Source organism: Caretta caretta, chromosome 11 (assembly GCF_965140235.1).
Source record: "Caretta caretta isolate rCarCar2 chromosome 11, rCarCar1.hap1, whole genome shotgun sequence".
Taxonomy (NCBI): domain Eukaryota; kingdom Metazoa; phylum Chordata; order Testudines; family Cheloniidae; genus Caretta; species Caretta caretta.
In genome coordinates this window covers 18,392,984-19,421,210 of record NC_134216.1, presented here as the reverse complement: position 1 = coordinate 19,421,210, position 1,028,227 = coordinate 18,392,984, and the positions used below count along the sequence as shown (strand labels likewise).

Below are 1,028,227 nucleotides of genomic sequence, written 5' to 3'. Positions count from 1 at the left end.
CACCCGCCCCTGAAGCACCCGGGTGCCCGGTGCAGGATGCACACAGGGGAAGAGCAAGTTGTACCTTTTATCTAGGGGCAGCAACACTTAAGAAAGAACTTTGAATTTAGAACAAGTAAAGGCTTCTCTTAGAAGTGGCATAAAAACCAAGGGAAAGGATCCCCACTACACTGCAAGTGGGACTAGCATTTAGAAAAGATTTTGGCCAAAGCCAGTCGTTTGCACCAAAGCACCGAAATGCTGTCAGTAATTTGTAACTAAAAATAAATAAATAAATAAATAAATAAAGAGGCTTTCCACACCCTTTGCAAAATAGCCATGATGGTAAAAGCAAGAGTGAATGATTGTCCCACAGACTATCTCATCCCACTGGGATGAGATGGAGATGCAGTAACACGCACCTTTTCCAGGTCTACCAGTACTTCCTTCACCTCAGGTAGCTAGGTGCTGCCCTGCATCTTCGCCGCCTGTGTTGGCTATGATTTCACGGTTCTTGTTGGACCTGTCCACCTCACATAATGCCCAAGGTGATATTTTGGACAAGCCTTCATTGCTGATGGCATAGCTCAAACAAGCAATCCTCTACTTCAGATGGTACAGCCCTCCACCACGATGAGGTACAGGTCTGTCTCAGGGAGGGGGGAGTCAGCATCATCTCAGCATAACAACCAAGTTCAGGATCTATTCAAGCTGTAACCTCTCCATACTGTTGTACACCTGTGAAACCTGGACACTATGCTGCTCAGACTGGGCAAAGCTGGAGCCTTTCCACACACAATGCCAACGTCATATATTGGGCATTAAGTGAAATGACTTCATTAGTAATGCAGATGTTTACGGTCACTCCGGTCTACAGGCTCCCAGGGCCGTTGTCCACAGATGGCATCTTACGCTTTTTGGACATGTGGCGTTCTTGTGACAAGACGTTCCAACGAACATTGAGGGGTGGAGGTGGCCCAGAGGCAGACCCCCTATTACATGGGTTCATCAAGTCTGTTCCAGTGTTGGACTCTCAGGCTGTCAAGCCCTTGCGGTCACACAGGAACAGACCAAATGGTGAATGATCACTACAGCCAACCATTTGGCTAAGCGTTGAAGAAGAAGAAGAAAATAGCCATCCCAGTGCTCATTAGTTTTAATTTTGAGATTAAACAAAGTGTGCAAGTCAGTTGTTAGGCAGGTGAGTAGGACTGAATTACAAAGGGCCAAGTGATCTGAAATGACATGGGATGTGGGAGCCTGCACTTCCAGTCACCATTTTAATTGTGGGGAGGCATAGACATCACAATGGCAGTTCTACCTAGCACGCAGGCACTGTTATTACCAGTGCTAGAGCAATGGTGAAAAAGTTAAGGAAAATGGCAGTGTACTCTGTCAGAACAGAATCTGGCCCATATTTAAGTAGATATTTTATATTGACGCTTGGGGGAGTGCGGGAACTGTTTTGATAGAGTGGGAAAGGGCTCAGTGGTAAATGACCTCCTTTTTACCCAAGGAATAGAGGCACTGTCTTTGCACCCCTTGGTATAGCTGAGGCAGTACCTTTGAAGAGGTCTGATTATATCTTCACTCCAACAGGGAGCAGCTTCTCTTGCACTCCCCATTAGGAGCAGCTGCACCAAGAGAAGAAACCTCCTAAGCCTCCTTCCTATGAGACATCTTCTCCTCAACTCACTTTATCTCTTCAGCAAGTACAAGAAGAGGAAGTAGATGATAATCCCTTTGGAACACAGCACTTAACACTTATCTGGTAGGTGATAAATGCTGCACTCTAAAGGGATTAGCATGGAAACTTCACTATAAACAGAGGAAAAATCCACTAAAATGCATTGAATCAACTGAGGACTTTTACTTCTCTATGGGCATGTCCATATTAGCTCTTTCTCTCTAAAAGTTTCCACTATTGCTACCGCAGTTTCATAGATTCATAGTTTTTTATAGCCAGAAGGGATGATTATGTTCATCTGGTCTGACCTTTGGCATAATACAGTCCATAGATCCACAGACAATTTCTGCATCAGGCCCATAACTTCTGATTGAACTACAGTGACCTGAAGAAGAGCTCTGTAAACTCAAAAGCTTGTCTCTCTCATCAATAGAAGTTAGTCAGATAAAACATATTACCTCACCCATCTTCTTTCTCTGAGCTACAACATATCTTTCAGACAGACACACAGTCTTGATCTGCAGATTTTGAATGACGGAGAATCCATCATACCAGTAGGTAATTTGTTGAAATGGTAATTATTCTCACTGTTAACAATTTGTGCCTTATTTCTAGTCTGAATTGTCTACCTTCAGCTGGATCCTGTTATGCCTTTTTCTGCTACACACAAGAAGAGGCATCTACTGTCAGAATCTCTTTCCTAGGTAGGTACTTGTAGACCATGATAAAGTAAACTCTTACCTTTTTTCTTAATGACAGGTTTCAGAGTAGCAGCCGTGTTAGTCTGTATTCACAAAAAGAAAAGAAGTACTTGTGGCACCTTAGAGACTAACAAATTTATTTGAGCATAAGCTTTCGTGAGCTACAGCATCTGATGCATCCGATGAAGTGGGCTGTAGCTCACAAAAGCTTATGCTCAAATAAATTTGTTAGGGTATGTCTACACTACAGAATAAGGTCGAATTTATAGAAGTCGGTTTTTTAGAAATCGGTTTTATAAATTCGAGTGTGTGTGTCCCCACAGTAAATGCTCTAAGTGCATTAAGTGCATTAACTCGGCGGAGCGCTTCCACAGTACCGAGGCAAGCGTCGACTTCCGGAGCGTTGCACTGTGGGTAGCTATCCCACAGTTCCCGCAGTCTCCGCTGCCCATTGGAATTCTGGGTTGAGATCCCAATGCCTGATGGGGCTAAAACATTGTCGCGGGTGGTTCTGGGTACATATCGTCAGCCTCCCGTTCCCTCCCTCCCCCCGTGAAAGCAAGGGCAGACAATCATTTCGCGCCTTTTTTCCTGAGTTACCTGTGCAGACGCCATACCATGGCAAGCATGGAGCCCGCTCAGGTAACCGTCACCCTATGTCTCCTGGGTGCTGGCAGACGCGGTACGGCATTGCTACACAGTAGCAGCAACCCCTTGCCTTGTGGCAGCAGACGGTACAGTACGACTGGTAGCCGTCATCGTCATGTCTGAGGTGCTCCTGGTCGCCTCTGTGAGGTCGATCAGGAGCGCCTGGGCAGACATGGGCACAGGGACTAAATTTGGAGTGACTTGACCAGGTCATTCTCTTTAGTCCTGCAGTCAGTCCTATTGAACCGTCTTATGGTGAGCGGGCAGGCGATACGGACTGCTAGCAGTCGTGCTGTACCATCTTCTGCCGAGCAGTCATGAGATGTGGATGGCATGCAGTCCGTCTGCTGCCAGCCAAAGATGTAAAAGATAGATGGAGTGGGTCAAAACAAGAAATAGACCAGATTTGTTTTGTACTCATTTGCCTCCTCCCCTGTCTAGGGGACTCATTCCTCTAGGTCACACTGCAGTCACTCACAGAGAAGGTGCAGCGAGGTAAATCTAGCCATGTATCAATCAGAGGCCAGGCTAACCTTCTTGCTCCAATAAGGACAATAACTTAGGTGCACCATTTCTTATTGGAACCCTCTGTGAAGTCCTGCCTGAAATACTCCTTGATGTAAAGCCACCCCCTTTGTTGATTTTAGCTCCCTGAAGCCAACCCTGTAAGCGCCCCTCCCAGCGTCAGAGCAATGGCAAACAATCGGGCATCTGAGAGTGCTGTCCAGAGCAGTCACAATGGAGCGCTCTGATGGGGCTAAAACATTGTCGCGGGTGGTTCTGGGTACGTGTCGTCAGGCCCCCGTTCCCTCCCTCCCTCCGTGAAAGCAAGGGCAGACAATCATTTCGCGCCTTTTTTCCTGAGTTACCTGTGCAGACGCCATACCACAGTAAGCATGGAGCCCGCTCAGGTAACCGTCACCCTATGTCTCCTGGGTGCTGGCAGACGCGGTACGGCTTTGCTGCACAGTAGCAGCAACCCCTTGCCTTCTGGCAGCAGACGGTGCAATACGACTGGTAGTCGTCCTCATCGTGTCCGAGGTGCTCCTGGCCGCGTCGGCTGGGAGCGCCTGGGCAGACATGGGCGCAGGGACTAAATTTGGAGTGACTTGACCAGGTCATTCTCTTTAGTCCTGCAGTCAGTCCTATTGAACCGTCTTATGGTGAGCAGGCAGGCGATACGGACTGCTAGCAGTCGTACTGTACCATCTTCTGCCAGGCAGGCAAGAGATGAGGATTGCTAGCAGTCGTATTGCACCATCTTCTGCCAGGCAGGCAAGAGATGGGGATGGCTAGCAGGCGTACTGTACCATCTTCTGCCAAGCAGCCATGAGATGTGGATGGCATGCAGTCCTTCTGCACCGTCTGCTGCCAGCCAAAGATGTAAAAGATAGATGGAGTGGGTCAAAACAAGAAATAGACCAGATTTGTTTTGTACTCATTTGCCTCCTCCCCTGTCTAGGGGACTCATTCCTCTAGGTCACACTGCAGTCACTCACAGAGAAGGTGCAGCGAGGTAAATCTAGCCATGTATCAATCAGAGGCCAGGCTAACCTCCTTGTTCCAATAACAACGATAACTTAGGTGCACCATTTCTTATTGGAACCCTCCGTGCAGTCCTGCCTGAAATACTCCTTGATGTACAGGCACCCCCTTTGTTGATTTTAGCTCCCTGAAGCCAACCCTGTAAGCCGTGTCGTCAGTCGCCCCTCCCTCCGTCAGAGCAACGGCAGACAATCGTTCCGCGCCTTTTTTCTGTGCGGACGCCATACCACGGCAAGCATGGAGCCCGCTCAGCTCACTTTGGCAATTAGGAGCACATTAACCACCACACGCATTATTCAGCAGTATATGCAGCACCAGAACATGGCAACGCGATACCGGGCGAGGAGGCGACGTCAGCGCGGTCCCGTGAGTGATCAGGACATGGACACAGATTTCTCTGAAAGCATGGGCCCTGACAATGCATGCATCATGGTGCTAATGGGGCAGGTTCATGCTGTGGAACGCCGATTCTGGGCTCGGGAAACAAGCACAGACTGGTGGGACCGCATAGTGTTGCAGGTCTGGGACGATTCCCAGTGGCTGCGAAACTTTCGCATGCGTAAGGGCACTTTCATGGAACTTTGTGACTTGCTTTCCCCTGTCCTGAAGCGCATGAATACCAAGATGAGAGCAGCCCTCACAGTTGAGAAGCGAGTGGCGATAGCCCTGTGGAAGCTTGCAACGCCAGACAGCTACCGGTCAGTTGGGAATCAATTTGGAGTGGGCAAATCTACTGTGGGGGCTGCTGTGATGCAAGTAGCCCACGCAATCAAAGATCTGCTGATATCAAGGGTAGTGACCCTGGGAAATGTGCAGGTCATAGTGGATGGCTTTGCTGCAATGGGATTCCCTAACTGTGGTGGGGCCATAGACGGAACCCATATCCCTATCTTGGCACCGGAGCACCAAGCCGCCGAGTACATAAACCGCAAGGGGTACTTTTCAATAGTGCTGCAAGCTCTGGTGGATCACAAGGGACGTTTCACCAACATCAACGTGGGATGGCCGGGAAAGGTGCATGATGCTCGCATCTTCAGGAACTCTGGTCTGTTTCAAAAGCTGCAGGAAGGGACTTTATTCCCAGACCAGAAAATAACTGTTGGGGATGTTGAAATGCCTATATGTATCCTTGGGGACCCAGCCTACCCCTTAATGCCATGGCTCATGAAGCCGTACACAGGCAGCCTGGACAGTGGTCAGGAGCTGTTCAACTACAGGCTGAGCAAGTGCAGAATGGTGGTAGAATGTGCATTTGGACGTTTAAAGGCGCGCTGGCGCAGTTTATTGACTCGCTTAGACCTCAGCGAAACCAATATTCCCACTGTTATTACTGCTTGCTGTGTGCTCCACAATATCTGTGAGAGTAAGGGGGAGACGTTTATGGCGGGGTGGGAGGTTGAGGCAAATCGCCTGGCTGCTGGTTACGCGCAGCCAGACACCAGGGCGGTTAGAAGAGCACAGGAGGGCGCGGTACGCATCAGAGAAGCTTTGAAAAACAGTTTCATGACTGGCCAGGCTACGGTGTAAAAGTTCTGTTTGTTTCTCCTTGATGAACCCCCCCGCCCCTTGGTTCACTCTACTTCCCTGTAAGCTAACCACCCTCCCCTCCTCCCTTTAATCATTGCTTGCAGAGCCAATAAAGTCATTGCTGCTTCACAGTCATGCATTCGTTATTCATTCATCACACAAATAGGGGGATGACTAGCAAGGTATCCCAGGAGGGGTGGTGGAGGAGGGAAGGAAAATGCCACACAGCACTTTAAGCACAGCACTTTAAAAGTTTACAACTTTAAAATTTATTGAATGACAGCCTTCTTTTTTTTGGGCAATCCTCTGTGGGGGAGTGGCTGGTTGGCCGGAGGCCTCCCCACCGTGTTCTTGGGCGTCTGGGTGAGGAGGCTATGGAACTTGGGGAGGAGGGCGGTTGGTTACAGAGGGGCTGCAGTGGCAGTCTGTGCTCCAGCTGCCTTTGCTGCAGCTCAACCATACACTGGAGCATACTGGTTTGGTCCTGCAGCAGCCTCAGCATTGAATCCTGCCTCCTCTCATCACGCTGCCGCCACCTTTGAGCTTCAGCCCTGTCTTCAGCCCTCCACTTACTCTCTTCAGCCCGCCACTTACTCTCTTCAGCCCTCCACCTCTCCTCCCGGTCATTTTGTGCTTTCCTGCACTCTGACATTATTTGCCTCCACGCATTCGTCTGTGCTCTGTCAGTGTGGGAGGACAGCATGAGCTCGGAGAACATTTCATCGCGAGTGCGTTTTTTTTTCTTTCTAAGCTTCACTAGCCTCTGGGAAGGAGAAGATCCTGTGATCATTGAAACACATGCAGCTGGTGGAGAAAAAAAAAGGGACAGCGGTATTTAAAAAGACACATTTTATAAAACAGTGGCTACACTCTTTCAGGGTAAACCTTGAAAGTTAACATTACATACATAGCACATGTGCTTTCGTTACAAGGTCGCATTTTGCCTCCTCCCACCGCGTGAACGGATTTTGGTTGAATGCCAGCAAACATACACTGCAATGCTTTGTTCTACAGTGATTCCCCAGTACGTGTTGCTGGCCTGGAGTGGTAAAGTGTCCTACCATGAAGGACGAAATAAGGCTGCCCTCCCCAGAAACCTTTTGCAAAGGCAGAACCGCAAATGCCAGGGCAAAGTAATCCTTTCACATGCTTGCTTTTAAACCATGTATAGCATTTTAAAAGGTACACTCACCAGAGGTCCCTTCTCCGCCTGCTGAGTCCAGGAGGCAGCCTTGGGTGGGTTCGGGGGGTACTGGCTCCAGGTCTAGGGTGAGAAACAGTTCCTGGCTGTCGGGAAAACCGGTTTCTCCGCTTGCTTGCTGTGAGCTATCTACAACCTCCTCCTCATCATCTTCTTCGTCCCCAAAACCTACTTCTGTATTGCCTCCATCTCCATTGAAGGAGTCAAACAACACGGCTGGGGTAGTGGTGGCTGAACCCCCTAAAATGGCATGCAGCTCATCATAGAAGCGGCATGTTTGGGGCTCTGACCCAGAGCGGCCGTTCGCCTCTCTGGTTTTCTGGTAGGCTTGCCTCAGCTCCTTCAGTTTCACGCGGCACTGCTTCGGGTCCCTGTTATGGCCTCTGTCCTTCATGCCCTGGGAGATTTTCAGAAAGGTTTTGGCATTTCGAAAACTGGAACGGAGTTCTGATAGCACGGATTCCTCTCCCCAAACAGCGATCAGATCCCGTACCTCCCGTTCAGTCCATGCTGGAGCTCTTTTGCGATTCTGGGACTCCATCATGGTCACCTCTGCTGATGAGCTCTGCATGGTCACCTGCAGCTTGCCACGCTGGCCAAACAGGAAATGAGATTCAAAAGTTCGCGGTTCTTTTCCTGTCTACCTGGCCAGTGCATCTGAGTTGAGAGCGCTGTCCAGAGCGGTCAGAATGGAGCACTCTGGGATAGCTCCCGGAGGCCAATACCATCGAATTGTGTCCACAGTACCCCAAATTCGAGCCGGCAACGTCGATTTAAGCGCTAATCCACTTGTCAGGGGTGGAGTAAGGAAATCGATTTTAAGAGCCCTTTAAGTCGAAATAAAGGGCTTCATTGTGTGGACGGGTGCAGGTTTAAATCGATTTAACGCTGCTAAATTCGATCTAAAGTCCTAGTGTAGACCAGGGCTTAGTCTCTAAGGTGCCACAAGTACTCCTTTTCTTTTTTCTTAAATAAATTAACTAGATTATTGAACTTTGTAAATTTCTTACTACATATTTAATAATAATCCCAAGAAATAACTCAATATTGAGTGAACTTTTTATATTTAGCACAATAAAATCACAATATTGTATTTTCTTCAACATTACAATTGTATTCACCATGAAATATTTAAGGCACTTCCATAATGACTCGTATGGGTGAGATTTTCAAAAGCACTGAAATGGCTCAAGAGCACAAATTATATTGACTTTCAAAGTCACTTAAATGCTTCTGAAAATCTTGTCCTGTATTTTCAAGAGTTGAATTATTAGTACAAGAGAACTCCAAACTGGTTGAAGTTCTCAAATAAAGGGGGAATATTGATTTTTTGAGCGAAGTCTGTCACTTTTTAAGAAAAGAAAAGAAATATTTCTTCTCATTCTTCACTGATACTTTTTGAAGGTTTCAAAAAAGCTATCTTCAGTGCAGTCAACCAATTTTTATACTTAATAACCCTTTTTCCTATATCAGGATATTTTAATGCTCACATCCAATTAACCAAGTACCAAATGACTGTATACATAATGAAATTATTCCAGCATGTATTCAGCTATTTCTCATGGCTTTTTTCTGCATTGTTGCTGATGGTTTATCCTTATACTCCATATACTGTGAACCTAATTATGAGCAGTGTGGATCAAGAAAAATTCCACTGACTTCGGTGGTATAAATCTGGCATTAATGAATGACAATCAGGCCCTTTACGTCTAATATATGACCTTTGTGATATGACTGTACACCAGGGACAACCTCTTTAGGCACCAAAAATTAGTTCACTAGACATGTTTCCCAATTTCCCATTCAGCAATCTACACCTAATAACAGAACGCCGCTAGCCATCACCTTCGGCCCCCAACTAAAACCTCTCCAACGCATCTCAAGGATCTACAACCTATCCTGAAGGACGACCCATCACTCTCACAGATCTTGGGAGACAGGCCAGTCCTTGCCTACAGACAGCCCCCCAACCTGAAGCAAATACTCACCAGCAACCACACACCTCACAACAGAACCACTAACCCAGGAACCTATCCTTGCAACAAAGCCCGTTGCCAACTGTGTCCACATATCTATTCAGGGGACACCGTCATAGGGCCTAATAACATCAGCCACACTATCAAAGGCTCGTTCATCTGCACATCTACCAATGTGATATATGCCATCATGTGCCAGCAATGCCCCTCTGCCATGTACATTGGTCAAACTGGACAGTCTCTACGTAAAAGAATAAATGGACACAAATCAGACGTCAAGAATTATAACATTCAAAAACCAGTCGGAGAACACTTCAGTCTCTTTGGTCACTTGATTACAGACCTGAAAGTGGCAATTCTTCAACAAAAAAACTTCAAAAACAGACTCCAGTGAGAGACTGCTGAATTGGAATTAATTTGCAAACTGGATACAATTAACTTAGGCTTGAATAGAGACTGGGAGTGGATGGGTCACTACACAAAGTAAAACTATTTCCACTTGTTTATTCCTCCCCCCTACATTGTTCCTCAAATGTTCTTGTCAACTCCTAGAAATGGCCCACCTTGGTTATCACTACAAAAGTTCCCCACTCCCCCCCGCTCTCCTGCTGGTGATAGCTCACCTTAAGTGATCACTCTTGTTACAATGTGTATGGTAACACCCATTGTTTCATGTTCTCTATGTATATAAATCTCCCCACTGTATTTTCCACTGAATGCATCCGATGAAGTAAGGTGTAGCTCACGAAAGCTTATGCTCAAATAAATTTGTTAGTCTCTAAGGTGCCACAAGTACTCTTTTTCTTTTTGCGAATACAGACTAACACGGCTGCTACTCTGAAACCTACTATTTAAACAGAGAAGACAGGCAAAGTGTAGGAGGGGAAATAGAGGCACAGCGAAGTGAAGTGATTTGCTGAAGACCGCCCCAATCAGTAGCAGAGCCAGGAATAGAACCCAGGCCTCCTGACTTCTAAGCATGTGTCCTATCCACTTGGGAACACATATTTCCTTCTGGTTTTCAGATATCTTCCTGAGAAGTTCCCTGGAAAGAAAAACCTACTAGAGTACATACGCAGTTAATTTCACCTAGTAGCAGTTCTGGAGATTTCCCAGTCCAGCTGCTAAGCTAGTTGCCAGTCCTCAGTGTAGCAGCACTGATACTGTGTATAGAGAGGCAAAGGTACAGTTTGCACTAGTGCAGTTTACCCTGAGTTGAAGCAGGGGGCTGTCTACGCTGGTGCAAGTTGCTGCTTGTATCAGCTTTGCCTACCTACATTAGGAGTTTGCACCAGAGCAGCTACGCTGGTGCTTGGCCACCGATGGCTGAAATCCGCAGAGGAGACAGGGCCTTAGGTGTAAAGCAAGCCCACCAAAGAGCAGTAATGCATGAAGAAGGATGGGAGATGGTCATTCCAAATGAGTGCCAATTCCTTCCCCAGCATATATTTTGGCTCAGCTCCTAATCCCTCAAGAGTTAAAATTTCCTCAAAGCCTTTTGGAAGAATAGATCTTCCAAAAGAAGTGCATGAAGTAAACAAGGAGGCATATCTGCACTGGTCAATTTGAATTGCAGAGCCTCAGTAGAGAGAGAGAGACAATGAGGAGATGATAAACAGACTGTACAGTGAGAGGATCTTAGAAATCTAATCAGTTTCCCACCTTTCAACCCAGTTCATTGTTTCCTCATCTAGGAATTGGATGATCTTCCTGTCATTCCTGCTCATCTTGTTGGATGGGTCCTGTAGATCTACTCGTCTCAAGTAAAGGAGAATGAAACCTGCAATAGAGTATTGGAAGTGCTAAAATAATTCTCTTTTATGGATTACTAGGTCAGATTAAAATGGGAATACCAAAGCCACTTGAATGACAGTTTGGATAAAGCTCATAATGATCTAGTTTGTGTAGGCCAGGTGTTATGTAGATTGCAGCTTGTTATTGTGCAAAATTTTGGCAACTCACACTTCAGCAGCCAGTTCCAAGGAAATTGGGCAGAAAGTCACTTACTACAGACAGATCTATTTTCAGCAAGATAGGCAGAGAAGCCTTCCTCTTCTGATGCCCTGTGCTTTGGGGGGTCTCAGCCAGCCTGCTATATCCTGGGCTGCTTTACAGGCTAATAAAAGGATGGGGTTTCAAGAAACATGAGAGAGAAAAACAGCTCAAATATAATACCTTGTATTTAAGAGTCACATCTCTAAGTATGCTTTTTCCTTTCCATAAGTAGTAAAAAATTAAGTGCAAAATTATCTAGGAAACAAAACCTTCAATTTTTTGTCTTAAAGATGGTCAAACTATTCATTACAAATTATATTAGTTACAAATTTAGTCTCTTTTCTGTTAGAAAATCTTTCACAAACTGATCCACCTATTCTCTGAATGTTTGCAAGTAATCACTGAATAGTTTGAACCAATAATTCTCAAGACTAGGGCTTGTGTACGACCTGTTTACCTCTGCTTTTTTTTGCTATTCTTTATTCATATTGCAGGACTGGTTATATAACCCATGGTACTTTTTCTGCTCCCTATATGGATAACTAAAACATTTTAATTACACATGGCAGAATTCAATTTTTTTTTATTTCAACAGATTATCAATGTTTATTTTAAGCATTTTTAAATCAATTTAAATTTTCACAACTGTGGGAAATATGGAGGGGGTCAAACAACGTTATTTAATGACAGTAGATGTCTGCACACTTAAAGCTTTATAACCATTAAAACACAAACTGTCAAAACTACATGTCAAAATATACAACGTAAATATCCTTAAACCAAACTCTAAGATGTTCTCAAGCAGCATTTTTCTTATTTTGCTTATCTTTAAATTTGGTCATCAGCAATAGAAATTTTTTTTCTGTTCCTGTGTGTACAACATGAAATCAACATTTACCAATATTGACCAATAAAAATCTAATCCTTACAAGCCTAATTTTAATACAAGGAAATAATGACATGCAAAATGTCAAAGTCAGATTCAGGACTCACATAATTTGTCAGACCACTCTGTTTATTAGCAAAGCGCTTTGCTAATGCACCCAGATGTGAGCCCCTCTCTGAGGCTCAAGATAACTTATTTATACAGCTAAGCCAAAGCCAGTTTAACATAAGAGACAAAAGAAAGCAGAAACTGACAAATATACATACATATCTTATTTGCATACTAACGTTTACCAATCTCCTAGCTCAGTAGGAGCTCTAAGTTAATTAGTTTGAGGACCCATTGTCTCACACTCCTTAATGTTTCTCTTCCTGACAACTATATTTCAACAAACCCTTCAAGTAGCATTTCTTTAATGAATTATAATTTCAATATAATTCATTCTACTTTCACAAAAACAAGAAATTAAGTATTTTTGGTACGGATTTTTGTAAGAATAATTATTTATTCTGAAGTCTGATGTACTTTCAGGATATGTGAACATTTTCACAAATACCCAGCATTTATTCATATATTCACAAATAAGTAAAGATGACTCCACAAATCAGAGCAAACCAAGTTAGTTATTGTTATTCATGAATCAGATTTATACTTCTTGTTAAGCGGTAGTGGATTTTTGTTGGTGATGGTGTTTTTACAGTATTCTACCAATGCTGGTCTTATTCCCATGCCTTTTTTTTTTAAAGGAAATTTATGGAAGAGAACAACTTTGGACCGTATGAATCCTACTAGTATACTGAAACTGCAAAACCATGGCGGATTTTTCAAGTACTAAATACCATACATTTTCTGTTGCAATAATAGTAAAGTAGTGAAGTCAACATACATGGCACTGTAAACTGTAAGAAAAAAAGCCAAACAGATAATGAATCCCAACCCCAAAGGTTTTACAGTCTAGAGGCACAGAAGGAGGCAAATCTTACAAACAAGACAAGCAGAGGGTAGCTGTAGTTATTGGGGATTTAATACTTCCCGGGAAAGTGGGTTCTGAAAACTGTCTTGAATCTGTTTGTTTCAGAGTTCTATCAATGGTCAGAAGCTATTTTTAATAGTCTCTTCTGTGCTTGGATTATGAGAATTTGAAAAAAAAAACCCAACTACCCAGTCACCCCTAGAGATGGCCCTTCAGAAATCAAAGCTAATGAACAAAGTGCAGCATTGGGAGCTTGCATCTCCTTTGCAGTATCAGTTTTGTGCATTCACAGGGGACTCTATTTATTTATAATTAGAGGGGGGATAGAAGAAAGAGATGAAGTCATTCGTTCATGCTTCACAAGGGGTCATATCTCCCTGGCAGATTTAACAGGGATTAACAAATATTCAATTTAATAATATTCCTATTTGGGGGGCAGAAATCAATTATCCTACATAATGGAGGGATTTATCAAGACACCAATCATAATTTGGTAGCAGTGCTGACTTCAACATACACTTGGGCAGTGAGCTCCTTAAGAGGTAGGAAAGAGACAGGATATGTAGCTAGAATATTAACAGTGGTTCTGGATCAGATAGTGGCGGCATGGTTACCCTGTAGAGAAGCAGCCTATTCCAACTGCTTCCCTCATTATCTGCACATACCACATTGGGTAACAATTGTTGTCCATTACATCTAGGGTATTGGAAAAACTAGATTAGTCAAAAGAGCCTTTTGGATAGCGGACATGTAAGTAAATAAACTGTTTACTCTGAAAGTTACTGATCTCAGCCAATTTCTCTTTTTGTGGGGGAGGTGCTAAGAACTAAAATGTTTGAGGCGGGGTGGGTCTGCTTTTTCTTCCGAATACGAAACTTGCAAAAAGGCAAAATCCAACAGCAGGAAGAGCCCCTTTTAGAACTTTATACATTATAAAGTTATCAAAGTGCAAATTAACTTTTACTCTGGGGGAAGAAAAAAAGTAAATCTTTTACATGCATAATTACCACTCTGGACATTGGATATAATCCAACACAGAGCTGGTTAATGTAGAGGATTATCTGCAGTCATAAAATATTTACATTTATGGGCCTGGTCCTGCATTCCTTTCATTAAGGACTGGTTCGTTTGTGCCAGACTGTACAAAGATGGCAAACTCTCACCTGGGGAAAAGCTCACAGCCCATGTTTTATGTATACTACAAAGGAGCTTCCCAATTTTTATTTTTGTACACAGTATTCTCAGCGATTCTGGAATTCATTTCCCACCCCTTTGATTGACAAACTTGGGTTCTGTTGACCTTCAAAGCAATGTTGCAAGACAAGTCTATTCTCACTTCAAACCGGGAGAAGCCTGAGTTGTGGAGAGTTCTAGGTTAGTTTTAGTTGACATTGGTTCATTAGGTAACATTGGCTCATTGATGAATTCATATTTTTCCTTTTAATTATTTTTTGAACACACATCTACAGGCTGCAATAAGTGTCTTCAAGAAATACAAAGCTAATAAATCAACAATTGGTATCCATAGGCTATTATACCTGGAATGCAAAAACTGAAGGGTTTGATAAGGACGCATTTATTTAATATTGAATTTTTGCCTTAGTCGTCTCACACACTATGCAACTTACTATTTTGCTATTATTTGAAATACTCTTGTTTATGTATGCGTACAGTGAACAAATGCATAGGGGACTGGGGGGAGAAAAGCTTGAAAGCTCTGTAAGTAGGAAACCAATACGAATATTTTAATCATACTTGCAGCGAGTCTTTTTTAAAACTGAGTGGCTGGGAGACAAAATGACACAATGACAGTTAATTATAACTGATCCTGCAACACTTCAACACAGACTAATAAGTTCAGAGAGCTCTGCCATCAGTTGGCTATCTCCTCAGGAAGCACTGAGCCTTTGCCTAAAATAGGTGCATTTGTTTCTTGGTGCAAAAACAAGTATAATGATTTGCTTTGTAAATACATCTTACAAGGTGCTGTAGAGTCTTTAGAAAAATGAAGACTGTAGTGAGAGGAACTATGTGCTCCAGCATATGTACGGTTTAGGATTACAAAGTCTCTTTTAAAAACAGATTTGACAATATGTACAGAAAGGCCATTAAGACATTAAATCTATGAATCAGCAAAACCGCTGTTTGTCTAAGTTGTTTGTCTTTATTGTGTGTGCATTCTGAGACTGAGCATAAATTACTGTGGAGCTGTAGGAAATAAGGTGGTGAGGATTATGGAACGACAAGTATGGTGTTAGTATGTGAACGACTGCCTTGATCACTTAGTAATAGTGATGCATGCTACCGCACAAGATGGCTATCTTTAGGAAAGGCTTTGGGTCTGTCACTACCCAGGCTGCTGATGCTCCTGCATGTCACGCTCGTGACAAGCTTGTGATCTAGGAAAGTGGGAGAGGGTGGCAGTTTGCTTCACAGGTACCATGTCTTATCTGATTCATGGAATGGCATTAATTGTGACCTCAGCAAAATGTTATAGGAAACAGAGAGGATGGACAAACTGACCTAATCTCTAAATTTTGTGAGGAGTCTGCCAGTTTTCTTCAAGTATTTGCAAGGAAGGAGTTTACAATTTAGATGTAAAACTGTGTATTATGTATTTATTAGGTTATATATGATACTTATACACAGACACACAAACTCTTATATTTGTGAGGACACTGGCAGATGTGTACAAAGCACCAGAAGTGGTATAATATTTAGATACCAACACAACAGGCACCTTTATAAAAATGATAGATAGCTGGGACAAAGACAAGGGTGCAAATTCTTCAGCAGCCTATATTCTGTGCAATGTCACAGGACTTCAGTGGGATTGCATGGGATGTAGTTCACGCCTGAGCAAAATTTAACATAAGGCTTTCCAGTCAGAAATGAGCAGTGCATCCAGTGATTAGACCTGGCTGATACAACTAGCCCAATCATCTCTATGAGCTTGGGTTCTTTGGGTGGAAACTGTTGCCTCGTTTCTGTGTCTAAATGGCATACACAACTGTGACAGTCTGTACCCTTATGTTCACCCTTTCACAAGACTATAATAAATTTGGTACAAAGAATGCCTTGTGAGGTATCATTTGAAAGCTCATAAGCCACTGAATATTACTGTCCTAGTAAAATATGAGTGGCAACAGTGTATGTAAAGTTATAAAATTCTTCTAAGACATGTTCCAAGTCCAGGGAACAGCTTCAAATCAGTTCCCCAGAGACAAAAGGCCAGCCAACACCTCAGGCAGGTGTCAGCATAATCAAATGGACCACCATCTGGTTAAGTGGCCATTCTTTGGCAGGAAAAAGGGTGAGAAATTTACATGTTGGCAAAGAAACAGCTGGAAGTTCCCATCCCACAGACTGCTATCACCTTAACCTCAGCTGTAAATGATTTTCAAAAGGGAAAATAACTATAAGTGAGGGCAGAGGACACAAATTATCTCTCCCTTCATCTCTACTCACGGCATCGACAACACTTGAAAAACAAAGGAAGCATCATTGAACTGGGAAGTGATCCTGGTGGAAGGATTCAGCCAGTAAGACTGCTAGAACATATAGTGAAAGAGATCCTTTGCTTTGAATTCACTTTAGTTTGTTAAGTTAGCTATTAGTTGCATTCTTGTAAAGAAATTCTGACTTTTATGCCTCACTTGTAATCACTTAAAATCTATCTTTCTATAGTTAACAAACTTGTTTTATCTAAGCCAGTGGGTTTGGATTGGCATGTTTGGGGAACTCCATTTGAGATAACAAGGTCTGTGCATATCATTTTCTATTAATGAAATGACAGAGTTTATATGAGCTTGTATTGTCTAGGAAGGTACTGGGCAGTTTGCCCAGATGCAAGTTTCTGGAGGAAAGTCTTGGACTGGGTATTTGCTAGTGTTGCTCTGCAGTATAATTCAAGGGTGGCAGGCTGTCTTGCTGAAGCACTCTTGCAGTATAGCTGGAGGTAAAGTACATGCTGAAGGCTGTGAGAGAGCAAGCCAGGAGTGGTTGCTCTCACAGCAAAGTAGTGTAGAAGGTATACCAGGTTGGAGAACTGAGAGGACACAGCTGTCCAACAGTCCAGATTGTACCCTGGGTAACATCACAACAACTTCTGGAAGATATGAAAGAATATTACGTTACTGATTGAATTCCCAATCACTCCACAACAGAAACCGAGTGGATGGAATCTGAAATCCTATTTGTTTTGTCTTTAAATTGCAGAGGCCAAGATATTGTCTGAGCACATCTTATATCAAATTGATGTGAAATTTAACAGGAATTAGCTATGGTAATAAGTTGTGCTGTGGTATCATTCCACAGTCTAGTGAGGAGACGAATCTCCTCAGATAAAATATTGTTAGAAATGTTTTTGTGTACAGAGAAACTGGCCATAGATTAAAGAGGCAGGCAAATCCAGCTCAGGCTGGCAGTGAGTGAAAGCTTTTTTAAAAGTCTGGTGGCTGAGTACGGGGCTCTGTAATAGGAGTTTGATCAAACTAGATTCCTGTGGGCACTTGTCTGCATCAAAAACTCATCAACATCCTCGTTGGGACCCTCACTGAAGTGACCAGGGGTTGAATGGACATGGATGGTGTCACACGGTCTAAAGTGAGTGGCAATCATGAATGCCACCTTCAGGGCAGACTGTCAAAAAGCAGGACAGACATCCCAAACTGGTGGTATGTCTATAATTAGATTTCACCAACCAAGTGACAAATGTGAACTCCTGGATCACGGTAACAATCTTACCATGCAGTCACAGACAATCTCTCGGGCACTCCAGTCTATCTTGCCGCGCAAGCAAGCTGGATGCTGGAATGCCCAGTCGAAAAGGGACCCTGGCGGCTGTGGTCATCCTGTTGGTGACGCAGCGTTGGCCCAGGACTAAGGCAGGCTCCCTGCCTGCCCTAGCCCCGCACAGCTCCCAGAAGCAGCCGCCAGGTCCCCGTAGCCCCTAGATGCATGGGCAGCCAGGAAGGCTCTGAGTGCTGTCCCTGTCCCGAGGGCACACAGAGCAGCACACAGAGTCTCCCTGGCTGCCCATGTGTCTAGGGGCTGCAGGGACCTGGCAGCCGCTTCCCGGGAACTGTGGTAAGCACTCACGGGATCCTGCACCCCAACCCCCTACCCCAGGCCAGAGTCTGCTCCCCCATCCCTGCCCCAGTCTGGTGAAAGTGAGTGAGGGTGGGGGAGAGTGAGCAACAGAGGGAGGGGGAATGGAGTGAGTGGGGGCAGGACCTTAGAGAAGGGGTGGGGCAGGGCAGGGCCTCGGGGCAGGGCAGCACGGAGCAGGTTTTGTGCAATTAGAAAGATATCAACCAACCCCAGGTCAATTTGTACCTTAGATCTCACATCAAAGACAACACAATACCCAATCCTATAGTCAACTAACTAAGGATTTATTTACTAGGAAAAATAAACGAGAGTTATTTACAGGTTAAAGCAGGTAACACATAAGCACAGATGAGTTATAGTCTATGGTTCTTCCTTTCTGTAGACCCACACTAGAGGGGGATGGGACACACTCTGTCAGTGGATTTCATAGTTATTTGGTGACAGCAGAGGAATGGTGAGACTCTGTAATCTTGGGTTCCATTCCAGGCTATGGAGGGCTGTGTGCTCTAGTGAACATAGACTCTTGCCCATTCTCAGAAACTTGACCCCTACCCCTACCCTTACCCCATCCCCTCCAGCCTCTCCCAGTCCCAGTCCTGTCTCCCTGGCATACTCACAGTTCCTTTTCCCAATTCCATTTTCTTTGCCTACCCAGTCGCAGTTTCCACTCCTCTAGCTTCTCATCCCCATCCCAATCTCCTTGCCCAGCCAATCCCAGTTCCCACTCTCCTACCTCAACTTCTTGTCTCCATCTCCTTGCTCAGACAATCTAACCCCCCCCCACTTCCTGGCTCCTCATCTGATTTTTCTTTCCCCTCTCTCTCTGTCTCACCACCACCACCACCCTGGCTTCCAGTCCTAGTCCCTCTCCCCAGGTTTCTCATCAAGTCTCAATTTTCTGCACTTGGCTCCTTGTCCTTACTTTCCAACACCCCACCCTCAGATTTCTAATCCAGTCCCTCCCCATCCATTCCCCCAATCCAGTTTTTTGGCCCCTCTGCATTTGAATTATACAGCTTCCTCCGTGCTGCCTGGGTGCCACAGGGAAGACACTGCCTGTCACTGAGAAGTCAGTGAGAAGTCACTGAGAGCACGGGAGAGTCAGGTCCACACTAAGAGCTGAGAGAGGTTCAAGCATGCTTAGTGAGTACTAAATCTAAGGAGATTTTAGCTGCTTAAATTAAAGTCTCTACTGAGCACGTGCAAACTGGGGCCGGGGGCGGGGGGGGGGGGGGGTTGGGGTATTCCTGAGGCTTGTAACTTGGCTAAATGTAGGTGGATTTTTCACTGGGATGGCAAAAGGCACATGCCTGACACCAAGGCTGCCTCTTGTCAAATTTCAAGTCCTCGCCCCAGAGTAATAGAGCTTTTCAAAGAAAAGGTCACCAAGAATTTTATAACATTAGCAAAACTACGTATTTTTTCCCTAGCCTTTGTCTCAGAAATGGCTAAACTGTTTTAGCTGAAACTTACCAAAAAAATTCAGCCTGAGGAAGATATGCAGCATGTAGAATTTAAGCCCACTCAGTTAAAGCACTATGGCAGTCAAAAAAAACCTAACAATGTTAGGAACCATTAGGAAAGGGATAGATAATAAGACAGAAAATATAATAATACCTCTATGTAAATCTATAGTATGCCACATGTTGAATACTGCATGCAGATCTGGTCGTCCCATTTCAAAAAAGATGTTTTTGAATTAGAAAAGGTACAGAGAAGGGCAACAAAAATTATTAGGGATATGAAGCAGCTTCCGTGTAAGGAGAGATTAAAAAGACTGGACTTTTCAGCTTGGAAAAGAGACAACTAAGGATGGATATGATAGAGGTCTATAAAATCTTGGCTGTTATGTAGAAAGTGATTAAGAAAATGTTATTTACTCCTTCACAGAACACAAGAATTAGAGGTCACCCTCTGAAATTAATAGGCAGCAGGTATAAAACAAAACAAAGGAAGTACTTCTTCATACAACACAGTCAACTGCGGAACTCTTTGCTAGGGGATGTTGTGAAGGCCAAAACTCTCACAGGGTTCAAAAAGGAACTAGATATATTCATGGAGGATAGCTCCATCAATGGCTATTAGCCCGGATGGTTAGGGATGCAACACCGTGAGAGTGTCCCTAACCTCTTTGTCAGAAGCTGGGAGTGAACGGCAGGATGGATCACTTGATGATTACCTGTTCTGTGCGTTCCCTCTGAAGCACATGTCACTGGCCACTGTCGGAAGAGAGGACACTGGGCTAGATGGACCATTGGTCTGACCCACTATGTCCATTCTTTTGTTCCAAAAGGTGAGAGAGATGTAATAATCTGTCCACTGAATGTCTTTTAGAACAGTTTTCAGAGTAGCAGCCATGCTAGTCTGTATCCGCAAAAAGAGCAGGAGTACTTGTGGCACCTTAGAGACTAACGAATTTATTAGAATGGAACATATAAGAAGATAGATATATACATACAGAGAAGGTGGAAGTTGCCATACAAACTGTAAGAGGCTAATTAATTAAGGTGAGCTATTATCAGCAGGAGAAAAAAAACTTTTGTAGTGATAATCAAGATGGCCCATCTAGACAGTTGACAAGAAGGTATGAGGATACTTAACTTAGGGAAATTGAATCCTCACACCTTCTTGTCAACTGTCTAAATGGACCATCTTGATTATAAGTGTTTTTAATTTATAACACCATTATAAATGCTGGAGGCAAAGCGGGGTTTGGGGTGGAGGCTGACTCCTGACCCCCAGTTTGAGAACCCCTATTTTAGAACTAATTCAGGTTGACCCTGGGGATCATTGTGATTGTTTCTTAGCTCCAGCTCTATAAGAGTTCAAACAGCAAAGAGATAAAGATGCTCACAAGAAGAAATGGTTATTGCCCTTCTCCCAGAGTTCAGACCCATGGGACAAAGGCTAGTAACTTCTTCATGGATGGATAGGGCAATCAAGAAAGTTTTTGTCCTACTGTCAAGGTTTTTGTCCTACTGTCAAGAACTCTAGGGTACAGATGTGGGGACCTGCATGAAAACCTCCTAAGCTTACTTTTACCAGCTTAGGTTAAAATTTCCCCAAGGTACAAACTATTTTACCTTTTGCCCGTGGACTTTCACTACCACCACCAAACGTCTAACTGGGTTTATTATTGGGAAAGAGTCATTTGGACATGTCTTTCCCCCCAAAATCCTCACCAAAACCTTGCACCCCCCTTCCTGGGGAAGATTTGATAAAAATCCTCACCAACTTGCATAGGTGACCACAGACCCAAACCCTTGGATCTTAAGAACAATGAAAAAAGCATTCAGTTTCTTACAAGAAGAATTTTAATAGAAGAAAAAGTAAAAAGAATCACCTCTGTAAAATCAGGATGGTAAATACCTTACAGGGTAATTAGATTCAAAACATAGAGAATCCCTCCAGGCAAAACCTTAAGTTACAAAAAGATGCAAAGACAGGAATATCCACTCCATTCAGCACAGCTTATTTTCTCAGCCATTTAAAGAAATCATAATCTAACGCATATCTAGCTAGATTACTTACTAAATTCTAAGACTCCATTCCTGTTCTGTCCCCAGCAAAAGCATCACACAGACAGACCCAGACCCTTTGTTTCTCCCCCCCTCCAGCTTTGAAAATATCTTGTCTCCTCATTGGTCATTTTGGTCAGGTGCCAGCGAGCTTATCCTAGTTTCTTAATCCTTTACAGGTGAAAGGTCTTTTCCTCTGGCCAGGAGGGATTTTAAAGGTGTTTACCCTTCCGTTTATATTTATGACACCTACAATGGCCCATTTAGTCTTGATTGTCCTTCTTGATGGGTGAGGGAACCACTCTTGCTGCCTAGGTTCACAAGTTCAGAGCAGGCCTTTTTTCAGTTATAAAGCAAAAAACTTACATATTACCTGATAGCATGGGAAACAGATGTTACAAGTAAGATTAATGCATGCAGAAACTTACAAGCATTTTATAGCGTCTAAACACATCTTTACAGGCCTAACACCTATCCTGAACAATACTAACATACAGGTGGGCTAGGCTGGTTTCCACTTATGAATTTGTCAGTGCTCAGCTGATGCCTACAGCCTTGGCAAGAGCTTGCACCTGGTTTTCCAGCACCACCACAGATGGTGACTGTCATTGTCTCTAAAGCTGGTTCCCTCCTCTTGCCCCCACATCAGGCTTGAAGCACATGAGTGAGGTAGTGCACCACTTCCTGTATTGTACCCATAACGTGGCCAGTCAGTAGACTTTGGTTTCCAGGAAAGTCCCCTCTGCACAGCCTGCAGGATGTGTTGGATAGCAACAGTGTTTACCATACCAAAAGATGATGCAGCTTGAGCATCCTCTTGAATACTGGGGAGTGTGGGGATGGTCGGGACCTCCTTGAGGCATAGTCTTTCACTAGACTTATGGGATCTTCCACTTTCCAGACAGTGTCAGATCCCATATCAAATAATTAGTCCACAGCCACTCCTGAGCCCTATTATCTCCTGTCATCACCTTCATAACAGAATACCTGAAGTAGTCCCAGAGAAGTCCCAGAGTAGTCCCACACAAAAATTTATCACTACAAGTAGCATACAGTTTCCCTGGTACTGAATCACATTCATGATATTCTTCTGCAGCAAAACCCAGCTTTACAACAGCATGCCTGCCTCTCTTTCTGCACAGCAAGACTCCAATCAGGAAAGGTTAATAGCTTGCGAAACACACCCATGATGCTCCTATTGTTTTACACAGCAGGTGGAATTCTTTCCCTGTCATGATTGTTGAACAGGTGGCAGATACATTACATTTTGCAGCACTTTACACATGTTTTCCTTTCACCAGCATCCTACAATACTTCCACGGCATGTAGGCCAAATTGTCTTCAGTACACTAATATCATTATCAAGTTATCCAGCCAGACCAACAAGACCATTGTGTTCTTAGTTCCCAGGGACCACAACTATGATAATAATAACTGGATGGTCTTTTCTTGAGATTTCTGTCCTATCATTTGTTGTAATAAAATGTTTCTTAAATATTTCTTCTTCATAGGAGCCATAAGGTCTGATTCTGCATTCGTTTCACACGCAAAACTACCTCTGAAGTCAATAATCTCAAACAAGTTTCAGAGTAACAGCCGTGTTAGTCTGTATTCGCAAAAAGAAAAGGAGGACTTGTGGCACCTTAGAGACTAACCAATTTATTTGAGCATAAGCTTTTGTGAGCTACAGCTGTAGCTCATGAAAGCTTAATCTCAAACAAGATACTGTCTGGGAAAATCTCCCACTGGCTTAGGTAGCTCCATTGGTGGTAGCAATGGAAGCAGTGCTCCTGTAGAAAGGGCTTAGGCATGACCCTATCATCTAGGTTTAGCAGATTTAGACAACAGCATAGGGAAACCATCATTTACCCTCAAACACTTTCTCAGCCATAGACAGTGATCTCTCACTATCAGGAGGCCTGAGCAGGGCAGCCAGTATGCCTGCTCAATTTCCAGAAAGGAATTCTGAACCAAGGACTAAGGAATTCATAGAATAGAGTTTGCAAAAAGAGTGTCATATGTTGAGCTTCATCCCACAGCACCCTGATGAACTGATAACCATACCTACGTGCCCTGTTCACCAAGTCATCGGGCACATCAAGGATACATGACTGTTTCTCCACTGGTTTCAGAGTAGCAGCCGTGTTAGTCTGTATCCGCAAAAAGAACAGGAATACTTGTGGTACCTTAGAGACTAACAAATTTGTTTGAGCATAAGCTTCGTGGGCTAAAACCCACTTCTCTAAGGTGCCACAAGTACTCCTGCTTCTCCACTGTTTGTCTGGTGGAACAGGCATCTATTCTTGCTATTGCCTCTGCAGTTATGCTCTATGAGCAGATTCAGAGGCATTCCCATGTTTCATCTGATCCCTATACAAACTTTAGCAGTAACTTCTACTACTTCTGCAATTCTACTTTGACCATCTTTGATGACCCTTAAGCAGATGTGCATTGCTGGTAGTCCATCCTGCTCCAACATGGCTAAGGGTAGGAGATCAGTAGCAAGAAATAGGTTATTCCATGCGTATCTAAAGACAGATGAGCAGCTGGAGCAGAAAAAAGTCACAAATATTTAGCTTGTTTATGCAATTCTTTCTAGGCATAATATAAAATAGCACCAAATAGTAGAAAAGTGTTTTTAAAGGTTTGGCAAATAGCTTTATATGGGGCTAAAGAGGGAATAAATAGAGATCTTCAAGGCCATGCTCACATGAAATCCAGTGCTAGCCTAACCCCTAAAATAAGTACAGTGGAGTCTTGAAGATTTCACAAAAAGAACAGGAGTACTTGTGGCAGATACAGACTTACATGGTTGCTACTCTGAAACCTGTCCTGATAGAATATTTCAGTTCTATTGTAAATCTTGGAGTGGTATATAGGCTTTGTTCTTTCAGTCAATCAGGAAAAAGTTCTGGGTTGGTGAGGAGAGGGAAGAGGAACTAATAAGTGGTTGAGTTCAACTTATTACTGAGAGTAGCTCCCTTTCATTGGTCCAGTACTAAAAAAAAATTTTTTTCTGGATCATTCCATGTTAATCTTAATTCAGGTTTCAGAGGAACAGCCGTGTTAGTCTGTATTCGCAAAAAGAAAAGGAGTACTTGTGGCACCTTAGAGACTAACCAATTTATTTGAGCATGAGCTTTCGTGAGCTACAGCTCACTTCATCAGATGTATATCACCATACATCTGATGAAGTGAGCTGTAGCTCACGAAAGCTCATGCTCAAATAAATTGGTTAGTCTCTAAGGTGCCACAAGTACTCCTAATCTTAATTCAAAGTCTGATTGGTGGTAAGCATCCATGATTTGATTGATGTTTTCCCATCCATCTAGAAATCTGAAAACAATCCTTGTAAATAATAAATATTGAATATCTAGCAACAAAAAGAATGGAAGAAATAAACATGGATGAAAATTGTAAATATATTGGGCTAGACCCATGCCAGAGTTCTTTTTTTCCCCACTAAGAAGAGAGCAAAGACAGCTCTATATCACCTTTGTGCTCCCACAATCCTTGGGGCAGTAAGGGCCATTTTTGACCCAAGCATAATTTAGAGTAGCTTCACAGCAGCTCTAAATTATTACCAGCTGCAACAGCCACTAAGGGCCATGAGATAGCCAGGATCAGCCAGGAACATGGCATGCTATAGCTACACTTCTTCTAGCTATGCTATTTCTACACAAACTAATGGCTTCCTTGTGCCAGGAGGTTCCTTACATGCCCGGAAAGGCACACAGGGTATGTCTTCATTGCAGCTGGGAGTGAGCCTCCCAGCCAGGGTAGATAGACTTGTGCTAGCAGGGCTCAAGCTAGCAAACTAAAAATAGCAAAGTTTACATTCCAGCTCCAGGTCTCAAGACCACTTGACCCCCTTGGCTTGAGAGCCTGAGACAGAATGTCCACATAGCTATTCTGAATATGGTTGCTCAAGCCCCGTGTTGCCTGATCTATGGATTAGATTATTGATTTAGAATCCCCAGTGAAAACTCTGAAATTTGGTAGCTTCAAATCAGGCCCAGTATTATCAGAATTACTGCTTTGGAAGTCCTGTGGGGCACACTCATGACAACAACCCTCACACTCAGGGAAGACCATCTGTCACTGTAAAATTTTTATTATTAAAATAATTAGTCCAATAAGTAAACCAATCCAGACAAGTAAAGCGAGGTACATGGGCGCCAGGTTTGTATAATTTTTGGTGTTGCCCAGAACAGGTCCAAGTCCCTCCCCACACATCTGCCGTGTAAGTGATATAATGGATTGGAAACAGTAAGTGTTTAACAGTTTCTCTGAATTGCACAATATCACTATTGTAAGAAAAATTTATTTAACTAAGAATATTAACTTTATTACTACTACTTATGTACGACATACTGTGTTTGAGTACATTCTTCCTGTCTATACATGATCATGACACAGCCCTTTTGAATATGGAAACAACCAAGCACTCTTGGATCAATAATCGTCAAAAGCAAATACTTTCTAAAATTAAAACAAAATGTAGCTCCTTCTTTTGTGCCACAAGATTACAAGGGCCATTTAAAAGGGGAGCGTCAGAATCAGCACTTGCCTGCTTCAATACATTATATTTTGTTGCACGCTTATACAACCAATTATATGCTTTACTTTAAAGAGTATAAAATAATCAAGTATTGTGCTAAACACGATCATACCCCAAACTGACCGCCGAATTTAAATTGCATATTTTTTCCCTCAGGCACTCAGACAATATACAGCACTGTTCCCTCTAATTTTTCCCACTCAAGTGCGGAATGAATTTTGTTATGTGCACCAATATGAAGGTGATGTGTGACAAACCACCTCAATATTCCTGCACATAACAAAATTAATGGGGTGGGGCTGAGGGGTTCAGAGTGTGGGAGGGGGCTCAGGATAGGGCAGAGAGTTGGGGTGTGGGGGAGATGAGGGCTCTGGGGTGGGGCTGGGGATGAGGGTTTGCAGTGAGGGAGGAGGCTCAGGGCTACAAAAGAGGGTTGAGGTGCGGAGGGGGGTGAGGGCTCTGGCTTGGGGTGAAGGCTCTGGGGTGTGGGAGGGGGCTCAGGGCTAGGGTAGAGGGTTGGGATGTGGGGATGAGGGCTGTGGGGTAGGGCCGAGGATGAGCTCAGGGTACAGGAGAGGGCTCAGGGCCGGAGCAGAGGGTTAGGGTGCGGGGGTTGAGGGCTCTGGCTGGGGGTGTGGGCTCTGGGTTGGGGCCAGGGATGAAGAGTTTGGGGTGCAGACTGCCCTGGGGTTGGGGCCAGAGGACTCCCCCCAGCCCTTTCCCCGCCAGCAGCAGCGAACTCCAGGGGAAGAGCCCCTTCCTCCCCACGGCAGCAGTGAGCTCCGGGGCTGGGGGAGAGGCCCACAGCAGCCCTACATTGGTGGATCTGGGCCCACGTTCTTGAGTATTGCTGGAGCACGGGCATCACAGGCCCATATAACTCACTGCCTATGGCGATGTAGTACAGCTCTAAGGATGGCCAGCACCAGAACAGGCCTATACTCACTCTATCCTTGGGGAGACCGCTAAAGGTTGAGACAGATCCTGGTCTGACTCTGGTATCCCAACGAAAAACTCCAATACCTGAGATCTGATGTTTTATAGACCTTGATAGTCCTCATGCATATGTATGTATAGCTTTTCTCTCCTTTACCATATCTTAACTTCCACACTCTCATAATTTTGGGATGCCTTTATTCTATAGGTTAGTAAATTAATTAAGCAAAGCTCATTAATGTATACAATACATCAATTGAATTACTATGATTACCTGTGGTTAAGTATCTGCTAATATTCCCTCCAAAACTACTCTAAAACTGGTACAAACTGCCTTCTTTCACCACTTGGTACTATTTTAAAACAATAAATAGAGTCTTTACCTGATCACTCTTGTTACAGTGTGTATGGTAACACCCATTGTTTCATGTTCTCTCTGTATATAAATCTCCCCACTGTATTTTCCACTGCATGCATCCGATGAAGTGAGCTGTAGCTCACAAAAGCTTATGCTCTTATAAATTTGTTAGTCTCTAAGGTGCCACAAGTACTCCTTTTCTTTGTTACTTAAGGCCATCTTGTTACTTAAGGTCACTGTTAATTTACTTACTTATGCTAACTTTTTGAGCAACTATTCCTAGACAGACTATAACGCGCTATACTTATGCACACTTTTGCTTAAGCTATTCTTATAGGTCAAAGGCTACAGGTCTCTTGCATTTCTACTACCAACTCCTTACCCTTTTTCTTAAGATTAATGTTATAGTTACTACATGGCTACGCCTGCTATTGTAAGTCTGTCTACCTGGGCTGGGAGATTCGCTCCCAGCTACAGTGTAGACATACCCAAAGGGCCTTAATGTGGGGCAGGAGCTGGCCTTTTTCAACATGGGTTATATGGCTCCATTTAATCAAAGCCTAACACTGAATAATAGAAATGGTCATATAGACTTTCTGAGGGGAAAGCTTTGCCTCTGAAATCTGACAAAGGTGAGAATAAGTAAAAACACTATTTAAAGCACTGTCTTTTTAACAAAAGAATACTGAGACATCTACAAAAGCCTACTTCCCTCCATCCAGTGATTAATTAGATATGAAATAACTGGGAAATCAGAATTCACAAAATCCCAGACAGTCTTCCATTTCATGTAAAGTTGCTGTCTTAACCTGCCAAAAGAAATCAAGTATAAAAATGTAATAAAAGGAATGGCACCTCCCCCTTGGACTTCAAGTTACTGTTTGACTTTAAAAATGTCCTTAAGAAATAAGTATGGTGGTTCATTAACCTTGTTGCATTTACATGCTTTTCAGAATGGCAAATATCCATTTAATAGATCTATTCCCTATTATCTATTTGACAGAGAATAAATCTATTATCCAGTATTATCCAGTGGAAAAAGAAATTTAAGATGAATCAGGTACTCCTTATAAACAGATGAAAATAAAAGACATCTGGGAGCTGAGTGACATGCTCGATCTGTATGCTGTTAAACTGAACCTTTACTTACAAATCCCCAAGACTGCACATGCCAAACAGCCTCAGGTTATTGAGGTACAACAATTCTTAACAGCAAACCAGGAAATAATGTAATACTCACAGGGAATGGGTGTTTCTAACTACTGTAGCACAAAGGTGTTGTCAAGGTTCCTCCCCCACTCTGAACTCTAGGGTACAGATGTGGGGACCTGCATGAAAAACCTCCTAAGCTTATCTTTACCAGCTTAGGTCAAAACTTCCCCAAGGTACAAAATATTCCACCCGTTGTCCTTGGACTGGCCGCTACCACCACCAAATTAATACTGGTTACTGGGGAAGAGCTGTTTGGACGCGACCTTCCCCCCAAAATACTTCCCAAAACCTTGCACCCCACTTCCTGGACAAGGCTTGGTAAAAAGCCTCACCTATTTGCCTAGGTGACTACAGACCCAGACCCTTGGATCTTAAGAACAATGAACAATCCTCCCAACACTTGCACCCCCCCTTTCCTGGGAAATGTTGGATAAAAAGCCTCACCAATTTGCATAGGTGACCACAGACCCAAACCCTTGGATCTGAGAACAATGAAAAATCATTCAGTTTCTTACAAGAAGACTTTTAATAAAAATAGAAGTAAATAGAAATAAAGAAATCCCCCCTGTAAAATCAGGATGGTAGATATCTTACAGGGTAATTAGATTCAAAAACATAGAGAACCCCTCTAGGCAAAACCTTAAGTTACAAAAAAGATGCACAGACAGAAATAGTTATTCTATTCAGCACAATTCTTTTCTCAGCCATTTAAAGAAATCATAATCTAACACATACCTAGCTAGATTACTTACTAAAAGTTCTAAGACTCCATTCCTGGTCTATCCCCGACAAAGAAGACTACCGACAGACACACAGACCCTTTGTTTCTCTCCCTCCTCCCAGCTTTTGAAAGTATCTTGTCTCCTCATTGGTCATTTTGGTCAGGTGCCAGCGAGGTTACCTTTAGCTTCTTAACCCTTTACAGGTGAGAGGAGCTTTCCCCTGGCCAGGAAGGATTTCAAAGGGGTTTACCCTTCCCTTTATATTTATGACAGGTGTGATGCAATAAGTGTTCTAATTACTTATGGCCAGATTGTGTAAGCCTTACAGTGAGTAGCACTTATTCACTAGAGTCACGCTGATCTCAGTGAGACAACTCACTGAAGAGCTACTCTGTGCATAAGGTTTGCACTACTGGGCTCTTTCTAACTGCAGTCTATCTGGAGGTAAAGAGCTTCCATCCACTCAAATGATAAATAGTAAACATTTATTGGCACCGACATAAATAATTCTGAAAATCCTCACTGGCTTGAATTGTATTCAACAGCATCTAGAGACTTCTCTGCAATGAATAATAGCAGCTACAAATTCAACACAGTCATCATATTCAGGAATCCACAAAAGGAAAAATGAAAGTGTTCACTGCACCTATTTCCTCCAGAGTTTTAAAGTAAGACTAATAAGCATTTATGGCAGATCATCAAAGGTTAAATCATCATTTTAACTCCCACTGAAATCAGTGTTGTTAAGAACCTAAATACTTTTGATGATCTGGGTCTTAGATACCCAATGCTGGAGAAGCTTGTGTAATACACTAGTTTAGTTATATACTTGCAAGATTTTTCAATCATAGGAAATCAGCATTTAATTTTTTTTATGTTTTATTAAAAACAAAACAAAAAATATTTTCAACATTTTGGGGTGGTAATACAGTTATTAATCAGGATATACCAGCCCAAACTTTTACACTCTGAAACTCAAAGGACTACACACACCGTTGGTACTCAACTAATAAAATAATAATGATGCACAAACACCACACCAGATCATGCACCATAGAACCAAAGGCAGTAGTGACTCTTCACACATAGAGCTGCCCACGCTGCAAGGAAAGGGGTGCATGAGCTGTCACTGTGGCAGTGTTTCTACCTACTCCAAATCTAGACACATTGCCTTTAGAGGAACCTCACAATGTTTCTCTCTCTTCCCCCAATGCAGATTTTTCCCCTACCGGGAAACATGATTTGGCCAGAGAAAATTCTTCCCACAGACGGTTGAATAATATGAACTAGCTATTTGGTGAAAAATTGGGTTTGGAACTTACATTTACCAAAAAATGTGCTATGAATTAAGCAAAAATGATCATCCTAGAAAATGACTTTTCACTCAATAAGTGGGTTAACCGGAAAACAGAAAGAACGCTCCTTCGTCCAGGAGTTCTTCTTTGTAATTGATCATATTGTTGCATTTCACAGACAGTACCATGACATTCCCCAAATCAAGCTAAGGCCAAAAAGACTGAAAATCATTCTAATCTAATTGCAGAGTTCATCAGTAGCAAGAATTCTGTAGTCATGTCCCAATAAAACAAAAGAGGCTTTTGCCAGAAATGTACCATCCCAGCTTGGAAACTGCCTTGATATCCTTCATGTGCAATCTCCAGAAGTACTCAAATTCCTAACAAAATATAATGTACCCAATAGGAAGGAATACTTATAAAGAGTTTTCGCTTCATCAGTTTACTTACATATAAAAACATTAGGGAGCAATAACTTTTTTCCACTAAAACTGAGCATGTGTCCAGTGTCTGTTTTCCTTCTAAGGGGAGATGCTACAGTAGGGTGATCAGATGTCCCAATTTTATAGGGACAGTCCCAATTTTGGGGTCTTTTTCTTATATAGGGTCCGATTACCCCCCATCCCCTGTCCTGATTTTTCATACTTGCTGTCTGGTCACCTCATGCTACAGTCTAGAGAATAAGAACTTGTCTACACTAAGGAAACTTGCAAAAATTTCCACAGCTAGTAACACCATTCAGCTCCACTAGTGGCAGCAATGATTAGAGCCCCGGGGTAGACCTGCCGCGGGAATTTTAAGCGCCATATCATCTACTCTGAGCAGTGTTAGATGACATGATGCTTACTATTCTGCAGCAACCAGTCACCTTGTCACAATTTCAGGGTAACTACTCCTATATTCCCCCTCCATGGTCCCTTGAGGTCACCCACTTAAAGGTTTCCAGCTCCCAGGTGTCACCTTTCCTGGGTGGAGACTCACGTCTCACGCCCTCCTGACCGGGGTTTTTAAGACTGCACAACTCCCTGTTCAATACATTGATAATCCCAGCAAGCCAGTCTGCCTAAAAGGCCAGCGCCCGTGCCGTACTTTCTCTCATAGGGCTCGGACCAGTGTATTGCCAGCAGCTACAAATGTACCACACAGCTCTTTCTAAGCAAGAACATTTTTTCTTCAGATGAAAGCATTGCAGAGCACATAATAAAAAAACCCCCAATAAACATTCCAATGTGCCTGCTAAAAGCTCACCACAAGTTACTCATCAGTCTTATGGGCCCCTAACAGGCTAAAGTCTTCCCAAACCTTCTGCAAGGGTGATAGAAAATAGAAATAGAAAATCCATCTGCTGGATCTGACGGAAGAGCCCTGAGTCAGTTTAATCTCAGGCTATTTATCTAAAAGTCCTTTCTTTAGCTCTTCGTCTCTGAGGAATCCAATCTGAACTAGTATATGCGAGCCTTCCCAGGAGGTAGTACCTCTCTAGGGTATTACAATCTGGGTGATTTGCCATAGTAACCTCCCACAATTTTAGGTTCCTGAAGGAACTGTGGCAGCCATAAAGCAGAAACCATTCATTTAATACAATGGACCCAAAAGATTAATAATTCAATAAGGTCTCCCAAGGATACGGCAGGAAGTTGCCCTCTCTGCCACAGACCATGCTACACTAGGGTTTCCAACATTGCTACCACAAGTGGCGCTAACTGGCATTAAACAATAGTGAGAAATTTCTGGAAAGACAAACAATATGCAAAGGGTTAATGTACAAACCTTTCAGCCCAAAGGCTGAGGGCAAATCCTGTTCAAATCATAAAGTGAAATGACTTGGTCTTCATCTAAGAGATTGATCCTGTGAATTGCTAAGTGCCCACAACTCCCACTGAATCCATTGGTACAACCATGGGGGTCGCCTGGGGGAAACCAAAGGAACAATATGGCCTTGGAACCAATCACATCACTAGTTTTACCCACACTGGTCACTCCCTCTCACAGTTATACATGTTAAAGAACTGATTTTGTCCAGCAATTTCCTCTTTAAGCTTCCCCTCTGGTGTTTATCCTATTTAGGAACACATTGCACATGTTTGTCTCTTATGAAGAGTTTCAAAGATTCCGTTTTTTAGAATATTATTATTATTTTATAATTGTGCAAACTTTGCACGTGCCCAGTGAATAAGGCTTGGCTAGGTAGTAATAAAAAAAGGAACCTTCAGATATTGGACAAATTCCTCATTATAGGCCATTATTATCATGTGTCACAGATCCTAGCAAGCTCCCCCTCCTGGCCACCCACTAGGACTACTGTGAGGGGAATCCAAGCCTCTGTGCTCTGGATCCCCTGTAGTGTTTCAAGCCTGAACAGAGTCCAGCCACTGCCCAATTCTTGAAGCCCTTAGGCATACTCTCCGGGTGCAGATCTTCTATCCATCCCCCCACACCCGAGTGTTGGAACACTCTATTCAGCCACCACGCATCACTGGGCGCAGTGATAACCCTTCAGCCTCCCCGGCAGATAAACACACTCTTTCCCAGGACTCCACCCACACAAGTTAACTTCTGGTTACATCCAGCACTTTGACATCACCTGAATTCTGAGAGATTCACTTTGCAGCCTAAACGTTCTTTTAACATTGTTTTCTGGGGTGGAATTTTATAATGATTACCAATTACTGTCTATGAAATATGAAACATTTGCACTACTGCTACATTTACAATTCAACCATAAAACAAACATTTAAATGTATTCTGCCAAGTGTCTGAACTCAAATACAGCAGTCAAAACAAAGGCAAAAGGTACAAATAAAGAGGTTACAATTAGTCAGATGAAATCAAAATTATCTTGCATTTTGTCACTTAAATGCTCATCTGCTTTGAACAATTTTACAATTTATGAATTTAAACACAGAATTTCTCCTTTTTTTCTACACAGTAATGAAGAGGTGTTATAGGATTTGTAACAAGTGAATGGCTTTCAGAAGTGGCACTTGCAAAAAACTGATGTTTATTTGCAGTTAGACAATTAAAAATGTTAGTTTCTCAATGGATCTGTTTACCCAAGCTATGCAATGTGTTATAATTATGATCACTCATCCAGAGAGCTGCTCAGCTAGCACAGCTAATAAAATCAATATGATCAAGAGGCACAAAAACACAGTAAAAAAGAAAAAAAAGTTGCAAGGAAAACTATTTAGAATGACACGCCTCTCCCCTCAACTTCCATACTCTGTTACTCACAATCTTTAGTGGACACTTGCTCATTATTTAGACAAGGCAAGACAAGAATGGCTATACTGGGTCACACCAATGGTGCATCTGGCTCAGTTTCCTGTCTTCCAAAAGTACCAAGGCTAGGTGCTTCAGAACAGAACAGGGCAATCATCGAGTTATCCATCCCATCGTCTACTTGCAGCAATCAGAGGTTTAGGGACACCAAGAGCATGGGGTTGTGTCCCTAATCATTTTGGTTCTAATAGCCATTGATGAACCTCCATGATCTTACATAATTCTTTTTTGAATCCAGTTATACTTTTGGCCTTCACAACATCCCCTGGCAATGAGTTCCACAGGTTGACTGCGCATTGTGAAGAAGTACGTCCTTTTGTTTGATTTAAACCTGCTGCCTATTAATTTAATTGGATGACCCCTAGTTCTTGTGTTATGTGAAGGAGTAAATAACACTTCCTTGTTCACTTTCTCCAAACTATTCATGATTTTATAAACCTCTACATAACCTCCCTTTAGTTATTTCTTTTCCAAGCTCCAAAGTCCTAGTCTTTTTAATTGTGCCTCACATGGAAGCTGTTCCATAACCTCCATCATTTTGGTTGCTCTTCTCTGTACCTTTTCCAATTCTAATATATCTATTTTTTGAGATGAAGTATTGAAGGTGCAAGTATACCATGGATTTATATAATGTCATAATAATATTTTCTGTCTTATTATCCCCTTTCTCATGGTTCCTAACATTCTGTTAGTTTTTTTAACTGCTTCTGCACATGGAGCGGATGTTTTCAGGGAACTATCTACAATGACTCCAAGATCTCTTTGTTGAGTGGTAATAACTAATTTAGATCCATCATTTTGTGTGGATAGTTGGAATTATGTTTTCCAATGTGCATTACTTTGCATTTATCAACATTTAATTTCATCTGCCTTTTTTTGTCAAGTCACACCATTTTATGAGATCCCTTTGTAACTCTTCTCAGTTGGATTTGGACTTAATTATCTTCAGTAATTTTGTATCATCTGCAAATTTTGCCACCTCACTGTTTATTTATGACAGATAAAGGAGATGACACTGAAGGCCCCAGGTCAGAGAAGATTTTTTATTTATACCTCTATTAAGATGTCTCTGCCTGTTGGGTTTCTACACTGGAAGTCAGTGTTTTAAATGTTCTGTTCCATGTCCGGGTGAAGGCAGCATTTGTCTAGTTTTCTGAGCAACTTGAGGGGAGGAGGGAGGGCAAGAATCAGAGTTTTAGAAACATAAGTGTCTCCCCAGTGCTGCTCACGTTTTGCTTTTAACTGAGCATCTTAAAAATTTCCTGGATTTGTGTATTTTGGTTCTAAGGTAGTTTTAATATTTTTTATTTCTAATTTAAACAAAAATAAACAAACAACTAAAAACAGCAGCAAACTGCCCTGTCCCTCCTAGACAAAAAGAATGTACAAATGGTGGCTTTTGTTTTTCCTTTCTATTGTTCTGGTGAATTTCCAATAGCAGCTACATAGCATTTGGGAGAAAGGATAATGTCTTTCTACAGAGAGGGGCACTTGGCTCTCACACCTTCAAACTACTTGCTAACTCTACTTTTCACCTCTCCAGGAAATACCATCCTAGGTTGCAGTTGAGGACTGTCTCTGTGAAAAAGTTAGTAAGCGATTTAATTTCAATGAAAATATTGTAACAAATCTATGGTCATCTATGATTCCATGATAGTCCCATTACTTTGCACACCATATCTGCTATAAAGTTCTGTGACAGCACAGATAAAATTCAGATGCTTTTTCTCCAACAGCACAAGCCTCTACAAATAGGAGAACCCCCCGGCTATTAGCAGTATTGGGATTGTGACACACAGCTGAGCTTTCATGACATTCCATATGGTAGAGATCGATGGCCCACAAACACCCTAATTCTTTACAGTTTCAAGTTACGCTTCTTGATGGTCCTTGCATTTTCATTTCATACTTGCTTAAAGAAAGTTAGCAAAACACTGGAACCTGAGAGAAAGGTTTGCTGCATAAACAAGGCCTAAATCAACTTGACATTTTTAAATACTGTTTAAGTAGAATTAGGTTAATTTCTCTATATTGAGATCCTTTGCAAACCAAGCACAGTTAACTATAGCGATAAGAGACAGCAAAGGTGGTATTTATTCAGGGCAAGAGGCCAATAAATAAGACATTCACAGCACTATACTAAAATTATAAGCAATATTTTTGTGACACTTTCCACCTTTGTCAGCAAGTGGTTGGAGAGCATTTGGTATCCATCTGATGATGCTGACTTTCACAGCTCAGTTGTGACTTGTGTGACTTGATTTATCTTGATTAGCATAATTATTTGCTAGACCCTTTTTTCAAAAAGAGCTAGTCAATTTTAGGTCAAAATAAAAGTGCCACACACTGCTTTGACCATTCAACAATGGTGACATCTGTCATCAGGAGTTATTATAACAGATAAGAAGCCCCAATTGCTAGTGCCGGGGGGTTCACTGGGGCAGCTTCTATAAGCCCCATCCATCAGCAGAGGATGGCTTCACGAGTCCTACTTAGTACCCAGTGGCAGCAACTGATTTATGACAGAAGGTTTCTCAGATTGTACCTAGTGGCAATCAAGTCTTCAAAGCCCAAAGAAACAAAAGAAAATCTCAGTTGAGTTAGGAACAAAGGTTTTAGACTCTGAGGACTGTTTATAGTATTAACTGTTTGTGATTCTGTGTTTGTCCACACCATTAGGACATCATCAAGTTACAAGGTGTAAAGCTCTAAGACTGTCATGACAGTAAGAATGATGTTACATGCATATAATCACTCTTGTCTCAAAGCACTTTACAAATTTAACAGCATAATATGCAAACTATGCACAGTGATTACTTAACCCACCATTGACATATAGACAGGTTTCAGACTAACAGCCGTGTTAGTCTGTATTCGCAAAAAGAAAAGGAGTACTTGTGGTACCTTAGAGACTAACCAATTTATTCGAGCATAAGCTTTCGTGAGCTACAGCTCACTTCATCAGATGCATCGGATGAAGTGAGCTGTAGCTCACGAAAGCTTATGCTCAAATAAATTGGTTAGTCTCTAAGGTGCCACAAGTACTCCTTTTCTCATTGACATATAGCTTCCTCTGCAGCTGAAATGCAGTAATACACAGAAACCCATATGCAGTTTAGGACAGGAAGTAAAGAATACGTTTTCCAGTTCAAAATGCAGGAGGACTTGAGGAAGGCAGAATGAAATTGTCCACATTTTGGATTGTTGTCAGGCCACAGAAATTAGCATCCTCATTCGTACAAATATGCCATAGGTCTTTAAAGAACGCAATTGGTCTCACATGAAAGGCAGCACTTTGAGCAACGGTTTGGCCCCTTGTATCCTGCTTGGATATAGTTTAAATGTTAACTCAGAAGAAAGAATCAAGAGTGCTACCCATACCCACAGGCGGTAGCTCCAGATACAAGAGTGAGAATCTCCCCACAGAGAGGTAAATCTTGCGAAGTGCGGAGCACTTTTTTCCAACTCCCACTGAGCTCAATGGCAATTGTGAGGTGCTGAGCACCTTACAGGACAGAGCCTATGCTGCATAGCACACAGTCAAGTAGAGAAGAACTAATCAGGCCAGCAGCAGGCAAATTTGAAAATTAAATCACCTCAGTATGCTCTGCTGAAGTTGCCTAAATTGGTTTTCTAACTGCAGGATAAGGAGTTGTATAAGACACCATTCTTACAGAATATGCCACGATGCTTTGGATCTTAGTTTTATCTTATCTGGCGAAGAACATGCTAATTGAAGGACCCTAGAACTGAAGCTTCTAGTTTAGAGCAAATCAGAATTTTGAGTGGCCAAACTTTCTCATTTGTTGGTCTCAACTTCTCAGCCAGTGCAGAGTAGCGAGAGGTTAAAGTCAACTGCAGATCTTCTAGGACTATTGTCTTCAGGATAACGCTTTTGGAAATGAGGTCTGGGTTCTGCCTCTCACTCCAACCTGCAAATAAAACTCAACATATTCTGTACATTTTTTCCCCTGAATATTGACACCCCTAGCAACATAAAACCTGGTGAGCAATGTGACAGCTGCCAAGGTCAATAAGAGTTATGGTGAACTGCTGAATAAGGGTTAGCTGCACAAATCAAAGCTGCATAAGGACAGCCTTAGTATACACAAATATGCAACTTATTCAGAGTGGTTTTTGAATTGAGAATGTGTGTGTGATTATTTATCCCTTCTTTAAAATGAGTTATATAATGAAGTGTGATTAAGTCAAAGGGTGATTACCAAACCCTAGGATCACATTTCATGTCAGTTTACTAGAGACAGTCTGTCTCTGTTGAAAATAAATTTTAAATGCTTTTTTTAAAAACACTCTCACCCCAAGAGTAGTTTTATGAGAGCAACAGTAATGAAGGAGAAGGTGGAAAGTTCCTAGCAGGAAATTTTAAAATCTAGACCCTTTACTTTGGCACAAACTCTGATTTGCACCTACATGAGCTATAGATACAGGGTTCTGGATTAAGAATAGATGGAAACATTTTTAGCCTCACTGTCTTTGCTGTATTAAAAAGTCTTCCTCCCCAAAAGCAGCTAGCTCATATTATTAATGAATTGCCTGCCAAATGTTAATTTTTAATGTATGACTTGGAAGAAAACATAAAGTCATCAAAGAGAAAGTTTACAGATGACCCAAAAATTGGGGGAGTGGTAAATAATGAAGAGGACAGGTCATTGATTCAGAACAATCTGGATTGCCTGATTAACTGGCACAAGCAAACAGTATGCATTTTAATATAGTTTAAATGTGAATGTACATGTCTGTGAACAAAGAAAGTAGGCCATACTTGCAGGATGGGGGACACAGTGGGAAACAGTGACTCTGAAAGATTTGGGATTGTAGTGGATAATCAGCTGAACATGAGTGTGCCAGTACTGGCCAAAAGAGCTAATGCGATCATGGGCTACATAAACATGAGAATCTTGAGTAGAAGTAGAGAGATTATTTTCCCCGTATATTTGGTTCTAGTGCAACCACTGCTGGAATACTGTGTCCACTTCTGGTGCCCACAATTCAAGAAGGATGTTGATAAACTGGAGAAGTTTCAGAGAAGAGCCAAGAGCCAATTAAAGGATTAGACAACCTGCCTGATAGTGATAGATTGAGCTCTTTGAGTCTATTTATCTTAAAGAAAAGTATAAGGGGAGGACTTGATTATAGTCTATAAGCATCCACATGGGGAATAAATATTTAATAATGGGCTCTTCAATCTAGCACAGAAAGGTATAACACAATCCAATGGCTGGAAGTTGAAACTAGACAAATTCAGACTGGAAATAAAATGTAAATTTTTGACAATGAGGGTAAGTAATCATTGGAACAACTTACCAATGGTCTCATGGTGGATTCTCCATCAGACAATTTTTAAATCAACATTGGATGTTTCTCCAAAAGATATTCTCTAGGAATTATTTTGGGGAAGTTCTATGGCCTGTGTTATACAGGAGGTCAGACTATACTACATGATCACAGTGGTCCCTTCTGGCCTTGGAACCTATGAATCTATGGACACTCAAAATGCTGGCATGTGTCAGGCTGCTAGCCATCTGATTGGTGAGGATGATAATTAAAATAATAGGAGCCACCAAAAGGTTAATATCTGGGTTTATAATTCTGTATTCCAGTTATAGGAATCAGTGTATTAAACTGGAAAAGTTGTCTTTTGTTATGCTTTCATGCAATTTAAAATGATTAAAATTGCTTTCATGCAATTTAAAATGATGAAAAAAAGTCCATTCAAAGGAGTTTGATTTCAGACACAGACCTTGGGTGCCAAATTTTATCTCTGAGCAAGAGTTTACAGCCAAGTTATAAAGCCTTGAAAACAGAAGCCCACAATAGAAGTGCTGACACAATCTTAAGTGGAGTACTGTGAAAAATAACACTTCAATAATTACAGTGAAATAAGTGTTAAAAACCTGTTAAAAAGAGGGATGAGTTCTCTGTCCTCCTTCAGATATTTGCTTGTTTTTGGATTTTGCTTTGAGCAGGAGAGCTACCAGCAGCAGTGCTGAAAGAGCTTCTGCCTTTCTTTTCTTCTATTTTAAGATTGCTTATTGACACTCTGAAAGGACTTAGCCTTTCCCGCAATGCAGAATCACCAATAATAAAATCTGAAGACACGTACCATTGGTTGAGGGTGAGTGGTTGTGGCAGTTATACAAGCTTTGATGCCAGCCTTGTCCATAATGACTCACAAGCCATGGAAGTTAGAGCATCTTTTTTCACACAATATGAAAAATTGTTCTTGCCTGCCTCCTAGTTGGCAGGCTCACAGGGCCATTTACACATTTCCAAGTGTGTTAATGAAATTCATTGATTGGCGTTCAGCTTGTTTTGCCTGAACTTAGCCAGGCTGAGCAGAGTTTCAACCACAGGTGGAGTTGTCTGGTCAAGCAAAGAGGGGAAATGCTAAGCAAAGGGGCCAGATTGTGTGGCACAGTCACCATTGGTTATGATAAAGAGAATATATTAATACATTTTGCAATCGTAGAGTTAGACACAGTAGTTGCTTTACACAGTGTTAGTGCATTTTGTTTGAAATAAGCAAGATAAACACTAAGGAAGCACTCACATTTATCAGAGGCCTTAGCTTTGTACCATTGCAAAATGGATTCATAATATCCAGCTTCCCTTTATCATACAAGATAGTGTCAAGGCAAAAAGCAGCAAAAAACCTAATACAGTTTACAGTTAATGCAAACCAGAAAATTACAAAGCGTGCTGGCAGCTTATTCCTCCCTGACTAATGTGTTAGTTTATTGAAGCACCACCATAACCAGGCAAATGATAATTGTAAAAAGGGCTTGCCATTTCAAAGCAAAGCAACTTGCCAAACAAAGAGGCACAGGATAAGAGACAAATGTTTCAATTTATTCCTTTCTGCAGCTGGGGATACTTTAAATTAGGTCTAAGACATTATCTCAGGTACGTTTGCACTGTTCTTAATAGAATATACAGTTAGTTGTATCGAGAAGCGCCACTCTCTAGTGAAATGGAAGGTATATTTCATAAACTATGCATATTTCCCCCATCCAGCCATGAGATCTTTGTTTTTCCATTTTCTTTAATACTATTCAAAAAGGGTCACACATAGCCATGCCCATCATGCCCTTGGGCATGATCCAGCTCTCACTGAAGTCAATGAGAAGACTCTCATTGACTTCAGATCAAGCACCAGGCTAGAAGTCCGTTGACTCCAATCAGAGTTGTATTGGGCCCTTGGTATGAATCTGCTCATGCTACTATCACACTATGTTCAATATCCGGGTTCCTAAGTGTGCACACAGTCTTCATTCTGCTAACCATTTTTTACTTCTATATAGGTGGTGACACTATGTTCATCACCATATCTGAACCTGCTGTGGAGCTCGATTCAAAGTGGATGGAAAGATTCTCATTGAACTCAGTGGGCTTTGAAACTGGGGTCTATAAAGCTCTAGCACTCCCTTTGAACACTTGAAGTAATTGGCGTTCAAGGATTATTTTAGGAGTATACTCTTTTGGAGATTTTAGTTTTGTTTGTTTTTCTTTTCTGATAAAAGAATTAATTTAAAAATGTCACTCTTTGAAGAAATTGGCCATTTTCCCAAGGCATTCTGTTGCTATTTCATATTTCCTTATATACATGTATCTCTTAGAATACAAAGTCTTAAATCAGTCAAGTGTTGGGTTAGATTTAGGAAAATCTGTTTTATTTCATGCGTATTTCAGTGTTAAACCTGGCAGTGTTTTAGTATAAGAGCATGCAAAATTGATGAAAAGTGCTCCACAGTTTTGTTGGAAAATTACACTTGTTTCATGCCCAACCTCTCAAATTTCACTTTACCACATGGGGAGAAAATGACAACATGACTATTTTCACATTAAGTACATGTAAAATGCTGATAACACAAACTGTGAAGCTACATTTCACTTCAAACGTGCTCAGCTTTCACTTAGAATAAGAGGCCCATTTTCAAGTGGAATTTTCAGGAAATTGTCTAAGAAATGCCAGAGTTGGAAATGAAATGTTGAAACATTCAGAGTTTGAGTTTCTTCATCCATTCATTTCAAATATTATATATAATCTAGTACTGATTTACTCACATTTCTGTACAAAAATACAAGGAACATGGGTCCCAAACACAATCTAAAATGGTTACGAAATGAAATTGCTTGTGATATAGGGCAGAGTCTTCAAAATATGCTCCACAGACAAGCAATAGCCAAAGGAAAAATTATGGCAAGTTAGATTGTGCCAGCTTTTCCTCCTCACTCTCTGTCACAAGGTGCTTTATAAGTCTCCAGTCCATGCTCTTCTTTAAAAAATGCTATTTCAACTAAGGGCCACTGCTACAAAAATGAACACTGGGAAATAGATACCATCTTTAGGCAATGGAGCAAGCAGTGGGACCAAATCATCACCAGTGAGAGAATTCTACTATTGAGGGGTCGTTTGGCTAGCAAAACAAAAAAGTGCACAGGAACGAATAGATAGAGGAGGGGATAATGTGAAGAGAAGGAATGATTTCCACTCACCCAAGAAACACAGACAACAAGTTTCAGAGTAGCAGCCGTGTTAGTCTGTAACCGTAAAAAGAAAAAGAGTACTTGTGGCACCTTAGAGACTAACAAATTTATTAGAGCATAAACTTTTGTGAGCTACAGCTCACTTGCGATGAAAGCTTATGCTCTAATAAATTTGTTAGTCTCTAAGGTGCCACAAGTACTCCTTTTCTTTTTCAGACAATAAGGACACTTTTCACATCAAGTGGTTAAATGGGAGTTTGAGCTCACCTGTACGCTGACATTTCAGGATCATTCCTGCCTTTCTCAGTTCCAATTTCCAGAAGTCTGAAGTAACTACAACTCACCATAGATATCCCTGGACTTTCTAAAAACAGCAGCTGTCCAGTTACTAATATGACTTTTACAGGGGTGAAACAATACTTTCCTAAACCTGTAACTGGCTCTGGACCAAATCCTTACCATATCTGTGTAAATTTATAAATATCACACCCATCACCATGGTATCGTAGCCTGTCCTGGGTGCAGCACCTGGACAGAGTTCTGGGGGCTCACTAGTCTCCATGCCTACAGAGAACTACGCAAGCCTTGAGAAGGGGAGGGCTAACAAAACAGTTGCCACAGAGCTGCTAACCAACCCCACAATATTCCCTGAAAGTAATATCAGTGATTGCCCAAACAATGATAATGGAGGCACAGGGAAGTGACTCTCCCAGGGTTTCTGGGTGGGGTGCAGGCATCTATCCAGTTCTGAGAGCGAGAGTCAAATGGCCTCAAAATCAGCTCTGAAGTGAGTTATCTGAGGATTTGTTCAAACACAGGGTTGCAAGTCAGAATCCTTGGGCCAGATCTTCAGCGGCTGTTGATTGGCTTGAGTCCACTAAAGTCAGTGGGGCTATGCTAATTTACACAAGCAGAGAACCTGAGCATTAGGAAGGTTACTGTTTTTCTAAGGATTCTTGTTAAGGGAACTTTCGGGTTTTTTTCCTCCCTAAACCAATTTCTCTTCATTTCCCCCTTGTTCTTTGGAACTGCTTTGTCTGAAATGAACTTTTCCTTTCTCTCACCTGGTTTTTCATTATTTGACTAACTTGAATGATTGAATGACAGCAACAGAAAGTCTAGTACTTTCCTTATACAGGAACAAATTATTTTAAAAAAAGAAAGAAACTTCTCACATGAAATATTAATCAAACTCTTGCAATTGGAACTTTTAAAGAAGATTCTTCTCCCTTTTTTAAAAATTATTTTAAATTTTTAATGAAAATTAATTTCAGCTTTTCCTTGGCTGAGTCTTTGATAAAGAGCAGATCAGAATCCTCTCCCTCCATTTTCCTGGAAGTTTACAGATGAATGTCTTTGCAGACAGAATACCTGCACACTTAAGGCATGTAATTTGACTCAGGAAAGAGTTATTGGCCAGGGGCTTGGGGGTTGCCTGAGGCCGCATGAACTTTGTTTTCAGGATTCAGCAGGTATATTCAGGAGCACATAGAAATATGGACATTTTTTATTTTAAAATCAATAAAATGAGCAATCTTATTAAGTTACAAAAGGGGTTTTGCTTTACCTTTACCAGTGTTTGTCCTTTATTGTGTCTCATATTTTGTTTTTCTAGTCTTTACTGTCAGACAATCAGTCTCAACCCCTACTGAATTTTAGCTTTCAACATCACTGTCTTGTCAGGCAATTTTTTAAATTTTTTTGTTAAGGTCAGTATATTGGTTCCCTTCATATTCTGGCTATTTCTTTGAAAGCCAATTAAAGTGAAATTTAAGTTAATAAATAATGTGAGATAAATACTCTACAAACAGCTTGCTCTTTTTCTGAATCAGTCAATAGGGAACCAGATGAGGAGTCTAGAAATGTTATTTCTAACCCTAGCTCTGCTACTCACCAACCCCATCAACTCTGTTTCATGATCTGTAAAATAGAGAAAAAAAATTGTAAAGTGCTTTGAAATCTATGGATGAAAAATATTTTTCCTTACCTACAGAATGGGTACAAACAGTGTAAGCTTCCCTGACACTTCCTCACCAGTGTCCTTCACCGCTGACCTTGTGAACTCTAAGAAGGAGACAGTAGTGAGCTCTAGGGAGGATAAAATAGTTCATGCAACTTAAATCCCTGATTTCTTCAAAATGGACTATAATTTCAAAAACATTTTAGCATGTTGTGTCACTACACTGGATTCTAACATCTTAGTATTTATATTAACAAGGTCACTTCTAGTACAATACGGTTATTCCAGGATAACAGACATGACGCAACCTCCACAAGAATGACATTCAGGCAGATAGACAGCTGTACATATCTTCACCCTTATTTCCTTATGTAAAGCTCCCAATAGAAACAATAAAGCAGGATATGGATATGGGACACTGCAGGATTGTAATTCTATAGCAAAAATTGCTTTGCATGGGATAGATGATTCTGCTATCTATTTTTAGGTGTTTTCTCATGTGTATCGCAGTAGTATTTAAGATGCTGTCATAAACGTTATGCTATTTAAAAAACAAAGTATATCCATTTTCTCAGAGGGGCACATTGAAATTCCTGCACATAAAAAAACCCCACATCTGTCCCAAGGGAATAAACACAGATGTATGGGGAAATTCAACTAGCATTACACACTGACATTTCAGATACGTGGTGAGTAAATAAGGCCTAATTCTTTTCTCTGTTACACTGATAGTAATCCAGAGTAATTCCACTAGTTTCAGTAGAATTACACCAGGTGTTCAGTGGTAAAACTGAGAACACCGTGTGGTCTGATATGAGAAATTTTCTTCCAAAAGCATTTGAAGACTATCTGTGTGAGAATACCCAGCAGAATCAACACTGGTTTCTCCTGGTACGAGAGAGTTATGTATCAATTAAGTGATTTATGTAACAACGAAGTGACAGACACATCATACTCTTACCATACATTGTGGCATACAACTCAAGTAAACCATAATGGCATAGCCCAGTGTAGTTGAAAGCAATTGTGGCATCCCTTTCACTCTAACATGCATACAACTAAATGTAAGCTGTTAATGTCCTTTGCAAGTGGCAGGTTTCAGAGTAACAGCCGTGTTAGTCTGTATTCGCAAAAAGAAAAGGAGTACTTGTGGCACCTTAGAGACTAACCAATTTATTTGAGCATAAGCTTCCGTGAGCTACACGGAAGCTTATGCTCAAATAAATTGGTTAGTCTCTAAAGTGCCACAAGTACTCCTTTTCTCTTTGCAAGTGGGTATTCTTCAAGCTCAACCTCATCCTAATGGCTTTATTGGACTTTATTGGCTTTATGATCCTTGCCTATTAGTTCATAAAACAGACTAGCAAAATTATGCTTACTTTATCACCCCCCAAAAATGCCCTGGTGTGTCTGCAGAACACTTACACATTTTCCTATAATCATGGTACTGGTAGGAGAATAGATTTTTGCAGGTAAGCTGGTAAATTTTCATGACAATTTCACAAGGCTGCCCTAATGTACAGCATAGATTTCCATCGGAATTCAAAGCCTATCCTAATCTCAATCTCAGCTACATGTTACCCATTAATATGGCTCTTCGGCCTCTCTTTTCTGGCTCCAGTGAGGATATTAATAGATTCCTCTGCTAATGCCTTCCACAGCAGTTTTTATAGAGCCTCCTGGCTTCACTCTTCACTCTGCCTGTATTCCTTTCCGGACCTTCTCCTTTTTGCAGCTGTCTTTGCATGCCACCCCTGACTGCACCCTGGACCAAATTCTGCCCAGTTATGTATAAGTAAATCCAGATTAGCCCCATGAATGGTTGGTCTGGATGTACACCTGTGTCTCTGAGAACAGAATTAGGCTATGTGTGGGTTAATGATGCACTCACTGCAGTACCACATAAAATGAGAGGCTGAGTCAGCCAGATTCACTGGAAATCAGCTAATCATTACTTTAGCATTTTGTTTTATTAATCTATATTTAATATTTTCAGCCAACAGAATTTCCGAGTTCACGATGAGAGTTTTATAATTAATGACGACTCCTCTGGTATATTTTTGTGGATCAATTAATGTCTAAAGGAGTTAAGGGCCCAAGGCAAGCTTGTCATTAAATGCTTAGTTTAAAATGCCAGAAGATTCATTATTGCTATTATAAATTATATTAGGAATGATATGGTGCTTTTTTCCTTGTTAGAAAATAAAAAGTTGATAAGTATATTATACATCTCTACATTCACTGTGAACATGAAGTGAGCTGCATGGTATGAAACATCAGTTACATTAAAATAAGAGAGCATGGGAAGAAAAAGAGTTTGGTGAACCAAAAAATAGATATAATTATTTGAACTGGTTTACAATTTAAAGTTCTGTTGCCTCTCTGTTTTTCACCTGCCAGATAAGACTCAGCTTTCCCATCTCCTTAATAAAAAATCCTAGCAGTAAATATTGATGGTAAACATACATTACAGATAAATAAAATAGAATGGTCACCTTATCTTAGTACACTCATGAACAGCGCATTCTTATTGTTAAGGGACATTGCCAAGTAGGTAAGGCCCCCAATTTTAAGTTTTGTTAAAATAAAACATGGAATAGTCAGTTGAGTTAAAGCCTTATGTACCAAATCCAGTGATTCTTAGTCCTTATTCATACAAGCTTTCATTGGCCTCAACAGAAACAGTAAGGGATAAGTATGGATTGACTACTACTACTCACATTAATCGAAAAGCCATCTTTTCTTGTTTGGGAATTCTGGAAGAAATCACCAACAATTAGAAACCCCTGAATTCTACATTTCTGGAAGCATTATCAATCCCAACCATTCAAAAAATCACAAGTCAGGCCAAAAAGAGTAATAAGAATTTTTTAAAGTGATAGAATTGAGTTAATTTTATTTATTTCTTTTTGAGGCTTTAGGGTTCACATTTTCAAACTTTCCTATGCAATGAAGAGGGCTAGAAACTTAAACAAAAATCAATGCCAGCATTCTTACTTAATCACAGGACTCCAGGAGCTGGAGTTGGGGGAAAAACAAACAAACACTGGATACCATCACACTTGAAAGAACTGGCAACACTATGTATCACATATTACTTCTAAAAACCACTTCTTTCCTCTCCAAACAACTAATTATTGTTACTCCTCCCCAAAATCTACTCTTCTACCATCAGCCAATTAACACTGCCCCCTCCTTGTTTGCAGGCCCTACTGCTGCTACCCCATCTCACCTTCTCCCTGGGCAGCAGCAGCAGACTCTGCTCCCCAGCTGCTCTTCCTCCTGCACCTGGGCCATTTATTTCCTTTTCTGTTGTGTGTGACTGGTGGGATGGAGGAAATGATGAGTTCCAATTAAACCAATATAAACGCCTGTTTCACTAGAACCAAGCAAGGTAGGCCTTCCAGATCCAAACAGGGACAATCCTGTTAAACCAGAATATCCAGCCATCCCAACTTTCATGCACAGTGCTGGAAAATGTGACTTCAATAGCATTATGCTAGCGCATGAGGGCTACAGCTGTGTAAACAATTTTTGATGTCAGAACAGGACTTCTGGCCTTGAAACTCAAAAAAAGGCTTTGGAGAACTCTATGAAAAGTAGCCACCACAATCAGTGAATAGTGTCCACTGCTGTGTGACTATAACCCTGATATATGCCGAATGTGTGCCTGAGTAAGGAATAGAAGCCTGTTTTCCTGTGGTTGAAAACCCTTATGAACCTATAAGTAAAGTTCAAGTCTGATGGTGTCATGCATGCAACTGCCAACTTGCTACAGATCAATCTAGACTGAGAGGCCATCTTGGAAAATTACCCTGACTCTTGTCCAAAGTGAATACTCTGAGTTCTACATTCACTACTTTTTAATCACAATTTTGGGAATAGTGTATTACAATTTTATATCCCACATAATCACATGTAAAAGCTTTTTTCACTTTTATTATATTTTAATGTTTAATTTTTTTCTTTGATGGACTGTATTACTAAATCTTATTTGTAGGATGAGATCTGGAGTGTTCTCAGCTCTCACTGAAGTCAGCAAGAAATTAGCACTAAGATTTTCACAGAACTAGCTTTTGAATTCATATATTCCTTTGCACTTGTGTGTGTCTCTTTTTGTATTGTAATTGGCAAGGTTTCACTCAAGAACAATTAATGAGGAAAGATATTTACCCTGTTTCCCCACACACGCATAGACATTTTTTTAAAAGGTCCATATTACTTGCTTTGAACTACAACCATATGATGCATTTTCTATTTGTATATTTGCATTCAGATTTGTGCCTATATCTTAATATGCTGATTTTAACCTACCAAAAGCTGTTTCTATATCAAAGACAGTAGCATCATATTTGAGTCACTTTTAAATGAGGCCAGAAATTAATCCAAATGACATTGCATATGCAGCAAAATATAGAGATTTAGGATAAAAGAAAAACAGATATATCAGTTTAGAAGAGAATATACACAATATGAGTATATGCTGGTGATCCATTGCTAGTACAGTAGTTAACATAGCCAAAGAAAACATTGAGTACTTAGTTTAAAAAATTAGTAGAACAGCTTGAAACATCTATGGATTCCAGTATAACTGATCAAAATATGAACTACTGCTATCCTCCAAGACATGGCTTTAGAACCTGTGAGCTACAAAGGGATGCATAACAACTGTGGCAAAAATCGACCAATTAAGACAAAAATCTGCCTATTTCCACAGAAGCGAAAGGACCCAGAGGGGAAGGAAGACAGTGATTTGAAAAGCAGATTCATGTCTAAAAATTACATAACAAAAAGAAATCCAGGTTGTACAGAATAAGCTTTCTATGAGTATATCCAGATAAGAAACATTATGCAGGAACTGCTCAAGCCTAAGGCACCCCACCCATTTAGGATAAAGATGGGAATTTACAACATTATTGAAAGCACATTGTTCCAAACCACACAGCATGTCTCCATTTTACAGGCCAAGTTTTCAAAATAGGCATCTCATAGGTGCACACCCATTTAATACTTATATTTACATTGTGGTAAATGACCAAGAGGCTCAAACAGGATCAGGTCTTCATTGTACTAGGTACTCTATAAACCCCCCCAGGGGGCCATTCACCCTATTCTGAAGACCCTACCATCTAATTTAAGATAGGATGCAACAATCAAGTGTGTTACAAACAATAGGAGGGAAAGAGGAAGGTGGATATGAGTGCTACAAAAGAAATATTCTGGTAGAAATGAGCTGCTGGTTGGTGATTTCTCAGATCTCTTTGTTGGTGAAGTCTTTCCAACCGATGCCCAGAATCTTTTGTAGGCACTTATTTTTTAAGGTGCTTCTTCTATCCTGTGTAGTATCACACTGCAAAAGGCTTTCCCTACAACTGAAAGTAATGCAAAACTATGCTCTGAAGTGTCCCTAGCCTCTGTTTGCCAGAAGCTGGGAATGGGCAACAAGGGATGGATCACTTGATGATTACCTGTTCTATTAATTCCCTCTGAAGCACATGGCATTGGCCACTGTCAGAAGACCGGATACTGGGCTAGATGGACCATTGGCCTGACACAGTATGGCTGTTCTTATGTTCTTAAAGTAGTGTAATTCCGCTCCAGTTGTTACAATCAGTAAGATCACCTCTTCTGGGTATTCTGACAATGATTCCCTTGTTCTACGGTCAGGAGGGATCTCTTTTCTCCAACTTAATTGAACGGCTCTGTCAATTTTGTTAGAATGGTTGTATCAAGTACTTTTAGCATTCTGCTGTATTTGGATCATCACCCACCGCTTCTTTATTTTTCGTTTTTTTTATTGCAGCCTGTACTTCTGATATCTTTATTTGACCAATGTTAATATCAAGTTGACCAGGATCACATGTTTTATCAAACTCTGATGCTGAGGTAGGATGGCTATATTGATGACAGAAATGTTCCACCCATCTTTTTTTTTTCTGTCCTACCTCAGCTGTAAATTGTAACGGCAAGTGAGCTGTAGCTCACGAAAGCTCATGCTCAAATAAATTGGTTAGTCTCTAAGGTGCCACAAGTACTCCTTTTCTTTTTGCAAAGACAGACTAATACGGCTGTTACTCTGAAATTACATGTCAGTAAGCCTAACCTCAGTACCAGGCAAATTGGTTAAAACTATAATTAAGAACAGAATTATTAGACACATAGATGAACACAATTTTGGGGGGAAGAGTCAACATGGTTTTTGTAAAGAGAAGTCATGCCTCACCAATCTATAAGAATTCTTTGAAGGGGCCAACAAACATGCGGTCAAACAAACGTGGACAAGGGTGATTCAGTGGATATAGTGCACTTTGACAAGGTCCCTCACTAATGGCTCTGAAGCAAAGCAAGCAGTCATAGGATAAGAGGGAAGGTTCTCTCATGGATCAGTAACTGGCTGAAAGATAGGAAACAAAGGGTAGGAATAAATCGTCAGTTTTCAGAATGAAGAGAGATAAATAGTGGTGTGCACCGGGGTCTGTACTGGGACCATTACTGTTCAACATATTCATAAATGATTTGGAAAAAAGGGTAAACAGTGAGGTGCAAAATTTGCAGATGATAAAACATTACTCAAGATAATTAAGTCTAAAGCAGACTGCAAAGAGTTACAAAGGGATCTCACAAAACTGGGTGACTGGGAAACAAATGGCAGATGAAATTCAATGTTGATAAATGCAAAGTAATGCACACTGGAAAACATAATCCCAATTATACATACAAAATGATGGGGTCTAAATTAGTTGTCACCACTCAATAAAGAGATCTTGGAGTCATTGTGAATAGTTCTCTGAAAATATCTGCTCAATATGCAGCAGAAAAAATATTTTTTTTTTAAAAAAAAGCTAACAATGTTAGGAACCATTAGGAAAGGGATAGATAATAAGACTGAAAATATCATATTGCCTCTCCATAAATCCATGATACACCTGTATCTCGAATATTGCATGCAGATCTGGTCACTGTGTTTCAAAAAAAGATTTATTGGAATTGGAAAATTACAGAAAAGGGCAACTAAAACAATTTGGGGTATGGAACAGCTTTCATATGAGGAAAGATTAAAAGACTGGGATTTATCAGCTTGGAAAAGAGACGACTAAGGGGGGATATGACAGTGGTCTATACAATCTTGACTAGTATGGAGGAAGTGAATAAGGAAATGTTATTTAATCCTTCACAACACAAGAACTAGGGGTCACCCAAAGAAATTAATAGGCAACAGGTTTAAAAACAAACAAAGGAAGTATTTCTTCACACAACAGATAGTCAACCTGTGGAACTCTTTGCCAAGGGATGTTGTGAAGGCCAAAACTGTAACAGAGTTTAAAAAAGAACTAGATAAGTTCATGGAGGATAGGTCCTTCAATGGCTATTAGCCAGGATGGACTGGATGGTGTCCCTAGCCTCTGTTTGCCAGAAGCTGGGAATGAGTGACAGTAAATGGATCACTTGATGTTTACCTGTTCTGATCATTCCCTGTGAAGCACCTGGCATTGGCCACTGTCAGAAGACAGGATGCTGGGCTAGATTGGTCTGACCCAGTATGACTGTTCTTATATTCTTATATAAGTATTTTTCAGTTTTTGCTTTTTATTGGCCCATGTCCTGCTTTGAAATCTCCACAGAGGGTTTTAATCATTTGATAAATGGCTCTGTGATTTCCTACCATAGCAGCAGTCTCAGTTTTAGCTGCTGGGCCTTCAACATTTCTTTAAAAAGAAAATGAGTACTTGTGGCACCTTAGAGACTAACCAATTTATTTGAGCATGAGCTTTCGTGAGCTACAGCTCACTTCATCAGATGTATACCGTGGAAACTGCAGCAGACTTTATATACACACAGAGAATATGAAACAATACCTCCTCCCACCCCACTGTCCTGCTGGTAATAGCTTATCTAAAGTGATCAACAGGTGGGCCATTTCCAGCACAAATCCAGGTTTTCTCACCCTCCACCCCCCCACACAAATTCACTCTCCTGCTGGTGATAGCCCATCCAAAGTGACAACTCTTTACATAATCAAGTCGGGCTACTTCCTGCATAGATCCAGGTTTTCTCACATCCCCCCCATACACACACAAACTCACTCTCCTGCTGGTGCTTCTCATGGCTTTTTCTGCTTTCGTGTACTCCTCTTTTGCTTTTTCTAATACTTTGTTGGTCTTAGCAGTCAGGATATTTCCTTTCAGTGCTTTTCTTTCTTTGATGAGACATCACATCTGTTGGCTTAACCAATTCTTGCTCTGTGTTGATATCTACCTGTGACAGCTGCAGCTTGAGTCACATTGTCGCTGAACACCGCCCATTCTTCTTCAGGGCCAGTCTGTCTCTCATCTTTCTATGTCTCTGGCAGTGCCTCAATCTATTCCTTAGTTCAGGTTGGAATTTCTCACAGTACTTTTTTGTTTTCAGTTTTGTACTGTTGATTTTCTTTACCATTTTGAAATTGATATTTCTCTATTTTAATTTCAGTTTAGCAATGAAACCAGCAACTGCAATCTTTACACCTGCTGCTCGATGTGCCGTTATGTCTTGGACGGATGATCTGAATCATGAGCTAATGCAGATGTGATCTGATTTTTCATATTGCCATCTGATGAATTCTATGTTTCTTTGTATATATCTTTGTGAGGAAACAGGGTACTACAAAGAACTAGGTTGGATACCAAGCATTCAGTGAGTCTCTCACCATTTTGGTTGATGGTTCACAATCCATGCTTCCCCATTGCTCTTTCCATTCTTTGGTTGTAACATCCTACTACTTTAGAATTAAAGTCTCCCATCACAAGGAATAAGTCATATTTTAGGTACTTTATCAATCACACTTTGGAGGCAATTGTAGAACTCATCTTTGTCAAAATGTCTGGAGTGGCTCAGGAACATGAGCACCAACCTTAGGCAGACAATTTAGCAGCCGGGCATAAACCCCAAACTGGCTGTAAGTTCTGTACTTAGATTTCACCAACCAATATCAAATGTAAACTCCTCATGAACTATAACAGCCTAACCATGGAGTCACAGACTGTCCCCTTGGGTACTCCAGTCTATTCTGTCACCTAGGCAAGCTTACCTTTGTGATAGATGGTCCCTTACACCAAAAATCACAACAATAGTCCAGTTACTCCTGATCCCAAAGAACCAGTCACTTACTCCAGGTCAACTGCACTCTAGATCTTACAAAGACAACAGTTGTAGCCAATCCTATACTAAGCTATCCAAAGATTTATTAACTAAGAAAAAGAAATAAGAGTTACTGACAAAGTTAAAGTAGGTAAACATACACACAAATGCAATGTTGCCGACTCTCATGATTTTGTCATGTGCCTCACGATAAGTATTGTTTTTCTTAAAGTCCAAGCTCCTGACGTCAAGTGGATATGTGATGATTTCAGCCTTCATTTTTAAAGAAAAAGTAATTTTCTAGCCCTTATGGCTGTGGAGAAAGCTTCAAAATGTGACCCTAGTACACTCTAAAGGCTCAAAAAGCAGAAGGCAAATAAAAAGAACTGCAGAGCTGATATTTGTACATAATCTCATTATTTTAAAAGTCAATCCCATGATTTTTGGTGAGCCTGACTCATGATTTTTGAACATTTGGGTTTGGCAATATTGAAAATTACTTAGTCTTAGGTTCCAAAAGCTAATAAATGCTGCTATGATATGCAAGCTCTATATGTCCTTTAGGGCTAATCCACACTAAGCAGCTGGGTATCGCTTGTTTATGCTTCAGCCTGGTCTACACTAGGAAAATAGGTGAGTATAACTATGTAACTATGAGGGTGTGAAAAATCCCTCCCCCGAATTATGCAGTTAAAGTGACCCAACCCGCAATGTAGACCACACTGTATTGAGGGGAGAATTCTCCAGCCAACCTGTGCACTACCCCTTGGAGAGGTGGATTATGTATGCTGATGGGAGAAGCCCTCCCATTGACATAGGTAGTGTCTGCACTGAGGCACTACAGGAGCGCAGCTGCAGTGTGTGGACAAGCCCTTAAAAAATCTTGCCCTTCCAAAGTCCAAGCAGCATAGAGATATAGATTCTCCTTGTCAGGGTTCTTTATTCCCTTCCCCACAAAGTTCAAGATGATGGGTGAGTTCACTTGCACTCTTGGGGGGTTGAGTGGTGAGGAATGCAATTAACAAAGTCTTTGTTCTTTGATGTTTCACCAATGCCTCATTTGGTTTCAATGGACCCTTTTGGTGAGCGGGACCTAATACCTTCTGTACGATGCCAGCTTTTTACATTCATTAATGTTTGTTTCCTGTTTGATGACTTACACAATTACAGAGGATCACAGTTCAAACACTTACAACACTTATAGGGTACAGATGTTATAAATGAGATTATGAAGTGCTTGTAGGAGGCTGCACATATTAAAGTCTAAACACATTCTTATAAACTTAACATCTATTTTAACAACAGTAACACCCAGGTGAGTCAGACTAATTCCAGCTATGTATTTGTCAGTGTTCAGTTGACACACAGGGACCTTGGCATGAGCTGGCACATGGTTTGCCAGCATCACAATCTTTATCCTCATCACAAAGTTTTTCTGTCAGACCATAGCACTGTATGATTGACATCTTTAGGAATCTGGTTTGGAATATGGAATATACGATGCATTGGTTAATAGGGTCACAGCTGATGAGTGATTCTTCCACAGAATCTGTCATAATGCATGGTACTCCTTCTGAGTGTTTTTTATCACTGCAACCTGAGTATCTTTCCCTTGCTTGAAGCATTTCCTAACAATACCTGATGTCTGCTCTTATTGATATCCAGGACCTCAAGTCTATAGCTGCCATCTCCCTGATGATCTGTGAGATCTTTGATGGCTGAAACATTGTTCTCATATTCCAGTAACTAACTCTGAAGTGTTTTCTTGCCACCAGAATCACAAACTTTTCAGAGTCCTAGTTTCCAGAAACTGACTTTCCCAAGGAGCCTTCATGCAGCATGAGGGATGGGCAGTGTTAATTTTTACTGGAATGGTAGATTGGTTCCATTCCGGTAACCACTGAGATGTTTTTATGAGGCTAGGTGGTTAGCCTTGCACTCAGCCACATCAAGGTGCTACAGGTAAGGGGTGATGGGGAGTGACAAGTGAATAAGTTAATAGGACATGGGATTAGGAAGAAGTAGACATGGTGGGAAGGGGAAAGGATGCAAAGAGATGCATGGAACAGAGGAATAATGAGGCCAGTGGTGGAGGGACAATGATGGAGAAGAGTGGGAGGAGCTTGGAACAACCAATCAATCTGCAGACAGACAAAAACGTCCACAGTTCAACATATAGAATGTAGTCTGCTGCCATCACTGGTGTCGCTGGGCTCTGAAGTTGCCTCTCCTCCCCTCCCCAGTTGCAGGGGAAGATTCTATTTTTGCAGGAATGGGTTCTACTCCAGAAAATCCTGCTCTGCTTCCCCTTTCCCACGTATTAGGGGCCCTGACATTCCTGGAGACGGAGGGTTACCCTCGGATGTGGTTCTCCTCACCCTCATGCTTCTACTTGCAAAATCAGGTAACTGTAGGCCCAGGGACCTGTTTGCATGAGCAGTCTCCCACTGTATGTGGAGGTTTCTCTTTAGCGCACTTGAGAAGTTAACTTTGTTTCCTCAGACACAATTTAAGAGTCAGCTCATGCTCAAATAAATTGGTTAGTCTCTAAGGTGCCACAAGTACTCCTTTTCTTTTTGCGAATACAGACTAACACGGCTGTTCCTCTGAAAGCTGGAAAAGGAGACTGAACAAGCATTTAAGTAGTCTGATCCATCAGCTCAACTAAAAACTTACTGGAAAACAAACAGTAGGGGTAAGGAAGACACCATCAATGTCACACACCAACACACACTAGGGAAGCAGGAATTCTGAGGTAAATGGTTCTAATTGCAGACTGCAACAAACTGGAAAGGATAGCACACATCCATATGGAATGTGGAGTATCTAGCTACTGAGAAAAGTTTATAAATGAGAGAAAAGTAATTTTAGACATGAGAATACAGCCCACCCAGGGGCATACTTAAGGACATTTTAGACCTGCAAGTTGCTGCACATATGAATACAATATTTAGTATGATACAGATATCAGAAACGAATAAAACTGGAACACTAAAAAAATTAAACATAGCCTCGTACAGCAATGCAAAGTAATATCAATATCTAATTCAGTAGCATACGAAAAATGATGTACAGACTACCAAAAAAATAGTTACTCTTTTGATGACACATGTAGGCCTTTATTATCTACACCAATAAATACTTTAATGATAGTAAGATTTGGGGAATAGAAATCAATTCAAAATATAAAACCTGGGAAACTTATAAAAAACAAAATCCTTAGCTATTGAATAAACAGAGTGAAAAAAAGAAAAAGATCATTTATATTCTTCATTGTTTTGTTAAAGAGACTGTACACTTACAGATATGTGTCAAAAATTCGGTTATCCCTTTCATGCTCCTCTTCACCATACTACTTCACTTGTCCCCTTAAGTCAATGGGAGTTTGGCCCTAGTAAGTACTGACTGTGGAATTTGGCCTTCAAAGTCTGTAAAGCACTTTGTGGTACTTGGATAATGATTAAATAAATCTGTAAGAAAAAAGTATTTATTTTTGAGCTTTTGAATTTGAAGTTATGGGGCGGGGGAGAGGCAGAAGGCACAAGTGGATGAGAAAATTCCCTTGTTTTCCGCCTAGAAAGCGCAGCTTAAATTTTCAAATGTGACTAGTGATATTTGATGTGCCCAATTTGAGATACCATAGAATGGCCCAACTTTCAGGAAGTGATGAGCACCCACTCTCTGAAAACAATCAGGCTCATTTACAAGTGTGTTCAGTTGAACACTCTGAAACTGGGGCACCCAGAAATCACTGGTCCCTTTTTAAAAATGTGAAAAAGTTATACATTCTCAAATTATAGGTCCATAAAATTGCAGCATTCAATTTAAATATACTGGATCAAAAAATCTCCCTTTGTTTATTTCTCTCTATGCTGCCTGTCAGCATTCAATTAAATAAACTGAGAAATATAAAGTATTTTCTTCTCACACTCTGTATTCTATACAGAAAAAGCTGTAGTAAGGACCAATTTCAATCAGATTTGAAGTGACCATTTTCAAGTATTCCAAAGTCTTAAAGCACAACTGTGTTTGAACGTTGAAGGTTGGGTACAACCCTTACCTACAGAATGAGGAATTTTTGGCTGATCACATGAGTGTTTGTTCTCTTACCTGTTTAATCAACTTAATAGTAGTCACCCATTCATGTCCTAAATATGCAATTACAATTACTTTAGCATTTCCTGTACTTAATATAAGGATAGCTTGAACTGTAAAAATATTCAGGTCACATTTATTTAGTTACCTCAGGAATTTGGCAAAAATTAACGATGGCCACTATATCAGTCACTGAAAATTAGAATTTATATATTCAATTATTATTCCCGTAATTTATAATGATAGACTTTACTACTTCAAGATGGAAGCTTTTCAAGGCAGACCTCTGAGCCTCGATATTCAAACAGCTCCTGATTTGCCAAAAGGCATACTCAGTAGAGCAGCAAATGAAACAAGTCTAGAATGTCTTTGGAGATTAGCCACGTCTTCACAAATGGCACCACTTGCAAAGACAGGCAAGTGAAGCATCACTAAACCAGTTAACACTGAAATCTTTATCTCAGCCGTATTCATTATATATTCACAGCTCTTTCTAAACTTACATCAAGAACCAATCATAATCCATTTGATACCCTGAATCTGAAGCCTGGCAATGGAAAAGAAAAATCATACAAGCAGAACTTTTCTTCCATTGTTGCATATATTTTTCCTTTAACATGATTTGCAGATTGCCTAATTTTAGCATTTTTGCATCTTTTTGAGTAGTTTGGCTTTTCCTAAGCTTAAACATTATGGCTCAAAGCCTTATCTTAGCCCCATACCTTCTACATATGTAAGGGTGAAATTCAACCCAACACAGAGAGTCTGCAATAGTTAAATCCTGTAGAAATACCCACTAAACAGAGCTTTGTACCAGCTCAGGAACAAGAAATGGGACTGAACCAAAACCCCATGTCTAAATGTCACAGGTGTAAAAGAGAGAGAGGGAGAGGGAGAGATCCGCCTAGTGGCTGACCACAGAAAATATAATGGCTTGCTACCTCAGAGTTACCCACTCTTGTGATTTTAATCACAAATCTTGTGATATTTTGTGTTTATATAAAGTCCTAGCTGCTGGAAACAAAAGATTTTATGAGCTTTTCTTTTTTTTAAAAGTAAGTTCCTAGCCCTCATGGTTTCACAAAAAAAAAAAAAAAAAAAAAAGCTTAAAAACATGACCAAAGTGCAACCTGAAGGCTCAGAAACCAGACAGGAAATTAAAATGTTGCTTCCTTTTATCTTTAAATCTCATTATTTTTAAGCCAATCTCATGATTGGGGGTGGGGGCTGTGTCATGATTTTTGAGTGCTTGGGGCTAGCAATTCTACTGTCTTATTCACAGCTAAGGGAGTTCTCCTTTAGCTCAGCCGATTGAAGCTTTTAGTTTAGTGCAGGTCTCTTGTTCAATACTACTAACCCCAGAATGCGAGATGCAAGTGAGAGCTGACTGAATGACTAAGCAGCCAGCCCAGATAACTCTGGGACTCACTCCTTGGACCACAGGAGGAGGCGGCCAGGTTTGGATTTGTCAGCTTCTGTACACAAAATATTTGTTACTGCCCTGTCTGGATGGGAGCAAAATATGTTGCTTAACTGTGTAAAGACCAGGGCTGTGGCACGATTTGGTACAAGCTGCACAGATGACACCAAGTGCACTATAATATGATCCCCGGCACAACAGAGTTGGAAGCATAGCTGGGTCTTTTTGTGTTCAACATCAGATTTTCAACTCAAACTTCTCAGGATTTCTCAAACTGAAAGACACACTGGTGTTTTAGATGAGAAATGTTTGATGTTATTTTAGCCTGGCATTTGTTTTCAGTCATATTTAAATATTTAAAAAGCATATATTGTAGGGCACCAAAAATAATGCTGGTTTGTTCCTTTTACTTCTTTATTTGGTTACATTTATATTTCACACACACACAGTGCCCATTCTAATCTGGGTACCCTCGATGCTCATTTTAAAAATATACAACATAACACTCTGCAATCAGATCCCCAATTATCCCAGCACAGCACTCATAATAAACTCTCAAGCCCTTCAACAACAAAAACCTAGCATTGCTCCCATTACACAGTTTCACAAATCTCCTTTTAATTCTAGCAGCATGAGAGAGATCACCTCAGAGCTGAAATTGACAATCAGTATTTCAATTAATAATAGCTATCAAAAGCCAGATATATTTCTGTTACAGAAAATGTTGCCAAGAACGATGCTTACGCACTTTATGTACACATTTACTACTGTTTTATCAGTTGAATGGGCTGTACAAATAATATGTCTAGATTGGGACTAGCTATGCCTACAAAATTCTCTCTAATAGGCCTAACTACTTTTTTTATTTAAGTTACCTCAAGGCTTTGTCTCACTACAAGCCTGATATTTCCATTTACTTCATGGTAATTGGACTGCATTCAATATGTTTGGAAAACAGCTGGTCCAAACTGCAGGCATTACTATAATTAATAATATTTTATTATTTATTTACTCTATTAGTCTTCACATTTTTGTTTACATTCTGATATTGTTTCACGTTTGACAGTGTCCAGAGATCTACATTGCTTAGATCCTAATCATATGGATATTTAAGTACCTGAGTAACTTTTTGTACATGAGTATGCCCACTAAGTTCAATGGAATTACACGTGTAAAGTTGCACATAGACATAAGTATTTGCAAGACAGGGAATTGAGTATAGCTAAGGAAAATGTTAAGCATATGTATGTGCACGGTATGTAAAATTATGCCCAAACCATCTAATTCAGCATTATACCTGAAGCATCTAAATCTGTTCTCCTGTGTGTTTTAAATTTTACTTCAGGTACTACAAAGAAATATCAAGTCCTCCATTATATTTCTCTATATTAATTATAAAAGATTAATTCTGTGTTATGCTCTGTATTAGAATTCTGTGAATGGTACTATGAATTAAAAAAATGTTATTCCAGTGCTCCTTGAAACATAGTGAAAAAAAAGTAGAAATTATTATTTTCCGTTGCTGAAGGGTTCTTTTTAAGCACACTAGAAAAATATATCTGTCTTAGACACTTAACACTGCTCCAGCAGCCTGGTAAGTCAGCCTGTAGCACTCAGCAATATAAAATCAACCATTCAGTTGTGCCACACTGCATACTCAAAAGAAAAATAACCAAAACAACATAATTATGTGACAAAGCAGACGGACAGGAAGATTTAGAAGTATTAGGTTTGTTTTGTTTTTTAATCCTTCCCATCACACTGTTCAATGTACTTTATAAAAGACGGAAGTGAGAAAACCCATCATGGATAAATTATAGAAATGAAGGAAAACAGACAGCTGTCTTAAGGTAACACTGTTCATTTCACAGTTTCTTAGCACAGTCTGGTTTTATATATACATACTATATATATTTCCCCCCACTTATTTTAATTAGTAGGACGGAACCATGATCAAGGCTCCATAGTTAAATTGTGATAACCTCTTTTTTCAGCGCCATATAATTTTTGGTTAGCAAAAATGGAACCTTGCCTGAAAATTGCCAGGTTTACTATGAAGACAAAAGAGTTTTGTCTAAAAAATCTGAAGAAACTTGGTCATGCTGTTTGAGTTATGAGGTCACTTAAATTACTATAACTTGAAACATTGGCCTTATAGCTTAAAATGTCCTCTGTCTGCACATTTGAGCATCCCATCTCCTTGCAAACTAGTATGAAAGAAGTATTTGAAGAAAAATAAGTTGCAATGAAATAAAGTTTAAATTGTTGCATCTAGTTCTCTAGTGAGTTTGCTGCCTATACATAAAGACATAGACAAGTTTTGCCCTGTAATGGCTGATTGCAAGTTAAGAAGAGAATCGGTCCTTACACTCTTCGCAGCTAACAAAGTGTCCCCTTTAGCTCAAGTGGCAGAAACCTGTGGTTTTGGTGCTGAAGCACCAAGGATCTTGTCCTAGCTTTGCAGGCACATATGATTTATCTAATAATGTGTGAGTTTATTTGCAGTAAGAGGTCACATCCTGCCCCAGTACCACACTGAACGGACACGAGTCTGTTGTGAGTGGCCCAAATCACTTGTTCCCACATGCTTCTAAACTCACTGGCTCTAGATAGACTCTAGTCACTATTTCTAGCTCTGGGTCCTTAGGGCACACACCCAAGCTCAGACCTTTTATCTGAGCTCTTCCTGGGGATGTAGGACTCCTCAGACCAGCTGCCCCAGACCCTGAAATCAGAGAATCAAACCTCCCAAATTCTCCCTTCCAGTCACTTGCACACACTCCCTCAGGGTTCCACCTGGCTGTGGGCACTCTGGGCTTCTAGTTTAACCCCTTCAGGCAAGGAAGCAAGGAGCACAGGCTTTAGCAAAGGAATTTCTTTGCCACAGTCACTTTACTGTTAAAAGAAAACTAGAGAGAGATACAGAACTTTGCAAAGCAACAGAAGTCCTGCAATGCCCCCTTTAGTCTGATCTCACCCCTTCTGCGGGTCCAAAGGTTTGTCAGTGTTTCAAGCTAAGCAGGTTTCAGAGGAACAGCCGTGTTAGTCTGTATTCGCAAAAAGAAAAGGAGTACTTGTGGCACCTTAGAGACTAACCAATTTATTTGAGCATGAGCTTTCGTGAGCCACAGCTCACTTCATCAGATGTGTACCGTGGAAACTGCAGCAGACTTTATATACACACAGAGAATATGAAACAATACCTCCTCCCACCCCACTGTCCTGCTGGTAATAGCTTATCTAAAGTGATCAACAGGTGGGCCATTTCCAGCACAAATCCAGGTTTTCTCACCCTCCACCCCCCCACACAAATTCACTCTCCTGCTGGTGCTAGCCCATCCAAAGTGACAACTCTTTACATAGTCAAGTCGGGCTATTTCCTGCATAGATCCAGTGTTTCTCAGTGTGGGGGGGTGGAGGGTGAGAAAACCTGGATTTGTGCTGGAAATGGCCCACCTGTTGATCACTTTAGATAAGCTATTACCAGCAGGACAGTGGGGTGGGAGGAGGTATTGTTTCATATTCTCTGTGTGTATATAAAGTCTGCTGCAGTTTCCACGGTACACATCTGATGAAGTGAGCTGTGGCTCACGAAAGCTCATGCTCAAATAAATTGGTTAGTCTCTAAGGTGCCACAAGTACTCCTTTTCTTCAAGCTAAGCAGAGTCCCTCCTGCCTTCAATCCCTCTCCAGCCAGACATCTTACATGTGCTGATGGCCTGCCTTAATGCTCAGAGAAGCACCCCTCCCCTTAATATAGTTTCTTTTGCCATGTGCCTATTCTGAGAAGCTGCAGATCCACCAGCCATACTGGTACCCCTGCGTAGAAAAAACATTGTTCCCTGGGGTTGGGCGAGCAGTTAAGAGACAATCAAAGTTGATGGCTCCAGATTGCTATGATGGCTTCTCAATTATGGTCTTTCAACCATGTGTTAAGCATCTTTCCTGGGCAAGTTGGCCATATGGAAAACCACTTAATAACTTTGTCCAAGGCAAGGTTAGACAGGTGTTCAGTACAGAATACAAAATGGAGGTCCTAATAGAAAATGCAGCTCACAGTCTGATACAGGTATACACGACTGTCACAGCAGACTCACACCCAAACATTTTTTCTGGCAAAGATTGGAGAGATATAGGTCAAGGTGTGTTAGATGCAATTAAAAAAAAATGCCAGTTTGAAATGTTTATTAGCACCTAATAAGCCAATAACAAATCAGAGACAGTTATTAACATTCCAAATGTTCCATAATATGGATTGGGTTGTTAACTGCCATACAGATTTATGAAACTGTTGCTGCAAGGTGCTGAGCACTTTCAAGAAAGGCAGTGTGCAATTAAAGTGCGTTGGGAGTTATGGACACTCTGCACCTCTCTAAAGTACATTGAAGGATTGGGCCCTAGAAACCTTGTTTTGTTTTTTGTTTTTGTTTTTTTACAGGAAAAGTAAAGTATTTATAATTGCATTCAGATTTTTCAAAATATTCTAACGTAAGTTTGAAGGGGATAAGATACTGTTGTTATTGGTGGCAAACTCCTGACAGATTCAAAGCAACTGCTCACATGTTGTATTGTTTGTAGATGCTTAAAAGTGTTAAGTGCAGTTGTTAGAGATCTTTCTAGCTAAAATTGGCTTGACAACATTTTAATCTTGACAACATTAATTGCTATTAAAGGCTATTGAAGGAAACATAAGGCCTGTGTAACAGGAATAAGACATTGTTTGGGAAAGCAAAACACACCTTTGCATGGGCCCGATGCTCACTTTTTATGAAGAGTCCATAGACTAAAGAGGCACACAGCATGGATTGGGTACAAGTGGATATATGCTCTGTATCTGGGAAATGGCTTGTATCAAGAGGATGAGTATGGAAGGTATGGCAGGATTTTTCAGTCTGTGTAGGAGAGTGAGTTACCGGTTAAGCAGATTGTTCTTGCCTCATCAAGGAATAAGTAGAAAAAGTTATATAGTTTCTGAATTGTAAATGGAGAAGATGAAATATGTTGCTCTTTTAACTATAGAGGGACACTGGGACAGTGTAAGGAGAAAGGTGGATCCTCAGGGATTCTCAAACTTTTTGTCACAATGACTCCATTTTAACGGATTATTTCCTTCTGGGACTCCAGACAGCATGGAGGACACCATTCTGAAGAGCAAAATGGTATCCTCTGCACACTGTGACCTTCTACATATGGTGTATGCGAGGCCACACTGGGCAGAGTAAAATGGTGTCCCTCCATGCATCATGAGCTTGCACACACTATAAATGTGAGGTCACACTCTGTGGAGCAACATGGCATCTGCACACTAGGAATCACCATGATCCCAATTGCTGATGGCATGAGCCCATGTGGGGTCTAAACCCAAACTGTGGGAACTGCTGCACTAGATGGTGGGAAGAAGGCGGCGAGCTGGTATCGCTAGCCCACAACATGTTCTAAATTGGATGGTAGTCTATGCACAGGTTTGTAGCCTATATCAGAAGCATACCTGATACCGATTGGGTTTAAGAGTGTTTCTGTTCCATTGGTTGAAGCTGGGCAAAACTCTGAATGACTTTAGTGGTACAGGATCAGGCTTTAAGTGCACAGGGTGATATTTTGCACTTATAATGTGATACTTGTGGCACTTTTAGTCTCTAAGGTGCCACAAGTACTCCTTTTCTTTTTGCGAATACAGTTAACACGGCTGTTACTCTGAAACCTGTTATAATGTGATGAATTTCGAATCTCTGAATATTTATCTTCCTTCCCTTAACTGTTCATTTCCATACATTCAAATGCTGAGGTTTCTTTTAATTGTAACATTCCTTGGTGTGTACACACGCAGAGAGAACTTATTTTAAAGTTAAAGCATTTAACATTAATGCTCAATTTTGGGGTCAGTTATAACAGAATGCATCTTTCCTATGATGCCAACACTTTCACATTCATATTATCATTTTGCAGAATCAGCTCCAATATCAAAGTTAATAGAATCTGACCTGGAAAAAAAATGGTGCTGGGAGTTGTTTCTGACATCAGTGATATCAGTGCTTGAAAAAAGCTGCACTGTAAGCATCTGGTGCAGCACTGTTGTGACAAAATCTGGAGCTCGCTTCCTCCAGTGCTACATTGTCACAAAGTGGTGTTTCTGTGTAATGTATAGGACACGGAGGGGCTGACAGTCAAACAAGGGAGTGCCAGTACAAATGGAAGCATTAATAAAACCCCCACTTGTTTGCGTTATGCTGTTTTAGGGGCAGACAGCAAGCCAATTTACCCCCAACAGCAGCCGGGGAATAGGCAGGAGAATAAAGTATTTGGTTTCCACAGAGTGAGAAAACTCAGCAGATGAGATACACACTGTAGTGGCTATATCATGCATCCCATTTCTTGTGAGTAATCCACTTGAGCATTACTCAGATGGACTGTGATCTCACCAAGACTCCTCAATAAAATTACAACTTGATAATGCACAATTGGACCTATATTATCCCACATATGCATATATAATGTATACATGTTTTAATATTGAAACAATGCTTTGACCGTTTAAAAATTAAACTATTACTATTTATCAGAACACAGCTCAGCATTTATTAACACCTTTAAAAACATTTTTTGAAGGTATTCAATGGTATTTTCAATTACCAGTCACCGATTTAAGAGCACTGTCCTTCAGAGAGAGTTTTACCTGTTTAAGGATTATACGAGTGGGCACTACATCAGTGGATGTACTTGATTTTTATGTAAATCTGGGAAAAGTGTGTGTGAATTAATTTTATAGGGATGGAAATTACTGACCAGTACCTGTATTCAGAGAGGCACTGATCTATTCGGGTGGTATTGGCAACAGGACAAGACAGATGATGCTCAATGCATTAGAGGAGCGAAAAGAGGCATACTTGCTCCTGATGCATAGCAAAGCCAAGTTACATTGTTAACCAGATTCTCCATCTTGAAAGAGGCTGTGGGCGACACAGCATTTTATTGTTTATATTTCTTAAGCAATGACTGGGTTCTTGGTGCTGTACAAGAGCGCGAAGTGCATTGAAGCACAGAAAAATGCAGACAGTGCTCTGAATTACAGTTTCCTCTGCTATAAAACAAAAAGAAAAGGAGTACTTGTGGCACCTTGGAGACTAACCAATTTATCTGAGCATGAGCTTTCGTGAGCTACACCTCACTTCATCAGATGCATACCGTGGAAACTGCAGAAGACATTATATACACAGAGACCATGAAACAATACCTCCTCCCAACCCACTCTCCTGCTGGTAATAGCTTATCTAAAGTGATCACTCTCCTTACAATGTGTATGATAATCAAGGTGGGCCATTTCCAGCACAAATCCAGGTTTTCTCACCCTCCGCCCCACCCCCACCCCCCACACACAAACTCACTCTCCTGCTGGTAATAGCCCATCCAAAGTGACCACTCTCCCTACAATGTGTATGATAATCAAGGTAGGCCATTTCCAGTACAAATCCAGGTTTTCTCACCCCCCACCTCCATACACACACACAAACTCACTCTCCTGCTGGTAATAGTTCATCCAAAGTGACCACTCTCCCTACAATGTGCATGATAATCAAGGTAGGCCATTTACAGCACAAATCCAGTTCCCCCACACACACACACACAAACTCACTAGCCGTGACATTATCGGGGATAGTGTTCTTGACGGCTTGTAGTCCATCTTTGTGTGGAATGTTGGTGTAGAGGGCTTCTACATCCATAGTGGCCAGGATGGTGTTATCAGGAAGATCACCGATGGATTGTAGTTTCCTCAGGAAGTCAGTGGTGTCTCGAAGGTAGCTGGGAGTGCTGGTAGCGTAGGGCCTGAGGAGGGAGTCTACATAGCCAGACAATCCTGCTGTCAGGGTGCCAATGCCTGAGATGATGGGGCGCCCAGGATTTCCAGGTTTATGGATCTTAGGTAGTAGATAGAATATCCCAGGTCGGGGTTCCAGGGGTGTGTCTGTGCGGATTTGATCTTGTGCTTTTTCAGGAAGTTTCTTGAGCAAATGCTGTAGTTGCTTTTGGTAACTCTCAGTGGGATCATAGGGTAATGGCTTGTAGAAAGTGGTGTTGGAGAGCTGCCGAGGAGCCTCTTGTTCATATTCCGACCTATCCATGATGACAACAGCACCTCCTTTGTCAGCCTTTCTGATTATGATGTCAGAGTTGTTTCTGAGGCTGTGGATGGCATTGTGTTCTGCACGGCTGAGGTTATGGGGCAAGTGATGCTGCTTTTCCACAATTTCAGCCCGTGCACGTCGGCGGAAGCATTCTGTGTAGAAGTCCAGTCTGCTGTTTCGACCTTCAGGAGGAGTCGGCTGAACTTGGTGACTTTGTCCTTACCCATAACTATTTTACATTTGGGGACAATGTATACCTTCAGATCAGCGGCACTGCTATGGGTACCCGCATGGCTCCACAGTATACCAACATTTTTATGGCTGATTTAGAACAACGCTTCCTCAGCTCTCATCCCCTAACACCCCTACTCTACTTGCGCTATACTGATGACATCTTCATCATTTGGACCCATGGAAAAGAAGCCCTTGAGGAATTCCACCATGATTTCAACAATTTCCATCCCACCATCAACCTCAGCCTGGTCCAGTCCACACAAGAGATCCACTTCCTGGACACTACAGTGCTAATAAACAATGGTCACATAAACACCATCCTATACTGGAAACCTACTGACCACTATTCCTACCTACATGCCTCCAGCTTTCACCCTGACCACACCACACGATCCATCATCTACAGCCAAGCTCTGTGATACAACCGCATTTGCTCCAACCCCTCAGACAGAGACAAACACCTACAAGATCTCTCTCAAGCATTCTTACAACTACAATACCCACCTGTGGAAGTGAAGAAACAGATTGATAGAGCCAGAAGAGTTCCCAGAAGTCACCTACTACAGGACAGGCCTAACAAAGAAAATAACAGAACGCCACTAGCCGTCACCTTCAGCCCCCAACTAAAACTCCTCCAACGCATTATTAAGGATCTACAACCTATCCTGAAGGATGACCCAACACTCTCACAAATCTTGGGAGACAGGCCAGTCCTTGCCTACAGACAGCCCCCCAACCTGAAGCAAATACTCACCAACAACCACATACTACACAACAGAACCACTAACCCAGGAACCTATCCTTGCAACAAAGCCCGTTGCCAACTGTGCCCACATATCTATTCAGGGGACACCATCACAGGGCCTAGTAACATTAGCCACACTATCAGAGGCTCGTTCACCTGCACATTCGCCAATGTGATATATGCCATCATGTGCCAGCAATGCCCCTCTGCCACGTACATTGGTCAAACTGGACAGTCTCTATGTAAAAGAATAAATGGACACAAATCAGATGTCAAGAATTATAACATTCATAAACCAGTCGGAGAACACTTCAATCTCTCTGGTCACGCAATTACAGACATGAAGGTCGCTATCTTACAACAAAAAAACTTCAAATCCAGACTCCAGCGAGAAACTGCTGAATTGGAATTCATTTGCAAATTGGATACTATTAATTTAGGCTTAAATAGAGACTGGGAGTGGCTAAGTCATTATGCAAGGTAGCCTATTTCCCCTTGTTTTTTCCTACCCCCCCCCAACGTTCTGGTTAAACTTGGATTTATGCTGGAAATGGCCCACCTTGATTATCATACACATTGTAGGGAGAGTGGTCAGTTTGGATGAACTATTACCAGCAGGAGAGTGAGTTTGTGTATATGGAGGTGGGGGGTGAGAAAACCTGGATTTGTGCTGGAAATGGCCCACCTTGATTATCATGCACATTGTAGGGAGAGTGGTCACTTTGGATGGGCTATTACCAGCAGGAGAGTGAGTTTGTGTGTGTGTGTGGGGGGGGGGGGGCGGAGGGTGAGTAAACCTGCATTTGTGCTGGAAATGGCCCAACTTGATTATCATACACATTGTAAGGAGAGTGATCACTTTAGATAAGCTATTACCAGCAGGAGAGTGGGTTGGGAGGAGGTATTGTTTCATGGTCTCTGTGTATATAATGTCTTCTGCAGTTTCCACAGTATGCATCCGATGAAGTGAGCTGTAGCTCATGAAAGCTTATGCTCATATAAATTGGTTAGTCTCTAAGGTGCCACAAGTACTCCTTTTCTTTTTGCGAATACAGACTAACACGGCTGTTACTCTGAAACCTGCTATAAAACAGTGCATTGTCATGACTTCAGAGGATAAATTTAGTGTTGGAGTAAAATATGGTGAGAGTTCTGCAAGACTGATTTGGGGCAAGATCCTGGTTTACATTGTTGCCTCCTAATCAACAATCATCTGACAACGTGGACATGTTCCTCTGTGGTAGAGCTTCTTCCCAGTTGCATAAGAAGAATTCTAGTGACACAAGCAGTTGACCTGCAAAGTGGGTTTGAGACACTGGAACAATAACCTGAAGAATAGGACTGCAAGAATAGCTCTATCAAAAATTACAGTCATGACCCCCAAGAAATACATTTTTATCACAGGCACGACGAGTGATTGGGATAATTACTTATGATTCTGGTGTATCTCCATTTTACTCAAATGGCAATTATAAAGTATTGAGAGTTCATGGCAAATCTCTAAATATTATTGCACAGTTACGGTGTAATTTCAGTCTGTGTTCTGTTGCAGTTACGTTATTACTAGTGCCACAATTGCAGTTTGGTAGAATTAGAAACAAAGGCATGGTTTGAAATTAGTGCAGATAAAGCACTTAAATCTGTGAGGTACATAGTGGTAGAAATATAGGATTTGCTAGACCTGATCATACCAATGAGCCATTAGGTCTGGTATCCTGCTGCTTGCATTTCAAAAAAAGGGAAAGCAACAAAAGCCACATTTAAAATCTACCCATTGTCCTGTGCTGTTCAGGGAGAAGTTTATTCCTTGCTGAATCTGCAGGTTTGCTAGGTCACATAGACACACATGCGTGTGTGTGTGTGTAATATAAAAGTCTTTCTTACGAAGCTGTGCATCACCCTTCTTCAAGCCACAAAAGAATCCAAGTACTGAGGATCTTCTATGCTCAGACCAAGAACATTTGTTAGGGAATTGTTCCAGTAGGTCTTATGCCAGCATGCCTCCGCTATTTCTACCTTGTATGTGTAGCCCAGCCAAATCCAACGCTGAACTTGTCTTACAGTGTCTGGTTACCTTGTCCCAACAAGTGCTTTAGTAGCCAAGGTAAAAGGAATTAGCTATTCTTTCCCAGTGAGGCACGAGAGGAGGAGCACTAGGGTACTTCCCACTGTGGTCTCACTATCAAGTGCAGAAAGGACTTCCTGTCCACCTTGAACCTGGGAACTCTTGTCTAGGGCACTGAGTGAGGCAGCACTTTGGACCAGCTTCCCAAAAAATGCTCCTGCTGTTTTCCCAAGACAGCTTCCCCTCCCTCAGTGCCAACTAAAATCAAGGCTGTAGCCAATCTAAAAACAGACAGCCTTTTGGATTCCTCCCCTCTTCAAAGAAGAGTACAGAACAGCCTCTAGCTAGACTGTCAACACGCTCACAAAGTTCCTTCATGCCTCCATGAAGCAAGACTTGTAAGCAGAGCACTAGTAAGTGTGTACGCAAGCTGCAGGGAAAAACAACCTGTTTGGAGTTCATCTCTAGATAAAAGCCTTTCTAGACAGATGTCATGGTTACTGGACAATCTGCAATTTAGGCCCCTTTTAGTCCATCTTGAGTGTACTCTTCAGGTGACAGACCTGGCTTCCTGCATCTCATTCTGTGAGAAATCATCTCACTCTGAGAAATCCAAGCTCTCTTAGCCCAGATCTCTGGGCTGCAGCTGCCCATTTCACAACTGTGTTAACCTGACAGGTCCAACTGAGTTTGGCATATGTAAGCTTTTCCTCTGGGTGCCTGTAATAGGGGCTGAATAGTGACTCCAAAACTACTTCTTCCAAACAAAGCATTATTGAGTCTTTCACCCACAGGTGTATAGAACAAAGCAAAGAGTTACAACAACAAAGTCATATATACATATTTCTTCTTACCTACACAATCTTTCCCAAGAACTATTTCTAAGCTCCCCTCCGGCCAGTTAACCCCATCTTTGGCCGGGAGAAGCTGACTGCCCTGCTTCAGCATGCTCTCATCTATATATCAGCCAGTCAGTCCAGCTGTCACACACACTGCTGACAACCCACTCCTCTGCTTCTTCCCTAGGATGACATCTTAAAGGTTTAGGATACCCTTTGATCTTAGGCTTTTTGGTCTGGGAAGAATACACCTCACCAGACTAGTTGGATCCAGGCAGGAGTATTCCTGTTATTAATTATTTTTCCATTGTTTCCTCAAGGACTCTAGGTACACCATATGATAGCACCTTATCTTTGCCATTGTTTTGTTTTCTGTTGGTTTGTCCCTTACGGTGTCCTTTGGTTTAACTCTATGTATTCAGTTAGGATAATATCACAGATAACTATCATATTTATAAGGGGCATATTATATATTACATATATATATAGTGACAAAGCTCTGACTTTGTCTCAGTGGGTCCCGCGCTTCCTGGCAGATTACGCTAGCCTCAGAGGCTCACTGTGACCCTCCATGTAGCCCTTCTCTCTCTAGAGGCAAGGGTCACAGCCTACTGAGCCATTTTCATCATAAGCCAGCAAGGGAGGTGAGAAGTTATCCTCCCTCGCACAGTCTCTGTTGTCTCCCAGTCTCAGTGATTAGTCAGGGAAGGGAGGGGGAGCCCCGGCCCACCCTCCACTCCGGGCTCCAGCCCAGGAACCCTAAAAGTAGCAGCTCTTGGTCGCTGACTTTTTGGAAACAGGATGAGTACGATTCCCTGGGCCACTTCCCCACAGCAGCCCCCACTTCCTCAATATCTACATCACTGTTAGCTCAGGGCCTCCTTGTTTGTGCCTGATAGGGTTTGTACTGCTCTGTTTGTGAGAGAGAGAGAGAGAGAGAGAGAGAGAGAGAGTGTGTGTGTGTGTGTGTGTGTGTGTGTGTGTGTGTGTGTGTGTGTGTGTGTGTTTTCCTCCTACAGCTCCCGACACATACGCCCCCACCTGACTAACTGGGAGGCTTTTAACTAGTTTCAGCCAGCCCTTGATTGGCTTCAGATGTTTCAATCAACCAAGCTGTCTTCCCTGGTTTCTGGAAGGATCTTAATTGGCCCCAGGTGTCTTCATTGACCTGGAGCAACTGCTGTTTGCTTACCCTGGTTACAAGGATTTGTTTAGCCTGGGGCTAATATATCTGTCTCCCACTACTTTCCTACAGCGATCTGGCCTTGACCCATCACTATATATAACACATTTGTATTCTCTCTCTCTCTCTCTCATTGTGTTTATATATATATATATATATATATATATATATATATATATATAAACACAACAATAATATAAAAAAAATTCAAGCAACTCCCTCATTCTCTACCCCAACTTATAATCAAATTAATGGAGAGAGAGCATGCCCAATCCCAACACATACTCAACAGTTGCTTAGCAGGGTTTGTGTCAATTAACCTGTCTCCCTAGTCTGAAGCGCTTACACTCTCATATCACTTGCATAAAGTCATGTAGGGTCTCAGAAGTGAATGTTAAACAGAGGCTTAGGTATCACCTGTCTACCAGTTAAACCTGGCTATAGTGAACCACAGAACCACAAAGATGCACTATGCAGCATAAAAATGGCTACTAACACCTCTCTGAAGAGCAACAGAAACTCTAAGCATTTTATGCCAAAATACATCATGCAGATTTCCTGTCCAGGTTACTTTTTTGGGCTTGTTTATCCTGCTAGTAGATACAGCACTACAGACTTCGCTCATGCTCAAATAAATTGGTTAGTCTCTAAGGTGCCACAAGTACTCCTTTTCTTCCCACAGTGACTGTGAGCCTCACACTTGAGCATGGATGACATCTATGATTAGGAAAATGATTTAGTTTCCTGTGCATTCAGTCTCTGACTTCTTTGCAGACTGGCAACAAAAATGCCAAATATGTTGGTTATTTTGGTGGATATTGTTCAGTAGAAACTCATTCAAAACACACAGAACAGTCTTCAGAAGGTAAGATTTTAATTACTATTGTCCTGGGTCATATTTGAACTAATGACCTGAAGGTGTCCTATATCTGGTTAGCATTACATGATATAGAACATGGAGATGCTAAGTGTTAATTTTCACGTGTGTGGTTATTTTGTCCAAGTTTTTATTTGTTGAGCTGGAAAAAAGAAGAAGGAATTCACATACACATTATCAGCAGTGTTAATAATTTTTCCCACTTTGGTCATTTTTCTGGGTTCTTTAGACTGGGGTTTTCAACTTCTCAAAAGAGTTTGTGCACTTCAATGCTTGAACTGTTCTTTGTAGTCTTGTAGAATAATGAGTGTCCTCCATTAAATATATTCCCGGAGCAGATGTAGTACTCTACTGTAAGTGGGTCCAGCTGCACACCAGAGAAGTGCCATTATTACAAACTACTATAACATAGATGCATGGTAAATTTAGATGCAGTATTTTTTATAGGGAACAAGTGATGCACTGAGATTTTCTTTTGATAAAAAAGTTATTGTCTTTTAGCACTCACTGTTCTATCACTGTAGAGTCACAGCTGGTCAATTTACTAGACTTCCTCAACACCGATAAAGTAAGCCATTACATAGTGGGTGTTTGTGACACTGTACCTCAAAGTAGCACCCTGGAACCCCCATATTGACCACTGTCATAGGATTAAGATATGCTTTGTAGAAAGTATGCCTTATGAGGTATCATTCAAAAAGTCTTGATCTATTGAATTTTAATATGCTGTTGGATTGTATGTGCTATCATTGTATGTGAAGTTACGAAGTATTGCTATACGTGCTACTGAAATATGTTGTGAGGTTGGGAAACACCCAGACCAGCCTTTCAGTTGCAACAAAGGAGGGCCAGACAGTGTTAATGGCCCATCAAGAAGAATCAACTATTCCAGAGACTTCTCAGGAAAGGCAGGTATGCAATGAGGACAGGCTAATCCACATCACAGCAAGGATCTTTCTAGCAGCTGGAAGACCATATAAAAGAGGGACATTGACATCATCACTTGGCCTCTCCCCTCCCCCCATCTCAACAAACACCTGGAAGATTGTCTGGAAGACAAAGACTTTGAACTAGGGAGATTGGTCCCAGGCTGGAAGGGGGTCCATCTGTGTATTGAGGAACCATAAGCTGTCTGTACCATCTGTTTGGGTGTGGGACTATTTGATTCAAATCTTACTTAGTCTGTTTAAGTTAGAATTTAGACGGCAAAATTATTTTTATTTCTTAGGTAACCAACTTTGATCTCTATGCCTACTACTTATAATCATTTTTTAAAAATATCTATCTTTCTGTAGTTAATAAATCTGTTTTATATTTTACCTGAAACAGTATGTTTTGGTTGAAGTGCTTGGAGAATCTCAGCTCAGATTACAAAGGCTGGGGCATGCCCACTTTCCCATGAAGAAGTGGCAAACTAATTAATGAGTTTGCACTATCTAAGGGAGTTCATGAGTGGCTGGGAGATCATTTATGTAACTCAGTTGGGTCTGTCCCTGCCTGTGAATGGCTAAGTGCAGTGCTGCTCAGAGGCTTGTAGCTTGATATTAGCATCACAGTGTGAGGGATGGCCCAGGCTGGTGAGTTTGGAGGGATCAGAGGTCCCACGGACCAGGCTGAACCCTGGGGACCCCATCGCAGTGTTGCACTGTTTCTTTAAACCATTTTCAAGGATGCAGATGAAGAGTTCTATTGATTTTAGATACTTTTCAGTATTAGGCCTGGGCTACACTGTGGGCAGGGGAGGGGTTCGAACTAAGATACGCAACTTCCGCTACGCTATTCGAGTAGCTGAAGTTGAAGTATCTTAGTTCGAGTTACCTGGCCATCCTCACGGCAGTGAGTCAACCGCGGTGGCTCCCCCGTCGACTCCACTTACTCCTCCTGCTGAGGTGGAGTACAGGCGTCGATTCGGGGATCGATTTATCACATCTAGACGTGACACAATAAATCGATCCTCGATAGATGGATAACTACCCCCCGAGCCAGTGGGTAGTGAAGATGTACCCTGAGGAAGAAATAGCCTGTAGTTAATTTAATTTTTTTTTAAGTAATAAAACTTGTTTTCTTACACCACTTAGATGCCTTTCTACAACTTATAACACAACTTTTCCTACTAAGGAAACAGTCTTGTGTTCAGAAGTTTTCAGATTGCAAAGCTGAGAAGACTTCCTTGCTTTGTATTCAACTGTGATCTCTGAAGGTGATTTACTCATATTAGAATTACAAGAAACTGTACCAAAAGAACAATTAAATCTACAAATTGTGCTGTGTAAAATATAGTAAACCCTGTGAATTCAGAATACCCATGAGTTTGAGAGAGATGTTCAGAGATTGCGCCAGCTTCATATCTTAAAATGGGTATTACTCAGCCACAAGAGTCCCCAGTTATGTTAGCGTGTCTTATACCTTAAGGAATCTTATTCCATTTTATATGTTTGGCTTATTCTGGTCACAGAAAATTCTTTTATTTATCTAGTGTCTAAATGTGCACTATGCACTTCAGAGCAAATAGACATAGTTCTTAACCCAAAGGGTTTGCAATCTCATTTAAAACAAGACATAGTCAGGCCCAAGGAAATAAGTGTTACAGTAAGAAGATACTGCAGTTACTTATGCTTCTTATGCATGGAACTGGATGACTACATTATTTTTAGAATTAAGGGGATAATTTGTTGCTGTCTTTTTTTTAAAAGCACGCTAATAAAAATGTTATCTTTTCTAAAAAAAGGTATCCATTTACTATAAAAAGTATATCCATATCAGTATCTTTCTATATACAGGTTCTATATATCCCAGCACAATTTCAAAAGTCTCCCAGAAGCACCTGCAAATATGCATGGACTTGCAATCCACTGAGATTTCTCTAGTCCTGAACAGGACACAAATAGTATGCCCAAAACACCTTGCTTGAAAGTCCTTTACTTGAGTCTTCTTCCTCGTTCTCTACACTTTTCTGTTTCACTGTTCACTTTGCCATTAGTTTTAGGATGCACTATTACCTCCATGTTCTTCTCCCAAACTAAGAAGATATGGTTTCATTTTAATGAATTATAACAGCCATGTATTTAATGCATTATTGCAACCTTTTCTACTCAGTATGCACTCCCCAAATCCTTAGTCTTTCTCTGCCTGCTTAATCTCTTACTGCTCTCCTAAGAATATTGTGCTTGCATTCCCCAATATTCCCTCTTGCCTCCTGCAACCAACAAGACAGAGAGCTGTTAAGACTACTCAGGCCATCCTTGTTTTAGTTCCTTATTTTGTTGAGTTTCTGTCTCTAAATTACACTTTAATTCCCTTATCTGCTCCTTCATTTAACTAGCTTGATTATTTAATGCTATGCATGTCTCATTAAGTCCTTGCATTGCATGCATTTCTGCTCCTTATCTCTCCCCTCTGTCTCCAATTCAAACAATTTCCAACAGTCATTTTTGTCAATTGTTCCCAGTGCAAATAAAGTGGTCCCCTGACCAACAACATACCTTATTAGAACATGGTCAAGCATTTTCTATTTGTTGGCTGACATTATTTCCTCTTCCTTATTTAACCTAGCACTTCTTACATTTATTGTATTTATTCTTACAATATTCAAGGCCTTTCTTTTTTGTCACCTATTTTCCCGTAAGGTAGCCAGCTGCAAATATGTCCGGATATGCTATGCACCCAGACTTTGTGACAGTCAAAGTCGAAAACCTCTATACTGTTTATACTGTAAGTGGATCATGAGTCTCATTATCCAAATGATTAGGGGCCCTCTGGTACAGAAGGTTCTGTCCATTTGCTGGATAAGAAAGAGGGCCCAAATCCTTCCTGGGAAGAGTTGGAAGGACTGACACCAGCCAGAGCCCAAGAGTGGAGTTGGGAGTGACTTCTGGTATGCTTTTTAGCATGCATGTATGTTCTTTTATTGTTTTAATATGTTTTCTCTGTAATGCTATCATCTTAAGAATAAATCTGCTTGCTTATAAAGTGCTGTGTGGTAATGTATAACTGGACATTTACCTGGTCATAACCTCTTAGGAGAAGCCAAAGCGCAGACGCTGGCTTGTCTAGGAAGTCCAGCTTGCAAGGAATAACACAGTGTAAACAGGGAACTATGCAGCCTGGAAAAACTCTGGTCAGCAGAGGAAGAGGGACTCGGGTCTCTGCCCAAGAAAGGTTACACATGAGGAGCTAGGAATCTAAAAATGGGTGCCCTTGCTGGACCACAAAGGGGAAAATACAGGTGCTGTTGCCCTGAACTATGACATCCAGTTTCTACAAAGACAGGAAACCATTCACTGGTTTTAGCTTCTTCGTCCTTTTTCCATCATACTCGCCCTTTTTTCTTGTAAGCCTCACTCAGCCCAGTACGCTGAACTCCCTGCTGTAGCATGCACGCTGGAACACTTCGTTACTTCTCATCTACAATTACTTTTTCTCTCTGAAGCTGTGTGGGCCTGCAGCGCTCTTACAGAATTCATTCCCTTCCGGCACTTTCACAACTTTGTATGCTCTGATGATCTTCCCTGGCTCATGCATCAATTCTTTCCTATATTGCTTCCCTTGCTTCTCCCCTCCCTTTGTTCTGAAGGTTAAACTCCATAGCAAAAACCAGTTCCATTTCATTTTGAAAATTCTGTTGCTGACTCTCTTGCACAACATGATGTTCAAAGGGGTTGAGAAGTGGATCTTGACACACAAAATTCTGCACGTCTCTGTTTCTGCAGTTAATACTACAGGAGCTGTACCTGTGTCAGCAGTCAGCATGATACAGACTGCAAGAATTACAGAAGCAGGATACAGTGTTATTAGAAGCAATTAAACAGGTGCAGGTGGGAAAAGAATTGTCAAAAGATTCTCCATAAAAACCTCATGAATTAAAATTGGCTTGAGCAACAGAGACCTGTTTGCTCATGTATAAAGGGTATGCGACACCAGCATGGATGATGCCAGAACAAATTAAGAAAGATTTGATTTACTCAGTCCATGGTATACTTTCATGAGGACATGAGGGTGTAGGAGTAGGATTTTATGTTTGTATTTTGTACAATTTAGAATGAAGGATAAAGAATAATAATGTAGCATGAATTAAATGTATTGGTGTAAGATTTGATCATATCCTGCCAGCCACCCTTTCTGAAAACGGAAAGGAATGACCTAATGGGCCATTAGTAATGATTCATCAGCCAGAATCTGTGTCTGGGCTGATTTCAAGGCAGTAATAGACCTTTTAGGGTCACCACTTTGTTGTAGGTTTAGCATTTTAAAATAAGTAAAAGAATGCAATGATTGTTTTCTCTTGCATTGCAATTTGATGTTCCTGTTGAAATGCTCTTTGTAAATCAATACTGTTGTGTGTGTGAATGAGGAATGTATGTATGTTAGACTATAAGTGTGAAGGCCATCACCAGACCAGATGTCTTAGGGAGGAACCAAGCACAGACGTAAGGGCGCCAGGAGATTGCAACACGCCCCTATTCAAATGTCAGAAGAGGGCAGATTGACAACTCTAAAGATGAGACAGGCATCTATCTATGGGGACAAGATAACTGTGATCAAAACCAGCATGGAGTAACTCCCTGAGAGATTTGATGAAAGATAAAGAATTAAAAGAACAATTTCAGAAAACAAGCAAGAGCAAGAGAAAACAATCATTGCATTCTTTTACTTATTTTAAAATGCTAAACCTACAACAAAGTGGTGACCCTAAAAGGTCTATTACTGCCTTGAAAACATCCCATGTGCTTCTTATAAGCTTAATAAGGGGACAGACAAACAAACAATGCAGAGATTGGAAAAGTTTCCATAGTTGGGACCCTCCTTCCAGATGATGTCATGGTATCCTCTTGCACTGTGGATACCTTTCTGGGGAAGGGGACCCCTGTTATTAGGAAGAGACAAGAAATAATAATGTGGGATTTGATTATTAGAAATACAGATAGCTGGGTTTGTAATGAGGAGAACCACATGGTGAATTGCCTGTTGGGTGTGAAGGTTGCAAACCTCTCAAGACATCTAGACAGGTGTATGTGCAGTGTTGGGGAGGAGCCAATGGTCATGGTACATGTATGTTCCAGTGACATATGGAAAGGTAAGAGAGAGGTCTTGGACACCAAATTTAGGTTGCTAGGTAAGAGATTAAAGTCCAGGACCCCCATGGTAGCATTCTATGAAATGTTTTTAGTTCTAAGCGCAGGGCCAGTTAGACAGACAGAACTGCAGGGCCTCAATGTGTGGATGAGGGACTTAGGTTTATTAGGAACTGGGGAACTTTTTAGGGAAGGAGGAGCCTATATAGGAAGAATGGGTTCCACCTAAACCAAAAATGGAATCAGATTGGTGGCACGTAAAATTAAAAAGGTCATAGCAGAGTTTTTAAACTAAGGGCTGAGAGAAAGTTGATAGGTGTAGAGGAGCACCATAGCTTGAGCATTCGGTTCAGACAGAGACTTCCCTCAGGGGAGGATTTATTAAATGGGATATGTTATATCCTAGTAAAGAGAAGAGATAGAAGTTGAAAAAGTACAGGTAGGAGCTGAAAAAAAACCACAGTCAAATGAAAAGAGTCCCATTTAATTACATCACATGAAGGCAGACAATTAAATATTGACAAATTGCTTCTATGCAAATTCAAGAGGTCTAAATACTAAGGTGTGTCAACTTGAGTGCCTGGTATTAAATTAGCATATTGACATAATAGGCATCACAGAAACTTTGTGGAATGATGGTAATCAATGGGACGCTGTTTACCAGGGAACAAAACATATAGGAATGACAGAGAAGGTTACACTGGTGGTGAAATGGCACTATATGTGAAAGAAAGCGTAGACTTAACTACAGTAAAAATCTCAAATGAATCAAACAGTATCATAGAATCTCTATGCATAGAAATTCTCTGCCTGAATAATAAAAGTATAGCAGTAGGAATACACTACCAACTACCTGATCAGCATCGTGAAATGCGCAGGAAGATTAGAGAGGCTACAAAAACAGAAAACACAATAATAATGAGGGATTTCAACTATCCCCATATTGACTGGGAACATGACAGCTCAGGATGGGATGCAGAGAAAAAAATTCTGGACACCATTAGTGATTACTTTGTGGAGTAGCTAGTCATTGAACCCCAAAAGAAGAGACAATTCTTGATTTAGTCCTAAGTGGCACACTGGATCTGGTTCAAGAGGTGACTGTAGCTGAACTGCTTGGTAATAGTGACCATACGGTCATTAAATTTAACATCGTTGTGGGGGGGGGGGGGAATACCAAAGAAACCTAACACCGTGGCATTTAACTTAAAAAAGGGGAGAAACACAAACATGAGGAGACCACTTAAACAGAAATTAAAAGTGAAATGCCTGAAAACTATTTTAAAACACCATAATAGAGGCTCAAACTAAATGTATATCCCAATAAAAAAAAATAGTACCGGGACCAAAAATGTCATGATTGCTAAACAGAGTGAAAGAGATATGTAGAGGCAGGAAGGCATCCTTTATAAATTGGAAGTCAAATCCTTCTGAGGAAAATAGAAAGGAACATAAACTCTGGCAAGTCAAGTGTAAAGTATAAAGGCAAACCAAAAAAGAATGTGAAGAGCAACTAACAAAAGACAAAAAAACTAACAGAATTTTTTTTAAGTACATCAGAAGCAGGAAGCTTGCCAAACAGCAGACAGCCCACTGGACAATCAAGCTGCTAAAGGAATCCTCAAGGAAAACCAGGCCATTGCAGAGAAGCTACATGAATTCTTCACATCATCTTCACTGTAGAGGATGTGAGGGAGAGTCCCACACCTGTGCCATTTTTTTAGGTGACATATTTGAGGAACTGCCCCAAATTGAGGTATCAGTAGAGGAGGTTTATTATTAAACAGTAATAAGTCACCAGGACCAGTCACTCAAGAATTCTGAAGGAACTCAAATATGAAATTGTAGAACTACTACTTCTGGTATGTAACCTGTCACTTAAATCAAACCTCTGTGCCAGATAACTCGTGTAATGCCAATTTTTTTAAAAAGGTTCCAGAAGCAATCCTGGCAATTACAGGCTAGTAAGCTTAACTTCAGTACAAGGCAAATTGGTTGACACTCTAGTAAAGAGCAAAATTATCAGACACGTAGGTGAATATGATTTATTGGGAAGTCAACATGACTTTTGTAAAGGGAAAGCATGCCTCATCACTCTATTAAAATTCTTTGAAGGGGTCAACAAACATGTAGAGAAAGGTGATCCAATGGATATAGTGTACTTGGACTTTCAGAAAGCCTTTGACAAGGTCCCTCACCAAAGGCTCTTAAGCAAAGTAGGTAATCATGGGATAAGAGGGAAGGTGCTCTTGTGGATCAGTAACTAGTTAAAAGATAGGAAATGAAAGGTAGGAATAAATGGTCAGTTTTCACAGTAGAATGAGGTAAATATTGGGGTCACCTGAGGATTTGTACTGGGACCTGTGCTATTCAACATATTCAAAGATGATCTGGAACATCTGGAAAGGGGGACAACAGTGAGATGGCAGAGTGTGTAGATGAAACAGAATTACAACAAAAATGATTAGGGGTGTGGAACAGCTTCCATATGAGGAGAGATTAAGAAAAGTGGGACTGTTTAGCTCGGAAAAGAAACAACCAAGGAAGGGATATAATAGAGGTCTATAAAATTGTGAATTATGAAAAGTCAACAAGGCAGTGTTATTTACTCCTTCACATAACACAAGAGCCAACAGTCACCCAATGAAATTTAATAAGCAGCAGGTTTAAAACCACACATAAGGAAGTACCTCTTCACACAATGCATAGTCAACCTGTGGAACTTGTTGCCAGGGGATGTTGTGAAGGACAAATGTATAACTGGGTTAAAAAAAAATTACATAAATCAAGATGGTCAGCCATAGATGACTTGTGCCTCCCCGTACTGGGGGTGGAGCACAATCTAAAGGGGAGTACACATGACCACCCCATGTGTCTCCTTTGCCCAGCAACCTCCTCTGCCCTGCGCCTAGTCCAGGGCTGCTGTGCTCCCCCTCACCCCATGTTACCTGAGTAGGTGGCTTTGTCCGTCTCCTGCTGCACCTTCCCCCGCCCCCCACCCCCACCCCAGCTGCTTCTCATGTAGCTGAAGATGGCCATTCCAGGTCGCTGCTTTGTGCGGCATAGCAGCTGCTGGAGAGACCCTGGCTCAGGAGGCAGCAGCAGGCCACCTGCCACCCAGAGCCGGCTGCTGGGGACAGGGGCCAAGCAAGCTGGAAATATGCCAGAAGGGAAAGGGGACTCTGGTTTGCTTGGCCCCTGTCCCCAGCAGCCGGGCCCAGGTGGGGAGCAGAGGGGACAGGGTGGGCGCCCGGCCACACAGAGCAGCGATCTGGCGCAGCTGACATGAGAAGTGGCAGGTCCCACCCCTTCTATCCCCAGCAGCTGGGCCTGGGGGCAGCCCACTGCTGCTGCAACCTCCCCAGCCGGGCTCTCTCTAAGGCAGTCGCCATGCTGCACAGAGCAGCGACCTTGAGCAGCTGGCGTGAGAAGTGGCTGGTCCTACCACTTCCACTCCCCACCTAGGTCCGGCTGCCAGAGACAGGGCCTGAGCGTGCCAAAGGTCAGGCATAGTGGGAGAAGGAGAGAGCCCCTCTCCCTTCCCCCCTGCCAGCAGGCCAAGCAGAAATCTGGGGGGTGTCACTTGATCTCGCATGCCCCCCAACCCATTGCTTAGGGACACAACCCCTTTCTTTAGGGGGTTCCCAAAATTCTGACTGCCAGAAGTTGGGACTGGATGACAGGGGATGGATAGCTTGATAAATTGCCCTGTTCTTCTCATTCCCTCTGAAGTGTCTGGCACTGGACACTGGCAGACACAGGATACTGGGCTAGATGGACCATCGGTCTGACCAAGTAAAGCCATTCTTACCAACTGAAAAAATAATATGAAGGAATACTGTGACAATTATTTATTATAAGAACAACTCTTAGACCACAGCGAAATTCAGGACCATGGTCTACTTTGCAGACTGACTTTGTAGGACTGTGACCTAAGACTAAAAAAAGGGAAACAAATATCTGTTGGTGGTAGTAAACCATGTTATTCTTCCAACAATAAAAGTAATGTGTAGCATCAATGGACAGTATTGTATGGTACCTAACCATAAGAACTTTCTGTATGGAAACTTCTCATGTAATGTCCCCTTTCCAAATTTCTGTTTTGTTCCTCAAGCACACAGTCTTATTGGCAAAATTATAATTAAGCTTGGCAGAATTTAATTATTTTTTATAATTGTGAAAGATAATATCAATATTTTTAAGCTTTTTTATTTTTATGAATTTACATTTTCACAGTTGCAGGAAATATGTGGGGTCAGACAATAATTATTTAATGACAGATATTGAGATTCATAAAGTTAAAGCTTTATATCTGCTCAAACACAAATTGTCAACATCACATGTCAAAATATACAAAGTAAATATCCTTAAACCAAACTCTAAGAAGTTATCAAGCAGCATTTTTCTTACTTTGCCTATCTGTAAATGTTGATCATCATCAATGGAAATATTTGTGGTATGTGTGTATATGGTGCAATCGACATTTACAAACATTTTCTAATACAAATCTAATTCTTCCAAGCCCAACTATAATTATGCCTGTCAGTCTTCCAAAATGAAACTATTATTCAGAGTGAACGTGACCACCTAAAAGATGTTGAGAATAATGCAACAGTCTTTATTGTAAAGATTTATCCATAATGATACATGTAAAACCATTGCTAGATTGAAAGGATGCCATATTGTTCAGATGAGCAATGATATGCATAAAAGAGAAGGGGCTCTAGAAGATTTAATATGAGATGGTGATTTGGACCTACTTATTTCCAACACATGCATTAAAGTTTCGTTTTAATTATTGTACAAATAGTGTTATGTTTAATTTAACAAAATACACAAATGGCAATACAAAAACAACAAATCTCATATAAACGAATTAACAATAACCTCATATAAACACCTTGCCAAGTAGTTTAGTGCTGCCATGACTGGAAATCTAGGCAGCAAATATCTATCTGTTAGTATTACTGATATTAAAACTCCTACAATTCTTTAAGGTCTAGTGTCTTGCTGCCTGGAGTGAGTCACATCTAAAAATGTCAACCTCAGGACAGATTGGAGTGTCTGCCCTGTTTTCTGACAAACAGGCAGTATATTCTATCATTAGATTTTACCAAGTAATAAAAATGTACTCCTGGATCACTACACTAGTTTTACCATAGAGCCACAGCCAATCCCGTTAGGCATTCCAGCTCCTTATTACCTCCCAGACAAACTGGAGTTCTGTGATGTTCATTATTATAACCAAAAAAACACCACACATTAGGTTCTTCCAGCCCCAGGAGGTCAGTCACTTACCCAGATCAATGGATACTTTAGATCACACACCAAAAACCATGCAGATAGCCAGTCCTTTAATAAAACTACAACTAAAGGTTTATTAACTAAGAAAAAGAAATGAGAATTATTAAATGGTTAAAGCAGATAAAATATACTACAGTTGGATCAAAGTATATCGTCCAAATTAAGAGCAGGGATGTTAATCTGCTAGTTTTCTATAAATCTCTCTGGGTTGCTCAAATACTTTTGGAGACCCCGGTCTTTTTGTTCAGAGTTTCCCTGGTTAGAATTCACCACTCCAGAGATGGGGTAGGAAAGAGGTGGCCAGGCATCTTTGTTCTCTCCTTTTATATCTTGACCCTTTTTGCTGGAAAAACTTAGGTTGATCAAATGAAGGAATGTGTATAATCAATAACAGAATAAGTATAATCTTTTACTCGGACTCCATTAAAGTGTGGAAAACTGTGTCCAGATGCCTAAAGATGGACCACTGGTAATTGACAAGAGATGTTTGTTTTCATACATGTTCTGTGATTGACGAGATCCTGGTGATTGACGAGGGTGGGTTGTTATCAGATGTGTTCTCTGATGAAATAATGAACTATTGATTAATGCTTAGGAATATAAGAACCACTTATTGTCACAAATGTTTTTGGGAATAATGAAATGGTCACAGATATCTTTAGTTTATTGAGTAGATAAATTGAGATATCTGGAATAGAACTCAGATCAATCATGAGAAAAGAATTTCTTCATTCTAAACAGAATATAAAGGGAAGAGTTCTGGGAGTAAGTCAGGAATGGATCAAGCTGCAAGGTCATTTCTCTAGTCTTGTATGTATAGCTTTTCTATATTATGGTTTATTAATCTCTGACTAATCGAGTTTGATTAAACTCTGCTTGAGCCTGTTACCTGACATCTTGTGTTGTTATTCTTAAATTCATACCACTCACCACCTCACATATGAAAAATCAGGCCCATTATTTGTATTCATAGATTCCTTATTCCATAAATACCTGGTTCCAAATGTCTGCTTTGTGCTGTCTCATGGAAATTGACTATAAATCTCTTCCAGAACAAAAACACAAGGACCATAGCTCAAGAAACCTTTATCTTTGTAAATATAACAGGTAAGGCTTTAGAGATGTGACGAGTACTCAGATATTTAAAATATCTGACAGACTGAAATACTGCTGTATTTCACCTTGATAATGGAGTTATGCTCAATTTGGCTTCAAATACTTAGGCAAAGTTCTTACTATTAGATAGCTGCTTTGCTTCTGGGTAATAGCGTAAGTGTTCCTGCTTGTTGCCTGCTCTAGGATTCTCTGTCATGGAAAAATAAAGAATTATAAAATTGACTTAAACAACATTTAATACATCACTATGGGTGTATGTCCAAAAGCCATTTTACAGTGTTACAATACAGGTAGGAGACAGCTGCAACTGCGAAGGTTAGGCATCTAACTGCCACTTGTGCCTTTGAAAATCTCCCCTGCCATTAATCAAATGAGTTAACATGAAAAGGAAGTTCACTTTTTTTTTTGTTTTTTGCAAAACTACAAAAAATAGTTTTTACTTCTGATTGTCATGCAGTTTACAGTTAAAGAACTGGTTAACCAGTTCAGCAATATTAGTAAGCAGCCTTCATAAGTCAAGAACCCTTTTATTGAAGAGTTGAAAAGCTTTCTCATATGCACAGTAAAAGAATATTAACTTCCTCCCTTCAAAATATACAAAATATATGTCCTCTGAGAAAGAGGAAGTTATCTAAGAACTAGAAAATTGCAACATCAAATCTATCTTATAAGTGAGATGATGTAGCAATGTGACAGATAAGTGCCAACAAAGCAATCAACAGAACAAAGTAATTTGCACAAACCGATCTCTCTGCCCACTAAAACAGGAGGAAGAAGTGTTGAAATGTAGGGTATAAATGCCTTTTTAATTGGAAAATAAAAATTCAAAGTACTTACACATTATATACTATTTCAGACAAAGTGGACACAAAATAGGAAGAAATTGCACTGTTTGAAAAATAAAGCGGAGCAAATCACAGATTACTCTTAGTCCATCACGCCTCACTCATACTGATTATTAAGTAAGACCGGTTAAGCCTCAATCTACACATCTGTATTTCAGATATATGTAAAAGACAGGAATCAGAAATTCACTTTAATGAGAACACTTTTAGTTACTTCCCTGGTACAGCAGTCTTCTACTCTCCAGACAGTTTCCTCAGTCACAATTACAATTTGCATTGCAGTAGTTGAGCTTTCAGTCAGGGTTCTGGGCCCCCTTGTTCTAAGTGCTATACAACCAGGCAACACTAAGAATATCCTTACTCCCAAAGAGCTTATAATCTAAGTTAACATGCTGTCTTTCCAAACTTTCATCCATGACTCCAGCTGGAAGAGAAGAAATCCTCATTTAACTTTAATTATTTGAATATCTTGATGGTTCCAGTACCCCCCTTAATTCCACCTGTAAGACAATCTAGAAGTACGTAGGGCCTGATTCAGTGGTGCTGAGCATCCCACTGCCTTCAGCTGGAATTGTGGGCGCTCAGCACTTCTGAAACTGTGCCCTTATGGAAGAAATAACTAAAAGTCACTTTCATTCCTTTTGAGGACGTTGCTTTTAGAGTGGAATGTGTCAGAACATAAATGTGTAAGGCCCAAAACAATGTGCAATATTTTTGCCTAATCTGTGTGTGCATTTAATGCAATTTGCGAGCTAATCTTCTTAGTTATGCACAACTAGATCCAGCCCCAGACACATAACATATTCAAAAATCAAAGTTGGGATTGTGATTGAAGGCCATTAATATTCATATCTAAACGTAATTGAATATTAAGTCATTTTAGGTACTCTTCTGGCAAGTTATTCCTTTTGGTTGAAATCCTGGCCCCACTGAAGCCAATGGGAGTTTTGCTATTGACTTCAATGGAGCCAAGATTTTACCCTCAGTACTATTGAACAGACCTACACGTTCTACAGTCTCACAAAAAGATGCTGTACAATATGGTACCAATAACAAGATATGTCTAAGCCACAAGAAAAAGTTTGTTCTTCAACATCATACTTTTCTTATGTTTTCATCCTACATTTCTTGGGTAAATGCTAACATCTTGATATGAACAAGGAAATATACACTATGAACTTCATTGCTCTTCTATTTGATTTCTACTGCATTCAGAGATTGGCAGAATTTGCTGGAAAATGAAGGTTCGGTTGACCCAAAACTATTTGTGAATTTGACACAAGATCACCAAATAGTTTCAGCCAGAAAAAAGTTTCAGATTAGATTCACAAAATGGCAGGGGGAGGTGGTGGTAGCGGTGCCCACCTTATAAATAGTATCACAGTGAGTAGGGCACTCACCTGGGATGTGAGACACTCAGATTTGAGTCCCCATTTTGGAACAGAATTTGAATCCAAGTTTCACCCTCCCCTCCAGCCATTTTGTGATGCTACCCTTTTAAAAATGCCTGGAAACAAAGTCTTTCAAGTGAAACAACATGTTCCATTTGACCTGAAAGGGCTTTCATCAGTGTGGTGAATTTTTTTTTGGAATTTCCTGATTCGGTTCTGCAAAATTGTGCAAAATGTTTCAGAACCAGCAACTAACAAAAAAAACCAAGTTATTTGCCCAGCTCTAATTGTAAAAATTGATGAAAAATATGGGAGCCCTGTCATGGCCAAAATACTTACAGTTCCAATGGGTGCTTACTGAAGACTCTAGCCTGTTAGATCATGCAGCTACTTCATATTTCAAAAGGTACTGTGTTCAGCTTAAATCCTTTTATTTAAGCTTCATACCTTTTACTCAGACTATAGAATGGACCACTTCAGTTACAACGCTGTTACATTTTCAATATAGAATCCTTGAGTGAGAAAATGTATTTCAGTAATCCGGGTCTGAGGGATCCAGGAACAGAGGCCAGATTCTCAGCCAGTGTAAATGAGCACAGCTCCACTGAATTCAAAGTTGCACCAGCTGAAGATCTGGCCATCCATCTTAAATTTTGGTTCTGTGAAACAGCAGCACGTTGTTCTGCTCACACTGCTAAATCAGCCAATAGGTTCACTATTTTCAGGGAGAATGGTAGTAGAAGGTAGATATGGACATCAGGAGATCCTGGTTCCAGTTCCCAACTGTAATTCTGGAGACTGTGGGCTGGGAACCAGGAGGGAGAGCCTTATTCAACATAAAAAAACAAAAATCAGGGGGGATATGGGTTAACCCCAGTGACACTTCACATCATCACTTTTCCTACATGTGGTTATTGTACAATTTTGCATCCACCCTTTTAACAAGTAAAAACCACTTGTAAATTTACTTTGACATTTTTGCATTTGTTCTTTTTCCTCTACTAGGCATCTTTTCCTCCGTCTGAGTGTATTTTCCCTTCATTCTCATGTTTCCATATTAGGCAATAACTGTTCCCTTCCCACTCTCCTTTCTCAGGTTGTGTCTGGGTCAACTTAACATTCTCACCCCTTTCCTCTCTTGTGGGCCCTGTCCCAAGCCTCTCTGGACTTTCCCAACCTTTCTGTCATAATTTAGTCTGAACAGAAGACAATGTGCAAAGCAGAAATTGCCATAATCACCATCACAAAATCAGTACTACATTGGCTAATTCACTAAATGTGTATTAAAAAGGCAGGAGAAAGGGATAATTGCCTGTTTGTTCATCTGCTTGTCAGCTGTGTTTTGTGCTATTTTTTTATTAAACCTCTTTTACAAAGGGCAGCCTGCATTAAAACAAAAGCTCCAATACGAACAGTGCTGACGGGATACTTCCCTCTCCCTCACCGACCTGCAAAGTGCTGCAACCTTACAACCTACAAGCTGCCCCAATTACCTACTGCTAAAGGAAGTTTCATGTAACTCATGTATTGATTAAAACATGAATTTAATAATGGCAGTTAAAACCTGGGACTGTGCAGTGGATTACATATAACCTGCAGAAATATGTTAAGAAATCATCCAAATAATTACACCCAAGCTGGCTAAAAGGTTTTCCAGCAAAATGAAATTGCTGCTTCAGTTTCATTTATTCTCAGTGAGAATCTTTTCCCATCATAATGGGAGATTTGGGGTAGGATGGGTGTTTAAACAACATTGTTAAAGCTGTACCCTCTTCTTCCTCTCGGTGGCTCATTGATGCCTATGGGGCAAGTGTCCCTGCTCAGAAATCAAGTTAGGAGGAGCAGTCCTTATTTCTGGGCAAATAATATAAAAATCATTTCTACACTGCTCTGATGCACTTTAAAGAGGTCCCCCTAAGTATCTGTGTTTATGGCACTTAAGTAATGGCAGGCATTCAGAGACAGAGATGCAAAAAAGTGGGTGGTTCTGAAAAGGAAGGGAATGGAAATTTACCTGAATAATTACCATAAATGTCATTAGGTTTTTTGTTTTGTTTTTTTTGGAGGGGGGGGAGGGAGTTAGGGTAATGCTTTTCAACCTTGGGTCCACAGACTATGTCTAAAGTGTCCGAGAAAGGTTGTCATTACCATAGAACAGTAGTTTTCAACCTGTAGTCCAGGGACCCCCTGGGCATCCACCAACTATGTGTAAGATTTCCAAAGTGGTCCGTACCTCCATTTGAAATTTGAAGGATCTGCAAATGAAAAAAAGGTTGAAAACCACTGTTTTAGGGCCTTAAAACTGATTTTTCTCCTCTTGTTTTAAAGGACTGAATTGCATGGCCACTAGAGTTATATGGGCCTACAGTCACAGCAGAAAAGAATCAGTCATTAAGCATATTCTATTACAGATTTATATCATTGAATTTATCATCATTATTGGGTCTAGTCCTAATACTCCCTTATTCAGACAGAAGTCCCATTCACATCAAGGATACATTCAGGATTTGGCTCTTGATTATTACAGGAATTTTTAAGGTGCCCAGTACAGTAGTAACTGAGTGCCCAGATTTCCTACAGACTACGTGTGAGTAACTGGTTCTCAAGTAACCTTGGAGAGGGGTTCTCAGTCTGGTCAGGGAGTGTCACAAACAGCAGTCAGAGATTCTGGTATGGAAGAGAATGAGAACCTTTGATTGAAGAAAAATATAAGAGTCCAAGAAACTAGACTCTAGGTGATGTGTGAGAATGACTGAATCTGCTTTCAGAACTCTAGTTATTGCTTTGTAATTTCCTCTCTCTCTCTCTGTCTCTCTCCCTCTCAAGGTAAACAATGCAATCTCTATAAATCAGCACCCTTTTGGACTTCAAAACCAGGAGGAATCTCTTTACTAATACAGCACTCAGATTAAATAAGTTTAAATACACTGTTGGACTAGTAAATCGTCAGTTAGCGTTAGGGGGAGGGAGAGGAAAGGAAAGGGCAACTGATAACTCTAATTGTTGTTGTTTTCCTGATAAATTAATAGTTCCAGGAAGTCTTATCTGTCTGAAGCTAGTTTCGACTTTAGGTTTTATTTAGAAACAATAATGTGTGGAGCTTTAAGCCATAAGCCTCAACTGCCACGTGTCTGTGGGATCTCTTCCCTCTGTGCATCAGAATGGTTGGCCCACTAGGGAAATCAGTCACCGAAAACTGCACAGCTGCCTAGAAACTGGAACTCCAATTTCAAGTTTCCCAAACTAAGAGCTGAATCTGTACAGTGTGACCACACTGAGAGGTGAATGCTTTGGGGCCGTTCATCCTCTGATGGGCTAAATGCACCTTGGAACCCTGGGGTGGGACTGGTGACCTGGAATGGCCCTGGCAGCAATTAAATACCCACAGTCATATCGCTTAGCCCTTATGTCCCTTTTCCTGTTCTTTACTGACTTCCTTGATTGTTCCCACTGTCAGCCAGATACAGCTGTTTAATACAGCCCTTTCTCAGTCCCTTTCGCGAAATGCCTGGAGCTCAGTAATACAATTGTCAGGGCCTGATAGGATAGAGCTCAAACTCTGGGCTATGGATAGGGCCCTACCAAATTCATGGCCAAGAAAAATGTGTCACAGACCATGAAATCTGCCCCCTCATCCCCCCAAGAAATCTGGTCTTCTGTGCTTTTACCCTATACCAATACAGATTTCACAGGGGAGACCAGCATTTCTCAAATTGGGGGTCCTGACCCAAAAGGGAGTTTCAGGGGGGGTTACAAGGTTATTGTAGGGGTGGGGAGGGTCACAGTATTGCCACCTTTACTTCTGCGCTGCCTTCAGAGCTGGGCAGCCAGAGAGTGGCGGCTGTTAGCCTGGCACCCAGCTCTGAAGGCACATCCCGCCAACAGCAGCACAGAAGGGTGGCAATGCCGTGCCAAGCCATCCTTACTTCTACGCGGCTGCTGGTGGTGGTGGCTCTGCCTTCAGAGCTGGGCTCCAGGCCACCAGCCACGGCTCTTCAGCTGCGCAGCTCTGAAGGCAACTGCACTGAATCAACTGCACTGAATAGCTGAAATCATGAAGTTTACAATTTTTAAAATCCTATGACCATGAAATTGACCAAAATGGACCATGAATTTGGTAGGGCCCTAGCTATGGAGCCTTTAAGGTCCTCCTCAACTGACTGAATTGTGTGAGCAGAGAAAGAGACTCTCTCTACAATAAAGAGAATTGGGAGTCTCCTCATATTCAACAGTCCCATACATCATTCTGATGAATCAATCAATCTAGCTAGGTAGATGTTTTCCCCTCAGAAAAAGAAAAGGTTGTGGCATTATTGAAATTGTCCCTCTGATCAGAAAAGGAACTTTTCCCCAAAGAACTGCACTTTGACTTGATGCTGAAGGGTACAGGAGTTTTAGTAGATTAATAGTCATCGACAAGCTTTTTATCTGCTGACTCAAACCCATTATTAGCTAGTGCTTTTCTCCTGACAGTCATTAGCAAATTGCAGACTTAACACAGTAGCCCTTTAAACCCCTGCCCCTAACATGGATTCTGTCAACAGCCTGCTATAAGGTGACATTATACTAATGCAACCCTTAAAGCCAAAGTCGTCCTTAGTCAGAAAAAACAAGTTCAGTGGCGTAAGCAATTTCATATTATTTGACAAAGGACAACTGTTTAGGGCTCAGCCCTGCATTCCTTGTATAACCCACATGCTTTATATTGCAGCAGTCTTTTTCCACTTTGTTTCTACAAAGGAGACATGGATCTTAGTTGAATGCTCCGTGTGCCACATGCAGCTAGAAAGACCCAGAAATGACCAGAACAGGGTGTGACAGTTACCTGCATGCTCAGTAGCTGTTCTGAAGCTGCATATGAATCTTTCATCCTGGGCCCACCTGGTAGGTAACACCTTAGCCAGTTTCTGAGAGCTGAGCCAGTCAGAGCACAACAGGGGAAGGTTATAAATACAGGAGTTAAAGACAGCCTAGTGGACTCAGTGGCTTACCAATGCAGGACCAAGAGATGTTCCTTATGGTGAGAGCTGGGTCCTACTTGCTCTATCACTTTGGATACAGGTCAGGGCCATTCTAGCATTATTTATTACTCTGAAACACTCTGTTGGGATAATGTTTGACCCACCCTGGTGTGGTTTATGGACCTGGAGATAGAGCTGGGGAGGCGGAGGGAGTGACTGTTATCCCCAGACACTACAGTATGGAACTTATATTGAGCTATCAACTCTAAACTGGGATTGTGTCTCAATTAAAGAGAATGGGGCAGCACTTAGTGTGCTGAGGTTTTGTGAATTCTTGCCTAACTTAGCTGGATTTACAGAGAGAAGATAGTATCCTATAAAGTGAAAGCCTTACAGAGATCCAGGAAATGGATTTTTATATGCTGACCCCAGTCCCTGAACCACTTTGGAGAGAGGCTACAGACTTCTGTTTCACCAGCAACTGAGAAGACGAATCCGCTATTAACACAAGGGCTGGAATGCTACTAGCTGTGGAGCAACCCAGACTGATTGCTAACAGGGTTCTGAAGTGTTTGAATGGACTGAGATGCTGCCATGTTTCAAGCTCTGAAGAGTCCAAGTGACACACCACACCACATACCAGGGTCATGCTACAAAGACTGAGAAATCATCTCAGAGAAAAGACCAGAGGGGGCTGTGCCAATGTGTGCTGAAGATGGAAGAAGCCATGATGAAAATTTGCACGTGTATGTTTGTAACAGACACAAGCAGGAAAGCTGACTAATAACTTTGTTTAAAAAGTTGTTCATAATATTCCAAATACTATTTACAATATTGTATACTACTTACAATGGGTTGGGTGTGCATTAAATCTTTTACTAACAAATTGTCTAGTACTCTCTCTCTCAGAAATTGACTGGGAATTAACATCCCTTTATCAGGGGTTTACATACAATAGACCAGAAGTTTAACTTTGTAATGCTCTATGAAGAGACAACTCCAGCCTGTGCTTCAGCAAAGAGTTACACTGACGTGCAGGAAGAAAGCGAGTGTACAATGATACAGAATATTGCCTGGAGGCTCCTCCCCCACCCCCGCGAGGTCCCATTACACTTACATACCCAAAACTCCAACTGAAGTGAAAAATAAAAAAATCATTGGTGTGCATAGTGTTGAGCCAGAGTGTCCTTTCAGTGGACGAGGCATGCAGAATAGGTCCTTAAATGCTAATAACTAAGTGCCAGATTGTGGCCAAGGCTACACAGCCATGTAGGAAATTTAAGAGAAAATAAGCACCTCCTCATGGTCTCTCCTGTATGGGCTTTGTAGGATAAAGAGGAAACTGCACAGCGGCTGCTGCTTCTCCCCTGGGCAGTTGGAGGCAGAGGTAGCTCCAACCCTTCCCTACCAATGCACCAGCCAGCACAGCTAAGCCAGCATGGAGGAGGTTAGTAATTTTCTACAGACTCTGGCCATGCCAGAGAAAGGAAGGCTTGGCAGGCTAACAAAGTCATGATCCCTTTCCTGGGTTGGTATAACAGCAGAACACCCTATACAAAGGGCAGCTGCACACAGCAATATATTAATGACTAACTAAACAATTGGAAGACTATTAAGGTTATTGGGCAAACTTGTGATCACATGGGCATCCATGGGTAAGAATTAGCTCTAAAGCCTATGGAGCACAGCAGGATAGTGATTTTGTCTATGCATTGGTTGTTTACTCCTTCACTGCAAACTGTCTTGACTAGGCTTGTGTTTTAATTTTAATGGTTTTTAGTGCTCCTTTAATTCTGTGAATTCTTTTACAAATGGTATTTGATTATCATGCTATGATGTAGTTACCACGATCAAATCAAACAATGAATTTGCTCTATTTAAAATAATCTATTTCACTATTTAAAGTGATCTATTCATGTAAATACATGTAGCAAAACTGCCGGAGTGTATAACGTTGCTATTTGATGCTATAATTGCATGTAATGACGCTGTAACAGTGCAAGGAGGTTATAATGCATCTTATTTAAAGTGGGCTTCTAATCTGAAAAATGACTCTGTAAATGTGCCATCTTGAGGTTGTTTACCGGGGCTCAGTGCCTTCCTGATTAATCTGCTCTCCTTCTTCCCACAAAAAAACCCCAGAGTCTATCCTGCAAAGTCAAATCAAAATAAAGGGGCAGAGTGTGTTGGCCTCCAGCCACCAGATGAACTGTTGCAGACTCCAGGGAAAAGTATCTTCTGTTTCAGAGTCTCTGCTTTCATTTTTAAAAAAGTCTCTAACCTTTATGATCGCAAAAATCCTTTTGAAATGAATTTAAACCAATCCATCTGCCGACACCTGAAATAATAGCCCAACAAATGTGATTTGCCCCATTCACTTCAGTGGAGCATGAACTCTAAAGCCAATAATGAGGAAGGACAGCCCACTAAATCAGTCACTGGCACTTGGGAGACCCAGGTTCAATTCTCTGCTCTGCCACAGACTTCCTCTATGATCTTGGACAAGTCACTTAGCAGGCAGTTTAAACTGTGGCTGTCTGCTGTTAGAGAGACAGATTCTGGGTTCTGCCAGCCTGGAGAAAACCTGAATTCTGCTCTTATTTACCCAGCGTACACAACGGCTCCTCATCTCCTACAGCAGACAGCCACAGTTTAAACTGCCTGTTATGCACACGCACCTGTGTTGATGGGATTGTAATGTGGAATTAAATGTATTGTAGTCAGAACAATAGCAGATATTAACCTCAAAGGGCTAGATTCTGCCCCTCCTCCCCAGCCCTATGTTGAGTAGTACTTTACACCATTGGTTTTAAAAGAGACTCTTGTGGTGTCAAGTACAAGTGAGCTTGAGGGTGGCAGAATCTGGTCCGAAGGGAGCAACTCTGTGAAAAAGGTGGTGACCTTTTATATGATGGCCTGGATTATGAACCCCTTGCTTACAATGGTGAGTAATTCTAGGCTCAAGCAAGGCTACGCAGGTGTGTAACAGCTAATTGCGAGTAAGGGGTTCACAGTCTAGCCAAAAGTCACTTTTCTGACTGTAAACTTTAAATGTAAGAGATATGCTGCCCAAAGTGAAGAGATATACAGCAAACACACAGTACTGCCACCTTGGAAGATGCAATATCTGAGTGATTCCTAAACATGTTTCTCTAAAAGCGCCTTAAGCAATAAGGTCACTTTAAAGAAAAGAATCGTGTGCAAAAAACAAATCTTTCATTCCATGTCTTTCATTCCATGTCTCAGCCCACTGAGGCAAACCCAGGGGAATTTATCCCTTCAAGCTGGCCTTTCATAGGCACCGAAGCCATCGTATTTCCTGCCAAGCTTCAGGTAGGTTACAAGGATAAGGTCATATCTTTTAAGATGTACCACTGGATTTCTCACTGCTAGAGAAAATTAAAAAGCAAAATTGCCTGTCACACCCAGAGAGCTAAGGTGATGAAGGCTGAAGTCTGCTCAGATTTTCATTCTTGGGCTCAGCCTTTAAGGTTGGTTTATTTATTTAATGCACCTTGTGTGCTGTTTAAAATACATAATATTGGTTTTCACAAAAGTGATAAATTGGGCTGGAGTTTCAATGTGCTGTACATATCCAATCCCTCTTTTTAGATAGTCTGGATGAGTCTTGGGGAATTTTATCACTTTGATAGCATGTAATCTTCAGTGTTAGAATGAGACATTTCCTTTCTGTTTTCATTCGCCATCTAGCTAGTGGCAGGACTGATGGTGCCAGGACTGACATGCCTAAGAAGTGCTATTTGCCATTTTACTAATGCTTACATGTTATCTTTCACTTCTACTATTAGTTTTCCATACATACTCTTTGGAGACCAGTAGACATATTACACTGCATCTCTTTGTCAGTGTCAGATTACCCAGACAGTGACCTTGCTGTACTTGGGCAATCTTAAATATGCATTTGTTAAAATAGGCAATGGGGACATGTTGAGATAGCTTGTTGAGCTTTGTTACATTGTTTGTATGAAAGATTCTATACAAGCTGATAATACATCCTTTTGCCTGGACATATTGCAGCTCAATCTTGCATTATAGATCATGTTTTAACAATATCTGCCAAAAGAAATTTGTAACAACTTCAGAATCTAAACAAGAGAAGACTACAGTAAAGTAACCATAAGGATCAAATTTAAACCAAGAGAAGCAAAGGAATTTAATGCTTAATATCCATCAGTAACACACCTGATAGTACCTAGCCATAGCAAAATTTGCAAGGGCAGTTCTGCCACTGGGGCACCTATCCATGGTCCTATTGAGAAAGAAACTGAGAATGTAAAATCAAAGCACAATAAGACTCATCTCCCATCTCAGTTCTGAGAGTCACATACAGTGGTTAATTTAACAGCGGAGTACTTCCCTCTTGCAGATGAAGGATTTATATGGGGGTAGCTATTTTGGTGCCACACACTGCAGTGCACATTCCAAAGCACATTGAGAAGTATGACCACCAGCGAGCCCCAGTCCTAGGCCTTATCTACACTACAGAGTTTTGTTGACAAAAGTGATGTGGCTTTAATTAAAGCACATTAATTAAACCACTGTTGCATGTCTACACTATGCTCATTGTGTCGGCAAAGCGCATCCACGCTAGCAGCTCTTGCATGGACACAGAACAGTGCACTGTGGGTAGCTATCCCACTGTGCAACAGGCCGCAGGGTGTTTTGGGAAGGATTTGCAATGCCTCATGGGGCAGGTACAGTGTCATACGATGCAGGTTTCTCAATCCCCTCATTCCATGGGTATCCTACTAGATTGCCAGCAGCTTTTCAACTGAAGTGGGGGGAGGGAAGAGTGTGTGATGGGGGTGAGGGGAAAGAGATAGAAACAGAGTGTGTGTTGGGGAAGTATGTGAGAGACTGTGGGTGGGGGGCGGGGAATGTATATGAGAGACAGACCATGTGTGTGCTGGGGAAGTGTGTGCACTGGGGGCGAGTGTATCAGCATGCTGTCTCGAAGTTCAGCCAGCCACCTAAGCAACCAATCCTGAGGCGGGGGAAGGAGATACCTCTACACACAATTGCCCCTGGCTCTGCACAGAAGTCTCTTCCTACCTCCCTCCTGCAGCAGCAGCAGCCCACTCTACCTGCCTGATGATTCCATATTTATGGTTCTGTGATTCCCTCTGAGTTCTCACAGACTCCTCAGCTATTAGGAGTGGCATCCTCAGCAGCTCTGCGAGCTCTCCAGGCTGAGGAATGTCAACTCTTCCCAGAACTTTGAAAGGGAAGGAGAGCATGCCTGCATACAGGCCCACTGACTGGGGGCGAGGGGGGGGGGAGGAAGAGGCAAAGGGGGCGATTGCCCAGGGACCCAGGCAATTTAAAAGGGCTCAACAGCCAGGAGCCCCAGGCCCTTTTAAATTGCCTACAGGCCAGCATGGGCAGTCCGGGAAGTGACAGATTCGTCACTTCCGCCCCTGGCCCTGGAGCCTGGAATTTTTGTCAACAGGCCTGCCTGCGTAGCTAGATGCAGGGCAGCCGAGTCCAAAACACTGCACAGAGCAGTCACGGTAGGCATTGTGGGATACTGGGAGAGGCCTGTTATGGCAACATAACAAACGGAAGTGTCTACACTGATGCTTTGTCACTTTAACTTTACCACTAGAAAGTCTATGTCTCTCGTCGAGGTGGTTTTATTGTGCTGGCAAAAACAGCAGAGTTTTGCTGCCAAAAATAGCTATGTAGTGTGCATACCTCCATTGTTTTGTCAGCAAAAGCTGCCTTTTGCCAACAAAACTGTGTAGTGTATACCAGGCCTTAGTGGAATGACAGCTCCTCTTAAGAGGAGGCCACTATCCTATCAGGTTATGCATGCCTAGAAGTCAAAATGCTGCAACCCACCAAGTCCTAGATGCAGGCTCATCCCTGGCTACGGGCTAGCTGCAAGCAGTGGGTATAAAGCTCAAACACCTCCCTTAGCAAGGTCCAGATATCTGGTTCCCCTCTCTCCCCCCCCATGATTGATGGCTTGCACAACATTCTTGGGGGTGTGGCAGGACTTTTCTCTCCCTTTCAGGAGCTTGTTAACAGTTTCTTCCATGTGTCACCAGGAAGCATAGGCGCCAACTTCTCCTGGTGCTGGTGGGTGCTTGACCCTCCCCCACCCCCTGCCCTGCCCCCATTCCAACCTCTTCCCCAAATCCCCATCCCGGCCCCGCCTCTTCCCCGCCTCCTCCCCTGACTGTGCCGTATTCCTGCTCCTCCCTCCTATAGCTTGTTATGCTGCAAAACAGCTGTTTTGTGGCAGCAAGCACTGGGAGGAGAAGCGGGGACGCAGCACGCTCAGGAGAGGAGGTGGAGGTGAGGTTAGCTGGGGTAGGGGGGAGCTTGGCTGCCGGTAGGTGCACTGCACCCACCAATTTTTCCCCCTGGGTGCTCCAGCCCCGCAGCACCCATGGAGTTGGCGCCTATGCCAGGGAGGACATTCACCCCATCACAGAGGCTTTTAAAAATGGTTACAATGCCTCAATCAATCATTTTGGCCTAGAGCCACTAGAGAACAGAAATCATCAAACACTGTGTGATGTAAAGAAGCTCATCTGCTACAAAAGAGATATCAAAGGAAGACAGGAGCAAGAAGAAATGCATAGCAGTCCCTTTAGAGAAGACAATTTTCCTCTATGAAATGGATTTCCCTCATTCCTTTTGCCATCTCCTTCAATTTCCAAGTTTTACCACTCAAATCCAGGTTCCCTGTGTGGAATCCCTCCCACTTGCAGCTGGGATTCTGATTAGCTTGGGAGTCTGTCTCTGCCAATCCTTAATGAGTGAGAGGGGTTGCTGTGGGACAAGACTGCCTCCACAACCCAAGAAGCAAGGGACTAGCATGACATTCAGAATCTAGCTCTGCCACATGCTAGCGATAGCCACCACCAGGCCAGCCTTCATTTTTGTATTTTAACAAGGCACAGCCTTCCACACTGGAGTGAGAGAGCGCAAGGACAGCACTGAGTGAGTGGGTGCTCATGAGTGATTGTCTTGTAGGATCAGGGCAGGAAGAAAATCAGGGAGACTGGTCCCTGTACTCACATAATGTTTTGATTAACTTATGCAGTCAGGGTAGCATTCTGATGCTTCTTGGGGCACCCAGGGATGAGAATCACCTCATCATCACCTGCCTCCAGCACAAGGGAGTCTTACTTGAATTAGTTGGGTGTTAGCTTCCTAACACAACCAGCCTGAGAGCCACACGAGCACTCTCCTCCAGGCTACCCCTTTGCCTTGCAGGCTGACATCTGATGTACCCCAGCCTCGAGTCCCTTCAAAGTGTACTCCTTTGATATCCAGCTCTGATTCCAAAGGAACAGCATGTCACAGTTTACCAGCTTTACCTTAGACCTCTGCCTCTGTATCACACACAGCACTTAAGTTCGATTATAAAATAAAAGGAGATTTATTTAAGAAAGAATAGAAATTCAAATTGAAACCTGTATGAGAGATAGAAACAAATGGTTACATAAGAAAAAAAGTCATATACACATTTTACAGGCTAAACTTAACTAACAAGTTATCCACCTCTCTAGAGAAGTCTCTCACACACCAAGTTCTCTCCAGCATTTTCAACCAAGCCTGGCTGAGATTCCCTTTTCATGAAGCAAACTTGTTGTCAGTTTACTTCCTAGGTGAAGGCTACAGCTTTAGTCTACCTACCTCTAGTTATAACCCAAAAGTTCATTGTTTTCGCTTGTAAATTGGGCTCCCCGCTGTTGGTTCACTTCTTCCTGTAAATTCCTCTCTTCAGAGATTTCACAATCCTTCATTAGCATTCGGCTCAGACTGCAAATGTTTGCCCATTGTGAACCAGACAATTATCTAGTTTACATGTAAACAGATGAATAAACATCTCTTGCCTCAAGAATACCTGCTTTTCACCTTTCTGGTGACTGACCCCCAAGCCCCATAACATAAGAACATAATTTTTAGTATATACCACAACTCCTTACATAATAATTATGATCTGTATGTACAGATACTATGATGACCGGTGTGACACAGGTTTTCAATACAGATCTTTCATATCACCCTTCGGTGAACTATTATGTATACCTCAGATGCAGGGCCTCCCTGTAACCCCTATTTACTCCTTCAATGCCCTTTGCCAGTTGGCATTAAGAGATTCCTCGGACATAGTGGCATAATGACACTTTAGCAGAGAGCAATAAGCTTTACCTTGAAGCTATTCTGCAATACATGGCTACATGCTGAATGATTTAATAAAGCAACTGGTGTATTCAAAACCACAAGTTTCAGAAGAATGTTAGCACTCTAAGGCCTGGTCTACACCTAAAACTTAGTTCAACCGAGCTACACACCTGAGAGACATAGTCAAGCCAACCTAAGCCTCAGTATAGACAACATTAGGTCACCAGAAGAATTCTTCCCTCAACCTAGTTAGCACCTCTCAAGGGAGTGGATTAACTACAGTGACAGAAATACCCCTTCTGTTACTGTAGCAAGTGTTTACATTACAGTGCCACTCTAGTGTAGACGTACCCTAAATTACCTTGGTAACCCTTTTAATATATGCAGCAGCATATACACTTGGAACCCAATGGACTGCAAGCCTCAAAATTTAATGGAGTTTACACCTTTTAACTAGCTCACCCCTTCCCCTTTGATAAGGTGTTCACTGCATTTCCCAACTTCTGCAGAAGACAAAGACGATATTTTTGGACACACACTTCTGTTTTCCTTTCTGTTAATGTTGAATTAACGGACCAAAACAACAGACAATATGACAAATGTATTTATCAACAAATTCAGATTTTATTTACAATGCTAACTAAAAATCCTTAAATGAATAAAACATGATGCAAAACATAACGGGGTGTATTTTTACGAGGCAAACTTAAACCTTGATTTATTTCCATTTCACTAAAACTTTATTGCTTCCTCGTCAGATAGAACACAGGCTCTTTTCTGTATCTCAGACAGTAAATATAGTTAATGTGCTGAGGCTGCAATGCATCATCAGTGAAGCTGTTTAATAGTGACATAAGTTATTTCAGTGACTTTTCCCACAAGTGAGAGATGAATCCATGTGCTATAAACTAATACCACAGGAATGATGCTATTTCATCCTAGCAAAGTGCCTGAACGATATTGTTTTTGTATCCTGGTGGGATGGTACAAATGTAGCATCTATTACAACTATATGCACTTAGGCCATTTTTCTTTGTTTTGGTTGTGTTTAATACTTTCCTACACTGAAAATTGAGTTTCAGTGTCTGAATGATGTCAAAGCCAATTATTTTCATTTGAACCTGGTAAAATCTGCAGACCCCAACAGAGGGGGAAAAAAAAAAAAAAGCTTACCATTTTACATTTTCTATAGATCTTAAAATAATTATACCTCCAGAAACTGAGCAAGGGACTGCCCCACTCCCATCACACACATACACCGCAAATGCTGCACAACAAGGGCCCCATCTCCATTAGGCCACCACTACCTCAAGAGATCATTTTAAAGTTTCCAGAACAATTCTGTTCAACCTGCCGTTGAAGTGCATTTTTGCTAGGTAACCAAATGTTGCTGGTCCCTTAAGTGGTCACTTATAAAAACAGGTTTCACTGTGTATTGTGATTCTTTAATAGAAATCTCACATGCAGGGAAACAGAGTGAACATTTTGTAATACGCTCACCAGAAATTACAGGAAACATCTTTTATTGACTGATGGTAAAGTTCAGTCAGCTAACAGTATTCATCTATTCAATATTAATACATTGCATATTCATGGCAGTCCTTAACCTCCAACCATGTACTCTTCTCCCTTGTCGTACAGGTTCTTGCTGATTTCTTCTAAGATTGACAAGCTGTACTATGATATCCCTGATGCTTGCTCCCCTCCCCTGAATAATTTTGCCATGACAAAAAAGTGTCTCCCATGCTGTCCACCTCAAATTAAGGGTGCCCGCAGACATTTTTCACATGGTATGCATAACTAAACATAGTGGAGAAGACACAGGGCCAAATTTCAGTGAATGCCATTGCGACCTGGTACATGGGGTCAAAATGCCACTTGGTTTGGGTCCCTCTCCAATGGGGCCACAGGGAAAACTGCCTCTTTTCTCCCCACTCAGGCAACATATCCCTGCCACCACCACCACCGGCACCCCAGCCAATGGTACACACTGTGTATAATGGGCATAGGGTTCCACTGCCTCCAATCCCTCCATCTGTGTCCGCAACCCCAGGCCCCCAGACGGTCTGACCTCCCTTGATGCAGTTCCTCCCCACTGTGTAGCTTTCCCCTCTAACTTCTCACTCCTTCCCCTCATCACACAAGCATTCTCTGGGCTCCTCCAGCCTCAGAGAGCCATCCCACCCCTCCACCTCTCTAACTACCAACCCATATCCTATCTCTTTCTTTTCTTCTCCTCAAATACAAGTGCATAGTCTGCAGTGTAACAATTATATTTTATTCCCCCCCGCCGCATACCTACAAATAGATAAGCACAAAAAGTTCAACATCACTATTATAATAACAACACTTCTGAATTCCACAATCTTTAATATAATTGCAAAGGAATCCTGTAAAAAATGTATATATAGTCTTATATTCATTGACACAGAATAGCTATCTCAAAAGGCAAGTCTATTGCATTTTGGACTATTTCTTCCCAGCATTCATTTGTCAAAAAAACTAACTGGATTGCAGAATCCAAACACTTCTGCACTAGAAATGTGTATAGTATACGGCCTCTGTGAAGTTTAAACTTGTTTTCTTTTAAGACTCTAAATTTCTATCCAGAGATAGGCTTACTACCAGCAGTTTTGCAAACAGTTCTTATTCTGAGATATCACCAGAACTTCCAAATCCATTTACCTTCTCTTAAACTGTGATAAAACTAATGTTATTTTCATGTAAATCTTCTATACTTTTAGGCCTGGTCTACACTTAAGAATTAGATCAATCTAGCTATGTTACTGAGGGCTGTGAAAAATTTCAGTGCCCTGAGCACGATAGTTAGGTTGATCCACTAACCTGCAATATAGACAGCACTAGGTCAATGGGAGAATTCTTCCATTGACCTAGCTATTGCCTCTCAGAAAGGTGGATTAACTACGTCAATGGAAAAATCCCCTCCATTGATGTAGGAAGCATTTACACTACAACACCACAGTGATACAGCAGCAGTGCTATACCTGTGCCACTACAGTGTAGACATGGCCTTAGTCCAACTCTACAAATGATCCTTGATGCAGCATATCTACTAAGGGGATGTTCTAAGTGTGCTGTAAGTTTTTCACAGGATCCCTGTCCTCTCCCTAGCTCTTACACAATTCATCCTCTAATTTTCAGAAATGTCTTAGTCCATTCCCTTTAGTAATACGAGCAAGGATGCTCCTTAATCATAGAATCATAGGGCTGGAATGGACCTCAATATGCTATCTAATCCAGTCCCCTGCACTCAAGGCAGGACTATGCAACAACTAGACCATTCCTGACAGGTGTTTGTCTAACCGGTTCTTAAAAACCTCCAATTATGGAGATTCCACAACCTCCCTAGGCAACTTGTTCCAGTGCTACCCGGATAGGAAGTTTTTTTCTAATGTCTAACCTAAGCTTCCTTTGCTGGAATTTAAGCCCATTGATTCTCGTCCTAGCCTGAGGGTTAATAAGAACAATTTTTCACCATCCTCCTTGTAACAACCTTTTAAGTCCTTGAAAACTGTTATGTTCCCCCTCAGTCTTCTCTTCTCCAGACTAAACAAACCCAATTTTTTCAATCTTTCCTCATGGGTCATGATTTCTAGACCTTTCATGATTTTTGTTGCTCTCCTCTGAACTTTTTTCCAATTTGTCCACATCTTTCCTGAAATATAGCACCCAGAACTGGACACAATACTCCAGCTGAGGCCTTCTCAGTGCAGAGCAGAGTAGAAGAATTGCTTCTCATGTCTTGCTTACATCATATGAATTAAGTTGCTTCTCAGATTTTGAGCCAGCTGCCAGAACATAGCATGGACTCTAGGAGTGAGAGCAGGATCTGCCTTCCCCTGCTGCCTCAGCCAACACTAGAAGATCACAAATCCCAGTAGCTTTGTGCAGGCCCCAGACTCCTAGGAAAGTCTGAAAACTTCTGCCAGTGCCTTTAGCACAGCAAGGACTGCAGGGCTATGCCTACAATTTCCAGACAACCCTCATCATTTGAATTAGTGCACCTTTGATCTCATACTACTCACCTCTTTCCACTTGGATGTATCCTTCTTCCTTAACTGCTCAGACTCTACCAGTGTTTGCCATCTTCCTCTCTCACTGCTGATTAACTGCCTATCATTCTCAGGGATCCGGGTATCCCAGGATTCCATAGCAATAGCATTTGCTGTAGAATCCACCTCTTGATGTAGAACTGTGCTTTCATTACACATAGATCTCCTGTGATTCCATTCTTACCTGTACGAGTGCAAGTCAGGGTAACTCCATTGAAGTCAATGAAATTACACTTGTTTAGAACTGGTATAGGAGGAAAATCACATCCTTTGTTTCTAGCCTTCATAGAAACATAACCTTGAAGGCCTAAACTATGTATAAACAGATGCAGGACTGTCTACCCGGCCTACAGCCAGCCAGAAATAGCTCAGAGAGCTTCCTGCTTCCAGATTGCCTCTAAACCCGCACCTTGATCCCCACACATTAAGCCCCTCTACACTTGGATCCTGCCTTGCTGAGCCTGCCTGCCCACACAAAGAGGGGCAAGGCCCTGGGGTGTTTCTGGGGCAGGCTGGGTCCTTGCACTGTGTCAGGGTTGGATGCAGCCTCACCGCTGAGTCCGAGTCCTGGGGTGGTGTGGGGGAGCTACACAGTGATCTCCCACCTCTGGGCAGCCAGTGGCTGTGCTCCCCACTGCCATGTTTGAGCCTCCACGTTTATTTGATAAATAAAATTTGCAGAATTTTAAGATATTGTGCCCAGAATTTTAATTTTTTTGGTGTAGAAGGTCCTGGGGAGTAACATATGTATATACCTGAGTCCCTGCTGGCCCCTGCAGTTGTCCATGATGCATGAAAAGCATCATGCTTCTTTCTACCTTTTTGTACATTAAGTGCATGGGCAAACATCTGCAGTTGATTGGTCTGTAAGACATCTCCCATTGTTCTCATTTTGCAGTTTGATCTATTTAGCAGATTACATTTTCAGTGGCGGTAGCCATCACACTAGTGATGTTCTAAACATAGTGGTTCTAAACATTCACAACTCATACCACATAATATTCCCATAAAAGTAGTATTAGAATATAACTAGACAGTCACACACCAGAGTGTGCTGCTATAGGCCGAGCACATTCCACACACCAGAGGCTCCTTGTATTCCTCCATTCCCTCTTGAGCTTTGTGTGCCACCCTCCCTGCAACACCTGCCAGGGGCTGTGCGCCTCCCTATTCACCCCCTCCCCATACCATGGATCCCCACTCCCACCCCATGCCCATTCCCCACTTTCTCCACCACAGAAGTGACTGTGCCCCCCAATGTCTGCGCCCTTGCCAATAAGGTTGCTCAGATGTAATGATAGGCAAAATTTGGCCCTTAGTGTACAGATTTACTCACTATACATACAGAACACTGGGCTACCGCTTCTGTTTCTGTATGTACAGTACATAACTAAACTCCCCCAGAAGTGGACCAATGGAGAATGAATTTGAATAAAGGTGTAAATTTCTCTGCAAGTCAATACACAATACATTTACATTAATTTTAAAGTCCAACTCACTACCTACAGTCTAGAAAATGTTGTAAGAGTTAAAAGGGGATAATGATGATGGGCAGGCTGCGAATGCCAGAGTAGTTGAATATCAGTTCCATTTTCAGTGCTTTCTGTGATGTCGTCTTGATATTTACATGCTGTTTACCATAACATGTCCTGACTATAAAACTATGATGTTTTAATGTCTGATTCCTGCCTGCGGTGGGAATTTTGGCATTGTTTTCAACAGGAGCCGGACAGGGCTCTCATTTTTAAGACAAGGCTTATTGGTAGTTTCTCTAGTAATTGCCATTTCACAAACTACTTTTCATTTATTATGGAACATCTTCTTAAAATGGTAAGAGAGCATATAATTGAACAGTTTCCAATGTCCCTCTCTTTCCGCCCAACCCCCCAACACAGAGTGCATTGTAGTAGAAAGATCTCATCATTAAGTGATTTATAAATTATGTTACATTATGTAGCCTTTATTATTTAATAAGAGTACCGAGAGAAAAAAAACATGGGTTGCAAGCAAGAAACGCAACTGTGTGAATGTTTGATCTCTCAGGTTTCTAAGTCCCACATTAATACTGTAACTCAGTACAGTGAAAGCAACATTCTAATTATTTATATAAGGGCCCTGTCTTGCTATCAGTGACTTCAATGACAGTGACTTCAATTAACTTTAATGGGAGTAGGATTGAACCCTCAATAACTCTCCAGCATGTGTGGGTCTCGGATCATGGGCAAAAGAGTTATCCTCATTTTGTTGTTATGTTCCCTAGATCCTGCATACATGAGTTAGATTTTCTTTATTACTTGTGTATAGGATCCTTGCTTTCAGGCACACATTAAGATCTAAAGACTATCTTTTGACCTCCTTCTTCATAACAAGGACCCATTTCTATTTAGGGTAGGTCACAACCTTTCCTCAGTAGAATTATATATTGTATTCCTCACTGAGGCAAAACTCAGGAGTACAGAGCACAATATATAACTCTAAACTATGGAAGGACTGTGACCGACCTAAATAAAAATGGGTTCTTTGTAGGTAATCGGGACACTATGGGTTGAATAGACCAGAACAAAAAATTGACAGCTTGTGTAAGAAGCTGTAATTATCTGTCAACTATCTCACAAAATAACCCACATTATAGGGGATAGATAACCTACATAGGGCTAATTATTTCAGCTTTGTAAATAAAATGGGAAAAATCACTTCTAATGGCAACTCCATTTATTTTCCAGCAACTATTCTTTCAATCCAATCATTCTACCTTTAATCCAGAGCTGTAGCACACTTTCAAGTAAAACACTTTGCGTACATCAAACTCTCAGTAATCTTATTTTTTTCCCCTATGTCATACATACATTCAATAGCTCTCTGCTCCCGCAATATGTTCAGCAATTCTCCTTTTTTAGGCTCGGCCTTTTCAACTCAAAATAATGTCACTGAAGGTTTTTCTTTGACAAGTTTTCAGAAATTTCTGCACCTCAACATTTGAATCGTGCACATTCTATAATGCCTATTATAAACAAACTAAGGTTGCATGTGTAAACTAGAAACAGGAAGTCTGATTCTCCTCTTACACTCTGTGTAGACATTTACACCAGTGCAAAATGGACAGGGAAACTGCCCAAGTTTTCATCTGGACACATTTACATCCTCTTTGCACACGTATAAATGTTTATACAAGGTGCAAGGCAATGGAGAACCAGCCACAAGAGTTATGTCATAGGATTTGAGGAGGTAGAGAAATATGGAAATTCTGGGTGCAAATAGCCATGTAAATAGGATGTGTTAGAAATACTAAACTGTACTTCATATATATGCACAATGTTGTCAGTATATACAGTCCCAAAGTTTCCTTGATATATGGTCTCTCTGAAACAGGACTTAATAAACAGCTGACTAAATTGATGGCTGTTGGACTATCAATCTCTAGAAGATGTGTAGGATTGCACTGGTCAAATAAATAAATTATATAAGGGGTAAAGACTGAAGAAAAGCACTGATGCCTGTATTCCAATGGAAAAATTGACTTCAAGCCAGAGGTAGACAAGAAATATTTTGAAAATACAAATTATGTACCAGGACTATTCCCCAATGGAGTGAATAAATGAACAGCACAGATGCATACTTTAGCATGGTCCCCACAATGTAAATGGCAACTACAACACACTTTGGATTTGAGCACACACCTTCTCCTGTTGTTCATGGACCTGAACTGTAATAGCACAAGTGATGCTTATTTTATTGGTCTTACTTCATTTTCCTCCTCAACTTCTGCAATAGAAAATACATTTCATAAGGGAAGCAGTATTGTTGAATAGGTAGGACACTAGAGCAGATCTGTGTTCTATTCCAAGCTATGCTAATTACTTGCTGTGCAACCTTGTCACTTAACCTCAGTGCATCAGTCTATGAAATGGGGGGAAGTAATGTTTGCTAACCTTGGTAAAGTGCATTGAGATCCGTGCATGAAGTGAGCTATATACATGCCAAATATTAAGATAAAACATTAGCTATATTTATATAAACATATGGACACTTGATGCAAGATTTTATTGAACATATTACCCAGTAGACAGAAGTCTACACAGCTTCAACTCCATGAAGGCCCCATAAGGTTCTGATTAAAAAGAATATAGACCTTCTTTGGGCACTAATTGTCGAAACTCATGTTCTGATTGGCCAAGTGGACATTTTTTGGTGATGACACAGCCCTGAACCAACTCCCAATGGCTAGAACTTCCTTTTTTAAAATAAAGCCCGTATGGCCCATTATATTGTATGGGAGTGTAGAAAAGATAACAAGGATACAGAGAGAAGAGAGGCAGCTTGTTGGTTAGGATGAAGAGAGGAGATGGAGAAGGAGAGACCATTTTAAACTGGCCCTTCCCTCCATAATGCCAAGTTGCACCATCAGCAGCATTCTGGGGATCTCAGGCACTTGGAAGTGTAAAAAGTGAAGTGAGAACTGTTGAAAAGTTCCTGTTTTAATTTTTAAAGTTAAAGGTAGTTAAGATTGAGTTCTGGTGTCACAAACTGCTGCTGAAATAGCAGCTGGGCTTCCAGGAGGGTGGAAGAGGTCCTTAGGCTTGTAAGCGTGAGTTACAGAATGGTATTCAACCAAGAGCCGAGCTGCACTATTGAAAGCTCTTTTACATTATTGGGGAATCTTAGCTTTTACTGCCTTGATGACTTGTAGAGTGGCACTAGCAGTTTCCTGCACTGAGGTAGTGCAAGTCTCAGCTCTGTTAGTGACCTCTCGATGAAATTTGTCTAGTTAAGAGAAGACCAGATATCAGATGAGTGATGTTTGTCCTCTTGTGTCCCAAGACCAGAAGTACCAGTTTACAATGTGAGCTGGGCATCGCACCTATTCACCAAGAAAGATGCTGCAATTAGAGGGGTAAGAGGGAACATTTCCCATCCAAATGAGACACACTCCAGCAAAGGGAACATAAAGCCTTCACAATACAGAATATTGGTAACTTTCCTTAGTCTGTAAAGACGAGAAGTTAATAATGCCAATAAACGTGATGAGTGAATGAGACTAGTGTCAGGTTCAGAGGGAAAAGTGTAGGTGATCATTTATCTATCTTAGGTAATCACTGTCATATCTAGACTCTGACCACAGTTTAAAAAACTGAAAACTTTTCAATAAGAGCCATTATGGTCTACACAATAAAGGAGAAATATCTTGCCAAGTTCACCCATGTTATTGATTTAGTCTGTTCTGAAACCAGCATATTAAATCCTTCTAGACTTGCTGTTTAATGGAGTTTACTGGGCAAATGCATATGCAAGAAGCTTCGATCCATCATCATTTTGATGCAAGTTACAGTCACTTTTAATCGCTACATAATACATGGGATTATGTATTCATTTAATATAATCTTGGCGCACCAGTCCACAACAGGAGACTAATATGCAAAACTCTCCTGAATAGCTATTTGCCCATTCTTCCAGCATGAGGTACTATATATGAATACATTATAGACCTGACTTATTCATTTGATGGACAGTCAACACCATGGAGTTTTTGTCAGACAAGGCTCACAGAATACCATTGCTGAGTGATCCTTCGGGCATTAGAAAACATAGGAAAGAGCAAAACAGCTGAAGTTATAGGGAGAAAAATTGAAGGAAACCTGAAAGATGCAATCCGAAGGCAATGTGAGAGCCAGGCAAAGGTGGGAATGTTAGTCTAGTGGGCAGGAGAAGATTCATGAGACCTAGGTTCAATTCCTGCTTCAACGGCAGACTCCCTGTGTCACCTTGGGCAAGCTACTCAATCTGCTTCATGCCTCAGCTCCTGGTCTATAAAATATGGCTAGTATTTCCTCTACTCAGTATAGTGTTGTGAGCATAAATTCTATTAATGATTGGTGGTGCTCTCATACTATGGTTCTGAAGGCCATATAAATATGCAGGCTAGGTCTATCTAGGTGCAAGTAGCAGAAGCAATAGGTGTCCAATCAATGGTCCCTTCTGACCTTAATATCTATGAATCTATGATTTAGCAGACATCCTAGTGGAGCAGTTGCTACAGGTGCTAAATGTATAATGGGTTACCACAGCAGATGCACATGGGAACTAAAGGAAGGGGGAGAGCACACACAGTCTAAGCCTTGGGAATATTTACTGGGTTGATCTGTCCTTGCATCTGGCCAATCCCTAAATACAGAGATGCTAGATCACTTTCCATAAGCCCACATCCAAGGCAGCATGCCTTCATTCCCCCAAACCCCACAGGGAGTCCCTAGGAAAGCCGTTAGAGCAGCAGGCTGTATTAATCTGTCACTCTTCCCTGCGGGCTGCATCTTTAAGTGTTCTGGCTGTCGGAGCCTTGGCAGCATAGCTGATACGTGATGCCCCTGGAGGGGATGACTCGGGGTGTAATATGTCAGTGTCCATGAGTGCATGTCCCCTGCCATCCAACAGGGGGCAGGTACACGTGGTGCATCCCAGCTTTTTCCCACAGCCACTAGTTAAAAACGAGGTAGATTAAGTTCAATCATCTTCCTTATTGAGATGTTTAGTTACCATATCTTTACAAAAAGAAAAGGAGTACTTGTGGCACCTTAGAGACTAACCAATTTATTTGAGCATAAGCTTTCGTGAGCTACAGCTCACTTCATCGGATGCATACTGTGGAAACTGCAGAAGACATTATATACACAGAGACCATGAAACAATACCTCCTCCCACCCCACTCTCCTGCTGGTAATAGCTTATCTAAAGTGATCACTCTCCTTACAATGTGCATGATAATCAAGGTGGGCCATTTCCAGCACAAATCCAGGTTTTTTCACACACCCCCCCAAAACACACACACACAAACTCACTCTCCTGCTGGTAATAACTCATCCAAACTGACCACTCTCCTTACAATGTGTATGATAATCAAGGTGGGCCATTTCCAGCATAAAACCAAGTTTAACCAGAACGTCTGGGGGGGGGGGTAGGAAAAAACAAGGGGAAATAGGCTACCTTGCATAATGACTTAGCCACTCCCAGCCTCTATTTAAGCCTAAATTAATAGTATCCAATTTGCAAATGAATTCCAATTCAGCAGTTTCTCACTGGAGTCTGGATTTGAAGTTTTTTTGTTGTAAGATAGCGACCTTCATGTCTGTAATTGCGTGACCAGAGAGATTGAAGTGTTCTCTGACTGGTTTATGAATGTTATAATTCTTGACATCTGATTTGTGTCCATTTATCACTTTAAATAAGCTATTACCAGCAGGAGAGTGGGGTGGGAGGAGGTATTGTTTCATGGTCTCTGTGTATATAATGTCTTCTGCAGTTTCCACAGTATGCATCCGATGAAGTGAGCTGTAGCTCACGAAAGCTTATGCTCAAATAAATCGGGTAGTCTCTAAGGTGCCACAAGTACTCCTTTTCTTTTTGCGAATACAGACTAACACGGCTGTTACTCTGAAACCTGTCATATCTTTACAGTTATTGTTACGGTTATTGTCACCATTGTAGTACAAGATAAAAGCTTCAGGTGGGTGGTGGGGAGAAGAGAAGGGGAGCCAAAGGCGAACATCATTGAAACAAACCTTATATATGGTCAAGTGTCAGGTCCCCCTGGAGGATTTCTTCCCAAATACCCAACTCCCCACAAAGGAACTCAAACTACACAAGAGTGAGAGCAGAAGTTATTTGGTTTAACACGAAGCAGAGGCATTGGGAAGAAAGGAAGCAGACAGTCTTGGAACTGATGCATTCTGACTAACTGTTAAAGCTTGTCATTAAACGCAGCACAAACGCCCAAGGGGACAGCAGCACAGGCTTCTGGGTCTCTAGCATTTTAAACTCCCAGCAGATCAGATTTGAGGCAGCTGGTGGACAAGGAGCTCTCCAGCCAGCCACAACAGTGCTTAAATTTCAGTTCTGGGAAGAGATAGCAAGGCAAGTCCTATTTCAGGGCTGAAAGAAGCCCAGAGGAAAGTTTCAAATGAGAGTCTTATTTGTATATGTGATCTAGATTATTTTCATGATCAGAAGGAAAAAAAGACAGCTAAAGATACATAGTCTGAACTATGGATCTGATCTTCAGGACTTCAGGGTGGAATTTTCAGAAGTGCCTAAGAGCGACCTGGAGAACAAACCCCATTGATTTTCAAGGGAACTTGTGCTCCGACGTTAGGTGCTTATGAAGACATTTAATTTCCAAGGTGCATCTCCCTAAGTAGTCAATCTATATTAAAATTTGATCTAAATTAAAAACATGCAGGCCATATGATTGATCATCACTATCAAAGTCTACTATGTCTTTCTTTCCCCACCCCCATGACAATGGTAATTTGTTTACCAGCTATTTATTATATATACACAGGACATCAAATTAAATATTGATTGATAAATAGCATTTAATTTTCATTGCAAAATTCAGAGTTAAACTTGTCTATTCAAATGAGATTAATCTTCATAGAAGCTGATCAAAATGGTATGCAAAAGAGAAAATGTTCAGTTTTCCCATTTTTGTCAAAAATTGACAATTAAAAGTTTCATTGACATTTCAAAATTTTAAAAATGTTGAGCAGTTCTAAAATTTACATTGTAATTGCTATATCAAACATCTTAACATCACAATTTATTCCATTAAGACCCCTCTCTGCTTCTTTATCTACAATGTATTGGTCCACTTCCCAATCAGTAACCTGAAAAAATGGGGGAGAGGACATATCCACAATGTTAAGTTCATGTGCACACTCTCACTTGATATGTCAAAGGTAGAACTAGAATTCAAAAATGATTAAAATATCATTGTAAATAGAGATGAGCCCCAAGTTCAGATCCTGAAAGTGATCCTGAAAGTGCCAGATATTCCATTTCTTACTCTATATTTCAGGATGAGGCCAAGGGACTGCCTTGGGATCACAATTAAACTTTTAAATACCAAGTCTACTACATAGTGGCATCAGTCATTCAAGACAGCTTAATATTTATTCAGTTCACTTCAACAGAGTTAATTATAAGATTACCTTGCTGTAATTTGTTTCAATATATGTTAGATATACATCATAAGTATAGTAAATCATCATGTTCCTCATTTAAAGGGTTTGAGGACCAAACAGTCTTTGTCAAGCTTCACTCCTGCAAAACACACATACACACACACACAGAGCAATATGGAGTATTCTATACAACTCCATGGGGATTTTAGGCCTGACAAAAATCAATAGTGAAGATGCCAGACTGAGTAGTGACCTATCTGTACAGCAGGAAGCATCTCGTACAAACTTTATGCAAAGTCCAGAATTAGGATTCCAAGAAAAGCAATGAAAACCATTTTAAAACCATTTGTTCAACCCTAGCTTTTGCTGGAAATTGATTTATAATTAAATATAAAACAAAATGAACATTCTAAGTAAAATGTCCCCACTTTCCTATCGTGCTTGCAATCAGATGAGGAAGTACAAAAGTGTACAGAATAGTTCATAAAGCTTTGTACAGTGGCACAGGTACTGCACATGCAGAAACAGTTTTTCCAAGCAAGAGTCACACAGTTAAAAGGCCACAAACTCCCTAAATCAGCCACAGATCAGAAGCTGAACGTAGCAGCTTTTTGCTGATCTAGGAAAGCCACAAAACCCAGCTGGACCAGCCACTCTCGATAAGGATAAGGAAAAGCCCTAGATTAACCCTGCTGGTGCAGCTGCAACAAAGAGAGCATTTACTTCTGGGCAGGGCATTTTGCATCATTACCCTCCCAAAGGGTTCTGCCAGGGGAGGGAAAGTAACTTTGGTTGAAGGTTCCATAGGAACCCTGCCAATGATAGACATGCTGAATCAGATCATCTCTTGTGCCCCTGTCACTAACCAACATGTGAGCAATCGTGCCTAGTGGTCAGAGCAGAGGCAGTCAGGCTAGGAAGAGCACAGAATCAGAGCCAAGGGATAGAACCAAGCAGGGCTGGAGCAGATGGGGTGGGACAGTAGCAGGGCTGGGAACAAAGGAGGAGCAGCGCTTAAGCAAAGCCATAGCTCACTTGTTGCTGTTGGGCTTAAGAGCAGGCTTGTTGACTTCCTCAGCCAATCAGGTTGCCTTACTATGTTCAACTATGCTCATAGGCTCAGCTATGCTCATAGGCTGCCTTGACACTGGGCAGTTGTGGCTGAAAATCCTCATTCCAGACAGCCTGAGCCATACCTCTCTTTAGCCACTGCTGTCCACTTTTTGGACAGCATTGGCCAGCTGAAGATCTCCCTAGAAGAAGCATTTGTAGGCTCCTTGTGCCACTATAACACCCCCTCCCCACACCCCAGGCCCCCAGTGTATTACTTTCTGTAGCCAGAGCCCAGTGTCTGGGTTACGCTGAGAGATACTGGAGCGTCCCAGAGCTGAACAAACCCGCAGTGTGTGTATTTCCTGTGTGGGAAGAAAGTGTGGTTTTAATAAGGAACAGGCTGACATGTTAAAAATGTGAGATTCCTTTTTAAATAAGAAAGAGGCATCTTGATATTTGAAGCCTCTGATCCCAAAGGACCTGAAATGTTGAAATAAAAAACTGATCAGATATGAGGAAAACTAATTGCCTGAAACAGCACAGGCCCTGTTCTGAATAGCCTTAAATGGCTAAAAAGGCTAGTGTTTATTTTGCCTGAAACCATGGTGAATATTCCCCTTTCTTTTGAGTGTCTGCTTTGCTGCAATTAAATCCTCCTATCCAGAAAAAACTCTTCCTTGTGAGATGTTTCCCAGGTAAAATCCACAGAATGATTTATTATAATAAAGGAGGACTTCACTGAATTCAGAGCAACTGTGCTTCAGACCAGGAACAGTAAAGGGCCTCTCACAAAGGCTTCCATAAACCTAAGTCATGCTTTGGCTCTGGGCAGGTGCATCTGCATGTGAATAATATTTCTCTCTCTACTACAAAAAATCAGCAGCAAGGATGCCTATTGAAGAACAGACAAAGACTGCCTGGCCTCTGAGCGATTTAGTAAAACACAACGGGGCTATAGAAGCTTTAATCTCCATACATTGTGGGTACCTGCAAGGGGCAGCTAAAAATGGAAGATTGGTATAACAGGGCCAAATTCTGATCTCACTGTAAAACTGGAGTCACTCTATTGATTTTTCAGTTCATAGCAAAATTTGGCCTTGAACTTTTACTCTAATGAGTTTCTCTCTTCTCCCGTTCACTACTCTTCTTTATTCAGTGTGGCTTGCTGCAGAACTATCAGAATTACAGGAAATAGAACTCCCTGAGGTTTCTCCAGGTCTCACTATATTCTCTGGTTTTCCTATACTCTAATCATACTGTAAAAGGCATGATGCTAGCTGGGAAGATGGCAAGTCTGCATAGAACATGAATGCAAGATTGTGACATTAGTTTGGTCTTTCCTTACTTAATAAATGACATAATCAGTTTACATATTTAAAGCACTGAATGGCGGGTTAAAATACATATCCCATTGATAATGGAGTCATATAGCTACAATCCTTTGTTCTGTGTTGAAGTAATGTCTCTCAGTGGGCTGTGATAGAGATAGAATGAACCTGAGCAACAGAGTAATAGAAGGCCTCTGTTAACTACCCTTTCCCAGCCCAATGACCACCTTTCAGCCTCTCAGATTAAAGGACTCAGCAGTGTTATGCACACTGCCAGGAATGAACACCTCTTATCTGCAAGGCTCACAAAGATGCTCTATAAATGAGAGATGCAATACCATTGTGAGGTATATTTAAGACATATTTTCCCTGTTCTGGCCTTAGTATAGGTAGAATTACAAAATCACTGAATTAGAGATACAAGGTGGGTGAGGTGGTTATCTTTCTAATATCCTGGGACTGACACAGCTAAAACTATACTGCTTACCAAAAAAAAAAAAATCACTGAATATGCATTTGTTCCAATTTCCTCTTTACAATCACATTTCCCTTTCCTGCATTGGCTTTGTAGACTTGAGTAATGGGGAGAAAACACAGATTGCACTAAGTACATCCTTGGTGTAACTTCGTTCTCTTTAATGGAGTTACACTGGGGTGAATTTGGCACAGTCTCTTTTCCATAGGCATGCAGTAAACACAAGTGCTAAGCCCTGATACTCTACATGTATTAAAACGTATTAGGCATAACTCCCCAGGGTGGTCCTTTACACCATTATGTAACACTGAGTGGAAATAATATAAAATGGGTAGATGCATAGGGGGAATAATACAATGCCACACCACTTTGGAAAAAGCATGATGTAATGGTGGGTGTGACTGTCATGGCTACTGAAATCTATTCTTCATTCTGCCACTAACTCTGACCTTGGGTAAATCCGTTAAACAAACAGAATCATTGTAACGTTGCGATAATTATTATATACTGTATCTTACAGGTGTATTGTGAGTCTTAGTGAAGTGCTATAAAATGCTTCAAGTCCCCCAGAGGAAAGTTGCTACAGAAATGCAAATTATTAAGCAGTGAAATTGTCCATGTAGACACAGTGTAAGATGCTATAAAAAATTCATTAGGACATAAGGATATGTGAATAATCATGTGGTGATTACAACAGGTGAATTGGAGGGTGTGATTGGAGCTTTATATTCAACTGTTTGTGTGAGCTCACCATTGATAGATCCAAGCTACTCCCAGCAACTTGACAATTTTCCTAAATTCCATTAGAGGAAAATGGTTGTGACTTGCTCATTTGAACAATCTCCCTCCCCTTTATTGCATGCCTATCTGTTCTGGCATCACTTGAAAGTGGACTGGGTTGTATTTAAATGCCTGGATACCCATTACATATCATGTAAATCCTATACATCTCATTTACATTCGATCAAAGCTAGAAGTGTGCAGGATGACACAAAGAAAGACAGACAGCTGGGCTCCTTGTTGTTTTTGTATTTCAGCTGAAAGGAAAGAGTCTCTTCAGACAGAGGCATCATTGAAAAAAATATAATTGCCGTGTGAGAAATTGCCATGTTTTTCAGTAATAATGGGCCAAGTTTGTCATTGTCGTAAGTTCGCTCACTTCAGTGGAGTTATCTCAAAAATTATTTTGGCTCACTGTGCTCAAGGGTTTATGTGCATGAAGTATGAGTCATCGGTTTGTACTTGGGTCTCGCACACCTGATAATACATTCAATTTAAATATTAAGTAAAAAAGAAATAAGAGGAAGAAGAGAATTTGGTAGCCAGTCATGAAAGACTGAATGGTAAGAAGAGGAGGGAAATGGTTGTGTGTTAATATTTTGGAAAATGCTGCAATGATTTACATCCTGTCCTGAAGGTTTCTTTGAAGTTTATATTGATCATCTTGAATTGCATCCGATGAAGTGAGGTGTAGCTCACGAAAGCTTATGCTCAAATAAATTGGTTAGTCTCTAAGGTGCCACAAGTACTCCTTTTCTTTTTGCGAATACAGACTAACACGGCTGTTACTCTGAAATCTGTCATCTTGAATTGTGTTTTCTTAGATTTACTAGAGAACATGAATATTGGTTGGGGAAAAGAAAGAATTTACACTTTTTCCAAAGTTTGGTAGGGAGGAGATTGACAAAGATATAAAAACAGCCACAAGGACCTACTCGTGCTTCCATAGGGCTTTTCATCCATTGATCTCAACATTAACTACACGGTGTAAGCATTACCCCAAATTTACAAATAGGGAAACTGAGGCACACACACAGCTGACACGACTGGTTCAAAGTTCTCACAACTAGACAGTGGTAGAGCTGGCAAGAGAACCCAGCTCTCCCAACTCTGCCTGGACCATGCTGACCAAATCTGAGATGTCAAATTGAGCTTGAGTCAGGAGTAATCTCATTTCAGAAACTTTCAAGCAATTTTGATGTATGTTATTTTAAATGTACTTGAAATAGAGAATGCAGAGAATGGTGACAAAGGAGGACCTGAAGCCAAGTAGGACTACACATGCAAATACCTCCTGAGCTGAAATATAAAGTTACTTCCCCCATAAAAAATGCTCTGAGGTCATGTCAAAGAGCTAAGTGTGGACAAAGCCACATCTCAGGTTTTATTTATTCAAAACCAAAACACAGGTAGCTAATCCCTTATTTTATTTGACTCCCAACACTGAGGGGACTTTAGATAAATGGTTTGGGCTTTTCCCCATCATTAAAAAGTCATAAGATAGGAAACAAATGTTAGAGAAAGTGTGATCTGATAGAAGAGCTAGGAATTCTGATCATGACAAATTTTTACTTTGAACTCAGCAGAGACGGGAGAAATTGAACAGACTCAAAGGGCTTGAACACCGGAGATTTTTAAGATCTCTGAGACTTAGCTGAAGCAAAACAAAAATGTTACATGACTGCAAGAAACCAAAGAACGGAAAGGAGGAGGATGTTGGTGAGTCAGGGAGTTACAGCACATTTATCATGAAGGCAAAACCCCTGGCTGGGAGTGTTTACTACCCATGACCCTCTGAATCCTTACTCACTCCAGATACTTAACGTTTTTTAAAGGTGTTTCACTTATTTTTAATGCTTTTATTTTTACTGTTCATCACTTTCTCCTAAACTTTCCCTTTTATTAAGTCAGTTCCTTTCTTTGCTCTGTGCTCTCCAGGAAAAGACACAAAGTTTGTAAAGGTGTCTATAGCTATTCTTTATATTGCAGTCACTTCCGCGTTATGCTAGGCACTTTCTAAACAGAGAAAGACACAGCCCTTCTATAGCAGAGGCCCCAGAGGGTCAGGGGGCCTAGTGGCTAGCACAGCCGGTTTCCCATGTACCACCCTAGATGCTGGGAGAGATGCCTGGCCCATACCCCTAAGCCGGAAGCATCACAGCCCTGATCCATGTTGAGCCCTTGCTCTTAATTGGGCAGGGTAGGGCCACATGGGCCCTCCAGCTCCACCAGGTCCTGGCCTCTTGGGGAGCAGCACCAGCAGAGTCCTCCACACAGTGGTTCCTAGTCTGCCATCCTGAGCCACTTCCTACTTATACTCTTCTTCAGTTGGTTTGGACAATAGGAGGCCATGCCCCAATCAAGACCTGGATGATCCCAGAATTCAATAACAGAGCTCAAAATGAAGAGAGTCCCCAAAAGCCTGTCAGTTCTCGAAAGGGGTTAGAGAAAGCACTCCCTGTAGTCCTGTCTCAGGTTCAACCTTCTGTCTGGCTTCCCCAGGAGATGGGGCTTGTTCTCCTTGAAGCTGCTTTGCTTTTTCACCTCAGTCTATGCTTCTGAGCGTTTTTTAAACCGCTCCTCCTGCTGGAGCATGCTTTGCAGGCCTGGAGGGGTGCGGCTACCTGGGCCTAGTATTGTCCTTCAACTCCTTTTGGCCTAGTGTGGGGTTTGTACACCCCATCACACCTTCATTTGTCTTTGCTGCTCTTCAAAGAAAGAGTAGAGAAAATAAAAAAACAGACATGCTAAGAGTTTGAGCATACGAAGTGCTGAGCATGCTGGCACTCCAGCAAAGCACTTAAGCCCAGGTTTAATTTTAAGCATGTGAGCAGTCTTGTTGGTTCCAGTGGAGCTACTCATGTGCATGAGTTAAGCACTTATATAAATGCTTTGCTGGATTAGGTCCACTGTGCTCAGAACCTTTCAGGACCAACCTCCAAGTGGCCAGGGCAATGCATGGTTTATTGGTTATGTATTATTGGTTACACTTCTGTTTAATATATTCTATTTCCCTCTTCCACCCTCCTTTTTTCAGCTACTTATCTTACTCCTAATACCAGTAGTTAAGCAGATTGAAATGTGGGGGAGCTCTCCTGGCCCCAGCCAAAGAAGAGAAAGGAAGTGTTGCTTACCCAAAGCAGGGAGGGAAAGCTTTTAACCCATGCCCAATATCAGTCAGTATCTACTTCACTCCCTGTGAATGGTCATCCCCCTCCATCCACACAAGTGAGCAGTTATCTCCAAGATAAATGAAATAGGTTGGCAGGCAACTTAGTCATCCAGCTTCTTGTAAGCTTTGCCAAGTGGGTCTTCAGTTGGGATCTACATCCCAGCCCCTCACCAAGACAGGACAAGGTGGTACATCGTGGGATACGTACTCCAGACAGAGAGCCCAGCCCAGCCCATAGAGAAGAATGAGCGTATAAAGTACCTGAAGGTTCCCTGGGGCACCAAAGCACCCATCTGAAGAAGAAAAATAGTTTGTGATTGAAATATTTTGTAGGAAAAACATTTTGTGACCAGTTCTAATGAGAAGTCCCATGTTGGTGTGCTTCCAATGGAGTGAAATAACATGGGCTGGAGAATCACAGCCTCAATCTTCGCTTGTATTTTGCCCTAAAGCACACCCATAGAGAGAATCTCTTACAATTCACTATTCCAAAACTGGAATTGTTTTAGGTAAGCTATTTGGACAGTGCTATAGGGTCAAACATACTCCAATGTCTTTGAACATGAATATTCTTTTTATTTCAGCAACATGCCAATAGTTCCACAGACCTACACTTTCCAAAGTTGCCAACAAAACATACAGCCCTGGAACAGACACACATTTCCTTGTCTTAACTATCTGCCTACCCCCTGGTTTATTATTTACACATAACATTTCCCCACTTTTAAAGTATTTAACTACACAACCACCACCACCAGTAATCCATTTCAAATTGAAAATAAGAAATAAATAGGCAGTCACTGTTACACTGTATAATCTTTTAAATAGATAGGTGGGCATTTCCCTGTCCCCCCGCCCCGGACACCTCAAGTTAATCTTTGCAAAAGGCAATTCTGCCATCAATGTTGTATTTTCAGGAAAAAATTTTGGTTCAAAACTGTCATTCTGCAGTGTAGGAACTGGAGCAGTCTGTCCATGAGATCTCTCTGTAACAGTTGATATTGTGTCCAGCAGCTGCTCCTCCAGAAACTGAGGTTGAATTTAACTGGGCATTTTCAGGTGACAGGTCCATTATTGCTGTACTAACATCTGCCGAGTTAACCACAATCCCTTTTTTGCAGCTGATTCACATGTAGGTGCATAACCCTGACGTCCCCCAGAATTACAGTGTACGAGACTGACCCTGTAATATCTTGAATGGTAGCTGGCATCCTGAAGTCTACAGCAGTAGTTTAGAATCCTGGAATATTTGTCCCTGAGTTGATTTCCAATACTATTTAATCCCCTTTTTCAGTAACATCTACATTTCAAGTGTTACTAAAGTTGGTAAAAATTTAGCATAGAATCATAGGGTTAGAAGAGACCACAAGGGTCATCTAGTCTAACCCCCTGCCAAGATGCAGGATTTGTTGTGTTTAAACCATCCAAGACAGATGGCTATCCAGTCTCTTCTTGAAAACCTCCAGTGAAGGAGCTTCCACAACTTTCCTAGGCAGTCAGTTCCATTGTCCTACTGTTCTTACATTTAGGAAGTTTTTCCTGAGATTTAGTGTAAAATCTCCTTTGCTGTAGTTTGAACCCATTGTCTCTTGTCCTGCCCTTTGTGGCAAGAGAGAACAATTTTTCCTCCTTCTTTTATGTAGCAGCCTTTCGAGTTTTTGAAGACGGCTAACCTGTGCCCCCTTAATCTCCTCTTTTCCAGACTAAACACACCCAGTTCCATCAGCCTTTGCTCATATGGCTTGCATTCTATCCCTTTGCTCATCTTTGTCACTTGCCTCTGTATCCTTCCTATACAGCAGTGACCAAAGTTGGACACACTACTCCAGCGGAGGCCTAACCAGCACCAAGTAGAGCACTTCCTGTGACTTGCATTTTATGCCTCTGTTAATGCAACCCAAAAATGCATTTTCTTGGTTTGCAACAACTCCACGTTGACTCATGTTGAAGTTGAAATCCACCACAACTCCCAGATCTCTCTCAGCAGTGCTGCTGCCAAGACAGTTATCCTCCATTCTGTATTTGTACATTTAGTTTTTATTCCCTAAATGTAGCACCTCACATTTGTTTTTGTTGAATTTTATTGTGTTGCCTATAGCTCAGTTCTCCAATTTAATCAAGATCCCTTTGACTTTTAGTTCTATCCTCCAAAGTGTTTGCAAACCCCCACCCCAATTTTGCATTATCTGCAATCTGATCAGTATGCTCTCTATTTCTACATCCAGGTCATTAATAAAGATGTTAAACAACACCAGACCCAGAACATATCCCTGTGGAACCCACCCCCTTGAGACCTTCTTTCAATCTGACATCATTCCATTAATAGCTACTCTTTGTTTGCGGTTGTTTAACTGATTATGTATCCACTTAATGTTAGTTCTACTGAGCCTGCATTTCTCCAGCTTACTTAGGAGAATGTCATGTGGGACTGTGTCAAAAGCCTTGCTAAAGTCCAGATATATTATGTCCACCTCATTCCCCCATCCACAAAACCAGTTACCTTGTCAAAGAAGGAAATCAAACTGGCTTGGCATTTCTTTTCAGTAAAGTTCTTAGGATTATTGTAGTAATTCTGCCAGCGTAAGCAGGCTTTCAGCTCTGAAATATTCCTAGATGTAGGTGCACCCCAAATTGCTTTCACTGAGCACAGTACCTGGGCCTCCACTTTATATCCCAAGTATATCACTTATGTATCAGGAAGAAACACTTATCCTTTTTTAGGTGCAGACCTGTTCCCTTTACCTTGTTGAGCACTTCTGCTAAATTTTGTAAATGTTCCGTTTCTGTGGTACCTGTCATTAGCATTTCATTCAGATATACTGCCCCATGTGGAACTCCCTGAATCAATCCCTCCATGGTTCTTTGGAAAATAGCCAGGGCTGAGGACATACCAAAAGGTAACTGATTATATTTAAGACAGTCCTTTGAGAGTATTTTGAGTGACTGCTTGTAATCTTCTTCCAGGACAAATCTGTTGTTAAGTATGGCTCATGTGTAACTTGGCGAACAATTATGCTCCTACTAAAACTGCAAACAGATCCTCAATTTTTGAAATTGGCTACTGTTCTAATTGTGAAACCCTGTTTATAGTCAACACATATGCATACGGAGCCATCCAGCTTCCACACTGGTACTACTGGTGCAGCCCATTCAGAAAAAACTTTACAGATTCAAGAGTACCAGTTGTGTGTAGTCTTTTTAACTCCATTTCAACTTTTTGTTTCACAGCAAAGGGTACAAATCTGGGTTTGAAACAACAAAGCACAACATTTGGATGTTTGTAGATTTTACCAATAGTGCCTTTTAAATTGCCAAGTTCATCTTTAAGTGCTTCCTTACATATATTTCACAGTTTCCAGAATTAGATCTTGTGGTTTCAAGTGATGCATTTTTCCTTTCCACTCCAGTGAAAAGACAGCCTACATTCTACTGGGCAAATTAGGGCTAGTACCAGTAACCACTAGCAACAATAAATGCCTTACTTGACTCTGATGGCAAACCTTCACATTAGTGGCTCCCACTATTTTTACCACTTCTCTAGTATATGTTTTTACTTTTATCCTACATTACTGCAATGGAGGTGGTTCACTACCTTTTCACAAGGTCTCATATACTTCTTGGTTCATAATAATCATACTTCCTCCCCCCCCATCTACAGTGAGTCCAATGTGACTGGGACCTACTTAAGGAATATTTGTTACCCATTTACTATAGATAGTATAAGCTACTTCCACTTTTTCCTTTTCACTGTTTTCCTCTTCCAGTACACAAAAGGTACCATAGCTATTAGATTTCTTTTTATCATGGTTTTGTATGTCTGTTTTCTTGGTTCTGTTTCAAGCTTCTTGAATGTGCCCAGTCAATCCACAAATGTGATTTTTAAATCAGCAGACCGTTGGTGCCTATTAACCATCTGTTTTAACTGCCCCCACAATAATACTCTCTGTTAGACAATTAGATCTGTTTCCAGGTTGCCTTGCAATTTTGTGCACAGTACCTTGTATTTCCTGCATGCTATTTCTATCTCCCCAGGCTTCTGTGACTTGTGTTTGTAAATCCTGTACATTTTTATTTCCAGATTCCATAGCCTGGACCAATTTCAGAGCTATTTCAAATGTTCACTGTGGTTCAGACAGTAATCCTCTTTGCATTTTGTCATCATTAATGCCACAGACTAATCTGTCTCTTAGCATTTGTGTCAGAGGCACACCATAATTACAATCTTGAGACAGCTTCCTCGGTTCTGCCACAAACTCTCCTCCTGTCATCCTGGATTTCCTTGACCCAGAGTTAAACTCAAATGATTCTGTGGGTTTTTTTTTTATTTTTAAAAGAACAGCTTTACTAAGCTCATCAAGAGATTTTATCTCTGAGCTTTTTCAGGGTTAGCAGGTTTCTCATTAAACAGCAAGTCTTGTTCCTTACAATGCCAAGTATGACAGTTTCTTCTTATCTTCACCTATAACATCATTAGCAGTGAACAAAATATATTTTTCAGGATTCTTCCCAAACTGAGTGTTGTGGATTAAATAGTGAAATGGTCCCATATGCTGCAGCCATTTCCTCTGTGTTTCTATGGGTGTGTAGACCTTACTTACAGATGTCTTCCCAGACCTATTTTTCTCTGTCTCTCTCTCTCTCTCTCTCTCTCTTTTTTCTTTCAGGTCCTCCTCATCGCCATATGTTGTAATATAAACGAGATATAATCCAACTTCAAGTATTAACAGTCTTTTTAGTTCAGACAACTTGCATATATCTTTGCAATAGCTCCATTGACCCACACTTTCCAAAGTTGACAATGCACAACAACCCTGGAACAGCCAAACATTTCCTTAACTATCTGCCTACTCCCCCTAATGGCAGGTTTATTATACACAGTATAACAGACAATGTCTCTCTTTAAATTATCTGGTCATTTTGTTTCCTAAAATTAACTGGGGATAGAGCAGGAGTAGGAAGAGGCATATGCACTTTGGTTACATATTTGACTTATGTGGAATAATTAACATGACATGATTAGCATCCCTTTTAGGGGTTTTAAAACATTTCAGACAGTGCAGGTATTGCATGGCAAGCAAATAGATCCCTATATAGCACCACTTCATAGGTGAAGAAGGGATCAGCTACTAATTATAACTTTGCATTGATTTTTGCTGACTAATATGAAGAAAAAGATTTTTGATTTCTCCTAGTGGTTCAAGGTTCTTTTATCCCTGCACTTTGAGTTGGGGGGGGGGGGGGGGGAAGAGGAGGAGGAAAGCTAGCCAGTGTATTTTATAAAATATTCTTGCCTGTAATCTTCGTGACATGTGGTCCATTATCTGTCATTGATATTTCATATCTGAGAAATGGCGTTTTCTTAAAAAAGACTGAAAGCAATGACACTCATTAGATTTGCTCTTCTGCTTTCCATGGCATAGCAGAGTAATTTTCCTCATACCTGCTCCTTTGTTTCCCCCTCCCCCCATTTCCTTCCCATTTGTCTTTATTCTCTTTTTACTTAAGAACTTGTTTAGTTGTCTCCTGAGTTAATTAATGTTCTCTGCTTGCAAAGGCCCTTTATAACATATTGGCACACATGTATTCCTCTTTATGTGAAATAATTTTGTTTAAACTCTGTCTCCCCATTTTCAAGTAGTCTCTAGTATGCACTCTCATATTACTAACCCTAGAAGAATAGTATATTTATAATACAAACTTGTTATAACTAGGGTAATTATAATGAGAATTCACAAAGTCCAAAAGTAAAGTACAATGATTTCACATCCCTGAGGGAACAGTTGTGCCAAAGAGTAATGTGAAGGTGATCTGTATTTATAAAACAATGTTCTTTCCCCCCCCCCCCCCCCCCATGTTCCTTGCCAATATAAAGTATTTGTTTAGACTACAGCTGGGCAAATAATGCACAGTAAATTCTTTATCTGGCTAACTTCACCTCTCTCTCTTTGAATTATTTTCAAGCAGCTTGCAGTTTTTTGTATAGTTCAATAATGATTTTAAATTTGGCAAATAACTCTTTTGGTCTGTAAAAGATCTGCAAAACAGTGTTCATGCACACTCAAAATTTTGATTGGACATGTGTCATTTAGAATTAGTTTTCTGGAGAGAATGCTTATGTCTAGGATTTGCTAGTTACATTTTTAATAAAAAAATACAGTCTTGCCCTTAGAAGTCTGATATATGTTACCCAATTCCCTTCTCTTTTACTAAAAGCCCAGTGTGGCATCAGTTTTTAAGTATAACTCCTCATGTTATACTTAAAAACAAATCGTGTCCCATTAAACAGACATAAGTGCAAGGATATTTTTATGATTTACCACACACAATGACCACTTAACATACAATAATTAAATCCAAATTACATCCCACGGAAACAATTCTGTTATTCCATTATCAGAGGGACTTCTCTAGAAGTGAAGTATCACGTGTGAGGTTTCAGGAATGCCTTTTGTGGTAACTAAGTTTTTGATTTACTACAGCCGCTACCTGCAGCAGCAATGTAATAAAAGCTTGGTCTGTTTTTCCATTCTAAACTCTGTTTTCAGGACTTTATATACAGTGGACATAAAGTGTACTCTGGGATGAAATGGAGCAGATAAAGTCTGACCCAAAGAGAAGTCAGTGTATTTAGACCCTAAAAGGTAGCGACTCTGAAAAAGCAATCAGTCAAAAACCCCAGTGTTGTCTCTAGTGTTTTACATATTCGTTTTCCTTTAAAGAAGGTACACCAGTTTCTTCATAAGGAATCAGTGTTTTAGCACAAGAGGTGAAATCCTGCCTCAGTTGAAGTCAATGGGAAAACCATTTACATCAATGAGGCCAGAATTTCATCCAAGATCTCCCGGTTGTGATGTGCCATGTGTGGCTGCTGCACATTTACTCCAGGGACAATTTGAGCAATGGTGTTTACAGGAAGAAACCATGGCCTTTGTTTTCTGGGTACTGTACCTTTAAATCTCTAGAAACAGGTATTTCTGCGAGGCAGCTTGGAACCACATACTGTGTTCTTTCCTCCGGCCTACTTTTGCTTTCCTTAATCAGACTGAGGGCATCCACTCGCCATCAGGTCCTTGCACCTGTCCACTTTCCCCACTGGAAGAGAGGTCCGGCCAACCCCAAATGTCCAAAGAAAATCATGACTCAGGCCCCAAAAATCATGAGATTTGCTTAAAAAGCATGGGGGAATCACAACGGTTGGGTTCCTTTTGTTTGCTCTCTGGTTTCTGAGCCTGTAGGGTGCACTCAGGTGACCTTGTCAAGCTTTTTTCTGCAACTATGAAAGCTAGAGGTTATTTTATTTTTGTTAACTAAAAGTTGAGATTCCCTTACAAATTTCTCAATTCTAGAAGCTGGTCATTTAAGAAAAATATCAAATATCACAAGAGTTGGCAACGCTGGAAGGGAGCGTTGCCAACTTGCTCCCTGAAGAGAGGCCCTGGTGACTAAGTGAGCCGATCATTCCCAGAAAAATACACAGGTAGCTCCAATGAGCCACAAGTAGAGGCAAGAAGTTCCATTGGAAAGAACTTAGTTGAAGTTTTCTAAGAGTTTTATTACAAAACTAAGCACGTTTTTTTGTAAAAATGGGCAGCACACATTTAATGAGAGCACTTAGCTAGTTTTCTATTTCAAGAGTGCAGTTTTAGAGATAAGCTGTTTGGTGCTCCCCTAACACAGAGGCTTATTTTTCATTTGCATAAAGGTTAGGCCATTGGTCCTCATACATAGACAATAAAGCCTTTGAGTACTTAGGATGGAGGGAATTAAGACCCGTTACTTCATAAGTGGCGACACCACACATTTAACTTTTGAACACTTTTTTTTTTTTAAATAATGCTTTGCATTTCTGTAGCACCTTGCAGCCAAGATGCTGAAGTATCTTTGCCAACTTCTACCTGAGCCTACAAATGCTTCTGTGAGAATTATAACTCTGAGGTGTTATATAGGTGGGTAAGCGGAGGCACAGAGCTGATAAATAAGGGAGTCAGAGAGAGCCCATGTGACCTCCTGTCTCCCAGTCTCCTGTTCCAGCCACTAGAATACATTTCCACACTTAAATCTTTGCATCTGCAATGATATAATGACGCTCTTGAATTTTCCTCGAGTTAATGTTATGTGTTGTAGACAGCCCCTGTAACTAAATTACCAACATCATCAAGTAACAGTCTATAGGCCCAACAATTCAGCAGCTTTGAAAGGTCCCTGAAGGAACATTTACACAATACACAGAGACTCCTCACACGCATAATGTGTTTACTGAGCAGCAAGCAGTATACCAGCGGTTCTCAACCAGGGGTCCATGGCCCATGGGGGGGCTGCGAGCAGGTTTCAAGGGGTCTGCCAAAATAAGCCAGAGAGCAAGGCCAGCATTAGACTCACTAGGACCCCGGGCTGAAGCCAAAGCCCGAGCCCCACCGCCTGGGGCTGAAGCTGAAGCCTGAGCAACTTAGCTTTGTGGAGCTCCCGCTTCCGTGGCATGGGGCCCCAGGCAATTGCCCTGCCTGCTACCTCGCAATGCTAGCCCTGGGTTTTAATCTACTGGAGAGGCAGAAAAAGTGGTGTTGTGGCAGAAGCTCGCCGTGAAGTTTTTAATAGCATGTTGGGGGTGGGGGCTCTCCAGAAAGGAAAAGGTCGAGAACCCCTGCACTATAGGGTCTGGCCATTCCTAAGGCGAAAGGCCACACTCTCAGCTGTGCCCAAATTAGCCCTTTGTGCACCTACTGTACCAATTTTGATGCTAGTTCTGTGCCAGCCCAGCCCCCAGTGTAGATTTAGAGCAGCCTCAGGTTGTTTAAAATAACCAGCTGCCAGCAGTTTCACATGGGTCATTTTGGCAGCCAGGAATTGCCAGGGTGTCGAGTGGGTAAAGCCAAACCCTCACTGTGCCAGGGCAAGAGAGGGGCAGTTGCACAGGAACTGCTACAGTGTTTGTGCCACCAGAGAATTCCCTTGTGCACGAGGAGCACTGCACCAGCCACCTATGCTGCCTCTATGGCAGTTTTGCACCAAGAGGCCTAAGAATTTCTCCATTGCCCCCCTCAGTCTAAAGGATAAATGGTAACAATATATGGACCAGATCTTTCATTCCTTGTGCCCCCAACGTTCCCATTAGCCCACACAGAAGTTCTATATGGACAACTGCTCTGATCTAGAGTCAGTTAAATCAATGGTAGTGTAGTTTTCTATTGACTTCAATGAGTTCCAGATCAACCCTTAAACTGACAGAGCTCTTCTACAGCACCAAGTCTCAGAGTATTACCACAGTTTTAAAAAATATTTGTTTAAAAAACAACACATACATACCTTGAATGCATAACTGAGTTTCCACTTTATCTTCTCTGTCTCCTTCCTTCCTTGCCTGATATAGGTTTGACCGCTATACACCCAGGGATAGGCCAAGCTCTGAGGATCTCACACAGCTCCCTTGGCTCCTCATGGGTTTGTTTTCTGTAGCACCTTCCATCTGAAAACAAAGTGCTTTCCATACAGTCATATAGCAGCACTACATCCCTAGTGGAAGAGAAGTATTTTCCACCAATGTAAAATAAGGTTCTGAAGCAGAGTGCACTTGCCCTAGGTTGCACAGGAAGCCTGTGTCAGAGTGAAGACTAGACTCGAGGTTTTCAGATACTCACTCCAGTGCTCTAACTGCAAGACATCCTTCCTCTCCAGTTCTATAGGGCCAAAAACTGGAATATATAGAACACAAAAAACTAAATAAAGTCTCTGCTTCAATATTGGCTTAAACATTTCCAAATATCAAGAAGAACAGCACCCATCAAAACACACAAAAGACCCACAGAGAAAAAGAGTGTGCAGGTATGTATAAGGACTCCTTATATTCTCTTTTAAATTATTGTGCCCAAATTAGTTTAAAAAAAAACAACCCACATACTTTATCTGATAGCTGCATGCAATATATATCTACAGATTTATTAGATTATTCCCTTTACGGACCTCTCACAGGGTCCACTCGCCACAAATAGCACCTCCTGCTGGTAGCTCGGGGGTTTAGCTCTTGCCAGGCACTGCCCTCCTCTGGCAGTGTCTCTGCCTGTCATCTCTTTCATCCTGTGGTGCTTCTCACTCCTGGAGCTACAGATTCCTGTTCCTGGCTTGGCCTTCCAGCCAGGTCACTAAGATCCTCCCCTTCCAGGAAAATCAAGGTCCTTCCAGACCAGTTGGCATCTTCAAGACCCTGCATCACTTCTCAGAGGCTGGTAGGGGAACCCAGGACTGCCCTCTACACTGGGTTCCAGTCCAGGGACCCTATAACAAGCAGCCAGGGTCTGTATAGTCCTGCCCCTTGCTGCTGTTTCCCTGGGCTTCTTCCTACTTACCTGCCTTTCAACACCCTCCTCCTAAAGAGTGGCCATGGACTACTTCCTTGCGGCCCCTGTTAGTACACATAGCTCCTGGGCATTTTACAGGCCCTGTTCCTGCCCAGCTGAGCCCATTTCCAATTAGTGGCTTGCTCCCTGTCTCCTTCCTCAGGTGCAGCCTGGGCAGTTAATTGGCCTACCTAGCCACTTTAACCCTAACAAGCCTTGTGTGGCGGTGGGTAGAGTGTCACAGGTGCATTTAATGCTGTAAGTATGAAACATATACAGTTATAATCCTCTCTGCTTAGACAGGGAAGAATAAACTGTTACCAGGATTAAAAATGGAAGGAAAAGAGAATGCCTCTTCCAAATTTAAAAAGAACAGGACTACTTGTGGCATCTTAGAGATTAACAAATTTATTAGAGCATAAGCTTTCGTGGGCTACAGCCCACTTCATCGGATGCATAGAATGAAACATACAGTAAGAAGATAGATAGATATAGATATATACACACACATACAGAGAAGGTTGAAGTTGCCATATAAACTGCAAGAGGCTAATTAATTAAGATGAGCTATTATCAGCAGGATAATAAAACTGTTCCAAATTTACTCCTGCTCATAAGCAACCGATTGGCAGGTCAGCGTAGGCTCAATCCTGCAAGGTGTTGAGCTCTCTGGCCCCCATCCAGCAAAACACTTAAAAACATTCTTACCTTTAATCATGTGAGTAGTCTTAATGATTTTAATACAACTATTCACATGCTTAAAGATAAGCATGTGCTCATTGCACTCTACATAATCTGCAACTAGCACAGCTTGAATGGTGGCCATTGTTACAAACGTGATAACTGCTTGTGTTCAGAGAAGAAATGAAAAGACACTAATTGAAGTACATATTTAAACGTCTCTCTTTCTGGTTTATTATTGACATAATTCCTTACCCCTTAGCTGGAGCAAGAGGGGGAAATGTGAAACTTTAAGCTGCCTCAAATAAACCTGTTGCTTTCTGTCATATCTAAATTTCATAAAAGCTACAGTTATGCAAATACAGAGTTACTCTAAAATATAAAAGACATCGGATCGTAGATATTTTAATCTCTTTTTTAACTAGATGATCAGTTTTAATTATACTTTATTATATGCATTTTGATATTTTCTTGTGATATCAACAATTTACTGTACTAAAGGGGATGTTTGGCACTCAAATGGTGGACACTGGCTCTGGGTCTATCATTTCTTCAGTGTTCATTTCATTTGTCCTCCATGTCCTTTTATGATTTACATTTCCTAGTCTTCTCATATCAGTCACTCTGGTTTTCCTCACCTCCTCATTACTAATTCATCCAGCTTTTGAATCAACATTCAGATCAGCAGATTGGCTCCTATGCCTACACCTACAATCAGCTCAACACCAAGACAACAGAGTGCGATCATCACCTTTAACTCCACATATTAGCGTAACTTAAGGAATTTTTAGAAGGTGACTTGGGTTTATTAGGAAGAATATTGCATTATGTTACAGTCTATGCTTCTGTCTGTATTTTAGCTGAACAGACACATACTTGTCTTATGAAGGGATTGGTTTTTAAGTGCCAAAAATAGATTTTTTTTAGTTTACAGGCTTTTTCCAACTCCATTATTCTCCCTGCCACACAAAATAAAGTTTTTCTATGTTTTTGTTGCTGTTATGGAGAAATGCATTTTCTTTCTTGCCTTAAAAAGAAAGATACAGAAAAGCACGTACAGCACAAGAAGCAATTTAAATCCGGTGATAGAAAATATAGCCCTTGCAGACAATGCACAGTAATAAGTAATAGTATAAGAACACTTTGACATTAGAAGAAAAGTGCCTAGTAAACCATTTTTAAACAAATAAATACGTTTTCTTTTGCCATTTTCTTTGGTAGCAAAGAAACAGGGGGAAGAAAGTAGAAAAACGTATGACTGCACATCACTCAATAGCTACAGAACTGTTTTAAATAATGTATGTTATTTCTGCTTTTGGACAGGCAACATACAGAGGTCAAGCACTATTACAAGTCACTTTACTCAAGGTACTTTTATGCACTCTACTGTTATTTTCACAGTCATTATCTGTGTCTGGAATAGCAAAGACAAGAGCATGTCATAGTACTGTGACTGTCTTGTTCTGTGTGTTTCGCTCTATGTAAGTTATATTTGCAACAATAGTTCACCAAGTATGTATCGACTAAAAAAAAGTGTAATATTGATGTCTAAGGCATGGGGTTCCAGCGTGACAAACCACACTTTAAAATGCCATCCAAAGGGATGCTCTGTATCTTATCTGAATACAGGAGCTTATCGACTAATTTACATAGCTTCTGAAGTAACGTGATGAATTTTGAACTTTAATAAATGCTAGTTTGTGACTTCATCTTAATGAGTCTCATTTTAAATGTTAAATGTCTCACGAACATTGGGAGTTCCCATTATTCAAGTTATTCAGTAACTTATGGGACGATAGTTATGGCCTCAGTCCAAACTATAGTAGACAGGCATCCATATCATCCAAATCACCAACTGATGCTTTCAGCAGTAGAATAGAATTCAAAAAGAACAATCTGAGGGTTTTTTGCTTGTGGAATGTCCACAATTGGATCCCAATGTTTAGAAATTCATGCATTATTCAAAATTCTGCTACATTTGGTTACTCTTTTGACACTCAAAATTTGAGCTGTGATGCTTCATGATCATTAGCTGCATAAATCATCTAGTATTTGTCAAGGTTCCTCCCCCACTCTGAACTCTAGGGTACAGATGTGGGGACCTGCATGAAAATCTCCTAAGCTTACTTTCACCAGCTTAGGTTAAAACTTCCCCAAGGTACAAATTAATTTTACCCTTTGCCCTTGGAATTTCCACTGCCACCACCAAACTTTAACTGGGTTTACTGGGAAACGTAGTTTGGACACGTCTTTCCCCCAAAAATCCTCCCAACCTTTGCACCCCACTTCCTGGGGAAGGTTTGGTAAAATCCTCACCAATTTGCATAGGTGACCACAGACCCAAACCCTTGGATCTTAGAACAATGAAAAAGCATTCAGTTTTCTTACAAGAAGACTTTTAAAAGAAGTAAAGGAATCACCTCTGTAAAAATCAGGATGGTAGATACCTTACAGGGTAATTAGATACAAAACATAGAGAATCCCTCTAGGCAAAACCTTAAGTTACAAAAAAGACACACAGGAATAGTCATTCTATTCAGCACAGTTCTTTTCTCAGCCATTTAAAGAAATCATAATCTAACACATAACTAGCTAGATTACTTACTAAAAGTTTAAACTCCATTCCTGTTCTGTCCCCGGCAAAAGCAGCATACAGACAGACACAGACCCTTTGTTTTTTCTCCCTCCTCCCAGCTTTTGAAAGTATCTTGTCTCCTTGTCGGTCATTTTGGTCAGGTGCCAGCGAGGTTACCTTTAGCTTCTTAACCCTTTACAGGTGAGAGGAGCTTTCCCCTGGCCAGGAGGGATTTCAAAGGGGTTTACCCTTCCCTTTATATTTATGACAGTATTCTTACTCTTCTCCACTGGTTTCTGGTGCAAATTATCATGGAAAAAGAACTTCAAAGATTGCTTTTCATCAATATTATTGCCAGGAAAACATCATTGCGTCAACATTCACAGGAAATGAACAGAGAAGGGGTGTGGTCAGAACTGAAATGAATTAATGGTTCAGTGCAGACAAGCATCCATAAAGGACTGCACTGTTGGAGTCAACGAGAGTTATTCCACTGAATTGAATGGCATCTGGATCAGGCCAAAAGTGTTTTCCACCAGTCACCCAAATCTACTCAACTGATGAGCTAATTCATTGTGATTGAAGATGTCTGAAGAGTTTACATTCGTGCTGCCAATGCTGTATCTATTCTCTGGCCAGCCTGGACAACGTTACATGCAAGTATGTCTGTGGACCAGCAAGCAGGATTCATATAGAGCCCTTGCAAATGTAAACTCTCAAACTATTTGATACTCCATATTTCCCACTGGACTATTACTAGTTTCATGATCTCCATGTCTCCAGTTAATGAATACATTAAATAATGACAAGTGATTCAACTTTGAAATATAATGTAAAATAATTATTATACTCTTTTGGGTGAAACCCTGAACAAAGTTTCTGTTTCTTTAAAATTCCCATGTCACTTCTCATAGAAAGTTTCCTCAGACTTGTCCAGTATAGAGTATGCTAGTTGTCTGCCACCCTATACACCACAGGGGATTACATTTCAATGGTGCTGAATGTATGGAGCTGCAAAGTAACCCAGGGTTCTAGATCAATGTAATCTATTATTTCCATTTCATTTTCCTTTGATCTATAGTTAACTTTAAAGTGCCACAATATGCCTGTAGCTCGTGTCTAATTACCCCAGTGTTGCAGCAAAAGATTACTCATGTTACAATCTGAATTCACACCAACTATTTTGTTAACCAATTATTCTCAATTATTTGCCACATCAGACATCAAGAATGAGGTATTTTAAAAGAATTAATTAAAATATAATTAACAGAAAGCAGCTCCGATACCACCACGTTTATTTCAGTGAGCAGGGTGCGAATAGCAGGGAACAAGTAACGACACAAGAGGAGAAGGAGAGTTTATATAATATGTTATTCAGAGACAAGAGCATCCAATATGTTTATAGATTGAAAAATTTGCAAAGAGGCACACTGGCAGAATTTGTTCTCAGTGATTCTGGTTAGAAATCATAGCCAACCAGTGACGAAATAAGTGAGGGAATGGCTTGGTTTAGAAATGCAGCCTAGTGACAGTCCATTTAATATCATGAGTACTATTGTCTTCTCAACAGTGAATCTAAATCTTTCATAGGAATTATGCCATGGCTGAGGTCCTGTATATGAAAATGGTCCAGAGCCTTATGAGGCTAAGGAACCGCTGCCCCTATCTTCCCCAGCTCTAGTCTCTAGTGCTAGAGACAGGGTTAAGGTTACAGTTGCACTTAGAAGCCCTGTTACTGCAGCCCCATGTGACACATACTGTACAAGCACATAACCAGATGCAAGACTCTAATATGGTAGGAGGGGAAACAGAGGCACCGAGAGGTGAAATGACTTGCTCAAGGTCACACAATCAATAGCGAAGCCCAAAATAGCCCCAAGGTCGCCTGAGTCCCAGTCTACTACCCACTCCATTACACCATTCTGTCTCTCTTAAGGTGTAAGGAAAATAACAATTATAGATCAGAATCAATGGCTTTACTGACCTAACAGTTAATTATTATTTTTTCAGAATTATTTTAGCAAACAATGTTTTCTAAAGTGGTTAGCAATTTGGGGTGCTCAGCTTGAGATTCCATGAAGAGTCCTGAACTTCAGAAAGTTCGGGGCACTTGCCCTTTTGAAAAAAACAAACTCACTCCAGATCCTTTTAAGGTACTGAGCACCCATGGGCGGCGGGTGAACGAGCCTTTGGGGGAGGCTAGCCCCCAGCCCCAACGTACCAGGTGGGCAGTGCAGCTGGAGTGCCCCCAACCCCAGCTCCAGAGTGCTGGTTGAGCAGCGCAACGAGGTCCCAGCCCCTGCACCCATAGCCCCGGGCCTTGCAAGCACCCATCTCAGCCTGCCTGCTCCAGCCTCTCAGCCACAGAACAGCGGGAAGGGAACTGGAAGAAGGCAGGAAGGGGTCTGGTAGTGGAGTGTGGGCAGGGCCACACAAGGCTGTTTGGGGAGGCACAGCCTCCCCTGGCCTATGATACCCACCGCCCATGTGGGCACCCAAAAATCACTAGTCACTTTTGAAAATCTTGCCCCAAATCTCTTTGTCTCAGTAAAAGGCTGAGCAGCAAATTCCATATATTAGTTCTACATGGTGTAAACAATATTTCATTTTATCAGTTTTAAGTATGCTGCCCTTTAATTTCATTTGAGTGTCCCTTGCTCCTCATATTGCAAGAGAGCAAACAGGAAGACTCACCTCTCTACCACTCATTTTTATACATGTTCTACCATGTCATGTTTTATTAGTCTCCTCTCCAACCTATATAATCCCAATTTCTCTTCATACTGAAATAGTTCCATGTTTCTAATCAGATTAGTTGCTCTCCATTGGACCTTTTCTATTTCTGCTTTATGCCTTTTGAGATGGAGGGGAGTTGAACACTGTAATGCAGGTGAGGGTGCAGCATCAGTTTCTATATTACAGATATTGTCTTAATACAGCACATTGATGTAACCAAGCATCTCAATTGCTTTTTGGACTGCTGGTGTGCATTGAGAAGTGGTTTTCACTGAGCTGTTCACAGTGATGACCATGTCTTTTCCCCAGAATTGTTACAGCTAATTTCAAGCCCATCAATAAGTATGATTAGTTCAAATTGTTCTTTCAGTGTGAATTACTTTCACTTGTCTACACTGGATTTAATCTGCCATTGTGTTACTAAATTGCCTAGTTTGGTTTGGCCTTTGAACATTCCACGCAGTCATCTCTTTATTAATCCACCCTAAGTAATTTTGCCTCACCTGCAAATTGCAGAACCTTGCTGTTGACATACTTTTCCAGATCATTAGCACAACTCGTAGTACAAATCTTTGGGGCACCCAGCTATTAATTTATTTCCTATGCTGATAATAGTCCATATTTATTTCTCTTAAACAGTTCCTAATCCATGCTGGAACTTTGTGACTATTTAGTTCTCAAGTGGCTTTGTCCAAATAAGCTATATCTGCTACTTCTTCATCACCCACTAGTTTCCTGGCTCCAAACAGTCAATTCTAAAGGCGTGAAAAGCATAATTTCCTTTTACAGAGGCTGTGGTGAGTATCAGGTTTATCTGGATGTTTCATAAAACGTATTTGAACAAATGTAGACGGTATTGTAGCAAAGCTCACTGGTCTGTAATGCCTAGGCGCACTCAAACTTGTTTATACTCTCCCCCTCCATCTGTTTACTAATCCCTCTACTGTCTATAGCCTTGCACTTAGATTGTAAATTCTTTGGGGGCAGGGACCATCTTTGTTATGTGGTTTCACGGTGCCTAGCACAATAGGGCTGGGGCCTATCGCAGTACAAAAACAAGCAACCAGTTTTTTAAAAGAGTAGTGGTGACTTTTCAGTATGGAAAATATTTCAGACATTTTAAAAAAAAGTATTACTTGCCAAGTGCAGATAGAAGTTTCTGCCTTCCAGTCTTCTGCTCAGACACATCTTCGCACACTCCCAATAGAAACCATTCTTCTTCTGTCCAATAACAAGTTTTCTCTCCCATGCTAACATTAGACTGATCCAAATAAATGTAACTCTCAGACAAGATGTACTGTCTATCTAAGAAATCATTCTGGAAGCATTTAGCTGGTGCAGTTAGTATCCTTATACTTAAGATGGTGCCAGTTTGCCCCTTCACCACCCCAAAGCAAGTTCTCTCCCTCTCCTAAAAGGTAGTGCACTCAAAAGTTAGATTTTCATTTTGCAGGAACATGCACCTTCAGTGGTTGACAAAGCAAGCTGTTCATCTGCTGAAGCTGAACTCCAGTACATGGTGCTTTCATAATGTTATAACATGGACAGTTATTTGCATTGGTTGTGCCTGCTACATTTTGTTATAGCTATTTGCTCAGAGAGAGCTACTTGGATGACTATTGATGGCTTTAATAGTATTAGGGTTTGCTTCTGGCCATGAAGTTAATCTTAAATTCACACAAGTGCAGTTACTCTGAAACCTGTCTTACTGCCTCTCTCAACAGAAGTTTTGTTCCGAGTGCTTCCTGTCAGAATCCTTCATGAGAAGGGTTTCTGGGTTTGTGGGGTAGTCTGCTACTATTTAGTCACAGGCAGACAGGGAAATAAGTTAAGCAGTGAGAGTTCTGAAATCTACTGTTCAATCTACACACTGGATCACGGTAAGACTGCTTCTTGTCTCTCCTAGTGCCTGCAGAGCTTTCAAGTTTTTATATATTGTGCCTTGGGCTATTGTGGAAAAAAAATACCATGCAAGTGGATATGAAATAAAGTCTAGTAAGGTTAGATAATCCTAGGATAGTGGGGAGTGGATGAGGGTCTAGTAAGTAGACTAGTTAGCATAACTTAGGGTTCTAGATGTTGTCCCTGCCTGGAGAGAAAATACACTTGTAATGCAGTGTGAGGTTTAATTTAAAAAGGGAGGCAATGGGGTTCTTGGGTAAACCAGTTGTTTCACTCAGAATCTCAATAGTTCTGACCAGAGGTTGCCTATTGAAAAGGAAATGATTCAGTCTTTTTATAAAATTAGAAAGCAAAAAAAATAGAACTAAGCTAAGGATTAATACAATTATCAAATTAATAAACCAATGAATTAACAGAGGTATTGGATTAATATCAAATCATCTGATTAGTGAAATCACTGAATGCAAGTAATGAATTCTTACAAATCCTAAACTGAAATCCAAGGAGGTTGCTGACTATTAGGTTATATCCCAACTAAAGATCTTTAACCCATGGTTACTTCATCAGCTAAACCTGATTATATAATGTAATGCTCAGACCAAATTATTGATTAGGTCTAATTTACAATCTCAGAGACAATCAAAGCCTCCCTCTTTGGTTTTATCTGTGAAATAGCATCTAGTATTGTTTTCCCCAACCCCAACAAAAGTCTCAATAAAGACTTTGGTAAAGCTAATAAGACAGGGTTTAACAGTATTGCTCAATAATTTGCCTATAAACAGTTTTACAAAGTCCAAGTATTCTAACGGAAAAACTCTTACAAATATCTTTGAAGAGATGACACTTAGGGTAAGTTAAACTTAGGAATTTCTGTCACTTTCCTTTGGAGTTTTACAGGTGCTCACACACTTTTGCATCCCCATATTTGAAAACAGTGAAAGTTGAAGACATCTCCCAGCTTCTTAAACAAAAGTATAGAAAAGTACAAAAAAATAAAAATTCAAACTCTTTAGCTCTTGTGGTCTTCAAACTCACAGACTCACCTTGTTGGAGCTTTAGCTGCTGTCAAAGACTCAGATGAGGTAGTAGCCAGTACAGAGCTTTTACACGTGTGGTCTTTCAGACGCTGAGACTGTAGAGGTAGTTGTCACCACCTCTCACCATAGGTGGCCAGCCTTGGAAAGCAGGAGGAGGCAACTTCAGATGTCATTGCTGGTCTGAAAAAATGTTAGGCCTTCTGTCTTGACCCTCATTCTTATAAGCATGGTTCTCCTATGCTCCACCTTACCCCACCTCCCTTTGATGTCTTGGAGTGAATCAGGTGCAAAGTAAGCCCAGAGCTCCAAGCATGTGATTTAATCAAATTGAAGTGATATAATCTTTAAATTAACAAGAATCTGGAAAATTTCACACAAAAAGTGGCATTTTCCTAAAGATATGAGTCAGTGCATCTCAGACGTTTTGCAGCACACCAAAAAGAATTAACCTGAGACCAGTTTTGAAGAAATTCCTCTACTCGCCCCTCTAGGTTAGACAACCACAGGACAATGTAGGATGTCAGCATCTAGCGGTAAACCTCAGCAAGTCCATAAAAATAAGTAATTGTCTTATAAACTTTCACTCAAACTTATCATGCATCCTTAAGTATTCTTAAAATAAATGTAAATATTTGTGAGAAACTACCACATCATTCTTCCATATTCAAAAGAATTAGGAAACTGGCAATTACAGGCTAACTAGGCAAGAGTTTGTGAAGCCTTCACTGCATAAAGTTCACAGCTTCTAACTCATCTAGGAGGAACAGCTGTTTAATATGACTTCAATAAAATTAAGGAAGATTTATACGAACTCTAAAGAAAGAAAAGGAGTACTTGTGGCACCTTAGAGACTAACAAATTAGTGCCACAAGTACTCCTTTTCTTTTTGCGAATACAGACTAACACGGCTGCTACTCTGAATCTTATACCAACTGTGTTTCTCATACACATTAATTCTCTCACAAAACAATATGTTAAAGCAGATTGTACATTTTTGATTTGATATTATGACTCACAGTTGACATGGCATTTTCATTCTCAGCCCCTATTTTCAGTTCTAGCAACTTCTAACTTTATCTTCTGGGCTGAAATTTCTCATGCTTGTTCTCAGCATAGAAATAAATGTTTCTTGAAGAAAAAAGTCTAAAGAAAATCCATTTTGAGTTACTCAAGGATAGAAGATCTTTCAGACATTAAAAGATTTATTTATTAATGGTCAAGTGCCAATAGTGGCTCAAAACCTGGGCTGCATTTGGGCAGTTTTGTTAGACAGAAAGACAGAAAGAAAGACTACTGCTGCTTTGTGTTAAAAGTTGCTGGGTTCTGGATAACATGATTATTTTCTTTTGACACAGTTTAAACACAGTTGATACTTTTTCTGCTAACAATCCACTGATGCTTTATAAGCTGAATTAATGATGCTATCCACTTTTAGGCCATGTCTACACTACACAGTTTTGCCAACATAAGGCAGCTAACTATGGAGGTGTACACATTGCAATGCTCCTCCCACTGCTTTAACTCACCTGCTACGCCAACATAATAAAGCCACCTCAACGAGAGGCATAGCGCTTAAGGCAACATAGTTAGAGCAATGCAGTGTCAGTGTAAACACTGCATTTCTTATCTCACCCTAAGTGGCCTCCAGGAGGTATCCCACAATGCCCACCAACTGTGACCACTCTGGTCACAGTTTTGAACTCCACTGCCCTGCAGCCAAGTACACAGGTACACGCCCCTCCTCTGTTAAAGCCCAGGGAAGTTTTGAAATTGCTCTTCCTATTTGCTTGGTGTGGAGAGCTCACATAGTTACTGCCCAGCTAAGCAGGTCGGCTCCACGCAGCAAACGCACTCCTGCCTGGAGTACATGGGAGGTGGTGATCTCCTGGTTCTGTGGGGAGAGGAGGCTGTGCAGTCACAGCTCTCCAGCTGCAGGAATGTACTCAGGGCATGGAGGAAGAAGGCTCCGACAGGGACACGCAGCAGTGCCATGAAAAAATCAAAATTGCTGCAGCAGGCAGCAGAAGGCAAGGGAGGCAAACAGTCACCTCTGGTGCAGAGCTGCAGACATGCCGCTTCTACAAGGAGGGGGCCGGAGTCAGGGGGGTGCTGGTGCATAGCCCCCTCATTGAGCTCCTCCTATAGCCTTGTGTTCATAATGCACAGAACAATAATGAAGAGCAGTGAAGGATCCGTGCTTTCTGGCACAGCTGGCTGGCTTGCAGGTTACCAGAGCAGTTGAAAAGCTGCTGGAAACCTCATAGGATGCCCATGGAATGATGGGATTGAGAAACCTGGATCATGTGACACTGAACCTGCCCCCATGAAGCATTTCAAACCCTTCACAAAACACCCTGCAGCCAGTTGCACAGCAGGATAACTACCCATGATGCACTACTCTCTGTGTCGATGCAAGAACTGCTACTGTGGATGCACTCTGCCAACACAAGGAGCATAGTATGGACATGTAACAGCAGCTTCATTACAGCAGTGGCTGTACATCAACATGACTTAAGTCGACTGAACTTTGTCGGGTAGACATAGCTTTAGACTGCATATATCCCTTCCTCATCTTGTATGTTTGTAAGCATCAAGACACCTGTTTGATGTCATAGATGATTATTTTTCTGTGTAGCCACGTGCACTTCAAAGCATTTATTAAAGCTATTGTAAATTGATCCAGAAAGAATTTGGCACTGCAATTTTAACCAGGAGCCTTTCTTCAGAAATATGCTATAAAGAAGAGTCTTTGTTTTAGACCATCCCCTGGCAGAGCTGCATAGATGAAAGTCACTGCCAACTTAAATATTTTTATCATCAGGTAAAGAGGTGGCTGAGGAGCATACAAAGTGCTAAGAGGCTTGTGCAGATTATTAAGTGCCAAAGCAAGGTTGCAATGTTTGATAAAGAGAAGCCATTCATCAAGGTCATACACCAAAAGGAATGAAGGGTGGGTATGACACTTCTTGGACTGTAAGTCACCTTGTTTCCACCTACCTCCAGAGTGAGGGAGTCTAGCTTGTAGTAGCTAAGTGTTAGCTTCCCAACACAACCAGCCTGTCAGCCACTCAAGCACTCTCCTCTGGATTACATCAGTCCTGTCTTTGCCTTGCAGGATGACGGCAGATGCACACACCCCCTCCTACAAGTCCTCTCAAAATATCCCCCTGTGGCATCCAGTCCCTGGTCACTGGATACCCACAGAAACCCCAGATCCTCTGTTCCCAAAGGAACAACATACACAGTTTACCAGTTTTACCTTAGATCACTGCTCCTGCATGCATCCGATGAAGTGAGCTGTAGCTCACGAAAGCCTATGCTCTAATAAATTTGTTAGTCTCCAAGGTGCCACAAGTCCTCCTTTTCTTTTTACGGATACAGACTAACATGGCTGCTACTCTGAAAAATGTATCACACAGAGCACTTGAGTTGAATTATAGAAGAAGCAGAATTTCTGAGAAAGAACAGAAACTCAAATAAAAACCAATGTTAGAAATGGAAACAAATGGTTGCATGTAAAACACGATCATATCACAGGAAAACCTCTCCCCAGTAGTGAGCAAAGGATTCACTCTGTAATGTTTGTGAAGCACAGCAGCCTTTGGATGGAAAGCACTAGAGAAATGGAAAATACTATTTCAATACCATGAGAGTCGTCATGTGACAATATGGGAAAAGTTTGAACAAAACCAAACAGCACAAAAACAGATGTTGATGAGATAATTCAGAGGCCAAATGAATACGGAGTCCCCATGAGGCCTGGATGTTTTGCTTTCACTGCAGCACGGTGGCTATTCTATTGATTGCCAGCAGTTTTCTTGTGGAAGCCTGGCTCTTGCTGGAGGACTAATCATCAGCAATACTCTTCTTTGTAGAGATTTGTTTTTCTCCTCTGCATTGAGACGATGGCAGATCTGTTGGAGTGTTCCTTAGTCTTGAATCGTGCTGGGTTTGATATCTTAGTAAAGATTTTAGCTGCTGGGGCTGAATACTGCTTTATAAACTATTATGGCTTCAGACTCTCCTGGAGCTCACTTGATTAAGCTGCAACAAGACAACAAACACTGGAAAAGAGCATTGAAATGACTGCAGCCAAACTGCAGGCCACTTTGGTACCCGATTGCTTACAGTTCGGAGCTCAAAGGGCTGCAGCCTGCTCACCATGCTGCAATCTTTTCTCTTCATAGAATCAGCTCTCCTTAGCCAACTCTTCTCCTCCAGCATGCCCCTCCCTGGCCTGCCTCTTGAGCTCCTGCCAAATCTCATCTGTGCACATCTGGCCAGGGCTGGGACTAATCATTCACACACAAACCAATGGAGTTCTGTAACCCAGCTCGGGCTGACTGCAATATTTAGCCTTGTCAGCTGACCCAGGCTCTTGAGACTCACTGCTGTGAGGATTTTCTTTGGGTTTTTCTGCAGCATAGATGTACCTACAAACACCAACTAGATACTGTCAGGAATACATTACAGGGTTCATATCACAGTAAGGTTATATTTGTATTTCTATTAACTTGTGTCCAGCACTGTGACTGGAGAGTCATGAGAAAACATGACCCAAAACATTGCAAATAAAGAAATCCAGGTCTGAAAACTAGTTCAGCCACAGGAAAAAAATGCAAGACCAAAACAACAGTCACATTAGAAAATGGTTAACCGGCTACAGGTTAAACAAGAATGAATGAGGATTTCATACACCCTCACACCGAAGCTCTGAATTGGGGATAAACAAGAGTCTAATCAGATCTTGTTTTATTTGACCATTAAAACGGCCAACTCTAGTCCATAGTTGTTTTTCTTAGAAGTCCTTTGGCTCTTTTTATTTTTAATGTGAAATGCTTTCAATCAAATTAATATATTAAAAGTTAGACAAATCTTTTCACAATGCCTGGATGGTCTGAGCTCACCAGGCACAAAAAAAGTGTAAAACAACAACAGCAGAATAATAAAATCAGTGACATGTGTAACACTGAGGAAAGGCAAATACTCTCAGCAAGCACATAAAACAAAGGTGAGACCATTTTCAAAATTATAGAGGGGAAATAATACCAAGGTGCTGTAAACGTAGTGTCACTTGCGATTTCTTAGGGTACGTCTACACTGCAATTAGACACCTACAGGTGGCCTGTGACAGCTGACTCAGGCTTGGGCTAAGGGGCTGTTTGACTGTGGCATAAACATTCAGGGGCTGCAGCTCGAGCTCTGGGACCCTCCCATCTCATGGGATCCTACAGTCTGGGCTCCAGCCTGAGCCCAAATGTCTACACCACAATTAAATAGCCCCTCAGCCTGAGCCCAAGCTCAAGTCAGCTGGCACAAGCCAGCTGCAGGTTTTTAATTGCAACCTGGACATACCCTCAGAGGTAAGTCAGAGGCATTGGGATTGGGTCACCTAAGTGATCTTACTCTTTTTACATTTATATATAATAGAATAATAATAATAAAGGTTTGGAAATATCAGTGCGCTTTTAGAACTGCTACCACAAACCTGAGCACATCTTTCTTTCCTACCCACCTCACTCACTTTTGATACTTGCAAGAACAAGTATTAAAAGATACAAATCTAATATACTGTGCCGCAAGGATTGTTTTCTTCAGGCACATTGCACCTGCAGCCTCTCCCAAGGGCAGATGAGAAAATAAGCTATAATTTTATACACTGAAATTATTTAAGAGCAAGTTATATAAGATTGCCATACTAAGTCAGTTCATTAACTAGCTGAAATGCCCTCTATGGGATGCCTTTTTCCCTTCTTTTAAGAAATCCCAGGAGTCAGTTCTTAGTGTGTTTGTTATTTTACTTCATTTCTAAGTCTCAGCCACACAAAAAGTATTGTTCACAAACCAAGGTGGATCTCAATATGTTTGCTCTAAATTATTACTAGATTGCCAACCCTGTTTTCAAAACCAGTGGCTTGCTAAAGTAATTAGCAAGCTTCAAAATGTAGTAAAGACTGCATCTATTCAACTGTATAGTTCTGCAACACCTAATTAGGAAGAGTTAGGCTGAATAAAATACCATTGTCAATGAAGGCTTATCCGCCTAGTTCTTTTTTAATGACTGTTAGTATCAAATTAATAACGAAAACTATACATTTAATGAAAGCCTTTAAATAAAGTGTACTAATGATAATAATCAATCACAATATACAGAAGACCGAGATGCTTCCAAATGAGTAACTGTCTATCTTTGAAGCACCCAGATGCAATTTCTCACTGAAATGTACAGCAAGACATAAGGAGAATGATGTGTATCATAATGATCTGTCACACCTAAGACACTCAAATGCAGGCCATTATTGGGTCAATTTAACTTCTTTGCATCGGTACTCAACTTTTTAAATTAAGGTTTTCCTTTTTCACTAATTTTACACTTAGGATCACTCTTTAGCTAAAAAATAGCAGTACTTGCTATATATTTGGCACACTGATATACAGAACCTCTGATAAGGGCTAGGTGGTGTACTTGGAATTATCTGTTCTTTCTTTGTAGGAAATCCCAGACACAAGCTGTCCTCAAAAGAGTGACTGAAAAGCCTTTTCTTTTACATTTAAGGAATAGTAGCAGAAGAAAAAGTAAGATGATCACCAGGAAAGGAGACTGATATAATTCAGTTCCCTAGAGAACAAGATAATAATCATTCTGCTTTATTAAATCCAATCCTAAAAGCACTCATATCAAACCTATCAGTACCCTAAAACATAACCAATCTTTCCCAGCTAAACTCACTGCAAACTGTTTAAATATGGCTATTAAAGAGAGGAGATTTCAGTTCACAACTCAGAACTCTATTGATGTCTGAGATATTTACATTTCCTCCAGCTATAGTACATAAAGGACTGGGGCACAGACACTTTGGCTTAGCAGTCACAGCTGAACTGTTGACATCACTGCAACTCCTGGTGTGACCTGGGCACTGCCCAGCCCAGATGGCCTCCACCTTCTGAGGGGGTCCATCTTAATGTCCTATGGAGAAAGGATATACCTCCAAAATTCTGTGGAGGATTGGTCACAGGTACATTTTTCCAGTTTCAGATAGAGGCCGTGATTCCACAGTCTTTCCAGGATGGAACAAACATGGTAAAAATGCCACTCCAGGTTCTCTGAATTTGGTGAAAATTCTGGCAGACTGTACATAATCTAGACACTCCAAAATGAGGGGCATGGCATAGCGGTTTCAGACCGTCAGCTGGTTTAAGGCCCAGGTAATCTATGCAGCGGTGTAGCGTCCCACGCTTCTTAAAAAAAGGACCAGAGTCCCTGATGGGGACATGGAGCACTGGATGAAGTGTTGGCCAGTTTTCCCTGGATGTACACACAAAGAGTTGCCATTTCTGGCTTGGACATTGTATAGATTTGTCCATAAGGCGCTTTCATCCTGGCTTTCAGGACTATGGGGCAGTCATAACCCCAGTGTGGAGGTAGAGTGTCCACATTTTTCTTTTAAAAAATGTCCACATAATCCTGATACTTATCAGGGAGATGGGGGCTCAGGCTGGGAGCAGTTCCTTCTGGCTAGCCACCATCATCGGGGGTTCCCCAACAGGGGCTGTCACCTCCAAATGGCTGCAGGGACAGGGCTGGCAGTATGCAGGGAGATCCTTTGGCAATGGTTAGCGTGGTAGCTGACTCTTTTCTCTCTCCGGGAGATGCAAGCCAGGTGCCTCTGAGAATCAGAGGAAGGATGGGGAATGAGTCATACTGAATTGAGGCACCTCCCAATGTCCCTGGATTACTGCCTCTAGGGGTACTGTTTCCTATGTCACTGGCCCTGAGGACAGGAGAGACCCTATCGGTCGTCTCCACAAGAATTGACAAACTTTAACCAGAAGGAGATTTGTAGGGTTTGGGCAGCTTCAGCATCTATGAAATGATCAGTAGCCCCAGAACTGATCAAGGTCCATGGCGTGGGGAATCAATCTGGCCTCATCTGCGGTATGTAACCCTATCTGTACTTGGAAATGTGGAGAGGACCCGCATGTCCCAGTTCAGGTTCCCCTTGAATTCTGAAGCATAGTCCCCTGGGATGCCCAGCCTGGGCCTTCATACAGCCTGGGCTTGCTTGTTTCCCAATTCCTCACTGGTGGCAGTCAGCTATGGTTACGAGGCAAGGGCATAGAATCATAGAATATCAGGGTAGGAAGGGACCTCAGGAGATCATCTAGTCCAACCCCCTGCTCAAAGCAGGACCAATCCCCAATATTTGCCCCAGATCCCTAAATGGCCCCCTCAAGGATTGAACTCACAACCCTGAGTTTAGCAGGCCAATGCTCAAACTACTGAGCTATCCCTCCCCCCTCACGGAGCTATCCCTCCCCGCTGTCCTGGTGCTCTGCAATAAAAGCATAAATTATTGCACAATCGCAATTTCTTCTCTTCCGGGGGGAAGCATCAGTGGCCCAGAAAAACCTGCACTGCTTTGTGGTTGGGCCCGGGGTTTCTGGCACTGCATGTGGATGAGGCAACAGCATGGTCCCCTGCTTCTCCTTTCACACAGCCAATTGTCAGTACGGGGGGAGGGAGGGAGGGAGAGAGAGAGAGAGAGAGAGAGAGAAAACACAAAAAAAGCATCCAAGCTGGTCATGGTCTCAGTGCAGGCTAGCTCACCCTTTATGTCCTCACTAAGTCCACATCAAAGCTGGCGCAGTTGAGCTGCTTCATTCCACTCAATGTCAACTGTGAGTCACCAGAACTGAGGAGCGCAGGAGGCAGCGGGCCCTCGCCCTTGCCGGAGCCATCACAGGGTAGCTTCCGCTGAGTGAGCATGAAGTGGCTCATCAGAAATAGTGGAAAACGCTTGCAGGAGGCGTTCTAGTCAGTTAACACAGAGCTGTCCTGCTCCAGTGTGGGGAGGCCTAATCCAGCACTTCTCCAGCTAACAAGTCCCACCCTGGCTTGGTCATAGGTTATATTCAAGGGCGGAAGAGGAAAAGGAGATGACACTGGTTCAGGAACCCCCTCAATATCTGGCAGTTCCCATCAGAAAGTTCAGGTGGCAGTATGCCGGGGTCCTCTTCAGAGGGCAGTGGCCCAGCCTAAGCCTGGAGCAGAGTCTTCTCTTTCTGGGACTGCATTAGCTACTCATGGAGTGTCTGATTTTCTGCTATGTGTTGCACCACTTGGGCCCATAGCACTTGGTTCTCGGTTTGGAGTTGAATGACTCATGCCTGCAGATCTGGTACCCCCGGCCCACTGTGTGGTGACAGACCCACCCCTTTCAGATGCCTGCTAAGAGGCTTCCGCTGACGGGGGGTCAAAAGGGTCAGAGCAAACAGGGTCCAGGGAGCAGGCAGTCTTGCCTGTTGGTCACATCTGGGTTGGCGTCACCAAGTCAAGGATGATCACAGGGTGGTAGTCAGCACACAGGGATCAGCACAATCACTAGAGCCAGGATCAATAGACAAGAGTCAGGGTCAGAGATCAGAGATTGTTACGAGGCTGGAAACAGAAGGCAAAAGTCAGGGTCAGAAACTGGAGATCAGCAAGCAAGGTGCAGTCTGGAGTCACTGCAGACCAGAAGTCTGTATGGTTGCCTAAACAGCTTCCTGGGCTACATTTCAGGGTTAAATAGAGAGCCTGGGTCAATCAGAAGGCCAGAGGGTGCTGTCTCTGAACACTCTGAGCAGTACGTCCTGTGGTGCCTAATCTCCATAGTGTTCTTTGGCCACAGCTTTTCATAACCTTCTAGTGGAGATGTGGGAACATCAGCTGTCCCAATGGCTGAAGACCCAGGTTTCAGTCCCAAGGATCCTTACAAGTCAGGCTCATCCCTACCTTTTACTACTCTCACTATTTCTGTTGTTGTGCCTCTGTGCTTTCGGCACACTCACCACTACTCCTGGAACACACAGTTCCAGCTCTACCCATTCCCAGGACTCAAACAGTTTATAGCTGCAGAAGGTATCCTTCAGACCTGCCTTTCCCATAGCATCTAATGAACCAGACAACCATTCCTCTGCTGAACCATCCCATGTCATCATCCACTTCACTCATCACAGTTCAAATTGGGAAGAACTACCCAGGAAAGCAGACTTTAAAAACACAGATTCCAGGCATCTAATAGCTATTGATTGCACAGGACCACTAACTAGGTATGGGGTGGATGCAGACAGCAAAAAGTGACATGAAGGAAAGTTAATGCTGATCAATGCAAAATCTGCCACTTACAAACAAACAGAACACAATCTCATCAGTGATGAGACACCCGATATAGGCTGCATCACTGAGACTTGGCTGTATGACACCACATGTTGTGCAATAGCTCACCTCATCACTCCGAAACAAACCTGCAGCCACACCAGGGCTGCTCGCTCAGCTACACTGACTCATCTCTCAAGCAGAGCCTGCAGTGACTCATCCCTCAGACATGCTGCAGAGGGCTATCCCTGGGCCGGGCTCAGATCAGATGGCCCCCAGGCACTGGTATTTTCACTCTTACCGCCAGAGCCACAAGTTAGTCTGTGGAACAGCACCACTCACCTAGCAACTCTCCTGCTGCCTTGCTGTGTTACAGACTCCCTAGGCTTCCAGCCTGCCCACGATCCTGCCCCTGTTCTCACCTGAGCCTTGTTCGAGCCTGCTTCAGCCTTGTCCATGCCTTATTCCAACCTTGCTCCAGACCTGCACCTGCCGCCTGACCCTGAGGCTCTTGGACTGACTCCAGCCCAGCTTCAACCTTTGCCCTGCTTCTGTACTGTGACTTCAGTCCTGATTTGGCTTGTCTACAGATTCTGACCTTAGTTCTGACCCATGGCCTGTCTTCAGACACCAGTTTCAGTGGTGCCCATGGCCCAGTCCTGACTCAATGTCTGGTTTCAACCCCTGTCATTGAATCATAGAATATCAGGGTTGAAAGGGACCTCAGAAGGTCATCTAGTCCAACCCCCTGCTCAGAGCAGAACCAATCCCCAATTTTTGCCCCAGATCCCTAAATGGCCCCCTCAAGGATTGAACTCACAAACCTGGGTTTAGCAGGCCAATGCTCAAACCACTGAGCTATTCCTCTCCCCACCCTGTCCTCAACCATTGCTCCAACCACCACCTAGAGCCCAGAGCCTGACAATCCCCTAGGATACGCAGCACATCACAGACCTAGACAAGACAAGAAGGCAGGCAGCTGTCTATTCATCTTCTCTGCAAACTTCAAATGTAAGAGAGGTGCCTCAGGTAAGACAACCTGATTTGAATTCACCCATCTGAAAGTAGAAACCAGAGCCAAAGCTAACAAGTTTTATACTCATTTACGGAGTGCCACAGACTACAGATTCATAGAGAAGCTCACTGGTACCGTATTGGTGATGGTGATAAATCTCCCAGGATGACAAGTCTGGGGTATTTCAAAATGCATACTAGCAACGCCATAGATACAAAAGTCCCAAAACTCATCTCCTCACTTGCCTCCCTAGGACTATCACCAGGTCATCTCTGGTCCAGTTCATGCAGCCAATCAGACCCTGGACCTGGTCTTCAGCCTAGATGTCAAGATTGAGGCCATCACAACCCAGGCACGGTCTTGGACAGATCATTTAAGGCAGTGATCCCAGCCCCTCCAGCCCCCAGGCAACAAGAAAGACCCATGACCCTAATTTGTTAGAGACCACAAACACTCATAGACTCCAACAAATTCCAAAGCCTGATAAAGGACAACAGCACTCCATCCATAGGATGCTCAAGCACGGGCTTGGAAACACTGATTTGGCAGGTGCAGGCTCCACCAGACCAGGTTTATTATGCAGTGTAGACATAGCCTCTGTTACATCTTCCCAGCCCATTCCAAGCATATTTTATTCAGGGAAAGTGTCTGTCTCATTCCTGGGACCAGACATGCTGAGGAGCCAGTAGCAGCAACACATTTAAAGAGAGATTTGCACCACTTCTCTTCTGCAGTTGGAAAACTGCACAGCCAAAGGGACATATCTGTACCTTCCTGCTAGTCTCTACCGACCTGATCAAAATGAGTCCTGGCTCCTTGCCAGGCCCTGGTCTGGCGCAATGTTGCTACATCAGCTGAGAACAAATAGGAACACAAACCTTATTATTGTAGAACTACTTCAAAGTGATCTTTAAAAACTCCTAAGAGCTAGTTAAAAATAATGCACATAGATGAGGCAGTGATGGCAGAGAGAAGATGGAGGAGAATCGGAGCAGAGGGCTGATTTTAAACCAGGAAACATGAGGCTACTTTTACATTTTGCCCCCAGCCCTGTGAATCCCAAGAGCAGGCCTGTAAAGCGATAAACTGGAAGCATGACTGAGCAGGGAGAAAGATACCCTCTCCCTTCATCCCAAGGTAGGGCTTTGAGTGCTACCTGATGTCAGCAGACAAGCTCGTTAGCAACAGACAGCCAGGCTGACAGACCTAAAGCCATCTGCCCCAGCTGTTTCCTGCTCTGCTGATGTTATCATGCAGGCTCATCTTGGTACATTTTGTTGTCATTTTTTAAATTCTGAATTAATTAATTCATATTTAAATATTCAGGTATGCTTTCTAAAGTGGGTGGGTGGGTGGAGACTGAGCATCTGGAGCTTATAAGGATGTCACAACCTGCACGTCACAGGAATGGAAAGTTTGGGGAGCTAGTGGGCAGCACAGCTAGAAAATGATCATTGGAAAAGCAAATTCCTTTTAACTACATACTCAAAAAAGTGTAATTATTTATTACTTAGCAACACCAGTGTAATTAATTTGCAGCACTTTAGCTACCCAATGCCTTGGTTGCTGTAACTGTAATTTAAATTTAATTGCAGCCTAATTTAATTTACAATAGGTGACCTACTTAGAGATTCTCTGAGACAGAGAAAGTGAGTATGTGCAGGTACAAAATTTACAATCCCTGAAGCAGAAAGATGGCTTTCTGGGCTCTCCTGACTCCACAGCCAAATGTATGCGAAAGTGAATGGACAGGAGACTGCACAGCTTAAGGCAGGGTTTGTAAGATGCACTTCAAGTCACTTTTCACCCTCTTACAAAAGACAGTTCTACCAAAACACCATGCAAACTATATCCCCATTTAAGCAGACCGATATGCAACAGAGACCACTAACATGTATAGCAGTCCCCCGTTTCGCAGCTTGAATATATGGAAACTCCCCATCCAGAATCGTGATGTGTTTCAGGGGCTTCTGTGTCACGGAAGAAGATTCCACCTCTCCCCAAGAAATATTTATCTTTCTTCAACTTATCCACCATTGCATCAACTAGTTGACAGCCTGGTAAATCCTGATCTGTCTGGAAAGAGTAAGATCCTTATGATAGTTGGAAAAATTCTTCACACGTAGCAGACAAGAACCAATCAGATCAGACAACACAGCAGGGACAGAGCCATGACTTAAGGACAAACAACTTCTCTGGAGTTATTTCAAACAAGTCCTAGAGGTGTTGCGGCAGCCTGCAAGTTAGACCCAGACCCTTTGCTGTCAAGGATACATTGATGGCAGAAATTGTTAATGCCTTCATAGAGGGAGGCTAATGTGCGAGCTTGAGGTGCTTACTCAAGATTATTATTAAATCATTTAACATCGATATTATAGTAACACCCAGAGTCCCCAACTGGAATCAAGATCCTTGTTGTGCTTGGCACTGAGATAGGCACCATAGTCAACATGTAGGGGGATCATGTGAGGTCAAGTGCCCCCCACCCCCAGATTTCTGCTTGGCCTGCCAGGGGTGAAGACAGAGAGAGGCTGTCGATCAATGACCATATCCTCCGTCCCAATGAAACACACCAAATTTCAAGGCAATCTGTTAACCATGCAGATTTTAGACCACTTAGAACACTCAACCTTTAAACAGAAAGCTGATCTTACCCTTAGCTATAGAAAAACTACCTGTCTTCTGCTATAATACTCCATAGTGTATATAGTTAGAGTTGCCAGATTTTTCTAAGTACATAATGCAAGAGGGCTTTGTAGAAACTAAATACTGGTACATGGAAAGACTCCTTTAGATCTTCTGAAAGAGAGGTCACAATAATTTCAGCTGCAATTACTAGAAAACCCTTTTAGTAAAATCTACTTAGACAATAGTACAATGTGCTACATTCTGTGTGCTGAATGCAGACATGAATTTGTGTTTGAGGTAGCTCCTTTTTGTGTGTGTGTGTGTGTGTGTGTTTGTTTCTTTTAGTTTTAATAGTGGTTTGATGGATCAACACTTTCATCCAAAATAGCTCCATCACGTATTATTATTACAAAGAATAAGAGACTGCTCCCCAATTGTATTCATTGGTGAGCCTAGACAAACTTTGTAAACTCTATTCATTATTTTAATTGAGAATTAAGCCTCTGACTCGTGTGTTATCTCAAATAGGGCTGGCCAACAAACAATTCCATCTTGTGAAATTTTTTGAGGTTTCACAATTTTTCTTTCCAATGCAGAATAAAAATGAGACCTTTAGAAGTATCATTAAAAAGCCCACCCACCCCAGAACAGCTAGGTAATTAGGATGCCCATCTTTGATGTGAGAGACCCAGGTTCAAGTCCATGTTCTCCCTGTTTGGAAGCAAGAACTTGAACCTGGGTTCCCCACACCCCAGCTGAGTGCCCTAACCACCAGGCTATTCTGGGGCATATGCTCAAATTTTCCAGCTGAAAATATATTACCATGAAACATTCTAGTTACAAAGAAAAAAGCTTCACTGAAAATTTTTCAACTAGCTCTAATTTCAAACTATTCTTTAAAAATGGGTTATCTGAGTGCTGAAAAGGCCTCAGTTTAGTAAAGTACTTCAGGACATGTTTAAAGTTAATGCTGTGCAGAAGCTAAAGTGCTTTGCTGAATTAGGAAGAATGGATTTCAAGAGTTCTGGAGTTCAATTCCCAGCTCTGCAACAGATTTCTTTAGTAAATTACTTATGACCAGCTTTTTAGAAGTGCTCAGTAGCCTGACACGCAATCATTCATAATAAGAGTAACTCATTTGATCACTTCTGAAAATCTGGTCACTTCGCTGAGCTCTCTAAACACAGCTGGGTTCTTTGGCAAACTTGCTCCCAGTTGCAGGCACTAAACTCTTTTGAAAATCTAGTTTATAATCTGACTGTGCCTCTGTTCTAAGTTTGTAAAATAGAGATTCTACTTCCTTTCTCCTACCCTTTGTCTATCTTCTCTATTAGATTGCAAGCTCTTCAGCACAATGCCATCTGACTATCTGTGTGTACCACACTTTGCACAAGGGGGACCTGATTTTGGTCAGCGCCTCTATGCAGTACTGAAATTCAAAACATTAATAAATAATACTTATATCTAAGAAAGATCCACACATTCCCAAATTTGAAGGGACTCTGGATCCAAATTCATTCCTATAGTTTTAGTTCTAGCTTGCATCCAAAACTGGAAAGGGTGTATTTTCTAGTTACAATTCAGATGTGGCCAGAAAGCTCACTGAATGATCACCCGCCGTAGCTCACGAAAGCTTATGCTCAAATAAATTTGTTAGTCTCTAAGGTGCCACAAGTACACCTTTTCTTTTTTCCAGAATTTACAGTATTTAGAGCCAAAATCTTGACGTAACACATCACCAGATTTTAACTCCATTAATCTTCATTCCAGACCCTACCCTGATTCAGTCTCAAATGTAAACTCCACACCCTGCCCCTAAACCTGATCTGGATCCTAATCTTCACACTAGCTGTTAAGGTGCATTGGCCTATCACTGCCCAATAAAGTATTGTTGCATATTGTATAGGATTTCCATTTTAATCTTCCCATTATAAAAGTCACCTGTGCACTCACAATAGCATGCAAGTGTGGTAACTACTTTTGAATGCTGTGTCCTCCATAAGGCATATTGTATACAGCAGAGATCAGAGAGAACACACATAAAACATATCACAGAGCTTTTGCATGAAAAGTTGGACTCCGGTACTTTCCTGGATTATAATGAAACCAACCGCTCTTTATCTGTTTCATTGATCCTGTCATAGGTTCAGATTTCTAAAGGCATTTGCAGGAGGATGATTTGAACAGTCAATATTTTTGGACATCAAAGAAAGATTTACCTGCTCTCCTTCTCCCTTTGCCCTATGTCACAGGGTGAGCTGGACCTGTAAGAGGGGTTCAGGTTCCATCTCTGACCTGTACCTGATTTCCCGCAGATCAAAGGAATTCTGGGACTTGTAGTGGCAGTGCAATTAGAATTGTAGGCTCAGAGCAAGGCTTGCTGGAAAGGAAGGAAGTGGAATAAAAACCAAGCTATTTTCTCACTTGAGAGTGACCTGATCAAAGCAGTGAGTTCATAAAGATACCAAAAACTAAATCAGAGCTATTCTTAGCCATAAATTGCCAAGCATTTTTTTCCTCTTAAAACAGATATTTCAATGCTCTTCTAAAAATACATTTTTGCTCATCTCCAGTTACTTTGTGATGTTTCCTCTTAGAACTAAAGAGGTAAATTAATCACCTGAATGTGGGGTAAGAGTGCAAAGAATCAAGAGTAGCACCACATAAATTGAAGCACTCTTAGAGCACTTCATGCTCTTTGCATGTATGTTTCCATGTAATCTGGTGGTATTATTCCATCAGGGAATGATGTCACACCCTAGGGAGTAGTCAGTCTTCCTTTTACTCGCTGTATTTCTTTTCTTTAAGAACACGCTTGTTTTCCACCTGTTTTTCAATGGCAAATTTAATCTCTTCAGCAGTGCGCACTGTAGGGAGGTTTGTTCAAAAGAGTGCTGCTATTACAGAATAGCAGGATAATAGAATCCCAGCCATAATTCTCTATTATTTGGAGTGAACTGATGATTTTAGAGATTTACATTTTGTTTCCTTAAGTGAGATCAGTGCTGCATAGAATCAGCCCACTGAAAATAAATGACATCTCTGTTTTTCACATCTCACTGTCAGCTGATTGAGAATTGACTACAATTTTGTTCTTACAGTACGTTACTCAGGCTTTAAAGAAGAAAAGAAACAAGTGGTCATTTTAATGGATGAAACACTGGCCTTTCGTCTGTGGGATAGCTGAAGATTAATCTGCCTTCCCAACTGAAAGGCTGTTTGGTGGTCTCAGATGCAGTGACTGATTTCTCTTACCTGTAGAATAAAATGGTCCCATCTAGTCCCTGCTGAGTTCAGGCAGGCCATGGTTTGCTTGTACATTTCATATAGGATACAGAGTTGGGATCCTGGCTTAGGATACAAGTGATAATGAATTTAGTGGTTTCCTTCTCTTCCATCCCAATTTGTGCACATCACAGAATCACTGTTACAAGTTGGCATGATTAACAATCTCTGCTCTCAAGGGCAGACCCATCCTGGAAGAGCAGGGATGTCACAGGTCAGAATGAAGTTAGAAATTAAAATTGCTTTAAAAAATCAATAGGGTGCTAAGACAAGTATATTGTTCCCAGCATAGCAATTCCAGAAAGCAATCATGTTGTGCACTGCTCCCAGTGAGGGTCTATTTTCCCCTTCCAAGAGAAAATACAAAACAAGCCAAAAAACAAAAGAACCAAAATAAAGCATATGTTTAGACTGGGCATTCATGCAATTTGTTTTGGTTTGGAATAGGAAAATTTAATCAGCAATTCTTTGGTGATCTCTTTTTGGTTTAATTATAGCCGGTGCACTAGGTACATCCCAGATGCGTAACCATGATTACACTCACATACCACTCAGAAGGTAAAAAGCAACTTCCACCTATCTTCAATACATTCATATTAGGCTACTTTACTGCACTAAATGTAAGTGCATAGTCTGCCACCTCGTGGACGCCATAAGCAAAACTCACCTTGATTAGCTAGACAGTATTTAAAGCTCAAGCTATTGTGTAATAGATTTCTTCGCCCTCACTAAAAAGGTGAATGGGGTAAAGAAGTAAAGTCAACTACATGAAAGCAAGTAGTTCACATGAGAATATAGTCTGCTCGCTTTCCCTCTCCAGTTCTAACAGTTTATAGAAGTTGGAGAGTTTGGGAAGCTTCCCTCATTAGTGAGCTTGCCCAAAATGCTAATGTTTTCCTGTTTCATTATGGCCAGAGTGAGCCCAGGCCTGGCAATAAAAGTCATTGGAGAGTACAAAAATCAAAATTACCTGATATTATATCTGTCTAATCAAGCCAGCAGATGCCTGAGCAGCCAGCCAGGAGTTGTGAGAAGAATGTGGCTGATGAGATGAGATAGAGAGGCATAGACATACCACATACAGTATGTCCCAGGGAGCCCCGTCCTTCATCCATTCGGCATATTTTATATTTACAGTGCAGTAGTGCCTAAAAGTCACACCATTTCAGCTCCTGTTTTCTAAGCCTAGGACAAACACATGCACTCCACTCACCACCTACATCAGAGCATGTTCTTCCTCATTCCTGATCAGCTACAATGCGTGCTGCTCCCACATAGCTGGAACAGTCTCTGCTGTCACAGCAGAAAGCAAAGCTGGTCCATGCCTTGATTCAGAGAAGCACTCCATTTGGTTCCAGGCTGAGAAGAGAACATTAGAGTCCTTGGCAGTTAGTATAAAAAAAGCTTGATGAGTTGCTGCTAGGGAACAGAAAGACAAATAACCAAATAAAAACAGACAAAACTCAAGGCCCTTACTCCAGCAGGGGAAAAATAACTTTTTATTTCCACAGCACTTGGACCCTTCCTCCACTGTAGGACCAATTAGGCTCCCTGCAGGACCAAGACACCAGGGTTTAGCAACCCAAGACTCCTAGTCTCATATAGCCTCTATTCCTCCACAACCTGGAAGAGCCCTTATAAACAGTTGCCTCCGCCTTTTAGGGAAGTTCTTAGCCACAACTGGAGGGCCTTCCCTTCAGAACTGGGAGGTAGGATGGTTTCTGCTGGGTAGGGCTGGTCCCAGTGTAATCTGCTTCCCCACATCTGGCCAGCGCAAGGAGAAATCACGTGCGGCTCCATCTCAATGGCCAGCACCGACCCACAGTGCATATTGAGACCAAGGTCCTGCTAACACATAATGTTTAGTTACATACAGAATCCCGTTATGGGAGAAAAGGAGCACAATAAGGGAGAACAGTGGGAAGAAGCCCTGAGGGGCCAAGTTGTTCCCTCCAGTGGAGATATCTGAAGAAGGGAGCTGAGGGGACAGAAAACTCCACTTGGTTCCCCTCACTGACTTTGAGAACTTGGACACTCTGCTCCAGCACAGGTGAATCTGGCCTTCAATCTCTTCCACCTTTCACTTATCCCCCAGGGAGGACGTTGTAGCAAAAGCAATGGCCCAGAATCAGCACCTGGGATTCCCCTGGGTTGTAGGGTAGGTAGCCTGAGGGGCATTTGCTGTTGCAGTTTACAGAAGTGGGTAGTTGGCTAGAGATTCAGCTGCCTCTTTTGTCTGGGTTCTTATAGGCCTCAGCCCTACAATGTGTTCTACATAGGCAGATCCCTGTACCCATATGAATCCCCACTGTAAAGATGTAGGGGTCCATCCACAGCACCGGGCTGCTTAATCATTGGCTTAATGGTTCCCCGTAGCAGGGGAACAGAAAAGTCTGAGAGCTAAAGAATTCAGGAAAACTGACTAAATACAAAGCAGACTCCTAAATCCTACATTCAGCTTTTGTAGCTCACTTGGCTATTCAGTGCTTAAATGCTCATCTAATGCTAATAAAAACAGAAACAAAACGATCTGAGAAGGTATAGTATATTATTTGTCATGTCCCATAATCAGTTGTCATCAGTTCTGAATGCAACTGAAATCAAAGACTAAACTCTAATAAGAGAGCCTGCAGCCCTATGTGTGTGTATCATTCATCTCTGGGAAGATTCTACAGGTTGTGCCAAGGTTCTAGCATTTGCAGCCCTCTTATCTTCATACTTTTGAATGTTTCCCAGGGGATCTTTTCTAAGTTGTATGGTCAGTTTTTGGAAGGAAGCGATAGTTGTGTTCAGCTTCCATGTATGGTGAAAAATTGCTTCCTTTAGTTATTGTGCCAAGATAGGCAGGAAAATACTTATGCTTGTCTTCCAAGGATATGATCATTATCCGCCTTGAGTAAAAGTGGCACAGAAAGTGCCCGAAATATTTTAAAGGGGAACCTTACATGTTGCCATCACATGCTATTGAAACAGTCTCATCTCTCCCTGTTTATTTTTGAATGTCCCTCCTGCAAATGCCAAAAAGAGTGCAGTGGATTGTTATTAATTTGCTACTCTACTCAGAGCACAGCCAAAAAAAAGGTAGCAGCTATCTGACCTTGGGGTGGGACTGGTGGGGTGGAATGACTGGCTTTGCCAGAATCCCTACAGAGGCTTTGGTAAAGTGCAGGCTGGAGAGCAATTTCTATGCCCTTTAGCAGGATACAGCATGCATCTTTCCCTTACATCCTCCAACTAACCCCTGCCGCCTGGGGTGGCAGAAGGCGGATCCATGGAAGTGCTGGACATGTATGGCACCTGTGTTCCCAAACCTGACTGTGGCTAGCCCCTGAGCTGAGATGCAAAGGGAGGGAGGAGGAACCTGGCACCCTTTCTGTCTTGTACATTCACACAGAGCCAACCACAGCCAGGCCCAGTGTGATTTACTGGAGAACCAGTTCAGACATATGCAGGTACAGTCAGATGTATAAAGCGCTTGCTAAATTCTAGATTTGGACGTAGAGACAGCTGGGAGCTTGGAAATGGCATAGGGAGATAATTGGTTTAAATCCATACCAAGGCGGTTGTGACTGAAAGTTATCCCTAGTTTGCCAGCAATACAAGGTGCATCCCAGAGCATCTCCTGAAAAGCCATTTCTACAACCACACCTACAAGAAATGAGCTAGCAATTATAGTTATTTCTACTGAGATATAGGACAACAAATTCTATATTTTGCCATGCTTCAGACTAGCCTTTGCAGAGTGTTTGTATCTTCTTATTGATGGTTCTCTTCTACTTCTTTCCCCTACACTTCCCTATTGTTCTATTACCTTGCCCCAGATCCCATTTTATTTTGTCATGTCTGAAATTACATTGTCAGCACTCTGAGGCAGAGACCAAATTTTCTTATCTGTATTGTGAAGTGGCTAGTGTATTTCCAGCATAAATAACAACAACGTAAAGAAGCCTGATTAATTCAGAGCACATTGTCGAATGTATAAAGGTTAGCAAGTATAATGCCTGAGTGCCCACATGTTCAAGGACAGTAACTTATGGCAAGGTTACTCGGGGACCTTTAAGGACCAAAAGATAAATGAGGTTGGAGTCCTGATCACCTAAGCAAATAGAATTTAGGCTCTAGCTGCCCATCAGTAGTAAATAAGTAGCTAAGTGAAAGTGACAGTTTGTCATGGAGTAAGTGGCCATTTTTCAAAGGCGTTTTACTGTTTGGCTTTCAAAGTCAGAAAAAAATAGTAAAGACATCAAATATGTAAACTATTATCCCTGAAGTGTCTTTGGATGGGATTTAATTTCTGCTAGATGAGGGGAGAACTGAGAGTCTTTCCCCTATTGGGGTGATAGGGTCTATCAGCTGTGAGACAGCTCTTCTGACCAGAAAAGTGACCAGCTCTAGGACTACTCCATCCTTGATTAGTCTCTATGAGACGGGAACTGGGTGGAGAAGCAAAAGATGCCAGAAGAGAAAGATGGGGTGGAATGTGTGGAAACTACATTATCATACCCCTGCTTCAGAAGCCTCCCTTACCACGGCCAGTTCTTTCTCTTTATACTCTTTTGAAACCATCAGACCAGATCCATCACAAGTAGATTCTGGACTTCCTCAGAGAGACAAAAGTACAATGCCAGCACCTTACCATCAGTATACTGCATTCAGAAGTTATAGACTGGACTCATAAAATAACCTAAAGAGACAAATCTGTACACAATTGCCAAGTACTTCCAGCTACAGACTAAGGCAACTAGTGTTCATGACAAGTCATGGTACAAACACCACCACAAAACTGTGCAAAGCTATAAACACTATTGTAAACAAACTCTACAAATTTTTATCATGACTCGTGAACATGTTTAACAATTAAATTATTGGATTAGACTCAGACTAACTGAATCTGGCTAAGGGTTTAGAATGGGGAGTTTAAAAAAAAACACACTTCTCTTATCAGAGCAAATCCTTTTTATAAAAGGGCTTGTGTCTGACTGACAAATGAGAATTAGACCTTTTAGAAGCTTAAATGTTCTATTCAGTTCTTAAGTCTTCTTCAGGTAACTAATAGCTCCCCAGACCTGGTGGTGTGAATTTTCCTACCACCCTTTCTTAATTACACATGCACTGACAGAAAGAGAACTGTGTGATTCCAGCCTCCAGATTACATTATCTGACAAACATGACAGAGAAGGCTCAATCTTCAAATCGAACAGTATCTGGTTAGACTAAATAGTAGTGGTACAAGGTTATGAGCCATAGAGTAGGAAAACTATTAATGGAGTGTTACTACAATCTGTTATGAGAACAATGCTTCATAAGTTGAAGCAGGTCAAAATTTTTGTTCAAAAGTGTTTTTCAGTGAAAAAATGGCTTTTTCTGAACAAAAATTTTCTGAGATTGTCAGTTTCATTGGAAATTTTCCATTTGTTTTTCAATGAGCAACTGAGAAACTGACAACTGATTTTTTTTGTTCAGTTTTCAGTTTTACATTTCATACAATCATAGAATATCAGGGTTGGAAGGGACCTCAGGAGGTCATCAAGTCCAACCCCCTGCTCAGAGCAGGCCCAATCCCCAATTTCCTCCCTTTTTCTATTTTGCCAATGAAGAAAGGAAAAAAGGGGGGAAATGTGGCAAAAATCTCAAAAATGATTTTTTGTTTGTTTTCAAAAGTCCAACATGCTTCACATTCTGGTTCTGGATTTTCATTAACATTTTCTGCAGAAGTGTTTTCCCAAAAAATTCAGAACACTTTTTAAAATTTTCCATGAAAAACTATTGTTATTTTTCAACCGGTTCTATTGTACATTAATGGCTTAGAGCAACGTTTCTCAAACGGAGGTCTGCGAGGGTACTCCGAGGGTAAATTACACAAGAAAATCGGTGCAGTATGGTGTCAGTTACACAAAAATGGAAGTATCAACACAGGTTTATTAACTTAGAATCATCCACAGACAATACCATGAGACCTCATTACTCCTCTGAATGTTCCAGAAGAGGGCTTAACATTTCAGGGCATATAGTTTTGCAGAAATTTGGGACTGTGGGGTCACTTGGCTTGTAGTAAGGAAGGATGGTAGAGACCAGAGTGTGGTTGTGTTGTAACGAGTGTTGTAACAAGTTGCTGGACCAGGGCTACTGAACACACAAACACTCCGTGCATGCTTGTGTGTTGGCTGGGAGCATCCAGACAACGAGCTAGAGCAACAGAGCTTTTTAAGGCACTCAGGGTTACAGGACAAGGGGAGACACAACCTTTCACTGGTCTAGGTTGAACGCCAAAACGTTACACCCACATCACTGTAGTATCTGAGTACTTCCCAAAATTAATTAAAAGAACTACATTCAACCAAGCACTCTCACTCTTCTCCACTTGCAGAAAGGCCATTGCATATCTTGAAAGATACCAGATTTTTTTTCTTCCTCACACCTTTCCTCTGTGGGCCCAATCCTAGAAGGTGCTGGCCCCAATCCAAAGGACATAAGTACATGCTTACCTTTAAACACATAAGTAGTCCCATTGAAATCAGTGCCACTATACACATCCTCGAGTGCTCTGTTGAATCAGCCCCCTCCAGGATTGAGCCCTAAGCATGGGTAAACTGTGAAAAGAATTATGGGTAAAGGCCATGTCATGTAAATGGTTCTGAATGACATGAACTCCATGCTCTCTCCTCTCCTTTATGGGACTTTCACAGGCTAGGTGTAGCTATGACAGTTCTGTCTCCTGCACCCATAGTCCTCCCCCTTGTTTTCATGTTTTCAGCGGCTGTAGTTGTCATGGGAGGTCATGGGTGCGAGTAACAGATGAACCTTTCAGGAAACCCATAGAGTGATATGAATATCAGGATGGAGACCTTGATCTTGATTATGTAGTTTGTGAGAGTGGAATACCAGTGTGATCTGGGTGTGGTGGCTTGTGATGCTGAGCCAGCCGGCTGCTGCGTCTTGTTTTCAGTCTTCCCGAATCAGGATTAAGATGACTACAGTACCATGCACTCAACTTCTATGGAGAATGTTAGGTCATGATGGTGGTAGCTTTTAAAGATTTTGACAACAGATAAAGTTGCTTCCCTGCTTATTATTTCTCATTTAATATCAGAATAGGGGGTATCAAATTTGGATCTGCTTTTTCAATGGTAGCAACTGATTGTTACCATTTGATGCCAAATAAATCGGAATATAAATTCTGCACAAATCAGGCTATTTCATCTTTGCTTATCTCTGGGCTCCACTGCACATTCATCGGTGTTGCCTCTTAAATATAGTTTCCCTTTTTATAAGTACTCTCCTCTCTCCCCTTCCCCCACCTCCCCTCTCTTGCTAAGTCCTGTTGCTTCCAGAATGTCAGCACAAAAAGGGAAAAAGAGGTCATCATCATCTTGACTTGTCATGTTGAATCCCTTCATTGGCTTCCTGCCTCTTACACCTCCCTTTCAAGCCTTGCATACATCCCTGCTTTCAGTTTTTCCTGCTCACCTATGGCTCCCCACACTTTTCCTAATCCTTTGGCCTTCTTGCTCCCAGGGCCATCTCTAGAGATTGTGGTGCCCTACACAGCCCCCTGAGGGGGAGCTGGCCCTGGGCCTCTGGGGGGGGGGGGCATCCCAAGCTGCTGCGGGGGGTTGCGCCCAAGGGCATTGGGAGGCAGGAGCAGCCAGTACAGGAAGGCAGCAGGGGTCAGCCCCGCCCCCCCACTCATGGGGCGGTGGGAAGTGGAATGACCCTTCCCCAGCTCCCAGGCTTGGAGGAAGGGGGGGAAACTGCCCCCCAGCACTCACCGGTAGCGCGGCTGGGAGCTGGTAGAGCAGGGCAGGCCCAACTCCAACCCCTGCTGCAGTTCCCCGGGATGCACAGCTCAGGGGAAGGGGCAGAGTGGGGGCGGGACTGGGGCAGAGCAGGGGCAGGAAGAGGTGGGCAGGGCAGAGCAGGGGGGGGCTGAGGGGAAGGAGTGAGGCAGGGACGGGGCAGAGGCTGCTTTCCTGGCCCTGCTGTGCACAGCCCACTAGGGGCCGGCTCAGCCAGCTGGGGGATTGGGCTGGCCGCTGGAGCTAGAGGCAGCATGCAGCTGCGTAGGGCACCAGGAAATTTGGGGCAATTTGGTGCCCCAAATTTCCTGATGCCCTATGCAGCTGCGTAGTTTCCGTATGGGTAGGGACAGCCCTGCCTGCTTCCTTCATTTTTCAATCCATTTCAGTTTCTCACCTTTAGCAGGGATTAAAGAGAGGAGGGCTGGGGGAACGCAGTTGTCCTTCTACTAAAAAGAGGGGGAGAGCTCTCACTCTTCTCCCTGGTTTGGGTAAGCGAAGCCACTGGCCATTTCTCCCACCCACCCCACTCCATTGGTTGGTGCAGTAAGAGCTCCCTGCTCCTGTTTCAATCTACTTTAACCACTGCTTTCTGCCATGCTGCCCCCATGGCTTGGACAGGCTCTTGTGTCTTGTCTGCCAAGCTCCGTCACCTTCAAAGCCTACTTCTAAAACCACTTCTTTCCAGGAATCCTTCTTAATTCCTCTTCACCACTTATTGTGCTCATCTTCCCTATTGGTAATTCCTGTTCCCAAGAGCTATCGTTCAATATCTTGTTTGTCTTAGGCCCTGACATTGCCAAAACTTACAACCAGGCAAAGAGTTATGCTAAGTGTAATAGTAACTGTTTGCAGGATCAGATCCTTAGACTGAGTAGGGAACATGTTTAATTATGTTTGAGAAGTGCACTGTAAATGTATAGTTCTAGATATATACTTATTAATATGTATATATTAATAATAAACCATAACCTGTGATTTACATGCAAAATTGGGAAATACCATATTGCCACTGGGTCAAATCTGAGGACTTTGCTTCAGCAAAATTTCTGTTGGCTGCACTGGCCATGTGCCTCAGGAAAATTGAAAAAAGGACCTCTGGATTGTCCCCTTATTATTAATGTTTTGGGGTTTATGTCACCCTAATAGTAGAGGGGAAAGAAGAAGCCTTTTCTCCCAAATACCTTGCAACAATGTTAAATCTCAACTACTAGAGTAGGTGATACCCTAATAATCAACCCAGGATGCCAAGTTTGAAGAGATCAGAAATGTACACTTGCATATGTGCACAAATGAATGGTCCTGTCATTCTTGCTACTGACTCCAGAATGAGACTGAAATTGGCAAGTATCCTTTCTCTCGCTGTTACATTCATGTTCAGTCTCCGTCTGACTCACAAGAACAAAGCTGGCAAGAAAGGACACAGAACAAAAAACTGGCTAACTGATAGGTCTCAAATGTAATTGTAAACGGGGAATCATCATTGAGCGGGTGTGTTTCCAGTGGGGGGTCCCACAGGGGTTGGTTCTTGGCCCTACACGGTTTAACATTTTTATCAATGACCAGAAGAAAACATATCATCTTCATTGATAAAGTTTACAGAGGATATAAAAACTGGGGGAGTGGTAAATAATGAAGAGAACAGGTCACTGATTCAGAGTGATCTGGATTGTTTGGTAAACTGGGTGCAAGCAAACTATGTGTTTTAATATGGCTTAATGTAAATATATATATGTAGGAACAACGAATTTAGGCCATACATACAGGATGAGGGACTCTATCCTAGGAAGCACTGACTCTGAAAAATATTTGGGGGTCGTGATAGATAATAAGCTGAACATGAGCTCCCAGTGTAATGCTGTGGCCAAAAGAACTAATGAGATCCTCTGATACATAAACAGGGGGATCTTAAGTAGGAGTAGAGAGGTTGTGTTACCTCTGCATTTGGGACTGGTGTGACTGCCACTGGAATACCATTTCCAGTTCTGGTGCCCACAATTCAAAAAAGGATATTGATAAATTGGAGAGGGTTCAGAGAAGAGCCACGAGAATGATTAAAGGATTAGAAAACAAGCTGTATAATGATAGACTCATAGAACTCAATCTAGTTATCTTAATAAAGAGCGGCTTAGTCTGTAAGTATCTACATGGGAAATAACTAATAATGGGGGAAAAGCATAACATGATCCAGCGGCTGGAATTTGAAGCAAGACAAATTCAGAGTGGAAATAAAGTATATATGTTTAATGGTGAGAGTAAGTAACTATTGGAACAATTTACCAAGGGTCATGACAGATTCTCCGTCACTGACAATTTTTAAATCAAGATTGAATATTTTTCTAAATGATATGAATTATTTTGGGGAAATTTTCTAAGACAGAAAAATCATACTTGTCTAGTACTGGAGTCTCTGTATTTACAAAATTTTTCTTAAAAGCCATATATACACTTATTTTCTTTTATTCAATAAATAAAAAATTCTGCTGTGTATGAATGTTTCAAATCAGTACTAAACTTTTTTTTAAAAGCCATGAGAAAATCTATTTCTCATTGGGAATTATTACCAAGCAAGTTGATACTCAGCTGGATACTGGTAAAGCTTTTCAATGCAATAAATAGTGCTGATATAATTTCACAGACATACAGATCAGAATAAAATAGCTAGTTCATAGCCCAGTTGCTTGAAATACATTCAAATATGAGCAGCTATGAGAAGTGGGAAATAAAACAAAAGCTTATAAAATTTCCTGGCAGTATACCTAGTTCAGTAAAAGAAGAGTTGATAGCAAACATACAATGAGGTTTTAGAGCAGAGGAAAGATTGTTATCTTACACGAAGTCCAACATGTAAAGGGAGAAAATAACCATTTTAATAAGGTAAAATTATTGATTAGACTCAATATAATAGCCTGGGGGGGGAATCATTTTCTAAAATTACAAGAATTTACTATTTATTAAACATGTCACCCAAATATCAAAATATTAAGGTAACTAATAAGAGACGGTCAAGTATATAAAATGGTACAAAAAGAGCATTGCAAGCAACCTCCTTGCAGTGTGATTCATCAAAGCTAATTGTACTTGAAGTCCTGTGCATGGATTGCCATTGTTGGTGTCCTCCTGCTCACACTCATTGCTAGCATACGTAAGAACTGAAGTTGCCATTTCCCCATAAGGTGTGAGGAAAGTGTCCATGAATGGTAATCCATGTCAGCTTCTAATGGCCACCTTTTTTGTAGGAGAACTCTCTCTCACTTTATAGTACCTCAAAGGTTTCCAAGACTGGAGATCTTAAAGCAGAAAGTGGATCCTTAGCCACTGAGAGGCCTCTGAATTTGTTTACAGTTGCTATCACATCCAACGTGAAATTATTCTTGCTACCTTCTCTCAGAACAATGCTAAGTGATGTGCTCCTTAAACACACTGGACTGACAAAGACTTTGGCAAAAAGAGAGAAGGATCAGATGTAACACCAACAAGACCCTGGTAATCGGTGGGCAGGATCGAACCTGGGGCCTCTGAAGCTTAGTGCATGAGCTTCTACTGCAGGAGTTTCAAACACCACAGAATTATTTCCTGCGGCCCGCCATAGGCACCGACTCCACCGGCAGCCAATCTCCCCCACACCCTGAGTGCACCACATCCCCACTCCTCCGCCTACCTCCCAACGCTTCCCGCCACCAAACAGCTGTTTGGCAGCACTTAGGACTTTCCAAGAGGGAGGGGGGAGGAGCAGGGACGTGGCCCTTTCAGGGGAGGAGGCAGAGAGGAGGCAGGGCCAGGGCGGGGATTTGGGGAAGGGGTTGGAATAGGGGCAGGGAGGGGGCGGAGTTGGGGTGGGACTTTGGGGAAGGGGTTGAAATGGGGGCTGGGAAGGGGTGGGGTGGGGGTGGGACCGGGGGCAGAGGAGGGGGACTTTAACCGAAGTAATTCTAAAAGTAAATGTGTGTTTTGTCATTTGAGTGAGGTGCATTACTAAGTGTTTATATTTTATTAAAACCCCTCTTTGCATTACAATTTTTAAAAAGTTAATACAGTGACTTTTAATAGCATACTATATTACTCTTCATTTTTTTCACTTTTGACTATACTTTTGTATCATTGTATGAAAAGGATTGAGTGATGCAGCTCTTGGGCCAATGTACTAGTCCTCATGTGGCCCTTGTGGTGATTTGAGTTTGAGATCCCTGCTCTACTGCATGAGCTAAAAGCCACATGGCTCTTAGCTAAGGCTGTAGCAGTCTCATTAATCTCTAAATCGTCTCAGTGCCACTAGAGGGGGACAGAGAACCACACCTAAGAGGTGTGTGAGTTACACAGGCACTAAGCATATAATATCAATGGAGACAAAAGCAAGCAGACGTTATTATTAGTACCAAACTTACTGGGAGGTGAATACTTACCCTAGGGGTCTTACACAATACGCCTAGAGATCAATGGAAACAAAAAGAAAAGGAGTACTTGTGGCACCTTAGAGACTAACAAATTTATTTGAGCATAAGCTTTCGTGAGCTGCAGCTCACTTCATCAGACGCATTCAGTGGAAAATACAATGGGGAGATTTATATACATAGAGAACATGAAACAATGGGTGTTACCTTACACACTGTAACCAGAATGATCACTTAAGGTGAGCTATCACCAGCCGGGGGGAGGGAAGGGGAAGGAACCTTTTGTATTGATAAAACTCCCCACTGTATTTTCCACTGCATGCATCCGATGAAGTGAGCTGTAGCTCATGAAAGCTTATGCTCAAATAAATTTGTTAGTCTCTAAGGTGCCACAAGTCCTCCTTTTCTTTTTGCGAAGACAGACTAACACGGCTGCTACTCTGAAACCTGGAAAGATTCTGACTTCAATGGGCACTGGATCAGGCCCTAAGTGAAGATGACGCTTTTTCTCCCTGACTCCCAACAACCCACCTCGCTCATCCTCAGCAACCTGCCTGGCCTCCCATCATTGTCAATTTTTTCCTTCCAAAAGGGGAATCTCGTTTTTGATCAATTTCCTGTAGCTGGCATCTTGAAATACTACCCATAACCCAGAGTCCTTTGCATTGAATACAAAGATGCTTCAAAGGAAACATCCATCACAGAAGATTTTGGAGTACATTTGAGACTGAAGTTGTTTGTAGCACATGGCAGAACAGAAACCAGGAGATGCGTTTTGGAGGGGAAACCCAGAATGAACGAACTCCACAACCCGACACCAGCTCAGGGATGCCCTGTTGGTGAGTGAGCATGATAAGACTTTTATTTTCCAGCAGTGTCCCCTTAAGTGTGATAGGTGACTGCCTACTCTGCTATGAAAGGCTTCCCCCTATGAAGATGGAGAAGCTGAATCCTTATATATCTGGCAGATCATTTCCATCCTTTCAGCTTCTTGGAGCTGCTGGAGCTTTGTTTTCACCAAGTGGAGTTGTTGGAAACAGATGGGGCAGGAACACTGAAAGGGAAGAGATAAGCAATTCTCTGTATTTCCCACTAGTTCAACTATACCCCCCAATCTGTGTGTTACAACTGTGATAAGAGGTGCCTACTTTCCCGGGGGTTTACAACATAAAACCTTGGGCAATAGGTTCAAAAGCACCTATGTCACTTAGGAGCACAAGTCCCATTGAAAACATTACCCTTCCTGTTTTAAATATAAATTTATAAACCCCTCAGTTAATATTCCCTTTTCCACAAACAAAACCATATAGTAGGAAGGAATTTGCATTCCCTAACTTCATGCTACCTGATTAACAGTGATATGCTCGGGTGTAGATCGGATTCAACAAGTTTGACCTAAGATAGCAGCAGAGGTTGTGCAGTTTTGTGCCAAGATCTGACGACACTAGATCAGGCTCCTTATCAAGCTCTTCTGAAGAAAGAATAAAAGGGGAGAGGTGGGAGAATTGGAAGGCAATAGCAGACTTCGCTAGCTATCAGAACTGTGTGTGGCTGGAATGCCTCCAACCTTCGAAGCTGAGGATTAGGATAAAAAAAAAATCAAATTGAATTGCTCTGCCTTTTGGCATCATTGCAACTTCTAGAAAAAACAAAACTAAACTAAGGCAAAAATAAGAGGCAAATCTTTGAGTAGGTCTAATGACAAGTCTAGTCTGCTTAGCAGCCATGCCACTCCCTTAGTTTGTTAATTAGAGACATCACATTCCCCGCACACTCCACAGCTGCACCTTCCAACAAACTGGCTGCTTTACACTGGTTCTGGTAACGGGATGCAGGTATCCTGTCTTACTCTTCTCCTTCATCTCCTGAGGAATTTAGTTTGGATCTTTGTTTCGTAAGCAGACATTGCCTTCTGGGGAACTGGCACCCCAGGGAACCATGAGGGTCCCCTTTTGGGTTCCCCTGGGTTATGCCACCCATCACGTTCATCTATGCAATTGTTCTGGAAGACCTCACCAGGTGGCTCTGTTGGACAGTCTTCTGAATTCTTTTTCTTAGTGTGCAAGCGAGTTCAAACTCTTGGGGAGATAAGCTATGTTGTTGTTTGTCTGAGGTTGTGCAACACTGTTTGTGGAGGCAGCTTCAAGAGAGACGGATCTGTATGAGCAGTAGAAAAATTTGCTGTATATTTGGGCTACGATGAGAGTCAATTCTTGGGGCAGAGTCATTGGGAACTGGGCACTGGTGTTGGGCTGAGATTTCCCTTTCACCTAGATAGATAGATACCTTAACATCCCAGGATAACATAGCTTCCACAAAAGTGTCCTTTCCAAGTACAACTGCTCCAACTGCCTTGTCACCTCTTCTTTGAGGGTTACTGAATATGCAGAGCATGAATTTGTATAAATTACTGCTTACAGTGTTAGGTTCATTTATTCTGGAAAACAGCCACATGATGCCATAGACTGAGTATATGGCTCCACCCTCTCCTTGCCCAGTCAAAACAAAAATGTGTGCATGTCTAAAGATGTAGAGTTCACACTGAGGTGCTACCTGGAGGAGGAGAGAATATGATGCCATATTGCCCACCCCCCATCTTTTCATCTCATCTATTTGAAAAAGTAGAGGGGATGTCAGGAATTAGTGGGGGAATTAAGACAGGGAAGAAAGGAAAAGCAAAATTTGTCAGATTTCTTCATCGTAACCTGGTTATGTATTGAGATGATTAAAAATAATTACCCACTTATACTTACTTCTCAGATCATGCCTGAAAACAGTTTAAAGCAGAGGTCTTCAATCTGTGGGGTGGGCCCCCATAGGGGAGTGCACAGTAACATGGGGGGACCTGGCTCCACAGGGGGCGGGGAGGGAGCACTGCCCAGTTCCACTCCTGGCCCCGGCCCTGGCTGCCAGCCCCACGCCCGGGGTCCCGGCTGCCGACCCCGTGCCTGGGGACCCACTCCAGCCCCCACCCCCAGCTGTGGCCCCAGCTTCGTGCCCCTTACCCCTGTTCGTGTTCCCCCAGCAGCATGCCCGCTCCCAGCACCATGGGGGGGAAGCAGACAGGGATAAGGGGAGCCATGACATAAAAAGTTTGGGGACCACTGTTTAAAGAGATAGAAGGTTATATTGACATGATGTTGACTAATTTAGTTTATTTTAATAATTAAAATATGAGATTAGGCTGGACCAGAACAAGTGAAAAAGAAATTAAAGCAGATGAACATCTGTCATAAATATAAAGGAAAGGGTTTAACACTGGCACTGCCTAACTGGTGGAGAAACCGGCCTCTTGCTCCCAATACGCTTTGTCCATCAATATCATTGTCATAAATATTAAGGGAAGGGTAAACCCCTTTGAAATCCCTCCTGGCCAGGGGAAAGCTCCTCTCACCTGTAAAGGGTTAAGAAGCTAAAGGTAACCTCGCTGGCACCTGACCAAAATGACCAATGAGGAGACAAGATACTTTCAAAAGCTGGGAGGAGGGAGAGAAACAAAGGGTCTGTGTCTGTCTGTATGCTGCTCTTGCCAGGGACAGAACAGGAATGGAGTCTTAGAACTTTTAGTAAGTAATCTAGCTAGGTATGTGTTAGATTATGATTTCTTTAAATGGCTGAGAAAAGAATTGTGCTGAATAGAATAACTATTTCTGTCTATGTATCTTTTTTGTAACTTAAGGTTTTGCCTAGAGGGGTTCTCTATGTTTTTGAATCTAATTACCCTGTAAGATATCTACCATCCTGATTTTACAGGGGGGATTTCTTTATTTCTATTTACTTCTATTTTTATTAAAAGTCTTCTTGTAAAAAACTGAATGCTTTTTCATTGTTCTCAGATCCAAGGGTTTGGGTCTGTGGTCATCTATGCAAATTGGTGAGGCTTTTTATCCAACATTTCCCAGGAAAGGGGGGGTGCAAGTGTTGGGAGGATTGTTCATTGTTCTTAAGATCCAAGGGTCTGGGTCTGTAGTCACCTAGGCAAATTGGTGAGGCTTTTTACCAAACCTTGTCCAGGAAGTGGGGTGCAAGGTTTTGGGAAGTATTTTGGGGGGAAGGACGCGTCCAACCAGCTCTTCCCCAGTAACCAGTATTAGTTTGGTGGTGGTAGCGGCCAGTCCAAGGATAACGGGTGTAATATTTTGTACCTTGGGGAAGTTTTGACCTAAGCTGGTAAAGATAAGCTTAGGAGGTTTTTCATGCCGGTCCCCACATCTGTACCCTAGAGTTCAGAGTGGGGGAGGAACCTTGACAACATCACTTACATATAATGAAAACATCTGAAATAATGTCAGACTGGGAAGCATTATTGAAATGCTCATCTCTGGAAATGAACATTCTAAGCCAAATTCATTCCTTCTCAGATGTAGACTGACAAGGAAACATGGCTTTTAGGGACGCTTTTTGCTTCTTTGGCTTTTTTACTCAGTGTAAAGGGGATAGAGTCCGGATCAGGATCTCATCCCTTGCTTCAAGAAAATGCTTGTGCTTACGTCCATCCCTATTCAGGAAAGCACTAAAGCACGTGTACGTGGTTAAGTGCCCTTCCTAAATATGGATAGTTGCTGAATTGGGGCCAAAGTCAATACATTGCTATTTGTAATCAAAAAGTATGAAGCCTGTGTTATGGCTGTACATGAAGTAAGCCACCCTCTCAAACATTAGAGGGTTTTCATGAAACAATTGCAGAGCCATTGCCTCCAAGAAGTCTGGCTTGACCTCCTACTGAGCAGATCAAACAGTTTTTTGATAAGCAGGGCCAAAATCCCAGGGACTGACATGTACAAATGAATTCTGGCTGGATAAAAAGGGGGTAGGCAGTTGTTGGGGAGCTGTTCAGGGAAACCAGATTGACACAGGCACCTGCTGGGGTGTCTGAAGGAGCTAAACCTGAGTAGGTCACAATCACAGGATGATGGGGCTTTAGGAAGGCATGCCTGTAGACTGTTGTCTTCAAGACTCTTTTTCTCTAAATGCTTGTTCCTGCTGGTAAAATTAGCAACACTTGGTTTTAAGAAGGCTGTCTGCTCAGATTCCCAAAGGGCAGAACTGCAGATGCCGAACTCGGTCAGATCTGCTAGGTAAGCACAGTCAATACAAAGGATACATAGCCTAGGACGTAGTCTAAAAGTGGGAGAATTTCAAAAATCCACACTGGGACAGGTTAAGGCATGATGCCAGATATCTGAGGGGTGCGCTCAGACAGACCAGACAGACGGAAGAGCTGCAGCTAGCCCAGTAATCATGACACCACGTCTGAATTTGTCCCTGTGCTACTTCATAAGCCTTCTATTTATTCGTTATGAACAAGTTTAGTAAGCACAACTGTTCAAAGAAAAAAAATGTTATAATGAGGCCAGATAAACAGAACAGCAAATCAAATTGGATTTGTCAGTACAATTACAAAACTGCATCTCAGTGCTTTGAGCTGAATCAATATTGCAGATTAGAATATTAATATTTGTTTATATGATGGCTTTACTGCAGAGAACACTGAATAGGAGTACTACAGGTGTTTACAGTCAGCAACTATGAGTATTGGGCTTGATTCTCTACTGCCTGGCTCCTTTTGCACTCATGTACAGAAGTGCCAGAATAGGGGGAGGCCAGGGAGCCATGGCCCTCCCACTTTTTACCAGCTGTAAGGGCGAGCGACATGGGGAGGGGGCAGAGAGGAGCTAGTGGGGGGCGGGCTTTTAGGGAGAAGAGGCGGCACGAGGGCAGGGGCTCAGGGGAAGGGGCAGTGTGAGGGCAGGGGAGAAGGGGCAGGGTGGGGGCAGGTCTCGGGGGTGGCATGGCACAGGGGTGGAGCCACAGTTCAGGTGTCTGTGGTCCCCCCCACACACTTTTAGGGTGCTTCGGCCACTTCTGGTCATGTACATCTGTGCAAAGTGAATGCAAAAGATGTGCTTCACTTCAGAAGTTATGAGCCTATTCCAGGAATCACTGGGTAAAATTCTATGGCCTGTGTTATGCAGGAGTCAGACTAGATGGTCATAAGCTAGCTTTAAAAATAATCTGTGAAAACCCTACCAAACAAGAATGGTAGCATTTTTACTTCAGCTGCTCATAGGGTAGATAGCAGTGGAGAATCTGGTATTTTGGTGGTTTGCTTTTTCTTGGCTGTTGTTCCTGTGTGTGGTGGGTTTTTTCCCCCTTTTCCCATTAAAGACCTGACTGGAGTGATTAGATTTACACTGGTGTCAGTGACAACAGAATTCAACCCAAAATAGCAATGTGTGGTTTAGAGAACCTAGTTCTATCAAAATTCAATTCCATTCTTTTAACTGTTGGGGTCAAATTTACTCTTGAATACTTGCACATTGACTTCAATGAGTGGCCTCTCCTCAACACTGCTGAGTGCAGAATTTGGCCCTTTGTGTTTAGATGTCCAAATTGAACTTTTAAAGCTTGAGCCGCTGCCAAGATTACAGTAGCAGCAATGCTTTCCCTCTTTAATAGAAAGTACAAAAGTCAAAGTATCTCAAATAAGCTTGTTCTGCACATTATATGGAAAGCGTTGAACATGGCAAACATGTTGAATATTAATGCTGAAAGTATTGGCCTGCACAAAACAAACAGAATTATGCTTTTTCAGGCTGGGTATTTCCAATTAAGAAAATTGCCCAATAACTCTTCTGCAACGTGTATAATTTGCATAACCAAGAGATGGCAGCACTCCATCAACCATTTACTCACTGCATTCATTTGAAATGTAATTATGTGCCTGTAGGCACTATACCTCAGGTATGAACAATACTATGAGGACTGAAAACAATGTATTAACATAACAAATGGAACTAGGCCAAACCTTTTAAAAGCATCTTTTTCCCCTACAAAGACCTGTGATGAAGAAATTCATTCACCAGCACATTAATTATTTATTATCTCTGCCTGCACTAAGAATAGCGTTATATGGGGAGGCCAAATAGCCTTCATGACACCAGAATATACGATATACATTTTCAGAACACATGTCCAAGATTAAATGTGATTTAACTCCACTTTCATAATGACATAATATTTACATATCAAATACTGTATTTGCATCCTGGTACTCAGAATGCTAGAGCAGACCACAGCTGTTTCACAGCAACAGGGGATTTTGGTCTCTGGAAATAATCTGGAAGATCTGGGCACGTTATTTAGGGCCTAATTCTGTAAGGTGCTGAGCACCTGTTGAGTGTCTTCCAACAGGCTGACTTTGAAAGGAGTTAAGAGTGCTCAGTTTCTTGAAGAGGCATTCAGCACCTCACAGGATGGGGCATCTACCAGGTGCCTTTGCTAACAATGATAGTGAAAAGATTTCCCCATTTTGGACCCCATTATCTTTCTATAAAAGTCTAGAGAATCTATAGAAAAGCCCATAAAATCCATTTAAAAGAGAAAGAGAACAGTACAGAATCATCTTCCCCAGTAGCATGGCAGGGATGTTAATTAAGAACAGAATATAATATGGCCAATAAAAGGAGAGAAAGTGAAAGTCAGACAGAAGTTGAGAGGGAGAGGAGTGTTTAGAGATAAAATGTTCTTTTTGTTGATTGATTGGTTTGTTACTACGCACTGTACGACACTAGTAAGAGAGAGCTGGAAACAAGAGCCTATGCAGAACATGAAACACAGTTAAAGTAACCATTTTCACCTATTTTTTCCTCTCCTTACAGATTTATTTTCTAGTTGGCAGCAGTCAGACAGATCATAAATTTGGTTTATAATCTAGAAGAAAGCTCAGAGAAGAAGGCACAAACACTGACCACATTTGCATGGTAAAACACAGTTACAGTCATCATTACTGTTGGTTGCATTATTTATTGTAAAGAAATTATCCAACCTGTTTAGCCCTTATTTCAGTTTGGGAATCTTTCTAACCTGATCCTGGTTCTGCCTGATTATTTGTCAGTAGTTGCAGAATAGTATATGCAAACAAATTTCAGCCTACAGGCAGTTCATGAACTCTTCAATTTAACCATTTGCCATTTGCTGAGAGAGAGAACGAGCATAAGCATGTGTGTGAGAGAGAGAGAAAGAGAGACTGGTCATCTAAATCACGTGGTATTGTTTCCATTTTCTAATTGAATGACTGAAAGTGGTTCAGCAGGAGAATAATAAATAAATAATCATGAGAATAGAATATAGCCAAGATCAAATACACTTATAGTCTGAATTCCTAAAATTAATGAAACTTTTGGGATTCACAAACATTTTCACAAATGACAGTCACCAGAATACTCATGAACAAAGAGTAATATGACCCTTTACAAGTTGCTGGAATGAACTCAACACACTCATTTATGAAAATATTTGCAACTCCCTTTCTGTATTATTCCACATACTCTTATCATGGTTGCTGCCATCAAGACCTGATTATCCTCTCAGCTGATATTGGGTATCAATGAAAGACTATTCAGCAAACAAGAGCAGTAGAGCATAAATGCCTCCTAATGATTATTTGCATCTGGCATGAAACCTGAAGAAGCCAATATCTACTGTGGAACTATTTGCTCTTAACAAGCTAGTTTTGCTTGAGTTACAACAAAAGTGTGCAGAGTCCTGTCTGAAACCCATGTTGCTATATTTATAGTCACAAGGAGCTGTTTATGTACCCTAAATATATTGGTGGTTGCCAACCTGAAAAAACATCAACAAGCCTATTATAACATGCCTGATACAAAGGGCCCACTTTCTCTTCATATTTACTCACTCTCCATGCTGTTAAGATACAGGGACAGAAATACACCAGGTTGCTGGTGAACAAGAGGTTAACTGCAGCTCAGCCACTCCCTTCCCATGCACAGATGCTCAAAGGAAAGGGTAGGAGAGTAGCTGTACAGAAGACACGGGGCAGAATCCTTTTGAGAAGGTTTAACTCCACAACAGTGGCTCATTAGGACTGGGTTGAATACTAAAATGAGGATTTTTTTCTGTTTACCTTTTGATTTTGTTAACTTATTTTACATCTCTTTTTCATAAACACAGACCCTTGAGGAAAAGCCTGTGTACAACTGGGGTTTTTATGCTCAGTCATTCCACTAGCTAAAGAAATGCAAGAGTTGCTGCACAGCCAGCAAGAATCAAACAATTTTCAGCAGAGTTACTATATTTCTGTCCATTTGACCCCTGTACAAATAATCTCTCCTCAGTTATGGTGAAGAGAAACTGTTAATGATTCAGGCTGGACTCTACAAGCACTCTGCAATGTGTCACTCCCAGTGCAGCCTGGAGCTGAAAAGGAGGCTTAGTAGACAAATTGGTTAGAAACCAAGAGGAGAATGCACTGGTCATGATATTCATCTCCCTTTCACCCCAATGCAATCCTGCTGATGTTTTGTCATTGAAATCAAGAGGTTGCACTAGCATAAGTGAGAGCTGATATGACCCATTTGCAAGGGGACTGTTGCCCCCTTACTAACATTCAGTGAGGGTGTTTTAGTTGCTAGCTCCCTGTACTAAAAGGGGGAAGGGTGGATGGGGAATCAGGACCCTGAGACTGACAGTCCCCAGGAACAATGGGGAGAGGCCAATGCTCCATAGAATCATCGAATATCAGGATTGGAAGGGACCTCAGGAGGTCATCTAGTCCAACCCCCTGCTCAAAGCAGGACCAATCCCCAATTAAATCATCCCAGCCAGGTCAGCCTGAATGAGAGGGCAGGCAGGCTAATCAGGGAGGTCCCGTTCTCTGTGTGGGCTGGAATTGCCTGGGTCAGACAGAGCGGGGCCGAGCTAAGGAGAAAGCAAGGGCTCAAACTGAGCTGGGGAGCAGAGCTGTGCCAGATCCAGAGGGATCAGACCCTGTCCTGGGAGCAGAGCTGCAGCCCCAAAGCCAGAGGCACAGCCCAGAGAGAGCAGACTTGCCCTGGGAGCAGAGCTGCAGCAGCCAGAGCCAGAGGGGCCAGAAAAGCAGCCCACGAAGCAGGTCAGTGCTGGGAGCAGAGCAGACCTGTCCTGGGAGGAGAGCTGTAGCAACCAGAGCCAGAGAAGCAGCCCAGGGAGCTGAAGGCAGAGCAGCAGCCATGCTGAGGCAGAGTGGAGCTGGAGCAATCCAGAGCCACGTGTTGTGAGCAGCTGCGGAGAGTGAGGGGGGACCCTGGGCAGCGGGCCCAGCACAGGGAGACGCCTTAGCCAGGAGGCTCTGCAGGCCAGACTTGAAGGGGTATTGGTAACCCCGACAGGGCGGGGGCAACACTGGGAAGAAGGGCCCTGCCACCTAGAGCCTGAGAGCGTGTGGCCACCACCAGAGCGAGTGTCCAACCCACAGCATCCCTGCAGCACAGCCAGGGCCTGAGAAAAAGGCCTGGGACTTACAAGGAACAGACTGTGAACTGCCCTGACATTCCAGAGACACTGTTTGTGATGTTCCCTGCCACAGAGCGGGGTGATGTGTTTCCTTTAACCTTTCCCATTTTTCCTTATTCTTTTTAAAATTAATTGTTGATTAAATAACTTGTATTTGCTTTAACTTGTATGTAGTGATCAGTGGGTCAGAGAAGTGCCCAGTGCAGAGAGAGTACCCCGAGTGGGGACACCCTAGCCCCTGTCCTCGGTGACCACAGCAAGGTTGGGGGTCGAGCCCCCCAGGAATCCTGGGCCCAGCCTTGTTGAGGTTACGAGGACTCTGCCAGACAGGAGAGTGGAAGGGCAGTCATCAAGGGCAGGGAGGCCTCTGGGTAAAGGAAGTGGGAGCGAGGACTCAGATCCTCTCACTAGCCCATTTCACCAGGGTAGTGCAGAAGCCAGGAAAGTTCCCCACAATAGTGGGACTATTCTCCCGCTTACACATTTTCTTTTGGGGTTTACAAATATTTTCAGATTCTGGAAGAAATAGAATGGGTCCTGTTCACTTCTCTGCATCGATGGCCCATGCATGGTACAGGTTCATGCTCTACTTCAGAATTCTACCCTGGAATGTCAATGTGCATTACTGCTGAGGTAAGCATGTGCCGTTTTCTGAACTCCATCACATAAAGGATTATGGGCCTTGAACTTTTCCCAGGTTCAACTCTGTGTGGTCTCCTCAAAACCTCTGTCAGGCTAGCAAGTCCAAAACCCGCAAAGCTATGTGTCAGATATACACAAATCTTTGTGCTGCTTGTAATCCCTCTACAAAATAACAGTTTATCATTTCTGTTCAAAGCACTTCACAAAAGGGAGTCAGAAGTGAGACTGGAACATAGGGCTTACTGATTCTGAGTCCTGTGTTTCACCACTAGAACACATTTTCATATGAGAAACATAACATGCCCCATACAACACATTACATTTCAGGAGGCTCTGTCAGAAAGAAAGTCTACATCTTATCTAAGAAATTCACTATTTCTTGCATCTTTACTTTATTCCCACTTTTAAAATAAACATCTGGCCTCAGTTCTCTTTTCGCTTGAAACAGTTTGACTCCAGCATAACTACTGACTTCACTGATGTTACTTCTGATTCACTGATTTACACCAGCCTGAAAGGAGAATCAGACCATCTGCTGACACATGTCTGGATTTAAATTTTATTTCTGAAAGTGTGACCTTGCTCCTCAAGCTATTTTTTAAAAAACTTTCCCAGAAATAATTGTTTTTCTGTTAAAGATGTATGTACACTAGCCACTTCCTCATTTATCCCTGATATTTTTAATTATGCCAAGGATGGGTTTCTTCAGGCAGTATTTTTGAGAACTTGCGCTAACAATTAACGCATTTAAAAAGCTTTATTTTGTTGCCATTCTCAATGAAACAAGCAACATTAGAAAGAAAAGTCATTACAAGCAGACAGTCTTTGATCCAGAAGACAAATATACAATGTTGTCATAGCTACTGGAATAATTAATCATTTTATACTACCTTGTAGTAGAAAAATTCATAAAAACATCCTGTATATATAAGAATAGTGACTATTAAATGTGTGGCTAATGCAAGTGAATCTCATTCTTTTTATAAGAAATAAATGATGGCAACACAGGTTTCAGCAGAAAGGATTTATGAATATGTAAGCATGCACTGCTGATCTGCATAAGCAACACATCAAACCATTCACAGTAAGAACAAGGGGGGTCAAAAAAGTTAGACATGCAATTGCTCATGCAAGGTATGCACTTAGTTGTGCACCTAATTTGCTCAGTCATTTTCTAAAGTTGGTGCAGGCAAAAAAGATAATTGTGCCCATACATGACTAGATAGGCACATTTGTATCTTCTGTGCTCAATTCCAGTAAGCATGCAAGTTAGGCATGTAATTACATACCCATGTTCATGTATTTATTTTTAAATTTTGTCCTAAATGTTCAGCATGGATTTCGAACAAGAAATGCCATTCATTATCTGTAGATTACCTTCCCAGGTAGTTTGAGTTCTCACCTGATCTCCTAAATTAAGTGGAATCAGGCCTGATCAATGAATAAGGAACCTCTAAGGAAAACCCAAGTGCTAGTGATTCAGTAGGTGTCACTTGATCTTTTGAGCCACAGAATAGACACAATCCAGTTTCAAGCTGAGAACAGTGTACTGGCATATGCAGCCTTTTGTTTACTGAATTATAAACAGTGTATTGCTGTTGCTCCCCATTTCTGCAGCAGGTGAGGAACGGTACTGAGATGATGTTTGTTCAAAAGAAAAAAAAAAGGTATTCAGTACAGAACATTTAAAAATGCAAGTGTATTCAGACCACAGTGATGACTGTTGTGTTCCATTATGTGCATGCTCCCATTTCAGCCAAGCGAACAATCCAATTAATCAAATCAATTAAAAAGAATTGTAGGTGACCCTTTCATAGCATCCAGTTTATCAAAAGAGAGAAATCATATCTAGTCAGATACCTCAAAGTCACTTAACATTCATGCCGGAAAGCATAGAGCTAATCTTACTAGAAATAAATGTTGGCCTGAACTCTACCTCATGTCTAAAATTACAGCAAGAAGGACTACTTGCAATAGTTAGTCACTCACTTCTTTTGCTTCTTCCTGAAGTGCAAGGCTCTAATGGCCTCTTTCTCCTCCTGGGTGCACAAATTAACTCTGCTGCATGTAATAAGCTCCAGTTTTACCGGATGGGATTCCGATGACATTGTATATATTTGCTAAGTTGAACTACTCCAAGCAACTGAACAATTTCTCCTACATGCAGCTTGCTAGGTATATTACTCTGAATCTAATTCTTTCCATCTACAGAATCAGAATCTCCATTTATTAGTTGTTCAATATCTTCAGTAGACTACAAATTAATTGGAACACTTGAGGGTGTGTATTACAAAGAACTGACAAAGGTATGCTTCTTTAGTTATGATGAATTGAACAGAAATGTTTTTAAAAAAAAAAAAAAAAAAAAAAAGCCCAATTGTGTTGCTCAAAGCCCAGACAAAATTAAAGAGTATTCCAGGGGCGGGGACGGTGCGCACACACAATCTTTTTATTTTCTAGATTAGTAATGCAATTCCTCCGCAGTTTTCCTCTGCTCAGCATGCACTGCATGAGTGATGTCAGCAGCCCCAGTGATCATGTAGCTGGTCCAGAGAATCTATTCATGAAGAAAAGCCAATTCTATTTTTATTCAACAGTCAGCAACATTCTGAAGTTTTCAGTATTCATATTTTATATTTTAGTCTTATTTTTTACCCTATAGAAGAATGTAGACAGCCACTAAATGATCAATGTAATACCCAAGCCAAGCTGAACGCCTGATGGGTAACTATAGGACAAAGCTTCTTCAATTCTACCTTGGAAAAGGCACACCAGACAACTCATTTCTTCCTCTCTCTGTCTAAGGTGACTGTTCTGAAACTATTTTAAAGCTATTCCTATTTCTAGCAAATTTTCTTCCTCAAATTCTTTAGTTTCCCCCTGCACTTCTGCTTTGGATTTCTTTCCCACCCCAACCCACAAGCAACCCTGCTACTCTGTTGATCATATGTTTACTGAGTTCAACCCTACCATGTCTGTGTTTGTAACATGCTCCTATGATGGGTACAAGGATGTTTTAAACATTTTGTCACACAAATTCCTTAGGGGTTGACTTCACTGATTATAACAAACACACATCAACTGGAAAACAAGTTGTTAGCGACTTTTCCCCCCCCTAACTAGATAGGTTACACTAGCTCTTTTATAAAGCATATAGATTGTACCATTTGGTCCTGGATCGGAGGAGGACTGTTTCACGGAAAGTGAAAGTGTTTTAGGATTAGGCAGTTTAATAATAGGCAAATCTCCCTTTCTAGGGTCTAAATGGTTGTGAAATTTAAAGGAGGGTTGAAGTTTCTAAAAAGAGTCCACTGTTTGGGACACTGATGTGTGTATATCATACATACAGTGCACTCCTGAGATGTGTGAAGCTGACCTCAGCCATCTTTTGTCAGCACAGATTAGAAGTCTCACAGTCTGTTCTCCCCAAATTTTGGTCCAAACACACAGAAATTGTGGGAGTTCAACTGAATTTTTCTTCTAGTCTTTATGAGATTTGCACCATCTAGGCTACACACAAATTAGTTCTGGAAAACAGGTCTCTTTAGGGCTGGATCCGAAGACCATAACAAAAACTGGAGGGACACGTTTGAAACTAGGAATTTGAAGTTGGCCCCTAAGATTCAAGGGAGGTTTGAGCCTATCTGAATCAGGGCCATCCTTACCCATACGCAAAGTATGGAGCTGTGTAGGGCACCAGGGAATGTGGGGCACCATGCTGCTCCTTCCCCATGGCCCCACCCCGCCCCTTCCTGCCCCACCCCTGTTCTGCCTCAGCCCCGCCCCGCCTCCCCTGAGGACTGAAGCAGGGCTGGGCCTGCACTCACTGTCGGCGGGAAGTGCAGCGACCTGGCCCCAGCCACGCCGCCGGTGAGTGCTGGGAGGTGGTTCCCTCCTGTCCCCCAAGCCTCTCACCCCACATGGAGGCCTGGGGCCAGCCCCACCCACCCCACAGAGGCCTGTCTCCCTTCTCCCCCACCCCACGACAGGGATGCATAGGGCCCCAGAATAGCTAGGAACAGCCCTGATCTGAATCCTATCAATGTACCTTTTAAAATACAGAGTTTGAGCAAATGTATACAATATAGACTTAATTTAAGAACAGAAATAGAATTTATTAAGATTTTGTTTAAGATTCACTAAAGAAAAAGACTTTTTTCTTAGGAAAATATTTAAAACGCCCACAGCAGAGAGGCAGGACCACATCAGAGGATTTGGATCCAAATTTTGGATTCCAAACCTACCCAGAATTCAGGGTGCTCAGATTTAAGTGTTGGTTTGAAACCACCTATGAATACAGAGCTGGATTCTCTTCTCGCTAATTCTTGTTTTACACCAGTGTAACACTATTTGGCTTTAATGGAGTTACTCCTGATTTACCCCAATTTAAGGGCATGACCTGGCAACACACTTAAGCAGTTTAAAGTCAATGGGACTATTCACATTCTTAAAGTTAAGCACATGTTTAAGTGCTTTACTAGATCAGGGCCTATGAGAGCAGAGAATCAGGCCTGATAGATCTAGTTTTGTATGAAGATGGGTTAGGTTTCTCAAATTTGAGCTGTGTGAATCCTTTTAATTGAAAACCATTTCAACACAAACTCACAAATTTGGGTTCACCAAAAAGTTCATCTGTGAGTCTGAGACAAGCTTTGAGTGAACCTGGGTCAAATTACAAGTGATTATCAGTGAATTTATGCTCCCACAGAGAAATCTTGTAAAACTCAATGGTTAGACCAGAAACCAAAGAAAACTTGACTATTGTGGGTGAATTCCACTTTAAGTTCTAAGGTTTGTTCCAGCCCAAAACTCAAAGTGAAACCCAAAAATGTGGAAACTTATATGAACCAAAACTAGATTTGTCCAAACCATCTGTGAACAGAAAACTTTACTCTCACACTGCTCTTTTTATAATTAGCACCCATAATGCTAATCTATAGCAGAAACGTATGGCTCATTGCGTTCCTAAACTGAGCCATTCCAAGATGAAGGAAATTTGGAAAGGGGACTGTGTAATGAGGAGCTGATGGCCTAACATCACTATTTCAGAAATTAAAAATATCCCCATGGTCACTTGCAGAATGAATTCACGAGTTCCTGGAAGATGCTCAGCTCCAGAATTACACTTTCAGATATTGATATCCCACTCCTCTCTCTTGGCTCTATATCTTGGTTATCTAGAAAATGTAAACCCATCTTTAAGTCTGGTGCAATTGGCGGTTACTTAAATGCTGCATTATGCTCATCAGTTATATGTCTTTGTGCCTCAACTTTCAAAGGTTACAGCATCCGTGTAGCCAATGCCATCTAAGATGAATATCTGTAATGGTCCTTTTTAAATGTCCCCCACACACACTTTCTTTCTCCCCTATGACAGGAGGTCCTTGAATGGTCCCTTGAAAGGTGTGTTAATACTTATACTAAACAATCAGTTCCATTTTGTATTTCATTGTGGCTCTGGGTACATTTCCCAAGGCCCGAAGAAGAGCTCTGTGTAAGCTGGAAATCTTGTCTCTCTCACCCACCGAAATTAGTCCAATAAAAGATGTTGCCTCATCCACCTTGTCTGTTAAAAAGAGAATATATTGCTGTCTCTTTTCAGTACTTCCATACAGGAAACCACTGCCCACAAGGACTTACAGTACGTGCCTGCATTTCGGTCTGGTACCAGAGTCAGTCCCACCACACTGAAACCTCTGCGCTGCTACTGAATGCTGAGAGAGAACACAGTGGGATGCGTCTCTGTGAAGAGGGTCACACATCAGTTACTGTTGATCATAATAAACACTTCTCTCCCTAGTTAACCAAACACACACAGAGCCATGTGGCTCACTTTCTGTGTCATTTAACACTTCACAGATAAACTAAACATCCTGCTCTACCCTGAGAGGTGACTCAGTTCTTCCTAAATACTTAGTTAAGTTTGTTTACGGCCGAGCACTGTGCTCCAAGGGGCAGGAAGAAAGGTCTGACTTTGTCTGCTCAAAAATCCCCAAACTTTGTCAACTCTTACTTACTGTTTTTTACTTATATAAACAAAATTAAGCTGTGGGGAGTCTATTAATAAAAGACCTACAAAGCACAACCCATGGCAATCCGCAAGGTATGACTTAATCTTCCAGGAAAATCAATTTTACTTAGAATAAACTAGCAAAGAATGGGGATTACTCAGGGGAATTAGTCTGTGAAGTATGATAGAAATATATAGATTTTTTTTCCACCACTGGAGTATGATGCTGTAGTGCATATTCAATGTGGTATAATTATACAGAGAGTTCTTAAAGCAATTCCAGGTTTGTTTTCCCAGAGGCTCTTTAGACGCAAGTATTTCTACTGAAGACAAGAAAACCAAAATGAGAGACAAACACCTGTTACATTAAAAAAGAAAAAGCAAACATCTTGAATAAGTGTCTGTGGTCTCAACGAGCCACCAAAACCCCACTTAGAAATCATAGAAATGTAGGACTAGATGGGACATTGATAGGTCATCTAGTCTAGTCCCTTTAAGTATTATAGGCCATCCCTGATAGGTATTTGTCTAACCTGTTCTTAAAAACATCCAATTACATAGATTCCAGAACCTCCCTAGGTAATTTGTTCCAGGTCTTTGTCAGAATACTTTGTGTGTCTTTCTTGTTTTGGTAAGGGAGAGTATGATCTTGTGCTCCTGTTTTCCATATCTGTGGCAGGTCCATTTGTGATCATTTGGAGGAGTGTAGAAGGGTAAAATTATGCTAATACAAGATGCCTTGAGTACAGCTGCAAGTAACTTTATTCACAGATGGTGGGGGTTTGTTTTGGAAAGTGAGCCATTGTAAAGAAACCAAAGAAAACAAATTCTGCTCTCAGTTTCATCTATGCAGTTTTGTTTTTTTAATTTGTAACTGACATTAGAATTTGAAGAGACAATGTGGACCAATCAAGATAGTACCTCACCTACCTTGTCTCTCTAATATCATGGGATCAACACAGCTACAACAACATTGCATATAGCAGAATTTGGTGCATTTTCCTTTTGGGAATTATATCAATATCCACCCCCAGAGTTTGGGGGAAGCAGAATGGCTCCACACCAACTGTTTGCACACCTGTCCCATCCAGCATACAGGATCAGGGATTCACTTTTTACCTCTGCATTATGTTTCTGTATACTTGATATTCAGATGGGAACTGAAATCTATGGGTTTTATCCCCAGTGTAAGCATATGGAGCTCTCTCTGCTCCATCACTGGTTGCCAGCAGCAGGACTGAAAATAGAACTGCACAAAGCTAGCAGTTTTTGGAATTCGCTTGCAATCCCACTTCTTAGCATTTATATGGAGCTTTTAATCCTCAAAGACCTTTACCAAAATTAACTAATTAACCCTCACAATAGTCCACTATTGAGGTAATTATTATCACTGTTCTACAGATGGTGAAATTAAGCCACAGAGAGGTTAAGTGACACACCAAGGAAGTGCAGAGGGAGTTAGTATCTCAGTAGGAACTGCTGTTCAGAGATTCTTGGTGCCAATTCCTACTCTCAGACCACACTTCTCTTGTGTTTTCTAGAGGTGGACCCAAACCAAAACCCCACATCTGAACACTTCCTTAAGTCTGGATCTGGCTCCAAACTCCTTGGCTGTCCCTCTGTAAAGGATGGAAGCAAAACTTCTTATGTTTTGGGGAATAATTTAGATTCACATCTGAGTTTTGCGACTCAACCCATCTCTAATATTTTCATAAGCGTTTGTGAATTTGATTGAGTGAAATGTTGTTCTTATTGGAGAGAACTCAGCTCTTCCTAGCTAACAACCCTTATATTCCCTATCTTTGCTAAAATATTGAGTTTGTAATTTTTCCCCAAGACAAACATTTTTTGCAGAGAACTTCACAATTTTCCAATAAAATGATACCGTTTTACTGTTTTAATCTATAGATAATACATTTTGGTCTTGTCTGTACAAGGGCTTTTTATACCTGTGTAGCTGCCTACACAAGTATAAGTGAACTGTGCTAGTGTAAAATAAGCTACAAAGATATGGCTTACCCTGCTCTGAAGCCCTCTTTATACTTGTGCACCATATCTACACTGGGGCTTTGCACTGGCTCAGCATCAGTGAAGTAGCTAAAGTAGAAAAAATACCCTGCAAGTTTTTATCAAAAGATATACTAAAACATTGAGATGAGACTACAAATCATTTCAAGTGATTGTATGTGGGGGCATGGAGGTGTAAGTATTCATTTGGCTGCCGATTAACATTTGTTCCATATACCTACAGCTAGGAGCAGAGTTGGCAGCTGTGTACAGCTGTGTACTCTCACTGAGTGTCAGACCCATGGCTCCCATTGTCCCAGTTCCATTTCAACACATTTCCCCTTTCCCCCCTTCAACCTCCATACCCCTATTCTTTGCTGTAGGAAATAACAACTCAGACAACAGCAACCTCTCTTTTCCTTATTGGTAAATACTCTAAGAACAGCTGCTGTGATGATGATGATGATGATAAGGCAGAGGTCTGTTCTCAAATGGAAAAAACAGAATGGCAGTTTACATACTGGCTAGAAAACAATCAAAAGACCCTGCAGCCTAGAGCAGCAATCCTGTTTCTATCTCACTTCATTGTCTTAATGGGATTCTTATTCTTATTCTATATTTAGAGACATGGGAAACTGTGCTAACCACACTACCCATTGTTTCTTAACCTCAAACAGCTTATATCAACTGCTGTCCTTTAAGGACACTGAATATATAGTCTAAGCAAGCTAGCTAAACAAGATTTTGGAAAATAAAAATTAATATTTTCTCCTTGATGGGCGCGGAGGGACGGGGGGATAGATGACTCCTCCTGCTCACCTCTCTCCAGAAAGGGGAGGGAAAGGATTGGATGAACTAATCTTTGCTAATTTTTTTTAATAATTTTTTTATCTTTTTTTAAAAACCCACAGTAGATTTTAACTCATTGCCGTGTATCGGGTAGCTTTTTCCATCATTCATGCTGATCAGCAAATGGATATAAAGATCTCAGCAATTCCCCTTCCCAATGGTTGGGAAGAAGTGAGGAGAGACCAGAGTGCCACACAATAAATAGCTGGGGATTTTCCTTTTGTTTACAACATTTATACTCTATCTAATTGGGCAGGCAATGATAAGGGAAAAACATGGCAAAGAAGGTTTATTCTGTTAGGGCTTGACTTTGCTAGAAAATGTTATTATGTTGAAGAACAATTGTGAAGAGTCAAGTTAGCTGAAGCAGTGTTGATAGTGAGTGATCATTGTGAGTGACGGGACATTGACAAGTTGTGTTCAGCATCGTCTCAGCTCATTGTGCTTTAACCTTAACTAGCCAACACAGTTGTGTTCAACATCATATCAGCTGACTCAACTGGGTAGAGGATACTTTTTTTTTTTTTCAGTGAAGACAAACCTTTTCAGTTGCATGAGTCACAGATATCAGTGCTCCTCGCTCCGAAAACCTATACTAGGCAACATTTCTCAACAGATGGAGGCTGAAGTTCTGCATGCAAAAATGAACTCACAATTATCACTAGGTAAAAAATTGGCCCATTTGTTTACATTGTACATTCTGAGATCATCTCTGTACCAAACTCCTGTCTTTTGCCTGCATTATAGTGGACTTTCAACATAGATGGGGCTCATAATTCTAAATTCTCTAAAATTTTAAACACACAATTTTCATAGACAGTATTTGCCTCTTTCCCTGGTAATTTATTCTTGAATCACATAATCCTGACAGTACAATTCCTCCAATAATTATCCACTTTCTCCCAGTGTTTGTAACCATTAAGATCTCTTGATATTTTGTCCTTGACAGCGTCATAGGGACCAAGTCTCCATCCCACCTGACCAGTGGAGAGGGGTTGCCGTCAGAGACCCAGTTTTGGCTTCCTGTTATTAAGCCACCTGGCCCTGGTGCCTAGTAAGAGCTGCAGAAACCACCTTGTGGCAACTTCTGCCACAGACAACAGATCTCTCAGGAGGCCCCTCTTCCAGTGGAGGATTTCTTTTATAGATGGAGACACTAAGACAAAGAGAAGTTGACCCAAGGTTGCTCAGTTCGCCAAAGACAGGGCTAGCCATAGACTCCAGGTCTTCCAATACCCTACCCTGTTATCTGATTGTTCTACACGTATTCATACTGAGCTGCGGAGGAAATAGTTTATCCACTATAGCACCCAGCAGGGCAAGTGGGAATTCGGAGGTAAAATTCTCTCTGAACTGTTGATGTGCAGGGCTTAAAGCGAGAGGGAGTGGAGAAGCACAGCTCCCCATCTGGTGCAGTGAGAGCCCGCCCCCGCTTCAATCTACTTTAACCATTGCTCAGGTCTCATATGCATCTCATGATTTACAAGTCCCAGTCTTAGTCAGTGGTAGAGATGAAAATAAACTGCTGTCTGGGAGAAACACCAGAGGCTGGCCTCCTTCCTCAACAGCTGCTGCATCTTGACAGAGCACTATGAGTTCAATCACCTTCAAAATCAGGACTCTAGTAGGATTTTTATACATTTGAATTATCCCCATTGCCGCCTCCTCCCCCTCTTCCTCTTCCTCTTCCCCACCCCTCTCCGAGTCTCTCTTTCTCTCAGGTGGTGGCAGTACAGCACCATTGTGGCCATCTATGAAGATCCCTTTGTCAGACTTCACAGTGTTTCTTAAATTATTAGAAGAATTTTCACCCCCTGCCTGTTCTTCCCCTCCTGACTGATTCAACTCGTTCTCAGGGGCTGCAGTATTGTGTTTGGTTTGTTATTGTTTGTTCCAGACAAAAGTATTTCCAAAGGGGAGGGAGGTATTAGTCATTTCTTAAATGTGACGTCTGTCTCTGATTTCCCTATTCTTATTCTCAGAATTTTTGTTTAGTCTTCATGTCTTCGAATCAGAAAAGCCAGAATGTGCTTTGAAAAATAATTTACCCCATTCAAACTTCATGAGAGGATAAAATATTTGCAGCTTCTTCATTAAAAAAAAAAAATAAAATCAAGAAATGAACATTGCAGTTTAGTGGCAACATCATTTAGTTAGGTGTGTGTGACAAAGTTCCTCCTCTACCTTGGTGAGTCTTGCACTCATTGGCAGATTTGCTCACCTCAGAGCTTCACGGCAGCCCTAAGTTTGGCCGTTTTCGTGAACCCACAGTCAAGGTCAACTTCTCCTGTGTCTGACGAGGAGTTGGGAGGTTTGGGGGGAACGCGGGCCCGCTCTCTATTCTGGGTTCCAGCCCAGGACCCTGTGGAATGCAGCTGTCTAGAGTGTCTCCTGGAACAGCTGCATGACAACTACAACTCCCTGGGCTACTTCCCCATGGCCTCCTCCCAACACTTCTTTATCCTCACCATAGGACCTTCCTCCTGGTGTCTGATAATGCTTGTACTCCTCAGTCCTCCAACAGTACGCGTTCTCACTCTCAGCTCCTCGTGCCTCTTGCTCCCAGCTCCTCACACGCACACCACAAACTGAAGTAAGCTCCTTTTTAAACCCAGGTGCCCTGATTAGCCTGCCTTCATTGATTTTCTAGCAGCTTCTTGATTGGCTGCAGGTGTTCTAATCAGCCTGTCTTAATTGTTTCCAGAAGGTTCCCGATTGTTCTGGAACCTTCCCTGTTACCTTACCCAGGGAAAAGGGACCTACTTAACCTGGGGCTAATACATATGCCTTCTATCACTCTCCTGTAGCCATCTGGCCCGACCCTGTCACAGTGTGATAGCTGGCTTAGCACCTCATGGACTCCTTACGTCAACAACATTCCCAGTAGGCCTTTAGGCATGTAAAGCCCCTAAATGCGACTAAAGCTTGAATGTTCCTGCAATATATGTATCCTGCACTTAGGACGGAAGAACCCAATGCACAGCTACAGACTAGGGACTGAATGGCTAGGCAGCAGTTCTGCTGGATATGAGTCAGCAGTGTGCCCTTGTTGCCAAGAAGGCCAATGACATAGCGAGCAGATCGAGGGACGTGATCGTCCCCCTCTATTCGACATTGGTGAGGCCTCATCTGGAGTACTGTGTCCAGTTTTGGGCCCCACACTTCAAGAAGGATGTGGATAAATTGGAAAGAGTCCAGCGAAGGGCAACAAAAATGATTAGGGGTCTGGAACACATGACTTATGAGGAGAGGCTGAGGGAACTGGGATTGTTTAGTCTGCGGAAGAGAAGAATGAGGGGGGATTTGATAGCTGCTTTCAACTACCTGAGAGGTGGTTCCAGAGAGGATGGTTCTAGACTATTCTCAGTGGTGGAAGAGGACAGGACAAGGAGTAATGGTCTCAAGTTGCAGTGGGGGAGGTTTAGGTTGGATATTAGGAAAAACTTTTTCACTAGGAGGGTGGTGAAACACTGGAATGCGTTACCTAGGGAGGTGGTAGAATCTCCTTCCTTAGAAGTTTTTAAGGTCAGGCTTGACAAAGCCCTGGCTGGGATGGTTTAATTGGGGATGGGTCCTGCTTTTGAGCAGGGGGTTGGACTAGATGACCTTCAGGGGTCCCTTCCAACCCTGATATTCTATGATTCTATTCTATGATTCTATATGCCCCCATGTAACATGAATGCAGACCACAACACTTCTTGCCCCCTTTGAACTTTGTCAATACAGTGTTAAACTAATTTAAAATTAATGTCAATCCAAATCCCTCACTTAAATCGTTTTTTAAAAACAGTTTTGAAAATCATTAGAATCCATCCCTTCCTATGTTAAGAGATAGAGATTCGGTGATATACTGGCAGCTAGGTACAGAGGATAAATATAATGCTGATTTGCTCCACTTGCAATCCCATTGATTTTAGTCAGGCCCACCATGTTTTTAAGACTGGTATGTGAAGAAGTAATTAAATAAAGTTATAGTTCTACCAAAAGATTATCTTTTCTTCCAGTTGTGCCTGTTAAAGCAGCATTCTTATTCAAAGCAAACAACAAAATACCAATGGGAAAAAGCAACTGAAAGTCTTCTTAAAAAAAAAACTCTTTGCCATGAAGGCTGAAAGCAGTCTGACACTGTTAAATATATTTTACAAATAGGGGTATGTGCCTGGTAGATTGACTATCCTAATAAAAATAAATAAATACTCTACATTTATATAGTGCTTTACATCTACAAAGTGCTATGCAAACTAACTAATTGATATATCCTGAAAAACAGTCCTGCCAGTCTAATATCGAGCATGCATTCACAGGATAACAAATTATTAACTAAAAGGAACAATTTCTTTGGGATACTATCATCATAAATTATACACTTTTTTAAAGATATTCTTTCACCCATCTGATTAATGATTGGATTGGAGCAGATTAATTTACTTATGGCTTGTGGAAACTTAATAGGTGGAAATTTAATAGAAGCCTGATAGAATTGTCAGAGGTAATTGATGCTTTAAAGGGCATGAAATCTGGAAAAGCACCCAGTCAGGGTAGATTCACAATGGCTTTTTTCAAAGCACAAAGGGATATAGGCTCTTTGTATTCTTTAGACAAGTTTAATGAATTGTATAACAGAGGAATACTCTCTGCTTCCTAAATCATGAGAGGCAAAAGTTGAGCTAATATAGCAAACCAATAAGGAAATTCTTCATTAACTTTAGATGTTATGTAAACAAGTTTCCCTTTTTCAAGTGGGTTTCTGGCGATTCTAAATCATTTTTTAAACATTGACTTTTTAATCGCAATTTTTGCATGGAACAGTAAAAAAATGTTAGGGAAAGAGAGATTTGACAGCTCTTAAGTCTCTTGTCACACCAATAAATAATTACATGGAACTTGGGGGTCATATTTCTATTTCAGTCCTTTTTCTCTGCTTAAACACTGAAATAATAAAAAAAAGTTTGCATTAAACAAAACAAAAAGAGACAAAAAACAGTGAAGTAATCTCAAACACTTTTAGTTTCACTGATGAATGCAGAGGGCACATTACAAAATCTTTACACAAGGAGCCAGTTCTGTTAGTTTAAGGTATGCACAGGAATTGGGCGTATATATTGAGGGAAAGAATTCAAGGTGGAGAGAATCAAGTCCCTCAGTTTACCACAACAGACTAACAGTTTTATGTGTAAAATGCCTGGCTAGATCTGTGAGAGAAAGAACATATTTTCTTTTAAAGTCAGCTTTTCTGCCCCTGATCCCCCTCTCTCTGTTACTTACTACCATGAAGTTCCGGCTGCTGCATTCACACTACCCATCTTCACATTAGTTCTTATACCAGCCAATAAGTAAAACTATTGTAGTGCTGTCTGGCTTGTAAATGAGAGGAACAATGGTAGAATGTCTGAGCCTGACAGCCAGCAATCCATGGTGATTACAGAGAAGAGGGGCTGGATTTTTTTTGCTGTGTTTTGTTATTGTTATTAAGGTCAATGTCATCCATCAGGACCTAGAGTTATTTCTGACACGGTTTCAAAGGTCAATTGGTCATGTGCAGTGACAATAGAAATCCATGGAAAAATGTACCCGAAATCTAGGGAATGCTCCTTTTCACTCACTATTGTCCTGACGTTACTCATATTTCAATGCCAGAAAACAACAAAGAGAGGCATTTTAAAATACTGATTAAATTAAAGTGAGCATCAAGAAGAAACTGCAAGCAGCTCATTTACTTATAGACTGGGAGCCAGAGAAATTCCCCTTCTAAATTGTCAGTTCCTTTATTCCAAATAGCCAGTTTTCAGCTAGCAAATATATTTCATCAGTCTCGGTGTTAATCAGTGGTAGTTTCAAAATATAGGCCTGATGCAGCCACAAATGAAGTTAATGACAAAACTCCCAATGAGTTCAACTGGAACAGGCCTTATACTATGACTCACTTGGCCTGTAGCTTCAGGGTTTTGTAAACCTTCTCCGACTCTGTATTTCACAAATAAAACAGTCCCAGTAAGCTGAAATCGTGGGGATTCATTATGTGTAATATTTCCAAGGGGTCCACTCCTCCTTTCGAAATTTTGTAGGGGTCCACAAATAAAAAAGGTTGAATACCACTGATTTAGAGTACAATGCTCAAGGACACAATATTGTTATATTATACACACACACACACACACAGCAAAAAAGCACTGAAATCCACAAAATATGAAGGGTCAGATGTTGAACCCAGCATCCAACTAGACACTGGGGAGATGCACAAGGGAAATGAAATTCCACCTACAACCCCTGCTGGGTAGTGGCTGCACAGACATGAGGCTGCTGTAGCCGCTCCAGCCTTAGTGCATGTCCTCCTCTGGAGCACAGGACAGTAATGTGAACTTTCTACAAAGTGCCCCCCAGACCTTTGCACACAAGGCCCATACTGGATGAGTTTGTTCCTAATACCTTGTGCTTTTAACAACAGAGCTGCTCTGGGAATGAGTTTTGTGGGTGTGTTTGTGGAGAACATAAACAAGGTAACATCTCAGATAGTTAAGAACTATATTTTGACCACATCTACTGAGTTGATGTAATGGGTGCCACATTCTAGGTGTTTCCAGGCATGGGGCCATGCAATATTTCTGATATATGAAATATTAGCAGGCACCTCATATCAATTTATGGCAGGAAATAAACGTCGAGTCTAGCTGTCCGGTGACTGTACTACCTGCCTGTTATTAACCATGTTGATCATGATAGCACGTAAAGGCCAGCCAAGAATGTCCTATGCCTAACACAATAGGCCCTAAGAGAGTAGGAGATGGCCCCTGCCCTGAAGAGCTGTGGGGAGGGACATAACACACAAACAGTGAACAGTGTGCTGGCAACAAACAGCATGTTAGTTCCATAAATATGTTTGATTGTGGGTTTTGCTTTGTTTTTGGGAGTGAGGGGGAGTTCAGAAGGGATAAATTAAAGGGAAAGAAAAGGGAAGGGCAAGAGGATACTGAAGGAAGGAGGCTCGGGTGACCGGACAGGGGAGACAAGGTAAGAAAGACAGATGCAGAGTGAAGCTGAAGTAAAGGGACAGAGAGGGAGAGGGTTGGAACAAACAAACAGCCAATCTGCACTGGGCAGAGAAAGCCCATTTCAAAGTAGAAAGTTTTCCCACATACCTAGAGACCTGAAGGTGAGGATTAGATAGCTTCAATCATTTCTAGTCAATTTAGCCCATCTAATTTGGTAATGGTTTATTTTACAGGCCACAAATTTCATGTGAGTGCTCCCTGCTTTCATGGTAACTGTTCCTCGTTTAATTGCAATGGCAGTACCAGAGAGTGCAATGGAAATTAGATGGTAAATAATTACAAAGTAAACAGTCACTTTTATCTTCTCTAATGATGTAACTTTATAATATTTGTCAAGTAAAACCCATTAGTTAGTTAGTTACTATGGCCCAAACAGATCCCATGAATGAAATCGCATATTTAATATTTGCCCAACAGTAAAATGCTACCTCTAATTTTTACTAATGTTGACCATGTAAAAAGAAAAAGCACATACTGAAACATGAATTCTGCTGATAAGTTTAGAGCAGTGGTTTTTAACCGGGGGTCCGCAGATTATGTGTAAGATTTCCAAGGGGTCCACTCCTTTTTTCGAAATTTTGTAGGGGTCCACAAATAAAAAAGGTTGAATACCACTGATTTAGAGTACAATGCTCAAGGACACAATATTGTTATATATACAGATTTACCCACTCAAGATGAATAGAACATGGATTTGTTCAACATGCAACAAGGAATGCACATTCAATTAAGCAAATGGAATAATGAGTGTTTTAACTTACACAGAGTCAGAGTTGAATCTATTGTCACAATTATCGTGCTAGCTGCACCTCTGATGCCTCTGTGGTCTCTGCGGGTATGTCTACACTGCAGTAAAACACCCTTGGTGGCCCATGTCAGCTGACTCGGTCTGCGGGGCTCTAAAATTGTCATGTAGATACTCGGACTGGAGCCCAAACATCTATACTGATATTTTATAGCCCCGCAGCCCGACCCAGCTGACATGGGCCAGCCAAGGGTGTTTTACTGCAGTGCAGACATATCCTGAGTGCACCCAGTCAGGTGTCGGGCCTCAAACCTTTATGGGGTAGAATTCCATAATTCTCCACCTCTTAAGGGAGCGTCTACACAAACATTTAGTTTGTGGCAAACCCACGAACCCCTTTGAGTTAACTCTGTTGATGGGAACAGATATGCATCTGTATAACTGAGGTCAGAATTGGACTAATATAGACAGAATCAGAGTTATTTTTGGTTGGTCTGCTTAATATATGAAAACCCTTACAACATGGTACAGTACATGGAAAATATATGCATTATCCCCAGATCTGCCATTTTTCAATGAAACTAGGTATTTATGCTGCACGCATCACCATTGTATCTGAGAATCTTCATTGCAACATGAGATCTGTGGGAATCATTCATTTGAATCTTGTCAAAATGTGACCGAAACATCACACAAGCTGTTGTTGAACCTATAGAACAGTCTTCTATGTTAGACTATTATAACAATTATTCATGGCCTTACCCCTCTGAATGTGCTGAGAAGGGTCCAACTTGAGGAAAAACACTGAAAACCTGAGAGCAGAATTTGGCTCTGTGTGACCTCAGCATGTTACTTCCATATTGAAAGAGCTACACTGATTGTCTGTCAACATCAAATTGATTTTAAAATTGCCTTAAAGAGTTAAGACAGTGCATACATTTGTGACTTGTTGATTAATCTGAGTTGCTGACTCTACCTGAGATCATCTGACTCTGATCTATTAGAGAGACATGGTGAATGATCTTTTATTGGCCTAACTTCTGTTGGTGGGAGAGGCAAGCATCTGGTCTATTGATCATTCAAAAAAATGTGGATTAATAGGTATGTGTCTGCAGACCCAAAGTAAACTACTGTCCAAGGTTACAAATGCTGAGTTAACAGACTCATTTCAATATCATGATCTATTATTCCACACAAACATATCCTCTCTGCCAAAGGGCTCATCTACAACACAGAAACACAGCTGTATTGTGTTTTACTGGAAAGCATCATGGAACGTATTTGAATAAATGAGCCTTTACACCCTATTAGGGTGAATTGCTTTGCATTGATGATCATATAAGCTGTATTAGCTCTGCTAAAACTTGCAAATGTATGACAGTTTGATACTAGTTTAATAGTAAAAACTATTCCACACCTATTCCATTCCAAAATAGAAAAATAGAGATTTTGAAATATAACCACATAGCATCTCTTACAGTATTCTGCCTGCATTAAGTTTATACAAATGGGAGATATAGTAAATTGGAAATAGTATTGACGCTTCACCAAGACAGCAGCAATTTTGATAATGGTTCAGTAAAAATCCAGAATTCCCAGGGGCTTAAATATTAGTAGTTTACAGCCATTATAAACTGTATCTTGACCTGAACACCATAATCCCACGGCATTTATTAACATTCTAGGCAAAAGGGTAATTTACAGAAAGTGGCAACAGGTATAATTAGAGACATGAACAGACTTCTGTATCAGAAAGACTGAAAAGGCTAGGACTGTTTCATTTAGAGAGGAGATGGGGACATTAAATAAAATGGAAAAAAGAAGGTAAATTCAGTGCTCCTATTTACCTTCTTTCATACTTCCAGAACAAGGGAACATTCAATGAAACTGAAATACATTTAAAACTGACAAAAAAAAAAAGTCCCCCACAATAAATAATTAAGCTTTGGAACTCATTACCACAGACTGTCTCTGAGTGCAAGAGCTTACCAGAATCCAGGAAAGGATTAGGCATTTATAGGATAATGAACATCCACAATTATATTAGATAGGATAAAAATGTCAGAGATATCGACCCTCGTATTTTGGGTCATCTGCCTCCTCCTAACTGCCAAAGGCTGGGAAGATGCTTCACCTATAGAAATGTCCCATACTGGAATTTCTTCACCTTCTGGTACCGATCCTTATCAGAGACAGGATAGTGACCTAGATGGATTGCTGGTCTGGTCTGACTTTTCTATGAACAGCCTTTTTTAAAAAAAACAGAACACACAAAAAAAAAACCCAGCCTAGATCATATGACAATGGCGAAAACACACCCTTAAAATTATGTTAAAATTATTTACAGTGAAATGTTATACCAAGGTGCTAAACCAACTGAGTTACTTTTCCACTTCCTTTGTCTTTTTACTTGTAAACAAGACCAACACTTTGACAGTAAGGACAGATGTAGACCTAGCTTGCAATTAAAAAAAGCTGTCAATAACACTCCACAACTGTTGCTTTTATTACCCAACTCCTCCCCGCAACCCAAAAAACCCACAATTTCATTTGTAGCCATGGTAAATCGCCAAATTGCTTTATTTCCCAAAGAGTACGGCTACATTTTAAAAAAGCCTGTGTGTGCAATATATTTCACAGTGCTTAGCCTCATTAGTTTGGCTCCAGCATGCATGTGTTCTTGACCAGCATCCTTATTTTGTACAGAGGTATCCCGTAAGGAAATTGAATGCTACAAGGTTTATATATCAATGTTATGAAGCTGTATTTTTCATGAAATCTATAAATAATGGTCAACATGATATGGATATTCCAGAAGACAAATCTCTTAATAGTTTTTGAGGAACAGGTTGTTTCCCTGTAAAAAGTCAATTTACTTTTCATAGAATATCAGGATTGGAAGGGACCTCAGGAGTTCATCTAATCCAACCCCCTGCTCAAAGCAGGACCATTCTCCAATTTTTGCCCCAAATCCCTAAATGGCCCCCTCAAGGATTGAGCTCACAACCCTGAGTTTAGCAGGCCAATGCTCAAACCACTGAGCTATCTCTCCCCTCATGCCTATTAAGCAGTGTACTTGGTATAAGTGGAAGCATAGTATAATTCCAGCACTTTTCATGGCTTTTGGTAAATATTGTTAGGCTGATGTATGTGAGTGTAGCCAGTGATGAGCTACCAAAATCTTGACAACGGGTTTCCTCCTAACCCCACGAGGGGGTCGTTGCTCACCCCCGCCCCCTGGGACTCCTGCCCCATCCAACCCCCCCACGTTCCTTGATGCCCCCTCCAGAACCCCTGCCCCATCCACCCCCTTCCCCTGACCACCCCCAGAACCAGGCAGGAGGGTCTCGTGGGCCACTGTAGTGGGTGCCCACCCCACCCCTAAGAGCCAGAGGCACCTGCCAGGGGGAGAGGTGGGGAGTCCTGGCGGTGCTTACCTGGGGCAGCTCCCAGGAAGCATCCGGCAGGTCTCTCTGGCTCCTAGGGGCAGGGGAGCATAGCTATGGGGGGAGCAGCCGCTCCCCCCACTGATCACATCAAAAGTGGTGCCTTAGTCGCTGACTCCCTGGGTGCTCCAGGGCCGGAGCACCCACGGGGAAAATTTGGTGGGTGCACAGCACCCACCGGCAGCTCCCCGCCCCGCACCCAGCCCCAGCTCACCTCCGCCTCCTCCCCTGAACCCACCCCCCCCGCCCTGCTTCCCGCGAATCAGCTGATTGGTGGGAAGCTGGGGAGGACTGAGAAGCAGGCGGCAGCTTCCCGCTCAGGCCGAGGGTGGCAGAGGTGAGCTGGGGAGGGGAGCGGTTCCTCTGCGTGCCCCCCCTCCCAAGTTACCTGCTGCGGCGCGGGCAGCCCTCCTCTCACCCCCCCGCCCCAGCTCGCCTCCACCTCCCTGGACCTGAGCAGGAAGCCACGGCCTGCTTCTCAGCCCGCCCTGGCTTCCCATGCGAACAGCTGATTCGCAGGAAGTCTGGGGTGGGGGGCGGAGAAGCAGAGCAGGGCGGCGCGTTCAGGGGAGGAGGTGGAGTGGAGCAGAGGTGAGCTGGGACTGGGGGTGGGACGGGGAGCTGCCTGTGGGTGCTCTGCACCCTCCAGATTTTCCCCTTGGGTGCTCCAGGGCTGGAGCACCAGTGGAGTCAGCGCCTAAGGCGCCACTTTTGCCTGGTTAAATTTAGAAGCCCTTTTAGAACCGGTTGTCCCTCGCAGAACAACCGGTTCTAAAAGGGCTTCTAAATTTAACAACCGGTTCTAGTGAACCGGTGCGAACCGGCTCCAGCTCACCACTGAGTGTAGCTACCCATAGCTAAAGTGGTAAGGTAATGAGGACTTCGGATGAAAACAAAAAGCAGCTCAGAACTTCTTTCAGGACTGTGGGCCCAAGCCTGCTCCCACTGGAATCACTAACTTCAAAGGGAGTAGGATTGGACTCTGTTTCACTGTTTCTTTTTCTGCCTGTCCCCCATCACCAGCTAATCACAGCCTATTGTTGCAAAAATTATTGAACTTAAGTTAAAAGGTCCAGATTCTCTCCAGATCAGTTGTGACTGAAAATCGTTATACCTTGATGACTGTTCAGTGGCTTGTGAGAAATAAGGAGTCCAGTTCCTGGTGAACAGCTGTCCACCATACAAAAATCACCACCATAATTGGCATGACAGGGAAGGAGAAAAGGTGAAAGAGAGGAGAGAGAAAAATGGAGTGAGGAGAAAAATACAAGGAACCAAGTGAACCAATCAAAAACCGTTAAAAAAAAAAAGAGAGAGAGAGAATGGATCATAATAGTTAACAATCTAATGTTTTTTTAAATCTCTAATCCCATCCTACTGCCAGGACAGGATATTATCCTCCAACAGAGAACAGATCAGATATTCAAACTGATATTATACTTGGTTTTAGCTAAAGAACAGAGAATGAAGAAAGAAAAAAAATGAACTCATATGCACAAAAGTGAGCAGAATTGAACAAAATGCCTGCAAGAAGACTGGAGAAAGGAGAACAGAAGCAAGAGATGGACAACAATAAGGACGCGATCCTGCAGTCCATCACACACACAAAAACTCCCATCCATCTCTGTGGGACTTATGTGCACATAATGGCTACACAGTCCAACTGGTGAGAGCCAGAAAGACAAGGTTGACAAAAAATAGATTAGCACTAATGAAAAGAAAGGGTTGTATTTCACTTATTGAATTGTCATGGTGCTGGGCAGTTAGTGCACAGCAACTTGAGAAGTTGGTTATTTCTTTTAAGAGAGAAATGAGTGGCCAGCAGACATTGGATCCATAAATTATTCTAATCCACTTTCATTTACAAGTGTGCAGTTTCTGAAGATAAGCTTTGAGCAGAGGTAGTTTTAGCAGTAAAAGCAGCACAGTTGTCACCAACTCCAGTTTGGTGACTCTCAGCTTTCCTTTCCACCAACACAGTCCAGAATCTTTATCCCTCTCTTCTTTAAAACTCCACAGATATTTCTTTCTTGCAAGGTTTTAATTCAGGACTCAGACTCTTTGTAACCCCAACTAAAAAACCATTCAATTCCTTTTGTTCTTATACTAAGCCACATGTTCTCAAGGATCATTCAGGTGGGGAACCCACCTGCTGGGTCTTGGAGCCAGCTTGACTAAGATTTCCTTACAACACCAAAGGAACCAAATAATCACTTTGTCACTTTGATAGCACCTATTTTACTGCAAAGGGACCCTCTTAGAGACAGCCCCTAACTGCTTAATTGCTGTCCAGCAAAGACCACTTGCTTTTCACTTCAGACTAGCTCTGCAATGGATACAACCCTGTTTGGGTAAGATCGGTATACGAGTTGGAGATAACTGGTTTTATAAAATGAATCTGACCCTTACCGCTTTAGCAACAATATTTTATATCTAGTTATACTGCTGGCTAGTTCTGTTCCATCAACACCAACCAGAACTAATCAGGACTGTAGCCTGGGCTCAATATCCAAATCCTTGTGTAGGAGGAAGCCAGAAGAAGAAAATTAACATTTCTGCTACCATAACCATTAGAACTCCAGAAGTAGGATCCCACACACTAAATGGTGGTGTGTGATACCATTTGTGCACTTCATAAGATCCAAACAGGATGCTCATTTAGAATTGTTCACCCATCTCTTGTCCCACACAATGATTCTCCACTGCTCAGCTTTTCATTCATATGTATCTATGCATCTCCCCTATCACACCCTTTTGTCCTCCATACTTGTCTAAGAGTCACTCACCTGCACAGTGCCTAGCAGAGAAGGACACGGATCTGGCGAGGGACTGAGGTTGCTGTCACTATATAAATTATACATAATAAGGGTCACTGATACTCCAAGCTGAAAACTCCACTAACACTTACGTTTTTGCTTTTCTCAGTTACTAAAGCCTCTTTCTTGACTGGAACAATGCAGCCATAATTTCTTGCTCCACAATCCAAGAAGGCCATAAAAGTGCCATTCCAAGTGCGACCCTTGAACTCACTCTCCTGGACACTTTCTGCTTTTTAGCATCCTTGCATATGTTCACACGCATTCTCGCTCATTAGGGGAATATTGAAATCTGCCTCTGTTCAGGACTCCTCTGTCTGGAAAATATCAACTGCAGTGTAAAGCCTTGAGTGGCAATGGCTGCTATCTGGCAGTATCTCTAGCTTCCATCAGAAGAGATCAGACACAGTATTATGACCATGATGAATAAGATTATGACATTTTACTAATATTATTCCTCCTCATTGATTGGCTATCAATATCAGTGGCATGTTAGCAAAACAAATGTATTCTTGCGTACAAGTAAACAGTATTCCCATGAAGTCCAGGTAACAATGGAGGCAGTATGTTCCATTGGATAGAATCAGAAATTGTTGGTATGATTCCCAGCTCTGCCATTGGTTCTCTGTGAGAATTTTGCCAAACTACTTAACTTGTGTCTCAGGTTTCCCCAGATGTAAAATTGGTATTAACCCTTTGTAAAGCACACAGAGAGCTGCCTGTGAGAATTGCTAAGTATTATTATTACAACAAGCGGTTTATCACAAACATGCCTTGTTATTTCAAGTGCCAAGCCCCTGAACTATATTGAAATGGTTTGACACGAATTTGTGATGGAGCAACAGAAGCCAAAAGGAAATCTCAAACAAAGCTGAATGTCTAATTGAGTTTAATGGCATTTTAGCATTTTATCTGTAATCCAACTTAGTAAAAAAAGTTTCTAAAATGTGCGCACATTTTTGCTTTCTAACAGAAAGTTTTACCCTGATGGTAGGGCAATCTTTGTTGGCAGCCTGCACTAAGCTTACTAATGTATCTATTGGAGTGGTTCCAGTTTAAGAAAAAAGAAAAAAAAAGAATTTGGTTTATATTACTTGTTTTGATCACTTCTCTCTAAAAATCACACACAATGAGCTAAATCAGTATCAGTGGTAAATGCTGAAATACTATAAGGAGTCCAAATGGCTGTGGATTCTTCCCATCTGTCATGGGCTGCAACTAGAATACTATACTAGCAAAGTGATATTACTTTCAAACTAAAAATAAATCATCAAGCCAAGTCTGTGTCTCTAATCCTGTGTGTGTTGTCCTACCAGTGACCTTTCCCTGGCCAGTACAAATTATACTCTTTAGGGAATTCATAGAAACTCATTCTTCTTGCTAGCTTATTTCTGTTCTGCTTGTGAACCAAGGCGGCCAGCTACATCATACTGAACCAACCATGTTAATGTACACAGCATTATGGGCTGTTGTGCTGCTCTCCATTATGGTATGGCCCAGCTACTGTTGTACTCATATCTCTGAACTTATTTACTAGTTATTTGTAAAGACTGAGACACTGGTTTGGTGTAGTGGTTAAAAAAAAAAAAGAAGTGGGTAAACTAACCTCAACTATACTCCATACTGCTGAAGTGGGTAAGTGCCATCTGTGTTTACTTCCCCAAACGCTGCTACTGGGGGCTCAAGACTCCCCTGTGCTCTGTGTGGTTGCAAAGCAGGAGTGGAGAGAGGGAAAGGTAGGGAGCCTCTTTCCAGACTTGCAAGTAGTAAGAAAAAGCACTTGTATGGGTCACAGACATGCACAAGGAAGATTTGAGCTGGACTAACATCTCACCTCTTGCATCATACTTCTAATAGGAATAGGGCTCATGTCAAGCTTCCTTGCTGGAATGTATGCGGCCTTTCAGCAGCAAGAACTAAATGGGTGTGCATATCCGATGCTCCATTTCAGAGGAGTGACAAAAAGTCCACTCCATGTCAGATTTCCTCACCCTCCAGTCCCATCAAATCCTGCCACGTACAGGGCAGGCAGGATCAGAGCTGCTTTTCTGTTCACCATCCTGTGCTAGGCAAAGCAAGATTTAGGCTAACCCATTATAAACATGATATACAATGGAGATGCTGGTACAGCCTTATTGACAGGAATGTTACGATTAGTATCAGATAATACAAATACCTATAATGGCTCATAAGTTGAAATGGTCTGTTTAGCACATAGAAAATACATTTGCAGAAGAATGCAATAAACAAACTCGTCAACCAGTAAGAGAAAACTGCTTCATTTGTATTTTAGAGAAATCTAATCAGTGATTCAGAATAGGAGAGTGAAACAAATATACTCAGTAGAGTGGGTTGTCACAGCAAAGAGTTATTCATGACCGACTGTTTCATATCACATTGCATTACAAAAATATGAATACGTTTTATTTTCTTATGGTCTGATCTTCAGAGACTGTAAACACCCATGATTCCCTATGGGCTTCAACTGGAGTCATCAGGTACAAAAGCACATCTGAAATATAACAAGGGTGCCCACATTGGAAGTACCCAAAATGACAGTCCTCTTTTAAAAAATTTAGCTTATATGACTGGCTCAAGGTTCCACAAGACATTTGTGGCAGAGTCTGGAAGACGACTTGGGTCTCCCAGTCCCATGCTTGAACCAAATATCTTATCTTTGTTTCCATGCTTCTTCTGAAAATGTCAATTTGCATGCACAAATCTGCAGCTTGCCTATAGAAACAGGTGCCCAGGGAGTTTTCTGAGTGAAAATTTAAGAAGTTGACAAAAAAAAATTCTCACTCTGTTCATATAATCTACGTTCTTCAAAACAAAGAACCATAACTTCTCATCAGTTTCATAGAAGTTTATAGTAACCAATAGGTGCACAAGTGAATAATGTTTTGTTTAATCCAAAAGTCATGAGAAAGAACTCTGATTAAATGTAATCAGATTGCATCGCTTAATTGTTCCCTTTACTATGTAATCAAAATAACTTCAGTATGGCTACACTAAACAGAGCTAGCTCCTAAAAATGGTACTGTTCAAATCAGGAAGATGGGAATCAATCAATCATTCAGAAATCAGATCCAGTTCCTATTTACAAACACCAAATTTCTGGGGTGAACAGATCATGGTTTTGGTTCAACCTCAAAGAGAGGGGCTATATGTAAAGGCTGGGTCTAGATGTGGGTTGAGATTTTAACTTCCCCAAATTTTAAGTGGCTGAGTTCAGACTCACATCTGTCAGAGACATTACAGATTTTCAGATACAGACAGTAAGCCTAGAGAAGGAACATTTGAAAATTGTTTGTTATAACTTCTAAACAAGGAAACATGTTTCTGTCTTAATAATAAATAAATAAATAATAATATACATTTACACCACAAAGTATTTTTTTAAATAAATGTCCACAGTTTGAAAGAAAAATAATCACACATTTTGAAACAGAAAAAAAATAAATCAGCTGAACTGTAAGCATTGAGAAAGATGAGAATTTTGACACAGGCACTCCTGGAAGTATAAGAATGGGATTCATGTGGCAGGCCCCAACCATTTGCAGACATGAAAAGGATTACCTTTGAAGTGTAAAGATCAAAAAACATTTTTTCGGGTAATAAGATCTCTCTCAGATGGATTTCAGTAATAGGAACTGGCTTCTCTACAGTGAAGTAATAAAAAAAAAGAGCAGAACACAAAACTACAACTAAGTTATTCACCCTTGGATACTCAGCATAAGGTCTCACAAAGTTATGAATGAAGTTTACAGTGGTTAATGTAGCATTTGCACATAATGGAGAAATGTGCAGGTGTCATTTTGATGAGGCTTGAAATAACTTGGGGATTGTGGTGACACCAAAACAAACCCCAAGAGCAAGACGCAAGCTGTCTGTGACGTCACAGAACTCAGAGATTCACTAACACTTATTTCCAGATTGTCTGTTTTTCAAGGAGTCTCAGGGGGCTGTGCGTGGAGGAGAAAAAGAGAAAATAAATTCTATCCCGCTTGTCTCTCTTTTCGCATACAAGGCCTACTGCTTTTCTCCCTTCACCTCTTCTTTTTAATGGCTCTCTAGCTTTCTTGAGCTCTTTACTCCTTCCAATGACATCAGTAAACCAAATATTAGCATAGCCTTTGTTTCCAGTACAGATTCACATTAGTCATTCCACTTTAACTTTTGTTTTTAATAGCGCCTTTGATCCCAGCATCTGAAAGCGCTTTACAACAAGGGAGCCTCACACCATGCCTGTCAGGTAGAGTAAGTATTCATATAAACACTTGATAGAAGCACAGAGGCAAGTTCACTAAGTGGCAAAACTGGGACTAGAAACTTTTGCTTCTGACAACCAGTCCCCTGCTCTAGCCATTGAACAACTTACTCTCCCATTGTTATTTCTAAGGCTCTCCAGCACTCCCAGTTTACACTTTTCATTGACAAGACTAAATTCAAAGTGGTACAGCACTGAGTGAAGCACTATTAAAAGTTGGAAGAATTGTAAGAATGTAGTGAAAATTTAACTGATTTATGTAATGTCATACCCGCAACCGACAAGCTTTCGGTGACCTCAACCCCTTGAATCATTTTTGTTTAACATATTAGCAATGGGCTGATTCCATTGAAATAAAACCACTCCTTACAGTGTCTATACACAGCCAGAAATATATTGGATGTTTCCTGCACTTCATTTAAGTCCCTGATTCTTCTCCCATTGAAGTCAGTGGTGTACGATCAGGCCCGACCCACAAATTTACCCAATTCAGCTGCAGTATCAAATTTCCGGTGAAGTTTTTGCTTTTTACCCACTTTTCCAGCTAAGCTGAGCTGACAAAAGCACCAAGACGTCAAGTGATTTACTCGGGGTCACACAATGAGTCAGTAGCACAAGACCAGATTAAAACCCAGGACGCTCCCTGGCTCCAACAGTTCTCTTCCCAGTAGTTCACACAAGCTCCAGCTGTTTGCCCTACTCACATGAACTGAATTTAGAGAAGTTTAAGGAGAATTTCATTTAAGTACAAATTCAGCTGGCAGCAGGCTTTCTGCTGTCAAACATTCAACTGGATTTTAAAGGACTTCACATCCATTTCCAGAATGGGGCTCGCTCGTGTTGCCCCTTTTAACCAACAGCTGTCTCTTTTAGTTATCTAAGAAGCAGAAAAGGTCTTTGGAATTTCTGATTTAACATGTGATCTATGAATGAAAGAGAGAAACAAGTTTAACTATAGAACATTTGCTCCCTTATTGATTGCAGCCCTGGGAGGCTGTGTTTGCAGCCATTCTGCATAGGAACCAGCTGAAGAATCAATCTCCCTCACTAAGGCGGCATGACACGGAGGAGACCTAATCAAGCCACGTTACAAGAGTTGGTATTTCAAATAAATGATCTCACATATAAACAGAACTTCACAAAGGAGCTGTAGAGCTTAAACAGACTCCTGAGGAATCCCCCAGCATGAGGGGAATCCCAGATGCCACAGGGCAAACATCCCCCTCCTAACGCAGAGGGCCTGAGAAGGAAAAAGAGGATGTGATCAGTTTGCCACTGCTCTAGGGAGATTTCAGCCGCTTGAACAGCTCTTTCAGGCCTTTGGCAGCTGGGCTCAATTTAATGCAGCTCTGAGGTCGCTCTAATTTGTACTGGGGACGACGTTGGTCTCAGGATAAAAAGAACACAAGGAAATGTAAATCCACCTTTGCCCCCCAATGAAAGTTTTGCACCCACCCTGGAAATGTAGGCCTATATTGTTCTCTACCTATATAAATTACAAGATTGCACAGTATGGAAATTAAGGGAAATTCCCAGGACTAAAGTTGTAAAGAATTTTAGCCAAAATATTGACTTCCTGTCTTCTTGGAGGATACATGTAAGAAAATTAAGCCTATTTTTAATAGCATAAGTCAACAAAATGATCCTGTTTTAGAAATAAGGCAATTTCGCAAGTATTTATATAATGCTGAATTCTATTCAGTGCTAATATTTTGGGACATCTGAATAATAAAAAGTGGCATTTAGTTGTAACAAACAAACAAAGACATGCCCACTCCTAGTATGAAAAGTGAATATAAGTGATGGAAATAACTAGTCATGTTTTGTTACATCACAGCAGTAATACATTTTTGCTAACACAACTCACCTGGATGCTGAAAGGAATGTTTTATTCACAGTTCTCAAACAGTTCAATTCTCAAACTATTTGTATAGCCTAAACTCAGCATTCCAAGCAGGGGAAAAAGTTCCCTCTTAAAGAATAGCAAATCAATGATGCAAATGAGTTTTCTGAGTAATGCCTACCACAAGATCTAACGGGATCTCAAACACCCCAAGTCTTAATCATATGCAACTTTCAGGCAAAATGGCTGTGGAAAAAAAATGATTATTTACTTGTTAACGGAATGAATCTGTTCTGAAGTCAATGATTTTACCTGCTGTGCATATATATATATATATATATAGCAACTTTCCCCCAAAGATAGCAAAGTAAAATAAATTATGCCTCACAACACCCTGTTAAACTAGGTAAGTATTATTATTCCCATTTTATACGTAGAGAAATCAAAGCACAGAGAGATTATGTTACTTGCCCAAGGTCACACAGGAAGACTGTGGCATGACCAGGAATGGAGTTAGTTTGGTGATGTCAAAGAGTTCTCACTTAAAGTTTACCTAGTGGCCTGGTCAGCCCTACAAACAATTCTTGGAGAAAACTGAAATTGAATCTTTAAAAAGTGAGGAAAACTGGGTAAAGAGATATTAAGCTAGAAAGAAGAGACAGGAAATTCACAATTAATTCTGACACTAGATAATCCTTAAATTTTCCTTAATATACTTAACTCAGAGCTTTGTGGAAAATAGCCATGCATTGAGGTTCCAGGGCAAGCTCCAGCTATGAATTTCTTGGCTTCTGTCCATGTGTATCACCATATCCTATATATTAATGTTGTTATATTTATTCCATTGTGGGAATGAAAGGATTTATTGACTCAAGGGACCAGAATATGTCCAAACCATCAGGAAGACATACTCTTCAGTAATTAGGCAATTTTCTTTGTAAGGGCTAGAATAGCACAGCTTCTTTCCTAAGCAGAGTCTGTTATGTAGAGAGGAGGTGGAACACACACAGACCCTGCAGTAAGAACATACAGCATAAGTGGAAGAATTCCGAATGAGGGGGAAAAAACACCTTTGTAGAAGTTAGAGTTTCCTCCAAATCCTGCCTGTCAGTTTGTTTGTTCTTTTTGTCATGTAGGCTGTATTGAAATTCTCTCCTCGCTTGCTTGTAACTGCCCTTTGCATTAACTAGGAGCCCAAATAATACAAGCTTACTAAGCATGTGTCACTGAGTGTAAGAAATCTTATACCTTTTATACTTTATTTAAAGTTTACACAGCTTGTTCCAAATTCTAGCTACCCAATGCACATAGTGACATGCCAAGAAAACTCACAGGTGTGAAGATGATGCCTCACACAGCCTCCAGGCCTGGAACTGTGCAGTGTAAGGATGCACATTAATGTGTGCACTTCACATCCTGACTCAGCAATGGGAAGTATGCAACCTCCATCCTTGCAGATTATTGATGCTGGAAGAGCGATGTTAGTCAGTCTGTCCCCCATAAAGTCTGGGTGTCTAGCAGTAAATTTTACAAATTATTTCCTCACCCCAACAAACGACTTTCTCCAAATGATTGGGAATTTTAAACAAACTACAACTTTTACAATTTTTTCTAATTGATGGTAAAAACACACTCCTCTGCTTCCTGTAGTTATGCTTCACATCCTCTGACTTCACACAGAAGGATCACAGAAGGGTCATGACCTGGAGGGGGTAGGATGCGTTCAAGAGGAGAGGCAGGGTTTGCCTAGGGAAGCTAGAGGGGTGGGGGAAGATAGTGCAGCCTGGGTTAGCAGGGCTTTCACCTCCCCAAGCTAATAGAACTTTCTGCTAGATTGTTCTTTCCTCTAAGTATCTCTTCCCCTCAAGAGTCCTTGTTCTCCAACTCCTGAGCTATGTTTACCCACCCATCCTACCAAGGCCTCATATCCCCCTGCAGGGCCCAGCTATAGGCAGAGGAGGGGTCCTTGAGATATTGAAGGAAGGAAAGCAGCCAGTCCTGTTCATTGGGCAAAGAAACTGACTGGTGTACATTCCTGCTGCTGTCCTTTGTGGATTCCCTTTTCTCCTATGGTCTCTGCTTCAACCCCAGCTCCCTGGCTGGATGCTGTATCTGCTGCTGCTGCAAAAGGCATGTATAACTGAGACCAGATCATTGTCCCTCAGGATGGGTCATTGTCCATCAGGATGGGATAGCCAATCAGATGTGGTAGAAAGTTATTGATGAAAACTGTTATGTGACAGTTCAGCACTAGTGAGGAATCCAGGAGCACTCCTAAATGACAGATTGAATCGACCAATTGTGGGTGTATACCTTTAAGTGAAAGAGAATTATGTGGGGTAAAGGATCAGTAGGTGAAGGTACAGTGGTGGGTGCGGGGGAGAACAGGAGGAGGAAGAGAACTTAGGGGAGGAGATGCAAGGACTCAGTCCTCCCCAGTGTGGGATCACTTCACAGAGTTTGTACAGACAAAAGCTCTGTCAGCTGCTACCACAGTGAAAGACAGCTAAGTGTAAATGGTCTTGATAACCTAGACCCCTGGTCACTGTGGGATCATCTGCAGGCCCACCATAAGATCCACCTCCAGGCTCTGACTGAGGAAACTGTTCTTGGTCACCTCCCAGCTGAACTACAGTATTGCATTATATGTCTGCGCATGAAGCCATCAACCCTTAGGAAACTCCAACTAATTCAGAATGCAGCATCATACCTCTTCTGAAACATAGACTACCACAAGTGCATCAAACCTGTCCTCCGTTCTGTACATGGTATTTCCATAGCCTATTCAGCCAAGTTCAAGGTGTTGGCACCCATAGCGCTCTACGGTCTGGGCCCAGGATATCTAAAAGATCATTGAAAGCTTCAGGATGAAGACTGTGGTTGACAACTCTGTCCCTCAGACACAATGGAACCTTCTACCATAAGGATGAAGTTTGTCTGTGCAGTAAAGAGAGCAGATCCGAAACTCTAGAACAAACTCCCATAGGAACTAAGAACTACAAACCTCACCTCCTTCCACTCCTACTGCAAGAGACACTTCTTCTACTTTGTCTTCTCTGACCTAAACCCATAGCAGAGTGTAGGTATTTATTTTAATAAAGCCTGCCAAAACATTACATTGCACCCACTATTTCCCCTCAGGGACAGGATGAGAGAGAAAATGAGCCACGCATGACAAACAGAGGCCACATGACTTAATGCACTACTGGAAGATGCTCAGATACTACAGCCATGAGGACAGCATGAAAACCCATACAGAATAGGATAGAAGCCGCCTCCTTCACTCACACAGAATTCTAAGACGACTGCTACCCTACATCTGCCTAAAATGAACTTTGTTTCACAAGTCACTAAATACACTTCGGCTACTGACCTAAAATTCGTTTTCCTCTAATGCTCATACAAATAAACCTTAATTCATGGGAACATTTGTTAAAAATAAAGGGGTTACAAATATGGAAGCAAGAAATTCAGCTTCCAATTCAATTAAAGGTCTGATAATAATTCCCTCTCCCCCAATACACCCACACACACACACCCCATTTGACCAGCTAGACACATTACAAATTCAAAAGTAAGTGAAATTTAAATGTTATTAATAAGAGCAAACATTGCTCTGTATAAACCTTAAAGGAAGCACACACTGTTTCAATAGCATTTCTTTGGAAGCCCCTGTTTTCGTCTTCCAGTGTAGGTTGATAAGCAATCTAGCTGGCACATTACTACATACAGGCTACTTTTTTGCTTGTTTCCCTTAGCTTGATAACTCCATTTTAAACTGAAGTCTCCTCAAGGTCATCTGTCGCCCAGTAATTTCCATTATCACTCAGACTCTGAGGACAACATTTTCTTTGACAACTTGAATTTGTCAAGATCTGCACTGAAACCTGACTTGTATTATTAAGTATCAGATAAAAGCATTTGTTTAAAAACCACACCAGTGGATAAGATCACTGATGTATGGGAGTCACTTAAGTATTCTTGCGGAATATTTGAAAAAAAATGTATATATGTATAAACACATATCCTTTATATAACTATAATAGTTGGATATTCACTGCTTGCCAGGTTCAGTCAGCTTCTCACTTGTGTTCAGAAAACCCAAATGGGCAGAAAACTCTACAGGCACTATTCTCATTCGCACCAAGGCTCCTTTATAGAGCCTTAGCTTAAATGTTGTGTGCGCCCACATTCAGCCTCCTTTACTAAAATAATACTCTAGGGTTCCAATTGATTTTTCTTTTTGAACTAGTAATTAATAAACTCTTCAGTGGGGATAATTAATCAAGCAACTTAAAGTAGAATAGTGGGGACTTTCTTCAGAGGCAGAATGAACAATGTCCAGTTATTAGTTGTTCAGGGTGCATCTCACTGAACTAGAATGAAGCAAAAAAATAAGAGCTGAGGTTTGATTTTTAGGCTCTGCTACAGTGTTGCCAATTCATATGTTTTTATTGCCCTATCTGGAGTTTTTCTTAAAGTCCAAGCTACTAGAATCAGGAAGTCATGTGAATGTTTGCTTTTATTTAAAAAAAAGAAAATCTAGCCCTCATTTTTTGGAGAAAAGCTTTCAAGTATGACTCAAGTGTATACAGAAGACTCAGAAACCAGAAGTAAAGAACTCCAAATGTATTATTATTATTTTAAATTTCCTGATTCTTTGGGGCCTGAGTCATGGTTTTTGAGCACTTGGGGTAGGCAATATTGCTGCTGTTTCATGTGAGAACAAGCAGAAATTCTTTTAAGAAATTCTAGTACTCACTACTCCTACCTACAGGAGCAAGAGCAGGATCATTCCTTCCCAAAAACCTGTGGAGTGGGTTAAAATGGCAGAAATCACCACAAAAGTTCCATTTATAGAGTTTCTTAGTCACTGTTCCATCAGGACTTGCAGCCCCACCCTATAAATAAATCCAGTGGTTCCCTAGCAATCTATGGATCTTGAGCAATCTGCTGGAGGTAAGAACTATCCATACAGAGGCCATGTGCCTCCATGCTAGCTCCATGTCCTGGCAACCCCCATTTCCTAGCAAAGATGTCTCTGTTTCCTAACAAGGACTCCCTCCCCACCACCACCACTTTTAAAGGTCCTAAGAAGTGTGTACTTTATGGAGGCAATTGCCCCTCCCCCCTTGCTCGCTGGAAAGATGATACATGTCCAGAGGTACCTCTTCAAGTGGTGATCATGAGAATACAATCATGCCTCAAATCATTCCATTTCTTGCTCTAGATTTCACTCAGACAACACCCGTTGCCTTCAATGGGAGTTTGGCTACAGTGAGGGCTTTTAGAATCTGGTCAATTGAGCTCAGTGGGAGTTTTGCCGGAGGAAGGGTTTCCATGATCTGTGCCACAGCAAATTAATCAGTAAGTATTTTTTCAAGCATCTGAGAAAGTTGCATATCAAGAAACAAGAACTGTAAATAGGGAAGTACTTGAAGAACTGGTGCATAAGACTGATACAACACCTGACTGCTTCCATTACGTAAATGTAATTTATTCAGACAAACAACTATGCATCACTTCTGTACAAGTTGCCCCTCAGGTTTATGCACTGGGCTGATATCTTGGGTTTGAAAACAGGAAGCTCCAGCTGTAACACCAAGTGACCCAGACAGTGAAAAGCTAGACAGTAAGCTAAATTGGAAGACAGGAAGTTAAAGTTCATACTCATACCACAAACAATAAAGTAATAAGCAGATTCATCTGATATATGTTTGGCAATATCACATGTCACTGTGAGTTATAAAATATAAGAGAAAACTGCTGATATAAATATTTATGGAAAGACAGACTGATGCTAAGAACCCTCTAGATCAGGGTGGGCAAACTACGGCCCAGGGGCCACATGTGGCCCGTCAGATGTTTTAATCTGCCCCTCAATCTCCTACCGGGGAGCGGGGGCTGGAGCTTGCCCGGCTCCATGCCACGGCTTCTAGAAGCAGCGGCATGTCCCCCCTACAGCTCTTACAGTAGGGGCAGCCAGGGGGCTCTGTATGCTGCTCCTGCCCCAAGCTCTGCCCCCTGCAGCTCCCATTGGCCAGGAACTGTGGTCAATGGGAGCTGCAGGGGCAGCACCTGTGGATGGGGCAGTGTGCGGAGCCCCCTGGCTGCCCCTACTGTTGGAGCTGTAGGGGGGACATGCCGCTGCTTCTGGGAGCTGCTTGAGATAAGCTGTGCCCCAGTCCCATGCCCTAGCCCTGATCCTCCTCCTGCCCTCTGAGCCCCTCGGTCCCAGCCCAGAGCACCCTCCTGCACCCCAAACCCCTCATCCTCAACCCCACCCCAGAGCCCACACCCTCAGATGGATCCCTGCCTCTCTTTCCTTCCCCCCCCCCCCCGCAGCCCAACCCCCTGCCCCAGTCTGGAGTCCCTTCCCACACCCTGAACTCCTAATTTCTGGCCCCACCCCAGAGCCCTCACCCCCTCCCACACCCCAACCCCGAATTTCATGAGCATTCATGGCCCGCCATACAATTTCCATACCCAGATGGGGTCCTTGGGCCAGAAAGTTTGCCTACCCCTGCACTAGATACATCATCCCAGTTTGACAGTGAACCATTGTTAACTACTCTGAGTATGGTCTTTCAACCAGTTGTGCACCCACCTTATAGTAATTTAATCTAGACCACATTTCCCTAGTTTGCTTATGAGAATGTCATGTGGGACTGTGTCAAAAGCCTTACTAAAAAGCAAGATATACCACATATACAGCTTCCCCCATCCGTTAGGCCAGTAACCTTGTCAAAGGAGGAAATTAGGCTGCTTCTGTGATTTCCTTTGTTTGACCACTTCAGACCTTGCTTATTGGATTTCACAGCTCCCTCTTTTCCTACGATCTCCTCCTGGCTGCTTCAGATCTCCACTCTGAATCAGCTGCTCTTGGTCTATTGCTACCATCATGTGAACAACCCTCTTCTACAAATAACAATTTATGGTGAGTATTTGCCTACATTACAATGAAGTATTCTTCATAAGGACACAGGCAGGAGAGAGAGGCCCAAACCAAAACTCCAGGTCCAGATCGGATTCTAAATCTGTTAATCAGGAGTAACCCCACTGAAGTCAATGGAGTCCTTCCAGATTTACAACTCACTGAGAGCAAAACATGTTCCTTTATAATAGACAGAACCAAGAGTCCTGATCCATACACTCTCAAACTCAAGCTTCTCCTAGCATAGGTGCCGACTTCCCCTCTTTCCCGTGGGTGCTTGACCACCCCTTGCCCCCGCCCCCACTCCACCCTTTCCATTTGGCCCACCCCTTCCCCACCCCCTTCTCCAAAGTCCCCACCCCAGCTCTGCCCCCTCCCTGCCAATATTCCAACTCCTTTCCCAAATCCCTGCCCTGGCCCTGCCTCTTCCCCACCTCCTACTCTGAGCACACCACATTCCCATTCCCATTGTGTGCTAATGCTGACAAACAGCTGTTTGGTGGCTGCTGGGCTGGAAGCGCTGGGAGGTAGGTGGAGGAGTGTGGATGCAGCATGCTCGGGGGGGAGGAGGAGATGGAGGGAGGGTGAGGAGAGCTTGGCTGCTAGTGGGTGCAGAGTACCCACTAATTTTTCCCCGTGAGTACTCCAGCCCTGGAGCACCCACGGAGTTGGCACCTATGTCTCCTAGTCCAGGATGTTCAAACTCAGTCCTTTATACGGACAGGTTTTAGCTGCAAACTCACCTCCAGATCCATGATTTCAGTCCCAGCTCACCCCTATACAGTAGGGGCCTGGGGCTCTGCGCTTCTGAAGGCAATGGGAGTTTTGCATTTGGCATCACTGAGAGCAAAATTGGACCCTATGTAAGCACCCTTTGCTAGAGGGGCCTCCGAACTTTATTGGGAGTGTTCCAGGGGGAAAAGGCTGTGTGCTGCAATCTAGCCTTAGAGACTACAACTCCCATGATGCCTTGGGGAAAGAGGGAGACTTCCTTGTGGTGGTGGACTCCATTTTGGGAAAGGGAGTGAGATTACTGCTGTGGAGCTCTGCCATACCAGGAGCTGCTGCTAGGACGCCAGAAGCTGCTGCTGGGAGCCTCCAGGAGCTTTGATCGAGCAGGGAGCCCCAGAGGCTGTTGGTGGTTTCCCTTGAGCCAGGGCAGAGACTGTTGCTGTGCCTGAAGCTGACTGAGGTGGGCCTGCAGTGAAGGACTGTGAATATCCCCCACTCTGGTTTGGGAAAGTACTTGCAAGGGAAGGGGCACCACAGAGAGACTGAGTCTGAGGAAAGGTAGAATGATCTTCCCACTGAACCAGGACCCAGAGCTGCCGACATTTGGTGAAGCCAGCTCCAATCGTCAGCGGCTTGTTGCCTTAGCTGGACTGATCCACAGAACGAACAGAACGCTGTCTCCAGCTGCAGATCTTCCAGCACCCACACAAGCAATTGCCTAGGACTCTGAAACCCAGAGGAGTGTACACAGCGGGGTCGGGTGAATGATGGCTGTGTAAATGCCAGTTAGATACGTTTCGTTTCATTTACTACTGTATACTAAATTTGTTAATTGATTTTATTCAACTGCCTCCTGTGGAATTAAATTAGTCGTGACATATAATCTTAGTCTGTTATACCCTGGGTTTTTTTTATAATTGATAAGTAAAGGTGTGTTAACTCTAATTGAAATATACTGGATGTTTATTATTTATAATGGGTATTTTTGAGTTACACCTATGCCACAGATTATATTATTAGAAGAATAGCTTTATTCTTGGAGATTCCCAAGGCATGCCATTGAGTGTGTACAGGGGCCAGCCAGGTGGAGGCACTGCCAATTTTAAATTCCTTTAGGAGTAAAGTGACTGCAGCAGAGGAATGAATAGAGGATTTCCACCTATCCAACAGGGATACTCAGGATCTTCAGATGCCCAGGCACACACGTGAGTGTTACCTGCTTCCAAGTAACCCAGGGAGGAAAGGGGGGTTACACCTAGATTCAAAGTAGTGCGACCACCAGTGCTAACTTTTCACCATCAAACCATGAAATGGGAATTTCAATCCTGAAAATTAAGTAGACTGATTGGCTTCACAAACACTTCACAAGCAACCTGGCCAACTGCAGAATATGTTGCAAGATCCACCTATTTGTCAAACCCGTCCATCATAAGAGAAGACCAGGGGCCTAATCCTCTACTGCCTTGTTCCTTGTGCAGTGATTTACAGTGCAAGGTGGGTATAAAACACTAGCAAATCAAAATAGCTGCAGGACTACCCAAAATGAAAGGTCCTGGCTGAACCAGGCCCAAGGAAGTACTAACATGGGGGGGAGGCAGGGCATTAGAAAAGCTCCTGGAACTTGTAATAAATTCTGCTCCTTATTTCTCCCAAGTTCACTATTGACATGTTCGGCCAATCCAAAATTACCTATTCCGCTCCTAAGTACTACAGGTATAAGTACTGTAGAATACCTTGCAAATCTTAGGTTGGAGAGATAGGTCATTTGAAACTCGACATTTTGATTGTATCATTAATTGGCTTATTTTCAAGGAAAAAAAACAACTGGATTCTCTTATGGTACTTTCATCCCAAACATTGCAGCATTGGACTAGTGCCAGAACCAGAAAGTGAATTGGACTAGAAAGAAAAGTGAAATTTATCAGTTTAGTTTTACTGTCTCAGTTGAATAAAGGGCAAAAAGTAAATAAAAAAAATCAGTGCTGAAGAATAAATGAGATTTTTCATGTTCTATCAAGTTTTATAATTTCAGTGTAATTTACTGATTTTTTAATCATAGTATATCCCTTTAGCCAACTAAGGGTCTCAATTCTATTTATTTTTTTTCCTCATGGAGAGCACTCCAGTATTTTGAACAAATGGAGAAAAAAAATACATAAAATTTTTTTTAAATGACTGGCATAACCACTACTCTTCCCTTCCAGCATGTGTTAAAGAACAATATCCCTGAGCTATTGCCTCACTGCTCCATGACACAGCATGCATTTAAAAATACATTATCTAAGTCACCAGGGCATTTTCTGGACTATGTATTAAAAACTTTGAGGACAACTATGCACATATAAACAGAGAAAAATTATAATTTTCCTGCAGACAATAAGAACATATCATGTCTGCTTAAAACTTCAGAAAAATACTAGAAAAAAAAATACAGATCACCAGATTCACTGGTACATTCTGGCTGCCTTGTATCACCAGAGCACCACATAGCAGCTGGAGTGTACTGGTGAATCTCACCATTAGTACTTTTCATTGGTACTCACCACATTTCACACTGAAGATACAGGGCCTGATGCTCCTTGTTACACAAGTATAAATCACCAATAAGTGGATTGAGATTTAACAGATCTAAACTGGTAATAAAAAGGAGAATTCTTGAAGATCCAACATTCATTATTCAGGAATATAGGGATATTAATAATGCTATTATTTTGCGCATAGGACTGTCAGTGTTTCATCATCAGTTGAGACTGAACCAATCACAACACGTCTTCCAATTTTTTCTTGCTCTGGCCATCCTTTGCCATGCTTGTCCATATCTCCTTGTTATGGAATCATCCCACCTCTTTGGAGGCCGACCACGTGGCCATTTCTGTTCTCACAGATACCACTCAGATATAGCTGTGGTCCATCTGTCATTGCTAGTCGGGCCACATGTCCTGCCCACTGCGTTTTGCTTGGCCTGCATTCAACAACATTTTGTACTTGAGACTGCTGCCTAATTATTTCATTGGGGATGTAATCGTGGAGCAAAATGACCAAAAATGTTCGTTCCATCGCCCTCTGTGTGACAGACAGTTGATGTTCTTCAAATCTTTACAGCGACCATGTTTCGCTGCCATAACACATCGCTGAAAGCACGGTCGAGTTAAAAAGATTCGCAAGAGCTGTTTTGCTGATCTTTCCTTGGAGGATGTCCTTGATGTCATCGAATGTACACCATCCAGCTTTTTCTGTGCGACAGTTTGCCTTTCTGATCGTGGTGCATGTTGACTTCCTGGCTCAAATAAACATATTTAGCAACCTCTTGGATCTGCTCTCCAAGAGTTATTTGGGTTCTTGGCAGAACATCTGATCTCATGTATTTCGTTTGACTGTTCATTTTTAATCCAACTTGACTACTTTTCATGTTCAGGTCTTTAAGCATTCTCTCAAGCTGGGCTGTATTTTCGGCTATCAGCACAATATCATCTGCGACCCTGAGATGGTTTAGCCGCTTGCCGTTGATATTAATCCCGCCTTTCAAGTCTGCTAGTTGAAAAACCAATTCAAAACAGGCTGTGAATAATTTTGGTGAAACTGTATCTCCTTGTTTCACACCTTTCTCAATGGGGATTTGGAGGGGAGTATCAAACAGCGATATGTCCGTGCTGCAGCCAGAGTTCGCTTCCTTTAGTAATGTGATATATTTCGCGCTGATGCCCTATTCTGAAAGAGCTTCAAGAACGGTGTCAGTCTTTATGCTGTCAAATGCCTTCTCGTAGTCCACGAAGGTAATGCACAAAGGGAACTTGTATTCCCTTGAATGCTCTAGTAGTTGGTTTAGAGTGAAGTTGTGGTCTATCATGCTGTAATTCCTTCGAAAGCTGGCCTGCTCTCTAGGTTGCTGTTCATCCAGGTTTCGCAACAGTAGATTTGTTATTATTTTAGTGAACAACTTATAGATATGCAAAAGCAGGCAGATCGGGCGATAGTTCTTTAGATTTTCTCAATTGCCTTTCTTATGCAGCAAGATGGTATTGGACTCTTTCCAACTGAACGGTATCTTCTGGAGTTCCAGGTAGTGGCTGAACCTTTGGGCGAGAGCTTTCCAAATTTCAGGACCTCCTGCCTTAAGTACTTCTGCTGTCAGACCGTCCTTGCCTGGAGCCTTCCCCTCTTTCATTTGATGGACTGTGTGACGGACTTCGCTGATGAGAACCGGGAGTGTGTGTGTTCATCTGTTTGTTGAAGTGATGGCATTAGGACATCTGTATGGGATGCAAACAGCTGTGTATAGAAATCCCTGCAGATTGCCTCCATCTCTGTTCAATCGGTTACTGATTCTCCATCCCTGTATATTCGAAGCCGATAATGACGACCTGTACAATGCCAGTTCCCGTTTGCATTTTTTTAAGACTTTTACGATCTTCAGCAGCCTTTAGGAGCTTTTTGGTTCGAAATTTCTCGAAGTCTTCCTTCAACTTCATTTGTTTGAGCTTGCAGAGAAGGGAGTACTCAAGCCTGGCACTGCCATTTCTCTTCATTTTCCTCCTCTTCTCCAATAAAAAGTCTTTGTATTCTCTGAAATTCTGCCGCTAGCTCTTCTTGGTCTTTCACGCTCAGCTGATTTCACAAGCCGTTTCAGTCTCTTACTGAAGTTCTCATAATAGTCATCCAGGAGGCTCCAATATTCCCTAGAAATGTTTTCCTTCAGGATTGCCTCGTTGAAAGCTACCGGTTGGTGCCTTCTGTTCGCCATACACAGCGTCTTTTAATCACCTTCACAGTGAGCATGAGTCTGGCTCTCAGTAGGCGATGATCGCTGCCGATATTGAATGATGGCACTACTGAAATATCCTGCACGATGCATCGTCTATCGATCAGAAAGTAATCGATTTCATTTTTTGTCTTCGCATTTGGTGCAATCCAGGTCCATCTTCTGTTGGCCTTCTTTCAGAACCAGGTGTTACCAATGAACATTCTTCTCGTCTCTTCCAATATAACTTGTTGTTCTCCGATACCATATACTTTCCTATGAACTTTTTGCCCTCTCTCCCTCTTCCAACCTTGGCGTTAAAATCTCGCATCACAATTGTATATGTGAAACTCTGAGTGAGGGTTTCCTCCAGTTCCTGATAGGATCCTTCCATATCATCATCATCTTCTAATGTAGTGCCAATCTTTAAAAAAGGGAAGAAGGAGGATCCTGGGAACTACAGGCCAGTCAGCCTCACTTCAGTCCCTGGAAAAATCATGGAGCAGGTCCTCAAAGAATCAATTCTGAAGCACTTGCATGAGAGGAAAGTGATCAGGAACAGCCAGCATGGATTCACCAAGGGAAGGTCATGCCTGACTAATCTAATCGCCTTTTATGATGAGATTACTGGTTCTGTGGATGAAGGGAAAGCAGTGGATGTATTGTTTCTTGACTTTAGCAAAGCTTTTGACACGGTCTCCCACAGTATTCTTGTCAGCAAGTTAAGGAAGTATGGGCTGGATGAATGCACTACAAGGTGGGTAGAAAGCTGGCTAGATTGTCGGGCTCAACGGGTAGTGATCAATGGCTCCATATCTAGTTGGCAGCCGGTATCAAGTGGAGTACCCCAAGGGTCGGTCCTGGGGCCGGTTTTGTTCAATATCTTCATAAATGATCTGGAGGATGGTGTGGATTGCACTCTCAGCAAATTTGCGGATGATACTAACCTGGGAGGAGTGGTAGATACGCTGGAGGGGAGGGATAGGATACAGAAAGACCTAGACAAATTGGAGGATTGGGCCAAAAGAAATCTGATGAGGTTCAATAAGGATAAGTGCAGGGTCCTGCACTTAGGACGGAAGAACCCAATGCACAGCTACAGACTAGGGACCGAATGGCTAGGCAGCAGTTCTGCGGAAAAGGACCTAGGGGTGACAGTGGACGAGAAGCTGGATATGAGTCAGCAGTGTGCCCTTGTTGCCAAGAAGGCCAATGGCATTTTGGGATGTATAAGTAGGGGCATAGCGAGCAGATCGAGGGACGTGATCGTTCCCCTCTATTCGACATTGGTGAGGCCTCATCTGGAGTACTGTGTCCAGTTTTGGGCCCCACACTTCAAGAAGGATGTGGATAAATTGGAGAGAGTCCAGTGAAGGGCAACAAAAATGATTAGGGGACTGGAACACATGAGTTATGAGGAGAGGCTGAGGGAGCTGGGATTGTTTAGCCTGCAGAAGAGAAGAATGAGGGGGGATTTGATAGCTGCTTTCAACTACCTGAAAGGGGGTTCCAAAGAGGATGGCTCTAGACTGTTCTCAATGGTAGCAGATGACAGAACGAGGAGTAATGGTCTCAAGTTGCAGTGGGGGAGGTTTAGATTGGATATTAGGAAAAAATTTTTCACTAAGAGGGTGGTGAAACACTGGAATGCGTTACCTAGGGAGGTGGTAGAATCTCCTTCCTTAAAGGTTTTTAAGGTCAGGCTTGACAAAGTCCTGGCTGGGATGATTTAACTGGGAATTGGTCCTGCTTTGAGCAGGGGGTTGGACTGGATGACCTTCTGGGGTCCCTTCCAACCCTGATATTCTATGATTCTATGATTCTATGATCTTCGCTTGCACTTGTGGGAGCATAGATCTGGAGGATTTTGAGGGTACTATTTTGGTTCAATTGGAGGTAAAGCACCCCAATACACGATGACTTCAAATGGCGTGAGACAATTTTCGAAGACCATTCCTTGTTTATGATGAATCTGACTCCTCCAACTGTCCTTGTGCCTTCTCCTTTTCCTAGAATGACCGTGCTTCCATCCCTCCAGCTGACCTCCATCTCCTTCTTTCATCGTGTTTCGCAAACGCCCAGCATATCGCAGGCTGTTTTTGCCTTTTCCTCCATTAGACGGTTTATCGATTCCTCCCTTGTCAGTGTTCTGCAGTTATAAGTACACACAGAGAGAGTTGTCTGGTTTCCTTTTGGCGACCTAGCACCCGAGATTCTTTGCAGCCTCTCATCGTTCGAATGCCTCACTGCCTCCGGAGTGGGGATCGAGGAACGTGCAGAGAACTGAGACTTGGTTTTCCATGTTGTTTTAGCCATCGTTTTCAGCCACCCGCTGGCTGGGCTGTCAGTGGTGCATTTACCTCCTCAATTTAGCTAGTTTTACAGCCTCAGAAAGAGGAATTATATGCCTCTCCACAGAGGAAGCAACCCCCTCTCTGGGCTGAGAGTCCAACACCTTGATAGCATGGTTAGACCTGCCAGAGAGTACACTCCACTATCATCGCTGTCAAACAGCCAGGGTCACCGCGGCACCACGTTGAGACATTGAGGTAGGATTTGCAGCAGTATTATTTTTAATTAACTAATATGAAGATCATTTGTTTACCTTTTCGCTAAACATTGGTATTGACTCTATTACACAGTACTGCAGTACAAACTTTATATGACAGGACTTCCCAGTGCACCTCAGAAAATCACTGAAGCACAGAACCAAAACTAGTGAGACATTTGGTATGTTTTCACAATCATATGCTGGCAGTATATTGCAGCTGATCTAATGCTTTACTTTATTGCAGATAATGCTGTTATTTTCCATAGTTTTGTCTGGCGGGTTCATAGACTATCAGGGTTGGAAGGGACCTCAGGAGGTCATCTAGTCCAACCCCCTGCTCAAAGCAGGACCGATCCCTGACTAAATCATCCCAGCCAGGGCTTTGTCAAGCCTGACCTTAAAAACTTCTAGGGAAGGAGATTCCACCACCTCCCTAGGCAATGCATTCCAGTGTTTCACCACCCTCATATTGAAAAAGTTTTTCCTAATATCCAACCTAAATCTCCCCCACTGCAACTTGAGCCCATTACTCCTTGTTCTGTCATCTGCTACCACTGAGAACAGTCTAGAGCCATCCTCTTTGGAACCCCCTTTCAGGTAGTTGAAAGCAGCTATCAAATCCCCGCTCATTCTTCTCTTCTGAAGACTAAAACATCCCCAGTTCCCTCAGCCTCTCCTCGTAAGTCATGTCTTCCAGTCCCCTAATCATTTTTATTGCCCTCTGCTGGACTCTTTCCAATTTTTCCACACCCTTCTTGTAGTGTGGGGCCCAAAACTGGACACAGTACTCCAGATGAGGCCTCACCAATGTCGAATAGAGGGGAACGATCATGTCCTTGATCTGCTGGCAATGCCCCTACTTATACATCCCAAAATGCCATTGGCCTTCTTGGCAACAAGGGCACACTGTTGACTCATATCCAACTTCTCGTCCACTGTAACCCGTAGGTCCTTTTCTGCAGAACTGCTGCCGAGCCATTCGGTCCCTAGTCTGTAGCGGTGCATTGGATTCTTCCGTCCTAAGTGCAGGACTCTGCACTTGGCCAAAAGAAATCTGATGAGGTTCAACAAGGACCAATCCTCCAATTTGTCTAGGTCCCTCTGCATCCTATCCCTACACTCCAGCGTATCTACCACTCCTCCCAGTTTAGTGTCATCTGCAAACTTGCTGAGGGTGCAATCCATACCATCCTCCAGATCATTTATGAAGATATTGAACAAAACCGGCCCCAGGACCGACCCCTGGGGCACTCCACTTGAAACCGGCTGCCAACTGGACATGAAGCCATTGATCACTACCCGTTGAGCCCGACAATCTAGCCAGCTTTCTATCCACCTTAGAGTCCATTCATCCAGCCCATACTTTGACTTGCTGGCAAGAATACTGTGGGAGACAGTGTCAAAAGCTTTGCTAAACTCAAGGAACACCACGTCCATTGCTTTCCCTTCATCCACAGAGCCAGTTATCTCATCATAGAAGGCAATTAGATTAGTCAGGCATGACTTGCCCTTGGTGAATCCATGCTGATTGATCCTGATCACTTTCCTCTAAGTGCTTCAGAATTGATTCCTTGAGGACCTGCTCCATGATTTTTCCAGGGACTGAGGTGAGGCCGACTGGCCTATAGTTCCTAGGATCCTCCTTCTTCCCTTTTTTAAAGATGGGCACTACATTAGCCTTTTTCCAGCCATCTGGGACCTCCCCCGATCGCCATGAGTTTTCAAAGATAATGGCCAATGGCTCTGCAATCACATCCACCAACTCCTTTAGCACTCTCGGATGCAACGCATCCAGCCCCATGGACTTGTGCTCATCCAGCTTTTCTAAATAGTCCCAAACCACTTCTTTCTCCACAGAGGGCTGGTCACCTCCTCCCCATGCTGTGCTGCCCAGTGCAGTAGTCTGGGAGCTGACCTTGTTCGTGAAGACAGAGGCAAAAAAAGCATTGAGTACATTAGCTTTTTCCACATCCTCCGTCACTAGGGTGCCTCCCTCATTCAGTAAGGGGCCCACACTTTCCTTGACTTTCTTCTTGTTGCTAACATACCTGAAGAAACCCTTCTTGTTACTCTTAACATCTCTTGCTAGCTGCACCTCCAGGAGTGATTTGGCCTTCCTGATTTCACTCCTGCAAGCCCGAGCAATATTTTTATACTCATCCCTGGTCATTTGTCCAATCTTCCACTTCTTGTAAGCTTCTTTTTTGTATTTAAGATCAGGAAGGATTTCACTGTTAAGCCAAGCTGGTCGCCTGCCATATTTACTATTCTTTCTACACATCGGGATGGTTTGTCCCTGTAACCTCAATAAGGATTCTTTAAAATACAGCCAGCTCTCCTGGACTCCTTTTCCCCTCATGTTATTCTCCCAGGGGATCTTGCCCATCAGTTCCCTGAGGGAGTCAAAGTCTGCTTTTCTGAAGTCCAGGGTCTGTATTCTGCTGCTCTCCTTTCTTCCTTGTGTGAGGATCCTGAACTTGACCATTTCATGGTCACTGCCTCCCAGGTTCCCATCCACTTTTGCTTCCCCTACTAATTCTTCCCGGTTTGTGAGCAGCAGGTCAAGAAGAGCTCTGCCCCTAGTTGGTTCCTCCAGCACTTGCACCAGGAAATTGTCCCCTACATTTTCCAAAAACTTCCTGGATTGCCTGTGCATCGCTGTATTGCTCTTCCAGCAGATATCAGAGTGATTGAAGTCTCCCATGAGAACCAGGGCCTGCAATCTAGTAACTTCTGCGAGTTGCCGGAAGAAAGCCTCGTCCACCTCATCCCCCTGGTCTGGTGGTCTATAGTAGACTCCCACCATGACATCACCCTTGTTGCTCACACTTCTAAACTTAATCCAGAGACTCTCAGGTTTTTCTGCAGTTTCATACTTGAGCTCTGAGCAGTCATACTGCTCCCTTACATACAGTGCAACTCCCCAACCTTTTCTGCCCTTCCTGAACAGCTTATATCCATCCATGATAGTACTCCAGTCATGTGAGTCATCCCACCAAGTCTCTATTATTCCAAATCACATCATAATTGCTTGACTGTGCCAGGACTTCCAGTTCTCCCTGCTTGTTTCCCAGGCTTCATGCATTTGTATATAGGCACTTGAGGTAACCTGCTGATCGCCCCTCTTTCGGGTTTCCTTACCGAAGCCTCCTTTTCATCTCATTCACCACCTCTGCTCGCCAACTTTTTAAATGTTCATGTTTACACTTGTCTTCTTTACTACATATGAATCCCATTGGGTAGTCCACCATCCCAGTTATGTGACTGTCCATTTTAAAAGTCTTGATTCAGTAAAGCACTTGAATACATGCTTAACTTTAAGCATATGCTTAGGCGCCATTGACTTCAAAGGGGCATAAGCACTGAATGAAGTGCTTCATTGAATAGTGATGCATTTAAGCAACTGTTTATGTTGTTTACTGAATCAGAGCCTAAGAGAAGAGACAAATTTAAACAAAGAGAGAAGGTGGGTGAGGCAGTATCTTTTATTGGACCAACTTCTGCTGGTGAAAAAGACAAGCTCTTGAGCTCCAGAGATCTCAGGAGTTCTCTTTCACCAAGTAGGGTGAGCAGATGTCCCAATTTTATAGGTATTTTTATATTCGGGGCTGTCGTCTTACATATGCTCCTATTGCCCCCTACCCTCATCCTGATTTTTTCATACCCTATTCATCGACAAAATTTGGTCCAATAAAAGATATTAATCCACCTTAAATAGTGTAAGAAGCTAGCAGATGGTGCATAAGTGCAAGACGACAAGTCCCGGAGGATCAACGACCCAGAGGAGCAAAAAGGCAGACAATTCCAGGACCATTGGGAGGAGCTGGAGGGCGGACATCATCTTGGCTGAGAGGAGCTGCTGTAGGAAGTAAGGAGGACTGTGTTGCCCTGGATGTGGCCACAGAGCCTGGGGAAAAGGACTTGTGAAGGACACTGCTAGACTGGGACGGGTGGTGAAGACTTTGGACTTAGACTAACATATATCCCGAGGGAAGGTGAAGGTTGAGTAGCCGAGCAGCAACATACCCTACCAGGCCAGAGGTTGAGACTGAGCAGCCACCAAGCAGCATATCTCAGCTTTAGGTGCACCACTGGTGGTATTAGAGGCATTAGGAAGGGAGGAGATTTTAGGCACCTCTGAATGTTGGGGGAAGGGACTGTGTTACTGTTTCACCCCTGTTGTTGAATTCACTTATATTTCCCACACCTGGTCTAGCCCATTGGTCTGTACCCATTCCCTTGCCTAATATTCTTTTATATATATGGTTACAAACCCCTCCTATGTGTATCATTTGGTTCTGCATCAGGAGTTTCCACACCCACATAAGCAAAGGGGAAAAATGCCCAACCCAGAGAGGAATAAGTGCAGGCCAGCACCTGTGGACAGTACTTGGGAGGAGAAGGGTAGTTGGCACACTACATCTAACTTTTATTCTGCTTTAGACTCATCCAGAGTATAATCTCCATTTTGATTACAGTAGTCTAGCAAACTGATATTAAGTATATTCAAAGCATCCAAAAAAAGGGGTTGTCTCCCTGTAAACAAGTTCACTCACCACTAGGTGCCCCCTTGGGGCCAGGCATAGCAGCTTTCTCACTTCTCTAGCAACCCATGTGGACAATCACTCCAACCTTCGGGTGTCTTCTCTTCCAGTGACAGGCCCCTCCAGCAGAATCAAGAACTTAAGTTCACCTCTTCCCGGGTCACAACTGTCCAAACTGACAGTCCCCAAAATGTCTAACACAAACAAATTCTTCTCTCTCTGGGGATCTTCCTCAGCCAGTCATCAGCTCAGCCTGTAGTCACCGTGCTGGGCTTGATAACCCTTCTGGTGAGCTTATATGTCCCCTTCCTTGGGGATGGTAGGGAAACTCGGTCCCCACTCTCTACTTTGGGTTCCAGCCCAGGGCCCTGTACTGAACAGCTCGGTCGCTGTTACAGTTTTCAAACAGGTCACTTCCTATCCAGCCCCTTAAGTTCTCCCCTGGGTGTGTCTACACTGCAACATAAGCCAGGGCTCAGACTCAGGCTTGAGTCCAACCCCTTTCCATCTACACACAAATCTCTCAGACTTGGGCTCAGACTTAGGGTGCTAGGACTCTGCAGGTGTGGAGGTTCAGGGCCCATGTCAAGCTGTGACCCAGGGTTTGAGTCCTATTGCTCTGCAGTGTAGACACAGCCTTGCTTGACTTCGGTCCTGGGAGTCCCCCGAAGTATCCCACAATCCCATGGGCCAACTTCCTTTGTCTTTTCTATCCCAAGAATCTCCAATCAACTCAAGTGAAAATGAAAGCCACCCCCTTTGATGTACAGCAGCAGCTCAGTGAGTCACCATTAACCCTTCACTTGTCTTCTGATCACTGAGCTGCAAACATACTACCAGAGAACCTTCCGTGTTTGAAATGGAGACTGAGCAGAGCAAGCCTTTTTCAAAGCGTACTGCTTCATGATCACGGGAGTGCAGCCAGATTTTGGTGAATCTCTGGTGCAAAGACAGCAAAACTGTGGCCTTTAGTAAAAGTACCAGGAATGACCATGCATACCAGCTGATCGCGAAGAAGCTGGGCAGCTTTGCAAATTTATCAGACTGGTGACCAGTGCAGGGAGTGGATTAAGCAACTCAAGACCAGGGACCAGAACTGCACCTTGGGCAACTTGCAGACATTGTGCCCATTTTATGGGTAGTTTGACTGGGTGCTGGGCACTGCACCCAGCATGGAGCCAACCATGGTGCATGATGATGTGATCAGCCGGGATGGCACCTTGCTGGCCCCAGAATCCAGCATGGGGACTGACAGGAGCCAGCAGTGGGCACTGAGTGAGGAGCATTGCGTCACCGTTGACAAAACTGGTCCCAGAGCAGGCTTTGGAACAGGATGAGCAGCAAATTCTGCATCCATACTTGAAGGAGCTGTTTGATTCCCTTCCCATCACCTGCCTGCGAGGAACATCCTGCTGCTGAACCTGTAGCAGTCACAGAAGGAACAGAAGCTGCCCCCCCGAGCCCAATAAGAATCAATGCAAAAGTTGTGAAAAGACCAAGCTAGCAGCATGGATCCGCTAATGGCAGACGATATCCCAATGCCTTGGCCTCCCACTCCCCTACCATGCAGAATGCAAAATGACAACCAGGAAATGCAAACAGTAAAGAACACCTTTAGAGAGTATTTTTACTGGAAAGGCACAGATTTTTGCTAGGGCCATTCCTGTTTCTTAAAAACAGCAACATTACATTTCCATGCCTTTGCATTTGCTGCTCTGTAATCACTTAACACTATGGAGCTGCCTAAAAACAGGGAACTGCTTGTGTGTATCTGAGAAATGTGATCCATTTTCAAAACTAGCCCATTTCAGTTAAAGGTAGTCTATGCAGTCCATAAGTGCCACAATCATCTGTTCCAAGTACGACTGGGGTTTGAATTTTTGTCCAAAATGTGCTGGGGTTGGAGAGAAAGGAGGCTATGGAGTACTACATATTTGCATGCAGCCAAAACAGACTAAGTCACGTGGAAGCTAAAGCAGTATCTTGTTGACTCCCTCATGAATTCTGACCCAGTCCCAGGTGCTGATAGCTGCAAACTTTTCCTGACGCAGCAACTCCAGATAGGTAGTCACATTTTGAGGAAGGGTGTATTTTCCAGGGCCACCTCAGTAGCTGATCAACCCACTCCACTCATACAGTGACTGAACATCAGATCTATGTTTGGCTGTACACTTCAGCTGCATACACTGCAGGTTTCCCACCAGTAGCTTGGAATAACATCTCCCGTTGCCAACAGGACACCACAAGAACCATTATGTCCTCCAAAATGTGAAACCCCAAAATGATGGATAAAATGTTTTGTAGCACGGCCACTAACCACCCCCAACCCAAGTAGTCATGCAATTTTTGTAAAACAAAAGCTACTTTAAATTTTTAACTTACCATTATCCCTATACTAATTTAACTATGATTAACCAGGCTGTGTCCAGGGAGATTCTGTGGACTGAAGCATCCCTTTCACAATGTATTGCAGTTCATTTTTGAAATGTAACATTTTTTGTCTTTGAAATTCCACAAGAATTAATTCTGTGCTCCTCCACTGAGCTAGCTGAGATCATAACTCTGTCTCTTGTGCTACTGCAGGCCCCTGGACCTCTACTGGCCACTATACCTCCACAGGTCGACCTCAGTACAGCACAAGTCTGACCAAGCATACCTTCACGGAGCCTTACAAGAGGATGCGTTTCCTTCATGAACTAATAGTTGAAGTTCTTGAGAAGGCCAACAAGCAGGTCTAGTACCAGAAACAGACAGACTTAAGACTGGAGAAAAGGCATGGCAAGAGTCAGGAGGACAGGCTCAGACTGGCCACACAGCCTGAAGACAGGATTTCAGCATGCGAGCAGAATTTTTCACTATGAGGGTGGTGAAACACTGGAATGCGTTACCTAGGGAGGTGGTGGAATCTCCTTCCCTAGAAGTTTTTAAAGTCAGGCTTGACAAAGCTCTGGCTGGGATGATTTAGTCAGGGATCGGTCCTGCTTTGAGCAGGGGGTTGGACTAGATGACCTCCTGAGGTCCCTTCCAACCCTGATATTCTAGGATTCTATAGAAACCTGCCTCTGGATCAGCAGTGGTGCCCTCGTCTGTGTCTTGCACTAGAGGGTTGGGGCCAGCTGCTCACAAAGCTCCAGAAATGTAGTTTTCTTTATGCTAGTATTCTGGACCCCTGCTCATCATCCCAGGTCTGCATGTCTATTTGATCCCACCATTCTGTGCTTGTGGATCTGTGCCAGAAGCACGGGTCTACATAGGGAGCATCAGTGGCTATACCGAGTGTCATGAACAGCGTCAGCCAGTTCGAGTCTGCTTTGTCTGGGTAACTCCTCATCCATGATAAATTCTGTTAGTCGGTCAGAAAACACCACCACCACGTCCACCAGTGCCTCATGGAAGTTCTGCCCATTTCCTGACTCAGGAGTGAAAGCACAAGCAAGAGAACTTAAGGAAAAGGGGTTTCCTTCATATTGCTCAGCAGGCTGTTCAAACTTCCCATAACATGCAGGACAGGCAGTAAAGTTTTCTTATAGTGCACCACAGTCAAAGGGGTAGAACCACATTTCAGGATTCCGGGATATGCTTAGTTTGACTTGGGTCTGCATCCTGCAGTATGGACACCAGAGCCCGAGGTTCGAGCCTGCATTAGAAATTCTTAACACAGAGTTAAGAATCAGTGCAGAACCCTCAAGCCCCAGGGTCTCTAACACTGGTCAGCTGACTAAAGTCCTGCTAACCCTGGGCTTACATTGCAGTTTGGTTTTCTGCAATAAGAAAGTTGGCAACCCTAATACCCTAGCCCCTCCCTCTGTGGCTTGCTCATTCACTCATTTTCACCGGGCTGGGGCAGAGGGGTGGAGTGTGGGAAAACCGGACACCTTGCAACCCTAATTGCAGTGTAGACACCCTCTCTCTCCCCCAGACCTCTCTGCCTGGAGAGCTTTCCTTACTCTCTAAGCTTTCTGCCTGGCTCTCTCCAGTCCTTTCCCTTATCACCACTTAGGTCTAGCTCTCATTCCCATAATTTCAGCCAACTTTTGCTCTTTATGGGGATGTGCCTGATGCCCCTCAGGTGGGGCTCATACTATAATCAGGTGGGCTAAGCCCCAGGCTCTCCAGCCCACAGCCAAACAAGCCTCCCTGTTGCACTTCTAAACAAACAGAATTACAAAGGTTCAGTCCCATACATTTCTGTATAAATTGCCTAGTCTAGTTTCCTGGCTTTAAGATTTGCTTTCATTCCATTTTACTAAAGCTAAAACCTAAAATTTAAACATAAATGAAAGGATTTTAAAAAGATCAGAGATGATTTATCCACTTTGTGAATTTATTTATTTCTGGGTTTACTTGTATTAACATGTATTATATCTTGTAGCCTGTATGGTGACAAGGCACCTACTTCTTTCCACACTCTGACATTTAAACTGCAATATGGTTTCCTGAAGTTGCAATTTCAATTTGCTCATTCTTCCCCCAACTCATCTTTCCTCTTTTTCATACAAAGATGCCATTATGAAATCCTTCAAATATGCTTTTAAAGTTATCAAGATTATATAAGTGACAACTGACACAGAGTGCTCTCTCCACCTGAAATGGCTTGGCAGGAATAGATTAGAAATATCTGGTAAAAGAATATAAGTTTGCAATGGTGTGGGGGACCCCACCCTCAGATAGGATTCTGTTCTGTAGCATCTTACATCAGATAAAACCTCTTCATTAGTTTTCTCCAAGTTGAGCGTGAGCTTTCTGTACTTCTCAGTATTTTCGTGACCATTCATTTGTATTTCTAATAGGTCAGCAAACAGGTAAGTGAACAGTACATAAAGTTCTACAGCTAAATGTTTCATAAACAGATCATTACAGAGATTTTTGGTGCACTATTGCTATTGTTTTGTACCCAGTTAGAAAGGAGAACACATTTATTTGGCACAAAATTGTTCTATGCAAGTATATATGCAGATATCTCGTAGCATTTGTCACAGAGACAACCAGGTACCCTGATTAGCGGCTAACCAGATTGCTTTGAAGAGTCCCAACCACTGGATCTCCAGGTGTTAAGCCCCAGATTCTGAACAAAGTCCAGTTACTTCCCTGTCTTAGGTTCCCCGGGCACACTGTCAGGGCACAGATCCTCCATCTAGCACCCCATCCTAAGAGCTACAAACACATGATCCCTCTCTGCACAGTCCCAGGGACCAGTGCTGACTCGACTCCACCCTTACTTAAATACACTCTTTCCCCAGAACTTCACCCAAAGGTGGGAGCCTTCTGGTTTCCCTTTTCAAGGCTCCACATGATAGGGGTATTATTTAACACGCAGATACTTTGCCCAGAAATCTAACACACTATTGCTCATTACCTAATCCCAGTTGAAATACACAGATTTATACAAAGATAATCAACTCTACACACATTTCCCTGCGTCAGTTTCCTCACCACTTGAGGGCATTCTTTGGGCTGGGGTCAGTGTCCTTTAGGTCCATCCACAGTCTTCTGCTCCAGTGCATGACTTGTTTTCTGAAAAAATGGAGCCTTCTCCCTATGCCAGCTTGCTTTCTCCAACCTTGACCAGTCTGTGCCCTTCTTTCCTCCTACCCAAACTTCCTGTATCTCTCCAATGAGTCCTTTTTAAAAATCCTGCTTGATCACCTTGCTCCTTCATCCTAGATCTGGGAATTTTCCACTCTTCTACTTGTCCTACCCTTCAAATAGGAAGAGGAAGTACCTTCTTCCACCCACAAACCTTTAGCATATCTATTGTCCAGTCAAAACCCTCAAAGTTAGGTACTCTTGATTGTTCACAGTGTTGCGTGCATCTGTGGTGGGGCATGGCAGCAACAGTGGATACTCATCAACTGAGGGTTTTCCATGATACAGCAATTTCATAACTTCATAATATCAGCTAGAATTCATAAGTTGCATGGACAAATTTCCAAAATCATCATGGCATTATATGTGGATGCATAAATAGATTTGTAGATGTTTCACGTGGCCTCATTATACACGCTGAAGAAAGACTGTATGAGGTCAGCATTATTATATACATAAGTATTTGGGTAGCACTGTTATACACTTGTGGTATTTCATGTGGTACCTATCCATGTGACTGTCCCTTGGTGGCGGTCACATTTTGTAGCATTTGAATTAGGCAGTATTTTCTTATTCTCAGTGGTCAGAATTGTTACACATGGGTCCCTGAGATTAAAGGTTTAATCCATATTCAGAAGTGCTGAGCACCCACAAATCTTACTGACCTCAGTGAAAACTGCAGGTACTTAGCAACTCTGTCAGACCACATGTACTTAGATACCTAAATATGTATTTAGGAGCCTAACTTTAAGCCTCCAGTCTCTCTGTGCAGCAGATTTGCTCTGCAATCATTACTCCAGTCTCAAGGCACAGGGGCTACCTCCTGCCTGCCCCCAAATTGAACCATAAAGGGAGGAGTCCCTTGCAAGCGGTGTTACACAGTATGCAGCTGTAACCATTGCTGCCACAGCAGCCAGCAACATTTTAGCCCAGGACCTTCAGCACAAACCTCTACTACCTAAGCTAAAGGAATAACTCCATTAGCTCAGAGCAGTAGTAGGCCATTATCCTTTGTAAATCAACCATCGGGTGTATGACACACACTAACATGCTACCCAATCACTCAAAATCCTCCCTCCCTCACATAATGGCACCATGACAGTTCCACTGCGCACAGGACTGAAAAATGGACAGGCTTTTTGATAAAGTGCAGATCTGTATATCTGAACAGTGACAGTATAGTGATCTGAAGAGGCAAATTAAATATCTGTCTAGTTAAAAGAACACGAATGGTTCCATTTCAGTGCAGTGTGCAATACTAAAAGAAGCTGTAGGCCTGTGTCTGTGCACACAGTGATGATAATAAAGTCTAGGGGCATTTTTTTTTGAATGAACTGTGTATAACCACTGTTCAGCCTTTTCCCCTACATGAAAGGAATGGGCATCAAAGTACATGTGCACTGAATTTAAATATCTTCAGTCTCAGATAGCATTCTATGTTTTATTTCTCTCTGTACCCTTACTGTTATGAAATACTATGTCCATTTACAGCCTGTCTGGTCCTCTTGTCAGTGAACAAAAACAGCAACTTTTTTGCTTCTGCTGCTATTTCAAACAAGGTGTAATGCAGAGAGTATAGTGTTCCTGGCCATATTTATGGCACAAAGCACACTTCACAGCTGGTTTCAAATGTCCATGTAAAACAACTGTGAAAGCAGACAAAATGAGCAGGAATGCAGGGGGCTAAGCATCTAAAGAACAAGAGAATTATGGGAGTATGCAAGCTTTAGAAAAGAGCTCTGTGTAAGATTGAAAACTTCTCTCTTTCACCAACATAAGTTGGTCCAATGGACAATATTACTTTACCCAACTTGTCTCTCTAATCAGTTTCTTTTGGAAGCTTTCATCCACGTTACTAAATCAGAATAAGCAAGTTCCTAAGAAGTGTAGGATGGGGTCAGGTTTGCCAGACAACTCCTCACATGTTGTATCCATCACAGGAAAAAGAAAAGGAGTACTTGTGGCACCTTAGAGACTAACCAATTTATCTGAGCATGAGCTTTCGTGAGCTACAGCTCACTTCATCGGATGCATACCGTAGAAACTGCAGCAGATATTATATACACACAGAGATCATGAAACAATATCTCCTCCCACCCCACTGTCCTGCTGGTAATAGCTTATCTAAAGTGATCATCAAGTTGGGCCATTTCCAGCACAAATCCAGGTTTTCTCACCCTCCACCCCCCTACACACAAACTCACTCTCCTGCTGGTAATAGCTCATCCAAAGTGACCACTCTCCCTACAATGTGCATGATAATCAAAGTAGGCCATTTCCAGCACAAATCCAGGTTCTCACCCCCCACCCCCATACACACACAAACTCACTCTCCTGCTGGTAATAGCTCATCCAAAATGACCACTCTCCCTACAATGTGCATGGTAATCAAGGTGGGCCATGTCCAGCACAAATCCAGGCTCTCTCACCCGCCCCCCCCCCCGGGACACACACACACACAAACTCACTCTCCTGCTGGTAATAGCTCATCCAAAGTGACCACTCTCCCTACAATGTGCATGGTAATCAAGGTGGGCCATGTCCAGCACAAATCCAGGCTCTCTCACCCGCCCCCCCCGGGACACACACACACACAAACTCACTCTCCTGCTGGTAATAGCTCATCCAAAGTGACCACTCTCCCTACAATGTGCATGGTAATCAAGGTGGGCCATGTCCAGCACAAATCCAGGCTCTCTCACCACCACCACCCCCCCCCGGGACACACACACACACACACGCGCTCTCAAAGAAACTGCGGAATCACCTGATCAACATCCTCTACAGCAAACAGGGAAAGATTAAGAATGAGCTCTCAAAAATGGATACTCTCATAAAAAACCAACCTTCCACACAAACTTCCTCGTGGCTGGATTTTACTTAAACTAGACAAGCCATTTACAACGCACACTTTGCTTCTCTACAAAAGAAAAAGGACACTAAACTTTCTAAACTACTACATGCTACAAGGGGCCACAGCAATGGTTCCCTCAACCCACCTAGCAATATTGTTAACCTATCCAACTATACTCTCAGCCCAGCAGAAGCAGCTGTCCTATCTCGGGGCCTCCCCTTCTGCCCCTCCACCCCCACAAACATGATACAGTTCTGTGGTGACCTAGAATCCTATTTTCGACGTCTCCGACTCAAGGAATATTTCCAAAATACCTCTGAACAACATACTAATCCACAGAGGCCTCCCTACCAATACTACAAAAAGAAGGATTCTAGGTGGACTCCTCCTGAAGGTCGAAACAGCAGACTGGACTTCTACATAGAGTGCTTCCGCCGACGTGCACGGGCTGAAATTGTGGAAAAGCAGCATCACTTGCCCCATAACCTCAGCCATGCGGAACGCAATGCCATCCACAGCCTCAGAAACAACTCTGACATCATAATCAAAAAGGCTGACAAAGGAGGTGCTGTTGTCATCATGAATAGGTCGTAATATGAACAAGAGGCTGCTCGGCAGCTCTCCAACACCACTTTCTACAAGCCATTACCCTCTGATCCCACTGAGAGTTACCAAAAGCAACTACAGCATTTGCTCAAGAAACTTCCTGAAAAAGCACAAGATCAAATCCGCACAGACACACCCCTGGAACCCCGACCTGGGATATTCTATCTATTACCCAAGATCCATAAACCTGGAAATCCTGGGCGCCCCATCATCTCAGGCATTGGCACCCTGACAGCAAGATTGTCTGGCTATGTAGACTCCCTCCTCAGGCCCTACGCTACCAGCACTCCCAGCTACCTTCGAGACACCACTGACTTCCTGAGGAAACTTCAATCCATCGGTGATCTTCCTGATAACACCATCCTGGCCACTATGGATGTAGAAGCCCTCTACACCAACATTCCACACAAAGATGGACTACAAGCCGTCAAGAACACTATCCCCGATAATGTCATGGCTAACCTGGTGGCTGAACTTTGTGACTTTGTCCTTACCCATAACTATTTTACATTTGGGGACAATGTATACCTTCAGATCAGCGGCACTGCTATGGGTACCCGCATGGCCCCACAGTATGCCAACATTTTTATGGCTGATTTAGAACAACGCTTCCTCAGCTCTCGTCCCCTAAAGCCCCTACTCTACTTGCGCTATATTGATGACATCTTCATCATCTGGACCCATGGAAAAGAAGCCCTTGAGGAATTCCACCAGGATTTCAACAACTTCCATCCCACCATCAACCTCAGCCTGGTCCAGTCCACACAAGAGATCCACTTTCTGGACACTACAGTGCTAATAAACAATGGTCACATAAACACCACCCTATACCGGAAACCTACTGACCGCTATTCCTACCTACATGCCTCCAGCTTTCACCCTGACCACACCACACAATCCATTGTCTACAGCCAAGCTCTGTGATACAACCGCATTTGCTCCAACCCCTCAGACAGAGACAAACACCTACAAGATCTCTGTCAAGCTTTCTTACAACTACAATACCCACCTGCAGAAGTGAAGAAACAGATTGATAGAGCCAGAAGAGTTCCCAGAAGTTACCTACTACAGGACAGACCTAACAAAGAAAATAACAGAACGCCACTAGCCGTCACCTTCAGCCCCCAACTAAAACCCCTCCAACGCATTATTAAGGATCTACAACCTATCCTGAAGGATGACCCAACACTCTCACAAATCTTGGGAGACAGGCCAGTCCTTGCCTACAGACAGCCCCCCAACCTGAAGCAAATACTCACCAACAACCACATACCACACAGCAGAACCACTAACCCAGGAACTTATCCTTGCAACAAAGCCCGTTGCCAACTGTGCCCACATATCTATTCAGGGGACACCATCACAGGGCCTAATAACATCAGCCACACTATCAGAGGCTCGTTCACCTGCACATCCAGTCATTATGCAAGGTAGCCTATTTCCCCTTGTTTTTCCTACCCCCCCCCCCCCAGACGTTCTGGTTAAACTTGGATTTAAACTTGGAGAGTGGTCAGTTTGGATGAGCTATTGCCAGCAAGAGAGTGAGTTTGTGTGTGTGTGTGTGTCCTGGGGGGGGGGGGGGGGAGGAGGGGTGAGAGAGCCTGGATTTGTGCTGGAAATGGCCCAACTTGATGATCACTTTAGATAAGCTATTACCAGCAGGACAGTGGGGTGGGAGGAGGTATTGTTTCATGATCTCTGTGTGTATATAATATCTGCTGCAGTTTCCACGGTATGCATCCGATGAAGTGAGCTGTAGCTCACGAAAGCTCATGCTCAAATAAATTGGTTAGTCTCTAAGGTGCCACAAGTACTCCTTTTCTTTTTGCGAATACAGACTAACACGGCTGTTACTCTGAAACCATCACAGGAAGAGGATGCCAAACAAATGTTTTCTGTTGAGCAGAAGGGTTCTAAACATCTCACAAAGGTGTCAGATAAACAAAAGGAGAAAGAGAAGGTGATGGCAAAACCCTCTATGAAGTGTTGTTGCTTCTGTGTGGAATCAAGAGAATTTCCCCCCATTTAACAAAATGAAACTGAAGAAATACTAAAACTAAATCTGGTTGTCTATGCAAAATACAAGTTTGTATGAAATTAGACCTCTAAGGTAGAGTAAAAGTCTAATTTTTAACATTAAAAACCCCCAATCAAAACAGCAGGTACCTTGCTTCAAACTGCAAAGTTTTAATATGAAAACCAATACTATAGCAACAAAATGTCAATAATTTGAATTAAATACACAACTTTACTGACCAACAGGATTATCCATATACCAATTAAATTTTTTCTCCCCAGAACTAGCTGTACTAGGAAGCTATTGATTATTCAAAAAGCAATCTCTGGGCATATTTTATTGAATAGAGTGGAATATGCATCTGATTTCAGGTGAAATTATGAAATCAGACAACCCCAACAGACGTGTGAGATGATAAAATCCAGAAACAAGGGATAGCTAGCAAAGTAATGCAATGACACTGTGATCCATATTGATTTGAAGAACATTTTGAATGAATGGAACCATAAGCTTCTATCTTTTGCAGCATTTTTAAGAAAAGCCTCAGGACAGATTAAAAATAGCAGGCTCATAACAGTCTGATTTGATTATTTAACAGAAATGGTTAAGGGAATGCAGAAGCAATTGCGTCCAATAAAAGTAAAGGGTGTCTACACTTAAAACACTGCAGTGGTGCACGTGCTGAGAACTGAGCCCAGAGACTGGGCTAAAGACATTAACAAGGGCACAGGCTCAGAGCCTGTTGGACTTTTTACCCCAGAAGGGGTTCATTCATCCATTTTAAACTGTGTGTGACTTAGCCGGAAGGCTGAGCCACTGAAGACCTGCTAGATGAGGGTAACAGCATATAGGTGGCGCTACAAGTAGAAAGTGCAGGTTCACTCCCAACCAACAGGAGGTGCTCACGAGAGGTGAGTGTGCCCCATCACAGGACCACAAAAGTGCTCAAATCAAAGGCATTCAGAGTGTTTTTTGTAGTGGTAACCTGGATTGAGGAGAAACACATGCTTCACTGTGGCTTTGAACTTGTATTACTACTCAAGATTGTAGGAAACTCCACAAAACCTAGCTTTGGCACCAAGAGGAGGAGTAGTTTTCCAAAGTAATACCATGCTTCTCTCTTCCACATTAGGGGAGTGTAGGTCCCCTTTGTGTACACAAGAGCAGCCAGCACAGGATGGATGAGTCGTCAATAATATTAATCTTTTCCCAGCAGACCTGTAGATTAGGGCGGAGGAAGATTTCGCACAGAATCTGACTGAAAAAAAAAAAAAAGCACAAGTGAATTAATACAGTGAGAAACCAGCTTGAGCCAAAGATGAGCAGAGGTGCTGGGCAACCTTCCGTGCATGTAACTATATCAATGTATTTCAGTGCTGACCAGCAGCTACCCTGAGTTCAAGCCGGAGCCCTCTCTTGTTGTTTTGTGGAATTAATGTACTCTCATTCCCATCCGAGGCCTTGACCAAGATTTGAAGCCATAGGTTCAGAGGTGAAAACTCATATCCTGACTCATTGCACCACTCCAATCTGACTCTCTGGCAAAGGCCCAGCTGACTGTAGAACCATATTACATGAGATTTCACAAACGAGACAAGGTGGAAAAACAGTTTGTCTAAAGAGAGGACCTTTAAAAAAAAAAAAAAAAGTTGGATTCTCAGTGCAGTAGAGAGGTGGGGGCTCACAGGGAGCCAGTCACCAGGCATGGCTTTAACTTACATGGCTGGCTGTGGTTCCACACCAGCAAAGAATTAGCCGTAGCAGAGCCTTACTTTCCCTCCCTTTCTTCCTCCCCTTGCACACTTCCTTTCTTCCTCTTACACTAAAAGTAGGGGTTGCAGTACAGGAGGTGGCAGAGTCTAGCAGCAGAGCTAACATAGGAATTCTCCAGTACAAGTCTCCAGCCACTCTAAATTGACTCAGAATGAACTTGGCAAACAGGAGAATCTAACCCATAGTGTCTGATTTTGTTTGTTTATTTTAGCTAAGTGAGAAATATCCATTTCCCAAAATAATGATGTGTTGGATTCTAATATTCTTAAGATGAGGCAGAAATGTGGTCTAAGGGACAGGACATTAGTGCTTCTAGACATGACTAACATAAAAACTAAGAAACAAGGTCCTTTTGAGCACCGGGACGTGGGTGAGCACTGTATGGGTGTTGTTCCCAGCTTCCTGTCCAGCTGGAAGAATCAACAGGAGCCTGGAGCAGAGCTATCTGCCCATTTAAGGGCTTGAGGAGTGAGCGAGCAGCAAGCCCTGGCCTAAAGAGAAGCCCACAGCAGGCAGGTGTTGGGAATCAGCTAATCCAGCTAAGCAGCAACAAATGACTGTCTCTGATTCACAGCTGGAAGATATAAGTATGACCCACCTGAGGCAAATGGGGAGGGGGTATGGGAGAGAAATACTTTCCTGAGTGACAGTAGAAGGCTGTAAGAGGGCAGGAAGGCCATATGGTCCCCCTGAGGCTAAGGGAGGGACCCTTAAGCTACTGGGAGGGTAGAGGATCCTACAGTACCAGTTCAGGTCAGGACTATCATTTTTCCACTGAATGCATCCGATGAAGAGAGCCGTAGCTCACGAAAGCTCATGCTCAAAAAAATGTGTTAGTCTCTAAGGTGCCATAAGTCCTCCTTTTATTTTTTACTTGATTTTTCTTGTGTGTGGGGCAGCGGGTGGCTGAGGGACTGGCTAGAACAACACAACTGATGTGTTGTGTGATCAGTGCTCTTTGTGAGGGCTGATGGACTGATAGATCAAGGTGAAGTTGTGGGGCAGAGGAATAGAAGAGCCTGCACTGAAGGCTGAAACAAACAGAGTTGGGGTGTCTGACTACTTTGTCCCCCAGCTGATGGACAGGCCCAACAGACTATAAAACTGCTGGTTTTATCTGAAAGAGGTGAAAAGGGAAAACTTAATGCAATTTTTGTCATGCCTGGCAATATTTTGGATTCTACCAAATATATATGTATCTTCTGAGCCTGTAGATAAGAGCTAATTCCCTACAAAACTTTCTTTTCCCCAGGCAAACTACCAACATACTTTGCAGTTACAAAAATGCCTAGAAACATAGAAGATCCTGGAGGCTCCATGGGAGGCCATGTCTTTACATCAGCTGAGGTCCCTGGCAGGACACTGTTACTCCCTGGCTGCCTGCCCTTGGCCATGGCAACCCCCAGGACTACTAAAGGCTGCAGATGGGTGGGTGCAAAAGATAATACAGCCTCAGATTGTGCTAATTTACAGTGATGGACTGGCCTGACACACAGCTGGCCTGGGACTGGTGGACTTACAGATGTCACTTTTGTAGCCCATCCTGCACTCTACCGTGTACTCCTCAGCTATAGGTGGGTATCTGGGTTTGTAATGAAGAGTCATAATGCAACAGCAAGTTCAGAGGATAAACAAATGACAGCCAGGGGAGCCGGGGCGTAATACCCACTAGAATGAAACACACAGTTCTTGTGGTCAAGGGTGTAGTCACTTAGACAAAACCATGTGAACCACAACATGGCAACATCAATAGGCTTGCTCAATCCTGTATCAAAGATCATTAGTGATAATTAGCTCCTAGGCAGCACTGTTCATCTTCAGAGTACTTTGCAAACATTCTCCAGCTGGGAATGCAGCCCAGAGTCAGACTAGTTCTGTTCAAGTCAATGGAGGAGCTATGCCGATTTATAGGCATTGAGGATCTGGCCCATTAACAGACACCTATGTGATGGAAGAAAGAAGGTTAAGCTTGGTCACAATGTTACAAATGAGGTCACTGAGGTAGAAAGGTTTTGTGGTTTTCCTAAAGCCACAAAGTCAATGTTACAGCCAGGATTAGAACTTGAATATTCCTGATGCTCAGATCAGGAATCTTTGTTCTGTACCTCATTACTCTAAGTAATGGCAAATATTACGAAGTGGGCCTGATCCTCTGAGGGGCTGAGAATCCTCAACCAAAGCAACTCATTTTGCTTATGTCCATGTTATTCTGTCAATTGACATCAGGGAGGGATGGAAATATCACAAGAAGGGATCGTTGGCCTGTCTACATTATGGTTTTAAAACCTGTTAGCTAAAATACATTAGGTAACTTTAAAAAAAAAAAAAAAAAGACCTTTTGTCCTAATCGAGACAAGGCTTTACTTAAACTTATAGGGCAAGAACTTTTAGACAGAGTTCCTGATCCCCCTCACAGTGGTATATATCTGGTGTTAACTCTACTAATGTCAATGGATTTATACCAGCATAAAAGAATCTGGTATAACTGAGATAAGCCAAACTGCCAAGGCACAGTCCTTGCTTTGTGCTCTACTGCAGCCTATGTTTGATTAGGTTGAGACTTTATGGGAAAAGTGACCATCTGTAAATAGTCTTCCACTTCCTTTCTTTTCCATCTGCACTAGGCTGTCTTCCTCCCTTCCCCCCACCCCCATTCCCACCCCGTTCTATGTTACTCCATACTTACCCATCTATGTCCAAACTTAAAACTGCATACCCATTCTAAACCCACACCACTAAAATGTTATATTAGAACATGTTAGCTGGAAGAAGCAGACGCTAAGGTTACTTTTACTGCATTTTAAAAGTCCACCTTTTATCCTAGTCTAGACTGACCCTAAAATAGGAGGAAATGAATTGTTAGATTAAAATGAAATCAAACTGCAGATAAATGATCATTTTTAAGAGACTGAAAAAGCCTCGTATTTAGAATCTAACAGTTATGTTAAACTGAGAAAACTAAGGAAAAAAGCAAATGCAACCTACCATCTGCTGCTCAAATACAATACCTAACTTATTTTATTATTTTTCACTTTTTAAATGCATATTAACTTTGAATTTAGGATTCTATATTTTTAAAACTTCCTTTATCAGATATTTTTGGTTGACTTAGAGCATAAGGAAAAGGAGGACTTGTGGCACCTTAGAGACTAACATGGCTCTGAAACCTGTCAGAGCATAAGCTAATTAGGAAAATCTTCTTTCCCCTTTTTCAGTCCTTGTGGTTTTTTGTTAGATTTAATCTACTCAGTATTGAAATACTGAGCATACTGTCCTATGTAATGTTTACACTTGAGATATTTGTTATCTATTCTGGCTTTGTCTCTTTAGTGGTGTTCGCAAAAAGAAAAGGAGTACTTGTGGCACCTTAGAGACTAAAGATGTTTTTAATGGCAGCTAAAGATACCACAGTGGAATAATACTGACAATGAGGTGATAATTGGAACCTGAATGATGAGGTACCTGAAAACAATAGTTCACTCTAATTAACTTTTACCATCATTAAGAGGGTTAATGAGTATATCAGTGACCTCCCAGGTAAATTGATTTGAAAAGACAATATTCAAAACTGTAAAATTGAAAAAAAAGAATGAGATAATAGGCCAAATTCTGTTCGTAGCTACATGGCTATCCCCCAAACTAACTCCATTAGCTTCAAGGAGAGCAGAGCTTGCCCAATGTGTAAATTTAACCTTCATACCTCACTGAAGTTGTTTCATGGAGCCTGCACTTTCTGAATAAGCAATATACATCAAAGGTATACCCCTTTCTGGTACCTATGACTATCCTCCTAACATGTGACCAACCTGAACTAGACAGAGGCAGGAAGACCTATTTCAACAGCTTTTCTGCAAACTGCCTCTGGAAAGCAGTAGGGAGGAAGTAACAGTACACAGTGCTATGTACAGTCAGAGCATCATTCCTAGAAGAACTCAGGACTATGTTATCATGCACTAAAAGTTCTGTGATTCGTATTAATATAGTCCCATTCCAAATAGTACTATGTTAACATGCGCTAAGGAATTTTAGCGCACACCAGCAGGGTCCACAGGCACCAACTTTTGTTGGCACTGGTGGGTGCTCATGCTCCCTGGCCCCTCCCCAACTCCACACCTCCTCCCTGACCCTATTGGACCCCTCCCCAAATCCACACCTCAGCCCCACCTTTTCCCACAGCGTTCGTCCTCCTCCCCCCTCCCTTCCAGCACTTGCACCGTGAAACAGCCGTTTCACGGTGCAAGCGCTGAGAGGGAGGGGGGAGAAGCAGGACGCAGCAGCACACTCAGGGGAGGAAGTGGAGGGGGCTCCAGCCCCAGAGCACCCACAGAGTCGGCGCCTATGGCCGCAACACACCGCATGTGAACTAATACACCATGCAGACAAGCTCTAATGTAATAATATCAAAATGTTATTGACCTTCAGGCTTCCAGACAGGTTCACGTTCTGAAGTACAGTAGTTGCATTTTGTCAGCCCAGGTGCTAGCCTATTGGATTCCTGCATTGGCAGGTGAAGCCTGCATTAAAAGGGCTCCATCTACGAAAACAGCAATGGCCCCTCTCAGATAAGGGGAGGGGACCACAAGGACACTGGAATCAACTGATTACAAGGGATTAAAAAAAAAATAATGAAAAAACAGAAATGGGAATGAAGAAAAACATACCCAGGTAAAGCTGTCCCCCAGAACAGCACTCACTTCTCCAATAAGTGAGCATTTCTAGCTTTTGGTAACGGGGAAAGTGGGCAGAACGCACCTAAACAACGCAGGGCCCCCTCTCTCAGTGAGGGAGGGGCAGCCACTGATCTCAGGAATCAACTGATTTCAGAGGACAAAGACTGAAAGAATTATAGGACTGGAAGGGACCTTGAGAGGCCATCTAGTCCAGTCCCCCACACTCATGGGAGGACTATTATCTAGACCACCCCTGACATTTGTTAGTCTAATCTGCTCTTAAAAATCTCCAATGACGAAGATTCCACAACCTCCCTAGGCAATTTATTCTAGTGCCTAACTACCCTGACAAGAAGTTTTTCCTGATGTCCAACCTAAACCTCCCTTGCTGTAATTTAAGCCCATTGCTTCTTGTCCTATTCTCAGAGGTTAAGAAGAATAATTTTTCTCCCTCCTCCTTGTAACAACCGTTTATGTACTTGAAAACTGCTATCATGTCCCCTCTGTCTTCTGCAGACTGAAAAAAATGGGTTTGTTTCATCTTCCCTGATAGGTCATATTTTCTAGACCTTTAATCATTTTTGTTGATCTTCTCTGGACTTTCTCCAATTTGGCTTCATCTTTCCTGAAATGTGGCACCCAGAACTGGACACAATATTCCAGTTGAGGCCTAATCAGTGTGGAGTAAAGCGGAATAATTACTTCTCATTTCTTGCTTACAACACTCCTGCTAATACATCCCAGAATAAGGTTTGCCTTTTTTTGGGGGGGGGGGGGGCAACAGTGTTACACTGGATCATAAGCTAAATGAGTGACAACTCTGACCCCCAGATCCCTTTCTGCAGTACTCCTTCCTAGGCAGTCATTTCTCATTTTGTATGTGTGCAACTGATTGTTCCTTCTTAAGTGGAGTGCTCTGCATTTGACCTTATTGAATTTCATCCTATTTACTTCAGACCATTTCTCCAGATCATTTTGAATTTTAATCCTATCCTCCAAAGCACTTGCAACCCCTCCCAGCTTGGTATCGTCGGCAAATTTTAAGTGTACGTGTAACACTGACAGACCCCAGTCATCACAGGGCGGGATCGAAGTGCATGAGCCTTCACCACATGAGCTAAACGCTAACTGGCTCTTAGCTAAGGCTGTAGAGCAGATCTCTCTCTCTCTTCCTCCCTCTCCCCCTCTCTTCGGTGCCACTAGATGGGACAGAACACCACACCCAGGTGGTGTGTGGGTTACACACTATGCCATTACCTCAACTGTGGTAATGGCATTTATGAGGTAGACATTAAGTGGATAAGACCAGCAAATTTATTTAATTTGGGGTTTGTGAAAAACCTTCAGATTATGACTTTTGGTCACTACTGACCTGGGCTGGATTTGAATTGATGACCTATCTAGATCCAAGGCCATCTGTTTCATTAACAAACACTACAACGTTTGTGGGTTTTGTTTTTTGTATTACTCACTTATAGCCTTATATGAATTAAATTATCATTGGAGCCTTAACCTGGCCTCCAGTTGTGCAGATGCAATTTTGCCTGTACACATAACCATGCAAGTACTTCTGTTGCATTAACATTTGCTCACCCATTTTAAAAATTTTCATCCTGTGTTTACAGGTAATCAAAGCTGTATGCCCAAACCCCATTCAGAGACATTGGCTTTGTATATCACTTGCACACACAAAGGACTAGTACAACAAGTGTCCATGCACAGATGTGTGTACCAAGTTGCCACAGACAAGTGGATAAAAAACTGTCCCTCTATCTTTTCTTTTCCTTGATCATCCACTAACTTCCTGTTGATTTAAGCATGATATTACCCTGGTGCTTTTTGTGGCACGTTTCTAATAAGGTAGTGCTTTATTATTGACCTGTTATTTGTAAACTGTATTTTTCTACCAATTAGGACAATCACTGTTAAAGTAACTCACCGGATGATTATAAATTAAATTATAGAAATGGCACAGATCATTCTTCATTCAATGGCCCACCTGTTGATCACTTTAGATAAGCTATTACCAGCAGGACAGTGGGGTGGGAGGAGGTATTGTTTCATATTCTCTGTGTATATATAAAGTCTGCTGCAGTTTCCATGGTATGCATCTGATGAAGTGAGCTGTAGCTCACGAAAGCTCATGCTCAAATAAATTGGTTAGTCTCTAAGGTGCCACAAGTACTCCTTTTCTTTTTGCGAATACAGACTAACACGGCTGTTCCTCTGAAACCTCTTCATTTAGACTAATTTTGGCTAAATTGTGGTTGTGGTATTTCTGTGTATCTTTAAAAATTGTGATATTAAAGCATTGCCAATTACTATCTTTTCCCCCTATCCTCTGTCTCTTGCCTGTTTTTTACCTCGTAAACTCTTAGGGAAGGCAACACGCCTTCTTTTATGTCTGGAAATTGCTTAGGACCTTGCAGGCACTACCCAAACAAAGAACAGTAATAATCATAGGAGTGTCTTGTTTGATTCAGTGCCAGAAGTCACTGAAAGAATCTTATTAAACCCTCAGTGGAGCAGCACACACAGATTTATTGTCTAGCTTATATTTTTCAGGATTAATGGTCCTAATGGAAATAAACTTTCACCTGAATTATTCAAGACCTACAATGGAAAAGGAAGACACATTGCAGTGAGAGAGAGAGATCATTTTGCCCATGATATTGTAACAAAACCGGAATGTGAATGTATAATTCAATTTTTGTTCTCTTACACTGGATGGAGAGTCAGGAGATCTAGGTTCTCTTCCAAGTTCAGTCACCTAGCTGCTGTGTAGGCATAGGTAAATCACTTCACCACTCTGTGCCTCAGCTTCTAAATCTGTAAAAGGGAGATGATGTCTCTTTTGCAAAGCATTTTCAAATCTACATATTAAAAGGCTTTGTAAGAGTTAACTACTGTTATTATAGTTTTCTCCACTGAAGTAAGGTCTCCAAGTCATGCCTTCCCCTTTAATCCTGTTGGCTACCTTCTACCAAAAAATTTAGCAACACATTTTAAGTGGCTTACAAATAAAAAGACAGTACATCAACTCTGCAAATTTTATTTGGCTAGATTTAATTATGATTAATCTTATTTATTTTGATAACATTTGCACCAGATTGTTGTAATCTCTCCTATTTCATGCCGTGTAGTTGCATTGTCTCCTGACCATATAACATACAGCCAATATGACACTTTAAATTCTAGGCACTTGCACCTTTACACTGAATACAGCCTGCCGATATCATAAATACCAGCATTAACATTCAGACCCATGTCTAAGTCATTCTGCTACGTCATTTTCTTGCTGTAACAAAGCAATTTTATTCCCTCCTTGCAATATTTTAAGTGACAGTGTTTTGTAAAGATTAGAATATATTTTCTGAAAAATGTTAGGACTTCAGTTGTCTTTAATACTCTTAATATTGCTGCAGTCTTATTTTGAAGCTTTTGCCATAAAACTGGGAAAATGTCAGTCCAATGACCAATGAAAATTATTTTGTGGATAAAGCAGCTATTCTCCTCCTAATATGTGCATAATCCTTACTGACCTTCCTGGGACTTCCATGCACATTGAGTGGTAAGGAAACATCTAGAAGACCATACAAAAGCCAGCCAGCCAGCCAATAGAGTTTGACTGTGACAATTGGGTCTTTATATATCTACGTAGAGAATAAACATTCAGCTATTATTGAATGCATTTGCATACACTTCATAATTAAACTTGTTTTTCATTTCCAAGAAAGCAGCAATAATACTTCCTATATGGCTCTTATTTTATTAGTGAATATCTACAGTGATATCCTTGGCCAAAGTTATTCCAGCTCAATTTTTCTAGTGGCCTGTGATCAGGGCTGGATTAATGCAGGGGCTTTAGGGGCTGCAGCCCAGGGCCTAGGGCTATGGGGGCCCCCGGTGCAACAGGGCTCAGGCAGGCTGCCTGCATGCCGTGGCCCCATGCTGCTCCCAGAAGCGGCTGGCTGCTGGTACGTGTCTGCGGCCCCTGGCGAGGAGGAAGGCGGTTCTGTGCACTGTCCCCACCCAGAGCACCATCTCCGCAGCTCCCATTGGCCAGAAACCAGCCAATGGGAGCTGAGGAGGAGGGACTCGTGGGTGCAGGCAGCGCACAGAGACATGCTATCCCCCTCCGCCAGGGGCAGCAGAGACATGCCAGTAGCCAGCTGCTTCTGGGAGTGTCGTGGAACTATGGCTGGCTGGCAGGCAGGCAGCCTGCCTGAGCCCTGCTGTGCCACCAGCCAGGAACCGCCTGTGGTAAGTACCTCCCAGCTGGAGCCTGCACCTTGCACCCCAACCCCCTGCCCCAGGTCAGAATCCCCTCCTGCACCCAAACTCCCTCCCAGAACGAAACTAATATAATAGCTGTTCTAAGGTAAGAAGTAGGCTATTTTGAACTAACTTAACTATATTCTACATGTTTTAAGACTGAAATGTAACCACAGAAGGGCTTTGTTAATTAAAAGGCAAGTTTAGTATAGCATTAATAGCCTCAATGCCATAATTGTGATAGTTTTAAATTAGGAAAAAGACTTGTATACAGGGATCCCACAAGAGAGTTGCAATCGACCTTAATTAATAATATTGTAGCAGGGTTGAATTATCTGCCTTCATATCTGCTCAATCTTAACACACTTGCTCTACTGCTGCAAATTTCAGGGTTTGTCTTTTTGTTAAGCAAGCACCAGACTCCAACCTACTCAATACATTTCTGCAGATTCTCCTTTGGACACACTCTTGCTCTTTATTGTATACTACAGACACTTACTTTGGTGCTGGGATAGTATATGGCTGCTAAAAATACCATTCCCTTCCCCAAATACCTGGCTTTACTCCATCACTGTGGTTATTATCTCTTTTGTTAAAACATATTTTGTTAAGATGTCTTGGTCTGCCTGAGCCATTGGATCAATTACTGTAATTGTTGCCTCTTGTGGGCCAACTCCTGTAACTCATACTCAAGGAAAACTCCTTCTACCAGCCTCTGGCCCAGAGGTGGACAAACTTCTTGGCCCGAGGGCCGCATGGGGTTTCTGAAATTGTATGGAGGGCCAGTTAGGGGAGGCTGTACCTCCCCACTCAGCCCCTGCCCATTATCTGACCCACCCTGCTTCTCACCCTCTGACAGCCCCCCCAGGACTCCTGCCCCATCCAACCCCCCCTGTTCCCTGACAGCCCCCGGGCACCTCTGCCCCATCCACCCCCCGTGCTCTCTGTCCCCTGACCGCCCCTGCCACCCCATCCAACCCCCCCACTCCTTCCTGACTGCCCACCTGGGACCCCTGCCCCATTCAACACCCCTGTTCCCCACCCTCTGACCGCCCCGACCCCTATCCACACCCCCAGCCCCTGACCACCCCCCCAAACTCCCTTGCCCTCTATCCAATGCCCCCGCTCCCTGCCCCCTTACCACGCTGCCTGGAGCACCGGTGGCTGGCGGTGCGGCTGCACTAGGACAGGCAGCTGCGCTGCACAGTACAGAGCACCGGGTCGGGCAGGGCTCTGCAGCTGCGCTGCCCCAGGAGCTCACAGCCCCGCCGCCCAGAGCATTGTGTCGGCGGCGCAGTGAGCTAAGCCTGGGGGCAGGGGGGTGAACAGCAGGGGAGGAGCCAGGGACAAGCCTCCCGGGCCAGCAGATCAGGGGCCGGGCAGGATGGTCCCGCAGGACGGATGTGGCCCGCGGGACGTAGTTTGCCCACCTCTGCTCTGGCCAGATCTTGCAGGCCTGGGGAGAATTGCCTGGATGGGGACTTTGTGAGGATTGCAGGATTTAGCCCATGAGAAACTTGAGTTAAAAAGAATTAGCTCAATGTCTCAGCAAGATTAAGGCATCTAGAAAAAAATCTAAAAGGAAAGTCTAGTGAAAAGGGGAAGCCAAATGATGAAAGGCTAGATGAAATCATTACAAAGACCTTGCACTGAGCGAAAGGCTATGATAGAGTGGCTCCAGAAGACATCCTCCAGGAGGGAGGTACCTAGACAGGGACTCTGAAACGGGAAGGCCCTGATTCAGCTGGAATTTCTGAAGGGAAGATAATGACAACGGGGCCAATTTCTATCACACTTTCTAGTGTGATAGAATGTGCCATCAACAAATCAGGATTATGACCAGTACATTAGCATTCCAATCTTTCTCTTTATAAGCATAGCTCAGCAGGAAAGCAACCAAGGGGCCTTTAAAGGCAAAAGCTTTGGTTGCTGGGTCCTAGAAAGCTGCTTGGAAAAAGGGCAGAAATAAGTATGGAATATGGTCTTGGGCAGCATTAGAGAGGGAGCTGTCCTTCTGCTAATTCAGAGGAGACACTGAACCTGATTATCTACCCACCCACATACACAAAGTTTTTCACCCATGTAACATATATGGAGAATGAGGCCCTCAGTGAGTAGAGGAAAAGGATTTCTTATATTCTGGTAGCCAGTCTCCATGCAAAGGCATGTAAATACTAACCTGGTGTAAATATTAACCAGAAAAATGGTCCAAGAGAAGCCTAGGGTAACACCTCTCATATGTTCAGGACATTAGTTGTTTTGTGAGTGTCTTGGTGTTCCAATAAACTATCTGGGCTCATGAACAAAACATCTCACATTACAGACTCATTTAAACCAGGATCCATGAGCCCATCACAGAAGGAGAGATATGACACCCAGCTCATGTGACACCCAGCTCATAGAAACATCGGGCTGGAAGGGACCTTGAGAAGTCATTGAGTTCATTCTGCTGTACTGAGGCAGGACCAAGTAAACATAGACCATCATGACAGGTGTTTGGCCAACCTGTTTTTAAAATGACAGGGATCCCACACCCTAGAGCCCAGGCTCTAGCCCCCTGCAGGTTATAGGGGCTAGGAGCCTGGGCTTCAGCGTGAGCACAAATGTCTACACAGCAATGAAACAACTTTTCCTTGAGACCCACAAGCCCAAGTTGGCTGGCATAGGCCAGCTGGCGGGGAGGGGGGGGGTCTGCTGTGTAGACATACCCTCTGAATATCTTTCTCAGATGTGAAGAAGATCTCTTTGTAGCTTGAAAGCTTGTCTCTCCCACCAACAGTCAGTCAGTCCAATAAAAGATGTAAAATTCCTCCAGGAATTAATATCTTATATCCTGGGACCAAGACAGCTACCACAACATAGCAAACAACGTGACTTGTAAAAGTCTTCCGCAATTCTCACATGATGTTTGGTGGCAATCAGACTTCCTCTCCACCACCCAAATTCTTGGTAAAATAGGATAGGGGAGGGAAAACCTTTGCCTCTTCAGACTCACAGGAATAAAGTTGTGTTGTTTTGTTCTTTTTACCACCTGAGAACTTCTGCTTTGTTGTGAAACTTCGTAATGCAACACAATGTTGAGATGATGGAATGTGCTTTTGTAATGAGTTATTCTTGTCTAACAAGATTCTGCACCATTTGCAAACAAATCACAAGGCTTCCTCCCTTTTCCTCCAGCTGTGTGAAAACCCGCAGTTCCCACTGAAGTTAAGCAGAAAGATACTCAGTACCTCTGAAAAAAATCAAGCTTCAGTGTTTAAACTAGGATGCATACCTGCTCTAGGTTATTTCACCATATCACTCTCATTGTGCACTAATTTCTGTGGTTTCCTGTTTAGTAATATTTTCAATATAGTTTCTTTCCTTCACTGATGGCCCAATCCCGCTAACCACTACTGAGCCAAATAGTCTTAATTCATGGGAATAGTCTCATTGCAGTCAGTGGGAATACTCAGAGGTAAGGTTACTTCTGTTAACAAAGATTTGCAGGATTGGACCCTTAACAGGCTAAATTCATTGCTGCTGTTCCTCCACTGAAGCCTATGGTTCCTCCAGGAATTAATCTGACCCATTATATTTAACTCATTGCACAACATTTTACTGTCTTAATCAATGGATTTACTGTCTCCGTACATTTCGGGTCTCTCTCAGAGCGGCCAATGATAGACTTCTTACCTTACTTAAGTATCACTTGGAGTCACTAGTTGCTTTGTTCCCAAAAACTGGAGTTGCCTGTCGCAGTCAGAGGCCCTGACACTCTTGGGACTCTTAAATCCAACTTTAAATGTTACTGCAGGATTCTGGATTTTTAAATGATTCAAGAAAGCATTTAAGTGACTTCATAATGATTTGTTTCCTTACCAGAGACATAATTTGCAAGAGTCCTAAGGTTCCCCCCCCCTGAAATGCTGCTTCTTGACTACCCTTCCTCCTGGCTGAGGAAGAGGAGTGGCATATTAGCTGCTTGCACAGCATTCCTAATCTCTGCTGCCTTGAGTAGCAAGAGATTGGTGACTGGGAATCAAACCCAGGACTCCCACAAGCTGTTCAATACTATTTTTAACCGACAAAGCTTATAAAGTGGCCAATAATACTCCAGCAATGGACACCAGTTATTTCAGTTGACTGTGGAATCATTCAGTTTAAATACCACAAATGCATGCATCTGGAGGCTCCCCTCATCAAATAGACACACCTGTCTTATTTGAACTGCAGTGTAGTTGTGTTGGTCCCAGGATATTAGAGAGACAAGATGGGTGAGGAAATATCTTTTATTGGACCAACTGCTGTTGGTGAGAGAGACCTGGGGAGCTGACCTGAAGAAGAGCTCTGTGTGGTTCCACAGCTTCTCTTCCTCACCAACTGAAGTTGGTCCAATAAAACCTCACCTGCCTTGTCTCTTTATTTGAGCAGAGTATTCACAGCAGCAGCCCTTTAGTCTGTTTGATTGTACTGTATTTCCACAGATTTAAAAGAACAAACATGGCATGGCTGTTGAAGCAGTACAGTATTTAGGAGAATCTTGAAAGGCTTTGCTTGACCCTAGAGGAGCAACACCTGGTCATGCATTTTTCTGTTTTCCGTTGTAAATTAGAGCAACATGAGTGGTGGAACCAGAAAATCCCCACTCTTCTCACACAGTGGGCTGATGTACAGTTTCTTTTTTTGGCTGTCAGAGTGAAGCTAACATCACAGTCTTTATCATGTCTGATGCTTGCTAGTCATGGGGGTCCTGATTCAGCAAGACATCCTTATTCAGGACAGCACTCAAACATATACTTTAAGCAGGTGTTTTAATGCCTTCCTGAAGTGGGGCAACATTTTCCCTCTGAAACTGGCTCCACACAACTCCTTACCCCATAAACCACCTTTCATTTCCCCACCTGTCTCCTGAAGGCAGCACAGGGTTTGGCCCATTACAGATAATTTTATTGAAATTTGAAAGTTCAGAGTGACAAGAGCAGAGGGACATTTTCATATTAACAGGTTTCTTTATAATAAATATTGAACAACTTTAGGAATTATTCTCAAAATAACGTACAGTAGAACCTCTGAGTTATGAACACCAGAGTTGTGAACTGACCAGTCAACCACATACCTCCTTTGGAACTGCAAGTATGCAATCAGGCAGCAGAGAGTCCCTCCCCACTCCAAAAGCAAATACAGTACAGTTCTGTGTTCAACATAAACTACTAAAAAAAAATAAGGAAAGATTTTTTAAAATTTGACAAGGTAAGGAAACTGTTTCTGTGCTTGTTTCATTTAAATTACAATGTTAAAAGCAGCATTTTTCTTCTGTATAGTAAAGTTTCAAAGCTGTTTTAAGTCAATGTTCAGTTGTAAACTTTTGAAAGAACAACCATAACATTTTGTTCAGAGTTGGAAACAACCTCCATTCCCAAGGTGTTCGTAACTCTGGGGTTCTACTGTATTGTAACAAATGTTAAAAATTCTCATAGAGCTACACACCTAGGACCTCACCCAAAGCTTTTTGAAATCAGCTGGAGTCTTTCCACTGACTTCAATGGGCTTTTGATCTGGCCCGTTACACACGTTCCAGCCTTTAACATCATCGTTTGCTAACTGTGTTTTGATAGAACCTGACTGTTAGTATTTAAAAGTCAATATACTTTCACTATGTGCAATCCTGTAGTCCTTACTCCTGTAAAACTGCCATTGGTCCTGACACTGTACTGAGAAGGTTCAGTGGGAGTTTTACTTGTGTACAGAGAGCAGAATAGGCTTGAAAAGCTGATGTTGTTTTTAAAAAATGCTATTGAAGAGGCCAGTAGAGTGCTTCCACCATCAACATTATTTAAACAAGGAGCCTGATTAAGTGAGAGCCAGCCAGAGAGATTGCAGAAAATATCTTTGAGGAAAATGCTGTGACCATAGTGAAAGAACCCGGCATGACCCTGGGAAAATTAACTTGTGGAAAGCTTTAAACAAAGAACTGTGGGCAGATCAAGACCCCTCAATCAGTCTAGCAACACAAAAACCAGAAGCTAAGCTGGTAGGGAAGGAAACATTTGATAGGCATTTAGGAGGGTTATGTTTATTCTTTTTCATTAAGCTAGAGGATTATTGTTTTGCCCGGGAAACATTTCAAAACATTTGTGTTTAATCCATCCATAAGTTGTCTTATATGAGTGTAAGAAATAAATGATCAGTTAGAAAGTCTTGAAACTTTATTTGATAGCCAATTTGATTCAAAAATATTTAATATATTGAAAAATTAAGGGCCATTTATCATTCTAGATCCATGGGTAGAACTCCTGTTGGGTCAGTGAGAATTGTGCCTACAAATGGACTGCAGGATGTAGCGTGGGGGTGGGCAAACTATGGCCTGCGGGCCGCATCTGGCCCGCAAGCTGTTTTAAGCCAGCCCCGCGAGCCGCACTACGTGTCTCAGCCCCGCTCCGGAACTCCGGCCAGGACGCTGGGTCGGGAGCTGCACCAGTGGCTCGGCCCCGCTCCGGCCGGGGCACTGGGTCAGAGCCACACCACGCCGCTCGGCCCTGCTCCAGCGCTCCGGCCAGGACACAGGGTCAGGGCCTCACCACATGGCTTCCGGAAGCCTCAGCATGGCCCCACTCCAGATCCTACACGCTCCAATGGGAACTGTAGGTGGGTGTCTGCAGATGGGGCCTAATGGGAGGGAGGCAGAGAAGGGACATGCCACTTCTTCCAGGATCCCCTTGAGGCTAGCGCCGTTCGGAGCCTGCACCCCCTGAGCCTCTCCCCATGCCCCAACCCCTTGCCCCAGCCCTGATCCCACTCCCACTCTCCAAACCCTTCGATCCCAGCCTGCAGCACCCTCCTGCACCCCAAACCTCCCAGCCCCACACCAGAGCCTGCACCCCCTCCTGCACCCCAACCCCAATTTTGTGACAATTCATGGCCCGCCATACAATTTCTATTCCACGATGTGGCCCTCAGGCCAAAAAGTTTGCCCACCCTGATGTAGCCCAAAAAGGGGATTTTTACATATAGACCGAGAGGAGTATATGGCTGGAAACATATGCCTCCAAGCTAAAATCCAAATTCTGCTATCCCAGTCACACCTCATCTCTCTTTTTAGCTGTAAATTTCTCTCTAGCACAAAAAAAAACTGTGTTAAAGGCCACATTTATTAAAAGGCCACCTGACCTCTGGGACCATCCCTAGATATCGCTAAATTAATGCGCCTATATTAAGCAAGAACCATACAAACCCACCGAGAAGAGGTCACAAATGCAAAAGCACTCTCTTCTAAGAAACCAGTGGAATACTTTGGCATTCAGCCCCCGGAAAGCATACTCTATATGAGCATAAAGTTTGTGCCTAAGAGAATGCACATTGCATGGTTCTTTGCAATGCTTTAAAATTTTAGGCTGATGCACCAGGCATCAATTAAGTATAATTAAATTAAAAAACTATGTTAAAATAACATTAAGATTGCAAAGTCAAGTTGTATGGATCCAAGGGTGTGGATCCTTGGGTCGCTGGGTCTAGAAAGCAGGGCCCTGGGCCTCTGACACTCCCTTTTCATGACCAGCGACCAAAGCAGCACCTCACCAACCCTGGGAGGTTGGGCTCCACAGAAAGACCTATCTGAATGCCAAATGTGTGCAGTTTCCTGATTGGCTCACACCCAGTGTGTAAGCCTGGAGTTAAGCCAGGGGGCTGTCCAAGCAATGGGGCATACTCTATGCTGCTGCTGCATAGGGCTCTTGCCTGACTCCTGCAATCTGCATCTAACACCTTTTGCTGGTTCCTGCTCTGCTCACATCCCACTGACATTCCTCCCTTGCTCCTGCTCCATGTGTGATCCTGGTCTCATTTCTGCCTTCTGCTCCCACACACCCCTCCTGACCAGTAGCTGCCAATCCCAGGTCATCTTCTGGCTACTGACCCCAACTTGACACCTGATTACTTTTCCTAGACCCTCCCATTAGGCCAGACTGCCCACTCCCCAATTCCTAACACAAGTACTCCCAAGTTAGGAAATGCCAGGATGAAGGTTGCCTGTGCAATCTTGATTCCTCCCTCTTGTGTATATGCATTATGCTACAGTCTTCAGTTACATGGTCACCTGCTACATTTTCCCCACAGGACCACTGCCTCCTTCAGTGGACATCATGAACAGTGTTCACTGAATGGATTGCTATTTAATAATGTGTATTTTTTCCTCATCATTCAGTGTGTAGCACCATGCATTATTGCCCACCATCCAAAATATTAATTTCTTTCTGGGCTTTACTATGGTGCCCTCATCCTTGTATCTTAGTGATTTATAAACATTTATGAACTTATCTTCAAAATACCCCTTTTAGGTGAGGTGGTATTATTATCCTTCTTTTACACGTGGGAAATAGACTCAAACTGAAGACAAAATTGTCAGAACTGTTCACTAATTTTAGGTACCATAACCCAATCTGAGAAGCCTAGGGCCTGGTTTTTCACAGTACTTGGCATTCTATAGCCCTTTTTAGGTTCAGAGTAGAGCTCCCATTGACTTGAGCTGCATGGACAAGTGCTCAGTACTTCTGCAAATCAGATCCCATCCCAGGCATCTAAATGTTGGGTACACAGAAAATGAGGAACACACAGTGTCCACCTGTGAAAATTTTGGTTTAAGTGACTTGCCCTGCATCACACAGGAACTCTGTGGAAGAGGCAGGTATTGAATCCAATTCTCCATGGTGCCATTCAACCACTTTAACAATGAGAGTATCCTTTCTCTTCCAGCAGTTCTCTGTCTCTGTGGCAGTCACCACACACCTTCCAACTTCTGGAACAAATATGGCAGAGATCCTATAGAAAACCGTGGCAGGAAGAATGAAGAAAAAATAGGGTAAAGGTCCTGTAGAAAAAATTTAATGTGATCCTGTAATTAAAGACACTATTATAATACATACACACAAGGGGGGAAAACTGAGGGTTGCCCAGGCAACCTTAATTATGCATTTCCTAACTTCTCAGTGTTGGACTTTGCAACCTTGGTGTTACATTAAAAACATTTTATGAAAGTAATTGCCTAAGTTTTTAAAAAACATAAAACATAAAACTTAACATGTCAGAAATTCCATCAAATGGAACCATACTGACCACATATGTATCATCAGCAAAACTGGAATCTTTAGAGCCACAGCACTATCCTCTACCACTTGAGCCAATGGTGTATCTATAGCAGTAGAGGGTGTTATCTTTAATATGGACCTGTCAATAGAAGGGATGGAGAGGATACACACTGCCAGTGGCTTTCACAGCTATTTGTTGACAGCAAAGGAGTGTTGAGAGTCTGAAATAATGGGTTTTATTCCAAACTCTGCAGGGAAGTGTGCTCTAGTGTGCTTACAGACCCTTCTGCTCCTGTCCCTTCCCAGCTGGCTCCTGTCCACTCTGTGGTATTGCGGATGATCTTCCCAAATAGAGTCTGGGGTGCTGTGAAGCTCATTATGCACAGCCCACTGGAACCAGATGCTGAACAAAGCAGATCTCTAGCCTTTAGTATTGAGTGATCACTGAACACCACACACTCTGCTCCTATCCTCCATTCCTCCACTGCTATCTCCCATGACTCCTACCCATCTCCACCCAATGCTTGCCCCTGCCCTCCCTGACTCCTGACCATGTTCCCCCACTCTGCTCCTATCCCCCCACCATGGCTCCTGCCCCTCCCCTTCCCCCTGCTCCACCCCTTGGTCCTATTCCATGCCATCTTCTATCCTCCCTGGCACTTGCCCCTCTCCCCTGCACCTGTTTCTAACCCCTGTCCCTCCCTAGGCTCCTATCCCCTCTCTGCCCTGCCCTGCCCTGCCCTACCTCCCTCCTGCACCCCTCTGCATTCAAATCAGGCTACTTCTTTCCTCCTCCTCCTCACAGCCTGGTACCAACAGTGGTGGCATGGAGAGCACAGCGGATACAATCTCCCTGCTCTCAATTCCCGTGTCCGGTGCCATAGTGGCCCTGGCCTGACAGGAGTAATCACAGGGCAGAAAGCCCTGCTCAGCCCCAGCATCTCTGGGATGGAGCATGAGCCGTCACTTTGTGGGGATGGGATGGCACTGGGACAGATGCAGTGGCGTCAGCAGTTAGGAGCAGTGAGAGGATGGAGCATGCTTAGTGCAGATAATCTTTAGAGAATTCAGCTGCCAAATCCTAACAAGTCTCTACTGCGCATGTGCAAACTGTGGTCAAACTTGGTCAAATTTTGGATGTCAAAAGACACATCCTAACACAAGAGTGCACCTCTGCCCAGAGAAATTTCAAGTCCCAGCCCGAAGGCAGTAGAGCTGCTCAACCGAGTGATTTTTTTTTTAAACAAGGGCAAAACAGTATTTTTCCCCAGTCTTGTTCTTGGACGTCGCTTTTTGTTGAAACTTTCCAAAACATGTCAACCAGCGGCAGACACCCAACATGGAAAATTTCAGCCCAAAGAGTTAAAAGCAACTGAAAACAGGGTTCTATAATTAAAAGAGTTGCAATTAAAATTGTGAGCCAGATCTCAGCTGGTGTAAACTAACATAATTCTAACTGCACAGCTGGGAAATTGGCCCTTTGTTATTATTTCAGCTATGTCTAGAGTAACTGGTATATGGAACAAATTTTGGCTACAAATGGCCTTATATACATTTAAATTCTGATTGTTTTTAAATAAGAGATTCAAAAATTTAATAAAAATAAAAATATTTATATTCAAGTGTAAACACAAGGAAATTATTTTTGTATCAAATTAAGATGATTTAAACTATATGGATTCCATTCATCTCTTTGAGTAAACGTATCAACCATGTTTATTGAAAGACCCACCTTCCTTAAGAAATCAATTTTTGTAGCTCCTTGGAGTGGCTACCTAACACAGATGTCTTTGGATTAGCCTGTGCAGTTTTGTAAATAAGGATTTGTATACAGAAATTAAATATTAGGTACAATGCAACCCACAAAATTTGTCTCCCAGAAGCTCAGTAAGATGTTTTAAGTGGCCCAGCATGTTGTTTCTCAGTTCTTACCCTGAATTAAGAATTTAGGTTGTATTACTCCTGTTTTCCAGTAGCTTTCAGTCAGGCAACATGTTGATTTTAAAGCTTAGTTAAACTGTTCCATGGTATTAACCTCAGTCTCAATTCTGATGTATTAATTCTTTCCAAACCTCAACATTATTTGCGTTCTTATAACAAAGGCTTGTTACTTTTCTCGTGTGTTAAGGTAAGTCCCCATGTAATATTGTTATCTCTGGGGTTTAAACTCCTCTGTGAAATTCATTGCCTTTGATAGTTATACTAGGAGGAGCTGGGAGCATAAGTCATTATAAAGTTGGTTTGAAAACATAAGCAAATGTCCTACAAAAATCTTCTCTGCATTCATGACCAGAAGGGATGAGAGTACCTTAAGAATCCATCTCACATTTTACTGAAGACCACGTACATGGTTGAACAGGAGAGCAGACCTCTTCTATGTAGACCACCAGCAAAGCTGGGTGTAGTCCTTGAAGCTGCTAGTTACTTAGCCTAAGAATAAGTTTTAGTCTATTAATGGGACACAACAAAATAGGTATTCACAAAAGTGAATAGGATTATGTAATGTCTTGTAGTTGCTAAGAAAAAATTTACATTTGTATTATTTCAAAAGAATTTCATCTCATGAATAGCTAAAATTTGCATAGACCCTATAGCCCGACAACTTTCCGCTTACTCATTTGCTGATCTGTCCAACCATCACTTCCCTTGCAGAATTGCCGTGCAACACTGAAAACACAAGTATCTCATACAGCCACAGGGAGAATCCATGGTTTCTGTGGCCTATTGGTCTGTTTTCAAAAGAACTCTCACTTCTCAGTTTCTCAGTTGCTGTGCCTCATTTACACGATGGTCCTTGTACGCCATTCTCACAGTGTAAGGAGGCTTGGGAGTGGGCATAATCATAATTTATGTCCATCTTAAGTCAGAGTGATGTAAAGAGGACTTAGTGTAAAGGAGAATCTGGTCGATGGCTTTTAAGATGTGATAATTAGTACATAGGGAACTGGACTGAAACCTGTCAACTTTTTGCACTAGGGCCATTTAGGACTTGCAGAGTAAAGCCCTGGCCTAATTGAAGTGGATGGGAGTTTTATCATTGATTTCAATGGAGCCAGATGTAGATGAAATCCTGCAGTGTCTATATGTACCTCTTCTAGCCTTAACTAGAGCTGCATGGTTGACCTAAAAGTCCAAAAGGATTCTCTTATCCCATCCCAATTTCCTGAGCCATCCAATCCCCCTATTTAGTAGTTTGGCAAAATAAAATAAAATAAAATAAAATTTAAATTTAAAATTAAAATTAAAATTAAAATACAAACATATTTTTACACTGCATGCTCCTTGGGTTAGTCTAAGGCAGAGCTTCAAGTTAAAATACTTTTTAAAAAAGAACTTCTTTCAGGGAGAGGAAAGAACTCTGCCTTCTGTTCTTTGCTGTCAAGGAGGCAAGCTGCTTTTTCATCCATCTCAAGAAGTTCACAATATGATTGGCAAAATATCAGGAATAATAGCATAAAATGGTGACGTAAATCCCAGAGGGAACAATGCAGCTTCTGTGCAGAACTCTCATCAGAAATCTTGGAAATCATGCAATGGGAAGGGATGCTTGAATTTGGGTTCTTACTCAGAGCTCTTACATGTTAAACATACACCATTTAATTTGTTAGTCTCTAAGGTGTCACAAGGACTCGTCGTTGTTTTTACAGCACTTGAAATGTCTGAATAGCTTGAAATGCAAATAAATCCATGATTTTAGTGTCTACAATCAACACCCCCCCACAACACGCCTTTCAAGATCCTTGGATCCTACACATGCCTATCACAACATGTGGTATACCTCATCCAGTGCATTAAATGCCCCAATAACAACTTTGTGGATGAAACTATACAATCACGTTGCTGTTGAATGAACTCTCACAGGAAAATGATAAAAGACAAATACCTATCACCTGTGACAGGTTTCAGAGGAACAGCTGTGTTAGTCTGTATTCACAAAAAGAAAAGGAGTACTTGTGGCACCTTAGAGACTAACCCATTTATTTGAGCATAAGCTTTCGTGAGCTACAGCTCACTTCATCGGATGCATACTGTGGAAACTGCAGAAGACATTATATACACAGAGAGACCATGAAACAATACCTCCTCCCATCCCACTCTCCTGCTGGTAATAGCTTATCTAAAGTGATCACTCTCCTTACAATAAGAAAAGGAGTACTTGTAGCACCTTAGAGACTAACCAATTTATTTGAGCATGAGCTTTCGTGAGCTACAGCTCACTTCATCAGATGTATACCGTGGAAACTGCAGCAGACTTTATATACACACAGAGAATATGAAACAATATCTTCTCCCACCCCACTGTCCTGCTGGTAATAGCTTATCTAAAGTGATCATCAGGTGGGCCATTTCCAGCACAAATCCAGGTTTTCTCACCCTCCACCCCCCCACACAAATTCACTCTCCAAAGTGACAACTCTTTACATAATCAAGTCGGGCTATTTCCTGCATAGAACCAGGTTTTCTCACATCCCCCCCACCCCCATACACACACAAACTCACTCTCCTGCTGGTAATAGCTCATCTAAACTGACCACTCTCCAAGTTTAAATCCAAGTTAAACCAGAACATCTGGGGGGGGGGGGTAGGAAAAAACAAGAGGAAACAGGCTACCTTGCATAATGACTTAGCCACTCCCAGTCTCTATTTAAGCCTAAATTAATAGTATCCAATTTGCAAATGAATGAATCACCTGTGAGTGAACACTTTTCACAAAGCAATTGCTCTATAGCTGACCTATCAGTCCTTATCCTCAAATGAAACCTGTACAACACTTTCAAAAGGTGAGTCTGGGAGCTTAAATTCATTAAGCTAGACACCAAAAACCGTGGACTAAACAGAGACACTGAATTTATGGTTTATTACAACAATCTGTAACTCACTAACCCCCTCTTTGTCCTATGACTGCAGAAGTGTTAACAGGCCACTCTACCTTGAATGCTCCCCTACAATACATGCTAACTGCTTATGCTAAACAATGTCTTCCAGCTTGTTTTTTGCGTGAGGCTGTGAGTTTCTTTTTGAGACTTCAAGAAGAGCTCTGTGTAAGCTTGAAAGCTTGTCTCTCTCACCAACAGAAGCTGGTCCAATAAAAGATATTACCTCAGCCACCTTGACTCTCTCATACCTTCTAATCGCATTTATGTTTAAGGGTATGTCTTCAGTGCAGAGTTAAGTCAAGTTTACTACACTCTCAAGGTAGCCTGGTTTGAGCGACAGCAGATGCACTGCAAAAAACCACTCGAGCTGCTGTGTCCTCACTTGTGTGTAGCACTAAGACTTCTGGGGGCATATCCTGTAGTAATTTGCACTTCAGTCAGCTGAGCCAATCTATTAATTCTTTCCCAGTGAATTGTGGGAAAACTTGCCAGTCCATTCTGGGCCTATGGGGGGAGTTGTGACAAGGCACTAGAAGGACTGGTGACACTTGAGGACAGCTAACCTGTGTCCACGCTACAGAATGGTTGCATTAGCACCAGACAAGGTGTACGAACTTGAGCTGAAGCCTATACCTCTTGACAGGACAGCCAATTCCAATTAAAAGCCCTACCACACTAAAGATAAGGGGTTTTGTGTGCAGACAGGACTCAAGTTGGGGCAACATTCTAGTTACAAATCAAGTTAACTTAGCAATGAAGGCCAGCTGGAAGTGTTCACACCTGCAGGTATGTTTGCCATGATTGCTCAGTTTGCAATATTTAAGTCATCATGCTAAACTTGAGTCCAACCCACACACATATTTTCAAATCAAGCCAAGGCACTAGTTCTCAAATGAGAAGTATAGCCCCTGTTAGAAGTCATTGATGCATGGTATTCAGGGCTTAAGTGAATGGGTGGATTAAATCACTTCCTTGAGGCTCCTTTGTAGTGAAGAAAATCTGAACACAAAAAAGGGTGCTAGTACCCACCAGCCATCTGACAAGCCTGTGCAGTCAGAGCGACAGGGTGGTGCTAATGGGGTTTCCTAGGTTTAAGACTCTTTGAAACTTTTGCTATTTTTGCTGAAGCCATGTTCAAACAAGTTTCATTCGAATGGTAAGTAGGAAGCATGGTCTAGTGGGCAGGGACCTGGCCTAGCCATAGAGACTTGGGTTCAATTTCTGAGTCATCCAAAAACTTTCTGTTTGATACAGAGCAACGAGGATGGGACCCAAACTAGGCAGATATTGTCTGGGAGCCACAGAATAGGCCCGTCAGGTCTATGGCATCATTTCCCCTCTCCCCCCCAGTACCATGTTGAAACCCCATAATTGGAGATGAGTGAGAGTAGGGCTCTGCCATGGTTGGGGATGGGGTGAGAGGAGAAGCTAGTTCTTGTGGCATTCTCCCTCCTACATAGCCCCATCCTCACAACAGAAGATATCTCAGTTTGTGGGATATTAGTTGCAAGCATTTAAAGAACTCAAAACTATGATCAGCTTGGGAGTGATCTGACAAACATAAATATCTGTTGCCCTTTTTTAAAAAAAAACACACTTTGTGTTCTCACAATTTATTACTTAACTAGCTCTCATATAATTGGGTTCCCCACTGCTCCCAGTCAGAAACATAACACTTGGTACATTGCTCCATTTTGAAACCTAGGGTTGGTCATTTTCTGTACTCAACTTACTAATAATAAAATAATAAATTTCCGCTCTAATATTCAGATTTCAATGTTTCAGCTTTACATATATATATATATATTCTAACAAGCTAATATGTAAATGTGGGTTTTTAAACAAAGCAGCTCCCTATCATTGAAAGATATTGATAACTTCCAAAGAGTCCAATGACTAGACTGGTTCACAAGGGGAAAGAGAGCTGGCTGCCTTGGAGGTACAATGAAAAACAATTGGCAATGGAATCAATTACAGCTGGAACATGGGAGCACCATGAACAAAAGAGTCCCTTTCTGGGACCTAACAGTTGTGTACTGCCTATCTCAACCACCTAGACATATTTCTCTAATTGCTGGAAGTTTAAAAATATGTCACTGTGACACACACACACACAAATTTACTCTGCTTTCAGAGTATTTTTTTTAAAACACATACTTTGGGCTGAGTTGATTGCAATGCATCCTATCAACTAGGTAGATATTGCTTTGCAGAGAGGTCATGAAATCCACAGCAACAGAAAAGCCAGTCAAAAGCCATTATTTCACTCTCTCATTTTCATTATAGTATAGTCATAGAGGGATCCAAGGCATTGACTGCAGCCTTTGAGATGTTTTAGAAATGTTATAATGATGCCAGCTGGTACAAAGAAAAAGTTTAGGCTAAAAGCACAGGTACAGTAACATTATATAAAAAATAGTCAGTTAAACAATTCCCCAAATTAACTGTTGCTTGTGTAACCTGCGGCTATAAAAAACTTGATTGGGCCAGCAAACTTTCAAAGCCTGCATCCTGTCTGTCTTCTTGCCTTAGGGAGCCTTTTGTATGAAACTCATTGTTAAACAAAGCAGCTACTCCAGCAAAGGAATCACTTTAGGAATTTAAGCCTCATGTGAAAGGATTATCAGAAGCCATTGTTTTGATGTTTCTTAATTTGCTGTGTTTAAGAGAGGAAATCTTAAACACATTTATAGTCTCAATTCATTAAAACCCCTTGGCTTGTTTCCATTGAAGTCAAGTTAATTTACCCTAAACTGTTCTAAAGTGTAGTTTTTGCAAAAAGTTTCTATTAATTCTAAGGATGCATCTGAAGTTCACTAAGCCATGCACCCCTGTGTGAAAGTGATCAGTTCTCTCTTGCATATATCACAGACAAGTGGCATATACAGAACTCTAAATAGGGCAACAGCAATATAAATGTCAACTGATCTGAATAATGTTCAATAAATAACATTTAGTAATTTGAAAAATGCCATTCACATATTTCTTGGGCCTACAGAAAGTAGTGTTTTTAATTTACTGCTTTAAACAAATTAATTAATTTTGTATCTTTGACTTTGCTTTTACCGAGCCATAATATTCCAGAAGAAAAGGAGGACTTGTGGCACCTTAGAGACTAACAATTTATTTGAGCATAAGCTTTCGTCCGATGAAGTGAGCTGTAGCTCACGAAAGCTTATGCTCAAATAAATTTTTTTGTCTCTAAGGTGCCACAAGTCCTCCTTTTCTTTTTGCGGATACAGACTAACATGGCTGCTACTCTGATTCCAGAAGTAGTTACCTTTATCACATAGGAATCAGGTGTAGATTCCTTACTGCCCATCCAGACTCCTACTGCTTCTGGAAATCTAAAGATATAGGGGGAAAGGACATTTTCCATCCTTGGTGGGCAAGAGCACTGGTCCCTTTCCCACTGGATTAGAATTTTATCACAGAAATTCATGTATTTGTGGCCTCCACACTTGATTATTGTAATTTTCTGTGCCTATATGCGTAACTGCTGAGCTTAACAAAAATAGCAATTGGTTCAGAACACATCACCACACCTGTACAGCAACACAAGCTACCAAGAAGAGCACATCACTCCCGGGCTCTGCTCTTTTCAATCCCTTCCTGCAGGTTACCAAGTCAAATTAAAGATTTTGCTCCTCATCTCCAAAGCTCTCTCAATTTAAATGAGGCACCGCTTCACCATGTGTGTTGATGACTTCCCTTGACAGCTCCATTCTGCTGCAGCTATGAAACTGTCAAATTCAAGAGCGAAACCTGCATGCACAGCAGATAATGCTTTCTCAGTAGCTTTCCCACAAATCTAGAATTGCCACAGAAGAGATCAAAATGACCAACCCCCTCAGGACATTCTCAGTAAAACACACAACGCACTCCTTCTGTAAGCCTGCCCACAATGACACCACCAAAAAAATCCCGGTTGGCTGGAGGGAAGAGAAAGAGAAAAACATCTGGTGTGTATACATCCCAGAGCGCTTTCCGTAACCCCGCTGCAAGGATGCCAGTGCGCTGCTGTAGCACTGCTGGTGCAGATGCTATATGTTGACGGGAGGGAGCTCTCCTGGCGACTTAATCAGGGCTTGTCTACACTACAAAGTTAAGTCAGCATAAGGCAGTTTACATCAGCCTAACTATGGAGGGGTACATACTGCCATGCTCCTCCCGCCGGCTTAACTCTCCTGCTATGCTGACATCAGAAAACCATCTCAACAAGAGGAGTAGCACTTAGGGCGACGTAGTTAGAGTGATGCAGTGTCAGTGTAGACACTGCGTTGCTTACGCCTCCCTAAGTGAGCACCAGGAGGCATCTCACAATGCCATAGATGACTGGTGTCTCCTGATACTGACGGGGAGGGGCAGAAGGTTAAAGGGTGGAAACATGACCCCCCCCCCCAAGGTCGCCTCTGGGAGGAACTTCCAATCCACCTCCCTAGGGTAATGCAGCCAATTCCCCCAGTTCCTGGGGGTTGGGGACACAGGAGCAGGGAGCATGTGCCTCTGGGCCCAGCTGGGGCCAGCCCTGGCCCAGGGAAACTCACAGCACCAGTATCTCCCCGGAACTCACGGATACCTCAGCTGGGGAGGCACAGGGGGCAGGCAATGCGCCGATCTCTGGCTGAGCAGAGGTGAGGGAACCTGCTCCCGGCATCTTCCCCAATCACCCCCATGCCTTGCACCTGCTCTTCCCGCCCCACCAGAGTTACTTGCGGGGGGCTCTGTCCTTCTCCCTCTGTGCCAACAAGTCTCCAAACTGCAGAACTGGAATTAATTTGTAAACTGGACACCATCAAATAAGGCCTAAATAAAGACTGGGAGTGGATGGGTCATTAAGAAAACTAATTTCCCCACACTAATTTCCCCCTACTGTTACTCACGCCTTCCTGTCAACTCTTTGAAATGGGCCACCCTCATTACCACTACAAAAGTGATTTTTCCTCCCTTGGTATTCTACTGTTAATTGAATTGTCTCATTAGCACTGACTCCCCACTTGGTAAGGCAACTCCCATCTTTTCATGTACTGTGTGTATATATTTATATATATATATACCTGCTACTGTATTTTCCACTCCATGCATCTGATGAAGTGGGTTCTAGTCAACGAAAAGCTTATGCCCAAATAAATTTGTTCGTCTCTAAGGTGCCACAAGGACTCCGCATTGTTTTTGCTGATACAGACTAACATGGCCACCACTCTGAAATCTATACCCTGGGTTGATAACCACTGATGTAAGTGTTGGTGTAGACAGCGCTATGTCAATGAGAGAGCTTCTCCTGCTGACAGCTACCGCCGCTCGTCGCAGCTAGAGTTACGCTATATGTACTATAAAGATAAGTCAATTTAAGTTAAGTCAATGTACAGCCACCTCTGTAATTTTGTTGCATGTCCACACTATGCTACTTGTATCGGCGGAGTGCATCCACAGTAGCAGCTCTTGCATCGACACAGAGAGCAGTGTACCGTGGGTAACTATCCCACTGTGCAACTGACTGCAGGGTGTTTTGGGAAGGGTTTGAAATGCCTCATGGGGACAAGTTCAGTGTCACATGATGTAGGTTTCTCAATCCCATCATTCCATAGGCATTCTGCTGGTTTCTGGCTGTTTTTCAACTGCTCTGGTAACCTGCAAGCCAGCCATCTCAGTCAGAAAGCATGGATCCTGCGCTGCTCTTCAGTATTGTGCTGTGCGTTATGAACACAAGGCTATAGCTCAGTGGGGTAGCTATTCAGCTGAGGGAGGCCTTGAAGGAGAATTTTAACTATGAGCCATAGTAATGTGTTGATGTAGTGTGCTGAGCCTGGCATTGTTAATTTAACCCTGCGCAGTTTACATCTATATGAAAAAGTCAGTGCCAGAAGTGTGTGTTTTTACTTGTCCAAGGAAAGTTTTAATTCTGTTTCTTTTCATTCTTCCTTAAAATCATGCTCTCTTTTCCCACAGCCTGAGGCTAAGCACCCTGACCCTCACCCTGACCCCAGCCTCCTCCTTGTAGAAGTAGTATGTCTGCAGCTCCGCACCAGAGTGACTATTTGCCTCCCATGCCTTCTGCTATGCATGCCGCAGCTCTTTAGTTTTTACACGGCACTGCTGCATGGCCCTATCACAGCCCTTCTCCTCCATGCCCTGAGCAAGTTCCTGAGGCTGGCGTGGAGCTGTGGCTGCACAGCCTCCTCTCCCCATAGACCTAGCAGTTCTACCACCTCCCATGTACTTTAGGCAGGAGCGTGTTTGCTGGGTGGAGTCGACCCGCTCAGCTGGCACTAGCTATATGAGCTCTCCACACAAGGCAAACAGGAAGAGCAATTTCAAATCTTCCTGGGGCTTTAAAAGGGGTGCATGTCTGCATACCGGGCCATAGGACAGTGGAGTTCGAAAGCGTGACCAGAGCGGTCAGGATGGGCATTGTGCATAGGCAATGTGTGGGGGGGGCATTCGGAGTCGAGTGCTCCCCAGATTTCTGCTCGGCCTGTGGGGGGAAGGGGAGGGAGAGCAGCTACGTCCTTCTCCCACCGTGTCGGTCCCCTGGCATGTTCGGCTCCTGTCCCCAGCTACTACTCATGTTAGCTAAGGGTGGCCGCTCCGGGTCCTAGCTCTATGCGGCGAAGTGTCTGCCTGTGAGAACCTGGCTGGGGAGGTGGTGACAACTTATTCCCTCCACTCCCTGATCAGGCCTGGCTACCAGGGACAGGGGATGAGCGAGCGGGAAATGTGCCAGGGGAGTAGGGTGACCAGATGTCAGGTTTTGACTGGAACACCCAGTCGAAAAGGGATCCTGGCGGCTCTGGTCAGTACTGCTGACTGGGCCGTTGACTGTCCAGTTCACAATGCTGCGCGACGAGCCTGGCAGGCTCCTTGCTAGCTGCTGTGCTGCACAGCTCCCGGGTTGGGAAGCAAGTGGCATGTCCGGCTCCTAGTCTTAGGGGCTGCCGCAGGGCGGGGTCCGTGTGCTGCCCTGGTCGCAAGGCGCACCTCCCGTTGGCTGGGTCAGGGTAGGGGAGGAACTAGCATGAAGGTGACTTGCGAGCGCTAAGCAGGTGGCTGTTGAGGGGTCACGTGACATGCACCTCTCCCTCTGCTGCCCAGCCCTCTTCTCCTCGCACTCCTCATGCGGCTGGGCTCGAGCTGCGGCATATGCCCTGCGGCGAACCACAGTCTCTGCCCCATCGCCAGCACCCAGGAGTTGGAGGTATGTATCCCTGTCTCTGAGTGCTGGGAATGAGGCTACACCCCCACCCCTCACTGCATCCTTCCCCGCCCCAACGCTCCCCATCCCTTCATCATTGCATCCCTCCCCGTCCCATCCCCCGTCCTCCATCCCTCTCCCGTCCCATCCCATCCTGCCCCCCCACACCTACCCACCCCAGCCCTGTACCCCTTACAGCGCTCTCCCACCCCTTCTCTCCACCTCCCAGAGCCGGCACCCCATTCACCTCCATACACTGCTGCACTCCTTATATCCCTATACACCCCTGTGCTCCCCACATCCTCATGCATCTGTAGCCTTCTGCTTCCCCCTGCATCCCCATCCACCCCACATACCCCTCACCCCTCCTCTCTCCTTCGTCACCCCCTTACCGTCACCCTGCTCTCATCCTTGGCCTCTTTCCCTCCCCATCCTCGCTCCTCCCACCCCCATCTTTTCCCCTCCAGCTCACCCTCCTCCCTTCCTGGCTGGGTGATTTAGGCAGTCCCTGGAAAAGTGTATGAAAAAGTGTCTCTGTGTAGGCAAATGTGTGCATGCACGCATTGTATGTGTGTAAGAGACTCTGTGTCTTTGTGTAGGGAGGTGTGTGTATTGCTGCATGTGTGTATACCTGTGTGAATAAAATTTGCAGCCTAACTCTGACTTTTATTATTTATTTTATTTGCTGGCTTGCACACAAAAAAATTGAGGACATAAAATGTGTGTATTCATTTCATAACAAGTTTTTAAAAGAGAAGGGAACTCTAAAAGAAATGTATTATTTCTTAAAAAGTGAACATTGTTGACTAGTAATTGCAGAAGAGCCAATGTACTATACATTTCTCCCCACCTTTGTCTAGCTACATTATAAACTCTTTGTTGCAGACTCTCTCTTTTTATGTGTCTGTCCAGCACCTACCAGCCTGGAGCCCTGATCTTAGTTGTGGTCTCTAGGCACTAAACAACAATTTTAATAGTAAATAATGTGGAAGTATATGTGTTGGTGCATGCTAGATGTGCACATACTCTCGCTGGAGTCTGGTTTTGAAGTTTTTCTGTTGTAATATCACATCTTTCATGTCTGTAATCGCGTGCCCAGAGAGATTGAAGTGTTCTCCGACTGGTTTATGAATGTTATAATTCTTGACATCTGATTTGTGTCCATTTATTCTTTTACGTAGAGACTGTCCAGTCTGACCAATGTACATGGCAGAGGGGCATTGCTGGCACATGATGGCATATATCACATTGGTGGATGTGCAGGTGAACGAGCCTCTGATAGTGTGGCTGATGTTATTAGGCCCTGTGATGGTGTCCCCTGAATAGATATGTGCCCACACCATCACAGGGCCTAATAACTTCAAAACCAGACTCCAGAGAGAGACTGCTGAACTGGAATTCACTTGCAAATTGGATACAATTAACTTAGGCTTGAATAGAGACTGGGAGTGGTTAAGTCATTATGCAAGGTAACCTATTTCCCCTTGTTCTTTCCTACCCCCCTCGCCCCCCCTCCCCCGTTCCTCAGACATTCTTGTTAAACCCTGGATTTATGCTGGAAATGGCCCACCTTGATTATCACACACATTGTAAGGAGATAGCTTTTAGATAAGCTATTACCAGCAGGAGAGTGGGGTGAGGGGAGAGAAAACCTTTTGTAGTGATAAACACCCATTTTTTCATGGTTTGTGTGTATAAAAACATCTTCTGTATTTTCCACAGTATGCATCCGATGAAGTGAGCTGTAGCTCACGAAAGCTTATGCTCAATTGGTTAGTCTCTAAGGTGCCACAAGCACTCCTTTTCTTTTTGCGAATACAGACTAACACGGCTGTTACTCTGAAACCTTTCCTTTTACAGGTTTTGAATGTTCCACCTTTTAATGTCAATCAACGTCCCCTTGTTCTTGTGTTATGAGACAGGGAGAACAGAAGTTCCTGATTTACCTTCTCTAAAACATTCATTAATTTATAGGCTTATCACATCTTCTCTTATTCATCTCCTTTCAAAGGTAAACCATCTTAGCCTTTTCAATCTCTCTTCCACACCCTTGATAATTTTCATCAGGCTTCTCTGAACCTCTTCTAGTTCTGCAATATCCTTTATGAGACATTGTAATAGGGAAGTACTTTCCTGATTTCCAAATGCACTCTGTCCACGAGCTTCACTCATTTTCATAGATACAGTGACATATTCAAAGGGCCAGATTCCCCATTGCTCTGTCTCTTGTAAATTCATTTGCACCAGTACAAAGCGTGTTCACCATTCTGATGAGAAACAGGAGTACTTGTGGCACCTTTGTTAGTCTCTAAGTACTCCTTTTTCTTTTTGCGAATACAGACGAACACGGCTGCTACTCTGAAACCTGTCATTCTGATGAGGTAACATTTCATACTCACTATTCACTGGTGTAAAGGATAACAAAGGGTGAGATCCTCAAAGCAATTTAGGCCTGGTCTACTCAACAGCTAGTTCAGCGTAAGGCAGCTTACGTTGACCTAACTCTATAAACATCGACACTGAAATGTAGCTCCCACCAATGTAAGTCACCCAATACACCCACTTCATAACTCCATCTCCACAAGAGGCGTAGCGCTTAAGTCAATGTAGTTAGGGTGAGGACACTGCATCACATACATTGCCTGTTCATTGACAGCCCCGCCCGCAGGACTCTCACCTGGAGATCCCCAGCCCCAAGGTTCACGGACCTGTCAATGCTCCATACAGTTAAATCAGTGGAAGCGCTCCTGGCAGAGACGACACATACTTGCCAATAGAGTGGGGGCAGAGTAAGGGCAGTGGCTGTAGTAGATGTTACTGAGCATGCTCAGTCTGTGTGAGCATGCTCAGTATAAGCCAAGCAGCAACTTGGGTGGGGGGGATGTAACCACCACCCCCAAGCGTTGCCTCTGGCTCCTGGTGAGGACGCACACTGCCAACAGATGGAGCATAGTGTGAATGTGAAACACCACTTTAATTACTGCAGTGGCTGTACACTGACTTAAGTCCACTTAATTTTGTAGTGTAGACATGCCCTTAGGTCTTGCAATATTGAGCATCATAAGCCTAACTCTGAGGAGCCTAGAAAATCACAGGAACAACACTGCTATCCACAAAGCCTGAGTTAGGTGCCCAGGTTCCCCCTACAATGAATGGGGAGAGATAGGTACCTCAGAATGCAATCCACAAAGCTAGCATACTAGGCAAGGAGCCACCTAAGCCAGCCAGTGGGAGATGCCAATGAGAGGAGAGTGTTCTAAGCCCCACCTCTCTCTCAAAGATAAGTGCCGAAATCCAGACTGCAGGGAGCCAATTTGCTCTGCTTGCAATTGATGAACGGGGGAAGATAGGCGTTAGGCCACCTAAGTTGAATGTGGGAGCCCAAAACAAAATGGCTGGCAGGGGGATGGAAGGTGGAGCACCTCCTTTATAACCTTTAGCCTAGTGGATAGGATATTCATTGAGGATATGGAAGACCCCTCATCCTCCTCATGAGGAGGAGAAAGGGATTTGAAAAGGGATCAGCCATTTCTCAGGTGAGTGCCCTAGCCACTAGGCTACACAGTTCATTGGCCCAGTTAATAATTATTCAGTTGTTTAATTAAAGTGGAACAACTTCAGTAGGAGAGATTGAGAGAGACCGCTATCAGAATATCTCATAGATTAGTGGTTAGCGTACTCACCTAAGAGGTGTCCGATCCCAGTTCAAATCCCTTCTTGCCTCGGGAGCGGTGGGGACTTAAACTGAGGAGTCTCCCACATCTTGGGTGAGTACCCTACCCAATAGGCGAAAGGTTCTAAGGGAAGTCCTCTCGCCACCCCCTGGCTATATAGTGTGAACTCCCCTGAGGGGCCCAATCCAGTAGGCATGCTCAGAGGGCACCTCCCAGATCAGGCCTCTACACATGTCTTAGGCAGCCAAATGCCTCTTTCCAAATGGTGACCCAGGCAAGGAGTGTCTTTGGTGCCCTCCCCACCATTTGTTAAAATTTTGCATACCTTATTTTTTTTGCATGTGTTAGCCCATTTCACTACTTTGAGGCATGATCTGCATGTATGTATATCCCTGTCATGTAAGACAATAAATTTGCACGCTAGAATCTGTAAATCTGTATTTATTCATGCCTATATAAGCAAACAAAAAAAATCCTCTAAGCTTACAGAAACTTTTTAATTTTAAGAATAACTGAAAATCAAGAAATTGAACTGTGCACCAGCATTGGGTGAACCAGTATTAAATAGTGTTACAGCAGGTGAAAGCCTTAGAATATTAAACCTAGTCCTTTTGTTCAAAAGGTTGTTTTTTCTTGCCTTTGCCTACACGAACTGAAGCACAGCATCAGAGAGATCCAAAGACTGGCCAATGGCCTTTTCAAGCGATAAAATAGCAAACCATGTCAGTCTCTTGTTGGCCATTGATGATCGAAGATATGTTTTAATGAGCCTGAGCTTCGAAAAGCTGAGGTCACCACTCACAACTGAGGCTGGCAGAGTGAGCAGAATCCTCAAAGCTATCCACACATTAGGAACAGTGTCCTTCAGCTCTACATCATGAATAAATTCGAGAACTTGGAGTGGAGAGTGCTTCCCATGTTGCAAAATGTGACAGATGTTGTCCAATTCAACATAGAGGTCTTTATCAACGACGTCCAAACATTCCCCATGTATCAACGTATCTACAGTTGTTTGCTGTTGACTCCAAATGTATCAAAATTGCTTGAGAAATCAGTTATATAATTAAAACAGAATGAAAAATTCCACATACAGAATACCTGAAACATGTTACTTCAAACAGTCTATTTTCCTGTTTGTCGCTAACAACAAAAACAGCACCCTGCAACCAGTGCCCCCAACACCCCAGGTGGTCACCTGGGTCGCCTGCCCCTAAATCTAGCCCCGCTTGGTGGCCATCACTGCAGAAAGGATGGAATGTGTATGGAGACTAAACTCCCTCTTGTACCCACAGGTAGTTTCTCAAGGTTAAGGATTGGAGAGACAGGTGGGGCAGTCAGGACTAGTTCCGACAATGCTGCCAAAACTAGAATGCCCTCGCCATGGAATTCCCACAGAACTGGGGCAGATTCAAATGCTAATGTGATGAGCTGTTCATGGTGATTACTTCAGCCCTCTATGGAATCAGGCTATCTACCACTTTATTGTGATCCTGGCAGGGGCATGCCACAAGCTCCCCCTTATTGATATGAAATCGCAAGCCTCCATCACCATTCCCCTAACTCAAAGTGCGCAGACCTGGTGTGTTAGGCTTAGAGGAATGGTGGAAGAAGGTTTCCTATTTAATGGTAGGAGAAGGGAACTTGTGATATGTCCCAGCTAACACCACAGTGATACCAGTGGGATGGATGAGTTTATAAAAAATATAAATAATTAGATTAGATTGGGAGATTAAGATTAACTAAGATTAGATAGAAATCAGATTGATAGGGTAGAGGATTCCTATTTAACAGCTGGGGGGACAGAAATCATGATGTGCCCCACCCAGGTCTTCTGCTCCCCATGCTATACCCTCTCTGGGAATAAGCTGAGGTTTTCTGTCTCCAGGGCTCATAATGTGTCTCACTCTCACAAGCATTAAATTATCTTATTTTTAGATGGAGAAAAACACCTATGCACAGGCAGAGATTTTTATTTTAGCTAATCTGTGTTTATCGATATTTTTAATACTTGCCCAGAACTGAAGGTTAGGGTTACAGGCCCATTATTTCCTCCATTCTCCCTGATTTCTGTTTATGGATGGGACATTAGCCCCTGGAATCCCTGTTCTTAGTGAGCTAGAACAAATTCCCCCAAAGGCTTCCCCCTGTTTCCCTCTGAATCCACATTTGTAATTCAACTCAGCTCATAACATTTCAAACAGGCCTGCTCTGTTACAGAGAGAATCCTTATTTCTCCCCATCCTGCCCAGAATGAGTTACTTTTTTATTGGTTGTGTAACTACTGAAATGGAGAATGACTATCAGGTTCATCTGTCGCTAACTTTTCACGCTCTTGCCCCTCAATGGCCCTACTGTCTCTCCTCCTATCTGATGGTTTGCTTCTTATGAACTTCTTATTGTTTGCCTTTCCTTCCCTGACTATTTTTTGTTCTCGTCACTGTTTAACCTTACTTATCCAATGCACTCCTCATTCCACACATACAAATTTTAAATTCAGAGGGAGCTCTGCAAGCAGAACAATGCCAGGATCCAGTCTTTGTTCATTTTTTACACTTCTTTCGTGTTTCTCTGTACAAATTTTCTGAAAAGCCAGGTGCACAAGTTAGACTGGCTCCTGGGGAGATCTTACTTAAGTTACTAGCACTTACAAGGAGTTAATTAAGCTGACACAGACCTTTCCTTTCAAGCATTGCAAGGGTGATATTTTCATGGGAACAAGCTGCTCTTGAACCACTGTGCATATAAATTTACTGCTGACTTGCATACACAACGGTTGTGTAGAGAATATTTTTAACATGCTCTGTTTCCTCTCCCTCTATCTTCCAGCCGGTGTCTGGTCCAGTTTAATTTTACTGCATGAACCCTCGCAAGTTAAGTAAAACAAGTTGCCCCTATGGGTTGCAGTTTATGTGTGGAAAGTGCATTCCACATAAAGGTATAGTCTACAGAGCATCAAATGTAAATCTATCTGATCCTTAGTGTTTTATTACTCAGCAATAAGTATTATTTCCACCAACTTTCACCCAGAGAATGGGCATGGGGCCAAAAAAGCACTCACTGCCATTCCTTGTCCATCTGTCCCTGTTTGGACCGTAAAATTGTACAGTTTTTGCATTGTTACGGATTATGTGCTATCCCATTCCTGACCTAGAAGTGGAGGCAATACTTTTATTTATTCACTCATTCCCATTCCACTATGTATGCCTGATTCATAATCACAGCCAAAATGTATCTTCTAATTCTCTTCAGCACATGCATATGATAATCTCCAAGCACAATTTTGTTAATTAATGTAGAAAAAAGGACTTCCCTCCATTTCAGAAAAATGGCACATTAAGACGGAAGGCTGAGATTGTCAAAGCTTCTTAGGACAATCAATTTGCATTAATTTTAAAGGGAACTAGGCATCCAAATCCCTAAAATTAACACCATGGAAATCCTGTCTTCCTAATGCATCAGGCACTGGTCTCCTGAGTAATGGGCTGTGGTCTGATTTGCCTTGGGTTTGCTTTGATTTACTTTATCTTGGTTTGCTGCTTGTCTTGCAGCACGCAGCCTTTGCACTGGCAAGAGTACAGACAGATGGCCAGAGAGGTTTTGTCTGTCTCTGTCATCTATGATTTCAACTGTTTGTTTTGGACAATCATTTGGAAGGCTAACATTTTGGTCACTATTGGCCTTTTCTCAAGGTTTCTTTACAACAGTGACACTTATGCACTGAATCAGTAAAGTAACAGATCAGTGCTTTTGATCCCTCTTGTGCTAGACAAACAATATAGAATAGAATTTACTTTTATATTGCACCTTTTGAACTCCAGATATTTTAAGGTGCAAATATTTAAGTTAGATACTAGTAGTGCAGTAGCTCCGTAGGTCAAAAGAGAGGCTGTGATATGCTCAGTAAGAGCTCACATGCAGATGCATGGCCTTGGACATTAGAATCCGTTTAATTTGAAGAAGGAATAGGAAAAAACTGTTGGTAATTACTACTGTTTTAGATATAAACCATAGGAATTTTAACTTCCAGTTTCATATATATTTTACAGCACAAAACATCCCTCTTATGACAGGGTGCTTTTAGCAGCCAAAAATAGAGCCTATTGGAAGCTAGCTCCCTGGTCATTTCAGGCACCCAGGCTACTGGGTGTGGTTAGAACAGGAGCAAGTTTGGAAGGCTAGAAGGGATCACTTGCCCCTGTACAGAACCTGATGAGCTAATGAGATAATTAGCTCTGCAGCTAGATAGCTGAGAGAAGAAGGCAAGCAAAATGAAAGGCAGAGCCAAGGAGCAAGGGGGTTTCTTCTAACTGCTGCTGTATTAGTGTTATACCTGGAGCACAAAGGAAAAAAGAATAATAAAGACACATGATGAAAGTACCCTGGTGAACTGTGTGCTCTGTTTAATTCACCCAGAGGTGTTACCAGCCAGCGTTTCCAGGAGCTGAAGGGAGAACTCATTCACAGGTGGGGGCTTGTCTGGGCTCCACCTGTCAGCCTGAGCCAGGAGGATTGGGAGGCTGCCTGTGTGAGGACAGGCTGAACTGGAGAAAAGATGGAAGAGCTGATATGATGGCTGGTAGAGCAACAAAAGGAGATGCAGAAGATCCTGCAGGCATTCCAGCAGACCAAGTGACAAGCTCTGCTGGGATGGCAGAAAGAGCAACAGCGAATGTTCCAGAAGTTCATGCAGGAACAGGCCCAGGTACTGCAGCAGTTAATGCAAAACATGACAAGTCCTGCTGCAGAGAACAGAAGTCAGGCAGAGGGGATGGGGTTGGGGCTGGGGCTGACATTCTGTAAAATGGGCCCTGGGAATGATTCTCATGCATTCTTACTGATTCCCAAAAGTGTTGCTGCTGGTACAGGCTGAGGTAAAGGATTATGGGCCTACAGTTAGCTTCTTATCTGACAGGAGAAGCCCAAACCACTTACATAGCATTGAGCAAGGAGCAGGACAAGAACTATGACATGTTAAAGGCTGCTATGTTGGACCGTGTACACCTTCAGCCAAACGATACCAACAGAAATTTAGGGTGGCCAGGTGCAGGCCCTCTCAGAGGTCCAGAGAGGCAGGGCGACTTCCAGCTTTTGAGACCCCCTAGCCGTAATAAAAATTAAAAATGACATATGAAAACAAAATAAGGCACTAAAAAAAGAGTGAGACATAATTTGAATATTTTTTTATTTAACAAATGCTTTTCTAGCCTTTTTCTGTGCAAATGCCACTAATTATTGAGGGGAAAAAATCTCACTTTTGTGCAATGTCACAGTTGATATTAAGCATGGAGAATCCATTCAAATGCTCTTGTCCCATAGTTGAAAGAGTGAGTCATATTTTGGTCTGATAGGAATGTGCATAAAAACAAGTTGCAAAACTTATCAAATGCCAAAAAATTAACAAGTGCCTAAATTTGAGGCCCCCTATGAGCTTGAGACCAAGGCCAAATGGCCCTCCTCGTTCCCCCTCTGATTGGCCCTGGCCAGGTGGACTTATGGGATAAGGCCCAGAGCATCTGCGCAGAAGTTGACAGATTAGGCCAACCAATGGCTGAGGCCAAGGGGGCAAGATGTGGAAGTGGTTATGGAACCCATGATATTAGGGCAATTTACACAGATCCTCCCAGATACCAAGATCTGGATGAGAAAACACCAACCAGAGATGGTGGAGGCAATAGTAAAATTGGCTGAGGCATGTGTTGAAGTGGATTTTCCAAGTAACTTGTCCAAAACAAGCAGGAGGGGGAGGCAAGCAATAAGCAGTAAGACCTGCAAGTGCAAAAGAGGAGGAAAGAATGGCCACTTCAGCCAGGATATAACCTGCTACCAGTGGGGGTGGAATGGGGAAGGCCACATTAAGTGGGACTGCCCATATATGGAATATGGACTGGGGGAAGATAGCAGCTGGACTGGGGTTACTGTGTATTGTTAGAGTAGGAGCAGGTTTGCAAGGTTAGACGGGATCACTTGCAACTGTAGTGAAGCTGATAAGATAATTCGCTCACCAGCTGGATGGCTGGGAGAAGGCAAGCAGAAAAAAGCCAGGGCACAAGAGTGGGGGACTCCAAACTTCTGCTATGTTTGTGTCATACCTGGTGCACAATGGAGAAAATAATAATATAGAGTACTTGATTAAGATACCTGGTGGACTGCATATGCTGTTTAATTCACCCAGAGGACTCACCAGCCAAGTTTCCAGGAGCTGAAGGGGGAACCCATTCACATCTCCCCAGAGCTTGAAGTCCTTACTCAGTCAAGACTTGCATTGAATTCAATGGGGGACTTGCCTTAGCAAAGACTGAGTATAGGCTTCAAGCTTCAGCTCACATTTTGTAGCTTAAAAACAAATTATTTTCTACAGGGCTCGATGACCTCTTGAGGTCCCTTCCAACTCTACAAGTCTTATTTAGTGAGCAGCCTGTGTGTTCATAGCACATTACAAAAGTAAAAAGAGACACGATTCCTGCCCCAAACAGTTTACAGTCTAACTCAGACACTACTTAAATACGAAAAGGATAGGTTCCATATAGAAAAAACATAGAAATACAGATAAGTTGAAACATGTTTGGTTCTGTTCAGTATCTTCATCAGTGATTTAGATAATGGCATAGAGAGTATATTTATAAAGTTTGCGGATGATACCAAGCTTGGAGGGGTTGAAACTGCTTTGAAGAAAAGAATTAAAATTCAAAATGATCTCGACAAACTGGAGAAATGGTTTGAAGTAAATAGGATGAAATTCAATGAGGACAAATGCAAAGTACTCCACTTAGGAAGGAACAATCAGTTGCACACATACAAAATGGGAAACGACTGCCCAGGAAGAAGTACTGCAGAATGGGATCTGGGGGTCAGAGTGGATCCATCACAAGCTAAATATGAGTCAAGAGTATAACACTGTTGCAAAAAAAGCAAACGTAATTCTAGGATATATTTGCAGGAGTGTTGTATGTAAGACCTGAAAAGTAATTCTTCTGCTCTTCTCCATGCTGATTAGGTCTCAACTGGAGTATTGTGTCCAGTTCTGGGTGCCACGTTTCAGGAAAGAGGTGGACAAATTGGAGAAAGTTCAGAGAAGAGCAACAAAAATTATTAAAGCTCTAGAAAACATGACATGAGGAAAGATTGAAAAAATTGGGTTTGTTTAGTCTGGAGAAGAGAGGACTGAGGGGAGACATGATACCAGTTTTCAAGTACATAAAAGATTGTTACAAGGAAGAGGGAGAAAAATTGTTCTCTTTAACCTCTGAGGATTGGACAAGAAGCAAGGGACTTAAATTGCAACAAGGCCAGTTTAGATTGGACAGTAGGAAAAATTTCCTAATGTCACAAGGTGGTTAAGCACTGGAATAAAGTGTCTAGGGAGGTTGTGAAATCCCCGAGCAGGTTAAACAGACACTGTCAGGGATGGTCTAAATAATAGTTTTTCCTGCTGTAAGTGCAGGGAACTGGACTAGATGATCTCTCCAGATTCCTTCCAGTCCCACAATTCTATGATTTTTTGTGAAGACTCGGGGGGAGTGGGGGGGGGGAAATCAGAACAGGAAGGTATAACAGTTCTGCAAATGGATTACAGTTCCCCCATCAGCCTACTACGTTACTCTAATTGTGTCTACATTGTCGCTCAGGTTTAGCGCTGAAAGTGGCAAAACTTTCAGCCCTGAAAAGCGCCCGTATAGACAGCGCTTTATCACCGGGAGCCGCACTCCCAGCAACAAAGCTACCACCCATCGTTCCGGGTGGGGGTTTTTTGGTTTTTTGTTTGTTGTTTTTTATCACCGGGAGAGCTCTCCCCCGGAGATAAAGTGTGACTACACTGCCCACGTCACAGCACAGCCGCGGCCGCTGTAACGTCCTAAAAGCATGCTGCTTCATACCCTAAAAGCATGAAGATCTTCCCCATTATTCCAACAATTTAACTGTCACTGCCTCCCTCAACTCCCATATCAGAGTTGCTAACCTTCTAGCTGTATAGGACTCCCATTGGAAATACCCAGTGCCCCTCCTTTAAGACTGCAGAAGTATAGCTTCTCTGAAATGTAAGGCATTTCACAGGAAATTGATCATGCTACACCTTCAGCACTTGATGATTTAAGGACCAGGAATCAAACTTCAACTGTTCTGAACACAGAAAAAACAGTTACTTACTTCTTGTAACTGTTGTTCTTGGAGATTTGTTGTTCACGTCCATTACAGTTAGGTGTGCAGGCATTGTGTGCCTGGATGTCGGAAACTTTTTCCCTTAGCAGCTCCCGTCGGGACGGCAGGGGAGCCCCCTAGAGTGGCGCTCTTCTAGCAGTGTATATAGTATCCTGCCGTCCCGACCCCCCTTCGGTTCCTTCTTGCCATAGACTCTGACAGAGGGGAAGGGGGGTGGCTATTGTAATGGACGTGAACACCACATCTCAAAGAACAACAGTTATGAGAGATAAGTAACTGTCTTTTCTTCTTTGAGTGATTGTTCACATCCATTCCAATTAGGTGACTTCCAAGCTTACCATTGGAGGAGGGTAGGAGTCATGGAACGATTGACTGAAGGACAGCTCTGCCAACCGACGCATCATCTCTGGCCTGTTGGTTGACAGCATAGTGGGCTGTAAATGTGTGTACTGAAGACCAGGTACATGCCTTGCAGAGCTGGATGGGGACCTGCGCCAGAAAGGCCATCGAAGACGCTTGCGCTCTGGTCTTGATCTTGTGCTCAGGGCCGTGATTGCTGGGGCTGGGAACTTGGCCAGCTCATAGCATGTGTGAATGCAGTTCATGATCCAGGACAATATGCGTTGTGCAGAAACTAGAAGGCCCTTCATTCTATCAGCTATGGCTACGAACAATTGGGTTGATTTATGGAAAAGTCTTGTGAGCTCTATATAGAATGCTAAGGCTCTCCAAACAGCCAGCGTATGTAGGCTGCGGTATCATGGGCTCATGTTGGGCTTTGGAAAGAACACAGGCAAGCAAATGTCCTGGCCCATGTGGAATTGGGAGACCACCTTGGGGAGGAATTTGGGGTGCAGACTAAGCTTATGAAACACCATGTAAGGGGGTTCAGAGGTGAGAGCTCTCAGTTCCGACACCCTCCTCGTCAATGTAATGGCCACCAGGAACACTGCCTTCCAAGAAAGGTAGAGGAGGGAACAAGTGACTAGGGGCTCAAATGGTGGGGTCACGAGTTTGGAGAGGACCAGGTTCAGGTTCCAGGTTGCGACTGGTGGATGAGAATATGGGAACACCCTCTCCAGCCCTTTAAGGAAGCGCCCCACCATGGGATTTGAGAACACCGAGCGCCCAGACTCCCCTGGATGGAAAGCTGAGATGGCCGCCAGGTGCACTGTGATGGATGAAAGAGACAGGTCCTGTTGCTTAAGGTGTAGGAGGTGGTCAAAAATAATCAGAATAGGAACCTGGAGTGGTTGAAGGTGCCTGAGTTCACACCAGCAGGAGAACCTTTTCCACTTTGCCTGGTGGGTTGCCCTGGTGGAAGGTTTCCTACTACCAAGGAGAATCTGTCTCACTGACTGAGAGCATGGGCTCTCCATGGGATTTAGCCATGGAGTTTCCAAGCCATGAGGTGTGGCAGCTGCAGGTTCGGATGGAAAAGGCGCCCGTGGTCCTGCGTGATCAGATCCAGGTAGAGGGGCAGGGCTATCGAGGCGTCTGCGGACAGCTCTAGGATAGTCGTGTACCAATGCTGCCATGGCCAGGATGGGGCAATTCTGATTACCATTGCCCTGTCCCTGCGAATTTTGAGAAGAACCCATGGACCAGCAGGACAGGAGGGAAGGCATGCTTCAGCCCTTAGGAACGCGTTGGCAATCTAACCCGGACTGTGGTTTTGGAATGAGCAGAACTGAGGACCGTGTGTGTTGCTCTTGGTGGTGAAGAGGTCTACTTGGGGAAAACCACACCTTTGGAAAACTGACTGTATGATGTCCGATCTGATCGACCACTCGTGAACGTGCTAGGACCTGCTGAGGTGATCTGCCAGTTTGTTCCGTACCCTGGGAAGGTAGGATGCTTCCAGCTGAATGAATCGGGCTATACAGAAGCCCCAGAGGAGAAGAACCTCGCGGCAGAGGGGTGAGGAGTGGGCTCTGCCCTGTTTGTTTATGTAGAACATGGCAGTGGTGTTGTCTGTCAGGACTGTCACGCTGTGACCTTGCAAAGTGGCATGAAAGGTTTGGCAGGCCAGACGAACCACCCTGAGCTCCTTCAGGTTGATATGGAGAGGTATCTTGTCCCTCGACCACAAGCCTTGTGTCCTCAGATCCCCTAACTGTGCGCTCCAGCCCAGATCTCATGTGTCTGTCACTAGCATCAGAGAAGGTTGGAGTTTGGCGAAGGGGACCCCTGCACAGATTACTGGTCGGTCCAGCCACCAACGCAGGGACTCTTGTATCTGCCCTGGAATCATTACCACAAGGTCCAGGGGGTCTTGGGACGGGCAGTAACACAGTGTGAGCCACACTTGTATGGGCCTGGGTCTCAGTTGGGCATGCTTGACGACATATGTGCATGCTGCCACATGTCCTTTTAGCTGCAGGCAACATTGGACTGTTGTGGTGGGGTATTGGAGCATTGGCCTGACAATTTATTCTATGGCTTGGAATCTGGGCTCCGGAAGGCTCGCTTTTGCCTGTACTGAGTCTAGGACCGCCCCTATGAACTCTATCCTTTGGATAGGTATGAGTGACGACTTGGGTATGTTGAGGAGGAGTCCCAGCCTGTGAAGAGTGTCCTTGACCATTGTCACTTGGGACTGGACCTCTTCCTTGGAACGACCTGTCAGAAGCTAGTCGTCAAGGTACGGATACACTCGAACTTGCCTTTTTCGCAGGAAGGCCGCTACCACCGCTATGCACTTCGTGGACATGCGGGGGGTTGTAGACAGGCTGAATGGGAGAACCATGAACGGGTTGTGTTGTTGGTTTATGACAAACCGTAGGAAGTGTTGGTGTTCTGGATAGATGGTGATGTGGAAATAGGCGTCCTTCATGTCGAGGGCAGCGTACCAATCTCCCAGATCCAGTGATAGGATTATAGTGCTCAGGGAGACCATGCGGAACCAGAGTTCGACCATAAATTTGTTGCATCCGCGAAGGTCTAGAATGGGCCAAAGACCCCCCCTTTGCCTTGGGGATTAGGAAGTAACAGGAATAAAACCCCTTTCCCCTTAGCTCCTGTGGAACCTCCTCCACCACCCCTATCTCAAGGAGCGAACGGACCTCCTGCATAAGGAGTTGATCGTGAGAGGGGTCTCTGAAGATGGACGGGGAAGGTGGGTGGGAGGGAGAGAACTGGAGAGAGTATCCCATCTGTACCGTGCGTAGGACCCAGCGGTCCAATGTTATATGAGACCATGCACGGTAGAAGTGGGATAGCCGGTTTAAAAACCGAGGAATGGATCCGTGTACTGAGTTGGTATGCTGTCCTTGAGCATGCCTTCAAAACACTTCCTTGTTTCCAAGCTGGGGTTTGTTCTGGCCTTGGTTAGATGTGTTATTTTGCAGTCTACGCCTGCTGTTTCTGCCCCGCCTGCGATACAGGTTGTGCCTGGGGTGGGGTTGATACTGCCTCTGCTGCAGAGGCTGGTGCCTGAAGGGCTTCCTCTGGGTTGCCGGTATATGCATCCCGAGTGACTTCAGGGTAGTCCTAGAGTTCTTAAGGCCATGCAGCCTGGTGTCAGTTTGCTCAGAGAAAAGGCCTGAACCCTCGAAGGGGAGGTTAGAGGGTGTTCTGGACCTCTAGAGGGAGGCCAGATACTGTAGCCACGCTGAGCATCACATGACTATCCCCTGAGGCAATGGTTCTGGCTGCAGAGTTGGCCAAATTGAGAGAGGCTTGGAGCAAGGTCTTGGCTACTGCCTTTCCTTCCTCAATTAACATGGCAAACTTGGAGTAAGTGTCCTGGGGCAGGCGATCCTTAAACTTTGACATGGCCATCCAAGAATTTAAGTTATGTCTATTAAGGATTGCCTGCTGGTTGGCTATACGTCGTTGGAGGCCCCCCGATGAGTAGACCTTTCTACCGAAGAGGTCCAGACGCTTGGTCTCCTTGGCCTTTGGAACTGAGGCTTGTTGGCCCTGGCGCTCCTTTTCGTTGACTGATGAGATGAACAGGGAGCAGGGAGTCGGATGGCAGAACAGGAATTCTTAGCCCTTGGATGGGGCAAAGTATTTCCTTTCTAAGTCTCTAAGGTGCCACAAGTACTCCTTTTCTTTTTGTGGATACAGACTAAGACAGCTGCTACTCTGAAAGGTGCTGGGGAGTAGCGGGATGCCGAGCTCGAACGGGAATGGTGCCGTGAGCAATGCCGGGGCGGTGACCTCGAGCAGCACACCATTGCCGGTTTCCCTTTGGATGGCACCCTCTTGGCAGTGCTAGAGGCTTCTCCCAGCACGGGAGGGGATTTGGCACCGACAGCTCAATGAGGTCTTTTGCTGCCTCAAAAGTGTCGGACTGCGGAGGGGGAGGGGGGAGAAGGAGGGGGGTTCCAGGACCTCCTCCAGACATTCATTGGCAGTGAACTCACTGGTCACCGGACTCAATGGGATCTATGGCACTAGAGTTGACGGTGCCAGTTCTTGGCTCGGGCCCGCAACCTGTCCTTGCGTGCCAGGAGCCTCTCTAAACGTCTTGGTAGCTCTTTGGGGAGAGTGTCCTCTTTCCCTTTTCTTGTGATGCTTAGTTGGTGCCGGAGAGGTTGATCAGTGCCAAGGTCGGTCATCACACTGATGCCAGGGCACTTCGCACCGAGGAAGCTAAACCCGGTGCCGGGTGGTCCAGGGTCGGTGGTTGTAGTGCGGCCTCCATGAGCAACTGCTTAAGGCGAAAGTCTCTTTCTTTCTTCGTGCACGGTTTGAAGGCCTTGCAGATTTTGCAGTGCTCTGCCTGATGAGCCTCTCCCGGACACCAGAGACAGGAGTCGTGGGGGATCGCTATTAGGCATAAACTTGCAGCACGTGATGCAAGCTTTGAAATCCTGGGCTTGCGGCATGCTCCGCAGCCCAAGGCTTGTGCTGGAACTAGCTTCCAGACTCCTGAATGCAATGGTATTTAATTATCTGATAACTATCTAAGAACAACTCTAACTAGAAGACAAAGGCTAAGGGATCACTCACCAGCGAGAGAAAACGTTCCAACACCGTCATGGATGGTAAGAAGGAATTGAAGCGGGGGTGGGGCCAGCAGGGCACTATATACACTGCCATAAGGGCCCACTCTAGGGGGCTCCCCTGCCGTCCCAATGGGAACTGCTAAGGGGAAAAGTTTCCAACGTCCGTGCATGCAATGCGCACATACCTAATTGGAATGGATGTGAACAATCACTCGAAGAAGAATAAATACTAAATTATTCTGGAACTAAATCGACCTCATGGTCATCAAATACAATATATACTGTAAGCCTCGTGGTCTTTGCAGCTGTTAGGGGAATAGAACCCAAGAATCAAGTCTTTGCTCCTTGACCTATAGGAGAATGTTCCCCAGCTGCACTGATATGAGGATTTAAACCAGGGGTGGGCAAACTTTTTGGCCTGAGGGCCACATCTGGGTATGAAAATTATATGGCGGGCCAACTCAAAAAATTTGGAGTTGGGATGTGGGAGGAAGTGAGGGCTCTGATTGGAGGCGCGGGCCAGAAAGGCGGAGTTCAGGGTGTGGGAAGGTGCTCCAGGCTCGGACTGAGGGATTCAGACAGCAGGAGGGGGACCAGGGGTGGGGCAGGGAGTTGGGGCGCGGGAGGAGGGCAGGGGGGCAGAGGTGCCGGTGCCAGGCAGTGCTTACTTCAAGCAGCTCCCAGAAGCAGTGGCATGTCTCCACTCCAGCTCCTACACGGAGGCGCTGCCCTGTCCGCAGGCGCCGCCCCTTCAGCTCCCATTGTTCACGGTTGCTGGCCAATGGGAGCTGCAGGGGTAGCACTTGGGTGGGGGCAGTGTGCAAAGCCCCCTGGCTGCCCCTACACGTAGAGCCAGAAAGGGGACATGCCGCTCCTTCCAGGAGCCGCACAGCATGGGGCAAGCCTCTGACCCCACTCCCTGACTGGAGTGCCGGAGCAGCAGAAGTCCCGGACCCCACTTCCCGGCAGGAGCTTGAGGGCTGGATTAAAATGTCTGGAGGGCCGGATGCAGCCCCCGGGCCGTAGTTTGCACACCCCTGATTTAAACCCTTTGTGGACCAGTTGCTAAAAAGTGATAGTCACAAATACTTTTGCAGGTTAGGCCCTGTATTGAATGGCAAGCAGTAGTACACACACAGGTTCATTAGCCAGTGTGTAGAATGCATTTCCAAGTCATTCTCCAAGGCTAGGCATAAATTGGAAGTCTTAAAAATGTATAAAGACATGGATTATGAATTTCCTAACTCCTTGATGCATCTAGACCATATCTCAGAGAAATTAAAAGTGCTTCTTCAAATTCAGTAAAATGCCATTACAATATATATTGCATGTACTTTATCTGCTAACACGTTAACACATTTATGCAGCAAAGTAATCTGAGGTGGCTACATAGTTTGGTTTCAGTTTTAAATCACACAACAGTCAATCTTTCCTTAAGGACTTATTTTTGGTGAAATAATTGTTATCCAAGCAGCTTTGCCTTCATCGGGGGGATGAGGGGATGTTTGTTTTTTTGTATTTTTGAAAGAAAATTGACAGTGCTCCACAAGCTTTCCAACCACAAAACAACCGTTACAAATTAAAACCACAGTGTGTGAAAGCAGACTGAGCATGTGATTACCTAAGACGTCAAACGAATGTGGTTTGAACCAGGCATTGTGCCAAGCTCTTTATACAGAAACCCTAAGGAAAAAGGAGTAAAAGTGTCCCTGTTTATGACAAACCCCTCTTAGCACGCAACGAGATCTTTCTAGAAGAAAAGAGACAGGTAGAAATGTGATCAGGGTCCCTGGTATATCAATGCTTCTTCCTGTTTTTATAACCTTTTCTTTAAGGGTGATAAAGCATCACTTAGCACACAGTGTCCTGAACACAGACTGTACCCTAGACATATTTTTAGAACAGCCACCCCTGTATGTTTTTCAAAACTTTCACTCAGAAGCGAACAAATAGTCTCAGTAACAGGTATGTTTAGACTACAGTTCCTAGAGAAATAGATGAAGATACAAAATGGCTGTTTCCAGTCCTGCAGCCCTTACTCATGTGATCTATCCCACTGACTCAAGTGGAAGATGAAGGATCAGGATACTAAGCTACCATCTGGATTTATGGGCAAATGTAATGAAGTGTATTACTCCAAGTAGGAACTATACATGATAAGTACCTACAACTTCACACTGCCCCTAATCATGTTCAACTTACATGTGGGCAAACAGTGAAATAATTTATTTGTGAACATGTTTGCTGAACTCAGCCCACCATTTGATTTAGTCACATTCATGCCCTCTTTTGTTCACTTTTCCAGGAAAACTCATGCAGCCATTTTATGGCCACATTAATGTTTGGGGAGGAGTTTTTTACCTATACAAATAGTGTTACTCATGCCCAATCAGGTGGAGTCAAGTGCAAAAAAAGCAAAAGCATTCACATGTGAACAAGTATGTTCATGTCAGAAGTGCTTGCCTGAACACTTGTTTATCCATTGTGTTTCTCTTGATGGGAATTTGACAAGAGAATATTAAATGTTTAGTCTACTAAGCAGCCAATAAAACTGATTTATAATCTCTCCTCCTCCCTTTCCCCCCACTCCTTCAATCAGAAAGGAAAGCAGCTATTTTAAAATGTGAGGTCCATGTACATAGCCTAATGTAATGGTCCTTCTTGTGCAAAAACAGACAGGAAAAGATTTTGAGTACCCTAAAATTTCCAAGGCCTGCTTGTCTCCTACTTTGTCACCTTCCCTACGTGCTCCCCTGACCTTTACCTGAATGATTTAACACCCCAATGATTTCGTCAGATAATCCTGTTTCTAAAGATTAGGTCCGTACAATCAGGGAACAGGAACTATTTGATTTACATAACCATCAAACATATCGAGCAACAATCCTGCAGTATCGAACGTTCAAAGGAACACTCACCGTGAAGAGTCCACCAAAATAAAAAAATAGACCCAAATACCTGTAAAAATTATTAGTCAATCAGTGAACTGCTACAAACATTTCTACCAGCTCTGTACCAATGTCCTTGACTTTGACAGATAAAGCGAATGGATTTGCCAGGCCCTATTTGTATATCCACTGTCTGTGCCTGAACAAGTCCTCTGTATTGGGAGAACTTCAGTCTACAGGGTTGTCAGTCTGGCAGCATTCATCAAGGATATTTGTTTTGTTTTGTTTTAAAGGCAAAGGTTAAGCTGTGTTTTCAATAGTCATCTCAATACATACATTAACATTGCCTTCACCTTGCTGAAGATAATTAGCTGCCTAGTAAGTGAAGGGTATAAGCATTTTCTTTGAGGAGAAAGTAATTCAGAAAACAAAACGTGGGCCATAACCCTACCACCCCTACCACCATGTTAGGAAAGAGTAGGTCATTGCTCTAAGGCAGGGGTGGGCAAACTACGGCCCGTGGGTCAGATCTGGACCCTCAGGGCTTTGGATCCTGCCTGCGGGATTGCCACCATGCCCATGATGCTGCGGGTCCCGCGCCCTCCCAGAAGCGGACGGCACCATGTCCCTGTGGCCCCTGGGGGAGGGGGACAGAGGGCTCCTTGAACTGCCCTTGCCTCCAGGCAACACCCCCCGCAGCTCCCATTGGCCGGGAACGGGGAACCACAGCCAATGGGAGCTTTGGGAGAGGTACCTGGAGGCGCGGCAAGAGCAGCGCGAGGAGCCCTTTGCCCCCTGCCCGGGGCCGCAGGAACATGGTGCCGGCCGCTTCCAGGAGTGGCGTGGGGCCAGGGCAGGCAGGCAGGCAGGCATGGAGCCTGCCCTGGCCCCAGTGCACGCTGCTGCCACCCCGGAACTGCTCCAGGTAAGCAGCGCTGGGCCGGAGTCTGAACCCTTCCTGCACCCCGCCCCCCAACTCCCTGCCCTGAGCCCCCTCCCACACCTTGCACCCCAGCCCCCTGCCCTGAGCCCCCTCCTGTACTCCGCACCCCTTCCTGCACCCCAAACCCTCTTCCCTGAGCCCCCTCATATACCCTGCACCCCTCCTCTGCCCCAAACCCTTGCCCTGAGCCCCTTCCTGTACACCGCGCCCGCCTCACATCCTGCACTCCCTCCCGCACCCCAATCCCCTGCCCCGCCTGTATGCAATTTCCCCACCCAGATATGGCCCTTGGGTCAAAAAGTTTGCCCACCCTTGCTCTAGGGCCATACAATGGCTATATATGCAAGTCCTGGCTTCCGAGCATTCAGAAAACGTTTTGAATTCTGCAGTGAGTTAACATCTCATTGGGAGAGACTTAGAGGACACAACCCACAGAGAATGGACCAGGTGTCTAGCAAAATTTGCTTCTTACGGCACTGAACCTGGCTGTCCCTGCCTTCACTAGCAGGACAACAGATTTCAGCACCGACTTGAGAGGAAGCAGAGGGCAGGCATTATGCCTGTAGGACAGATTCAAACATGGCAGTTACCATTGTGAAACACACAGCCCTAAGTCTGGTTTTAAGAGGTTTTATAAAGAGTGGAGAAACTTTCCCTACTCTACAACATCAAGAATGCAAAATCATTTTTTGTCTGTTCATAAGTACCTGGGGTTTTTCTATTTGTTTTCTGGTTGCATCAGTGGAAAGAAACTTTCCCTGCTCTATAACATCAAGAATACAGAATAATTTTTTGTCTGTGCATAAGTACCTTGGGACCTTTGTTTGTTTTCTGGTTGCATCAGTGGAAACTGGCTGAATCCTATTTTATTTTAAATTAAGGCAGTGTTCATATTTGCAGATTTCTCCTGAAGACTGTTAGAATTAAGTTGCATCATTTAGCTGTTGTTGGCCTTGGATGAACAGACTAAGTTAGGAGAAGATTTTTACTCCTGCCTCTGCTTTCAGAGCCATCTCTCAGCCACATAAACAAGACATTTCACCATATATTTTGAAAACTGAGAAAATGAATAAAGGAGACCACCTCAGACTGCCCAGGGCACATGCAGAACGTATAACTTCTTTCCCAGAAGCAAGAATTAAAAGAAAGAGGCAAGTGGAAAGACACAATGGTAGAATCAGGTGCTTAGCACACTTTGCTACAATGAGTATTTGCTTTGCCTTCTATGCCCCAATGGGACAGCCATTTTGAAGACTGGCTTGAGGAGAAGTGGTGGGGCTGATGCCCAATGTCAAACATGTCATTTACTGTCATGTAGGTCAAGGGGGATGAAGTAAATAAATACCGACCAAAGCATCATGAGGCATGTGTTGCATTGCTAGCTGTCTGGTTACTAGGACACAAAAACTAAGTGGAATGGGTCTAATTATCTTCTAAACAGTTAGGTCCCATTTACACTGGCTGAAGAAACCATAGTAGGGCCCATGGGCAAAGTACATTTTCCAGTGTCTGAGGATTGTGTTCTAACATGATATTATTGCAGTCAGGACATCAGATTTTTTATCTGTCTGGATGGGAATAAACTATGTTGTAACCATGTATCCATCCTGTGATACTGCCTTCAGTTTATAGGCAAGACCAAGTTGTGTTATATACCATAAGTTATATATGTTTATACTATATATAGTATAAAATGTACTGTGTAAAATGGGTCTTAGTGCATTGCTAGCAAGGGTCATACTAGCAAATACAATCCTTATTAACCAAAATTGAACTGCAGGGCAGGCAGGGCCCCAGTGGAACTTTATAGTACAACAATAAACCAGGAGGAAAACATTTCTTAGCAAAACACAAGCATGTCCAAACTGGGGAAGCCAGAACACTGCCTTGCTCAGGGTGAAGGAATGATTTATAATACAGGTAATAAACCCCAACTTTTACCTTGTCTTCATAATCCTGATCTGATTGCAGTTCTGGAAGAAACCTGAAAATGCCTCCTGGAGTGCCCTGCTATATAATCAAAGATAAAACCTTCCGCTTCACTGATGTGCAAATGGAGACATGTTTGTTAGAAGGATTAACCGAGTTGTTCAAAGTGTCTCTTCAGAGTCAGTTCAGTTTACTCTGCTTCCAAAGAAGCAATAAACTATTCACGTGCAAGCAGATTTTCTTACCCATAAACACCACCAAAGGGAAGAAGAGGACCAGAACCTTAATGAGTTTGGTCCCCTTTGAGTTTGGACTGATCAATGTCAGCAATAATTTTGACAGGTTCTAAAATAAGCACTGTCTATCTTCAAAGTGCTTAATAAACATCATCCAATTAATCCCCACAACACCCCCCTCAGGTAGGGAGGTAAGTATTGTTATCCCCATTTTACAATTGTGTGAAGGAAGGCCGAGAGGTTAAGTGATTTCCTGGTGGCCACATAGGAAGACGGCATTAGAGCACAGGAATTACACGGGTTCTTACTAGAACACAGTACCTCTTATGTAGCCACTGATATCTTGGCCTGGTGGGGATCCAGGCAGACAATGCTAAGAAAGCTGCCACTTGACAACCAGCTTTCTTGCACCCTCTGCACATACTCTGCCACTTGCAGGCTTGATGTCTGTCCCCCTTCAGCAGACAGATATGAGGGAGAAGCCTACTCCCCCATCATGCACACAACTTCAAGCAGCTTGAGACCCTATTGATAATATGTCCTGCCCAGTCTGTGGCAGTAAGAGTTTCTGAGTTTCCTAAGGAATCTGTTGCCTCTTCCTTTTTGTCTTGGGCCAGCTGGGCCACAACACTGGTTTCCTCTCCTTTTTACAAGAAAATTGTCCACTCCTCACCAAACTTCACCCCAAACATATATACCAGTTCAGGGCATATTTCATAGCCCCAGGACCACTGGGCTAGCTACATCAGTTATGAAAGAAAAAAAAATTGCTTGAACCCCAGCACCTCTTTCATTACAAATTTAAGCACTGCTTAACAGCCCCTTCCCAGAAAGCTGCACTGCAGTTTGGGCCATGTAGGTCTGTGTTAAGGCAGGACCACAGGCTAATCCATTGGCCTTGCAGGCAGCTGGCCTCCAGATTTGCTAGAGCCAGCTCACGTTTTACTAAAGCTTTTATAATTGTTAGTGCTATTCTGAATTTATTTCCATCATGTTTATTCTCCAAGTCTTCCTTTTTCTAACCATTTCCATTTCACTTCTTTCCAGATAGTTACCAGAGAAAAACTTAGCAGTGAAGGGGGCTTCGTAAATTTCTTCTTATATACTCTCTATGATCTCTCTACCAGTTTAAAAATATAGCCCATCAACCTTCCATAATCTCCTATTAGCATACTAATAGGCCAGTTTTGTTTGATGTCATAATTCCTGATCTTTCCATCACCCAAAGTCATATGAATAATAGAGAAAGCTGCATGCTGCATAGAAACACTGTCAAGATGCTGTGCTAAAGTGTCATTCACGTTGCTGATTGTGAAGATGCAGTACAAACACAAAGCACAGATTAGTAATTTTCTTAGAAATTACTATGTACGTGTAACATTTTGCATAGTTCACACTTCAGAAAGGCTTGCTCGGGGGTAATTTACATGATTTCTCAAAAATCTGTGCACTATACTACATAGCAGAAAGAGAAAATACATCTTTTTTGTGCTGGCCCTGTAATCTGAAATGAAACACAGTAGGTGAAGGATCCCACACATTCAAAAGGAATTTCTTGTTCGTACACCAAAGCCCATTTTGGTAAGCTGTACAATGAACAGAGTTTTGCGTGTAGATGTGAAAACAGTGGATATTTCTAAAACGAGACAGTGCCTAATAAGTGGCACAATAATTTCAGACAGATTGAGAGTGTGTCCATTCATATTTAAAACACACTCCTACAGGAGGACAGCACAATAACATGTTACAAAGTGGGGAGCAGTTTATTGACAGAGTATTGTTATTCTTTATTTCCATAATAGTGGCACCTACATGCCATAAATCAGGGATCAAGTTCTTTTTGTGCTAGGAGTTGTTACATACAGAATAATGTAATAATCATTATTTCATTAGCTGACAGTTTACTTTGTTAAAGTGACTTCAAATTAAGTGATGTTTACAATAATTAAACTAAATGCAATTTAGTTTTTTACTCCATCTCTGTGAATCTACTTTATAGCTAGTTTTTCACTGTGGAAGTTTGTATTAGGGACTACTTTCTTCTCCAGGGAGAGGCACTGATATTTATTTTTAGTAGACAAAAACAGGTTAATGATTCACAATTTGAGGACCTAAAATTGTTGGCAAAATAGTGTAAAGACATGTAGGATTTCACTTCCCAGAGTGCACATTTTCAAAAACAAATACACGGCAAATGGGTGAGGGTATGATCCAAGTTTCATAGCAATTTTCTCACCAGAAAAACATTTAATGCAAAACACAAGCTTGTAAATTGCTATTTGTTAGCACTGTCTCTCGAAGATTGGTAGCTCACTCATTGAATTACATGCTTCTGCAGAAACGACCCCCTTCTTTTATCAGGTTGGAAATCATTAACTCACACACTTCAGGCCCCCTTACAAAGGAAGTTTTCACTTTTTTGGGGAGGGGATGGTTAGGAGAAACAAAAGGAGCTATAGATATAAAGCAGCTATGTGAATACTGGCTTCAGCAGCCTGCAGCGAAACACATTTCAATGCCATAGATCCCATTAGGATCTCCAAGTATCCCACATAGGCTATATGTGCAACAGGGCTTCAGTGCCATCCGTCCCATTAACTATGTTACCAGCATCCACACTTCCCACTTTGCCTCTGCATGTCTAATGCATCCAGTGCTACCCATCCCATTAACTAGTATACCAGCTCTCAAACTTCTCATATAGCCTTAAAGTTGATGATACAAACTAAAAACGGTTGTAAATGTATGTGAAGTTCTATGCCATAGACTTAGCCTCAACAGTTGGAGAGGCAGCAAACTCATTGTAGCTGTACTGTGTTTATTCAGAGGGGATCTCTAGCCAACCGCTGCCTCTCCCAGGTCAAAATGTGCTCTCCAACAAAACGTATCTGTATCTGTCTGTCATCTTACCTTCTGGCAATTTAGGACCAAATTTTCCAAAGAGCTCAGTTCCCATCTAGGAATCTAAATGAAGTGGTCAGTTTGTGGCAGCTGCCTGGTGCTGAACACTTTTGAAAATCTGGCCCATAATCTATGGTTGCATATTTTTTTATAGGGAACTTGTCAAAATATGTCCAGTCCCTGGAAAGCCTGGATTTTAATCACACAGTGGTATCACTAAGGTGAGCTGGACTTCCTGCACTAGTGAAAACTGTTCATGCGAAAAATGTTTGGCAGGATCAGGCCCTCAAATGTTATCATTTGACCTTGGGAAAACTACCATAATATATCTAAATAAAGAAATTCACACTCATTTCACAAGTCTAGCAACTGGTCTACTGCGCACTTGAAAGACCACAGAATACATTAGAGTAACGTTTCATTTTTAATTTTGATTCTCATCCATTGCTTTTAAGGTCATGTGTGACAGGTGTCTAATGAGAGGACACGAGTGTATCACAGACACATCTGAAAAGCTGTTTGTTTTGTTACACATATAATAGAGATTGTTAGTGAAAAATTTACCTGCCTGAATAATGTATTATGCCAGAATGGTAGTCACGCCACACTTAAATCTGGGTTCTTGTTTTTCACTTAAAATGGGGGGTTCAACCTCTGGAGGTTTTTTTGTTCGTTTGTTTGCTTGTGTTTTAAACAGAGTATCCAGCCCCAATTTTCAGGATATAATCTGCTTGAATTTTCAAGTAAATCTGTTAATTAATTCCCAAATTCTAATAAGCTAAAATTTAGCTTTTAAAAAGTTCACAGTGAGTCTCATGATGTTTCTGGCCCCTCTAAATAAAAAAACTAGAGACTATCTAAAATCAGTAATTTGCACATAGTGAATGTGTCTCTCTGAACTAATCATTTTATTAACTAACAAAAAGATTACTGTTATCTGTCATAACTGAATACTCTTATGCTCAAATAAATTTGTGAGTCTCTAAGGTGCCACAAGTACTCCTGTTCTTTTTGCTGATAAAGAGTAACACGGCTGCTACTCTGAAATCATGCACCTTTGTTAGCTAATGGAGACCACCACTTATATTAGCCATATGTATTCTCAGACATGGTGTGAAGAAACCCTTGTGAACAGTAGTACAACACTAACTTTTGTCAGATGCCCTCGTAATATTCCCTGCATCCGAAACTGGAGGCTAACACAGAGCCTACACAATGGCCATTGTTAGGATAGGGGGGCTTCTACTGCTTTGAGAAGACCTTTGACAAAGTTCCACATATATGCCACATAAGGACCTCAGTGTGACTTAGGTGCTCTGTTATTGCCAAAATATATAAAATATTACACACACAATACTCACCCACCACAAAGAATAAACTGAACCAATGTTTCCAAAATAATTAATATTTATTATAATCCAGTATAGAATAGATTCTGCTGTTGTGAATAAATTACCTTAATTGAAACCTATGGGATTACTCCTGAAAGTAATTTACCTGCATAGGTGTTGGCAGTATTAGATCACTGTAAAACAAGCATGTTCTTACTTTATTGTGCCTCTACGTTTTTGTTTGTCCTTGCCTATTCCATCATTGCCAAATCTGGTGATTTATTGTAAACCTCAGAATATTTTGTTTTTCTTAAATTTCTACCCAAAATCTGAGGGTTTTTTAAAGCTTCTAGCCCTCATGTTTACAGAGAAAAGCTGGGAAATGTGAGCCAGAATTTTTAAAAAAATCTCATGCTTTTTCAAGTCAATCTCCTTAATTTTAGGGGTGCTGACTCATCAATTTGGAGATCTTGTGGGCAGCAATCCTGCCATTCTGACACTGTTTCATATCACTTCCATCTATTTGCTAGCCGTTATCCCCACTGCACACTCCACAAAATGTGTGCTACTCTGAATCTGGGCTAGGGCTGAAAACCAGCTGTGGGGAAGAGAGCGTTGGGTCCAGTGCTTAATTTGTGCCGGGGCTGAGCCTCAGCACCTCTAGGTTTGGCAGTTCATAGCCCTGGCACCTCTGGGCTTGCCAGGTCAGTTGTGAAACTAAAAAAACTGCTTGATCCCCCCCACTTATTTCATTACAAATTAAGCACTGGTTTGGGCCACTTTGAGGAGCGTCCTTCCCTCCTCTGGGTCTCCTCCGGCATGCCCCCCAGGCCATCCAGCACAGAGCCCTTGTTATGAGAGCGAGCCAGGGCCCCATGGCGCAGCACAGGGTACTGGCTGAGAGGGGCTACCAGCCTGCTTCCCCCCTCCCCAACGCCGGCTACCACAGCTCCAGTCTGGAGGTGGAGAGCAGACTCTCCGCAGGAAGGCGGAAGTGCAAGAGCAAAGCCCTGGCTGTCGGGGCACCCGGCGCCCCGCGGGAACGGCCGCAGGACAAGAGGCAGGGCACCGGCAGCAGCCTGGCAGAGCCTCCCCTCCCCGAATGGGTTGCCCGCGCCACCCCCGGACCCGCAGGCAGCGGCTGGGGCTGGGGCAGCCGCACATGCTCACTGGCGGACGGGGCATATGCGGCGGACACCCCCCACCGGGGAGGAGCCACAGGCAGGCTGCCACCGAGCGCGGGGGGTGGGGGGGGGAGGAGCGGGGGGATTATAAGAGTCCGGGGCGCGCCCGAGGGACTCCGGATTGTATGCGGCGCGGCGGCAAGTTGCGGAGCGCAGCGAGACTCGTGGGCAGCTCGGAGGCAAGGAGCGGCGGGGATGGCGGACGCCACGGACACCCTGGACGTAAGTGCGGCGGGGCTGGGGGGACGAAGGCGGGCGCGGGGCGCGGGCGGGAGCCTGCCCCCAGCACTTGCCGCGGCGCGGGAGCTGTTTGCACCGGGGCCGCCGCCAGGAGCCCGCACGCGCACCCCTGTGCCAGCTGTTTGCCAACAAAAGTGCACGGAGACCTGGGGCCAGTTGCGGGTGGCAGGCGCGTCCTCTCTGCGCGGCTGGAGACGGGGGCGCAAGGGGCGAGGCGGCGGCCACCTTCGCCTAACGGGATCCGGTGTGCGCTTCGCCTCTCTTCTCCCTCCTTTCCCAGCGGAGGCGCCCGGAGATGGACTTGCAGGGCGGGCGGAGAGACCTGCGCTGAGTCCCGCACTCAGGCTCTGAGCCCCCTTAAAACTTGGCGGGGTTTGCAGAGGGTGAAAGGGCGGGGTTTGGTCCCCAGCCTCTTGCTCTACTTGCGGCCCCTTAGGCGTTTTAAAGCGGAGCTGTCAGACTTGAAGTGAACGATGAATTTCGAACACTTTCCTTCGGTCCTTGCTGCCTTCTCTCCCAGTGTTAATGACAAGGGCTGTCCGTGCTGGCTTGAGCGCGCTGTTACAATGTAAGATTTCGGGCGGATGGTGCCGCCGTGATGAGTTTGCTAAAAAAGAAAAGTTGGATCCACTTGGAGCAAGCCTATTTGTTGCAGCCAGCCCCGAAATTCCAGTCAAATTGCTGGAACGAGTCAAATTGCTCCTAGGGTGCCCAAAGTGCTGGATACAGGTTTTGCAGCACTGGATTGTTGTCGTTGGCTCTACTGTTTTTTCAGTTTAGTCAGCGGAATTTTGGGGCCAGCTACCAGATTTTGGGATTTGCAGTGCTTTCGAGCCAGGATGCATCAGCCGCCTGATATCTTGGAGATGTGGTGGTGGACTATGAGTACCCACACTTTCGCTCCTTATGATCTCCTAGGATGCATAAACCCTATGCAAATATTATATGTATATAAATAAAGAGTAATTGCATAAGAGTGGTCAGTCCTTCCAGCCTGTATTGCTTTGCGAGATTGGTGCTTAGCCGTTGGTGGTTTCCTGATGCACTTGCATGCCTGATGCCTCCACTGTTTCGCTTCCTTTTTTCACTAGCGGGCATAATTCAACACCAGCTCGGCTCCAACAATCCCTCTTAGTCCCATGGGCCCCTGCAACCACAGCAGAGGGAGGGAAAGATGTTTGCTCATGGTGACCTTTCTAAGGGTTGTGGATCTCCTCTAGTTTAGAGGTCACCTCTTCTGAGGAACTGTCAGTTGCTCCTCTGCAGGGAACCCTCACTATTATTGTTTTCTCTCGATAGCATTAGCTGAATTAGGGGGAGATCTGGGGAAGCCGTGTTACTGGTTAGAGGATGCTTATTTATGGACCTCTACACTTCTGTAGTAAGAATTAAAATGAAACTGTTCTTATGAGTGATATTCTTGGGAGAGCTATCCCTACAGTAGCAGGGGATGGGCTAGACGATGCAATAGACCTTTTCCATTGGTAAGGTGAATCTGCTAAAAACATGATACAATAAGTGTACTGAAACCAGGGTAACATTTCAGAGAGTGGCAATTATCCTTTGCGCCCTCTCCCCACACACAAACATTGTTCCCAAGGTTCATGTTTCCCAAAGGGGAAAATGAAGTAGAAGTAATCAAAAATTTTAAATATTGTTTTGATAATTAAGTTTAACGTAAACTTCATTTTACTATGGTTTTTTTATTAGTATTTGGATGGCTTTTCCTGTCCCCTGACCATACCTTCTTAGGAGGCTCTTTAGACATTAATGTGAAAATATCTGTACATAGTGAAAAGTCTTAGCAGAGGTGGAGTTGAGGTCTAACAGCTTTTCTTTCATTTTATTGTAGCTGTATTCTGGGTTCACCATTGAATTTCCTGATAATGGCACTGATGAGCTTGGTTCTGGCCGTGACTACGGGGACTTCAAAGAGCCATGCTTTGGGCATGAAAATGCTAATTTTAACCGTATCTTTTTGCCAGTCATCTACTCCATCATCTTCCTGACCGGAATCATTGGCAACGGATTGGTTATCGTTGTCATGGGCTACCAGAAGAAATTAAGAAGCATGACCGACAAATACAGGTTGCACCTTTCAGTGGCTGACCTCCTGTTTGTCATCACTTTGCCATTCTGGTCTGTGGATGCAGCTATAAGCTGGTACTTCGGGAACTTTCTGTGCAAGACAGTCCATGTCATTTACACTGTCAACCTATACAGCAGTGTCCTGATTTTGGCCTTCATAAGTTTAGATCGTTACCTGGCGATAGTCCATGCTACCAATAGCCAGAGACCAAGAAAGCTGTTAGCTGAAAAGGTAGTGTACATAGGCGTATGGCTACCAGCCATGCTTTTGACAGTGCCTGATATAATCTTTGCCAGTACCAGTGAAGTAGATGGAAGGTATGTATGTGATCGCGTCTACCCTCATGACAACTGGCTGATTTCATTCAGATTTCAGCATATTTTGGTAGGATTTGTGTTGCCTGGTCTAATAATCCTGATTTGCTACTGTATTATAATTTCTAAGCTGTCACACTCCAAGGGTCACCAGAAGCGCAAAGCATTGAAGACTACAGTCATTCTCATCCTTGCCTTTTTTGCCTGCTGGCTGCCTTACTACATTGGCATCAGCACAGACACCTTCATCCTGCTTGGAATCATCAGGCATGACTGCAGCTTTGAGACGATAGTACACAAATGGATCTCTATTACAGAAGCCATAGCATTTTTCCACTGTTGCCTGAATCCGATTCTTTATGCCTTCTTGGGTGCCAAATTCAAAACATCAGCACAAAATGCCTTGACATCAGTTAGCAGAGGATCAAGCCTTAAGATCCTTTCCAAAGGTAAACGTGGGGGACATTCTTCTGTTTCTACAGAGTCAGAGTCTTCAAGTTTTCATTCCAGCTAACACATTCTCCTTCTCATCATTTTGTAATAAAGAACATTTTTTGTAAGAAGTTACACAAGATTTCAGAAAAAACAAGACTGACCATAATGTACAGTTTTATTTACGGTTGGATTTTTATATTTTCTTTTAGTTTCTGTGAAGTTCAATTGACTTATTTATATAAACACTTTCTTGTTGATGGCAAAGTGTCTAGGCAGGACCTGTGGACAAGTGGTTAGTTCATGAAGTTTTAGTGCTTGTCTGGTTGTATAGATACGTGAACTAAACACTTTTAGAGTGTAGAAAGTGACTGTTTAAAATTTAGAAAATGTTTTTCTGTTGTTTGTATGTAAATGTTCCAAATATGTTCCTGTTAAAAATTCTTTTGATTGATATTCAAGAATTCCCCCTCACCCCCCAAGCTGTTTGGTTTACAATAGTTTAATTCTGCTGTAGACAATGTCACTTATAACCAAAGCCTCTTCTGTCAAATGTTAGATTTTTTTTTCCAATTCTCAGTAATGGATTGGTTTGCAAAACTCTGCTGTGTAAGGTTGTTAATAAAAGTACATGATAAAAACTATTTTGGTATGTTCTTCAGGTCTTAATTCCATATACTTTATTTTTCTTACCACTTTGAGTTGCAGTTATTAATGTTCAATCTTTGAAACCAACATAACTCATCTGATATGGGCCTAGGGGAAAACAAGAGGTTTCATATATATTGCTTGTCCAGTGATGAAACAAACTATAGTTATCAATACAGACAACTGAGCAGCTTAGGGCATTTATTTTGTACCAATTTGTTAATGCTTTTTCCATTAAAACACACACTTAGTGTAGCCAACATTGCATTTACAATAGCTTATCCCCACTTCAGTTAAACTGTTAATGGCTATTTGGGGGGGGAAAAAAAGCAGCTTCCTTTATTGTAATATACTACACCCAGAAAGTCCATTTAACCACCTTAACAGGTGCTATCAGCCTCTTAAGGAAAATCAAAAACATCCACATTAGAATGAGATTCTAACTGCTCATGGTAAGTATGCAACTTCCATAAAGTGCTGTTTTTCCAGGTGCTGTCTGATATCTGCATGTAACAAATCAGATTGGCAGTGTGTAGATATTTTGAAAGGAGATTTTACACTTAATGTAATTATATGCAATCCAAGTTAAACTCCCACTCTGTATAATACACATCAGAAAAAATTGAAATCATGTTTGTAAGTACTACTAGAATACAATCTAATACAAATTCTCGTGAGCCTTTTGCGATATCCTGACAAATAGATGATTTCCTGTCTTTTAAAATTGTTTTACATGTGCTTCCCCTATAAGTGTATTATATTTATATTTGTATTGCCTAAGGCAACATTGGGGTCTGATCCTGCTGACACTGACATCAATGGTGATAGATTAGGCCCATGGTTTGCAAGTCAAAAGGTGACAAATGCTCCAATTTAGAATGCCACTTAAGCACATGCTTAACTTTAAGCAGGTAAGTAGACGGATTGAAGTTAAGCATGTACTTTACTAAATCAGGGCCCTGCCACCCATTCCAAAAAGTACAGATCTACTTGAACAGGAACAGTCCTCCCAAATGGAGGACAGATATGTCCCTCCTCTTTCACCTGTTCATAACACTTCAAAAACCCTTCCTGATGTCCTTATAAAGTCAAATCCTAAACTTCTGCAATAAGCAGTAGGGTTTTTTAACTGGCAGTTCCATAAGCCAACAATAGTCAAAGTAACTGAACCAAAATCCTTTCCTCTAATAGACATTTTATTCCAGCTGGAAACAAAGGTGGTATGCTGTTTCCTTTGTGAAAAGTGTTTTCCCCCCACAGAGATTTCTCCATTGAGCTGCCCACATCCTGGTACAAATCCCAAGCAAAGTCAATAGTTCGTTTGCCATGCAGTGAAGTAACTTATTGTTACTGAACTCATGTATAAACCATGTTACTGAGACAAGGTTTCTTAAAAGGTCAGTAATGTGGTTTCATTTCTATAGTGTTCAAATTAAAAAAATATCACATGCATGTTGCCGCTAAGCTTAATTAACATATTCTGAGGACTGTATAACTTAACATTTATTCTGTTTAAAATTTCAAAACCTGTAGTTGGGCAATTTACATTTTTTGTCCTAGGGGGAAAAAAAATACTATTTTTTTTTAGATATCCAGGCAAAGTAGAAACTCTTATAATTAGTGTTACAATTCTATTTCCTTATGCTAGTTATTACTGCGTATTAAAACTGAATTCAAAAGTAGTAAATAATAGATACTCAGCCAAGAAGGAAAGCACTTTGAGTATAATTTTTGTGTTCCCACTTGAACAGAAGACATTGTCAAGTGCTTTTTACATCACTAACAATCGTACGTTTGTTGTTTTGATCTTTTTAAAAGATATATTGTTCGTATTAGCCACACAGCTCTCTTAACTGGCATTTCAGCAAAACCCATTGAGTCAGAATGTGTTCCCACATGGGCGAGTATCCTAATGCTTTTATGGGGTTGCAGTGGTGTAAGGGCAGAATTTGTAAAATGTGTTAAAAATCTGAGTGATCATTTTTATGTATTTCTATTTCCTTGTTCTTTATTATTTAGGATACTTGCATGAATACAGGATCTTTGTGTCAGAGTTCATCTGTTTATTCCCCACCTGAAGTCATGTAATCCTCAGTGACATCAGCTCGGGAATTAGCAGCAGGAACAGATGAATTCTTGAGAAACAAAAGATCCTGTTTTCATCCAATTGCCCTGCATAACAGAAAATACAAGGGAAGCAAAATGAAGGGAAAAGATATGGGGGCAGAACTTCCTAAATAGAATATTAGTTTCTTGCTTTTTAAGTTTTCTGTGAAGAACCAGTTACTCATTGATTTTGACTCATTTGTTTCCACCCCTATCCAATTACTCAGTCTCCTTCAGTTCCAATTACAAAAGACTTACTGGCTATCAACCTTCTGCTGCTTAGTTGTTGAGGAAATGTTTGTAGCACTCTTAACATTAATTTAAGTCATTCCCATTACACTTTGCAATCAGTCAACCTTTACTTTAGGCAGAGAATCAGTGGAAGAGAATGTGTAAGAAAACCAATAGTGCATGCTACCAGTGAAGATCATTGAAAGGAGACCTTTAAAAACAAAACACAGGAAATGTTTGTGTGGAAAATAGGCTAGTGAATTAAAACATCAGAGGCCAACTCCAACAGTCTTTCGGGATTTATTACACAAAACTACCTCAATGGGATCTGAGAGAGTAATCCTTGCAGGACCATGTCCTCAACATTTAGTAAGAGTTGTAAGATCTTTTGGGATTTGGCTCCAGAAAAGAAAACAAGGAAAAAATAGAACACATTTTTAAAGAAGTAAATTACACAACTTGAAATATTACTGAGATTTATTGAGACATTTGTAAATTAAATTCAAATCTGTCATGAGGAAACTCAGTAAAAAATTATGGACCCAATTATTTTCTGTTACACTACTAGACTACACTCTGCAGATTTGCAGTTGTGTAAACAAAAAGCAGAATTTGCCTCATTTTAATTTGTTTTCACTATCTTTAAATACATCATAAAACTGAGGGCCTGACTTTGCTCTTATATCAGTGTAAATCAGGAGCAATTTCACTTTAAGTCAATAGATTTACCCAGTGTAAAACTGGTGTTAGAGGTGAATCAGATCCTCAGGTTCCAGTCCACACATTGGAATAATCTCTGGGCAAATCAAACCCACACATCAGAATTTCAGAAATACAAACTTCAGTCTCTTTCCAAATTAGTCATGCTTTAGTAAGCAGAATAATCAGTTAATTTGTTTAATTTTCAAGACACCCATAATGCCTAGTCACACCACTTTACAATATATAATAAAACAATAGCTATGTCTATCCTCTCCTAAAAACATCAGACAAGGCACAGCAAATGCAGCCCACATATAACCTCTGGTTACAACCTAGTTCATGTATGTTTACTTGTGCTAAAGTGATATACAGGGCTAAAAGATCTATAATATATTCACCGAGGCCCAAATACTCTCTTTCTGTGCAAAAGTGCTCAGAGAGGAATAGAGTAATACATACTCAAACACCTCAGCTGTACTTGAATTGCAGTTTGCAAACTCTCCTTCCCTGGTCTGGGGGACTGTCAGGGTTTGAAAGAGAGCAGAAGCAGCTGAGTAGAGGGAGTCATCTGGATTGCCCTGCAAACTTGTGCCTCGGCTATGGCAGGACCAGTAGCCATACTCCCCAGCAATATTCTGTCATTCTGAGGGGTTTTGGGAGTGCACACTGAAGGGTTAAGGCTACCTTGGGAAACATTAACTCTCCACAAATTTTCCTATGGCTTTAATTTGAGGACCTCAACACACTTTAAAAACATTAGGTAATGCTCCCAATGTCCCACTGAGGTAGGTAAGTACTATACCTTTTTATAAATTGGTAAAGTGAGGCCAAGAGGTTCAGATCCTGATTTTCAGAGGTACTGAGTGCCTATAGCTCCCATTGACTCCCTTTTTTAGCACGTCTGAAAAATCAGGCCCTAAGCAACTTGTCCAGGATGACACAGTGAGCCACTAGCAAAGTCTGAATTAAAATACAATCATTTAACTACTGCTATGATGGGAGCATTATAAATGCTAAAGATTAGTTCAGCAGATACCTCTATCCCCTGGACCATGCTAGGCAGAACTAAGTTCAGAGTAATTGTCTGTTTTCCTTCACTCTGCTGCCCCAATTGGGAGCACAGTCAGAATACTGTGTTGTTGGAGAAGGCATTACACAATAATCCGTTACATTTTATATTCTCTCTCCTATGCTGGCCAAAGCAGATGGCACGGACTCGACACTTCACAGCTCAGTTCTGAACTTGGGTGGTTCAGAGGTCATAAACAGAAGTTCCAGGATGCAATAAGCAGGTAAAGGAAAGCTCTCTTATTTTTCCTTGGCTAGTCTCACTGCACAGATCTTTTAGAGTGGGTTCTACATCCAAGCTTATGTATAAATCAGAACAAATTCACCAGGAAAATATAAAGGAAATTACAATAAACCATGTAGCCATTTACACAAATGCTGAAAGGTTTATCTTGTGATGGTGGAGCTCAAATTGGACAATGAACAAAATGGCCCGCTCTACACATTCAGTTGAAAAGGCCATTTTTTATATTGTTTGGGAAAGGAAATAGCATGATGAGGAAGCATTTCCTTGATCCAGAATGCCCCAAAGTCCCCTAACAATGGTGCATTCTCATATAATGCAGAGTGATGAAACTTGGGAAATACTTAAGCAGATAGGGCCTTATTAGTTTTGCTCAAAGGATGCCACTCCCTCACTTCATGTTTTGAAAGCTCTACACATTAGGTTCCTCCTTGTCGTTAAAACACAAACACAACTGCCGGTCACAAGTAAGTAGCACCGTAAGAGATGACTAAGATAATTGATTATGAAGAGTCTACAACATTTAGAATTTCAGAAAATGTTTTCTCTCAATTATACAAAATATATTGTCTTTTTAATTTTTTCTCCCAATATATATAATCTTTAACGTGCCTAGGGTTCATTAAGCTTTTCATACCTACTGTAGTGCAGTCAACGAAGTTCTGATTCTGCTGCCACTCTGGTACTGATGCAGGGCAGAGTTACATGGTAGAAACCAACAAATCCAGTCCAAATGGAGGCTGGCTCACATGTACATAATTGTGAGCACTTTCACGTGTGGATCCAAGAAATAAAATCCTGGTTCAATTGCAGTCATTGGCAAAACTCCCATTGATTTCAATGGAGTGAGGATTTCACCCAAGGTTGTGTTGCAGGTCGGATAGGAGGACAGAGGGTTTAGCACGCCTACTTTCTCAAGTGTGGACAAGTCTCCCGTGACATACTCTCATTTAATTCAATGCACGCACTATCTGCAGAATCATGCCTTTTATTTGGACACATTCTAATAACCCAATCCAACGCCAGCTGAACACAATGAAGTCTTTCCACTGACTTCAATGGGAGGCAGCAGAGATGACCCATGCCTGCCCATAGTGTGTGTGTGGAGGAGGGGCAGAGTGAGGGCAGGCAGCTCCAGCATTGTTACTGAGCATGTTCAGTCCGTGTGTGCAGGCTCAGTACAAGCCAAGCAGCAAATCTGGGGAGGGCAGGGGGGCAAGAATATGACCCTGCATATCACCACCACTACCCCAGCGCCTCTGGGCCCACAAAAAGGTAGACATTTTAACATGGAGCACATGGAATTGTTCTGCTGAATGTAACTGAAATAAAAGACCATATAATTTACTTTTTTCAGCAACGTTTTGTCTTGCTGTCGGGAGCCCTGCATGTGTAGCTTTCAACAACTCATGAGCAGTTAGTTCTAGTGGCACCTATGTATTTGAAAGAAATGGGCCAATATTTTTAAAATACCCCCTGAAATTCACATCAGAACAGACTCTCACCAGACAAACATGGTCAATGGTATAAGAAATTTAAATTTTTCATTGAAGTATCACACTGTCCAGTCATTTTTTGCTATTGATGTTTTCCCCTGCTGTTTCTACTTTCCTCTTTTTGAAGTTACAAAAACATTTCTCTCTTCTCCTGCTTTGCCTGTTTTTTAATATATCTTTATAAATTATTAAACAGTTCTACAAAACTATACATAACATAAAATATGGAGGAGCAACAAATAAACACTTTACAAAGCACAAATACCTGGCTGTCCACAATACCCCCTTAGCCATCTCATGTACCTCACTCGTCCACATCTGGGTTTTGCCTTAGACAGAAGATAAATTCCTCCCATATCACATGAAATTCTTCAATTTCCTATTGAAATGTTGATTTTTATTTTCAAGTTTCTTATAATGCAAACACAACCTATTCTTGTTTACGTCCTAGGCCCTTATTCAGCACTCCTTAATCAGGCAGATCTCCTGCTGACCTCATCAAGAAGTCTGTATGAATGCAGTGTGCTGATGAGGCCCCTTATCTGTGTGTCAGTGTCCTCAATGATGTCAACACAGCTCTGAGAATAGGGTTTGTCAATTAACTTTTGTTCTCCATGCTGGTGGCTACCACTGCAAAGCAATCATAAAGCTGGACAGCAGTCATAATTATCAGTTTCATGTCTAAGTGTCACCCTTCCCTAGGCATACGGGACATTGCAAAACAGCCACAATAAACGTAACAAACATGCAAAATGCAAACAAAACATCCTCACAAAATTTCTCTCACCTCCCACTCCCTTCATTCTTCTAGGTTGCTCCCTTGGTAGCCGTTTCCCGTGGTTGTCTTTGCACCCCTTCTCCCATGCTGTCACTTATACCAGGATTCTCCACGTGGGGCACCAAGTGGTCTTCAGTCAACTGCCTATTTAAAACACACTTCTTCTGCTAAGCTTCTCATCTATTTCCACCAAAGAAAGACATGTTATTTGCAACAACACTGGGCCAAACTGTACCCTCCATTACCCTGGAGCAAGCCAGTGGATTCCTATCAGAAAAACAGAGAGCAGAGATTGGCCTCTCTCTCTCTCTCTCTCTCTAGTGTAGGTTTTTGTTGTTTTAAATGACACTGGTAGTTAAATATATCTTGTGAGAATCTGGATCATTACGGAATATACTACTTTCTGGTTAGATTTTAAGCTCTTGGAGACAGGGATCATTTCTCTCTTGATTTTGTACCACTGGCCAGCACACTCTTGGAACTCTAACACAAGTGTACTGATAAATAAAGCTAGGGACCTCTGACAAGAATAAAAAGGGAGAGGGAAAGGATTATTGTATAAACAAATGGTCAGAGTGAATATTCTTAAAAACCAGTGGATATAGTTAAACACTGGGGAGAATAATTTTAAATTATTCTTTAAAGGTGTGGATGGATGGACTGAGATGGATGACAATAGGAAACTGAGTCCCACTTCCCCCACAACAAAAGCTTGATCATCAAGATGGAGTCAGAGCACAAAATCCTGTCAGCATAAGGTTGAAGGAGATATTTAATAACGTTGGCTTTTTAAACTAGAAGATATGTAATAGAGATGCAGTTAGACTACAGAGAGAACATGATGGGATGTTCTACTTTTCTGATTATAACTTCTAACGTAAGTCAAATGCGAGAAGCTAACCATTATCAATCTTCATCCAATATGGCCTAATCTTTCTGTACAAAGTCCTCAGAGAGTAGAAACTGGTTTTCACCTTGCTTAACCACCAGTTAAAAATTAGAAGGGCTTTGCCATTTAAGCATTCCGTTTTTGCTTTAAGTATTACCCTGTAAAGCTCTCCTGACTGTTAACTGAGGCATAAATCAAGGGAGAAACTGGTTTCGAGTTTAGAAGTGGGGCTAGGAAAAATGTTTTCAGCCTCGGCCTGAATCCCAGCTTTGGTGTAAGACAAGAAAACATAGTAACCCCAATTTCTGTTAGCCAAAATGAATTGTTGTACAAATCTAGGTTGTGTTGTCTGCATAATTGGAGCTACCCTATGCTCTTGGTACCCTGAAAGAGATTGGAAGGGCTGTGCTCTGGTCAGAGTACCCAAAATGCAATACCACAGCAGTCTCACCAGTTTTGGAACTGGACAGCATTTCTAGCTAGTGCCGAGGGAGTAGTGGAGTCATGACCCACTCTCACACTGCCCCTTCCCACTAGTTACTACCTATGAGGACACTTTGTGGCTGACTTCTGCATACAGAGGGGGTGACGGGTGAGGGGTACAGTGTCACTGTACCCTCTCAACCCCTTGCATACTCATGCAGGGGCCACACTGGCCCTTTATGCCTTCACAAGCTGTGGATCTGATCTGCCCTCTTGCTTCAGTTTCCTTGTAATTGCAAGCAAACAGCAGAGATGATTTGCCCACCCACCTACTTATGTAAATCCCTCCTGTGACTGCTCCAGCAGGAAAAGGGCACCTGGCTATGGATATATTTTTCCCGTAAGTGCACAAGCACCAAGGAAACCGAGATAGGCAGACAGTTATCATTTTCACCATTAAGTCCTCAATGAACTCAGGTCACTCAGTGCAGGCAGGATGTTTAAGTGCAGATCAGCTGCTTCTCCAGCAGGCAATAAGCTGTTATATGTCATTTGTCCTGACACAGGTTTCACTTGTCTTGGTGCCAAATAATAGAATTTTTCACATACCTACCAATAGTTCCATAACATGTCAACAGCATACCAGCCTCATTGTTAGTGTACAGTGTCTAACGTATGCAACATTGGACCTGATACTGCTGCACGTGATTTTGCTTACTGACAAAATGGTTGTCAATTTAAGATAAAAATACTGGGCTTGATTTTCCACTCCTTTGCACCTCATGAGGATATACACCCCCATACAAAGTAAGTGTAAACCACCACCAGATCATGCAGCATTTCAAACCCACTGTGCACAGATACAAATGACTATACAAACTGCACGGCAGTGGAAAATCAGGCTCAAGATCTCACATACAGTTCATAACTAGCCAGAAGGGCCTCTGCTTTGAAGAAATGCAGCTCGCCGCTCCCCGTCAAGATACTGTATGTGTGAATATAAGCATCAAATAAATAACTGAGAAGGGCAGAACATGTCTGCACACAAATTCAGCCCATGCACCAGAAAATTAATTGAACCATACAGCGTCTTCCCTCTCCCTTCCACAAAACTCCACAAGTAGATGGACAGCTCACGTTAACAGCTCTTCAGCCATGAAGGTATTTTTAATCCTGAATCAGCAAAACCTGATAATGGACCTGAGCAGCTGCAAATGAAATTATTTTATAAAGAGTGGAGTTAATCCAACCAAAGGTCAGTGGAGATCAAAAACGCTGTCCGTTCAGGACTTAATGATATGTTCCTACCTTTGTGAGCTCCTAATTTCCTTAGATACCTAGGAGGTTATGTCATGGCTAATGCCTCCCAATTGTATAAATGCAACCATAAGCCTGTTTTAAATCAAATTACTGATGATTATCCAGCTCTAAATCATGGAGAAGGCCTGCCATTTTCTCTAATTGGAAAGACTAATTTAATTGTAATGACTATTCTTTCCAGATGCTCTTATGTGTTCCAGAGTATGACAATAAATATTCATGGTTTCTGACAATGAAACATTTAATTGTTTATGATCTGGAAAAGGTGTACAGCTAGTTCTAACACACTGGAATTGTCACACTGCTCAACCATTTTTGTCTTTACCATTGGGATTCACACAACTCCACATACAATACGTCATGGATTCATTCCCAATAAAAAAGGTAGTTGAGAAGACTGAGCAGGTGCTGGCAGGGGTTTACGTCCCCTAGAACAATATAGTAGAGGTGCTGATGATGGAAACCATGTATTTGGTATTACTACTTCAAGCCAGGGGTGTGGCAGTACCCTGAGCACCCTTAGTTCCAGCACCACTGGGTGCTAGTAAATTATGTTCCTCTAAAAGATTCATATATGGATTTTTTGTGGTACTGTATCCTATATTACTTTTTCAGAATGGACAATTAATAAAAATTGGTGCAGTGAAAACCTAATGTATAAGATGGATAAATTGACAGTACCAGAGAGAAAAATTGGCAGTACCAGAGAGAAATAAACAAAATATAAACTAGTATCAAAGGGAGGGAGGGAGGCATTAAGAATGACCCAGGTATTCAAAGTCCTTGTAAGATTTTTCACTAAGTTAAGCCTGAGGACTAGCACACACCAATGACTAGTTAGAAGGGGAGACTTTTATGGTGTTGCATTGATCAAAAATAAAGTAAACCCCAGAAACAACTATAAAGATAGGTAGCAAACTTAGCAGAAATAATGTCTCCATAGGTAAACTTCTATTCCCTTTTTCTCACCACAGCCTCCCAAATTCACCCCTTCTCCTCCCCATAACGAAAAACACACTTTCATTAAAGGAGGCCTTCTTTTAACTGAACTCCACGGAAGAGAAAGTGTAGATTTTTTAATTATATTTTGGAAAGATGTATAAAAACAAATCACAAAGCTTTGCTAAATTGTTTAACTTCATGCAGTTTGAGCAGTTGCATTTAAATGAATAGGACTCATGGTTCATAATATTAAGTACATGCATGAGTCTTTGGAGGATCAGGGCCTAAATGATTCTTCTAAACCAAGGATTTGAGGAGCACTCATTTTATATGACTGTTAAATGAGTCAGATACATCCTTCATATAGTTTCTTTAGTCCTGGTGTTTTAAGCGTTTAATAGAAACCAATAGTATAACATGTGTGTAGAAGACATTGCATATGTTGGAAACATTTGATCCAGATGGACGATAATTGGCTACTGAGGGTCAGATCTATTTTGATAAGGATATAATTATAAATTAAGTACATAAAGGCATCTATAGCACACACTCTGTCATGTGTGTCTCTGCTTTCCATAGGGATTAAATGAATACAGGACTAAATATTTGGTAGGATCCCTTTTATCTCAGAACTGATAAAGCTTTACCATTGGGTCCTCTAACTTTTCAGACCCAATCCCATCTGTACTTGGAGTCTTCCACAGTTTAAGGCTTATAATTATTTCACTAATTTCCTAAGTGGTATTTGGGGCCCTTTCTACATTAAGGAAATTCACACTGGTACAACTACATAGATTTATATCAGAACAAACTCCCAATGTGGATGGTGCTGAACCTGCACAACACCAAGCTTATTCATGTTTATCTTATTTCAGCATGACATCAGTTAAGCACACCTACATTAGGAGTTTGCACCAGCGTTGTTTCATCAATGAGAGTTTCCTTAATGTAGACAGGGCCTGAGATTACTCTGATACAGTGGAGAAATGTAACAGCCATGTTAATCTGTATTCGCAAAAAGAAAAGGAGTACTTGTGGCACCTTAGAGACTAACCAATTTATTTGAGCATAAGCTTTCGTGAGCTACAGCTCACTTCATCGGATGCAAACCCCAGATGAATGAAGTGAGCTGTAGCTCACGAAAGCTTATGCTCAAATAAATTGGTTAGTCTCTAAGGTGCCACAAGTACTCCTTTTCTCTTTCCACTGTATCAGTTTTACCTAGGTTTCTCCTTCAAGAATTGCATCCTCATGAAAGGTGCCAGTCTGACAGTCTTGGAAACTGAACCGCTACAGCACAAGCCATGTTGATGTAAGTTTCCCCCACACTGTCCCAATCCTGATTTGAGAGGTCACTTCTATAAATGAAGAGAGTGTTCACACCCCTTGCCATTCACTCCTTGGCTTCTATAATCAGACTGCCAGCAAGGTTGCCATGTGATGTAGATGCCTGTCTAATAGCAGCTGGACTGAGACTACCAATTTATTTCACATAAACCACCAACAGCTATCAGATGTCAAAAACTTTCAGTCACTACCAACCTGGGCAAATTCACATCAGGGGCCTAGAGGTAAAGCTGAGCTGTCTAATCCCATTACAGTTCCCCTGTTAAATTGATTTTGTTAAAAAATAAACAAACAAAACTAATCAGATCACTATTTCTCAGATTAGGCCCTACAATAAAAACACACAGTATTTGTCCACTGAAAAACACACTTGGAAAATGCTAGATATTAATTCACTCTCTGTATATCACACCCCTAAAGAGTTTCAAAATGCTTTAAAATTTTAGATAATCAAGGTTGCTGGTGTACTTCAAAGCACAAGAAATACCTGATGGGTAGAGAAAACACAAATATTGACCCCACAATCAATAGATATTGAATTTCCCCCACTGAAACTTTGCTTTAAAAGTTATTAACCAAAAAAGTAAATTCAAGTAAATAAAATAGCTACCTTAACATATAAGAAAAAACAAACAAGGGAAAAAAATGAAAGCTTTAAACAGTCCAAATGTCAGAAATATCTAAACTCAGCTTCTCTCCTTTTGCAAGCAAACAGACCTTTTAAACCTTCCCTCATCACCACCAACACTAACAAAGAAAAACCTAAATACACAAATCAAGACTCACTGAAGGATTCTTTGTTTTAACCTGCTGAGCTGCACAGATGTCTTCAAAGACCAATCAGCTAGCGGTAACCAAATCATGGAGCCTCAAGGACATCTTCAAAGTGCCTCTGACTGCCAACCTGAGGACTAGACTACACTGAACTTTAATTGACCTGTCTAAAAATAAGGAGCTTTACATAGAATCCACTGTGATATCAATGCAGGATTTATCTATGACTGAAAGGTGTAAAAATGAAAAGAGCAGATCAGAGTGTTTACCTGCGTGTGATTAACACCAACTATGCAGTGGTATGGTAGCCCTGTCGGTCCCAGGATATTGGAGAGACAAGGTGCAAAGGTAATATCTTTTATTGGACCAAGTTCTGTTGGTGAGAGAGACAGAAGGTGATCAAATAAAAGATATTACCTCACCCACTTTGTCTCTCTGTTAAGACAAATTGTTAGTTAACAATTGACACTGTGAGAGTCAGAGGTAAATCCTAGTTAAGTCTTGGCTGCCTGAGTGTGGATTCTATTAACATTCCTTATTGTTAGTTAAGATAATGACCCAAACTGGATTCTAGATAAGCAAGCTTTAGATCCTTCCCTATATATATTAAAACGTGCTAGGCTGCATTACCTTTCTACCTTATTAAATTTACTGCACCGACCTAGAATACTCAAATTTAGCCCATCTATTGGCAGTCATAGATGAATTCTTTTTAATCTTATATCAGAGGAGAAATGCTATGCTGCAAGGTTGAAATACCATACCACTAGATTTGCATATGCACACTTAAGGAGACTTAAGTGAAATCTGTTCCTGGCTAAAACAATAACCTGACTGGTTTCTACTGACTCCAAAATCTACTCATGTCTTGAGTTAATTGCAGCTCAAAAAGCAACATGGTAGTGCAAGGATAATCTTTTTGTTCAGTGTTTGAATAGTGACTAGGACAATGGTCCTTGACTACGGCTCTTAGTGCTATAACAATACAAATACTAAACACTGATGATAATAATTAATAACGCACCATTTACTCCTATTTTACCATCTGGGGCTCACTTCAATGAAGTGTGTTTCAGAGGTGTAAATTATGCTTGATGGTAGGTGAAATAATTCATTCTCTGTAGCCTTCCCAGATGGTCAGACACTCAGAAGATGCTTGTATTTTTATTTTATTTTTTTTTACACAAATATCTGGTAATGAAATGTTCCTATGCAAACTTTAGTACTTGGGAATAATTGGTGTATTAGATTCCACAAACAAGCATACAAATTATGCTGGCAGCATGTGATAGAAATACTATAACTCTTCCCTTCCTACTTAATTTTATGGACAAAATGCAGTCTATGAGACTGAGCACAGGGCTGGGAAGCAGGAATTCCTGAATTCTAATCCCTGCTCTACCCTGATATACTCATGTGGCTCCTTGGGAATGTCACTTCCCCTTTAAGGAACTGATTTAAAAGCATCCACACAAGGGAGTTGCACTGACTTAATTAAATCAGTTTCTAAGCCAATTTAGCTACATCCATGCAACTCATATGTGCAAACAAGGCCTTAATCAAAAAGACTCACTCCACTTTTCTCTTCTGTCTCTCACTCATTCATCAATTGCAGTTGTGGGAGGAAATCTTTGGCTTGATTGATCCCCGGATTCATCTCCCGGCCTGGGCTCCTGAATGGAGTCCCTTTTAAAACTTCTTCCCCAGCAGACTGCCAGCCCACAGTATTACAATCCACCCCCACTCAGAACATGCCTAAGCCTGACTGTAGGCCAGAGAGAGTAAAGACTATGGGCTAGTCTACACTAGCAACGTTAAAACGCTGCCTCAGCAGCGCTTTAATGTGGCTTGTGTAGTCGTGCCAGAGCGCTGGGAGAGAGCCCCCCGAGCGCGCTAAAAAACCCATCTCCGTGAGGGGCATAACTACCAGTGCTGGGAGCGCACCTCCCAGTGCTGGTGCACTGTCTACACCGGCGCTTTACAGCACTGAAACTTGCTGCACTCTGGGGTGTTTTTTCACACCCCTGAGCGAGAAAGTTGCCACATTGTAAAGTGCCCGTGTAAACAAGCCCTATGGCTTTGTCTTCACTGAAACAAAGGGCTTGCCTTCACTACCATGTTACATCAGCACAGCTGCCTCAATGCATCTGCACCCATATAGCGCGTCTGATGAAGATGCAGTATGTCGACAGGAGAGCGCTCTCCCGTCAATGTAATTACTCCACCTCAACAAGAGGCAGTAGCTCTATCAGCAGGAGACACTCTCCTGCCAACATAGCGCAATGTAGACCGTGCTTTAAGTCTATGTAACTTACGTCGCCCGGGGGGGCTTTTTCACACCCCTGAGCAACGTAAGATACATTGACTTAAGTGGTAGTGCCCACAAGCCCAAAGGTGGCTTTTAAAAGCTAGATAACTAATGCACGATAGTTATCTTGCTGTAAAATACTAACTAGAGACAAGGCCCATGGCTGACCTCACCTAGCTTAGCTGATGGTAAGACTATAGTGCCTTATCTCCACTGCGATTTTACAGCAGGATAGCTAATGCATGGTAGTTATCCCATGGTAAAAAAACCCATCTCTTTTGCAGTGAAGACACAGCCAATGATTCTGCTCTGAAATGGGGCCGCTATGGGAGCCATATAATGCCTTAAACTGTACCTGCTTCCACCGCTGGGAAGGTATATCCCCATCTCAAGCAAAAGTTGCCTCCACAGTAGTATATCCAAGGAGACCTGAGGAGCTGGCCTGTGCCTAATGCAGCAGAGGTAGTTTTTTGCCTGGTTAGGGCCCCTAGTGCCAGGAATGCAAAGGAAGACTAGGGGCTCCAACATCCATGGAATTTCAGTGAGTGACACTGCAATCCAGCGCATGCAGTCACAACGCTGTTTAAATTTGGCCCGACTGCCCCTTTGTCACGAGAGAGGGGCAGCTGGGGGCAAAGCTGAGTGGTGCTGTGACCCTGTGCACAAGGTCACAATGCTAACAGAGGGGAGCCAGGCCCAGCCACTATGGGGTGAGTGCAGGGCAGCGCAGAGGGTTTTGGGGACCCAGGGCAAAATCTGAAAAATTCTTTTCCCCCACTCTTCCAAAAAATATTAAATAGACTGAGGGGAGGCCCTGAGGAGTAGGTGCTCAGGATATTCTGTTACCAGGTGTGACAAAGTGGAACTGTTCTTAATGTTTCCTCTGAATACTGTAGGAGTGCCTCAGTTTCCTCTATGCATTTCTTAAGTCTCTAGGTGGTGGGATAAGGGAGTGTAATTGTTGCAGAGCAAAGGGCCAGTGTACATAAATTGCTGACGCACTGTCTCCTGGCAACTGATGGCCTGGGCCCTTCCCTCCTGCAAGGTGATAGCTAAAGGGTTGGAGAACAAAGGAATCAGGTGACCTCCTGGCCCGGGAAAGGGACAAAGCCCAGAGGAGGAGGGGCTGGATGGGGAGTCAGTTTGGGGCTGGCTGGGAACCTGGAGTGAAGTGCAGATGTGGTTGTCTGGCTCACTGCCCCCCAAAATGGACCCGGCTGAGGGGACCTGTTCTCTGTACCTACAAGGTCTGTTTTAGACCATGTTCCTGTCGCCTAATAAACCTTCTGTTTTACTGGCTGGCTGAGAGTCACGTCTGACTGCGAAGTTGGGGTGTAGGACCCTCTGGCTTCCCCAGGAGCCCCACCTGGGCGGACTCGCTGTGGAAAGCGCACGGAGGGGCAGAGGATGCTTTATGTTCTGAAGTCAGACCCAGGAAGGTGGAAGCTGTGTGAGCTGTTTGCCCTGCAGACAGACTGCTCACAGAAAGGAGGCTTCACCAGAGTCCTGACTGGCTTCATAGGGAGCAGTTCCAGAGCATCGCCCGGGGACTCCGTGATACCAGGGCCCTGAGATCCTGCACTGCTTATGATAATGCCTAGTTTGATCCTTATTTCCTAGTTATTCACAGACTTTCTTAAATGATACTCTTTCACATGTTGCAGCTTAGCCTAAGGAAATCCTGCAAGAACAATACGTGACTGAAATATACACAGGTTTCCCAAGTGGTAGTAAGAACCATCAATGCTGCTTTTACTAGCAGCAAGACAGAGAACTCCACTACAAGCAAAACACTAAAGGTATTTGTTTTGTACAAGATTATTTTTGATTCCAGGTTTTCTAGTTTTATTTTGCAGTACATACTGTAAAGTGCCCCCGGAACCTGAAAGGCCCGTCTCATTGCCAAACTACACTGCTTCCCCTGATAAACTCGAGTAGGTAGAATCTCCAAACCCTTCCAACATATACTCCCAGCCCCAGTAAGCATTCTCCTACCAGCCTCTCCAGTTAATGAATTCTCTTGCAATCTCCTTTCAGCTACTGAAATCACCCTGTGGCATGCTCCAGCATGGTAATATTAAGAGAGGAGCCCTAATTTTCTGTTTGTAAAATCTGGCCACCCTACATCATAGTACTGCTCCATCTTTTTAAAAAATTTAAAGTGAATTAGTGCTGAGAAAGATTCAGCTTGATGGCGCTGGAGGCTGACATCCTGTATGTATCTACAGGAAAGGTGGCTGTGCAAGCTTCCCCTACGCTGCCCTCTCAATGTTCTTCAGTTTTGTTCTAGAGCAAACACCTCTATAGGTGAGGGGAAACAGTGCAGTGTTCAGGGACCATGGATTTCCACAGCCTGTATGCTGAGACTGTCAATAAGGGTGCCAGCTGATTCCAATTATCCACATCACAAAATCAACATTACACCTTTCCACTGTGAACTGGATTTAGACCACTAATTCGTTTCACATAGGCTAATAAACAGCTACCAGGCGGATGGTTTTCAACCATTTCCAAAACAGGCTGGATTTGGATCTGAAAGGGAAAAGTTCTGTATCCCATTACAGAACCTCTGAGCCAACCAGTCTTCCTTTTTCCTATTCCTTTGTATGTATTTATTTAGATTTAGATAGTGCCTACCATCTTCTCTCACTAGTTAAAAGCTGTTGTGGATAGTCTTGTATTTGTAGCATATCAAATTGCCATGCCTTCTCATTTTCCAACGTGCCTTCATTGTGCAGAAATCCTTCAGTGGAGGGTGCATGCAATACAGTTCTATTCACAACAAGAGTAATGATTCTGACAGCAGGAACTGTGAGTTGGGGGTGGCAGGGGACTTGATTCTCTCTCTTTCCCAGAAGCTACTCATAATGGCTAGCCAAACACCTCAGTGTTTCCATCCTCAAACTCTAAAATTCCATTTCCATTTTTTTTACTTGGAAAAAAACTTGATAAGTTATTCATTAAATATATGTATTCAATGTTTTTTATCCACTGAGATATTTACCAGATGCAGTTACTTGAACTTCTTTGTTGACTCGAACATGAACAACTATCAGAAATGTATCCTACACATTAGTATACAGTAATTTCAGGTACAACAGTAAAAAAAATATAAATTGGAAACAAGATCTTCTAAAATGCATAGAATTTTTTAATTAGTTTTATAGTCTATTACTTTGTGACACATTCTCTAACTGTAGTCATGAAAGATAAAAAGTAGCAACCACCTAAATCACTGGCTTCCGTTTGTTTTTATACTGGAAGATAAAAAGCAAATACTGTTACCCATCCAGTTATGACAAGAAGAGGCATGATATGAGACATAGGTGCTGGAACTAAGGGTGCGGGGGTGGGGGTGGGGGGGTACTTCCGCACCTCCTGGCTTGAAGTGTTTTCCATCATATATAGGGTTTATAGTTTGGTTCAATGACTCTCAGCACCCCCCGCACAAATTGTTCCACCACCTCTGGTATGAGAAGGATTTTAAGAACAAAGCAGATAGTGTTATACTTTTTATCAGGCCAACAAAGAAATTTTAATGCTCAGGCTTTTGAGTTCACAGTGCAAAAATGTTCCAGTGAGAGCACTGTTGCGTTATCTCCCTTTTGCTTATCTCTTACACTTAAAAACTGCATTTCCTCCAGTTTTCTGTAAAAAAACAAAAACAAAGGTGTACCCAGTGCACCCATTTCCCCATTCAAATCTCAGTGTTCTCAAGAATCCTAGCTCCAACAACCCCTTCTCTCCTCTTGGATGTATAACCTTCAAAAAGGAGAGACTCTGGCCTAGAACCTGATCCAATGCCAACTGGAGATGCCCCATGACTTCAATGGGCCACTAAAACAGGGTTTCTGGTACAGTAGCCTTTCCAATTTCCTTTACTACCACCCCAGCTAGCTGACTAATTTTGATTAATTGTGATTTTTCAGATAATAGGGTCTTTTCAGAGGAAGTGTCACACTATGCCCTGGGCAGCTTAAGTGATGCAATGATTAGAAGAACCATTGGTTTTTTTCATCTTTTCTTTTCTTTTGTGTTGGCTTTTTAATATGTTTGCTCAAATTAAAAAATTACCTAATTGGGCATTAGGACTTCAAAAACTTCATGTCACTAGTTATAACTCTGTTTTGTACAGCTACAAAAATCAACATTCATTCACCAATCATTCCTTTCTAAGCACTTTTGTTTTTCTGAAATAGCCCAGCCATTTGTCTGAAGTCAAAAATGGCATCTGCATGTAATTTCCATGCTAATTTGGCACCATCACATCCTTTTGATGACAGTCTGTACTGTTTCCCCTTTTTCTTCTGCTCCTTTCAGCTGCAGGACCCAGATGTTAAGTTCAGGAAAGTATTTTTTCCTGGCAGTGATATCTGGGTCTGCCATTGGCATCTTTGCTGATGGCTGTTGCAAAGCTGCGAATGAGACTGTACAAGATCAAACTGATGACAGGCTTTCTTATTTTGATGCTAAAACCTTTTTCAGTTGCCTTAACTATGAGGGAAGCAAACTAAAATATCACAGACATGTTCACATTTCAGATATATAATGTTGCTTATCCGTTTCCACTGTTGACAGCTCTTCATCTTCCTCCCTAGCATCTGTAATCAGAAACTGGAAGTAGGTAGTAAGGGGAAGACTTTCAAAAGTGCCAATAAAGCACTAAAGGTGGTGGCACCGTTTTAAAAAATTGGCCTAAAAGAGGAAAAGCTGGGTGTAAAGGAATCATGGGGTGAATGATGAGCGAAAGGGGAAAGGTAAAGAGAAAAAAAGTAAAAGAAAGAATGAATGGAAAAAACACAGAAGATTAAATGTTTGTGAAATTTTTAAGGCATCCTGCTATCTGTTTCTAAAATGTGATAAAAGTCTTTCAAAAAGGAGCAACGGAAAAGTTGTTTATAATTAATACTTTTCTCCAATTTTTCTTTCCCTTAACCCCATGCTTCCCTCCTGGGTTCAGTTGCTGCAGCATTTGATTCTTCATCATATTGAAAAAGTATTTGTCTCCTCAGCGGCTATTGTATCACATACTCATCACACGCTGGTTTGCCTGGAGTACAGAATGAATCAAGCAGCTTGCATCTTCCCCTGAAGCACAAGAATAGCACCTGTGACGCCTCATGAGTAACAAATCCACATTTTCCTGAAAAGAAGGCCTCCTCAAGAATGTACAATGTGTTCCCTTTGCACCCAGATGGAAATATTAACTCTGCAGTACAATAACAATTAATTTTTAGAAAGCATCCATCATAACCAGTATTACCAAAAGCTTTATAGTGAGAGGCAGAACAGAACAGAGTTGGGACAGCAACTCAGAAACAGAAAGGGAAAACTAAAATGTATCGAATCACAATCATAAAAGAAAAAGCTAGTAGAAATTTGCTTGGTCAAGAAGCAAACAATTAACCTTGCAGGCTGTTAACAGGGGAGAGAAGACAATATATGGGTAAAGTAATGGGATAAAGAAAAGGTAAGTGGGATTTAACTCCAACTGTAGGTGAAGACAAATTGGGAAGTTCTAAAATGAGATAATACTACTGCTTAGCATTTGTATAGCATTATTTATCTTCATATGGAAACTGATCTATCTCAGTATTAATACTACCCGACTCCATGGTATTTTAGTGACATAACTGAGAAGTAGATAACATTTGTCTTGCCCACATTTCACAAATGAGGAAACTGAGGCAGAGAAATTAAGGGACAGATTTTAATAAGTGGACTCTAATTTTAGCATCTCAGTATTTGATTGCTCAACTTGAGACACTTAGGACATGATTTCCAGAAATGCTGCACATACGCAAATTCAGTGCTCAGGGCCTTTTAAAAGGAGGCTCATGATATCTCAAATTTGGCACACAAACTGAGACATGTAAAATTAGAAGCCCCCTTTGAAAGTTTAAGCTTATGTTTCTACTCTAGGCAAAAGAGAGAGCAGTGTCAAACCAGGATTAGAACTCAGGAGTTCTCAGGGCCCATACATCTGCTAAGACCACTAAATAACACTTATTTGGGGGCTTAAACTTGCAAGATACTGAACACTCTGGCTCCTGTTCAGCCAATCACTTATGCACATTCTGAATTTTAGACATATGAGTAGTCAAGTCATATGCTATTCAAGTCAATTTTATTAAATTTGATTAAATGCTTCGTTACTGAGGCCCGAATGCTCAGTACCATACAGGATGGAACCCCTGAAAAGAGAAATTCTAGCTAGACAAAGCAAGACAAGGCAAGTGAAAGAGCAACTCCCAAGAGCAGAAAGCTGCATGGAGGATTCAGAGGGGAGGTCATGATTGGAATAGTGAAGGTAGGAGAGCGGGTGAATGTGAGATCTGAAAATCAGGAGAGCAATAGTGAATCTGATTTGGAGGGAGATGGGAAGCTCCAAGTCAGTTTCCCAGACCAGATGGGAAGCTAATGAAGTTGACAGAGACTGGCAGTGAAACAATCTGTATTCAAACACTGAGCAAATAGTCTGGTCACAGCATTTTGGACTTCCTAAAGTTTGGTGATTCGGCCCTATTTTCTTCTTTCTTTTTTTAAACAACTAGTTATTTGTGGTGTCTGACTTGGGACATGTTAAAGGTGTACGTCTTTCAGAAGTGTTGATCATACCCCTTCTAGACGCTGTCTGAAGTTGGACACCCCTTTTGAAAGGTTAGGGTTAGGGATTTTGGGACACCACAGAAGATTCAATTGCAATAGTCGAGATGGATGTGACTAATGGATGAGTACTGATCATAACAGCAGCAGGGCGCATTCTGGTGAATTCTGGCAGTGTTCTGGAGGTGGTGACAGACAGGCTGACCAAGAAGAAGTGAAAGTGAGTTTGGGGAGAGCAAGGTAAATTCCAATATGTAAGTTGTTGGGATCAAAGTAAAGGGTTGAGCAACTAAGAGCAGTGGCAGACTCAGAGACCTGTAAAAAGAAAGCATTTCACCTAGTAGGATACAAATTGCACACCACAGCACCAGCAAAACATGATACAGTTAACTCAGAATTAATGTTTTTATTATTATTTTCCTTCTAAAATGTGGAAATCTCCAAGAAATTATTCTTACAGCTCTTCCTACAAACAAGTTTATGGAGATTAGGTGCTGTTTGGCCTTTGTGATCAAAGTGTCGGAAACAATTGGTTACACTTGTGACCGTGAAAACTTTAGATCTGAGTGTGCAGATGGAAAAAGGAAAGCGAGCCCATAATTAGCTGTTTTGCATAAAAAAGTTAGAACAGTGACACATGCTAATACAAGTGAGATTAGAGGCAGTAAGAAGACAAAGGCAGCAGCTTCAGAAATCCGATAGAGATATTATCAACTCTTTCTGTTTATGATGTTAAGCCATTTTTTGCAGCTGCAGGCTCTTCTATTATCAGGGCAAATCAAAAAGAATAGAATTTTGCATACATGCAAGAACACCTGACCCTCCAAGTTAGATGCAAAGCTTGGACTCCAGCTCCTCTGTGAAATAGTAATAATTAGGAACAGTACTCTGGGTATTGGCCTGTGAATAAGCACATCAAGATGATTAGTACAAGTAAGGATGAATGAAAAGGCTGATACTTGTATTTAGATAGTTCTGTTATATGGATCATAGTGGGAGGATACACAGATTCAGGAAAACATATAATAGAAATAATGGGGCTACAACTGAACCACGTTGGACAAGGGACCAAGAAAAGCAGCAGGAACTGGCAAGCAAGGAGAGAGGAGAGATGTATTGTTCTGGAATGTTGTATTATGGGTGTCTGTTAAATACTGAGCCCTTCATTAGGTCCTTTTAGCATAATTAGCAGACAGATGCAGGAAACCCCAGCTGGGCAGGGCGGCACAGAGGAGCCAATTGGAGGAAGATGAAGCACTATAGAAGCACTGTACTACGAAGCAGGCAGCGGAGGGTCAGTACACACAGCAGCAGCAGCAAATGGGAGTGGCTAGCAGTAAGGGCAGCATCACAACTCCAGCAGACAAGAGGAAAGAGAATTTTGGTTTTGGTTTTTGTCTGATTTTATTTCATTATGGGCCATAGACAAGATTATCTAACCATTTCCTTCCCTGACAGTCAGATAGGATGCAATTAGATGAAACTTCATATGGATGTGTAAATTTGATAAGTAAGAATTCAATGAGATTGTTTTTATCCTGCAGCTCTGACAGCAGCAATTTTTTCAAGCCAACAACATCCATTATGAAGGAGGAATATTGCATATGCCTGCGCTGCATAGATTACCTAACTGCGAGTCTAAATTCAGTCACCAATTGGCTGCAGTGCTCTGAAGAGACTTAGAAATTTCCCCCAAGCCTCTAACCTAGGTTTCATGCGTGCACTTGTGAATACCCAATATCTGAATATTTTTTAGTGGCTAGTGGAAACATGTCGCTCTTCAAACAAATTACTAAGCTATATATTTATTATCTGCCTCACACACATTTAGTACAGAATTATAAAAGTTAGGACGGGAAAAGACCTATTAGATCATCTTGTCAACCATCCTGCAAATGAAAGAATGTTCCTTACTACCAGTATCAACAGAATTAAAATCTTATTGTAGCAACATCTTTGTGACAGTAGTGTACTTCCACTGCAAAGAGAAGTAGCTCTCATTAGTTAACAGTAGCTGCAGAATGTGAAGGGATTTCTAATTTTGTGTCTTGGTAATGCATCATGCATAATGATGTATAAAAGTTCTACTCATGGAGCTCATGGAGAGGCACAAGTCTGGCACAAGAGATCGAGGCCTTGAAAGAAAAAAAGTGTGTTCTTAATCAAGATAGCCAATTCAAATTAACTAACGCGAGGTAAAGTTCTAGTGAAGACCAGGCGGTTCATAGTTTTCACATGATTTAGCAAGTCAAGTTAAAGACTAGACTCCCACATAGGCTTTAATTTGACTTAACTTGTGTGAAAACTACTACAGCTTTGTCTTCACTAGGGTTTTACTGCCAGTTAGCTAACTTGAGTTAACCAGCTCGAGTAAGAACACATTACCGTCACTGTAGTGAAGACAAGGCCTGAAAGAAAGGAGTCAGATGGAGAGGGAGGCAAGAGCAACATGATAGGGACAACCATGGTCCAGAGTAGTTAAAAGCAAAGTTAAGTGACATGGGGTGCAATGTACAAGTTGTTGAGCCTAGAAGCATTGAGAGTCTTCAACTCCCATTAAAGCGCATCAGGGCTGGGGACTATGATAACTTTGGTTTATTTGTTTCCTTAAATGGAAGTTGGGGCACTGAGCATCATGCGAATGCAAGTCCATGAAAATCTCCTCAGGGGATAGGCTAGGAAGAGAAAAGAGGAGATCAGCCATTGGGTTGCATCAGGAAGTGAAACATCCCTGTTCTGAATTTGGGAATTTATCATACAATCCATTTTCAAAGACTTGTATAGGTATTTACAAAGAATGCATCAGCCAGGTTAGAGCTACCTAAATCCTACAACAGGGGTTCTCAAACTTCATTGCACCACAACCCTCTTCTGACAACAAAAATTACTACATGACCCCACGAGGGTGGATGAAAGCCTGAGCCTGCACGGGCTCCGGGTGGGGTGGGGGGCCAAAACTGAAGCCCAAGCCCCACTATTCTGCTCCTTCATAAAAATTAATCTGGACTTGTCTTCACTATTTGAACATGGCTGTGACCACAGGATCAGAACTTTGTGGTCAGTGTAGACACACTCAGCACTATGTGAAATAATCATGGTTAAACTCTCAAGCCCTCCAAGTTTAACCATGAGTAACTGACACAATTTGGCCTAGTCTACACTGACTGCAAAGGTGATGACTTTCAGTTAACTTGATTCTCCACAACTGTGTTCAAACATGGTAAAATTCTATAGTGTAAACCAGCCCCCCTTGCTCCAGTATATTTCAAGGGAGTTAAAAGTTTTATTCCTCCTTTTCTCATCATATGTCCATATTTATATGTGTCAGACGCTGACAAGAACTATTAAAGTAAAACCTGCATTCTCATATATTTTACCCATAACAAAATACTGCAATATTCTGTGGTCATCACCCAAAACACTGGAATAATGCCACGTAAGTAAAGTTGGTGAGAAAATGTTTGTTTCCCCACGAAAAAGTCAAAGATTTTCACTGAAAGCAAAAGTTCTACTATGAAAGTTGTCTCTGTAAAACTGATTAAGTTGGGCTGTGTCTTTATTGTTGCTCATAACACTGAAGAGCAAAGTTGCTTAGTTTACAAGTACAAAATTAGATAATTTTCAAACTGTAAGTACTATCAATTCAGCCTGGGTTGTGAAAGTTTTTTGAGGTTTTTGTTTTATTTTGGGTCTTTTGAGGTTTTTGTTTTATTTCGTCTTGGGGGGAGTGGGAGGAGATCGACACCAGCACAAGATTCTATTGGCCTATATCTGCTCCCAGTTAGCTATGCAAATCCATTGCCTCCTACGTGCTCAGCTCTTGTAGGTCAAGATGAGATGATAAGTAACAGTCAGCATGGATTTGTCAAGAACAAATTGTGTCAAACCAACCTGATAGCTTTCTTTCACAGGGTAACAAGCCTTGTGGATAGGGGGGAAATGGTAGATGTGGTATTTAGTAAGGTTTTTGATACTGTCTCACGTGACCTTCTCATAAACAAACTAGGGAAATACAACCTGATGGAGCTACTAAAAGGTGGGCGTATAACTGGTTGGAAAATCGTTCCCAGAGAGTAGTTATCAGTGGTTCACAGGCATGCTGGAAGGGCATAATGAGTGGGGTCCCGCAGGGATCGGTTCTGGGTCCGGTTCTGTTCAATATCTTCATCAATGATTTACATAATGGCATACAGAGTACACTTAAAGTTTGCGGACGATACCAAGCTGGGAGGAGTTGAAAGTGCTTTGGTGGATAGGATTAAAATTTAAAATGATCTGGACAAACTGGAGAAATGGTCTGAAGTAAATAGGATGAAATTCAATAAGGACAAATGCAAAAGTACTCCACTTAGGAAGGAACAATCAGCTGCACACATACAAAATGGGAAATGACTGCCTAGAAAGGAGTATTGCGGAAAGGGATCTGGGGGTCATAGTGGATCAGAAGCTAAATATGAGTCAACAGTGTAACACTGCTGCAAAAAAAGCAAACATCATTCTGGGATGTATTCGCAGGAGTATTGTAAGCAAGACACGAGAAGTCATTCTTCTGCTCTACTCCGCACTGATTAGGCCTCAACTAGAGTACCGTGTCCAGTTCTGGGTGCCACATTTCAGGAAAGATGTGGACAAATTGGAGAAAGTCCGGAGAGAAGAGCAACAAAAATGATTAAAGGTCTAGAAAACATGACCCTATGAAGAAAGATTGAGAAAACTGGGTTGTTTAATCTGAGAAGAAAAGACTGAGGGGGAACATGATAACAGTTTTCAAATACATACAAGGTTGTTACAAGGAGGAGGCAGAAAAATTTTCTTCTTAACCACTGAGGATAGGACAAGAAGCAATGGGCTTAAATTGCAGCAAAGGAGGTTTAGGTTGGACATTAGGAAAAACTTCCTAACTGTCAGGGTGGTTAAGCACTGGAATCAATTGCCTAGGGAGGTTGTAGAATCTTCATCATTGGGGATTTTTAAGAGCAGGTTGGACAAACACCTGTCAGGAATGGTCTAGATAATACTCAGTCCTGCCTTGAGTGCAGGGGACTGAACTAGATGACCTCTCAAGGTCATTTCCAGTTCTATGATTCTATTATTCTATGATTCGAAGATCATATTGACTTCTGCACCTCTTCAAATCAGAGGCCGTTAGTTAACAATCCAATTGAAGATGCATAAGCCAGGATAATATCCATTTCACTCCTACCTTAGCAGTGTCAGTTCTTAAAAGGAGGAATTGTGCATACAAGCCACATACTTGAATATTTACCTACCTGATCTCTATGGACAGCTGCTGTTTGCACACACAAGTTTTTTTTTGTGTGTGGGATGGGGTTGTATGTGCACTTCATTCACAAATAGTTGCAGGAGCGAATTTGCAAACCTGCCAGTTTGAATACTTGGCCCTTTATTGTAAGATTCATTCACAAATTAGACAAGTACCTGAATTCTATAAGAAAAATACAGAGTGTATGTACAGTGAGCCATAACTTTTGGAGGAGGGTTGTTTTGTCAGTTTGTTTTGGGGTTTTTTGAGCATAAATAGCTGCTTGCTTTTTCTTCAGTAGTTAATCTAATATTTTGCACATCATATTTTTCTATATAGGGTCTTATACCACCCCCATCACCATGGTATCAGAGTGCATTCCAGTAGTACATCAAGCAATGTGACTTACATCTGTCACATGTGGTTTGTTCTCTCTAGTCCTCTCCCCCAGAGAGAGAATTGCATGTGCAGTGCAGTTTTGATTTTGGTAGGGAAGCTTATTAGACATATAGGGCAGCTTTATAGACCGTTACATTCATCACTATTTAAAAACAAAATTACAATCATTAGCAAAGGCATTTGACAGTGAAAGCTTGTTTGAGAACCATGTTGTCTACAAAAAACACTTTATGGAACTCCAACTCAAAATTTTTTTGAAGTTTCACTTCTGATATGCTCCTTTGAAATAATTTCAAACAACTTTGTTATGAGAGAAAAAGTAATGAATATTGCCAAATGCCTTCTGAAGAGTTCAGATAATTGCATCTTCATAAAAAGAAAAAAATGTCTTCCACATTCCATGTGATATTAGCTAATCAGAACTTTTGTCACTATGCTATAATCAAAACCAAAGCAGGTTTTGTTTTATTTTTGTTTGTTAGAAAGACCAGCAGAAGAAAAAACAGTAGCAACGAGCAAGCAGAGGAAAAAAGGTACTCTAAATAGAAAAATGGTTACAGTTAATGTGATTTGTTTTCACTAGAACTGCTTCTAGGATTTGCTTTCAAACTACAGATTTATCTGCTTTCATTTGATAAGGGACAATGCTACACAACCTGTCTGAGCTGCTTCAACTCTCTCACCAAATAGAAGAACACACGTATCACACTTGCAAGTAGGAAAACATTTAAGTTCAGGTAACACAAGTATAAAGAGAAAAGGCCTAGCTTACAAACGTGCATACAAATGTGAAAACAATTACACTACAGATATAAAATAGAGTCTATTAAAGATGCTATGGCACAAATTCTGCCCTGAGATATGCCTACAAGGCGTCAATGAAGTTGATGGGAGTACTTTGTAATTACATATAAGAGCACAGTTCTGATCTGTTTCATAGAGATAACATTCAAACTCTATTTAGACGGATCATTTTTCTTTACAAACAACTGCTAAAGTTTCCCTTTATTATAGTTTCTTTCATTATCCAGGAATGTGTTTGTACCATCACTGCATTACTTGCTTCCCTTTATTACATTCTTATATGTTAGTTCACTGGTCCTGTCTCTCTGTACTTAGTTTTGGCAGTCAGAATCTTCTTATGTTTGAGAAATGGTGATGGCAACAAAGCAAACTGAAGATTTTGGTTCAAGTCATACCTATAGCAGTGTGACACACCGGGGAAGATTTTCAAAAGGCATAAAGGCCAGTTAGGTGCCTAACTTCCAGTGAATAGCAATGAAATTTAGATGCCTAACTGCCATTTGAGCCTTTGAAAATCTTACCCATTATTAATAATTCCCCTTCCTGTACAGAAATAAGTTCTACTGATATCAACGTCTTTATACTCATATAGTTCCATCCATCCTATGGGGAGACTTCTTAGTGTATGTGCAACAGGCCTCAGGTGGCACGTGACCTGGATTCATCACCGAATTTGGTCCGCTGGTTGGATCATTAGCTACCCTGTCACAGGTCGGGTACAGTGTAATGCTTTATCTATGCTGGTAAGCAATTCCAAAGGCTAGGCTACACTACCCAGGGTGTGCCAACACAGCTATACCAGAATAGCTATGCTGGCAGAGCCCCCTAGCATGGGTGCAGCATATGCTGAGAGAAGGAGGTTTTCTGCTGGCGCAGTAACACCACCATCACCCCAAACAACAATTAGTTACTCTGACAGAAGCACTCTTCTGTCAGTGTAGCTGCATCTACGTCAGGGTTTTGCCTGTTGAGTAGGTTTTTTCACACCCTGACTGACAGAGCTATTCCAACAAAACTTTATAGTACAGACCTGGCCTACGGAACTTTATGCTCTGAGAAATACTGTAACCTCCCACACACCATGAAATTGAACTGGAAAATAAAAAATAAGGGACTAAATCTTGAAGTCCTTTCTAAGTTTTTGACTATGCTGATTTCAAGGAAGATTTTGCTCTAGTAAGGACTCAGTAAAAACTAAGGCCCAAAGCCTCCCCTCCTATTGAAATACCTAGCGAGCTGGCCTGAGAGGAGAAAAACTAAGCTCATTCTCACATAGTAAAATTTTATGGCAGGGAAAGAGATGGGCAGAATAAGCTGCAATGCTGTCCCCAGAACCCAGAAGATGCCCCGTAATGCAAGCAGATTCTGTAGATCTGCTGAGGGACAGGAGCTTTCTGCACAGCAGCCCTGAGTTTTCACACTGGCTCTGAGGCCCCCTAGTTCTGTTGCAATGTGACCCTAAAGCACAGGTCTAGTCACAGCTGCTCCCAGGATTCTGTCAGTGCAAGGGGGGTCTCCAGTGCAAGGGGGTTCCAGATAACATCTACAGAACCTGGAGCTGTACTCCCTTTTCCTGATAATCGGAGGGCTGTTGCGAGAACAATGTTGGGAAGACAATGTATCATCTCCCACCTGGTCCATCCCTTCTCAGCCCAGGCCTACTCACTCTCTTTATATAGAACCTGACTCCGTGAACAGTCCTCGCCACAGTCCCAAGAAAGACAGGACAATGCCAGGGAAGCTGCTGTCTGCTAACTTATGCACCAAACAATGAAATCTGTGTGAAGATGTAAATTTCTGGCCTTTCAGTCTCTAGTCTTGTGGATCCATCAGCCATTCCTTCCCCTTCTGCACAGAGGGAGGCTGCAGAGCCCACTGTAGACCTGAGGCTTCATTACTGAGTACACTGACATGCTCTTCAGCAAACCCTGTGGCCACAACTTTGGAGTGACTATGATGAAATCTCAAGGGAGTTCCATGCAACCTCTCTCATAGAAGATTGCCACAGTGTAGGGGCTGGGGGGAGGAATTCCTCTGTTTGAAGACCAAAGCTCTGATACACTGCATAAAACGCAGTTTGATAAAGACGCTGTAATATTTAGACTAGTTATTTGCAAATATTTTTGGAGCCAAAATTTCATCATTTGAAAGTTAAGTGGGTTTTATTTTTTACCCATGAAAGCTTATGTCCAAATAAAACTGTTAGTCTTTAAGGTGCCACCAGACTCCTCATTGTTTTTGTCGATACAGACTAACATGACTACCCCCTGATACTTGGCACCATGCAAGGCACTGAATTTAGCTGTATGAAGTGGAAATTCATCAACTTCATGAAAAAACTCACACAGATACAGAGATGCATCTGAAGAAGTGGGGGGGGGGTTATCCATGAAAGCTTATGCCCAAATAAATCTGTTAGTCTTTAAGGTGTCATCGGACTTCTTGTTGTTTTAGTGATTTAGTCCTACCTCAATAAAATACCACTTACAGCTGATATTATGGTATATGTAAGCTATACAACAGACTTTTTGTTCTTTATATGTCTAAGGAGTCTCCATCTGCCATTTTGCAAGGCAGAGTGGATACGGCTTTTTACAGTGAAGATGCACCGTTGTGTTCTCTCAGAGAGTTTACATTTGTGCTCCCTTATTTTGTTGTTTCCTGTAAACCTAGGATAAAAAGGTATTCACACAAAAAGTATACAGTTGCTCTTAATGCACGGCGAAACGTACATTCTCAAATTTTTTATTTCACACGTGAAAGACTACTTTAAATATTTGCCTGAATTGCATTCTTCACATTATAACTTCTAATAGTTCAGTGCTTCAAGCTCTTTCTCTGCCAATGAAATAGGTCTATCAGTATTAACATGTTAATTCAAATATGTGCTTTAATGGGATCCTGACCCATGACAACCATTGCTTTCGGCATTCATAATACAATCAGCGTGAGATGGTTAAATTCTCCCATATCAAACAAATATTCAAGACAGACCAGTTAAATGGTTTGCAAAAGACTTAATCTGACATATTATTATCAGTTTTCTAGTCTTTCTTGACTATCCATGTAGCACATCCAGGATATATAAAGGTAAATCTGAGCTAGCACTACTGAATTTGTGCTAAATTCAAATCTCCAGCTCTGTGTTTTGAGATAACATTGTTAAACTTAAACCAAGATTTTGAATGATTCAAGACATGCTCTCAGACTGTTTCTGCTAACCCGTAATGTGTTGGTCTACAACATATGGTACAGTCATTACTTAAAAGCTGGTTCTCAGCAGTACACTTCTTCCCCTATAACCCAGTACGAAGATTGGAACTGGGGACCCATCTGCTCACATCTATTGACTTCTCAACATAATCTCAAAACATTCAGTTAACTGTTGCCACTCTAAATATTGTAAGGATTTTTTATAGCATGGTAAATAACAGGAATGTGATTTCACTTTATCTAGATCTATTTTCAATTATTGTCAGAGAAAAGAATAAAGAGAACAAACAGCTGCAGTACTGAATCACGTAAATACAATGACATAGCTGTATAATGCAGGCTCCTTGTTACACTGCTTTCCTATTTTTTAAGTGAGGAAGGTACAAGTGATAATTGTTCTAGTCCAGCAGAAAAACACTTTTAAAAAATACACCCAAGAACTTGGAGGTGATCCCTTATATTGGGATATCTAAAAATACAAATAAAAAGGATCTGGAGCGATTTTATTTTTAATTAGCTTTATATGAGCATGTAAGCAGTAAAAGGGAAAATCAAAGGATTGCCCTTTGTGGTGCCTCTTGGTAGAATAATCAGCTTTGATGTTACTCTTTTGATAACCCACAAGATTTTGGGTCGAGCAAGGGGCAGCTCTTTAGGATTTGTTCCCATTTGACACGGCTTTGACAAACATATGTAGATTTTATCCCAAGCCAAAATTCAGAACATGTTGTATTAAACCATCTTTACAGGACATCCAAACACTGATGTTCCTTGAGCATCCAGAAAGACGGGCAGAGGAAAATGTGAGAGAGTGAAACTAAAAGGAAAAATCTAAAACTATAAAGAAAATGATAGCTGAGTCAATGGGACACATCTATTCATACAATGGAGGGTTCCCAGGTGTGTAAATTGTCATAGTTCAATCAAAGTCAATAGATCTCCCCAATGTATCGAATAAGTGAAATCAGACTGGATGGATTGATAACCCATTTCAAGATATATTGTACTAACAAGAATGTGTTCATTTTTAGAAGTATACATTCAACACCAATTCATGATAACTAAAGCATAAATGCTGGTTACCACTCTGACAAACCTGGCCTTTTACCTTCAACTCAGAAAGAATTTTTCTGTCGTTAATTCTGTGACTTCACTCTGTAGCACATGACATAAGAATAATAAAATTGAGTGGGAGAGGGAGACAATAGAGAAGAGTGCTACAAAATGGTAGGAGAAACAGAAGATTACAGAAGCCTTTTGGAGCACGAAAATATGCATGCACAAAAAATAACATGATCAATATTATAATCAGAAAAATACAGTTTCTCATGCTCCTCAGTCCCACATTCCAGCCTTTTCACTGTATACCTCAGTCCTTTCTTTCTTCAGAAAGAAATCTAGATATCTTTTAAACTCAGTTCTTCTCTTTTCTTACATAGCTTTCCTCAGCAACAGACTATATGGTCCCATATACATTGGAACAGAGCTAAGTAGAATCCTAGAGTGAGATTCTGTAGAGTGAGATTCTGTGCTGAGTCTCCCACAGGGCTTGTCTTCACTTGAAAGTAAATCCAAATTAAAGTACTGTATAAACTTAAAGCACAATAGCTATTCCTGAATAACTCCATGTGTAGACACCAATAAAAGGAGCAGCACAGAACTCACAGCATAGGGACAGGGGAGGCTAAGGTGAGAGGCCCCCCATCATAACTTGAACAACACTGAGGTCTGCATAAATTATGACAAACTCCTGAGGCTGCCTTATGTGCCATAACTCTGCTAAGAATCTTGGCAGCACTGCATGTTTCGTGACACACACCACATGCCTAGCATACCCCTACACCAAGTTTTATGAGGGGTCCTTGGAGGACAACCTTATGTCTGTCTTTCTCAGTGCCTGCACCAGGGAAATTCTTACCTGATCAGATACAAGTCTTTCAGAGTCCATTTATGCCGCTCCAGCCCTTTTACCCAGCATAAAAAGCCCAGAGTGGGTGTAATGCTGACAGACCCTAGCCATAGGTGGGTGAGCGGAATTGAACCTGGGGCCTCTGGAGCTTAGTGCATGAGCCGCTACTGCATGAGCTAGAAGGCATATGACCCTTAGTTAAGGCTGTAGAGCAGACTCGTTAATCTCTCTCTCTCTCTCTCTCTAAGTGGTCTCGGTGCCACTAGATGGGACAGAACACCACATCTAGGAGGTGTGTGGGTTACACAGGGTCAGGGATCTCAGTTGCAGTCTTGAATATGACTTTTGAACACTGTTTTAACATAGCTTGGCCCTACCCACCCCAAAGAGCCAAAAACATATTAGAAAATATTTTAAAAGGAGCCATGTTTTTCTTCCAAACATGTCTCCATTCTCAGTGTAGACAGCAGCTATGTCTATTACTCTTTTCATATGATAGCTCTGTTTGAGTGCCCTAAATAGTTTTACGATTGTTTAGATTGTTCTTTTTAAAAAAGAAAAATGTATCTCGATGGTTTGTATCAATCCCTTTCACAATTTTGTAAACTTTCAGCAATGAAAGACTTTTTGACGTGTATTACCAGCCAGAAATATATTCCAGGGTTCTGTTTGAAAATACAGGATGACCCAAAGCTAAAACAGCATTCTACAGAAATAGCTTATTTAACCAAGTTTTTTTTTTTACACTCTCCTTTTTTCATTGTTTTCTACAGTGCCAACAAATCTATGGCATATGGTGCACATGAGAATATGTCATCTCAAAAACCAGAAAGAAGAAAGTAGGAGAAAACATCACAGGGGCTAAGGATACTTACCAGCTGGCAAAGAGGGAGATGTAGTGAGCAGCAGCAAGTTACAAAATGGCCACCTTAGGACTGCAGCTTTGTGTCTTTGCCATATTTAAAGGGTCAGGCCCCAGGAAGGCTTTCTGGGGAAAAGTTCCTGTAAGAGAATGACTCTGTGTCAGGAAGGGTTAGTAGAGGGATTAGGCAGACAGAAAGGAAATGCTCCTGGGGAAGGGATGGTCTTCATATACCACCACTATAGCACATTGCAAATTCTGATAGCTAACTCAGAATATGTGTGAGTAGTAACCAAAAATCACCACCACATTTTGAGTGTTTGGTGATCTACAAGAAATGGCTCTGGTATCTGTCCAGATCCAGTAGAAAAGAGTCAACATCACAAACATTGCAGCAAGGGAGGTTTAGGTTGGACATTAGGAAAAACTTAAATCTTAAGCACTGGAATAAATTGCCTTGGGAAGTTGTGGAATCTCCATCATTTGAGATTTTTAAGAGCAGGTTAGACAAACCTGTCAGGGATGGTCTAGATAATACTTAGTTCTGCCATGAGTGCAGGGGACTGGACTAGATGATCTCTCGATATCATTTCCAGTCCTATGATTCTATGAAAAACTGCTATCACAACTGGCATCCTTGTTGGCAATATCAGGAGAAATACCAAAGACTGAATGTGCATGAATATTGACCTACCATCTCAACCCTACAGCCTGTTATGTCAGTGTCAAGGCACATTGGAAGGGCAGGGTAGGAAGCTTGCCTTGCCATCTCCCGTCCCACAACTCTTACATGGATAAAGAAAACTTTTGTCTCCATAAGTGTCAACTTAGCTGACACTTTACACAAGCATTGTCTTCACTTCTGAAAATGCTAAAATTAACATTGTTATGAGCTCATGTGCAATGAAGCAATAGTAAACACATAAGAGTGTTGTACAGAAACATACGACTATCCTTTAGCAATTTGTACCCTGTATAAGTAATTCAATTGGTACACAATAAACTGTTGATTTTTTTGCTTGCCTGCCCTTGGAGTCTCATGTTGTTCATATATTGTATTCATAAAAACATAGGGGACAAATTCATCTCTAATGTAGCTCAACAGAGTTACTCCAGGAATAAATCTGACCCTGTTACTTTACACACAAATTAACCATGGCTGGAAAGGTGTTAATAGCTTTACACCCATTCCCAAACAGTCTAACACGATGTCAAAATAATGGTACAAAATTACAGCAGTGACCATGGCAGGCTCTTGAATCCTCTGGTACAAATACTAATGCCCTTCTGATAATATTTAGGTACTTGAGAGCAGGTGTGGACTCATTGAGGCAGCTGAGCTCTGTCCCTGTTTCTGTTCAGGTCCCTTGTGACTGGTGTGGTCTCTCTGAAGAAGGCACAGCCCATTTGCAACAGGCTTAGCACCTTCATGCTAAAGTCTGCTGCAGTTTCCACGGTATGCATCCAATGAAGTGAGCTGTAGCTCACGAAAGCTCATGCTCAAATAAATTGGTTAGTCTCTAAGGTGCCACAAGTACTCCTTTTCTTTTCACCTTCATGCTGTTCACTCTGCTGTAGCCCTGATCCTTTTTCATTCAACTCATCTGTAGAATTGGCAAACAGTGCCCTTCACCTGACATACTTCCATATTAAAATGAAGCAAAATTTTATATAAATATAAACTTATTGCTAGTCCATTATATCAGACGCCCCCTGACTTACGCAATCGTCCCGTTCCGGAAAGCCTAGCATAACTTGAATTTTGCATAAGTCAGAAACGTATAACCGTACGTCACGCAAAAATTTCCACAACTTGAAAAGCCTATTTCTGGCTTATGGAACTTTTTCCATAAATGCAAATGTGCATAAATCGGGTCTTGCGTAACCTGGGGAGCGTATGTATTCCCATAATCCAGTCATTGGCAGACAATTATTCTATGTACTCTCAATAGTAAATGTCAGGTGAGAATGCATATTCTGAAGGGTCTCTTATATGTGTTACAATAGTTCAGCATTTGAGTGTTTTAAATTCTTTCAGATAAAGTGAGGTTTTCCAAAAGGAACATCAGAGAAGAGTGTGGCTTTGCAGAGGGGCAGGGAAACACCACAACCCCTTAAGCCATCCTTGTGATTGTTACAATGATCATAGTAATTCTGCAGAGACATTTCTTTTCCAAACTGAAAGGTAGCAATCAGTATCAATGGGGGTCTGTAGGATGGGAGACTGTAGAGAGAACATTAAATTGTCAGACTGAAATGGTTTCAGTAAAAATCTATGGAAGCCAGGTCAAAATAAAACAGGTTTATGTCACTAAAAGTCAATGCAGACCATATTTATGATGTTCAGATGATATGAAATAAATCTGCCTGAAGAAGAGCTCTGTGTAAACTCAAAAGCTTGTCTCTTTCACCACCAGAAGTTGGACCAATAAAAGATATTACCACACCCACCTTGTGTCTCTCATATCTTGGGAACAACACAGCTACAACAAGAGTGCAAACACAAATCTGTCTCGAAATTCATGCCTAGATCTTGTTACCATGTACAAAATTAAACAAGGTAAATGTGAATCTGTAGAAAATGAAGTACTATGTCACAGTGACAATTATATATGCATATGGGGAGCCCAATCTTCAAATGTGAGAACCGAACTCTGCACTAGGTCCTCAGCATGGCACCTAAGCACTTAAAATGGGTTTTTAGGATGCTTAGATAAGGTTCACAAATGTAGGATCTTAATACTTAACATAGGCTCTCGGGTTTGAAAACTTGTCTCTAGATGCCAAAAGGAAGCAAATCCACAGAGAAATGGAAGGTGTAAGTTAAATGCTGCTGCAGCAACTTTAATTCATCCCTACTGTACTTTGGTATTATCAGGTAGCAGCAGAACGCTGAGCAATGAACTTACATATCTCTTTGAAAGTATTTACAATTACTTGGTGCACAATTTGTATAATAGGCTCACAGTATATTGGTACAATCTATAGGGTCTCTAAAGAGCTTCTCAGCTCCAGATCCTTGATCATTTGATAACACTAAGTCCTGCTGAGTGAAGGCTTGAGTGAAAGCAATAATTCAGAATTTCCTTCCTTTCCTTCCTTAACATTATTTTAACATTGTTTTGCGTGTTTATTGTATTGTAGGGCATGGCAAACCTGATAAGAGAAAAGCAAAGGTCAAGCCCACACTGGGAAGATAAAATGAGTTTCCTTGCAGATCAGAATGGTTGAGATACCCATATACCCGGGAAAACTTGGTAATTTCTGACAGATATGATCATACTTTCTGACATGGAACAGACAGACAGGTTTTTGATTAAAGAGCATTCTCTGTCATCATGAGAGAGTCAAACAAAATGCTAACCTTCAGGCATCTCTCCCCTCTGATGGACAGTCAGCATGGCTCATTTCCTGGGCATCAAGAGGAAAAATGTTTTTTGCACAAACCACTCAACTGAGAAGAACTGGAATGATATGCTTGATGACAGCAGCGACACATACTACCTAAAAAATTCCCCAGCAAGTTAAAATCCACTTTTGAATAAAACTATCTCCATCATAGATTAGGCTGCGCACACAAGATTTGATCCAAGATGATTTGCTTCTCTCAATTGCCCCACAATTTACAGCTGTGACTATTACATTCTTTGGGCAAAAAGAAATGGAGTACTTGTGGCACCTTAGAGACTAACAAATTTATTTGAGCATAAGCTTTCGTGAGCTACAGCTCACTTCATCGGATGCATGCAGTGGCAGTTCATTTTCCTCAGTCATTTTAAGCTTATCTCTCTAGGGAGAACTAAAACAAAAATCACATTACTGAACCCAAATGTGGTGTTTGTTTTAATTTTAGTAACCTTCTAAAAGGATAAACATTTTTTCATTTCCTTCTGTTTTGCTACAGCTTCTCTTCTAATCTTCCACTGTGTGAGCTAATAACATTTCTCCAATATGATTAGATGCATTCATCAGAGATAATGAGAGAAGATAGCTGTGACCTTTTGGAATTTTTTTTTGGAATTCCTCCCGCCCACCCCCCCAATCCTGTGTCAGGCCAACCATCTGTCCAGTTGATAAATGCTGGATGCTGTTTCCACCCAAGCCCCTCACTGCTGCTCCTGAAATTGTCTGTGCATGGCTGCTACAAAATAACATTCAGTGCCTCCTCTCCCAAGAAGAGAGTTTGGCCATTGCCTCCACAGCACTCTAAGGCCCTGATAGGACAAGATCAACTCTCGAATGGATCTCAGATTAAAATCCCAGTGTGGAGGAGGAATCACTAGCCAGATCTTGTTTCTTAATTTTAGTGAATAAAGGGCATTCATATTTGTTAATGGATCCCTATAATTGGAGCAAAACAAGCATAGAAAGAACAATTTGATATTGATGGTGAGTAGGGCTACTGGGAGCATGCACCACAGAAATTCTGCACTGGAACACAAATTTATAACATATTAATATTTGTATTATGACTAATTAGAACACCTAGTTACATTAGATAGGATTTCCTTTTTTCCAGAGGATATAAATCCTCACCCTTAAGGATACAGGCCAACCACTAGCAGATGAGGGTTAGGAAGAAATTTCCCCTTTGGGCAGGTTAAGAACATAAGAAAGGCTGTACTGGGTCAGACCAATGGTCCATCTAGCCCAGTATCCTGTCTTTGGCAGTGGTCACTGCCAGATGTTTCAGAAAATGAACAATTCTCAGGGATCCATCCCCTGTTATCCAGTCCCAGTTTCTGGCACCTGGAGGTTTTGGGATACTGGAACCAGGGGTTTGCATCCCTGACCATCTTGGCTAATAGCCATTGATGGACCTACCCTCCATGAACTTAGCTAACCCAGTTATAGTTTTGACCTACACAATATCACCTGGCAATGAATTCCACAGCTTTACTGCACACTGTGTGAAGTAGTACTTCCTTGTGTTTTTTTAAACTTGCTGCCTATTAATTTCATTGGGTAACCCGTAGTTCTTGCGTTATGTGAAGGAGTAAACAGCACTTCCATATTCACTATCTCCATGCCATCCATGATTTTATAAACCTCTGTCATAGCCCCCTTTAATGGTTTCTTTTCTAAGATGAACAGTCCCAGTCTTTTTAATCTCTCCTCATATGGAAGTTGTTCCATTCCTGTAATCATTTTCATTGCCCTTCTTTTGCACGTTTTCCAATTCTAACATATCTTTTTGAGATGCGATGACCAGAACTTCATGCAGGATTCAAGTTGTGGGCGTACCATGGATTTATACAGTGGCATTATGATATTATCTGTTTTATTAATTGTCCCTTTCCTAATAGTTCCTAATATTTTAGCTTTTTTGACTGCCGCTTCACACTGAGCAGATATTTTCACAGAACTATCCATGATGACTCCAAGATCTCTTTCTTGAGTGTAGCAGCTAATTTAGACCCCATGATTTTGTATGCATAGCTGGGATTATTTTTTCCAATGTGCATTACTTTGCACTGATCAACATTGAATTTCATCTGCCATTTTGTCACCCAGTTTAGTGAGATCCCTTTGTAACTCTTCACAGTCAGCTTTGGGTTTAACTATCTTGAGTAATTTTGTACCATTTACAGACTTTGCCACCACACTGTTCATCACTTTTCCCAGATCATTTATGACAGTGATTCTCAAACTTTTGTATTGGTGACCTCTTTCACACAGCAAGCCTCTGAGTGTGACCCCCCTTATAAATTAAAAACACATTGTTTTATATTTAACCCTATTATAAATTCTGGCAGTGAAGTGGTATTTGGGGTGGAGGCTGATAACTCGCGATCCCCAAGTAATAACCTCATGATCGCCTGAGAACTCCTGATTTATGAATATGTTGAACAGCACAGATCCCACTACAGATCCTTGGGGGATCCCACTATTTACCTCTCTCCACTGTGAAAAATGACCATTTATTCTTACCCTGTTTCCTATCTTTTAATCAGTTACCGATCCATGCGAGGATGTTATCTCTTATCCCATGACTGCTTACTTTGCTTAAGAGCCTTTGGTAAGGGACCCTGTCAAAGGTTTTTTGCATGGGTGACCGGTGACCCGGGTGTTGGGGGAGGCTAGCCCCCAGCTCCTCCCCTTCTGCCCGAGGCCCCACCCTTCCCCCTTCCTTTCTCCTCCTCGCTCAGGAGCCCAGAGCACCCACACCGCAGCCCCCAGCCCTGGTGCACTGGGTGACACAGTCCAAGTGCTGGGCAGGCAGCATGGCCCCAGCACAAGCCACCCTGAGTCCCCGTGGCAGGCCAGCCAGCTCCCACCCCAGCCCCAGCCAGCCTGGGCCAGGGCAGAGCACCAGGAACTGCAGGGGCCCTGGGGGCGCAGTGTGGACGGGGGCATGCCAGGCTGTTTGGGGAAGCACAGCCTCCCTCAGCCTATGATACACAGCACCCATGGCTTTTTGAAAGTCCAAGTACACTATATTGACTGGATCACCCTTGTCCACAAAGTTGTTGACTCCCTCACAGAATTCTAATAGATTGGTGAGGCATGATTTCCCTTTACAAAAGCCATGTTGACTCTTCCCCAACACATCACATTCATCTGTGTATCTGATAATTCTGTTCTTTACTACAGTTTCAAACAATTTGAAGTTAGGCTTACCAGCCATGATTGCTTCTGGAGCCTTTTTAAAAAATCAGTGTTATATTAGCTACCCTCCAGTCATCTGATACATAGGATGAGTTAAGAAGCAATATCAGGGGCAGGCAAACTTTTTGGCCTGAGGGCCACATCAGGTTTCCAAAACTGTATGGAGGGCCGGTTAGGGGAGGCTGTGTCTCCCCAAACAACCAGGTGTGGCCTGGCCCCCGCCTCCTATCCAACCCCCCACTTCTCGCCCCCTGATGGCTCCCCCGGGACTCCTGCCCCATCCACCAGCCCTGCTCCCTGTCCCCTGACGACCCCTGGACTCCTCCACCCCTGACTGCCCCCTGCCGCCCCATCCAAACCCCCCCGTCATTCCTGACTGCCTCCCCGGGACCCCTGCCCCATCCAACACCCCGTTCCCCACCCTCTGACTCTCCCCGACCCCTATCCACGCCCCTGACCTCTGACCACACCCCCAAACTCTCCTGCCCTCTATCCAACCCCCCCCCTGCCCTTTTACCGGGCTGCCTGGAGCACCGGTGGCTGGCAGCACTACAGTTGCGCTGCCCAGAGCAGCGGGTCAGGCCGTGGCTCTACAACTGCGCTGCCCGGCCGCCCAGAATGTGGCGCAGCATGGTGCACTGAGGCTGCGGGGGAGAGGGAACAGAAGGAGAGGAGCCAGGGGCGAGCCTCCTGGGCCAGGAGCTCAGGGGCTGGGCAGGAGGGTCCCGCAGGCCAGATGTGGCCCGCGGGCTGTAGTTTGCCCCCCTCTGAGCAATAGGTTATACCATAGTTAGTAGTTCTGCAATTTCGTATCTGAGTTCCTTCAGAACACTTTGGTGAATATTATCTGGTTCTGCTAACTTATTTCTGTTTAGTTTATCAATTTGTTCCAAGACCCCCGCTACTGACACCTCAATCTGGGGCAGTTCCTCAGATTTGTCATCTTGAGTGTGAGAATCTCTCCCATATCGTCTGCAGTGAAAACCGAGGCACAGAATTCATTTCGCTTCTCAACAACAGCCTTGTCTTTCTTGAGTGCTCCTTTAGCATCTTGATCATCCAGTGGCCCTACTGACTGTTTGGCAGATTTCATGCTTTTGATGTACTTTACAAAAATTCGCTGTTAGTTTTTGGTTTGGAGAGTGGGAGGGGAGTTTAGGCCTAAGTTTAGAGTGTGATTGTTAGGTGTATCTGCCTCTTACACTCCCTCTCTAAACTCTCCTGTTTGCTGCTCTTGTTTGCTAGCTCCTCTGGTCACTTAGGAGCTGGCTCTTTAAAACCCTGTTCTTCCTGAGTGCCCCACCCTCTTGTCAAAGGATCCTAATGGGGTTAGCAATCAAAAAATAGCAAGGTACAGCCTCATTAGTAAGCTCTCAGCCTAGCCTGGCAGACTGCTTGGCTCAGTACAGAGCCCCCACAACAGACCACACTATACACTTTAATCAAGCAAGCACACAGCAAACAAGCAAGCACACAACAAACAAACAGACAAACTCTCCCCAAAGGTCACATAGTATCTCTTCCTTCACCCGGAGAACACCCTCGCAAAACTCCCATGTGCTGCTCAAAATAACCTGTTTGTTAGGTTATTCCATAATTATTCAGGATGGGGTTGATTTCATCTTCCTCTGGTTCTAATTACTGTCAAAGACAGGATACTGAGCTAGATGGATCCTGGTCTGATCTGTGATAGTATCTCTTTTTTAGAGTTCTCCTGGGATTTTTGGTTGTCACAATATTTTCTGCTGAAATTAAGCTTTCATTTACAAATTTATGTTCCTCTAGCCTCTCTGATTGGCCAAAACAAAACCTTCTCAATGTAAACTGATTCACTGCTCTCTTCCTGAATCTGTAGACTCACAAACCGCAACATCAGCTCTAAAAGAGTTGAGGTTACTAACCTCATTCATCTCAGTGAGCAGCTAACTCTGAAACCAGATATTATGTCAACATTAGTAACTTTTATTTAATGATCATTTAGTAGAAATATCCAGCTAATGTTGTTTATCTGGTGTGGTTAGTTTCATTTGAGAAGTTATTCCGTAGGAGTAAGGTCTGTGAGTTTCAAAGATGCAAATAACTGAATGTTCTGTAAACGAAAAATTTTCATGAAAGTATGGATACCTCATTTGCATCAAATGAAAAAGACGGGAGTTGTACAATAAATAATAGTTTAGGCTTTTTGAAAATTCCAGCCTAAGAGTTTGGTGCTCAGGTCCCACTGAATTTCCTTGGGAGAAATGCAAACATCTATATTAATAGAAAATAGTCACTCAGCACGCTGATGCTACTATTACCTATTTAGTTGTTGATTTCTTCAGACATCCAGTCAACACAGCACTTAATGACGCCATGCTAAGGAGCTCACTCACTCTGTTGAGCTGACATAGGCTGAGGACTAGTCTACACTATCAGCAAAGACCCCTAGTGGAGATCCAGTGTATACTGGCAAAAAGAGTTATTTTGTCACTGCAGTTAAACCACTTCACTGAACAACAAAAGCAAAAGCTATACCAACAAAAGGCCTCTTTTCTGGTATAAGCTGTGTCTACACAGGGAGCTTTGCTTGCCAGCATAACTATGTTGATTAGAGGTGTGATTTTTTTCACACTGCTAACTGATGTAGCTATGCCGGCAAAACTTTGTAGTGTAGGCCTGGCCTGAATTTATTGGCCTGCATCACAGAAAGCACATCTCTTATCTCACCCTGAGAGTAATTAAGGGAAAAGTTTGCTATATGGAAATGGCCTTTGCTATCCACTTCAAAAGACGTGGTACAGTTGTGTGTGTTTCACATGGCACCCTAAGCTTTTCAAAAGAGTGCATGTTCCACATCAAACAAATTAATAAATCTTGTGGACCTGATCCTCTTTTAATTTTTAACTAAGTTAAGGGTATTACACCTATGTACAACAATTCTGAGATCAGAATCTAGTCCTCTATCTATAAAGACATTTCTCCTTATATAGCTGTATTTTTCCCATTTTCCTTCAGTTCCTTTTTCTTTCTTCCTTAGCATCTCTGGTCAGCGGCCAGAAATTTCTAAATTGGTGAGCTCACTCTCTCCCTCCCTTTCCTGTTCCCTTTCTCTCCCTCTGTCAATTTCAATGGGCTCCTGTAGTTACTTGGGCAGACAGCATTCCGTTGCCAAGCAACTCTCTGAAAGAGAGCGCATGCTGCCCTTGCACAGACAGAGTGTGGCCGTCTGTTCCAGTGATGCTGTGGCCTAATTTCTGCCTCCCTTGTATTAAGTACAAAAGGGGACATCTCCAAATGTGGCGGGAGAGGGAGTATTGAATTATTTGCACTATTTTTGTTTGTTTGTTTTCCCCCCACTCTCCTGATTGGGTGAATCCCCTTGCAACCCTGGGCCCCCAGAAGTCACGCACGATTAGTCCGCTCGCATGCATTTGGAACTGTTCATTGTGCATTGCAGATCACTGCCAATTTTCGGTTAGCTTTTGGCTGAAGTAATAGTACTTATGGAGATCTGTTAAGCTTTCTCTTAACTCTCAGTTAAGGATAACTTTGCATGTAAATTCCCACGGCCATTCATTCATAATCTTTTCCTACCTGACTCTTTTTCTCCTGTTTTTATTACCATGGTGCCTTTTCAGGCATGCAAGCACAGTCTCCCTCACTTTCTCTCCTTTCATCATGTCTTCCCCAAGACAAAGAACAGCCAGCAGGATTTTCCCCAGCCCCAGGAGAAATCAACATTGTGTCCATCCATTTAGAGATGTTTGCCAAACCTTCTCAAAGTTCAGGGATATCTGGGTCCAGATTTTCTAGTTTGAACTCATCTCTATTCCATATCCCATAATCCCTCACTTCCTATTAGAGACAAGAGTATCATAAAAAAATTATTTTAAAGGCCCAGTTCTGCATTGGTTCCGTACATTCTTTTATTGGTATGATTTTAATATGTGGGTTGCTGATGGTAAATGCTGTGTAATCCATGCCGCTGTCACCTCCATTACAGATTGCAGCAGGCTCACTCTACCGGCAATGCATGTGAACAGAGAGAAAGCTACAGGGCATGAAGCAGTCCAATATTGCTGCAATGCTATATGCATTCCACTGACTCACCTTTCACTTTTATACCAAGTTTGAAGTCCAAGTCCTAACCTACAAGTCCCGAAATGAGTTGGCACATGGCTACCTCAGACACAATCAAGAATCTTCATGCACAACTCTCCAAGACAACTGTAAGCCACAGAGACAATGCAGTTAGGTAAGGCCCTGTATGCTTCATACACATATTAAAGATCCCATAGAGCTTTATGTAAGAGGTGGGGTCCCAGCCAGAATTTCCAGCTTTTCACCATATTGATTATAGGGCATGCTGTGTGTCAGTTAAAAGTGTACACATTGCAAAGAGTGCATTTGTATACCATTGTCTTCTACTGAACACAATCAGAATTGCTCATCAGTGTGCCACTGTTCTTATACTGCTAGCAAAGTAGCTAAAGTGGTAGGGTCCTGTTCTTTTGGAGCAAATAATGTGACTTCTGTTCCTGCTATTGTGAGAAGCAAGAAACCATGGTGTTCAGTCTAGGACTGTGAAGTCAACATATAGTTTATGAAGTGTTTTGGAATCCTCTGGAATGAAAGATGCTATTTGAACGCAAAATATTAGTATTTGCATGTGTCTCACATATATATCATTTGGCATTGCACAGTACCTCAAGCTTCACACACATCACACCCGGTGGAATGGCATGGAAGTCTATCCTCTCAAAAACACAGACCAGTAACACTAAGACAACAACAACAACAACAAAATACACAATCTGATTCTTGCAATGAAGTCTAATTGCCTATCCCATTTGTAGTTAACCTTAAAAAATAAAATAAAAGAAAGAACTCCAGAAGTTGATACTGGGGTTGGCGATACCACTGAATATAATTCCTGTGCTCCTTTACCAAAAAGACTTTTATCTGCAAAGGCACAAAACAATCTATCACATGGATATTGAACTCCTGGCCCACTGTCAGATTCATCCTAGTTTATGGATTCCTCTGGCTCCCGCATCAATTTAAGATGACACTACAATTTGGCCCACTGCCAGCAAGCAGCAAGTGAAATAATGCTCCAGTTCTTTTGCACTGGGAACACGCAGCTGTCTTCAAAGGCAAATAGATTAATCCTAGCCCATTCCTCTTGTTCAATACATGTTTAAATAGCTCGGCACTTAGAGGAAAACTAAGATTCATTAGTTTCCTTCGGTACCTAGCTCGTTGCTGCTGGAAAGGGAAACAGACCAGAAGAAGAAGTTATGCATTCAGTAGAGTAATGATGGCTCTTTGAGATGTGTGTCCCTATGGGTGTTCCACTGTAGGTGTGCTTGCATCCCTGTGCTGCTGATTGGAGAACTTCGGTAGTAATGTCTGTTTGGCCCGCATATGTGCTGTCTCCCCTTGTGCCCCGCCAGGAGGCTAGCCTCCCTCAGTTCCTTCTCTACCACAGAATCATTGACAAGGACTCTGAAGAAGAGGGGAGGAGGGTGAGTTGTGGCGCACCCATGGAACACACATCTCAAAGAACCTTCCTTACTGCACAAGTAAGTAATTTTTTCTTTAAGTAAAGTCCCTATGGGTGCTCCATTGTAGGTGTCTCCCAAGCAATATCCCCACTGGAGAGCCGGAACTTTGGAGTCAGGTCAGTTAGAGATGACAGCACCATGGAGCCAAATATGACATCGGAAGTGGAGTCCCCAGTGATCGCATAATGTTCTGGGAAAGTGTGGACTGATGTTCATGTTGCTGCTCCACAGATCTCTAAGATAGGGCCATTCATGAAAAAGGTGACGGATGAAGAGAGCAACCTTGTGCAGTATGTACGAACAGTATCGGGGTGGGGGGTTTTATACTGCGAACTTGATAACATCAGCTAATGCAATTCGAGACCCACTTGGAAAGTCTTTGAGCTGATATTGCTGAGCCCTTGGATCTTTCTGCAATGGAGAGGAAAAGTCTCGGGGATTTTGTGAAAACCTTTGTCCTGTCCAGGTAGAAGGCTAGGGCTCTCCTGACATCTAAAGCGTGTAGTATAGCCTTCCTGTTGTCTCAGTGAGGCTTGAGTAAAAGGTTGGAAGGTGAATCAATTGATTCATGTGAAATGGGGAGGTTACCATGGGAGTGAATTTTGGGCATTGTCTGAGAGTAATTTTGTCCTGAAAGGCCGTTTAAGAGGGATGTGCCATCAGAGCCGCTATTTCTCCTATTATCCTAGCTGAGGTAACCACTACCAGGAAGACTGTTTTCATTGAGAGGTATGTAAGTGAACAGGTGGCCGTGGGTTCGAAGGGAGACCTAGTCAGTCCTTTCAGTACCAGGTTTAGGTCCCATGTGGGAGTAGAAAGTCGAGGTTGTGGGAAGAGGTTTACTATACCCTTGAGGAATCTTTTAGTGGTCATGTGTGACAGCATTGAGTACCCCCTACCGGTTGGTTGATGGCTGTTATAGCTGCTAGGTGGACTCAGAGAGCTTAGAGAGAGCCCCGATCTTTTTAGGGTCAGTGTATAGGCTAAGATGTGTGGAAGAGTTGCCGATGTCGGGGAGATTTGTTGGGAAGTACGCCAAATCTGAAACCTGGACCATTTTTTGCAGGTAAATACACTTGTCAAGGAATTTCTACTGTGTAATAATACTTCTTGCACTTCTGTCAAACAGGTTTCTAGGTGTTGGAACCAAGAAGGAGAGATTCCATGTTGGGATGTAGGGTACGACCTCTGTTCTCTGAGAAGAGATATGAGTGACTGGAAGAGGGATCAGCGGGCACGTTGTGAGCTGTGCCAGGTAAGGATACCAGGTCTGTCTTGGCCAAGTCAGAGTGATCAATATGATGTGTGTTCCATCTCTTTTTATTTTCAGCAGCACTTTTGACAGTAGGGGAAAGGGAAAAAAGGCACAGAGATCCCCATCCCAAGAGCGGAGGAGGAGAGCATTGGCCAGGGAGTGTTGTCCTATCCCTGCTTTGGAGCAGTAGCATGGACATTTCTTGTTCAGGTAAGTGGCAAACAGGTCTGTGGTCAGTGTCCCGCACTGTCTGAATAGATTGTGAAGTATTAGTGGGTCTAGCTCCCACTCATGGTCGTATGGGAATTTGTGACTGAGACTGTCCACTATGGGGTTTTGTGTGCCTGGGAGATAAACTGCTGACAGTGTGATGTTCTGGGAGATGCACCAGTTCCATAGTCTTATCGCCTCTGCACAGAGGGAAGGCGACCTGGCTCCTCCTTGTCAATTTATGTAGTACATATAGGCTACGTTGTCTATTAGGACTCTTGTGTGCGATCCTTTGATCAGTGGGAGGAAGTGGGCACATGCATGCATTCCTGGCAGCCTTTAGCTCCAGGAAGTTGTTGTAGGAGATATCTCTTTGGGTGACCACTTGCCTTGTGTATTGAGGTCGTTTAGATGTGCCCTCCATCCTATGAACAATGCGTTGGTAGTGAGAAGCAACGACGTGGGGTCTGGGGTTTGCAAGAAGGGGATCCCTTTGCAAACATTGGCTGGGTCTTTTTCCACCAGTCTAAGGAGTTCTTGATCCTGGTGGGTAGGGAGAGAGGTTTGTCTAGTCTGTCCCTGTTTGGTCTGTAAACTGAGCTGAACCACATCTGGAGGCATCGCAATTAAAGCCTAGCATGTATTACTGCTGTGCCTGATGCCATATGCCCCAAGAGTTGGAGGCAGTGTCTGATATATGTGGGCTATTTTGAATGGTCTCTATGAGTGTGGCCAGGGAGAGAAATCTGTGTTGAGGTAGGAGAGCTCTGGCCTGTACTGAGTCGAGGTCGGCCCCTATGAATTCTAGATGTTGCACTGGAGCGAGGGTTGATTTCTGGGTGTTGATCTGTAGGCCCAGGTCTGTAAACATGTGCATTGCAGCTTTGGTGATGTGGTGAGCCTCTTGGAGAGATTGGGCTCTGAGGAGGCAATCATCCAGATAAGGGTAAATCATGATCCCTTGGGAGCGTAGAAGTGCGGCCATTACTGAGAGAACCTTGGAAAATACTCTTGGGGCCAATGATAGCCTGAAGGGGAGCACCCTGTACTGGTAGTGGTCTTGTCCTAAAGTGAATCTGAGAAATCATCTAAGAGTCAGTAGGACTGAAATATGAAAATAGGTGTCCTGAAGGTCGAGGACCAAAAATCAGTCTCCCTGTTCCAAAGCTGGAATGATCATTGCTAGAGTGACCATCTCTAATTTTGGAGCTTTGACAAACTTGCTGAGAGCTCTGAGGTCCGGTATGGGTCTCCAACCTACCCTCCTCTTGGGTATTAGGAAATAGCAAGAATAGAACCCTTTGCCTCATAGATGTTGAGGTACTGGTTCTCTGGCTCCTACCTGGAGGAGATAATCTACCTCTTGTCATAGTAAACTCTAGTGAGAAGGGTCCCTGAAGAGGGATGGGGAAGGTTGTTGTGGAGGGAGCAGAGAGGTTAAATGGATAGAGTACCCATTGCAAATGATCTCTAGGACGCATTGGTCTGATGTTATGCATTCCCAGGTGCTGCAGAATGCTGCCAACCAGCAGCCAAATGGGTGGATAGCAGTGATCAGCTGTAGCAGTTGGGGGAGTGGTCTATCGGCGCCTCAACCAACACATCAAAATTGGAAGACAGCTGGGTTGAGGAAGGTTGCGGGCCAGATGGTTTATGCCTTGAAAATTTATTACGTTTCCTCTGTGGCTTGTGAGATGGATATAGGGAGGTGCGTGGTTTGTGCTGGGGCTGTGGGCTAACCTTCCTCTTTTGTCTTGGTGTGTAGATGCCCAGTGAATGGAGAGGGGCTAGAGAATTCTTCAGGGTGTGAAGAGAGGCATCAGTCTTTTCCATGAAGAGTTTAGTGTCTTTAAAAGGAAGGTCTTTGATAGTTGACTGTACCTCCTTTGGGAAGCCCAAGGGATGGAGCCATGACACCTGTTGCATCATTGCTGCTGTGGAGATGGACCTGGCCACTGTGTTGACTGCGTCCAGGACAGATTGTAGTGCTGTTTTTGCTATTGACTGTCCCTCTTGCATAATGGCCTTGAATTGGTCATGATGTGACTCAAGCAGTTGCTCAATAAACTCATGCAGCTTTGACTGATTTACATAGTCGAATTTTGCCATCAGGGCTTGATAGTTGGTGATTCAAAACTGAAGTGTAGCTGAGGAGTTATACCTTCCTCACAAAAAGGTCCAAACACTTCTACTCCCTAGCATATGGAGTGGACTTCAGCTGTTGTTGATGGCTGCAGGAATTAACAGCATCCATCATGATGGACTTGGGTGGAGTGTGGGAGAAGAGGAACTCAGTCTCCCACACTGAGACATTATATTTTTTGTCTTCCCACTTGCTGGTAGGTGCCACCGATGCTGGGGTCTGCCAGATGGTTCTTGCCAGGTCCAGACTGGCCTTGTTAATTGGTAGGGCAATCTTTGAGGAAGAGGATGAGTGGAGTCTGTCAAGGAGACAATGGTGGGTGTCCTTGACTTCCTCTAGTGGTATTTGGAAAGTATTTGGACTCCCTTTGGGATGTCCTGGAAGAGGGGAAAGTCATCCACGAGAGACGACAGCGGAGGCAAGATGGCCTCATCTGGGGCGGGGGAGGAGGAGGATGTGGTCCTTGGGGTCACTTCTTCCTCAACAGCGCCCTCATGTTCCTCCATGATTTCTTCCAGAGGTTCTGAAATTTGGAAAGCCATGGCCAAAGGGGTGTGCCTTGAGGGTTCTTGGGTGGGGCTAGAAGCTTGAGAGGCATGGTGCTGATATGCAGCCCTACGGCCCCAGTATGGCCACTGGAGTGGTGGTGGCAGAGAGGTTGGTAGTGGTGCCCATGGATGGCCGTACCAAGATGGTGGCGGTGGAGCCATTTGAGGCTATGCTCGAGGACCCTGCTGATATTGGGCAGGGTAAGACATCAAGTACTCCTCCCACTGAAAGGAGACTGGGAGGAGTACTTGATGCCACCTCCTCAGGTTCACTAACTGAGCCCTCACTGGAGAGCAGGGGAGTATGACAGGGCAGCCGGGAAGACTCCCATGCTAATCGAAGACTCAGTGCAGAGGTTCTGGTACCAAGAAGAGGGGACTCTGGTACCTCCGATACACAGAGGTCCCAAGAGTATTGGAACTCCATAGGTACTGACCAACTCGATCTCATTGGCGCTACTGGGGGGACTGGAGATCTTGTCCATACCAATCGCTCTGGGGCCGAATGAGGTGTCGATGATGGTACTGATATAGGATCAGTTACCGGAAATATAGTTTTAGGGGAGTGCTTACTCTTGTCCTTGTCACTCGCTGCCGATGACTCGGTGCCAGTGCCCATCGGGTCCATGAGCTTGTCAATGGTACCTGCTACTGAGGATTTCCATGAGCCATGGGTACTGATCTGAGAAGGTCTCAGTGCCAATGGTACTGAGGATATCGAGCATGCCAGAGAGCGTTTATGGCTATCTTGAGGCTCACTGTGGGGACCTCCTGCTCTCTCCTTACCTTTGTGAGAGGGGTCAGGGGGTTGTTTCTTCAGCCCACATCCTTTAGATGTGGGTACACTACTTGAAGATGAATTACATGATCCTAGTCAATTTCTTTCTGCGGCCCACTTCTGCCATCAGTTACACCTGTACAGCTCCACTGATTTAACTGAGGTTGCTGGTATATTAAAAACAAAATTTCTCTAGCCCTCTTTTGTTGATGGAGTTGCTCTTTAAACAGGAAAGGGTCTATTAGGGAAAATGACTAGAAGAATGCTAGTCAGTTTCACTTCATAGAGTCAAGGATTTTTGCTGCCTCAAAGACCAAACATTTAGAAAGGTGGAAAAGCAGAAAAACAAGAAAGGGCAGTGCTGACAAAGAGCAAAAAGGAGAAAGGAAAAATAAACATGACAGAAAAAAGAGACCAAAATGGAGAAAGAGAAAAAAGGGGAAAGGGTGAGTCTTTAAGTGCTCCACATACATGTTTGCCAGTGAATGGAAAATATAGTTAAATGAAACACTGAGTGCAATAGCTAACTTAAATCTTAGACACAATCTAGATCTTGGTTTCAGGTTGGTTTTGGATGGAGGGGCATCAAGATGAATCCATTGGCATGGAAAGACCAATTCCTCCTCTAATCTGGAGTCAGGACTCTCCTTTGCTCTCCTTGGAGCACAGGATCTATTTTATTAGACCACCTCAAAGATTATTGGGAGCAGTAGGGTTTCAGGTGGCTCCAGGCAGGACTCTGTTCAGCTGGTGGACTACTCTATCAATGGTCTCATAACACAAGAACTCGGGGTCATCAAATGAAATTAATAGGCAGCCAGTTTTAAACAAACAAAAGGAAGTATTTTTTCACACAACGCAATTCAACCTGTGGAACTCCTTGCCAGAGGACGTTGTGAAGGCCAAGACTATAACACGGTTCTAAAAATAACTAGATAAGTTCATGGAGGATAGGTCCATCAATGGATATTAGCCAGGATGGACAGGGGTGGTGTCCCTAGCCTCTGTTTGCTAGAAGCTGGGAATGGGTGACAGGGGATGGATCATTGATGATTACCTGTTCTGTTCATTCCCTCTGGGGCAACTGGCATTGACCACTGTCGGAAGACAGAATACTGGGCTAAATGGACCTTTGGTCTTACCCAGTATGGCCGTTCTTATGTTATGTCTAGTTGGACATTATTATACTTCATCTTCAGCTAGTGAAACACGGACCCTAAACATCTTCATCCACTGCATTATCTTCACCTTAGAGTATAGCAACTTGTGACAAATGAAGCAGAAAAGGAGGCGAGAGTGTTGATGGTGGAAATCCTGTTCTGAGTTAAATCAAATGGGAGAAACATATGGGAATGGAAGTGTGATGGGGTATTCACCCCACACTAGCCTACAAGAGATTAGTGAGGAGGAGAAGGGGTCAATGAACTGGATAGGTTACAGCTGAAAAGAATTGGGTAGCCTAGGTAACCCCTGAATGTTGATGGAGCCCAGGTGAGATGGACTAGGCGGAGCTAGTATAAAACCAAGAAATTGGCAGCAGAAGAGGGCTGAAGTTAGGGAGCCTATAGTCACCCTCTGGACATTGGAGAGGGAAGGAAGGAAACATAGGTAGGAAAAGGCCCAGGGAAATGGTAGCAAGGTTTAAGATGATGCAGAACTTGGCTGCTGATTAGAGCAGGGGTGGCCAACCTGAGCCTGAGAAGGAGCCAGAATGTATCAATGTACATTGCGAAAGAGCCGAAGTAATACGTCAGGAGTCCCCCATTAGCTTCCCACACCCCAGCGCCTCCCACCCACAAGCAGCCCCACAGATCAGCACCTCCCCCTCCCTCCCCACACCTCCGGATCAGCTGTTTTGTGGCATGCAGGAGGCTCTGTGTGTGTGTGGCAGGGGGAGGAGCGAGGGCACTGCAGACTGATGGGAGGGGGTGGGAAGGGTCTGTGGCAGAGCCAGGGGTTGAGCAGTGAGCACCCCCTGGCACACTGGAAAGTTGGCGCCTGTAGCTCCAGCCCTGGAGTCGGTGCCTATACAAGGAGCCACATATTAACTTCTGAAGAACCGCATGTGGCTCCGGAGCCATAGGTTGGCCACCCCTGGATCAGAGGGTCCCTGAGCTGGAACTCCTGGAGTACAGGGCGGGCCCAAGTTACCCTACCAGCCAGTGGGGAAGTGGCCTGTCTGGGCAGTGAATAGGAAGACTCCCTGAGACCATTTGTATATAGACACTTTGATACCCCAGAAGGGGAAAAACACATAATGCCCTTGCAGGAGGACTAAATCACAAAGAGCAAGTAGCCAAGCCACAAAGAGCAAGAGGTGAAGAGAGAGTTCCCTGAGTCACAGAGACAGAGAGAGGCAGCAGGGTGTGATTGAAGGAGTATCAGAAGTGGGTGTCAGACCTGGAAGGACCTAATTAATCCCCAGAGCAGGCAGGAGGAGCTGTCCAAGCAGTGAGTGGACACCATGACAGGGAGAAACATATAGGAAACTCTCTATTTTATACCATGACTGTGGTGGAGGCCATAGAAGGTTTCTCCACCTTAGCATCCACAGAGTTCTGATCTATGTAAATCTGGATGGTGAACAGCCTAGTTGTCTCCATTCATTTATGGACTCGAGGGCTTCTCACCGTGCAGTTTTCAATTTATTTCACAGAGAAGATCGCTTGGAATCAGATGGGGCCAGAAGCCTCCAGAACCATGTCTTGGTAGGGGAGAAATGTCTGGGTTTTGGACAGTTAGGGTTTTTGAAGTTCCAGAGATGGGAACTCAAACCTGGGAACCTATAGACAGCAACCTACAGTTGGACTCGTCCTAATCAGCTGGTGAAATGCAGCACTGGGACCAATTCTCTCCTGCACCAAGAGCTGCTCATCACAAGAGAGTGGGGGGACCATCAAGCAATTGGTTATGGCTCCCCTATTCTGTGGGCCAATCTCTGCCAGCCCTAGAGTGAGTTAGAGCAGCATAGGGGTACAATTCTGCTCTATCTCAATGGCGGTTTATAGCCTTAATTTTGACCAACAGGCACTAATTACAAACTTAATTCAGCTTGGCACCTCTGACTTACCATAAAGGCAGACAGTCTGATGCAGAAGTTCATAACCACTTGGATGGTCAGATCAATAAAGTGGGCAATCTGTCCCTTTTACCTTCACAGTTTACATACTGACTTAAAAGTCAAAAGACTGAGTGCAGTAGCCTTCCCTTTTGTCATAGCAAATGGGTGTTCTGCAGGAAGAAATCAGTCAACACTTCAAGATTGTATCAAAAAACAAATAGTACATGAAACAAAGACATTTTACAGCTCAGACTTCCATAGTCAGGATTGGTTGATTAAGCATTTTCCCCTCTTTATTTTTAATGTACTTTGAATAAGAGCCTAAGGACAGTAGAACAGAAGTTACAGGGATAATTTTAACCAGTTCAGTACAGCGAGTATAACTAGTTTTATTTTCTTATCCCTTTGTTATTTGTTTGTTTTCTCCTCATAAGTTTCCCCAACTCATTCACCTTGCAGAAGACACATCCTCCTCTGCTCCTTACATTTGCTAGAGTCTTTCATATGGAATTACTTCCTTTAATTCCTGCTGTGCATGCATGTGACATCTAGTTCCACCTCATTTGGTACCAGCTCAGATCCTATCAGAATTTACACTTCTCTCGAGTCTCATACAAAATGCTTTAATGGGTAGACTAGATTTAAAAAACCACCCTCATTTAATCAAAGTATTTAAATGGAACTTAGATTTTTAAAAAAATAAATCCTAACACTCTCACCTGAAAATTCTTTAAAAAGCAACTCCATTAACCTACCTACATGAGTAACTGTAAGCTGCAGCTTGCCTCATTTAATCAGTAACAATATTCTGGCAAGCCTTCCTCCTGTCCCCAAATTTACAAAGTTGATGGGATGTTTCCAGAGAAATACAATGAATTGTAGGATGTGAGATATAGTTCAGTAACCTAAAATCTATGGACCAATTCATGGGGTAGCCTTCTCTCCAGGCAGGAGACAAATAACTCCCACTGATGGGAATTACCCATATCTCATGGGGGGAGACTAGGCCCCGAAAGTCCTTATTTAGGATGAATTGTTGCCTTCAGTTACATCAATGCTGTCTCACAGACTTCAATGAGAGATTAGATACAATAGTGATAAATGCCTTAAAAATACCTGGTATATATATTTAAATATATATACGGGCCCGCCTGTATTTGTCAACCATACAAACTTGCCCCGAGATCATTTCAGATCTTACAAGTTAAAAAGGGTGGAATGGGGTTTGTTAGATACATACAAGAGGTTTTACCTGATCTTAAGTTTTCAGTGCCTTGATTTAAACAAATGTTTGTTGTGTAATATGCTTTCTATCCTTCAGTTCAGCTGTAACAAGTGGCTACACAAGGAGCTCGAGCAATACCACTTCATTAATGCAGCATCTACAGTGAACACATCCTGTGCAGCAGGCAATAAAACATCTGGGCCATCTATTGGTAGAAAACTAAGGACAGTGCAAAATCATCTGATATAGCTGAGAACTCCAATACCTAAATAAGTTATTTAATTTAAAATCATAGAATCATAGGACTGGAAGGGACCTCGAGAGGTCATCTAGTCCAGTCCCCTGCACTCATGGCAGGACTAAGTATTATCTAGACCATCCCTGACAGGTGTTTGTCTAACCTGCTCTTAAAAATCTCCAATGATAGATAGTCCACAACCTCCCAAGGCAATTTATTCCAGTGCTTAACCACTCTGACAGTTAGGAACTTTTTCCTAATGTCCAGCCTAAACCTCCCTTGCTGCAATTTAAGCCCATTGCTTCTTGTCCTATCCTTAAAGGTGAGGAAGAACAATTTTTCTCCCTCCTGCTTGTAACAACCTTTTATGTACTTGAAAACTGTTATCATGTCCCCCCTCAGTCTTCTCTTCTCCAGACTAAACAAACCCAATTTTTTCAATCTTCCCTCATAGGGTCACGTTTTCTAGACCTTTAATCATATTTGTTGCTCTTTTCTGGACTTTCTTCAATTTGTCCATATCTTTCCTGAAATGTGGCACCCAGAACTGGACACAATACTCCAGTTGAGGCCTAATCAGTGCGGAGTAGAGCGGATGAATTACTTCTTGTGTCTTGCTTACAACACGCCTGCTAATACATCCCAGAATGATGTTTGCTTTTTTTGCAACAGTGTTACACTGTTGACTCATATTTAGCTTGTGGTCCACTATGACCCCCAGATCCCTTTCTACAGTACAGTACCGTAGTAGGCAGTCATTTCCCAATTTGTATGTGTGTAACTGATTGTTTCTTCCTAAGTGGAGTACTTTGCATTTGTCCTTATTGAATTTCATCCTATTTACTTCAGACCATTTCTCCAGTTTGTCCAGATCATTTTGAATTATAATCCGATCCTCCAATGCACTTGCAACCCCTCCCAGCTTGGTATTGTCTGCAAACTTTATAAGTGTACACTCTATGCCATTATGTAAATCATTGATGAATATATTGAACAGAACTGGACCCAGCACTGATCACTGCGGGACCCCACTCATTATGCCCTTCCAGCATTATTGTGAACCACTGATAATTGTTCTTTGGTTTTTCAACCAGTTATACACCCACCTTCCTAAGCACTTCCTATCTTGTGAACTTCTATGCTGCCAGGCTGAGTAAATGGCTGTAGGTCCCTTAAACTGAAGCCCATGTAGCTAAATATTCTCTTACTGAAGAAAGATGTATTCAACCATTCCTTTCACCTTCAACCTTTCTATTCAATAGTCTCTGAAAAGCAACTATCCATGCAGCAAGGATTTAGGAAGACAAGCAAACAGAACCTAACCTAACCCACTATTGCACAGTATTTAAATAAAGCAAAAGCTGCTCTCACACCAGTAGCCAAGTGCCTTGTACCTGCTTCCCAGAAGTATGTGATCCAAGACAACTGTGAAATGGTTCCCTCTCAACAGTTAAAGCTGTAACCAGCTTCTGTTATTAAACCCCAGTTTAGCTCCTTTATAAATGGTTTGGAAAATTTGCTTTGGCCTGCAAATTTCCAGATTTACTCTGAATGCAAAAGAATTCTTGGGGGAGGGGAGAAAGTGTGGTCAAACCTCTTTTCTACTACAGGTCATTAAAAATTACTCTGATTTGAAATTGTATCTTTTGTCTAATGTTTCTATGTCACTCAAAAATGGTTTGTTACACCACCTTCAAACTTTACACATACTTGAATCTCCTTGACAACTCATGCACTGTCTCTGTGTAAAGTAAGTATGTTGCAATTAACCAAATCTAGTAATGATTTTTGTTGTGGGTAATTTGGGATCCAATCCTGTTCCCATTGATTTGAATGGGAGTTTTATTTTTTTGCCATAGACTTCAATTGAAAGATCACACTCAAAGACTAGTTATCAATGGTTCTCTATCAAACTGGGAGGATGTATCTAGTGGGGTTTCACAGGGGCCAGTCTTTGGTCCTGTTCTATTCAATGTTTTCATTAATAGCTTGATAATGGAGTAGAGAATATGCTTATAAAATTTGTGGATGACACCAAGGTGGGAAGTGTTGCAAGCACTTTGGAGGACAGGATTAGAATTCAAAATGATCTTGACAAATTAGAGAATTAGTCTGAAATCAGCAAGATGAAATTCAATAAAGACAAGTGCAAAATACTTCATTTAGGAAGGAAAAATCAAATTCACAACTACAAAATGGGGAATAACGGGCTAGGTGGTAGTACTGCTGAAAAGCATCTGGTGGTTATAGTGGGTCACAAATTGAATATGAGCATCAGTGTGATGCAGGTGGGAAAAAAATTAATGTCATTCTGCGGTGTATTAACAGGACTGTTGTATGTAAGACACAGGAGGTAACTGTCCCACTCTACTCAGCACTGGTGAGGCCTCACCTGGAGTACTGTATCCAGTTTTGGGCATCATACTTTAAGAAAGAGGTGGACAAACTGGAGAGAGTCAGGCATTTAGGGGTTAATAACAAGAATTTTAGTTATAAGATGGGGACGCATCAATTAGAAGTAACGGAGGAGGAGAAGGACCTTGGAGTATTGGTTGACCACAGGATGACTATGAGCCGCCAATGTGACATGGCCGTGCAAAAAGCTAATGCGGTCTTGGGATGTATCAGGCGAGGTATTTCCAGTAGAGATAAGGAGGCGTTAGTACCCTTATACAAGGCACTGGGGAGACCTCATCTTGAATACTGTGTGCAGTTCTGTTCTCCCATGTTTAAGAAGGATGAATTCAAACTGGAACACGTATAGAGAAGGGCTACTAGGATGATCCGAGGAATGGAAAACCGGTCTTATGAAAGGAGACTCAAGGAGCTTGGCTTGTTTAGCCTAACCAAAAGAAGGTTGAGGGGAGATATGATTGCTCTCTATAAATATATCAGAGGGATAAATACCAGAGAGGGAGAGGAATTATTTAAGCTCAGTACCAATGTGGACACAAGAACAAATGGATATAAACTGGCCATCGGGAAGTTTAGACTTGAAATTAGACGAAGGTTTCTAACCATCAGAGGAGTGAAGTTCTGGAATAGCCTTCCAAGGGAAGCAGGGTGGGCAAAAGACCTATCTGGCTTCAAGATTAAACTCGATAAGTTTATGGGGGAGATGGTATGATGGGATAACATGATTTTGGCAATTAATTGATCTTTAAATATTCATGGTAAATAGGCCCAATAGCCTGTGATAGGATGTCAGATGGGGTGGGATCTGAGTTACTACAGAGAATTCTTTCCTGGGTATCTGGCTGGTGAATCTTGCCCACATGCTCAGGGTTCAGCTGATCACCATATTTGGGGTTGGGAAGGAATTTTCCTCCAGGGCAGATTGGAAGAGGCCCTGGGGATTTTTCGCCTTCCTCTGTAGCATGGGGCATGGGTCACTTGCTGGAGGATTCTCTGCACTTGAAGTCTTTAAACCATGATTTGAGGACTTCAATAGCTCAGACATAGGTGAGAGGTTTATCAGAGGAGTGGGTGGGTGAGATTCTGTGGCCTGCATTGTGCAGGAGGTCAGACTAGATGATCATAATGGTCTCTTCTGACCTTAATATCTATGAGTCTATGAGAGCAACAACAGTGATAAAAGATCAACAAACCTGATCAATGCGGAAAGGTTAAAAAATCTGGGCATGTTTAGTATTGAGAAAAGAAGATAAAGCAGGGGGAGGACCCAAAAACAGTCTTCAAATATGTTACGGGCTCTTATAAAGACAACTGTCATTAATTGTTCTCCATGTTCACTGAAGGTAGGACAAGAAGTAATGGGCTTAATCTGCAGCAAGGGCGATTAGGTTATATATTAGGAAAAACTATCTAACTATAAGGGTAGGTAAGCTCTGGAATAGACTTCCAAGGGAGGTGTGGAATTCCCATGACTGGAGGTTTTTAGGAACAGGTTGGATAAACACCTGTCAGGTGTGGTCTAGGTTTATTTGTTCCTGCCTCAGCACAGGAGGCTGGACTTGATGACTTCTTGAGGTCCCTTCCAGCCCACAATTCTATGATTTTGTATATTGCATGTAAATGCATTCTTGTCAGGGAGGAACTTAAATTGGTATTTTAAACAAAGTTGTGGGGGTTTGGAATAGTTACTAGAAATCACAATTGTTTGATATTAGGTGCCATTATGGAAGTATTTAATCACAAAAGAGTACCAACTATGTGCCACAATTTGTGCCCAAGGGTAAATCAGATCCACATTGTCTGTAGTGCCACAAATCAATACAGTAATTGTGAAAAAAGTGACTAAACTGCAGCAGGTGGTAGTAACTGCCCACTGAGCATCCGTTTTGCGTAGTTCCTCTACTTCATCACCTGTCATGGCTTTTTCAGAGGCACGCTAATTTAAATCTTTTTTTATTCTAAAAAGAAGGCAGTGTTTTAGATCTCTTGCAAGAACTATTCAGATGACCAATTGAATAGCTCCCACTAACAGCATTTTGTCAGGGTTTGTGGTTTTGAAAAACAGGACTAGCAATAGTTCACACGTAATCAGTGATGTACTGTGCCATATTTTCCTCTTATTCTGTGTATGACTATTGTCTTCGGACTCAGGAATTTCAAAGTACATAGTCATTGTAGATACTTATGCTAATGAGAAAGTTTCAGGAAAAAATAACTTCTACCAACCTACATAGTGGTTGATCTCTTAATAACATGAGACATTAACATTGGAAGGAAAAGGATAAAGCACAGCTATTACATCCATCAAAAATTACAGGCCTCAACTGGTGCAAAGATATCGCTGGATATCAAACCATTATTATCAGTTAAGGCCAAAGAGGAAGCATGTGCAGTGGTTAGAGCAAGAGAATGGGAAGAGTTCTGTTCCTGGATATGCCACTCACTTGCTCCATGGCACTGAGCAAATCACTTAAAGTCTTTGTGCCTCAAATTTCTCATCTGTGCAATTGAATAATGCTTTTCACCCTCACAGAGATACTGTAAAGTTAAAATAAACAATAATTAATTAATTTACTTTTCAATTTATAATATAAAAAAATTCCTATCGAAGGATCCAAGTGTTTTTTGCATGTTAAAACACAACACAGAAAAAAACCCCAGAAGCCTCTCCTCATCTCCAAATGTGGAAAATAAGCAATAAAAAATGAAAATCAAACCCAAACAATACCCCACACCATTCACGTGTACCAGCCCTCGTATCTCTACATCCTTCTGACCCCACAAAAATATATGAAGTTTTCAGGGTCCTCTGAAGGTAAGAAATTCAGGCTACTTTGGACTAGGGCAGGGAGCAAGGCCCCTCACAGAAAATGTCCTGCAAGGAGTTTTTAAAATTAGCTAATTCCACACTGAGTGCCTCTACTGATTGCAACTGCAGGGGGAGAGGCAGTTTCTCAAGCAGACAGATCTTAAATTATTTAGGGTTTAAAAAGTCAAAATCAACCCCTTATACTCCATATAAAAATCCACAGGCAGTCAACACATGGAGCACTGGTGTCCTGTGTTCCTGGACAGATGTGCTCCTTAACAGGTTGGCTGTTGCATTCTGCACAAACTAGTTTCTGGGAAGGCTATAATGAAGAATCTCTTTGCTGTAGTATAGTCTTAAGGTGACAAAGGCATGGAACACGGAGGCAAATTGCAATTAGTTACTGGTCTGTAAAATGCTTTGAGATCCTCAGATGAAAGGTGCTATAGCAATGCAGGGTATAAATAGTATATTGTCATCAGACATAAAGAGTGAGGCTCCTTAAACACTTTCACACTGAGAGAAATTTTCAAGTACCTATATTTAAAACTTAGACCCATTCACTTTTCACTCATTGTTAAACATTTCCATTATATTTTGCACAACTGTAATGATACTTCTGAAATGTCACATTGGCTGGTCCTCCAGCCATTTAAGCCTGTGGGACTATGCACATGAGCAAAGTCTGCAGGATCAGGCTTACAGTTTATAAACCTGTGCCATTCAACCAAAATGTGTTATTTAAAGGCAACAGCAAATGTACCAATGAAAACCACAAACTGGATACACACCACATATCAGTGAAATCCTCCAACTCTAATGCTGTTTATGTCTTATTTACAACACAGGAATTCAGGACAATATAAGTCCTTCCTCAAAAAAAAAAAAAGTTTTCGCCTTCTGGACACTGTGACACAAAATACAATTGTTGGACAATGTTGTGTTTAATACTAACCAGTCTGGCAGCTCTTTTGCTTTCTTAACATCTTTCGCAGCTTCCTTATGTTGTTTTTAAAGGGCTTTCTTTGACTATGCCTGTTTATAGCACTAGAGGAGGAAGAAACAAAGCAATTGTAAAGCTTGTTAAGAAGTAGTTCATATGCTATTAAAGGTGACCTTGCCACTTCCCGTTCTATTTATTCTACTTCCTTTCCAAACCAGGCCATATCATTCCATATAAAATGTAAGCAATCTGAATAGAGGTGGACCTAAACTCAAAGCCAAGTCTGAACATGTAACCTGTTAAACTTTTAGAAAGTTCAAATCCAGATTCAAATGTATTGGTGTAGGCCCATCTGATAACGGGCTCTTCAATCCCGCAGACAGAAGTGTAAGACCCAAAGGCTGGAAGTTAAAGCTAGACAAATTCAGACTGGAAATAAGGTGAACATTTTTAACAGTGAGGGCAATTTATTATTGGAACAATTAACCAAGGGTTGTGGTTGATTCTCCATCAGCAATTTTAAAATCAGAATTGGATGTTTTTCTGTAAAATATGCTCTAGTTCGATCAGGAATCATTTTAGAAAAGTTCTATGGCTTGTGTTACACAGGAGGTCAGACTAGACCACAGTGGTACCATCTGGCCTTAGAATCTATAAATCACAGCAAACTGAAAACTAAAACTCTGTTTATGTTGGGATCAGATATTAGCTTGCTACAACCATATTTGAATGGCAAAGTTCTAGCACAGTTTCCCTGATCAGGGTGACAAGAATATTTTTCTGAAAACTCAGCTAGCCAACCAAATGTTACAGTCCTGAGAGCAGGTCTACACTACAGGAAAAGGTCGATCTAAACTATGCAATTTGAGTTACATTAGCAGCGTAACTCAAGTCAACATAACTTAGATCTACTTACTGCAGGGTCCACACCGCGCGGGGTTGACGGGAGAAACTCTCCGGTTAACTCCCCTTACTCTTCTCATTCCAGTGGAGTACTGGAGTCAATGGGAGAGTGATCAGTGGTCGATTTAGCGGGTCTTCACTAGATTTGCTAAATCAACCCCCGGTGGATCGATTGCCGGAGCATCAATCCCACTGGTAGTGGAGACAAGCCCTGAGTCTTTGCTGACTTACATTGGTTTTACACTGGAGTATCTCCACTGACTTTAGTAGATTATTCCTGATTGACACTGGTGTGAGAGCAGAACTAGGCCCTACTTCCCTTCCCCTCAGATGTACTCTACACAATAATTTTACAACATAACTCTAAATCAGTCTTCAGACAAAAAACTCTGTCCACCTTGGAAAGGGATATTCTGCTAGAGTTCTACTAGCAACAACATAGCTATAGCTAATATGGTTCTGGTCCACCTGGGCACAGAAACTCAGTGAGATTCAAATCTTCTGAAATTGACTCCGTGAGTAACACCAGTTAAGTGAATGTAGTTACACCGGGGTAAATTTGGCTTATACTCCTTAAGAGGCTGAAAATATGTCATTTCCCAATTACATTTACACTCCCATTGTTTTATTTAAATCTGACTCTTCAAAAGTAATTGATAGATATCTAGTTTCATTTGGTGTTTAGAGGCCATGTGACAGGAACAATATAAAATCCTTAAAAAATTAGGATAACAGATCAAAGGTTAGTTTGAAGGATTTTTCATGTTGCTGTTTATACACCAAAATATAAGCTGTATGTTTTTGAAAAGTTACCTTTTGACTACTCTTGCCTGTCTACTAGACATTTAGCATCTCCTGGAAGATATACTTTCTCAAGAACTTGTTTTATAGAACAGAACTTTATCCATCTATCTTGAGATTCTGTGCTGCTGCCCCACCCTGTAATATTTGAGCATTTCCACATTAATAAGATTGGCAATAGCAAAGCTCCAAGTGGATTTCTCCCTTTTCACAGGTTTTGTTTGCTTATTTGTTTTCTTGTTTTGTTTTGCAGAGGAAGTTCGGCTTTCGATCATTTACTTTAGGAGTAAAGTGACATAGGATGAAAATAGTTGTGAATGTTTTCTGCTAGTAGGGGGACGTTTTACCAAAGGGGAAGCTTTAGCAGATATTCCTAAAGGTGCTCAGACTTTTTGATTCATCTTATCTTCTCTGGAAGTTCATTTCACTGCTGGATCCCCTTGACTGAGAACACTTTGTCCCTGGATTTCATGCAGTTAGTTTTGAGCTTTATGATATGTTTTATTCCAGAGGAATACAACTGAGATTTTGGTTTAATTCATTTAGAGCTGGTAACAATGTTAAATTGGTAACCTAGGAAACTGGCATCCTCTCTACATTGACTGAGTAAGTACAGCACAGTGGCAGTACAAGCTTCTCTGTGTTGCCCTACCAATGTGCCTCACTCATGCATTCAAGGAACAACACTGTCTTAAGTGGAACTATTCTGTCTTTAGTGGGTAGCAGGAGGGTAGTTCAGTCCACATGCCCATTCAATCCATGCCTTCTCCCCTGAGACTGCCAATTGTGAATAGTGGGTTTTGTGATATGATGGTTTTCTCCGGCAGTAGCACAGGCTCTTGCATTATACCACTGCATAATCTAAATTCTTCAGGAAGCAAGTAAAGTTATATGATTTTTTTAAATTTAAAGGACAATTGCTCAATTTCAAAAAGAGGAGAAAGTGGTCCTTGCTGCATGTTATTGGCATCTTTAATCATAGTTTCACTGTAAAAGGCCAAGGACTGAAAGGGCATGAAGACTGATCAAGATTGAGTCACGTAGGTAGGACAGAGTAGGGGAAACAGTTGTATGACTAAATACAGGACGTCAGTCACCAGAACTGATGAGACAGCACCTTTCACAATCACTAAATTCATATGAAAAGAAAACAAACGAACAAAAAAACCCCACTTGGCCCTCTAAGACATTATAAAAACCCAGCTCTTCATGAGTCAGTTGTCACACTGACCAACAAACATTTCTGTAAATGTATGGAATGCAAATCATTTGCATATAGCACAGAAAGATAGATTAATTAGACTTGTGTTTTACAGAAACAAATAGTAAAATTTTAAATTAATGAATTAAATGTTTGGATAATTGACAGCTTCCAACAAAGCAGGAAAGATATACTTTATTTAAATATCCTCCATGACATTATTCTCACCCACTTTTTGCAATTAGAGAGGGTTCAAATCCAGAGAGTATAGAGGGGCTGAAATGTAATCATAAGAACATATTTAGTAAAGAAATATTCATTGATTTACTGTTCCATATCCTCCATGGTTAATTCAGACAGAGAAGCCATGCATAGTGAATTAGCATGAATGTCCTCAATGAATCAAAAAAAGATGTCGTTCTAATGTGTAGCGTGCACAAGTTTCTACAAGCAACACTGTGGTCAGGTAAAGAATTTACTAAATCTGAAAGAGCAACAACAAAAAAAGGGTAGTGTAGCATTTATATAGTTTCATTTGTGAAAAAAATGATTAAATGATAATCGGTTACATTCGGTTCAACTCAGTTTCCCTACTACAGACATTGGGCCACATCCTCATCTTTTTTATCTGCTGCAGAGGGAAGCATAGTGTTGATGAAGAATAAAACCAGCAACTCACCATATGCTCCCTAGAACACCAAACAGTGCAGAGGTTTCAAATGCCTGTGGATGGTGCTCTACAGCAATTGGGGGGACAGAAGGGGTAGCATTAGGAAGCAGCTGCTCTCTGTGGTATCAGGCATACGTCTTGCATAAGTTTCCCTGGGATCCCTGTTCCCCGTTTGCTCAGTTTATTTAGCCCACTCTCCCCTCCAGCACTTTGTATCAAGAAAGCTAATTCTTCAGCGGAGGAAATCTGAATGATGCTTGTGTGTTGATCTGAGGAGGGAATGGAGTCACTTCACAAAGTGCTCACCTTCCCACAAAAGTTATGTACATGCTCTCAACCTCAATGGCCTAGGGAGCAATGAATCTGACACACAGCACAACCCCCAGTCTGGTGTTTCATATATTTCAGCATTGATGGTTCCCTATAGTATTACAACTAATAACAATAATACTCTTGGGATCCAAAGGCACTTTGCAAATTATATACATACAGTCCTACTGAAATGCTGCCATCTCTGGGAAAGTGGTAGAAACCAACCAGTACAACTGGATGAAGGGGAATTTAACTAAAGACAACAGGGAAAACTCTTGTTGCTACAAAAAGTGCCATGGAATATTTAAGATTTGCAGACAAAACCTTTTTTTTTTTTTAAAGTTTCATTCAAAAACCCATAATAGTACAAAATCTCTAAAGAGTTAGACTAGAAATATAGATTATAAATTTCCTGATATTTGCAGAGTTACTTTCATGGTACAGCAGAGGCCAATTTTAAAGAATGAAATCTTTCCTGTGGTACTTGAAAAGCAAGCACCTAATGTTCAGTTTGCAATGTTTTAACTAAGGCAATACATAGTTTGTGTTACCACTTATGTGTTTGTCAAAGTTATCCTCCCAGTCTATGTACAGACTATGTATGATTGCTAAACATATTATTTAATCATTCAAGTTTTCTGAATAGAGTTAAAATATGATACTGTAAATTGTGTCACTGTCTTTGTGTTCCCTTCAGACGATACCAGGAACACCTACAAAACTACAAAATTACTGCATACAAAATACTAAATAAAAATACATTAAGGTTGCAAGGTGAAAGCATTCAAAAAACAAGAACTGTCCAAATTAAGGTGCAGATCCTACAAAGGCTTAAATACATGGTTAACTTTATGCATTGCAAGTAGTCCCACTGACTTCAATTAAAAGTTAGTGGGACTTGAATTTCAAAACCACTTAGGTTTTTTTGAAAATTTTACCCTAAACCCCTGTAAACTGATCAAATCAAAACCAATTTTCACTAGACCACCAAAAGGCAGACGTCTGAATGGGGATTATGTCTCTGTCAAATTTCAAGTTTATAACATGTACTGCTAAAACACTGGAGCTGTTCAAAGAAAGGTCACAAGCATTCAAATTTGAAGGGTAAAAGTATGTATTTCTACACTCCTTGATGGCTAACCTTTTTTTGCTCAAACTTAAAAATAATTGTTCATGAGCTTTATCCCAAAAGATAAAAATTTAACAAAGTCATAAGGACATTTAACATAAAAAATATTGTTCAACTTTATCTATTGAGATGAGATGAGATCAGATGAGATGAGATTTTATTCTCTGATCATCGGGAAGACCAGGGACCAAATTGAGCTCTGGTATAAGTGGCATTAATCTAGTGAACTCAATTGAGTAACCTCGTTCACACCAAGATGATTTTGGCCCCAGGTGTATTTGTCTGACTAGGTCTGGCACTGAAAGGTTTCAAATGTAATGAAAGAGATTGCAGAATGAATCATATTACCTGATGGCTAAGTACTGCTTCTTGCAAGCTCTAGTAGTTTATCTTCACTATATGGTAATAATGACTTTTCTAAAGCACAAATAATTACAGTTTTTATCAATAGTTCATGCCAAACACACACCCTTAAAAGAAATCAGCCTAAAGCAGGTGCATTGAGCTGTCAGACCTTGAAATTTGTTTTGAAACCAACCACCTGTTAGTGTAATTGTGTAGCTGTTTTTCCTGGCTTATGGGATTTTAGTTCAGCTGTTGTTCTCATGCTAGCGTTTATTTCCTCTAGGAATCACTGAGTCCACTTCCACACTTCCACTGTGTGACTAACATCTTGGGGTCTGATTCAATGTGTACATGTAAAAAAGGTCTGTTGTAGTTCCCTTAATTAATAGCAGACTTTGTTTACAGATAAGTCGTATCATTTCTGTAGAAAAATGTAAGAACTATATATTAAATCCTTTTTATTACATATAATCATTTACTCTTCTGAGTTTCTTGCTTGTTTTAGACAGGGACAAAGAACATTTACTCTTAATGGATGAGCTCAAGGATCACATTTAGTGTTGGTTCCTGACTCATATTTTACTAACAGAGTAGCAATTTTCCTGCCACTGTATCTGAGGCCTGATTCAGCATTTCCATTGTAACCTTCTATTTCAAGGGGTTTATAACTTGACTGAAAAAGTTTATTCCAGGTTGAAATTTAGCAGACAAAGTCTCTAGGCAAAAGCAAATTTAGCTGCCAAAATCTAAAAGAAAATAAATCTATATCTGGATTACAAGTATTAAAAAAATAATTAGAAGGTGACTTAAGATGCTTGTTATGTTTCTATAACTCAGAAATGGCATTTTTAAATAACACTGTGTTTTCAATTAGTCTAAAATGGACAACAGTTGTCTTTGCTGTTTGGAAACAATTATAAAGATAAAGTATTAGATCATCTATGTCAGAACTATCTTGCTAGGGTACAGGATCCTGATTGATGCGGCCATAAAATATACAAAGTACTACTCAGTACAGAAAAAAATAAGACAGGATCACTGCAGTGCAGATCTAAAAAACTAATTTCAGACATGACACAACAAAAATTGTCACAATGCACAATGGAGAAAGGACAGCATTCACATCAGTAAGATTACATGGTTGTTCAGCGAAGGCTAGTGCACGGCAGGATGGAGCAGAGAATTTTTTTAAGATGATAAAATAAATAGTCTGAATAAGTAGAAGACCTAATCAACAAATTTGTTGTATGCTTTATGAAAGTGGGTCTTCAGGAAGGATTTAAAAGAGGAGAAGGCAATGGGTTTGCAAACCAGCTCAAAAAAGCACACAGATTTATAAACAAAGTCTTTGCATTTATAAATAATAATTTAGTAAGAGAGCAAATAGAGTTTTTATTGATATATGTTTCATGTTTTATAATAAGCACACAATTAAAAAAAGATACAGATCTATATGCATAAATGAGGTATTCCTGTCATATAATGTGTTGTATGCTTTCAGAGATACTTATACGAACTACTGAAGCACTGATAAAAACGCAAATAATGGAAACTTTAATTACAGTAAGCAATCCCTACAAGAAGTGCACACAGGGGAAAGGTTCAAGGGATCTTTCTAGTAACTGCACCCTCTCTGTCCCCACGAAAGGGCCTGCCACAGTTTAGGGTTGCCAGTTGTGGTTGGATGTATTCCTGGAGATTTCATCACATGATATAATCTTTAATTAAAAATTGATCTTTAATTCCTGGAGGGCTGGCAACCCTAACACAGTTCAGACCCTTTGTTTTCTGGACTGCTTCCTACCAGCACCCTATTAGACACAAGCCACCCCAAAACAGGCAGGAGAGGGGAGGAAGCCAGGGGGTACACCGTGCTGTCATACTCACAAACTCCTGGAGACTGTGGAAAACACAGATAGAAGAAGGTAGTCAGTGGAGTACACCATAAGTGAGAGGCGATGTTCCAGTTTACACCAGCCTAGTCAATCCTGTTGTGTCCATCTAAGGTTAGGCAAACACTGTCTTTACACAACTTTTCCCAGTCTATCCCCACACGTCTGGGACCCTCTTTGATGAGTTTCAGCTAAATCTTATGACCTTATGTGAAGCACTTGTGTTAAGTCCAATAATTACTAAGCCTCAGGCCTCAACCTTTTGCCAACCTTATTAGGGTTGCCAACTCTCCAGAATTGTCCTGAAGTCTCCAGGAATCAAAGATTAATCTTTAATTAAAAAGTATGTCATGTGATGAAACCTCCAGGAATATGTCTAACCAAAATTGTCAACCCTAAATCTTATCTTGATACTATTTACTATTTTATTTGTTTCTCTACTTGTATTTCAACTATATGTAAATCACTTATAAGTACTAACAGTATTATTGTCACTGATATATAAATTAATCTTGCCTCATAATCTCCATAGGATCAGGGTCACTAGTCAAGCCTGGTGAGTTTGTGCAGCTTCTCCCTGCCCTCAACAGAGGGCTGTAGTTAAAAACCACAATACAGCCCTCAATGTATCTGTAGCAATAGATAATTAATTAGGACTCAATACATAAAACCAATGAGAAAAACACAATGGATGTAAATATGAAAGTATCCATCAAATATCTCTTGGGATAAAAACAATGGGGGTAAAATATTAGGATAAGATATTCTGCATTTTTTTTACAAAGGCACTGATAATTACAGAATCTGAATTCAACTTCAAATATCTGTATGACAGAAGTAATACAGAACCACATTTTTGTAAAACTGTGAAGTATTAAATCCCAGTTGGCAGCAGTTTTTTCACTGTTATAAGCAGTGATTAACTATGCATCATATGAAATTTGAGTTGTTTCCTCTCAGCTATTTGAAATCACCCTGGGACCCATTACAGATGAAGTGCCAACAAGATTTTTCTCCTGTTTAATGTACCATCCATCACAGATCACAGTACATGTTGTTTTATTATTAAGAACTGTTCCAAAACTAATTGAGAAACTCAATTATCAACATCTTAATGAAAAAAGGTCACAAAACGTTGTATGAGGTTCTGTTAAAAGAAATACCCCTTGCTTCTTATCTAAGCACGTATGTCTCCAAAGTTCCTGTTTTGCAGAAGTTTTATTAATTGCAAATGTTGTTTGTTAGAGGAAAGCCATGACTGAAGCTGTAAAACAAAGAGAATAGTTGTGGCTTTAATCCTTTGAATAAGGCTTTGTTTCCCATTGACTAAAAACTTCCTAAAGGAAGTGGAGTTGGGAGAATCCAGGAAGGATTTGTATTTGCCAGATCCAGTTCCTACTCAAATTTGGATGCAAAGCCTTTGTTATTCATTTTACAGAAGTTTGTGAATTTTTTTGATAAATTACAAACTATATACTTGCCAAAATTTGAAAGTTATAAAAATAACTTAGATTTCTCTCTATGCCTCTCTCTCTCTCACACACACACACACTCTGAACTCTTTTTTTTTTTAAATCAAATACTATTTGAAGTTTTCTTTTACAGATGCTGCAGGGAGAATTTATGTTTGTATTTGTTTGGTTGCTTTTAATTACTTGTAGGAGCACTCAGGCACTGAGCTGATGAGGGTATACTATCTAGATAGATGAATTTTGGGAGAAAAATACAAATGCAACTTTTTACCCCATTGAAACACGTTCTGCAGTATGCAAAATAGGAGAAACACTTTAAAATCCCTTTCCTTGACAAACAGTAATTGCACACTAAAAAGTGCACTAGTTGGCAATAAAGTTGAGCTCTCTGAGGCCTTTCCGAGCCACCCCAATTTTTGTTCTTTCACAAATACATTTTAATTCTGTACATGAGTTCAAAAACTTTCAAGATATGATTAGCTAAAATCATAGTCTCTTTGTAGTCAGAGCACACATTGGGGTTGCATTCTTGAAAAGGTCCATGGATACCGAACCAAAGTATACTGGGGAATTTTTCGCCTAAACAGTGTACCTTTTTATGACAGGTTATACACTACACGTTTTACACATAAAACATTGAATAAAGGAATGTAGAACCCTACTAACACCGTTCGAACACAGAACATTTTAATTCAGTAAACACAGTACAGTAATACAGTACAAAACAGTGTAAATTACACTAAACTTAGGTAGGGGAGGGTTTTCTGGGGCTGGCTTTTTCATGGCTGGCTTTTTGGTTGCGGAAGTCTTAAAAAAAGGTTTTATCAACGTTTGCTCTCCTGCATGAATCTGTGAATGATCGAGCTCCCTGTAGCAAGCCACTGCATCATTGATAGCCCTGGAGACTTTGCAGACCGTTCATGAAAAGGATCACCGCTCTGTATGATTGCCATCATCTCATCCAGCAATCCAAAGAAACGGGAGAGGTTCTTTGTTGTCAGACTCCTGACTTCCTGCCCTATGTCATTGTCATCATCATCCTTGCTTTCTTTGGATATCCTTTGTTAGTCCAGCTCAATCAGTTCCTCATTTGTCAGTTGCTCAGTGTGAGACTCCAAGAATTCCTGTACATCCTCCTCCTCCACCTCCTCGAAGCTGACATCCTTCACGAACTTGATAATTTCTTGCTTGAGAGCAGGAACAGCATCAAATCCCATGAAGCTGTGGACAGCATTTGGCCATGTACGGCGCCAAATGTCATTCATACATTGCGAAGTGACCTCTTCCCACAACATATCAATGTTTTCCACGCTGTTCAAGATGTTGTAGGACTTCCAAAACACCTTTACGCTAGGCTTTCCTTCACCTGCAGTCTCCTTAATCCGCATGGAGAATGTCCTTTCTAGGTAATAAGCCTTGAATGTGGCCAGCGGATGCAAGTACAGTACTGTACTGTACAATAGGGAAACGTGTTCCAATTCACTTCAGTCCCGATCCGTGCAAACGATGGATATGTGGATCAGGAACAACATAAATTGGAACACGTTCCCTTACTGATGAGTGATGGATATCCAAAAGAGCTGATAAGGGGAGATGTATACTGGGAACCCCTATATCACAAATCAGATGACTTTTTGATTTTTGATCCTAAACGGATTTAAAATCAAATGCCTAAGCTCCTTCCCCAAACCACATTTTATATTTAACTCTCCATTTCTGATTAATTAAAGTGCATGTTGGGAGATTAAAGGGTATCTGATACAGTTTTATAGATTGTTACATAGACAGGGATTGATCATGTGAGGTGCTAAGCACCCTCAACTCATCCTGACTTCAATGGGCTATGTGACTGCTCCACATCTTGCTGGATCAAGCTCTTAAGTACAATCAGCACTGTATTTAATAGTTTTTGTGATATTGATATCAACATGAGCATTAGGCCAGCCTCCCACATAGACCATAATTATGCCTCCTAATACTGGGGAAAGGGAACACAATGTAAAGGGGAGGACGCATGATTGTGCCATGTGTCTCCTCTGGGAGAAACTTCCAGCCTCACCTCCCTGGGCCAGGGCAGCCAATCCCTCCGGCTCCTGGGGGGATGAGACCACAGGAGTGGGAAGCATGTGCTTCTGGGCCCGGCTGGGGCCAGCTTCAGCCCTGGCTGAACAGAGGCCAGGGAACCTGCTTCTGGCACCTTCCTATCCTGCGCCCAGCCCGGGGCCTGCCATGCTCTTCCCACCCCAAGAGTTACCTGCCAATGGGGTGGGAGCTCTGTCCTTCTCCTGGTGTGCCTCCCGCCGGCAAGTTCAGCCCCTGGCTCACTCAGCCCCTGTCCCCTCAGCTGCATGAGAAGCGGCTCCATCCTGCTCTGTGCCTTGGGCACAGCTGCCAGGGGCAGGGGTCCAACATGCCGCACTGCACAGAGCAGTGACCCGGAGCAGTCAGCGTGAAAAGTGGCTGGTCCTGCCCCTTCCACTCCCCACAGGGGCCAATCATGCCAGGGGACAGGTGCAGCGGGAAAAGGATAGAGCCCCTCTCCCTCCCCCCTTGGCAGGCCAAGCAGAAATCTGGTGTGGCACTTGACCTATGCTATGCATCACCTATGCGCTAAGGATGCAAATGCTAGTATTTTAAATATCAAGAATATCAACATCTAAACACTAGCATTTATGGCTAAAGATCAACTCTGTCTGTAATACTGAATGCTGACTTTAAAAACTGAAGTCTTTTAAATAAACGTTAAACCTTTCCATAGGGACACAGAGACATATAAATAAGGGATGTACCTTTAGCACCACAGAAATGCAATGGAGTCAATGAAAAGAATGTTGGTAGGACAGAACTGTAAAATGGTTAAATGTCTGCCAGAAAAACCAAACCAAACCTGGGCCTGTCTTTTCTAAACAGAGCAACTGGGAATTCTACATTGCACTTCTAATCATAACACTTGCTAACTATCTTTCTTTTCAGACAGAGAAGCTAGTTTTAATTTAAACCCCAAACTGCCGATCAGGTCTCATCTTGGCTTTGTGGTTAATTATGTGACTGAGGCATAAATTATTTAGCACTAACACATGGTCTGTCATGTCTTGTTACTTAAGTGTAATATGCCTTTCATCCATGTATACTCAAGAGGACCATCTGATTGGCTGCTGGTGATGTTATCCCCATTTGGTAATCCCCAGTGAATCCACAGGCAATAGCCAGCCCATTCTAGGCAGAGTTCCTAGCACCTTTTTTACAGGTCTGTGCCTAATAACAGGTTTATTCCTACTCATCACTCTTGGGTTCACTGCAGGTGAATTAAATGGTTTTCAATAAAATTGCCTCAATGAATGTCAACCATTTTTCATAACAGAAGGTGCAGCAGATGAGCTATTGTTTACCTTTAAACAATGCCCCTTCTACTCTTCAGCAAGCTTGACCTGAATTTTGTGCCAAGGGGTCTGGACTCTGCAGCACTCTGGGGCAACTGCTTGGAAATCCTACAGCAGCTTTAAATACACATAAAATTGAGTTTTGTATTTAATCAAATATAAGAATTAATACAATTAGTACAGTTGTCATATTTTAATTTATGATTTTTTTTATTTTCAGTGTGCTGCCTAATTCTGTACTGAAAATGCACTTCTGTATTGCATGGGGAAGATGAGATTTTTGGAAAGTTGGAGATCATGACGCATGGGGAGGTATGAGATGTGGTTTGGTCTGTGGGAAAGGCACATTAGATAGATGTTTTTTGTAAATGGACCAGCAATGAAACAGTTAATGCTGCTCTTTAAACTCCCACCTTTAGGATTCAGAGTTACTATCCTGTTTAATAGGGTAGTTCACTTAGAGCTATTGCTTCAAGCTGTTTGCAGACATAGGCAAATCATCACTGCATCAGTTTGCATTTGGAAGGTTCTGTAACAAAAACATTTTTTTTTTTAAATGAAAAAGCCAATTCTGCAGCAAATTCAGTGGTAGTGGAATTCCAGAGAGCAATGAGCCTTTCCAGTATAGCAGCAAATGCACCTTTTATCTAGTGGTGAGGCACAGGATTTGCATTTGTTGTCATTAAGTGCAGCAGTAAGAACTAGGAAAGAGAAATCTGACACCTCTTGAAAGCCTAATTTTTTTGATGCTCTTATATTACTGTTAAATAATAATACAACTATCAATATGCTATCTAAACTTACTTTCCTCTGTGTGCTGGAGAGGTATCACAAAGACTCTCAAACTACGTTCCCTCTAAGTTGCACGTCTGTGCAGCAGACTAAGGGCTGTGGCCGGGGGAGATGTGCCTCTGCCCTGGCAGAGCTGCCATGGCTGGTGGAGAGACGCCTCTTCCCTGGCATAGGAACTGCCGTGGCTGGGAAGAGGCACTTCTCCCCCGGCCCGATGCGGCGAGAGAGGGCTGGGGGGTGTCCTCTCTCCCTGCTGCAGCCTACACCCCAAACCCCTCATTCCCAACCCCACCCCAGAGCCTGCACCCCCAGCCGGAGCCCTCACACCCAATCCTCTGCCCCAACCCTGAGCCCCCTCCCACACTCTGAATCCCTCAGCCCCACCCCTGCCAAACATCACCTGCATATTGGTGCCCATAACAAAATTCATTCCGCACGTGGATGTTCCACTGAATGCATCCGAGGAAGTGAGCTGTAGCTCACGAAAGCTTATGCTCAAATAAATTGGTTAGTCTCTACGGTGCCACAAGTACTCCTTTTCTTTTTGCGAATACAGACTAACACGGCTGCTACTCTGAAACCTGTAAAAAATTAGAGGGAACATTGCTCTCAAACCAGATTTTAGAGACAAGATGGGTGAGGTAATCTCTTTTATTAGACCATCTTCTGTTGGTGAGAGAGACAAGCTTTCAAGCTCTTCTTCAGGTCTTAGATCGTGTGGTAACTGCTTATGCTAAAAGGAGTACTTTTGGCACCTTAGAGACTAACCAATTTATTTGAGCATAAGCTTTCGTGAGCTACAGCTCACTTCATCGGATGCATTCAGTGGAAAATACAGTGAGGAGATTTATATACACACAGAACATGAAAAAATGGGTGTTTATCATGCACACTGTAAGGAGAGTGATCACTTAAGATGAGCTATTACCAGCAGGAGAGTGGGGGGGGGAAACCCTTTGTAGTGATAATCAAGGTGGGCCATTTCCAGCAGTTAACAAGAACGTCTGAGAAATGGGGGGGGGGGGGGGGGGGGGAGGAATAAACAAGGGGAAATAGTTTTACTTTGTGTAATGACTCAGCCACTCCCAATAAGCCTAAGTTAATTGTATCCAGTTTGCAAATTAATTCCAATTCAGCAGTCTCTCAATGGAGTCTGTTTTTGAAGTCTTTTTGTTGAAGAATTGCCACTTTTAGGTCAGAAATTGAGTGACCAGAGAGATTGAAGTGTTCTCCGACTGGTTTACGAATGTTATAATTCTTGACATCTGATTTGTGTCCATTTATTCTTTTACGTAGAGACTGTCCAGTCTGACCAATGTACATGGCAGAGGAGCATTGCTGGCACATGATGGCATATATCACATTGGTAGATGTGCAGGTGAACGAGCCTCTGATAGTGTGGCTGATGTGATTAGGCCCTATCATGGTGTCCCCTGAATAGATATGTGGACACAGTTGGCAACGGGCTTTGTTGCAAGGATAGGTTCCTGGGTTAGTGGTTCTGTTGTGCGGTGTGTGGTTGCTGGTGAGTATTTGCTTCAGGTTGGGGGGCTGTCTGTAGGCAAGGACCAGCCTGTCTCCCAAGATTTGTGAGAGCGATGGGTCGTCCTTCAGGATAGGTTGTAGATCCTTGATGATGCGTTGGAGAGGTTTTAGTTGGGGGCTGAAGGTGTCGGCTAGTGGCGTTCTGTTATTTTCTTTGTTGGGCCTGTCCTGTAGTAGGTGACTTCTGGGTACTCTTCTGGCTCTGTCAATCTTAAGTGATCACTCTCCCTACAGTGTACATGATAAACACCCATTTTTTCATGTTGTGTGTGTATATAAATCTCTTCACTGTATTTTCCATTGAATACATCCGATGAAGTGAGCTGTGGCTCATGAAAGCTTATGCTCAAATAAATTGGTTAGTCTCTAAGGTGCCACAAGTACTTCTTTTCTTTTTGCGAATACAGACTAACACGGCTGCTACTCCGAAACCTGCTTATGCTAAACAATCTGTTTCCTCTTGCATTTAGCTATGACGCTGAGTACCTTTCCCAGACCTGAAGAGGACAGCGTAGCTTGAAAGCTTGGCTCTTTCACCAACAGAAATTGCTCCAGTAAAAGATATGACCCCACCCACCGTATCTTTCTAATATCCTGGAACCAACAGGGCTACAGCAACACTGCATACAAAGCAGATTTTGTGCCTTTTGCTGATGCCTTCCAACTGCATGCTGCAATTCAGGGGGCAAGGAAGAGGTTTTGTCTTGCGTGATGTGAGTCCATGGCTGCTACAGTGCATAGCTCTATGAGATGGAGCTAGAAGGGGAAATTACCACAGGGACTCGAGCAGGCCTGGAAGCTGGACTAGAGCCAGCACAGAATACTACACAGCAGGGCAGGGAATGGGGAACACCAGTCACACAGCAAGAGATTTGTGAGGCCAAACGCAGACACTCGAAACTCCAATTTAAGCTGGACTCTAGTGCTAACCAGCCCCCCCCAGTCTTGGGGGGCAGGGGAGGAGAAGCAGCCACGGCACCAAGCAGCTGGGCACAACCTCCCCTTCTGGCATCAGCTGGGCGCTGGCACCTGCACAGGCGGAAGCACCTGGGTTTGCCTCAGCGCGTGCTATTCCCCAGGGACCGGGCACACAGGCGGGGGCTGAGGAGCGGGGCTGGACACCCAGAGCCAGGCCGCCTGCGGGGACCGCAGACTGGCGGTGGCGACCCGCTGGACAAGGCCCCAGCTCGTGCCGGGGGCGGGTGCTTCCCAGTCTCCCAGGGGGCGGGGAGGAGCCTGAGCGAGAGGAGATGCCATTGGGGGGACGGGGGAAAAGGAACGCCGCGAGCAGGCTGGCCACTTCTCGCGAGAGAACGGACCTCTCTGCGTGTCTGCCTAGGCGGGCACGGCCACCGAGAGATGTTCTCCCGTTGCCGACAGCCGCTCTCGCGAGCGTTGCGCGCCCGGAAGCTGTGCGGCCACGCGGCAGAGCGGACTGAGTAGTGTGTGCGGCTAGAGCCCAGGAGTTGGGGGAGGGAGCGGGTTCGCCACGTCCTGTACGGGAGCCGCCGAGGGGCAGACGCTGCTGCAGGAACCGGCCAGATGCCCAGCGCCGCCCGCAAGAGCCAGGAGCGCGACCGAGCTAGCATGGAGCCGCCGCCTGCCGATGTGGGTCCGGGCGGTGTGAGGGAGAAAGCACCGGGACCGGGTGGAGGGGTGTGTGGGCTGCCGCGAGGGACGGGCGGGCCTTCGGGGGGTGAGGCCCTGGGGGAGGGGAGGCTGGTGTCCCTAAGGTTCTCCCCCCCCCCCCCCCCCCGGGCAGGGTAGAGGGAGGCAGTGCCCACACCACGGGAGATGGCTTCGTGCTCGCCTCCCGCTCCCCCGGGCTCCCAGAGGACCTATGCCCAGCCTCGGGAGTTGGCCTGTCACAGGGGCTCCTCTCCCAAAGGGGGCAGCTGCACCTCTGTGTGGCGATCTCTGTGCTTATGCGGCCCCTCTCAGTCTCGTGTCTGAGCCCCCAAGAACTAATGGCGTTTTATCCTTCGTGGGGTTGTGTCGTAGGTGTCCCCACACGAGCAATGAGAAACGCTCCCGTTATTCTCATGGGGCAGTCAGGTGCCAGATCAACACCTCAGCGTCACTGCGCCGAAATAGGAGTTACGGCCTGAGTATAACTGATGGCCTGGGAAGCGTCTGTGTCTTACACTTTCAGATCACAGGTCAAAGCTGAAAAAGTGGAAAACCGAAGTCTTTTTGCAGATAAAGAAAACATTACCTTAGGTTACGTGAGCTGTAGCTCACGAAAGCTTATGCTCAAATAAATTGGTTAGTCTCTAAGGTGCCACAAGTACTCGTTTTCTATCTACACTACAGCCGGATCGAGGCTCTGAGATCGATCCACCGGTGGTCGATTTAGTGGGTCTAGTGAAGACCGGCCAAACTGACAGCAGATCACTCTCCAGTTTACTCCTGTATTCTCCACCCCCTCGCCCCCCCCACAAAAGTTGACGTGAGAAAGTCTACTGTCAACGCCCCCGCCCCGCGGTGTAGACCCCACGGTAACACGACCTAAGATATGTCGACTCCAGCTACGTTATTCAGGAAGGTGGAGTTGTGTAGTGCAGGTCAACTTACTGCAGTAGAGTAGACATAGCCTTAGTAATGGCGTGTGGAACAAACATCAATAACACGTGCCCAGGGAGCGGATTTGTTTAATTTTAAAATGTGAAAAATGAACCCTTCATAATTAATTCTGGGCAGAGATGGCTTCACTAAAAACAATAGAAACTGGTAAGCCTCTATTAGCTGCCAGTAAATGTACACAACTGCCAAAATATTCTAATAGAATAAGAAAAATGCCAAGTCTGTTCATTTGTCAGGCACACACCTGGGTAAATTGATGAACTTTACTTTGTTCACTGCAGACTTGGGCTCCAGGGGACTAAGAGGGAAAATGGATTCAAGGATTGGGATCACTCCATTTATAATGCCCTGTTCCCATGCATTTAATCTTGTAGCAGTTGTCAATGATACATCAGCTTGTCTTGGCTATCGTAGTAACACGTAGGGAAGCTTATAGGGAATAATGCTATAATTATTTTAGATTACCCTGTTGTCCTGACATGGGCCAGTTGACTATGTAATTATTTTTTCCATGCTTTTGTATAGATTTCTTTGACAAAAATAATTTTTGTTTGTCCCTTCCAACACCTTTTAGGATTATGCTAAGGAGAGATATGGCGTGTTACCACTGATACAATCACAAGAGAAATCAGGTCAGTTACAAAAACAAAACAAACTTCTAAAACAATTTATACTATGTTGGATACTTGTGGTGCCAGTTTTGACCTAGAACGCTTCTTTGCTAGACTGTTTTTCTGTCTCCCTTGTCACTACTTGTCTCCCTATCTGTGTCCATTTATACTACTAGAGCACAGGTGTTTGGAAAAAAAAATTAATTCTAATTGTTACTCCAGAATTATTGCTTTGAAATGTTTAAAGGCTCTGAAAGCATTTGCACTGATCTGCAAAGACAGATGATGAAATATTAGGCAATAAAATATGGATGTCACTTAGGCCAGATCTACACTTAAAATGTAGGTCAACATAGCTACAACGCTCAGGGGTATGAAAAAATCCAGTCCCGAGTGCTGAAGCTATGCTGACCTAACCCTTGGTGTAGATGCAGCTAGGTTGATGGAAGAATGCTTCTGTCGACCTAGCTTCTAGCACTCAGGGACATGGTGTTCCTACAGAAATAGAAAAACCCTTTCCATTACTGCAGGCTGCATCTGCTACAGCAGAGGTGGGCAAACTACGGCCCGTGGGTCACATCCGGCCCGCGGGACTGTCCTGCCCAGCCCTTGAGCTCCTGGCCCCTTCCCTGCTGTCCCCACTCCCCTGCAGCCACGCCGCCATGCAGGCAGCGCGGCTGGCTCCGGCCAGGTGGCGCGGCTGCCAGTCCTGCTGCTCTGAGCGGCATGGTAAGGGGGAAGGGAGTGTGGGGTGGGGGGTTGGATAAGGGGCAGAGGTTCTGGAGGGGCAGTCAGTGGAATGTGGGGGGTTGGATGGGGGTGAGGTCCTGGGGGGCTGGTTAGGGGCGTGGGATCCTGGGAGGGGGCAGTCAGGGGACAAGGAGCAATGGGGTTGGATGGGTCGGGAGTTCTGAGGGGGGCAGTCAGGGCGGGAAGGGTAGGCTGTTTGGGGAGGCACAGCCTTCACTACCCAGCCCTCCATAGAGTTTTGCAACCCCGATGTGGCCCTTGGGCCAAAAAGTTTGCCCACCCCTGTGCTACAGGGTTATGTTTGCAGAGCTACAGCACCATAGCTATGCTGCTATTGTCCCTGCAGTGTAGACATGGCCTAATTTGTTAAAATGTTCATTCTTTAGCTGGGAAAGATCTACCGTTCCTCACTCTGCCTCTTCAGCTTGTTGGCAGTACTGGAAGTAGAGACAGACCTTTCAGTCACTGAAGCGACCTAAATGTCCCCTGAAGAACCAAGAGTTTTTGTCTTTGTCCCCCACTGCAGGCTTGACTCTTTCTCAGGATTAAAACAAAATTGCCATGTACAATGTTACCGTTCTAAAACTGATTTACTAAAATTTAAATTAGTTTAGCAAGTCCTAGGACATGGAAAAGCATTTGTTCCCTTGGTTTGGAGTAAGCACTCTGAGATATTGCAGCAGCTGTCTAGCCATGTAACTATATATGTATTTATGGCTCTCATCACAGTACATGAGCACCTAACAAACATGGATTTTTATCCTCGCTGTGAAATGGAGAAGTATTCACATTTTACAGATTCGGTTCTGAAGTACAAAGAGACTAAGTGACTTGCCCAAGGTGTCACAAAGTCTGTGACAGAATGAGGAATTGAACCCAGGTCTCCTGTGATCCAGCACCTTAACCACTGGACTAGTCTCTGCTCATAGCCTTAGAAGCAAGAAACTATGGCAGAAAATAGTAAAATTAAAGGAAAAACCTGCCCCTTTTACACATCCTCCATTACTGGTGATTGCAGCTCTGCACAAACTATACCGGGCCACAGAAGGATAAGGAACTGACATGTCAAGATGTACTAACAAAGAAAATAGGATAAGTGTTTATGGGCCAACCCCAGACTGTTCATCTAACCCTCCTCTCCATTCTTCAAGGGTTGCCCAAGGTGCTTTTCCCCCTATGCCCTTCTCCAAGAGGACACTGACTACCCCAGCAAGCAGATCTGGTGTTCCAGAACTTCTTGGTTTGGAGATTTGCACCACAGTGGAGTCCCAAGAACAGTTCCCTTCTGCTAGTTTCAGACCTTCCACCAAGCAGCCCTGTGGACCTCCTTATCTTGATAAAGCGCAGTACCCTTCTTTGCCTATCAGGGAGGACCCTGCCCCAGAGATCTGAAATCCAAAGAAACGCCACCAGAAATGCTGTGAAGGGGGAAAGTGCATCAGCCGTGGGAAATTCAATAGATTCTGCTTATTAGCAACCCCTTGGTTACTAGCAAAAAGTTGCCATTGTGCAGCAGTTGCCAATAAGAGAAGGAAGGTTTGTGGAGCTGCAGCCAGGGAAAGAAGTGCTGGGATGTGCCTTCCCTGGCTGAAGGCCCTGCAAAACTGCCTGCGGATAGGGAACTGGAACCTGGATGTCCAGGTTTTCAGTGGGGAGGAGGGGTTGTGGGCAGGGTGGCAGCTGGGGAGCATGGATACTGGGGGCAGGTACACAAATCTAAGACCAAGGTAGATGCCACTTTCTCATTCTTAATTGAGTGTGTGGCAACATAGGAAAGGAGGCCTCTTACCAAAGGACTCCACTGACAGAAGAACGGTCTTATTGTTTAAAGGAAATTATGAGTTTGGTTTGTCCCTAACAGCATCAGCAATATCTACCCCAAGGTATCCTGCTTGGATTGACAGTCTTGGAGGAACTACCACTCAAGACAAGAGAGTCCATAATTTGGGTGTTTCCTTCTGGAAAAAGTTTATATTAACTGTTCTTCTCTGACGTCCATATGGACACACTCCCCTTCTCAACCAGAGTCATGAATTACAACATGCTATATGTAGGCACATGTGGAAAATCATCATAGAGTTCTCAACAGCTTCTAGAAATTGGGTAAAATTGTGGCAGCACGCTAACAGAAGCAAAGAAATTTAAAAAAAAAAAAAAAGACGATGACTGGACAGCACAGGAAGAAGTACAGACTGTTCTACAGAGAAACAGATTTTTCAGGGATCATAATAAACAAAGCGTGACATAAGGGACAGATTGTCCTACATTACACAAGAAGAGATTGCAGGCCCATAAACCTAGATTTCCTATATGATCCTTCAGAGAGTGACAAGAGTTGCAAAACCATCAATTTCCAGGTGGATTAAATGATGTATATTGAAGACATACAAACCATGTAATAGGGTTTCTCTGTCATAAATTAGAGCAAACTCCTTAAGGTCAATAGCCATGTTCTTGCCCAAAAGAGTCTTACAGACTCGTCTGTAATTGGGCCATATGGTTATCAACCCATGCTTTGGCAGGAGAGTGCCCGGTGCTGTAGTTCTTCAATAGATGAGTTCAAGAAGGAAAAAAGAAAACTTAGTTTAGTTCGTCAAAATTAACACCCTCACCCCCAGAAATTCTCTTACTTTTAAAATCCCAGTCTGAGGATTTGTGGATTTTGCCTTACTGAAAAATAGGACATTTTCTCTATACTTAACTGAAAATGTTTTCTTCAGATTACAAGGTCCACAGAACCAACACGCCTGAGAAAAGTTGAGATTTATAAGGAGAAACAATATTAATTTAAAAGAAAAACAGTGGAAAAGTACTTTCTTGTCTACATGTTCTGCTGCTCAGATCTTCTCACAAGTTCTTACAGTTGTAGTTGCTGTACAATATTCTCCCTACAGTCTAACCATATAGTCACTTCCTTGCTAAAAGCTTTTGTACTTTAAAGAAAGTGGTGATCACTGTGTGTCGGAAGTTCACAGGATAAAAACATCTCATTGCCTCTCATTATGGATTAGTCTTGTCATACTGAGATTAAGTAGGATGTGTAATTGAATACTGTTGCTCATGCTATATATCCAGCACACTCCTCTTTGAATACTTGCTTTCTACTGTCTCTCATTTCACTTTTCCCTATGAAGTGCCTTTAGGTTGATGTCAAGAACCAAATAAATTGGCCATCTCCTCTTGAGGGGGTGGTGTTATCTTTAACCTTGACTTATCACTTTTAGGTGAAGTCCTTTCTTTTTGTCTGTATTATCCATTGGCTTCTAACTCCACACTAACTTCCCACTCCAACTTTAGCTTTTGAAACTGTCTTTTTGGCTTGTGTCTTTGGATGTTTGTGACTGGGATTTTTACTTAGCTCCCTTGACCCCAAACGTATTTTTTCCCCATATTGCATCTCTAAATTTGTTCCTTATCTTGGAACATTGCTAGAATACATCCTTCTTTGATCCTCAGTCACTTCGCAACTTGTTTAATGAAATTGCTTCTCAAATTTAGTAGCATAAATTTTCAGAAGTGATTAGTGATTTTGAATACTTCAGTTTTTTAGTGCCCACGTTTTGAGACATCTTAGTTGAGTACCCAAAATCATTAGTCACTTGATAATTAGGCTGAAAGGTGCAGAATAATACAGCCAATTTATTCTCTCAGTCTAGGAAGCAGGACCATTATCATCCCACTATATTCATGGATTCCTGTTTCTCCCCAAATCTAAGTCAAAATTGTTGGGCTACTTCACACAACATTTTCATAGGTACTCCTCCCTACTACACTGATCTCAAACCCATCTCCTCCTTCAGTCATGGCCTGTTTGTAACTATAAATTCAGTCTCTCTTCTGCTAATGTTGGCAACCCTGCGGCTATCTGATGTTCTCACATCCCATTAAATCATGTTTTTAGAATCTTTCCTGTCTGCTTCAGGCTGTAATTGCTAATTAAACCCCAATTGACTTTCCCTCCTTTTAGCCCATTTCCCCTTGCTGTAACTACTTGCATCTTTACAGCTTTTGAGTTTCAGCTCCTTTTGCTCAACCTTCATAAGTCATCTGCCTTTTATATTTATGCAGCACCATAGGATATCAGAAGGCAGAGACCCTGCCTCGAGGAATCTACAATCGAAATTGGACAAACACTGATAAAGACAAAGATTTAGGGGAGGGAATGAAAGAGCTTGGTTTACAATAAAGATTGACTTGTACAGTTGATACAGCTTGTTTTATTGGTTAAATTTTTCCTTGTTTAGAATAAGGTCAGGCACAAGAGAAGCTGGAGTGGAGTTAGTGGATAATAGGTAATTTAATAGTGTGTTTTGAACAGCAGGTGAGGATTTTTGTCACCCTGAAAGGAAGTGGCTGTTTTGGGTGTAGTGCACAGTAAAGAAAAAAGGTATAGATGCACAAGTGGGAGGAAGAGACAGAAGGAACAATGAGGTGAAAAGAATGGGCACAACTTATGTAGTGAACAGGACAGTAGATAGAAATAAAGGTTGACATGTAGGCAGAAGCAAAAATGGGTAGCACCTTGAAGGTGAGGACTTGGAGCTTGAGTTTGATCTGGGAAAAGACAGCCATTAAAGAGACCCCTAGGAGAGGGGACATAGTTGGAACAGCATGAAGGGAAGATTGTTTTAGCTGCAACTTGTTGGGTGCCTTGAAGAGAGATGAGGGTCAGGGTTACAGTCGTTCAAGGCAAGAACAAATCTTGGCATGAACAATCAGCATGTCAGCAGAGAGAGGACAGAAAGAGAAGCAACAAGCTAAAATTCATCCAACATTTCTACAAAAGTAGCTGTTTACTTCTGGAAAAATAGTTTTATTTATTATTTCTCTCTTTGGAGCTTCTTTTATTACCCTTTCTATGTAAGGTGAAATAGTTTAAAAAGAAATTTGAATTTTATAAAAATTCATAGCAAAATGTGAGTTGTCTGATGAAAGCTGGACCATTGTGTACAGTAAACTTTTAGAAATGTTAATTTAATGCAGATTGCTGGTCATGTCTAATGCATTAGAGATTCGTAAAAAGAGTGACACATCAGTCTGTCTTCGTTAGCCCCTTGAAAAAGTTGTAGCTTTGAAACATTGCAGTTTTAAATTAAGGTAATTCTAGTTCTGCCTAAATATCGAACTTTTAGAACTGCTGGAAACTAGAGGTTGTACCATTTGCATATTTGCAATAGCAATGCTGAAATTTGAAGATAGGGAGCTGTTGTCGGATCACCCTTTCCAGTTGGGTAGATTTTTTTGTTTGAGTCTTCTGCGTACTTCCATTTTGTAGCTTTTTGTTTCTAGTGTCTATTATTTGCAAAGGAATGACTAGCTCTTTTCTATTTGGAGGAGTAGTGCTAATTGCAAATCAACTATGAATGTGTTGCTAACAGAATTTTGGGTGAAATGATGGATGTATTACCCAGAACTATCTTAATGTACTCACATCGTTGTCAAAAAGAAAAAAGAATTTTCCAAACCAAAAACTAAATTCCCAGAAATTAAATCCCAACCCAATAGAGAATAATACCATTGCAGGGCAAGATTTGAAAGGTATTCAAAGGCAGAAAGGAGTTCAGAGTGGCAGACGGTAACCTGGAGTGGACAAGCGTTGGGAGAGTTTTGATGGAAAGGGAAGCTCAGAGTAGGGGTGATCGGGTTTCTAGTCAGGGAAATTAAATTTGGTATTTGGAAAAGGTGGATCCCACTGAATGGAGAAGCCTAGAAGCAGGGATGGAGCTCTGTGTTACCTTAGATTGCCGGTGTTACATATCTCTTGTAAAGAAAAACTATTATTCCTTTTAATGAGTAGTGGTTTTAACCACATATCAACTATGAATGATTAGATGTTGTTGCTAGAATTTGTGGGTTATAAAATGTTACTTGTACTGTAACTGAACATTAGATACTGTTTAAAAATAAAAGTGAGTGCTCAATATTATTCAGAAAAATTACAGACAAGAAATTAGGAAGAAGTGCAATTGAGGAGACAGGTAGAAATAAATCTACTCTCATGGAGTTACCGTATTAACTGTTAGCAGCAGTGTGAAATGTCAGTTGTCTGGTTAATTAATCCCTTTAACTGTGGACTTATTTTACAAATATTTTCTCCAATACTTTAATATGCTACTTTATGGGCCATATTCTGCCCTTGACTGGCCACACATAATTCCCATTTATAGGAATTTAAAAAATAAATAAATGTGGTCTTTAGATTTTTGAGATGCACAGAAGCATGTAGTAAGTGAAGTTCTCATTCTTAACTGACTTTCCATTCTTCATTCCAAATTAGTGATGTCTTAAAACTTAAAAGCAATATTCATTGCTTCCAAAATTGCACTTTAATCAAGACACTTAAACCACTGTCTCTATGAATGTCCTTTGTATCGTTAGACCACGTTAGTGAATACATTATGAAGTCTAGTGTAGACAGTGCACTGTATAGCACTTAGTAAGCTGGTAAAGCCTAGGAGGAACTTGGACTTTTATAATGTTAGTTAGCATATGTTTGCTAACGTGATCTAACACCACATCTTTATATCCTAATCTAGACGAAGCCTTAATTTTCAGAATGGCTTTTGGTTTTCTAGTGTCACTTCCTTCATTCTTGGAATTTTTTCCTTTCTATTTCCCAGTCTCCATTTGGCTATAGTTAATATAACATGGCACTTCAGCACCAGCCCAAAGATGGTATACAAATTTCTAGGCGTGGACGTTATGTCTGCACAGCCTATGGGAGTGAGCTCAGGTTGGCTAGCACTGTAAAAATAGCTGTATATTCAGTGCTTTGAATGTGTGGTTTGTGCTGACGCTCCGGCTCTGAAGCCCACCCCTTCCTTAGGCTCAAGAGCCTGAGCTGCAACTTCAAAGTGCTGTCTATACAGCTATTTTTACAGTGCAAGCATTAGCCATGCTAGCTCAAGTCTGTCAGCCTAGGCTTGGAGGCTCACTCCCATGGGCTGTGTAGACATACCTTTAAAAATCCAGCCTCTTTGGATAATTAAGCAGCTTAAGATGCAGAAACATGTCTAGTGGGGATTTCGAAAGGACCAAGAGACTAACTCCCAAAGTATAATGTGGGAATTCTGACTCAAAGCAATCATTGTCAGACTTGTAAAAGACTGTCTGTTACACAGAGATTGCACTTTCAAAGCATAAGCCCTGTTCTTCCACAGCACCCTGGACCTATTTTTAAAGTTATTTAGGCCCTCTCTGTCAGTATGGAGTTATATAAGTTTGGGTTTGCTCATGTAGAATTTTTTATGGATCCATAGCTCTGTAGTGTTTCTGGTTCATGCTTTTTTGCAGGTACACCTACCTGCAAAATGATTTGCGTCTTATAAGGTTTTATGTCTCCAAAGGGCTGTAAATGCATTAATTAACCAGAGTTTAGAAACTGATGTCCAGCATGACTTTCTACCTACACCACTTCTAATCTCTAAACTCATTTAGACCTTGTCCCCAGTGACAATTACAAGTCAACCTATAAACTAGCCTGAACCAGCTTAAAGCTAGTTGATCAAAACAATTCATAGCATGTTGCAAATGGGATTGTGGTGTTTTTAATGCTTTTTAAACCCAGTATGCTGTAAATAATTAATAATGGTTTTGGTTTTATCATACAAAGATGTAGAAGTGGTGTAGAGAAGTACAGTGTTTAGAATGCAATGACAAACAATATTTATATTAAGATAAACATACCAAAATAACTTTCATTTGATAAAAAGAAAAGGAGTACTTGTGGCACCTTAGAGACTAACCAATTTATTTGAGCATGAGCTTTCGTGAGCTACAGCTCACTTCATCAGATGTTTACCGTGGAAACTGCAGCAGACTTTATATACACACAGAGAATATGAAACAATACCTCCTCCCACCCCACTGTCCTGCTGGTAACAGCTTATCTAAAGTGATCAACAGGTGGGCCATTTCCAGCACAAATCCAGGTTTTCTCACCCTCCACCCCCCACACAAATTCACTCTCCTGCTGGTGCTAGCCCATCCAAAGTGACAACTCTTTACATAATCAAGTAGGGCTATTTCCTGCATAGATCAAGGTTTTCTCACATTCCCCCCACCCCCATACACACACAAACTCACTCTCCTGCTGGTAATAGCTCATCTAAACTGACCACTCTCCAAGTTTAAATCCAAGTTAAACTAGAACATCTGGGGGGGTAGGGGGGGTAGGAAAAAACAAGAAGAAACAGGCTACCTTGCATAATGACTTAGCCACTCCCAGTCTCTATTTAAGCCTAAATTAATAGTATCCAATTTGCAAATGAATTCCAATTCAGCAGTTTCTCGCTGGAGTCTGGATTTGAAGTTTTTTTGTTTTAAGATAGCGACCTTCATGTCTGTGATTGCGTGACCAGAGAGATTGAAGTGTTCTCCGACTGGTTTATGAATGTTATAATTCTTGACATCTGATTTGTGTCCATTTATTCTTTTACGTAGAGACTGTCCAGTTTGACCAATGTACATGGCAGAGGGGCATTGCTGGCACATGATGGCATATATCACATTGGTGGATGTGCAGGTGAACGAGCCTCTGATAGTGTGGCTGATGTTATTAGGCCCTGTGAATTTGTGTGGGGGGTGGAGGGTGAGAAAACCTGGATTTGTGCTGGAAATGGCCCACCTGTTGATCACTTTAGATAAGCTGTTACCAGCAGGACAGTGGGGTGGGAGGAGGTATTGTTTCATATTCTCTGTGTGTATATAAAGTCTGCTGCAGTTTCCACGGTAAACATCTGATGAAGTGAGCTGTAGCTCACGAAAGCTCATGCTCAAATAAATTGGTTAGTCTCTAAGGTGCCACAAGTACTCCTTTTCTTTTTGCGAATACAGACTAACACGGCTGTTCCTCTGAAACCTTTCATTTGATACAGATCGAGTTTTGGTTCGAATAAATGACTTGACAGTGGAGAAAGCTGATGAAGTGGTTTGGGTTCGTGGCAGGATTCATACAAGCAGAGCTAAAGGTGAGATGCATTCAAGTTTTTTCTTGTTTTGTTATTACAATAAACTGAGTATTTTGTATTTTCCTTACAATGCGTCCTTCACCAGAGAGAAGCAACATTATAAAACTTCCACTACTTATGTGTGTGTCACAAGAAAATACCAGTTTGCTTCCAGAATTTCACTATCCTTTTTCAAAACAATTACTGGCATTTATTTCACAATTAAATTTTAGTTATCGTAAAAACAATGCAAATTAGAGTATTGAAGCTGCCATCTTGCTGCTCTGTGTGATAATTTGAGACAGTAGCAGTCTCTCCCTCTCCCCCTCCCCACCCCTCTGTATAATCTTTGGGAGAAGAGAGACTTTGAGGTTGTTCTTTGTTAAACTGGAAACTGTGTTGAAATAACACATTTTGTGAATGTAGCATTGCTTTTACTAAGTTTACTTCATAGGCAAAAGGTATCCAAGAGTTTTAAAAAAAGACAATCTTAGTCATTCTATTTTAGTTGAACTTTAGAGGTTTGTTTTAAAGCATACTTTCACGGCTACATAAACATTCAGATTTCTAAGTAAAACTGAATCGCACTCCAAATCGCTGGACAGACCAAAATCACTCTGCAAGCTGAATAATTAACTTGTGGCTTAGTTTTTGTTGCCATCTTGTCCTGTAAAGAAAACAAAACCATTTTAGTTTGATTACCAAAAAACTTCAAATTAAACAAAAAAAGCACCTTTCTCAACTGAGAGACAGGGAAGGTCCTCTATAGGTCCTGAGGACTGTGGGCTGTTACACAAGGCTGACAGCCATTTTTCTTCACTGGAACTAGAAGTTCTCCCTTGAGATCTGTTTGCAATGTGCAAGCTGAAATAGACTTTGGCCTTTTAGGTTACATCAGACACTGACAACTGTTGGGCCGATTTCAGCTGTTTTTGTCTATTCTGTTGAGAGTTGATAGTCCTCCCCAGATTTCGGGAGAAAAGAACATAAAGAAAATGGTCCTCAGAAATTACACATGATAGTAATCTGAGAACAGGAAAAAATGCAGAAGGCAAAGAGGGGAGAAGAGTTCAGTCCAAGAAATTCCCTGAGAAACCAGTTTAGTTAATCTTTCTGTGGAGATAAAAAAAAAAAAAAGAGAGAGAGAAAATGGGAGAGAGAGCTTGTTCTTGTTCTATTGTTTTCCAATAGAAAATCCCTCTTGCTTTGTCAGATTCCTACCCTCAGATCAGAAAATAACCTTAAGACAATTTGACTCTCTTTATATAATTTTTAAAAGTTTTAATTTGTTCTCATTTAAAAACGTTAAATTTAGGGAGATCTGTCTTGAGTTCTGTAATTGTACTCCTGAGTGCCTTCTGCAACAAAAAATTGAAATTTCTGCGCACAATATTTTAAAATTCTGCAAGTTTTATTTGTCAATAAATAAATGCAGAGGCTTCAGCATGGCAATGGGGAAGGGCTGCATGCAGGTGGGAGATCACCTTGCAGCCTCCCCACCCCCTGGACATGGACTCAGCAGTGAGGCTGCACACAACCCTGATACAGCACAAGGCCTGGGCCTGCCCCATAACATCTGGGGCTCTGCGCCAGGTGTATCAGGTGTGGGGCAGGCAGGCTCAACCAGGGAGGATCCAAGTGTGGAGGGGCCCGGTGTGGAGGGATCCAGGTGTGGGGTGAGAGGGTTCTGTGCGGGACAGTCTGGGTGCAGACAGCTCAGTGCTGGGTCTAGGTGTGGGAGGCTCGTTAGAGGGGTTCCTGGTGCAGGAGCAATGGAACTCTATAAGGGGTTCTAGGTGAAAGTGGTTGGGGCTCAGCGGAGGGGTCTGGGTTGAGGTCTCAGAGGGGGATCTGGGTGCTGGGGGAGTGGGGCTTGGTGGGGTGGGGGTCCAGGTGCAGCTAATTGGAGTCAGTGGCATGGGGGGGTCAGGATGTGGGGGATCAGGGTGGTGCAAGAGGCTGGGGCTTGTCAGGATGGGGGGTTTGAGTCCAGGGAGCTCAGTGGGGGGTGGTTTGGGTGCAAGGAGGGGTCTGGTGGCAGGGGGTCTGTGTGCAGGGGGCTCCAGATGCAGGGGTTGAGGTTCAGTGCAGTGGGGTTCGGGTATGGAGGGTGAGGGTGGTTCTGGATGTACAGGGTGAGGCTTGGCGTGGGTATCTGGGTATGGGAGGTCGGGATGCATGGGGGTTGGGCAGATAGGGGAGCAGTTCCCTGTACAGTGACCCCCTCCCCCCTGCAGCTGAGGAGTGATGGGGGCAGGAAGCAGGAGAGGATGCTGAGCTTCCTTCAGTTGGGGGAGGTTTCTGGGGGTGGGTCTGACACAGCCCCAGCCACTCCTTGCAGGGGAAGAGGAAAGTCCCGCCCTCTCCAGCCCAGCTGAGACTAGTGGCTGATTCTCGCTCCAGGTAGGAGCCACTGGCTGGGGTGTCCCCAGCCCTGCGGTGATTTACCTCTCTGCCAGCTGCTCCAGGTGCCTGAAACAATGTACCTGTGCAGCCAGTGAGTGGTGCATGACTGCTCTTGCAGCTTCCCTTTGCTTCCCTGCAGAAAAATGACTTTCTGACAGGAAAGCAAAGAAATCTGCGGGGGACATGAATTCTGTGCATGCACAATGGTGCAGAATTTCCCTAGGAGTAGTAATTGGGTTTGCCACAGACTTCTTGCGTAGGAGTTATTTAGCCTCTCAGTATGTAGATTTTTACATATAGGACACTGGGATACTGCCTATCTCAAAAAACATGTATTGAGGGTGACCTCATGATTTGTGCACCACTATGAGCTCCTCAGACAGAAGACATTATATATGTAAGTTATTATTCTTTATTAAAATTTTATTCACAGGATAGATACTGCATAGGCAATGACTTTACAAATGGGAGGGTAAATTCAGATTGCTGGTAGGATTTACAAACATTAAGCACCAAAGTACCAATGTGAGATAGAGGGTGCTCTTATTATCGTTATTTATTATTATTACCAACGTTTAATCCAAAAGTTAAAAATAGGAGTCCTCAGAGAACTTTTGATCAGTGTGTAGGTGTGCATCTTAATGAGGTGTTAACTGGGCAATTAGCTAATTTAAATTGGAAACACAAAGGAGGTTTTGTGGGCAAGGAGACTGCAAATACAGAGTTCTGTAATATGAAATAAAAAGGGTCAAACTCTATTCTTGTGTATTTCAGTCTATTACGATGATTCAAGACTTTCTTTAATATATGCATGGTGGTACTTTGTTCAAGAGTGCATGTCTAACTCCCCAATATATGTAGAATTGGTTGTTTGTTCTTTCCCTTCCTTCACCTTTTACCTCAGGCAAGATCATTGTTGGCTAGATGAAAAGAGAATGCTTCTTGGCAGGACTGTCACACAAGCAGGAATTGCCAATAGGGTTTTTACCAGGAAGTGCTCTCAATGTTGGAGCTTAATCTTCTCTTCCTCTTCCCCTTGGATCTGAAATGGTAACAATTTATTGACTTACAAGGCGTGCTGTGAGGCTCATTAATTTACCTAGGCTTTTGGAGAAGAGGGAGGGTTATGAGAAGAGCTAGCTTTTGTCAGTAAAGTGTAATATGAGACCTTCTCATTCTTATGGGGGCGTTATTCCTACCATGTCGCAAAGCAGGAGAATGTTACAATAAATAGCTTAATTTTTTCTCTGAAGCTTGGGTTTGATACTTACATAAGTGACAATTCCTCTATCCAGCCCTGTTTTGTTGTTTTGACAACTGAATGTCTTGGAGGAATGGCTTCAGAAACCACATCCTTCACGTAGTAAGGAATCATCCATGTGGCTTGATGGAAATGAGGTGAAATGCCGGGATGTGTGAAGAACAGAGGTGTTTGGGGGAGTCTGTGAGCTGTTCTAAAAATCAAGTGCTCAGGCCTTCTTCTGAGCCTCACTTTGAAGCCATCTTAAAGCTGTAAGAGCTACCAGTGGCACAGAATATCAGGCAAATCAAGTGTTTATGCTTAAAATTTAAGTCAATATAGCTATGTCAGTCAGGGGTGTGAAAACACATCCCTGACCATGATAACATTGCCACCTAACCCCCAGTGTAGATGTAGCATGTCAACATAGCTAACTTCGCTTAGGGATGTAGAGTTCTTATACTAACAGAAAAACCCATTCCATTGGTGTTGGCTGCATCTACATTATGGGGTTATGCCAACTTCGCTACACCGACTTAACTGTCCCCTTAGTCCTTGTTCCTTAAAGTTGAAGAACACAAGTGAAAAGAAGAATAATTTATTATTTGTCTTTTTATATCCACAAATGAATACAATGTTACATTTAGAGTTGGTCAAATTTTTATAATCAAAAAGCTTTTTTAAAAAGAAAAATGGCTTTTCGAACAACGTGGAAATTGTCTGAAATTTTTCATCAAAACAAAATTAAAAATTGTCAGTTGCCAATTCTTTTGGTTCTGCTTCCCCCTTCCTTTTCTAATTTTTTCCCCCAATGGAGAATTAGTAGGGTGGACATTAAACAAACAAAAATTAAGTTTTTTTAATAGAAAATATTTAAATTTTTTTTGCAGCCCTTGTTCTGTTTTGATAGATGCAGTAATTATATAGAAGCTTATAAGAAAATATGACACCTTAGAAGATTGAAACCAGATTTTTTGGCGCAGCTTATTGCAAGATTTTTTTTTCCGTGATACACTGATGGAGGCCTGAACATCTTACATGGGAAAAAGCTTAGATATTAAGGCCTTATTTTCACTAGGAAAAAAAGATATGTTTTTAACATGTTTTAAAATCCTAGTGTAGACAGGGCAGGTAATAGGTTTTAGCTAGCTGAGGTAAATCCTAGGCTCTCCGCTCCTGCAACCAACTAACAAGTGTTCAAAACAAACCTTTTTCCTTGTGTAGGATCTCTTGCATTGGGCTTCCCTGTATCATTTTTACCCATATTTTTAGTGAGGCTTTTTCTTGGCTATAACAGTATCCGATTTGAACACTGACGTTCTTATTATGGGACAAACCTTATTTCGACATGTGAAAGTGATTGAATGTAGGTTGTTAAAGCTCTAAGTTTTAAGGAACATCAAAAGATTTTGATACATGAAAAGAACTATAAACCTAAATATTTTTCTTGCATCCTGGTGCTTTCCTTTTCCCTTTGTCTCATCTCAAAAGGCATCTAATCTTGAACTAGATATGATCACGGCTCCTCTTTGATATTTTGTTTCACATGGTTTAGTCCTTTGGAAGAAGTTCAGATTTTTCCTATTTTCTCTTAACTGTGCTGTTTTAATAATCCCCAGCATGAAATTTGTTTGATCACTTATCATTTGCATGATTAGAAATAGTTGATATGAGAAAAGAGAACATTTTGTGGAGTATAAGAACAAGCCAAACCAACATTACTTGTGACAAAAATATTGGAATCATTTTGTAATGCAGCCTCCCATCAGTCTGTAGCAAACAACTTTTCACTTTTGATTTTAGTAAAACTGCTAAATTTTTGTTTCTAACTTGTGCAAATCAATGTCCTCCTATTTAGTTTGCCATCCTCTTCTCGAATATTTACTAGTATGATTACTATAGATCCGTTCTGAACTGTGTGTTTTTCTTAAACCCGAAACCAACATTGCTCAATATCTGTTCTATCTGATCACCTTTCTTTGTTTGCAACTCCATATTGTTGTGTTGTTTTTTTACTAAAAATTAACACTTACAAAACACTGATATTTGATGGATGTGGGATAAGGATAATTTATCTGTGGAAGATTATCTTTCATAGATATATCACTGAAAAGAAGCAGATTTGTCTTTGTACTGTTAGTTTGCGGAGGCATATTTTATAAACAAAAACTACAGTACATTTACCTCTGCAGTGCTCTGTTTAACTGTAAAGCTGTGAAAACTTTAATTTACATCCGTCTCTTAATGTTGTTTGCTTAAGCTCATCCCTACATACCTATTTGTCTCCTTTGTTTTCGCCTCCCATCACTGAAGTATGGAATTTTTTTGTGATCTGTTTTCTGAAAATCTCAAGTAAGTTGAGTAGAAGTTCTGTGGTCAACCTAATAGGATAAAACGTCTTTAGTGTTCACATCATTGCGATGTTAACTTTTTAAGTACTGTTTGGTGCTCGTTTCATTTTCATATTAGCATTGTCTGCTTTGTTTCTTTCAAACAAAATGTGTATCAGATGCTGCATGTCAGAGCTACGTTATTGCAAATTAAATCTGCAGTTCTAATTCTGAAGTCCTTTTATGCATAATTTGAACTGAGAATATTGGAGTATGCAATGCAAATCAGATGTACTCACTTCAAATCGGTCTTCCCCTTCCCTTTATATGCTTTCTCTAGGTCCCCTTGTAAATAAAGTGTACCTTGATTGTGGGTTCTCCATTACGGAGGTGTCAGAATAGTGTATTCACCAGGTATCAGACTAGTCATAGGGATAAGTACCTGGTTGGAGATAGTTGAAACCATACAGGAAAGTAAGGTAGGTTCTGGACTATCATAAACAGTTAGGTGAAGGCACCACCAGTTAGCGGCTAAGAATCCAGACAGTTGAAACCTACGGTGGCGAAAGCAGAGGGACACCCGTAAGGGTTCCTATTGTTGATTAGCTGCCCTTAGGGATACAGCAAACCATAAAACCCCCTTACATATAGACAATGTGTTGATTTTAGTGTTCTGCAGTGTAGGTAACTAACAAACTGGACAATGATAATTTTTAGGGAAGCATCTGGCTTTTTGCAGGTGCACTCTTAACAATTTAATGGAAATATTGCTGTATCATTATGAATCAGAGCTGAGTATTAAAAGGGTGTTGACGCATCTTGTCAAGGGATGTTAAAACAATGGAATGTATGTTATTAACGCTCTGTCTGAACAAAATGCAATTAAAATCATAAACTTTGCTTAAATTAAATTAAGTAAATGTTCATTTAAAGTGTAAAAAGAAATGCCAGGTTGTTGTAACTGTCAATTAAATAGGTTTGAGGTGGGGTTCACCTCACTGAGTGAGAGAGACATATTTCAGAAATCAACAAACTGCATTGTTGTACTCTGTGAAAACGACTACCATTGTCTTGCTATCTATTCCCTAAATTACAGATTTAATAAATTGATCTTCTGGAATTTCCCTCAGGTTTTTAACTGTTTAGGTTCTTGTCCGCCTCCAGAATCAATATTGTTTCTCGTTTTGTGTGTGTGTGTGTGTACGTACACGCTGATGTTTAGTCCCTATGATGTAAAATCAAGACTTTTTTGCTCTCAGTGATTGTCATAGCAAGTCTGTAGTGACCTAGATGCCTTTCACTTCATTTATTCTTTAATTTTGGCAGTAACTGAATAAATTTAGGATGAGGGGAGGGACAGAGAGACCGTTTGACTTATTCTAAAGTGATATAGATTAGAGAAAAGAAAAGGAGTACTTGTGGCACCTTAGAGACTAACCAATTTATTTGAGCATGAGCTTGCATGAGCTTTCGTGAGCTACAGCTCACTTCATCGGATGCATACTTATGGATGCATCCGATGAAGTGAGCTGTAGCTCACGAAAGCTCATGCTCAAATAAATTGGTTAGTCTCTAAGGTGCCACAAGTACTCCTTTTCTTTTTGCGAATACAGACTAACACGGCTGTTACTCTGAAACCTGTCATAGATTAGAGAAGATTCCTGGTTTATCTGCAGTTCATGTAAAGTGAAACCTTGGGGAATAAAAGTGGGAGAAACTTCAGGAAAAGTAAAACTTATGAATAAACTTCTAGTATTTAAAAATAATTAAGATTTAGAAGCAGTGTCAAAAGACAGCTGCAACTGTAACAGTAGGGCCATTCTCACAAATAAATTGTTTGGAAAGTGTCAGAAAATTAAAAAGGGTAACTTTATCAAAGATCAGTGAATACTGATATGCTCTGTAGTTATTTATACAACCCCATTCTGACCTCGTGTTTTGTAGTTTTCAGTCCCAGCTTTCTATCCTGTATAAATATCAGTGATCTTACTCAAGTTGCTTTAAAAAAAGATTTTGTTATTTATAGAAAAAAAATTTTTTTTTTTTCATCCATTAGAGATAAGATCATTCTGTCTTATCTGAAATTTTGGATGCACGTGCATATGTACCTTGTTTTGTTTGTGTTAAAACTCAAGCTTAATTTTAAAGTAGTAAAACATTTCTCATTCACAAAGATCCTGAGTAACTTGGCCTTAATACACCTGCATTTTTTTCTCCTTTTATTCAGGGAAGCAGTGTTTTTTAGTCCTACGTCAGCAGCAGTTTAATGTCCAGGCTCTTGTGGCTGTGGGAGACCATGCAAGCAAGCAGATGGTAAAGTTTGCTGCCAAGTAAGTAAGCAATTATATCCTGTTGTCAAAGTAAACAATGGTGGGAACCATGACTCCAAGGGGTTGGGACCATTTTCACACATTAACATCAATGCTTGGTTTGTTTTAAAATGTAGTTATTTAAATTGTCAGTTCACTATTGCGTTGAATACATTACACTTACAAAAGATAAAATAGAACAGAGGCTTGAAATTCATTCTGAACTGCTGAAGCAGCATTCTTTCTTCACAGACAACCTACGTTTACTTCCAAGCCAGCTAACAAAAAGCCTGCCAGGGTTAGCATAGTGGGTCACTTTTTTTATGTCGTGTTGTGGGGGAGGGGCAGGGATGTGCACACATGCTCAGTCTTTATCTTCCTTAAGTAGCAGATCTGCAGCCTAGTAGAATGTTTTTTAGCTAGAATAAATATAAGCTCTGAATTACATTTTATTTGGAAGAAATTCCATGTTGCAAATTGATTAGTGAGTGGGTGAAAGTTGAGAGTTGCTTTTATGAACCTAATTGGTCTAATTTACTCTTTATTGTTGTCCCTTTCAAGCTGTGCTTTTAATTTTTTTAAATTTTTTTGGCAATGATTAGACTTGTTTCCAATTAACAAGTATATTATAGCTGTTTACATTTAGTTATTTGGCTTGTATTATTAAGGCTAAAATGATGAATGTGAGTTAAAGGGGTCTTTTCTCCTTGCACTCCTTTCTTAAACCTGACTGGACTTTCAAGTTTTGGGTCATCTGCTACTTTATATGTCTGTGTGGAAAAGGTGATTTTATAATGGAAGTTTTTGAACTTACAAGTCTTTCAGCTGAATGTCCACAGGTTAAAATATAGAACCAATCAGTAATATGTTTAACATGTGGCACTTGAGGTGCTTCTGTTCAGTTCTTGGCACTACCCATGTGACTGGGAATGTAGCCCCCAGTAATTAGCTGTAAGAGTGTGAAAGCCTTTGATGTGTTAGGGAAAGGGGGGAGGGGAATTCATTATACCATAGACTCCCAGAAGCAGAGTTAGAAGGTTAGAACAGTGCTTCTGGTGACTAGATGCAAGGCAACGGGAAAACAGAGCCAGCAGTGTTTGTTGTTTGGCGGCACTTAGTGTTGGCACTACCAGCAGGATACATGATGTTTACAGGTGTTGAGGAGCCAAAGTGAAGTGTTCTGTGTCTCCATGTGACAGCCTGTGTTTAGTTTCTTCCCAGTACTTAATAGATACTTTGAAAGAAAAAGGGCTTTCTCTCCTGCATTCTGTCTATATGATCATCTCCACTCCGGTGGCTTACTTTATGCCAATGAATCCTGCATGAACCCTGTTAGCCCGGCATTCAGCCTTGTCCAGTTTTGCATCTTCAGCTCTGTCTCAGGCATCTCCGGTTGGATGTCCTGCTATTATCTCATATTCAGTCTTTATAAAACTGAATTTCTTATTTTCCTCCCAATTTTTGTCTTCCTCTTCTTTCTAATCACCATAGATACAGCTCCACTATTCTTCCCATTGCCCAGGCTCAGAATGCTGTATCATTTTTGATTTTTCACTCTACTCCTTCCCCCATGTGCATTCTCATGCTAAATCCTGACACTTCTTCCTCTTAGCACTGTCTGCATTTTCCTCACTATCCCTATGTTCAAAACCATTTTACCTATGCCCTGGCAGTCACTTGTTTTGATTGGTGTAACTTTCGTACTGTTCTCCTCTCATCTCTTTAATCCCACACAGCCTTCCCACACGAAATTCAAGCACCTTTCCTCACCTTCAAGGTCATACATAATCTTACCGTCATCACTTTATTAATTTCTTCCTATGCGCTACCTGCTCCTTGTTGCTTATTGTTTTGTCTTTTTCTTCATTCATACTGCTCCCTATGTTTCAAAGAGTCGGACATTTCCTCTCCATCAATTCCAATCCTCATTTCTACTCCTAGTCTCCTTCCCACAAGCCCTGTTAAACTCATTCCAGGACTCCTTCATACCTTGCTCTCCTCCCAGTAATCCCTTTTTATCTTACCTTACTTCAACTGTTGTTTTCATTGTCTTGTGCCAGCTAAGATTGTTTTGGGCCAGTGACCATTACCTTTTGCAAATGTAATGCTATACATAAATGATTAATAATAACGATATTGCTTCCTTCCCATTCTTGATGTCTTTTTCCTTCCCTTCAACTCGTCTCATCCTACCCAAATATGAATTGAGGAAAAGTCTTTTACCTCATAAAATATTTAAGATTTAAATTGACCTTTTCCCCTGTGGCAGCATGTAGACCTCAGCATTCATGTAGTACTTTCACATATATGAAGGAATACCCATAACTCTTGACTCTGAGTTGCCTTGCCTCCCGTGTCTGCAAGCTTGCATATGTCCAAGAACTGTTTTAAACATCTGGTGACACGATACATCTGTGGTTTACAAAAATAATCTAATATCAGATTAACGAGATTCTTGTAAAAATTCTCACAAGCAGTAAACATACTAGTTCCTCTTTTTGGTATTGACGTGAAAAATGAGAACTTTTGTAATCTGCTGTGGTCTAACAGTGTTAACATACTGTTAATATAATATATTCTAAATGCTTTAGCTTTCATGCAGTATTATTCCCTTGGTTTAGAGAAAGACTGTCTAATCTTCGCTTTTGAAAAGAGATTGAACAACTGTAAATTGAGCTATGATACACTTCTGCTTTTAATTTTTTTAAAAAATAAACAAATTGCTGAAAACAATGTAGTGTCTGTAAAAGATGCTGGATTAACAGCCCTGGAATTGAAGTCCAGAGAATACACAGTGCCATGGGCAATATCAGTTCAAGCTTCCCCTATCTTCCCCACCAAAAAGACTCAGTCCATTTCTGGAGTGGACCCTCTGTAGAAGTAAGGAGGGTACTTGTCTCCTTGCCATTTCCATTAGACGCTTCTTGCTGCCAACAAGGGTGTTAACCAGTGCAATTAGTAATTTGTTAAAATTTGTAGTCAAAATATTTTGCGAATTATTTTTCCCAGAAGGTATAGGGTGTAGGAGGTGGTGGTGATTTTTTTGTTTGTTTTGTTCTAATCCTTTGCTGGGCTTTTCCCTACTTCTCAGTTTGTACCACAGGAGGCCATGTGGTCTAGCAGTGGGGAAATAAAAGAGACTCTAGGTTCTAATTTTAAAATGAGCAACTGACCTGGTGTAACCCTGGTCAAGTAAGTTGGCCCCCCTCTGTTTCAGTCAACCAGCCAGAAAAATGGGTTAAAAAAAATCTTGCTGGGAATTAAATGATGCGACTGAGCTAAGTTTAGCTGGGTAAATAAATCACATGCATTCAAAATGGAATTAGAAACATTTTACATCATTCATTATCATCTATTCTTCGACCACTCCAGGGGAAAGGTCTCTTCTTCAGCATTGCTCCTATGTCCATCATTAAGGCCCCACCAAGTTCACGGCCATGAAAAACATGTCATGGACCATGAAATCTGGTCTTTTGTGTGCTTTTACCCTATACTATACAGATTTCACGGGGGAGACCAGCGTTTCTCAAATTGGGGGTCCTGACCCAAAAGTGAGTTGCAGGGCGGTCACAAGGTTATTTTAAGGAGGTCACAGTATTGCCAACCTTGCCTCTGTGCTGCCTTCAGAGCTGGGCAGCTGGAGAGCAGTGGCTGTTGGCCGGGCGCCCAGCCAGCAGCAGTGCAGAAGTAAGGGTGGCAATACCATGCTATAAAAAGAAAAGGAGTACTTGTGGCACCTTAGAGACTAACCAATTTATTTGAGCATGAGCTTTCGTGAGCCACAGCTCACTTCATCAGCTGTGGCTCACGAAAGCTCATGCTCAAATAAATTGGTTAGTCTCTAAGGTGCCACAAGTACTCCTTTTCTTTTTGCGAATACAGACTAACACGGCTGTTCCTCTGAATACCATACTATGCCACCCATACTTCTGCATTGCTGCCTTCAGAGCTGGGCGGCCAGAAGTGGTGACTGCTGACCAAGGCCCAGCTCTGAAGGCAGCAGCGCAGAAATAAGGGTGGAAATACCATTGTGATGGGTTTCTCCCAAGGTGCCACTTGGAACTGGGGTACCACTGAGCCCGCCTGACCCACCAGCCTGGGCTCCCTTTACACTGCACTGATGTGACAGGCCCTCAAGCTCCCTCCAGCACACATACAGGTAGGGACACACCCAGCTGCAGCTATGTAGAGATGCCGAGATCCGTTCTGCATGGGAAGGCTTCAGCTAAGGAACTGCTCAGCTACTCAAGTGAACAAACACCCTGCTCTGGAGGGTAAACCCAAAATTATACAGTTTTGTGCTGCACAGTGATCTGTACAGCGTAAATTCATGAAATTCGCCCCCTCCCTCAATGTGGAGATGGAATATACAACAGCTTTTTGCCCCAAGTTATAACTCCCACACACTGGTTTGTGATAAAGCAAAAACAAATTTATTAACTACAAAAGATAGATTTTAAGTGATTATAAGGGATAGCAAACAGATCAAAGCAGATTACCTAGCAAATAAACAAAAATGCAATCTGAGCTTAATATACTAAAGAGATTGGATATGAATAGCAACTTCTTACCCTAAATGATGATTTAAGCCAGTTGCAGAGATTCTTAAGGGGCCAGCTTCCGTTGCTTGCAGCTTAAAAACCCCAGGTATTCCTTTCACAGGCCATTCCCCACTAGTCTGGGTCCAGCACTTTCTCCCAGTTCAGTCCTTGTTCCTCTGCTCTTTCCCAGAGTTTCTGTGGGCGGGGAGTCAGTGAAGAACCACGATGAGGTCACTCCCCTGCCTTAAATAGCTTTCGCATATGGCGGGAACCTTTTGTGTCCAAGCTTGGTTCCCATGCCTGGTCAGTGGAAAAACCCTGGTATTCCAAGATGGAGTCCAGTACCAGGTGACTTGGTCACATATCCCTGAAGGGTCACAGCAGCCATGACTTGAAGGCTCTTTGTAGCATTCTCAGGTAGGCTCCCCGGTGGGAGATTATCTTCTTCTAAGACCTATTCTAAGACCCTTCCCAGCCAGCTTTCTAGACTGATGGCATTCTGCCTAGTCGGCGTTCCCCAGGTGTAAACACATTTGTAATAGATGCATAGACAGTATTCCTAACTTCAGATACCAAAATGATACATGCATACAAATAGTAAATCATAACCTTTTCAATATCTCACATGACCTATCTTGCATAAAATTCATCATAGTTATGCCATAATCATATCATCATAATATCTCTATGAAGAATATGGGGCGTAGTGTCACAACCATACTATGCCATCCCTACTGCTGCTGCTGGTGGCACTGCCGTCAGAGCTGGGCTTCTGGCCAGCAGATGCCGCTCTCCGGTTGCCCAGCTCTGACGGCAGTGCCACCAGCAGCAGTGCAGAAGTAAGGGTAGCAGTACTGCAACCCCTCCCCTCCCCCTGATAACGTTGTGACCCCCCCCCCCAACTCCTTTTTGGATCAGGACCCCTACAATTGCAACATCTTGAAATTTCAGATTTAAATATCTGAAATCCTGAAATGTACTGTTTTTAAGATCGTATGACCGTGAAATTGACCAAAATGGACTGTGAATTTGGTTGGGTTCTATCCATCATAATGAAAGGGTTGCACACCTTGCATGTTTGAATGAGCTAATGAGAGTATAAAACTACTGCTGATGACTATTTTTCCCCTCTGACTTTATCAGCATGATTAAAACTGCTGGTGCAGCAATCCTCAGTGGCATCGCAATCAAAGGTTCTGTATCAGCATTTACTGCTGCCTTATCATAAATGAGGTATTGACTCCAATTCCAGGAAAGTTGGTTAGATTTGGTTATTGTAAATTGTAGTTTAGTATTATAGCAGGCCATCAAGAACAACTGTAGTTAAGGTTGCATAAGAATTTCCATTCTAATACCATGTTCAGCCACGTGTAATTTGCTGAAAATTTCCAGGATTGGCCTCTCCCTGAAGGTCAGTTTTTTTCCACATCTGAGTATGATTAGACTGGGGTGAAAACGTTTCACAGAAAATTCTTGCAACTTTATCTTGAATATCTGTAGCTCTGAAGTGGCTAGAAATACAATTTAAATGTGGCCTAGGAAGAGTCCTCACTGAGCAAAAATGTCTGAGTGTTACAGTGAAAACTCTCCTTGAATATTATAGACTTGATTCAGTTTCCATTAAAGTCAATGAAAAGACTCCTGTTGACTTCAGTGGGAGTTACATTGGTCCCTAATTGTGTGATTTATAAATCTCTGAAAATTGTATTTTGCAAGTGTGCAATACACTATTATTGTGTATAGAAGACAAAGTGAATCTATAAAAGTCAGCTAAATGGAAAATACCCAATACTTTAAAAATGCTGAAGATTAAGTAAAAATATGGAGTGAAAATCTGCTGGCATTCACAGACCACATATGTATTTATGTATGTTAATTAAGCTTCATAATTAACTTTCACTCCTTGAATTGTACCTAATGTGTTCAGGGAAATTAACTTAATAGTGTTTTTCCCCATTGCCTAAATTGCATCAGAGGTGATAACGGAAATGAAAATATACAATTTGTGGATGCTAATAAAATATTAAAGTAAATAGCATAGAGAAAAGAAGTCCTCATATAAAATATTAAGTCATTAAAATTAGTCTGGACCATTATGACAATGAAATTTGATAAAGCAGAAAGAATAAAAAAATACATTATATAAGTTCGTATATCAGTTTGTAGAAAAAAACTATACTCTATCTGATAATAGGGAAAGAACATACATAGTTAATGATGTGTGTGCAATTTTAACTTTGCCACTTTTTGATTTTAGAATGCCCCTAAGATCGAAACCTTAACTATAGTATAGTTTTTCTTTATAGAATAGTTCATACTTCTTTCCATGAGGCTGATATTAACAAATTAATGCAGTACATATTAAATGAGTTAAAAATTAGCTAACTGCTAGACCTCTTAAAGTAATTATTTATGGGGAACCATCATCTGACCAGCATGTTTCTCGTTAGGTCCTGCAGGGATCTGTTCTTGGCTCACTGATATCCAATATCTTTATCAATGCGCTGGAAGAAAATATAAAATTGCTGGTAAAGTTTGCAGATGACACAAAAATTGTAGTGATAAGTAATAAGGACAGGTCAGTTTTACAGAGCAGTGTGGACCACATGGTAAACTGGCTTACTTGAGCACTGTCAAATGCAAGGTCGTACATCCAGGAACAAAGAATGTAGGTCACACATATAGGATCAGGGATTGTGTGCAGGAGAGCAGTGACTCTGAAAAGGACTTGGGGTCATGACAAATAACCAGCTGAACATGCGTTTCCAGTGCAATGTAGTGACTAAGAAAGCTAACACAAACCTTGGATTTATAAGCAAGGGACAACTGAATAGAATTAGGGAGGTGGTATTACCACTGTAAATGGCATTGGTGAGATTATTCCTGGAATACTGTTATGTCTAGTTTTGGTGTTTGCATTTCAAAAAGGACACTGAGCCCTGGTCTACACTAGGACTTTAGGTCGAATTTAGCAGCGTTAAATCGATGTAAACCTGCACCCGTCCACACGATGAAGCCCTTTATTTCGACTTAAAGGGCTCTTAAAATCGATTTCCTTACTCCATCCCTGACAAGTGGATTAGCGCTTAAATTGGCCTTGCCGGGTCGAATTTGGGGTACTGTGGACACAATTCGACGGTATTGGCCTCCGGGAGCTATCCCAGAATGCTCCATTGTGACCGCTCTGGACAGCACTCTCAACTCAGATGCAGTGGCCAGGTAGACAGGAAAAGAACCGCGAACTTTTGAATCTCATTTCCTGTTTGGCCAGCATGGCAAGCTGCAGGTGACCATGCAGAGCTCATCAGCAGAGGTGACCGTGATGGAGTCCCAGAATCGCAAAAGAGCTCCAGCATGGACTGAACGGGAGGTACGGGATCTGATCGCTGTATGGGGAGAGGAATCTGTGCTATCAGAACTCCGTTCCAGTTTTCGAAATGCCAAAACATTTGTCAAAATCTCCCAGGGCATGAAGGACAGAGGCCATAACAGGGACCCGAAGCAGTGCGGCGTGAAACTTAAGAAGCTGAGGCAAGCCTATCAGAAAACCAGAGGGGCGAACGGCCGCTCCGGGTCAGAGCCCCAAACATGCCGCTTCTATGATGAGCTGCATGCCATTTTAGGGGGTTCAGCCACCACTACCCCAGCCGTGTTGTTTGACTACTTCAATGGAGATGGAGGCAACACGAAAGCAGGTTTTGGGGACGAAGAAGATGATGAGGTTGTAGATAGCTCACAGCAAGCAAGCGGAGAAACCAGTTTTCCCGACAGCCAGGAACTGTTTCTCACCCTGGACCTGGAGCCAGTACCCCCTGAACCCACCCAAGGCTGCCTCCTGGACCCGGCAGGCGGAGAAGGGACCTCCGGTGAGTGTACCTTTTAAAATACTATACATGGTTTAAAAGCAAGCATGTGAAAGGATTACTTTGCCCTGGCATTCGCGGCTCTCCTGGATGTACTCCCAAAGCCTTTGCAAAAGGTTTCTGGGGAGGGCAGCCTTCTTGCGTCCTTCATGGTAGGACACTTTACCACTCCAGGCCAGTAACACGTACTCGGGAATCATTGTAGAACAAAGCATTGCAGTGTATGTTTGCTGGCGTTCAAACAACATCCGTTCTTTATCTCTCTGTGTTATCCTCAGGAGAGTGAGATATCATTCATGATCACCTGGTTGAAATAGGGTGCTTTTCTTCAGGGGACACTCAGAGGAGCCCGTTCCTGCTGGGCTGTTTACCTGTGGCTGAACAGAAATGTTCCCCGCTGTTAGCCACGGGGAGGGGGGAGGGTTGAGGGGGTAGCCACGCGGTATGGGGAGGCAAAATGCGACCTTGTAACGAAAGCACATGTGCTATGTATGTAATGTTAACAGCAAGGTTTACCCTGGAAGACTGTAGCCACTGTTTTATAAAATGTGTCTTTTTAAATACCGCTGTCCCTTTTTTTTTCTCCACCAGCTGCATGTGTTTCAATGATCACAGGATCTTCTCCTTCCCAGAGGCTAGTGAAGATTAGAAAGAAAAAAATACGCACTCGCGATGAAATGTTCTCTGAGCTCATGCTGTCCTCCCACACTGACAGAGCACAGACGAATGCGTGGAGGCAAATAATGTCAGAGTGCAGGAAAGCACAAAATGACCGGGAGGAGAGGTGGCGGGCTGAAGAGAGTAAGTGGCGGGCTGAAGACAGGGCTGAAGCTCAGCGTGATGAGAGGAGGCAGGATTCAATGCTGAGGCTGCTGGCGGATCAAACCAGTATGCTCCAGTGTATGGTTGAGCTGCAGCAAAGGCAGCTGGAGCACTGACTGCCACTGCAGCCCCTGAGTAACCAACCACCCTCCTCCCCAAGTTCCATAGCCTCTATACCCAGACGCCCAAGAACGCGGTGGGGGGGCCACCGGCCAACCAGCCACTCCGCCACAGAGGATTGCCCAAAAAAAAGAAGGCTGGCATTCAATACATTTTAAAGTTGTAAACTTTTAAAGTGCTGTGTGGCATTTTCCTTCCCTCCTCCACCACCCCTCCTGGGCTACCTTGGTAGTCATCCCCCTATTTGTGTGATGAATGAATAAAGAATGCATGAATGTGAAGCAACAATGACTTTATTGCCTCTGCAAGCAATGATTAAAGGGAGGAGGGGAGGGTGGTTAGCTTGCAGGGAAGAAGAGTGAACCAAGAGGCGGGGGGTTTCATCAAGGAGAAACAAACAGAACTTTCACTCCGTAGCCTGGCCGCTCATGAAACTGGTTTTCAAAGCTTCTCTGATGCGTACCGTGCCCTCCTGTGCTCTTCTAACCACCCTGGTGTCTGGCTGCGCGTAACCAGCAGCCAGGCGATTTGCCTCAATCTCCCACCCTGCCATAAACATCTCCCCCTTACTCTCACAGATATTGTGGAGCACACAGCAAGCAGTAATAACAGTGGGAATATTGGTTTCGCTGAGGTCTAAGCGAGTCAGTAAACTGCGCCAGCACACCTTTAAACGTCCAAATGCACGTTCTACCACCATTCTGCACTTGCTCAGCCTGTAGTTGAACAGCTCCTGACTACTGTCCAGGCTGCCTGTGTACGGCTTCATGAGCCATGGCATTAAGGGGTAGGCTGGGTCCCCAAGGATACATATAGGCATTTCAACATCCCCAACAGTTATTTTCTGGTCTGGGAATAGAGTCCCTTCCTGCAGCTTTTGAAACAGACCAGAGTTCCTGAAGATGCGAGCGTCATGTACCTTTCCCGGCCATCCCACGTTGATGTTGGTGAAACATCCCTTGTGATCCACCAGAGCTTGCAGCACTATTGAAAAGTACCCCTTGAGGTTTATGTACTCGCCGGCTTGGTGCTCCGGTGCCAAGATAGGAATATGGGTTCTGTCTATGGCCCCACCACAGTTAGGGAATCCCATTGCAGCAAAGCCATCCACTATGACCTGCACATTTCCCAGGGTTACTACCCTTGATATCGGCAGATCTTTGATTGCGTGGGCTACTTGCATCACAGCAGCCCCAACAGTAGATTTGCCCACTCCAAATTGATTCCCAACTGACCGGTAGCTGTCTGGCATTGCAAGCTTCCACAGAGCTATCGCCACTCGCTTCTCAACTGTGAGGGCTGCTCTCATCTTGGTATTCATGCGCTTCAGGGCAGGGGAAAGCAAGTCACAAAGTTCCATGAAAGTGCCCCAACGCATGCGAAAGTTTCGCTGCCACTGGGAATCATCCCAGACCTGCAACACTATGTGGTCCCACCAGTCTGTGCTTGTTTCCCGAGCCCAGAATCGGCGTTCCACAGCATGAACCTGCCCCATTAGCACCATGATACATGCATTGGCAGGGCCCATGCTTTCAGAGAAATCTGTGTCCATGTCCTGATCACTCACGTGACCACGCTGACGTTGCCTCCTCGCCCGGTATCGCTCTGGCAGGTTCTGGTGCTGCATATACTGCTGGATAATGCGTGTGGTGTTTAATGTGCTCCTAATTGCCAAAGTGAGCTGAGCGGCTTCCATGCTTGCCTTGGTATGGCGTCCGCACTGAAAAAAGGTGCGGAACGATTGTCTGCCGTTGCTCTGACGGAGGGAGGGGCGACTGACGACACGGCTTACGGGGTTGGCTTCAGGGAGCTAAAATCAACAAAGGGGGTGGCTTTACATCAAGGAGTATTTCAGGCAGGACTTCACAGAGGGTTCCAATAAGAAATGGTGCACCTAAGTTATTGTTCTTATTGGAACAGTGAGGTTAGTCTGGCCTCTGATTGATACATGGCTAGATTTACCTTGCTGCACCTTCTCTGTGAGTGACTGCAGTGTGACCTAGAGGAATGAGTCCCCTAGACAGGGGAGGGGGGGAAGCAAATGAGTACAAAACAAATCTGGTCTATTTCTTGTTTTGATCCACTCCATCTATCTTTTACATCTTTGGCTGGCAGCAGACGGTGCAGAAGGACTGCATAACATCCACATCTCATGGCTGCTCGGCAGAAGACGGTGCAATACGACTGCTAGCCATCCTCATCTCTTGCCTGCCCAGCAGAAGATGGTGCAATATGACTGCTATCCATCCCCATCTCTTGCCTGCCTGGCAGAAGATGATACAGTACGACTGCTAGCAATCCGTATTGCCTGCCTGCTCACCATAAGACGGTTCAATAGGACTGACTGCAGGACTAAAGAGAATGACCTGGTCAAGTCACTCCAAACTTAGTCCCTGCGCCCATGTCTGTCCAGGCGCTCCCAGCCGACGCAGCCAGGAGCACCTCGGACATGACGATGACGGCTACCAGTCATATTGCACCGTCTGCTGCCAGAAGGCAATGGGTTACTACTACTGTGTAGCAATGCAGTACCATGTCTGCCAGCACCCAGGAGACATACTGTGACGGTTACCTGAGTGGGCTCCATGCTTGCCATGGTATGGCACCTGCACAGGTAACTCAGGAAAAAAGGCGCGAAACGATTGTCTGCCCTTGCTTTCATGGAGGGAGGGAGGGAACGGGGGCCTGACGATATGTACCCAGAACCACCCGCGACAATGTTTTAGCCCCATCAGGCATTGGGATCTCAACCCAGAATTCCAATGGGCAGCGGAGATTGCGGGAACTGTGGGATAGCTACCCACAGTGCAACACTCCGGAAGTAGACTCTAGCCTCGGTACTCTGGAAGCACTCCGCCGAGTTAATGCACTTAATGCACTTAGAGCATTTTCTGTGGGGACACACACACTCGAATATATAAAACCGATTTCTAAAAACCAACTTCTATAAATTCGACCTGATTTCGTAGTGTAGACATACCCTGACAAATTAGAAAATTCAGAAAAGAGCTACAAGAATGATTTAATGTCTGGAAAACCTGTCTTACAGTGAGAGACTAAAGAAGCTCAGTCTAGTTTATCCAAAAGGTTTCAGAGTAACAGCCGTATTAGTCTGTATTCGCTAAAAGAAAAGGAGTACTTGTGGCACCTTAGAGACTAACCAATTTATTTGAGCATAAGCTTTCGAAAAGTGAGCTGTAGCTCACGAAAGCTTATGCTCAAATAAATTGGTTAGTCTCTAAGGTGCCACAAGTACTCCTTTTCTCTTTATCCAAAAGGATGGTAAGAGGTGACTTTATCATGCTCTATTAGTACCTACATGGGGAGAAGATTTTTGATAGTATATGCAATGATAGGAAGCTAAGCTAAACAAATTCAGACTAGAAATAAGGTGCAAATTTTAATAGTAAGAGTTATTAACCATTGGAACAACTTACCTATGGATGTGGTTGATTCATTTGAAGTCTTTAAAACTAGATCAGATGACTTTATAAAAGATATGCTCTGTTTTACTAAGAAGTTGTGGGCTTGATGCAGGAAATACTTGGTGAAATTCTGTGGCCTGTGTTATGCAGATCAGATGAGACTATTATAATGGCCCCTTCGGCCTTAAAATCCTGAGAATCTGAATGAACTTTCCTGCTAAACTTGGATTCAGAGGCTCAGCTATGGTTAAAAATTGTATTTGTGCAATGTCTGAACATAGCAAATACTTTATAAATCCATCTTACATAATTTTATTCTTGTGATTAGCCAATATTTTATTGGTTGAAGAAATTTTCATACTTTCAACTGGATAAAATGTGCACTGTATATTGAACACATCTATCTTGCAAATGAACTGTATCTTTGAATCATCACTAACAGTCAGGTACATGACAGTTTTAAATATCCCAATTGCATTTTCTTGGGTCTAATTTAAAGGTGGACTTTTATACTTTTATAATTTAGTAAATAATCATTCAAATATCTAGTTTTCCCAACCACTTTACACTAAACACAATAGTTTTGGTAGTGATGGAAACAAAGGAATAGAACAATATATAAGTATATATAAATATTTACATTTAAAAATATTTTGTTTTCTATCTAAAGTAAACTATTCAGTAAACTAGCTTCTTACAGTTAGTTCATGAGACCATTGTTCAAAACAGCAGCTAAGAGAAAGTGATTCACTGCGAAGTGGCTATTGTGGGTTTTTGCTTCCCATCTCAAGCTATTGGTGAAAGATGTTATCATGCAGTGATGCCATAATGCAGTCATGTGGTTAAAATAGAAAGTATAGATTAATAGACGTACAGATAACAAAGAGAAATCTAAGACATGTAGTGGCCATTGTAGCAACTCAACTTTCTGTCAGCTTTGAGGAAAGAAAGTTACATTGTAGAGCAGTGGTTCTCAACTAGGGGTACGCAGAGGTCTTCCTGGGGGTACATCAACTCATCTAGATATTTGCCTAGTTTTACAACAGTCTACAGCAGAAATGAAGTCAGTACAAACTAAAATTTCATACAGACAATGACTTGTTTATACTGCTCTATATACTATACACTGAAATGTAAGTACAGTATTTATATTCCAGTTGATTTATTTTATAATTATATGATAAAGTGAGAAAGTAAGCAATTATTCAGTAATTGTGTGCTGTGACACTTTTGTATTTTTGTGCCTGATTTTGTAACCAAGTAGTTTTTAAGTGAGATGTAACTTGGGGGTACGCAAGACAAATCAGAATCCAGAAAGAGGTATGGAAAGGTTGAGAGCCACTGGTGTAGAATAAGGGAGTAGGTTGTCATACAGAGGTCCTGTTTTCTGTAAAACAGCTTTATATAGACATAAAGACTAAAAGATTGTGAATCCTGTGTAAATCAGTGTTTTCCTTTGTATTCTAGTTCAGATGCTCTCACATCTTGTAACTTAACTGAATTAACTGCTGATGTAATGTGCACAAATATTGTTGGGTTTAATAGAAGTAGTTACAGTTTTGGTCAGTGTTTGTGTAGCTGATTCAGGTAAGCAGTGTGAATACTAAGGAATTTTACCAAAAAGTTCCCACCTGACCAGGGGGAGCTCTGCCATAGACAAGTTTTAAGCTGCTTTCAGTAGTAATACCACGCTTGTTAATTAAACATACTGATACGTGTTTAACTTAAACTATAGCTACTTCTATTGAACAGTGATCTCTGCATGCTGGAACTGCCCATTGGGACTTTTAGCAACACTCTTAAAATAGAGCCTCTTTGAGATTGCTCTAATTGGCACTGGGTGTCACACAACCCCAGATCAGAGAAATAACATGGGACTTGTCTACACTTGAAATGCTGTCACACTTCAGTGTAGACACTACATGCGTCAACATGAGGGGTTCTCCGATTGGCATAGTAATCCACCTTTACGAGAGGGAGTAGCTAGGTGGATGGAAGAATTTTTCAGTCAACCTACCATTTAACTTGGGGGTTAGGTTGGCTTAACTACATTGCTCAAGGATGTGGATTTCTCACAACCTAACTTTTAGTGTAGACTAGGCCTTAAAGTCATCTTTGATCCATTCTCTCCTCAACTGTGCTGAGTACAACTCAACCGCAGCTCAGGACTTGAGTTTTTACTTGCATGATAGATTTGAAGTCTGGCATAAATGAATAAGAATATGATTTGTAGTTACAAAAGTAAATTGATTTTAAAGTAAGTTATGAACATTTGTAAATGAAAGGCTGAGCACATGTAGGACAAAACTCCATTAAGCTTGATGGATGTGGTGCCTCTGTATGCACACCCGGTTAATTGCACAGCTGTTTGGTTAGAGCAAAGCTGCTAAAGCAGAAGGAGACTGTAGGATTGACAGACTTAATGGCTTTAAAGTAATGGGTAGTGGAGCTTTTAAAGTGGCTCCAGACTAAGAAGCTTTACAGCACTTTTGTAACTAACCATTTGTTCACAGCAAGGAACCTGCAAACTCTTTTATCAAAGACTGCAGAGTTTGTAAGCTGTGCTAGGTAAATAGCTAAAAAGCAACATTAGAGCTAAAAAACCAACCAATTAAATGTTAAATTGGTTGTATTTCATATATATTCTATAAATATTTTCCTTTTAACCTGTATTTAGACATTATTGTTAATACAAAGCATGAAATATAGAGGATGTACAATGTGGTCAGTAAACATCACTCTTGGAGTTTCCAAACTCTTAAATATTTATGTTTGCTGCCTTAGTGGTACATCAATGATAGGTATTTTTCATTCAAATTCTATACTGTGGTGTTACTTATGTATGTACTAAGTGAGAATCAACTGGTATCATAGGTTACAAAAATAATTTACTATACATATAGAAATTCATGTGTGTGCCTATACATTTAATTTCAATAAAGAATAATTGGAATTATTGTACATTTGCTAAGGCTTTGTGTACACTAGCAGTTTTGTCGTCAAAACTTTTGTCGGTCGGGTGTGAAAAAAACATACCCGTGACCGACATAAGTTTCACAGACAAAAGCACTGGCATGGACAGTGCTATGTTGGGTTATGATTAGAGTTCTTTGTCACCTTGACATATTAGTCCCAACTAAATATATACAAAATGATGGGATTTAAATTAGGTGATGCCACTCAAGAAAGATCTTGGAGTCATTGCGGATAGTTCTCTAAAAACATTTGCTAAATGTGCAGTGGCAGTCAAAAAAGCTAACAGAATGTTAGGAACCATTAGGAAGGGGATAAATCAGAAGACAGAAAATATCAGAATGCTACTATATTAAATCCATGGTATGCTCACACCTTGAATACTGGTTGCTCCATCTTAAAAAAAAAAAATAGAATTAAAGGTACAGAGAAGGGCAACAAAAATTATTAAACCTATGAAATAGCTTTCATATGAGGGGAGGTTAAAAGACTGGGACTTTTCAGCTTGGGAAAGAGTCTGCTAAGGGGGTGGTTATGCTACAGGTCTATAAAATCACAAATGATGTTGAGAAAATGAATAAGGAAGTGTTATTTACTCCTTCACATAACACAAGAACCAGGGGTCACCCAATGAAGTTATTAGGCAGCAGGCATAAAACAAAAGGAAAGTACTGCTTCACTCAACGCGGAGTCAACATGTGGAATTCATCGCCAGGGGATGTTGTGAGGGCCAGAACTATAATGGGGCTCAAAAAAGAACTAGATAAGTTCCTGGAGGATAGGGCCATCAATGGCTGTTAGCCAAGATGGCCGGGGATGCAACCCCATGCTCTGGGTGTCCGTAGTTTCTGACTGCCAGAAGCTGGGAGTGGACAAAAGGTGATTGCTCATTCAATGATTGCCTGTTCTGTTCATTCCATTTGAAGAACCTGGCCTTGGCCTCTGTTGGAAGACAGGATCCTGGGCTAGATGGACCATTGGTCTGACCCAGTATGGCTGTTCTTGTGTATCATTATTAATTAAGTCATATAATTAACTAAGATGTTAAAACTGACCCATTTTTGCCTTTAGCTAGTTGTAATTCTTTTGATGCTAACCTTAAGCTTCGAGAATTATAATGCTGGAACTTGCCAGTGTTACTTTGCAGTCATTAGTTTTTCATAGAATTTATCGCTTTTATGTAAAACCACAGTGGACCAACCTGAGTGTGAAGTAAGTTGCATGTGGTGTACACAATACAACCTTTCTCTGCAACAGTATCTCCCAATTCCATGCTAATCAAAAGGGCAGACTGCACTATTTAAATAGGAGTGCCCTCATTAAATAAACAATACAAGGGAATGATGATTTTTTAAACAAATATGGGTGCATATGAAGATTAACTTTTAATTCCTATGGGATTCATGTGTTGGTTTAATTGAAAGAGGAAAGACCTGAGAGCCAGGACTTGTGGGTTCTGTTCCCAGCTCTTCTGTTGAGCTAAGTGACTTTCACTTGTCAGTTTCTGCATCTGAATAATGGGGCAACTGCTTACCTACTTAACAAGAGTGTGTGAGGCTTACCTTAAATAATGTTTGTAAAGTGTTTGAAAACCAGATCTTCACTGCAAAGTTTTGCTGGCATAGCTGTGTTGTTCAGTAGTGTGAAAAAAACCACATCCCTAACCCACATAGCTTTGCCTGCAGCCCCCTCCCACACATGTAGGTGCAGCTTATACAGGCAAAAACAGTTCTTTTGTAGATATAGCCTATGTCATTCATGGAGATGGTTTAACTATACTACAAAAAGAACTCGTCTTACTGGTGTACACTGTAGTCACAAGGGGTTTTTGCCAATATAGTTGTATGGCCTTTGTATTGTAGACTAGCCTTAAGATCCTTGTGATTAGTACAAAATAACATTAGTTGTAATAGTTGCACTGTTTATACTTTCATAGGACAGAATCATGAAAAAAACACCCTTCCCAATCCGTCACCTTCTATCAGCTAGCTAGCAATGGTACACAGAGTGAAAATTTGTCTTAACTTAACATTGCATCAGAGGTAAATTGTATAAAATGTCCATATAACTAGATGGGTGAAATTATTATTGTAAAATCTACTATATGAGATAATTATTTAGATAAGTTAATTGTCATGTTCACCAGTATCTCTTTCATTATTGTTCATCACCTCAGAGCTTTGATTGCTGATAACACTCATGCTTTAGGTCATATTGTTGAGAAATGTTTAAAATGTTACAAAGCTATACAATATATCTTTTATTGACTTTCAGTGAAAGAAGTTAGGTTGCAGTTTGTGTTGTTTTGCTAATGAATCACAAGCATGTTCCCTCTTTCAGTAGCAAGTCATGCAGTTTAAACAAGTTCAGTCAGTTTTGTTTTTCCTTACCAGCTAATGGACTTTCCTTCAGTTTGCTATTCTGTTGGTTAGAGTTAATCTTCAGACTATTGCATCAGCTGCTATGTGTGGCAGATACACCAGTGCAAACTGGATATCTGCTAATGATGGCAAAATATTAAGATCTTCGATCTAAATAGGGACTCCCCCTTCCCTCCCCCCGTCCCATTAGAGGCTGTGTGTACCCCTCTTCTGCCATACCAGGATCCCCCAATCTCTCCCATAACCAGGAGTCCTGTGTGCCCCATTCTTTCCTGTTCCCCTCTTCCTTCCCCTTCTCCTTCTAGATTTGTTGCTTTAAAAAGTATTCTGGAGTGATAAATTCAAATGGAAGTAATAATTTTACATTATTTAGTTATCCTCCATTTTAAATTTTAGTTTGACAGTTGTTAAAAAGTCAAATTTTAAAATCATACTTGTATGAAAAAATTATACCTACTGTTGTTACAAGTAATCCCTAATATTGCAAAAAATGATATAAATAAATATTTATTGGTCCTCTCTCTATATTAACTTTGTGCATTTGACACCACTTTGTGGGTGGTCCATTTCACTGTTCTCCTAATGGTCAGGTGAACTTCCTGTTTCATTCACTAGCATGAGACCCTTGTACTTTTGTTCTGAGGGTAGATCCCAGGCTCTGCAAGTGTGTTACCAGTAACACAGCAGTACAGCTGCTGCTGTATCTGATTTTGGGTCCAGAGTGACTCCTTTTCTCTGGGCCTCTCAACAAGTCTGAGGTGCAGCATTAGGAGTGGGGGAATTGGAACTAGTCTCCCTTTCATTTCTCTGGTTCTATGTGTATCAGGGAGCACTGGGAGTCTGATGTTGAGGCTGTGGGAGCCCTTTCACTGGCTTGAGGAGCACCATGAGCATGGGAGCCAACTTCTTCACTCTGCAGGCCACAGAACAGAAAACACCTGGTGGCAGCAGGGACAAACAAACCATTGGGCGGGAAAGAGAGACGGAGAGAGCGAAAGGATGCCCTCCCCCAAAATAGGATCAAAAGAGCCAAGGGTCAACCAGCCTCTTCCCCCTTTTCCTCCATAGAGCTAGGAGTAGAGCAGAGCCAAGAGGTGCAAGATCCTGGAGGGAGTCCTCTGTTCAACTCACCAGATGCCTCCATAGAAGTAGGGTCAGGAGAAGTGTGGGACCTGGATAGCAGTTGTATCTCCTGTCTCAGGAGCCAGGAAGCCAAGAGAGAGTCTCCACTTCTAGAGAGCTGAAAGGCAGTGGGGATTCCCCATCTCTGGTGTGGCTCTCTCTGCAGCAGTGCTTGGGCTCAGAAGAACAGTGGCAATCCCCTTCCCAGCTTCATCCATAGGGAGTTGGAAAGTAGCATGTTGGAATGCTGAATGAAAGTTAACAGGGAAGATGCCTCAGCAGCAGGTTGTGGGAAGAGTGGAGGCGTGAGGTTGGACATGTTTGAGTTTCAGACCGGCTGTTGCTCCCCTGCTTGAAACAGTCATATCAACAAAAACGTAAAGAATGATCTGTGTAAAGCATTATAAAAAAGGAATTTTAAAAATGTCTGGGGATGCGGTTAGAAAATTGAGGAGTTTTTAATTAGTCTGTTTAAAAGAAATCTTTGACTGTTTCTTTAATCTTGAACTTAATTCTATACAACATTAAAATAGGTAGTGCTTTGATGGAAACTTACTGAATGTCTGTGTCACCTGGACTCTCTCAGACCAAGAAATGACTGATTCATTTAGATAAGAAAGGATCTCAATGGTAATCTTTAATTTACACAGAAGATGGTTCAACGGACAGCCAAGAATTCAGACATTAATCACACTCTCTAATTTGTCATTCATGTCACCTGAAACACAACTGTTAGCTGTTTGATTTTTCAACTGTATTAAGTTTGAGTTTAAATATTCAGATTCTGTGTAATTCCAGTCTTGACTGGAATCCACATTATATGTATTGAAGCCTTCAATTAAAACCATGAATACTCATTTATATAATGTGAATGTTTATGGTAACATAAAAGCTAGGCCTTTTAGTTCATTAAAATAAACTTGCTTGTGTCTGATGTCATTGAGATGCCCACATATACCTGGCTCTGGTAACAAGTGTGTTTTGTGCTTTGTAAAACGATATTTGAAAAAGGGAGGAGTAGAAATACAAGGACCAGGGATTTTTTAGTTCTCTTTAATGACTTCTCCATATCTACATTCTCTGCTTGTGTTGCCGAAGCAAGCTTGTGACTTCATCTCAGTTTCCTCCATTTAAATGACTCCAACACAGAAGTACTTTTCTTGGGCAAGAGGAGATGCCTAATATAACTCCATATGCCTCCCATATCTCTACTCAGACCATCCATTTGCTTCCATTATATATCTCTAAATTCGCTCATTTCTCCCTCCCTTCTGCCACCTGGGCAAATTTACAGGTCTGTCATTTCATCTACAGCCTTTTCTGTGGGTAGACCTTCTGAATCCTCATTTGTGTCTTCATTTCTTTCCTTTCAGTTTGACTGTGTTGTAGCATTCTCCTCAAATCACAGCTCGTAAAACTCTAGCATGTCCAGAATGTTAATGCCTCCTTTCTCCCATGTAGAAAGAAAAATTACTCTCTCAGCCTGTAAAAACACCTTTGACTTCCCATTCATTTAAGTATCCCATTTAAAATTGCTCTCCTGGTCTATGTAATCTCCATAGATTTTCTTCAGCATATCTCACCCTGCTCCTCATTCTTTATTTCCTCCCTGCTCCTTCTGTTCATCTGGCATTGACTTCTGTTCTTCTACATATTCTTGCCACCCCAGTGGAAAAGCCTTTTCTCTTTTGCTGCTCCTGTTCTTTACAACAGTCTTTCTGAATCTGTCATCTCTTCATGGATGGTTCATCTCATGTAAAATCTCATCTGAATAGGTAATTTCTTAGTGTATTCTTAATTTCTCTTCTCCTCAGCAGCTGGGCTTCAGTTTTAGAAAAAAGTTATTAAAAAAAAATGTATAGGGTGGAATGTTTAAAAAAGCTCAGCATGGGTCTTGCTTTGCTTTTTACATCCATTGTTGCCACAAATAGCTGAAGAACTGGATGGACCAGACAAAACCTACAGTAGTCTATATAAAGTGACTAAGAAATGGCCATGAGTACTGCTACCAAGTGCTGTGGATTTATTTTCTATATGGCTTAATGCTGCTTTTTGGTTGTTGGTAGTGTTGTTTCTTTTTAAAGACACATGAAAAAGAAAACAATGCATTTCGCTGTCTCCTGTCCTATACCACTGACTTTAAAATACTGACAACCATCAGAGAACATTAAGAAATATTTTGTTTGTTTATTGTGTGGAGTAGTTTGGCAGGTATAAGGGGAGGGCATGTGTTTTTCAAGGTTGAGTTGTTTTAATTGGTAATTGTCAGGTTCTTTTAGATGGCAGAGAACCTGTTTTCCACATTACCCATTGTATATTATTTGGTGTGTAGAGTGGAATTAGTTATCCTTTTGGATATGGTTTATTAAATATTGTAAGTATACTTGTCCATAGTATGATGACACTAGAAAATAAAGATGAAGAATCTGAACTTCAGAGAACTAACTAGGAAATATCTGTATATTTTCCTAGTTCCGAATCCTCTCTTTTGATAGACTTCTTAGAAGCTACTTGGGTAATTCAAAATTTAGCTACATCTCTTCTGAAGCAAATGGAACCATCATCTTGTATTGATCCAGAAACTTCTTGTTAGATTTAAGTTATATTGCTGATGAGAACCAGCACTGAACAGAATAAAAACATAACTGTTGGCCTACACCCCAGAAAAAAAGTGAACTGGCAATTTGAGATGATTCTTCCAATTAAATGGCACATAAATTAATATAGACCAATTGGATCTAAACTACCTTCCTTTCTGAGACAAGTTTATTTAATCTAGGACAGGCATTGGAAGGAAAGGAAGAGTATATTTTTTTCTTGGCGCGGGCATTACAGTAGTAAAAAAAGACAAATACAAACAATTTAAGCAAAGGTGTGTGTCTTTGGATTTAAATGAGCATTTAGCACAGCTTACCTGTACCTGTGCTGGAAATGGCCCACCTGTTGATCACTTTAGATAAGCTATTACCAGCAGGACAGTGGGGTGGGAGGAGGTATTGTTTCATATTCTCTGTGTGTATATAAAGTCTGCTGCAGTTTCCACGGTACACATCTGATGAAGTGAGCTGTGGCTCACGAAAGCTCATGCTCAAATAAATTGGTTAGTCTCTAAGGTGCCACAAGTACTCCTTTTCTTCTTACCTGTACCTGAAAATAGGCCAGTTATAGCACAAGAATATATGTTATCTATCATCTGTAACAGAGGGAAGGTGATCACAGAAGCAACGAAAGGCAGGCCAAGAAATCTAGAGATGAAGAATGCATTTATCGGCCTTGGCAAACTAGCTTCCTTTGAGTACCCCAGTTTTTTACTCTGAAGGCTAGTATCTGCCTCCCTATCTGTGTATAAATTTAATTTTTTTACCAAAAGTACACACACACAACCATAATATTAACATGGATTTGTATCTTAAGTTATAGCTTAAATGAGCCTCCTGTTGGAGCTCACCAGCAAAACACAAACAAACCTGCAGGTGATTGATTTAGTTCTCACCTTAGTGTTCCTGTAATTTGAGGGACCACTATTTTAGACTCCACAGCCTGCAAAAAGTGCACCCTCCCTTGAAATCTGTTCCTAAAAGATGTTTGACTCTGTACTCTGTTACTACCTCATTCAGTTGCAAGTACACAGAGCAACCTTTTTCTTTTTTGTGTTGAAGAAAGAAAGAAAAAGAAATTCCCAGACAGAAGTAGTAGTAATCAAATCTGAAATGTTGATGAAATTTCTTTAATTATTACCACTTTTCTACCCAACCCTCCACCCCAATGTTAATTTATTGTAGCTGTGACATTTTTTTTAACAAAGACCTCTCGCTAGCTCAATACTTGTATATAAATAAACAATGACTTTACCTAAAATGCTCTAGTCTGTTATATTGTTCTTGCGTTACGTGCAAAACATAGTCTTCTCGGTGGGTGATATCCAAATTAGTACTTAAATGTGTTGAAATTATTAAACTGGCTATCTCTATTGACAGCATCAACAAAGAGAGCATTGTGGATGTTGAAGGCGTTGTGAGGAAAGTACATCAGAAAATTGGAGGCTGTACTCAGCAAGATGTTGAGCTGCACGTTCAAAGGGTAACGTGTTTTTAAGCAAATAGTGCACCTGGGTAATTATTTCTGACACCCTTTTTTATACAAATTTATGTTTTCAGTAAAAGTTCATAAGATTTGTAGACTGGTCTTACAGTAAACCTCATTAAAACACAAACTTAAATGTTTAATACGGTAAACATGAAGCACTTTTGTGGGTTTTGGTTTTGTACTCACGCACACATGCAATTTTAGGAATTTGTGGTTTCCATCTACTCTTTTAAAAAAAAAAAAAAAAAATTCCTCATTCGGAACCATATTTTGAAGTTACTAGCTGGAACGCTTTGGCTAGGATTGGCTTTTAATTCCAGTTCTGATTCTTGTCAATAGCAAATTCTGTCCATACAGATCTGCTTCTTTCTTTGTACTCAGAAGCCAAGAATTTTTTTAGATGTTTGTTTTAGTACAGAAAGATGCATATGTCTTCACTATGATGCAGAGGAGCTATGCATAATATGTGTCCCCTCTAAAGTTCTGTGAAATACATATAAGAGAGTACATAAATTCCCCATAGTTTGTATATTGTGGCTGGGGAAGTGCAGTTTGATACAATTAGTATTTAACATTTATATGGCATCTTTCACCAAAAGGACGCTTAAACACTTCACAAACTATACCCGTACAAACTACTGATATGTAGTCATTTTGGGGGTGGAGTTCAGTAGCCAGCCAATGTATAACACATTACACAGGTGCAGAGGGGAGGTATATTTTAGCCAAGGATATTGAGGAAAGCCCCTAGACTTACTCAAAGTTCCATGAAATTTGTTTTAATAATCATGCAAATCAGGCAGGCTGTGGATTTTTATGAAAGTGTCCACACATGCCTCACCGTACATTTAGAGAGTAAGCTAAGGGACTGTCTTTTAATCTGTGTTTGTGCAGCTTCTAGCCCAACGGGCTCTTAATCAGGGCTTCTAGATACTACCATATTGCCAATATAATAATACTTTAATACCACATGGACTTCTGTTTATCTTCCTCAGAAGGGAAAAGGACTGATGTGATCTCTTAGGTTCCAAAAGCCCAGTTATGAATCATTAGGCTGGCACCTTCAGGCTGTGTTTCCTTGATGTGCTTATTCCAAAAAAGATATAAAATGCATTGTTTCTTGGTTTTTGGAGGAAAGAAATGATACTAAGTGTTCCCAGTACAGCCATGAGAATAAAGCCAAATAAACATCTCCCTCTTTTGACTTTTTGAGTAAACTCGCATGCTTCCAGTTAACGATTTATGCAAACACTGTTTCATGGTTATGCCAGAAATACCTTTTTGTAAATCACCCTTTTGTTTTGAGCTGGGTTTTATGCTATTTCTGTTACTGTCTCACTTTCAGATCTATGTGATCAGTTTGGCTGAGCCCCGACTGCCTTTGCAGCTGGATGATGCTGTTCGAGCTGAGGTGGAAGGAGAGGAGGTGAAAACTTTTTGTCCTTAACACACCTGTGAATTTTCATTGTATTTGTAGTTGAGTAAAAACTTGAAAGCACTTCTTTATGCAGTGATTTTTGCTTTTTGACTTTTATTTAACTTCCTTTACATCCAGATTGTGTGTGTTCCCTGAAACCTTCTCATCTGTGTGATACTTGCTGTCGTACAGTGGATAGTCAGAGCTACATAATTTGCAGATACTGTTCTGTTGTACCAATTAGTGTTACAGGACTTCATTCTGAAACAAGTACTTGTGCATGTTTCAGGTTTTTGGCAGTCCTCGAGGCTAGTTTATGCGTTGTATCCATTGTGAAAGGCCACATTTTAAATGCTTATGATCACATTGGAGGAACAAAGAACTGGTCATAGACTGCAAGGCCAGAAGGGAACATTGTGATAATCTAATCTCACCTCCTGTATCACAACGGCCATGGAAGTTCCCCCAAAATAATTGCTTTCGAACTCGAGCATATAATTTAAAAAAATTCAATCTTGATTAAAAAATTGCCAGAGATGGAGAATCCACCACAATCCTTTTTTGAATTGTTCTACTAAACCCCTCAAAATAGTATTAGAAGTCCTTCCACTGAATTTGCAAATGTTTTATAACCAAAGTGTGTTTCACTCTATGGAATAAGAAAACGAGTACTTTTGGCACCTTAGAGTGCATCTGATGAAGTGAGCTGTAGCTCACGAAAGCTTATGCTCAAATATATTTGTTAGTCTCTAAGGTGCCACAAGTACTCTTTTCTTTTTGCGGATACAGACTAATACGGCTGCTACTCTGAACTCTATGGAATGTATTTCTTTGTGTGTATGTGTTTTAATTACATATGTTTTGTACAACTGTTTAGGAGGGAAGAGCTACTGTAAACCAAGATACACGGCTGGACAACAGAGTAATTGATCTGAGGGTAAGGAACTGGTTATGTTACATGGTTAACTGCAGCAATTTAGAGCTTAAATATCCATGAGAACCCCAGGATTTGAGTTAATGGTTTTGAGCTCATGTTAACTGATCATTATAAATAACATTGGGGAAAAAAATATTGCACTAGTAATAATTGTGCTAAACATATGCACTTGAATTGAACTCCTACCAAGATTTCAGTATTTCATGATATAAAGGTACATAGATTTTAAACAGTGTCCATGTCCTCTTAGATGTCTGATTGACGTAGAATTCCAAGGATTCAGGTAAGAAAGTACTCTATGGATACAGGAGAGAGATACTAGATGACACAATAAGGACTCAAAAGCATTTTGGGATGTAAGTCAGAGATGTATTTGGCTCAGTGAGCTCATTTTAATTTGAGTTCTTGGTCAAGATTTGAATTCAAGCTTCCAGACATGAGAGTTTAGATTCATTGTGCAACTAATCCTCAATTGTATATGTCTGAAAAGCATGGGCAGCCATACTGGAAATAGAAAAAGCACAAACCTCTGAGAATTGTACTATATATTCATCAGTGCTCCTTCAGAAAAATTGTCATTCCTGTTTGTTACATCATTTAAATGACTGGGATCCCATGTAAAATTTTCTTAAGGTCAAACAGAACTCAAATGCAAAGTTTTGCTCTGAAGAGCAGATGGCTTTTGTTTACAAACAGTCCAAGAAAAAATTGATGGTAGTTATTTAGATTACACAGTCTTTGAGACAAACACCATGAAGGGGGAGAAACAATAACAGAAAATGTGGAAATGGCAGAGGTGCTTAATGACTTTTTTGTTTTGGTTTTCACCAGAAGGGTTGGCAGTGATTGGACGTGAAAATGAGGTTGGATCAGAAGAGGCTAAAATAGGGAAAGAGCAAGTTAAAAATTACTTAGATGAATTAGATGTCTTCAGGTCACCAGGGCCTGATGAAATGCGTCCTAGAATACTCGAGGAGTTGACTGAGGAGATATCTGAGCCATCAGCAATTATCTTTGAAAAATCATGGAAGACGGGAGAGATTTCCAGAAGACTGGAAAAGGGCAAATATAATGCCCATCGGTAAAAAGGGAAATGAGGACAACCCAGGGAATTACAAACCAGTCAGCTTAACTTCTGTACCCGGAAAGATAATGGAACAAATAATTAAGCAATCAATTTGCAAACATCTAGAAGATAATAAATTGATAAATAGGGCTGTCAAGGGATCAGAAATATTAATCATGATTAATCACACTGTTAATAATAGAATACCATTTATTTAAATATTTTTGGATGTTTTCTACATTTTCAAATATATTGATTTCAGTTACAACACAATACAAAGTGTACAGTGCTCACTTTATATTTATTTTGATTACCAGTGTTTGCACTGTAAAAAGACAAAAGAAATAGTATTTTTCAATTCACCTAATACAAGTACTGTAATGCAATCTCTTTATCATGCAAGTTGAACTTACAAATATAGAATTATGTACAAAAAAACTGCATTCAAAAATAAAACAACGTAAAATTTTAGAGCTTGCAAGTCCACTCAGTCCTACTTCTTGTTCAGCCGATTGCTCAGACAAACTAGTTTGTTTACATTTTCAGGAGATAATGCTGCCCATTTTTTGTTTACAATGTCACCTGAAAGTGAGAACAGGCATTCTCATGGCACTGTTGTAGCCGGCCATTTACTTGCTAGATGCGCTAAAGATTTTTACGTGTCAGATGTGCTAAAGATTCATATGTCCTGTCATAAATATAAAGGGAAGGGTAAACACCTTTAAAATCCTTCCTGGTTAGAGGAAAAACCCTTTCACCTGTAAAGGGTTAAGAAGCTAGGATAACCTCGCTGGCACCTGACCAAAATGACCAATAAGGAGACGAGATACTTTCAAAAGCTGGGGGGGAGGGAGGAACAAAGCCTCTCTCTCTGTGCCTGTGTGATGCTTTTGCCCGGGACAGAACAGGAATGGAGTCTTAGAACTTAGTAAATAATCTAGCTAGATATGCGTTAGATTCTGATTTCTTTAAATGGCTGAGAAAATAAGCTGTGCTGAATGCAATGTAGATTCCTGTTTTTGTGTCTTTTTGTAACTTAAGGTTTTGCCTAGAGGGATTCTCTATGTTTTGAATCTAATTACCCTGTAAGGTGTTTACCATCCTTATTTTACAGAGGTGATTCTTTTACTTTTTCTTCTATTAAAATTCTTCTTTTAAGAATCTGATTGCTTTTTCATTGTTCTTAAGATCCAAGGGTTTGGGTCTGTGTTCATCTATGCAAATTGGTGAGGATTTTTATCAAACCTTCCCCAGGAAAGGGGGTGTAAGGTTTGGGAGGATTTTGGGGGGAAAGAAGTTTCCAAACGGGCTCTTTCCTAGTTATATACCTGTTAGACGTTTGGTGGTGGCAGCGATAAGGTCCAAGGGCAAAAGGTAAAATAGTTTGTACCTTGGGGAAGTTTTAACCTAAGCTGGTAAAAATAAGCTTAGGAGGTTTTCATGCAGGTCCCCACATCTGTACCCTAGAGTTCAGAATGGGGAAGGAACCTTGACATGTCCCTTCATGCTTCAACCACCATTCCAGGGGACATGCGTCCATGCTGATGACGGGTTCTGCTCGATAACAGTCCAAAGCAGTGCAGACCGACGCATGTTCGTTTTCTTTATTTGAGTCATATGCCACCAGCAGAAGGTTGCTTTTCTCTTTTGGTGGTTTAGGTTCTGTAGTTTCCGCATTGGAGTGTTGCTCTTTTAAGACTTTTGAAAGCATGCTCCACACCAGTCCCGATCACATTTTGGAAGGCACTTCAGATTCTTAAATCTTGGGTCGAGTGCGTTAGCTATCTTTAGAAATCTCACATTGGTACCTTCTTTGCGTTTTGTCAGATCTGCAGTGAAAGTGTTCTTAAAATGAACAACATGTGCTGGGTCATCATCCGAGACTGCTATAACATGAAATATATGACAGAATGCGGGTAAAACAGCAGGGGATGTACAATTCTCCCCCAAGGAGTTCAGTCACAAATTTAATTAACACATTTTTTTTAACAAGCGTCATCATCATGGAAGCATGTCCTCTGGAATGGTGGGTGAAGCATGAAGGGGCATATGAATGTTTAACATATCTGGCATGTAAATACCTTGCAGTGCTGACTACGAAAGTGCCATGCAAATGCCTGTTCTCGCTTTGTGGTGACATTGTAAATAAGAAGAGGACAGCATTATCTCCTGTAAATGTAAACAAACTTGTTTGTTTTAGCAATTGGCTGAACAAGAAGTAGGACTGAGTTGACTTGTAGGCTATGAAGTTTTACATTGTTTTGTTTTTGAGTGCAGTTATGTAACAAAAAAAATCTACATTTCTAAATAGCACTTTCAGGACAAAGAGATTGCACTACAATACTTGTATGAAGTGAATTGAAAAATACTATTTCTTCAGTTTAACATTTTTACTGTGCAAATATTTGTAATTAAAATATATACTTTGATTTCAGTTACAACACAGAATACAAGATATATATATATATATATGAAAATGTAGAATAGCATCCAAAATATTTAATAAATTTCAAATTGGTATTCTCTTGTTTAACTGTGTGATTAAAACTTTGATTAACTGTGATTAATTGGCAGCCCTAGTGATAAGTAACAGTCAGCATGAATTTGTCAAGAACAAATTGTGTCAAACCAACCTGATAGCTGTCTTTGACAGGTTAATAAGCCTTGTGGATAGAGGGGAAGCGTTGACGTTGTGTATCTTCACTTTAGTAAAACTTTTGATACTGTCTAGCATGACCTTCTGATAAACAACCTAGATGGAGCTACTATAAGGTGGGGTATAACTGGTTGGAAAACTGTTCCCAGAGAGTAGTTATGAGTGGTTCACAGTAATGCTGGAAGGACATAATGAGTGGGGTCCCGTAGTCGTCAGTTCTGGGTCTGGTTCTGTTCAATATATTTATCAATGATTTAGATAATGGCATAGAGAGTACACTTATAAAGTTTGCGGATGATACCAAGCTTGGATGGATTGCAACTGCTTTGGAGGATTGGATTATAATTCAAAGTGATTGGACAAATTGGAGAAATGGTCTAAAGTAAATACGATGAAATTCAATAAGGACAAATGCAAAGTACTCCACTTAGGAAGGAACAATCAGTTGCACACAAAACAAAATGGGAAATGACTGCGTGGGAAGGAGTACTGCAGAAAGAGATCTGGGAGTCATAGTGTACCACAAGCTAAATACAAGTCAATAGTGTAACACTTTGTTGCAAAAAAAGCGAACATTGTTCTGGGATGTATTAGCAGGAGCGTTGTAAGCAAGACACGAGAAGTACCTTATATACTCGTTCATAAACCAAATTTTTTTAGTAAAAAAGGGAAGCATCAGAGAAGGGGGTCGGCTTATGAACGGGTAGAGAGCAGGAGAAGTGGGACACAGCCCCTCCCCCCAACAGAGGGAGCAAGGAGAGGCAGCAGAGCCAGAAGGGAAGAGGCGGGGCCAGAGTCTCTCTGCTTCTGGCCATGCTGCTCTCCCCCCAGCCTCCGAAGCAGCTGCAGTGCCAGGGCTGGCAGGCTGCAGCCATGCCGCTTGGCCCCGCCCACTGGAGCATGCTGTGGCTGTGCTGCCCGGCCCAGTCCGCTGGAACACGCTGCAGCCGCGCTGCCCGGTCCAGCCTGTCGGAGCACACTTCGGCCGCGCTGCCCAGTGTGCTGGAACAGCTCCAGCCAGGCCAGAGACATCCTCCCCTGGTCCTCCCCAGATAAGGTGGGAAGGGATGGGATGGGGAGAGTGAGGGGGTCCCAGGCGAGGGGTGGGGTCATGTGGGGGATGGTCACAGGGGTTACTCCCCTAACCCCCAGCTTCTCCCCTCACCGCTCCAAAAAAATTTCCCCACCAGTTGCTGTCCCGGCCCGTCAGGGTAAGCAGCTGGCACGCCGGGACACTTTATTTACTTAGGTTTACCTCCGTGCCTGCGGACGCTCGAGGTAAACAAACCATCTCGGCCACCAGCGGCTTATCCTGATGGCCCGGGAGCCAAAGTTTGCCGACCCCTGAATTATAGGGTCGGCTTATGAATGGGTCATAAAATCTTTCCGTTTTTACTCATCCATCTTGTGGGGGTCGGCTTATAAACGAACCGGTTTATGATCGAGTATGTACGATAATTCGTCTGCTCTACTCCGCGCTGATTAGACCTCAACTGGAGTATTTTGTCCAGTTCTGGGCACCACATTTCAGGAAAGATGTGGACAAACTGGAGAGAGCCCAGAGAAGAGCCACAAAAATGATTAAAGGTCTAGAAAACATGACCTAGGAGGGAAGATGGAAAAAACTGGGTTTGTTTAGTCTGGAAAAGAAAAGACTGAGAGGGGACATGATACCAGTTTTCAAGTATGTAAAAGGTTGTTACAAGGAGGAGGGAGAAAAATTGTTTTTCTTAAGCTTTGAGGATAGGACAAGAAGCAATGGGCTTAAATTGCCGCAAGGGAGCTTTAGGTTGGACATTAGGAAAAAGTTCCTAACTATCAGGGTGGTTAAGCACTGGAAGAAATTGCCTAGGGGGTTGCGGAATCTCCATCATTGGTGATTTTTAAGAGCAGGTTAGACAAATACCTGTCAGGAATGGTCTAGATAATACTTAGTCCTGTCCTGAGTGCAGGGGACTGGACTAGATGACCAAGGTCCGTTCCAGTTCTATGATTATATGTTCCTGTAATTGACTGTAAGTAATCAGTACTGTACAACTAAAAGTATGAAACTTTCACTTTGAGATAAAATTCAAATTCTAGCATTTATTTTAATTCACAAGTGAAAATAGTTTAGTATCTTAATTTTTAGTAGTGCATATCACCATCCGGCAATTTGGTGCTGATAAGCTTCTCAAAAGAAGGCCAGTGTTGGAATAATAAGGGTGCTGCATGTTAAGATTGAGGTGCATTTGCAGTGCTCTGTGGGGAGACTTGCAGAGTGATTGTTGTCTTTTATATGTTTGTCTTTTTCCAGAACTATTAGTATCTCTCATTCATGAGTACTAAATTCATTCATTTACTGAAAAAAAAGAAAAGAAAAAAAATACCAATTGTGAGATGAAAGTTAAAGGGGTGATGAAGCAGTCTTTGACTGATCCACAAAGCAGCTGTGGCAATGGTCTTGATGAGAGCTTTGTTTCCTAACCAGAGGAAAAACTATTAACTTATTTTTCAATTTTGAGAGTGTGGGAGGCATCTTTATTTACATGTATACAGATAAATAATAATAAAGCAGGAATTAGATATTGTACAGGCCCTTCCTGAAATTCACAAAATGGTGAGCAATAATAGTTTGGAGGTGAACATTTAGGATCTGGAAAATGGCCATGTACAGCTAGGACCCTTTTTTATTAATGAAATACCAAGATGACTGAATAGGGATAACTCAGAGAATGTAAAAAATAGCATTCCTTTCAAATATAATGTTTTGAACTCAAGAAGCTTAATAAGACCTCAATTTTGAAATATAAGACGGAAGCTTTGAATATGGCACATAATTTGATGAATAGGTACTATAATACATGTCTCACATGCAGCATTATATTAGGTAGCAATGCCATCCTAAGGACACTGTTTGTCCAGTTTTCCCACAACATTGCCTGTGCTTTCTTCTCACACATATAACACCTTTCCCAAGCTAATCTACAGAGCCGCTGTCCTCTGACGATTCAGGTTCCTCCCAAATACCTACTACTACATCAGCTTTAAGAAATTAACTGGCTAAATCACCTACCTATTTTTATTAACCTCTCTTTAACAAAACAAAACACAGCCACCGTTCTGCTGCACTCATGCATTTGCCTTTACTAAGTAACAGTGTGATCTACTGATATGGCCCTGTTCTTCCTTCACTGCTCCTCCCTTTTATTTTCCCGGACTCCCCACTGAAATTGTATTTGTGTGAACTCCTCAGGGTAAGGATAGTGTCTTTTTATCTGTGTTGGGAGATATGTAGCACCCTCTTTGGAACTGCTAATGTAACAAGTAATAATGACACAAGTTCTCAATAAACAAATGCAAGAGAATGGAAAGCCAACAATCAGTGGTCATTCATTTCATCGAAAAGTGCTGGTATCAAGTTAATTGGAGATTTGTATGAACACTGGATCTCCTCCTCTCAGCAACTAAGATTAATTTGGATTATTATCACAGTAGGAGTTTTTATTTGCAGCAAGATTAATTGCTGTAGGATACTGAGCACCCTCCACTCTCTCTCACTTCTCTGGAGGTACTCAGCAGCATCTCATTGAATTAGTCCCTTCATTAGTATCTTATTTTAATAAAGCATTTGATAGGGTCTCAGAATCTTACTTGGAAAACTAGGTTGCTTGTGAACTAATGCTGTCATGTGAACGTTGATTGAAAGACTATAAAAAAAGAGTAGTGGTAAAGGCAGTGTGTGACATTACAAGCAGAAGTCTGGTGGAGTGCTGTGGAGTCCATTTTTATTTAATATCTTTTGATGATCTGGCAGAGGGGCGAAGCAGCATGCTAATGAAATCCACTGGAGATACTGGAAATGGCTGTGAACTCCAAGGAGGACGGAGAAATAATATGAAGGTACCTAAAGTTAGAAATATTGGCAGGAAGTAACAACTTGAGATTGGACTTGGTCACAATGCAAGCTAATGCATCTGGGGAGAAAAAACCTGTAGCAGACTTACACAGTGAGAGAGAAACCAGGAAGGCTGAAATGCCAAAACAAACATAAGGGACAGAGATGAAAGAGATGAGGTGAACCTAGTGTGGAGTAACTGTGACCTCACTCATCTCTAGCTTAGAGGCATGTTAAATTCTTCAGAATTCTAGGGAAAATCCTACTAGCCTGTTATTTCAGACAATTTTCTTGTCTTAATGCCCATGATATGCAACTGGTGATCTTCAGGAGGATGGACTCTCCTGCATCTCTTTCTGCCTCAGATGTCCTCGCTATTGTCAATTCCCCAAATGCCACAGAAACTCTTGGGCTCCCAGTTTCCATCTGACTTCTTTCTAAATCCCACCTCTGTCTTTAACAGAAGCCATGTTCTTCCCTTTCCCCTGCTAGTTAAGAAGAATTGGTGGTTATGTAAAGGGAGAGATGGTGTTGGCTCATCTTAAATGGATGTCTCAAGAGAGTAGCTCAGAAGAGTAGCTGAAATCTGGTAAGATTGTTTAATATTTTAGTGAATTCTGACAGAAGGGTCAGAGGTTAAATTTTGATCTCTTCTCCACCCACACCCCTTCCTGTAATCAGCAACCCGGCCTCAACTTCCAGTTGATTGAAGTTAGGTGCTTATTTGGCCTTCTTTCACCTAACACTTGGGCAGTTTCTCTCTACTCTGCACCTTTCTGCCTGCCCCTTCAGTTGCCATTTTGAGTACCACTACTTCCCTCTGTGTTCCGGAACAAAAACACTGCGTCATGCTCATGTCTATTCATAAGCTGGCTTTCAGTGTTCTGCAAGAGCTTCACTTTATAATAGAGGATACCAAATTGGCTATGCATGAACCTGACCCTGAATTTCTGTTCCAGAACACAGAGTGTGGAAGAGAGAGTTTCCCACACTCTGGTGCCGTTTTGTCTAAGTGTGTGTTTATGTATAGGCATATGATTTTATGTAGAGGAATCCCATTACAGAGCAGAGAGACCAATAGGCCTTGTCTGTACTAAGCAACTTCATCCTAAAAAAATGTATCATTGCTTTCAATGGTTTGGTTTCTCTGGTGGTAGCAGTGTTGGGAGCGCTAGAACAGACAGGACTCCAGTCAGCCACCAGTGTTTCAAGAGCTCTATTCATGTAGAGGTGGTCTGAGCAGGAGTTAGATGGCAGGGTGCTTAAAATGCCAGGAGTCAGCTGAAGCCCTTTTTACACTAGCTGTCCCACTGTTGCTCCTATTGATGAATCTGAACCATTGATAGCAATGACAGGAAATGTTAGCAAAATAATCCTAATGAAGATACAATCATAATCCCACCCCATGAGGGTGTGGTGAGATCACACCAAGAATATAGCATTTCATTCTGGGTACCTCATTATTAGAAAAATGTAGAGGAATGGGAGAATTCAGAGATGAGCAACAAAAATCATTAGGGAACTGGAGCTGTTGGTTTATTAGGAAAGACTGAAAGAACTAAATACATACAGCTTGGCTAGACCACAACTAAATAGTCCTTGCACCAGGTCTAAAATTGTGTTTGCTGACCATTTAACTACATTTATTTTATATTAGCACAGGTGACCTCATTTTAAACACAATTTAACCAGCCAGTGTGGCTGGAGCCAAATCACACTTAAACGAAGTCTAGAAACTATGCCCTAGATTAGGGAAATGTGGTTTCCAAACTCGGTTTGGCCTCATCCACAATGGTATGCTAAAACAAATTAGCCTGAATTTATTCTGAACTGTGTTTAGAACCAGGTCTTAATCCCAGAGTAGACATGGCCAGTGGGGAAGCAGGGCAGAAGTGTATATATTCTGAAGAATAAAAAATTCAAGGAGAGAGACATGGTATGATACAAGAGGCATAATTAGGAATAATGAGAGAGAATTACAGAAGAGAAATTTTAAGATAAATATTGTGAGAAAAATATCTTGACGGTCAGATCGTAGTGAGGAATAGCCTCCTAAATTAAATGGCAAAAAAAATTCCTGGATGCAGTTGAAAATACACTGAGCAGTAGAAAACATTGTATAGAACAATTGTGCACTGGATAAATAGACTAAGATTACCACCTAGACCTTTTACATTTCAAATGTATGTTAGTTTGTTCTAAATTTATGGAAGTCTAGGGATGAACATTTGGTTTTTAAGATTCTTTTAAAGAGTAGATGAGGATGAAACCCCTGATACATAAGCAAAATAAATAGAAGTTCAGCCCAGGCTACTTAGGGAACAAAGATATGAGTGTGGGGAAAATTACTTTGGAGGATTAAGCGACCATATAATCTAAGTAGGATTCTGCTAAGTCTTAATCTCCGATATGATCTAGTGACTATGAGAAAAATCTATAGCTAGGGGGATATCTTCAGACCCAGGACTCTTTATAACCACTGCCTCTGCTCCTACCTTGGCTTCCCTTCATTCATGGGTCACAGCTAATAAGAGAAAACTCAATGAATCTGATGCTGACGATATCTCTTCTATATGTTCAGCAAAAAGGAAGTTTAGGTTAACAGCGAGGTCAGGGTCTTTCTATTTAAAAAACAAAAGCCCTATGTAGCAGTTTCACACTTAAACCATTTGTCTAGTTCAGAAAAAGAAGTTTGAAAGATTAGACGGCACAATAAAAAAAAAAGTTGAGTTCCTTTGTGCTATCTCTGGAGGTCTGTCTGACATTCTGCACTCAGCATGCACATTATCCTATGAAGCACTCTCTCTTACAAATTAACAGGAAGTGCTGTGTGGCAAAATGGACTCTGCAACAGGACAGGTAGCAAAAGATCTTGATAACAGTGAACTTAGGTACTATTTTTAAATTATGATCCTTGGCTTTCTGTAAATGTCAGCTTTGCCACTTTCATCATTTTAAAATTGTGGTGTGTATCAGGGAAGAAAATCATTTAAAAGCTTCAAATTCTGGCATTGCTTTCTAAAATATCCACTTTCGTAGACAGCCATGAGCTGCTCTGAGCACGATAAATAAAATTCATTTGAAAGGCTAGTGGGAGGTGAATTGAAAAACAATATATCCCAGGTTGGACTGATACAAAAGGTATCAATTGTGTGTTACCATTATAGGATTCAAAATATCGAATCAACATTTGGTTCGCTACTCCTGAATTGGAGTCAGAAGAATAGGCTGGTAAGGGACTCTTCCTTCCTTTTCATCCCTGTATCTCTCCTGTAGGCTTGCACTTAAATATGCTATTCAGAGACATACACGCCTTTTGTTTTCATAAGTATTATGGCCAAAACTGCTAAAACAAAAGGCGCATTGTGACAGAATATGCCCCTGTGTTCAGAAACTACACACTGTTGTAATAATAGGTTTCAGAGTAACAGCCGTGTTAGTCTGTATTCGCAAAAAGAAAAGGAGTACTTGTGGCACCTTAGAGACTAATCAATTTATTTGAGCATAAGCTTTCGTGAGCTACAGCTCACTTCATTGGATGCATACTGTGGAGACAGTTATAAAAAGAAGGGGCAGACACCTTTCCTCTCTCTAGCATCGTACCAAAGAAGACAAAGGAAAATAGCTGTTGGACTCAGAGTGGGAGTGCGGGGTCCTGACCTGAAAGCTTGGTCAGTAATCTGCTGGAGCATGTGGTGAGGAAGTTTGCTTTGCAACTAAGATAGTTTAAGTAGATACTAGTTTAAGTAGATAGTAGTTTAAGTAGTAAGTGTTTTATTTCTTATAACCATTTCCAAATTTTATGCCTCATTACTTATACTCAAAATCTATCTCTTCATAGTTAATAAACTTGTACTGTTTTATCTAATCCAGTGTATTTAAGTTGAACTGTCTGGGTAACTATTTAAGATAAGATGACGACATATTATTCCCTCAAAGAATAATGAACTAATATATTTGTACGGTCCCAGAGTGGGCTGGGCAGTACAGGACATGCATTTCTGGGGGAAGATCCAGGAGTGGGGAGTTTTTGGGTCACCTTGCAGTGTAATCAAGGCTGGTGAGAGCCAGGGTATAGCTGGCAGGCTCCAGTTACATACAGACACTCAGGGCATGATTTGAATGCTGGAAGGCTGTTTGTGAGTTGCCCAGGTAGGAGCTACTTAAGCAAGGCATTAGGCAGCCACAGTTTCAGGGCAGGGATAAACAGAGCCCCCCACTAGTCTGAATTGTACCCCAGTATTTCACAGCCGTATGTCAAGAATGGTTAAATAAAAAGAGGAGTATAAACAGATGAAAAACAGATTCAGAGTTTTGCTTCCTGGAGTGTCTGTCTGGGGAATGGAATATCAAATCAAGTTCACCATAGTTTAATGATGGACTAAATCCTAGAGTCCTTACTCTGGCAAAACTCCCATTAACTTCAACAGGAGTCTTGCTTGAACAAAAGATTTGGCTCAGATCACACAGAGCATTTATCAGCTCTGCTTCTGCAGTTAGGTCTGATCACACACATACAATGTGCCTGTGCAGAACTGCATTAAGTCTGATCCACAGAACCAATTACACTTTAGTGTTTTTGGGGTTTTTTTTCAGAGCAGTGTACAGCCATTAAGCTTGGAACCTGTAGTAAGATATAAACATTAGAACAAATTATTTGACAGTCCAAAGTGTGCACTATCTAAATATGGTTCTTTCAAAATATTCAATGGCTTCAAGCCTGACTTCAGTATATGATGCATTCAGTTTCTTTACTGCAGAAAATAGCTGTAAGTTTTCATGAAAGTGACTCTTAAGCAGGAATGAGGAAGCAGATGTGTATTTTCTTTTATCCTACTGGAGATTATTTGGGAGGGAAAGTGTAATACGGTCTCTAGCATTTTGAAAACAAAGTTCAAACTCACATTTTATTATTGCTACTATAAAATAACACTGACATTTGAATATAACACAGTTTATTTCAAACCTTTTTTGGAGATTGAGACCAGATGCATTTTTAAAAGCATGTTTTATCACCGGGCAAGAACTTTAAATTGCAAACTTTAATCTAGATGTTGAGAATGAGAAATTGCATTATTTCTCCCTTTTTAATTTTGCTGTTTAGTGATTCTTGTAATAGTTGGAAGTCAGTCAGTTATAGCAGGCAGAAAGCAGCAGTAAATGCTTCAGAATTCCTTTTATGAATTGTTTTCTGCTTCTCTGTATATTTAAATGGGTATAGGTTGTAAAAAGCAAGATGTAAAAATTTAGTCTTTTTTTAAAGTTATGAATAGTTTGGATTTGTCAAAATTCCTAATACATATATCCAGCAAAGGCCATTTCTGGTGTGTTGTTGCCGATTTTAAATGTATGGAGTACTACTTTTAAGTAAGTGGTAGTTCTGAAAAAAGAACAGGAGTACTTCTGGCACCTTAGAGACTAACCAGTTTATTTGAGCATAAGCTTTTGTGAGCTACAGCTCACTTCATCGGATGCATGCAGTAGCTCATGAAAGCTTATGCTCAAATAAATTTGTTAGTCTCTAAGATGCCACAAATATTCCTGTTCTTTTTGCGGATACAGACTAACACGGCTGCTACTCTGAAACCTGGTTGTTCTGACTACTTCACTAGTAATACAAAGAAACTGTTTTTACCTGGATGAAAATATTCTTTCACACGTTAGTGACAAATGCTTTAAACTAATAGTTCTGAGCCTGCAATAGGCACTGACTTTTCATTCATTGCAGAATAAATATAAAGAATGCTTACTCCTTTTGCACACCATTTAAAAAAAAATAGTTTGATTGAGCATAAACACCTCTTCAGCAATTGTTGGGATCCCCGCAGCTCCCTACCCCTGGGGATGTGGCAGGGGGACCGTGCAGCTCCCTGCCACCATGGGGGTCAGAGGGACCCTGGAGCTCTGAGCCCCCATGGGTGGTGGGGGCCCTGGAGCTTTTAGCCACCCCACAGCTGCCTAGCCCCTTCCCATTTTATCATGGCTAGTTTTTGTAAAAGTCAGGGACAGGGCACAGGCTTCTGTGAATTTTTCTTTATTGTCTGCGCCTGTCCGTGACTTTTACTAAAAATATCCATGACAAAATCTTAGCTGTACTCATAGTTCCTGGCTCTGCCCGGCTGAGCTCAAATTGCTACTCTCTTATAACTCAGTCCTGCAAGGTGCTAAGTGCCCTCAATTCCATTGGAACCACTTCTTTCTCTGTCTAGGTATTTTGTATGGCTACACTCTATTGTACAGTCACTCTATTGTAGACAACCCCTTTTGACTGAAATGTGCTCACTATATATTTACAAGCTTAATTATATCTTTAAAATGTAGCTTATTTTTAATTCTACTTTGTATTATTAAAATGGCCAAAAAATAGTAGTTGATAGCTGAAAATGGGAAGAGATTATGACCAAGAAAGCATAAGATTCAAATTGTTAGCAGGATTTCTTCCATTGTTTGTGACAGAGGCCAGATGAGCTGGCATATGAAACCAAATCAGAAGACCTACTTGGAACATTAATACTGCAATGGGTATAACATATAAGTAGCATGTGTTTGTTTCAATTTCCCATTTAATTCCATGAAGGAATCTTCACAGACAATGGAATGGACACGGACAGTGTAATTTGCCAATATATCAGTGGAAGGTGTTGTGTTGTAGGAAGAATAATAATGGTGGTGTAACTTTTTTAAAGGCAATAGTAAAAATTATTCACAGTCAGAGCTTGTAACTGTTTAATTTGGTCTTTTGTACTTAGGTATTGTAGCACATGGGTAACAGCATTGCATACCACTGTAAAACCCCACAATACTAGATACATCAGCTGAGATAGTTAAGGATAGGGTGACAGTTTGAATTCCTTTCTTTAGCCAGTTCAGTTTAGATCTGTGTTGTCCTAAGGCTTATTTTAATGTAGTGAAAATGTTTAAATGAGAGAGGTGTTGCTTCATATTGACAGGGAATAATTTGTCACATCTTCAGTTCAGGACTGGCTGGCTCAGGAAACTGGTAATAGGATACAGAGCTTTTCACTTCTAGGTCAGCAGTTTGAATTTGTTTTACATTGGTAGTGATGGCTCTTTAGCAGCCTGTGTGAAATGAGTTGGTGGCCTGTCTAATTCCCGCTGAATAGGTTTTCCACATCACAATGGACTTTAAATAGGTACCCTTCTTGGCAGTCTCCACAGAGAAGCCAATGATTGAATGAGCATTGAAAATCAACTACCATATCACCTTTGGAGGTGGTCCTATCAGGTCAGCATTGAGGCACTTTGGAGAGGGTTGCATTGTCACTTCTTGTGCTGTACCCATTATGTAACTAAATAAAAGCATCGATCTCTAGGCCTGTCAATCTGACAACTTTCACAAATACTCACTTTTTTTTTTTTTAAAGAGAACTTAGTACTGTATGTGGGATTAAGAAGCCATGGTCTTTGCTCTTTGGTCTTGCTAAAGAAATAGAAGAGGAATTCTTGGGGAAACTACTTATAAAAGAGAATGGTTAGATCTCAGCTGGCCGTATTACTGTGTACAGTTTTAGGCTGCAGAACAAATAATTGCTTTCAGATTGGGAAGGAAGAGATATAGCAAAATCCCATTTCTTTTTCTTTTTCATGATTTTGTAGCCCAGGAATTCTCTCTCTCATAGAATTAATGGTAGTCCATCAAACATATGGAAGAGGCATTATTACTCTGCCACCTAAAAGGAATACTCTAGGAACTTGCCTTTGTGAGCATTTTGATAGTGGCATATCATATAGTGCCATATAATAGCACATATCTCCTTCGTAATCAGATATAAGGCACTGACAGTTTAGGTCCCAAATTTGATGGCTTGGATGGTCATCATCTGGTGGACAATATCTTCCAACTTTTCAGTATTAAATTGCAAAACAGAAAAATATCCCTCTGGATCATTCCCATGGTCTGGATATAGCACTCTATACTGCAATGCCTAAGCCCACAAGACTTGGGGTCAATTCGTTGTCTTGGCATCTGTGCCTGCCTCTTGGAGTGAATATATTTTGGAAACTGAGCAGGGCAGGGGTTGAAAAAAGGTAGAGAGGACTCATTTCTTAACTGTTGTTCAAAACCTTAGTTTCCACATTCTGAAAGTATTGGGAGCACAGTTGTGGTTAAGACATTAGTCTGTGAAAACTCCAGCAACTATGAAGTCTCACTCATCACCAAAACATGTAATCAGACTGATAATTTAGAGTTTATTGGCATTTTATTACAAGGCCACTATATTTTATAGCTTTCTATTTTGCTTTTTGAGTTGAGTGAAATTTTCATCTTCCGATGGAGCTGAGCCTAGGTTTGTTTCCAAGCATTCAGTATGCTGTCTGTCTAAACTTGGATGATTGTGATTTGTTTTGATTGGTTTATGGGTATATGTGGTTTGGTGGCATGTCATGTGAAAAACCACAAGTCTCTCCTCACCTAACTGAAAAGTCAGATACACTGCAGAAAGAAGAAGTAAACAGTGCTATGACGCAGATCATATTTTTTTGAAAAAAATGTTAACTCCTGCAAGCAACTGAAAGATCTGATATATTTATATACAGCTGTAGATCACTAACTGTCAGGTTTCATACTGTATATGCATGAAATCAGATGTGGGTTCAGTGTTGACGTATTGAAGTATTTTTCAGCATTGACTTACTTTTTTTACACCAGAGCTCCAGAAAGCGTTACAGGAATATTTAGTGCACTTAGATGTACAAGTGCGTTAACTGTTGCACACATGAAAAGCAATATTCTTATAACCGTTTTTTTTAAGGTTTTCACTTTAAAAGGTGATTTACATTTTGCAGCAAACATGGGAAAGACTGAACAAAAGGCAGTTTACTTGACCAGTTTTTGTGGGAAATTTTAAATGCTTTTATGTCTCGTTTGGGGGGGTTTTATGTCTATATGTACATCTTATATCACCTCCAAAGGCCCTGTATTTCAGTGGTCTCTTTAACAGGACTAAACAGTTTTTTCTCCCTTATGTGTTGTACCAAGGTCATTGTTTTTATCTTGTATTCATTTAAAACTAATCCATTATATATTTCTGCATCTGTTTTGGTTCAATGCAATGAAAGCTTCCTAGTAGATTTAGCTTTTACAGTGTTATCGTACTGTAAATCTAGTCTTGGAGAAGCATGATGTATCTCACAACTTAGTGGTTCTTTAAGAGGGCGTAAAATTCACATTAGTGCCTTCTTGTAAGTGTATGCATTGTAAAGTGAAGTAAAAGGGTTTCACTTGTTACCTTTGCTATTACTGTTTTTGGGTAATCAGTAATTCTCAGTTCAGATTTCTCTCTTTTCAGGCCATTGGGAATATGGGATAAGCACTCCTGAGAGAATAGCTTAAACATTCCATGGTCATGACAAAAGTAATAAAGTTCAGCAAGTAAAACTAATTCAGGATTAATTATTTTATTTCCTTTCTTATAGACCTGTACTAGTCAAGCTGTCTTCCACCTTCAGTCTGGTATCTGTCAGCTCTTTCGAGAAACTCTCATTCACAAGGGGTTTGTGGAAATTCAGACTCCCAAAATCATCTCAGGTACTGTGTGGTTTAATTACCAACTACAAATCTGAGGGATGGCATTTACTTAGCACAGCGATACTGGATTGTTATTTGGGGGGCTGAAAAATGATGATTTTTTTTCTTTTTAACAAGCAATAAATTACTATCTTTTAAGTTTAGAATAGCATCTTCTAGAAAGGAAAAACAGTGTGTTCTGTTGTTCTCCTATCCCTAGATGTTAGTAGTTGGCCCAGTGCTTGCACCTTTTAGTGTTAGTACTCCTGACAAGAAAGGATTATTCTTAGCTGACTTGCAGTCTCTCATGGGCATGTAAAAATTCTGTTAAGTTAAACAAAGATTGCTCTTGAACCTGAACACTCTTGAATGTTGGGTACCACCAATCTAAAATCAGATGCACCTGGTTACATAAACAAGAGGAGACTTGTATGTAGTTTTCTAACTTAAATGCAGCTTCCCCACAGAAGAGTCTTCTCTCCCTTGGTACTGAACATAAGATCATTCCATGGTAGAAAATATTGCAAGTTGTCAGATCTATAGAGAGCAAAATAAGGTTATTTGAAGCTGCTAACATAGCTTTGCATAGAAGCATGGCCTAATGGCTAATGCACATGACTAGGAGCTGGGAAATGTAGATTCTGTTCCTGGCTCTGCCACTGATTTGCTGTGTGACTCTGAGCAAGTCAGTTAACGGCTCAGTGCCTCACTTCTCCCATCTGTAAATTGGGAGATGGTATGTGCCTGTCAGGTATGTGAGGCATCAGTGATGTTGCTAAGGTATATGACAGTTCTCTGATGGAAGGTGCTGTGTCAGGGCAAAGTATTAGTGGTGGTATTCTTTCTTGGATGTGCCTTACCCAGACATCGTTCTTAGAAGTGGATTTTGTAATTCTCATTTTATGAAACCAGTTGTCAGCTGAGACTGTAACAGCAGCCTTTTTATAACCTAATATATGTAAGCAATTGTCTTACTACACAAAATCTCACTGAATGCAGCAGTTCACCACCTTCATGTTAGATGTCTCTGTGTTATAAAACTATGAAATGATGCTGTAGTACAAATGGCTCACAGGGTCTCTCTGCATGTGACCCACCAGGAAGTGTGCCATTCTTACTGTGTTGCATACCAATAGTGCAAACATCCTATTTGTTTCAGTGAGGTTATGTTTATGCAAAATCGTTAAGTAAAGTAGGTACAGTCTATGCTAATTTTCATATCCTAGCTGTTTTCAGTCTTTGAGATTTCAAAAGTTGTTGTTCCATGCTCAAGAATAATTATGTTACCGTATTTACTTAAATTAAGCCATTTCTACTAAGAATGTGCAAAAATAGCTGCTGAAAATCTGAGATCTTTGTGGGGGAAAGTTGTGTTGCAACTCAAATGGCATAACAATTTTTGTGCGTGAGTTTGAGGAGAGAGGGTATTGGTAAAAGAGAAAAGCTCATCTTCATGGAAGAGATGATAATCTTTCAGTATTTACATAGTACTCTCTCATCTTCAAAACTCTTTAAGAACATTAGCTAACAATTCCTCACAACATCCTTTGTTAGCTAGGTAGGAAAGTATTTTTCTCATATTATAGACAGAGAAACAGAACAGTAAAGTGACTCACCTGAGGGCACAGAAGGGAGTCGGTTTCAGTTGTGGGATTAGAATGCAGGAGTTCTTGGCTCCTTATGACTTTGCACGCAAGTGCGCATGCTCTTGCTTTTTCAGGATAACTTTTTATGCCCAGCGTGTTACACCCCTAAACTGAGTAAAGGATTTAGACATACAATTCCCATTGAAATTAATGGTTGCTCTATGTATATTCTCCTAATTGGTTTTGAAATATCTCATCCTAAACTTTACATACGAACCCAAAGGTACTTGAATAGATCAACCTCAGATTTTGTAAGTTTATATTTTAATTGTTGTGAACACTTGCTTTTTCAGCTCCCAGTGAAGGAGGAGCCAATGTGTTTACTGTATCCTACTTCAAAAGCAGTGCCTACCTGGCTCAGTCCCCACAACTGTACAAGCAGATGTGTATTTGTGCTGACTTCGAAAAGGTTTTCTGCATTGGACCAGGTCAGAATAACTTTGTTTTATCAGAGTTTTTCATGCTGCAGTGATGGCTTAGAGCAAGCCTGTGACAAATGGGATGATGTGCACACACTGAACGTTTGATTCCTTTTGCTGCTTTCTCTACATACTGAACAAAAGTTTCAAGGAAGGGCTACTTATTGGACTGACATAATGACAGCGTTTAAGGGGTAAGCTGATGGAATAAAAGTGCAATGCTCAAGTCAGATGCGTTGATAGAAAGCACTGGTGTTCTCTAGCAGATGTTGCTATGTAATATTCCAGGCCCAGGGATGAAAAAGAGGGAGGACTGGAATGGAAGTCAATAATTCAATGATGAGCTAAAACAAGCTAGCAAAGTATCTACTAACTCTGTGATGCCAGAAGCTGATGATTCTTGATGAACATTCTTCACTTGTCCAATACCAAGCAGTTAAAAATATGCATAGTTTTTTACATTCTTTAAATTTATTTTAATTCCTAAAATGCACCCATCCTGTGTTGTATGTCTACCAACAACTTCATTTAAACAACACCCCCAATGTAAATTGGATTTAGAGCAAAGAACCCTAGGCCTTGATTTCCAATCTCCCTTTCCTCAAAAGCTTTTGAAAAACAGAAATAGTGTCTGCTGAGCACTAACATATATCTTTCTCAGAACTGTAAAACTAGTACATTTAAAGTTGGTAACTAGTGATTTATTTCTAAATTGGCAGAACAACTTCTAACGTAAGAGAACTAAAGATTTCTAAAGGTACCAAATGTTATAAGTCTTGCTCATTACCAAAATTAAGCTCTGGGGACAGCCCATCTCTACAGGAAGAGTTGTATGTGGTTTTAAGTAAAAGGAATTGTCATGCTCACATACAGCAGTGCATGATTGATGCAAGACATGATGTGATTGTCTGAGTTATTTTTTGTAAATCAAATACTATTGTAGTCATTTTCTTTAGGATACAAGATCATTCAGAATTTGTACTCTAATTTTACAGTGTTTAGAGCTGAGGACTCCAATACACACAGACACCTAACTGAGTTTGTTGGTCTGGATATTGAAATGGCTTTTAATTACCACTATCATGAAGTGGTTGATGAGATTGCGGACACCTTAGTACAGATATTCAAGGGACTTCAAGAAAGGTAAACAGAGCATTTTTCATTCCGTGAACAGCTTCATCTGCTTGAGATCTCTAGGGTCCTCGCAGGAAAGTAGTGGGCGCTCCATCCTCGCTCTGTCAAATAACTGCTAGGAACCTGATTTATACCGAGAGCGCTTCAGAATTAAAGCTCTTACTCTGCTAGACTTGCCCTGTGCATCTTAGATTTTGGAATTCACTGAAGAATCAGGACAGGAAATGATCTTTTTCTACCTGGGGCTGTAATTCCTAGGGTATGTCAGAAGGCATTAAGAAAACTCACTGTTCTTCTGTTGGAATGGCCTCCTAAAAGAAATTATCTGTCCTCAAATTTAAATGTCCTTACTTTTGTGCACATACAAACTCTTTGTCCTTATTTTGATGTTGAGCTATATATTTGCTCTTACAGACATTTTTTTAGAATCCTGTTTATTGTAGTAGTCAGCATTATCTGCTATGAAAGCCAAGAACAGTGTATTCCATTTTTTGCTACATACCTCACATGACAAATCTAGTTCATCAAGTTCTGGGAGGAAATCTAACATCCATTTACAGATTATACAGTATCTTGCTGCCAGAAACACAGATCTTATTACCCGACCAAAAGGAAATCTGTTTTTTTAATGTTGGATTTACGTAATACTTAATTTCAAAGGAGTAGAGCTAGTAAAGAGGTTGGGTTTTTTTGTTTTGTTTTTAAGAGCAATGATTATGAGGAATAATCTGGTCAGTCAGTTACTTCTTGAGAGAGGAATGAAGCAGCAAGAGTAGTGTTAAAATATTTAACTTCTGTAATATTTAAATGGGGATTGCATTATCTTGGATAACATTCAGTTTTGATTATATAGAACTCTCCTAGAAACTGCTTCAAATTAGTTTTTGTGTGTTGCAAGAGTGACTTCTTGTGGCAAAAATATGCACTGCAATTGTAAGCTTATTGCTCCACTGCAAATTAAATACCTCTCCTCTCCGCCCCTCCTCCCTCCTCAATGTATACAGGTTTCAAACTGAAATTCTGACAGTGAACAAACAGTTTCCTTGTGAACCATTTAAGTTTTTGGAGCCAACTCTGAGGCTGGAGTACCGTGAAGCTCTGGCTATGCTCAGGGAAGCTGGAGTAGAGATGGGTGATGAAGACGATCTAAGGTACATACATATTGTTGGAATGTAGCACAATCTTGTAAAAGTGGTCTAGCACCATCTGTTGTTAAGGTGTCAATTTTTTCCTGTTTAACGTTGGTCCTGATCTAATTCTCACTGATATCAGTGGAAGTTGGATAAAGGCCCTGTGGGTTCACAATAGCTTCCAAGTACATATACTACATTAAAACATTTCTGTTCTTTCACATATGTACAAAAACATAGAGGTGTGTGTTACTCTACAGGTAAATAAAAATAACAGATCTCTGCTCCCAAAAGGTTGCAGTCTAAGGGCACAATATTGCAAAATGCTTATTTCCATATCTAAGTGGTAGCATTTTACACCCATTTTACACAAGTGTCAATGACTGTGCAAGGTGCACGGCAGTGGGGAATCAGGCCCATAGTCTTTCACTAATCAAAATAATGTGAGAAGAAGTAGCAAGGTAATAGCAAGCACATATGTAGATATTAGTTAATTCAGGGGGGTTATATGTCTGCAAAGTGGGATGTTGTAGGACACTACCATACTTCATTTAAGAACACAAAGAAATGTGATTAATGTTTTTAAAATTCTGAGTTGTAGGATCTAAAAATATTCAGGAACTATTTGTATGTTTTCCAAAGGAGGGTGTGGGGGAACCCATCAGATATAAATCTGTTTAGTTCTTTGAGGTGTATGTCTGGTAAAGGTCTAAGTTGATATATTCTGATGGTGAGAATATTTCTTTTCAGCACACCAAATGAAAAGCTTCTGGGTCGTCTGGTGAAAGAGAAGGTAACTATCACTTCAGAATAAATTACTCTCTTTATTAAAACTGAAGGTTAATCTCAACATAGAAAACTAGAGAGAAATGTCTGTTTTGTACAAAACAGCTTTTTGCATCTTTAATTCAGGCTGTTTTCAGAACAGGCCAGAGTCATTTGGGCAGCATTCTATGATTGACATAAGACTTCCTCAATGATTATTCTAGTCAGTCGTCCCCAAACTTTTGAGGGGCGTGCCCCCCGCTTACCCCTGTCCGTATCCCTTGGGGCTGGGAGTGGGGCTGCAGGTCTGGATGGGGGGAGTGGGAATGTGGACGGGGTAAGAGGGCTGAGGTTGGAGTCGCAGCTGGGGGTGGGTCTGGGGCCAGGAGTGGGGTTGAGAACAGAGCTGCAGCAAGGGGCCGAGGCTAGGGGCGGGAGCAGAGCTGCAGCTGGCCACGGTGGGGGCCTGCAGCCTGGTCCACGGCCAGGTGCACCACCGGTCCTGGCCCCGGCCTCGGCCCCAGGCCTGGAAGAGAGCTGCAGCTGGGGGCGGAGGTGGGGCCAGGAGTGGAGCTGTAGCTGGGGTGCCAAGCCCCCGGCTGGATGTGGAGCCGCACCAAAGCTGGGGATAGGGCCAGGTGCAGGGCTGGGGCTGGGTGATGCTCCCTCCCCGCACCCCTACGGGGTTGCTGTGGCCTCCCCAAATGTTTCTACACACCTTCCGAGGAGGGGTGCGCCCCACAGTTTGAGGATCTCTGTTCTAGATATGTGTGCGAGGTTTTTTGTTTTTTTTTTACTATTCATCAATCTATTGACAGTTTATTTTCTTTCACATGAATAATTGTTCTTAAAAGCAAACTATAAAGTAAATATTTGAATATCTTTTTATTGGGTTTTTTAATATTTATTTTTTACCATCTCATAGATTGTAAATTTCAAAATGATAATGCTTTAAAAAACTACTCTTCCCAGAAAAGATTTTTAGTTGCTCTAACCAAAACACAATGTGAGTTTCTCCTGGTAGTTTTGCAGTAACTAGTTCACTGACAAACATCATTCTGAGTACATTTAACCTGGTGCACTAAGAACATAAATAAAATGTAGCCCTTTAGTCTGGCTTCCATTAGGAATGGTGGGAGAAGGGAAAATCTGTGTTTGGCAAATTTAGAAAAAACACCACCACATTTATTGGGACAAGGAATTTTATATTCAAGAATGCTAGAGCTCATTACAATTGCAGTGTCCAAAAATCTAGTAAAGATAGTATAGTAGTACCCCTTTTTAACTATTGTTTTTCAAGCTAAGATATGGTGAAATAAATGGACCAACTGTTTCTCCTTTTCTTAAATTGTGCAAAAGTTAATAAAAAGATGAGGTTTTAAACTAACAGACCTTTTGTTTAGATTTAAAACAATCATTGATTGTGGCTTCCTCTATGTAACCCTCACCTCACCCCATTTGATCTAGTATTCACTTTATTAAAATATTTGGTCTTCTTACAGTATGATACAGACTTCTATATTCTTGACAAATATCCTCTGGCTGTGAGGCCTTTCTATACAATGCCGGACCCAGGAAATCCCGTAAGTAAAGTTGTGTAGTGTTGTCAGTGTGAAAAAGCAAAGTTTTAATCTAGCTATGAAAACCTAATCTGACAAAGCACAGCTGAGTTAAAAACTTTTTTTTATGTGATCTGCAGTTTCAATAAGATTTGTTATTCACATTGGTATTAGGAGTAAAACAATGTCGGATGGGCCATACATGTATTACAGTTACATTTACTAGTAAAAATCTGCCAGAAAGAAAACAGAGCTGTAAATATTAGAAACCCGTAGGAGAAAACTTCCCAGCAGAGTCCTTGTCTAATAGAGTACTGCTGTTTCTGTAGTCACTAATGCATGGAGAGCAAAACTATTCTTACAGGGGAATAAAAGCTGTAGAGGAAGCTATGTTTTCTTTAGTTTTTGTATGGAGTCCCCAAATTGTTGCCAGAATGGGCTCTGCGTTTTTACATTTGCTGAAACTCCAAATATAAATGTTGTGATTCTGCAAAGAGGGAGGTGGAAGAATTCAGGTTCATAAATCAAGTTTGTCTGAATGTGATGACAGGAAGCAGAGCTGAATTTACTTACTGATGCTGCTGCAGCCCACAGTACTTCACACCGTCATCTCGCCGCATCAAGTATCATAGGTGAAGTTACTGAAAAGTGCATGTTGGCTGGTTGCAGCCTGAGCAGGTGTCAGTGGGAAATGCACCCTTCTCTCCAACTTCAATCACTAATGAAATGCAAACTTTTCCTTTCCAGAAAAACTCCAACTCCTATGATATGTTTATGAGAGGGGAAGAGATTTTATCTGGGGCTCAGAGAATTCACAATCCTCAGCTGCTGACAGAAAGAGCCCAGCATCATGGCATTGGTAATAAAATGTTTAAACTTTGAAAGATTATAAATTGTGAGATAGAATTTGTTTTTTCATATGACTTCCAAAATCTGTGCAAAGCATTGGTAATGAGGGAGAGAACAGTTCAAAATTGAAGCATGAAATCAAAACCTTTTTCTCTATTTCTGTCTTTAGTTTCAGGCATGACAGGCATACTCCTTGTCTGAATCATTTGCATCAAGAGAGTTCTGAATGTTTTTTTATACCTGTCAAGAAAGATTTTGGGACAGTTTGATATCATAATCATGTGCAATATTGCAATAGTAATACTGACACTTGCACAACATTAACTAATTTATTTCTAATTTAACCATTTTTAATCCATTATATTGTTAATCCTTATGGATATAAACTATTTTCTAAGAGCTGTAGAGAGTACAGGAAATAGGAAGGCCTTCTGCAGCAACAGACAGGGCACTCTTACCAGAGCAAGTCCCACCCTGGCATGGTTACCTGCAGCTGTGAAGTCATGCTGATTTCTGGTATACCACTTTCAGTGCAACTCCCCACTGTTGGTGACCCTTGGGCTTTGAACCAGTAAAAGGGGAAATGGGTCATGTAGGGAACATCCATCAGTGGAACTGGGGAGGGAATCAGCATGGATGCAGCCTGAATAATAGAGGGAGACAGAAGAGAATGTGTGGAAAACAGAAGTGAATCAGCAGAGGTGAGGTGAGTATTGAGTCTGGCTACTTTGTGAAGGGTAGCAAGTAGGGTGGCAGTGCATCTATCTTGGAGGTAAGGAACAGCAGCTGGGAGAGGTCTCCTGCTGGTGGCTGTGAGGAGACAGAGAAGCTGAAGAGGGTACACTGAGCTTCAGCTCCTCAGTATAGTGTACCAGCACGAATGTTCCATTATATTCCTCAGCTCTGTAAGGGTTAAGATCGCCAGGATGTACAGTAGAGGCCTAGCTGTCATTCCACTATAAAAGGCATTCCCCAAGTAAATCACATCAGGGGACTTCATGGAGTTTCATAAATTAAAGAGAATATTCCATATAAAGTCATAGCTTCCAGACAGTGCTTCATTATTTACATCTGTTTGATGGCTACAGACTGACATCTGGTTTCACAGCTTCATTGCCCAGTTTTTGTTTTGTAGAATCATTATAGACACATCCAAGCATTTAGTCTTTGGGCTTCTTTGAGTATATTAGTAAGATAAAACATTAGCTCTGCATGAAAATAAAAATTATTTTCTTCTCTAGACTTGGAGAAAATAAAGGCTTACATTGATTCCTTCCGTTTTGGTGCACCTCCCCATGCAGGTGGTGGGATAGGTAATGTATCTGCCTTGATTTTATTTTTGCTAGATTCCAGCCCAAGTTTAACTTCAGATGGTCAGTCTTAAATAACTTTATTTATGATTACAGTAATCAATCAAGTGTTCAGAATAAAATTCAAAAAGTTAACCTGGATGTATGGTGTGGCCTTGGTGAGCAACATCGTAAGCTCCTTATCTAAGAATATTTAAGGAAAAACGCTTAAATTGTGAGCATTAGTAATTTCATAAAATGGAAAATATTGAGGGAACAATCTGCCAATGTTCAAAGGCACATGAGCACAAGAATAAATCACTTGTTAGTCACATTGATCATTCTTATTTCCAACTTTAATAAAGAAATACTCTACTTCGTATGATTTATTATAACTGACTTAAAGTGAATAAAGATAGTGGAGGCTCTAGGCCCCTCATTGCTTTTGATGAAGCCATTCTGAAGTCAGGAGAAACCAGTGATTGCTTTTATTTTATTTATGGTGAAGTTACTCAGCTGAATCTCATTGATCAGCTTTGGCTGCAGCTACTTGTTCAGCAAAGATACTGAGGTTTAGGGGCTTCCTATGTGTGAGCATTTTAAATATTAAAGTGAACAAAAATGAGAGAATTTTTCGAAGTGTATAGCATTAAATTTTAAAATGCATGTTAAGCACAGCAATTTGCAATTGCACACACTGGTCTCAGCAGCAAAATGTAACCTATTCATGCATTTTGAAATTGAGTTCTGTATGTGTCCTAAACACAATAAGTGCCCGAAACCAATGCTCTTTGTTCCGGTCTCTCTTTGCATGGGTGTCTTATCTTTGTAAAATGAATTTAGAAAATTCTAAACAAATTTTCAGAAAAATTTCTAAATCAGATATTTTCCTCAGTAATTAGATTTATAAGAAATTGTAAGCAACCCATTGCAGAGAGGGCTTTATGTAAGATGCAACTGTCAGTGAGCTGGAAAGGCAGCTTGAACAGTGAAGTGGCAGCATTTGCTGATGTCCTGACCAACATAATAATTATCTCTAGAGAAGACTGTGAGGAACTTTAGAGAGACCTAAAAAAGCTAGGTGAATGGGCAGCATGATGGCACATAAAATTCAGCGTTTATAAATACACAATACTGCACACTGGAAGGAATAATAATTTCAGCTACATCCAGTAGTAGGTATGAGTTCTAAATTGCCTATAACCACTACGGGATAAGGAAGAAACTTCCCCTCAGCATAGGTTATTCCATAGTTGTCTACTAAAGTTTCTGACACTTTGCCCTGAAATATTTGGTACTAGACACTGTCAGAGACTGCTCGGATGTGTACTGGCATCTACTATGTTCTTAAGACAGCACTCCTGTCTCCCTCATTTTTTTCTCTCTTCTCCATCTTTATTATTATTATTTATTTATTTATTGTAGCACCCAGAGGCTCCTAATGAAGTTGGGACTCCATTTTGTCCTTTAGTGCTCACCTACTTAGTGTGCATAGCCCAATCCAGGTACACAGTAACTAGTTTTATGAGGCAGAGTAACACATGGCAGAATGTGTGTGGTGTTGGGAAACTTTCATTTTTTCTGGTGCTAGTTCCATTTTGTAGTCAGTTATACTGATACCTCAGAGCAGTTGTATGCCCTATTGTGTGGTGGTCCTTACTCTGCTGTGTATAAAGCTTGCTAGAATTGCTAACGGTGTGTTCATGTTGTCAAGAGTTAGAAACTAATGAGTGACTAGACTGGATTTAATTTTTGCAGGGTTGGAAAGAGTAACTATGCTCTATCTGGGACTGAGCAATGTTCGTCAAACCTCCATGTTTCCTCGGGATCCCAAACGACTAACTCCTTAAGATGTCTGTCTGAAAGCTTCCTCCAGTCCCCTGCTATTGATCAGCCTATACCCTGACTACTTGTAATATGCACTAAAATAAGGAAGTCAAATCTACTGAAGTGCCACAACAATAATATTTTGAATCCTTCACTACCATCTGTTTAAAGGGAAGTATTTTAATAAATCTGGACTCTTTGCAATAGGTGTGTGTACATTTTTTATGTAATACTTACGTTCAGTTAATGTTATACTAATGCATTACTTAGTAAGTTTCTGAACACTTCAGTTTTAATAAATTGTTTGTGCAATAAAGATTACAAAGATATGAATTTTTAACTTACAACAAAAAGACTGTATATCCTCTAGTGCAGTATTTGATTGAAGTTTAAACAATAACTGTATACAATGGTAACCTAAAAAGCAGGCAGAAAGTAGCAAGTTGCTAACTAATTTGCATGATAAACTGAGTATTATGAAAAGCAGGTGAAAAGTTGAACTTTCTTAACTAAAAGTGTTCATACTAAATTGTAAAAATAGATTGCAGTAAAACTCAAAGTAAATTATCTATACCGTATCTGTCTTTTTTCTTTGGGTTAATATAAAATAATCCTGAGCATACAGAAGTTGTTTGGAAAGAGATGCTACAACCACCTGAAGTTTAATTGGTTTATTTTTTTTTCTTTTTGTATATAACTCCTTCAGAAAGTAATATAAAGACAATGGGACCACTCTTGGTTTTAAGATAGTGTGTGTATTACCCATGTATGTGGTAGGAACCTGCCCCGTCCCTGTCAGGAGGGTGTTAAAGACCTACTCTGGGCAGTCAGCTCCAACCCCACACACCTGTGAGGCCTGCTCCACCAGGAGAAGGCCAGCTCCTTAAAAGTGAGTATCTAAACCCAGTAAGGAGGATACAGAACTAGTTCACAGAACTCCCTAAATCCACAGAGCAGGGACTGCTGACTAGAAAAGACGTTTAAGATTCTCTGCTGCCTGGACCCTCTGGATAAGTAGATAGACCTTGTTTACCTTGTTTATTTTCTTCTTTTACTTAGAGCCCAGGAAACTCAGCCTCGTCCCTCAGCCTGACAAGGGGTTAGAAACCCAGCCCTGACAACTGACCCCATTGCCTTGCAAGGAGAATAGGGCAAAGCTGGACTTTTTGTGAGTTACAGAACTGTACAGGGAGGGAGGAAGGAACTGCTTCCCTGATATTTACAACTCAGGGGACACAGCCCCCTCTTTGGACCAACACTATAGCAAATCCTGCTGCAAGAGAAAGGTGTTGGGGCAAAAGAAGCACCCAGAAAGGGGTGCTCTAAAGGTAAAGCCTCTGACAACATACGAAACAGGAATATCTGAGGAGAAATCAGCAAAAACATTTCAAGAGGAATGCATAGAAAATGAATTTTAAAAAGAGATTCCCATGAGGTGGTTTCTTAGTGTCCGGTCCTTATGGAATAGTTAGTGAAAGAGGGAGAAAGTTTTTAACATATTTACACCATCATTTTAAGACAGGAGAATAATGTGAGCCAATAAATATTGTGTTCTGTTAATTATAACTCCCATGAGCAGGACGAACTGAGCATTCCGCCACTGTTTTGCATCTCTGATACATAGAACTGAAAAACTATATTTTTTATTGTTCATTTTTTAAACGTGTAAATTATTTCCCCAACACAGTGTTACCGCCTGAAAGCTCTTGTATTAACTAGTCTTTACTTTTAAACAACCCATGTAGATATAGGGGGAAAAATTCAAATTAGGATTGATTATTGCCCACAAGCATCAGTTTGTGGAGCAGTTTAGTCATATTCTTCCTTATTTCTAACACTGATCAGTTTAAAAAAAAAACAAAACCAATTTGCTTGAGATTGGTTTTTTCCATCTCTCAATAGTTTATTGGTTTTTTTAAGCCTACCAAGGTCAGTTGTTCCTTCTCAGAATGATGCATTGCCTTCTATAATGAAATAAATTAAAATTATTAATCTTTGTATATATGAAATGTCTACTCTCAAAATCTTCAGAATGAGCATTTTGTTTTGTTAGAAACATAACTCCAGTGAGGCTATTATCTGAAGTAGCCTCACTCACAAGGTAAAATGGATGAGGCAGGGGGCAAGAAGCGCGGGGAGGTGGATGGGAGCAGGGGCCGGCCCTCCATACAATTTTCGAAACCCAATATGGCCCTTATGCCAAGAAGTTTGCCCGCCCCTGTTATAAAATGTTGGCCTTAACATTTAACATGTTTAGAGAGCCTTCTATAGGAGGAACTTTAAAATCAAGATGGGAACAACACTTAGCATCTATAAAGTGTTTGGGGAAGCAGATACTGGTTATAATACAAGGATCAAATTATGTGCAGTTGTGGAGCATTTTTCAAAAAGGCTAATCAGTTTTTGCAATTGCCATCTAACAAGGCTTTAACCTTGAATGTTTTGTGATGGAGTTCTCTAATAAAACATTATCAGTTTAAGATGCCAAAAGCTTTGATAGAAGTCATGCAATTCAGAGAATACACTGCACAGCTTTGCTGTTGTGGTGATTTACTGTGGAACTTTCCCAGAATTATTAATTTATGTTTAAAATCTGTTACAGTGTCCCAGTTGTATTTAACAAAGCTACATGGATTATAAATACAGCTGATTATTACAGATTTATTACTAGCTTCAAAAGAGTTGTTTATTCAGCTAATCTAATGGGGATTAATCAAATTCAATTAACTTTTCTCACAGAGAGCTGGTAATGTGTCTGGGTGACAGGTTTTTTTGGAAGCCCCATTTGTGATAAAAATCACTGCCTCATGTTTTGTGCCAAAAAAAAATTGAGGAAAGACTATGTTTCAGAAAGAATTAAATGCAGGTTGCCTTTTTTTCCTTTAGCCATGTAAGTATGCAGCATGTTTGGTGCATACATACCATGTAATCACTGTGGGTACTCTCTGGCAATGTGCTGTATCTGTTTTTCCATAGGAGCTGTCCTAGCTCATGTTTCAGTTCAGTTTATTCACACTTGCTACACTAGGGCCATATTTAGGATGTGAGGCTGGACTCCTCTATATGCATAATCCTTTACGTGCAATTTCCTCTTGGCTGCCTAAAAAATAATTCACAAGAACATATACTTTCTACATTAAGATTTATATTCTGCTCTGGTGGTGGGGTTTTTTTTAATGTGGGGGTAAGTTTGGGTGTAAAACACTTTATTATAACATACAGTTAAAACTTTACAAATAGTTCTCCTACAATTGTATGGATGCTGTCTTGGTAAATATTTAATCTCCTATAGCAGATTTAGAAAAACTAATTGTGTGTAATCCTTAATTTCCACCAATTTTGGGGAAAGATCCCAAAATGTTAAACACTGATCTGCATGACTGCTTCCTGTATTCCAATCCAGACTTCTATTTTTTGTATTCTTAAATATATATAAGGACATCAAAGTCTCATGTGTAACTAGTCAAACATTCCAGAATCAGAAAGGATATTAGAGAGAAATAGCCACAGAGCCTCTGTAAAACTTGCTTTGCTTCTAAAATATTAATACAAAGTAAACCTAGGGGCTAGTTCTCTTATGAGAACACATCTGTATTCTTCATAAGAAAGTTCTCTGTCACGCTGGGCAGATTCAAAGGCAATTCAAAGCTGACAATCAGCGAGCCCAAGCTCTGCAGATCATCCCCTGGCTGCATAGAAACAGAGTCCTGCCTTTGCCAGCAGGAAGTCAGGCAGAAGCAAACTTTATTAATATTTCCATTCCTTTATTCAACTTTAGCAGTCAGAAGCATGAAGTTATGGGGTGGACCTACAGAGCAGTGGGCTTCCTGATTGACAGCTCTGAATTGCCTTAGAATCTGCCCAGCAGAGGGACAATCCACTTAGGAGTATTGCCAGGCATACTATCCTGTAGACCAGTGGTCTCCAAAGTTTTTGGATCATGCACCCCCACAGTGGCACTGAAGAAAGCAGAGGGGAAGACCAACTGCAGGCGTGCCGCCGGAGGGGAAGACCTGCTGCAGGCATGCAGAGCTGCTGCCGAAGAAAAACAACAGCGGAGTGCCGTCCGGCGATGCTCCTCCTGCCGCGCACCCCACTTTGGAGACCACTGCTGTAGACAATAAATTAGCAGAGAAACCAATCTCAGGAAGCAAAAACCAGTTCACAGTGCTATTGAAAGTTGCTCTGAACATTAAGAGCAAGAGAAGTTGGTGCATTTTATTAAGAGGGTAGCTGGCTTTGATATCCCTATTCCTTTTTCCGCTCTGGCTGCCCCATTCATGCTTGCACTGGTCCTGCCTAATTACAGCTACCTGGCTTGAGTTTTGTTTTCTAAACATCTGTCCACTATTAGAATCAAGGGTTCAGTTTGTAATGACAGTGCATGGGTGGTGTGAGGAGGGTTTGGGAAGCAGTACGCAGCTTCCATTAACTTGCATATGTTTTTTTTAAAAGACTTAAAGCCCTTCTACATATGAGAACCAAAACGAGAGTTGGATATTAGCATGAGTAATGTCCACATAACATGAGTATTCACATTATAAAGTTATATGTGGATGACTTTTACAAGTGTAGTAGCCATTAACAGGCCAAATAAGTCTCAACTAATTTATGCATTTTCTGCTAATTTCTAATGTCATGGCTTTTCTTTAACTTCACATTGACACACAGGGTCAGTGTTTACATTGCTAACAAAATAAACATCGTCCACGGTGGGGAATGTATTTGCTCCTTCTACCAATCTAGTGTATTGAGGTCAGAAGTGGAAACCGATGGAAATTACTCATCTTAAGTGACGATCCCCTTCCTGAATTCTGAAATAAAATATGGTGGAGAAGAGGGGACAGACTAGGTTCCACTAATGTTCCAAATAATGGCAGAGTGCCCTGATACCTTTGTTCTGTTGCTGTCTCATGTTACTGAAACATTAACTTCCACAGCAGCAAGGGATGGCCTTTAAAGAATGACTGAGATCATACAGAATACAAACATAAACTTTTCAGTGTGAGAGAGATGTATTGCCTAAATTTTATACCAAAGATCAGTGTAGCTGGATAAGGTAGATAATGGTAATGGCATACAGATAAAAAGCAAACAGTTTGCATAGTTGCTTACGTTTTTTGTCAGATCAAAAACTTTTATTACTTATCATGCTAGTGCCTTGAGCAGCAGGCAGTCTCTGCCTTGAACAGCTCACAATCTAATTCAGGGGTGGGAAAACTTTTTGGCCCGAAGGCCACATCTGCGTGGGGAAATTGCATTCAGGGCCATGAATGTAGGGCAAGGGGGTGAGGTGTGGGAGGGGGTGTGGTGTGCAGGAAGGGGCTCAGGGCAAGGGCTTAGGGTGCAGAAGGGATGCGGGGTGCAGCAGAGGGCTCAGGGCAGGGGGTTAGGGTGCAGAAGGAGTGCAGAGTGTTGGAGGGGGTTGGGGTGCAGGAGGGGGTACGGTGTTCAGGATAGGGCTCAGGGCAGGGGCTTGGGGTGCAGGAGTGGTTTGGGGTGTGGGCTCCAGCCTGGTGCCACATAGCTTGAGCAGCTCTGGGATGGCAGTGGCACTAAGGCAGGCTCCCTGCCTGCCCTGGCCATATGTTGTTCCTGGAAGTGGCCAGTGTGTCCGGCAGTGGCTCCTGGGGGTGGGGCAGGGCAGACAGCTCTGCTGCAAGCTGCTCTCACCTGTGGGTACCACCCCCAAAGCTCCCATTGACCGCAGTTCCCCATTCCTAGCCAATGGGAGCTGTGGGGGGTGGTGCCTGCAGGCAAGGGCAGCGCACAGAGCCCTCTGTCCCTCCTCCTCCCCCAGGGGCTGAAGGGACATAGTGCTGGCCACTTCTGGGAGAGGTGTGGGGTCAGAGCAGACAGGGATCCTGCCTTAGCCCCGCTGCACCATGGTGCTGGCAATCCCGCGGACCAGACTGAAAGCCCTGACAGTCCGGATCCAGCCCACGGGCCATAGTTTGCCCTCCCCTGATCTAATTAGACACAGCAGACCCAAGATGGGGGAAGGAGCATAACACACACACACTGAACAATGTGATGGTTTGTTTATTTTGGGGAGAGGTGGGATAGTTATTGCTAACTTTGTAATACTTAAAAACTGGACACTTCCATGGGAGTGCTGAAACCTGCCCTGCCTCACCTCTTTCTGCCCCAGGCCTTGCTGCCCTCCCCCCCGCCCACTTTGCTCCTCTTTCCCCCTCCCCCATTACTCAGTTCTCCCCCACCCCCCAAGGTTTGGTGGGACTCGCCTGCGGAGCTGGAGCTGGGAGCTGCAGCAGTCAGACGCAGGTAGGAGACGGCCCCAGCTGAGAAGGGACTGGTGCAGGTGATGACCTGGCACCTCCCATGCCCTCAGTAACCCGAATTTTGGTGTCCGGCCAGTAGATCTGACCAGATGCTGCCAGGTCCCCTTTTTTGACTGGACTTTGCAAACGTGTATGTTACTATAAAAGGCACTCTTAGAACATACAACCTAATATTTCACCAGATGCACTGATTCATATTACTACCTGTTCATATTGGCTGCTTGTGTTAAAGGACCTGGATGTTGGCTTAAGGATGAACTAAACAGCATAGAGTCCAATCACCCACTCTGAACACACAAGGATTTACTGACAGACTGGCCAGTTTCCATTTTTCTTGGTTACAAGCAACAGCAGCCCCAAAATCCAGCTATCTATTAAAAAAAAAAAAAGAAAAAAGGTCTAAATACTGTTACTCATGGCAGTTATTGACGCAAAGTGTACAGCCAACTAACTGACTATACTTGCAATTGGATATTAAGAACATTCAAGACACTAAATAACCAAGCTCAGTCAAATGTACTGTCTAAAGACAATACAGTATAGAACAGGATAAAGAGTTAATACATTGCCAATCCTTCCCAGGAAGTGAAATCTCACAATGTGTTTAGTTCATCTTACACAGAAGATGTGCATTCCAAATTCCCCCTTAAACTAGCTATTTTTCATAGGATGGTTGTATACAAGTTACAGGATCCTGTTCACATCACTTACAGTTGAACTAGCTAGCTTGTGCCAGCTTTGTCTTTGGTGCTTCCTGTACTTTCCTATTTTTCTACTGAAAATTAAATTCCAAACATGAAGGGGCATGTAGATACTCTCCAATACAAAGCATTCATATATCTTACATTATTTCCTTGAAACTCCCTTTGTTTCTAGATATTACATTTTAGAACATAATGCTCAGCTATTTAGCTTTTGACAGTTTTTGTATTTGCATAAGCCAAGGGCTGAGCTATACTTGTCCTGGAGCATTGTGGGATATATGCCTTAGCATATGTAGGCAAGAATAAGTATAATATAATGTATCATGATTGCCCAACACACATACACATTAGAGCAATTGCCCATTCAATGTGGAACTGGCATGAAAGGAGTTAAAACATTCCTGTAAAACCTTTAATACCTCCTGTGTTCACCTTACAGGTATTTAATCTTATCAACTCTTTCAAAAACTCCCATGTGCATTTACTGTAACACTTAATTATGTTCATATTTGGTTTATCTCCAGCAAAACTGATAATCCTACAGGTAGCTCTACTGGGGTTTATGATGGGTTAGTGGTGGTTTTTGTTTGTTTGATTTTCCTACTCTGGACTCATGTTCATTGTGGTAACTGATAGGTACATTTTATCTGCTCTTTTGATAAAATTATAAAGTACTGCAATTGTTCACATCACATGGTGTTTGTGTGACTGATTCCCCTGTTAACTTTGCACTCTGATCCTGTACTTCTCAAACTTTGCTTAGAACTGGTGATAAAAAGTGGGGTTACTTAGGGCTTGTTGAAATGTGCGTGGCAAGGTGAAGTCTAAATCTACAATGCACTAGCTTGCTGTGCACTAACTCAGTGTGAAACACCAGCAAATCAAAGCACACTACAGAACTTTAATGCATTGTAGCAGGAACCACACATCCAGTTAGCATGTGGCAAGTTAGTGCACTATCCATTTACAACCCAGTCTGCTGTGCACTGACTGTCTGTATAGACAAGCCCTAACAAATCTTCCCAGGAACATCCTTGAAGAGAAATCCTTCTTACTTGAAGATGCTAGGCTATGCTTCATGAGTTTTGGTTTCTGTCAAGGTTCCTTCCCCACTCTGAACTCTATGGTACAGATGTGGGGACCTGCATGAAAACCTCCTAAACTTACTTTTACCAGCTTAGGTTAAAACTTCCTCAAGGTACAAACTATTTTACCTTTTGCCCTTGGACTTTATCGCTGCCACCACCAAACATCTAACAGGTATATAACTAGGAAAGAGCCCGTTTGGAAACTTCTTTCCCCCCAAAATCCTCCCAAACCTTACACCCCCTTTCCTGGGGAAGGTTTGATAAAAATCCTCACCAATTTACATAGGTGAACACAGACCCAAACCCTTGGATCTTAAGAACAATGAAAAAGCAATCAGATTCTTAAAAGAAGAATTTTAATAGAAGAAAAGGTAAAAAGAATCACCTCTGTAAAATCAGGATGGTAAATACCTTACAGGGTAATTAGATTCAAAACATAGAGAATCCCTCTAGGCAAAACCTTAAGTTACAGAAAGGCACAAAAACAGGAATCTACATTCCATTCAGCACAGCTTATTTTATCCATTTAAAGAAATCAGAATCTAACGCATATCTAGCTAGATTATTTACTAAGTTCTAAGACTCCATTCCTGTTCTGTCCCTGGCAAAAAAATCACCCAGACAGAGAGAGCCTTTGTTTCTCCCCCCATCCAGCTTTTGAAAGTATCTTGTCTCCTCATTGGTCATTTTGGTCAGGTGCCAGCAAGGTTATCCTAGCTTCTTAACCCTTTACAGGTGAAAGGGTTTTTCCTCTGGCCAGGAGGGATTTTAAAGGTGTTTACCCTTCCCTTTATATTTATGACACACCCCCCAAATCACAGATAGGGTGAAACGCTGGCTGTGATTTCTTCCTGAAGCTCTAGGAAAAAACAGAGTTAATAAGACATATGCACCTCTAAATACACTACCAAATATATAAAGACTAACAATATTTTCCACATCTCAAGCACGATTTTAACCAGTTGATTCTGGGAAACTTTCATGGGAGAGTGCATCAGCCACTTTGTTAGAAGCTCCTGAGACGTGTTGGGTGTCAAAATCAAAATCTTGGAGAGCTAAACTCCACCGAATAAGTTTATTGTTATTTCCCATGGCGGTATGAAGCCACTGTAGCGCAGCATGGTCGGTTTGCAGGTGGAAATGCCGTCCCCAAACATATAGGCGTAGCTTTTCCAGAGCGTAGACAATGGCGTAATATTCTTTTTCACTGACTGACCAGTTGCTTTCCCTCTCAGACAGCTTCTTGCTGAGAAACACTACAGGGTGGGATTCTTGATCCGGTCCTTCCTGCATTAAAACTGCTCCCACACCACGCTCGGACGCATCTGTGGTTACTAGGAACGGTTTGTCAAAGTCTGGGGCCCTTAGTACAGGGTCAGACATGAATCACAGAATCATCGAATATCAGGGTTGGAAGGGACCTCAGGAGGTCATCTAGTCCAACCCCCTGCTCAAAGCAGGACCAATCTCCAACTAAATCATCCCAGTCAGGGCTTTGTCAAGCCTGACCTTAAAAACTTCTAAGGAAGGAGATTCCACCACCTCCCTAGGTAATGCATTCTAGTGTTTCACCACCCTCCTAGTGAAAAAGTTTTTCCTAATATCCAACCTAAACCTCCCCCACTGCAACTTGAGACCATTACTCCTTGTTCTGTTATCTGCTACCACTGAGAACAGTCTAGAGCCATCCTCTTTGGAACCCCCTTTCAGGTAGTTGAAAGCAGCTATCAAATCTCCCCTCATTCTTCTCTTTCGCAGACTAAACAATCCCAGTTCCCTCAGCCTCTCCTCATAAGTCATGTGTTCCAGTCCCCTAATCATTTTTGTTGCCCTCCGCTGGACTCTTTCCAATTTTTCTACATCCTTCTTGTAGTGTGGGGCACAAAATTGGACACAGTACTCCAGATGAGGCCTCACAAATGTCAAATAGAGGGGAACCATCACGTCCCTCGATCTGCTGGCAATGGCCCTACTTATATATCCCAAAATGCCATTGGCCTTCTTGGCAACAAGGGCACACTGTTGACTCATATCCAGCTTCTCGTCCACTGTAACCCCTAGGTCCTTTTCTGCAGAACTGCTGCCGAGCCATTCGGTCCCTAGTCTGTAGCGGTGCATGGGATTCTTCCGTCCTAAGTGCAGGACTCTGCACTTGTCCTTGTTGAACCTCATCAGATTTCTTTTGGCCCAATCCTCTAATTTGTCTAGGGCCCTCTGTATCCTATCCCTACTCTCCAGTGTATCTACCTCTCCTCCCAGTTTAGTGTCATCTGAGGGTGCTGAGGGTGCAATCCACACCATCCTCCAGATCATTTATGAAGATATTGAACAAAACCAGCCCGAGAACCGACCCTTGGGGCACTCCACTTGATACCAGCTGCCAACTAGACATGGAGCCATTGATCACTACCCGTTGAGCCTGAAAATCTAGCCAACTTTCTATCCACCTTATAGTCCTTATAGTCCATTCATCCAGCCCATACTTCTTTAACTTGCTTGCAAGAATACAGTGGGAGACCGTGTCAAAAGCTTTGCTAAAGTCAAGGAACAACATGTCCACTGCTTTCCCCTCATCCACAGAGCCAGTTATCTCGTCATAGAAGCTAATTAAATTAGTCAGGCATGACTTGCCCTTGGTGAATTCATGCCGACTGTTCCTTATCACTTTCCTCTCCTCTTAGTGCTTCAGAATTGATTTCTTGAGGACCTGCTCCATGATTTTTCCAGGGACTGAGGTGAGGCTGACTGGCCTGTAGTTCCCAGGATCCTCCTTCTTCCCTTTTTTAAAGATTGGCCTACATTAGCCTTTTTCCAGTTGTCCAGGACTTCCCCCGATCTCCATGAGTTTTCAAAGATAATGGCCAATGGCTCTGCAATCACATCCGCCAACTCCTTTAGCACTCTCGGATGCAGCGCATCTGGCCCCATGGACTTGTGCTCATCCAGCTTTTCTAAACCGTCCCGAACCACTTCTTTCTCCACAGAGGGCTGGTCACCTCCTCCCCATGCTGTGCTGCCCAGTGCAGCAGTCTGGGAGCTGACCTTGTTCGTGAAGACAGAGGCAAAAAAAGCATTGAGTACATTAGCTTCTTCCACATCCTCTGTCACTAGGGTGCCTCCTTCATTCAGTAAGGGGCCCACACTTTCCTTGGCTTTCTTCTTGTTGCCAACATACCTGAAGAAACCCTTCTTGTTCCTCTTAACATCTCTTGCTAGCTGCACCTCCAGGTGTGATTTGGCCTTCCTGATAACATTCCTACATGCCCGAGCAATATTTTTATACTCTTCCCTGGTCATTTGTCCAGTCTTCCACTTCTTGTAAGCTTTTTTGTATCTAAGATCAGCAAAAAGGATGCAGCGAGGCCCTTGGCGAGCGGGCTCCGCCGCCCCTCCTAGAGCCTGTTCCAGAGGCGCCGTCCCTGGCAGTGGTGCCTGCAGCCAGGCACACGTTTGCCGCGGGGTTTACCGTCGGCAGGGGAAGTAACGCGAAGATCCAGCGCCACCCAGTGAAATTTGGCCCGGTGGCGCCGCCGCCGTCACGACGGAGGGGCAGCTGGGACAAACCTGAACGGTTCTCGTTTAAGTTGAAGGGAGGGTGGTTCTGCGGGGCACACAGTGTGAAAACTGCGGCCGGCAGGTGCCGCTGGTCGCCGGCTCAGCTCACAAGCCTGGAATCACAGAAACATCAGACTGGAAAGGACCTCGGGTCTGTTCAAACGATTAGCAACCGAAGAAAGGGACCGCCAACACTGCGCATGCGCAGCCGCTGCTGCCTGCGGTGCTGAGACATTCCGCAGCAGAGGCTCAGCTGTTGTTTCACTGTCTCTTCATTTGGCGTCCGCCGACTCGCAACCTTCCCCTTTAATCGCCACCTCCCCTTTTACATGGCCGCCTTCTATCTGTTGGCCCTGTCGGTTTTGGCGCGAAAATCTTGCCGGGGACATTCGGAAGAGGCGGGGCGCGGGGAGAGGCAGGCGCTGATTGGTCGATGGCGCTGCCCGCTGGCCACGTGGGGCTCCATCCGTGGCGCGCGAGTTGCTCGTCTAGCCCGCCTTGGGTCGGTGGAGGTGGGAAGGCTGAGCTGGAGCCATGGACCTCGCGGCCGGGGATGCGGGGGCCGCGTCCCAGCAGCTCCGCGATGAGGTGGCGGAGAAGTGCCAGAAGCTGTTCCAGGACTTCCTGGAGGAGTAAGTGCCCCCGCGCAACGGCAGCGGTCCCCCCCCCCCCCCGCCAGGGCGGAGATGTTCCCTGCAGGAGCCGCGAGGAATTGGCGGGGGACGGGGCGGTGCACAGGCGGCCTTGCGGCTGCTCTGAGGTGCACGATCTGGCTGTGACCCGGCGTCCCGGAGGCCTCCCCAGCGCCCGTAACTCGGTCTGTTGAAGGCACGGACGCTGCGGGGTGGAACGTCCTGGCTCGTCGGGGTCCGGGCGGACGAGCCCGGGGTCATTGCGACTGCTTGACGGGGGCTGAAGTCTCTCGGCATCTCGCTGCACTGATGCTGCCTCTCCTCGTTAAAACCCTACACACCTGAGCTTGTTTTGTAAGCTCTCTTTTTGCAACTGGTTGGTGTCCGTTATGTTTGACCTGAGGGGGGAGAGCGTCTTCCCTCTTAGTTGACTTCTGTTTGAGCATTCCCTTGTTAAAGCAAAGTATAATCCCAGAGGGTTTACAAATTAATACATTCTTAGATTCTATATGAGATTTCCTTGTACCTTACTCACTTGTGCTTTGCTCTGTGCATTTGGATAGCTGTGCACAGACAATGCTAACGCTTGACAGAAATCAGCCTTTATTTTTTTGTACCCTCCGTTTCCTGTACGATCATGCACATGTGACACACAAAGGTTACTGTTAGAAAGACTGCCAAAATCATTTTGGCCTAGATTTGAACTGCATTTAAATTTGGTGCTCCATAATACCTCATTGTCCTGAATAGTGAGTCTCTTCTAAGGCTTGTGAGAGAGAATGTGGGTCTCCCTTGGGTTATTTTAATTTTCCTAGAGACTGCTTTTTTTCCAAGTTATTCTCAGGAATATTTGTTCAATAGCTGTTAATGAAGCTTTGTACAGTGTGGTCGAAGATTCCTTCATCTTTTGGTTGCTTACGTTTCATTTTTCACATTCGAGGTTCAGATTAGTCTTCCAAGGGGTCTTCAATCAAAAACAAAGGCTGTCACATGGTGCTATTCCTCATATAATCTGTAACAATCATAAAGAAAGAAAACACGTTTTACCTGTGCAGGTCATTGTTAAACTATAAATAATATGCTGTCTGGGGAACCAGGTATGTGAAATACAGATCCAGTTGTATTAATTCATGTTGAAATCCCCATTTGTGGATCAGTGGACAAAGGGACAGGAGGAAAATTATATTTGGCAGTGACATTTGCAAGTGCTAGTGGTATATGGCCTTTTTCTTCTACCCCCTTTACACAGGGCACTGAAGAACTGTATTCAGTTGCTGTTTGGTATACAGTACTGCAAAACTTTTCTCCTGAAATACTGTCCCTTTCAGATTCCAGAACAGTGATGGGGAAGTCAAATACTTGCATGATGCTGAAGAGCTAATCCGCCCAGAGAGGAACACGTTAATTGTGAGCTTTGTGGATTTGGAGCAGTTCAATCAGCAGCTCTCTACAACTGTCCAGGAGGAGTTCTACAGGTAAGGTTCACGTGAGAACTGGACAACATGACCTGGATATTCCAGTGAAAAACATTCCCCCCCCCCCCCCCCATTACATCAGAACTTTCTGCTGACTGGCCCCATGACTAGTTCTGCCCACTTCAGGTGCTGTGTTCAGAACTATCACCAAACATGGGGCAAATAGGCAATTGCGTTTGTGCTGTGGGGAAAACTAGATGTACAGTATGGAAATACTAAATGAATCCACCCATCATTGTACTCGCTACTTTGAAAATACTTTATTGAGCTAGTTGCTGTTTTCTAGCCTCAACATTTGATTTCAGGCTAAGCTTGACCCTAAGGCTAAGAAGACTTAGGGCTTGTCTACACTGGCATTTTACAGTGCTGCACCTTTTTTGCTGGGGGGTGTGAAAAAACACCCCTCTGAGCACTGCAAGTTTCAGCGCTGTAAAGTGCCACTGTAGAGAGTGCATCAGCGCTGGAAGCTATTGCCCTCACGGAGGTGGGTTTTTTTTAATAGCACTGGGAGAGCTCTCTCCCAGCACTATGCTGCAACTACACAAGCCACATTAAAGACATGAAGTGAAGATGTGCCCTTTAGTAGTGAAATAAGCTTTACCCAAACATCTTTTTTAGAATGAAGAGCAAAATTGTGGTATATCACAATATTTCATATTTGGCATATTTATACTTGCTTACATGTGTCCTGGCATGCTGTAAGCCAAAGCTTACACAGATATGAGGGAGACATTTGACTGGTTGTAAAGGGGAAAGGAGTTTTGTGTAATTTCTGTAAAATGTGAAATTCTTTCCTGTATTTCAGAGTTTATCCTTATCTGTGTCGAGCAGTGAAGACTTTTGCCAGAGACCATGGAAATGTTCCTCCAAACAAAGACTTTTATGTTGCATTCCAGGATCTACCTACCAGACATAAGTAGGATATATATTCTTTTCATAGTTGAAACACATCGAGCTGGACTAAGCAGATGTAGTATAAAGAAGATCTGACAACAATAAACACAGGACGGAGCAGTAAAAATTTGAATAAATTAATAGATTCCAAAACCAGAAAGGGACCATTGTGATCATCTAATCTGATGTCCTGTGTAACACAGGCCAGATAACTTCCCCAAAATAATTCCTAGAGCATATCTTTTAGAAAAACATCTAGTCTTCCACAGAAATATTTTCCAAGCCCTCCGTCGCTTGTAAATAGACAAGCGTTCTGTGACTTGTCTATTTTTAAATCAGTTTAAAACATGTTTGTTTTTTTTTTTCAAAACACAACTCTCATACATTTGTAATGCTGACTTAAACTTTAGAAATCATCCAGATTATGTTCTTTATCACAGATAATTTTAGAAACACAGAGTAAATGAGCAACTTGCATTAATGCTAAGCATGATATTGGCAGTAACGTGTCTGTTCTAGAATTACGTTAGTGTGGTACTGAATGCTCTTAATGACCCCAGTTAAGTAAAGCACTTAAGCATGTGTTTAGATTCCATTGTATTATTTAGAACTTAAGCACATATTTATCTTAAGCGCTTAAGTACTTTGCTGAAATGGGGTATAAAACTGCGGAATGCCAAGTTACCTAGGAATTGAATGGCTATTAATCTGATATTTTTAACAGAATTCGAGAGTTGACATCAGCCAGAATTGGCTCATTGATGCGTATTAGTGGACAGGTGGTACGTACCCATCCAGTTCATCCAGAGCTTGTAAGTGGAACCTTCCTGTGTCTAGACTGTCAGACAGTGATAAAAGATGTGGAGCAGCAATTTAAATATACACAGCCAAACATTTGCAGAAACCCAGTCTGTGCCAATAGAAGGAGATTCCTGCTGGACACAAACAAATCAAGATTTGTTGACTTTCAAAAGGTATTTCCATGGCTTCCCTAGAACTTTGAGTGTATGAGTTAATGCTTTCTGCATATTTAGAAGGTGCTACTGCCACTAGTCCACATTTAATTTTGATTACATGGAGTTAGATATTTTGCAGTCCTAACATAAGGCACTGGAACTTATAGGTGGCTGCTTTCTATCTTCAGAAGATGTATTTTTAAAAGTATCTGAAGTTGGTGGGACTAAAGCAATTTTCAGACTTGAGATGCTTTATTCTTCTATAAATAAAACACAAATTTTAAGGCAGGAGAGCTTCAATGTCAGTTTCCCATAATAAGCAAGGTAAAATATACAAATATACTGTTGGCTTTTTTCTATCCACCTACAACAGAGTTTATTAACAGTTTGTTTATGACTGAGTTATATTTAATATGGACTGGTTCAGATGAGCAAAGCCAACCCATTTTAGCAGGCTTTTAAAAAACAATAGCCTTTGTCTCTTTCTATGCTGAAATACTTATTTTTTAAAACTTGGTTCAATGAGAGTGATATTTTGCACTTATTTTTTTTTGTTTTGTTCCTAGGGTAAAATGTATATAATAATATGTATTTTTAAAAATTGAAATGATTTTTTTAAATTTTGTTTACATTTTTTCTTTTAAAAAGTAAACCTATTTATAATCAGAGTTTAATACAAAACATGTTAAGCCCTACACTTGTATAGTCTCTCAAAATATTTTAAATGAAAAATAAATATGCTGTTTTGTGTTTGATTACATTCCAGCTACTGTCCTAATACAGTTTGACACAAATCATGAACAAAAAATTATCTAATAAATAAGCAATATATCATTCACCATTTTCTAACATACTAAAAATGCACATTAATAAGAATCTGAAAATATTAAGCTATATAATTGCTTAAATCAATGTATATTGTTATAATGTACCCTCCTAGGAAGCAAAAAGATGTACTAAATCTAGTGTAAAGGCTCTATTTAGTTGTAAATCAACATGATTTTCTAATGATTATATTAACCAATGTGAATATTTTCTTTCTTTAGAAAATAACTGAAGTACAAATGGAAAAGTTGATTAAAATCTACCTAAATTGAGGCTTTCTGCTTGGCGTTTTAAATTGCCTTGATTTTTAAATCAATACACCCTCCTTTTTTACAATGTTTACTGTTTAGATCAGGCCTACATTAACTTATGCACTCTTCTTGAGGAAGGAAAAGATTGATCTCTTTGTCTGTCACTGCAAGGCATTTTCCCCAGCCCTCAAATAATTTTTGTGACTCTCCGTTGCACCCTGTCCAATTTTTCCAGCATCCTTAATCCTCTGTTCCAGTAGAATATTTTTAAATAGTAACCTTTCTTTTATTTAAAAGGAAGTGGCATGATTTTGTTATGAATGAAGCTTCCAGAGGGCAAATGCCATTTCCCCACATATTAGATCTCATAAGTTTAGAAATCCATTTTTAACAATTTAAAGTAACTTGTCAGTTTTGGCAGAGCATTTAATATTCTCTTCCTCTTCAGGTTCGCATTCAGGAAACGCAGGCTGAACTGCCGCGAGGAAGCATTCCTCGCAGCGTAGAAGTTATCCTGCGTGCTGAAGCGGTAGAATCAGCCCAGGCTGGTGACAAGTGTGACTTCACAGGATCGCTGATCGTTGTGCCTGACGTAGCTCAGCTATCCACCCCAGGTACACTGCTGTCTGTAAATGGTGACTTAAGCTGTCCTGTGTACGTACTTGAAACAAAGTTAAGACTCTTGTTCATATGGCAGGTGTGCGTGCAGAAACTGGTTCCCGTGTCAGTGGTACCGAGGGTTATGAAACTGAAGGAATCAGAGGACTTCGTGCTCTGGGCGTCAGAGATTTGTCCTATAAACTAGTCTTCCTAGCATGTTACGTTGCTCCAACAAATCCACGGGTAAGTATTGAAAGAAAATAGACTTAAAGATCTGGCTTGAAGAGAGTTGTGGGTTTTTTGCCTCTCCTAGAGCGTGAGGCTTCAGTTTATATCTGTTTATGATTTTTGCCCTGGATCTGATGTGTTGCAACTGTTCTATTCCTCTTCCATCTTGGTTTATGTAGCAGAGTCTCTCTTCCCATGTCTTACTTTGACAGGGTCTGTCGGACCTTTTCTGACCCCTGCTAGAGACATCAAGGTCCTGACACTCCCTGCACAAGGAAAATCCACTCAGTTTAAGCAAGCCAACAAGATAGTCCTCCAGAGGCCTGGAACAGCCAAAAGGAAATACTGACCATTCAAAAACCGGCAGGCCGTTTAAGGTGTGCCTGATTTTGCTCAGGGGCAGAGCTGGGTGAGACTGGGACAGAGGAGGAACTCCTCAGGGATAACCCAGAACTCAGGTTCACATCAGGGCCTTGCCCTAACCACTGCAGCTAAGCACATACATTTTAAGGTTGCATTTTTTCCTCTTTGTCTAAAGGTACAGACAGCTGAAACCTGAGTTGCTGTTTTGTTACTTACAGTTTAGAGACTGACACCAAGTTTACAGCACAGACTGCCCTGTTCCAAGCGGGCAGCCAAGCCTTGCAGACTCTGGCAGGGAGCACCTGCAGTACCATACTTGGGCCTGAAGGGGTTACTAGAGAGCAGTCCCGCCTCCTGCACTTATACTTCAGAGGTGTAACTATCTGGCCCACTGTCGAGTTTTAAAATAAGAAGGTAGTAAATGATCCATCTCCTTCTATCCAGTTATACATCTTGGCCCGTCTCTCCCAACATCTCCTCCTGGGTGTCTTAAGGTCATCTTAAATGGTGACATGAACAAAACCAAGCTCCTGATCTTGAAATTGTGGATCTTTGGGTGCTCCCACATACAAATGAACTAAAAACAATTTAAAAAACTATCTGTGGCTAAGTTTTAGCATCACATGAGCTATGATGCATAATTCCACCAGCAACTTCACATCTTCATAGGCACAAAGACCATTTGAATCCTTCCTAAATCTGCTGGAAGCAGAAGTATCCTTCCTCTAGTATTAGTGATATGCTTTCCATTTGTAATTAATTTCAATAGAGAATTAAAAGGACAGTTTTAGCACAGACTCCAAAACCCCTTTCACCACTGAATTCTCTTTTGCTATGTGCAAAATGCTGCATGTGGCTCCATTGCTTTGGGAGTGAAGGGGTTCGGTGGTATTACTAGAAAAGAAAAGGATGTTCCAAATGTATTTTCTCCATGGAAATAAAAAAAGAAAACTTAAATTCCTCAATTTTTGATTTCCCTGTTAAACAAGCCCCCATGGAACAAAAACCTTGTTTCTCTTCTCCGTGCTAAGCTTGTGTGATTTCAAGCCTATAGTTTTTTTTTCTTTTTTCTTTTCTTTTCTTTTTTTCTTCTCCAGTAGCTGCTATACTTTGCATTTTTATCAAGTTACCTCACTATTACTTTCTAATTTGTGTTTAGTTTGGTGGAAAAGAGCTCCGAGATGAGGAACAGACTGCAGAGAGTATTAAAAACCAGATGTCTGTAAAGGAATGGGAAAAGGTGTTTGAAATGAGCCAGGATAAAAACCTTTACCACAATCTCTGTACCAGCCTCTTCCCTACTGTACATGGTAAGAGTCCAGCTGTTATGGCAGGGTGAACAGATTGTATTCTTGACAGTATCCGCTACTGCTATTTAGTCATGTGTTGGGGTAGGTCGAAGACATGTAACTAATATCTCAAATCCTCCTGTCTAGTTTTTATGGTGCTCTGTAAGAGGATGTTTTTTTATTTAATATTTCTGAATGAAATGCAATCAGAACAGTAATCTCCATCACAGGGTGACCTCTTTATTTCTAGTTGTTCAGTAAACCCTACAGCCTAGCAGTTGGATGCAAACTTTGTCTGATATAGACACTCTTAAGAACATCCAAGGGATAGGACTTCACATATCTCTCTTCTGAATGTAGTGTGTGAAATACTGTTCAGATAATAGCTGCAATTTGATAGTAAGCCATTTTGACACTGGCTCAGAATAATTGCTTGTGAATTCACTTAGGTTCCCCTATCTTTCTGAAGAAGTTGATCAGCTGAATTTCTGTCCAAAGATTTGGGGCCACTATAGCACCAAGGAAATCATCTTCCTTGTGATTTTCTCTACGGTGAAATTGCATCAAGCATATAAATGCTGTTACCAGTGCATGTTCAAAGACATGAGATTTTAAAATTCCATTGGGCAGAATTTTTATCTACACAAAGTGTAACATCCCAAAGCTCCATTATGGGCCTTCACTAGAACTTCTCTTTATGGGGCAGGTAATGATGAAGTGAAACGAGGGATTCTACTGATGCTCTTTGGAGGAGTTCCGAAGACAACTGCAGAAGGCACTTCATTGCGTGGGGACATCAATGTTTGCATTGTTGGGGATCCAAGTACAGCCAAGAGTCAGTTTCTCAAGTAAGCATCTCTTTAAAATCCAGCACTTAAATGTTGCCAGTTGTAACCTGAGCTCGGAGTGTATGTTGGGAGAAAGTTGTAAAGCACTTAATGCATATGGGAAGGCAATGCATTTGCCTCCTAAGCTAGTACTTTGTATGTGTAGTCAAGAACTTTAAGGAGCACTGGCAAGTAGTTGAGTTAATCTTGTAAGGCTTAAATATTTCTCCTCCTTCAAGTTTTACTGTATCCCAGAGAGTAAAAAAAAAATAAATCTTTGAGTCAAGCCATACTTGAGGCGTATCTGTGCAGCATATTTGTTCAGCCTTAAGTCAGGTAAAGAGGAATAAGTTATTTGAGCGTCTGTTTCCAGAACCATGCAAACATCACTGAATATTTTTGACATACAGAAGTAAACAACAAACTTTGTTGGCTACACCATATGAACAATGTGGTGGTGATGACATTAGATATCAAAAATGAACTGGTGCTTGACAAATCTGGTAACAAGTGTTGCTTTTGACAGAATTTGAGTAATAAATGCAGTATATTTTTATTTCTCTTTACAGCAGAAATAATAGTACCATGGTTCATGCTACCCATTTTTAGAAAATAAACAAGTAAATTTATTGTTCAATATTTGGTGCATTATTTTTATGGGGTTTCCACTCACAGCATAGTTTAGAGGAATGAGCATAGATTTTTGAATAGGAAGAATTAAATTCTAATTCCAGCTCTACACTGACTTGCAGTGAGGCCTTTGACAATTGTTAAACATACCTGTGTTTTTTCCTCCACCTGTAAGATTTGTATACTTTACTTCTGAGGTCTAGTAGGTATTTTTAGAGACATAGCATTTGGAACATGTCGGGGAAAGTAATTGTGTTTAGTAAGGAACAGCCTATCCTAAATTCTCAATTACTGAGGGATAATCTACACTCACTGCTATATTTGTTTTCCGCAAGCTACTCTTAGTATAACATTTGAGAGATGTATCTAAATATTTGGATGCTAATATCTAAACTGTATTGTTAAATTTATTAACCTAAATTTGGGATATTGCAGATTATGTACTATATGCATTTTATGACTTTTAAACCAAAGTTTATACTTTTGATATATAGACACTCTTTCTTGATCCTGTGTATTAGATAACTTTAACATTAGCTTTAATAAAAACTTTTAGTGAGACTACATTTACTTGGATTTATTAGTTTTATCTTCTTGTTTTTAAAGAACAGAATAGGTACTGTTTTGGCCTGATAGAGAGGTAGAAGGCATCACTGTGTAAAAGTTCTTGTATCCGCACCTCTTGCAACATTTCTAACAAAAGTGGATAGTTAGTGCAGACTAATCACTTATTGGTACCTCTCCAACAGACATGTAGAGGAGTTCAGTCCCCGTGCTGTGTACACCAGCGGGAAAGCCTCCAGTGCTGCTGGTCTAACAGCCGCTGTAGTGAAAGATGAGGAGTCTCATGAATTTGTCATCGAAGCAGGAGCCCTGATGTTGGCAGATAATGTAAGTCCACTAACTAAAATCTGAAGTGGCATTTAAGAATAGTAGGATTCCAGTAATTCCCTGTATTGTTTTGATTCACTTTTTATACAATTTTGCAAAAGTTTTGTCTTTTCTGGTCTAGTTGCTGTAGAAGTTGGATGATCTTATTTCTATACTCTTGTTTTAGGGGGTTTGTTGCATTGATGAATTTGACAAAATGGATATACGAGATCAAGTTGCCATTCATGAAGCAATGGAGCAACAGACTATATCTATAACAAAAGCAGGAGTTAAGGTAACTTGCACCATTCCTTGCAGAGTGTGCATGCATATTTGTGTATTTGTAACATATATGTTTAATTAAAGGTTACTTAGGGGAAAGTGAGGCTCAGGAAGGCTATCTGTAAAACTAAGAAACCTATCCTGAATGCGTTGAGCCTTATATAATAATTAAAAAGTGCCTGCTGCAATATTTCAGATACTACTATCTTAACTGTTAAAATGATTACCTTTAATGTGAACTATATATCAGGGAAAAGTACTAGTTAGCCAAAACTCTTTTGTGGCATCGTTTCCTCTGTTTTTGTTGTGCTTCTGCTGTCAGTAGAGGTTCCCTCTATATCAATGGGGATATTGCAAAGTATGTGGCTGCATTAGCAGACAGATGGCTAAATTCTATACCTACCAGTTCGAAGAGAAGCCATAACTTGTTGTGTTCCTTTAGCAAGTGACAGTGACATGTCACACATTAAAGCTTTGGTAATTTTTTTCTTCTTTCATTGTCAGGCTACTCTGAATGCCAGGACCTCCATTTTGGCTGCAGCAAACCCAGTTGGTGGGCGTTATGACAGATCAAAATCTCTGAAACAGAACATAAATCTGTCAGCTCCCATCATGTCCAGATTTGATCTCTTCTTCATTCTTGTGGATGAATGTAATGAGGTAAGTGCAGGGGCAGTAGCTGTCAGTAGCCTTTTCTTCGGACTCTCTCTCTGCATTCTACAGAATTACAAGGCTGGAAATACAAATCTACTGTACAAATTGTGCTCATTAAGATGTTGACCTTTAAAATGTCTAGTAGTTTGATTTAACTTGTACTTTGGCTGGTCACTGAAGCTGTGACTGCTTCCTATAGTCCACATGGTATTTGCCTTTGTGTGGTGACACTACAGCTTACCATATTATCTGTTTCCTTGTACTCCCCTGTCAGTCTGTCTATCCATCTTTTATGTTATCTTAGGCAGCCTTATACCCCATAGAATTTGCAGTCTTTTTGCTTTTTGTACCCTGTCTAGCACAATGGTTTTCCTGTCAGTGACTGTGGCTCTTAGCCTCCATGATAATACAAATAATAAGAAAATGAGATGTAGAAAGCGATGCCTTTCTTTGTACCCTTCCCTAAGATTGACACTCTAATCAGAATTGAGTTGATCGAATACACAAAAAGTAGTCTGAGATGAAGGGAAAAGAGAATTTAGAATTCCCTCACTGCCAAGTTCCTGAGTCTACCACTGGTTTGGCTAAGACATTATTCATAAAGTAAAGTTCCAAAAAGTCATGGCCAGTCTCATTTGGGTTTTTTACTCTCTCTTCCATCTCTTTAAAACTGTTAATGTTTCCAGTGGTGTGCTATGGCATAGAGTTTTGATAGTTTTGCTTCTGGAAAAAGTAGCTGTCATTAAGGGCACGAATGGGAGAGCAGGAACTGAAGGAACCGTGTCCCTGTTGTGTATTAAGTTGATGATGGCTTCACTGCTAAGTGAGAATGATCTAACAAAGCAATGACTTCTTAGGTTACGGATTATGCCATTGCCAGGCGCATAGTGGATCTGCATTCCAGAATAGAAGAATCCGTTGATCGTATCTACTCATTAGATGATATCAGAAGGTACCTGCTATTTGCAAGACAGTTTAAACCGAAGGTAACTTTACTTTTTATATATTATCTTAGAATACAGAAAGGTCTAAGGAACTGAAGTTACTCTACTTCATGCTTTCTTTGTGCAGATAGGGAGTAAATCAATGAACTGATCCCACAGTATAGTAGTTAATTAAGGTGTGGTGTGGAAGCTTGGAATATTTTGGATCCACTTGCTCTCCTTATAAATGCCAGAGCCCCAGACAGCACAGCTTGAAAACTGATTTAAAACTTGAGATGAGTGTCTGTCAGTACCAAAAGCAAATGAAGAGCTTCATTGTGTTCAGTTCATATTTCTGGGTGTGGGAGAATAATCATTGCCTCAACAGTATCTGGTAATTTGGAGTTTAGCAACTCGTTGCTTAATCAAACAACTGGGTTGAACAACTTTTTTGTTTTGAAAGATTACTGCACATAGAAAAATGTAAATTTGAACATAACTGAAGCAAATTCTTTGTTGTTGTTTATCCAAATTTCAACTTTAAAGTGGCTTTTAGAATTATGCAGTGGAACTTTCAGAAGTTCCACTAATGGAAGCAGTATACTTATGTCAGTTCATTATGAACAAATGTACCATCTTATTTCAATCAGATTTCTAAAGAGTCAGAGGACTTCATAGTTGAGCAGTATAAACGATTACGTCAACGGGATGGCTCTGGAGTTATAAAGTCATCCTGGAGAATCACAGTACGACAACTGGAAAGCATGATTCGACTGTCTGAAGCTATGGCCCGAATGCACTGTTGTGATGAGGTAACATGTAGATTTAAAAAAATGTTTTAAACAGCTGCATAAAGGCAATTAGCATTTTGGTCTTGAAACTTGACAGTGATACTCTGAATTTACTTTTTCCTGGCCATTTTCTTCCCCAGCTTAAAATAAGGTCTCTGATTCAGCCCAGTACTCAGTTGTATGGCATGTCGGCTCCTCTTTCATGCTGCTGCCTTGTTCTCCCGTATTTAAAAAATCTCTAGATGTTGTGGGGGGTGTGTGTGTGTGTAGAGGTACGCTGTGGCTCACATTTTCAAAGTTAACTGAGATGTATGTGATCTGCCTGATTGGATATTAATTCATATGCTTGGCAATATTAATATAAATGTTCACTGCTCATCAAAACATGTAAGGAAGGAGAAGGACAATATTATGAAGATCTACACAATATACTGAGGTACAGCTCCATTGGCTTTGTGATTGAGTGGGCGTGGGAGATGTTGGCACTCTCTTCTACCCCCAATCAAGAAGGAGGCACCCGGCAGCACATCTAAGCCTCACTGACGGATTGCCAAGTATAAGGAGCCCAGCAGAGCCTCTGTGTGTATTTGAACTCAGTGAGGGGGAACCAAGTCTAGGGAACCCAAAGAACATGCATGATAATATTTATGCAATTGTTCAGATCTACTGAATGTGGTTTCTTATATGGATGGGATTTGGAAAACTTCACTACATTTTTTTTTTCCATAATCTAATCCCAGTTTAAAAACCCATCTGCTTCAGTGTGAATATAGCATTAACATGATTTTACCGATTACTGTTTGAATTTGATGCATTTTGTTCTAAACTGATAGGATATCCAAAACACGTCTGCTAGTTACATTCTAAAGATGCTTGTCAGGTCAGATTTTGGATAAATTTAGTTTTTAAAAACAAACCTTGCAGCCTGTAGTCGGGCCAATGAAGATGATTCTAGTTAACTTCTTTCTGATTCCAAGGGGAACACACTTCAATTATAAACATTCTTGAATACCGTTGCCAGTCAAACATCACAGGATTGTGTTGGTTTATTGGAAACCTGAAAGTGAAACAAGCGAGTTTACATTTTTATTTTTCAAGCAGTGTGCAAAAAAAACCACTAGTGCATAGTAAAAGTGTCACTTTCTAAGAAAAGGTTAGGATTATCTGTAATTTAGGTGATGTTGCTTGTCGTGTTGAGGGTCGATGTCCCATCAAAAGTCATTAAGTGACCTTATAAAAATGTCATTGTGGGACTCCGTGTCCATTGTCTCAATGTTCTCTATGTGGGCTCAGTTTGAACAAAAACTTTTCTAATTGCCAGCCCTGAAAACTCACCATCAGCAGGCTATTTATTCCTCAGTAATCCTATGCAAATTTTCTGAAAGTCACAAGCTGTCAGAGGCATAGTTTGGCCTTCAGAATCCTTATAGTTTATGGCAATTGTATGAGAGAGAAAGAACCCACCTTGGTTGTCAGCTGAGGGTGAGTTTCTGGGGCTGGCAAAAAAAAACAAAACTCCTTTTGATGTAGGTAGGATTAGTGAAATGTGACTATGGAGACCTCTGCAATGCCATTTTTAGTCACTTCCCAGGGTAGAATCACAATCTGAAATACAATTCTTAGGTTCTGAACACGTGAATATGTTTCGCAAATCTCTCCCAGGTTCATCCAAAACATGTGAAAGAAGCATTCAGGTTATTAAACAAATCTATCATCAGAGTTGAGACTCCAGATGTCAATTTAGACCAAGATGACGAACAGCAAATGGAGGATCAGGAGGCTGAAGATGGAGTCGATGGTAAGTCACCTGCTGACAGTTTCTGGCTTTGCTTGTGAATGGGAGGATGGACCTTCCAATGTTTAGTGCTTAATTGTTTGACACAGTGCATCTGTTCTTTTGTTTCCTGCTTCACCCTCTGTCCCTACTTTCTCATGCTCTAGTGGCTTGAGTAGGGGATTGTACTTAATTCTGCCACTGTCTTGCTGTGATCTTGGGAAAGTCACACTGCTTCAGCTTCTAGATCAGCGTAACGATGCTAATTAAACTTTATTCATAAAAATTGTTGATGCAGATGGTGCAGATGCTCCAACAGGTGGCAACGGCCTTGTAAATGGGATCAGTGACCACTCTGAGGATGCAAACAAAGATGCAGCCCCAAAGGCTTCCATGAAACTTGGCTTCTCTGAATACCGCCGAATCTCTAACCTCATTGTGCTGCACCTCAGGAAAGCAGAAGAAGGTAAGAACTAATTTAAAAACTGTAAAGTGAATGGGCTACATCATCACAGATACTCTTTGGTTATATTGTAGTGCAGGGCTACAACTCTGATCTGGCATTTGTCAGCAATAACATAGCTGGTTCATGTAACGTACTTAGTTTGGGTCCGATTCCACATTCGCAGCATTGGCCCACTGCCATTCAGATCAATGAAGCCATAATGCCAAATTCAGTATCATTCCAGCATGACTTTTTAATTTTAAGACAGCAGAATGAAAGGGCTTCCCCAGTGACCTCAACGCTCTTTTTGTTACAAAGATCGAACCAATACTAGAAAATTACAAACAATTTGTCAATGCAGTATGTATTGCGTCGAAGCATACTTCATGAGACTGCAGAACAAATTATTTGCCAGGACTAACATCTGAGTTATCCGATCAGTACACAAAATAAAAGCAGAAATTCAAAAAAGACCCATTCACTGAGGATATCATTGCAACTGGCAAAGAACTGGTCTCTGCACTAAAGAAGGAAAAACAGCAGTAAAGGCAGAATCTCACTGAGAGTATGGACATGACCCACGGCAGGAAGAAAGCATAACCACCCAAGGAAGGCAAAGCAACGTCTCCTAGAAAATGGTAAGGCACTGAACAAACAACCTAAGCAGCTTAAGTGGCAAGAAGAGCAGGAGACTTTTGTATACTGAATTAACCTCTGGAATTAATGCCCTTAAGAATGGCAAAGCTGCTGGCCTAGTCAGCGTTCATACTGAACAAATCAAATGCTTTGGACGAGCAATAAAGAACTGATTAATTAGGTTGCTCAGACGCATACAAAGTATCCAAGATCTGGCAACAAGCATGTGTTGTGGCACTCCTGAAACTGGGGAAGGGTACAGTGGAGCTGAAGAACTTCGGATCTATATCACTACTATGTCATCTGCACAAACTGTAAGAGCATCTCATCCTACACCGCCTGTCACAACTTGTTGAAAAGGATCTAATCCTAGAGCAAGCTAGATTCCGCCCAGGCAAATCATGCACCTGTCAAATGCTGAACATCACTTGATACATTGAAGATGGCTTTGAAAATGGTATGGTAACAGGGTCAACAAACATAGCACCGACCAGCAGCACATGACACAATAAATCACTGAAGTCTCCTCACTAAAATATACAACATGATGAAAGGTTACCAACTTGTACAACTGATGATGTTTACTAGAGAACCGATGTTTTTACATCAAACAACACGGCAAGTGGAGCCTATGGTGGCAACAGAAAAACTGCCTACCAAAGGGAGCATACTCTTCTCAAACTTCTCAGTATCTATGTGAATGATCAACTCAGAGCTGGTGCTAGGCATAAGCAGCCTGAGCAGTTGCTTAGGGCCCGAGCAGCTCAAGGGCTATTAGCTTTTTATTATGCGTTGTGGGGGGCAAAAATGCATCTGCTTAAGGCCCCCAATAGGCTAGCACCACCTCTGGATCAATTGGCAAGAGGAATTTTTATCTTGCCAATGACCTAGGTGTCTCTGCCCAAGCCATGGCTCTTGCCCAGATCAAAGCTACTCAAACATCAGCACTGTCTGGGGTCTGTTACACCGAGAATCAAGTGCACGCCAGCACAGCCAAAATGTAAGTCCTTCTCTTCAATTTTTGGAATCGTGAGGCCAGTAGAGACAACTCGGCATCATCAGGAATGGGATATCACTTGCCCACTGTTGGAATACTGTCTACCGTGGAGTGATGCTAGGCCACATTTTCTCCTTCAAGGCACAGGTGGAGAAGGCAAAATTCGTGCCCAGAAAGATTGCTAATTGTGGGGATGGTTCCCCATTTTGAATCCTAAGTGCCACTGCACTTACACCTCACTATTTGAGGGCCAAATACACAAGTCTGATGTGGAAAAGATTGGCTCATGCAAAGCAGCTGGATCCTGTACTGAGTGACAGCTGCCGCTACATCACAAGGTGTCTAAAACCAACAAACATGAACAGCCTTTATGTGCTTGCTGGAGTTGCTCCACCGGATATCAGGAGAGTGGTCACAAGCAAAATTGAATGATTATGACAGGTTGAAGATACCAGACATCTGCTACATTTTGATACATGGCCTCCCTAGCAGCAACAGAACTGCTTAAAAAATCAGCAGCAGCTACGCGACTGGAAATGTAGCGCACACAGCTCAAAATAATCAACAAGGATATCAAAATGCACATTGATGTTGCCGAACACCTTCCCTCAGATACAGAGAAAGATTGATAGACCAGGAGATGTTTAATTAGCTTCCAAACAAGAGCTGGAAGGTTAGAAGTGGGGCTATGATAATGATCCAGACACATGTGACTCCAGTGAAACACACACCATTTGTTGGTCTGCCAGCTTTTGGAGGAACCGTGCACCATGGAAAATCTCACCAGGGCTACAGACCAAGCCATATTATGTGCCCAACGCTGGAGAAACCTATGATTGTGGTAAAAGGACACAAGAAGAATATCCTGACAGACAGTACAACCTATTCAGAAACCAAGTTCACACAAATCCCATGAGGAAACTTCTCTTAGGTTAGACTTTGGGTTCATTAATACCCAGTCATCTAAACCAAAGAGTGTTGATTTGAAAGTTGGGAGAAAGGCTGCATGATTTGTCTTAATGAATTGAGTGGGAGGCCCATTTTCACAGCACTGTGGATCACAATATGTCAGCTGAAATGAGGTCACTGCTGGGGTGAAACATGGCAGCTGTTTGACAATAATATAGCAATCCTACAGAAAAAATTAAGATTGGAAATGAAGACTGCAATATCCAGTTAAAGTTGCAGAAGCACTATAGGTAGACAGAATGTGCAGTTATTACAGTAGACACTAGTTTTTTCCTTTTTGGGCAGAACAGTAATGCTTTCATTTCGTTGGCTTTACTTTGAGGAAACTGGACAGCGCTGCTTGCCACTGCTTCTTACCTTTTGAATCTTCAAGCTGATGTTTTTTGCCAGACAGCTTATTTAGTTTGTGAGCTGCATGGATGGATAGAAATGAGAGCTTCAATTCTCAGTCTAAATGTGACTCCAATGTGATTCTGACATGTAATGTGTCATCAGACACCTCTCATTTCCTGGAAAATTAAAACTCCTTGATACAAATAATCTGAGAAGTTATTTTGGGTTTCTCTTATCAACATTGTAAATGTTATACTAAGCCTTCTCTTTGACAGTTTGATTAGTATCCTCCTGCTGCTGTATGTTTATGCAATCTGGGGATTGGCATTGTAACTAGAATAATCTAGGTTTCTTTTTTCCTTGCAGAAGAGGATGATTCCTCATTAAAGAAGAGTGATCTTATTAATTGGTACTTAAAGGAAATTGAATCAGAAATAGAGTCTGAAGAAGAGCTTATAAATAGAAAGAAGATCATAGAGAGAATCATTCATCGACTTATACACTATGTATGTATGCAGTTGCATGGATATTTTAAAGGGTTTTTAGCTTATAAATGTTTTTTTGTTGGTATGTTTGACAAGTTAGGAACGTACAGTATCTCTGTGTGCGGCACCAATAATTGGTGCTGTCTAAATACCTAGATATCTTTGTTAAAACTCCGGTCATGGAAGGAATGTCAGAATTACTGGCTGAGGACCAGAAAAGGGGTGAGTGGGTGTGAGTAAGCTCTAGGTATTACATTCTTTCTTTTTCCATGTATTAGTAGATTTCCTTTGTCCTGCTGAATTGCAAACAAGAAAGGGTTAATAGCAGGCAGTGATACTCCCTGAAGCTTTTCATGGACTGCAATTTCTAGGGCCGCTATTTTTCTTGTAGTGTCTTTTGAGGCATTCAGTAAATAATGTGAGCCTCCCGAGGAATGGAACTTTCCCCTTCCCTTTGCCCATGTAGCTGAAATATTCTTGTGATTTAGGGTTCTAGGGCAGGCCACACTGAGATTGCTCAGTTAAAGCAAATTGCAAAGAATGGGGACAGACAGTCCCCCAGACTGGTGGTTATTCTGATACTTAGATTCACCAGCCAGCAACAAAATAGCTTCACCAATACCTTACTGGTTTACCCAGAAGCCAGAAATACAGTTTTCTTAAAGCAACCTAGCCTTGAGCTCCTACCCAGACAGCCAAGTCAAATACAATGAGGGTTACTGAAAATCTTATTCGTCATATAAAAAGTTCTACTAATCCCAAAGGATCAGACACATTACCCACCAGGTCAATGAATATTTCAGATCTTACCCAAAGACACGCTTACAGCCAATTCTTGTTAACTAAACTAAAGTTTATTAAAAAAGAAGAGAGAGTGAGGATTGGTTAAAAGAGCATTACACATACAGACATAAATAGAGTCCTTAGGTTAGTTTCATAGTAAAGATGGTGAACTTTAGAGATGCAAAGAGTTCTTTCAGAATTAGTTCCATAGGTCAGAGTCCAATGTCCAATATTGGGGTGACCCAGTCTGGAGCTGGGGACCTCAGTCTTGTTACTCAAACTTCCCCTTATGAAGCTTAAGCAAATCTGAGATAACAGGATCAGGGCCCAAGAGCTCTTTTTATAGTTCTCTGGCAGGCCATCAATAGCTTCTTGACAGCAGGCATTCTTTGGGTGAAGAACATTGGCTTTAAAGTAACCTATTTCCTATGTATACACAGGTAACTAGTTACGTTCATCAGCATAAGGTAATTATCCATTAAGCAGTTGAGAAACAGTTTACTACAAACTTCAAAGAGAAATATAGTCAATGATGTTCTTATATCCAAGTTCTGTCTAAATGTTAATATTCCCTTTTGATCTCTGAATCAATAGATATAGTAACAGACAGGAACAGTCTCTTTACATGGTTAACATCTAACAAGATATAAGTAAACACAATCAGTATTACCTCTAATTCTCTAACAACATGGGTTTGCATTTCAAAGCTCTAATCTATGTGGCTATGTTAGCTATTTATAAGGAATAGCCCTAGTTGCCATTTATATACTTTTCTAATATGTGTTTAAAGATTGAATTTAGGTCATTTAGCTTGCTAGTTGCTTAACCCTATCTGGCTCAGTGTCACAGTCCTCACTCCTGAGTTTCTCTGCCATGGTGGCGTAACTCGCTCTCTGGAAATTTAGACTTTCTATATCTCTCTTCTCTCTGTATTAAAACGACAGCTGCCAGAGGGATGCTGAGAAGTCAGTTTTAATCAAAAGCCTAACTAGAAAGTACTGCTTGGTCTATACTTGGCAAGAAATGCTCCTTCTCACTATGGCAACGTTTGGGGCAGGCAAGTCTACTACTTAAAACAGTGTAAAAATGTTGCTAAATTGGCTTGCTATGTAAATTCTACAGGGCCAAGAGTTACTGTTTTTAGGATTTATCTATCTTGGGAGGGCAACGATTCCTGACTAAATAGATTAAGTTAATTTGGTATAAGGCACTCTTATTCTGAAATAGTCATCCTCAAGGCAAATCCTAAAGGGACGTAACCTCCTTGCAGATCAAGTGCCATCCAGATTGATCTCCAGCAAGAAATGGGTTGGCTGTTCAGTCTCTGTGTCATTGGCAATCTTATTGTGCCAACAGAAGTTTTTGGTGACTATGTGATTGCCAACCATGTAGGGGCATTCCATGGTAAATGGACTTTTTAATTCGTTAGTCTTCCATGCTAATAATATATCCATACCAAGAAAGCTGTCAAAACTGAACCAGTGCTGATGAAGGTAGTTGCTGGGTTTGGCTATGAATATCCTCATTGCTGATTTTGTCCTGCCACTTGATATGGGGCAAATGACCAAGACTATGAGAAAAGACCACTTTGATCCAGTGCTCTTCAGCCTTCCTTAGTGCCCATTCCTAATTTCGCTGTCATACAAAAGAGTTGGTGTAACTGTAGGCCTGTAGATACACAGCTTTGTAGAAACTTTGTTGTCACAATTTCTCCATAGAGGCCGTTTAAGGGCCTGGAATATGGCAGCAACTGATGCTGATATGAGCATCCGCATCTTGTGAATATCTTCCATGTGGTCTGTAATGCTTCCTGAGTATTTGACAGTTGCCACCTACTCCAATATCTGACTAGGCAGTTTAATACTGAGCTAGTTGTAGTCAGATGCTAGGGGCTGATAATGGCCAGGGACTTGGTTTTTTTCCATATTAATAACGAGGCCAGTGCATGTTACTTTGTGCCCAACCAGATCAGCCATCATCTGCAGCGATTCACCAAACCGACCCAACAAAGCCGTGTCATCAGCATATTCAGGGTTTTGAAAACAAAATGGTATTTATCTTAATGCCACCAATAGCTGCCACTTCATGAGATGAACATGCCTGGAGCGTGTTTATACGACAGCTGACCACGTACAACAATCTGGTCTATTATCCTTGTAGCTGAAATGGCTAAGAGCTTGTCCCAGCTGCTGAGGCAAAAGTGACCAATGAAACCTTGTGAAAAGGCAAACCCAGTATTCTGGAATAAATGTGTCCACAAGTGGAGTTAATCAAGAATAGTTAATTTGCTTTAAATTCACACTGTACCTTATTCCATATTAATTTTCATGATTCTAGATTAACAAGATTGGATTTAGATCACTATAGCTGGTTTCAATGCTGAGACTTGTAGAGGGGTGAAGTAGTGCTGTGTTAATACAATAAATGGACACTTGTAATGGTGGCAGGTAGTATACAAATTTCAGGCCTGATTTTCACTTACACTACTCTGGTAGTGTAAAAGAGGCCTCTTAAAGTGGATAAATTTGTCCACTTCAAGGCAATTTTACAGTGTCAGAATAGTGTAAAGTGTCTTAGGGCATGTCTGCACTGCAACTGAAAGGGTGATTCGGGTTGGAAGAGCCCTGAGGAGGTCATCTAGTTCAACCCCCTGCTCAAAGCAGGACCACCCCAACTAAATCATCCCAGCCAGGGCTTTGTCAAGCTGGGCCTTAACCTCTAAGGATGGAGATTCCACCACCTCCCTGGGTAACCCATTCCAGTGCTTCACCATCCTCCGAGTGAAATAGTTTTTCCTAATATCTTACCTATATCTCCCCCACTGCAACTTGAGACCATTGTTCCTCGTTTATCTGCCACCACTGAGAACAGCCTAGCTCCATCCTCTTTGGAACCCTCCCGTCAGGTAGTTGAAGGCTGCTATCAAATCTCCCCTCACTCTTCTCTTCTGCAGACTAAATTAGCCCAGTTCCCTCAGCCTCTCCTCCTAAGTCATATGCCCCAGCCCCCTAATCATTTTCGTTGCCCTCAGCTGGACTCCTTCCAATTTGTCCACATCCTTTCTGTAGTGGGGGACCCCAAAACTGGACATACTACTCCAGTTTAGGTAAGCCTGTGTGTATTGGCTTTAATCTAGATATCACATCTTAAACATAGCAGTGAAGATGTGGCTGAACAGGCTTCAATGTCTTATTGACACCCAAGAGGTTCATCAGCAGAGTTGGAACCATTAGTTTTTCCACCCTGACCTCAGCCATTTCAGCTAATGGAATAACTGGTAACAAGAGTAGGTTGTCATCCTCTGTGTGGACCAGCATTAGAGAGGGATGAGATACACGCTTTTCCAGTGGCTTTCTCAGGGATTTCCCAGCATCAAACAAATCGTGAGACTCTGGAATCTTGGGTTCCATTCCAGCCTCTGGAGAGAAGTGAGCTCTAGTCAGCACAGACTCCTGCCCCATTCCCTCCAACTTGTCCAGTATATTCCTCACACCTGACTCCTTGTACCAGTTCTGTTCTCCCCATTTACCCAGTCTGTCTGTCTCTCTCAGGTCTCTCATCCCAGGCCTAGTCTCTCTTGCCCACCCAGTCCCAGTTCTCCTCTGACTAATCAGATCTGTCTCCCCTAACTCCAGGCTCCCCACGGATACCAGGTCAGCTTTTCTCTCGCCTTACCTGCCAGCCCGCCCGCCCCTAATCCCACTAGGCTCCTTGTCATGATTTGCTCCTTTCCCTGTTCCTGGTCTGGCTCTTGTCTCCTCTGCATTTGAGTCAATTGACTTTCTCCTCCTTACCGCCTAAGTACCAAGAAGGGGGGCATTGAATTTACAGGAAAGGCAGGCTCCTTGCCCTCAGTTCCACTGCCTGGCTCCACCTCCACTTGGAGCAGCCATTACAGGGAAAGTTCTGTTTTGACCCCTAGCCCCGGACCGGATGGAGCATGCTCAGTTGCTCTGTGAGGATGGAGCACGAGCAGTCCAGGCACGTGTATGAGCTGTCCTCAGAAGGTGGAAAGTTTGGAGATTTTAGCTGCTAAAATCAAAGTCTTTACTGAGCATGTAGGAACTGTGAATTTATCCACTCTTCTCCTCCCCTCCCCCCAAAATATAACTTGGTCAAATTTGGGCAGATTTTCCTAGGGATAGTAAAGCACAAATCCCTAGCACCTAAATTTCAAGTCCCTACTCCAAATTATGAGGCACAAGAACTGTTCAAATAAAAGGTCACCAAAATGTTTTACATGGATAAACCAAAAATCCCCCCCCCCCCCCCCGTCTCATTTTTGGGAGTAGCTGAACCATTTTGGCTGAAATTTTCAAAATAAAAATTCATCTGAGACATACCCGGCAAGGAAAATATAACATTACCAAGCCTTAGCCATCTAAGCTGAAAAACAATTTAAAACATTCTTATAAAGGAAAGTATTGAGCAACTTTTAATAATAGGTGGTGCTACCTGCCCTGCCTATAAGAAGGGTCAGCTGCTCTAAGAGGCGAAAAACTACCAGAAGAGAGCCTGTGGAATTTGTTTCTCTGCAGGGGAGAATTGAAGCAGACAGTGTGTACAATGGAAGAGTGGGGAGAGAAGGGGACAATGGAGTCTGGGTAGCATGAGGACTAGGTGAAATAAGGAAGGGAATGCAGGATTAAAGGGGTAAAAGTGGTAGTGAACCACTTCCTTGGGAGGAAGGCTGATCCAGTTGTTAGAGCACTAGGCTATGGGAGACCTGGATTTAATTCCCTGCTCCGCCACAATCATCTTCTGACTCTTGGCAAGTTGCCTAGACCCAGATCCCCAAAAGTATTTAGGCATCAGGCTCCTGTTGAAATCTGTGTCTCAGTTACTGCATCTGCACTTGGATATCATAGCAATGGGGGTACCATATAAGTTCTTAAGATAGAAACATGCAGAAGGGAGGTGAGGGAAAAGATGAAGTGAAGTGCAAAAGGGAGTTGACTTTTTCTTTAAAAAAGAACAAACACTTACTGCATTAGAATTATCTTTGAAAAATAACTGTATTCAATATTAAGGCTTTAAGCCTTTGTGTGAGTAACGATTTTTTTGTCTGTTTCAGGACCACATTCTAATAGAACTCACCCACACTGGGCTAAAAGGCTCCGCAGAAGGAGAGAGCTTTGATGAAGACCCGTACCTGGTAGTTAACCCCAACTATCAGCTGGAAGACTAGGGGTTGTAACATACTATAGTAGGACTTAATTTGTTAATTGCATGTTGGAAATGCATTCTTTGTACATTGTTGCAATACTCGCTGTATAGCTAAATTCTTAAATTTGTATGAACACTTTATTGTGGTGTGGAGCAGTACTCTTAGTAATACATGATTCTTCATAGATATTCAGCATTCCTGAAACGTGGTTTTATATAAGTGACACATTATATAATGTTTCTGTGGGTGGTTGTTCTTTTTTTTTTTAATGATCTTCTTCCAAACAAGGCAAGGTAAGGCAACATGAGATCTCTTCGGCATGGAGCTATCCAGGTGCTTTTTTAACAGTGGGGAAATTTGCACCATTCTTCTCTAGTATCTGTTAGTGAGATTTTATGATGTAGATTTTTACAATTCTGTTTTTCCTATTAAATAAATAAAAATTTGTTAAATGTCTGTGGGTGTCTTGGGGGATGGCTTTGTTCTGAGACTGGGTGCTGTTTCACTTACGAACTTTCCTCTTACTCTGCTCTGCAAGCTGAAAATAGTATAAACACTTATATTTCAGACAAGCTTTTACCTTCACTGTCTAGCTGACGCTATTTGTAGAAGGTTTTCCAATATCAGGTAATTAGAAAATCTGACTTTCAATTTATTTTAAGGTATACTTTGTTTCATGTTTAAAGTAAAACAGTCAAAACAGAGACAGGTCCAAAATATGATGATGCCTGATTAGGGCAGATAGTCTTGTCTTTGGTATACTCCCTGGTTTGTGAACTGGCAGAAAATTACAGCCACAGGATGAATGTGGATTCTTATGGTGTGGACTTTTGTGAATTAGTAACTAGATTTTTAACCTTCAGTCCTTCAATCAAATCTCAGGCTATTTTGCTCAGGTGAAGTTGTGCAATGAGAACCTCCTGACAGACGCTAAAAAAGGCAAAGAAAATCGCAAATGTGAGCAACTGGTAATTTTTACTCTTCTTGTTTAGCTTTGTCTTCAAAAGAAGTAAAGATACAGTCACAATGAGTGAGGCAGTGTAGGGACCTAAAGATCTCTTGTGGCTGATGGAAAATACTAAACAAATATTTTTTTGAGTGATTGTCCACACAGATTCCACTCTTGGTGTGTGGGGGGCCGACTTGTGAATGTGGCCCACACTGTGTGTGAAATTGTGTTCTTTTGAATAGCAGTGGCCATTGGGGCTGTGCTTATGTCCTAGGCCTGTGGTCTTCAACCTTTCCAGACTACTGTACCTCTTGTAGGAGTCTGATTTGTCTTGCGTACCCCCAAATTCATCTCACTTAAAAACTACTTGCTTCTAAAATCAGACATAAAAATACAGAAGTGTCACAGCACACTATTACTGAAAAAATGCTTATTTTCTCATTTTTTCCATATAATTATAAAATAAATCAATTGGCATACAACTATTGTGCTTACATTTCAGTGTCTAGTATGTAGAGCAGTATAAACAAATCATTGTATGAAATTTTGGTTTGTACTGACTTCGGTAGTGCTTTTCTTTTTTCGCTAGTGCAATGTAGTCTGTTGTAAAACTAGGCAAATATCTAGATGAGCGGATGTACCCCCTGGAAGACCTCTTAGTACTCCCAGAGGTAAACGAACCACTGTCCTAGACCCTTGGAACCACCAAAGTTGAGGGCATAAGGTTAGGGGGGCCTCAACTGCCTCTCCGATCTTTCTTGCCACCCCATGGCTGTGAGGCAGAATTCTGCGGTGTCCACATGTCTTCACTTGCAGAGAGACTTAGTTAGACCTATTGTTGGGGTGGTTTTTTTTTTTTAGTTATATAGACAAGTTTAATTTACACATTTGTGTAAAAAATAAAAAAGCAAAGTAAAAATAAAACTAGTTTTAGAGAGATTCAGGGCATTGATTGGATTCTTGCCTCCTGCACCAGGGCCAGACCTCCCGCCTACACCATACATAGTCCTAAAGTGGCTGAAGGCAAATCTCCAGGATTTAAGATCTACCTTTCTTGCGATTCAGTAGGGCCCATCAACGATAGCCACTTGAGGTGTTTCCTGTGCTTAGGAGAGGTGCACATGTCTGAACACTGGTCGGTGCACAAGACATTTTCAAAGCCTACACTAGAGTCTTGAGAAGGCAGATTGAAGCTACATCTTCTGGAGATATCTCTGCAGACATTTACAGATCCTGGCAAGCAACTGGAAAGACCACCTTTTCTTGGACACTCTCACTTCTATAGTACCATTCCGCCACCAACCCAGGAGAGGGGCCACAGGGAGCACAGCACCAAAGATCAAAGGTGCAGCTCCCCCTCCAGTCCCAAGACAAAAACCATATCCTAAGATTGAGCCTAACCCAAGCACTAATGTGAAATATGCACAGATGGTTGCTTCACACAGCACTGCACTGCTACTGGTATTGCTCAGGCAGCAGGACCTTCTCTGGCACTGTGTGCATTCACCAGATTATTCTGATAGCAGTGATACCAAGGAAAATGTTGGGCTAATCAGTACCAACCACTGGGGCCTTGGTGACACACGCAGCACCGATGGACTCATCTGTATAGAAAATCTTGCTGGCATAGAGGCAATTCTTGGCAACAACTGACTTGGCCCGGTACCAGATTCCCCAGTACTGGACAGACTTTAAGAGCTCATTCCTTTCATCATGTGTTCGAACTGGCCACAGGCCTCGCTCGGCTGTGGGATGCTGGACTGGCATGCCCCTTCTAGGGATGAGGACTTAGCTTTCTCATCCTCTTCAGGGGAATGTAGAAGACTATTCTTGTTAGAATGTGACCCTTCCCCACCATGGATAACCCAGTGGGATGGGAACAGGCAGTTGAGGGAGGAATCCTTTAGAGGCACCCATAAATCTGGATCCAGGAGGGAACCACTGAGCTGGTACCCTCCTGTGTGCCCTCCTTCACTTCAGTAACTTTACCAACCTTGAGCCTGTAGACTTTATTCTATTTAATGTTAATTGTACTCCAGTGGGTTCTGCTCTGGCAGCTAGTCTCAAGTTCAACAGAATTATCTCTGTTCTGGATCTAGAGCCCATAGGAACACATGAAACCATAGGCAAATAACACGTACAGTTACAAGAGCATCTATCTTTTAGTACTTTTATTAAAGTTACCAATAACGTTATAAATGTCACAGCATATACAATTCCTAAAGATAAGTACAGTGTATCAATTATACCTACAGACATACTCGTCCTCCTAGATGGTGTTAGTCTGTTGGCCCTCTCATGGATTAACCATCAATACAGGAGTTGTTCCTGCTGGAGTTTCCCATAGGAACCTCAATTTGCTTATTCTGGGCACCCTTTTTTATACTGAGATTCTGTCTATACCTACATTCTACCTATGTACATGACAGTGTCAACCCTCTCTTTCTTATTGTTCTGTGTCCCTTAGAAACACAAGGGACCCCAAATTCTATAGGCTATGTAGGTTCTTGTTGTTGACATACCACCTTTATCTTGTAGTTAAGGCACATGCTGGATACAATATTTGTTGTTACAGCATTTTATAATTTAAATTTAATCTTCCCAGCTATACTTTTTGTAATATTACCAGTTGATACCTCTCTTTTTCCCATAATCTTTCCGGTTATTTCTTGGTGTAGCAGGGTGGTCACCCACTCCAGCCTTAAAGGGCTTAAAACAGCCCAGGAGAGGGCTGGAGCAAGCTGTGGCTGGAGCAAACTGTGCAAGCTGTGGCTGGAGCAAGCAGTTCCCAGGCTGACTAGGGGAAGCAGGCTCAGCTGTGGCCACGCCCCAGTCAGGGCTCAGCTGACCCTTATAAAAGGGCAGTGGGCCAAGAGCAGACAGCATCTTCTCTAGCTGTGGAGGGAGATGGGCCTGGCTGCTGGTGAGCTTGAAATGGGGAAAGCCAGAGGAACTGGGAGGCTCCAGACTGGAAAAGTCCCAGGCTGCAGGCCTGGCAGATGGCCTAAGATAGGTACTGGAGTTGCAGGGGGCAGCCCATGGGTAGGCAGAGGCAGCAGGTCCAAACCCCCCTTGCCTGTGATGATTGGCTTATACACTGCAGTCTGCCCAAGTGTGCGGGGGCTTAATGGTGACTGGCAGTAGCCAAGACTGAGACGAAGTGGGGATAGTGGGTGGGGATTCCCCAGGGAGGGGAGACCTAGAGACTGTGGGGGTACTGCCAGGGGGCAGCACCCTGGGTAAAAGGGGCACCGGGGTCTGGGAGGGACCTGGGGGCTAGCAGCAGCGAGACACTGGCCTGTAGAGGGCACTCTGGAAGCTGGAAGAACTAATTCCCTGAGAGACCAGCAGGAGGTGCTGCAGGGGTGAGTCTCGCCCTGTGACACTCGGTCATTGACTTATGCCATCATTTTTTGTCTCCAGGGCCTGAAATAGCTAAGCTAAAGTCTTGCAGGCATCAACCCACAGTTTCTTGCATTTCAGCTTGTCCTACTCATGTTTACTACATAGTTCTTCTAAATACTGATCAGTCTTATACTTTTATAATCCTACAAATCAACTCTGATTAATCAATGCTATATTACATATGTTCATTGTATGTTAATCAAAACATCACACACTGAATGAATACTAAACTAAAATAATTGGTTACTGGCTCTAAGGGGTCTCCTGGGGGTTATCAGTCCGTACATTAGGAAAATGGCTTCCTCAGCAGACTGCAAGATAACCTTCCTCAAAGCAACTAAGACAGCTGACTCCAGTACCAGTTCTGGTAACAAGTGTTGGAGGAACAAGAGCTTGGCAGAGAAGACCTCCAACCACTGGCTATTTCTTCCTTGTCCCCTGACAAGATGATTAAGCTTCCCTCTATAGCCCCATTGGATGAACTAAAAGTTTTTTGGGATCTCATGGGGATGTTTGCAGATGCTCTATATATCCCTCAGAAAAGCAGCATAAATTACTGGACATCCTCTAGCCATAATCGTTGGGTAGAATGGCCTTATCAGTAAAGAGGGGATTTTAGAACAGGCAAAGCTTATATGAGCTACTCCTGCATGTGTCCCTGTGATCTCCAAGTGTGCAGACAGAAGATACCAGGTTCTGATGGATGTAAATACTTTTTTTTTTTTTCAGCATTCCATCCCAGCGTGTCTGGTTGTCCATGCTATCCAAGAGAGATCAAAGCAACAGACCAGATCTAACTTCTCTGCAAGTGGATCTTTCTGGTTGAAAGCATCTGTGGTGATGCTTCAACTATGAGTTGCCAATCATCAAGCACTTCTTGCAAAGTATGATTCCTGACTCAAAGGTCAGTCAACACCTTCTCCACTCACTATGCCGTGATGCAAGTCTTCAGATCAGATGGAAGGTTCAGTGGGACTGTCCTTCAGCTGGCATTTTAAATAGGACTCCTCTTGTTATGCTTGTAAGAAGCACACAGGATCTTTTTCAGGGGAAAAGGCAATACACTACATTTATTGAAGATACAACAGTTAGCATATGCTCACCCGCTCACTCACTCTCCTGCCAGTCGATTGTTATAGTTACCAGTCCACAGTCTGGATCAATCTAGTGGTCAGCTAGGTTGATCACGGGTAGGTAGGAGCCGGGTTCTGTTGTTCGCAACACGATGCTCCGGGAAGTCTTGGCAGGACGAACCCTAAGTTTCATGGCAAGGCATCCTGTTTATATAGTGATTTTCCTTCATTGAGACCAATGAGTTTTGCACCGTCATGCTGTAATCAATCGTTGTTTGACGAGTGCTTGTTTTCTTAAATTGTCCTTTTCATTCTTTATCTTGTTTTTGTTTTTTTTTCATTAAGTCTCTCAGGGAGGTACTCCATGCTGGTTTTGATCACAGCTATCTTGGGCCCCTGTTCCGCGAGCCCCTCTGGCCTCCCCGCTCCCACACTCCGAGCCGGCTGCATACCCTGCAGCCGGTCAGGTTTTGAACTGCACCCAGAAACCATCTGTACATGCTCCTGCTCCATACATTGCATTTCCTCACCCTCGTGTCCCGCCCCGATACCAAATGGCGGGACTATCTTCCACCTAGAGAGGGTGAGGAGCCCCGGTGGGCCAGCCTTTATTCCACCTTGGTCCCACGGCCCGCTGGGGACATTAATTGGCAGCTCCTTCATGGAGCTGTGAGCACAGGCGTGCACCTGGCACGGTTCACCCATACACCTGAGGCCTGCCCCGTTTGAGGCGTGAGGGAGAACCTGGCGCATGCCTATCTTGAATGCGCCAGGTTGCAGCCCCTATTCCTGCTCCTCCAGAACCTCTTGTTGAGGTTCTGGCTGCACTTTTCCCCACACTTGCTCCTTTTTGCACACCCTATCCGTGGTCCCACGAAGTCGCGAGACCTCCTCGTCAACCTCCTCCTGGCTCTGACCAAAGTCTCCATCTATAATACCAGGAGGAGGATGTTACACGAGGGGGGTGCTCTGCGACTGCGGGGCCTATTTCTGTTCCTCCCTAGTTTCACATATCCAGGCAGAGTTCCACTGGGCAGCATCTGCTGGCTCCCTCGACAGCTTTGAGGAGCAGTGGGCGCTGTCCGGGGATCTATGCTTGGTGTCCCCATCCGGTATCCTCATTTTGAACCTCTGACCTTCACTCCGATCCCTGTTTTTCATTAGTTGTCTCCCGTAATCAGTTGGTCCCTGGGTCCAGTGGTCCCTCCCGCTAGGCTGGGGGAGGGGCCTTTAGCAGTGGGTGGGCTTGCGCCCGCCCACTTCCCGGGTTTGTCCCATAAGACCAGGAGTGGCGTGAGGGGTGTTATCCATTTAGAAAGAACCACCGTCCTTGCTGTAAGATAAGTAACCATATTTATGTTTGTATAACCTATGCCCGTCTAAGTGGGGCAACGGTGAAGTGTTTTTGAAAACATCTTTATCATCCTTGTGCTAGCTGCTCATGGGCATGTTATCTGCACAATAGATAATGCAAGCTAAAGGTTAATTTTATTATCTCTGCTCTACCATAAATAGCATAAAGCAACTGTTCTCTGAAGCAGGTTAGCAAAGATGGATCTAGGTTGTAAGGTAGTCTTAATTTTTCTTTTCTTTTCTCCTTGTTGTGGGGTAGATTGGAAACTAGCTCAGAGTTTTATTGCCATTGCTGGTCCCCTAAACAATGAGTCAGTAAGGAATTTAAATATTCAAAACAAGCTCTTAGGCGAAAAGGCTCTTAATATTGTAGTGGATGAAGGACATAATTGTTTGTGCCACCATCCTTTTTTGGCTTCTTTGACACAGTACTTCTCCTACCTTCATGCAAGTGGTGTGACGCATTATAAAATCTTTATGCCATGGATGCACATCCTTCCAGAGGGGAATGCCAAGAATCCGGAAGAAGCTACAGTTCAGTGCTATAGACAACTTCTTAAGTCTCTTACTGCTGCAAACCTTAAGCCAGTGATAATTTTGCATCGTAAGCATTTGCCTGGGGTTGTGATCACGCAGTCCACATTTGGGAAGCACAGGACCTTTGCTGACCTCTTTGTAGAATATGCTGAGTTTAACTTCCGTTCTTTTGGTGATATGGTTGACATGTGGCTCACCTTTAGCGACTTGCCTGAGATCACTGAGAGTCTGCCGTATGATGATCCACAGACCTCTCTCCAAATTCTAGCTGCTGCGCATGAAAAAGCTTATAAAATCTACCATGAAAAATATTCTTCAAAAGGTAAAGAGAAAATGGGAATGGAATTCTGTTTGACTTTCCTAAACAGTGTGTGAAATGGTTAAACTGTTGATGGCTGGCTCTGTGTGTGTGTGTGTGTGTGTGTGTGTTTTTCAGGACAGTAGAAAAAATGTCTATAGAAACATTTTGAATGATCAGTTTCTCTGAAATCTTTGCATTTTAAAATAATGAAGTATTGCTCAGTTGAGTTCACACCACAGAGAAATAGCTAAATTACCTTCTATTTTCTTTACCAGCTTACGAGTGTCTTGGAGTTTTTTAAAGGAGTGAAAATTATGCACTAAAGGCTATGGTTTACATTAGAATGTGTATAACCTAGGGCTTAATTCAAATGTTTGCACTCACCCCTCAAAGACCTGCTGGCTTTTTTCTATTTTCTTATGTTAAGTTAAACTCATAGACACAAAATAAATTAGTAGGAAGCTTCAGTGGGAAATCTCCCTGGCTTCCGGCTATCTTCCCTGGCCAAACTCCTTGGTGGTCTGTGTGGTGGATTTAAGGGAAGGCAGGAAGACTTGGGAGTCTGGACTCCAAGGTTTGTGGATCTAGAGCCACCCACCAGGCAGAGTGCTCTGGAGCTATGGCTCCCGGACCTGGGTAGAGAATGGTAATTCCCTGTTGTGGAGAACTTTGAAATTTTTGGTTTTCATTCCTAATCAGAATGAAATGAAATTTGTAAATTCTCTGTGAAACTGAATTACTGTTCTCCATCCTGTTCTAGCAGCATCCACCACTTGGGAGAGGCTAAACTTTTTTTCTCCTTTAGTCCATATTTTGTAGGCTTTCTTTTTGTTGGCTTTAAGATTCTTTTAATGCTAGTTCATAGGTTATGGGTAGAGATGAAGCTTGCCATCCTGAAATTGTTCAACTTTTAGAGACTTTTTAAGTAGATCATTTAGATTCCAAGCCCAGAACAGTTTAAAAATAAAAACGCTTTGTGTAAGAGAACCACCAAGGTCCTGAAAAGTAAAGGTCTTGCTTCATGACCCATCAGACCTAGAACTCTTTCCCTGAACTCCTGCTTTCCACTAGTGCTGTGTGTGATCAGCAGCTGGCGTTGAGCAGTCTAGGTCAGGATACTTGCTGGACTCCTACTCCCCTCCTACCCCCCACTAGGTGGACATCTTTTAAATAATGTAATCTAGAAAAATTGGTTTCTAATATATGTACTGTGAATCTGCATCTTTCATTCTTTTCCCTCCTTCCTCCAAGTAAATGATATAATAGGCACTTTTTTCTGTATTTTTCAGATGGAAAACTGTCCATTGCACTGGAAATTGATCATGTCTTTGGGAGTGCACCTTTGGAATCTTTTTTAGCCTCTCTTAGGGTGATACTTTATTTTCTTGGAACTCTTGTCTATTACCTTGCACTTGATTAGCAATTTTTTTTATTTATCGGAATAAAAATAACTTACTGCAATTGTAATTTGATCTACCGGATTTAATAATGTCTGTTTATTCAGTAGTTTAATCATGTGAAGCTGAACTAATTTTAAACAAGGACCAAATTGTCCTTTTTGGTAAGCATTACTTAAAAAGCACAGACACTGTATTCCTTAGTTAAATCTTCATCTGAAAATTTAAGCAAATGAGTAACTTCATTTTCATGAGTAGTCCCACTGAAGTTACACAGGTGCATAATTACTTTTGGGTCAAAGCCTTTGAGAGATTTGATGATGAATTTCATTCACAATTTGCAGCTGTAATAATGTGCATGTTCTGCATGTATTATAAGGTTACTGCAGAGAGATGCCACACTGTCGCTTCCCATTAATAATAATAATAAGTTCACATTTTAAATACTGACTAGTAAAAATCCACTTTGCCTATTTTATTTCCTATTTAACTCTTGTCTCTAACTTTTATTTTTCTAAAAGCCTTGTAGGAGCTCTGAGGATTCTAATGGCTCCAACCTGAGCTATTCATGCTCTAGTGGCCAGGTACCTGTGGCTGGCACAGTCTGGAGAGAAACCCTTCAGACTAGTTGTCAAGCTAGGGCTCAGTTGAAGTGATAGGTTGCAAATTTAGACTTCATCTGACTGGAAATAACAGCTTTTCTGTACTGTAGTGAGTTCTCTGAAAAGATCAAACGCTACCTATTAGTCTGCTGGGTCCAGAAGATGTTAAGATTGAAATCAGTGAACAAATAATTCTTAGACATGGCATTCATCTGCTTTTCAAGTGAAATAATGAGACAATTTGTGCGGGTGTGGCACTACCAAAGGCTTTTAAAAATGTACTTTCTGCAGGTGCATATTGGTAAACTGTTCTGAACTCTGCCGCAAAACTCTATCTGCATGGCCAAGACTAATCGTTAATTTTCTAAAAAAGAAAAGGAGTACTTGTGGCACCTTAGAGACTAACCAATTTATTTGAGCATGAGCTTTCGTGAGCTACAGCTCACTTCATCAGATGCATACCGTGGAAACTGCAGCAGACTTTATATATACACAGAGAATATGAAACAATACCTCCTCCCACCCCACTGTCCAGCTGGTAATAGCTTATCTAAAGTGATCAACAGGTGGGCCATTTCCAGCACAAATCCAGGTTTTCTCACCCTCCACCCCCCCACACAAATTCACTCTCCTGCTGGTGCTAGCCCATCCAAAGTGACAACTCTTTACATAATCAAGTCGGACTATTTCCTGCATAAATCCAGGTTTTCTCACATCCCCCCCCACCCCCATACACACACAAACTCACTCTCCTGCTGGTAATAGCTCATCTAAACTGACCACTCTCCAAGTTTAAATCCAAGTTAAACCAGAACATCTGGGGGGGGGGGGTAGGAAAAAACAAGAGGAAACAGGCTACCTTGCATAATGACTTAGCCACTCCCAGGGTATGTCTACACTACGGAATAAGGTCGAATTTATAGAAGTCGGTTTTTTAGAAATCGGTTTTATAAATTCGAGTGTGTGTGTCCCCACAGTAAATGCTCTAAGTGCATTAAGTGCATTAACTCGGCGGAGCGCTTCCACAGTACCGAGGCAAGCGTCGACTTCCGGAGCGTTGCACTGTGGGTAGCTATCCCACAGTTCCCGCAGTCTCCGCTGCCCATTGGAATTCTGGGTTGAGATCCCAATGCCTGATGGGGCTAAAACATTGTCGCGGGTGGTTCTGGGTACATATCGTCAGCCTCCCGTTCCCTCCCTCCCCCCGTGAAAGCAAGGGCAGACAATCATTTCGCGCCTTTTTTCCTGAGTTACCTGTGCAGACGCCATACCATGGCAAGCATGGAGCCCGCTCAGGTAACCGTCACCCTATGTCTCCTGGGTGCTGGCAGACGCGGTACGGCATTGCTACACAGTAGCAGCAACCCCTTGCCTTGTGGCAGCAGACGGTACAGTACGACTGGTAGCCGTCATCGTCATGTCTGAGGTGCTCCTGGTCGCCTCTGTGAGGTCGATCAGGAGCGCCTGGGCAGACATGGGCACAGGGACTAAATTTGGAGTGACTTGACCAGGTCATTCTCTTTAGTCCTGCAGTCAGTCCTATTGAACCGTCTTATGGTGAGCGGGCAGGCGATACGGACTGCTAGCAGTCGTGCTGTACCATCTTCTGCCGAGCAGTCATGAGATGTGGATGGCATGCAGTCCGTCTGCTGCCAGCCAAAGATGTAAAAGATAGATGGAGTGGGTCAAAACAAGAAATAGACCAGATTTGTTTTGTACTCATTTGCTTCCCCCCCCTCCCCTGTCTAGGGGACTCATTCTTCTAGATCACACTGCAGTCAAGGTGCAGCGAGGTAAATCTAGCCATGTATCAATCAGAGGCCAGGCTAACCTTCTTGCTCCAATAAGGACAATAACTTAGGTGCACCATTTCTTATTGGAACCCTCTGTGAAGTCCTGCCTGAAATACTCCTTGATGTAAAGCCACCCCCTTTGTTGATTTTAGCTCCCTGAAGCCAACCCTGTAAGCGCCCCTCCCAGCGTCAGAGCAATGGCAAACAATCGGGCATCTGAGAGTGCTGTCCAGAGCAGTCACAATGGAGCGCTCTGATGGGGCTAAAACATTGTCGCGGGTGGTTCTGGGTACGTGTCGTCAGGCCCCCGTTCCCTCCCTCCCTCCGTGAAAGCAAGGGCAGACAATCATTTCGCGCCTTTTTTCCTGAGTTACCTGTGCAGACGCCATACCACAGCAAGCATGGAGCCCGCTCAGGTAACCGTCACCCTATGTCTCCTGGGTGCTGGCAGACGCGGTACGGCTTTGCTGCACAGTAGCAGCAACCCCTTGCCTTCTGGCAGCAGACGGTGCAATACGATTGGTAGTCGTCCTCATCGTGTCCGAGGTGCTCCTGGCCGCGTCGGCTGGGAGCGCCTGGGCAGACATGGGCGCAGGGACTAAATTTGGAGTGACTTGACCAGGTCATTCTCTTTAGTCCTGCAGTCAGTCCTATTGAACCGTCTTATGGTGAGCAGGCAGGCGATACGGACTGCTAGCAGTCGTACTGTACCATCTTCTGCCAGGCAGGCAAGAGATGAGGATTGCTAGCAGTCGTATTGCACCATCTTCTGCCAGGCAGGCAAGAGATGGGGATGGCTAGCAGGCGTACTGTACCATCTTCTGCCAAGCAGCCATGAGATGTGGATGGCATGCAGTCCTTCTGCACCGTCTGCTGCCAGCCAAAGATGTAAAAGATAGATGGAGTGGGTCAAAACAAGAAATAGACCAGATTTGTTTTGTACTCATTTGCCTCCTCCCCTGTCTAGGGGACTCATTCCTCTAGGTCACACTGCAGTCACTCACAGAGAAGGTGCAGCGAGGTAAATCTAGCCATGTATCAATCAGAGGCCAGGCTAACCTCCTTGTTCCAATAACAACGATAACTTAGGTGCACCATTTCTTATTGGAACCCTCCGTGCAGTCCTGCCTGAAATACTCCTTGATGTACAGGCACCCCCTTTGTTGATTTTAGCTCCCTGAAGCCAACCCTGTAAGCCGTGTCGTCAGTCGCCCCTCCCTCCGTCAGAGCAACGGCAGACAATCGTTCCGCGCCTTTTTTCTGTGCGGACGCCATACCACGGCAAGCATGGAGCCCGCTCAGCTCACTTTGGCAATTAGGAGCACATTAACCACCACACGCATTATTCAGCAGTATATGCAGCACCAAAACATGGCAACGCGATACCGGGCGAGGAGGCGACGTCAGCGCGGTCCCGTGAGTGATCAGGACATGGACACAGATTTCTCTGAAAGCATGGGCCCTGACAATGCATGCATCATGGTGCTAATGGGGCAGGTTCATGCTGTGGAACGCCGATTCTGGGCTCGGGAAACAAGCACAGACTGGTGGGACCGCATAGTGTTGCAGGTCTGGGACGATTCCCAGTGGCTACGAAACTTTCGCATGCGTAAGGGCACTTTCATGGAACTTTGTGACTTGCTTTCCCCTGTCCTGAAGCGCATGAATACCAAGATGAGAGCAGCCCTCACAGTTGAGAAGCGAGTGGCGATAGCCCTGTGGAAGCTTGCAACGCCAGACAGCTACCGGTCAGTTGGGAATCAATTTGGAGTGGGCAAATCTACTGTGGGGGCTGCTGTGATGCAAGTAGCCCACGCAATCAAAGATCTGCTGATATCAAGGGTAGTGACCCTGGGAAATGTGCAGGTCATAGTGGATGGCTTTGCTGCAATGGGATTCCCTAACTGTGGTGGGGCTATAGATGGAACCCATATCCCTATCTTGGCACCGGAGCACCAAGCCGCCGAGTACATAAACCGCAAGGGGTACTTTTCAATAGTGCTGCAAGCTCTGGTGGATCACAAGGGACGTTTCACCAACATCAACGTGGGATGGCCGGGAAAGGTGCATGATGCTCGCATCTTCAGGAACTCTGGTCTGTTTCAAAAGCTGCAGGAAGGGACTTTATTCCCAGACCAGAAAATAACTGTTGGGGATGTTGAAATGCCTATATGTATCCTTGGGGACCCAGCCTACCCCTTAATGCCATGGCTCATGAAGCCGTACACAGGCAGCCTGGACAGTGGTCAGGAGCTGTTCAACTACAGGCTGAGCAAGTGCAGAATGGTGGTAGAATGTGCATTTGGACGTTTAAAGGCGCGCTGGCGCAGTTTATTGACTCGCTTAGACCTCAGCGAAACCAATATTCCCACTGTTATTACTGCTTGCTGTGTGCTCCACAATATCTGTGAGAGTAAGGGGGAGACGTTTATGGCGGGGTGGGAGGTTGAGGCAAATCGCCTGGCTGCTGGTTACGCGCAGCCAGACACCAGGGCGGTTAGAAGAGCACAGGAGGGCGCGGTACGCATCAGAGAAGCTTTGAAAAACAGTTTCATGACTGGCCAGGCTACGGTGTAAAAGTTCTGTTTGTTTCTCCTTGATGAACCCCCCCGCCCCTTGGTTCACTCTACTTCCCTGTAAGCTAACCACCCTCCCCTCCTCCCTTTAATCATTGCTTGCAGAGCCAATAAAGTCATTGCTGCTTCACAGTCATGCATTCGTTATTCATTCATCACACAAATAGGGGGATGACTACCAAGGTATCCCAGGAGGGGTGGTGGAGGAGGGAAGGAAAATGCCACACAGCACTTTAAGCACAGCACTTTAAAAGTTTACAACTTTAAAATTTATTGAATGACAGCCTTCTTTTTTTTGGGCAATCCTCTGTGGGGGAGTGGCTGGTTGGCCGGAGGCCTCCCCACCGTGTTCTTGGGCGTCTGGGTGTGGAGGCTATGGAACTTGGGGAGGAGGGCGGTTGGTTACAGAGGGGCTGCAGTGGCAGTCTGTGCTCCAGCTGCCTTTGCTGCAGCTCAACCATACACTGGAGCATACTGGTTTGGTCCTGCAGCAGCCTCAGCATTGAATCCTGCCTCCTCTCATCACGCTGCCGCCACCTTTGAGCTTCAGCCCTGTCTTCAGCCCGCCACTTACTCTCTTCAGCCCGCCACTTACTCTCTTCAGCCCTCCACCTCTCCTCCCGGTCATTTTGTGCTTTCCTGCACTCTGACATTATTTGCCTCCACGCATTCGTCTGTGCTCTGTCAGTGTGGGAGGACAGCATGAGCTCGGAGAACATTTCATCGCGAGTGCGTTTTTTTTTCTTTCTAAGCTTCACTAGCCTCTGGGAAGGAGAAGATCCTGTGATCATTGAAACACATGCAGCTGGTGGAGAAAAAAAAAGGGACAGCGGTATTTAAAAAGACACATTTTATAAAACAGTGGCTACACTCTTTCAGGGTAAACCTTGAAAGTTAACATTACATACATAGCACATGTGCTTTCGTTACAAGGTCGCATTTTGCCTCCTCCCACCGCGTGAACGGATTTTGGTTGAATGCCAGCAAACATACACTGCAATGCTTTGTTCTACAGTGATTCCCCAGTACGTGTTGCTGGCCTGGAGTGGTAAAGTGTCCTACCATGAAGGACGAAATAAGGCTGCCCTCCCCAGAAACCTTTTGCAAAGGCAGAACCGCAAATGCCAGGGCAAAGTAATCCTTTCACATGCTTGCTTTTAAACCATGTATAGCATTTTAAAAGGTACACTCACCAGAGGTCCCTTCTCCGCCTGCTGAGTCCAGGAGGCAGCCTTGGGTGGGTTCGGGGGGTACTGGCTCCAGGTCTAGGGTGAGAAACAGTTCCTGGCTGTCGGGAAAACCGGTTTCTCCGCTTGCTTGCTGTGAGCTATCTACAACCTCCTCCTCATCATCTTCTTCGTCCCCAAAACCTACTTCTGTATTGCCTCCATCTCCATTGAAGGAGTCAAACAACACGGCTGGGGTAGTGGTGGCTGAACCCCCTAAAATGGCATGCAGCTCATCATAGAAGCGGCATGTTTGGGGCTCTGACCCAGAGCGGCCGTTCGCCTCTCTGGTTTTCTGGTAGGCTTGCCTCAGCTCCTTCAGTTTCACGCGGCACTGCTTCGGGTCCCTGTTATGGCCTCTGTCCTTCATGCCCTGGGAGATTTTCAGAAAGGTTTTGGCATTTCGAAAACTGGAACGGAGTTCTGATAGCACGGATTCCTCTCCCCAAACAGCGATCAGATCCCGTACCTCCCGTTCAGTCCATGCTGGAGCTCTTTTGCGATTCTGGGACTCCATCATGGTCACCTCTGCTGATGAGCTCTGCATGGTCACCTGCAGCTTGCCACGCTGGCCAAACAGGAAATGAGATTCAAAAGTTCGCGGTTCTTTTCCTGTCTACCTGGCCAGTGCATCTGAGTTGAGAGCGCTGTCCAGAGCGGTCAGAATGGAGCACTCTGGGATAGCTCCCGGAGGCCAATACCATCGAATTGTGTCCACAGTACCCCAAATTCGAGCCGGCAACGTCGATTTAAGCGCTAATCCACTTGTCAGGGGTGGAGTAAGGAAATCGATTTTAAGAGCCCTTTAAGTCGAAATAAAGGGCTTCATTGTGTGGACGGGTGCAGGTTTAAATCGATTTAACGCTGCTAAATTCGATCTAAAGTCCTAGTGTAGACCAGGGCCCAGTCTCTATTTAAGCCTAAATTAATAGTATCCAATTTGCAAATGAATTCCAATTCAGCAGTTTCTCTGAGTCTTGATAGTTCAATAACTAATTGCAGATGATAAATGTTAAATACACAAAGTACTCTGTTTGTATCATTTGATCAGCTTCCATACCGTTGTAGTCCTCAGAAACAACCTTATGGCTGTAAACTAAATGACACTTTGATTCTACCTGTTGTCCATTGGGACTGATGAGAATTATACCATTTCCTGGTTCCCCTGTTTCTGTAGGACTTCTGAATCCTAAAACTACAGGTACTGGTAATCTTAGCTGCCAGTTCAGGGGAAACATTAAGAAATAGGATTTTTTTTTTCTGAGCAATTTTTAATTGCAAAAATTATTTCTGGAGTAGTGATTTGCCTTTTCTTCTTTCCAGGACTCTGTAGATTTTCTCTCTTTCAGCCTGCAATACAACTGTAGAAATGATGTAGACTTAAAAAGGAAGTTGAACAAGTTACAGGTAATTTTGAGCAATGCTTCAAAGTGAAAACTGTACTATAGAGATTTCTAGACTGCTTTGGACTTTTAGGGATCCAATCTGCTTTCAGTTACGCAAGTGTAAATCCTGTACCAGTGCTATTTTGTGCCTGTATAACTGAGGGAAGAAATATGCTCTTAATGTTTTAAATTACTATGTAGAGATCTTCACCAAAGGGAAAAATGTTCTAAATATATTGTGCATGTGGGGAAATGCCTTCTTTTTCACAGCTACTTTTCAAGTGTCCTCAAAGGAAATGGAAAGGATTATTATTTGGGTTAACATTAATATTAGATAACATATCAGTGGTAGAGTGGAGTAGATGGGTTTAAGACCATTTCCTGTGTACTGTAATTCTGTTGAACTGCTGAAACCATCTATCATATCACTAGCTGTGGTTATGTGTAATGTCTTTAAAAAGACTCAGCAATTAGAAACAGTTCATTTTACAGCTAATGCCACTTCCATATGAGGAACTCAAAGTAATTTACAGTGTATTTGCTCTCTTAAATCCTCTGTGAGCTAGGTGCACGTTGTCACAATTGAGGAAAACTGCATCTATATTTAGTGGTCCAGCAAGGGCACCACTGTCAGGCTTCCGGCCCAGTAGCTGTTGCGTTGCTTGGATGGGGACCGGTGTGTTTCTCTCCCTCCTGACTGGGATGTTTCCAGTCTGCATAGCTCCCTGATTGTACTGTGACTTCACTAGCAAAAGACAAGCTGCTTAAGCAGACCTGCTTTGCTTCTTCCCTCAGAGACGACACACACTGTAATTGCCAACAATTATAAGAGGCCTGCATAGGAAGTGCTGCAAATTTTATTCTTAAGGTAAAAGCACTACAAATAAAACACATTAAAGCAGTAAAATAACCTGCATACATGCTAATAAGACTGCCAGAGATCACTCTGGGCTCTGACAGGTGATAAGTCTTTCAAACCCCTCAAAGGGGTCACAAGTTCATAATAGCCTCAGCTCAAAACTAATGCCCAGTCTTATGGGGCCTCAGTAAACCCAGTCCTTCTAACCCTTCTTGAAGGATTGGGGACCTCCATGGACCTCCTTTCTTTGTCTGTTGGTCCCTGTAGAATCCAATTTGAACCAGCCTATATGTACTTCTCCAGAGGGTGGCTTCAAAGAGTCGATAACTGGAAAAATGTCATTAGCACCCTCCTCCTCCTATCGGAGCTGTATACAATCACCAACACATAAACAATTGCATTTTTAATATAATGAACTCCAAAGATGTTAAGATAAACATAATTGATTTACGTTTAATTACACCAAGTTTGTCCAGGATATTGTCAGTCTGTCACACGTTATTCCCGTTTTTTTGCTGTTGTGGGCACAGAAGTTGTGTGTCTTGTTCAAGGTCTCATAACAGGTAAGCAGCAGAGCAAGGGAGACACCTCAAGCCTCCTAGTTCCTCCCAATCCTGTGCTTTAAACACGACAGTTGTTCTTCACTGAGCACCCAGATGTTACAGTGATGGCTGCCTTAGAAATAGAGAAAGAGAGAGAGAAGGGAAGCTGCATGTGCATCGTCTATGCAAAACACAAAACAGGTTTAAAAGATGCCCATTGTTTTGAGAAATCCACAGACATTGACTGTACAAGCCACACAAAGCTGGGGAAATCCACACTCTCACTGAAGCATAGCTAAATGGTTCTGTTTTGTCACCACAGATCAGACAACAGCCAGGCCAGGGAACAGCTGGTTTTGTGTTGCTCATTGGTGTGTCGCTACTGCTTTTCTATCTTACAGCAGGTGTCTGAAAGCACTGAAAATGCACAGTTTGGGCAGTGATCACTGAGCAACTGAAATTACATACCTCCCTTTTATCCAATGCTTTTAAAACTCTTCACAAATTTTTGCAGCATCCCTGTTAGGTAGGCAAGGAGTTTTGCCTCAATTTTACATACAGAAGCACTATTTTATTCTATCTCTGGCTTTACAACTGCCCTAGCAAGCTTTGTATGTGTAATTGTTCACTTGTGATAGCAATGATAGAAACATTAGCAAGGAGAGGTCTCGTGATAGGGTTAGATGACACAGTGATAAAAGTACCAAAGGTCTCTCTCTATTAGTGCACCTATCAATTCTGCCGCAAGTAGTGAATTACACCAGTAAATGCGGAAGCTGTATGTGTTTCCAGCAAATGAGTTACCAGAGCCAAGAACAGAAGACAGGATTCCATAGTCCCCTGGCCACTTGATACTTTCTCCAGTTAACCCTTGTAGCTAGACCGATCAAATGTTGTTGTTGTTTGTTGAAACAATTTCTCAGCTAAGAGCTTTTTTTTGTTTTTTTTAATGAAAAATCACACCTGCACCCCAAAACTTTAGTGTTATTGAAAATAAAAGGTTGTGGTTTTTTTCCCTTTTTTTCAATTAGCCCTTTTTGACCAGTCCTCCTCAAAAGCAGGGACGGAGACTGCTGCCAAATATCTCACCTCTCAATCCCTTCCCTTGTCCCACATGCCTTCCCTCAATCCCACGAGCCTTTCACCTCCACCCTCCCAGGCACTAAGAGGTTTCCGCCCCCCTAGCAGGCAAATGAGCCTTATATTCCCTGACTAGTGACATCTTGAGCACTGAGCCACTTTTGTCTCTGCCAGGTCTGCCTTGGCCCTAGACACTACTGCTGCTCTGAGCATCTTGCTTTACTGCCACCTCTACTGCTTAGCATGAAGCTGAATGCAGAGCCCAGCAGCAACAGGAAACTGGGAAAGTCTGCCATGTGGTTTGGCAGAAATGCCCTGATCCCCTCATTCCTTTGGCTATATATATTCTCCCCACAGTACCACCTGGAGACCTTCCAGGAAACAAGCCAGTTCTCAAAGTGAATACCCAAGGGTTAATATTGAATAGGCTTGTCAAGGTTCCTCCCCCACTCTGAACTCTAGGGTACAGATGTGGGGACCTGCATGAAAAACCTCCTAAGCTTATCTTTACCAGCTTAGGTCAAAACTTCCCCAAGGTACAAAATATTCCACCCTTTGTCCTTGGATTGGCCGCTACCACCACCAAACTAATACTGGTTACTGGGGAAGAGCTGTTTGGACACGTCTTTCCCCCCAAAATACTTCCCAAAACCTTGCACCCCACTTCCCGGACAAGGTTTAGTAAAAAGCCTCACCAATTTGCCTAGGTGACTACAGACCCAGACCCTTGGATCTTAAGAACAATGAACAATCCTCCCAACACTTGCACCCCCCCTTTCCTGGGAAATGTTGGATAAAAAGCCTCACCAATTTGCATAGGTGACCACAGACCCAAACCCTTGGATCTGAGAACAATGAAAAACCATTCAGTTTTCTTATAAGAAGACTTTTAATAAAAATAGAAGTAAATAGAAATGAAGAAATCCCCCCTGTAAAATCAGGAAGGTAGATACCTTACAGGGTAATTAGATTCAAAACATAAAGAACCCCTCTAGGCAAAACCTTAAGTTACAAAAAAGATACACAGACAGAAATAGTTATTCTATTCAGCACAGTTCTTTTCTCAGCCATTTAAAGAAATCATAATCTAACACGTACCTAGCTAGATTACTTACTAAAAGTTCTAAGACTCCATTCCTGGTTTATCCCCGGCAAAGACAGAATATAGACAGACACACAGACCCTTTGTTTCTCTCCCTTCTCCCAGCTTTTGAAAAAAGAAAAGGAGTACTTGTGGCACCTTAGAGACTAACCAATTTATTTGAGCATAAGCTTTCGTGAGCTACAGCTCACTTCATCGGATGCATACCGTGGAAACTGCAGAAGACTTTATATACACACAGAGAATATGAAACAATACCTCCTCCCACCCCACTGTCCTGCTGGTAATAGCTTATCTAAAGTGATCATCAAGTTGGGCCATTTCCAGCACAAATCCAGGTTTTCTCACCCTCCACCCCCCCACACACAAATTCACTCTCCTGCTGGCAATAGCTCATCCAAACTGACCACTCTCCAAGTTTAAATCCAAGTTAAACCAGAACGTCTGGGGGGGAGGTAGGAAAAAACAAGGGGAAATAAGCTACCATGCATAATGACTTAGCCACTCCCAGTCTCTATTTAAGCCTAAATTAATAGTATCCAATTTGCAAATGAATTCCAATTCAGCAGTTTCTCGCTGGAGTTTGGATTTGAAGTTTTTTTGTTTTAAGATAGCGACCTTCATGTCTGTGATTGCGTGACCAGAGAGATTGAAGTGTTCTCCGACTGGTTTATGAATGTTATAATTCTTGACATCTGATTTGTGTCCATTTATTCTTTTACGTAGAGACTGTCCAGTTTGACCAATGTACATGGCAGAGGGGCATTGCTGGCACATGATGGCATATATCACATTGGTGGATGTGCAGGTGAACGAGCCTCTGATAGTGTGGCTGATGTTATTAGGCCCTGTGATGGTGTCCCCTGAATAGATATGTGGGCACAATTGGCAACGGGCTTTGTTGCAAGGATAAGTTCCTGGGTTAGTGGTTCTGTTGTGTGGTATGTGGTTGTTGGTGAGTATTTGCTTCAGGTTGCGGGGCTGTCTGTAGGCAAGGACTGGCTTGTCTCCCAAGATTTGTGAGAGTGTTGGGTCATCCTTCAGGATAGGTTGTAGATCCTTAATAATGCGTTGGAGGGGTTTTAGTTGGGGGCTGAAGGTGACGGCTAGTGGCGTTCTGTTATTTTCTTTGCTAGGCCTGTCCTGTAGTAGGTAACTTCTGGGAACTCTTCTGGCTCTATCAATCTGTTTCTTTACTTCTGCAGGTGGGTATTGTAGTTGTAAGAAAGCTTGACAGAGATCTTGTAGGTGTTTGTCTCTGTCTGAGGGGTTGGAGCAAATGCGGTTGTATCGCAGAGCTTGGCTGTAGACGATGGATCGTGTGGTGTGGTCAGGGTGAAAGCTGGAGGCATGTAGGTAGGAATAGCGGTCAGTAGGTTTCCGGTATAGGGTGGTGTTTATGTGACCATTTTTTATTAGCACTGTAGTGTCCAGGAAGTAGATCTCTTGTGTGGACTGGACCAGGCTGAGGTTGATGGTGGGATGGAAGTTGTTGAAATCATGGTGGAATTCCTCAAGGGCTTGTGCCAGCAATCATGTGCCAGCAATGCCCCTCTGCCATTTACATTGGTCAAACTGGACAGTCTCTACGTAAAAGAATAAATGGACACAAATCAGATGTCAAGAATTATAACATTCATAAACCAGTCGGAGAACACTTCAATCTCTCTGGTCACGCAATCACAGACATGAAGGTCGCTATCTTAAAACAAAAAAACTTCAAATCCAGACTCCAGCGAGAAACTGCTGAATTGGAATTCATTTGCAAATTGGATACTATTAATTTAGGCTTAAATAGAGACTGGGAGTGGCTAAGTCATTATGCAAGGTAGCCTATTTCCCCTTGTTTTTTCCTACCCCCCCCCCCCAGATGTTCTGGTTTAACTTGGATTTAAACTTGGAGAGTGGTCAGTTTGGATGAGCTATTGCCAACAGGAGAGTGAGTTTGTGTGTGTGTGTGTGTGTCCCTGGGGGGGAAAAAAAAAAGGGGGTGGAGTGGGGTGAGTAAGCCTGGATTTGTGCTGGAAATGGCCCACCTTGATTATCATGCACATTGTAGGGAGAGTGGTCACTTTGGATGAGCTATTACCAGCAGGATAGTGAGTTTGTGTGTGTGGTTTTTGGGAGGGGGGTGAGGGGGTGAGAGAACCTGGATTTGTGCAGGAAATGGCCCAACTTGATTATCATGCACATTGTGTAGAGAGTTGTCACTTTGGATGGGCTATTACCAGCAGGAGAGTGAATTTGTGTGTGGGGGGGTGGAGGGTGAGAGAACCTGGATTTGTGCTGGAAATGGCCCAACTTGATGATCACTTTAGATAAGCTATTACCAGCAGGACAGTGGGGTGGGAGGAGGTATTGTTTCATATTCTCTGTGTGTATATAAAGTCTGCTGCAGTTTCCACGGTATGCATCGGATGAAGTGAGCTGTAGCTCACGAAAGCTCATGCTCAAATAAATTGGTTAGTCTCTAAGGTGCCACAAGTACTCCTTTTCTTTTTGCGAATACAGACTAACACGGCTGTTACTCTGAAACCAGCTTTTGAAAGGATCTTGTCTCCTCATTGGTCATTTTGGTCAGGTGGCAGCGAGGTTACCTTTAGCTTCTTAACCCTTTACAGGTGAGAGGAGCTTTCCCCTGGCCAGGAGGGATTTCAAAGGGGTTTACCCTTCCCTTTATATTTATGACAAGGCTGTGTGTGTGTGTGTGTGTGTGTGTGTGTGTATATATGTACGTATTTTTTGTGGTACAAGCAATGCAAATTATTTTCACCCCCCTCTTGATTATGTGTTAATCTGCCTTTAAACATTCTTATCCCTGACATGCAATTTTGTAGGCATTCTATCAGGTTTTATATCCCATGTTGAAAATAATAAATGCCAAGCTTGTACCTTTGCTTATCTCCTTCATACAGCTTGATGCCATTTTTTGTTTTACAGACTATCAAGGAGAATACAAACATTTTACTTTTTGGTCTAAAACTTCGTGAATGTAGCTCCATGAAAGAGAATCCATTTATACCAGTAGCTAGCATTTTCCAGGGTAAGTGACATGTTCAGAAGGAAGGATTCAGTTTCCAACTCTGCCAGAAACTTCCTGTAAGATGTAGGGCAAGTTGCTTAATTGTAATGCCTCAGTTCCCCATTTGTCAAATGCAACTTAACATTTCCTTCTTCCCATCTTTTATCTGTTTTGTCTGCCTAAATTGTCTTTCTGTTTGTACAACACCTTGTACAATGGGGCCCTGATTTTGGTTGGTTCTTTTAGTCTCCACTAAACAAGAAGTAATAATAATGGCCACATTTTGGTTGAGCATCCGATCTAAACAATAAAGTTAATGTTTCGGGGACTCTGAATATAATCTTCCCAAGCAGGTAGTATTGGGAGAGGCAGTTTTTAAAAGACTGGATTTCAAACCACGAGCTTATGTATATCATTTCTCCTGATGAAATGTGTGGTCATTTTCTTTAAATCCCTTTGACACATCCTTCATTTGCCACTTGCACAAATCTCCCAGCACAACACATGCTCCCACAAGTCATCAGTTTAAGGTTTCTTAGAGCTGCCTGGAAAATGGAGCAGCTTGATAAGCTGCCTTCCGGTGGAATCTAGAACCTTCCACACCCACCACTTCCCTGATTAACTGCCAGCCTGTGTCCCTTCGCAGACAGAGCATTACTCCTCCAGAACGTCTCCCACATACCTGACTGTCAGCCTTGAGGGCTATGCCAACAGTCATTTGGCTGAGTTGCAAATCCATCAACTCGAGTTTCATTAAAACCTGCCAAGGTGCGGGAGGAGGGGGGACTCGGAGGAGAATGTAACTGCTGTTGTTTTACCAAACTGTACAAAACAAAGATCACTATTCTCACTCTCCCAAAGCAATCCTGAAATTGCCTGCCTGAAAGTGTTCTCCTTACATAAACTGAGTGCTTACCATAAAGCCAAAGGTAATCACTAGTTTTATTGTTTAGGTAAAAGGTGAGGATAAAAGAAGGTGCAAAAAATGAGAATGGGATAACAATACAAAGTAGCTAGGGGAGAAGCTTTTATTGTAGCTAGTTAGCATTTAGACAAATATATACGTACATAAGCGTTTATCAGGTACATATCAGAAGTCACGTTTTCTTGCAACTGAGTTGTGTTTTTCTCGTTTTTCAGCAATTAACCAAGACAAGGCATTGGCAATGGGATATGATGTTAATGAATTCTTAAACTACTCATCAGTTCATAAAATTAGGTACACAGTTTTTGTTCCTTAAGTGAAGTCTTGTAAACTCTCACGTCCTGTAGAAGACAGTGTACTAGACAGATGGTGTCCTAAAGCCTTTAATAAACATAGCCATATCAAATCATTTTTAAGTGCAGTTTTTTTTTAACTAGAAATGCTCTGAATTTTTTTCTTCCTCATCCATCAAGATTGCATCAGGACCAACGGAGTATCTTGTAATCCTGTAGAACCTGACCTCATCGCTACATCTTACAATAAAACATCTTCAAAAAGGCATTACCATTCGTGTGAGGCTAGTTGGATTATACACAAGTGTATATAGTAGCTGGCTCTGTACAGGGGGCCTTTGAGAACTGCAGTAGCATCATTCATTACTGTAAGTGCCTCACATTACAAATTTTGCCCTTGTGGGTTTCATGATCTACATAGTTTAGTGAGTGCAGTGCTCATGGAGTTAATATGCGCCACAAGGGTTTTGTCTTCATCTTTCACTCAGGTGTAGTCAGACAAGCCATACACACTCAAAATGCTGGCTTAGAAATGTCTCCTGTACAAGTCTGCAGAGTTAGTCAATTATACATCAGAAGTGACAGACAATTGACCATTGGATTGATTGGAGCATTAAGATACCACAATGTAGATAGTATTTTTGACCTGAAAAAGAAATGAATGACTATTTATTAGCCTTATAGTCTGTAATAATGCCACCAATCATGACTATTTTAACTTTTTTTTTCTTTTTTAAATCCCTAGACCCCATTTAGCTATCCAAAAAGGACTACAAGAGGGCCAGGCTGCTGCTGTTGCTCCTATGTCCTCTTATCAAACAGTTTGGGAAACTTTTGCTAACCAGTCCGAATTGGAGAGAGACACTTTTTTGCATGATGTTTTCCCAAGTGGTTTCCTCTGGGGCACATCCACTGGTTCCTTTAATGTTGAAGGAGGCTGGGCCGAGGATGGAAAAGGAGAGAGTATTTGGGACTGGTTTGGGCACCAAGGTCATGTCCACATGAATCAGACCGCAAATGTGGCATGTGACAGTTACCACAAAACTGACTATGATGTTTATCTGCTCAGGGGTCTTCAGTCGAAGCTGTACAAGTTTTCTATATCCTGGGCCAGGATTTTTCCCACTGGCATTAGAAACAGCTTCAGCCTCCAAGGTGTAAATTACTACAACAAATTGATAAACAGCTTACTGGACTCTAATATTGAGCCCATGGTGACTTTGTTCCACTGGGACCTCCCACGAGCACTGCAAGATCTCGGTGGATGGCAGAATGAGAGCATTATTGATACTTTTGCAGACTATGCAGACTTCTGCTTTGCCACCTTTGGGGATCGGGTTAAATTTTGGGTTACCTTCCATGAACCTTGGGTCATTAGCTATGCTGGCTATGGCACTGGACAGCATCCCCCGGGAATCACTGATCCAGGAGTAGCATCTTATAAGGTACCCACAAAGAGGAGCTTGCATTCTTGGGGCTGTCGTCGTGGTGCTTTTTCTTTGATTACATTCTGGTTTGTGTTGATTCTGTGACCTGGTGGTGGGTAAATCTCAAACGATCTGTATGTAAGGCCAGTGCTCTCTCATCAAGACATATCCGTCATGCAACATTTATAAGAAATCCGCTAATTAGCAAGGGCTAGATCGATGGGAAAATAAAGGGTTAATACTTAATTGTAGCAAAACTAAGAGAATGAATATATTTGATTGTATCCCTCTCCTCCCAAAGCCCTTCTTGTCACATCATTTTAGGCTGGGATTTTCAAAGAGGCCAAAGGAAGTTGGATTTCAATGGGAGTCCAATTTGAAAAACCTAACCTTAGATTGCGAGACATTCAGGACAGGTACTATATCCTGCCATGTGTTTGTGCAATGGCCTATACATACAGAAGACTCCACTTGCAACTGAATTCAAGGTGTATCTGGGTTGGAACGTGGCAGCTTCTTAACATTGCTTGTCACAGCTATGAAGTAGGTTGACTGAACTTCTTCAAACCTCAAAGCTTGAATCTGCATTTGGGGCTAAGGTGGCAGGAGAGGTTTCTTTCCTCATTTGATTCAAATTAGTTTTATGTAGCACTTTTCTATGAACTTAACTGGGGTTTTGTGTTTGGTAGGAATGTTTAATTTTTATATATATTTAATCTTCATGTTTAAAAGTTCTTAAACTGCTGGCTACAAACCCGTGTGCAGTGCTGTGACACACTTCCCTTCTTCTTTTCTCCTAAGGTGGCTCACTCCATTATTAAGGCGCATGCAAAAGCCTGGCACTTGTATCATGACCGATATCGTTCCCAACAGCATGGTAAGGTGGGAATAGTGCTGAATTCAGATTGGGCTGAACCCAAGACCCCAACAAGTTCTGAGGATGTGAAGGCAGCTGAGCGCTACATGCATTTCATGCTAGGCTGGTTTGCTCACCCTATATTTGTTAACGGAGACTACCCAGATATCCTGAAGTCCCAGATCCATCAGAAGAACCAGCAGTGCTCTATCCCAGTTGCCATCCTCCCTTCATTTAGTGAGGAAGAGAAGTCCATAGTGCAAGGAACTGCAGATTTCTTTGGTCTTTCTCATTACACTTCCAGACTGATCAGCACTGCGGCTAATGACACTTGTCTTCCAGACTATGAGAATATTGTGAACTTTTCCCAACATGTTGATCCTTCTTGGCCACAGACTGCTTCATCTTGGATCAGAGTGGTCCCTTGGGGGCTGAGAAGGCTGTTGAAGTTTGTTTCCCAGGAATATACAGGGACTAGGATCCCAATTTACATAGCAGGGAATGGTGTGCCCACAGAAGATGGAGGAGATGTTATTAATGACACAAAGAGAATGGATTATTTCAGGCTGTACATCAACGAAGCTCTGAAAGGTATGCAGTATTTGTTTTTAAATGGTTAAATCAGAGGTGGACAAACTACAGTGGCCCGTGGGACCCTCCTGCCCGGCCCCTGAGCTTCTGGCCCAGAAGGCTCACCCCTGGCCCCTCCCCTGCTACCCCGTCCCTCTCCTGCAGCCTCAGCGCGCCGCACTGCCGACATAACACTCTGGGCGGCCGGGCAGCGCAGTTGCAGAGCCACGGCCTGACCCGGTGCTCTGGGCGGCATGGCAGTAGCGCTGCCAGCCACCGGCGCTCCAGGCAGTGCGATAAGGGGGTAGGGAGCGGGGGGTTTGGATAGAGGGCACGGGAGTTGGGGGTTGTGGTCAGGGCGCGGGGGTGTGGATGGGGTTGGGGTGGTTAGGGGCAGGGGTCTCCGGGGGGGCAGTCAAGAAGGAGAGATGGGGTTGGATGGGATGGCAGGGGGCAGTTGGGACAGGGAGCAGGGGGTGGTGGAGGGGGTAGGAGTCCTGGGGGGGCTGTCAGGGGATGAGAAGTGTGTGGAGGGATCAGATAGGAGGCGGGGGCCTGGCTGTCTGGGGAGACCCAGCATCCTCTAACCGGCCCTCCATACAATTTTGGATACTTGATGTGGCCTTCAGGCCAAAAAGTTTGCCTGCCTCTGGGTGAAATGTTCTTTAATTGGGTCAGTGTTTTCACTTTAACTTGTGATAACTTGTGAACATTTCCATTTGTGTGGTACCATTAAAGCTACATCCTCTTCCAACTGCAGCCACTAGATGTGACTTGATCCCATAGACCATGCCTGAATAGGTTTCTCAGACCTGAAGAAGAGCTCTGTATAAACACAATCTTCTTTCACCAACAAGTTGGTCTAATTATAGATATTACCTCACCCACCTTATCTCTCTATGTGCATACTATGTAAGGCTGAAAACCTTGGGCCCAAACCGGCACTGAGCTCTGTGGGAAAACCCTTGTCCCCATACAAAGCCGTACTGAAGTTAATGTGGTACCAGGCAAGTGTCTGAATCCACCAGACTGGATCTCCTTGCAGGATCAGGGCCTAAGTGCAGAAGACTGGCATATCCCTGCCTAGAGTATGAAAACATCACTCACAGAAGTGTGTGTTTCAGAGTAGCAGCCGTGTTAGTCTGTATTCACAAAAAGAAAAGGAGTACTTGTGGCACCTTAGAGACTAATCAGTTTATTTGAGCATAAGCTTTCGTGAGCTACAGCTCACTTCATCAGATGCATTCAGTGGCAAATACAGTGGGGAGATTGTGTTTTCCACTGAATGCATCCGACAAAGTGAGCTGCAGCCCACGAAAGCCCACGCTCAAACAAATCTGCTAGTCTCTAAGGTGCCACAAGTACTCCCTTTCTTTTTGCGAATACAGACTAACATGGCTGCTACTCTGAAACCTGTCATTTACAGAAGGGTTTTCCAGTGTCTGGCTGGGGTTTGGTAGGCTGACATTAGGCTCTTTAATTGACCCCAGGATATGCGAGGTACTGCTTCTCTCTGCCACACTGGCTACTGGGGAGCTGAAGAAGGATTTTCTTTGGTCTAGGGATGAGACTGGCCCAGGCTGCCACTTCCTCCACAAATCTTGGGATTTCCTGCCATATTGAGCAGGTTTTCCTCTCATGAATGACCGTGTCACTGGGGCAGACTCTCAGGGCTAAGGAAGGTGAACTCTTCCATTAGTTATCAGAAGGCTGCATAGAAGCACGGTCTTAAAACCTACTATATGTTAGGAAGGGCAGGGCAGAAATCTTGAAACATAGAGTTTAAGGGGCATGGTGGGGTAATCTGTGTTAGGGCCCAATAGAGAAATAGAAAAGGAGTACTTGTGGCACGTGTGTGTGTAAAGTGCTTTGCAAAGCAGCTCAGTATCATTATCCCCAGTTTACAATAATGACTGAAAGTTGTCCTTTGATAACTGCGATGGTGACCTACATAAAATGTTAGTCCAGTTACCAGTATGTAGGTGTCATTATAACCACCTGCATGATTTACAGTATTTAGTGTCCCTGTTGGTAATCTCCATAGAAAGGTTGAGGACTGAATGCACAAGGCAAGTGAACTACCCTCTGATCTGAGCAGAGATTCCCTTCTGGTTGTAGGTGGATGCACCTTGGTAGGGCAAGGTGAGGAAGCTGGCACTGCTGCCCCTACTATACATGTTCTATGGGATAATTAGAGGACTTCTTTCCCCAGGAAAGTCCAGTCAGCACTGAATTTACATAACAGTTCTGTCTAAATATAGTAGTAGGTCCATGAGAGAGCTGTACCCTTGCCATGGTTAGACACCTGCCCTTCAAAATATAAGCATGTTGGCTTAGGAAGCAAGAGGCCAGAAGAAGGAATCAAAAGTGAGGGTTTGAAAGGAACAAATAGTCCTTAGGGACTTCTTTCCCATTGACTTGTGAAGGGAGTTAGGCACCAAAGAGCCACTTGTGCCTTTGAAAATTTCCCACATGGTAGCACAGCTCACCATGACTAGGTTGTTGGGCCAGCTTATAGCTGAGTTTTGAAACTATCTAAATCTATGCACATAGAAAACTAATTTGAATTTTCTCCCTCCCACCTCTTGTAAGTACAACAAATTGTGCCTTACCAATCATCGTTTTCAGTGATAAACAAGTTATAGATTACAGCCCTGGAAACACTCAGCCAGGGAGACTTGAGTTTTTTTTCCTTAAATAAACGAGGAAAAGACCTAGGGGAAACATATTCACAATATTAACGTAGTTCCTTTTCTTTGAGCAAGTGCATCTCAAATAAAAAAAAAATCAAAACAAAATATTTTTTTAAAACTTAATATTTTTAATTTCTAAGAACAACGTATGAAAAAATCATCATGCTCTAGGTGTAATAAAAATACAGGATAGTGATACATTTATCACTGCCTCCTAGTGGTTGGTTTATAGAGAAAAGAAGTCCTGTTACTAACAGAATAGAACTGAACTGCCAGGTGGCACATGGGCCAGGTTTTTTAGAGTCAAAAGATCCTAGATTCTGTCCTCCGTGCAATAAATGTTGACACAGATGACAACACTGATATATATCTGCACAGTACAGAGATTAATTACAATGTGTTATGGTTACTGGTGGTCTCAGATACATGAGATGTTTTGGTCTTTAGCCTCATGATGCATCCTTGGGTGTGTCACTGTTATCCTTGTTTGCACTGTTATCCTTGTTTGTTCCTTTGTGTAATATTGCTCATTGTCCAGAAAAATATTCAAAGTCTAACGTATTTCTCTTATTTTATTTTATTTTATTTTTATTTTAACAGCTGTAAGGCTAGATGCAGTTGATGTTCAGACATATATCGCCCGATCCCTGATTGATGGCTTTGAAGGCCCAATGGGTTACAGTCAACTATTCGGACTACATCACGTGAATTTTGAAGATGGCAACAGACAAAGGACACCAAAGGAGTCCGCATATTTCTTCTCCAGTGTTACTGAAAAGAATGGTTTCCCCAAAGAAGTCATGGACAGATCTTTTCAGTCACTGAGATGCGATTCACCCCCACCACCAAGGTTACTTAGTTTACCAGCATCTGACGTACCTTCAAAGGCAAAGGTTGTTTGGGAAAAATTCTCACCCCAAATTAAGTTTGAAAGGGACATGTACTTCTATGGAACCTTCCCAGACGACTTTACATGGGGTGTGTCCTCCTCTGCCTACCAGATTGAAGGAGGTTGGGATGAGGATGGCAAAGGGCCTAGCATTTGGGATAACTTCACCCACATCCCAGGGAACATAAAAAATAATGAGACTGGAGATATAGCTTGTGATAGCTACAACAAACTAGCTGCAGATCTTTACATGCTGACAGCTTTACGGGTAAAGAGCTATAGATTCTCTCTGTCTTGGCCTCGCATTTTTCCTAGTGGAAGAAATGATTCCATAAATAGCCACGGGGTTGATTATTACAACCGACTTATCAATGGTTTGACTGCAAGAAATATCACTCCTCTGGTCACTCTGCACCACTGGGATCTGCCTCAGGCTCTCCAGGACATTGGTGGCTGGGAGAACGATTTATTGATTGAACTTTTTGATAGTTTCGCAGACTTCTGTTTCCAGACTTTTGGAGACAGAGTGAAATTTTGGATGACCTTTAACGAACCCTTCGTCATTGCATGGGCTGGATATGGGTTAGGAGAGCTTCCACCAAATGTGAAGGATAATCCAGGTTACACTCCCTATAAGATTACACACACATTACTAAAAGCTCATGCCAGGGTTTACCATACATATGACCGTAAATACAGAGTCAGTCAGAAAGGGGTTATTTCTTTGAGCCTCAGTACTGAGTGGGTTGAACCAAAGACACTGGATGATCCCAGAGATGTGGAAGCAGCAGATCGCTATCTGCAGTTTAATCTAGGGTGGTTTGCACACCCAATTTTCAAAAATGGGGACTACCCAGAGGCCATGAAATGGACAGTAGGGAACAGGAGTGAGCTACAGAACTTGCCATCCTCTCGTCTGCCAGCTTTCACAGCAGAGGAGAGAGAATACATCAGGGGCACAGCTGATGTCTTCTGTTTCAACACCTATACCTCCAAAATTATAAAGCGTAAGACCACCAGGCTGAAACCATTCTCTTATGAGGATGACCAGGAGCGATTGGAGGAGGTTGATTCATCCTGGCCTACCTCAGCAATTACAGGAATGAGAGCTGTAGCCTGGGGTCTCAGGAGGCTGCTAAATTGGATTAAAGAGGAGTACGGCAATCCCCCAATTTACATAACTGAAAATGGGGTGGGAATACAGACCAAATCTGACGTTGATGACACTAACCGGATATTTTACTACAAAACCTACATCGATGAAGCTCTGAAAGGTATTGGGGTTATTTACAGTAGTGCTAGCATGATGATGAAAGATTTCCACCATCATGGGCTCCAGGTCTGCTTTTTCTCCCAGTGAGGAATGTCTTTTGAAAGATAAGCATCCCTTGTCTTCCCTAACACACGAGGAACTGAAGGTGCTTAGAGTGAGATGTGCAGCTTGCCAAGTCTAAATTGTAGGTCACCCTTGAAATAGTTTTACAAAACAAAAATCGAGCTTTCTTAGCTCCTCTATGCTCACCTTCCCTTATTTTCCTTCTCTTATGCCATGCTGGCTGATGCTGCTTGGATGGATATATTGAGTCAGGCTCGAATAGCTAGCAATTACCATCCAATGGTGGTTCTGAATTAGGAAGCTTTCACTGCTGTTGTCCATTCCATCTGCTGCAAAGATGGCTTAAACAGCATGTTGGGGATTCCCATGGTTTGGGGGAATCTCCAGGTGTGAAAGAGCCAGCCTGTACCTCCGCAGACCCCATGGCGTAAGTGTGTCAGAGGAGAAGGGGAATTGTCTAAAAAATGCTGAACTGCTGCAGCAAGGCATCATTTAGTGCAGCCTTGCGGATCTGGGGCATGGAGCCTTGATTTTTCTACGCACAGGCCTTAATAGGGAAAAGGGGAGTTGATGATGATGATGATGATTTTAACTGAGGTAACTAAACTAGAGATGACCCTGCGCCATGACTCTCAGCTCTGGACTTTGAGAGAAAGTTTAGGGGTGCTCAGATTCAGGGTTTGGTCTTTTTTTCCTCCCATCCCTAAACTAGAACAAACAGAAAAGACACTGGAACCTTCATTATCTTCTGATAATGCCAACTGGTAAACAGGCTGTAGTGTACTGACTTTGTATATGTGATACTGCCCTCTAGGTACTGGCCCACTCAAATAGTTGTGGGGTTTTTTTGTTTAAATCTTTTCAGCCTACAAGTTGGATGGCGTTAATCTTCGAGGATACGTTGCTTGGTCTCTCATGGACAACTTTGAATGGTTGCATGGTTACAGTGTCAGGTTTGGACTGCACCAGGTTGATTTTGAAAATCCAAACAGGCCCAGGACCCCCAAACGCTCTGCTGTGTACTATGCTGAAGTCATACGTAACAACGGGATCCCATTACCAAAAGAGGATGAATTTTTATATGGGGAATTTCCAAAGAATTTTTCATGGAGTGTAGCAACTGCAGCATATCAGGTTAGGAGATAATAGTGCCATCTGTGTATTATCAGTGAACAATTGATTGTTTTCAGAGGACACTCAAAGCTTTCATAAAATTGGGATATAGTAAAATTGGAGGAGCTTATAATAGCTAATATCAGACGGGGGAATGCAAAGACTCTTAAGAATAAGTATGTCCTAAAGTGGGGATTTAACTTCAAAGCCAGGAGATAACTTTTTATATAATTATAGATTGAAGGAGCCTGGAGAGCAGATGGGAAAGGACTTAGCATTTGGGACCAGTTTGCTCATACTCCCTTGAAAATTAGCAATGATGAAAATGCAGATGTAGCTTGTGACAGCTACCACAAACTCGAGAAGGACTTGGCTTGTCTGAAAGCTCTCCAAGTGTCTCACTATCGCTTTTCAATCTCCTGGCCCCGTGTTCTCCCAGATGGAACTACAAAGCATGTTAACGAAGCTGGATTAAACTACTATGAGAGGCTTATTAATGCTCTCCTTGCATCTAATATTAAACCTCAGGTAAACATCTATATATAATAAGATTTCAGGATTGTCACTGTGTGTGTCCTTTTGAAGCCTAGAATGTCTGTTGTCAGTGTGAAGCAATGGACACAGCTACGAGCATGGTTGAGAGGTCTTTTTTTTTTAGGATATTACCAGGTTCAATCATCGTTGGTATTTGCGGTCTGTTAGCATCCAATTTTTCAGTTTTTCAGCCATATTGGGCTTTTTTATGCATATGACTTTACACCTGTATGACAGTACAGACTTTCCAGCCCTACATTTTTATGATTCTGTTAGCTGAAGTCACCTCAAGAGGTTATCTTGTCCAGTCCCCCACGCTGAGGCAGGATTAAGTACACTTAGGCCACCATGACAGCTGTTTGTCTCACCTTTTCTTAAAAACCTGGAGTGTGGGGGATTCCCTAGGTTACCTATTCCAGTTCTTAATTACCCTTTTAGTTAGAAAATTGTACCTAATACCTAACTTCAGTCTTCACTGCAGCAAATAATGATGCTTGGACTGTGAATCCCATAAAAAGCTGTTAATAACAGTTTGATACCAAAAATAAAATTTTTCATTCTCTCAAATTGCCATGAGCAATCGTCCCTGAGTCCCAGTCCTAAGAGTTGCTGAACTCTCTCAATTTTTATGGACTTTAGGGGGAGTTGAGGTTGTTCAGAAGTCTTGCAGGATTGGCCCCATCTTTGTAAATAACAGAATCAAAGTTTATTTTCCCCTTCAAACGTTAAGCGCGTGAATGTCTCAACCTAGCAAAAAACAGGAATTTTCTTTAAAAGGGTAAAGAGAAACCATATATTTCCAGCTGCAGTCCTTGTGGTGTACAAAGTGGGGCTGAGAAGAGATGCTTGATGCTCAGGGAATCTTGGATGTCTTTTTTTTTTTTTTTTTTTTTTAAATCCCTAAATTTTATAGGGCTATCAATTCACTGTCTTGTATTGGGTGAGTGCGGGGAGGGGAGGTACCAGATTCTAATCTTAGCTTGTTTTGACAACTATTCCAAAACTGGTGTAGTCATCCACTTGGGTCCATCACTGGGCAATTGTGACTATTAATTATATTAGGGATCAAATCCAAACCTGGCACAAATAAGTGCAGCTCCACGGCTGGATTTTTCCCAGTGTCTGAAAAGACTGTAGAAGGGAGGAGGAGGAGGAGGAGGAGGAGTATTTGTTGTATTCGTGACCACTGTATTGAACTGCGCACAATACAGGCTTTGGGAGACTCCCTTTATGATACAGATCAATTAATGTAACTGCCTGTCAGTCAGCGATAGTCATGTGATGATAAATGCAGGCTTTTGTAAGTAAAGTCATGTCCTTTGTCCATTTCTTCATGAATGAGAGTGAATCAGTGGTTATCTCAGAAATTAGCTAGTGATGTTTGTAACTCTCTCTCTCTCTCTCTCTCTACATAGGTAACTATTTACCACTGGGACCTCCCACAGGCCCTGCAGAATGTTGGTGGATGGGAGAATGAAACCATAGTTCAGAGATTTAAAGAATATGCTGAGTTACTTTTCCAGAGGCTGGGAGATAAAGTAAAATTTTGGTTAACCCTTAATGAACCCTATATAATCGCAAATCTTGGCTATGGCTATGGCATATCTGCTCCAGGTATGGCTACTGTCTTTTAGCTGTGTTCTCCGGTGTGAGTGAGAAGGAAGTTCATAGTTATTCAGGAGACAAAGGATGATCTTATGGTTAAGGCACTGGATTGGGACTCAAAAGGTCTGAGTTCAATTCTTGGGTCTGCCACAGAATTTCTTTGTGACCTTGGGCAAGTCACTTTTATGTGTCTCTGCTTCAGTTCCTTAGTTGTAAAATGGAGGTAGTTTATATTGGGAGTTCCCAAAGAACTTTTCATGAAATATTGCTTCTGCAACATGTCAGGTTGGGAAATGACCATGCGAATTACGAGTGGACATGTGTATGCAGAAAACACACAGGTTTTATAAAATTGGGGTTTGTAAAGTTTTGCTTAATAGGGGCATTGTAAGGATAAAATCTGTTCTTGTGAGGTGCTGAATACTAGATAGGGTGATCAGATAGCAAGTGTGAAAAATTGAGATGGAGGTGGGAGGTAACAGGTGCCTATATAAGACAAAGCCTTGAATATCAGGACTGTCCCTATAAAATTGGGACATCTGGTCACCCTAATACTAGAGTACTGAGTGCCATATAATTATCCAGAGAGACAGGACCATACAGTACCTCCTGTGGAGACACCTGCATGTGAGGTATGGAACCTCTGCAGTGCATATGCATCGCATCCTTGAAATCATCCCCTCGTGGGAGAGTGAGACCTGCAGTTTCCCCACATCATGGATCTCCAGGAAGGGAAGAGTTTCCCTCAATCCTGTGGAAAGAGATTCTCTGTGTGTGTTGTTCTGGACCCCTCTGCCCTGCAGTTTGGCCCCTGCGGTGCCAGATGAGATGGCGTTTCTTCTTTTACTGGCAGTTCTAGTTGTTCTTTATGTGTTACTCTGCTGGAAATGAAGGCTTGGTTGTGGGAGCAGCCCTGTCTTACCTCATGAATTGCTCTCTCTTCAGGAATCTTTTCTAGACCAGGTAAAGCTCCTTACATAGTTGGGCATAACTTAATAAAGGCGCATGCTGAAGTCTGGCATCTGTACAATGAAACCTACCGTCCTAAACAAGGAGGATTAATCTCCATTACCATTAACTCTGACTGGGCTGAGCCAAGAAACCCTGACAAGCAGGAAGATATTGATGCTGCAAGGCGATATGTGCAGGTACACAGGAGATCTCACCAATACACCCTTTACTCTTTCTCACTCCCATATTCCTAATCCCATAGTTACTATGATGCAGAAATGCCTTGACCTGGATCACTGCCTTACCATTTTCCAGCAGATTGTTGCAGTGAACCAAGCCTAACACTGAGGCTCTCAATATCTTTTTCATGTACCAATAGTTTTAATTGTGTAGAACCTCCTTAAGATTTTTTTGTCTCCAAAGGACACCCATCCTCTCCTTGATAACACCCTGTAGCAGAGCAGTTATACAGTAAGCAGCAGAGAAGAGCCAAAATAGAAATACAGCACCACAACTTTGTTGTTCTTACTGATAACGTGAGGCACTTCCCTGCGTCTCTGTTTGTTCATTCATTTTAAGTTGCCGGTAAATGGTATGGCACAAATTTTGCCATTGGCTAATAGAATATTAGTTCATGACATTCTTGCATGGCATTCAGTTGGCGATGCATTATTTAACCCTCCCCCATCCTCTTTCTTATTTACTTGGCTTAGTTTTATGGTGGTTGGTTTGCTCATCCCATTTTCAAAAACGGTGATTACAATGAAGTGATGAAAACGAGAATACGGGAGCGCAGCCTGGCCCAAGGCCTGAGCGAATCACGGTAAGCGTCTGGTAATGTATTTGCTCATGTCTTGTTAACTTCCACCTTGCAAAATTCCACTGTCCTGGTAAGGAAGTGTGGGCTGGTAAATATTCATGATTATTTTAGAGCTGGGTGAAGTAGTTAGGATAAATTTGCAGTGACTCTTACTCCTGAGGTATTATGATACAGTGGTTAAAACAGTGGCTTCGCTGTAACTGATCCTTGGGTTCGATTCTAAACTAGTGACTGGTGCCTCCACCTAAAAATTTCCAAGTGACAAACAATATCTAAGGCAGGTGCAGTGCCAGTAAAACTCAGTAGGCAAACGACCTTCAGAGTGTCCTATTTATTATGAAAGGATGGGGAGGATAAAGAATTGGGATTCAGGGTTATGATGATAAATCGTATGAACCATTTTCCCTTTAAAATAAACCTGGCTAAGACCAGGAACATTCGGTAGCCTGCTTAGGTCTGCAGTGGTGGGATCCCAGCAGTGCCTCCTAGTCTGTAGTGACTCACATCTTCTCTACTATACAGTCCAGCTGTTACCTAGCAGTGGTTTAAAACCTGAACTCTAGCAATAACATTTTCATTTGTTTGCTGTCCAAGATGTGAAGAATGCCCCTAACACTCTGTAACCGCTCTCTTTGTCATATGACTACAGTGGTGCTAACTGGCCACTCCGTCTGGAATGGTCCCTTAGAATATGTGCTAGCTACTTACTCTAAACAACCGTGCATTTAGCTGTGGTGCTCCAAATACCTTTCCCAGACCCGAAGAAGAGCTCTTTGTGGCTTGAAAGCTTATGCCTCTCACCAAAAGATATTAGTGTACCCATCTTGTCTCCTTTAAGAAGGATAGCTTTGTCAGGGTCAATCCCTTCCCACTTGCACCAATTCACTGGTGTAGCTCAATCCATTATTCAGGAACACCAAATAAACTTGTATAAAAAAGTGCTCACCATCTGTACACAGGATTAAGTCTGACCTGTTTTGTGTTGAATATTTTACCTACTTGATTTCTGGCCTATGTAAATGCAATCTGTTAATTCTGTAAATGATCGAATGGAGAGGATATGGGATAAATGAATTTATTATCTTGATTAAATACATCTATAGGAGTTGCTGTATTCCCCTAGAAAGTTCTCTTTTGCTTTTGGGTTTAATGTTAAAACTATTTCCGCACATCTCATTTGCAAACAAAACAAACTTCTGAAAAATCACTTTCTTCAAGAGCTTCTTTGGGCTAACGACACAAACAGGCAGCTCAAAATTGTACATATGATGCCCTGCAGTGGAAGACGTAATGCTCCTATTCAGATGCATTGAGTGTTGCTTTCAACTGCTCTTAAAAATGATATGTTATATTAATCAGCTGTGAAAAATTGAAGCCTGGTGACTCAAGAAACTTAGTTCAAAGGCACCAGTCTGGCCAGATGGTCCATGATTCCATTGTGCTATCACAGCTTTATCCTGAGATGTTGGGAGGAACATCAAACTTCTGTGCTGCAGATCACCTTCCCTTTTTCAGAGTCTGGCTACACCCTGGCCAACATGGTGAATCTCTTCACTTTCACAGCATGGTATAGCGAAACTGGCAGAGGTTGCACTTGAGCTGTGCAGTATTTCTGATCATTTACCTCTGAAAAGGTAAAGGAATGTTTGCTGATAAAATCTGGTCTCGAAGAATTGCTTAGCATGCTCTGGAAAAGGTGTGATTTGGTGTCTGTAGTGCGTTAATGCTTGAGTTCTGTTCCCAGCTCGGGAAGGAGTGTGTCCTAGTGGTTGGAGCAGATTCTTGTGTTCAAGTTCCATTTCTGCCACTATCTCACTTTGGGCAAGTCTCTCAGTATTCCAGTCAATAAAATTGGTATTATGATGCTTACATTGGAGGCTTTTAAGTTGAATTTTAATCTTTCTTGTTTTTTCCTTTTAATGCAGACTCCCAGAATTTACCGAAAGTGAAAAGCAGAGAATTAAAGGCACATTTGATTTCTTTGGTTTCAATCATTATACCACAATATTGGCATACAACTTAAACTATACCTCTACCATCTCATCCTATGATGCTGATAGGTAAGACGTAAGCATAAAGTTATAGTCAAATAACACACACACTTCTGGAGCCTGTACCAATATGATCAATGTTAAACATTAAAAATTAACTTGACAAGCTTTTGGACTTTTAGACCCCCAGGACTTGGGCTAGTAAAATATTCACTGGGTCAGAAATTTGGGTACTGCCCAAAATTCAGGGAATAAATGTGATACTTGTTGCCCTTGCTCCATCGTCACAAGCTTATGACACTGAATTTTTAGCAAACACAGTTAAGAACAGAACCACTAATAAAGGAAAATGTGTTAGTCTACTCACATTTTTATATCAACTTCTGACCATCTTGAAAATGTTATCTTCATAGACTCTGGCTTTTGAGATGGCAGACTATACTGGTTTCTAGATGTCTTTTAAATGTGTAAAAAGAAAAGGAGTACTTGTGGTACCTTAGAGACTAACCAATTTATTTGAGCATAAGCTTTCGTGAGCTACAGCTCACTTAGCTGGAGCTCACGAAAGCTTATGCTCAAATAAATTGATTAGCCTCTTTAAGGTGCCACAAGTATTCCTTTTCTTTTTGCGAATACAGACTAACACAGCTGTTACTCTGAAACCTTTTAAATGTGTGTTTGTCATAATGGAATTCGTGTACCAACTACGGTATGATGCTTTAAGGGTGAAACAACTTAAATACTAAACATATATAAAGCTTCTTCTTTTAATATTAAAATAACCACCTGGCCTAGTTTTATATTTAATAGATTAGCAAATACGGGCTGCTTTTAACAACTTTTTTGCTGTATAGGAGGGGGAAGTACTGATAATTTCCTCTCCACGTATAGTCCCACATAAATAGCTGCTTTGTCATCAATGTATGGAGAGAGTTTTGAAAATAATTCCCATAACTTCAGTGAGAGTTGGGTATAAACCCCCCTTGATGACAGAGGGAAACCGAGATCAGAGGACCACATTCTCTGGTCAAGGAGGTTTTACACCTAGGATGACCAGATCGCAAGAGTAAAATATCAGCACACATGGGTGGGGTGGGGTGGGGCAGCCACAGGTGCACAGCCCAGACAGGAGCCATGGGGGAGGGAGGCACACAGGCCTAGGAAGCTGCAAGGGGGGTGTATGGCCCCTGCTGCAGCCCTCAACACAAGCCATGGGGCAGGGGCTCATGGCCCTGGCTCCAGACCCCAGCTGAAGCCACAGGGCAGAGGCGCATGATCCCAGTTCCAACCCCAGCTATGCTGCTGGATCAGCCCAACTGACAGTCACCTCACCTCCCAGCAGGGCTGGTGAGTGCAGCCATGGGATGGGACAGGGCATAGGCGAGTGAGTGTCAGGGAGGTCTGAGGGGGGGTGCTGGGCTGTGAGGGGGCAGAGGGCACTGGGGGCGGTTTGTGTGTTTTGGAGTCCTGGGTAGTGGGGGAGATCTCTGTGTGTCAGGGCGCTGGGCAGCGTGGGGCACTTGTAGTTGTGGTGCGGGGGCTGTGGAGGAGGACACTGGGAAGGGGGAGATGTGTGTGTGTTGGAGAACTAGGGGTGGTTGGCAGTTGTGGGGCACACTGGCAGCACATGGCCAGGCAGACCAATGTGCATCTGGCCATGCCATGCCATGCATGCCCCATTGCCCCTGGCTGGGCCTCCCCTTGCCCACCTCTAGAGGGCTGGGGCAGGGGGAGGAGATGCAGGGGTGGGGTCTGGGCAGTGCTTACCTGGTGCGGCTCCTGGGAAGCGGTCGACGGGTCCCTCTGGCTCCTAGGGACAGGGGCAACCAGGGGGCTCTATGCACTGCTCGTGCCTGCAGGCCCTGCCCCCGCAGCTCCCATTGGCCGCGGTTCCTAGCCAATGAGAGCTGCGAAGCCGGCGCTCATGGTGGGCGCAGCACACAGAGACTTCCCTGGCCACCCCTCCACCTAGGGGCTGCAGGGTCCTGCCAGCCACTTCCCGGGAACTGCATGGAGCCAGGAAGGGAGCCTGCCCACTAGGTGACCAGTCCAACCCCGTGCCAAACATCTGGACATCTGTAGGGACGTGGGACAAACAGCTAAATATCGGGACAGTCCTGATTTTTATCAGAACGTCTGGTCACCCCAATTCCCATTAGAGTTATGGGAATTATCTACATATATGGAGAGGAAAGTAAATTACCAGTATCACTCCTGCTATCTGTGAAAAGTTAACCACTGCTTTAAACTACATCAAACTGGACTCGGAAAGAGCTCTCAACAAGCAGGCATGACGATGGGAGCACATCATATAGATAGGAGGGATCTTTAGAGCTCACAAGCATCCTCTACCAATGATTTAAAAGACTGCAGAAAAACCCTGTCAAATTTGGTACTCTCTGTATTTTGTCTATTTTTTGCTTTTATGAGTTTTAATCGGTTGTACATAGAAACTCCCCTGAACTAAGTAGCTCTCTGAAGCCTGCCCATATCTTTGAAGCTTGAACCCTTCTGTAATTTTAACCAAAAACTATATACACTATGGATTCAGTCCTGCATTGTTTGTCCCCAAAATTGCCATTGATGTACAAGGAATGCAGGATTGAACGCACTCTCTCTTGGAGGTTCTAAAGTATTTAGCTATACATGTTAGAACCTCCAAGAGAACACTAAAACTAGATTGGATTATTTTAGGGTTAGGGTTAGCATTTGACATAGCTTAAGCCAGTGGCTCTCAGTCTCTTTCAAGGTAGACCACATCTTAATAGACTAGTGAGGTTCACCTCTCCACACCTCAGTCAGATCACACCTCATTCTCAAGGCCACCCCAGCAACTGCTTACCTGGGGAAAAGTAATACTAGAGGAAACTTACTGTGTTACTGTCTTTAATTTGTTCTTTGTCCCACCTTTTGCAAGCCAATTCTCTTTTAGGTTTTTATTTCACTCCCATATCATGGGTCGTGCCCTCCCATCCCCCAAATTAAAATAAAAATCAATTGCTCTGTTCCTCTCTCCCCTCAGGCTCCTTTCCTTCCCTTCTACCTGGTGGTTCTCTCAACCTTCAAATGCTACCCAGTTCCCTGCTTCCCGTCATTTCTGCTGTCTTGCCAATGCTACCTAGGTCTCCTCTCTCTTATTGTGCTGCCTGATTTCCCGGCTTCCCTGAACATTCTCCTCTCCCGGGGACAGGTCTTCGTCATGACTGCCAGCTTCAGTCCTATTGCTGCTTCTGTTATTTCAGTCCCGAAGACCCAGAAGTTGAAGGATAGAATTTGTCTGGCAGCCATTCATGTGATCTGTTAATATTTCTTGTTCATAAAGTTATCCCAAGCACTTCTATAGAGCATATACTGTTGAATCTGAGACAGTAAGCTCTTCAGGGCTTGTACAGGGCCTAGCACAAAGCCCTGACTGGAACCTTTAGGTTCTGCTGTAATACAAATAAATAATAATGTACAATTTGATCCTTGGCCTAAGCTGTTGGAGTTGGCAGAATAAGGTGTTTTATTATTGTTACATTCTGATTCTCATCCACAGAGGGGTAGCTTCAGTAACGGACTGGAGCTGGCTGGGCTCTGGTTCCTTCTGGTTAAAGGTGACCCCCTTTGGCTTCAGAAAGATCCTGAGGTGGATAAAGGAAGAGTATGATAACCCTCCAATTTACGTTACTGAGAATGGGATTTCTGAACGTGGAGACCTAGGCCTCAATGACACTTGGCGAATACACTACTACAAGAGCTACATTAATGAAGCGTTAAAAGGTACAGGTTCCTTCATCCCAATCTGATGAGAGCAGTACTTCTGATCAGAACGATGCTTTCACATTTTAACAGGAAACTTATAATGTAGTGCTCGTTCTTAGTTCAAGTAACATTGGCATCATCAAGGTTCTTGGGTCTTGTCTCTCAGCAGTCCCAATCTCCTGTGCCCATTGTTGGCAGAGGCCAAATACTAGGGGCTCTAGCCCTCCACAAGCAATTGACTCAGTACAGAATTAAGACCAATAACTTCAAACACTTGCCACCTAGTTCTGGACTTTTGTTCTTTGCCCCTCTATGTTGCATCATACTTTGTTTGCATATGATGTAACTAATCACAACTGCAGAGAGACAGTTCCTCTTTTCTTCAGGTTTCCCTGACGGAGCACTAAGCATGGCTGTGTATGAGACTGGCACCACCAACTACACCATGTATGTGCATTACTACTGCAGTGTACTTAGCTCACTGAGGACCACTGGAGGCTAGGCCCTTGTTCAGACTCCCATCTGTTGTGCCAGTTTGCTTTGCCATTCAGAACTCTTGTTCACAGTAGCTGGTGGTTTAACTGTCTGCCCAAAGGATGGTTTGAAGAGAATTAAGATCAGTTGTCATGTTGCTATTTAATACCTCATCTGTGTAAACACATACTAGCCTATAGTCAGTACTACCTGCTGTTGTTTAATGTTAATTATAGCCATGGGCAACTGGGATGGTGGTGGTGGAGTGGTATTCTTCCAAGCTGTACCCACTGCAGCTTTGCTAACCTCAAGAGATCATAAATCCTGAGATTTTAAAAGACCATATTGTGTTTTTTCATGTTTTGATTTGTTAAACTCCCCCTGCCCCTCCCCGGTATGTGTTTGATAACTAAATCTATTAGGCAAGACTATTTTGGCCCCCGCTTCAGAATTTCTCACCCCAACATCTACCTGTCCCCTGCCCAGCAATTAATTCTGGCCCCAGTTTTCTTCTTCCGGGGGTTCTTCATTCCCTTCTCTCTGGATTGGGAAGTTGTAGCAGAAAGGAGGGAGAGGGACAGAGGCACTATCCTGTCCAATTGCTCACAGGAGGGAGCAAAACCGTGCTGGGCTCTTTGTTCCCTCTTCCCTTCCTGTGAGAACAGCGAGTGGGGGGGAGGAACTCTGCTGGCTTCCACCAGGGTTAATTGTGCAAGGGGGGCAAGAGCTCATCACTTGTGAAAATAGTGAGAGAGCTGGCACTATTTGACATGCCCAGATGAGAGTTCTGATGGAAGATCATGCAGCTGTTCAAAATACGATCATATCCCCTCTTTATTGAGGGATGTCACAGCAGCGGTTTATACACTGTTTACAATGTGAAGGCTTTCTTCACAGTCTGAAAGAGTGTCACTTTTTTTTAAATGACAGCTTAGATTCTGGAGCACAGGATACCAGCCATCAGAGTACTGGTTCAATCCCTAAATTACACATCAAAGATAAAGTGAATGAAATAAGGATTTCCCTTTAACTGCTAGTTCTGAACTAAAATTAAGGATGGGATGAGGTATGAAATCTGGGGATATAAGGTAACTAATTCCTCCTAGACATGACTAGACATGGTGATCAACCCCATGGGAGAAAAAAACATAGAAATTGGGCTTGATTTTTTGCTCACTGGGCTTGTAGCTTTTTTTTTTAATTGGCTCCTGGCAAGCCGGGGCAAAATGGGGAGAGTGTCAGGGGTGCACAGCGGGCCCACCACAGTCCCAGATGGCACACGGGGAGATCTAGTCACAGAGTGTTGGGGTTCTTAGGGATTGGCTTATTTTGGCCTTGTTTTGAAATGGGATTAGCTTGATTTTTGTCTTATTGTGAAAGTCGGGGTACTTACTTACCATGTGAAAGTTGGCAACTGTGCTATGCATGTCACTTTGGTAGCATACTGAATTGCCTTCCATATTGACTATGCCAAGATAAACATATTGGATAAAAAGCCCTAAAATAAGTTAAATACCTACATGATGGTGCTTTCACATTTGGTGCATCTCAACAGCTGTTCTACTTGATGGTGTTGATCTCCGAGGCTACACTGCATGGTCTCTGATGGACAACTTAGAATGGGCAACAGGCTTTGCTGAAAAATTTGGTTTGCATTATATCAACTACACCGATCCCAATCTGCCCAGGATTCCCAGAGAATCTTCAAAATATTATTCATCAATCATACAATGTAATGGCTTCCCAGACCCAGCAAATGGACCACATTTGTGTCTCCAGCCACAGCCTGAAGGTAACTAACTAGAAACAGAACATAGGGATTAATATTAATGGCTAAGAGCATCCTAATGATTTCTACAATGAAGTATGTTACTTTGTAGAATTCCCTACAGCCCCAGCATAATCCATATTAGGGATTCAGTTACAGTAACTGAATAACTGAGCTCTTATTGGTGAATATGCTGGGAACTGATTATGTTGTACTACACGGGGCTGCTGTATATACCTTCAAATATTACTTTACATTTTTATGAATGGAGGAAAAACACTTTTTTGCTGCAGATTGAGAATATTGTCAAAACTAGGAATTTCAGTTCAGAGGAGTTGGGTCCATAACACCTAGAACCAGTTGAGCTAATTTATACAGTATGTAATACTTGTATGGCACCCTTGGCATACGTGAAGCTTTTCAAAACATAGGGATCTAGCATTCTTTGGAGAATGTGACTCTTTAAATGAAACACTTTCCTATCCCATAGATAAATGATCTCTACCTAAGCATGGCAGAAAATGAAGGTGAGACTGTAACAAAATAACTTTTGAAAATACCAGAAAACATATTCAGAAGTGGTTTCTGAGAGTTAGGTAAACAAAGGCTGTATAATCTAATGATTGGTGCCAGATTAATATTACTTTTTTTTTTTTGTGAGTGATAGATCTCCTTTTGAATGGTCTTAAATGTCCAAATTAAAATGACCAATTACTAACCTATTTTCCCCCACCTGTTGTAAGACAGTATACTGATTAGCTGCCCCCAAAGAACCACAAGTAAGTGAGGAGAAATCAAATAGTTGTGTACATGAAGTAGTTCATAAGAGGTATTGATGCCATTCAATTCTTGTCTTCCCAGGTACTACTACACCAACTGCCAGCACAATGGGGTCTGTGCACAATGCCTCCAGTGGGGAAGTACAATTTCTGGGATTAGATTTAACTTCACTGAATGCAGAAATAGGACTGTATGTGCTATTTGCTTTTGCTCTGATTGGTGTGTTAGGACTTGCTCTTTTTTCATACAAATATGGCAAGTTATCTAAAAGAGTGAGTAAACCATCAGGATAGAGTTAAGTAAAATGTACATTTTTGAAGTGTGTGCATGCAATGTAAGATGTTCCCTTCTTTAAAGTCTTGAGGGCCAGACACACAATACCACCTGTAGTTGTTAGCTACTGTTAAGAGGTTCTTCCATCTGTTGTCCCTAGCTTACAGTAACTTAGTTATACTATAAGTGCTAGTTGGTTAGTTTTGATTTTAAAAATGGATGTACATAAAAAAAGCTAAGCTTTGGCAAGCTCAAACTATTACAAAATGGGAATGCATTCATCAAAATTGTCCTCAAATTTCAAACAAAGCTTTCCAAAAAGTTGATTAGACTGATGTAGTTTACATCTTACTGTGCTTATCTTTCCCATTAATATCAGTAGGAGTCAGGTTAATATTAAACTTCTGATAATTGAAAAAATTAAAATTTTAGATAAAATGAATTTTGGCCTTGCTGAGTTTTTTTGTACTAGCACATATCACTTGTTGTATTAAGCACTTACACAGATCTAAAAAAATGCTTGCTATACTTACAAAACTTGAAGTTTGGTGTGGTAAATGTATGTTGTTTGCTTCTGTCACTCATCCTATTCATTCAAAGTTGGTTTCCTCCTTATTAAACATTCTTTCAGTTACAGCTGGAGTCCCTTTGTTTTTATTAGAAAAATTAAGCTGTCAAATAATCTTTCAGCCTTGCTATTAACAGTTCTTGGGCAACAGTGTTTTCATCTCAGTCCAAAGTAAAATAGAAGGTAATGCAAATGAACTTGTTTAAGCACAAATGTTAAATATTAAGAGTTTGTACATAAAAGTTGCTCTAGTTAAACCTAGTTAAAAGGTTGCTCTAGTTAAAAGGCATGATGATAAACTGATGAAACTTGGGGAGACACTTATCACACCTTTAATTAAACCAGTGCAACCCTGACCTTTAGCAGTTCTTAGGTGTAGACAAGGCTTCTCTTGCATGTAGCTGTTAACTCCCCTTTGTTCTTGGTGAGTTTGAAGGAAAGCTACTCTATGGGAGCTATTGTAAATGCTTTGGGCAAAGGATATCTCTTCATGGTACTAAGCAGTAATAATGTAACAGTCCCTCAGATATTCCACTTTACCTGTGGAAAAACGGTGTGCAGGTAGGTGGTAGACAGATCTAGTATCCCACAGCTTGTTCCCTTGAACCAACTTAGCACTATCCTGGAGTTACTTGCAGCTGCTAGAAGCAGAGTAAGTCTTGAAATTGTAGATGGTTAAAGCAGCTCCACAGCAAAAAGTCATTGGGAAATAAGGGATATACTTAACACTACACTTAATCCATTGGATTGTATGAAGTGTACATAAAAGGAATACTCTATAACACACTATCCCACAGAGAAATTATATACAAAATTGTTAGTTTTTTGAAAAACAGTTTATTGAGTGCTTGAGGATTAAAAACTACAAGGTTTTGCTGGCAGCTGCAGAAGCAAGAGAAAATTAAACATATCTGATCTGCTACCTAATGCTTCTGACACACTCAGCTTACTCACTCACTGGCCTACCAAGAACTTCATATTAATGCTGGGTCTTAGACTGCTGTAACAGAATCGTCCTAGATTAAAAAATGCCTTCCAAGATGGCAGTAGGGCTAGTAAATGCTGATAGAAGTTTCAAATGCTTTAAACTTTTACCGTATTAAATAGCATAGCACTTCAGTTTTGTATTTCAGTCATGGGATATGAAATAAAGTATTATATAGTTCAGGCAGTGTAACCCATAAGCCCCACTATCCAGCAGAACTTTTAGTTTCATTAAATCAAATAAGAAAAACAATGATTATTGCCCAGTTACTCAAAATTACATCTGTTGAGTGGAATTTCCATTCCAAGTATTATTTTCGTCTTCTCCATCATCTTGAGTCCTCAATCTGTAAATTTTTCCTTCTTTTTTAAAGTCCTCCCCACGCTTTTCCAGTACTCGTTTCCTGACTGCTTGCCTAGACAAAGAAAATTCAATTTAAGAACAGTTTCCATAACAGCAATTGCATTTATATTATGTTTTTCTATGCCTCTTATTTTGAAGTTGGCTCTGACTGGAACAAAGTTGCAATCTATTGCTTTCCTACAGACCACAGAGCTCAATTTAGCTGAAAATATTTGTGACTTTAGGAGCCATGCAGATCCTCCATCTGTAATAAATGGAAATGACCAACAAACCAGCCTTAAGTAGTTGATCTGATAGTGATAGAAAGCCTTTGCAGCTGCTGGGGGTAAGGAGAAGGTGAAGCAAATGAGAATTTCTTCAACTTTCACATAAGGTAACTTTCCTGTACAACCACAGTTTGAGAAGAGTTGAGGGCAGTACGGAAAAATGGAGGAGAGAGAACAGACTAGGAGACAGTCATCTGATAGTCTGGCACTGCAGCACTAACTCTCCCAGCCATTTTATTCTTTAAAGCAGCATTTCTCAAATGCAGCCACCAGGGGCTTTTTTTGTGGCCACAGCCTACTGGGCTGTGATGGGGGTGGAGGAAAGCAGTTGTCACGCCTTGGTGGTGGTTGCTGGGGCTTCCAGTTGTGCCCTGCTCCCTGCTCCCCTCTGGAGACACCTAGGGCACAATGCTGGAGGAACAGGCAGCTGGTGAGTTCCCCACCTTCCCAGGGTTGGCATGGAAGACCAGCTCCAGCCCCAGCTGCCTGGCTTTGGGTTCTGTCCCCTGGCCCCTCCCTGATCCAGGGCTGAGTGAGTCTACTGTAAAAGCAATACTTATAGGTTTGTTACTAGCTAGCAATAAATAAATTACAATGTTTTGGATGTGTATTTGTGCATATTTATTTGTTTTTCCTAAAGGTAATTAAGTATTTTAGGAAAAAGCATGAGTAGCCACCAGCAAGAGTTGGTGGCTGCACTCTGAGGCCACCAAATAATTTGGCCTGAGAATCCTTGCTTTAAAGCTACTGATTATGCAATAACTCTCAAACATCCTTAATGCAAGACTAACTAGCTCAACGGGGCACAAGTTCCAAGGTATAATCAAGAGCCTGATAGATGGCTGGGTTTGAGTCATGAATTCCCCTATTACTTCTAAGACTGCCTGCCGAAAGCTTATGGCCAATTAAATGTTAGTCTTTAAGGTGCCACTGGACTCAAGACAGATTAAGAGACTTGGCTTAGCCACCCATTTCCTATGTGATCTTGGGCAAGAACTGAACCCATGTCTCCAAGTTCCAGTCCAGTAGCTGATGCACTAGACTAGACCATCCTTCCTACCTCACTGTGGGCCAGCAGCAAGGATGTTTAAAAAAAAAAGATATATGCAGTTTTAGCCCTATGGGAGACAAGTCAGATCTGCTTACCTGCTTGGCTCCATAGTGGTAGATGGTGAAGGATTTGAATGTTCTTGTTGATGTCCTGCTCTTACTGTAGGTTGCGAGGGGGGAGGGCTGGTAAATAAGAAGTTGCTAATAAATCTCCAGCCAGCTATGAGTGGATACAGTATTATGCCCAAGAATTTCCAAAGATCTCCACCTGATGCCTGTACTACTGAAGTAGCAGGTCTTCCCGCCTATTCAAGAACAAAGGAAGTTAAGACATTTTAAAGAGCAACAGATTTAGACAGGATATTTGACATACCACTGGTTGAAAAGTAGCTAAATGCATATATGTAGTTGCTCAAATATTTCAGTTTGTCCTACATCTCCAATTCCACCACAATGACATAATGTGTGCTGGAAGTGAGTTCTGGGCACTGACTACACAAATGGGCAGCTGTCAGCTTAATAACTTAGAGCTGAATAAACTATTTGTGAATATTTTTCAAAACATTCTGCACCAGGTCTCCCAGTGACTGAGGAGTGCTACTGTAAAGGGTTGGCTGAGTGACTATGGGAGCACAGCAGGGAAGCAAGAAGGCAGTCTGGTCACTGGAGCCAGCATAGGCAGCAACATGCTCATGCTTTGGCATTTCACTACCAGTGCTGTATGGTGGTGATTTTGTGAGAGGCATTTTCATTGCTCATCCATGGGGTTTAAAAATAATGCCGATTTAGTTTTAAATGCTAGCCTGTGTCTAGGGCTCCATGAACATTAACTTAATTGCATTACAAGATGGCTAAGTGTACTAGGGGAAGAGAAAGAAAAGGCAAGGGTGCAAGTCTAAATTCTAAACGAGTCTGTTTTAGCAGCTTCTAACTGTTAAACATATTTACTTTCAAGTTTCCTAAATCCTGAGGGATTTAAATCTCCATTACAAGCACAAATCTCTATACAATCTTAACTATGGAGTTGTAACTGATGCCACTAATCAACAGCACACCATGAGGAGAGTCATCTTTCCAAACAGACAAAAAAATCTTGACAAAAATGTATTAAAGAATTACACTAATTGCCTAGGAAGGGTAAGGTAAAATAGACATTTAAGTCTAAACTGTACCTGTAATGAAAGATACAATATTGTACTTATTCGTGAATACTTGCCGGCAACAATACTATTGAAGCACTTGGTGCAAGCTCTAGCTCCAATAATTTCTTTCCATAATCTTCTTTGGTAAACTCCCTTCTGGGAAACATTGTAGCCAATGAAAAATTACCGTAAGTGTTGCCAACAGTCTGTAAGAATGCAACAAGTTAACATTTTTATATGGGTTATAACTTACATTCAAAGTATGAAGAGATTTGCCTCTTCCAATATGCTTTCCTATAACAACCCCACGGTTCTATTTCAAAATATGGGAAACCTTCACATAGGAAAAGTGCATGAGTTTTACATATTCGATTTCCTCTCTCGTCACTCACATTCTTTATTGGGTAGAATGGGTCTTCTCCCAAAAAAGAATTAATGCTGCTCTATTAAATAGACAGTAGGTGGTGCTGAAAAGGTTGCAATCAGAGCCCTCACTGTAAACAGGAAGGGAAAATGGAGTCCCTAGACTGGTGGTCAGACAAGCAGACAACTATGTGCCAGCTGTGAACCTGTTTACATTCAACATCCGGCAGCCTTTAAAGTCCATCTCAGCAGTAAGAGGGAGTACAGTACACAACTTTGAGCCCAACATTAAAAAAATTCAATTTCTAAAAACAGTGGTGAGTGTGTCAGTTGTTATGGATAAATTTAAGTGTTCTGGGATTACCTCTTCTGTAACTTAAAAATAAAGAAGACATTAAATTTACCTGTGCGGCAAACTGCCTAGCTTCTTCCAAGGGGGCTTCAGAAGGAAACTGATTAGTGAAAGAAGATCCATCTGGGAGGCGGAACTGAATTCTTGCTATAGCACTGTGGGAGACATTTCACTTTTAGTCAGTGCACACAAGAATTTCAGTCAAGTGTCCTTTAGCATTCAAATATAGAAAAGAATGGTTACACTTCCCTAAATTATTAAAGTCAGTCAGTATAGAGCCACAAATCTGGGGTGCGCAGGACCGAAGGCTGGAATGCTCTGGAAAATAGTAGTCAATGTATCACACATACACTCCTCAGAAATGAGCTTTAGGCGCAAGGTTGTATGAAAGGCCAAGAGTTCCAAACCGTCCCCCCACTCACTTTCTTCTACTTAAGTCATTTGATTCCAAAATAGGGATGGAGGTTAGATCTGTGTGAACAATCTACTCAAAGAGAAGGGTACTTACAGTTCAGTGTTGTCCACATGCATTCTATTGTTGGTACATGTGCCAGAGATCAGATTCTTTTGGGCAGCAGTGTTTGCTGAGGTAGCGCCTGCACCCTAGATGTCTTTGTGCTTCAGACCCAAGACATGAAGAGCAGGATAGGCCCAACCATCCTTCGCCAATACAGAATCCCAGGGGAGCAGGATTCTATCATAGCGGGGAAAGGGGAGGGGTCATGGAATCCATGTGGACAATACATCTCGAAGAACCTGCAGGGTTCTTTCATTCTTTGAGTGAGTGTCTATGTGGATTGTTGACTAACAAGCAGTTGTCTGTTTGCTTGGAGGTGAATATTAGAAGTCCTTCTTAAAGCATGACTAAGACGACAACTCTACCAAAGCAGGCATCCAATCTGGAAGCCTCTACCAAAGAATAGGGTCTTGTAAATGTGTGAACTGAGCTCCATGTAGCTGCCCTAGCTTTGAAAACTAGGGACACTCTTCAAACAGTAACAGAACCTGCCTGAGCTGTAATGTAGCTAGATGTATCTAACCTGGCCAACTCGTAACATATCTTTATACAGTTAGATACCCATTTAGATAATATGAAAATATTTCCTGACCTCTACAAAGCAATAGATTAAATGTACCTCTAAATGATTTTGTCCTAATCAACATAAAAGGACAATGAGCTTCCCTCAAGATTGAGTGGGGCTTATGGAAGAAAACTGGGAGATGAATGAACTAGTTTACATGGAACAACTGTGGACAAGAACTTGAGATGAGGTCTGAGAATGACCCTGTCCTTATGAAACACTATGTAGGGGGGACCCACCCTGAGGGCCTGAATCTGCCATACTCTGTGAGCAGATGAAATGACCACTAAAAAAAAAAAAAGGCAGTCTGCATAGATAAGTGATAACAGAACAGGTTGCTAAGGGGAGATCCATCAACACTGCTAATAATTTAATATTCTCAAGTATCATACTGAGGGAGTGGGCTCTAGAAGTGGTGGAATAACACGAACAAGATTCCTCAAGGTTCCAAGGAACATTACTACTGTAAACTGGAGGGAACAAGTGATAGCAGAGTGATGTACTAGATGGCCCTATTATAGAGCTGATTGAAAGTCCAGATTGCTTCAGAGCTAGAAGACAGTCCAGTATTGCTGAAATGACTGTTGTCAAGGTAGAGCTTCTATCCTTTCGAGCTAAACCAGCACTACAAAAGTGGAAAATACTAGTGTAGATGCAAAAGATACTGCTGGGCTTCTAATTCACATAAGTAAATATAACAGACATTTTACAAAATTCTAGTAAGTCCTCTGCACTTTTACATACTGATGAAAAAGACTGATAGATAAGTACAGTCAAGCTGCATGATAAAATCCTCTCTTTTTAACCTGAATCTATGATCTTACTGCCTATCATAGAGCCTAGGGCCCTAACCAGCACAAACTAGATGTCCATAGAAATAACGCATAAGTGAAAATAGGTGATGTAAGAAAACAAACCTGCTCCTGATAATAAAAGAAAGCCACATGTCTGTACGTACATCAAGTTGAAAAAATGAAAAACGGACAATAAGCTTCTCTAACTTAATGCACGGGGGAAAAAGTTGTTAATTCTGAATAAGATTTCTGTTTATTCCTGATCATATTATTTATCAGTCTGAGAGCCTCCATGAATAATGTGCTTCAAGCAGATAACTAGAAAATACACATATTTCTTGAAAGAATCAACAAGCTTACCTTACATCAACAATGTTTAATCATTCCAGCATAGTGTTATCTAGTAGATTAGGCTCCGGTAAAAAAGTGTCTACTTTAGAGACAAGGCTAGTAGTTTGCTCACCTCCCTCCCCAAAAATACACATTTGTATACTGGCACACTGTTCACCTTCTCTCCTTCTGAGAGGCTTCTCTTCTAGCTTCCACTTCAGCCTGCTTAGCTTGTTGAGCTGCAGCTTTTGCAGCTTCTACTTCTTCCTTTGTCTTTGCAAAACGAGCTGCTCTTTCAGCACGATCCTTTAATGCGACAAACACAAATCTGTTACCTTGTGCTGTAAAATGTGTGTTAATACCTGTTCAGACAGAGTAACTGACGCAATCTGCAATTAAAAATTTGCTCTTGACAAGAGCCGAGGAAAGGAGAAAAAGAGGCCAAGCCAGTCATGTTGCAGACACTGCAGGAGAGAAATACCTCCCCTCGCCTAACTGTTCAGCCTGTATCTTGTTATTTGATAAATTATTCATTCTACTGAATACTGGAATTCAAGCTTGTTCAAATTTTTCTAAAACAGATTTTGGTATAACACTAATGCAAGCCCTAATTTCTAATCACAGGAAGTTATAATGATGAAGTTCTGAGAATCATCTAGAACAGTGGTTTTCAAACTTTTTTTCTGGGGACCCAGTTGAAGAAAATTGTGGACACCCATGACTCAACAGAGCTGGGGATGAGGGGTTTGGAGTGTGGGAGGGGCTCAAGACTGGGGGTGCAGGCTCTGGGGTGGAGCTAGGTATGAGGGCTTTGGGGTGCAGGAAAGGGTTCCAAGTTTGGGGGAGGTTCAGGGCTGGGGCAGGGAGTCAGGGCTCTGGAGTGGGGCTGGGGAGGAGAGGTTTGGGGTGCAAGAATGGGTTGCAGATTTGGGAGGGGCTCAGGGCAGGGGTGCGGGGTTGGAGCGCGGACTTACCTCCAGCAGCTCCCGGTCAGCAGTGCAGCCAGGGTGCAGAGGCAGGCCCTGGAAGCGGCCAGCAGCAGGTCTGGATTCTAAGTGGAGGCGCGCAAGCGGTTCCGTGCAACTCTTGCCCGCAAGCATCGCCCCTCCCCAGTCCTGGGAACCGGCCAATGGGAGTGCGGAGCCGGTGCTCAGGGCGGGGGCAGCGGGCAGAGCCCAGTGGCCCCCCCACCTAGGAGCTAGTCCTGCTGCTGGCTGCTTCCAGGGCGCAGCGCGGTGTCAGAACAGGTAGGCACTAGCCTGCCTTAGCTCGGCAGCACCACCGACAGGACTTTTAATGTCCCTGACCAGAGCAAGGCGACCCATTAGTGAGTCGCAACCCACAATTTGAAAAACACTGATCTAGAAGGAGGCATTTCTATTGGTTGAGATGTGACTATTTAACAAGAAATGTTTTTAATTTTGAAGGCAACTGCGAAGATGTGGGCTTCAAGGTGATTTCACGCCATCTCTCTCTGCATTTCTAAACCACATTTAACAGTATGTAGCCACTCTTGTGCCCAGCGATGCCTCTCATGATAGTCTCCATATTGCTCACGTGATATTCAGAGAAGCTCTGGTATCATTACATTCGCTCAGAGACAGAATGAGAAGAGACACATCACTAGACTTTTTTTAAACATATAAAATTATTATTAGGGAACTAAATGCACAAAGTACTAGTAACCAATTCAAAAAATAGCACATCTCTCTCATGCCCCATTGAACTTGTTCTGGTCTCTGCCATATGCTGAGCTAATTGCTGCTTGGTATGTGAGAAAAAGGAACCTTTTGCTTTTGTTTGTGTGCACAATCCATTTTCAATGGATTTTTGTATAAAGAAAAACAAATTCTTGATTGCAAACTGAAAAATTGGATTCTTGTAAAAATCTACAGCCTACAGAAGCTCTGACAGCAGTAACCATTAACTGAAAGCACAGCTTCCAACAGCAAAAAAAAAAGGGGGGAGGGGCAAGGATGAGATTCAAACACTTTTACAATAGGTGTACAATCTGTTATTTTAGTCTTCCAGTAGACTGAGAGGGTGGGAGGGAGCGGCCTTGCAATGAGTTACTAAATCCCAAGTAATCTGATCAATTTATCTATATTTAAAAAATAAAAACATCACCATTGCAATCTGCTGTTTTATACGCTCCCTAGCTGCTTTTTCTTCTGCCTTTTCTCTGCTCCTTTCTTCTAACATTCGCTTTGTCAATTCTTCTTCGTGTCGTCTTCTGTAGTCCAATATTTCTTTCCCCGTTTTTCTTCGATCAATTTCTTTCTTAATTTCCTTCTGAAGGAAGATGACACACATTACAGAATTCAAACAACAAAATATTTCTTTTGAACAAGGGCAAAGCTTGATTTAACTGAACTGGAGCCTGCACTGAAGATTAGATTAGATTTTAAATCTAGTTTTTATATGAGTGTTATTTAAAGAAAGATCTCAGAGACTGAAAGCAAAACCAAATAAGAATACCACTGATAGTAATAAATTGTTACATTTTACCTGTTCCTCCTCTTTCCTCTTCTCTTCTCGTTTTTCTTCAAGTTTTTTTGTTATTCTAAATAAAAACCACCAAGATTAAAAGAGAACTTACAACTGTGGTTTGAAATGTTAACATTTTCATTTTGGCTTTTAAAAGGATAAGACAAAATTCAATTCTGTCAAAAATTATTAATGAAGATGACTATGAATTTATGAGAGTAATCCTATTTCATGGAGCTATTCTATATTAACCAATAGGGTTTGCCTTATGTGGAAAATTGGGTGCTGATTCACCAACCAGTTTCTAGTCTCCAATAATTTGATGTTAGCTGTTTTAATATATGCCTTCTATCATTTATCATTAACTGACTGTGTAAAAATATCACATTTTTATGGTTGAATATTTCACTCTATAAATGGAAAAAGAAAACGCCATAACCAAGATTTCAAATTCAGTACCAATGGGAAGATCAGGAGCACTGCACGTCCCTTCCCATACATCTATCCATAAGTAGAGTTTAGGAGCTCCAGAAGGTCCTTGCCTCCCCGTGCAACTGAGCAGGTTCCCCAGGGCCACATTGTTTCTTCATCCATTTGAATTCGCCCTCTCAACAACGGTAATAGCTTTAGTCCTTCTGGAACTGAACCAGGAAATGGCTGGAGATTTATCAGATACATAAGTGATAAATTCTTCAGGCTGGTGTATTTATTGAGCAGGAAGATGATGTATTGAGAGCAAAGAGACTAGACTAAAGTAGTTGTATAGCCTCTCACTCTGCACATGGCTAAGTATCTGGAGAATTACCTCTAAATCATAGGACCTGAGCAGTTCCAAGAATGAGTCGTGATCATCGAATTTGAGCACTAACCCATGCACTGAGAATTCAAATCCAAACCAGGGCACATTGCTCCAGTTACACATTGCAAACAAGTCAAACAAAGCACAGCCATCATGCCCATTCCAGTGGAAAGGCAACTGAACTGGGATTATTCTTAGCTCTGCCACTGGCCCACTGGGTGACTTGGGGCAAGTCACTTCAACCTCTGTGCACCTCAGTTTCCCATCTGCCAAATGGGGATAATAATGTAAGGTTCTTTGAGATCTAAGCACTATATAAAAGTTAGGTCTTGATTACCTAGCTCAGTAGCATATCACCTGCAACCCTAGGTGAGGAGTACAGCTGTCTAAATGAACACTAACACACACTTATTCTGTTTAAAACACTAGGAAATTAAATGGCAAAAAAAACTTTGTTAACACAGAGTTACAGTTCCCTGGCGATAGCTTGTGTCCCTCTAAAATGTTGAGTTCACAAAATTTAAACTTCTGAAAACCAGGCAATACAGAATTAAGTAAATGCCCATACAACCTTAACTCAGTTCTTTGAAAGAAAAGGAGTACTTGTGGCACCTTAGAGACTAACCAATTTATTTGAGCATGAGCTTTCGTGAGCTACAGCTCACTTCATCAGATGTATACCGTGGAAACTGCAGCAGACTTTATATACACACAGAGAATATGAAACAATACCTCCTCCCACCCCACTGTCCTGCTGGTAATAGCTTATCTAAAGTGATCAACAGGTGGGCCATTTCCAGCACAAATCCAGGTTTTCTCACCCTCCACCCCCCCACACAAATTCACTCTCCTGCTGGTGCTAGCCCATCCAAAGTGACAACTCTTTACATAATCAAGTCGGGCTATTTCCTGCATAGATCCAGGTTTTCTCACATCCCCCCCACCCCCATACACACACAAACTCACTCTCCTGCTGGTAATAGCTCATCTAAACTGACCACTCTCCAAGTTTAAATCCAAGTTAAACCAGAACATCTGGGGGGGGGGGGGTAGGAAAAAACAAGAGGAAACAGGCTACCTTGCATAATGACTTAGCCACTCCCAGTCTCTATTTAAGTCTAAATTAATAGTATCCAATTTGCAAATGAATTCCAATTCAGCAGTTTCTCGCTGGAGTCTGGATTTGAAGTTTTTTTGTTTTAAGATAGCGACCTTCATGTCTGTGATTGCGTGACCAGAGAGATTGAAGTGTTCTCTGACTGGTTTATGAATGTTATAATTCTTGACATCTGATTTGTGTCCATTTATTCTTTTACGTAGAGACTGTCCAGTTTGACCAATGTACATGGCAGAGGGGCATTGCTGGCACATGATAGCATAAACCTGGATCTATGCAGGAAATAGTCCGACTTGATTATGTAAAGAGTTGTCACTTTGGATGGGCTAGCACCAGCAGGAGAGTGAATTTGTGGGGGGGGGGTGGAGGGTGAGAAAACCTGGATTTGTGCTGGAAATGGCCCACCTGTTGATCACTTTAGATAAGCTATTACCAGCAGGACAGTGGGGTGGGAGGAGGTATTGTTTCATATTCTCTGTGTGTATATAAAGTCTGCTGCAGTTTCCACGGTATACATCTGATGAAGTGAGCTGTAGCTCACGAAAGCTCATGCTCAAATAAATTGGTTAGTCTCTAAGGTGCCACAAGTACTCCTTTTCTTTTTGCGAATACAGACTAAGACGGCTGTTCCTCTGAAACCTGTCAGTTCTTTGAGTGATGTCCCAATATGCCTATAAAACATTACACACTCCCCCACTCTGCTTTTTCATGGTAATGGACAGATGCTACTCCGTCACTCAAACACTAAGCCTACTTACTCAACAGAATAACACACTTGCAAAAATTAACAACCACTTCATACCCTTTTATAGGCCCTTCACACTTAGACACAAGATACCACCTAAATCTATACCTCCCACTACTCATCACTAAATCCACAGACTACTCTCATATCCCACCGCACTAGAGACAATACACATGTCAGGAAGACCCCAGTGCCCTGCTACAGACACAAGCAACACAAATATGTATTGAAATGATGCAGACTGGAAAGTCAAGGTATATATATACCTCCTTCCTTTGATAACACACATGGGGGAACGGGACTCGGATCCAGATCTCCACATATCGCTATCATAGCTCTTCCAAGCTGCTCCAACTGCTCCTCTATCATTCAATACAGCTACAGCTAACACACTGAATGCAGCTGGAGTGCAAGCAGATAATTCCCCAGGGCTATTGCCAGCTCCAGGGGTGGCAGAGTTAAGGTTGTACAGTTATTTAACTTAACTCTGTATTTCCTGGTTTTCAAAGGTTTGAGTTTTGTGCACTTGACATTCTGGAATGGTCTGGGCTATCCCCAGGCAACCTTAACTCTGTGGGTTTCCCGGCTCCCCGCTCTTCCATTTAAGCCATATTGCAGAGTAAAAGGAATCTTTTTACCCTTATGTTAGCCATATAACCATAGGTCTAATTCAATGAAAGCACAGGCATCTTTAATTGCTTTAGGAAAACCTTTTACTTCACTTAAACACTTCTCAGCCAGGAGTTACTAAGGAGCCAGATCTCAGTTTCAGGTGTTTTTAGGACATTCACTAAACAATCTTTGTTCACTGGCAGTACTCACTCCATTGAGCTATTTAGAGGACCCAACCCACCTCTACCCAAGTTTAATATCAAAATCTTTCTTGGACAGTGAACAGTATCAAGTTCTGCTTTGCATTTCCAAATAATATTTTTCTACAGATTTGAGTGAAACTAACATGTCTATTCAACAACCCACTCCCAGCCTCTCCATTAATCCCTATTATTAAGATCTAACTTGCTTTGCTTATAGGATATCTTGAAGGAAAATAAGATCTGCTTCCATTTGATAAAAAACATTCCCTGACTGTTTTGAGAGTTCGATTCAACAGCAAAAAGGTTGAATAACTGAGTCCAGATCTACCAAAACGCATGCTTAACATGCCAAACTTATCACAGTCAAAATGAGAGAAAGGAGGCTTTCCATCTTCATCTAGTTACCATGTCAAGCAACAAAGTCAGTTAATGAAGGGACAAAGGGCCACTTCAAATTAAGAGAATTAGAATGTTACAGATTTGGCTCCGACTGGTAGATCAGCACCTGGCACTCAGATTATTACAAGGCGAAATCCATTAGCTCTAGCGTCTGAGAAATTTGATGCTTAAGATTAAAATAGTCACTAGTTTTAGCTATTTTCTGAAGAACATTAAAACTTCATTTAGAACAAGAAATATGTTAATCATGCAGCTTTGGTTCTTACCATTGTTATAACCTAAGGAAATGTAATAATTAATCACAGTACTTTAGAATAGATAGAAAGTCTACAAAAAAACCAAAGACAAACCTTTCCACTTTGGTTGTAAGGTCATTCACAGGCTGTGGCTCAGTCACTCTCTCATCTGAAGAATTATTTGATTCCTGAAACTGATTTGCCTGGACTGAATTTGCTCTATCTTCAAGTGTTTTAGGAAGTTGTACAGAGGAGGAAAAAAGGCATATTTGTAATTTGTTACTACTTTTGCTAACGATTGCCCTCTTAAAACACATACTGGGCTGTGGTGTAGAACCACTGTTCACAAAGTACTAATTCCTCTGAAAATAGTGCTTTGCTAATAAGGTCAATAACCTAAGGAGGAACAGATATGTAGAACTGAGTTTAATTTTAAGAACACTGTAGTTAAATAATTTATTAATTACTGTCTTACAAGAGAGCTTAATTTTCTACTCACTACAACAATGTGAGATGACAGGATTTGTGGCTTTTTCAGTGGACTTTCTGCAAGATGTGCTCTGAGAAAATACTGTCATCCCAACAAGGCCACAAATGTTTTACCACCATTCATATTAATTTTAAGAAGATGACAATCATACTGTTAGGATTTGAAGAGCAAACTGGTATATGTTGTTGTTAATTACCGTCAGAAGTGCTTATTATCTCAAGTTGTGTTTCACAAAGATCAACTGTTCTGGACTGAGCATTTTCAGAAGTGGTCTTAGCCTGGAAGGAGGGACTCTGAGCAGACAACTCACTCCCATTCTCTAATGCTTCATTTTTTACTGCATGCATCTTAGAAAGAAAAAAAGCAGTGACAGACAAGACTACAAACTTTTGATTGTGCTCTCAGGCTTGAAGCTTAAGCCTTATGAACCATTTTTTCTTTGGTGGGTGAAGACAAGCCTTGTAAGCCCTGTCCAAAATACACAAATAAATATTCAATAAGTTATCAAATATATTGTGTTCCAACTGTATTGCAACTTTTTTCTTAGCCTGTCTGCACTGAAAACTTGTGAACACTATATTAAGAAACTTATGCTTCCACCAGGTTTATCTCACCGTTCCCATACATGTTATTGGCCAAAGTTTAGAAAATGTTCATTAGGTGTATCTGGCGCTTACACTCCCTCTCTAAAATCCCTTGCAAAACTCACATGAGTTAGTGAACAGGAGCAGCAACTCTGGTCACTTACAAACTGGCTTTTAAAACCCGCATTTTCCCTGAGTTAGTCCCGTCCCCCTCGTCCAGGGCTCTAAAGGGATTAGGGATCAAAAGATGGTAGGCTAGAGCCTTGTTAGGAAGCTCTCAACCTTACCTAGCAGCCTGCTAGGCTCAGCACACAGCCCCCCTAACAGTCCACACTATAAACATCAATCAAGCAGGCACACACCAAGGAAGCAAGCATGCACAATAGGAAGTTAAAGTCCACAAACTCACACCATAGTCATGTAGTTGCTCCTCCTTCACCTGGATAACTCCCTTGCAAAACTCCCATTTGCTACTCCTGTTGCTACCTCCGGATTTAACAGTATTTAGCTTTGATGTTGTATTTAGTTGTGATACTCTGAATACCTGTCCTAGACCTGAAGAAGAGCTGTGTGATAAGCTATAAAGCATGTCTCTTTCAACAACAGAAGCTGGTCCAATAAAAGATTACCTCACCCACCTTGTCTCTCGAATATCCTGTGACCAACACAGCTATAACACTGCAAACATATATGTAGATAGTTTTGTTTTGTTTGAGTCAACACTACAGACCATGTTATCGTCACATTATTAAACCATGTCCAAGCCCTGCTAGAAGAATAGCTCTGAAAGGAGCAATGATTAAGAATTGTTTAGTACACCTATTCTTTTTGTGTCAGTATAGTGTAGCTACTCTTAACCTCCTGTGACAATTGGTTTACTTAACATGGACAAACAGTTTTCAAAATTAGTTCAGCTTTGCATAATTGGACAGGGAAGTAACTTTGCTGCCGGTGAGAGCATACCGATTCAGTAGTGCTTGCTTCCTCTGGTCACACACTTGGGCCCAATGATGTTTGCTGTCTTGAAGAGGTGAAGGCCACAAGCTCTTGTGACAATATTTCATTCTAGTGAAAAAGCTGGTGTGTAAGCATTTATTACCTGTTTGACGTTGTGGATTCTGGTAATAAGCTCCTCTGCAGAGACACTGCCAGCAATTACTTCCAAGGGGATTCCATTGTCTCCTATAAAGAAGCTGGATGGAATACACACTACAGGATCTGCACAGTAATAGTAAAGGCCAATAAATGGATGTAGTTAAAGCAGCAAGATTAAAAAAAAAACTAATGAGTAAGCTACTAGAAAAGGAAAATGCACCACATAAATTTGAAATCCACCACTTCAAAAACAGAGCAGAAAGACTAGTTTAAGTTAAAGCACTTCTCTCCAATACAAGGCTTAAAAGAAAATCATGCATGTATCTGAAATCAATACTGTTTGTGAAAGATTTCATAAACATCCTAGAGGACTGTATCATGTATAACGGTATTACAGATAATCCAACTATGCTTTAGAATAAGCATATTATGTTTTAGTGTTAAGCAGAATATGAAATAATAGTAAGAAATCCATTAAAATCAGTGCACATCTGAGTGTCATATCAATGGCACTCACATTCTGGTTGTACTTCAATCAACACTAGCTATTGAAAGAATAAAAAGGAAATATTGAAAGTGATCTTCAACATCAAAGGATGTTCTTACAAAGTATGGAATTTGCTCTCTCTTCCTCTTTGTCCCCACCACCACAGAGAATTGTAGGAATTTTAAGTAGAGGGCTATTTATTATGCTTAATGGAGTTACTCTTGATTTACATCTGCATAACTGAAAGTGGAATCCAGCCCTTGGAGTCAGACATTTTATTCCTCTTCCTCCATCCCAACTCCAATTAATAGTATAGTATCTCAATTATTTATTTTTTGTAATTCTAAATATTAACACCAGTACATATCACCAGTTATGGTCGTTCAAGTCTCCAATAACTGGGTTATTCCTATTATGTGGAAAATAGGATGGTCTTCAATTTAGAGGATATTACGTGATCAATTATTGAACTCGCTCTAATTACATATCTTTACCCAAATAACTGAAGAATAGTAGCTGGGCATAATGGCTTTTAACTGCATTTTAAATATATGTATTTACATGTACTCCTACATATAATCTTCTACATATACTCCTATGCCTTATGAAACAGTTTCAACAGTGTCTCTTATTGGGAATCTTAATCCTAGGGACAGGGCCTGTAGTTGTAAAGAACAAATATCTCAAACAAAATGCAACATTTGAACTGATTTTAAAAGGATACAGATTTGTGAGAACTGTAGACATGCTTCGCTGTATAAAGCAAAAGATATGTTTAGCAGATCATCCTAATCACTTTACATCAATCATAGATTAGGAAGAGTTAGTCTCATCACATCACAACCTATAAGTGACACCCACTCATTGTACATGGGACTGTTCAAAGACTCGCAAGATTATGGAAAATGAGCTTCTGCAACATTTTCTCATTAATACATTGGAAATAGTCAACATTCTTGGCTATTGCAACAGGCTGTAAAAGTCCACACTAGATTATTTTAGTGAAACTACATGGCAAAATAACACCACCATTTTGGATCACTGGTAGTACAATACGGGATTCTCTGACAACAAGCAGTATAATGAAATTTACAAAAATTCTCCTGTGAGTGCTTCAAGATAATGGGATTCTTGTAAATTTCAATATACTGGCTGCCTACGGAATGGAGAAGATGGGCACAGCCAGGGATAGTGCTACAATTCTGAGTAACTCAGTGAGGGACGTTGGTGTTTTTTTACTGTGTGCACAGCAATGATCCCCAAGTCAACCCATTTCCTAGGTTTGTTTCTGTTGGGACATCCAGGCCTGCAAGATTTTTCAATTTTTGTGACTCATGGAAATTTCTGAACTAGCTTAAATCTTTAACTTGACAAATTCAAAAGTCCTTTTAGAAAACTCACATTTGTCTGATTTTATAACACTTCATTATTGTGGTTCTTCACTTTCAGAAAGGAGAAGGATCAACCAGACCATGATTTGGCTGTCAACTGCAATACTGCAGTCAAGGATGTAACTAAAATACTTTTAAAGCTGGAGTAAATCATATGCATCATCTGCTAATTTTTTAGCCTCCAGCTGCACCAAGACTATTGAATGTACTTCAGATGCGAGGCCCTAGAGCAGTGGCTCCCAAACTTGTTCTGCCACTTGTGCAGGGCAGGCCCCTGGCGGGCCTGAGCCGGTTTGTTTACCTGCCGCATCTGCAGGTTTGGCCGATCGTGGCTCCCAGTGGCTGCGGTTCGCTGCTCCAGGCCAATGGGAGCTGTGGGAAGCGGCAGCCAGTACGTCCCTCGGCCCATGCAGCTTCCAGCGGCTCCCATTGGCCTGGAGCAGCGAACCACAGCCACTGGGAGCCGCAATCGGCCGAACCTGCGGACGCGGCAGGTAAACAAACCGGCCCGGCCCGCCAGGGGCTTTCCCTGCACAAGCGGCGGAACAAGTTTGGGAACCACTGCCCTAGAGCAAACAGGAGATGTCAGGGAGATGTCTTAAAAAGCTAGGTGGTATTATTATTATTATTAACCCAAACTGAAAAAGGCTGTACAACATGAAAAGTGTTAGAATGTGACCAAACCTTTTGATATCAATTTTAATAGCAACAAAATCATCTGAGGCTGCTTCAGTCACTTTCTGATCCTCCCAACTTGCAGCCATCTGTGTGGATTGTTCATCATCACCTGCAAGAGATATGCCTTCTTATCACTAACATGAAGCTAAACACATCACAAACGGCAAGTTCTGGTCTGATCTGATACTGGCCTTACTAAACTTGCATGAATTTGACTTCAAAAGTGATTGAAAACTTCATAAAATACAGGGTTTTTAAAATGTATTTATTGTTTTTAAGTTATTTTGTTCTCAATTGCAAGTTGTAGTTTTTTTTGAGACTTACTCAAGAAAAGGAGGGTTAAAACAAAATGTAAATGCTTCAAGAAAATCCAAGAAAGCCTAGAATTTAAAATAATAAATTAGTTAATGGGGGCAAAGTCAAGCCAATTATCCCAAAGGCTGTTATTTTCTTTGAAAATGAACAGAAAACAGTTTTCTGTGATTTGAACAGTGGAACACATTTTACATGTGGTAATCAACATTCACATCAAATAGTTCTTGAACATTTTGAACTAGGAATAGTCTGTATTAATTTGCTAAAGGCTAGTAATGGTATTTGCCAGTGAATTCTAGCAGCTTGCTAAAATGTTCATGAAAACCAGTCTTCACAATTTTTTTTTTATTTTAAAAATGTGTTTTTTGGGACAGGCCATTTAACAGTTTTTCTCTCGCTACAAAGTAGCTCTGTAAAACGCTTATGATTATTACTGTGTATTTGCTAGTATAAATGTGCCTGAAGCCTTGTGTGTGAAATTACTGTAAGACCAAACAAATGAATTGTAGCTAATGTACCAAAATGTCAAGTCTTTCAACAAACATATATGGCAAATAGCGTAATATAGTGAATTAGAAGAAACTTTCATTCTAAACCTCTGTTTACTATAATGTTCCAGTCCCAAAAGTTACATTTTGGAAGTTCTCATGCTTGGCAGACCATTTAACTACTTTTGGAAAATCTGGAGAAAATCCATTCAGGCATCTTTTAGTTATCAATAAATATTGTTCAAACACTTTTTTTCTGGTTTGACTTAGATTTAAAACTTTTATGCAGGCATGAACATAAACCATATATCCTACTATATTTGAAAGATTAAATTGTGAAAGTGCATGCTATTTTCCTTGTAATATGCAGTTTCAGAAAAAAGGTTTGATAGCTAATGGGAGAGCATCAGCCCCTAAATTCAACGTAATGAACTGAAGTCACTCTCTTACTCAGTGGAGCCCCATCCAGACATCAGGGTAAGCATGCCTCTCTCTTGCTATATTGTTTCAGCAGTCTCCCTATGAGTGTGTCCACATTAGGAAAACTGGTGCTTTCTTACCATACAGTTAAATCCTAGTGAACATATGGCCAGTCTGTAGTTTTGTCACATTAGCAGATTAAGGTAAACCCTAGGCTTCCCACTAGTGTTTATCTTTACTTACTAACGTGTGAAAACTACGAACTGTCTAGTTTTCACTAGGATTTTACCACATATTAGTTTCTACATAAACTAACATAGTAGAGAACGCAACTTTTTTCCTAGAAAAGACAAGGCCTATAAGCCAGTTTTATTCTGAACAGATGAAACAGGATATTGATGCATAGCTACACATATGATATCAAAAACGTGTTTGGAGAGGATTAAATATTAATCTTAATCAGATTTATTCACTTGTAATAAGCAGTCATCCAGAAAGAACTAATCCACAGTAATTTGTCTTATTTAGAGCTGTAGAGACTCTTAATTGTTTAGAACCCACTATTTTGTTTTCATTTGTAATAAGGATTGTTTATATAAGTCTGGCTATTTCATAACACTGTTAGTTGGCTCTCCATTATATAAATATATTATTGAATGACCACAAGAAAACTCTCACATAGTATTCTATTAAGTAGTTATTACTATTTCCTTTTTTAATGACAGCGGGGACACCCATTCCTTTAGTCAGGCATTGCACTTCAAGCAGACCATTTGGCCTTCCTGCTTCTTGGAGGAGGGTTGTTTCAAACCAGCTGTGCTGACAAGTGCTTGCCAACCACATGGAGGAGTTCTTCCTTGCATGTTTTGTACTCCAGGAATTTGGGACCATTTGATTACTATATTATTTCTATTACTATTGGAAAGATCCCTATAATTCCATTTAATAAACTTTGAACAAAAACAAAAAACAAACAAAAAAAACACCTATAAAATTATTTGATCTGGGAATCCTTTGGATTGACCCATTTGTCTTTTACTCTTCTTTAACATCAGTGGTTCCCAAGATGCCATCTACAGACCACTGCTGTCTTGGTGCTGGCTGCGCCTCCTTGCTTCCAGCTGCTTAGAGGCAGGCAGGTACTTTACTGCATGCTTTTTTCAAAAGGATACACTATTATCCTATTAGATAGCTAAAAATACCTAAATCCTTGCTTAATATTAGCTTTTCCATGTAAGCAATTGCTGCAGTTTCCACAACGTTGTTGTGAGATCACAAATGTAAGAAGTTACCCACAGTATAATCTCTATAACATGTGACCCAAAACATGAAAAAGTTGATAACCTATATTACATAAACCATGCCTCATGTCATTTAGTTTAAAACCTATAACCATTAGTGGAGGTGAATTTCTAGAGTCAATTTTTGTTTACGTAATCCGTTCCTCTTTCAAGGTTAAAGTTCATCTAATGTTTCCTACTGTTTTGAAATACAAAAGTTAATACAATGATTAAGAAACCAAATGCATATAATGAGCCGCAGAAGATCTAAGACATTAAGGGTATGTCTACACTACGGAATAAGGTCGAATTTATAGAAGTCGTTTTTTTAGAAATCGGTTTTATATATTCGAGTGTGTGTGTCCCCACAGAAAATGCTCTAAGTGCATTAAGTGCATTAACTCAGCGGAGCGCTTCCACAGTACCGAGGCTAGAGTCGACTTCCGGAGCGTTGCACTGTGGGTAGCTATCCCACAGTTCCCGCAGTCTCCGCTGCCCATTGGAATTCTGGGTTGAGATCCCAATGCTTGATGGGGCTAAAACATTGTCGCAGGTGGTTCTAGGTACATATTGTCAGGCCCCCGTTCCCTCCCTCCCTCCGTGAAAGCAAGGGCAGACAATCATTTCGCACCTTTTTTCCTGAGTTACCTGTGCAGACGCCATACCACGGCAAACATGGAGCCCGCTCAGGTAACCGTCACCCTATGTCTCCTGGGTGCTGGCAGACGCGGTACGGCTTTGCTGCACAGTAGCAGCAACCCATTGCCTTCTGGCAGCAGACGGTGCAATACGACTGGTAGTCGTCCTCGTCGTGTCCGAGGTGCTCCTGGCCACGTCGGCTGGGAGCGCCTGGGCAGACATGGGCGCAGGGACTAAATTTGGAGTGACTTGACCAGGTCATTCTCTTTAGTCCTGCAGTCAGTCCTATTGAACCGTCTTATGGTGAGCGGGCAGGCGATACGGACTGCTAGCAGTCGTACTGTGCCATCTTCTGCCAGGCAGGCAAGAGATGAGGATTGCTAGCAGTCGTATTGTACCATCTTCTGCCAGGCAGGCAAGAGGTGAAGATGGCTAGCAGTCGTACTGTACCATCTTCTGCCGAGCAGCCATGAGATGTGGATGGCATGCAGTCCTTCTGCACCGTCTGCTGCCAGCCAAAGATGTAAAAGATAGATGGAGTGGCTCAGAACAAGAAATAGAAATAGATTTGTTTTGTACTCATTTGCCTCCTCCCCTGTCTAGGGGACTCATTCCTCTAGATCACACTGCAGTCACTCACAGAGAAGGTGCAGCGAGGTAAATCTAGCCATGTATCAATCAGAGGCCAGGCTAACCTCCTTGTTCCAATAAGAACGATAACTTAGGTGCACCATTTCTTATTGGAACCCTCCGTGCAGTCCTGCCTGAAATACTCCTTGATGTACAGGCACCCCCTTTGTTGATTTTAGCTCCCTGAAGCCAACCCTGTAAGCCGTGTCGTCAGTCGCCCCTCCCTCCGTCAGAGCAACGGCAGACAATCATTCCACGCCTTTTTTCTGTGCGGACGCCATACCAAGGCAAGCATGGAGGCCGCTCAGCTCACTTTGGCAATTAGGAGCACATTAAACACCACACGCATTATCCAGCAGTATATGCAGCACCAGAACCTGGCAAAGCGATACCGGGCGAGGAGGCGACGTCAGCGCGGTCCCGTGAGTGATCAGGACATGGACACAGATTTCTCTGAAAGCATGGGCCCTGCCAATGCATGCATCATGGTGCTAATGGGGCAGGTTCATGCTGTGGAACGCCGATTCTGGGCTCGGGAAACAAGCACAGACTGGTGGGACCGCATAGTGTTGCAGGTCTGGGACGATTCCCAGTGGCTGCGAAACTTTCGCATGCGTAAAGGCACTTTATTGGAACTTTGTGACTTGCTTTCCCCTGCCCTGAGGCGCATGAATACCAAGATGAGAGCAACCCTCATAGTTGAGAAGCGAGTGGCGATAGCCCTGTGGAAGCTTGCAACGCCAGACAGCTACCGGTCAGTTGGGAATCAATTTGGAGTGGGCAAATCTACTGTGGGGGCTGCTGTGATGCAAGTAGCCCACGCAATCAAAGATCTGCTGATATCAAGGGTAGTGACCCTGGGAAATGTGCAGGTCATAGTGGATGGCTTTGCTGCAATGGGATTCCCTACTGTGGTGGGGCTATAGACGGAACCCATATCCCTATCTTGGCACCGGAGCACCAAGCCGCCGAGTACATAAACCGCAAGGGGTACTTTTCGATAGTGCTGCAAGCTCTGGTGGATCACAAGGGACGTTTCACCAACATCAACGTGGGATGGCCGGGAAAGGTGCATGATGCTCGCATCTTCAGGAACTCTGGTCTGTTTCAAAAGCTGCAGGAAGGGACTTTATTCCCAGACCAGAAAATAACTGTTGGGGATGTTGAAATGCCTATATGTACCCTTGGGGACCCAGCCTACCCCTTAATGCCATGGCTCATGAAGCCGTACACAGGCAGCCTGGACAGTAGTCAGGAGCTGTTCAACTACAGGCTGAGCAAGTGCAGAATGGTGGTAGAATGTGCATTTGGACGTTTAAAGGCGCGCTGGCGCAGTTTACTGACTCGCTTAGACCTCAAAAAGAAAATAGTACTTGTGGCACCTTAGAGACTAACCAATTTATTTGAGCATGAGCTTTCGTGAGCTACAGCTCACTTCATCAGATGCATACCGTGGAAACTGCAGCAGACTTTATATACACACAGAGAATATGAAACAATACCTCCTCCCACCCCACTGTCCTGCTTAGACCTCAGCGAAACTAATATTCCCACTGTTATTACTGCTTGCTGTGTGCTCCACAATATCTGTGAGAGTAAGGGGGAGACATTTATGGCGGGGTGGGAGGTTGAGGCAAATCGCCTGACTGCTGGTTACGCGCAGCCAGACACCAGGGCGGTTAGAAGAGCACAGGAGGGCGCGGTACGCATCAGAGAAGTTTTGAAAACCAGTTTCATGACTGGCCAGGCTACGGTGTGAAAGTTCTGTTTGTTTCTCCTTGATGAAACCCCCCGCCCCTTGGTTCACTCTACTTCCCTGTAAGCTAACCACCCGCCCCTCCTCCCTTCAATCACCGCTTGCAAAGGCAATAAAGTCATTGTTGCTTCACATTCATGCATTCTTTATTCATTCATCACACAAATAGGGGGATGACTACCAAGGTAGCCCAGGAGGGGTGGTGGAGGAGGGAAGGAAAATGCCACACAGCACTTTAAGCACAGCACTTTAAAAGTTTACAACTTTAAAATTTATTGAATGACAGCCTTTTTTTTTTTGGGCAATCCTCTGTGGTGGAGTGGCTGGGTGGCCGGAGGCCCCCCCACCGCGTTCTTGGGCGTCTGGGTGTGGAGGCTATGGAACTTGGGGAGGAGGGCGGTTGGTTACAGAGGGGCAGCAGTGGCAGTCTGTGCTCCAGCTGCCTTTGCTGCAGCTCAACCATACACTGGAGCATACTGGTTTGGTCCTGCAGCAGCCTCAGCATTGAATCCTGCCTCCTCTCATCACGCTGCAGCCACATTTGAGCTTCAGCCCTGTCTTCAGCCCGCCACTTACTCTCTTCAGCCCGCCACTTACTCTCTTCAGCCCGCCACCTCTCCTCCCGGTCATTTTGTGCTTTCCTGCACTCTGACATTATTTGCCTCCACGCATTCGTCTGTGCTCTGTCAGTGTGGGAGGACAGCATGAGCTCGGAGAACATTTTCATCGCGAGTGCGTTTTTTTTTTTCTTTCTAAGCTTCACTAGCCTCTGGGAAGGAGAAGATCCTGTGATCATTGAAACACATGCAGCTGGTGGAGAAAAAAAAAGGGACAGCGGTATTTAAAAAGACACATTTTATAAAACAGTGGCTACACTCTTTCAGGGTAAACCTTGCTGTTAACATTACATACATAGCACATGTGCTTTCGTTACAAGGTCGCATTTTGCCTCCTCCCACCGCGTGACTACCCCCTCAACCTTCCCCCCTCCCTGTGGCTAACAGCGGGGAACATTTCTGTTTAGCCACAGGCAAACAGCCCAGCAGGAATGGGCTCCTCTGAGTGTCCCCTGAAGAAAAGCACTCTATTTCAACCAGGTGACCATGAATTATATCTCACTCTCCTGAGGATAACACAGAGAGATAAAGAACGGATGTTGTTTGAATGCCAGCAAACATACACTGCAATGCTTTGTTCTACAATGATTCCCGAGTACGTGTTACTGGCCTGGAGTGGTAAAGTGTCCTACCATGAAGGACGCAAGAAGGCTGCCCTCCCCAGAAACCTTTTGCAAAGGCTTTAGGACTACATCTAGGAGAACCGCAAATGCCAGGGCAAAGTAATCCTTTCACATGCTTGCTTTTAAACCATGTATAGTATTTTAAAAGGTACACTCACCAGAGGTCCCTTCTCCGCCTGCTGGGTCCAGGAGGCAGCCTTGGGTGGGTTCGGGGGGTACTGGCTCCAGGTCTAGGGTGAGAAACAGTTCCTGGCTGTCGGGAAAACCGGTTTCTCCGCTTGCTTGCTGTGAGCTATCTACAACCTCCTCCTCATCATCATCTTCTTCGTCCCCAAAACCTGCTTCCGTATTGCCTCCATCTCCATTGAAGGAGTCAAACAACACGGCTGGGGTAGTGGTGGCTGAACCCCCTAAAATGGCATGCAGCTCATCATAGAAGCGGCACGTTTGGGGCTCTGACCCAGAGCGGCTGTTCGCCTCTCTGGTTTTCTGGTAGGCTTGCCTCAGCTCCTTCAGTTTCACGCGGCACTGCTTCGGGTCCCTGTTATGGCCTCTGTCCTTCATGCCCTGGGAGATTTTCACAAAGGTTTTGGCATTTCGAAAACTGGAACGTAGTTCTGATAGCACGGATTCCTCTCCCCAAAAAGCGATCAGATCCCGTACCTCCCGTTCGGTCCATGCTGGAGCTCTTTTGCGATTCTGGGACTCCATCATGGTCACCTGTGCTGATGAGCTCTGCATGGTCACCTGCAGCTTGCCACGCGGGCCAAACAGGAAATGAGATTCAAAAGTTCGCGGTTCTTTTCCTGTCTACCTGGCCAGTGCATCTGAGTTGAGAGTGCTGTCCAGAGCGGTCACAATGGAGCACTCTGGGATAGCTCCCGGAGGCCAATACCATCGAATTGTGTCCACAGTACCCCAAATTCGAGCCGGCAACGTCGATTTAAGCGCTAATCCACTTGTCAGGGGTGGAGTAAGGAAATCGATTTTAAGAGCCCTTTAAGTCGAAATAAAGGGCTTCATTGTGTGGACGGGTGCAGGTTTACATCGATTTAACGCTGCTAAATTCGACCTAAAGTCCTAGTGTAGACCAGGGCTAAGTTAAAAGGGAGTTCTGAATGTTGTATGCTATTTAGTAGAATTACCAACTGGCAGAACTATCTTGGGACTCTAACTCCTCAAGCTGTCAGAGAGCTCATAGGTTTCTAAGATGGGAAAAGTATCACTTTAGTACTTCTAGCAGATGATATACAGTGTTTATATAGTCTCAATAGAGAGCACTGACCTTTTCAGCTTGTTGGGTAAATATAGTTATCTACAATGAAAAAAGATGGGTGTATTTTTCCCATTATGCAATGACTGTAGAAAACTGAAACATTCCAGACAACAGACAGTGACAGTCTTTATCTTTGTGTCTTGTACAACCCCAAACACACAGTTGGCGCTAAATAAGCTTTTCCATAATTAGCATCAGCTGTCAAAGGGCTCAGATCTTTTCATTCTCAAATCCTTTATAACCATACACAAAACAGGGTACTTCAGTGGGTCTTAAGGATTAAGTGGTTAATTGGGTACTAACACAAAATTTCTGTGTTTTTCTTCTGGTATTCAGCAGGTCTTTGCTAATGAATATGGCAAAGTCCAGTTCTAAAACACGTTGAAGATTATGTGTTTGTTGACATATAAGAAATAAGCTAAGAAATCATATGAAATACCACCTGTAACTAAAGTTGAGATTTTATGAAAATCAAGAAATTCACAGTTTACTGGACACCCTTCGATAATTGAAAGTGCTATCAGTGCATTTTAAGTTATGGAAAAATATGCAATTTAAACAGAGTACACAATTTACTAAGTCTATTTGGTGGAAGTACAGCTTCCAGTCTCAGAACGGTCAACTCCGCCCTTCCTCTTTAAGTAAACTGAATTCCATTCCAGTTGCCTCCGTTTGTGTCTTGCTCTCCCTCTACCTTTTGGATGAGAAAAGGTCCTACTGACTTTTTAAGGTTAAAAATTTCATGGCAATTTTGTGTAATAAGGGTTTATTGTGATGTCCAAATTTCCCCTCCCACTACAGCTGTAAAGTGTGCGACTGAACTGTTGGCCTCCATCCCATTAATGGCACTGTACTGTGACAAAGTTCCTGCTCTACCTTGGTGGGTCTTGCACTTATTTGCGGATTTGCTCGCCTTGGAGCTTCACGGCAGCCCTCAGCTTGGCTGTTTTTCTGAATTCACAGTCCAGGTCGACGACTCCTGTGTCTGACGAGGAGTTGGGAGGTTTGGGGGGAACCCGGGCCCGCTATCTACTCCAGGTTCCAGCCCAGGGCCCTGTGGAATGCAGCTGTCTAGAGTGCCTCCTGGAACAGCTGTGTGACAGCTACAACTCCCTGGGCTACTTCCCCATGGCCTCCTCCCAACACCTTCTTTATCCTCACCATAGGACCTTCCTCCTGGTGTCTGATAATGCTTGTACACCTCAGTCCTCCAACAGTCCGCGTTCTCGCTCTCAGCTCCTAGTGCCTCTTGCTCCCAGCTCCTCACACGCACACCACAAACTGAAGTGACCTCCTTTTTAAAACCCAGGTGCCCTGATTAGCCTGCCTTAATTGATTCTAGCAGCTTCTTGATTGGCTGCAGGTGTTCTAATCAGCCTGTCTTAATTGTCTCCAGAAGGTTCCTGATTGTCCTGTTACCTTACCCAGGGAAATGGGACCTACTTAGCCGGGGGCTAATATATCTGCCTTCTATTACTCTCCTCTAGCCATCTGGCCCGACCCTGTCACAGTACATATATAATTTGAAAAATGCTTTGGAATCCCTTGGAATGAAAGTTATTTGTCAGAGAGCAATTCAGTTATTTGTTATACCTTACTTCAAAACCATGTAATGAAAAAGCCATGCAGAAATGCACACATATGTTACGGTTAAGGTTATTATAAGAACCTGAATTCCAAATTTCCTGAATTGTTCAATTACAATCTTAACATTGTAATCATATTTTGTTTATTTTTATTTAAAAAGTAAGTTCAGTAGGTATTTTCTAAAAGGCACCTAACATTTATTTTGATGAACAAACCTTACAACCAGCCAAATAGATTTTCTTCAGCTTTCCCCTCCCCTCCTAAAAAAAATCACGTCCAAGGCAGGGAAAAAAAAAGAAGTGAAGTTTCAGTTTAAGTGGCATTGGTTCCAAAAACAACCAGCCTTTAAAAATACAGGCTTATAAATGAAAGTGCCATCTCAACCATAGACAAGTAAGTATAGTCTGGCAAGAACACTGTAAAGCCTAATGTGGACAGTACAGAATACAGAAATTTATCTGAGTGGGTTTTGCATCAAATGAACGATTTGCTTAATTTTTTATTAAGCAAATTAATTCCAGCAAAAAGTGAAACAGAAAGCTTTGTATCTCTGCAAGTTAGCTACCTATGAAATACTGGAGAATCAGCTTTTAGTATTAGTTATACTGCATCTTCTGTACAGCAGTACAGTCAGTACATCAGCTGTTATTTGAGGCCACTGATTAACCTTTTGGTTCCCCAAAGGTACATGTTCCCTAGACTGCTTTTTTGTGTGTGCAAATCTGTATTCCAATTCCCAACTTTATTTAAAGTTTCAAACCAGTTTATATTAGGTGGAGGCATATCAGCACTCCCTGCTCTTTAAAACCAGCAGCCTCTGTCCCTTTATTTGCAACTTCGTGTGAATTCCTCAATTTACTTACATAATATGTCTTTACACTCCTGTCATATTTGAGCTATACCATTAAGCTTTATAAACTGTGAATACAAGTATTATTTAGGGTTATTATGGCAAGAAATTGGTGCTGAGCAAGGCTAAAGTTAAATGACTGAAACTCTTATATAAACTTGTTTTACGAGACCAAGATAATCACACAGTCTGAAAGATACATAATCCCAAACAACCTCTTTCCCGACCATAAAATATTTTAAAATCACTGGGAAGAATAATCCAGTCCTTTATTTTCTTTTGCCTGTTCAGTTACAATGTTGACCCTAAAATTAAGCAATTCAATTCTTCTTCATTATCTTTCTCCCTTTCTCCGTCTGGATCTGTTGGATCATATTAAAGAAGTTCTGTATTAAAATCACAAATGAGTTTGATTCCCCATAGTTTAAATTCCACGGTATTACTAATTAAGAGGTCTCTTGGTCTTTGGTCTCTTGTGTTTACTGTTTCTCTCTCTTTCTGTGTGAAACTTGCAAGCTGCTAAGACAGAGTCTGTTCTCAAAACAATACTTTGTAACAACAACTACTCACACAGAGAGAGACTCAAAGCAATACTTTGTAACAACAGAAACAGCAGACAGAGACTTCCCGGCCTTTTGTTGTATTTATCTCGCTTTGTTAACAATTGTGATTAAAATAGAGTTAGAGGATGTATGTGGATGGATGCTTGGTGTGGATAATAACGGAATGATCAGCGAGGTGCCAGCCTAAGAATCCAGTGTCCATCGGCCAAAGAAGGCGTCAAGTGGAAACAACCAGAGGACCCCCAGAGGGCAGACTGGAATCCACCCAACAGTCTCAAGGATGGGAAACCGAAGAACAACATGGAGCCGTCAGGAATGTGCCATCTGCTGATTGATTCAGCAACAGCATGATGAAGCAATTCCCATAGACTGGCACAGGAATAAATTCCTATAGAAATGGACTCTAGAAACTGAGAACTTTGGGGTCTGATTATGCAAACCAACTTCCAGGAGCATCAGATGTGCAGAGCCTGAGAAGGCCCTGCTCCCTCCTCGTGTCCAGGCCACCTGGCCAGTGGCTTGGCACGAGCAACTCTAAGGCTGGTAACTATGATGATAACCTTGCAGAACCTCTGTGTGTGTGTATGAATGAATGTGTGACACCATCCACAGGACCTAATCACATTAGCCACACCATCAGGGGCTCATTCACCTGCACATCTACCAATGTGATATATGCTATCATGTGCCAGCAATGCCCCTCTGCCATTGCCCCTCTGTACACTGGCCAAACTGGACAGTTTCTATGCAAAAGAATAAATGGACACAAACCTGACGTCAGGAATCATAACATTCAAAAACCAGTAGAACACTTCAACCTCTCTGGCCACTAAGTAAAAGATTTAAGGGTGGCAATTTTGCAACAGAAAAGCTTCAAAAACAGACTCCAACGAGAAACCTCTGAGCTTGAATACTATATGTTCCATTCTATGCATCCAATGAAGTGGGCTGTAGCCCACGAAAGCTTATGCTCTAATAAATTTGTTAGTCTCGAAGGCGCCACAAGTACTGCTGTTCTTTTTGCAGATACAGACTAACACAGCTTCTACTCTGAAACCTGAATAAATATGAAATTGAATGGAATGTTATAGCTATAACTAACTGCTTACTATGATTATTTCTGCATTCACAATAAATGTGGCATTTTGCCTTATTCCCTTTAATAAGATCCTGCTGGTTTTTATTTTACTGGTATAACAGATCCATACAAATTATTGATGAATCTGTGGAAGTAATATGCATGTTTAAAAATGTTTTCTTGCTGATAGCACAGTTCTAGAATGGTTTCACTGACTAGCGTGGACAGATACTTTTATCAGAGAACTGTTCTAGACAAACTACAAGCCTACAGCATGGCTCTACTAACAATAGAAAAACTGTCACTTATGGGAGCAATATAAAAACCTATCACTGTAGTATCCAAGGATCTTAAACAACGTTGTTGCAAAGCCGGGCTTCAAGTGTAGTATGAACAAGATGCGGGTGTGTCCCTATGCCTGTCCATCCCCTTTGCCCATAGTGCCAGACTGAAACCGCTTCTTGGTCAACTAAGCTACAAAATAATTGTTCTGTGAATAGACGGCTTCCAGGATGGCTCAGCAGGAATGAGCAGAACTCTATCACTTGCCCACATGGAGTCAACTGCAGGATGAGGTCCCAAATATGAAAAATTTCATCCCAAAAGACAAGAAATAAACAAACAGGGCTTTCAACTTGAACAAAAATGTTACCCCACAGAAAGTTTCAATTAGGTAAATGTTAAACTACAGACCTAAATTAAGTTAAGCAACCCTCACCCCAAAGTTCATTCATGCACTTTTTTTACCGAATTTCACCTATTGTCTAGAATAAACAAATTAATTTCTGTTTATCTGAACTTTACTTTACCTAATCTCAACAAAGTTAGTCAATAGGTGGGATTTGGCCTAGTTATGGCCATTATTATTCACATTTGGCTCTTCACTTTAGAATTTAGAACATAAATGGGGAAAGAGACCAAAGAGCAGCAGAACTGAACTGGAAACCTAAATAAGTGGTAAGTGATATCCTGTTACCCGTGACAGGATTACATTAAAAATACAAGTTAATACATTTAATACCATCAAGAAACATCTTGAAAGGGCTGAAATGTCCATGAAGTTAAATGAAACTTCTTAGCCACTGGCAGGAAAATAAAAATCAGTCTTCATCCAAGTCTCAACAGTAGGTCTCACAGGTAAACTGTCAAAAGTTGCAGAATGTGTATGTCAAGAGGTTTCCTGTTTACTAATTATCTTTCCATTTGATCTTACAAAACATACTCTATGATAACTGCATCCCTAACTATAGATCCCAGGGAGGAATCACTTGCTCTGTATATAAATCTGTAAAACATTTTGGGATCTTTGCAACAAAAGAAACTTCATTAAAAAGATGTCTTGTCAATAGAACACTGAATTCCACAGACAGCTCCCTCACTGCTTAGAAGCAATATCACATCCCGCTCTATAACTTGAGGTGTATAAAATAGCTGAGCTGAGCCAATCCCACTTTTTAGCCACCACATTCATTATCCATAGCTACCTTCCAGCGGGGAATGCAGAATAAAGAACGCTATGCCAGCCAAGAGCTAAAAATTGTTACTTCCTATTTAAATTGTCTTTTGTGACTTTATTTGTGGAAGGTAGGTGAATCCCATGTTTTGATATTCTTTTTAAAAAAAGTTACTTGACATTAGTAGTAGGATTTGTTCTGGGCAGTGGCGGTTGGTTAGTTAGTTTTTGCTAATTTTTTTGTATGAGATGCTCAGAGGCCTTCAAGCCAAGTATCTAAACTGTTAGTCATCAAAATAAAAAGATCATTCATAAACAAACACAATGGAGACAAAGTAAAAAATAAGAACCTAACCACCTCCTCCCATAGGAACAGTATAAAAAGTTATAGATGTGATGTAGAGTGTATGCAGAATTACACAGGGGACTAGGGTAGGGGAGAGGGACCGTGTAAAGCTTGAAGTACCTACAGGGGAAGCCTGGAAGTGAGCAGAGCATGGAGAACCACCATATACAGGGAATTCTGTAGCACTGGCACGACAGCACAGAGAGAATTGTATGTGCTGAGACTGGGGACACTGGCACTGCAAAGGAGGTTATAAAATGGGGCAATAGAGACCGCTGTATAAAGGGCCAAGCAGTTGTAAACGAGCTATTGATGGCATTGCAAAAACAGAACCAGGAGACTGCACTGGGGGGTACAAAGAGCTGCAGGCTGGTATAGTTAAATAGTACAGACAGCTGTATAGGGGCCCAGGGACTCCATGAAGCAATACAGGGGTGTAGAGTCCGCACTGTGCACTAGAGAGAATATAAGGTGACATGTATAGGAAACCCAGAAACTGCATGAGGCAGCACAGAGGAGTATATAAAAGCAGTATAGGACACTATATGAACAGGGGGTGGTATAGGTGCCAATAGGATCAGGCTGCAGTGTAGGAGGCTTGGAGCCTGCCTGGGACAGCACAGAGCATGGTACAGAGGACTAGAGGGTCAGGTGACAGTATGGGGGCTTGGGGCTACCTAGGGCAACATAGGAGGTGATATAGGGGACTACAGGATCAAGTGATGGTACAGAGGGCTTGGGACCTACCAGGGGCCGCAGAGAGAATAGTATAGAAGACTGCCATGTCAGGCAACAATATAGTAGGCATGAGGTCTGCCTGCGTCAGCACAGGAAGCGATATAGGGCAGTGGTTTTCAACCTTTTTTCATTTGCTGAACCCAAAAGCATTTCAAATGGAGATGTCGACTCCTTTCGAAATCTCAGACATAGTTTGTGGACACCCAGGCGTCTGCAGGCCAGAGGTTGAAAACCACTGTTCTATGGTAACGACAGCCTTTTGTGGACCCTTTAAACAGAGTCTGTAGACCCCCAGGGGTCCACGGATCACAGGTTGAGAACCACTGGTATAGTGGACTATGGAATCAGGCAATAGTATAGCGGGGACAGGGCCTGTCTAGGGCTGCACGGAGCGGCACAGGGGACTACAGGGTGAGGAGACGGTATACGGGGCTTGGGGCCTGCCTGGGGCTGCACGGAGTAACCCAGGGGACTTCTGGGTGAGGAGACGGTATACGGGGCTTGGGGCCTGCCCGGGGCAGCACGGAGCGGCACAGGGGACTACAGGGTGAGGAGACGGTATACGGGGCTTCGGGCCTGCCCGGGGCAGCACGGAGCGGCACAGAGGACTAGAGGGTCAGGAGACGGTATACGGGGCTTCGGGCCTGCCCGGGGCAGCACGGAGCGGCACAGAGGACTAGAGGGTCAGGAGACGGTATACGGGGCTTGGGGCCTGCCCGGGGCAGCACGGAGCGGCACAGGGGACTAGAGGGTGAGGAGACGGTATACGGGGCTTGGGGCCTGCCCGGGGCAGCACGGAGCGGCACAGAGGACTAGAGGGTGAGGAGACGGTATACGGGGCTTGGGGCCTGCCCGGGGCAGCACGGAGCGGCACAGAGGACTACAGGGTCAGGAGACGGTATACGGGGCTTGGGGCCTGCCCGGGGCAGCACGGAGCGGCACAGAGGACTAGAGGGTCAGGAGACGGTATACGGGGCTTGGGGCCTGCCCGGGGCAGCACGGAGCGGCACAGGGGACTAGAGGGTGAGGAGACGGTATACGGGGCTTGGGGCCTGCCCGGGGCAGCACGGAGCGGCACAGGGGACTAGAGGGTCAGGAGACGGTATACGGGGCTTGGGGCCTGCCCGGGGCAGCACGGAGCGGCACAGGGGACTAGAGGGTGAGGAGACGGTATACGGGGCTTGGGGCCTGCCCGGGGCAGCACGGAGCGGCACAGAGGACTAGAGGGTCAGGAGACAGTATACGGGGCTTGGGGCCTGCCCGGGGCAGCACGGAGCGGCACAGGGGACTAGAGGGTCAGGAGACGGTATACGGGGCTTGGGGCCTGCCCGGGGCAGCACGGAGCGGCACAGGGGACTAGAGGGTCAGGAGACGGTATACGGGGTTTGGGGGCTGCACAGGCAGTTCTTCGGGGGCGCTATAGGGAGCTCTCCGGGACAACAGGTGCTGTCAGCACAGGGCTGCCCCAGGGACTATATCCGGCGGCCGGGGACGGCAGGGCCCCGCTCCCCCAGGCCCGCTGTCGGTCGTACCTGACACGAAGACCACGAAGACCGAGCTCTGTTCCTTAGCAGCGGCGATGGCGGCCGGGATGGTGCCGCGGAACCACAGCATGGTACCCCCTAGGCCCCCGCTCCCTGGACCTGGACTCCCAGCGGCCCACCCTCGCGATGCGCATGCGCCACAAAACCTGCAGCCTCGCTCTGAAACGGTGACTAACCGCTCCCAACTACCCCAGGGCGCGTGCGCTGCCTTCTGCGCCGGGCGGTGGTAGGGTAAACGTGGCTGTGATTCCCCTCTGCACATTCCTCTAGTCTCCTCCCGGTTGCGAGTGACACATAGCGCAGCGCGGGTGAGCCCGCGGCAGATTCACCACGTTGGGAAGGAGCCGCCCGGGCGCCGGCGAAAACTCCTGGGAACTTGGGAAGGGGAGGGAGGCGGGAGAGGCCAGCGCGGCTGGAGTGCTGCGCTCGGGGCCCAGCGCGGCGCGAGGAAAGAACGGTGGGTGGGCCAGGGCCTCGCGAGGCTTTGGGTGGGCTCCGCGCTCACAGGGGGAGGAACGGCCCTGTCCGGCCGCGCGGGGGCGACACACACACACACATAGCGGTGCCGGGCCTGGCCTTTCTCTGCAGCCTGCGGCCCCCCCCGCCCCGCCCCGCCCTCCTCATCGCCCCGTTCAGGGGAGGGGGTTCGTTGGGGCTGCTGGCCAGCTCGGGGAGGGGCCGGCTCCAGGGCTCTGCCCCGCGCGCAGCCCTCCTCGGCCTGGGGAGAAGACGGCAGGTGGCTCCGGCCACAGGCCCGAGGGGCCGGTGTTGTGTCATGAGGAGGTCGTCAGGGTCCCAGCCCCCACACGCGCCCCAGCCGTGGCCCCAGGGTGGGGCAAGCTGTCTGTACCGCCCAGGGTCATACGGGAAGTTTCACGTCTCCTCTTCGGAACGTTTTCACTGCGAACGGGGCTGGGAGCGAGAGGTGTTGACGCTGTTCACGGGGGGGTCTGTGTAATTCAGATTCTAAGTGCCCTGCACTCGGGGAACTTCTACCGTCGGTCTGTAAAATTCTGTATACCCCAACTGCACTCTCTCTCGGGGGTTTTTCATCTCCCCCCCCCCCCATTAGCAGACCTCCTAAAAATTTTCAAATCGAGGTACAGACCCCTTTCAAAATCGTAGACAGTCTGGAGCTGCCGAGGGTTGGCGAGCCACAGGTTGAAAACCATTGCGCCATACAATTAAAAATAAACTGACATTGAGCATGATATGCACCTTTCTTTGACTGAGAATACTTTTAGACAACTTTAGCCCAATTTTAGAGCACATATTACTATCAGCAACCTACAGCTTTTCCTATATAGGTCTCAGGTTTCCAGCACTGGTGTCATCTGACATTCAAACTCTCTTCAGAACTACAGAAACGCTTTGTTACTGTTGCATATGATTCTGGGGGGGCGCCCCAAGGTTCAAGCCTGGAAGACCGCATTAAGAGAACTGCTTTTAAAGGGAGTAATCAACTAAAATGAGTGTCTTCTGGGCCCCAATTGAGCACTTCCATGCTTTTTGGATATTTCTTGCAGCGAAGCAAGAACAGATCCCCAACCCAGGGAGCTTTAATAATAATCAAATAAGACCAGAAAAATCAAGGAGTTAGAAGGAGGATCAAAATAAGCCTTTAATTAATGAGAGACTAGTACCCCTCCATAATAAACCACAAATTTACAGAGCTAAGACCTAGAACTCAACTCCTACAGCTCCACCCACTTAGCTCTACTGCTTGAACTATAGAAGAACCATTATAACCTTTCTAGTTTTCACTCAGCTAGCAGGGGGTAAAATTCACACAAACATATAGATCAAAATTTTAAAAACTGACTAGCAATTTTGGGTGTCTAATATAAGAACTTAAAACAGCTTGATTTTCAGAAAGTGATGAAAATCAGACCCTTTAAAAAGGCTTCAAAAGCTGGGCAGTCAAAAATCAAGGCCATCAAAAATCACTACTCACTTTGAAAATCTTGCAAAAAGAAAATCTTGGTGATAATGCCTGATCTTACTCTACTGAAATCAATGGCAAAAACCTCCCATTGATGTCAGAGGGATTGGGCCAATGTTGGAATTACAATTATTTGTGCAGAGTATTACCACAACACTAATTTAACTTTTGTTCAATCCCAGTGCTGAATGGTATGGATACAATTGCTCTAAACATGTCTAAAAAACCTAAATAAATAATTTACTACATCCAAATAGTAACAAAACTTTTATAAGCATTTTATCAAGATGCTTACAAACTGGCTAAACCCAGGGGAGTTTAGACCCATAGTGTTTGGCCCCAACATGGTCAGGCAGGTATTAGCAATGAATCCTTTAAGAGTTTACATGGTTATACCTCTTAATAAACAAGTGGTGTCATTGCTAATTATCAGACCTTAGGTAAGGCTAAGATGAATCAGTTCCTTATATTTACTGTACCTTGTACCCAATTAACCATATTTTATTTCTATTACTTCAGGCCGAACTTTAAATAAGATAACACTGGTAATTTGAAGGGTCACTACAATTTAATCAGCTCTTCTCTTTCTCATGATCTCATTTTTATTGGTCACATGCTTTGGGCCTATTGTGCATGCAAAACCATAGTTCATCCAAATCTAATGTGGGTCTATAATCCTACAGCCCACAACTGCACTGAAAGCAATGACAGCAGGACTAGGTCCATAACTATCCAGAACAAAAACATTTTTTGCTTAATTGTGAAGGATTTCCTTCAGATATAACCAGCACATCAACTTTCCAGGAGATTTAACTGTGGGAACGTTGACAAGGTTGGCACAAGAACTGAAGGAGACTTAAGAAATAGACTAAAATGAAAATTTCAGATCAGGGTGATTTTTAATTACATGTAATGGAAAAGTGATTTGACCAATTTCCTTCAAACTTTATGTAAACTCCTCCTTGGTTTTAGGATGAAATGCAACTCTTTCCAGGCCAAACCGATTTTCTAAGCAAATATTATATTACAGCTAGCACTGGACTTTATATTGGAAATTAGTTGCAATCTTAATTATGAAGAGAGACTATCTCCTGTGCATAAGCCCACAAGACATATGGAGAACAAATCAAGCCTACAATCAAACACATTCCCACAAGATTAATTATAGCAAACAGCAGAATGCTCAAAACAATTTACATGGTAAATGTGACATTTTAAGGAATAACTGAGTACAGAAACATAACAATTCATTATTCCAGCTTGGGTACAGATGTTTGGTTTATAGGTTGGGTGAATAAGCATCCAATTTTATACCTCAAGCTCAATTAATGCTTTTCTCAGTTTGACAGAATTAACTTCCCATGTGCACACCAATGCCTGAGCCATGCTTTGAAACTTAATTTGCAGGCCTCCATGTTGTAGAAGCCCAGTGACACTGCTGAATGTCCTAAAGACCTGCAGAATGCTACATCCTGCAGCATCTGGGAGAGTAGGGTGTTGACCTTCCTCATTTGTGAAGCCTAGCCACAAATCACTAAGCAGGTCAGCTGCTCTTCCTATGCCTTACTTCTCTTTTCAATCTCTCTTCACAGTGGAAGTAAGTGGGGTTTGGATATCAAGACCACTTGGGCTCTCTCAGGTAATGTCAAGAAAACACACTTTCAGGGAAACAGGTTAGATACAAGTTAAATTTTATCTGGTCCTATTCTAAAGGCCATTTTTTATTGCAATGTGGGAAAACCTGCATATCCAGTTTGGTAAATACTTGGAGGCCATAAGCAGAATCTTCGAATATGCGGGCATGATCTTCCATCTAAATGAATCTGACCTCTTGTGGATAGTCACAGTATTAGCATGCAAGGGGTGGGATTTAAATTCTATTTGCTATTTTTTGGTGTGTATCTTGACTTGACACGATCAGTTTATGTTTTAATTTGTGATATAAAATCTATGTGGAAATGCTGCGAGGCTTTGTCCGGCACATTTATTCATTAGAAAAATACTGCGGAGAAACGGTAGCCTTTTTTTTTTTTTTTTTTAATAGACAAGGCTGTAACCAGCTTTCTATTTACTCTGCCACCTCTGTCCCCTGGCACCATCTCCCAGAGTCATAAAAGAAGTTCCTGTCTCCATCATATTCATAAACCCATCATCATATCCTCATTTAAATTCCCACTTAAAGCCTTCCTCTTCTATGATTACTTGTGATAGAAGCACATACCTATATCGAAAGATGAAAAGAACAGTGATTACATATAAATTATGTGTAATGCTGCAAGATTTGCTTTCTAAAGTATGCACCAAGTCTTAATTAAGCATATCATAGACAGGAGAGTAGATCTGGACAAAAGGTAATTTTTTTTGGTCTGGCTCTCATTAGGCAAGTTGTTAACTAAGTTCTGTTAAACTCTGTTCCCTAAATATGAGGAAAACTTGCAAAATGGCATAATATGGATTCACTTAGGTTTCAAGCAGTCCTATAATTTAAACAAATGCACTGGAAAAAGTTTTTGTAAACATTTATTTTCTTGAACTGAAAAAAGGCTTGCATCAGCACACATTGTACAGCCTTGCAAATTACACAGAAATTGAAAAAAGATTGTATGTGCAATGAAACTTCTGATGTCCAGTGATCCTCTGCAAATGATGAAAACATATTTAAATGACTTAAGAAGGGTCCAGCACTTATTTAACACAATTATCCTAGAGTGCAAAGAAAAAGATTTATACCAGTGGAAACACAAAGTGCAAACATTTTGTCATTTGGGGGAGATACCTTTTAGTGTCTTCACCCTTTTACTACAAACAAATTGGCTTCAATGAACATTCTTTGTAGTTTAGACATATTCATATTCCACTTTAATACTTATGCTAACCTGTTTGATTAGAAATGAGTTCAAGAATATAATTTATTTGTAATTATCTTTCACACTGAGTGAATCTTGAAAGAACTGTGTACGGAGTTTAGAAGTTATTGAAATTGCTTTATTTGAAAAAGAAACGGGAAGAGAAATATGTTAATTGGAGACTTGTGTGTAGTTGGCTAGAAAACAGTGTAAATTTCTTAATTATTCTCCCTTCCCTTACCCCATTCCACCCCAAGCCCTCTGCCCTAAAATGGATAGCTGTGTGCTGGCTGTGAAAAGGGATTACAAAATATAGATCTGAATATGGGTATTCATTATGAACAAAAGTTTGCTGTACAATAGAGATTTGGATCTGATACAAGAATTCAGAAATATAAAACATAACTATTATAAAAGTAAGGGGCATTTTAACAGCATTCCTCATAGAAAGCTGCCTCTCTATATCTTGTCAGAATGGATTCTTACAGTTGTGTGGGATTAACTTTATATCTATTTTTCTTCTTCTTCTTGCTGGATCACTGGGTTATTCTTCCAAGGCTATAATGTCATATGAGAACACATTCCAGGAGTCTCTATGAAGATAACAGAAACCCTGTAACATCAAGCCAATCAAGTAGAGAAGAGACGGACATGGAACTAATAAAGGCTGAATGTCCAACAATGTAGCTGCTACTGAGAACTAGCCCTTTCCAGAATATGAAACTCATAGTGCTTCTTGCTTGTTCTCAGCCTAAACTTGTTAGCTGAGTTACTTTGTTTCTTCAGTGCATTTTGGGCTGCTGACATTGTAGGGAACGTAGCTAGAACTGTATATGTGGAGGCCAAGTCACTAGGTTTGGAGGGTTCAGTGTTCACATTACTATCTCCACTGCCACAATAACGATGTTGGTGTTGCTGTTGTGTCTGTAGACACTGGGGATTCCTTAGCCACCGAATCTTGGCACCAACTTTAAAAAGTTCTCCAAATAGTTTTTCAGCTTCCATACGAGTTATTCCTTCTGGCAGTTCAGTAATTTCTAAGACTTTTCCAACAACTGAAACAAGAAATATGTAGAATTAAAACTGGTCATTACATTTCACAAGGATTCAATCTTACATAAAATAGTGAAGTTACATTAGATGTGAAAACTACATCAGATGTGAAATTAATTCTGTCAAACAAACATACATTCTGCTTCTACTATTTTTAAAAAGTCTTTATGGCACTGAACATCAAAACTATTCAAGTTCCAAGTGCGTTCAACTGGAGTTAAGCATGCAGGCTAAAAGGTAGTACCAGGCACTAAATAATAAGAGTTTATCTTACATGAACATTTAGTTTGCAGCAAGCTGGGGTGAGAGTCTATTCCATCCTGCTGCCCATAGGGACCCTGCTGATGCATACCTTACCGTTTCATAGTACGGTAGATCAAAATGCAGTAACTGTGCGCATCAGCAGGCTCCCTAAGAACAGTTAGTCTTAAATCCTCAGTTCTGACTTAAGGGCTTATCTGCATGAACTTGTAGTTAGCAGCAAGTTGTAGCGTGAATCCTTCCTGCACTAACACGTGGATGATCTATTAATGGGATAAAAAATACGGTTGCAATAAAAATGTGAGACAGTGAGAACCGTGACTTGCTTCACTCACAGCAATGTAAAACTTACAGGAAAACACAGCTTTGGCTATCTGCTCTCATGGCAGTGACTACCTAAGGAAAGCAGCCCAGCTCCCTTCTGTATTCACTGATCCACAAAGAGAGTTGGTGGTAATACACAAAACAATTCTTTGCCATCACAAAAAAATCATTTATCTGAGGATTTCAAAATGATTTACAAAAATTAAACCTCACAGTACCCATTTCACATATAGATAAACTGAGGAACTTAAATGATTTATTCAAGGTGTCACAGACAGAACTAAGTTCTATATATATTGTCAAAAAGCAAATAATGCCAGCTGGGGGAAGGAGGATGTTAGTTTCCCCCTTGTGCACCTGATCTTGTCCAGTCAGAAGGAACTCTCCCCCAAATCTCCTTTCAGGGCCTATCTAACAACCCAACAGAGAAATAGATTTTGAACAGTCAATGGAACACAGTCCTAGTCTTCTGGCCATGCCCTGCCCCATTTATTGGGTAGCACTTGTTGCCCGTGGTCTGCACAATGGAGAGAGGTTGTACCTTTGTTCCACCCATCATATTTATTGGCAACAAATGCAGTGTTCTGATTTGTCAGGAAAAAAAATATGTAAATCAGGAATGAATTTAGTTGATGTATTACATTCATAGTTCTGGTAAGCTAAGGGCAGTTATGGAAGAATTTTGTATTACATTAAACATGTAACTTACAAATATTTTGGTATTAACTTTTATATTAAATAATTTTACTTACTGTGTCTCCCTTGGTTTTCTTTTCCCTTCTCTTTTCTATGTTTTTCCCTATCTACTGTTTACTCTGGTTCTCTCTTCCTCTCTGTTTTCTTTTGAACAACAGTTCCTTCATTCCCTCCATTCCCATCTTTTCCTCTGTTTACCGTCTCCCTCTTTGCCCAGTTACTGTTTATTCTTACCTTCCTTTGATTCACACTTCACCTTCCTTCCCTTTTATACTCTTCATCCCTCCCTCTCCTACTTTATCTCACTCATTAATTGTACCAACTTTCATGCTTTGGAGCTCCATTTCCCTTTGGCACTTCTGCAGCTGCCCCAGACACTCCCATTCTGCTGCAAGTCTCACATACACACAATGCCACCACACAGACATCCATTTTTCTGCAAACTCCTCAGACAACCCCCTATGCTTCCAAACAGATATCCATTGACATTGCTGTACCCCCTACAAGCACCTTCCATACTGCTACACCTTCAAGAGATCCCATGTAATCAACTCCTACAGACACTCCCCCTCTCAACATCCGTGCACACTATTTTGCTGCACTCTACATGCAGATATTTTCCAGACATTAAACCCTTATAGACAGCCTTTGTCACTGTTGAAATCCCTATGACCCCAGACCACCTCCTCTCTGCTGGGACACCCCCGACTTTAACTACACAGATACACAACACCAACATAGGCAACTCCTACTCTCATGCATCCCATTAATGTCCAGTCCTCTCTGTCACGTATCCAATTCTGCATCAGATGTCACAGTCCCATTCCCCTACACAGGTTTGAATAATACAATAAATAAATTAGAATAATGCTTTCTCACTGCTTCAGTTTTTGATTCAACATTTCTCTCAGACTGCAGCATCACCCAACAATTACATACCTGGTTCCCCTGCACCAAGATCTGCTGAAGCGGCCTTCTTTGCTGGTTTCCTTCCTCTGCTTCCATGTCTGTGCCCAGGTTGACACTAAGCTCAGATAAACATCACATAGTTAGAATGATTACATTTGTAATATTAAAAGTTACATCTGAGTTACAAGTAACAAGGGTTACAAATTATGAACGATTGTCCCCGAGTGCTGTAGTTAGTGTGCTACACTATGATAGTACAGAAGAGGGCCAGATTTCTGGGTCCAGTGTCATTCCTGTAGCCTAGCACTATTGCACAAAACCATGTTCAGTCCCTGGTATGAGGGCAAATAGGAGGAAAAGGTGAAAGTAACATGTTAGCCAATACATATATATTAGGTGTAATATACACCATGATAATAGGTATTATTTGCATGGTTTTAATACAGTATAATGACAGTGGCAGATTAGCCAGTGGGCCAGTGGGGCCTGGGCTCAGGGACCCTGAAAATATGGGCACCCCCGCGCCCCAACCTGCCTGACCTCCCGGCTGGAGCACCAGGCAGGCGGGCAGAGCAAGCCCCCGCATCCCCACCTCACTCCCCAGCTGGAGTGCGGGGTAGGAGAAGCAAGCCCCCACAGCTCCACCTTGCTCCCTGGCTGGAGCGCCGGTCTGGCAGAGCAAGCCCCGGCGCCCTGACCCCATTTCTCCCGCAGCCCACAGGTTGAAAACTACTGTTCTATGGTAATGACAACCTTTTGCGGACCCCTTAGACATAGTCTGTGTATCCCCAGGGTCCACGGACCACAGGTTGAAAACCACTGCACTAGAATTTACAGCCCAAGTGGTACAGACTAACATGGTGTAGACATGCCCAGGAGTTGGCACTTGTTCATACCTGTTGGCCTGTTACATGTCCATGTAATAAAGGTGGAGGGTTATATTGCAGTGGCTGGCCGAGCAATGGGTATCTGGCATCTCCTGAAGATGAGAAAAATAGTCTTAATGCTTTTTCTTGGTTTAATATAAAACCTCTTTCTAAATGCTCTTAACAGTCTACACCACACAAATATGATATACAAAGTAGAATGAATGTATACAAGGAAATAATTGTAATGTGATTATTATCAGAAAAAATACAAGAGTTGGCATCTTAAGAAAGAAAAAGCACTTTAAGAATTCACCAGACAATGGTAAACTTGTGGGGAAATAATCGACTGAGCACAAACTATCAAGTTCAGAAGTCGCAGACTCAGGGCTCCTTATATTTAAAAAAATGTATTTTTAAAGGTTATAGAAAGCACTTATGTTCTTTGGTTTCTCTGCCATAGTCTCATCTAGATTCAAATCTCCTCAAAGAGTTTTAATAAGATTAAAATTCGTTGCAGTGTTTCAAATAGCATGTGCACAGCTCCACCCTGGCCCAATGCTACTCACATCTTGAAATTCCCATCCACTTGAGGGGTCTGTAAGGTGACTGAATAGAAATCTTTAAAGATTATGAAAAGGGACTAAGGAAGTTGAGACATGATTGACAATGAGTAATCTAACATTTATGTAAAAGTTAGCAAACACTTGTAATTTATTAGGGAACGTAGCCACTGTAGACAATATGTTCAAAAATAAATAAGATTTATTTCTGAAAAGGGAGGCAATAAAGAATTTAATTTTTCGGCCTGCAGACTATTTCCACATATCACACCCATTATTCTAAAATTCCAGAGCTGCATCTACCCTTCAGTTTCTGACAGGTAGCAGCAACTAATCAAATAAACTTTTTAGATACCTAATCAATTGTTATGTGCTATTCGCTGGCTCACTAATCTGGACTTGGTTATTTGAACACTGTGAATCAGCTGTCTTGCCATGAGACAGAAGAACAGTCATGTCTCTAATCAGTGAAAATGCCATACTCATTGCTCTTCCATTAAAATGATGGCAGCAGGTTCTGCTCATGGTCTTTTATAAGGAGTTTCTCTGAGAAAATATTAATTGTGTGAGCATGGCAGGACCAAAGGATAGAGATGGCAGGACTCTCTACTTTCTGGTCCATTGATGATAATGATGGGAGGTCACTACCTAACAGCTCTATATCAATTATTAGTAACATTACTGTGGTCATGTCTAGAGGGTCCTGTTTCACTGTTCTGGGCAGTGTACAAAACATAACTCTTTGATCTAAAAAGTAGTGGCTCAATCAGTGGATTAATCAATGGATTGAGGATAAAGAATGAACAGTCTGGTGAAAAGGCAGTTTATCTTATCCTACATTTCTACTTCTCCTTCCCATGTACCATGTCATGCCCACCTAGTGCAATGGGTAGGCATATAGGACTGACCAATCTTTTCTATCCCTAAAAATAACATCAGTTGTGACAGTATATTAAGGTTTGTGGTTTCAATATAACACTTTAAAGCAAATATATCCCAAATTTACAATTCCTTAGTGCTGAAAGTTATTTATGAAGAAGGAGCTGCATGGTTCTAAACCCCCTCATTACTAGCATGAAGTTCATGGCTTTTTTATTTTATTTGGGACAAAGGAGGGTATGGAAGCATAAAGTTATTTTTTAAAATAATTCAAGGAATACATTTTTTGAACACACTGGCAAAAACATTAAAAATCAATCACAATTCGCCCTCAAAACTGATGAAAATTGAAAAAACCTGGAATATTCATGTATTTTTTATATATATTTCAGTTAGCTAAGAATCTTACCTTGTCCAGGGACAAAAGATCTAGAAAATTGGGACACAATAGAAAGAGGTGTTAACGTGGGACGGAGGTTTTTCATGTTTGATAGTTGAACTGGTGCTGGTGATTGGGCTGGTGAGGTGGCAGGACTATTTAGTTGAGGACTGTGCTGTAACTAGAGTAAACATGACACAAAGATATTGGTCCCTGAGAAGTCTGTGATTTTAAATTTATTTACTTGACTATATCACATATTTACAATATTAAAATCCTGGACACAACAACATTAATATTACTATTTGACAAGCACTGGATTTATTTTGTTCCTCTCCAGAAATGAATTCTCTTTTTAAATACAAGGTTCATAATACAAATGATCTCAGAGAAAAAACCAAATCATACCTGTGTAGCACTGTCTAAAGTGCTAAACTCTGTGGATTTCTGTCCTCTTTGATGGTCACAATAATATTTATTTTGTTTCCATTGAGGAGGTGAATGGGTTCGAGGCTGAGGATTGTTGGGTATATTCAGCTGCATCATTACTACTCCTCCACCTGGTGGTGGAGCTACCGCTACAAAACAAAAAGTGGGAGGCTATTGTTAGAAATTACTTCATTATGCAACTCGTGCTTTATTTACTGAAAATTAGGAAAGTGACAAAAAACAGCTAGTGAGATAATAGGTTGCTGGTTTTTGAAAATACAGGGATTTGTCTTCTGTAGAATATTTTATTTCCACTACCAAATAAAATCCTTATAGATCACTTAAAAGGGAGATAGCAGGATTTGTAAAGATGAGTTGAGCTATTGACACTTTTAATATCATTATTCAAACATTTTCTAAGCAAATTGTTCTATCAAGCAGTAGTTGAAAATGCTCTAAATTTACCATGGTTTTATTTTCTGACCAATCATTAGAGAAATTGTTACTTGAAGACAGGTGAATATGTAAAGCAAAAAACCAAATTATTAAAAATTGAAGTCTAAGCCAGTGTCAAGGAATGCTGTACATTAGGCAAAAGTAGCTGGATAAAAATAAAAACAGTCCTTATGCTTCATGGCAATTAGCAACGATATGCTCAGTGTCTTCTTTTTAAGAAAAGTCACCAGTAAAAAAACAAGCATAATATTTAACTCTTATATAGTGCTTTGCATCAGAGGAAGCTGGATTAATCCCTAACACTCAAGTGAGGCTAACATCCTCATTTACAGATAGGCCGGTGAAAATGAGCGAGTGAGTGAGGGTGGGGGAGAGGAAGCGACAAAGGGGGGGGAATGGAGGGACCTCAGGGAAGGGGCAAGGGTGGTCGGTTTAGTGCGATTAGAAAGTTGGCAACCCTAGAATAAGGCAAATGGTTTCATGTAAGAATTTATTTTAATTGTCCATCTTTATAAAGAGCCATAGAGACCACAATCCACACATTTTACCACAAACTGCTTTTATTTGATTGGTGTTACTGTGTATTTTGGAAGACGCATTTTTAAATTGGGAAGCTACTAAAAAAAGTTGCTTATTGTTTCCACTTCACTACGCAACAGATCAGTTAACTCTCACAAAATGCCCAATGGTTTGGCCACATTTCTAAACAAATAATTAATTGCAGGGTTTTATGGTGAGGTCTCATATTACTAAGACTACATTATTTTTTACAAAATATACTATGCTATGAAATGTTTACTAGTACTCTACATGAAGTTCTATAAATGATTAACACTAAACATCAAAATAAATGAAGTAAAAATAATATTTTGCACATCTAAATTTTCTTCCAGCCTCAGCTCAAAAAGCACTTTACAATGTCAGGGAAGTAGTATCCACATTTTAAAAATGAGGAAACTAAGTCACAGAGTGGTTTGTGACTTGACCAAGGCCACTAAGGGAGTCAAATGACAATATAGGGAATAGAACGTAGAACCGTTGATTTAGTGCTGTTGCTGTAACCTCCAGACCATGCAGCAACAAATATCATATGTATATCATAATGTACATAATATAAATATGCAACTATATATATAGGGAGAATATATGATGGGAGTACTTGTGGCACTTTAGAGACTAACAAATTTATTAATGCATAAGCTTTCGTGAGCTATAGCCCACTTCATCGGATACATAGAATGGAACATATAGTAAGAAGATATATATATATACACACACATACAGAGAAGGTGGAAGTTGCCATACAAACTGTAAGAGGCTAATTAAGCCTCTAAGGTGCCACAAGTACTCCTGTTTTTTTGCAGATACAGACTAACATGGCTGCTACTCTGAAACCTATATGATGGGACTCTATAAAGATTTTATTGGGCATGGTTGTCATGGAAGCATAATTTTGAAGTGGCAAAGGCATAAATGAAGACTGCATTTCATCCTGAAAGTTTGCCAGTTAAACCTCTGAATTACAGATCATGACATATGCAGTGCCTATATGTCACATATTTTACTGGGATTATTTTTGTAACTCTCCATCTGTTCAGACAGACTCCCTTAGCACTAGGAGTCCAACTGCTGAGACTCAGACTGAGAAAAATTTTTTTTTTTTATAAAACCTCTAAAAGTTACCTAACACAGCTTCTCTAAACATAAAAGTTTCACTACCTAAAAATGCTTCTCTAACACAAGAAGTGACTCTGTGCTCCCTGTAAGTACTCAGTTCCATTTTCTGACAAAAACAAAATCAAAAGCATTTGTTTCTTTCTACTCCTGTCAATCCTGTAGAGCCTATACAGTCAAGAGAAGAAGCGCTGATTTTTATTACACTAAGCTTAATATTAGAAAGGGGTATAAAAATTATCCAACAAACTTCTCATATGAAACAGTTTATAGGGCAATGGCTCTCAAAGAGAGGAGTGTGAGCAACTGGTCTGTTCATAGGACTAATATTTATATGAGATATTTCTAATCTCAGTTCTAAACTTGTCTACAATAGAACCTCAGAGTTATGAACACCAGAGTTACCAACTGACTGGTCAACCACGCACCTCATTTGGAGCTGGAAGTACGCAGTCAGACAGCAGCAGAACCACCCTACAACTATAATACAGTACTGTGTTAAACGTGAACTACTAAAAAAAAATAAAGCGAAACTTTAAAAAAGATTTGATAAGGTAAGGAAACTGTGTTTCATTTAAATTAAGATGGTTTAAAGCAGCATTTTTCTTCTGCAGAGTAAAGTTTCAAAGCTATATTAAGTCAACGTTCAGTTGTAAACTTTAACTCAAAACAATTATCAAAAAAACCCCTATGACAGCTATCCAACGCAAAATCAAGAAGTTAAAGCTTCTACAGCACGCCATAACCCACTGAACACCTTTGGAAGAAACCGGAGTACCAGGACCACCATACGGATACTAAACAACACTCCAATATCATCAATTTATCATCAAGACTACCCCTAACTGGATCTGAATTATCTGTACTCTCCATGGGACTGAACTTCTGCATCTATCACAAAACCTGATATCATACTAACTTATGAAGAACTAGAAAAGACTTCTTTCACTGTCTCTACCTCAACAAATTATTTTGCAACAATCATGACAACCCACAACTGCCAGCCCCTACCAATTCATAGGAAAAATGAATCATCTGACTGGACACCCCAAAACCGACGAAACCACACATTTGATCATTACATCAACAGCTTCAGGAAAAAAATTGTCTGTGAAATCCTTAAACATATCACAATCTCTCCACCGCTAAGAGGACAGCTATACAGTCCCTGAAATCCAACCACCAGATAGTGATCAAACCAACAGAAAAGGTGGTGCCATCATCGTCTTCAACTGTGATGACTACGTTAATAAGGCCAACCAAAAACTCTGACACCACTATAAAGATGACTCCACAGCACAATTCACCAAAGAATTTAAGAATAACCTCTAATCCTTCCCCGAACACCTCGAAAAGAAACTCTGCATCCTCATCCCCCATGAACCCACCCCAAAGACCATCTACATGCTTCCCAAGATACACAAACAAGGGAACCCAGGTAGACCTATCCCATCTGGCCATGGCACTCTTACTGAAGGCATATCAGGATTCATCACCACACAAAGGACCAGGTTCCTCCAGGACAAAACCTACTTCCTCCAGAAACTCTGCTACATCAACAATCTCCTTCAGAACACCATCCTTGATGTCACCCCCTCCACCCCGATACAGCAACAACACTCACATATCTACCCCAAATACACTGCTTCAATAGAGGGGAAAAAAAACCTGACAGCACACCCTTAGTTGTCACACTGGACACCATATGGGGTATCATCAAACAATTACAACTCCATACTTGATGGTGACCACGTCCTCAAGGAAATCTTTCCTGAACTCCATCTTCTGGTCTTTGTACCCACCAAGCTCATCAGAAGCAAGCTCTTCACAGACTGAGACACACCAATTCAAAGCTGCACCAGACTCTGCCAGAAAAACAGATGCAAAACCTGCAGACATATCTGCACTACTGTGATCATAAATACCCCCATAACACACCTTTCAAAACTCATGGGTCCCACTAGGCCCACCCCAACATGTGGTGTACCTCATCCAGTGCATTATATACCCAAAAAACTAAGTAGGTGACACCAGGCAATCACACAGAGACATTATAAAAAGACAAACACCATGAGTAAGGTGTTACTTCAATAGCGGGATGATTGTCAAAAAAAGTTGTGGCGGAGTTGCAGACAAGCCATGGAAAATCGCAGGAAAGTAATAATCGACATTATTATTTGCAGTAATAAGGTCCATTATTACTTTTCCGTGATTTTCTGCTGTTGGCTGTCCAGGGTGGAGAGCAGGAGCCTGGGGCTGACAGCAGGGGCTCCCGCTGTTGGCCACCTGGAGCTGAGCGCGGGAGCCCAGGGCTGACAGCAGACGTCCGGGGCTGACAGTGGGGGTCCCGCTGTTGGCTGTCTGGGTCTAAGAGCAGGGGCTCCTGCTGTCAAAACTGCAGTGGAAGTAGAATATTGCGGGATCTGCAATTTCTCCAACATTGCAAACTAAGCAGGGCCTTACCCATGAGTGAACATGTTTCACAAAATGATCACTCCATACATGATCTCTCACCTTCAAAGGAAATCTGCACAACACCTTCAAAAGACAAGCCGAGAGCTTAAAATCATACCTCTAACTAGGCAATAAAAATCATGGACTTAATGAAGACAGTGGATTTATGGCTTATTACAACAATCTGCAACCCACTAGCCCCCCTTTTTTGTCCTATGACTGGCCACTTAACTTTGAATGGTCTCTTACAACATGTGTTAACTACTTATGCTAAACAATCTGTTCCAACTTGTATTCAGCTGTGACACTGAGTACCTTTCCCAGACCTGAAGAAGTGCTCTGTATAAGATTAAAAGCCCATCTTTTTCACCAACAAAAATTGGTCTAATAAAAAAAAATATATATCCTCACCCACCTTGTCTCTAATATTCTGGGGACCAATATGGCTACAACAACGCAAACTAAGGTTTGTAAAACACTTTGTATGTGAAAAGCTCCATACGACTGCTACTATTATTATTATAATAATCAATCAGATTTATTTATTTATTTCAGTACATGCACAAACACACCATTTTATTCTGAAATGTGGTTTAAGCTAGCTAGGTGATTCTGCCAAATCATGTTCTCATCTGGAGAAAATTGCCCCCAATAAAGCCACTGAAATTAGCCATTGTTTTGTCTGGAGTTTCATTTTTTAAAGTTTATAATTATATCAGTGGAGGGAAGGTCCGTGGGGGATAAAGGAAACAATGAGTATACTTCATCCAGACACAATTGATAACCTGACTAACTATTACAATTTGATAACTTACTATACTTCTTTGGACAGAATGGTTGTTATAAACTAGGAAAGTAAAAACAATGAATAAGCTTACCATATACAAATCTGGGAGGAGTTAGTTCCCCGTGACCTCTAGTTGAACAAATTACTGTCCCCCTGCCCATAGCTTGAAGAATGCCTACTATTTCCACACCTCTCCCCCAGCATGACTTCTCCATTGTTGTTCCTGGTTCAACTAATGAAGTCTAGAATCTGTCTCCTGAGCACAGGAGCTAAGTACACTGCTGCCATGATGTACCCAGCCTCTGCTGGATCAGGTGCAAAATGAAGTCTCAAACTTAGATGTCCCAATTCTAGACTATATGGCCAGCTGGAAGGAGATACAATCATGTTTACAGATTGACAACCATCCCTATTGAATAACTCTAGGGAGATCCACCAATAATTTAAATTTTATTCCTTTTTAAAACATACGTGGAACCCCAGCCTATATAAAACCATAGGAACCAACAAGATTTAGGGAAGTGAATTTGAGCAGAAGTTGCACAAAAGTTCCAAGTTTCAGAGTAGCAGCTGTGTTAGTCTGTATCCGTAAAAAGAAAAGGAGTACTTGTGGCACCTTAGAGACTAACAAAAATATTAGAGCATAAGCTTTCGTGAGCTACAGTTCACTTCATCGGATGTATACAGTAGAAAATATAGTCGGGAGATTTTATATACACAAAGAACATGAAACAATGGGTGTTATCACACAGATTGTAACAAGAGTGATCAGGAAAGGTGAGCTACTACCAGCAGGAGAGCAGGGCAGGGGGAACCTTTTGTAGTGATAATCAAGGTGGGCCATTTCCACCAGTTTATAAGAATATCTAGTCAGGGGACACCATCATAGGGCCTAATCACATCAGCCACACTATCAGAGGCTCGTTCACCTGCACATCTACCAATGTGATATATGCCATCATGTGCCAGCAATGCCCCTCTGCCATGTATATTGACCAAACTGGACAGTCTCTACGTAAAAGAATAAATGGACACAAATCAGATGTCAAGAATTATAACAGTCAAAAACCAGTCGGAGAACACTTCAGTCTCTTTGGTCACTCGATTACAGACCTAAAAGTGGCAATTCTTCAACAAAAAAACTTCAAAAAGAGACTCCAACGAGAGACTGCTGAATTGGAATTAATTTGCAAACTGGATACAATTAACTTAGGCTTGAATAAAGACTGGGAGTGGATGTGTCATTACACAAAGTAAAACTATTTCCCCTTGTTTACAAGAACAGTAGGAGGGGAAATAAACTGCTGGAAATGGCCCACCTTGATTATCACTACAAAAGGTCCCCCTCCCCCCCCACTCTCCTGCTGGTAATAGCTCACCTTTCCTGATCACTCTTGTTACAGTCTGTATGGTAACACCCATTGTTTCATGTTCTCTGTGTATATAAAAATCTCCCGACTATATTTTCCACTGTATGCATCCGATGACGTGAGCTGTAGCTCACGAAAGCTTATGCTCTAATACATTTGTTAGTCTCTAAGGTGCCACAAGTCCTCCTTTTCTTTTCTTTTTTTTTTAAAGTTCCAAACTGTAACACGTATAATTACTATGATGTATTGCAAGTTATAAATAGTAAGGGAGAAATATTTCAGTAAACTCCCTTGTCTTTCAAAAATGATCTCTTCATTAATAATTTAATTTGTGTTTTCAATTTTCTCCTGTCAACTCTCAACCACATATACAAGCATGGCATACTGAAATATGTCATTACATTTTAGAGAAAAACTGTTAATAAGTTTCCATAACATGAGGCAAACAAAAGTGAGAAATCAGATTAAATCCCCAGTATAACTTAGTGACATCAGCTGCTGGTTTTAAAATATATCTATAAAGTTAATGCATGGGTTAATTCTAAATTGCCCCCTTTCAGCCGCATTTATCAAAATACACAGCATAATAACAACTAGAACTTTTTCTTAGTCATTCAGAAAATGTAGTTCTGTTTACTTCATCAACCACCAAAGTTATATTCCCATACCTGTACACTGTTGTCCTTGAAGCTGCTGTGAGTTGCACGGGGAAGATGTTCTAGGAAACTGCATTGGCTCTGATCCTGGAGGCTGCAAATATCCTACTGATGAACTGCAGTAAAAAATACGAAGGTGACATAAATGAGAATTAAAAAGTATTATATATATATATACACACATACACACACACAATATTTCAACCATGGCTTTTGAATTAGTTGACAGCTTTTGAATTAGTTGACAACACATGCTACATACAGGTAAATGGAATTTTTATACCAATTCCTGAAAGAAAAGAGAATGCTTTTTTTTTTAATAATATGCATTATCTGCTTTTCTCTGAAAACAGAGACTAAAAAAGAAATTTCAGGACTCTTCACACCTCATGACTTATGCCTGGTCTACACTAGAAAGTTGTATCACTTTGACTATACTGGTATAGTTAAAGTAGCATAAGCTCCAAGTGGGGATGAAGTGATATGAGTATGAAGATGCTTTATTTTGGTATTCCCTTCCAGGAAAGGGAAGAAACTTTACTGGTGATAAGGTAACTTTACACCAGTGTAACTGTGTCTACACTAGGGGTTGTACTATATAATTATTTCTGTAAAAAGAGAAATTAGATATAATTTAAAAATGTAATTATTTCCTGTAAAAACAGCCTCATCCCCAACAGGTTTAGCTGTACAAGAACGGTGTGTGGACCAGGACTTAGAGAACAGCAGTCTACATCTTTTCATGTCTGTGCTCTGAAAGATATTGTTAATTTTAAGAATAATTTTAGAAACTGTTAGTGACACAAAACCTATCTACAAGCAAGAAAGCTCAAATACAAAAATGTGTGCATCAAACAGGTCCTCCAGGAAAGTTTTCAGACTCCTGGGTCCAAAGATTACAATGTCCATTAGTAAATGTAAACGAGAATAAATGTAGAGGACAGGAAGACATAATCCATCAACATTTTGGCCATAAATAATTTGCTGACTTCGATGAGTGCAGAAACAATGAAGATGGTGATAGCTTTTGGCATGAATAATTATTATAAAGTATACAAGTAAAATAGATGGACAGAAGCCCATATAGGATGGACATTGTGGATCTCTCTCTTCTCCATGTTCATTTTCACTTTGTTTAATACCCTGCCTCACAGTTTAATTCTAGGCACCCCCAAATTCTCCTATCAAGGCCTCCACAAGGTGAAAAAGGGCCACCATCTTCGCTGAGGGTACCCTGAAGCTTTAGTCCCATTGACAGTAGTGGGGGAATCAGAGATGGACTAAAATTTGAAAGAGAGAAGGCTGAAGTCAGAAATTCATGAAATCCCTTTAAAAATATTGAGAGACTTGCAACAAAGTTATATGAGTTGGGAGCACTGAGAGTAAAGAGCCACAGAATTGGGCCTTAAAGTTGCTTACAAATTTAAGAGGCTTTTCTTGTATCCCTTGCATAACCACGCTTTTATTTTGGCTTCAAAAGGAGCATTGGCTGTGCACGGAATGCAAGGTTAGACTGAAGGCCAGGGAGCAGAACAGGGAATTGCATGCTGGCTCAAAGCGAGACAGCCAGAGCAGGCTGAAGGCAGGAGATCAATGGAGAAGCCTACTCGCTGACTTCTCAGGGCCAGAGAGCTGGACTCACAGGAATCCTGAGAGAGCCACTGACTTTGAGGACTCAAATCTTTATTATTGTCCTTTCCCAAAAATCACTTCTGTGACAAACCTAGTGACTAAAGAAATCTCTCCAAAATGTTAAGTGTCATGGCAAAAAGGAATTAATGCATTTCCTGGGGCTTGGTGTAAAAACAGTGTTCACTGAACAAGTGGCTCTCAACCTTTCCAGACTACAGTACCCCTTTCCGCAGTCTGATTTGTCTTGCGTACCCCCAACTTTCACCTCACTTAAAATCTACTTGCTTACAAAGTCAGACATAAAAATACAAAAGTGTCACAGCACACTATTACTGAAAATAATGACCATGAGTTGGTTGAGTTCAGGATCCTGACGCAGGGAAGAAAGGTAAGCAGCAGGATACGGACCCTGGACTTCAGGAAAGCAGACTTCGACTCCCTCAGGGAACGGATGGCCAGGATCCCCTGGGGGACTAACTTGAAGGGGAAAGGAGTCCAGGAGAGCTGGCTGTATTTCAAGGAATCCCTGTTGAGGTTACAGGGACAAACCATCCCGATGAGTCGAAAGAATAGTAAATATGGCAGGCGACCAGCTTGGCTTAATGGTGAAATCCTAGCGGATCTTAAACATAAAAAAGAAGCATACAAGAAGTGGAAGGTTGGACATATGACCAGGGAAGAGTATAAAAATATTGCTCGGGCATGTAGGAATGATATCAGGAGGGCCAAATCGCACCTGGAGCTGCAGCTAGCCAGAGATGTCAAGAGTAACAAGAAGGGTTTCTTCAGGTATGTTGGCAACAAGAAGAAAGCCAAGGAAAGTGTGGGCCCCTTACTGAATGAGGGAGGCAACCTAGTGACAGAGGATGTGGAAAAAGCTAATGTACTCAATGCTTTTTTTGCCTCTGTTTTCACTAACAAGGTCAGCTCCCAGACTGCTGCGCTGGGCATCGCAAAATGGGGAAGAGATGGCCAGCCCTCTGTGGAGATAGAGGTGGTTAGGGACTATTTAGAAAAGCTGGACGTGCACAAGTCCATGGGGCCGGACGAGTTGCATCCGAGAGTGCTGAAGGAATTGGCGGCTGTGATTGCAGAGCCATTGGCCATTATCTTTGAAAACTCGTGGCAAACGGGGGAAGTCCCGGATGACTGGAAAAAGGCTAATGTAGTGCCAATCTTTAAAAAAGGGAAGAAGGAGGATCCTGGGAACTACAGGCCAGTCAGCCTCACCTCAGTCCCTGGAAAAATCATGGAGCAGGTCCTCAAAGAATCAATCCTGAAGCACTTGCATGAGAGGAAAGTGATCAGGAACAGCCAGCATGGATTCACCAAGGGAAGGTCATGCCTGACTAATCTAATCGCCTTTTATGATGAGATTACTGGTTCTGTGGATGAAGGGAAAGCAGTGGATGTATTGTTTCTTGACTTTAGCAAAGCTTTTGACACGGTCTCCCATAGTATTCTTGTCAGCAAGTTAAGGAAGTATGGGCTGGATGAATGCACTATAAGGTGGGTAGAAAGCTGGCTAGATTGTCGGGCTCAACGGGTAGTGATCAATGGCTCCATGTCTAGTTGGCAGCCGGTATCAAGTGGAGTGACCCAAGGGTCGGTCCTGGGGCCGGTTTTGTTCAATATCTTCATAAATGATCTGGAGGATGGTGTGGATTGCACTCTCAGCAAATTTGCGGATGATACTAAACTGGGAGGAGTGGTAGATACGCTGGAGGGGAGGGATAGGATACAGAAGGACCTAGACAAATTGGAGGATTGGGCCAAAAGAAATCTGATGAGGTTCAATAAGGATAAGTGCAGGGTCCTGCACTTAGGACGGAAGAACCCAATGCACAGCTACAGACTAGGGACCGAATGGCTAGGCAGCAGTTCTGCGGAAAAGGACCTAGGGGTGACAGTGGACGAGAAGCTGGATATGAGTCAGCAGTGTGCCCTTGTTGCCAAGAAGGCCAATGGCATTTTGGGATGTATAAGTAGGGGCATAGCGAGCAGATCGAGGGACGTGATCGTTCCCCTCTATTCGACATTGGTGAGGCCTCATCTGGAGTACTGTGTCCAGTTTTGGGCCCCACACTTCAAGAAGGATGTGGATAAATTGGAGAGAGTCCAGCGAAGGGCAACAAAAATGATTAGGGGTCTGGAACACATGAGTTATGAGAGGCTGAGGGAGCTGGGATTGTTTAGCCTGCAGAAGAGAAGAATGAGGGGGGATTTGATAGCTGCTTTCAACTACCTGAAAGGGGGTTCCAAAGAGGATGGCTCTAGATTGTTCTCAATGGTAGCAGATGACAGAACGAGGAGTAATGGTCTCAAGTTGCAGTGGGGGAGGTTTAGATTGGATATTAGGAAAAATTTTTTCACTAAGAGGGTGGTGGAAACTCTGGAATGCGTTACCTAGGGAGGTGGTAGAATCTCCTTCCTTAGAGGTTTTTAAGGTCAGGCTTGACAAAGCCCTGGCTGGGATGATTTAACTGAGAATTAGTCCTGCTTTGATCGGGGGTTGGACTAGATGACCTTCTGGGGTCCCTTCCAACCCTGATATTCTATGATTCTATGAAAAATTTGTTTACTTTCTCATTTTTACCATATAATTATAAAATAAATGAATTGGATATAAATATTGTACTTAAATTTCAGTGTATAGTATATAGAGCAGTATAAACAAGTCACTGTCAGTATGAACTTTTAGTTTATACTGACTTCACTTGAGCTTTTTATGTAGCCTGTTGTAAAACAAGGCAAATATCTAATTGAGTTGATGTACCCCATGGAAGACCTCTGCATACCCCCAGTGGTACGCATACCCCGGTTGAAAACCACTACCCAGAATGATTCAGCAAATACTCAAACTAGAAATTCTGTTACAATAAGCTACTTCCAGAAGTAACCTGAGAATCTTTTTGTTTTGATTTGTGTTCTACCTACCTTGCATGAATAAGAATTAGTAGTGGAAGCAAAAGTGGATGGAAACCTGGGAGGCAGTGACTGTGAGATGGTTGTGTTCCGGATTCTGACATAAGGAAGAAAGGAGAGCAGCAGAATACGGACCCTGGACTTCAGAAAAGCAGACTTTGACTCCCTTGGGGAACTGATGGGCAAGATCCCCTGGAAGAATAACATGAATGGGAAAGGAGTCCAGGAGAGCTGGCTGTATTTTAAAGAATCCTTATTGAGAGTGCAGGAACAAACCATCCCGCTGGGTAGAAAGAATAGTAAATATGGCAGGCAACCAGGCTCTGTGGATGAGGGGAAAGCAGTGGACATGTTATTGCTTGACTTTAGGCAAAGCTTTTGATACAGTCTCCCACAGTATTCTTGCCAGCAAGTTAAAGAAGTATGGGCTGGATGGACTATAAGGTGGATAGAAAGCTGACTAGATCATCTGGCTCAACGGGTAGTGATCAAAGGCTCCATGTCTAGTTGGCAGCCGGTATCAAACACAGTGCTCCAAGGGTCGGTCCTGGGGCTGGTTTTGTTCAATATCTTCATTAACGATCTGGAGGATGGCGTGGATTGCACCCTCAGCAAGTTTGAAGATGACACTAAATTGGGAGGAGAGGTAGATACGCTGGAGGGTAGGGACAGGATACAGAGGGCCCTAGACAAATTAGAGGATTGGGCCAAAAGAAATCTGTTGAGGTTCAACAAGGACAAGTGCAGAGTCCTGGCACTTAGGACGGAAGAATCTCATGCACTACTACAGACTAGGGACTAAGCGGCTAGGCAGCAGTTCTGCAGAAAAGGACCTAGGGATTACCATGGACGAGAAGCTGGATATGAGTCAACTGTGTGCCCTTGTTGCCAAGGAGGCTAATGGCATTTTAGGCTATATAAGTAGGAGCACTGCCCGCAGATAGAGGGATGTGATCACTCCCATTTATTCGGCATTGGTGAGGCCTCATCTGGAGTACTGGGTCCAGTTTTAGGCCCCACACTACAAGAAGGATGTGGAAAATTGAAAAGAGTCCAGAGGAGGGCAATAAAAATGATTAGGGGACTGGAACACATGATTTATGAGGAGAGGCTGAGGGAACTGGGATTATTTATTCTGCAGAAGAGAAGAATGAGGGGGGATTTGATGGCTGCTTTCAACTCCCTGAAAGGGGATTCCAAAGAGGATGGATCCAGACTGTTCTCAGTGGTACCAGAACAAGGAGTAATGGTCTCAAGTTGCAGTGGGGGAGGTTTAGGATGGTTATTAGGGAAAAAAATTTTACTAGGAGGGTGGTGAAGCACTGGAATGGGTTACCTAGGGAGGTGGTGGAATCTCCTTCTTTAGAGGTTTTTAAGGTCAGGCTTGACAAAGCCCTGGCTGGAATGATTTAGTTGGAGATTGGTCCTGCTTTGAGCAGGGGGTTGGACTAGATGACCTCCTGAGATCCCTTCCAACCCTGATATTCTATGATTCTAAGTACGGTAGTGCAATCTGTCATCAAAGTGCACTTTACAAATGTAGATTTTTTTGGTTTATTAACTGCACTCAAAAAACAATGTAAAACTTCAGAGACTACAAGTCCACTCAGTCCTACTTCTTGTTCAGAAAATAAACGTTACATAAAAATATATAGTTTTTTTACCTAGCTGTAAGAAGTGGCCACAAGCTACTCTAAGAACTAATATTGAAAATACTAAGATCCTGAAGCAAACTCTGTTAGGGGACTGGAAAGTAATAAGCAGGTTATTGAAGATCAAGTTACTGAATTACTCACCTTAAATTATTCTGTTGACCTGATGGAATGACACTGTAATAAACAGGTATTCCTGTTGTGGGCAGTCCTTGATTTGACTGACTGGGAATTATAACAGGCTGCTGATATGTCTGCTGGGGCATTCCTTGGGAACCTTGAGGCACTGAAACCTAAAGATTGAAAACATGTGAAGACTTATTTTCTTTTGCTCCTCTGCCTCCAGACCACTCACACCCACAAGAGTTTGTTAAAAATATAGCTAATATTAAACACTAAAATGTATGTTAATTCCATAATTACCCTATCAGAGACATTACCTATCCTAGAAAATTCCCCACCTGATTATCTAACTACATATTCTAACAATTCAGTTTTTGATTAACCTGTGGAGTCTGATATATTTAAAATCAGAATTGTAACAGATTTAATATTTATGTAACAAAGACTTAAGTAAAATAATATGCAACTAATTGAATACGTAAAGTTATCAGGCTACATTTATAGTATGAAAGCAGTTAAAATTAGGACTGTCAATTAATCGCAGTTAACTCTCACGGTTAACTCAAAAAAATTAATCACGATTAAAAAAATTAATCGCACCATTAAACAATAGAATACCAACTGAAATGTATTAAATATTCTGGATGTTTTTCTGCATTTTCATATATATTGCATTCTTTGTTGTAATTGAAATCAAATATTTATTCAATACAAATATTTGCACTATAAAAATGATAAAATAAATCATATTTTTCAATTCACCTCAAACAAGTATATGGGCTCAACAAGTAGTGATCAATGGCTCCATGTCTAGTTGGCAGCCGGTATCAAGTGGCGTGCCCCAAGGGTCGGTCCTTGGGCCGGTTTTGTTCAATATCTTCATTAATGATCTGGAGGATGCTGTGGATTGCACCCTCAGCAAGTTTGCAGAGGACACTAAACGGGGAGGAGAGGTAGATACGTTGGAGGGTAGAGATAGGATACAGAGGGACCTAGACAAATTAGAGGATTGGGCCAAAAGAAATCTGATGAGGTTCAACAACGACAAGTGCAGAGTCCTGCACTTAGGATGGAAGAATCCCTACAGACTAGGGACCGAATGGCTAGCCAGCAGTTCTGCAGAAAAGGACCTAGGAGTTACAGTGGATGAGAAGCTGGATATGAGTCAACAGCGTGCCCTTGTTGCCAAGAACGCCAATGGCATTTTGGGCTGTATAAGTAGGGGCACTGCCAGCAGATCGAGGGATGTGATCGTTCCCCTCTATTCGACATTGGTGAGGCCTCATCTGGAGTACTGTGTCCAGTTTTGGGCCCCACATTACAAGAAGGATGTGGAAAAATTGGAAAGAGTCCAGCGGAGGGCAACAAAAACAATTAGGGGACTGGAACACATGACTTATGAGGAGAGGCTGAGGGAACTGGGATTGTTTAGTCTGAGGAAGAGAAGCATGAGGGGGGATTTGATAGCTGCTTTCAACAACCTGAAAGGGGGTTCCAAAGAGGATGGATCTAGACTGTTCTCAGTGGTAGCAGATGACAGAACGAGGAGTAATGGTCTCAAATTGCAGTGGGGGAGGTTTAGGTTGGATATTAGGAAAAAGTTTTTCACTAGGAGCGTGGTGAAACACTGGAATGTGTTACCTAGGGAGGTGGTGGAATCTGCTCCCTTTGAAGTTTTTAAGTTCAGGCTTGACAAAGCCCTGGCTGGAATGATTTAGTTGGGGATTGGTCCTGCTTTGAAGAGCGGGTTGGACTAGGTGACCTCTTGAGGTCCCTTCCAACCCTGATATTCTATGATTCTAAGTACGGTAGTGCAATCTGTCATCAAAGTGCACTTTACAAATGTAGATTTTTTTGGTTTATTAACTGCACTCAAAAAACAATGTAAAACTTCAGAGACTACAAGTCCACTCAGTCCTACTTCTTGTTCAGCCAGTTGGTAAGACAAACAAGTTTGTTTACATTTACAGGAGATAATGATGCCCTCTTCTTATTTACAATGTCACCAGAAAGCGAGAACAAGCATATGCATGGCACTTCTGTAGATGGCATTGCAAGGTATTCACATGCCAGATATGCTAAGCATTTGTATGCCCCTTCATACTTTGGCCACCATTCCAGAGGACATACTTCCATGCTGATGACGTTCATAAAAAACAAACAAACAAAAAAACACATTAATTAAATTTGTGACTGAACTCCTTGGGAAAGAACTGAATGTCCCCTGCTCTGTTTTACCTGCATTCTGCCATATATTTCATGTTATAGCAGTCTTGGATGATGACCCCGCACATGTTGTTCATTTTAAGAACACTTTCACTGCAGATTTCACAAAATGCAAAGAAGGTACCAACGTGAGATTTCTAAAGATAGCTACAGCACTCGAACTAAGGTTTAAGAATATGAAGTACCTTCCAAAATCTGATCGGGACGACGTGTGGAGCATGCTTTCAGAAGTCTTCAAAGATCAACACTCTGATCGGGAAACTACAGAACTCGAACCATCAAAAAAGAAAATCAATCTTCTGCTGGTGGCATCTGACTCAGATAATGAAAATGAACATACATCGGTCCACACTGCTTTGGACTGTTAGCGAGCAGAACCCGTCATCAGCATGGACGCATGTCCCCTGGAATCGTCGTTGAAGCATGAATGGACATGTGAATCTTTAGCGCATCTGGCACATACATTTCTTGTGGCGCCAGCTACAACAGTGCCATGCAAACACCTTTTCTCACTTCCAGGTGACATTGTAAACAAGAAGTGGGCAGCATCATCTCCTACAAATATAAACAGATTTATTTGTCCGAGTGATTGGCTGAACAAGAAGTAGGACTGAGTGGACTTGCAGGCTCTAAAATTTTAGATTGTTTTATTTTAGTTTTTTTGTACATAATTCTACATTTGTAAGTTCAACTTTCATGACAAAGAGATTGCACTACAGTACTTGTATTAGATGAATTGAAAAATACTATTTCTTTTGTTTACAGTGCAAATATTTGTAATCAAAAATAAAGTGAGCACTGTACATTTGGTATTCTGTGTTATAACTGAAATCAATATATTTGAAAATGTAGAAAACATCCAAAATATTTAAATAAATGGTATTCTATTATTGTTTAACAGTGCGATTAATAGCGATTCATTTTTTTTAATCGCTTGACAGCCCTAGTTAAAATATCACCTTATTTAGGTGAAGGAAGGCAGTGTCACATGCTTGTGAGTAGCAGTGACTCAAGCAAGCTATCAGGCAGACTGTTTTTTGTGGTTTCCAAAACTCCAGTTTCATTTTGTGTTGTGATCTGGTGTATTACCTTTTTTTGTTTGTTTGTTTGTTTTAAATGGGGAGGGCTCTGAAGCTGGACCAAGACAAGGGGAGAAATCCAACTCCACTTACCAATGTGCCCATCAGACTTAAGACTTGCAACCTTGATGCCATTTTGCTTGGAGGGTAAGGCAGAAAATAAACTGTTAGCCTTAAGAGTGTGGACTGCAGAGCGGCAGTGGTAAACGTGCAGGTGAATGCGTGTAAGATACAGATACAAAAACAAATGGAAAAAATTCTAGGAGATGCACAATCCTCATGGAGAGATGAGCCAAATACCTCAAAAACGTCAGGATGAAAAACACCCATGTGTTGGTGAATTCCGGGAGCAGTGAAAGAACATTACTGTCGTTATTGGAGACATGCTGTCCACATACATGGGAGACTGGATTCTTCTGGCCAGCAGTGTCCATTGTGGCTGTACCTGTCACCCTAGATGTATCCCGCCACGTAAGGGGACACAGGGCAGCATGGGCCTGACTATCCCTTTGTGCCTTCGCCCATACAGAGTCCTACAGGGCTCAAATACTGTAATAGCAAGGAAGGAAGACAGGATGGGGAATCCATTTGGACAACACATCTCAAAGAACCACAGTTACTATAAAGGTAAATAACTGTTACTTCTTTGAGCAATTGTTCATGTGGATTTCACTGTTGGTGACTAACAAGCAGTTGTCTGTTTGCTTGGAGATGGATAGTAGAAGTTTTACTTAAACAATGACCGCAGGCACCCAATGTGGAAACTTTTACAAAAGAGTAGTGTCTTCTGAATGCGTGGACTGCAGTCCATGTAGCTGTCCTGCAGAGTTCAAAAATAGGAACATTCTTCAAACAGGCAGCAGTAGAGGAAAAGGCAGAGATGTTGTTGCTGAAACCTCTGCTTCTTTCTTGGCAGTTCTGAGATCCTTTGAGCTGGCAGAGAAATTCTGCTTGAAGAAAATATCTGGTAATACTTGCCTCCATCTAGAACATAACGGCTCAGGGAGCAGAGGCACCCTAGATATTTTAAGGAATGGAAAGCCTCGTCTGTCTTTAAATTAAAAAGTTTGTTGCCTTCAAAGGGTAGGCCCTCAATTGTTGTTTGGACATAGAGGTGTCTCAGAAGATCTCCTTGGCTCCAATCTTCACAGATTTCCACAGTACACACCGCTGTGTCAGATGCACCCAGTGTAGCCTGTAAGGAAGTGTAAGATATCAGCTATCCTTTGGGCATGCTGGTCTTTAGTTCCTCTTGGTGTTCTTGAGGTACCCTGCCCACAAATTCAGACACTTGTCCCAATTCAAATAATTGTAATTGGACAGAAGCACTTGGTACTTAGCTATGGGCATCTGCTAGCTGGCAGACAGAGTGTGTATCTGAACAGATCCAGACTACTAGGGTCTTTTTCCCTAGGTTAACATTTGGGAGGCCCCTGCTGCTTCGGCCTCTCTTAGATGGCAGCTACCACAAGTGATGCTGGTAATGGGTGGGAATAAAGAACTTGGGACCTTCTGTCAGCTCACTTGGATGTGGATGGAATGGATATTGGCATGAGTCACAGGTCTTTCACAGGTTCCAACAGTACAAGCATGGCAAAACTGCCAGGCATGGGAGGACACAAGATGTCCAGGAGTTTGTGAGGTTTCTCCTGCACCACTTCCACAGGTATACATAGAGTCTCTACCATGTGCCTGATGAGGTCCTGATGCCTTGAAGTCATCAACTTGAGATGACATTGGGTGATTTACTGCCTTGTCGGGAGAGGAAGAGGAGACTGCAATGGGTTTGAGTTATAAATACTTATAAATACTACTATTCATCACTTTCCTCCTGCTTTTCCAGAATCTGAGGCTGCAATAGCTGGCCGAGCTGTTTAGTCTATATTGCTTCTTCGGGGAAGAACGATCAAACGCTGGCAGGGCCAATAATACATTCTAAATAGAATATAGATACACCCCTGTAGGGCATCCAATAGGCTGATACAGCATGGGTGGGGGAGTTAGGGGACACCAGGAGGGATGGTCTCTATAAGCTCTACTGCCCCTTTCAGATTGCTCCCCAGAGTCTCTCCCACTGTGCTACCCAAACAGGGGAAGAAGGGTATGCAGGTGAAGAGTCCCTACTATGCCCTGACAGGGATGATGAAGTAGTACACCTCTGTCAAGGAACGGGCATCCTCTCAGAAGTGCCCTGGCTCTGTTCTCTCCTTAACAGAGTAGTGGGTGCAGTTGGTACCAGAAATACCCCCTTTAACTGTCACAGTGACGTCTCAAGATCTGATGACTTAGCTATCACCACCCTCAACCTCTCAGAACAAGACAGCCAGCACCAGACTCTCAGATAAATCACCTTGGCACAGTATATGCCCTAGGTACCAACACACTAGCTATTGATGTGCTGAGGACAGAGGAACTTGGTTCCAAGGTTGCCTGTAGAGAAGTGCTGAATACTGAGGTGCCAGGTTCTGAACGACTGGTACTGAGAGAGAAGCAGTCAGCAGGGTTAGTGGGTACTTCCTGCTCTAACAGTTAGTTCCAGGGCACCAGAGGGATCCTTCTCAGGCAGCAGTTGGCTGCTCCTTGAATGCTGAGCTTGAGACAAGTCAGAATTATGAGTCACGTGCCTTGTGTAAGCAGACAGACCAGAGTACTGAGGTCTAGCTGAATCCTTCCTTTCGACGTCCAAGGAGGCTTGCATATAATACTACAGAAGGAACAATCTTAAGTGGGCTTCTCTAGCTTTTTGAGCCTGCTTAGAGGAGGGGGGACATACCCCTCTCCTAAACAAAACAGGCACCTCGAGTGCCCACCATTAAGTGGCACTAAAGCTTCACAAAAGGGCTGGTTTTAAGCCCCGGTGGTTTCACTTCTGTCGTTTTGCTAGAACTCCTGTAAGGAAGAGGGCAGGGAGGGAGTTCCAGCCTTATAAGATTTTTGCATGTGTTACCAAAAGGCAACAAGTCTAACTAACCACTGACGCTAAACTAGCACCATCCACAGAGAAGCAAGTGGACATTGTAGGGGTTCTGTCTCACTGCCACAGGTGGTAACAAACAACTGAGCGATGGTTGGGCCTGCTCTGCCCTTTATGCCCTCGGGTGGGTGTGGAGGTGGAGGGGCCAACGGACATTGCTGGCCAAAAGAATCTTATCTTGCATGCCTGGGGTGCATGTGCACCACGAGTGGAATGCATGTGGATGATCACTTGAAGAAGAATGCTCAATGTATCCCATCTTTATAGAAAAGCTGATTAAGATCCAAATCCCAAGAAACTTTAAAGACCTAGCCTGTGTTGAATATTTGTACAGGATTTCACAAAGGGGATGAGTAAACAATTATACATAACTAATTGCAATAATAGCAGACTATAAATGTCAAGACAGGATGCTGGAAGCTCTATGCTAAAACATTTTAAGGGATTGAAGCACGAGGGGTTTTTTTGTTTTTTTGTTGTTGTTTTTTTAAACAGATCCAACTCAGGGCAACTGTTAAAAAAAAGCTTTAGTGAAATAGGCTTTTTAAAAAATACAGCATAATGGGAGTTGGAAGGCCTTTGCTCTATTCCCAACTCTACCAGTGTCATGCTGTGTGAACTCAGGCAAGTCACCTGTCTGAGTTTCTCCTTCTGTAAAACAGAAATAATACTTAGCGACACTTTGTAATGTTAAAAGATCTTTGCATCAAAAGAGCTTTAGAAGTGAAAAGTTATACATTTGAATGTACAAATGTTTGTGCCTCTGCTTCATTCAGAATGTTACCTTAACATAAGGGTTATACCAGTGCTTCTTAAAATGAAACAAGTATTTAAGATGAAACTTAGGAGGATCAGAGAATGGCAATAATGTGATTGGGCAAAACAGAGGGCTGGCGACTGAAAAAGTTTACACGAGGCATAGAATATAATTATTCTACATAGAAAATTCTCTGCTCCACATTTACCATATATCAATTATTCCATCAAGGGAAGTAGCTCTGCTATAGAAACTAAGTGATAACCTCCATGATAAACTAACTTGATAGGACAGAAAATGGCCTAAATTCTTGAGTTCTACATAATAGCAAGGAAGACTAGCAATGACAATAGCTGCAATAGTGCCAAATAATGCCAAAATGTTCTCTTTCCCCCTAAAACAATGGAAAAGCTTGGTTCATAGGGATTTCAAAGTTTGAGTCCTAGGAATTCTAAGAATTAATCAGGAGATTTTTCTGTAACAGAAGAAAAAAGCAAACAACAAAATGCAGAAGTCTTAGCAGCTCTGGTTTCATGTACTCTGCACCATATTTAATGCTATGCGTTGGACTGACACTCAGAACCTCCATGAAACTATTTAAAAAGGAAAGCTGTGTATTTGTAGTGCTCCTGCTTCAGACATTTCACATTACCTTTTAAAGATACTCTTAAGCTCCTACTGGAGCTTTTTTCAGCCTACAAAAGTTGTTCAGATTTTTTAAAATTGCTTTAAATATTCAAACAAATGACAAGGAAGTTCTGAAAAGATAAACTTACCTGATAAGATGGCACTGAATTGTATGGAACAATCACACCCTGTATCTGATTTCCAACGTTGTTGTGTTGGCTACTGACTAGATTTTGATTCTGAGACTGCTGAACTCCAACCAACCCCTGGTAGGCTTGCTGCTGGTTAGGCATAACTTGGTACCCTGTAATTACACAAATATTCAAATCTTGTTTTGAAAACAATTACATTACATCTATAACATGTTTTACACACAGATGCACATATGGAAAGGTTATGCAATTTTGTTAAGACATCTAATAGAACTTTCTTATAGGGATGTCAGGCCAGACTTAATCCCAAATTCATGTTTTGGAAGAACAAGCATTTACAAAAACAAAAAAGAGTAATAGACTCAGACTTTAAGGCCAAAAGGGGCCACCATGATTTAGTCTCACCTCCTACAAGCCACAAAACCTCACACACTCAGTTCTGTAATAGATCTATATCCTCTGATGAGTTACTGAAGTCCTCAAATCTTGATTTTAAGTCTAAATTACAGAGGCTCCACCATTTACTCTAGTTCAAACAAGCAAGTGACCCATGCCGCATAGGAAGGCAAATTCCACCCACACCTCCACCCAGCCCCCAGGGTCTCTGACAATCTGGCCTGAGAGAAAATTCCTTCCTTACCCCAAATATGCCAATCAGTTAGACCCTGAGCATGTGGGCAGGACCCACCAGCCAGACACTTGGGAAAGAATTTTATGTAGTAATTCAGAGACTTCCTCATCTAGATATTAGACTTTAGAGTAAAACAGTGGAAACATGAAAAATTAAAAACAAAAACAAACAGTCCCCTGCATTCTTTGTAATCCAGATATTGCAGCATTGGGGCATACATGACAATCTCAAAATGAAATACAGTAGAAACAGACTGTACCAAAAAAGGGAAGTTGGTTAGTGTTTATTCTTCAAGCAATCGATAATGCAAAAAATTAAGCTTGATTTTGTAAATTCCATTAATTTTTATAATTTAAGAGGTTATTCATATCTTTGGTAAGGAAATTTTTTGTTGTTGCTTTAAATATATGAACATTAAACCCAGTTGTGTCCTTTTAAAAACTGGTTATTCCAGCTTTAGAGAAGTCTCAGTTGCCTAATAAGAACAGTTAGGTTTTATAAAAGTACTAGTAGGAGTTCTCCAAAAGGAACAACTAATCGAAGTAAACATAAAAATAAACCATTGGCCCTTCAACTCTGGCAGCTTGGTGAGAGTGGAATTTACAGTGTGTATACAGAGAATTAAGATCGTTTGGATCCATTCGTCTACACCACGAAATACCAAAACTCAAATCAGTTAGTCTGCAGTGATGATAGCAATACCAATATGGAGACAATTACCATTTTCCAAGTGCCACTGAACAATGTTGGATGGTTATACAGTAACTGCTTGCACAACACTATAAATGGGCTATTCTATCATTAAGACATGTATGTAACTCCCATTAATACTAATGTGAATTACACATTGTATCAATGACAAAATAATATATCTCATTGATTTGACTTGTAAGCAAGTGAATTTATTTAGTTTTCCCTGTCAGAAGCACTTTTATTTTCAACAAGCCTAAACTTTTAAAAACTAAAAAAAACCTTAAGGAAGTTTCTGCAAAAATACCACAAATTTAACATCAGAATGATTACGAAAACCACAAGAACCTTTGAAGAAAAATGTTGTGTGTTATTACACAACATCAAACTCCATTAGTCTTTATTACTGTGATCAGGTCACATAAATAAAATAATAAAATAGCATTGCTTTGATGGTCCATCCAAAGATACTGATAGATTTTGCTGGTTTTCTAAAGCTCTCTGGGGACAAAACTTTTCTGCCTATGGACAGTCTGGTGTGGCCATTACAGCCATTTGTTGCCCATGATTACAGATGCCACAAGGTCCAGGCACCTCTTCCCCTTTGCATCACCTTCACAGGTTGCCATGGTTTACCTGCAACCGACGAAGCGAGAGGTGAAGAAACTGAAGCACAGATGGAAGGATGACTCTTGACAAAGAGTTTTTAGGTTCTTGCGCCAAGGCTAAGGTGGATGTCAGGAGATTCTTCTCCTCTGCTGTTATGTAGGCAAATCCTGCTCAGTGGAACCATTTCTACTGGTAGGTCATCTAATTAACTAAGTCTGCTTCCAACCAGTTTCTGAATCAACTTCACCCGATTCTCTACTGTCTTGTACCTTGTGTAGTCATATACACGTGTGCAAAGTGAACGTGAAATGCTACCAAATCAAAAAGGGGGTGAAAATATAGAAAATACAAAGGCAGTGGAAATTCAAGGGTAAGTGCTGCTCAGTGGCGGAAGCTCTCACGTCTACATCATGGACAAAACTGTCAAAGCCTCAGGAGCTCCCAAAATAGTAATATGACAGAAGAGTATAAGCACACCATGCTCCCTGGATGAATTTCATCCATGCTCCCAACTGGAAGAGGTTCTATTTGTGGCATGTGAGAGCCATTCAGCCACGAGTCGATTGACAAAAACCAGTAGGGGATACCCAAGCTCATTATTGGCAAGGTTAGAGAGGGCAAGCTGCCAGCAGCCCTCAAACACAGAATAATTCAGCCCTTGTTTGCAAGAGATCACTTTATTTTAAATAACCTTGCAAACTATTATCTGGTCTCTAAGCCTCCCCTTTTCTGGGAAAGGTCATTAAGAAATTGATGGCAGGCCAAATCCAACTGACACACTCCGATTCTTTGGCTATCAGTCAGCCAATTCTTTCCTAGCAGTGGACAGAGATCAAACAACTTTTTACTTCTCTGTTAGGATATAGATTATTAAATATTTACATACAGTGCCAAAGGTGCACCTGCAGCCCTGTCAGAAAAGGTGACAGCACAGAACTGAAGGGTAACTGATGCTGTAGGTTGATGTCACCGTATCATATTTGTAAGGTTATCTTTACCACCTAAGGGACTAAAGAATCAATTAAAAATTAAAATAGAGCTCAGTTAAGCACAAAATAAAAAGGGCAACTACATGAAATTTTACACAGCTGTAAAAATCATACAGGGGACTTTGCCTATAACGAAGAATTCAGAAATGTGTCTGCCAGTCCCACTTCCAGTTTCTTTAAAAACCTATGTTCAATACAAAAAGAGCAATGAAACTTGCCTGATTTCACTGTGAATTACACCTGGATCATACTGGGATGAACATACAAAACACAATGAAACAGTGTGTAAAGGCCAGATGTACTGCATATGCTGACTCAGTAGTTCATTAAAATCCATATGGACAAAAATGGCAATGACTCAGCTCCAAAAAAAGGCTGCTCTTCTATTTGAAGTGTTGGTCACTTCTCAAGAAGAATCTAGTGTATTTTCTACCTTTCTGGAATAGTGTCTCAAATTCACTCAGTAACTTAGAACTCTGCTCCCTTCTCCTTCTATGTTTTGGAGGTAAGTGATGTACCATTAATTTTACAGGGTGCTCAGAAAACATGATGATGATAGCTAGAGAAATACCTATATGTAAACAGCACATTGCTTACACACATTCAAATGACTAGTCATGCAAAACTGTAAGAAACAAAACCTTTTACAAATACATATGTTTACATGGATATGGTAGAATTAGAGGTTGTTCAGAGAAGGGCAATGAACATTTTTAGAACATGGAAGAACTCGTATGGAAAGAGATTAAAGAGACTGGCATTGTTTACCTTTGAAAAGAGATGAATAAGAAGACATGATAAAAAGTATAAAGAATGGCTAATAGAAGAGAGAGGCAGCATCAGTTTTCCCCATCTAATAATACAAGGGGATATTAAATGAATTTTAAAAGGTGGCAGATTCAAAATTAATAAAAACTCAGCAACACTCAAAAAGGGACTAGATAATTCATAGATTCATAGATATTTAGGTCAGAAGGGACCATTATGATCATCTAGTCTGACCTCTTGCACAACGCAGGCCACAGAATTTCACCCACCACTCCTGCAAAAAAACCTCACACCTATATCTGTGCTATTGAAGTCCTCAAATCGTAGTTTAAAGACTTCAAGAAGCAGAGAATCCTCCAGCAAGTGACCCGTGCCCCATGCTACAGAGGAAGGAGAAAAACCTCCAGGGCCTCTTCCAATCTGCCCTGGAGGAAAATTCCTTCCCGACCCCAAATATGGCGATCAGCTAAACCCTGAGCATATGGGCAAGATTCATCAGCCAGATACTACAGAAAATTCTTTCCTGGGTAACTCGGATCCCACCCCATCTAATATCCCATCACAGGCAATTGGGCCTATTTACCACGAATATTTAATTACCAAAACCATGTTATCCCATCATACCATCTCTTCCATAAACTTATCGAGCTTAATCTTAAAGCCCGATAGATCTTTTGCCCCCACTGCTTCCCTTGGAAGGCTATTCCAAAACTTCACTCCTCTGATGGTTAGAAACCTTTGTCTAATTTCTAGTCTAAATTTCCGGGTGGCCACTTTATATCCATTTGTTCTTTTGTCCACATTGGTACTGAACTTAAATAATTCCTCTCCCTCTCCAGTATTTATCCCTCTGATATATTTATAAAGAGCAATCATATCTCCCCTCAACCTTCTTTTAGTTAGGCTAAACAAGCCAAACTCCTTGAGTCTCCTTTCATAAGACAAGTTTTCCATTCCTCGGATCATACTAGTAGCCCTTCTCTGTACCTGTTCCAGTTTGAATTCATCCATTATATAGGTAACAAAAATATCCAGAGCTACAATACTCAATGCTAACGATTTTGGAAGAAACATGAGGAAGAAACCTAATGTGGGAAGAGAGATCATTTCACACCTGCGTAACTGCAGGGTTTCTTGCACCTACTTCTGAAGCATCTGGTGTTGATCACTGTTGGAGACAGGATGCTGGACTAGACAACTACTGAGTGCAAACTAGTATGGCAATTTCATATTCCAATACATATTTTAAATTAAGAGTACAACAATTTCTAAAGGACAACAACTGAGAACAGATTAATAAAAGCACTCATATTTTTGTTTGAAGTGTCAACAAGATTCAATTGAAACCAATTCAAATCAACATATTTCATGAAATATAGTAACTTCATGATGAATGTGATCAAGCACTGGGGACAGAACTAGCATATTTCTGTCCTGCAAAGACAACCTTACCCTTATAAATCAAAACACTGTACCTGTGACCACAACTGACCACATAAAATGATGTTTCCCTCCAACTTAGCCCCACAAACAGAAGCAGCAAATTTCAGACAAGGGCTCAAGGTGGATTTGCTTTCTACTAGGTAGAATGATAGCTGTTAAAATAACTGATTTAAATGAATGTTTACAGGAAAACCATGGTTGTTACTCCTGCCTTGCCTCACCCAAGCTCTAACCATTAGACTCTGACTCGGCATGACTGCCCGCATCCTGGTAACTGACAGCTTGTTTGTGAAAAGCAAAGCCAAACACTACACTGCAATTGGGACATATCACGACTGAGCTATATTGGCATGCATATGTGGGTAAAGTTTCCATAGAACTTGTCCTCATTATGCCACTCGAGTTGGGTTTTGGTATTTTTACTGGCACCAAAATGTTCTCAATCAATGCATGAACATAGCACATCAATTTTTTCGGACTCTTCCTAGGATAAAAGCAGCATAATGTAGTTCATATACAAACTGCAATTAACACAAACATGTATTCATTTAGAAAGATCACAAAAGGGCATCAGATAAACTCACAAAAATGATTAAGAAATATTTAGAGTATTATCAGCCATTTGAATTAACACTGTAAATTGGTTTTATTCATACCTGTTTGTGAAAAAGAGCAGCACTGAAATCTGAATGTGATAGGACACTCAGTATATTAGGATATTAGCTTCAGAAAATTATGCAGCTGAATCTTAGTTCCATTATTAAAGAAACAATCAGACAGTATATCTGTGCATTAGATTCGAAATACAAGACAGGCACTGCACATAAATATTTTCCACTTGTCACTATCAGTGCCATTTAATTCATACTTTGAGAATCAATATTAAAAGGGACTTCCCAAAGACAGCACTTACAGTTTTATTTAATATGAAGAAATCTGTGATTCTGAACTATATATAAACTTCTCATGGCTTAACTATCCTTACAGATTTTTTTTAAATAAATGAGATGCCTCAATGTATTTGGTGACTAGATGACGTAAGGCACGCAAAAGGAAGTATACTGGGAGTAACTGTATTAATATTGAAGCTACAGAATATGTTGGATGCAATCAATAGTGCTGCAAACTAAAATTCTCGTTTCCAAGCAACTGCAATGTAGCTGTGAATATTTTTCAGTCTCTACTGCACTTCCAAAAAGAGAATTAATTTTGCAAGCTTAGGAGAATAACTAGGACAATATAAATTGATTGCTAAGATGGTTCCCCAGAGGGTTAAAAAAGGTTCTCTTTGTAGCTTTACTATTCCACCTCGGCACAGGAAGTGGAATGACAGAAATGCAGCACTCAGCAGAAAAAGGTGGCACCTGCTGGAACAGATGGTTTTATTTTCAGAAATATTCTGAACTAGCAGCTAAATAAAACCACATGCTTCTTAATATTTGCTCAGCAAAGTAGTTAAAAATAATATTTTAATCTATCAGTTAACTTAAATAAAATCTTGTTTATGGCACCTAGATCTCCACTTAATGCAGAAAAACACATTAAGAGATAATTTTTTCAATGAAAGTAACATTTAACAAACAACTCAGTTAGAAAAATTCATGTAAATAATAACTAGTGGTAATTTTCAGAGTTAGAGGTTGTACAGCAGATGCTGGTTTTAACTCCCTCTTAGACAAATACAGTTACACCCTTTGACATGAGTCACTTCCTCGATTAGCTGAAGCACCATCTTCCTGAAGTTTTTTTTTTATGTTGACACATTTTGGACAAGCAGGTTGTAAACTCTTTGATCAAAAGGCAGCATACAAGTTAAACACACACCCGAAACCCCTTGAAAAGGAAGCAAGGAAGCAGCTGAAAAAGAGACCGGTTCACTGTGAGAAATGTAACCCTCTCAGACAGTGTTACGGCCCCGAATCCAACAGCTCATGAAAAAGGCCAAACCATTCCACAACATTAAATAAATATGCTTCAGTTACAATGTTCTCTGAAGTAATCACAAATGTAAACAAATATTTGTACAAAAATAAGAAACAGTTCATTGGAAAGTTGTTTTATAGTTATTAAAAACTTCATAATACAAATAAAATTGACAGCTATTAATCAATACAATTAAAAGTAAGATGTATTAATTCTCAGTTTGGTATGGTACATGCTATATTATCCAAGTGGCACACTGCTAATGTCGCAGAGGCAGCTGCTGCAAATAAGGACCAATTATTTTAGGTACAACTTTGTATTGACTTAATATAGCAGTCTTCTGAATTTTTACCCAACAAATCTAAAAAGAGGACACCAGAAAAAACAGGGGCACATGTCCATGACTTGCTCAGGTGGTTAATACTAGCATGTGGAACCTAGGGTCTATGTGGAGCAAGTTGGTGGACTCAGTCTAAATACTTACTGGACAGATATTGACAAAATAAAATCCATCACCACAATTAGTATTATTGTTTGCAGGCTCAGCAGAGGAGCCAAGAACTAAATGGGATTAGAGACTGGATCACCCTCCTACCTCTAGTGTCGTGGTACCCCAAGTCAGGATTAAGGTACACTGGGATCTGCAGGGCTGCTGCCTTATGTTTTATCTATTTTGGGGATAGAGAACTTTCAACTCCATACTTTATACAAACACTACATTCACTTAAAATGTAAGATGATAAAAATGCACATTCCAGTTATCTTTGTCTGTGCTGCATGAAACTACATGGTGGGATGTGCCACCAGGGGAAGGTGGTCGTTACACCGTTCTGTATAGCACGGAGATCCTGTGGGACCAATTTTATACAATCAAGTTTCCAAACAGAAATATAAACAATTATTTACCTGACAGTAACTGTGGTTCTTTGAGATGGGTCATCCATATATATTATACAGGTAAGTAACTGATTCTTCTTTTGAAGATTGTCCGTATATATTTCACTGTTGGGGATGCACTAACGGTCACCTCAATCACAGGAGGTATTCGGAGTTTACAAAACAATGATGATAAGACGGCCCTGCCAAAACACTGATCAGAGCCTGATGCTTCCTCTATGAAGTAATGCTGAGTCAGTGTATACACTGAACCTCAGGTAGATGCCCTAAGTATTTCTAATAGTGGAACATTTTTCAAAGAAGCTACACTCTCAATGGTGGGTCTAAGTTGTCTATTTCATAGCACAACTTAATACATGTATAAATTCAATTAGGAAGTCTCTGTGTTGATATGACCTATCCCCATAAACTACACATCATCTGGGAGATATACCTATATAGATTTAGGGTAAGGACAGCACTGTAAAAATACCTACAATGTGAAATTTAGCATCTGCTGGAATCTGGCTCTGGAAAGAAAACAGGCAGATGTATTACTTGGCTGACATCAAAGTCTGAGACTACCTTTGGCAAGAATTTTGGGTGAGGTCCCAAGATTACTCCACATCTGTATGAAAAACTATGTATATAGATTCTGCCACAAGAGCTTGTATCTTTCCTACCCTTTTGGCAGATATTATTGCTACTACAAAGGCAGTTTTGATGGAGAGATAGAACACAGAACATATAGCAGGTGGCTCAAAGAGTCAACCCATCAACCCAGGTCAAACCTGTCAGCCCAATTCTGAGATCTCAAGAAGTGGGAGGCTTTCTAACTGAGGGAAATAGCCGCATGAGGGCTTTGAAGAACCTAGCTACTGTAAGGTGTGAAAATGAGGAATACTCACGAAAGGGAAGGCAGAAAGCAGATATCGCTGCGTGGTGGACCCACAGGGAGCTTACAGATAGCCAAATGTTCTTTAGTAATAGAAGGTAATCCCAGTGTATCTGGTATCTGAGTTTGAAACAGAGACAAGGGGTGGTGTGGCCTCATAATGAATCTCTTCCACTCGACAAAATAAACAAGCCTTGCAGAGTCCTTTCTACTGTGGATGAGAATATTCTGTACTTCACCTGAACAGGTCCTCTCTGCTGATGTTAACTGGCCAATATCTATGCCACCAGGTTCAGGGACAGTGGATCCAGATGGAGGATCTGGCCATCTCAGATACCACATCCGACTGAAGAAGCAATTGGATCTGAGGCTGAATGCAGAGATTTCCTCAGGTCAGAGAGCCAGAAGCACCTCAGCCATGCTGGTGCTATCATGATCATCCTGGCCATACCCTATCTGAATTTTCCAATGACTCTTGGGAAAAATGGAATTGGAGGACAAGCACCCATTAGGGACAGAGATCAAGAATGTGTTGGAGAGAGAGCCTTGTGTCTGCCTTTCTGTGGAGCAGAACTTGAGACACTTGTTTTCATTGGTGGTCAAGACGTCTATGGTTAGATGATCTCACCTGATGACTTCTTGGGTAATGGTACCTTTTATTGACCACACAAGGTCATTTGCAAACTATCTGCTGAGGTGATACCATTTGCAACTCTGGTAAATCTATGGCTAATGGAGTAATCTTGTGACAGATACAGTAATTCCAGAGATTTACCACTCCTTGACATAGATACAGAATCTTGCTTCCCTTGTTTGTTTATATAAACACGGTTGTAGTGTTGTCTGTTGTGACCTGAATTGTCAGATCTTTCAGAGCTGGGAGGACAACTATATATGCTTGACAAATGATCCTTACCTCCAAGACGTTTATGTGAAGCCAGACTTCTTGAGAAGTCCATAGACCCTGTTTAAGAGTATGCCTACAGTACAGAAGCTACACCAGCATAGCTACATCACCATAATGTGGACACAACTACATACCAGAAGGGGTTTTTCTGTTGGTAAGACGACCACTTTCCTGAACAATGGTAGCTCCATCAATGGAGGAAAAGGTTACTCACTTTGTGCAGTAACAGTGGTGCTTCAAGATGTGTGTCCCTAAGGATGCTCCACTTCAGGTGCGCATGCATCTCTCGGGCCCTTGACCGGAGATTTTATCTTACAGTTGTCCGTTCAGCCAGTTCATGCACCCCATGCTAACTCGTGCTGCACATCAAGACTAAACAGGGATGCCTGGGTGAACCACCCTCCATTCCTTCTCCCCCTCAATGCCCCACAGAGAACAGTCAGAAGCAGAGGGGAGAAAAGGTTGGGTAGCAAAGCACCTATACGGCAACATCTCAAAGAGCCACAGTTACTGCACAAGGTGATTAACCTCCTCTTCAAGGAATGTTCCCTGTGGGTGCGCCACTTCAGGGGACTTCTAAGTAGTATCCCTGATGGAGGGAGCGAACTTCGGGATCGAGTCTAGAACTGAAAATAGTACCACAGGACCAATAGCTGCATTAGATATGGCAGCATGGATCAATGTGTAAAGTTTAGAAAACCTATGTACTGAATCCCATGTAGCAGCCCCACGTATCTCGGATAGGACAGGTTCTTGAGAATGCTGTGGATGTTACTTGTGATTTGGTAGAATGTGTTATCAGCCTTTGGGGCAGATGAATACCTGCTGGATCGTAACAAGTGATAATACACTCGGATATCCATCTTGACAGTCCCTGAGAAGAGACCGTGGACCCCCAGAATCTATCTGTGAAGAAGATATACAGTCTCGGTGACTTTCAAAATTGTTTGTATCTAAGTAGAAAGCCAATGCCCTTCTAACATCCAAGTTACGAAAACATGTCTCCTGCAGAGAACTATGCGGTTTTGGAAAAAACATTGGTAGATGAAGGGATTGGTTCAACTGGAAAGCCAACAGTACCTTAGGCAAGGATTTAGGGTGTGGGTGTAAAAAGAATTTGCCCTTAAAGAACACTGTAAGCGGGTGGGGTGGGGGAGAGCTACCATTAAGGCTCCAATCTCCCCAACCCTATGAGCCAACATGATGGCTACTAAAAAGGCTGATCTTGGAGGAGAGAACTGGTTGCCATTGGTTCAAATGGAGGTTTCATAAGGCATCTAAATATCAGGCTGAGGTCCCAGGTCAGGGCAGGGTCTTCAATCTGGGAGTAGACATTCCCCAGACCCTTAATTAACCTGGACAACAACAGGAGGGAGGGATAGCTCAGTGGTTTGAGCATTGGCCTGCTAAACCCAGGGTTGTGAGTTCAATCCTTGAGGGGGCCATTTGGGATCAGGGCAAAAATTGGGGATTGGTCCTGCTTTGAGCAGGGGGTTGGACTAGATGACCTTCTGAGGTCCCTTCCAACCCTTGGTATTCTATGATAGGAGGTGAGCAAATACCAAGAACTCGTCCACTGGAGGATGAAAGGCTGATACTGTGGCCAAATGAACCTTAAATCCAGCAAACTGATAACCCCGACTTCTTTAGATCCAACAGGTAATCTAGGATGACTGAAAGATGCAAAGATTCAGGCAGAGGGTGGCAGTGGCAACACCAAGGGAAGAATCTCTTCCATTTCTGCAGGTAAGTAGTGCAGGCTGTCTTCTTTCTACTGTTTAAAAACACCTGTTGCACTTCTGCAGAGCAGGAGGATTATAATCCTGTGAACCACAGAGGAACCATCCCCTGAGGTGGGGAACCCCAAGCTGGGATGAAGCACATGATCCGCAGCCTGAGAGAGCAGACCAAGAGTGGGCCAAAGCTTGAACTGTGGTCGGATGCATGAATGAAGCAGGTAAGGGGGCCAAGGTTGTCTCAGTCAAGTCAGGAATATAAGGATAACTGGCTTTGTCCTGTCTGATTTTGTTCATCACTTTTAGTATCAGAGGTGTTGGAGGAAACACAGAGCAGACCCTTTGTCCAAAATGGACGACAGGCATCCTGCAAAGAGTTGTGGCCCAGTCTCCCGCTTGAACAGAAGGTGGTGAAGGGAGCCACCTCTGGAAGTCCCCATCCTTGGAATATACTGCCTAGCTCCCATTTGTAGTTCTGGGAGAAGCATCTGCTGAGAACATCGGCTGCGGTGTTCTGAATACCCAGGACGCAGATCTGATGAGTTATGCACCAGTTCCATAGTTTCCTTACTTCGGTGCACAGGGAGGGAAGGATCTCGCTCGTCCTTGCTTGTTGATATGGAATATGCAAGATATGTTATTTGTCATAACCCTGATGAGGGGTAGGAAACGAAGGCAAGTGCTCCTGACTGCCCTGAGTTCCCACAGACTGATGTGGAGATTGGTTTCTTGAGTTGTCCATCTGCCCTGAGTCATAAGGGCATTGAGGTGAGCTCCAGATCCCAACAGGATTTCTGAGGATTGGAGCCAACAGGATCCCCTCATGGCAACTGATACAGCCATAGATCGGAATGCCTTGTCATCAACACTGAGGGCTGCTTGAAGTGATGAATGTGCAATAAGTTGTCCCTCTGAGATGAAGGATTAAACTCCTCTCTCTCACCTTGAGGAATTCTGTCACAGAATTTGGAGGAGTCCCAATTAAAATAATTGTACTTCACCAATAAGGCCTAGTAATTGAAGATTCTTACTTGTTGGCTTTACATCAAATAATTTGTGTGACTGTCTCAAGGTGTTGCTTTTTGCTGACTTTTTCTGGTTGAACCAGTGACTCAGGTGTAGGTTATGTGGAAAATTGCTCAAAGTCAAGGGAACACACTTGGTATCAGCAATCTGTTCTTTTTGATGCTGGTGCCAAAGAAGTCTGCCAGAATAACTTAGTTGGCTCTAAGAGCCCCTCATTGATGGGAATTGCAAGTCATCCAGGTACAGAAGTGTGAAGAATGTCTAGGAGCTTGAGAGACTTCTTTTGGACAACTTCCACTGGAATCTTCAGTGCATCAGCCAGTTTTCTGGAACATCTTGTAGTCTTCTGGAGGCAGATATATAGATATAGCCTCATCAGGAAATGAGGATAAGATGGGCACTAGTATAGGATGGTCCTCTGTCTGTAAATCCTCATCAAAGCCCTAACAACTCTGTTCCTTTGGCATCACTGCAGTTTGGGCTGGTGAAGAAAGATCTAGCCCTGGACCAGGATGCAGGTGCTAGTCTTCTAGGCTGATGAAATCCCCACAGTGCCCAATAAGGCTGAGAGTGTTGATAGGCATAGTGAGCAGGTAGCCATGGGGCTGGATACCCCTATACATTTCACAAAGGTGTCCTTCTGAGAGCTCTTACATTTGGAGTAATAAAAATGAGCTTGACTCCTTCTCTGGTGTATACTGCTCTGGATATCTAGCTCCCAGAGGATGAAATGGTGACACCTCCCTACCATTTTCAGAGCCTGAGGAAGAGAAGGCGTATTCCTCCTGTTCAGTAATGGAATAGGCGAGTTGGTCAGTACCAAAGGAAGTACCTTCACTACTGATAACAACGGTGAGTCCAGCACTAAAGAGGCCATGATGTTGGAGGCACAAGGACACTCAAGGAAAAGGCAGGCCCTCCAACGGACACAGCTGACCAAAAGCATGCACACAGCAGTAGAACATATATATGGACAAGTACACAAAAAAGAACCTCCTTCTGTTGTCGAAAAAACAGCAAACTGATTACTTTACTTGATTTTAGGGCCTGGCTAGCAGAAGGTGACTTTGCAAATTACAAAGTGCATGATGTTGCAGTGAAATCCAGACCCCCCTCCCCCAAAATATTTTGCACTTGTATAGTACTTTTGTTGCAATAATCTCCAAGTGCTCTACAAACATTAGTTAAGCCTCATAATACTCCTTGGAAGTGTTGACAGAATACCTGTTTTACAGGTAGGTAAATGGGACACAGGACTTGCTCATGGCCACACAGCTTGGCAGCAGCAAACCTAGGAATAAAAAACATTCCTTGGCCCATGCTCTAGCATCTTAATGACATCTCCTCTCAACCATGCTTATTGGTTCAATATGCATGGATAACATATTTACAGTCTCATTATAACCTAGACGTGAGGCAGATGAACAAAAGGGGGGGAAAATTGATATCTCCTATTTTTGTTCATGTAACATGCAACTTTGTGCTTAATTTGAGGCTTATGATACTGCAGCAGGTAAATAGAATCTGAGCCCATGATGCATAACTTTAAAAGCAGGAAAAAAGCCCAAACCCCAAAACCCAGCAGCACGCTGTGAAATGAGAACACCTTGCTCAGAGAAAATACAAACAGAAGTCTTAAGCTGTGCTATTTTACTGGCATCAAATACATACAAGTTTCAGCTTGGATAGCCAGAAAAGCTCACCCAACCTTACAAATCTAAACGAACTCCTTTCCACACTAAGTTGTCATAATTCAATTTCCCTCTGACTCTTAGTTGTTTATCATAACTCAATTTCCCCCTCTAACCAGGGCATGGTTAGGCCTTAGTGAGAATGGGAATTTATTTACCCCCCCAAAAAGTCCAATTTTAAATATATTTTTAAAATGTCATACTTTATAATACCTAATATCATTGTAGTTACATTGTGGCTGTGTTTCTTGATAGCCTTCATATTACACATAAATTAATGGTAATTATAGGTTACTATACAACTAAAGTGCTTACTACTACTTCGGTTTCATACTTAATGCATGTATTTTTAGAATCTAGATAATTAACACACTAATTACCGTCAGTGTAGCTCAACTTCTGGTTACATGAATTAGTACATATGACAGGCCACAGATAACTGAGCCTTGGGCAAGCCATAAGAAAAGGAGCTGTATGCATGGACAAAGCTTTAGGCTGACAGAACTGAGTACGTATATAGACAGTTTTGTGAGGTAGCAACAGGCAAATCTGCAGATCTAAGATATCTGGGACAAAGTAGAAAGTTCAGAGTCAGAGGTTACCCCAGTATTATAAGATGCTGGATGCAACTGGGAAGTTTAATTCAAGGAAGGAAATAAAGATAATAAAAGTTGTTTGAACAGATATTCCATATGCTCAAAAACAGCACTTCTATCTAAAATTTTTAGCTGAAAGAAGTTTAGTTGGTCATTACAGACATGAAAGGTGGCAGGGGAGAAGTGGTTCAAGGTTTTATACATACAGTGTATTAAAAGTGGCCAAGATATAGTACGAAACCCATAGACTATATATATTTATATTTATATAACTCTATAAATTATCTGAGGTGGGTAGAATCTATAAGAAACCACTGCATCCCCAGTAACGTTAGCAGGCACTTAAGTGAATTTAACCAATCAAAGTCTTTTCTCATTTGCAGTACCTGAAGTACTGCCTCATAAGCAAAGGTACTCTGAAATATAAGGAATTAGAGAAGACATCATTTTGACTTGGAAAAAGAGGGAAATTGTTATTACACATTTCTGCAGAGCCCATTATTGTTTTATCTGGGTGCTCTGTAGAATAACTCTTTCTTATACAGATCAAAGGGCGATGTATCAGCACAAGGGGTAGTTTTTGATTTATTGGTAGTATCTAATTAACAGCCTTAACACATGGTGATATACTGTGATAGAGTAGACAATATCCTGGGGCAGTTACAGATTGAAACAGGCTACCTGGATATGGAAATACAGATGTTTCCTGGAGCTGTGAGGTTTTAACTATACCTACTCATAACCCATATTCTACAGCACCTGTATAAACTCTAAATACATGCAGAATAGGATCAGGTATCCTGGCCTAAATTTTCAAGTGACTAGTAATTTTGGGTGCCTTAGTTTTTAAGTGACCAACTTGAAATACCATATAAAGACCCGACTGTAAAGAGTTTGTGTCTGAAGTTGGGCTCTCAAAACCACTGGTCACTTTTGAAAGTTTAAGCCCTTGTGTCTCAGCCTGCTCATTTCTTTGACCCAAAAGAAAATAATCTACTTCTGGAGTTCAACCTACCTGGCCACACAGAAATTGTGACAATACAAGTTAATTATAAGAGTAAAAGTAATAGCTATGATTAAAAATGACTTAGAAGGACAAGATGAACAAAGAGGAGACGAAGAAATGTAGTCTTGTGGGACTTTGTAGAAGAGAGATCCAATCACAGAAGAAGAATAGCCCATTACCAGAACCAGGAGGAGGAATTTGATAAATATAAAGTGGCTCAAGTCATCAGGATGTGATATTTGTCTGGCACTTGTTACCTTCAATCACAAATGATTATATATAGAAAAATCATCATCATGCTGTCCCTCCTCAGTTATGGTATCTCAAAATCAAAAAGGGACAGCAGAAAAATACAACAGTGTCAATACTTTCTAAATATTCATTTGTATCCCTTTGTACATCGCAATTTCTAAATTCAACATTTTCAGACTTACTTCTCAAATGTCCCTCCACTTGAGGGATGCCATTCATTTTTGTTCCAAAGTTATCAACTCTCACACAAGTTTGGTGCCCCTTTACAGTTACAAATCAGTTAAATTAACAAAAAAAGACAAAATAAAGAATAAGGAGACTGTGGTTTACAGGATGAGTTATTTACACTAATGGGTCAAGTGAATATGGTGAATAACTTATTTGCATTTTTCATTTTGGATCTTGTTATATACCATGTTCCCCATTTAGGCCTTTGCACCTTGAGAGAAGTAGAGTTGAAAGAATAATTTAAAAAAAAAAAAGTAAATGCACACAAGGCACAGTGGATAAAAATCCATTTTTAAAAATTTAAATAGGATTTATTATTATTTTGGGATTCAACTAATAATAAGTTTTTCTTTTAAAAATAAACTGTTTAAAATCGGAATTTAATACAAAACCTGTTAAGGCCTAAACTTAGTGCAATCTCTTAAAACATTTTTCAATAAAAAACAAATAAGCTGAATCCATTAGTGTCTACCTAAAACTCAGAGTTAAAAGCTGCTTTTTATATATAGAAAGGATACGGGGAAAATCTTCTAATTTCTGAAGTCAAGCTTTGTAAATATGGCACAATAGGTCATCTACCTTTAAGGACTTGATTCTGTGGGAGACCCAGAAGCTGTGCTCCCAGATGCAAGCGACTAGCACAGTAACTGAGGAGAGACTCTCATTTTCAAGAGACTTAGACAAGTAGGAACTTAAGCTCCAACCACTTTCACACAGGCATATCTGAAAATTTTCCCAGCCTGACCTGAAATAATCATTTTAATTCACTGACTTCAGTTAATTAACTGACTACAGTTAATCCTTCTGGTTAACATATCATTTAGTTGTAAATGTGAAAAATGTTTTGATAAGAAGTTTATGTATCCAACACATTCAAGGTCATTTTGTTCTGTGTGTTTAATTAAATTTCAGTTACAATTCTAATGCAGTTCGACTGAAATCATGAGCAAAAAGTTTATTATGTAGTAAATACAGTGTGTCATTCACCATTTTTAATACACCAAAAATGTACAATTAATAAGTTATATAATTGTTTAAATAAGTGTATACAGTTATAGTGTACCCTCCAAAGTATCAAAAAGATGTAGCAAATTTAGTTGGTGAATGCAACTTTCTTTAGAAAACCACTGAAGTACAAATGGAAAAGTTGATTACAGTTGATGATTTAAATCAAGGCTTTCCACTTGGTGATTTAAATGAGTCATCCCTGACACAAAGGAAGGTATAATGATTTCAGCTAATGACCACATGCCACATTTAAAGAACAATCACAGTTCTTCACATTGGGACTGCTACAAAGTTGTACAAATTGAAAGATATTTCTTCACCATTAGCAAATATTGCTTTACTGAGACTTCAATATCTGACAGTACCTGCAGTTTCCTTTAACACCCATAAGCACGTGAAGTAGTGAAAAAATTCTGCAAACCTGTCTGCTGTGCTGGCTGTGGCAGTGGTGGGTTTTGCTGTGTGTTGTAATGGACAGAAGTAACTGGTCGATATTGTTGATTGGAGTGTGGATATTGGCCTGGAGCACAATAACAAGCTGGCATCTAAAAAGGAGCAACATTTTGGAGATTCACATTTTTAGGTTTATAAAAGGCAGAGTGCAAAAACACTGAATGCTGAAAGAATTACAAAATAAAGGCAATTCTATTTTCGTCGGGTCATACCAAAGTAAGTAGCTGCTTTGTTTGAGTTTCTCAGCACCCACATAGGGGCATTAAAGAAAAAGATGATGGTTAGGATTCCTAGGCCAGTCTTCACAGCAAAAATTTTAAAAGTAGACATTAAAACTAAGCAAAATAAAATATGTGCAGAGTATGAGAATATATAAAATTTATATTTGATTAAGTTAAATTTGGTTATATTTAATTTAAAAATATCACTATTAATGATACTATGTACTTCCTAAACTCTAATTTTCTAAGTCTTTAAGAGTTACCCGTGGATAGGCATGAAGCTGGGACAATTGCTCATTCCCCAAGTAAACGGAAGCCACTGACTTCAAACCACAGAATTAAAAAAATCAAATTTACTAACCAAGTCCATTGAAATATAAAATGTTTACCAATGGTGTCAAGGATATTCTCTTAAATATCTCTGAGAATAAAATATAAAGCCTTTGTACCTGTGGTAGAGGTTGCTGCATATATCCCTGTTGCTGCAGCACTTGCTGGTTGACAGGATGGCTGGATGCAGAATAGTTGGGAGTAGGGACTGGTTGACCTTGTGGAGGTGGCAGAGTTGGGGCTGTTGCTATGATATAGCCAGACTGTTGTGTGGGCTGAAGGACTACAGTGGACTGGAACATGGTGGGGTGAGGATCAGCACCATCAGCAGATGACTGGCGGGCAAGACTCATATGGCTAAACTGTGATCCAAGGTTGTCTTGCTATAATAAAAAAGGATAATAAACATTACATTCACAAACATTCAAACTGGGAAGAGTATAGTTGCTCAGTAAATTCTTCAGTAAGTGAAAAATTAAAACATGCACCTGTGCAATGACCATATGTTAAAACACTAAAAAAGAATGACAAGGCAAGCTTCAGAACAAAAACAGACAGTGTGCTAAGAACAGTGCAGTAATTATTCAAGGTTAATTGTGGAGAAGTTACACACAAACGGAGAGAAACTAAAAAGGTTTAACATCTTATGCTAGAAACAGATTTTCTTTCATAAAGGAGGCTATCTTTCATAAGAGTTAAATATAGAATTGCCATGAATTAGAATCAAACAATTTAAACTATGTCAATAACTTTTCAGATGTAATTCCAAATGGGAGGTTAAAATGTTTAACTAATCAAAACAGGATGCATATAGCTTTGCCATATTTAAGAAAAAAATCTGATTTTCTAGAGATTGAGTTAATAATGCTACTAGTCTTGAATAAGAAAGACTGTCCATTAATCTAAGAGTATATAATACTGCTAATATGATACCAAGATCAACTGCTAATCCTCAAAATAGGCACAAATGTTCAGTTCTGCATGAGTCCATGGTGTAGTCTTATTTATTATTTGTATGTATTATGGTAACATCTACAAACCTCAGTCAAGGATTGGGGCCCATTGTGCTAGGCACGGCCAGTGCCCAGTAATGTTCTGAGTCCTTCATTATTGTAATCCCAAGCACTTTTTCTACAGTTTATACTGGGGTCTGGAAATAGTACTCATTGCTAACAGTTGTATTTGGTGTATCATCCAACAGTAATATGGCGATCATCATTCCAAAGAATATGGGCAATCACTAATATTACATCTTTTGCTAATCAGTAAGCTTCAATTCACACCTTAAATCTGGACTTTCCAAAAGGCAATAGAACACAGAAGTACTATGCCACAGCTATATTATGGCCACCTGGCCCTCCTCAGTTCGTCCTGAGGAAGATCATATGGCTGATATGTACACTCTTCACGAGCTAAGGAGATAAAGTATTTGGAAAACCATCTGCATTGTATACAAATATTTTCTTTACTTTTTCTGACTTCTGTATTTTGCGGAACATCATCCTGTTTTTCATGATGAAATACTTTTTTCTGAATTCTGAGGGTATGTCTAATGAAACCATTAGCAGTTTTCAATTGCACTTAAGAAAATTACTTGTTATATGTTCACAAGCAAATTTTTAGCTCTTTATTTGCCACGATAAGTCAATTTGGGCTTTTGGTACATTGACTTAGGTCCTAAAGATGGCTTACTGACTCAACTATCCAGCTTAGCCCTTAGTTTTTAGGTATAACATCTCAATGTCTGCTTTTAAAAATAACGAACAGAGGAAAGTTGGTTCATAAGGAGACTGAAACATGAATTCTTATACTTATCCACCAAAAACTCATACTGTGTAGGCGGAGGCAGTGCAAGTTACCTAAACTCTGAGCTGTAGAGTTTACCCTAGAGCCGGGGTCAGCAACCTGTGGCACGCACATCAAAGGTGGCAGATGAGCTGATTTTTACTGGCACGCTGCTGCCAGTCAGGGTCCCGGCCACCAGTCCCGCTCAGCCCAGTGCTGGCCTGGGTGAAAGGAACCCTAGGCTGGCAGCGTGCTGAGCGGGGCCAGTGACCGGGACCCTGGCTGCCAGGAGCTGTTGGACAGAACCCAAGACCGGCAGCAGGCTGAGCCACTCAGCCTGCCGCCAGTCTGGGGTTCTGTCCACCAGCCCCACTCAGCCCGCTGATGGTCTGGAGTTCCAGCCGCCAGCCCCTTGCCAGCCAGGGTCTCAGCCGCCGGCACCGCTCAGCCTGCGGCCGGCCTGAGTGAATGGAACCCCAGGCTGGCAGCGGCTGAGCAGGGCTGGCGGCCAGGACCTGGGCTGGCAGGAGCCAGCGGAGCCGCTGACGGTCTGGGGTTCTGTCCACCACCCAGCTCAGCCCACTGACGGTCTGGAGTTTCAACCGCTGGCCCTTTGCCAGCCAAGGTCCCGGCCATCGGCCCCGCTCAGCCTATTGCCAGCCTGGGATACCAGCCGGCGGCCCCGCTCACCTCGCGGCTGGTCTGGGGTTCCAGCCACCCTGCCCCCCGACAGCCAGGGTCCGAGCCTCCAGCCCTGCTCAGCCCTCCTGCTGGCTTGGGGTACCGGCAGCCAGCCCAGGGCTCTGCTCCTGGCCTGGGCCCAGCGCTCTGCAGTCCTTATCAAAAATTACACTACAATTAGCTTAAAAACTTGAAAAGTTAAACTTTAAAACTTTGTATATTGCAGTAATTGTTAAAAAATGTATAATGTTAATAAACACATACGTTTGATGAAACAAAGTAGTTGTACTTATGTGCCTGTGCTTAATTTGTGTTTTCAATAATTTACCTTCTAAAAAAATCTCGCATGTCTTGCACCCGCAGAAAGGGCATCTTGCACCCCCAGGGGGTGTGCGCACCACCAGTGTGTGCAAGAACCACTGCACTAAACTGATAAGATCTGCACTTTAATTTTAAATGAAGCTTCTGAAACATTTTAAAAACCTTGTTTACTTTACATACAACAATAGTTTAGTTATATAATATAGACTTAGAGAGACCTTCTAAAATCGTTAAAATGTATTACCAGCACGCAAAACCTTAAATTAGAGTGAATAAATGAAGACTCAGCACACCACTTCTGAAAGGTTGCCAACCCCTGCCCTAGAGAGATGATATAGTAATTGAATCCCCATGGGCCATTTAACCTGCTGTCTTTTTGATGATACTACCAATAAAGAGGCAAACATAACTGTCTTTTTAGGAGTTATCGATATCTTGACTGAGACCATCACCCATTTCACGGTGCTGAATGAGTACTAGCCATCAGACAGTACCGAATATAGGATGCTACCAGAACAGCCTGCATTTGAACCAGTGATCCATAGGTGAACTGCTTTGCATCTGTTACTAATCTTCACTGCGTGTCACCAGTCTATGCTTTAATAAAGCCTAAACATAAATCAGACAAATGGATTGAATAACTGATGGAACAATCAAAAAAAATTCAGAGTGCAGTTATTTTCTTCCTTCAAAACTGTACACCCAAATATAGGTAACAGTAATTACTCAAGTGATTTTAATTATACACAGCTTAATGAAATAAGATGAATATCTACATTCTTTATTAGAGAAATGGGCATCTGCACTATTCCAGCACTATTAATCAAAATATTAGCTATATATAAAACTAGAAATAAATTAAAAGTAGGTAGTTACTGAATAATAGAAACATGCATTAGAATGACAAAGCAGAGGTATGGGAACCAGGAGACCTTCAGTTCTAACCCAGGCTCTGATTCAGATTCCAGCCTTGGACAAGTGACTTATCTCCATCATGTTTTGACTTCCCTATGCTAAACTGGTGAAATGATACATACTTATCTCATAGGCGTATTGTATTACTTAGCTCTGGTCTACACTACGGAGTTTAGGTTCAATTTAGCAGCGTTAGGTCGATTTAATCCTGCACCCGTCCAGATGACAAAGCCATTTTTGTCGACTTAAAGGGCTCTTAAAATCAATTTCTGTACTCCCCAACAAGGGGATTAGCGCCAAAATTGACATCGTCGGGTCAAATTTGGGGTAGTGTGGATGCAATTCGACACTATTGACCTCTGGGAGCTATCCCAGAGTGCTCCATTGTGACCTCTCTGGACAGCGTTTTCAACTCAGATGCACTAGCCAGGTACACAGGAAAAGCACTGGGAACTTTTGAATTTCATTTCCTGTTTGGCCAGCGTGGCGTGACCATGCAGAGCTCATCAGCAGAGGTGACCATGCAGTCCCAGAATCGAAAAAGAGCTCCAGCATGGACCGAACAGGAGGTACTGGATCTGATCGCTGTGTGGGGAGAGGAATCCGTGCTATCAGAACTGTGTTCCAAAAAATGAAATGCCAAAATATTTGAAAAAAAATCTCCAAGGACATGAAGGACAGAGGCTATAACAGGGACCCGCAGCAGTGCCATGTGAAAATTAAGGAGCTCAGGCAAGGCTACCAAACAACCAAAACAGGCAAACGGCTGCTCCAGGTCAGAACCCCAGACATGCCTCTTCTATGATGAGCTGCATGCAATTCTAGGTGGTGCCCCTACCACAACCCCACCCCTGTACGTGGACTCCTGCAATGGGGGAGTCTCATGCAACAGGGATGAGGATTTTGGGGACGAGGAAGATGATGATGAGAAGGATGAAACCGTTCTCCCCGACAGGCCGGAACTTTTATCACCTTGGATCCAATACCCCCTCAAGCCTTCCAAGGCGGGCTCCTGGACCTTGAAGGCAGAGAAGGCACCTCTGGTGAGTGTACCTTTGTAAATATAATACATGGTTTAAAAGCAAGCGTGTTTAATGATTAATTTTCCCTGAAGACTTGGGATACATTCGCAGCCAGTACAGCTACTGGAGAAGTCTGTTAACGTGTCTGGGGATGGAGTGGAAATCCTCCAGGGACATCTCATTGAAGCTCTCCTGGATGTACTCCCAAAGCCTTTGCAAAAGGTTTCTGGGGAGGGCAGCCTTATTCTGTCCTCCATGATAGGACACTTTACCACGCCAGGCCAGTAGACTGTAGTCTGCAGTCATTGCACAACAAAGCATGGCAGCGTATGGTCCCAGTGTTTGCTGACATTCAAGCAACATCCGTTCTTTATTTCTCTCTGTTATCCTCAGGAGAGTGATATCATTCATGGTCACCTGGTTGAAATAGGGGAATTTTATTAAGGGGACATTCAAAGGTGGCTTATCCTGCTGGGCTGTTTGCCTGTGGCTGAAAAGAAATCATCCCAGCTTTTAGCCATGCGGTGTCAGTGTGTGTGTGTGTGGGGGGGGGGGGGGCCGTTCACGCTGAGCTGTTCGTGTTTGGCTGGCAGGGATCTTCCCTGATACTAGTCACGTGGTGGGAGGAGGGGTGAAGCGATCATCCCGGAGAATTGGGTGTGGGGGGTTTAGTTGGGTTTGTGCTGCACGTTAACCCGAAAACTGCAGCCCCTCCTTTTAAATGGCCAACCCAACGGGTACTTGGTATGGGAAAGGAGGGCGCTGCTGTTTGAAACCATTCACCATGAAAGAGTCTACCCATTTTTCTCTAAAATGTGTCTTTTTTTCCTCCCGCAGCTGCAAACGTTTCAATGATCCCCCTATCATCTCCATCCCAGAGGCTAGTGCAGATAAGGCAGCAAAAAAACCGCACTCACAATGAAATGTTCTCTGAGCTCATGCAGTCCTCCCGCACTGAAAGAGCTCAGCAGAATGCATGGAGGCAGACAACTGCAGAGTCCAGGAAAGCAGAAAATGAACACGAGGAGAGGTGGCGGCAGCGTGATGAGAGGAGGCAGGAGGCAATGCTGAGCTAACTGGATGATCAAACGGATATGCTCCGGCGTATGGCTCAGCTGCAGGAAAGGCAGCATGAGCACAGACTGCTGCTGCAGCCGCTGTGTAACTGCCTGCCCTCCTCCCAAGTTCCATAGCCTCCTCACCCAGACGCCCAAGAACGTAGTGGGGGAGCCCCCCCTCGGGGCACCCAACCACTCCATCCCAAGCAACAGAACGCTGGCATTCAATAAGTTTTGAAGTGCAGTGTGGCCTTGTCCTTCCCTGCTCCCCCACCCCTCCTGGGCTACCTTGGCAGTTATCCCCCCATTTGTGTGATAAATTAATAAAGAATGCATGAATGTGAAGCAACAATGACTTTATTGCCTCTGCAAGCAGTGATCGAAGCGGGGAGGGCAGTTGGCTTACAGAGAAGTAGAGTGAACCAAGGGAGCGGGTTTTCATCACGGAGAAACAAAAAGAACTGTCACACCATAGCCTGGCCAGTCATGAAACTGGTTTTCAAAGCTTCTCTGATGTGTAGCGCACCCTGCTGTGCTCTTCTAATTCCCCTGGTGTCTGGCTGTGTGTAATCAGTGGCCAGGCGATTTGCCTCAACCTCCTACCCCGCCATAAATGTCTCCCCCTTATTCTCACAGATATTGTGGAGCACACAGCAAGCAGTAATAATGATGGGAATATTGGTTTTGCTGAGCTCTAACGAAGTCAGTAAACTGCGCCAGCGACCCTTTAAACGTCCAAATGCACATTCTATCACCATTCTGCACTTGCTCAGCCTATAGTTGAACAGCTCCTTGCTACTGTCCAGTGTGCCTGTGTATGGCTTCATGAGCCATGGCATCAAGGGGTAGGCTGGGTCCCCAAGGATAACTATCGGCATTTCAACATCCCCAACAGTTATTTTCTGGTCTGGGAAGTAAGTCTCTTCCTGCAATTGTTCAAACAGACCAGAGTTCCTGAAGATGCGAGCATCATGTATCTTTCCCGGCCATCCCACGATGATGTTGGTGAAACGTCCCTTGTGATCCATCAGTCTTTGGAGCACCATTGAAAAGTACCCCTTGCGGTTTATGTACTAGCTGCCAAGGTGGTCCAGTCCCAAGATAGGGACATGCATTCCATCTATCGCCCCACCACAGTTAGGAAACCCCATTGTAGCAAAGCCATCTACTATGACCTGCACATTTCCCCAGAGTCCCTTGATAGCAGCAGCTCAGTGACTGCGTTGGCTACTTGGTTCACAGCCACACCCAGAGTACAACTGCCCACTCCAAATTGATTCCCGACTGACCGGTAGCTGTCTGGCGTTGCAAGCTTCCAGAGGGCTATTGCCACTCGCTTGTGAACTGTGAGGGCTTCTCTCATCTTGGTGTTCTTACACTTCAGAGCAGAAAAAAGCAAGTCAAAGTTCCATGAAATTGCCCTTACGCCTGCAAAAGTTTCGCAGCACCAGGGAATCATCCCAGACCTGCAACACGATGCGGTCCCACCAGTCTGTCCTTGTTTCCTGGGCCCAGAATCAGCATTCCACTCCATGAACCTGCCCCATTACCCCCAGGATGTCCATATTGCCAGGGCCCATACTTTGAGAGAAGTCCGTGTCCATGTCCTCATCAATGTCGTCACCGCGCTGCTGTCGCCTCCTCACCTGGTTTTGCAGGTTCTGGTTCTGAACATACTGCAGGATAATGCATGAGGTGTTTACAATGCTCATAACTGCCGCAGTGATCTGAGTGGTCTCCATGCTTGCCGCGGCATGGCGTCTGCAGGAGAGCAGAGTTGCAGCGAAAGTGGTGGATGACAATGGTTAGCAGGCCTACTGCACTGTCTGCTGCCAGCAGCACTAGGACACAACAGCAGTGGTGTCAGTGAGCTGAGCTGAGCGGGCTGCATGCTTGCCATAGTACGGCGTCTGTAGGAGAGCAGGAAAGCAGAGTTGCAGCGGAAGCGGTGGCTGACGACCTGCGAGGTGGATTCAGGAGAGCAGAGTTGCAGCGGAAGCGGGAGCCCATGACAGCCAACATGGAGAAATTTGCTATCAAGCCAAGAGCAGGAGAGCAGAGTTGCAGCAGAAGCGATGGTTCAATGCTGATGGTTAACAGTCCTACTGCACTGTCTGCTGAAAGCAGTATGGCGTCCACACAGAAAAAAGGCGCGAAACCATTGTCTGCCGTTGCTTTCACAGAGGGAAGGGCGACTGATGACATGTACCTAAAACCACCCGCGACAATGTTTTTGCCCCATCAGGCATTGGGAGCTTAACCCAGAATTCCAATGGGCAGCGGAGAGTGAGGGAACTGTGGGATAGCTACCCACAGTGCAATGCTCCAAAACTCTACGCTAGCCACGGTACTGTGGACACACTCCACCGACTTCATGTGTTTAGTGGGGACACACACAATTGACCGTATAAAATCACTTCCTAAAAAATTGACTTCTATAAATTTGACCTAATATCGTAGTGTAGACATACCCTTAATGTTGGTAAAGCACTTCAAAAGTGTAATACATACATTGCAATATACATGACTGCAAATTCAGTCTCTATGCTCACAAATACATCTGTTGCTGACAATGGTTGTCAGCAATGGGTCCTCCTGAACCAATGCTGAAAACAGTTTACCTGCTTATATGGATGGGATACATTATTTTAATTCACTATATGCTTCTGCCAAATCTAAAGAGCACTTTTTGCATCAGTGCTGAAAAAGTTTTTGTCCCATTCATACTGTTTACAATGTCAGTGCATGATGACTGATTACTGACACCTCCCACCACCCACAAGCTTTCAGGTAAGGGAGGGGTTTAGTACCTGAAATGCAGCTGAAATCAAAACACTCATCCTCAACAGAAAAAGCACTTGTAATGTTTTGATGAATCTCTCCCTCACTTTAGAGGTAATAATAATAATAATAATAATTTAGACAGTGCTTTACAATTTCAAAGTGCTGTACAAAACAAACCAATTATGATGAGGCTGACCTACAAGACAACAATCAAAAGTCTCCTAACTTGAATGTGTGGTGTGGGGAGTACACCCAGGGAACTGGGGAGAAGAAAAAGACAATGGAAACCTAAGAACTTCAATGCCAATATCAGCAAAGGGCTCCCAATATTGCTACGTAACAGGAGGGGGGTACCCCCCCCGAAAAAAAACAGAAAAAGACTTTAAAAACAGTGAGTAAGAAGCTACTATTTAAAAGGGAAGGTGAAAAATTAAGGTGGTGAAGGATATTAACAGCCGCTACATCTGAAACTATATTTAGAGATTTAAAATAAAAATAAAGTATTTTACATCACCCTGCTTTTATTAGCATACTTGAATGAACATTCACTGTTTCAGTCTCATTCTGGTACATTTATAGGAGACTATCTCCCCCACCAGTGTGCATATACGTCTACGCTTATTAAGTAATAGTATGTAATATAATTTTACATACACTGTATACCACATACCCTATTTATTAGATTACTACTATATATAATTAACATCCCTAGATTTTTTTTTTAAACTGAATATACGTTACTAAATGTACTTCACACCATTTTAGTGAATTTCCCTTGTTATGACTAACAGACCACATCAGCCATCAAGATATCCAGAGTAGTCTCCCTGCAAAATATCTGGAATCCCCAGCTCCAGTTTACCTGCTTGCCAGTCAACCTCATCCCTTAACTCTGGCATCAAGAGAAGCATACCTGCTCACCCACCTCCTGTGAAACCTAACACTCTAGGCCTCAATCTCAGGGCTGGCATCTGAAGAGGCTGTGCTGGTAAGGAGAGCTAGCCAGTGCATCTGATGGTACACCTTGAGCTCTCCTTTTCATTGGGCAAGAATGTTGGGGAAATATGAGGCATAGTGGAGCTCTTCCTACTGCTCTGGCAAAGAGGCTAAAACTAGGTGCCATACAAAAACAACAAAAGGGGCTAAGGGAGGGAAAGCAAACAGAGAAAGCAACAGCTGAGAAGGAGGAGAAGGAAAAAAGAAAAATCAAGGGACATAAAATAAATATTGACTGGCTATTGGAGCAACAGTATTGAAAAAAAAAAAATATATATATATATATATATATCTCCATTGTATATACCGCCCTCAAATGTCACGTAGCGTGCAAGGATCTTAGGAACTGGTTTCCCCTCTGGGTACTATTTTACTGCAATTGACATTGCAACCAGTCAGTGTGTGTGTTACACACACACACACACACACACACACTTTTCACCCATGCAGAGAAGAGATGAATAGAAGATATAGTACCACAGTATATTGCTGGGTAGATGAGACTGGCAGGAGCGGGGGTGGATAAGAGACTGCAGAGTATTGAACAGGCTGTGAAGAAGACTGCAGAAACCGGATAGGCTGAAGAAGTAACAGTTTTATATAAACAGTTAATACCAGAGAAGAAGGGAAAAAAAAAAAAAAACCTGAGTAAACTGAGGTATTTTGCAATAGCATGACAATATAATTTAACAGAAAATTTGAAAAACTTCATATAGTAAGAACTAATGTGTTTTTACATATATTTATGTCCTATCAAGAGGGACATTTTGCTTATTATTAAATACAGTAATAAACTATATGACAAAGCAGCAAAGTAAGTATAATTTAAACATAGATAATTTTGCTACTTTCAATAGTTACATGTAAACCATTTTTGTTTTAAAGTATGTATATGCAGTTTAAATACATATTTCAGTTTTTAAATCCAGAACTAAGCAAGTACAAAAAACAAATCAAAACATGCCATTTTATTATTGAGCAAAAGGTGCATTTTGAAATACAACTGAATTTACCACTCCTAAAATCTTATATTCATAGTAGGGGCACCAAAAATACCAAAGATTTACCACCACTAACAACATTTGCCATATGTGACTAATATGGTATATAAATGCAATATTATTGTGTTACAGCAGCAAGCCTGTAGGGGATGGGATAATTATGGAGAAGGCAACGACAGCTCTTGGGAAGAGGAAAGAAAATACATGCATGCTATATTGCTCTTGTACATCCCATACTAATAATAGGAAGTACAGATGAGTCTGACCAGTTTCAAGAAGACTTAACTCTGTAGGCTGCAGAGCTTAAGCTCTAGTGTAGATGCAGCTTGAGCACACAGAACAGAAGATTTAACACAAGGAAAATAGACCAAGATGACGGTGAAGGTAAAAGGCCCATGAATAACTTTTCAACGAGTTTGAGCAAGGTTGTGCGTCACTACCTAAAGCTGGTGAGGCAAGACCCTGTACTTAGATGCTAGGAATCGCTGCTGTAAAAGTAGGACTATTTTATGGGGGTTTGGGTCAGGCTTAAAGTGGTCTGTTAGCTTCCTTTAACACAAGAATAGGAGGTTAAAATAGATCCAATTCTTTAGTGTTATTATACATCACTATGAAATGTACAAATTAATCCTCTGAAAGTGTCATGAGGTCATTTCATGACTTAAATTAAGAGATTTGGGACAGGGACTGGAAAAGAAAGGGAATGTAGCTCTCCATGTGAAAATGAAATAATTAGTCTAATATACAGTATAGGGAGAGGGCAGAAAGGATAGAGAGTTTGGCCCTTGTTAAATGTTTACCATTTGAGCCCTGGTTCAGTTACTTTCTTTCTGCTAAGCAGTAACAGTGGTGTTAGTAAGGTGGTGATGCTTGCTACATCTTTGATATCAGAACCTTGACAGTTCTTCTTTACGTTTTTTATGTGTTTTAGGAAAACATGACTGCTCTGTCACATCATCTGGAAGACTGGTAGGTCTGGTGATTAAAAAGAATATCCAGTTACATGTATGTGGCTAGTTAATGCTTCTCTTTCAAAAAATTCCACAACAAATCAGTCTACTATTTTCTTATTATTGGATGGTAAGAAGGCTCAGTCGAGCATCGTGTATTTGACGTGCACCTGTGATAGGATGTGATTAGCTGCTGGTTGCTGCTGAGGTGGTTGCTGTGGAGGTCCAGGCACTTGGGTCCTAACAGGTTGCTGAAGCACAGGAGGATTATACACAACAGGAGTGCCATCTGGGTTAATGAATGGCTGACCTAGAGTATAGAGAAAAAAAATAAAATAAAAGACACGTTATTTAGGTTGACAGACTGCTATAAATATATTTAAATCCAACTATATCAAAAATAAAGTCTGATAATATAACATGAGATCTGAACTACTGTATTTATACTAATTTTTTGTTGTATTACTAAATACTTGCCATTAGAATTAGAACGGCAATTACCAAAGGCCTCATTTGCAAGATTATTTGTAATTAAAAGCCCATATATTTCTATGGTAAATAGTGATCATGTCCAGAAAATAGCTAGTCATTTTATGCAAATTTATGGACTAAAATGGATGACCAATATTTATTTGTGTCAGTCTTGAAAGATCTTTTTCAATTATATGGACTGAAAAAAGTATAAGGAGAAGAAGAAAATTCATAAAACAGTTTTCTTCTCCTCATATCCCTAAGAAGCAATTTAAAAGTGTCTCCCTTATCAGCTAAAATGCCAGCCAAGATGTATGGTAATGTAGAAAGAGAAATTATTTCTCTTTCCATTAAACAGTAGTTATAATTACATTGCCGTTTTTGTCATTAAGAACCTTTTAAAGAGCCATCCTCCCTAAAGTGAATTTATTCAAAACTTTCAGCTGAACTGATATTTAATACTATATTCCCATGAAATATTTGCATCCCCAACATTGAGGCAGCCTGCTAATGTAAGAAAACCAAAAAGTGAAAATGTTTAAAAGCTGACTATAAGTAATAATGAAAATGACTGATTTCAATGTTTGAGCTTAGCAAAGACGCAAAAAGGAAACAGAACAGCAAAAAGCGGAAAAAATAAAACTAGATTTTAAAACTTATCATAATCTAGGGTTTTATTTGTAACAAATATGTTTACAAAAAAAAATTAACCTGAGAATTTCCATTTAAAGATGAGGGACTGAGAGCCAACTTCCTGTCTCATTTCCCTACATCAGCCTGAGCCTAGCTAGTTTGGTAGTAACCAGAAATTCTCATCATTTCCATATAGTCGAGGCACCCATGTGTGTATATGCTAATGAAATCTTTTCAGTTTTACCTGCGGACTGTCACATTCCTCCAAGGATAGAAATTTAGTTTCCACATGAGGATATTTCAGTGAGGGGCATAAGACAGAAGCTAGATTAAGGAGACCAAACACCACATCTCAGATAGGCTACAGAGGTTTGCATAACAAAGGGATGTGGGAAAGGCCCAATGTCCAGTCTAAGGCTATGTCCAGACTAGGAGCTGAGGGTGTGGTTCCCAGTGTGGGTAGACATACTCATGCTAGCTCTCAGTGAACTACCGTGTTAAAAACAGTTGTGATAGCACAGGCAGCAGTGAGCAGCAGCACCGGTTAGCAGTCCCAAATACGAACCCACGGGATTCAGGTGGGTTTGTACTTAGGGCACCTACCCCATGCTACCACTGCCCGTGCTACTGCTGCCACACTATTTTTAGCATGCTAGCTTGATGAAAGCTAGCGTGAGTATGTCTACTGGAGCTGGGAATCACCATCCCAGCTTCAAGTGGATGTAGCTTAAGACTGGGCCCATTCATTTGATATGTTCCAACTATATTTGATTTGGCCTAACACTTCTCCTTCAATCTCAGGGACTGGGGATCCATGGAGATATTCTTCACAGCCTTAGGGAGTCCAGGATTTTTCCTTCCCCTCCCCCCCCCCCACACTTTCTAGGCTGACTAAGATCACTCTTGCTCCCCACTGTGACTAGGAGGGAGAGATGGGGGAAGAGCCTTCTCTGGCTGTCTGGGAAGAGAGAGACAAAGCACATTGACTCTCTCACACTGCTAAGTCTGCAGAAATCACTGTCAGGGAAAGTAAGAACTTAACCTGTGCTCTTTGAACTCTATCTCATGTGAAAAGGCAGAGCTAGAAGAGCCATCACTTCTTCCCAAACTGCCCATGAATATCGGTTATCATCTGGGAACTCATCTGAACAGAATGTTGCTGATATTCATACTGTTCTGGAAGGGTATTAATGTCATTCAACCATTCCTACTGAAGAATCCTTTCCTGTAAACTTATCACATAGGCCTCCAATAGTGAAAGCAAAATTAATGACCGAGAAAAGTATAAATATGTAATTAATGGGCCACACTATTTGAAATCAAGACAGTTTTATAAAATGAATTAAATTTTAGTTCAGGTAGTTTCAGGTACCTGCTCTTAAGTCATCCTGCCAACTAGTGGGGTTTTACAATCCTTCCCCCACCCCCACTTTTTTATTTATTTATTTTTTAATAAAAAGATTTCTTGGTCTCCAGTTGCTACGTAGAAGACCCACAAACAAAACATAGGAAAACTGACTAACAATACAAAAGCAAAAAGTGAAACCGACCACACACAAAATGCTGTCAAAAACACTAAGTAAACAAACTGAAAAAAGAGAAAGTATTTTTCTCTTAAAATTAAAATTATTTATACCAGTAAATACAATAAAACGATGCAAATATAATTTTCAAGTTGATGATGTTCCTTTGAATGTGCAATGTTTGCCCAATTGAGTGATGACTCTGAAAACTTCTACAATCATTAAACCCAGTAAACGCGGGAGGGGTAAGCTGATTGGTAAATTTGAGACATTAGATCCTAGGAATGTAGGCTAACAAAGGGATTATTACACCTTAGTTTGAACTATAGTGTAGCTGTTAGTCCGAACCTGGGCAGGGAAATCGTTATCACCTTGCTAGCAAGAAGTCTGTTTACTTATGGCTCTGGCTAAGACTCTTTCAACTCCAGTATAGATAGAGCCTAAAGTTCTTAATTTTCTGGTGCGAGTGCTTCACCTTGCTATGACAGTGACTGTGGCATAATATAGATGAATGGTCAATAGGAACCACTTATCAACTATGCAACTGTTGTTTTATGACTAGACTAGGGATGCTGCTATAGCATCCAGCCGTAAGATACTAAATATACCATCTTCAGTTTACAATAAGCACCTGGGGCTGGGAAATGCATGCTATTTCCGGGTACTGGTTTCTCAATTTATAACATGGCTGGCTTTAGCCATTCCTTCCATAAGGCACATACGGAGAAAGATTTAAGTAACTGATACAAGTACAAACAGAACCATGAACATAAAATGTTTTCTCTAATATGGCTTACCATATTAGCACATGATTTATTTTAAGGAAAAAAATATAGTCAGGGCTGAAAGATAATGGATTTATTTAGTTAAGTACAAAACTACAGTTTCAAAAGTAAAATAATTTAACTCCCATTCCTCCCCCTCCCGCCACCCAAAAATATGACCCTAAAGGAACCGAAAGTACTCTGATGAAACAAAAACAATTTTTTAAAAATGTAACTTGCCATGTATTACAATTAATAAAATAAGGCTGTAGCTTGATAAGGAAGATATCCCCAAAGATTTCATTTTCTAGAATTAAAAAATTATCAAAAAATCCTTTGTTTATACTAACTTCCATTATATAAAAAGCTTCCCCAAATATTAAGACGTGATACAAACAATATATTAAACATGTATAATACAGTATTCCTGAACTTTTTTGATAGTTCCTCAAGCATAGACTTAGCTTTACTATAACCTGTAGGCTAATCCAGTCTGATAACAGCAGGTTTCCTCCCATCCCTACTATTGTGATGTAAGCATAATGGCTACCTATCAGAACATTTATATTAAGTGCACTGAGCAAACACTAAAAACACACAAGTCTGAAAAAGTTGGGGGGGGGGAAGGAGGGAAGGAAAAGACAACACTACAATACACTCACAAGTTAAACAGTTTACACGTTATTCCAAAGTTCTAAACCATAATAAAAATGTCCACAACTGGATACCAACCTGTTTGAGGGTTGATCAGAATACTGCCAGGTGGTATGCCTGCCGCTTCCAAGGGAAGCAAAAAGAAGCTAGTGCTAGTAGGTGTCACTTGCCCACTTATGCCACCATCAAAGGAAAGAGATTTACTAGTGCTGACAGTTGGATAGACAGCAGGTGTGCCATGAGAAGGCTGGCTTAGAGCTGTGACTGGAAGAGGCTGCTGGGTGTGAGAAAGAGAACCCGTGGATGACCCTACACTACTAGAAGACTCTGAACCTAGGAAAGGAGTAATGAGAAATTGTTTTTACCTAGAGTCAGAAACATCATGCTCATTTAAATATATAATTTTTAAAAGTTTACCCTTAAATAACAGCATGTAACTACAGTATTAGACTATGGATTTTTCAATAAAGCCTGAACAGAGCACATCTATTGACAAGCGTCCTTCTGTAAACTCTGGGACTGATTTTACATTGCCTTGCTCTTTGTTTAGTCTTTTGCAACCGAGCAAAATGAATATGAAATCAAAATTGTACCGTATTATACCCACTTTGCACAAGTGCTAATGACTACATAAGGTGCAAGGGACTGGAGAATCAGACAGCCGAAGCATGCAACTAAAAGCTATCTTCTAATAACCCAGCCACCAAAAAGTCCCTAAAATATGTCTATAGATATTTTTGAACAGCATTTGTCTTTTTCTAAAGTCCCCTTTGAATATACAGTTCATAACATTTTCTATTAGACCTTTGCCATAATAGTTGCATAACATGCAGGTGCAGAAAATTAATGTAAATGTTTAAGCATAAGAAATCTTAATCAGCAGCCACTAAATAACCTAGAGGAGAAAACAAGACTCAAAACAATGCTGTGATGAAAATTATGTCATTTAAAAATCAATGAAACTATTTTAAGATTATTTGAACTGCCTTTGCAGAAATTATAAATTATTATACTTTATCTTTGTATTGCATTTTTTACCCATACATCTCAAAGCAGTTAAAGGTAAATATTAACAACTTCATTTTACAGATGAGATAACTGAGGTACAAAGAGATTAAGTAAATTGCCCAATCCACAATCACTGTATCCCAGTGCTATGATCAATCTCCACTTGCCCATAGTCCTTTTCTTGATTTCACAGTTTTCTTACATCTGCATCAGCTTCTAGATCATGTAGAGACATTAGACTTATCTTTAACTATGTTGACTTCAATCAAAATTTATACATTTAGGCCCATATTTATTTATTTACTTTAAATCACCACAACCTATGAATGCAGTGAAACAACCACCACCAATATTGACCTTTTCAAGTTAGGGTCCCATCTTTCAGAAATCAAAATAAAAGTTTTCATTTTTAGCAAGGTATTTTCTTCTACTAATTTGGTGAGAGAAAATCTTTCTATAATGTATCTGATATAGATTATGGTACAACTATAATTGACTTTATCAAAAGTCATCTCAAATAATGCTATTCCATTGCTAAACTAAATAGCCAAAATTTATGCCATAGACTTTGAAATATATACGAAGTACTAAAGAGAAACATTTCTCAACAACATTTTATCAGATCTTCATTTCATACAGAAATTCTGCTTAAGATGTTAATATCTCCTGTGTTATTGAAATATGCTTGAATGTACTTTATTTCCCTTTTATATTTTGGTGGGGGGTAGTGGGGGTTTAGTGTTTAATGGCAAATGTTTAATGGATCATCACTGAAGACAGGGTTTATAGCACTGACTAAAGCAAAGTATAATACAGACAAGCACTCACATCCTTTTACTTTCCTACACAGCACTATCTATAATCTTAAACTAAACAAGTGAGTGTAGTGGTTAAGCCCTGAAACTCCCCAGTGCAGAGAATGCCAATTGTGTCTTATTGGCTGATCACTTTAGAATATGGGTGACCTGTCCAATATGCACTAAACAGGCTACCAAATTTGTTTCACTTTCTATCGCAACAGGATCTGAAGCCAGGTCTTCTGAAGCAGACAAAACACTGTTTATAGATACAGAATAAATTATGAGCTAGCACACCTCTGACTCACAGAATCTCATAGAACAAGTACGTAGTTCATTCTTCTGCAGTAAGACAATTCACTATGATGAAAATTCATGTTACTGGGGTTTATTCTGAATTAAATGTAAACTTCATTTCTAACATTGCCAGTTAGAAACAATGGAACAAATATGAATAATAATCCACAGGCTTTATTACTGAATTGGTTCTAATTAAAGGGATATCAATGGGATATCAACGTACAGTTTTCTGCAAGTTTGCAATGCAGCTTTGACTGAAGAGATGAACTCAGACTCAAACCGTTCTGAACTGTAACTCTGTTCCCTGCCCCCATAAAGTATTAAATTGTTTTATTCTGACAAGTATTTCTACATACTTTCACGGATATGGAACAAATTCCACTAGCTAGCAAAGGCCTTCTATAACTTGCTTCTCACTTTACAACTAGAGTTCCAAGATCTTCATTTCATTTCCAATATGAACTCTATTTTTATAGAAAGTTAAACACACAATGGGCCTAATCCTGTAGCCAGTCTTAGTATGCAACACCCATTGCAGTCAAGATGCATTCTGCGCACAGAGGAGTTACAAGATTGGGCCCTACGCTTATGTATACAAATGCAGTGTGCATTAACTATCAGGCAAACTGGTACTTTGCTGCTACATAAAACTGCTGACTTGTACAGATTTATTATACCTGTCTTAGACAGCTTGCCTGTGCTTTTGCTGCTTCCAGAGCTATCTCCTCTTGTCAGAACTGAAATCCCACTGAAGCTGCTGGCTTTCGTTACAACTGGCTTCAAATTGCGGATGGAATTATCAGAGTCCGTGCTGCTCCAGGGTCGGGGTTCAGAGTACTGCAGCTCATTTTCAGTACTGCTTTGATGGCTGTTGGCTGATCTCCCTGAAGCTTCCTTATTGACTCTGTAATTTATAAACTAATCTTTTAATACATGCATTGTTTGCAAAATAAAGAAAAAAATTAAGGTAAAATGCATGAAGAATACTTTGAGATTAAAAATAATGCATTGAATACCTAAATATCTGCCGCCTTTGCTGCGTACTATTAGTTTCCTCCTCTTGGATTCTGTTGACATTTTTAACAAGAGAGCTTAGTATTTATTAAGAAAATGTAAATAGGAACCAATTTAAATTGTGAATACTCTTACCTTCTGTCAATAAGATAATTCTCTTGGGAACACAGGGCCTGGAAAAAAAAGTATAAAATACAATTTAATTTTAATTATTTTCCTTAATAATGCATAGAGACTCTAATCAAGATGAGACCCGATGGTGTTATTTTTTTACTCCAATACTCAACGTCGCCCAGCTCTTCCCGTATACTATTCCGATCCTCTTTTGCAGTGACGATGCCTCCCAACTTTGTATCATCAGAAGATTTCATTAGCACACACTTACTTTTTGAGCCAAGATAATAAATGAAAATATTATATAAGATCAATCCCAAGACTGTTTCTCGAGGAACTCCACCAGTAAACTCCCTTCAGTCCAAGAGTTCACCTTTCAGTACAATCCATTGTAACCTCTTTAGCCATGTCCTTACCCATTTTGCAATTCTTGTACTAATCCCCATCTTCTCCAGAATTAACTAATAAATTTTCCATGTGATAACATATCAAATGCTTCACTGAAGTTCAGTGAGATTAGATCTACTATATTTCCCTGGACCCAAAAAATTAGTTATCTTCTCAAAGAAAGATATCAGATTAGTTTGGCACAATCCATGTTTGGTAAACTAATGTTGCATTTTATCCCATTTTCCATTTACTTCCATGTCTTTACACCTTTTTACCTTCAACATTTATTCTGAAGCCTTGCATACTACTGGAGGTCAGACAAATGGGTCTGTAGTTGCCTGGATCACTCCTTCTCACTTATCTCCCTTCTTAAATATAGGTACTATGTTTTCTATTCTTCCGTTATTTGTTTCCATCCCAATTTAATAGTTTATTACTGTAATTTTATATGCCAGTTTTCAGCATGCTGTAATGGAGATTATCTAGATACCCTGCCTTGAGTGCATTAAGATCTTTGAGGTTTGCTTCCACCTTGGATGTGGCAACATCTATTGGCTACCTTGCCTTTCCCCCCCCCATGTTCTACATTATTATCCTTATTGAAAACTGAGGCAAAGAGCTCATTTAGGTTTGTGGCTCATACCTGGGTCTCTACCCCATCCTCACTGCATACCAGTCCCACTTCTTTTCTTGTTCTATTTTTATTTATATGACTAAAAATGGTTTGCTATTTGTTTTAATTTCCTTTGCAGGTTTAATTCATCTTGACTTTTGGCAATTTACACTTAATTCCTACAATTTCTGACCTTCAAGATGTAGCTTTCTTTGTTGATCAGTCCTTTCTTCCATTCATTTTAGGGTCTCTGCTTACTCCTATAATACCCTTTTTGAGGTGGTTATTCATCCAGTTATGTCTGGAGCCCTTTCCTTCAATTTTCCCCCCCTTGTTTGGAATGTAAATTCAAGACTTTTTTACACCTTTGACACCAAGAAATTCCAAATCTCCTCCACTTTTACATCTCTGAGCTCTTTAGTCTAACTGATTTAACTAACTAGTTCCCTTAATTTCTGAAAATCTGCCCTTTTAAAAATCAAAAACTTTTCTTACCAACCTGTTTTTTCATTATTCCATTTAATTTACACTTAATCAGCTCCTCATCACTTGATCCAATGCTATTTTTTATGACAACTGCTTCTGTGAGGTCTTCACTATTTACCAAAACCAAGCCTAAAACATCATCAACTCTTGCTGGTTATTTGGTGAAGAAATATGTCAGCTATTATATCTAGGAATAATTGGGCCCTACCATTATTAGTAGCATTTGCTCTCCAATCTATAGCCAGGAAATTAAAGTCTCCCATAACAATAATTCCTGGGAGTAGTAGTTATCTTTCTATATTAAAAATAGATTTCTACTCTATCCATATCCAAATCCTACTCTGCGGGATCTATAACAGACCCTGAGCCCTACTGCAATAGGCACTCTTTCACAATCCTTTCCCAAAATGATTTTGGCCCAAACCATTTCTGTTTTATCCATGCTATTTTATTTCTTTACAATCTAGCACATCACTGATGTACAATGCTACCCCCACCACATTTATCTTTATTTCTCTGTCTTGAACAGCTCATATTCTTCAATACCTATATTTTAGTAATGATTGTTATTCTGCCATGTTTCTGTTATCCTTATAAAATCTGTTTTCACATCCTGCACCAATAGTTCTAGTTCTTCCATTTTGTTGCCCAGTCTCCTTCCATTAAGGTATAAAAATCTCAGCTGCCTCTCTCTGCCCTCAACCAATTTCCTAGTTCAAATAGGTATAGCCTTTTTGCTCTCCATACTCCTACCCTGATGTGTTCAAATAACTATTTTTGAGCTCTGTGAGTGTAAAAAGCATATTATTACATCAATATAGCTCCCTACAGTCAGACAGATACCATAAAGGAATGTAGTGATCTGAAAGCCAAATTATGATCTCCCAACCTTTTCACTCATCTGCACTAAGCAACCATTATCTACTTACATGACAGTGTGGAATGATTATGGACTACTGAGGAAAATATCATATTTTCACGATATTTGACATATTTATTTTGTCAGTACTTAAATATATTAATGACTATTCAAGTGAACCCAAAGGCAAGGAAACAATATGTAAAAAAATTGAAGCCTAACAATTATCTAAGGTATTCTTATTTACATACAAACAATAGAAAGGGATTGCACAGTGACTGAGAGGCTCACACACTCTCTGCCAAAGTTCCTTGGGCGGTCAGAAGGAACTGAGAGGCAGTTGGAGTGGCCTCGACCTTTATCCTCTCAAGTGGGAGGGAAGAGGACACTCTCAGGGTGCAGACACAGCCCAAATACACTGTTGGCCAAAAGAATCCAAACTTAAGTGCATGGCACAAGCACATCAACTGTAATATATTTGGACAAACACTTGAAGAATCATTACTTCTGAACATTCTGGGTTGAATGATTGTTTCTTAGTTTAGGTTGATTGCTTTCGAAAGGAATAACAACACAGAGGTCAAGGAAAAAATACAAAATTAAAATAAGAAAAAGTAAATGTTGTGGTAAGTACTGTAGAAGTCCGAATAATTTGTTAACAAAAGTTTGTTCTCTTTTGCTGTTGGACAAAGTGAAAAATGCTTTTCGATATATACAGGTGCTGCAAAACTAGTCTACCAAAGATTATTCTCCTCATTTTAGAATGAGGATCTGTTTTTAGTATTTTTTGTGCAGAGAATGCAAAAAGGCAATTATGTAAAAAGGTACCTTTTAAAATAGATGTCCTTCCTGTATGTTTTTTATTTATGATTATTTTACTGACAAACAAGGCTGAATTCCAGTTAGCACTGCAGAGTTAATACTGCTCTGGCACAGTGAGTTGGATATTTTACTTGCTCAGACATCATCATAATGATCATCGAAACCATCAGAACTGTTAAGTAATTTTTTTAAACTGTATATAGATGAAAACCTATATCATTAAGAAGAAAAATCCTTTTAAATATGAACTTTGGGTACATGTACCTATGAAATTGTCAGACAGAAAAAAATTTCCCAAGAGAAAGATGCAGTGAGATTTCCTTTTGATTTAATACCTACATCTTGTGCAAATATTCGTTCTCTAGCTCTCTGGTATTCTTCTTCTCGTTCTTCTATAGATTTGCTTCTTCTGTCATCTTTTAAGCGTATTCGCATCTAAATTAAATTAAGTAAGTGATTAGATTAAATACCAATTTCTACAAGAAAAAATAGTATGAATTTATAGTCAAAGCATCAATATGAAAAAAATAAAATTCCATACATTTACCTGGTTATCATCTTTGTCTAAACTAGAATTCTCTCTTTTAAGGATGTACCGTTTCTGAAAATCTTCACATTTCTCATCCTTTATATGCTCACAAAACTTTTGATCAGGTCTAAGGAAAGTGATTAGGAAAAAAAGTTACATTTCAGACAAAATGATGAATGATCTTATAAATATATAAATCCATATATTGTATATCAATATAAGAGACACACTGACACCAAGTGAAATAGTTTGAGAAACATTCTATTAAAATATCACATATAAAATACTACAATTTGACTGGAGTGTTGGGTTTCATAATAAGCGGTCGACCTGCAAACTGAAAAAATATCAAAAACATAACACGTTTCTGTAACCTGACAATTCTTGCTGTCATGATGCATACGAAACCTTTTTCTAAAACAGACCTATTCTTCCTTCAAAGTATGTTTTCAATTCCCAATGAAAGTAGCAAGCAAACAGGTTTCACTGGGGACTCAGAAGTTTCTCATAATCTATAGTTGTAGCAATGCAAGGGAATTTGGGATGTGCATGAGACTGAATGATAAGTGTCTACTCCTTAAACAGCCACAAAACTTATTTCAAGGGAAATTAGAATATAAGGAGATGGGAGTGATGGAAAACAAATTAAACGGTTAAAATAAACAATAGAAAAAGGCAAGAGGAGGAAGAACGCAGTCATGCATGCAAGCGGAAGTCTAGCAAGAATGCAGGAAGCTAGAGTTCATGACAGCTTTGTTTTGTTTTTTTAAATCCAACTGCCTTATGAATGGATCACGAGACCCCCTCCAAACTACTGTTAGGTACCAAAAACTACTGACAACAATGGCAACTATGCTAAATTATTTACAGTCGCATGATCAGACAACTGGAAGGAATTTGGCTACTGAAGGGTATAACATATATATGGTCTGTATTTCGGGGTTTTTTTAGTTATTACTCAGAGCATTTGTATAAAAGCAGGATTTTTTTTCTTTATAATGTGAACTGCAGTACTTTTAACCAAACCTAACTAAATGGTTGCTGGATGCCCATACATAATTAGCAGGCATTTCAGAGAACCTTTAGACTGTCTTACCTCTTTCTTTTAAAGGTCCCTGAATTTACTGCCCTGCAATCACCAACTTCCCACTCCACTGAGACGTCCCAGTGTGGACTGGGTTGTTGATATCAGTAACACCACTGATCGACGCTGGAGCGGGGAATCTGCCTATGAGGAAAAGGTAAGTTTGGTTTTATTCAATATGGAGCAGCTCTCCAAGATTTTCTTTCTAAATTCTTATTTTATATCCCAAGTGATTTAAAATAAGAATACTGAAACCTTAAAGAATCATCCTAATGTCTATAGGTTAGATGAAATGCCTGCTAATTAGTAATTGCATTTATTAGGGCTTCCAGAGACTATTCACAAGATTGTTGGGTGGTGTTTTTGTTTTTAAAAAGTTTGCAATTAAGAGTTTTTCTGCTACTGCTATTTATTCCCCACTTCAAGTAATCATAATCCTCGGTCTGAGACATCAGACTTTGTGGGCATGGAAATGCCTGATTTGAGAAATATGGAAGTATAACTTCAGTTAGGAAATTTATAGCAAAACCAAATGGATTCAAATAGTAAAAATATTTAATACCTCAAAATTATATATACTTCCATCTTCAAAGTATCCTACAAACATTTACTGGTGCAACCTAATGGCCCGTCAGAGTGTTACCAGTCCCATTTTACAGAATACAAAATTGAGGTAAACGGATTAGATTTTGTGGCCCAAAAATCAGACGGAATCCATGTTAGCACTGGGATTAGAACTCAGGCCTTCCCAGCTCCTAGATTTGTGCCCAAACCACTAGAAGATCCTGTTTCATGCAAATATACTGAGTAATAAAAACAACCAAAAAATACAAAAAAAATCTATTAGCAGAATGGTTCAGAGAGAATAGCTTTGTGTTATAAATCTTGGGTTTCCAATGGGCCTAATCTTTCTAGAGCTACAGAGTTTAACATATCAGCAGGGTTAAATCAGACTTCATCTTTCTTAGATAGGTTGTGTGCGCACATGTGCGCACGTATGTGTAGAAGACAGACAGGTCTTTTGGATGAAACATATACTGTGTGTGGATATTGAAGATCTTATGATCCCATTGTGACACTATCTCAGGGCAACACCCTGCACCCCCATGTTTATCCTTATAATACGATTGTGTGGCATCCAATGCAAAGTTTGTCATGTTGGGTGTCTTCGGAAGGCTCATGATGCACCGAGCATTGTTATAGTAATGTTATAGGTTGTAATTTCATGTATTTAGTTATGAGTCTGAAAATGTGTCCTCATGGCTTAAAACAAGCCCATGCAAAACTCTCCAGGAACAGAGAGGCAGTTCACACCTCATCAGGGCATGTATGGGACAAATCCAGCCCAGCCTCAGAGGAACGAAGGACAATGGTCTAGGCAGCAACAAAGGATTTGTTGGACTCTCAAGTCATCCCCCTTCTGTTGGTCAGTTTGGGACTACATTGAGGTAATGCTCACCTGACCCTGAAGGGGGGGGGGGGCAAAGCCAAGAGGGAAGAAAGAACATGATAAAAGGGAGAGACATTTGCCATGCTCTTCCTCTCTCTTCCACCTCAATCTACAGACACCACCACCAGCGACTGCAGCACTGATCAAAGGTGAGTGCCTGGCTGAAGGGCAACCAGCCAGCCTATGGTGAGAAGCATCTAAGTTTGTAAGGGCACTGGAAATGTTAAGATCAGTTTAGAATGTGTTTTGCTTTTATTTCATTTGACCAAATCTGATTTGTTGTGCTTTGACTTATAATCACTTAAAATCTATCTTTTGTAGTTAATAAATTTGTTTATTCTACCTGAAGCAGTGCGCTTGGTGTGAAGTGTGTCAAGGGACTCCCCTTGGGATAACAAGCCTTGTACATATCAATTTCTTTGTTAAATTGACAAACTCATATAAGCTTGCAGTGTCCAGCAGGCATAACTGGACACTGCAAGACGGAGGTTCCTAAGGTTGTGTCTAGGACCAGAGATATTGGCTAGTGTAATTCAGTTGCACAATCCAAACAGCAGCTGGCCAAAAGGGCTCACTCACGTCTGGGAGCAGCTTACATGATATAGGTTGTGCACGAACATCCCGGTAGTAGGGGTCCTCACAGCAGAGCAGGGTAAGGCTGGCTCCCATAGTTGAGGATTGGAGTGACCTAGCAGATCACCGGTCCAGATAACACCAGGGGAATGTCACACCCATGTCTCCTTATGTGATAGGGATTTGCCCTGTGTCCTTGGCAAGAATGTCCCAACCCTCACAGTTATATAGCTGTGGTTGTCAATTTGGTTGCTACCTTCCACCCAACTATATCTATTAATTATTTAACAGCAGGATGAAAGTTAATATATACATTTAAGATATTATTACTGAAAGCTGTTTTCAAAGTTGTTCAATTGTTCTTTAAACCTGGCTTCTTAAATTCTGAACACAATCAAAACACTAAAAATGTTAATCAAATTCAAAACCATTTAGAGAGAGAAAACTGACAAGAGAAAGTTATATATACAATTTTTACCTTAAAAGTTATAATTAAAAATGCAAATAGTAACAAAGTAAACAAGGCCAGTTCAAGCAATGCTGGAGACCTTCCCAACCCCACTCCCCCCATCCAGTGGGCCTCCACATGATAGAAACCAAAATTCAGTAAGACCCCCTTATCACTTCACTTGCCACCAGCTGTCCTATCATTCTAGTTCAGGGGCCGCTGCTTATTTCCACAGGGAAGCAACAAGGAATGTACCTAGAACTAGTGGGGTGTGTTTCTGAATAGAGTTACAGAATTGATGGAATTTTTTTTTTATATACAGAGACAGAGCCTGTGATGTGACACATCCAGGGTTGCATTACATACTCTGATCTCACCAAGAGCTCAAAGTCTTCTTAACGTGACACCTTTTATATGGACGTTCATATTCCACATCACATAGCTTCGAATGAACAATAAAAATCTCACTGACGACCGTCCTTGAGAGAATGAGCCCCCAAGTGTTGATTGACTCCTGAGGTTGCAGATTTGGTATCACTGTCTAAATTGGCCTTGAGAGTAAATCCATGCACCAAAATTCGAAGAATTATTTCAAAATTATGACAACTTACATTCTTGTATTGCTAGTTTTGTTTACTATCACTGACTTCCCACTCTGGTCCACATTATGTTCCAATCCAAAGTAAGCAGCTACTCTGTGCAACAGCATTCTATGGTAAGAGGTCATGGGGGGAAATTTTTTGCGTGGAAATCTGGAAGAGAGAAGTACTCGTTTTACAAAACAAAAAAAATATTTTTGAATAATTTTTTTGTTAAAAATTGCATCACTTACTCGTTACCACCAATGAAATCTAAAATTTCCTGTTCTAATTTCAGCAGCATCATTCTGTCCCTGAAAATAAAATACAACACTCATATAGGAAACACTCCAGAATTGAAAATATATGAATTTTAAACATGCATAGATAACATCCGTTCCCCTAATGAACGGGCAACAATGGCAGTTTACCAGCAGGACCACAAGGTATCTAATTTGCTACTGTGAGTGGATTTTTAGAGTAGAATTATTCTATCTTGTAAGAAACCAGAATACAAAGACCCCTCTCAATCTCTCTCTTCCCATGAGAGTCAGCAGAAAGAACAGTCATTGAGATGATGTGCTCAAGTGAAAAGAATAAAATGGCTTCAAATCTCTACCATTGGGGTCCCTGCTGGTTGATATGGGTAAGCAGGACTCCCAAATGGGCAGGGCGCAAAAGCCAGTTACCTCCTGTGCAGGAGATGGGTCGCTGGCCATGGGGCTGTCCACACTGGTGTCTTGGGCATGGCCAGGAGGGAAAACAGCAGTTGCTGGGTCTCTGCAGCCTCTGAGCAGGCCAAGGAGGCGGCGGGGATGGGGGTGGGAATGGGGGCTGGTCCCCTCTCTTTGCCTCTCCTATGGTCAGTGCAGCTGGCACTCCCTACCCCCAAAGTGTGTGGTGGGGAACTCTTCGCTCCTGCAAAAGCAAAGGGTCTCAGCAAACACACTGACCACAGTAGGGCAAATTGCCTGTCTCTTCCCTGAGGTAGGAAGGGGAGGGGAATGCATACCATTAGAAAAATTTCTGGGGGCGTCCTTGCCTTGACACGTCATTCAAGTTCAAGTAAGAGGTGTGCTATTCTCTTATTTAATTGAACTGTATTACTTCTTAACCCCATTAACGCCTTAATGGTTAAATCCTAAAAGGGTATCTGATTCTAGAATCTAAAACTATATTTCTGCATGTGGCTCGCCAAGGTGCCCCAAAATTTCCATCCAGTCCACAACATTGAAAACATTAACCATCCAAAATTTTCAAGTTCTCCCTGTAACTTAGACACTGTGGCATCTTCTATACAGGACCAAAATAAAACAAGGCAATATGTTACAGAATATACATACACACTTGTACTCCTTTGCCCTTTTCATAGCTCCCTATAGATAACAATACATGAAGTTTTAAAAATAGGATTATAAAACATTCTTTAATAAAAAGTGACTGCTGCATATTTTCATTATTTTTGTGAATTGCAGATCTTCATTCTCAATTTCTTCAAATTCAGAACCACGAACAAAGAACCATGAATAAAAGATAAAATACTTAATTTTCATATCATTTTTAAAAATATGGCCCAGGCAGGTAGTGAAAGTAGTTACTATCTGATGGCTGCTTGTAACCTACATAACGTGAATTTCAATACAGTTCTTAATGTCACTATTATCAAAATTATGAATGCAATTGGCATTAATTAGAACTTTTATTTGAAGCCTCAGTAAAGGCACCAAGGACTTAATGGGAATGGAAAACTTACTGAACTTTCACCCCTAGAAGCATTTCATCCAAGTCAAGAGTGAGACAAATTGATGGAGGAGCAAGGAGAGGCTTGCCCTGCTGCTGCTGCGAGTACTACATTTTCATGTAACTTGGCATCTTTCAGCAGCACTAAATTCAACTAATGTTAAAAATTACAGAGGCTTAGATTTTAAGACCAAAAAGAAATAATTACAACCATTTAGTCCAATCCCCTGCAAAATCCAGGCCACAAAATTTCACTCTGTAACTCCTGCATCAAGGCCTTAACTTCTGGTTGGGCCAGTGCATCTTTCTGAAAGATATCCAATCTTGATTTAAAGACTTAAAGTGATGGAGAAGCTATCACATTCTCAGGTAAGTTGTTCTAATGGTTAATTACTCTCACTGTTACAAATTTGCACTCTTTTTCCAGTCTTTGTTTGCCTTGATAACAGGCAGCTCATGCACTGAGACTACTGTCTCTCATGCTGATCAATACTATTTCATTGTTTCCTTGTGCTCCCCTCCAGTTTGTTGTATTCACTTCTTGTCCCTTGTCAGATATTTGACTGTAACTTTAAAAAGTTACCTAAACAGGAAAGGATGGTTAAAAAAATTGTTTTTGGTGGAAAGGGAGGAGAAAAAGTCCATCTCAGCAACAGTATCTTAAATGGTTTCTAAAGTCACAACTGCTTCATGATTAACTAAACTTTTTCATTTATAAATATAAAATCAGTCACTAACATAGCAAGTACAGTTTTAAGAGAGAAACAGTACAAAACAACTGTTTCAGTGAAAACTGTGGCCCTTGTATCGTTTGGATCAGCATCATGATAAAAACAACTACTGAAACATGGCTGTAGTATACAGCTTGGCTCACATGGTTCTCGGGGGGAAAAACATTATCCACATCAATCAAGCAGGTGTTCTTATCCCAGTAATAACAAGGCCTATGAACTTGGAGCTCACATACCCTGGGGATGGGCTTTGTATAAGTTAGATAAGAAGGAAGTCCACAAAAAGGGAGAATGTTTGACAGTTTGAAAAGAAGAATAGAAAAAAAAAAATCAAGCCCTGACATTTAAACCATTTTTTTAAAATGTTTTCAGAAACACCGTATAAATGTATTTTACAATTATATGAAACTGAAGACGTTAAAATGGTGAGTACATTCTGATGCTTTAATATAAAATTTGTCAGACTGCTTCTAGCACCAGGGATCTATTTTGCTTTTAATATTCACATATAATTCCCATTACAGTTGAAGTGCAGTTACGGTCAGGAAATAATGTTAAAAGTGACACCTTGCATTCCACATACCTCTCTCTTCTACAACTGGCATACAAACTTCACTCTGTCCTTGCGGTTAATTTAGATTTTTTTCCCTACTGACTGTAACGCAGGCTCAACCTGGTACCCTAAAACTCAGGTGGTATTTTTTGATTTATTTTTAAAAAAAAAATTTTAAATCACCACCCCCAAATAAAACAATTCTGGAATAAGAATCCATTCCTCAGATACCAGACTTAATGTGTTGGTTGTGCATTAGAGTATCCTCCAACAGATTGCAGAGTGATAGCAAAGCTGTTCTTAGAAGGCTGATTTTGCCTAGCATGTTTCTCCTGGGTCCTGAGACCTCTTCTTACTTATGAGGAAGAACCAGAAGATGTGCAGTGGATCCTGTTGCCTCACTCCTCCCCTGGACCTCAAATAGTTTTGCTGGTACCCCTAAATCCTGCTCACCCCTGCACAGTAGAACCATGTCAAATCTGTTGCCAGAGAGACCCTGGAGGACCAAAGAGGTTAGGGAAGGATGTGTTCATTGATGTGCAAATCAGGAGAAAAAAAAAAAAAGAAGAGTAGCTATATTAGTTATGTGGCATTGATAAGAAGAAGAGGTGGTGTTTGTGAACTCAGGACACACATTTTGTAGACACAAAAGGACACATTCCTCCTCTCGGTTCCACAGATAAAGCTCCCTCTGAATTTACTGGAATTTACACCCATATAACTTGAGGCAGGGTTTGGCCCATACTGACACCAATGAGTGAGTTTGAGAGATGCTTTTCTTACTATAACTATATCTGAAGGCGTGTTACATATTGAAAAAAGGAACAAACCTCAGAACCTGCTTTCAACACCAAATTAGTTATTGCAACAAACCACATTTTTGCATAGCCAAGTAAAAATATTACACAAGGATGCTGATCCTGCAAATACTTATTAGTAAATTTGTAAACATGCGTAGTTCTATTGAACTCACAACATGGATAAGTGTAGAGCCCAGGAGGGAGAGCCAGCATTTTAAAATATGTTTAAACACTCCACATTAACTATACAAGATCAAGTTTAAGGCCTTTGCAAGCTAAGGTGTTTCTAGTGAAAGCTCTCAACACGCATCAGATTAATTAAAAACAAACAAACAAAAAAAGAGATAGCAAAACTGAGTTAATTCAAAACATTTTCATTTAACTTACCTGGGATTGTTTTTTAGTGTATTTACTAAAAATTCATGTAGATCTATGCCAGTTGAATCTGTGTATTCTTGGCTAGAATCTATAAAAAATATAACAATGTTATTGAAAAGATCATATGCTCATTCTTTGAACACATGGTTCTTATTACATTTTTAAGATGCTGTTCATACAAGTGAATGAATAACTAAAACTCGGAATCTAGTAAATCTAAGATTTAGATGCATACACTGCACATTAGCTGCTCAACAGATGCCATTCCTAACTCAGTAAACTCAGCCTCACAATAGCTAAGAAGAGCTCTCTGTAGCTCAAAAGCTTGTTTCTTTCACCAACAGAAGTTGGTCCAATAAAAGACCCACCTTGCTTCTATAGTAGCTAAGGAAAAGACATGCAAGCCACGAAGTCTCATTTTGCGGATCCAATGTGGAATCATAGATTTTATTACTACTTTTGTCAGTCTGCAGAGGTAACTGCATATTTTCAAGCATCAGAGATTTGGTCTAGGTGACATGTAATACTTTACAAAGTACAAGTCTAACCTTTGTGATGTATGATTTATCCTGTATTGCTACAAGCTCACGTTTGGTGTACCTTCAAGAGATGCCTTCTTTGACTTCTCTTCAACAACTTCCAAATATCCCCTCACGAGAGCAAACATTTCAGTTGCGTAGTGCCTCTTCTGGTTCCTGCTGTTTTCAACCTGTTAGCCTGGGTGCCTATGCTTTGTGCCTCAGAATAGGTGACGCACAAAGAAATTTCATCTACCTTTGGACTATGTATTGGTACCCATCACTGCAATATCCAAGCACCTCCTAACGTTGTTCTTCTTAGGGCTTTCTTCTTAAAAAGATATGTTGAAGCTCCAACCCATTTCCAAGTGAAGAGTAGCATAGACTTGTGCCTAGGTTTCAACTGCCCCGGTGGTCAGTCCCGGATTGCCTTAATCCAGCCTGCTCTCAATTGCTCTTGAAAACAAAGATGCCAAATTTCCAGGAGCATTCCTGGTAAAACATTTATAAAGCTGAAAAATGATGTGCTCTTTATTTTTGTAAATTTGGTAAATTTGTTTATCAGTTTTTAAGTTATAACAATTTAGTAATCATTAGTGGGAAACCGAACTCTAACATTAGGCAAGTTTCTATTTTCAGCACACTTTACAAGTTAAAGGGCTTAAACTACCGAATGACATATAACAAGATAGCCTTTAAACAGTTGCCTATCTCCACTATTCTGCTACTCCGCCTTTAATTCCCCATCATCAGTTTGAAGAGAATAATTTCTTTCATGATATGTTTAGGGAACATATGAAAGGATAAACACATTGGTTAGGTTAAAAGAACATGATGGTGTGGCTTTCCCCCACTCTGCCACCACCCAAAACTTGATTTCAAGCTTTGAGGACAAAAAAAAACAAACCACTCAGTTAACTCCTGTACCCCAACTATTTTAATTCAAGTGAACTTCTGATTTCCAACAAGGATAAGAGGCACTGAAATGACATGAGAAAGGCTGCTATGAATTTTAAGTATATGGTAAAAGTAAGTAATAGAAATTTCATTTAAAAAATACTGGTTTTATGGCACTGCAGTACAATTTGTTTGAGTCAAGATGTCTGGATAAGTGTTTTGGGGTAATTTATTTGAACAAAAGCTGACCTAAAACCTCAGGCTCACCCATCAGCTAATATATATATACTCAAAGTTTTTCCATTTAATAAAGTGTTGCTCACCAGGGACAGGAACAAATTTGTATTATTTTTGCATATCTGCTATTTAAGTTATCCTCTGAGTTTTTGGTAAATTGAAAAGAATAGCTCATCCTTAACAAACCAGTTCACAACACTGTCAGTGTGCAGGATGTTTTTACTCCCGCCATTGACTCACTCCCATCTTCATTCTGAAGACCTTAGAAATCTTTTTCCTTTTAGGGAAAAAAAGCAATTACAAATTTCAGTAAGAATATTGGCTTCTTGTGAACATGGGGAAGGAGTAGTACAATGGGACGACTCCTCCCCCAGTTACTTCTCTCATACAAAGCCAGGGCATAATCTCAGCCCTCAAACCCCTGCGAGCACAAGGACTGCTCCCTCATACAGCCCCTCTGGAATCAACTATTCCAAAAGGTATGTGGGGATAAGGGCAGGCAACAGCTCCACCATCTTCATGCCAGCCTGCATCAGGGAGGGAAGTATGTCTGCTGTAGCATGTACTCTCTCCGGCAAACTGAGAAGCAGCCCAAGAGATGGTACCTCCTGATATAGATTCCCTAGCCCCAGAGCCAATAAGAGATTTTTTCCCCCTTATTTTTAAAAATGAGGTAAGTTTTCAATTACATCTTGAAAGGTTAAAATCAAGTTCTTTTCTCACTGAATTTTCCCTCCACCTATTATGTACACATACTATCCTCTTAATATTGGGATTCTGGAAATGAATGATACTTGTTTCCAGACACACAAAGAATTACACTGTCCACAAACAGATGCACGGAAAGAGTAAGTCACATTTAGCCTTATCAGTTTTCTCTCGCTCTCTCTAAATTGAGCAAAGTAAATTCCATCCAGTTCTCAACTACCACCATGAAAAATTAAGAAGAGGGGATCTGATGTTCACCCAAGGGCAAATGTTAATGCATCAAAAGTTGTGCCAGTTGTGCTTACACATAGAAACTGCATATGCACAAGTGGACCCTGGAGTCAGGTTCCAAAGAAGAATCAGGCCTGAAGTCTTTGCTGAAAAACTATATGCATTTGACTTTCAGCACAGCAGAATTATTCACAGTAATTATTCCATCAAAGTCACTCAAGATTATTAATGTGGACGTCTAGATAGTTTACTTAAAATAGAATTTAAAAGCAGAGTGATAACAAACCTCTTGATAACATTTTTCTGGACAATTTATCACTGGATTTTTCCTTTTCTGTTTCATCTTTTGTGGGCTTCTCTTCTTTCTCAAAAGACTGCGTTAACTGGATCTGAATTTTCTCCTGTTGAAAAGTAAGATCAGTCATGATGGAAACTATTTTAAGTAAGCTATGGCCTGTACCAGAAAATTGCTTTGAAACATGTTCGTTGATAATGGAAAAGTAACTAGAATAGTAAGTATCTTCAGATCCTCTTAAAATCAGAGAGCCCACTTCAAACAAAAACTTATCAAAATGTATAGAGAAAATATGGAAAGTAGACGCATTTAAATATTTTATAGCGCACATACATCTCAAGGACATATCCCATTTCACGATTATGTTAAAGTGTTCTAGGTGTTTAAGAAAATATATAGCATAGGCCAATTTTTTAAATAGTGAATTGCTCAGTTGATCATTAGGCTCCTCACTGCCAGCTTTTACTCCCTCCACTAAGCAAGTGCAGTGAGAATGCTAAGTAAGCTTTCATAGCACAACACCAATGACAAGAACTTGAACAAGTAGGTTCGAAGGGGGACCAGCTTTCCCAATTTCACCAACAAGTTGTTTACATTTCTTTAATAGTTTAGTGTATTAAGATAATAGCAAATTTGACAAAGGTTATTTATGCCTTGAATTTTTAGTTTAATATAGGTTTGCTAGTAAAGTATATTTCCAGGTAATCCATCTCAAAATCTGAATTTATTTATACAACTGGATACACTATTACAGACTGGATCCCCCCCTAAAAGTGAACACAAAAGTTTCCTTTTTAATTTAATCTAATCTAAATTAAAGACTATGCCAACAGGTGACAGGGTAACTTGGCCTTCATACCTATTTAATCTCTGCTGAGGCTGCCTGTAAGGGTGACAGCACCAGTTTTAATTTTTGTGTGTGATGACATTTGCATATGGCATTGCTATGCATTTTCAACATTTGAAAATTAATAGGTCTAACAAATGTTGCTGAATTTCTACATTATCTGACAACCAAAACTATAAATAAATACTGAATTGTTCTACTTACCTACAGTATATGCTATTTTTCTATAGACATCTAAAGTTCTGTATTTGCCACTACTAATCACAAACATTTTGCTCCTCCATATATTCATGTCTTAGACCAAAAGATTCATTTGGCTGAAAACCTGTAGTTTCCACCACAAAATATTCTCTCTCAGCTAACTGTAAACCAGAGTTTAATATGAATAAGCAATCATTTTCTTCCCTTCATCTGAACTAAAAACACTGGTGGCTCTTCAGTTACCTACTTTGTCGTCTTTATGTTAACTTAGAAAAAGGAAATAGTTAATTTCTCACTAGGAAACCGGGTTAGCATGACTTGGATCCACCACTATGATATGCTATTCCATTTCCTTTTATAAATCAGAACAATGTCAGTAGGTAGAAAGAAGTTTCATACCACCACCATTTCCCCTCCTCCCTCATTAATTTTACCAGGTTTCACCTGACAATTGCTTACTCTACACTTATCCCAAATACAAAATGTACAATAACAGTTTAAAGATCTGGGTTAATAAATCAACCTTGTTTAATTTCTTTCCTAATAATGCCCTATAACAATGGATAAGGCTGCGAGTTTGTCACAGAGATCATGGATTCCGTGACCTCCATGACTTTTGCAGCAGCCTATGTGCCTGGCTCAGGGGCAGCTCAGGCAGCCCTTACGCCAGTTGCACCGGTCACTGATGGGGGAGTCTCAGGCCACCGCATCCCACCCCCCAGCAGCAGAGTTTGGTTGTGGGACGGGGCAGGAAGTTGAGGCATGGGACGGGGTGAGGCAGGCTCTGGGCAGCACTAACCGGAGGGGAGGGGGAAGGAAGGGGACCTCCCTGGAAGCGGCAACATCCCCCTCGCTCACCTCCTAGGCAGAGGCATGGACTGGCAGCTCTGCAGTGCATACTGCCTCCACCTTCAGGTTCCCGGCCAATGGGAGCTGCAAAGCCAGCGCTCTGGGCAGAAGCAGCATGCAGAGCTGCGTGGCCACACCTCCACCTAGGAATTGAGGAGGGGGATGTCACCGCTTCTGGGGAGCCCCCCCACACGGTAAGCACTGTCCAGAGCCCGCCTCACCCCATCCTGCGCTCCAACTCCCTGCCCCCTTCCACACCCAAACACTGCTGCTGCTGCTGCTGGGAGCGCAGGAGGGTGAGGGTGAGCGTGGGCGTGAAGCCAGGTAGGTAGCCTGCTGGCCCTGCCAACCCTCCTCCCCCCCAGCACCAGCAGGGGTCCTGGGCCGCCCACCACCACCCACCCCTCTCCTGCACACTAGCAGGGGTTCCAGGCCATGTGCCGCTGCCCACCACCCTCCCCCCACCCCAAGTACCCGGGCTGCCCTCCCCCAGCACCCATGGCACCCCCAAGCAGCCCCCCCACCCCAAGTTTTAGTCAGGGGTATATAGTAGAAGTGACGGACAGGTTACAGGCCATGAATTTTTGTTTACTGCCTGTAACCTGTCCGTGACTTTTTACTAAAAATACCCATGACTAAATTGTTGCCTTAACAATGGAGAATGGTAAAAAGGAATGCCACATCTGAATGGATGCATTTCTTCTACCACCACTGATTCCCCAGGACTGTGATGGAAAGCTTCCTGTGCTTTCCATTTTGTTTGCCGCAAAGGCTGAAGAGTCTAATGAAGTATGACCCACTTGCCTGGAAAGTTATAGAAAAATCTATGTTTAGCTTTTATTCCCTAGGTAAAGCCTTGTGTGCTTTAGTCTGTCAGTGGTGAGGATATTTACTCTAGGCATATTGCCTTAACAGAATCCACACTGAAATGCAAATAAAACTTTCCCATCAGAGCTCTTCATTCGCTTGTCTGTTCACATACGTTGAGATATTGTTCACTTCCACTGTTAATAGTCATCTGAGTTACCCAGCTTGTAAAGTATCCTAAAATTTATCCCCACTTTCTGAGTCCTGAAGAGCTCTAGAATTTGACTTAAAAAGGATTCAGGGCCTGGTCTCAGCTTTCACCCACAACCCCTGGAACCAACACGCATAAATGGTGGCCCAGGGAAAAAATCCAGGCCACTGAGTGAACATATAAAATAGTTCTTGACTTTCATATATTCTTCCTTTGGCCTTTCTCCCCCTAAGGAAAATATGTCCTTTAAAGGAGAAAAAGCTCAATCCTATTCAGAGACTATGATGAACTCATAGGGAAATAAATTACTAAGATAGAAACAGGTTTCAGAGTAACAGCCGTGTTAGTCTGCATTCGCAAAAAGAAAAGGAGTACTTGTGGCACCTTAGAGACTAACCAATTTATTTGAGCATAAGCTTTTGTGAGCTACAGCTCACTTCACCGGATGCATGAAGTGAGCTGTAGCTCACGAAAGCTTATGCTCAAATAAATTGGTTAGTCTCTAAGGTGCCACAAGTACTCCTTTTCTTTTTAAGATAGAAACAGTCTTCCCTTTATGAAACTGATGAGGATCTTTATTTACCGGAGGCCGCATACAATCCTAAAGCACACAATTTTTGAAGAAAGTAGCTGTTCACTTGCCATTATTTGTCTAGATAAGGTATTATCTCTTTGTAAGCACCCTGTAACATAAGACCAAACTGAAAAGGTCTAATACTAAATGTCAGTCTCTGGGATTCACTGCTTCAGTTACAATTTTCATCTTTCAATAGTAAAATTCCAAATTTTATATGTGTATAATGTAATACAGTTTTATAAACTTGCATTTCTGTAGCACCTCTCAGCTAGGGATCTCAAAGTACTTTACAAATATTAATAAATAAAGCCTCAACACTCTTATGAGGTACTGTCATCAGTTATTTCTGCAAGAATCTATCAGTCATAAAGGTTAAGTATAACTCAAAGTCTATGAAGTAGACAAAATGACTGTTTCTGGGGCCAAACCTAGAGGCACAACCCAGTAGTCTGGGATTGCCTTTCCAGTGTGATTATTGAGTAGAATATAAAAGTATTTCATAAAATTAAAAAAAAAATGACTTCTTGGATAATTCTACAGATAAACCCTGGACATGACAGAGCACTTGTGTAATCTTTATGACCATAGAGCATTTCTCCTTTAACTAGGTCTGTCCATAGAAGGAAATGCTCTGGAGGCTTTGCTGCCCAATGCATATTTAGAGTAGTGCCTTGAATGATGTGATCCCCGTAATAAAAATGTGCTCTTCCAAAACAAACTTTGTTAGTGATCTTTTGAAATGAGTAGTTCAACTCATTTCACCTCTCTCATTCTAAACAGATTTGAAACTCTTGGTTTTAGAGAAGACCTGAAGCTTTCTGGAAAGAGGATTCTCACCCAAAAAGCTTTTTCCTTCTATTGACAGTAAATATTATGAACCTCAGCTTTGATGGAATATTAACAAGACCGGAATTTCCTGCACACAAGACATAATGCATTAAAATACGAGTCCAAAACTAGCTCACTGCCATCCTCAATCATTTTCTTTTCTAATATCATGCGATAGTCTTTCCATTCCACTAGTACATCAGGAGGATGTTAAAGAACAGCTACTAAATTTAAACATTTTCAAATTGGCAGGTCTGGATGACTTGCAACGAAGAGTTTTAAAAGAGCTGTCTGAGCTCCTCCCTGGACCATTAATGTTGATTTTCAATAGATCTTGGAATACCAGGAAAGTTCCAGAAGACTGAAAGAAAGCTAATGTTGCACTAGTATTTAAGAAGGGGTGAAGAGTAGGATTTGATTTTTTTTTGACGCAAGTAGTAGTGCTGATGTAATATACTTGGACTTCTATAAAACATTTGACTTGGTACATGACATTTTAATTAAAAACAGAATATAAAATTAACATGGATTAAAACCTGGCTAACTGATAGGTCTCAAAATATAATTATAACTAGGGAATCATTGAACAGGGAGCTTTCTAATAAGGTCCCACCGGGACTGGTTCTTGGCCCTACGCTATTTATCGTTGTCATAAATATAAAGGGAAGGCTAACCACTTTTAAATCCCTCCTAGCCAGAGGAAAAAACCCTTTCACCTGTAAAGGGTTAAGAAGCTAAAGATAACCTCGCTGGCACCTGACCAAAATGACCAATGAGGAGACAACATACATTCAAAGCTGGGGGGGGGGGGGGGGGAGACGACAAAGGGTTCTCTCTGTCTGTGCGTTGTTTTTGCCCAGACCAGAGCAGGAATGCAGATTAGAACTCCTGTAAAGGGATAATAAGCCATCAAGTTAGATATGTGTTAGAGTCTGTTTTGTTTAAATGGCTGATAAAATAAGTTGTGCTGAATATATTCCTGTTTTTGTGTCTTTTTGAAACTTAAGGTTTTGCCTAGAGGGATTCTCTATGTTTGAATCTGATTACCCTGTAAGGTATTTACCATCCTGATTTTACAGAGATGATTCTTTTACTTTTTCTTCTATTAATATTCTTCTTCTAAGAACCTGATTGCTTTTTCATTGTTCTTAAGATCCAAGGGTTTGGGTCTGTGTTCACCTCTGCAAATTGGTGAGGATTTTTATCAAGCCTTCCTCAGGAAAGGGGGTGTAGGGTTTGGGAGGATGGGGGGGCGGGAGAGGACGTTTCCAAGTGGGCTCTTTCCCTGTTATATATTTATTAGACGCTTGGTGGTGGCAGCAATAAAATCCAATGGCAAAAGGTAAAATAGTTTGTACCTTGGGGAAGTTTTAACCTAAGCTGGTAAAAATAAGCTTAGGGGGTTTTTCATGCAGGTCCCCACATCTGTACCCTAGAGTTCAGAGTGGGGAAGGAACCTTGGCAATCATTTTTATCAATGATCTAGAAGAAAACATATCACTGATTAAGTTTGCAGATAGCACAAAAATTGGGAGAGTAGATGAAGATGACAGGTTACTTACACAGAGTTATATGGATCACTTGGTAAGCTGGGTGCAAGCAAACAAAGTATATACATCTAGGAATAAAGTCTCCATACAAGATGGGGGAGACTATCCTGGGAAGCAGTGACTCTGAAAAAGACTTGGGATTGTCATGGATCATCTGCTGAACATGAGCTCCAAGCACAATGCTGTGACTAAAAGGGCTAATGTAATCCTTGGATGCATAAACAGGGGAATCTCCAGTAGAAGCAGAAAGGCTGTTTTGCGCTGTACTTGGCACTGGTGCAACCATTGTTGGAATACTGTGTTGAGTTCTGGTATTGATAATTTAAGAAGAATGTTGATAAATTGAAGACTGTTCAGAGAAGAGTCACGAGAATGATTAAAGGATTAGAAAATATGCCTTATAGTGACAGATGTAAGAAGCTCCTTATATTTAAATTTAACAAAAGAAAAAGTTAAGGGGTGACTTAACAGTCTAAGTACCTACATTGGGAACAAATATTTATTTAATAGCAAGCTCTTCAAATCTAGCAGAGAAAAGTAGAACACGATCCAATGGCTGGAAGCTGAAGCTAGATCAATACAGACTGGAAATAATGCATATATTTTTAACAGAGAAATCTACTAACCACTGAAACAATTTACCAAGGGTTGTGGTTGGACTCTGAATAGCATACCTTACGGAAAAGTTACACTTGTGCAATAGAAGACGCAACATTTTGACCTTAACATCTTCATTATGTAGTACTATAAGCTAATCCATATTGGATATTAATTTTTACCATAAAGTTGCAATAGTATGTCATCTTTGGATGCTTCTATGTTAGCCAGATAAGAAAACAAAACATTGTAGACACAGCTTAAGCATATACAGTATATTATTCAGAAATGCTTTCCACACAAAAACTAATTTACATTACACAAGAAGTTAAATTCAACTAACTGGCAAGAGAGTTTAAAGATGAAACGTATCACATTTGTGCTGTACTGCAAAATTGGACTGCAGCAATTGTTTTAAGGAGTGTGACAGGGTTGGGCCAAATGGCTATAGGAGAGTAATAGAAGGTAGATATTTTAGCCCCAGGTTAAGTAGGTCCCTTTTCCCTGAGTAAGGTAACAGGGAAGGTTCCAGAACAATCAGGAACCTTCTGGAGACAATTAAGACAGAGAGGCTGATTAGAACACCTGCAGCCAATCAAGAAGCTGTCAGAATCAATTAAGGCAGGCTAATCAGGGCACCTGGGTTCAAAAGGGAGCTCACTTCAGTTTGTGGTGCGTGTGTGAGGAGCTGGGAGCAAGAGGCACTAGGAGCTGAGAACGTGGACTGTTGGAGGACTGAGGTGTACAAGCATTATCAGACACCAGGAGGAAGGTCCTATGGTGAGGATGAAGAAGGTGTTGGGAGGAGGCCATGGGGAAGTAGCCCAGGGAGCTGTAGCTGTCACACAGCTGTTCCAGGAGGCACTCTAGACAGCTGCATTCCACAGGGCCCTAGGCTGGAACCCGGAGTAGAGGGCAGGCCTGGGTTCCCCCCAAACTTCCCAACTCCTGGTCAGACACAGGAGTCATCGTCCCGGACTGTGGGTTCAGAAAAACAGCCAAGCTGAGGGCTGCCGTGAAGCTCCAAGGCGAGCAAATCTGCAAATAAGCGCAAGACCCACCAAGGCAGAGGAGGAACTTTGTCACAGGAGTAACAAACAGAAGGACAAGTGCCTAAGCTTTATTAGCATTCCTCCACAGCTAATGCCGTCTACAACTAGCAAACTATCAACTGACTAAGACACTGGTCATATCAAAGTCCACATTATAACATAATTCATTGCATATTAAGATAACAACTTAGACTATCATGGAATAATACCAATCCCACTTCCCTCTTCAGTCTGAAAAAGATGGATATTTTTGCCATTCAAGTACTTACAGACTTATCAAAACACCGCTTTACCTATTCCTTTGTAAACTAAATAAACTGAGTTTCTTTCATCTCTCTCTGTAAAGCAGCTCTCCAGACCTCCAATAATTCTTGTAGCTTTTTTCTGAACTTTTTCCAGATTGTCAACCTCAACTTTAATAGTGTGGACACCATGTTCCAGTAATATTCTCACTGATACCATATATAGTGGTAATACTATCTTCCTGCTTCAACTTGATATCCTCCTCCTTATACATCCAAGGACTGAATTTGCTCTCTTAGCTGCCAGTTGATTATCCACCATGAGCCCTAAATCCTTTTCTGAATCACTGCTATCTAAAATAATCCCTTATCCTATAAGTGTGATATGTATGTCTGTTTACCAGATATATGACTTGGCATTTAGTTATATTAATACACATTATGCTCAAGTGAGCCCAGACTACCATGCGATCCAGACTGTTCTGTATAACTGACCTGTCCTTATAATTATTTATCACTTCACCAATCTGTATCATCTGCAAACTTTACTAGCAGTGATTTTATGTTTTCTTCCAGTTGATTGCTAAAGATATTGAATACCATCAGGTCAAGAACAGACCCCTTGAGGGACAGTTGTAGAAATGGTCCCATTGACTGATGGCTGCCCATTTGCAATTACTTTTTGAGCTCTATCAGTTAGCCAATTTTGAATCCATTGTGTGTTTTATATAGTGCTTTATTTTCATTCTAAAAACAGAATGTCATGTGATACTAAGTCAAAAGCTTCATTGAAGTTTAAATGCATTACATCAATAGTTACTTTTGCCAGTGAAACTTCTGCTCTCATGAAAAAAAACTGTATCAAGCTTGTTTTGACAAGCCAACTTTCCTTAAATCCATGTTGACTTGCATAAGTTACACTGCCATGTTTTTATTTCTTGATTTTTTGAATCCTGTGCCACTCTCTCCATGATTTTTCCTGGGATCAATGTCAAGAAAGTTAGTCTATAATTATTAGAATCATCCCATGAGCCCTTTTAAAATATTGCCATAACTTCACTTTCTTCCAGTCCTCTGGAGTTTCCCCAGTATTCCAAGATTTGTTAAACATCAACATCAATGGCACAGAGAGCGATTTCGCAGATTTTAAAATCTTGGATGGTAATTATCTGGTCCTACAAGTTAAAAGATGTTTAAACTTTGGCAGTTTCTGTTTAACATCCTCCTGAGTTACTGCTGGAAGAGAAAATATTTCTTTATCACTGTAAACTGTTAATAAACTGTCCAGCTTCTTTCCAAATACAGAACAGAAATATTTATTCAACTTGTATTTGTGCATCATTATTGACAATTTTAACGTCCTTATCTGTAACAGACCAATATTGTTGGTATTTCTTTTGTTCCTCATATTAAAAAAATTCCATCTTACTGTCCCCTTAATCTTAAGGCCATAGATTTTTTTTTAAACTAATGCCTTTAGCTTTCCTTATCAACTGGCTACATTTAACGATGGCTGAAAATAAGAGAAGCAAGGGAAAGTCAAGCAAATGCACTACTTTACCATTGCATCCCACATCACAGTGACAATCTGCACACAACCTGGATCCACAGAAACAGCAAAGCTTATGAAACGGGAGGAGAGCTGAGTCCTGCACATTGACTTGGAGATAACAAATCCTGCTGCTAGCTGGTGTATAGGCATAGACCATTTCAAGATATTGAACAGGGAGCAGCAGCACCTGTGCCTCCTCCAGAGTGAGCAGTCCTGCTAGAAGAGGAGGATGCAGAGAATGAGGCACTGCAAGGAGAAGCAGCAGTGCTAGAGCTGCTCTCTCCAAGGTAACAAAGCACAGCAGATCCAGCGTTATCACAGGCACCTCCTAGCAGGCTGATCATACACACTTCACCTTCCCAGGTTGGGATAAGTGAACTCAACAACTGGGAGAAGGTGAGGTTACTTATCTTGTATGGTAGCTGGAGTTCTTAGAGATGTTTTGTTGCTATGTTGCTCCACATGAGGATAGTATACACATGCACTTGTGCACTTTTGATTGAAGATGTTTTATTAGCAGTGACCATGCCGTTTGTCTCCCCATGCTATGCCCAGTCACTCCAGTTCCTTCTCAACCTCAGAGCGTGGAAGAACACCAAAGTTGAGGGGAAGAGAGAGGGGTGATGGGGCATCCAGAGAGACAAAATATGTTGCAAAACTGCAGTTCCTGTACAAGGTAAGTATCCTCTCCTTTGTCTTTGAATTATCTTCCCTATGGGTGCTCCATATAAGACGACTCCATCAGTGCAGAAGAGGGAGTGGATTCTGTCCAAAGTGTAAAAGTGCTTCACTAGAGGCTCTGGTGTCTGCTCTGGAGGTATGTGTTAAGACATAGGATGGAGGAGTGGGAAGCGGGCATGGTTGTCTAGTCTGGTGTGAAAGGCGATGGTGGTGTCTCCTCCTCTATTCTCGGCTTCTGTTTCTCTGCAAGGACTTCTTGAAGAGGACATGGAGGGACCTGAGGTGATGGTGGCTAAGAATCTTATGTGAAGTCACCCTGAAGACTGGGACAATGCAAGGGGCACAAGGCTTCCAAAAATCCCACTGAGGAGGGGCATAAGGAGGAGGAGAAGGAGCAGGGCCCAGGGGTTTTCCTGTTGGCGGATTCCTGGGGTCTTGTCCTCAGGAACACCTCGAAGGAAAGAGGATGGAACGAGAAGACGGTGGAGCCTTAGATGAATATTTCTGAATCAGAGGAATTGTCCTCTTCTGTGTCCGGCGGTGAAGCTGAGGACATCAGTACCTTTGTATGAGGATGAGGATGACTGGGGGTGGGGGAGGATGTTGCTGGTTCTAGCTGGCACATGGGTGCAAGTGGGAAAACCCTCCTGGTAGGGGAGGGACAGTCCTCCTCATAGGGGACTCATGTTCCTCCAAAGTCTGAGGGCTCTTGTGAGAGAGGAACTTGGATAATACTAGTGAGATGGGGGACTGCTTCTCCGGGTGAAAAATCTCCAGCAGTACTGGGGACAGTACAGATGATCAGTCTGCATGCTCTGTGTGAAGGTAGATGGTACCAGGTGAATAGAAGAGGATTTCTTCAGAGTCTTTAGTCCTTGAGGAGTCGTTCCACTTGGAAGAGTCTGATGCCAGTACTGACTAATCAGTTGTTCAGGGCTGTTTGGCGGTGGGCTTCTAGGTACAAGAAGCCTTTCTTAGTATGCTGATACCTTGGCACCATGACAGGTAGGAGCCTCAGTGGTATCCGCACAAGAATGTGAGGTTTCTTTGTTCACAGATGTAAGAAGGGACTTCTCTCTTCTATCAAGGAGACTGGGGTCTCTTATATTTAGATGTCTTCTGAGAGACTGATGCGGTCCCCTGGCCTCAGCCTGCTGGCAATGGAGGGCTGGGAAGAGTCAGGGCCCCCAGATTTAAGAAGGCGCTCCATGAGCAGCTGTTTTAATCAGTCTTCCCTCAGTTTGAGATCTGCTCTTGAAGCCGGAGCTGATCATGATAGGATGTGAGCCTCTCCAAGGCAATGGAGGAATCTAGAGTGCTTGTCACTGTGGTGAAAGGACCTGTGGCAGATCTAGCAAGGCTTGAGTTCTGGGGTCTTGGGTATAACCCACTGGTTGAGAAGGCCCAAGCAAAAAGCGGGGCCCAACCTTAAAGAAAAAGGGGAACACTCCCTTTCCTCTCCCCTCCACAAAGCACAAACCATGTAAAGTGAAAACAATAATAAAATAAAGGAAAGAAAAAAATCTGTGTTAATTAGACAGACACTACAGAACTCAGTCTTGAGTTGCAGGCAGTTGAGAAGGAACTGGAGTGGCATGGGTCTGCTCCTCCCTCTATACATTTCAGGCAAGGCCCAGTTTAGTTACTAGCAATTAAGATCAATACCACTGTTAAAGCCAAAATGCAGAACTTCAAGCTAAACTGGAAACATACATCAGTTTGTTTAAAATGGCTCCTAAAAATAAGAAGCTAGCAAATTATTTTACTTTCTAACTATAAAACTGCTCTCTACTTTAGTATCTGAATGATTTCCAATAGTGCCTGAGCAATTTAAAACGTCTTCAAAGTACTTGGGAATTAAAAATCAAAAACCAAACCAAAAAAATGTAAGCCACAATTCTAGGTCATGATGAAAAACAAATACTACTTTGGCCAAAGGACATTCTGCTCTTATGTTGTGCATTTAAAAAAAGCGGGGAAGAGGGAGGACATAAATGGACGGTCATGATTCTTTGCCAAATATTTGTGAAATAAGTATTTTAAAAATAAATATAAATCATTTTGTTTGCATGTTAAAACAGATCTAGCTGAAGGCTATTAAGTCTGACAGGGTGGGTGAGGTAGTATCTTTTATTGGACCACCTTCTGTTGATGAGAGACACAAGCTTTTGAGAATACACAAAGCTGATGAAGAGCTCTGTATAAGCCTGAAAGCTCGTCTCAGTCACCAACAGAAGCTGGTCCAATAAAATATATTACTTCATCCACCTTGTCGCTCTCATATCCTGGGACCAACACGGCTACACCACCACCACCAGCATACAACCAGTAAGTCTGTCTTTCCAATATTCTTCGGAGAGCAAATGACTTCAACTAGGTTTCAGAAGCTTCAGTCACATGATTTTTACCTGAATGTCCTGTGATATTTCAGCTGTGGGAGGCGGTGGAGATTCTTCACACACAGCAAGGCTCCGAACTAGCTTTAACTTTGTATTTGACTAAAGAAAAGTATTTTTCATTAAAAACTAGTCAAAAAAACAAATGTACATCAGAACACCTCACACTGATATTATTCACTCAATTTACTGCCAAATGCATAACGAATTGGCTGGAATATGTATGTTTAATATTGTAAAATAAAGTCAATCATTTTTGAAAGGGAAAAAACAGTCACAGCTTTGAGGTCATCAGATCACCAGAATCATCATCAGAATAATTTCATTTAATAAAAAAATAAAAGCAGCAGCGTTGGAAAGGCATTCCCTCTCTCTAGCAATAAGAAGCCACCAAAAATATAAAGGCAAACCACAAAAGCAGACAACTAGGCAAGACAAAAATCCAAAAGCAAAACAAAAAATTTTATTGCCAAAAATAAAGGCTATAACTAAACTCAAGGCATTTTTTACAAAGTGACAAGGCTTCATCAAGCATGAAGGACTTCTGTAGCATGCCAGCACACATGTCTACTGTACCTTGGACCTTTTTCCTGTCTGTCCAAAAGACTGGACTGGCTGCTAAATGGTGGGCACAACAAAAAAAGAGTTCATATTAAGCTTCATATTTAGACTGTAGGAGACATTTATTAATGCAAAAATCTGCAGAGTAGAAAGAAAGTAGTTATTTAATAGATTTGATCATCATGTAAGTAAACACAAGTGTTTTTAACCTGACGGTTGTGAGCTATCCCATTTTCCATGGCAAAAATCCCAGGCTTCTCATCTTCTTTCAGCATCTTGCAAAATATGGGTATGGGGGGGGAGGAAAAAAAACAACTTACCAGTTTTGTACAATTATTTTACTTTATAAAGTCAGGACCAGTTAACAGTCTTCGGCAAGTCCTATGTTTGTAGTTCTCATGGGGCAATTTCTTTGACAACATGACAAGAAAGTAGGTTTTATAATCCTGCTACTGTTCCCTGAAAACTCACCTAAAGAGCTGTTTATAAGAAGCAGTGCTATTTTGACAAGGGAAAGGAGTAGGAAATGGCCCACTAACCAAGCAATATTTCCTCTCTTCCTTCCTCCTCCCTGAACCCCAGTCAGAAAACCTGACATTTAAAGGAAGAACAGTAAAAAATTGTCTATTTTTATATATAAAATAAAATTAACTTACTACAGGTCTCTAGCTATTGCTAAGCCTTCTCTTTCTTTCTGGCTTAACTCCACCTTTTCTTTATTCTTTCCTAGAATATATAGGGGTTACCAAACTTCTTCCACAGTGTGCACTACTTAGGGCTTGTCTACAGATAATTTTAGCATCAATTTATCTGTAGTGGTTTAGAAACAGATGTAGCTAAATCGGTGCAAGCCCCAATGCGGATGCAGTTATACAGGTATAAAGGTGCTTATATTGGTATAGCTTATTGCTGTTTCTGAACTGATATAGTTAAATTGGTACAAAAATTGTGTCCAGGCAAGCCTTTGTACAAATTGTTTTGCAGACTACCTCCCCAACTGCTTATGCGGAAGAGAAATTAATAGACAAGGAGTAACAACATTTTAAAGAAAATACTACAGACCCACTGAAAATTGGAGAATAAAGTATTCAGATTTATTTTATCTCCAACCTACTGTCGTGATGCCATCAACAGAGTACCTAGTGGGGCATCAGTTTGGAATGAGTCTACAAGAGAGGGTAACTTCACTTCATAGACCTAAAAGAAAGGAGTGAGGGTGAAGGAGGTAATTTAAGATACTAGATTTGCTGAAATGCCTCTAATCACATGTACTTGGACATTCAGCAAAAGTAATGTCTGCTCTTCAATTTGTTTGTTTTTTTTTAAAAATCACTTTTGCAGATCTTATCTTAAAAGCATCAATAAACTGCCACCCGAGTTTCGAAAAAAAAACACTTTTCCCAATGAAGTCGAGTACATCATAACAAAATGAGGACATGTGAAAGGCTTAGAGTATCTCTGAATAACAAGTGTTATCAAGTGTTGCTGTCTCCCCCTGCCCCCACCAAATTAGGCCTTTGTTAAACCTACTAAAGGGCTAGTGCCTTAGTTGGTACAGCTTTTTTTAACAGTGTTGAACATGGAAAAATACTTAAGTGGATGCTCAATTCCTGTATTATGGAGTCTCTCTTCTGATTCACTAGAGAATGAATCATGTACCAGGTTGAACAAAACAGTATTTCAGCATAACACAGAATGATATTTAAAAGAGCCACAGTGCAACTAGAGACCTTAACCATTCATCTACTGATGAAATTGTAATAATCATACCCATATATACTAGAGTAGGGTTGATCTTTTGACTGATCCAAAAATAATTGGTCAATTGATCGGTCAAATGTCGAATGGTCAGTTATCTTAAATCACTAATTTATTAGAACACTAACAGAAGAATGAAACTTTGTAGTGTCCAATAGGCTTAGTTGTACACAGAGACTTGTGCCTAATTGCAAAGGACAATTTAACTTAACTTTTTAAGCAATTTAACTTCAACTTAATGGAGTTATTTTAACTCAAATATATGGGAAACAATGAAATGAAGCTCTAAAATATGAAAACATCCAAAAATATCCATAATAAATTAGTATTCTACTATTATTTAACAGTGCGATTAAAACTGTGATTAATCGCAACTGTTTTTTAAAAATTAGTTATTTTGTTGTGTGTTAATCGCATACATTAACTGTGATTGACAGCCCTAACTAACATCTTTCAGAGTAGCAGCCGTGTTAGGTCTGTATTCGCAAAAAGAAAAGGAGTACTTGTGGCACCTTAGAGACTAACAAATTTATTAGAGCATAAGCTTTTGTGAGCTTCATGCATCCGATGAAGTGAGCTGTAGCTCACGAAAGCTTATGCTCTAATAAATTTGTTAGTCTCTAAGGTGCCACAAGTACTCCTTTTCTTTCTGTAACATCTTTGGGGCAGGAACAGTGTCTTAACCTGTTTAGTGTGCTTTGTAAAACACCAAGTACATGGATGGCCGCCCAATATACAAATAAAGATATACTGTGACACATGGCCAGAAAGGGTTAAGTAGCTTGCAGGCTAAATGACCCAGATTCAACCTTTAGGGGGACACTGGTAGATAATGTTTGTTTTTGTGTGTTTACATATATATTTGTTAGGTTTCAGAGTAACAGCCGTGTTAGTCTGTATTTGCAAAAAGAAAAGGAGTACTTGTGGCACCTTAGAGACTAACCAATTTATTTGAGCATAAGCTTTCGTGAGCTACAGCTCACTTCATCGGATGCATACTGTGGAAACTGCAGAAGACATTATATACACAGAGACCATGAAACAATACCTCCTCCCACCCCACTCTCCTTCTGGTAATAGCTTATCTAAAGTGATCACTCTCCTTACAATGTGTATGATAATCAAGTTGGGCCATTTCCAGCACAAATCCAGGTTTTCTCACCCTCCGCCCCCCACACAAACTCACTCTTCTGCTGGTAATAGCTTATCCAAAGTGACCACTCTCCCTACAATGTGTATGATAATCAAGGTGGGCCATTTCCAGCATAAATCCAAGTTTAACCAGAACGTCGGGGGGTTGGGGGGGGGGGGCGCGATAGGAAAAAACAAGGGAAAATAGGCTACCTTGCATAATGACTTAGCCACTCCCAGTCTCTATTTAAGCCTAAATTAATAGTATCCAATTTGCAAATGAATTCCAATTCAGCAGTTTCTCGCTGGAGTCTGGATTTGAAGTTTTTTTGTTTTAAGATAGCGACCTTCATGTCTGTAATTGCGTGACCAGAGAGATTGAAGTGTTCTCCGACTGGTTTATGAATGTTATAATTCTTGACATCTGATTTGTGTCCATTTATTCTTTTACGTATATTTGTTAGAGGTTAATGTAATCAAACAGTTCCTGTCTATGCTGTATTCTGTTAATTCAGAGATCAAAAGGAGATCTTAACATTTAAATGAACTGTAAAAATAGTGATATCACTTTATTAATCTCTTTGAAATGTATAGCAAATCACCTGCACATGGTGGAAAATGGGCAACTGCCTTATGTTAATCCCTGTAGCTAATTACCAGTGATGCTTAGGAAACAGATCTACTTCAAAGTCTCCATGATTGCCCATTGTTCGCCTAAGGACTCCAAGCTGTCAAGAGAAGGCCTGGAACTGTATAAAGGTATCTTGGATCCTGATCCTTTTTATTTACCTGCTTTATATAGGGAGAAGCTTGAGTCATAAGACTGACATCTTTGGTCCCATCTGGATCACCCTGAATATGAACACTGGACTATAACCTATGGACTAATTCTGAAAGAACTCTTTGCAACTACAAAGCTCACCATCTCTTGTATGAATCTGATCTCAGAACTGTACTTATGTCTGTATGTATACTGATCTTTTAGCCAATACTCTTTTCTTTTTTAAAAAATTTCAGTTTAGTTAATAACGATTGGCTGTAAGTGTATATTTGGGTAAGAGCTGAAATATTCATTAACTTGGGAGGTAATGTGTCCGATCCTTTGGGATTGGTAGAACTTTCTTATGTGATGACTAAGACTTTCACTAATCATCATATTAGACTTGGGTGTCTGGGTGGAGGGCTAAGGCTGGGTTGCTTTAAGGTAACTGTTGTTGGCTTCTTGGTAACCAGTAAAAAGAAAAGGAGGACTTGTGGCACCTTAGAGACTAACAAATTTATTCGCGCTTAAGCTTTCGTGAGCTACAGCTCACTTCATTGGATGCATACAATGGAAAATAACCAGTAAGGTATTATAGAAGCTGTTTTGTTAGGGCTTGGTAAATCTAAGTATTGGCATATCTGGGACTATGCCAGATATAACTGCTCCATTCTTTGCAGTTTGCCCTAATTAAGTAACCCCATTGTGGCTCCCCTGGGACCCTAGTCACATATACATATAAATGTTTATTCTTGAAGAGTCCAATCAAGATGCTTAACTTTCCGGTAGTTAATCTCCTCCTCGCATTTAAAAAAGGGAAGAAGGAGGATCCTGGGAACTACAGGCCAGTCAGCCTCACTTCAGTCCCTGGAAAAATCATGGAGCAGGTCCTCAAAGAATCAATCCTGAAGCACTTGTATGAGAGGAAAGTGATCAGGAACAGCCAGCATGGATTCACCAAGGGAAGGTCATGCCTGACTAATCTAATCGCCTTCTATGATGAGATTACTGGTTCTGTGGATGAAGGGAAAGCAGTGGATGTATTGTTTCTTGACTTTAGCAAAGCTTTTGACACGGTCTCCCACAGTATTCTTGTCAGCAAGTTAAGGAAGTATGGGCTGGATGAATGCACTACAAGGTGGGTAGAAAGCTGGCTAGATTGTCGGGCTCAACGGGTAGTTATCAATGGCTCCATGTCTAGTTGGCAGCCGGTATCAAGTGGAGTGACCCAAGGGTCGGTCCTGGGGCCGGTTTTGTTCAATATCTTCATAAATGATCTGGAGGATGGTGTGGATTGCACTCTCAGCAAATTTGCGGATGATACTAAACTGGGAGGAGTGGTAGATACGCTGGAGGGGAGGGATAGGATACAGAAGGACCTAGACAAATTGGAGGATTGGGCCAAAAGAAATCTGATGAGGTTCAATAAGGATAAGTGCAGGGTCCTGCACTTAGGATGGAAGAACCCAATGCACAGCTGCAGACTAGGGACCGAATGGCTAGGCAGCAGTTCTGCGGAAAAGGACCTAGGGGTGACAGTGGACGAGAAGCTGGATATGAGTCAGCAGTGTGCCCTTGTTGCCAAGAAGGCCAATGGCATTTTGGGATGCATAAGTAGGGGCATAGCGAGCAGATCGAGGGACGTGATCGTTCCCCTCTATTCGACATTGGTGAGGCCTCATCTGGAGTACTGTGTCCAGTTTTGGGCCCCACACTTCAAGAAGGATGTGGATAAATTGGAGAGAGTCCAGCGAAGGGCAACAAGAATGATTAGGGGTCTGGAACACATGAGTTATGAGGAGAGGCTGAGGGAGCTGGGATTGTTTAGCCTGCAGAAGAGAAGAATGAGGGGGGATTTGATAGCTGCTTTCAACTACCTGAAAGGGGGTTCCAAAGAGGATGGCTCTAGACTGTTCTCAATGGTAGCAGATGACAGAACGAGGAGTAATGGTCTCAAGCTGCAGTGGGGGAGGTTTAGATTGGATATTAGGAAAAACTTTTTCACTAAGAGGGTGGTGAAACACTGGAATGCGTTACCTAGGGAGGTGGTAGAATCTCCTTCCTTAGAGGTTTTTAAGGTCAGGCTTGACAAAGCCCTGGCTGGGATGATTTAACTGGGAATTGGTCCTGCTTCGAGCAGGGGGTTGGACTAGATGACCTTCTGGGGTCCCTTCCAACCCTTATATTCTATGATTCTATGATTCTAAACTGAGTTATCAAGACATTTAAGTAAGCACCATGATACTATCAAAAACATAGGCTGCTGTCTGCATCAAGGCATTCTTGTTGGAATATATAACAATATTTAGAACAACGCTTCCTCAGCTCTCGTCCCCTAAAGCCCCTACTCTACTTGCTCTATATTGATGACATCATCATCTGGACCCATGGAAAAGAAGCCCTTGAGGAATTCCACCATGATTTCAACAATTTCCATCCCACCACCAACCTCAGCCTGGTCCAGTCCACACAAGAGATCCACTTCCTGGACACTACAGTGCTAATAAACAATGGCCACATAAACACCACCCTATACCGGAAACCTACTGACCGCTATTCCTACCTGCATGCCTCCAGCTTTCACCCTGACCACACCACACGATCCATCATCTACAGCCAAGCTCTGCAATACAACCGCATTTGCTCCAACCCCTCAGACAGAGACAAACACCTACAAGATCTCTGTCAAGCTTTCTTACAACTACAATACCCACCTGCAGAAGTAAAGAAACAGATTGATAGAGCCAGAAGAGTTCCCAGAAGTTACCTACTACAGGACAGGCCTAACAAAGAAAATAACAGAACGCCACTAGCCGTCACCTTCAGCCCCCAACTAAAACCCCTCCAACGCATTATTAAGGATCTACAACCTATCCTAAAGGATGACCCAACACTCTCACAAGTCTTGGGAGACAGGCCAGTCCTTGCCTACAGACAGCCCCCCAACCTGAAGCAAATACTCACCAACAACCACATACCACACAACAGAACCACTAACCCAGGAACTTATCCTTGCAACAAAGCCCGTTGCCAATTGTGCCCACATATCTATTCAGGGGACACCATCACAGGGCCTAATCACATCAGCCACACTATCAGAGGCTCGTTCACCTGCACATCCACCAATGTGATATATGCCATCATGTGCCAGCAATGCCCCTCTGCCATGTACATTGGTCAAACTGGACAGTCTCTACGTAAAAGAATAAATGGACACAAATCAGATGTCAAGAATTATAACATTCATAAACCAGTCGGAGAACACTTCAATCTCTCTGGTCACGCAATCACAGACATGAAGGTCGCTATCTTAAAACAAAAAAACTTCAAATCCAGACTCCAGCGAGAAACTGCTGAATTGGAATTCATTTGCAAATTGGATACTATTAATTTAGGCTTAAATAGAGACTGGGAGTGGCTAAGTCATTATGCAAGGTAGCCTGTTTCCTCTTGTTTTTTCCTCCCCCCCGATATTCTGGTTTAACTTGGATTTAAACTTGGAGAGTGGTCAGTTTAGATGAGCTATTACCAGCAGGAGAGTGAGTTTGTGTGTGTATGGGGGTGGGGGGGAAGTGAGAAAACCTGGATCTATGCAGGAAATAGCCCGACTTGATTATGTAAAGAGTTGTCACTTTGGATGGGCTAGCACCAGCAGGAGAGTGAATTTGTGTGGGGGGGTGGAGGGTGAGAAAACCTGGATTTGTGCTGGAAATGGCCCACCTGTTGATCACTTTAGATAAGCTATTACCAGCAGGACAGTGGGGTAGGAGGAGGTATTGTTTCATATTCTCTGTGTGTATATAAAGTCTGCTGCAGTTTCCACGGTACACATCTGATGAAGTCAGCTGTGGCTCACGAAAGCTCATGCTCAAATAAATTGGTTAGTCTCTAAGGTGCCACAAGTACTCCTTTTCTTTTTGCGAATACAGACTAACATGGCTGTTCCTCTGAAACCTAACAATATTTGGCCATAGTCAGATAACCAGACAATTGACCAGCTTGCAAGCCTATACGAGAGAGTCAAGTAATCAAACAAATTCACACAAAACTAGAAATGTTTTCCAGCCTCTGACAATAAGCTTTTATTACATCTGCACATTTACCCATATGTATTCAGGGTTTAAAGGCTCAGCCAAAGCAGTTACACATATGAAACTATAAATCAGTGCTGGGAACACAAAACCACACCCCATAAAACAAGGAGTTCACTAAACTGCATTTTCAAAGGCGCCGATAATACCAAAAGAATGACATAGTCCAACATGGAAGTTACCCACAAAACCCAATACAATAAATGCACTCCGTATTTCATTAAGCAGAGTTACAGTAACCAATTACAACTAAATTAAATAGCCAGTGTTAGAAAGCACTTTCTTCATCATCCAGTTCAAGCATATCAAGCATAATTTTAAAAAGTTAAGCAAGTCTCAAGACACTGTGAAATACAACTGTGCACAGAAGGTAACAATTGCCTTAAGTTTCAGGTGGAAACAGCAAGATTTTGATATCCAAACGCACAAATACAGATACATTGGTCACCAAAAACTAACTTATCTTGAGAGAGTTGCAGTCTGTTTCTCTCTGCTTACGTGAGATTTAACTCAATACATATTACTGTGCTGGGGAGGCAATAAGAATGTACAGGATAATTCTCAGATTGTGGATACGGAAAATAACAGTGCAGATACCACGTTGACAAACAGAACAAATAATAAAAAGGTGAAGAGATCAGTTTATGTAACAACAGATGGGATTCTCTTATTTGACTAAATATACACATGAATTCTCCATAATCAAACCACAAGACACTGTGACTAAGGACAGGCCCACACTGCAGACTTCTGCAGGCACTGCTGTGTCAGTCAGGGGTATAAAGAAGTGTGCTCTCTGGCTTATCTAGCTGTGCCAGCAGAAGTCTGAAGTGTAGAGACAGCTACACTGGCAAAGCTGTCAGCTTATTTCACTCATGGAGAATGGTTTTACCATACCGGCACAAGCATTTGACTGGCAGAGTATACTAGGACTCCTAAACAAGTAAGGCACTCCTAGTGCAGACACAGGCTAAGACATATCAACAACACAAGTGACATGCAGTTCACATTATATTCACAAATTTTTAGACACTTTATTCACAGACATTTCTAATGCACTCAGCACTGTGTTACATGAATATAGTCATGGGATGGATGGGGAGGGAGAGCAAAAATTGGTCACGAAAGTTACACACCACACCACACTGAGGAGCGCTGACCAGGTGGCAAGAATGCATAGGTGGCATTTCTGCCTCATTTATTTAATCACAGACAGCGAAAATGGCTGTGATTTCAGGATTTTATTGATTGATTGATACATGGAGACGCATTTAACAGCATGGAAGATGGAGCCCTGAGATTAGTCTAGAAGAAAAGGCTTCACCCCTCCCCCCCCCACAAACAAAAGTCAGAGGTAGAAAATGAAGGAAGGAGAAACAAGGGGGTATTTAAGGCACCCAGGGATGGAGGTTGTGGAATTTGTGTTGGAGAGAAGGGATGAAGTCCAGGTACAGAAAGAGATATTTGTTTAAAAATTAGATTTCTAAAATTTCATCTAATTCTGTCAAGAAACTGAGAAATCTACAGTCATTGAAACCCCAAAATGTAATTAACAATCTTTAACACAAAATTTGTCTTGTCTATTTTATATAATGCATGCGTAAGTGCCCTAGCTCCATACCTCGCACAAGCTCTCCCTCCACCACTTGCACTGCTTCCTTTCCACTACCTCTCTCACCAGTTTCCCCAATGAGGCTATCCCCCTCCCCAATCTGAAATAGACAGCGAGAGCCTTCCATTCCCATTTTTTCTTTGTTAGTGCCAGCGTGGGTTTTTACGTTACTTCTGTGATTGATTATTCACAGGGTAATATCACATTCACTAATTAACAATTATTTTTAATGCATGGATGACAGTGTATTTATGATTGCAGTCCACGTACAACATAAAAACCTTAAGATACATTAAAACAGGCTGTTTCATGCAGTAAAAATCTATAAGCCAACATGAATGATTCCTGGTAATCATTTTTCAAAAAATGGTTAAAAATGCCATATGTTCTAACCGATAGACTACAAGGTGGATTCAAGCAAAAATCTTGTGATAACTTATGCGCTATTTAGGGCAGAGAGACTCTCTCTTTTTTGGAAAGCAGAATGCTCTAGTGCTACCACATTTTTAATAAATATTAAAATAATTACTACTATTATTATGGTGCATATTGTAGGATTGCTACAGTGTAATGGAGAACAGAACAATCAAGTTTTCAGGCAACTCATAAAATGTGTTAATAGCATCTTTTGACAAAATATACTATTCCTCAAAATAATTATGCATACAATATTTTTACTGTATAGACTCATGTCCCTATTAGTTCACTCACTGACCAATAAGAAATTAGAATACCCAAGCACAATATCCTAATGGATTCTTTCTGTAAAACTACTGTGAGGCACGTAAGTGCCTCACATTTCAAAGCCTGTTTAAAAACAACTTGAGGGTCATGAGAGAAAAACTAGACAATTTTAAAAGGTGATTGTCCTTCCCAAATTACAAACTTAAGGCTTCACTATGCTAAATCCTTACAATCATGGGTGGGCCCCTTCTACAACATAAGTAAATGGCAGGTTTCAGAGGAACAGCCGTGTTAGTCTGTATTCGCAAAAAGAAAAGGAGTACTTGTGGCACCTTAGAGACTAACCAATTTATTTGAGCATGAGCTTTCGTGAGCTACAGCTCACTTCATCAGATGTTTACCGTGGAAACTGCAGCAGACTTTATATACACACAGAGAATATGAAACAATACCTCCTCCCACCCCACTGTCCTGCTGGTAATCTAGGGTTACCAGCAGGACAGTGGGGTGGGAGGAGGTATTGTTTCATATTCTCTGTGTGTATATAAAGTCTGCTGCAGTTTCCACGGTAAACATCTGATGAAGTGAGCTGTAGCTCACGAAAGCTCATGCTCAAATAAATTGGTTAGTCTCTAAGGTGCCACAAGTACTCCTTTTCTTTATAAGTAAATGGGTATATATTGGAGCAGCAAATTTGCTATGTGCTCTACTAAAAAGAGGAGAACTTAATTCCTGCCCTTCAACTAAACAGATGAACTAAACAATGGCTTTATCACAAGCCATGGAGTAAATTAATTTTAATTTTTTTTAAATACATACATACATACATACATACATACATGTGTAATGTGATTTTGCTGGCAGATTAATTTTGTAGGCTGAGCAGAGAAGAGGATTTTAAGAATGGATTTGAATGGACAGACTACTTGCTCCTCCAGGATAAGGCGCAAATTCTAGGCCAAGAGGCCAGTATGATGGAAGGAACAAAGGATACCACGTAATTTATGTCGCTCAGGGTTGTGAATCAATCAGCCACCCCCCTGAAAGACATAAGTTACACTAAAAAGAAAAGGAGTACCTGTGGCACCTTAGAGACTAACCAATTTATTTGAGCATAAGCTTTCGTGAGCTACAGCTCACTTCCTCGTATGTATCCGATGAAGTGAGCTGTAGCTCACGAAAACTTATGCTCAGATAAATTGGTTAGTCTCTAAGGTGCCACAAGTACTCCTTTTCTTTTTGCAAATACAGACTAACACGGCTGTTACTCTGAAATAAGTTACACTGACCTAAGCGCAGGTATGGACAGCACTATGTTGCTATGGGGGGGGGGGGGAGCTTCTCCCATCTACATAGTTACTGCTGATCATTGCGGGTGGATTAATTGAAGTCGACAGGAGAACTCTCTCCTGTCAGCTTAGCATGGCTACACTAGAGATCTTACAGCAGCTCAGCTGCATCCAAGCAGCCTGAAAGCTTTGGGAGAGTTGCAGGAGCAGTTGAAGGCAAAGGGTATGAAGGGATAAGGGCAGCAAATGACCAACAGTAAAAAAAACAAACAAACAATGTAGCAATGGATCCAAAACGGTCTTCTCCAGTGATTTTCACGACATTTGATTAATTTATTCATACACTACTTGAGAAGACAGGCAACACAATTCAGGCACTCTTGAGGAGACTGATGAGTCACTTTTCTTATTCAAATTGTGCTTGAAGTGCAAATAAATTAGTTGTCACATTGCAACTCACATGTTCTGGTATTGGGATCCCTACTGTCATGGATATTTAGTTTCAAAATGTCACCACTGGCTTCTAGAATTGGGAAGAGTCAATTTCACTACATTAGGGAAGGAAGGGAGCAAAGAAAAGTGAGTGTAGAGAGTGCATTAAAGTAATCACTATTCTTCATGCAATAATATTCTGGCTACTTTACCTAATAATGGGTGGTTGATGGGAGTTGTGGAAGAAGTTTTCAAGGGAGCAAGTGTGATGCTGTGAGAGGACTGACTCTCCCCAGCAGTGGTATATTCCTCATGAAAGGTTGCTTTCTGTGCTGTCCAGCACAGGAGCAGTAGCACCAACTAACTGATTGGACATGAAAGCCACACCTTTCAGAGCTTTTCAGGTCTGGAAACCTAGCCAAAGGGATTTAATTTTATCAAGCTGCTGCTGGAGTGTGTAAAATGAACCTAACTTAGGAGAAAGAAAAGGAGTACTTGGGGCACCTTAGAGACTAAAATTTATTTGAGAATAAGCTCACAAAAGCTTATGCTCAAATAAATTGGTTAGTCTCTAAGGTGCCCCAAGTACTCCTTTTCTTTTAGCGAATACAGACTAACACGGCTGCTACTCTGAATCCTAATTTAGGAGAGAAATTCTTTTACAGGTGTTATCTAGAAAAAGCTCTGAAGTTCTGTATTTGCTAAACAAAATAAGAGAACTAAAAAGTGAACCTATTTCTAATCAACATTTGACTAAAAACTACTTTGCAAAACTCAGAGTATGTCTCAGTTGACTCTCTCACCAAATAATTTCTCTGGTTAGTCTTCATCTGCACTTGAATGTACAGTAAACATATATGTTGCCTCTCACCTCCTATCATTTTAGAATGTAAGCTCTTCAGGACAGTGACCATTTCTTTGAATACAACTGTTCAGTACCTAGCACCACAAAACCCTGATTGTGATTGTCGTCTGTGGACACTACACTTAATATCAATATTAAACATTAACTAGCAAGGCTGTAATGTTGTATGGAGCAGGGACTTTTTGCTGTGCATTTGTATACTACCTAGTATGACAGGTACTAAGTCTCCAGCCTAAGTCCATGACAAGGCTTCTAGGGACTACAGAAATACAAATAGATTGTCTTTGGCGCACACGAGGGGACATGTGGCTTTTCATTTGTCTAGACTAGGACCTGAACGTGCAGAGCAGCTTGTTTTGAGATATTTTACCTATCATTTGAATTTCAAACACCACTTCTCAAGACTAAAAGTATGCTGTGGTAAGAAAGGAATATTTACCATTCACTCTACTGCCTGTGTGTTTAATTTTGTTTATTTTTAAAAGAGATTTATTTCTCTCAGATCCCCATTGGGTATCTGATTAGGCAAACCAGCATAGCAATGATAGCAGCTAGCGATTTGTTTGGCTAGTGTTGGGCCAATTTACTAGTAGTGGCTTATATTACTCATGTTCTACATGGGAGATGAAGGGTATCCAGTTTGTTTGGTTTTTTAAAATGTTATTTTTTCTTGCTACCTCCATGCCCCAACCCTGGATTCAGTCTTGATGAAGCTAAATGGATATTAAACTCAAATTAAAGTGTGTCACAGCATTATTACTATAGTCTTGTACAGGGCCTGTATGAGAGCACCTTGCACAGTTGAACCAGACACCAGAGCTTCCTTAGCCCAGAATAATCTTCAATAGAAGATTTTTGTTTTGTTGAATTATGGAGTTTTTAAAAACATGCATTTTCTCAGCCTAAATAAAACTGAATGCCAGGACCTATTCACAACTTTTAGCACTACAACTGTGAATCAGAATACCTGGGAAACAGCTTAAAAAGAAACAAATATCAATGGTAACTTCACCACAAAGTAAATGCTCAACTTAATAATGTCTATACGGACAATGGGGAAATAAAAACAAAATAAAGATGTTGCCTCGTCCCTCTACAACATGGAAAACTCAACTTCCTGCAACAAGTTCAAATGAGCTCAAAAGGAAATATTACTACAGATAAAAGGCTAGGGTGTTTTTCCTCCAGTGAGAAACTCGCAGTTTGCCTCTAACCTATTCAAAAATAGCTGACCATTAAGCATGCGTATCGATAGAAATAGGAGTTAGAGGGGGTGGTAGAGGAGATTTTATCCTCCAGATTCACCAAAACTGATGAAGGTTGCTTGGCCTTTACTTATTACATATTTCCTAGTCAATCACAAGGCGTAGTGGCAGAGAAAGAGAAAGAACTGTGTTTACCATAATATACTGATGAAAAATAAGGAGAGAGACTTCTTACCGGCATATCATTTTTGTTGTCTGTACAACTTTCATCCTTTTCTACTTGAATCTGCTCATGGCTTCTTGATTTTATAAGGTTTTCGACTGGGATTGTGTCTTTAAATTCTGCCTCTGAACCATTCATTGTATCAGTTTCATCATTTAGAGTAACAGTATCAGACATCCTCATTAGAGAAGGTTACTTTAAAATTCTACAGGAAATAAGGAACCTTTAAGAGGAGAAAGAAAAAGTATGTATATTTACTCTATTGAGCTGAAATTTTATACTAATTCAAAAAGATTTACACACACACACACACACACACAGAGTACTTTCAACAGACTTTGCCACCAAAAGGACATTTTCCCCACCAATTTAATTTTTTTCCCCACTCATGTCTTGGGTCATCATGAACGAGCATTCATTTTAGTTCTATCACCTTAATCCAGATGCATGCTACAGGTGCACATTACAAAAGAAAAAAGGCATGAACTAAAAGTTTATTCTAGTATATCATGGTAGACCCTTGACTAACTCCCTGTATATATCTTATACATCAGCGTTTTCATATACACCACCAGGTTTCAGTTCTAATATAAGAAATTGAAGTTCCTCTAATTCAAAGACAGAATGGTGATTTGAAAAACTATAGGGAACTGGTCTGGTGGGTCAGTAAGCCACCAAAATGAACTACCGTGCAAGATTCACAAACTGAATGAAAACTTCCATATTGTCTGTTTCCCAGTCAACTACAGTCGACAAGAACAATTGTAGATATGACATTACATGTCAAAGGTAATGAAACTGGTCACTGCAAATTTCTTAATTACCAGAAACAGAGACAGCATTGATGATTACAATGGTGGAGAAACAGTACATTAGATGATGATGTACAAGAATATAAACATTCCATAGTTCAAATAAATATCTGAAGTCACCATCCTACCCGAGTCACAACTTCTTGCAATGCCAGTTGTCAGGAATGTATGAAAACAATAAATCTACACTTCATCCAAAACAAAACAACCCCCCCCCCACAAAAAACCCAAACACCCCCCCCACACACACACAATCACCCTAGGTAGAATGAACTTAAATTTAAAACATTGATTTTATTTTTACATTTGAGGGGTTTTAATTAAAAATAGAAAAATCTAGAGCACAGTTTATGTCAGTCACATCCAATACTTGTTCCTTATTACCTGATGTATCCTACAGATTTGGAATTGTGGTCTCCCACAAAAATAAAATAAAATAATCCAACGGTTCTTTTCACAGTCGTCAACCAAGATGTCAGTTGTAATGAACCATCTGGAATATGGCAGGAGGAGTCCCATGTCCTTGTCACCAGTGTAGAATCCTGGACTGAACTATACTGTCTTGGATCAAGAATACCATCCCTTTTAGATGCCTAAAACAGTAAAAACAGTTCCACTGATAACTTCCATTAATGAAAATCTGGAATATTTCTTGTAAAACTAAAAACCAAACAAAGTTAGCATTTTTCATTTCCATTCAATTTTGTCATTTTTGTTCTACTTATTTAAACTAGAAGAAGCTAGAATGTTTTTTACCAATTTGTAAGCAATTCCCAAAGTACACATTAATAAGTAGTTATAATAAACCTATCAGTATGTCTAGTTACATCAGGACAAAGTAACATCCGTAAGGCACATAGCTATTTTCTGGAATTGGGCTGTAATAAAGAATTCTTTCAAATATAAATATAAAACTTGGAAAAAAATAAATAAATAGTTACTGGCAGTTGAAACTCATACAATTCTTGGCAGGATTATTCCTGTAAAAGCACCATATGCAATTCATATTACAAGGCCACATCATCCCTCACGGATCCACCCCAGGTACCTTCTACATGCTTCCCAAGATACACAAACAAGTGAACGCAGACAGACATCATATTTCACCATAACACTCTTACTGAAGGAATATCAGGACTCTAAAAGCCATCCTATAACCACTCAAGCCAGTTTCCTCCAGGACACAATTCACTTCGTCCCACAGAATGCCATCTTTGCCCCCATGGACATCATCTCCCTACACATCAGTGTCCCTCACAAAGATGGCATCACTGCCTGCCTCAAACATTTACCACAAATATCTACCATAAAACAAGACAATGGACAACACTCAAATATCTACCACAAACGTATCACCAAACTCATCCATTTCATCCTCACCCTTAACAACTTTACATTCAACAACAAACACTTTGTCCATACTATGGGAACAGCCATGGGTACTAGTATGGCTCCCTGATTTATCAACCTTTTCATAAGCCACATTTGGAAAAATGTGCCACAAACTCAATGATATACCTGACATATATCAATGATACTTTCATCCTCTAGACAGAGGACCAAAAACTCCCTCATCGTCCATCAAACTTTCTCTAGAACACTCCCACATAAGCAGCAACTTCCCAGACACCACAATCAGTTTCAACAATAGAACTGTACAGACAACTACTGTATATACAAGAAACCCACCACCAGAGTTGATTTGATTTAAATCATTAGTCAGGAAGACTCGATTTAATCATGGTTTTCTACATAAAAGTGCATTCTTATTGGTTGTTATAAACCTTAATACATATTCTTCACAACTCCTAGATAGATGTAGGTTTCATTTTTAGAAGGTACAACACTATACATTTTTAAACAGTGATTTATTTTGAAAACTTGTCAGATTAATTTTATAGCTATATCAGAAAATGAATGATTGTTTGGTTATTTCATTTACCAAAAGGTAATTGAAGCAGATATTTATGAAGTCATTGGGAGGTGAACTATCTCCAATTCAACAGATTAATCATTAATATTTTGAGGAATTTCTTGATATGCTGTATTAGGAGGACACCACCACCATTTAAATTTATTTACACTAAAACAACAATGTTAAGTATTCTGGATTTTTTTCTTCAATAGGAAACGTATTTTAACAAAAAACAAGCAAATGTCCCTCACTTCTCACATTTATCTCCAGACTTTATTTAAATCTGATTTTTTTTTTTATTAAAATGCTTTGAGAAAAAAAACCTGATTTTTTAATTTTTTTGAAATCATTGATTTTTATCCATCCTGATCACCACACTTTCCTCCACAGATGCATCTATCACCCCAAACACACCAAGAAATTTTACAGTCAGGCATTCAGACACCATAGAACATCCTCCGAGAAGAAAATCTGGGATATATGCTTAAAACCGCCTTCACCAAACAAGGACACTCCACCAGAAAAGTAGATCACATTATGGGTTGGGCGACCCAAATATTCTGAGACAACCTGCTTCAATACAGGAAGAAAAACAAACAAACAAACAAAAAAACCCAACATACTCCCAAGTTGTCACTTACCAGCCCACACTGGAACTCAAACAGCTTATCAAACAATTTCAACCCATAGTTAATGGGGACCATAGCCTCAAAAATCTTTCCCGAACACCTTCTTCTGGCCTTCAAAACACCCCACCACCAGCAAAAGCAAGCTTTCCACAGACCAGGATATATCAACTCAAAGCGGCACCAGACTCTGCCGAACAGACGCAAAACCTGCAGACATATGTCCACTGATCAATACTCCTCCACCATACATCTTTCAGGATCCATGCGTCCTATCCTGCTCATCACAACATGGGGTATACATCAACCAGTACATTAAATGACCCAAAACCATCTGTGAGTGAAATCAGACAACCACTGAACTCTCGTATGAATTCACACAAACATGATAAAAAACAAAAACACCCTATCACCTGTGGGTGAACATGTTTCACAAAAAACATTTATTCCATATCTGACCTCTCAGTCCTCGTCCTCAAAGGAAACCTGCATAACCCCCCTTGAGAGAACGAGCCTGGGAGATTAAATTCATAACTCTACTAGGCACTAAAAATCAGACTCAATAGAGACACCGGTTTTATGTCTCTCTACAGCAATCTGTAAACCCACTAAACCCCATTTTTTTGTCTTATGACTGCATAGGTGAATTATGCACTTCATCTTGAATGGTCTCTTGTAACATATGTTAACTCCTTACGCTTAACAATCTGTTCCACCTTTATTTAGCTGCAATACACTGAGCACCTTTCCCAGACCTGAAGAAGAGCTCTGTGGAGCTCAAAAACTTGTCTCTTTCATCAACAGAAGTTGGGTCAATAAAATATATGACTTCACCCACCTTGTATTTTGGCTACAAGAAACGTTGTTTTGTTCAATACAAAGCAATTGAACTCTGGCCAGGATTTACAAATCCTAGAGAACTGTTGCTCTATCATCTCTTTTTCTAGAAGTTCTCATCAAGAAAAACAGCAGTTTTTAAAATTTGAAATAGTAAGTACAACAAAACCTCCAGCACCAAATCAAAATATAATCCACAAACATGATAGAGAACGAAGCATTCAAATAATGAAAAGATAATCATCTCAACAATTCAGTTGAATCATCTCAACAATTCAGCTGAATGATTCAACTGTGATGCCATAAGCATGTGATAAGTGTATTTTAAAAAAAAATCAGTTATTTAAGAAAATGAGGATATCAGGTTTGTGTTAGATGGAGGTAAATCTGGCTCTCTAATGAGAAACAGTAGACAACTTTGTTGAATAGTTATAAATACAAATTTATTCAAAAGAATTGAAAAAACGGTTAGAAAACTATCTTTGGAATCATGTGATTTAAGAGTCATTCCATGCTGAGGGCCAAATCCTGCAAGAGGCTGAATACATTTAGACAGACATTGAGCACCCATGGCACAATAGGATGAGGTCGCATTTAGCATCTTGCAACATCAGGGAATTAGACAATGAAACATATTTCAAGATGTACAAAGCAAATCTTGGTGGTTTCATAACCTATGATGAAAAGTTATGTTATGGTACACTATTATCTGTGTTCTGAAAAACAAAACAAAAAAAAACACAAAAAACTGTGTAGATCTAACACCATCACAAAAAAATAAAATGTACCCTAATGCAATGGAAAGGGAGCACCTGAACAATATATTGACTTTTCATAATACTCTGGGGAAAAAATCCACACCATATTTTTAAGGAAGACATATAAATAAGAAGTTAAGTGGGGTTATAATAAAAGGAAGCAAAGGTTGTGGGCCTAGTAGATTTATCCTGTTAGATAGCTCTTTGCGTCCTTCTAATTCCAAATCTTAATAAATAATCAAATAAATAATACCTTCTTATACTTATCATATACACTTACATATACTGGACTCTTTTTACCCATTACAAGTGCAGCCAAAATTTGGTCTAGAAGGCAATAGCTCTTCAACAATACATAGCAACACATCATGGTACTTTAGTACAAGAAATGAAAAACACTGTACCAATAGAAACTATGGAGACAGAAATAAATCTCCAAGGCACTGCAATTAACATCCTCTCTCTCACAAAAAGTGCTAACAGATCTTTATTTATCACCAGTGGTCAGGAACTTGGTTTTATGTATCATCTGAAAGACAGCACAATGCCCCATAATGTTACAACTGAAGCATTTCCTCAGAGGGAGGAGCACAATGAATTGAATCAACAGCACAACAAGCTGCAGAACCAAGGATTACACGCAGGCATGACCAAATCTGATCACACTTAGTTTATGAAATTTGATGAGATATGCAGTCCGAGGTGATATGTACATATTAAGCCACTACGATCCATGTATTAAATGTACTTTACATTTTAGTCAGGACTCCAAGACATAGTGCCCCATGTTAAAAGAAAAGGAGCACTTGTGGCACCTTAGAGACTAACCAATTTATTTGAGCATGAGCTTTCGTGAGCTACAGCTCACTTCATCGGATGCATACTGTGGAAACTGCAGCAGACTTTATATACACACAGAGATCGTGAAACAATACCTCCTCCCACTCCACTGTCCTGCTGGTAATAGCTTATCTAAAGTGATCATGAAGTTGGGCCATTTCCAGCACAAATCCAGGTTTTCTCACCCTCCACCCTCCCACACACAAACTCACTCTCCTGCTGGTAATAGCTCATCCAAAGTGACCACTCTCCCTACAATCTGCATGGTAATCAAGGTGGGCCATGTCCAGCACAAATCCAGGCTCTCTCACCCCCCCCCTTTTCCCAGGGGGACACACACACACACACACACAAACTCACTCTCCTGCTGGCAATAGCTCATCCAAACTGACCACTCTCCAAGTTTAAATCCAAGTTTAACCAGAACGTCGGGGGGGGGGGGGGTAGGAAAAAACAAGGGGAAATAGGCTACTTTGCATAATGACTTAGCCACTCCCAGTCTCCATTTAAGCCTAAATTAATAGTATTCAATTTGCAAATGAATTCCAATTCAGCAGTTTCTCGCTGGAGTCTGGATTTGAAGTTTTTTTGTTTTAAGATAGCGACCTTCATGTCTGTGATTGCGTGACCAGAGAGATTGAAGTGTTCTCCGACTGGTTTATGAATGTTATAATTCTTGACATCTGATTTATGTCCATTTATTCTTTTACGTAGAGACTGTCCAGTTTGACCAATGTAAATGGCAGAGGGGCATTGCTGGCACATGATGGCATATATCACGTTGGTGGATGTGCAGGTGAACGAGCCTCTGATAGTGTGGCTGATGTTGTTAGGCCCTGTGATGGTGTCCCCTGAATAGATATGTGGGCACAGTTGGCAACGGGCTTTGTTGCAAGGGTAAGTTCCTGGGTTAGTGGTTAACACCATCCTGGCCACTATGGATGTAGAAGCCCTCTACACCAACATTCCACACAAACATGGACTACAAGCCGTCAAGAACACTATCCCCGATAACGTCACAGCTAACCTGGTGGCTGAACTTTGTGACTTTGTCCTTACCCATAACTATTTTACATTTGGGGACAATGTATACCTTCAGATCAGCGGCACTGCTATGGGTACCCGCATGGCTCCACAGTATGCCAACATTTTTATGGCTGATTTAGAACAATGCTTCCTCAGCTCTCGTCCCCTAAAGCCCCTACTCTACTTGCGCTATATTGATGACATCTTCATCATCTGGACCCATGGAAAAGAAGCCCTTGAGGAATTCCACCATGATTTCAACAATTTCCATCCCACCATCTACCTCAGCCTGGTCCAGTCCACACAAGAGATCCACTTCCTGGACACTACAGTGCTAATAAACAATGGTCACATAAACACCACCCTATACCGGAAACCTACTGACCGCTATTCCTACCTACATGCCTCCAGCTTTCACCCTGACCACACCACACATCGTCTACAGCCAAGCTCTGCAATACAACCGCATTTGCTCCAACCCCTCAGACAGAGACAAACACCTACAAGATCTCTATCAAGCATTCTTACAACTACAATACCCACCTGCAGAAGTGAAGAAACAGTTCCCAGAAGTTACCTACTACAGGACAGGCCTAACAAAGAAAATAACAGAACGCCACTAGCCGTCACCTTCAGCCCCCAACTAAAACCCCTCCAACGCATTATTAAGGATCTACAACCTATCCTAAAGGATGACCCAACACTCTCACAAATCTTGGGAGACAGGCCAGTCCTTGCCTACAGACAGCCCTGCAAACTGAAGCAAATACTCACCAACAACCACATACTACACAACAGAACCACTAACCCAGGAACTTATCCTTGCAACAAAGCCCGTTGCCAATTGTGCCCACATATCTATTCAGGGGACACCATCACAGGGCCTAATAACATCAGCCACACTATCAGAGGCTCGTTCACCTGCACATCCACCAATGTGATATATGCCATCATGTGCCAGCAATGCCCCTCTGCCATTTACATTGGTCAAACTGGACAGTCTCTACGTAAAAGAATAAATGGACACAAATCAGATGTCAAGAATTATAACATTCATAAACCAGTCGGAGAACACTTCAATCTCTCTGGTCACGCAATCACAGACATGAAGGTCGCTATCTTAAAACAAAAAAACTTCAAATCCAGACTCCAGCGAGAAACTGCTGAATTGGAATTCATTTGCAAATTGAATACTATTAATTTAGGCTTAAATGGAGACTGGGAGTGGCTAAGTAGCCTATTTCCCCTTGTTTTTTCCTAACCCCCCCCCCCCCCCGACGTTCTGGTTAAACTTGGATTTAAACTTGGAGAGTGGTCAGTTTGGATGAGCTATTGCCAGCAGGAGAGTGAGTGTGTGTGTGTCTGTGTGTGTCCGTCCGTCCGTCCGTGGGAAAAGGGGGGGAGGGTGAGAAAGCCTGGATTTGTGCTGGACATGGCCCACCTTGATTATCCTGCACATTGTGTAGAGAGTTGTCACTTTGGATGGGCTATTACCAGCAGGAGAGTGAGTTTGTGTGTGTGGGGGGGTGGAGGGTGAGAAAACCTGGATTTGTGCTGGAAATGGCCCAACTTCATGATCACTTTAGATAAGCTATTACCAGCAGGACAGTGGGGTGGGAGGAGGTATTGTTTCATGATCTCTGTGTGTATATAAAGTCTGCTGCAGTTTCCAAGGTATGCATCCGATGAAGTGAGCTGTAGCTCACGAAAGCTCATGCTCAAATAAATTGGTTAGTCTCTAAGGTGCCACAAGTACTCCTTTTCTTTTTGCAAATACAGACTAACACGGCTGTTACTCTGAAACCTGCCCCATGTTAAGTACTTTTAAAGCTGATCATTGTTTTTGAAAACTAGATAGCCAATCAAGTACTACCACAGTGAATATATATTTAGAAATGCTCATTAATGGTGCTTCTATTCTCCCCACCCCAGCTCTTCCATATACCTGTTTTATTTACTCTGTGCAGAAGAGTAAAGCTCTTAACCTACAGTGGATTCAAAATGGAATCGAGACACAGCTACCAGAGCTTCCCTACACTGTGAATTAAGACAAATTAACTAAACATCCATGTTGACGCAGTCATTCAGAAGTAAAGTGGTCTTAGTTTTCTGTAGCTTAATCTTCCCTCCTTTCATAAATGTGTCTGTTCAGGCAAATCCTCAGAGCCATCCTTCCCAGTGCTTGTAAGGAAATCTCCGCCCCCCGCATTTTTTTGTAGGAGGAGGAGGGGATTGGGACAGGAGAGAGGAAAGGGACAGAGACTAGCCAATGCCTGTGGGTTGTTCATAAGTTTACCTCAACTAGTTTGGGTGTGTTAAAACGACATCTGAGTAAAGACAAAGCCTCTCAGAGAAAGGACCTTTGAGGATTTATCTGTTTAGGACTTGCCACAAGAGCCATTCTAAGTTTTCTGTCATTCATTCCAGACAAAATTTAAAGATCATATATACATCTAAAAATGTGAGTATCTTTCCTTAGGGTTCCTGAGAACTAGTAGATACATTTTTTTAATGGGAAGGAAAAGCGAAAAGAACTGGCTTAGAGAGGAAATTCCTTAGACACACCTTGTACTAATGGAAGACAGAATGAGCATTAACAGAGAAGCATTTCACCCAACCTGGACAGACTTGATGGCTGCAAGAAAACAACTTTTAGGATTCAGTCCTTCACAGATAGAGGCTAAAAGAAGAGCACTGCCAGCTTAGGAGGGTAAGACTATGGCCCCGTTTTGATAGTCAAAGGGTGTATTTTTCAATAGTAATGGGTCAATCGAGTTAACACAGAATGATTGAAAATCCCTGTCAAGATGCACACTAGCACTTCTGAAGCAAAGCTGGCTGTATTTTTAGCCTATGGAGGGATCCTAAAGCAGGCAGCATCGATAGGTGCTACTATGATAGGAAGCACAGGGACCCTGTATTTCAGATGCTTGGACCCCCTTCTGAGCAGCTTTTCTAAGGGCACATCTTCACTGACAATGTTAAAGCGCTGCCAAAGCAGTGCTTTAATGTGGCTTGTGTATTCACCACACAGCGCTGGGAGAGAGAGCTCTCCCAGCACTCAAAAAACCTCCACGAGGGCAATAGCTCCCAGCGCTGGTGCACTGTCTACACTTTACATCACTGAAACTTGCAGTGCTCAGGGGGGTGTTTTTTCATGCCTCTGAGCAAGAAAGTTGCAGTGCTGTAAAGTGACAGTGTAGACAAGCCCTCAGAAACAGGAGGATCCGTGCAAGAGTAGAAGCTGCCGCCATTACCCCATGTGGAACACCAGAGAAGAAACTAGAACTGTGGCATGAGTAGTCCAGCAGAGGGCACCAAAACTCTACTGCACCCTGACTAGGATAGCTTTTGCCTCCTGATTTGGAGATCAAGGCCAAATCCGTACATTATGAGTCAGTGTCCAGGACACTAACTTTTTTTGTTCATCTTTTAATTTACTTCCCCATTGTTCCTAATATGTGGGTTATTCTACAATTGTTCTGAAATTAACCCCATGATGCAGGATGCAGCCAGTTCTGTTTAGCTGAATATTAGCAGGCCATGTGTTCCAAGTTTCTTTGAATCATCATCCAGCTTGTGTATATAAAATACTTCACCATGATTGTTTGATCTCACCTATACTGCTTCATTTGAAAGAATATACCACACTGCCCAATGCAGTTAGAAAAAGTTAATACAATATCCCAGCATTATGCAAATTCATCTCCTTCCTTTTCCAAAGTGTTGGCACGTAGAAAGAGATTTGTGGACATGGACTTTACAGATGTGCTCATATTTCAGATTTTTTGAGGCAAGAATGAGTCTAGCAATTGAGACAAGACAGCATTAGTCTGGGCCCTATAATAAACTATAACTTTAAGAACATGTATACATTAAGATTAATACAGTCAGCTTAGAGGATTTCTTAGATAAATCCTTTAGTCATGGGCATGTAGATGCAAAAAAAAAATTATAAACCTGTAAGAATTTTACATATATCAACTGGAAGGCTTTGTGCAAATTTATCCATGCTGTACCCCAGTGACTTCAAAAGATTTACATCCAGGATGAATTTTGATCTTTTTACCTCTACTACTAATTACGCAAATATATTATTTTCAAAAGTTCAATATAACCCAGGATAACTTAAATCACTATACACTGCATTAATATTAGAAGCTATTTTTATTTGATCACTACAGTTTAATATTTATTAATATACATTTCAAAGACACATACAGTAGAACCTGAGTTATGAGCACCTCAGGAATGGAGGTTGTTCGTAACCCTGAACAAAATGTCCAGAAGTTTACAGCTGAACATTGACTTAATATAGCTTTGGAACTTTACTATGTAGAACAAAAATGCTGCTTTTAACCATCTTAATTTAAATGAAACAAGCCCAGAAACAGTTTCCCTACCTTTTTAAAGAAGTTTGACCTTTCCCTTTATTATTTTAGTAGTTTATATTTAACTAAATATGTATTGTATTTGCACTTTTTTTTGGAGGGGGGGAGGTGGTTCCTGATGCTGCCTGATTGTATACTTCCAGTTCCAAGTGCAGTGTGTGGTTGACTGGTCAATTCATAACTCTGGTGTTTGTAACTCTGAGGTTCTACCGGATAATGGTGAATCATAAAATACTGCATTATTACTCCTCTTTTTCTCAAATGAATTAAGACTAGGATGTATTACACTATGTACATTATAAGTCTTATTGCCTAAGACATCTAGAGAGAATTTTAACAAATCCAGCTGGACAGAAATGGCTTAATTTACCATAAGGTCTTGATAGGTCAGAGCCTCCAACCTCTCTTTGGAGTGATATGTAAATTTTCCTTCTCTCTTGGTTGAGGAATTAGGGTCCCAGGACGATGATTCTGGTTAGTCTTAGGTCTTTATGTACTTATGAATGGTACTAGTAAGCAGCACTATTTTATCTACACCTCACATCAGGGAGAAAACCACCACCAGATAATTGAGTATATTTTTAAAAATCCCCAAAATCCATCAAGGAATGTGATCATCCATCGCTGTCCAATTTCCAGCCAGAAAGTCTTGAATTCATTGATCTTTTCAACAAAGTAGAACAAAAACTCACCATAATTTGATATACTTAGGTCTGAGTGAAAGCAGTAAGCAAGCGTGAGCTAGAAGTTATTATCTGGAGCTGTTCAGCCAATCAAGAATTTGCTAATGTGACTGAGGGGCAAAGGCAGTTCAGTCTGGACTCCTTCATGGCTGCAAAGCATATTTGCACAAACTCCTTGCACTACTATTGATTTGGATTGAGAAAGAATGTTCACTTACCCTACACAAAGTAAATTCATTACACAAAGTAAAACTATTTCCCCATGTATATCCCCTCCCACCCCCCACTGTTCCTCAGATGTTCTTGTCAACTGCTGGAAATGGCCCACCTTGATCATCATTACAAAAGGTTCGCCCCCCACCCCTGCTGGTAATAGCTCACCTTAAGTGATCACTCTGGTTACAGTGTGTATGGTAACACCCATTGTTTCATGTTCCCTATGTATATAAATCTCCCCATTGTATTTTCCACAGTATGCATCCGATGAAGTGAGCTGTAGCTCACGAAAGCTCATGCTCAAATAAATTGGTTAGTCTCTAAGGTGCCACAAGTACTCCTTTTCTATTTACCCTACAGTAACTGGTTTTTCAAGCTGTCTTGTCTGCAGTTACTGCAGGGTAAAGTACCCACTCTTTCTTCAACTTCCACTTCTGATGGCTCAAAAGAAGTAACTCTTGTCCTAGAGATGGGTACAATCAGTCTATTGAAACAAGGGCTGCAGGACAGCTCTATCAAACGAGGCAACAGATCTGGAACCCTATAGCAAGGAGTAATGCTGAGCTACAGGGAGGCCAGCCCAAACTTGAACAGCACTGACATGACCACATGCACCACGGGGCAGGTCAAAAAGCCCAGAGCGGGGAGCCAAGCAACAGCCGACCAGCAATATGGCACAGGAGCTGCAGGAGATGCCAATGCAGAGTGAGAGTAGGGTAGGCTTGCTCTACAACTCCCCGCCCCTGGACCTTCACTGCAGGACAGCACCTGACCCGCTCCCCTAGGGCAGGACCCAACCCCTTGGCCTCCCATTCTACCAGGGCAGTATCTGACTCATGTTAGCCACTCAAAATGTTAAGACACCTCACCTCTCTAGCCCCTCTGGGTCACAACAGAGGGTAGCCCAAAGGGGGGTACAGCACGAAATAAAGTTTGGGAACCACTGCTCTAAGGCAAGCAGATAGTCCAAGATAGCAGCCAGTGGCTTTTCCAAAGGAGATAGAGAACCTCTTCCATTTAGCAGCACAAGTAAATTTGGTGGAGTCCTTTCTGCTACAAGCTAGGATGCTTTGAACTGCTCAGGGGCAGGATCTGTCTGTCAGTCAGCCAGCCAGCCAGGCTCCAGGCCATGCAATGGAAGGATACTAGATCTGGAAGTAGGACTTATCCCTTCAACTGCATAATCATATTGCAGCATCGTAAGTTTGATATGGGGCAGTGTTGACAGATTCACGAGGTCAGAATACCAAAACTGCCTGAGACATGCTGGGATCATCATCATTAGGTCTGTGGCCTGTCTGAGGACTCCCAGTATCAAGGGAATTGGAGGGTAGACATACATGAGCCCCCATTACCTTAGGATCAGAAAAGCATCCAAACAGGGAGCAGGGACTTGTTCCCTTTCTGGAGTATGCACTTCTTATTGTGGTTGGAGGCAAACAGGTCTAATCTTGGGAGCACCCCCTATAAAAAGATGACTTTTGGAATAACCGTTCATGGTTGTCCAAGTATTGTCGACTCAGACAGTCAATGAAGGTGTTTTGCAGGCCAAGAAGGTGAGAGCAACTGGACTGCGTAGTGACTGATGCACCAGTTCCAAAGTTGGACTGCCTTCTGGGAAAGATGAGGAGTGAGCACTTCCCTGCTTGCTGATATAGTACATTACTATGATGTTGTCCATGTGGTACCATGAAGAACTGAGAAGAAAGCTATGCATGCCAACCAAATGGTTCAATTCCAGAACATTTATGTGAAGATTTGCCTTGAGGAAGGGGGAAAGAGACTCAGAGGCCCTAAATCCAAAGGCAGCCCAGTGAACTCCCCACAATGCATATGTCGCATTGGTGATCTCTATTGCTTAGACCTCTCGAACAAAAACCATGACCAAGGAGCCCTTGAAATAGACTTAATAGTGCGTGTCCATTTTCTTGGAGGTAGGCACCATGAACGCATGAGTTGACCAGATGTCCCTGATTCCATGTGAACAGTCTCTGAAACTCCTCTCCAAGGAGCCAGGTTCATAGGTATTCAAGACAGGTAACTCCATTCTCTCCCAGATTCTCCAAAGCCGAGAAATAATATGCTTCAGTGGAGCTGGTCTCTTAGATGGCCAAGGAGGTCATGAATCTGTAATGGGGCAGGCAATGGCACTGGGACCAACAACTTCTTCACAGAAGGCAGTAATGGAGGCTTGGGTAGATCCAATACCATTAAGACTCCTTGTACTATAAATTGAGTGGTTTCAGCAGAGGCTTGTGGTGAGAGGTCTCTTGCTCTGGAAGTGCAGTCAGTAGTGGAGAGGTTTTAGCCTCTTTGAAGGGATGATGTCTCCCTCTGACTGAAACCCCTGGTGCCTAGGAATTGCAAAATTGGTATGGAAAGGTCTGGAAAATGCTTATGCTCCTATACTGACCGTGCAGATGCTTCTATCCTTGGTCACCAGCCCCAAATGCATTGATAGCATCTGGAGGCTGAGTGGGGTTCTTATGGTGACTGCTTGGTGCCAAGAAGTCAGAAGGAACTATTCTGGACCTAGAACTGCCTCCAATACTGGATATGCTTGGGGCTGGCGATGGGAGTTCTGTGTCTCTGATCACCATGGGAGTGGTACTCCTTATGATCTCTCCAGAAGATAGAGAAGAGGACGCAAGAGAGATTCTGGCCAATTCTGTAGCAGAGGAGTGGGGACTTCCTCCATGCTGAAGGTGCTCTGGAACCCAGATTGGACCATTGGCTTAATGGAGCACTCTGAGGGCTTGTCTATATTAATATTTAGTTTGTGGCAAGCTAGGGTATACATCTCCCCTACACTAGCCTGCTGTGCACTAAGTGTCTGTGTGGACCCTGCTGCCACACACTAAAAGTTTCCTAACGCATTTTGGATCTACCCCACTTTGAACAGGAGTCAAAGCACACTAGAGAACTTTTAGTGCCTGTCAGCAGGGTCCACAGACACTTAGTGAACAGCAGGTAGTAGATTTACACACCTGCTTCCTGTGAACTAAATGTTTGTGCAGACAAGTTGGTTCAAGCTGACCAGTTTTCCTCGCATTCAGCAGCGAATGAAACGTTCCTGGAGTTCTTGAGGAGGACTTTTTGAAAAGAAGCAGCACATAGAGAACTTACCCAGCACATGCAATTCCTTCAGACAGAAAAGGCACTTCGGCCTGGCCTACACTACGAGTTTAGGTTAATTTAGCAGCGTTAAATCCAAATTAACCCTGCACCCATCCACACAACAAAGCCATTTTTTCGACATAAAGGGCTCTTAAAACCAATTTCTGTACTCCTCCCCAATGAGGGGATTAGCACTTAAATCGACATCGCCGTTTCAGATTAAGGTTAGTGTGGATGCAATTTGAAGGTATTGGCCTCCGGGAGCTATCCCACAGTGCACCACTGTGACGGCTCTGGACAGCACTCTGAACTTGGATGCACTGGCCAGGATTACAGGAAAAGCCCCGGGAACTTTTGAATCTCATTTCCTGTTTGGCCAGGCGAGCTCATCAGCACAGGTGACCATGCAGTCCCAGAATCAAAAAAGAGCTCCAGCATGGACCGAACGGGAGGTACTGGATCTGATCGCTGTATGGGGAGAAGAAGCAGTGCTATAAGAACTACGTTCCAAAAGACGAAATGCCAAAACATTGCAAAAAATCTCAGAGGCCATGAAGGACAGAGGCTACATCAGGGACGCAACACAGTGCTGCGTGAAACTTAAGGAGCTCAGACAAGTGTACCAGAAAACCAAAGGATCAAACAGACGCTCCGGGACAGAGTCCCAGACATGCCGCTCCTACGCTGAGCTGCATGCAATTCTAGGGGGGGGGCCGCCACCACTACCCCACCCCTGTCCGTGGACTCCAATGATGGGGTACTCTCCGCTATGGCTGAGGATTTTGCAGATGGGGAAGATGAGGAGGAGGAGGATGAGCTTGGGGGGAGCACACAGCACACTGTTCTCCCCGACAGCCAGGATCTTTTTATCACCTTGACTGAAATACCCTCCCAACCTAACGAAGCCAGAGAAGGGACCTCTGGTGAGTGTACCTTTTTAAATATAATACATGTTATAAAAGGAAGCGTTTAATGATTAAGTAGCCCTGAAGACTTGGGATGCATTCATGGCCAGTACTGCTACTGGAAAAGTCTGTTAACGTGTCTGGGGATGGAGCGGAAATCCTCCAGGGACATCTCCATGAAGCTCTCCTGGAGGTACTGAAAAGCCTTTGCAGAAGGTTTCTGGGAAGAGCAGCCTTATTCTGTCCTCCATGGTAGGACACTTTACCACACCATGCTAGTAGCAAGTAATCTGGTATCATTGCATGACGAAGCCTGGCAGCGTATGGTCCCGGTGTCTGCTGGCATTCAAGCAACATCTGTTCTTTATCTTTCTGTGTCATTCTCAGGAGAGTGATGTCGTTGATGGTAACCTGGTTGAAATAGGGGAATTTGATTAAGGGAACATTCAGAGGTGCCCTTTCCTACTGGGCTGTTTACCTGTGGCTGAAAAGAAATCCTCCCTGCAGTTAGCCACACGGTGGGAGGGGGGGCCATTGGTGCTAAACTGTTTGCGTCTGGCTAGCAGGGATCTTCCCAGCGGTGGGGGGAGGGGAAAAGCGATCATCCCAGAGAATTGGATGGGGGGAGGGGGTTAGTTTGGTTTCTGCTGTTGCACGTTAACAGGAAAACTGCAGCACTAAAATGGCCAACTCAATGGGCTTTGCTTGGTACGGGAAAGGAGGGGGCTGCTGTTATGAAGGTTGCAGAAGCCAAGACTATGGCTTACCATGGCCGCCTGCAAGCTGAATTCTGTTGCCCGGCCTTGTGTGTGTGATCTCTAACACCAAAGCCGCAGGCACTCAATATAAGATGCAAAATGCGACCTTGTATCAAAATCACATGTGCTATGTAATGTGAAGAGTGTTATTCACCGTGAAAGAGTATAGCCATTGTTCTGTAAAACGTATCTTTTTAAATACTTCACTCCCTTTTTTTCCTCCAGCAGCTGCAAATGTTTCAAGTCTCCCTCCTCCGTCCCAAAGGCTATCTCAGATAAAGCGGCAAAAAAAAAAAAAAAAAAAAACACGCATGTGCAATGAAATGTTCTCTGAGCTCATGCAGTCATCCGGCACTAACAGAGCTGTGTGGAGGGACACAATAGCAGAGTACAGGACGGTGGCCGATGAACGTGAGGAGAGGTGGCGGCAGGAGGATCAGAGGAGGTATGAGGAAATGCTGGGGCTACTGTGGGATCAAACGGACATGCTCCGGCATCTGGTGGAGGTTCATGAACGGCAGCAGGATCACAGACTGACGCTGCAGCCCGTTTAACTGCCCTCCCTCCTCCTCAAGTTCCATAGCCACCTCACCCAGACGCCCAAGAACGCGGGGTGGGAGCTCTGAGCACCCAACCACTCCACCCCAGTGGACAGCCCAAGCAACAGAAGGCTGGCATTCAACAAGTTTTAAAGTGGCTTTTTCCCTCCCTCCTACCCTCCTCCCACACCCCACCCAGGCTACCTTGTGAGTTATCAATTAATAAAGAATACATATTTTTTAAACGATAGTGACTTTATTTCCTTTGCAAGCACGCTGTGATCGAAGGCGGGAGGGTGGGTGGCTTACAGGGAATTAGAGTAAAAGAATCATAGAATAACAGAGTTGGAAGGGACCTCTGGAGGCCATCTAGTCCAACCCCCTGGCCAGAGCAGGACCAATCCCAACTAAATCATCCCAGCCAGGGCTTTGTCAAGCCTGACCTTTAAAACTTCAAAAGAAGGAGATTCCACCACCTCCCTAGGTAACGCATTCCAGTGTTTCACCACCCTCCTAGTGAAAAAGTTTTTCCTAATATCCAACCTAAACCTCCCCCACTGCAGCTTGAGACCATTACTCCTTGCCCTGTTATCTGCTATCACTGAGAATAGTCTGGATCCATCCTCTTTGGATCCACCTTTCAGGTAGTTAAAAGCAGCTATCAAATCCCCCCTCATTCTTCTCTTCCGTAGACTAAACAATCCCAGTTCCCTCAGCCTCTCCTCATAAATCATGTGTTCCAGTCCCCTAATCATTTTTATTGCCCTCTGCTGGACTCTCTCCAATTTTTCCACATCCTTCTTGTAGTGTGGGGCCCAGAACTGGACACAGTACTCCAGATGAGGCCTCACCAATGTCGAATAGAGGGGAACGATCACGTCCCTCGATCTGCTGGCAATACCCCTACTTATACACCCCAAAATGCCATTGGCCTTCTTGGCAACAAGGGCACACTGTTGACTCATATCCAGCTTCTCGTCCACTGTAACCCCTAGGTCGTTCTCTGCAGAGCTGCCACCTAGCCATTCTGTCCCTAGTCTGTAGCGGTGCATTGGATTCTTCCGTCCTAAATGCAGGACTCTGCACTTGTCCTTGTTGAACCTCATCAGATTTCTTTTGGCCCAATCCTCTCATTTGTCTAGGGCCCTCTGTATCCTATCCCTACCCTCCAGCGTATCTACCACTCCTCCCAGTTTAGTGTCATCCGCAAACTTGCTGAGGGTGCAATCCACACCATCCTCCAGATCATTAATGAAGATATTGAACAAAACCGGCCCCAGGACCGACCCTTGGGGCACTCCGCTAGATACCGGCTGACAACTAGACATGGAGCCATTGATCACTACCTGTTGAGCCCGACAATCTAGCCAACTTTCTACCCACCTTGTAGTGCATCCATCCAGCCCATACTACTTTAACTTGCATCCACAGAACCAGATATCTCATCACAGAAGGCAATTAGATTAGTCAGGCATGACTTGCCCTTGGTGAATCCATGCTGACTGTTCCTGATCACTTTCCTCTCCTCTAAGTGCTTCAGAATTGATTCCTTGAGGACATGCTCCATGATTTTTCTGGGGACTGAGGTGAGACTGACCGGCCTGTAGTTCCCAGGATCATCCTTCTTCCCTTTTTTAAAGATGGGCACTACATTAATCTTTTTCCAATCTTCTGGGACTTCCCGCGATCGCCATGAGTTTTCAAAGATAATGGCCAATGGCCATTCCTTTAGCTAATTCCTAAAGGCTAATTCCTTTAGCGCTCTCGGATGCAGCGCATCTGGCCCCATGGACTTGTGCTCGTCCAGTTTTTCTAAATAGTCCCGAACCACTTCTTCCTTCACAGAGGGCTGGCCACCTCCTCCCCATGCTGTGCTGCCCAGTGCAGTAGTCTGGGAGCTGACCTTGTTCGTGAAGACAGAGGCAAAAAAAGCATTGAGTATGTTAGCTTTTTCCATATCCTCTGTCACTAGGTTGCCTCCCTCATTTAGTAAGGGGCCCACACTTTCCTTGGCCGCCTTCTTATTGCCAACATATCTGAAGAAACCCTTCTTGTTACTCTTAACATCCCTCGCTAGCTGCAACTCCAGGTGTGATTTAGCCTTCCTGATTCCATTTCTACATGCCCGAGCAATATTTATATACTCACCCCTGGTCATTTGTCCAATCTTCCACTTCTTGTAAGCCTCTTTTGGTGAGTCAACCAAGGGGGCAGGTTTTCATCAAGGAGAAACAAACAGAACTGTCACACAGTACCCTGGCCAGTCACGAAACTGGTTTTCAAAGCTTCCCTAATGCGCACTGCTTCCTGCTGTGCTCATTTAACTGCCCTGGAGTCTGGCTGCGCTTATTCAGCAGCCAGACGATTTGCATCAACCTCCCACCCCGCCATAAATGTCTCACCCTTACTCTCACAGAGACTGTGGAGCACACAGCAAGCAGCAATAACAATGGGAATATTGGTTTCGTTGAGGTCTGAGCGAGTCAGTAAACTGCACCAGCGACCCTTTAAACATCCAAATGCACATTCTATCACCATTCTGCACTTGCTCAGCCTATAGTTGAACAGCTCCTGACTACTGTCCAGGGTGCCTGTGTACGGTTTCATGAGCCAGGGCATTAAGGGTTAGGCTGGGTCCCCAAGGATAACTATAGGCATTTCAACATCCCCAACCGTTATTTTCTGGTCTGGGAAGTAAATCCCTTCCTGCAGCCCTTTAAACGGACCAGAGTTCCTGAAGACACAAGCATCATGAACCTTTCCCGGCCATCCCACGTTGATGTTGGTGAAACATCCCTTATGATCCACCAGTGCTTGCAGCAACATTAAAAAGTACCCCTTGCAGTTTATGTACTGGCTGCCCTGGTGGTCCGTTCCCAAGATAGGGATGTGAGTTCCGTCTATAGCCCCACCACAGTTAGGGAATCCCATTGAAGCAAAGCCATCCAGTATGACCTGCACATTTCCCAGAATCACTACCTTTGAAGCAGCAGCTCAATGACTGCGCTGGCTACTTGCATCACAGCAACCCCCCACAGTAGATTTGCCCACTCCAAATTGATTCCCGACTGACCGGTAGCTGTCTGGCATTGCAAGCTTCCACAGGGCTATTACCACTTGCTTGTGAACCACGAGGGCTGCTCTCATCTTGGTATTCTTGCACTTCAGGTCAGGGGAAAGCAAGTCATGAAGTTCCATGAAAGTGCCCATACGCATGCGAAAGTTTCGGAGCCACTGGGAATTATCCCAGACCTGCAATACTATGCGATCCCACCATGCTGTGCTTGTTTCCTGGGCCCAGGATCGACGTTCCACGGCATAAGCCTGCTCCATTAACACTGTGATCTCCAAATTGTGGGGGAACGCAGTTTTAGAGAAAAAAGTGTGTTCATGTCCTCATCACCGGGCTGCCATCGCCTCCTTGCCTGGTTTTTCAGGTGCTGGTTCTGCATACACTGCATGATAATGAGCGAGGTGTTTACAATGGTCATGACTGCTGTGGTGAGCTGAACGGGCTCCATGCTTGCTGTGCTATGGCATCTGCTCCTGCTCGGGCAATCCAGGGAAAAGGTGCGAAAAGATTGTTTGCCGTTGCTTTGGTGGAAAGAGGGGCGACTGACAACATGGCTTACAGGGTTGCTTACAGGGAATTAAAATCAACAAAGGGGGTGGCTTTGCGAGAAACAGAATGACCCCCTCAAGGACAGAACTCAAAACCTCAAAGATAGAACTCAAAACTGGGTTTAGCAGGCCGTTGATTTCACGGAGGGAGGGAGGAGAAAATGAATACAAAACAAATCTGGTCTATTTCTTGTTTTGATCCACTTCATCTATCTTTATACATCTTGCTGGCAGCAGACTTTGCAGTATGACTGCTCGCCATCGTCTTCTGCTGGCTGTGGATTAAAAGACAATGCACTGCCAGTAGGACTGAATTGCCATGAGACGAAACTTAAAAGGGAAATGACCTGGCTGAGTCACTCCCATGTTTGCCCAGGTGCCCCTGACCTCATTGAGGTCGGTTAAAAGAGCACCCTGGACTACGTCGACGACAGCTACCAGTCACACTGCACTGTCTGCTGCCAAAAAGCAACAAATTGTTGCTGTGTAGCAATGCAGTACCACCTCTGCCAGCACCCAGGAGACATACGATGACGGTTCGCTGAGCGGGCTCCATGCTTGCCGTGGTATGGCATCTGCACAGGTAACGCAAGAAAAAAGGTGCAAAATGATTGTCTGCCCTTGCTTTCACACAGGGAGGGAGGGAAGGGGGGCCTGACAATATGTACCCAAAACCACCCGCGACAATGTTTTAGCCCCATCAGGCACTGGGATTTCTACCCAGAATTCAAATAGGCGGCGGAGACTGCAGGAACTGTAGGATAGCTACCCACAGTGCAACGCTCCAGAAGTCAACGGTTGCCTTGGTACTGTGGACACACTCTGCCGACTATATGCACTTAGAGCATTTGTGTGGGGACACAATCGACTGTATAAAAACGCTTTCTACAGAACCGACTTCTATAAATTCGACCTAATTTCGTAGTGTAGACAAGACCTTAGAGTATCCTTTGTTGATAGGGATAGCTTGTTCAGAAGAAAAGGCAGGTCTTGAATCCTGGGGACTTGAACTCCACCACATCCAGAGCCAAGGCAAACAAGGTCTACAAGTCCATGTGTTATCAGTAAATTTTACACACACACCTTTTTTTGGCTAGTGGGATAAACAAACAATAAAAACTAACTAAATAACTAAAGTCTAACCAAAAATAATTTATTTGCACAGTGTGCCAAGATGCTACAGGTTTTCAGTCTTGCAACCACAAGCAGTAAGAAGGAACTGGAGAGCTGCTGCCGTTTCCCTACCTTTTATACTCTTAGCTACAGTCTGCCAGAGGGCTTGGAGGGGTGACCCCAAACAACACTGCTATTCAGAAGATGCTTATCAAGCTCGCCTGGAAGGCGCCAAAAATAAAATACATGTGCACAGTAACTTTAAAAGGTTTTGTGCTTTGGTGTTTTATTATTGTTTGAGTGGTACCAACAGTTTGCTAGGCACTTTTTCCAGATAATTTTTTTAATCTTTTCATGACAGGGATCCTGCCTGTGTGTAGATATTAGATATTTAGAATATCTAATAGAATTAGATCTATCTATTAGAATTAGATATTATCTAGCAAAACCGGGCCCTTATCTTGATTGAAGCATGCTACCACAACACCACCACCACCACGCTCCTTTCCCCCAGAGTGATTAAAATCTATATGGTCCTAATTTTCCATCTTTGCACTTCAACAGAAGTAGCTAGCTGGTGAATTTACAGAATGAAGTTCTGAGTCCAAATTACAAATATCTGCCTTCTTCAAACATTGGTTATGTTCCATCAGAACATCAGCGCATCAGTCTTGCAGCTGAACCGCTTTCTTCCTACCTTTGTTGGGGACTTCAAATTATCAAAATAAAAAAGACTCATCTTAAAAGGCAAGTTTTGCTTTAAAATTCCAATTCCATTAGAATTTTTCACCACTCACCCCCTCCCCCCACCCCCGGGGTGGCCGAGTGCGGGGACACAGATCTTGAAAAGTTTTCAAGAAATGTTGGTTTCAGATAACTGGCAGGCTCATGCATGTGTGGACAGGGAAAACTTAAAATAGCAGCTGAAAATCATTTTAGCTTAAGTAGTGTACTGAGCTCAAAAGATTTTTACAAACTATTTAAAAAAGAGTTTCACACACCTATGTGGGATGACCAAGCCTATATGGTTTTCACTAAATTTACCTTAAACTGTTTCAGGATGTGACAAAAAAAGTTAGAAGCATGCATATGATCATATAGTCATAAAAGAAGTAGTGATGTTCAGAAACTGTAAGGAAATCATGCAATAATTTTCTGTAGTATTCTGAACATTTGTCCATTTCTCTCTACCCTGTTGTCTCACAACAGCACACACTTTGTTATTCCCTACTGCCACCTTCTTTCCCACCAGAAATACTGCTGCCAAAATCATATTTCCTGTTAGCATCTTCCGCACAGTTCCATGTATCATCTTTGCAGCAGCTTTCGTTCTTCTATTACAAAATTCAAACCACTTTGCTTATTCCAAGCAATCCATAACTTTGCCCCGGCATAGTTCTGTTCTAATCTCCTGCACACTGTCCTGTCACCTGTCCACACACTACCCTTCTTTCTATAACTGCTCCTTTTGTTTCCTTTGCCTAACTGCAACTTTTCATACTGCTCAATCCGTGTAACCTCCCAGTCACCTTCAAGAAAAACTTTTGAAAAGCCACCTTTTCCATGAAATATACCAGCTATAAGACCACGTCACAATACAAAACAAACAGGGTACCATACTGCAATGTGCAATACCTGCTTGTGACTTCAGATTATGAAGTCTTCAAGACAAGAACCCCAAATGGCAGAGTTCCCCTTACACATTACTATACAGACTTATGGAGATATACTAATGATACTCCTTAAAATACACATTAAAATAAGGCACACAGGAATTTCCATAAATTGCAGACTATTTCCTTTGAAGATATTGTTGACTGGATTTTATATATTAAAAACCACTTCCTGTCAAACCAAATAAACATTTTTATATAATTAAGATGTTATATATGTTTGTGAACAAAAACCTAAAAAAAAAAAAAAAAGTGTGAACTATGACTGATCTTCTATTTTATGACTAATCCTCTATTGGTATTGGATCAGTTATTAAAGCGATGTACTGTGTGTGCTGCATTGTACCTAGGTAAAAGCCAGGTCCGTTTTCTTAAGTAATACACATCATGGTGCACATTATTTTTTTTCTAGTAGATAAACCTTTTAAAAAGGTTTTTCTCTATTCATGTACAAGATTTAGTATTTACCAAAATATGTATCTGAACATACACGTTCTTTAACAGCCATTTCTTTAGCTCTGCAACCATTTAATATTACCAAATACAAAACAGAACATTAAAAAAAATTAGATCTAATAAGTATTTTTTCACTAAACGCAAGAAAAATAAATGCTTTCATTTAATTGCTCAAAACAGCGAAGAGAAAGCATAGATCACATTAAAAAAAAGTTTGCATCAGCAAAATGCTGCTTTATACTCAGACCATAATACACTTCCATTAAAATCTCAAAATATTCAGAACATGGTTTGGCATATTCTAAAGGGATACATTATTTAATCATTGGTAACCATTTTAAATGGTTACGATTTTAATTATTTAGCAAGGTACTTAAATGGCCCCAAATCTTCATTTAAGCTCAAAATGAATGTGAAATACATAAGCAGCCCAGAACAACTTTACTAACCCCACCCCCAAAAATCATTAAACCAGAAAATATTTTTTTACAATTAGATTTTTATTGTTAAAATGTGGGGGCTTTCATTTTTTCTTTTACTTCCATGCACAGAAATGGAAAGGTGACTTTGACATGAAAATGTCTAAGATATGAGTTTTAAGTTCCTATTGTTGATGGCTTGAATAGATTTCTAATTTTAACAGCGCAAAGCCTTTAATCTGTTCATGGCTTCCAGGTAACCAACCTGTACCACAACTGTTAGTAACCAAAAGGAGACAATTACCCAGGAAAAGTTTAAACACCACACAGGAATTATGATGGACATCAATTCTGACACAAAACGTACTATAGTAAAAAGATCTAATCATTTGGTAAATTACTATATTTTTGATATATTATGCTATTAGTTTTCACCATAAAGTTACAACGTGCCTATAAGCCAATACCAACTAATTTTTCCAACCTGTATTTTAAAAAGCCATATAAAATGCCAGTGCACAGAAAAAAAAAAAAAAAAAAAGAGTGGAGTGTACATATATTTTTGAACTGATAAGAAATATAATTAACCTGTATATAACCTACAGATAATTAATATCAGAATTTTCAAAACTACATAATTAAAAACAAAACTGAAAACAGTTCTTTGATTAACACAGTTTTCTTGTTTTTTGGGGGCTATGGCTTTCTTCTAATCAAAAGCAATGACCGTTCTGGGCTTTGCTTTGTTAGCGCATTAACTTCTAAATTAAAAAAATGGAAGTGCCAATCTTGAAGAAATCAGCAGTCCTTTTCTAATCTCCTAAAAAAGATCATTTTCTCAACTAAATTGAATTTGTTCTATGACAAAAATGAGATTAATGCCCTACATAGGTTTAAATACATCTATCATGTCTTACACAGCCTTTTAAAAATGAACCTAGAGCAAAAGTCTATTTCCAGTTCAAACATTTTATCTATCAATATCTTTATAAAAGAAAACATTTTAGCTTAATTACAGTTAAGCTGTTTCATCAGCACAATGGCAAGAGACCAGTACTATAAAGTGAATACTTTTTTCCCCATTTTAAATAGTGCAACTGAACAACATTCCATTTTTGCAACATAAGCAAATTATGTCTTAACAAAAGGATACATTTACAATAGTTTTTCTGATTCTGGCAGTAGTATACTATTCAGTTGTAAAAATAATCTAGCAAGAATGCCTCTCTCAAACCAATTTACACACACATTCATACATTCATGCACAAATATATATTTTATAGAATATTTGTGGGCATCTGTGTTAAAACAAGTAATCTACAGTTTCTCTTTTAATATCTATGTTGTTAACAGTTATTAATATTTTCCATGGTAACTGCTTAGGCCTAAACATCGCTTTTGTAAGAATGTGAATCAAATGAAAACAATTATTGGTTACAACTAATCTGTAGAGATTATTAGCATTCTTTTCATATTATGTTTTAAACATTACATTGCAGAATTCACATACCTGGATCATACTGGCATTTAGCTTCATTATGCAGAGTTACTGAAGATATGCCTTCCATAGTATCTCATACCTAGGCTTTTGTATTGTTCCTTTAAAGAGCTTACTGCACAAATACACTTAGCTTATCATTCAAGCATTTGTAGGTATCTGCTGAAGCAATCTGTTAAGGGACTTGCTGAAGCCTCAGAGACAATAGAAAATCAACAGCTGTATATTGTGATGTCAGTAACACCCTAGCCAGTCACCACACAGAGAAACTAAAACGCATCAGAAGCTATATTGAGCTCTTCGTTAGCAATTCAGTATCAAGTGATGCAAAAGCCTTGTGAAGCTGTAAACCTGCTATAAAATGGCTGTTGGGGGGGATTTTAGTCATTCTCTCCCTTAAAATTCTATAGCACATCTCCCAGCATAAGAAGTTTATTATTATTATGAAATTATTTTTTAACTGACACAAACAGTAAATATTGTGCAAAACTGGTGTTGCTGTGCAGATAGCATTATTTTTAGAAAGAAAATGACTATTTTACCTTTTCCATTTCATATTATAAGCAATGGGATTTTAAAAAAAATAGTAAATGGATAGGATTTTTTAAGAACTTATATGGCTCTCATCACAGTGGTATCTGAACATTTTCTAAGTTTTTAGTCAGATTTTTTTTTTTAGTGTTATCTGTAGCTGTATTTTCAACTTTAAGGACAAAAACAAACCAGCCAGCCAGTGTAGCTGAAGGTAACATTTTACATCTTGTTTTGGTTTCTTCAAATCCCCTTAGATTTCTCTGGAAAAGTGAGTTACTTCATTATACCAGCAGATGGACGCATGAAAAGAACACATTTCTGATGACAGCATTCACATGGGTGCTTGCTGACTGAAATAACTCACTTGGAGACTTTCCAAGCAAAAAAACAAAACAAACTGAACTACTAACAGCGGACTGGTAGACTAGAATTATCTCCACCACCAAAATGGATGATATTGTCTGGGCTGGTATAAGACGACTTTTCAGAACCCAAATGAGCAAGAAAAGCAGTAATTATCCCCCACCCCTGAAATAAAGGGTGGGCCACTATCCATTTGCTGCAGTACAGAGGACCAGACTTCCAAAAGCAGCATCTAGATAATGTTGCCATGTGCAATATAGGGCTTGTCTCCATGGGAATGTTACATCAAATTAGTATGTCCACTCTAATTGTAGTAATGTAACTAAATCAAACTGAAGTGTATCCGTACTGCTATGTTATACTGGGTTAAGATACTTTCCTCGTTAATCACTGCATTCACATACCTCTGCACTTGTTCAAATTATCCACTTAGCATTCTGGAAAGATATCAGATAGTACAACATTCCGTCGCTCAACTCTATTCTCTGATTTTTCTCCTGGTACATTTTGGGACACCCACTGGAACCCTGTCTGTGCATACGCATGAGAAAAAATTAACACAGTCTCATGATTCCTGGACTGACATCCATTACTTTTTGCCAGTGCCGTTTTTGAACTGCTGTCAGGTAGCATGGAGGAAACTCTGCAGAGTGCCATGATCCTGACAGTCATTAATACAAACAGGATGATGCACGTACACTGGCAGGTTCAGGGAGTGGCTGGATTTGGCAGCGTAGCTTTGGAGGGCTTTGGATGCCATGGCAATATTGCTACAGGAACAGGACACTGAAATCAGGCAGTTACTTCTGCAGAGCATTTATCTGGAGCATCTTTACTTGATGGAGAACCACTTGGGATCACTCAACACAGTGTGTGGCAGGATAGAGGAGGAGCAAAAGTGGGATGACCAGCAGTGGATGCATTAATTCAGGATGCAAAAGACTTTCCTAGAGATCAGTGAACAAAACATGAACAATGCATCTGTGAAGAAACTGAAGTTAGGGCTTGTCTACACTTACTCCAGAATAACTATTCCTGAATAACTCCAGGTGTAGACAAGCCCAAAGTGATCAAAGAAAACAAATGCTGAGGCCCATTATCAAAAGCCTCTGCTTACTCCACCCAGACCCTACTGTTGTGTTAACTGCAATCGGGAGTTTAGTCTTAAAGCTGAAAGGTATGTCTCCCTGAGAGTCTGTTATACAATGAGAAAATAGTTCCTTGTCCCCTTATACCGCAATGAGTACCATGTAGGTGGACTCCTGTGCTCATGCAAAGCTCACTGAAGGTTCAGAGTATTGGAAGCTTCCATGACTCTCTTAATCCATCAAATAGTACTAAACAGATGACCAGTTTGCACTTTGTTCACCAGTATTGCAGTTTATAAATTCATTAGAGCATAGCGTACTTAGATTTCCAGAAAGCTTTGACAAGGTCCCTCACAAAAGGCTCTTACGTAAATTAAGCTGTCATGGGATAAGAGGGAAGATCCTTTCATGGATTGAGAACTGGTTAGAAGACAGGGAACAAAGGGTAGGAATAAATGGTAAATTTTCAGAATGGAGAGGGATTACTAGTGGTGTTCCCCAAGGGTCAGTCCTAGAACCAATCCTCAACTTATTCATAAATGATCTGGAGAAAGGGGTAAACAGTGAGGTGGCAAAGTTTGCAGACAATACTAAACTGCTCAAGATAGTTAAGACCAAAGCAGAACTTCAAAAAGATCTCACAAAACTAAGTGATTGGGCAACAAAATGGCAAATGAAATTTAATGTGGATAAATGTACAGTAATGAACATTGGAAAAAATAACCCCAACTATATATACAATATGATGGGGGCTAATTTAGCTACAACTAATCAAGAAAGAGATCTTGCAGTCATCGTGAATAGTTCTCTGAAGACGTCCACGCAGCATGCAGCGGCAGTCAAAAAAGCAAACGGGCTGTTAGGAATCATTTAAAAAGGGATAGAGCATAAGACGGAGAATATCTTATTGCCCTTATATAAATCCATGGTATGCCCACATCTTGAATACTGCATATAGATGTGGTCCCCTCATCTCAAAAAAGATATACTGGCATTAGAAAAGGTTCGGAAAAGGGCAACTAAAACGATTAGGGCTTTGGAACGGGTCCCATATGCGGAGAGATTAAAGAGGCTAGGACTTTTCAACTTGGAAAAGAGGAGCCTGAGGAGGGATATGATAGAGGTATATAAAATCATGAGCGGTGTGGAGAAAGTGAATAAGGAAAAGTTATTTACTGGTTCTCAAAATATAAGAACTAGGGGCCACCAAATGAAATTAATGGGCAGCAGGTTTAACACAAATAAAAGGAAGTTCTTCTTCACTCAGCGCACAGTCAAGCTTGGAAGTCCTTGCCTGAGGAGGTGGTGAAGGCTAGGACTATAACAGGGTTTAAAAGAGAACTGGATAAATTCATGGAGGTTAAGTCCATTAATGGTTATTAGCCAGGATGGATAAGGAATGGTGTCTCTAGCCTCTGTTTGTCAGAGGGTGGAGATGGATGGCAAGAGAGATCACTTGATCATTACCTGTTAGGTTCACTCCCTCTGGGGCACCTGGAATTGGCCACTGTCAATAGACAGGATACTGGGCTGGATGGACCTTTGGTCTGACCCAGTATGGCCATTCTTATGTTCTTATGTTGTATACGAAAGCCAGGATATTTAAAAAGGAAGATTTATGCTTTTACAAATGTACTAATAGATAATTTATTGAAAAGTATGGGAGTAACTAGAGGTTACATTTTTATTGTGCCTACTGTTTTTACAAGATTACTGTAACTGAAATGAAGAAAAATATTTTCCTCTATTTTTTCAGTTTACTATGTGCATTGGACAGCACTTCCAGTACAGTCAGTTTCAGGATTCATGCACAGCTCTGTGACGAGTTCAGGAGCACATTCTTGTCCAGGCCCTGGAAGAGAGTATCTATCAATAATAGCAGCAGCAAAGCTGAAACAAAGTCAACAGGCAGTAGACAGGTGCACAGAGAAAAAGGGGAGGAAGAATGGGCACAAGAATGTCTAGTTTTGTTGCACTCTGGACGCCTCTAGAGATGGAAGAAAACATTCATGAACAACTTCAAAAAGGATTTCTTTAGTGACAAATTCAGGACATACTATTTCACATGAGATTTTTAAAAGTTAACTTGTTTCCAAAAACTGACTTTGACAGTGTCCGTAGAAATGTTAAAAAATTAGTTATTGAAACTAAGGAAGTTTCAGATTCTCAGTGGCTCTGGATCACTCAAGTCTTGTACCCTAGCAACTATAATCTTGCATCAAAAAGAGTAAAGTTGGTTGTGTTTTATTTTATGTGACCCCTCCTCCCCACTCTTCAAGCACACCTCCACTTCCTTAGCAGCTAATATTTTACAGATGCTACGATCAGAACCCTGCGCACACCAGTGAAACTCACCAAAGCCAGGCCAATCTCATTCTGTTGCTTGGAAAAGGTCTGAGCAACAGTAATGGTGTTGATCCCTGAATAGGATGACTACAAATCAAAAGTTTGGGAAAGAGCAGAGTAGCAGACTCTGTACTATCACAACAATCATATTCAATCTAAGCAGCCAGGATACTGGGGATTGGGCAGAGAAACATACAGTAGTAGAGTAGCCAGTCCACCACCTGTCTCATTTGCAAATGTTACCAGCAATGATTTTGTTTTTTCTACTAGAACTTTAAAAAAAAAAATCTTTAATAGCATTGGGTCAGGAACAAGGTCCCTATTGCACAGGGAATCTTCCTACTCCCAATCAATTTCTTCCAACCCCAAACATGGTGGGATATAAAAAGACTAAGAAATGGACTCCTGAAGGTAGAGACTGAAAGAAAACAGCACACCTCAAGATAGGTCTATTTAACATAAGATGTTTCTTCCCTGCCACTTCCCCTTCCACCTCAACAACTTCATTAGAGCAGCAAAGCAGCCAGTGTAAGCACACCTCCTGCCCACCATAATCTATCTTCCCCATCCCTCCTGCCCTCGTTGTTGAGTAGATTTGGTATAACAGGTAGTTTCTGAAAAGAAATATTTAGTAGTAATGGCTATTTTTTGCTGTTATTCTTCAAAACTAAAATTTCCTCCTTCACCAGAGACATTCTTCCAGACAATTCCACAAAGAACTACTCTCAGAATGGCCACCATCTGCTATGGCTCTCAGTGACACTCAGGCCACAGGTTGCCCTCAATTAAGATGCCCTCTTTTAAAATGGCCACTGACTCTCATTGTTTTCTATAGAAATGAAGCCAAGCTGCTCTCAGGGAAAATCATAGCAATGAAGCAGAAAGAACACTAAAGAGTATTGTGAACAGAGGCAGTGGCACTCTTTGCTAAGGACAACTAGAGACTTCAGGCTCATTGAGAAAGTTGGATCATTAAAAAACTTCCTACCAACACTGCAATCAAATCACCCACAAAACAAGACAATCATGGATCTACATCACAAATAGCTGATGAAAGACTTATGAAGAAGTCTGTCAACTGTTAGACATCACTACCAGATATCTTTTTGTTTTTACTCAAAGTAAGTGGGAAATTTTATATTGAGACACGTTCAACTTCAGCTAAATATGGTAGTTAGAATTTTATACTGTTGTAAAAATACTGATCTTATTCTAAACTCAGTAGCCAATTCTGTGTCTCCAGCAGTCAGCATTGGGTATTAGTATCATTATAGCAATCAGCTAACAGCTACTGTGATTCCATGAAACAGCCTATAAAAAGATTTAATTAGCTGTAGCCAACAAAACTATATTAACATAGTCCTATTCTCAGACAGTAAAAAGTGTAAAAACAGGAACAATTTTTCAAGAGTTACCTTTTTAAAATATAAAAACATGTTAAAATATAAATTCAGATATGTGAAGTAGATATAATTTATCACCCTAGAGGATTCCATAACATTTGATACAGAATGATAATATACCAGGTAGGTTTAAAAAAAAAAAACAACTCCCCACTAACCAGGCCTATACACCAAAACAAACAAACAAAAAAATCAAGAAAATTACTTATGTGCAACTGTTCACTGAGGATAAAGAACTGAAATCGATCCCTACTCTGTCCTGATAAACTCCCATAGCTTAGTTTCAAACCCCCTAGATTCAGCAGGGGGTATTGCTCACTGCCACTGAAGTAACACCATTGCGACCCTTATCATCTTGAGCAATCGATTCCTTTCTATGCAAAAAAATTGAGCAATTATAATATTTAGCAGGTTATTTTAAAATAGATTTCAGAGCTCTCTATTAGCTGTAATAAAGTCTTATTTCTTCTATGTATCTTACAGAGAAGAATAGTTACAGAAAAGCAATCTTTCTCAAGACTTCTGCTGTAATAGATGCCCACTAGATGCTGTAAGACTCAAAGGGTACGTCTACACTTCAATTAAACATCCACAGCTGACCCACCTCAGTTGACTTGAGCTGGTGTGGCTCAGACAATGGGGCTGTTTAACTGCTGTGTAGATGTTCAGGCTCAGGCTGGAGCCCAGTCTCTGCGACCATGCAAGGGGGGATTTACAAGAACAGATCTTGCCACACAAATGGAACAGGTTTTTGTGAGAGAATTACGAAGTTGGCAGGTGAAGAGAACCGAGTAAATGAATATTTAGAACTTTACTTAGGTATCTGATAGTATTGCTAATAAAAATTTTACTTGAAAAATTAATTCAAATTGGCTTGGATAGGAACTCTGATGTAGACTGAAAACCGACTGAAGTACTAAAAGGTTAACAGCAGTCAGCAATGTGCTGAGTTGGAGACAGGTGCTCAACAGATACTAAGATCTAGTCTTGTGTAATATCCGTAGTTGCAGAAAGTATAAGGCCACTCTCCACTATGCCTCAACCACCCTTTCAGCAATGGTGCTTACACTGAGGTGTACAAACCCAATACATCCTGAGGGACATAAAGGGAGCTCTGCAAGCCCAACATGGAGCAGGTAGGAGGTTAGCTTGGCTCAGTTGAAGTTCTAATATTTGCAACACACAGGAGAGATAAAAAGGTAGAGAGAAGTAAATTCTTCCTAAGAACCATGATGAAACAGACTGAAAGAGACAAGCTGAAAGACCTGGCAAGCATCTGGGCCAGGTATTCAGGGAAGGCTTAAAAACAAAACAAAAAAGGACATGCACAGTTGGTTTTCCCTCGGTTTGACTGGAGGAAGCTACAATCTTCTCCTTCTCTTTTGCGCAGGCTGCAGCAAGCCCTAAGTGTATGTCTATGCTGCAGCTGGGAGCGAGCCTCCCAGCCTGGATGGTCAGGTTTCCACAGCTCATGCTAGCATGCTAAAAGCCAGCTGAGTGAATGTTGCTGCACGAGTGGAGGCTCAGGCTAGCCAACCAAGCTCAGACTCGGGGGAGGAAAGAGATAGCATTGGTTTGAGCTCAGATGGCTAGTCAGAGCCTCCGCTGGTATTGCAATGGCCACAGAGCTATTCACATCCTAATCATTAGCCTTCTAGGAACTGTGTGAGCATCTCTCCACATCCAAAGCAAGCATTATGTTCCCTGCTCACACAGTTCCTAGAAGGCTAATGATTAGGATGTTTTTGTCCAAATACCTCAAGACCTCCAAGTTGCTCAGAAGACATTCTCAAAGGGCAGATCAGTTTAAGTGGATCAAGTTCACAGCTGGGTCTGAAAAGATCCATGTGAATCCCTAATTTTCTGTGCAGTTTTTCCCCTTAAGTGGCCAACCCCACATAATATCCCTTTAAGTCTCAAAAGTTCCAGAGGTTCTGTTGGGTATGTCTACACTGCAGAAGGGAACAAGCCTCCCATCCTGGATAGATAGACTTTTGTTAGTGGGGCTCATGCTGGCATAGCAAAAACAGCTTGTGGACATTGCTGTACTGGCAGAGGCTCTGACTAGCCACCCAAGCCCCAATTAGCTATCAGATATGATGAGTTTCAGGGCTTGTCTGTGGAAAATAGCTATTCTGCACTAGCTCCCCATGCTGAGACTCCTATTCTATACTTGGGAAGTGGATAAAACTAAAGCACAAAAAGGCCAGCAGTGAGGAATAAGTGTCCACACAGTGGTAGTGCACAATAGTAAATGCACTTTAAATTCACAATCTCACTATTTCACTCCAATCGCCCCAGCAACACCCCACAGAACCACCATTGTGATAGGGTTCAAATGGCCTTTGTACAAAAAGCACAAGATGACTCTCAAATATGCCTGCCCATTAAGCCAGAATAGCCTACTTCCTAACAAGCATATTTCTTTTTTTCAAAGAAGTGAAATAATTATCTTAATTTTTTCAAAAGATTATATAAGAATAAAATCAGCATCTTGAATTTATAAGGTTCTGGAACTGCAGTGGGTGTGTTAGTGAATGCAGACAGTGATGAAGTATAGTAGATTTCATTACTTTCAGTAGATAATTACTGTGAAGTTTTTTTTTTAATGCTCTCAGCTAGGTTGTTTTGTATGAATATGAATATTACCACTAATTATCTACCCATGCTAATTATCCTCAAGTCTAGATACAAGTTTATGCAAAAGTTTAAAAAAAATCCTGACAGAAAGCAGTCACCTTCTCAAGGACTAGAGGTGATTGAGACTTCTAAGTGTCTTCTGGCCAATAGATACTAATTAAGTAAATATCTGTATGGTGGTTTTCTGTTTGATGTGGAAAACTAACCACAAGGGATTAAATTTTTCAGTAAACTGTAAGCTTACTATATACTGGATTTTTTCCCCAGTGCACAGAATTTATCTTCACAACCAGTTTTAAAAATATTTAAAGTGTGTGAGTAAACATTTTAGAAATCATAATATCAAACACACACTTAGCCCAAGAGCTCCCTCTCTGGCATATTTTTCTCAGTGACTGCAAAGAATTGAGAGTAACATCAGGGTGATCAAATTTTTCGAAGGAAAATCTAAGGCACCACTGATGCAGGTAGAAGCAAGAAAATAGGTAAATACATGTAAAGGGCATTTCCTGGGAGTACAGAGAGGTATTCATAGGAAAAAAAATGGTTACTAACGTTTCTGTAACTGTTCCTCTTTGAGATGTGTTGATCATGTCCATTCCACTTTAGGTGTGCGTGCGCGCCCCATGCATCAACGCCAGAGATTTTTTCCCCTGTGCGATACCCATTGGGCTAGATCTAGCACCTTCCAGTGTGGCATGCCTATGTGCCAGTATAAGGTGTCCCTCCGCTGGCTCGGCACCCTCTCAGTTCCTTATTGCTGGACAACTCCTACAAAGGGGTAGGAGAGTGGGTCATGGAATGGACATGAGGAACTCTTCAGGAACAACAGTTATGGAAAGATCTGTAAACTTTTTTTCTTCCAGTGCTTGCTCATGATCAGGGGAAGAAACACTTGTCAAGCTAAGTGTACCCTCTGAGCTCCCTAACACTTATGTGCAGGGAGAGCTCTTCCTGGTACCATAGACTCTGTGTCCTGAGGCAATCTAGGTGGGCTCCCCAACCTAGATTAGAAGTGTCTGACACCAGCAACACGGACAGCTAGGGGGTAACAAAAGAGACACCTGCCATTGCCAATTGGGGGTGCCATCCACCAGTTGAGGGAGGCGACGACTTGGGCTGAAACAGTAAGCACCAAGTCCAAGTGGTGTCCATTCAGTGAGTATACTGAAGCTAACCACATCTGCAGGTGTCTGAGGTGGAGCCTTGCACGTGGCACAAAATGTAATTGTATCTCCCCAGCAAGGCTTGCTGGTTTGAGATATGCAGCTGCAGTCCACCTGTTGAATAATTTTTCCTGCCAAACAGATCCAGTTTCTTCAAGTCCTGTTTGGGGGTACCACTTGGTTGGCCCTCTCTATCCCTCTCATTGGCTGCCGATACAACTAGGAACCCAGGAGGAGGGGGAGTATAGATACTGTGTGCCAGCCAACAGATACGAGTATTTCTTCTCTGCCCTCTTCAAAGTGGGAGGGAGAGAAGATGGCATCTGCCACAGGGCTTTGACCAGACACATTACAGCCTTGTTAATGGGTAGGGCCACCTTAGACAGCACTGGTGCAGCCAGAATGTCAATGAGGCTGTGGGATAATTCCTTAAGCTCCTCAACCTCTAGCCCCAGGTTAGTTGCTATCCTCTTTAGAAGCTCCTGGTGGGCTAAGCGAGCTTCTTAGTCCTGAAATGCCCTCACCCGGAGAAGAGGAGAAAGAGGCCTGCAACAGAGTGGGAGCTTTTTCCTCTTCTTCTGCCTCTATTACCTACACTGGGGCATGTGCAAATGGAGCAGTGTGGGAGCGGAAGCAACCAAGTATGACCGGTTGGACAAGGGACCTGGTACTAGGGAAACTCCTACAGGTTCCACAATGGCCACTGCATAGGCCACTGTCCATCTGGCCACGTACCGGTGGGGGGACAGGCACTGGGGTCTGGCAGTACGTAAGGGGGATACCAATGGTGGTTCTTGGGATGGGTGTAGAGCTCCACTTCAAACTCCGACAAAGAGTCCTTCCAGGGTGACCACAGAGCAACGATATCCCTTACATCTGCCATTCAGTACCAAGGGACCAGGGACTGGTACCGGACCAAGGACAACTTCGTAGAAGAAAGCAAGGTCAGCTTGCCCCTCAAAGACACTGGAGGTCCTGGTGCTGGGAACGTACCTTTCTTCAGCACTGGAGAGCACCCTCTCTCAGAGAGCTGCTTTTTATGTTTTTTCCTTGGCACCAGAGATGGAGAACAATGCTGGGAAACATGCAGTTCCGGAGGGGCACTTCGAACTGACGCCAAAGTGCTTGGTGCTGAATCCAAGCGGCTTGGCTCAGACACTGGTCTAAGAGCAGCTTCCATTAGGATAGTCCTAAGTCTAGCTTCTCTGTCTTTCTTCATACGAGGCTTAAAGTTCCAACAAATCTGACAACGTTCTCTTACGTGAACCTCTCCAAGACACCTCAGACAACTGGAGTGTGGGTCACTCACTAGCATGGGCATGCACACCTAACGTGGCATGGACATAAGCAAGCACTTGAAGAACTGAAAGACAATGATGCCCACTCCAACCTATCCTAAACAACTCTTTTCTTCCTCGCCTTCCCAATCCATTGTGGATTTGTCTCTGGATAATTATTAAAATGTAGAGTGTCAAATATATTACAGGCCTGGTAGGGGCAGACTTTTGAAGTAGTAGCCATCCAGCCATTTTACCAGCTCAGATCCTTCCAATGACTACTCTGCAATGTTCACAGAAATGGGGACACCTACATTTTGTTAAAATGTAGGCACATTCCTGGTGTTTAGGGAGAGCTAGTCACCCTCCTAACATAGTTACAAACAAAAAAAAAGGAAGATTTAGCACAGCAAGGTTTTAATCTGACTCCATAATGGTCAGCAATAGTGAGATCTGGAAGACCAGCCACCAGATTATTTTTGCAATTAACTGCAGTCTGACTGGCTCCCTGAGCAGTCACTTATTCTGGATCTCAAAAGTCAAACACAATAGAACTTTTCTAATTTATAGAAATGACAGAGATGCATCACTGATGGATTATACCAATTAGCAAGCAAAGTAAAAAAGTAAAGGATAATTGATCATAAAACACATATTAAGAAATAATAAAGAAAAAATATGCACATACCAGAACTGATTGTTACTGTAAACCTCGCCCTTCCGTACCCAATTGCTCTTACTGCCAACTACTCTCTCACTCATTGTGTTATTTCTAAAATGTGAGTGTAATCTCTTCAGGGCCTAATATCTCTTATTTGGTCTTTAAACTACCTAGCACATTTTATAGGCACTGAATATTTAATTCATATATTTTGTCAGCTGTAATTCATTTAACTATGATACTTCATGCTATCCTAGCGAATGTACTGTATATATTTTGTACTGTAGTATATCAATCAGTACACATGAAGACAAACACGAGAATGGAATTACAATGGTAGACCTCAAGTCGATTAATTTGAAACATACTGAGGGGAAGTGGGATAGACTGCCTCTCGCGCCCACTACCCCGAACAACCACGTATTAACTAGGTCCATGATGTGGTTTTGTGGCTTAAAGCTGCTTAACCCTAACAAATGAGGATTGTCCCCATCTCCCCCTTTTAGCCTAACACTATCAAAGTGACGACAGGATTCAGCAGAGCTGATGAACTTCTTTACTCCCGACTCCTGAACCACAGTTCACTTTGACTACTCACTCAGTAGTGGGTTTAATCATAAGTCAGTGGAACCTAGATGTTTGTCCCTGAGGAATTTTGCTTTGATTTCCCATTAGTAGGGCTCTACCAAATTCTCGGCCATGAAAAATGAATCATGGACCGTGAAATCCGGTCTCCCCCCATGAAATCTGGTCTTGTGTGCTTTTACCCTGCACTGTACAGATTTCACAGGGGAGACCAGCATTTCTGAAATTGGGGGTCGTGACCCAAAAGGGAGTTGCAGGGGGGTTGCAGTATTGCCATCCTTACTTCTGCACTGCCTTCAGAGCTGGGCGGCCGGACGGTAGCGGCTGCTGACCAAGCGCCCAGCTCTGAAGGTAGCTCCCAGCCAGCAAAAGTGCAGAAGTAAGGGTGGCAATACCATACTGATGCCTTCAGAGCTGGGTGGACAGAGAGTGGTGGCTGTTGACTGAGGAGCCAGCTCTGCAGGCAGCAGCGCAGAAGTAAGGGTGGCAATATCATACAATCCTTACTTCTGTGCTGCTGCTGGCGGTGGCTCTGCTTTCAGAACTGGGCTCCTGGCCAGCAGCTGCCGCTCTCCAGCTCTGAAGGCAGCACCAATGCCAGCAGCTGCGCAGAAGTCAGGGTAGTAAATCCGCAAACCCCCCCAGTAACCTTGCGACTTCCACACAACTCCTTTTTGGGTCAGGACTCCTACAGTTACAACACTGTAAAATTTCAGATTTAAATAGCTGAAATCATGAATTTTACAACTTTTTGTTCTAAAGATGCCATTAATTGCAGGGACCTTGTCAAAATAAAGTTGACTCACTTCTGAAGTTTGTACCTGTGTTTTTAAAATTTATAAATTTGTTGGTTAAGGATTCTTGCCAGATGGATTTACATCACCAATGCTTCTTTAGACTGCAAGCTCTTCAGGGCAAGGACCATCGCTGTTGTATGTTTGTGCAGTGCATAGCATAGTGGGGCTCAGGTCCATGCACAGGACCCCTAGGCATTACTAGAATACAAATAACTAAAATAACTTTAAGTCACCTATGGAAGTTCCTGATGACTAAACAGTGTAATGCACTTTTTATCTATCCATCTTCATTTCCCACCGGCAACATATCTTTGTATGATTAGTCACTATTCCCCCCCACCCCAAAATGAACTAGAACAACTCAGGGGGAAAGTGTAACTACCTGTAAGAAGAGCCTACTTGGCCACAAAACATAGCCATTAAGATATAATCCCAAATTCTTGCGACAGTCTAGCTTGAAACCCAGCATGCTAACAAATAACATCATTTTCCTTCCAATAGCAATTTGTTTTGTTTTTTTTTTGGGGGGGGGGGGTGTTTTTGCTTTTTTTTTTATTTATTTTTTTAAACACACACAGGAAACGTGCAGTAATAGCTGCCTCCTTACATTAGGCATTGCAATATACAATACTGACAAATTTAATTTCATCAGAGTTATTACCAAATGAAACATTTCTTTAATTTTGGGAAAGCATTTAAAAAAATGGAAATATGTACCTTAGAACCCTTTAGTCTCCCATCACTTCACAAGGCAGTTACACAAACAGCATCCATTAATACTACAAAAATAAATCTCAAGCAAACTGAGACATAAAGACTCCACAATGTTTAATATAGGGAAGGCCATATTAATCCAATTAAAATGTATTTCTATTCTTATTGTTCAGAGAAGATATGAGATGTTTATGTACTCCTGGCATAATCACATTCGATACTTTTGGAAATGTAAATAGCTCCAAGTTAAATTGTCACAGTTCCAGTATGGATAGATAGTTTAGTGGTTTGAATTCAGCAAGAGAAAAAGACTAAAGCTAGAATTGTAGCCACTATCAGAACACTGGCTTTTCAACTTGTCACACAAATTCACAAAATATTAAAGTTAATGGTACAGAAAAACAATAATACAACTTCATCCTGTGATGAACAAATTGACTCACACATAATCACCAAGTAAATGGGTTAAAACTATATGCTTGAGAACATGGTCTTATTTGTCACAATTAGTCTGCAGTTGTGCAAGCAAAGGCCTTCACAGTGAAGCAACAAGCTTGGAACAGGTCATCGCCTGTCCAAATACTTAACAGGCCCAAACCCATTTAGCTTTTAGAAACAAACAAGATGAGGCCTATTCAGGCTATATATTCAGGACTGTAGCTCTCCTATAACTTTTTTTTAAAATATTCAACTTTAACCAGATGTAGATGGTCTAAATCCACATGACACAGACAGTATTGACATAATCTTCACTGCTCGCCAGCTGCAGGAAAAATGTAGAGAACAGACCACTATGCCTGGAATTCATTGGCCTTTGACTCCATTAACAGGGAACCGTTGTGGAAATCCTTCTGAAGTATGAATGTCCACCGAAATTGGTCACTATTCTTCATCTCCTTCATGATGACATGCAAGCAGTGATCCTCTGTGATGGATTTAATACAGCTCCTTTTAAGGCTAAGACAGGCATCAATGCTCTTCTCCATCTTCCTTGCTGCAATACTTTATCTGATCAGTGATAAGATCCTGGCAGAAGTACAGCTAAGCTACCAAATGGAGAGCAAGCTGTTCAACCTTGGCTGCTTTTGATCCAGAATCAAAACATCGTTGACTTTAGTTGGTAAGCTGAAGTATGTTGATGACACCTTCGCGTGTGCTCACTCAGAAATAGATCTTCAGGCGATCATCAACGTCTTTGCTAAAGCATATTAGACAATGGGACTAAAGCTTAACATCCAGAAGACAAAAGGTCCTCCAACAGCAAACTCCTGGTGCACAATTCCCAGCACCAGTAATACAGATCTACAAAAACCCTCTAGACAATGTTGAGCAGTTCCTGCATCTTGGAAGCCAGCTCCCACAGACAGCTGATATTGATGAAGAAATCCAGTAGCAGCTCAAATGTGCAAGCTGAGCTTTTGATCACATGAGAACAAGGATGTTTAAAGATTGTGACTTCAGAACCAAAACCAAACTTGTGGTCTATAAAGCCTTTGTGATGCCCTCCCTAATATATAGGGCTGAAACATAGACAACATACAGGAGACATCTTAAGGTGCTGGAGAAGTATCATCAATGCTGTATGCATATGATTCTCCGAATCAAATGGGATGATAGACGCACTAACATCAGCATCCTCTCACAAGCCAATATTATGAGCATCAAGGCAATGATTATTTATCATCATCAACTTCACCGGATGCCTGATTCTAGACTGCCCAAACCAATAATCTTCTTTCAACTCAGCCAAGGCAAATGCACCAGAGGAGGGCAGAAAAAACGCTACAGGGATGTCCTCAAGGCAAATATGAGAAAATGCAACATTGACATCAACTCGTGGGAATGTATAATCCAGGACCAGCAACAATTAAGGAACTGCTTGAGGCAGATAACTCAGCAGTTTGAGAATCAGATGCAACTACATGTAATGGAAAAACTGAAGTGACAGAAAGAGTGTACTAAGGCCCGAACAAATACCCCAGGTTCACCTGCCCTGCTCAGAAACACATGTCTGCAACTCAGCAGAGTCTGCAACTTCAGAATATGATTTATCAGCCATCAGCGGACCCACAGATAAATTTGAAATGGACAATCCATGAAAGACAATCATCCTTAACTTCGAGGGATTACTGATGACAAAATTCCTAAAATGAGTTTTAATACTATTGTCTAATCAATCCACTCTTATAAATGGAATTTTGTACTGTTCAAACTACACCTTCAATAATCTGAAATATACACACTTACGTTATTGCATACAAGGGAGGAAGGGAACAACAGAGATAATGTTGCTGTGAGTTCTGAATTTCCTGATACTTGTGAGAAATTAAAGTTTTAAATCTTGACACTGCTATTATAGGATTTTTTCAAATAAATGGAAAGCCAAGTTTCATCACTACATAACATTTGAATGGGGAAGGCCACGGGAACAGAAAGTGGCCATATTCAGATATGAGGAACAGCCTTCTCTATTGGTTTGGATCATGAAAGTCACAAGCCCCAACAGATTTTTCTTTGTGACTTTACAAAGCAATCTTTAAAAGATTCTAGAAGACACAAAGTCTGATGGTAAATAATGGGAAGTAAATAACCTGGAGATCAGGTTAATGATCATGAACATTCAAATCACTTCAGCATCATATTTAGACAAGCTAGTGTTTCAAGGACTAAAGGAATGGCCTAGCTATATTACTGCATTCATTTCATTTATATTACTGCTCTGAATACGTGTGTGTGTGTGGGGGGGACGGACGGACGATGGACGAACGAGAAATTAACTGTCTTGCTGAGCAGAAAATTGCCCTAACTGAAAGAAATTCATTAGCTGATTCCTCAAGTGAGACCATGTCTTGACTATGAAAAAGGCTGAGTTTAGGTAGAGCTTTGCTCATACATGCTAGCGAAACCCAACCTAAACGCAGTCACTTATCCTAGTCAAGACAAAGCCTGACTGAACAAAGAGGCTTCTCTCCACAACTCCATTTCCTTAAAGCCCGCAACACCCAACCTCTTTTCCTACCTTTACATTGGTCACATAGCAAGCCTCCGAGTGCAAAGCCCACTTAAATATATAAAAAGCGTTTTTAATTTATAACACCATTACATATGCTGGAGGCAAAGTGGGGTTTGGGGTGGAGGCTGACAGCTCGTGACCCCAATGTAATCACCTCGTGACCCCCTGCAGGGTCTAAAACAAGGAAATACCACAGAAGAATACTGACACTGGCTTCTGGTTGTGTATGGAAAGATACTACAGCAATGCAAACTACGAATATTAAACATAAGTGCTAATTTTTATGCCCCAATGTGTTTGGTGTGCAATGAATTGTGCATAAATACCTTGTATACAATGGTTATTTACAATGAAAAATGAAAAAAAGTCTCTTTCCACATGTTTAGTCTCTAACACAAGACAAAGGCCTAATCATGCAGATGCTGAAAGCCCTCCACTTCCAATACAATTAAGAGTTGATGACCTTCACTGGATCCCTCTAAATATATTTTACAATAATCTGTTCACCAATGTGCATGCTGAACTCAATGTAAAATAAAAAAGTTAGTCACACCAAGGGGAAACGGTTTTAAAAAGATCAGATGATACAGTAGTCCAAGAATATTTACAATTGTACTCCATTTTATAGGTATGTGATTTTGGAGGTGGAGGGATGTTTCCAAACATTAGTCCTCGCACTCATTTGAGGGCATCTTCCAATGGAGGGAACAATCATGGCACTATCACAATAATTCTAAAGCCAGCCAATTCAAAACAAAGAAATGATAAAAACCAGTGACTGGCAGCCTGAACAAGTTACTTGATAACACAATCCCCTACCACTATGATCAAAAGTAGCAAGTTACGTCAACACTAACTGGCAGCTGAGAGGAAAAGAGTAGGACGGAAAAAAAATTTTAGACACCTGAAAGATACGTTAAATGCCAAGATTAGCAATATAAAAGTGATGCAACAGGCACAATTATTGAAATACAGTGCTCTAACAAATAAATATTTACTGAAATACAAAAAACCTGATCTTTGAGAAGGGCAAAGGCTCAATTCACAGAAGCAGCATCACAATTAAGAATTAAACTTCTGCTAGAAATAATATTAATCTGCCTTCCCCCAACAGCAGCAGCAGCTTTCAACAGTGCTTCAAACACTGTGCTCTATTGGAATTCTTAATAACTTTCCCTTTTTAGAACCTGCATTACTACATTTGAAGTGCCAAAGTGCAAACAAAGGCCAGACAAAAAGGAGAGCAAGACAGAATGGAGAATGGGAACAGAGAAAGAAGTGGCAATTCCGTTTAAATTTACTTTTAGTAGACTCCAAGTATCATATCCTGTCAAATTAAAAACCACTGTCAGGAAACCTGAACCAGGATATATATGCTACAGCAGTGCTTAGAGACTTAGTGTCAAATAATAAAAAAAGATATAGTCCCATGCTCTGTGCAATACCCTAATAAAATAGGAGAATTCACTTAATACAACATTGATGTCACCAGAATGTATCCCCCACACGCCAACATATTTAAAAGCCTGTTCACAATTTCATTATAGGTCATGATTCCTGTAACCAAGGTTGCCCAACACTTTTTAGTCAAGTCCCTATTTCTATTGCTTATAAACTTTGCCAAACTTTAATCACTCAAGCTGAAGTTTTCTATTCCGGGTATGTTTGCGTCAAGCTTTTTTTAAGTTAAAACAATTGAGCCATTGCTGAGAATGAAGTTACAGGAAAATACATTATTTTGCTCACATCAAAAAATTCTTACAGCCCTTTTGTTGAGAAGCTCAAGTATCTCCATGTTTTGGAGTAGGGAAATCTGAAAAAGCAAGGTTCGCTCTGGTATCAGCAAGTTGCCTTTTGCCATTCTTGTGAAAATTTGACCAAATCTGCCAAGTCTAAAGTACTATCTTTGTTTGAAATTGTTGCTGGGTTAAGTATGCACTCATTGAGTTGGAACACAACACTGCCCCAATTAACGCAATAGTTTGATTCAGGGACAGAGTGGATTTATACTTGCTGACCCTGACTCCCAGGGAGGCGTTAATTCTGGCATTTCTTAACTTTTGAGTGCTTGATTTTGCAATCTTAAAGTTCACTTAATGTAGTTCATTCTTATTCATAATGAGGTCCATAGACCCATGACATTGGGTCTCTGCTAGATATGGCTTTGGTGGCCGATCAGACCTGTCAATCAGTGGTGCTCCCTCTTTCTCATGGCAAGAAAGATGCTCAAAAGACTAACCACAAGGTCTGCCCCTTTCCAAGAGACTGTATGAAATGTCTCTCTCTCTGAGAAGCATAAGGATCAAGTGAGGCATAAGAGAGGTCTCACTGATGTTCAGACCCCCTCCAGTTGCCCCACCAAAAAGCACACACAAGCTTTGGAGTTGTCCCCTTCCTCCCTATCATCATTCTGATACAGCTAGAAAGAAGAGCAGCAAGTCCAGTACAGCCCTGGACTAACATAAGGCACTCGGACAGATCTATAGAAGTGCTAAGCATTCACAACTGCAACTGAAGTCAACGGGAACTGTGTTTTGAACATATGAAGTGCTATGAAAATGCTAAGTACTCTGGAAAAAATCTGGTGAAAAAGAGTGGGGTGAAACCAGGAAGAAAAAAAGATGTAAGTTACATTTGCAAAATGTATTACATATGAATGCTGATTGTCAATGTGTTGAAATTAAATATAATCCAAAATACATTGCTATTTTATTCCTTAATGTTGCAGTATTTGCACAGGTTGGATGTGAGTTAAGTTAACTTGTTGAGCCCTGGCTATTAGGGCCTATGTGCTCAGACCTTTTATAATGATTAACCTGAAGCTCTCGTTGCATTGAAATCACACCACCACATATAGTTGATAGTACTTGAACTTTCAAGCGTGCTTTTTCAATTACAGATTGAAAGTTTATGCAGCAGAGAGGAGTGTTGTTCTGAACAGATTGATTATACAGACAGCTTATTGGTTGGGATGTCACTATTTTAAATTATACATCTTATCAGAACGGTTAGGATTGTTTTGGGTCTTTGTTATAGTATTTAGCCTACCCTATATGATAAATAATAATGAGTTAAAAAAAAGTGAATTATATAGTTATAAATACCTACCTCAGAGGGATGTTGTGAGAATTAAATCTTTTACAGCACTATATAAAACTACTGCAATATATTCAGGAGGGCCCAAGAAGCACCACTATGTTTATAGTTTTAAAATTAACAGCAAACTTATTTAGTTTTATATTAGGCCTTTCATATTTGTGTGAGTATATTTTCCAGGAGTTCTTAATTTGCTCATTCTTGAAGGTTTTTAGTTTAAATCCTTTTGGCAAAAATGGTACTTAGGAAAGTATAGATCCAACCATATTGACTAAAGATAGGCATAAAGCAAATTCTCTCTTGTGGCTACAGCTATTATTTTATCCTAAGGGCTTGTCTTCACTGCAGAGTTAACTCAGGCTCTTACTTGCCCCTAACCTGGCTCCCATCCACACACAAAAACCTCTCACCCGATGCTTTACACCCAAGTTAAGTGGCCCATTCTTGGATATAAACCTCAAGTTTTGCTTACACCCCACCTGACACTCTACCCACTTTGCAGTGTGAATGCTGGCTAAACCATTCAAGTATTGATTGTCCTCCAACACCTTACTACAATACCCCATGTGTCCAGAAGGACAGACAAGTTCTTCCATGGGGGGGTGGGGGTGGGATCAGAGCAGTTTAGCATTACACCCCACAGGAACCCTAGAAGTCTTAATGCCTCAAAAGACTGAGTCCATCACCAATGTAGATGCAGTGGAATAGATGCACACAAGTATGATTTTGCAGTGTGGTTGTTCACTGAAGTTAACTCTGCAGTGAAAACATACCCTAAGTTTCATCTGCAACAATTCACTTTTCTAACCTTGGGCCTTTACTGTTCAAGAAGTGCCAATTATGCCAGATTTGACAATGGTTTTCCTTACCACACTTATGCCCACAACAAACTTATTTTTCCTTGTGATCCAAGTGATCTCAATCCATATTTTCAAAATAAGGAAATACTGCACTCCCACTATGCTACCTACCACCCAGAGCTTTGAAGGTGCTTAAGATGTTTGTCCTGAAAAAGCTTACAACCCTCAGTTATAATATATATTATATTATATATATTATATAATATATTATAGTGGAACCTCATTTGACAAACTTGTCCGTTTCACATTTCACAGACAGAGACCAACAATCCTGTTTATTGTGAACTCTAAAATAAGACTATTATGAAGTAGAGTTAAAAGCAAAAATTGCTTCAATGCACTGCCCTTCTGAACCTTGGCATATTGCAAAGTTGATCTGTGAAACAAAATGGACTCCACTAACAGAATTTTGCAGAAGGGTTTTGGGGAAAATAAAATCCACTCTCTCGTCCCTGGTAGAAGATAGTCGTGCCTCTTAATTCTATCACAATGAGGTTTGGGGTAAGAATCTGAAAGAAAGAAACAGAAAGAGGGCTAACCCATCAGTTTTTGCCGAAATTAAGCATACATTTGAAAAAGGAATTGCATTTCTACCACTTTGATTTGCAAAGGTAACCTTCAAATGGAAACGAATACAGTGCCATTTTCATGACCCTGCAAAAATTTGATTTTTCCTTCCTAAGTGAAGTACTTTGCACTTTACTGAATTTCATCTTGTTGATTTCAGGCCAACTCTCCAATTGGTTAAAATCCTTTTGAATTCTAATCCTACCCTCTAAAGGTACTTGCAACCCCTCCCAGCTTGGCATCATCCGCAAATTTTATAAGCACACTCTCTACTCCATTATTGAATAGTACCGAATCGAGAGCTGACCCCTGCAGGACTCCACCAGACACACCCTCTTAGTTTGACAGCAAGCCATTGACAACTACTCTGAATAGTCTTTCAACTATTTGTACACCCACCTTACAGTAATTTCATCTACACCACATTTCCTGTTTGCTTATGAGACTGTCATGTGGTATTATGTCAAAAGCTTTACTAAAAATCAAGATATAATCATGTCTATTGCTTCCCTCGCCAATTCACTAGTTACCCTGTCAAGGAAGGGTCACAAATGAACAGTTAACTGTATAATCTCTCCTTTGTGAATGCATGCAGCATTATGCGAGTCTAAACTGCATGCAGAGAGAATCAATGGTAGCTGTTCCATAATTAAAAGTGCCTCTGAGTTTCCATTGTAAGCCCAATTTTGTACTGCACCCTCCAAAAAACCAGTCTCAAAATTAGATTATATCTGAGCCCAAGGAGGTAGAATTTTCTCTGCAATATTTTAAGTGAACCAGAATCTGTTACTGATTTGTGATCCTTTAATAGGAGTGTTCAACTATGCTGCAATTTCTATGACCACTTCGCATAATAAAACCCCGAAAAAGAGATAAAGCCTACTTTATTGGACTCCCTGAAATGAGTGTCCAAAACTGGGGACTTAAGGCATACGTACTATAGGCCAATGCCAAGGCCCTCAAGTCACTTGAGTGCATGATCTGACTTTTCATTAACATTTCTAGCCCACATAGTTGTGAAGAAAAGCTTGAAAATGTGACCTGAATGTAACCAATGCAAGGACATCTGCCTGAAGCCTGGTCTATGCTAAAAAGTTAGACTGATCCAGCTACATCACTCAGAGGTGTGAAAAATCCACATCCTGAGTGTGAAAATTAAGCCCTGGCATAGACAGCACTAGGTCAGTGGAATTCTTCCATCGACCTACCTACTGCCTCTGGGGGAGGTGAATTACTTACACTGACAGAAGAACCCCTTCCAACAGTGTAGGCAGTGTCTACACTGAGTACTGCAGCGGCACATCTGCATCTGTGGTGCTGTAGCATTTCATGCTTAGACAGGTCCTAAGTCTGCAGATACTTCTGAACTATTTTTTCAGGCTATGAACTGACCCATGCATTTCAATGGGGTGTTAAAGAGTCACATCACTGAGAGACTCCACTCGACCATCTCAGCAGAGGATTGTGTGTATAGCAGGAAAGAAGAGGAGCAGATCAATCCAACACACTTAAGCGGTAAGAGGGAATAAAACTAGGAGCATCTGGCATCTGAAGAAAGTATTGCGGTGCCCACTACTGCCACACCTGCCTCTTCCAGGGTTTTGGGAACCCATGCTGCCAACTTTTTTGTGGAACCTGCCTCTCTGAAAGGAGGCCCCCACCTTTGACTATCACTCCAGGTGGGGAAGGTGATGGAACCCCAGAGAAGGAGCTGGGCATGAGGGCTGAAGTCACAGGGCACAGGTTGGGGTGTGCCTTGGGCCCCAGGTTCCCTTAATCTGTAAATGCCAGTCGGGAAAATTTAGCAGATTAAAGTCTGATTTCAATAATTAGAATTTTAATTTAGTAACCATCAAGAATCAGCAGCATAGGTGAACTCTATCCCCATATCATCAGAATATGCACTTACTAGCAGACACTATATGTGCAATTAAATACTGCAAGTAGTCAAGGGGCTATATTATATATGCAAGCTCAAAGCCTTGCAAACAACTTGAGTGTCACCATATTAACTGCCTTTACAAAGCCTCTGCAACATCCCCAGAGCAACTTAAGCCTTGCTAAGTTCCTTGGTGAATCAGAAGCACTTATTCTGCAGCACTGAGGCCCATTACAGGGAACGCTGGCAGCATCCCCCAAATTTAGATTGCTTAAGCACCATCCCCTATAAAAGACTCTTGCAAACTTTTCAAGGGAAGGGAGAGTGCAAGGGCAGTCTTCCACTGCTACCCCTCTCCTGGGCCATCCCCTTCTTTGAGAGTTCCCCTAAAGTCAGTTGCTCCTCCTCCTCCAGAGGGTGTGATAAGAAGCCCTGGACAAGACTCAGCCCACCTGCAGTAACTGAGTTTACAGGGTGAGAGAAAGCACTCAGCTGGAGCTCCTGTCCTCCCACCTCCTAGACCCAGCAGACCAGCCTCCTCTCTGAGGGCATACAATAGGGCAGAAGCTTCGCCATTTCCCAGGGCAAGGACTGTAGGCCCCTGAAAGCAATACTATAATACAAATAAATAGGAACCAGGAGAACAGTTCTAGACTCATTCTTCTATTGACTGATATTAATACCACACACTTAACTTTAATTACATACACAAAAAGCTATATTAAAAAGAATATTTAAGCTTGCAATGTCAAGCACTCAAAAGTTAGAAAATGCAAGAACCCAGGTTGCCCATGCAACCTTAATTCTCCCCCTTGTGTATATGCATTATGATACATAGAAGTTAACTAAAAGATCAGATATTATTTGTGCCACAGGGACTCTGCCTCATTCAGTGCACAGGATGGATGGTGCTCCCTGAATGGGTATCTACTCAATATTTCTTTTTATACTCTATGTCTGACCTCATGCATTACTTACTACACACTATCCAAACTGAGCACTAAATATGGAATTATTAATTTCCTCATGGGCTTTTCTACCATGCTCATCATAATACAAGTGCTTTGCAAACATTAACTTGTCTTCACAACACCCCTGTGACATACAGATGAACAATTAAGGTAGAGAAATTGAAGCCTAAATTGTTAGGTGTCCACTAATTTTGGGTGCCTAGTGCCTGACTTTTCAGTGTACTTAGCATTTTATAGCTATTTATGTTCAGTACTCCCACTGACTTCAGTTGCAAGTGCTCAGTACTTCAGCAAATATGACCCCCGGTGTCTCATACACCCAAAAAATGAAAAACACAGAATTAATGGCCACCTTTGAGAAATTTTTGTTTAAGTGACATGGCCAGAATCACACTGGAACTGTGTGGTAGAGGCAAGGACAAGAATTTCAATTATCTAATGGGGTATTCAACGACCTAAACCACAAGAAGTTGTAGTGAGTCTGCAGCACTCCAAGACAGGTATCTCTCATTTAAAAGTTTCCCCCAACCAAACCATCTGGTTTCTGATGCAGGGAAAATGGCAGGATAAGGAGGAGAGGAAGGAGTATGAGGACATAGGGTTGAAAATATGTTGCCAATGATCATTAAGGTAGCTGCCAAGAAAAAACAGACATACAACATGCTGGATGCACTATTAGTGGAAGACTCCACTGAGGAGCTCAGATTTTTAAAGTGTCACACACCTAAAGAAACATGAATATTTTACTTTTCTAAGAAGGTTGAGGACATGATGGTATGTACTGTGACCCGGTACATAGAATATATCTGCATTGTCAGTGTGGTAGGTACATGAATTATAGAGTGAATATAAAAATCAAGATAGTATTAGCAGTTTTATTATCTCATCTTGATGTATTTATAGCCTTTCAGTTGTCAGTTTTTCCTTTATAGTTCGTTTATAGATTCTTTCTATATAATTGGGTAGAAAAATAAAAGTTTCTTCCTCCATTTCTCTCCTTCATTCCTTTGAACTTAGTTTCAAAATCGTTTTCAATAAGATTACTTCTTCTCCTTTGTCCTTTATTGTCCTGCTTCTTCCTTCAAACAACTTATTTCCCCACCAAAAAAAAAAAAAAGAAACAATGACTTGTGGGTATGGCCATGTATTTTACCTCTCACATGGCTGAACCATTCAACTTTCCATTTTAATTAAAAGGCTTGATTCTGGAAATATTTAGTGCACCCAAGCACTTTTGCTAAATTACATTAAGTGTCCTCCCCACCCACCCCCAGGGTATAACTGAGAAAATACCAATACAAACCTTGTTTGAGTGACCCAATATAAGCCAAATACTTCAGCAATACTCCCAGTCCCAATGGTATCAGGATTACAAGACTAGGACATGAAACCAAGTTTCCTACAGGGAAGGTAATTTGATAAGACAGCCCTTATAAAAGCTTCCAAGAAGTCATACCCACAAATTACAAGTTTGTTTGTACTCCCCATCAGTTAATTATATTGGAAATCCATGAATTACATAAATACATCAGCTTTAAAATACATTGGGGAAGTCAGGATTTAATAAATCTTATCAGAAGCCTCCAGACCTATTAGCCAATAAAGTACTTACATCAAATCTTAGATACCATAAATAATCCTCATTTCTAGGAGCGATAGTGTAATTGCACAGAGCACAATCTAGTTCTCTCAGTTTTAAGGAACATTTTCAATATACTTTACTACTTTTAAAAGAATTAAATCTATGCCATACTGCAAACCGACCTAAGTCTTATTTCTCCATCAAAAAGTTATTTCGCATACCATTCTAGAACAGTACTCTAAGGTATCAAAACTTATTTATATACTATCCACATACAATCCCAAGTAAAAAGATCAATAAATGTAATTGTACAAACTACTCTGGAGCCAACAGGTGCTGTGTCATAAACTACATTAAAAACTGAAATATCTCATATTATTTAAAGCATGTTGCATCACAAGTTGTTTGACAGCGATAACTGTGTGAGCATTGAATGGGAGGGTAGAGGAGAGGGGGAGTAAATTAGGTCAAAGAGATGAAAGGAAAAAAAATATGGAAATTTGCCCCATGCTCCTGCTTATAAGATCACTGGAGCACTGGCACCTTTTACCTTAATACAGAGCAAAGTTAAATACAAGAAAAAGACTTGCTTTACAAAGCTGCTTGTGGTACAATTAAGCAGTTTTTTTTTTTTTAAATCCTAAAATGCCCAAGTGGATCTGAAACATACAGAGAAGAGAAGCTTAAAAGCAATCAGTGTTTAAGATGAATGAGGCTGGGAAAGCTAGCAGCAATAAGACTGAAGGGTGAGTGGGAGTGGAAAACAAGGCCAAAGATAAGAAAATAATGGGGAAGAAGGATAAAAGAATTAGACAATAAAAAATTCAGTGGAGCAGTGTCAAGGTTCCTTCCCCACTATGAACTCTAGGGTACAGATGTGGTACCTGCATGAAAATCTCCTAAGCTTATTTTTACCAGCTTAGGTTAAAGCTTCCCCTAGGTACAAACTGTTTTACTTTTGTCCCTGGACCTTATGCTTCCACCACCAAAGTATCTAACAAAAACAACAGGGGAAGTGCCCACTTGGAAATGTCTCCCCCCCAAAATATCCCCCCAAGCACTACACCCCTTTCCTGGAAAAGGCTTGATAAAAATCCTCACCAATTTGCAGAGGTGAACACAGACCCAAACCCTTGGATCTTAAGAGCAATGAAAAAAGCAATCAGGTTCTTAAAAGAAGAATTTTAATTAAAGAAAAAGTAAAAGAATCACCTCTGTAAAATGAGGATGGTAAATACCTTATAGGGTAATCAGATTCAAAACATAGAGAATCCCTCTAGGCAAAACCTTAAGTTACAAAAAGACACAAAAACAGGAATATACATTCCATTCAGCACAACTTATTTAATCAGCCATTTAAACAAAACAGAATCTAATGCATATCTAACTAGATTGCTTACTAACTCTTTACAGGAGTTCTGACCTGCATTCCTGCTCTGGTCCCGGCAAAAGCATCACACAGACAGAGCCTTTGTCCCCCCCCAGCTTTGAAAGTATCTTGTCTCCTCATTGGTCATTTTGGTCAGGTGCCTGCGAGGTTATCTTAGCTTCTTAACCCTTTACAGGTGAAAGGGTTTATCCTCTGGCCAGGAGGGATTTAAAGGTGTTTACCCTTCCCTTTATATTTATGACACACCCCCCAAATCACAGATAGGGTGAAACGCTGGCTGGGATTTCATCCTGGAGCTCTAGGAGAAAACAAAGTTAATAAGACACATGCACCTCTACATATACTACCAAGTATACAAAGACTAACAATATTTTCCACATCTCAAGGACGATTTTAACCAGTTGATTCTGGGAAACTTTCATGGGAGAGTGCATCAGCCACTTTGTTAGAAGCTCCTGAGATGTGTTGAATGTCAAAATCAAAATCTTGGAGAGCTAAACTCCACCAAATAAGTTTTTTGTTATTTCCCGTGGCGGCATGAAGCCACTGTAGCGCAGCATGGTCGGTTTGCAGGTGGAAACGCCGTCCCCAAACATATGGGCATAGCTTTTCCAGAGCGTAGACAATGGCGTAACATTCTTTTTCACTGACTGACCAGTTGCTTTCCCTCTCAGACAACTTCTTGCTAAGAAACACTACAGGATGGAATTCTTGATCCGGTCCTTCCTTCGTTAAAATTGCTCCCACACCACACTCGGACGCATCTGTGGTTACTAGGAACGGTTTTTCAAAGTCTGGGGCCCTTAGTACAGGGTCAGACATGAGTGTCGCTTTAAGCTGGTTAAAGGCCTTCTGACACTCTTCGGTCCACTGAACGGCATCTGGCTGTTTCTTTTTGATTAGGTCTGTCAGTGAGGCGGCGATGTGGCTGTATTGTGGTACAAATCGCCTGTAATATCCGGCCAAGCCTAAGGAGGATTGGACCTGTTTCTTTGACTTTGGGACAGGCCACTTTTGGATAGCATCCGCTTTGGCCTGTAGAGGGTTGATAGTTCCTTACTCTGTTTAGGCCTATTTGACACTTCTTAGCCTTCACAGTTTGTCCTACCTCCCTTATGCACTCAAAGGGTTTTTGTAGATGTTCCAGGTGTTCTGCCTAGGAATCCAAAAATATGGCCACATCGTCAAGGTAGGCGACTGCATATTCTCCTAATCCCACTAGGAGACCAACTACAAGTCTTTGGAAGGTGGTGGGTGCATTCCTCAGCCCGAAAGGGAGTACATTAAATTCATACAGCCCGACATGGGTGGTGAAGGCTGACCTTTCTTTGGTGGATTCATCTAGCGGTACCTGCCAGTACCCCTTGGTTAAATCAAAGGTAGAGATGAACTGGCCCGTCCCAGTTGCTCTAATAGTTCATCTGTGCGTGGCACTGGATAGTTGTCTGGGCGAGTTACAGCATTCAGCTTATGGCAGTCCACGCAAAAACGTATCTCCCCATCTGGTTTGGGAACTAGAAGCACTGGAGATGCCCATGCACTTTCAGAGGGGTGGATAACACCCTTCTGTAGCATATCCTGGATCTCCCATTCTATAGCAGTTTTAGCTTGAGGAGACATCCGGAAAGGTTGTACTTTAATTGGGTGAGCATTACCTGTGTCAATAGAGTGGTATGCCCATTCAGTCAGTCCTGGGATGGCTGAGAACATCGGCGCGTAGCTAGTGCACAGCTCCTGGATCTGCTGTCGCTGCATACGCCCAAGAGTCATGGAGAGGTTCACCTCTTCCACGCCACCAGCACTTTTCCCTTTGTAGTAGACACCTTCAGGCCACTCAGCGTCGTCTCCTCCTTGGGCTGTAAACTGACAAACCTTTAATTCTCTGGAATAAAAGGGCTTTAAAGAATTAATATGGTATACCTTAGGCTTTCGGTTAGAGGTGGGGAATGCTATGAGATAATTAGCAGCTCCCAGGCGCTCCTGGACCATGAATGGCCCTTCCCACGACGCTTCCATTTTATGGGCCTGGAGCGCCTTTAAGACTATGACCTGGTCCCCTACTTTGAAGGAACGCTCTTTGGAATGTTTATCATACCAGGCTTTTTGCTCTTTTTGAGCATCCTGTAGGTTTTCTTTAGCAAGGGCTAGAGAGGTTCGGAGGGTGTTTCGTAGGTTGGTTACAAAGTCCAGAATGTTAGTTCCTGGAGAAGGTGTAAATCCCTCCCATTGCTGCTTCACCAACTATAATGGCCCCTTAACCTCGCGACCATATACAAGTTCAAATGGGGAAAACCCTAAACTGGGATGTGGTACAGCTCTGTAGGCAAAGAGCAACTGCTGCAACACCAGGTCCCAATCATTGGAGTGCTCATTTACGAATGTATGTATCATGGCCCCCAAAGTTCCGTTAAACTTCTCCACCATGCCATTTGTTTGCCACTCCTTACCACCATCAACCAAGTAATTTACCCCATGAGCTTCCCAAAGGCTTTCCATAGTTCCTGCCAGGAAATTAGTTCCTGCATCTGTGAGGATGTCGGAGGGCCAACCTACCCTGGCAAAAATGTCTGCTAGTGCCTGGCACACACTTTTAGCCCTGGTGTTGCTTAGAGCTACTGCTTCCGGCCAAAGGGTGGCAAAATCCATGAAAGTCAGTATATGCTGCTTTCCTCTCAGTGTCTTTTTCTGAAAAGGACCCAGAATATCCACAGCTACTCGCTGAAATGGAACTTCAATGATGGGGAGTGGCTGGAGAGGGGCTTTGACCTGGTCTTGGGGTTTTCCTACTCTTTGGCATACCTCACAAGACCAGACATAGGTAGAAACATCCTTGCCTATTCCCTCCCAGTGGAATGACCTCCCCAAACAGTCTTTGGTCCTGTTCACCCCAGCATGGCCACTAGGATGATCATGGGCTAAGCTCAAGAGCTTGACCAGGTACTTAGTTTGGAACTACCAACTGTCTCTGAGGATGCCAGTCTTCCTGGTGTCCACCAGAAAGAGTTTCCTTGCGTAAAAGTCCTCTTTCTACAACAAACCTGGATTGATTAGAAGAGCTGAGAGGCGGTGGGTTGCTCTGTGCCACTGTCCAAGATCTCTGGAGGCTTTTGTCTGCTTCCTGTTCGGTCTGGAACCGTTCCCTTGATGCTGGAGACATCAGTTCCTCATTGGATTGTGGACCTAGGCTTGGTCCCTCTGGAAGCGATGTAGGGGATGGGGCTGTTTCAGTTGGCTGTGAACCGCTCTCCCCTGGTGCACTATGTTGGGGTTCAGGCTCCGGCTGAGCCACTGGCGTGGGGTTCAGGCTCCGGCTGAGCCACTGGCGTGGGGTTATCGGCTGCTGCCGGTTCAGGTTCGGTGGGGCCCTCTGGTGTTGGGGTTGCAAGTATTGGATTCAGTGCTGGCAATGGGTCTGGTGCTGGTTGTTCCGCCAGTTCCGGTTCTGGGACTGGATCCACTACTGTTCTTGCAGATGTTGGCATGGGGTCCGGTTCCATCACCTCTGACCGGGTCCTGGTAGAAGTTTCTGAAACAGAGCTAGGCATGATGGCTTGCTTAGCCTGGCTGCGGGGGACTATTCCCACCCTCTTGGCTAACTTCACATGGTTGGCCACCTCTTCCCCCAACAGCATGGGGATGGGATAATCATCATAGACTGCAAAAGTCCACGTTTCGGACCAGCCCTTGTACTGGACAGGCAACTTGGCTGTAGGGAAATTGAAAGAGTTGGACTTGAAGGGTTGAATTGTCACTTGGACCTCTGGGTCAATTAAATTGGGGTCCACTAAGGAAGCATGGATAGCCAACACCTGCACTCTGGTGTCCCTCCACGCGGTGACCTTCTTCCCGCCCACACTCACAGTTTCCCTCCGCTCTGAGGGGGTATCTGGGAGGTATCTGGGCCCGAGGACCTCTGGTGTGATTCTGGTGCAATGAACTGTAATCTGTTGGGGTTCTTGAGGCAGTTGGCCTTTACATGCCCTGGCTCATTACATTTAAAACATCATCCAGCTGACGTGTCACTGGGGCAAGTTGGGTTGCTGGAGAACGGTGTGGCAGGACGATAAGGTGTCTGGAGTATTCCCTGGTGTGTAGTTGGGGCCTTGGGCTGCCCCCAGTAGTAGGGTGTGGTCTGAGGGTGTCCCTTCTGGTATCTGCTCCAACTGCGACCAGGGCTGTTCCTCTCTCCTCCCTCCACCCATTTTGTTCCAGCTTGCCCCGCCTCTCTGGCAGTCTGGGACTGCTCATATCGATCAGCATAAGAAGCAAGACTTTCTGCTGAGTCCATTTCCTTATCCTATAAACATTGTTTTATTTCCTCCTTGGACAAGTTCAGGAATTGCTCCTGAGCTATCAAATCACACATTCCTTCAAAGCTGGTGACACCCCTTCCTTGGACCCATTTATCTAAACAGATCCTTCATCTGATTTAGATACGCCACATTACTTAGTCCCGGCCCTCTCTTAAGGGTTCAAAATTTTACTCTGTACGTTTCAGATGTAATTTGAAATTGCTTTAAAACCAAATCCTTGAACTTATTATAGTCAGAAGCCTTAACAAGAGGCATCTTACTGAATATGTCCCGAGCTCTTCCAGTCAATTTTGCGACCAATGTGGTCATCTTGTGAGCTTCACGAATTTTATGGAGTGTGCACAGTCTCTCAAAGGTGAGAAAATATTCAGCAGTATCACTGGATTCATCATAATGTGGACATAGTCGCTCCCGTTTGTGGATTGTTGGGGAAGGATGGTTAGGGTTATCCAGTAGATTCCGCTCAGCCCTTGCCTTCTCCATCTCCAGTGTATGCTTCCTCTCTTTTTTCTTCTCCTCCATTTCTTTTTCCCTTGCCTCCATAGCTCTCCTGTGGGAAGCCTCTTTGGTTTTTTCTGCCTTGGGTTGTCATGTTTGCCTCTCTGTTTTTAACTAACTTTACACCCCAGAGTTAGAAATAAAAGACAAACAAAGAAAAACTTGGCTTGTCAAAAAAAAATAGGTTGTGCTGTAACCGGATACCTATGTTGTCTGATAGTGATTGTCAGCCTACAGAAAAATTCTTTAAAAAAAAAACCAAAAAAAAAAAAAAAACCAATACCTTCATCTCCAGGCCAATAGACAGAAAAAACCTCTAGTTGCTCTTAGCTTTAAAAAAAAACAAAAAAAAAACAAAACACACCACACACACACACCTCTTCAGGTCCGTGAAGAACTTGTGAATTTCCCTGCAGGAGGTTAACTACCCTGCCTTTAGGTAGAGAAAACTCCAGGTCACAAAAGACAAATCCTTTTTATCATAATGGGGAAGAAGGGTAAAAGAATTAGACAATAAAAAATTCAGTGGAGGGGGGAAAGCTATAAGCAGAATGAGCGGAGAAGCAAGCTTGTGAGCCAGCAAAAAGGGAAGAAGGAAAGAGCCGAAGGGAAGGGGAGGAAGAGGTAAAGGGAAACACAGGCCTGAGTTTGAACAGAATTAAGTAGTCTATGCTTTCTAGAGGGTTGTGAAAACTTAATGAATAAATTTTTGGAAAACTGCTAAGGAATCCCATTCTAATACATCACACTCCTTTCACCAACAATTGGTATTTGGGTATATTCACCAGCGTTCCTCATAACTGGACAGAACATTAGAGTCAGACTTGACAGGAATTTGCTATTATGTTTTTACAGAAAAACAGAAAGTGATTTAAATAATAAAATGTATGAACATTCTGCTAGAAGTTACTTGAGCAGCAGAATAGTCCACCAACCAAGACCTACTACAATGACAGATTAGCACAGAAACTTTAACATGATTGCAATTTATAGCAATTATATAACCATCACTCCCTAATACAGTCACAATTACAGAACCTACCATAAGAGAAAATTCCTATTTTCAATTCTTATTGCCAGTGTTTCCAAAGAATGTCCCATGTGACAAAAGTGATGGACTATGTCATATGAAGTATGCCTACACCAGAATTATTCATCTTCTAGAATGGCAGAATGTTTAAATAAAAACCTTGGAAAAGTATTTCCAACCCCCCCACCACCCCCTTCATTAAAACAGGAAATGCAAAATCCTATTTCTGCAATCTAACAACAACACTGGATTATAAAAGTGCTGGCACACAGTATTTGCTTTAGCATTCAGTCAAGAACCTTGCAGCTACCTGTGGCCTAAAGAGAAAAAGCACTTTATTTTCAACTACTTTGTCTTTAAACTTTATTCTATATGAAAAGAATTACAAATTGATTATTCATTGTGAACTGATGCTAAGGCCTTAGTTTGGGACACTTTTGTTATGAAACAGGTTAAAAATAAGTGTTTGTGTATTTAAAATACAAGATCCTTTCTAAGTTCAAGGTTCCATTATGATCTATTACCATGTAGAGGCATAAAGCTTTGCAAACTTTATTTTCTAAATACATTCACTTTCTAAGCGTGAACATCATTCTGGGATGTATTAGCAGGCGCATTGTATGCTAAACACAAGTCGTAATTTTTCCACTCTACTCAGCACTGATCAGGCCTCAACTGGAGTATTATGTCCACTTCTGGCCACCACACTTTGGGAAAGATGTGGACAGATCGGTGAAAGGCCAGAAGAGAGCAACAAAAATGATTAAATGTCTAGAAAACATGACCTAAGAGGAAAGATTGAAAAAACTGAGTTTGTCTCTTTTCCAGACTAAACAACTGAGGGAGGAGGGGCGCGGAAGAGACAGAACAACAGTCTTCAAGTACATAGAAGATTGTTGTAAAGTGAAGGGCAATAAATTGTTTACCTTAACCACTGAGGACAGGACAAGTAGTAGTGGGCTTAAACTGCAGTAAAAGTTAGATTTAGGTTAGATATTAAGAAAAACTTCTTAACTGTCAGGGTAGTTAAGCGGAACAAGTTACCTAAGGTGGTTGTGAAATCTCCGTCATTGGAGATTTTTAAGGAGGTTAGACAAACACTTCTCAGGGATGGTTTAGATAATGCTTAGTCCTGCCTCAGTGCAAGACATTGGACTAGATGAGGTCCTCTACTGAGGTCTCTTCCAATTCTACATTTCTATGATTCTAGGAACAGATCTTTTGCCTCCACCCCACCCACTTTATATATATCACAAAATATACAAAGTAGAAAACACACAGCTGCAATCTGCCTAATCACACTATCCATAATTAGAACTATACGTAAAGAAATTGCACAGAATGTGTTTATCATGGAAATCCAGCTTATAAAGCCTGCTTACAACAACAAAATCAAGTCTTCAATATAACAGGTATCTTAAGATGATTACATTCCATTCATTTTTTAGTTTTTCTTTTGTAACCAAAAGTACAAAAGTGATGTAGCTTTTCTATCTACACTTTGGATTACACTGTGCTAGATACAACTACATTCAAGACAATTGTCCAGAATACATTGTGTACAACCATCTTCCAGTGTCAGAGCCAACAGTTATAATATTTCCTCCATCCAGAGTGAAGAAAGATTTAAAAAATGGAACCCATGTTAGCCCAAATCAATACAGCAAATTTGCACAGTACAGTTTCTTAGCAGGATTTTTAAATATATATTAAGTCTGAGCAATTAAGTAATTAGTAGTACTGTGTCTACACCAGCAGTACATTGCACTTTTATAGCACCTTTCATTTGAAGAGCTTCAAAGCAATTTAAGAGCCCTTAATTAATTAAGCCTCACAACAGTTAAGTTCCTTGACTTAAAGGCAGAGAAATGATTTGCCCAAGCAACTCACCTCCCTTTAAAGTTTCTTTTTTTTAAAATACCAATGCTACACTAACACATAACACAACCCTATTTTTGTAGCAAAAACATATGACATGAACCCATGCAGAATTGGTTCAGACATGAGACCACAGAGGAATTAAGGTTAGGATTAATGGGATAAAACATGGGACTACCTTATTTTAAAACAAGCAAAAAGCTTCACATCCCCTTGTACCAACACTGACCCATTTACATTGAATTAGCCTATTATACCTATATGCAGATACATTCAGAACTTTGGAAACACTCCTTTCTCTTGCCAGCATCATTAAATGCCAACTCCAGTTTTGCTAATCTAGCATCAGGGAGACAGTTTGTAAGCAGCTCCATACCCCATCCTTTATAATTGGGGAAATGTGAAAGATTCACTACTTCTTTACAGGGGCAACATGTAATAGTCACACCAGTTTCTCCACTGGTTCTCTCTCTTCTGATACCACCTCCGCAAATGCTTCTGCCTCAATCTAATTATAAAGCCACCCTGCACAGATGCAGCCCGTAAAAAAGATATTTGGGGTACAACAAGCCCAGTGCAGGATCCCAGAGTGCAGCTACACTGAAAGCCCCTTAAGAATTCTTAGGTACAGCCAGCTTCTAAGGGCATCTCAGCATGCGGACTGCCCCCGATCCCCAGGGTACTACCGCCCACACCCCAACACAGGGGCCTCCTCCCAGATGCAGCCACCACTCCCAACCACCCCGGGCTCAGCTTCCCCCAGGGCCGCCCACCCCAGTGCAAGGGCCCACATGCCAGTGCAGCTCACCCCAGGGGCCCCAGTGCCCCACCCCAATGCAGTAAACCCCCCCCCGTGCCCGCCATGCCAGTGCAGACCCCCTGACGCAGCTGCGCCCAGTGCCCCCACAGCAGTGCAAGGACACCCCCCCATAGAGCTCCCCCCCACCCCAGTGCCGGGATCGCCCCCTCCAGGGTGCAGCTGCTCCCACCCCAGTGCCGGGCCCCCCTGCAGGGTGCAGCTGCGCCCAGGGACCAGCCACTCCCCCACAGGAGAGCAGTACTCCAGCAGCCCTTGGGGCCGGGCAACACCGTCGCGGACCCCTCACGCGGCGCGGGAGCCCTGGAACAAGCTCCCCTCCCCTTCGCAGGGCGGCGGGTGAAGGTTATAAAGGGAGGCGCGCTCCTTACCGCGATGGCGCTAACACAGCCGGGCGGATAAGGGCGGCGACGGGGCCGGCTCGGTGACGGAGTTTCACACACGAGGGAGAATTGACCCCATCACCAGCCCCCGACAGCAGCTCCGGTTCCTCCTACTGCCGCGGCGGGGACAGAGACCCGCCCCCCCGCCAGTGCCTGCGAACGGCAACGCACAATCCCGCTGACCGACGTCAGCCGTAGCCATCTACAGTCCAGCATCCGCCTCCAGAACTGCCCCTGTGGTGCACAGACCACTTGCGCATAAACTCGCCCACTAAGGGGCCTCTGGCCAATCGCAACCGGTGGTTTGACTGAATGACGGCCCTAATTACCAATAAGAAGCCGGTGGACAGGCACACAGAGCCCCACCTCTGTAGGTACCAACAACCAGTGGAATCGCGGCGTTGCGCTGACAGACGGTTTTCACCGCTAATGACAATCAAGTCGGTACTTGTTCCCGTAGTGATAATATAACCCCTTTCCCCGTGAGCTCTGGCACTGCGCCCAACTAGAAGGACCAGCTCGCTGGGAACTTTCTCCCTTATCATCAGCAGCGAGCGTCTCCCCATCCGCCTAACCCTCCGAAGACAACAGTTCGCGATCGTGTCCCTAAAGTATAGCGCAGCCCGTGTTCGCCAGCGCCAGGCATCCTGGGAATTGTAGTCTCTTGTATTATCATGCTCATTGCTTGCCCCCAGGAGCCTGTTTACCAACTGGCCAGTCGGAGAGCACCGGCCTCAGTAATGCTTCTTATCCTCATCCTCCACCTCACTTATTTACAGGGGAAAAGGAGTTCTGCCGCCGCCGCCGCCTTCCGTACAGTCCTCAGCACTCTGCAGCCCCACCCATTGCTCTCCGGGCTCGTCGCACCGTCACTCGGCACCATACACCCCTTCAGCACAGCTCCCCCCATCTCCTATAGTAACTGCAATGCCTCTCTCTCCCCACAATCGCTGGAGTCCTTCCCACACAGCTCGTCCTACCCCTTCCCCCCATAGAGCCTTCCCATTCAGACAGCCCCACGCCCCACCATAGCTCCCATCCCGCGTCGCTCCCCCACCCCCCCTATGTAGCGCCCCCCCGCATAGCTCCCACACCCCCATAGCTCCCACATACCCCTACATAACTCCCACCCCACTGTGTGGCGTCCGCTGCGTATCTCCCCCAGCTTCACCCCGCCCCCCCCGAGTAGCGCACCCCTGCGTAGCTCCCCAAGCTTCACCCCGCCCCCCCCCGAGTAGCGCACCCCTGCGTAGCTCCCCCAGCTTCACCCCGCCCCCCCCGAGTAGCGCACCCCTGCGTAGCTCCCCCAGCTTCACCCCGCCCCCCCAGTAGCGCACCCCTGCGTAGCTCCCCAGCTTCACCCCGCCCCCCCGAGTAGCGCACCCCTGCGTAGCTCCCCCAGCTTCACCCCGCCCCCCCCGAGTAGCGCACCCCTGCGTAGCTCCCCCAGCTTCACCCCGCCCCCCCCCCGAGTAGCGCACCCCTGCGTAGCTCCCCCAGCTTCACCCCGCCCCCCCCGAGTAGCGCACCCTGCGTAGCTCCCCCAGCTTCACCCCGCCCCCCCGGAGTAGCGCACCCCTGCGTAGCTCCCCCAGCTTCACCCCGCCCCCCCGGAGTAGCGCACCCTGCGTAGCTCCCCCAGCTTCACCCCGCCCCCCCCCGAGTAGCGCACCCCTGCGTAGCTCCCCCAGCTTCACCCCGCCCCCCCCGGAGTACCGCACCCCTGTGTAGCTCCCACAGCCTCCCCATGCGTGCTGTCGCCCCGCACCCCGTCCCTCAAACTCCCAGTCGCGGCGCTGCTCCTCCCGCTCATATTCCCGCGCACCCTCTGGACAAAGGGGAGGAGACGAGAGCGAGGCGGCTCAGGACTCGCGATCACAAACCCGCCCTCCCCAACCAGCGGGAAGGGATGAGTGAGGCGGTTGGTCCAGCGCGTGGTGAGACGCGGGGTAAGAACAACCCTCCTGCGTCTCAGCTACTTCCCGGATCCCAATAGGATCCCCGCGGAAGCGCCGCTCGTGCGCCCTCGGCCACTTATTGGCGGGTTCCCCCCCCCCCCCAGTGGCGGGGGGTGTTTGGGCTCACGGCGGTTCCCGCTCCCGCCAGAGGTCACTTCCGGCGCCGGGGCTGAGCGGGAGCGAGCCCGCGTGAAACCGGCGTCGTTCTGGGGAAGTTTGGTGGCGGCTGCTGCAGCGGCAGTAGTGGTAGGTGTGAGTTAGTCAGTGGAGGCGAGGCTGCTCTCGGCTTTTTCCTTCCTGGCCCCCTACGGATTGCGGGGCTGGCGGCGCCTTGCATGGTGGGGAGCCGCGATTATTCCCTTCTCCCCGCCCCCGGTCGGGCTGTGGACTAGCGCGCCCTAGGGTCAGGGCTGCGGTGTGTGGCAGGCCGTGTTCAGTGGAGCTTCAGCGGCTGTCTAACGCCGCATACCACTGTCTGGCTCTCTTCCCCCCTTAATGATGCTCGCCGTGGCTCCCCAGGTTGTGTCTAGGGTGGAAGCTGTACCCCTATTGAGCGGTTTGCTTAACTGTGGCGGCTGTGATTGCGCTGTGTGGGAGTTCATCTATGTAGGGGGACATGAGGCTAGATCGACTTGTTCTTGTCTTGAGGAAGATCCTCATCTCAGAATCGCGCCTGAGACCTCTGTTTCTCTTGTGGATTCATCTGAGGGATGTAGATCCGTGACCACCCAGTGGCCAGTGACCCTTTAGAAAACATTGCAACTGTGTCATGTCAACAGAAACCTAGAAGTCTAGGAATCTAGCAACTCAAAGTAATTAATATCCACACAGTATTTGTTAGTTCCGTCCCCAAAATGATTTGGGATGGCAAGCATCTGACTATAGAACCCTACTTCAAATGAGAAACCCTCCAACATGTAGAGAGAAGTTAAACTTCACAGCTGTGCAGGAAACAGTCGAATGGTCTAGGACGGGGGTTCTCACCACAAATATTTTGGTGGCCTGAAAATGTGGACACCAACTCTTGCTGATGACCGCACTGACACTTTTTCCTAAAATACTTTATTAACTTTAGGAAAAATAAATAAATATGCACATATACACATCCAAATCATTGTAATTTATTTATGTACGTTTATTTTTTTACAGACTCAATAATAATAATGCTGGGAGAAGTTATATTTGTGTGTTTGTTAATATCACTTTTCACAGGACATTTAATAGCTATCTGGGAGCCTGTGATAAGTGATATTAATAAACATACAAGTATCACATTTTACAGCCTCCCAGGTAGCCAGTTAGTCTGCTGTGAAAAGTGATACATGCATGTTTTTTAATATCGCTTCTCAGCAAGCCCCAGGACAAGCCCTGGATGGGAGAAGTGGAGGGGAGGCAGCAGGGCCCTAGGGGATGGATGCCAGGCTTGGAGAGGCAGCTGGGGTTAGGTGTGATGGGGTGAGGCTAGAGCTGGCGGGAGGCACCCAGGGTAAGAGCCCACTGCTGCACAGCTAGAGCCCAGGGCTAGCGTCTGTCTCTGCACAGCCAGGGCCAGGGTTGGTGCCTGGGGCCAACACCCACCAGAGCCCAGGGTCGGAATCTGCTGCTCTGTGGCCAGGGCTTGGGATCAGTGCCTGGGCCCAGCGGCCACTGTTGCATGGTCAGTGCCCAGGATAAGCGTCCAGCGCCGTGGTAAGGAGCCTGTTGGCATCCAGCGGCATGGTTCGGAGCCCAGCACCGGGGATTTGCACCCGCTGCCACGTGGTTGGGACCAGGGATCTGCACCTGGGTCTGGCGCCTGCTGTCGCCTAGGTTCCGCACCCGCTGCTGAACAGCCGGAACCGGGAGTTGGCAGCTGTGGCGGCTGGGAATCAATGCCTGGGGCTAGCAGCTGCTGCAATATGGCCAGTGCCTGGGGTCAGTGTCCAGAGCTGGGGATTGGAGCTGGCCGCCACCCGGCTGGAGTTCAGCACCTGCCGCCAGGGATCTGCACCCACTGCCGTGCAGCCGGCAACGAGGATCTGCACTTGGGTCTGGTGCCTGCCAAACAGCCAGGACCAGGGGTTGGTGGCCGTGGTCAGCGGCCAGGACTGGAGATCAGTGCCTGCTACTGGCAGCCAGAGCTGGAGGTCGACGGCTGGGGATTGGTGCCTGCTGCCACTCTGCCGGGACTAGGGATCGGCGCCCGGGCTGGTGCCTGCTGCCCCATGGTCAGAGATTGGTGCCCAGGACCAGCACCTGCCAGAGCCCAGGCCGGGGCTGGTGGTTGGCGTCCAGGGCTAGCGCCTGGGGTCAGTGGCCAGGGTTAGGGGTTGGAGCGAGCGGCTGGGGATCAGCAGCTGCCACCAAGGATTGGTGCCACGCAGACAAAGCCAGGGATCGGAGTCCACCTGCATACAACCAGAGGTTGGAGCCTGAAGCTGTGTGGCTGAAGGCCAGCGCTACGTGGCCAGAGCTGGGGGGTCAGTGCCTGAAATACCACAGCTGGAGCCAAGTGTTGGTGCCAAATCCCCATGGTTGGAGCCCTGGTCCATGCAGCCAGGCTCCCTAAGTCCTACTGCCCAAGCCTGCTGCCCAACCACCCCAGGACTGAAGCCTAGGTCCCCCCCTCCCCGTGGTAGGTCAAGTATCCCTGTTTTACTGATGGGGAAACTGAAGCAGAGTGGTGAAGTGACTTGTCTAAGGTCGCTGACCCGGACACTGGCATTGCTGAGCATAGAACCCAGGTTTCTTATATCCCAGTCCTATGTGGTGTCTGCACTCCATCCTATAGTAAGGAAAAAGTAATTTGCCAGTGGGCAAAAACATTACAAGCGTAGATATGGTAGGTAGCTATCCAAGTTATTGTCTTACATAAGTTTTAAGGGGCAAAGAGATTGTCTCTCATCTGTGAAGTGCTTGGCACAATTTTGGGTGTTGTGAAATGAGTATAAACTCATATTTGCAGAATGTGGGCTTTTCATCATCATTGCTTAATTCAGAAATATTGTCAAAGATCTGGGAATAAGAACAATAATTTTTTTAAATAAATGCTTATAAAGAATGTCTATACAATCAATAAAACTACTAATAAATCAACATACAGGCTAGGAGAAGAACAGGATTAGAAATGCAATTTTGTAAGAAAGAAAAAGTGGTCTTTGAAACTACTTTTAATTAACTTCTTAAAACTACATCTTAAGTTGAGTGTTTCTTTAAGAAAATATTATAAATTTTACCATAGATGTCAACGAGAGCTTTAGCCAAAGCATTTTCTTTTTTGTGCTTGAGGTAGCACCAAAAGGCCACAGTCGGGATCAAGATGTTATGGTGCTAGGTGCGATAATAAACACGTAGTAAAACAAGGTTCCTGTCTTGAAAACTTTCAGCCTATTTTAAAATAAGATGTAACAAGAGAATAAAACATTTGGTGGGAAAGGAGGATGAGGGTAAATATAGTCAGACTGCTCTCTTAATAGGCTAGTAAAGAGTACAACCTCATGGTTCCAAATAATGTAATTTTATATCTATGTATCACTAATCCCCACGTATACCTTCCCTAGCAATTATGGAGTTTCTCCATTGTTCATTTGTCAAAGCTCAGTGAATCAGAAGGCCTCTAAATTTTCCCTTGGTCTTATTCAGCAAATGAGAAATTAGAGAAATATTCCAAAATTTTGAAAATTCTCTCCCTGTAAATGACCTTTGTTTTATATCCAACAGAACTCAGTTATATTTTCAGATAATAAACATTTATTTATATGAATGCTTCAGAAGTTACTCTCTCATCTTTTCTTGCTATTGAATATGTTCAATCATCATACACTGCTCTTATCAGTGTTAGGATATAGATATTCAGGCCTGTCTGTAAAGGCCTGTACTTTAAGAATTTAGGTGTATTCTTATCACTTGGCTAGTTAGAGGTATAAAAGAAAGAATCAAAATCACTGTCTGCCAGTGTAAGGTCCTTCTCTTACTGTGACAGTCGGAGGCCCTGTTCTTAGGCTAAGGCCTTTGACTAAGTGACAGAGGCAGCCATAAGCTGGGAAGAGACCAGTCACATCCTCACATTCCAAAGTAGTCACATTGAAAGAAGGTGCTATTGGGCTGTTAGGAATACAATCCTGTCCTGATAGTGCCTATCACCTCCAGAGAAAGGGAAGTGCCTAGAAGATGTAAAAGGAAATTGAGGTTGTTAGTTTTCTGTCTGGTAAGAACTCACTTGTCAATAGACACAGCTGGGAAACTCGTACGTCTTTATAGATGTTGTTGTGAAATCCTCACTTCTGTATTGTTTTGTCATTATAGTTCCCACTTTGCTATTGTTTATTGGCATGGTCTCTGTCTGGTTCTGTGATTGTTTCTGTCTGCTGTATAATTAATTTTGCTGGGTGTAAACTAATTAAGGTGGTGGGATATAATTGGTTAGCTAATCATGTAACAATGTTAGGATTGGTTAGTTAAATTTCGGTAGGATGATTGGTTAAGGTATAGCTAAGAATATTACTATATAAATTAGGGGCAAACAGGAAGTAAGTTGGGATTCGAAAATAAGGAAAAAGGAACTTGTATTTAAGCTTGCTGGAAGTTCACCCCAATAAACATCGAATTGTTTGCACCTTCGGACTTCGGGTATTGTTGCTCTCTGTTCATGCGAGAAGGACCAGGGAAGTGGGAGAGTGAAGGAATAAGCTCTCTAACAATCAGAGGATCTCAAAGTCCTTGATGAAGGTGAGTACCACATATGAATTTTACAGATGGCACATGTGACCTCAGTTAACTGGTTAAACCATATAATTTTAATTGTTTAAACAGTTAACTTTTTACACGATATTTACAACCCTACCAGAAACCATATCAGAACCAGCCCCAAGCAGGGGCAGAGAATACTGTTCCACACTTAGGGTTGACAGCCTGATACCCACAGAGGAAAAGGGCCAGATACTCTAGGGGTTGCCCATTTTTTTGCCGCTACAGTCATGTGCCTGGCACCCTCTCTAAGGCAGCAAGTTTGGGAATGTCAGGGGTCACTGGATCCAATCCACAGTCAGTCACTGCTTTTGGGAACTGCCTTACTCCTTTCCATTGGAACTGGTTGGCTACTGAAGCTGAAAAATTGTCATTAAATGTTATTGCTCATGGCTACTCTATTTAAAAATTTCCACTCCTTGCCCCTGACCATCCCCCTTTCCCACCCTTATTCTTCTCACAAGAACCTGTCACAAACAGAATTGGCCTCGTTGTTTTGTCTGGGAGCCATAGGGGAGCTACTTATAATCCAGAGCTTTCTACCCAGATATTTCTTTATCATAGAGAAGAAAGGGGGACTATCTTGGTCTTATCCCAGACCGAGGAGACTGAATAAATACATATGCTGCTTCAGATATAAGATGGTAATAATTGCCTCCATTGTGTTTCCAGAGGCTCAAGATTGTTTTATAGTTCTTGTATTTCAGGACATGTACTTCTGCATGGCCTTCACATAGTCCACAGAAAGTACTTAGAATTCATGTTGGGGCCCAGTTGCTGCCAGTATAAGGTAATGTCATTTGGACTCTCCACGGCATTAAAAGTCTCTACAGGATGCCGATCTCGGAATGAGGGGCATCTATGTCTACCCCCTATCTGAATGACTGGCTGATCAATGGGATATTCCAGCAAGAAATGGTGGCAAGCCTGGAATATGCCCTCTTCCTGTTGTCATATGGCACTCCTGTTTTAAGAAAAATTGTGTCTTATCCCATTACAGATGAAACTTCATAGGAGCTTTGACTCCAGATATGTGCAAGTCTATCTTCCTGAGGACAGATTCTTGATGCAGTTGATAGTACTTGGGATACAGCCAAACTCAAGTACGATGGTATGGATGTGTCTGGGACTGTTAAGTAAAATGTCAGCATGTACGTACGAGATTCTGCTTGTCAGACTTAACTTGCAGCCCCTGCAACTCCAGCTCAGATCTGACTGTTCACAGAATGAATAACAGCCGTGGTCCTATTTTGTGTCCTGTCAGAACAGAGATGGTGGTGGGAACACAAGAACATATATGGTGGGATATTGTTCCTACCCCTTTCTCCAGCAATTACTTTAATCATAAATGTTTCAAGGACAGGTGGTGGAGCCCACTTGCAACTCCACATCAGCGTCCTGGAAGCCTGCATGACCTTTCTAATAGTTCTCCAAAACTCCACAGTGCAGATCCCAGTGGACAACATTTCCAGAATGTACTACATAAACTAGCAAGGAGGTGTATGTTCGTGTCCCCTCTGCCTGGAGACTATTGAGCTCTGGATATGGTGCCTCTGACATGGGATAATCCAATGCTTGTTCTACTCTGAGGGGTCAGTAACAACTTGGTGGACTTCCTGAGCAGGCAACTGGTTGCCAGTCACAAATGGTTCCTGCAGAGGTCCATAGTAGAGTAGATATTCCTTTGCAGGGGACTTCTGATAATAAACCTTTTTGCCACTGCTGTCAATACCAAGTGCCAGAATCCTGTGCCCCCTGTACTACAGGAGTCCAGGATTGCTACCATTTATTTTCCTTCTGCAGTGGTCCTAAGGCCTCTTCCGGCCTTTTGACCAATTCCCCTGATCCTCAGGGTGATTTCCAAGATCAAATGAGACAGAGCCAAGATCATTCTCATTGCTTTCTACAGGCCATGGAAATTTTGAGAGACAGACCTGCTGCACATCCTTTGAACTGCTTATCCCTCTCTCAGATCTGAGCAATATCGTCTTGCAGCACCACGGTCAGATACTGCATCCAGACCTTAAGTCACTGCAACTGGTATTGTGGCTTTTGGCTGGTTAAGCACCACGGATAGAGACTGTTAGGTCTGGAAAATATTAAGAGCAGGAAAACTCCCGCTAGAAAGAAAAAGTTCTTGATATGGGCAGCCCAGCCTGGGCTAGACCCAGAGCAGACATCAATACCAAAGATCCTCAAACACTTATTGATTTCAGGGTCAGCCTCACCGCAATCTTGGCTTGTCATCCTGGTGCAATTGTGTTCAGTTTTTTCTCACTTGATGGCATAGAGGTTTTTCAAAGGACTCTTACTTGCCTGGGACCTCAACTTAATCCTGCAGGGGCTCACAGAGCCTCCCTTTAAACCTCATTCCGAGTGCTGCTTACATCATCTCACTCTGGAACCGGTTTTCCTAGTTGTTGTCATTTTAGACAGAAAAATGAGTGAGCTTCAGGTGCTTATGGCTGAACCTCGCCACACAACATTCTATAAGAATAAGGTGGTGCTGAATCCTTACCTGAAATTCATTTCCAGTGTGACTTCTGAATCAATCTACCTGTCTTCTTTCCTAAACCACACACTGTACCAAGATAGAAGCAATTGCACACTAAATGTTATTGGGGACCTTGCTTTTATTATGTTGATGGAACCAAACCATTCACGCTGTTTCCTGCTTCTTTCCTGATGTGGTCGGCCAGTCCTAAGGTCAGGTCCTCTCATCTTGGAAGCTATTGAAATGGATAATACAGTGTATCTCACTTTACCATTGTTGGCTGGTGTGCCTCTCCCACTGAACATCACTGCACGTCAGAACACAAGCAACATCCTATGTCTTCTTCAGAAATGTTTCAGTTTCCAAGATCTGCAAGGTGGCAACATGGAGTACCCACTGACATTTGTAAAACATTATGCCTTGGGGCTTATCCACCAGGTCAGGTGCCAAGTTTGGGAGAGGTGTACTGCAATATCTCTTTGACTGATGTAGCTGAGACTCCTCCTCATACCATTTGGAGGGGATACTACTTGTCAGTCACCAGCGGTGGGAGCAACACTGATACAGCCTCGAAGACTGTGGTTCTTTGAGATATTGTCTGTGGATCCCATGACCTGTATTCTATCTGCACTTTTCAGAGTCCTCTTATCATGGGCTTTGAATTGTGAGGGAAGTAAAGGTCAGGATGGCTGTAACTCTCCTTCATGTCCTCACACAGGGGCACAGGATGCATGTGCATCCCTGACAAATATTGCTATTCAGAAGAATCTGATTTCATGCACAGAGAGTGGGATCCATGCTGACTAAAACATTTCAGAGAACCACATTTACTGTAGGGTAAGTAACAGTTCTTTCTATGCTCTGTTGTAGATGGTTGTGATTTTTATTTCTTAAAGTTGTGCACTTTGCCTGTAAACTCATCTATTTTTTGTAAATCTGTGAAATTCTTAAGATGTTAGTCTGTGATACAAAGGATAAGAGCTTTTTTCATTTAGTCTTAGGGTTCATTGTTTTTCTTTGAGTTATCACGTGGGTTTTATGAGGGGCAGGAGGACAGTATGGGTTAAGTAAACTAGAGCTGATCTGATCTTATGCCCAAGTTGGTGGTAAACTTTTTAGGAATATATGTGCCCTTTGTTTCAATTTAACTTTTTGTTAATCCTTGATTTTGTGTTTAGTCTTATCACGTTTAAGTCACAGGCAAAGGGTAACTAAATGCATCTGATAAATATCATGTTTATCTGATAAATGCATCATTCAACATGTTCTAAACCAGCCTTCTTAGTTAAATGATGAGAAAGCTTGAACTGCAAACCAAGAGTTAATTGTCTAAACTAATACCTGTTGAGAAAGTAGTACAAATCAACATCTATATCATTTAGCAGTTAATCATTTCGTGATAGGACCATTAATTATTGCTACATATAGCTATAACTTGTATTGTATTAGAGTATTCAGTACCCAATTCCTAACCTCTTGTTTGTTTCTTGCAGGGCCAACATGTCAAACATAATCCAAGAAACTTCTACAGCTGGAACTTCTTGTTCTGAAGATGCTGATACTAAGCTATCCTTCCTACCTGAAAAACTAAGGGAAAGATTGCTTCCTTTTCAGAAGAAAGGCATTTTGTTTGCACTTCAGAGAAGCGGCAGGTAAAGTGCTTATCTCATGGTATGCTGAAAGTAGTAATTCTGTTTTAGAAATCTGTTTCTGGAACAATTACAAAAGCCTTATAAAAACAAGTGATAAGTTTGTAAAACATAACTTGCATTATTTATTAGTAATTCTGTATGGCTTAAAAACAAATTTTAATTTTCTTAAAGAGTAAGTAGATACTAATAATGCTGTATTCCTGAGCAACCCTGCAATACCAAACCAGTGTCTATATGAAGGTAAAAATCAGTAAGGACAGAAAGTTTGTTTTATACTTCTACTGGGTTCTCAAAAACTGATTATTTACTCGTTTCTATAGTTTTTTTGGGGGGGTTAAGGGCATAGCTGAGAGTGTTCAAGAGAAAAACTGCTTGAGCAGTTGAAAGGTAGAGAGATTTTGTTGAATAATGGCTACTAACAAATGTGTGACCATTTCAACTGCATTCATTTGGGGTTGGTTTAAGCAGGCTTGTGGTGACTTACGAATTAGTACTTTTCTGTTATGTCTACTATCCTATGCTACAATCTAAATTCTTTTTTGTGGGGAGGAAGTGAGGAATTAAGGCTTTGCCTGTATTTTTGTAAAATTAACCTTTAAGATATTGTAAATTGGTGAAGCAAAGTCTGCCTGAATTTGCACATGGGCTACAACAATGGTTCTGAGCAGCTCCTCTTTATTTTGATGGAGTGTTAACTCTGAAGCATAATTATGGTAATTTAAGAGTCAAATAATTGGTAATGCTGTACTGCTGATCAAAGCATACATTAAAGAAGACTGATCATATTATGAAGATCTGTGCAATCTACTTGAAAAGGATACTTCAGGATAGGTTGGACGTAGAGTCTAGGAGATTGCTGCCATTTTATTCATACCTTGAATCATGTCTATGATAATCCATTGTGAGGGAAGTGATACTGAGGTAGTTGGAGCCAAAGCTATATAGTTTAAAATGAACACTTTGAATTTTGTCTAGAAGTAAACTCTGAGTCAGGACTGACTACAATGTTGTATGATCATTAGAGCTATTAAGTGCTTCTTATTGCCACAGAGATCCATATGCTATGTATATAATGTGTCAGTGTAACAAGTATGTTTGTGGAAAGAATTAGTGGAAAAATACCCCATGCTAATTTGCTATGATGACTTACAGTACAGAAGAAAAATGAAAGCTGACAGCTTGGAAGATCACTGGACATTTTGTGAGATGTTCTGTCCCACATACCCCAAATAACATGACAGGCACAGGGATACCAAGAATTTCAGTGCTCAAAGAAGTGGCATAACTTTTTTTTTTTTTTTTTCCTTCAGTGAAACAAAGTAACATTCTGAACGTAGTGTTGCAGCATGTTTTGTTTAAAAATTCTTACTCATGGGCTTTTTTAAAGTTCAATCTTGCTTTAAACCTAAAACAGAACAGCACAAATATAGTAGTGCCTTAAGTTCTAAGGAGTGCTTAGAAACCATTTAGTTTTTTTGTGGAGGGGAAAGTGTGCGCTTTCTCCCCTAATCTCTCTCCAGTTTTCCATTTTTAGTCTTTGTCCTCAAAGTTTACCATGACATGGAACCTTTGCTTGGGTCAAGCTCTCTCTGAAATTCTTCATCTTAATACTGTGCATCTGGCAAAATAGATTTGCGCCAGGCAGCAAGGAGGAAGGACAGTCCAGTAATTAGGGTGCTAGCCTGGTACTTGAGAGATCCAGCTACAGTTCTCTGCTCTACCACAGACTTCCTGTGTCCTTCCTTAGGCAAGCCACTTGGGGTAAGGGTACATTGCAATGTAATCCTGGGTCGGTGGACTCAAACGCTCAGGCACTGAATATTGACCATAGATTTGGAATTTCTGGACCTGCGTCTCTGACCCCTGCTCACGTGTCCACATTGCAGTACACAGACTCAAGTCAAACCAGCCTATCTTAGGCTTCCTACTGCTCTTCCCACCTGCAGCCTCTCTAGCCCTTCTGTTTGTGGTGCACTGTGGGAAAACTTGGCATCTCCTGGTACTTTACTGGAAGTTGTCTAAGCCTTCCAACTCATCCTTCCAAGCTGTATTTTGTGTCTGCATGCTCCTGGCAGCCAGAGCCAGCAACATGGAGAAGTCACTGTTGAAGAACTTGTCCTGCTTAGGCTTCATTCCCATGCCTGGAAACGGGCAGAGCATCCATGAGATGCTGGTGAATGTTTCTGTGGCCTTTTCTGACCTATCAAAAGCACCCGGAGGAGGAGGAGGAGAACAATACAGACGTAGCAGACTTCAACTGGATAATGCTGCTCTGACTCTCTGTATAGCCACTAATGGGCCTTGTGTAGACTGGCACTTCTGAAGCAGGGCCACAACTGGAGACTGGTGGGATCACATAGGCATGTGGATGTGGTATGAGTAGCAGTGGGTCCAAAACTTTCACACGAACAAAGCCATTTTTCTGGAGGTTTGTGAGTAGCTTGCCCTGACCCTGCACTGTCAGGACATATGCATGATGGTAACCAGGCTGGTCCAGAAGTGGGTTGCTATGACCGTCTAGAAGCTGGCCACTCCTAACTGCTTCAGGCCCATTGCCAACCAGTTTGATGTTGGCAAGTCGACTCTGGGTGCTGCGGTTGCGGAGGTTTGAGGTGATCAGTAGTGTGATTTACTCAAAAAGGTGATGGGCATAAACAAAGTTCTTGAAGTAATGGCCAGTTTTGGAAGAATGGGGTTTCCCAACTGTGCCAGGGCCATTGATGGGACTCATATGCCCATAGTTTGCCCTTTTCAAGGACTGCAATACATAGACTGCAAAGGGTACTACTCCATTGTTATGCAGGCTCTGGTCAGCCACAGCAGCCAATTTATGGACACCAACATGTGCTGCACTGGAAAAGTTCATGATGCCTGTGTTTTCCACCAGTCAGGAGTCTGCCTTCATGGACAGGACAGGATGCTAGTCCCATCAATTGACACTGTCATAAATGTTACTCTAGGAGACCACACATAACCACTTTTGCCTTGGCTTATGAAACTGTATCCTGATCTCAGAGGCCCTGGCAAAAGACAGTTTAATTATACTCTCACTAGGTACAGAATGGTGGCAGTGCATTTGGCAAATTGGAATCCCTCTGGCGCTGTTTACAGAAACATTTGGATTCCCATGTCACCAGTGCTGTCCACGTTATTGTGGTTAGCTGTGCTCTTCACAATCTTTGTAAAGCTGAAGAAGAGTCATTTGCACTTGAGTGGACCTACGACAGCAGTGGATTGCTGAACTGGTACAGTCAGAGGGAAAGTACACATGTCACAAATAGAGCAGGATGCACCATGTGCAACAGAAATCAGGGATTCTTTGTGTGCCCACATTATGGACTAGCATGGACCAATGGAAGAGGGAGAAAAGTATTTATACAGCATTGTCAATAGTAAATGATGTAATATTGCTGTATACTATGAGTGGATGGGGATGTGATTGTCATGAAATTTTACTTATGAATGAAATGACCGCCTATGCAGTGGAGGGAAATGGGGGTTTGTGTGTTGTGAACTGGATTTTCATTATGGATTAATCTCAAAAGATATACTGAAAAATTGTTTGAATACAACTTTCCAAGTATGCCTTCTCATGTCCATCATTATTCTTTGCGATACACACACACACACACGATGTGAAGCAGTGACGGTCATAAATTTTCTTAATGAAACAAAAAGAAAAGGAGTACTTGTGGCACCTTAGAGACTAACCAATTTATTTGAGCATGAGCTTTCGTGAGCTACAGCTCACTTCATCAGAGCTGTAGCTCACGAAAGCTCATGCTCAAATAAATTGGTTAGTCTCTAAGGTGCCACAAGTACTCCTTTTCTTTTTGCGAATACAGACTAACACGGCTGTTCCTCTGAAACCTTAATGAAACAAAATCCTTTATTTTTTAAGATGTCTGTATTACAAAGAACGGTATTAAAGAATTGACAGGCAGGCCAGTGGCATGAAAACACCAAAACCAACCATAAAAAAGTGGAGTAGGAGCCTAGCCTCTTGTTGCCATTAGTGCAAGCAGCCTCTCAAACAGATCTTTCTGCTGCACTCTATCTTCCCCCCTCAAATAATTTCCCTGCTCCAGAATCTGCACAGCAAGTCTCTCATCATATTCTCCAGCCTCTGTGCCTTTCCACTTGCTGTGAATCCTTCTCCCTTTGGTAGCTACTTGTTGGCCATGTCCAGGATGTCCACTGTAAGGTCGTCACGGACATGCTTCCTCTTTGATTGCTCCATAACAATGTGAAACCCAGGCTTCTGCTGGACTGCTGAGGTGAAGGGGTCTGAAGACAGACAGTACATCACTAGCTCCATGCTTCAAAAAAGGTTCAGTATAGCATCAGAAAAAGTGCCTTTGGAATCTCAAGGTCCAAAAGAGATCTTTTGTGAAACTCGGTCTCAGTATACTCTCAGAGCAACAGTTAAGTTCCCAGATGCTCCATGGACACAAATGAAAGTTAACCAGAGTGTAAAACGAGCACACATAATGGTAAGGTGAAATCTACAAATGATAAATGTTTAAAAATTGCAGACCATTTTAGCCTCGTGAAGGAGGACAGTTGCCGTAGCTTACTACCTATGGTTTCTCAGTCCTTTCAGGCATTTCACATTCTCGAGGGTGTTACAATCCTGGAGGTTCCTGAATGGCAAAAGGACATTCTGTTCTAAGCTACCAGCATCAAGCCAGCCATGTGTGCCAGAGGGGTTTTCAAGCTAATGGCGATTGAGCAGCACATCTATGAATGTGGTGGGCTGGTGACCTACAAAGGATGGCCTGGAAAATATGCAGTTCTCTGAAATTTGACTATTCATCTGGTGTTCCTACTATGGGAAGAGTTTGCAGCTTATCCACACCTGGGATTGGGTCAAAATTCATTAGGGAATCAACAGGATGTTGTACTAGCATCCTCATGGATTAGAGACTCCCTGTAAGCGGCTGAAAACTCTCTCTGCGTTTGTGCAGTTACCTGGATGCAGCGAGACTTACGTTACAGCCTGCTCAGATTCCAGCTGCCTGTCGACTACATGCAATTTCATGACAATATTGACTCCCAGAGAACTGCGTAGTGAGTACCCCTGCTTCCCCAGCACAATTCTGGGTTGCACACACCCCACCCTCTGTATTTCAGGCAATGATTTAGTCACCCATACACTACATTTTCCCCCTCCCCCAGTACAGTTTACAGCAGGTTTGTTACAGTGTGGCAGATTTATACAGTGCTCCATACTAAAAGGGAAGACAAATTAATGATCTGAATTGTAACACCCCAGCATGTCATTGAAAGAATGTGCAAGTATCTAGTAAAAATTTCATTGTAAATGCTTGTTTAACTGCTTCCTGGTATCCATTTTGAATTCCACATAGTGTTTGTGGGGATGGGAGCAATGACAAGGCGTTGGCATGCATTCCACCCTTAGGCGATAAACAGTGCTACTCACAGCTTGTAATAATAGCATAGGGTCAAAAACTGGAAATCTCCCCATTTGTATATCAATAACAAACATGGAATCAGACACTTACCAGGCTCTGCGGCTATTTTTGCCTTTTCCATTTCTGCTGCCCTTTCCTTGGTGGGCTGCTCCTCTAGGGGTTAAACAGCTCCTCCGAGTATGGATCCAGAATGTGCTGAAGCTGGTCCTGCAGCAAAGCCTCCTAAGGGACCGACATGAGCACCAGAGTCACTTCGCTAGCCTGAACAGGCCACTGTTGGCTCCTCCCTGGCACTGTGTTAGAATCAGGGGTCAGAACGTCACTATCCCCACTGATCAGACTATCGTGACCCCCTGGGGGCTTGAAGCAGTGACCAGCACCCAATAAAAGGCCTCGTAAAAGAGGCAGGATGATGGAGAGTTTCCAGAGGTGCAGTTCTCATCCCTGGCTTTTCAACAGTCATTCAAGCTGCTTAATCCACTCCTTGCATTGGTCACAAATCTGTTTAATTCCCAACACTTGCCAGCTTGTCAACTGTTTCTTGAGTACACATGGTTATTTCTGGTACTCTTACCAGGGTCTTTCTCGTCTTGCACCAGAGATTTGTAAGAATCTGACTGTGGTCCTGTGACCAGACAGCAGCATTCTTGGCAAAGGACTTCTTGTTGGTGGCCATAGCTCATGCAGAAGACCGTTCCCTCTGTTGACGGTGCATGAGAACACCACCAGAATAAAATGGAAGGGTTAAATGCCAAGCAGCTGTACTTGAACCCAGGTGGGTTGCTTCTGTTTCCTGGGAGTCATTTGTCTAGCCTTGGGATAGAAAGGCCAAGAAACACTTTAGGATAGCGTTGGCAGACTCTCAGAATGCAAGTTTTAGGACCCAGGCCTGAGCTGCATCCACAATGCAACATGATGCCGTTTAGACCCAAGTGCCAGTGGGACTTGGGCTCGGACCCACCTTCCTTGGTGGATCTAAGAGACCAGGTCCTGAGGGCTTTCCAGCCTGAGTTAGGCAGATTTGTGTGTAGATGGAAAGGAGGCTCAGGCTTGAGCCTGAGCCTGGGCTTACATTGCAGTGTAGATATACCCTTGTTATCTCTGTTCCTCAGTTCCCCAACTGTAAAATGAGGACAATGAGTAGTACTTCCTTATTTCACAGTGGTATTGTGAGGATAAGCACATTAAAAAATCATGAGGTGTTCAGACTACAGTAGTTGGGCTCTATAAGTGCCTTCCATAGGCAGCATAGACTGCATTTGAGATATGTAATTGCATTGCTTCATAATAGGGCTGTGCTGTCACTAGCTAAGAAGGCAATTTCAGTTAAATGGATTTCTAATAACTTTGAAGTAAAATGATATTCAAAATTACAAAACACTGTCTGATTAATCATACTTGTTTCTTTTTTCCCCTCAGTGCATTATGTAATTCCCTTTAATGTTAATTAGTTACTTGTGTATATTTGAGGGAAACATAAGCCTTTTGGAATCTGTTCTACTGAATGTGTGATGCACAGTTGCCTCAAGGAAACTAATAAAAGATAGGGTGAGAAGAATTTTAAATAATCGGCTAAATGTCTCCCCCAGTTTTTTTTCTTTTAGATGCAGTATTTGCCTAGACTGAATATCTAATGCTCTTCTGGTTTATTGGAATAGGGTCTTCTTTTCAACACGGATATAATATTGTCGATAATATAATGTAGGATTTATAGAGGGTTTTTTTCTCAGCCTAACTTTAATCAGTAGAAATCAGTATGCTGACAAATACAGTATCGTTTGGCGTGTGAGAGCGAGGATATGCTCAGTGATATAGTGAAAGTGAAGTAAACTCTTAAGGTAGAGCAATCTGAGGTGATGTAAAATCATAGATTGCTGAGAGAGACTGGCATCCAGTCAGGAAGCAAGACTATCTACAACTATTTTTCTTCCCTTCAACTGAAACATGTGCAACCCTTTATTAAGTATTCTCTACTGGAGCTTGTGCTTAATTTATTCCCACTGCTATTTTTAATTTCAAAATGTGTAATCGAAAAGAAGGAGCATTTCAGAATTAAGAAAGAAGACAAACTAATACCATACAGAATATCAGTGGTGGTTTGTATGCTGTGCAAAAATCAAACGGGTTGGAGTACTTATGTTTTGTCAAATCAGTTAGAATGCTGGCAACCACAGCAGTAGAAAAAAGGGGCTTTTTGAATAGCCAAAATGAGATAAGGAAGAATGGGAAGAAAAACAAGCTTTATATTTGCAAACCACCATACTGAGTATATTATATAAAATAATATTGAATCATTCATCCCTTACGACAAACTTTTTGTACTACTAAAAATGCAGTGTTTCAGAGTAACAGCCGTGTTAGTCTGTATTCGCAAAAAGAAAAGGAGTACTTGTGGCACCTTAGAGACTAACCAATTTATTTGAGCATGAGCTTTCGTGAGCTACAGCTCACTTCATTGGATGCTCATGCTCAAATAAATTGGTTAGTCTCTAAGGTGCCGCAAGTACTCCTTTTCTTTTTAAAAATGCAATCTTAATCTTCTGTGGATGGATCTATATTTTACAGATACTCACACAAGATAACACCTATTAAAACTACAACTTGACTTGTCTACACTGTGTTTTTAAAATAGACCTTTCTCTTAGTGTAGGTGTGACACTGCACCCCATATTCTTCAGAGTGATATTATTATGGCATAATTACGATGCATTTTGTACAAGATAAGTCGTGTGAGGCATCATTGGAAAAGTTATGATTTGCTGAATATGACCATCCTATTTGTATGCATGTATCATTTTTGTATCTGAAGTTATGAATATTGACTATGTATCTCTATTTCAAATGTAGTTACACCTGGGTAATGCCCACTAGACATGTTTTCAGTCTAAATAGCTGGGTAGGGAAGGGCTGTTCAGGGTAATGGGCCATTAGAAAGAACAATAGGCCTTAGGAGAAGCTTATCTCCCACCTGGTCAGCCTGTCTGAGAACACTCCAGACAGCCTGTAAGTAACGGCTGCTACGACTATACCAGGACATGTGACCGGACCACATGTCTCTAGATTCCATCTTGGGATGTCATATAATGGAGCTTTGAAAAAGGAGGTATAGTTTCAGACTTTGCCTTTCTCCACCCTATGAGATGAACAGGATACAGGGGAGGGAAGAGGCAAGCCTGCTCAGTGAGGTCCTAAACTCTAATGAAGTCAGCAACAGATGGTCTGGGGTAGAGAGTGGCTTGGGAGCAACGCTTCTTCCTCTTATTTAGTGATTCCATAGTATAGAGTGTCTGAGAGGAGGAGGTAATAATGGTATGTTTCCAGTGCATTGTAAACCTGCATCTGTGGGACCTGGGCTTTGTGTCCAAGCCTCCACTTGAGCATCCACACTGCATTGTAATCCTGGGCTTGCAGTTGCTGGACCCAGCTCTCACAAGTCACAACCATGCTGGCGCACCCATTCTGCATTATCCTGATCTCCTGACTCAGGTCTGCGGCTTGAGCTCTGTTCACGCTGCAGTGTCACAGGCCTTGGCCATAAGTCACGCTTGGACTTGGGCTCTCATCATCCCCACCACCATCCAACCACCACCACCACCATCAGTGTCCTGGGTCCTGAGTGCTTGCTGATTCAAGTCTGACCTGTGTGTTAGGCTTGGGCTCAAATGTGAATCAGAGCCTGGGTTTACTGTGCACCGTAGAAATACCCTATGGGGCCAAAACAACTCTAGGTGGAAGGAAAAGCAGCAAATGGCTTAATTTTAGGATGGGCATTGTATTTGGTTCTTCTGTCTACTGTTCTGTTTTGTTATTGCCACTGACTGGATTGGTACGAGAAAACTCAAGTGTAACTTCCTCCTAAGACAATTATTATATATCTTTCCTCTGAAAAAAAGTGGTTTCTCTTTTCTTCTCCCTTCCCTCCCCTCCTCTCCAGTCTGAAATTAAATTGCAAATCCAAATGTATTGTGTGATCTAAAAACGTCAGTGGGTAGGTGCTATCTAATAAGATGTACAAAGCACCTCACTACATGATTGACAGTTTTCATGATAGCTACTATTAATCTGTGATTTACCAACATTAATTAATTAATTAACTTTACTTTGCCTATTGGCATGCATAAGAGACATGCTACTATTTTGTTCCCCCATGGACAGGTTGGCAGAACAATTTTGTTTTAATTTTATCCTCTGTAGAAGGAGGAGTCCTGTAGGTGTAGGGGGGTGTAGGCCACGGGGCTGGGGGGGGAGAGAGGCCTCTCTTCCCTCGTGGGGTGGGGTGGGGGGGAAGAGGCCTCTCTCCCCATCCCAGCCCTGAATGCCCCAAGCTCCCCCATCATCGTCCCCCACCCATCCTCTGTTTCCCCTCCTCACCCTACACGTCTTCCAGGTGCACCTCTGGCTATGCCGCTGTGTGCGTACCTGCACTAATCAGGTGCGTGGCCCTTGATGGCCTCTTGTGCGGTGGCGCATACCTTAAGAGGGAACACAAATGCACGTGTTACTTTTTTGTGTCGTTTCCTGGCATTTATTTGAAGAATTGTATGTTGCTGGAAATCAATATTATGACTGAAAATTATACCACCTGCCCTGGTCTGGGCTTTCAAAAAGAAATCCTCTTTATTAGTGCCAACTACATCATTTAACTCAGTGCTTCTCAGGTGTCACTGTGAAAACTAGAACAGTTTTCTTTGCCATTGCATTCACTTTGTTTTTAAACCACATTATTAAACTTTCATTTAAGAAAAACATATGCAATTAATATTAGCTAGACTTTAATGTATGTGGTTTAACTTACAAAACAGAAGTGTAAGAGGTGGCTATACCATGAAGTACTTGACCTAAACATATTGTGTGTAATTGTAACAATTTGATAATTTTTCAGTGTATAATCTATATGGCAAAAAGTATAAATATTCATAAAAACTGTTTTAAAAGAGTTTCTGTGCAACTTTTAGGCATATTTTTTCTTCTTGATGATATGTTGGGGTGTTAGAGAGCTTATTCCTTCACTCTCCCACTTCCCTGGTTCTTCTCGCATGAACAGAGAGCAACAATACCCGAAGTCCGAAGGTGCAAACAATTCGATGTTTATTGGGGTGAACTTCCAGCAAGCTAAATACAAGTTCCTTTTTCCTTATTTTCGAATCCCAACTTACTTCCTGTTTGTCCCTAATTTATATAGTAATATTCTTAGCTATACCTTAACCAATCATTCTACTAAAATTTAACTAACCAATCCTAACATATTGTAACATGATCAGCTAACCAATTATATCCCACCACCTTAATTAGATTACACCCAGCAAAATTAATTATACAGCAGACAGAAACAATCACAGAACCAGACAGAGATTATACAGACAAACAATAACAAAGTGGGAACTATAATGACAAAACAATACAGGAGTGAGGATTTCACATCCCAGTATTGATAAGTGAGTTCTTGCCAGACAGGATGCTGTTTCCTTTTACATTCTCTAGGCACTCCCTTTCTCTGGAGGTGATAGGCATTATCCGGACAGGATTGTATTCAGGACAGGATTGTATTCCTAACAGCCCAATAGCACCTTCTTTCAATGTGACTAGTTTGGAATGTGAGGATGTGACCTGTCGCTTCCCAGCTTATGGCTGCCTCTGCTGCTTAGCCAAAGGCCTTAGCCTAAGCACAGGGTCTCAGACTGTCACAGTAAGAAAAGGCCCTTACACTGGCAGACAGTGATTTTGATTCTTTCTTTTATACCTCTAACTAGCCAAGTGATAAGAATACACCTAAATTCTTAAAGTATAGGCCTTTATAGACAGGCCTGAATATCTATATCCTAACATGGGGTATGTATTTTTGACATCTGACTCATTTGACTTTCATTCTTAAATTTTGAGAATAAGCCTACTGTTTTATAAGAAAAATATCAGAGCCTGATCCTGTATCATACAGAGCGCCTTCAATGTCTAGTGATGTCTATGGCTTTAATGGTGTTCAGCAACTTCCAGCGTTGGGTCTTTAAGCACAGCTAATATCAAACTTACTAGTAAGCCTACACCAAGCATACCACCGTTCCTTACAAATACAATCTTGTATCTGTACCTGGAATGGTTTTATTAATATATTTCAAGTATTACGGGTATATTCCAATAATTCTATGATTTCTGAAAAACCTGCTCTTAAAAATCTCTGATAATGAAGATTCCACAGCCTGCCTAGGCAATTTATTCCAGTGCTTAGCCACCCTGACAGGAAATTTTCCTAATGTACAACCTAAACTGCCCTTGTTGCAATTTCAGACCGTTGCTTCATCTCCTATCCTTAGAGGTTAAGGCGAACAATTTTTCTCCCTCCTCCTTGTAACAACCTTTTATGTACTTAAACTGCTATCATGTCCCCTCTCAGTCTTCTCTTTTCCAGACTAAACAAACCCATTTTTTTCAATCTTTTCTCATACGTCATGTTTTCTCTGGACCTTTAATCAGTTTTGTTGTTCTTCTCTGGAATTTCTCCAATTTGTCCATCTTTCCTGAAATGTGACACCCAAAACAGCCCCTCAGAGCTGACAGGGAGAGGAGTCCTTCCCCTGGCCAGCCCAGCCCAGGCCTGCTGGAGCTGCTGGGGAGAAGTGCTCCTCCCCGGCCCAGCCCAGCCCAGCCCTGCCCTGCCAGAACTGCCACGGCCCAGGAGAGGCGCCTCTCCCCTGGCCACGAGCTGCTGCGGCGAGTCCCCCAACCCTCTGCCCCAGCCCTGAGCCTCCTCCCATGCTCTGAACCCCTCGGCCCCACCCTTTCCACACATCACCTCCATATTGGTGCACATAACAAAATTCATTCTGTACATGGACATAAAAAATTAGAGGGAACTCTGATGATCAGCCCCTTTTTCCTTTTCCTATAGGCTCTGTGCTTACTCCCAGTAATCTTTTTGAGATGATTATTCATCCTGCTAGGTCTGGAGCCTTTCCCTACATGTTTCTTCCCCTTATTTGAGATGTAAATTTCAGATAGTTTTTGTATAGTTGATTCAAAGAAATTTGAAGCCTCCTCCATATTTAAGTCCTTGAGCTCTTCAGTCCAGGTGACTTTTTTTAATTAATTCCCTGTATTTCCCCAAATCTGCCATTTTGAAGTAAAAAATCGTAGTTGATTACCTGGTTTTGATTATCCTTCGATTTAATTTAAACTGAATCAGATCATGGTCACTTGATCCAAGATTATTTCCTATGACCAGTTATTTTGTGATGTCCTCCTGCTTACTAAAACCAAGTATAAGACTGCCTCGGCTCTTGTTGGTTCAGTGACAACTTGATGAAGAAACCTGTCATCTGTCACATCCAAGAATAACTGGGCCCTACTAGTGTTTAGTAGCATTTATTCTTCAATCTATAGCGGGAAGTTAGTCTTCCACTGTGACACAAATTCCCCAAAGTACTTATCTTCCTAATAATATTAGAGATTACTGTCTGTATCTGAGTCTGACCCTAGGGAATCTATAACAGACCCCTAACACCATCACGACCTTTTTTACAATCCTTGCCCAAAGTGATTTTGACCCAAACAATAGTTTTGTCATTGATGTGCTATGCCATCACCTTTATTCCTCTCTCTCCTAAACAGCACATCCACTTCAATATCTGTGTTCTAGTCATGAATGCTATTCTACCATGTTTCTGTAATCCCTATACTATGAGGTTTAACCTCCTGCACTCGTAGTTTGTTTCTCCGTTGTGTTACCCAGACTCCTTGTGTTTGTGTACAAGCATTTCAGTTGTTTCCCTCAGATCTCACCCAGTTTTCTAGCTTGTGGTGTTCCATTATCCCTTACTATCTCTTCATTTAGCTGATTTACTTGTTTCTGTGTATTGAAGCCATGCTTGGAGATTTCATGAGTCCCTTTCAACCTTCTCCCCTCATCTCCTAGTTTTAAAGTCTTTTTTTATGAATTGTGCCAGACTTGATCCTGGGAGGTTAATACCCCAGTTCCTCAAGTGGAGTCCATAAGCCAAGAAGATTCTTCTTTCTGAGAATGCCTCCCAACGATCAGTCATCTTGAAACCTTCCTCATAGCACCAATCCTTGAGCCGTCTGTTGATATTTGTTATCACACCTGCATCTGCCTTCTGTAGGGACTGGAAGTATCCTGAAAATCACCTGACCTTCCACTTCTTTTAAGCATCTTTCCCTGCTGAGCTTAGTCATTCTTGACCGTTCCAGAGGAAATCTAGCATTGTCATTCATCCCAACATGCAGCACAATCAGTGTATTTTTCCCTCCTCCCGTCAGACTCCTCTTCAGCCTCATGTTCACATCTCATATCCTTGTTCCTGGCAGACAGCCCACTTTTCTGTTCTCTGGATCTGGTTTGATGTCAGGCCTGTGAATTCTTCTGAATATGGAGTCCCTGATCACATAGACCTCTCTTCCTGGTGTTGGTATGAATCTGTCTTGCGTTCTCTCTCATAGTTTCCTGTACATGATCCCCATTTTTCCTTAGGCTTCAATCCCTGGCTATCTCAGTCATCAATTCTTCTTTCTGGAGGGACTGTCTTTTCTTTTAGTCTTCCTTCATGTTTATGAAGAACTCCATAGACATGATGATCATGACTGCTAAATTTCTAGTTTCTAGATCACTGGTCTGAATCCACTAGTTTCCACATCAAAAGATAAGTCACCTAACAGTCATAACGTATGTGAAATAAGTGGATATTGGTCTACTTCATAAAAATTACCCCACTTGGTGAACTACATAGTCTCAGAAACCACGGATTGAATGGGTGTAGAGAATGAACTGTTAACTCTTGCTATTAAAGCTTAATCTTGAGTAGGGTTTAAAGATGTGTTGTTAGCTAACATTCTGAAGCCTAGTGTAGACTTTGTCACATGCGAAGCCTAGACTTCAATTTGACCAGTTTAGCACGTTAGTATACGCTGCCTTGTCTACACTAGGCTTTTAGAATATTAGATGATCGTATTCTAACTAACACATGAGGCTGTGGAGGCAGTGTCTCCAGATTGAGGTTGAGGAACATTGGAGAGTCAGTGTATGATATTGCACAACCACTGTCTGTCTGTGCTGTAGCTCTTCTGTGAATGTGGCATGTCTCTAGTGCTGCCAATCTGGAACATGTGATGTGTGCTAAATTCACTTTTAAAATACCTATGTAAATCAAGAGTAAACAATGCCTAATTTAAATCATTTGGGACTCTATTTTTAGTGGAGTAGCCCAGGTTATTTATGCAAAGAAGTCGTCTCACTTTGTTTTAGTTTTATGACTGCATACTGTGCTTACTGACACAAATGTAATGGCTGCTTGCACACTTCTACATAAAAATATATTCAATTCACATACTTTAAATAATCATGGGTAAGATATTAGTACTAAAGTGTTGACTTGTGAGTAGGAGGCAAATTATATGTTGTACTGTTATATAAAACTGACTCACATGAGTGGGTGAGAATCCCAAGAATATCAGGACACCCACACGAGTGAAGGCAACATGTGAGCTTCCTCTGTACAGTATGTTTCCAACAGATTGCATAAGGCTTGTGTTTATTGAAGAAAACTGCATTATTTTTTCATAACCTTGGTGAAAAATCACTTTACTACTAGAACTTGTTAAAGTGCTTTTGCTTTAACAGCTTTTCTTTCAGAAATATCCTGTGACAGGGTGGGGCCAGATGGCTATAGGAGAGTAATAGAAGGCAGATATATTAGCCTCAGGCTAAGTAGGTCCCTTTTCCCTGGATAAGGTAACAGGGAAGGTTCCAGAACAGATTGGCTGCAGGTGTTCTAATCAGCCTATCAAGAAGCTGCTAGAATCAATTAAGGCAGGCTAATCAGGGCACCTGGGTTTTAAAAAGGAGGTCACTTCAGTTTGTGGTGTGCGTGTGAGGAGCTGGGAGCAAGAGGCACTAGGAGCTGAGCGTTTGAACACATACTGTTGGAGGACTGAGGTGTACAAGCATTATCAGACACCAGGAGGAAGGTCCTACGGTGAGGATAAAGAAGGTGTTGGGAGGAGGCCATGGGGAAGTAGCCCAGGGAGTTGTAGCTGTCACACAGCTGTTCCAGGAGGCACTCTAGACAGCTGCATTCCACAGGGCTCTGGGCTGGAACCCAAAGTAGAGGGCGGGCCTGGGTTCCCCCCAAATCCTCCCAACTCTTGGCCAGACACAAGAGTCGTGTCGACCTGGACTGTGAATTCAGAAAAACAGCCAAGCTGAGGGCTGCCGTGAAGCTCCAAGGCGAGCAAATCCGCCAATAAGTGCAAGACCCACCAAGGTAAAGCAGGAACTTTGTCAGAATACATACAAGTGTAGGGCTTCTGTTCTCCCAAAGTTACATGAAGCTCTTGATTTTTTTAAAAAAAAAATTCAATAAATAACGTACTAAAATTAATCAGAAGCTTAATTTGGCTGTATAAATAGCTACATTAGGTTAAAACTTGATAAAGGCTATAAACATTCATTTATCAAGGGGACAGAAGCTAACTGTCCAGGTTTAGAAAGAAACTTCCTTCATAAGTGTGTTACTCTGCAGTTGAATATTATGGGGATTCTCGCAGGATCCCCTGTTGCATCAGGATCTAGCCACTGTCAGATAGGGCTAGATGGACCACAAGTCTACACCAATATAATTATTCGTATGCTTATGATATGATATGGGTTAGGGGGAAAACTTGAGTTATAGCTCCTGCTCGCAATGCAGTGAAGACAAGTCTTCAGTCTGCTTCTGGAGATAAATTGATGAAAGGTACATTTTGTAAATTGTGTGGCATTCTTCCACTTGGGTAGGGGAAAATTCATGATTCCATGCTCAGTGTAAAGTCCTGTTTTTGGCCTTTGTAGGTTAAGCCATTCACAGGATCACCCTTATTGTAGAGGGTGTCTGTCTTCTCCGAAGAAACCATATAATTAGAAATATTTAAGCACTTGTAATGTGCTAGAGCATCATACAGAGCATGAAAGTAGACAAGGTTCCTACCTTAGGATCTTGGAATCTAAGAATGATACTATGAAAAGGGACACCAGATGCCTGTGTTGGGAGAGTAATCTCTCTCTAGTTGGCAAGAAAGCATGACATTCTTAAAGTTCGTAAGAAACCTTTTTAGTATTGCAAGATAATCCTGGATTATCTGGTTTCATAGCCTAATAAGGGCGCTGGTCATGTGGTTTAGCATGACCCCTTAAACTATATTGTCGCATGTATTTAGAGCAGGGTTTCAAACGCACAGTGATGGAGCTTAGAGAAACCTTAAGGGAAGGAAACATTTAAATGAGTTTGTGAGGAGAGAGATTAACCTTAGTTATAGTACCTATGTATGCACTTGAGACTTCAATGTCCTTGTGCACCTCTCTCTTTTCCCCACATACATGTACACTTGCCATGCTACCTGATCAGGCAGATCTTCCTTTTTAACTTTTGGTGTCTGTATTTTAATGGTGGACTTCAGACTTTGCTTTATTATTCTAAAGTAAACACATTAAACAAAAATAACACCGTTGTCCCCCAAATCACTCTGCATGCCTTCTTTTATTAACTGAACTCCTGAGTGACATCACTGTGTATGGAGCCATTGCTTATCCTACCATTACAATGGTACACCAGCATGTACAGTAGGTTGGAGTGAGATTCTAATGCTTGTTGTTGGAATAACAGCCAACTTCTCAGACACGTGCACAGAGATTCCAGCACTAGTCACTGAATCTCTATGAAAGCAGATACAGCCTTAAAAATAATAATAAAAAAATCTTCCTTTTTTTCTTAAAAGACACTGAAGTTATTTATCATTGACCATAATGTTCTCAAAATGGTTGGACTGTATTACTAAAGAAGATGTGTGTCCAAGACCTCTAATATTGTTCTTCCTACTTTCCTGAAACTTTTGGTCATGTGGGCGGATCCTATAACAGGATATGAAACTGAGTGACTCATAGCTTGGATTTGCATTCTTGGATATCGTTATTATTAAGGTGTCATATGAACAGATGGGATATGAATGATGAAGCCTGGATTGAGAAACTACCAGTGCAGAGGAAATGACTAATTGAACTTCAAAGAACAAGAAGTCTGTCTTCTTGCAGTCAAAATATGTGAACTAGAAATACAGATTTCTACCTTCACATGTATCTGAAGATCTGTTTCTCCTATTTAGCATGAAATTTTGATTCTAGTGTTGGCAGCTAGTCTGAATACATTAACGTAGGAGATAGTGAAGTGAAAGCTTTTAGCTTAAACAGAGATTTCCCTTTAAAAAGATTATGTAATACTAAATAGAGGTCTTTAAGTCATAAAGCTATGATTTGTGTGTCTTATGAATTCTATATATTCAGTCTACAATGACAGGTGAGTGGCTATATTTTCCAATATCACTCCAAGTGATCATAAATTGGAGGAGTTTCAGTACAAAGCATTCAGTATACATGACTTCCACAGCATGGCTTAACTTTCCTTGTCCCAGACTCTACTGGACAAAATCATTTCTCATATTTAGTAGAGATCTCAGACTGTTGTTGCTATATTAGCTGTGCACAAATTTAAAATTCTGATTGTGGAACAATGAACAGCGTATTGGGGTTGAATCCTTTATCTGGGACCCCTGAGGCGCTACAAGCAGGCTTCGGGGGTCTATCAAGCAGGCCCAGCATTAGACTTGCTGGGGCCCAGAGTGGAAAGCCAAAGCCCCGCTGCATGGGTCTGAAGCCCTGGGGCCCATCATCCAGGGTTGAAGTCGAAGCCTGAGCAATGTAGCTTCATGGGGGCCCCGTGTGGTGTGGGGCCCCAGGCAGTTGCCCTGTTTGCTACCCCATAATGCTGGCCCTGGCAAAATATGCAGAAAAAACAGTTGTTGTGGCACACATGGGTCATGGAGGTTTTTATAGCATGTTGACGGGGGCCTCAAAAAGAAAAAAGGTGAGAACGCCTGCTTTAAATTATTTTTAGCTGTAATCTAATCAAAATATATTCTGTTCCCAATCTTTTATTAGTTCAATGCTAGAAAATTAGATTTCTCATAATATATGGTTATCTATTTTCCTCTCTCTCTTTTTTAGAATCTCATCTGAAGTGTCAGATCAAAACTTCAATTTAAGATTGAGCCTAAATCAGCAGTTTTCAGACTACAGTAGAATCTCAGAGTTATAAACACCCTCAGGAATGGAGGTTGTTCATAACTCTGAAATCTTCATAACTCTCTGAATAAAACGTTATGGTTGTTCTTTCAAAAAGTTTACACCTGAACATTGACTTAATAGAGGTTTGAAACTTTACTATGCAGAAGAAAAATGCTGCTTTTGAACCATCTTAATTTAAATGAAACAAGCACAGAAACAGTTTCCTTATCTTGTCAAATCTTTTTTAAACTTTCCCTTTATTTTTTTAGTAGTTTACATTTAATACAGTACTGTACTGTATTTGCCTTTTAAAAAAAAAAAAGGTCTCTGCTGCTGCCTGATTGCATACTTCCAGTTCCAAATGAGGTATGTGGTTGACCAGTCAGTTCGTAACTCTGGTGTTCATAACTCTGAGATTCTACTGTAGTTTTCAAAATCAGCAACCTACTGGTGACTTGTGGATCTGCACCTGTTCATATTCAAGCAGTGATGCATCCTGTTATTTGTAGCCTAATGCAGCACTCAGGGATTTAAACACTTTTCTGAGCCATTAACCAGGGTTTAGAGAAGCACTCTTGTGCACCAGGTTCATGCTATTCTTCGGCCAGTGTGTCTTTGGTCAAATATGCAGATGACTCCAAAAGTAGATTGCTAGTGCAAACACAGGAGGACAAAACCAAATTACATGTGACATTAAAAAAAGAGAGAGAGACAAAAAGAGAGAGAGAGAGCTTTAGCAAAATAGGAATATGTCATTGTAAAACCACAAACATTTGCAGCAGGATTCTGTATGAGGTCTGTATGATAGGTTATACAAACCCCACACTGGAGAAGACGGGATTAAGGAACATTTGCTCCAGAAACCTGTGGTCCTTACCGGTGTCTCATGCTATGCTATTAAATATGCTATATAGAGGTCTCATATTATTAACACTGCATTACTAAAATTTCATTACCCTCACATTTATAGTATAGTATCTACTATACTGTGAAAAGAAAAGGAGTACTTGTGGCACCTTAGAGACTAACCAATTTATTTGAGCATAAGTTTTTGTGAGCTACAGCTCACTTCATCGGATGCATACTGTGGAAAGTATAAAGATCTTTTTATACACACAAAGCATTAAAAAATGGGTGTTTACCACTACAAAAGGTTTTCTCTCCCCCCACCCCACTCTCCTGCTGGTAATAGCTTATCTAAAGTGATCACTCTCCTTACAATGTGTATGATAATCAAGGTGGGCCTTTTCCAGGACAAATCCAGGGTTTAACAAGAACGTCTGCGGAGGGGGGGTAGGAAAAAACAAGGGGAAATAGGTTACCTTGCATAATGACTTAGCCACTCCCAGTCTCTATTCAGGCCTAAGTTAATTGTATCCAATTTGCAAATGAATTCCAATTCAACAGTCTCTCACTGGAGTCTGGTTTTGAAGTTTTTTTGTTGTAATATTGCAACTTTCATGTCTGTAATCACGTGACCACAGAGATTGAAGTGTTCTCCGACTGGTTTATGAATGTTATAATTCTTGACATCTGCTTTGTGTCCATTTATTCTTTTGCGTAGAGACTGTCCAGTTTGACCAATGTACATGGCAGAGGGGCATTGCTGGCACATGATGGCATATATCACATTGGTGGATGTGCAGGTGAACGAGCCTCTGATAGTGTAGCTATCATGCACGTTGATTATCATACACATTGTAAGGAGAGTGATCACTTTAGATAAGCTATTACCAGCAGGAGAGTGGGGTGGGGGGAGAGAAAACCTTTTGTAGTGGTAAACACCCATTTTTTCATGCTTTTTGTGTATAAAAAGATCTTCTATGCTGTCCACAGTATGCATCCGATGAAGTGAGCTGTAGCTCACAAAAGCTTATGCTCAAATAAATTAGTTAGTCTCTAAGGTGCCACAAGTCCTCCTTTTCTTTTTGCGAATACAGACTAACACGGCTGTTACTCTGAATACTATACTGTGGAGTATTGTAAAATTACTATACTGCACTTGTCAGCATAAATGGGTAAGGAACAGTTTTGTGATGTAGTATCATAAATTTTCTTTATTACATTTGGTTAGTAATTCATAAGAGTTGATAAACTGTACTGAATCATTAATGCAGATTATTAGCTAAATTCTGTTGTTCTGTTGTGTAGCACTACTGTGCATTCATAAACACGTTTCTTGTTCTGCTCTAGATTCCACTGTTAATTAGTGGATCATTCATCTCCTGGTGTATGTGGGTTATAAAGTTTTGATATCTTTTACAATGAAATATACTATATAGGTGCAAGATATTGTTCACTGAGATTTGAAATGGCTAGTTGTTTCAGAATGCATGCTTGTTCTGCAACTAATTGTTTTGCTCATTTTCTGAATCCATGTAGTCAGTATAAAAAAGAAAATCAGAGTTGCCCAACAGAGACTGCCACAGCATGAGAATTAATTAGAATGTGTGTACTGGTCGTATAAATGGATGATTAATGTACAGAAGCAATTTTGGAAAGAAGTTATTAAAATGAAGATTTACTTTATAAATCCTATGGTCAAACTACATAAACTTCAGACCAAGCAATTAACAATCAATATGACATGGACAACATTAATCACTAATTTTTAAGTGAATGAAAACTGAACTGATGTTAACATTTAAGACAGAACTGTGTATTAGCTGACAAGCAAATAAACATGCTTTCTAAGTGCATATTAAACACTCTATTGGGCAGACAGTGAACTTCTATTAAAACAAAAGATTCTCTCCTAGCCTCAGTTTTTGTTACTCTATATTTAATGTATAAAATGAAAAATCTTTAAGGCCCGTAGACATGTCCAGCAGTTAAAATCAAATTTTTTCCAAAGCTATGACTGGTATATTGCTTGCTCAACATGAAAAATCTTTAAACACTGCTTAGACAATATATTTCTGTTGATGGCTCTAAGAAAAGTAATGGAGCTGAATTCTACGTTGGCAGGGTGCATCTTATTGTGCATTAAAGAAACTTGTAAGTCAGTGGGACTGCCAGGATCATTAGTCGTTTAAAGGTAGAATGGTGACTGTTTCATGTGCAGAAAGAATGTGCTTCTGATGCCAGTTCCCTCAAGGAATACCTTTCTTATTTTTACCTGACACTTAAGACTAGGTTTGCATTTTAAAAAGAGGGTTTCAATATCATAGTATAGAATGTGCATATTTCTCAATAATGCATTCTACATTCATTCTGAGCCTCAAGATTGCTTATGATATGTGCACATGAAGAATATTCAAAAATCCTTCTGAAGGCTTGTCTGAACTGGCAAAGTGCATTAGAGGGGTGTGCTTTGGAAAGTGCTATAACTACCCCATATAGATCTTGCTGGCCTTTAACACAAACTAGGTACCATTTTAGAGCATGCCAGCAGAGTTTATGTGGGGCTGTTAGAGAGGTGTGATTTGTAAAGTGCTCCAGTACATTTTGCCAATACTGTGTAGACAAGCCCTGAGTATTGCATTCAAATATGAAACACAAAAATAAAAAAAATAGCGTGGCTACTAGGGTTGCCAATTCTCCAAGATTGGCCTGGAGTCTCCCAGAATTGGCATTGATCTCCTGGTGACTATTGAAAGCAACCCAGGAGATTTTAATAGGATATTTAAAGAAAATGACATTACGTCATGTTGGGGGAAAAAAATATCTCCCGGAATAGCTTCAGTCAGAGTTGGCAACCCGAGTGGATACACATCTTTGTATAGAATCAGTACCCTCTTAATTAATACTTCTGAGTTCCAAATCAGGAGAGTGTAGTAATATGGGAGATTTCCTTAGAAAACGTAAACTTTCTAAAACTTGATATCAAGTATTAGACACACATTTACCAGTGTGTAGGCATCAGTTACTGGAAAATATCATTTATGAGAAATGGAACCAGGAACTGAATTGAAACTTTGGGTTATAATCTATCAACAAGTTTTGTGTGTATATGCATTATAAGCGGGGTTAACAGCACCACCTATTAATGTTACCCAACAGTTCCCATTATACGATTGTTTTCAATTACATACAACTCTGACAACCTTTAACTGTTCAGGCTGAAATTTTCCAGATGGGGTGTCTTCTGGCTGATTGATTGATTTTGAGGATGCGGGGTAAGAGGGGGAAGGTTTTCATCCAACATGGTTTTAGCCATTTCTGAGAGCAAGGCGAGGGAAAAGTATGTTTTCCTCATGGTTTTTAAAAAAAAAAAAAAAAAAGTGTCAGTTTTTTCTTTGGAAATCTCTAGCACCCCCAGGAGTTGGAACAGGGGCTTACATTTTACAGAAGAGTAGTCTTTGCATCAGAGATAATATGCCTTTTGCCATTGCCATGAAAATCTGACCAATTTGGCTCAATTATAACCCTTTGAAAAAAATCACAGTTTACACATGCTCAGTACAGACTGGCTAGAGATTGGCAGTTAAATTCCCCAAAGAGTCTGTCCCCATTGGGCATGCTACAGCCTAGGGCTGCTGGATGCTGTACAAAACTTTCCCTGCAATTGCTGCTTTGAGTCAGTCTGGAATCAGGTTTCAGAGGAACAGCCGTGTTAGTCTGTATTCGCAAAAAGAAAAGGAGTACTTGTGGCACCTTAGAGACTAACCAATTTATTTGAGCATGAGCTTTCGTGAGCTACAGCTCACTTCATCTGGAATCAGGCACCAGACCTGCGAGCAGGCAGCCTGTCTCTCCTGTGCCCTCAGTGTTCAACCAGGCAGCCTGGAGGAGGCAGCTGCACAGTTAAAATGCAGAGGGAAGAACAGCTGGGACAAAGGGGGCCTAGGGAGTAGCTTGGCACTAGGTTCCAGCTCTGCCAATGACCCATGTGAGTATCATTCGCATGCTACTTGGAATTTCTGGGGTGTGTGGTTCAGTTCACTTCTAAAAACCCTAAAATTACACACAATGCCTGAAAAATTTACTAACTATATATTAGTTGGACAACCAAATCTAATTGTCAGATAACAAAAGCCCAAAGGTCAGAGGCCCCACCACTGAGGTCCAGGTGCAACTATTTGTCAATCCTAATTAGGGATGTAAATATTGTTTAAAAAGTTAACCATTTAAACAATTAAAATTGTCATTTAACTGGTTAACTGATTAAAGAGAATGGGGCTGGGGCTGCTCTGGCCAGCTGGCACGGGGCTGTGGGTTAACGGTTAGGGTGGTTAACGGTAAGACTGATGTTTACCGGGTAATCATTTAACTGCTTAATATTTTACATCCCTAATCCTAATAACTTCTAGGAATTCAGAGTGTGCTGATATTTATACCAGGATGTTGCTGCAGAGCCTGCTTGGGGCCTTCATCTTCCAGACTGATCTGTGGTGCAGAGGTGTTTTGATAAATCGAAAGCTCCACCACCTTCAGTGCTTCTGCAGGACAGAAAGTTTGTCTCTTCTCCCTTGTTTAGAGAGTCTCCTGACCAACCCCTGCAACAAACCCATTGCCAACTCTGTCTGTATATCTATTCAAGGGACACCATTATAGGACCCAACCACATCAGCCACACCATCAAGGGCTCGTTCACCTGCACATCTACCAATGTGATATATGCCATCATGTGCCAGCAATGCCCCTCTGCCATGTACATTGGCAGAGCAGACAGTCTCTATGCAAAAGAATAAATGGACACAAATCAGACATCAAGAATTGTAACATTCAAAAATCAGTAAGAGAGCACTTCAGTCTCTCTGGACACTCAATAACAGACTTAAGTCGCCATTCTTCAACAACAAAACTTCAAAAACAGACTTCAGCGAGAAACTGCAGAACTGGTATTAATTTGCAAACTTGACACCATCAAATTAGGCCTGAATAAAGATTGGGAGTGGCTGGGTCACTACAAAAAATAATTTTTCCCTCTGTTGATACTCACACCTTCTTGTCAACTGTTGGGAATGGGCCGCATCCACTTTGATTGAATTGGCCTCGTTAGCACTACAAAAGTAATTTTCCCTCTATTGATATTCACCCCTTCTTTTCAACTGTTGGGAATGGGCTACCTCCACCCTAACTGAATTGGCCTCATTAGCACTGATCCCCCCACTTGGTAAGGCAACTCCCATCTTTTCATGGGCTGTATATTTATACCTGCTTACTGTATTTTCGACCTGCATCTGATGAAGTGGGTTATATCCCACAAAAGCTTATGACCAAATAAATTTGTTAGTCTCTAAGGTGCCACAAGGACTCCTCATTGTTTTTACTGATACAGACTAACAAGGCTACCCCTCTGAAACCAGTCTCCTGATTATTACACATATACAAGATGAAAACCCATACTTGTCACACAGGTGTAATTCGTAAAGTGTAAAAAAGTTGAAAATGGCTGAGAACTTAAAAATTGGGTGGTAACAGACCACAAATTCCAGTGAATATTGAACCTGGTGATATTCTAAGTAACAAGAACTCTCACCCATGCTTGTAGCTATTTCCATTGCTTCACACTGACTCAGCAGACATTTTAGGTTTCAGAGTGACACACAGACAGAGTGACAATCCTGGAATTTTATTATGAAGATGGAGGGAGGGGATAGTTTCCAGGACACTCTCCCCCTCCTGTTAGCTGTTGTGAGAGAACCTAAGGCCTGTTCTACACTAGAAAATTAGATCAGTTTAACTGCATTAGTCAGGGGTATGAAAAATCCATATCCCTGGTCGGCATTGTTAAACTTACCTTAGTCTCCATATAGATAGTGCAAGGTCCATGGAAGAATTCTTCCATTGACCTAGCTACCACCTCTTGGGGAGGTGGATTATCTGTGCAGATGGGAGAATCCCTCTCATCAGGGTAGGTAGTGTCTGAACTGTAGCATTTTAAGTGTAGGCAAGCCCTCAGTAAACTAAGAAAGTAAAGAGTCCTTCTTAGCCTTTGTTTCAGCTCCAGTGCCTTCCTTTGCAACTGCTCATAGTATTTTACAACAACCATGTGAAACTGATAGAATTCTTGTTTATTTTCAAACATGGTTCACAATAGTGAACTGTGAAACCGACCAGTGTTGTTAATTTCATTCTGTGGCTTGGAAAAACCCTGAGAATCCACAGAGATGCTGGGGCAATCTTTCTCCAGTCTTGGAAAGATGCAGCTGTATTTCATCACATCTGAAAGTTATCTCTGCCGCCGTGACTTATTTTCACTTGTTAAATGAAATTTAATTGTGCAGAATTTAGTTATCTTAGTCCGCCCATGCTTGGCAGGCACATAGGGAGTGGACATTCCAAGACAGGTATCTAAATTATATATGGACACAGTCCTAATAGTAGCATATCATTTAATATTATAAGCAAACAAACAATCAGTTTAGTGAAGTAACTAACATCAGACATCTCTGTCAAACATGATGGGTAGAGGCAGTTAAGGACATTGGCCAATGTGTCAATTGAGAGCAATATGAAATAGCTGTAATTTTATCATTCATTATTTTGTACTATATGTCTCAAAATCTGAAATTGCTGTGTACTATCACACACAACCTGGGATTGCAACAACATGCATATATTCCGAACAAATATTGTAGGATGTACTGTTTCTCACTGCAATCTGGAAGCTAGTACTGGTCTTACTGAGAATAACACTAGACGGATAAATTCTGAAATGGAAAAATTCCAGTTGATATACATTATAACATGTATAAAGATAAGATTTGTTTATGGAAGATGAAAGTAGAAGTCAACTTCTGTTTCTACTGTAAAAGTGGCTGGAGGAAACTTCAGAACAAGTAATTACTCCTATTCACAGCTATCTGATTTTTCTGACAGCTAAATATATAATATGTAGCTGAAGGGGTGGATAACATTGCTTCATCCTCTGTGAAAAACGGTACAATAGAAGATACAAAGCTTCTGATGAACATGTAGATGGATATCACATTTAATGTAATGCTAGATTGGACCTGATTTAATACCTTGTTCTAAACTCTAGCATAAATATGTTTTTAGAAGAGTTAACATTCTGGTAGTATTTATTACAGTATTCAATCTATTTCTGGTGAGTTTCAATCATAATGCAGATGACAATAAAACTAGCTTTTGTTCTTAATCTATCAAGCTATTAGTCTGTGTTTTAATCATTAAAATGAATCTGTAGATAAATGCAATTTTAATTATTTTATCTGTTGCATTTACTGAAACATTTCCCTTTTTTGCATCTAGGTGTATGATAGCTGATGAGGTAAGTTATTTTCCATCTTCCTATCTAATATCATTTATATTACTGTTGACTTTGTTGAGAATGTCTCTTTTTTGGGGGAAGGGGAGGGGTGGGCTAGGAATGAGAGAGGCATTATTATAATGCTCATTAGATTCAATGAAGCTATCTAAGTAAGGAAGTGAAAGTTGAAATTGTGACTGCCTGGTTTAAAAGCAGATTTGAACAACTTGTTTTTAAAGATCAATTTTAATTGCTTATTATGGATGTTAAAGCTCCTCTCCTGAAAAATCCTTAAAATATTAACTTTACTTATACATTAGTTTTAAGAATTCTGTCACTGTGTAGATTGCTATTTTTAAGCCACAAATAAACAATCTTAAACTGAAGTGACACCTGTTTTAAACAAAAATAAAAGGAGGACTTGTGGCACCTTAGAGACTAACAAATTTATTTGGGGGCAGAAGGTGATGGCTAGTGGCGTTCTGTTCTTTGTTGGGCCTGTCCTGTAGTAGGTAACTTCTGGGTACTCTTCTGGCTCTGTCAATCTGTTTCTTCACTTCAGCAGGTGGGTACTGTAGTTGTAAGAATGCTTGATAGAGATCTTGTAGGTGTTTGTCTCTGTCTGAGGGGTTGGAGCAAATGCAGTTGTATCGTAGAGCTTGGATGTAGATGATGGATTGTGTGGTGTGCTCTGGATGAAAGCTGGAAGCATGTAGGTAGGCATAGCGGTCAGTAGGTTTCCAGTATAGGGTGGTGTTTATGTGACCATCGCTTATTAGCACTGTAGTGTCCAGGATGTGGATCTCTTGTGTGGACTGGTCCAGGCTGAGATTGATGGTGGGATGGAAATTGTTGAAATCATGGTGGAATTCCTCAAGGGCTTCTTTTCCATGGGTCCAGATGATGAAGATGTCATCAGTGTAGCGCAAGTAGAGTAGGGGCACTAGGGGACGAGAGCTGAGGAAGCGTTGTTCTAAGTCAGCCATAAAAATGTTGGCATACTGTGGAGCCATGCAGGTACCCATGGCAGTGCCGCTGATTTGAAGGTATACATTGTCCCCAAATGTGAAATAGTTATGGGTGAGGACAAAGTCACAAAGTTCAGCCACCAGGTTTGCCGTGACATTATCGGGGATACTGTTTCTGACGGCTTGTAGTCCATCTTTATGTGGAATGTTGGTGTAGAGGGCTTCTACATCCATAGTGGCTAGGATGGTGTTTTCAGGAAGATCACCGATGGATTGTAGTTTCCTCAGGAAGTCAGTGGTGTCTCGAAGATAGCTGGGAGTGCTGGTAGCGTAGGGCCTGAGGAGGGAGTCTACATAGCCAGACAGTCCTGCTGTCAAGGTGCCAATGCCTGAGATGATGGGGCGTCCAGGATTTCCAGATTTATGGATCTTGGGTAGCAGATAGAATACCTCTGGTCGGGGTTCCAGGGGTGTGTCTGTGCAGATTTGTTCTTGTGCTTTTTCAGGGAGTTTCTTGAGCAAATGGTGTAGTCAAGAAACTCCCTGAAAAAGCACAAGAACAAATCCGCACAGACACACCTGGAACTCTGACCATGGATATTCCATATGCTTCCCATGATCACTCTCGTTACAGTGTGTATGGTAACACCCATTGTTTCATGTTCTCTGTGTGTATAAATCTCCTCACTGTATTTTCCACTGAATGCATCCGATGAAGTGAGCAGTGGCTCACGAAAGCTAATGCTCAAATAAATTTGTTAGTCTCTAAGGTGCCACAAGTCCTCCTTTTCTTTTTGCAGATAGAGACTAACACGGCTGCTACTCTGAAACCTGTTTTAAACAGATAGTTGCAAATGTGAATCTATGCAATGCAACAGCGCAAGTGTACTTAATAAAGTAATACATGATTCTCAGAGAATGAAACAATGATTCTTTGATTTCTTAGGGAAATGTAAATTCTTTGTATGATACAGCATGGTACCTTTGACTGTGCTGTGTAACCAAAGTACCATATAGTGTCAAGGCAAAGTGAGTCAGGGGCCCATAGGGTTCTGTGGCCTTTTGGATCCAGAATGTACTTCGCAGAGTGAGTTTCCTTTCAACAGCTCCTCCCCCTTTATATTGAGGGAGCTCCAGCTCAAGCACTTCTACTAATCTCAACTGCAACCTTGTTTTCTGGGAAGAGGCGATCCGATAACCAGGTCCAAAACCATTTAGAATTCAAGATGCATGAATCAGAGTCTATAGAAACTAGTCTTCCAGGTTAAAAAGTAGTTTGAGGCTTGTGTGTGGTTTTTGGTTTGTTTTGTTTTTTTGGCATGTTGAATTAGGTACTACTGGTCGATAAAAACTCAAGAAGAAACCATTTTAAGAAATATATTTTGAAGTTGCTATGTTATTTTAAACATATCAGTTTCTTCTTTACCTGTAGCTCAGTATTTTATCTCTCAGTGATGATTTTCTTCTTTAGGCTGTGAACCAGTTGACTCGCTCACCTCCTCCTCTGTATTTATCTTTTTATTGACTTCTTTTGGGGTGCTCAGCCTATTTAAGATTATGTGCACCATCTACTGTAAATAAAATGATTACTAACTCAAAATTGCAATGAGGGGATTATCTGTGATTTGTATTAATTATCCTGTAGTTATAATGAACTGAATCATAGCTCTGTATTTCAGTTGTTGTACTGTTCTTCATATGGATAAAATGTTTATAATATTCCTTATTAATTTAATTTTAATTTCCATCTACTTCAGTCGGTTAAAATATAATAATGTTTATAATTAACACTACTATTAATTTTTCATCCTGGGTACACACTTCATAAATTGTGCATTCAATACTTCATTTAATAGAGAATTATTATCCATTTGTATTATCCATAAATTGAAATAGTGTAGAAAGTTAGATACCAAAAATATTCCTGCCTAGAAAGATTTGCAATCTGAAAGCACTGTGATTAGCTATTGTTCTACTTTTACGGTCAATGCTGAAAAATCTACATTGATTACTAGGGCCCTGCCAAATTCATGGCCATGAAAAACACGTCACGGATCGTGAAATCTGGTCTTTTGTGCTTTTACCCTACACTATACAGATTTCATGGGGGAGACCAGCTTTTCTCAAATTGGGAGGCCTGACCCAAAAGGGAGTTGCAAGGGGGGGGGGGGGTCGCAAGGTTATTTTAGGGAGTTGCGGTATTGCCACCCTTACTTCTGCGCTGCTTTCAGAGCTGGGCAGCCAGAGAGAGGCGGCTGTTAGCCGGGCGCCCAGCTCTGAAGGCAGTGCCCTGCCAGCAGCAGTGGAGACGCAAGGGTGGGAATACCATACCATGCCACCCTTACTTCTGCGCTGCTGTCTTCAGAACTGGACAGCTGGAGAGTCCCAGCTGCTGACTGAGGGCGCAGCTCTGCAGGCAGCAGGACAGAAGTAAGGGTGGCAATACCATACCATGCCATCCTTACTTCTGCACTGCTGCTGGCGGCGGCTCTGCTTTCAGAGCAGGGCTCCCAGCCAGCAGCCACCACTCTCCAGCTGCCCAGCTCTGAAGGCAGTGCAGAAGTAAGGGTAGCAGTATAGCAAGCCCTCCCCCCACCCGCCCTACAATAACTTTGCGACCCCTCCAGAACTTCTTTTTGGGTCAGGACTCCTACAACTACAGCACCGTGAAATTTCAGATTTAAATAGCTGAAATTAGGACATTTACAATTTTTAATATCCTGTGACCGTGAAATTGACCAAAATGGACCGTGAATTTGGTAGGGCCCCATTGATAACTGAAGAAAGTGCTTTCCCATTAAAATATCTTCATTGTTCCCATACAGCCTTTCATTTCCACAAGCTCCCAAATGGACTCCAGTCCAAAAAAATATATTCTTAGCTTTTTGGTAGGATTTTACACCAATCAGTTGTCTGCATTACATATTTTTGTTGTGGATTTTCATCAAACCACTTAAACCATTCTTCTTGTCTATAACCTATTTCAGAAATATTTTCATTGCAGAAAAAGGCATAAATACATATTTTATCCAATAACTATTTTTCATATCAAATATCAACTCCAAAGAACCATGTCTGTCTGCTAATGTAGGAATGTTCCCAACAGTATACTCTCAAGTGATTTGTCTAATTAATTTTTAAATAACTCAAGAAATGGTACTCCCATCATTTACATATGAAGACTATTCCATAGCAAAATAATTCTTATCAATAGAAAATGTTTCGCTATGTTCAGTCTAATTTATTTATTCATTTGTTTATTGCATATCTCATCCTGATTTTCCTAGTTATATTATATTCCATGGACTACCCTCTCTTGTTCAGTTTTCCCATGCATAAAATAAGGGTTATAAATCTTCTCTGCATCACATAAGTATTGAGGATTGATTTTAAACTTTTGTCCAGTGTTTAAGATGAAAAATGCTTGTAAGTGTTAAGTATCTTCACCCTTCAAATACTTGTAAAAGATTATAACATTCCTCTGCCCTCTTAATTGTCATTTGGCCAAGCCCTACTATGAATATTATAAACTTTCCTCATAAGTCAGTCCCTCAGATGTGCCAGTCCCTTCTGTTGCTCCTCTCTATTTTCTCTTCTGCTTGTTCATATCTTTTTAGTGTTGAGGTGCCCAGAAATAATATGGTTATTCCATTTGTAATATCACCAGAATTGGAAGTGAGGGATTATCATCTCCCTTTTCTGTGTCTATAGATGTAACTCCAAATTTCATTCCATTTTTGCTACCATATTGCATTCCAAATTAACAGCCAGTGTACTGTTGCCTTAGGACTCTCAATATTCGTGGCGGTGGGGTGGTGTATCTATATACACTTCTCTCTAAAAATTTAATCTTTTCTTTCTAAAGGGCCTACCACCACCAATTCTTTTTTTTTTTTCTTCCCAGTATCAGTAGATTTGTCTACATCTTAGTGTCATTGCTATGAGATCTCCCAGTGGTGCCTGGGGCGGAGCCTTAACTGTGTTGACTAGTTATTGAGATCTCCTTAAATGAAGTCACTAAGATACTATACTGAGATACATATCTGAGCTGATCATGTCTTTACTGTGAGTATTCACACAGCACTGATTAAGTTTCCAAAGTCTTGTTCCAGAATGCACTAGACTCCATGGGAAATCCAAGCAGAATTATTTGGGGCCTGCCTCTTCTTTAGTAGTTCAAAAGATCTTATCAGGAATCTGAAGGGTAGGTTCCCAGCCTTAGTTGTTCCTTCTAGGAATATTCAGATATGTTAGCATTTTTAACAGGAGTCTTAAATTCAAGACCTTAAGAGTTCATATCTGCCATCTCTTACCTCCTTTGTAATGTACTTTGAGATCTACTGATGTAAAGTACTATATGACAAATAGGTGGTGGTATTATTATTATTTATTATTATTATCTCCAATGTTGGTGGCCCATTTGAGAGGGATTCTTATCCTTATATTGCCATGCTTTTTGTGCTTTTTCATTAAAGGCCCAAACATTGAGCCTTTACCTTTCCACCCTATCAAAGGTTACCTACCTAGAGTTATATTGGCCTCTTTTTGAATCTGTGGTATAGGAATGGTACCTCTCAGCCTCTGTTGGTGAAAGTAACACTTGCTATTTTGTTGGCTTGCTATGTCAAGACTGAATTTTCAGTTTTGATTCTCCTTATGTTTAAGTTTATCTGGCATTACATTTACCTCTGTAACTTCTGTCAAAAAAACAATAATTTCATGTTAATAAAATATTGAGTCTGCTTATCATCGTTACCAATCAGTGTTTCTCCTCCAGGAGAGGTTTCACATTATATTTGACTTACACTCAAAAGTACTGATGGCCTAAGAACTTATTTCTAGGATCCTAAAAGAGGATTGTAGGCCACTAAAACCACCTTCTTCCATTGAATTAAGGGCTATATTTGTAAGGCATACTAGCAAGCAAGAAAACCTTCTCTAGATGACTGGGGCCATTATAGAAGTGATATGGGCTCCCTTCTGGGAAGTTAGGGCTGAGATGATATCATGAGGAATATAGCACTTGATCCTCTCTTCACTCCTTCATCAATCATCATCTGATGGATCCATCCCTCTGTTACTTACCTCACCCTCTCTTAATGGCTCCTGACCAAAGGAGGTTGTGCTAGGCTCATCAAGTAAGCCCACTTCACTACATACTTCAGCTTGTTGTTTTTGAACTGGTTTTTTTTGTGTTTTGTTTTTTTTTGGTGGGAGAAGACAGGACATTTGAGAAAGGAACATTACTTAGTGGTAACTTTATCTTTCTGTTCTTCAATCCTGTATTCCTCTCTTTTTCTTACAGTTTCTTAATTTGGAATATTCTCTACTTCTTCCTTGCCTCTGGGCTATGAGGTATGGAGGGTGGGTTTATATACCCTCTGGGAGTTTGCAGTCTGCTCTGTGTGAACTTGCTTCCAGTAGGTGGAGCTAAAATGCTTGCTATTATGGACTGTTCCTTTGTGGGATGACAGAAGAGGAAGGACTTCAACAAATTGAAATTAAAGACATATAATTCTCCCTTTTCTGACAGGTTTCAGAGTAACAGCCGTGTTAGTCTGTATTCGCAAAAAGAAAAGGAGTACTTGTGGCACCTTAGAGACTAACCAATTTATTTGAGCATAAGCTTTCGTGAGCTACAGCATCCGATGAAGTGAGCTGTAGCTCACGAAAGCTTATGCTCAAATAAATTGGTTAGTCTCTAAGGTGCCACAAGTACTCCTTTCCCTTTTCTGACATTACTCCAGAATTAATAAGAAGTTTCTTGTGAACTCCAGAGGCATTGCCCCAAACTCGTATTACAGAGCTGCTACAGAAAGATGCAGTTCTCATTAACTGCAGTGCCAAGGTTGGAATTTTGTTTTCACAGAATTACTTGCTGAGCCATAAATCAGTTCATCATCTAGAAAGATGTATTGTGATCTACAAAATGGGAGTACATTTTCATAGCCAGCTAGTCAAAGGAGATTTTTAAATGGTCACTTTAAAATGTTTTTGTAAAGTTCTAGGGTATTGATGGGATAAATAAATCTAAATAAAAGCCCAGACAGTTATACTGTTAATCTAAAATGTATGCAAGAAATGCATATTTCTAGTTGTTTGATGCAAAAAATTATCAAATTTGAAAATGTATTTTGTAAACTCTCTTAAATTCATTTCTCTTAAATATAGTTTGATCATAAAACTTTTTTCCTTCACATTACATCTTATAATTTTTACAGTTTTTTTAAATTGACTCTTTATCTGCATACAAACTGGATACTATTCCATGTAAAATAATCCGATACAATTTGAGTATAATTTAGTAGAAAAAAGATTGCTATAAATTGAAATTAAACATCTGAAAGAATTGTCCAATGGCTGAATGTATTTTCTGTGGGCCTTTGGGAGCTCAAGGAGGTGAAGATTTTTGGCCTCCCCGCCCCTACTACATTCATTATGTGCTTGCTCCAAAGCCTACTGAAGTCAACTGGAGCATTTCTATCAGTTTTAATGGGCTTTGGATCAGGCCCCAAGAACTTTTGACCAGTTTATTTTGAATTTAATTGAAAACCATGCTTTGCAGCTTCTTTCCACAACACATTAGCTTGCCCCTTCTACTCATTTCTCCCTTCTACTGGTCTTCTCTCCCTCAATTTTTTTTTAACCCATCTACTTTGGGCCGTTTTGAAAGGCGTACAGGTTATGCTCACCTTTCAAATGCTGATAATGCCTTTACTTTTTCTGTGTGTCTTTCTTAGATGGGACTGGGGAAGACAATCCAAGCAATTGCCATTTCCTACTACTATAAAAAGGAATGGCCTCTCTTAATAGTAGTCCCTTCATCTCTGAAGTACCCTTGGATTGATGAGATGGAAAAATGGATTCCAGAACTCTGTCCAGATGATATCAGCATCATTCAGAACAAAACTGACATTGGGTGAGTGAAGTTTCTTATTCTCCACAAAAGTCTGTTGCGATTTGTTCAGTGAACACCTGCAAATTAAATTAAATTCACACAGCCCAACATCTAGAAAAGCAAATGATGGACTTGTGCACAAGACTGGGAGTTAGGCAACATGGGTTTTATTCAGGCTATACCAGAATTCTCATGTGACCTAAAGAAAGAAACTTAACTTCTTAACTTTAGTTTCGCCATTAAATGCAAGCTGTAATGCTTCCTTATCTCAGAGGAGTGATTTTAAAATTTAGGCCAAGATTTTCAGTTTAAGCCAGTTTTTAATCTCAAAAGCAACATAGCGATTTACAGTAATGTCTGGATGGACTTATAAAATGTCTTTCTTGGACAAGGAAAATTGCTCTTTCTGATGTCTGAGGAATGCCAGCAAATGACTTGACTACTGATAGAGACATCTACTGCAGGTAGAGTCCACTTGGAATTATTCAAAACATTTGTACCCTTCTCTGCGATGACCAAATAACTCAAACATAAAAATAGCCTGGAAATATTTGAAAGTGCCGGGAAAAAAATTACCATTCAATGTTAAGAGACAGTTGACACTGACAATCAACTGAGATCAGCAAGAATGGTCTCAAAAGCTGTGCTTTGACTCTGAGTTGAGCTATTTCATTTGCAAAGGCGTTGAAGCACTCTGTTCTTCATTGCAATGCCTTGTTGGTGCTTAGTATCTATCAGAAACCAAGATGTGGAGGGTCTGGCCTAGTAGTCATCATGGTGGCAGCCAGGCCAGGAATCAGAGCCAAAGGTTGGAACCAGAATAAGGATTCAAGCACACATTCAGAACAAAGCAAGCGTAGGGCTGGGAACAGGGCTGGAGCGGGCTGAGGGCGGTGAAGTCTGTCGCTGCTATCAGGCAGGGGAGAGCGCCAAGCCATAAAATGGCGTCGGGCAGACTGAGCTGCTGTTTCTCTTTTGAGACTTATAGAGTCTCTAAACCAGCTCCTAGGTTGTGGATTGGCCAGAGGCTAGCACAGGAATAACTAATCACTGCATGTGCCTTTATCAGACTCTAGTTCAGGGATAACTCAGAGCATCAATTCTGAGGGTGAAGTTCAAACCAAGCCTATCTTGAAGTTCAGGTTGAAGATACCATGTTCAACTCAAACCATGCCTCATCTGTCTCCCAACCCTTGACCAAAATAGGTCAAACCCAGCTTAGTTTTTGCACTAAGTCACATCTCAAAGTTCAGGATGCTGTTGACCCTTGATCTGAACTTGGAGAGTCTATAGTTTTGAGTAAAATGTAATCTATTTCTTAAATACGCTTATGGAAATAATAATGGACATTACTGAAGCTGTAGTAGCAAGTAAAAAAGCCAAAATATATTTATTAAAAATAAGCTTTGCTGCAGGTTTTAACTGCTAAAGGCTTAGAGTGAGGTGTGGTGGAAGTTAGCATGTGCATGACCAAAGGTTCTGAAATTATACGTTCTTCGCCTAAGGTTATAAAACTTATTAATATGCATTTTGTAATAGTTTAATAATGCATCTTGTGGTAGCCAGGTGAACAACAAGCAAACAGATGGTAGCATCTGTTGTATTAATTTAGGTGGACAGGGTCGGGCCAGATGGCTAGAGGAGAGTGATAGAAGGCAGATATAGCCTCAGGTTAAGTAGGTCCCTTTTCTCTGGGTAAGGTAACAGGGAAGTTTCCAGAACAATCAGGAACTTTCTGGAAACAATTAAGGCAGACAGGCTGATTAGAACACCTGCAGCCAATCAAGAAGCTTCTAGACTCAATTAAGGCAGGCTAATCAGGGCACCTGGGTTTAAAAAGGAGCTCACTTCAGTTTGTGGTGCACATGTGAGGAGCTGGGAGCAAGAGGCACAAGAAGCTGAAAGTGAGAAAGCATACTACTGGGAGACTGAGAAGTACAAGCATTATCAGACATCAGGAGGAAGGTTCTGTGGTGAGAATAAAGAAAGTGTTGGGAGGAGGTCATGGGGAAGTAGGCCAGGGAGTTGTAGCTGTCACACAGCTATTACAGGAGTCACTGTAGACAGCAGCAATCCATAGGGCCCTGGGCTGGAACCCGGAGTAGAGAGCGGGCCTGGGTTCCCTCCATCCCTCCAACTCCCTACTTGATACCGGAGGAGTTGAACTGGACTGTGGCTTCAACCAGAGGGGAAGGTCTCTGGCCTGTTCCCCGATCCACTAGGTGGATCAGCAGAGACTGCGGGGATTGTTCTTCTTCCTTTCCCCATACTGGCCAGTGATGAGGCTAACTGAGTGAATGGCAGATTTGAGCCACAAAAGTGGCCAAACTGAGGGCTGCTGTGAACCTCTGAGGCGAGCAAATCCGCCAATAAGTGCAGGACCCACCAAGGCAGAGGAGGAACTTTGTCACAGTTGTTGTGTTACTTTAGGTGGTTAATATAACCCAGTCACTGTCCAACATTAAACAGTGATAAACAAGTTTCGGGGTTTGGTATATAGACACTTCAGCTTGCTTTAATACCATAGCAAATATATCATTAAAAATCTTCTTAACCTTTTATTAAAGATTAAAAAAGAAAAACAGTTAACCCATTTGAAACATAAAGTATTAAATATTACTTTCATTTTAACAACATCCCTTGTTCCCGTTCCATTTAGCTGGAGAGAGTTTTTAGAAGGGAAACCTCCCTTCTTTGGCAGTCTCTTAGATGGTATCAAAGACGGTAATAACTGTCCTTTGGGGGTAAAAGAGAAGACGTTAATTGAGATGGGCTGAAGCTACTTTTGTCGCTGCTGTTGTTGAAGTCCAATTCCGTTTCATCGCAGCTGTGCCTGGGGTTCAGTTGGAGCCAGTAGAGGTGGTGATATCATCTGGGTCCCTCTCTCTGATCTGGTCTGGTCAGGACATCTCTCAGGATCAGGATGACAAAGGCTCAGGGGGTCCCAGGAGATGCCGGGGGTGGCAGCCATGATGGTGAAGCTCACTCCAGTAGCCAGTTTTTCCTCCCCAAAGTCTCTTTCTTTAAGGACCCACAAAAGGGAGTGGTAGACAGAATATCCCATCCCCTCATTATTTTGTCCACCAGTTAGGCCTAGTTTCTGATGCATCAATTTTGGTTCATTGATTTCTGGCTCCCCACTTTTCTTGTTTGCTAAGCATGTTCTTAACACAGTCCTTGAGTTATATTAGTAAGCCTTTTTGTTTGGACTAATTCAGTCTTTCTGTCTCCCTTTTTTACCTTTTCACCTTAGCATTTGTGACATAGGTTATTGTGACATCTTATGAAATTTCACTTACTTTTTACAGTTGAGCTCATAATTAGAGTAAATTTGAAGGCCCAGTTATCACAACACATCTTAGGGACTTTTTGGAATAAGAACTTACCACACTAACATATTAAAATTATTGGGAAATGGACTGATGCAAATGGTTAACTGTCAGAAATGTAATTATGCTAAATCAGAATACCACATATGAACAATCATAACCGTCTCCCACAATACCAGATATGAATAGGGGGCTGAGACTTGATCAGATTTGGTTTCAGATATATGTGGGTGGAATGAAAAAAGTGTATAAAAGGTTGTGAAACCTATGCCTAGTTGGGAAATTGAGAATGACAGAGTAAGCGACTCCCAAAACTGTTATCTCCTCTTTTGGTGTGCTCCACTGACTGTTTTTTCCATCTTTGTTTCTAATGGTCTCCATAAGGTTGTAAGTATGCACAATGTAAGACTGTAAGTATGAACAGTGCAGGAAACCACTTTATTATATTTATCTTAGATGTATAGATTTTTCTGTGATGTCAATTATATTTGTCCATATTAACTAACAGTCATAAAGTTTCTGTGTGTGCTTCACCAATCTCATCTTAATTAACTTTAAGTAGCTGCCTGCAGTTGTAGCATATCTTGCTAGTCAAATAGTTATCTTAGCATCGAGTTTGTATGGAGCTACCCACATGTTTGGGGTGTACTGAATTCATCAGAAGTACATTGGGAGATTCTGATTCAGTCATTGACATCCTTGATGCATTCTCATGCAGCAGTCTATAATGTTATGTGTAATATATCTGTTCTGGGAATGTGAAGTGTTTACAGTACTTTTGTGTGTAGTTTGCCAATGTTGCAGATGCTTGAACAGTTGATATTAGAGAATTTTGGCATTTAAACCAATAGGTATAGCAGTTGTATTTGGCCTCATGCACACTTTCTTAATGGAGATTTCAGAGTAACAGCCGTGTTAGTCTGTATTTGCAAAAAGAAAAGGAGTACTTGTGGCACCTTAGAGACTAACCAATTTATTTGAGCATGAGCTTTCGTGAGCTACAGCTCACTTCATCGGATGCATACCTTAGAAACTGGAAATGGCCCAACTTGATGATCACTTTAGATAAGCTATTACCAGCAGGACAGTGGGGTGGGAGGAGGTATTGTTTCATGATCTCTGTGTGTATATAAAGTCTGCTGCAGTTTCCACGGTATGCATCCGATGAAGTGAGCTGTAGCTCACGAAAGCTCATGCTCAAATAAATTGGTTAGTCTCTAAGGTGCCACAAGTACTCCTTTTCTTAATGGAGATTGTTTCTGTAACACTTTTTCAGCGTATTCACTTTTCTTTCTTCCTTTGTGAGTTAGTCCTGTTATGATAAATGAATAACCAAACCCCTGGATTTTCTTTTCTAGGAGAATATCGACCAGCAAAGTGACAGTTTTGGGTTATGGCCTACTAGCTACAGATGCACAGACTTTAGTAGACACTTTGTACAAACAAAACTTTAAGATAGTTTTGGTTGATGAGTCTCACTATATGAAATCCAGGAATGCAACCCGCAGCAAGATTTTATTGCCAATTGTGCAGAATGCTGCACGAGCAATTCTTCTTACTGGAACTCCTGCTCTAGGAAGACCTGAAGAGGTATTAAAAGTATTGTTCTTTTTTAAAGGGATGATGGTTCATTTATGAAGTATATCATTTTATAAAGCCTGTAGATCTATACAGTTACATGCACTTGTTAGGGAAAAAGGGTTCCCCTCCCGTCTAGGGTTAGGAGGGTAGCCTTCCCTGGACTTCTGTATTAGCCAAACAAAACACAGAGTCTTGGCTCTTTGATAAAGTGAGGCACTTTATTGCTAGCAAATACGACAGCTGAAGGGCTCACCAATTCCTTTTCAGAGGAAAATGGTGAAGCCCCGAACAAAGAACAGGGATGAGCTTTTATAGCTTGGTTCAACATACATTGTGATATCTCTTCCAGTTCGAACCGGTTAACCCAGTCTGTTTGAAGTTCTGGGGTAGGTACGAGCATGGAGGCTTATCTGTATAAGGAATTCTCTTCCCAAAAGCAGGGAGTGCAGGTTGCACACAGTTCACATTCTTTCTATCCATAAACAAAGTAGAAAGGACAGATAAGCATAGAAAAAAGACAGCAGCGTAGCTTTACATGATTATAGGGTCATTTTCTGGGTTTTTTTCCCTATCACACTGGGACATTCTGTTACTTTATGCACTTATTACAATATGAAATGTGAGTATCTGAAACCAGAAGAGGTTGCTTAATTTTGTGTTGGTTATATTGGGATTTTATAAAATATATTTGTATTTTCGTATTTACTGTTTCAAGCATATCAACAGTCAGAAAGATGACACCAGAGAGTAGCCTTTCAAGGAAAACTAATCTATTATATATAATTTCTGTGCTTAACTAATACCAATATTTGATAAGATTAGTTGATTCATCTTGAATTCAGTGTGAAATAATGGTTTTTATTCAGTTAACAAGTTCTCAATAATTGATTTATCTTCCCAACGTGTGAAAATCAAGTAGGTATGATCATTTTTACTTAATATTTTCACCGAACATTATTTAGTGTTGGGAATGCTCTAATAAAAACTGGGAAAAAAGCTCTATGAATCCCTGAAATTTCTCAGATCATGACACAAAAGTATTAATACAATTGCCCATCAAGAATTCTGTTCTAGGGTAGCAACAAATAGTATGATTCAAGTCCCATTTCTTCAACATTACCAATGGGATCAGAACAGTATCTACTAGGGTAGCATTATCTCCCGTAAATGTAAACAAACTTGTTTGTCTTAACTATTGGCCGAAGAAGAAGTAGGATGCCAGTGGCTGGGAGGCAAATAAGCAAATTATTCCTGTTGTAAAAACTACATTATATAATATTCCTGAGGGAATTCAGTGCAAAAAAATGAAAAATTCTGCATCAAAAAATGAATTCTGTGCACAGTATTTAAAAATTCTGCAGAATTCTGCATATTTTATTTGTCAAAATAACACTATATAATCACACCATTTTCAGTTATTTACTAACAAATATTTTGAAATGAATTACCAAAATAATTTAAAATGGTGTGGTTATATTGTTGTGTTTCTGTTATTTTGACAAATAAAATATGCAGAAATGTGCATAATTTTAAATTTTTTAATGTTTTGGTGCAGAATTCCCCCAAGAGTACCAAGGTTCTGTGTGGCGCAATCGGGGTGCAGGCAGTTTCGTGCGGGGGTCTGAGTGCGGGGGGAATCTAGATGCACAGGGGCTAGATGTGGGGTTTGGGTGCAGGGGGAATGGGACTCTGCAGGGGTGTCCAGGTGAAGATTGTTAGGGCTCAGTGTGAGGGGGCTGGGGGAGTGGGGCTTGGTGAGGTGGGAGTCTGGGTGTGGGAGGCTCCTGATGCAGGGGTGAATCTTAGCGGGATAGGGGTTTGGGGGCTCAGTGAGGAGGTTCTGGGTGTGGGAACTCCTGATGGGGGGGGAGGGGCTCTCTTGGGGGAGGTTCCGGGTGTGGAGAGGGGGAACTATACAGGGAGCTGCTCCCCCTGTCCGTCCAACCCCTGTGCATCCGGACCCCCGTACACCCAAACTCCCCCACTGAGCTTCATCACACCTGCCCCCAGACACTTCCTCACAAAGCCCGCCCCCACCCCCCCATCCCCCTTTCCCCTGCAGCCAGGAGAAGTTTCTGGGGTTTGATCTGACCCAGCCCTGGCTGCTCTGTGCAGGGAAGGGTAAACTCTGTCTCCGTTCTCCTCCTTCCCCACACCCGGCCCAGCTGGGACTAACATCCCTGGGCAGCTGGGACATCCCCAGACCTCCCTGCCCCCAATGATTTACCTCTCTCGTAGCTGTCTGAACAGATACATCTGAGCTGCTGGGGTGGGGTGAGTGAGCACTGGTGCAGCTTCTCTTTGCTTCCCCACATAAACTATTTTCTGCAAGGAAGCAAAGAGAGTTTCCGCGGGGGCATTTTTCTGCTGAACCGCAGTGGCACGTAATTCCCCGAGGAGTAAAATATTTTGCTGTGAAATCCTCTGAAGGTGTGGCAGAAATGCATTGCATTGTTGATGTGTAGCAGGTAAATAAGGGTAAAATGCTCCTGGCCTAGAAACTGTAAAATCTGGCCCAAAATAGTAGCATCTCTTCCACCTGCTGTCTTGAAATAAGCCTTTGGGGAAGGGAAAAGACACTGAGAGGTGTCTAATTTCTGGTGTGGGATTAGGACAAATCATGTGTGGGCTTGGAAACACTGAAATAATACAGGGGATCTGGGAGGATTTGAGGGGGCAGCAGAGTAAATGGGAGGGCTGTGCGTAAATTTTGTCTTATGCCTCTTAAACTGAGGGAGTGCCTATACTTCGAGCTGCAGGTGATTCCCAGCTCAAGGAAACATACTCATGCTAGCTCTGATCATGCTAATGTGCTAAAAATAGAGTGTAGCCTTGGCAGCCTCGATTAGGTGCTAGCTGACCTGAGTACATACCTATTGTTTCAGTTGGCTAGCCTCGCCTGCCACTCATGCTGCCACAGCTACACTCTATTTTTAGACAGCTAGCTCATTCAGAGCCATTTGAGTATGTTTCCTTGAGCTGGGAATTGTACACTCAGCTGGAAGTGTAGTCATACCTACAATGTCTCAGAGGGTACTTCCTGTGTACGTGGAGGGCCTCGAAAGTAACACAGTTTATGAGTGGATACTTCTGACAGAGAATCCTGGATGGTCTCCACACCCCCTTTCTTCATTACCTCCTTTTAGAGATTGAAAGTTGTTCCATTGTTCCACTTTTCTGGGATATGATGTGCATGAAATTCCCAGTCTAAATAAAGAAATTCCTGCTCAGGCAAAAATACCAAACAGTATGCATAACATATCTAATCTGAAATGCAACAAAAACTAATCTGGCTAATAGGTTAATTACATTTAATAAATAATGTTCCAAGCACTGAAAGCACATCTTTTCTAGCTTCATCCTTATTTCCCTGGCAAAGGGTTAGGAAGAGTGGGCCCAGCTTCTGATACTGAATATCTTGGATTATTTCTCTCCCCTCCCCCGCCCTTGTCTGTGTGAGGCCATCAGTTACATTTTTTCAGGTTACTGATATACCACCCATAAACTCCCCTTCAAGGTCTTTCCACAGATGTTCTCTCCTAGGGGGACATAAAATTCCTATGTAATGTTATTTATTTGTTTCAAGTTTTGTATTTATGTAATGTAGCCTGTAGAAAATAGAGACAGATGAATGATTTATTAAATGAAGATTATTTTTAAATAGTTTTGGTGGAGCTAAGGGTATGGAGAAAAATGTATTTAAAGATCATTTGTATGGTATGGACCCCTCACATTTTATTATTTATATTGGTGTCTTTGTTTACAGCTTTTCATGCAGATTGAGGCACTTTTTCCAAGAAGATTTGGAACCTGGAATGAATATGCAAAAAAATACTGCAATGCTCGTGTCAGGTACTTGCCTTTTTATTTCTCTGTTAACATCTTGTTTTTTATGTTGTGATAAATGAGAAATCCTAATAAGAAAATAATTAAAAGTAAAACATACTGTAATAGGTTGGTTGCCATGCTGCAGCTATATGTTCAGAAACAGCCTAGAGCCTATAGGCAAGGGAGGCTAATGGGCAGTGCTTAATTTGTGTCAGGGCTGAGCCTGGCACTTCTAGACTTGGCAATTCATAACCCCTGCATCTCCGGGCTTGCTGCATGAGTTATGAATATAAAAAAATTGCTTGAGCCGTGGCATCTCTTTCATTACAAATTAAGCACTGCTAAGGAGCACTGGAGATGTGAGATGCCGTGAAAGGCAGAAGGAGGATTGCACTGTTCTTTCTTGTGTTCTGTGAAAGTCATAGGGACCAGCAAGCTGCTGCTGCTATTTGTAAATTATTGCTTTGGACAGACCTAGACTGTTTTCTCATTATTGGATTTTTTATATATATAATGTAAGTCCTGATGATGCCAATTTGGTCAAACTGTTAGCCAGTTTGTTAGAAGAATTAAAAATGCAAATAGGCAGGAAAAAAGTCAACAATATTCTTCTTTGAGTGGTTGTAGACATGTATTCTACTTGGCATGTTCGTGCCTACTGTACTGGAGATGGAGATTATTTTCTCACAGCAGTACTCGGGGTGGCACATGTGTCCTGTGCCTCCTCATGGCCCCCCCAAGGCTATATAAGGGCGAGTCCACCCCAGTCCTCCCTCATTTTTTTCTTATTGTCAATTACCTTAGTCCTCCCTTTGAGGGGTTTTCTCCTCACGGTTTTCTCTTTGTATCACAATTTGTTGCTGAGATTTCACTATTGTAAATAGTAGCAACTAGTGCCTGTAGTTTAGTGTAGTTGTTAGTTTAGTTAGTTTTATAATGTTGTGATTCTCAGCACCGTAGGTTATGCAGCATTCCCTGGGTTTCAAGCGCTGCCTGTTTTGTGGGGTCCCCAGCACTGTCCCCCACACATTTCCTTTAGTTAAGCACAGTAAGCAATATATTACACTTTTCTGTAATATCTGTCATTCTTTTAAAAAGAGAACACGGGTATCTAGAGATCTTTACCTGAAACATCATGTGATAGAACAGGCTATGAGGTGTCTTGGCACCAGGACCCTCTTTGGATCATTGGCCAGCCTTCCTCAGGCATTCTCTACCTCTGTGGTAGTTGCCGATAGTCTCTGAACTCTGATTCTTCCCTGAGAAAGGGAAGAGTCAATCCATCATCTCCCAAGGTCCCTCATGAAAGGATCCATAAAATGGATCAGAGCCATCCAAAATCGAAGATGTTCATTCCCCATTTGTGGCAAAAACAGTCTCACAGTGTCCACAAGACTCAGATACCTGGGGTAGAGCTGGACCGTCAACTTGTGTCTCCCTGGTACTGAGGTGAGAGGATCCCAGTACCATACCATTGACTCCAGAACCGTCAGTGGTACAGCTGTTGACTTTGATACTTATGGATATCACAGTGGCTCTGCTGCTTTCTGTACTGACAGTCTCTTATGCCTGTGTGGCAGCAACAGATTTGCTCTGTTTGTCAGTACGCTCCTCTCTATTATTACAGGACATCGGTGCATTTCTAACTCCAGGACAGAGACTACTATCACTGACAACTTTGGGATTGACAAAGATGGCTGCTGGGCCAGTATTGTTCTTAGTACCATCGAAATCCTCAACCTCAGTGTTAGCAAACTCAGTACTAAAGTATCCCTCAGAATTGGGACCAATTCCATCTTGTTGTTTGGCCCCAATAGTGGACACCTTCTCAATACTGGATCCCTCTTTAAGGTCTTCTGCTTCTTGGGATGCCTTTGCTATACCAACCACAGTTCCTCCTCCAGTACTGACATTTCCCCCTCCCCTGTTGGACTATGGACAAACCAGGTCAGGCACTACTGATGCTCACTGACTATTCAGAGGGTTCCACCCACTCTGATTCAGAGTCCTTCAGTTCATCTCCATTATCACCTTGGTGAAAGCAGCCCTTTATATCCTCCACATACCCAACTGAGGGAAAAGATCAGCACCAAGAGCACAGTTGCTCTTATAACAAGGACACACCTTCTTGGAAATGTATGTATTGGCCTCCTGTGCCTTATGCCATCTTGCAGTGGCTTCCCTGGGCCCTGTGGGGTGCCCCTTGTTCACATAGATCTAAATCACTACACAGTGGAAGGGAGAACCCCTTATTGAGTGGACCAGCTCCCAGAATGGCCTGTGATACAGGTACTGGACAATGCCTGTCCTCTCGAACCACCGCTGTTGGAGGAGTCTTTGCCAGAGAATCAACCTTAGCCTCAAGAAATTAACATCACCTCCAGCAATTCTGTGCTCATCTTCCCTAGATGACCCAGTGGTCTGAAGTTCATCTTCTCCACCCGCCAGAAGATTTAAAATTCTATCAGGACTTACTTAGGAGAATGGCTGCTTGTCTAGGTACACAAGCTGAACTGGTAAAGGAAAATACACACAAGTTATTAGACATCTTTCAGGCAACAGCTCCAGGAAGAGTAGCCCTGCTGATTAATAACACTCTCTGACAGCCAGTGAAAGCCTTTTGTCTTACACCAGTGTTGCTAGCCCCGACAGTCAAACATATAGACAAACGATACCATGTACCATTGCAAGGCTTTGAATGTTTTGCTCCAACCCACCTCCCTCATCATCATAGCCATTAAAAGAGATTGCAGCAGGGGAGAATTAAGTCGACCCCAAAGAAAGACTGGACTGCTTAGCAAGAAAGATTTATTCAACTACTTTCCTCCAGATGAGAACAGCAAACCAACAAGCTCTCCTAGTGAAGTATGATATCCTCATCTGGGAAGCAATGTCTAAATTACTAGATGGAAATGGGAGAATTATCAATAATAATGCAGAATAGGGAGAAGTGTTCAACAAGTATTTCTGGTCTGTATTTGGTGAAAAAACAGATGGTACAGTCTCAACATATGGTAATAACACTCTTTCCATTCCACTGGTGTCTCTGGAGGATGTTAAACAGAAGCTACTAAAGTCAGACATTTTTAAATCAGCATGTCCAGATAACTTGCATTCAGGAGTTTTAAAAGAGGTGACTGGACCATTAATGTTGATTTTCAATTAGTCTTGAAGCACTGGGAAACTTCCAGAAGCCTGGAAGAAAGCTAATGGTGTGCCAATTTTTTAAAAGGGTAAACGGGTTGACATGGGTAATTATAGGCCTGTCAGCCTGACATCAATCCTGAGCAAGATAATGGAGCTGCAGACACAGAACTCAATAAAGAGCTAAAGAGGGGTAATGTAATTAGTGCAAATCAACATGGATTTATGGAAAATCGATCCTATCAAACTAACTTGCTATCTTTTTTGAAGAGATGACAAGTTTGATTAGTAAAGGTAATAGTATTGACATTACATGGTGGGGGCGGAGAGGGATAGCTCAGGGGTTTGAGCACTGGCCTGCTAAACCCAAGGTTGTGAGTTCAATCTTTGAGGAGGCCATTTAGGGATCTGGGGCAAAAATTGGGGATTGGTCCTACTTTGAGCAGGGGGTTGGACTAGATGACCTCCTGTGGTCCCTTCCAACCCTGATATTCTATGACATAATATATTTACAAAAAAAGAAAAGGAGGACTTGTGGCACCTTAGAGACTAACCAATTTATTTGAGCATAAGCTTTCGTGAGCTACAGCTCACTTCATCGGGAGCTACAGCTTACTTCATCGGATGCATGTATGCATCCGATGAAGTGAGCTGTAGCTCACGAAAGCTTATGCTCAAATAAATTGGTTAGTCTCTAAGGTGCCCCAAGTACTCCTTTTCTTTTTGCGAATACAGACTAGCACGGCTGTTGCTCTGAAACCTGTCATAATATATTTAGACTTCTGTAAGGCATTTGACTTGGTACTGCATGACATTTTGATTAAAAAACTAGAATAATATAAAATTACATGGTACACATTCAATGGGTTAAAAATTGGCTAACTGATAGGTCTCAAAATGTAACTGTAAACAGGAAATCGTCATCGAGTGGGTCTGTTTCCAGTGAGGTCCCGCAGGGATCAGTTCTTGGCCCTATGCTATTCAAATTTTTTATTAATGACCTGAAGAAAACGTGAAATCATCAATGTTAAAGTTTGCAGATGACCCAGAAATTGGGAGAGTGGTAAATAATGAAGAGGATGGGTCACTGATTCAGAGTGATCTAAATCACTTGGTAACCTGGGCGCATGAATACAATATATGTTTTAATATGGCTAATGTAAATGTATACATCTGAGAACAAAGAATAGAGGCCATACTTAAAGGATTAGGGAATCTATCCTGGGAAGCAGTGACTCTGAAAAAGATTTGGGGGGTGGGAAGTTTGAATCTTTAGCTGAACATGAACTCCCAGTGTGACACTGTGGCCAAAAGAGCTAATGAGATCCTGGGATGTATAAACCAGAATCTTGAGTAGGAATAGAGAGATTATTTTACTTCTGTATTTGGCACTGGTGCAACTGTTGCTGGAATACTGTGTCTAGTTCTGGTGCTCACAATTCAAGAATGATATTTATAAATTGGAGAGGATTCAGAGAAGAATGATTAAAGGATAGAAAATATGCCTTACAATGATAAACCAGTAGAGCTCCTTCCATCTATCTTAACAAAGAGAAGGTTAAGGGGTGACTTGATTAGTCTATAAATAACTACATGAGGAAAAATGTAATAATGGGTTCTTCAGTATAGCAGAGAAAGGTATAACAAATTCAGATTGGATATAAGGCATTCTTTTTTAACTGGCTAATTAGCTATTGGAGCAATGTACCAAGGGTTGTGGTGGATTCTGTCCAAGGTTATATCTCCCAAATGCTGAGGAAGTAAGATGGTCTGTTCCTGAAAAGGAAGGAACGAGAAGATTGCTGCTAGTTGCATTGCTGTCCTTGAAGAAGAAATCAAAAGGCTTGTTTCCCTACAGGAGGTTGAGGGCAAAACAAGTGGTTAGAGCGGGAGTTAGATGACCTCCTCTTCTGACAGGTTTCTGTCTCTTCCTGAAGGTGTTAAGTTGCCTCAGCGGATAGAAGAGCTGTCTCTGACATGCTGAGAATATTTGCTGTGGAAGATTACATTGGTGCTTCCGAGCTGCTGGAGTGCATGCTCCCAGGGAGCAGAGAGTAGTGTGTGAATTTTTAAAAGGGTACAACACCTTGTATGTCTTATTTGAAACAAAGATTGTCCATTAAAGGGTAAGCCTTCCATAAACTGTTGAATATCTGGCACTATATTGCAGAGGCCATTGCAATGGAGGAAACAGCTGCGACGTCGAGGGCAGATTAGAGTGAGCTGCAGCCATCTGACGATCTGTTAAGAAAGCCCTTAACTCTTTTTTTTTTTTTGTGTCATCCGGCAGTTTATCTATTAATGCATAAATTTGTAGATTCTAAGGCCAGAAGGGACCATTCTGATCATCTAGTCTAACCTCATGTATGTCACAGGCCATAGAACTTCCCCAAAATAGTTCCTAGCACATATCTTTTAGAAAAGCATTCAATCTTGATTTTAAAATTGTCTGTGGTGGAGAATCAAACACAATCCTTAGTAAATTATTCCTGTAATTAATTACCCTCACTGTCAAAAATTCACACCTTATTTTCATCCTTTTGCTCATCATTATGCAATCACCACTTTGAGATTTGATGCAAATTTTGGAAAGTGTTGTTGCAATCACTATTTAAATGGACTCATTATCTCCCACCATACTGTACTACTTGTGAGTCACCTGAGTGGAATACATGTCTACAGCCATGTGAAGAAGAAAAAACGATTACGTTCTTCAAGATGTATTCCATAACCCGCCCTCTATCCCTTCTCCATCAGAATCTTAGGGTATGTCTATACTCCAAAGAAAAATCCTCAGCGCCAAATCTCAGAGCGCAGGTCTGCTGGCTCAGCCTTGGGCTCTGGAGCTAAACATAGCAGTGTAGATGTATAGGCTCAGGAGCCCAGTGCTCTGAAACCCAGTGTGGGGAGAGGGTGTGACTAAGGTTCCGGGGGGCCACGTGAGACACTTCAGTCAGGGCAAACTGAAAAGAATGGGGCAGACAGTCCCCAAAACTGGTGGTGGTTCTAATAATTAGATTCACCAAGCCAGCAATAAAACAGCTTCCCTAATACCTTATTGGTTACCCAGAAGACAAAAATACAGTTCTCTTAAAACAATCCATCCTTGGGCTTCCACCCAGACAGCCAAATCAAATATGATGAGGATAACTGAAAATCTTGTTCATCATGTAAAAGGTTCTACCAATCCCAAAGGATCGGACACATTACCCACCAAGTCAATGAATATTTCAGATCTTACCCAAATACACGCGTACAGCCAATTCTTATTAACTAAACTAAGATTTATTAAAAAAGAAAAGAGGGTGAGTATACGTTAAAAGATCATTATACATACCAGGGGTGGTCAAACTACGGCCCGCGGGCCACATCCGGCCCACCAGCCAATTTAATCCAGCCCTCGAGCTCCTGCTAGGGAGTGGCCACGGCTCCCGGAAGCAGAGGCATGTCCCCCTTCCGGCTCCTATGTTTAGGGGCAGCCAGGGGGTTCCACATGCTGCCCCTGCCCCAACCGCTGCCTCCGCAGCTCCTGTTGGCCGGGAACTGTGGCCTGTGGGGGTGGTGCCTGTGGACAAGGCAGTGCACAGAGCCTCCTGGCCGCGCCTCTGCATAGGAGCCAGAGAGGGGACGTGCCACTGCTTCCGGGAGCTGCTTGAGGTAAGCACCTGCCGGAGCCAGAGGGGGAACATGCCGCTGTTTCCAGGAGCTGCTTAAGGTAAGCACCACCCAGAGCCTGCACCCCTAAGCCCCTCCCGCGCCCCTGCCCCAGCCCTGATCCCCCTCCTGCACTCCGAATCCCTCGATCCCAGCCCAGAGCACCCTTCTGCACCCCAAACCCCTTATCCCCAGCCCCACCCCAGAGCCTACACCCCCAGCTGGAGCCCTCCCCCCCTCCACACACACACCTCAACCCCCTGCCCCAGCCCGGAGCCCCCTTTCGCACCCTGAACTCCTCATTTCTGGCCCCACCCCAGAGCCCGCACCCCCAGCCAGAGTCCTCCCCCTCTCCTGCACCCCAAACCCAATTTTGTAAGCATTCAGGACCTGCCATACAATTTCCATACCCAGATGTGGCCCTCGGGCCAAAAAGTTTGCCCACCCCGATACATACAGATATAAATAAAGTTCTTAAGTCAGTTTCGTAGTAGAGATGGTGAGCTTCAAAGTTGCAAAAGTTCTTTCAGAATTAGTTCCATAGGTTATAGTCCAATGTCGAATATCAGGGTTACCCAGACTGGAGCTGGGGACCTCAGTCTTGTGTCTCTTGTTTGCCCAAAGCTGGGATTGGATGGCAGGGCATGGATCACTTGATGATAACCTGTCTGTTCATTCCCTTTGGGGCACCTGCCATTGGCCACTGTCAGAGGACAGGATACTGGGCTTGATGGACCTTTGGTCTGACCCAGTATGGCCATTCCTATGTTCTTATGTCTCAGACTTCCCCTGATGAATCTTAAGCAGATTTGAGATACAGGATCAGGGCACCAGAGTCCTTTTTATAGCTTTACTTGGGTGCAGCATTGTGGCTTTGAAGTAGAACCTCCTATTTCCTATGTGGTAACTAGTTGCATTCATCAACATAAGGTAATTATCCATTGAGTAGTTCAAAGACAGTTTACTACAAACTTAAAAGAAAAATATAAATAATGATATTATTACATTCAGGTTTCATCTAGATATTAATATTCCCTTTTTGATCCTTGAATCAATAGTAGTAACAGACAGGAACTGTCTGTTTACATGGTTAACATCTAACAAGTTGTTAGTAAACACGTACAATTAGTATTACCTCTAATTCTCTTACGATACAGATTTGCATTTCAAAACTCTAGTCTATCTAACATTATGAAATGTCCCTAATTACCAGTGACATGCTTTTCTCACGTCTCTAAAGGTTGAATGTGGGTCATTTAGCTTGCGAATTGCTTAATCGTTTCTGGCTCAATGTCACAGAGGGTTTCAGAGCCTCAGGACCATCCTGAGCCTGAATGCCTATACTGCTAGTTTTAGCTCTGCAGCACAAGATCCCAGTTAATTTGACCCGGGCTCTGAGACTCAGTGCCACAGGTCTTTTATTGCAGTGTAGATATACCCTTAGCTTTTTCTCCAGTGCAAAGAAATTGAGGGGATTTGGCAGCGTTGCCCTTCTATAGCTTCAGGAGGGGTCACAAGGAGGCGTAGGGGATTCTCACTGCCCCGACAGGCACTGCTGCAGGAAAGTCTCTTGCTCCTATGTGTTAGGTGTGAACACATTTGAGTAAAATACAAATCTGTATCCACTTCTTGAAGAACAACAGTTACAGAACAGGTAGACAACCTTTTTTCACTTGTAATTCCTGAGCCTTGGGCAGCTCTAATAGTAATAATACTACTTCAAAGTGTTTTATAAACAAATTATTACTCCTGAGGGCATTCTGTGCCAAAAAATTAAAAATTCTGCACCAAAAAAATAAAAATTCTGCACACAATATTTTAAAATTCTGCAAATTTTATTTGTCAAATACATGTGGAGGCTCTAGCATGGCATTGGAGTGCACAGACCACTGGCTGCACAGCGGTGGGAGATAACTGTGCAGTCTCCCCCCGGGACACTCACTCAGCAGTGAGGCTGCACCCAACCCTGACACAGTGCAAGGACTGGGCCTGCCCCAGAAACACCCCAGGGCATGCTCCTCTGTGCAAGGTGCACCAGGTGTGGGCAGGCAGGCTCAGCAAGACAGGATTGAACTGTGGAGGGGACTTAGTGTGGGGAAATCCAGGTGTGGGTTGAGAGGTGTGGGGCAATCTGGGTATGGGCGGCTGAGTGGGGGATCCGGGTATGGGGGGAGATCTAGATGTACAGGGGCTTGTTGGGGGGTTCTGGGTGCAACCATAATGGGACTCCATAGGGGGGTCCAGATGAAGGTAGTTGGGGCTCAGCAGTAGGGGTGTTGGGGTGGAGGGGGATAGAGCTTGGCAGGGGGGTCTGAGTGTGGGGGGTTCAGTGGTGGGGTCCAGATGCTGGGGGAGTGGGACTCAGTAGGGTGGGGATCCAGGTGCAGTTGATTGGGGCTTGGTACAGTGGGGATCCAGATGCCGGGTGGCTCATCGGGGTGGTCCAGGTGCACGGGGAGTGAGGCTCATCGGGGGGGAGGGGGGTTCTGGGTGCGGGATGGGGAGGGGATGAGGCTCGGCGGGAGAGTCTAGGTATGATGAGTCTGGATGCACGGGGGTTGGGCAGATGGCGGATCTCTCCCCCTGCAGCTGAGGAGCAATGGGTACAGGAAGCATGGGGTCAGAGGGAGTTTGCAGAGCTTCCTACAGCTGGGGGAGAAATCGGCATCTGGGGCTGCGTCAGACCCACCCTCTATGCAGGGGAAGAGGAAGTCCTGTCCTCCCCAGCCCAGCTGGGGCTAACAGCTGGTTAGGAGCCACCAGATGGATTTTCCCTAGTCCTGCACCCTGCCCCACAGTTATTTACCTCTCTGCTGGCTGCCCTGGGCACCCAAAAAATACTGCTGGCTTTCATTTGCTTGCCCATCAGAAAGTCATTTTTCTGCGGGGAAGCAAAGAAATCTGCGGGGACATAAATTCTGTGCATGTGCAGTGGCACAGAATTCCCCCAGAAGTAAATTATCCATTCAGGGGAATGAAGAAAGTAAATATTTTGAGTTAGTTTTAAAGCTAGCTTTAAAACTTGGGCGGTCCAGGCACCCCAGTCCTGTGCTAGACTACCTGTCCAGCTATTTATTTCCCTCATCACTGATCATCTCATAACCACTAATGTATTGTATTCTCACAATACCCGTGTGAGATAAGGAAGCATTGCCCTAATTTACAGATGAGGAACTGAGACACAGTGTCTTGCCCAGGCTCACGTGGGGTATCTGTAGCTGAGCTGAGAATTGAACCTAGGTATCCTGAGTTCCAGTCCAGTGCCCTAGACATTTCTCTCTCTCTCATTTAAGAATCAGTTTCTCTAGATGTATTCTAAAAGTAGAAAAGAAAGAGGAGTTGCTCAGAAACAGATTTGCTAAGAAACTGTGGTTTAAATAATTTTTTTTTCAGAACTTAATCTATAAAACCTTGTTATGCCACAAATTCATTTTGTGTCATTCTTAATGGTTATCTTTATCACTGGTGTGGTTATGTTAGCTCTCAACTTTATGTACGTTTCTGGAACCTCAGATTTGGGAAGACACATTTCTGTTACTTAACGGAATTCATTTTGCCAGATAACTTGACTTTCACTTGGATGATATTCTTATAAAAATTCATATTCTAAGGTTCCATTTTCCCAAAACAATTTTTGTTTTACCCCCTGGCTTATGAATTTTTTAGCATTTGAGATGCCATGAAACAGTTTTGTCTGATATCCAGACAGAGTAACTTTGTTTTTTCTAAGGTGTTTTGACTGTGAGAATGTGAAATTTTCACACCACAAATGTGTGTGGGATGTACAGTGTGGTTAGCTATTCAATTCTGGATAATGATTTTATTTTTGGAATACCATAAATGTGCAAAAAATCAAACTGAGTGATGGTCTGCCATGCTCAAAATAAATAACTTTGTCTTTATGATTGAGCTGAAATAAAAATGTTCTATGATGTTTAAGCTTGATTTAACATTTTTATGCTGTATTTTCCAAGCATATCTTTCGACTTGGATATTCAAGGTCACCTCTTTCTGAAGGTAAAAGGTCTGGAGGGAGTCTGAATTTTTTGCCTACCATTTCTTAACTTTCCCCTCTCTCACTTACATGAATAAAATGGTAGCACCTTGACTCTAATTAGGACAGAAAAAGTGTCTTCTGGGGATTGTATATATAGTACTCAGTAAATAAATATGGGGGAGCGGGACAGGAAGTGTGCAAAGCCCTGGCTGGGATGATTTAATTGGGGATTGGTCCTGCTTTTGAGCAGGGGGTTGGACTAGATGACCTCCTGAGGTCCCTTCCAACCCTGATATTCTATGATTCTAAATAGTGGTGTAGCCAGCATCTTCCTCCTGAATACATCATCCTCACGGTATGATCATACTTCACCAGCTCAGAAATGAGTCTCTGTGTCCCTTCCTAAGTTGATTCTGGACAGCAGAGTAAAATGCTGCTGAACTGTAAATTCTTTCAGATGTTTCCAATATACTTCTATCCTGGGCAGGTGTTTGTTGGGCAGCTCTTCAGAATTGATGAAATCTTGATGGAATTTGTCATGCTACTTGTGCTGCTAATCTCCTGGCCAGTATGATAGAAAAGGAGTGAGAAAAAAGCTAAAAACAGAAAGGGGGGCAGTGTGCAAGACCCTTTCCATCTTCCCTGCTGGTTAAATAGCACTAAGAGGGGTTCAAAAGAGGGGAGTGTTCAGATGGAACGTGGGGGGCTCAAAGGTTACCTGGCAGTTGGGGTGACACTTAATCATTCACTCAGGGAAGAGAGACTCTTAAGGAGGAAAGCGGGTTGTTAAAATTCTTGGAACAAAAGTAGGACTTTCTCAATCTTTGGCCTGCCTTCAGCATTTCTTAGGACATTTATAGCAACAGAGCCAAAACAGTGATCATCCTCTGTATTGGCTGTGCTGCACTGGCAATCAGGAAAGAACTGTACCAAACTACCCCCTCCCCATCTCTGCACTGGCACATGTGCTGGTAGCAGCTGTTTCTCTTTGCTTCAGATCTAGACACCTCCACCTACCCTTTTGCTTATGCAGATCCGGAAGCCCCTGACACAAAAACCCAATTGTACACAGAGGAGTTCTGAGATCATTTATACAAAAGAATATTAGGTAAGGGAATGGGTACAAACCAATGGGCTGAAAGGGGTGGGGGGCATAAGGCAATTCAACAGCAGTAGTGAAACAAAACAAAGAACAATCCCTTCCCCCACCTCCAGAGGTGCCAGAAACCTTTACCCCACCTGATGCAATGCACAAAGCTGAGATGCTCTAGCCTAGACATGCTGCTCGATGGCTGCTCAGTGTGGACCTCCAGCCTTGGCAGGGCCAGAGTTTAATATACTCCTGGCTGGTGGAGAGGCTCCTTATCTGCTGGTGCAAATTAAAGCAGCCCCTAGACTGCTCTAACTTGTTCTTGGCCACTTTGGTTCCTGCCAGCCTCTAGGATTGTGGAGAGGCAGAAATGAAATGGAGAGCCACCTGTGCCTCACACCCAGGTACACTGAGTACGGCTCTGACACACATGGGTATCTTGCCCCATGTTATAAATCAAATGTGTATGAAAGAAATTGTTGATTCAAGTTAGCAGAACAAGTTTCATCACCCCTCTCACCTTCTCATTCTCAGGTTTTTTGGTAAAAGAACTCTATGGGACTGCAGAGGGGCTTCAAACTTAGGTGAATTACATCAGTTGTTAAGTAACATAATGATCAGACGCTTGAAGAATGAAGTTCTAACCCAGTTGCCTCCCAAAATTAGACAACGCATTCCATTTGATCTCCCAAAAGCTGCGGCTAAGGTGAAATGACTCTCATTCAATATTTTTAAATATTTAACAAACTTGGTGCTAGCAGTAATATCTAACTGTGTTTACTATCCTTTTTTATCTGAATTATTTGGAATATATTTTTGTATATAAGGAACATGAATTTATATATAGTGTATGTTTATGTTACACATACACATAAAAATAAAATAATGGGGCATAGGTTTTATCACCATGGGTATGAGGTGACTGCATTACCATGGGTGGTGAATCCACAAGCGATCTATGAAGCTTGCCCCAAAAGAGCCATACATAATACACTATGATGTAGTCTACCACATACAGTAACTACATTAGAATGTGTTAGGATTTTAAATAAATTGTTGGTATCATATAATAAAATACATGTGCATACTCGCCTCTCTCTTACAGGACCTGATCCAGCTCCACTGAAGTCAATAGCAAAGTTTTCATCACCTGAAATGGTGCAGGACCCAAAACTCAGAGTGAAGGGTTTCCCTTCCACAGAAACGCTTCACTTTATAAGCAGAATTTTACCAGTATTAGAGGTACAGAAAAGATCCCATCCTCTTCAACCTCAGAATGTCTGGTGTGGAGGGTGGGGACACTACAAGGCTGTATCTTCACTCCCTGAAGAACAGAGAACAAGACTGCATCTTCTCTCCCTATTGGGAATATTTGCAGCAAAACCCTGAGCCAGGGATTTTTACTCATACTTTCCCCAAAGAGAGAGGTGACAAATGCTGCATTTTAAGTGGATTAACACTATCTGGTACCAGTAGGTAACAGGTACTGCATTCCAAAAGAATACTTGAACTCTAAATGTTTATTATAAAAATAAACAAACAAAAAATTAAGCTTCACTATAAGAGGAGTATATATAGGAGAATATATTGAAGTAACTGCAGTTAAGGGTTCATTTGTATTAATTTGAAATGTCTCTTTATAGATTACCTTACAAAATCGTCTAATTACACTTATTAGCACACATTGGTTGTTTTAATTCTCTGTCTCGCCTATATTTTGCCAAATTAAGTTATGTTACAAAAATTGAACAAACCCTCAGTACAAGAAATTTAATCTGCACATTTGCAATGACTACAACACTTAAAAGTACAGTAATACATTTAATTGCAGTGTTTATTGGGTAGTTCACTGAAAGAAATTTCATACACAATTAGTTCATGACTAGTGTTTTTGTATTCACCAGCAAGAGTTGCAGTCTTTTTCAAAATCTTGCATTTTACACATAATCAAATATTCTGATCTAAAATTATAAACTTCAGTAACTTGCCCAGGGTTTAATATTTTGTCTCTTTTTAGTGTACATTCTAATCTGTCAGGAACTTTATTAAAGTTAAACCAATAAGTTCTTTAATACATCTATGGGACAACCAATAATTATAACAAAAAAGCATGTCTCCTTAATAGCAGGCCATCCAAAGACCAAGTATACGCATCCCAACAACCAGTCTCTGCCTCTAATTCCCAAGAATAAATACGAGTTTTGTGGTGTTCCCCGAAAGCTAACAAATCTGGGTTCTAGCAGACCAAGAGGTGAGAGCATTCCAAACCTGACAATTCTTCAACAGAAAATGCCTGGCCAGCACTTTTCCCCACTCTCTCTTCTTGCACAACCAGTGCTCTGGTGTCTGTGTTCTCTGCGTGAGGGTGCACGACTTAATAAGTGGACAGTCACATTCAATTTCAGTTTCAGAGTACTCTCAAACAGTACAGTGTGTTGCAGTAAAGTAATCTTGAGTTGACATACACGTGAGTAAACTATAGGAAAATGTGCATCAAAAAGAAAAAGACTCTTCTTGCTGTTTATAAACTAAAGTGCTCTTGGCTTTGTAGCTGCTACCTGCGCATCTAAGTACACATTGAGATTTAAAAATACAATTAGGGCTGTCGGTATAATCTCTGCTGTCCTTTCTAATAACTTTCCCCAACCTTAATGTATAACCCCTGAAAGGATTTTCAGTATGATCCATCAACTGGGTTTTCTTTTAACTTTGTGGAGAGTGTATAACGCAAGGTTAGGGTGGGACCAGCAGAGACTGGGATAGAACAGCTAGTGTAATGGGTTCTGGGAGACTGACTGACAGTTAACAGAGCTGACAAAATTAGGGAAAGGGCCTTACAGGGTAAGTCTACACAGCAAAGAAAAACCCGTGGCTGGCCCACGCCAGCTGACTTGGGCTTGCGGAGTTCCAGCTGTGGGGCTGTTTCACTGCTGTGTAGACTTCTGGAGTAGGGCTGGAGCTCAGGTTCTAGAAACCTGTGGGGTGGGAGGGTCCCAGGGCTCTGGCTGCATCAGGCCTGATGAAATGCATCCTAAAATACTCAAGGAGCTGACTGAGGAGATATCTCAGCCATTAGCGATGATCTCTGAAAAGTCATGGAAGATGGGAGAGGTTCCAGAGCACTGCAAAAGGGCAAATATAGTGCCAATCTATAAAAAGGGAAATGACAACCCGGGGAATTACAAACCGGTCAGCTTAACTTCAGTATCCAGAAAGATAATGGAGCAAATAATTAAGCAATCAATTTGCAAACACCTAAAAGATAATGTGATAACAGTCAGCATGGATTTGTCAAGAACAAATTATGTCAAATCAACCTAATAGCTTTGACAGAGTAATAAGCCTTGTGGATAGTGGGGAAGCGGTAGATTTGGTGTATTTTGATTTTAGTAAGGCTTTTGATACTGTCTCACATGACCTTCTCATAAACAAATTAGGAAAATACAATCTAGCTGGAGCTACAATGAGGTGGGTGCACAACTGATTGGAAAACCATTCCCAGAGAGTAGTTATCAGTGATTCACAGTCAAGTGGGATCCTGCAGGGATCAGTTCTGGGTCCAGTTCTGTTCAATATCTTAATCAGTGATTTAGATAATAGCATAGAGAGTACACTTATAAAGTTTATGGATGATACCTAGCTGGGAGGGGTTGCAAGTGCTTTGGAGGATAGGATTAAAATTCAAAATGATCTGGACAAACTGGAGAAATGGTCTGAAGTAAATAGAATGAAATTCAATAAGGACAAATGCAAAACACTCCACTTAGGAAGGAACAATCAGTTGCACACGTACAAAATGGGAAGTGACTGCATAGAAAGGAATACTGCACAAAGGGATCAGGGAGTCATAGTGGATCACAAATTAAATATGAGTCAACAGTGTAACACTATTGCGAAAAACATCCTCTGAAAGGTTTAGGCAGGAGTGTTGTAAGCGAGACACGAGAAGTAATTCTTCTGCTCTACTTCATGCTGATTAGGCCTAAACTGGAGTATTATGTCCAGTTCTGGGCACCACATTTCAGGAAGAATGTGGACAAATTGGAGAAAGTCCAGAGAAGAGCAACAAAAATGATTAAAGGTTTAGAAAACCTTTATGAGGGACCTATGAGGGAAGACTGAAAAAATTAGGTTTAGTCTGGAGAGGAGAAGACTGAGAGGGGACAAGATAGCAGTTTTCAAGTACATAAAAGGCTGTTACAAGGGGGAGGGAGAAAAATTGTTCTCCTTAATCTCTGAGGCTAGGACAAGAAGCAATGGGCTTAAATTTCAGCAAGGATGGTTTAGGTTGGACATTAGGAAAAACTTCCTAACTGTCAGGGTGGTTAAGCACTGGAATAAACTGCCTAGGGAGTTTGCAGAATCTCCATCATTGAAGATTTGTAAGAGCAGGTTAGACAAACACCTGTCAAGTCTGGTCTAGATAATAGTCCTGCCATGAGTGCAGGGGACTGGACCAGGGAACTGGACTAGATGACCTCTCGAGGTCCCTTCCAGTCCTATGGTTGTATGATTCTATCTCAGACTTATTTGGATTGTGGTTGAGGTAGTTTGCTTTCAGACCCTAGTCTCATGATAACTGTTGTACTGTACCAAAGTTCCCAATGGAAGATTTTGTATACTCTGGAATTATGTTTTTCATGCTACACATTTACATGTAAACAGTTTGTGTAGCCCAATCACTCAAGTGAGTTTGAGGACATGAAATAAACCCCATTAAAATTGTCCGTTTCTCAAAAATTATGATATTAGATAAATAAATAAATATATTATTGTATTAGAAGAAAATAATGGGGTATTAGATTAAGTGTGTTAATTTCTTCACTATTTCTGATTTTGGTTTGGCTTTTATCATAATAGTAACAAAGGTAGCAAATATTTTTCCCCTTTTAAAAGTTTTGTCTCCATTTCTTTCCCATCAAATTATTAAAATGACTACTCATCCCCAACCCTGGTCTATTCACCGTTGTTTTATAAGTATATTCCATTTTATATTAGGGATGTAAATACCATTTTAAAAGTTAACTGTTTAATTTATTTAAAAATATTTCGTTTAAATGGTTAACCGATTAAGGGGCTGACCGGTGCGGCTGGGTGGTACTGCTCCATCTGGGTGGTGCTCCTCTGGCTGGAGATGCGGCTGGGGCTGCTGTGGCTGGGCGGCGCAGCTGGGGCCGCTTCAGCGGGCGCAGGGCTGCTGCGATCGGCCAGCCTCCCAGCTGGCCTGGGAGTTAATGGTTAAGGTGAGTTAACCATTAAGACTAATGCTAACCGGTTAACATTTTACATTCCTGTTTTATACATCTGTTTAATTTATTCAGTTGTTTTTTTTTTTTTTTTAATTTTCTTCCACTCTCAATTAAAAGTTAAATTCCCATTCCCCTGCTCTCCCTCCACAAGTCCACCCCATTTCTTCCTTACACACAGTCATTCCCTCCCATAAGACCCCTTCCCCAGGTCACATCGCAGTTTGTGCATGTTGTAGGATTGGGAGCAAGAGTTCTAGGGAATGAGTGTCAGAAGGCCTCAAACACGCACCTCTAATGCAACTCTCACAAGTGTGTCTGTCTCTCCCTACCCTGGGCTCACATCTGGATGCTAAAAGGGATAAGATGGAATACCCATGCCCTACAAGAATTAACATCTACATTGGGGGAGGTAATCTGGGCCAAGAGTCTATCTTACGTTTAAAGGTGCCCAGACCTTGTGACCAGAGTACCAAATAGTTATATCTGTTAAGTATTTAACAGCACATGAAAATCAGCATAAATGGCATTAGATCAATCAAGTAGAATTAATGTTTTTGTTTAAAGAAAAGGAGTACTTGTGGCACCTTAGAGACTAACCAATTTATTTGAGCATGAGCTTTCGTGAGCTACAGCTCACTTCATCATGAAGTGAGCTGTAGCTCACGAAAGCTCATGCTCAAATAAATTGGTTAGTCTCTAAGGTGCCACAAGTACTCCTTTTCTTTTTGCGAATACAGACTAACACGGCTGTTCCTCTGAAACCTGTTTTTGTTTAGTTATTTGTAACAAAGGAAAATATTGTGAAGGTTTGATTACATTGTATTTTTATTTAAATAAGTTTCATCAGGTCATCTTGGCTGATTGACTAAAACTAAATCTTACCATTAATGTTCTTTGTTACATGATTATATTTTCCTGATGCTCCACTTTCATATATAATTAGAATTCTTTTTGCTTGTTCAGTACTTCTTCTTAATAAAAAGTGCTTAGTGTTTGATTCATAATGTTAACAGAGTGAGCTTTATTTTCGCCCGCAGCTTGTCACAAGTTTCTATTATTGGTAGGAACATGTGACTGACTTGCTGCTGTACTGATGTTTTTCTATGAAAAAACTGGCATCTTTGAATATAATCTCCTTCCTTACCGTTCCTTTTGGTAGGAAGGTAGGACATGATTCACAGAAGCAGTAATTGTTCTGCCATTTATATTGTACCTCTAAACATTTTTCTTCCCCCGTTCAGGAACTGAATACCAGCTTTGAAGAGTGGGAGAAATTAATGAGGGCTCCAAATTCAGATGTCGCTGAAAGCCACTTTGTTCAAGTCATGGGTCTGATTACACGCATGTATAAACAAACTGCCATTGCCAAGGTAATGAAATCTTTTTATAGTTTTATTTTAAATATGTATTCAATCATATGTTTTAATTATCTCTTTTTCTACTGTTTTTATATGATGTGCTTCCAGTGTGTAATCACCTAACTAGTGGACTCTTCATGCTTCTTCACAGAATTGGGACAGTTGGGCATTTGGGTGATCTTCGGTCACCAAAACTTCCCATATTTTTTTAGAGGTGGATAGCTAATTATGTGAAATGTTTTTGATGATTTGTGGTATCTCTGGTATAATAAGCACAAACTAAAACTATCTGGCAGAGTAATAAATTGGCAAAGCACTTTTGCATGACTTCTTCAGTCTCAGAATTCTGAACAGCATTATCAGATGTTTAGCAAGAAGAGACTATTTGAACTTTCAGTCTGACATTCTGCATTGAATATCTTATCTGTCTTCTTAGATGCCAACAATGACAATGCTTGTGCTTTGACCAATCTTGGGAGTCAGTTTCACTACCAATTTGCTCTCACCACTAAGTTCCCCCCCCACCCCAATATTATGTTTACAGTAGGCTGTTGCTCCTTGTCCTAACATCTTTTGAATTTAAATAATTCCTTTCCTTTATTTATATTTCTCCTGGAGCTCAGAGCCTTCAGGCTAACTTGCATGGCCTTCCTAACTGTTCTTCTAAACTCTACAGATCTTGATGGACAGTCCTTCCACAGTGCACTACATAAATGGGCAAGGAGGCACATATTCATCATCACTGTGCCTGAAAATCATCAAGCTCTGGATGTGGTGCCACTAGCATAGGATAACCCAGAGGGCTCTTCACTTCCCGGATATCAACAACAACCTGGCAGACTTCCTGAGGAGACACTTGTTTACCACTCACAAGTAGTCTTTGAGGGGCTCTGGTGACAGACCTGTTTGCCATCATCATGAACACCAACTGCAAGAACTTTTATTCCAAAGGGGTATGAATCTGAGGTTGTTAGTGGACACCTTCCTTGTGCAGTGTCTTCAAAACCTCTTGTATGCCTTTCCACCAATCCCCAGGGTGATTTCCAAAATCAAAGGCAACAAAGCCACAATATTTCTTGTAGCTCCTTATTGGCCAAGGCAGTTTTGGCTGACAGACCTACTACATGTCCATCTGTCTCTGATCTAGCTCCCAGACTGCGTGGACCTGACCTCACAACACCATGGCCAGATACTCCATGTGAACTCGAAGTCACTGGACCTCAGAGCATGGCTTTTGGCTGATTGAATACCATTGACCAAGATTGCTTCCTATAGGTCCAAGAAATCCTGGCACAGAGCAGGAAAGTATCCACCAGTAGAATATATCCATTTAAATAGAGGAAGTTCATGTTAAGGGCAAGAAAAAAGAGCAACAAAAATTATTAGGGGTATGGAACGGCTTCCGTATGAGAAGAGATTAATAAGACTGGAACTTTTCAGCTTGGAAAAGATATGACTAAGAGGAGATATGATGGAGGTCTATAAAATCATGACTGGTGTAGAGAAAGAAGATAAGAAAGTGTTATTCACTACTTCTCATAACACAAGAACTAGGGGTCACCAAATTAAATTAATAGGCAGCAGGTTTAAAACAAATAAAAGGAAGTATTTCTTCACACAACACACAGTCAACCTGTGGAACTCCTTGCCAGAGGATGTTGTGAAGGCGAAGACCATAACAGGGTTCAAAAAAGAACTAGATATATTCATGGAGGATAGGTCCATCAATGGCTATTAGCCAGGATCGGCTGGGATGGTGTCCCTAGCCTCTGTTTGCCAGAAGCTGGGAATGAGCGACGGGATGGATCATGTGATGATTACCTGTTCTGTTCATTCCCTCTGGGGCACCTGGCACTGGCCACTGTCAGAAGACATGATACTGGGCTAGATGGACCTTTGGTCTGACCCAGTAGGGCCGTTTTTATGTTCTTATATGGCCAGTCCATCGTGGTCTTGACCAGATCCAGGCTCAATATCACAGATCCTTATCTATTGCACTTATACAGGATAGCCTCTTGTTCATCTCTACTAAGGTATATTTCATAGCAATCTCAGCTTAGCATCCACCTGTATAGTCATGCTCAGTCTTTTCTCATGGTATCAAAGTTTCTTAAAGGGCTGTTAGGCACTTCCCCACTGGTCAGAGAACTTGCTCCGACTTGGGACTTCAATTTAGTCCTGACACTGATGGAGTCTCCATTCAAACCTACTCCCTGCACCACATCTGAAGATGATCTTCCTAGTGGATAACACTTTAGCCAGGAGACTAAGTGTTAGGCAATTATGGCTAAGCCTGAGTTCCTATACAAAATTCCATAGGGATGAGGTGTTGCTGGGACCTTATCCAAAGTTCATTCCTAAGGTGGCTTTAGAATTTCATCTAAACCAGTCAATCAGTCTGCCTGTTTTCTTCCTGATGGCATACTTGGCATCAAAGGAAAATAAATTAAAGACACCAGATATATCCAAGACCATTGCTTTATTACACTGATAGGACCAAATTGTTCAGATTGTTGCTCCATCTATTTATAGTCATGGGCACGTGTTCTCAAGTTCAAACCCTCTCCTCACAGAGGATACTGGGAATGGATTACAAATGTGTTAGCTGATGTAATCCCAATAAACATCAAGGCTCACTCCATCAGAGCTCAAGCAACATCCTCTGCCTGGTTCAGAAATGTACCAATTTCCAATATCTGCAAAACGGCAACATGGAGTGTCCCACTGACCTTTGTCAAGACTTATGCATTGGACTCATCTTCCAGAGCTGATGCCAAATTCATCACTGTTCAACGCACATAGCTGAAACTCCTCATTACCACCATCCTGACTGCCCGCCAGTCACCTACAATGGTATTCACAGTGACACATACTCAAGAAAGAACAGTTACTTACATTTTAATTGTCTTTCTTCGAGATGTAGTCAGTGTGGTCCCATGACCTGTCCTCTATTCCTGCTTTTTGAGTTTCAAATTGCAAGGGAAATGAAGGTGGATCTTGGATGCCCTGCCCCTAATGCCCTTGTGTGGGAGTACAAGAAGGCACAGGGCTCATGCATGGCCCTACTGCACACTACTATTAAAAAAAAAAAAATATCTCATGCACATGAGGTGGGCACCAACAGTGGAATCAGCGCTGACTAAATGTCTTGATCAGCCATGATTACTGGAGGATAGATAACTTCTTTTCAGGGGACTTATACCCAAGGAATGGATTCTCTAATGAGGGACTTGAAGACACTGAGGAAAGTCACCTTAAGTGGGAACCTTTATAAAAGGAGGACTTCCTTACAGGCAATTTTAGAGAGAGAGGAGACCCAGGCCCAGAAGGCAAGGCTGGGCAGTAGCAAAGGAGGGTCTTGGAACCCTGAAAGGACTGACCAAAGCCAAATGGACTCTGAGTGGTGAGGAAACTGAGAGAGGGGTTTGCATGCAGGTTTTTGCTATTTTTCCATAGATCTGTATAGCTTTTGTGTGTTTTCTATGAGTAAAGGGTAATTATTTTAGAAATTCCTTTGCACTGTCTTTTTGACTCTTGCATTCAATGTCACATTGTCCCTAACGGGGGTAACAGTAAGTTAGAGGATCAACAGCTTCAGTGAAACTTTGGGAATGTGCAAGAGCTGCTTGGGACAGCTGGCACAAGTTGCAGGGCCTGGGCAGTTGGGCGGGTAAAAAGTTTTCTCTCTCTGGGTTGGGTGCTAGTTAGAGGATGTGTCCCCAGAAGTGTGCCCAGAGGTCCAAAGCCTGAGACAGTGCTTAGATTCTGCTCAGACCCAGAAGCCAAAGAGCAGGTGATATCCAGTGGGTGAATCCTTGTACACTAATCTGATGACGGTTGTAACAAAGTTCCAAGCTTTTTTCAGCAGCTATCTAATCGTCTTGTGCCTAGGCTGTTATTTGCGGACTGTTAAAGCTATCGCAAGACAAGGCTTTCTTTTCTTCTCTTTCCAAAACCAAACTTCCCTCACATCTAAGGACTTGTCTACACTACCCGCCGGATTGGCGGGCAGCAATCGATGCAGCAGGGGTCATCTAGTATACGTCTAGTATACACGCGATAAATCGACCTCTGAGCACTCTCCCGTCGACTCCAGCACTCCACCAGAACGAGAAGCGCAAGCGGAGTCAACGGGAGAGCATCAGCTGTTGACTTATCGCAGTGAAAACACCGGGGTAAGTCGATCTAAGTGTGTCGACTTCAGCTACACTATTCACCTAGCTGAAGTTGTGTATCTTAAATCGACCCCAAGGGGTAGTGTAGACAAGCCCTTACCTAATCACCTTCTGGCTAATGTGCTTTTTGTGAATGTGGGAATAGTGCAGATTTTGCGTCCAGACTCACCTTCTTAGGTTAGGAGCTAGAATGGATTAACAGATTTTTTTTCTTTTTTTTTTTTTTTAAGATAAAAAGAAATCTAACTTGATGAGGCAGATATAGTGGGAAAACCCTGCACAGTAGTTGATAGTCATCCTGCCTGTCAAAGCAAATAAAGAGGAGGAACTCTACACTGACTAAGCTGTTTCAACTGAGACACAAAACAAATTAGCAAGGGGAAAATAATTTGCCTTCCTTCTGTGCCAATGTAAGGTTATTTACTGTATTTCACTTTCCTTTCTCTTGCTCTCTCTCCTGGTTTTTAAAAAAAATCAAAAAGCAAGAGTTACATAGCACAAAAGAAATATTTTTCTAGGTTAATTTGCATACTGGTAGGCCCTTTTAAAAACCACATTCTTTTTGTGGAAAAGTGCTTAGCAGAACTACTGTGCGGGTATCTTCAGACTTGTTAAACTACTGTCAAAAGCAGCATATAGTTACCTTTGCCAAATATGGAAAGAGAATTCAAATAAGTATTACAATAATTGTAAGTTAACCTTATATGTGAAGCTCTTAAAAAACAATGTAGGCGTTTACTGCTGTAAATACTTTGAAAAGGTAAATCATAATAGATATGCTACTTAGGCCAAAAGAAACTGTATTAAAAGTTCTGTGACTTAGTCTATTTGCTATGGCAACATAGCTGAAGCTTAACTGAGTGCTCTTTATTTTATCTTTAGGGAAACTTGAGATCCAGTTGCAAAATATTTGAAAACTTTCATAACACTGTTATGCTTTTGCATCACATTGAATATTTATAAAAATTATGTTTACTCATCGGTATTTTCTGTTGTTGAAAATCAAAAAAAAAATCTTGAGTTAAATATTGTTTATAGCAGTGAACAGTAAAAACATTTGGACCAAATAATTGAAAGAAACTTTCAGAATTGCTTTTTTAAATAAATTAAATCCATTGACTTTCTTTAAATACATTAGGGTCAGGGGAGACTCATCTGAAATCTCAACAAAAGCCCAATAATAAAATTTTTATATAAAGCCACATCTGTTTCCTTAGGTCTTAAGATGTAAAAAAAAAATCTACTGGAAATGACTGTTGCTAATCAAATCACCAGTTACTGAGCCACTCTTTTGTCCGTTCACAGGTAACTTTATAGTTGCCTAACTTCAAATGGTTTAGTGCCTGAATCTGCAGACTTCAGAGTTCAGTGAGAGTTGAGATTTGCATTTTTACTACTGCAAGTTTACCTCCCTCAAAATTATCTTCTTGGCCCTATGAGTCCCTCCGCTGACACCCTATTCTCAAATGCATTCCCTCCAAACAATCTGCAAAGCCACTACTGCACGCTCCTTCAAATCCCTCCTTACAAACCAAAACAAACTATGTACTATTTAGTCCCGTGTGTCCATAACATGCTCGTATTACTGTTTCCCCAAATTCCACTCTTAACCTTCCCTCTCTCCTGCCATTTGTTTGTTTTATGAGCTGCATGTTGTCTTAAACTAAGATTGTAACATTTTTGGGACAGGAAGTGTCTTAATATATGCCTGTATAGTGCTCAGCACAGTGGGGCCCCAACTTGTCTGTGTCTTCTAATTATTACTGTAATACAAATAATTCATAACTAACCAATGCTTTGCACAAGAGTGATAGACTAAACTTTGATGGAGAAAACTTTGGAAATTTTCTGTGATCGTATCATTCATTACTAAAAGAGCCACTTAATTAGGTAACAAATTAACCTTTATATTAATGATATTAAGGTCAAAGAGTATAGTCTTCTGTATCAAATACTTAACAGGAATAATCTTCCATTGATACCATATCAATACCAATATCATATTAATCATTTTAAATGACTCTAGTTTGCTAAGTTTTTAAAATATTTTGCAAGCCTAACGTGAGTAGAAATAGGAAAAAGTGAATTAGATTATTCTTTCAGTTTTAATCAGTGGTGTTAGGGACACAGGTGCAGATTTTTTTTAATGCATTTTTTTTTGTTGGTGTCCCTTTAAATATCTCTAGGACAGAAATCAATTGATATTCATTAGATTGTCAGCATATTAAATGATCAATCTGAGTAGTCATTATTTTAGCTAAAAGGAGTTTAAAAATTGCATTTTAATCCTTAACAAGCACCACAAAACTATCAAATCCTTTGAAGTTAAGAGAAACTTGTAAAGGAACAGCGGATCATTAAAATCATGAAGACAGTATCTGGAAAGGCTTTTCTCTGTTAGAACATGACTCATACGATTTAAAAAATGGTTAACTTTCTGTCCTCCTAATAAAGTCTACATCACAAAAGGAATTAAAGCAGAAACCATCACTGTCTGAATTTTTTGTATAGTCTGTAGAACTAATAAAATTTCACCATTTCTTGTGTTCTAGGCAGGAGCAGTAAAGGACTATATCAAAATGATGCTTGAGAATGACAAACTTAAATTTCTGGTTTTTGCTCACCACTTAAGCATGCTCCAAGCTTGTACAGAGGCAGCCATAGAAAACAAGGTAATTTTAAATGCTCTTCATAGAGTTTAAAAATGACCTCTTCCAAAGATTATATTATTAGGCCCCAATCCTGCAAACACTGAGGCACTTGCATAGCTCCTTGAGTTCTCAGTAATTCATGTGAGTGTTTGTGGAATCAGGGCCACAGTCAGTATTGAAAAGATCTTGGTTGTAGAATAGTTTTGAGAAATAATGTAAACACTTGTATCTGGAACAATAAATGCCAGATTCCTTGCCATTATACTATCGTAGAGTAAGTCCTTTAGGTCATTGCTAAAATAGTGTACTGTTTCAGTGTACTATAATAGCTCAAAAAATGGTAGTTGGAATTAAAGAGAATATTAATAAATAATCCTCACAGTGAAATAATTTTCTTCTGTAACACCTTCCATTTAAAGATTCCGTGTTGCTTTACAAACATTAATAAATGAATTAAGCCTCATTGAACTCCCATGTGGTAGGTGAGATGATTATCCCTATTTTACAGATAGAAAAGACTGAAACACAGAGGTCCTATGGTCCTGAGTTAGGAGTAGAACAAAGCTATTCTGATTCCCAGTTTTTTGATAGTTGTCCAAAAAAAAATTTCTTTTATGTAAATTATGGGAATCATTATGTAAATTTGCCATTATCTTGGGATGTTATAGGCACGTTACATTCGGATAGATGGAAGTGTTCCTTCAGTAGAAAGAATCCATCTTGTCCATCAGTTTCAGAAGGATCCTGATACTCGTGTGGCCATCCTGAGCATTCAGGCTGCTGGTCAGGTAAGATTAAAAAAAAAAAAGTAGATATTGGACAATGCAATTTGTGGGATGTTATAGGCACGTTACATTCGGATAGATGGAAGTGTTCCTTCAGTAGAAAGAATCCATCTTGTCCATCAGTTTCAGAAGGATCCTGATACTCGTGTGGCCATCCTGAGCATTCAGGCTGCTGGTCAGGTAAGATTAAAAAAAAAAAAGTAGATATTGGACAATGCAATTTGAAGTATAAAATTTAAAAAGACAAAGCATATACATATGATGTCTCACTATAAGTGACCTATATCATGAGGCTTTTGCATTCAGCAACCAATTTAGCACCAACCCTATAATCGGTACTGAATTTAAGTTGAAATTATTTCTACAGAACCAAAGCAAGGAAAGTGTCAGCCTGTACTTAAATAGGATGTTGGTGTGAGTTCACTCATTTCTAAAAGCACCAATGTAATAAGAAGCAAACATCACTTTTCACTGTTGTTTGCTGGGGAAGCAATGTGGTGGCAGTTACACAATACTGCGGTTTATCTATATCTTACTGACATTTCCAGCTGTCGCTATTTCATGTTGTTATGGGCACAAATACTTCAGAAGCATTAATAATTGTCATATCCATTTTCAATGCTTAAATCAGTACTGCAGTATAGTTGGTGTGGGTTACTCTTCAATGGAGCAACCATAAAATTAATAATCCTGTTTTGCTTGCAACAAGAAGCAAAATGCCTTGACTCGCCTTAGAAAAAAACCCAACATGTATCTGTCTATGAACCATCTGCTGTCCAGGTCACCCAGTATCTGAAGAAGAGTTCTGTGTAAGTTCAAAAGCTTGTCTTTCTCTCTCTCAGCAACAGAAGTTGGTCCAATAAAAGATATTGGCTCATCCACCTTTTGTCTCCAGTATCTTATTGCCATTATAAAAATATTTTACATTATTTGTAGTAGTTCCCTTCTGATGTTCAGTCATTCAGTGAAATGTACTTGTGTGTTTATAGAGTCACATCTTCTCTGTCTAGCATTTGATTAATCAGTGAATCAACACTGCTTTTACTAATTTTGTTTAGGGTTTAACTTTTACTGCTGCCACTCACGTTGTGTTTGCTGAGTTATACTGGGACCCTGGACACATGAAGCAAGCAGAAGACAGAGCACATCGAATTGGACAATGCAGTTCTGTAAATATCCACTACCTTATTGCAAAAGGAACTTTAGATCCTCTTATGTGGGCAATGTTGAATCGCAAGGTATGTATTGAAATAAAACAAAGTAATCAACGAAGTGTTTGATGTGTGTCTGGAATCCACAGTGTTCAAGGATGTTTGCTGTGGAGGATTCTGTAGAGGGGCATTGTCCTAATCTCAGGATATTAAAGCAACCAGTATATGTACAATTGCAGGGGACCAGAATGACAACTTTTATTCAGAACTAACTTTTATCTTTTCTGCTATCCTTTCGTAAGAGGCAAAGATAAACATGTTTTGTTTTTTAAGATGCAAATAGGGAAGAAAAGATCATTAAAGGATCCAGTAAGATTCAGCAGGTTTATGTAGTGGTAGACAAGATTAACATCACAAAACATTTAATTTCTGTCTTTCCACTAACAATTGTGAAATTGGGATGGCTTGGATGAGGTTGTTTTTGAGACAACTGCTTTTCATCCTCGAAAATATTAACTGAAGGTTCTATTAGAAAACTATAGAAATTGACATTTGAAAAGATGATAGTTTTAGAAATATTCACATCAAAGTTTGGAAAGAGAGTTAACAGCTAGTTGTGATAGCTTACTTATGACAGGTATCAAAGGACTGGAAAGAAGACATGAAGGAAGGATGCTGCAAGTAACCACTGTCCTCTAAACCTGACTTAATTAAGGGAAAATACTAAAATGACTACGATTGCATTGGTTGGCGGTCTTCATCTGCAAAATAGACATTCGCATTAAGAAAGATTGTACACCAAAATTCTAATGCGTGACACTAAAAATTTAGCCCCTTAAAGGAATATTATTGTTATCCATTGGTTGTGTTTGATTTGTATTTTGTTTGTGATGTCAGTGTTTTTCTGGGCTTTATTCAGAGTAAATCGATTAGCTGTAGTGCCATTATTGATGAGCACTAGCTGTGCCCACAAAATAAACTCCACTTATATGACTCACCAAAATGAGATGCTGCTCTTAATAGATTGTGCAAATACTGGCTCCCACTTAGTGGGATTTGAATATGACCCTGGGCTCTGCTAGGTTCTTGGGCTTGGCTCCTCCTTGACTGGGTTGGGTCGGGGGAAATCAGTGGTGATATCTCTCAAACACCACTTACTTGTGACATCAAAATTAGATGCAACTCACAGTAAATTGTGCAGATCTGTAGCAGTCACTCTCTTTTTATACAGGAGGAATAAAATAATTTGCAATGTTGACATTTAAATTATCGTCAATGGGCATCTGAATTAACCCCTCATTGGCACTTCACACCTATCAGGTCTATTGTTTCAAGCTATCTGCAGGCTCATCTAAGCTTCATTTACTCTTTTCACATTTCTGTGGTTTTCTTTGCAACCTTAACAATTAGACATTTACTTAAAAAAACAACAAACACCTGGGACTCTAGAGTACAAGATGATAGCTTCAGAGACATGCTAGTATGACAAATGGACATGTACGAGCTGATGTGCACTATTTAGTCTTTTTTTGGTCAGAAAGGCTGCTGAACATTCTTAAACACACAGGTTAATTTCCCAGACACCAATCCAAGAAACCATCTCTTGTTGCTGATACGCTTGTCAGTAACTCTCAGTCTTTTTTGGAAGAGTGACTGAGAAGGTGATGGCTGTTCAATTCCAGGCATATTTGGATACCCAGCATCCTTGATTAGTTCCACTCTGTGTTTGGCTTTCTTTTGAAGCAGAGGCTGCTCATCTCAGATTCATGATTGATTTTCTTCTGGCTGATCAAAATCAGCTGATTATTTTGGTCACGCTGGATCTTTCAGTAGCTTTTAATATGCCTGATCCATGTGATGTTTTGGAAACTAGTATGTGTTGTTGGTATGTTTACAGTTGCTTTCCAATATGTCATACCTAGAAAGACGTGTGGCTTTCAAAGTTTTAAGTTGGGATTTACAAAGGAGTCTAAGGAAGCTAAGTACCTGAATCCCATTACAATTCAATGAGAGTTGTATGCCTAACTCCCTTAGGCTTCTTTGAAAATCCCAACATTAATATTGCCTTGGCTACATTCAAGACCTGGCTCCTTGAGCATTGTAGAGATGAATCTCAATATTCAGACACCACCTGCCACTTAAGGATTCCACCACAGCATCTGAAGTCAGCAATTAACTGTGCTTTTACTTCAGTGGTTGCTAGGGTATGGAATTTGCTCCCATCTCTCCTTTATTATTTTGTATTTGTTTTTATTCTATTGCCCTGTGGCCATTGGAATGGGTAAGACAGATTGTAAAAAGCACTAGGTGTTTCCTGTGGCTGGGAGAATCAGAGAGCTGACCCTTGCAGGCTTCCTCACACTAAGGGCAGGTATTAGCAAGGTGCCTCTCAACTCTAGCTATCCCGAGAACCGTCGCAAACATATAAAGGCTTTGTGAAAGGGACATATATTATTTAAGTTTTGTAGTAACATAAATCGATAAATATTGAGTTCCCCCAACTGTCCCATTGCCAAGTCATCATACAGTAGTAGATTTCACCTTGGCATTGTGGCACTAGTGAATCTTGATAGAGGATTTGAAGGAGTATCAGATGGTAGCCTTATAGATCTTCAGTCAGTTATTTAAAACATTTTTTACTTTGAACTACTAAATTGTGTTCTGCACTTTTACAGTTGCTGAGTTATGTTTGAAAGGGAAGTAATGCTTAGTAAACTTAAGCAACTAAATTTACTCTGAAGTGTGAAATGATTAACTTCATCTGTCTGCAGGCCAAAGTTACAGGCAGCACGTTGAATGGGAAGAAGGAGAAATTGCAGGCTGAAGAAGGTGATAAGGAGAAGTGGGATTTCTTGAGTTTTGCTGAAGCCTGGACCCCGAACGAAAGTCTTGAAGAGGTCAAGAATGAAGTTTTATTCACTCATGTAAGACAAGATGGATATATATATCTTCTATGCTCTTCTTTTCTAAAATAATTCCAATACGTAGTCATTAACTGTGCTTCAAATTAAATGTTAAACTGCTCCTATTTGAAAAGAATGAAGTCTGGGAAACAGCCTTTTATATTATTACTTGTCCTTCTCTCTCTCTCTCTCGTCCCCATCCACTGCTTCCTCTTTTGGTATCAATCTTTTCTTGCTCATTATGCTGCCATTTCTCCTTTTTAGAATGGGTTGATGTGGGGCTGTACAGGTACCTATTTTCTTGTCCAGCCTCATTAGGTATGCTGTCTTAGTGAACCAGTGAAATTATTAGACTGTAGAATGACCTCTCTAGGGAAGTAGTAGAAGCACCATCACAAAAGACATTTAAAACTAGTCTGTAGAAAGCGCTCAAGAATATTCTGTTGAGTCATATTGTCCATTCCTACCAGTGCAGGACTGTTCACAAGCCTTTTTCTAGCGCTGATCTCAAGGAACATTCTAATGGTTACAAGCACTTTTAGTTTATAGCTTAATGCTGAGTTGCATGTTATAATTACAGTTAAAACTGACCAAAGTACATCTCTACGATAAAGGGTCTTGCTCTGTAATCCATTGTGTCCTTTAAATTATCGCAACATGCTGTTTCATTCATATGTATCTAATATGCTGTATATTGTATGTTCAGTCTGGCTCAGTGAAAAATTGGGGTGATGCTGAATGGCATTGATCTGGGCACTCATAAAAGAGCATGATATTAGGGATGAAAGTATACCATCCTACTACCAACTAAAACATCTTAACATTTGCATTTGTTGTTAAAAGCAAACAGATAAATTTATTAATTTTGTGAACAAAGAAATAATGCATGCAAATAACCCAATTGCCTTCTAAGAAATATATGTGTGTGTCATATATACCATAAAACAGTATATCTTAACTTTCCCAGTGCTAGTTGAAGGGAGATGAAGGCAAAGTAAATCTTCCCAAAGACTGTAGTTGATTTAATGAGAAGTTTGTATTGAAGAAGAAAAGTTTTAGAGTTTCTCAAACAATAGAAGAAGCTTGTATGTACAGATCAATAGTTTGAGCTTTTCTAAGATTTCACAATTTTATTATAGCTCTCCAGTGAAAATTATATGACTAAAGCATGCAAGTAGCTTTGCTGTCCTGTTAAGCTTTTTATCTGCTATCATTTAATATAACAAAAAATCCATGTATCTCAGTTACTACAAATATCAAGTTTCTAGAGTATTTAAGATTTTTGCTGAGTTCTTCTATATGTGAACCAACTACATAATTTTCCTGTTGATCTTTCTTTCAGTGAGTGATTGGTTGAGAGAGTCTCTCACAAAATGTACAAGCCAATTGTTGCAAACAGTTGACCACCTGATAGAAGATAAAATTGGGACCACCCCATTATGATGAATACACACTTCCTTTGTGCTTTATATTTGTTCACTGCTTTCACATTCCAAAGTATTCCCAGAGCCCTTTGGTGAAGATTTTCAAACTTGACTAGTGATATTGGGATACTCCATTCTTTTGTGTACTTAATTTGAAACACCTTCAAGGGGCCTGTTTCTTAGAGGATGGGTGTACAGCGCTCCTGGACAATCAGGTTTCTTGAAGGTGTCTCAAGTTGGGCACCCAGAAACAACAGTCACCTTTGCAAATCTTGCTCTTTAAATATACTGAAATTACTTCATCTAACACTGAAATGCAGCCATCTCTGCAATAGAGTGTTCAAATCAGGTGTTCATACCAATCAACCGTACACAAGACTTTTGAACAGGAAGTAAAAAATTACTATATGAAATTGAAACTGGAGTTTAGACTGGCAGAATGTAATTGCCCACATTGACTCTTGCTAGGAAACCAGAGCTAATACATCTACCCTTGTGAAAAGTGCAAAGAGTGTTTTAATAACCGGAAGATGGCATCTCCTGCAGTACAGGGTTGATCTAACAACATTCAGGAACCTTGATCAGTTCAGTGGTGCTCAACCTGCAGCCCGTGGAACACTTGCAGCCCAATTAGCACAACTGTGCGGCCCATGTGACATTCTCAGGGCCATACAAGTAGTATATATATTCTGTGGATGTGGCCCAAATAACACAGGGAGAGCTGCATATGTTGCCCACAATGGTAAATAGGTTAAGAGTCACTGATTCAGAGGAAAGAACTCCTGCTGAATCACCAACACAACTTACTGCAGCACCCATTACTTGGGAGAACTCTAGATTCTGTCTAAATCCAACCCTTCTTAGCCTATGAATTGTGATAAGTTCATAGCCCAAGGTGGTGCATCTGCAAGCCAAGAAAATAACTTTTTTAATATAGTAAATAGCAGTGGGCTCATGACTACTGTGAAAATATAATTATCATAGGATAATGTGAAAATAGAAGCTATGTTGAAGAGTAGCTGTGCTTTATGGAAAACTTTAAAAAATGTTGTCTACCAACACCAGTTTGATATGTTATATTTCTCTATATTTCTCTTACTCTGGCCTTCAGTGTGATACACTTCTTCTTGAAAACAAGATATTTTTTGTCTAATAATTCCAAAACATCACAGACAGTTGTTCTGGAAATGACCCAAGACCCTGTACTCTCACAAGTGTCCTTAGTTATACAGGCAGGAAGACATCTGCAGGAATTAGAATTAATAATTATTTACTAATATGTGAAGATATGAAACTCCATATAAATGTTATTTATTATTACAATATATAAACAGAATTGTTTTCAAAGCTCAATATTTTTGCAAAATAGCCAAAATTCCTCAGTGCATCAGTACTCAACAAGTGGTTTATTCACTGTCTGGTTATTATTTATCTAATATATCAATAATCACCCCCTTCTGGATTGCCCAGAATAATCCAGATAGCTGAGGTTGGGTCGTTTCATTTAATAAACTTGAATTATATCCCTTCCTGCTGTTCAGACTTTAAACTGTTAACTAATTAGCTGTTATGATACTGCTCTGAGTGTTTTTCAGACTATCAACAAATGTCCTTCAGAAACTGGCCTATGTTTGGTAATAAGTTTAAATGTCTCAAGTACAGGGCTGTTTGTCCTGAATGTGTTTGTGTTACACTTGAGGCTTTTATAACTTTAGCTATAAACTTGTGTAAACTCCACGTCCAACTGATTTTTGCTAGCCATTCAGTATTTAAAAAAAAACTAGTGATTAATTCAGGACAACAAAAATGCAACACTATTTCAGTCCTAGTTGCCCTGTTTAATAATGTTTGCCAAAGAGCATAGGGAAAGGTGATTTTCATATTCATGTTTTGAATTTTCATTTCTGGCATCACTAGTGTTAATTCTTCTAAGTCATTTTTGATTATTCAGGTTTTCATCAGCTATGGTGTTATTCAAGCTTCTCTTCATTTAGCTTCTTATAACTGAGTAACAGATTTCTCAGTGACTCACTTCAGCATGCAGTGCTTTTTATTCCTCTTTTCTGAAATTCATTTATTTTGAAGTTTAGGATTGATGTTATAAAGTATTAATGAGCTCCTTGCAGAGTTATCAGTTGAGATAAGGGTTATGTTTTGATTGGTGCTTGTTATTGTTTACTGCTCTTCTGTCTAATCTTTGTCATAGTTCTATTAGTTTTACTAGATTTCTTTCTTCTCTGTTCTATTTCTTTCATTATGTTTTTAGTCCTGACAGTAACACAAATATTGAGCAGCCCTAAAAGACTATTTAACAGCTGTTCTTTGTCTTTGGAAGATCATTTTTAAAAGTTATGTTCTGTCCACTGGTCTGTACCATAGAGCAATACTACTATCCAACCCAAATTATACTGTGGATTTTGGCTACCGCCTTCAAAGTTGGCCATGTTTGTTTATTTTCATTCTAGTAGATTAAAGGGTCTTAATGTTTTTGGTTCCATTGATAAGGTTTGATTGTGAAGCCATTGACCAATTTATAAAACATTGATCTAGGCCAATATCAAAGAGATTTGTCCATGTACTTCACAGGAAGTCTTCCTTGATGTACATCTGCCTTTGAATCATGAGACTTCTTGAACTGTGCTTGTTCAGGGCTAGATATCAAAAAACTTACTTGATAAATGTCAGGTAGCTGATGTGTGGCCTCAGAGAGGAGCCTTGTGCTTTCTGTGCTTTATTGCTTCGGGCAGCAGCAGTGCCTGGGTTACGTGTAAGTTCGAGTTAAGCACCAGGATATTACTCATGATGTTATTATCCTGGTTCTTCATTCATCACTGTCTTATGCAGCTGTCAGGGTGTCAGTTGGGCCATTGCATCTGCCTGATCTATCACCTCTCTTACTGAGACTGTACTTGTGCTGTATCATTTTATAGTGCAAAAACTGGCTTTGCGATGTTATCTGGCTCAGTCTCAGTTTATCACTCTGTGTGTCTTCAACAGCAAGTTGCCTCAAGTAGTACAGCTATAGTTGCTGAAACCCAGTACATGCCATGCGGATCCTTAGAGACTAATAAGATTCTGTCTCTGGTGTAATCATTCATTGCTGCCATTCTTCAAAATGTACTCCAGCATGAAAAAAGAATATTTAAACATTGGGGTGGGGGGAGAGATATTTTAAATCAGTGGGTATATAAGCAATTTTCACTGCACATTTAGTTTGGTAAAAATGCTTTGAGATACTAATTTCGATGGCTCAGGATTTTTGATAGTGTTTATGATTATAAAGAGTTTTGTCAAAATAAATCTCAAACAAGTAAATACACTTGATCTGACTTTCAGAAGTGCTGAGCACTGCTTAGGGGTATCGGATGACTCTTGGTACTGAGACTCCAGTCTCTGGATTACCATTGCTTCCTGGTACTGCAAACTTCTCAGACTTTTTATACTCCGCATTGGAGGACATTGAGGAGGATGAAGGAAACATTCGATCAATCTCCCCATTACCAGTGCAGGATTCCCCTCCACATCCATAGTGGAAGCCATACTTCAGCCAGGATCCTCATCCATGACAGGGATGGTGGGATCAGGCCTGAGTGCCACCCTCTCTCCCATATTGGCCCACCCCCAATGGCTATACAGGGTTTCTTGGGCAAAATATTGGCAACAATTTGCAAGACCTCCAGCTCCATTGCACTGAGAGGCAAGGGTGACACAGTCTCTTCTACCAAACCCCCAACACAAGGAGGCCTTTGAAGAACAGGAGACTAGGGTGGTTAAGGAGGCCGCCCCTCAAACTCTTATTTCATCCTCATCTTCGGACGAGGCAGTCATAGCCATCAGTGGCCAACAATTTTTGCCGATTCCTGGACTTCGTGAAGTGGGCAGCTGTCGCCTTTTAGATACCTTTTGAGGAGGTTAAAGACTCACAAAAGCTCCTGGACATTCTGCAGTAGAGAAACTGCTTGGGAGTCACCTGAAGTGGAGCACCCATAGGGACGCTATTCAAAGAAGAAGAGGATACTCACTCTGTTCAGTAACTGTGGTTCTTCCTCAAGTGATGGTCCCTGTTGTATTCCACTGAGGGTTATGTGAATGCACCATATGCCCGGAGCCGGAGCTTTTCAAAGTAACGTTGCTCAGCATTACATGCATGCACTCTTTTATATTGCCTCATGGTTTTGTCCAAGGTGATAAAGGGTAGGATGGACCGTCCATGTCTCCAATTCCTTCTCACTGCTGCATTTTCAGAGAAGGAACTGAGGATGGTTTGCACACACAGCCCTATATACCCTTCAGTGTGTGGCATGAGGTTATATATCACACATGCATGGGCTGAATGGATGCTGCTAACATAAAATCTCCAATTAAGGGCTTGTGAAGCGCATGCACACCTGAAGTGGAGCACCCATAGGAACACAGATGTCAAAGAACCACAGATACTGAACAGGATGAGAGACTTCTTCTTTTCATGGGTTCGTATGTTGTTGTTAGGTGAAATGCTTCCACCCTGACCAAAAAGGCCTCTCATCTTAGAGGTTCATTTCTTGAGACCTTGTATTGAGCTACTTTTACCACCTGTCAAGGGCTGATGCTGGCCCCTTCAGTGGAAGGATTGTCCAGTGTTTAGAATGCTGTCCTGGAACTTGGGAGACTGGGGTTCAGTTCCTAGTTCTGCCACAGTCTTCCTGTATGACCATACATATTTAGTCTCTCTCTGCCTCATCTCCCATCTGTAAAATAGGGATACTAGTACTTCCTTATATCACAGGGGTATGGTGAGGATAGAATCATAGAAATGTAGGTCTGGAAAGGACCTTGACACATCATCAGATCCAGTCCCCTGCACTGAGGCGGAACAAGGTAAATCTAGACTATTCTTGACAGCTGTTTGTCCGGCCTATTCTTAAAAACCTCGAATGACGGGGATTCCACAACCTTCCTTGGAAGCCTGTTCCAGAACTTAATTATCCTTATAGATAGAAATCTTTTCCTAATGTCTAATCTCAATTTGCCATGCTGCAAATTAAGCCCATTACTTCTTGTCCTTACCTTGAGTGGAACAATTGGAGAACAATTGATGACTGTTCTCTATAAAACAGCTCTTAACATATTTGAAGACTGTTATCAGATGCCCCCTCTGACTTCTTTTCTTAAGACTAAATATGCCCAGTTTCTTTAAACTTTCTTCATAGGTCAGGTTATCTAAACCTTTTATCATTTCTGCTGCTTTCCTCTGGACTCTCCAATTTGTCCACATCTTTCCTAAAGTGTGGCATCCAGAAATGGACACAATACTTCAGGGGGCAAAAGACCTATCTGGCTTTAAGATTAAACTCGATAAGTTTATGGAGGAGATGGTATGATGGGATAACATGATTTTGGTAATTAATTGATCTTTAAATATTCATGGTAAATAGGCCCAGTGGCCTGTGATGGGATGTTAGATGGGGTGGGATCTGAATTACTACAGAAAATTCTTTCCTGGGTATCTGGCTGATGAATCTTGCCGATATGCTCAGGGTTTAGCTGATCGCCATATCTGGGGTCAGGAAGGAATTTTCCTCCAGGGCAGATTGGCAGAGGCCCTTGAGGTTTTTCGCCTTCCTCTGTAGCATGGGGCACGGGTCACTTGCCGGAGGATTCTCTGCTCGTTGAAGTCTTTAAACCACGATTTGAGGACTTCAATAGCTCAGACATAAGTGAGAGGTTTTTCGCAGGAGTGGGTGGGTGAGATTCTGTGGCCTGCGCTGTACAGGACGTCGGACTAGATCATCATAATGGTCCCTTCTGACCTTAGTATCTATGAATCTAGGTGAGGCCTCACCTGTGCTACGTAGAGCAGGACAGTTAGTTCCTATGTCTTACATACGACATTATTACTACACCCCAGAATGACATGAAGTCTTTTTCACAACTGCATCACATTGTTGACTCATGTTCCATTTGTGATCACCTATAATGCCCAGATCGTTTTAACCAATACTACCACTAGCTAGTTATTCCTGATTTTGTAGTTATGCCTTTGATTTTTCCTTCTTCAGGGTAGTACCTTTCACTTATCTCTACTGAATTTCATCTTGTTGATTTCAGACCAATTCATAGAACCATAGGACTGGAAGGGACCTTGAGAGGTCATCTAGTCCAGTCCCCTGCACTCATGGCAGGACTATTATTTAGACCATCCCTGACAGTTATTTGTCTAACCTGCTCTTAAAAATCTCTAATGATGGAGATTCCGCAACCTCTCTAAGCAGTTTATTCCAGTGCTTAACTACCCTGACAATGAGGACGTTTTTGCTAATGTCCAGCCTAAACCACCCTTGCTGCAAATTTAAGCCCATTGCTTGTCCTAACCTGAGAGGCTAAGGAGAACAATTTTTCTCCCTCCTCCTTGTAACAACTTTTTTATGTACACCTCTACCCCTATATTACATGGTCCTCAGGAGCCAAAAAATCTTACTGCGTTATAGGTGAAACCGCGTTATATCAAACTTGCTTTGGCCTCGAGCATTTCCGTTATTAATAGTCACTTCCCGCCCCCTGGCCTGACCCCTCAGAACCCCCCAGACCCATCCAACACCCCCCCTCCGCTCCCTGTCCCCTGACTGCCCCGACCCCATCCACACACCCCCTCTCCTGACCATCTTGCCCTCAGAACCTCTGAACCATCCAACCCCGCCTGCTCCTTGTCCTGTGACCACCCCCGGAGACCCTCTGCCCCTTATCCAACCCCTCAGCCCTGGCCCAGCACCTTTAACACGCCGCTCGGAGCAGCATGTCAGAGCCTGACACACTGATATGCCGGAGTGTGCAGCCCCGCCACCCAGAGCTCTGCTTTACCACATTATATCCGAATTCGTGTTATATCGGGTCACGTTATATCGGTATATATATATATACTTGAAAACCGTTGTCATGTCCCCTCTCAGTCTTCTTTTCTCCGAAACAAACACAGTTTTTTCAATCTTCCCTCATAGGTCATGTTTTCCAGACCCTTAATCATTTTTGTTGCTCTTCTCTGGACTTTCTCCAATTTGTCCACATCTTTCCTGAAATGTGGCACCCAGAACTGGACACAATACTCCAGTTGAGGCCTAATCAGCATGGAGTACAGCGGACAAATTACTTCTTGTGTCTTGCTTACAACACTTCTGCTAATACAGCCAAGAATGGTGTTTGCTTTTTTTTTCTTTTTTGGCAACAGTGTTACACTGTTTAACTTGTGATCCACTATGATCCCCAGATCCCTTTCTGCAGTACTCCTTCCGAGGCACTCATTTCCCATTTTGTATTTGTACATTGTGCATTGTATTTGTGATGGTTCCTTCCTAAGTGGAGTACTTTGCATTTGTCCTTATTGAATTGCATCCTGTTTACTTCAGATCATTTCTCCAGATCATTTTGAATTTTAATCATATCCTCCAAAGCACTTGCAACCTAAATTTCCCTCTAAGCTGCGCAGCCACACTGCAGGTTATCAAGGGCCATGCAGGCACGCAACCAGAAGAGCCTGTACTGGAGAGGCACCTCTCTTCCCTGCCGCAGCCCCGGAGCAACCTGCACCCCAAACCTCTCATCCCCGGCCCCACCTTAGAGCCCGCAACCCCCACCGGAGCCCTCACTCTCCGCACCCCAACCTTCTGCCCCAGCCCTGAGCCCCCTCCCACGCCCTGAACCCCTCATCCCTGGCTCCACCCCAGAGCCTGCACCCCAAACCCCTCATCCCGAGCCCACACCCCCAGCCAGAGCCCTCAGACCCCCACACCCCAACTCTCTGCCCCAGCTCTGAGCATCCTCCCACACTCCTAACCCTTTGGCCCCATCCCCGCCACATATCACCTCCATATTGGTGCATATAACAAAATTAATTCCACACATGGATGTAAAACATTAGAGGGAACATTGCTTGCAACCCCTTCCAGCTTGGTATTGTCTGCAAACTTTATAGGTATACTCTCTATGCCATTATCTAAATCACTGATGAAGATATTGAACAGAACCGGACCCAGAACTGCGGAACCCCACTTGATGTGCTCTTCCAGCTTGCCTGTGAACCACTGATAAGTACTCTCTGGCAATGGGTTTCCAGCCAGTTATGCACCCATCTTATAGTAGCTCCATCTAGGTTGTATTTTCTTAGTTTGTCTATGAGAAGGTCATGCAAGACTGTATCAAGCATTACTAAAGTCAAGATATACCATTTCTGCCGCTTCCTCCCTATCCACAAGGCTTGTTACTCTGTCAAAGAAAGCTATTAGGTTGGTTTGACACGATTTGTTCTTGACAAATCCATGCTGATTGTTACTTAGCACCTTATTATCTTCTAGGTGTTTGCAAATTGATTGCTTAATTATTTGCTCCCATTATCTTTCCAAAAAGAAAAGGAGTACTTGTGGCACCTTAGAGACTAACCAATTTATTTGAGTATGAGCTTTCGTGAGCTCACGAAAGCTCATGCTCAAATAAATTGGTTAGTCTCTAAGTACTCCTTAAGTTAGTACTTAACTTAGTCTCTAAGTACTCCTCTAAGTTAGTACTCCTTTTCTTTTTGCGAATACAGACTAACACGGCTGTTCCTCTGAAACCTATTATCTTTCCAGGTACTGAAGTTAAGCTGACCAGTCTGTAATTCCCCAGTTGTCCTTATTTCTCTTTTTATAGATTGGCACTATATTTTCCCTTTTCCAGTCCTCTGGAATCTCTCCCATCTTTCATGACTTTTCAGAGATAATCACTAATGGCTCAGATATCTCCTCGGTCAGCTCCTTGAGTATTCTAGGATGTATATCATTAGGCCCTGAAGACATCGAACTTGTCTAAGTAATTTTTAACTTGTTTTTTCCCTATTTTAGCCTCATATCCTACCTCATTTTCACTGGCATTCACTATGTTAGACATCCAATCACTACTAATCTTTTTGGTGAAAACTGAAACAAAAATGTCATTTAGCTCTTCTGTCATTTCCACTTTTTCTGTTACTATTCATGATTGAATAGTACCGAACCCAAGACTGACCCTTGTTGACCTCACTAAATATGCCCTCCCATTTAGACAGTGATCCATTGGTAATTTACTCTTGAGTATAATTTTTCAACCAGTTGTGCACCCACCTTATTGTAATTTCATCTAGACCACATTTCCCTGTTTTGCTTATAAGACTCTCATATGGGACTGCATCAAAAGCTTTACTAAAATCAAGATCTATCATGCCTACTGCTTCCTCCCAGCCACAAGGCCAGTCATAATTGGGAGGTGCTCAGATGCTATAGAAAGAAGGGCCATGTGAGTACTTAAGATAAATAGACATTAGGGTCAATGAAACTTTTGCCATTTATTTCATGGAGCCAGAATTTCACCTAAAATAATTCCCCATAGTTCTGTAAAACAAAAGATGAGCTTTTCAACTGATGCAATTACAGCACTGATTTAAATGTTCATTCATCATTTTACATCCTTAGTGTTGCCAATATGTAATAATTCACTGGATGGAGTATTAATTTCATTTCAAATGAATTTGAGTACGCTGTAGGTATTCGTGCTCACTTGGAGTATAAAAATTGAAATAGTTTTTAATATGTACACATTTTAACCCAAACTGTTTGACTGAGTAAGCAAGCTATTTGAAAATGACATTGCTTAGAAAGAAGCTATACTTAAGGAGAGAGAACAGCTTTTAATTCTTTCCAAATGTTAACTCTTTACAGCTTGACTGTACAAATTAATTTAATAAATAATGGATTTAGCTTAAGCCATGACAGTTTCAAAATATAGATAAGGATTATCTCCATTTCTAAATGGAGAAGCTGAGGTACAGAGAGGATATATGATTTACCCAAACTCACACAGAGAATCACAGTGAGAGTTGGGATTAGAATGCAAGTCTCCTGGCTCTCAGTTTTGACTTTATAAACACTGCCTCTCTTACTTCAGAGAGCTACAACTTCTCTTGTTCGGTTAAATAGATGAGGAAAAGAATCTGATTACTCTCCAACATTTTTCGTACTGCTTTTCACTGTGGAAGGATATATGATACAGTGTCACAGTAATTACACTCAGTTACACTATTTATGCTCAAATAAATTTGTTCATCTCTAAGGTGCCACAAGTACTCCTGTTCTTTTTGCTGATACAGACTAACACGGCTGCTACTCTGAAACCAGTAATTACACTGTCATGGTTGAGTTTTTAAAGTATTACTTTGTTAAAAGAAAAAAAATTACAATAAGACATTCCAGCCAATATATTATGGTTCAAAAACTCCCTTACTAATACACGTATAGCACTTAGCCTATGGTAATTAATTACTTGACATTTACAAATGGAGACATGAAAGTCAAAATACCTAGAAAACACAGGACATTATTCTGCTTTATGACAAGTCACACTGTTACCTCTAAGACCTTGTCATCAGTAGGAGGGGAAAAGTTTTAACATGTATTAACTAATGTGTTGAAATACAATGTAAAAATATTAGGATTTCCCCAGGGAACCTGCTAACGTTTCTTAAAACTACAACTGCCTTGTCTACACATGACATGTGTTAAAAGTATGCATTTTTTCCTTGTGCTAGACATGGCCTAAAAGATAGACCTATAGTACAAAACCTCAAGGAAACTGGGAGTTTGGCTGGTTTTGCAGTTGTGTTAACTTACTATATCTGTAAACAACCAGTATGTATATACAGAATTATTCTAAAGTGATATTAAATCTCTCTCATTCTGTTGTATATCATTATTTTTTTTTAAATGTACCACGCTAACAATTCTGTAAATTTGTTCTATGCTTGTGCTGATTTAAAATTTTGACTGGAATATTAAAAATTTCCTGGTTGAGAAATAGCTTTAAATTACTTTTAAATTGAGTTTATATAATTAAAAGAGAATGTCTGTCATTTTCTATCTACTAATTAACATTTTTAAAAATACCTCAAATTAGAAAGTACAAAAGACCCGTAATTGAGAAAAAAATGTTACAACTTTAGACAAGTGGACTATATCTATTGAAGGAATTTTGGATCTGTATGTTTGATAAAGTTTGTTTCTCTTTCCTAGTTTGAAAAAGAAAAACAACATGACATTCGTGCCTTCTTTTCACCAAAACCATCTGCTGAGAAAAAACGCAAAATTGATTCTTGGGATAAATCACTGAACTTTACTGCAGGAGATTCTAAAGTCACACCGGGAAAGGACATAGAGGAGGGCAGCAGGCATTTGGACGCCAGAGAAATAATTGATGTGGATGCAATTTGTTATGAAAATGGCTGTGAGCCTGAAGCTAAAAGACCAAGAGCTATAAGTACACCCACCCAAAGCAGCTCCAGTGAGAAAAAAAGAAAAATTTTGCCTGGAAAAACAAACACTTTGTGTATCAAAGAAACTGATCATGGTCTTTCTGGTGGCTCTCTGTCTAATTCAAGGAAAAAATCACCTTTAGCCAAAGTCTGGTGTTGTAGTCTTTGCACTTACACTAATAATTCGTTATTACCTTATTGTGAAATCTGTGAATGTCCTCGTGGTAGTGATGGTGAGTAACCCATGCTGCACATTGTAACTGAATAGGCATATTCCTATCTTGTTTTTCTTCAAAGATTATAGTGTTTTTATACTCAAATACATAAGTATTTACAAATTCAGACAAAATATGAAGAATAAAATCGTCACATGAGGTGGAATTTTTGAAATTGTCTCCTAATTTTGGTCAGGAACTTATTTCAGAAAGTTCCTGTGATATGACATTAATTAGCAAAAATGGATACCTGTTTAAAGTCAGTAGGATGTAAATTCAATGAGCAGCAGCAGAAATTGTTTCCATGGCAGCAAGCATGCTCTACAGTCAGAGCCCTGCTGCTTTCTTTCCCTTCAGAGGATTTATCATTATCAACAAGCCAATGAAATTATAGATTTTTTTTCCTATCTTTTCACGGCCGAATGATGCAGTGTCAATGCTTTACTTAGTTAAACAAGTATGTAATTGTCACAAGAGCTAACATTTTAAGACATGAAAAGTTTTTAAATTTGTAAATATTTAAATTTCTCCCCTCAAAGAATAAAAATTGGAATGTCCATAGTAAGTTTGTGTTTTAAAATAGCCAAAAGATTTTTATAAAGTCCTAACTATCTGTCTCCATGGTATATGCATTTTGGTATCACTGTCATCTAGATTGTTTGTGGAGAAAAGATGAGTAGGCATTTTTTAAAAAGCTGTTTAAACACAAATAATAAGAGCTATTAGCCTTGTATATTTTCTTTTTGAAATAGCATAATCAACTAAAGGACATATTTTAAACTTCATATTTCAAACAGAAAATTACCCTTAGGAAATTACAGATCCTGTTGTGCTTATTGTACAATGTCCATACTTTATTCACCACAATATCTACTGTTTTGTATTTTGAAAGTAAGTTGTATGTATAACATACTGCTTGTACCTCTTTAATACTAACTATTAGGATGTGAGAGGATATTAATTTGCTCCAGGGACCTGAGTTAGTGGACTTCTTCCAGTTCTTGGGTGACAAATAGCTATAAAATAAAAGCCACCACCATAGTTGGTAGCATTGTTGACAGTTTCAGTAGTGGAGACCAAGGCTAGATTGTGTCATGGACTCTGAACTGTTTCACTCACTAGCTGATACACATCGGTAAGCAGTGCCAGTGCAATACCTATGCCATAGAGGACTTTTGTTTCCTATGTCATCAACCTGGCTCATCTCATAAGCACTAAAATTCACTTAAGAAAAATAATAGAAACAAATATAATTATATTGGTTCTAATTGATTTCACAGACATTAAGCTCTAGTTTCTAAAATAAAATATGTTTGCTGTGGGGTAGAGAGAGAAGCAATTGGTCTGTACATTTTCCTCAGATAAATAATAAATACTGTATAAGTAGAACTTTAAAAATTGTATTGAAATGTATTAATGTTAGTATTGTTCAACATTAGGAATAATATGCTGAATAATATGTAATTTTCAACATCATGCAATTTAAAATATTTTTAAAATTGAAGTTTAAACTTAAACATTACAGTTTTCAGGTGTTTAATTGTTTAAAACTATCTGTTACTATTCAGCAAGTCTAAAATTAATTTCATTTCATTTATGGCACAGCTGTTCTTTCAGAATTAACTACTGGATTCTTATAACCAAAATACATTTTAGGATACTTTGTTTCAAATATAAATTAATATTACTGCCTAATATTTATCTTATTTACTTAATTATTTTTATAGACGCAAAGTAAAATTGATCACTTTCCTATTTCTTTAACTATAGATAAACAGAATACAAATCAAATGAATGATCCTCCCTCTACTCTGAGTGAAGGAGAAAATGCATCACAGGACTCTAGAAAAATCAAAGGTATAGCAATATGCAATGCAGACAATGAGAGAAAGGATTTAGTACAAACAGCGACTGAATCATCTGATGAGATTGGGGGAGAAGTCGCTAATGCTGTTGAAAATGGATCTGAAGAATGTGAGCAAAAGCATCAAGAAGGTAAAGAAAAATAGAGTTCCTAGTAGAGCCAATTTACCATAGCAGTTCTGCAGAATTGCATTAAACATAAACACTGGGATGCAGATTCATTTGGAAACCACATATTTGAAACACAGAAAAGCCGCACATGCAGAATGACCACTGGGCTTCTGTGTTTCACCATAGGACAGCCAGTTGAATTGTCAGGTGGGCTGAACCCAACATTTTCATCCAACTATGGCAGAACCACAGATATACATAGTAATGTTCACAGTTTGCTTTTGGGTTGTGTGACAAATATGCCCTATGAGCAGCTGCCAGTTAGCAGGTTGTTGTTCCATATACAGTCATTTTATTGAATTTTGTGGCTGCAGATACTCGTCTGTGGTTATATTGTACTCAGCGTAGATACATTTTAATGTTTAATGAGAAACACATGGGGTAAAAATACAAAGGTCCTTTTAATTTCCCTCCTTTTTTCTTTAATTTTCTCCTGCCCATCATTCCAATAGGTTTCTTCTACTTTGTTGCTTCATTTGTGGGCGGCAGGCTGCAGTGAACTTTGCAGTGTGCATCCTTGTTGTCCGTTGGCCTGCTAGTACAGGTTTCTCTGGTCATATTGAGCTGTTATCCTAGGCAGCAATTAGTTACAGAATCTCTGTGATATGTAGAATGCCTGATATTCATGTTCATTCTTATGGATACAATTTTTGTCACTATAAAATTATGCATATCTTTATTCATTCTCATTCAGTTTCTTAAGCAACACCAGAATGTGTCTAACTTTTTTAAACTTAAGTAAAAGATGCTTCCAAGTCTTCATGTAACAACAATAACACCTTCTTGTAAGCACACTATCACAGGGTGTTTTACTCACCACTGGGTGGCATTGCTTTCTGGCGACTCTGGGGATTAACTGTGCCTGGTTCAGAGTCCCGTTTCTGGTCTTCCACCGTGCAGCTGTCCTGCTCACAGAGTCATACTATGGTTGCTTCCTGACTTGGCCCTCTGGTCAGGTCACCCTGTGATTTTCCGCTTCCAGGGGGAGTTTTTCCAAGTCTCTGTGCACAAGCAGCGTCAGACAATCCTCTCATCCACTGCCACAGTGAATCAGGTAGTCGTCTTGTTCACTGCCCCCAGCAATGCCATTCTGTAGTGGATGGCAAGAAAGCCCAGGCCTACCCTCTACTCTGGGTTCCAGTCCCAAGCCCTATAGCGAGCAGTTAAGGTATGGATTTTCACCAACCCTACTGCTGTCTTCTCTGAACTACTTGGAGTGTACAGACTTTCATCTTGGACTGGTTTGAATTAGGTAAGGATAGAGGTATGATGTGTTGCTGTGATACTTTAAATACAGACTTGTAATGAAATATTATTTATATAAGAATAGTATTCAGATGCTCCAGTCAGAATTGAGGCCCTCTTGGGATAGGTCTGATACAAACACATACAAAAATACTGTCCCTGCACCCAAGACCTTACAACCTAAGGATGAAAAATACAATATTAGAAGGATGTCACATGCTAGAACAGACAGAACTGGTACAAAACAGAGGTAGTAGCTTGTGTATATTATACCATTAGAAACATCATTAGAGAAAAGTTTATTAGAATGATATTGCTTAAGTTGTTAGAACCCTAAGTTTTAATTCTAAGTTCCAAACGAAATATCAAATACTTTTTTTTAGCTTCTCCCAAAGACACCATTTTAGAAGCGAAGCAAAGCCTAATATGCATTGAAAGAGCAATGTGAGGCTCTTATCTTATGACTTTTAGATCTAGTTAACCTTTTTCTGTGGCAGGTATGCTCATTTTCCATCTTTGTTCCAAGTAATGAAGATTAGATTTAAAAAAAAAAAACTTTTATTATTTTTTATAGGATGTGTTGATAATTCAGATACTTTTCCAGTGTATGATGTGCTGAACTTCTGTGCAAGTAGGAATACTGATAGAATTCACCTCTATACAAAGGTAAACATTACAATGCACTCAATCTCTACAGGTTTCACATACCAGTATGCTTATTGTAGGGCAACATTTTACTTTGTAATAATGAAAGGTTTACAACACATATGCATTTATATTTTAATTTTCTTATTTCATACCAAAGCTTTCTTTTTTATTAACTGAGATGTACAAAAATTAGGCAATTTATCTTCTAGTTCTTTTCTGCCAATTAATAATAGTTCTCTAGACAAGATAATTTTTCTCCTAGCTTACAAATGTTTTCTCAATGGATATATTTTAGAAGGCTGATAAATTGGGTTATCTATTGAGGTACAAATGTTAGTGGTTTATGAGGGTTCTTTGCTGTAAAATAGGAGTTTCAGAACACTTAGTTATTAGGGTGGTAGACTTTTTCCTTTCTTGGTTGTAAAAATCTTGCCTTTCCAATTATTGCTAAAATGAGCTGAAGAAAGAGATAATCATTGTCATCTTGTGAAAGTGCTCTTACAGGGCCTTATCCAAAATTAAAATCAAGGGGATTTGATATATGGTGATATATATAGGCTCTTGAAAATGGTGTTTAATCTAGAAGACAATAGTGTGCAACATAATAACAGATGTTTTCTGTTAAAGTACTATCAGATAACTTTTGATTCTTCTTCGAGTGCTTGCTCATGTCCATTCCATGTCAGATGTGTGCACGCCGTGTGCACCGTTGTCGGAGAGTTTTCTCCTACCGGTATCTGTAGGGCCGGCTCTAGTGCCCCTTGGAGGCCTGCACATATGCACCAATATAAGGGGCGCTGTCGGCTCTGCGCCCTCTCAGTCCCTTCTTAGTACCCATGACGGTTGCTGGAATGCTCTTGCTCTTCCTTCGACAAGACTTCTCCCGGTGTTTTTCTGAACTCTCGTTGTATGTAGTTGATAGTTTTTAGTTGTTTAAGTAGTTTTTTAGAGTTAGTTGTTAGTCCCCATAAGGGACTTTGTTCCTGGGACGGGACCGGGACCTGCACCTGTCCCCGAGGTTCAAGCCTTGTGCAACTTGCACAAAGCCTATGCCTGTGACTGATCCTTACTCCAGCTGTTTAAAGTGCTTGGGGGAAACTCATGTAAAAGACAAGTGTCGGATCTGCAGGAGTTTCAGACCCCACACGCAAAATGACAGGGACATCAAACTGAAAGCCCTGCTTATGGAAGCCAGGCTGAGATCAGCCTCCAAGCCAGGCAGATCGGACTCAGCACTGAGAACCTCCACCTCTGTGTGCAGTGCTCCTCCAGCATCGGGTCCCTTCTGGTACCGCTCAACCTCTCCAGTACAGGCAAAGCGGCACAGGAAGCATGCCAACAGAGGGCGCTCCCCTATGCCTCAAGAAGAGCAGAGAAGCCTGGGGGGGGAAGATGTGACCCATGTCACCATCCCCTCAAAGGTGTACGGCTGGGGAACTTACAGAACCCGTGGTACCCAGCCCGCTGAGGGATCCCCCGAGTATGCTGGGCATGAGCAGAGGCACGGAGCACATGAGGGCACTGTCCACATCCAAACGCTTTCAGGCTGCCAAAGACATAATGGCCCTTTCAATCCTGCCCAGGCCAAGGGATCGCCAGCCTGTGGCGGGGGAACCACCTAAGGCCGTTGTCTCAAGAGGGAAACCCAAGTTGGGACCCCCTCGGTGGTCCCCAGCCCATCACCAGTCTCTGTCTTTGGCCAGGTCTTGGGCATCGACATGCCCATCCCCAGCTTGCCAGCCCCAGTCTCCATCACCTAGACACTGGTCGCCTCAGCCTAGGCGCTGATCACCGAATCCCAGGTGTTGGTCACCAGATATCTGACATCGTTCTCTGGCACCGTGGCACCAGTCCCCAGAGGCCCGGTGTTGGTCTACTGAACCGCAGCGCCACTCACGTGAGTCCTGGCACCAGTTGCCAGAATGCTGGCACCAGTCATTGGAATATCTGCACCGATCTTCAAGTCCTCGCAGTCATTCCCCAGTACTGAGGCCTTGCTCTCCGGACCCCCATCAGAGTTGACTAGAGGGTGCAACAGCACTGCCTGGGTCATCCTATGAAGAATCTTCATTGGGCTCCAAAGAGGAATCAGCGCTGCCTCTGAAGAGGCACCACCATCCGGCTTACCAGACAGATGTTGGTGCCGTTCCATCCATGGGCCCATAGACCCTGGGTCAATGGCCAGTCCATTGGCAGTACTGGAAGCCGTGGGGGTTACCAGTGGTACTGGGTCACTTTTTGCACTCCCCTTCAGTAATGACCTCTGAAAGGAGCACTGTGGCCCCACCTCAGCCCATGCCAAAACTGGCTTTGGACTCGGACCACAGCACCGAGATCCCCATCGTACCCCCAATTGAAGGGGCCCCAGGACAGATCAAGGACCCAGCTCCTCCCCTCCGGTGGCTTCCTCCTCGTCTTTCCCTGATGAGGCACTCATGGGGCCTGCTAACCCTGTACCCCCCCCAGTGATCTCAAACACCACCAGGAGCTTCTTAAGAAAATCGCCTCCAATCTGGGCCTGGAGGTGGAGGAGCTCAAACAACCTGCAGACCCCATTTTTGATATTTTGACAGCTGCAGCTGCAAGGTGGCTCTTCCCATGCACCAGGAGGTGCTCAAGGTGGTAAAGGCACTCTGGCAGACCCCCACTTCTTTGCCCTCAACTTCCAAGAGGGCAGAGAAGAAGTATTACGTGCCTGCAAAGGGCTATGATTATATATACTCCCACCCCTCTCCTGGTTCCCTGTTGGTTGCTGCTGCCAATGAGTGGGATAGGCAGGGCCCAGGCCAGTGCTACCTCAAAAAACAAGGAGGCAAAACTATGTGATGGGTTCCCCCCAGGGTGCCACCTGGAACTGGAGTACCACTGAGCCCTCTGACACACCATCCTGGGCTCCCTCTCTCACTGTGCTCCTGTGACAAGCTGCAGACCTGCTCCCAGATCTTCACTCCCCACACAAGAAGACTCCTGGAAACATCTGAGGAACAAAGACTGAACGGGGAGGGTTTCCCGGTGGCACCCCAGGGGGAACCCATCACAAACGCTTGGACCTATTCAGTAGAAAAGTTTATTCTACTGCAAGCCTCCAGCTGCATATCGTAAACCAACAACTGCTTCTAGGGCGATACAACTTCGTCGTTTGGGTCTCCAAATGGTCACTGCCCCAAGAAGTGCAGCAGGAGTTCGGGACCATTGCGGAAGAGGGAAAGACCATGGCGAGGACCTCCCTCCAGTCCGCCCTGGATGCGGCGGACTTGACATCCAGGTCGATGGCGTCGGCAGTCGCCATGAGGAGGGGCTCATGGTTGCCATCATCAGGGCTGTCACCAGAGGTCCAGCAATTAGTGCGGGACTTTCCATTCGAAGGGTCCTCGCCATTCTCAGACCAAACGGACATGAAGCTGCATGGAGTTAAAGACTCCAGAGCCACATTAAGATCCCTGGGCCTTTATACATCGGCAGCTTCTTGCAGACGTTTTAGGCCTCAGCAGCCGCATTTCTCAGGTCCAGCCAGACACAAGATCAACTAGCGCAAAGGGAGAGGTTACAGGCACTGCCAGAACCTACCAGCCTCTTCTTCCTCCCAGCAGAGTACTAGCAATGCGCTGAGCAGGCCTAGGCAGGCCTTTTGAAGGCGCTCAGAGGGATGGACTACCAGTCTCCCTTCTAGATCTGGAAACCCCCTCACCCTTTATTTTTAGATCGCCTTTCCTCCTATCTCCCCACTTGGGCAGCAGTAACATCAGACCACTGGGTGCTCAGCACCATCATCCTGGGGTATATCCTCCAGTTTATTTCCATTCCTCCACCACACACCCCTTCCCTGTCCCTCTTCAGGGTCCTTCTCATGAGCAACTTCTCGTCCAGGAGGTGCAGGCCCTCTTCCGCATGGTGCTCTGGGACTGGGGTGCATGAGGGACTGGGGGCCATGGAGAGGGGGTGTGTGCACCCTGGGCTGCAGGGGGGAGGGACAAGGCGGGGGGGGGGCGCAGGCTAGCCTCCCCCAACGGTAAAGGCCCATTTGACAAGGGCACAGACATCTTCTGCAGACTTCCTGGCACAGGTCCTGATTCAGGACATTTGCAGAGGTGCAATGTGGTCCTCGGTCCACATGTTTGTGGCCCATTATGCCATCACCCAGCAAGCCAGGGATGATGCCAATTTTGGCAGAGCTGTGTTACAATCCACTCACCTGTAAACTCCTAGCCCACCTCTGAGGGCACTGCGTGTGAGTCACCTGACATGGAATGGACATGAGCAAGCACTTGAAGAAGAAGAAACAGTTACTAACCCTCCATAATTGTTGTTCTTCGAGATGTCTTGCTCATGTCCATTCCATGACCTGCCCTCCCTCCCATGGCCAGAGTTGACAGTAAGAAGGAACTGAGAGGGCGCAGGACCGGCAGCGGTCCTTATACTGGTGCATAAGCGCGAGCCTCCAGTGGGCAATAGAGCCGGTCCTACAGATACTGCTGGGAAAAAAGTCTCCGTCAATGGTGCATGCGGCGTGCGCACACCTGACGTGGAATCGACGTGAGCAACACATCTCGAAGAACAACAGTTACAGAAGGTTAGTAACAGTTTTATATGCTAGCATGTGCTCTTTGAGAATTGTTTTACCAAAAACCTCAACTATGATCAGGAACCACCACTACCACAGTCCAGCACCAAACTCTTCCAGGGTGAAAAATGAATGTCCCTAGTTGGACTTGAAATTGTATTTACTTACGTGACTAAGCCATCTTCCTTGGTGAAAATTAGAAGAAAAATATTTTCTATTCAATTTTTCAATCATTTTGGGAATATATATAATTAAATTTTTATGTATGGCTGTGGTTTGGTTTGTAAATGGTTTACAATAACTTACCAATCTCTCAGTTAAATAAAATAATAACAGCTCCTGTCCACCAGTAAGTATTGGATCAAAGTTGTAGTCAAGGGTATTCTTTAAAATGTTCAAAAGGATAATAAAAATGTTTGTATTGGCAGAACATTCCTAGATTCCAGAACTAGAAGGGACCATTGTGATCATCTAGTCTGACCTAGTATAACACAGGCTTCCCAAAATAATTCCTGCATAAAATCATATCTTTTAGAAAAACATCCAATATTGATTTAAAAATTGAAGTGTTGAAGAATCCACCATTGACCCTTGGTAAACATTCTAAATGTCAGTAAAAATTATGACAGTGCATCATTTCAACCTGCAAACATAATATTGTTTTCTCCCAAGTTTCAGAAAACTAAGCAACTGGTGCCATATATGCAGGGGTGAAATTAAGGCGGTACGGGCTGGTACAGCGTACCGGTAAAAAGTGGCCGCCAGTAAAACAGACTTTAAAGCGCTGCCACAGCAGCGCTTTAACATTGCTGCTCCTTTTGCGCCCCACATCGGCGGCCCTGCCAGGTCCCTAGCGGCAGGGCCACTGACGGGGGACGGGGGGCGCAAAAGGGGCAGCGATGTTAAAGCACTGCAGCGGCAAAGGACCTTGCCCCTTTTGCCCCCACACCTGGCCGGCAAATTTAAAAGGGTAGCAGCAGTGGCCGGAGCCCTGGGCCCTTTAAATCACTGCTGGAGCTCTGGGTGGCACAGGCCAGGCAGCGCAAATGGGCTGGCTGGGGGATGCTGACTTCCCCCCCCCCCCAGCCCTGCCCCTTCCGCCCGAGGCCCAGCCCCTTCCGGTGGGGTGGGGGGAAAAGTTGGCCACCCTTGTACCGGTAAGAGATAAATGTTACTTTCACCCCTGCATATATGTGATGTCAGATCACTTTCTGAACAAAACAAATTAAGAAAACTCCCACTGGTATCCAAAGAGGGTTGGGAGTCCAAAAAGCAATATATTGGTAAACTTATTTTCAGTTGTCATTTGGGGCATTGCTGTCACTGTTTCATTCCAACTCTCTGCTGGTTTTGGGAGGGAGACATCTTTAGTTTAATGGACCTTTTCATAAAAACCTATCAATCTTCAAACCAGCCTTGTGTTTCAGAAGCAACTGAAATGTGGAACACCTGGGTTCTGTTGCAAGTCTCATAAGGAGGGAAAGTTTTCTACTCTGTTAATTAAATAAACCACTTGTTTAAATGAACTGGGAAAACAAATTCCTTCATATGACCCACATGGCTCTGCAGCAGCGTTTGAACCAAAAACCTTTGCATCTCCACCACAGACCTCTATTGCTGGAGCTGTAGAAATGAGTGTTATCCACTGTGTGGAGCTGTCACTAAAAGCAACACATACTTGGCCCATGGGTCATTTATATTCAAGATCTGGGTTCCAGTGCCAATTCTGCCAGAAATGACCTTGTGCATGTGAAGCTCTCAGTTGCTTTATTTGTAAAATGCAGATAATAATATTTGCCTCACTCCTAGAGTGAATGGTATGAGGCCATACTCAGTTTGAAATACACAGAATATAAACAACAATCAGTAAAAGAGGTAAGATTAGAGCTCATAGCCTGCTAGTCTGCTGGTTCCCAGATTAGTGGGTCTTCTCCTAAGCCAAAAGTCTCTCTCTCGTGTACTGTGACATACTTTAGAGGTCTGCCTTCATTTTTCCCCAACAGAGCTCTTTTTCTGATCAGTCAGTCATGAACAAGGCTTTGGCCTTCATGGACTTTATATGGCAGCTCACTTGTTGACAATCATCTGAGAAAGAATTTGCTCAGAGCACAGAGGAGGCACTGAGCACACTTCACCACAGCATGTCCTGTCACGTGATTTAAAGTGGAATAGAGTCATTTTCTCCACTCAAGTAAAAATTCTGCAGTCGTCCCCTGTGCTATGCAGCACAGTTGAGTTAATGACAGGTTTCAGAGTAACATCCGTGTTAATCTGTATTTGCAAAAAGAAAAGGAGTACTTGTGGCACCTTAGAGACTAACCAATTTATTTGAGCATAAGCTTTCGTGAGCTACAGCTCACTTCAACGGATGCATACTGTGGAAACTGAAGAAGACATTATATACACAGAGACCATGAAACAATACCTCCTCCCACCCCATTCTCCTGCTGGTAATAGCTTATCTAAAGTGATCACTCTCCTTACAATGTGTATGATAATCAAGTTGGGCCATTTCCAGCACAAATCCAGGTTTTCTCACCCTCCGCCCCCCCCCTCCCCCCCCAATTCACTCTCCTGCTGGTAATAGCCCGGGATAGGGTGGTGTTTATGTGACCATTGTTTATTAGCACTGTAGTGTCCAGGAAGTGGATCTCTTGTGTGGACTGGACCAGGCTGAGGTTGAGGTGGGATTATCATGCACATTGTAGGGAGAGTGGTCACTTTGGATAAGCTATTACCAGCAGGAGAGTGAGTTTGTGTGTGTGTGGTTTGGGGGGGTGGGGGTGAGAAAACCTGGATTTGTGCTGGAAATGGCCCACCTTGATTTTCATACACATTGTAAGGAGAGTGGTCACTTTGGATAAGCTATTACCAGCAGGAGAGTGAGTTTATGTGGGGGAGGGGGGAGCGGAGGGTGAGAAAACCTGGATTTTTGCTGGAAGTGGCCCAACTTGATTATCATACACATTGTAAGGAGAGTGATCACTATAGATAAGCTATTACCAGCAGGAGAGTGGGGTGGGAGGAGGTATTGTTTCATGGTCTCTGTGTATATAATGTCTTCTTCAGTTTCCACATTATGCATCCGATGAAGTGAGCTGTAGCTCACGAAAGCTTATGCTCAAATAAATTGGTTAGTCTCTAAGGTGCCACAAGTACTCCTTTTCTAGTTGAGTTAATAGCTCTCTGTTGTTTAATTTAGTGAAGTTGCTGCTTCAGATCTATTCAAAGATGATATATATAGGTGAAATTGATGCTTACAGGTAAAATTGCAATCCTCTTTAGTTGCAGTGTAATGCAGTACTATGAATCAGATTTCCTGAATTGGTAGTCTTACTATGGTTTTACATCCACCGTGCAAATACCTTTTGAATTTCTTCTAATATTAGGAAACAAGATTGTTTGGGTAGCCACTGAAAAAAATCGGTACTTTTTCTATATTGTATTACATTACAACTGTAAACAAAATTAAAAGACTTGGATTCCTTCGGGATTTAGTGGGTTTAACTAAATTGTCTGTATTGCATCTCCAGGATGGAAAATCACTGAACTGTAATTTTATTCCATTGGATATAAAATTGGATAATTGGGAGGATTTACCAGAGAGTTTTCAGCAAAAACAAAATCGTTCATTGGTAAGAACAATCTTTAAAATGTTACTATGAAAATAACATAATGTTTAATTTGGACCTCTTTAATTTTTATAAATGGAGACCATTTTGTTACCCTGCTTCAAGTTTCAGTTGTTGATTACATTTCCTCAATGCAGCCAGATTTTATAAATGTGGATATGAATAATAAATGTGCATTCTGTTACTTTGGCAAATTATCACGCCTCCTGTTACCATTTCTGTAGATAGAATCATCATCACATCAATTAGTTTCTCATTTACAGGATTAGTAAGTGATGTTCATAAGTTATCAAAATTACATATCATAAAGGTTATGTTTTAAGAGTGGCATACTGTGAGTCGAGAAAATATGCTTGACTGCGTCACACTTGTGATGTGTGTAGGCCGCAGAGTTCTCAGTGTGCTCTATGGTCACCCTCCTCTCTCAGCAAGAGTGTTCAAATCAATGTGGAGCATGACATGCTGAGACTTGTAGTCTCCATGAATTCTATCTCTATAATGAAGATTATATCCAAAACATGACATTAGAACTTTTAGGTTCAAAGTCAAGTCCTCAGAATTTAGAAAATGCCATTATTAAGTTTGCTCTGCAACATTGGAACCTTAATTTTTTTAAGCTAGGTTTTTTAATACAATTTCCTATCTTCTTAAAAAGGCAAATTAAAAATAACAAATTTTATCATGTTTAATCCTATTGATTCCCTCCTGGTTTATCACAATGCTGGGACCTTTAAATCTACAGCACAGACCTCAACCAATTGAGCTAACTGTGTAACTGGTAGCAGTAGAAGGCTCTATTATCCATGTGGATCAGTTATTGGGAAGGAAGAGAGAGACATTTTGTCAGTGCTTTTCAGAGCTATTCACTAGACAGTAGAGGAGTGTTGAAACTCAAGAATCCTGGATTCAGTTTCAGGTTCTGGAGGGGAATGTGTTTCTAGTGCTAGACCCTTCTTCTCCTGTCCTCTTCTGCTCCTTCATCATCTGAGTATGAACTGAGGGAGATACATTCTGTAAAATTAAAATGTAAAATTAGGAGGAAAGGGAAATCATTATGATAGCTTACTTTTTCGGTTCTGAAGGACTGTTTCTGCATAAGGCTTAAGTCACACCTGGAATAATCTAGTCCCCAAAGTGGATGTTTTTTCGCATAGCATAACCAGCTCATGGTTTAGTACAAAATGCTCTTTCAACTTGTTTATAGTTATGCCATTCACCTCTAGTACTGAAACTAGGCAATCTGCATCACAGATCTAGCACTGTTGGGGTTTTTTTAAGTGAGACATGAGTTGTATCTGTGAACCTGATTACAGACTTTATTCAGCTCACTTTACTGAGCCACAATTCCTATTGAGAGCTATGGAAGTTTTGCTTGAATAAGAAAGGCTGAACAGAGTCGTCCATGTTCAAACATTTGTCTATATTTTTATGCTACCCTAGGAAGAGTTTGCCAGTATAGCTATACCAGGAAACCCTTGTAGTGGAGATGCAGTTATATTGGCAAAAGCAGTTAAAACCTGTTCCCTAAACAAAATAACCTATATCAGCAAAAGAATTTTGTGCCAGCACATCTGTGTCTATATGTGGGCTTTGCCAGCATAGCTACATTGATTAAGTGTGTGATTTTTTTTTTCCTCTCTTTCCCCCAACCTCCCTCCTAACTGACATAGCTATATAGGCAAATATTTTAAGTTTAGATCAGGCCCAAATCTTAAAGTTTCAGCAGAACCTTTGAAGCTCACATGAGAAATGATTACATCCCAGAAAAGAACATCTTAAAGCAAGCAAACTTTTTTCCAGTTGACAAAATAATTTTAAATATAATAATCTAAAACATTTCAGTTTAATTCAAGATTTTTGTTTAATACTTGTGCTGTTGACCACTTGACCTTCTCTCTGCCAGATTCTGAGGTTTGTGAGAGAATGGAGTAGTCTAACAGCCATGAAGCAAAAAATTATCAGAAAAAGCGGCCACACTTTTTGTAGCCCTATTCTTGCTGCAGAAGAGATTTCTAAACAGCAGGCCAGGCTGAGCAGCACCAAAAGGTATGTGTTTTTACTTTTCATTCCTTCCTCTTTTGTATGCAGGAAGTCCAAGGCTTTTTTATGTAACGTTCAGTGGAATCATGTTGAGATAATAAACTGAACATTTAGTGATAACTTGTCTTATAGGAATAAATTAGGCATTTTGTGTGCATTTGTGCAAATCTGTTAGAACAGAACATATTGCCTGATTCTCTATCACTATGAGTCCAGTTCAGCACATATTCTGTCTCTGAAGGTTTCTGCAGCTTTAAACATCCAGAAACTGCTAGAGATTCCTGAGAAAAATCTTTCATTCATATTATTAAAATACCATCTATTGGCTTCCACATCTCATTTGTATTATTATTATTATTATTTATTTAAGCACCAGCTGTGTGCTTAGAGCTTTAAAAGGCACATCAGAAGGCATAGCTATTCTACTGAAGAGATTACAGTCTGTTTAGATGATATAAAATATGCTGGGAGACAAGTTTCTATCCTCAAGTATTTATTTATTTACTTATGTTAGTGTTTTGGCAATGTGTGAATAATAGTATTTTTTATTTTTTATTTTTATTTTTTTTAGTTGATTGATTGGTTTTTATTTTGTTGTTGACATAAGCCAGGGTTTTGTAGAAAGAGTTGGTTTTATGCCTTTCTTGCTTTCAGTCTTGTTCCTTGTAGACATAGCATTTCTTCTTGAAGGGCCATATGAAAAGGTAACTAACAGTAACCAAATCAGCTGAAAACTCTTCATATGTTACCTAACTTTTCTTTTTCTATTTGGCAGTAGGTCAAATCAAAGAATCCACTGTAAAACTGTAGTCTTGGCTCTTTAAAATTTTTCATGTCCTGCTAGAAGGGAATGTCTCTCTGCCCAAAGGAACTATTCCCCTCCTCCATTTTTTTCATCTCCTTCTGTCCTCATTTAACATTTCAACAAAATAATATTTGTGCCTTCATCTCTCATCTTCCCTCTTGTAAATCCCTCCTTTATTGTCTCTTGGTCCCAGTAGTCCCGATTTCAGTAAGTCCAAAATACATCATCTTGTTTCTCCAGGCTAGAAGCAGGAATAAATTATTACTTATATTTATTTCACAATGCAGAATCTCCTTCTACACTTTCTCAGCCTCACCTCTTCCTTAGTTGATTTCCTATCCTCCTCGAATGCTAGGTTTTTTCAGTATTTATTATTGCTTTCTTTCCTTTTGTGTCAGGTGCCCAGTCAGTGGTAGAATCGAAATTTACCTCTCCTTTGCCTCCTTTCTTGGGCTTCATATACACTTTAACCAGAGGTATCATTTGCAGCTCACATAAACGTGCCAGCACTAGCTTTTTCATCTCACTAAAAATAGCGGTGAGGATGCAGTAGCACAGATTGTACAAGTCCACCCGACCTGTCATGGTATCTACTCACATTGCTAGCCCGTGGTGAAGCGCGTGTTGCCACATCCACATTTCTGTTTTTAGCAAGCTATCTAGATTAAAGCTAGAGCCAGTATGTCCACATGAACTGCATATTACACCTCTGATTGCAGTGTGGACATAGCCTCAGTCTCCGATAACATTACTGTCCTCCCTGACATGGGGCTCATAACCTAAGTGTTGTAATTAAACTTTTCTCATACATACATCCGGGCTCTCTCAGCAACATTGTTCTACAACATATATCTAAAACTTGTTGTCTTCTCTTGATCTACTGCTAAATCCTCCCCCCTCCACCAGCAGGATTGGCTGTATTGTGATGGTCAGTAGGAATTCCTGTAAGTATTTAGAGCAGTTTGTAATTTCAGGCTTGCAAAACAAGTATAAATCAGCAAATAGTAGTAATAAGTAGAGTGTTGTATTTTTTAACCTGGCACAGGATTGTTTCATTATATAACATGTAAAAGAGGACTCTAAAAGGAATTCTTCACTGTTTTAGAATAACCAGGATGGCATTTATTGATGTATAGAGATGGTGAGTGGGGATTAATGTGATTGGGTATTAGCATAAACAGGGCCAGATTAAAGCACAAACAAACTAGGCACATGTCTAAAGCCCAGCCTGAGCAGCACTGCAACCCTATGCATCAGGTTGCAAAGCCACTCATTCAGATTTGGCCCGGCTGACCTCTGCGCCTCCCCGCTTCTGAGAGAGGGGCAGCCAAGCCAAACCTGAGTGGGCAGTGGGGTGGCTAGTGCTGCTCCTGCATCAGGATTCCCCCAACCTCCATGTGCCTGCCTGACCTCACCCTGCTTTCAGCAGCCCATGTCCACTCCACTTTGCCTGCAAGACTCATTCAGCAACAGTCTCGAAACCTGCTAAAAGTACAGGGAGCCAGCCAGGAGAGGGGTGGCAGGGAGCTGTGCAGGGGCAGACATGAGATGGCTAATAGGGCAGTGTCCATGCAGCAGAAGCCAGTCACTGACTGACCTGAATAGAAGATGGTTAATTAAGCAACATCCATGCTGCGAGAGGTGGACTTGCTTGGGTGAACAGATTACTAGTGCAGCTGTGCTGGCCAGGACAGGGTTAATTTAAATGCATCCCTACCACAGAAGCATCTCCTGGCTGGCCATTAGAGGGGCCCAGAAGTGTATGCTTGCCTAATGCCTTGCCCCGACCATTAGTTAGTTAAGTTGATCAATAATTATATCTTAAGAGTGACCAAAACATGGGGGGCTATTGAATTTTAACAGAGCTTAATTTCGAAGAATAGGGATGATCTTAGAATAAAAAATACAAAGGAAATTGAGCAAATTCGAAGATAAACTAATTTTGCCAGAACTCTTTCATGGCTTCAGCACTTCTCATATTCTCTACCAAATAGTACCTTTTCCAGAACAAATAAAAACAAAAAACCCTGGAATATCAGTGATGTTTCACTCAAGTGAAACAAGCTTTCCATTGTTTTTGTATCACTTTTTATAATTACTTGTCATGGAAAATAACTCATTATCTGTTGGCAGCACAACAGAGAGGTGGCTGTTTTTTTTTTTTAAAGAAATCTTACCTAATGTGGAAAAACTGAATGAGTAAAATACATTTTCCAAACGCTACTCATGCCAGGTTTACGAAGTAAAAAAATATTTGGATGGGATTTTCTACATCAGTATTGCTGCAAGTGACATGAATGTTCTTTAGAGAAGTATTCAGTTGTCTGCAGTACAGTTCAGGAGAAAAAAGAATACTGAAACATCTTGTAATAATTCCAGATATGTGACAAAAGAGGATGTTGCTGTAGCCTCACTCAGCAAAGCTAACAGCAGTGGGGGCAGCGTATGCTTGGTCACAAAGAAAGCTGCATTTTACTTGAAAAACGAAGGTACTTCTGCTGGAAAAACAGATGGCCATTCCACAAAGTAAGTTTGTTAATGTCAATAAAAAAGACAAAATAGCCAGAATGCAGTAATTAAACTAGTTTTTCCCAAAATTATTTTTACTTTATGTAATGAAATTATAGGGTACAAGGGCTTATGTTAATATGATGCATTGCTTAAGATCAAAGGCATTTACCTTGTGCTGATGAACTAAATCTTATTTCCTATAATGATTTATGTTATGTATGTTAGCGAGCACATTTGTCAGTGGACAACTGTGTTTCCTAGTAGGAAAGAAGAAAAAAATTGTTTGATCACGGAAATGGAGAGCTTACACACAAACAAGCCTGTGAGGTTCACAGCAAACGGAGACACAAAGAGTATGTCTGCACTTTGAGCTGGGGGTGTGATTCCCATCTCAAGGAGACATACTAGTATTAGTTCTGATTGAGCTAGCACGCTAAAAATAGTGGTAGCTGAGGCAGCAAGAGTAGCAGGAAGGGCTTGCAGCCCTGATGATGTGCCTAGCACCTCAGGTGGGTATGTACTCAGGGCAGCTAGCCCTTCCTGCTGCCCGTGCTGTCTCAGCTACCACTATTTTTAGCATGCTAGCTCAGTCAGATCTAAGACAGGTATGTATGTCTCCTTGAGCTTGGAGTCGGATCCCAGCTGGAAGTATAGACACACACAAACTCCTAATTTATTTAAAATGTAATAGATGTGGGGGAGAGAGTGTCTAAAACTAACTGGAAAGGACCTCTATGCCTGCTTTTTCTCTGTCAGCCACTTCTCTACTTCAGGAGAAAATAGAGGATATAGAACCTTGATTAAGTCAAGATATTTACAAGATAGCCATGAAAGATATCTAAACAAACAGGAAGTTCTCACAATTTTTCCTCAAAAGAATTTTTACAACATCCCTTTTACAACTTACTTTCTATTATAGACTTGAAGGGTAAAATTTTATAGCCTTCTTTTTTCTGTATATACATGTTAAGAATGCACCTTTTTTATGCATGTGTAAACTCGCATTTCCACTGGAAGACTGGGAAACTCCAGCTAATAATTAAATATATATGAGTATAATAATTTAATGCGCAAATGGGTGTTTACCAAGTTTGCATATGCAAAAAAAAGTGAGGCCTTTTAGAAATCTGGTCATAAAAAATTTAATTCAAGTGGGATGTTTGCATTGTGCAGTGACCAACCAAAGCAGCATGAGTTTTCATTGGAGTTGTACTTTTCATGATAAAAGAAACTTAATCGTTGATATTGAGTATATAAGTATTGTATACTGACCCTGATGAAGTCCAATCTTATTAAATAATTGCTTCTTGTCCTTATCACAGGTTACTTTTAAAAGACGGGAAAGATTCCCCTGTTCTTAATGCAGATTCAGTTCAGGCTGAAGTTGTTGAAGATCCTGCCATATACAAAGGATATTTACAGGCTGTAGATGATAAAGGAAATCCACTTTGTCTTAGCTGCCAACAACCAACAGTTCATCTCGACCAACATTGCAAATCTATTGCTTGGGAAACACGATTTTGTTCTCTTAAATGCCAGGAAGACTTCTTAATTCGCTCTAGTCAGAGTTACCTGAGGAGTAAAGTATTTGAAGTCGAACATGGTGTTTGTCAGCTTTGCAATCTCAATGCCCAGGAACTCTACCTTAGCATCAAAAATGCACCTAGGAATCAACGTAAGAATCTTCTGGAGAGTTCTTGGATGTCTCAGCTTCCATTAGGACAGGTAATGGCAATGGTATTTAAGCAGTAACGTAAATCAATGTATTTCTGTGGCAGGTGGTGGTTATGCTCCTTAAGTCATTTTAAAAGGTAAGTGGCTGAAAACAAATGTTTATCAATCAACAGAGTAGAAAATTGTACAACAAATGAACTACTTGGGGTGGACACTTCTACCCCATCATCCCTCACAGCAACAAAAAAGAGGTAATAGTTTAAAAAAAAAAAAAAAAAGGTCCTAAAAACAAAAAACCCTACCCCAAGCAGAATTTTTATCCCAAAAAGGGAGAAGTACCAGATGATTCCATGAAGTCCACTAGGGACTTGACTATTGCTATAGATTTTACATGAAAGGTGCTGTAGTACAGTAATGAGTGATATTCTAAAAGCCCTAAGATAGGTAGATACTTTTAAATTCCATTTAATAACTAATGGACTAGATGACCTTCAGGGGTCCCTTCCAACCCTGATATTCTATGATTCTATGATATGATTCTAAGCTCCAATTAAGTGTCTGCTTAAATTGTTTGGGGTTTTTTAAATGAGGAAGGAGTCTCTTCTAAATCTTAAGAAAAATTACAGAGGTGGCATGAGTTCATGATTCTATATTTATGGGAGTCACTCCACTGAGAGATTGCCCTGGCCTAGAGGTAGCCTAGCAACAACTTAAAATAATGATGAGCCACACAGTGGCACATTGATTTAGTTGGGGTTGGTCCTGCTTTGAGCAGGGGGTTGGACTAGATGACTTCCTGAGGTCTCTTCCAACCCTGATCTTCTGATTCATCTTCTTCTATGATAATGCAGTAAGATGTAAGAGTTTACTGGTTATTACTTCTAGCATACAAAAAAATTCTTTAACTTAGTGTTTCAGTTCTTTAATACAGTAGAACCTCAGAGTTATGAACATTTTGGTTATTCTTTCAAAAGTTTACAACTGAACATTGACGGAATACAGCTTTGAAACTTTATTATACAGAAGAAAAGTGGTGCTTTTAACCATCTTAATTTAAATGAAACAAGCACAGAAACAATTTCCTTACTTTGTCACATCTTTTTTTTAAAGTTTCCCTTCCCTTTATTTCTTTAGTTGTTTATTTAATACAGAACTGTACTGTATTTGACACATTCCCACGCCTCTCTTGGGAGGCCCATCCCATAGTTGGAGAACCACTGGTGTAGATTATCATGATGGTAGTGGGCTAATGCTTAGAGACTGCTGTTGTTAGCTGTGAATTTTGCTTTAACTTATATTTTCCTTTTTGAATCTTTGCCTTGTGAGGAAGTACATGTGAGCATTCTTAACTCTAAGCTAAGTTGTTTTGTGTGGGAATTTGCTCTTTTTTTCAAAATGTAACTTGCATACATGCACAGGATGAGAACTCAGGGCTAAAGACTAAAGAGCTGGAGAGAGGAATTAGCTGGGTAGTATAGCAGTAGAGTCAGTCAAATAGTCACATCTCATCTGTTTAAAACAGAACATGCCTGATGAGTAAGCTCTAACCTACACTCCAGCTTCCTCAGGTTGTGACTCAAAGCTCTGTATGTGACGCTCCAAAAGCCCTGTAGCCTGAGAAGCTTTGAGCACCAACTGACAAAACTTTGGGCATCAGATTTTCCTACAAAGAATATAAGGTTTTAAATACAGCAGAAATATTATTGTTTTACCTCTTTAAAATAATTTCATAACTTTTATTAATTTGTAGACTAAAATGGAAATTGTAGCATTAAAAACAAATGACTTACCATGAACTGCTGAAATAATGATTATTCTTCCATCTAGATTTAGAAGTTTAACACATATATTTATTTTCAGTAAAATAATCTGTGTTCATTTTGATTGGCTGCCACTTAACAAATAACTCTTATACGAAAAATATATTTACAAACTGAAAATAAATCAACATTCTTTAGATGCAAGTACAGTATCTGTTGGATTAGAACTGCTTAACAGTAAAGAAAAACTAGGTGTGTTTTAAAAAGCAGAGCATTGCATTACATGCGTCATCTAGTTATATAATAAAGAGAGCTTCATTCACCACTGAAATGCAGCTATTTTTAGCTTACAACATGGCAACAGCAGCAACGCACAGTTAGTTTATGACAGGAAGTGAAGAATGCCACATCCAATTCAAGCAACAAAAGATTAGGTATAGTTGAACCCTACTGGACCTTGGCCAAGACACTAGTTCAGATGCCTCCTATTATTTCAAAATGTTCATTAAAGTCTTAATGGCAATGGGATGTCATTTCTGCATCTCCTCAAAATACACTTATAATAACAGCCTTCCTCCATTTTCATGATGGGTCATTGCTTCTGCATTGATTCGGAGGGAATAGTGCCATTTGGCACCTACTGAATAAACACCACTTCAGAGATCAAAGTTTATATGTGGTGAACCCTACCAGTGCCCATTCAAACTTATGAAAAACTTAGAAACAAATAGTAACATTTGGCATTAGCCATCAGCATTTTAAGATATAAAGAGTAAAATAAGTGAGTTCAAACCACAAAGACCAAGGAGTCTCTTTTCTTTACATCCTTTGTACAAACACTACTATGTTGTTTACTGTTCACCTCCACGTTATGTTTAAATTACAATAGTTCTTAGCCTTTTTGAAAGCTTTCTTGGGGTTATAATGTTTCACTGTGCTCTTCACTAGAAGACCCATCAACAAAACTGAAACTTTATATCTAAATATAGTAGAAACATTAAACAGTCACAGTCAATATCTGCTTATTTGTGAATTGCCAAGTTTATGATGGTATTTTGACTTTTTTATTTTGTAAGTGACAAGATTGAAGGTGCATCACTTTTTCTTACTCTGACATTTGTTTTTAGTACTGACACCTGCCATTAATAAAATAATAGACATTAAAGACATATTGCTTGTGTCATTCAGAAACAAAAATCTTAATTTCTGTTCTGCATCTTTTCTCAGTTTTCTTTTTTATAATTCTGTAAATGAACACAGATGCATTAGGATATTCCTCTTGGGTCCTGCATTTTAGCACTTGCTCTAATGTATCAAACTACTGTGCATTTGGTGAAAATAAGCTTTCTAAAAATATAACTCCTGGTTGCCTGTATAAACATGATTGAAGAATGTATGACACAATTTCGTCTGTTCAGAGTTGGCTGTTTAATGCTATAACTTCTGATGCTATGTCCTTTGTTTACTACAGTTAAATGAAATTATAACAAACCCAGCAGAAGGCCAGTTCTGGCAGGTGGATCATATCAAACCAGTTTATAGCGGAGGAGGACAGTGCTCTCTGGAAAATCTTCAGACTCTATGTACAGTTTGTCATAAGGAGGTCAGTATAAATCAGAACTCATAATCCCCTGTATATTTAAGTAAATAGATAATTTATGGAAGGGTCAATGAAAAATTCTACAGCCATAATTTTCAAAAATAACTGGACGACTTCTTGGTCACCAAACTTGATACACTTTAAAGGGGCCTGATTTTCTGAGGATTGGGTGCTCAGCATTTGCTGAAAACCAGTCTTTTTTTATAAATGTCTCAGTTGTGCTCCCAAAATTGCTAATTGCTGTTCAGAATATCGGCTCAAGTGTATAAGCACTACATATAAGCTATAATATGTTCCCACCTGATCCCCTGATATGACCTGCAATGGGTTCATATCCTGTTTGTTGAAACTTCTTGATATAAAACTACTGAAAGCATTACTTTATATAAGTTCTCCATAACAGGTACAGTAGAAGCTGTTTCTTTCTTTACCTCTTGAGGAGGACTTAATAGGATACTTTAGGCGTAAGTGATAATTCAGGCTATGTCTACACTGCGAGCGAGGAGTATGATTCCCCTGCTCTCGTATATGTGCTTGCACTAGCTCTCATGGAGCTGATGCCAGTATAAATAGTAGTGTAACCACAGTAGCACAGGGAGTGGCAATGGCTTAGCCATGCCAAGTACAGACACACCAGTTTCAAATGAGTTTGCACTTGGCATGGCTAAGCTATGCCTCCACTGCCACGGTCCGTGCTACCATGGCTATGCTACTATTTATGTTCATGCTAGCTCTCAACAGAGGAGGAGTTCCGGGCCAAACAGCACAAATAGATTAGAAAGTAATATTTGTAATTTTAGGCACTAGGATTTTACAGCATCCTGATTATTTTACACTTATGACCGTTAAAATAAAAGATTTTTTATCTCTATCGTGCAGCTAGTTACAGTCATACTTTCTGCAGTCTTGCAGAGTTTAAACATGGGAAGTATATAAGGCAGAGCTCATTTAAATATCAGTTAATGCAGTTAATTTCAGTTATGTACACTTACAATTTATTTTTTCCTATCTTTTTTGACTAATTTAAAATAAAAAGCTATCAGTGGGCCTTCCATCTAAGGACATTATCCTACAGTTGTATCTGGGTGGGTGCATCCTTGTGCCTGTGTAGAGCCGCACTGAAGTCAGATGATGTTATGTAAGATGTACAGAGGTGTTCCTGGCCCTCTCATCACCTCCCCTTAAAGCATCAACCCACATTTCCTGTTTCTGTGTAACCTGTAACTCAGCTGACCTTGCAACCAGTGAACATAGTACATTGGAAAATATGACAGGATCAGGTCACTAAATAGACTGAATGAAACAAGTTTCATTGTTCTTTACAAATATAAGTAAAATGAACTGTCAAAGGCAATAATAATCAACAGTAGTAATCATAATTAGTAACCCTTACTTAGTTTGATTTATAGTGGTAGCCTTAGATACACTCTCTGTTGGGAGTAGTAAATTTAAGTTTTCAGGAACACAATAAAAACCCCAATTTTTATCCAAAGGTTAGGAGTTTTCTTTTTTGTTTTCTTTGCAAATAATACTATTAAGATTGTAAAAGTTGGACAAAAAATACTATGTGCTAAAGACCTATGTGCTATGAATAGTCAAAATAATAAGTAATTTGGTTATCCTGTTCTTTAGAAAGTAAAATATGTGTGTACAGTGACTAGCACAGTGGGGTCGTGGTCCATTACTAGGGTTCCTGGTACTACAAACAATAATCTTCAAAAATAAAAATATTACACCTGAAATACTATATCCTCAGTGCTAGACACTGATTTCCCCCAATAAAGAGGTATGGGTGGATTTCAGTATAGTTATCATGTTAATTTAAGTTGTCTTTTTCACTCCTTTAGTAGCTTCTTGAAGTGCAGCTTCCTAGAGGTTGCTGGTATATACTCAAGGTGTCACACCAGCAGGTACTCTGCAAGTGATCTTGCAACCACATTTGAACAGGTTGGACTATGCAGACTTCCTTTAGGGGTAACAGACTTTCCCCAGTATTAAGTGTAAAATAAATAGTAAAAAGAAAGCATTACAAAAATTCCCAGTTTGGGTTTGGGAACAGACTGTGCCACTATAGTCAGCATACATGCTCCAAGGTTGTGCAGTGCTGGGTTGTACAGCAGCAGCATATACATGGTACATTCAGTGCATGTGAAAGTTGTTGCTAGGTTTTTACCAGTGGAGACTGAAGCTGAAATTCTTTCTGCTGCACTGCTTCTCTCTTCATTTGTCACTGATGGGTAATACCTCACATCTATTGAATTCAGAGATGGTCCAGTGTTGTTGTTGCTGGAAGCTCCAAGATTAAGCCCTGCCCTTCAGCTCAGGTCACCAAAATTTCTTCCTCCAGCAGCGGAACAAGCTGGTAGTTCAGTTTCTCCTGACCATTTTGTTTTATAACTTGAATTTTTATTCATTTGCATGGAACAGCAAATTCATTTCAGCTCATTCTCCTGAGCTTGTGGAATCCACTGAGTCTCTAACCGAGTCTCTAACAAATGGGTTTGTCTGGAACGGTACCTCTAGTGAGCTCCTTTGCCCTCCCCACCACCACTATGACAGCAAAGAAGCCCTACAAACATCAAGCCAAGTCTGAGGAGTTTTATAGGCAGTTTTTCAGGAGCCTCAGAGGGTGAGTTATTCCCTGCTGCTGCAAGCCACTGACCTTTCCTTTGCCAGGGTTACATGTTTGAGAAAGCAAGCTCTGCTCTACTGCCATAAGCCATCAGGCCTTGCTCTGGCAGGACAAGGGGCTTTGAGTCAGACTGGCATGCTTGGGCCACACTCCCTACCCAAAGCTGTAACTCCACCATGGAAGGCATGACCAGGAACATGAAGATTTCCAAGGAGACCAGGACCCCTCACAGCCTGCTCGGGGCCAAGTCTTGCAAACTCCAGAGGCTCCAGGTCCCAAAAGGACACAAGCACGTATTCATTCATGAGGAATTAATCCTTATTATTAGTGAGCAATGACACAAAAATACAGATTTAAATTATTTCTCTTTTGACTTCCTACCAATGAGTGTGTGTTTGCTTGGGCGCTCCACTTATACAGGGGATCTAACAGTGCTCTGTATCATGATTACTGTAAGAGACACATGTGTTCAGCATGTCTGGGATGAGATACCTGTGATTTCTGTGAAGCCCTTTCTTGGGCAAGTGTAATGGGAATTGTGCCTGTCTGGCTTTCAGTCACAGACTCTCGGTCTTCCAAGAATCTGAAAGGCAAGAAGTGGTTTCTTTATGTCCCTCTTCCTCTCCATGAGTTGGCTCCACATTAAAGCATTAGGAGAGTTTGTTAGGCAGCCTGTATCCACACCAGACACAGAAAGTCTGAATGTCCCACACAACTTCATCAACCGCTCTCTACCTTAAGTTCCTAAAACTTAACTTCCCCCTTAAGTTAACCCCGAGTGAAAAAAACAGTCACCTTTTCAGATGGGGACTTCCTTCCAAAAGATCTCATAGGCCATAAGAGTGAGGATACCATACAGATTTCAGAATCTCCAACATATAAAGTCCACACACCAGTTGTTCCCTGTTCATCTCATCCTATACAAAATGCCAAGGCCTTAGAACCTCAAAGATGCTGCAAGCAAGATGTGAAAATCCTGCACCAGTTAGCATGCTAGGCATCTGGGAAACCATAGAGTGAGGGAATCAAGGCTTCCTCTACAAGGTCCTTTGTGGTATCATAGGAAGAAAGTGTGTGAACCCCCATCCTAAGAAGATTGCAACAGAATTTCCAGTCTTCTACAGAGGCATCCTTTGGTAGGAAAGTGCTAGTGGGTTGGTTCCGAAATAATTCCTTAAATTACAAAGCTCTTGTAATGGGGAGTATGTCTATTTCTGCCTGTTGTTCTCCAGTAATAATAATAATTCTGCTTATCCTTCCTCTCTGTAAGTCTGTGATTCACTGCTCACTAATTCCCAGTTATTTTGAACGAGGAGAGAAGCTCTGTAACAGAATGAGAAATTTCTTACCTGATCATTTTCTTTCTGATACAACTTCTCTCCTCATTCAGCCCACCCTGATTGATAAATTACTGCAATACAATTTGTAACAAATTGAAAAAATTCTCTGAAAGGAGACTTAAGCATATAATTACCTTAAAGTTAGTTGATATCACTGCAAGTTGTTGCCCTAGTGCTAATAATCAGTTGCTGAAGTGTGGCTAAAATTTTGGAAGAACTCTGCTGGTGACTTGAACTGAAGAGTTGAGCTTAGTCCTCGAGCCTCCAGCAACAACACTGGACTACCTGCAAAGTCCACCAATGGAAGACATTATCCATTTGTTATGAACGAGGAGAGAAGCTGCTAGCAGAAAATTACCAGATAGGATATTTCTCATTGTTTGTGTACAGAATGAATAACACCATTGGAAGCTTCTGCATGCTGTGTTGTTAATGTGTCTCAGTTCTACCTAACCTGAAGGGAGGAGAGTATCAGTGGGGATGAAAGGATCATGTAATAATGTAATGTTAGTAAACTTCAAAGCAACCTGTTTCATTTTTGGCACCACTGCTGAGAAAGACAATAAGGATGTTTGTTACTGCCAATTGCAGTGGTGTTTTTAATGTAGACACTTGTATACTAAGAATTGGACTAGGACTATCAAACTTATTTTGCACAGGTAAGTAAATAACCATCAAATGGTAGTAATTTTAGAAAAAGCTTTAAAAGATGCTGCCTTTTAAGGTAAATGAGTCTCTTCCACTAATGGGTGAACTATGAATAAGAAGTAAGATACAGGCATAGATCCACTTTAAAAACATAAGATGTATGTAAAGTGATTCTCTAACCCCCCTTGGAGCCATATATTACGGTGTTCTAATCCTGGCTGTCCCACTGACTTGCCGTGTGACTTGGTGCTAGCCATTTGTCTATGTCTGTTTATCCATGTTGGGAAAGAAATAATACATGTTATCAGTCCTCACAAAACTCCCTATAAGAACATTTATTTGCACAGCATCGATGTACAGTGCTACCTGACTGCTAAATATTAAGTACTAGTTGACGGCAATGCACCCTTCTGGTGGACAGGGTTATGAACATCAGGGCCTGCAACATACTTCAATAGTCACCTTCAACAGTTAGCTGTCTAAAATCCCTTAAATAGAACTTGTGAATTTAAATTATCATCATTTCTCCAAATTGGTTGCCTCATTCTACCATATGAGCGCCTTGCAGAAGAAATTAATGTAACACTTTTATAAATAGACTGACATTTTGGTGACTTATAGTAGAAATAGCAAAGCCCAAATATGTTTTTTTTTCTGTAATCAATCAATTAACAAGTATATCAGACTTCAAGATTCTAGTTCTAAAAAAACACATGAAGAGTTTTACTCCAATAAGTAAGACTGATGTTCTTCTTGTAATATCTAATAGAAAAATCAATGTTCAAATTTAATCTTTCTCCTGTACTCAGTACTTCATAAAGAAATGAGTGTGCCAAATTGGAAGACTTTAGTTCAACAAGAACTTGGAAGTTGTCACCCTGTTACAAGCATCTATATTTTAGATAATGTGATAAGTAGTACAACACGTTTGATCTAACATGAGACCCCAATTCTTTAACAATCAAGGTAAACTCAAATGTAGAATACTGTTGCTAAGTAATTTTTAATATACACAGACACATCTTTCTTTTCAGAGAACTGCTAAACAAGCCAAGGAAAGAAGCCAGATGAAAAGACATTCTTTAGCTTCAAAATATGGATCTGATATCACAAAATTTTTTGTAAAGATGTGAGTAGGATATAGCATCATATACTACTGATGTGAAATGCAAATGTGTTTAGTTTAGTATTTCAGAACTATCATGTATGTGCATGGGTTTTGGTTGGGCATTGATGCAGAATTCTGAATCTTTACAGTCTAATTCTTTTAATAGAGTAACTTCTGATAAATCTTACTCAGTTAAAACCAAGGTTAGGGAAAGAAGTGACCATTCTATTTTATAATTGTTTCAGTATTTCTGGGGTGTCAGAACAACACAACATCATATTGTCATCATGTACCATGACAGTTTCTTCACTAGATGGATCAGTAGCTTTAAAACTCTATATCCTGGGTTTTGTTGTCATAAGTCAGAAACTTAATGTTGTTTCAGTATATGTTATAGGACCTATTTTGTTCTACTTTATTTCTGTTTCCAAATTAGATTATTTGTAACTCCACCTGTCAGAAACTGGTGAGGCTTTACTGGAATTTTTATTGTCCTTGCATTGTTCTGACATACTAGGGGCAAACATCTTACAGTAAAGATGTCTTTGCTTAAATAATTATTTGGTATCTTTGGTTCCAACATTAAAATTGTTTTTAACATACAGAAATAGGCAAATGTACCCTAAATGAAGTAAGGGACGAAGGTTTTTAGTTCTTTATTTTTCTATTTCTATTTTTCAGTACTTGGGAGATGTTCTGATACTAAAGTGATAGCTGACATATGAATACCTAGACTGATAACTGTGTGTGTCATTGTTCGGGAATTGAGTTTGGATTGGGTTTATTTTCAGCAATTATTTTGGCTACATTTCAGATAGAATAAAAGAGAAGTGGCAACGGTTTAATTGTCAGAATTATTTGAAGGTTATTTCCTATGCTAACTGCATTTCTATTTCATTTTTCAAAACAAATGTACTGACTGCTCTTTTCATGGGCTGCATAGTACATTAGATGGTCAATGTTTCAAAATATGACTGAATCCAACTGAACCTGAAGCTGAATTGAACACACATGTGACGGAGAACACTGTATTTCCTATAGGAGCTTGTTTTGTATTAGATAAAATAAAATTTGCGTTCTCAGTACCTCCAGAACATATTCTCATTTGCATAGCTCATGCTGACAGCTATGTATCTCTTTCTCTCACTGTGATCACAGTCTTGTTACTTGAATTTGGAAGGGTAACATCCAAAGTTAGCTCACTATGGCAGCGGGGTATTTCACATACTGGTTAATCACCTCTTCTTAGTTGTTTTCTCTTTAAGCAAGTAAAATTAGCTGGTAAAGTATCCTTGATGCCTCTCAGAAAACTTTTTAAAAATTACTTTTAGAATATAAAAAAAATTGTTTCTGTGGGTTTTTTATTAACTTCAGGGGTTGTCACAACAAATTTTTTGGTGGCTACCAACTCTTGCTGGTGGCCGCTCTGATGATTTTTTCCTAAAATACTTACTTAAATGTAGAAAAAAACAAATTCATATGCACATACACATGTCCAAATCATTGTAATTTATTTATGTAGGATTTTTTGAAGACTAATTAATAAAAATAATGTACAGTTGTCTATATTCTTTACTGAACCTAAACACAAGAGAAACAATGTCTGTACAATTCTGAACTAAATTTAGAAATCCTTTTTCATAATTAAAAACATATCTCCAAATATGTCCAAAATTTCTCTTACATAAGTGTAGGCAAAAAAATCAATCCAATTCAGTAATAATAATGATGATAGTGACAACAAACAGAATCCTCTTACATTGTACTTTAGTAAAGTTCTGGGTTGTATCTGACTATGTGCAAAAGTTCAGGAGCTCTTTGAATGGAAAGTCTGAAGAATCCCAGGTCTTCTGTGAAACTAGAAGGGAAGTTTCCAGGTTAGCATCAGTGAGCAGTTTCAGTATGTGTTCTTTCAGAAAATGCAGTTCACCAAATGCCCTCTCACACAGCACAATAGTAGAAAACAAGGACAAGAAAAGAAAAGCAACTCTGCTTGTAGGTGTCCTCAAACAGGTATACATTACTCCAGACCTCCAGTACTGTAACACTGGACTGACTGAAATATGTTTGCATTCTTGCATCATTGTGCATTTGCAGCATGAGGTACTTGAGAGTGTTGAAGGAAGTTGATCTGTCTTGCTAGGCAGTTATTTTGTTTGCAGCCAAAAAAGATGAACCAGAATTGCTGAGTGGGTCGGTCACAAAGGTGTACTGATGGAAAAAGTTTTCCTGAAACAATTTTCAAGAGCCTCCAAGAGGATACTCAGGTATTCAGTTACAGCTAAGCTGACCTTTCACTGCACATTCTCATCTTGACAGCTGAGAAACTGACTAAGCTGATAAAAAACTGTAGAGTCCTGTTCCTCCTGTAGGTGCTGGATGATGTCAGTGATAGTCATTCTGAATGTATTAATTACTTCAGTTCTGTCAAATATCATTAGGTGAGGTTTCTGAAACTCCAGTTCAAGGAAGCAAGCTTTGGTAAAAACTCTTTCAAAAATAGCAAAAAAATCATGTACTTCTGGATTTTGTAGCTTTTGGGATAGTTCTGGTAAAACTGTGTTCAAAGCCTCAACAAGCTCTTCCTGCAGCTCAAACAGCCTCTGTCATTAAAACTAAGCCAGCAGACCAGGTTGTAATTCAGAAGCACGTTATGTGTCTCTCAGCCCATTTTGCACCGAGTTGCAAATCTCCCCTTATTGACACCGCAGGCATTGATGTACTTTTTCACAACAGATTCAATCTCATCCATACTTTTCATTGCAGCCTTGCTGGCAAGTACTTCTTGGTGGGCTAAACCGTGAAACAAAACGTTTCTGAGTTCAGCTCCCCTATTTTTGCGCCTTGCAGAGCCGCTGCCCCATCAGCTGTCAAGCCGCACAGACTGTCAAAGTTAACACGGCACTATTCCATTCTTGCCTGAACACATTCAAAAATGGGTTTGCCAGTTGGCCAATCACTGAGGCTCACCTGATATAAAACACCTTCAGACAAACAATGGCAATCACAGTCAAAAATGCGAACGCATACAATTACCTTGGGATTCCTTGTGACAAGGCTATCATAGGAGCAAAAACATGAGAACTGTGACTTTTTTTTAGCTATTTCTTTTTCTAGAAAATTCAGCAGATCGCTTGTGCTCCTCCGTCACATGTTGTTGCTCAGTAGTATATCTCTGACGCGTATTTTCTGGTTGTACGGCCAGAACACTTTTCTTCGAGTTCTCTGTCGCTGAATGGTTTTCTTGCTTTCCCTAAAAGTAGTGCAACTTTAAAAGTAGCCACCCTTATCTAATCCACTTTATTAAAAAAAATCTCTGAGCCCTCACTGTTGTCTTTTGAGCTCGTTTTTTTAATCATTTAACAGCTTGCGTCTGTGAAACTCACCATGGTCATTCTGTTCAACTTTCCCTGCATGAGTGCTATAATGACGTTGCATTGCATAAATTTTAATTTGATTAATTTCTTTCTTACAAAAAGCGCACACTGCAGCTTGCTCGGAAATTGAATCAGATGGCTTCAGAAACACAAGCAGCTGCGTTTCACACTGGTCCTGAAATGTTTGTTTTTCTTCCTTCCATGTTCTGCTTTTCTTAGCAGCATGTGGCTCTTCTGAGACCATCTCTGTATCATATACAAGGTCCTTTTCTGGCACTGATATTTTGAAAAACTTTTCTGATATCCGTTTGCATTTTTAACTCTTTCACCTTCTGCCATGAACAGTGTCAACCGACCCAAACACCACGTAGTGATCTTGCTGATGATGACATTGGCCAGTAGCTGCTTACGGAGCTATAGTGGCATGAGATGTAAACATAGTGATTAGCCAATGAATACTCTTTGTGACTTGAAAGAATACCACACCTATGTAGTTCAGCTCTGCCTGCACTGTACCATACCGTAATATTTAGAAGGGAATGAGTATACATTATGATTTATGGGGTTTATAAGGTAACTTTAATACTTAACATCTCAGCGATTGTTGGGGCGTTTTGGAGGCTGTCATGACCTCAAAAAAATCTGCTGGTGGCCACATTTGAGAAACTCTGAACTAAGATATTTGCATGAAAACAGGATATATTTTTTGCAAGTTCAGCTGCTCTTACTTATTCCCTTCGTCCATTATATTTTGATGATGATGTAACAATATGCTTCTTCTAGTGATTGTTTGCATGGATTCCACTCTTGATGAGCATGGACCCCAGGCATGTACCCCATAAGATTGGATTCTTTTGGCCAGCATTGTCAGTTGCAGGCACGCCTGTGCCCTACATGTGCTTTCACACACCCCTTCCCAGAGCATAAAGGGATGAGCAGGCCCAACCATCCCTCAATTCTTTCTTACCACCAGTGGCAGCAAAAAAAGAGCCCCTGCAGTGTCCATCTTCTCCACGCACTGGCAAGTGTTAGCTAATTAGTAGTTAGTTGTTATAGTTAAGTAGCTAGTGCTTAGGCTGCAAGTCTGTCACAGAGGTCACGGATTCCGTGACTTTCCAGGACCTCCGTGACTTCTGCAGCCTGCTGGTGTACCTGACCCCAGGGCCGCCAGAGCAGCTCGGGCGGCCCCGAGGCCAGCCCCACTGACACCCCCAGCAACAGTGGTCGTCCCAGGCTGCCCCCCCCCCCCCATCCAGCAGTGGCAGCGGTGGTTCTGGGCCACCCACCTCAGCAACAACAGGCTCCCTGGAGTCCCCTCCTCCAAAGTATCAGCGGGCATCCCAGGGCACCAGCGGGTGCCCTGGAGTAACCCCCCAAGCACCAGCGGGCTCTCCAGAGCCCTCCCACAAGCACCAGCAGGTGCCCCGGAGGCCCCCATACACCCTCCCAGAGCTAATGGCGCCCCCAGAACACCCTAGATTTAGTCAGGGCTTTATAATACAAGTCATGGACGGGTCACAGGGCTGTGAATTTTTGCTTATTGCCCTGTGATCTGTCCATTACTTTTACTAAAAATACCCATGACTAAATCTTAGCCTTAGTTATTGCCCGTTAGCTAATAAAAACCTGAAAAAAAGTTTTGCTTAGATATTTTCATTTAGGCTAGACCCAATCCTCTTCCTCTTTGTAAAGGGGCAATAGCACTATGGCAGAAGCTAAATCTCCAGAATTCAAGCCCTGTCCATCTGTTAATGACAGGCGCTTCCACTGCCTACTCTGTCTAGGAGAGGGACATACTTCAGAGCAATGCTCTATGTTTGGATCTTTCTCTAAGCCAGCAGTTCTCCACCCACAGGCCGCATGCGGCCCAGCTCAGCTGTGTGCTAAAAGCCATCCCCTGGGTTCCCAGCTGCCCAGTGTGGAGGGGTGTGGCCGGGCTGCCCTGCCATCCAGTGCAGCAGGGGCAGGGGCAGAGCTGCCAGCTCATCCACGTGGCATGAGTTCAGGGTCGGGGCTGCTGGCAGGCCCTGTGAGCTCCATACAGTTTTGCACCCCGATGTGGCCCTTGGGCCAAAAAGTTTGCCCATCCCTGCTCTAAAAGGTCTGCATCACCTACTGTCTCCAGAGCTGGATCCCCCCACAAGAGACACAGATTAGGCCAAGTAATGTAGACTCAAATACTGTAGAAGCAAGAAGAGGAAACTGAGGAAGGAGGATATCACCTGCAAAGGGTAAAAAATACTAGTCTCTAATGCAATCTCTCCATCCTCCCCTGATGAAGCAGTGAACCCTTCTACATCTGTCTGAGTGGGTGACTTCAAGGTGTTGCAGGACTTCATTTGGTGCATCGCAGAGACCATGGATATCGTTTTCGTATCCCTGGGAAGTGTTTACAAGGTATGAGTGCGTTTGTGGCCTACTTGTATGCCAGCTCATTAAATAGAGCTGCATTCAATAATCAGGTGCAGACACTAAAATGATTGCCAAACTAGGAAAAGTGGTTGCATTTAGGTTGGTTACTAGCTAAACCAGACTTAAATTCAACCACTTTTCCTAAACAAGCCAAAGCATAAGACAATTAGTGGAACCTATTTTGACTCACCCATGTGTGGCTTAGGCAGTTCTATAACAAGAAATGCAAGGTATTGTTTGTTTTTAACTGTTGGGGAGGCAACAAGTGATAAAAGAAAATCTTCTTGTGAAGATTTAGTGCTACTGTCAGCAACTCGAGGGGAAACACATCCTCTTTCCTAGTGGCAGGTTGAGGTTGCTGAAGACATAAGTCATTTTATAGTTACTATCTCTGGCTATTTTTTCTTCTGAAATCAACACTGTTGGTACGTAGCAAATAATTATAATTGATGACTCTGCCAGCAAATTCATGCTGGTGCGTTTTTTGTTCTCTGTACTAATTTTGAAAAATACATTGAATTGTGACTAACAGATAACTGCGCATCTTAGTTATAGGAACAATTTTCTGAGGCTGCTAAACTATTTTAAATAAGGGATGAGGTGGGGAAGGAGAGGTTGTATGCTAAATGCAATGTTGAGTTAGAAAATCTACTGTTTAAAATGAGCCTTTGGGCTGGGTCAGTCTGGTGATGAAGTAGAGCAGTGACATGTTGTGACATCCTGTTCATCACTTTTATATGTTTATGATACATTTTGTACAAAGCATGCCTTTTGAGGTATCATTTGAAAACTCATAATCTGCTGAATATTATTATCCCGTTGAAATGTGTGTAACAACACTGCCATGTAAAATTATGAGATTTTTCTATATGATTGTTACTGAAATATGTTCTAGTTCTGGGTAATGCCTACAAACCAATTTCTCAGAGATAGACATATTAGCATGCCAGCAAGGTGCTATGGGGTCATTACCTGCTTAACGGTCCATTCAGCAGTAGGGGGGGAAGGTGTAAACAAGAAATTTACATTTCATCCCAGAGACCATTCAAATCTCATGTACACCAGGGACTGTTCATCCACACCCCGGTGAGGGGTGGTAATCCTCAAAGAGAGGAAGGTACAAAAATGAGAGACCATGACTTTCACACAACCCTTTTCTCTCCTCGTCCAATCTCTCTGCTCACAGCATCAACGAATACCTGAAGAACATTGAATTGGGGGAGAGGTGCCTGGCTGAAAAGGAAATCTAGCCTATGAATTGTTGCATCTTAGGGGAAGAGACTTGTTTGGATTAAGTGTTGGGGAACCTCTACTTGAGAATACAAACCCGGTGTATAATTAAGGTACTACTTGAATCATGGGATGATTGTTCAAAAATTTCAGATGAGTTGCAGAGAAGCCATGGAAAACAGTGAAAAAGAAACAATGGACCTTATTATTTGTGTTAATGAGGTCCATTATTACTTTTCTTTGATTTTCTGCTGTTGGCTGCCTGGGCCTGAGAGCAAGGGTTCCTTTTCTCAGCTCAGGGATGGCTGGGCTCCCATTGTCAGCCCTGTGCACAGCGGGTCTGCCCTTGTCCAAACTGCAGTGGAAGCCTAATGTTGCAGGATCCACAATTTCCACAATATCATGAGTTAAGTAGGGCTTATGCCTAATCATTTCCCAATATTGGAATGCTGGACTATCAATGAGCTTGCACTGACCAGGAGAATATGGAGCAGTGCGAGATGCACATTTCTGGGGAACAAGACTGGGACTAAGAATTTGTAGGTGCTACTCTGTATGTAATTCAGGAGTGGTTGGGAGAGCATTCATGTATTCAGCTGGGAGTGATTTTACATGCTAGTGGCTGTGTATGAGTAGGACCAGGAGTAGTGGCTGTTCACAATAAAGCAGTGTAAAAGGCACTGCAGACTGCTGAGCTGAGGAAATACAGCACTTTAGGCTGTACCCTGGGAAGTGTCACACATGGGCAGCTGAACTCTGGCCCACTATGAACTGCTGGGAGCATTGTGAAGGTGGTTTTATGTGCCCCTGCCAAGAGACAGTCATGTAGTGCCTCTGTCTAAAATCTGGCCATTGTTGGTTGGATATAGAGTGAAGTTCATGAATGGTGAGGAAGTAGAGGGAAGGGAGTGGAAAGACTTCCATATGTGTGCACTAAAGTGTAAAACCATGGATGAGATTGTTCCCAAAGCTGGGTAAAACTAGCCCTAGGGAAGCTTGAATATATTACAAATCTAACTGCCAGGTTATTATCTATAAACTGCTTAGGGTTTGTGCTGTTGTGACAGTCTCCCCATTCATTCCTGGAAAACAAAACCAGTGCAAGTGAACAGCTCCTGGCTAGACCTTTATTTTATCTAGGAGAAGGGGACTTACTGAAAGCCAAAATTCTTAGTCTCCTTTCAGACCCATAGCACAAGCTGTAACAGATTAAATTTTAGACCACCAGAAACTGCTAGCAAAAGGGGACAAATAACTGAGGTAGACACAAAAGCAGGGGTTTTGTTCCCTATCTCAGAATTCAGTTATTTAATATCCAGTCTGTGAGCCACAGGCAATATTGTGAGACTTAAAGCTATAGAATTAAATCCTACCTAGCTGTTCAGCTGCTTGCACTTCTTTTTAATATCAACTTTAATACTATACTTATCAAAAATTAACTGAATGTTCTCTAATCTGTAAAGGTTTAGCTTGTCAGGCTTATGGGTAGCAATCAGTCTTGGGGAGGGTATACAATAGTATCACGTTACAGGATTTTTTTATTAAATAAAGGTGGGGCAAACTGGTTTTAGTGTAGTAATTCTGGTATTTACGCAAAGAGAAAATCAGCCTCTCTGCCTAGTATCATAGCCCAACAAGGGAGGGCAATGAGTCAAACAAGGCCACCAGTTTCTCATATTAAAGTGAAGCTGGCCACAGTATCTGAAAACTCAGAATAATTTAAAGCCTAGTTCTAACACATAATGGATAAGGAAGCCATAAAACACCTCCTCAGTTGAATCTCACTTGACATTTTATTGAATTTTGGAACAACGAAGTGTTTCAAATTGTGCTCTGAGAAAGCCAGTCTGCCTTTCTTGCCTCTGCTTCTTCGCTGTTACTGAAACAACAGAACTACTCCTTCCTTTCCCTGCGCAGAAAGTAGTAGAGGAGGTGGGGAGGGGGAAAAATAAGGTTGTCAGTCTGCTAGACCAACTGTGAAGAATTCCATTTTATTTGAGGAAGATGGGGCTGTAGTTTGGTGGGAAAGGGAGAAGTACTTGGATATGTAGTCATATAGTCTGTGGTAAGGGTTAAAAACCTCTCTCTTCATTCAGCTGTTTGGAAATCTCACACACACACACACACACACTGCTGGAAGCATCTGGTGTCATAGTCACAATGCATCATTGCAACATGTTCCTGATGGTTTTATGAAGGTCCTCACCATACTTAAAGCCCTCAGAAATGTGTTCAGCCTCCTCAGAGACTTGTATTATGGCAGCGTGACCACAGGCAGAAGTGGTTCCTGTTTCAGATTGGCTGCTGTCTAAGGTTCTTTCACATGGGTGGAAGATCACTGCACATGCACAGCTTCCATGGTTAGGGGGAAGATGAGAGGGAGAAGAGATGGGTCTGATTGTGTAGCACAAGGAGCAAAAGCTGAGTAAATTGCCACTGTGGAAGCTATTCATGAGCCTCATGAAATGATATATTTCGTCCTTTTCTCAGTAACAGCAGGGCATGTACTGTGGAATGAGAGAAGAGAGTGAAGCAGGGACAAGTCCCAGTACTGAGCCACCCACCTTAGAAACGGTAGTCAGTCAGCAGAGAATAATATAATAGTGTGGCATTTCTTTTTAAAATTGGTTTGCCACAATAAGTTCATTTGTGCACAGGTAAACTTATACTTTGCCATAAAACCAGTCACAGTATCCAATTGAGAGAAAAAACATCTGGATCATGACCTCTGTCCCTGTGTGAGACATTTGGGCTGCACCTCTCTTCCTGCAAATACCTGAGAATATAACAAAAACTGCTTAGCATAGCCAATAAACAATATGGAGGAAAAAATCTGAAGCAGTAAAGTAATGGAAGACTGATACATGGAGAGAAAAACAGCACTCTGATCCAGGGAAAATGACTACTCTATGTCAAACAGAACTAGTTATAGCAAAAATCAAACTCTAGCCCAGACCCAAGTGAAGTTTAAAATGCCAAAGAAGGAAGATACTACCATCAGAGAGAGGGAGAGACCATCAATAACATCAAGTACCTGACTGAAAATTAGGTTCTGGTATGGAGGAGCCTTTGCAAGAGGCTGTCTTGTGTTACAGCCAGAGATGCTTAGAAAGGACACAGGGATATTCATCGTTAAAATACAATAAAAGTATTTCAGTTTGAAGTTTGAGAGACTTGTTTTCTTTTATTGTTCACACATAAAAGTTTGGTGATAGTGGGGTGCTAAGTTGCTGTCATGTTACACAACATAAACAAGAACTACATAGCCTCTGTAAATTACCAGTAGAGAAAAAAGAATTGGTTAATACACTATTGAAATTTGAGTGTTACAAAAGCTGTTGCTTCTGTGTAATAAGATTAATCTAATTCAGAAAGCGTGGCACAGAAGATAAACATTTGGCTGGTGTAGAAACTGCCTTGTTTATCAAATGCTAGTAATTGAAAGCTCAATTAAGCTGCAGAGAAGACAAAATTCCAGCAAACAAAGCAGCAGTGCTGAAATGATGTGCTATCTCTCTAGCTTTTTAAAGCCAAATATGTGGGCAATAGCAGTGAGTAATATTCTTTGACCCCCTCCCCCAACCTAGGGGGATGACTTTTTGGGGATCATTCACCAAAGAGGATCACCTGCCAAGTTCCTTCCTCTCCCCTTGTACTTCCCTCTGCAAGTATGGTGGAGGCAACCAAACAGAGCGGCAGAATGCCAAGAAGTGCCTTATTACGCATAGTAAATTCTCTGTGCCTCAAAATTCTAGGATGAAATCCTGTTTGAACGAAGGCTTCATAAGGTTGTACCCAAATAAAGTGGTTAAACTGAAGCATTTGACCCAGCAAACTTCAAGAAGCCCTTATATAAGGGCAGGAACTTCTTTCATTTCTACTTCAAACAAAAAAGTACCAGAGAAGGACTCCCTTTATTCCAGGAGCTAGGACCTTGATACACCAAAGGAAAGTCCAGATCAATGAATGGGCCCAATCCTTCCTTCCTGTCCAAGCAGACCTGCCTCTGTCCAGAAATAGGAATAGGATATCCCATTCTTGGAGCCCTGACTCCTCAGGATCTCAGGAATATTGCTACAGGCTCCTTCACATCCCTTTTCCATTCCCTCTCCAACTTTGAATCAAACTACTATGAAACCGATCTCACATCTATCTATCCCTCAAGAAAAAATGGTGCTTGAGGCTCTACCCCCATCTTCTTCATCCATAAGATAAAAAAAACCAGAATGAACCAAGATAATGAAATTCAGGATGGAAACTCTGCAGTCAACCCCAGGGACCCTCCTATGCCAGTGGACCTGAGCAAAACTTACCTGCATTTTTAGTTATGGCTTGTAGGTCTCCTGGTCCTTATGCAGAGAGACTACATAAGTGAGCTCCAAGGATTCTCAAAGACTTGGAATCCTTTTGCAGCAAGAAATTCTTTTGTAGACATAAGTGAGGATACCATCAACAGTGATCTGCTGGTGGAAACCAGGAAACCACCCATAATTGTAGAATACTCCATTTACAGTCTGGACTGCAAAATCCTAACCATAGATGCCAGCCTATCAGGAAGGAAAGTGCCCCTGAAACACCATAATGCAAAGGGTATGTGGTCAAGTTGAAAGAGTCCTACGTATCAGCCTCCTTGAAATGAACAATCAGGTTGGCTGTCCTATGTTACCAGGATGACCTGAGAAAAGACCACATTCTAGTACAATCAGCACAATGACTTTGGCATACACAAATCACAAAGGGAGCTCAGGTCTATACACTGAAGTGGTATAGATGCTCTCCTGAGCAGAAGCTTACCTAACCTTAAGCATTCTGATCTGCATAAAGGGGAGAGTGAACACAAAAGCTGCTATAGGCAATTCAGAACACCCCATTGAACCAAGACACATTCCATGTGATGACCAAAGAACTAAGTCACCCCAGCTGGACCACTTCTCATGCAGTCAAAACAAAGATGGGACTCTTCACAGATTGAGACCTTATATCACTGGAAACAAATACTTGCGCCTGACCAAATTGCCTTCTCTGTGCTTTCGCCACTCCTCTAGTAGGAAGAGCGATTCAAATGATAAAAAAGGAAAGCAGCCATGGAGCTGTGACTGAGTGAAGCCGACGCAGGGACCTCTGCTCTATCTTAGTGGCAGGTCCTTGATAAGATGGAATACTCCTCTATAGTCTAAAACTCTCTCCACAGACCTTTCAGCTTACTCAAGAGTATGGATAGAGAACTACTGCTGATGTCAAGATAGAAAAATAAATCCTGAGTAAGTGCTTTTCCAGCTTATTAGCATTTCATATTGCTTGCCTCTTATGTTGCAGCATTAAACAATGTCACTTATGCAGGCTCATCCCTGCCTCTGGTGCAGTGGTTCTCAACCAGGGGTACCTGTACTTCTGGGGGTACGTCAACTCATCCAGATATTTCTCTAGGTTTACAACAGGCTACCTAAAAAGCACTAGAGAAGTCAGTACAAACTAAGGCCATGTCTACACTTGCAAGCTTACAGCAGCACAGCTGTAACAGCGCTCGTGTTGCCACGTTATACTGATGGGAGAGAGCTCTCCCATCAACATCATACAACCAGCTCAAGTGGCGGTAGCTATGTCAGCAGGCGAGCATCTCCCCCCAAGATATTTATGTCGCTCAGGGGGATTTTTTTTTCCACACCCCTGAGCAACAAAAGTTTTGCCAATTTATGGTAAGATGATCATGCGTGACTGGCTAAAGCACATTTCAAAAAAATCATGTAGCACTCATTTATGCAGCTTACACAAATTGCATGGAGTTGGCAAATTATCACAAGAAAAGTAATGCACATACTCTATATTGCAATCTGATTTTTTACAAACAGCTTTTGCTTCTATGCTGTAAGAAGATTAATCTAATTCAGAAAGCATGGTAGTGGTGGGAGCTGCTAGAGTAGATTAAAACATGATATGCAGAAGGTGCCTGTAAAAAGATAAACAGAACATTAATGCAGAAGAGGCTATGCCAAGTAAGGATACTGAACTAGCGTATGTTAAAGATTTACTTCAGTACAATCTTTGGTTCCAGCCCAAGCCCAGAAGTCTACACGGCAATTAAACAGCATGGGCCAGCCGTGGGTTTTTCTTTGCTGTGTAGACATCCAAATGAGAATTCTCTGCAATATACTCACACTATATTTAAAGTGAGATAAAATGAGGCCACCATTTCAGGGAATGAGGGTGAGTATGGAGGACGAAAGAGGGGATGTGTCCGATAGGGAATAAGTCCTACAGGTTTAGGCTTAATAGCTGGTATTGGACTATTTCAAAGAGCTGGTCAGGAGTGCAGATGCTCCTGCAGGTGGAAATGTGCACCAAAAAGCTACTAAAATGAAATCAGGCTACTGGAGACAGGAAATGAGGTGTTCTAAAGCAAAAAGCCAGATTTTCACCCCTTTGCTTGATGTGGGGAAGGAAGTGAAATTGGTATAGCACCCCAATGTTCACCACTGTCATGTAATTAGGATATGTTTTGTACAAAGTATGCGATGTGAGGTATCATTCTAAAAGTCTTGAGCTGCTAGACATTAATATCTCGTTGGATTGCATGTGCTATTGTCGTATGTGAAGTTTGACTATGTATGTGTTATTGAAACATGTTGTGAAGTTGAAAACACCCACAAGCTGCCTCACAGGTACAATTGTAAAAACAATGTTAATGGCCTATTGAGGAAATGCACACAAGCATAGCGATTACCCCAGGGAATGTGTACAACAGAAACCTCTCAGAGATAGCACTACACAATGGGAACTGTTTGACCCAGGTCACCGCAAAAGAGCTTTCTAGCAAGTGGGAAGAAGATATGGGGGGGGGGGAATACATCATGAGGGGACCTCTCTCTCCCTAAAACACACCTAGAAACACCTAAGGAACAAGGACTGAACTGTGACAAGTGATGGTCCCAGGGTAGAGGGATTTCAAACCTGTAGATGAAAATCTAGAAAACCCAACCTGCAGAGCCAAGGCAGCCTTAAGAACCTGCCAGCCTGTTTATCACCATATCTTAAACTCAGTTTATTTACTAAGTAATCTGCTTTGATCTGTTTGCTATCACTTAAAATCCATCCTTCTCTAGTTAAACTTATTTTATGTTTTAATCTAAACCAGTGATCTTTCACTCAAGTGCTTGGGGAAAATCTCTGCTTGGTTACAAGAAGTGTGCATTGTTCTTTTCCCATTGATGGAGAGGCAGACCAGGTATTAAACCCATATACTGGCCAGATTTGACCAGGGCAGGACAGTACTGGGGTCCCAGCTTGGGAAGCTGGTGGTTAGAGAGCTCGCATGTAACTACAGCTGGGTGTGTCCCTACCTGTATGAATGCTGGTGAAAGTGCAGCTTGTCACAGCTGTGCAGTGAGAGAAGGAGCCCAGGCTGGTGAGTCAGGGGCTTAGTGGTACCCCAGTTCCAGGTGGCACCCTAGTGGGAACCTGTCACACTTAGGTCTCCCTCCCCCCAAAATAGTGCCTTCACTGCAGGCCTCTGGGGAAATTCTGGTGTGAATCTCTCAATCTCTTCTTTTGAAGCTGTTCCACCATGTATAAATTATGAATGACTATGAATTGCCACTACATATCACAGTGGATAGTCAGTGGGCCAGGGAATGCATGAGAATGACTCTAGTCTGTTGATTTAAGGCAGGGGTACGTAGAGGATACATCAACTCATTTAGATATTTGCTTAGTTTTATAACAGGCAACATAAAAAGCACTAACATTCAATACAAACTAAAATCTCCTATAGACAATGACTTGTTTATACTGCTCTATAAACTATACACTGAAATGTAAGTACAATATTTATATTCCAATTAATTTGTTTTATAATTATATGGTAATAATGAAAAAGTAAGCAATTTTTCAGTAATAGTGTGCTGTAGTATTTTTATCTTTTAAGTGGGTTGAAACCTGAGGTACACAAGACAAATCAGACTCCTGAAAGGGGTACAGTAGCCTGGAGACGTTGAGAGCCCCTGAATTAGGGCACTCACTCTGGAGGTGGGAGACCCATGTTCTAGTCCAGGGGTGGGCACACTTTTTAGCCTGAGGGCCATATCGGGGTTCCAAAACTGTATGGAGGGCTGGATAGGGGAGGCTTTGCCTCCCCTAACCCTATCCATCCCCTCCCACTTCCCATCCCCTGACTGTGCCCCTCAGAACCTCCAACCCATCTAACTCCCCTAACCACCCCCCACCCCCTGACAAGTCCCCCTCTAAAGCCTCTTTCAGAATACAGCCCTGCGAACATGGGCGGACTCAGGAGGAGCAGGGGCAGCCGCGTAGCCAGACAGAAGCCAGCTGCGCAGCCGCCCAATGCTCCTCCTGAGGCTGCAGGTGAGCCCCCCTGCCCACACAGTGCAGCCCTCTCCCAGGCCAGCAGCGCAGCATGCTGAGGCTGTGGGGGAGGGACGAGGGGCTAGCCTCAGGGGCCGGGCAGGACGATCCTGCAGGCCATAGTTTGCCCACCTCTGTTCTAGTCCCTGCTCTAATCATTTAACAACCGTGGAATAGCTAGGGCATTCTCTAGTCATGTAGGAGGTTCAAATACCTTCTACATAGCAGGCAGAGGGGAAAATATAGCCCAGCTAAGTGCTGTAACTACTAAGCTAAAAGTTAAAGGATGTCACCACTCCTCCATTCTGGATCAATCTGTTCAACCTGAAATTCATCAAATTTTTTTACAATTTTTTTTTAAAATTCATTTTGGGTCAAAGAAATTCCTCGCCCCCTTTTCCAGAACCGTCACTGAACAAAAACAAAAACAAAAAAAAACGGTAATTGCTCAACACTAGCTTTATACAAAATCCTTCAGGGGAACAGAATGCAGTGATGTTTATGCTAGGAATAAAATTTAAAAAGGACATGATACCAGAGACTACTATACAAACACAAATGGAGGGGTTTTGCCTTTTTTTTCCCCCTAAAAGGAAGTTAGCTATACTTTGCAGGTACCATGGCAATGTGAATTGGTTTAAAAATATGGGAAAGGTATAGTACAAAAGTTCACACCAAGATTTCTTAACTCAGTAGGTCCTTGCACCTGGAAAATGGGAGAGGAATGGAAAATCAGTTAAAGTTATATCACAAAACTGGCCTGTGAAAGACTTTCCTCGCCTCTAAATATGGAGTTTGGCTAGTTACCCTCTCAAATACTAACCTGGTCCAGTGCCAGCTCTGGAATAATTCGTAAGGGTTTCTGTCCATCATTCCTTGGAATGTGGTTGCTTATTTGGTCTACTCACGTATGGTTCTATTAGACCCCACTTCTACGGTGATAAGATCTAAGCCCAGTGGGACACCTGTTCCTAATACGACACACTAAGTTTTACAATAATACTCACAAAAAAGGAATGTCATGATCTAATTTTCCATGCCATAAAATGTTCTAATAGGTACAGAGTAAAAGGTTGAAGTGTGCTTAGGTACAGATGCTCAAACAGTATTTATGTACGACAAAATGAATGGGAGTTAGGCACCTAAATACCTTTGAGGATCTGGGCCTTAGGCACTTTTGCTACTTGAGGTGCAATTTTCAAAAGTAGTCAAGATCCCAAACCTCTGGATGTTCACAAATTGTCATGAAGAGAAAAGATGGGCATCTTCCCTATTTGTCAAAATTTTAAGCTGTTACTGCAAGTGATTGTGTTCCAGAATCAACTTGTACATTAATACCTACCACATGTATTGCCTGAGGTACTACCACTTTAACTGAACAAGTAAAGTGAACAATTTCAATAGCCAATTACATTAAGATTTATTGTATTGTGTCCAAAGACAAATAAGTGCAAGCAACAAAACTGTGTTTCACAGCCATTTTGACATGTATTTACAATGCAGCTATGATCCTTTGCTGATTCAGACCAACACAAGTTGTTGTAATAAGGATTATTTTAAATCATCAACACACACATTAAAATCATACTGTTTGTATGGTATTTGACAAGCAGTTTACAGCATGTGATTCATATTTCTTTCATAATACTTTTATTACCAGATCAACAGGAACACAGATGCATGCTGTAGGCTATCTATAAGCATCAATAAGTTGCTTAAGTAATCATGATTTACATATAGTTTTGGCCCAGCTGTCTCACATTTAAGGTATTTCTTTACTGTAGCTGTGAGCACGCTCCCTAGTGTGAGTAGACAGACACATTGGCTCTGTTTGACCTAGTGCACTTAAAAAAGCAGTGTGGTCACAATGCCTCGGATTAGCCGCCCAAATATGTGCCCAGGGAGTCAGGACTGATTGTATTCTGGCAGCTAGCCTGAGGCACCATGGCCCCACTGCTATTTTTAGCACACTAGCTGAAGGAGAGCTAATGAGTATGTCTATACTGCAGTTGGAAACATGCTTCCTTCCAAGACAGGAGGACACAAAAGCTCGAAAACTGTAAATGATCAATTTAAAGGCTGGTTGATTTTTAGGCTTAATACCCTGTTATAGCCAAAAATATCCATTTCAGCAGTTCAGAGAAAAAAAGATACCCAATTCATGTAATCCAGGGCTTTTTTAGGCAAATACTTCATGTTAAGAGTTTAGCACAAGATTGAATTTTCTCTAGATACATTTTGCTCAAACTAATAGCATTTTAAAATCAGCCATTGGAATTCAGTGAAAAATTTAAGATTATATTTTTTATATATGATAATAAATACAACTATTTAAGGTTTACACTTCAAATAGACTGCCTAACACAACTTTAGTAGGACTAGATTAGAAACTGAAAAGCAGCATGTACTGCACTGTAATTTCAACATGAAGTATTTGTACGAAGCCCAGTGAAGTATCCATTGTTAAACTAGCTAATGCAAAAATGTACAACTCTTTGGACAGAGGGGAGATTTTTAGACAGTTGAAGTGTCTAGTAACTTGTAGAGCTGTCCCAAATATCAGAAATAAGGGTTGATGCAGGCATCGCTTGGAGATGCTGATTCGACTCCTTAAGGAAAAGTTATTCTTGATCACTAATTACCCCTCCCTCTCCTTGTCCACAGATTGGCATGGTCCATAGTGTTTATTTCCGTGGAGAGAGAGAGAGAGAGAAACAGTGTTCCACTTGTGAAGACATACAAGATAACTAAAAGCTAGTGACATCAGAAGAATGTTGTATCAGCTGAAAAGGCACCAGCAAGTCGAAAATCCTCTTTTGTGATTACACTGTACATACGCTGAGGCAGTGGTTTAGAGTAAGGTGCAGGTCGAGGTACAGTTATGCGTAAAATGAGCTCCCGGCCTGCAGGCGGTGGGAAATCTGCAACTGCTCCTAAATTCAGTCTCCGTTCATCTGATGAGCCTGACCTCTTCAGTTCATCATCAAGTGAAGTCATTGTGGCAACCTTAAACAGAACCAGAAGCGTCACTTAAGGGCAGGTTATTCTTAACACCAATATCAGAAATTATTTTGAAAGAGAAAAAACAAAATGTGGTAATTTACACACCAAAAGGCTACATGTAGGCACATAGTAAGACACCAAGGAATAGCATTGCACACACTCAGATGTAAAAACCTTATACATGCAGCTGGTAAAGCTAGTCCATCTTTCACTTTAACTTTTGACACCATGGGAGACAAGAGATATGAATAGGAAAAATGCTTAATTCTTCAGTTAGGGCTCACAATACTTCCCTTATTATCCAGGCACGTCTGAGAGGGGCTACAAAAGTCTAAAGACAGTATCCCCTTGAAGTATTAGGGCCACTACACAGGTCAAGTCCTACAGTGCACTCAAATCATTGCCCTGTCCTTCATTTCCAGACTCAATAGGCATGTCTGCACAGCAACAACAAAAATCTGCGGCTGGCCATGCCAGCCGTCTTGGGCTCGGACTGTTTCATTGCTATCTAGACTGCTGGGCTCAGACTGGAGCCCAAGCTCCGGGACCCTACAGGTGGGGGCAGGGCTCTTTACTGTGTAGACATACCCAATGAGAACTCTCTGCAATATATCAGATTTTTACTGGCCAAGAAGTGGGGTAACTGTGATCTACCATGGCAGAGCAAAAGAGACAGTACAGCTTGCACTTTTATGTTGCTGATCCCAACCAGTGAACAACATAATGTTTATGTGCAGTACAATGGCAATATCACGATATTTCTAACACATGAAAACAGGATGCACTGTGAAAAGCCTCTGCTTCATAAAGAATTAACTTCTCATATTTAAACTTCATTACATGAGATGTTTAGTGTTTTTACAAACTCTGTTTTTTCACATCATGTTACATTTCAAAAATATGTGGATGAGCAGAAGCCAGTTTGAAAGTGGAGAGAGAGAATAATTTTTATGCTTAAGATATGTGATATGTACAAATCCTATGAAACTGTTGTACTATATCTACTCAAAAGCTATTCTCTATTCCCTTACATGAAGCTAGGAAGATGAGCAGAAAACAAGGGACAAAAGCTAGTTACCTCATCAGAAGATTCAGTCATCTTGAGAGGGATGAGAAGAGAACCAGTGATGAAAGATAGAAACAAACGCAAGTCAGATAACTTATAAAGGTTAGACAGAGATTTTAAGATTGTTTTAAAGACAGCATACACTGAAGTCAGGAGAGCTGTTGTGACAAACATGTATTTTGAGAACACAGCAGATATAACACACATTGTTACACAATTCATGCACAGGAGTCCAGGGTCAAAACTTAGTAAATAATAAGTCTGTCAATCAGGTTCTATTTACCCAACAAGTCGCTGCTGAAATAATTTTTGGAAATGAAACTTGCTATTTAATAGCAAGCTACATTTTTGTCCCATCAATAAGAACGTTTCAACTAGTAATGCCCCCATAGGGAGATAGAGCTGGAAGATAGCTTGATTATTTCTGCCTGAAAGAAGTCAAAGCCTGAAATTTATGTATATCTTCAGCATTAAACTTCTACAAACATTAGAAACTTCTGCTGAAGTTTTGGAACTACTGAATGCTGCACTTAATCAGAAGTCTATCAGCAAGGGGCAGAGCATAGAATATTACAGCATATATGTATGCTTTGTAGCCATATTGCATTTTGCAACATTATATATAGGTGGGCCTTTCTCAAAGAAAAAAACTGTAAATAGAACAAAGAAGCCTTTGATTAAAAGTTGGGGGGGAGGGGGGAAAACCACAGGATGGGGTAGTGTTACATTTGTTGTATCTGCAGCAGAATTCAGCTGCATAGGGAAAATTAGATATAACGAAGTTAAAATCCTTTTAGCAAATCTCAGCCTGTTAAAGTAGAGATTTATTTTCATCAGTTAAATTAGTAAAAGCCCATTTCTATAATCCCAGTTCACTGGATAAGAAATCTTTCAATAACATATTTGAGAAAAAGAACAGAACATCTGTTACACCACTCTGACTTGGGGGAAAAAAGTTAAAATTGCCACAGCTGACAAGATCAGTATGTGGCTGGCAACATAAGAGTTGCTGAATGCTTGGTAGTATTGCTAAAGAAGAATCAAAACAAACCCTTATTCTTAAGAACACTGAACAACAGGAAGAGACAGCTTTACCTTTGAGAATTCCAGGATTGCACCTGTGAATACAACCTGCTTCTAACTAGAGTTACTCCTACTGAATACGAATACTATTGTCCAATATGTACCACTGTATTTTAAAAAATTGGGAGAAGTTTAGAAGGAACTTTAGTGTGAGAAGATTAGTAGGAAGTTTAGTATCTGTTTGATATTAAATTAGTTTATGCCCAACAAGGAAACAACTGGTAAACTGGAAAAGGTTTGATACAAAGAGGCCAGTAGGGCTATCCAGGTGGTAAACACTGCAGTCAGTAAAAATCCTGAAAATGAAAAAAATATAAAGTAGGAACAAGGCTATGGATATCAACGTGCAATTGCACCTTTCAGCACACTTCAAATATAATTGGTCAAGAGTCAGAAGCAAGTTTACTAGTCTCAATACAAATATTTAATGTCCTTTTATAGTTTAAAAAGAAGTGACACCCTTGATTGCAATGATGCACAATTTCAATATTAATGAAATAGCAAAATTCTATATGCTCTTGAATTTTGTGAAAGTGTTCTGCCAAAAGAACTCACTATCGCTAGGGCACAGTTGTAACAATGCAACAGCCACAACTGTCCTCAGAATACTGAATAAGATCAAGTTTCGCTCATCATATTTTAAAAACCATTACCATGTTAGCAAAAGAAGGGGAGCAACTGGAATTAATTAGAACTGAATGGTTCCTCCCCACCCCCACCCCGGGGGGGGGGGGGGGGAAGAGAGACTGAGGAGGTGGAAAAAGGAATGGGCTAAACTACTGAGTATTCTCTCTTCTTGTAAATCACAAGGGCAAGATCAAATAGTCAAAGATACCAGGCTAGATTTTTTGAACTTTTGTTTTTTGGGCCCACATATTGCAGAGCATATTATTGCAGGCTCAAAGTGCAAGTCTACTCTGAAAGTTACTACTTAAAAATAGGTTTCAGAGTAACAGCCGTGTTAGTCTGTATTCGCAAAAAGAAAAGGAGTACTTGTGGCACCTTAGAGACTAACCAATTTATTTGAGCATGAGCTTTCGTGAGCTACAGCTCACTGCTGTAGCTCACGAAAGCTCATGCTCAAATAAATTGGTTAGTCTCTAAGGTGCCACAAGTACTCCTTTTCTTTTTACTTAAAAATAGTAGCAGTGTACCTATCAGATCTGCTCCCTGTATATACTGAGTCATATCCACTTCTTTTATTGACAAAAAATACATTTGTACCGCTTTTTTTCTGTTAAGCCCTGCAAAGCCAACACAGCTACGGAGGAGAGAGTGGGGCTCTTCATTCTTTTGCATCATCAACATAACTGTTTACTAAGCAAAATCTCAATCAGAAATACTTGTGCCAATCCACTGAGGCAACAGAACTGCAGAAAAGTCACAAAGAGCAGATTTTGGCCTGCAAAACCATTATTACCAGTGATAAAGTAAAAAAACATTTTAACTCAGAACCCAGAAGAGTTTGCAGGGCTGGAAGTAAAAAATCTTTATTTATAAACTGAGCACATTTGATCAGGAAAGCTAGATACAAATGCAGAATCACACAATGGCATTGTTAGTCATATTTAAAAGTGATCTTCACTTTAAGATCACTTAGATGGCTGTCTACCTAGCCGCATTCACAGTCTTATAATATCCCATGGCTTTTGTTCTCCTTTCTTCATGTAGTTAAAGTTCTACTATTGCCAAAATTGTTTTCATTGGAAGAAGGAAAAAAAAAAAAAAAAAAAAAACCTCATGCCTATTTATAAAAAAAAATGCATGCCTATTTATAGATAGAAGAAATCAGCATCACATGGAAAGTTGTTGCCTCATACTGTCTAACTGAAAGGTATCAGCGAATCAATTGAAAATTCTATCTTACCCTCTGCGCATTCACAAATAACTTGTGGATGATACTACCAGCAGGTCCTCTTCCTGCACCAATGACTGATACTTCTGGCTGCTCCAGAAGACAATTTACAAACCTGGAAGCACAAAATAATGAAAGGAAGGAAAAGGTGAGCATCCAAGTTCTTAACTGTATCAGTTCTTAATTATTTTCACATGACATCTTCAAAACTCTTTCCTGTAAGAACTACAAAAACTCCCCATCTAGCTTGAGTGTAAAAACAGTTCCTGCACTAAGAGCACTACTAGGAAGACATACGTTCAAAATTAAATCTGACGCCCAGTTTAGAAACTTACTATTTTTCCAGTATTACACATGACATTACATTACATTACCAGGATTTTTTCAAAGTCTTAACTCTTGGATCCCTCATCTGTGGTATACACATCTGTCCCTCTACTTCTTTCACTCCATCCCAACAGGGACTGCAACTCTTATCTCCACTCCTAATCCCTCCCCCAGGGTTGGAAAAGGCAACCCAGCCTATGTTTACTCACCTCCTGTACTGCTGACTCAGCTTCTAGCTGCCTCATATTAGAACAGTTTATTGGCTCTTAACCACCCCCTGACCAATGTGTCCAATCTTCCCCCTGAAGGCTCCCAATTTCAGGGAGGAATCAAGAATCTGCAGTTGGGGGAAGTGAGCACATTAAGAACACAGGACGGAAATTAGGAGAATTTCTAGCAGGGAGCGGTGATCCTAGTCAGGAATGGCTCCTCCAAAGAGTCCCAGCACCAAGAGTGAAGGAACCCCTCTCATCCTAGCACACCAACCACCTTAGCCCTAAGAATTTAGCCTATTCCAATATTCAACTTTTTAACATTCACATGTTTAGCCAGACTAAGGAATAGTCAGTCACACTGTGGTGGTGAACAGAAAAAAAATCTTTGGCTAACTGGCTCCTATTCACTAGTTTTCTTGAAGTGCCCCAATACAGCACTTTATGTTACTAAGGAGAATAATGGGAAAAATGGTTCTTTTGGATATTTTATTCTACATCATGCACAGGACAGTAATAAATAAAATAAAATAAAATAAAATATATGGTTCTTATATAACATTTCTCATCCGTAGGTCCCAAACAACATAGGGAGTTCAACTTGTGCACTTTCACACGCACAGAACAGGCAATAGACACACTAGATACTCTTATCACATTTACATAAAAGGTCAACTGCATTAAATTAAGGCCACATAGCACAATGTTTTCGAAGAGATGGATAGAGTACATTGCATTTGGCATCCCCAATACGTAGGACAGGAACCCTCTAGAAATGTTTCCAACTATGAAGAGTTATAAACGTCATTCTTTGAAGTGTCTGTCTCGTGTATTGTGGCTTCTTGGCAATCTGCATTATCATTAGTACTCCCCATCAGCAATTGTCTAAGCTGTCCCAAGTCAACGGTAAATGGGACAAAATACAACATGGTTTTACAAAAGGTAGATCGTGCCAAACCAACCTGATCTCCTTCTTTGAGAAAGTAACAGATTTTTTTAGACAAAGGAAACGCAGTGGATCTAATTTACCTAGATTTCAGTAAGGTGTTTGATACCATGCCACATGGGGATTTATTAGTTAAATTGGGTAAGATGGGGATCAATAGGAAAACTGAAAGGTGGATAAGGAACTGGTTAAAGGGGAGAATACAAGGGGTCCTACTGAAAGGTGAACTGTCAGGCTGGAGGGAGGTTACCAGTGGAGTTCCTCAAGGATCAGTTTTGGGACCAACCTTTTTATTACTGACCTCGACACAAAAAGTGGGAGTGTGCTAATAAAGTCTGCGGATGATACAAAGCTGGGAGGTATTGCCAATTTAGAGAAGGACAGGGATATCCTACAGGAGGATCTGGATGACCTTGTAAACTGGAGTAATAGTACTAGGATGAAATTTAATAGTGAGAAGTGTAAGGTCATGCATTTAGGGATTAATAACAAGAATTTTAGTTATAAGCTGGGGCTGCATCAATTAGAAGTAACAGAGGAGGAGAAAGACTTTGGAGTATTGGTTGATCATAGGATGACTGGGAGCCGCCAACGTGATATGGCCATGAAAAAAGCTAATGCGGTCTTGGGATGCATCAGGAGAGGTATTTCCAGTAGAGATAAGAAGGTTTTAGTACCGTTATACAAGGCACTGGTGAGACCTCACCTGGAATACTATGTGCAGTTCTCGTCTCCCCTGTTTAAGAAGGATGAATTCAAACTGGAACAGGTACAGAGAAGGGCTACTAGGATGATCCGAGGAATGGAAAACTTGTCTTATGAAAGGAGACTCAAGGAGCTTGGCTTGTTTAGCCTAACTAAAAGAAGGTTGAGGGGAGATATGATTGCTCTCTATAAATATATCAGAGGGATAAATACCGGAGAGGGAGAGAATTATTTAAGCTCAGTACCAGTGTGGACACAAGAACAAATGGATATAAACTGTCGACGAGGAAATTTAGACTAGAAATTAGACAAAGGTTTCTAACCATCAGAGGAGTGAAGTTTTGGAATAGCCTTCCAAGGGAAGCAGTGGGGGCAAAAGATCTATCTGGCTTTAAGATTAAACTCGATAAATTTATGGAGGAGATGGGATGATGGGATAACATGGTTTTGGTAATTAAATATTCATGGTAAATAGGCCCAATCGCCTGTGATGGGATATTAGATGGGGTGGGATCTGAGTTACCCAGAAAAGAATTTTCTGTAGTATCTGGCTGATGAATCTTGCCCATATGCTCAGGGTTTAGCTGATCGCCATATTTGGGGTCGGGAAGGAATTTTACTGCAGGGAAGATTGGAAGAGGCCCTGGAGGTTTTTCGCCTTCCTCTGTAGCATGGAGCACGGGTCACTTGCTGGAGGATTCTCTGCTCCTCCAAGTCTTTAAACCACGATTTGAGGACTTCAATAACACAGACATAGGTGAGAGGTTTTTTGTAGGAGTGGTGGGTGAAATTCTGTGGCCTGCGTTGTGCAGGAGGTCAGACTAGATGATCATAATGGTCCCTTCTGACCTAAGTATCGATGAATCTATGAAGCTGTGGAACCTAGAAAAATATGGGGAGAAGCACCAAAGAGAGTAAACTAATAAAGTATCAGTCACCTTTCCAGATCTTCTTTTTCCTCCTCCTGGTCACATTTCTCTATCCCAAATTTTGCTTTCAGTGACCTTGCCCTGGCAATGATAGCTTCTGCACTCATAATTTGAGCAATTATTTCCTGTATAAGGGTGATTTTTTTTTTTTTGAACAGGGGAAGGAGAAGAAAAAAAAAATCAGCACTTTAAACACAAACTATAGACAGTACTGAGATCTGCAAAGTTTTTATCCCTGGCTAACATGACAGGCTTACTTCCAATTTTTTGTCCTCTGGGTTTGGAAATCTTAGAACTTTACTGGAATGAGATATTATCTGCTTAATAATCTTCTTAACTGAAGCGATATCTTCCAGTGTTTCTAAAAGACAACACAACTTTAGTCATAGTATCATCACTGCTCTTAAAAACATTTTAATTACTTATTATATGTTATTTACCTTCTTCCTTTACCTTTAGTACAGCTGCATGGATGACACAAGGCAAAAGATGCCTTGCAAGGTCAGCTGGTTTCTGAACTGCAAGATAGTGAAGCACCTATGGTATGTCACAAAATTAATACATTAATGACAAAATTCATTTAACAAAAATAAGATTAACTATGACTGATGAGCACCAATCCTTAAATTGCAAAAATGGAACATTAAGCTGCACTTCACCCACTACAACATTAATGAGATAGATACAAGAATCATTAGCCTCAAAAGTATGCTGTGATGTTAGTCCTCATGATGAAAGCTCTATAACAAAGCTCCAGAAAATATTCTGCAGGGAGATGGGACTTAAGTCTTTCTCATCTGTAATTTGTGATTCTAATTCCACTACAACAGTAAGTAAAGAAACTGCAAATAATGAAAGTTTCAAGAAATTAGAACACTGAATGTAATCAAAATCTTCATTTCATTTATTAGAAATGCAAATAAGTCCTTAAGTAACACAACTTACCAAGTTACAGTTGGACAGGTTTTCAAAAGGCAACTGCATTATTTATTCAAATTTCAGAAAGTTGTTCTAAGAACAGTTATACTGGCAAAAAAGCAGTCCAATTACAAGTTACTGGTTAAATCTTTCATAATAGACCATTACATGTTTACTAGGAATCACAGAACAGACTACCACAACACAGAGCTTTTTACCTTCTCGGCCTCTCTAGTGTCATCAAACAGTCGCCTCTGCCTCCGGGCTGGAACTGGCTTTGCTGTTTCCCACGCCTCTACCCACATGTTGCTGGGAATCTTCATTCGGGCACTCAGTTCACCCTTAAGTACTCTATTCCCCTCTTCATCAACCACTTCCTCTTCAATGTAATCTCGAGGTGAGTACCACCTCACAAAATCTTCCAGGCAACAGCCAGGGTTAGCTGCCTAGAATGGAAGAAAAAAAATAAGATAAAATACATTTATTAAATTTTTAATAGAGTTTTTCTATATACCATCTGGTTAACAGGGAAATGTGGTTTTATGGACTGAGCTAAGGGCTAGGAGCCAGGAATTCCTGAGTTCTAATCACAAACCACCAACTCACTGTGTCAGCACTAGAAAAGGGGCACTAGAAAAGCACCGAACATTCACATTATTAAATGGTATACAGCAATGGAAAGATAACGCAATAAAAAAATGCATCCTCTTATACAAATCAGTACAGGTTTACCAGTTATTTCAAGCAAGCTCAAAATTAGGCGTTTGCCTTGTCAATGATGCAAAAGAGGTTTAACACATGCGATTCCAATTAGCATGAGAAAAGGAGATTTATAACAAATTGTTGTGACTTTGTAAGAAAACTGGAGATGGAAAATAAAAATCACGCTGTCATCACTCAGTGCCTGAAAAAGTCATAGGCTGCACTAAAATACTTTCTAAACTGAGCTTTATACTGGTTACTGAAGCAGGTGGCAAACACTTGTTTTAATGCCAATAAAAGTGCTGATGCCTGCTTGCCAACCAACTTCATTTTTTGTACCAAATCATTAAATGGGAGTAGCCTATTAACTTTTATGTTACAAATCAAACGCTCCCAGTAAGTTAAAAAGCCTCATTTAACAATGGCACAATTGGTTTCTGCTCCTACATTGTCACCAGAAGGCTGAAACTGAAGAAGGCATGGTTGTCCACACAGTAAAATTTGCCAAACTGAATGTTCCCCACCTTCCTTTAAGTCATATTTTACATTGCTACTTTAGGTTTTCAAAAACAGCTTGTGCTAGAAAAGTTACTATGAAGTGTTGCATCTCTAAGTAGTGTGGTACACATACCTACTTTGAGGGTTTTTGTTTTTTTAAACAGATTTTAAATTTAAGCTTTAGAAGAATTATAAACAGAGAATTTTTAAATGTACCCTGAAATTTTCATTTAGGAAAATAGCAAGGTTTAAAACAGATAGCAAGGGAAGAAAACAGCTGTCAGGAGATCCTTCAAAATCAGTCATCTTGACCAATTATCCCAGCTTGCTCATGTCAAAATAGCCCCAGAGAACTCTGCAAGCAGCATATACCTTAAAAGACTCCATATCTGAGAGTAAGCAAGCACTCTGCATGCGTGCCCGAAGGTGAGCTCCTTCTGCTGATGTTCCCAGTTTAGCCAATACTTCAGACTGTTCTTCCAGCAGATCTTCTGTCATGGGTGCTGGTTCCTGTAATGTTGAAAAAGACAAAGGGCTAGATTCACAAAAGGACTTAGGCTGTGTCTACAATTGCAATGCTGTTGCAGCTGTACAACTGGAGTGCTTCAGTGCAGACCCTTATTACAGTGACGGGAGAGGTTCTCCTGTAACTGAGGTAATTCACCTCCCTGAGGGCAAGGAGCTAGGTCACCGGAAGTATTCTTTCACTGACTTAAGCACTGTGTACACCAGGGGTTAGGTCGGCTTCACCACGTCTCTCAGGGGTGTGGATTTTTCATACTCCTGAGAGATGCAGCTATGCCAATGTAACTTTTCAGTGTATATCAGCTGATTCACGAAAGAAATGGTTACTCATCCTGTGCAGTAACTGTAGTTCCTCAAGATATGTGTCCCTATGAGTGCTCCACTCTTAATGTACATGCACCCCATGCACACTTGATCAGAGATTTTCATTAACAGTGTCCATTTGGCCTGCACATGTGCCATTGATATCCTTGTACCCCACACCAAGGCTATACCAGGCTGTGTGGGTGACCCACCCTCTCAGTTCCTTCTGCACTGCCGTGTCTCAGGAGAAACTCCAATGCAGAATGTTAAATTTACACTTTTACCATAGAACATTTGCGTTTCTGACACTAGTACATATTGTGAGTTGGTGCTCTGAGTATAGTTCCCCCACACACTTCAGTTGAAAAGCAGCTGGCAATCTAGAACAGCGTTTTTCAAACTTCGGGTCACAACCCAGTACTGGGTCACGGCATGTCAGGCACTGGGTCACTCTGGTCAGCACCACTGACCAGGATGTTAAAAGTCCCGTCGGCGGTGCTATCCAGCTAAGGCAGGCTAGTGCCTACCAGTTTCGACACTGTGCTGCACCCCGGAAGTGGCCAGCAGCGGATCCGGCTTCTAGGCAGGGGGACCACAGAGCTCTGCGCGGTATCCCCACCCCGAGTACCGGCTCCGTACTCCTGGCCAATGGGAACTGGATGTGGGGGCGGTGCCTGCGGGCGAGAGTTAGACGAAGCCAGTTGCGCACCTCCACCCAGGAGTCGGACTTGTTGCTGGCTGCTTCCGGGGCGCCACATGGGCGGTGGCGCCAGGACAAGTGAGAAGCCTGCCTCTGCACCCCAGCTGCGCTGCCGACCAGGAGCCACTGGAGGCAAGTCCGCACCTCAATCCCCTGCCCCAGCCCTGAGCCCCCACAAACCCGGAACCCCTTCCTGTACCCCAAACCTCTCATCCCCAGCTCCGTTGGGTCATGGGCATCAGTTTTCTTCAATTGGGTCCCCAGAAAAAAGTTTGAAAACCAGTGATCTATAAGATGCCCATGGAACAATAGGATTGAGAAACCTGCATCATGTGATGCTGTACATGCCCCTTGAGGCATTACAAACCCTTCCCAAAGCATCCTGCGGCCAGTTGCACGGTGGGATACCTACTACAGTGCACTGCTCTCTGTGTCATTGGAAGAGCTACAAGTGTGGACATGCAATGGCAGTTTTAATTGAAGCGCTTTAATAAAAGTGGTGTAACTTTTGGTGAAAAAACTTGCAAGTGTAGATATAGCCTCAGTCTCCCCACCCACCTACTGGCTCCCAGTCTCCTTGGCCAGCCAATCCTAGTCTCATCTCTATCCCATTTCACAGTCCCAATTTTCCTCTCCTTACCCCTGCCAGACTTCACACTTAGTAACTTCTCCACCTCCTTGTCCCAATCTACTTCCCCCACAGGTCTGCCTCTTGTCCCTTCTGCACTGAAATCAGTCCATTTCCTTCCCCACATTGCCTGGAGCAGAACAACATTGAGACCACAGGGAAGACAGGCTCCCTCCTCTCAGTTCAGATACTTGGACCCGGACCTAGCACATTCCACAGCTCAGAGCTGCAATTGCAAGGAAAATCCTGCTTAGTCCCAGGCTAGATTATGCCCAGTGTGGACAGAGTCTTTAGGGAATTTAGCTACTAAAATCTGTGTGTCTCTACAGAGCATATGCAAATTGTGATTCTTTCAAAGGCCTGTAAATTGGCCAAATTTGGTCAGATTGTCTTTGCGACAGCAAGAGGCACATTCCTGACACAAAGTCTACCCCCTGCCAAATTTCAAGTCTCTGCTCCAAAGCATGGTGGTGCTAGAGCTGTTCAAAGAGAAATGTTGCCAGAATTTTTTTAACATGGCCAAAATAACGTATTTTCCTAGCTTTGTTCTTGGAAACAGCTGAACCATCTTGGCTGAAGTTTTCCAATAAATTCAGCATGGAGCAGAAACCCAGCATGTAAAATTTTACCTCTAATGGTTAAAGTTTGCAAAAGTTTTAAGCAACTGAAAACAGGGTCTTATAATGGGAAGTGCTACCAAACCTACCAATAAATGGTTATAAAAGCAAGTTGATAAAAATCACACTGCTAAGCGACTACTTTCTAACCTGTGTTACTGGAATGTAGAGAGGTTCTCCGGGATGCAGCAAAGTCAGTTTTCCATGCGGATGTAGACGACCTTCTGGTTTTAAGTTTGCAGATTCTTTAATTCCTTCTTTTGTTCCTCCTTTCTTTCCATTTTCTTGTCCATTTCCTTTCAGTTCTTCTGTGTCACTAAGGCATTCAAAAAATTCTTCTTCACTGTCACTCCATGATTCCCAAGATTTCCCAGCCTCTCCTCTTTCCTTTCCAGTCTCCTTTTGATAATCTCCACCTGAACAGTCTACTGCTTTCCCAGTATCACCAGGAGAACCAGGGGAACAATCAGATGTATATGGTTTTTTCCCCTCATCCCTTGCTTGCTTTCTTTCGATGCAACAGTTTAACATCTAGAAAGATAAAAACATTAACAACTAATTTCTAATGCATTAGTAACTGTTCACTAATATACTTACATAATGGCACCAATGCCATTATACCATACAGAGGAACTTATTAAAAACAGCATTAAAAGGCTCTCAGTTCTAAACGACAGCAGTATAATTAATATGGAAGAATTTGCACTGATGCAGAGATTTTATCAGCTGTTAGGAGAGGTGACAATTACCACAAGCTACACTGAAATTGGAAAACTAACAGTGTTTGGAAAACCACATGGTAATGATCATCAGAGTTAACACTATCCACATAGTGACTCTAGACTATATTGACTAAAATGTTTTATTGTTCTTGATTATTCCTATGAGAAAAGAAAAATTAAGAAACAGATCGTTCTTAATTTGTGATATTTACCTGAAGTTTCTGATGCAGTAGACAGCATCTCAGATCTGGAGGCCCATTAGCTAACCTGCAAAATGTTAAATTTACACTTTTATCACAGAACATTTGCACTTCTGACACCAGTACATATTGTGAGTTGCTGTTCTGGGTACAGTTCCCAAAAGACAAACATTCACATCATTGCAACTACTCTGTTAGGCTATGGTTTCAGCAGACAGGCCAAGGACTGAACAGGGCATAGAAAATGAACTACTCCTGTCACCTCTACAGGTTGTTCCTTCAGGTCAGGGATGAGGCTAATTGGGAGACTGGCCCAGGAATGCTTGGACTGTCTCTGCTCATGCTCTACCCATTCTGGGATTAAAAGGATATCAGTTTTAGTGCTACCAATCCAGTAACTTTTACAAGAAGTAGACAGACTTTAATAATAATTTTAAAAGGCAAAATTATAATGGAAGGGTAACTAAAAAGTCCCATTTTACTAACTGATGCCACCTTTCACAAAAAAGGATGACTACGCCAAATAAACAACCAGGCCAGGTCTTTTGAAAATGTATTTTATTTTTGTTATTTGTTAATATGTAGGAGCTCCATACTGATCACCTCTCTTTCAGCTTGCAGGCTAAAGTCCTGCTAAGACAGACATAGGGCAGAGGCTTCAGCAACTGCTCAAAAGAGTAACTCAGGCCTGGTCTACACTGAGGGGGAAAATCGATCTAAATTACACAACTTCCGCTATGTTAATAACATAGCTGAAGTCAATGTACTTAGATCTACTTACTGCGATGTCTTCACTGCGGTAAGTCGATGGCTGACACTCTCCCGTCAACTCTGCCTGCGCCTCTCGCCCTGGTGGAGTACCGGAGTCGACGGGAGAGTGCTTAGTGGTCGATTTAGTTAGACGCGCTAAATCAATCCCCCTGCTGGATTAATCGCTGCCTGTCGATCCAGCGGGTAATGTAGACAAGTCCTAAGTGCCCAAAAGGGGAGATGGGGATGAACACCTCTGCCAACAACCCAGGAATCTGGAGCAGATGCCCCCCATTCTACCATTTTTTCTGCTGAGAAAAGAGTAAGGGGTGTTTTACCCTTACTTTCCCAGATACCTTGGTTTTAATGTAGAGATTGGAGGTGGGGGCCAAAAAATGTTGGCACAAATATTCCTTTCTAAATTCTCCTTAAGTTCTCTAGCTTTGTGGAGCTAGGGAAGGCAGCAGATGCTCCTTCCCACTCCTTATGCTTTTTTCCCTCATGGGAGAGAAGAGGAAGAGAAGCAGGGAGTACAAATAATTCATACATCTAAAATCACTTTAGCAAGTCTGAAAATCCAAGTATATTTTACAGTCGTAACTAGTTATCCTATCGGTCACAACCTATGGACATTTTCAGTCAAATTCCAATGGAACTCTTACCCTGGAATTAGGTAATTTTTCTCCCATCTGCGGCGCATTTCCACTACAAATTCTTGCCAGAGGTGTGCTACTCCTTTTACCCCTCCATGGTAGAAGTTGATCATACAAAGACATAAAGCCAGTTTGTAGGTCAGACTATCTGAAGGAGCTGATTTGAACTGACTGTAAAGATTCTACATGAGAAAAAAATTAAAAAAAAAAAAAAAATCCAGAAAATGACTTTTTCAAACTTTTGATTTCACTAAAAACACAATTATCATCTGTGAATGTCAACATGAGAGCAAAACTCAAGTCTGCAACGGTATTAGCCATCAATAAGGGACAAAGGTGAATAGAGAGTTTCTGTAGAACCTCCACTAAAAACAACTATTCTTCCAATCATTCTCTAGTGGTAATAGAACAGATAGAGTTGCAGTAGACTGAGAGAAAAGAAAGGGTGAGTAGCAACACCTGCTGGTCAAACAAGAACGTAGCTGGTTTTAAGGCTGTCTATTTTAAAGAACATATTTAAAAGAAACTAATGTGGACAAAAGGTATTCCATCTGGGAAACTTTTAAAGAAATATGCAACAGAAAAGAATAGCTATATACTGTAGTCAAGCTCCCTGGATTTAGCCCTTCATATAGATAAACTAACATTCTGCAAGCATCCTCTGACAAACTTTTTCCAGATATTAAGAAATCACTCTGATTTGATATATTTCTCTTATGAATTTCAATTAAACTTACATATTCTTCACTCTCTGGAGAAGGATTGTTTCTTGAAGTACTAGGCCTGGCTTCAGATCCATCTGTTAGTTTGTCAGCAGCATCAGGGAATAAGAACTTTTTGGGGGGGAAGGGGAAAGAAATAGACCACATCAGTTTTTAGCACTTTCCCCACTTTTTCTCTGCCTATTTTTTCTTGGTATAGTTATGCTAATATGCTGTGATCAACTTCTTGAGTTGGAACAGTTTTATTCAAACAGTGAAAGTTGTTTTCTCGGCCTTGATTCACTTGAAATGGATATTTTCTTAAAATGGATGAGAATATTCCATTAGAGTTATTGTGGCTTGTCAAATCGGTATAGCTGTCAGTCAATGAAAAAAGGTAGTCTCCAGAAAAAGCAATTCTACTTGATAGTGGGATCACTGTTTCATTACTCTAGTTATGGATAGGACAAACTTTTACAACCTAATGCCATTATGTCATAACTAATCACTCTCACAGTAAGCCAATATATTTTTAAAATTTTATAAGCCACAAACATGAAACAAAAGACCTATATACAATGTACACATGCACACAGTATGATGCATGGACAGTTTGCTTACCAACATAATAGTATTGAGGACTTCATTATTTAATGGTGAGTCATCTACACCTCTGTGCTTGCGAATTTTTTTCTTTGCACTGTGAACCATATTTGTGACAGACAATTTATGGATTGGGACTGGTGCTGGCTCTGTGAGCTTTGACAAAGCATGGGTTATATCAGCAACCTCTATAAAATAAGAAATTGTTTTAAAATAAGTTCAGAGTTTTATTCCATCATCTCAGTTTATTTAGGATTTACAATTCTAACCAACCTGTTAACCTATGCTCTATAATTCTGATGCTATGTCCCATATCTGCACTTAACTGATTTTAGCCCCACAGCTGCATGGCAGAGTCAGATTACAAAGCAGCCTCCCTTGCCTCTTTTAGAGATTGAAGATAGGACTGGATTGACCGTGCTGCTAATGGCTATCACCTATTGCCTAATTCAGAACAATGATTACAGTGCCCAAGTCAACAAAAAAATTAGACAGACTGTCCTACCCTCAAAATAAGATATTAAAATAGAAGTGAGCTAGTTGTATGAGAACAAAGGAAGTGAAAAATAAATTTAAAAAGAACCCAGGAAGATGATGTAAGTGAAAACCCACTGATTATCCAAGATCAAATCGTACATCATTTGATTGATGGACAAAAGAAAGGTAAAGAGGGACTAAAGAAAAAACCACTTCCTGATAAAAAACAAAATACAAGAAAGGACTTTGGTTCCCATATCCTGTAAGCATATGTCTACACTGCTATGTAAGTCCAGGGTTCCAACTCAGGCTCAAGCCTAACTCCCCTTCCGTCTGCACACAAATCATGCTAACCCAGAGCTTGGAACCAGCATCCCACGACCCCATGCAGTGGAGGGTCCAAGCGTGAGTCAAGCCACAACTCACAGTTCAAGCCCAATTGCTTTGCAGCACAGACAAAGCCCCACTGGACTCGTGCTCTAGGAGTCCACTAAAAGTATCCCACAATCCCATGAGCCGACTTTCTTTGTCCTCTGGACAGTCAAGTCTGGTGCACGCTCAACTTTTCCCACACTGCATCTCAAACAAAGAACTAGAGTGACCACATTTTGGGAGGGTGCTAGGAAGTCTGGGATGTGGGTGGCTGGACTCGGGCTTGCATAATGCAGTGGCCTCTGAAATCCAGTTATTCTGCACCCTACAGCAGTCCCTAGAGGCCATTTCAGATTGTCCCAGAAATCCAGGGCAGGATTTTCTCTACCTCAATCCACATGAAGAAAAAGGCTATGAGAGTCCTCTACATCTCTTAACCCTAATGCAAGACTTAATCAACGTGCTTCCCGCAGGACAGTCAAAGGTAAATCCCAGTCTGGAGATTTGCAGGTTTCCCTGAAAGAGATTTGAGCTGCTCCCTCGCCAATCTATCTTTGCCATTCTCCATAGGCGTTTGCTGGTACACCCCTGCCTCCAGGGGGACTGTCCCCTTCTCCTTGGTGGTTCTGCTGCCAGTGGAAAAACCCTGCGTGGGGTAATTTTCATGTGAAGGGCCAGGCCCTCTTGGAGAATGCTTCCTCTCCTTCTGGATCAGTATTTAAGATTCCTTTAGCAAATGTACTGCTCTGATCTGTACTCTCTGTCATACTGGCTCAGCTCCCCAGGAGTTTCGGGTCAGGTTACTGCAAGAGCGATAGTAGCTCCGAACGAGAGTAATAGGGAGTAAAAGTCAGAGGAATACAATTAATTAAAAACATCTATTCTAAGAGAAAAGCTGAAGCAGCTGAACATTCACCTGCAGCACAATCCTAGCAGGATTTGTCTGTAGGCAAATTGCATCTTCTATTCATTGTCACTGCCTAGCTGAAATCTTAATCCAGGCATAGCAGTGAGGGAAAGATTCGGAAAGAACGCAAACGAAGCAGGGATTTTACCAGGGCTTCTAACCTTCTTTCACAGCCCTTAAGACTGGTTGGTGCAGAACGCTGTCAGCTAAGTGGCCAAAAATGAAATGACTGTCAAAATTAGCACTGACTTTTCGCATTACGGTTTTTAAAAAGTTAATACATTGACTTTTAGTAGCATACTATGTTACTCTTCATTTTTTTCATTTTTGATTGTACTTTTGTATCATTGTATGAAAGGTTTCAGTGATGTGGCCCTCAGGCCAATGTACTAGTCCTCATGTGGCCCTCGTGGTGATTTGAGATCCCTGGTTAGACACTGAAGCCCTAGCTCGGGGTGGGCAAACTACGGCTCACAGGCCACATCCGGCCTGCCAGCCAATTTAATCTGGCCCTCAAGGTCCCGCTGGGGAGTAGGGTCTGGGGCTTGCCCCGCTCCCGTGCTGCAGCTGGGGAGCAGGTTTGGGGCTGCTCCACGCATACATGCCATGGCTCCCAGAAGCAGTGGCATGTCTATGCGTAGAGGCAGCCAGGGGGCTCCATGCGCTGCCCCCGCCCCCACTGCTGCCCCCGCAGTTCCCACTGGCCAGGAACTGTGGCCAATGGGAGCTGCAGGGTGGAGCCTGCAGACAGGGCAGTGCGCAGAGCCTGGAGTGGCTGTGCCTCCACATAAGAGTGGGGGGGGCACATGCCGCTGCTTCCAGGAGCTGCTTGAGGTAAGCACCGCCTGGAGCCTGCATCCCTCACCCCCTCCTGTGCCCCAGCCCCCTATCCCAGCCTGGAGCATCCTCCTGCACCCCAAACACCTCATCCCCAGCCCCACGCCAGAGCCTGCAGCCTCAGCCAGAGCCCTCACCCCCTCCTGCACCCCAACCCCAATTTTGTGAGCATTCATGGCCAGCCATACAATTTCCATACCCAGATGTGTCCCTCGGGCCAAAAAGTTTGCCCACCCCACCCTAGCTTAATAAACCCAGTGTTTGCTAACTCATGTTCTACTAAACCTAGGCTTACACTACAGTGTAGACTTATTCTAAGAGACAAGCTAGGTCTGGAGTATGGAAAGAAGTGTTAGCATTTGCTTGTGATATTCCCTGCCAAGAGAAGCTAAAAGTTTCCCCTAGTGCTGTAAAATAATATATCTAGCTGATGTCATGAACACACAAGATAGTAGAAGATAGGAAAGTGATCCAATTAAAAAAGCAATACTTACAAATTATGACACTGAATAATTAAGAAGATTTCTACCTTTTCCATCTTCTTCAAATGTAGATCTTCCAAGAATCTCATCAGTTGATTCCTTCCGACGACAAAGTTTGAAGAATTCAGTAAGAAAGTCACCTACAAAGAAAATAATTTTCTGAATATTTAGTCAGTGAAGATCCTCTAACAATAAATTAACCATAGCATAAGTCCTTTCCTACCATAGCAGGAGTCCTTGGAGGAAAGGGAAAGAAGTGGTAATTATTTCGACTTTTAATTTGAGAAACGTACCTCCTATCATCTCTAGGTCATGTTTTACACATATGTGGATCAAAACTACAAATTAAAGCTTAACAAGAGTTAATCAAGGCCAACTAGAAAGCTAACAACAACCATTTCAAGAAGAAATCCAATACCCAGTTAATCCACCTCCTCAAACTTTGTAGCATGCAAGTTCAATAAACTCTGGAGCTGTTGGCCCAACAGGGAAAATGAGTTCCAGAGTTAAGAGCCCCATATTGAGAACATCATGCCTCCATGATTTACAAATCATGGGGCTGTCACCTAGTGAGCCTCACCTGATCTCCTATTTAGGGATGGACATATTTAGGAAGAAGCCATCTCTTAGGTACAGAGTCTAAGCAATATAGTGCTTTACAGAACAAAATCAGCACATGAATATTAGCCAGAAACTAGTCAAGTCTGGGGAGCACAGGTCTAACAAAACTGCACATCAGAAACTCCCCCCACCCAAGAATTAAGGGCTTGAAAGACAACCTAATTTGAAGTCCATTCAGACCTAAGAGAAATCAGGAGAGGTTGTGCTCATAATTAAGGAAAATTATAAAGAAGATGCAGTATCACAGGGGATTAGGAGACTGGTCATCTAGTCAGCCCTAAACTTCATCTTCTTGATGTCTAGAATGGAAAAGAAGTTAAAGATGTCTTACCTAATAAACACTGCGGATTATCTGCTTTTCTGACTCTCACAGACCACTGTGGTGCTTGAATCGGATCCAAGTCACTAAAAAAAAAGTGCTTCATTTTGTCCACACCAGTATTAGGGGGCAATTACTTGCACACAAGTAATCAAATGTTCTTAGGAATTGCAAGGTAAGATCTAAGTATATAAACAAAGAAGTCAGCCAGGCTAGGTTATGAAACTCATAATATAGGTTCCATTTTGCACATCATAATTGTTGCTATGGGGAAAAACAAGACATCAAATAGAACATGAGTTAAGTGAGAAAAATTAACAACAGATGGAAGTCTGAAAAACAAGGATCCTGTTTTCATGCATGTGTCTAAAAAAGTCAGGGAAGAGAAATACAAAAAATAAGTACTATTTAAAGCTAAACAAAATATATTTTGGTGTTTAACATTTGTCTTTAAAGAACATTTAATTGTCTATGTATATTTTCCTCTTCAAGTTTCCAAAACTTAGAACCAAACACCACAAATGTGTTAATACAATTACTTAAAGAGTTAGTATTCTTTTCTAAAACAGGTCAGTACTCATTGCTGACCATGCTTGCTAGATGGAGCAGAAAGCAGAGATGACATCCCATTCTTCAGCGAAGACAGCTATAAGTTTAAGTAACTCCTTTTGCTTACCAGGTTCATTATGAGGCATCTTTCTTCATCTCAAGGCTAGACCAGCAACCCACTTAAATAAATTAATAAAAGAGATCCAAATGGAAACTAGAAAGAGAATTAATGCACAGATAGGAGCTCATGTACTATGTATACAGAGATCAGTATGTAATGGCCCTTTCCCAGTGCACACACAGGGAAAAACTGTTAAGAAAATGATTGGTTCTGAAATACAAACATCTTAACAGCCGAGTTATACATTCATCAAGGCATTAAAAATAAAAATGTTAGACCTTTAAACTCTAGGTGACACTAGAAAGATACAAGCTGTTAATGGATGAAAAAAAACTAAATGTTTATTAATTCATATATTTACAAATACACATACTTACGAATAAACATCATTGTCCACAATGATACCTTCTGTTAGATGAGGCCATGTAGTTGCTAAATGGAGCTCACTGAAACAGCAAAAACTTGGTATAAATGATGCTAGACTGATTTCTAAAAAGCTCAGGAAGAGATTTTCAAAAATCATAAATGACCATTAATCTTCCTAGCTCCCACTGAAATTCAATGGAAGTTAGAGAGCTAACTGCCATTTATGCTTTTCAAAATCTCCCCCTTTGTGGTCTAGAACACTAAACCACTGAATAAGATCCATAAGATCTTATATATAGACATAAGATCCATGAGATTACTATTATGTTATATATACTGTATTCTGATGTCAGGATTTTATTACTGCATTTTTGTTAAAAGTTGTATTGACTTAATTTTTTATTTTTTAACTTTGGGGGGCACATGAGGGATATCATAGAATCACAGAATATCAGGGTTGGAAGGGACCTCAGGAGGTCATCTAATCCAACCCCCTGCTCAAAGCAGGGCCAATCCCCAACTAAATCATCCCAGCCAGGGCTTTGTCAAGCCTGACCTTAAAAATATCTAAGGAAGGAGATTCCACCACCTTCCTAGGTAACGCATTCCAGTGTTTCACCCTCCTAGTGAAAAAGTTTTTCCTAATATCCAACCTAAACCTCCCCCACTGCAACTTGAGACCATTACTCCTTGTTCTGACATCAGCTACCACTGAGAACATGATGATGTGAAATTGATAATTAGTTGATTTCTCAAAGGAGCAAAAAAAACTTAAAAATATTTTAACTCAGACAAGTTGATGTTTCCACTGACTATACCTTTTTAATTTCTATTCCATTGATTTATGTACTGCGCCCATCATCCAGTATCTGCATGCCTTCTAGTAGTGCACTAAACAATGTGACTAACATCCATCATATAGGGTTCTTTCCCCAATTCCTCTCCCTACCAGGGGGGAGGGGCGGAGAATGTTATTCATTTTGTTTTTTATTTTTTTGTATGTATGTTAAGTGTCCAACTTCACAGGGAGGGGCAATGGGGAACAGGTTGAGAATGGGTGCATATGTTGGTGGAGGAAATTAGGAGAACAGTGGATGGACATTTCCTCTTCAACAAAAGGAGGGGAAAACCTACAACATGCCCTAAGAAGGGCTGCAGTTAAGGAAGAGACATGGAGATCCCCCAGGAGAACTCAAATTAGCACCACAGAACTCTCAGTCAACAGGCTCATAATCCAAACTCTGGCACAGGAAAACAAGCATAATTTCAACTAGTCTCTGGCAAGGTGGGGCACTCATGATCCAGGGCCACTATGCATACAGGTTTGGCAGTACTATTAGAACTAATCCTGGTTATTACAGGATACACAATGACTACCCTAATAGACTGCACAGTTGCTACACCCTTTGGTGATTTGCAAATTGCTTTGGCATACCTAGAACACTGAACATGCTACAAGACAAAATCTGTTTAGACTGGATTAATTTAAAAAAAATAAAAATCTGGATCTAAAAAAAAAAATCCTACAGGTATTTAACGTAAACCATCTACACCCAGTCATTTATATCACTTGTTTATGGATCAAGGAAACTCATCTTCTACAAATGCCTTTGTTCTTTTGATAACATAAAATCAGTTTACTTTTGAAGATGGTTTTCTTAACTTATTTTTTTTAAAACATTACGAGTTCTAAATCTGACACTCGGCATATGGGCACAGAATCTGTAGCTATGGTACATTTTAGCATTATGGTTTGAGTGATAAATACAAAGTTGAAAAAGTTTATAATCTATTATGTTGCATCAAGTACCCATGTATCAAAAAATATCTGTCACAAAACTTGGAAACTAAAATATAGCTTTTTGCATTATTCTATATATTCTAGTATTGTTTGTAAACTTCATAAAACAGTCTCTCAACTCCTAACTCTTAACTCCTATGCAATACTTAAAACTCTGAGGCCTTCTGTTAGCAGTATATGGCTATACACAGATACATCATTGGAAAACAAAGAAGTCTTTTTAAAATTAGATTTATAGTTCTGATTTTTTCTCAGAAGCACTTACACTATTTTATAATTTTCTACACTCTTAATCTCACCTAACAGGATCTTCACAGGCACCAAGTGGTAATTTCCCAAATTCCAGGCCTCCAACTTCTCCTCCAATTAGTGCATCTATATCTGAAGACAGAACAACACATTTTCCATAATATAAACATGATGATAGTTTGCTAGAGCAATAAATAGCACACTGCTTACTAAACACAAAACTTACATGGCACATGATCTTTCTATTGGAACAAGTGGTTAAAATTTAGATATCATAAAATATACACATTACTAACAACAATATACTCCATATGCTAAAAGTTATTTTAAGGCAACTGAAGAGGAAAAGTTACTTTTATTAATTAGTTACATTTTTAAGTGATTTCTTCTTCATTAGAATAACAAATGTGCTTACATAATTTCTCTATTTAAATATAGATGTAAACCAAACTAAAAGATAAACATTACCAGCAAATATTTGTTATTTATCGATGCATTTCTTAGGACATCTTAGGTCACTCATACCATTCCCTTCTACACACACTACAAATGCAAAACATGTCAAATATATGATCCCTACTGAACTAAAAAGATCTCCTGAAGTAACCAGGGAGTAGTGTTGGGCATTTGACCAGTCCAAAAATAACTGGTCAACTGACTGGTCAAATATGATCAAGAATGGTCAAATATTTTAAAGCAATAGTAACAATAACCGTAACAAAAATTGCAAAGAAAGAGTAAGACCTCATGGTCACCAACAGGCTTAGCGTTAGATAGATACTTATGCCTAATTATAAAAAACAAATTACTTAACTGAAGTATTTTAACTCAGAAATGTGAAACAATGAAATTAACTTCTAAAAAAAAATAGAAGAATGGCACCATGATTTAATCAAAAAGGTAGACCACCAACATCTTGGCATTCTTGCTTGAATATTTGACAATGTTTGACCACGGTCAAACAGGCAATTGTGACCCTAAGACCATCCCTATGCCAGAAGGCAAGGGGCTCCCTGGAATCTAGCAGAGAGTTTCAGCTGGCCTGACCAGCTCAGTGTACGCCAACTCACTATTGTTATAATCTGTTTCTAAAAGGTGTCATGTAATATGTCATTGGAAAACTAAACTCACTGACCGTTAATATTCTTGCATGATGTATCTATGGCCAACTATAAAGGAATATACAGTTGTGCTGGAATTATGACTAAAATGTATTTAAACTAGGCATGTCAGGGTGAGTTGATAGTTGATAAAGATTTTTTCCAGAGAAAGGAATGCAGTTCAGCCTGCTTGAATGTGTCTCCCAAGTAAATTGAGCAAGGTTTAACCAAAGACAGTGACAAGCATATTTGCATGCCAGTCAATAAAGCCTTCAGGAGAGCATGTGGGGAAAAAGTGATCATTTAATCTCAACGGTGGGTGGAGACTGGACTCCCAGGAAGCCTTACTGCCTCTTGAAGCTGAAGTAGCAAGGAGGCGTGGCCTCCCTCAGAGAGTGACAGGGAGAGACCACAACATGCCCCCTGGTGGGCTGAACCACCTGTGCCCCACTGGAAGCAGCAAGGCAGAACAGGAAGGGGAAGTACAAAAGGTGGGCCCTGCAGCTCAATTGGGCTGGAGCCACCACAGGAGATGGATGCATCCTACCTGCTGCTGAAGCCCACAGAGGAGCTTCCAGGGCTCCCAGGACTGCTGGCCGACCAAGACACTGAGGAGTTGTCAGAGCTGCTGCCTGAAGACTGGCTGGATCTCCTTAACTACCGACCAACCGAGGAGCTGCTGGGGCTGCCACCTGTGGACTGGCCAAAGCTCCCCAAGACAACAGACGCAAGTACACCCAAGGGGGAAGAATAGGAAGCACCCCTGGGAAACCAGGCAACAGTCTGATTGACCGCTAGCCTGATACAAGGTCAACATGTTGCAGGCGAATCCCTGCTCACCCAGTGGTGGACCACTCCACCACTGTTAGGGCCCTGGGTTGTGATGCAGCGGATTTGGGCAGGCTCTGGGGGTGGCAGTACTCCTGCTCCTTAGGCCAGAAACCTTTGCTCCCCAGGCACCCTGACCTGAGCCTCTAGACTACTGGTGCTAACTCTTACCTGGGGCTTCTAAACTGCTTAGCCACTCTGCCCTGATTGCAGGTCAGTCTCTACTCATTACTTTGCTGCCCCACCCTGACTGGGCCTGAGGCTCATAGACTGCTCAACTGCTCTGCCCTGATTGCAGGCCAGAGCCTACTAATTGTCTGCTGCCCCGCCCTGAGGGCCTGGGACTCAGACTGCCTTACTGTTCTGCCTGACCAGAGGACCAGAGCACTAGGTGTAGCTAATTTCCCACTTTGAGCTCAACTTTACAGGTACGCAACAGCAAGGAGGTGTGGCATCCCTTAGACTGACAGGGAGGAACAGCCTATACTGGTCAATGAACTTGAAGAGATGTACTTTTCAAAGGTAGCCTGAACTATAAAGAGAGGGGCAGAGAACCCCCAAGTGATCCTTCACCTAAGGAAATAAGGAAAACCAGCACCTTGGACTCTGTGGGGATTCTGACTAAGAGCTAATCAGCTATTGCTGAAAGATTGTTTAAGATACTTTCCTCACCAAAGACTGCAGCTTGTTAAGTTAGGTCTTAGCCATTAGCATATTTTTACTTTTGTGTAACCCCTTCTATTTTTAATCCTTTATACTTGAACTCACTTAAAACCTACTCTTCTTAATTAAACAAACTAGTTTTACTTTTTATCTAAACCAACCCAGTGCTTTGATTGAATCGAAATGATTAACTCCAGTCAAGATAACAAGATGCTATTTCTGTCTCTTTAAAGGATCAGCACACTTAATATCTTCTGTGAATGTACAGTAATAGGGGTTGTGCACTGCAGAGAGATCTCAGAGGAACTTGAGGGCTGGAGTTTACCGACTGCTACCTGCTAGGCAAGGTTTGGGCTGGGAGGACCTACATTGCAATTAAAAACCCATGGCTGGCCTGTGTCAGCTGACTCAGGCTAAGGGGCTGTTTAATTGTGGTGTAGACATTGGGCATGGGCTGGAGCCCAGGCTCCAAGACCCCATGAGAGGTCTACACCACAATTAAACAGCCCCTTAGCCTGAGGCCAAGTCAACTGACATCAGCCAGCTGCAGGTTTTTAATTGCAGCGTAGACATACCAGAAGAATCCTGAGAAACCACGTCTCCAAGAATCTCAATCTAGTGCTCAATCCACTGGGCAACATGGCTTCCCCAATATGTAAAAACATCTAACGTTACATTAGAGATAATAATAAAAACCATTATGCTAAGGGATGTAAATAGTCATGGGCATAAATCAACAGCTAACTGATGGGGTTGAGAAATAAGCATCTTTACATGTTTTGCTCTCCCATCTCCTAATAATTTAAAAATGATAGCTATCATAGCACCATTTTTGTGTTTATATTTTAATTAACTTAGACACCATCTTAAAGTCACAATTTCTGTCTTAAACTTTTACCTACTGTTTCTGTAACACTTGGGATTACCAAAACAAGAAAGTCCAAGAAAAATACTTTTCTTCATTTATTCAGTTTACTTTTATTCAGTTTACTGTGCATTTGAGATGACTGAAGCTAGAAAGTTTCATCGCTCTCCTACATATTAGAGCTAGGTATGCTATTCAAAATGCTTATAAAATGAAAATCTTTATTTAGGGAAGCTTATTCCAAAACAACCCAATAATTTAACCTTGGAATCCAAAAACTGCAAAAATTAATAAATTCATCTTTTCAGACAAAATGAAGACTGTATGAAAAATTGCCTTAGCCTGAGAAAGTTTCTATAGCATTACAACACTGCCAGATTAAAGGAATCCAGTAAAATTTTATCCTACCAATAATGTCTGATTGGGCAACTCTGTTTTCCTCTGATTATTTTACATGTATATGTGTGGATATATTTGTGGGCTTATTTTGTCAGCAGTCTGCAGTGCAAGGAAAAGTGTGTAAAGGGAAAAGTGAAGCAAAGTGGTTTTCCAGCCAAAAGAGCAAAAGACTACACTGATCAGATTTAAACATGGTCATAAAATTGTTCTTAAACCCACAGATATTCATATGCTTCTCTTAGTAAACAGCTACTACAGTTTTACAAAATTCTGCTAATTCACATACAAGTATTAATTCCTTTAGCAACATAATGTAAAGAAAATGTTATATATATATAATTGTTTTCCATACATTAATTTAAAATTGCCCTTAAGACACTATACACATGAATCTCCTACCTGGTGGTTGTTGGGGCCAGAAATACTGTTGCCAGTCTTGAAGAACATATGTTAGTCGAATAGCTATGCTTACTGGAGGCAGTGGAGTTAAAGGCCATCCCTAAAAAAATAAATGTAAAGGAACACTACAAATGAATTAAAGTAAATCAGCTAGAGTTACAATAATATTCTTCACTTATTTGAAACTAAAATACTGAGTTTAAAAAAAGAGTGAAGAATGGGTTTTCAACATTATGTGAGATTGTTGTTTCAGCACAATCTCTTCGAAAGTTTCAACCCCAAGCAGGTTATTTATCAGTCCACTTCAGTCACTTGGCTTTAAAAAAAAAAAAAAAAAACTGGCCTAATTTTAACATTTTCCCTGTAATATATAAAAATATATTGTACAGTATAAAAATAGGCCAGATAGTATAAATTCGCAAATAAAAATTGATCAAATTAGGTTACTTTTAAAACATGGGCCAGAACATGTTTCTTGTACTCAGGTCAGCAATCCTACTGACCTCAATGAGACTCTCTGCCTGAATAATGACAGGTTTCAGAGTAGCAGTCGTGTTAGTCTGTATCCGCAAAAAGAAAAGGAATACTTGTGGCACCTTAGAGACGAACAAATTTATTTGACCATAAGCTTTAGTGAGCTACAGCTTATGCTCAAATAAATTTGTTAGTCTAAAAGTGCCACAAGTACTCCTTCTCTTTTTACTGCCTGAACAATGTCAAAAGAATATGGTTCTATGACAGCTACACTGATATCAATGATGTGGGTGCACAAATAAGTAGAAAATTATTTCAAATCCACATAAGAATGGGGACTAAACTAGAAGGAGGCTGGTAATAGGATACATTACTCTTAATCTTTTGGCACTAGATCAAATCCAACACACAGATAATGATGAAAATCATTACTGTCTGACTGGTGCTTGATGGCCCATGTGAAATGAACTGGTCTCAGTCCAGTTCCTTGTGAACTGGTGTATCCAAGTGCAAAGAAAGTCTGAAAAGTTTATTAAAGCGTTAAAAGAAGAATAGATATGTCCTCATTCCTACCATAGTCAAAAAGATCTAAGTGATTTCTATCAAGCTTTCAAAGAAAATTTCTAATAGAAACTCACTCATTGTCTCACTATGAGGAGAGCTGGGGGAAAGAAAGGCACTAAAAAAATCCCATCAAGATGTGTGTCTACCTTACTACAGTAATGATGTGACCTTATTCTTGTCATGGTGCTCTTCATCTCTCCTCCTCCCTCCCCCCCCGACCCCCCACGCTCTCCCTCACTAATGGAATGTCAAATTTAGAGTAATTTCTTGAAGGCAAGGACCACATATTTGTGAAGTGCTCAGTAAATTTTGAGCACTCTAAGAAGAAAAAAAAATTTGTGTCACTCACAAGGCCTCAGAATTGGCATAGTATTAGAAAGTAAAGAACTAATGAAAACATTATTCAAAACAGTACTCACACATTAGCAATTTAGTAGGACTGTTCTTTATTTTTAAAAGAACAATAGAGCTTTTAATTAAACTAAAAGGAAAACAGGCAGACAATGTTGATTAAAGCATAGGCCCTTTTTCTTCCCCCTTAATGATTACATTACCTTAAGTTTTTTTTAAAATAGCTGATTTTAAAAGAGCCTACATTTCACTTGGTTAAACGGCATGATTTCTAGTACAAACATACTCACTATCTTGGATTTGAAGATGTCCAGTAGCCCTGATAAATGAGTATATTGATTTGGCACTTTACGAAGATGAACCATTTCGAAGTCAGTTCGAACTCCAGGGCCCTGACATTCTCCAACATACATTCTTCGCCATTTATGATGTATTTGCACAAACAATGGTACCTGACTGCAAAATATTGAAGCAGTAGATTAAAAAATATTCACTGTTCCAACATCCTCAGAACTATGTAATAGTATGTATTTCAAAGCAATTTCAGACAATTCTACAGAGATATAAAGAAAACCACCACCATATACTGGTACTTGGGTTTGAATTAAAAATGGTCAAGTTAAAAAATAGGTCATAAAATACAACTTTCATTAACATAGTTAAGTGGAATGTACATCAAACTGTAGTAAAGTCATCAAATCTGCAATGTCATAAGTAACATTTTACTAAGCACTTTGTCTTAAATTCTGATTTGGGGAGATTTAATAAAGGGTAAGAATATTTCCAGGAGCTTTAGAAGATTTATGCCATCAGATTTGTGAACAAACTAATTTATAATTTTATAAACTAAATTTTTATTAAATTTATATTAAATACTGAGAAAATTCAGCTTCATTATTTACTTGGATAATAAAGTGGAGAGTATACTTATACAATCTGAAAATGACACAAAGATGAGATTGGTTGCAAGTAATTTGCAGGACAGGATTAGAATTCAAAATGACCTTGACACATTGGAGAACTGGTCTGACATCAACAAGATTAAATAAAGTACTATGCTTAGGAAGGAAAAATCAAATACAAAAAGGGGAATAACTGCCTAGGCAGTAGTACTACTGAAGAAGATCTGGGAATTATAGTGAATCATAAACAAAGAGCAAACAATATGATGTAGTTACAAAAAGGCTAACATCAATCTAGGATGTATTAACAGGAGTGCCCTATCAAGGACATAGGACATAACTGTCCCACTGTACTCGGCCCTGGTGAGGCCACAGTTGAAAGTGTGTCCAGTTTTGGGTGTCACACATTAAGATGTGGATAAACTGGAGAGAATTTGGAGGATAGCCAGAAAAATAAGAGGTTTAGAAAACCTGACCTATGAGGAAAGGTTATAAAAATAAAAAAAAATTGGTATATTTAGTCATGAGAAAAAGGCAACAGGAGGACGACCTGACGAGTCTTCACATATGTTAAAAGGCTGTTAAAAAGAGGACAGTGATCAATTGTTGTCTCTGTGCACTGAACAAAGGACAAGGGCTTAATCTATAGCAAGGGAGATTTAGATTAGATATTAGGAAAAAGCCTTATAAGGATAGCTACGTACTAGAATTGATTACCCAGGGAGGTTCTGGAATCCCTATCATTGGAAGTTTTTAAGAACAGGTTGGACAAACGCTTGTCAGGAATGGTGTAGGTATACCTGGTCCTGCCTCAGCACACACAGCTGGACTAGATGACCTTTCAAGGTCCCTCCCAGCCCTATATTTCTATGAAAATCATGACTTGCAGACCAATTAATTACTCTTATGTTTTTTTTATATTAAACAAGAAAGCCTACGGAACAGAAGTCATACATATGGTTCAGTGCATTAAAATCTTAGTTATCTTTGAAAGAATCCTGTGCTATTAAGGTTAGGCCAAGTTTCCACTGAGACACAACTTTTTGTTTCTTTCTGTGGCAATATCAGACTGTCTACAGTATATGTTATTACTATCAATTCAATTTTCCTTACTATAAAGCATCTTCCAAATTATAATGAAAGTAATATCTGGATATGTAATCATTTAGCACTTCACTTACCAACCAGTGTTCCCCAATGCAATCGAAACTGAACTCAGAAGAAGGTTACATTTGGATTCACTAAGAACTGCATCATTATTTGCTGCTGGAGCAATAACCACAAATTCCCGTAAGCCATACCTAAAAAAGGTAACCTTTGTAGTAAGTTACATGTGACAAATAATTGCGTATTCTTGAGGCAGTCCTAGGTAGACTAGAGTACAGCTGTCACCAATTTACTTGACAAGTGCACATTGTGGTAGTAATTCAGTGGCAATTAATTAGCACGGATTTAAATATTTAAGAGGCCTGAAAAAAAGCCAAACTATTAAAGTGCATTTTGGATTTTCAGTTCATTTTTCAAATATTTTAAAAGTTACACATTTAAAAACTTCTTCTTATATAACCACTTTTACACTTAGTGTACCACAGCACATTATATGTCATTACTTACATTCTAAATCAGTGGTTCTCAACCTGCGGCCCAATCAGCACAGAGCTACAGCTCATGTGACATCCTCAGGGCCATACAGGTAGTATTGGATGCGGCCCACAATGGTAAATAGGTTGAGAACCACTGCTCTAAATAAAAGATAATTAGACAACTGATAAGTACCCTGCAACATGTGCAGTGATGTACTCCACCCTGAAATTCAGCCAGCAAAAACAAAAAAAAAAGAAGACAGCATGTATTATTCACTCTGGCAGAGATCGCTATGCTTTTCATTTATTCCTAGTGTCACATATAAAAGCTTGCATAAGGCTATATTACTTTCTTGTGAAGGTAAATAAACACAACATTTATGCAAAGAGCAATTTATTTGACAATAACTTTGTTTTCCACTTCTATTCTTTAAGTGATCTGGAATTAAATAAAGCCATTCTCCTTCTACCCAAGTCTGCAGCCAAGACATAATCCTGAGTTTGTAACATCATACTCTGGTCACAAAGAGACTTGTGATAGCACTAGTTCTACTTCACTGCAGAACAGAGTGAAGAAACCAAAAGGAACACAGTGTCTATTTAACTGTAGTACAAACAAAACAAAAAATTATGAATGACAAAAATACATCTTAAAGTTTTATTTTAGGTCTTGCTCTGATATGAAAGAAACTAATACTTGGAAGACTTCAGTCTGAAATGTATTTAACCATCTTGAATTTTAGTACACATTCCACTAAGTGTCATTTGAAGATTTTAAACACTGAAAGCGTTTCGCTTTCGTTTTAATTTAAATCATTAGCTAATTTTAAATTAGCTAAATGTTCCAAACACTGAGTGATGCTTATTTTTGTAAGGCTCAAATCTTGACACAATGAACGCTGAATGAATACCCAATCTGATCACTGAAAATCAAATTATTATTAGGGCCCTACCAAATTCACGGTCACGAAAAACACACCACAGACCATGAAATCTGGTCTTGTGTGCGCTTTTTTTTACCCTGATACTATACAGATTTCACAAAGGAGACCAGCATTTCTCAAATTGAGGGGCCTGACCCAAAAGGGAGTTTTGCGGGGGCGGGGGGGGGGGGGTGTCACATAGTTATGATGGCGGGGGGTGGGGGGGGGGGGGGATGGTCGCAGTATTACCACCCTTACTTCTGCACTGCTTTCAGATCTGCAGCGGTTTAGCCAGGCACGCAGCTCAGAAGTCAGCGTCCTGTTAGCAGCAGCACAGAAGTAAGGGTGGCAATACCATACCATGACATCCTTACCTCTGCGCCACTGCTGGCAGCATCTCTACCTTCAGAGCTGGGCCCCCAGTCAGCCGCCGCCGCCGCTCTCCAGCTGCCCAGCTCTGAAGGCAGTGCCACCAGCAGCACAAAGGTAAGGGTAGCAGTACCACAACCCTCCATACAATAACCTTGCAATCCCCCCACCACACACACACACACACACCCCTACCTCCTTTATGGGTCAGGACACCTAAAATTACAATACCATGAAATTTCAGGTTTAATAGCTGAAATCATGAAATTTACTATTTTAAAAATCTTATGACCATGAAATTGACCAAAATGGACCATGAATTTGGTAGGGCCTTAATTATGATATATGTTTAAATGTTACTTGTAATATAGAAGAAAACAGACTAAAGAATGCATACATACCATCTCACAAGACAATGGGCTCTAGGAGGAAAATCATTGTTCATGCACAACAAGTCTTGCATAGATAACGGAAGGGCATCTGTGAAACAATTTGATAAAGTTAAGTGTCGGTATATTTTTACTATGTCAAGCAGAAATCTGTTGTGTGTGAAAGTAAAGAGAATTTTCTCTAACTGAATTTATTCTTTAAAGAAGTCTTTGAGGTTCATTATATTAGAACAGAATCTTTGGAACAGAAAACTTTTCTCCAGTAAAATCAATTTTACCTCTATGTTTTTTCACACTGCAATTTAGTTCCTAGTATAGTAATAAAAACTTCATATCCCTATTAAGGACCTAGAGCTTGCCTTCCTGTTTTTACTGCTTTCATATTTTTCCTCCCTCTTTGAGGCCCTATACTGTAACCAACATATTTCTGGGATCCATCATTCACAGCCACAGGACCTCCTGCAGGTAGCTGTCCATGCTACATGATACCTTCATGTAAAAAGAGATATGTGCAAAAAGTCTGTCTATTGCCTTTTGGGTGTTTAATACAATTTGTTCCTTTAAAAAAATCAAAGGAAAGACATACAAGAAGGCAGAACAGTGGAACCTTAAGTTTCTTGAAGTAGGCAATACTTTGGGCCCCATTAATCAATGTATTTTAAATAGACCAGGCACTAATCACCACAGAATCTAGGTGGTGTTACCCTGACAATGACCATTAAAAATAATGCTCAATTTAAAAAAAAAAAAAAAATTCAGCTCACTGCATTCAACTCTGCACTGTTACTACTCAATGGTATGTGTTCCTTGGAGCTGTGAGGCAGTTGTCCAAAAAGGCCCATGTTTTTGGAGTTTAATGTACCCACCCTACACACACCATATAATCATTTGAAAGCTTATTTTATGTACATTTAGATGAGGTATAATGTGCAGCTGTCAAGTGGTGCCATAAGGCCTGTAGGCAAGGTGAAACAATGGTACCCAAAGTGGAAAAAGTATCTTTTTTTGCACAGTTCCAAAAACACTGCAATGTGACTATGACAACAGTATTTACTGTTTAAGTTAATTTCAACACTTTAATGTGGTGTTTATTGGTCAAAGCTACCAAACAACAACGCATTAAAAGATTTGTATTAGATTCGCATAGACAAGTATTTTTTTCCAAAAATGGTGAAGCTGTTTAGTATATGGCAAATATTAACATTTTGTAATATATTTACATGAAATATTTTCATATCACATATTTTTAATTGCTAAAGTATCTCAGAAGTGATAATCGTTTTCTGTATTTTCAATCAAAATTTGCTGACCAGATCAGTCTCACACTGAAGTTTGTGCATCAGCAGATGGCATGCCCATAGTTTGTGCTGTAAAGTGACTAGATATAAATGTAGGTGAATTCCTAAAAGTAAGGCTTTTCCATTTGTAAGCTTTTGTACATACAATGTAGCATCTAGTCTTCCTGGTAGAAGATTGCAAGCAATGTTGTTGTAGCTATGCTGGTCCCAGGATACAAGAGAGATAATGTGAGTGAGATAATATCTTTAATTGGACCAATTCCTGTCGGTGAAAGAAATAAGCTTTTGAGATCCACAGAGCTCATCTTCAGGTCTGAGAAAGGTAATCAGAGTGTCACAGCTAAATAAATGGAACAAATTGTTAAGCATGAGGAGTTAACACAACACATGGTGAACTTCAAAACAAAATGGGCAATTAACATCTCTGCAGTCATGGGACAAAGGAAAATTAATATGTTACAGACTGTTGTAAGGAGTCAACATTCTGCAAAAGGACTTCCAAAAAAAAAAAAAAAAGAGGAACCATCTCCTGCAGTTCATGTACTCCAGAAGGGACCACCTCAAACAAGAAATCACCACATGCTCCCACCCTGGAAGGGGTGGGGGTGGAACTCAAGAAACCTACTTGGCAATCACACAAGAAATCCAAAACAAACAAACACGAAAACAAAGAGTGGAATCAACTCCTCCTCCACAAAATACCACTTCTGGGAGAACCCATGACACTAGGACCCACCATATAGACAGTACATGACTCCCCAGTATCATCAGCTTATCAAAACTACTCTCCAAGGGACTGCACTTCTGCCCCATCACCGAACCCGATACCATACTAACATATGAACAACTAGAAGAATTATTTTGCTGACTCTGCCTCAGTGAGTTATTTCACAACAAAGACAACACCAACCACAACTACCATGACCCCACCAACAGTTATAAGAAAAAAAATCTGATTGGATACCCACCAACCCAGGAAACCACATACTTGATCATTACACTGATTGCTTTTGAGGGGGTGGGGGTAGAGGGTGGAGGTAGGGGGGGAAATCACCTGTGAAATCCTTAAGCATTGCATCCACCACAATCCCTTCACTGCCAAAAAGGTCAGCTACACAGTTTCTGAAATCCAACCACCCAACAGTGATCAAACCAGCAGACAAAGGGTATACCATCAGAATCCTCAACCATGGTAACTAACCACATCGAGGCCAACCAACAACTCTGACACCACCAACTATAAAGATCTCAAAGAAGATCCCACAACCGTATTCACAGCCTTCCCTAAACAACTCCAAAGCTCATCCCCCACAAACCCACCTAAGGGACCTCCTACATGCTTCCCAAAATACACAAACCCAGGCAGACCCATCATACCTGGCCACAGAACTCTCACCTAAGGAATATCAGGACTCTCAGAAATCGTCCTCACACCATTCACCACACAAAGGGCAAGTTTCCTCCTGGACACAACCAACTCTCTCATAATATCCTTACCAACTCCTTATATACCAGGGGTTCTTAAACTCGGGGTCAGGACCCCTCAGAGGGTCGCAAAGCTATTACATGGGAGTCACAAGCTGTCAGCCTCCACCCCAAGCCTCACTTTGCATCCAGCATTTATAATGGTGTTAAATATATTTAAAAGTGTTTTTAATTTATAAGGGGGAGGGAGGTCGCACTCAGAGGTTAGCTATGTGAAAGGGGTCACCAGTAAAAAAGTTTGAGAACCACTGCTATACATCACCATCCCTCATCACAAAGACATCACCTACCTACCTCATATGTAGCAAACAATGTACAGTCAGATATCCGATCCAAACACATCAAACTCATCCATTTCATCCTCACATATCCATAAAAAACTTACATTTAAACAAACACACGCTTTTCCAAAACATGGGAACAGCCGTGGGTACTAGGATGGCTCTCCTTTATGCCAACCTCTTCATGCGCCACCTTGAGGAAGAATTTCCACAAAAAAAAAAGTGACAAAAGAAATCTTTCCAAAACTCTCTCTTCTGACTTTCAAACAACCCCCCTACTTCACCAAGATCATCATCAGAAGCAAGCTCCCCACAGACCAGGACAAACCAACTCAAAATGGCACCATACCTTGCCAAAACAACATATGCAAAACTTGCAGCCATATCTCCACTGCTACAACAATCAGTACCCCCGCAGCATACCTTTCATGATCCATGGGCCCTAACACCACATATTGTGATGGGGCATTTGATGCACCGGATGAGATCACACCCCAACAACTAGGTGGGTGAAACTAGACAATCACTACTCTTTCTAATGAGCTCATACAGAAAAACCGTAAGACAAAAAAACCCTATCACCTGTGGATGAACACTTTTCACAAAATGACAACTTCCATATATGAGCTCTCAGACCTCGTCCTCAAAGGAAACCTACACAACATGTTAAAAAGACAAGCATAGGAGCTTAAATTCATAATTCTGCTAGACACCAAAGATCATGCTCAACAGAGACATTGCTTTTATGTCTCGTTACAACCTGTAACCCACTTGTCTACACTACAAAGTTGTGTCGGAAAAGTTATGCCGCTTTAATTAAAACCGCTGTTGCATCTCCACACTAGATCCTTGTGTCAGGAGTGTGCATCCACACTAACAAGTCTTGTATTGACACAGAGAGCAGTGCACTGTGCATAGCTATCCTACTGTGCAACTGGCTGCAGGGTGCTTTGGTAAGGGTTTGCAATGTCTCATGGGGCAGGTAAGATGTCACATGATGCAGGTTTGTCAATCCCATCAATCCAGGGGCATCCTAGTAGATTGTCAGATGCTTTTTCAACTGAAGGGGGTGGGAGGGTAGGGGAGACAGCAGGCTGACCGACCTATCCTGAAGCAGGGGGACACCCTCCCCACCACTTCAGCCCCCATCTCTGCTCAGCAGTCTCTCCCAAAGCAGCCCACTCTGCCTGCAGTTCTGTGATTCCCTCCCAGTTCTCCCACAACCGCCTCAGCTGCTGGGAGCAGCACCCTGCCCAGTTCTGTGAGCTCTCTGTTCTGAGGAATGTCAAAGCAGCACAGCAGTCATACACCCAAAAGCAACCCCCACCAGCAGCAGCAGTCTGCCCGCAGCAGCACCACTGTGTTCCTAGTGCAGAGCCGAACAGGAGCATTCCATGTTAATTATTTGCTCTTTGTTCCCCAAAGGGAGAAACATGCTCAGCTGTCAGCTTCCCAGAGCTTTGAAAGGGGAGGGGCATATGTCTGCAGGGCAGCAGAAATCAAAACAGTGAGTAGAGTAGTCACCGCAGGTATTGTGGGATACAGGTGGAAGCCAGTTTTGTCGACAAAACAAACAGCAGCGTCTACACTGATGCTCTGACACTTTAATTTTGCAGCAAAAAGCTTTATGCTTCTTTTTGAAGTGGTTTTGTTTTGTTGACGAAACAGCAGAGTTTTGCCACCAAAAGTAGCTTTGTAGTATGTACACCTCCCGTTTTGTCAGCAAAAGGCAGCTTTTGCCGACAAAACGTTGTAGTGTAGAAAAGGCCTTATTCTTCTTTGTCCTATGACTGCAGAGGTGTTAATTGCCCACTTCATTTTGAATGGTTTCTTGCAACATGTGTTAACTCCTTATGCTAAACAATCTGTTGTATTTAGCTGTGACACTCTGTTTACCTCTCAGACCAGAAGAAGGGCTCTGTGGAGCTCAAAATCTTGTCACTTTTACCAACAGAAGTTGGTCAAGAAATAACTTCATCTACTTTGCCTCTCTGGTAGAATGTTTTCATGTATAGTTGTCTATGCACACAGTACCAGCCTCTGAAATATTCTAGAAAGTAGTTTTTCAATTCAGAATTTATACACAGGCCAGTATTAGTGTTAGAGGTGACAATACACAGCTTCATATTGTGAATATGCAAATACTGTGAGAGAAAGACGTGACCTAACAAGAAGTGGTGAAGACAAAGTCCACAAACAAGTCCTTGCCTCATGCTCTTTGTCCCTTTTCAGTGCAGTTACTGCTCTTGACAACTATGTCATCAGCACTAAGACAATCCCATTTACCCTGAATCATATCCACGGGCACTTATCAACATATCCACTGGACTGCATGTAACATCAGATGTACCAGTCTCCACTGAAAATAGCAGATGTTGGTGAAGAACAAATGGAAAGATTTGTGAGAGGTGTACTTGATTCTAATGGGACACATAGCTTCTTCAGCCCCACCAAGAAATCTGGCATAAAAACATTTGCAGACATGGCCAAAACAAACAAATATCTGGCAAGGGATGGACAATCAGAGCAGCTACAAGTCCAGAAACTGGCTTCCACAGAGCCCCTGTCCTTAGCAAGATGCAGAGATGATGTTCTTAAGTCACCCAACAGGACCTGGGCCTATGTCCCTCTTCCATGCTGATGGAACAATGAGAAGAACAGACAAAGCTGAATTAGGGCATCATCTGGAAGCTCTAGCTGAAAGGATTCATGACCTAAGAGCATGTGTCAAGGTTCCTTCCCCACTCTGAACTCTAGGGTAAAGATGTGGGGACCTGCATGAAAGACCCCCCCCAAGCTTATTCTTACCATCTTAGGTTAAAAACTTCCTCAAGGTACAAACTTTGCCTTGTCCTTGAACCCTATGCTGCCACCACCAAGCGTGTTAAACAAAGAACAGGGGAAGAGCCCACTTGGAGACCTCTTCCCCCCCCAAACATCCCCCCAAGCCCTACACCCCCCTTCTTGGGGAAGGCTTGATAAAAATAGTCACCAATTTGCATAGGTGAACACAGACCCAAACCCTTGGATCTTAAGAACAATGAAAAAGCAATCAGGGTCTTAAAAGAAGAATTTTAATTAAAGAAAAAGTAAAAGAATCACCTCTGTAAAATCAGGATGGTAAATAACCTTACAGGGTAATCAGATTCAAAACAAAGAATCCCTCCAGGCAAAACCTTAAGTTACAAAAAGATACAAAACAGGAATATACATTCCATTCAGCCCAGCTTATTTACCAGCCATTTAAACAAAAGGAAATCTAACACATTTCTAGCTAGATTACTTACTAACTTAACAGAAGTTCTGAAGAGCATTCCTGACCTGGTCCCAGCAAAAGAATCACACAGACAGACAGACCATTTGTTTCCCCCACCCCCTCTCCAGCTTTGAAAGTATCTTGTCTCCTCATTGGTCATTTTGATCAGGTGCCAGCAAGGTTATCTTAGCTTCTTAATCCTTTGGAGGTGAAGGGATTTTGCCTCTGGCCAGGAGGGATTTTATAGTTCTGTATACAGAAAAGTGGTTACCCTTCCCTTTATATTTATGACAGCATGTGACAAAGAAACCATCATGTATATCAGAGATACTATGGCTGTCTTACAAATGATGTCTGGAGACAAATTCCACACATTTGATTAATTGGTTGCTGAGTTCATGAGGCAGGCCCTAAAGGGATTTGACAAAGCTAATTCTGTAATCAAAGTTTCTGACATATATGACAACAGTAGCTCTGTGAAAACTGCAGAGAAACAGCACCAGACAGGATCTAAGATTGGATGCAAGAAATACCAAATGATTGGTGGACGTCTTATGCCTCAATGGAAAAGTTTCTAAATGTGGTATCCAATAAGCAGTCACTTTTACAATTCCTCTGAATATATGGGTCAAAATGAACCCGAGAGTGTAGGGGCACACCCAACACAAACACTCCTCCTTGCTGGAGGCTTTTCCAATGATGAAGCAGCAAAGTCATCACCAATCGAAATGCTGAGGAAGCCCAAGGACTCGTATAGTACTCAAAAGGAAACAGATACAAGGATGCTTCTGCATGCGAAATGTGCCAACATGGCTTTTGAGTTTTGTGATCTTAAAAGAACCACAGTAAATAGGTCACCTGATACAGATGTTTTGGTCCTTGCTCTTCGCTACTTTCCAAAAATTGAACACATTTAACGTATGGACTGGAATTAGGCACCATGCTTCATACCTGTACATGCAATTTGTGACACACTCCTGACTTTTGCAGCATACTTTGTGCTGTACACGCATTAACAGGATATGACACTATCATCCCTACTTGGTACAAGGGGAAAAAAGCATCTGTGTTTAGAGCTGTCAAAACAAAGGGAGCTTATCACTTCAGAGACCTTGACAAATTTGCAGAGTGTGATGGCCAAGCCACAATTTCTGCAGCAAAGAAGGTGGTAGCAGAGCTGTATGACGACAGCGAGAAAGAAGAGGAGATCCACAGAGACCTGAATTGCTTGCACTTCAATCTAGCCATCAAAAGTCATTGGCCAAACTCCCACCATGTGAGGATAGTTTTGAAGAGCATGTCAAAAAAGCACCTTGGCAAACAAAAATTTGGATGTCTTCATACACAGGTAAAACAGATATTGGAATACCATTGCAACATGGATGGAAAAATGGGGGTGATGAACTACTTCCTGTATTCTTCAAGGACCCAACAGCATCTGAGCTTCTACAAGACCTTCTCTGTGCCTGTACCAGTAGCGGTCACTGCACAATCAACTGTGTCAGTAGTCAAAACAATCTTCCCTGCAGAGAACTGTGTACATGCCAAGACAATTAAGAATTTGGTAACCCATGCACCCTCAACAGAGATCATAATGATGAACAAGATGGTGATAACGTTGACTAGAAATGTCACCAGTGCTATCACATTTCAATATCTGTACAAAATTATTATTAGATTATTACCCTTTAGATTGTCATTGTGATGCTTTAAGGTCACAGAGAAATCCAACTTTATGTTTTGAAATAGTAAGAGAGGGTCATTAAACTAAAAAACTAATGCAAATATTTCAAAGTGATCATTTTAACGTGTTGATGGTGTCACTGTTTATCCCCGTTTGTACTGTAATGGCATCACTCAACAGCTCCATCATACCTCATCTCAACCTTCACAGCTGTCAGTCTAGCGCATTCATTAGCATTAATGTAACTTTAAATTAAAAGGGACTTTCTTAAGAAACAAATCCATTCTTTCTTCTACTGAGAAGGCATAGCTACCAAATATTTTGGAAAAAAAATATTTCTTGCCTTAATCTGTAACAGTTTTGAAACACATCATTAAGGAAATCACCATAATAGTAGATGCTCCTGCTGTGGCCATTTCTAATCATTTAGTCAAGATATATCAGAAAGAGAGCTAGAACAGGGACCGTCCATGCAAGGACATTGACAATCAAATAATGCAAGCATATACTGGCTATCATTTGCATGTCTGAAAAAGAAGAGAAGTCTTCAGGGGCTTTGAGATGTTAATATAATGAGACTGAAAATTTACTTGTTCTTGACAGTTTCAAATTCTGAGGCATGTATTTTAGAGTTGGTGGGTAAATGGGGAGGAGCTAAATTTACTGTACTTTGATTTTAAGGTTTACATAGGGATGAGAAACCTTTAGAGGACAGTGTAGTTGGAAACTGCAATTACACACATTCACATCCTTTTCATAATGAAATAATTAAACCATGTAGGTTTGTCAGCTTTAATTCTGCTTCAGCATTTGTTAACGTGTCAAAGAGTAAATGTTATAGTGAACAAAGCATACCATTATAAAGCTTTGGTATGTTTGTTAGGCTACAATATATTCTTTCATCACTACCACAATGTTTCACTAACGCAAAATGCTAACATTCAGTATTTACATTAGATTTAAAAAGACCCAACTGGACATAAGATTCAGGTTTCCTCCCAGAGATATTAAGAAGAGAGTGATCAACACTGTTCCGAACATCCACAAGTTTTATTAAAACTGTAACACTTGCTATTTTTGCCTTTTAGACCAAGATAACAGCCAGACAGCTGAATTTTAAGGACCTTTAATTTTATAACCTAACAACTCAAGTTCTTTGGGGAGAACGAACTAACAATACTACATGGAAACTATAGTTTGCAAAATATTTGAACAAACAGACATGCACCTTGTGGTTTGAGAGCATAATCTGCAGACCTCTGACGTTTCTAGACAAGTCAAATTAATGTGCTGCAAATTTCACACTACATTATCATGATACAGTGAAGAGTAATTTCTGAATGCCATCTACCCTATACCTATACCAATTAAAAGAACAATCATTTACCTTCTACCAACTCCTCTTTCCCATCTTTGTCACTGGCTTCTTGCACAAGATAATGATGAGTAATGGAGAATCTGAAGTCAGCAAATGAAATTTCATCTGATTTCTCCTCCCATATTCCAGTGGTGTATACACCCTGTATATTGAAAAGGGATACGATATTATTCGGTCATGAAGATTTAGGTTAACCTTCAACAACAATGTTCCCATTTTTTACATCCATGTGTGGAATGAATTTTATGTGCATCAATATGGAGGTGATGTGGGGTGGGGCTGAGGGGTTCGGCGTGTGGGAGGAGGCCCAAGGCTTGAGCAGAGGGTTCGAGTGTGGGGGGAGTGAGGGCTCCGGCTGCAGGTGCGGGTTCCGGGGTGGGGCTGGGGAGGAGGGGCTTGGAGTGTGGGAGGGGACTCAGGGACGGGGCAGAGGGTTGAGGTGTGGGGGGTTAGGGTTCTGGTTGGGGATGCAGGCTCTGGGGTGGGGCTGGGGATGAGAGGTTTGGAGTGCAGGAGGAGGCCCAGGGCTGAGGCAGAGGGTTGGGGTGTGTGGAGGAGTAAGGGCTCTGGACGGGGCTGCGGGCTCTGGAATGAGGCCAGGAATGCGGGGTTTGGGGTGTAGGAGCAGGATTTTATAATTGTACTATAAGAATAGAGGTACTAATGTATGTCTTGATTTCATTTTACCAGCCACCCTTTTTGAATAGCAGAAAGGAATGACCCTCTGGGACATTGGTAGGAATGCATCTGACAGACGGCCAGTGTCTGTACTGATGTTAAGGCTGGGACAGACCAGAACAGTCCTTATGACTGATTATGGTCACCCTTTTGTTTTAGGATAAGATATAATGTCTACTATGGTTTCCTATATGTATTACAAATTAGGCACTCTAGTTAAATATACATTTCTTTGTTTTAAGGTTTAGTAAGTAAATGACAGGATTTTGTATTGTGTCTATAATAAACAGGTTAGAGAAATGTTGAGGGCCTGAAGCCCCAATGTGAACTGTTTTAATTATAAGATTTAGCAAGACTTAATTTACAGTGTATTCTGTATACCTTTGAAGGTTTCTGTGAGAGACTTTTTGTGTAAATGAGGAATGCATGCATCAGGAAAAGATAAGATGTGAAAGCCATCACAAATGTCCAGATGGTCAAGAAAAAGTGAGAGACTTGGAAATACCAGGAGATCAGAAAATATCCATTGTATCTGAGGCTAAACATGTTAGCAGCACTGACGACCTCAGAGGTGAGGCAGGCACCCCCGAAGACGAGACAACAAATAGGAGATAACGATGGGAAGCCCGACAATAACCATCAAATGATAAACAGAAAACCCCAAGATTAACACCACTTAAGGACTAATGATTACAGACTGAAATTGCAAAATGCATGGACTCAAATGGGAATTTACAACGATAAAGATGGGGTGTTTTGCCAGGAAACTCTGGGTTCAGTCCTGCGGAGCATCGGATCGCGACCGACAGAGCCTAGCTCCTCACTTGTACTCCATCTAACTGGCTAATAGATTGACTTGAGCTACTACAGACTGGTAACTATAAAGACCATATGCAGGACTTGTGTGCATGTGTTTGTGTGACTGAAAAGCATATGCTAACTGTTGTATTTTCAATAAATATGGCATATTTGCCTTCTCTCTTATAAAAGACCCTGTGTGCTTTGTATAGCATAACAGGGCCGCAGGCTGCCCCGGGACTGCGGCAGGAAAAGAGGACTCCCTCCAGCCCTCTCCCCAGCCACAGCCACTCCAGGGCTGGGGGAAAGGCACCTCTACCAGCCTGTGCAGCCCTTGATTGCCTGATGCGTGGCCACACAGCTTAGAGGGCATTTAGATCAGCAATAAAGTATATTGCAAGTATTACCTACAGAATTAATCTTTCTGGTGTGGACAATACGTATTTTACATAGATTAATAAAAAAGGAGTCCCAAAACGCTTTACAAAGTTAAAGTATTAAAACAAATCTTGCTATGATCAAGCATGTTCATTTCAAAGTTCTGGTTATTCTAAATAAACAGCCTATAGAATTATCTGGCAATTCAAAGGCATTTGTATACCTCTCCAACAAAATCACAGATTTCAGAGTGTTCACCAGTGCTGTGCTGAAAGACAAAACAGCTCCTTTAGGAGATTATGTCTACTGTATACTGCTTGGTTCCAATATTTGGTGTGAAATACTTTTCTGTTTCTAATATTCATCTTGAATCTGACCTCAGTAATTACACAATTCTATTCTTTAGAGAACTGTAAATAGTTCTGTGTATTAAAAACAAACATCAATCAAGTTTCAGATGAAGAAACAGTAGTTAGACCATTGTTTAAAATATATCTGCATAATGCTGACTGTAAATATCACTAAGTAACACTGCATATGTATGATTAACAATTCTACTTTTCTATATAGTAATGCTTAAACAAAGTTATTTAGAGAATTCCTTGATTTGCACCATCCTCTTACTTGTTATAGGGCTCCTATCACTAGATTATTGGACTACACAACTCAAGAGACAAGTTCAACCTTAACGTGTAGAAAAATATTAATAGTTAAGATTGAAAGTATTTGATTAGATAACCAAGTTTTAACCCTGAAAACAGTGTCCTGAACACCAAATTTAGTTTCATAAAACTCCCTTTGAAAATGTAGCTGCCAGCCCACTCAGTACAGAAGAATTTCTCTGCATTGCTGTGCAAGATATCTGGGTAGTTTCCTGTCTGGTGTACTAGGCTCAGAGAAGGAAGTCTGCAAAGACTATGGCAATGTCTACACTACAGCCTGTGTCGGCATAACTTATGTTGCTCAGGGGTGTGAATAAACCACCCATCTGAGCAACACAAGTTACACCAATATAAGCACTCATGTGCACAGCGCTATGTTGGCAGGAGAGCTTCCCTTACTGACATAGCTTCTGCCATTCACCTAGGTTGTTTTATTATGCCAATGGGAGAGCTCTCAGCTGTGCCGCTATTTTTGTAGACATACCCTAAGTATTTTTTAGGCTTTGAGGGAGTGGAGTGCCTGAGCCACAACTGCATCCTCTGTAATGAAATACGGACAAATATTGACTAGCTCTGAGGAGTCATGTGAGACTTTTATCCGTGCATCATAAAGGTTAAGTGCCATGGAGTGAAGGGAAAACAGAGATCCTTGAGAACTCAAATGGGAACCTGGACAATGCCTTTCCCACTCTGAATCCAGGAACAAGAACACTGGAGCACACAAAGGTCTACTCATTACCTACATAACATATATAACAATATAAAAATATCTCCATAACTTTACAATTAATTTTGACCACACAGATTCATTTCTTCAAGTAAAATTCCCACTGAAAACTGTTCTTGCTGTAAGTAACCTCAAAGTTTAGTCCACCAAATACAAGGAAATTTGAAGTGTAAATATGAATGCACACTATATATTACATGCCATCTCCAATTATGAAACAGAAATTCAGAAGCAATTAAACTGACCTTTTCTAGAGGCTTGCCTGAAGAAATCCCAATAAGTTTCCAGTCATTCAAAACTTCTTCAACTTTTGAAATAAATCTAGCGGGGAGAAAAATTATTAGTATTTCCTAAACGGAGTTTACATTAGAATTTATTTTGCAAAAAGTGACAGTACAATACAGTGAAATTCCTGAAAAATGAGCACTGTACAACTCATTACAAGGGGAAAAAATGGTTAACTTATTTTAGGATTTTATATTATTCTTTTTTCTCTATTTCATTTATACTAAGCCTTACTCTCACAGAGTGCCTGATTGTGAGCCTCTTATTTACACTGGTGAACTACTCACATGCATAGTTCCACTCAGTATTTCTATTTCAGGGGAAATTACACTTCATTCAGATTTTCATTTCACTGACCACCACTGTAAAATAAAGGGGCTCACAATCTGATCTACAGGATATAGGCACAAACATTCCATTGAGCAGAGAGGCAAAGATGTACCTACAGATACCCAAATAGTATTGTAAATTTTAAGTAATTTGTAAACAGAATGATTTTGTCTCTCTTAGTGACCAGCTCAGGAATTATACACTTGGAAAGTTAATTTTAAAATAACCTACTTACTGTACAATACAGTGCTGCTTACATCATCCAGTATCTGAACAAAAAGGGGAAGCATGGAACAGAGAATGATGGCTAGAGTCTGAGCAGGAAATCTCTCTCTCTCAAGTATTTCAAAGTTGTAATTAACAAATAATATACACAACACACCATACAGATATAAAGCTGTAATTTTAGTTTATGATTCTGGTGACAGTGATAAACCCCGCAAAAGTTATTCTTAGTTTAGAAAGTCTACTGAGCTTTCTGGATGAGTTTTAGTAGAAACTGAATTCATACTTTGTAACTCACAGCAAGCTAACAAACACTTTCCCCAGTTGATTTCATTCTGCTCAGAAATATCAGAAATCCAAATGACCAAGCCAACAACTGCAAGAGTCAATAAATCAACTATAGCTGCAAACAGTGATGTTCTCAGTCTCCAACAGCTGAAAATGCATACTTAAACTAATTATTAAAAATAATGGGAAGAGATTCTGGTATGTACTTTTTTCCCTGGCAGACTTCATTCTTTGAAACCTTAGTGTAATCACCAGAAGCCCTCCAAATATTTTGAATCAATTAGAAATATTCACTTTAAACAAACAAAATTCCATACCATGGATTATTCAAATAGCAACCCAAATTTAGATTTTAACACATAAGCAGACTATAAAACTTTGAAAGAGGACTAAGCTTCTATCATGAAAACTAGAGATGGAAGAGGCCTATAAAATCATGTAGATAATGTAAGATTGTTCTTTAGAATCTATTTTCTGGTACTTTACATTAATATGTTCACTTTAAGGGAGTTCACTCACACACAAACTTGGTGATGGGTCAATCCAACTTCTATTGATTTAACTGGGAATGGGATTAGGCCTCATGTATGTTTTATTAACATTTCAATATTCCAACTCAGAATTATTCTTATGGTTGGGACAGCACCTTCTCACTATCCAATCAACCTTAATTACAAAATGTCAATTTTCTTCTGTGCTCATTCCATTTGCATACAAACAAACCAGCACTTCAATCAACTTCCCAGTTTGTGTCATTTGCAGAAATCCATTCTGTGCACTGTCCAGATTACTATTCTAAATAAGCAAACAACAAAAGATGACTAAATTTCTAACACTCCAAAACAAGATAAATTGTTCCCTGTCAAATATTTACCCAGGCAAAACTGATAATGGTATTTAACCACACAAGCACATCTCTCTGCACTGAACGGAACACAGGAAATACCATAGTGCACATTAAACACTGACATCGTGTTTGCAGTGGAGTAATATCGCAAAAATGCAGTTCCTGCTCTGAAGAACTGTCTTTACGTTAGCTTTTCTGAAAGACACCCTACTGTTGGTTCTCCTTCAGCGGTGACAGCAGTTGAGAGAAGCACGGAGGGAGAAGGCTCCAGGAAGCCACTGGCTATTTTACCACGGGATCATTTAGACCTGATTCGGTCAGACCTACGCAACAGGACGGTTAAAATGCTGCCAGCTTCCTACGCCAGCACACCCACAAGTAGATCCATTCCGGGGTTAACAACAGGAGTGGGAAACTGGTCCCAAAAACGCTAAGGCGTGTGGGGCCGCACCACAGGAGTCACGACGCCGGGGCCTCAGGGGAAGGAGCGGGACTCGGGAGGCCATACTGCCTTTCCCAGGGGTTCCTGAGGGCAGGCAACAGCTTGCCGGGGCGGGGGAGGACGCCGCCGCGCTGTGCAATCATCCCATCGGGGGTTACCCTGGGTACCGCTCCGAGGGCCCCTTCCCCTAACCGTGCAAAGCCGGGCGGGGGCGCTAACCGCAAGGAAGGGCGGGGGGCAGGACGCGCAGCCGGGGAAGGGGTGAGAGATGCGGAGCCCGGAGCGGCGGTCTCGTACCTTTCCCACTCGGAGGCGGTGGTGAAGTCCGTGATCTCAAACACCTCGGACTCGGGCTGCGGGGAGAGAGGGGGAGAGGCGGTGAGTGCGGGCGGACGGACGGGCTACAAGGAATCGGCGGGGGACCGGGCCGGGAGACTCACCTCGCTGTCCGCCGCCATCTTGTGCAGCCACCGGGCAGTAGCGCGCATAGGATCACGGGAGGAGGGCGAGGGCGGGAGCAGGACGGCGGGGAAGGGCAGCGAGAGAGCCCTTGGAAATGCCCCCAGCTTTGGGGCTCGCACACAGAGCTACCCGCTGCTCTCAGCCCAGTCCGATGCCTCCCTTCCCCGCTCCGAGACCACCCTCTCCTTACACCCCTCCTGAGGGACAGCCCTATTCCTACACCCCCCCCCCCGCAACACACACATCCTTCCTGAGAGACGGCCCTGCCCCTCCGCTCCGTCCCTCCCCACACACCCCTCCTGAGGGACAGCCCTATTCCTACACACACATCCCTCCTGAGAGACAGCCCTGCCCCTCCGCTCCGTCCCTCCCCACACACTCCTCCTGAGGGACAGCCCTATTCCTGCACACACATCCCTCCTGAGAGACAGCCCTGCCCTTCCGCTCCGTCCCTCCCCACACACCCCTCCTCAGAGACAGCCCTATTCCTACACACACATCCCTCCTGAGAGACAGCCCTGCCCCTCCGCTCCGTCCCTCCCCACACACTCCTCCTGAGGGACAGCCCTATTCCTACACACACATCCCTCCTGAGAGACAGCCCTGCCCCTCCGCTCCGTCCCTCCCCACACACTCCTCCTGAGGGACAGCCCTATTCCTGCACACACATCCCTCCTGAGAGACAGCCCTGCCCCTCCGCTCCGTCCCTCCCCCCACACCCCTCCTCAGAGACAGCCCTATTCCTGCACACACATCCCTCCTGAGAGACAGCCCTGCCCTTCCGCTCCGTCCCTCCCCCCACACCCCTCCTCAGAGACAGCCCTATTCCTGCACACACATCCCTCCTGAGAGACAGCCCTGCCCTTCCGCTCCGTCCCTCCCCCCACACCCCTCCTCAGAGACAGCCCTATTCCTGCGCCCAGGGCAGCGGCACAGAGAGGTGGACGCCAGCTTGGATTCTCTGCAGGAGCTGTCCCACAGAGCATTAAAAGAGGAGATCATGCCCACCTGGCTCTTGGTATAGAAGCCACCTGAGGTCCGACTCGTTGCTGTGCTGCCTAAGGAGGAACTGTCATGCCAGGAATCTGGCAGCAGTGCCATGGGGGGAGAAAGGGCCAGGGAGTGAGATGCTAATTGTCACTGAGTGCATCTACAAGCAACTTAGCAGCAGGCTGAGACTCCAACTTACAATTCTCCAGACAAAATGCCCAGTGGACAGTTGCCTTGGCAACAGCCTGTAAACTAAACAGTCTGCTTGTAGCAGTGGCTGCCTGAAGGATTTTATTCTAGAAGAATTTGCTTTAATAATGGGAACACAGTTGGCTACGCAATCTGAAGCTTACCCAGAAAATAAAATCAAAGTACACAGAATCACTGTGTGAATTAGCTGATATCCAGTAAAGAGGGACAGCTGTGACCTAAAAAATTATATTTAGCTGCTCTTCGGATTGGTGTCTCTGTTTCAAAACTTGCTCTTTGATACAAGCTCTAGGTAAGCTCAGTGTTTCAGCATATTTTACAGAACCTATTATTTTCAGTTATTATTTATGGAGCTCCACAATTATGCATGGTAATTTACAATAAAGTAAAAAGACAAAATCTTGAGGAGATCACCATCTAGTTATAATCTTACAAACCAGTTTAATGGGATGCATATACTAATGTACACCAAGAGAAAGTGTTGTGCAGTGATTAGCATAGAGGATTGGGAATCAAGAGTCTTGACTTCTATCCCAGTCTTTGCACTGATTCACTGTGGGACCTTGGGCAAGTCACTCACCTTCTCGGTATATGTTTAGCCATGTTTAAAATGGGGATAATACCTGCCTATCCCACAGGGTTGTTGTGAGACTTAATATTATTGTGTTTTAAATTTTATGCGATCCTTGGATGAAAGGTGCTATATAAAAGTGCAATTTGTTATAAAAACTTGAATTTCATCTAAGATAAATCCCTGGGGATAACTATCAACAAGTCTGTAGAGGGTGCTGTGGCACTTGTTCTAGCAATTATGCTTTCCTGTTAGTTAATGGAATAAGGGCCTGAGCCTGCTCATCTTTAACAGTACACGGTAGGAAAATTCTTATTGAATTCAATGGGAGTTAGATTGGGCCCAACATTTTCTCAGTGTTTTGTTGTTGTTGTTGTTGTTGTTTTTGTTTGTTTGTTTTTTAATGTTGTGACATTAGGCAGTTTTTCCATTCCCATCAGTTGTGCTGTGAGCTCATCTGAAAATAAAATAAAGGGAGATAAAATAATGAGATGTATAAAAGATCTTAGTTGCATGAAGCAGAAAATGAACTCTTACTTTGCCACTTTGACATTTATTAAGCTAAAGGTATGTGTTACCTTGTATGATGGAATCCATAATGTAAAACAAAACAAAATCAATGTTACAGTTAATTAGTGGTTAGTCTCTGTCCTCCCCACCCCCACCCCACCTCACCTCACCTCACCTCACCTCTTGCGTGTATAGCTAGGCTGAAAAATTTAAACATACTATAAAAATGTATTGTATTTAAGGTAATTATTAGGGCTTAGTTAGTGTGATAAAAACTTTATAAGGAACACTGTGAATATTATTATTATAATTTATTAACACCAACAATGCAAGCATTTAAGAATCTCTACCACAAGTGGAATAATTTAATCTTAAAAAAAATATTATGGAACAAAAAAGAGAACAATAAATTATTCCAAGGTTTCCTTTAGGTAACTTCAAAGATTGATGTGGAGATCATCATCAGCAATATTTCTAAAGTTTAATCATTTCTCCGAAACCTAGATTTTCAGCACCCTGAAACTGGAAGTACAACTCTGATCACTGCAGCTGAAGAGAATCTTAAAGTTAAGTATTTACTACCCAATACTGCAAATGTATATTGACTTCATCAAGGCATATATTCAGGTCCCTTTTTCTCTGGTTTGTTAGATGCCTTCTACTCCCCAATGTTATATAAAAGGAGAGAGATCAAAATAAATCAGTAAAAAACAAACATACCAAAGTTATCACCTCTTTATAGGTCTCCCAGCATGTCTTGTGTTATCTGTGTCTGTCTTTTAGATTGTAAGCTCCTCATGGCAAGGGTTGTCTTTGTGTCTTGTATAGCATGGAGGATACTGTCAGTGCTCACAATAATAAAATGAATGTGCCCCTGCCTCTCCACATTCAGTGCTCATCCTGGTGAGTAGTTAAAATGGAAACTTCTTTATCCCTCTTTCTATGGTAGACACAGTCTGGGGATATGTTTTGCCACACAATACATGAGGAGAGTTATACAATTAGGTAGAGAAACACAGGAGTTGCTCTATTGGAACAGATGAGTGGTTTAATCTGGTTCAATATTTTGTGTCTCTGACTAATTCTAGATGCTTCAAAGGAGATTATAACACTTGTTAACAATGTTCTTAGTGGTGCATTACTATACTATGGGAGAAATTCTTTCCGGACCATCATGGAGCATGTGGATTTTACTACAACCATTTAAATATATCCTACCATGACCTGCCTCAACTATGTTCTTCAATATCATCCTCAAAATTCAGCTCTTCCTAAAGGCCTGCAGATTTTAGTCTTCAATTCACCAAGCATTATGTAACCCAACAATTGAATTTCTTAACTCTAAAACATAGCATTTTTTTAAAACAAAGAAGCCTTAAAAAAAAATTGAACAAACTCTGTGTTCAGATTAATTGTTCAGTCACTCTGTTCTTTATTGCATCTTATCTCTTCCTTCCTTTGTACATTTTCCATGTAGATTATAAATTCTTCTGGTAAGATATTATTTTTCATTTTAGTCTTTACTGCACCTAGCTCACTGTTGGTGCTAAAAATAAAATTAAAAAAGTGGAGTCTATTTTTATTATGCACAGCTAATACTTGTTGGAAACTTACTAGTACATTTGACTCACTATCTTGCTGCAGTGAGCTCCATGGGCTAATTATATAATGCTTAAATTGGGGCCTTTGGATGTACTCCCATAATATTTACTAATACTATCAATATCTTCTTTTATTTATTTTAACTTGTAATCTTTTAATTTCATTCCATATCCTTCAGGTTTGGAAAAAATAAACAGAAATACCATTAATTATTTATTATTCAGAGAATAAAAGGGAGAGAAACCATCAAGCCTATTGCAATCAAATCCATGTAGCACTGCTGTGATTAAGATTATTTTTATTTTAATAATCAGACACTTGTATGAGGTTTTACATCTTCATTGTGCTTTAACTTATCCTCACACCACCTCTAACAGTTTGTAACTCTAACTTCTTTTGTGATCTTTGTGTAATCATATCCCTATTATGGCACTGTAGATTGTTGGATTTCGCTTGCAAAAGGAACAGATATTCTTTTTAATGATAGCAATGAGACAGCTGTCCCTGTGGTAAAACATCATGTGCACGAGAAATGTCTGTCAACTGTAAACAGTCCATATTCCCCAGGTGCAGTTATTGTAATCAGCATGGCAAGGTGACCTACACCTCCTTCAGCACTTACTGGTTAGTTAAGTAGAGGTTTCATTGTACTTTTCTTCCTGTGAATGAGCCTAGTCAAATATCTCTTCGTGGAAAAACAGGCTCTGATTCTCCATTTGGTTAAGACTATTTTGTGCCCCTGGGAGCTATGCTGTCATGGATCATGGGAGGTGAGTCTAGCCAGCCCTTAAATAACAGAGGCATGAGGCACCAAACTGCAATCCCCATGAGGTATAGGGGCAGCATTTCTAAATCAAAATTTTCAGTTTAAACCAAGTTTTGATTGATATTTCAGTGTTTGAATGAAATTTTTCAGCTTTTGATCTCTGATTGAAAAGTCAACATTTTCTCCGTAAAGAAACTCCCAATATAGGGACAATGGATGTGGCATTTAAAATGTGCAGAATAATTCACTCAAAAATTAACGTGTTTATACAGGCAAAAATCCCATTGACTTCACTGGGGCCAGGATTTCTATCAATATTTCCCGTGTTACTGTGTCATGCCTAGCTAAACCCAAATTCTTACCTTAGAGTTCACTCCTGCAAGATGCTGAACACGCTGGCCCTGATCCAGAAAAATATTTAAGCACCTATGCTTAACTTCAAGTATGGGAGCAGTCCTACTGACTTCAGCGAATCAGCAAGACTGCTCATGTGCTTAAAGTTAACAGTGTACTTATGTGCTTTGCCAAATTGTGGCCAATGTGCTAGCACTTTGCAGGATTGAGCCCCTCATGCTAATATGTTCTAGATAACATTTTGTCCTGCCATGAGTGCAGGGGACTGGACTAGATGCCCTTTCGAAGTCCCTTCCAATCCTATGATTTTATATACACAGCTGTGATATAAGAACACAGATATATAGATGCACATACAGGCAGTTTGCATTGACTGCAATGGGAATGACATACACATGTATGAAGGCAGCATTTAGGCCACAGTAACAAATGTGAACTGTGAATCTAGAGTTTTGTTTGTCTCCTAAAACTGCACTGCTGGTCATTTCTTTTGGATCTACTAAACGACTTGTCTACATGGCTTGGTAATGCTCTACTGGGATGTGATTTCTAAAACACACATGAATGTGTTTGATCTAAGGAGACCGAGATGTTGAGCTTTAAGATAGTGCTGTTTGAAACAGTACGAGGTTAAAATGCACTAAGGAATCTTTAGTCTGCACCAGCAGATCCACATGGACCAATTAATGTGCAACTCACTAGCGTGCTTTAGAAATCACACCCAAGTAGAGCGCATCACCCATCATGTAGACAAGTCCTAAGTATAGTTACATAGTTGTTCCAGGAGTAGAAATATGTAAATACATAATTGCTGCAAACTATGAGGTATCATCTACAGTACTAAGTTCCATTGTAATTAAAATAGTTACATTACATTGGTCCCCTGTAACTTAAAGCTTTGTTAACAGTTTACACAAGCATGTAGCCCTTTGTTCCTAATTTTATATAAAAATGTACAATAAGGTACAGAAAATACATTTATAAAGCACACAGAAACAATAATATTTTTTGTTTTAAAGGCATCTGAAAAGTCTCTGGACATAAATTTTTCAAATCAACATGGTCTGGCTTTTGTAATGCTGGCTGTGAGAAATGTGGATATATTTGAAAATCTTGATATGTGAACAAACCATAGACCAGTAGAACTTCTAAAAGAACTGCTAACAAATCATTCATAAGTACTAACAAATATAACCTACCAAGAAACATATTTTCAAAATTCATAATGAAATTTTGAAATACTGTAACAGCATAAATTAGAATATGGAAACAGTTGCTTAGGCGCGGTTTAATCTCTTTATGATGAAAAGACTCATGCTTGTGACACGGAGATCTATAAATATCAAATTATATCTAGAGCTATTATTTGGGATTCCTGAGGGGAATCTCTTTTGAGCCCTCTCTTGTAGCTCCTGCTGGTAGCAGTATCCGTGTCCAGGGTCTACAAAGTCAGACTACAGTTAGCACATAGATCGGTTTTTCAGTTCTTTAAACTACTGTTATATCTCATCTTTCTTCAGGTCTGAGTGATGCTTTTAGCAAACTTTCACAAGCTGAATGCTGCAAAAACAGAGCTATTATTCTGTCACCAAAGCTCTCAGTATTCTTCTTACACTTTCCATTGCTGATTGTGCAGTTGTTTCGTTTAACAATATTGTTTACTATTTTTATAGCACTTTATAAGTGAAAAGCATGGTGCAGCTATTAACTAATTAAGCCTCACAATGTAGCAATAAGGTAGGTGAGTAAGTATTATTAGCTCCATTTTATAAACAGGGAAACTAAGAAAGGTAAAGTGAGTTGGAAAAGACCATACAGTGAATCAGCAAAGCTATGATAAGAATTTAGAACGTTCTGTTTCCCAACCATGTGTGCATTCCTATAAATCCTCCTGCCTTACCAAGAAAAGTGTAGTTTTTTTGTTTTGTTTTTTAAGTCAAATACTGTGCTAAGTTGTGCACAAGTTACAGCTCATAAAACACAGTACAATTATCTCAGCAATAACTTGAGGTGGCAGTAGGGAGTGTCCTATGTGACATTCATCTTCAGACTGTGCAACCTTAATTCTGCCCGTGTCTGTAGGCAGCATGATAGTCTTTAATGATGTAATCACATTTATTTTTGCCACAGGACATCTGCCTCATTTAGTGGACACAATGGACATTGCTCACTTAATGAGCATATATTGATTATTTTTTTATATTCTTCACTGATCAGTGTGTGGCTCCATATCTTATTTACTGTGTGCTAAACAGTGTCATCCTCTATGTGGACCAGTATTAGATGGACTTGAGACACACATTACCAGTGGGTTTCACAGATGTTTGCTGACAGCATGCGAATGGTGAGACTTGGGAATCTTGGATTCCATTCCATGCTCTGGTGGGATGTGGGCTGTAGTAGGCACAGACTCTTCTGCCTATTTCCCACATGCTTGACCCCTTTTGCTTCATCACCCCCAGTCTGTCTTGTACCAGTACTGTCTCTTTCCCATCCCATTTTCTTAATCTACCCAGTCCCAGTCTCCACTCCTCAGGCTTCTGATCCCAATCCCACTCTCCTTGCCCAGCTTGTCCTAGACTCCCCTTCAAAGTTCTCTGTCCAAATCCTAATCTCTCCTCCCACTCCTAGTCTCTCCCCTTCCCCACATCCAGTCTCTTTGCCCAACAAGTGCAAGTTTCTTTCCACCCCTCTCCAGTCCCAGACTCACCAGACTCCTTGTCCCAATCTACTCCTTTCTGTCCCGTGGTCCAGCTTGTACCCCCTCTGCATTTTAATCAAACAACTTCTTCCTTCATGTTGCTTGGATGCGATAAGGGGCATCATTGAGAGCACAAGAAAGATAGGCTCCCTGCTTTTGGTGCCACTGCTCAGCCTTTCCACATGGAGCAGCCATACCAGGGAACATCCAGCTTTGCCCCTGTAGCCCTGGGCTGTCTATAGAGATGACACATGCAATCTGAAGCAAGTTCAGTGTACACAGAATCTTTGGAAATTTTTTCTGTTAAACTCTAGCAAGTCTCTCCTGAGCATGTGCAAATTGTGATTTTCCAATAGCTTATAGTTTAGCCAAATTTGCATGGCTTATAAATTAGTCAAATAGGGATAGCAAAAGGCACATCCCTGACACAAAGGCTACCTCCTGCAAAATTCCAAGCTCAGGCTCCCAAGCATGGGGTTGTAAGAGCTGTTACACTGAAAAGTTGCCAGATTTTTTTAGCATGGGCAAAACAACATATTTTTCCCAAGCCAATTTTGGAAATGGCTGAATTTTTTTAGCTAAAAAATTTCAGACAATTTCAGCCTGAGGTAGACACTTATGTAAAATTTCAGCTCAAACAGTTACATTTTGGCAAAATTATAAGTAACTGAAAACAGGGTCTTATAGGGTATATTTACACAGACAGCGGCCGCGAGCCTCCAAGGCAGGGTAGACACCCTTGGTCTCACATTACAGCACCAAAAATAGCTGTGTAGACATTTCAGTTTGATCTGGAGTTAGGCTCTGGGACTGAGGGAGGGGAGTGGGCTTCAGAGCCCAACCTCCAGCCCAGTCCACAACCTAAAAGCACTGGCTACACAGCTATTTTTAGCATGGTAGCATGAGACCCACAAGTCTGAGTCTGTTGACCTGCATTTGGAGACTCGTTGCCACTGGCAGCGCAGACATAGGTGTAATGAGAAGTGTCAGGCAACCTTAATAACAGACAGCATTACCTGCTCTGCCAATAATGAATAACTAAAGTTTTTTGAGAACTAGTCTACCCCATGGGGTTTATAAAGACTCAAAGAGAGGGTGAGAGCTTTCTGCAGCTAAGGAGTTGATTCTCTCCATTATGCAACCTTTGAATAATCTATTTCTAAATAGTAAGCAAAGAAATAAATAGCCCTATTTAGTAGTAGTACTTTTTTATTCTAATAGGACCTGATCCTGCACACTTAAAGCCAATAAGAATTTTTCCATGGAGTTGAATGGGAGCAGGAGCCAACCCATAGTACCCAGATAATATGAGATGTTCTTTAAAAATGCATAAGATAAATAAGATATTATTTTAAAAAACACATTTTGGCCAGTGCAAACCTCCCAGAGTTTAAGCGTGAGTGATGCACATATAATTGTGGTGTGGTTGGAGGGTTTTGCTGCTCCCATATTTTGCAGCTGCTCTACATTTTGCAATGAAATCCTAGCTCTATTGAAGTCAATGACAGTTTTACCGTAGACCTCAATGGACAAAGATTTCCTCCATGTCATTCAAGGCTGTAAGTTTTGGTGCTCCATGTATTGTCTGGTAAGGGGTTGGAGACCCAAACTTATATGTACCCCATTAATGACAAATTATTTGTTACCACTATACTACTTTTAGGAAGAGGAATGCACAAACACTTTCTGAAGACCAGAACTCAAATTCTAGCTCAGTGAGGACTGAAAATAAATATGGTGATCTCATCTTGGCTACTGTTTGCTCACTTCACAAAGCCACCATACAACAGCCAATCTCTCCTCACTCAAGTGCCAGCATTGGGATAGCAGCTACATGCTGTAAATCATGACTAAGATGCACTGTCAGAGTAGTATGAAGAAATTCGCACAATGCCTAGCTTATATATTAGTGCTAGTTGTCTCTCACTTTCACAAGCAAAAAATTCACTTAGGACTTGATCCAAAGCCCACTGAAGTCAATGGAAAAATTCTGATAGACATCACTGGGCTTTGGAATAGACTCTTAAATGTAATGTCAAATTTTACTCCTATTAAGACAATGTCAAATGTCCCTGTAGACCTTGATGGGAGCAAATGGGGGCCGTTAAGTACTGAGCACCTGCAAAACCTAGCAAAATAAGAGCTGCAAAGTTATACTTTGAATTCTCATTTTAACAGGTGTTTGTTTGTACCTTAAGATGCTGTACTTTCTTTATATGCAAGAGTCCAAGTAATAGCAAAATAAAATCTGAAAAACTGAAATTTGTAGCATCTTTGAGCATGCTAGTTTGCATCTAAACTTTATAGAACATAACTTTGCATAGTATTTCTAGACTTTGTATTAGATATTAGTCTATGTATTAGTCACATATTTAGATAAAATATAATAAATATTTCTGGTCATTAGATATCATTGAGTTTATTCTTTCTAACTTACAGTTAAAGTCTGATATCTTTTAATAAGCTATTAAAGATGAGTTAGGGTTTCCTTTTGCAGAAATACAAGCTGAATCATTCATTGACTTTTGTTATAATACAAAGATTCCTTTATCCAGAACACTGGCCACCACTGAAACACAGAACATAATCTGTCAGAGTATCAGAAGCTGTGAGGTAAGGTGCCTCACACTTAAATTGTATCTCAATGGAAAAAAGAGAATAGAAAAGTGGAAACTGGGTCTTTTAAAGATTAATTTTTTGGTAGGATTTTTTCTAAAAATCAAGAAAGTAAGAATTTATTGATGAACTATTATAGAAATAGCTTTAAAAATAGCTACTGTATTTTACAGGTTGCCCTTTATGAAAACATAGGGCTTTTTTTCATCATAGTTTGTTCATGTTATAAGAAAAAGGATAGAAAATACTTTTTCAGGCCAGTCTAACTTTATCAAAATTATTTTATTCAGCAGTGAAATAAGTATATGCAGGAGAACAAATATTAATTATGTTTTCCATAAAATGATCTTGATAAAATAAATTATCAATTTTATATTGAATAGAAATATATTTCTCATAAACCTGAATACAAGCAACAGCAGCTATTTAAGTATGTCTAAAATGTATTTCAGTTAATTTATCTGATATTTCCAAATGTAAAATATAATTTTGTATTGTACTCTGTGCAATGCAGGGCTCTACAGTGGTGCTTTATATTGCCATATATTTAAAAAGTTAAAAAATAGATGAGTTATTGCAATGATAGTTTAACCCAAGCTTTACAGTGTTTTGTTTTTATGAACACATTACAGCACTGAATATTATTTAAAACGGTGAATTTTAATCTGAGTTACTAAGTATGTTCACAGAAAGGTACCACTTATTCATTATTTGTGAAACTTAGGGATTTCATTTGATATTGCAATAAAAGAAATAGATTTCAGGTAGCATCAGCAGCAAATACATTTTTTAATATTAAGTTGTTTTCTTTTTAGTCTGGAACAAACTTTTGAAATGCATTTTTTTGGCGTTTTGTGCTACTGCAGACAGAAAATGAACATTCTTGTAAATATACTATATGTGAATTAATAGATTGAACCATCCAAACCTTCCCTGGAAAACAAAAGTTTACTGTTAGTATGTGAACAGACTGGAAGAGTGTGGCATTTGTGTCTTGATTAATAACTACCAGGCATATTGTGTTCAGACAGATGGCGGGCACAGAATGCCAAAGTCAGAGATCAAATAGCAACTGATGTAATGACTAGTAACTTTTGAACAGTTACAATTTTATAAAGAAATAGCACAATAAACAGAGAATTTACATCCACGAATGTATCTTCAAAAGCAGGAATGTTACAAAATAACACTGCTTGTAAAAATATCATTAAATCGTGAATTTATGATAAAGTAGATGGAGGTTGATATCCTGCCGCTACTGAAGTCAATGGGAGTTTTACCATTGTTTTCAGTGAAGCCAGGATTTCATCTTGAGTGTTTATTAACTTAATATCTGTTGCTCTGTTATGAAACATGCTCAACAAAGCTTTGAACCTATGGTTAAAAAGAAATTAGTCTTGTTGTAGATCCTTTCCTACTCAAGGTACTCAAACTGCTTCCTAAAATCAATGAATGAAATGCCTGATCCAGAGGAAAGACTCCTATTGATGACAATAGGCTTTGGATCAGGCTGTAAATGATGATGTAGTAAGTATATTAGCTATTGTGTGTTCAGCACCAGCTCACATAAAGTTTTGGACTTAGACCCTATTTTACCAAGAGACAGTGTTGGCTCAGGCACCAGGGAGTCTGGTGGCACCTTAAAGACTATCAGGCACCAGGGTTATCTCTTTTAGAAAATTTCCATCGCTGTACAGTAACATGCACCTGGAAAGACAGCAATAGACAAAGACTTGAATGTTTCATCAGAAAGATAACAGCATTCCTCCCAGAACTGTACTGAACTGTCAGCAACAGGTATGAACCACATTTCGTGAACAGATTTAAACCTTTGATTTCTGGACCAGAGATGAAAAGGATACCAACAAAACAATACTGATTTTTTAATAGCCTCATTCAACAAGTCATATATTGGGGCTTCCATACTACATGGAATATTGGTTCTGGAGTTTGGGAGAGGATGTTCTATTCTCAGTACCTTGTGCAGAATTCCAACATATTTTGCAGAGTCAGGCCATAAGATATTAAGTTACATGGAATCTCTTTTACATCCACTTATGTTTTGTTAAAATGTGGGTAACACTTTTGCAGTAGCCTAGTTTCTGATGCTGAAATGACAAAATATAATGCTGGGGAGTCCCTTATGTATTTCAGGCACAACCAACACACTCACAGGAACACACACAGAGACTGGAGTCTTTGGTTATGGGTAGCGTTTATTGTAGCAGCAGCTCAGCTACACCCTGCAGAAGCATAGCTATACCACAGTCATTTCCCTCCCACATATTCCGAGGATCGAGCTCAGTGGTTCTCTTGTGTTTTCCCTTTATTGTAATCATCTGCCCTCCCCCTCCCTAGGTGGGAAGTCCTGGTCTCGGTGTTGGCCCAATAATTGCCCTCTAATCACCCTGCTAAATCCCCTGCCATAACCTTTGTCGCCTTACAAGGGGCTGTTTTTGAGCACTTGGCTATTTTTTTCAGTGAACACCTGTAGGCTTGTGGTTTGGGGTTTTTTTCCCCATGTTCGTCTCTGCCAGCACTTTACCAGGCAGACTCGATGAAGCCTAGAGATAACTCCCCACATATAAAATATTGATTTCTCCGTCTAAAATATACACTTTTGCACCAACAGTTATTTTATGTGTTGCTTTATGTCAGTACTGTAATTTCTGATAACTGTAGTGTCAGCTTTTTTCAGGTGGTCTGCATTAACTTTATGAAGTGTACATTATTTTATGATATTTAACTGCTGTACAAAATATTTGTTGATTAAAAGGAGAGAAATATATTGAGTTTTCCTTTGTGGTAGGTTATATTAAATTCTGAATTTAATATAGACTTTTTAATTTATGAAAGATTTATATAGGCAATTCAAGCAGAAAAGTGGTTTTAATTCTGTTTTGTCTCACAGTCATAACTTGTAATCAGGAATACTATTTTCATAGTATGTTTTGAAAAAATGTTTTTCAAGCACTTTAAATCCCTAGAAGGTGATATATATACAAAACACAATGCTATTAAAGATAAATTCATAGTGATTTTATTAAAGATAAAGTCCTAATTTGTGAACAACTATACAATGGCATTTTTAAAAAGAGAAATAAATATGAATTTTGTATTATTGGTCACTGAACTATACTGCTTTGTATTATTACAATAAATATGTATTGTTGCAAGTTGTGAAACTCTTGTAGCTTTTCAAAATGCAGATAAGATACTGAAAGAAATGAATCAGTCATACAAAATTCTAGAAACAAACAAACAAGTAATCTTCTTTACAGTATTAATACTTATGTTATAATCAAGTAACCAAAAATGAGAGTAAAGCAAGAACTAGCTAATAGTCTGTTGGGTAGAAAAGGATTCCTTTCACTCAGTGACAGGTGCATTATTGTACAACTATGTGTGTTTCTTCATCTTTCTGAAGCATCAAATATTGGACATTGTTGGAGGCAGGATACTGCACTGGATAGACAAATGATTTGATCTCATATGACAAAATCTTTTTATTTCAGCCTTCTGTACAATTGAAAACAGACAACTATCGTGCCATTAATCAACATATGACTTTGGGATTAATGTAGAACTATATTTTTCTAGACTCAGATTCAGTTGGTTTCATTGTTTTTTTTTTATCATTTTGCATTTCTCACTCTTCAGGGTGAGATGACAGCAGCATCTTTCTGGTCCAGATAGTAGCTATTCTCTGTGGCAATTCGTTAGAATATGGTGCACTCTGTAAGGCACAGATTTTCCTTTGGCTTTTATCAGACCCTTCCATGCTTTTATACAATGGTTCATAAAAAAGTGTGCTAGAGACAGCAAATGGAGACTGAGATGGGGAACACAGACAATGGACAGAATTCAAAGGGAAAATGCATTGTTTGTGCATCCTGGGCAGTATGGTCTCTCACGCCCATGGTGGCTTGTCCATAGCCTCATGAACTTCTACTAATAGCCAATCCACTGGCACCATTGCCAACCATTACCAGAGAGCATAGATGGCCCCGTAATCATCAGATCCATATAATAGAAAGATGACTCAGCTTTTTCACAGTCTTTAATTTTGCAAACTGCTTGTTCACAATATCCATCAACCACCTGATTGTTGGACCAAAACAGCATCTTACCACCTACCTTTACCCTGTAAAAATACCCTTCTGTTATAAGGTGGAAGCTCTTCCAGGTAGCGACTGTCTTTTTGTTATATATATGTCCAGTGCCTAGCACAATGGATCTGAGGCCTCAAGACCCTACTGCAATACATACAATACATAAAATAAGTAAAACTCCTCTTCCTATGACTTTCATCTGAAGGCTGCGGTCATAACGCTGAGCAACAGCTGTGTTTATAGTATATCCTGAAACTCATGTCAGAGGTGCCACAGAACACCTGCTCACCTGGATCAGATGATATGCAACCTGGGATATCCAACCTGGGTATGCAACCAGCCATATGTCAGGTCCTTCTTAATTTCCTGAATAATGGGAATGCAATGGTGGGTACATTTGACACCAACAATGTCTGTGACCAAACTGCTGCAAAAGGCCTTGCCTGCAGCCACTGCCCTACATAAAGTTCCTGAAGGTTCTTAATCTTACAACCTATCCTTTCCTAAAGCCTTGGCTATTATTTACAGTGGCATCCTCGTTTTGTACAGGGTCAAACAAGCTTCACTTACCATGGAATCTAATTCTACCCAGAGGAATCATAGCACTGCATAGAACCTCCTTTTTGTCCCTCACCGCAGGAATTCTTAGCTCTGTTGGCACTGTCTGTAATGCCCCCATTAGACACTGACAAACTTGCCTTTCGTTCTTTCCTCCTAAAAGGAAACAGGGTGTAATGCAAGATCCATTCCTTTTCTTGCCAGCTTTTTCCTGTGATGCCAAATGAAAAACTTGTCAAAGGTGTCAAAGTCAGAGGAAAAACAGGAGTATTCAACAGGAAAGACTTTCTGCGCACAATATTCCCAGTATGTCATGTCTCAAGCCACTGTATACCAATTGAGAGCAGAGAATCAGTTTCAGCAGGATTCAGTTACCACTCTATAGTCAAGTTCTGCCTTTATCTTTAAGAAATCCCAGGTCATTCAGGTATAGCACAGTAAATCATTATCTCTCTCCTAATTGGTCCATAGTTTCAACTCTGTGCAACATCTGTAATCTATAGAGTATCTGAATCTGTGCCTTTTCCCAATTGCATACTATTAGATCCTCCTCACATCTAGCCAAGAATATAATTTCTTAAAGAGTGGTGGGGGGAAGGAATCCAGAAATTTTGGTAAAATTGTTGTCAGAGATATTTCAAGAGGGATAACTATGTTTGTTTCACAGATGCGTCTGAGGGGTGGGAGGTGTCCCCCCCCCCTTTTTTTTTTTTTTTTTTTTTTTGAGAGGAGTGGAAGGGAGACAATGACCACAGGACAATCTGGGTAGCAGAGAAATGTGCATAGAGAAAAAAGACTTTGAACTTTCCTATGTTGCAAAAATTCTCCCTTCCTCTCTGTTTGGGAATATTGTAAAGGTAATACTTAACTTTATGTGGAGCTGAGAAAAGAGCCTTGCCCTATTATATAGCTAACAGCAGTGGGTTTGGAAATGACTTGTTTGATATCAGATGATAAGAGAAAAGGAATGTGTGCAGTGGGGTACATGTTGATGGAAATAAAATTTGTGAGCTCACCCCAACGAATCTAAATGCCTGGATGAAAATGAAAATTAGTGGCCAGACAATGTACTTATTGCATCTCTCTGTAGATACAGAAAGACTCCATTGGGGAAATTGAGGAAGAGGTTTTGTGTGAAGTTCTTAGTACAGTACCAAGAGTGTGCTAAGACATGAAGGCAAAGGCCCTTTTCTAAGGAGTTTAAACAGTTACTTTGGTTTTGCCTTTTAGGCAGGTAGCATCAGTGTCCAGACTACGGCCAAATGAACAATCTGCTTCTTTTCCAAATGAAAGACAGAATTCAAGATTAATCAGTATACGTCATTACCTTTTTTCTTGAAGAAAGAGGAAAACATAAGACACCTGCATGATTTTGAGCTCAACCTTCTGGTGCAAGGAACTTGCTCAGAGTCTAATATTTTGAAGTCCCTTATAGGATTAGCTGCCCTTCAAAAAATAAAAGTACAGATTCAGCAAAGTAAGTTACATTTTAAAAGTTATTACTTTTACAGTAAAGTTATGTATTTCTATAATATAGACTACACAAACAGGATCCAGTCAAGTGGCTAAGCCTCAAAATTAGCCTTTTGTTGTCAAATTTATATTTGGTCTTCTTCCGGTTTGCTTGCTGCCTTCTTCATGTTCAGTATTCTTTAGTCAGACCACCATCCCTCTGTCTTTTTGTGTGTAGTGTATCTGTGAATGAAAGAGACAAAGAGGAGCAATGATAGTCAAACACAAAAAAGAAACAAGGGAGAATTAGGTTTTTCATCTTTTTTCGTGTTTAGTCAATGTGGTCAATCTTTGGGTGAAATCCTGGCCCTACTGAAGTCAAGAGTAAAATTCCCATTGACTTGAGTGGGGTCAGGACTTAAATCCTTTGTTTTATTTCCCCTTGCATTATCAATTCTAATTGGTCAGTTTAGCCACAACAAAGGACATAAGGACATAACAATGGCCTTACTGGGTCAGACCAATGATCCATCTAGCCCAGGATCCTGTCTTCTGACAGTGGCCAATGCCAGGTGCCCCAGAGGGAAAGAACAGAACAGGCCATCATCAAATGATCCATCCCCTGTCATCCACTCCCAGCTTCTGGCAGTCAGAGGTTAGGGACACCTGGTTGCATCGCTGACCATCTTGGCTAATAGCCATTGATGAATATATCCTCCATGAACTTATCTAATTCTTTTTTGAACCCAGTTATATTTTTGGTCCTCACAACATCCCCTGTCAACGAGTTCCACAGGTTGACTGTGTATTGTATGAAGAAATACTTCCTTTTACTTGTTTTCAACCTGCTGCCTGTTCATTGCATTGGGTGACCCCTGGTTCTTGTGTTATGTGAAAGAGTAAATAACACCTCCTTATTCAGTTTCTCAAAATCATTCATGATTTTACAGTAGAACCTCAGAGCTACGAACACCTCGGTAATGGAGGTTGTTCATAACTTTGAAATGTTCGTAACTTTGAACAAAACAATGTGGCTATTCTTTCAAAAGTTTACAACTGAACATTGGCTTAATATGACTTAATACAGCTTTGAAACTTTACCATGCAGAAGAAAAAATTCTCCTTTTAACCATCTTAGTGTAAGTGAAACAAACACAGAAACAGTTTCCTTACCTTGTCAAATCTTTTTTTTTTTTAAAAACCTTCGGTCTCTGCTGCTGCCTGATTGTGTACTTCTGGCTCCCAATGAGGTGTGTGGTTGATTGGTCGATCATCTTTCCCCTTAGTCATTTCTTTTCCAAGCTGACAAGTCCCAGTCTTTTAATCGCTCTTCATTTGGAAGCTGTTCTTTACCCCTAATCATTTTCGTTTCCCTTCTCTATACTAGGGTTGCCAGGTGTCCGGTTTTCGACTGGAACACCCGGTTGAAAAGGGACCCTGGCGGGCTCCAATCAGCAGGCTTCCTACCTGGCTCTGCGCGGGTCCTAGAAGCAACAACATGTGCCTCGGCTCCTAGGTGTAGGCATGGCTAGAGTTCCAATTCTAAAATTGCTTTTTTGAGATGGGGACAACCAGAACTGCATGCAGTATTCAAGGTGTGGTTGTTCCATGGGTATATATAGTGGCATTATGATATTTTCTGTCTTATTATCTATCCCTTTCCTAATGGTTCGTAACATCCTGTTAACATTTCATTTGTTTTGATTAAGGGTTAAATAGATCTGATCTAAAGCACAACAACAAGAGAACTGAGGTGAGATGTAATTTTATGTGACATTAAATATTAAATTGAATACTGTCTTCCAAATTTCACATTATTTCTAAATTTGAAATGATAGCCCGTACCTAAGTGCAGTACAGTGCAGTAACAAAACTAAAGTGCAACTATTCGTGGAAAAACTACAGTATATGTATCTGCTCTCTGCTCAGCTTTCCCAGTATAATAAGAATTGCCAGCTCTATTACACAATGGTTTATGCAGAAACAAAATTGCCAGCTAAGTTATGTCAGATTTTTTTTGTGACATAGAAAGGTGTGGAACCTTTAAAAAGCTGTGTATGTAAGCATTTCAAGTATGTACACGCTGGATATTAAACCTCCAATTTACTGGTGCTTTTTCTAGAATCAGCACTTATTTTTCTAGTTTGTATAGCAATTTAAAATTGAAAGCAAGCAAACCATGAAGAATACATCTTGATTTTCAGATAACTGGTTGAGCTTATAGTGCGAGCGACTAGAAAAAAAAAGTCTTGCAAACTACTAAGCGGATTTAATGTGGAAATTCATGATGAATTGTGAACAGGAAATAGTATAAACATTTTTTGCTTGCTTTTCTAATCATAGCCACACTTTACTTGTTAGACAGGAATCATATCATTCACGTTCCATGCAGCTTCCAATGCTTTAGACAGATAAAGTACACTGTATCCAAGAAAAAGAGAATCTGCTGTTTATGTGTATGCATTAATAGCAGTCACCACATAGGAATTGTCATACTGAGTCAGACCTGTGCTCCATCTACTCCGATACCAGATACTTTAGAGGAAGGTGCAAGAGAACCTATAATGGAGAATTATGGAATAAGCTGTCCATAGGGAAAAGTTTCCTCCTAACCCTTATCAATTAGTGATGGTTTTAATGTCTTGAAACTTGAAGGGTTATATCCCTTCTAAATATTATTTCAGCCCTATTGAATATCACTGTGGCTATTCTCCATTTTTCTTATAAATATCCAATCCTTTTTGAAGACTGCAAAGTTCTTGGCCTTACAGTATATTTAGTGGCAATGAGTTCCACAGGTAAACTATGCATTGTGTTAAAAGTATTTGTTTATCATTTTGAATTTGTCTTTCAATTTCCTTCACTCTCTGCTTGTTTTGGTTTATTATGAGAAAAGGTAAGGAGAAGCATGACTTACCTTTTTTACCACTCATTATTTTGTATATGTATACCATCTCTTTTATTATTCTTCTGCTCTGTAAACTAAGCAGTTCCAGCCTTTTCAGTCTCTCTTCATACGGACCTCTTTTCATAGTGCTAAACATATCAAGACTGTTTATAAATTGATGCTGGGAAACAGTAAGGAACCTAGAAACAAATTTTATACTGAATCATTTCACAAGGCATGAAAGAATAAAAGTAAAAAGTGCTTTGAAAAGGAACAATTCAAATTACAGAAGATATGTAAGGAGATAATTTGTTCAGACTCAGTGTGGTTTAACTATTAATTTTATTTCATCCCTTAGGTTATACTGACCTCTAGAGCCACAAGAGTTGGGATAAATCAAACAATCCAGATAAAAGGTGTGCAGGCTAAAAGAAGAAAGAGCGTGCCAAAATTCTGAATTTTAAAGTATAGAAATTGTTCCTCACACCAGCACAGTCAAACCTTGGTTTGCCCAATGGGACAGACACCAGCACTATTTTTAAATTATTGCATACAAATGAGCACATAGTGCATGCAAATAACCACTAATTGTTTCTGTGGAATTGGGTAAGTTTGTGCATTTATTTGGATATCAACACACAGCATATTCTTTGAGCTCATTTTTTCTCCATATCCTACCCCACGTACACTTTGAAATATACTTTGGGCCAAATCCTCTTCACGGTATTCATGTAAATAGTCCAAATAGGAATATACTCACATAGTTCTCCAAGCGCTGCAGAATAATACATATAGGATAGTTCTACCTACAGGGAAAAAACAAAAAAATTTTTTTACACACAGTGTGGGCAAACTGGGTAACAATAGTTTGACCACTCATTGTAAGTGAGGCCTAACTACAGTGTAACAGGTGAAAAAAAAATTGCTTCAGTCTAAGCAGGCCTTGTCTATATAAGGGACATTTAAAAAAAAAATCCATCTAGTGCTACTACCATTCTGCTGCACTAGTGGAAGCCCTAGGGTAGGCAAAGCTCTGGCAACTTCTGGCATATTTACTATTGTGTCAATTAAATCATGTGTCGATATAGTGTGGTTTATGGAAATTGGTGAGACTAGACTGGACACACGGATGAGCTGCACTGTTTCAGCTGTTTAAGGTTATAGTAACAAATCTGTTGAAGGTCTGGAAAGAATTTTCTGCATGGATAAAACAGCTTCAATTAAGACATCAGACTTCTATAGTTTTGTGGTTGAAAGCTTTTTTTACAGCTTAAATTAGATTTATATTGCATGGCATCATGACTATTAGCATTACTTGAAAAATCACTATTTACAATACATTCTTGGAACCAGAATAAAGACACAAATTTAAGTTCAAGGCTTGTTCTCTCATTGGGAAAGTGCACAGCAAATGTCATAAGTTCTGGGTTATCAAAACACTGATTATCTTTTGAATTTTTACAGCAAACACACAGAAATCATAGCTCAAACACACAGTTAACCAGTAACATCTTATGATGATTTTTATAAGTGTGTGTACAAGGGCTTACTATTTTATTTTGAGATATGTAGTGACGTGCTTCTTATCAAATAATTCATCTTTCCCTAGTGCTAAATGCATAGAAATACAGAATGAGATACACATATCAAATAGGTCATTATAGCTATCAACTATCTTTGCATTTTATGTGTTGATATTGGACCTGAAGTTGAGTTAATACTGAGAATTTGCCAAAGAATACAGTTGGGCATATTTTCTTGCTTAAAACCATTGGGTATTTCTTCAAAATTGTGTATTTGATCTCCCAAATACAAAGCATATTACTAATAGTTTGTTCTGGAACTTACAGTTTCACCTGGCACCAGTGACATTTCAACCTATAAGAACAGTTCAACTTACTCCTTTACAGGACAATAAAGTCAACACAAACACTGATAGCAACAATATTTTGAGTATTACAAATTCTGTACCTATACCTATAAAACCATATATCAAACTTTACCAGCCTCAATCAGCCAACCCGTAGCAAAGGCAGGCTAAAAAGTCACCAGAACAGGCTCCTACTAGTGTTTCTGATAGCTCCACTTCAACAGGAAACCTGGACTCATTCCGAATGGATAACTATTACAAATGCTCCGGAGACTTGAAAGAACAAGCAAGTGAAGTAAAATTAAAATGCAGTGAAGCTGATGTAAGTATTAAAACTGAGCAGGCTGACTTTGAAAAATATCAGCTTTCAATAACCTATGAAAATTCAGATATTGTGAACACAGCCAGTGTTTTTGATGACAGTCATGCTTACTGCAACTCAAGTGAAGTGACAAACATCAAAGAGAACTGTGAAATATTTGCAGGTCAGTGTCCTGCATCAAGCAATGCAGACAGTGTAAGAGCTGGAAACTGCGAGAGAGATTTAGCACCAAGGAGTGCGATTAGAACTTATCTAGAGGAAGTAGATGTTTCAGGGGTGATCCCCGCTCATAGCTGGTGTGCGGATGTAGACACTGTGAATGCTGTGCTTGAAAATCATGGTTTAGACTCAAGCTGCAAAAATGAAGTAGTAGAATCATATCATATGCTAGAAGATAAATCTGTAACTAAAATCATTCCGCACTTTTCTGCTGGGAAAACAGAAAACAGTGTTTCTCCAGTAGTCTTTGGAACAACTGAAAAAATAGCAATTTCAGAAGCAACGGTAACAAAAATCAATAAACTGGTACCTCTTGTCCATATTACACTATCTGAACATGAGCCACCTAGGACACCGCAGGTTGCCAAATGTCCCACCAGAAAAAAGGATGTCATCCGTAGCATGCCTCCTAACGTGAGTTACAGCTTCAACATACTTGCTTACAAAGAAAATGACAATAAAATAAAAACTAATAGAAATAAATCTGCTTCAAAGACTAAAATGAGTAGCAAAGTACCTCAAGATTTCTCTGTTTCTGATGAGAGTTCCACAAAATGTAACACACACAATACCAACCTCAAGAACCAGATTTTCCCTTCTGTAGGACTGTCTCATGTGGAATCTGAGGCTTCCTCAAAGCTTCATAAAAAAAGACCTCAGATGAAGAACTACCATGTTCTTCAGAGTGCTCAGAAATCTAAAAAGCAAATATTTCCTTATATCTGCAAAAGTTCAAGCAGCTTAAAGAAACATGTTACTCCACTTTCTGTTCCACGAACACAGCCTGCCTCAGATTTCTTGAATCTGAAATATAGTGACATGTTCAAGGAAATAAATTCAAATGACAAAGGCCCAGGGATTTATGAAATGTTTGGGACTCCCGTATATTCCCAAGTGCGTGGACTTGGTCAACATGAAAGCAGATTTTACAGGGAAGTTTGTTTTGCTCCACCTGGGAGATACACTGCTAATAAACGTAAATCTAACTGCACTAATGAGAGAGACAGCAGCAGAATAAGAAGCACCCAGAAAAGAACACATTCTAAACCCAAGAACACAATTGCCATTAAACAAAAGCACAAAGACTTAACACCAAAAGACAGAAGTTCTGAGTTAAGAGATAGCAACACGGAGCTGGATGATGTTGTAATAATTTCTGGTCCAGATTGGCAAATAAAGACTTCAAGGAGCATGCCATTGTTTGATGAAGATGAAGGTCAGCAGTTTCTGTTTTTGGAGGAGTTTTCACAATTCACTAAACAAAATGAAATAATTCTAAATTCAAACTTGTCAACTATTAAAGAAGTCCCTTTGGAGCAGTCTTCAGATAATAGAGATGTGGCTAACAATCAGATACTTGCAACCAATGTCCACAATTTTTGGCAGGTTGATGATAAACATCATTCAGAATGTGTTGCTTTAGTGAGCAGTTTACTAACGACAGATCACAATAACAAGTGTGTAGTCCAAGAAAGAGTGGATATGGATGACTCCATGAATCTGGAAGCAAACCAGAACTACTGCAAATCTATAGATAAATATGAAGCACTGTTTGCATTGTCTTTTCCAGACAGAGCAGACTGTGCATCTTCTCAACGAAAACTAGATCAGAGTTGGACACACATGTCTGAAAATAGTAATTCAGAAAATGCATCAACTCAGCAGCCAACAAACCAGACTTTAAATGCTGTAAGCCCAGTTTTCCAGACTTATCAAAACATTCTGGACTGTGCAGATAATGAAGAACTGACTGATGAGTTGCTTTGTTGCCTGGCGGTAGAACTGCTAGCACTTGATGAAAAAGATACTGCCTCTTCCAGAATACCTACAAAGAATACAGGTTCTCAAACACAAAATGTATTTGCTAACGAAGAAAGAGGCAGTGTGAATGAAGATGACAAAGTAGTAGCAATTGCAGAGGAACAGGTAAAAACAAATTTCCCATATCTTGCTAATTGTTTTCCCATGCTGTAGCAACACCACCAGCATGGAAAAACCGATGAGCCCTCATATTAGTCAAGCAGATCGTAGCCTGTCCACATCCAGAATTTTTGTGCCCAGTTCATCCTCATCCTGGTGTGCAGACAGACTTGCCCTTAGAGATTTTCCAAAACTAGAAAACTGTATGGTTAGCCTACACTCCTTTGACTATGTAGTCACTTTCTCAGAATCTCAGTAAGCAATTGGGATCAGCAGAGTATCCATCTTGAAGACCAACAGAAGTGACAAATAAGCCTGACCAACAGTGACAATATTCCAGGATGAAAGGAGTAATTATGGAGAAACTAAGATGGGCAAGGCTAAAATAATGAGCAGTGATAAACTAGGGAAATGGGGTCAAGAAAAGGGACAAGAGATATTTCTGCCACAGGAACAAACCCATAGATTTCTTTGGGCCAAGGCAAAAGCACTGGCTCTCTAACCATAAGTACTACAAGTGGTGCCTGCCTTCCACAGAGGGCCACCTCCTCCTTTTAGATCTATGTTAGCCATCAGATAGCTGCCCTAGAAATGGCCATAAGTGTTGGCTTACCATAGAAGATTGAAATGAGTTTAAATTGGGAAAAATAAAATAAAAGTAAGAGAGCTCTATTAGGGAGGGAGTAGAGCATATTTGCTAGGGCACTGAACTAGGCCTCAAGAGACCTGGGTTCTCTTCTGAGCTTAGCCACTAACCTGCTGTGTGACCTTGTGCAAGTCATTTCACCTCTCTACTGCTTCCCCCTGCCCCATCCCCTTTGTAACTTCAGGGCAGTAATTATTTTTCACTGTGTGTTGGTGCACTGCTTAGCACAATAGGGCCCTGATACACAGGCGCTACTGTGACAAAAAATAGTAAATCCCCACCCACCTGACAGATTTCACTGTCCCGTCTCATAAGAACCATGGGTAGACAGGGAAACTATTTCCCTTCATTCTGAAATGCCCCTTCCAAATTAGCTCCATCTTGTTTTAGAGCAATTGTTCTGGAGGAAGCCATGTCTAGGGCAGGGATATATTTAAATGTATTATCTAGTCCAAGGCTAGTGTCAGGTTGATTCTTCATATTAGTTAAATGTAGGTCCCTGAGAACTAGGGTGACAGACAAGGGGATACCCTTTTATCACTTTTTCTTCCCAGATGGATTTCCTAGCATGCTTTCTCACTGGCATTCAATAGTGCCTAGGTACCATACTTACACATTACTTAAAAGTACTTCTTACATAGTATTGTCGTTGTGCCTATGGGGTGACCATGAGCCTTGTAATTTGACTTCTCTAAAGAAATATTATAAAGAAGAAGAATTTCAGATTATCATTTTTTAAAACATGTGAATAACATTAAAATGAAGGCTTTATCTTCCTTTCTCCTCTGACCCACCCTCACCTTGACTTCCACCTCTCTAGCAGAGTTACAGTAAAGCTTTCCTGGCACCAAAGAGGGAAAGTGACTTGTTGAACTTCAACGAATCTACTGCATTTCCAGAAAGCAGTCCAGGTCATAAGGATCCTATCACATGGACTAGAGGTGAAATCCTTGGAAAGGGAGCCTATGGCACTGTAAGTTAAAGTCTGAATATTTTTAAAAATATGCATTTGCCTCAAACGACATAATTTCTTTATAACTATTTCCCCCATTATCCCATTTATTGTATGTGTCAAAATATTTTGGATTATATAGATGAGTTCTAGATCAACTTCCATGATACATTTATTTTTTAAAAAGCCTGTCTTTAATTCATATTTAATTTTTTTCAAATACTGGTTTGATTGCAGGTGTACTGTGGTCTGACAAGCCAAGGACAATTAATAGCAGTGAAACAAGTTGCTTTGGATACCTCAGATAAAGTCACTACAGAAAAGGAGTATCAGAAGTTGCAAGAAGAAGTTGACCTGTTGAAAACACTAAAGCATATCAACATTGTAACCTATTTAGGAACATGTTTAAAAGATAACATTGTAAGCATTTTCATGGAGTTTGTTCCTGGTGGCTCAATTTCTAGTATTATTAATCGTTTTGGGCCATTGCCAGAAATTGTCTTCTGTAAATATACAAAACAAATTCTACAAGGGATTGCATATTTACATAAAAACTGTGTGGTACACAGAGATATCAAAGGCAATAATGTTATGCTTATGCCAAATGGTGTAATAAAGCTGATTGACTTTGGATGTGCAAAGCGTTTAGCATGGGTAAGCCTGAGTGGCACACACAGTGAAATGCTCAAGTCTGTGCATGGGACTCCATATTGGATGGCACCAGAAGTAATAAATGAATCTGGATATGGAAGAAAATCAGACATCTGGAGTATTGGATGCACTGTATTTGAGATGGCAACGGGTAAACCACCTCTGGCTTCCATGGATAGGCTAGCAGCTATGTTTTACATTGGAGCCTATAGAGGACTGATGCCTTCTTTACCTGACCATTTCTCAGGAAAAGCAGCAGACTTTGTCCATGTATGCTTAACCAGGTAAGTAGTTTTTTTAGTTTATATATATTAGTTTGAAATAACCACTTCTGATCTTTGATGCAGTTTCTCAAAGTGTTTGACTGTTACTGATCATCAGTGGAAGCTTGGGTTATCTCCTATAAGTTAAAATGCCTATTTAAGGTTTCATTTACTTAGCATTCCAAGAAGGCTTGAAGTAATACTAAATATGAAGGTTTCAAACTCCATAGTGCCATTTATCAAAAGTTATGAACTTCTTGGTTTTTTGGGTCTTGTTCCCCATCAAATCCTGGCCTCACTATTTATATGGAGCTATAGCATGCCATGAATCTTTAGGCAAATCTCCTGAGTTCAGTGGAGACACCTTAAAAATGCCCTCAGTGCTAGGATCTGACTTAGGGCTAGCAAAGGGAAACAACTTACAAGACTGGGTCATAAATGAGGGAGCCCTCACATAACTATTTACTTTTCTATTAGAAAATTCTTTAGCCACTACCACTCTAGAAAATATGTTCTCTTTCTGAAACAGAGAGCACATTCCATATAAGTCATTCAGCAGCCCTGGGTGTTGTTTTGCAATGTTTACTTTAAAAAAAGTTTAAATTATTTTGAGATTTTTAAACAGTTTACTCCCAACACAAACAGAAAAGTTACATTTGAAAGGGTAGGAATAGCACAACAGACAGTTTCCTGCTGTCTGCAGACATTCCAGTGAAATTAATGGGAGACTTTTATGGGCAGCTGAGGAAAGAATTTGAGCACCATAGAGAGGCAAATGATTTAGTGATAAGGCAGTGGCTGGAGAGTCAGAAGATCTGGGTTCTACTCCCATTTTGTTACTGACCTACTATGTGACCTAGGGTGAGTCACTGCCTCTTTGTGCCTGCTTCCCCTCCCACAATACTGTCTTGCTCACCTAGGTCCCAAGGGAAGAAAATCCTGTAAAACAGCTATTGATAGACTGTAAATGAAAATGTGAGTATTCATCAGACTGGGTGATTTTGCATTTACTAAGACACTTCCATCCAAGACTTTTAAAGCACTTTACATTAATTTAGCACCAATGCCCCTATGATGCAGGTATTGTTTCAGTTTTACAAAAATGAAGGAAGGAGCACACAGATTAATTTACTTGTCCATCGTCACAAAGAAAGGCTGTGAAGAGGAAACCAAATCTAAGTCTTATGGCACTCTGTCCCATTCCTCAACCTCAAGGCCTTTTCCCCTTGATATACATCCAATGAACATTGAGAATTAGCCCAACATCCTCCCCGCCCCAAAAGTGCCTTATTGTACAACTCTCTTTGAAAAATCATGATGGGAAATTTGGTACCACGTGGGTTTTGATATTACATCTGGGTTTACTTACAGTCTTCATTAATGGAAAAGAGGAATTAACTAGAATGTTAAAATCTGCATAAAATACTAAATTAGGAGCAGCTTCAAACAAAATTCAAATGATCTAGAAAAATTAAATACATGGGCAGAAAACAATATTAGATTCAGTTTGAAAAAATGCAAAATTAAAACATGCATACGGAAGCCCAAACAGAGGAAGGAAACCTAGAAAGAGGTCTTTCCAGTGTTCCCAATTCTTGTAACTTAATCATGATTCTTGCCATTTGGGATGTTCTTTTTAAAGTCTTAGCTCCTGGAGTCAAGTGATTCCACAAAAATCTCAGCTTTCATGTAATAATAAAAAAGAAAAAGTTTCTAGCCCACATGGTTGTGGAGATAAGCCTGAAAATATGACTATAGTCTATCCCAAAGGCTCAAAAACAGGGAGGGAACTAAAAGTAGCCGACATATGCAGATTTGGTCACTGCATACACGTAGAGTCAGCAAGCAGAGAAATAAATCATTCTTTAAATAGCTTTGATGCAACTGCCCCTGGAATAGCCAGATTACAAGAAAGCTATTGACTAATTGGAAGGAATTCAGAGAGAGTGACAATGAGTTCAGAGGGCTAGAGAAAATTATTTATGAGTTAAGAATACTATCAAATTAATGTCAACCTGCACTTTTCACCAAGCCCTTCCCCCCGAAGAAAGTCCAAAAAAAAGGAATGACTGGAGAAGTGATGAGTTAAGATTGTATTTAGATTTTATAATTTAACAGTTAAGCAACATGCATGTTTTGTAACAACCGTTTATTTTATGTATTAATTTCCCTCACCCTATTATGCAGAAATCAACATGAGCGTCCATCTGCTCTACAACTGCTGCAGCATCCCTTCATGAAGGGAAGACAATGAACTTTTCAAAACTTCAGCCAGACTAATGTACATTTTCCACTCATATCTACTTCTACCACTACAAAAGGTTAATTTGCATTTGATTTGAAAATGGGAGTGCAGTAACTTACTAGAACTCAACAATCAGCCAAACATTGGAAAGCGCCTATGAGACTGCAGTATAATTACACTAGTTTGATTTGTGATGTGAAATGCTTATCAGGGTAGGGGAATGTAGTTGCCATTTATCCAGTAAAGAAAGTAATTTTTTTTCATGAAAAGATTAAGTTTTAAGAGTTTGCATTTTGAAGAAAAGCAAAAGCCATGCAGTTTTGTTTTCAAATTGAAAAGGCTTTAAAAGAAGCTATTTTATAGTACTTGAAAAAAAGTTGATGAACTTGGGAATCCCATTTTTTCTGTACATACATAAGTGGTAAAATATCTAATATTACCAGAAAGCATCCAAGATAGTCCTGAGACTGCTATTCAGGTGCTCTGGAGCTGTACTTCCCAAACATAATTTGCCAGTTGATTAATTAAATATGGTTGTGGAAATCACTTGGAGAATCAGAAATTACTTTATATACAGGTCAGCACAGAATATGGTTACAAGTACAAAATAAGTTTTCAGAAGAGGGATCCCTTTAATTTCACTTGGATAAAGAACAGCAAGTTCCAGCACACAGACATCATCTCGTAGTCTTATCTCTTGCTGCTGGTGGTTTATCAAAAGTTAATTAGCAGGAGATATCTGCTCTATATACATACTCATCTGTAAAACTTCTGTAATTAACATTTCCTGTTTTCTCTGGAATATGAGTGCTATGTTAATTTGAGAAGTTTCTTTCTCCTGGTATTAAATTCACTTTGCCATAGTTGTCACTTGTCTATATTGCCACTGAATCAGTGCATTTGATGGGTACAAGGCAAAAAAGTAAAGCAGGAATCAAATATACACAGGAACCAAATATACACAGGAACAAATAACTGCTTAGAGGTGATGCTTGAGTCATCAAGCTACTCTGAAATGAGAGAGGTAAAATTTCTGCTTTTGTACAAATTGAAGTAGAAACCCAACCAATGCAATTCTCTCACTTCTCTAATACAGGTATATTTTATTCTTTGGTGAGTGTATTTCTAAACATAACATTGAAAATTAAAAAAAAACAAAGAGTACTTGTGGCACTTTAGAGACTAAAATTTATTTGGGCATAAGCTTTTGCAGCCCACGAAAGCTTATGCCCAAATAAATTTGTTAGTCTCTAGGTGCCACAAGTACTCCTCATTCTTTTTGCTGATACAGACTAACACAGCTACCACTCTGAAACCTGAAAATTTAAAGTCAAGCACTTTTGAAAATTTTAACTTAAGTGACTTAGGAGCCAAAGTCTCAGTTTCAAAAGGGACTTAAACACACAGGAGCCAAAATCCCATTGACTTTCAATAAGTCCTAGGAGAGTTTTAGGCTCCTAAATGCACAAGTCCCTTTTGAAAATAGGATTTAGGAGGATGTCATTTAAGCAACTTTGAAAATTTTACCTTTAGTAAACTAGGTGTCTGTTGTCACTACCTCTAGGAGCAGTGTGCACTATTGCCAATCACCAACATTTAAAAGTCATGAGCTAGGCCCCCAACAACCATGAGAGTCACTTAATCATTGTTAATAAATTTTGCCTCTGGTTTCTAAGCCTTTATAATTCATTCTGCTCATAGTGTCAGAGTTTTCTTTGCTTTAAGTGAAAGCTGAGATTCTCATGTAATCACTTGACTCCTAGAACTGAGGCACTAAACACCAAGTATCTCAAAAGCTGACAAAGTTGACAGTGCATGACAATTCAGAAGTAACTGACTACAGATTAGTTCCACCATTCAAGAGAAGTAAAATGCAAACTATAAATGAATGGGTAGTGATCAATGGCTCCATGTCTAGTTGGCAGCTGGTATCAAGCGGAGTGCCCCAAAGGTCAGTCCTGGGGCCAGTTTTGTTAACGATCTGAAGGATGATGTGGATTGCACCCTCAGCAAGTTTGCAGATGACACTAAACTGGGAGGAGTGGTAGATATGCTGGAGGGTAGGGATAGGATACAGGGGGACCTAAACGAATTAGAGGATTGGGCCAAAAGAAATCTGATGAGGTATAACAAGGACAAGTGCAGAGGCCTGCACTTAGAATGGAAGCATCCCATGCACCGCTACAGACTAAGGACCGAGCAGCTAGGCAGCAGTTCTGCAGAAAATGCCCTAGGGGTTACAATGGATGAGAAGCTGGATATGAGTCAATAGTGTGCCCTTGTTGCCAAGAAGGCTCACGGCATTTTAGGCTGTATAAGTAGGGGCACTGCCAGCAGATTGAAGGACGTGATCATTCTGCTCTATTCAGCATTGGTGAGGCCTCATCTGGAGCACTGTGTCCATTTTTCGGGCCCCCCCCCTACTACAAGAAGGATGTGGAAAAATTGTAAACACTCCAGCGGAGAGCAATAAAAATTATTGGAGGGCTAGAGCACATGACTTATGAGGAGAGGCTGAGGGAACAGGGATTGTTTAGTCTGCAGAAGAGAAGAATGAGGGGGGATTTGATAGCTGCTTTCAACTACCTGAAAGGGGGTTCCAAAGAGGATGGATCTAGACTGTTCTCAGTGGTACCAGATGACAGAACAAGGAGTAATGGTCTCAAGTTGCAGTGGGAGAGGTTTAGGTTGGATATTAGGAAAAACTTTTTCACTAGGAGGGTGGTGAAGCACTGGAATGCGTTACCTAGGGAGCTGGTGGAATCTCCTTCCTTGTAAGTTTTTAAGGTCAGGCTTGACGAAGCCCTGGCTGGGATGATTTAGTTGGGGATTGGTCCTGCTTTGAGCAGGGGATTGGACTAGATGACATCCTGAGGTCCCTTCCAACCCTGATATTCTATGATTCTATCAAAAGGAAGAGTAATTTAGATTTAGAAAGCAGACTTGCAACTTTTTACTCTAGGAGTGGGAGCATGCTTCACAACATGGCAGAGAAGTCAGAAAGCAAAACAGGATTTAGAAGCCTATGGCAAAACTTTGCAGGAGCAAGACATTGTTACTTAATCAATCCAGCAGTTTCCTGTTAGTGTTCCATAGTTTCAGAAATTATACAAGTTTTCAGTTTTAATAATCTGAAGTATTGAAAATGTAAAGATTTTTTTCTCCCTTTAAAGTGTCATATAACTACTGCCAATAAAATGAAAGTTGCATCCTTTCACACTGAGGTTACCTCTCCGGGGGAGGGAACTCCAGTCATTAGGAAAAGGCAGGTGTTAATAATGGGAGATTCGATCATTAGGGTTTGTGATGACCAGGAGAACCGTATGGTGACTTGCCTGCCTGGTGCGAAGGTTGCAGATCTCTCGAGGCATCTAGATAGACTTATGTGTAGTGCTGGGGAGGAGCTGGTGGTCATGGTACATGTAGGTACCAGTGATGTAGGGAAGGGTAGGAGAGACGTCCTGGAGGCCTGTCATAAATATAAAGGGAAGGGTAAACACCTTTAAAATCCCTCCTGGCCAGAGGAAAAACCCTTTCACTGGTAAAGGGTTAAGAAGCTAGGATAACCTCGCTGGCACCTGACCAAAATGACCAATGAGGAGATACTTTCAAAAGCTGGGGGGAGGGAAAAACAAAGCCTCTCTCTCTGTCTGTGTGATGCTTTTGCTGGGGACAGAACAGGAATGGAGTCTTAGAACTTAGTAAATAATCTAGCTAGATATGCGTTAGATTCTGATTTCTTTAAATGGGTGAGAAAAATAAGCTGTGCTGAATGGAATGGATATTCCTGTTTTTGTGTCTTTTTGTAACTTAAGGTTTTGCCTAGAGGAATTCTCTATGTTTTGAATCTAATTACCCTGTAAGGTATTTACCATCCTGATTTTACAGAGGCGATTCTTTTTACTTTTTCTTCTATTAAAATTCTTCTTTTAAGAAACTGAATGCTTTTTCATTGTTCTTAAGATCCAAGGGTTTGGGTCTGTGGTTACCTATGCAAATTGGTGAGGATTTTTATCAAACCTTCCCCAGGAAAGGGGGGGTAACGTTTGGGAGGATTTGGGGGGGGGGGAAGACATTTCCAAATGGACTCTTTCCTAATAATATAATACCGGTTAGACGTTTGGTGGTGGCAGCGAAAGTCCAAGGACAAAAGGTAAAATAGTTTGTTCCTTGGGGAAGTTTTAACCTAAGCTGGTAAAAGTAAGCTTAGGAGGTTTTCATGCAGGTCCCCACATCTGTACCCTAGAGTTCAGAGTGGGGAAGGAACCTTGACAAGGCAAAATTTAGGAAAGAGACTGAAATCCAGGACCTCTGTGGTGGCATTCTCAGAAATGCTACCAATTCCATGCGCAGGGTCAGGTAGGCAGGCAAGCAAAACTTCAGAGTCTCAATGCATGGATGAGACGATGGTGTAGAGAGGAGGGGTTTACATTTATTAGGAACTGGGGAAACTTTTGGGATGGGGGAGCCTATACAGGAAGCATGGGCTCCACCTAAGCCAAAGTGGATCTAGACTGCTGGCACTTAACATTAAAAAGGTTGCAGAGCAGTTTTTAAACTGAGAGATGCGGGAAAGCCAATTGCTGCAGAGACGCACGTGGATCAGACAGAGACTTCTCTTAGAGGAGAGTCTATTGAAGAGATTCTCTAGGTTTTAGTCAGGAGGAGGGATGAAAGAGGATAAAGTATGGGCCAGATCAAATGAGAAATGTTCACATAAAGAAAAGGGCAGACAAATAAACCATGACAAGTTTTTAAAGTGCTTGTACACAAATGCTAGAAGTCTAAATAATAAGATGGGTCAACTAGAAAGGCTTGTGTTAAAGGAGGCTATTGATATAATAGGCATCACAGAAACCTGGTGGAGCGAGGACAATCAATGGGACACAATCATTCCGGGGTACAAAATATATCAGAAGGACAGAACAGGTCATGCAGGGGGAGTGGCACTATATGTGAAAGAAAATGTAGAATCAAATGAAATAAAAATCTTAAATGAATCCACATGTTCCATAGAATCTCTATGGTTAGTAATTCCATGCTCAATAAGAATATAATAGTAGGGATCTATTATTGACCACATGACCAGGACAGTGATAGTGACGATGAAATGCTAAGGGAGATTAGAGAGGCTATCAAAATAAAAAACTCAATAATAGTGGGGGATTTCAATTATCCCCATATTGACTGGGTACATGTCACCTCAGGATGAAATGCAGACACAAAATTTCTCGATACTTTAAATGACTGCTTCTTGGAGCAGCTGGTACAGGAACCCACAAGGAGAGAGGCAACTCTCGATCTAGTCCTGAGTGGAGCGCAGGATCGGGTCCAAGAGGTAACTATAACAGGACTGCTTGGAAATAATGATCATAATATAACAACTTTTAACATTCCTGTGGTGGGCAGAACACCTCAACAGCCCAACACTGGTATTTAATTTCAGAAAGGGGAACTCTGCAAAAATGAGGAGGTTAGTTAAAACAGAAATTAAAAGGTACAGTGACAAGAGTGAAACCCCTGCAAGCTGCATGGACACTGTTCAAAGACACCATAATAGAGGCTCAACTTAAATGTATACCCCAAATTAAAAAAAGTAAAAGAACTAAAAAAGAGCCACCGTGGCTTAACAACTATGTAAAAGAAGCAGAGAGAGATAAAAAGGTATCTTTTAAAAAGTGGAAGTCAAATCCTAGTGAGGTAAATAGAAAGGAGCATAAACACTGCCAAATTAAATGTAAAAATTTAGTAGGAAAAGCCAAAAAGGTGTTTGAAGAACAGCTAGCCAAAATCTCAAAAGGTAATAACAAAATGTTTTTTAAGTACATCAGAAGCAGGAAGCCTGCTAAACAACCAGTGGGGCCCCTGGATGACTGAGATACAAAAGGAGCACTTAAAGATGGTAAAGTCATCGTGGAGAAACTAAATGAATTCTTTGCTTCAGTCTTCACGGCTGAGGATGGTAGGGAGATTCCCAAACCTGAGCCGTCTTTTGTAGGTGACAAATCTGAGGAATTGTCACAGATTGAAGTGATACTAGAGGAGGTTTTGGAATTAATTGAGAAACTTAACAGTAACAAGTCACCGGGACCAGATGGCATTCACCCAAGAGTTCTGAAAGAACTCAAATGTGAAATTGCGGAACTATTAACTATGGTTTGTAACCTATCCTTTAAATCAGCTACTGTACCCAATGACTGGAAGATAGCTAATGTAATGCCAATATTTAGAAGAGCTCTAGAGGTGATCCTAGCAATTACAAACCGTTAAGTCTAACATCAGTACCAGGCAAATTAGTTGAAACAATAGTAAAGAATAAAATTGTCAGACACATAGAAGAACATAAATTTTTGCGCAAAAGTCAAAATGGTTTCTGTAACGGGAGATCATGTCTTACTAATCTATTAGAGTTCTTTGAGGGGTCAAACATGTGGAGAAGGGGGATCCAGTGGATGTAATGTACTTAGATTTCCAGAAAGCCTTTGACAAGATCCCTCATCAAAGGCTCTTATGTAAATTAAGTTATCATGGGATAAGAGGCAAGATCCTTTCATGGATTGAGAATAGGTTAAAAGACAGGGAATAAAGGGTAGGAATAAATGGTAAATTTTCAGATGGAGAGGGGTAACTAGTAGTGTTACCTAGGACCAATCCTATTCAACTTATTCATAAATGATCTGGAGAAAGGGGTAAATAGTGAGGTGGCAAAGTTTGCAGATAATACTAAACTGCTCAAGATAGTTAAGACCAAAGCGGACTGTGAAGAACTTCAAAAAGATCTCACAAAACTAAGTGATTGGGCAACAAAATGGCAAATGAAATTTAATGTGGATAAATGTAAAGTAATGCACATTGGAAAAAATAATCCCAACAATACATACAATACGATGGAGGCTAATTTACCTACACCTAATCAGGAGAAAGATCTTGGAGTCTTCGTGGATAGTCTGAAGACGTCCATGCAGTGTGTAGCAGCAGTCAAAAAAGCAAATGGGATGTTAGGAATCATTAAAAAAGGGATAGAGTATAAGACGGAGAATATCTTATTGTCCTTATATAAATCATGGTACGCCCACATCTTGAATACTGCATACAGATGTGGTCCCTTCATCTCAAAAAAGATATACTGGCATAAGAAAAGGTTGGGAAAAGGGCAACTAAAATGATTAGGGGTTTGGAATGGGTCCCATATGCAGAGAGATTAAAGAGGCTAGGATTTTTCAGCTTGGAAAAGAGGGTATGGATATGATAGAGGTATATAAAATCATGAGTGGTGTGGAGAAAGTGAATAAGGAAAAGTTATTTACTTGTTCCCATAAGAAGGAGGGGCCACCAAATGAAATTAATGGGTAACAGGTTCAAAATAAATAAAAGGAAGTTCTTCACTCAGCGCACAGTCAACCTGTGGAACTCCTTGCCTGAGGAGGTTGTGAAGGCTAGGACTATAACAGAGTTTAAAACAGAACTGGATAAATTCATGGAGGTTATGTCCATTAATGGCTATTAGCCAGGACGGGTAAGCAATGGTGTCCCGAGCCTCTATTTGTCAGAGGGTGGAGATGGATGGCAGGAGAGAGATCACTAGTTACCTGTTAGGTTCACTGCCTCTGGGGCACCTGGCATTGGCCACTGTCAGTAGACAGGATACTGGGCTGGATGGACCTTTGGTCTGACCCAGTATGGCCGTTCTTATGTTTTTGGTGACATACATTAGGTACAATATTGCTAGCATACATAAACTGAAAGTTCTCACATGGACCAATATGTGGGGGAAGGTCTTGCAGGATCCTATACACAGCTCTGTAGGAATTCCATATAAATAAAATCTGGTGGAAGGCAGAAATTAGGTGTCATAGTAACTAACTGGCTTCCTGTCTCCTTCCTCCTCCTCCCAGCCCAGGCACTTACTTTATGACAGATTCCCAGTTGTGTAAGCACAGAAAATGCTAGAACCATTCTGCTGCTCAGTGAGAAACCTGTGATAACCGCTGCATTGTATTTAAACATATAAAGTGCATGCAGAATCAACAGCTATCCACACCAGTTCTTTTCTAATTGTAACACAGGCTAGACCCATCTAATAGTTCAATTACCACAAATTGCACCATAATCACCCTTGCTTTTTGAATTTATTGCAGAATTGTTCCATAACGTACATTAATTTTTTAAACATCTTTAGGGTCCTCATTATGTGATGAAAACTCAAAATGTTAACTAGATGGAGTTTGCCAGTTTGTAGAAAACTTAGTGAACTGCCCTTATTTATCTAGCTCAGTGAGGTGTTACCACTGATGTGATGGTGCTTTTGATATCAGCACTGTAAGTTATTTCACTGTGGGTTGCTTAAGCAGTAACATTTATTTACATTGTTGATGGTATAGAGCAGTGATTTTTAACCATCAGCACACTGCTCAGGTCCATGTGTTATCCTCGGGGACAGACAGATGGTATGTATATTGTGTGGATACAGCCCCTACAACCCAGATTGTTTCATATGCAGCCTACAATGGTAAGTAGATTGAGAATCACTGGTAGAGTGGATAGTGGGTTATGCAACAGAACAACTAGCTGCTAGCAAAATTTGATAGGGAAATATATTGGGGAAGGGATGCATTTAATAAAGCAGAACTGCTTCCTGGTGATAAGAATCCTAAATGCCTTGGTTAATACAAAAGTCTGCAACATAATGAAAATTTAGGGGCAGTATAAAAAACTGAATTCAGCAGCAAAAAGCCAACAAGATATAGTGGAGATAGTGAGCTGGAGAGTTTAGAGGAGCAGAGCCATCACATGATTCTAGGTTTATAAACATAATTCAGACTTAAACTGTTGTATAGAACACTGGGAATTGAGCAGAGTAGCTCAGAATAGATGAAACTATTAGACTGAGGTGGAAGCTATATTTTAGCTTAGAACAAAAATCTTTAGCCCACATTAGGAAACCAAAGTTTCAGATATGTTATTGGCCACAACGGTGAGTATAATACAAAATTTATAGAACATTTAATACTGAATTTTTCCTTGAAAAGGGAATTAAAGTGATTTATGTCAACAATTTTACCTACTGAAAAAATTACATATCTAGTAAAAAGAAAAGGAGGACTTGTGGCACCTTAGAGACTAACAAATTTGTTGTGGCACCTTAGAGACTAACAAATTTGTTAGTCTCTAAAGTGCCACAAGTCCTCCTTTTCTTTTTGCGGATACAGACTAACATGGCTGCTACTCTGAAACCTATCATTATATCTAGTGATGCTTGTTCTCAGGGTTTTTATATACTTAAAATTCCACAGAATTGAGCCAAATTATATACACCATCTGTCAAAAGAAAGAAATTTAGCAGATTCTCTCTCACGTTACTGGGCCCTCTCAGAGGACAAAGTAATGAACATTTCTCCCCTACAACTGTGCCGATTATTTCAGTGCTATCAGTAATCTGAAAGGGATATTCTGCAAAATGGAAGTAGCTGGCAGGATTGAAGTTTGTTCAAGCTTCTAACAGGTTATAAAAATTAAAAAAAAAAAAATTTTCTTTAGAACTATATTTTAAAATGTTTGATTTAACTGAATCTACCCAATTTTTCTCACTTTAAAGTCTTCCAGTAAAATAATTTCAGATACTTGTTTAGCAGATTTTGTGAAAACAAATTGTTCCTTCTACCACTTCTATTAATATTTTCCATTATGTATCACATAAGAGTGGGAGAACATTATGCCAGAGTAATAATCCTAACTTCACACTCATTTCCAAAAGTCCAAATAATTCAGTCCCATTTTACAGAATATAGATTGATCCTTATGGAAAGTCCTTTGAAACTAGAGCATCTTCTTGTTACATTATCTTGCAGAATAACTGTAGGAACCCAGTCCAATGACCTACAGTGAGTTGTACATAGTTCTGATATATAATAAATTGCCTCTTTGCATTAGGGCATCTTCAAAAAGCCTGCAAAGTAAAGATGAGCTTTAATTTAGCATGAAATAATAGCTACATATAACTTATACTAAATAATAACAGATAGCGGTGCTCTAGAGCAAGCAGTATGTATTAAAGTAGAAATTTTATGTTTTTCAACAAAACCCTCACATTCCCCCTGGAAGGTCTTGCAATAAAAGCTACCACACTGAGTACCTTATTAAAAATAAGTGGATTAGAATATTCTAGTAACCCCTAGATATTGTAATGTTTATAAAAACTAAGCATTGTAAGCATAGCCTCAAAACAGGGAGAGCATTAAACATGCTGATATAAACCTGTTAAAATCCCTGATGCTTTGGTGACATCTGAAATTGTTTAGCATCTGTTTAAGCCTTCTGTTATTCAAAGAAAATTTCAAAGCTTTAGAATCTTTGTTGCTTAAATGTTAGTTTGTTGCTATTTCCTAGTTAGTATATAAGATTTTAAAGTCAAATTTCACCCACTGGGTTAGATACTACAGCACACTGACAAAGGAAACATCTGGAAATTCAAAGGCCTTGTCTACACACAGACATTGTAGAGATTTAACTATATCTATAGCTTATGGGAAAGGAAAGAAGATATGCTAGTATAAGGCAACTTTACACCAATATAACTGCAGCCACATTAGGGGTTGTACCAGTATAATTATACAGCTGAAAAAAAAATCTACTCGTAACTGGCAGTTATACTGGTACAAAAGCTGTGTATATACCAAGCCAAAGCGTCAGGGGAGAAGTGGAAGTAGTAAGCCCAAAATAAAGCATACAAGTTATCCAACAACACCTGGATATGATGCAGCATACATTCTTAAAGTGGTTGTAGTATAGCTATGAGTCACTAAAAAAATCAAAACTTTTAAATCAAGTTTCTTGGACTTAATTTTCATTCAAAACCCACCAGTCCCTCTGTTATGTCTCACTACAGAGATATTTTTTCATTTAGCTCAAACTCTAAAAAGTTGTTATAGCCTATCTTGAGTAAAAGCAATATTATATATTGTCATTCTAATCTCATTAGAAACATTGACAGAGAATCAGTGTAGTTTATTCTATTTTACAAATATTCCATTGGAGCAACTGGAATGCCACATCCATACAAAGAGCAATTAAAATGACTCAGTGATCTGACAATTCTTTTAGAAGGTGAGGGAAAGTAATCCAGATGAAGATCAAAGGGAAATTGGAAACAAAATGATCAAATATAAACTGCCCCCAACAGGGAAGGCTTCTGAGCAGTCCTGAAGATGATCAAAGTGACTCAAGAGGACATCTTCAGTAAGGGACTTTTACGAGCAAAGAGAACTGACCAGCTGCAATTGTAGGGATATGGGAAAGGTAAGTAGTCCAGGGCCATCTTGTATTTATAACATTCAGTGTCTAGGAACCAGTTTAGTCAGCTTCAGTACTCATTGAAGACTTGAGAGGAGCAAGGGAGTAACAGCTTTCTCCCTGTAGAACTGCTTGGAATGCCGGCATACTTGTAATTCTGCTTTGCTGGAGGAAGTATAGTTTTAAAACCATGAATTAGTACATTTCAAATTATGGATAAAATAGCTATAATGCTCCTACGACAGTTCCACATTCTGATATGGAAAAAAAATCAAAGTTCCCACTTGGTTCATATCAAATGAAAAGTACGTACCTCATTTTTTTTTTCCTCTAAATGTATCTAAGTTATATAACTTGCTTTTCTGAAAGTTCTCTGACTATGTATTTTTGCTGAGTTAGAAATTACTGTGAAAAAAGTCAGGGAAGGTAAATTATGTTATTTTTTCAAAATTCAAAAGTGCTTTCTGTTTACATTTGAAAAACCATGGATGTTTTGTCATCAAATCCAAGGGGATTTTTCATAATTAATATATACAAGCAAAATTGGCAAGATAAGTACAGGAAATGGGACTGTATTTCTGCCCAATAGTGAGAGTGGCGAGGTAAGGAACTTTATTAATAAATAGCTTTTACACAAGTTGTCCTTAAAAAAGATAAGTGAAGTTTTAATTTCATAAAAGGGCTGTTTTAAAATTGCAACTGGCTATTTTAACATGAAACATTTATCTACAATGAGCAGAAAGGGTATACAGCACTTCAATTTTAACCAAATATCAAAAGTACTAGACCACAGCAAGATACAGTACATTGTCTAGAGTACTTTAATGCAGTACTTCCACCTTTAGCAAGGACACTAAAGATTCAACGTACAGTAGAATCTCTATAATCCACACACTTAACATATCACAAAAATGATGAGATTTAATAGCTGAGCACTGTAGTGAGGTTTCAGAATTAAGACTTCATTTTTACAAAATACATAGTGTATTTTCTATTAAATTCACTCAAGACAGTAACAAAACTATAACCAAAGTGAACAAAGTACATTGTGGCGTATTAGCTTTTTTATTGCATTTATTCATTCACTTATGGGACCAATGCTGACCCCATAAACAGTTGGAACATGCTGTAATTCAAAGTTCAGTCATTTGCAATGGGTTTCAGTCAGTGTGAATTAGTGATATTTTGTTGTTCCCCACCCCCCATATCCACCATGTCAACTCTAATCTCAGAGAGCAAGACTTCAGTACAGAGATATACATATTTACACAATTATAATGCAAACTAAAAATAATCTTATTTGTGGATATTCTCTACAAAGAAATTGAAATCACGGTTTCTCATTAACTTAGAATAGCAACCCTTTGTCAATGTAATTTCAGAGCTCCCTGGAATCAGCGTGAACGACCTGTGTAAGTCATCAACTCAAGTGAAAATCTCTGGCGTTTTTCATTTGCTTTTGACCATCACCAGTTACCTGCCTGGCATTTCATCTCTAAGTTATAACATTAGATGCTATATTTCTAGTACAATATATTGCTGTATCCACATTGGATGCATAAGAGGCATTTCATTGTACAGCTATTTAATAGGCTTACAAGCAAATATTGTGATACTTTGTAAAGAGTATTTTAAACACAATTTACTATTTTATCTTCTATCTCTGCATATTAGTTTAGAACAGTTTACATTGCTTACATTTGTCAACAATTCTTCAGACTTAGTGCTGAGATGGAGAGGAGAGACTATTAAAAGGGTTAGAACATATCCAACAATGTGAAACAAGTGTAATAATGTTGAAGTATATTTTTCTGAATGTAGAGAAATTCAAAGCAGTTAAGGGTAAAGTTTTGTATCCTGTATATCCATGGGAAAAGGCTAAATGTGGACCTAGATACATTATTCTGTTTTCAATTTAAAATGTTTAGATGTAAAAAGTAGTGTCCATTGTTCAAATAAAACTTAGTGATAAGCTTTTGCATTACTGGAAACTGAGTATTACATAGTAATTGATATACCTGTAGTTACATAATATAGCAACTACAAACGGGTAAGTACTGAACAATTTTGTGGTTTAAAGCACTTCATTTAATAATGGAACTAAAGGGCTAAGCTTCAGATTAAAATTCTGAAGTGTTTACAACCAGTTACACCAAGTACTAACTGCATATGCAGGTGATTTAGCAAAACTTCACTTCTTGTATATTTAAAAAAAATCAAAACAGTCACTAGGAACCAGCGTTCGCTATCTTATACTGAATACATGTTGAATTAATTCATAGCTTATTAATGATTTTAAGCGCAACCATAAAATTAGTTAATTGTCAGCTGGTAAAACGGAACTGTAGTATTGGCTTTCAACAAAAATGATGTATAAACGTTCAAGTCTCTTATTTCTTCTAAAAAGGCAGAAGACTGTGCAAACAGTACACAAGCCATATTATGACACTTGCAGACAGACAAAGTGTATACTAGTGGTTTAATTGAAGAGTGATTTTTCACAGAGCTAAAAACAAAACAAGTAACCTCCAATTTTGTAACTAATCACAAGTACAATGCACAGAGAATCAGTGGTAACTATTTTATTGTTGGAATATAAAGGAAAGTTGGGATATCATAGTTTTACTCTTATTTATTGTGAAGACTGCATTCTCACCTGTAAAAGAAATATGGCATCACACACAAATACACTTCTTGGACTTCAGAACATGGCTGTTATTCTGAAAAGGTAATGGAAACAGTGATCCCTGTTTACTATTAAAATAACTTATGGTATTAAAGTTTAAAAAACAACTTACTAATTTTTCACTATAAGTTTTTATGAATTTCAGTTCTTAACTCACATTAATCTACGTAATCATTAAGTAACAGCTCTGCCTATATTACTGCATCAAGCCAATAAACATTTAAATGCACTTCACATCAAAAGATTATGTAAACTTTATTCTTTTTTCCTTCAGAAAGCTTGGGGTGCATTTCAGCAGTCAATCTGGTCACAATCAGCAAACTGAGGCCCAGACTCCTTTATTGCCTCATTGGTGATGCTCTCCTGTGGATGACCACACATGGTACTAAATTACCCATTCTAGTGAAGTGCCCTTTTAAGCAGCTTCCAATAAGGCCTACAGTTCAAGATAAACATGACAAAGCGTCACCTTTGTTTAGATTACTGATGGACTCTGACACAAGATAAAATAAAGTTATGTATATTTTGTTATACTTACAAGCAGCTCCAATCCTGAGTATTTATGGTATATCTAAACATACAAAAATGTATGTACATTTTTCTCCACTTTCTTGTAAACAGTTGTCAGTATACTGTTTTTAATCCCTTTATCTTTGAAACATGCAAATCATACATACAGTATAAATACACAAGGAAACAATTACACTCATTCAAAAGCTAAGCAACAAAAATGGTGGCTGCAGTATTCAAAATTTTAAATAATCAATGCTTGAGGCATCCTAGACACCTAAAAGCAGATGATCATTCTACTGTTCTTAGCTGCAGTTGTAGAAATACTGAGATTTTTGCACCTTCCATGCTATTACAGTATTTATAACACTATTGTATGTGGAGATAAAGACTTGTTTACTATACCTCTTCTTTTCAGTGAAGGATAAAGCAGCACTTACATATACTGAAACCATGGCAACAACAGCTGGTGTTGCTACTGCTAGATTAGGAAGTTTTCCATTCTAACAATTCTTAAATTAAAAAAGTAAAGAAAAGTGACCTAAACAATTGATTACATGTTCATTCCTTGGGCACTTAACAGCGAATCCAGCATGTCGAATGTATCTTTGTAGTCCATATGCTGGCTGTTTGTACTGTACTCGTGATTGGCATCAGGACCGTTCTCCACTGGCTTCTTGTCCAGTTTCACGAGGGTGCTGAGATGTCCGTAGCCCACCTGGTATGTGACAGGGGGAGGAGGGGGTAAGGGAAGGTTAAAAACAGAGTTGTGAGAGGATACATACTGCTTAACAGAGGAGGAAGAACTAGATGAACTACCTGAACTTTTGGAACTTTTGCTCAATTTGGAGTGGTGGTTGTGAGAAGCATCATTGCTGTGCAACTTCTTTCTTGAAGAGCCGGAACTAGAGGAATTACCATCACTACTCAGGCCAACAGGACTCCTCAAAGCAGTTGGTGTTATTCCATCAGTGCTATGTTTACTGCCGCCGCTACTACTGCCACCACTATGTGAATGCTTGTGACTGCTACTGTGATGGCGATTTGAAGAATGTTCTTTGTGCTTTTCTTTATGGTCTTTGCTAACATGTGGACTTGAGTGTTTGCTTTTTCCACTGCCCTCATCAGATGAGCTGTGTCTTTCTGAAGAAACTTTAATTTTCATTTTCAAATCTTCTTTACTGGAACTCTTTTCTGTAGGTGGGATTGGTATTCGCAGTTTGAGTGATCCACCCTTTTCTTTTTTATCAGACACATGTTTTTCTGGTTTCTCTGCATTTGCAACAGGAATTTTCATTTTAATAGGGGAAGTAACAGAACTGCTACTGGCTGCTTGTGGTTGGATGTGCTTTTTATGTTGCTGTTCTACTTGGGTAGCTACATAATGTTCCCTCACATCCAGTTCAAGGGTTTCTAGTTTGCGTTTCTCTCTGTATTTATCCAAGGACATTTTCTGAGGAATTACAGGAGCAGCAACCTGTCCATGGTGTTTGTTTCCTGACTTGTGAGCATAGTCTTGTTTACCAGTGGAATGCTCAGTAAGTTTGTCAGATCTGTGATGTAACCCAGAATGCAATTGTACAGAAGTTCCTGGCTGGAAGTTCAGATTGTACTGACTACCAGGTAATGTAGTTTCCTGTTTCTGAGAATATATTTGTTCGGTCCTTGTTTGTTCTTGATGTTGAGGCCATTCTTGGTGCGATGCCAAACTATATGAGGTACTTGGCATTCCTGTAGCTAATATTGCCAAGTTTTCAGGTGCATGACTGTGTTGAACAGACATACTTCCTGAGTTCAGAGGTACTGGTGCAGGAAAGGTCGACGTTGATGATTTTTGGAAGCTTGTATTGGCAGATACACCAGTAACGGTATCCACCAAAATGGAATTCTGGACCAAAGATGAACCAAGAAGAGAATTCTCAGATACCTGTCCATCCCCTTTCGGTTTCTTAGCAGCCTGATTAGCCTATATGAAAAGGAAAGGAGTAAGGACAAACTTAGAAAGTACCTACAAATAAACAGCTACCTAACATATCTCAAAACTGGATAAAATAAGGTGGATTTCATTGTTTCAATTTTAATTTTATTTTATTTATTTTAAATGTAAGCTACCATAATAGGGAACTACAGAGGGACATACAATTATGAACATATTGCTAAGGAAAAGTTCAGGAAGTTTACAATCTTACTTTTAAGGTTTGTGGCAGTTATCATAGAATCATAGAATATCAGGGTTGGAAGGGACCTCAGGAGGTCATCTAGTCCAACCCCCTGCTCAAAGCAGGACCAATCCCCAATTTTTGCCCTGATCCCTAAATGGCTCCCTCAAGGATTGAACTCACAACCCTGGCCAATGCTCAAACCACTGAGCTATCCCTCCCCCCATATGTCCTATGACAAATTACTTAGGCAACAAGTTCTTACCCTCCAATTACGAATCCTCTTCAGTCGGCTAGGTGTTTTCTCTAGTATTTGCAGAAACTCATGTGTGAGCTCTGAGGAAAAAAACCAAAAGCCTCTTTTCATACTTGAATCAGTAACAGAATCTATGGGCTTGTCTACTCAGATAGTACAGGTAAGCCACGGTGTACATTTACAGAAACCCAGCTTGCCATGCAGTAACTGGCTGTGTGGACCCTGCTACCGCTGTACATCAAAATACACTACAGAACTTACCCTCTTGCATCTTTACAGTAATAGCGCACAATCTTAAATCTTAAACCTTAAAATATTAGTTCAGTTTAAAATTTAGTTTGAAGGGGCTAAGCATTTTATAAGCCAAGCAGTTTAAAATCTAAAGGCTTATTCAGATTTAAACCTTATCTTACAAGCTTGGTCAGAAAGGCTGAACTGGTGACTCATAGGCTCCTGGAGGTGTTAGCCACTGTGGCAGCAGAGTAAATCATTCATTAGTGATACCCCAAGGGCTATAACTATCCCACCTCACATGGTCTTAGAGCCTTGGCTCCAGTGTGAGCCCAGAAGTCTACACTGTAATTAAAGAGCCCCCACAAGCCTGAGTGAGCTGGCATGAGCCAGCAGAGGATGTCTAACTGCAGTGTAGACATACTCCTAGAGGTCAGGACACAAGTAATCAATAATAGGTATGAAGGGGTGTAGTCTAGTATGTGTGTGTGGGGGGGTTAGATCTAGAGACCTCCTGAGACAGCCCCCTCTTGAACAGATAGCCTGTGAGAGAGAGCAAGCACAGGAACTGAGGGAGTTTGGCTGCAGAGAGAGTTTGGCAGTGAAGGAGTCCAAGAGATTTAACAAATAGAAAGGCACCAAGTTCAAGAAAACTCATGAAATAAAGAAAACCCAATACACCTAACAAACATATCCAAAACTTAGCCAACAATAAGCCACCCCAAGAGTAAAAATGCAGGCAGAAAACCAGCAGAAGGGTGACAGCTACCCACGTTATTGCACTAAGTGCAACATGTATTACCACCTGCCTCACGGACAGGGGGCATACATGTGCATGCAGTCCAAGCAACTCATGGCCCTGAGACAGAGTACATGCACTTGAAGCCAGAGTGGCTGAACTGGATAAGCAAAGAGAGAGACAGAGCTATACAGAGGGGACTTTCAGGGACATAGTGGAGTAGTCCTACCTCCTGTCCGAAAGCCCCTGTGCTGTTAAGGAGGATGAAAGTCTCAGGGCAGAAGAAATGATCCTGGGGCAGAGGGAAATGATCTCATAATTGGGACCCACCTTTCAGATGATGGCATGATATCCTCTCACATTGAGGATATCGCTCCGGAGGCAGGGAGTCAAGTTATTAGGAAGAGATAGGCAATAGTAATAGAGGACTTGATTATTTGAAATGTAGATAGTTGGCTTTGTGATGACTGAGAGAACTGCATGGTGAATTGCCTTCTGGGTGCAAAGGTAGCAGATCTCACGAAACATCTAGATAGTCTCATAGGTAGTACTGGGGAGGAGCCGGTGGTATATGTAAGTATCAAAATGACATAGGGAAAGGTTGGAAAGAGGTCCTGGAGGCCAAGTTTAGGCAGCTGGGTAAGAGATTGAAGTCCAGGACCCCCATGGTAGAATTCACTGAAATGCTTCCAGTTCCAAGCACAGGGCAGTAAGACTGGCAGAACTGCAAGGTCTCAGTGCGTAGATGATACATTGGTACAGGGAAGAGGGATTTATTAGGAACTGGGGAACTTTTGGGGAAGGATTGGTCTATAAAGAAGGGATGGGCTTCACATGAACCAAAATGGAACCAGACTGTGGCATGTAAAATTGAAAAAGTTGTAGAGGATTGTTTAAACTGGGGAAAACCTGATGGGGTGGAGCAGTACATGGTTCAGGTGGAGACATCCCTTGGGAGGGGCGGGGGAACGGGACACTTTATCTTAGTATAGAGGATAGGAAAGAAGTTGGTAAAATACAGGTGAGATGTAGTGAGGAACAGGCAAATGTATGAGTCTATTTAAATATAACACACAAAGGCAAGCAACTGAATATTGACAAAATGTGCAAGTGCTTATATACAAATTCTAGAACTCTAAATACTAAGATGGATGAACTACAGTGTCTGGGATTAAAGGAGGATATTGATATAATAGGCATCACAGAAACTTGGTGGGAAGAGAATAATCAGTAGGACACACTAATACCAGGGTATAAGATATATAAAAAAAATAACAGATTAGGTCACGTTGCTGGGGGACTGGCATTATATATTAAACAAATCAGAGTAAAATAAGCTAAAAATCTTAAATGAAACAAAACTGTACCACAGAATCACTATGGATAGAAAATGAATGCCTGGAGGGGGGAAAAAAAGTATAGAAGTAGGAATATACACTTACCACCTAACCCGGATGGTAACAGTGAATGTGAAATGCTAAGGGAGGTTTAGAGAGGCTACAAAACCAGAAAGTGCAATAATAATGGGTGAATTCAACTATCCTTATACTGACTGGATAAGTGTCACCTCATGGCAGGATGCAGAAATAAAATTTCTAGACACCATAAATGACTGCTTCTTGGAGCAATTAGTTCTGAAACCCACTAGGAGAGAGGCAATTCTTGATTTAGTCCAAAGTGAAGGACAGGTACTGGTCCAAGAGGTAACTAGAGCTCAACCACTTGGTAATAGGGACCAAAATGTAATTAAATGTAACAGGGAGGGGAGGAGAAATAATACTAAAAAGCCCACCATGGTAAAATGTAACTTTAAAAAGGGAACTACATAAAAATGAGGATGCTCGTTAGATGGAAATTAAAAGGAACTGTCAAAAGGGCTAAATACCTGCAAGCAGCATGGGAACTATTTAAAAACCACCACAATGGAAGCTCAGATGAGATGTATACACCAAATCAGGAAAGACATTAAAAGGTCCAAAAGAATGCCACCACAGCTCAAGAGCAGAGTACTGGGGGCCAACAGAAGCAAAAAGGCATCCTTTAAAATTTGGAAGACAAGATAATAGGAAGGAGCACAAACTCTGCCAGGTTAAGCATAAGAAGACAGGCCCAGAAAGAATTTGAGAAGCAATTTACTAAAAATGCAAAAACTAACAGTAAGAAATTCTTTTTAAGAACATCAGAAACAGGAAGCCTGCCAAATAGGCAATGGGGCCACCAGACAATGAAGTCGTTAAAGGAGCACTCAATGAATTCTTTGCATTAGTCTTCACTGAAAAGGATGGGGGTGGAGGGATCAAAGCTATTCTTCTTGAGTGACAAGTACAATCCCACATTGATGTGTCAATAGAATAGATTTTAGAACAAATTGATTATACAGTAATAAAATCACCAGGACCAGATGGCATTCACTCAAGAGTTCTGAAGGAACTCACATATGAAACTGCAGAACTACTAACTGTGGTTTGTAACCTATTGCTGAAATCAGCCTCTATATTAGATGACTGGAAGATAGCTAAGGTAAAACTGACTTTTTAAAAGGGCCCTAGAGGCAATCTTGGCAATTACAGGCTGGTGAACCTACTTTCAGTACAAGATAAATTGGTAGAAACAATAGTAAAGAACAGAATTATCAGACACACAAACACAATATGTTGGAGAAGAGTCAACATGGCTTTTGTAAAGGGAAGTCATGCCCCGCCAATATATTAGAATTCTTTGAGAGTATCAACAAGCGTAGTGTACTTGGATTTTCAGAAAGCCCCGGACAAGGGGTCTTATCAAAGGCTCTTAAGGAAACTAAGCTGTCATAGAATAAGAGGGAAGATCCTCTCGTGGATCAGTAATGGGCTAAAAGACAGGAAATGAAGGGTAGGAATAAACGGCAAGTTTTCACACTGGAGAGAGGTAAACAGTAGGGTCCGCCACTGATCTGCACTGGGACCTGTGTCATTCAACATATTTATTAATGATCTGGAAATGGGAATGAAAAGGCAAAGTTTGCAGATGATAATTATCTTGAATAATTTTTGTAAGTCCAAAGCTGACTGCAATGAGTTCTAGCAGAATCTCACAAAACTGGTGATGGGGCAACAAAATGGCAAATTAAATTCAATGTTGATAAGTGCAAAATAATGCATACTGGAAAAAATAATCCCAACTATACATATTTCATGATGCGCTCTAAATTAGCTGACACCCCTCAAGAAGAATCTTGGTGTCATTGTGGATACTTTCAGCTCAATGCACAGCAGTGGGCAAAAAGGCTAACAATGTTAGGAGCTGGTAGGAAAGGGATACAAAATAAGACAAGTTTCAGAGTAGCAGCTGTGTTAGTCTGTATTCACAAAAAGAAAAGGAGTACTTGTGGCACCTTAGAGACTAACCAATTTATTTGAGCATAAGCTTTCGTGAGCTACAGCTCACTTCATCGGATGCATTCAGTGGAAAACTCACGAAAGCTTATGCTCAAATAAATTTGTTAGTCTCTAAGGTACCACAAGTACTCCTTTTCTTTTTTTGAAAATAAGACAAGAAAATTTTACACGGTCACTACATAAATCCATGGTGCTCCCATACCTTGAATACTGTGTCCAGTTCTGGTCATCCTTATCTCAGAAAGGATTAGTGGAACTGGACTAGGTTCGAAGAAGTTCAACACAGAGGATCAAGGGGATAGAACAGCTTCCATATGAGCAGGGTTGTTCAGCTTAGAAAAGAGACCACTAAGGGTGGATATGATAGAGGTCTATTATATCATAAATGGAGTGGAAAAGTGTAGTGAGAAGTTTTTAACCCTTTCCCACAATACACAAGCCAAGGGTCACTCAAAGAAATTAAAAGGCAGCAGCTTTAATACAAACAAGATGAAGTACTTTTTCTCAGAACACACAATTAACTTGTGCAAGTCACTGACTTGGGATGTTGTATAACTGGCTTCAAAAAAGAACTAGATAAGTTCATGCAGGATACATCCATCAATGGCTATTAGCCAAGATGGTCAGGAATGCAACCCCATGCTCAGGGTGCCCCATAACCTCTAACTACCAGAAGATGGGAATAGAAGATGGGATAGATCACTCAAAAATTGCCCTGTTCTGTACACTCTCCCTGGTGTTATGGTACTGGCCACTGTTGGAGGCAGGATTCTGGGTTAGTGGACCATCAGTATGATCCAGGGTAACAGCTCTTATGTTCTTAGGAGCTGAACATAATTGACTTACGTATTTACATATTTTCATCAGAAAATTTGTTTGAAGTATGCTATATGCAGTTTTGAGGGCCCGAAGGAAGGATAAATGGGAAAGACTCTTACTGTCTCTCTCTAACTTCCTGGTATCCAGATCTAAAGTGGCACACGTTATGAAAAACAGCCTGGGATGTTTGGGAATTGTAGCCTGAACAAATCAAAAGTTCTCCAAGAGGTCTGTTCATAAAATTCCAAAAAGGTCTGCACAAAAAGCAGCTCTTTTAAAATACTGGGTATCTGTCACTCTGAAGGCAGATATTTTTAAAAATTCAGTGAGTTTTCAGCATGAAACTTGTATTAGGGCATTGTAAAAGTCAATTCATACTATCTGATCTTTGGGTTCTGCTTCTTCAGGGACAACTGAATGAAGATCTTTAACACAACAAAGTATTTGTCCCTTTGAAAATCTGCAGATCACTTGAGCTTCTTGATCAATTCCTCCAAAGTGCTTCTGCAAAATTTCTTGCCATGTTAGAAAGTGGGAAAGGTCTTTTCAATTAAGAAGGCGTCTACACCCTTTGAAGTTGCAAAGGGACTGCTACAGCCTACTAAAATGTAACATTTTTAAGTACCTGAAAATAGATGTTGAGTCAAGAGGTGGCTTTAGATTTCAGAATGGAATCCTGAAGAGCCAAGTCCTCAATAGACCTTGCAAAATAAAATGCAAACTAATCTCCCCATGAGCTTTCTGCTGCTAAGCCCCGTGATCTGCTCAGCCTATTACACACACACACACACACTTTATACACTCCTTCCTTACATTTGCTCTGATTGGTATGCTGCTGCTCCAGGGATATAACCAAACTTGAGTGAGGAATGAGAGAAGTTTTGGGCACACAGATCTGTGGGTACCGCCGAGCAGATCTTTTCAGTCTAATTACTGATATCCACCCAGAATAAAAAGCAAATAACTAAATACATTTACTAAATAAACAGTAAAATTATGCTGATATTTAAATTGTCATCTGTAGACTACAGAGAAAATTCCACTGAGATGACTAGAGGCAGATGACCTTGGAGTTTTATGCTGCCTCACTGATTCTGTGAATAGTGCTACATCTGTTCATATTCTCCTCACTTTAGAGCAATTTTTTTAAAGTGAAAATCTTGTGACGCAGAAATGGAAGACAACTGCAGGCCAAAAGAACCCTTTGTGGGTCATATCCAAGTCGTAGGTTATACACCACAGCTCAACACCAGGGATTTTTGATTGCAAGACATCTCCTAGCAACCTCTGATTAGTATATAGATTTGCAAATGCTAGACAGCATTTATTATTACTGCACTGCAATAATGCTTAGGGATATCAATCACAGATCAGAGCCTCATTGTGTCAGACACAAATAAAGGGATAAATTATAAACTCTTTGGGGCAGGGACTAAGTTTAAACCAAGTGATGACAGATGGAAATAGACAGGAGCAGCATAAGGTAACACTGAGACAAAACTGGTCACCACGAACAGTAGAAAAACAAAACAAAAAACAGTGAACAACTTTGGTAAATACCTAGAAGACCATTTAATTTTCTGTTAGCAGAAAAAGTTTATTTTTCTTTCTGATAAAAACCATTAAATAGAAATTCCATGGTACTAATAATAAGGTTCCATGGGCTATGCCAGATTCACTCCTATTACACAAAATTGGCTTTAATGTGGTTGATCCTATTTCAATTTTATAATCTTAAAGAAATTTTCTTTAGTAGCGGCTAATAATCTGGGTAGAAATGAAGCAAATTGTCATCTTAAGGCAGCACATTCTATGAGGACTTCAGTTTTTCAGTGTGATTATTTAAAATCCCACTTCAGCAAACAACTGAAGCATGTGCTGAACTTGCAGCCCACAGAAGGTGAGGCTATCGTGGCTTTTAAGCCATTCTTGCATCCTCTTGGGCTGCAGAAGCCCCAAGCCTAATTTAGACAGCCCTGAGAGCATGTCTGAGTTATGGTAGCCTCCCCAGGCTGTCCTATGAGCTGCACTATTGCATGTGGAGGCCCTGCCCCTAGCATGGTCCACATACCAAGTCTCGCTAGGGAGTCCGCAGAGGAGGCAGCCTTATGGCCATCTTCCAATTCCTGTGCCACGAGAATTCTCCCACAGCTGATATGGGGCTCCCATTGTCCCTTTACTCTGCTCTGGCCCTTTTTTCTGGCCTACATGGTCAGAGCAGGGGTGAGATTCTCATCTATACAGTCAATGTTATTTAAGCATGAGCTCAAGGGCTTCCCTTACCCAGGACCTAAAGTAGTTGGGGGTGAGTTAAATATTAGCTGAAACAGTAGCAGAACTACAAGAACAAGGTCACAATATTTAAAAGAAATAAAAAGGAAATGCTACTTACCATCTAGCAATTCCAGAGTAACTGAAGGATCAACATATTCCCACCAATGCTTTCCATCCGTCGATACAGGAATCTCCCAATTGGACCACTTGCATGCCAAATGAATGCACACACATGCTATCACTGTGGGTTTGTACTGAAGACAGAAGGTAGTAAGGTGCAGGCTGTTGCAGAGAATTCAAACATGTAAAACAAAAAACCCAAACAAGTCAATCACTAAGATTATAGCATAAAGTTTTGTATCAAAACAGATATTAAACATTACATCATGGAACATGCTTCTGATTAAATTCTGAAATTATTTTACAACCTTGAGAAAAGGCAGGTCATTTATCTGGTAAATTTAATTTGCTCTTAACAAGAGTAAAAAAAAAGTATCCCTCAGTTCATTCTATTGGCATTTTACTTTTTACTTAATTTTAAAGAGAGGGACAAAAATTCAACATAACATGGTTGATAAAATTTCAACCACAGTGAAGTCATTAATACAGCTCATTACTGAAACTGCATATCAAACTAGTAGCTATGGATACTCAATAGTTCCCTTGAGGTTGAGAGAATCACTTGTGTGACATGAGTAGTCTTCATTAGGCCCAGGTTTGGGGATACAAATCTTCTCTCATTTCAATTTCCCAGCTGGCAGTAGCACAAGTATGCTGGTTCAGATACAGTGATTCTAACAGGTTTTGAAAACAAAACTCTTCCAAACAAAAAACTATCCCATAACAAAGGGACCACCAAAAATGGTTAGGGTCCTCTCAAACAAACATTACATATACAAACTTGGATTTTAACAAAATCATGTACTAGGATTACATTAAATTAAAACTAATTTTGCAAAGAACACATGGAAGACTTTTAGATCTACTCCCAAACTTCATCCTTATGCACCAGAATAGCTGCATACATTTATTAGTCTGCATTTGGACAACCAATTTTAATTTCACATAAATACTATGATTTTTAAAAAAAGCATGTTAAAAATAAACACTGCTTCTGGAAGGACAAACATTGCTTAGACTAATTCTAGTCTACCTGGAAAGAAGATTAGGTAATTTTAAGAGTTTTTAGGCTGACTGCAGTTTCATAAAACTAGGATTGGATCAATGTATTTAAATTAAGAAAAAATTGCCATTAACTACAAGTGTAAACTAGAAATAGCTTTGTACTTACCAAGATGCTCGACTTTCTAGGTTAAGTTTATCTCTTTGTAATCTTTAGCTGCTATTCAGGCTACCAGTTTTAGACTTATGCACTCACAAATCGAGAAAATGTCATCAGAAAGCACCACTACACTTCTCATTGTGCATTTAACCCCTTTGTGCCACAAGGCCCTTGTACAATACACCGCACTGCAAACAGAACGGTACCACCACTGTAGATGGCCCAGTTTTCTGTTGCAACAAGGGTAGGACACATGGAGGGGGCCCTGCAGTAAAGGAAGCTATAGTGTGCTACAACAGTGCAACAAAGAGGTTCAGGATAACAACCTGTTGGTAGCCATGAAATAGGATGTCTGTGCCAAATCCTTGCTTGCTGTAACAAAAAGAAAATTGAAGAAAAATTAGCAATCCACTCCAAATTGTTGGCTTCATTCCATAATTAAAATGCTTTAACCTCAAAATGAAAGGTATGTAGAACACTAATAAGATACATTAGCTGCCTTTTAAAGTAAATCAGCTACTTAGCTCTTGGCACTGAGGACAGGTTTACTCATCCTCACTGAGCTATAATTGGAGATGGGCAAGTCATTCAGTTCATCAACCTTCCCTCTACTGTACAGAGTATGTTGATCCTTCTGCCTCTTGAACTGTCTCTATCTAAGCCACAAAAGGATGGAAGTCTCCCTTTCATCTCCTTAGCCCTCCCAAATCTAATACAGTGTGGGTGGAGGGATGGCTCTCTTATCTTCCACCTGAACTCTAGTGCTTGCCTGCCTCCCTACTTTAGTTCTAGATGGTTCCTTACCACAACCCTCCCCACAGCTAGGTCTCTCAGCAGGACAGTCAAATAGAGAGCCAGTTTGTACTATAGCTCAGGCCAGAGCTTAGTGCTCCTCTCCAGCTGAAGGAGCATAGAGCAGTTGAGAAAAATTCAATGACCATACACCAGTAACACATAATTATCCCAGAAAGTCCTAGAACAGAGCTAGTTCCCAAACTAGACAGTTTAAGGGTTAAATTAGCTTGTGTGCACTTCTACACCTTCTTTAATCAAAATGTAATGCTCATAAGCATGGAACAAAACATTTGATTATATCAGAAGCTTCAACCTAGATTTTAACAAATTTATAACTCATTAAAAATGGTCATCAAATTCAAGGCTTCAACATCCCAAAGACTGATCTCTGGCCCTTATCTGCCAAACCCCCAAGGTCCTCACTCAAATAAGAGCACTTACTCTTAAAATGTGTAAGATGGAATATCTGGGCACAATGAGCTTAATTGAAGATTGAATGCAGCCTTCATTGAATTTTCTTACTTTGATACTACCACTTGAAATCAGTGCTACCTGGAGAAAATGTACTGTTGGATCTTATGTCAAAGGGAGCATTGTCACAAACCTCTATTCTTTTATTTTAAGGAGTTTGTCTGAAAAAGAAAAATTGTAGCAGTAGCTTTCAAATTTAGCAATCTGGGAAGCTTTACAAACCATCATTTTATCAAAATCCAATCGAATTCCATTTCCCATTACTGCTGATAACAAAGATACAAATGTGTAAACCAGGCTTATGCCTTTTGCTAGGGCTGGGCAATGCCATAATCCATTGTTGATTACATCAGTGAATCTGACAGAAGTAGTAAGAGAATAGGACCTGTTTTCCCCACATATATTTTGCTAATCCACAATAATAGAAAATAAACGGACATTTGATGGAATTGTACTACATACTTAGCTTTTTCAATCTGTTTTAGTAGTTCTGTGCCAAATTTATTTTCTCAAAATTAAACTTCTTTGGTAGCCTTTCCCAAAAAGATATAGGAAAGCATATTCAGGGCTCTACTACAAAAACCCTGACACTTTCATAAGGAAACATAACTGAAAATGGAAAGGTTAAACAAGACTGCAGGTTTGTTAGTTTTTATTAATGTACAGAATAAGCCATCTTCACAGATTTCTCTACAATACTACAACTTTGCTGAAGCATATTTGAGTTAAAGAAAGATGAAATACCATAAATTCATCAGTATGACTTTATATTAAAGAAAGAGTGGACTGCCAAAAGCTACCAGTGCAACAAATATGATAGTTGTCAAATATGGAATTGGAAGACTTGTGGCACCTTAGAGACTAACAAATTTATTTGAGCATAAGCTTTCGTGAGCTACAGCTCCCTTCATTGGATGCATTCAGTGGGGTTTTTCTTCCCCCGCACTGAATGCATCCGATGAAGTGAGCTGTAGCTCACAAAAGCTTATTCTCAAATAAATCTGTTAGTCTCTAAGGTGCCACAAGTACTCCTTTTCTTTTTGCAGATACAAACTAACACGGCTGCTACTCTGAAATATGTAATGGTTACTTAAACAATTTTGTTTTACATAATTTTAAGTTGAACAGCAAGAAACTAGGCAAAAAAAATCACAATTTGAAAATTATACATTTCAGTCTCAATATAAGTCCACATTAATGGGATGCTTGCACTCATAGCACTAAACAGACTTCTGTAACTAAGATTTCAAATTTATTCGATTTACATACTTTTGTGTAATCAAATGAAGTTTACCAAAGACCAGGATACAGGTGTTTAAGCTCAACAAACCAAAGCCACAACAGGGAAAGACTGTCCAAGGTATTCATATAAACTTTTTAAACAAGGACAATGTTTTAATGCAGCTTAGTGTGATCTCACTTAAGCAAAGAAACCTAGTTAAAGGCTGGAACTCCACCCTTAACTAACCCTTTAGAGCTGATCAGGGATTATTTGAGAAATGTGCAAAAAAGTGGAAGGCGTATCAACAAGGCAATGACTTTGCCAAAGGTATAAAAGTCAGAGCAAATCAAGAGAGCATGACAGTTTACTACTCATCTGTTTGATGGCAGATAAATATGACTTCCAGCCAAGAATATGTTTCCCATCATTCTTTATCACTCGGGGACAGGGCTGTGTATCTTAATCCTTCGTTGCACAATCAACCATGAAAGACTGGCTTGGATACTTGATGTAAGTAACCAAACCCTTAAGGCAGGACCTGGTACAATTAATCTACCTTCCAAGAGTCTGGGGTCTTCCATAAATCCCTGGCAGGATTAGATTACTGAATCGATTGTTAATGGGCACAGCAACCCTATCCACCTGATGTGGTTCCCAATTTTCAGTCTATGAGTCTTTTCCTGAAGACAAGTCAATTGAAAGTGCAGTGCTTTTGGGGAGATCTTATATTTAATTATACTCCCAGAAAATTTCAGTGTGCTGATCCTCTTAAGAATATGTGCCATCAACCTGCTTGTTAGTAGGACTCAGACATTTAGGGAACTTATGGCCCCAGAGGGAGCACAACCTCCTGGGACAATCAGGGTATAAGAGCTACCTAGATTCACTGCAAGAAGTACTTGGAGAGTAGAAGCTGAGTAGGGAAGCTCTCCTGGTATCCCAAGGAGAGGAAGATACTCAAGCAATCCCCGGAAAGAGATGGATCCAGATGGGCGAGTCTGCACTTAAGAATGAAGAGCTATTAGAATCCTCTGGTCAAAGGGAAAAGATCAAACAGACCCTAGGAAGAGGATTGTGTTGATGAACACCTGATACATAGGGGAAAGACTGGAAGAAGACCGGGTACAAGGGTTAAGGTTTGTGAATAGTCTTGTCTGATTGCCAAAGACTACTAGACTTCGAAAGAGGACTGTAGAAAGCTGAGGTGAAGGTTCAGAATGGGAGGGTTTCCTCTACTAGTGATAGGATATAACTTACTTAAAATCTTCCCATCTCACATAACATCAGCTGAATTGTCTTGACATCCCCTGGAAAAGATATATATTTGGATCCACCGCCTCTTCTAGAGGGTCACTTTCTCTGTCAGATTCAACCACAGTTGAGCAGATTATACTGGTGGTTTGGAAGGCGTACAGACTTTGACCGTGCAGTTTTCACATTAGTAGAGTAAGGACAATGGCTATCCCAAGATACCTGGCAATGAAGGTGAAACAGCGGCAGGTCTCCCACAAGGCAGCTAGGTCAAACTCAAAGTCCCCGGTTCTCAATGTTCATTTTCAGGAGAACCTTATGTCCCAGTGTAGATGCAGGATTAATTGGTGAGGGGCTTCTGCTCGGGTGCATCAAGAAAGGTCCGTGAGATGGGAATTAGTGTACCAATTCCCCCCCTTCAAGTTAATCAGAACTAACCTCTGAACACCAGATTGGGATTGGCACCAAGAAATGAAGGGCCTAGGTGATAGTCTCAGAAGTAGGAAAGAGGAATATTCTCTCACCTCTGATCTCTCAGCTAGCACAGGTGCCAGTAATTTAATTTTTGCCATTATGAATATGAATTTCCCTTTCAACACCAGAGTCTCCTTGGAATGGGAACTTCTTACTGCCAGGTCATTACAGATACACTGTCTCCAGACTTCACAGGCAATTGTGGTCCTGTCTCCTCTTGCTTGTCAGTTTCTTAACACTGATGAAGAATGACGTGGATCAGTCTGATGTCTCCCATCTTCCACCTACCAGAATGTTCATACCTTCTTAGCCCCAGACTTAGACATTCTAAGGCTGGATTTTCAAAGATTCGAAGATTAAGAGAATTTAAAGTCAGAAGGCACCATTAGATCATCTTATCTGGGCTTCTGCACATTAAACTTCACCCAGTTATCCCTGTACTGAGCCCAATCACTTGCTGTTTGGATAAAGTACATCTTTCAGAAAGGCATCCATTCTTGATCTGAAGATTTTGAGAGACTCTTGGCAAATCCACCACTTCCCTTGGCAATTTATTCCAGTGGTTAATCACCCTCATGACTAAAACTCAGTGCCTAATTCTACTTTTAATTTGTTTGGCTTCAGCTTCCAGCCACTGGTTCTTCTTATGCCTTTCTCCACTAGATTAAAAGGCTTTTTAGTGTTTGGGTATTTTCTCCCCAAAGGAAGCAAGCTCAGGGCCTCCATCAGCATGGATAAAATCTGAAACTCCATTCTTGAATGGGCAGCTTGTAAGTGTAAGGCAGATATGGCAGTGACTGGATAAAGTCCCCTTCACCCAAGCATCTAGGAAAGAAGTACGAGTCTGGGATAGGAAATTTGTTATTACAAGACAGGCATTTCTTAAACCATTTTTCTGCTGAATCTGCGCCATCTTTAGTGAGGCATGTTATTAGAAATCAAGTTTTAGGCAAAACATAAGTCTGAGGTACCAGAGAATTCTGTCTGGCTGCTCTGGTGGTTGTTGTGGAAGGCAAATGTATGGATATGCCTCAGCTAACCTTGTAGATCTTCTTCTGTGACTAGAAGTTTTTGTCAATGCCCCTCTTCTCCCCCACACCCATCTGAAAGAGCTTTTTAGGAAGTTATTGGACAGCATGTCCCCAAAATAGGGATTTGTTTGTACTAACAATACTCTAAAAGGGCTTTCCTGGAGACAGTGCTTCTAAACTAAGGGGTTGGCTACACTTGCAGATGTAGAGCACTGGGAGTTAAACCAGCCTTCAAAGACCACAGCAGGGAAAATGCTGCCATGTGTTTACACTGTCAGCTACAAGTACAGTGGCATGGCCACATTAGCAGCTCTTGCAACGCCATAGAGAGCAGTGCATTGTGGTAGCTATCCCAGTGTGCAAGTGGCAGCCACGTACTTTTCAAATGGGATGTGTGTGGAGTGTGACAGGGAGTGTGGTGTGTGTATGTGGGGGGAGAGAGAGCGTGTGTTTTGGGGGCAGAGTGTGTGTCAGCATGCTGTCTTGTAAGTTCAGACAGTGGCAGACACCCCCCTCGCAGAGAATACATTGACAAAAGCAAAGAAATGTAAAGTTTAGCCACCTCACAGAATATACTCTGCTTATAAGCACACCTCTTACAAGTATATGGCACAGACTATACATTACAACCTTCATTTTGATCCCCTCAATCCATTCTTCTGTACACACACTCACACCCCCCCCATTACCAGATTCCACCCCCAGCCCCGAAACATTAGTAATTTTGAAAGTCTGGTGTAATAGCTGACCGTATCAGAAGAGGATAGCTACATAAAAGGAGAGTTTGCAGAAAGGCGGTTAAAGGCAGTGATGAAAGGCTAGTGCAGAAGTGAAGCTGCTGATTAAGATTTTATTTAACAGCTGTGCACAAAAATCACCCCCACTGCAGGATAAAGTGACAGAAAAATGTAGCCCTTGATGTAGATTTCATCTGATGGAACAGACTGGCGCTATATACACACAATCAGGCTTGCATATGTCCAAGTCATATGCAAGTAACAACTAAAAATTACCCTAAATGTGGGAAAAAATTCCACACACAAAACCTATCAGTTGCACCAGATCTACTCAATCAACTTCCAGCAATTTTTCTATAGACTGATATAAATCTTTTAAGGAGTCTGTCATTGAGACACAGGATTGTCAAAGTCAATTTTCAGCCACACCCCAATTCCAAAATAAATTTTAATTTTTGCAAGAGTCATACCAGTGCCCCCTATTTTTAAAGAAAATCAGCTGTGTGCCTTTTTAAAATGCAACCCTAACTATGCAGGTGGTCCCAGGAACCTGCACAAGAAGAATAAGTATATTTATAGTAAGTTTATCCAAGTAATTTCTTCCTACACTATGTATGGAAAACCCACTCAAACTCTATTTTCAGAACGAAATAACCAAGATAGACAGGACTATGGAATAATCTACTGCAAAATTTTTCTTAAAAAGGAACCTATGTTTGAGTTATAGGACTATTGTAGACTCTGTTATAGTTAATTTTTACATTCCTATAGTGTAAAAGCCAGTTAGAAGGTTCTTATATGGAACTTTTGAAAAAAAAATACTAACACCATACCAAGACCTTGTCGACCAATTTCAGCACAGAACACATTATAGACATCTTAATATATAGGCTTATAAAGAGTAATAGCCTATTATCTATAGCCACGCTAGTGGAAAAAAGTTACATAAGGATGCAATCACTGGCTGAAGACAGGTTATTTCATTTCTTGCCAACACCACTCCAATTCAAATAAAATAAAACTCAGATTACGGAGACATTGTTCTTATTTATAGAAACATTCACATATCTCTCCAAGTGTCTGCGTGTGGCAGACCTCCTATGTACTCTGCCAGCCACTGCTTGCTGATGTGTGCCTTGACAAAGCAGAACTCAACACTGACACAGAATGCTTTTGCATGGATAGAAGAGCTTTATGTGTAGAAAGTTGCAGATTCAAATTAACTAGCCCTCTAATGTATTTAATTCTGCAGATAGATACTATAAGAAAAGCACTTGTTTATGAATGAAATCATGAACTGTCATCCTAAATATCTTTTGGCAGTTCTGGAAAAGGGCAGGAGTAAAGTAATGAGGACTTGCTTCTTCCAAATATAAGTATCAGCCACAGGAGACCACCTATAACTACTCCTATGGTTGTCAGTTGACAGAATGGAAGGAAAGAGTGAGATGACAGGGCCATGGAATGAGAAGTGAAGAGTGACAGAAAAAAATAAGGGACAGAACTAACAATTGGTAGACACATCATGGAAATCCTATATACTTTTCTGAATTGTGCAGACCACTAACATCTAAAGCAGAATTTTCAAGATCTGGCTTTTAGTAACCTGAAATACATCAGTTTAAAGAGTGCTCTTTGGGTAATATATAACTGGGGAAACAGGTGTGCCAATGATATTTACTCACACTGGGGAAGACACTTCATAAATCATTTTATTGAAGATCACTGACCTCTCACTAACTGCGTACATTTCACAACATCTGTGTGTGGATGTTCAATGGTAATCTCAAAACCTGAAAAATTAAGGAATATGTTTCAGAAACTGCAGTACATTTGTATTTGTACAACAGAAAGACCTACCAGATCTTTAGATGTATCAAATCCCACCCTCTGCAGCCAATGAACATAAATATAAATATAAATTAAAAATAACTGTCCAATTTTTGAAATGCCAAAAGTTATTAAAAAGATCACTTGTTCTCTGGAGTTTTTTTTTAAATAGACTTTATCCACAGTATTACTAGCATTCAACTTTAAGAACATTAGATCAGGTACAATTCTGTTGCCTTGCAGCTTCGTTTTTCTTCTTCTTAAACTGAGTTCTACGCAACTAGGCAGTTAAACAAAAATACTATTATGCATCGATCTGTGTTCAGATATTGGTTTTAGTGCCAAACCTATTTGAACAGGCACTGCACATTTGAACCTCCCAAAGTGTGGCAACAATAGCTATTTAAGTAATATTTGTCCAACTTAATATAGCATACATGCTTACAATGCAAATATCCTTTTCTCAGTTAAAGTAAATTGCAACAGAAAGGGTCAGCTAAAGGCCAATGATACTGGGTTACTGGGGATCCACTTTAATAGATGTACAGTAACTCCTCACTTAAAGTCATCCCAGTTAACGTTGTTTCATTGCTGAACAATTAGAGAACATGCTTGTTTAAAGTTGAGTAATGCTCCCTCATAACTTTGTTTGGCAGCCGCCTGCTTGGTCCACTGCTTGCAGAAAGAGCAGCCCGTTGCAGCTAGCTGGTGGGGGCTTGGAACCAGGGTGGACTGGCAGCCCCACTATCAGCTCCCGGATCCCCTAAGTTCCCTGTGCATCAATTGCCAGCAGTTTAGCTGTCCCTCCCCCGCACTGCCATGTGCTGCTCCTGCCCTCTGCCTCGGAGCTGCTCCCGGGAGCCTCCTGCTTGGTGGGTGTGTGTGTGTAGAGGGGGGCTAATATCAGTGTCCCCCTTCCCCTGGCTCATCCCATCCATACTGCAGGGGGGAGACACGAGTCTCTGGACGGAGGAAGCTTGCTGGCAGCAGTTGCTGTCTCAACTTCCTGATTTACTTAAAATGGCAGTGCACTTAGAGTGGGGTCAGCATACTTAAAGGGGCAATGCGTCTCTCTCACACAGGGTATGTGTTTCTGTCTCTCTGTGCCATGCTGTCTCCCCTCCTTCCATTCGTGCTGCCTTGTAGCTTGTTAGGCTACATTAACAACGTGTTAACCCTTGAGGGCTCAGCCGAATGCTAGTTCATCATTTAGCAGTAAGGCATTCCCTGGGAAATATCCCACCCTCTTCCACCACCACCTCAACCAAGCTTCGCAATCATCATTGCTGTGTACAATATTAAATTGTTTGTTTAAAACTTATACTGTGTGTGTCTGTGTGTGTATATACATAAGCAGCAACATTCTTCATAATGAAGTTTCAAAGCTGTACTAAGCCAACATTCAGTTGTAATAATATACATACACACACACAGAGTATAAGTTTATATATACACATATAAAAATATAATATAATTTGTGTGGTGAAAACCCCTGCCCCCCGCTATTTACATTAATTCTTATGGGGAAATTGGATTCGCTTAACATCGTTTTGCTTAAAGTCGCATTCTTTAGGAACATAACTACAACGTTAAGTAAGGAGTTACTGTACATTTAATTGATTGCATGCAGACCTTATTCTTGCGCAGGCTGAATGCCATTTAAAATAACATACCTAAAGTTTGAAGCATTATTGTTTCAAGTATAACCAGTTCTTGGGCCTGCTGAAGGTATGCCTGAAATGTAAAAAAATAAGTTACTGTCAAGACCTACTAGAGAAATTTATTGTGCTTACCAAAGTCTCAAACAGAAATGGTATGGGTGACATTTAAAGACCTCCTTTAAGACCTCAAATTTACTTACTTTTGATTTACTATATCTTGATACACATTTGGATTATCAACTTTAAAAACAGTTAACTGCAACTTGTCTGTGATCACAAAGGCAATTAGCCATTCAATGAATGGTAGCATAAATCAAATCTGAGAACTATTTTCATAACTGAGCATGAAAATAAGTACTGTATACTACAAGAAGAGGTATAACTGCTGTCGGATGGAGAAATTTCCTTTTCCAATACAGTAGAACCTCAGAATTACGAACACCAGAGTTACGAACAGACCAGTCAACCACACACCTCATTTGGAACCCAAAGTATGCAACCACGCAGCATCAGAGACCAAAAAAATAAAAAAAGCAGCAAGTATAGTACAGCACTTGTGTTAAATGTAAACTAGTAAAAAATAAAGGGAAAGTTTAAAAAAGATTTAACAAGGTAAGGAAACTGTGTTTGTTTCATTTGAATTAAAATGGTTAAAAGCAACATTCTTCATAATAAAGTTTCAAAGCTGTATTAAGCCAACGTTCAGTTGTAAACTTTTGAAAGAACAACCATGTTTTTTGTTCAGTTACGAACATTCCAGAGTTACGAACAACCTCCATTCCCAAGGTGTGCATAACTCTGAGGTTTTACTGTAGCTAAGTAGAGAAAAACATCTCAGCTTCTAAAATGGTATTAAAAAATACATAAGGATATAAAAGATACTGTGTTCTTATGATATGTTAATCAAGATTAACCTGAACTTCTATCACAAAAGTTAAATGCGTTACATCATAGAAAAGTTTTTATTACATGCACAAGTGTCCTATTAAAAAGGGAATTAGAGGTCTTAGTCTGCATGAAATATTAAGTAATGGTGATAGGTCCACTAATGGCTATGCTATTACGTTACAAAACAGACAAATTATTTGATTTAAGCATAGAAGAGTCTTCTAGAGTCAGCAGATGACATTAATCCAGTCAAGAACCTAGTACAGCAACTCATCTGAAGTGTCAACTGTATCTTAAGAAGAATTACAATTAGATTTAAAGTATCACTTCCACGTACATCACTTTTTGTATCCAGCTGTGCCTCTTGAGGATGAAGACATGCATGTGCTACTTTGATAACATGTTCGAGTTTTCGTGGCTGTTCTTCCACTTTCGCAGCCAAAAACAATGCAGTAGGAGAGATTATCTGTAAGAGAGGATAATTTTTTAGTTTTGAGAAAAATTTTTTTTTCTAGTGCAAGCAGGACCTAAAGTTACATGAATGGAGGGGAAACTGGTAATTGCAAAAAGTCTATACTAGAGATGAAACAATATTCAAGAGTAAAAAAATGAAGACAGTTACTCTACCTGAATTTCAGTATGATAGAGTTCTCCTACTCAGCTGAACAGGAAAAAATTGTAAGAATTAAACTATATTATGATCAAGAAATGTTTCAGGCCAAATTAATTCTGACAGATAGCTGACAAATTCTTTCATCGATAGTCACCGAACCAAGAAGAGGTGATTCCATTTTAGATTTAGTATTGGTAAGTAGCAAGGACCTCACCGAAGAACTGGTTGCAGAGGAAAACCGTGGTTTGAGCAATTCATGTGCCAAATTCAGTTTAAACTAAATGGAAGGATAAACAAAAATAGTCTGCAATTAGGTTCCTTGATTTCAAAACGGAAAACTTTAATAAAACTAGGGCAAGTAGTTAGGGAAGAACAAGGATCTCAACGTGGCAGAGGCTTGGATTTACTTTAAGTCAAAGTTGTAGACAATATTTGAAGCCTGCATCCCAAGCAAGGAGAAAAATTCGTAGCGAAGGTTCCAGACCAAACTGGATGAACAAGGATCTCAAACAGGTTATTAAGGGAAAGCAGAAATCTTACAAGGAATGGAAGAAGGGATGGATCAGCAAGGAAAGCTACCTATTGGAGGTCAGAAAGTATAGGAAAAAAGTGAGAACTGCCAAAAGCTAAGCAGAGTTGGACTATGCAAAGGAAATTAAAACCAATAGTAAAAGGTTTTTTAGCCATATAAATAAAACAAAAACAAGTAAAGAAGAAGTGGGACGGCTAGAGCACTGAGGACGGGATACTTTTTGCAATTACCAAGCATGGCCCAACACCTAAATTAATACTTCGCCTCAGTTTTTAATAAGGGTTACAAGGAGCTTGGGCAAGATAAGGGTGGCTAATGAATACGAGGATATGGAAGTAGAAAATGACCACATCCAAAATGGAAGTCAAATTCAAACAGCTTAATGGGATCAAATCAGGGGGCCTGGATAATCTCTATCCATTAATATTAAAGGAACCTGCACATAAAATTGCAAGCCCTACAACAAGGATTTTTAATGAATCCATAAACTTGGGGTCCGTACCCTCTGACTGGAACACTGCTAATATATTATCTATTTTTAAGGGAAAAGAAGTGATCCAGTAAACTACAAATCTGTTAGCTGACTTCAATTGTATGAAAGATCTTGCAACAAATTTTGAAAAAGTAGTTAAGAATACAGAGATAAACGGTACTTTGGAAAAAACTGGCAGATTGTACCAGATCAAAATGATGTCTTTCTTTGAGAAGATAAGTTATTTTCTAGACAAAGGAAATACAGCAGATCAAATCTACTTGGATTTCAGTAAGGCACTGACTTATTTGCACATGGAAAATTAGTTAATTTGAGAAGATGGGGATTAAAATGAGAACTAAAATGTAGGGAAAGGAACTGGATAAAGGGGAGATTACATCAAGTCATAATGACAGGTGAACTGTCAAGCTGGAGGGAGGTTACTAGTGGAGCTAATCAGGGATCGGTATTGGGACCAATATTACTTATTTTCATTAATGACCGCGGCACAAAAAATGCGAGTGTGCTAATAAAATTTGTGGATGACAGAGTTGGGAGGTACTGACAATACTGAGGAGGACCAGACTATCATACAAGAAGATCTGCATAACCTTGAAAACTGGAATAATGGAAATATGATGAAATTTAATAGTTTAAAGTCATGCACTCAGGAACTAACAAGAATTTCTATCAATTAGTGGGAGACATATCAGTTGAAAGCAACAGAGGAGGAGAAAGATCTGGCTGTATTGGTTGATCACAGGATGACTGAGCCACCAATGTGATGCAGCCATGAAAATGGCTAATGCAATCTTAGGATGAATCAGACGAGGTAAGTCCAGTAGAGATAGAGAAGTGTTATTACCATTATGCAAGGCACTGGTTAGACCTCATCTGGAATAGTGTGTGCAATTCTGGTCTCCCACATTTAAGAAAGATTAATTCCACCTGGAACAGGTACAGAGAAGAGATACTGGGATAATCAGAGGAATGGAGAACCTACCTTACGAGAGGACACTTGCGGAGCTTAGCTTGTTTAGACTAACCAAACTAAGGCCGAGGGAAGACATGATTGCTTGCTCTAAATACAACAGAGGGAGAAACACCAGGGAGGGAGAGGGATCATTTAAGATAAGGGAAAATGTTGGCACAAGAAAAAAAGATCTAAACTGGCCATCAACAAGTTTGGGCTTGAAATGTGATGAAGATTTCTAACCATCAGAGTAGTAAAGTTCTGAAACAGCCCCACAAAGGGAGCAGTGGGGACGAGGGGGGGGAGGGGGAGGAGGAGAACCTAACTGGTTTCAAGACTTAACTTGATAAAGTTATGGAGGGAATGATATGATATGGCCTACAATGACATGTAGCCCCTTTGCGACTGCTGGAGGCTCATATCTCCAAGGGCTAGAGATGAGACACTAGGTGGGAAGGGGTCTGAGTTACTACAATGAATTCTTTCCCAGGTGTCTGCCTGGTAGGTCGTGCTGAAATGCTCAGGGTCTAACTGATCACCATATCTGGGGAGAGGAAGGAATTTTCCCTTAGGTCAGACTGGCAAAGACCCTGGATTGTTTTTTTCCACCTCCTCTGCAGCATGGGTCACTTGCTGGTTTGAATTACAGTAAATGGTGGGTTCTCTGTAACTTGAAGTTTAAATCATGATTCAAGGACTTCAGTAACTTGGCCAGAGGTTATGGGTCCATCACAGGAGTGCATGGGTGAAGTTCTGTGACCTGCAATGTGCAAGAGGTCAAACTAGATAATCATGACGGTCCCTTCTGCAATTAAAGTCTATGTGACTATTCACAGGTAAAACAGTTTTCAAGAGACAGGTTAGAATAGGATATTTCTTTTGAAATTTACTAAATTCAGACAGTTCGTTCAAGTAAAGATTAAGCTCAGAACTGAGTGAACTCTGATACTATCTTTTGTTATGAAAAAGGTGAAGCAGAGTCCGAGGAAGATCCAGTAGCTATTGACTGTCAGAAGCAAGCATAAACATTATTTGGCACAGAAACTTGGCAAGCAATCAGAATGCTAATGGATCAGAAGTATGAGATGATAACAAGATCAATTATTTCACAGGAGAACCTCCGACCTGGAACAGTCCCATAATACTTAACACAAAACGAGTCCCTGGGATGCATTATGCACACCATGATTCGTGAACTGGAAGTTGCATCAACAAGTAATGCATATTTGAATACAAATTACTTTGGGGAAGGATAAATGATATACACCCACTTTAAGGGCCAATAACACCTCAATGCAGACTGCCATGACTGGCACAGTATTTGTAAAATTCAATAAAAATATTCTTTAATGTTTGTATACAGTGCCAAAACAGAGGCACTGTTCTATAGCCCAGTTCCTAGATGTCAGTTTTCAGGATCAGAGTACAAAATAGGATCTTATTTCTCCTAAACTGGAAAAAAAAAAATTAAAAGGAGCCGATCTTTTGAGAAAGTGCATTTTGTATTTGCCACTCCCATTTTTCAGGCAAACAATAGAGCGAAGAGTTAATTCTAAGATGTCTGCCAACTCATTTTTCTGTAGCAAGGAAACCTTTCACTTCCTATTCCAAAAAGGAATCAAGTGTTACATAAAATTGTGTTAAAACTGTAGAGTTAAGATTATAATATGGTCAACCAAGACAAATTTACAGGATAAAGAAATAAGGCCTTGTCTAGCTGCAGAAGTCACACCAGCTTAATTTTAATTGATATAACTAAATGGATTTAAGAGCATTCATCCAGGATTTACAAATTGTTTATCCATTTTAAAGCAGACTGAAGTTACAGTACAACTTCTCTATGTAGACCAACAGTAAGAAACAATCTGCCCATTGAGTGTCAATTACACATATGTTATCTATTGTAGCAACAAACATTTTAAACTACATATTGATACAAAGCTCAAGCACATATGAATTATAATTAAGGCTACGTTTTAGTCACGGGTATTTTTAGTAAAAGTCACGGACAGTAAACAAAAATTCACGGCCCATGACCCGTCCCCTGACTTTTACTATATACCCCTGACAAAAACATGCTCTGCGGTGCATACTGCCTCTGCCTGCAGGCACTGCCCCCGCAGCTCCCATTGGCCACAGTTCCCGCTGCTGCTCAGAGCCTGCCTCACCCTGTCCCCTGTCCCAACCCCCTGTCCCGTCCCACACCCAAACTCTGCTGCTTCTGCTGGGGAGGGTGGAACACAGTGGCCCAAGACTGCCCCAGCAGCAGCTGGTGAGCTGCCCCTGAGGCAGGAGCACCAACTGTTGCAGAAGTCATGGAGGTCACAGAATCCGTGACTTCCGTGACAAATTCGCACCCTTAATTATAATGGATCTTCACAGGAGTCATAGTTTAACAAAAACCCCAAATGAAATTACTTGCTCTACACTGTCAATGGGTATTGTAGCCCTTTCCATTGAGCCAAGATGGGGGATATCCCAAAAATCAAATACTTGTTTTTCTTGTTATAAAAGTGGACAAAATAGGGACAACTGAAATCAGTCGCCCTCTGATTAGAAGCAGATATTTTCAACTGATCCACTTAACATTAAGAAAACAAAAAGATCCTCTTAATGTTTCTCTTAATTTTTCTATAAACCTTAAAGTTTAGCAAACTAAAAGGAACACAAACAGCAAATCTGTGGCCTCCTTTGAGCTACAGAAATATGTAATTAAGAAACCTAAACCAGGGATAGCCTATTTTTTGTCAAGGCCCAAATTTCTTGGTCAAGGTATAGTCAAGTCCAGACTCCAGAGAAAGTAATAATTAATAATTATAATAGAAATACAAAGATTTTGGGGTCTGTTCAAAAACCTCTGGTGGTCTGGATTTGGCCATAGTCTGCCTATTGGCTACCCCGACCTAGTTTCCTCGCTAAAGCTGGATCAGGCAGCAATTGGTTACACAGCTCCCTAAGAAAAAGGAAACCGCTTCCGTGTTCTTTGGACATATTTACTTGCAGCATTTAATATTTTATTTCTCCAAATAAACTGCATTTCACATTTAAGTTCTCTTTCCTTCTTGCAACAAAAATTCACTAAAATTTGTTGATGTTATACTTTAATGTATAAAAGGTATTAAGGTTGCCCTACACTTTCTGTAAAATCCAGTTTTCAGTTACTTATAACCTTCAAACCTGAACCACTTAAATTGAGTTTTCTATTTCAGGCGTCTACCTCAAGCTAAATTTATTTTGAAAGTTTCAGCCAGAAACTTGAGAACCAAACTACAGAATAACGTTCTGTCATTTAAAAAAATTCTGGTGTCCTTTTTATTTGAGGAGTACTATCATGCTCTGGAATAAGAACTTGCAAATTATCAGGAGGTACATTGTGTGTTAGGGAAGTGCCTTTTGCTGTTCTTGTGAAAAATTGCTCAAACTTGGCCCAGTCATAATTTTTGAAAAGTTTCAGATCACAAAGACAGCTAAAATCTTGAAGATTCAGTGTGTACTGAGCACACTCCAGCTACTCACAGCTCCTATGTATAACCAGAGGTATGTGAGCCATCCCAGCAGCATGGGTGAGAGCATGTTCCAATCCAGGGTTACCTTGCAATTTCCAGACTTTCCTTGCAATTGCTATTCTGGGCCAAGCACAGGAACTAAGAGCAGGGAACCTGTGCCTGCTGTACTTTCAGTGACCCTCTTGCTGGTACCCAGTCAATGTGGATGTGTTAGACACCAGACTCAAATGCAAAGGGGATAAGAGCCGGACCAGGGTGGAGGGAAAAGAGTAGACTAAAACAAAGTACCTGATGAGACTGGGACTCTGAGATGGGGAGGGATGGGGCGAGGGAAGAAGATGTGCGAGTATGGGGAAAGTGTTAGATTTGACAAGGAGCTGAAGTATGGGGAAACTGGACAAGGAATCTGGAGGCCAGGGGGACAGGAGTGGAGTGGAAGACTGGGACTCTGGCAGAGAGCCCTGGAGGGTAGGTATTAGGGTTGGTTGGGCAGGAAGACTGGAATGAGAAGCCTGAGAAACAGAAGTGGGACTGTGATGAGGAGCCCAGGGTAGAGAATAGAACTGGGAAAGAAACAGGTTGGAAGCGATGAGGCAGAAGGGGTGAAACTGAGATGGAGATGAGGCAGAGAAGTGAGAACAGCTAAAAGTCTCTGTCCACTACAGCACACTTCCCTCGAGAGGCTGGAATGAAACTCAAAAAATCAGAATCTCACCATTCTGTTGCAATCAGTAAGTATCTGTGGAAACCCACTGGCCATGTGCATTTTTCAGCCCCCTTTAAGTGCTGGTCCACGTAGAAGGATGACATCCTACTACTGCCATCAGTTACTCCATTAGCTCAAGTGGCACAGGTCTGTGTGATGGAGCAGAGATTCCAATGCTGCTAATGAACTATGTGGGTGTCAATATCTTATATGATGGAATCTGTTTTTTCAGTTTGCTTTTTAAAAACATAGGAAATTACAAGCCAAACTACATTAACAGAACATTATTAAGGTTGCAAAGTCAAGCCCTCAAAAATTAGGAAGTGCCATATTCTATGAGTCTAATTAAGATTGTACAGGCAACCTTAATTTGGCCCCTTGTGCACATTCATTTTATACAGCCTTTAATTACATGATCACACATTCCCTTCCTCCCCACCCGGATACCTGCCTCATTCAGTGCACTGGATATGAAACAGGGTTGGATAGCAAAGAGGCTGTTGTCTATAAATGCCCTACGACATTTGTTGCAGAAGTTGAAAGGTCCACAGTGAATGAACCAAGGGACTGCACAAAGAGAAAGGAGGGTCTCATGGTTAAGGCAGCTGAATGCTGCCCTGGAAATCTGGATTCTATCCCTGTCTCTGTCAGAGAATTCTATGTGACCAAGTCTCCCTTGATCAAATAATTGTTAAGCAGTTATTTCTCCAATAATTTCCACTGAAATTCTATGAGAGATGTCTGACTGACAGTACTGGAATTCTACTTAACCAAATATCAGGTACAGAATTAGAATGCTTCCTCCATCCATCAACTTCTCAGTGTGCCTCAACTTTTACTGAGCAGGACCACTTCCAAAGGTGAGAGATCTCCATGTCCATTCAATCCTTGATTTCCATGGCTTTGTCTAAGCTAGAGTTTTTTGGTATTGTTACTCAAGTTAACCATTTTTGAAGATACTTATTCAGATATGAAATGGCTTCCTTGAAACTTCAGACATAGCATGTCAGTGAGGAACACATACTCTTCAAGATACCAAGGACAGCTGAGCAACCTAAATGGAGATCCACCTACCATGAAAACTTAAAATTTTATTCTGATGATATTTTATTTCATACCTTTCACTTTAGAGCATAATAGAGGTACTTAAGGTTAGGTGGTGAGATACAAAGAGCTCACATTCCTTTTATCAGAAGACACATTTTAAAAAAAATTTCCATTTAAGTAATAAGAAAGAGGCATTCAGTTTGCAGCTATAACCTGATTATCAGGAAATATTCTGGTCAAACTGCCAAGAGTTGGAACAGCACAAATGTTTAAGAGAGCTCTATCTTCTCAGGCCTTCCTTTTTAACAATTTAATCACCGTTTGCAGCTGTTTCTTAGCTTAAGTAAAATGGGTTAGTTTCAGTTTCCTCGTGGACAGATCAGCATCAGGTATCTGTCATTAGAACTGCCATCCTTATTAGTCTTGTGCCTTGTCTATACTGAACTTTTTGATACAGTCTTAACTCTAGTTAATACAACTGAAAACAGACATAGCCTAAATATAAGGGGAATGCAAGTGATTTGTCACTCAAACTCATCATAAAACCATCAGGAAAATGTGCAGAATAAAATTCCTTCTGGATGAATTTTTAAATATTTCATTTTAACTACTCACTTGTGAGGGTAGGTAGCCTCTCAGCAGTAGCTCACCAATCATTACCTCTAGCGGTATATAACTCCTCACTGAAGACTATAAGTATGCCAAGCTTGAAGTTTTAAAAGGAAACCATTTGGATGATCTAAATAAAAAAGGCTTAAAGATGACTAAGTCTGAGAATGAGTTCTGTGAGGAGAAAAATAAAGATTTCTGAATTTCACTTCAGTCAAGTTTAATCAAACCTAAAATAACGTATTAAAAGAGTGTTTTATCAGTTACTATACAGCCACTACAGTATGTACAGAAAGTAGCAAATATCATCTACTGCAAAGTGAAAATACTTTCATGCCTTTTCTAAAAAATAAAAATAAAAAATACCACATTAAGTTTAAGACAGCATGATGTTAACATATACCTCAGATTTAAAGAACTCTGGAGACAAGGTTAATAAAATGGTGTAAGAGGATTTTGGCAGGTGGCAGGAATCCCATTTTTGACCGTCAATCAAAACAGACAATTCCACAGAAAAAGTGAAGATGCCTGTGCTCTTTGTGCAGCATGTAATTCAATGAGAACATCATTGTTAAACTGATTTAAAATCTCAGTGTTCACATTTCTGGAAATGCCAGTTATTAAAATATGTAGATATGGCTCTCCAAATATAGTCATTCACTTGGTATTTAAAACCTGCTGTCTTCCTTACAAATATACTTGTTCGGGTTGAGTACCTAGGGCTGTGAAAACACTGATATTTGTTGATGTTATGTCACTGAAATATTTATATGAACATATTTTGTTTTTATATTAAGAATTTAAGGCTCTAATTTCAATCTTAAACTTACCTAGCTTAAAAAGTTAAAATGGAAGTGATAGGGACATTTTTTGTTATTCTGATGGGTAGGCAGTAAACTATAGAACTGTCTAGAACAGTGTTCCCCAAACTTTTTACCTGGTGCCCCCCACAGGACCTCCGAGCTGGAGCCGAGAGTGAGGCCACAGTCAGAGTCATGGCTGGGAACACAGCTGCAGTCAGGGCCAGGGCTACAGCTGGGCCAGGAGCAGGAACAGGTGACACTCCCTCCATGCTCCGCTGTGGGGCCTGGCCTGGGCCCCACCATGTCCTCCCCCCCACAACATTCCTTTGTGTCCCCCACAGTTTGGGGACCACTGGCCTAGAAGCATCAATGAGGAAGGGGAAATAAGTGGAGTTACCAGTTACTGGAAAGCAACTCATTGGCTGTTGGAGATGGGACTGTGTGGAGTCCTGAACTTATGAAGGTGGACAGGGTTTCTGAAAACTTAGGTTTACGTAAAGTTGGCTAGCTCCTTTTAGTTTTCAGCATTGAGTTCACTGGGTGGTTTCTCATATGAACTGTGATAAGTGTAAAAGTTCTCAATCAATGCTGCAAATAAGTGGTTGGTATAGTGTACAGTTTTATTTGACTCAAAATTTCTGAAGTTAAAATAGTATGAAACAAGTTATTGCTTTGGCTAAAATAGTAAATAGAGTTCTTTAGAAGTAAAATGTAAAGGTTGTCAAGATAAAAAGGATCCATTATCTAACGAGCCTAGAAAAGTCTGGCTTTCCAGATTATTCAATATCTGTGCCATTGAATGGAGCTTAACCTACTGAAGTGGAAGAGCGAACATTGATGTAGTTAATTTTATTTTGAGACATTTGAGAGTCATCAAAATGTAGCCACAAGAATAATTTAAGCCTGTTTCAGGTCTTCCAGCAGCTCTTTGATATTAGCTTCAATAATTTTTGACACAGAAATACAGCATAATTGATGTGATTATGCCAGAAAACCTGAACAGCGAAGACTTGAACTTGACAGGAAAGTTGCAACCTTCTTTTATGGAAACACCACCATTTTTAAGATAGCACAAAATGAACAATTTAAATAAATTTAAGCATTTGCCCTGGATATACTCCTCCGGACAGATTATAGAGTAAAATTTCCAAAAATGCCTAAATGTAAATCCATTTTCAAAAGTGGCTGTGGCAGTTAGGAGTCAAATCCCATTGGAAATAAAAGAAAAGGTACAACACTGTGTTTTTAAAAATAATTCTTGACGACGGGTTGGATATTTGACTAGTCCAAAAATAAATGGCCAACTGACTAGTCAAATAATATCAAGAACAGTCAAATATTTTTAAGCACAAATTCATTAGAACAGCAACAAAAAAGTAAGATTTTATGGTCACCAATAGGCTCGGCCTTAAATAGATGCTTATGTCTAACAACAAAAATACAAATTACTTAACTGAGTTATTTTAATGCAGGAAAACGCAAAACACAATGAAGCGTGCTGGAACATTTGACTGTGATTAAATAATAGTCTTGTCAAGCCTACATGATGGATTGCAGGTGCATGGAATGGTCTTAGAATTCATCTCCAATATGGACCACAATTTACTGCAGGGACCTTGTCCATAAGGCTCTCTCGATAAAAAGTTTTGCCAGCTTAAAAAAAAGCATATTAGATAAAGACAAAAACATCTAGACTATTAATATATTGTTTTCAAGCTCAATACAGTGTGGACGTACTAATGTTTAACCAGATCTTGAAAGTTAAGTGGTTATAGATTATGCTAGATTTTTCAAACTATGGTCCACAGAGTTGGATTCTGGCATTTCCAGCAGCCAAATTTCATTAAGAACTGCTAAAAACATTCATTGCTTTTACAATATTACTTTCCTATGATTGCCTTACATGCCACGGAGATGTTATGAGATTGTGCATGGGGGGGGAGGGGGGGGGAGGTAATCAACAAGGCAATCACTGTAATACAGCCAAAGCTATGAATACTCTGAGAACTTCCATAATTGGGTATCAAAATATTTTAACTCTTTGAAGTGCAATAATTAGGAGGAAAGACTGTAGGTGTGATTAAGCTGTTCATCTTAAGTATTTATATAAAGCCAATCCATCATTTTAGTGTTTAGGCACTTTACCAGGATTCTAACATGTGTGAAATTAAACAATGACAGGGCATCATATGTTAAGTGCACTGGATGCTTCTTAGCCTGGTTATCTGGTACAGTATTTCTACAAAGTGATTTGAGTGTTTTAAGAGTTTCAAGTTTAAGAGTGCATCTTGGGTGTTTTACCTCCCATTTCCCATGTGCCAAGGTTCTCTTCTCATTTCTGCATTTGGAAACAGGCAAAAATGATGTCTCCAATTAATACAAAACTGAAGCCAAGTTACAGTTGATGCCTCGTATGAATGTAATGATGAAACAGTTTTTTAAACCTGTTATGGGAATAGTTTGCAGTGTGTCTGCTGCATCTTCTTTTAACAAGAGTATAGACCTTATGGTGTTAAAATAGTTAACCAGCAAACCAAAAGTTAAGTCTCTGTCAACATTGACTTTGAAAGCATCAGCTGCACTAATGATAAATTTCATGCTAAACTTCGTTTCTACATGGTTTGCCTGACCAGCGAAAACTAGCTATTACTGTTCTAAAGGTAGAGTATGGATCTAGATAAAAATTTATTAAACTTATGGCTGGTCTCTACTGACCAAACAAAAATTTAGAGAGTTTAAAAATGGCTGTTATGCTGCTTCAATGCCAGGATATACAAAACCTAACCTGAAACTACTGCTGAAACCATTGCAAGATAGCCATTCTGACTTCCTTCAAGATTTTAAGAATTTACTACAAAGTTGCTATCATTTTGAAAACTGCAGAAACAGAACTGAGCCAATAAAAATGTATCAGTGAATAGTTTCTTTCAGCAGATCTTATATTAGATCTTATATTATAACATTTAGCAATGGCCATCATGGAGTAGAGATTTTTGCCTATAAATATGTATGTATTTGCATGATCTACTTACATGCATAATCAAGTGGTACTTAAGGAATAAATACATAAGTTTAGTGTAGAATAGTTAAAGGAAATTCAGTTTACCAATAAAAAGGGAATGAAGGCTTAAGCCTTACAATCTGAATTGATTCTTGCAGCCACAACTCAACCTATTGTAAATTTTGGCAGCTAATTTTTATCCCCAGGCTTCCTATTTCTTGTTTTCATGAGTAAGCATTAGCTTTAATGTAAGTCGAAGAACCATTAGACATGCATATTCGATAAAAAATGTCAGATAGGCTTTAGCTTTAAGATCATTAGTACCTTGTACAATTTTAATTTCTAACAGTTAGTTTCTTCTTGCAGTAAATGAATGTAGTAGTTAAATTTTCAGCTGGCCAAGCACTCTGAAGATTTGGATAACATTTACTAAGTATTCATAACAGCCTTTGGCCTTTGCCCTGTCTACAAAGAACCTGCCAGATGGCTTGGGAGTATGAATTTAAAAGTGACTCACATTCACTTTGAGACCACTCCCTTCACCCTAAAAGAATAGGAAAAGAAAAAATGAGGCAGTGCATTTGATGCCTATGCATCAATACAAATATAAAAACCACTGTCTAACATAACATTCATAGCAAATACAGAAAGTTATTTGGAGACACGCGTATAAGTTCTCTGAAAGATATGTGCTAGCTTTTTAACTTTTAGTTCAATTAATAAGTTACAACATTATCCTTTCATAAACGTAGCTTTTCTGAAACGGAAGGCTGCATAGAACTGACCCATAAGAAATTTAATGCAGCTCTGCTTACAAGTTACAGATGTGCTAGCAATTCTAAGAACTAAGTGACTGTATAGACTAGTTTCAGAGTAACAGCCTTGTTAGTCTGTATTTGCAAAAAGAAAAGGAGTACTTGTGGCATCTTAGAGACTAACCAATTTATTTGAGCATAAGCTTTCGTGAGCTACAGTGAGCTGTAGCTCACGAAAGCTTATGCTCAAATAAATTGGTTAGTCTCCAAGGTGCCACAAGTACTCCTTTTCTTTTTTTGTATAGAAAAATGTCCAGTTGAAGGTAGAATATAGTGGCTAAAGTAGAGGTGGGCAAACTACGGCCTGGGGGCTGCATCCGGCCCTCCAGGTGTTTTAATCCGGCCCTAAGGCTCCCACTGGGGAGCAGGGTCTGGGGCTTGCTCCGCTCGGGCGCTCCAGCCAGGGAGGAGGGTCAGGGCCTTGCCCCACTCCGTGCAGCTCCGAGAAGCAGCAGCATGCCCCGTTCCAGCTCCTATGCACAGGAGCAGCCAGGGAACTCTTCACACTGCCCGCACAGCTCCCATTGGCCAGGAACCATGGCCAATGGGAACTGCGGACAGGGCAGCGCCTGCGGACAGGGCAGCAAACAGAGCCACCTGGCCACGCCTCCACTTAGGAACCAGATCGGGGACATGCCGCTGCTTCTGGGAGATGCTTGACGTAGAGCGCCACCTGGAGCCTGTGCCCAACCCCTCCCATGCCCCAACCCCCTGCCCTGATCCCCCTCCCACCAGCCGAACCCCTCAGTGCTGGCCCAGATCACCTTCCTCACTCCCAACCCCTCATCCCCAGCTCCTCCCCGCACATACCAACCTCCTGCCTCCGTCCAGAGCCCACTCCCACACCCTGAACTCCTCATTTCTGGCCCCACCCCAGAAATGTGAAAGCTATCCCTCACCCGAACCACCAATTTTGTGAGCAATCATGGCCCGCCATAAAATTTCCTTACCCAGATGTGGCCCTTGGGCCAAAAAGTTTGCCCCCCCCGGGCTGAAAACTCTAGTCACTACCAAAAGCTGGCCTTGGTTGCTAGATGTGTCTTGGTTTACCACCCAATGGATTTCTTTTTTAGGCTACACCAGTCTGGGCTGTGGAAACATCATGTAAACTCAAATCTCCACTCCAATCAACTCTGCCTGAATGAGGAGGGCCATAAACTGCCCACAGTCACAAAAGTAACCTTTGGGTGCCTCATTAGATTATACTCAATTGGCCATGGATTACCAACTAGATCAGCAGTCCTCAAACTGTGGGTTGTGACCCAAAGATGGTCGTGACCCCATTTCAACAGGGTCATCAGGGTCAGCGTTAGACTCACTGGACCTGGCGCCGAAGCTGAAGCCTGAGCCCCGGTGCCTTGTGCTGAAGTTGAAGACCAAGGGCATCAGTGCTCAGGCTTTGCCCCCCTACGTGACAGGCGTCAGGCTCAGGCTCCAGGCTCCCTGCCTGGAGTCATGTAGTAATATTTGTTGTCAGAAGGGGGTTGCGATGCAATGAAGTTTAAGAACTGATGAACTAGACTATGTACTTATCTATCAAAATGAGAAAAAGTGATGTAATACAAACCTTTTACTGTCCTCGATAGATTAATCCAAAAACACCTTTAAAGGGCTTGTCCATGCAAAATAACCTAATCGTATTTAAACATGATTTTGATAGATATACACTTGTGTCCTAAACTTTTAACACTATTCTTGCCCTGAGAATAAAAAGCTATTTTAAAGAAGTTCATTTCAGGCTAGATACATATCACAATAAAATAAATACGTAGCCCTCTAACATGGTTGTAGCACAGATTTTCTCCATTCATACAAAGAAGAATAGCGAGTCCAGGTACAAGACATACTAAAAAGCCTTAAACATTTTTGTAGATGTGGTTTAAAACTCTAACTATTTGATAACCAGCTTGCTGCAAATTTGACAGACTCCTAGGTGGCAAAAATAATTAATCATGGTTAGCTAATTTGTTTGTAGTCCAATCATTTTATATGGCTTATTTCTTGTTCTACCATCAAGACACAAAAAAATCTTAATGCACCTGGGTCTCAACTATGTTTCACACCAGTGTTTAAACTATTTTTACAGTGTAGCCAGGGCTCAGAGAGACCATCCACGCCATTAAACAACATACCTCCTTACACCATTGACTATTCTTTATATGGGGGGGGAGGGGGAGAGGAAGGGGAGAAAACAAATCCAAAAGATCTATTTTCATATGATGAAAGACATAAGCACTGAACAAATATTTTTTACCAACACATCTAATATATCTGACAGGAGAAACAGGATTGAGATTTCACATGATCCAGTTTTTAAAAATATTCCAAACAGAACTGGTTACAGAAACATCCAAACACAAACAGAATTTTTATTAAAGATTTAACATCCAGTTCACCAGTAAATTACATACAAGACAGCAAGAGCTACTTTCCAGGCCAGATTTGAGATTTTTCCATCTACTGTATCTGCCCATTGAGTTACCGAAGGTAGAAGAGTTATACGAGTTGACCATGGCTTTTACAAATCAAAGTACAGTAGAACCTCAGAGTTATGAGCTGACCAGTCAACCACACACCTCACTTGGAACTGGAAGTATGCAATCAGGCAACAGCAGAGACCAAAAAAAAAAAAAAAAACCCAACCCAACCCCCCGAATACAGTACAGTACTGTGTTAAATGTGAAATACTAAAAAAATAAAAGGAAAGTTTAAAAAAAGGTTTGACAATGTAAGGAAACTCTTTCTGTGCTTGTTTCACCTAAATTAAGATGGTTAAAAGCAGCATCTTTCTTCTGCATAAGTAAAGTTTCAAAGTTGTATTAAGTCAAATTTCAGTTGTAAACTTTTGAAAGAACAACCATAATATTTTTTGTTCAGCTTTACAAACATCCTCCATTCCTGAGGTGATCATAAATTTGAGGTTCTACTGTATAAGTAAATTAGACATAAACCATAACTGCATCAGGTAATATTTGTTCCCATATCTAGAGCCCTTCAAATCTGCGGAGATCAGCTTTATATCTGCATATGCGGATATCCTCGGACCATGTTTGTAGATCAGATGCGGATACAAATTTTGTATCCACACAGGTCTCTACCCATATCCCCAGACTTTTAAACTACATTGACAGAGAGTTTAACCAACAAATCTACAATAGAAAAATCAAGAAGATTGGTCAGTGTGTATTCTTGCTGTTTATCACATTATTTCTCTAGTTTAGGAACACAGCAGAAGTTAAATTTTAATTACTACCTGTTAAAATAGTCTCCACTTGAAATCAGAGTACTACAAATAATGTTTCTAAAACCATATTCTGAAGCTAGAATTATAATACTCTAAAATACAATGAAACTGTACATGCTGACAGCATCACACGTGAAAGCTATGCCAGCTGTTGCCTCAAAATTATGTGCAAGTATAGTTTAAGAGTATAAAAGTCATTACTTACATTTCTATTAAATTTTGTGAAGGAATGATGCATATAAAACCTGTGCATGTAAACAATTGCAGTATTTATTGTAAGCTGAGATCTGAAAGATGGGATTAAGGAAATTTTACACATCTAGACAAAAAACGTATAACCAATAAAGTTGAAATTCTACCTACTACAAATACTTTTTATGTTATTCTATTAAATAAAGCTATAACTGAATTAACAAAGCAGAAATAAACTGAGAGTATAAATCTGGTGTGAAGGTACATTTACTATTTGTTTCAAACACACAGACTGTAAAACCAGACTTACGATATCTCATTCATTGGAAGGAGACCCCCTAATTCAGGGTTTATCTTTAGACAGATAACATTTTAACATTGCATCCTCTTGCTAGGAACAATTTTACTGTATTGAACATTTTAAAATAACTCTTTCAAGTATCCTTTATACAAGTTTATGCAGGCTAAGAGTCTTTTTTTCTAACTACTGTAACCCATTGAATCCTAGCTTGTAAAATCAAATTGAACAAAAACTTTTTATAGTAATTGGATGTTAATTCCAAGAGAAATGGAACAGATCATTTCCTGTGAACAATAACTATTGTTTATACATACAGTACTTCTAACAAAACCTAATACTCAACGAAAAACTCCCAAGTCTACAATCATGCTATATGACAATTTAAATGAGGGAAATTGTAAAGGTATAATTGAAAACACAAGAGAAAAAAGAAAAGTACTTGTGGCACCTTAGAGACTAACAAATTTATTTGAGCATAAACTTTTGTGAGCTACAGTCTGTTGCATCCGATGAAGTGAGCTGTAGCTCACGAAAGCTTATGCTCAAATAAATTTGTTAGTTTCTAAGGTGCCACAAGTACTCCTTTTCTTTTTGCGAATACAGACTAAGACAGCTGCTACTCTGAAACAAGAGAAAAAGTTTAGAATAATGGCTTTAGGATTAAACGAAAGAGAGAGAGAGCGAGACTAATTTTAAGGGCTTGTCTACACTGCAACATTGTCAACAAAACTTTTGTCTTTAACAGGTACTTAAAAAAAGCCAAAAAGACAAAAGTTTTGCCAATGCAAGTGGCAGCATGAATGTGGCTTTGTCGGCAGGAGTGGTCTCCTGCCGACAAAGCTAATGCCACTCACGGGGCTGGAAGTATTTAATAGGCAAAAGGAGAAAATACCGACAGAGTGCATTTACACATGCGAGTTTTAGCCCTGGTCTACACTGGCGAGGGGGCGGGGGATTGATCTAAGTTACATAACTTCAGCTAAGCGAATAACGTAGCTAAAGTCAACGTACTTAGATCTACTCACCGCGGTGTCTTCACTACAGTGAGTCGACTGTCGTCTGCCTGCGCCTCTCAACTCAGTGGAGTACAGGAGTCAGGGAGAGCGCTCGAGGATCGATTTATGGTGTCTAGACAAAATCAATTGACCCCTGCTGGATCAATCGCTGCCCGCTGATTCGACAGGTAGTGTAGACATACCCTTAGCAACAAGGCTGTGTCGACACAGCCCTAAAGCTAAAAGCTGCATAGTGTAGACAAGCCCTCAGTAAGACAACTGGGAGCCCTTCCGGAGTATGGTCGAAAATAAACTAAAATTAAGCTACAAACACAGGGTCTTAAAATGCAGCTCTTCCTCCTAACACTATATTCAACTTCAATAAATGTCATTCTCCTTTATATTTCAAGGGGTGGGAGAGAAGAAGTTTGGCTTTAAGGGACTAAGAATGTTAAAGTAGCTGCAAAAGCCAAAGGAGATGAAAACAACTTTGGAGTTCAGTCATATCAATGGGGGGAAAGAATCCCGACCCAACCTTGAGAAGCATGTCCTTCAATCCCCCCCGTCCCTAACACCCGGCAGCACAGAGTTGGGGAACGTTATAACGCCTCAGACCCACTCCCCGAGGAGGGCTGGATCAGCCGGGAGTTTCAGAGAATGTAATACGGGAACAGAGAGATGAGCCAACAACTCTCGCCCCCAGACCCACCCGCTGCCTCCCCTCCACCACACCGAGGCCCCAGCTCCCTTCCCGGCGCCAGGCCCCCGCTCGCCTCCTCTCTAGGCCCCCGGCACTCTCCGGCTCCCGGCCGGTACCTCTCGGCACACAGGACCTGGTGCCTTGCGGCCCCTAGGCCGGCCCCGGCTCCCCTCCACCTACGCGCTGAGCTGCCGGATGAGGCTGCCACCCAGGCCTCGCCCCGCCCAGCCCGGCCCGGTCTCCACGGTCGGATACACGTTGAGGCGCTGGCCCATGTCCTGGATGAGGTTGGCCGCCTGCTGCCGATACGAGAGCTCCTTGTCGGCCTCCACCCCGCAGCGCCGGGTCGGCGTGTTCTCCAGCTGCTCCCGGCTGAAGAACCAGCGCGATGCAGACACGGAGGAGCCGCCACCCCGCACCGCCGAGCCCGCGCCACCAGACCCGCTCGCAGCCGCCGCCATGACACTTCCTCCCCCTCCTCCTCCGGCCCCGCCCGCTGGCGGCCCAGCCGCCGCGGCGCCAGGCCCCTCTTCTCCCTCCATATTAGTTCTCGCGAGAACTCCGGGCCACGGGCCCCGCCAGGATTCCACCTAGCCGCCTAAAACCATAGAGTCCGGCGAGAGCGCCGCAAGGAAAGCCGTGTTACGTTGTCTACGAGGTTGCCATCGGCGGACAAGCCTATCGAGGCACCGTACAGTACAGTGGCCCGCCCCGGATGTGGGGCGCAGGGAGAGGAGCCACTCTAGGATCGGGAATAAGAACTCCACCCCGCGCCTCAACGCCGGCCCCTTCCCCCGCAGCCTGAGAAAAGTCCCGCCTCGAGCGGATCCGGGCGGAAATGAGGTCCCACCGTGCCTCTCCTCCCTCGTGCGGCCGCTGGCGCGCGCGCTGGTTGGGTAGCGGGGCGTGCGTCACCGTTTGACTCGCTCACCGACTTGCGGCGGGCAGCGGCTTCGTGTGATTCAGGGGACGGACGGGGTGCGTGCGCGCGCGCCGCGGCCCGCTCTTCGGCCGGAGCAGGCCTCCCTCACCCCAACCCTGGGGCTCGCCCAGCGGCCGCCCCTCCCCCGCTGCCCTTCAGGCTCAGCCCCAGCCGTCCTCCTGCCTCCTTCCCGGGCTTGGTCTGGAGCCGCTCCCTTCCCCGGAGCCCCCTCTGGGGGCAGGGCCCGGTTAACCCTCCTGTGGGCCGGGGGTGATTAGATTTTGTGGAGCCCCTGTATACAAATCTTTTTCCTAATTTAAAACAAAGGCTCACCATTATGGCATCGAGGCTGTTAACGCAGTACTAAACTTGCCTTTTAATTAACATAAAGCTTTTCTTTGGTTACGTTTCAGTCTTAAAACATGTAGAATATAGTTAAGTGAATTCAAAATAGCCTACTTCTTACCTTAGAACAGGTGTTATATTAGTTTCTTTCTGGGACGGAGTCTGGGTGCAGGTGGGGGCTCCAGGCTGGGGCAGAGTGTAGGGGTACAGGAGAGGGTGAGGGGTGTGGGCGGGAGTTTGGGTGTGGGAGGGGCCTCCTAGGCCCTTTAAAAAAAAAAAAAAAAAGCTGCCAGAAGATGCCTCCACCATAAACCCAAAAGGCGCTCTAAGAAAAGGAAGCAGAGCGTTGCCCTCAGGAAAAGGATATATTTTTAAATGGTTTTCATTCATTGTGGCTCTGAAGAATGTGCCAAATCAGAACGCGATTTATTTCAAATAGCTCCCACACAAACTAGCATAGAGAATAGCTTTTATGTAGCAGTTCCTCCTTTGGCCGCTTTAACAGTGAATGCCCCTCTAGAATTTTTTATTTCAGGACTCGGGAATCATTACTTACACCTTAACAACATGCTGCTGTACGTGTGCTGCAAGATGGTAAAAGAAGATTGCTCAGATATTGATGACGACGCCTGGGTTGCCATGACAAACAATCCCATTGCCACCTTTTTAACCAGTTGGATGTCACTCGAGGCGACCATCTTATCAGTCAGAGCAACAATTGTTACCCTTACAGAGCCTTGATAGAGCTGATTCTGAATGACAGCCATGACGCCCTTGCTACGCAGTTTCAACGGGAGGGTTTTATAAAGACACAGCAGGGGCCCATGAAAGCACCATTTTGGATGGTGCAGGTAACGAGGGATTTGTGCGCCGGACCAGACTAATGGCTGGCAGCAGGAAGCTGGATATTTTGGGGCCTCTACACAGCGATTTATTTTTTTCAAGAAAAACTGCTGCTGAATGGCGTGGACTTGAAAATTAAACTGACGCATAGCAAAGATGTTTTTTGCTTCATGAGCGGGAATGCCAGTGCATATTAAGTGCATATTATTTCAGCGTCCCTGTTTGTAAAACAGGTGAAAGTAACACCAGGGGTTTGCTTGGGGCATGTGGAAGTTCTGATGACTGCCAGTGCTAAGTACTTAGTAGACAGGGTGGGCATAAAGATGTTTAGCATTCAGGCTGGCAGTCATGTCAGTAACCAGGAAAACTTCTTTTTGGGACAGTTACCCAAGCAGCTCATAATTGGGTTTATCGATAGTGACGTTTTCAGCCGCAGCTGTGTTAAAAACCCTTTTAACTTTGGCCTTGTATGTGGATGGTGAACAGGTGCCAGCAAAACCCCTACAACCCGATTTTGAGAATGGAAACTGCGTGAGGGAGTACATGCAGCTCGTGCAGGCGACTGGGAAATATGTAAAAGACCGATCGCTCTTGATGGATCATTGTGAATTTGCCCAGGGTTACACACTGTACGCCTTTGATCTGACCCCAGACAAGGAGTGCGCCAATCATCATTTTTTGTTTAAAACTGGAAACATGAGAGCGGAGACTCGGTTTGCAACGGCGCTGCCCTCTGTGGTTAACATGGAAGTGTATGCGGTTTTTGATGATGGTTCTGATACTTTTTTTTTCACCACTAGAGGCGCGTTTTATTTATTCTGATAGCTAGGAACGAGGTACAATTTTTTTCAGCATGTTCCATTATCCGTTAATTAAAAGGGCTGACGGCAGAGGGAGTGCAAAGCTCAACAAAGGACCGATAAAGCCCCCGGCCTGTTTTACAATTAGCTTTTTTCTTTTGAGGGATACCCTTTTATCACTCAGCTTTTTAATAATCCCCCATTTTCTTTTTAGTACACTTATTTGTCGGGGTTTCAGAGGAACGTTTCCTTTTCACATGCTGAGTGCTATTTCTGAGGTGGTCGCTACAAGGTTGTCAGAAGCCAAGCAGAGAATACCTTTCCTTTGCTGCGGTTTGGCTTTGAGGAATCTTTAAAAGAGCCAGGTTTCTCTGCACGCGGCTAGACATGATTGTCAGGGGGATGCTCTTTTTAAAAATGAGGGTTTGATAAAAATAACTAATTTTTATGGTGTTTTTTTTTTTAAGGTGTATACACAGGGTCAGTCAGGGGGAAAAGGCCCATTCTTAACCTGAAGGCTTCAGGCACTGAAGCATTTAAATCCACCAGCAGGTACCCATAGAGATTTTTGGTAGCATCCTCAAAAGCCTCCAAAAATAATTGTGTTTTACCAGGGTACATTTGCTGGGCCAAAGTGGTTATTTGCAGTTTATGTGGTTTTTTTGTTTTTTAAAAGAACCATATACTTATTTAAATTAATCGTTAGGCTTTTTTTTCCCCCTGACAAAACATGTTTTGCACAATGTACATAATACTTAGGTTCCTGTGGTGCATGTATTTTGTAAAGGCTTTCTCAATTTTACCACTTTCAGAAGGAGACTCCATTAGATTGTCTATAATAACCATATTCATTTTATTACTAGGAAATAACTTCATCATTAAAAGTATCAGCTAAACCTTCCAAAAACGTAATACATGGAAACTTTTGCAACAACTCTTCATACAATGGTTGCCAACAGCTATAATACCCCACAAGATTTTCAGGCATGCACAACAACAGCTTATTGCGGTTTTCTAACAATTGCTTTATATAAAATGATTTTCCAGAATTCAAAGGACCATAAAGCAAACAGGAAAAGGGGTGAACAAAGTGAATGTGGCTCTTCATAATCAATTCCTGTATGGCAAGGTTTTAAAATCCACCTAGAGGGCTCTTTGTCATAAACGACTTTCTGGTTTTTTTTCAGAGTTCTTGTTTCTATCAACGAGCGTGTGTGGGTTTTTTTTTTTTTACCCTTACTATCCCTGGCAGCTGTACCACAATTTCCATTTCCAGCACAAATCCAGGGTTTAACAAGAAATATGTTAACCTGAGGAGGGGGAGGGGGTAGGAAAAAACAAGGGGAAATAGGTTATCTTGCATAATGACTTAGCCACTCCCAGTCTCTATTCAGTCCTAAATTAATTGTATCCAATTTGCAAATGAATTCCAATTCAACAGTCTCTCGCTGGAGTCTCTCTGGTCACGTGATTACAGACATGAAAGTTGCGATATTACAACAAAAAAACTTCAAAACCAGACTCCATATTTTTACCATGCGCTTACTGATCTTTACAACAAACTCCACTCTTACACTAGCCTGTGTCACTAGACACAGAATGTTCCTCTATTCTTTAAGTTTTTCTGTTTTTTAAATTCTTTTTTACTCTTTTATTATTTTTTAATTCCAACAAAAATCATCTTTTTACCATGGGCTTACTCATCTTTACATCAAACTGCACGTTTACACAAGCCTGTGCACTAAACACAGGCTTAATAAATGTTAAAATTCCCTTTATTCTATCATGTGCTCTCTAACGTAATAACCTATCTTTATATTTTTACTTTTTATTTAATATTTCAAAATAACTCATTTTAAATGCTATATTATTAGCCTACCTTTGTATTTTCCTCTTTTATTTCAAAATAACTTGTTTTTCTTTTGTCTTTTTGTAATTATAAAAAAAGGATCTTTTTATCATAACCTTTAAAACTATTGCTGCTGTCTGCTATTTAATAACCTTTATTTCCCTTTTTCCTCTAAACCTAACCAAAATCTTTCTTTTTGTAAATCTTTCATAACCAGCCTCTAGTCTTTCATGCTTTTTCTCTAAACTTTTCAAAAAACAAGCACACAACATTTCTTCTGTCCAAAAATAATCGTATTTTTTTTCTTTCAAAATGGCCGATCGCTAAACCTAACCAAAAATCTTGCTTTTTTTAAAAAAAACTCCTTTCCTTTAAGCTCTCACAATATCCAGCCAAACATACCAAAGCACAAGCATGCAACATTTCCCTCGGCCAAACAAAAAGATAAAATAAAAAAACCCCTTTCAAAATAGCTGATGGCATGAGACCTATACACGAAAGGAAATGGAGACGTAGGGTGGGACATAAGCCCTAAATGGGGCATGGGAACCTGTCAAAAATACATGGTGATTAATACTATCAAGGTTATACTACTGCTGTGAAACCAACTGGAAAATGTCTGCTTTGCCTCTGTTGGTCTACACTGAAGATGACAACCTACTATTTCTATCAGTTCCTCTCTTAGTGCTATTTTCCAAATGGGAACTGAGATACAGGAAGTCTGTGTCAGTGAAGGGAATGGCACCCACATTGTCTGAATCCCAGGCTAGTTCCCTAACCACTGGATCATCCCCCTTGCCTAAAACTCATTACTGAATTGGCTGGGAATCAAACCCAGGTCAGCTGCTTGGCAGATAGCTGTACTCATCACAGTACCATAAGCAGCCCAATTCTTCCAGTAGTTCAAGAGGCAGTGGTCTATGCAGTGGATCTAAAAGTTCCAACCCTGCTGATGATACTTTTTTTCTGTTTTTGTCCCAGTGATCTACCCACTAGTGGTACCTCTTTTCTGTTCCTTAGAGCATGAACAGCAAGACCTGAAGAGGAAGAGATTTATGCAAAGGGGCAGCAGGACTAGGAAGGAGAACAGGTCTCAATGTGTGCTGTGCTCAAACTGACTGAGGCACCTTATGATGCCTGCCATGAGAGACTGGGGGAGGTAGAGATTCTAGCTGTAGAGAGGGAGGGGAAAAGAGGCAGGCTATGTCATGGAGTACGTTACCGATGATAATATCTAGTTCTTATATAGTGCAGACCATCATTGGTCAGAATGAGAGTTGGAGGAGTCTCTTCATGCTACCACATCTCAATGGAATTCTGATGTGTTTTGGTCTCATATTTACTCCTGGAACTGTGTTCTGGTTTAAAATATAAATTAATACAAATAGGAGATGAATAGGGGAATATGCCCTTGACTGCAAAATCTGAAATGAAGGCACTAAGAAAAAGTAGAGCTGTATTCAATAATAATAAATCATAATAATGCTTAACTAATATAGAGCTGTAGTCCCCAAAGACATAAGCATTGTATTTTAATTACATAGCAAATCAAGGTTTGCTTAAGAGAATGAATCTGATTTTAAAAATATTTCAGCAGTTAAGATGTATTTATTTTTAAAATCCATTTAAGCATTTGAATGGTCCTTTACAATATGTGCTAACCACTTAGGCTAAACAATCTGTTCCACCTTGCATTTTGCTATGAAGCTGGAACTTCCTTTCCCAGACCTGAAGAAGATCTCTGTGTGGCTCGAAAGCTTGTCTCTCTCACCAACGGAAGAATGTATCACCTCACCCACCTTGTCTATTTAAACATCTGTAAGAAGCAAAGCTAAAAAGGTTATGGGGAGGGTGGGAGGAAGGGACTGCTATGAGAATTAAGCCATCCTTTCTCCACTTTGAAGTTCAATTAAAACAAGTTGGTGGAGAAATCATCTAACATTTAAATAACTGAAGAATTTATCCTTTAGATACTTACAGACTTTACAGGAGAGTTTGACAGGAAAGACCATGTCTTCTATGCCTTCTACTCACTGAACTTCCATTGAAGGGCTTGCTGGACTGAGTGCAATTAAGTTTAACTGAAGCCACTTTATGTAGCTTCCTTTTCCTCATGCATAAACATCTAGGCCCAGATCCACAAAGGGATGTAGGCGTTGCAGTGCTGCCTTTTAGGTGCCTAGAAAAATTACTGGAACAACAATGTGATCCACAAAGCTTGAGTTAGGTGCCCTGGTTCCCCATAAGTTGAATGGTAAGAGAGGTGCTTAAGAGCAGGATCCACAAAAGCCAGCATGCTAAGCAAGAACCCACCTAAGCTAGTCAATAGCAGATGCCAATAAGAGAGGTGAGTCCTTAACCCTGCTCCTCTCACAGAGTTTGGTGCCTAAGTCTGGAATGCATGGAGGCCCTTATCTCTAACAATCCACAGCCAGACACCCTTCTTCTGAAGCCAGGTGGCTTAGGTGCCTAAGTTGTTTCTTGCAAGGTGTAGTTACGTGTTGACTAACTTCATGAAGCAGTAGCAACTGCCTCCCTTATACCTTTAGCCCAGTGGCAGAGTACCCACATGGGATGTAGGAGACCCCTGCTTCAAGTCTTCCCTCTGCCTGATGAGAAGAAGGGATCGGAATGGGGGTTTCTTACCTCTCAGGTAAGTGACCTAGCCATTGGACTACTAGATATTCTCACGTGGGTCTTTTTCCATTGCTCTTGTTAAAGTTGTTCCACTTTAATTACATATTAATTGGGTCTGAGAAAATGAGAAGCATTCTATATGCCAGTAGCTAGGGAATTTACCTGAGAGGTCGAGTAGCCTTGTTCAAATCCCTTCTCATCAAGCAGAGGACAAACTTGAAACAGGAGGTCTTCCACATTTTGAATGAGTACCATAACCACTGGACTAAAGGTTCTAAAGTAAGTCCCTGTCTTCCTTCTCTTCCCCTACCTTGATGTTTTTGTGTGAAGTTACGCAGCCTTTGAGCATGCTTTCCAGATTGGACCCTACACCAAGATTGGGAGAGGAATGTTTACCCTCCCATGCTTTGTGGATTGACCTGGGGTTTAGGTGGGAGATAGCTGTCCAGGTGCCTGGAATGAGGCAGCAGTGCACATGCCCAGAGGCAAAAACCTAGGTGTCTAGGGAACTTCTACTGCTGTAGCTCACGAAAGCTCATGCTCAAATAAATTGGTTAGTCTCTAAGGTGCCACAAGTACTCCTTTTCTTTTTGCGAATACAGACTAACACGGCTGTTCCTCTGAAACCTGCAAAAACGTAGGCACCTACTGAGTTTAGGCACCTATAGGGTTAGGCAATAACTAAGTGGAGATTTTGTGGATCACTGTGTCACCTAAAACTGGGATTTTAGGCATCTAAATTCCTTCGTAGGATATTAATTTAGACCCTGGAATGTATCTATCTAAGGGCCTGGTGCTGTGAGGTGCTGAGTGTCTACTAAGAGGTGCTGAGTACCCTTAGCTCCCATTGAATTTCTGTACTCTTCCATAGAGTCTTCTCAGAGAAATAATATAGATAAGACCTGAATCCTAATGTGTAAAGTAAGCAAAAAATGGAAAAAAAAAAAAAACCCTTACCCTTAAAAAAGACTTCTAAGCCTTTCAGGCTTTTTCATATACTACAAAGAAGCAAAAACAGGTGCAAGCTCAGTTTTTTTCGTTTGCAGTTCACCACAGGCTGATGCTGAACACCAGCAATTCTCATAGATATCATCTTTCAGGTTCAGTCTGTAAAGTAGAGTGGAGGTGTTCAGCTACATTAGGAATTCAGGTCTTGTCTGTCTTGCTTTTCCTGGAAGATTCTCTGGAAGACTAGAGAACTAGTGAGATTATGACA

General features: G+C 41.5%; 12 protein-coding genes and 3 long non-coding RNA genes across 45 annotated transcripts; 10 read left to right on the top strand and 5 right to left on the bottom strand.

The window, feature by feature from the left end:
* Positions 1 to 179,234: 179,234 nt before the first annotated feature.
* Positions 179,235 to 188,039, top strand: LOC142068439 (uncharacterized). The gene is made up of 3 exons (XR_012664271.1): positions 179,235 to 179,388; positions 180,282 to 180,401; positions 187,962 to 188,039. It is a non-coding gene; the product is annotated as an uncharacterized LOC142068439 (long non-coding RNA).
* Positions 188,040 to 300,142: 112,103 nt separating this feature from the next.
* On the top strand, positions 300,143 to 303,776 carry CXCR4 (C-X-C motif chemokine receptor 4). Its single transcript, XM_048870346.2, has 2 exons — positions 300,143 to 300,279; positions 302,150 to 303,776. The coding sequence occupies exons 1-2, from the start codon at positions 300,253 to 300,255 to the stop codon at positions 303,212 to 303,214; spliced, it is 1,092 nt and encodes a 363-aa protein (XP_048726303.2). The 5' UTR covers positions 300,143 to 300,252; the 3' UTR covers positions 303,215 to 303,776.
* A 45,770-nt stretch (positions 303,777 to 349,546) lies between these two features.
* On the top strand, positions 349,547 to 351,011 carry LOC142068506 (uncharacterized). Its single transcript, XR_012664313.1, has 3 exons — positions 349,547 to 349,637; positions 350,749 to 350,874; positions 350,950 to 351,011. It is a non-coding gene; the product is annotated as an uncharacterized LOC142068506 (long non-coding RNA).
* A 29,992-nt stretch (positions 351,012 to 381,003) lies between these two features.
* Positions 381,004 to 454,865, top strand: DARS1 (aspartyl-tRNA synthetase 1). Its single transcript, XM_048870343.2, has 16 exons — positions 381,004 to 381,294; positions 382,844 to 382,901; positions 392,507 to 392,599; positions 400,782 to 400,884; positions 424,088 to 424,190; positions 425,542 to 425,622; positions 426,491 to 426,550; positions 443,588 to 443,699; positions 445,618 to 445,752; positions 446,739 to 446,886; positions 447,882 to 448,028; positions 448,758 to 448,800; positions 450,275 to 450,355; positions 451,079 to 451,190; positions 452,422 to 452,493; positions 454,228 to 454,865. Exons 1-16 carry the CDS (start codon positions 381,229 to 381,231, stop codon positions 454,317 to 454,319), a joined length of 1,506 nt encoding a protein of 501 aa, XP_048726300.1. The 5' UTR covers positions 381,004 to 381,228; the 3' UTR covers positions 454,320 to 454,865.
* On the top strand, positions 406,326 to 410,485 carry LOC125645169 (uncharacterized). Its single transcript, XM_048870347.2, has 2 exons — positions 406,326 to 409,270; positions 409,859 to 410,485. Exons 1-2 carry the CDS (start codon positions 408,697 to 408,699, stop codon positions 410,203 to 410,205), a joined length of 921 nt encoding a protein of 306 aa, XP_048726304.1. The 5' UTR covers positions 406,326 to 408,696; the 3' UTR covers positions 410,206 to 410,485.
* An 11,514-nt stretch (positions 454,866 to 466,379) lies between the features above and the next one.
* MCM6 (minichromosome maintenance complex component 6) lies at positions 466,380 to 490,480 on the top strand. The gene is made up of 17 exons (XM_048870342.2): positions 466,380 to 466,577; positions 467,906 to 468,052; positions 468,858 to 468,968; positions 469,671 to 469,920; positions 471,427 to 471,592; positions 471,676 to 471,821; positions 473,329 to 473,479; positions 474,165 to 474,306; positions 475,665 to 475,806; positions 475,973 to 476,080; positions 476,572 to 476,727; positions 477,579 to 477,707; positions 478,295 to 478,456; positions 480,098 to 480,233; positions 480,508 to 480,675; positions 483,956 to 484,095; positions 489,932 to 490,480. Exons 1-17 carry the CDS (start codon positions 466,480 to 466,482, stop codon positions 490,043 to 490,045), a joined length of 2,466 nt encoding a protein of 821 aa, XP_048726299.1. The 5' UTR covers positions 466,380 to 466,479; the 3' UTR covers positions 490,046 to 490,480.
* A 3,746-nt stretch (positions 490,481 to 494,226) lies between these two features.
* LCT (lactase) lies at positions 494,227 to 536,904 on the top strand. Of its 4 annotated transcripts, none has more exons than XM_048870340.2 (18): positions 494,227 to 494,338; positions 495,108 to 497,663; positions 498,932 to 499,011; positions 506,560 to 506,643; positions 513,145 to 513,247; positions 514,367 to 514,445; positions 515,190 to 515,889; positions 516,673 to 517,318; positions 520,591 to 522,153; positions 523,081 to 523,349; positions 523,566 to 523,856; positions 525,278 to 525,476; positions 526,413 to 526,615; positions 527,132 to 527,241; positions 529,164 to 529,298; positions 532,768 to 532,991; positions 535,003 to 535,239; positions 536,077 to 536,904. In XM_048870340.2, exons 2-18 carry the CDS (start codon positions 497,003 to 497,005, stop codon positions 536,286 to 536,288), a joined length of 5,796 nt encoding a protein of 1,931 aa, XP_048726297.2. In that variant the 5' UTR covers positions 494,227 to 494,338; positions 495,108 to 497,002; the 3' UTR covers positions 536,289 to 536,904. The 4 variants fall into 4 exon arrangements, with proteins under 4 accessions (XP_048726297.2, XP_074973904.1, XP_074973906.1 ...); XM_075117803.1 differs by having other exon boundaries at positions 494,227 to 495,282; positions 497,234 to 497,663; XM_075117804.1 differs by lacking the exons at positions 494,227 to 494,338; positions 495,108 to 497,663; positions 498,932 to 499,011; ... (1 more) ...; positions 513,145 to 513,247; positions 514,367 to 514,445 and adding an exon at positions 514,744 to 514,812.
* A 746-nt stretch (positions 536,905 to 537,650) lies between these two features.
* Positions 537,651 to 571,249, bottom strand: UBXN4 (UBX domain protein 4). The gene is made up of 13 exons (XM_048870376.2): positions 571,078 to 571,249; positions 554,893 to 554,995; positions 553,542 to 553,570; positions 552,335 to 552,453; positions 550,848 to 550,998; positions 550,276 to 550,384; positions 546,072 to 546,126; positions 545,691 to 545,855; positions 543,742 to 543,869; positions 541,410 to 541,512; positions 540,717 to 540,848; positions 539,597 to 539,805; positions 537,651 to 538,236 (listed from the first exon to the last, which is right to left on the bottom strand). The coding sequence occupies exons 1-13, from the start codon at positions 571,157 to 571,159 to the stop codon at positions 538,098 to 538,100; spliced, it is 1,524 nt and encodes a 507-aa protein (XP_048726333.1). The 5' UTR covers positions 571,160 to 571,249; the 3' UTR covers positions 537,651 to 538,097.
* Positions 560,500 to 568,019, bottom strand: LOC142068525 (uncharacterized). Its single transcript, XM_075117802.1, has 2 exons — positions 561,813 to 568,019; positions 560,500 to 561,224 (listed from the first exon to the last, which is right to left on the bottom strand). Exons 1-2 carry the CDS (start codon positions 562,393 to 562,395, stop codon positions 560,680 to 560,682), a joined length of 1,128 nt encoding a protein of 375 aa, XP_074973903.1. The 5' UTR covers positions 562,396 to 568,019; the 3' UTR covers positions 560,500 to 560,679.
* Positions 571,250 to 571,308: 59 nt separating the features above from the next.
* Positions 571,309 to 576,522, top strand: LOC142068526 (uncharacterized). 2 transcript variants are annotated; one of them, XR_012664341.1, is made up of 3 exons: positions 571,309 to 571,546; positions 574,439 to 574,573; positions 576,435 to 576,522. It is a non-coding gene; the product is annotated as an uncharacterized LOC142068526 (long non-coding RNA). The 2 variants fall into 2 exon arrangements; XR_012664340.1 differs by lacking the exon at positions 574,439 to 574,573 and adding an exon at positions 574,624 to 574,670 and having other exon boundaries at positions 576,435 to 576,520.
* On the bottom strand, positions 575,535 to 744,900 carry R3HDM1 (R3H domain containing 1). 9 transcript variants are annotated; one of them, XM_075117793.1, is made up of 26 exons: positions 683,967 to 684,104; positions 682,783 to 682,993; positions 668,736 to 668,777; positions 668,172 to 668,261; positions 655,761 to 655,875; positions 652,893 to 652,971; positions 648,936 to 648,995; positions 648,715 to 648,855; positions 644,567 to 644,675; positions 644,359 to 644,454; positions 640,871 to 640,908; positions 640,738 to 640,788; positions 640,399 to 640,625; positions 637,695 to 637,949; positions 633,742 to 633,881; positions 632,098 to 632,199; positions 622,178 to 622,441; positions 621,476 to 621,599; positions 603,778 to 603,932; positions 595,987 to 596,135; positions 589,646 to 589,749; positions 582,216 to 582,385; positions 581,838 to 581,988; positions 580,017 to 580,099; positions 579,151 to 579,235; positions 575,535 to 576,932 (listed from the first exon to the last, which is right to left on the bottom strand). In XM_075117793.1, exons 2-26 carry the CDS (start codon positions 682,951 to 682,953, stop codon positions 576,568 to 576,570), a joined length of 3,366 nt encoding a protein of 1,121 aa, XP_074973894.1. In that variant the 5' UTR covers positions 682,954 to 682,993; positions 683,967 to 684,104; the 3' UTR covers positions 575,535 to 576,567. The 9 variants fall into 9 exon arrangements, with proteins under 9 accessions (XP_074973894.1, XP_074973895.1, XP_074973901.1 ...); XM_075117794.1 differs by having other exon boundaries at positions 640,417 to 640,625; XM_075117800.1 differs by lacking the exons at positions 682,783 to 682,993; positions 683,967 to 684,104 and adding an exon at positions 744,813 to 744,900.
* A 1,924-nt stretch (positions 744,901 to 746,824) lies between these two features.
* Positions 746,825 to 871,355, top strand: ZRANB3 (zinc finger RANBP2-type containing 3). The gene is made up of 21 exons (XM_075117783.1): positions 746,825 to 747,028; positions 755,495 to 755,653; positions 782,348 to 782,366; positions 790,054 to 790,232; positions 794,899 to 795,130; positions 798,888 to 798,973; positions 811,369 to 811,540; positions 817,325 to 817,453; positions 824,169 to 824,288; positions 824,936 to 825,055; positions 826,111 to 826,290; positions 828,975 to 829,127; positions 841,579 to 842,050; positions 843,803 to 844,027; positions 845,886 to 845,977; positions 854,054 to 854,155; positions 856,056 to 856,198; positions 859,377 to 859,523; positions 860,831 to 861,233; positions 864,414 to 864,545; positions 870,197 to 871,355. The coding sequence occupies exons 2-21, from the start codon at positions 755,502 to 755,504 to the stop codon at positions 870,293 to 870,295; spliced, it is 3,357 nt and encodes a 1,118-aa protein (XP_074973884.1). The 5' UTR covers positions 746,825 to 747,028; positions 755,495 to 755,501; the 3' UTR covers positions 870,296 to 871,355.
* A 15,695-nt stretch (positions 871,356 to 887,050) lies between these two features.
* RAB3GAP1 (RAB3 GTPase activating protein catalytic subunit 1) lies at positions 887,051 to 936,851 on the bottom strand. 3 transcript variants are annotated; one of them, XM_048869202.2, is made up of 25 exons: positions 936,686 to 936,851; positions 936,543 to 936,598; positions 934,074 to 934,149; positions 930,595 to 930,727; positions 921,216 to 921,294; positions 919,121 to 919,240; positions 917,328 to 917,493; positions 915,649 to 915,748; positions 911,445 to 911,526; positions 909,356 to 909,424; positions 908,321 to 908,394; positions 907,416 to 907,508; positions 904,312 to 904,481; positions 903,727 to 903,822; positions 902,999 to 903,171; positions 901,599 to 901,653; positions 900,815 to 901,195; positions 898,264 to 898,401; positions 896,910 to 897,137; positions 896,214 to 896,310; positions 896,031 to 896,134; positions 895,783 to 895,898; positions 892,667 to 892,769; positions 889,729 to 889,749; positions 887,051 to 888,653 (listed from the first exon to the last, which is right to left on the bottom strand). In XM_048869202.2, exons 1-25 carry the CDS (start codon positions 936,731 to 936,733, stop codon positions 888,411 to 888,413), a joined length of 3,021 nt encoding a protein of 1,006 aa, XP_048725159.1. In that variant the 5' UTR covers positions 936,734 to 936,851; the 3' UTR covers positions 887,051 to 888,410. The 3 variants fall into 3 exon arrangements, 2 of the variants coding, with proteins under 2 accessions (XP_048725159.1, XP_048725160.1); XM_048869203.2 differs by lacking the exon at positions 889,729 to 889,749; XR_012664339.1 differs by lacking the exons at positions 887,051 to 888,653; positions 889,729 to 889,749; positions 892,667 to 892,769 and having other exon boundaries at positions 896,227 to 896,310.
* MAP3K19 (mitogen-activated protein kinase kinase kinase 19) lies at positions 936,487 to 976,580 on the top strand. Of its 9 annotated transcripts, XM_075117784.1 has the most exons (10): positions 936,958 to 938,199; positions 939,493 to 939,891; positions 952,928 to 953,174; positions 954,537 to 954,744; positions 954,859 to 954,902; positions 956,395 to 956,642; positions 957,887 to 960,373; positions 961,834 to 961,986; positions 962,203 to 962,900; positions 965,067 to 965,987. In XM_075117784.1, exons 7-10 carry the CDS (start codon positions 958,151 to 958,153, stop codon positions 965,131 to 965,133), a joined length of 3,141 nt encoding a protein of 1,046 aa, XP_074973885.1. In that variant the 5' UTR covers positions 936,958 to 938,199; positions 939,493 to 939,891; positions 952,928 to 953,174; positions 954,537 to 954,744; positions 954,859 to 954,902; positions 956,395 to 956,642; positions 957,887 to 958,150; the 3' UTR covers positions 965,134 to 965,987. The 9 variants fall into 9 exon arrangements, with proteins under 9 accessions (XP_048725157.2, XP_074973891.1, XP_074973890.1 ...); XM_048869200.2 differs by lacking the exon at positions 936,958 to 938,199 and adding an exon at positions 936,487 to 936,623 and having other exon boundaries at positions 954,537 to 954,902; XM_075117790.1 differs by lacking the exon at positions 965,067 to 965,987 and adding an exon at positions 976,304 to 976,580 and having other exon boundaries at positions 936,957 to 938,199; positions 954,537 to 954,902.
* An 889-nt stretch (positions 976,581 to 977,469) lies between these two features.
* CCNT2 (cyclin T2) lies at positions 977,470 to 1,021,065 on the bottom strand. 9 transcript variants are annotated; one of them, XM_048869209.2, is made up of 11 exons: positions 1,019,871 to 1,020,381; positions 1,017,633 to 1,017,714; positions 1,013,886 to 1,013,912; positions 1,001,444 to 1,001,572; positions 1,000,231 to 1,000,291; positions 998,458 to 998,520; positions 991,073 to 991,118; positions 989,583 to 989,746; positions 982,034 to 982,104; positions 980,429 to 981,575; positions 977,470 to 980,327 (listed from the first exon to the last, which is right to left on the bottom strand). In XM_048869209.2, exons 1-11 carry the CDS (start codon positions 1,020,155 to 1,020,157, stop codon positions 980,263 to 980,265), a joined length of 2,142 nt encoding a protein of 713 aa, XP_048725166.1. In that variant the 5' UTR covers positions 1,020,158 to 1,020,381; the 3' UTR covers positions 977,470 to 980,262. The 9 variants fall into 9 exon arrangements, 8 of the variants coding, with proteins under 8 accessions (XP_048725166.1, XP_048725163.1, XP_048725167.1 ...); XM_048869206.2 differs by having other exon boundaries at positions 977,470 to 981,575; positions 1,019,871 to 1,020,384; XM_048869210.2 differs by lacking the exon at positions 1,013,886 to 1,013,912 and having other exon boundaries at positions 1,019,871 to 1,020,379.
* Positions 1,021,066 to 1,028,227: the final 7,162 nt, after the last annotated feature.

Bases quoted from the DNA above. Each gene is read 5' to 3' on its own strand.
- CXCR4 (XM_048870346.2), top strand. From the start codon at position 300,253: ATGGCGGACGCCACGGACACCCTGGAC. The intron at 300,280-302,149 runs GTAAGTGCGGCG...ATTTTATTGTAG, and splicing joins ACGCCACGGACACCCTGGAC to CTGTATTCTGGGTTCACCAT.
- DARS1 (XM_048870343.2), top strand. From the start codon at position 381,229: ATGCCCAGCGCCGCCCGCAAGAGCCAGGAGCGCGACCGAGCTAGCATG. The intron at 400,885-424,087 runs GTAAGTAAGCAA...CTCTATTGACAG, and splicing joins ATGGTAAAGTTTGCTGCCAA to CATCAACAAAGAGAGCATTG. The intron at 445,753-446,738 runs GTCAGAATAACT...CTAATTTTACAG, and splicing joins GGTTTTCTGCATTGGACCAG to TGTTTAGAGCTGAGGACTCC.
- LOC125645169 (XM_048870347.2), top strand. From the start codon at position 408,697: ATGCAGAGCTCATCAGCAGAGGTGACCGTGATGGAGTCCCAGAATCGC. The intron at 409,271-409,858 runs GTGAGTGTACCT...TTTCTCCACCAG, and splicing joins AGGCGGAGAAGGGACCTCCG to CTGCATGTGTTTCAATGATC.
- MCM6 (XM_048870342.2), top strand. From the start codon at position 466,480: ATGGACCTCGCGGCCGGGGATGCGGGGGCCGCGTCCCAGCAGCTCCGC. The intron at 468,053-468,857 runs GTAAGGTTCACG...CCTGTATTTCAG, and splicing joins GTCCAGGAGGAGTTCTACAG to AGTTTATCCTTATCTGTGTC. The intron at 474,307-475,664 runs GTAAGCATCTCT...CCTCTCCAACAG, and splicing joins GCCAAGAGTCAGTTTCTCAA to ACATGTAGAGGAGTTCAGTC.
- LCT (XM_048870340.2), top strand. From the start codon at position 497,003: ATGGATCTAGGTTGTAAGGTAGTCTTAATTTTTCTTTTCTTTTCTCCT. The intron at 523,857-525,277 runs GTAAACATCTAT...CTCTCTACATAG, and splicing joins CATCTAATATTAAACCTCAG to GTAACTATTTACCACTGGGA. The intron at 532,992-535,002 runs GTACAGGTTCCT...GCATCTCAACAG, and splicing joins CATTAATGAAGCGTTAAAAG to CTGTTCTACTTGATGGTGTT.
- LOC142068525 (XM_075117802.1), bottom strand. From the start codon at position 562,395: ATGCAGAGCTCATCAGCACAGGTGACCATGATGGAGTCCCAGAATCGC. The intron at 561,225-561,812 runs GTGAGTGTACCT...TTTCTCCACCAG, and splicing joins AGGCGGAGAAGGGACCTCTG to CTGCATGTGTTTCAATGATC.
- UBXN4 (XM_048870376.2), bottom strand. From the start codon at position 571,159: ATGCTGTGGTTCCGCGGCACCATCCCGGCCGCCATCGCCGCTGCTAAG. The intron at 552,454-553,541 runs GTATCCTTTTAA...ATTACTGTGCAG, and splicing joins TCTACAGTTCTCACAAATCT to ATCCTGTAGTGTGTATTCCA. The intron at 541,513-543,741 runs GTGAACAGTGTG...TGTCTCCCACAG, and splicing joins GCCTCTCAGAAGGAGAGAAG to TGCTATAGCAAGAATTCAGT.
- R3HDM1 (XM_075117793.1), bottom strand. From the start codon at position 682,953: ATGAGGATGTCTGATACTGTTACTCTAAATGATGAAACTGATACAATG. The intron at 644,455-644,566 runs GTAAATGTATGG...AATTTAATTTAG, and splicing joins TAGACAAAGATGATAACCAG to ATGCGAATACGCTTAAAAGA. The intron at 640,909-644,358 runs GTAGGTATTAAA...TTTTTTTTCCAG, and splicing joins AACGAATATTTGCACAAGAT to GCCCTGTGTTCCCAAGAGAA.
- ZRANB3 (XM_075117783.1), top strand. From the start codon at position 755,502: ATGTCAAACATAATCCAAGAAACTTCTACAGCTGGAACTTCTTGTTCT. The intron at 826,291-828,974 runs GTATGTATTGAA...ATCTGTCTGCAG, and splicing joins GGGCAATGTTGAATCGCAAG to GCCAAAGTTACAGGCAGCAC. The intron at 856,199-859,376 runs GTATGTGTTTTT...TAATAATTCCAG, and splicing joins AGGCTGAGCAGCACCAAAAG to ATATGTGACAAAAGAGGATG.
- RAB3GAP1 (XM_048869202.2), bottom strand. From the start codon at position 936,733: ATGCGCGCTACTGCCCGGTGGCTGCACAAGATGGCGGCGGACAGCGAG. The intron at 936,599-936,685 runs GTGAGTCTCCCG...CTCTCCCCGCAG, and splicing joins AGATGGCGGCGGACAGCGAG to CCCGAGTCCGAGGTGTTTGA. The intron at 911,527-915,648 runs GTAGGAGATTCA...TTCTGTCTTCAG, and splicing joins CTGGCCCCAACAACCACCAG to ATATAGATGCACTAATTGGA.
- MAP3K19 (XM_048869200.2), top strand. From the start codon at position 958,151: ATGGATAACTATTACAAATGCTCCGGAGACTTGAAAGAACAAGCAAGT. The intron at 960,374-961,833 runs GTAAAAACAAAT...CCACCTCTCTAG, and splicing joins TAGCAATTGCAGAGGAACAG to CAGAGTTACAGTAAAGCTTT. The intron at 961,987-962,202 runs GTAAGTTAAAGT...GTTTGATTGCAG, and splicing joins GAAAGGGAGCCTATGGCACT to GTGTACTGTGGTCTGACAAG.
- CCNT2 (XM_048869206.2), bottom strand. From the start codon at position 1,020,157: ATGGAGGGAGAAGAGGGGCCTGGCGCCGCGGCGGCTGGGCCGCCAGCG. The intron at 1,001,573-1,013,885 runs GTGAGTCACTTT...CCTCTCTTACAG, and splicing joins GGAGTGGTCTCAAAGTGAAT to ATAATCTCTCCTACTGCATT. The intron at 991,119-998,457 runs GTCAGTGATCTT...TTTTTGTTACAG, and splicing joins ATGTACGCAGTTAGTGAGAG to CAAGCAAGGATTTGGCACAG.